At 45.9% G+C, this 1,089,325-nt stretch overlaps 12 protein-coding genes, 1 long non-coding RNA gene, 4 other non-coding genes and 9 pseudogenes across 32 annotated transcripts; 11 read left to right on the top strand and 15 right to left on the bottom strand.

Annotated features, from left to right (window-relative positions):
* Nucleotides 1-123,673: 123,673 nt before the first annotated feature.
* On the bottom strand, nucleotides 123,674-350,993 carry STK33 (serine/threonine kinase 33). The gene is made up of 14 exons (XM_075548449.1): nucleotides 350,819-350,993; nucleotides 317,411-317,454; nucleotides 224,660-225,039; nucleotides 222,615-222,725; nucleotides 217,819-217,932; nucleotides 215,044-215,148; nucleotides 212,919-213,057; nucleotides 205,845-205,933; nucleotides 201,387-201,471; nucleotides 190,559-190,634; nucleotides 182,040-182,152; nucleotides 181,550-181,635; nucleotides 145,133-145,327; nucleotides 123,674-124,451 (listed from the first exon to the last, which is right to left on the bottom strand). Exons 3-14 carry the CDS (start codon nucleotides 224,885-224,887, stop codon nucleotides 124,242-124,244), a joined length of 1,551 nt encoding a protein of 516 aa, XP_075404564.1. The 5' UTR covers nucleotides 224,888-225,039; nucleotides 317,411-317,454; nucleotides 350,819-350,993; the 3' UTR covers nucleotides 123,674-124,241.
* On the bottom strand, nucleotides 130,339-135,166 carry LOC142444278 (bifunctional phosphoribosylaminoimidazole carboxylase/phosphoribosylaminoimidazole succinocarboxamide synthetase pseudogene; annotated as a pseudogene).
* On the bottom strand, nucleotides 347,268-373,803 carry LOC142445830 (large ribosomal subunit protein uL16-like; annotated as a pseudogene).
* A 2,091-nt stretch (nucleotides 373,804-375,894) lies between these two features.
* On the bottom strand, nucleotides 375,895-447,296 carry TRIM66 (tripartite motif containing 66). Its single transcript, XM_075546122.1, has 21 exons — nucleotides 444,730-447,296; nucleotides 438,279-438,561; nucleotides 413,679-413,782; nucleotides 409,262-409,409; nucleotides 408,288-408,420; nucleotides 407,855-407,971; nucleotides 406,472-406,586; nucleotides 405,804-405,950; nucleotides 403,481-403,598; nucleotides 401,098-402,017; nucleotides 399,229-399,390; nucleotides 386,864-387,388; nucleotides 386,508-386,703; nucleotides 384,725-384,785; nucleotides 384,243-384,423; nucleotides 383,181-383,470; nucleotides 382,630-382,756; nucleotides 382,244-382,318; nucleotides 381,747-381,899; nucleotides 381,139-381,357; nucleotides 375,895-379,151 (listed from the first exon to the last, which is right to left on the bottom strand). The coding sequence occupies exons 1-21, from the start codon at nucleotides 444,733-444,735 to the stop codon at nucleotides 379,092-379,094; spliced, it is 4,140 nt and encodes a 1,379-aa protein (XP_075402237.1). The 5' UTR covers nucleotides 444,736-447,296; the 3' UTR covers nucleotides 375,895-379,091.
* On the bottom strand, nucleotides 441,242-441,654 carry LOC142446705 (large ribosomal subunit protein eL28 pseudogene; annotated as a pseudogene).
* On the bottom strand, nucleotides 441,850-442,481 carry LOC142446704 (cell division control protein 42 homolog pseudogene; annotated as a pseudogene).
* A 1,378-nt stretch (nucleotides 447,297-448,674) lies between the features above and the next one.
* RPL27A (ribosomal protein L27a) lies at nucleotides 448,675-451,265 on the top strand. Its single transcript, XM_075546121.1, has 5 exons — nucleotides 448,675-448,760; nucleotides 449,058-449,121; nucleotides 449,698-449,773; nucleotides 450,313-450,487; nucleotides 451,096-451,265. The coding sequence occupies exons 1-5, from the start codon at nucleotides 448,758-448,760 to the stop codon at nucleotides 451,222-451,224; spliced, it is 447 nt and encodes a 148-aa protein (XP_075402236.1). The 5' UTR covers nucleotides 448,675-448,757; the 3' UTR covers nucleotides 451,225-451,265.
* On the top strand, nucleotides 449,383-449,514 carry LOC142447588 (small nucleolar RNA SNORA63). Its single transcript, XR_012784262.1, has one exon. It is a non-coding gene; the product is annotated as a small nucleolar RNA SNORA63 (small nucleolar RNA).
* Nucleotides 449,940-450,069, top strand: LOC142447623 (small nucleolar RNA SNORA3/SNORA45 family). Its single transcript, XR_012784292.1, has one exon. It is a non-coding gene; the product is annotated as a small nucleolar RNA SNORA3/SNORA45 family (small nucleolar RNA).
* On the top strand, nucleotides 450,863-450,992 carry LOC142447622 (small nucleolar RNA SNORA3/SNORA45 family). The gene has a single exon (XR_012784291.1). It is a non-coding gene; the product is annotated as a small nucleolar RNA SNORA3/SNORA45 family (small nucleolar RNA).
* A 6,235-nt stretch (nucleotides 451,266-457,500) lies between the features above and the next one.
* DENND2B (DENN domain containing 2B) lies at nucleotides 457,501-626,980 on the bottom strand. 12 transcript variants are annotated; one of them, XM_075546108.1, is made up of 22 exons: nucleotides 626,739-626,980; nucleotides 606,577-606,719; nucleotides 574,506-574,572; nucleotides 514,642-514,746; nucleotides 488,676-489,917; nucleotides 485,074-485,210; nucleotides 477,419-477,567; nucleotides 475,440-475,691; nucleotides 474,079-474,175; nucleotides 473,540-473,584; nucleotides 472,170-472,354; nucleotides 471,231-471,340; nucleotides 470,968-471,037; nucleotides 468,344-468,421; nucleotides 467,619-467,759; nucleotides 464,789-464,937; nucleotides 462,272-462,449; nucleotides 462,030-462,071; nucleotides 460,865-460,976; nucleotides 459,900-460,139; nucleotides 458,814-458,900; nucleotides 457,501-458,250 (listed from the first exon to the last, which is right to left on the bottom strand). In XM_075546108.1, the coding sequence occupies exons 4-22, from the start codon at nucleotides 514,719-514,721 to the stop codon at nucleotides 458,216-458,218; spliced, it is 3,429 nt and encodes a 1,142-aa protein (XP_075402223.1). In that variant the 5' UTR covers nucleotides 514,722-514,746; nucleotides 574,506-574,572; nucleotides 606,577-606,719; nucleotides 626,739-626,980; the 3' UTR covers nucleotides 457,501-458,215. The 12 variants fall into 12 exon arrangements, with proteins under 12 accessions (XP_075402223.1, XP_075402229.1, XP_075402230.1 ...); XM_075546114.1 differs by having other exon boundaries at nucleotides 475,476-475,691; nucleotides 626,739-626,978; XM_075546115.1 differs by lacking the exon at nucleotides 475,440-475,691.
* LOC142446703 (A-kinase-interacting protein 1-like) lies at nucleotides 511,000-511,674 on the top strand (annotated as a pseudogene).
* On the top strand, nucleotides 573,964-578,300 carry LOC142444828 (uncharacterized). Its single transcript, XR_012783934.1, has 4 exons — nucleotides 573,964-574,241; nucleotides 575,901-576,011; nucleotides 576,839-576,966; nucleotides 577,908-578,300. It is a non-coding gene; the product is annotated as an uncharacterized LOC142444828 (long non-coding RNA).
* Nucleotides 626,981-665,432: 38,452 nt separating the features above from the next.
* Nucleotides 665,433-674,218, top strand: LOC142444826 (A-kinase-interacting protein 1-like). The gene is made up of 6 exons (XM_075546107.1): nucleotides 665,433-665,525; nucleotides 665,757-665,969; nucleotides 666,423-666,503; nucleotides 669,306-669,410; nucleotides 671,760-671,831; nucleotides 673,793-674,218. Exons 2-6 carry the CDS (start codon nucleotides 665,763-665,765, stop codon nucleotides 673,934-673,936), a joined length of 609 nt encoding a protein of 202 aa, XP_075402222.1. The 5' UTR covers nucleotides 665,433-665,525; nucleotides 665,757-665,762; the 3' UTR covers nucleotides 673,937-674,218.
* A 4,327-nt stretch (nucleotides 674,219-678,545) lies between these two features.
* C4H11orf16 (chromosome 4 C11orf16 homolog) lies at nucleotides 678,546-683,470 on the bottom strand. The gene is made up of 5 exons (XM_075547710.1): nucleotides 683,271-683,470; nucleotides 681,660-681,816; nucleotides 680,812-681,046; nucleotides 679,524-680,162; nucleotides 678,546-678,571 (listed from the first exon to the last, which is right to left on the bottom strand). Exons 1-5 carry the CDS (start codon nucleotides 683,468-683,470, stop codon nucleotides 678,546-678,548), a joined length of 1,257 nt encoding a protein of 418 aa, XP_075403825.1.
* A 5,143-nt stretch (nucleotides 683,471-688,613) lies between these two features.
* Nucleotides 688,614-689,566, bottom strand: ASCL3 (achaete-scute family bHLH transcription factor 3). Its single transcript, XM_075548448.1, has one exon. The coding sequence runs from the start codon at nucleotides 689,554-689,556 to the stop codon at nucleotides 689,011-689,013; it is 546 nt and encodes a 181-aa protein (XP_075404563.1). The 5' UTR covers nucleotides 689,557-689,566; the 3' UTR covers nucleotides 688,614-689,010.
* Nucleotides 689,567-695,448: 5,882 nt separating this feature from the next.
* On the bottom strand, nucleotides 695,449-713,066 carry TMEM9B (TMEM9 domain family member B). 2 transcript variants are annotated; one of them, XM_075546106.1, is made up of 5 exons: nucleotides 712,942-713,066; nucleotides 709,107-709,198; nucleotides 702,897-703,005; nucleotides 701,036-701,170; nucleotides 695,449-696,534 (listed from the first exon to the last, which is right to left on the bottom strand). In XM_075546106.1, exons 3-5 carry the CDS (start codon nucleotides 702,978-702,980, stop codon nucleotides 696,379-696,381), a joined length of 375 nt encoding a protein of 124 aa, XP_075402221.1. In that variant the 5' UTR covers nucleotides 702,981-703,005; nucleotides 709,107-709,198; nucleotides 712,942-713,066; the 3' UTR covers nucleotides 695,449-696,378. The 2 variants fall into 2 exon arrangements, with proteins under 2 accessions (XP_075402221.1, XP_075402220.1); XM_075546105.1 differs by lacking the exon at nucleotides 712,942-713,066 and adding an exon at nucleotides 712,309-712,511.
* Nucleotides 713,067-723,190: 10,124 nt separating this feature from the next.
* On the bottom strand, nucleotides 723,191-741,179 carry NRIP3 (nuclear receptor interacting protein 3). The gene is made up of 7 exons (XM_075546104.1): nucleotides 740,941-741,179; nucleotides 731,202-731,363; nucleotides 730,624-730,706; nucleotides 728,058-728,197; nucleotides 726,803-726,855; nucleotides 726,593-726,687; nucleotides 723,191-726,321 (listed from the first exon to the last, which is right to left on the bottom strand). The coding sequence occupies exons 1-7, from the start codon at nucleotides 741,112-741,114 to the stop codon at nucleotides 726,306-726,308; spliced, it is 723 nt and encodes a 240-aa protein (XP_075402219.1). The 5' UTR covers nucleotides 741,115-741,179; the 3' UTR covers nucleotides 723,191-726,305.
* LOC142447784 (small nucleolar RNA SNORA47) lies at nucleotides 732,877-733,014 on the top strand. The gene has a single exon (XR_012784434.1). It is a non-coding gene; the product is annotated as a small nucleolar RNA SNORA47 (small nucleolar RNA).
* A 14,367-nt stretch (nucleotides 741,180-755,546) lies between the features above and the next one.
* On the bottom strand, nucleotides 755,547-840,272 carry SCUBE2 (signal peptide, CUB domain and EGF like domain containing 2). Its single transcript, XM_075546102.1, has 19 exons — nucleotides 840,100-840,272; nucleotides 838,734-838,856; nucleotides 824,618-824,743; nucleotides 820,025-820,159; nucleotides 814,433-814,558; nucleotides 810,680-810,796; nucleotides 809,857-809,946; nucleotides 804,322-804,438; nucleotides 803,337-803,459; nucleotides 800,760-800,876; nucleotides 798,908-799,030; nucleotides 791,512-791,718; nucleotides 773,562-773,732; nucleotides 771,396-771,563; nucleotides 770,434-770,595; nucleotides 768,013-768,210; nucleotides 766,368-766,520; nucleotides 758,216-758,295; nucleotides 755,547-757,176 (listed from the first exon to the last, which is right to left on the bottom strand). Exons 1-19 carry the CDS (start codon nucleotides 840,215-840,217, stop codon nucleotides 757,024-757,026), a joined length of 2,607 nt encoding a protein of 868 aa, XP_075402217.1. The 5' UTR covers nucleotides 840,218-840,272; the 3' UTR covers nucleotides 755,547-757,023.
* LOC142446701 (cyclin-dependent kinase 2-associated protein 2-like) lies at nucleotides 825,545-826,268 on the bottom strand (annotated as a pseudogene).
* A 22,794-nt stretch (nucleotides 840,273-863,066) lies between the features above and the next one.
* DENND5A (DENN domain containing 5A) lies at nucleotides 863,067-957,584 on the bottom strand. 3 transcript variants are annotated; one of them, XM_075546101.1, is made up of 23 exons: nucleotides 957,385-957,584; nucleotides 926,634-926,705; nucleotides 925,753-925,862; nucleotides 923,143-923,800; nucleotides 915,356-915,543; nucleotides 900,264-900,581; nucleotides 897,790-898,005; nucleotides 897,049-897,283; nucleotides 890,766-890,916; nucleotides 889,836-889,929; nucleotides 886,799-886,930; nucleotides 881,408-881,560; nucleotides 879,573-879,657; nucleotides 877,211-877,295; nucleotides 876,024-876,152; nucleotides 871,960-872,081; nucleotides 869,999-870,144; nucleotides 869,365-869,483; nucleotides 868,843-869,024; nucleotides 868,196-868,278; nucleotides 867,604-867,727; nucleotides 866,880-867,011; nucleotides 863,067-863,933 (listed from the first exon to the last, which is right to left on the bottom strand). In XM_075546101.1, exons 1-23 carry the CDS (start codon nucleotides 957,500-957,502, stop codon nucleotides 863,824-863,826), a joined length of 3,762 nt encoding a protein of 1,253 aa, XP_075402216.1. In that variant the 5' UTR covers nucleotides 957,503-957,584; the 3' UTR covers nucleotides 863,067-863,823. The 3 variants fall into 3 exon arrangements, with proteins under 3 accessions (XP_075402216.1, XP_075402213.1, XP_075402215.1); XM_075546098.1 differs by having other exon boundaries at nucleotides 866,846-867,011; nucleotides 957,385-957,579; XM_075546100.1 differs by lacking the exon at nucleotides 957,385-957,584 and adding an exon at nucleotides 936,484-936,577 and having other exon boundaries at nucleotides 866,846-867,011.
* LOC142444822 (cell growth-regulating nucleolar protein pseudogene) lies at nucleotides 937,523-940,399 on the top strand (annotated as a pseudogene).
* Nucleotides 957,585-980,514: 22,930 nt separating the features above from the next.
* Nucleotides 980,515-981,068, top strand: LOC142446700 (eukaryotic translation initiation factor 1 pseudogene; annotated as a pseudogene).
* A 6,525-nt stretch (nucleotides 981,069-987,593) lies between these two features.
* Nucleotides 987,594-1,012,831, bottom strand: TMEM41B (transmembrane protein 41B). 2 transcript variants are annotated; one of them, XM_075546097.1, is made up of 8 exons: nucleotides 1,012,708-1,012,831; nucleotides 1,012,506-1,012,631; nucleotides 998,874-998,991; nucleotides 996,601-996,729; nucleotides 992,888-992,981; nucleotides 992,008-992,112; nucleotides 990,776-990,914; nucleotides 987,594-989,092 (listed from the first exon to the last, which is right to left on the bottom strand). In XM_075546097.1, the coding sequence occupies exons 2-8, from the start codon at nucleotides 1,012,624-1,012,626 to the stop codon at nucleotides 988,923-988,925; spliced, it is 876 nt and encodes a 291-aa protein (XP_075402212.1). In that variant the 5' UTR covers nucleotides 1,012,627-1,012,631; nucleotides 1,012,708-1,012,831; the 3' UTR covers nucleotides 987,594-988,922. The 2 variants fall into 2 exon arrangements, with proteins under 2 accessions (XP_075402212.1, XP_075402211.1); XM_075546096.1 differs by having other exon boundaries at nucleotides 1,012,506-1,012,790.
* Nucleotides 1,012,832-1,040,549: 27,718 nt separating this feature from the next.
* Nucleotides 1,040,550-1,040,705, top strand: LOC142447408 (U2 spliceosomal RNA; annotated as a pseudogene).
* Nucleotides 1,040,706-1,089,325: the final 48,620 nt, after the last annotated feature.

The raw sequence follows: 1,089,325 nt of genomic DNA, 5'->3' as shown, positions 1-1,089,325 counted from the left end.
ACTGCTGACTGTGCAGTTAACAGCCCAATGCATAGCCAGTACGCCGCCACCAGGGTTCCTAGAGACCATAGCGATATCTGTCTTGTATCTTACTTGTCTCGATAAGTAAATAAGTTGGTAGTTCTTAGAGCAGTTCTTGAGAATCCTTGTTGAGATTTAAATGAGCCCAATGTTAGAGCAACGCCTGGTATATAATGCCCATAGAACTGTCCCCATGGGCCAGTCTGAGGCTCAGTGACTGTGAGACTGGAGCACTGGCAGGTGAGGAGGATGTTGGGGGGCTTCCCTCCACCCTGAATAGTCCCTGCACCCCGCCCCATCAGCAGTGGTCATGACTTCTGCTAGGCCATGGTATATTCAGTATTCTTCACCGTGTCCTGGGCCAGGCACAACTTGGCCATTAGAGTGACACTTTTGCTTCTTAACACTTTAAAGAGAGATGTTTTGTAGCAGGTTTGTCCAATGCTTCGTCATTTACTTATTTTTTATAAATTTGACTGCTGTTTCCATAGGCATGGATTGTGGATCCAAGCAAAGAGAATCGTGACAATGCCAATCTTTTTGTCATGTATTGTAATGGTGCCTCTGGGTCCAGTTGTGAGGATTTTTGTTTTCTTTGTATTGAGGTGCAGTCTTTGATCTTCATAAGTACTACCTCTTTATTTATTTATAATAGTTATTACCTAACATATTTGTCTCTCCTCATTTCAGGTAATCTCCGTGGGAGGACTGATCAGGTATCTCCAGCATCCAAGGCAGTGCTGGGCATGCAGTAGATGCTCAGTAAACATGTGTTGGTTTACACTGGTGAATTCAACACAGACATCAAGGTTCAGGATGACACACTACCTGGGGTATCTGAGCAGGTTAAGGAAGAAGTGCCTGAGCCAGTCTGGCTTGCTTGGGCTGGATTTGACACACAGAAGCCAGGCTTTGTTCAGGTAGACTCTGGGGAGTGGCCAGTAGGCCACTGTCCAGGTATCTCCTGGCCAGATCCAAGGGGTTCCTGGCCTGGAGATGCTCCACTTAGATCCAGTTGCCATCCTGCGTGTGGGGAAGGAGGCACCAGGTCGTGACTCTTGACTCTTTCTCTGGGTTGCGGGGTTAGGGCAAGGTGCCAGTTGATTCCCAAAGGAGCTGGTGGCAAAGCGACTGGAGGATCTGGCATCCCTGAGGGACATCTGGCCCCGAGCCACCTATTCTCCTTCTGACTCTGGGCAAGAACTTGTCCCACTCTGGGCCTCAATCTGAAATAAGTAGTTGGACTCAAAAAGCTTGAATGGTGCTTTTGGTTGTGACGGTGCCTTACGGGTGAGAAGACTGAAGTCTGGAGCACATAGCAACAGTAGTAGTAGTAGAACTGGCCCCAAGCCCTTGTCTCCCACCTTTTTCTTCCTCTTGTGCCTCTGGGTTCAATTCCTGACTTAGAGAGCTGGTCCTCCTTTTTTTTGTTAGTTGTTTGCTTGAGAGATTTGTTTAGCCAATTAGGCTTTGGGGCCCTCAAGGCAGGAACCACATCTGGTTCCTACCTCTCCAGCCCTTCATGTTTGGGCAACCATCAGGTGCTGACTGAAGGCTTGGCGAGTGAGAGAGGGAGTTGGTTGCCCAAGGCCCCACAGGGAGATAGCAGCAAAGCTAAGATCCCCACCAGGCTTTAGTGGTTCCCTGGCACTCCCAGGTGTCAGGATTGGAGTTCATTCACTCATCCAAAAGAGCATTTACCAAGCACCTACTGTGTACTATTGTGGATGTTAGTTTCCCTTCAGCTGCTTCCGACTGGGGACATCCCTTGTATGCGCAATAGAACTGCATCAGGTCTTGAAAAACAGATTGCCATCCCTGAATTCCAAAATGGGGTGGTGTGGGTTCAAGCCACCCACCTCTTGGCTCTCATTGTGCGCTCAAGCCTCTGAGCCACCCAGGGAGCCTTACTACACTCCAATTCCAACCCACAGCCATCGAGTCAAGGCTGACAGGGTAGAACTGCCCCTGTGAGTTTTCCAGACTGTAACCCTTCATGGGAGTCGAAAGCCCCATCTCTCTCTCTCTTTCTCTCTCTCTCTCTCTCTCTCTCTCTCTCTCTCTCTCTCTCTCTCTCTCTCTCTCTCTCTCTCTCTCGGAGTGACCTGTGATTTCGATTTGCTGACCTTGCGGTTAGCAGCCTAACATGAAGCTACTATGCCACCAGGCAGCTGTTCTAATGTCCGGAATACAAGAGCCACCTAAACGAGTCTACATTCCAGCATCGTGGTTCTCCACCTTCTTCATGCCGCGGCCCTTTCATACAGTTCCTCATGTTGTGGTGACCCCCCCAGCCATCGGAAAGATGTGTGTTCTGATGATCTTAGGCCACCCCTGTGAAAGGATCCTTCGACCCCCAAAGGGGTCACAACCCTTGTTCTAGCAAGAAGCAGCAGATGCCATTCAATCCACACCTGAGATCATGTGAGATGGTGACTAGAAGCGAAGCAGAGACTCGGACCGTGACTAGGATGGAGTTGGTTTAGGTTGCGTGAGTCAAAGACAAGGCCGTGATACTGTTCCCATGGGATCCCGATGAGTCGGAATCAACTCGATGGCAATGCATTTGGATTTGGGTTTGGATCAGAGAAGGCCTCTCTGAGGAACAGAGATCGCCAGATCAGAGGGAAAATCAGCTAGGCAGAGGGAAGAGCACGTGCAGGGACCCGCAGGCAGTGGGTGCTCTTCTCTGCAGAGCAAGAAAGTCTGAGTGGCTGAAAGGGGTGCTCAAGGGGGAGGTGCATCATGGTGAGAGGAGCTGGAGAGGTAGGCAGGGGCTTGATCATGCCCCCATGAGACGTTGCATTTTATTCTAAGTGAGACAGAACGTCATTATGGGATGTGAGAAGATTCATCTACAGTGGGCATTTAAGAAGTATCATTCGGACTCTGGAACTTCTTATGGCTGCTTCGAGAGGGCCCGTGGGTCTTTGACTCGGAAGGGAGAATCCTTGGCCCCAGGCAGGCAAAGGTGGTGGGTGACTGGCCAAGTGAGAGCCTTGCCTGTGGGTCTGGTCCTCCCCACCCCCCCATCCCACCCGCTCCACCCCCAACATTCAGGGGTGTTACAGAAGACCGTGCCTGCAAGATGTCTGGGCCCCCACTCCTTGATTATATTAATGCCAAAATGTATTAAAGAAGCGTGGTAGAAATGCCATTCTAATTGTTTCGTACACACGCCACTGGGAGGGAACTGATTGGACACAGCTCACAGGCAGTATGTTAATACGCTATTTTCATACGATGATAGCTATGCATAATCTCCCCTTCTCCCAGCTTTGCAGGGACCTGTTGTTAAGCAAGCCCCAGGAGAGAGGGGGGAAAGGCAATTTGACTTCAAGTCCACTCCCCGCCACATTAATTAGTCATGTGGCTGGGGAAAGGTGTGCTCACTTGGTACAAAGTAGACTTTATAATTTATACACCAGCTGTTTCCGTCCATTCTCCTCCCTGCCTGCCTCTAATGAAATCGTGTTACCAGAGAACTGACTGGCGTGAATTGAGCCTTTAATCCCATTGACCCTGGCCTGGCTGCTGGGGCCCTGGGGAGGGAGAGGGGAGGGGGGGCCTTTCAGCAAAGGGCTATGATGAGAAGGCCTGGACAGGCTTCACCCTCCCGCCCCCCCCCACTCGGGCTGGCGGGGCCCACACAATGGAGCAGCTTGGCAAAGGAAGGGGGTGCTGGAAGCTGGGGGTCTGCTTGACTAAGCAGCCCTCTTGGGGATCCCTGGAGGCTAGGATGGCACACATTTACTGCCTCATCTTCGGAGATCCAGCGAAGCACAACATTCTCATCTACATGGTTCCTTTACTTAGCGAACAAGCCAGGATAGACTACATAGCCAATAAGCTAACGCTTGCTTTTCTGGCCACGGGGGTCCAGGGGAAGAGAGAGGCAGGATTCCACAGAGGGGCGGGCTGTCCCCACTGCCCAGCAGCAAGCTTGATGTCCCCTGACCCAGGAGAGGAGGGGCACGGCAGAGGTGGGGACCAGCCTCCCTCTTGACTTCAGTCTGTGTGACCCCACAAAGGCAGGGCTGAGAAGTAAGGGTCACAAGGATGCTTCGCTTCCCCCGCCGCAAGCCCTGGCTCAAGAAAGAAGAGACAAACCAGGGAAACCAGGCATCCAGAGCCACTTAAGCAAATGCCTGCAAAGCAGAGCTCAGCGAAGCGGGAATAAACACACCAATTAGCACCGTGGCAGCCTCTTAAACAAACACATGGGACCAAGGCCTAGGTGGGGGAGGCTGCAGCTGCATCTGTCCGAAAAGGGCCAGAGGTTACAGCCAAGAAGCTGGATTTGAGGGAAGCTGGAAATGAGGAGGGTGGGGCTAAGACTGGGGGTGGGGTGGAGCTGGGGTGAGGTGAGGAGAAAGTGTTTGGGATGGGGCCAAAGCACTTGAAGGAGCAGCAAATGGGGTGGGGGTAGTGGCACGGCATGGCTGCTGAAGTGGGGGAGGAAGTAGAGGCTGGCTGGCATCTTGAATTTACCAGGTAACTCCAATATCCTCAGATGGGTATAAGGGCCACCTATCTGGAAAATCATTCTGAAGGAAGATGGGGCATCCCCAGAAGGCCCCCTTCCTGTGAAAGCCTGGCCCAGGCTCAGATACACTCTAGACCACTGGTTTTCACAACCGGCAGGTTGAGACCCCCTTAGTGGTCGAACGACCCTTTCTCAGGGGTCGCCTAAAACCATCAGAAAACTCATATTTCCAATGGTCTTAGGAACCGAGACACCGCTCCTCTCCAGGCAGGTCCGCCCACATACGAGCACCCAGCGTGAAGACTGTTACCCATGCTACACCATGTTTCAAGGCAAAATTTCATTTATTTGTCATTAGAAATAAATATTTCACAATATAGAATTACATATTGTTTTTGTGATGAATCACTATGCTTTCATGATGTTCAATTTGTAGCAATGAAAATAAATCCTGCCTATCAGATATTTACATGACGATTCATAACAGTAGAAAAATTACAGTTATGAAGTAGCAACGAAAATAATTTTATGGCTGGGGGTCACCACAACATGAGGAATTATATGAAAGGGTTGTGACATTGGAAAGGTTGAGAAACCCTGGTATAGAGACTTCTGCCTATTGCCTGGTCTTTGTAGCCCCTTGCTTTTCCCTCCCCCACCCTCAGGAAGAACAGCCTCCTTTCCTTGGCCCTGGGAACTGCAAGAGTCAGATCAGTCATTACCTCCGCGGAGCAGGGTCCCTCCCTGGCTGCCCACACCCCTTCAGCCCCTTGATGGCAGCAGGAGACAGCTCCACATCCCTTACACCTAGCAAGGGGTAGATCCTAGGGGACCTTCAGTGGCCTCTTTCCTTAACTATGCCTCAGTTTACTCATCTGTAAAATGGGGTTGGTGATTTCTCAGAGCCCTTCTGGCTGCCTGAAAGCCCCAGCTGGCTTCTGCCCCCCTCCCTCCCCAAACCCTAAAACCACACATCCTGGCCCGCTACAGGGAAGGGAGCATTTCGAAGCCACTTGAACCGTGCAGTGGGCATCCGAGCTGATTTATTACCTCTGAAATAGCCAGAGTGCTTCTTTTGCTTAATGGCACTTAAAAGAAAAAAGAAGAAGTCTGCCACCAGTCCTCTTTTTAATGAAAGTGTGGGGAACATCAGGGGAACCTATCCAGGGAGGGAAAATGAAGTTGTCATTTTTCAACATAATTAAACTTGGTTTTCAAAAAATCTCCTGATCTGAAATGTGAATTACGCTAATTACTTCTGGTGGCTGCAACATTGATTTCAGTGTTAACGTTAATGGACTTAATGGACATTGCTTTTCCCTCAGATGTGGCTTGGGACTTCTTGCTGAAGGTCCTGTTTGTCTACCCCAAGGGCCGCCTCTGGACCCACTAAACTCTGAAGACCTACCAAGTCTTTGGCTTCTGCTGCCAGAGGCTCCCCCCAATGGACTCCTCCTCTGTGGGAGGCTTTGGTGGTAGGTCAGAGGTCTCGGGGGACAATGGACTTTTCTTCTTTCAGGTGGATGTGAGTTGAACACCTACCACATGCTCCCACCACCTGAGGTCCCATAAGAGGACACAGGGAAGGCAAAGGCAGGCAGTCCCTGTTCCAGCAGTGGACTGGGAGGCTGGGAGGGAGACTGGCAGGAATGGGTGGAAGCCCTCCAGGCAGGCAGGACTGAGCCTTGGAGCCTGAAGCTTTCTCTGCCCTGAGGGGTCCTCAGGGGTGGCTCTGGGAACAAAGGTAGATGAACAAGGTGAAGGAGGTGGAGAGAGGGAGGGGATCTTGACTCTGTAACAGGAGGTGCAGGCACTGACTAGGAAGCATATAGGAGCCCGCAAGCAGGCCAGCGGCTCTTTGGCCCACGGGGCAGGAGGAGCAGCTGCAGGCTGGCTCTCCACTGCACAGTTCTTGGGCAGATGTGGGGGTGGTAGTAGACCTTGGCGAGCAGGGTGAGAAGCTTGGACCTGCTCTTTTTTTTGACCAAAAATAGATGGGGCACTGGTGTGGCCAGCATACTCTGGCCGTTGGAGGACCCTCTCTCAATAGGCAAATATGAGTAGGCACTCTCCCCCCAAACGGAAAAAAGCTCCCCTGAGCAGAGCTTTCATAGTACACATGTTTTCCCACTAGGGGAGCATCCAGGAACTCACTCTGAGTTAGTGCACCCAGTGTTGTCACCTGGGAAAGTTCTCTCTGGTCAGAGTGGACATTTTTGTAAAAGCAGTTTCACTCAAATCTCATTTTTTTGTGATGACTGATTTAAGAGAACAGTTTGGGGGTCTGAAATTTTGTTTCCCGCTCGGGGAAAAATGCTGCAGAAACTGTTGTGATGTTGAACACAGCTTACAGGGACAGCGCTGTGGGAAAAACTCAAGTATAAGAGTGGTTTCTCGTTTCAAAAAATATGAAATGTCGCTTGATGACAAGCCTCATTCAACTTCCCCAAAGGATGAAAATGTCAACTTGTAGTGCATTTGAAGTTCGTTTCACCAGGTCAGACTGTTAATCGAGCTTTCTATTTAGAGTTTCTGAAAAGATTGTGTAACAGTGTGTGACACAAAAAGGCTTGATGGGGACTGGGTTTGCACCTGCTCGTGCAGCCATCTCAGTGCGCCAGTTTTTGGCAAAATACAGCATGCCTCTCTTGCCCCACGCACCTGACCCACCTGACCTTTGCTCTGTGTGACTTCTTTTTGTTTTTGCGAATGAAAGGATGTGATGATGTAGAAGAAGTGAAGAAATAAAACGAGGAGGTGCTGTCAGCCATCCAAACAGATGAGTTTGAAAAATGTTTCCAAGAATGGAGTCCCAGACTTGACAAATGTATTAAGTGTAATGGCAGAGCACTTTGAAGGTGATAAGGTTGTTTTGTTTAAAAAAAATTTTAATTCATAGATTTGAAAAAAATTTCCAGTTTTTGGGGGTACCACCTCGTATGTCTTTGGGTACCCTGGCAACTGGTTGGCCCCAGTTGGTAGGCCTCCTCACCTCCTCCAGTGCCTGGACTCCTCCACTAACATGTCATTTGAACTAGGAGTTTGGGGTCTTTTCCTGAGGGTCTGTCAAAACCCTCTATGAAATTGATGAGTCAGAATTGACTCAATGGCAGTGGGTATCTTCTTGTGGGTGGTGGAACAACATAGCCTCCAGCTTCCTGGCTAAAGGGATCACAAGGTAGGAATAGTCAGTTATACTCTTGAATCCACACCTGCCTACTTTGCAAATTGGTCTTGGCTGATACCAGTTGGGGCCACCTCAGGACAGGGATCAGGCTCCCTCCAAGATGCATCCACTGAGGACACTGTGTTCAAATGCAGCTGGTTACATGTGGGGCACGGGACTGGATGAAGCAGGAATGCAGACAAGCCTCTTGCCCTACAGGGGCGTGAGCCACCAGGAGGCAGCTCTGAGTCGCTGGCAGAAGGCTCTGCTCCTGAAGTACCAGCCTTGCAGCTGCAGGTGGGCCGTCTGGAATGGGGGTGTGGGTGTAGAAGGAGACTGACTGAAGGGGGCAGTGAGAGATGAAGTGGACTAAGGCCTAAGTTGAAAGTGTCTGGACTGTCAGGTCCAGGAGTCCTGACTCGATGCCGTTGGAACCCAGGGCCCTCTGAGCAGGGCGGGAAGGGCTGTTTCTCAGAGAAGCACTGGTGGTAGAAGGAAGAGTGAGACCTCAGGACAGAGAACAATAAGAGGCCACAGTGGATCCCTCATCATGAGGAGCAGGGTCAAGTCTCTGTCCTCCCTTCATCTGTCCATCGCCTAGTCTTATTGATTTTACCTCATCTGTTTTTATCAAATCTTCCCTATTCTCTCCGTTCCTGACCCGACTGCCACCCCTAAACGCAAGCCTGCCACTGCCTCCCACCTTACCCATTCCCGCTCTGGTCAGCTTTTTCACGCTACCCCAAATCTGACCCATCACCGTCCTGTTACAAATAATAGTGGAGAACACTCATGCAGTGCACAATACTTAGCCAGGCACTGTGCAAACATTTAGGTGAATGATTGACCTTGAACCTGCAAGACTCCCATTAGGTTGAGCCCTGGGTTACACTGGAGAAACAGGTCCAGAGGGTCTCAGTAGCTTGTCTGAAGTTACACGGTTAGGAATAGGAACTCTGCGATGTAATGGTTAACCACTAGTTTGCTAACCAAAAGGCTGGAGGTTCAAATCCACTAGATCAGTGGTTCTCAACCTTCCTAATGTCGCAACCCTTTCACACAGTTCTTCATGTGTGGTGACCCCCCAACCATCAAATTATTTTTGTTGCTACTTCATAACTGTAATTTTGTTACTGTTATGAATCAGACAACCCCATGTGAAAGGGTTGTTCAACTCCCAAAGGGGTCGTGGCCCACAGGTTGAGAACCGCTGCACTAGGGGCTCCATGGGAAAAAAGAGGTAGGGATCCGCTTCTGGAATGATTTCAGTCTCAGAAACCCTGCCGTACAATTCTACTCTGTCACACAGGGTCACTATGAGTTGGAACCAACTCTGTGACATGCCACAATACAAAGCTAGGAAGTGGCTAAACCGGGATTTGCACTCAGTCAGTCTTTACTTCCACTGTTGACTCCTCTTAGTGGGTTTTCAATGGTATAGTCAGAAAGGCCCTGACCATGTTTGAGTCCCTGCAATCATATACAAGGTTCTATATAACCTGCTCACGGTTACTGTGCCACGCTTCATTCTGCACCAGCTGTGTGGCTTCCTGGCTGTCCCTTGACCATACCAGACCTCAGGGCCTTTGTACACCCTGTTCCTTCTACCCAGAATGCTCTTTCTTGTATGTCTGCTTTATTTGCTCCTTCATCCCCTTTGCGCCTTGGCTCAAATGTCACCTTCCTAGAAAACAGTCGAGAGATCAAACCGCATTGCATTGAGTAAATCTGCCCCCCCAGACCTGTTACAATGTTGAAAAGAAAGGATGTCATTGAGGACCAAGGTGCACCTGGCTCAAGCCATGGTATTTTCAATAGCCTCGCAAGCATGTGAAAGTTGGACATTGAATAAGGAAGGCCACAGAGGAATCAAGAAATTTGAATCATGGTGGTGCTGGAGACAAATATTGAAAGGACTATGGACTGACAAACGGAAAACACCAAATCTGTCTGGGAAGAAGTACAGCCAGAATGCTCCTTAGAAATAGGGATGGCAAGATTTCCTTTCATGTACTTTGGTATGGTATCAGGAGAGACCAGTCCCTGGAGAAGGACGTCATGCTTGGTGCAGTAGAGGGGCAGGGAAAAAGAGGAGGGCCCTCGACAAGATGGACTGACCAGTGGCTGCAACAAGGGGCTCCAACCTAAGAGCAAATGTGAGGACGGCGCAGAACCGTGTGGTGTTTCATTCTGTTGTATGTGTGAGGGCTCCTATGGATGGGCCCCCTTGGTAGCAGCTAACTAACAGCAGAAAGACCCTTGGTTACCTTTTGTAAGATAGCAATTATCTTCAATATTCCCTATTTCCCTTCCCAGCTTATTTTTTCTACTTTGCATTGATTGGCTTCTGACATACTACACACACACACACACACACACACACACACACACACACACACACACACAAGAGGGTCCCCCTGGCCCCCAAACCAGAGTTGCGCTGGACAGAGCAGAGCTTTCACAGTAGACAGTTTTCCCGCTAGGTGAGCATGCAGCAACTTGCTGTGAGTTAGTGCACCCAGTGGCATCACTTGGGAAGGTTCTCTCTGGTCGCAGTGAATTTTTTCGTGAAAGCAGTTTTGCTAGAATCTCATGTTTTTGTGATGGCCAATTTAAGAGAACAACATGTGGTTGTGACATTTAGCTTCCTGGTCGGGAAAAATGCCATAGCAACTGTTGTGGTGTTGAACACAGCTTACAAGGACAGCACTAAAAGAAAAACTCAAGTATACGAGTGGTTTTCTCATTTCAAAAAAGGTGAAATATCAGTTGGTGACAAATCTCTTACTGGACGTCTATCAACTTCCTGAATGGACAAAAACATCGACTCACAGTGCATTTGGAGCTTATTCCACTAGGTCAGACTGTAAACCAAGCTTTCTATTTAGAGGTTCTGAAAAGATAGCATGACAGTATGTGACAATAAAGACCTGATTTGTGGCAGATGGGGGGACTGGTTTTGTCACCATGACAATGTACCTGCTCACGAAGCTGTCTCAGTATGCCAGTTTTTGGCAAAAAACAGCCTGCCTCTCTTGCCCCATGTACCTGACTCACCTGACCTGACTCCGTGGGACTTCTTTTTGTTTCCAGGAATGCAGAGGGACATGAAAGGACAGTGATTTGAGGATGTAGAAAGGGTGAAAAAATGAGGGTAAATACGTAGCTTTGGGGGGAAACTTCAGTTTTTGTGGGGTTTTATATATATATGTATATATATATACACACACACATATATATATGCAAATCAGGCCTTTTTTGTCACACACTGTTACACAATCTTTTCAGAACTTCTAAATAGAAACTTGATTAACAGTCCGACCTGGTGGAATGAACTACAAATGCACAAAACCCCTCATATCAAAAAACAAATAAGCATTGTCTTGATCTTTGCTTTCACTTATCAAGTGTTTTTTGGGCAAGGTGACAATGGAATATTCCACTGGCTTGATTGATGTTTGCTCTCAGGGTCATAAGACTAGCACCATATCTGCTGCAGCAATGACCTTGGGAAGAGTCTGGGTCACTTCGGAGCTGTTCTTTCACAGCACAGCATGTTCCCACTCGGTGCTCTTTTCCCTGGTCAGTCAGAACCTGAGGCATAAACTCCACAGCGACCCTTCTCATCCCCAAATCTTCCATTAAAATTCACTGAACTGAGTTCCAAGACTCCAGATAACTCCCCCATCTCTTCAATGGTCCATAGTCCGTCTTCAAGTACAAGTGCATGAATTTTGTCTACATGTTTTTCTGATGGGGAAATTAACGGATCTCCCGCATGAGGTTTGTCATCAATTGACATTTCACGTTTCTTGAAATGAGAAAAACCACTCAGACACTTGAGTTTTTCCTCGGAAGCTGTGTTTTCAAGCTTACAACAGTTCCTGTGGCATTGTTCCCATCCAGAAAACAAAATTTCACAGCCGCATGCTGTCCTCCCAATCAGCCATCATGAAAAACGAGTTTCGAGAGAAACTGTTTTTATGAAAAACATTCACTGTGACCAAAGAGTACCTTCCCAGGTGACACCACTGGATGCACTAGCTCCGAGTGAATTTCTTGATGCTCACCGAGTGGAAAAATGCACACTATGGAATTGCGCTCCACCCTGCACAAGTCTGTTTTTGGGGGGATACCCCCTCATGCATATACATTAGTGTTATTTTATTTTTTATTATTTTATTTATTATCGTTCTCTTCCCACTCAAAAGTAAACCTCATGAGGGCCAGGATTTGCACCTGCTGTGTTCATGGAAGCATCTCCAGAAGCTGGAATAGCACCAGGCATGTGGCAGTCACAATACACATTCCCTCAGTGAATGCGTCTCTCTTCACACCACTTTCCCCAGGGATGTCTGAAAAACGCTCCAATGTGCTCTCTCTACTGTGAAGCCATCTCCAGTTCTTATAGCAAAAGCCAGTCCTCCTGCATGGTCACAGCCCCGGGGGATGGTGGGGGGAAAGCCCAGTCTCACCAAACACCACAGATACTATCTGTGTGTTGTGACTCCCTCCATTCATCTCATCTCCAGGTGGAATGGAGACAGCTCCCAGCGCCGCTTGCAGGAGGACACATGAGTAATCAGCTCAACATTTCCTGTCAGAACCCATCATTCCCTGCTGCCTTAACTCGGAGCCCAGAATCCAGGTTCAGTTGTGGGCTTGGTCCATGCATGATACAAAATCGCAGCCAGACCCTCAGACCTGCCAGATCCCCATCCACAGGGCCTCCTGGGGTAGTGTTTCTACCAAGACAGCAACCTTCTGGGTTTTTTCAAGGCCAAGTCCTGCTTTGCTGTTGTCCAGACCTCACACTACGGGGCTCTGGTGGTGTAGGGGTTACGCATTGGGCATCTAGCCACAGTGTCCTTAGTTTTAAATCACAGGAGAAAGGAGGGGGTTCTGTTCCCATAAAGCATTACAGGCTCAGAGAGGCACAGAGGCAGTCCCACTCGGTCCTATAAGTTGCCATGAGTAGGAGTCGATTTGATGGTCGTGAGTTTCTTTTCTCTTTTTTGAGACTTTACCTATCCAGCTCCCCAAACTTTACTGAAGGGATGTTTGAAAAGAGAGGAAGCCTCCTGAGAGAAGGGTCTTCTAGTTCTGAGGAGTCTCCTTGCTGCTTGTGGGGAGAGAGGCTAAGCCAGCGGCAGCAGAGCATGTGCATTCCAGCTGGCAGCAGCAGCCCCGATCGATCGACCAGGGGTTGAACCAGCTTACTCAATTTCTAGGGCCCTGTGAGTTTTCTAGAGGCATTGGCACTTTAGTGCTAGACTTCTTGCTTTCCATGTGGGACACTGGTGCCAACCCACCTCATGGCCGGCGACCATTCTTCTGTCAATGGTGGATTGCGTGTTGGTATGATGCTGAAAGACCAGCCAATGAAAACCCTCCCGAACGCACAAAGTCTCAACCCAATTGTGGGCATGGGGCAGGACTGGGCAATATTTCATTGTGTTATTCACGGCCACCACAAATCAGGGCTGACGTGATGGCAGCTAGCGACAACAGCACATCTTTGATGAAGCAGCAAGAAGACCCGGGGAGCGGGGGACTTTGAGGGTCGCTCCTGGGCCAGCAAAGACATCTTGATGTGGTTTGGTCACTCTCCATCCGCCATGTGATATAGCAACACAGTGGGCTGAGTCATCCCTCCCCGCCCCCACTTCCCACATCCACCACTAATTGCTCGGGCTCAGCCTCATCTCCTGGACTGCCCACATCAATCAAGATTGCCCAGCAATCCCTCGGTCTTCCCCTCGGCACAACACAGACGCAGGCCACAATAATGATCACAGCCACTCCCGTTTATGAAGGCTACTCATGTACCAGGTACTTATTAACGCACATCTCCCACGGACACTGCCACCATCTCCATTCTATGAGGGAGCAAATTGAAGTTCAGAGAGGTTAGGCGACTTTTTCCAACTCAGGTGCGCAGCAGAGTTAGGATTCAAGCTCAGGCTTGTCTGACACCCGTCCTATGTTCTTAGCAGCTCTGTTCCACCGCCTCTGGATGCACCTGGTTGAATGCACACACAAGCTGCCCTACCTCCAGGTGCAAAGCCGTAGCTGGTGCACTGAGCCCAAAGTTACACCTGGGTAAAGCATGACTCGAAGGTGGTTGGATTGGGTGGGGGCGATTTCCGTGAGTGTGTGGGGGGCTGGGATGTAGAAAGAACCTGGAAGCCTGGGTCACTGATAGAAGCAAGTGCCTGAGTGAATTTCTCATTTAGCTGAAGTGAAGCCAACGCTGCTCCCACACAACACAGGTGTTCGTAGATCCTCTGTGAGCTGGAAATTCAACTGCGTTTGATTTAAAATCCCAATCCTGTGTCCATCACCCTAAACTTTACCATGATTACAGTCCCGACAAAGTTCCTAATCCTTGTACTTATGCAACGTCCTCAGCCTCTGATGGGCCGAACCTGTGTAAGCAGGGAAATTTGGTTATTATGTAGGAGAGTTATAATAAGAAATATGACTGCAAAAGCCAAGTCAGTTGAAATTGGACTATAATTAAATGCTTAGAAAATTCTATGCTTGGCTCATTTTAAAATCAAGTGCTTCTTTGTAGCAATTTCCTTTCTTTAATTACAATTTCCTGTCTAGTTTGACATTTACAATGCAATCTTGGGGGACATGTTTGTGATTTATTATTCCTGCTCCTATCAGGATATCACTGTGCAGAAATGAGTTTATAAAATAAGAGCTCAAATTATTATGGCCTTTGACCAATAAAGCAGGCTCATAATTTCAGGCCTGAGAGAAGATTACCATTTTTGACAACCCAAGGCAGAAATACTGGAGAGGGGGAGGGCCGACTTTGGGGAATTTTCTCTATGTTCAAAAACACAGCGTTGTCTCCACAGGGCAGGCCAGCTGTGGAGGCAGGGGAACATATTAATAACTCCCCTTATGGGTACATGATTTTGTTGCTTTGAAGAACATGCATTGTCATGCCTTCACATCAACTCTGAAGGTGGATGGGTATCTCTTCCCATTGTACAGATGGGGCCATTTATTCCCAGAGAAGCGAAGTTATTTGTTCAAGGTCACACTGTTAGTAAGCAGTCGTTTCAGAAACAACACCCAAGTCCAACTCAGGGAATCTTTTCCTCACAAATGATAGCATCCCAAAGGACTGAGAAGTGACTCGAGGCAGAGAGGATGCTCCCCAAAAGTAGCAGGGTGCCTTTGGGTGGAGAGTCCTCCTGCTTTCAGTGGCTGGAAACTCAGTCAAACCCAGGAGCAGTTGGTGGCCCGTCACCAACACTTCAGCAGCCAATAGAGGCAGTTGTCGCTGTTGGACCAGATCCTGAAAGGGGTGGCATCAGGTCCTATTTTCTTTGTCCTTTTACCTTACAGTTTGACCCCAGGAGCACGGTTTACTTACTGGCCTGCCTCAAGCTCGGAAGCCCAGGGGCACATAAAGTTAGGTGCACCCCAATCCTAAGACTCTCAGTTTCGGTCTCTTTGGTAAGGTCTTGAAGGAGAAGCCAAGGTCCTGGGACTTGTCTATGGGTCTTTCCACTCTCTACTTCCTTTGGGCTTCTTGGGTGGAGGCTGCAACAGTGGTACCCAGCTGGCAGTTGGAGTTGACTCTGTCAGGCAAGCTCATCCACAGGCTTCTCTCTGAGGCGGAGGAGTCTCTGGAGGGGGGGGGGGTGAGCGTTGCCAGCTGGCTCTGCCCCCTGCTCAGGGAGGGGTGTTGACATCTTGATGACAAGGGCCATAGAAGGTGGATAGCTAGAGGAGTGGCCATGCTTGTCCTTCCAGACCCTGAGAGCCTGAGGCACCTGTGCCCACCCAACAAGGCGGGGCAGGGGCGGGGGGCGGGGAGGGGGGCGCAAGGCTGGAGGCTGGGGAAAAGGTCCAACCTAGGTTTGAGGTTTCTGCCCTTGGCCTTGGCCTTCAACATTTCCCCCATGACTTCCAGCCTTGGTGTCACTTCCCAACTTTGACTCTCCCTGCACAGCCAGGATCAGAACAGACTCCACGGTTCATGGCAAAGGGGCCCCGAGGGAGGCTGAGGCCTGGGCCATCATTCTGAAAGTGGGTACCATAAAGCCAAGGCCAAGGTAGCCTCAGAATCTGGGTAAAGAAGGTGAGGTTGTGGGGCTGCTGGTCTGGCTCACAAACAAGGCCTTCTGGCCCTTGGAAAGGTGTTCTCTGCAGTGCTCCCTCCTACCGCTCTCTGGGTTTCCTCCAGGAATGGGCATTGGGCTCCTGCTTTCTCTCCCTTGAAAGCAGCCGTTATGGGAGGTAAATCCCCATCTCTGGCTTTTGGCCTCAGATTAAGTCTGTTCAGAGACTTGTTTGTTGCCTGTGAAAATCCTTTTATTACTTCAAAACAATTTTAAAGCACAATGTATTCATATATTTGAAGAAAAAGAAAGAATCATATCCCTACTCTGGGACGCTGGTTATGAAATTCAAATAGATGGGCCAAGGCAAATCCTTTTATCGTGCTGCCCTCCAGGAAAGCTGTGGGCTGGTGAGGAAGGAGAGTAGACCCAACCCGAAGAGTCCCGAGGAGCCACCTGATCCTTGCCTTGCTTTCTTTCTCCACACATGGGCCTGCATCACACACACACACACACACACACACACACACACACACACACACACACACACCCTACTGGTTGCTTCCTTCTAGTTATTTCCTTGAATCATGATATTATTCAGGAAGCCTGAATGGCTATCAGATCTCTTTCACTCAAAGGGGAAAAGAAAATCAAAGCTCAGACAGGGGAAGTGATCTTCCCAAGGTTACCCAGCTGCAGTCTCTGTCCTCAAAGGTCATGATTCTCTCTATGGAACATCCCAGACTTTCAAGTGCAGGTCTAAGTTCCCTCTGATTCCTGGCCCCATGAGGTAGGTCAACTTGGAACCATAGCTCCTACCCACCTGGAATTCACAGGCCTTCTGCCCTAATGAGACCAAGAAGCCCAAGTCAATGCTGCTACTGTAACCACACCCATCACCCTCCTGGCCTCAAGCCCCAGAGAGAAGGCCAATACAGGAGATCAGTGGTGTCCCCCCAAGCCCCCTGGAAATCCATTCTTCCATTCTACAAGTTTGTTGTCACACTGGGGCTACAGCAAGTTGGGGGGGGGGGTGGTGTCCAAATTCTCCCCTGGAGTTGCTCTTGGTTCTTCAAGAAAACAGACAAGCAAAGAGTTGTTTCAATCCAGAGTTACATGTGACAAGAAAAGTGCCAGGCAGAGCGGGAAGCCCAGAGCTGGTACTTATCCAGCCGGGGATGTTCTGATGGGGAAGGGATGAAAAAGACAATTGCAAAATGTTTGGCTGGGCCCCAAAGGCAAGAAGGTGACAAGTTGGGGGCCCAGAGACTTCCCCAGTTGAGCGTCTGTAGGGTCCCTCAGTGGGGAACCCCTCTTAGAGCTCAGTTTCCAACCAAACTCCCTGCTCTACTAAGTGCTTGAGGGAGACCATCACCCTTGCAGGCAATGAATCAGCCACAAATTGCTCTATGATGCTCAGGTCTGAGCACTGGTGCATTTCCTTATTTTTCTAACACAAATTAAATCTGGTGCCAGAGCAGGCTCAGTGCAGTTGGCAAGCAATCCACTACCAGTCATATTTGGGAGGCATTCCTCTCCTCCTTTTTAGTTTATAAGAACCTCGGTGGTTCCACATTCTAGAAAACCAGAGGTACTGATCTTCAGACAGGGCTGTCTTTGCTCCTGACCTTGGCCCATGCAAGGACAGTTCCTTCTGCTGGGACCCACCTCCAGGGCCTTGGAGCCTAGTGTTCAGTCTTTCTGAGCTGGTGTGGACACAGGTGGATAGTGTCTAAGGCCACCCTGGAGCCGAGGGATACATCTCGGGGCTCGATGACTTGGGAGAGCCCCAAACAACTAAGGCCTATAAGTTGGCCTGGTGCCAACTTTGATGCCGTGTGTCTTGGGCTGTTGGTAAGTCTGCACTGTAGATCCTTCTTGGAAAGGATTCCTGGGAAAGATCTCATAGCCTGCTCTCCCTTAACTCTCCTTCCAAGGGCTTCCCCAACCAGCTTCTCGATTCCCCTGCAGGCTAACCTGTGACAATTTCGAAATTGTGCATTCACTGGGAAGATTAGGCCTGATTAAGAAATTTGTGCTAACTAACTGCGCTTAATTAGATTTGGGGAAGGACACAAAATGCACTGCTTGACATTCTGGGGTCCTCACCAAAGACCTGGGGTCTCCCTGACTCTTCCATGCAAAGGCAACCCCTGCCACAACCTCTTCACTCCCCCCAGGTCCCAGCCTCCAGCCTCTCTGCCGAGTAAAGGAAAAGTTATCTGCCTAATCAGACTAATTAGCACTGGGGACACAAAGTCATAATCTACAAAGAATGCAAATGCCAGTTCTACAAAAATGAAAACGCCATATGTGCAGCAATTAGCAAACCACAGGCACATTTTATAAATCATATTTATTAGTTTGTAAACAAATCAAGCTCTAAATGAAATGAAAGATGCCATTAACTGAGATTGCAACAGTGGCAGGACTGAGCGGGCTCAAAATGAGGGCTTGCAGGTACCGGGTAGAAGCTGCACTAGCATCCCTTCCTGAGATCCCACCAATCTCCTCCCAACCTCTCCATGCCCTAGAATGGAAGGCAAGACCCAATGACCACTGGTTCTCCCATCAGAGCCTCCTGATAGGCTGTCCCAGCATGCCCATGACTCTGAGCTAGCTGGTCACTCAAGCTAGGCTTTCAGCAAGTGATGGTTCCCACGGTCAAGACAAGACACCACCAGGTCCATCCTTCCTCTGATTTTGGAACCACAGGGCTCTGAGGCTTGAGAGAACGTAAAGAAAATGTCTCCGCTGAGTGAGTTCATGCAGTGACCACAACTGCTGCCCTGCTCCTCTGACTGCTATGCTGGGCCAGCCCTGCACGCAGTCCTCCGAGAGGCACCGGCGGTGTTGAAATGGAACTATAATGGCGAGTCTTAACTTGCTAGGCACTCCAGATCATGAGAACCCTTCCTGGAGGTGGATTGTGGGAACTGCAATGGTGTTCTGCTCAGCACGTGATCCCACCCTTTCGTTGGTGAATTCTGCCTCCTTTTCTACATGATCCTTATGGGGCTGTCAATCCGGTGCCCTGGCATACTTCCACCACAAATTGCATATGTGAACCAAGGACATGTGACACAAGTAAACCAACCAAAGCTCCCCAACACTTTGGGCCCAGGAATGCAAGCTAGGTCCACCAGACTACTAATATATATAATATACTACATATATTACAGAAGAATATATATATATATATATAAAACAGAAGTTCATAGTCAGATTGAAAAAAAGAGATGATCAATACTTTCATGGACTAGGAATTAATTCAACATTTTTAAAGGTGAGTGGAACTGAACCCATATGTTTTCTGGGTTCAGGGTCTGGAATCCAGCAATGCAGTTGGGAGTCCAATTCCTATAAGACTGAAGTTGAACACTTTAGGTTAAAAAGGACTAAGAGCTCCTATAGGACTGAAGTTGAACACTGTAGGTTAAAAGGGACTAAGAGCTCCCAAAGGACGGGGGCTAACGATGCAGGTTGAAGGTGAGCTAAATGATGCAGACTCTGTGACCAGATGACATGCCCACTGCATCCCAGGGAAAGACACTGCAAGCCACTGGAGGTGAAGACAGTCAGGCATTTGCCGGCTAATTGAAAAGTTGACAATTCCAACCCATCCAGTGGGACAAAGACATGGCATCTGCTTCTACAATGATTACAGCCAAGAACACCACCACCTCCGCCCAGCACACTTGTACTCTCAGGACTATGTTTGTGCCAGCAGTGTGATTCAAATAATTTAATAACCAGTTTGCTTTTCTAATGACCATTTTAGTATGAGAAAAGATGAGCCAACAGAAAAAAAGATGTGCCGAAAGGTAGTTTATTATTTCATACAGTTAGTACTTAAATAAGAACAATAAAAGAGGCACACAAAACTGAACTGCATTATAAGAAAGGGTTCTTAAATATGAATGAAAATATTAAATCATACTTGACAAAACCAGTAAAACTGTTATTTAAGATATTTCCATATTGTTTCTTGACTGGTGGCCTCACTTGTAATATTCTTCGCTTTTGACTCATCTGACGGCCCATGATATATTTAACATTCTTTGACAACACCATAATTCAAAGATGGCAATTCTTCCTTGGTCTTCCTTATTAATTTCCAGTTTTTCTTCCCATGCATATTAGGGGATCAAGAACATAATGGCTTGGATCCGGTGAACTTTAATCCTCAATGTTACATCTTAGCTTTTTCACGCTGTCAAGAGATCTTAAGCAACACATTTGTTCAGCCTAGCATGTCATGTGATGTCTTGGCTACTGCTTGTATGGACACTGAATGTGGATCCAAGTAAAATGAAATCTTTGACCAATTCAATATTTCCTGCTGTCATCATGACCTTGTTTACTGGCCCAGTGGTGAGGATTTGGGTTTTTCCTCCTTTGTGTTGTGGCACAGTCCATACTGGAGGCTATGCTCTTTGATCTGACTCATTAGTAAGTGCTTCAAGTCCTCTTCACGCTCAGCAAATGTGTGGCAGGTTGTCTTTCTCCAAATCCTGCTGTCTTGTTCTTTTATGAGGGGGTACCTCCCCAAACCAGAATTGTGCATGATGGAGCAGGGCTTTCGTTGTATATATTGTTTCCCACTAGGCAAGCATCCAGCAACTCACTCTGAGTTAGTGCACCCAGTGGCATCACCTGGGAAGGTTCTCTCTGGTCTCAATGAATTTTTTCATAAAAGCAGTTTCACTTGAATCTCGCTTTTTGTGATGACCAATTTAAGAGAACAGCGTGTGGCTGTGAAATTTTGTTTCCTGCTCGGGGGGCAGGGGCGGGGGAATGTGGCAGAAACCATTGTGATGCTGAACTGAGCTCACAAATACAGCGCTATGGGAAAAACTCAAGTGTCTAAGTGATTTTCTCATTTCAAAAAAGGTGAAATGTTGATTGATGACAAACCTTGTTCTGGATGTCAGTCAACTTCCCTAAAGGATGAAAATGTCAACTTGTATTGCATTTGGAGTTCATTCCACAAGGTCAGATTGTTAATCAAGCTTTCTATTTAGAGGTTCTGAAAAGATAGCATAACAGTGTGTGACCAAAAAAGGCCTGATTTGTGGCAGACGGGTGATTGGTTTTATCACCACAACAATGCACCTGCTCACTCAGGCATCTTAGTGTTCCAGTTTGGGGCAGAAACAGCATGCCTCTCTTGTCCCACACCCCTTAGTCAACTGAACTTACTCTGTGAAAGTTCTTTTTGTTTCCACGAATGCAGACAAGCATGAAAGGGATTTGATGATATAGAAAAAGTGAAGAAAAATACAATTGATGTATGGATTGTTGTAAGAGCTGTAATGATCCCCAGTAAAAAGATTTAATAAAAACCAACCAGACAAACAAACAAAAACAAGAGAGCCATCCAAACAGATGAGCTTGAAAACATTTTTACAAGAATGAAATCGCAGATTTGACAAATGTATTAAGTGTAATGGAGAGTACTTTGAAGGTGATAAGGGTGTTTTGCTAAAAAAAATTAAATACATAGCTTTTGGGGAAAATATGTGCCCCTTCATATAGTCCAGCTTCTTGAATTATTTGCTCAGCATACACTTGAAAGTTATTCTAGATAAATGAATTTTTTTCAAAGACTAAAATAAGTCTGTGTACAAGCTCAAATCAAATTAAATCTTTCATTAAACAAAAACAATAAATTGTAAGATAAAAGTAAGTATAAATAAAACCAGGACCAATAGAAATCTGGGAAAAGGAAAACATAGTCATTGGAATTTAATGTTCTATAGATGGAATTAAGATTGGAGAGAGTTTGGGAAGAAGAGAATAGAGTTGGAAAGTAAAATGGGAGAAATCCAGCCACGTGCACTCCAAAGAACAAGAATCTTTGAAAAATATAAAAGAGTGATGAAAAGACACAGAAGTTAAAAGTTCTATCATACATCTAATAAAAGTTCCCCATGGAAATAATGAAGGAATTTACAGAGAAGGAAAAATCTTCCCAGTTTACCAAGTCCCATCAAACAAAAACCACGCCCATTGCTGTTAAGCCAATTTTGATTCACAGTGACTCTCTCTATAGATAGAGCAGAGCTGCCCCATAGAGTCTCCAAGGGTGTAAATACAACATCACGCACTGTCATATCTTTCCCTTATGGAGCAGCTGATAATCACCAAGCACCAACCTTTGGGGGAGCAGTGAGCACTTTAACCACTGCTACACCAGTGCTAATGACTTGCATAGTGTGGTGAAAACACTGTGCTTTTTCCTAATTGAAGTCAAACAAACATGCTCTGTTTTCTTTCAGTTTTCATACTGCCAACTAGTATACCTTTACAGAGTCTATTTAGGGTCACGTTCTTGGACTTTTGTGCCATATTTTTTCCCCATTTCAGATGGCCCTTGAGTGTAATGCTGAAGTGTGGTTGACTAGTGTTCCCAAGTGTAGTAAGACAATGACGTGCTTTGTAGAGACAGTGTGTGTGCTGGGTAAGTGCTCTTTAGGCCTGGGCTACAGTACTGCTAACCATGAGTTGAGTGTTAATGAATTATGGCATACACTATATGCTATGATCTATTTTCCTATTGCTATAGGCAATAACCTATATTAAATAAGGTGCCTTTAAACAGAAACAACATAAAGCAAGGTTATGTATTGACTGGTGGGTGAAAATGCTGTGACCTGAGGTTCACAGGAGCCTAGGCCTGTATTTCCTCTAGGAGACGTGGTTTCCATCAGTTTTGTGGTGACCTTGTAGAACATAACTACTAGGAAGATTGAGAATCAATTTTAAACAGAAAAATATTATAAAGCCAAAGAAGGTTATTACTTACTGACCAGAGAACCAATTCAATAGGAATCCAGAATGATATGGAACCTTTTTAATCTCTTAATAATTAGGAGGAAAGTCAAGGGAAATAGAGGAAAGAGCTAGGAGGCAAAGAGCTTTTATAGAGGTCTAGACAAAGACATGTACATGCAAATATATATATGAGGATGGGGAAATATATCTATGTGCCTATATTTATAGGTTTAGTATTAAGGTGGCGGAAGGACCTTGGGCCTCTACTCAAGCACTCCCTTAATGCATGAATACTTTCTTCTATTAAATTGGCATTCAATGATGCTCACCCTCCTGACACAACTACTGAAGCCAAAGCGGGTGAACAAGTAAATGTGGTGAAGAAAGCTGATGGTGCCTGGCTATCAAAAGAGATAGTGTCTGGGGTCTTAAAGGCTTGAAGATAAACAAGCGGCCATCTAGCTCAGAAGCAACAAAGCCCACATGGAAGAAGGACATCAGCCTGTGTGATCACGAGGTGCCAAAGGGATCAGGTATAAGGCATCATCAATAAAAAATATCTTACCACAGTGAATGAAGGGGGAAGTGCAGAGTGGAGACCTAAAGCCCATTTGTCAGCCACTGGAGATCACCTCAAAGGGGGGGGTCAAGGGGAGGAGATGAGTCAGCGATGGAGCACCGATGAAGAATACAGCTTTCCCCCAGATCCTGGATGCTTCCTCCCCGCCAATTACCATGATCCGAATTCTACCTTGCAAGTCTGGATAGAGCAGAGGTTGTACACTGGTGCAGATAGGAGCTGGAGGCACAGGGAATCCAGGGTGGATGATACCTTCAGGACCAGGGGTGTGAGGGGCAATACTGGGAGAGTAGAGGGTGAGTGGGCTGGAAAGGGAGAACCAATTATAAGGATCTACATGTGACCTCCTCCCTGGGGGACGGACAACAGAGAAGGGGATGAAGGGAGAGGCCAGATAGGGGAAGATATGACAAAATAATAATCTATACATTATCAAGGTCTCATGAGGGAGGGGGAGCGGGGAGGGAGGGGAAATAAAAAGAGGACCTGATGCAAAGGGCTTAAGTGGAGAGCAAATGCTTTGAAAATGATTAGGGCAAAGAATGTACAGATGTGCTTTATACAATTGATGTATGTATATGTATGGATTGTGGTAAGAGTTGTATGAGCCCATAATAAAATGTTTAAAAAATAAAGAATTATAAAGAAAACTCAAGAGTATATTAAGCAAACTATATAGAAGAATGTGGAAGAGAATGACAAACCTAAATCAGTGAAAATAATCTAATACTCCTTTGTAGAACAGATAAAAAGTTATTAAGAATATATGTGATTGAAGTACTCAGAATAATATTTATTTAATGTACTTATGTAAAACTCTGTATCCCTTAAGTAAAGAGTACTTTATTTTTAGGTACACCTGGGGCATTAGCAAGAATTGACCAAAGAAGTCTTGCATTTTGGTGCCAACAAGTCGGCTCTATGCACACAGAATCGGTCCCCTCCCCGTCCTGCGTCAGCATCACGATGGTGCCTATGTCTGAGCCCATTGTCATCATGGTGCCCGTCCATCCTCTCTTTTCTGTCCCTCCACTTTACCAAGCATGATGTCCTTCTTTGGGGACCGGTCTCTCCTGACAACAGGCCCAAAGAACCTGACACACTCTGTTTTTATGAAACCCTCTAGCTGTACTTCTTCCAAGACAGGTTGGCTGGTTCCTTGGCCTTCCTCATTCAATGTCCACCTTTCCCACGCATATGAGGTGATTGACAGCGCCACAGTTTGAATCAGGCGCACCCAGTCCTCAAAGGAACGTCTTTGCTTTTCAGTAATCTGAAGAGGTCTTCTAGAAGTGCCGTGCATCATTAGATCTCTTGACGGCCGCTTCTATGAGCACAGACTGGCTCTAAGAGGAAATCCTTGTCAACTTCCAACTTGCTTCCTTTTCCTTCATCGTGATGTTATCTATTGGCCCAGTTGTGAACATCTGGGTTTTCTTTATATTGAGTTACGATCCCTACTGAAGGTACAATCCCTTATCTTCTTCAGCAAGTGCTTCAAGTCCTCCTCACCTTCAGCAGCAAGGTTGTGTCACCTGCATAGCTCAGGTTGTTAATGAGCCTTCCTCCAATCCAGATACCGTATCCTTCATTATATAACCCAGCAAAAGAAGTCTTAGACACGAAAATTATACTATTAATTACAGTCGGTAACTCCAAGGCAATAAAATTAGAAAACCATACAAAGCTAGGCCCCCAAATTCTCCATTCATTTTTTTTGTTGTCATCAATGACACCATGTACAAAAGAGGGAAATAGGAGACATGCAATATAAATAACAATAATCAAGCTAATCATTTGTGTCACCTAAATATAAACCTAGTGTTCTCAGACTCTCAGAAACCTTCCGTCTTCCTCTTCAGTTCTGTTCTCTTCTGTCTCCCCTGAATTAAGCACCATGTTGGCTCTCCGGGAGTGTGTTACTATTGATCTTTGTAGCCCTTAATGACATTGGTTAGCTTCACAATTATTCAGCCTGTTTTTTAATATCCACATGAATAAGAGCATACTTTCTATCCTATCTGACTTCTTTCACTCAACATAATGTTTGTAAGAGTCATAAGCTGATGCTGGAAGGAACACTTGACCTTGCCCAGTTAGGACTACGTCTCCTCACATTCCTGTACGTCTGCCTGGTGTCTGGTGATGTGCTGGGCAAAGGGAACATAGAGATGAATTAGACATGACTCCTGCCTTCAAAATATTCACATCTGTCCACGGGAAAGAGTAATTATGACACAGCATGATGTATGCTGTAGGAGAACAGAGAAGGGGTATCATCTAAATCAGAATGCAAAAGAGCGGCTTCTTAGATGAGTTGACATTTGAGATGAATCTTGAAATGTGTTGAATATTTCAATAGGACAAGGGAAGTGGGAATTGCAGGTAGAATGTAAAGCAATCCAGCCATTGTCTTACTTCAGATTCAAACTAGCTTAATTTTTAAAAACTTTTTACATAGGCGCCAAGTCTGTATGTGTAGGCATGGCTGGTTCCAGGAGCTTCATCAATTGCCGGCGGCGTCTGTCTCTCTCACCTTTCTGAGACGGGCCTTCCCTTCATCATGAGTACAAAGAGTATTCCGGGGATGGAGCTCGGAATAAAGCAGAGGCCTCATTCCATGCTAGAATGGTGGGGTGGGAAGGAAAAGATACCGCGTGAGGCTCATCAGGACGCATAAACGAATGGGGCCATCAAGGACGGGAAGACAAAGTCACGGTTCTCAGCTGCGTTTTCGGTGTGAGAGGGTGATTGTCAAGCAGGGAATGGTCTTGGTGGCGGGATCAAAGGGGTAGGCTGCTGCTGCTGCCTTATGAAGGGCATTTTTCAATGGCGTCAGTAACCGGAGGCCCTGAGAGCGTGTTCTGTCACAGCTCCGCAGTTGGAGGATATGAACTGGCTGTGAGGAAACCATCAGGGGTTGGCTGTTCCCAAACTCTTGGAAGGCACAGAGGTAGATTTAATAAAAGGAGAAAATGGAACATTTTCATTAGCACCAAATTTTCCATTTAATTTAGACTTCTGCAAAATAAGTGGCCTCATTACTGCCCTGATCTGAGCTTCTCAGTCGGTTTCTCCTCCCAGAAAGTGCAACTCCACACTGGCTCTTGTTTTCAAAGCTAACCCTCAGGCCATGGCTTCCACCCACCTTTCCTGGAAGCAGGGAGGCTTCAGAGGGAGGAGTCAGGGCATCCACAGGGATGTGGACAGGCCAGCAGGGACATTGCATCTCACAGCCTCTGCCCCTAGCCCCCCACAGTCAGTGGCGAAGAGGCCCATCTGGGGCCCAAGGCAGCCTCCACTCAGACCTAGGAGGTGTCTGAATCCCCACCTGAATTGCAGCCCTCGGCCAGGGAATTTGAGGGAAATCGATTGTACCTTCTCCACAAGGCTCTGTGCTTCACCCTTGGGATAGATCCACCTTAGGACTTGGTTACTAGCCTATCAAAATGATGCCTGTCGCCCAGCAGTCTTAGCACCCAGACGGCTGACACTGACCTTCTCTGTCTCAGGGAATTCAAGAAGAAAGAAGAAAAGACCCTGGCCTGGGCCTCACAGCACTGGTCCAAGGGTGCTGGCTGTCCTGCCCCTCCTCCACCCACCTCCCAACCTCAGGCGTCTGCTTTTCCCTCTTCCCTCTGCGCTTGAAGAGAATCAGGGATTAAAGAAATGGAGCAAGAAATTGCCAAGAACTAGCCTAGCAGACGATCTGATAGAGTGATGAAGGGAAGGGGCCCTTCCCCCAAGAGAGGGCTGGAACGTTCAGCCTGGGGCCTGGGTGGGGGAGGGACGGTTAGGGGACAGGACAATCTGGAAATCCCAGTCGGCAGGGCCTATGTCCTGGGTGTGCATGGGGCCAAAGACCAGGGTGTCCCACCCTCCCTGATCTAGACCCAAGCCTGCTTTCTCCTGGAGAACCAGTACCAGAGCCAATAGAGGTCTTGGTGCATGTTCCAGGAAAGCAAGCCCCTCTCGGCCCTCTCTCCTAGTCACACCCAGCAGCCTGACACTCCCAAAGCGCCCACTGCTGAGTCGCCAATATGTAGGCCCTGTTTCCAGGAGCCCTGGCAGTGCATTGGGGAAGTACTTGGCTGAAAGCTGGAAGACAGACTTTAGACCTACAATCTGACCCAAAGAAGATAGATGTGACAGAGTGTCTCTGTACAGACTACAGCCTTGGGGACCCGATGGGGCAGTTCTTCTCTGTCTTCAAAGGTCACTAGGAGTTGAAATCGACTGGATTGCAATAAGCTGGATTTTTGGTTTGGGCCCTGCTTCAGCCTCACCAGTCTAGTTCTGGCTCTTTCCAAAGGAGAGAGAGCCTATCTTCACTTTATGGAAGAGTAGCTAGAGGGACATAGCGAGGCCAAAAGGGACAATACCACTGGACTGATGGTAAAACAACATGATATGCTTTCTTGGGGAACAGTTGGTTCCCTTCAGACCTATAGCCCTTCCCAACACCTGATGCACAATCTTATTGGCAGTTTTAGACCGGGACTGTGAGCAGGGGTCAGATAGGCACAAAGGGCAGGCATGTATCATGCCTTCTCTCATGAAACGCTCATTAGGAATAAAGAGGTGGGTGATATTCTCCCCATTTATAGATGAAGAGACTGAGCTCGAGATGGGCCCAAAGATACCCAACAAGGGATTCCAATGGAGGTACTTAAAGGCAAGGTCAATACTTTGTTTTAGCTTCATGTTTTCTATTCACACACAGCAAGGTGTATACTCTAGCTTTTTATATGTGAGCACATTCAGGTGGCCACCACCCGCTCAAGGTGTGGAATATTTCCATCATTTCAGAAGACTCCTCTTCACTCCATTCTGGCCAGTGCAGGTACTGAGGGAAGATGTCTAAGATGCATTTGCCAAAAGCAAGGCTTCAGGCTGGAACACCAACTGGTATGTCTCAACAAGCCGACGAAGTCCTGGAAGCACTCACTCATCTGTGCCAAGAAATGTGGGGAAGAGCTACTTGGCCAACTGACTAAAAGAGCCTCATATTTATACCCATTCCTAAGAAAGGTGACTCAACAGAATGCACAAATTATAGAACAGTGTCACTGATATCACCACATGCAAGTAAAATTTTGCTGAAGATTATCCAAAAACATTTACAGCAGGACATTGACAGAGAGGTGCCAGAGGTCTAGACAGGATTCAGAAGGGGAGATGGTACAAGGGAGATCATTCAGACATCAGATGGATCTTGGCTCACAGCAGATAATACCAGAAACATGTTTACTTGTGTTTCCTTGCTTATGCAAAGCCATTAAACTATGCGATCATAACAAACTACGACAGCCTTGGAATTCCAGAACAGCTCATTGTGCTCATGCAGAACCTGAACATGGATCAAGAGGCAGTTAGGAAAACAGAACACAGGGAATATTGCATGGCTTAGGACCAGTGGTGCCACGATACCGGGGAGGGGGGGAAGAATAGAAGGAGAAGGAGGGTGGGTTATAGAGGGGGAACTGATTACACGGATCCACATATGACCTCCTCCCTGGGGGAAGGACAACAGACAAGTGGGTGAAGGGAGACATTGGACAATGCAAGATATGACAAAATAATAATTTATCAATTATCAAGGGTTCATGAGGGACGGGGTAGCGGGGTGGGAGGGGAAAAATGAGAAGCTGCTGCCAGGGCCTTAAGTGGAGAGCAAATGTTTTGAGAATGATGAAGGCAATGAATGTACAAATGTGCTTTACACAATGTATGGACTATGATAAGAGTTGAATGAGCCCAATAAAATGATTTTTTAAAATCATGAAAGGTGTACATCAGGGTCATCTGCTCTCACCATATTCAACCTGTCTGCTGAGCAAATAATCAGAGAATCTGGACGATATGAAGAAGAATGTGGCATCAGGATTGGAGGAAGGCTCATTAACAACTTGCAGATATACAGATGACACAACCTTGCTTGCTGAACGTGAGGAGGGCTTGTAGCCCTTGCTGATGAAGATCAAAGATTGCAGCCTTCAATATGGATTACAATCAATGTAAAGAAAACCCAAATCCTCACAACTGGACCAGTAGGTAGCAGCATGGTAAATGGAGGAAAGATTGACCTTGTTAAGGATTCATCTTTCTTGGATCCACAATCAATGCTCATGGAAGCAACGGTCAAAAGACCCCTATGGTAGTTATATAATCTGTTGTCAATTTGAGAGGATTAAGAGTGAAGGGGTGGAGTTTAACCTGTCAATCGGGTCGCAGCTTGATGACCTCATTTGGAGGGACTAAGGAGATAAATAGCTCACTTGAGATGAGACACACGCTCACTCCCTGCAAGACATTTCTGACGAGAAGTCACATAAGCTCCCCTGGTGTAGCCAGAGCCCTGGGAGCTGGAGGAGCCCTGTGGAGACTCCTGCCAGTGCTGAGATACTTGCACTGCCACTGGATTCACAAGACTTCCCGCCCACTGGCCTGGGCTCTTCCTGCATTCGGCATCATTACATGTGTTGCGTGAGTCTGAAGAGGTATTTATAGATTGGTATCAGACATGGGCTAATATCGGACTTACGGACTTGATCTGGGCTGGGCTGGAATATTCAATTGCTCTTGGATCTAAAGCTCTTTCGTATACACATATGAGTCTCCCTGGATTCGTTTCTCTCGTCTACCAGGACCAACACAATCACCAATGCATGGCCTTTGGTAAATTTGCTGTACAAGACCTCTTCAAAGAGTTGAAAAGCAAAGAGGTCACTTACTTTGAAGACTAGGGGGTGCCTGATCCAAGCCATGGTAGGTTTCAATGTCCTCATATGCCTGTGAACATTGGACATTGACTAAGGAAGACTGGAGAAAAATCGATGCCTTTGAACTACGGTGCTGGTGAAGAAAAGGGAAAGTACCATGGACTGCCAAAAGAACAAACAGATCTGATTTGGCAGAAGTGTAGCAAGAATGCCCCTGAGAAACAAGGAGGCTGAGCTTTCATCTCAGGTGCCGTGGCCACGTTATCAGGCTTCTTCTATTGTTCTCTCTGACTCACTATGAGCTGAACCGACTCAAGGGCACCTACAACCACAACGAAGACAGTAAGTGTTGATTTGTTACTAATTGCTGTCAGGCTGATGACTCCTGCCAACCCCGTGCCCCTGGGGGTGCTCAGCGGGAAAGGACTGACTACCAGCTCCAAGGACAGCAGCCTGAGACCACCAAGAGCTGTTTCCGGGAGAAACACAGACAGAGGCCCCAAGATCCCAGGCAGCACCCCTCACAGAAGCAACCTTTGCTCTACAGCCCGTGTACTTCTGGGAGTGAATGGAGGCGCTGTTAGTCATGCGCCAACCGACTGAGTCTGTTCTCTATCTTCACCCCACCTTGCTGCCACCCAGGACACAACCGCATGAGAACCCAGACGAACCAAGCCAAGGTTTTGGTGGGAGCTGCGGGGGTGCCTAACCTGGAGTAAGGCCCAGACCTTATCCCATCCACCCTTTCTCCTGTGAGGACTCCGGGAGAAGGTGGGGGAGGGTAAGCGGAAGGGGTAAGTGAGGGCTCCCTGGAGACCTGAAAGGATTCCCGCTTCACCCTGTGGCAGTGCCCACACTCACTCTGTTGGGTTCTGGTGATGGGTCCTCTGGGGAAGGACCCTGAGACAGCTCCTGGGGCCTCTGTGTGCCAGTCACAGGCCAGGGAGAGCGGTCCTGCAAGCTCCCCTGAGCTGACAGCTCTAGGAGGTCTTTCCAAGCCTACAGGACCCTGGACCCACCCAGAATCACCCTCACCCCCCCGCCCACCTCTGGCCTGGGCAGGACCGCTGGACAGATCCTCACTGCCCTGTGGTCCTGACCCCAGCTCAGCCTCTTTGTCTCTGAGCCAGCCTCCGCCATTCAGTGAGAAAATTGTGGAGTGTCCAAGGAGACATAAAGAAAGTTTAGAGACTTTTAATTTGCCAGCACGGCCTCTCCCGCCGGCCAGCAGGTTCAGCATTTGTGGAGAAGGGCAGCCGCAATAAAGGCTTATTGTTCCTCCTTTGAGCCACCGCTTGGCGACTCCTTTCTTAAGTGAGACAAAGGGAAACCCGAGGCCTACTGGCATCTCCAGGCCCAGCAGCTGGGCCCACAATAGCAAGTGTCCCCACAGGTGATGGAGGCCAGCTCCACCTCCAGCTGTGGCTATACCCACAGAACCCACACTTGATCAGGGACCCCTCGCCCACAAGGAAGTATCCCCAAAGCCTCACCACAGGGGTCTGCACTACCAGCAGGAGGGGGTAAGCCCTGTGATCAGATTCCTCCGGAGGAGGTAAGGGTGGCCTGGAAAAGCAGGACAGGACAGGTCACCAGAGGAGGAATGTGAGCAGAGGGAAGGTCTCCAAGCAAGCCTTTGCGGCTGGGGCTGGGTCGGGGAGCAGAGGAACGTGAGCACCCCTCCAGGGACACTCTGGCACAGCTGGAAGCCTGGCCTCTCACAGCTCATGGGTGGGGGGCTGAAAAGTGGCACCATGCCCCCCCCTCCCCGGCCCCCATACCCTTGTTCCTCCAGGCTAGAAGCACTTGTTCTGTATCCCACCGGCGGCCTTGACTGGGAGCCCAGAGGGAGCCTTCATGGTCTGTCTGCTCCATCCTGGTCTCGCAGACCTTGGGGCTGGAGTCTTGAGAAATGCACCCTGGTGGGTGGTGACAGCGAGCACGCTCTTGCACTTCCTCTGGGGACTCTGCCTGCTTCACTGTTGGAGATGAGTGGGATTAGAGGCCTGGCGCAGACAGAGTGGCTGAATTAGTGGCATTTCAGGCCCTTGGGCTGCTGGCAGGGGGATAAGGCCGGTGGCAGGTACAGTTGTGCAGGTTGTTCACTGCACCGTGGTTAACTCGGCTGAAACCCCAACTTGGCTCTGCCCACTAATTCATGGGTCGGACATAGCTTGCCCTGACTCACATTTTTCCCTCATCACATTTCCCCCCCCTGATTTTAATCTATACAGAGATGCTGTAGAGTCTAGGGAGGCCCTGAGGGGACAGTCACCTGGTCCATGAGGTATGGTCTTGCTACTGTTCCTCCCTTCCCTTTCCAGGGCACTCTGACCGAGGCCCTTTGTGACGGTGGCAGATCTAGTCTGCTGTCCGCGGGATGACACCCATGACTCCCCGTCCAGGTACATGCGACCTTTCCTGGGACTGCAGCAATAACAGGGGGCTGGGACTTGGCTGTCTGCACCGGGAGCTGCATCCTCAGCCCTCCCGCCTCCCAATGCCTCACCTCCTTGGGTAATTGGGTTGGGGAAAGGGAGCGTTATTTATTAGTCGTGGGGATCTGCTCCTCTCCGGCCCACCCACCCTCCCCTTTCTCTGCCTTTCCAAAGAACAAAGATTGGGGCTGAAATAAATTTGATAATAACCAATAAGGACCCCAGAGAAAATAAAGCAGCTTTTATTAAACTTCTTCCAAGACCTTTTGTGCTGAGGCTCTCTGCAGGCGCTCTCCGTGGAGCCTTCGAAACCTTGGCTGTGAGCCCAGCCGGCAGGGGTGGGGGGTGGGAGGGGGGGCCTGAGTGTGGCCCTCCTGCAAACACCCCGCACCCACCGGGGGCCTCCTCTTTCGGTGCGCACGGTGCTGATGCCACGCATGCTTGGAAGGCCGTTGGAGCCACAGAGAACGGTGGGCTTCCCGGTCCCGTGTGAGCCAGCCAGCTCCTCCCGGCCACCGGGCTCCCAGTGCACAGCCTTGACGGACAGACGGCCCAGCCCCGGAGGCGACGGTGGCAGAGGCTGTGGGCCTGCTGCCATTCATCCCCCAGTCATCTCTCCAGGTTGAGTATGGCACGATTTAATGCTCCCATTGCTCCATTCCTGCTCTGCATGACAAATTGTTTTAATAAACATAAACCGGGTAATAATAAAGTCATAATAAGCCCGCGACTCACCTTATATCACTGCAGTTAAATCCTCCCATAAGCCAGCGCTGGTTACAGTGACAATTACGGCCGGGCCAATCCGCAGGCGGGCCTGCGTGCGGACAGATTTAATATCGTTTGTAAATATGATTAGTGGGCTGTCATGTTATTGCAGGCTGCTATTTACATTTCTCTCCGGGGTTATACACTCCGCCAAATCAACATTAAGTAGTGGGCCTCTCTTTCCTCCTTAAATCATACATTCCCTCTCCTGCGCGATTGCGCTTAATGAAGAAAGGGGACCTGGCGTCGGGCGCGCGGCGGAATGGAGCCTCGCCTCCAAAAGGCATTTTTCTGAAGACAGATGGGCGCTGAGAGCACCCCGACCAAGCTCGGCCTGGAAACTCCGGTGGGTACCCCGGCCCTGCCTGCCGCAGCCCCCTCCCCGCCACCCCCCACTGCCCCCCAACCCGCCGCCCCTGCCCCTCTCCCTGCCTGCTCGCTTATGAAAAATGTTCAAATAATGAATGGTTGTTGTTTACAGAAGTAATTTCATGCTACATTTCCATTATTGCCTGGATTTGTTTAGCTTCACACACTACCCCATTGCCGACGATGAACTTTTACGGAAATATTGCTCAGCTTCCCGCTCTGCGGTTCCGCGTCTAATGGAAGCCGCTCCATCGGAGACATATTGTGACACTTCATAACTGTGTGCAAATAAGCATTCTTAAACTTCCAGGGCCAATTAATCATTGTTGCAAAGCCCGGCCTGCGCTAGGGGCGCCGAATCGGCGCCACTGCTGAGGGAGGGGCTGAAAAACTGGTGTGGCCAGGCCAAGGGGACAGAGCCACCCCACAGTCGGTCTGGCTTTCCAGGTGATCCAAGATCATTGGCCAGCAACGTGCCCTCTTGTCTTCAAAACAGTTTCGTTTGAGCCCAGCTCCCACTTGGGGGAGCTGAATGGAAAGGACACCCCGGGCCTACCCAGGCCTCCTTATAAAAGACCAGGTAGGATTTCATCTTCCTGTGAGGGCCACGGCCAGGGCTGTGTGCCCACACGGAGCAGGCGAGCTTTGAGAGCATGGCGGGTGTAGGGACACATTCCTTCCCTGGTTCAACAAGAGCTGGCTCTGTGTGGCCCCTGGTATATGCTGAAGGAGCCCCCGGGGTGTTCAGGGAGAAGCACCGGTCGGTGGTTCAAACCCACCGGCCGCTCCTCGGGAGAAAGTCGAAGCTGTCTGCTCCTGGAGAGAGGGACAGCCTCAGAAATCAATCCCAGGGAGGGCTACTATGAGTAGGAATTGGCTCAATGACTGTGGGTTTGGTTTCAGTTTCCTGATGGTGCGGTGAGTTAAGCTTTTGAGCAGCCAGTCACAAGGTCAGAGGTTCAAACTCACCAGCCCATCTGGAAAAAACGGAATCTGTCTGTCTGCTTCCGTAACTATCTACAGTCTCAGAAACCTTAGGGGACAGTCCCACTCTGTCCCATGCGGCCACTCTGAATCAAGATGGACTGACTGGGTGGCAGTGCGTTGGGTTCTGCTAGGTTTAGGATCTGCCAGGTGGAGTCCCTGGGTGGTGTAAACAGTTCAGGTTCTCAAATGTTCACTGACAGCTTAGATGTTGGAGCTCCCCACCCCCACCCCTGCCCCCCCGGAGGCGCCTTGGAAGAAAGGCCTGAGAATCTACTTCCAAAAAAAGCAGTCATTGAACACCTGGGAACACACAGTTCTACAGACACACATGGAGTTAGGTGTGAATTGGAACCTATTCAACGGCCACTGCACCAGGCACAGTTCTGTCCTGGACCCTGTGGAGCCCAGGTCTCGGTTCTCAGGAGGCTTCGCTATTCATTTTCACGAAGGGAGACAGCACGACTGCTATGCCTGGTCACACAGGCTGTGCACTGCACACCTCCTGGGAAACCTGCGCTTCACGCACAAAGACAAGATGCCAGTAGCCACATGGCCGCCCTGGAGAAAAACAAGAAGGGAGGTGGGCAGTGTCAGAAATGGACAGCCCCTATGAAGCCAAGAGTATGGGGTACCAAGTGTAAGTCCACCGGGAGCCTCCTTTGAGGTGAGACAAACACCCCACCCCCTCGCTCAGTGCATCCATGCAAATCCTTACATGCCCCATGTGTGGGCACACCTGTGTACATTTTCTTCCTCATTAAGGACTCCTGGATGGGATAAGGTCTCCTTCTTACAGCCCACAGATGCCAAACTTTGTATCACAGATATTTATTATTTTAATAAGAAATCAAGATAGAGATTTGGAAACATTCAAGTAGATTTTTATCCAAAAGGGTTACACATAAACTGTGGATGCCTGAAAGGCCCCACCTACCAGAGGGAAACTGGGGTGACTTCAAAACCTCAATCTGTGCGGGCTGAGGGTGGTATGTTTGTGTGGAGGTGGTGTGTGTATGTGTGTGTGTGTGTGTATGAAGGGAGGCAAGGGCAGGTGTAACAAAGGCTGAGAGGTAGTATAAAGCAGACAACAGGCCCCGGAGCCATGCACTAACCAGGTGTGTCAGCCAGTGTGGAGACCAGGGCTGGGGCCACAGCCAGAGAGAACAGTCTCTGTCCCCAACAGCCCAGAGGAAGCGCGAGAGATAATGAAAGCGAGTCGCCGGCAGTGAAAGTGGAAAACAGTATTGATCTCCAGTGCTTGCTGCCCAGGCGAGCTCATCAGGTGCACACTCACGTTGGAGCCTCCAAAGGGTTGGTGGCGCCCCCTGCCTGCCTCGCTCCTCAGCTCCACGGGGCTCAGCCTTCCCAGCCCAGCCCCTTTGAGGTGCTTTGTGCCTGGGATCTAGCTCCCAAAGGGGCAGGAGAGGACATGATGGGGCGAAAGAAGTCTGGGAGGGCACAGCTCTCGGCTCTGGCTTGTGTAGGGGTAAGTCAGTCCACTTCCCACATGCTGGGCTACTGCCCATGCTCTGCGTCCCTACCTCCACCAACCACTTGATGTGACCAGATGAGCCCACAACATTTGAGCCTGGCCCTATAGCCCATTGGCGGAAGGGCAAGTGTCACTCAGAGGCAAGAAGCAAGAAATGGAGGGGACAACTGTAGTGGAGCCTCACCAAGCCCCTTCCCCTCACCAGCGGAGGAGCTGATAGAATGTGGCCATGTAGGCAAGGGTCTTTGGAGTTAACCAGGCTTGGACTGGCATCCTGCTCCCTTTATCAAGTACATAAGTTCAGGTAAATAACTTAACTTGCCTCAGTCTCAGGATCCTCAACTGTGCAATGGAGGTAACAGTAGCCGCCACCCCCAGGGATTTACCGTGAGGATTTAGTCAAACAAAACATGCAAAGCACATGGCATCTGCTTGGTTCTAGAATGCCTTTTAACGAAAGCCATCACCACCCCCACCACAATACCAACCAAGGAGGACCCTGGGCAGGGCCGCCCCTGTGCCCCTGCTCCCTGAGCTGGCAGAAGCAGACCCCTCAGGGTCAGCTCACACCTGATCACCCAATCCTGCCCATTGTGCTTTTGGCACAGCCCTCCCCTCCCAGCCCTCCTCTTCGTCCAGATACCATGGCTTCTCTCCCGGCTTGCTGGAGAGCTGGCCTCGCCAAACCCACCCCTGTCCTCTATCTGAGCTACCTAGTGGTGCCATAGCACAGGTCACACAAGTGGGTGGCTTTGAAAACCCAAAATATCTTGTCCCACAGTCTGGAGGCTAGAAGTCCAAGTCAGAGTGTTAGGGGCCCTTTCTGGGCTTCCTTGATGTATGGAGGAATCTTCATATGGTGGATTGTCTTCCGTGTGTGTGTGTGTGTGTGTGTGCGTGCACGCGCGTGTGTGACTGTCTATTATGCTTTATTTCTGTTTTTTTATCAGATGTCACTGAGAAGGGATTAGGTTTAGGACTCACCCAACTCTGGAACAGCCTCTCTAATGCAACTGAAGGACCCCCTATTTCCAAACAGGACCACCTTCACAGCTACTGGGGTTAAGACTTGAACATGTAGTTTGTGTGGGTGGTGGGTGGGAGGGGACACACTTCCATTCCAATCACTCTCTCTACTGCCTCCAGTGGTTACATCTAAAGCAAGTCTGCATCCCAACACAATCGTATTTGATGTCTTGGTGAAGTGTCCCTCTCTCTGCCTCCCCCAGTGGCCAGTGAGCTCCTTTGGGACAGGGTCCTTGGATTTTTATCACTGGATTGTCCATGCCTAGCTTGGTGCTTGGAGGAAAACAAGCTTATGAAATGAGAGCTAAGTGACTGCATGGATGTTTAAATGTTTCTATCAGGATTTAAAGGCCATGCTTTGAACCGAGCATTTGGTCCCCAAACCCCGAGGCCATGAAGTCTGTGGGGAGCAGGGTGAGCGTTAGGGAGCAGGGTGGTTGGGGCAGAACTACAGCGGTGCAGGAGGCGGAAGATGACAAGCAGACAGGGTGAGGTCACTAGGCGGAGTGATGAGGTCAAAGTTGTTTGAGAGGAGAAGTTAGGACCAATGAGAACCATGTGGGGAGGATGGGGGGCTGGAGAGTGGAGAGTATGACTATTGAGGGAGTGAAATCAGGTTAGGAGTTCAAGCCCACTAGCTGCTCTGAGGGAGAAAGAGGAGGCTTTCTACTCCCAGAAAGTTTCCTCCCCAAACTCACTGCCATCAAGTCAATGCTGACTCACAGCAACTCCCTGTGGGTTTCCAAGGCTGTAACGATTTACAGCAATAGACAGCCCAGTCTTTTCCCCTTGGAGCTGATGGTGGTTTTGAACTGCCAACCATGTGGATTCCAACCCTACATGGGAGGTTTACAGCCTCAGAAACCCACAGGGGCAGTTCTACCCTGTCCTGGAGGGTCACTGAGTCAGAATTGACTTAATAGTAGTGAGTTTGAGATGAGGGCACGTGAAATTCTAACGGGAACAGGATGACAACATGCGTTCCCAGGTGGCAAGGGGGTGGTGAGTTTACACGGGGATGGGGACAGGGACACAGATCAAGGCAGCTCCTTTTCTGACTGCCTTGCTTCATTTTCTGGCTCCTCCTTTACTGTGTAGTCACCTTGGGGTGCTCAAGAGAGAAACAAAGCATAACTGCTTATTGCTGATTTCAGGGGTCTCTGTAGAAGCCCTGGTGGCATAGTGGTTACACATTGGGTTGCTAACCTTAAGGTCAGCAGTTTGAAACCACCAGCCACTCCAAGGGAGGGAGATAGGGCTTTCTACTCCTGTAAAGAGTTACAGTCTTGGAAACTCACAGGGGCAGTTCCTTCCGGTCCTATAGGGTCGCTATGAGTTGGTATCAGTCCAGGGTGTACATTCAGTTTTGTCTTTTGGTCAGCTCTGTCATTCTTGGTATGCCCTGCCAGTGACTTAGCTAGGACCTCCAGGAAGGTGCCTCTGGAAAGTAAGAGCTGGAGGGTTGGTTCTGCTTACCCCTGTGTGACCTTGGGAAATGACTTTGACCTCTCTGAATTGCAGAGGCCTCATCCAAAAAGGAGGGTGATCATACCAAAGCATGGCCGTGAGGATTAAGTAAGATTGAACGGAACGTTTGCTTGGCTTGGGGTCTGACAATGATGGATGGCGGTGGAGGTGGATTACAGAGCCTTCGTGATGGCTAACCCATGACCGTATTTTGTGCCAAGTGCAATTTTAATACATCAGTTCACTCAGTTCTCAGCTCGATAATACGGTAGGAGTAACTGTTGGGCCCATTTAACAGTTGGGCAAACTGAGGTGCGATGCGGTTGGATTCTCTACACAGATGGTGGGGACATGGAGGAAGCGGGGCTCGGGGGGTCTGTGCCCCTCTGGCTGCTCTACTCAGTTGCACACCCTCCCATGTTCACCAGCCCCTCCATCCAGCCCCCCCCCCACCCTGTCGTTCTTGGGTTCTCAGCTGTGCACTTGCCTCCTGGGGGATGGGAGATCTGACCCCCAGACCCATCCTGGGAAGGCCACTGTGGGAAAATGTGAAGAGACAGAACTGGGCTGGGTCGCAGCAAGCCGGTGGTGCCCGCCCCCGCCTTGTCTCTTTTGGGCTGTCTGTTTCCCAGGGTGCCACTGCCTGGAGCCCCAGTTCCTGTGGCAGAGGAGGGTTGCTGGAGATGTGTGCATGTACATATGTACGTGTTGCTCTTATGGATATCTGTAAACATGTGGATACATGCTCTAAGTACATGTGTGTGTGTGCGGGGGGGGTAGGGGGAGTGTCCGTCTGTGTCTGTGCATGTCTATGGGTTTCAGCCCAGACACTGGCAAGATGGGTGTCAGGCAACCAGAACCTCCCATGTGGCAAGAGCTCCCAGCTCCCTTTCACCGGGGGAGGGGAGGGGGGCGTGAGACGTTGCCATGCTGACTACGCGCTCAGCTGGAGCTCGGTACACGTCTTGTCTTGTGGTGTTGCTGGAGGTCCCAGGGTGGGGCGCACAGTTTCAGGAGCTTCACCGCAAATCGCAAGGTCAGAAGTCGGAGCCCACATCCAGGCACCTTGGGAGAAAGGCCGGGTGACTGACTTCTAAGCACAGTTCTGTTCTGACAGATGGAGTCCGGGACTCCAGATAGACTCAACAGCAACTCCTTGGCCTTTTTGGCAAGAGAAGGAAGCCATGAAAGGCCAATACAGCCTGTGTGGCTCCCCTGGGCCCTGGTCAGAGCCCAGGCTGTGCCAACATGGATCCCAACGCCTCCTCTCATCTCCCTGGCAAGCCCCGCGGAGCAGAAACTGACGGAAGCTGCTAGCAGCAGAAGGGGTGGCCAGCAGCCCAGGCCTCAGTCACTCTCTACTCCTCACTGACCTCTCCTCTGGGCAGAGAAGTTGGTTGGTGATTTTCAGAGAAGAGAGCAGGACCATGGCTGCCTGCCCGGCTACTCCAGCCCTCCGGGGCTGCAGGGTGGGCTATGCCTCCTGGCTACCAGGCAACCCTAGGCAGAACTCCCACACAAGCTGGCCGCTCCCTCTGATAAGAATACCCTTCCCTGGGCCATCCACAAACTGGGGTTCCCCTTCCTGGGGCTGGGGCGGGGCGGGGTGCTCCTGGACTCCTGGGGGTTTCCCCAGGGGATCCGCAAATAGCAGGCCAGGGCGTGGCAAGTGGAAACCTCCAACCTGAGCCTTTGCTGGGCTCTAATTTGCATCATGAACTCCTTTGGAAGATCTTTGTTTGAAGCAAGTGTTCAGTACTTAAATAAATAAGAATGCAGATCATTGTTTAAAAGCACTACTATTCACGGAGTCTTCTTGCTAATAATCCTCAGGGGATTCCACACACACACACACACACACACACACACACACACACAACAAGGCAGAGTGAGCTGTGCGCGGGGACAAAAGATTCCCAGGCCTTTCCAAAGTGCCTGATTTGAGCAATAGCAGCCTTGCCTCGGGAGGATTCCTGATGGCCCAGTAGGCGAGGCCTTGAGCCGGGAACCAGGAATCCCAGAACTGTTCTCTGGAGAAAGGTGAGGGGATTCCCTTTAAGGCTTACAGCTTTGAGGATGCTGTGGACCGGCGTGCTTTAACCTAGAGGGACAGAGAGGGACAGGTCCTGAGGATGGGGCAGACAGTCTCTCTGCCTCCCCTCACCATCCTCCTCTGACTGGGCTGTGTTCCCAGAACCCTCCCTGCTGCCAGTGTGTATGTGGGGGTACTACCTTGGTGGTGTAGACCTCACCCCCTCATCCCTACTCCCCAACCTCCTCTCCCCCCTCCCACCCATAGGCGTGCCCCTCCGAATTTAACAGACTAAAGCGGAGGCGTCACCATGAACTGGAACCCACTCCTCTCTAAGGAGTTTGGTTTTGAAATGTTCTTCAACTTCAAAAGGACAGCGAGTATTCCCAGCATCCCTTGAGCCACAGAGACTGGGCTCACAGATCAGGGAAAGGAAGGGAGTGGGGGGAACCTCCCAAAGTGTAAGAGTCCCCTGGACTTCCCAATCCCTCCTTTCACGCTCATTGCTTTGGGGTTGGAACTTAGAGGAAGGAGATCCCTAAGAACAGGGAGGAAACGAGGGTGAGGGCTGTCCTGGGAGACACTAGGGCCAAGGTCAGTTCCAGGCTGGCCACTGGGATGCTGGCAGGTTAGAAGGGGCAGGAACCAGACCCCAGGAGGCTAGCCTTCCTTCCCAGACCAGACAGGCTTTATCTGCCCCTGGCCACCCTGGGTCCTCTCTCCTCCTGCCACCTCCCAGTCTGCCATCCCAGCCTGGGCTGACGGTCCTCTCACCCTCCCCTTCACCTTCTCCCCACCAATCTTGGTCTGCGCTGAGCACTTGCCTGGGGTGAGCCTGTGTCCACAGCCCAGGTCCTCTAGGGGGCGGCAGAGGGCACGCAGGTGGAGCAGCCTGAAGACCGCCTACCAGATTCCTGCTGGTTCCTCAGTTCCTGGGTCCTTGGGGACAATCCGCAGCCCCTCTCTGGGCCTCCATTCTTACATTTACTTATTGGAGAAATGACTCACACGCCCCTCCCTGACAGACACACAGCTGTAGGCTGAGCCCCTGCAGAGAATCCGAGGAGGACTTTGGAGCAGCCAGTGCTCAGGCTGCTGGACAGAGAATCCCTGTTAGGCAAACCACAGGGAAGCCCCACCAGGTGTGTGTGCTGGGGGAAAGGGATGCGCAGGAAGCTGAGCCTCAGCCTGTGCCCACGCCCCAGGACAACAGACCTACTGGCCAGAACCAGGCCTGGAATGCATGGCTGATGGGCACAGTCGCCTGGCAGGAGGACCTAGGACCAGAGGGAGACAGCGCAGCTTGGAGAAACCCACTAATCCCCTCCTCCCTCCTCCACGTCCCATCTGGGTTTTCTGAGCTCTGCCTGACTTTAGAACTAATAGATTTGGGATTTCTCTTTGTGCGAAAATACAAGCCCAGAGGACCAGGGCTGCAAAGGCTCCCTCCTTATCCCACCCAGATGCCCTGAATCCTAACCCCCCTGGGGAGACTGAGTGTGGGTCATGCCCAGGAAGAATCTGGGAGTCCAGGAGGTTGAAGGGAGCCCCTGCCAGGCGCTGGCCTCTCTGAGCTGCACTTGGGAGGCCCAGAGGGGTTTATTTGGATTTTTTAATTATCATTTTTACTTTTTTTCCTCCTCATGAAAAAGTTTTAATATACACAGTAAATTAAGCCCAGAAAAAGGGAGAGGGGGGGCCACATTTCATCTTTAATCTATTTACTTCTGAATATTTAACATACAATTCTGGCACCAATCACCAAATTTAACTGGAAAATTACTCACTAATCTGTTTGCTTATTTGGAATAATTGGGTCGGCTGCCAGCGCGAGGATTTCCCCCCTCACCCCCTGCTTAATATCTCAGTTAGTAGTCCAATTTCAGCTTGGCAGCATAATTGCTCTGACAGAGCTGTAGCCACGGGGCCTGTGAGTGGGGCTGCTTTTAAACCGTAAATTATGAAGGATTAGCATTTATGAATTTTAAATCAGGGCTGGGGTAGGAGACTCTAAAGCTGCTTAACGCTGGGGAGCAGCAGCCTCCATCCACAGCAGGAGTCGTAACCCTTCCACTCCCAGGACAGGGCCAGGGACCAGGTCGTGGCACCCACGAGTCAAGAGCCTCAGGCATGTTGGGACACAAAGTGGGAGGTGGGGTGGGGGAAGTGGGAAGGGGACCCACACTGATGCAATGATGAAGCCCCTGAGGGATAGCAAAGCTGGGGTGACGTGGAACAGGGGGCTTGGTCCTCTCCCCTTGACCTGGCAGGGAGGGCCCCTGATTGTCCTAGATTGCGTAAGAGTTGAGGAGGTCACCCCTGTAGCCCCTGTGCCTCACAGGCTGACACCAACACATAGGATGGGCCTCTACCTCTCCCGAGAAGCCCTGTCTGGCCAGCCTGGCTCTCAGGGTGACTTCCCGGTGTGCCTGCTCTGAGGGACCAGAGAATAGCCACTGGGGCTCCCCCATGTGCCTCTTAGGCTTCCTTCACCCCTGCCCACCCCTCTCTGGCATCATGGTGGCATCGACTGATCGTGGAAATCAGATGGACCGAGGTTTGAATCCATTATGCTCCTTATGAGTTGTGTGATCGTGGACAAGTCACATAACCCTTTTGAGCCTCTTGGACTCATAGGCCAAATGCAGACAATCATTCCCATCTGTGATGGATGAGATGCTATGGGCGAAGTGCCAAGCGCAGCATCTGGCACGTGGCAGGTCGTTGTCAGATCAGCTTCATGCTCCTTGGGATCTCCCCAAGCCCATCAATATGCTGTGTACACTGTCCTCTCTCTGACCCTTGTCCCTCGCAGCTCAGGGGACACCATGGCCTCTGGCCTCAAGGCCCCACAAGCTCTCTAGACCTAGCCCCTTCCAAGACTATCCCTCCGTCCAAGAACCTGCCTCACTGCCACGCAGTGTCACTCTATAACAGCGTGTCAAGGCCAGGCCCCTGGCATCTGATGGACTCAGGGCACCAGTGGCCACTAAGAGCACCCACTCTGGAGCCAGGCTGGCTGAGCTTGAAGCCTTGCTTTGCCATTTATGAGCCAGGTGACCTTGAGCAAGTTGCATAGCCTCTCAGTGCCTCAGTTTCCAAATGCATAATAGTACCAACACAGTATGGTCATATAAGGAGTCCTAGGGGTGTAGTGGTTATGCACTGAGCTACGATCGCAAGGCCAGCAGTTTGAAACCACCAGAAACTACAGGAGAAAGACAGGGATTTTTATTCCCATGAAGAATCACAGTCTCAGGAACCCACATGGGCAGTTCTACCCTGTCCTATCAGGTGGCTGTGAGTGGCATAGACTTGATGGCAGTGAGTTTGGGTCTTGGTGAGTATGGTTATGGGGATGCCACGTCCGTTAGCACCCAGCATTCACCATCATGCCTGGCACACAGCCAGCATAGTTCTGCTATTGTTTTTGTCAGGTGCTGTTGAGTGGATTTCGACTCCTGGTGGCCCTGTGACAGATGACACCTTCCCTATCTGGTTGTCTAGGTTGTAATCATTACAGGGGCAGACTGTCCTTGCAGTTCTCCTTCAGAGACGCTAGGTGGCTTTGAACTTCTGACCTCTCCATTAGCAGCACTGTCCTAGAACTAGCTGTGCTAAACACAAGCCTCGTGGCTGTCATGCTGATTCTGACTCAGAGCGACCCTATAGGACAGAACAGAGCTGTCCTTTTGAGTTTCTGAGGCTTTACATCTTTACAGGAGCAGAAAACCTCATCTTTCACCTGCCGAGCAGACGGGTAGGTTCAAACTGCTGGCCTTGCAGGCTGCAACCCAACGCATTGCCCACAATCTGCCAGTGCTCCTTACTAACTATGGTCACTGTGAGTATGTACTGCCCCTGTGAGGGAGATAAGGTGGCATGTGGCCTGCTCTGGATGACCTGCCAGCTCTGAGGCTACAGGTTGACACTCCCTGGGCTTGAGGCCTCTTACTTAACTATGGGAACAGGAGGATAGAAGGCAGGACCTAAAGGGAGAGACAAAGCCCCTAAGCACCATACCGAGAACCAGTCTGGATCCCATCACTGTGCTTGGGGATGGAGCAATCCCTAAAGAGGCCAGACCTTTCCTCGTCCCTATGCCAACAGCAGCGGGACTTGCCATGTTCTGCAGCACTGGCAGTGGGGGCTGGAGGAACAAAGGAGAGAGCCCAGGGGCAGCGGAGTGCAGGGAGAACTTTGCTTAGTGTGTAGGCAGTCCTTGTTCCCAAGCTGGCCCGGGTCCCCAGGCTGGACCGAGCCCAGGGCAGGAAGAGTGGGGGCCACCCCAGGTCTCCCAGCAAGCAGGACGAACAGGCTTCACCAGCATTGAGCCCAGAGCCCAGAGGCACCTCAACACTGCCCTTGCTGCCCCCACCCAGCTGCACCACCCTCTGCCCTGGACGGTCATATGCACCGTCAGCTGCCTCGGCCTTCACTGTGAGCCAGCGCCCTGGCAATTTGCAACCCCTTCCGGACCTCACTGGGCACGTCTGTAAAAGGCTCAGGAAGGCGAGGCTTGGGAGATGGGGCTTTCAAACTCTCTGCCTGTGGATCTATGGTTCAATGTCACAGCCTGGCCACTCAGCGGCATGGACTTAGCACACCCTCTGTCCTCTGCAGAGGATGACGCACGCTCCCACCCACAAGTCTCAGCTCAGTGCAGCTGGGCTTTGTGGGATGGACTGGATGGATTGGGCTGCCCAGCATGATCTATGACCTTAGACTTCACAACAGAACAAGCTCCTTGGCGGAGGGGCTGGGGTCCCAGGGAACTGGTGCACCCCACTGGGGCGCCCCCTCGCATGGTAATCATGCTCTTCTTAAAAATGGCCTGCATGGTAATTTTGCTTCCAGAAATAAATTAACCCCCCCTTTTTCCTCTGTGCACCCCACAGGCACCCCTGGATCATCCCCGGCCCTGCGGGGACCACGATGTGGGGACTGCAGCAAAGGCGGACAAGCAGCGGCGGCAGGGCTGCGGGGCGTGCACGGCCAGGCCGGGGGTGGTGGTGGGGGGGGGGGGGCGGAGACTGCGTTCCCAGGGGCCTCACAAGATTCCTGGCACTGCTGCTCTGCGACCACGCTAGGATGCTTGATGGATGGGAAGTGCCCGGTTTGTCGAGTCCTTGCTGGGCTTTGTGATAACTCATTATATTTCTTTCTGTACAAATTGCCCCATTAGCACTCCCGAAATGAACGGAATCATAAAGCCAGGAGCATCCCAGCCTGCGCAGAGCCTGGGCCATGAATTACCGGTGTCGCAAAGGCATGCGTTTGAGGGAGGCGGCCGGGGGCAGCTGGCTAGACCGGCCCTCCCTTCTGCAAGGGAAGTGGGTTTGTTTTCTTTAAACTCAAGAGAAGAAAAGAGTTCTCACCAAGTCCTGCTGGATCTAAATAGCAAGATCTGCCTCGCTGCTCACTGGCTTTCAAGCTGGGGACTCTGATCCCTGTTTAAGGGGTTAAACTCTAACCCCATTAAGCCATTTATGGAAAGCTGACCACCAGGGAGGAAGGCAGCCCCCTCCCTAAACCAGTCTCCCTAAACCCCACAGATTCTGAAATTGGTTGTCACTCTCAGCCAGAGGATTCTAAACAAGTAGGCGCTAATCCTCTCTGTTAAGGAGATACTTATTTTGTCTGAAAAACTTCAAAGAGCCCATGACAGACACTCAAAATCAAAATTAGCATTCCAATGAGGATTTAAAAAAATAATAATTCTTACAGTTCTGCCAGAGGAGAGGTGAAGTGTCTGGCTGGGAGGCTGGGAGAGCGAGGTGGGGATGAGGGTTTTTCATCTGTCCAGCCTGAGCGTGCTTGGGTCTGGCCCTGCCAGCTGAGACGCTAAGCTCCCTCTCCAGAAAGGGGCAGAGGCTGGGCCCGCCAAGGTGGATGGGAAGTGGCAGCTGCTCCCAAGGACTGTGTAGGAAAGGCTTAGGGAGGGCTATAGTCTCCCAGCTCCCTATGTCCTGGGTAGGCTACATCTCTGGGTGGGGCTCCCACTCAGCCTGAAGGTCTCTGCTTGAAGCAAAGATACCGACAGGTATCCAGCAGGTGCCTGCTGTCTTGTTAGCCTCACTGCCCATGCCATGGCTCTGTGGAGTCCCAGCAAACTCTCCTCTGGATCCCAGGGCCCTTCCACCTAGGCCTGACTTCTCCCTTTGCTAGAAATTTCCAACATTCCCTTTTGCTTCTCCCTTGGCTGAGCTGCCTAGTCCTGCTGTCGCCTCTGGCAGGGAGCACCTCACACATCCAGACCGTCAGTGCAGGGCCCATGGAAATTTCCAGGAGCCCTGGGCTTCCCCTTTTCCTCTTTCCTCTGATACACTCACATGTTTGAATCACCCCCAAGCTCCAACCATCCCGCCCATCTCCCCAGTGCTCCCTGACCCCTCTGCCTCTTTCCAGAGCAGACCTCAAACTAGACACTGTCCCATTCGCTCACACATGTCAGTGTAGAGACCTGTTCTCTGCCTGGCTGCATGCTGGGCATCAGAGCACACGGGGCGACGATGCTTACACGGAGGCCAGCCAAGTGGGAGACCCAGCTGATGGGTAGGTGGAACCTCAGGCAAAGGCTGTGGGGCCTGACAGAGGGCTTCGGTACCTCCTCAGACATTCAGCAGGAACTCACAGAGTGGGCAATGTGAACAACTTGTACAAATGCATGGAGACCAAAGAGCCTCTGGGTGAGGGAGGACCTGACTCTGAGCTTGGCAACTATGCTGTCCCTTCCTGATGCGCAGAGGAGGCACTTGGGAGACAAGTTGGTGACAGTACTACCTGGCATAGAGAAGGTAGTGCCTTTGCTCCTCTGCTCACCAAGGACAGCTCCAGGTGAGAGAGAGAGAGAGAGAGAGAGAGAGAGAGAGAGAGAGAGAGAGAGAGAGAGAGAGAGAGAGAGAGAGAGAGAGAGACCGACCCTTGGGCGCATTACCTTATCCAGCTGCGGGCCTGGTCTCTCTTGGGAACTGGCTCTGTGCTAAGCGCCTTCCCATGTCTTAGACCGTCCTGACGTCCATGCCCAGAGACCACGTAGACCCGTGTTATGCAACAGAACCACAAGGCCAATCAAATGCGCCGTTTTAAAATTCCCACCCAAAGGGTTCGCAGTTCGAACCTGTCCACCACGCTGAGGGAGAAGGGTGTGGCCGTCTGCTTCCGTAACAACGAGAGCCTTGGAAGCCCACGGGGCAGTCCCACTCTGTCCCAGAGGAGCAATGGGAGGCAGCAACAATTTGATCTCGAGGGGGGTTCAGTAGCTACATGAAAGAAAAACAAGATGAATTATAATCACATATTTGATTTAACCCAGCGTATCCAAGATGCTGTCAGGTCCACATGCTGTCCCCATAAAGATGATTGGAATGCTTGACATTCTTTTCAGAATAAGACTTAGGAATCTGGTGAACCAGTGACATGCAGAACTCCGCACATCTGTGCCCACTGGCTGCATGGATGGCACAGAGACCAACACACTGGGTCTCCAGAGGAGAGGGCAGGAGGGGGGGAGGGCAGCGGAGCTGCTCACCCAGAAATCAGGCACTGGGTTCAAGTCCCTCAATGCCAGCCTTCCCACGACCTTCCTGGACCCCAAGAAGCTGCCATCTTGCTCAGCCGTGACCCTGTCTGTGGGCAGACCGTGACTCTGTACTGGACACAGCACTCCCACCCGGGTCTGTCTTGTTGCCCTGCGACTGTGGAAGGAGATTGATGCAGGCCTTGTCAGCAGACACCTGGTACCGGCGCCGTGTGGTGTGCTGGGAGCACCGCCCTTCCCTAGGAGGAGCTTCCAGCCCAGGGTGAGGCAGGGAGAGCCACGGTGACCAGCACTACCATGGAAAAATCTAGAGCACTGTGGGGCCTTTCATAGGACGATGGGGAAAATGATACTTACACTGGGTCTTGGAGAAGAGACCCCAAACGTGCTCAACAGTCCTTTTCTGCCCCCACATTTTTAAAACCCTCAGTCCCAGTTCTCCTGTTGGGGTGACCAGCCCAGGTGAGAAGGGTACACTCAGGAAGCGCAAACGGGGCTGACACCGGGCTTCTCTGTGGCAAGCCAGCTGGCAGTCAGACCCTCCCTTTACCCCTGCACGCACATCCTGTGAGATGAACTGGGGTCCGCCCTTAGACTGAACTTGGGCAAGAGAAGTAGCCTGAGTTCTGGGCGGGCCTGGCGGCCTCCTGGGCCGTGGTTTGGAGGTCACCTGCAGCACCCTGGTACTGCAGGCAGGGCCTAGCTGCCCCTTGCTCCATCAGCCCACTAAGCCCTGGTGCCGGTAATGAGCGCCTCCTGCACCACCTTGGCTCGTAGGAGGCCTCCTGGCAGCCTGGCCTTGTTCTCATTGTCCTGCCCCCGCCCAGGTGCGCCAGGCCCGGGCCTCAATCGCGATCAATGGGCCGAGGATGTGCTGATGCGTCACTTTCATCTTCTCTCAAGGCCCGTGTTTGAACTTCTCCAAGCCAGCGGCCTTCCCACACGGGCTTGTCTGCTAAGAAGGCGGCCAATCTCCTTGTCCTTGCTTCCTGAGCAGGCTGATCCCGAGAGTTATTGAGGCACACCAAAAGGAGCCGTTCAAAGGCAAATCTAAATTAGCGTCCTCTTCAAACTGGGGGAAAGTCTTATTAAGTCGGCCTGCGTGTGAAGCCCGGCCTATTTCTGCCTCTAGACCTGTCTTCCTTTGTGACACATAAATGGACACTGCTTATTGATTTCCTTTCAACCTGGATCACCTCCATCGCAGTGAATATGGCAGAGAAATGCCGCCCCGACTCCCCTGTGGGGCCGAGGAAGAATGGGGGTGGCAGCTTAGAGGCCAAGCTCAATGGGGGGGGGTGCCGCCCTGCTGTCCTCACCCCCTCTCTGTGGCTTCCCCAGGCAGCACTTCCTTGGGGAGTCAGGGGAGACCACTGTGGGCCGACAGGTTGGTTTGGGGCCTGCAGGGCTGGGCCACAATCTCACTCACCTCTGCCCTCAGCCTGCTCTGTTTCTCTTTCTCCTCCTACCTCCTCCTCTGTGACTCCTCCCAGCCCAGACCCCCTGGCTACTTCCGACCAGACAGCCCTCTGGTCTCCTTGCTGAACATCCCACAAATGTGCGATCCCAGGGTCTTTGCATAGGCTCTTCTTGGAATGCTCTTCTTCCTTGAGACTCCCTCCCTCACCTCCCTCAAGTCGTCATTCAAACATCATCTTCTCACAGAAACTTTCCAGAAGTACCTCGTCTCACACTGCAGCCCGCAAGCTGTGGTCCCTAACTCCCCCACCACACTGACCACAACTCAACACACGTGTGTTACTGGTTATGTTGGTTGGTTGTGCTTTCCTCACCCTGCTGCCCTCCCCTTCACCTGCTCCACTAAAATCTGCGCTCTGTGTCAGCAGGGATTGCTTCGTAGATTTGTTCACTTCAGTGTCACCAGGACCTAGAACAGTGTTTAAAAAAAAACAAACCAAACAACCCCAAACTCACTGCCATCGAGTTAATGCTGACTCTTAGTGACCCGGTAGAACTGCCCCCTGTGAGTTTCTGAGACTGTAACTCTTTGCAGGAGTAGAAAGCCTCGTTTTTCTCCCACAGGGAAGCTGGAGGTTTCAAACAGATGACCTTTTGGTTGGCAGTCCAACTCATAACCACGACACCACCAGGGCTTCTAGAAGAGTGCTTGGTATAGAGAAAGCCAATTTCCACACAGTCAAGTCTAAGTCAAGTTGGCCCATGTGTGTTAGAGTAGGACTCCACAGTGTTTTCCATGGCTGGTGTTGCGGAATGAGATTACCAGGCCTTTCTTGAGAGGCACCACTGGGTGGATTTGAACCTCCAACCTTTCAATGACCAGCTGGGACCTTAGTATAGAGGTGCTCAGTATAGTCCATGCATAAGCTCCTGGGACAGACCTGACCGGGGCCTGGGTAAAGCCAGCACCCACTTTCTGACTTGGAAAGGTGCTTCTTCCACTCACCAGCCTCCAGAGGCTGATTTCCAGACTGGATTTTCCACTCTGCTTATCTCAGGCTCCCAGAACCCTGCCCCGGGCCTGCCACTTGATCTGGACCCCGTCTTCCCATCTGTGGCCTCAGGATGGCTCTGATCTCATGAAGCTGCTCCTGCTGGCGTCAGGCCCCTGTGTCAGAGTGCTGTACCCAGCGACCCATACCAACCCAAACTCACTGCCACGGAGTTGATGCCAACTCCTCTGGGCCTACAAGATGGGGCAGATCTGCCCCTGTGGGTTTCTGAGGCTGTAACTCTTTATGGGAATAGAAAGCCCATCTCTCTCCCCACCAGATCCTGCTAATGAGGACAGTGTCCCCCGAATGCTTTGGAGCCTCAAGTTGGGGGGGGGGTACCAAGGACCACTCCCAGCTCCCAGCACAGCCCAGAGCCCCAACCTCAAGTGGGCATGCTTTCCTTCATCATGCCAGTCTCGAAGCTGAGCTGAGCTGCAGGGAGTGTGGTGGCCTCCAGCCATGATCCTCACTGGAGGCGAGACCTTCATGCTTCGAATGCCCACCACACAATGCACCCTCCAAGCTCTCCCAGTGCCCAGGCAGCCAATCCGAGAGTCTCCCTGTGTGCCCTGCCTCCCACTCTACCCCCTCCTCCTCACACTCCCTGCGAGGCCCTCTCACTTCTCCTCCTAACTGGCCTCTCCGACCCTAACCTCCACCTTTGGTGTCACTGGGCTATGAGGATGGCAGCCGAGGATGTCTAAAACTTCTGGTCCTGGGTCTCCCCTTGACACCCAGCTCAGAGCCCAGAATAGGATGAAGTGACTGAGGCCGGGGCGGGAGCGTGAATCTAAGGAGGCACCCGTTCTCAGGACCATGCAAGTGCAAGATTAGTCTTGACAACTGCTTGTCTCATCTCCTTAAGTCCCATTGCCCGAGGTGCCACCTGGCTAGCATCACACCACCACACTCACTGCCATCAAGTCACTGCCAATCCACGGTGACACTCCCTATAGGGCAAAGTCGAACTGCCCCTTGAAGTTCAGGAGTAGAAAGCCCCAATGGTCTCCTGAGAAGCAGCTGGTGGTTTCGAACTGCCGACCTTACAGTTAGCAGCCCAACACATAACCAGTTTGCCCTAGTACACCAGGGCCAGGATTTTTTCTCTTTATGTAGCCCAGGACCTAGCGTGGAGTAACATTTCAGTAGGTGCTTGTGAATGACTGCATGCATGCACGCATGAATGAAAGGACAAATGAACAGACCATCCTTCACAGACTGAAGACGTGGGCCCAGTGCCCCAGCATGAGAAACCCTTGTATCTGCTTGCTGGAGAGAAGCAGGCAGACAGATGGAAGCAAGTGAGGCAGAGGAATCCTTTAGGGGGAAGAATCTTATTTTCAAAGAGGAAGACATGTAGGCCGTGGGAAGCCAAAAAAAAAAATTCTCAAAATTAAACCAAAGGAGGGGTTTGGGGAGCGATGGGGCTCCGAGGGATTTATTAATGCACGCCTTGGAGTGAGTCTTCCTCCTGCAATCCAGGCATTGGGCTAGCACCGACTTCCAAATTATATTTAATTGGACAATTATTCAAACTGAAAAACCTGCACAGGAAACGAAGGCGGTCCTTAATAAACACCTTGTCTCCTCAGCCCCAAACAGGCGAGTCGTTTACTGACCCAAGAGGCACAATTTTGTCTTTGGTAAATTTATTTTGAAGTAATTGCCGACTGCAGGAGTAACCATTTTTCAAAGGGAAACTTGGCTCTAGCCAGCAGAATAATAAATTGTTCCCTGACCCGTGTGAAGCCTAATCCCATTAGAAAGATGTGCGCTTTGAAGGTGCAGGGAGGTGTGCAGAGGGGAGGGGTAGCCCGCGCGCAGCCCAGCTACCCTGCTCTTGACTGTGGGAGCCTCCGGGCCGACTGGGGCACAGTCAAGGAGGAGGGGGCTGCAAGGGCAGGGTGAGGGGTGGGCTGGAGGTTGTAATGCGGTCAAGGGCCAGGGGAGAGATGACGGACTGTTCCCCAGGCGTCCCTGGAGGCCGCCCCTGCCCTAAGCCTCCTCTTCCTTTCGCCCCGCCCCCTGTCTGGCCCCGCCCCTCCGCAGAGCCCTCCCTCTTTGGGGTTCCCTGGACCCACCTGCCTGGCCCGCAGCTCAGAGGGACACCTGGCGTCTCCTAGTGGCGTGGCGCAGAACTGGCGGGCACGCCCTCTCCGCAGAAGGCGCTCGCGCTCTGCCCGCACCTTGTTGAGCTGCTGAGGACCCCAGGGAACCCTTCCTTAATGAATAGAAGTGCGCTGGTAAATAGCATAGCCGTATGCAAATAGGCCCCTCCAACAGCCTGGAAATCAGCTGGTCTCTGATCCCTTCGTTTTGAAGCTAATTTATAAAAATAAGGTTGTTTCCTACCCCCACCCCCCAGGAAAGAAAGAAAGAAAGGGGCTTGGAGGTCGCTTTTCCGGGTCTGCCACAACACAAGGGGCCTGAAAGCCCTCTATGAGGACAGGGAAGGTCAAAGTCAAGGACGCTGGGGCTAACTAAAAGGCTGGCGGTTTGAACTTGAACGCACCCAGCCTGCTGGGAAGAACCACCTGGCCCGCTGCTGCTATCAATATTACAGGCTAGAAAGCCGTCCGGGGCAGTTCTACGTGGTCACAGGAGGTCACGATGCGTGAAAATCGAGGCCACAGCGCACCACCAAGAGGACAGGAATCATTTTTTTTACTGCTGTGTCCCAAGAAACCACCTTCTGAGGTCTCCCCCAACTACCCTGCCCACTTCTGAGGTGTCCCCCTCCCGGGCCCCCAGTTGCCTTTCTTCAGTCAAGTAAAGCTAACAGGACATTCAATTGGAAGGACTCTTGAGAATTTCCGTACCCACCCACCCCCCTCGCTTCTTCCTCCCACTTGGGCACCTTGCTGGTCCCAACTCTGAGACCTGCCTCTCCCTGGCCTGTGCGCAGGAAACCTGTCAGAATGGACTGAGCAGGGAGCCCTGTTGGACCCAGCCAAGAAAGCAGCTGTGTGGTGGAGGCAGACCTGGGAAGGGGGAACACGCCCACTAGTAGAGTAGCTGGTGGGGCCAGGGGCTCCCTATGAGTGCTGGCCCCTGGGGGCACACTTTCCTTCACAGCTAAGGGGCCCCATTCTTCTTCAGCCCCTGTTCCTTTCCATACACATCCCTTGACCCTTCAGTTGGACTGGGCCTTGAGTTTCATGCATAGCCTCTATGTTTCTGGTCACTCTGTGTACCACCTCCCCCATCAACAGCCTCATCTTCCTCACTGCCCGAGATTGATTAGTCCAGAGCACTGTTCTGACTATGTCTGACCCTGCTAAAAGCCCTCCGGTGGCTTCGAAGCACCCAGAGGGTGGAGCCCCAGCACCCCAGCCCCACCCCACCCCCAGTCTAGCCTCCTCTCCTCTCCCTCCCTGGGCTCTTGCTCCATCACACCTCTTACCGTCCTCCCAAAGGCCAATCCAATGATGAACTCAAGCATGCTCTCAGCTTTGAATGCCCCATGCGCAATCCTCCTTCCCAGCACTGCTACCCTTGAGTCGATTCTGACTTATTCGGATCCAGGCTGGGCATCTTGTTGGGAGCAAAGAGACTCCACATTTTCATGACAAGCTCCACCAAGCCTCCTTGTCCTTCACAGAAAACAGTTTAGTCCGTCAAAGCCTCGGTCCATTGCCCCTTCTCCCCTGCAACCCATTCTAAACGGCTGTCCTCCTTCTTTGAGCTCCCAGACTATAATACAGAAGCAAGAAGCACGTCGAGAGGAGGCGCCCTGGTGGCGCAATGGTTAAGTGCTCTCCTGTGAACCGAAAAGTTGATAGTTCAAATGCACAAGCAGGTCAGTGGGAAGAAAGACCGAGAGAGCCACCCACATAGAGATTACAGCCTAGGAGACCCTTTGGGACAATTCTACTCTGTCCCGCGGGGTCCCAATGAACAGGAATAGATTTGATGACACAAAAACCGTACAGCAGGGACGAAACTCTCAACACCAAACTCTCTGCCCTGGAGACAATTCCAACTCATAGCGACCCTAGGGGACAGGGCAGAACTGGATCGGAGGGTTTCCGAGACGGTAACGCTCTGAGAGTAGAAGCCCCCAGTCTTTCTCCAAGAGGAACGGCTGGGGGTTTCTCCAGCAGACCTCCTGCCAGCAGGGACAGATTGCCCAATACAAAGGCAAGCACGTGTGGGGCATCAAGAAAGCAGGGTGTCCGTTGTCCAAGGCAGGGATGCCCAAGCAGAGGAGACGCGGGAAAGGTGGGCACTCAATGAAATGGATCCCGTGCCGTAAATTTTACATACGATACAAACTCTATTTTTCTTTCATTTTGGACCGATTGGGCATGACGTTCTCTCTCTCTCTCTTCAACCACAGGGCACACCCAGTGGCATTATGAAGGGGCTTCAAAGAGTCTGTGGGGAAATCAAACGAAAAGATAATGGAATTATTCCACAAAAGCCCCCCTCATATGATCCTGCAAATTGTGACACATTTTGCCCTGTACAAGGTACACAACTTTCTGGAAGTCCTCAACCTCCCAGCTTTCCCAGGGCTGTAGAAGGCTAGGTTCGAGACTAACTGACTACCACCGAGATTCATAATGCCCCTATAGGACAGGGTAGAACTGCCCCTGAGGGTTTTCTCCTGCAGACTGGGAACCAGGTGGTGTGGGCCAGCAGTTTGAAACCACCAGCCGCTCCATGAGAGAAAGACAGGGCTTCCCCTCCTGGAAAGAGTTGCTGTCTTGGAAACTCAGAGGTTGTTCTGCTGTGTCCTAAGGTCACTCTGAATTGAAATGAATTGGGTGGCCGTGAGTTGGGTTTTCGGCTTAAGGCAAACAAACATGTGTCTTCAGAATGGGCATCAACAATGTATTTTTAATCAAGTTCTTCATGACTATATGGGTGAAATGATTTCCCACAGCCCTGGTGGGCTGCGAGCCGTGAGGTCCATAGTTTGAAACCACCAGCCACTCCGCCAAGACAAAGACGGGGCTCTCTACTCTCCGCGAGTCCGTCTTGGAAACTCACAGGGCTGCTCTCCCTTGCACTACAGGCCACTATGAGGGGGCGACTCGTTGACAGTGAGTCTGGTGGGAGCCTCATAAGTGCTATGTCTTTGGACTACCCCAGAGCCGAAGAACACCATTAGGTGTTCCGAGTACTAATTTCCGAACATACATTTTTGTGCTAACATCCAGATTTGAAGGCATGTTTTATTATTTTTTTAATTTCGCTTGTTTTATAAGTTTTGAATGTTTACAATGTGCTTCTACACAGGCAAAAGGAAACAGCAACAAAGTGGAGCACTAGTAGTAAGCTTGCCGAAGATAAGAAGAAAAGGGCCGGCGACTCCCTAAAGAGGATGCCCACGGAGCCTCGCTTTAAAAGGGTAGCCCATCAGGAGGGAGTTCTTCCACTAAACACTTCCGTTTAATGGGTGCAAATTGTTGGATGAGTGCCACTCCTGCTGAAATTGCGACCAGAAATATGAATATAAAAGAGATTGTTCTAGGTCCTGCAGCCATTCACTGCTATGGTACACATTAAATACTAACAAGGGTTTCAATATTGGTCTCTCCTTCTCTGGAGGAAAGAAAAGTGAAGATAAGCCAAGATACATGGACATGGTTAGTGTCCATGGACTGGGGCCACGGCCCTGAGACCAGAGAACGAGATGGTGCTCGGTCACCACTACCAACTGCTCTCTTGGGGATCACATTAGAATTTCCTAGAGAGATTAGGAGAGAAATGTGAAACAAAACTCAAGATAATACTTTTTTTAAAAAAAGATCCAGCATACTGGTCAGATAGAGACTGGTGAATCCCTAAGACTGTTATGGCTGCTACTTACCCTTCAGATTAGAACTGAACTCACCACCTCTGGATCAACAATAGACAGGTGTATAAGGGGGAAGAGCTATCATACTAGGGAAGTAAGCACTCTACAGAATCATCAATAAGTTGGGATCCATAGGACTAAAGGTGAGACGTGGAGGAGGAATTTAACAGGAAACAGTTTGATGTAACATTGTGGGGATTGCAATCAATGTCATGAAACAAAATACATATGTATTGCTAATTAGAAAATTGACTTACTCTGTAGACCTTCACTCATTTTGCAATAAAATGCTTTAAAAAATTAACAGTGGAGTAGAGGGTGAAGCTATTTTAGAATCAGATTTTTTTTTCAACTTAAAAAAATCATTTTATTGGGGATTTTTACAGCTCTTTTTAAAAAAATAATTTTAACAATTTATTAGGGGCTCATACAATTCTTATCACAGTCCATACATATACATACATCAATTGTATAAAGCACATCTGTACAGTCTTTGCCCTAATCATTTTTTTCTCCTCTTTTCTTTTTTTTACATTTTATTAGGGACTCATACAACTCTTAACACCATCCATACATATACATACATCAATTGTATAAAACACATCCATACATTCCCTGCCCCAATCATTCTCAAAGCATTTGCTCTCCACTTAAGCCCCTTGCATCAGGTCCTCATTTTTTCCCCCCTCCTTCCCCTTTCCCCCCTCCCTCATGTGCCCTTGGTAATTTATACCTCGTTATTTTGTCATATCTTGCCCTATCCGGAGTCTCCCTTCCCCCCTTCTCTGCTGTCCCTCTCCCAGGGAAGAGGTCACATGTGGATCCTTGTAATCAGTTCCCCCTTTCCAACCCACTCACCCTCCACTCTCCCAGCATCGTCCTTCACACCCTTGGTCCTGAAGGTATTATCCACCCTGGATTCCCTGTACCTCCAGTCCTCATATGTACCAGTGTACAGCCTCTGTCCTATCCAGCCCTGAAAGGTAGAATTCGGATCATGGTAGTTGCGGGGAGGAAGCATCCAGGATCTGGGGGAAAGCTGTGTAGAATCAGATTTTTTGTCGCATCTGCAGACCTGATTAATAACAGAAATATCGATTCTTCTTTGTGGAATAATTTTTCTTCTAATGATGAAAATTGAATTGAATGAAAGTCAAGTGATTCTCAGCATCACAGTGGACCATTTGAAAATTCATTCTGGATATTAAACAAAGTACTATAGCCAGATATATTTCTAGGCTGCAAAGGTAATGGTGAAAATTATGAGGGAAGGCTACTGTATTCCCTACCAGTCAGCTCTGTATCTTATTTTGTTTGCAATCTATTTAGTCCTAAATCACTTAATTCTCAATTTACTGTAGGTGAATTTATTGTTTGGTACAACTTAAATATGATGAATAAGTATGAAAGCAACTCTTTTCATAGAGATTGTATTTTGTCTTATTTAAACCAAAGATGCATATTTCACTGACTCATGAACTAGAAACCCAAACTAATGAAGATAATCCGTATTGGAGAACTATTTTGAAGCACATTACAATAATCACAGAGGATGGACCATCTTCTTGAGAAAGACATGAAGTGTTTGGGTCTCCACAAATTGTAAAAGTGTAAGGGAGGTTACTTGAACTTGTTGCTCAGTTTGGTCAACTTTTAACTGATCATTTCTGAAAACGTAGTAACACAGGAAAGGACAACTCATTGCATATGTCATGTGAAGAATTAACAAAAGTGACAAAGTTCAATCAACTATTTTCAATGCAATAAGTAAGTATAGCCCAATATTTCAGTTTGTAGAGTACACTTACTTTTCACATACAGATCAGTTAAATATTGGTTTTGAGTTTTCCAACAGACGAAAACACTGTTGCTCAATTCATCACAGTTACGAGCTTAAAGCCTCCTCATACCAGCGAATAAATTGCAAATCTAGTATACAAATCGACTGGCTTTTCTAAGCAGAGAAGTCAATCTTATGACCATTCTGGCAATCTGTCCAGGCATTGTAAAGACATGCAACAGATGCAACAAACATGCCACTTTGATACCATGTATTTATGGTACATTCACTCAATCTTGTAGGGCTAGTACAGTAGATTGTTGTTTGAAAGCAGTTGGTTTTTTTATTTTCCTGTAGGCAGTAACTCTACAACTTAACTTTTTTTTGCCACCTCAACTCACAAATGGACAGCTCATATTCAGACAATGGTGAAGTATTAAAATGCTTTTCAGACCACATTGGGAAGCACATGTTGTAAACAAGTATAATCCTGGGACTGTACGCTCACACTCTAGATGCCTTTGAACAGTGGGTCTCCACCTTCCTCATGCTGTGACCCTTGAACACAGTTCCTCATGTGGTGGTGACCCCCCCAACCATAAAATTATTTCCATTGCTACTTCATCACTGTCATTTTGCTACTATTATGAATCAGGAGACCCCTGTGAAAGGGTCGTTCGACCGCCAACCGCTGCTTTACTTAGAGTATACTGCTGAACACCAGACACAAAGAGGAGATACCAAAAGAGAAGCTGAAATCATTGCCAGTAACATGAGAACAGTAAACATTTGTGTTGTTGATGTGGGATAATGCATTGCAACATTTTCACTCTATGAGTCACGTTCTCCAGGATTCAGAAGTAAATTTAAAGGCATGCACAGATATCTACCAGTCATTAAAAGGGTATGTCTAAATTTAAGAAAATATGTTGAAAAGTTTAAAAACATAACAGAGCAAATACTGCTAAATATGGACTATCAAATAGTTCACTGTTGTGGAAGCATTAAAAAGAAGCATGTACGTAACACGAGTGCTCAGAAGTATCCCTGAGTGCCATAGATCAGTTTTCGCATAAGGACGCCATCATTGACACTCTAGACTCTTGTATAAAGAGAAGGGCAGCACTATATAAAGTTTTCTGATAGAATTTTCTTCTTTATCTCCTTCTTCATTATTATTCCGATGATTTAAATACAAACCGTTATGGGGAAGTGCCACAATTTCCTTCTACATTCTCCATTGAATTAACAGATTCAGGAAAGGCAACTTTTACTCATGCAGGTATGTATGGTTCCATAAAAGAAGAGAAACTGCAGCATATATTTCCCAATGTTGAATTGCTTTACAAAATAATTTTTTAATCGCTTTACATGTATTCCTAACTTCAAAGTTCATAAACTGTACAACAAAATGCTTGTTTTTATCCCTAAGGAGACTCAAAAACCCTTTCAAAAACTAAAAACAGAGCAAATAGACAAACAGATAAACTCACTGCCATTGAGTTGGCTCCGCCTCCTAGTCGCCCTATAAGATAGAGCAGAACTGCCCATGAGGGTTCCTGAGACTTTAGGGAACAGAAAGCCTCATCTTCCTCCCACGCAGAGGCTGATGGTTTTGAATTGCTCACCTCATGGTGAGCATCCCAATGTGTAACCCACTGCGCCACTAAGCAGCAATTCAAGGAAGATGAAGTACATGACCTCTATTGGGTGTGAAAATAGCGAATGGAAGACAGATGAGGCTTTCTACTCCCGTAAAGAATTAGTCTCAGAAATCCACAGGGGCAATTCCACTCTGTCCCAAAGGGCTACCTACAGGTCAGTATCGACTCAAGGCAGTGAGTTGTTTTGTAAGAGATGAAAGATCTATATAAAAAGAAAGCATAATACTTTGCTGTAACGTTTGCTTGCTGGTCATTAAATTAACTTTATACTTTTATGACGTCTTTCCATTTGCTCATTTATAATGATAGCATTTATTGTGAAATAAGCATCCAAATTGAAGCACAAGCTGTTTAAAGCAACCTTTGGGAAAGTCCAGTTTTCATTGTTGGAGAGAAACAGAATTGCGCATTCATGGACTCGTTGTCTTTGCACTAGAATCTGTGGAATATTATTTTTGTGAAAAATGTGGGATAGACTGGAAATCTGAGTATCCCAGACCCACTAAAATTTGTATAACCTGGTTCATCTCAACTGATAAAATGCCATACGTCACTTTGGCATTCAGTTGCTAATACAGTCACATTTAAAAAGCAGTTACATCATGAAGAGTTCGCACACACTCATACCCATGTTTACATAACCTGCATGTCCTATTTGAATAAGCAGAGGAGAGGCATCAGATATTTCCTGAATTTAAGGCCCTCAAAGCGGAAGAAAGACAAGGCTTTCTGCTCCCGTAAAGAGTTCAAAGTCTCAGCAACCCACAGGGGCAGTTCTACCCTACTCCATAGGGTAGCCATGCGTAGGAATGGATTCAGGGGCCCTGAGTGAGGGCCCTCACATATCCTAACCCAGCCCTGGACCAGCGCTATCCCAAGAACTTATACCACTATCTCTTTTAATTCTTACAGCAATTGTATCAGGTATATACCAGCAGCATCAGTATAATTTTACATGTTATAAGACTGAGCACAGAAAGGCTAAGCAATGTGCCCTAGGTAATGGCTAGTGAGGAGCAGAACAGAGATCCAAACCCACAGGCCTAACCATCATTTTCTCATCATGGGTTTGAGAGTCAGTTATAGGCTTTGTTTCCTCCTCCACCTTTCTTCTTCTTCTTTTGAGGTGGGAAGATAGGAAGGAGTCTTTGATCAATGTCTGCTTTATGTAATCCTTCTTTGTCCCACAGTGGGTCCAAAGCTTATAGTCGATGAATGGCCCTGGAAGGAGGGCCTCTGCTCCTAGACCCCAGACCCCTGCATTTCTCAGGGGTCACCGGAGCTGCTGTGGCCTTGCCTTGTAAGGACCCTCAGGTTGGGCGGCTAGTCCCCTTGCAATTCCCTTTACTTCCCCATCCCCGCAGTGCCCATCTTCCTCATACCCGTGTTTAGTTCCACAGAAACCCTTTGGGGATCAAGGTCCCAGTACCCCAGTCTCTCTGCAGCTCCCTCCCCTTCAGACCTTCCTTGGAGAACCCAAATTAAGATCTATTGTCCTACTATCGGCCAAATGCCAGCTGTTGACAATGCCAGCCTCTTATGTTCCCTTGAACAATCCGTCTAAGGGTCATAAAGCCACTGGCTCTACGTTTACGAATTTCTGTTGAGTCAGCCCAGACTCATGTCGTTGCTGCAATTGTGAGGCGCAGCTGAGTGAGCTCCAACTCACAGCGACCCTATGCACAACACTATGCACACCACCCACTCCCGAGCCATCCTCAGACACTGCTGTGTTTGAGCCCATGGGTGCAGCCACTGTGTGGCTCTGTCCCTGACAGTCTTCTTTTTGGACCTCTACTTCATCAGGCATGATATTCTTTTCCAGAGACTGGTCTCTCCTGATAACACAGGCAAAGCACGTGAAGTGAAGTCATCTCATCCTCGCTTCTCAGGAACCTTCCAGCTCTGCTTCCTCCCAGATAGATGTTTGTTCTTCTAGCCGTCCACGGTACTTTCAGTAATATTTGCCGGCACCATAATTCAAAGCACATCAATGCTTCTTAGATCTTCCAATGTTTTGTCCAGCTTTCACATGCAGGTGAGGCAATGGAAGATGCCATGGCTTGGGCCAGGCACACCCTAGTCCTCAGAGTGACATCCCTGCTCTTTGACACTTTAAAGAAGTCATGTGCAGCAGATTTGCCCTGGGAAATACTCTCTTTGATTTCTTGACTGCTGCTTCCATTAGTGTTGATTGTGGATCCAAGTAAAGTGACAACCTTGACAATGTCAATCTTTGGTCCATTTATCGTGGTAGAGCTTATTGGCTCAGTTGTGAGGATTTTTCTTTCTTTATATTGAGTTACACTCCATACACTATTGAAGACTGCAGTCTTGGATTTTACCTGCACGTGCTTGAAGTCCTCCTTGCTTTCAGCAAGCAAAGTTGTGTTATTTGCATATCGAAGCTTGTTAATATGCTTTCCTCCTATCCTAATGCCACATTCTTCTTCATATAGCCCAGCTTGGGGGATTATTTTCTCAGCACACAGATTGAATAAGTACGGTGAAAGGGTTCAAGCCTGAAGCACATTTTCCCTGATTTTAAACCACACGGCATCTCCTTGTTCTGCTCCAACAACTGCCTCTCGGTCTATGTATGGGTTGCTCATGAGCACAATTAAATGTTCTGAAACTCCCTTTCTTTACAATATTAACTATAGTTTGTTATGGTCTGCACAGTTGACTATCTTTCCATAGTCAATAAAACACAAATGAAACATCTTTCTGGTAGGTTATGCAATCAGCCAAGATCCAACTCTAGTCAGCAATGATATCCCTCATTCCATGTCCTCTTTTGAATCTGGAAGTTTCTGCCAATGTACTGCTGCTGCCATTTTGAGTTATATTCAACAAGTTTCTTACGTGCATGTGATAGTAATGATATTGTCTGGTAATCGCTTCCTTCTGTTGGGTCACCTTTCTGTGGAACGGGAACAAAGGATGATCACTTCCAGTTGGTTGGCCAGGTAGTGGTAGTCCTGATTCATAGAGACATGGTGAGTCTGATAATGGCCTCAGAAAATTTCTAAGCCTGTGATTGTTATGAGTATCGACTGCCACTGCGTTTTCCTGCAGAACAATTGGCAGAGTCGCAGTGGTTCCTTTGGGGGAGGCAGTAGAGTGCCTCACCATTGTGCCACCTGGGTCCTACCATGTATCTGTCAACACTGCTGAAAGCCTAAGACACTGTACTTAGTGCCCAGTTCAGGCACGATGCGATCAAACCTGAGTCTTTCTTTCTTCCACAACTGTGTACTGAGCCCTGACTGTGCGCCTATGTCAAAAGACAGACCACGAATCTTCATGGAGTTGACAGTCTAGTGAGAGAGATGGAAGAGAATCTATCCATAGCACGAGAGTGGAGAGGGATGTTCTGAGAGCTGCAGAGCATAGCTCCTGTCCTGGAGGGGGCCCAAGGGGCCTTCCTTATCCATGTGTGTGACAAGCAGGGATGATCAGGAAAGGCCCCGTGGAGCAGGCGAGGAGCCATTGTACTGTCCATGGAAGGGGACATTGGTCAGATGTGAGCCTCCACAGGATCACTGTGGCAGCGCGTATAGGTGGGAGGAGCAGGGCTGGAGGGAGGCTGTGAGGCTAGAGGCAAGGAGACCAAAGAGGAGAGAGAGAATGAGTCCTCTCCTAGGGAAGTGGCTGGAGATGAGTGATACTCCAAGGAATACTTAGGAGGTAAGAAGTCATTGAGTCCCCGGGGGGTGCAAACAGTTCTCAAGTTCAGCTGGGCTAAAAAGTTGGTGGCTCAAGTCTACTCAGAGGTACCGTGGAAGAAAAGCCTGGTGATTTCTTTCTGGGAAAAAAGCAGTCACTGAAAGCCCTCTGGAGCACAGTTCTACTCTGACCTGCGTGGGCACCGTGAGCGGGAAGCAACTGGGCAGCAACGAGGGGTGGCCAGCAGCTTTCTTTAGTCCGGGCCAGCTGCAGGCTAGGTAGGCGTTCGGTCTCTGCGCTCTACATCCAGCATCGCCACACCCTCAAACTAAAGAATAGGAGAAGTATTTCATCAAGAGTATGGGTTCCAAAGCATGAGGACGGTTTTAAAAAGAGGTTAGAAAGAACTAGTGACCTGGGCAGTGCGGGGGGGGGGGGGGGAGTGGAGATGAAGAGGCGGGAGATGGGGGGGAGGAAGCAGCTACTGCGGCCTAGAAAGGGAGATTGAGCCACGTGGCAGTATTGAGGGGCGAGGCGAGCCCACCCACGCAAGGAGAGGAAGACTAGCAACAGCCACGATGGGAGGCACATCCATGCAGACCAGCCTCCTGGGGCACCAGCAGGGAGGAGGAGGGCAGCTCAGGAGGGCCCAGCACAGCGCTGAAGGTCAGAGGACTTGGGGGCTGAATGCACCCCTTTGGGTGCGGCGAGAGAGCGGGGTCAAGGGTGGCCTAGGTTTCTGGCATGGCTATTGGCAGCAGAGGGTGGTGCTATGTTGTGAGATGGAGTCCAGGAAAGAGGATGGCAGACTATGTGTGAGAAGGGCCCCGGATTCCACTCCATAACTCCCTCCATGCCTCTCCCTGGCCCTGTGACCCTGCCTGAGCCAGCCTCCCCACCCCTTGTCAATGCCCATCTCCATTGGTCACTGTGCTGGGCCAGGCAGATGGCTGCGTGGAGCTCCGTCTTCCGTGGGGAACTACCTGGGGAAGTCAGGTCTGAACGACTTGGGTGTGGCCGGCACAAAAGAACTGCATTTGATCCATTCAGATGTGCAAAGTTACCAACCTTTATTTTCCATAATTCATCTCACCCTGCGTTTGAGCTCACCTTCCACAGATGGTGGGAGAGGGCGGGGAATACCTTCACTCCCTAATTCAAGGTACCTCAGCCGTTTCCAGTTTAAAACAGTCTCTTTCAGGTTACCTTGACATCTTCTTGCATGAATACTCAGTCTTTTGAAATTCAAACACCCTATTAGAACGATAGTAGCCCTGGAGATGCAGCGGTAAAGTGCTCTGCCTGCTAATCAAAAGGGCCGGGGTTTGAGCCCACCAACCACCCCACAGGAGAAGATGTGGCAATGAACTTCCATAAAGATTCATGACCTTGGGAATCCTTTGGGGCAGGCAGTTTGACCCCATCCTTCAGGGTCATTATGAATTTGAAATTGAATTGACTCAGTAGGAGCGTATTATTTTTTTCCCCCTTAAGGACTAGTTTATTCTCCGGCCTCCTTCCTAAGAAGGCTGTTGGCCTTGGGATGCTTACACCTCTTCTGGCAGCAAGGAGAACTGCATCAGATCTAAGTGCTACTCCTTGCGACTCCAGGGATCAGGGCAGTGAGCTGTAGCTCCTGGGGGCCATAGGCGCTGTCCACTGATGAGCCGAGTTCTTGAAGCCAGGCCTCTGGGGAGCAGGCCCGGATCAGTCAGGAGAAGCTAGGTTATGCTGCAGTAACAGAAGTCCCCATCCTGTGTGACTTACATCAAAGTTATGTCTTGCTCCTACTGCATGTCCGGCCCAAGCCGGGTGGCTCTGCTCCCTACATCGTCTTCCCCTCTCCAGGGCCCCGATGGATGGAGCAGCTTCGTGGAGCAGGGTGGGCGCCTGCAGCAGGGGCAAAGGAGAGGTCGGGAGGCTTGGGGCCCCTTATTCAACAGCTCCACGCTGGAAGCAGTACCTGCATTTCTGCTCTGAACGCTTCCAACAGAAGTAATCATGGGACACCCACTCTGCTTCAGGGAGACTGACGTGCAGTCCTACCCCATGCCAGGAAGTGGAGAGACCATAATACTTGGGCAAAACCCACTCAAGACGGCCAAAGCAATGCTCCTTCACAGGATCTGGTTCTGAGGGGCTGCCCGGAAAACATAGCTGTACCCGCGCCCAAGCGAGACGAAGACACACAGCTGTGTGTTACGTGGCTGCTGTATGCGCTGCACCTCCCACACCTTATCCCACACAAGCCTCTGAATGGCGCCGCCAGATTAACCCCAAACCCAACTCAGCCACGCTGTTGAGTGGATTTCATCTCAGCCCTGCTGGAGGAGACACTATATGACTCCCACTTTAGAGATGAGGACACTGAGTGACATGCTCAAGGCAAAGCCACCCCGCTGGTCAGTCTAGAGGCAGCATTCGAATCCAGGGCTGTGGGACTCTGCGGCCATGCCCCTTCCCTTCTTCTCCCCCTCAGCTACACACTAGGTGGGGGCAGGACCCAGAGTCCCACTGCAGAAGGCAAGCCAGCAAGACCCTTTCTGGGGAGTCATGAGACAGGAAAAGCCAGAAAGAAATCAAAGTGGGTGGGTGCAGAGGAAGAGCATGGGACTGGGACTGGGACCGGGCTGGGCTGAACTAGCCCACAGCCTCAAAACAGGGAAGGGTTAGACTACAGATTGTTTACCTCCTCTCCCTCCAAGGACGCACGCACGCACGCACGCACACGAAGCTCCGGGAGTTACCACTCACATTTCTCACCATCTCTAAGCAGGGGCTTTGGCCTCTTCCAGGCCACTCTTCTCATCTCAGTCAAAGCAGAAAACCAAATAACAAACTCACTGCCATCGAGTCAATGCCGACTCATAGCGACCCTACAAGACAGGGTCGAATTTCCCCTGTGGGTTTCTGTGACTGCAGCTCTTTATGAGAGTAGAAAGCCTCATCTTTCTCCCCAGGGATCGGCTGGTGGTTTTCGAAATGCTGACCTTGCAGTTAGCAGCCCCAAACATATCCACTGCGCCACCAGCGCTCCTAGACAGAGTAGAAGGGCCACGAAAAGGAGGGAGACCTTGGCACGATGGACTGACCCTGGAGCTGTCACTCTGGGTTCAAGTGTCAACAACAGATATGGGTCTGACGGACGGGACAGTGTTTCATCAGAACTGACTCCGTGCCACCAAGGAAGAAGGGATAGAGCCTCAGGGGACACCAGGGCAACAAGGATCTGGTAGAGATGGTTGTGGTCAGACACGAAGGCCACCCTGCAGGACCTGTTTGGACCTGCCTGGGAAGAGAGCGGGCCCTGCTGTCGCCCCTGGAGAGGAAGCTGGAGGAATTCGCATGGGCCTTGCTGGGGAGTGGGGTTGAGAGGAGTGAGCCAAGAGCAGGGGTGCCCCAGGCCACATGTCACAGCAGAGCTTCTGCCTAGGCCCTGAGAGACCAGAGGGATCAAGTAACGCTGCCACAGGAGTCCAGGGTTCCCCTGTGACGGTCTGGCCCTGGGCCTCCAGCTGCGGGGGTGGGGGAGGGGGTGAGGGAAGGGTGCATTGTGCAGCTAACTGGCAGATGTGGGCCGGTGGCCACTGCTCTGAGTATGAAGGGAAGATTCACTAGAGAGGCCCAGATCCCCGTGCTTTAGAGATGGCAGCATGAGTCCACACTGGCAGCATGGTGAGGAAATGAGGCCCTTTAGTCAGAGGTCTTTCACAGGGTTGTTGGCCCCTGACACTCAGCTGCCCCAGCTGCCCCCAAAAGGCCCCTGGGACAAGGATGTGAAATGGAGCCCACAGCATGGGCTGGAACAAGGGGAGGAGTTCTCCACTGTGTTCCTTGCAGGGGAGCAGGAGCTCACCCCGGGGATGATATGTCTGGCCTTGTCCTCTATACAAGTACCCCTAAATGAGGCACACACACCCCCAGCACACTCACATCCCCAACCAAACCCTCATCTAAACTGAGACCAAACTCCCACTCTAGTCTCTAATCTTGACCCCTCTCCCAGCCATAGCCTGATGCTCCACTTGACCCCAGGTCTGAATCCAGCCTTCCCAGAAAACCTACCCAACTGTCACTCAAACTTGTCCCTGCCTTTGACCCACCCTTCTAGCTCCATGCCTGCTTCCCTCCTATGACCATAAGGGCCACAGGCTTCCTTGGGGGTCATGCTGGGCCCCTGACTGCTGCCAGCCTTTGCCTGCCCCATTCTGAGGGCCACTGGGGACCCCGCAGAGCAGCCGGGCCTGTGTCGGGTTCTGGCTGTCTGTGCAAGGGTGATGGATGAGCTCTGGTGTTATCAGCACCGTGGGAGGGATTCACCAATTTCCCTGCCTGTCACTTCACCATAATTTCTAAAGCACAGTAAGCTGATTTCATCTCTCGACACCATTTGACTCTGTCCCCGCCCCTGTGGGCTCCTCGGGCTGGAACTTAGAAGGGATGGGCCAAGGGCATGCTAGCTCATTCTGCAGGGCTGACAGGAGACCTCCCCCCCCCCCCCCCCCCCCCCCCCCCCGCCATCAGACTCATGCTCCCTGCTGGTCCCTCTGTGGCTGCAGCAGCATTCCTGGCTCTCAGAGGCTTTGGCCCCATGAGGAGAGGAAAGCAGAGCCTCTGACACCCGAAAAAGGAGAGAGACCCTGGCCCAGCAGAGCCTCAGCTCCTGTGAAAGAGGTCACGAATCCGAATATCTTCAGAGGCGCTCGCGGACCAGAGACTGAGAGCCTCTCATGCCGGCAGCAGGCTAGACCAGGTTGGGGGGAGCCTCACTCCCACCATTTGCAAGCGTTTCATGAGCTGCTACTGCCAACAGACCCGGGGGCTGTGAGCTGAGACTGGAGCCTGGCAGAGCCAGTGCACCCGTAGCTGATAACATTGAAGGCCCAGCCCACCCAGAGACAGGCCAGAACCATGGACAGGGCTCGAGGCGCATCTGGCGGAGAGGCCAGGGGAGGGTTTTCCAGACTCTGGAATTTCACTCTGTGGGTGTTCTCCCAGGTGGTGGCCTCAAGCCCCAGGGCAGGTGTCAGAGCAACGTCCTCATCCCCAAGGCCCACAGTCCCAGGCCAGGCTCCCCTTGACACTGCGCCCCAGGAGCCAGGTGCCCCGGCCAACGGGAGGGTCCTGTTGGTGGGGACGTTTCACCTCCCTCAAAGAAGCGCCTTTTAAACCCCCACAGCATCCAACAAGCAGGCGCTGCGTCAACTCTCTGCTTGTTTGTGGGCTGTGAAGGCTGCCCGCGAAAGCTCCTCATAATTAAGCGGAATGACTCCAGTCTGCCACATAAGTATGGTTATGGCCCCTGGGTGGCTGCAATTAATATCCAAGCAGCTTAAGGAAGCCATCATCAAGGCGAAATGAGTTTTAAAATATTAATTAATAGGTTAATAACCCTTCTAGGTTGAGGGTGACTCAAACCTTGTGCTATTCGAGGTGGTTTCTGCCAGGGACTCAGGAGTGCCCACATCCTACCTGCCTGGCACCACCCTTCCCAGGAGGGCTCCCGAGGGAGCAATTGCAGAGCAGAGAGCAGGGCCCTACGCCGTTCATTTCATTGTGAGCACCTGATGCCCCACACTGAACGCTCTGAGCAGCCTTGGCTCGAGGTCTGCCCAGCACTCCCTCCAGATCTTAAATGTGGCATCAGCACCTTGGATGGGTTCCAGGAAAGAAAGCGAGAGCTCCTGCGGGTGACTTGAGTCTACTGCTCCCCAACGTTTGGTAGTGGCACTGTGGAAGAAAGGCAGGGTAATCTACTTCTTTAAAGAGTACCGTCAAGAAAACTCTATGGGGAAGTTGTCCTCTGCGACACACGAATGGGGTCACTATGGTTCAGTCTACTTCTGCCATCTTCACTGAGGCAGATTGCTGCAGTTCACCCAGCTCGTCCAGAGGAGTCTACCACAAACACCCAGACAGCTTACCCAGAGGAGACAAAAGAGCAACGGATTTGAACTCACCAGATTTGAACTCAGTTCCTTCCCCCACCATCAAGTTCCTATAGGAAAACCAAAGCCCCAAATGAAACTGCCTTCTAGAGGTTAATCCATGCCCACGATTCGCCCTTCCTTAAAGTATGCTCATGGAGCCTTCGTGGCACAGTGAGTGAAGTATAGGGCAAGACACACACACCCCTCACCACCCCCACCCTCCACCGCCCCCCGCCACTCTGCAGGCCAAAGGTGAGGCAGTCTGGAAGATTTCCAGTCTGAGAATCCTCAGGAGTCAGCTCTAGTCTGTCCTATGGGATGGATGTGAGTCAGTCTCTGGGTAGGGTTTGGCTCATTGTGTTCTGGCCGTCTCACCTGAAGGAGCCCTGGAGACTGGGCAGTCCAGAAAGTGTTGGAATTGTTGACTTCCAGGTCAGCCGTTCAAACCCACACCAGAAGAGGAGTCTGCTTTCGTGAGCATTAGCAGCCTTGGAAACCCTTGGATGGCTCCCTGTGAGTGGGAAACTGACTCGATGGTCCTTTCCCAGTGGTCACAAGGGAGTAGGGCTGCAGAGAGTACTGGGGAGGCGGTGGGTAGGGGGGTGGGTGCGGGTCTCCAGTCTTCCTCCAGCATTCTGCCCGTAGGCATGGAGAAAATCCAGAAGGCTGTGAACACAGGGCTGCCACCTTCTGTCCAGATGGTTGCAAACTTGCTGGGACAAAGGCTGAGCCCCCTCCTGCCGAGCAGCAGCTGCCCCCCCCCCAGCAGAAGCCAGGGGCGCACTGAGGAGCAAGCCACCGCATCAATTAGGCCCTGATTAGCAAGGAGGGGGCCAGGTGGGCCGCTGGCTGAGCGCAGGCCAGGCCCCTGCTCGCTGGCGCCTCGCTCTCCTAATTGGCTGGCAAGCCTGGCAGGGCCCTGCACAGACTTCACGCCGAGAGCTGAGCGCCAGGCGCAGCCCTGAAAGCTTCCACTTCTGATCTCTTCTTGCAGGAAAAGGGTAGTGCTGCTGTGAGCTGCCCGGCGGTGGCGCGGAGGAGTGGGCAGCGGGCTGGGCCCCGAAGTGGCTGCTGGCTAATTGCTGCTTCTGATGCTTGCTTAAATGAGAGGCACAGGGTGGGTGTGAGGATGGGCTCACCGCACCTTTCCCGCTGTGCCCCTTGCCCACACTGAGTGCCAGGTGTTCAGTGCTGGCAGGCCCCGGAGGGGACTGGGGGCATGAAGCCTGAAGGCTTTGACTCAACGTTCTACACAGGTCTGGGAAGGCTGCTGGTGTTCCGACAGGGGGCAGTGCATGCTCCACATGTGCCCGTGGAACATGGAAGCATGACTGGGGCAGCCGAGGAGCCAGTCTGTAATCTGCACTCTAATTGATTTTAATAGCCACATGGGACCTGTGGTCGCAGGAATGGACAGTGAAGATCGACACAGAAGCGGAGGAAGGGAAATGCTACCTGGACTTCCGCCTGGGGCTTGAGGAAAGCTTGATTGTCCTCTGGCCGCCTGTCTCTCCCCACCAAAACAGAGCCTTCCTTCCCCTCTGGGACTCTGCCCAAGTCTGCTTGCCTGGCCTCTCAAGAGCACTCAAGGGTTGAGCATAGCCAGAAGGAACTGAGTTCAAATGCCTGCTCTGCCACCTAAGCAGCAAGCTACCAGAGTGTCTGAATCTCCGTTTTCCAATCTGCAAAATGGTGACAGTAATATCCATGCGGGTTACTATAAGGACGTGGAGGACTTAGACCAGGGCCTGGCACACGGGAAGCGCTCAGAGGTACTATTAGCCCTGGTTGGGGTCACCCTCCTTAGTTGGCTGGCAATAACCACTAGGTAGACACAGGGTTAGAAAAGCAAAAAGGAAGGATATGCTCGGCATATCTTAAACTGAAAGAATGAAAGGGGGCAGGGGTGTGTGTGAAATCAAGCCTCCAGTGGCAACAGTAAAAGATTCTATGGGCAAAATATTGGCTGATGGAGGAAGCATCCAAAGGCAGATGGAAAGAATGTACAGAGTCACTGTACCAAAATGCATTAGTCAACATTCAACCATTGCCTATGAGGTAGCATCTGAGCAAGAAGCAATGGTACTGGGTGGTGCTGGAGTCCTAGCTTTATGGAAAGGCTCCAGGAATTGATGGAACACCAATTGCAATATGTCACCAAGCTGATGGAGCCCTGGAAGCATTCAGTCATAGATGCCAAGAAATTTGAAAGACCGTTATTTGGCCAGCTACCTGCAAGAGACTCATATTTGTGTCAGTCCCAAAGAAAAATGAACCAAAGAATGTGTAAATACATTATAGAGCAATATCTTTGATATCACATGCAAGTAAAATTTTGCTCAAGATCTTTCAGCAATGTTTGCAGCAGGACATTAACCAGGAGCTTCCAGAGGTCAGGATGGATTCAGAAAAGGACACAGAACAAGGGATCTATCTTTGCTGATGTGGGTGGATCTTGGCTGAAAGAAGATAGCACCAGAAAGATGTTTACTTATGTTTTATCGTCTATGCCAAGGCATCGGCTGTGTGGATCATAGCAAACTATGGACAGCCTTGCAGAGAACGGGAATTCCAAAACACTTCATGGAGCTCACGGGGAACCTGTACACGGAGCAGGCAGCAGCTGTGTGAGAGAATGTGGGAACACTGCGTGGTTTAGAATCAGAAAAGAAGTATGTCCGGGTTGTATTCTTTCGTCACACTTACTCAACCCGCATGTTGAGCAAATAATCAGGAAAACTGGATTATAGGAAGAAGACTGTGGCAGCAGGACTGGAGGAAGGCTCCTTAACAACCTGAGACATATAGATGGCATCACCTTGATTGCTGAACAAGAGGAGGACTTGAAGCCCTTGCTGATGAAGATCATAGATGGCAGCTTTCAGTATGGATTAAATAACAACAACAAAGAAACCAACTCACTGCCATCAAGCTAATGCCAACTCATAGACACCTGATAGGACAGGCTAGAACTGCCCCTGTGAGTTTCTGAGACTGCAACTCTTTTTCTCAGCAGTTTGATTGGCACATGATTTACATATCATAGGATTGACTAGTTTACTCGTTCAAACACATCCGGGGGAACCATACAATCGCCACCACCTCTGGTCTAGAGCATTCCCGCCCCCATGCTGAGACTCTAGCTCTTTACAGGAGTGGAAAGCTTCATTTTGTGGTTTTGAACGGCTGACTTGGCAGTTAGCAGCCCAACACACAACCACTATGCCACCAGAGCTCCTCTAACTCAGTATACAGAAAACCCACATCTTCACAACCGGCCTGATATGTAACTTCATAATCGCTGGAGAAAAACTTAAAGTTGTCAACTATTGAATCTCGCTTGGATCCACAATCAATGCTCATGGGAGCAATCGTCAAGAAACCTAATGGCATCGAGCAAATCTGCTGCACAGACTCCTTCAAAGTGTTGGAAAGCAAGGGTGTTCCTTTGAGGACTGAGGGGCCCCTGCCCCAAGCCATGAGATTTTTAATTGCCTTATTTACATGTGAAAGTTGGACATTGACTACGGCCCACTGAGGCAGAATTGATGCATTTGAATTGTGGTGCGCTGGTGAAAAAGACTGAAAGTAGCATGGACTCCCAAAAGGACAAACAAATCACTGTCTTTGAAGAAGTACAGCCAGAAGGCTCCTTCGAGGCAAGGATGGGGAGACTTTGTCTCATGTGCTTTGGACATGTTACCAGGAGAGGCCAGTTTCCGGAGAAGTACATCATGTTTCATAAAATAGTGGGGCAGCGAAACAAAGGAAGTCCCTCAACCAGATAGAGCGGTGATAGGTCTGATGCGGTTGGTGGCTGCAACTATGGGCTCAAAGCTAAGAAACTTTGTGAGGATGTTGTGTACAAGACTAGGAAGTGTTTCCTTCTGCGGTATGTCAGATCTCCACGAGTCAGATCTGACTCCAGGGCACCTAACCAAAACAGCCGAGCTAGGATTCTCTCCTCAGAGGTAGACGGCCTGCCCCACAAATCCCTATGGCCATCGAGTCAGCCACCTTACCCGGGGTGTCCAAGTCTGTAAATCTATTTATGGGGACAGATAGCCCCATCTTTCTCCGAAGGAATGAAGCTTTCTACTCCCGTAAAGAGCGAGAGCGTCAGCATGAGGGGAGAGAATGCCCTAGGCCGGAGGTGGTGGTGTTTGTACGATTCCCCCTGCATGTGTTTGAACGAGTGAACTAGTCAATCCTATGATGTGAAAATCATGTGCCAAACAAACTGCTGAGAAAGAGAGTTACAGTCTCAGAAACTCACAGGGGCAGTTCTAGCCTGTCCTATCAGGTGTCTGTGAGCTGGCTAGTGGGTTTTAGAAGCCCAATGCTTACCCCACAGGGCCACTAGGGAGCGAAACTTCAGACTTTAAAAGGGAAGTTTGAATCAGGAGCCTCCCCTTCAGTAAAGAGAGAGCAAAGATCAACAGGTGTCAGGCTGGGCTGGAAAGAAATGAAACACTGCTCTCCTCAACAAGGTAGGGCCCTGGTTGGTTCAACAGTTGAGCACCTGGCTGCTACCTGAAGGGGCAAACTCACCTTGTGGCCCTGCGGTAGTGGGAATGACCCGGTGATCTGCTTCCACACCAATTACAGCCAAGAAACGCCTAGGAGCAGCTGCCCTCCGCCTCCACCTCTTGGGATCACTCTAAATTGGCATCGACTCAATGGCACACCACGCTACTCAACAGGGCGGGTGAGGTGGGGTGGAGAAGGCAATACATCCCAACAACGGAGGAGGCATGCCTTTCCGGGGATGGACGAGAGTTGAGTGCAGAGGCAGGGGTGCATGTGTTTGATGGAATCTGTCCATCAGAGACAGGAAATAATCAGTTACAGGCCTGAAGCTCACCCACCACGCTGGAAACAGAGACAAGAAAATCCAGCCAGCAGGTCCACTGTCCACTGTGGATTATGGGCCCGGAGCTCTTCTTGCCCCCAGCTGTCTTGTGAGACCTGGGGGACTTCAGGCCTTCTGGGGATCTGTGTAAGAGTAAATCGAAGGATGGAAGGGAGCGAGACCCCCAAGTGGCACAGAAATGAATGTTCTGCCCCCAGGAATCACTCTTTTCTATAAGAGACATATGGCTATAGGTAACACACCTGGGAGATTATGGCAAGAGCTACTCCACCACCCAATGCACCACCATACCTGTTCGTCCCAGGCCAGGAGTCTAGGGCACCCGAAGGCCCCCATCTCTGCTAGCTCTGGGGAAGGTGGGGCATCAGCTGTCTCATAGCTCACAGTTGGGTCTCATAGCTACGACCCAGCGTTCTGAACTATGGGAACTGCCCTTGGAGATGCGAGAGAGAGGCCCTTGGTGGAGCTGGGAGCACCCTGTGGTGACCCGTGATGCCCCCTGGAGCTAGCTGACTGTCTAGGAAAGCCAGGAACCTGACCCTACATTTGTCACGGAGGGTGGAGGAGAGGAGAAGGGGAGTCATGTAGCTCGGTTGCACAAAACAAATTAAAAGTGGGGACCCAGCCCACCCGGAGTCCTGGCTGGCCAGGGCCCTGCTGCCCACCCCCACTTTGCACTGTCACCCTGCCTCAGTTCACCCCTCCTCTGAGCAGGGCTGTCACCAGACTCATTGGCTCCCAAGTTCTGAAATGAACTCTGCTCTAAGTAATTACGGCTCTTCAAGTTCCCCGTCCTCTGTTGAAAGGATTCGTCCTCTCGCCCTCAATGCCCCATCAGCTCCCTAATTAGCAGCGCTCGGCGCGATTACACATTCTCCGCAGCTCGCTGGGTACAGCCCCCCTAATGAGTGTTTGTGGACAGCTGGGAGCGGGGTGCCCGCCTGGCCCGCCCGCCCAGCCACCCCGAGGAGCCAGGAGTCAGGACCCAGGAGTGTGAGCTGTCAGCTCCGTGATGGGGCTGGGGCTGGTCGCAGCCCTGCGGGCCTCTAGCAGGAAAGGCCTTGAAATATAAATGAAGATGAATATTCATATTTGGTTCAATAAGTGCCAACTATTAATATACATGTCTGTCGGGAAGAGGAGGCAGCGCGGATCCAATTGCGCCGGGCATAATTGGGCTCCTAATTCACAATTAGCTTTGAGCTGCAGGCCTCTGTGTAGCCAGAGCTGGGCTCAGGCCTCCCGGAAGGGCAGGGGCCGCCTCACAGGGAAGGTTCTGCACACCCAGGCTCCTCTGGCCCCAGACCCACCCACCAGGAGAAGGCTACCGGAGAAATGGGCCTGGCCATCCCTCTCTGCGGACCCTGGAGGGACAGGGAGCATGGCATCCTTCTGGTGGGTCCCCAGAATCACGGTGAACCATGCACACCACTCCTGGAAGCTGGGGAGGGATGATCTGAGGATCCCAGCTCAGAGAAGCTCACCCTAAGTCTGTCCCCAGAGCCTCACACTAGGAAATGTCCAGAGGCTGGTGGGAGCCAAAGCCAGAATAGTTCCCCTGCTTAGCGCAGCTGCAGAGCCCTCCTTGCTTTGCCTGCTCTCCAAAGCCTGGCCTCCCGGCCCGGCCTGTTTGGCTAGACATGCTCCACCCCAACATCTGAAGGCACTCCGTCTCTCCCCCAGCTCCGGTGCCAAAGAGCCCTCCTTTAGGATGGGCCTTTGTGGTCGTTGGATGATTTTTATGTCAACTAGACACTCCTGGGTGGGCGTGGAGTCCAACCTGTCCATCGAGTGAGCGTGATGGCACCTCCCTGTGGGTGCGGCCTTTGGACGAGAGGGAAGGACTCTGGGAACTGCCCCTCTCTCTGCCATTTCACTGTCCTCCTCTCGTGGACTCTGGGCCTGCCTCCAGGGGTGGCCCCATGAGGATGGCCCACCCTGAGAGCTGTTGGCACCCTGCCATATTTCCCAGGGACCTTGGATCCACTCCGCACCCACCGACCTGCTATCTTTCTGCTTCACCATTCTGTGTCACCGGCATGAAGCTATGTAAGTCTGAAGAGGGATCAGACTTAGGGACTGGACTTGGACTGGGCTGGGCTGGTTTCCTTTGATGTAGGATTACTTGTGGGTACAAAGCTCTTTCTTACACATCTATGGACACCACTGGCTCTGCTTCTCTAGGCAGCTCAGCCTAACCCAGGCTTCCCCAGCCGCACCCATCCCACACTTTCACTGGATCATGGGTTTCCTCCAAGGGGGTGAGGAGCCAAACTGAACACCATCTCCCCTGACATGTGGCCCCATCTCAGAGGCAACAGTGAAGACTCGAACTAGATTTCAGGGTTAGAAGGCTAGGAGGGGAGGGGAGTCAAAGGGTCCCTCCCTGCCCACACCCAGGGGCACTGTGCAGACTCCTTTGACCCAATAGGCCGATCCTGTCTCCCACACATTGATGGGTTGTCAGAGGTTGGGGGCAGGGCCTCCACTAACCCAAGGGCATTGGGGCCAGAAGCCTGCCTCTGCCCATCGTCGTCTAGAAAGGTGGATGTAAAAAGGATCCGCTCACCCCTTCTCTTCCCTCTCTTTCCCTTGATCTCTAGATACAGCGAAGCCTGAGAGACCCAGAACCTGTATATGGTGGAAACCTGTCAGAGAAGGAAAACACACTACAATCAGCGAGAGAGAGAGAGAGAGAGAGAGAAGAGGTAGAACTGCACATTGTCAAAGGCAGGGAACTCTTATGATCGAGAAAACAAGACAGTCCCATTGAGTTCCGGCTCACTTGGGCTTCACTGTCTAATTCACTACTAAGATGAACTCAGGCGGATTTAAGGACTAGGGCACCTTTAAAGGCTGTTTCAAGGGTAGGGGTGGGGAATGAATAAAATGAACTTGGCACATCTCATTGTGTCTAAGAGCAGGTATGGGCTCACATAATGATGAGGACACACCCGCAGGAAAGAGACAGTGGCGCGCAGGGGCTCCCGCTGGCCATAGCTGGGGCAGTCTGAGCAACACAATAAAGATGGCAGCGACAGTTGGTGACCAGTTGGATAAATGAGGACTCGACACTGACATGCATGAATAAGTGGAAAATGGAATGAACAACTGGATATTTACATCGTCTCCAAATACCTTCCCGTATATTTCTTATTAATTACAAAGGGGAGAAGAGTGATTTTACAGTGGAAGGGGAGGGCAGACACCCTCTTAAGCAAGTGATCAAAATGAGCATCAGTCATGGAACAAATCACAACCGCACGTCACCTGCGAGGATGGAACGAGCGGGCACTGCATCACCCTGTCATCTCCTGGCTGAATACACACTACTGGAATCGCGTCACCAAACACTAAAAACCACTTGCCAGCCTGTCAATTCTGACTCATGATAGCCCTGGGTGTGTCCCCAGGCCTTTCTTCCAAGGCGCCTCTACATAGATTCAAGCCACCAGCTTTTCCATTAGCAGCTGAGCACCAGAACCATTTGGCCTGCAGGAGCCTCAAGGAATTGGGTTGATGCAATAGTTTCAACAATGGACTCAACTTATCAGGGGTCGTGGTGATGGCGCTGGACCAGGCAGCCTTCCTGTAGTTCAGGGTAAGGTCACCAGGAGGAGGAGCCAATGTCATAGCTCTCAGTGAGTCCATGCTGACGCATCAGGACCCTCTAGGACAGGTGCAACTGCCCTATTAATTTCTGAGACTGTAACCGTAAGCACAGGAAGAGAAAGCCCTGTCTTTCTCCAAAGGAGTGGCTGGCGGTTTTGAACTGTCAACCTTCTGGATCACAGCCCAACTCATAACCACTACCCCACCAGGGTTCCTTAACTTGACAACAGCTCACCAAAAACCAAACTCACCATCATCGAGTCAATTCAGACTCATGGCGACCCAGTAGGACAGGACAGACCTGCCCCTACGTTTCCAAGACTGTAACTATTTGTGGAAGCACAAAACCTCATCTTTCTAGCAACTGCAAAATCCTCAAAAGCAACAAGGTCGAGAGACTATAGAATTGTTGCATCTTGAAGGAACCAAATGAGGCACACGATTCCAAACTGGGCCATTTTGCTATAAAGGACATTATTGAGATGATAAAGCTAGACTGCGAGTGAAGATTAAACAGCTGTTACGTTCATTTAATTGACTGACGTGCATGTGTGTTTTTAGTAGGAAATACGCCCTAAAGCTCGAGGGAAACAACAGGACATTAGATTTGCAATTTATTCTCAAATGGTCCAGGGCAAACAAAAACCCGAAGACTTCCTTCTACTACACTTGTTTTCTGTACAGTTCAGGTTGTCTTCAAATAAAAATAAATGGTCAATAGAGGGTGAGGGGGGCTTTTTCTGGTCTGAGTTGAGGCCCTTGACAGCATTGTGGATCCCTGTCTTCTGAAAGAGCATGATGCTTCACACAGGGGTTGCTAGGCGGAAGCCCCAGTTGGCTGTTTGCCCTTTACCCAGGTGCTTGCCTCCAGCCAGAGATGGAAGAGAGAGATTGGGGAGCGAAGACTTCTCCGGAGAGATCCTGTGGTGTGGCTCTTCACCATTCTTTTCTCCCAGGGGCAGAAAAGAGAGGGTCTTCCCACCCCAAGCTGCCAAGGTTGTCAGGCAATCTAAGGAGTTTTTAAGAGAACGTGACCCATGTCCCCTGAGTTCTGGGGAGCAGGAGCCTGACACCTTCCTGGGAAGTGTAAAGGTCAGAGACCACTGGAGCTGTCTGTGTTTCACTGAGAAGCGAACCCACCACCCGGGGCACACTGTGCTGGCAGGGTAGTGGTGGGCAAAGGTGACTAGGTCCCTAAGACAAAGAGAAGGTCGTAGGACTTCAGCTTTGGGTGAAGAACCCCATCCAAGAAGACTGCCCGGCAGCAACAGGGCCTTCATGAGGTGATGCCGACAGAAAGGCACGTGGAATCGAGATGACGAGCTCATGTCCTAAGTGCTGGAAGCCCCAAACCAAAAAGACCGAACCCATGGCCACCAGGCAGATTCCAGCGCATAGAGACTCTGAGGCTGGGCAAAGTGCCCACTCCCGGATCAGCTCTACCAACACCCTCCCCCTCTCCAGGCCTCGAGCATCCATCTTTCCTCTGCCGACCTTCCTCCCCAAGGCTCATGTCAACCTCCAGGTCTTTCATCCCTCTGTTCTCACCTACCAGGTGAGCTCCAGGGCGCCTCTTCCCTTATCCCTTATGTGAAGCCTCACAATTCTCAAGGCTTAGCAGTTGCTGCCCTCCCAGACTCTCCCTCCAGGGCCAGGTGGGCCTTCCTCTGGAAGGGACCAAGCCACGGATGAAGGCAGTCCTGGCTGAGGTAGCACATGGTGTGTGGGCGTTGTCTCATGACATCAATACCCCAAATGGCAATATTGTCCTGTGTTTGTTAATGCTGTTAGGTATTACTGGGTTAGTTCCAACTCATATTGCCCCTATCCACAAAAGAACGAGACATTACCTGGTCCTGGCGCATCCTCACAATTTCGGTTATGTTTCAGCCCACTGTTGCAGCCATTGTGTCCATCCATCTCACTGAGGGGCTCTCTCTTTTTTCCTGACCCTCCACTTGCCCAAACATGGTGCGCTCCTCCTAACAACCTGTCCAAAGTACATACAATGAAGGCCTCCCATCCTTGCTTCTAAGAAATAGTCTCACTGTACTTCTCCCAAGACAGATCTGTTTATTCGTCTGGCAGTTCAAGGTATATTGAATGTTAGTCACTACCACTTGAATTCAAAGGCTTCAATTCTTCAGTCTTCTTTATTCATTGTCTAGCTACACAGTCTCATGAAATGATACAAATACCATGGCTTGAGTCAGACCCAAATCAAAGCAACAGCTTTGCTCTTCAGCACTTTAAATTGGCCCGTGTCCTCTTCTGCATCCAGCTTGAATTCCTGACAATTTCCTGTGGCTGAACAGCTCCAGTCATTCTTAAATTATCTTCAGCAAAATTTAACTTGCATGTGAGATGGACGATGTGGTGGTTGCTGTTAGGGGCCGACAAGTCGGTTCTAGCTCCCAGCGATCCTCTGTACAAAAGTACCAAACTCCACCGAGGCCTTTGGCCGCCCTCACCACGTGGCTGGGCTGGAGCCCAGTGTTGCCATCACTGGGTCCATGCAGCTCATCAAGGGTGCTCCCCTTTTTCTCCGCCCCTCGACGTCACCAAGCAGGATGCCCTTCTCCAGGGACTAGTCTCTTCTGACAATATGACCAAAACACATGAGTTTTGCCACCTTGCCGTCCCTCCCCCAAGACAGACCTGCTTGTTCTTTCGGCAGTCCGTGTTCCTTTCAACATTCCTCTCCACAACTCAAGTGCATCGATTCTGCTGCAGTCTTCCCTCCTCCAATGGCCGAGCTTCACATGCACAGGACACAATCAAAGACATCCTGTCTTGGAGAAGACACGCCGTAGTCCTCAAAGTGATGTCCTTGCTCTTCAACACCTGACAGCGATCTTGTGCAGCAGGTTTGCCCAGTGCAATGTGTCTTTGGTTTCTTGACCGCTGCTTCCATGAGCGTTGATTATAGATCCAAGCACGAGGAAACCATCGCCAACTTCAATCTTTTCTCAGTTGTCTCATGATGTTGTCTATTGGTCAGTTGCAAGGATTTGGGTTTTCTTTATATTGGGTTATAATCCAATGATATTGTTAGACAACCTCCGCATCCTATCGGACCATTTTTCATTGGAATGGGCAAAAATAAGGATTTCTCTCAGCGAGTTGGCCCAATAGCTGCCTTCTAAATTTCTTGAGCGAGCACTTCTGGTGCTGTATCCATTTGTTGAAGCCTTGCAACTCATATGCTCTCAATTTCTTGAGTCTTGCTTCACGCCACTGCCTTCAGTGCGGTTTGGACGTTTTCCTTCAGCACCTTCAGTTCTTGAGCCTAGGTTACCTCCTGAAATGGTTGGAAACTAACTCATTCTTTTTGGCACAGTGACTGTGTATTCCTCCCATCCTCTTCTGATACTTTCTGCATGATTCAATATTTTGCACACAGAATTCTTCAGTACTGTAACTCCAGGCTTGAACTTTTGGCTTGAGAAATGCCAAGTTCTTCTCCTTTGGATTTTGAACTCCAGGTCTTTGCATACTTCATTATAATAATTTGTCTTCTCAAGCTGGTCTTTGATGTCTTCTGTTCGCCTCTCTTATATCTTTATTCCATTTGCATTAGCTACTCCATGTTCGAGATAAAGTCCAAGGGTCTCTTCTGACGTCCATTTTGGTCTTTTCTTCCTTTACTGACTTTTAATGACTCTTTGCTTCCTTCATGTTCGGTGTCCGTGATGTTAAGACACAACTCATCTAGTCTTCGGTCATTCGTGTTTAGTGTTTCATCTATTGTTGAGATGATCTCTAACTTCAGGAGGGATAGGCTCAGGGTTGTATTTTGGTTCTTGGGAACTTTGAAAAGTTTTCTTCAGCTTCAACTTGAACTTATGAGTGAGCGCTTGGTGACCTGTTCCACAGTTGGCACCTGGCCTTGTTCCAACTGATGAATGGTATTGATGTTATTGAGCTTCTCCAACGTCTCTTTCCACAGATGTAGCCGATTTGATTCCTGAGTATTCCATTCAGTCGGGTCACTGTTTATGTCACTGAAGAATGTTTATTGCAAAGAGTAAGTCTTTGGTCTTGCAAAATTCTATCATGGGGTTTTTAATGTCACATCTGTCACCAGGGCCATATTTTCCAACTACTGATCCTTCTTGTTTCTAAAGTTCACATTTCAATCACCAGTAATTATCAATGCATCTTGGTTACATTGTTTTATCAATTTCATACTAAAGAAGTTAGTAACATTTTTCAATATTTCCATCTCTGACCTTAGTGAGTGGTGCATAACTTTGAATAATAGTTGTACTAACTGGTCTTCCTTGCAGATGTATGGTTACTTCCGGTTACTGACAGCGCTGTACTTCAGGATAAATCTTGAAATGTTCTTTCTGACAAGGAATATGGTACCTTTCCTCTTAAGTTTATCATTTGGGACATCGTAGACCATGTGATTGTCTGATTCCAAATGTCCACACAAGTCCAGGATATCAACTTTTATGCATTCCATTTCATTTTTGATTACTTAAAATTGTCCTAGATCCATACTTCATAGATCCAATCTTCTAATTATGTAAATCGATGTCTGCAGCTGCTTCTTCTCGTTTCAGGTCCTGCTGCATCGGCAAGTGCAGGTCCGGACAGCTTACTCCACCCCCATCCTGAAAGTCAGTTCTTTGAGGAGGCAGCTCTTCCCTAGTCGTACTTTGAAAGTCTTTCGGCCCCCGGGGCTCCTCTTCCAGCACAGCACCAGATGGTAGTCTATTGATATGGCTCTTCCCTGCCTGACTTCATTTTTTAGAAGTATATTGCCAGGTCCTTCTTCCCACTCTGTTTGAATCTGGAAGCTTTTCGGAATCGTGTCCACCATGGGTGACCCTGCTGGTATTTGAAATACCAGTGGAAAAGCTTCCAGCATCATGGCAACGTGTAAACCATCATAATATAACAGACTGACAGATGAGTGGCTGAGAAATGAAATCACCTGTCCTATATTAAAGGAGTCACCAGGAGGGAGTTTCCCCAGGCCCATAACCTAAAATCCCACAACACCGCAACGTTCACAGCATCCCACGGCCCCAACAGTACGCCCTGATTATAAAGTGCTCCCACATCCCCACAGCACCCTACAGTCTCAGACCACCCCCATGTTCCCAAAGCACCCTCACAGTTCCACAGCACCCTCAAAATCCCACAGAATCCCCATAATCCTAGGCCCACCCTACGCCCTACATGTCTATTCACGCTACTTTGCTCTCTCTTACCCTCGCTGGGAATCCCGTGTCCCTCGTGAGGCCTCTTTGGGGAGCAGGCTTGTGTGTCTCTCCCTGGGCCCCGGGGCAGTGGGTCAGTTTTCTTCATGAACTCCAGCTCGGGCCATTCTGTCTGGCTGGCAGACACTCAAGAAGGAAGGCCCAGGCGGAGCGGCTGAGGGGCTTTGAGAACAAGGTCACATCTCAGCATCTGAGCACCAGCCGGGCTCCTTCCATCAAGTTTTTAACTAGAAAAATAGTGTGCCCATTTCTCTGTAATACACCTCTGGGCTTTTTTATTATGACTTCATTTCCCCTTGTAATATTGGAACATCTCTATAATTGTAAAAGTGTAATAGAATCTAATAGAATTTCATTTGGCGCCCGGAATGCTCCGTGCCATGGCCGCTCATTCAGAGTGAAATAATGATGTCTAATGCCCACACACGGCTCCCCGTGACCTTATTCAATCTTGGGGCTGATCGGGAAATATATTGATTCAATTATACACTGATGACAAATGAACTCAAAGAAAGAGGAAAAAAAGGTCAGCATATATTTGAAAATGTAAATCTTAGCAATGTCTTTGGGGTTCACCAAAAAAGAAAAAAAAAGGAAGAGAAAAGCCATTTCAGAATGCCGCTTGTGGTTAATAGTGTGGCTTTTCAGGCTCCATCAGCGCGGCACAGCAGGGGCCCAGAAGGCATTCACTTCTCTCAAGCTGAGATCAGGTCCAAATCCTCCCTGAGCAGCCCCTGCCTGGCACAACCGCTCCAAGAAGCTAGCTGCTTCTTCCCCACAGCCTGGCTGCACCCACACCTTTCGGTGGCCCTCGGAGCGTGGGTCTTCTGTGGGACAGGAGGTCGTCTTCGCTGGGGACCCAGCCTGACACGACCCTCTCATAGTGGAAAGTATATGTTTTCTCATGTCTACATGATAAAATAGGGAACAAAAGTATTTTATGTCTCGAAGCGGCGCCATCCGATTGACGGAGGAATTGTCTTACTGCTTTTTGTCTGGATCGACGTCCGGCATTCTGTCCTTTGGGCTCTCAAGGTCATGAGATGTCTCCAAAAGTCCCTTTCATGTGGCGTTTCCCACAGGCACCACTGCCCCTGGGCCAGCCACGTCCTTTCCGTCACAACCGCTCTGCTCACTTACATTGCCAAGTCCACCACCACTCGGCTCTTCTAGCTGCACATCAAGAGCCCCCAAACTGTGGCAGGGTCAACACCCCTAAGCTCAGTTCCTTTTGCATTTCACACCCTCCTCCGTGGCTGCATTTTCCTGTTGGCTGGCCAGTTCGCTCCTTTGGGGACTGATTTTGGTAAAACGTCCCATGAGGTGATCACTGGGAGTCATGGAGGACACACAGCTACATGCCTCACTGTCTGTGCATGAATGGTAGAGCAAGTTGCTTAGTGATCGGTTACCCACTGACTTTGAAAGAAAGGATATAATTGGGCACTGATCACCATGCACATATGGTATTTACGTAGTGATTGGTGGTCCAGCAAGGATGTTTGGGCTTTATGTTATTACAGTCAATACACCACTTCTTCTTCTGAGGTGCCACTGCGTTGGTTCCAAGCCAGAGTGACCCTAGGCACAATAGAAGGAAGGCATCACGGCCTGGTCCTGTACCCTCCCCACAGTTGTCCCTGTCTGAGCCCATGGCTGCAGCCACGATGTCCGTCCATCTCGTTGAGGGCATTCCTCTTTTGCAGTGCTCTCCCCTTTACCAAGCATGGTGGGCTTCTCCAGGGGCTCATCTGTCCGGACCACGTGTCCAAAGCATGTAAGGCAAAGTCGCACCATTCTTGTCTCTGAGGAGCACTCTGGCCGTACTCCTTTCAATACACCACCGCAAATGAAATGTGAGCCAACTTGTTGGGAGACTACCTATCCCACGGCCTTTGAGCCAGCTCCACCTCAGCAACCCTATGGGACAGGGTAGGACTTCCCTTAGGAAGTTCTAAATCTGTATGAAAGTAGGCTTCCTCCTCTTCTCCTACAGAGCTACTGGTGGATTCAACCCCCTGACCTTTCACTTAACAGCCCAGCACATCACCCCACTGTGCCAGCGTGGCTCCCTCATTGAGATGGACATTATTTAACTAAGTTGTGACAACTGAGATACGTGCATAGCAGAGTCATGTAAAATAAACGCACTCTGGACACATAACTTGTCATTGTCACTGCGGCCTATGCCTGTGGTCTGTGCATCTGTTACAGTGCCGTTCTCCCTCTATTGCTAGACCTTGGGAGGTCCCCATCCTAGCACTGTTGCAAATAAAGTTTCGGGGGGAAATTCTTGCATCTGCTTTGTCAGCCTATGCATTTAGTCCGTTGGGTAAAGATTTCACGACTTGGGGTTCACCATTTATTTCATGTGATCCCAGGGAAAGCCCTGCCCTTCTCAGAGTGATGGTATCCAAAGCCACGGCTGTAACATGAGCATTGATAGGGTCACAATGTACTGAGAGCCATGGTGGCGCTGTCCAAGGTCCCACACCCAGTCCACTGGGGTCCTTCCTGTCCGCCCTCCCACTGGTCTGACGGCCCTGCCTTTGGGTCCACCCCCTCCCAGCTGTGGGGCTGGAGTGGGCTTTCTGCTGTCTCTCTCCAAGGACGAATGGCCTGCCCCACCCAGATGGGGCTGTGTGCTAATCAGGTGTGGGGGTCCGCAGGTCAATAGGAGCCTTCCCTCTTCCTAATACCCCAGCAGATTTCAGCAAAAGCTCAGCCCAGCCAGGCTGCCCCATTTAATTCTCATAATTAGCTGACAGCTCATTAGCAGCTCATTAGAAGCCTTGGGAATGCAGTGACAGTAACAAATTCAGTGCAGCCAGCCAGTCTGGGGGTGTCCACATAGGGCGCTGACCTCAGCTGGGCTTCTGGGGGGACTGTTGGGAACACCTCGGTCTCTATGCCCACGTCTGAAACCTCAGTCTGAATCCCAGTCCTCAGATTGCATTACAATGCCTTCTTCCCCACCACTACTTGTCAGCCAACAGACCCACCCACAGCTTGGGGAGCTCAGCGACCCATTCTGGGGCTCCTCTCCCAAGCAAGCATAGGAAAAGGAAACCGTCTGGCTCCAAGACAGGACAGGAATCCTAAAGGCTCTCAGCGTCCTCAGAGAGCCCCCAGTCTGCCCACCACTGGGCACCAGCGCTAAGCCTGTGGGGTTGGGGTGCTTGCTTCTCCCTAGCACCCTGCTTTGTCCTTGGAGCTCACACCCAACACCCTTTTCCTGGGTTGTGCCTCTAGCTCTGGTGTCTGTCTTAGTTTAATCTCCATTTATACAGAATTCATGGGGGGGTGGGGGGTGGCAGGAGGCGGGAGTCCACATCTTGCAAGTTCTAGGCCAAGTCTGAAGTCGCTGCAAAGAGACTGTTGCGGGGTGGGGGGGTGGGGACAGAAGATGGAAAACCAAGCTATTAGAATCTGTGATGATGGCTAAAGTAGGGCAAAAGCATCCCAAGCTAGCCCTGGGGGGAGCTTGCCAGAGGAGGCGATATATTGGAAGAGCAGGAGATGCTGTCTGGGCCAGTGTCCTTCTCAATGCCCACTGCTCCTGGCCCTGTAAGTCTCTGTCAGTCACTGCTTCTGGCCCCACCGAAGGGTCCAGAGGTGGTAAACAGAGACTGGGAGCAGAGCCAGCCCACGGGAGACAGCAGGGCATGGAGAGGCCAAGTGTTCTCCTCCAGAAGCAGATGGGGGAGGCAGAGAGGACCAGGAGACAGAGCTGGCAGGTGGGAGAGGGAAGGTTTCATAGTAGGGGGCTGGAGTGAGCCATCTAAGGACCTCAGGCAAGTTGCTTTATCTCCCTGATCCCCACTTAACCTCACTGCCACCAAGCCAATTCCAACTCAAAAATAAGTTGATAGAATAGGGCAGAACTGCCCCTGCAGGTTTCTGAGGCTCGACTCTGGATGGACGTGGAAAGCCTCATCTTTCTCGTGCAGAGCAGCTGGCGGCCTCGTACTGCTGATCATTTGGTTAGCAGTCAAACCATGACAGCTGTGCCACCAGGGCTCTCTGTCCCCTCTGGGGAATGGAGCCCAGCTAGCCCTCACTGTGGGGACAGGACTCCCAATGTGGACACCAATGGTTAGGGCTCAGCCCAGACCCTGTGCTCTAAGCTCTACCTCAAGGTAGCCACGCGTCTGCCACAGGGATGGATGGGAAGTCATTATCTTCGCCACATGTTAATGACACCAATTAATTCCCCATCTGTGGGCTCAATGCAGCCTTCAGAGCTGAAGGTTAAAAGGAGGGACTGGCTCAGGGTGGGGTTTCCCCAGGGACAACTGTGGTGGGCTTACTTGTGTGGCTTGTGAGATCGGAGGCCTTGTGCGCACATGTGTGCCTGATTGCATGCCTGCTCGCACAAGGGTGTGTCCTCATTGTCCTGGTGTCGCCTTGCGTATGAAGAACGTGCGCATCCTTTATTGGCATGCACCACGTGGGCACGTCTGTGTATGTGTACATTGTCTACAGGCACTTGCCAAAGGTTTACGTGTGCCAAGGCTTAATATGTGTGCATACAGTTTGTGTGTCTTCCCTGTGCCCCTCATGGGTCTACAAAATGTTTGCATCTCCAGGATGCCTCTCTGTGATCTTCGTACACAATGTCGGCTGGCGCCCGGTGCCCTGCGTGTGCAGAACCCTATATCTGCGACTGTTGAGGACACAGAGTATTTGCACCTTCTGTGTGCAGACAAGGAGTCCCAGGGGCGTCTCTGGTTCTCCATCGAGGAGTTAGAACCCACCAGGCACTGCAGGGAAAAGGCGAGGCTGTCTGCTCTCATAAAGACTTACAGCCTCAGAAGCTCCACCCTGTCGGGTGACTGAGTTGAAGCTGCCTTGATGGCGGTGGGTGCCGGGTGGGTATGTGTCTGTTCTAGACCGTATGCATCAGCGTACAGATGTGTTCAAACATGTGTGTACATTTTGTCCGATGAGGACCCCAGATTAGGGGTGTGTGTGTGTGTGTGTGTGTGTGTGTGTGTGTGTGTGTGTGTGGCAGGGAGGTGGAGGCTCAAGTTTATCTCTGACTCTTCATGGCCTAGAGTTCGGCCCTTGCGTTTACAGCCCTAAGAGGAGATTGATTTCCTTGTACTTGGACATGAACCTGATGCTGCCTGTCTTGAAGGATGAGTAGGAGTTCACCGAGCAAACAGAGCAGTAGAGAAGGGAAGAAAAAGAGTAAGAGACACTTTTTTGGTATTTCTTATGTGCCAGGTAATCTTCTATATATGCTACATAGACTCAGATAATCTTCATCATGACCCCATGAAGCGAGTTCTGTCATTATCCCCATTATTGCCATTCCATGCATTATGTCGACGTTTAGTAGCTTGTCCAAAGGCACGCATCTTGGAAACGATACCACCGAGACGCCCATGCTAGCTACAGAATGCGGATGCAGACAAGGCAATGGACACAGGCACACTGGGCACACGCGTGCACATGCCCACACGCAGACAGTCTCCAGGTGAGTGACCCAGATCAGAGCTCGGGACCCAGTTTCAGTGGGCACGGCATAAAGGAGGCCTGGGGTCAGAGGTACCCAGGGTGATCTCCATCTTGTCACCCTACCCCTGCAGCACAGGAAGCAGAGAGCAGGACCCTCCCACCCACTGGGCCCAACAAAGTGGTGCCACAGTGGAGACCTCATTGTTCTCCATCAGTGAAAGGGACAGAAAGGTCTCACCCTGTGCCTGCCTGAGACTGGTCTTAGACACCCCCCCCCCCCCCAAACTAGGCTTTGTGTCCCAAGGGCCAGCAGCCACCTGGTTTCCAAAGTAAGAAACCGAGAGATACTGCCTATCCCTGGGGCAGCTCTGCCCTTTGCCCAAGGAGGCGCTCTGAGGGCCAGGCCATCCTTGGCCTACACTCCCAAGGTCACACGCTGTCCTAGCCCCACCTCCGTCGTCCCCAGAAGACCCAGGATGGGCAGCCTGCCCAGCTACCAGTGCCAAAATGCTGGGCTGGCTGCCTTTCCCCTGGGCTCCCGCACTTCTAATTAACAGGAAGCCATTGTGAATACTAAAGAAGAAATTAGCACATGCCAGTCATCTCTAGATGTTTTTAGATTTCTCAACTCATCTCTAATTAACCCTTCCGGTTCCCAAACGGTGTCCAAGTGGCCGTACTCCTCCCCGCCCTCAAACAGGACCCTGGTTCCTGCCCTCAAGGCGCCCCAGCTTGTGGGGATGGTTCCCAAGGAGCGCCCCAGGCACTCTTAAGACCAAGGCCTAAAGTGAACATGCCCTTTCACCCTCTTCCACATCCGGGGCTTCACAGAGAGGAGTTCGTCGGACCAGCAAGCAATGAGCAAAAGGGTAGAGTCGCTAATCACGGCTGAAAGTCATAAATCAGCGGCGGCAGCCGGTCTCCCTGTGGGGCTACTGCTGGTGGACAAGCAGGACCGCTGGACGCCCATGAAGTGATGCTGAAGTGAGGGGCTACAGACTGACGTGGGAAGATATTCTGTATATGTTGTTCTGACAAAACCTCAAGGGGACCGAAGCATGTTGATGGTGTGCCATTTACATACCATTCTATTCACTGGGCGAGGACGCACAAGAGATGATGTTACCACAATGGGAGTCACTGTTCAGGTGTCCTGGGGGTGTCGTGGTTACATGCTGTCATCATTGGTGGGCAGCTGTGGGCAAAGACTGGGCTTTAAACTGTTACACTCTCTGAAACCCAGAGGGGGGTCGCTGGGCATTGGCATTGAGTGGATGGGCAGGAGTGCGGGAGTCCTCATCATCTCTGGACAGTACAGTCCCAGGTGGCTGTCTTGGCTCCCTTTTTGGTGTTTTTCTGTGGTGTTTAGTTGTTCACACACATGTTTTATGCATCATTCTGTTGAGGTAAGCTACCTTGATGGAGGCAGACCAGCCAGCTTCCAGGCTGGAGCCCCAGGGACAAAGGGAAGGGCAGGCTAAGGGATGTGGCCTAAATGGGGGGGAGGGGGCTGTATGAGCCAAACTCCAAGTGAGAGAGGCATTCTGTCCTGCTGATGAAATCTATCCTGCTGGCTCTCTCCTCCCGTTCACAGGTACAGTCTTGGAAACTCACAGGGGCAGCTCCACTGTGCCCTAAAGGGTCCTATGAGTTAGCACCATTGAATGGCAGCCAGAGTTTGCTCTGCTGTCTAGTCACCTCATTTTACTCAGTTGGAAGATTCTGAATTCTTGGGGCCTTATTGCTTGGGGCGATCCTCAGAGGCCTGCCCTCTAAAGGCCCCAGGGCCTGGGCTGAGGCAAACAGCCCTCAGGACAGCCTGAGGCTCAGGTCCCTTGGGCAGTCTTCTTGGCTCTCAGGGCCTCCTCGCTTAGGGCTGAGAACCTGGGGACTACACACTGGGGGCTACCGCCAGACTGCAGAGGGTCAGGGACTTCATGGGGTCAAGTGTGCGTGTCTGTTTTCTCCAAGGAGGGCTTTGAGCCCTAGACCGGGAACCCTGAATAGAAGCCGGGGGTCCATATTCCCTGAGGTTATACTAACGGGGTGGGCAGGGTAAGGGGTATGGGGTGGGGACCAGAACAGCCTTGCTCTGCAGCAAGAAACCTGCCCACCCAGAGCCCAAGGGGCCGCCAGCCTGTCAGGTAGATCCGGTCAGAAACAGGTGGTTACGCTGGAAGACAGCGGAGTGAAGGGAGAGCAGGGAAAACATGATCCAGGCCTCCAACGCTGAGCTTTTATAGAGCACCTTGGTGCTTCCCAAACAGGGACTTCAGGGAGAAGCATCTGGGCAATCCAAATTCTCCATCCCCACGGCCAGACGTACTTGGTCCAATCACCAAGACAGCCTCTCCTGGGACAAATGCAACATTCTGAACTTAGGGTAAAAAAAAATCCCGTCAAAGATGAAGATGGACAGAGGTTAGAGCAAGGCTTCTGGAGCGCTGGGGTTGTGATCCCAGTGTGTAGTGACCCAGGAAAGAAACGCCACTGTGCCTAGAGCACAGACCACCAGGGGGCCCAACAAAGTGTGATTCTCCCATCCAGTTCAGTCCTGGTTGGAGGCCTGGGCTCGATCTCAAGACAAGAAAAACCCAACTCCCTTGTCCCTGGGCTTGTTAATATCCTCTTACTGTTCCCCACCACCCCTGCCCCCATGTCCCCCCGGAACTGTCATCCCGTTGTTTTCTCTTCTGGCTTGTTTATTCCGCCTATAACAAGTGATCCAAAATCAGTCTCAAGGAGGGTGTGGGAGGTATGGCAGGGCTGGATCAAGGGCAATGTAACCGAGAGGAATTCCTAAAACCCAAATGAAGGCAGAACATGATAGTGGGACAACAGGAACGTACAAATAAACAGAGGAAAGTACTAGGAGGCAAAGGGTGCTCATAGAGATTTAAATACAGACATATATAGATGTAAATATATTTATATATGACGAGGGGGGAATAGATCTATGTACATATATTTATAGGTTTAGTATTAAGGAAACAGATGGACAGTGGGTCCCTTCTCAAGTACTCCCTCAACACAAGAACACTTTGTTCTAACAATTCAGCAGTCTAAGATGCTCACCTGCCTGGCACAATCGCTGATGACAATGGGTGCACAGACAAATGTGGAAAAGAAAGCTGATGGTGCCCGGCTACCAAAAGATATAGCACCTGAAGTCGTTGAAGACCTGAAGATAAACAAGCAGCCATGTAGCTGAGAGACAACAAAACCCACATGAAAGAAGCACACTGGGCTGTCCCGACTAGATCACTGAGTACAAAGTGGGTGCATAAGCAAAAGTTGCAAAAAAAGCTGATGGTGCCCGGCTATCAAATGATATAGTATTAGGGATCTTAAAGGCTTGAAGGCAATCAGGCGGCCATCTAACTAAGAAACAACAAAGCCCACAAGGAAGAAGCACACCAGCCTACCCCGACACGAACACCGAAGACAAAGCAGGTGCAAGGGCAAGTGCGGTGAAGAAAGCTGATGGTGCCCAGTTGTCAAAATATATAAAATCTGGGGTCCCATAGGCTGGAAGATAAACAAGGGGCCATCTAACTGTAAAACAACAAAGCCCACATGGAAAATGCACACCAGCCTGTGAGATGACAAAGCATCCAAGGGATCAGGTATCAGGCATCAAAGACCAAAAAATATAAAAACATTAATTGCATTGTGAATGAGGGGGAGTGCAGAGTGGGGACCCAGGGCCCATTTGGGGGAAATTAGACATCCCCTTGCAGAAGGGTTGTGGGCAGGTGACGAACCAGCCAGAATGTAATGTAGCAATGATGAAACATACAATTTTCCTCTGGTTCTTGAATGTCCCCACCCCCCAACTATCATGATCCCAATTCTATCTTACATAACCGACTGGACTGGGAGATGTACACTGGCATGGATGGGAAATGGAAATACTGGGAATCCAGGAAAGATGAGCCACTAAGGAACAGTGGTGAGAGTGGCGATATCGGGAAGGTGGAGGGAGAGTGAGGGAGAAACGGGAAACAGATGACAAGGTCTACATGTAACCTCCTCCCTGGAGGATGGACAGCGGAGAACTGGGTGAGGAAGACGTTGGATGGTGTAAGATATGATCAAATAATAATTATTTATAAATTATCAAGGGTTTGGGGAGGGTTAAGGGAGGAGAAAATGAGGAGCTGATGCCAGGGGCTCAGGTGGAGGGGGTGTTTTGAGAATGATGATGGCAACATATGCACAAGTGTGCTGGCCACAAATGATGTATGTATGGATTATAAAAAGAGTTGTATGAGCCCCTAATAAAATGATTTTTTAAAAGAAAAGAAAAATGAATGGATAAACAAATTACAGTATAGCTATATGATGGAATACTATTCACCAATAAAAAGAAATGAATTCCTGATAATAAAGCAAGCTCAATGCCGTGCAGTCCATAGGGACTCGTGCTTTCTGAGGCGCATTGCCGGACGGGCGGTCCAGAGCGTGATGAGCAGGGTGGTGCTGGTGGGAAGCCATGAGCCGGGAGGAACCCTGGAAAGGGCTGTGGGAGGGCCGCGCTGGTCTGTCCTGACACCGAGCTTGGGAGCAGGGGGTGTTTGCGGGACTCTGGAAGGGCTGCCAGTGGCAAAGGAGACCCTGAGCTCACTGGGGGACCTGAAGGCAGAAGGGGGAGAGGGGGGAGTCTTGTGTCCCCAAGATGGAATATAGTGTCCCCTCAAACTCCATGTCTACTCAGAACCACTCAGATGTGAATGGACTGGGAAACAAGGTCTCTGACTATGTAGTTAGAAAGTCCCTGGAGGTGACATCATATCCTGGATTTGAGGTGGGCCCCAAAGCCAACGATTGATGTCCTTCTAAAGCAGTGGTTCTCCACCTTCCTCATGCCGTGACCCTGTCATACGGTTCCCCATGTGTTGGGGATCCATAACCATAACATGGTTTTTGTTGCTACTTCATCACTGCCATTTTGCTACTGTTATGAATCGGGTGACCTCTATGAAAGGGTCGTTCGACCCCCAAAAGGGGTCGGGACCCACAGGTTGAGAACCGCGGTGAAAGCACGGTTTGCCGCTGTGATGACACTGCGTGCTGTGAAGCCCATGTGCAGAAGGAGAAGGGCCTGGCATTGTCCAGTCACAAGCCAAGAAACAACAGAAGCCAACACAATGGAAATGGCGAGGAAGGCCCTTCCAGTGTTGACAGGGAGCGTGACCTGCCAGCACCTGGATCTGGACTTCTGAACTTCCTGAGCTACAAGAGAAGGGATCTGTGTTGTTTGGAGCTGTCTCGGTCTTGCGGCTGTTTGGTAAGGCCATGTTAGGGATTGATGCATGGAGAAGAGAGGGGAGGAAGTTTCAGCTCGCTAAGAAGACACCCTTTCTGAGATCACCCCCGAGGAGCAGGCTATTCTGTCGGGGAATGAGCTTCCTGGTGCTACAAGGGCTCAGGCCAAGTGTCATGACCACGATCAAGACATTGTTGGGGTGGGAGAGTCCTACTCTGGGGAAAAATGGGGTGGGGCCTGCAGGTGGTCTACATGGACCTTTATACGGCGATCCTGTGTTTCTGACCTGGGCTGGCCCCAGGCCTTAAGAAGGAGTGGTGGGGACCAGGGTGGGGAAAATTGCTCCATCCTTCGGAGACTCACCCACTGGTCTCCACCTGAGCACAAGGCGCTCCACGCGCAGTCAGGCAAACCCTTGAGACCTCAATTTCCCATTAGACTCTAGCGAGCACTTAGGAGAGGTACCTGGAGCCAGGATGCCTTTGCTGTTTGGGCTTTGGGGTTCAGAGCCTGCTCCTCACTGTGTACCTTGTGACGCCGATGGCCTGGTTGAAGGGTTCATTATGTGTCATGGCCGTAACACCTCCTTCCCAGAGCAGACACAGACACCTGCCCGGGTGTTCCAACTGTGGTTTTGCTAGTGTTCCATTTCACATACAGAGAGAGACAGACGGTCTTTCCTGGCCCAACTATCCCCTGGGTGACCTGATGGAGTGCCTGTCTACCTGAGCTGGGTCTGGTCCCTGCAGCCCACACCTGCCAAGTAGCCATAGGGCTAAGTGCAGAGTACACACCAGCCCATGGCTCTGGGGAGCACCCGAGGGCCAAGCCCTCTGTGGAATCCTGCTCGGGCCTCAGGAAGAGGTAGCTGTCTGCACACAGGTAGGGTTATTCAAGAGCCCAAAGGACACCTGGGTAGAGTGAGCTCAGCGTGGGGTTTGGAGGGTAGCCTCGTAAGGGTTCGAGGCAGTCTGCGGTTCACTGATCCTGTGCTTTGGAACACACCAGAGTCAGGGGAGTACCAGCCCCTGCTGTCCTTGTCTGGGCCGCAGTGGGGAAGGCTGGCTCTGTGCCACAAGGTCGCTCACCCTCCTCCACAAGGCCAATCCGGCCTCGCTCTCATGGCAAAGGCAGAAGCAGAAGACACAGAGGACGTCTCTTGGGGTTTATGCTCAGAGCATGCATGGCCTCAGAACCATCGCATTTCCTGGTTGAAGGCAAGTCCAGTTCCAGGGGTGGGAATCGGGTTTAGATGTCTGGTCCTGAGGGGAGGAGTTCACGTCTCTCAGCCGCTGAGCCCACAGGGAGAGCACAGCAACAACACACATGCTACATGATTTCAGTCCGGCACAGCATCACCAACTGTGCTGGGCCCTCCTGGACCGGGGGGACAGCAGCAAGGACTGGTCTGGTCTCTGGGGAGCCAGATAGAAGGGGTGGGGTGGTTGTGAGAGGGCAGGGATGGGAAGAACAAGAGAGAGAAGTCCTTGCGCATGGGCAGGGTTCTGCTTCTGCCAGGAGACAGCTCCAGCCATCAGCAGACCTCTTGGGGGATGGGCTCCTCAGGAGGCCGGGCTGCAGACAAAGAGCCGGGGCCCAGGAAGAGCAATCTGTCAGTGACCTGGAAAATTCAGAGCCCTGCTTCCTCCCAGGGACCCTCCCAGGGAGCAGTGGCTCCCAAAGAAGGGGTGTGACTGGGGCTCTGCAGCCGGTGCTGGTCAGTCCCCCTGCCGCTGATGAGCAATGTGCACGTGTTTCTGAGTACTCAGGTGCAATTCCCAGTCTGCCTTCCTACCAATAACGGGGAACTACGCATCAGAGGTACTTAGCACCTAATCCTTAGCTGAACCTCCTGCTTCCGAAGAATCCAGTCATCCAGCCAGTGGGTGTCCCACCCTGCTGGGTCTGAGTTCCCAGCATCAGTGTTCTGATGCTGTTCTGCCAGTGGGCTCTGACACCCCACCCCATCCCTCCCCACTTCCCTTGGGTCGCCCGCAAGCCTCTCAAAGATCAGACAGAGCACAGAGTCAAGCCCCTTCCCGCTCCCAAGCCCTTTGCACTCAGGCATAGTGTGATCTAGTGACTTCTCTAAAGAGCAGGTCGGGGTGCTCTCAGAGGCCCTGCAGGCACCTGCAGGCACCTCCCTTGCTCCCCCTCCCAGAGCAAAGGATGGAAACCGCCCGCCCCTCCCTCTACCGCTCTGCTGCCTCTGGGCCGGCGCGCCAGCTCAGCTTCTGACCCAAGGCTGCAGTAAAGGATTCGGGGCAAACTCACACAGCTCCTTCTCTCGGGAAGAATTTTAACAAATAACATTCCCTCCATCGTGCAGCACAGACTAAATTTCTGAACGGCTCCCCGAGTTTACAAAGCATTCCGATGCCGCGTGCTGCTGAGAAGCGTGGCTGTGACTGAAGCTACGGGCACACCTGCTCCAGCACTGGGCGGAGGTGCTGTGGTCTTACCTAGAAGCCGGGCTTGCCTTTGCATCTCGACCCAGCATGAAGGGTCTAGCTGATAATGGATGATTCTACGGCGGGCAGTGGCCCAGGTTGGCTACGAGATTTCAAGTGTAGTTTTCAGCAGTCAGCTCGAAGGCAGGTGTCGGTGCTGCTTCGAATGTACAAGGCCTTTCTCTCTAGCCTCTGGCGACCGCTCCTCTGGTGTTCGCGATCGCTGCCATCCTTGGCCCCCACTGCTTGCCCCCATTGGTGACGTGCACTGCCCACCCCACCCCAGTGCCGGTGAAACCGCTCACAGCAGACCCTCGACGTAAGACAATGTAACTATTGGATTATTTCCACGTTTGTGGAATACTTATTTTATAATGTGTTAAGGTTATGAGTTGGGCTACTGACCACAAGGTCAGCAGTTTAAAACTACCCACCACGCCAATGGAGAAAGATGGAGCTGTCTACTCCCGTAAAGACTTAACAGTTTTGGAAGTCCACAGGGGTAGTTCTACCCTGGCCTAAAGGGTCCCCAAGAGTCGGAGTCTTCTCCATGGCAGTGAGTTACACACACACACACACAAACACACACACACACACTTACAGTAAGCAGTTCATATGTATTTCTAGCAGTGAGTCATCTCCAACTTATGTTTTTGTCAATTTTCCCCCCTAGAAATGAGAGATGGAGGGGCAGCCTTGGAGTTCAGAGACCCTGCTCAGGAGAGTTTGGGAAAGTTGGCTTTGAAGAATCGAGTCTAGTCCGCGGGCACTTGAATGACTTAGTGTCCAGACTTCCTACAGGACCAATGATATCATGCCTCTCCCGGAATGCTTCCGTCCTTCTTTCTCGTCAAGCTGAACATCCGTGGGAGGCTGCCCAGAGGCCCCTGTTCCAACCCGGCCCTGCATTGCAGCAGCCAGCAGGCACAGTGCTCCAGGAAACAGCGGTTTTGTGGGTCCTGGGTAGGAGAGGTTAAAGTGACTATGAGTGATGTATGTGTCTAAGACTGTCTCAGGGGAAAGATCAGCTTTGCTGCCTGCGGAACCCAAGGTCAAAGTTGCATTCCCGAACCAGGCAGGCCCGTATTGAGAACCTCCTGCCCAGGCCAGGAGAGGGCGGGCAGTTTCTCACAGGCGCTCTTTATTCCGCAGCTCCGTCTGGGGAAGGAGACGCATGTGCGGAACAGTCTGGTCCTGGCTTTATTGCATGTTTCCTCTGAAATAAGTGAGATTACATCTTCTGGCCGCCACATCTGCTGGCTCCTGCTGTCCTGGAAACATGAAGTTCCCCGCAGTCTGAGAGGGCAGGATAGTTCAGCGGGGTCAGCTGCTGCCACCCCTCACCCCACCCTACCTCCCTCCCCAACCTTTGCAGCTGAAGCTGGGGCTGGTCTCTGCGCTTTCCTCCGGTCCCTGAATCCTGCGCAAGCCATCCCCCAAGCCAGTCACCTTCTACACGTGCCTCTACACGCTTGTCAGCAGACAAACCCAGAAGCTTACGAACAAGGAAGGGTCCACAGGCACCCCTAGAGACTGCGGTAGAGACTGGCGGTTGTTGCTGTCTTGGGTGCCTCGGTGAGCACTGCAGACAGCTCAACCTCACCTTGGGCCCAAACACCACCATCACCCCCCCCCCCCAAAAAAAAAAACCCCAACACCACCACCACCCAGCCCACACCATGTTTTCAATCTCTCTTTGGGTTTCGTAAATCTCCCAGAGGCAGTCATTTGAACTCTTTAAAATGATGGATAAAAGATATTCCACGAGATCTAGCTCAGCTAAGACTTGCCCTCTTGCCTCCTTCTACTATCCTGTAGGTTAGGGCTTCTGCTGGTGCCCAGGGAGAATGGAGGTGGGAACAAATGCTAGCTGAGGACATGGGGTGACTAAGGCATAGGAGCCTGAGATAGTTAAGGTTTCTTGTGCCTACCTGGCCGATAAACACACATGGGATTAATTGAAGGGCAGAGAGATAAATGGCTCCATGAGCCTCACCTTCCTAGTTCTTGGATCTCTTGCTTTCTGATGGTCGGACCAGGGTGCAGCTGCCTTAGCCAGTACCCTGCTTCAGCTGGCAAGGCTCACTTCCTACAAGACATCCCTGAGGAGAAGCCTCAAGGACTTACCCTGATGCAGCCCTGGGTGCTGGAGCAGCCACATGGAGACCCCGGCCAGCGCCGAGATGCTTATATCACCACTGGGTTCAAAGACTTTCTTTCCACTGGCCTGTGATCCTCTTGCATTCAGCGTCATTGCGTGTGTTTTGTGAGTTTGAGGAGGACTTTGTAGATCAGTGTTGAACATATGGGCTAAGTCGGACTTATGGTCTTGGACTGGACTTGGTTGGGATGCTTTCTGAATGTACACTTCCCCTATAGGTAAAACTCTCTCTTATACATATACGAGTTGGTTCTCTAGTTTACCCAGACTAACCCAGAGCCTGTGCCTGGCCCGGACCCCATGGGATCCAAATGGTTCATTGCAAAGGGGTCATCCTGAAAAAGAGACTATCCTGCTCCTTCCTGACGCCCAAGGAACCCCCCACCCCCGCCACACACACACACACTGACAGTGCTGTCCAATGACTGGAGTCTAGCCTTTCCACCAAATATCTATTTGCATCATTTCATTTATGAGCTCCATGTTTGGGAAAACAGCCAAAAACTTTTAGTTTAAAATGTGGCCTAAACTGTCTCACCAGAGGTCAGTGCGCTCTGTCTTCAAAGTCCCGTTGTCTTCTTCAGTCCTCTGACAGGCACGTCGACTGTATAAACTAGCCTCCCAGGAGCTCCCGATAGCTAGGAGTGTGTTTAGGGGAGGCCTGCTAGGTTTCTGAGGCCCTCCCTCAGGCACCCTCCAACACACACCAGCCTTGCCCCACAAGACATCTCTTCCCACGTATTCCAACCTAGCCCACACCCCACAGCCTACATCACCTCTATCACTGACATTCCCTCCACCACACGGGGCTGGCACGACACTGGGCTCTACATCAGCAAGAAGCTGGGGGACTGGGCTGCCCTGTGGGGAATTGGGCCTGACGCTCCTCACTTTGGGTCCCTGGCAGCTTTCTGAGCAGTGGCCACCATAGTCCCTGGTTTACCAGTAGTCCTGGATATAGTGAGGAGCAAGATCACTAGAGGATACGGTTTGGTTTTAGGGTTCATATCTGCTTTCTGACTGAGAACAGCAGGTGAACAAGGATGTATGTGAGCCTACCTGGGAATTCTAAGACCCACTTGAAAAAGCCGTGAGCTGGGGGAAGCCACTCACTTCAGGCAGAGAAGTTCATGGGCCCCCACTCAGGGGATGTTCGGGTTACAAGCACACCCAGCCTGTCTGGAAGGTCCAGGCGGGGTCCAGCAGCAGGCTGCCAAGCCTCGCTGCTGTTGCTCCGTGAGACACCGGCGGCGGCGAGGCAACTAATGCACCCTCTGGCAAGCAGGCCTGTAATTCAGTTTGCGCCTTCTTCCCTCCCCACATATCTCAGTGGATAATTAGCAAGACAGACACTTAAGGAAAATGAGTCTGTCATCCAGGGTAGTCTCAGGGCTCTGTGACTCAGACCCAGCCCAGGCACGTCAGCACACTCTGTCACTCCCGCCGGCATCGCGCAGGGAAAGGGCTCTTTAGTGGTCACTTAGAGTGTGCCACAAGGACATCGATAGGGAAATAAATGTGCCTCGGGGCTGCACTGTCATTAAAGCCTGTCCCATTTAACTCAAACCAGACTGCTCCCGCATAGCTGCAGGCGGAAACACAGTGGGCGGCATGGGCAGATGCCTGGTGTCCAGACCAGTAGGGTGATGGGTCAGACTTGGAGGCCCGGGTTCATTTCAGGGGAAAAAAAAACCAAACCCTGACAAATTAAAACGAAGGGTCTAGAAAGAAGTCGCCCGAGAAGGAGCCTTCGTTTCAGAAGTAGCGATGTTTTGAGTGGAGAAGGCCCAGAGGGCAGTGGGGAGTGCTTCCAAACTCTAGAGGGGACAGGCTGGGGCCGAAGGGACAGACTTCAAATAGTCCCGGGGCACCATTAAGGAGCACGATTCCAGTTAACGCGATAGACTTCTTAGCACTTGTGTTCCAGGGTGTAGCTTCTCTGCGGAGGCAGGGAGAGAGTTCTCCTTGCCAGGGAGTTGGTCATCAGAAACTGAGGCCGCATTTCAATGGAGGATGCTGGGGGTGGTGTCTCTGTATATGAGGGGAAGTTGAGTCTAAAGAACACTCGACAGGCATGGATTCGGAAAATTGGTTTCAGGCAAGTGCCTAGTCCACCGTTTTCTGATTTACTGCTAAGGAAAGCTACGGAATTAAGATGTAGCTACGAAAGGCTTATTACCAATCACTGTTCAGTTTTTTAAAAACCAAGCTCTAACAAGGCATGATCGTATATCTTAGGGCCACTTCTCCAAGTGACAGCTCATGTTACTTCATCCCATTCTTGTTATTGCCACAGCATGCCCCTGCCCAGTCCTTGAATAGACAGCACACAGCTATTGGGTGAGTCAGCGTGACACCTTGATGCCCAGAGTTCTTGCTCCCCAGATGCCCGTGGACACAATCCCATTACGAATGCTGAGTCTCTCTTTCCACCCTTTTCCCCACCCTAGGGTTTTCCCTTTCTCCAGCCACTTTGATCCATCTCTGCTTTGAAATCCAGCAACTAGAACTCTTATTGTCACCGCCCCAGACCCAAATTGGTCTTCTCCAATAAACGGAACCACCAAACGATCTGGTCAATAAAACTTAGAAATGAGCCTTGATCTACTCCCCCACTTTCCTTACTACCCACTTCTATTTCATAATCCCACAATTAGCCAAACTTTATTCCATGCATATCCAATTGCTCTCCATCTTCTCTACCATCATCTCACCAAAATGTTCAAACCAATCTTCCTGCTTGCCCCTTCTCCTGCAGTGGGATTAAATACCTGCACAGAAGACAGATCCTTCGTACACACACAAGATATCATTCTTCCAGCTTAAAACTCTGTCAGTGCACACCGAGGCATAACACTAAGGGGGTGCAACAGAACAGCAAAGGGGGCAGAGCAGCGAGGTCCTCAGGGGATGCCAAAGGTAGACTTTGGGGCCAGGGCTTGGTGCCCCAACAGACTGGACTGGAAAACCCTACTAAAGGCCAACAAACAATCCTTGAGCTAATTATAAGCTTTTCTTTCTCGTTGTCTTTTTTTTGGTCATTGATTTGTTGTTGTTTTGTGTATATTGTTGCTTGGTTTGCTCTGTCTTGTTTTTGTGCATGTTATTATCTCCGCAGGTTTGTCTAAATAAGATAGGCTGGATGAACAATCTGGAGGAGAAAACAATGGGACCGACAGTCTCAGGGGGCCATGAGAGGGGGAGGTGGGGGGAAAGGTAGTGGTGCTAACAAACCCAGGGACAAGGGAACAATAAGTAATCCAAATCGGTGGTGAGGAGGGTGAAGGAGATCTGGCAGGGCATGATCAAGGGCAATGTAACCAAGAAGAACTATTGAAACCCAAATGAATACTGAGCATGATAGTGGGATAAGAGAAAAGTCAAAGGAAATAGAGGAAAGAGCTAGGAGGCAAAGGGTATTTATAGAGGTCTAAATAAAGGCATGTACATATGTAAATATATTTATATATGAGGATGGGGAAATAGATCTTTGTGCACATATTTATAGGTTTAGTATTAAGGTAGCAGAAGGACATTGGACCTCCACTCAAGTATTCCCTCAATGCAAGAATACTTTCTTCTATTAAATTGGCATTCTGTGATGCTCACCTTCCTGACACAATCGCTGAAGACAAAGTGGGTGAATAAGCAAATGTGGTGAAGAAAGCTGATGGTGCCTGGGTATCAAGAGATATCGCGTCTGGGGTCTTAAAGGCTTGAAGGTAAACAAGGGGCCATCTAGCTCAGAAGCAACAAAGTCCACATGGAAGCACACCAGCCTGTGTGATCACGAGGTGTCAAAGGGATCAGGTATCAGGCATCATTAAAACAAAAAACCATATCATTGTATGCTCACCTCCATGATACAATTGCTGAAGACAAATGGGTACATAATCAAATGTGGCGAAGAAAGCTGATGGTGTCGGGCTATCAAAAGATATAGTGTCTGGGGTCTTAAAGGCTTGAAGGTAAACAAGCAGTCATCTAGCTCAGAAGCAACAAAGCCCATATGGAAGAAGCACACCAGCCTGCATGATCATGAGGTGTCGAAGGGATCAGGTATCAGGCATCATCAGAACAAAAAATCATATCATTGTGAATGAGGGGGAGTGTGGAGTGGAGACCTAAAGCCCATTTGTAGGCCACTGGACATCCCCTTACAGAAGGGTCTCAGGGAGAAGACGAGCCAGTCAGGGTGCGATGTAGCAACGATGAAACATACAACTTTCCTCTAGTTCTTAAATGCTTCATCGCCCCTACCCCCCACTATCATGATCCCAATTATACCTTATAAATCTGGCTAGACCAGGGGATGTACATTGGTACAGATAGGAACTGGAAACACAGGGAATCCAGGGAGGATGATCCCTTCAGGACCAGTAGTGTGAGTGGCGATACTGGGAGGGTAGCGGGTGGGTTGGCAAGGGGGAACCAATTACAAGGATCTACATGTGACCTCCTCCCTGGGGGATGGACAACAGAAAAGTGGGTGAAGGGAAACGTCGGACTGGGCAAGACATGACAAAATAATAATTTTTAAATTATCAAGGGTTCATGAGGGAGGGGGGAGCAGGGAGGGAGGGGAAAATGATTAGCTAATGCCAGGGGCTTAGGTGAAGAGCAAATATTTTGAGAATGATGAGGGCAATGAATGTACAAATGTGCTTTGCACAATTGATATATGCATGGATTGTGATGAGTTGTATGAGCTCCTAATAAAATGATTTTTAAAAAAAGCTAAAACAAAACCAAAAAATTTGTCAGTGGTTCTTACTACACTTGGAATAACACCGAGGTTCCTTCTGCTGGCCCTGGGGTCCCTACGGGTCCTGGCCCTGCCTCTTCCACTCTGGCTTTGTACTGGTCTTTGGATCAAATCCTGGAATCCACCAGGCTCTTTTCCTGGTCCCTCTGCCCAAAACATTCTTCATTTGGCTCTTGGCTCTTCCCATAGGTCAATCTCATCCCCCGCCTCCTCTCTTTCTCAACAGTTTTATGGGCACATAATTCACATATCATAGATTCGGTAGTTTAATGACATCGAGAAGACTTGTACAATCACCACCACAATCAATTCTAGAACGTTTTCTTCATTCTTGGTCTCACTGTTGGTAGCTCACCATTTCCCCCCAGCCTCTCCTGCCATGCCCCCAGCGAAACATGAATCCCAGTTACTGTCTCTATAGATTCACCTATCCTCAATGTCATGTACAGAAAAACACTAAAAGCAAACAAAAGACTAACAAGAATAACAGAGTAAAACAGATGAGAACCTCAATCAAAAAGAAATCAGAACATATTAAAACCTAGCATCAATTTAAATGGAACACACGGGAGATCAAAGGACAGGACGCTAAATGTTAACCTAGCTGCATCTGCATCCACGTACTTTACAGTGTCTTCTGCAGGATAGCCAGGCTGTTCACATCCCTGGCCCGTGCTCAGAGGGGCTTCGTCCACGTGTGTTTCCCCTGTGTTTTTAATTCAAAGCAGCTTTAAAATGAGTCAAAACAGATCAAATGATAAGCTATTACATTTTGACCTGTCTGCATCTGCCACAATAGACTTCCCAATGCTCTGCTAAGACGGCTATTCCCATCCCTCACTGTGATCAGAGGGGATTCACCGCGGGCTTAACCCACGTGTGGACCCTGCAAATGGATTTTGGATTTCCACTCCCATCTATAGCCTTCTGGAAACCAAATGTTCACAAGATGATACCATTCCCTCCTTTAGATCTGGATTATATTATGTACCATCCTTGGTTGGACCACACAGGCTGATGAGGTTCTTCCATGTGGACTTAGTTGATACCTGTTTAGATGGCTGCTTGTTTGAAAGCAAACCTGTAAGACCCTAGATGTCATTCTTCCTGATGTCCGGTCAGCATCTAGAATATTCCCCACACTTTGCTGTAACACACATCTCTTCAGTGATCTCTTCATGAAGGGGAACACCAAGCAGGGCCGTGTCATAGTAACAAATTGTTCTCAGATCGGGGCTAGAATGAAGTGTGAGTCCTTCGTGCATTTGTGGTTTACATATGTCTCTGGTACATTGTAGAGACATCATTGTCATTTTCTGTTAGGGCACACCATCAATCATTCCCTGGGGGCATCCCTGCCACTGCCATCAAGTCGATGCTGACTCACAGTGAGCCTATAGGACAGGGTAGAACTACCCTTTGGAGATTCTGAGTCTGCCAATCTTCCCAGGAGTAGAAAGTCCATCCCTTTGCCTAGCTGGCTGGTGGCTTCAAACTGCTGATTTTTTGCTTAGCAGCCCAATACATAACTACTAGGCACTGATAGTGTTGTTAGTTTAGCCAAAGGTATAGAATTTAAAACACTGTTGAGAAAAGAAAATGATCCGCGTAGAGGTCAGCTATGAACTGCAATCATGAATTGCTCACTTGTACAGATGAAACTCTTAAATGACTAGACACGATTTACACAGACAAGGGTGACAGGGCAGGCAAATCTTCCAGTAAGATTCTGTCACGGTAGCAGAGCCACGCCTACCAGATTAATACATGCCACAATGAAGCAGGTGGGCATTAAAATATTAAATATATGGTGGTTCCCGGTCACCATCCATCGGGCACCTTCGAGGCAAGAGAGTCAACCCAATGCCCAGTTCCACCAGTTCTGTGCTGCTCAGCTAGTAGTCCTCTGTTGCTTCTCATATTAGGGACTTTTAGCCTCGTGAGTTTGAGGTAAAGTCCAACGCACCTAGTGGGTTCCACATGGAGTCCTTCTGCTGTGGGCTATGACGGTAATCTGCAGCACACAGACTAGGTCACCCAAGGCTGCAGAGACACTAGGTCAAAAGTGTCCATTTAGGGAGCTAGCGGCAGGCGATTCTCCCCTTGGGATCCACAGAAGTTTTGTTAAGTGTTGTTTTTTTTCCCCCATTGGCAGGTGGATCGTCCCCATTTTCCTCAGAGACGCACTTGCCTTCTCGGAGACATACACGGCCCCTCTCCTCTCTTGACCTGAACTTCCGGGGTTCCCTCATCACCGTGGTGGGAATGTCTGTTGGATTGGGGTCATTTTAGCACAGTTTTGCATGGCAGCAGCTGACCCTCAGCCTTCAATTGTTCTCAGAAAACCTCTCCCAAGAAAGGTTCTTGAACTGGTATTTTCTATTGCAGATCATTGCTTATTTTCTTCCATGATACATCATTGTTTTGTGCATTTGTATTATTCATTTTGTTTGGCCCCACCCCTAAGCTAGGAGCAAGTTCATTCTTAGGCAAATTTAAGTTTCTGGAGAGTGCCTGGTCCACCATTTCTCCTAAGGGCAATGGCCTGGCTTGTCTTTCATACCATTTGCTCAGTGCCTCTCACTATGCCTGGAGCTAGCCAATGAAGAATAAATTGATTGTTGAATGAACAATGGAGTCTTCCGAACCCAATTCTATTCAGTGTCCAGTCTGTGTGTATCTTCTCGTCCTTTCTCCTTGACGCGCACAATACGGGCTGCTTCCCTAGGAGGAAAGAGATGTCCGTAGTGGGTGGACTTGTTCCTTCCCTCTCAGGCAAGTAGAATATATTTCAGGAAAGACATTCCTACCAAGGTTTAATACGGGGCCAAATACATGGCACTGTGAGCGTCAGAGGCTGGTAAGAGAAAGAAAGAAAACCAGTGAGCACAGAGCTGGCATGAGATAAAGTGAATGCCCTCTTGGTTACACACTGAAGAGTCATGGTGCCCAGTTGCCACCAGTTATTTTAGAGGAAAATAAAGTCTGGGAGGGAGGGAGAGAGAAAGGGGAATTTTCCTACTAGGAGACAAAGACTTTTTTTCCCCCCAAAACTCCAAGCCAGCATTGAGGGTTGTGACAAAAATTGCCCTTTCTTCTCCTAGGTGCGAGCAGGAGGCTGACTAGGGGATGGGCAGTCTGGCGGAAGAGGTGGCACCCTTGGGAGAGGTGCATTCTGGGATGCTCAAGAGCAGAGGTGCGGGGCACAGGTACAGTTCACCTGGGTCAGGGCTGGAATAGCCTGTGGGAAGCCAAAGTGTGAGGTGGGCCTAAGTTTCGGTTTCTCGGAAAGGGCCTAAGGTTCAGTTTCAGCTTCCTGGAACAGACGTAAACCACTGCCTGATGTAGCCTGACCCAAGCTGACCAATGGGACACAGTGTCCAACAGGTGACCACCCACCGTCGGCAGACCAATCAGGAGGACACACGCGACCCTACTGGCCAGTCACTGCTGGACAAGACTGGCACCAGAAATATTCTCCAATAAACTTAAAGAATAATAACCCTGGACCGCCCCTTGCCCCCTAACCCTATAAAAGCCTGGAGAACAAAGAACTCGGGGCTGATCCCCTTTGGACGCTGGGTTCCCGCTGCGCTGGGCAGTGGACGGAGGGAAGCCCTAGCTCGAGCTAGAAAAATAAACTCCTTTTGCCGTTTTTGCATCTCAACGGGTCATAATTCTTCCGTGCGCCCAAGGTGAGCTCGCATTCCATTACCCAATCTAACAGAGGTTTTCCCATCTTGTACAGAATCAATCTAACCCAACAGAACTGTCTGTGGCCCTTGAAGCAGGGTGCGGTGAATGGTAGAGGGGAAAGACCACTGCCGTACATTATACTAACTGCGTGCAGCACAGAGGCCAACGTGCAAGGCACGCCAGAGAGGAGCAGAGAGGCCAACGTGCAAGGCACGCCAGAGAGGAGCAGGGGCAAAATGCTCCAGCCACTGACATCTGGATTCTAGATGTTCAGCTACATCCGCTCTCCTGATGATGAAATACGGGAAAGGAAACATTAGGGATTATTAACCCCAGCGGCCCTAGGGTGGGAATTACAGCACTTTGCTCCTGGGAAGCATCATTCTATCACATCTACACTAAAAGGACTGTCTTTGTGGATACCTGAGGAGGCCACGAAGCTCTTTTTCTCTCTTCAGTTAAACACATCTTCAAAGGCTTCTAAAGACTGCTCCTGCAGTGACTGTTTAGAGCATGCACAAAGTATGCTGTCATGCAGAATCCTTCAGAAGGAGCCTTTCCCTGGTGTCCTTAGCTTGGGTTTTACCCAAATTTGTCAACATGCCGAATAACTTCACTGCTTTCCGAAATCTCAGGTTCTTAAGTTGCCAAAATTACCACTCTAGGATCTCTTGGAAGAGTCCTGGTGGCCTAGTGGCTAAGTGTTGGGCTGACAACCACAAGATTGGCAGTTTGAAACCAGCATCTACACTGTGGGAGGAAGAAGAGGTTTTTGACTCCTGTAAAGAGTGACCGTCTTGGAAACCCACAGGGGCAGCTCTACTCTGTCCTGTGAGGTCACTATGAGTTAGAAGGGACTCGATGGCAGTGGATATGTTTTGTTTTTGATTTGAGGAGACAGGAGTTAGAGAAGCCACTTGACTCTGGGGAGTCTGAATCGAAGTTTCTGTTAGTCTCAGGCCCAGACAATAGTGGAAGAGATTGCAAAGCCTTGTGAGGCATGAAATGAAATGGTGACTCCTTTGAGCCTAGCCGTTTGGTTCAAATCCTGGGCCTGCTACCTCTCAGTGTGATCGTGGACATGTTTTCTTAACCTCGCTCTGTGCCGCAACTTATTACTCCCTTTAGAAATAACGATAGTGCCGACACCAAAGGCTGTTGTGAAATTTAAATGACGATGTGTAAATTGCTTCGAATCGTGTCTCAGGCATGGTGTTATGGCCCTAAAGAAGGACTTTAATTAAAATACAGAGCTCACTTCCACTAATACAGCTCAAAGTCCAGCTTACAATATGATTTGATTTCTAGGATATTCCACATAAGCCAATGGTTGGACAAGGAAGTCCAGGTCACCACCTCCACCAAGAACTTTTTCAGGGAAGGATGCGCATTGTTCTTCATCTTCCACTCGACCTGCCTTGTACAGACCGCCTGCCTTTGTCAGCATAGAATTCTGACTTCTCCAACCGGGCATCATCCCTAGAGATAGAGAGTATTTTTTGTCTTGGGGAGAAAATTCTTTCTTAAACAATAGTTTCAGAATCTTTTCTGTAGCGATTATGTCTGGAGTCCCCCTAAGGCAGTCAGATTTAGGTAATCGGGGCACCAATGCCAAAGATATGACCTAGAGATGCTTTGGAGACTGCTCGTCCTTGCTATTAGACACTGTTGAGTCCATTCCAATTCAAAAGGACTCTGTACAACGCAGAAGGAAACGCTGCCAGGTCCTGGGCCGCCCTTACAATCGTCCTTCTGTTTGAGCCCACTGTTGCAGCCTCTGTGTCATACAGCTGTGGAGGACCTTCTTTTTCTCTGCCCTCCTATTGGTTAGGAGACTGGGTAGGAGAGGGATACTCAGGGGTCTCTATGGGGTTCGCTGGACTTGTGGCACAATCACAAGGGTTTCACGAACTCGGGCATGGATCCAGGAGACACTGCATGAGTGGGGATGTGTGTCAGTGTAGTAGACGAGAGAAACAGATTCACAGACACTCATGTGTATAAGCAAGAGCTTTATATTCAAACGCAGTTGCATATTGAGAAAACGTCCCAGGCCGGTCCAGATCAAGTCCATAAGTCCGATATTAGCCCACATGTCTGATACCAATGTATAAATTCCTCTTCAGACTCACGAAACACATGCAATGATGCTGAATGCAGGAGGTTGGCAGGCCAGTGGGTGCAAAGTCTATGGATCCAGTGGTGGTAAGGGCATCTCAGCGCTGGCAGGGGTTTCCACATGGCTCCTTCAGCTCAGGGCACTCGTGTTAGTTAGCTCCATGGGTCTTGTCAGCTGCAATGTCTCCCAGGGAGCGGGCCTGCATCCGCCTCCGGCGAGCTATGTGTCTCCTTAGCGCCTTTCAGTGAGGTCATCAAGCTGCGACCTGATTGGCAGGCTAAACTCCACCCCTTCACTCTTAATCCTCTCAAATTGACAACAGATTATATAGCTAGCACAGAGGAGGAGGTCCTCTGAGGTCTTGAGTCTGTTTTCATGTCTAGATGAACTTTCTGGGATAGAAAAGGCAACATGGAGGGGGAGATTCCGGAGCGAGTTGGTGGCGACATTGCGAAGGCCACGCCAATGTCCCCACTGAACCACTGTCGCGGACTGAAGTGAGGCAAGTGAAGCAGTGGAAGGAACCTCAGCACTCCTCCTGAGGGCTGCTCCCGGTCATTTAATGCAGGTCCGATGGAACGTGGGGAAATGTGGACAATTAACACAGAGAGAACAGATGGGTTGATTGTACTAGGGATCAAGAAAGGTAGCCACAAAAAACCAGACAGACACTGAATACAGCCTTTCTTTGAAGAACAAAAGGAGTCCTGGGGACCCTGTGGGGAAGTGTTGGATTGCTAATGGAAAGTGCAGTGGTTCAAACCTTCTAGTTCCTATGAAGGAGAAGGATGAGGCTGTCTGCTCCCATTAAGATGTACATACCCTGGGAATCCTATGTCGGGTAACTAGGAGTCAGAAATAGTTCAATTGCAGTGAGTTTAGTCTGAATAACAAAAGCAAAGCAAATTGGCTGAGCAGTAAGACTCAGGAGGCAAAAATGTAAGTGAACCACCAAACCAAGGCCCTAGGCATCACTGGAATGGCTCCTCAGATCTACATTGAACTCAAGTTTGAATGAAGCTGCACTGTGGCCAAAACACCCTGTCCTGCTTCTCCAGAGAGAAACTTCAGCTTCTTGTAGAAGTGTAATTGCTTATCATCCAAAAGGAGCAAAAGTCAAAACTGCAACACGCAGGAGGAATTGTTTAGAAGATATGTGTGGAGACTGTTTGCACAGCCTTCCCTGAGAAGAGGACCTTGTGCAACATAGTCCTAGAAGCTGAAAAATAGAAATCATGTTAGGCAGAACTGTAGTTTAACGAGCCCCTGTAATGCTTTGTCATATAGGCATCATGTCTGGGAGCACCCACAGCCCTTTGTTTACCCCATTCAATAGCAGCCTCCTCTTCTTACAATTGGAATGCTATGGTAGCATCTACCTGCCAAAGTGCTGGTATCTCCCAACTCACAGATCTTTTTATTTTTTTGGGGGGGGGTGTCACTTATTTTTATTATTATTTTAATTTAATAAATCCTTTATCTGGGGCCCTAACAGCTCTTATAACAAGCCATACAACAATTGTATTGAGTACATTTGAACATATGTTGCTATCATCATTTTCAAAACATTTTTTCTGCTTGAGCCCTTGGTATCAGCTCTTCTTTCCCCCCCCTCCTCTACATTCTCACCCTCGTGACGCCTTGATAAATTATAAATTATTATTTTCATATCTTACACTGTCTACCGTCTTCCTTCACCCATGTTTCTGTTGTTCATGCCCCATTGGTGGTGTGTGTGTGGGGAGTGTACATCGATCATCCTGATGGGCTCTCCATTTCTCCCCCTTCTCCCCCTCCCCTCCCTCTACCCTGATGGTATTACTACTCTCATTATTGGTCCTGAGGGATTTATCTGTCCTGGATTCTGTGTGTCGAGAGCTCTTATCTGTACCTGTGTACATGTTCTGGTCTAGCCAGATTTGTAAGGGAGAACTGGGATCATGATGGGGTGGGGGGAGCATTAAAGAACTAGAGGAATGTTGTATGTTTCGTGGGTGCTGGTCCCTGGCTGGCTCGTCCCTTCCTAGTGACCCTTCTGTGAGGGGATGTCCAATGGTCTACAGATGGGCTTTGAGATTCCATTCTGACTGCCCTCATTCATATCAATCAAGCTTTTGTTTTGGGTCTTCTGATGCCTGATACCTGATCTCATGGTCACCTCATGATCATACAGGTTGGTGTGCTTCTTCCATGTGGGCTTTGTTGCTTCCCTGTTAGATGGTTGCTTTTTAAACTTCAAGCCTTTTAGATTCCAGACATTATATCTTCTAATAGCTGGACACATTTACTTATGCACCCATTTTGTCTTCAGCAATAGTGTCAGGAAGGTGAGCATCACAGAATGTCAGGTTATTAGAAAAGTATCCTTGCATTGATGGAGGACTTGAGTAGAGGCCCAATGTGCATCTGCTATCTTAATACTTAACCTATACACATATGTACAAAGACCTATATCACTATCATTATATTTTAATATATTTACATATGTACATACCTATGTTTATCCCTCTATAGATGTCTTCTGCCTCCTAGTTCTTCCTCTATTTCCTTGGGCTTGTTTTCTTTCCCTTCCTGTTCCTCCACCACCTCCTCTCCTCTGCCCCGCCCCCACGCCGCCACGAACCGTACGTCCAGTTGTTTTCTCCTGAGGATTGTTTATCCTGTCTGTTATATGGACAGACATGAAAAAGAGATAAAAACAAAAAATAGCCTATGAATAGGTCCAGGTCTGTCTGCTGACCCCTATGAATGTTTTCTGATGAGGTTTGAGGCAGGGCCAGCCCCTGCTGAGTCTGAAGTAGATTTTCAGAATTCCTTGGGGACTTTGTTGCTTTGCTCTGCTTGCTACGTTGCGCTCCCTTCATGTTTTGCCCGTGTGTGTGTGTGTGTGTGTGTGTGTGTGTGTGTCTGTAAGGAGGTGCGGGGGGTCAGACTGGGCACAATTCCTGCACTGTCTCCGGTTCTGGCCCCCGTAGCACTATGGGGCAGTAAGGGGATGTCATGTCTTATGGCGAGGCCAACCCTTACGCTCCTCTCTGTGCATTGGCTGTGCTGAGCGGGGATGTCATCCTCAAAGCTTGGTGGGCCAAGATGCTGTTCTCTCAGTGTCTCTGTCTCTCTTTCCCTCTTAGCTTGTTTGCTTCCATGTGGTCTGGGCAGTCCTGCCACACTCCCCGGGCTGGATCTTCAGTGCTGTCCTCTGTATTGCATGCTTCTTGGGGAGGGGGGAGGCGGTGTCGACATAGCTGGGATAGGGGCCAGCCTGCAGACCTGTTAGTTCACTGCTTCATGCTGGTATGTTGCCCTCACGGCCTGGGGCACCAGGCTGAGGTCTGGTCCCTTACTCCCTTTCCTGTGGAGACATAAACAGTACCCTCCCCGTGGGGGATTAGTGCCCTGTTGCCCTCAATGTTTCTGTCTCCCACCCCCTTGTTTTTCTTCTTCCCTGCCCACCCCTCTTTTCCCTTCCTTATGTTGGTACGCTGTATGCATCATTGGACTTGGTCTGTCCCCTGTCTGTGTGCCTGTCCCTCAACCAGTAAATTATGTATGAGTTTTTCTTCAGTTTCCACTGTTGACTGGACCCACCTCGGTGGACTCATCTTGTACTTGTCCTTTTGTGCTTGGCTGACTTCGCTTAACAAAATTTCCTCCAACTCTGCCCATGAGACAATGTGCTTCATAGTACTCCATTGTGTGTATGTGCCAGAGTTTTCTTTATCCCCCCACCCCCAGGTTTTCTAACCCACTCGTCTATCAATGAAAATTGAGGTTTGCAGAACTTTGCACTTGTGAATTGTGCCACATAAACACTGGAGCACAGGTGACTGGTCACGGTCTAATTCTTACTTCCTCAATAAAACTCTTTGATTTTACTTCTAATATAATGGACAACTGGTTCATGATTTCTTGGTGACCAAGAAGGGACACACAGGTAAAATTTCCTCTGCAACTTCCAAGATGCCAGAGATTGGGGTCAACGGTATTAAGCGGGGTCATTTGGGGATCCTCCTAAATGGACTTGGGAAAGCGACAAGATGAATAACTCCCAGGCCTGACTCTGTGCTCCATGTAAAAGCTCCGTGAGTTTCAGTGTACAGCTTGCTTTTCATTTCCTGTGTTTTTATAAAACAGACTAAGTTCCTGTGGTTTTAAGATTCCATGAAGTTCACTGTGTCCATGAAGTCCTCATTGACCCGATGGCCATGAAATGGTAGTTGCCTAGGAATTTCAGAGCCTTCAAGATATTAGCTTCTTCTGAGAACCTGAAGTTTCCGACCTTCTGTTGGAAAAGTTCCCAAAGTTAACTTTGTGCTCCCTTTGGGAACACGGGAAATGTGAGTTCTCCATTAAATTGCCTGCACAGTAAATTAGAAAATAAAGACTCTAATATTAACAAATTAGTGAGAACCCTTTTTAGATGAGCACGGTGGCTTCTCAAATAAATAAAAATAGCAAAACAACCTCTTTGCAAAATACTAAATTGACTAAACAGAATAAAATGTAAAATATAGTTTCTCATTTTTCCCCTAGAAACTAATGGAATATCGGTTGCAATGTTTCAACAAACCGATGAAGCATTGGAAGCATTCGCTCTTCTCCTTGCTGCTTCTTCCTGCTTGCTGGGCCTGCCTGCCTCCAGGGGGTGACCTCAGGAGAGCCACTGGACCGGAGAGCTGTTGGTATCCTGTCATGTTACCACTGGCCGTGCTTCCACAAAACTGCACTCACTGGCCTGTGATCTTACAGCAGGCTGACACTTGTAGATGTGTGAGAGCTCTATATGAAAAGGTAATCATATATCAAGTAAGCATCCCAGCCCAGTCTGTAAGTCTGGTACTAGTCCATAAATTCCTCTTCAGACTCACAATGATGCAGAATGCAGGGAGACCACCGGCCAGTGAGTGCAGAGCTGTGTGGATCCCATGGCAGTGTTTCTGGCAGGTCTCCAAGTGACTTGACAGCAGGAAGGTGAAGCAGAAAAGGGTGGGGGTGGGGTGGGGGGATGGTTCCCAGGACCCTCCTTATGAGGAGGTCACACCCACAAGGAGGCACCATCGTGCTGTGACCTGATTGACGGGCTAGACTCCCTTCCTACACCACCATCCCACTTCATCTTTCTGCATCAGCAGCCTGCAGCCACGTGAACCTGAAAAAGGCCCTGGCAAGCATTGGACTTGAGTTGGATTGGGCTGGAATGTCTTCTTGATATAAAATTACTTCTTCATATAAAGTTCTTTCTTATGCATATTTGAGTGTCACTGGTTTTGTTTCGCTAGACAACCCAGCCTTAGGCAGGTAACCTTGAGCAAAATGGGAATTCCAGACACTTGATTGTGCTCGTAGGGAAACTGTACATGGGTGGATCGGGAGCCAGCTTTGCAAACAGAACAAGGGAATACAGCATGTTTTACAATCAAGAAAGTTACGTGTCAGGTTTGTATCCTTTTTTTACCATATTTATTCAATCTGTATGCTAAGCAAATAATCAGAGAAGCCGGACTACATGAAGAAGGAGGTAGCATCAGGTTTGGAGGAAGGCTTATTAACAAATGTCCATATGTAGATAACACAACCTGCTTATGGAAAGTGAAGAGACTCTCAAACCCTTGCTGATGAAGATCAAGGATTTCAACCGCAGTACTGATGACAACTTAATAAAAAGACAAATCCTCATATCGGGACAGGTAACATCATGATAGAGGCAAGATAGAAGCTGTCAAGCATTTCATTTTGCTTGGACGCACAATCGATGCTCATGAAAAGAGCAGTCAGGAAGTCAAACAATGCACATTCAAGTGGGCGAATCTGGTACACAAAACCAGAGTGCTCACAGCTCACAGCCCACTCTCGAAACACAACTTACGGCTAACTTTGTAGAATCTGGCGCGAGTCCAGAGAAAATCCAGAGATTACTGTTCTTTCGTTCATTTCCTGGACCCACGCAGAATTATACGGCATTGAAAAGGATTTTCCGAAATTACATGAGGATCTTTACAAACTCACTCAACAAATTTCAATTCTATCTTGAAGTTTATCTTCCCTATTTGCTCCATTTATATCAATTAGCCCACATGCTAGTTGAGCCAAGAGAGACTAATTTATAGTTAAAATGGGCTAAATGGAAAGATGACCCAAGATAGTTTAGCTGTAGATATAGGCAAAACAGCTAACATTCTTCTTGTAGAAGCTCAATTTAAGGGAGAAATTACATAAACAATTTCTAAGATCTTTCCCAAATAATTCCCAGACAGAAGTCCATTCTTACATATAAGAAGGGAAGTATACACCCAGGGGTTCAAAAAACTGGTGGAAAAAATGCAATGAAAAGATAATGGCTTTTTTTCCCCAATAAGTGTTTGAAGCCCCCTCAGAAGAGTACCACAACCAACGATTTCAAAAGTTATCAAAACATTCAGACAGATGAACTACAAGGGTCTTTATATATGTGTCCTGAAGCCTGAAGTCTCAGGCCTGGTTCCGGTTGGAAAGCTACCACCCCCCACCCCCCATTGCCAAATCGACTCTATTGACTCAAAAGCTTACTCAACATTTGGAAGCAAAGCAAGGTGGTAAAACTAACAAATCCGTGGCCCTTCAATTCTAGAAGCTACAGGGGCCTCTCAGGGAAACAAACACACAAACAAACCACCTCGAATGGACCTAAAACTATTGTACTGGAAGAAAAAAATAAGTCTGCTTTAAACGGAAGACTAAGCCAAGGCGTCTCCTCTGACTTCCAGACTGATTCGGAATGAAGAGGGAGGGGACAATACGGGAGCGTTCACATGTTGGCTTTAAACCCTCAAGGAGAAACAACTTTGGATATTAATGGAGAATACTGCAAACGCCCAATAGACAGAGTTATATACCCTGCCTGCGATTCACCCACGTTTATAAAGGCCCTACCTTGTAGTGAAATGACCTGCAAAATTATGGGACTTACTACTAAAGAAGAAATATTAGTTCATTTTCAACCCATGCAAATATTTCTTGGCTCCAATAAGGATCGGGCTCCCTTCCTATTTAGTTCTGTCACTCCTGCTCAATGGGGGGATTTATCTCAATGGGATGAAACAGAGAAGATACTCATTTTGTCTGAAAGAATTCAGAGATAACTTTTAAAAAGAGGAGCCTTCTTGCCATATGCAAGTATTTGTGTGTCCTTTCAAAGTTCACACAGCTCGCTTCCCACTGAGACTAGTACCCAGACTCCTAATATTTATGGGCTACAGCATCCAGACACTGGTCAACTTTTGTTTGCTGAACCTATTATAATTCAAGTAGACACTTCTAAACCATTGCCCCCAATTATTCAATACCTGCTAAAACAAGAATCAAAGGAAGGACTAACTCCTACAATTCAGGATTTTCTTTCTAATGGGTTAATTATATTCTCCACGTGAAAGCTGTAAATCTTTGATCTTCATCAGCAAATGCTTCAGGCTTTAACCCCTGCAAAATCCCTTTTATCCCAGTTAAGTAGCCACACAAAAGAAGTTGGAAATTTGTTCAGGGCGTACTTGCAATAACTACTGGTATTCCTAGAAATCTGGTTGTCCCTAACCCCATACTTGTTGCTTTCCCATGTCCCCCCACGACATGGTGCGCTTTACTCTGATAGACCTGTGTAGGACCTTTGGCTGTATTCCAGGAGATCTTTACTTAGGATGGCCAACAGTACACTTGGACTGTCACACTCAAGAGTGTCACAGAGTCTTCAATGTATGTTCCTCAGATTTGTACCCAGATCTGCAGCCTTTGCAGAGAGGCTAAGGAAAGGGTCTCTCCCAGGTAAGGTCATAATAGGTTCCCAGGTCATAATGAGGGCAAGGAGAACCATGAGAATCCACATGAGCAACTGCCTCAGAAAAAAAAATTCCTCCCCAGGATTTCTTTCGAGCTTTCATCATTTTTATCTCTCCCCAGATGAATGTCCTTGTGTGGAGCCAACATCCGAAGAGCATGCAAAAGTTTAGGGAGAAAAACGTTAGCATCTGGTCCTTTGCCACTTTACTTGACAAGAAATTCAAGAACAGTCTCAAATCGGCCCCATACACTAGAGATTGCACTGTTAGTCCTCTGAACTTGTAGAAGAACTATTGGAATATTAAAACCTAGCTTTCCAAATTCTTAGGCTTGTCCTAAAGTTCTTCCTTTTGCTGTTTTAAATTTGCACAGCACATCTTTTGGATCTCGTAAACTCATTCCTTATGAAATAGTTACTGGATGGCCCATGATTCTTGTTTACATTACCCCATACCAACCCCAACTTAGCACAACTTGAAGAATTGACATATTAATTTATAATGCAACTCAAAGAAACTTTTTATTTAATTAAAGAATCATGTGAGGAGCAAATATCTGATTCTTCTTCACTTAATATTAACGCAGACAATGATGCTGACTGGGAAAGACATCAGGTGAAGCCTTCTTTAGAACTCGACCAGCGGGAGGTTTCCCTGGTTATTTTAACCCCCCATGGGCAGTGAAACCAGATTAAATGAATCCTGGCATTCTCCATTACGGCTTTAAAAATCTGAGCACCACTCCGGACTCCTCTGCTGACTGCAGATGTGACTCAGGCTGAAATCCCCCAGTGACCAGGAGTAGGTAACTGGTTTCAAGATCAAAGAACATGATCACATGCAAACTACTGATATTTGGGGGTTCTGTTTCCTAACTTAGATATTTTGATCATTTTGATTGTTTTGTTTCCTCCCTTTGGAATTATTTAATAGCTTCAGTAATAATTGAATACCCCTAACTCTAACCTAATAAATCAAACCTGTATTGAATTTGATTCATAATGCTTAATAAAAATAGACTTTGAATACACACACACATTTTGGCTCATCTCTGAGTATATTATAAAATCTTACAATTTCTAACTAACATAGCCTCCATTGTGAAAATGTTATAAAGCTTTCTCTTTATTGTAACCATTACTGATGCTTGGGCTAAATATTCTTTCATCAAATCAGCTCAAGCAGTAGACAGTGCTAGTAATTTCACTAAGGGTTAGGTATATTACTCTTACCCTTAGTCTGCACAAAACTATACTGATCAACTTGCGGTGCTAGTCTTAGATGCTAAATTCACACCTAATTTTGCTATTGATTTGAAAAATCACTTAAATGGGTCATTCACATCAAATTATGGCTACTGCCAAAATTGTCCACTTACTCACTGACTTCTAATTTCAATCTTACTCATGTCTGGTTAGAACATTTTATTCTTTCTGTATCTTGTAACCTTTCTATTAATGATACTTGCTAATTATTCCATAGTACCAGAATAGTTTTAAAAATGATCAAATCTTTCCATTTGTGCCCAACTCTGGGATCCCCCAGAATTTGGAAAATCATCCATTGTGATGGCTTGAACAAGTCAATCAGCCCATTCCAGTTCCTAATATTTACATCGGAGCAGTTGTGCTCTGTGCTCCACCTGGGTATGTCTCTTGATGTGGAAGATCAGCTTATTTGGAAAAAAGTCTAACGAACCATCCTGTAGTTGGGCCTTACCAGGTTTCGATGGGTAACATACATTAGACCAATGCATCTTGGGTATCCTTGGGTATCCAGTCATACAATGATAATTTATGGAACCTTATTTTGACTTGAAATTTGTGTCCCGACAGGAGAGAGAACTTGCTTTCATATGACACCATTGCTGATTGTCCTGGGTTATGCTGGTCATTTCTGCAAGCATACTCTAATTATAAAATATTATTCCCATCTGTCTTTCACGATGACCCGGATAACCGATAATGTTGCTGAGAGAATGTCAGCTCAACAGAAGTCCTTCGAATCCTTGCTAAAACTATTTTTCTCTCCTTGACATGTTTTATATAGTCAAATAAACCTTGACTTCCTCCTAGCTCAGCAAGGTGCTTGTGCTGTTGTTAATATCTTTAACTGTTCATGGATAAAAACCATTCGAGAACTCCACTAGGACATTATGTCAGAAAGCTGACATGTAAGAAAGCTTCCTGGTTACATACCCTTCTCACGGCTAACCCTTCCTTTATATATATGTTTAGTTGGTTATCCCAAAGTACTGGCTATTAACTACAAGACATCCTACTCCTTTTGGTCACTGTAATTGTTATTATAAGATTTGTTAAATGTATTATACATTGAATTTCTTATTGCCATAACCCACTTTTGAAGCATCTATGAGGCTATGTGATGAATCATATATTTAGAAGAAAGTAATTTTTCTGAGGAGGATGAAGTTTTAGTTCTTGGATCAGAACTTTTTGGAATGCCAAATTATTCCTTTGTGCCCCTGTTTGAAAAAGTCTCCTCCATGAGAACCAACTCACCCTGAAGATGAGGCCTGAAGTTATATCAAGTTAACCTAAGTGCCTGACCACTCTAATAACAGAGCTGGATCCTGTGGTCTTAAAGGTTAAAGATAGTAGCCATCCCCCAATGAATACATCCTTGTATAGGATGAGTGACTTCTTTCCTGGTGATCTCGGAGCTCAGCAATGGCTTGCCCAGAAGCGGAAAGCACATGAAGCTCAAAACTGAGGCGCTTAAGCATGTCCCAGATCTAAATTGAACTCCATTTTGAATCAAACTGCACCTTGGCCCAAAGCCTTGCTCCCGCTGCTCAAAGAGACAATTCAGCTGCTTATAAACATTAACTGCTTAGAACTCCAAAATAACAAGAGTCAAGATTGTAGCTTGTGTGAGGAACTACAGTATTTATTGAAAAATATTTGTTGAGAGTGTTTGAGTAGCTTGCTCCAAGAATGTCTCAGTAAAGATATTCTCAGAGCTTAGGAAATGAAAATAACGATATTAAGCAGAACTGTAGCGTAACCACCACCCCGTAACTTTTTGTTTTCACACAATCCTAATGTCTAAGAGCCCGTAGCAATATGTTCACACCACCTGAGGGGGTTGGGGCAGAATCTGTCTCCTTGGAATTTGAAACACCATAGCACTTGCCTGGGTGCTGGCACCTCTTGATTCTTGAATCTCTCCATCATTCAATAAAACGTTTCATTTTTACTCTGACAGAGTGTAACACTGGTGCTTTGTATGAACAAATGTACTGAACAGAAATCAAGATCAATTTGAAGCCAGCTCACTGAGAAAAATACAGGATCCTGAGGAGCAAAATTGAACTATGTGAAGCATTTTGAATAGTAAAACAAAATTCCTTACGATTGCTTTTATGAGTGGTTTTCAGCTTATAGATGAAGTATATGCGTAGCACGGGGAACTATCCTGTCTTCAGGCTGTGTTTTCGGGGTACTACAGGCTCCCCTACAAGCTTCTGGTATCCCATGAAACCCACCCCCGGAGAGAAAGATGGGCCGCCAAGTCCATAGTTCTTTCTGCTATTTGAAGTCTGGTGCCACCCCTCTCTCTGCCGCCAAAAGACCGCCGCTGGCATGTAAGTGCCTAATACAAACACCTCAGGTCTAACCTACGGGCTGGCACACTTTTGAGATTATAGAGCCAATCCTGACCCTCACAAAAATTTAAAAACTATTCAAGAGCCATAAATATATTTTTGAAATCACCATTCTCTGAATGATAGCCTTTAAATTTTTTCAATTTTACTTCAGATCCTCATAAACATACCAACAGAGCCGCAATCAGCTCCCACACCGCAGTGTGCTGACGTGTGGTCTCACTAATTTAACAGTTCTATCTCTATTTGGCAATGATCTATTTAAGTTACTGCACCCAGGTTCTACATGGAGAACGCCTCCCGTCATGTCTTCTTGTCATGTTCCGGATGTCCGGAACCTCCATTCTCACTGCTAAGCGAGCCGACGGGTTTTTGAAACTCTAACTGTTTAGGGGCGTCAAAGGCCCCGTCTTTCTCCTTCGGAGCCGTGGTGGTTTGGAACTGCCGACCACGCGGCTTACAGCCCAACCACTACACCACCGGGGCGCCTCTCTAGATGCTCAGAAACAGCTTTTCTTTTCTCAGCTACTGGGACTGTTTAACTTTACTGTTAAATGATGGGGATTGATGATCTGATGCCAACTTCCCTGGTCAAGAATGACCCATGAAGTGGAAGAGTTGAGAGCTTAACCATAGGGTTACTTAGAAAGGAACAGGGTGAGGTGGGGTAGATGGGATGTTAGGGAAATGCACATAGGAAGATGCCATACCCCAGGGGAAGATGCCATACCGTGGTCTTGACCTCAAGGAGAGGAAAGGACTGCCGGGCAGGGGCTCCTGTGACCTGTGGGAAAGATGCAGCTCTTTCCCTGCTGCCCAGCCACTGGGCCTGCTCACCCCTTCTCTGATTTCCTGTTGGTGTCTCACGTGGACCGAATCCAAATCAGTCTAGAGGCCGAAGGAGCCTGTTCCTGTAGCCCCTGAAGGTTAACCTCTCACAGCTGAGAGGGCAAAGCCGGGGCAAGAGCGGTTCTAAAGAAGCAGGCTGGAAAGATCCAGCACAAGGTCATTTCCCAAAGGCCACAGTTTCTTGGTCGCCAGCCAGGTGTGGCCATTACAGAGCACCACTCCCTTCCCCAGCCAATTTCAAAGCACTGCTTCCTGCTGGGGGTGCATGTTTGAACAAAGCCTTTATTCTGCATTCCAACAGCAGGCCTGGAATTTGAAAAGCTTCATTTTCAAGACCGCTGCTTTTGATCTGTCTAACCTGGAACTTACATTTTTGAGTCAAACAGAATTATTTAAACCAAATATTTCTGTGATAAGCACAGAATGTTTTCTTTTTTGTCTCCCCCTCGCCCAGTACCACATAATATTCCTGCTCAAGATGTAGGGACTATTCTCTGGTCAAGTCTTAAAATAACAGCCAGTCTCAGCTTCCACCCTGCTATGCCTGCGTTTCCTCAGCCTGCGAGGTTACCTCAGTTTGCTGTGTACAAGCCATGTAAGGGGATATTTCACCTCAGACCCATCTGGACTGTTCCATGAACAGGGCTCCCTCCTCTGATTCTTGCTTCCAGATTTGGCACAACCACAGTTAGTCATACCATCAGGTTTTTTTCATTAATTAAACTTTATTTTTCATCTATCTGCCCCCTGCTCTTCCATCCCCAGCCTCTCTACTAAGATACCTGTCTCTGATTTCACATTCTTGCCTCTTCACCCAATGTTCTTCTCAGGCTCCAACTTGCATTTACTTAAAAAAAAATCATATTCCTTCTACATTGACTTATCGGTTATCGAAGTAAGAATACATCTTCCTTGGAATTAACATACCTGCTATGGACTCTCTTGGTCAGAGCAAAACCCAGCTCCATGTACAGGAGCCCAGGGAGTAGTTGTAAGGTTGTAATTAAAACCTTGGCCTTACCTACTGGTCACTGGAAACTGGAAGAGTTACTTTTTGTTTTTTTTTTTAACAACCGTGAAAGCAAGCTCATCTACACTCACTCAGAGACTCACAAGGCACCGTATAGTAGACACAAAGCTCTGGCCTAGTCTGGTCCATAGAGTCTGGCCCAGAAGTGTGGTCCAGACAATGAGATAATAAATGAAAATACGATGGAAATTCTCCTGGAAGAAGTTTCTAGTAAAATTAATGTACGTGAATACAGGACGTCTAGAATGAGCAGAGCTGGTAAAATGCATCTATGGTGGGAAGGAGAGGATGCGGACTCACTACAATGTCTCACAGCGATTTCCCTTTTTCTCTGCTCGAGCGTCTGGAGCACAATCGCGAATTCGGAGCCAATGAGAAATAGGTCTTTGGGATAGTATTGAATTTAATTGTAGCATTCTCCAGTCCTAAAAGATGATATCACTGTGAAAAGTTCATTGTATGGAACATCTTGGGGGTAGGGAAGATTTCGTTTTCAGGCCTGAGAAAGGGGCAGAATCACCGCTTCTTGACTCAGTTGACTTTTCTCTCATGTTCCAGGTCCTGCGCCCCAAGTGAGGGCTCTTCCCCGCCACGGGGGAGAAGCCTGGACTGTCACCGCTGCCTCCTGGACGTGTCAGCGAAGGGAGGACTCGCCTCTGCTCAGCTGATGAGGCAAACCGACTCAATCCCGATAGAAAGCGGACAGCACAGGAGATAAAGGAAAGGATTTCAAACAACCTGATAGGGCTGGACGTAATCACCAGGAAGCCAGAAAAACTTTGAGAAGGTGTTGCCAACTCCAGTTTCAAAATAAGCCATCTAGCCCAGATGTGCTGTGGCTGGGAGCCTTCCTTCACCATGAGAAGCCTAGAAGGCCAAACCCATCTGCTGAGGGCAGCACACGGCAGTGCCTTCCCTGACCAGCTCAGAAAGACAACATGTCTTCTACATTTATGCCAAGTACAGAAGCACGCCATCACTGTATCACGGAGTGAGCTTATATGCAGCAGGTACCCACTCAGCCTGCCAGGTGGGTCATGTGGGAGGCCTCCCTGACGACCCTATGAGGGTGTGGAATGAAACGAAGTTACTGTTTTAGGAAAGATAAAGCGACTGTAAATTGTTTCCTTAGGAGGACAATAGGAAGCATTTACTTACTGAGTTTGACCTCAAATGACAAAACTATTGACCCAGGTGTAAAGGCATCTCTAACCCTCAAGTCAGGATGCCCTTTCCACTGCAGCCAGCCGCAGGCCCATCCCTCAAGAGGCGAGCCGCCCTGTGGCAGCATGCGCACTTGATAATGTCCACGAGTGTCTGACATTCACCTCTTGTCAACATAAAGAGTAACTTGAATGAACAACATCTGTCCTTTATTGATTCAATCAACACATTGGAAATTTAGCAGCAAGTTAATAATGAGTAGTTACCAAAATCTATTTTTAAAATAAGTTGTGTAAAACAAGTTGTCTAAAGCAATCTATGGCAACCTAAAATCACAAGAACACAAGTGAATGATGGAAATACTTTTAGTACAAATGCCTATGACAAGTGTATTAGCAATTTCCCAACAAAGTCTTCTAGTGCAAAACGCACATAATTCTTTGAAACCTCCATTACCATATTTGGCCTCTCATTTCCTGCTATAAGTAATTTGACTAAATGTAAAAAATGCGAATGGATCCTGATCAGGTATGCCCCAAACCTTCCCACAAGGTCCTGCTGACTTATGGGCAATGCTCATCTATACAACCCTGTAGACATCTTGAGTTGAGTTGAGTTGAACCACAGCCCATTTCAAGCCTACGAATGGCTGTCCTTGAACCCCAGAGGTGGGTCATGCTGCTTTGAGATAACTAGCTTCCATTTTAAAGTGATACAAACCCATGACAGGGCTCCGCATAGGCAAATCCTCCCCACCCCCACCCCCCACCGTCATCCTCATTTTAGCATTAGAAAGAGCAGTCTTGTTCTTGCACTGTTCCGTGTGGGAGGTGGTCTTATCATTTCTTTTTGGCTCGAGGCAGGCCCATGGATTTAGTAGTGAACTTGGTTTTTATTGGTTGGCTTGATGTTTCAGGAGTTTTCTCTAGTTCCTCCTTGAGTCTAACTGGAATGAGTTTTCTAGACGGGCCACCTGGAGAGAATGTGCCTAAAATGTCCATATTTGCTCTCAAACTTGTCACAGGAAGATCCTTTCCTTGATCAATGAGCTAGAAAGAAAAGAGATAGCCTGGATGAATATTCAGACATAAAGCAACCCAGCAGAGTAAAGAAGCAAGAAACCACCGCATTGTCTAAGATTGGCAAGTTGGAAGCCCCTTCATATTCACAATGTACACAATCTCACCCCTCCCTCCCTTTTGGTGGTGGCTGTAGTTGGTGCTGTTGAGTTGGTCCTGACTCGTGTGAATCGAGACACAACAGACCTACGCCCGGCCTGTGCTGGCCCACACTCACAGTCAGTATTAGGCAAGGGCCCATCTTGCTGGGGGTCTTCTGCGGTTTCATCGGCCCTTTCCCAAGCATGCCATCCTTTTCCTGGAGCTTGTCTTTCCTGATAACATGGCCAGAGTATGTGAGACAACGTCTTGCCATTCTCACTTCTACGAAGCATTCTGGCTGTACTTCTTCTAAGAGACATATGTTTGTTTCTCTGGTAGTCCATGGTCTCTTGGACCAATATTTTTTTTCAACACCCGAGTTTGTTAGTTTATTGTGCCAACCAGGCTGATAAGCACATGGGGGGTTAATTGAAGGGAGGAGAGATGAATGGCTCGGTGAGCTTCGCCTCTCTTGTCTCTTGCTTTGATCATCGGACCAGTGTGCGGCTGCCTTGCTTGTTCTGTGCCTCAGTTTGCAAGCTACACTACCTGTGGGACACCTAACCTGTGGACTGTGTCGCTGTAATTTGAGGTTCCTTCAAGACCTGCTTTGCCACACGACTGGAATTTACATCCCTTGAGCTGAGGACTGTCGGACCCTGTCATCTGGCTGATTTGGTGACCTGTCTTGCTGTTTGCTGCCTCTCTGCCCAGATAGCCTGAATTGCTCCACAGAGGAATACCCAGCGGCCCTCAGACTTGAAGGTCCGCCAGTGTCTCACAACTGTCTTAGGGGAGTGAGTTGCACTGAGCCATTTGTACTGCTTTATAATTAGCTGTTTGTTTATGTTACATATATATGTATAAATATATGTAAAATTATTAGCGTTCTGGTTTTGTTTCTTTAGAGAACCCTGTCTAACACACACCTTTAATCAAATGCATCAATTCTTATTTGATCTTTCTTATTCACTGTCCAGCTTTCTACATGCACATTAGGCAACTGAAAGTCTCATGGCTTAGGTCAGATGTACATTAGTCCTCAAAGTGACAGCCTTGCTTTTTAACACTTTAAGGAGCTCATGTTCAACAGATCTGCCCGAGAAAATGTTTTTTGATTTCTTGATTGCTGCTTCCGTGAGTGTTAACTGTGGAACTGAGTAAAATGAAATCCTTGACCACTTCAATCTTGTCTCCATTAATCATGAAGTCTGTAGGTTCAGGTGCCCTGCTTTCCCCTCTATCCACCACTCATAACAATCCATATGGTCTATTTAAAGCCTGCACTTCCAGAGATACTTTATTTTTGTAGGCCCCAAACAGTCCAATTGTAGCAATTTTATATAGTTTGATTTAATCTCTCAAAGCATCTTCTGCCCCCATTTTTATACAAATAGTAGTCCACTGTAAGCATTCTTTAGGAGCTCCAGGGGCACAGTGGGCTATACGTTGAGCTGCTGACCACAAGGTCAGCCGTTCAAACCACCAACTGCACCACAAGAAAACGATGGGGCTTTCTACTCGCCTAAAGATGTACAGTCTTGGAAATCCATAAGGGCAGATCCACTCTGCCCTACTGGGCCACCATGAATCTGAATTGACTTGATGGCAGTGAATTTCTTTCTTTCTTTTTTCAGTAAGCACACTTTACATCTAGATATTTTTTCCCCAATGAACATCTATCTTGAAGATCATCGCATGTCAGTGCATCAAAAGAGCCCTTGTCTCTTTTGGGACTCTGTAGCACTTTTATGTGATATACTGTATGTAACATCTAACCAGCCAGTCTGATCACAATGGCCATTTGGGTCATTTCCAATGTTTTACTTGTACATATAATGCTACCAAGAATAATTCTGTTCTTGCATCATTTTGAACCTATATGTATATTTATGTATAGGTTCATATATGTACATTTAGAGGAAGAACTCCTGGGTCAAAAGGTACATGGAATGATAATTTTGAAAGATATTGTTATACTGCCCCCCTACAGTTATACCAATTTATACTTCTAACACACACACACACACACACACACACACACACACACACAAATTCTTGAGTCGATTCTGACTCGAAGTCACCCAGAGTAGAAGAACTGTCCCTTTGGGTTTCTGAGACTAAATCTTGATAAAAGCAGAAAATCTTATTTCCTTCCCGCAAGTGCCGGGTGGATTTGAGTTGCTGACCCTGCAGTTAGCATCCCAACGTCTCACCCCTTCTAGCAGCAATAAATGCAAGTGTATGTTTCTTATTTCTCTGTCAATTTGGTGTTTACTATGTGCTAAATTGTCAACCATTTTTTCTTGAACCCCACAGTTGACCTATAACTGCACTGAGATAAATGGCAGCATTTGCTTCCTTCATTTCCTGGGAACATCAATGCAAACCTACTTACCTTTGCAATGACTCCACTGTAAATGCTAAGATCTTCTAAGAGTGTATTTAGTAAACTGCCCTGTGTGTGTGTGTGTGTGTGTGTGTGTGCGTGTGCGCCCTGTAAAGTACCATTTCTCTATGCTAATTACAGCTGTAATCAGTCAGGCTGCCTTTGTTTAGGGACCAGAATAGTGGGAGCTTTCCTAGGAGACCGAGTCTCCTTTCCCAGACAGCTCCTCATTAAAACTCTCCTCTGATGTTCACAGAACAAGGATGCAGGCTGAGCGCCAGGGTGCCCTTCAGGCCAAGCTGTGGCTTTCCTTCCCAACAGCCAAGTCTCGTCATCTGTTTGCAAAGGCCCTGGCCAAAGCAAATCCGAGCTTTCCGGCGTTTCTTTAGGAACACGAGCAATTCTTTATCTCCCAGGGACTTCTTTCGCAGGCCACGAATCTCGAAGTTTAGGTTCCCCTTTTCTTATCTCATAGCTGGTGGGATTCCGCGGGGCTCTTCGCTGCCACCGATGCAATTTGACAGTTTGGTAAGTAATAGGACAGAGAAATGGAAAGTGAAACTGCCGAGGCAATCGGAGTCACTGAGACTTTCAGGTCAGGGAAAGCAAACAGAGAGGGATGCGGTCCCTGATTGTACAGAGAGGGAGAAAGGTGACGGAGGAGGTTCAAGATGCGATTCTGGCAGGTGGTGGGTGGGGTGGTTCTAAGTTATCCTTAGACTGGGGGTCATCCACTATTAATCCAGGTGAGGATGTAAATATCAATACAGACATTCTCTGAAATACTAGCATGATATACAACCCAGCCTAATACGTATACCATTGTCCAAGGACCAAGAAAACCTGACAATCACTGGAAAGCATTTTAGAAGTCAAAGAAAATAAAAACGTTCTATCTTTCTATTCAAGCAGGATGAAGTCATCCTTGGAGCACTGCCAAAACTCAGTGCCATTGAGTCGATGCTGACTCGGAGCAACATTATAGGACAGGGTAGAACTGCCCCTGTGAGTTTCTGAGACTGCGACTCTTTATGGGGGTAGTAAGCCTCATCTTTCTCCCTGAAACACTACAACCAGCTTGAAGTAGCTATGAAGGGACCAGAAAAGGTTTACAGACAGGCTACTAATATGATGAAGGGGTGTAGGTTTCTTTATGAGAGTTACTCAGTCTAAAATGGGAAAGTATAGAAGGATACATACTTCTAAATCTATAAAATGAAAGGGGCAGGTTTTAGCATTCCGGAGCTTGGTGGCATCTCTGAGTGGGGCAATCAGCTAGGGGCTGACCTAGGCAGCATCTCACTGTCCGTCGTCCTTGGGTAGGCTCGTACTATTTGAGACAGTTCAATCGTGGTCCGTTCTCCAGGTGATATGTATATGTAGGTCTTTATTTGCCTTTGCTACAAATAAACCCATGAATGTGGTGGAGCGTAGAGAGGACAGAGCTCTGAAACCTTTTTAGACATAGCCAAATACCTTGAGGGAATGAGTCGCTGGGACTGGGGGACACAAAAGTCAAATGGCACAGTCCACACAGGCTGTATTCTATACCCTACTTTGGTGAGGAGGGTCTGGGACCTTAAAAGATCTCGAGCAGTCATATAAGGTACAACTATTGGCCTCTCCTTGTCCAGAGGAAAGAAGAGTGATTAAAATCAAAGACACACAGAGACAATTAGTCCAAGAGACTAATGGACTCCTCACATGTCAGTATCCACAACCCTGAGACCAGAAGAAGTAGACAGTGCCCGGCTACCATTACCAATTCCTCTGAAAGGGATCCAATGAAAAGATCCTAGATAGAGTAGAAGAAAAATGTGGAACAACAATCAAAATCATAAAAAGGACAAGCTTATTGGTCAGACAGAGATTGGTGGAACCTCCAAGATTATGGCCTTTATTCACCATTCAGGTCTCCTCAAGTTTCAGCCACACAATAGACCCCTCTTTAAGGGGAACAATGACATTAGTTAAGTACACAAACCTTAGAATAATCAACCATTTAAGATCCAAAGGCCAGCACTGACCCAAGGAAAAAGTTCAGAAGGTTCAGAAAAGGAAGAGGCTGCAGAAACACAGGGACCAAGTGGGATAAATGAGGTCACATTGTGGGGGCTGAAACAGTCACGAAACAAAAGATGACCTGCTCTGTAAACTTTCACCCAATTCACAATAAGGAATTTAAAAATACATCAGTAAAAGACTAGCCTGTCCTAAGGAGGCAAAATGATAGCAAAGATGACCTCACAAGTTTCCTCCAGTCACATCTTTTTGTAACTCAGTACCCTTGATTCGATTTCGCTGGCTTCTATTATTAATCTTGAAAAAGGGCTCCATGTGTGCAAAGGGAGATATGTCGCAGGAAAACGGGGCTAAACATACATATTTCATTATTCACTAGCATAACTTAAACCTGCGAACTCATCTGGTGATAATAGATGCAAAACCTGTAAGCTCTAGGCACATCACTGAAGTTAATACCAGTGCATGATTACTAGAACTGTTACCATTTCTCTGAATTTTGAACAAAATACATGCTATTTAAGTAAAATGGTTTATCACCATAGCAACCATTTCTAGAGTCACACATTCAAATTGTAGGACTGCACAAGGTCCAAGTGACAGAACATTCCCATACACGTTTTCTGCTCCAGTTTGGCTTACAGTGAGTGGTCACCCACCTTCTTGCACATTCCTGTGGCTTTCAGAAGAACAATGGAAGGGGCAGGGAAAGAGAAATAGACTTTCTAGTGCCTACATGTCTTTGACAGGGCCACCTCAGGAAGAGGTGTGCCTGGTGTGGGATTAAAATACAATCTGATGTGCAAATTAGAGAAATATGCAGATATCTTCCTTTGCTTTGTAATTACAACATAATTACGTAACAAACCGTACCATGCAGAGAAGCCACGTGTAAAATATGATGTGTACACAGAGCTGTACAGCCAGCATCCCAGTAAGGAAGCAGAAGAGCTGCTCAGAAAATCACTCGTGCCAAACTCCAGTGAGCCTGCTCTCATCCGGGTACCACAATTGTTCTGATGGCTTTCAACATAAATTAGTTTAGACTTTAGAATTCTAAAGCTTCCTGTTAGTAAAATCAAAAGTAGGTAGCCCTGTGCCTACTTTGCATATTTCTCTAACTTGCCGATTGCATTTTCTCTAACTCCACACAAGGTCCAACTCCATCTACTTCGTAACTGAAATTTCATTGCGATGCTCTAATGTGTTGTGATGTATTTTGAAGAGTCATCCATGCACAGTAGTTCATTTCTTTTTATTCAATAATTTTTATTTTTCTCTTAGCTTTTCATCTTGCATGGCTTGTGTTTTCCTACAGCTAAAATAGGAATTTGTAGAGTTTTTCTAATAAACATAGTGAAGTTCTCATACACTGCACTCTCTGATTTTCTTGTCAGCCTGCTTCAAGGAAATTCATGTATTTAAGATGCTTCCTCCCTGTTTGGCCCATATCAAATGACTGTCCGATCCAAAGATCTGAGCTGATCCTACTAGAGAAAGGATAGTTGAACAGCCAAGACTACTGGGTAGCCCAAGAGAAGACCTTACATTGTGAGACCCCGAGTCTGGTGTGAGGGAGGACAGCTGGTCACTGGCCCCAGACCATTGCTCCTGCCCGCTACTCCCAACAAAGACAGTAAGAATACTGTCTCCTTCATGCTCAGCTTTAATCCTCAGAGTTTCGTTTGGTCTCCTATGGGCCAAAGTGGAAGTTCACATGGAATGTCAAAATCTCCACAAGCCTCCTGAGTTTTCTCTCGATGATGGAGATCGTCAATACTTCAACCCTGCACTGACTTTGTGAATCCAGGGGGCGCTCTACTCTTCCTGCAACCCACTCCCATTGCTTGGGACTGTCTGCAGCCCTTCAGTCCTTCTGTCAGCTTTGATCTCCTGATGGCCAGTCTCCAGGAATCGTTATTAATAACAGCAGTGAGGACAATTTCTTTGGTGCTTACATCAGTACCAAATTCAGTCTTCATGCCAACCCTTGCACGGTCCTGGGCAGCCACATTCCCCCCCCCCCCAATATTTCAACAATGGCCTGTGTGGCGTGACATGACTCATGATATCCACTGCAGTGTGACTTATCACAAGTCCAGCAAAGCAGAATTTGGCGGCAATTAGCCGCTGCTGCTCAGACCACTGGGAGTCATTGGTGGCATGCACTTTGAAAGCGTCTCCACGTTGCTGGATGCCAGGTTCCTTCTGAGGAATGAGCCCGCTGCTACTCTTTGACACACCTACCCAACAGGGATCATTTCCACCCTGTGGGGCAGCGGAAGCTGTCTCCGTGCCTCGTTTTTGGGTGAAAGTAATTTTGGTACCTTCTTCCTGCAGCGATGGGAAAACGCAACTGATGATTGTATTGGAAATCGCAGCTTTGCCGTCCAGGTGGTCCCTTCCAGCTGCAGGGGCTGCTGTCATCGGGTCCTTGGACGGCAGAAGCAATTTTCCTGGATTATTTACCAACTTGTAGACATCTTTGGTTTCCTCCTCAAAGAGCTTTTGACCAATGGCAGCACCTCAGAGGTGGCCAGGATCTAGAGTAGACTGAGGGCAGTGACCGTGCCCTGGGGAGAGGCTGGAACCTCGGCTCATTGATTTGTTATTGCTCAGTAGGAGTCTATTGTATGGATATACTGCATTGGCTTATTTATTTATTTATTCTTCCATGAATAGATATCTCTGTTGTTTAGATTTGGGACTGATACAAAGGGAGAAGGAGTAGGCTTTCTACTCCTGTAAAGAGTTATAATCTCAGAAACCCAGAGGGGCGGTTCTGCCCTGTCCTATATGGTCGCCGTGAGTCGGCACCGACCCGAAGGTGCTAAGTTAGGTTTGGGTATATAACACCTACTGCTAAAACCATTTACACAAGTCTTTTTTTGTTTGTTTGTTTTTTTTACTATGAATTAGGTGGGTGTTTACATTTCAGATCACTTTTGTATTCAACAACAAACTAATGATCAAACCTCCAAGAGCTTGCCCTGTCCACTTTTCTTCCTCTTCTCCCTCAGGCAGAATACGGTTGTCCTTTCATCCACCTGCCTCCCTGTCTGCCCTCGAGCTCTGCCTTTCCTGCCCTTCCTTTCCCTCGTGCCCTTTGTAACTGTCAAAGTCTGTGTGTTTCTGTATAAAACCCTTTTATAATAACGATCTCATACAATATTTGTCCGTCTATGACTGACTAACTTCATGCAGCATAATGATCTCCAACTCTATCCGTGCCATGGGGTGTTTCCCTGCCTCACTATCCTTCTGTCGCGATGCCCAGCATTCCATGGTGTGGACGTGCCCGCGTTTACTGATCCACTGTTCCAATGACCACTGCAGAAAGAAAGCCAAGGACACAAAGGGAAAAGCCAATAACTAGTTCTAGCTCTGGTTTTCGATTGCTCCAACTTCTTTGGCGTATTCCAGCAAAGACTTGCTGTGTCCGATGGTTTTCACCTTCCCGGTTCTCTGAGGGGGGCTATGCAGCGTTCCACAGTGGCCGTCCACTTTTACACCCCATCAGCAATGTGTGCGGGGCCCACGTTCTGCACCGATTCCAGCACTTGTCACTTCTGTCGCTGCTCATTCAAACGTGGCTATCAGTGTCATGTGAGGTGGTATCTCATTCTCGTTTGGATTTGCAGCTCGTGTGGTGGCTGCCTGGTTGTCTACTTTGTTGAAGTATTTGTTCGTGTCCTCTGCTCTTTTTAAAACTGCATTATCCACCTGCTTCTTGTTGAGGCAATGCAATTTTCTATAGATTTCAAAGATTAGAACCTCGTCCAACGTACCGTTTTCCCTTGTCTGATGTGCTAATTCCCGCCCTCTCCCAATTGGTAAGCGCTCTTATTGGTCTTTGAATGCACATATCTGTCTTATTTTTAAGAGGTCCTAATCATTTATTTGAGCCCTGGTGTGAGTGGTTATGGTAGTTCTGAGTTGGGCTGAAATTCACAAGGTCAGCAGTTCAAAGCCACCAGCTTTTCCTCAGGAGGAAGATGGGGCTTTTTACTCTCATGAATAGTCACAGTCTCAGAAACTCACAGGGGCAGTCCTACCCTCTCCTACAGGGTCTCCCTGTCTCAGCATGGACGCATGGCCGTGAGTTTGCTTTGGTTTGAAATCATCCATTTCGTCGTCTGCTGTGTGCTTACTGCTATGACTGTTAGTTTATACCATCTATTAGGGTCCTTAAGTTTGTCCCTATTTCCTCATCGATGATCTTTACAATTCTAGAGCTTACATTTAGGTCTCTACTCCATCATGAGTTTGTTTTTAATGTATGAATTGAGACATAGATCCTGTTTCATTCTCTTGAATGCGGAAACCCACTTTGTCACAACCATTTGTTGAAGAGACTATCTTTTCTCCATTTAATGTATTTTAGCTCTTTATCAAAAATCAGTTGTCTGCAAGTGGATGGATTTATTTCTAGGTTACTGTAGCTGAATGGTTTTGAGACCTGGAGGTAAGAAGCTTTGTTGTTTTTTTAAATATAGCTTTGCTTATCCTGGGTCTCTTTCTTCTCCACATAATGTTGGTGATTCGTTTTTCCATTTCTTTAAAGAATGATGCGGGATCGGGGCTAGAATGACATTAGTTCGATAATCAGGGAAAAATTATTTAAAAATTGACACAAAATAAAGACACTGAGCTGCGGTTGTTGTAGGTGCCATACACACAGTGACCCCGTGTGTACCAGAAGGAAGCATGCACGGTCCTGCGCATCCTCACGACTGGTCCTGCGCCTGAGCTCATTAATGCAGCCACCGTGTCAATCCACTGCAGTGGAGTGAAATTTCCTAATGTGGCTCTTCTACCCAAGTAAATGATTGGGTGGGACTATGCACACAGGGTGTGTGTAACACTAATGGGGAGGACTGGTCCATTTTTGCTACCCTCTCCTGCAAAACAGGGGAGCCATCTTTGAAGCAGTGAGAGAAGATAAAACCCCTGAGGACCTTGGAAGCGCAAGTTCAAGACCACTGTCTGAAGTGGGAGGCCACCGAGACCAGATGCATCACAGCAAGTGACATAGAGACTCAGAGGAGGAGTGCCCTGCTCCTCTGTCTGAGATGCTGGAACTGTGCAGAGCGACAGGCAGTCTGGCTTCCTGGCCCATGGAGGCTACAGGCCAGGGGACTGTGTGGGGAGAGACTAGGAAATGGAAAGAGAGACTTGGCTGCTGGCTGGGGAGACCAACAGTTGTATCCTTACCTATGACTGTATCTTTACTGGTCGCTGATCCTGATTTGTGGTAACCTATTGAATTTCCTGATAAACCTCTTTAATCCCAAGTATTGTCTGTGAGTTCTGTATGACCATTGCAACAAATTATCCAACCCATCATAGATGCAGGATGGCTGGTGTCAATGCAGGTAACAAGGATGGAGAGTGGAGGCAGGTCTGACTCCTATTTCGTGGCAGTAGGGAGGCCGGAGGAGGTCAGGCATGTCCTCCTCCATTGCTGTTCATTGCAGATGAACACACTTTCAGATGATAAACGAGAGAGAGAGAGAATTTATCATCAACTGCTCCCAGCATTTCCAAGCCTGTAAACCTTTACAGGAGCAGACAGCCTCGCCTTTCTCTCACAGAGCGGCTGTTAACAGCCCATCAACTCTCTTTTAAAGGACCACCATGTTGCTCATGGCGGCCTATGAACTCAAAATATCAACTTGTACGACAAACAACATTCTCTGGAAGAATAGGTCAAGATTCACAGTAGCATCCTTCACTATGTGTGCATGTACTGGCGATTAATACAGCTGTTGTGTTTGGGAGGTCTTTCAGATCACACTGCGGCTGATGATATGCTGGGAGGCATCGCATGACTCAGCAGATGGTCACACTCTTGGCTGTGATGGATTGTATTAGAAGGATACAAACACAACCAGCAAAGAGAGGAGGCGCTTGGGGAGAAGACCGGGAAACCAAGGGCAAGCATCTGAAGCGCCTGTGCACTGGAGGCACACAGAACGTGCTTACTGCCCTCACGATGAGTTGTGACACAATGTTGAAAAGGTTGGGGGGTGATTCAGCAGGCAGCCTCTGCTTCTCATGTACCAAATGCCCAGAAGGAAAGCAGGGACTCAGCATACGCTCCACTGTCTGCACTAACAGGTTAGGCGCTGGGAGCCTCACATCGGTTACTGGCAGGTTGCTGTAGTGTGCTGTTGAGTTGAGTCTGACTCATCGTGGCCTGACAGACAACAAAACAAAGCACAACACTGCCCAGTCCTGCACCTTCTTAGAAACAATGTTCTCATCTACCAGTCAGGTGCCAACTTTGACAGCCTGGTTTGTAACGGAGAGACGATTTAGGCCTGCCAGGGACGGTGTGTTTTGTTGTACACAAGGTCACTACGAGCTGGAGCAGACTGCCCGGCACCTAACCACGACAGGATGTTTTCTGCAGAGCTCTCGAATGAACAGCGGTCAATCTCTCAGTGCCTGACAGTCACCTGCAGGTTGACCCTCCAACCATAAAATTATTTTTGTTGCTACTTCATCACTGTAATTTTGCTACTGTTATAAATTGGTCGACCCCTGTGAAAGGGTCTGACCCCCAAAGGAGTCGTGACCCACAGGTTGAGAACCGCTGCTCTAGAACAAGCCTGGGATCTTTCTGCATTCATGTCATCCTGGATGACTTCAGGTTGTCCTACCTCCATATTTTACTGATCGAGTTTGCGGCAGTTCCTGCTCATTGTGAGCTGTGCCACATTAGCAAAGGACGGACCTGGAAACGCTCCTCCATTAAGGATGATTCTCCTTCCAGGCAGCTGCTCTTCGCCGTTTGCATTTTGAATTCTTTCTAACACGAGGGGCTCATCTTCCAGTGCTGTATCAGGCAATATTCTGACACCTTTTCAGACTGTTTTCAGTGGCCATTCATTCTTGTCAGAAGTGATCCGTCAGGTCCTCCCTTCCTAGTCTATCTTAGTTTAGAAGCTTCGCTGAAATCTGTGCGCCATGGGTGGCCCTGCTGTTGAAATACTGGTGACACAGCTTCCAGCATCACAGCCACATACAAGCCACCACAGTGGAGCCAACTGACAGACAGGTAGGTGGCAGTTCTTTCGCACCTATGAAATATGTCTAAGACCCTAGAGCATCCCCCATGTAAGGTAGCTCTGAGTCAACAAGTGCTCTTAGGAGGACGGGCTTATTCTACACAAGACGGGCTTCGGCGTGCCTCTGCGCTCAGTAGGTAGCTGCAGACAAGTAATCTCAGCAGACATTTGTCTTAAGCTTGTGGGGCACCTTCAAAGAATGGTCACATCAAAACGGTGGGCTTCTAAGTGATCTTTTGGGCCAATTAACTTCAAGGCAGAAAGGTTAGCTCAGAAGTCTATAGAGACTATATTTTTAGAGGGGATCCTGACGGGGAAATCTTGATATCACGGGATGATCACAGAAGCCTTCTTATGAAGTTTTATGAAAACCGCATTGGTGAGGAAAAGGTCCGGAAAGGCAAGCTGAGAAAGTTTCTTCCATCAATATAAAGCACCTGCTCATTCTTCAAGGGGATCAGGAACTGTCCTGCTAGAATTTCATTGGGAACCCTTACCCATCACCCTTCAGCCCCAACTTGCCCTTTGAAAGCTTCTTTTCACTCCCTAAACTCAAACAGCGTTTCATAGACCCTCGATCAGCGCAGACTCTTGGGGAAGGACTAGAGAGAGAAACTGCCTTTAGAAGTGGATGCACTTAGATGGGAGCTATGTAGAAAAACAACGCTTCACATTTTTATATTGTTGTTTAATAAAGTTCTATTTATTCTGTAGCAATTTTGTCTAATTCTCAAATCTAATATTGATAGAACAACTGTACTAAAAACTAATATGTTACTATTATGAATATTAATTTCTGCATGAATCCTGGATGACCGCAGGAGTAATCGTCAGTCCTTTATCTCGTTATCACTTCAGATTTTTATTCTCCACCGTATGCTGCCAACAGAGATTTAAGAGAACAGAAAGAAGTAATATGTCCCTTTGGACATGTTTTCAGGGAAGACCAGTCTCTGGGAAAGCACATCACTGCTTGCTAAAGACGGACAGTGACAAAGAGGAAGGCCGTCGACAAGGTGGGTTTACACAGTGGCTGCAAAAATGGGCTCCAACACACCAATTATGGGGGTGGTCCAAGCCCGGGCAGTGTATTTTGTGCAAAGGGTCACTGAGTTAGGGCTAATTTCATGGCACCTAATAATGACAACGCTTAGAAGGGACATGGCTCTGTAGCTTTCTAACCTTGTGGTGTTTCATCTTATTTTGGTATCAATATTATGTTTGTTTCATAAAATGGATTAGAGAATATTCCTTCCTTCTCTATATTTTTAAAGAGGTTGAAGAGGATCGGGGGTATGTTTTTTCTCTAAATGTTTGGTAGAATCTCTCCTTGAAGCCACCTGGCCCAAGACTTTTTTATTGACAAGAGGTTTTTGACCACGGATGTGATGGATGCACTTGTTAAGGGTCTGCTGAGACTTTCTAGTTGCTCGTGAGTCAATTTGGACACATTGTAGCTTTCCAAGAATTTGTCCATTACATCTCGGTTTTCCTTTACTACCAGGTTGATCATAATGTCTCCTCTTTAGTTTCTTATTTTGATTATATTTGTTTCTCTTTTTGTTCTTTTCAGCTGAGATAAAGGTTTATTAATTCTGTTAATTTGTCAAAGAACCGTTTCTGGTCTTGTTGATTCTCTAAACTGTCTTTCCGACTTCTGCTCTGATCTTTATAATTTCCTTTTTTTGTTGATTTCAGTCTAGTATCCACTTTCACTTCTCGTTCTTCTAGTTACAGAAGCAGGTGATTGACTTGAGCTCTCTTTTTTTCTTTTTCATGTAGGCATTTAATGTTAAAAGTTTCCTGCTGAGCGCTGTCTTTGCTGGGGCACATAAGCTCTGGTGCATTATGTTTTCATTTTCATGTGATTCTAAGAAATGTGACTCCTTTTTTATTTCTTCTTTGGTATACTGGTAGTTTACTAATAAGTTTGTGTATTTTACAAGTTTTTCCTGTTATTTATTTCTGACCTCAACCTGATGTCAGAGAAAATCCTTTGTATAAATTCAATCTTCTAACATTTATTAAGACTAGTTTTGTGACCTGCATGTGGTCTATATTGGAGAATAATCCGTGTGCACTGGAGTAGGATGCACACTGTTCTGTGGCTGGGTGGAGTGTTTCCTAGTTCTCTCTTGGGTCCAGTTGACTTAGAGTGTCATTCAGGTGTTCTGTTTCCTTGTTTATCTTCTTTCTAGATGTTCTGTTCAATATTGAAAATGGTATGTCTCTAATTATTATAGCAATGCCATCTATTTCTCCCTTCAATTTTATCATCATTAGTTTTGTTCAGTATTTTTAGGGGTTCTGATATTGAGTATATATGTTGATGATTTAATATTCTGGAATAATTAAGTCCTTATCCCTATATATGCCCATCTTTAACTCTTCCTTTTTTTCTTTTTAAAAAGTTTTTATTTTCTAAAATAATTTCCCTGTGGTATTTCTAATATTAATTATTTGTATTTCTGCACATTTTTCTTTTTGAAAATTTAATATCTATATCATATCATTCCATAGTTCAATCACATCAAGGAGAATTGTACAATTGCTTCCATGATCAGTTTCTAAGCATTGGTTTTTTTACATGGGCTCCTTGACCTCATCTTCCCTTCACAACCCACCTCCCCCACTACCCCTTCACTTCCCTCCTAAACCCTTATTCTACTTGGTGCCTTTAGAGGTTCAATCAGTCTGGGTTTCACATATCAAAAAACTAAAAAACAACTTCCAGACGGTGACCTCCAGCAGTATGACACCTCTGAGATGTACCTTAACACAAACGTCTAACTCTTCTGAGGAGCCCTGGCGGCACTGTTAGGTCAGCACTGGACTGATGACGGAACACACCAGCTGCGCTGTGTGAGAAAGATGGGCTCTTTATTCCCATAGGGATTTACAGTCTAGGACACATTATACAAGATCATCGTGAGTTTGAATTGATTTAGCGGCAGATGCTAGCTCTTCTAACAATTTTTGTCCCAAGTTCTACTTTAATCTGTGTAAAGATGGCATGGGGGTGGCATTAACTCCACAAGGAGGAGGAGAATCAAAATCAACAGCCCAAAGCTGCCTCCTAGGAGGTGACTTCAGATATGTTTTCACTTTCAAGCTTTTTAACCATTCTTATACCAATCATCCCTCCCATGGCGCTCTACTTCTCTGCTGGGTCTGATCTTTCATGGCAATGGCCACACAGACAACATTCCTGATGGTAAAGCTTACTAGGAAACCGGTTACAATTCAGGATCAAAAACGGCTCCCGATAAATTGACCACCTCTATCCAACTGCACCTGCCAACAAATACCTCTTTGGCCCTTGGCCTCTTGGCCATGTAGTCCCTTGGTTCCCTGTCCTGTACAGACAAGAATTTCAAAACCCTTTTAGTTCCACCAATCGAGTGCCCAAAGGCACCCTAGTCCACCAGGAAGCCTCGTCCTGAGGACAGTCAGCTCTAACTCTGTGGGTTGGCAAATTTAGCTCCCAGCTAAGTGCCCAGAATCATGTGACTCTGCCAACAAAGCTTCCGCTCAGCCTTCTCACTATGTGAGCCAAGAAGCCCACCACCCGGCTTCTTGCCAGTCTCCTGGCTCTGCCTCCTCTGTTGCCACCATTTTTCTGTTGTTGCCTCTTGCTGCCCCCAATGTCAAAGCTGCCCCCTGGATCCAGGCGGATTAGCATGAAGATCTCAGATCTACTTTGGACCCCTCTTTGTGATGGTAGTAAAATCCTCCTTTTACCTCTAATGGCTCATTTAAACCTACAAAGATGGCAAAATTGACCAATTCCCACATTAGGGTTCTATAGATCTCATTTGCATGGTCTCACCCCTAAAAGGGTACCATGCCCATTATTTACATTATTAGCAAGCTTCCCTTGGTGGGCCATAAGTACCTGTCATTTGGTGGTAGTTACAAAGAGCCCAGCTAAAAGTGTTATGTGTAGCAATCCACAGCACTGCAGTCTGGTATTGAGACTGTCAATCTAGCTCTCTTTTGGTTAGCATTTGCATGGAATGTTTTTACTGTCCTTTAACTTTCAATCTATTTGTGTCCTTGGATATATGGCTTACTCATAGCGTAAAGTTGGATCATGTTTCCTTATCTATTCTGCCACTCTATGCATACTGGTTGGCAGATTTAGTCCATATACATTTACTGTAATTACTGATAAAAAGTGACTTCTTTCTTCCATTTTTTGTGGGTCTTAAGCCCTCTTGTTTCGGTCCTTTATACTGCTTCCTTAGGTGTTGTTGATTTATTGTAGTGAGCTTTGTTCTCTCCGAATATATGTCAACTTGGCTAGGCTACGGTATTACATAATTCTCTTCCATTTGTGATCTGATCTAATTATCCAATGTATTATAAACCCTAGTTTATGTGATATTAATGAAGCAGGATTAATTATAACTATGTCAATGAGGCAGAATACAATTTACGGGATTAGGCTGTATCTTGTTTCAATCTCGTTTGAGCTATAAAAGACATTAAATGAGTGCTTAGAGACCCAAACAGATCTGCTACTACCAAGAACAAAGATCTAAAGCTGGAATGTGTCCTTTAGACCCAAAGTCCCTGTATTGGGAACACCTGAGAACACTCAGAAACGGAAAGAAAGCCTGCTCTTGAAGTTGGCACTCCAAGTTTAGGCTTCTAGTCTTCTGAACTGTGAGAAAATAAAGTTACGTTGTTAAAGCTATCCACTTATGGTATTTCTGTTATAGTAGTACTAGATAGCCGAAATAGAGCCATTTGAGTTGTCTTTGTTTTGTTTTTTAGATATATTCTTAGTGGTTACCATGAATATTACATCTAGCAGCTTAATTGATGTTTATAGGGTAAATTGATACCAATTATGTTCAGTAACAAAAGAAATTCTATATAACACTTCCTCCTTTTTTGCTATAAATTAATCTTTATATTTCATATACCCCATAACAAAATTTTATCCTTGTTTATAGATTTATAATTAAAATGCATAAAGAGCAAAAATATTATAACTATCAAACATGAATACCTTAATACTAGCTCTTATACATGTCCATGCAATTCTCTTTATTAGGGATCTTATTTTTTTGTGTACAGCTTTGAATTAATTTCTGAATTAATTTCCATTCTTTCTCTTCCATTGCAGAACACCCATTAGTATTTTTTGTAGGATCAAAACGATGGATATGAACTCTCTCAGCTTCTCTTTGTCTGGGAATTTATAAATTTCACTATCACTCTTGAAGTCAGTTTTGCTGGGTATAGTATTTTGGTTAATAATTTTGTTTTTTCTTTCAGAACTTTCAATAGATCATTCCATTCCCTTTTAGCCTCTGAATTTTTAGAAGTGAAATCAGCACTTAATCCTATTGATGGATCTTTGTATGTCGCTGTTTGCTTCCCTCTCACTGTTTTCAAGTTCCTCTCTTTACCCTTCCTTTCTGAGAGCTTGACTATGATATATCTTGGTGTAGATCTCTTTGGGTTCATATTGACTTAGGTGTTCTTTAATATTCTTGGATTTGCTGATTTATGCCCTTCATCTAGCTCGGAAATGTTTGTGTCATTCTTTCTTCAAGTATTTTGGGCTCCTACTTCTAGAATCCTCATGATGTATTGATATATATATTAGGTTTCTTGCTGTTGTCCCATAATTCCATCATCTGTGATCATCAAAGCTTAAGCGTTAAGCCTCCTTTCTTGTTGCTCCTCTTCAGCCTCTGTAATTTCAATGATCTTAGCCTATAATTTAACTGATTTTTTCCTTCTGCTTGAATGAATGTTGACTAAACGCTCTCACCATGTTTCTCATTTTAGTTACTGTTCCTTTCAGTTGCAACATTTCTATTTGGCTTTGTTTCTTTTCTTTCTTTCTTTCTTTCTTTTTTTTTAGCCTTCTTTCAAGATGTCTGTCTGCTCCCTGGCACAAAGAAGCCTCAGTCAGTTGTCATCAATATCAGTAATGTCAAGCAGAGAGACCCAAAATGACCTCTAGAGAGGTCTGGCCTGTTTATTAGAGGCCTGCGATATGGGAAGCAGAAAGGAAGGTGAAGTATTGACTACGTGAGCAGATTCCACTGCAGGGGCTCAGCATTATGGCTGATAGTAACTGAGTGGGGGAGGTGCTGGCAGGCTTTGATGGGTCCCTGGGGAGGTTTTCCTTATTAATTTTGGAGCACAAGCTTGGGGTCTTATCTCATTATGAAGCTAGGAGGTGTAGTGGTTAGGGAGCCCCGGGAGCACAGTAGTTATAAGGTGGGTTGCTAGCTGTAAAGTTAGCCGCTGTAAATCACCAGTTGCTCTGGTGGAGGAAAAATGGGACTCTCTACTCCTGAAAAGAGTTATACAGTCTGAGAAACTCACGGGGGCAATTCTACTTTGTCTGAAGGGTCACTATGAGTTGGTACCAACTCAATGGCAGTAAGTTTTTGTTTTGGTTTGGATTTTGGTAGCCCATATATCTGGGGAAGGGGCAGAGATGATGAGAGACTTAATTTTCCTATAGTGTGATTCATTGCTGATTCTTCTGTCTGCAGTCCCCCAGTGTGGAGTCTCTCAAGGCTGACAACCATTTCCTTATCGTATTTCTCCTGGTTTTTGTGGTGGAGGGTGAGGGACAATGGTCCGCTTATGCCACCATCTTCCTAGAATTCTTCCAGAATAAATTCAACTTTAAGAACAAATTCAACTTTAGTATAATGAAAGCTACTTATCATGAAAAAGCTTAATATACTAAGTGCATGAGAAGTAATTTTTTCTTTCTGCTGCTCATCTGAAAGAACAACAATGTTGAGGGAAATTTTTCAAATAAAGTTGTGGTAATACTTTCTTTTGTAAGAATTTATTAATTAAGACATTATAAAGGTATTCTTTCTAATATTTAACCCTGGGAGAGTTCCTTAGAGGACATCTAAAGCAAACTATTATTTCATTTTCAGAAATTCCTGCTATAGCGTTTATAACAAATAGCTTTCCAAAATTTTCCTGAACATGTTCAGTGATCAGAGGTGGGGGTTACTATCCATGACCCAGCTGGTTGGTTGTGATTGCAGAAAAAGTACTCCATATGGTGAGTAGAAGTCTAGATTCTTATATAGATTGCTTCAGCCACGAGTAACCCAAATTCCATTTTTCCGTTCTCTAGTTGGAAGTAACAGAATAGCCTGGCAAGCTGTATTGGTTTCCTAGGGTTGTCATAACAAGATACCACAGACTAGAACGCTTATACAAACAGAAATTTACTGTCTCAAATTTCTGGAGACGAGAAATTCAAGTCAGTGTGTCATTTTCTCTCTCTCTCTCTCTCTCTCTCTCAAGTCTCTGGAGGAATATCCCTTCTTGTGGCATCCAGCTTTTGTATTTTCACCTGGCCCCTCTTTCTTTGTCAGTCTCTTCTGTCAGTTTATAAAGGCAGCATTCAGATCAGATTAGAACTTACATCATTAAAGTAGGACCTCAGGTTAACTAATGAAATCTTTGGAGACCCTCTTTCCAAACAAGGTCACATTCACAGGTACCAGAGTTAGGGCTCTGATACATCTCTGTGGAGGACACAATTCAATTCATAACACAAATCATATCGCTGTGACTGAGTGAGAGGTGACGGTGACTTTCCCCACTGGAGAACGAAGATGGAGGACAGCACCGGTCTAAGACTCTGGTTCACAAGGATAGTTTACAGCAGGTTCAGCGGGAAACACAGAAATAAAGCTGAGGCTATGAAAGAAAACATAAGTGTTACGTGTGTGTATAAGTGTGAATATGTGTACGGAGACATATATGTATGTATGTTTATGCCTATACATGAATGTGTCTTTTTGACAGTTTTGGAAACTCCCACGTATATTGTGTGGACATATGTATGTATATATGCCTGTATGTATATGTATGAAATACAAAGTCAGCTAATAGAAAAAAAATTCACACTATGTTCAATAAACAAATGGGAACATGCGTTTTCAGGATGTTATTTTTAGAAAGAGTATGAAATAGTCATAGCTGCTAAATACTTAAAAATTATTAACTAGAGAGGTTATGGTAACAGTGTACTTATTTTTAAAATCTGAATCAGTAAGTGTTAAACTGGTGATCAAGATATTTGTTATCAAGTAAATGAAGAAATTCTTAGTACATGAAAATTGGCAATAGCTCACTCTACCATGTCCCTTTCAGTAGCTCTACACCTTCTTGGGTTTGCTTAGGGTTTATTCTGCCAGCCCCTCCCCCTGCAGTCACTCTTCCCAAGAATTCTGAGTGGCCCCCAGGGGAGTACAGCCCCTAGGGAAAAATGCTCAGTTAGTAAAGAAGACATATCCATGCCACTAGACTTAAGACTAGAAGATATATACAGAAAAAACTTCTACAAACATAGAAAAATAAAACACAAGTTTGCGGTAAAGATTCAATTAATCGACCATAATCTAGAATTAATAAAAAGTTTAGTAAATTCTATTGATCAAAAAGTATAATATGTATTCATATCTAATAAAATAAAATGAGAAACCCATTTAAAGAATTTTCATCATGATAAATTTGGAAAATAGATAATATATTTTTATATGTAAAACTGTTTTAAGTCATATACATGGCCTGTTAAAATACAATAACTTAAATCATAAACCAATAAAATTTAATGGGGACTCAATCATCTTAAATCTATGCAAATCAATGGACAAACATTTTACGTCAGGATTTGGCAAACTACAGGTCAAATCTGGCATGTTACCTCTTTTTAAAATAGTTTGTTTTTATAAAACACAGCCACATTCATACATTTATTTGCCTATGACTGCTTTCATGTGATAGCAACAGAATTGAGTAGTTATGACAGAGACCATATGGCTAAAATATTTACTATCTGTTCTGTTAAACCCCTGGCTCTACAAAAATCACTGATTGGACAACATTCAGGCCATAGCTAACATGGTGGTCTACAAGGCAAGCAAGAACCTTACTCACTCCATAAATCAGGTCCCTTGCTAAAAATTAACACCAAAAAAAAGTCAGTTACAGTAAGTGTCCCAAGTGTTGTGGGGTTATTTTATGTTAGAGAAGTACAGCAATTGTTCCTGTGACTTGTTTTTGCTTATTACCCATACCTGTTTTTCCTTTTCTTCTTCAAATGAAGCGTCCCTGGAATTCAATGGCGGTGGGAAGGCTTTCAACTCTTCTTGAATAGAGCAACTGCTCCCCTTTTGATTCACTGGGTTTTCCTCGTCACTTTCTGGGTTATTCTTCCATTCCTTCATCATTTCTAGGACATTGATCGGTCTCGCTGAAGGAAGTCTATTGCCCTATTATTAACAAATGGATTGTGGGTGTTAAAACAGTTTGGATAACTGGAAGTATTCTTACATTTTTCAGTAATACATTATTCCAGATTTAGTCATAGTCACATGGAAAAATTATGATGCAGAACAAAAAGCAAAACTTCTGATATCCCTTGGACATACTTCCTGTGCTGACGTAACTCCTAACTCTTGAATACAAGGGCAATAAGATGCTCACATTTGAGGGCAATGGAAATATTCAGGATTGAAAGCACACTTGTACACAGCACACGCTACAGGACAATTCCTTGGGACCCAAGAGCGTAACCTCGTTCAAGTAGCTGTTCTGAGAAAGATGATTAAAAACAAAAACCCAAACCAAACTCACAGCCATCAAGTTGATTCCAATGCAGTCACCCTATAAGAAGAAATAAAACGGGCCCTGTGGGTTTTCAAAACTAACCTTTCACAGGAGTAGAAAGCCTCATCTTTCTCCCACAGTGCTAGCAGCTGGTGGTTTCAAACTGCTGACTTGGTGGTTAGTGGCCCAACTTGCAACCCACTACACCACCAGGATTCCTATGAGAGAGCCGTTACAGAGGCCAAAAGAATGAAAGGAGATGTCCAAATTCTAGTGGGTTTAGCTAAGGGTAAGTCTATATACCATCAACATGTATAAGTGAAAATCTGAATTCAGTTAATTAGTCAAACGCTGTGTCCAAGACATGTTTGACATGACTGGAAGATTTAGATGTAATGTGATGACTTAATTATAGCTGATTCAGTGAACTAACTGTTCTTTTCTATAAATTACTACACCGTGCCAAAATCAACTGCTTTATATTAACAATACTTTTGCCCAAAGGAAGACCCACAGAGTTTCCTAGACCGTAATCTTTATGAGAGCAGATCTCTAGTCTCCTGCAGAGCTGCTGGGTAAGTTGTGACCTTTCAGTTCTAGCTGCTGAGCATTCAACCATTGCACCACCTGGGCTCTTTCCTGCCTGAAGTAGTTTTGCTCCTAACTCAGACTGCTCGAAACAGTTTAGATCATGTGTAGATTCAGCTCGCACATCTAGGTATGGGCCCAGTTATGGAGTGATTGGAGTGGTTACAAGTTAATTTGTTTTGGACTGAAGTGATGATTGTTGGTGTGTTAGGATTCTCTAGAGAAACGAAACCAGGACACATGATTTTATAGATATAGATATATCCAAAATGAAGAAATAAACAGCTAATTAGTCGACAGGGCAGTATAGAGGGCTCAGTTCAAATAATACACTGGCAGTTTGTCAACTCACGAGAGCTGCTGGGTAAAAGTCAAGGAAGCAGACAGCTGAGTCTTCTGTAGACCAATACAGGCAGTCTAGTCACAGGCAGCAAACAGCAGGGTGAGTCACCAATGGTCAACCAGATGACACAGTCCAACAGTCCCCAGCTCAAGTGGTGTATACACCAGCAGTGTGGCAAAGCAGGCCTTGAAGATACCTCAAACTACAGCAACACGGTCCACTGGTTGGGTGTCCCACAGGGAGTGTAGGTCGCAAGTTGAGGCTGAGAACTAACTAAGGCACCCACACACTGGTCCGATCATCAGAGAGCAAGAAACAGACAAGATGAGGTTCACTGAGCCTTTTATCTCTTTGGCCTTCAATTAAACTGCGGCCTTATTAATCCCACATGTTTTTATTGGCCAGGTTGGCACAATAAACCTACCTATCACTGTTGGTAAAACAGACAACTACAAATTGGGGCACTTTAACAACTGAGTACACTGGAGGAATTTTAGAGTTTGATCTATTTGTGACTAAGGACACTCCAGAGCTTCAAATTACTGAATGTGGTTCTTCTAGCTAGAGTCTCTGTATCGCCCAGCAAACACCTTTTCCTGATGGGTCTGGGTAAGAGGTATGGTAGTGGTGGTGTGTGTTGGGGATGAGGAGTGGGGACTCTGACGGGATTCAGTTGTGAGTGCTTGTTAGCAGAATTCATTGTGCATGCCTGCATAGTTTCTGTGCATATAAAATTCCTCTTAGGAGCTAGAAGGGGAGACCTTATCAGTAAAAGCCAGTTGAGGGGGTCCTCTGGACCCTGAGATCCTTGTACAGCAGACCTCTTCAATCCAGAAGACTGCTGTAACAACATCAGAGGGGCACTCGCAGTATAGCTAGGAGCCAGAGCATGGAACTGAGTGGTGGACTTCCTAGCTGATGAAAGAAATGCTTTGGGGCAGGAGGCTGGTTTGTGGACACCGAATTCAGAGAGCTGGGTTCACTGACCCACAAAGCTGAAGGTACATGTCTTTGGGTTGAGGCTTAGAGTGGCATGTCCTTTGGGAATTTATTAGTAGGCTTTAAAGAACTTTGTCTTGATCTAATGCCCATATCCTGAGCATTTCTCACCTGCATTTTAACCTCTTAACTTCCTTCATCATGAATATTGTCGGTGCATTCTGTGTGGCTATTGCAATGAGTTCTTGAACTCTGTAGCTGAAAGAGTAGACAATGTTGTGTGTGAGAGAACAAGCAAACATTAAGTCTGCTGGTGGTAACTATTGGTGAATGAGGCTCATTGTGCAATTAATTCATGTAGCTCTTATACATTTCTGTTTCAAGAAAGTCCATTTTTTTCTGCCACCTTTCACAGTTCCTTACTTTTTGCACTCATTCGTCATCAACCCACTTACACTCCTAAAATGTCCTTGCCATGCCTTTCTGCCAACTCATTTTCTACATCATTTTCATCAAGGCCCAGTCTCAGTCATCTGTCAGGTAACCGTTATTCTCCAAGATGCTGTCCATTCAAATACAAAGCACACAGGGAGGCTCACAGACTGCAACCCTCGAAAAGCCAAAGTCCTCTAAATATGTATGAAATTATTTTCCATGTGGAAGAGTTGGTTTTGTGATTTTTTTCCTGGGAAATAACTTTTTGTTTATTTTTACTACATTTTAAGTTTGTTAGCACACAGTTGTTGGTAGTCTCTTATCTTTTAAATGTCGCCTTATCTGACTAGATTCCATTTTCCATATGTAATGTTTTTTTTTCTATTTGTTCCTAAGGAGTCCTAGCGGCATAGTAGTTACCCACTGGGCGAATTAATGCAAGGTCAGCAGGTGGAAACCACCGTCTGCTCCGAGGGAAAAAGAGGGGGGTTTACTCCCATAAAGAGTTGCGGTTTGAAAACTCATAGGGGCAATTCTACCCTGCCCTATAGGGTCACTATGTGTCAGCAGTGAGTCTGAGCTTTATTTGTTCTTTGATGAACTATGCAAAATAGTCGCCTATTTTTTGGTCTTTTTAAAGAACCAAAGTCAGGCTTCTCGTGCTCCTTTATTCCGTTGCACTGATTTTCATGATGACTGATGTGCCTTCCCTAGAATTTTATGTGGGTCTATTCTGCTGTGTTTTGCTTTTCCTGAAAATTTAAATGGATATTTGCTGTTACCTACTGTTAAGTCAGCTTCAAGTAACATGAATTCCTTGACTACTTTAAACCTTATTGTGATGTTGCTTTTCTTGGTCCAGCTGTGAGGTACTTTGCCTTCTTCATATCTAGATGTGATCCACATTTACAGCTGTTGTCTTTGTTCTTCATAAACAAATTCCTCAAGACCTCTTCACTTTCTGTAAACAAGGTTGTATTATCTGCATATCATAAATTGTGAATGCGTCTCCCCAGTCCTGTACAGAGTTGCTCATGTAGCCCATCACCTTGGATTTTTTGCTCAGCAGACTGACTAAGTGTGGTGAAAGGATATAACCTTTTCCCCCCCTGATCTGCTTGAATGCCTGCCTCTTGGTCTATGTACTGGTTCCACATGACCAGAATTAAGTGTTTTGGAATTCCTGTTATTTCACAATTTGGGGCGGGGGTAATATTTTTGTATGATCTACCCAATCCAATGTCTGTGTAATAAATAAAGCACAGGTAAATATCTTTCGGGTCAATAAATATGGTTGCCAAGATCCACTTGATATCAACAATGATGTTCCTCATTCTATGGCTTCTTCTGAATTGAGCTTGACTTTCTGTTGATATATTGCTGCAACTATTTTTAAATTATCTTCAGCAAAATTTCACTCGTGTGTGATATTAATAATACTGTTCAGTAGTTTGCACATGCTGTGGTATCACCTTTCCGTGGAATGCGCAGAGCTGTGGCTCTCTTCCAGTTGGTCTTCCGCGTTTGCTGGCAGACATGGAGTGAGCACTGCCAGTGCCGCATCCACTACTTGAACCACTTCCATTGGGATTTCATCAATTCCTGAAACCATGCTTCTGATCAATAACCTAAGTGCAGTTTGGATTGTCTTTCTTTGGTACCATCAGTTCTTGCTCACATGTTACCTTCTCATGAACTGACTGAAAATCAACTAATTCTTTTTGGTAAAGGGATCATGTATCTTTTCTAATCCACTTTGATGCTTCCTGCATTGTTCGATATTTTGCCTATAGAAGCTTTTACTCAGGGGAACATGGGATAGGGAGAGGTGGGGGGGGGTGTAAGGAAATGGTGTTAACAAACCCAGGGACAAGGGAACAACAAGAGATCCAAATTGATGGTGAGGTAGGTGTGGCAGGCCTGGTAGGGAATGATCAAGGGTAAGGTAACGAAGAGGTTTAGGTGAAACCCAGGTGGGGACGGAGCATATTAGTGGGACAGGTGGAAAGTCAAGGGAAATAGAGGAAAGAGCTAGGAGGCAAAGGGCATTTACAGAGGTCCAGATAAAGACATGCACATATGCAAATATATATATGAGGATGGGGAAATAAATCTATGTGCCTATATTTATAGGTTTAGTGTTAAGGTGGCGGAAGGACCTTGGGCCTCTACTCAAGCACTCCCTCAATGCATGAATACTTTCTTCTATTAAATTGGCATTCTATGATGCTCACCCTTCTGACACAACCGCTGAAGCCAAAGCGGGTGAACAAGCAAATGTGGCGAAGAAAACTGAAGGTTTCCGGCTATCAAAAGAGATAGTGTTTGGGGTCTTAAAGGCTTGGAGATAAACAAGCGGCCATCTAGCTCAGAAGCAACAAAGCCTACATGGAAGAACACACCAGCCTGTGTGATCACAAGGTTCCGAAGGCATCAGTTATCAGGCATCAAAGAACAAAAAATCATATCAGTGGGTGCACACTTCCATGATACGATCGCTGAGGACAAACGAGTGCATAAGCAAATGTGGCGAAGAAAGCTGATGGTGCCTGGCTATCAAAAGAGATAGTGTCTGGGGTCTTAAAGGCTTGAAGGTAAACAAGTGGCCATCTAGCTCAGAAAGAACAAAGCCCACATGGAAGAAGCACACCAGCCTGTGCGATCACGAGGTGTCAAAGGGATCAGGCATAAGGCACCATCAGAAAAAAAAATCTTTCCATAGTGAATGAAGGGGGAAGTGCAGAGTGGAGACCCAAAGCCCATTTGTCGGCCACTGAGATCCCCTTGCATAGGGGTCTAGGGGAGGAGATGAGTCAGTCGGGGTGTGATGTAGCACCGATGAAGAATACAGCTTTCCTCCAGTTCCTAAATGCTTCCCCCTCCCCACCCCCCACCAACTGTTATGATCCGAATTCTACCTTGCAAGTCTGGATAGAGCGGAGGATGTACACTGGTGCAGATAGGGGTTGGAGGCACAGGGAATCCAGGGCGGATGATATCTTCAGGACCAGGGGTGTGAGGGGCGATACTGGGAGGGTAGAGGGTGAGTGGGTTGGAGAGGGAACCGATTACAAGGATCTACATGTGACCTTCTCCCTGGGGGACGGACAACAGAAAAGGGGGTGAAGGGAGACGTTGGACAGGGCAAAATATGACAAAATAATAATTTGTAAATTATCAAGGGTTCATGAGGGAGGAGGGAGCGGGGAGGGAGGGGGAAAAAGAGGACCTGATGCAAAAGGCTTAAGTGGAGAGCAAATGCTTTAAAAATGGTGAGGGCTAAGAATGTACAGATGTTCTTTACACAATTGATGTATGGATTGTGATAAGAGTTGTATGAGTCCCTAATAAAATGTTGAAAGAAAGAAAGAACCTTTTACTACTGCAACTTGAGGCTTGAATTTTTTTCCCTTCAGTTCTTTCAGCTTGAGAAATGTTGAATGTGTTCTTCCTTTTTGATTTTTCAATATTAGGTCTTTGACATTAATGAAATCTAATAATACTTTACTTTCTCTTCTCCACCATCCTTTGGAACCTTCTGTCTAGCTCCATTATTTCATCATTGATTCTTTTCCTTTCAGTTATTCTACATTTATGAGTAGATTTCAGTGTCTTCTGACATCCACTTTGGTCTAATGATTCTTCCCAGTCTTTTTGAAGACCTTTACCTTTCTCCATGCATGAAGTCCTTGATATGATCACACAACTCATCTTATCTTGAGCCACTAATGTTCATTGCTTCAAATTTATTCTTGAGATAATCCCTAACTTCAGATGGGATAGACTCTTGTGAACTTGTTTATTGAGTGGCAACGTGAGCTTGCATATGAGGAACTGATGGTCTGTTCTGCAGTAAGCGCCTGGCCTTGCTATGATTAAAGAGATGGCATCTACAGATAAAGCATCTTCATTGTCTTTTTCCACATATGTAGTTTACTTGATTCCTATGTCTTCCATTTAGTGAAGTCCATGTGCATGGTCACAGCTAATGTTGTTGAAAAAAGGCATTTCAGTGAAAATGATGTTGGTCTTACAAAATTTTATCATGTAATCACCAGCTTCATTTGCAATACTAAGGCTGTATTTTCTAATCATTGAATCTCCTTTGCTTGAAACTCTCACATTCGAATCACAAGAAATTTTTAATATATCTTTTAAAAAAATCATTTTATTGGGGGCTTGTACAACTCATTACCATCCATAGATCCATCCATTGTGTCAAGCACATTTATTGCCATCATCATTCTCAAAACATTTTCTTTCTACTTGAGCCCTTGGTCTCAGTTCCTCATTTTCCCCCCTCCCTCCCCAGTTCCCTCTCCCTCATGAACCCTTGATAATTTATAAATTATTATTATTTTGTCATATCTTACACTGTCGGACATCTCCCTTCACCCACTTTTCTGTTGTCTATCCTCCAGGGAGGAAGTTATATGTAGATCTTGACCACATGTTTGATCAATTTCAGACTGAAGAAGTTGATAATTCTTCAAGTTCTTCATCTTTGGAATTAGTGGTTGGAATGTCAATTTGAATGAGTCACATTAACTGGTTTTCCTTGCAGGCAGATGGATATATCATATCACTTGTGCTTCAGGATAGAGCTTGACAATGAATGTGATGCTACTTCTCCTTAATTTTTCACTCCTAGCATAGTAAACCATACGACTATCTAATTCAAAATGGCTAGTACCATTCAACATCAGTTCATCAATGTGTTTATGGACCCCGTTTCATTTGCATAACTTTTGAATTCCTTGGAATCATAATTTGTACAGCCTACATTTTAATTATTTGTAGATGTTTAAAGTTGTTTCTTCTCATTTTGAATCCAGTTACATCAACAGATAAAGGTCCCCAAAGCCCTTCTCCTCGCATGTCACTAAGGTCAAGTCTACTTGAAAGAAGCGCTTCATCTTCAGTTGTATTTTAAGTGCCTTCCCACCTGAGAGGCTCATTATGAGCATGATGTCACACAATGAACTGCTGCTGTTCATAAGGTTTTAAAAGATTAGATACAAACATCATTAATTTTTAAGACTGCATTTCTAACTTAAGTGTTTTAGACTATAAGTTTATATAAAAGCATCATTGCTATGTTGCACAGTTTTGATATATGATGTGTTTTCATTATCATTCAGTGCTAAGATTTGAAAAAAAAATCTCATTTGCATTTATTCTTTAAACCATGAGCTATTTAGGGCATGCAATTTAATTTCCAGAGTTATGTAGATTTTTATCTTTTTGTTATTGACATTTAACTTAATAGTATATTATTAAAGAAGATGATCTATGTGAAATTCATGGGCTAGTAGGTATTAATTTAGGTAAACATTCTACATGTACATGTGCTTAGGAAAAATGTGTATTCTCCACTTGGATTCAGAATTGCATATATGTGCACAAGGCTAAGCATGATAACTTGTTCAAATTTTCTATATCCTGTCTCTGCTTAATATACCAATAATTGAGAATAGTGCATTAAAATCTCATACTACAACAGTTAATTTGCCAGTGTCTTTCTGTAACTGTAAATTATATATATAACTAATAAAATGTATATTTTATTAGTTGCACATGTATCAAATAATTATATATTTTAGTTAAATACCATAAAGGGACTTTCCTTTATAAAAAATAAAAAAGTTTTATAGTTTACTGGGACATAATCCACATACCATATAATTCAATAGTTCAAAATATCGAAGAGTTTTATAATTATTACCACAATCGATTTTAGTATATTTTCTTCACTCTTGTACTCCCCTTGCTGCCCACTAAAGTGGCCTTCTTAAACCCTAATGATAATCTGCTTGTCTTTAGGAACACGTAAGTGATATTAATCTTAATACCTTTGATTAATGTTTCTCTGGTATGTCTCCCCATCCTTACTATTTCAGTATGTATGTGTCTGTCCCTATGCTTCAAGTGTGCTTCTCAGAATCACGGCAGCCCATTGCCATCCAGTCTCTGGAGTCCCAGAGGACCTACAGGAAAGAGTAAAACTGCTCCTTGGGCCCCCGGGATTGTAAACCTTCAGAAAAGCAGCTTTCTCTCCAGAGTGACTATTGAGTTTGAACCCTTGACCTTGTGGTGGGCGAACAGTCCAGTGATGAACCTCCAGCCCCACCAAGGCTCTTGGTAAATGATATAGGTGTAATGTATGAACTATTAAAACTGACAGTCTCTTAACAGAAAATTTTAATCCACTTAGTTGGAATTATTTCTGTATTTGGACTTGTTTCTACCATTTAAGTTTATCATTTCAATTTGTTGTGCTCTTTGTTCCTTTTTAATCCTTTCTTACTTTGAAAGGCCTGATATCTATATTTGCCATTTATTATATTTTCATCTTGGTACTGTGATACGATCTCAAATTTTAATTCTGTGCTATGATGAACATACTTTATTTTCTTTGGTCTTTTTTTCTTTTTTATGGTGTAACAAACTTCGCCAAGGTATTTAAAGACCCTCACTTTACTCATCTCTTGCAATATAAAATCTACCGGATTTTATTTTCCTCTTATTTAGGTAACCTCAATGTTTAGAAGGAGGGTTCTGTGTGGTGAATGTTCTGAGGCCTTGTAATTTTGAAAACATTATCATGCCCTTGCATTTGATTGATAATTTGGATAAATATGTCTCTAGTTTGGAAATTAATTTTCCTTTAATACATTTAAAATATCATTCCACTTATTCTTGCCCTCAATGTTACTGATGAAAAGGTAGCTGCCAATGTGACTCCTGTTTTATTTTGTATCTTTTGCTCCATTAGGGAACTTCTAGAATTTCCTTTGATTTTTGATGTTCTTAAAGTCCACTTTGTCTACTTATGAGTTTTTCTTTATCTCTACTTTTGGGTAGTCCATTGTCTTTTAATGCTAAAGAGGTCTTATTTCTTTAATTCAGAAGTACTTATCTCCATTATTTCTTGAAAGATTTCCTACTGTCTCTCTTTACTTACCTCCCCTTCTGAATGTGTATTATACAAATTTTAGCATAGTTTACTTTTAACTGGTGATGCAGTGATTTCCTAAATATGGCTCTCCCAGCCACAGTCTTTGTAACTCTCACCAAGTGACTATGTGGGGCCTGGCAGATTTCGTATGTTTCCTCTTTGCCTAAATGAGGGAAGATGCTGATCAGATGGTATGGTTCATGTGTGAGGGGCTATTAACAGTTTGGTTGTGATTGGACAAAACCTGGTACATGAATGTGGCGATGGATCAATTTTGAATGAAGGGATAGCAGTACCATCCAGAAAGAAGAGCCAAGAATGGAACATGTCCTTTGGCCCTTAAGAAGATTCCTACACAATGAATCTCCTCCAACTCAAGAGGATCAGCAAAGGCATGGTACAGCTGTGTTACCAAGAACAAGAGCAGGGGGCAGAGCTGTGGGCTTCCTGGCCTATGGAGTGAATAAAGCCAAGTGTCTTTAACCAGAAGACTCACTTGTGAAGTAGGGTGTCTCCAAGCACTTAATTGGAAAAACTAAGTTCACTGATGCACTGGGCTAGAGCTGAGTGCCATCACGCTGAGGCTTATGAGGGAATGGAGCTCCCGTTAAGCCTTGATCAGCAGCACCAAAGGATTTTTGTAACACTCTCTGAGAACAGCAGAGGTCAAGGATCCTCCTGGCTGAGACAGATGGCCTGATCGGGGAACTGTATCATGAGCATTTCTGAAACTGAATCATAACCTCTTAATTTCCCCCAATAAGTCCCACAATCATGAGTATTATTTGTGAGTTGTGGGTGGCCAATTCACTGAAAACCACAAAGCAGCAGAGTGCCTTGGTATCAAAATTGGTAAAGATAACTGGAGGGTAGAGGCACATCTGATCTCAAACTCCCAATCAGGCACAAGGTTCTTCCCCAATCCCAGCTATATTAACCGCCTCCCAAGAAGAGAGGGAGAGGGAAGGAGGGAAGGAGAAAAAGAGAGAGAGAGAGAGAGAAATGAACAAACCACATCCTGGTCCACCAAGCCCTGAGGATGACACTCCTGCTCAGGCAGCCAAGGCACAGAGAGAACCATAAGGCCAGCCCCACCTTGAGACACGATGTCCCCTCACTGACTCACAGTGCTGCAGAGGATAGCGCCAAAAACACAGTGTGTGAATTGTGCCTGGTCTTACCACCACCACCCCAACCCACCACCTCACCCTCACCCCACACCAGAGTGAAATAGGAAGGGAGCACAACAGAGCAGCAAGGGGAGCAAAGCAACAAAGTCCCTGCGGAATCCCGAAAATAGACTTCAGACTCAGAGGTCAGGGCTTGGCACCTCATCAGACTTGATCAGAAAACATTCATAAGGGTCAGCAGACAGACCTGGAACTATTTATAGGCCTAGTTTTCTTCTTATTTTTGTTTGTTTGGTTTTTTTCCATGTCTATCTATAGAAGATAGGCAAGATAAACAATCCAAAGGAGAAAACAATGGGACCTATGGTTCTGGGAGCACAGGGGAGAGGGGGAGGTGGGGGAAAGGGAGAAGGGAGCCAATAAACTCAGGGAAAGGGAACAACAAGAGATCTCAAATCCATGGCGAGGAGGTTGTAGAATGCCTGTTTGGGCTGATCAAGTGCGATATAGTCAAGAGGAATTACTGAAAGCCCAATAAAGGAAAACATGATAGTGGGACCGGAGGAAAGGAAAAGAGGACAGAACTAGGAGGCAATAGACATTTATAGAGGTATAAATATAGTTATATATGTAAAATATTAATATATAATGATAGGGATATAGGTCTATGTACATATATTTATAAGTTAAGTATCAAGGTAGCAAGTGGATATTGGGTCTCTAACTCAAGTTTTCCCTCAACTCAAGAACAACTTGTTCTAATAACCTACATTCTGTGATGCTCACCTTCCTGACGAGATTGCTGAAGTCAAAATGTGTGCATAAGCAAATGTGGTGAAGAAAGCTGATGGTGCCCAGTTATTAAAAGATAGTGTCTGGGGTCTTAAAGGCTTGAGGTTAAACAAGCAGCCATCTAGCAGGGAAGCAACAAGGTGTGATCATGAGGTGTCGGTGGAATCAGCTATCAGGCATCAGAAGACCCAAAATACACAATCACATCGAGGCAAATGAGGGGTGTTGGAGTGGACACCCCAAACCCATCTGCAGACAATTGGACATTCCCTCACAGAAGTATCACAAGGAAGGGACAATCCAGCCAGGGTACAATACAGCACTGATTAAACACACCATATTCCTCTCATTCTTTAATGCTTCCTCCCCGCACCCACCCCACTATCATGACCCCAGTTCTACCTTACAATCTGGCTAGACCAGAGCATGTACACTGCTACAGATAAGAGCTCTAGACCTACGGAATCCCCCAGCAACAATAATGGGAGTAGGGAAAGGTAGGGGCATAAGCGGGAAACCAATCACAATGATTGACATATAACACACACACACGGAGACAAACAACAGAAACATGGGTGAAGGAAGACAGCGGACATATACGATATGAAAATAATCCTGTATCATTTATCAAGGGTTCACAAGGGTGAGAGGGTGGGGAAAAAAGAGCTGATACCAACGGCTCAAGTAGAAAGAAAATGTTTTGAAAATGATGATAGCAACTTATTTACAAATATGCTTGATATAATTGATGGATTGTTATAAGAGCTGTAAGAGCCCTCAATAAAATGATTTATATTTTTGAAAGAAAAAAAAAGAATCAGCCACGAGCTAATGAGTTTGATTCTCCTTCCCCTTGTGAAGTCAAAGGACAGGTGTCACCTTTACATCATTCTTACAGACTCCATATGTCAGGGGTGCTCAAACTTTTTTAACAGGGACCGGTTCACTGTCCCTCAGACCCATTGGAGGGCCAGACTATAGCTTTTAAAAAAATGAACAAATTCCTATGTACACTGCACATATCTTATTTTGAAGTAAAAAAACAAACGGGGCAAAAACACCCGGCGGGCTGGATAAATGTCCTCGGCGGCCTGTGGTCTGCAGGCCGTACTTTGAGGACGCCTGCCACATGCCTTAGATCTTATTTTATATTTCCAATTCATATAGCCTTCCCAACTTCCTCTGTAAAGTTATGAAAATCTGATCATCTAGCATTTTTAATCATTTCAGATGCATTCACTTTACTATTCATCTTACATAATTGCACCCTATACTTCAACTACTCTATTTTCCATGCCTAAATGGTTCTACTTGGTTCAGTTTTTATTATTTCACATTCTTGTTTAATACTGTTAGTAATGTGGGTACCTGTGTGGAGCTAGGGGTGGAATCCGTTTCACAATCAAGTCACAGGTTCATGATGCCTCCTTGTGGTTGTGGTCATTTCATGAGAGAGACCCGGAAATGCCTCTCACTCTCTGGTCCTCTCTGCCCGCTCCCCCGCCCGCCCGCCTGCCCGCCCGCCTGCCTGCATGGGTTCTGACTCTGGGGTTGACACCCATACAGGGTGCTGACAACTGGAAGTGGTAGGACTCAGCACCCACAGGTCTGTTATGGCCCAACTTCCCCTTAGTCTTCCTGTTTCATCCACCAGCAGCTCTGTGAGTTTGAAGAGGCCTTCAGGTAGCACTGGATCCATTGACTTGAGTTGGCCTGGGTTGGGTCAATTTTTTTATAGAAAAATTCTTTGTTGATATAAAGTTATTTCTTATGCATAAATGAATGTCACTGGTTTTGTGTCTCTAGAAAACTCAGTCTAAGATCATATGTTCACTTGTTCTTGGACAGTTTATTCTAAATTCTCTTCTTCTCATGGTGGCCTATGTGCTCATACACCTGAAAGAGGATAGGGTCTGCTGGTTCTGAGATCAGAATTGGGCCCTCAGCCCCAAGAGATCAAGGAAGGGCACAGGAAAGAACCTCAGGCACCTAAAACTGACTTCCTAAGGGCTTAACCCTTACCAGACCCCTCCCCCAGAAAGAAGCATTAGGCTGAGGACACCTACAGGTATAGCCTACCAGACCTAGAGTTGGGAGGCCAAGAGGGAAGAGTCAGTACCTAACATCGGCCACTTCCACTCGCTTTCCTTAGCTTCCCAGTCACGCAGCACTTCCGCGTGGCACTGCTCTGCTGTCAAACTCTCAGGGAAAACATCACCGTCACCAGTAGAGGATGAGAAGAACTTTGGTTTGTTTTTGTCCTTCTGTTTTAACTCTGTCTAGGCTTCACCTTCGCCTATCATAAACACCACTTCAAAACATGCTTTAACTTGCTATCATGAACTGTCTCACCAAGTTACTCAAGATTTATCTTTTCATTTGATTTACCAGGAACTCTTTTGAAGCCCCAGCATATAATTCAAAAGGACTAAAGAATTGAGCAGCATTGCTGTGACAAAGCTCCTCTCATTCATATCTACTTATTTATGTAAGTGTACATTATTTATGTACATATAACTATTAAACCCAAAACAACAATAGAATTGATGCTGAACCCTGTTTCACTCCAACAGCAAGTAATTACTCAGTCATAAATTGATGAATTAACTTAGGAAGAAAAGAGCCCTACCCATCCATTAAGAACTATATTTCCAATTTAATTTTACTTGTTATATTTATAACTATTTTATAATAATAACTATGTTGTTTTAATAATGTATAGGTCACCACAATGAAAAATCAGTCTTGAGTAATTTTTAAACATTTACAGACATGGACATAGGAAATAAAACTAATTTTTAAATATATGTGAAACATTTTGTAGAATTAGACATGTTAGAGGATGGTTATTAATAAAGGCCTTTTACGTGCAACAGAGCAGCAAGGGGAGCAGAGCAAGGAAGTCCCTAGGGAGTACCAAAAGTAGACTTTGGGGCTACAGCATGGCACCCAATCAGACTCAACTAGAAAACACTTCTAAAGGTCAACAAACAGACCTTTAACTATTTACAGGATTTTTTTGTCGTTGCTGTTTTGTTTTCTCTTCTTTTTGTTGTTTTGTTTTGCTATGTCTTGTTTTTGTACATATTATTATCTCTGCTTACGATAGGCAAGATAACAATCTGGAGGAGAAAACGACGGGACCAATGGTTCCAGAGGGGACATGGGAGAGGGGAAAGTGGGGGAAAGTAAGTGGTGTTAACAAATCCAGGGACAACGGAACAACAAGTGATCAAAAATCAGTGGCAAGGAGGGTATAAGAGCCTGGTAGGGCTCGATCATGGGCAATGTAACCAAGAGGAATTACTGAAACCCAAACAAAGGCTGCGCATGATAGTGGGACAAGAGGAAAGTAAAAGGAAATAGAGGAAAGAGCTAGGAGGCAAAGGGCATTTATGGGGGTTTAAATACAGGCATGTACATATGTAAATACATTTATTTATGATGATGAGGAAATAGATCTAAGTGCATATATTTATAAGTCTAGTATTAAGGTAGCAGGTAGACACTGGACCTCCACTCAAGTACCCCCTCAATGCAAGAACACTTTGTTCTACTAAACTGGCATTCCATGATGCTCACCTTCCCACACGATTGCTGAAGACAAAGCAGGTGCATAAGCAAATGAAAAGAAAACTGATAGTACCCGGCTATCAAAATATATAGCATCTGGGGTGTTAAAGGCTTAAAGATAAACAAGCTGCCATCTAGCTGAGAAGCAACAAAGTCCACATGGAAGAAGCACACCAGCCTGTGTGATCATGAGCTGTCAAAAGGATCAGGTATCAGGCATTAAAGAACAAAATATCATATCATTGTGAATGAGGGGGGTTGCGGAGTGGGGACCCAAAGGCAATTTGTAGGCAACTGGACATCCCCTTACAAAAGGGTCACAAGGAGGAGACAAGCCAGTCAGGGTGCAGTACAGCAATGATGAAACATACAACTTTCCTCTAGTTCCTAAATGCTTCCTCCCCCCCCCACCCCCACTATCATGATGCCAAGTCTACCTTACAAATCCGGCTAGACCAGAGTATGTACACGGGTACAGATAGGATCTGGAAACATAGGGAATCCAGGACAGATGAACCCCTCAGAACAAGTGTTAAGAGTGGCGATACCAGGAGGGTGGAGGGAAGGTGGGGTAGAAAGGGGGAACCTATTACAAGGATCTACATATAACCTCCTCCCTGGGGGACAGACAACAGAAAAGTGGGTGAAAGGAGACATTGGACAGTGCAAGACTTGAAAAAATAATAATTTATAAATTGTCAAGGGTTTGTGTGGGAAAGGGGGGAGGGAGGGGGAAAATGAGGTACAGATACCAAAGGCCCAAGTAAAAAGCAAATGCTTTGAGAATGATGATGCCAACAAATGTACAAATGTGCTTGACACAATGGATGAATGTATGGATTGCGATAAGAGTTGTATGAGCCCCTAATAAAATGATTTTAAAATTTTAAAAATAAAGGCCTTTCAACAAAAATATATTATTTTCAGATAAAATTATGTGGAATAAGTGTTAATATAAGTTCAATGGAAGAAAAAAATCTAAAGTTTCTGATTAAGCAGAGCTAGCTTAAATTTTGAAAGTGAATGTGATGGATATTACATAGATAAAATAATTAAACATCTACTTTAACTATTACTACTTATACTATGTAGAAAATTATATATTCTATAATGAATTAAATTTGATGAAACGTTTTACCGTTAAGACAGAAATATCAGAAAGGACTGACCAGCAGCGAGCAACTGGCATCAGGGAATAGCCACCCTCTTACTGAGTGCATGCATTAAGGCTAAAGGTCAAATGCTAAACAGCAAAATCTGAAAGGTGTGTGTAAAGTTATGAATACAGGTTCTGGTCACACCTTAGGAAAGTTTGTTCTGAAGTTAAACCCAGCATCTTGGTTACAAGTGGCCTGTGCAGAGTGTGACTCGAAAGCCAAGTAAGCCTGAGACATGTAAATTCCTCAAGGGGGAGCTCTGTGCTCTGTTTATCTTTATGCACCCCTGTACAGCTCCTGGTGGAAGGCAATGAAAAGATGCAGGTGAAACCAACATAGATATAAACTATATATTTTTTATTTAAAAGAACATACCATTGCCATTCACTATCAAACAAAGATGGATCCTATGAAGAAGAATGGGCATCAGGATTGGATGAAGGCTCATTCACAAACTGCCATATGCAAATAACACAGCTTTGCCTGCTGGAAGTAAGGAGTTCCTGAAGTCCTTGCTGAAGATGATCAAGATCGCAGCCTTCATTATGAATTGTAACTCAAAGAGGATCAGAATCCTACAACTAGACCAACAGATACCAACAGGTACCATCATGATAAATGGAGAAACGATTGAAATTACCAAGGAGTTCATCTTCTCAGATTCACAATCAAAGTTCATGGAATCAGCAGTCAAAAGATAAAATGACACTTGGCATTGGGTGAATCTGCTGCGGAAAGCCTCTCTGAGAGCGTTAGAAGCAAGCACAGGTTACTTTGAGGACTCTGTGTGCCTGCCCCTTGGAAGCCGTGATATTCTTCATTGCCCATCAGCATGTGAGAGTTGGACATGGAATAAGGAGACAGAAGCAGAACTGATGTGTTTGCATTATGGTGCTGGCAAAGAACATTGGAAGTGCCATGACTGCCCAAAGAACCCACAATCTGTCTGGAAGAAGTATAGCCAGAATGCTCCTTAGAGGCAAGGTTGGTGGCCCTTCATCTCACATACTTTGTATGTGACGGCAGGAGAAGAGACCAGTCCCTGGCAAAGATCACTTTTGGCAGCGAGGCAGTGAAAAAGAGAAGGTTCTTGGGGAGGCAGACTGACACAGTGGGTGCCACAGGGAGCCCCGACATAGGAAGGGTTGTGCGGACGGTGCAGGGATAAGCAGTGTCTCACGCTGTAGCACACAGGGTCACTGTGATTTGGAACCAAGCGCCAAACGACAGCAACATGGAGCAAAGTTAAAATGTCTCAGCTTGGAATTCAAGGCCCCAAGTTCCCAAAGAAGAAAAGTTTCTTTTTTAATCTCCCAATGTTCTTTATTTTTTAAGTCTTATGTCCTGTTTCTTTATGTCAAGTATCTTACACAGTGAAATTGAACATCCTTGATTTCACATTTGCTTGCTGTGGTAGTTAAATAATCTCATGTTAATGTAATAAATAGGTATAGGGATGGAATCTAACTTGTCAATCAGGTCACAGCCTGATATGCCTCCTTGTGGGTGTGGCCTTCTCATGAGGATTCTAGGAACTTCCTCTCTTCTCCCTAGGGGCGGGCCACACACACACACACACACACACACACACACACACACTCTCTCTCTCTCTCTCTCTCTGCTTCCCCTTCCTGCTGCTGAGACACTCAGTGAGTTAGAGGATGCACACGGAGAACTGCATCAGCACTGAGATGCTTCCATAAGCCTTTACACCCACCAGTCTCTGATCTTTCTGCATTTCACATCACTGCATGTGACTGTGGGAGTCTGCAGAAGAATTTTTTAACTAGTATTGGACTTCTGGGCTAATATCAGACTTATGACCTGGACTGGGCTGGTGCATTTTCTTAATATACAATTACTCTTTGATATCAAGCTCTTCCTTATATATTTATGAGTGTCTCTGGATTTGTTTCTGTAGTCAACCCAGTCTAACACACCTGCCTGTCCTCCTCTGGTCATTTGGCAATTTCTTGTCATTTCTTCCTTACATTGTATCTTATACACCACTCCTGTCTCTTACTAAATTGTAAATTCCTTATGGCACAGACCATGTCTTCATTTTTATTACGTAGCACACGGCCTAGAACATGGCACATACACAAAAGTCTGCTGAAGAACTGGTGGATATATGAATAAGGACAGCACAGATCAAATCACCGAAGGAAAATTATTTCCTTAATGTATAGCATGGATGTAAGAAATGCCTGGGATACCGGTGGGCATAGGAAATAGCGAAAAAAGAAAACAAAAAGCTAGTTAAAGGTGTAGACTCCTAGGGTCACCAGAGGACTTGATGGGACACCATGAAGCAATTGCAATTCTCTAATATGAAGCAACAACATCCTGGCTTGTAGCCGACAGGAAGGAGAACACAAAGAAAGAAAGAAACAGAACAGTTCGAGAAGACTAGGCACACTGGCAATGGGAGTCAACATCAAACTCCTCCTGAATAGAAAAGTCATTTCTTGGCTGTTTCCTCTCATCTACCATTTGATTTCTGAAATCAGAGTGATAATATGTGTTCATTTTAGATTCCATTCATCTACAAGAACACTGAGAAGCAATTTTGTCAGATATGAACCACATTTCAAAATATACAATGACAGAAACTTTTTATCCAATCGAGCTCTTTGGGGGAAAAATACTCCTATGTATGAGTTACTGCAAAAGATAAACTCTGCTTATAAAGGAGCAAGACACAGAAAGAACTATCATGATTTCTTTAGAGTCTTTCAAACAGAGGCTGTGAATTATAAGAAGCGAGGCTTCAAGTAGTTCAGAAGAAAAGAAAGGCGCCTCTTAGAAGTTTGTAAAATGTCAGTATTCTTCTGTACTTCATACACCGGGCTCCTCGGCATCAATATCACGAACACTCTGTGTCACTTCTCTATCCATCTGACAACGACTTCCTACAGAGGCTCAAAATGAAAACTTCCAGAAAGATGACCAAAGCCAGAAATAGTTACACAACTTAGACAACAAACAATTATATGGCGACGCTTGAATGTGTGATGCTGAAAAAGGGATAGTCTTAAGGCAGACCAACCCCAGTTGCATAATGGGTTATGCTTTGGGCTGCTAACCACAAGGTCAGTGATTCGAAACCACCAGCCACTTAGCAGGAGTAAGAGGAGGCTTTCTACTCCTGTAAAGACTTACAGTCACAGAAACCTGGAGGGACAGTTCTACACCCCTATGGGGCCGACTTCAGTTGGAATTGACTTGACGGCAATGAGCGCAGTACAAATCTACTCTCAGTGGTTTTACAAGGATCTAGCTGATAGTTCACTTCTACAATTTAGGCATAAAAATTTCCTGTATAGAATCCTTTGAGAGTTCAACACATTCAAAAAAGAGATCAAATGCAAGGGAGCTGCCAAAACTTTGTGGGGAAATTAAATAAAAAGATAATGCACTTCCCCAGACTTTTTGAAGTTCCCTCATATACTCTATTCTTGAAAAAAGCCTATTTTTAAAAAAATAGAAATGCCTCTCCTCCCCCTACAGCTTGGGAAGAGGGGCACATCTGATTAGAGTACACGGGAGAAATGAAAAGGGATGGAGAGGGACAGGAGAACATCCTGGCCCACAAAGACCCAAGGCTTGTTGGAGCAGACAACTCAGAGACACGACATGACGTCCCTCACTAAACCATAGCACTGTGGGGACACCACTGGAGACACAGTGCAGGAATTGTGCACAAACTGACTCCCTTGTGAGAGGCAAAACACTAAGGGCATGCAACAGAGCAACAAGGGGAGCAAAGTAATGAAGTCCCGGGGAATACCAAAAATAGACTTTGGAGACAGAGTGTGCTACCCCATCAGACTCCACTGGAAAACACTCCCACAGGCCAACAAACAGACCTTGAACTATTTATAGGCTTTTCCATTTTTGTCAGTGGCTTTCTTTTTGTTGTTATTTTGTTGTTGTTTTATTGTTCTGTTGATCTTGAAAAAAAAAAAGGCCAAAGGATAGTTGCAGAGTTTAAGGGATGAATAATGCCATTGTAAATTCATGGTATCTAACTTCCCAGAGCCTTCAAAAGGACCATCAACCTCTCGGTTGGTCAGTCTAATGCAGTGGTTCTCAACCTGTGAGTTGCGACCCCTTTGGGGGCCACCTGATTCATAACAGTAGCAAAATTACAATTATGAAGTAGCAATCAACAAAATTTTATTATTTGTGGGGGGGGTCACCACAACATGAGGAACTGTATTAAAGGGTCATGGTATTAGGAAGGTTGAGAACCACTGGTCTAATGGAAATGTCTCATTTCCCTTCTTGGCCACCTAGCAAGCATCTGGGAGCTGATTACTCCACTTTATCAAATGTTCTTCTCAGTGAACTTCCTTGCCACCACTCTCCTAAGTACTTGCTCATCAGCTCGCTCTCTCAGCCTCCACTGCGTGGTCCTTCTCTTCTAAATATTAAACCCAAAAGAATAGTCCTCAGACCTCTTCTCCACTCCATCCACACTTTCTTCCTAATTTCTCTCTTAAGCCCATTAGCTTACACGGCATATACCTGAGGGCAAGAAAAGAGTATCTCCTCTATAGTTCTAGTTCAATATGCGTGGGTGTATTTCAAATAAAACATGTTTACACATGTCTCTGATAACAGTGAATGGCTGCAGACAAGTTCTACCAGTAGTATCCCTGTCTCAGTGTGGTTAGGATGACTTAAAAGGCTATTTTTTAGGCCATGGAAAGAAAATAAATCTGAGATCAGATCTATTATCAAGATTGTAATAAAACTCAAATAGATATCTTCCCAAATTACTGACACTTTTGAGCAAGTTTATGGGAATACTGTGCCCCCCCCCCCAAAAAATGTTCTTAGATGACTCAAGCATCTTAAGGACGGTCTGGCCGGTCTCTAAGATAAGCGAGGAGAGGGAAGAAACTGTAGCTAAAGTCCAGATACCTCATTGAGTGAAGAAACTGTAGCTAAAGTCCAGATACAAGACCACCATAGAATTACTATTGATGCTTTCGCTACTTAACTTGGGATCTCTAGTTCAGCAATTTCCATTGTAAGCACTATCTTGGCTTCAGTGTACTTTTGACTCAATGGATGCCAAAAACATTGCATAAAACCCAGCTAGCTGAGAGCAGATCTTTCCAGTCATTTAAGCAAGAGTGAAGCCAATGAAGATGATTCTACAGGATGAACTGCATGAGGTCAAGTCTTGGGTTTATCAATGTGATCCAGAGATCAATGTCCTTCCAAAACAGTGATTTCTAAGGGTATTTACTGGGCCAGTTAAACCCTAGGCAGAGAGTTCAGCTCAGGAGGTTATTACATTTGTTTTGGGGGGATCACAAAAGGGTAGTCTTGTTCGATTTTTCTTGAAGAATGAAGAACGATCATGGGCTTATTATGAAGAGCTTTTAAGAAAATTGAATATTGGATTGGTAGAAAAAGACCAGGAAATTTGCATGAAGAAAAATTTTCCCATCATGACAATGCACCTGCTCACTCTTTAAGGGTGGAAAAAGCTGTCCTATGAGCATTTCCATGGGAACCTCACCCCATCGACTCTGCAGCCCTGATCTCTCCCCTTCAGAATGATTTTTATTCCCCAAATGCAGAAAATATTTTAAAAGAACATGATTTGAGCTCAAGAATTCCCAAACTGCTAGTTTGACATTGCATAAATCAAAGGGCACCGAATTCTTCAGGGAAGGATTAGAGAGATGGAAACACTTCAGACCTGGAAAGTCCAGATGGAGTATATGTTGAGAAACATTAATTTCACATTCTGTTATTTTTGTTTAATAAAGTTTCGATAATTTTGTAGTGATACTTTTTGGCTTATCCTTGTATACTAATGATTCTCAAGTTTCTATATCAAGTTCAAACTTCTCCTTCAGTTCTGGACTCAGTTATTCAATAACTATTTGATAGGTCTACTTTGTCTATTGAGACAATAGCAGAAGGGCCACATCAGACCTCCTCTGACTTCACAGGGATCAGGGGACTCTAACTGCATACCAGCCCACGGCCCATGGCCCCTGCCTTCATCTTCCAGCCATCTTCTCCCCGATTTTAACACCAAGCATGCTGCTGATGGCACTCTGCCTCTCTGCTGGGTGAAATAACGCGTTGCAATAGTCACATAAAAGTCAAGTATGTGTAAGAGATGAAAAAATAATAATAATTTATAAATTATCATGGGTTTATGGGGGAGGGGTGCGGGGATGGAGGGGAAAAATGAGGAGAGAATACCAGGGGCTCAAGTAGAAAGCAAATGTCTTGAGAATGATGAGGAAAACAAATGTACAAAAATGCTTGACACATGGATGTATGTGTGGATTGTGATGAGAGTTGTATAAGCCCCCAATGAAATGATTTAATTTTTAAAAAGTCACAAATAATGTTGACAATTATGGGCTTATAAGGAATATAAACAGATTTCCACTGAGCCTGGATCAGAAAATGTTAAGGACACAGTCTTTGAATTCACAGTAGCACCTCTCCTCAGCCAATAGCCAAGTCTCTCTCTCCAGCCTTCAGCTTCTCAGACCTTGTCCTCTGCTGCTTTGTCCCATGGGCCAGGAAGCCCATCTGCTACTCTGCCTTACAGTCCCTCTGTCTCTGGTCTCACTAATGTGACTCCTCTGTTCTGGGGCTTCTGGTCTCAGTGTGGCATGGCCTCTGGTGCCTCCACTGCTTCAGATGGGGATCTTGAAAGAACATGCACCACTGGTGATTCTTTTCCCTGGATCATCCCAGGAATTCTCTACTGCTGCTTCTGAAATCGTTCTTTTTATTAATAATAATAATAAATCATTTCATTGAGGACTCTTATTTCAGTCCCTACATCTATTGTGTCAAGCACATTTGTACATATGTTGCCATCATCATTTTCTTTTTCTTTCTTTTTTAAAAATCATTTTATTGAGGGCTCATACAACTCTTATCACAATCCATACAGCCATTCATTGTGTCAAGCACATTTGTACATTTTTGCCATCATCATTTTAAAAATCTTTTCTTTCTCCTTGAGCTCTTGGTATCAGATCCCTCCCTCCTCAATCCTCTCATCCTATGTACCCTGATAAATTATTTTCATATCTCACATAGTCTACTGTCTCCCTTTGCCCACCTTTCTGTTCTTCGTCCCCCAGAGAGGAGATGGGGGGTGTTATACATTGATCATTGTAATCAGTTCCTCATTTCTCCCCGTTGTTCCCCCCACCTTCCCCCTACCCTCATGGTATCATTACTCCCATTACTGTTCCTGAGGGGGTCTATCTGTCCTGGATTCCATGTGTTGGGAACTCTTATCTATACTGGTGAACATGCTTCGGTCTAGTTGGATTTGTGAGGTAGAACTGGGGTTATGATTGGGGGGAGAGAGGTAGCATTAAAGAACTAGAGGAATGTATGTCCCATCAGTGCTATGCTGCACACTGGCTGATTTGTTCCTTCCTTGTGACCCTTCTGTGAGGGAATGTCCACTTGTCTGTGTGAGCTGTGTTGTATCCCTAAGACCCCAGCTGCTATATCTTTTAGTAGCTGGGCACCATTAGCTTTCTTCACCACATTTTGACTTCAATGATCATGTTGGAAAGGTAAACATCACAGAGTGCCAGGTTATTAGAAAAAAGTATTCTTTAAGGGAGTACTCGAGGAGAGAAGCAATGCCTGCCTACTACCTTAATTGTTAACATTTTAATATATGTACATAGACCTATATCCCTATCATTATATATTGTGGTAGTCACCTAATCTGGTGTCCATTTAAGGATTAAGAGTGTAGGGGTGGGCTTCTGGGAAGACGGCAACTGAGTAACACATACCTGAAGGACTGCAGAAATCAGCCCAAGAGTTACTTAAAGGGAAATTCAACACTGCTGGATTGCAGGAGGAGCATCAAAACAAAATGTAGGCATAGATTCACAAGGTTTTGAGGGGCTGAGGGCTTTTGGCATACCACAGGGGAGACAGGCTAGGGCTTGATCTTAGCCCTGCCACTGTCTCAGCCAAAGTCAGGACCATTTGGAGCCGGCGCAGGGGCTTAATCTCAACATAGCCAACAGTTTACCACCGTCGCCTCCAGGCAGGGACTAAACCCTTGCAGCTGCATGGGCAGGGATCAGAGCTCAGCTATATTGATACTTTTGTTTCCCTCGCTTCTGTCTATCCCCCCAGAGTCTGGGGGCACTATGCAGGGGCTTTTTCTCAACACAGTCACAGCTTGCCGCTGCAGGGACTAAACCCTTGAAACTCCATGGGCAGGGATCAGGGCTCAGCTACATTGTTACTTTGTATGGCGTACTTTTAAATTTTTTTCCTCCTCTTCGTCTCTTTCCTGTTCTCACACCCCACTGCCAACTTCCAGAGCACTCCCCTAAGCCTATGGTATTTACCTCTGAGCCCCACCCAGATAGGTGAGCGTCACCTTATGCAGCAGGTCCAAGGCTTGGGAAAGCCCTGAAAACCTCCACCAGGGGATACTACGCCTAAATTCTTACAGGGGAATTCCTGCTAGTGTGGCTGGGGGAGCTCCTATTTTTATTTGGTTGTCCCATGTAACTGAGGGAACTTCCTCCTTCCTACCTTAGTGCCTCATAAGGCCTAAGGCAGCTCAGCCAACACTCGTCAACGTTCCAAGCTGCTGCAGGAACCTCTGCCCAACCTCCGCAACACCAAAGCAGGAAATTCACCAACCTTATGGGGCACTATCCTGAGAGGTAAGCCATAGGAGGATAAAGTGGTAGGTTAATTCCATAGTGAAATTAGCTGTAGGCATTTCAGAGAAGCATTCCTACAAGTCTCCCAGAGAGAGTCAGTGCTCTTCAACAGCCTGGAAAATGGCACCTGGCTCCTCTAAAACAATGCAACACAAACAGCCATAAGCCCCAACAACCTCAAAGAAAAAACAGGAGAAACAAAAGGCAAGGAAAGAAGACATCCTGAACATAACAACATGCATAGAAGAAGCAAACATTGAGCTGCCACAGAAAGAAATTCTCAGAATGCTGCTTGGAGTCATACAGGATATGAGGGGAACAATACAGAAAAAAGGATGAAATGATAGAGGAGATAAGGTCCATACACCAAAGGGAAATACAAGAGCTTAGGGAGGAGATAACAAAAACCAGTAGCAGAAACAGGGACCACGAGAATCGACAGGAGGAAGCAGAGAACAGCATGAATGACTTGGAGGACAGGCAAACAGACTTTAACAAACGTGAACAAAAATCTAATAGGATCATCAGAGAAGCCTAAGAAAACCTAAGAGCTATGTCTGATGCTATGAAGTGGAACAACATTAGAATCATTGGATTAATGAAGGAAGACACAACAAAGAAGTCATCTGCAACAATAGTAAGAGAATTCTTGGAGGTAAACTTCCCCAGCTTAATGAATGAAAACCAGGTAACCATTCAGGAGGATGAAAGAACACAAGCTAGACTGAATCTCAAGAAATCACCAAGGCACATAATATTTAAACTATCCAACATCGAGGAAAAGGAGAAAATCGTGAGAACAGCTAGGGGAAAGCAAGTAATCATATATAAAGGTTCCCAAATAAGAACATGCTCAGATCTATCAGCAGAAACTATGAAGAAGAGGAGAGAGTGGAGTAACATATTCCAAAAATTAAAGGAAAACAAAGCAAACCCAAGAATACACAGCCAAATTATTGATCAAGATAGATGGAGAAATAATAGTCTTTACAGACAATGAAAAACTCAAAGAATACGTTAGAAGAAACCCAGCCCTACAAAAGACCCTTGCCAACCCAGTATGGGCAGAAGAACAACATTCACCAAGCATAAATAAGAGACCTCCACATAGAACAACCTCACCCAGAGGGCAACAACGAGAAAACAGACCCCAAGATAGCATTGGCTTAAGGATGGAAATAAGTCAAGTATGATACACACACACACAAACACATGCACAACACACTAATAAAAGAAAGGAAGGTAGGAAAACACCCAACATAAAAGGTATAAGATGATATCACAGAGTCTGCAGAGGGAGATAATAACCCTGAATATCAATGGCCTGAACTCAGGCATTGAAAGACAGAGGCTAGCAGACTGGTTTAGAAAACACAACCCAGTAATCTGCTGCTTACAGGAGACACATCTCAATGTTACAGACAAAAACAGGCTGAGAATCAAGGGCTGGAGAAAGGCATACCAGACAAACAGCAATTCAAAATAAGCAGGGGTTGCAATCCTGATCTCGGATAAAATTGACCTCAAAGTGCAAACCATAAAAAGAGATAAGGAGGGACACTATATAATGCTCAAGGGAATGGTAGACAAAGAACCACTAAGCATTGCAAACATATATTACCCGAGAGACCCACTGAATACGTCAACCAAATACCCTAAAAGATGAAAAAGGAAATCACAGCCTCAACAATTACAGTGGATGACTTCAATATACTGCTCTCTGAGAAACATAGATTACAGGGAAAGAAACTCAACAAGGAGGCTAGCGATCTAAACACTATCATGAGACAATTTAACCTGATAGTTGCAGAGCTTTTCATCCAAATACAAAAAAAATCACATTATTTTCAAGCTCGCATGGCACATATTTGAAGATAGACCACCTGCTGGGGCATAAGGCGAATCTACATATATTTAAGCACATTGATATCATACAGACCTCTCTCTCTGACCACTATGCCATAAGGCCGGAAGTCAACAAAGGCAAGACAAAGAAAATAATAGCAAACAATAGGAGGATGAATAACTCTATTTCAAAAGGAGTGTGTACTGGCACATATCAGAGATGACATTAGGAAATTTCTAGAAACCAACGAGAACGAGAACACAATGTCCCAAGACTTATGGGACACAGTTATCATAGGAAGTTTCACAGCAATACATGCACATCTGAGAAAGGAAGAGAGACTCATGATTGATATGCTGGCACAAAATTTACAACAACTAGAGAAGGGCCAGCAGGACAATCCTACTAATAGGAAAAGAAAAGAAATAATAAAAATCAGGGCTGAGATTCAAGAGAGGGATAATAAGAAAACTATCGAAAAATTAATGCTGCTACAAGTGGTTCTTTGAAACGATAAACAGAATCAACAGACCACTGGCAAGCCTAACCAAAGAAAGGAGGAAACAAATTTCAATATCAAGAATGAGGGATGAAAGGGGGAACATTATGAGAGACCCTAATGAAATCAAAAGAATAATTACACAGTACTATGAAGGATTGTACTCCAATGAATTCAACAACTTGGAGGACAAGGAAAAATTCTTGGAAAAACAATCCCTCCCTATACTCTCCCCAAAGGATGTCAAAAATCTCAACAGACCCATAGCAATAGAAGAAATAGACAAGGTTATCAAGGGATTACCAACAAAAAATTCCCTGGACCAGATGGCTTCACTGGAGAATTCTACTAAACATTTAGGGAAGACCTAACACCAATCCTACACAAACTCTTCCAGAACATAGAAAACATAGCAAACTCCCGAGCTCCTTCTATGAAGCTAATAAAACAGTGATACCAAAACCAGGCAAGGCTCCCACAAGAATCAAAAACTACAGACCAATATCCCTAATGAACAGCAATGCAAAAATCCTTAACAAAATACTAGCCAACAGAATACAAAATTGTATAAAACAAATAATTCACCATGACCAAGTGGGATTCATACCAGGGATGCAGGGATGTTTCAACACACAAAACTATATGAACCATATGATAATATCGATAGATGCAGAAAAAGCATTCGACAACATCCAACACCAATTCCTGTTTAAGACACTTAAGAAGATAGGAATGGAAGGAAAAATCCTCAAGATAATAGTTGCTATATATGAAAAACCAACAGCCAAGGTGGTAGTCAGTGGAGAATAGACTAACACAATCCTACTGAAAAAGGGAACCAGAGAAGGATGCATCTTTCCCCTCCTCTTATTTAATACCATGCTGGAGGTTTCAGCTAACAGCATAAGGCAAAGAAAAGACATCAAAGGTATTCATTCATCTGGGGAAGGAAGAGGTGAAACTATCGTTATTTGCAGATGATATGATGTTATATATGGAAAATCCCAAAAATTTCACAAGAGGAGTACTGGAGGCAATAGAGGAGTTTGGTAGAGTGACAGGATACAAGATCAGCAAACAGAAGTCCATCGGACTGTTATACACATCAGATAAGACCACAGAAGAGGAGATCAAAAAGGTGATACCCTTCACAATGCTAAACACAAATTGAAATATCTAGGGATATACCTGACTAAAAGAACAAAAGATCTATATGGGGGAAACTGCAGAACACAGTTAAAAGATACCAAGGGTGACCTCAACAAATGAAAGAATATCCCATGCTCGTGGACTAAAAGACACAATATAGTAAAGATGTCAGTTCTGCCAAAGGTATTATATAAGTCTAATGCAATCCCAATACAATTACCCTCATCTTTCTTCAAAGAAATGGAAAAACTTATTACCAACTTCATATGGAGAGGGAAGAAGCCCAGAATTAGCAGAGAACTCCTCAAGAAGAAGGACACCGTGGGAGGGCTTGCTTTACCTGACTTTAGCACATACTATGTACACACAGTTGTCAAAACCACATGGTATTGGTACAATGACAGATCCTCAGACCAATGCAAAAGAACTGAAAACCCAGAAATAAAATCATCAGCATACAGACAACTGATCTTTAATAAGGGCCCAAAAAATATCCAATGGGAAGCAGATGCCCTCTTTAACAAATGCTGGAAAAAATAGATATTTACCTGCAGAAAAATGAAGCAAGACCCTTATCTCACTCCATGCACAAGCTGGATCACAGACCTTGAAGTTAAACCCCAAACTATTAGGGCCATCTAGATCTTTGGCACAGGGACTACATAGGCTATCAGAAATAGGTAAGGACACACACACAGAGGAGGCACAAACTGACAAATGGGATATACTGAAGATAAGACATCTATGTACATCAAAAGGATTCAACTAGAGAGTAATAAGAGTCCATGGACTAGGAAAACATCTTTAGCAATTACACATCAGACAAAGGCCTTATTACTAAAATCTACAATACTCTGCTAGCTTCCAAAAAGAAAAAAACTAATTGTCCACTGAGGAAGTGGGCAAAGGCCCTGAACAGAAATTTCACAGGGTCAGAAATCTGAATGGCCAACAAACATTTGAGAAAATGTTCTTGATCTTTAGCCATAACAGAAATGCAAATTAAAGCGACAATGAGGTACCACCTAACACCCTCAAAGATAGCCCAATTCCAAAAAATCAGAAAGCAACAAGTGTTGGAGGGGCTGTGAGGAGACAGGAACTCTCATCCACTGCTGGTGGACCTGCAAGCATGTACAGCCACTATGGAAATCGATCTGGCGATATCTAAAACAGATGGAAATCGACTTACCATATGACCCAGTAATCTCCCTACTGGCCATATACTCAGAAGAGGCAAGAAACAAACCCCGACCAGACATCTGTGCTCCAGTGTTCATCGTGGCACAGTTGACACTTGCAAGGAGTTAGAAAAAAAACAAATTTCCATCAACTGATGAGTGGATTAAAAAACTCTGGTACATACATACAATGGAATACTATACACCTCTAAAAAGCAGTGATGAACATATGAAGCACATCTCTGCATGGGAAGAACTGGAGGAAATCATGCTAAGCGAAGTAAGCCAAGCACAAAAGGCCAAGTACAACATAAATCCCGAGGTAAGCTTAAAAAAAAAAAAAAAGCAAAATGGGCATAGGGAAAAAGCTACTATATACAAACATTCCTGGGGTGAGGACCAAGTAGTATGGCAGGGATCAGACCAAATACAGGGATACATATGGTAGCCAACTAAAGAGGAGGTGAGGAAAGGGAATAAATAAATAGATAAATAAATAAATGTGCAGATAGGCAGATAAATAAAAAGAAATGGGTAGCTGGGGCACAGGGCACTAATCCACCCAAGGGGAGGGTAATGTTTATATCTCCACAGAGAAAGCGGGACCAGACGTCAACCCAATGCTCCAAGATGTGAATGCAATATGCCAGCGTGCAATAGGGAACCAGTGGAGCGGTCTGAGGGGCTGGCCCAACTACGTGTACACCTGCCCCTCTCCCCAGAAGAATTTATTTCAGAGGACGGCACTGAATCTGCAGCTCTAGACATATCTGATTGGAGCACACGAGAGCAGAAGAAGGGGGAGGAGGAGAAAGTGGAGCACATCCTGGCCCCCCAGACTTGAGGATGATGTTCCCACTCAGAGCAGTCAGTCCACAGAGAAGACCACATGGTCAGCCACACTATGAGACATGACATCCCTCACTGACCCATAGCACTACAGGGGACAACACTGGAGGCACAGTGTGGGAACTGTGACCGATCTGATCCTGCCACACCAAGGCAAAACACTAAGTGGGTGCAACAGAACAGCAAGGGAATGGAGCGGCGAGGTCCCCAGGGAATGCCGAAGGTGGACTTTGGGGCCAGGGTGTGGTGCCCAAACAGACTGGACTGAAAAACACTCCTAAAGGCCAAAAAACAGTCCTTGAGCTAACTACAAGCTTTTCTTTCTTGTTGTGTGTTGTTTTGGGTTTTTTTGTCATTGGTTTGTTGTTGGTATTATTGTTTGATTTTGCTCTGTCTTGTTTTTGTGCAGGTTATTATCTCCGCAGGTCTGTCTAAATAAGATAGGCTGGATGAACAATCTGGAGGAGAAAGCAACGGGACCGACAGTTCTGGGGGGACATGGGAGAGGAGGAAGTGGGAGGAAAGGTAGTGGTGTTAACAAACCCAGGGACAAGGGAACAACAGTGATGCAAATGGGTAGTGAGGAGGGTGTATGAGGCCTGGTAGGGTGTGATCAAGGGTAACGCAACCAAGAAGAATTACTGAAACCCAAATGAAGCCTGAGCATGATAGTGGGACAAGAGAAAACTCAAAGGAAATAGAGGAAAGAGCTAGGAGGCAAAGGGCGTTTATAGAGGTCTAAATAAAGGCATGTACATATGTAAATATATTTATATATGAGACTCGGGCAATAGATCTATGTGCATATATTTATAGATTTAGTATTAAGGTAGCAGATGGACATTGGGCCTCCACTCAAGTGTTCTCTCAATCCAAGAATACTTTGTTCTATTAAATTGGCATTCTATGATGCTCACCCTCCCAACACAATCACTAAAGAAAAAGCGGTGCATAAGCAAATATGGTGAAGAAAGTTGATGGTGCCTGGCTATCAAAAGATATAGCATCTGGAGACTTAAAGGCTTAAAGGTAAGCAAGTGGCCACCTAGCTCAGAAGTAACAAAGCCCACATGGAAGAAGCACACCAGCCTGTGCGATCATAAGGTGTCAAAGGGATCAGGCATCATCAGAACAAAAAATCATATCATTGTGAATGAGGTGGAGAGTGCAGAGTGGAGACCCAAAGCCCATTTGTAGGCCACTGGACATCCCTTTACAGAAGGATATCAGGGAGGAGATGAGCCAGTCAGGATGCGGTGTAGCAACGATGAAACATATAACTTTCCTCTAGTTCCTAAATGCTTACTCTCCCCCTACTATCATGATCCCAATTCTACCTTACAAATCTGGCTTGACCAGAGGATGTACACTGGTACAGATAGGAACTGGAAACACAGGGAATCCAGGGAGGATGATACCTTCAGGACCAGTGGTGTGAGTAGCGATACTGGGAGGGTGGGGGGGGGTTGGAAAGGGGGAAACGATTACAAGGATCTATATATAACCTCTTCCCTGGGGGGTGGACAACAGAAAAGTAGGTGAAAGGAGACATTGGACAGTGTAAGATATGACAAAATAATAATTTGTAAATTATCAGGGGTTCATGAGGAAGGGAGGGACGGAGGGAGGAGGGGAATGAGGAGCTGATACCAGGGGCTTGGGTGGAGAGCAGATGTTTTGAGAATGATGAGGGCAATGAATGTACAAATGTGTTTTACATAATTGATGTGTGTATGGATTGTGATGAGTTGTATGAGCCTCTAATAAAACAATTTAAAAAGAGAGAATGTCAGGGTGTAGTCTATGCTGCCAATCTGGAGAAAGCCAATGAGACTTCTGTGGGCATGAGAATTCTGGGAAATCTGGTCCTTCCCTCCTTGGAAGTGGAAGACACTTCTCTCTCTGTGCCACTTCCTGGGAGACACTGCAGAAGACAAGCCACATGGACACAATCTGACCTCGGAAGCCAGAGAAACTACAGAGAGATCCCTGACAGCGCTGAGATGTTTCCAATGACACTGGATCCAAAGACTTTCTACCCACTGGTCTGTGAGCTTCTGCATTTGGCGTCATTGCATGTGTTTCTTGAGTCTGAAGAGGACTTGATAGATTGGTAACAGAAATATGGGCTAATATTGGACTTATGGACTTGATCTGGATTGGGCAGGGATGTTTTCTAAATGTTCGATTGCTCTTGTACACACATGTGTGTCCATGGATTTGTTTCTCTAGTCTACCTAGACTAACACATATCTTAATATATTTACATATGTGCATCCCTATATTTATACCTCTGTAAGTGTCGTTAGCCTCCTACTTCTTTCCTCTATTTCTTTTTTCCTTTCTTCCTGTCCCACCATCACGTTCAACCTTCATTCAACTCTCAGTACTTTCTCTCAGCTACATTGGACTCGACCAAACCCCATCAGGTATCCTACACCCTCCTTGCCAACAATTTTAGATCTCTTATTGTTCCCTTAGCCCTGGGTTTGTTGGCCCCCTGCTTCCTTTCTCCCACCTTTTCTTCTCCCACATCCCCCGGGAGCCATGGGCCCATTATTTTCTCCTTGGAATTGGTTATCCTGCCTGTCTTCTATGGAGAGACATAAGAAAAAGAAAAGAAGCCTACAAACAGTTCCAGGTCTGTCTGCTGATCATTCTGAATGGTTTCCAATCGGATCTAGTAAAGTACCAAACCCTGCCCACTGATTCCTGGGGTGCCAACCCTCAAGGGCACCATACAGGCATGAAGCAGTGAACTAACAATAAGGTCTGTGGGCCAGGACCAGTCCCAGCTACATAGACCCTTCCCCCTGAAGAATGCACTGCAGAGGATAGAAGTAAAGATATAGCTTGGGGAGAGTGGCGGGTCTGCCCAGAGCACACTGAAGCAAACAAAAGGGAGAGCGAGCGAGCGAGCGAGCGTGCGTGAGAGAGAGAGAGAGAACTGCATCCTGGCCCAACAAGCCTCAATGACATTCCTTATTGAAGCAGCCAATGCACAAAGCGAACCGTGGGGCTGGCCCCACCATGAAACACAATGTCCCCTCACTGACCCATAGTGCTACAGGGGACAGCACTGGAGACATTGTGGGAACTGTGCCTGGTCTGACACACTCCACCCACCCACCCCTACACACTGGGGTGAAACAGGAAGGGAGTCCAACAGAGCAGCGAGGGGAGCAAAGCAATATAAGTCCCCAAGAAATCCTGAAAATAGACTTTGGAGATGGCTCTCTTATACACAGGGGAACGGCACTCAAAATTGTTTCACACACCCTATTTGCACGGTCCCATTCAATCATTTGGTGGAGCTTCAAACACATAGCTCGAATAGTCATATTTAAGCACTTTTACCTTATCACAGATGCCTAATATGGTCTCAAATTTTGTACACTAATATAGAACTCCTGATTCACCACCCTTCTCTGGGGAGAGACTCCATTTCTCTCCGTCTCTCACATCCCAGCAAGTGGCACTAGCACCTAACCCGTAGTTACAGTAAAACCTAAAGAGTATCTTCAAGTCCTTGGATGTCTCCACCCTCATTGAATCAGCCACCGCACTTTAAGAGTAACACCTTTCAATGTATAGCTCAGAGCTATTTTCATAATTTAAATTGCTACCATACTGTGTGTGCCATCATCATCTCTCAATACTACTCCTCCAACGGTTGTCTAGGACTCTATTTCCAAGTCACTCCCCAGCCCAGCAATTAGAATGATCTTTTAAGAGTATGCTCATTTATGTTTTGGGTATAATCATATCATGTATCACCAAGCAACTAACATAAGCAATTAACAGATGCTCAATCATTTTGTTCCCTCCCCCCCAATAGATGCATCCTGCTTAGGAATACTCCCATGTGTCTATAAAGCTCTTCAACCTGAGTCCTCAGATACTTTCTGACATACTTACAGACCTTCTCACTTACCGGATCGCTCATTCACTAAGTAAGTATTTATGGCGTATTACGGGTTCAGCTGCATATTTTGCAGAGCCTTAAGCATGACTTCAAGTCTAGGGGTGAACAGTCCAGGCTTAATAAGGACACACTGTGAGCTCAGAGCCCTGGGCCCTTGCTTCTTGACATTTTGCCATCGCCATAAAATAAATTCCATTTTGTGGTCTAAAGTGGCTTCTCTAACTCCAGCTACCACATCAGTATCCCAGTCACCAAGAAAAAGGAAGCGATTGCGAACTATCCCTTGCCTTCATTTAAGAACACCTCTGAGAATCTACACACACGGCCACTTGCAAGTCACGACTGTCATACTGCCAGTAGAGTAGCAAAGACTCAGCAACAAATCCCTTTAATTGCATAGCAATTTTTCCAGGTAAAAGTCAGGAACCCTAGGAGTACAAAAGTTAGAGAAGACTGGAAGGAAGGTAACTATCTCTTCCAAAATTCCTACTGTGACCAAATAACATTCTGGTTTCAGGGGTATGCTTGTGGCCTTTAGCCTAATAACAGAAAGCAATATGCAAATAGTAAGCACTCAAGAGTCAAACAAGCTAACAACCACTGTTTGAAGACACTGATACAAGCCCCCCAAAGAGAAATCATGGGTCAAGAGAACTAAACAAATATCACTGAACTATACAAACTATTCTCAAAAATCCATAGTTTTAATAATGGACATTTCTTAGCTCTATTCTACTGTATAATTTATAACATTGAGTAAAGATCACTTAAATGCATAAGCATATTATATATGTGACACACACAAGGGGGTACCCTTCAAAAAATCCTGAATTTTTTTTTGTTTTTCAAAGTTATGTTTTGCTTTTTTTTTAAATCTAATAAAATTAGCACTATAATATTTATTAAAACCTACATTTTAAATATCATTTAGCTCCATCTTTTTTTAACAATTTATTAGGGGCTCATACAACTCTTATCACAGTCCATACATATACATACATCAATTGTATAAAGCACATCTGTACATTCTTTGCCCAAATCATTTTTTCTCCTCTTTTCTTTCTTTACATTTTATTAGGGACTCATACAACTCTTATGTTTTGCTTTTTATAAAACAACCTTATCACCTTAATATATTTGCCAAATCTGTGATTCCACTCTAGGAAACATTTTCCAAACTCATCTGTTTGGGTGGCTGACAGCACCTCCCTCCCTTTTTCTGCACCTCTTCTATGTCATCAAATTGCTGTCCTTTCATGTCCTCTTCATTCGTGGAGACAAAAGACGCACGGAGCGAGGTCAGGTGAGTGAGGTGTGTGGGGCAAGAGAGGCATGTTTGTTTGTTTTTTTGGCCAAAATCTGGTACACTGAAATGGCTGCTTGAGCAGGTGTAGTGTCATGGTGGCAAAACCAATCCTCTGTCTGCCACAAATCAGGCCTTTTTTGTCACACACTTTACCCAATCTTTTCAGAGCCTCTAAATAGAAAGCAGGATAAACAGTCTGACCTGGTGGAATGAATTCCAAGTGCACTGTACTCCTCACATCCCAACAGGTTTGGGGGCATCCCCTCGTATATCACCAAACTGTGTGGTTATAGCTGTAACAACTCGGCAACATCACTTCAACACTGTGCCACGACGCAATAATTTAAGTGGTCATCTGATGAAACTAATTGACTGCTTTAAATACATATACACACTACAGATGCCAGAACAGATACAATATGCAGAAGAGTAAACTACAAGGTCACATTAAAAGTCATAAGCAGTGTTACCATGCCGGAAAGACAAGAACTAAGTGCTACTGCGGCTTACTGTTATCCACTGGGTGTCTAGCAACTCTTTAGCTGTGATTCTGTGAGCAGGGTCCACTTTCATCAGTTGTTTCAAAGCACTTGTAGCTGCAAATAGGAAATTTTTTTGAAAATCTTACTCTTCTTCATTATAACTAATATTCATTTTTCCAACTTATTTAAGTTTGAGTTTGTATGACATGGAAAAATGCCAATTGCAAATTAACTTCATCAAAGTAGATAGCTAATAAGTTAAAGGACCAAACTGTCTTATTGCCTGGACTCTCTAAGCATAGCCTAGAGTAAAAATTAGTCTGATGATCATCAAATTTCCTCTTCTTTATTAAAAAGTCACAATGAAAATAACACTCACTCCATAAGTAAATAACATTTGCTTTATTTACACAACAAAATGTAATGACTAAGCAGGTTTCAAATATCTGAATTACTGACTGAGTTTATTATATTAGCTATACTTGCTGTAGTAAATGGTAGCAGAAGTCTGTCCTTACCATAGTCACTTACGGAATCCCAGACTGGATCTTCAAAATGTAGCTCTCCCTTTCTTATTAGTTCAAAAAGTTTATCTTCTGAGTTTGCCAAAAAGGGAGGCTCTCCACATAATCTACAACAAAGGAAATGGCGTGTGTGTTTTCTTAATTAAAAATACACAAAATAATCAAAACAAAGCTATTAAAAATTAAGGTTCTAGAGGCCTTGGAGGTAGAAGCCCATCATATTTAAATAAAAGGAAGAAATGGATACCTCTCTGGCTATAGAAAAGGATTGTACTAGATCAGCGCTAGGCTCTTACCTCAGTTGGGAGAGATGACCTACCTAGTAGGAGCAGTAATATACAGTTATACATTGAAACCTCCAGATTTGCAAAAAGTCCCCCAATTCTTTCACCTGGTGAAAGACTGAGTTTATATGGGACTAAAATAAGGAGTGGGGGGACGTGTGAGTTTACATACACGGTAGGGAGGAGATACACTGCAGCAAGGGCAAGTGTAAAGAAATATGGGAAAATACAATCCAACCAGGGCTAACGGAAAAATACAGTTACCAGATGGCCATGAAAAGTTGAATCGACTGTAAAACACTATACAAATGTAATGATAATAATAAACCAAGAATAACCCTAGGACTGTCAACAGGCTCTGGGTCACAGCCAAAAGGCCATGAAGATGGCCTTACTTCCTCAAATGCAGTAACAAAGAGCTAAATGAGGAATATTAGATGATGATGATTTGACTCTTCACTTAGGAAGACTAAAAGCTAATGTAGGCAAAACCCTGAGTAGTGTTTATAAACATAGACTTGTTTGTGTGTTCTATAATACAGGAACTCTGTAAATTTAGAATCTTTTCTAATTATGTTCTGTACTTCACAAAGAATATAGCAATTCCTGGAAACTACCACTTCAATAAGTGTTCCAATACTGCAAGGATGTACTTAAAGGCTTAGCTCCCTTCTTCAGGATGTATCCTTTGCCATTGTGACCAACCTTGACATCGGAAGCCGGGCACCTTTTCCCAAGGACCAGCAGACGGAAGTTGGCCCTGGCCTCCCCACAGAAGCACCTCTGCATGTTTATTCTCCAGCTCTCAGAATTATGTTTTCCCGTTTTATTGTTGAAGGAATAAAATGGTGTAATTCAAGTATGTTGCCCAAACGGCTAATATAGTGTGTCCCTAACATAATAATCTAAGTCTTTTAGAGATTAGTTTTTTACTAATGTTCTTTGGTTATATTTTTCCATACGTATTCTAAAAATCTGCCTGACGAACATTTTCTGAACAAAACTAAATTTGATGCTTATTTTTTCATGATGATGATGGTGATGAGTTTCCCTGGGGGAAGGGAATGTTGCTTTCATTCTAGCAGCCTCTCAAACTAGGCTGGGCAACCGAGCTTTTCAATCACCAATATCTTCTTGTAAAGAGAGTGGCATGTATCCAATTATTGTGAAAACCTATCTTCTAAAACTTTGTTTTTATTTGTCCAGCTCATGCTGACCTTCCCATCTTCCTTGCCTCACTGTTGTTTAGTTTTAAAATGCAACAAAAAGTTCATAGAAAACAAAGCCAGAACAATGACCTTATGGACAACGACTATCTATGATGACAAGGCCAGGCCAGCAGAAGCCCGGCTCACTGAGCCCGTTATCAACCAGGGATGTGCACATCAACCAGTTTCTTAGCTGAGGCTGCACTGCCTGACTTGCATTCAACTATAGCTCAAGGGCTATGTTTTTTAAATTCCACTTTTTTCTTTCCTTTGCAATTTTACTTTCGTAAAAATGTATCTAATGGTTGGTCAATCAGCAGCATATGAAATTTTATGACAGCAATTTCCTGCACATCCAGAAAAAGGCAATCTAAGACATGAAAAATGGCTCTTAAAGCCTTCCTATCCTCTCGGTTGCATCCACAGGAATTCAAAACAACGCAGGATAACAACCATACAGAGTATGTATGTTAATTACACCGTGAGGAAGTATGTTATCATTGTCCAGTGAAGTAGAAATGAATCAGGGCTAAGTGGTAAACCAAGAAAATAGCACCCCGACCCACCTGGAAAAGGCACTATGTTTGCACTCTCGGTGAGGAAAATTGTCTCTATGACCACTGGGTTCCAACGGATTAATGAAAACATGCTGACTAGCTAAGTAAGGGTCCACTGTAAAGATATGAAGGTGTCATTATGATGCCCTGAGGCAGGAAAATTAAAATTATATCCTTAAAAAAGGAATGATTTTTAAGACATGTAATATGCTATCATTTTCCTTCACACCAGATTCAAACTAATCAGAAGGCAGCAAACATCAGCAATGTGTCACACTAGACTACACATATTATGCTTCACACGTGTTGTGAGAATGCCTTGAGATTTTAACATATTAATTTTAAATAGTTACATGGAAAGACAAAGGCACAGAACTTTTGTGCTATAATTCTAATCAGTACAAAACAATGATCACAACCTTTGTGAGTCTGTGTACATTTACACTGTATGCAATCTGGGCAGCGATGTGTGTGGACCAGCTGAGTTACGGCTGCAATCACATCACCCAATTTCTACTGCCTCTGTATTCCATTTCAACAGAACTGTGAAAATGTAACTACTGCAATGTCAATATTTAGAAATGATCTGAAAGAAGTAGTGCATAGTGAAATCTTCAATATGACCATAAAACTAATGTTGCATCCACATAAAAATGTTCCTACTCACCAAAAGGCAGAACAATGGTCTCTAACTTTTCAGAACAATTCACTTTAATTTAATTTAACGAACATATATTGAGCACTGGCTACTTGCCTACCAGATACCAGAGATACAAAAACGAGTAATGTAAGATCTCTGCCCTTCACGGACTTTAGAGCAAGGAAAATAGATGTAATACACATAACACAATTATATTACAATACTATAATCTAGTTAACACAGGTGCTGTGAGAACACAGAAGAGTGGAAAATTAATTCTCTCAAATTTATATATGTGCAAATATTCCTGGCTAAATATTCCTATTTCATCTTATTTTATTTTTCTTTCAATGTTACTATTTTGCATGGATTCTTGTATGCTGCCTTAAATTATCTATGGTGTATTGTGAAGAATATACATAATAAAAGTCGTAATTCTGCTGGGGTGAGGTAGGAGTTAAAGAAATAGAAGGGTTAATAGATGAATTAAGGAGTCCTCGTGGCACTATGGTCTAGGCATTGAGTTACTAAAAACAAGGTTGCTGGTTGAAATACACTAGTCACTCTGCAGGAGAAAGGCATGACTGTAATGATGAATAGTCTCAGAAATTCTATGAAAGATTATTATGAGTCAGAATTGACTCGATAGCAGTGTGTTAGTTTATGAGCTGGGCCCATTCAGGAAACAAATTTTCAGGGAAGAAGAATATTCTAAGTAGAAGAAGCTGCATGAGTAAAGACACACGGGCATGTAAAATCTGGGGTGTGTGAATTCTGAAGGTGTTTCAGGATGACCCCAGCACAGGGCAGGCGCATGAGAACATATGCCCAGCCTGATCATGGAAAAGGCATGCTGATCCACGTCACAAAAGGCTTAACATGCCATGCCAAGTGGATTGACTTTTTTCCTGTAGCAAGGGGGAATTATAAGAGGTTTTCAATTAGGAAAGTAATATGGCCCTGTAATATGGCCCTGTGGATGCTTTAAAAAAGACAACCCTGACAATGGTGTGAAGGATAGCATCATGGATTTGTGTCTGAAGAAATCATGTGTCAAATCTCCCTCAGTGAGGAAAAACAGAGCATTCCCCTTGTGATTGGGAAACAGATAAAGATGTCCCTTATCCCCATTCTTATTCAACATATTGTTACAAGTCGTAGAGCTATTAGACAACAAAGAGAAATCAAGAGAATCCAGTTTAACAAAGAAGTGAAACTCCCACTATTTGCAGATATGATTTTATATGCAGAGAATCCCTAAGACTCAACAAAAAAAAATTGTGAAAAGTAATCAAGAAATTCAGCAGCATGGTAGAACATAAGAATACAAATATTACCATACAAAAATCTAGTATTTCTGTATACTAATGAATAGAGCTCTGGGGGGAGGGGGAGAAATCAAGAAAACAATACCATTTACAAGAGCCATACAAAAAATAAATTACTTAGAAATAAATCTAACCAAAGATACAAAAGACTTATACAAAGAAAACAACAGAATATTACTTCAAGAAATCAAAATAGACCTACATAAATGTCCATGTATAGGAAGGCTTAATATTGCAAAAATGTCAATAATAACCCAAAGTAATCAATAAGTGCAATTCAATTCTAATCCAGATTGCAACTTTGTTCCTTAACTAAATGGAAAAACCAGTTATTAACATCACATGGAGAGACCCATGTGACTTCATAAGTAAGGCTAAGTAAGGAATTTCTTAAGAGCAGAGTAGTAGGCGGTCTCTCAATTCCTGACCTCAAAATCTGTTACACAGTCACAGTATTTAAAAAGGCCTGGTGCTGATATAATAATGATAGATACATACACTAATGGAACCAAATATAGAATCCATAAATAAATTCATTCACCTACAGAAAACAGATCTTCAAAAAAGAACCCATTACATGGGATAGACATAGTCTCTTTCTCAAATGGTGCTGGCATAACTAGATTTCCAACTGTAAAAGCATAAAACAGGACCCATACCTCATTTTCTTTACAAAAACAAATTCAAAATTGATCAAAGAGTTTAATGTACATCCCATAACTGCATTGTTGTTAGATGCCAGAGTTGGTTCTGACTCATAATGACATTATTGTGTACAACAGAATGAAACACTGAACCAATCGCAAGTGTTCTTATGTATAAACACATCAGTGCCACCACTGAGTTGATCCATCTTGTCAAAGGTCTTCCACTTTCTCACTGCCCAGCTTCTTAATCAAACATGATGTCCTTCTCCAAGGACTGGCCTTTCCTGGCAACAAGTTCAAAGTACATGAGACAAAATCTCGGCATCCTTGCCATTAAGGATCATTCTGGTTGTACTTCTTCCAACGCAGATTTGTTTGTTCTTCTGGCAGGCCATTGTACCTTGATATTCTTCACCAGCACCGTAATTCCTCATTCAATGTCCAACTTTGACATGCATATGAACCAATGGAAATTAACATCGCTTGGTCCAGGTACACTTTAGTTCACAAAGCAACATCCTTGCTTTTCAATACTCTAGTTCTTTAATCTCTTGACTTGGTTTCATGAGCACCAATTGTGAATCCAAGCAAGGAATCCTTGACAGTGTCAACCTTTTCCCATTTATCATGATGTTACCTATTGATCCAGTTGTAAAGATTTGGTCTTCTTGACATTGATTCATAATACATAAATCCTTGAACTTCCGCGGCAAGTACTTCAAGTCCTCACTTTCAGCAAGCATACTGTAAGTCATTAATAAGCCTTCCTCCAAACCTTATGTCACATTCTTCATGTAATTTAGCTTCTCTGATTATGTGCTCATTATATAGATTGAATAAGTATGGTGAAATGATACAACCTTAATACACACACCCTTCCTGATTTTAAATCATGCAGTATACCATTGTTCTATTTGCATAAATGTCTCTTAATCCATGTTCTGGAATTCTCGCACAGTTGAATGCCATAGCATAATCAATAAATTACAAGTAAACATCTTTCTGGTATTCTTTGCTTTCAGTCAAGATCTATATGACACCAGCAATGATATCTCATGTTCCACCTCCTCTTCTTAATCTGGCCTGAACCTTTGGGAGTTCCCTGTCAATGTCCTGCTGCAACCCACTGCTGGACGATCTTCAGCAAAATTTTACTTGTATGTGATGATATTGTTCTACAATCTGAGCATTGTGTTGGGTCAACTTTCTTTGGAATAGATAGAAATATGAATATTTTCCAGTCAGTTGACCAAGTAGCTGTCTTCCAAACTATAAAATTCATCTATAAGAAAATAAACATAAGGGCTCTATTCCAGAGCATGGATACATTATCAAATATAAGGAAGAAAGCACACACAGTTGATGACAAAAGAGATGACGGATCTATGAAGAATAAGATGCATGTTTGCATAAAAAAACTCCATCAAAAGAATAAAAAGCAAACCCACAAAGTGGAAACTATTTTTGATAAGACAAGTGACTATTATCTAAAAACTATAAAAAACTGTAATACCTTAATTAGAAAAGTCAAACCACCCACTTAAAAAGTGAGCAAAGGACATGAGCCAACAACTTACCAAAAAGGATGTCGATAAAGCTAACAAAGAAGAAATACATTCACTATGCCACTTACACTGACAATGACAGCCAAATTAAAAAAAAACACCAAAAAATAGATCCTGGACTGGCTGGGAAGAGTCTGGACCCCTCATACACTGCTGGTGGGAATGTACTTATGTGCAACAAAATTTATACATAGCAGTGACATGACACCACCTCAAACAACTGGGGACAGAAATTCCATATGATCCAGCAGTCCCTCTGTTGGGTATATATCCTAAAGAATTAAGAGTTATAACATGGACAGACGTATGCCCATTCATGTTCATCACAGCACTTGTCACAATAACAAGAAATAGAAATGATCTAAATTCTTACCAGTATAAGAATGGATAAAGAAATGTTGGTACATATACATGATGGAACAATATGTAATGCTAAAAAGCAATGATGAAACCACCAACCACTTCATTGCAAGGATGGACCTGGATAATATTGTGCTGAGGGAAGTTAGCCCATCACAAAAGGGCAGATATTCTATGAGACCACTGTTATAAGGGGAAGAAAAGATACAAGATTTTCATACCAAAAGGAACAGCTGTTGGAGTGTGCCGAGTGCAAGGGTCGGAGGGCAAGGGAGGGACTGTAAAGCAATGGGCTAGACTGTTGTTGGGGTTAACGTGGGTGACATGGAAGATGGTGGTCCACAAGAAGGAGAAGAAAAACCACGGAGTGGGTGAAAGGTAAACTACCATGAGGTTTGGCAAGTAGTTCAAACTGCGGAATTCAAAGTCCATTATCTAAAATGTAAATCTTTACATCATGTACAATAGGTTTTTTAAGCATGTGTCAACTTGGCTAACATCATTCTCAGTGGTTTGGCAATTACGTAATGATGTAATCATCCCCTATTATGTGATCTGATGTGATCAGCCAATTAGTTATAAGGAGATTAAGGTGGGCTGCTATAATTTCATTCAGGTCCCAGCCCTGATCTGTTGTAGAGAGTGTGGCCTGCATCACCTTTGTAATCTGACAAGAGATAAGAGGAGAGAGCAGTGAACAGAAGGAGGGCCCTCGGTACCAACAAGAAAGACGTGTCAGAGCATGTTGTGTCCTTTGTACCTAGAGTCCTGTGCTGGAAACCACCTAGGGAAGACTGATGACAAGACACATGGAAATCACTCCCCAAGGGGCCAGGGCCCACAGATGCTAAAAGGAGACAAGGACCTGCCCCCAGAGCCAACAGGGAAGGAGAGAGAGAGAGAGAGCACGTGAGCCTTCCCATACACCTGTTGCACTGAACTGAACTTCTAGACTCCTAACTTCTATAAAATAAAATCTGTATGTTAAAACCATTAACTTGTGGTATTTCTGTTGTAACATTTACTAACTAAAAGAGATGGATGGGGGAGAGTGACCAGAAGCAGGGAGAACATTTAAAAAGACACGGGAATATTCTAGAAAAGGGACATATGGAGAAAAGATATGGGTGACAGAAATGACAGAACAGGAAGACATTTCAAAGGGAAAAATGAACAGGGATGCGGTTTAACTGCATCTTAAGTCTGCAAGAGAAGGAAGTGGAAGTATGACTGATTTTCTCCATAGCAGCAGAGCACTGTTCTCAACCTAATGTCAGGCCCTTTCATACAGGTCCTCATGTGGTGGTGACCCCCCAACCATAAAATTACTTTTGTTGCTACTTCATCACTGTCATTTTGCTACTGTTATGAATCGGATGAGCCCTCTGAAAGGGTCATTCAATCCCCAAAGGGGTGGCGACCCACAGGTTGAGAACTGCTGCCTTAGTGAATTAGGAACACCAACTTCTCCCTGGATCCTGGGTTGCACTTCCACCTGGTTAGTGCCCATTGCCTGTATATACCTTGTCCACATGGGTAGCCTGGTGCTAAGCCCCACTCCCTCACTCTACCTGATGGGTTATGATGAAGCTCTTGAGAAAATACAAAGAAGGTTTGGCTTGTAGAGCAAGGGGTCAGGAACGTTCTTGGGGAAGTTTCTCCCTTCGCTCATCTCATACAGTGCATGACAGATCTGTTGCATTTACAGATCAAAAGAAGAGTAAAATCTACAAGTCATAAATTGGTAGTATTAAAAAATATCTAAAGATGTACCTGAAAACTAACAAGCACTTTTAGAATACATTCCTAATTGGTTTTGAAATTGCTTTTTAAAAAATGTATTGGCTAGTTTTAATGCTTATTGTAATTCTACTGTTAAAGGCTAGACATTCGTTTTAAACTGTGCATTTAGCAGATTACTTACAACATGTACATTATGACACCTATGCTCCAAATGTCACACTGCTGGCTATAGTCGTGGGCATTGATAACTTCAGGGGCTGCCAAATAAGCAAAAAAAATATTAATAATACAATAAATGACGTTTACTGGTTAAACACAAAGCATGAAAAATGTGCAGAAGTGTTGTAATTTATTCCCCAACAGGAAAAAAACCAACAGCAGGTGTTAAATGAATAATGTACAAGCCTTAACAATTGGTGTCACTGTCTCCTCCTCCTATCATTTAGCTTCTAATGGAACAATGGCATAAATTAGATAACTAAATGCACTGCTCTTTACTCCTTTCAAATTGTTTAAAAAATTATTTGCAAGAATTGTGTACTTATGGTAGAAAACAAAGTTCTTTTCCAAAAAGCGAACTGAACATATGCCTTAAGTGGATATCATTTAAAGCAAGCCCAATGTATGGAAATATGGATTCACAGAAAAACTAAGGAAGATAGTTATAAATCACTTTCGTAAGAGAATAACAATAACAACATCATGGTACTGCTGTGACAGAATAAGAATTAGTTTTCAAATGTTCTAAATGAGAAAACCAAGACAAAGAGAGAGCGTTCCTAAGGCATGACTGGATTGAAAAGCCAATTAACCACAGGACAGGACCAGAGTGGGGACGCCAGACTCCCCTGCTCTGTGCCCCAACAATACAAAGCTGTGCATGGTGCGCTCCCTTTAAAAACAGCCTCAAGAGAGCAGAGACGACACTGCAGAAAAAGTGAACCAATTTCTCAAGGCATCTCATTTTTTAATTGGTGTTTGTTTAGTGACTGGCATTGTTTCTAATCATATTATGATATTTCAGGACTTCATCTGTTGTTACTTTGCATATAAAGATAAGGGGGAAAGAACAATAAAATATCTTTATTTTTATTTACAACAAAAATAAAATGTGTGTACATAATGTGTATCTATATCATAGGGACTTCAACATTTACAGATAATTTTTGTATGAACTAGTGAGAGTGCAGGCATTTTCACTTTTCCAATGAGGAAACTAAGATTCAGTTACCTTAAATGATTTGCCAAAAGTTTCTCAGCTGCAAATACCTCCCACGTAAAATCTGTTTCTATTTTCGATAACAATCTCATTCTACATACACATACAAACACATAACTTTTACAATAACTACTGAAAGCAAAATGAGCCCGATGTCATTTCATTTACTCTCCTTCCTTCTAGCTAATTGTTAGGAACAGCAACTAACTAAAAAGCAACACAAAGGAGTCCAAATGTAGACTGAGAAAGAATAAAAGGCTATATGATAGATCATTAATAAACTGTGCTATAAATCATGAATAAACTGAGTCGTCTCCAAGTCACTAATTAAGATTTTTCCTTTAAGCAACTACTTGTATTTTTGAGGTCTACTTAAAATCCTGAAATATTAACTCATTCATGTTCAAGTTGCTCCAGGGCTCCATCTATGATTCGGCAAATGCTGTGACCGGAGTCAATGAAGCGCCTCGGTTAGGAGCACCACAGAGCAGGGGCCTAGAATCACTGGTCCTCCCTCTTTCAGAGTTGTCTTAATTATCTGGGGTAAATCTACTTGCACTGTCATCGTCACCCTCCTAGGGAAGCAAAGGACAGAATAACACTCAGATCGGTGCCCAAGAGCCATTTAGGAAGTCAGCAAAGCTCCGCAAACCATCTGTCTTCTCTCTTGCTCTCTCACTTGTTATCAGTGTCGACAACTAATTCGGAGGCAAAAACTCAGGGTGTTTGGATATGTTTTCCCTGTGTAACTACAGACCAGATGTCTTTTGCCAACAGGGGATATGAACAGAATCTAAAGTAGCTGTTTCCTAAATAAAACAATTATGAAACTTCAACGCATTAAGTAGAGAAAGCAACAACAAGCTAGGTATTCTCCTCAGCAATCAAGTGAACAAACAACTGATAGAACAACATGGATAAGTCTCAAAATCATGTGGAATAGAGGACAAGACACGCAAAAAAGTATATGTGTGTATGATTCTATTTACATAAAGTTCTAGATAAGCAAAACTAAACTATGATGATAGAAACAGGGAGGTACCAGGGTTACGGAAGGATGTTAGGACTAGTGGTGGGGGGGTTCTTTCAGAACTGGAGGGGGTCAGGGGGCAGGAGGGCACAATGGTTGCTGAGATGAAGGGCAGTGGAAAAATGTTGACTAAATGGTTCACAAAAGAACTTTCTGTAGAGACAGAAAGCTTCTGTGTCTTCACTGGGTAATAACTATACAGCTGTATGCATTCATCAAAACTCACCAAACAAACAAAAAAGACCTCAAACTAAATGTCTGTGTGTGTCATTGTATATAAATTAGATTTTAATAAAGTATATTCTTTAACAATTACAGAAAATACAAAGGGCCAAAACCATTATTTTGGTCAATGATTTTAATAACTTTCTCTTAGAAATCAAAAGAAGACCCAAGCTCACTGTCATCAAGTCGATCCCGACTCTTAGCGCAGCGCCCTCAAGGACAGACTAGAACTGCCCTGTGGGCTTCTGAGACATGAGAAGAAGCAAACAAAAATAACTAGCAATATGGAAAATATAAATCATAAAGGTATCACATTCAATTTAATAAACACATACACATGGAAATGTTTATGGTCAATAAACAAAGAGTGGACAAACATTGTGAATATCCACAAGAACATTTAGAAGCCCTGGTGGTACAGGGGGTGAATCACTGCACTGCTAATGTCAAGGTCAACGGTTTTAACTTTGAAACCCACCAACTTGTCCAAGAGAGAAAGTTAAGGGAAGTCTTGAAAACCTTGAAGAATAATTCTACTCTTTCCTGTAGAGGGAAAAAGCCTCACCGGCATCCAGTCAGTGTGGACTCCTAGCGACCCCTGTGGGAGTAGAAAGCCCAGCCTTCTCCTGGCGAGCTGCTGGTGGTTTCAAATTGATGGCCATGTGGATCACAGCTAACATGTCTACTTGACAGCAATTGGCAGGGAAAAATTCTAAAACTTGATCATGTGTTCAATTCCTCAAAGTTGAAAACCTATCAGCCACATTCACCTATTACAGTGAAGACTAGATTAAAAAAAAACAAAAAATGGCTAAGATAAGCTAGCTAGCACACATTCACAAGAGAACATACTCAAAACAATCCAGTCATCTGCAAAAAAATCTAAAAGTATGCTGCTAAAACATAAATCCCAAAAGTGAATGGGTTTAACAGTCATAAATTTATTCTCTCCCAGTTTAGGAGGTTAGAAGTCCAAATTCTGGGCACCCGCTCCAGAGGAAGCTTTGTATCTCTGTCAGCTCTGTGGGAAGGCCCTTGTATCAATGTCTTTCGGTGTCTGCGGACCCAGCATCTCTGAGAGATCTTCGTGTGTTTTAGTATGAGTCTTCTCTGGGTCTAGGGGCTGTCAGCACAGACGCAGGTTCAAAGACTGTGCTCCACGCTCCACTCCAGGGTCTTCTTGCTTGCTGGCACTAAGGTCCCTCTCTATTTGATCACTTTACTCTCCTTCTGTCTCTTTTAATATAAGAGATGATACAAGCAACACAGGGGGAGGATATCAAGGAAAATGATCACATCATTCTATAATTGGCAAATCACTGAGAATTGTGGTCCAGACAGGTTGATGGTTATTCAAGGGAGAGATATTTTCAATTCATGATATTTCATCTTTTAGTCACCCCAAAATTCATGTCCCTGCCACATATAAAGCACATTTGCTCCATCATATTGTCCCAAAAGTCTTAAATCAACTCCAAGTTCAAATTCCTTCGAGGGCAAAATTCCTCTTCATGTGAGCACCTGTGCAATCTAGACTATAAATTCTCTACTTCCAAAATCCAAGGGTGGGATAGATATAAACAGATACTTCTATTACAGATGGGAAACATTCTAGGGAAAGGAGGAATAATGAACACAGAGCAAGTCAAAAATCCAGAAGACCAATGAACACATTAGCTCTCAAAGATTGAAAATCATTTTCTTTTCTGAGACTAGGTAATTGTTTTGCCCTTGAAACTCTGGGTCCTGGTTCAAGATAGAGGCTGCCTGGCTCTGGGACGCAGCTCTGTCTTCCAGATCCACTGGAATAGCGACTATGCTCCCTGAGCTTTAGGCAGCCCCTTCTCCTCGTCCATCCACGTGTCAGCCCCACTCCCTCATCTCCAGATGGTTCCATTCTATGTGAACGGCAGCCTCACACTCTAGAACTGAGTTGGTGAAGATATAACTCTCTGACACCTAATAAATGGGGACCCAACCCTTAGAAACTCCAGAAGGTATGCACGCACACTTTGAGATGCCACCGATTATGGCTCTACCTGATGAAACTAAGGCAGCTCTGCTTTTGTGTCCCTTGTCTCTACAGCTTTTGTTCCTGTTCTTTGGCTTCTCGACCCTTTAGGCCTCTTGGACCAGGGCCAGCCTCTGTGTGCTCGGGAAAGTGTTACAAAGCTCTTGAGTTCTATCAATATATGCCAGAGACACCGCAATCTACCAGGAAGCCTCTTGCCCAAAGGCACTCAGCTCTCTTGCTCCGTGGGTCAGCTTCTGTACCATCTCACATCTATCTCCCGGTACTGTTGCTGCCCTTCTAAAAGTTAGACACTCTGCGCATCAAAAGATTTAACCAAAAGAGTAAGAGAACTCACAGACTATGACAAATATTTTGGCAATGAAATGTCAGAAAGGAGAGTAATCTTGAAAAATTTTAGATACCTCAAATACTTTAACAACTCAAAAATAAAAAGATGAGTAACCCAATTTAAAATGGACAGAGGACATGAACAAAGAAAACATTCAAGTGGCAAAAAATAAAAACAACAGACTGCTTATGACCATGTGCAATTGTGAGATGCAAATCAAAACAATGACATGTCACACTTCGCCCCAGCATTAATACCAAAGTCAAAAATTAAAAAAAAAAACAGATGACAAATTCTGGCAATGATACAAAGAGAGTGGAATCCTCATACACTGAGAGTGGGACTCTAAATGATGGGACTATGGTGGAAAGTGGCATGGCATTTCCTCAAAGAGTTGGCGATACCACCTGACCCAGCTGGTAATATCAAGTGACCCAGTAATCCCTCTATTTGGTAGACAAACTCGAGAAATAAGAACTAAGCCATGAAAAGACATATGCACACCCACGGTCATCGAAGCTATTCACCATTCGCAGCAGCAGAAAGATAGAAACCACCTAGATGTCCATCAGTGACAGAATGAACAGACACACTCTAGTGTAGACACAATGGAATACTATGCGCATCATTAAAGAATAACAATGAGGCTGCAAAACATTCTACAGCATGAATAATCTTAGATGATATAATACTGAGTGCAATTAGTCAATCACAAAAGGGCAAACAGTGTATGAGACCAATGTTATAAAAAGTCAATAATAGGTTTTTATACTGAAAGAAATAATTTTTTGATGATTACTAGGGGTGGGAAAACGAGGGAAGGAAGGAAAGTCATGGGCTAGAGGGCAAACAAATGATCAGAAAGCAAAGGCAATACACAATAAAAGTGGAGTTAGGAAGAACATGATGGAGGCAAGGGAAAACACGGATATTTGCAAGAATTAAAGGTAACAGAGGCAAACATTGCTATGAAATCTGGCAACAATTGGGATCTATATGTAGATGCTTGGGAAGACATACAGACTGAACAGGTAGGAGAATGATAGAGCATACCTATAAATATATAAAAGTTTGACACGATATTTTATATGTATATTTACTTTTTCTATAAATCTATCCATGATGATGGTGGCACATATAGGGGCCAAAAATATGTAAACTTCTTGGAAACAGCCAAACACCTTGCTGGACCTGGGGGACAGGACTATAGCCTCAGGGCCAGGGTGCCAAGGTCAATTGGTAGAGCATAGTTCACAAAGAGGACATTCTACAACCTAATTTGGTGAGCAGCACCTGCATTTCAAAGTTTGTGGGTGGCTATCTAAAGTGCAAACATTGGCCAGTCCCTGTCCAGAGGAAAATAGAGTAATGAGGGGGGAGAGAGAGAGAGATGGAAGCAATGCGTCCAGTCTCCGCACCCGTGAGACCAGAAGACCTAGATGGGAGAGGACAGGGAGGATGTGGAACAGAACACAAAATCAGAGAAGAGACCAATATTACCGCTGGCTAGAGAATGGTGGAGCCCCAAGTCTAAGGCCTTTAACCTTCAGATCTGGAAGTGAACTTATCTCTGCGTTAGAAAACCAACCAATTAAGAACAAAAGGGTAGCATTTAACCAATGACAAAGTTCAGAGGGTTGTGAAAGAAAGAGGAATTGTAATAGGAAACACCAGGGCGAAGTGAGATCCAGGCCTGCGATGAATGAGTGGAATCAGAGTATGTATGAAGAACTGAGTGTAAAACTGCTCTGCTCTGTAAAGTTCACCTAATTGACAATAACATTTATACACACATGTAGTGATCTAGAGAAAGAGACGGAAAACCTTCCTGAGGAACAAATGACATTGGAACTACCTGGTAAGAATGATAACTAGGTACCTTGGACAGTTTGAGAGAACGATCAAGAAATCTACAGATGGATTATGGAAAACAGACAACGTTGGAGGGATTCAAGAAACAAGGTTGTAGCAGCTGTATATTGCAGATTGTTAAGGGGTCTTCCTCCAGAGTTGATGCCACATTTTTCATATCATCTAGTTTCCAGATTATTTGCTCAGCATACGGCTTGAATAAACATGGTGAAAGGATGCAGCCCTAATGCATCCCTTTTCTAATTTTAAATGATGAAGGATCTCCTTGTTCTGTACAAACAACTGCCTCTTGGTCCACTTACAAGCTCCTCGTGAGCTCAAAGATGTGTTTGGAATGTCAGTCTTCCCAATGCTATCCTTAGTCTGTTTTGATCCATAGAGTCAGTTACCTTTGCATAGTAAATAAAACACATGTAAACATCTTTCTGATATTCTCTGCTTTCGGCTGAGATTCATCTGAGATCAGCCATGATATCCTCATTCCACATCCTCTTCTGAATCAGGCTTGAATTTCTGGAGGCTCTCGGTCAATGAGCTGCTGCAGCTCTTTTTGAATAATCTTCAGCAAGATTTTACTTGCATATAGTACTAATGATATTGTTCAATAATTTCCACATTCTGTTGGGTCAGCTTTCTTTGGAATGAGCATAAATATGAATCTCTTCTAATCACTTTGCTAGTTAGTTGTCTTCCAAAATTTTGGCATAGACTAGTTGGATATTACATCAACCATTTGAATTGGTAGCATATGGTCAATAACTGGTGGAATTCCAACCTGCACTGAAGGCATTAGCAAAAAGCTATTAATGGTCCATTCAACAGCTGACCCTGGCCTCATTTTATGTCGGGTTATGAGGATCCCCAATATGTGAACAGGGCCTCAGGAGTGACTTTGCACTTTTCTAATGAGTATATATAATGAGTTTTACAGATCCTTCAAAAGGCATATACAACATACAGCAAACATATTATACAGCCAATGAGTAATATCATTACTGGGTAGCGCCCCCAAAAGGCAATGAAATGATCCAGATCTTGCCCTAGTGCTAGTTGACCTCCAACGCCCCTGGGCCCTCCCACATTTTCCGGTGGGTTGGCTATGGAACCTGATTACTCTTATTTGCAGGCACAGTGACGTAGGCAGACACAAGTATGCAACATCTTTTATGGCAGCTCCTTTAAGACTGCTCCTTAATGGAGGACTATTATGGGGGCCACATTTTCGGCCTGGAGAACATGTCTTTGAAAACATTTCTATCTCAGAACAAGGGAGATCTTTCTGGTTGTGAGTGGAGAATTAAGACACCCTACCACCTCTTCAGTTTACTACAGTTTTAGCTGATACTGAGCTTCTCTATTGGCTCTTTCCACAGATGTTGTCAATGTGATTACTGTGTAATTCCATCTGGTGAAGTCCAAGTGTATACTTGCCAATTATGTTCCTGAAATTTGCAATAAAAAATCATGTCATGTGATCTTTGTTGCTATCACTAAAGTCATATTTTCAACTACCAATCCTTCCTCTTTGTTTTTAACTTCCAATCACCAGTAATTAGCAATGTGTTTTGATTACACATTTGATCAATTTCAGACTGAAGAAGTTGGAAAAATTATTCAATTTCTTCAATGACTTTAGTGGTTGGTGTGTAAATTTGAGTAATAGTTTTATTAACTGCTCTTCCTTGTAGGCATGTGATATTATGACATCACATGCCACATTGTATACTTCAAGACAGATCCTCGAATTCTCTTTTTAACAATGAATGCATCACCCTTTGCCTTACATTGGTCATTCCTGGCACAGTAAATCACATGATGGGCTGATTCAAAATGTCCAGTACTTGTCTATTCCAGCTCACTGATCCCTAGGATATCTTTATATGTTCCATTTCATTTGACAACTTCATTTTGACAAATTCCAATGTGGAATGTATAGAGTATAAATCTAAGAAAGGAGTTCTTTTCCTTAGAATTATACTTCATATGTTCCACATTCTGGTTATTATTGCATATCTGCAACTTTTTCTTCTCATCTTGAATCATACCCTTCAGCAGATGAAGGTTCAAGTGCTTTGCTCCATTCATTTCATTAAGGTCAACTCTACTCTGAAGAGGTAGCTCTTCCCCAGTCATATTTTGACTACTGTCCAGCATGGGCAAACGTTGAGCTCATCTTCTGACACCATATCCGACAATCTTCCAGGACTACTCATAAAGTTTTCAGTGGCTAATCCCTCAAAGTGAATCGCCTATTTCATATCCCTAATCTGTTCTTAGGGTTGAAACCATAGAGAACCCTGTTGGTTTCTAGCATGCACATAGAAGCAAGTCACCACAGCATGATTAACTGAGACACGTGGTGACAATGGAATGCTACCCAACATGAAAAATATGATGAATCTGCTAGCACCTCATAATTCAGATGGACCTAGAAAATGCGAGATTGAGTGAAACAGGTCAACTACAAAAGGTCAAATATGGTATAGGACCACTGGGAAAAAGGACAAAAATTGTAGGAGCTCACAATTATAAAGCTAATCATGTATTTCACACTAAAAGAAACATTATTTGATGATTACCATGATGGAAGGGTAAATTACTAAGTAGAGGGCAGTCATATATTAACTTGAGTGAGAGGGAAGGCGATGTAGAATAAGAGGGAGACTTGCCCACAATGACGGAGGCAGGAGAAGGCACTGGGAGGAATGCGGCGTTAAAGGCAACAGAGGTAAATACTGTTGAATACACAGTCCTGCAATAATGGACAACGATGCAGGCTAACTATGTGTAGGGGGAGAGTAGAATTGTACCCACAAATATATATACATATGTCTGTGTGTGGAATGCACAGGGGACAAAGATATGGAACTTTTTCAACATAAACAAGTCCCCTGAGGGAATGAGTAGTGGGGGCCTGGAAGCTCAGGACCATGATTTTGGAGAACACCACGGTGATTTGGCATAACATAGTTCACAAAGACAATGTTTTTACATCCTACTGCAGTGAGTAGTGACTGGGCTTCTATCAGATCATGATCAGCCATGTGAAGTGCAACTACTGGTCACTCCCTGTCCAGAAATGAAAGCAATTATTCCAACATCAACCTCCATGACGCCTGAGATCAGAACCAGACGGTGCCCAGTTTCCCACTACCAACAGCCCCGCAGAATTCACATTAGATGGTCTTGGATAGCATGGAAGAAACACATAGAAAAAAACTCAAAATAATTTTTAAAAACAAAACAACACACAAATTACCAGGTTTACTAGTTGGATAGAGACTAGTAGAACCTCCAAGATGATGATCTTCCACGTTTTGGAACTAGAAATAAACTCGCCCATGCCTAATTTTTCAGTCAAACAAAAGAGAATAATAGCACTAGAGAGATATGGACATCTAAGAATAATGAACCGCTTTGGAGCAAAAGGGCAGCATTGCCCAAGGACATAGTTCAGAAGGGTGAAGAAAGCAGGGAAGACGATAATGGCAAACACAAGAGGGAGTGAAATACGTAATGTGAGTAAATTGTAGGTATTGTGATCAATGACATGAAACAAAATGTGTGTGGAGTGTTGAGTAGAAAATTGATTTTGCTCTCTAAATCTTCACCCACTTAAAATAAAATGTAAAAAAATCATTTACATTTTAAAAATAAAAAAAATAGGTCACTGATACAACTTGGATGTACTTCAAAAAACATTAAGCTAAATAAAAGAAACCAGACATCAGATACAAAACATTACATATTGTGGGATTCCATTTATATTAAATGTCCATAAAAGGTAAATCTAGCAAGACAAAAAGATTACTGCTTCCCTGGAATTGGGATGGGAACAGGATTAAGTGTCAATGGGCATAAGGAAATGTTTTGAGGTGAAAAGCTTCTACAACTGATTTGTGGGATTGTATGTACAGTCTTATAAATATATTAAAGTCACGGAATCATATATGTAGTATTTAAATTATACATCAATAAAGCTATTAAAAATCACATTTAGAAACTGTGGCTTTACAAAATATAATATCAGCTCCTCATTTTCCCCTCCCTCCTTCCCTCATGATCCCTTGATAATTTACAAATTGTTATTAATAGGCTGTAAATCTTTATGGGAAAGCAGGAAGCCTCATTTTTCTCCCACCAATAAAGATTATAGCCTGGAAAACCCCATAGGACAGTACTAATCAGTTACCTGGAGTCACTGTGAGTTGCAAATCGACTCAATCCCACCCAACAATACCGATGACTTATATACCAAAAAATAACTAAATGACTAATTGTTTTAAGTCTACTGACTTACCCATATAAATAGGAGTTCCACATGTGGTCTGCAGCATGGCTTCACTCCTGCCATGCTTCCTCACCGCCAAGCCAAAATCACTCACCTAGAAGATGCAAACAGGCCGTCACCGGTCTTCATACTCCCTTCTCCCAATGGGTTTTTCACCACATCACAAGTGCATTTAATGACAGATTCTTTAGTGGGGAAGAGGGATTTTACTTATCGAGCTAATAGGGATCTTGCTTTTCCCTCTCTACCCAGGCCTCTGTGTGGAGAAGAAACGTGGGAAAGGGAAGCCTTCCTTCCCAAATCTTGAGAAAACACCCATGACACCAATGGCCCCTGCCTCTAATTAAACTGATCAATTCAACCAAGGTGTTAACAACTTGAAATAAGACATCCAACAATTCTTCGATAGAGTTGTTCCTTTTTCACTCTTTCACTGTATTCGCTGGCCTGGTGTGTTTCTCATCTGTTATTCTGATACTCAAGCCAGGGCCCCATTTACAGCGCGTTGAAATGCAGACCATTATCTTCGTCAGCATTCACTGAAACTTCATTATTTTTTATAGTTATTTAAGATTGGGAAATACTATCTTTCCTTTACTATTATTTCCTTTGTGTTTCCAGAGTATACTAATTACAATAATTACAACACTATTATAAACGACAAGAAGCAAATTAACGGGAGAAAAAACAAAAGCACCCAGGATAACTACAAATACACTGGGGATCTACTACTGCAGCTGCGGTCTTTCTGCTTGCTTGTAAACCTTGGTCATTAAACACTTGGTCATTAAACATTCAGCATGTGCCGTTGGACTTGTCCTCCAAGTTGGAACAGCCTTGGGCTGAAAGGAGAAAAATCAGCACATTTATCGAACAAATAACCACAGACCGGCTCTTGGTGCCTAGCCACTGCATGCCATTTCCGATGCCTTAAAAATAAGAAAATGTCCCTACTAACATGTGATGTCACCACTATTCTAACTATGAGAAATAATTTCTCCAGGAGTTTGTACAAGTATCCCACTTGGAGACTATGATACACCTTTTTCTACAGAATATCTATATGGTTATCAACAGACAAAAATTTCACAAATTCAATTAAGTTCTCTGGAGTTCTTTCATTTACCCAGCATTAATTAAGCACCTATTGCTTCAAGCACAGCTTCAGATTCAACAGTGATAGGATATGCATAATTCCTGCTCCCATGTAGTTTATAATAGAGCTATTTAAAAATATTTACTCTGATAAAACAATAATGCTAATAAAACTATTTATATTACATAGAGACTTTAGCTTCAACAACAAAGTTATTCACAGGGAACATTTTATTCCTAAATTAACACATTCATAAATTTTGAAACAGCCACTATTAAAGTGCTAAGTAATAAATAATGTATTCTATCATTTATTTGACATTAAGGAACATTTAACTTGAGTAAAATCTTCAAGAGTAAACACTTGGAACAATAATTGTGTTTAGGATGTAAATATTAATAGAGAAAATTTTTCAATGAGGAATATTGGTTTTACTACAGTTAAAGGAACAGCATAAGTATACTTTCCTCTAAATCTATAACACATTACATCAAATTACCAAGCATAATTTTGAAAGTAATTAGAATTCAGAGCATCTGTTTGCTTGCTAATAACTAATGATTTAGACACATCCAAGTTAAGAAGTACTTTTAAAAAGCATTCAGTGTAACTTATGAATACTTAACTTATAAAGCTATTCTTATCTCTTATCTCATAACCTCTTTGTCAATTTTTTAAAAACTTTTGTGAATTAGATGGGGGTTTGAATATCAGATCATTATTGTTGCATTCAACAAAGTAAACAACTTGTCAACAATATTCAACCCTCCCCATGGCTTAGTCTATTTCTACAACCTTTTTACTCTCATCTCCCTCTTTGTCTTTCTTTCTACCCAAATTAAGATTTGTCTACCCTCTAGCTTATATTTCCCTTTCCCCACTTGCCCTCTCATCCTGGTAACCATCAATGTCTGTTCTTTTGGTATGAACACCTTTTCTCAATTTTTTTCATCAGTGGTCTCATACAATATTTGTCCTTTTGTGATTAACATCACCAAGCATAATTTACTTCAAATCCATCCATGTCATAAGGTATTGGGCTGACTTTTGGGTAGTATTGCCTTGTATGTTGAGCTCAGGTTGATGTCTGCTGCTGTTGCTGACTGTGTTCAAAGGGCTCCTCATAATATATAGGATTGATTTTATTTTTATAAATCCCTTTAAATTCTGTCTGGACATGCACTATTTCTATCTCATATTTTGACAGACAACTTTTCTGTATAAGAGATTTTTGGCAACTTTCTTTCAAAATTTTATATATTATATCCCATTGCCTTCTTGCATGCAAGGTTTCTGCTGAAAAATCCAATCTTAGTCCTAGGTTCTCCTTTGTAGGTAAACTTTTTTTATTTCATGAGCTCTTCTCAGAACTCTTTCCTTGTCTTTGATTTTAGAAATTTTGATTATGATGTATAACGGTGGTTCTCATTAGGGAGCTAACTGATTCAGATTCTTTTAGCTTCTTGGGTGGTTATATTTTCCTCTTTGATAATGGTAGGAGAGTGTTCTGTCAATAATGATTTAACAAATTTCTATTTGTTTTTCCTTATTTCTTCCTGTTCTGGAATTACTATACTGCATATGTTATTCCTCTTTGATTGTGCCCCACATATTTCTTAGGCTCTTTTCAGATTTGTACAAAAATAAAATAAACTAATGGGTGACTTTTCTTCTTAGTTTGGTAGTGAGAAGAATTATGTAATCTAATCTAGCCTTTCATTTTTTAAATCCTACTTCTTTGCTCTCTCAATGTAGTATCTATTTAACATCTTATTTTTAATTTCCAGATTTCTATTTGGCATATTTGTATGGTTTCCAAATTTTCATTTATTTTGTCAGATTGCTCTTGTAGTGTTTTCCTAAATTTTTCTCTTTTTTTCTCTCCATAGAAATTGATCTCTTTTTTACCTAAAAATCATTCTTCTGAATTTCTTTTCTGGTGATTACAATATCTTATCTTCCTGAGGGATGTCTTTTGGTTCTATACATCAGTCACTTGTTTGTGCAATTTTACCTTGTTTCATTATATAAACTGTAATTTTTCTCTTGACTCACAGACATCATGTGTTTCATAATTTGTGTTTATTTGTTGATCTGGAAATACTAGCGTGAGTGATGGTCCTTGCCTGTTAAGTGCAGCAGCTGGAGGTGCAAGGATGGTGAAGTCATGTGGGAACCATTGTCTAAGTGATGTTGAGCAAGACAGAAATGACTAAAAAGTAAAAAAAAGTTAAATTACGTTTTTTAAAATGACTAAAAAGTAAAGAAATATCTACAACAGCAAAAAAATGAAGCAAGCAAGCAAGCAAGCAAGGAGAGAGAGAGAGAGAGAGAGAGAGAGAGAGAGAGAGAGAGAGAGAGAGAGAGAGAGAAAGGCTTTAAGTTCAATTCAGCAGCTGAAAACAAAAAGGTAAAAAAAAAAAAAAAAAACCAAAGCAGCCCTGGTAACCTCAGAGTACTGCCAACTTCTTTAGTGCTAAGTGGGTGCTGCCCCACCAAGCTCCAGCAGTCCACCCCTCAAGCTCTGTTGTTTTGAAAAAGCTATGCTTGCTCTGGTGATCTCTGGCTGTGTCCCCTCTGTGGCAGAGAGTATCAGGGGATATTTGCCCCTGCCACTTCAGCATTACTTCATAAGGTACTCGCTTTTGCCATGAAACAGGAAAGTATGTCGCTCCCTATTCAGAAATTAAAATTTTATAAGACTCACACCTAGTCTGGTAGCCCCAAGTTATTGGAGATGGCCATGTGGAGAGCAGAAGCGTATAAAATCTCTGCTCCACTAGCTCATTCCACCAGTTTAGTGGGAGGAAAAGGAAAGGAAAATGCCCCCATGTAAACTGGAAACCACAGTCTATTAGTAAAGGAGTGTTATCACCACCCCTCTGTGCACTTGGGAGCCCCATAGGACTGGGGATGGTCCAAGTCCCTACCACAGAGCTTCCTACTGCATTTCAGCAGACCCTTCCTCCCAGTCCACCATCACTCCCCCTCCTCACTCACAGCTTTCAGAATTCCTGGGTTGTTTGTTCTCTATGAGTATGGATTGAGCTCACTCAGCTTTCCTTTCTCTCCTTAGAGATTTAGGGCTCCAGGTTTTTCCTACATACTGATTTCTTCATTTCTTTATTATTATTATTATTATATTGTAGATGACTTCTGTAGTGCATACGCCTAAACTACCATTTTTTTACTGGAGTTCTTTTGTGAAAAATTGTTATCATAATCCATTTATATTATGGCTGCTCAAAACCTACCAATCCAAACCAAATCAAATTTACTGAATACTTAACTAAAAAGAGCATACATTCACTTTCCTAATTTGCTATCAGACTGCTATTGGCAAATATTTACCACCATTTCTCATATCTTACCTTTATGTTTAAGTTCATTTCATTTTTATCATCAATAAAGCTGCTTTTGACCATTATGTTTTCCAGTTTTAGATCTCTATGTACTATATCTATCAAGAAATCAAACAACAAATCAAATGAAATCAGTTAGGGAAGAATAATTACGGTGAATATAACTAGAAGTAAGTTTGACAAACTATTGTCCTCTTTTGAAAATTGTGAGTAGGGCCAAGTGTAATTCTGCTTTCTTCCATTCTCTTATTTATAAACCTTTTATATTTATAACCTCAAAGAGCAGTTTTCTTTGTCCTCCTCGTATCTACCCATTCCCCTACTGGCCCTTCCCCCTGCAGTTCTTCATGAAGAGTGGCCTGGTGAGCAGGAGGGAGTATCTGCCCAAGGTTAAGTATTCCAAGGCTGACAGAGACAATCTTAGACCAACCCTAAAAATATTTTCCACATCCTTATATATTCAAAGGGTCATTATGACTCAGAATTAACTCAATGGCAGTGAGTTTCTCAAACAGAAAAGTACTTCTTTACTTTTCTGCTAGTATTTGCTACCAATATGAACATTAAGCATATTGTAACCTGGCTACATACACTCAATGCTTTGGAGGCAATTCTGACTGATAACAATCCTATAGGACAGAATAGAACTGGTTCCTATGAGATTCCAAAACTGTAACTCTTTGTGGGAGTAAAAAACGTCATATTTTCCCCCTGGAGTGGCGGTTGGTTTTGAACTGTTGAACTTTTGGTTAGTAGGACAATGTGTAACTACTACATCACTAGAGCGCCTCTGGTTACATAAAAATCAAACCAAACTTACTGCCATAAAATCAATTATGACTCGAGGCAACTCTATAGTGCAGGGTATAACTTCTCCTGTGGGTTTCCAAGACTGTAAGTTTCTTTTTTAAATTAATAAATCATTTTATTGGGGCTCTTACAGTTCTTATAACAATTCATACATCAACTGTATCAAACGCATTTGTACATATGTTTCCATCATCATTTTCAAAACATTTTTCTGCTTGAGCCCTTGATATCAGCTCCTCTTTTTCCCCTCATCCCCCACCTTCCAGCCCTCATGGAGCCCTGATAAATTATACATTATTATTTTTGTATCTTACACTGTCCGCTGTCTCCCTTCGCCCACATTTCTGTTGTTTGTCCCGCTGGAGGTGGAGGTGAGGTGGGTTATACATCAATCATTATAGTCAGTTCCCTGTTTCTCCCCTTTCTCCCCCCCCCCCCGCCCACCACCCCCCTGCCCTCGTGGCATTACTACTCTCATTACTGTTCCTGTAGCTGTCCTGGATTCCGTGTCTCGACTCTTTATCTGTACCAGTATGCACGGTCCATTCTATCTGGATTTGTAAGGTAGAACCAGGATCATGATAGTGGGGTAGGTGAGGAAGCATTAAAGAGCTACAATTATTTTGTGTGTTCTATCAATGCTATGCTGCATCCTGGCTGCCTCGTTCTTTCCCCCAGTAACCCTGTGACTCTTCTGGGAGGGAATGTCCAATTGTCCACAGATGTTCCTCGGGTCTCCACTCCGACCCCATAATTTGCAATCGTGTATTTGTTTGTTTGGGGTCTTCTGATGCCTGGTACCTGTTCCTATCGACACCTTGTGATCACACAGGATGGTGTGCTTCTTCTATGTGGGCTTTGTTGCTTCCCTGCTAGATGGCTGCTTGTTTAACTTCAAGCCTTTAAGACCCCAGATGCTATATATTTTTTAAAGCCAGGTACCATCAGCTTTCTTTACCATATTTGCTTATGCATGCATTTTGACTTCAGCAATCATGTTGGGAAGGTGAGCATCACAGAATGCCAGGTTATTACAACAAAGTGTTCTTGCATTGAGGGAGTACTTGAGTAGAGACCCAATGTCCGTCTACTACCTTAATACTTAACATTTAAATATATGTACATAGAACTATCTCCCTATCATTATATATGTTTATATATGTGCAAGCCTATATTTATACCTCTATAAATGTCTTTAGCCTCCTAGTTCTTTCCACTATTTCTTTTTACTTTCTTCCTGTCCCACTATCATGTTCAACCTTCATTTGACTCTCAGTACTTTCTCTCGTTGACATTGGACTTGATCAAACCCCATCAGGTATCCTACACTCTCCTCACTATCAATTTTAGATCTCTTATTGTTCCCTTAGCCCTGGGTTTGTTGGCTCCCCACTCCCTTTCTCCCACCTCTTCCTCTCCCACGTCTCCCCAGAGTCATTGGCCCCGTAGTTTTCTCCTTGGGATTGGTTATCCTGCCTATCCTATATGGATAGACATGAGGTTAAAAAAAAAAAAAAAGAAAGAAAAATGATGGGGGTTGGGGGGAAGAAAGAGAAGAAAAAATAAAAACTTATAAATAGTTCCAGGTATGTCTGCTGCCCCTTCAGAATGTTTCCAATAGGATCTGGTTAAGTGTCATGCCCTGCTCACCGATTCCAAGGTCTATTTTTAGATTCCTCGGGTACTCCTTGCTTTTCTCCCCTTACTGCTCTGCTCTGTGGCACCCCCTTCATGCTTTTCTCTGGTCTGGGGGTTTGGGGGGGTGTCAGACTGGGCACTCTTCCCACACTGTGTCTCCAGCGCTGCCCCCCTGTAGCCCTATGGGTCAGTGAGGGGTCATTGTGTCTCATGGTGGGGCCAGCCCCACGGTCCTCTCTGTGCATTTCCTGCTCCAAACAGGAATGTCGTCCTCAAGGCTTGGTTTTGGTGGGCCAAGATGCGGTCCACTCTTTCTCTCTGTGTCTCTCTTTCCCTCTTTGTTTGTTCCCGTGTGGTCTGGGCAGACCCGCCACTCTCCCCAGGCTGTATCTTCAGTGCTGTCCTCTGCAGTGCATTCTTCTGGGGAGGTAGATGGTAACTGCCCATCTTTCTCTGACGGAGTGGCTGGTGGTTTTGAACGGCTGGCCTTGCAACTAGCAGTCCAATGAATAACCCCTATATCACTGGGGCTCCAATTTGGTCACATACATAAATTATATTCATTTCTAACCACTTGTCTTTCAGCTCATTGTACTATGGTGGCATTTCAAATACCAGCGGGGTCACCCATGGGAACAATTTTTAACAGAGTTTCCAGACTGAAAAGACTACCAAAAGCCCACATGGAAGAAGCACACCGGCCAGTGCGATCACGAGGTGCCCAAGGGACCAGGTATAAGGCATCATGCAAAAAAAAAAAAGATATAAGTGTGTGTATGTATGTGTATATATGTGTATATGTATATATGTATGTGTAGATATGTATATATATACATCATATTAAATGAAGGGGGAAGTGCAGAGTGGAGACCCAAGGCCCAAGTGTCGGCCAATGGAGATCCCTTCATAGAGGGGTTTAGGAGAGGAGATGGGTTAATTAGGGTGTGAGGTAGTATCGATGAAGAACACAGCTTTCCCCCAGATCCTGGATGCTTCCTCCCCCCAACTACCATGATCCGAATTCTACCTTGCAGGGCTGGATAGGACAGAGGCTGTACACTGGTACATATGAGGGTTGGAGGTACAGGGAATCCAGGGTGGATGATACCTTCAGGACCAAGGGTGTGAGGGACGATGCTGGGAGAGTGGAGGGTGAGTGGGTTGGAAAGGGGGAACTGATTACAAGGATCCACATGTGACCTCTTCCCTGGGAGAGGGACAGCAGAGAAGGGGGGAAGGGAGACTCCGGATAGGGCAAGATATGACAAAATAACGAGGTATAAATTACCAAGGGCATATGAGGGAGGGGGAATGGGGAGGGAGGGGGGGAAAAAAGAGGACCTGATGCAAGGGGCTTAAGTGGAGAGCAAATGCCTTGAGAATGATTGGGGCAGGGAATGTATGGATGTGCTTTATACAATTGATGTATGTATATGCATGGATTGTGGTAAGAGTTGTTTGAGTCCCTAATAAAATGTAAAAGAAGAAAAGAGAAAAAAATGATTAGGGCAAAGACTGTACAGATGTGCTTTATATAATTGATGTATGTATATGTATGAACTGTGAAAAAATTGTATCAGCCCCAATAAATTGTTAAAATAAAAAAATTTTAAAAAAATAAAAAGACTACCAAAAAAGAAAAAAAAAAAGTAGGCTGTCCACTTCTGAGGAATTAGTCAATGAAAACCTCATGAAGAGCAGGAGAAGACTGCCAGATATTGAAAAATGCCACAAATAACAGCACAACATTGTCTGAGATAGCCCCAGAAGATGAGACCCTCAGATGGGAAGGAACGCAATTAAACTGGAGAAGAGCTACATTCTCAAAACAGAATCTACCACCATGATAGGATGGAGTTAGAGCTTGGTCACCTCCATGTGCTGATGGGGCAGGACCAAAATAAGACTGCTACAAACATCTATTAATAAGTTGAACTTGGACTGTATAGCATATGAATCTAGGCAAATGGGAAGTCATCAAAAATATAATCAAGCACATAAAGATTAAGTTAAAATGGACTGGGACTGACCATTATTAATCAGATAACCATAGGGCTTACTATGCCGGTAATGAAAATTCAGGAAGAATGGCATGACATTCACTGTCAAAAAGGACATTGCAAGATCTATCTTGAAGCACAATACGGTTTGTGATAGGATATTATCTATATGTATAAAATGAAGTTCACTAAATACAATTATTATTCAAATTTACAAAGCATCCACTAAAGCTAATAATAAAGAGATTAAAAAATTCTACCAACTTTTTCAGTTTAAAATTCATCAAAGATGCATTATAATTATTGGAGATTGGAATGTGAATGTTGGAAAAAAGAGAATAGTTGTTGGGAAATACGGCCTGGGTGACAGAGATATAGCAAGAGATCACATGATATAATTTTGTGAGGGCAGTGACTTCATCACAAACACATCTTTTTCAACAACATAAGCAGCAACTCCACATGTGGCCATCTCCGGATAGGATCCAAAGAAATCACATTGACTACATCTGTGGGAAGAAGCTTAATATTAGCAGCCAAAAACAGGTAGGGGCTGACTGTATAACACATCCATTAATTGTTCATATATAAGTACAAGCTGATGCTGAAGAAAATTGAAACAAGTCCTTGAGAGCCAAAATATGACCTCAAGTATACCCCACCTGAATTTAGGAGTATCCCCAAATAGTTTTGACTCTTTTGATACTAATGACAAGAGAGCTGACCAGCTGTGGGATGGTACCAAGAACATCATACATGAGGAAAGCAGGTCATTTAAGAGATCAAAATGGAGGTCCTAAGTGACTCTGAAACTTGCTCTTGAGTCTAGGGTAGCTAAAACAAGCGGAAGAAATTAGGAAAAGAGCAGAACAGAAACTCCAGGGATCAACACTCATGGACACAGCAGTCAAGACATCGAATGATGCACTGTACTGGATAAATCCGCTGCACCAGGTCTCTTGAAAGGGTTAAAGAGCAAAGATGCACTTTGAGGACTGAGGTGCACCTGACCCGAGTCATGCCATTTTCAATTGCTTCATATGCATGTGAAATGTGGACCCTGAATAAGGAAGACTGGAGAAGAATCTATGCCTGTGAATTGTGGCGCTGGTGAGGAATACTGCACCTGCCAAGGGAACAAGCACAGCTGTCTCCACAGAAGCACCGCCAGAATGCTCCTTAGAAACTGGGACTGCCAGGGCTTTCCCTCACATATTGCAGACGTGTTCTTGGGAGAGAACAGCCCCTGGAAAAGGACATCATGCTCGGCAGAGCAGGATAGTGAAAAAGGACAGGACCCTCCAAGAGGGGAACTGACACAGTGGCTGCAGCAAGGGGTGCAAACAAAACAATCATGTGAGGGCAGCCCAGGACGGGGTGCAGTTCTGCTCTGTTGTGCACAGGGCCGCTGTGAGTCAGAACGGACTCAATGCACCTCACAACAACATGTTAATTTTGGTGTTTTCTACAACATCAACAAACATTTTCCTACTTTTTATTGACTTATTAATTTTTTGAATCAATCAAACAAAACTCCCTGGGATGTGTCAGAGCACAGATAGGATATTTACGTGCATGCAAACAATCATCTACCAATATTCTACCTCAAATAGCAAGTTCAGTTCAGATCCATCATGATCATTTCCATAGGTTTAAAAAGCTATTTGTATAATTGTAAGGGAAATATAGTTGAATGAGCCCTGGACTGGAAATTTTATCTCTTTATAGTTTCCTTACTTAGTCCCCAGTTTTGGTTTTGAAATCTTTATTGTCTCTATTGCTCTGTTTTTATCTTCTTAGATAAATAAAACTTTAAAATATATGTTGATCCTCGGGAGGGCAAGCCCTCACTCTCCACTGTTCTTTGTTACTATCTTCTTGGCTAGTCTCATCTACATCAGAATCCTAAGCAACTTCCATGAAAAATCCTGTTAAGTTTTTGTTTGGAATGGTACTGCATTTATGGCTCAATGTGGGAGAAATGGCACTAACCCACTATTTGGGTTTCAGCTTCCTATCCTTGTAAAAAATGTTTTCTCTGCCAAGAAAGCTCTCCCTTTCCCCCCTGACTTTGTATTCCTCAACCCCATCATTGCTTCCTGTGTGAATTCTTCCCTGACTGTCCAAAGCAAATGAAGCACTTACACTACTCCCATAATCCTTGATCCTTATACGCCTGTTAGAGAAATTACCCTGTTGAATTAGATTTTCCCTTCTCACCCTTTCACTAGACCGGATTCCTGCAGGAGCAGAGGCCTTGCCCTTTAATCTTGGTAGCTCTAAGACCAATCACAACGCAAGGGTAAGTATCTGCTGAATGAACCACTGGGTTCAAGTGGCAGCCCTGCCGCACCTAACCATGTCATAGCACCTGTTTGGAACAAAGTTGTTTCTCATACGTAAAATGAGGAAATTCTAACGTCACATGTAGGTCAACTTAATCTTGAATCAAATGAAAGGAGTATGACATCAAAGAATAATAAAGCAATTAGAATAATGTGTAAATGCAGTTTGTAAGAATAAAATCTGCACCAGCAGGCATTGATTATGTGACTAGGAATCCTGACTACAACTTCTCTTAAACAAAACAATAGAGCATTCATGGAGTCAATGAGTTGGATGATCACCTTCTTACCCTTATTGTGAAGATATGCAATAGCTGATGCAAGGCTTTGAACGATCCACCTTGTCTCATTCTCAGAGAAATGCCCTTTCCTATCCAGGATTTCTTTGAGTTCTCCATCTTCACAGAGTTCCATCACAAGGTACATTTTCTGGTGTTGTAAACATAGAAAAAATACACTAAATAGTTGCGGATCTTTAAAACTGTTATGTGTTGCATATATGCGTGCATATAGTGGAAATCGTATCACAGTTTTAATCACTGATATAGTCACTCATCCTATTTCTTGTTTGTGTTATGCACGCTCCCATGTGAATACGAGGGGAACAAACACATGGACTTTGCCTTCAGAGCTCACAGTAGACAGGTAACTACAATATCACATGATAAGAGTAATGAAAGAGGCAAGCCCAAACTACTTGGAGCTGCAGAGAAGGGCTAGCTTCTGCTTTTCTGAGAAACGCTCTCTAAGGAGGTGGCATTGAAGCCGTGTCTGGATGTCTGAATAGGGACTTACGGACAGATAAGATGAGAAAGAGAGCATGGTGCTTGTAAAGACTCCAAAGCTGGAAAGCCTACGTTGGTGTCAGGTTGTAGATTCACGGATATCATACTATTACAATCCACCGCCCCCCCCCCATGAAAACAAAGAGCCACTGGACTTGTTAAAGCTAAGAGAAGTGTGTGATGTTACCAATTGTGCGCTTCTGAATGAATACGAACAGTGGGGCAGAGCAGTGGTCATCAAATTTTTTTCTGTTTAGTACCAGTTTACTAAATATTTTCAGCCAGGCTGTCCCTGTCATAACAAATCAATCCTTCTGTGATAGTACAAACACAACCGTAAACAAGAAATAAATTAGTGTAACTACGCTCCAACACAACTTTTAGTTACAGGCTGAAATATGAGTTGCATGTAATTTTCACATGTCAAAATAGTCTTTTAAAAAATAGTTTCAAGCACTTAAAGGGGTTAAACAGAATCTCAGCTCATGGGCCACACAAACACCAGGCGGTAGCAGCCCCGCTCTGGCTAAGCGGCTGTAGTTGGCTTGCCCCGAGTGGTGGAGGGAGAGAGCCTGGGAGGCACAGGGAGTCTGCGAGCAAGCACTAAGCTAAACTTCCCAGTGACTCCAGGAAGAGGCCACAACTAGTCAGATGACTTAAAACTGGTTATGAAGATGGAAACTACTCTCGATTTGACGTGAAGGCTGAACAGGCAGGAAAGACGTCTGGCGTCGTTGTCACTCCTCCGAGGCAGGTGCGTAGAGTCTGCAACACTGAGGAAGCATGGCGCACAACCCGCCTGGGCTAGTGCTCTTTGCAGACTGGGAACGGGAATCGCCAGCAACAGCGGCCTTAAGCAGGCTGGTGCTTTGTGTTCATCATCACATTGACTGCTAACAACAAAATGACCTAGATAGTGTCATGAAGCCTGTTTTACAGGTGAGAAAACTGAGCTATAGAAAGATCAATGACCTTGTCCAGGGGCTCATCGCTAATAAACAGGAGAGCGTAGGTTCAACTCCACAGGCAATCTAGCTCCAGAGTCTACATGCCTAAGCACCACATCGCACAGCCTCCAAGCAGAAAAAGGCACTGAACAATCAGGAGGCGCAGTGCCACACAACTTAGCCTTCTGGACAACTCTAAATGAAAATTACAGGAATTTAAAGAAGAATTAAAACCTTTAGGCAAGAAAGAAGATGAAACATATTTTTAAAACATGAATGACAAAATATCTTCTCCACAGTGCCTAATATACCTATGGTAATCTGATTATGAAGTTAATATTGCAAAATTATGACATTCTGAGAGAAATTAATGCAGAAATTAAAGACAAAGCCACCTCCAAGGAAGCTCTACGCACCACCTGAACGTGTCTGCAGTTGTTTCAACCTTGAACATTTGTTTTCAATATGACATCCAGAAATATCACTGAAAATGTCAATCTATCGTCAGAAGCCCAATGATACAATCAATAATGAAAGTCCTCCAGAATGCTCTCATCAATCTTCAGGAACACTCAGGCCAAGGACGTGAGTAAGTCTGCCCCCAAGGGATCATTTCAGAACGAAACCATGTTCATTTTGTAATAATCACAATGTTCAGAACGCAGCACCTGATAGAGCTTTACCTTCGGGGTCTCGAACACTTGTTCCAGATGTATGATGTGTTCGTGCTTCACACATTTTAGGATGTTCACCTCTCGTTCAAGTAACTTCACAGCAGAGCTTCCAGCCTTTGTTAATGAGAAAACACAGATTGCATACAGGAATGTCACCTCAATTCGCCTCAAGAGAAAAGCTGCTTTTGCCTGTGCTGTCTTAAGTTTCGTTTTGAAACGATAACATGCAACTTATTCTTTTTTTTTTCTTGCTTCTGTTTGTTATTTTAAAACATTTTATTAGGGGCTCATACAACTCTTATCACAATCCATACATCAATTGTATAAAGCACATCCGTACATTCTTTGCCCTAATCACTCTCAAAACATTTGCTCTCCACTTAAGCCCTCTGCATCAGGTCCTCTTTTTTTTTCCCTCCCTCCCCGCTCCCCCCTCCCTCATGAGCCCTTGATAATCCACAGATTGTTATTTTGTCATATCTTGTCCTATCCGGAGTCTCCCTTCCCTCCCTTCTCTGCCGTCCATCTCCCAGGGAGGAGGTCACATGTGGATCATTGTAATCAGTTCCCCAGCAACTTATTCTTATACTCAGATTAAATTGTGCCTTTTCTTCCCTTTGTCCAATTGTAAATTATATATGATTTGGCTTCAAACCATATCTATTTCTTGGGCTATTCTAGAAATTAGCTCTAACATAGTAACTGTCACCTTATAAAATTAGTCTAATATTTAATATACTTTTAAAAAGATTTCCTCCAAAATATGTTGACCCTGTGAAGCTAGCATAACAGCAACAACAACCGATTTGCCAAGGCTATCAATTAGAAAAGAGAAAACCAAGGTGTTTGTTTTTCCCTTGTTGTTTTGTTGTTGGGATTTGATATGTACACACAACATACAAAAGAAACTATGAACAACAAGATCATACATTCAAGCCTTACTTTCTGCCCCTCGACCATTGAGAGCGAGAGACTGAGACTGCAATGGAGACATCAGCATAGGAAGCACAGGGCTTCTATGCAGGAGGTAGGGAATAAATGATCTACAATGCCATCGAAGATATTTTCACAGGGTTTTCTCTACCCTCATCACCGCTGCAAGTCTCCTACTGGTGCCTGAACTGCCATCATTTGAGGGTCTAATTTTCACATTAAAATATCCCTGAAAGAAATAAAAAAGAGCCTAGTTCCCCAGTATGGAAAGTTTTGAAGAGTACATACTGGTTCTTAAAAGTACAAAGATGGTGGGAGGTGAGTGGGGGAATGAGGAGCTGATACCAAGGGCTCAAGCAGAAAGAAAATGTTTTGAGAATGATGATGGCAACAAATGTACAAATGTGCTTGACACAATGGATGCATGGATGCATTGTGATAAGAGCTGCATGAGCCCCCAATAGAATGATTTTTTAAAAGTACAAGGATAGATTGATCATAAGGTAAGGTTTACCTGGTCAAAATTTTACCTAGGGTCACATCGTTGTTTCCAGTTAGCATTCCCTTGCAGCCATTGCGATGAGTGGTACATTGTTCATCCCGCTATGCCCCAACCTCTGGTAAAAGTCCCATCTTAAGGGACAAGAGGAATGGTGGTTGTGCGACTTGAGTCCTTGTACATCTAACTACGAAGCTCCCGCATGTCTCCCAAGTTCTACCTCAACTCTGTTCTTCCCTTCTCCAAAATGTCTTGACTTGCATATAATGTAACAATATGTTATCCAATTCATATTGTTGACTACTTAAATTTATTCCATTATTGTAGTAACATGAAAATTCTCAAAATCAATGTTTGTAGAAGATTATTAGTTACTGAAGTGCAAACAGGTGCCCTGACTTTATAACTCTAAAACTTAACTCCTAACTTTTCCTGATATCAAAGAGGCAAAATAAATAATATTGCAGATGGCATGATAGTTCTATAATTCTAAAGAATCTTACAAAGGGTTCTGGGTCTCCCTTTATTGACTTATGTGTTCTTTAATCAACCTTTAGAGAGATGGCATGTCATTTGCAGAGTTTGTTTTAAAGAATACAGTAAGATCTTCTATTTCATTTTATAAATGTAATAGTTATTATCACAAATGCAAAGAAAGAACATCAAAATGTTGCCATTTTGGGTTTTTTCCCAGGCACAGAAATTTTAAAAAGAGTTTGTGAACTGATCGGTTATAGCACAGAGGTAAGTAACTTTAGATTCTACCAAAAGCCTAGTCATTTTCTACTCCAAGAGGAAATTCAGTGAGGGATATAATGTATATAAGCAAACAGTATAGAAAATCATTTGGGGGGGGGGGAAATACGGTTAAAACGGAAAAACCAGGCAGCATTAATGAAACAGTACGGACGTAGGAAATCCAATGAAAGGAAAGGATGGTGTCATCTGGTCATTTCTGGTGCATGGCTGCCTCATGTAAAGAACGGCATAGGAGAGAGTGCCAGGGCTGAGCTACTTTAGCATCCTATCCTTCATCTGTACCAACAGGCCTTATCTTCAACTTGCTTGGGGAAAATTTACCAGTATTTGGTTATACATATTGGCTAACCCTTCCATTTCGTTTTTCCAGGTAACACTTGTCCACTTCAGTTCAAGAACTGATTCTTGCTTTCTTAGAAGGCTAGAGAAATGCCCACAATTCTCCAGGCAAATGACCCAGACCTGGCCCTCAGGGTCCGAGGCTGCTGCTAGTGTTATGAAAAGCAGTACTGCCTGCCTTCAAATGCTGCACTGCTCCGTGTCCCCGCCCACAAAGTATCGCACAGCGCCCCGATGCTGCAACAAAGCCATACCTTCTCTTTATTCACTTTCTTAATTGCCCACTTAGTTCCTGTTTCCTTGTCTGTAGCTTCAATGACCATTCCAAAGCTCCCTTGTCCCAATATTCTTCCCAAGGTATAGAATTCCTAGAGAAAAATAAAAGTCCATTTGTCATTCATAAGATATTAAAAATGAACACATAATACTGTCAGATACCAACTCCAGGGGAGAAAGATTCTGCTCCAAGGTAAAGCCAAATAGATGACACTACATATTTGCTTCAATACTAATATACAATATACCAATAATAAGTTTTATTTTTATTGATATTATAAATGTATTTTGAAAGAAATCATAAAGAATCTATTGAAGAAATATGCAAAAGTTTGAAAATATTATAATAAATTTATTTCTAACTACAATGTTAATGAAAAATCTTTATAAGAAAAAGCTGGGATGAAATATTTATATCCACAATACATTCACCTCAAAATTATTTTTAAAACTCTGAGCTTTTCTTCAAAATCAACACCTACTAACCATTGAGCAAGTGCTTCCCTACTTGCCAAATAATATCATTTTCTTTTCCTTCATTGTTTATATTAAAATCCACTTATTCCTTTTTAGAAGAAGCAATATATATGACAAAATTATAATACATGGATCAGCACTGAGAAGAAAATTAAAATCACCCATAATACTACAATCCAGACAGAGAATTTTCTCCTTACCCTTTAACTTCTGCTTACAAAGAGAGAATGCATCGATTTTGCCAACACATTCATCCTAGCTCATATTGTCAGACAATAAACAGGTAACTCATTTACACTTTAATTTCTTGTGAATTTGGTTGGGGACAGTCAGTCTCCATGATACAAATCAAATCCAGAGCACAAAAAAGATATGAGTTTCTAGACCGAGTGAGCATGGAGACCAGAAAACAGAAGAAGGGTGAGGGAGTGCCCCTGGGTGAAGCTTCTACTGCGTCAGCACTGCAGATGTTACTCCATCACCATGGACCCGATTCGACCCTCCCAAGCAAAAGGTAATTTAGCTGCTACTCTCCCTACTGCCCACTGATTATATTTATTTTTCTCTCTAAGTACTTGGCGCCTCTTTCATCCAATCACCATGGTGACTGTTCATTTTGTTTAAATTACTTAAATATATATGCATTAGTCCTCAAACAAAACTAGTACTTGTTTACTTACAAATAGTTTTTCTTATTGTTTTTTTTCTCTCTCTCTCCCTCAAGCTGGTCTTATTACAGTGTTTCCCAAGGTGGGCCTTTGGAGTGATGGGGAGGGGGGGTAGAGGGGGGATACACAATTAGGCACCCCAATTTTATCCTGGATTCTTGGTTATAATACAAATGTTTTCATTCCAGGAGATGCTGAGTAATTTTTTTTCTTAAAAAGAGTCCTAAAAATTTGGGGAAACTATGATCAACAAGCTCCTTAAGGAGTTGTTTGGAGGCAAACTGTGTTTGCATGGTAAATCACGGGGATGGGGGCTGGAGAAAATCTTCACCTTGACTGTGCGAGACCAGCTATAAAAATGAATAAAATATAAATCCTGTTTTCTCAAAATGTACCATCTAATAAAGAAAAAAATTATCACATATTTTGTAAAGCCTTAAGTTCTGGAAAAAATACAATATGCTATTAGAGTTAATAGAAGATGACTTCAGAAAATAAATAAAACAGAATTTTCCCACAAAATTTTGAAGCGCCCTCTCTGAAAACTCCCCACTACTGTCATTTCTGACTCTAGCCATTCTATAAGACAGAATAGGATTTCCCCTAGGGAATTCCAAAGCTGTTCATCTTGACAGGAGCAGCGACCTCGTATATCTCCCACAGAGCACCCAGTGGGCGCCAACTGTTGGTCTGCACTAGCAGCCCAGCGCATCACTCCCTGTGCACCTGGAAGATCCCTGGTACTGGAAAGAGAAGGAAAAGTCATGGAAGAGACTGCTCATGAGATGAGATCAGGAGAAAACATGGGTAAAGTTCATTTCAATAGAATTTTTAAAACATGGAAGAAGTGAAGGAATATTCCAATTGTTCACCCAATATTTTTTGCTTAACTAATTGAGTTGATATCATAGAGTAGTAAATATAAGAATAAAATACTGTTTTTAATAATTTTAAGAGGAAGCTATAATACCCCATTATGTTATATGTAAATAATATAATTTATATAATATTAATATAAATATGATATTTCAGTTGATTATAATATCCTTCTTTTATCATCTTCTGAATTGTTAAAAATTTTATAATGAGCTGTTCATTTTATAAAGGAAGATAAGCTTCAATTTCGACTACAATATACCTAGGTTATTTCTTTAAAGAAAGTATATGAAATAGTTCTTAATTTAAAACAGGTAAAATTAAGAAAAATAGAATCAAACTACATAGAAAAAAATGAAAGAAAAGTAACAAATGGTAAAAGTGGTCATAGCTAATGATCATTATTTTCTTTTCTATCTATAATTTTCCTTATTTTTTACAATAAGTATATTTTGCTTTCCATATAAAAGTATTCATGGGTAAATTTAGAAGTTTGTAGAGATTTAACTTTTTGGAGCTTGGGGTATTGTTTGGTTTGGGTTTGTTTTTAAACAGCAAGCCATTTATTTCAAAGCTTTTCAAACCAAAATTGCTAAGAAAGCTTCCCTAATCACTCCAAATCTCTCTCACAATCAGTGGTCTTGAAGACAATCACTCTGACTATAACTGATGAGAGTAACAATCAACAAAAAACGCAGAGTAAGCTGAAGAAAGCCTTCACATTATGTGGATCACTATCAGGAGAAACAGCTCACATCTCAGCAAGATCTCAGAGCAAGAAAAAATTTTAAATCTACAAAGAAAACTACTAGAAGAAATCATAGATGGAAATTCCCCAATTATCCCCAGGAGGAAAAAAATTTCTATTCAAGAAGCTGAGAGAACTCCAAATAGGTTAGGTTCTAGAAGGAAAACATAACAACACATCATCGTCAAACTCTCCAATTTCAAGGAAACGGAGAGGCTCCAGAGGGCATATAGGGAAGGAAAACAAGTCACCTACAAAGGAAAACCCCTAGGGATAAGCTTGGACTTCTCTGCAGACACTCTGCAAGAAGAAAATAGAGTAACACATATCAAATGTTGAAAGGGGAAAAACCGTCAAATAACTTTGGGCCTCCACTCAAGTACTCCCTCAATGCAAGAACACTTTGTTCTACTAACCTGGCACTCTGTGATGCTCACGTTCCCTGACATGATCACTGAAGACAAATGGGTGCATAAGCAAATGTGGTGAAGAAAGCTGATGGTGCTCAGCTATCAAAAGATATAACATCTGGGGTCTTAAAGTCTTGAAGATAGACAAGTGGCCATCTAGCTGAGAAGCAACAAAGTCCACATGGAAGAAGCACACCAGCCTGTGTGATCATGAGGTGTTGATGGGATCAGGTGTCAAAGAACAAAAAAAACCCAAAAAAACTATATCGATGTGAATGAAGGGGAGGGCAGAGTGGAGCCCCAAAGCCCATCAGTAATCAGTTGGACATCCCCTGTAACAAGGGCCACAAGGAAGAGACAAGCCAGTCAGGATTCAGTATAGCACTGACAAAATACACAACTTTCCTCTAGTTCTTTAATGCTCCCTCCCAACCCCTCCAATTATGACCCCAATTCTACCTTACAAATCTAGGCAGACCAGAACATGTACACTGGCACAGATAAGAGGTCGCAACACAGGGAATCCAGGACAGATAAACCCCCTCAGGACCAATAATGGGAGTAGCAATACTAGAAGGGTAAGCAAAGGGCGGGGTGTTACTAAAGGGGAACCAATCACAATGATCGATGAGTGAAGGGAGACAACAGTTGGTGTAAGACATGAAAAAATATATTTATCAATTACCAAAGGTTCATGGGGGAGGGAGGGAAAAAATGAGGAGCTGCTACCAAGAGCTCAAGTAGAAAAAAAATGTTTTGAAAATGATGAGGGCAACATATATACAGAAGTGCTTTACCCAATGGATGGATGGATGGATTTTAATAAGAGCTGTAAGAGCCCCCAATTTAAAAAAATATTTTAAGAATACATTTCTGCTAAAACAAACAAACCACAAAAAGCTGCCAAATAAGAATCCTATATCCAGCAAAATTATTCCTCAAATATGATGGAGAAATACAGGTATTTCCAGACAAGGAAAAAGTAAGAGAACTCCTGAAACAAGACCAGCATTATAGAAAATGTATTAACAGGATCACTATGACCAGAGACTCAACAACAGTAAACAAATCTGAGAGCACCGTACAGGGCCTGACACTGCCCAGAAACCAACACAGGGAGAGTAGCGCACAAAACAAATCTCTTACAACAAAAATTAAAGAACTGAACATTAATTAAATTGAAAGGCAAACACATTTATTCTTGTTGCAGCTCAGTTCATGTTAAAGAAACAAATTTTGGTTTTAAAAAATATTTGAATCCGGTCTTTCTCTGCATGTTCAAGAGGTCCACACAATGACTATGCCTGCTGTCAGAAATAGCCAAGGCCTAAAGACCAAAATGGCCTCCCTGCCGCCACTGCACATGTCTTCTACTTCAGCAAGTCCATTTGGCCCTTGATGAAGAGGGGGAAATACATAGTATTCATTACTTTTAGTAAAAACTTTTAGACATATTTAAAAATGACAAATGCCCTCCTAATGTCTTTCCTTCGAGATTTAATTTTTAAATAATTTTTCCATTGACCATTTAATTAGAAGAAACCTGAAGGTTTCTAGTGGCTACTAAGAACAATAGCAGTGTGCTCTTTGCATACCTGAATAGCTGCTCCATCCTCCATCCTTATGTGAGGAACTTTTCCTTCTGTGAAATTACCCCGGCCCCATTGTTGAGATGTTTTTCTCTCTGCATTTGAGGGTTTTGACAACTTGAGGATCAAAAAGGAATAGAAAAGATTAACTTTAAAATAAAATATTCTTGTTGACAAAATAAATTCCCTAACTTAAGATAATCTGATAAATATTGAACATATAGCATATTTGTTGTGCATAAGAGTTTACTATCTTTATTCAAATTCTAAACTCTATATAATTTAATAAATCATTAGGCTAAGAAAGACAATAAGAAGTCATACAATCTAGTACTCTGAATCCAGACATGTCTACTTGATAACCTGCACATCAAATATAGAACTTAACCAGTTCTTTAAAATAGTCAGTGCAACCTACTTGTTTCAAAATGTAACAATTACTTTAAGTTAATTATACATAAGAAATTATTGTTCATAACCTTGGTGCGTAAGAACTGGGGCTTCAAGCAGCCATCTAGATTTAGCCATGGGTCTTTACCCAACCAGAGCAAAAATAAGAAATTCAAAAACCTGAAGAAACAATCAGTCCAAACAGCTAATGAATCATAAGAACTGCAGCCTCCACTATCCTAAGATCAGTCTAGATGGTGCTAGACTATCATTACTGACCCCTCTGTTCAGGATCACAGTAGAAGGTCCTAGACAGAGTGAGGGGAAAATGTGAAACAGAATTCACAATCATCACAATGGCCAGTCTTACTGGTCTAAGAGGGATGGTGGAATCACAGTTAGACGCCCTTCAAGCCTGGGACTGAGCCCGCTACCAGCAGTCACCTTACAACAATCCAGCCTATCAAGTAAGTAAACAATCATACCCATCGAGAATGTACATCTCAGAACAATGCCTCATGAGACCAAAAGGTCACAAGTTTGTACAGAAGCAAAGTTTAGAAAGCAGGAATGGGCAGGGAAGAAGGTCAATGAGAAACAGGGAGCCCAGGAGGGATGTGTAAAAAGTGCCATCACATTGAGGGAGTTGCAACTATGTCATAAAATAAAATGTATGAATTGTTGAAAGGGAAACTAATCTGCTTGGTAAACTTTCACCCAAACCACAGTAAAACACTTTTTTAAGAGACAATACTTGAAGAATAAACTTCTCAGGCTAAAAATATTGGTCAGACATTCACAAAATATGCTTCTAACAAAAACAGTATAGGAACAACCCACTCAGCAACACCTATATGGCAATAACTGTATCACAAGTAGTACAACACAGAAATAACGGCAGAAACAAATACAACTGTGAAAGCAGAGAACCTGGCTTTTCATGAACTTAGCGCTCTTTCCCTCCAATGTTGTACTCTGCTGACTCTAGAAACCCACAATGCCTCTTCTTTATAAAGCGAGCTCTATCTAAAATGGCCTAATTGGGTGTAACTAATACAAATCATTTTGTAAAGTATATTTGATATTGCAACTAGACAAGAGTTATCTTAAATATTAAAATCACAACCACTTTATATTTAAACACAAGCATAAATTTTATTCCATATCAGCTGAAGAAAATGCTCAAGAATTCAGATTTAATTCAATTTGAAAAACAATCTACCATATATCTGTATACTCAACCAAACTCATTGCCACTGAGTGAATTCTGACTGGTAATGACCCTGAAGGACAGAGTAGAACCACCCCTGTGGGTTTCTAAAACTAAATCTTTGAGGAGAAAAAAACCTCCTCTTTCTCCTGCAAAGTAGCTGGTGATTCAAGCTGTTGCCTTGGCAATTAACAGCCAGAGGTAGACTCCACTACTCAGTCGGGGCTCCTCGTATGTGTCCAAAACAAAAATACTCAGAAATAACTGGGAAGTATTCGAAGATGTTCATAAAAGAAGTTACTGTTCCATTTTTCTCGTCTCTACTACTAGTAAGAGGTTTTCCTTTCACCGTCAAGCAGCAGACAGACCTCCCAGGATAAGGACAAAACTAGAAACGGGGCTCGGAAAAGGATGGTAGTCTGTGCTGACCAGTAGATGCCTCAATATTTACCGAATCTTTCCCAGAGGGAGTGTCTTTGCCAGTCGCTTTTTCTTTTCTTCTTTCTGATGACGTTGGTGGTTCTGAACTACTAGTGCTTTCCGTTGGTGATGCTTGTGCTAACAACACTTGTGAGACCCTTTTTTTACACAAACATACACCAAGTAAATTTTTCGGAGTATTTGATGAGCATTTGGGGCAATTTGTGGATTTTTTATCCAAATCACTGCTATCAGCCATTTGCTAAATTGTATAGCAATGCAACTTGAAAAGAGAGCCACTGTTTGAGGAAGAGAGCCAGCCTAAATGGTAAGTTGATGGCAAAGCAGGAACTTTCAACTGGTGAGGTCCTTCGGTTAACGATGCACAAGACTCATCATCACACATGAGAGCTGCAAAAATAAAAGCGGTCACATTTAGAATACGCTCTGTCTATCCTGCCGTCCTCCTACAGACAGGATACGTAACAACTAGCACCGAAAGCACTCTGCCAAGGCATGAAAAGTTAGTAAGTAACAATAATCAAACAAAGTTGGATATATCTTTTCTTTTTTTTAATAAATCATTTTGTTGGGGTTCATACAACTCTTATCACAATTCATACATACATCAATTGAGTAAAGCACCCTTATACATTCGTTGCCCTCATCATTCTCAAAATTCACCTTCCACGTGGGTTCCTAGAATCAGCTTATATCTTTTCTTAAAAACCATGGATTCTCATCCTTCAAATTCAAATTCTTAAACTCCAGATATCTTATTTACCTTACAATGAAAAGAATCACCCTTCCAGTCAGGACCATAAAGGGGCTGAAAGGCATGGTGTTTTACAATTTTATAAAACTGTAGTGCTTAGGTATGAAATCAATTTAATGGATTGATTTTAAAAATAAAGTAGAATAAATGACATCATAGAATAAATAACATCAGAGTATTTTACATAGATCTTTGCTAAATTCGTGAAACTTAATTATATAAATATATATAAACATACATATAGAATGTGTATGCATGTGATTAGTCACAATGTAAGTTGTATTTCATATTGTGAGTTGTAGTCAAAAAAAGATTTTAGAATACTGGTTTAAAGTATACATTACTATGGTTTTAAATTTTAAACTTTATTTTACTTATTAATATTATTTCCTATTATGCATTTCAAAAAAGTAGATCACCTAATTTTATAAAACTACTTAATCCTGAAAGCTCAAAGATAATATTAGAAACATCATTTTGATAGTCTCATAGCTAAAATGGGAACTACTTGCTGGTATTAGGTCTTTTCCAGTTGGTTCTCACCCACAGCGCCCCTCTGTACAACAGAATGAAACGCAATTGTTATGCTCGAGCCCATTGCCGCCGCCCCTGTGTCAATCCATCTTGTGAAAGGTCTTCCGTTTTCCCCATGACCCTCTACTGCACCAAGCACGATGTCCTTTTCCAGGGACTGATGCCTCCTCGCATGTCTAAAACATAGGAAATGGAGTCTTACCGTCATCACTTCTTAGGCACATTCTGGTTATACTTGTTCTTCTGGCAGTCCATGATACGTTCAATATTCCTTACCAACACCATAATGAAATGCATTCATTCTTCTGCAGTCGTCCTTATTCATTGCCCAACTTTCCTATGCATATGCGGCAACTGAAAATATCATGGCTTGGGTCAGGCGCACCTTAGTCCTCAAAATGATGTGTTGGCTCTTTAACACTTTAAAGAAGTCTTGTCCAATAGATTTGCCCAATGTAATATACCATGTGATTTTTTGACAGATACTTCAATGAGTGTTGACTGTGGATCCTAACAAAATGTAATATTTTACAATTTCAATGTTTTCTCCATTTATCCTAATGTTATCTATCGAGCCAGTTGTGAGAATTTTGGTTTTCTCTACAACGAGTTGCAATCCATAGGAACTAATGGGTGCTATTTTCCATAGAGCCTACAAGTGTTCCCAGCAATCTGTCTAACCAGGCAGTTGTATGACAGCAAACTGGAATGACCTGAGCTAAAACACTGAAGGAATGTGATCTGCATAGCATATAAAACAGTATCTTGAGAAACTTCCAGAAGTAACTGGGAGTATGTTATTATATTTCTGTGCCATACCATTTCAGGTATTTTTTAAAAGTCTATTTTTCAGTCACAGGTGGAAAAAGCTGACTATATATGGAATATACTTTTGCCCTTTGAACCAAATAAGCTATCAGAATAGAAACCTAGATAACTTTATTTCACTAAAGAAATACCATTGTAGTCTTACTCATTTAAGACTGGTTTCCAAATCAGAAATAGATGCTGACTTTTCTCAAATTCTTCTCTATTGAAGATTATCATATTTTTTTCTTATAGTGTATTTTGACATAATATACTTAAATTTTTCCTAATATTAGTCTTGCATTTTGTAGAATGAATCATACTTGATTGCAACATACTGTAAATTTGACATATTGTATTTTATTTCACTTTCATTTTATAATCATGAATAAAACCTAGCTTATAAATTTCTTTTTCTAGTTCTCTCTGTCAGGCCTTAATATAAAAAAAATTGGCTAGTTTCATTTTAAAAATTGAGTATCTTTTCATTTTGCAATGCTTGGTAATAATCTGTAGAGAAAGAGAATTTACAGAAAAACCTTCTAGTTCAGTGTAGTTGTTTTTTGTTGTTGTTGTTTGTAACTTTTTATTGTTAATTGAGTGAAGGGTTACAGAGCAGATCAAATTTTTTTGCCTTTTTTTTTAATCGCTGTATTTGGGGCTCATACAGCTCATCACAATCCATTCATACATCAATTGTGTAAAGCGCATTTGTACGTTCCTTGCCCTCATCATTCTCAAAACATTTGCTCTCCACTTAAGCCCTTGGCATCAGCTCCTCATTTTGCTCCCCCTCTCCTCGCTCCCTCTTCCCTCATGAACCCTTGATAATTTATAAATTATTATTTTGTCATATCTTGCCCTGTCCAACATCTCCCTTCACCCACTTTTCTGTTGTCCATCCCCTAGGCAGGAGGTTATATGTAGATCCTTGTAATCGGTTCCCCCTTTCCACCCCACCCTCCCTCCACCTTCCCAGTATCGCCACTCTCACCACTGGTCCTGAAGGGATCATCGGTCCTGGATTCCCTGTGTTTCTAGTTCCTATCTGTACCAGTATACATCCTCTGGTCTAGCCAGATATGTAAGGGAAAATTGGAATCATGGTACTGGGGGTAGGGAGAGGAGGAAGCATTTAGGAACTGGAGGAAAGTTGTATGTTTCATCATTGCTATACTGCACTGACTGGCTTGTCCCCTCCCCGTGATCCTTCTGTAAGGGAATGTCCAGTTGCCTACAGAAGGGCTTTGGGTCCCCAATCTGCACTCCCTTTCATTCACAATGACATGATTTTTTTGTTCTCTGATGCCTGATACCTGATCCTATCAATACCTCGTGATCAGACAGGCTGGTGTGCTTCTTCCATGTGGGCTTGTTGTTTCTCAGCTAGATGGCCGCTTATTTACCTTCAATCCTTTAAGAACCTAGATGTTATATATTTTGGTAGCCGGGCTCCATCAGCTTTCTTCACATTTGCTTATGCACCCACTTTTTCTTCAGCGATTGTGTCAGGAAAATGAACATCATGGAATGCCAGTTTAATAGAACAAAGTATTCTTGCATTGAGGGGGTACTTGAGTGGAGGCCCAATGTCCATCCAGAGCAGATCAGTTTTCATTCAATTATTCCTACACATTTTGTTCCAGTGATTGCAATCACAGTGTGCAATATCAGCTGTCCTACTTTCTCCCTCTGCTTCCTATCCATTTCTCCTTCTTTCCTAACCCTTCTGAACTTTATCCTGGGGTAAGTGCCACCTCTTTGATCTCAAATGGTTGATTATTCTCAGGTATTCACTAGTGTTACTGTTCCGCATTTTTGACCTATTATTTGGCTGAAAATTGATCCGCAGAGCTGAGTTGTCTCTGGAGTTCTATCAGTCGCTGACAAGAAAGCCTGGTTTGTTTTACAATTTTGAGTTCTGTTCATATATACTTTCCTTCCACACTAATGAGGATCTTTTCATGTAACAGTAGCAGTTGGTAACAGTAACTAGATACCATCTAGTTCTTCTGGTCTCAGGAACATAGAGACTTAAAAACTCATAAACAAGCAACCATCTAAAGTACAATTATTGACCTCTCCTTGTCTGGAAAAAGAAGAATGAAAATTGATGATGCACTGAAACGATTAGTCCAATGGACTAATGGGCCACATCAGCCTCTACAATGTTCAAACCAGTAGGATTTTATGATAAATATTAGTAGTAGTTTTTCCAATATTCATTTTCCCATTTTTCTCTACTAACATAATGCTTATTTTTTTTCAGGGAAGTAATATGTTCATTAAAAACCTATATTCCCTGGCAGCCATTGATCACAGGGGCAGTCAAGTGATAACTACTGGTAACTATGAAGTACAGAATATAGGCAATGCTATATTTAAAAGATGTCTATGCTTACATTTTTACTAAAAAACTATAAAAGATAAAATATTCTAATAGTATAATTTAAATAAAAAGCATGATTAAGGAACACACATTTAAAAGCATGAACATAAAGGATAAATGCATGTCTTGCTGAATTTGCCTACACAATCCCAAATACACCAATAACTTACTACCTCTCTATTTTATCAATGTATCAATGCCCCTCACCACCCTTACATGAGCGTCTTTGCTGTTCGTTCCTTGATTGCCAAGCACACTCCCATCCCCAGGCATTTGTCTCTGCCTGCTTCCTCTGCCCACCGTGCTCTGCACTCACGATTTACATGTTTGCTGCCTCCCCTCACTGTGGTTTCTGCTCCTTTGAGAGCTTCCTAACTACCACATCTAAAGCAACAGACCCGCTCACTCCGCCCCTGACTCTCCATCCAAAGCAACAGGCTGCTCACACTGCCCCCTTACTCTCTTCACTCAGGAAGTTTTCTATCAGACTTCTTTCTTACTTTTAGGGAACATATGATAAGCTTTTTAAACTGCTTTGAGGCAATGAAAAGTCAGCCAGGTCATTTTATCCTTTGCTTAAGTTAGAATAACCCAATTCTGATATGGTAGTGCTCCAAAAAGCAAGGGGGAGGTTCTACAGGCCATTTTTATTTGTGAATAGATTCAAAAAAAACTAAGTGCAGTACATGTATTTATCTCAGCTAATTGGTACAGTGTATTTTACGATAGGAATACTGAACAAGTCAGCCCAATAAGAGTGACCTTTCTCCAAGTGGTATAAGGAGATGTACATTTATTCTCCTACTGTGATTGAAATGTAATTTTGAACATGAAGAAATGTCTATTAAAAAGTATCCTCCCGACAGGCACACTGAGAGGGAAAGTACATTTGAGGCCACTACACACACACACTCCTAGAAATGTTTGATCTGCTTATCAAGTCTATGTAGCAAGATGAAAAAAGTCAGAACATTCACCCATACACTCTGCAAAATGATGGGCCTGCAGACCTGAACGAAAATGTCTCCCATTCAGGTTAAATGTGACGTCTGTAACCATCAGTGACTCAAAGTAGTGGAACAGATCTGCAAATAAGCTTTCCATTTAGAAAAACCGTGCTTTCTCTCTGCAGGTTTAGAAAAGTCCCATGTTCAGATATGTAAGGTATCATGTTATGCACACATTAAGAATATTGACTTATGGTACTTTTTAAAAAGAAATGGAAAGCAGTGTTCATAACATAAGGTTTATTAGCTGTATCTAAGTTTCTTCATTATGAACAACACTCCTAGGAGAATGCTTACTCTATATCCTTCAACCTTTACCAAACACATATTCCCATAGATGTTCAGCATAATGTCTAATATTGGATTTACTGCATGGCTGTGTGTCTAAGAACAATTATTCCTCTCATAGCTTTGAGCAAAAACCTTTAATTTCTTGTCAATTTATCAATAAACAGTCTTATATGATCACAGATGTTAACAGAGAATTCTGAGTACTACATCTTGCTCCAATTCCTGGTTTATCTATTTCCCTAGAAATCTTTGGCAATAACTATACTCAGAAAGCACAGGCGCTCCGTTACTCACTAGGAGTCTCTCTGTGCCCCCATCAGCCAGCCGCTACACTTGCTGAAATAGCGCTGCCGCAGCGCTTCTGAGACAGCAGGCTGCAGAGCCGCTTGCAACATTCCCTGAGAAGAATTAGATTTCAAACTTAATTTCTTTTTGGCTGGCCGAATTCTAATTATTTTAGCTTAAACAAAACCCAAAATAGAACAAACATTTACTCACATTTACTTCTTCCCATTTATGAATTTATCTGAAAACATGTGTTAGTAAAATAAACCTACCATCTAACAGGCTAAATGGTGTCATTCACATTTCAGAGGCATGAAACTGATCATGTATTGCAAATGTAACTCATCTTTATGTAAACCAAAAGATTAATAGCTCTTCTTCTATAGAATTCTGAAATTATGTTTAAACAGAGCTTTAGATATAAAAAGATAATATTAGAAAATCAAAAAGCTTCTAATAGGATGTGTCTCCAAAGACTGGACATACATAGGTATTAGACATAATGTAAACAAACAAAATAAATTCAAATACATTAGTATTTAACTAATACATGAGATTTCCTTTGGCTATAAGTTTTCATTTTATTTTTAGAAGTAAGACAAATCAATGGAACAACTCTGATATTGAAAATCCTTGAGCTTTTATTTAAGCAAAAAAAGGTCTCATATACTGGGACTAGAAGATAAATTTTCAGCAATTTCTTCAAGAAATGGGACATAAGAACGGTTTTATGAGATATAACTTACTACAATTTTCTCTTCCAAAAGCAATTTTTTAGTTTTCTTTGCTAAGGCTGTGCCTACAAAGAACCTAAACAGTCAGTCAATTCAGTAAAAAAAAAAAATGTGTTCTATTCAAGTGAAGGGAGAAAAAAATTTGTGGATTGTCTGGCATTATGCAGACTAAGCTAAATGATGGAATTTTCACTTTCAACAACTTGTGTTCATAACATGCTTGTAAAGTTTAAAGAGGGGCCAATGAGCTTTCAAGATCATTGTATTGTATTTTAAAGAAGACCAACACTTGGCAAGATAACAGAAATGAATCAGAGTCTGTTTGTCATATAAAGAATTAATAGAGTATCTAAATTTTGTACGATGTCAGATATATTTGAAATGCTCAATTATTGATGCATGCTATTTTGTTTTTTCTATTTTAATTTACCTAATTTTCATCCCTGATTTAGCTATAATCCAAAGGGTCAATTTTCAATGTGGTGCTCAGTTTAAGGTAAGAAGGCTTGACACAAAGAGGCTAGCTAAAACCAGGAGACCTCCCTCTCTGAATCGGTCCTATTGGTATCCACTCTCTCTTCTCCCTATGTGAAAGCAACCTGAAGCCAGGGATCTATATGCCAGCACAGGCTTTTCAATGCACTCACTGCCTTTGAGTCAACACTGACTCATAGTGAGCCCCTGTGGGTTTCCAAGACAGTAGCAGTTTATAGGAATAGAAAGCCCAGTCTCTCTCCCTCAGAGCTGCTGGTAGTTTTGAGCTGCAGACCATGCAGATCACAGTCTAATGTGTAACCACTATAAGTTAAAGAATATTACTACTCAGATAGACATTGGGCCTCCACTCAAGTACTACCTAAATGCAAGAACACTTTGTTCTATTAAACTGGCATTCCATGATGCTCACCTTCCCATCATGATTGCTAAAGACAAAGTGGGTGCATACGCAAATGTGGTGATGGTGCCCGGCTATCAAAAGATATAGCATCTAGGGTCTTAAAAGGCTTGAAGGTAAACAAGTGACTATCTAGCTGAGAAGTAACAAAGCCCACACCAAAGAAGCACAGCAGCCTGTGTGATCACAAGGTGTCAATAGGATCAGGTATCAGGCATCAAAGAACAAAAAATCCTATCACTGTGAATGAGGGTATGTGTGGAGTGGAGACCCAAAGCCCATCTGTAGGCAACTGGACATCCCCTTACAGAAGGGTCACGTGGAGATGAGCCAGTCAGGGTACAGTATACCAATGATGAAACATACAACTTTTCTCTAGTTCTTAAATGCTTCCTCCCCACCCCAGACAACCATTATTATGATCCCAGTTCTACCTTACAAATCTGACTAGACCAGAGGATGTACACTGGTACAGATAGGAACTGGAAACACAGGGGATCCAGGACAGATGAACCCCTCAGGACCAGGGTTGAGAGTGGCGATACCAAGAGGGTGGAGGAAAGGTTGGGTAGAAAGGGGAAACCAATTACAAGGATCTCCCTCCCTGGGAGACAGACAACAAAAAGGTGGGTGAAAGCAAGACATTGGACAGTGTAATACAAAATAATAATAATTTATAATTTATCAAGGGTTTGTGAGAGGTGGCGGGGAGGAAGGGGGAAAATAAGGAGCTGATACCAAGGGTTCAAGCAAATGCTTTGAAAATGATGAGGGCTACATATGTACAAATGTGCTTGACACATGGATGTATATATGGATTGTGATAAGAGTTGTACAAGCCCCTAATAAAATGACTTTTATTATTTAAAAAAAAAAGGAAAAGGGGATGCCACCAAAACTCCAAAAAAATAAGAATGTTATGTTCCATGAAAAAAAAAGAGTATTCCTACTACTGTTTCAGGTCATACATGCACAGGTTTATTCATAAACAAGTGTAGATGTGTCTCTGTGATCAGTGGTTGGCTGCTGACAAGCTCTAATAATACATAAAAGTGTCTTCTAAAGTGATCTGTTAAATCCGTTCAGGGCTGAGAGATCAACTCAAGGTTATTTGGGGATCCCAAAAGGGTGATCTTGACAGACTTCTCAAAGAACATAAGGGTGTAGAAGTTTTTTTAAATGAAATTTCACTGGAGAGAAAAAGGTCAGGAATTTTTTCTCTACTACAACATGCACCTGATCATTCTTTCAGGGGAACAAGAGTTGTCCTATGAGAATTTTACAGGAAAACCTTACTCCATCCACTCTACACCCATGTTTTGCCCCTTCAGACTTCTTGTTGTTCTCCAAACTCAAGGAACATTTTTAAAGGAATACAAGTCCCTGGTGATTTGATGTGGTATAAATCAAAGAGTCCAGAATTCTTCAGAAAAGGGTTACAGTGATGAAAACATCACAAAAGTGTATAAACTTTGGTGGAGGATATTTAGAAAAACAAACTCTTCCAATTTTGGTATTTTTATTTAATAAAGGTTTCTAAGATTGTATAGCAATACGTCTTACTTACCTTCATATATAATAAGCACTCAGTGAACAGTTCTTAGTATTGATTTTTATGGGAAAGACCTAGAATCATAAATGATTTGGGCAAGGGGAAGAAACCAGCGGTGTAGGAAGAGTCATCAAAGAAGGGAAGTAAGTCATGCGGGAAAAACTCAATCTCAAAGGGAGTGTAAGGGCTCTCGTCGCAGATCTGAAGAGGATTGGTGTTAGGGATTAGATTTTGTCTGATTGGAAGAGAACATGACTGCCAATTTCAATCTAAAGTAAAGGATCTGATAACACTTAGGACTATTAAAGATAAAGGGCAGGCTACCTCAGTCAGTCACTGTAAGTGTTAGGGTAGTGGTTGTAAGGTCAGTTGGCAGGGAAATCATATCCCCCGCCCCATAAAAAACCCACTGCCATCACGTTGATTCTGACACATAGTTGCCCTTTATAGGGTTTTCATAGCTATACATCTTTATGACAGCGGACAGCCTCATCTTCCTCCCAGAGAGCAGTTGGAGGGATCTAAGCATAGACTATGCTGTTTTGAGATTCCATTTAACCCTAAAATGTCTACTAAGATGAATAAGCCCTTCCAATAATGATCTAAGACTTCAAGACAATCACTCAAGACTTAAGTTGAACTCACCTGCAATGTGCAGGTGACTATACATATAAAAATCCAAAACCTGGGGCCCTGCTTTCTTACTACAGACCAGAAATAAGCTAGCTGCAGCCCCAAAATATACCTGAACCAATCTACAACAGAAGAGTAGTGTTAGAAATCCCCACAGGTGGCTTTGATAGTGTGAAGGAGGAAGGGGATCATTTGGAGGGCTTATTGGAAAAAGAAAAAGGAAAGAAATGTCTTAAGGATGTGCTGAGGAATAATATCCCTTACTAGAAAATAAAAAGCTAAAGAGTAAAAGGAAAATAGTATACAAAAAGGGAAATGGGGCTGCCTTTCCCACCTCATGAAATAAGAACATTACAAACAACAACACTGCTGTCAATTCCAACTCATAATGAACCTATAGGACCGAGTAGAACTGCCCCTATGGGGTGTCCAAGGTTGTAAGTTTTTATGGAAGCAGAATTGTCACATTTTTCTCCCATGGAGTGGGTTTGAACTGCCATTTTTCAATTAAGAGACTAGTGCTTACCCACTGCATACCAGGGATCTTAAGAGAACACTGGGTGAAGTGTAATCAGTAGGGGACCTGGACCTGCATGAGGCTAAGGTGGGTAACAAGTATGAAGCTGTCAATAGACTCTAGAAGAGAAGTAGGAGAATCATTCTTGACATCATTACATGAACACGCACTGAGTTCCTTCCAGGAATCTTAGAAGAAGGGTCTCCTGGTGCTGAGCAAACCTAATCCAGTGAGTAATCCGCCAAGAAGATCGAGAATTTGATGCAAATGGTAAAGGACTGTTATTTTCATACACCAATCAAATCCATGAATATAAAATTTTGTGGTCAGAATGCCTATCTTAGTCTCCACATATCCCTAGGAGTACTGAAAAAGAGGCATGTGGTAAGCCAACACGCTTTGCAAGAATCTAGTTAGCTGAAGAAAAAAAAAACAGTGTAACGTGTCAATCTAGATGTCAGAAAAGGTATTCTGGCCTTCAAGATCATGTTCCAATCCTGGGGGTGTAATTTTCAAGGGTACAGGTGGCTTCAATATGCTTCTGTAAAGATTAAAACCATGGGAAGTCTTGTTGGAAACAATTCTACTCTGTCCTATAGGGTTGCTGGGAATTGGAACCAACTCCACATCAGTGATTTTTTTAAGACAACTCCCACCTTGGGTCAAGACTCTGTGAACTGAAGAACTCCCAACCAGAATGCTAACCCCAAAGAGTGTTTGATGACCTATGAAGTAAGTCCCCAACAATGACAAGCCTTGGTTACTAAGATTCCCCATATTTGAGAACTTATCATTATTTTAAGCTGATGATATAACTATCAATAACTGGTTCATTTTTTTCAGGATAAAATATGGATATAGTTGCCAATGTCAAAACCATTCATGTGAGATATTTATGAACCTTCCTAGACTCTCATGTCAGCTAAAATCAAGTAAGAATGTGTTTTATATGTCTGTTTCCTTCAATCTTAGGAATGAACCATGTATCCCTAGCATCCAAACCCTAGTCTTCTAGCCAGAACAAAACATTTAGGATGTCACATCTCAGGGACCAAAGCGTCATGGCTGTTGCTTTCACCAAGACAGGAGAATGTGAAAAAAGTCAGGGCCTGACACCAGACTTACATAGGACTTAATGGCAGGAGCTCTGCAGGTCTGACCAGAAAATGTGTCTAGAGGTCAGATATTAATCAAGTTAAAGCACTGCAGGTGTAGGCAATTCTAACAGATAATAATAATAGGTCACTGGGATCTGATAGCTCATGAATTTAACCAGCAAATATTTTCTGAATGCCTCTTATATACCTTGAATTATAATGGGTCATGGGGATAAGGAGGTAATTAAGACATGGGAGTTATTAATGAAGATGTTAAATACATACAAAGTATAAAGAAAGTTGCTACAAATGAGGGGAGTGGCTAAGGAGATTAACTTATCTAGTGAGAAATAATTTTTAAAATCAAAGAGCCTAGGATTCAAATTCTACCTTACCTCTTATTTGTTCAGTTACCTTATACATACCAGTACCTATATTTTAAGATTGCTTTGAGGACTAGCTAGGTAACAATTATAAAAGTACTTCGTACTTTCCCTAGCACATATGAAGTTAAGAAAAAAACTATTGCTATAAAATCACAGAGACATCTATTATACAAAAATATCAAATCTGAAGCTACCATTTCCTCCACATATATTCCTACAAGGTCTAAGAACTTCTAAAAGAAGTGTTTCCATCTCAAAGTTTCTCTAAAGAATTCTCTAAACTTTTGATTTACACATCAAAAGAGTTGTTTGGGCACCATTAAAGGAACTCACTTTGTGTTCCTTTGAATGGTTCTAGAGCTCTGCAAACAAAGGAAGTCTGAAGGAGTAAGATCAGGTAGATGGTTACAAGTTTCCCAGTGACGGTCTCACAAAAGAGTCCTTGCTTCCTCCAAAATGGAAGCAAGTGCACTGTTACAATAGAAACTTATTCCTTGATGCAATTTTTGGGGGCTTTTCTTGCCAAGGCAGTTTTCGATTTTCTTAAAATTTATTCCTGACTTTCAGCAAGATGGCATCTGAGTAACACACACCAGAGGAACTCTGCAGAAATCGGTGCAGGAGAGTCACTGAGCAGGAAATTCCACACTGCCAGGTCACAGGAGGGGCATTAGAAAGATAAGTGGGCATAGATCCACTAGGTTTTGAGGCACTATGGGCTTTGGCTTACCACTGTGGAGGTTGGCTAAGGCTTAATCTTAGCCTTGCCACAACCTTGGCCGGAGCTGCGCTCCTTCAGCCAGCCCAAGGGCTTTATCTTAACACACTCACAGCTTGCCGCCGCCTCAGAGGAGGGTTTAAACCCCTCCAGTACCACAGTCAGGTAATCGGGACTCAGCTATATCATGACTTTTGTTTCTGTCTCTTCTCACTTTGCCCCCCATAGTCTCAGCAGGCTCAGGTTTTATTTTCTCTCCTCTCTTTCCGCTCACACACCACTGCCAGCCTCCGGGTAACTCCCTTCAACTAGAGCAAGTACACCTACCCTCCACCTAGCTTGGGGAGCTCAGCGCTCTGTGGAATAATACAGAGCTGGGGCAATCCTGCCCACTTTCCACCGCAGTGGAACTCACTCCTGCATTCCAGCACCCTCTAAGCAGCTGAGGGAAGTCCCAACCACCCTTTGGGGTTCTCCACTTGGCTGGGGGAGCCTCTGCCCACCTTCCACAGCAATCCACGTGGCTGGGCTAGCCCCTGCCCATCCTTCACAGTCCCACACGGATAAGGTAACTTCCTCCTGCCTGTCATAGTGCCTCACATGGCCTAAGGCAGCTCTGACAACACTCTCCAGCAATCCACACTGCTGTGGGAACCTCTGCCCGACCTATGTGGTGATCTAGCCAACTAGTGTAATTTCGTCTACAAATCTAACCATTACGATTAGATGACTTGACCTGATAGATATTTTCAAAGCTCTCCACCCAAATGCAAAAAAATTCACATTCTCAAAATAGACCACAAGCTGGGACACAACTTCAATTTGTATAAATTCAAGAACATAGAGATTATACAGATTTCTCTCTCTGACCACTATGCCTAGAGGCTGGAAATCAACAAAAGGACAATTAAGAAAACAAGGGCAAACAATTGGAGGATGAAGAACTCTCTGTTTCAAAAGGAGTGAGTACTGGCCCAGATCAGAGATGAAATTAGGAGACGTTTGCAGAAATCAACAAGAATGAGAATATGACATACCCAAAGCTTTGGGACACAGCAAAGGCAGTTATCAGAGAACTATGACAGTAAGATATGCACAAATGAAAAAGGAAGAGAGACTTATGATTGATATGCCGACACAAAACTTACAGCAATTAGAGCACAGTTAACAGGACAATCCTAATAATAGCAAAAGAAAAGAAATAAAAATTATTGTTGAGATTAATGAGAGGGAAAACAACAAAACTGTGGGGGGAAATTAACGCAGCTAAGAGTTGGTAATTTGAAAAGAATAACAGAATTTACAGACTGCTGGAAAACCTAACCAAAGAAAGGAAGGAACAAATTTCAATAGCAAGGATGAGGGATGGAACAGGGAACATTACAACAGACCCTAATGAAATCACCAGGATAATTACACAGTACTACGAGGGTCTGTATTCCAATAAATTCAACTTGGAAGACATGGACAAAAACTTGGAAAAACAATCCCTCCCTAGACTATGCCAGATGGATATCAAGAGACTCAACAGATTCATAGCAATAAAAGAAATAGACAATGTTATCAAGGGATTACCAACAAAAAATCCCCCTAGCCATATGGCTTCATGGGCAAATTCTACTAAGCATTCATGGAAAAACGGACACCACTTCTACACAAACTCTTTTTTTTTTATTTACCCTAACCCTAACCCTACTACACAAACTCTTCCAGAACACAAAAAGAGATGGCAAACTCCCAAACTCTTTTTATGAAGCTAGTAGAACTATGATACCTAAACTGGGCAAGACTACAGACCAATATCCCTAATGAATATCAACGCAAAAATCCTTAACAAAATACTGGCCAATAAAATACAAAAGTATATAAAACAAATAATTCACCATGACCAAGTCGGATTCATACCAGGGATGCAGGGATGGTTCAACATATGAAAGACCATTAGTATTATTCACCACATTGACATGAAAAATTATAAGAACCACATGATAATATCGATAGATGTGGAAAAAGAATTCAACAACATCCAACACTAATTCCTGTTTAAGACACTTAAGAAGATAGGAATGGAAGGAAAATTCCTCAATATAATACAAGCTATATATGAAAAACCAACAGCTAATGTGGTAGTCAATGGAGAAAAGACTAACACAATCCCACTGAAAAAGGGGACCAGACAAGGATGCTCTTTGTCCCCACTCTTATTAAACATCATACTGGAGGTCTTAGCTAATACATACAGCAAAGAAAAGACATTAAAGGTATTCGCCAGGGGAAGGAAGAGGTGAAACTATCATTATTCTTAGATGATATGATTTATATATGGAAAATCCCAAAAGCTCCACAAGGGGAGTACTGAAAGCAATAGAGGAATTTGGCAGAGTGGCAGGATACAAGATCAACAAACAGAAGTCTATCAAACTGTTATACACATCAGACAAGACCACGGAGGGGGTCAAAAAGGCTACTGTACCCTTCACAATAACCAAGCACAAATTGAAATACCTAGGGATATACCTGACTTTAAAAAATTGTATGCAGAAAATTATAGAATGCTATTACAAGAAACCAAGAGTGACCTCCACAAATGGAAGAATATTCCATGCTTGTGGATCTGAAGATTCAATATAGTAAAAATGTCAGTTCTGCCTAAGGCACTATATAAATTTAATGCTATCACAATACAAATACCATCACCTTTCTTCAAAGAATTGGAAAAACTGATTACCAACTTCATATGGAAAGGAAAGAAGCCCAGAATTAGCACAGAACTCCTCAAGAAGGACAGAGTGGAGCGCTTGTTTTACCTGACTTTAGCATCTATTATATAGTCACAGTGGTCAAAACAGTGTGGTATGGTACAATGACAGATACTCAGACCAGTGGAAAGGAACTGAAACCCCAGAAATAAAATCATCAGCATACAGACAACTGATGTTTGAGAAGGGCATTTATAGAGGTCTAAATACAGGCAAGTACATATGTAAATATATTTATATGTAATGATAAGGAAATAGATCTATGTGCATATATTTATATGTTAAGTGTCAAGGTATCAGACAGATATTGGGCCTCTCCTCAAGTACTACCTCAATGCAAGAACACTTTGTTCTAATAACCTGGCATTCTGTGATGCTCACCTTCCTGACATGATCACTGAAGACAAAATGGGTGCATAGCAAATGTGGTGAAGAAAGCTGATGGTGCTCAGCTCTCAAAAGATAAAGCATTTGGAGTCTTAAAATCAGGAAAATAAACAAGCGGCCATCTAGCTGAGAAGCAACAAAGTCCACGTGGGAAAAGCACACCAGCCTGTAAGCTCATGAAGTGTTGATAGGATCAGATATCAGGCATCAAAGACCCAGGACAAAAAATTATATCATTGTGAATGAGGGGGAGTGTAAAGTACAGACCCAAAGCCCATCTGTAGGCAATTGGACATCCCTTACAGAAGGGTCACAAGTAAGAGACAAGCCAGTCAGGGTGAAGTATAGCACCGTTGAAACATACAACTTTCCTCTAGTTCTTTAATGCTTTCTCACCCACCCTGCCCACTCCCATCATGATCCCAATTCTACCTTACAAATCTGGCTAGACCAGAGCATGTACATGGTACAGATAAGAGCTGGAAACACAGGGAATCCAAGACAGATAAACCCCTCAGGACCAACAATAAGAGTAGCGATACTAGGAAGGTAAGGGGAAGGTGGGGAGAGAAAGGGGGAACCGATCACAATGATCTACATATCCTCTCCCTTGGGAACAGACAGCAGAAAAGTGGGTGAAGTGAGACATCAGTCAGTGTAAAGACATGAAAAAATAACGACAATTTATAAATTATCATGGGTTTGTGAGGGAAGGGAGAGTAAGGGAGGGAGGGGGATAAAATGAGGATCTGATACCAAGGGCTCAAGTATGAAGCAAATGTTTTGAAAATGATGATGGCAACAAATGTACAAATGTGCTTGACACAATGGCTGTATTTATGGATTGTGATCAAAGCTGTATGAGCCAATAAAGTGATTTTTAAAATCATTTTTAAGAAATAAAAAAAATCTTCCTAATAAGTCTCTGTGATCATCATCTGTCCTTTGAGAAATCTATCACAATACACCTTTGGAATAATAATAATAATAAAATAGTTACCTAAACCTTCTGAATATTGAAACTACCATGGACTGACAAAAGAACAAACAAATCTGTTTTGGAAGAAGTACAGCATAATGATTCTTAAAGGCAAGGATGGTGAGACTTTCTCTCATGGACATGCTACCAGGAGAAATCAGTCCCTGGAAAAAGACATCATGCTTGCTAAAGTAGAGGGGCAGCAAAAAGAGGACAGTCCTTGACTAAATGGACTGGCACAGTGGCTTCAACAATGGGCTCAAGCATGCTCTGGAGCTCATGAGATGAGGAGGCCCAAGGCAGCCCCATCTATTGCTGGTCCTCTATTAAGTCATTTTCAAATAACAAATGTTAAAGTACAAATATGTGAAGAATACAGTTTGGCCAGTGTAATAAATCTCAATGTATGGCTATATAAACAAATTAGAACTTAATTACAAATTCACTAGAATCATTTTGACATGATAAAAGAGCTGTCTTATTTCTAACTAGTGCTAAAATAACAAAAAGATGCTTCCCACTGTAACCTCTGTATTAAAATATTAAATTTATTTTACACACACCTATTCTACATTCAGCACTATCATCAGCAAAGCTACATTATTTTCAAGAAAAAGAACACTGATTCTCTACCCTCTGAGAGTCTATAAAATGCAACTTGTTAACAATAAATGAGCATTGAAATCTCAGAAGTCCTCTGAGACATAGTCCCAGTTTACATGTATAGAACCATAGAAGGAAAAAACAGTAATATGTGTACACCGTTGGGTACAGCAGAAAGAACCTAAGCTTTAAGTCAGAAAGACCACGGTTCAAACTCTTCACTAAACAAAAATGGTCTGTTTTTTTCAAATATATAAATGGTGTCTAAATCTATAGAATTGTTATAAGGATATGATATAATGTAAGTAAAGTCCTGAAATGCCCTTAATAAATGGAGATGTTGATTATTATCATACCACTCTGCCAAAACTTAATGGATAGCAGCAGCAAAGCATTTTATCAGGCATAATTTCTCAATCCAGTGCTCCAGATATTGTTCCATGTGGATCCCAAGATATACATTTCAATCTAATTAGCTCATAGAAGGCTTAGATTATGAATGCTTGCTCTCAGTGTAAGCAGCTGAGCTGTAGAGAGAACGACTTGCTGGACCAGCCTCACAAAATACATTCTCATGATATACCTAAGGCATCCAATGTCACATTTATAAGAATTTCATTTTTAATATGTAAGTTTTTAGCATAAAGGGGAGCATTTCATTCCAGCCAAAATCACACGCTCTGAAATACAAAATATTACTAGTCTCTATTATACTTGAACAACTGACAAAGAGGAATAATATGTAAATGATTAGGTTTTCAGAGAAAGGAGGCATCTGTATCCACAGATTTATTTATTTTTGTGAGTTTTTGAAACCGTGCAATGGAACTGTAAAAACAATGTGATTAAAATCGATAGAGCACATCATTTGCTGATACCATTGCCCAAGAAAAGGCAATAAGCCTTGGGCATGTTATTACTAGATTACACAATTTCATTGACAGGTTCAAGATTTTTAAAGGCACTGAGAATAGAGAGGGTTTGGGTTTTTTGTTTTTTGGAGAGGTTTTTTTGCAGCTAAGGGATTTTTTTCTTCAATTAAAAGGAAACCAATCTGTCTTTTTTCCATGATGCAGACTAAAAATGTCTTCCATAATCTTAGAAAAATAAAATTAATATTCCTTTTATATTCTAAAATAAAATTCATTAATAATCTAAAAATTATGTGAAAGCTTTTGTTTAACCAGATTGTGTCCAGCCACATACCCACTTAAAAATATGAATAGTAGTGCAGGAAGCAGTGATTGTGTTTACTATTTCTGCAAAGGAATATTAAAGTCCCCAAATAGTCTTCCAGACTCCTTTTGGGAAAAAAAAAATCAAAGATTCATTATTCATGTCTTATTAATAAAATGATGAACATTTAAACAGATACCCAAATTCAAAGAAGCGCATAGTTAATTAAAGTTTGCCTTTTAAGCAGTCAATAAAAGTTTGACCTGTAGGATGCCTGCCTTCCTGATACGATCACTGAAGACAAATGTGTGCATAAGCTAATGTGGTGAAGAAAGCTAATGGTGCCCGGCTATCAAAGGATTTAGTGTCTGAGGTCTTAAAGGCTTTAAGATAAACAAGTGGCTATCTAGCTGAGAAGGATCAAAGCCCACATGGAAGAAGCACACTAGCCTGTCTGACCACGAGGTGTAGAAAGGACCAGTTATCAGACATCTAGGAACTAAAAATCGTATCAGTGTGTGCCCACCTTCCTGATATGATCAATGAAGACAAACGTGTGCATAAGCAAATGTGGTGAAGAAAGCTGATGGTTCCCAGCTATCAAAATATATAGCATCTGGGGTCTTGGAGGCTTGAAGATAAACAAGTGGCCATCTAGTTCAGAAGCATCAAAGCCCACATGGAAGAAACACACCAGCCTGTGTGACCACGAGCTGTTGAAGGGACCAGGTATCAAGCATCAAGGAACAAAAAAATCATATCATTGTAAATGTGTGAGTGCAGAGTGGAGACTCAAAGCCCATCCACAGCCAACGGGACACCCCTTACTGAAGGGTTGTGGGGAGGAGATGAGCCACTCAGGGTGCAGAGTAGCAACGAAGAAACATATAACTTTCCTCTAGCTCTTAAATACTTCCTCCCCCCACACTATCATGATCCCAATTCTACCTTACAAATCCAGCTAGACCAGAAGATGTACATTGGTACAGATAGCAACTGGAAACACAGGGAATCCAGGACAGATGACTCCTCCAGGACCAGTGGTGAGAGTGGCGATGCCTGGAAGGTGGAGAGAATGTGGGGTGGAAAGAAGGAACGGATTACAAGAATCTACGTATAGCCTCCTCCCTGGGGGACGGACAGCAGAGAAGAGGCGGGGGTGTGTAACATATGACAAAAATAACAATTTATGAATTATGAAGGGTTCATGAGGTAGGGGAGAGTGGGGAGGGAGGGGGGAAATGAGCAGCCGATATTAAGGGCTCAAGTAGAAGGCAAATGTTTTGAGAATGATGATGGTAACAAATGTACATATGCGCTTGACACAATGGATGGATGTATGGATAGTGATAAGAATTATACGAGAACCCAATAAAATGATTTAAAAAGAAGATTCTGGGAAGATAGCGAACCAAGGGACCCGCATACTCCGAGAGCTCTTTCGAACAAAGTGGGTTTGGTGTCCAGGTAGCCGAGTGGTAGTAGTTTGGTGATTGAAATATCCCCCTGGGACAGCATCCCAGCCCACATATTTGTCCTGAGCAGGCACCTCGGCAATACAGGACGTGATTTGTGGGACATCTCAGGTCACTAGGATACCGCCATAGCGGCCGCGACTAGCTATAGTCCCACTCCATCCCCAGACCAGGACCCCAAGCCGAGTTGCTTGCCTGCCCTGCCGAGACACGCTCAGTAGTCACGTGACCCCCTACAGCAGCTGCCCACTTGCGGAACCCTACAAGGAGAGAAGCTTCCCTTTTCCGAGGTTTCCCTCTTCCCACGGGGCAGTGATCTGCCCTTGGGCCCCGGTCCTTCCCTCCATTCATCCAAGGCTCGGGTAACTGGCCTGCAGGCAACCCGGGGCTGCCTGGGTGACCCCCACGGGGTACCATCCACCCCCATTGCTGCCTAGGACCTCTCCAACGGCACCCCGTTTGCCCAGCCACCCACCCCGTCAGCTTAGCGCCTGCTCTACTCCCAGCCTGGGAACCTGAGCTGAGCACTTCCAGCCAGCTCGAGCCGCACCAGAGCCCATCCCGCTTCTACTCCGACACTGTGTTTCCGCCACCGGAGCCACTTCAAGCTGGCCTGCACGACACAGAGACCTGTAGCCGCAGCCCGGGGCACTAAGCCTGCCTGCCGAGGACACCCCTTCCAGCTTTGACAGCGCCATGAGGCGCAAAAGTGGGTGCCCCTTCCTACTGGGAGCGAGAGCAACAGGGCTTTGCACTCCTGCTGAGCAGTGTTGCCCTCCATAGTGCGCTGTGGGAATTCCTACAGCCAGCGGCTCCGAGCTCTAAGCCTGCCATGACACATTCCTTCCAGAGCAGAGGACAAGCCCCACTGCCCACTGTTTCCCCGCCACAGCCGCCGCTGTCCAAAGCGGCTCAGACCACATCGCTGCGGAGCCTGTGCCACTCACAGGACCGATGGCTTAAGCGATAAACATCCCCACCTGCTAAGGAGCCTAGGACACGACTTTGTGGTCCCCGCCAGAGCCGTCTGTACACCCCAGCCGGCGCTCACTACTGCTGTACTCTGCGGTCCCCAGCGCCAGCGTCTAAGCCTGCCCTAGCCCTTCCCAGCCATCATAGGAGGCAGACACTGCAACCTGTGCCTCTCTCAGCACCCCTTGCGACCCAGCATTTTCTAGCTGGTGCAAGAGACCCACCCTTAGGGGGGCTGCTTCCGCCTGTGTAACCTCTGATCACAGGCTCAACTCTACAGGACTGAAGGGACCTGGGAGTGCTTGCTGATCTGAAGAGCATCTTCCCCCCACATAACCTGGCTCCAGAGCCCAGATCAGTACCACGTCCCATGACAGCGAGGCTCTGCCCACCTCTGCATTCTATTAGGCATCACTCGAACTTGGAGGGAAAAGAAGGGGAAATATATATATATTTTATCTTACACTGGTTTTTCTCTTCTTTCTTTTCCTTTCTTTATCTTTTCTCTCTTCTTTCTTCCTCCTTTTGCATTATTGCTAGTACTTCTCTTCTGCACCTTTTCTATAGGTTTTCCTTCTATCTATTTTTTCTTCTGCTTCCACTTCTATTATCACTTCTTTTCTCTCCTCTTTTATAGCTTCTCTTTCTTCCTCTCTCTCAATTTTTTCTTTTCCCACCCAAAATTTTATTAAAAAATATTTTTCAATTTTTAACCTTTTAAATTCTTTTTTACTACTAAACCCACAAAAAAGGGCTGCTAAGGGTACCCTGACAAATGAGATCAAAGCAGCCTGAGGGTACATACTGAGGCTCCAGCCCCCACTCTAGTTGCTGAAACATCTCACGACTGTGGGTCACTAAGCCTTCGGGGAACTCTGCCTACACAGCAGTCTGACCCATCCTTATAGTAGGTGATAGGCAGTCGCCTGAAAGAATCCTTAACACTAACACAGATAAGGTTACCCTGGCCTCCCAGAAGCATGGGGCATATGAAAAGGATAGAGGAAAAATCAACAGATCACATCAAACAAAAAAACAAAAAAAACCCAGAGAGATGAAACATAGAGTCAGTGCTAACATCTCTCATAGAAGAAATGGATACAGATCTGCCACAGAAGGAAATATTCAGAAGTCTGCTCGCAGTGATACAGTATCTGAGGGAAGCAACCCGGAATAAGGATGCAATGAGAGAGGAGATGACGTCCACAATAGAGGGGATAAAGTCCACAATACAGGGGATTAAATCCTACCACCAAAGGGAACTGCAGGACCTAACAGAGGAGGTAGCAGAAGCCACACACAAGGTCACAGAATGTACCATTAGGCTTGAGGAAGCAGAGAACCATATCAGTGATCTCGAAAACACTCAAACAGACCTAAGCAAGCGAGAAAGACAGTCAGATAGGACAATTAAAGAAGCAGAAGATAGCCTGAGATCAACGACAGATGCTATGAAGAGGAATAATATTCGAACAATCGGTCTACTGGTTACAACACAACACTCAAGTCAACAGCCAAGACAGCAAAGGAATTTCTAGAAGAAAACATTCCCACCCTCACAAGGGAGAACCAAGCACTCATACAGGAAGCAGAAAGAACGTCAGTTAGACTAGATCCCAAGAAGAAGAACACGCCAAGACATATAATAATAAAAATATCCAACTTAGAGGAAAAAGAGAAAACTTTACGAGCAGCAAGAGAGAGGAAGACAGTCATATACAAAGGAGCGCAGGTAAGATACACTCAGACCTATTAGCAGATATCATGAAGAGGAAGAGAGAATGGAGCAACATCTTCCAAAAGCTGAAAGAAAAAAAAATGCCTCCCCCAGAATCCTTTAGCCTGCCAAGTTATCCATTAAGATAGATGGTGAGACAAGGATCTTCCAGGACAAAGAAAGACTCAAAGAATATGCTGCAAGACACCCAAACTTGCGGAAGATACTGGATGACTCACTATGGCCAGAGGATCAATCTCCACCAAGAACAAACAGGAGACTACCATATAGCCCATCTCCAACTACAAGCCAACATGCTAGCCACAATTACGAGGACAACAGGGTCTCAGATGGAAAAGAGGACAAGATAGAAACTCTCCACTCAAACACAGCACACTGATATGAAGTGAGATAGGTAAAAATCCAAAACACAAAACCGGATACGGCAACTATGAACCCACTGATAGTGATAATAACTCTAAATTCCAATGGACTCAATTCGTACATTAAAAGGAAAAGGCTGGAGGACTGGCTCAGAAAACATAATCCATCAATCTGTTGCCTGCAAGAGACACATCTTAAGCGCACAGCCAAGAATATGCTAAGAATAAAAAGTTGGCAGAAAGTTTACCAATCGAATTGTAACTCCAAAAAGGCAGGCTATCTTAATCTCTGACAAACTGGACCTCAAGATCCAAACCATAAAAAGGGAAAAAGAGGGACACGACCTAATGCTCAAAGGTTCAGTAAACCAGGAAGCACTTAGCATATTGAATATTTATGCTACTAATAATGATGCAGCGAATTTCATCAAACAAACTATTAAAAGTATGAAAAAAGAAATCACGGAATCAACAATCATATTAGGTGACTTTAACACGCCGCTATCAGAGAAAGGGAGAACCCTGGGAAAGAAGCTCAACAAAGAGACCATAGAGCTAAATAATGTAACTAGACAACAGGGCCTCATAGACATCTATAGAGCTTTCCATCCAAACACAAAGGATTTCATATTCTTTTCAAATCCACATGGATCTTTTTCAAGAATAGACCACATGCTGGGACACAAGTCCAGCCTGAATAAATTCAAACACATAGATATTATCCAGACATCATTGTCAGATCACCATCCCATAAATCTGGAGATTAATAAGAGGACGTCCAGAAAAGCAAGGGCAACCAATTGGAGAATGAACAACAATTTCCTGCGACATAAATGGGTACAGGCCCAGATCAGAGAGGATATTAGGAAGTTTCTAGAAACTAACAAGAACGAGCATACAACATATCAAAACTTATGGGACACTGCAAAGGCAGTTATCAGAGGTAGCGTGATATCATAAAATGCATACATGAAAAAAGAAGAAAGGCATATGACAGATACATTAACACAAAACCTCCAAAAACTAGAACAGAGTCAACAGAACAACCCCTTCAATAGCAAGAGAAACAAAATAATAAAAATCAGGGCGAAGTTAAACCAGTGGGAAGACAAGAGAACAATGCAAAAGATAAATGCTGCTAAAAGCTGGTTCTATGAAAGAATTAACAAAATTGGCAGTCCTCTGGCAAAGCTTACCAAGGATAGAAAGGAGCAAGCATCAATAGCCAGGATAAGGGATGAATTGGGGGCAATAACAACAGACCCCAATGAGATTAAAAGGATAATCCCAAAGTACTATGAAGGTCTGTAAGCTAATGAATTCAGAAACATGAGAGACATGGATAAATATTTGGAGAAATAGTCTCTCCCTAGATTATCTCAGACAGAGATCAAGAACCTCAACAAACCCATAGCGAAAAAAGAAATAGAGAGGGTCATCAAAAACCTATCAACAAAAAAAGCCCCAGGGCCAGATGGTTTCACAGCAGAATTCTACCAAGCATTCAGGCAAGAGTTGACAACGATCCTTCCCCAAAGTATTCCATAACATAGAAGAGGATGGCAAACTCCCAAACTCATTTTATGAAGCCAGCATTACTTTGATACCCAAACAGGGCCAAGACCTCACAGGTATAGAGAATTACAGACCAATATCTCTAATGAACTAAATGCAAAAATCCTTAACAAAATATTGGCCAATAGAATGCAAAGTATATAAAACATATCATCCACCACGACCAGGTAGGATTCATCCCAGGGATGCAGGGATGGTTTAACATCCGAAAATCCATCAATATGATACATCACATCGAGAAGAAAAAGGATTAAAACCATATGATAATATCCATAGATGAAGAAAAAGCATTTGATAACATCCAACACCCATTCCTAATCAAGACACTCATGAAGGTAGGATTGGAAGGTAAGTTCCTCAAGCTTATACAAACTATCTGTGAAAGATCAACAGCTAGCATCATAGTCAATGGAGAAAAGACAAGAACAATTTCACTGGAAAAGGGTACAAGACAAAGATGCCTCCTGTCCCCAATTCTATTCAATATCTTTTTGGAGGTTCTGGCTAACAACATAAGACAGTAGAAGGACATCAAAGGGATCCAAGTGGGAGAGGAGGAGGTGAAACTATTACTATTTGCAGACGACATGATCCTGTACATTGAAAACCCCAAAATCTCCATAGCTGGAGTATGTACTCAATAGAGGAATATGGAAGAGTAGCAGGATACAAGATCAATAAACAGAAGTCAGTAGGTTTTCTATACACATTGGATAGGACCATGGAAGAGGGGATTAAGAAGGAAGTACCCTTCACAGTAACTAAGAACAAACTGAAATACCTAGGAATATATTTAACAAAAAATACTAAAGACCTATACAAGGAAAACCACAAGACCCTACTACAGGAAACCAAAAGCGACCTCCATAAATGGAAGAACATTCCCTGCAGGTAGATTGGAAGGCTCGACATGGTAAAGATGACAGTCCTATCTAAAGCATTTTACAACTTCAATGCTATACCAATTCAAATGCCATCAACCTTCTTCAAAGAATTGGAAAAACTGACCACCAATTTCATATGGAGAGGGAAGAAACCCAGAATTAGCAGAGAACTCCTCAAGAAGAAGGGCACAGTTGGAGGACTCACCTTACCCAATTTTAATGCCTATTACACAGCTACGGTGCTCAAAACAGCATGGTACGGGCACAACGACAGACACTGAGACAAGTGGAAAAGAACAGAAAGCCCAAGAATAAAACCATCAGCATATAAACAACTGAACTGGTCCCAAAACCATCAAGTGGGAAGCGGATGCCCTTTTTAATAAGTGGTACTGGAAACAATGGGTATCCACATGTAGAAAGATGAAACAAGATGTTTACCTCACCCCACGCACAAGAATAAACTCAAGGTGGATCACAGACTTAGAAGTTAAACTCCAAACCATCAGGGTCATCAAGGAGGGAATTGGGACTAACCTCAGAGCACTGGCCCAGGGAATTCATAGGCTCACACACAGGTGAACTGGAAATCGACAAATAGGATTTAATAAGAATAAAGCACCTGTGCACCTCGAAAGACTTCACCAAGAGGGTGATAAGACAACCCACAGACTGGGAGAAGACTTTTAGTAATGACACATCGGACAAAGGGCTCATTACTAAAATCTACAACACCATCGTGACCTGCAAAGAGAGGAAACAGTTAACCCCCTAAGGAAGTGGGCAAAAGAACTCAAAAGAACGTTCACTAGGGGAGGAGACTCATATGGTTAATAAGCATATGAGAAAGTATTCCAGGTCATTGGCCATAAGAGAAATGCAAATCAAAACAACCATGAGATACCACCTAACACCCCTGGGGCTAGCCCAAATCAGCAAATCAGAAAGCAATGAATGTTGAAGGGGCTATGGTGAAGTAGGAATCCTCCTCCACTGCTGGTGGTCATGTAAATTTGTACAGCCACTGTGGAAAGAAATCTGGTGATACTTAAAGAAAATGGAAATTGATCTACCTTATGACCCAGTCATCCCTCTACTGGGCATATACCTGATAGAAGCAACAAATAAAACACGACCAGTCATCTGCGCTCCAATGTTTATTGCAGCATAATTCACAATTGCAAAGACTTGGAAACAGCCTAAGTTTTCATCGATAGATGAGTGGATTAGTAAACTCTGGCACATACACACAATGGAGTACTATGCAGCACTGAAAAGCACAGAAGATCACATGAAACACATAATTTCATGGGAAGAGTTGGAAGGAATTATGTTAAGCGAGGTAAGCTAATCTCAAAAGGACAGGCATAACATGAGTCCCCTGAAATAAGTACAATCAGCATGCCAGGAATAGAAGAATAAACATCTATCTCACAATAAACGGGTGGAAGCATCTATAGTTGGAGGGAGGGCAGGCCACACCTAAAGAAGGGGAGCCCAACATAAAGAAGAGGAAGGAAGGCAGGTGGAGGGAGAAGAGGGGTGGGGAGAAACTGAGTGGATGGCATGAGGGGAACAGGGCACTAACCCACCAGGGGGAGAGTATTGGTTGTGTCCTCACAGAAGTGGAACATGCATACGGACTCCACAATGACACACCAAAGCAGGAGGACAACATAATGCACGGAGGAATCCACAAAGAGACTGGACCATACGCCGGCCCCAACCAGAATTAGCCCACCATCAAAGGGAGTACCACAGAAAATGAAAATAGATCATCTGGTGTGGGAAAGGACCTGACCTACCACACCACACCCAGAAGGAAGCTGAAGCAAAGGAAGGAGGAAGGACAGAGTGGAGTACACCTGGGCCCACCAAGCTCAGAGGACGATAGCCTGGCTCGAAGGGCCCAATGTACAGAGTAGACCAGATAGCCTGGCCCTACACAGGACAGCACCTGAGACACAGTGGGAGATGTGCAACTGAGCTGACCCCACCACCCTGAGGCAAAACACTGGGGGCGTGCAATTGAGCAGCGAGGGAAGCAGAGCAAGGAGGTCCCAAGGGAGTATAAAGGATGGACTTTGGGGCCAGGACGTGGTACCCCATCAGACTCATCCAGAAAACACTCCTAAAGGTCAACAAACAGACCTTGAACCACTAACAGGCCTTTTTTTTTTTTTTTTTTTGCTTTTTTTTTCTCTTCTTTTAAATTTTGTATATCAGTGGCTTTTTTTGTTTGTTAGCTTGTTGGTGTTGCTGCAGTAGATGCCATGTTCTTATGTGCTACATTGGTGCTGTCAAAGCCATCCGCATTTTTATGCCCATATTACTATATCTGCAGGTCCACCTAGATAAGATAGGCTGGACAAACAATGTGAGAAGAAAATAACGGGACCAATAACCCAGAGGGACATGAAAGTGTGGGAGGTAGGGAAAGGGAGGAGATGTTGGCCAACCCAGGGACAAGGGAACAATGAGTGGTTCAAACCCAGTGGTGGGAGGGTATGGGAGGACTGGTAGGGAGTGACCAAGGGCAAAATAACTGAGAGGAATTACTGAAACCAGAATGAGGCTTAACATGGTAGTGGGACAGGAGGAAAGCGTCAGGAAATAGAGGAAAGGAGTAGGAGACAAAGGGCATACATAAAAGCCTAAATACACACATGTACATATGTAAATATATTTATGATTATGGGGGAATAGATCTATGTGCATATATTTATAGGTTCAGTAGTAGGGTAGCAGGTGGACATTGGGCCTCCTCGTGCGCATTCTCTGAATACAAGAGCACATTGCTCAGTTAAACGGTCATTTCATGATACTCACCTTCCCGACATGATCACTGAAGACAGACGTGTGTATAAGCAAACGTGGTGAAGAAAGCTGATGGTACCTGGCTATCAAAAGATATACCATCTGGGCTCTTAAAGGCTTGAAGACAAATAAGCGGCCATCTAGCTCAGAAGCAACAAAGCCGACAGAGAAGACACCTAAGTGAACATAAGGTGTTGAAGGGATCAGGTAGCAGACAACAAAGAACAAAAACCATTATTGTGTGATCACCTTCCCCACATACACGCTGAAGACGAATGTGTGCATAAGTAAGTTTGATGAAGAAGGCTGATGGTGCCCGGCTATCGAGATATATAACGTCTGGGGACTTAAAGGCTTGAAAGTAAACAAGCAGTCATCTAGCCCAGAAGCAACAAAGCCCACATGGAAGCAGCACACCAACATGGGTGATCATGAAGGGTCGAGGGAACCAGGTTTCAAGTACCAAAGGTGGGGGGGGGAAACCATATCATCATGAATGAGGGGAGCGTGTGATGGGGACCCAGTGCCCATCTGTAGACAACTGGACATCCCTTGCAGAGGGGTAGTGGGGGAGGAGACGAGTCAATCAGGGTTCAGTATAGCAATAATGAAACTCACAACCTTCCTCTAGTTCTTAAACGCTTCCTCCCCGCAACTATCATGATCCCAATTCTACCTTACAAACCTGGTTAGACCAGAGGATGCACAGCGATACAGATGGGATCTGGAAACACAGGGATTCTAGGAAAGATGTATCCCTTACGACCAAGGGTGAGAGTGGTGCTACCAGGAGAGAAGCGGGGGGCTAGAAAGAGGTAATCAATCTTGGGGATCTACATATAACCTCCTCTCTGGGGGATGGGCAACAGGAAAGTGGGTGAAGGGAGACACCGGGCAGTGTAAGATAAGATAATAATCTATAAATTATTAAGGGTTCATGCGGGAGGGGGAGGGGGAAGGGAGGGAGAGGGGGAAAAAAGGAAAATGAGGAGTTGATTCCAGGAACCCAAGCTGAAGGCGAATTTTGAGAATGATGAGGGCAATGAATGTACAAGTGTGCTTTACACAATTGATGTATATATGGATTGTGATAAGAGTTGTATGAGCCCCAATAAAATGATTTAAATTTAAAAAGAGAGAAATAATAATAATAAAAACAAAGAAGAAATGATTTTTAAAAAGATTTTTTTTTAAGTCAGACCTGTAGACAAAAAATTCACTTGATAAAATGTGCCCATATCGAACTGGACTTAAAGTTACCAAGGCATCAATCTAATTGGATCTTTTACTACATTACAAACCAAAAACTGACACAATTTGTGAACTGGTTCCTTTATAGTAAAAGGTCCAAAGTGGGAACCGCTTATGCAGCCTGGAGAAACTGTTGGAATCAGTTTTATGTTAACTATAGGAAAAAGGTTAACTCGAAAAGGTAGGGGGGGGTGGGGGGAGGGGGAAATGAGGAGCTGATACCAAGGGCTCAAGTAGAAAGCAAAAGTTTTGAGAATGATGAGGGAAACAAATGTACAAATATGCTGACACGATAGATGGATGTATTGATTGTGATAAGAGTTGTACAAGTCCCCAATAAAATTATTTTTAAAAAGGAAAGAAAAGGTAGTGATTTCACCACTGAATCCTGGTAAGAAAAATATAGAGCTAAGCTCATAGGAAGAAGAAACTGACCAGACAGCACACCTGCACTTAGTATCACATACCAAGGACAAAATAAAGCATATTTTATATCTAAATATACAGCTAAGTGATGCATAACTTTATTAACTGAATTAATACAATTGTCTAACTCCTCCCTATCACACACTCAATATTCAAAGTCCCACTCTACTTCCAAAACAAAAACAAACTCTCTGCTATTGAGTCCATTCTGACTTATAGTGACCCTGTAGGATAGGGTAAGACTGCCCCCGTGGGTTTTCAAAACTAACTTTTTTAACATTTCTCAAATCCATCTAGTTCTTTACGGTCTGAAGAGATGTCATACCAAAAGGTGGAAACCACCTCAGGAGTGGCTATCCATACATTGGAAGAGGATTTGCAAGGTAGGGATGAATGTTGTAGCATTGATGAATCTTGAAATTATTAAGCTAAGATGCAAACATCCAAAGAAATTGCACTGATTTGTCAGATCTGTGCAGAGGAGCCTCCATGGCACAGTGAGTTATGAATCGGGCTGCTAACTGACAGACAGGTCAGCAGTTTGAAACCGCCAGCTGCTTTGTGGAACAAAGATGAGGCTGTCTACTTCCATAAAGAGTGACAGTCTCTGGCCCTACTATGAGACATGATGCCCCTCAGTGACTAAGGGCGATACAGGGGACAGCACCGGAGACACAGTGTGGGAATTGCACCTGACCTGATCCCACCACACCGAGGTAAAGCACTGGGGGAGTGCAGCGGAACAGCAAAGGAATGGAGTGGCAAGGTCCCCAGGGAATGCTGAAAGTGGACTTTGGGGCCAGCGCGTGGTGCCCCAACAGACTGGACTGGAAAATACTCCTAAGGACCAGCAAACGATCCTTGAACGAACTACAAGCTTTTCTTTTGTGAAGTGTTTTGTTTTGTTCTTTGTCAGTGATTTCTTTTTGTTTTGTTGTCTGGTTGTATACTGTTGCTTTTTTTCCCTCTGTCTTGTTTTCGTGCATGTTAGTGTCTCCACAAGTCAGTCTGAATAGGACAGACTAGATGAACTATCTGGAGGAAAAACAATGGGACAGACAGTTCCGGGGGGACAGACAGCTCCAGGTGGGGGAGGGGGAGGAAGGTAAGGAAGTGGTGTTAATAAACACAGGGACAAGGGAACAACATGGGACCCAAAATGGTAGTGAGGGGGGAGTGGCAGGCCTGATGGGGAACGATCAAGGGGAAGGTTGCGTAGAGAAGAAGTATAGCTGTAGCCCAGGTGGGGACGGAGCATGGTAGTGGGGCAGGAGGAAAGTCAAGGGAGAGGGAGGAAGGAGCTGGGAGTCAAGGGGCATTTATGGAGGTCTAGACAAAGACATGTACATGCAAACATATATATGAGGATGAGGAAATAGATCTAAGTGTCTACATTTATAGGTTAAGTATTAAGGTGGCGGAAGGACCTTGGGCCTCTACTCAAGCACTCCCTCAATGCATGAATACTTTCTTTTATTAAATTGGCACTCTATGATGCTCACTTTCCCGACACAACTGCTGAAGCCAAAGTGGGTGAACAAGTAAATATGGTGAAGAAAGCTGATGGTGCCCGGCTATCAAAAGCGATAGTGACTGGGGTCTTAAAGGCTTGAAGATAAACAAGCGGCCATCTAGCTCAGAAGCAACAAAGCCCACATGGAAGAACACACCAGCCTGTGTGATCGAGTGGTCCCAAAGGGATCAGTTATCAGGCATCAAAGAACAAAAAAATCATCATATCATTGGCTGCACACCTCCATGATAGGATCGCTGAAGACAAATGGGTGCATAAGCAAATGTGGTGAAGAAAGCTGATGGTGCCCAGCTATCAAAAGAGATAGTGTCTGGGGTCTTAAAGGCTTGAAGGTGAACAAGCGGCCATCTAGCTCAGAAGCAAAAAAGCCCACATGGAAGAAGCACACCGGCCAGTGCGATCACGAGGTGCCAAGGGACCAGGTATAAGGCATCATGCAAAAAAAAAAAGATATAAGTGTGTGTATGTATGTGTATATATGTGTTTATATGTATATATATACCATATTAAATGAAGGGGGAAGTGCAGAGTGGAGACCCAAGGCCCAAGTGTCGGCCAATGGAGATCCCCTCATAGAGGCGTTTAGGAGAGGAGATGGGTTAATTAGGGTGCCAGGTAGTACCGATGAAGAACACAGCTTTCCCCCAGATCCTGGATGCTTCCTCCCCCCAACTACCATGATCTGAATTCTACTTTGCAGGGCTGGATAGGACAGAGGCTGTACACTGGTACATATGAGGGCTGGAGGTACAGGGAATCCAGGGTGGATGATACCTTCAGGACCAAGGGTGTGAGGGACGATGCTGGGAGAGTGGAGGGTGAGTGGGTTGGAAAGGGGGAACTGATTACAAGGATCCACATGTGACCTCTTCCCTGGGAGAGGGACAGCAGAGAAGGGGGGAAGGGAGACTCTGGATAGGGCAAGATATGACAAAATAACGAGGTATAAATTACCAAGGGCACATGAGGGAGGGGGGAAAGGGGAGGGAGGGGAAAAAAAAAAGAGGACCTGATGCAAGGGGCTTAAGTGGAGAGCAAATGCCTTGAGAATGATTGGGGCAGGGAATGTATGGATGTGCTTTATACAATTGATGTATGTATATGTATGGATGGTGATAAGAGTTGTATGAGTCCCTAATAAAATGTAAAAAAAGAAAAGAGGAGGAAAAAAAAAGAAAATGATTAGGGCAAAGAATGTACAGATGTGCTTTATACAATTGATGTATGTACATGTATGGATTGTGATAAGAGTTGTATGAGCCCCTAATAAAACATTAAAGAAAAAAGAGTGACAGTCTCAGAAACCCACGGCAAAAGTTCTACCCTGTCCTATTCCTATAAGTTATGAGTTGGAATCAACTGGAAGGCAGTGCATTTGGTGTGGGTTGGTCAGATTTGTGCAATATGCCTATCTTGGAACCAAGTCATGGCTAAAAGGATTCAAGCTCTAATCCATACATGTTATGATAATTAAGTACATGAATATCCAGAATAGATAAATCCAAGGTCCTTGTAAAGGTATGTAATGTATTTACAATGAGAGATTTTTCATGTATTACTGGTGCTTTAATAAAGCAAAAATAAATGAGTATCTAAGGAGGGACAATTTAATTCACTAACCATGTAGCACTCTTAAACAGGTGCTCAGAGTTAATCCCCCTCTTGAATCTATGAACCCGAAAATCAAATGGACTATGTCTTTCTTTGTATGACATTCAGTATTTGTTCAAAGTATTTTTTGGCAATGGATATCATGATGGTTATACAACATGACTGATATAATTGGTGTTAATAAATTGCACATGTGCGAAATGCTGAATTGGCAGATGTGCTATATACTTTTTATTTTATACCAATAAAATTCATATTAAGTACATCTTTGCTGTATTTCACAGCCCTTGCTTTAATATATTCTCTAGAATTTCTTCTACTGTCTCTGACCAGCCTTTAAGTCAGTTCCACTCCCAACTTACTGCTCATTCTTCCTTGGGTGAAAAAAATCCTTTCTTAATTTTGCCAAGTCTAGGTCCTTACCTGATGATTCAGTCCATTAGGCCTCTCTTTGTCCATGGAATAAAGGGACCCAATGGACTCCTCTTTTCGAGTATTTTTCCTACATTGAACTAAACTAAACTTCCTATCTTAATGGGGTAGGCCTTCTTTTATTCTTCAACGATTAAAAAATATCAAATGAAATACAATAGCTTTGAACAGAATTGCATAGAATTTCTTTTCCTGGGAGTCTTCAAATTATATTCCTTGGTTCCCAGTGACTAAAAATAGTCATTTGTTTTCTCTGCCAAGAACTCATATATATGAAACAAGAAAGTGTTCCCCACTCACATGTTTCATCTCCTATACACAAGAGGAAACAAAATAAGTGCAACACACTACTTTTATCTGATTCAGGTTTGGCAAAGCTAAAGAGCAGAGGTCCGAGGAGGAGGAGCTAGACACATTGCTCCTCCTGTCCCCTAAGCGTGACCGTTAGAACGCATGCTTCAGTATTTGCACTGAGCGTCAGAATAGGTAAGCTTTCAAAGACACATACAAATAAATCCCTTTGGTGCTTTAAAGCTCGTCCATATGAACTTATGGAAGTGCATTGTTAAAACTTGAGATCCAGTTATTAAACACAACCATTATTTAAAATTATACAGCTTATAATGAAATTATATTAAAAGCAAACTAGTAAATACTCAACACTCATCATTTACTGATTATTTTAAGGTGTTATGCTAATGATGCTTGAAGTTCTTCATGATTACAACATCTACATGGGGATACTACTACATAATGGTGTGCACTATCTCTTCTGAATTTGATGATCAGTAATGGCAGTATTCCCCAGTGAGTGAAAATGCACCTTGGGAGACTTTGGAAATCAAAAGCAGATCCCTGGATTATAGACTATAGTATGAAAGTTTTAACTGCCAGGGGGGAAACTGAGTAATTTTATTTTCAGAAAATGGGGCTATAGGACAAATAAGTTTGGGGACTTATGAATGAAGGTCATTTGAAACCAGTCATTATAGGAAAATTTATACAATAGAAACGAGCAGATGCTACAAATCCAGACTTATTTTTCTGGAAATCTTAGTGCTGGTCATTTACCAGCACACTATGGTGTAGCTGAAAACTGGAGCCTGTTTTGTCCCTACAATGATATTAAGCTGTATTAGAAAACACTTATTCTGAGCCTTGCAATCTAACTTGTACCTAAGAGGGGGTACCCCCACAAAAAAAACACACACTAGAATTTTGTTTTTTTTCAAAGCTATATATTTAATTTTTATCACATTCAAAGTACTTTCCATTATACTTAATGCATTTGTCAAATCTGTGATTCCATTCTGGGAAACATTTTTCAAACTCATCTGTTTGGATGGCTGACAGCATCTCCCTCATTTTTTTTCTTCACCTTTTCTACATACTCAAATCGCTGTCTTTCATGTCCCTCTGCATTCACAGAATCAAAAAGAAGTCATACAAAGTGAGGTAAGGTGAGTTAGGTGTGTAGAGCATGAGAAGCATGTTTTTGCCAAAAACTGGTGTACTGAAATGGCTGCATAAGCAGGTGCATTGTCGTGGTGGCAAAATCAGATGGGGGAGGGAATCAAGAACATCATTAAGAAAAGATGAAAGCAGATGTCAGAAGAGACTCTGAAATTTGCTCTTCATCTAAAGCAAATGGAAGAAGTGAACTCAAAGAGCCAAACAAAAAATTTCCCAGGGAAACTCCTGAAGACAAAGCCAAATATTATAATGAAATTGCAGAGTCCAAGACTTAGAAAACCAAAGGGAAGAACACACTCAGTTTAAAGTGAGAGAACTCAAGAAAAAAACTCAAGCCTCGAGTTACAATATTGAAAGATTCCATGGGAAAATGATGCAGGAAGCATCAAGAGAAGATGGAAAGAATATACAGAATCACTGTCTCAAAAAGAACTAGTTGACATTCCACCATTTCAGAAGGCAGAATATGGGCAGGAACCAAATGGTGCTGAAGGAAAAAAGTTAACAGCTGCACGGAAAGTATTAGCCCAAGACCAGGCTCCAGGAATTGATGGAATCCCGACCGAAATGTTTTGACAAGCTGATGAAGCACTGGAAGCACTTACTTGTCTATGCCAGAATATTTGAAAGACAGTTTCTTGGCCAACTGACTGGGAGAGATCCATATTTGTACCCATTCCAAAGAAAGAGAGTCCAACAGAATGCTCAAATTATAAAACAATATCAGTGATATCACATGACAGTAAAATTTTGCTGAAGATCATCCAACAATGGTTGCAGCAGTACATTGACAGAAAACTGCTAGAGGTTCAGGCCAGATTCAGAAAAGGATGTGGAACAAGGGATATCATTGCTGATGTCATGCTGAGGATCTTGGCTGAAAGCAGAGAAAACCGGAAAAATGTTTACTTGTCTTTTATTGTCTATGGTAAGGTATTTGACTTGGTGGATAAATTTTAGAACACTTCATTGTACTCATGTGGAACTTACACATGGATCAGGAGGCTGTTGTGTGAGCAGAACAAGGGAGTACTGACTGCATGGTTTAAAACCAGAGAAGGTATCCATCAGGGTCAGATTTTCTCATCACACTGAAATTATACAGTCTGTATGCTGAGCAAATCATCAGAGAAGCTGGCTTATATGAAGGATGTGGCATCAGGATTGGAGGAAGGCTGCTTAACAACCTGCGATACGCAGACGACACAACCCTGCTTGCTGAAAGTGAGGAAAACTTAAGGCACTTGCTGATGAAGATCAAGGATTGCAGCCTTCAGTGTGGATTACAAACTCAATATAAGGAAGACCAAAATCCTCACAACTGAACCAATAAGTAACGTCATGATAAATAGAGAAAAGGTTGAAGTTGTCAAGGATTTTGTCTTACTAGGATCCATAATCAATGCTCACGGAAGCAGCAGTCAAGAGATCAAGACAGATTCCTTTAGGTAAATCTGCTGCTTAAGACCTCTTGAGAGTCTTGAAGAGCAAGGATGTTACTTTGAAGACTAAGGTTCCCCTGACCCAAGCCATGGTGTTTGCCCTTGCCTCATATGCATGTGAAAGTTGGACACCAAAAGAGGAAGACTGAAGAACCATCTATGTATTTGAATCGTGCTGGAGAAGAATATTGAATGCATCATGGACTACTGAAAGGACAAACAGATCTGTCCTCGAAGAAGTAAGATCAGAGTGCTCCTTAGAAGAAAGGATGGCACTTCCAGATTAGGTACCCCCAATCCAGACAACATTTAGACTGGCAGGAAGTCTACTGGGCATCTGCCCCATCAACACCCTGTGAGTGTCTTGGCTAGGAGAGGGTATCATCCCATACTGTGAACCTACCCTAGCTTTTTTTTGTTTTGTTTTCCATTTTTCCTTCTTCTTGTTGTTTTTTTTTTAATCCTTACTGATTTATTTTATTTTCAGCTTTCTTTATCTCAGATTAAATTTAGGGCCTTTGGCCAGGAGGCTGGCTTGCAGAGTGGGTGCCCTTGAGGCTTTGTTAAACTTTCATGGGCAGGGCAGAGGCCAGCGCAGCTGCATGGCTGAGAGGCAGAGAACCAGACAGAGGTGTGCCTGTTGGCATGTCTGACAAGAAGAACTGCTGGCAAAAGAACTTTAACATTTCTGATGTAAACTTTTAATCTATTAATATCCTTAATAATAGTAATTTTGAGTACTGTATTGGCTGTGACTTCTGCAACAAATTACTGAACTCAGCAGAATAGTAGAGTGTTGTGAAACAGACAGTTGGTGTCAGGAAAGGGTAAAAGAGGTGGGAGTGTGGAGGCATGTCTAATCTCTTCCTCATAGAAAGCATCCTTAAGCAGATGTAGCTGGAGGGGGTCAGACGTGAGCTCCATGCCATTTCCTCCAGCAGCCACTAAATAAAAACATCAGATGGTTTGACAGCGTTTTTCAATGTAACTTTTTTAAAGAAGAGAAGTCCATTGAGATTTAAACCAGAGGGTTCTCAAACTCTTATAAACATCAGAATTACATTATACTATATATTCACTGCTGGCTCATGCGACCCTCTGTGGGTTTCCAAGACTGTGACTATTTATGGGAGTAGAAAGCTCAATGTTTCACTGGAGGAGCTGCTAGTGGTTTTGAACTGTCGACCAAGCAAATTGCAGCCCAATGTGTAACCAGTACACCACCAGGGCTCCATAGAATTACCTTGCAATATAATACATGCAGATCCATAGGCCCTCACTCTTAGAGATTCTTATTCAAAAGTCTTAGAGTAGAGATGTAGGGCCTGCATTTCTAACAGCCCAAAAAGGGATAGGGATATTCCTTGCCCACAGAATATACCTTGAGTAGAATGGTTTAGATCAAGTTAGCAAACTATGGTCTATGCGCCAAATCAGGTGAATTTCCTATTTCTGTTTTTGTGGAGAAAGCATACATAACAACACACCTTATTCTCAACAGTTTCTGCATGTACCATTCACTGATGATGATTACATCTTTCTAAGTTGTGCAACCTCTTGTTTTGATTATAAGTAAAGTTTTATTAGAGCACAGTCATTCTTGTTCATTTCCTTTTGTCTATGGTGTTTTCGCGCTACAAAGGCAAAGGTCAGCACGTGCAATCCAGGCGGTGTCACTGGCAAACTTTAACATACTTTACCATCTGGCCCTTTGATGAAACATCACGACATTGTCCTTACTCTGTATTTTCTCTTTATACTAAACTTCAGTAGGCTGGAGAGCTCTTCTGCTGATATATTTCGTGGCCACTGACTGGGGGAACATGTGTGACCAAAGTTGTGTATTTGCCGACCTTGCTTGTAAAATATATAAGATTTACAAATATTCTCAAAAGCCTATTGGATCATTGCAACAAAAATGTGAAGTATACATTTTTAACCACACCATTAACAATGTATCAGAATTTGTTGCAACTGCTGAAGTTATTGTAATAATATGTAAATTCTTCACCTTCATAAAAAAGCAGTGAAAATAAAATCATTTTGTGATTTTATCAGAGTGTAATACAGACCAATCTTGTCATGTTGGTACACCAGATTTCTGAGATTGATGTCTGCTCTGGAAAGAATACTAATAATATTTCAAAAGCTATGAGTTTATTTATCAGCTGAAAATGTCCCCGTTATTAAGACATCTTTCAAAGATCCTACATCTAAACTTGGAGTGTATTTTTGCACATTCGCACCATTTTTCCATTATGTTGTTTCCAAAATAGTGGCCCAGAGCATATCAGCAACAGAAACATTTTAAGATTTGCATACTTACATTATTACTTAAAAGAAAAAAATTCTGCTTGTTGTTGTAGGCAAGAGAAAAACTTCAGGAGAAAATATTTGTATATGTTTGTTGTGCAGATGAAAAATTCCACTGGGATCAAGAAACAGTTAAATTCCAAATCCCAGGAAAGCAGGGCGTAAGGTGTCACCACCAGTGGGAGGCCTGGCCGAGAAAAGGTTTTAGAAAAATGAGGCGAGAGTCTGCAAAACTCACCCAGAATTTTTCTCATCACTGTATCCCCCAAATGAATACATTTAAGGTGAAGACTAGCAAACATGAAAGGAAAGGGGAAGGAGGTGGTAGATAACTCATTATTCTCTTCACACCAAAAACCCAGAGTCTTCTAAATTGACCCAAAAGCCGCGGCTCCATTTCTGATTACAAGATGTTGGAAATGGGGCTCCACTAGAAATCAATGAGTAGCAGAGTATTAGGCTGCAGACGCCGAGGGACTGATTTGCCAAGGGGCTGACTTGCTCTTCTGCAGGTGCACAGTGGCTTTTAATACACCAGAAACAGGTGTCTTGTCTCTCCATTCCCCACAGACCTTAAATATACACCCAGAAAAGAATGAGGCTCTAGTGAGACTTTTAGACTTGCTATATGAGACAAAGTTTCGCTTATCTTACATTGTTACATTGTTTGCTGGATGTGTTGGGTGGCATTGATTAGAGAAACCAATCCAGTGACACTCATCTATGTATAAGAAAGAGATTTATATTAAGAAATAATTCTATAGGAGAAGGCATCCCAGCCCAGTCCAACGAACATCCATAAGTCCCTCTTCAGGTTCATGCAATGATGCAGAATGAAGAAAGATCACAGGCCGGTGTGTGCAGAACCACGTGGATTCAAGATTGGTAGAAACATGGCAAGGCACTGGCAGCTCTCGGGATCAGTGGCAGAGCCCCAGCAAGCAGGAACCCAAAGGGGCACAGAGGGAGGTTCCCAGAGTCCTCCTTATATGGAGGCCACACCCCAAAGGAGGCATCATCAGGCTGTGTAACCTGCTTGGCAGGTTGGATTCCACCCATACACTTGTATATATCTTCAAGTTGACATTAAATTATCTAACTACCACACTGATTTACATTTCTGTTTCAGTAATATTTAGTGAGTATTTTGTACAGCAATACTGAGTTGAAGACCAATGATTTATTCATGGCAAATATTTTTTCAGTAACATTAATAGTGACAATACATATTGACTGCACCATACAGAATACACAGAATTCAAAATGACTACCTTTGTGGAAAGAAACAACGGAGAAACTCAATGCCTTCCATCACAAGGCCAGGGACAAAGTGCAGAACAGATCATCAAGTGTTCCTATGCAAAGTTCAATTTAAAGGTAAATAAAATGAAAACATGTCTACCAGAATCACACTTCAACCTTGTATTCTTACTTCAGTTGGGTGGGTGTGGTATGTGCATGTGTACATGTGTGTGGTAACATCAACTTTTTCATGGTGAGATTTGGGCAAAAAGCTTGAAAGTCACAACTGTGAGGCATAAAAAAATATATATGTAATTTCTTCTTCAACTCTCTTCTAATCCTCAGAACAAGAAACATAAAAATTTCAAAAGGTATCACTAGGTTCTGTACACCAGAAGACTATCCCTCCCCAACCTTCACCCAAAGAGTAGAAGCTGACCCTCTTAGACAGGCTCTGACGTGGAGTTAGCACACGTAAGATCCCAAGTGCAGCAAAGCCATTCCCTACCTCTTTTCCATGCTTGGCTCACACAATGCTGGCAGTCAGGCTCACACGCCAGCCGCCCCCTGGGAAAAGAGTGGAGGTCTCCCCACTGGAAAACAGAAAAGATGCACAGACCCTGACACCCAAGAATTCTACTCCGCATTCCTGGGATCTCCAATAAATTAACTCTTAGCTTCTTAGAAGGTGCCCATCAACAGTTAACACACAACTCTCATGAAATGTTCACAGCTCATCCTTAAGTAGCTTGGAAAGATAGGCAAGGCTAGCTAGAAGCTTTATTTAGACTCAAAAGTGAAAGAGAACAAAACAAATAGGGGAGAGAAGCGTAAAGAAAGCTAGGAGCAAAGGTGTGCGTGTGTGTCAAGCATCCTCCCAGAAGTACAAGAGGCTGCTTGTCCGATCAAGAGAAAGAAGGAAGCTGCAGAGTCAAAGAGGAAACCCCTCTGGAGGCCTAACATCCTTGTCTAGCCCGAGACCAGACTAGCAAGTGCCCAGCACCCACTGCCAACGTGCTGACCAGGGATAGGAGCGATGGCCCCGGACAGAATGGGAGGGGAAAACTGGAGACCCAAACGTAAATTCTTTTGAAAAATGACTAGAAAAACACCCAAGTCTGTAACTATGAAATGCCCTTTAAACTTAGAACTGAAACTACTCCCAGAGGTCACCTTTTACCTAAGTAAAAATTGGATCAAAGAATAAACAATATCACCAATGGGTACTAAGGTCTTTTTACAATTCTCCATAGGAGATCAAATGGTCAACATTTACCCTGAAGCAGGACTGGAAGGGCAGTGGGGAGGAGGAGGCAGAGCAATCAGATTAATGAAAACAGAACAGCGGGAATGAACTAATGACATTGACACATGCTAATCAATGCCACTGAATAGCAAAGATAGGAATTGTTACACCTAATTTGTGGTGCAAACTTTCATCCAAGGAAAAAAAACTTTTTAAAATCATCTAGATGAGACCAAATAGTCAGGAATTACTTTAAAACAAAGCTGAGGATACACATGGGCAGGAAAACTAGATTATGGTAATGTGCAGAACAGAAATACTGAGACTGTTCACACAGTGGGAAGAGTATAAGCAATGTCACCAAACACACTTGTGTAGACGTGGTTGAATGACAAGCTAAGCTGCTATGTAAAACCTCCACCAAAACACAAGAAATGCTGCTTAAGAAAATTTTTTTAAAGATGCCATATCTATGAAATTAGAAAAAGTACAACATAGGAACATTCGGAAACCAGAAATAGCCCTTAATGACTAAAAATTAAATACTCGAAACAGCTAGAAAATAAATTTGAGGAAATGTTTTGGGAAAAGAAACTAAAATATCAAAAAGATAGAAAATGGGACCAAACAGATGAGAAAATTAAGGGCCTGTCCAGGAGACCCAACATTTGCATAGTGGGGGATTCAAACAACAATGAAAAAGAAATTATTATCAAATGAACAAAAGTAAATTTTAACACAAGAACATGACTATCCAAAATGAAAGGATTCACAGATTGTGGCATAAAGTTTCTTTTTTAAAACTCTGTACCAATAACCATTGTAACATTTTGGAAGTCCGGAAACAAAAAGCAGACATTTGGGCGGGCATCATTACTGTGGAGGATCTGGGTGAGGCCCCAGAGCCCACTGGCCATGTCGGCTCACAGAGTGGCAGAGACCCGAGGTAGCTCATGGTTTGATGCGGTAGACAGCTGCTCAACCACTCACTTGGAAGTCAATCAGGCTTAAATGTAAGCATTCGTGAGTTTATTTATTTTATTTTCAGTACAAAAGTCTCACTTTGCTCTTTAAATCTTGTTTATTTCTGAGATGATATTTTTAATTTTGTTTCAAATGTATTCATAATTGCTTCTTGAAGCATTTTTACCAATAGTTGCTTTAAAATCTTTCTCAAATAACTCCAACATCTGTGTCTTCTGTTGACATCTTTTTTTTCTCTCTCACTCAAATTATGGTTTCCCTGGCTCTTGACATAACAACTGATTTTCAAGTGCATTCTAGACATTGCTGTTTAGATTGATATGAGAGGGAAAGAACAGATATGTTACTGATGAATCAGGAGACTTTTGAGTATAAAAAATGTGTTACAGTAAGAACAACAAATGCCAATACTTAAATAGCACTTAATAAGTGCCAGGCACTGTTCTAAGGATTTTAAACATATTAACTTAGAAAACAGAAATCCCTGAAAGGCACAAATAGTTAAGTGTTCAACTATTAACTGAAAGGTTGGTACATTGAATCCACCCATAGGTGCCTCTGGAGAATGGCCTGGCAATCGGCTTTGAAAACTCAATCTTGAAAACCCTACAAAGTTTTATTCTGTAACACCCTAAGTTGGAATTGACTCAGTCACAACTGGTTCAACGCATATACTTACCATAACCCTATGTATCAAGCAACTGAGGTTAAGTAACTTGCCTGTGATCACATTTAGCAAGTAACAAAACTAGTATAAGAATCATGACTGACATCCGAGAAGCTTTAAGTGGAAGCCCACTGACATCCGAGACCCAAGGATTGTAAATTATAAAATCCAAAACCCAATGGAGAGAATCGTGTCCATGTTCTTGAAATCACTAGGCCACGCTGTCTCTAGTCATTCAGTGCTTTATTTGTACTTGTTACCCCTGTACACAAAGGAGGGAATCATTACAGGTTGATCTAGTCATTTTAGCAGTCAAGAGTGCCATTTTTAGATAACTTTTTACAATTAACTAACTAAACACATCAGCATCAGGGATTTTCTGGGGGGAAATAAGGACGAAAAAAGATAAGCCATTTCTCATAAACGTCACAGTGAACCAACCGAATATGATGTGTTCTCTCTAGCACTATGTGTGCAATAAAGTTTTATTAGAAAAATGAATTTAAAAAAACACATATGTATGTCTCTAAAGACTCTGAAAGAGAAATAAGATGTCTATTCCTTCCACAGAGAACTAAATGAGGAGGAAATCTAGGGACAAGGACATAAAACTTAGGTCAAGAGCTTTCTGTTTCAGATAATAATTAGGGGCCAATGAGCCACAGATATCTGGACAATTAATCATCTTACAAGAGAAGGATATCTAAGCGACTAATTTTTCAAAATACAAACTGGAATGTATACACGAGAAGGGAGTCTGGTAGTGCAGGGTCACAGCAATCTGACTAGTGAACGCTAACTAAAAGGTCAATGGTTCAGAGCCACCTTCCGGCACTCACCGAAGAGAGATGGGCACTCAGCTTCCATGAAGGTCTGCAGCCTTGGAAGTTCTATGGGACAATTCTGTTCTGTCCAGTGGGGTCACTGTGTATTAGAATCAACTCAATGGCAGTGGGTTGTTTTTTTGTGTTGTTTTGGGTGTTGTTGGGGGTTTTGTTTTGTGTAAATTAGCATCGTCCGGAATCTGGGTTGCTCTTTCTTTGGCATGCATCTATATCCAAGAAATACCTGCCAAAAAATGTCCTATCAGAGATTTATCAAGAGTTTTACTGCAGTATGATCTAGAGAATGTGTGGAAAACATAGTCTGGAAAAAAACTATAAATTTCTGAATAAATGTTGAGATCATTTCATTTTTTTAAAAAAGTATAAATCCCAGTGAAAAAACACAAGCTCCTCATTGAAATCTCATATCCAGTCCTCCCTGGACACCTTGCTGCCCACCTCAGAAGCTGTTCTCTCAGTGCTGGCAGTGGATCTGTGGGAGTTCATCCATCCACTCTTGCTCTGGGCTGGTGAAGCTGAAGCAGGGCTCATTAAGGATTCCTTTGGTCAATTAACTTCTATACTAACTTCCTGATTAGCTTGCTTTTCCAGAATCGCCCACCAGAGCCAAAAATGACCAACTGAGACTTGTTGGAACTGGCTCACAAAGTTTGCACAAAAGCCTCCACTTTGTCCTTTAAATGCCCTTATAGCCTATCTCCTGCGAAAACTATCCTCTGCAGTCATGCTAAGAGGAGGCCATTTTTAGATCACAGAATGCATAACAAATGTGTGTACGCTCATTTCACCCTAGAAATTATGATGCACTACATTCCTCAAGTTTATATGAATATAGATAGGCTCTTTGTTCTAAAACTTCATTAAGACTAAAATCACAAATACAGTGAGGGAGTCGGGTTTGAGCTCGCCTCCTAGCATTGTTCTTGTTGCTGCTGCTGGGTGGTGACCCATTGTACTAGAACAAAACACAAATTGTCCAAAGCCCATGGATTCATTGCAAATGCGTCTGCTCCGCAACCTAACAGCGGCAATACGTATGGACCTTGTCAAATGTGATGCACAAGAGTCAAACTGATTATATCTGTAGGAAGACGTGACGGAGAAGCTCAAAACACCAGCCAAAATAAGATCATGGGTCAACTGTGGAACAGATCATCAACTGCGCATATGAAAGTTCAAGGTGAAGGTTAAGAAAACTAAAACAATCTCATGAGGTCCAAAATACAACCTTGAGTACATTGAACTTGAACTAAGAACCCCTCTCAAGAACAGATTTCATGTACTGAACGCTAAAGACCAAAGACCAAATGAGTTGTGGAATGGTATCAAGAACATCATAGAGAAAGCAAAAGGCCATTTAAAAGACAGAAAACAAAGAAAAGACTACAGTGGATGTCGTAAGACACTCTGAAACTTGCTCTTGAATTCAGAGAGCTTAATGCAAATGGAAGAAATGATGAAGTAAAAGAGTTGAGCAGAAAAAGTGAAAGGCAAGCTCAAGAAGACAATGTATTCTACTGTAATGTGAAGACTTGACGTGAAAAGGAAGAACGTGGTCAGTGTTTTTTAAGCTAAAATAAATGAAATAATTCAAGGCTTACAGTTATAAAGTTTAATTTTGGCAAGATGGTCAGAACGCTGAGTCGGGAAGCATCAAAGAAGATGAGGGGAATACACAGAATCGCTGTGCCAAACAGAAGTGGGTGACATGCGGCCACTGTAGGAGGTGGCGTGGCACTGAGAATGAGAAGTGTTGACGGAAGAAGGGTCAGCTGCTCTGAAGTCATTATCAATAAACCAAACTCTAGGAGGTGATGGAAGAGCAACTGAAGTAGTCCAATAAACCGATGCTTGCTGGAAGTGTGCTGCTAGTCTATGTCAAGGAATTCAGAAGACAGCTACCTGGTCAACAAATTCGAAGGGATCCAGAGTTATGCCCAGTCATAAAAGTGCAGATGTTATCAAACAAGTACATGTTTGCTGAAGATAATTTTTTTTTAAGTTGCAGCAGTACACCAATAGGATGCCACCAGAAATTGAAGCTGGATTCAGAAGAGGACATGGAACCAGGGGCATCCTGGCTACTGTCAGATGCATCTTGGCTGAGAACAGCGAATTCCAGAAAAGGGTTTCTTCATGTTTATTGACTATGCAAAGATACTTACCTGTGTGAGGTATGGCAAGCTATGATGACGTCACAAAGAAGGGAAATCAAGAACATTTCCTGACACTCAGGCAGAACCTGTGCATACACCTAGAGGCAGTGATTTTGGCAGAGCAGCAGGACACTGCATTCAATTTAAACCAGAAAAGGTGGTTGTCAGTGTTGTATCCTTTCACCATACTCATTCAATGTGTAGGCTGAACAAATCATCAGAATAACCAGGACTATACAAGAAGAAGGTGTCATCAGGATGGCAGGAAAGCTCATTAACAGCCTGTGATATGCAGATGACACAACTTTGCTTGTTGAAAGGAGGATTTGAAGCACTTGCTTGTGAAGATCCAGAGCAGCTCCATTCCAATAAGCCTCAGCCAGAAGGTGCTCGGTTCCACTTCTGTGGGTCCAACTTCCCCCAATTAAGAGCCCAGAGGCGCCACACTCTGCAAGCCAGCCTCCTGCACGAAAGCACTCATCTTGACCTGCTGCACGGGTTGGGAAGCTCATCACTCAGTTCGCTCCTGGTTCTGCTGCTGCTCCACTGATAGTATAGCTGTTACCTGGATCCAGGAAGTTCGCTGTCCAGGGATCTCAGGTCCAGAAGATCCACTCCAGTCCTGGCTCTTACTGGGAATGAAAGCCCTCCCTACTGCTTCTCAGAGGGCTAATTTTATAAACAGCAGGAGGCCACTCCAGAAAATCCTATTCACAGGTGAATCCTATCAGTATCTTCCCCAATCTTCTTTACCAGACCCATACAGGGGAAGGTCATTTGGTGGAAGTTAGGACTTTGGCTAAAAGAGTCACATTAAATAACTCATTGCCCCTGAAGATTACAATCCCATGTAAAGAAAACCAAAATCTTCATAATTCAACCAAGAGGTAACATACTAAACAAAGAGAGATTTGACATTCTCAAGGATGTGAATTTACAAGGACCCACAAGCAATGCTCATGGAAATAGCATTCAAGAAGTCAAACAACATTTTGCATTGGGCAAATCTGCTGCTAAGAGCTCTTAAAAGGTGTGGAAGAGCGAGCATGTCATTTTGAGGACGAAGGTTGAATCGGAATCAAATTATTTTCAATCACCTCATCTGCAAAGGAAAACTGTACAATGAATAAAGAAGGCCAGAGAATTAATGAACTTGAATTATGATGTTGGGGAAGAATATCAAGGATGGCCAGAGGAAAAAACAAATCTACCATGGAAGAAGTAGATCCAGAACATTCCTTAGAAGTAACAATGTGTGAGACTTTGTCTCACGTACTTTGGACATGTTATCAGGGACCAGTGCCCGGAAAAGGACATCATGCTTGGTAAAGCAGAGGATCAGTAAGAGAGAGAGAGAGAGAGAGAGAGAGAGAGAGAGAGAGAGAGAGAGAGAGAGAGAGAGAGAGAGAGAGAGACCCTCAACAGATTAACTGACACAGCGGTTGCAACAATGGGCTCAAACATGGCAACAGTGGTGAGGTGGCGCAGGGCTGGGCAGGGTTTCGTTCTGTTGTATTTTAGGGTTGCTCTGAGTTGGAACGGGACTAACTGTACATAATAACAAGCACCATCACCTAAATCATTTCTGGGAAAGGAGGTCAGTCCTCTGGGAACTCAGTGCAATAATCACGTGGCAACAACAAAGTCCTGTGATTCTGTGGCACCTGTGTAAACAAACGGTAAGGTTACCAAACCAAACACAAACCTATTGCGGTCAAGTTGACTTCCAACTTGTAGCAGCTCTGGAGGACAAAGAACTACTGATTGCAAAGAGCTTTGAAACTGATGGCAACATCTTTCTTCCAATGTGGTTATTGGATTTAAGTGTCCATTTTGTGATTAGCAACTAAGTGCTTTAACCAGTGAAGCACAAGGACTTCTCAGTGATGTTAATAGTATGGTGTTAATAGCTACTGTATAACATTAAAGTAATAAATACACAAATAGGGGATGATACTAATTTTATGCGTCTATATGTTAATAAAGACTATTTGAGGTTTCATCCGTCAGTGAGCCACAAACTAAAGAAAAGATAATATGATCAATTTAGACCCCAAACAACACTTTACAATGGCAAATAGATGAAGCAATTAAGAGTCCCTATCGAATTCAGCTCAATTATTGTAACTTGAAGATATGAATTGGATTAAATTATATCAATTACTTGGGAAATATGTAGATTTTTCAATGAGCATATTATTTAAAAGCTGACCTAATTTACTAATGAAAGAACAAGAGGCTTTTCATCTCTCCTTTTCCACAGAGAGCTTTAAAGTAGTTCTCAATTTCTTGACTCAGAACTATAATACAATTTTACATTTCCTGCTTTATCTGCTGAGCCGAGATAACTCGGGAGCTATTGTCCAGGTAGATTTTCATTTCACCCAGACCATAGTTTCATACAAAGTAAATCTTCCAGCTTAACAACCACTCCTGATCAGAAACTCTTTAGGCAATGCCAAGTAAGAACCCTGTGAAAGAAATTCTGTTCAAGTGCATGGTGAACTTATCCAAATAGATTTTTTTTTCCCTCCACCAACTCCAGTGCCCTAAGTACGCTCCATGTATATCTTTATACTGTGTATATTTTGTAATTTTAAAAAATATGTAAAATTGTACAGTCCTACATCAGATGTTATTTTAACTTTTCATTTGTTTCCAACGTTTCACAACTTAAGTCTGTGATATTACAAACCCCTTCAGAAGACTTAAATAGTATTAAAATACTGCTTTCAATTTAAAGGGCAAAATATCTGGAAAATTAAGGTCACATAATGTTAGAGAGTCTAATGGAGTATGGATTTCTGCTTGAAGGACTTCAACCAGAAACTCAGCAATCTTAAATCTGTCTCTCCTGGATATAATAAGTTTTAAAGCTTTGAATGAATTTTTAGAATATATTTCACATCTCTCATAACTTCAGAAAAAGATGCAGCAGAGAAGCAAAGAGAAAAATTCTCTATAATAATGGAATTTTTATGCAGTACCAATAAGTTAGAGAGCTTTTAAAACAAAAGGTGAATAGACCCATTCTTAAAGGAGGAAAAATAACAAGAGTTAGAAGGTGCTCTTTGTAGGAATTTGTTCTTAGGTGGCAAGCACTTTTCAAAAGATCAAGAAATACTAAGTCCTTTGATCCAAGAGGGCATAAATGCTACAGAACTATGATTAAATCAATTGTTAATTTTAAAATGTAAGGCTTTCCTTTTATTATTTTTACAGTAAATATAGCTAGCTCCATATCTCATTATAAAACTCAAGTTGCTTTTTCAGATAGGGCATCTACACAGGAAATATTGAAAGACCAAATCACCTAAAACATGGACAACATTGAAATAGACAATGTAGTGAACTTGTACATTTTTAAAACTGCTTTTCAAATGGTCATTATCTAAAACAGTGATTCTCAGCAAGAGGTGACCATTTCCCAGAGGACTTGTAAAAATTCATTGTCTACTCTACACCGACTACCAAAAATCCAAAGATAACACCACCATGAAAGAGTCAATTCCAACTCACAGCACCCAACAGGTCAGAGTAGAACTTCATACGAAGTCTAAGGCTGTAATCTTTAGGGTGGACAAACAGCCTCATCCTTCTCCTGAAAACTGGCTGGTGGCTTCAAAGTGCTACTGGTCTTGCCATGAAGCAGCTCAGCTCACAGCTCACTAGGCCTCCAGGGGTCCTAACATCACAGTCAGCAAAGTATAAGTATTTGTTAGCTTAATAAATCTTCATTTATATATATATGTACATATATATTTCCTTTCCACTTTCTTGTGAACTCAGTTGTGTCCAACAAAACTGTGTTAACTTGGCAGGGCATGATTCTCAATGGTTTAGCAATTATGTAATGGCGTAATTTGGTGGTTACATGATGATGTGATCATCCGCATGATAAAATGGGATGTGACCAGGGGCTAGGGTGAGCTGCAGCTCCCTTGGCTCTTACCCCCGATCTGATGTAAGGAAGTGTGTCTGTGGTGAGGCCTGCATCCTTTTCATTTCACAAGAATGAGAAGGAAGCAGAGGAGGAAGAATCTTATACCACCATCTTATACCACCAAGAAAAAAGAGCCTGGAGCAGAGCAAGGCTGCTTGAGAGCAGGTGGCCTGCATTTAGATTTCTAGACAATGAAAACACACTTTTTATAAGAGGAGCCCGAGAGGTGCACTGGTTGAGCATGTGGCTGCTAGTCACTGGCAACTCGTCGGGGGTGGGAAGTACCTTGTGATCTGCTCCTGTGGATTACGGTCTAGGCAGCCCTGTGGGGCAGTTCTACTCGGAATCAGCTCAGGGCACTGAACAACATTTTCTCTGTCAATCTGATATCACCTAATACAGACTCTAGAGGTAAAATGGTTCCTAATGGACTGCTGATCACAGGCTGGCAGTGCAAAACCACCAGCCAGTCTATAGGAAAAAGACGTCGCTTTCTACTCCCATAAAGAGTTACAGTCACAAGGAAAGTTCTACCTTGTCCTATATGGACGCTATGAGTCAGTATCGACTCAATGGCCGTGAATCTTAATACAGACTCTATTTTGCTTTTCTCAAACTCTGCATGCACTTAACTCGTCAGACCCGTACAGGGGCCAAACATGACCAATTAGATCAAAGCCACATGTCCACCAAGTGTCCTGCCTATGACATGATTCCACGGAGTGCAAAAGACAGGTAAGAGTGAGCACTAAATTCTCGCTCTAAATAACAGGCAATTTTTTCCCCAATGCCTTTAGTGTTGTGTGAGCTCAAAAACATGTTTTCGGCTACAGGAATTCATGTACCGTTACTTTATTTGGCCACATTTGTTAATAAACCAAACTTATTCAAATTTACAAGTCAAAACCAAATGACTAAAACTGAAACACTCTTTAAAAGGCATTCATGATATAAACAGTGTCATTAGAAAAGAGTAAAAGGGAGAAGCGCCACAGCCTGAGCAGTGTGTAGTTGGCGCGCCCAGCGGTGCCTTCTCCCCAGATTCCTTGAACGTCTGCAGCTCAAAGCAAGACCCAATCTGCCTTAAGCTCTCCCGAGCTGACCCAGCAGCCAGACTACCTCGTAGAGAAAATTGAGAAAGAAGAACCCACCATAGCCACGATTCTCAATTATCCCTCAATCGTGCAAGCTTAAGCCTTCTTGACAGCACTTACAAGAATCTGTTTGCAAGCTAACATTCCACGATCCATGTAGATTTTCCATCACCGCTACCCTACACCCCCACTCTCTGTATACTGACCCTAGTCACCACTAATAAACTTTGATATCTATTAAAAAAAGAAAAGATTAGAAGGTTCCTATGTGTACACTGGTACAGATAGGAACTGGAAACACAGGGAATCCAGGACCGATGAACCCTTCAGAACCAGTGGTGAAAGTGGTGATACTGGGAGAGTGGAGGGAAAGTGGGGTGGAAAGGGGGAACCGATTACAAGGATCTACATATAACCTCCTGCCTGGGAGATGAACAACAGAAAAGTGGGTGAATGGAGACATCAGACAGTATAAGACATGACAAAATAATAATAATTTATAAATTATCAAGGGTTCATGAGGAAGGGGTCGGGGAGGGAGGAGAAAAATGAGGCGCTGATACCAAGGGCTCAAGTAGAAAGCAAATGTTTTGAGAATGATGATGATGGCAACAAATGTACAAATGTGCTTCACACAATGGATGTTTGCATGGATTTTTGATAAGAGTTTTATGAGCCCCCAATAAACTGATTTACCATAAAAAGTTTCTATGATCTTCCTAAATATTAATTCACAATGTTTGATTTAAAACAATTTTAAAGTTATAATTTATCAAGGGGTTACAAAGAAGGAGGGGTGAAGAGGAGCTGATACTATGGGCTCAAATAGAAAGTAAATGCTTAGAAAATGATGATGGTAACACATGTACAAATATGCTTGATACAATTGATGCATGGAATGTTATAAGAGCTGTAAGAACCCCTGATAAAAATATTTTTTGATAAAATAAATAAATAAAACAACCTTAAAAGCATTTAAAATTTTATGTTCCTATTTTAATCTAAGATGAAAACTACCCCCAGAGTAAGAATAAGATTTTTATGTCTTTCCACTCTGCCCCCTCCCAGATTTTTATGTGTAGTAAAGAGAAATTTCTTAATAAGGTTCTTCCACCCATGTCTCTGTCACCAAATTGACTATGCAAATAAGCCATGTGTAACACTTAAAGAGAGAATTGGTCAGTTGTAGTTGCCACTCCCCTGGTTATAAGGATGAGCCATCTCAGAAACAGGGACATAGAGCAGTCCAAAGACCATCAAGAAAGGAAAGCCATCAGGGAAGCACATTGAAGATCTCTGTCTGAAGTATGGAAGCTTCAGCCCAGGGGCAGGAGAGGCCAAGGCAAGGAGACAATGATGGAGCCAAGGCTATGAGACTGTGAGGTGGAGCAGAGGCTGGCTGCCTGGCCCACAGAAGCAGAGACAGAGGCCAAAGGGCCATGTGGTTGAGAGGCTGAGGACTAGGCAGAGACTTGGTTGCTGGCTGGAGAGAGGGGTTGCTGTGGGCTAATGACTGTACCCTTAATGTTTTCTGATCCTGGCAGTGGTAGCCTGTTAACTTTCCCAATATACCCCCTTAAGGGACAGCAGATGATGTAAGATATGAAAATAACAATAATTTATAATTTATCAAGGGTTCATGAGGGAAGGAGAGTAGGTGAGGGAGGGAAAAAGTGAGGAGCTGATATAAAGGGCTAAGTAGAAAGAAAATACTTTGAAAATAATGGTAATGTCTGTGCAAATGTGCTTGATACAATGTATGTATGGATGGATTGTGATAAGAGCTAAAAGAGTCCCCCAAAAAATGATTTAATTAAAATATATATAGTAAATATACTTGAATATAAGCCAACCCAAATATCAGCTGAGGCACCTCATTTTACCACAAAAACTGCATTAAAAACATGCTGAAAAACTCAGCTTATTTTCAAGTATATATGGGGTGTGTGTGCATGCGTGTGTGTATACCCCCTTAATAGTAAGTATTGCCTGTGAGTTGTGTATGGCCATTGTAACAAATTATTGAACCCAGCAGAAAGGTAGTGTTGTACAAAAAAATAACTATCTTTAGCTGATAGCTAATTAGATACCAATTTTATTAACCAGTATGTAGAGCGGTATTTATCATTCAAAAATATTATTAACCACTTTTTAAGATTTCCAACATTTAACTATATACACAATAATTTTATAAGTAAATGATATATTCAAAAAATAGTCCCTGATAATTAGCATATCCTCAACCTTCATAGAGCCATCTATTTTTCCAGGGTTAAATATTAAGAACAATATAGCTCATCCTAAAAATATTAAATTCCCAAACGATTATATAAGGGAAGAAAGTAAATGACACAAAGAAATGCTTCTGGCCAAACTAATAACATTAAATGAATTACAAATACCGAATCAATCACAAATGTTTACATCTACTACTCTACTTTTAGCAACTCTTGGAGACAAATGTTTCTATAAGAAATGTATCACTGAAAAAAAAATGTATCACTGTTCTTTATTTTTAAGCATTGCCCTGAGATAATATTAGTCCAATAACACTCTAAGAATCACATCTGCTAAAGCCATGACATGGTTCTATAGCCATAGATTGAAGAGCAATTTAAACGCTGTTCAAATGCTTATTCAGGCAGAATGAAAGGGACCATTTCTCAAAGGGAATTGGTTTTTTTACCAAAAACTTATTGATAGAAAGTTGTCTACCAGAGGTGTAGGTACAAATGAATCAGTGAACAAGGAAATTCCTTGTGTGATTATTCCAAACTCATCTAATGTTACGTACACTTGAAAACCCAAAACAATCAAAATAAGTACATTTTCTAGGTATAATTTCAAATCGACTTTTCCCTGCTGGTGTCAACAACCAGAGAGGGTGTTGATTTGTTATTTTCACTCTTTCTTATGGCTAAATGAGCATGCAAACCTTCAAAAGAGAGACAAAAATGGAAATGACAGCACCATTTATGAATTTAAAATTATCTCTGTTAATCAATGTCACTGGAATGGGCAAAAAAGTATATAAGCATACCAATCAAGTGGTATTTTTTTATTTTATTAGGGGCTCATACAACTCTCATCACAAATCATACATATACATACATCAATTGTATAAAGCACATCCGTACATTCTTTGCCCTAATCATTTTCAAAGCATTTGCTCTCCACTTAAGCCCTTTGCATCAGGTCCTCTTTTTTTTCCCCTCCCTCATGAGCCCTTGATAATTTATAGATTTTTATTTTATCATATCTTGCCCTATCCGGAGTCTTCCCACCCCCCTTCTCTGCCGTCCATCTCCCAGGGAGGAGGTCACATGTGGATCCTTGTAATCAGTTCCCCTTTCCAACCCACTCTCCCAGCATCACCCTTCACACCCCTGGTCCTGAAGGTATCATCCACCCTGGATTCCCTGTGCCTCCAGCTCCCATATGCACCAGTGTACAACCTCTGCCCTATCCAGTCCTGCAAGGTAGAATTCAGATCAGGGTAGTTGGCAGGAGGAAACATCCAGGATCTAGGGGAAAGCTGTGTTCTTCATCGGTACTACATCGCACCCTGACTGACCCATCTCCTCTCCTAAACCCCTCTATGAGGGGATCTCCAGAGGCTGACAAATGGGCTTTGGGTCTCCACTCTGCACTTCCCCCTTCATTCACTGTGGTGTATGTGTGTGTGTGTGTGTGTGTGTGTGTGTGTGTGTGTGTGTGTGTGTATCATGATGCCTTATACCTGGTCCCTTTGGCACCTCGTGATTGCACAGGCTGCTGTGCTTCTTCCATGTGGGCTTTGTTGCTTCTGAGCTAGATGGCCGCTTGTTCACCTTCAAGCCTTTAAGACCCCAGACACTCTCTTTTGATAGCCAGGCACCATCTGCTTTCTTCGCCACATTTACTTATGCACCCATTTGTCTTCCGCGATCGTATCATGGAGGTGTGCAGCCAATGATGTGATTGTTTTGTTCCCTGATGCCTGATAACTGATCCCTTCGGGACCACATGATCACACAGGCTGGTGTGTTCTTCCATGTGGGCTTTGTTGCTTCTGAGCTAGATGGTCGCTTGTTTATCTTCAAGACTTTAAGACCCCAGACACTATCTCTTTTGGTAGCTGGGCACCATCAGCTTTCTTCACCATGTTTACTTGTTCACCCACTTTGGCTTCAGCAGTTGTGTCGGGAGGGTGAACATCGTAGAGTGCCAATTTAATAAAAGAAAGTATTCATGCATTGAGGGAGTGCTGGAGTAGAGGCCCAAAGTCCTTCTGCCATCTTAATACTAAACCTATAAATATAGACACATAGATTTATTTCCCCATCCTCATATATATATTTCCATGTACATGTCTTTGTCTAGACCTCCATAAATGCCCCTTGACTCCTAGCTCTTTCCTCCATCTCCCTTGACTTTCCTCCTGCCCTACTACCATGCTCCGTCCCCACCTGGGTTATAGCTATACCTCTTCTCTACGCAACCTTACCCTTGATCATTCCCCACCAGGCCTGCCACTCCCCCCTCACTACCATTTTGGGTCCCATGTTGTTTCCCTGTCCCTGTGCTTGTTAACACCACTTCCTTACCCCCCCCCACCTCCCCAACCCCAAATCCCCCCGGAACTGTCGGTCCCGTTGTTTTTCTTCCAGATAGTTCATCCAGCCTGTCCTATTCAGACAGACCTGTAGAGACACTAACATGCACGAAAACAAGACAGAGGAAAACAAAGAAACAGTATATAACCAGACAACAAAACAACAAAAACAAACCACTGACAAAGAACAAAACAAAACACATCATGAAAGAAAAGCTTGTAGTTAGTTCAAGGATCGTTTGTTGGCCCTTAGGAGTATTTTCCAGTCCAGTCTGTTGGGGCACCACGCCCTGGCCCCAAAGTCCACTTTCAGCATTCCCTGGGGACCTTGCCACTCCATTCCCTTGCTGTTCCACTGCACTCCCCCAGTGCTTTGCCTCGGTGTGGTGGGATCAGGTCAGGTGCAATTCCCACACTGTATCTCCCGTGCTGTCCCCTGTATCGCCCTTGGTCACTGAGGGGCATCATGTCTCATAGTGGGGCCAGCCATGTTGTTCAAGTGGTATTTTTTATAAGACAATTTCAAATTTCCACATTTGAAATTACTCACATTGCAAAGGATTTATATACATATCAGCCCCTTGATGCACCTATCTAGAGATCAACTGTTGTTTGAAATTAATACCAAAAAAACCCAAACTCACTGCTATCGAGCCAATGCCGACTCACTGCAACCCTATGGGACAGGGTAGACCTTGCCCTGTTGGGTTTCCAAGACTGTAACTCATTAAGGTAAAAAACCTTGTCTTTCTCCCCCGTGCAGCTGGTGGTTTCGAAGTGCCAAACCTGTGGTTAACAGCCTAAGATACATCCACTTTGACAACAGGGCTCCATTCAAAAGTAATCTAGCCACCAACAATCAACTTATAAATTGTTTCAATATTTTTACTGATCATCTACCAAGTGCAAGCGACTGTGCTAAGCATAGTGAGAGTAGCAAAGTCTCATCTATCTCCAGGTCTCGAGTGTTTTACAAATCTGGTTGAAAAGATGAGAGTGCCTAGAAATAGCTTCAAAACAAAACAAGAAGGGAGAAGTGCCTATGAGCAGTAAATACAGTTCTCCAAGAGAGCAAAAGAAAAGAGCGCCACTTCCAGTTGGGGTGATCAGAAAGCACATTGAGATTGGATGGTGATATTTGTGATGACCCTGGAAACATGGATGGAATTTGGACATTCTTAGAAAGTGAAAGTGGATTATAAAGGAGGAGAAAAAAATGCAAGCAAAGGTGGGCACATTGGGGGGAGGGTGGGACAATCCATGCTCATCCAGAATTTCCGCTTGCTTAAAGAGAGTACTGTAAAAAGAAGGACAATTCAAGGCAAACTAGGAAATAGAGGCTAGCACCAATTTGGGAGGGGCTGATCATGAGGCTGTGAAGTCTGAACTTTATTGGGTAATTGGGGAGCTAGTAAAAATTTCTGAGCAGGAAAAACATCATCAAAGTTGTTCTTTAGAAAGATCAATCTAGCAGTAATTGAAGTAACTGAACATCAATCAAATGTAGATGATACAGCGCAGTGAGTATAATGTAAGCCTGCAGGAATTTAGGAATTCATTTATAAAAATGTAATTTATATGCATCTTTTCAGTAACACAGCTCTATAAACTGCCTTGCTCATAGACTAGTACCTAATTATATAAGCATCTAAAAAGGTCATAAGTACTATAAAATGATATCACAAAACCTCTTGCCTCTGCCTGGAAATCCTTCCACCCCCGTTCCCTTCTGGTAAACTCCTCGTCCTGTAGGTCTCAGTTTAAATGTCACTTCCTCAGAAAGGCCTTTCTTGAATCACTTATCCAAATTAGGGCCCTGGTTTTCTCTTTCAAAGCAACTTGTACTTTTTCTTCATAGCACTTATCCCAACTTATAATTACACATATTGATCCCTAATTGATTACAATCTGTCTCCACCACTAAATTGTGAAGGGAAAGGTTGCGTCGTCTTTGCTGCTCGCTACATTTTTCAGAACCTTAAAGGGCATGTGGTGGCTCCTTGACCAGTACTGCTCCGTGGGAAACAAACGAGCGAGGAGGAGAACAGGTGTCCACGGCGGCGGCTGCCATGCCCCTTTCTGCTAGATGCCCTATTGGCTAGGGTACTTTCTTTCCCAGAGAACAGTAAAAGAAATATTAAATTTCAACTTAAATTCCTGTCTGCTAAAAGCATATACTTCCAAGAAAACCTCGTATGTCAAATGGGAAAAGACTTCTTTCCCTTGGTTTTTCAGTTAAACTCAATGTGCAACTGCTGAGGGAACTGGAATGAGGCACTGCAAGTCGACCTTAAAGAAGGCAGCCTACCCTGCTAGTGGTTTCCCCAACCTGCACGGCTTCAAACCTAAAAAGAACTACAATATTCAACATCGGTGGTCCTCAACCTTCCTAATGCTGCAACCCTTTAAAACAGTTCCTCATGCTGGGTTGCCCCCCAACCTTAAAATGATTTTCGTTGCTACTTCATCACTGTAATGTTGCTACTGTTCTGAATTGGGCGATCCTGTGAAAGGGCCCTTCAGCCCCCAAAGAGGTCATGACCCACAGGGTGAGAACCGCTGCTCTACATCGTCACTAGAGTAGGGGGAAACCAAAACAATCAAAGAAAGGTAGGTAAGCTCCTTCATGAACAATTCCTGGCCCCAAACTTGGCTTTCAGTTACATGCTACTTCTACCTATGTATTTTCTGCCATGAAATTGGTCCAAATCTTTTCTTAATATGATAATAAACCTACAAAAGATTAGCAATGTCATGAACTTTAAGACATAGAGGTCTAGAGAAGAAAATAGTAGCTCAATACTAAGTCTGGTCCTTACACATGGACATCCCCAAAGATTTTACTTTGACAAATTCCCTAATCCAACCAAACAGGAGAATTAAGAAGTTCTAACAAAGACACAACTACAGAAGCTGGCTTAACCTTAGAATACAACAGAAGATCGGTAGCAAAGGACATTCTTTCCAGCAGCCATTTGGGAGAGTCGTGAACCCAAATTTTATCAATGACCCAGTCACAAAAGGAAAATGAAAGCAAACCAGCACAGATTTATTCAAAGAGGTTCCATCGGATTTGCTGTAAAACGACAGCTGTGTTCTTAGGGGGAAACCCAAGGGCTCGTGGCGGTGCAGTAGCAGATGTACTGCGGGCTGCTCCCCCAGACCCAGCGGCCACTCGTCGCAACCAAAGGCAGATCACAGAAAACTGAGGACTTACGGGGAGCAGTACTCAAGACATCGTCAGTGACAAACAAGAAAACAACAGCAGAGTCTTTACACGTTAAAAAGGCTAAGGAGTAGGCAACCGTTCTTAACATAAACATGACACATTATCTCGAGAAGGGGCTAAAGTTGGCTTGCGGCTGCGTGCATTCACGGGGCGGGGGGGGGAAGGGGGGGGCAGCGGGAGGGTGGAATCATGGGAGGACGTCCGGCTGCACCGCGCACTCAGTGAGCTGGGTGCCGTTCCCTTCAGGGACCAGTTTCTCCCTGAGCACACCATGGATAAGCAAACTGGAACAACCTGAAGGGAAGAGGAGACAAGGTTGATATCCTGTGGAAAACGTACCTCAAGTCCTCGAACAATTTGTGTACAAATTGCAAAATGGGAACCTAATCTTCTATGTAAACTTTGGCCAAAAACACAATATTATTGTTTTAAATCATGCATAAGCAAATTCACCTGTGCTCATTTCTTTCAAGTATATCAATCATGTTTCAGAAAACTGTATTTGCAAAATAAGTGTTACTAACAAAAATAAATGTGGGGGTGTTCACATCTAGACTGCTAATGGCAAATTTAATCATTTCCCATTGCTCAAATATGTTGAGCTCAATGGAATCCCAAGATTTTGCAGACTGAGATTCTCTAACAGGAAAATACCACAAATTCTAAATGCGCTTTTAACAACCATGATGAGCAAACGCTAGAAAGTGCTGGGGTCGGCACGATTCCATTCAAGTACGATTTTCTTCACAAAATTATCTCCTTTACAGGGATTAATTTACAGGGAGACAACGTAAGTCTCACTGGCAAATAATTCCAGTTTGGACTTAAGAATACCAGATGTCTCTTTCCTGTCATAATCAACACTGTCACTGTCACAAATGTCACATGCTCACACCTTCAGCAGCCATCATTAGGCTGGCGCACAAAGCCAACCAAATGACACAGAATTCACAAAATGGAACAGTTGCATCCACAAACATTAGCAATAGCATTTTCCCTGCCCTCGGTGCTAGTTTATAGGTTGGTATTGCAATAACAGTCATGCAGTGAAAATACTATTTGCTACCCAATCCCATTACATCTGATTTTAATTAGGAAAATGAAAACTCTAGAAGAAAAATCTGAATCTCCATTGATAGAACTTAGCAAGCATTGAGGCTTAAAAGCCTCAACAACACAAGGTCCGATGCCTTGTACAAAGTAAGAGCTTATACACACACAAGGAATACTATGCAGTCTTTAAAAATAACAATAAATCTGTGAAACACTTCACAACATGGATAAACTTGGGGGACGTTATGCTGAGTGAAATTAGTCAATCACAAAAGAACAAATATTGTTTGAAAGCACCATTGTAAAAACTCAAGAAAAGGTTTCTCTATGAAAGAAACATCCTTTGATGATTGGAGGGGTGGATTGATGGGAGGGATGGGCAGTCATGAGCTAAAGTACACAGTATTAACGTGAGTGACGGATAAGATAATACACAATGTTGATTTTAGGTGCCATCAAATCGGTTCTGACCCATAGCAACCTTATGCACAACAGAACAACACTACACAATAAGGAAGACGTCTGAAATTGTTATGGAAGCAGACTTTGGGAAGATTTCAAGACAACAGAGGAAAATACTGCTATAAACACAATCTTGCCATTGTGATCTACACATAGCTGTTTGGACAGACATACAGGCTGACAAGATGTGGAAGGGATACTTGGAGTATGTCCATGGATATATATATAGGTTTGACAGGCTATTTGTATATACTACAGAATTTGCCTTTGCTGCAAAAAGATCCATGGATGTAGTAGAGCATACAGAGGCCAAGTTATGAAAACTTCTTAGATATAACCAAACACCTCGAGGGCATGAGCGGCTGGACCTGGAACTGAGGACCACAGACCCTCTGGATACCAGGGTCAGCAGACATTATATAATTCCCAAAGAAGATGCTCTAATTCGACTACTTTGGTGAGAAGCAACTGGGGTCTTAAAAGCTCATGAGTTTTTTGCACCTAAGGTGCAAACAGTGGACTCTCCTCATCAGAAGGACAGAAGACTGATGAAAATCAAAAGACACATGGAAACAACAGTCTTCACAACCCTGAGACCTGAAGAACTGGATGGTAGTCAACTACCGCTACCCACTGTTCTGAAAAGGATCGCAATAAAAGGCCTGAGATAGAGGAGGCGCAACATGTGGACCAGAATTGATATCCATAAAGACCAGGCTTATTGATTGGCTAGAGACTGGTGGGGCCCTCAAGAGTATGGCCCTCAGACACCCTTCAGGGGCTGGAACTGAACTTGCAGCCAAGTTAGAACAATTAATCATTTAACATCAAAAGTGCAATGTTTATCTAAGGATGGAGAGCTAAGGATGGAGGAGGAATAGAAATAAGAAACACAGAGAGGGTGTGGGACAATCAATAGTACATTGAGGGGATTGAAATGGATGAGTTGAAACAAATATGTATCGATTATGGAATGTGAAATTGATGCCTTGCTCTGTAAATCTTTACCTAAATCACAGCAAAACTTTTTAAAGTAGGAACTTACTAAATTTTTGTTGAATAAACATTAGCTGAACTTACTTGATTTATTTTGCTATTTACACAAAATAATTTCATTCCAAAAATATTAAATTCTATTTTCAAAAGCAGCAGTCACCACAAGTTGAGAGTTAATTCTGTTATTATTATAAAATTAGATGATTACTCTAATAGAAAATGAAAATAAAACTTCACAGCACCTCCATGCCTCATCTGAGATAAGTGCTTTCACTATATAACATTTGATAAAATTTCCATTTAAGTATAGATTATATATTCTATTTTTTTATTATTAAAAAACATTTTATTAGGGGCTCATATAACTCTTATCACAATCCATACATATACATACATCAATTGTATAAAACACATCTGTACATTCTTTGCCCTAATCATTTTCTTTTTCTTTTTTTGTTTTTTAATCTTATATATTCTATTTTTAATAAAATAAGATCATCCTATATCTAGTCTCAAGTCACTTTTTTTCCTAAATAGTTACGGTATAGTCTCTTAATATGGCCCTTAGCCGTAAGTCCATATGTGATGTACTCCATTCTGGGCTCCACACTTGCGGCTAGGACTCCCATTCTGGAGGGAGTTCCCTGTTACAGGGTTACAGTGGGCTATATCTTTAGACTCTGCTTTACTCGAGTGTGTGCCTTCAGTCACCCTCTTTCCTTTTCCTGGGGATATGATCTACTAAAGGTCAAAAACCATACCCCCATCAGAGCCATTCCTTCTGCATATAAGAGCCATCTCAGACAGGAAAGAAAAGCCGGGGTCCCTCTAGTCCCAGGTCTCTGTCTGAAGTGTAAGAGGCTGAGACCAGGGGCGCCACAGACTGTGGCATGAAGACTATGGCACAGAACAAGGCAAGCAGCTCCAAAACTCTGGACCAGAACCACAGCTGGGCTTCCTGACCCATGGAGGCAGAGGTCAAAGGACCAGCTGAGAGGCTGAGGACCAGACACACTTAGTGGCTGGCTGAAAAGAGAAGTTGCGGTAGCCCGATGACTGCATCCTTACTGTTACAGTACTTGTAGTAGCCTATTAACTTCCTTAATAAACTCCCATCATTGTGCATACTGTCTGCGAGTTCTGTGTGGCAACAAGCTGTCGAACCCAGTGTTCCAGTGGCGCACCATAGGAAGAAGGGCAGGTGTAGAGTAAGTGAAGAAAGGGGAGCACAGTAGCACGTCTGACACCTGCTTCTTGCCACTAGAGAAGCCAGAGGAGGTTAGACGTGGCCCCTACGGCATGTGTTGCAATCGGATTGTCTGACCATTTCCCCCATCTGTATGCATATTTATAAATATTTTGTTCAAATGGCACTTTAATATACCTGTCTAGAGACCAGGTTGGTAAACTGAGGCTCTCAAGTCATATGTGGCTCCTTTGGTACATACATGTGGCTCTTAAGTAAAATTGAAAAAGAAAATGATCATAGTTGTATTTATACTACTACTTTAAGTTTCATTATTTTATGGCTCTCAAGTTGGCTCTTTTGCCTCAAAAGTTTGCCAACCCCATCCACACCACTAATCAAGTAAGTAATTTCAATGTATTTCTATTATAGACAATGCCACAACAATGTCCTTTGACATAGTAGGTGCCCTAATATGCATACATTTAAGTAGCCTTGCAAAGATTAAAAAGTGTGAACATTCACAACTTTGATAAATGTCAGCTGTCCTCTAGGAACAGAGTAAAAGGAAACAGGAAAAGGAAAATAGGAGGCAGAGCATTTATAAAGGTATAAACATGAGTGTACATATAAAACTATATTAATATATGATGACAGGGATAAAGGTTTATATAATAGCAGATCGACATCAGGCCTCTCCTCAAGTCCTCCCTCAATGCAAGAATACTTTGTTCTAATAGCCTGGCATTCTGTGACGCTCACACCTTGCTGAAGACAAAATGGGTGAAAAATGGGGTAAAGAAAGGTGATGGTGCCTGGCTATTATAAGATACAGCATCTGGGTCGATGGGATCAGGTGTCAGGCATCAAAGGACAAAAAACAATATTGCTGTGAATGAGAGGGAGTACGGAGTGAGGACCCCAAGCCCATCTATAGGCAACTGGACATGCCCTTACTAAGGGTTGTGGGGAGGAGACAAGCCAGTCACGGTGCAGTGTACCAATGATGAAATATACAGTTTTCCTCTAGTTCTTAAATGCTTCCTCTCTCCCCCAGCCCCACCATCATGATCCCAATTCTACCTTACAAATCCGGCTAGACCAGAGGATGTACACTGGTACAGATGGGAACCGGAAAAACAGGGAATCCAGGACAGATGAACCCCTCAGGACCAGGGTTGAGAGTGGTGATACCGGGAGGGTGGAAAGAAGGTGAGGTAGAAATGGGGAACCAATTCCAAGCATCTACATATAATCCCCTCCCTAAGGGATGGACAACAGAAAAGTGGGTGAAGGGAACAATATCAGACAGTATAAGACATGACAAAATAATAATAATTTATAAATTATCAAGGGTTTACGGGGGACAGGGAGGGAGGATAAAAAATGAGCTGATAACAAGGGCTCAAGTATAAAGCAAATGTTTTGAGAATGAGGATGGCAACAAATGTACAAATATGCTTGACACAATGGATGTATGTATTGATTGTGATACGAATTGTACGAGTCCCCAATAAAATGATTTTTTTAAAAAAAGATATAGCATCTGGGGTCTTCACGGCTTGAAGTTAAACAAGCAGCCATCTAGCAGGGAAGTAAAAAAAAGTCCACATGGAAGAAGCACACCAACCCATGTGATCACAAGGTGTTGACAGGATTGGGTATCAGGCATCAGAAGACCACAAAACGATCATTTTGATGCTAACAAGTTGGGTCACATCCCCTCACAGAAGGGTCACAAGGAAGGGCGAAGCCAGCCAGGGTGCAGTACAGCACCAATGAAACACACAAAATTCCTTGAGTTCTTTAATACTTCCTCCCCACAACTATCATGACCCCAGTTCTATCTTACAAATCTGGCTAGATCGGAGCATGTACACTGCTACAGATAAGAGCTCTCAACACACAGAATCCAGGGCAGATAAACCTCTCAGGAACAATATTGAGAGTAATGATACTATGAGGGTAGGAGGAAGGTTTGGGGAAAAGGGGGAAAAGGGAGGAGCCAATCATAATGATTGACGTACAAACCTCCCCACCCCCTACCCAGGGGAACAAATAACAGAAATGTGGGTGAAGGGAGACAGCAGATGGTATAAAACATGAAAATAAAAATAATTTATAAATTATCAAGGGATCACAAGGGTGGGAGGATGGGAGAGGGAAGGGAAAAAAGAGGAGCTGATACCAGGGACTCAAGCAGAATGAAAATATTTTTGAAATGATAATGGCAATGTATGTACAAATGTGCTTGATCCAATTGATGTATGGATTGTTGTAAGAGCCCCCAGTAAAATGGTTTATTAAAAGTCCAGCTCTCCTCAAGAAAGAGCATGAGAGTGCCTGCCTCACCACCCTTCTTTGATATCACTATTTCTCAACATTTCCATCTTTTTCCATTAAAAAATTAAAGGCGGCACAATATTTTAATTCCTACCTCTTTAATTATAAGTGATGCCTAAGTATTTAACAAAATCCCTGTTCATAGAGATCACCCATTTTTATAGTGGTTGCCCCTCTTTTTCTGGTTCACTTATAAGCAATCTCTAGATATTAAGACTATCAATCTGTCAAATATATTGCAATTATTCCTCTCCACTTGGGTATGTGCTAATTTTTGCCACAGTAATTAACTCAAATTATTAATGTTTATCTTTATGGCCTCTGAATTTAGTTATGCTGAGAAAAGCCAGTTCTGTCCCAAGATTTTAAGATGTTTCCGGTTTTCTTCTTAATAGTGACTAATAACTAATTCTTATTGAATGCTTATTCTAGGCCAGGCACTGTTCTATGACACTTCACATTTACGATGGCATTTAATCCTCATGACAACTCCATTGAGTGGTCCTGTTCTTATTGTCATGGACAGATGAAGGGTTAGTGACTGTAGATGGCCTTTCAACTTAGCAGTGGTTGCACAGAGTCAGGGTTTCAACTCAAAGCAGTCACTTCACCAACTTTAGACTGTATCTATGAATGACTACTCTCTCCACAAAAGAAAATCAGAAATTCAAACTCTTAAACATACATTTCTTATCTCTGACCTTATTTTTGTAATCTAATCACCTTCTTTCTCTAGCCCTCACATTTTCTTGTTTTCAAAATTTGCGTCGACACTTAAATGAATTCCATGCACTGACAGTCCTTTCATACCTCTGCTTCTCAATCCACAGACATCGTCTTTACTCATCACTTACATGGCTGACTTGATGCGTGCATTCTGAGGGTACGAGGACTGTGGTACCTAGCAATGGCTCCAGTGGAACAAACCCTGCGGTCCACGGTGCCCTGCCCACACACAGCCTCCACTGCTTCCTGACTTTGCCACGACGTCTACAGCCAGTCTGATGTGCTGGATGGCATTAGACTATTGTTTTAACCTTGAAGTACACTAACTTGACGTGTTTCCTTGGTATATGATCACCATGCTTTAAGTTCTGCCCTCAAAATCATGTGTCCTTGTGATCTGCAAATTATGAACTGTCCTTATCTCTGAGGGTTTTTCCCTCCAATGTAACTTTCTGAAAACTTTCCATTTGCTCTGCTCGTTATCAGGCACCCCAGTAATGCACACAAGAGACTTCAAGAACTCTTAGATCCAAGTGTAGGGCAGAGGCTGGACTTGAACAAAGCTTAAATAAAAGGGATTTATTGGGAGGATACTAGAGGTTCCTCACATAACTTTAAGAGATGCCGAAAGTGAAGCTGTTCCTCAGGGATAACTAAACCACAGACTTGAACACAGTTTATCCCAACCTGTTACCTCTGCTTTCTGCTTCTGTGTGTGAGCTTGGCTCTCATGGTCACAGAGAGACCAACTTCTTCCACGAAGCAGGGGTCATGGCTGCCAACAGCTCCAAAAACTCATGCCCCATGATTCTCATCTGCAGACAAGACTTGTCTCTCTTGCCTCAATTCCGATTTTTAAAAATCTTATGTTCCCTTCAGTATCACTGAGTGAATAAAGATGTACTTGTCTGGAATGTCTTTCTGTTTCCTGAAATAATTCTTTATCGGAAATGCATTTTCTCTGTGTGCTTCAAATGAAACAGCTTAGCCATCTTCAGTTTGCTAATTTAGTGCTAATCCTTTCTGTTCAACTTCTCTAAAGCGAGAGCTGATTCCTTCCCACTTCTTCCTCTCCACTTGACTGGGTGGTCAGGAGCCGAGGACCGCTCCTGAGCCTCATCCTCTCCCTCCAAGCGAAGATAAGGAGCTGGATCTGTCAGGAATTGGACAGTTTTTCCACCCTACCTGCTTTAGCTTCTTATCTAATAGGAGAGACTCGCATGTACTTCTCAGTTGCTTTCTATGAAAATCACAAATATTCAAAATTTAGAGATATATATCCACTCTTTACATCCTCCCTTGATTTCCCTCTACTTCTGAGATAGCAGTCAAAAGCTTGGAACTGAGCCACTTCCTAGTTTCATGGGACTTTTGTCTTTGATTTGTCCTCCATTTGTTCAGTTTTAACTAGTTCTGTGGCAGAGAATATGGTTAACGTGTCTTTGCTTTCCTGCATATCTTCTGAATTCCCAGAAATAATACCTACTGTTAAAACTCCACTTTGGAAAACTTAATTCATTCACTCATCAAATATTCATGGGATGGTAACTATGTGCAAGGCACTCTGGAAAATGTCGCCATGAAGAAGACAAAAATAGATGAACTATCTGGAGGAAAAACAACGGGACCGACAGTTCCGGGGGGACTTGGTATAGGGGGAGATGGGGGGATGGTAAGGAAGTGGTATCAACAAACACAGGGACAAGGGAACAACATGGGACCAAAATGGTGGTGAGGCGGGAGTGGCAGGCCTGGTGGGGAATGATCAGGGTAAGGTTACGTAAAGAAGAGGTATAGCTGTAACCCAGGTGGGGACGGAGCATGGTAGTAGGGCAGGAGGAAAGTCAAGGGAAATGGAGGAAAGAGCTAGGAGTCAAAAGGGCATTTATAGAGGTCTAGACAAAGACATGTACATGCAAATATATATATGAGGATGGGGAAATAAATCTATGTGTCTATATTTATAGGTTTAGTATTAAGATGGCAGAAGGACTTTGGGCCTCTACTCAAGCACTCCCTCAATGCATGAATACTTTCTTTTATTAAATTGGCACTACTACGATGCTCACCCTCCCGACACAACTGCTGAAGCCAAAGCGGGTGAACAAGTAAATGTGGTGAAGAAAGCTGATGGTGCCCAGTTACCAAAAGAGATAGTGTCTGGGGTCTTAAAGGCTTGAAGATAAACAAGCGACCATCTAGCTCAGAAGCAACAAAGCCCACATGGAAGAACACACCAGCCTGTGTGATCACGTGGTCCCAAAGGGATCAGTTATCAGGCATCAAAGAACAAAAAATCGTATCATTGGCTGCACACCTCCATGATATGATCGCCAAAGACTAACAGGTGCATAAGCAAATGTGGCGAAGAAAGCTGATGGTGCCCGGCTATCAAAAGAGATAGTGTCTGGGGTCTTAAAGGCTTGAAGGTGAACAAGTGGCCATCTAGCTCAGAAGCAACAAAGCCCACACGGAAGAAGCACACCAGCCTGTGCGATCACGAGGTGCCAAAGGGACCAGGTATAAGGCATCATCCCCCCCCAAAAAAATATATATATATATACCATAGTGAATGAAGTAGGAAGTGCAGAGTGGAGACCCAAAGCCCATTTGTCGGCCACTGGAGATCCCCTCATAGAGGGGTTTAGGAGAGGAGATGGGTCAGTCAAGGTGCGATGTAGTACCAATAAAGAATACAGCTTTCCCCCAGATCTTGGATGCTTCCTCCCCGCAACTACCATGATCCGAATTCCACTTTGCAAGTCTGGATAGAGCAGAGGTTGTACACTGGTACATATGGGGGCTGGAGGCACAGGGAATCCAGAGTGGATGATACCTTCAGGACCAGGGGTGTGAGGAGCGATCCTGGGAGAGTGGAGGGTGAGTGGGTTGGAAAGGGGGAACTGATTACAAGGATCCACATGTGACCTCTTCCCTGGGAGAGGGACAGCAGAGAAGGGGGGAAGGGAGACTCCGGATAGGGCAAGATATGACAAAATAACAATCTATAAATTATCAAGGTCTCATGAGGGAGGGGGAGCGGGGAGGTAGGGGAAAAAAAGAGGACCTGATGCAGAGGGCTTAAGGGGAGAGCAAATGCTTTGAAAATGATTAGGGCAAAGAATGTACAAATGTGCTTTATACAATTGATGTATGTATATGTATGGATTGTGATAAGAGTTGTATGAGCCCCTAATAAAATGTTAAAAGTGGGAAAAATATAATATATTGAGAAGTCACTAAAATGGGGGAAAAAGAAGACAAAAACAGTTCCTGCCCTCTTGAAGCTTGTACTGTGGTGAAGAAGACAGATATTTAAACAAGTAATCATCACGAGGAAAACAGGTCAACGAGCGAGTAAGGGATGGTGCTTGGGGAAAGACTGAATAGTGTGTCCAAGAAGGAGGAGTTAAATTAGTCTAGTTGGAGGATCTCGTAGGTGCTTCTCAGTAAGAGGACAGACCAATGCCTTCCTGACGAAACCCGTCTTTCTGTTGCGAAGAGTCACTTACAGCATTTCCCCTAGCGATGAAAGATGCACATGAGTTATGGGTCAGCACACTAACAAACACACCCGGCATCTGGGTGGGACAAGAAGAGCCTTTCCCGGGTTTGTAGCCAACAGAAACTACCACTTTTTATCATTTCATTGGGGCTCATACAGCTCTTACCACAATCCATCCACTGTGTCAATCATTTTCAAAACATTTGCTTTCTACCTGAGCCCTTGGTAAAGGCTTCTCATTTTCCCCCTCTCTCCCTCACCTTCCTTCCCTCACGAACCCTTGATAATTTATAAATTATTATTTTTTCATGTTTTACACTGTCCGTCTCCCTTCACCCACTTTTCTGTTGTCCGTCCCCCTTGGAGGAGGTTATATGTAGATCACTGTGATCAGTTGCCCCTTTCTCCCCACAACTTCCCCTTACCCTCCTGGTATCGCTACACGACATTGGTCCTGAGAGATTTATCTGTCCTGGATTCCCTGTGTTTCCAGCTCTTATCTGTACCCCTGTACATGTTCTGGTCTAGCCAGATTTGTAAGGTATAATTGGGATCATGATGAGGGGGGAGCATTAAAGAACTAGAGGAAAGTTGTATGTTTCAATGGTGCTATACTGCACTCTGCATGGCTTCTCTCTTCCTTGTGACCCTTCTGTAAGGGATGTTCAATTGTCTACAGGTGAGTTTTGGGTCTGCACTCCCCCTCATTCACGTTGATACGATTTTTTTGTTCTGGGTCTTTGATGCCTGATACCTGATCCCATCTACACCTCATGATCACACAGGCTGGTATGCCTCTTCCATGTGGGTTTTGTTGCTTCTCAGCTAGTTGGCCACTTGTTTATCTTCAAGCATTTAAGACCCCAGACACTCTATGTTTTGATAGCCAGGCATCATCAGCTTTCTTCACCACATTTGCTTATGCACCCACTTTGTCTTCAGCGATCGTGTCGGGAAAGTGAGCACCATGGAATGTCAGGTTACTACCACTTTTCTTGGAAAGCAAAACCCACAATTTGGGGGGGATTGTTCCTTGAGATTCAAAGTTAAAGAAGCCTGTAGAGTAGACCTGAAAGGCCTAGACAAAGTCTTAATATACAATGAAGAAGGAATGTGAATGGCACCCAGAACCTGCTCACAAAGCAGAGAGGTCTAGGCTGGTGACTCCTGCTCATGCCAGGAACCTAGGAATTCTAAGGAACAATTACCAAACAAATGAATACAAACTAACAGTCATACTGCAGCCTGGGTGGGTCATCGCAGATGAAGAAGATCATTCAAATCCCCCCTTGGGGGATGTGCACCACTAGTTTTCAACAACACCAACAGCTATATTGTTCTTACTGTAGGTCCCGATCGCTTTCCACCTAGTTCATGGAACTAACTATGCCATGCAAGACCCAGGTTCTTAGGTGGGACTGGAGATACTGAACTTCCTGACAATAGAAACATGTTGACAATGATGCAATTTTTATAACGTAAAGAGATCTGACGATGTTGCTATCTCCCTGGAAGAGTGACATTAGAGCAGAGCTCTAAAGGACCACCAGCAGTTAGCTAGGGCGAGTGAAGGACACCTTCCAAAAGGAGGACCCAGTTAAGGCCCAGTGGGAACTTGCAAGCTGTGAGGAAATTAAAATGGAGCAGTGTGGCTGGACTGCAAAGAAGGCAAGCTGTTCTGCTGCTGTCAAATACAGTAAGGAAAAATATGTACGTACCTACGTACCTACATACCTACGTACCTACATCAACCCACTCCCACTGATTCGATTCTGACTCTTCTCTACCCTACAACACAGGGGAGGACTGTGCCTGTGGGTTTCTGAGACTGCAACTCTTTATGGAAGTTACTGAGTGAAAGAATTGCTAACTTCACAGTTAGTAGTCCAACATGTAAACACTATACCACAAGGGACCCTCTGAATGGTAAGGAAGACAGGGACCACCTGCTAGAGCGCCTTATAAACACACAAAACCACCATCATCAAAAACAGTTCTGACTCAGTAGAACATAGTAGACATAGTAGAGCTAATCCTTTGGGCTTCTGGGGCTATAAATAATTACAAAAGGCCGTATCTTTCTCCCATGGAGTGTCTGGTAGATTCAAACTATGGACTTTGCGGTTAACAACCCAACTAATAACCCACTATACCACCAGGGCTCCTTACTGGGCCTTATAGAGTACACTAAAGATTTGAGTGTTTACCCTAAGAGTAGTGCAAAGTAATAAATTTTAAGCCAAGGAGTAAACTGATCAGATTTAGATGTGTAAAATATCACTTTGGCTTCAGGAGTTAAGGAAATAAAAGAAAAAGATTATGTGGTGGTTATATAATCTGGTATCAATTTGAGAATTAAGAGTATAGGGGTAGAGTGTAGCCTGTCAATCGGGATATAGACAATGAGGCCTCTGTGTGGGCATGGCCTTCTCCTGAGGAGTCTGGGAACTCCTGTATTTCCTCCTTGGAAGCAGGGGACACCCACTCGTTGTCTGCTTACTCCCTGGGAGACATTGCTGAGGAGAAGCCACATGAAGCTACCCTGAAGGAACCACATGGAGACCCCTGCCAGCGTTGAGATGCTTACAATGCCACTGAATCCAGACTTCCCACCCACTGGCCTGTGATCTTCTTGTATTCGATGTCCTTACATGTGTTTCATGAGTCTGAAGACAACTTTGTAGATTGGTTTCAGGCATATAGGCTAATATCGGACTTATGGGCTTGATCTGGACTGGGCTGGAATGTTTTCTCAATATTCAATTGCTCTTATATATAAACCTTTTTTGCACTTATATGTGTCTCTATGAATTTGTTTCTCTAGTCTACCCAGAGTAACACAGATTAGGAAGACAATTGGGTTTAGAGAGGATGGGGGCAGGTACAAGGAGATGTCTAGATTTGGTTGTAGTGAATTCCCATCAAATGGCTTCCTTATCTATAAAAGATCAAGTATAAGAGAGAGTTAACGTTGGGCATTGATAGACTGAAAACGGGGATGACTAAATCCAATCCCCAAAGTATCTTGGAACAACTTTGGCCTCACAGAATTCTGCTGAGGCTTACAAGGCCATTCTGGCACTTGTGGGTCTAATGTTACATTAGACAGCTAGGTTAAGAATCCTGTATTATTTTGTCAAAATAAATCAAAGTTTTACCCAAGAGATTAAAAGCTATATCAAGAGAAGAAGTTTCCATTTGCTTGCCCTTGTACAATATGTGGATATACTCCTCCTAAGTATTACTTTCAAGCAACTTCAGATGAAAAAAGTGAGGGAACTTAGGAAATACTTTTTGCAGTTGACCACAGACAGACCCCAGCTAGACCACAAGAAAAGAGGGCCTTATTAAAAGCATTCTTAGCTGATGGTCCTTTCACCTTCAACCAATCACTGAGGTCAGAAAACAAAAGACAAACGCTATTCCCCAGGTCTAGTGCCACCATCAACATGGAGAAAATGATGAAAGCCTGAGATTATAGGGGAAATTCAGCAACGGGTGCCTTTGGGAGAAGAAAGCTGACATTCTGTCCTCATCCCTTCAAAAACATATCCCAAGCAGAAAGAGATCTGGGATCAAAGCTGTCTTTAAAGCACTAAAAGGTCTCAGAAGCACAGCTGCCTGCAGGTATAAAAATAAAGTGACAAAAGTATACTGACAGACCAAATTAGTGGTCCCTAAACTTCCTTTTAGGCTAGCCCACTACTCTTTCTATTAAGACTCAAAAAGTCCTTGAGAGGGCACCTCCAGGAGTGTCATTTATGAAAAGCCACGCCAACACAGAGAGAACACCTTCTAAGATAATTAGTGGATTTTAGGAGAGGAAAAAAACAACAAAGTAGTACAAAGTATAAGGGATAGATTCACCACCATCTCATCACTGCCACATGGAGAATTAAGTTCTTCACTATGATTGATAGGCAAAGGTTAAGAGACCTCACATTTTCAACCAAAATGTGCCTACCCACATTTCTCTGGGAGTTGTCACCCTCTGCTTCTGCTGTAATTGGCACTTCCCTCTGGGGTTAATTTCCCATCAGATGTAAGTCTGGGGTCACCCCGGCACTACAGACAGCATAAAACTGGGGCAGAGACGACATGTTTCCTGTGACAAGAAGCAGGTTTTCATTGCTGGAGTTGCTAAGCCCTGGTTTCTGATCTGTCTTGCTATTGACAGGACCTGCATGACCTCAGGGAAATTATTGAATCATTCTTGGCCTCAGTCATCTTGTCTGTAGAAGGGACTGATAAACAGAACCCGTCTCAAAATATTATTATGAGGACAAATGAGATAATGCATATCCAACTGTTAGCACGATCCCTGGTAGACAAGTACACAATAAGGCATACCCCCAAAAAAACAAACTCATGGCCAGGCACTGTGTTCACAGACAATTCTGACTCATGCAGACCCTATTAGACAAAGTAGAACTGTCTCTTTGGGTTTCTGAGACATAAAACTTTGCAGGAGCAAGTAGTCTCCTTACTCTACCAAAGAGAGATTTGTGGTTTTGAAACACTGATCTTGGGTTAGCAGCCCAATGCTACCAGGGTTCCTTCAATAAGTGATGTGCATATTAAAATCAGAAATCGGAAACGCTTGCCTTGGTGTTCAATTGTTCTTCTCTGCTACCTTTGAAGACTTCTTTGGTCTTAGATGCAACTTGTCTACCTGGAATCCCTTCTGCTTCTGCCAAAGTCTACAGGACTCTCTTGTTCTTTACTGTACTATCACCTGAATTTAACTTCTTACCTCTCCAGATCCACTCAGTGCACCCACCCTTCCTGTGTAACTTCCCTCTCTGTCCAGGCCCGTTCTGCATGTTGCCATTCATTTTCAGTGTGACAAATCTGAAGTCAAGTCAGATTGTTTCAGTTAGCTTGAAGGCTGCCTGAAAGACTTTATTTAACCTACAGTAGCCAGAACCATTGCTTACATATAACTAATGTCACTGGTCAGCTGATAAATTACTCTGTACTTAGGAATGTGCTAGACTTTCCAAATAACTATATTTAATCCAATCCTTCCAAAATGTGATTCTCTTCTTTTATAACCACAGAAGTTATCTTAAAATGTTGCTTCTAAATGGTTCTTTTAGTTCCTGTGCTTTAATTCAAAATTGGAAAACTGATAAGTAAAGGTCTCTAGGCTACACAGACCCATATATATAGCCTTCAAATTACCAAAGTATCCTTTTTGTGAACACTAAATCATTTCACTGTTTCATTACTCTCAGGGTATACGCTAAGCCCTTGATTGAATTAAATGAGTCAGGAAAAAGAATTTAGAGTACTAGTAACCCAAAATTGGTTTAATGTTTAATGTGCGGTTAGTTTAGAGGCAATAAAGAAAGGTCAAGGTCATTAGCCATTCAATGCCAGACATCATCTCATGGGATATCTTGATTAAAGTCTGCAAATACAGTCTATTGAACCATCCTGGGTCTTGAAACAGTCGCATATGGTTTAATACTATAAAAATGACTCTTCGATTATGTTTCTAATTCAAAAATTATTCTACTACCCAAGTGTGTTCTATAGCATCTTTTAAAATTTAATAGACTTGAAATGTTGCACTTCCAATAATGGGAGACATTTATATTGCCAAGTGAGAGCCTGACCTCTAGTGGAAATTACAGGAATTGCTGGACAGATCTTCTGGAAAGGTCTTACAGTTAGACTTATTGAAATAATGTTTACAATCTTGATAATGAAGCTTAAAGGGGATTGTGTAATCCATTCGAACTAGGAGGCATTAAAGTGGATTAAGAACAAAGTCTCCACTTCATGACCCACCTCTGGCATCTTCCAGCTGTGCTATCATGGCTGCCTCCATTTCCCCATCTGTCCATTAGCAAAAATAGTATTGCCTGTCTCCTAGGACTGATGTGAGGATCAAAAGAGCTAGGAAGTGAACAATGTCAAGATCATCATTACCTGGAAAATGAAGAAATGTCATACAAATGCTCTCTGTGATTATCTGTGGCCAGATGAAAGGATGGCTGGAGAAAAAGCAAAGCGTCCGAGGCTGGGACCAGAAGTGAAGTCGGAAGGCTAGAGAACGTCTCTGTAGGGATTCAGCTGTCACAGTCTAACACCATTCGATTAGCCATCCCACTTTCAGAAATATCAGTGCACAGGCATGCTGCAGGTTTGGTTCCAGACCACCACACTAGAGGCAACATCACAATAAAGCCAGGCACACAAATTGTTGTTTCCCAGTGTGTATAAATGTATGTGTACATGATACTGTAGTCTATTATGTGCACAGTAGCAGTATGAAAATGTCTGAAGTACTGTGACAATTACCAAAATGTGACACAGGGACCCACAAGAGAGCACACATGGTTAGAAAGATGGCCTCAATACAATTGTTTAGCACAGGATTACCACCAACCTTTAATTTGTAAAAGATGTAGTCTCTACAAAGTATAATAAAGAGAAGTATCCCTATATACAACACAACAGGGGGAAAATTAAAAAGGATGTGAGTGTATTGCCCCGAGATAGGCAGGATAAAGCACATCAGACACTATCTTTCAACAAAAACTTACAGCTCCAGCCCAGGTGGATGCCCTCCCTGCTTTGAGCTCTTTGTCCATTTAATGCCGGGAGCATGTACAATTAGCACCTTGCTGCTCTCAAATCCGTCGTCTCTGATCATCTGAATCGTACACTGGAGCACTTTTCTGCAACTGGTTTGTCCTTTGCGTGGACTTACATGACAGGATTCTAAACTTTGTAAAAACAAGCTTCCAAGGCTCCCGCACAATACAACTGATTGACGAGTCAAGGTGCCTCTCTACAAAGCTGGAAATATAATTTCCACTTCTTTTTCCAAGGCCAGTCCCAATCAGCAACTATTTTCAGCTGACAGAAATGCCCATAACATTGGAAATGATCTATAATCCCAAGGCACTTCTTTGCCACAGAGTAATTGTCCTCCAGAACAAAACGGCTCGTTTCTCATAAAACAATATGGCCGCCCAAAGAGAATGAATAGCCTCCGTAGTTCCATGCATCTTTGCCCTGAAGCGCCCTGATTCATTTCAGTTAATTCACATTTTTATTCCGTGAACACGCCAATCTGAAATTAAAAGTTGCAGTTGAGTTATTCAATACAAACATGAACCCATTAAAATGACATTAAAGTTCCTCTACATTCTTATTCATAACATTTACATGTATTTACTGCAAGAAACTAAAAAGGACCCATTTATGTAACTGGAATCATAAATTGTTGGTTAATGTATTATATACGTAATGCCACAATTCAAAAATAATTATAAAAATGAATATTATAATATAGTTAGGCAAATTCTAGAAAACATCGTACACACTGTAATGCAATTCCCTTTGCCATTACAAGTCACTAAGAAATGCAGCATATTTTTCAAGACAACCACGAAAATTAGGCAGTTTGAAGCTTTGGGAAAATTCATATTTATTTGGAAATATAAAAACAATAAAGCATCATCATTATAGTATTTAATATTCCAGTTTTCCATAAAAACTATGTCCATGAATATTAAACTAATACCTGCCTATGAAATATAATGTAGCAGATACTACATTACTCTGATACTACAGAGCAAACATCTCATTCTTTTATAAGTACTTTGTAGTCTGACCTGTATCTTCTTAGCATGTACTAAATCAACAGTTAAATTCTAACAGTTAAATTGGGAGATGTCAGACAGTATAAGATATGACAAAATAATAATAATTTCTAAATTAAAGGGTTAATGAGGGAGGGGGTAAGGGGAGGGAGGGGAGGAAATGAGGAGCTGATACCAAGGGCTCAAGTAGAAAGCAAATGTTTTGAGAATGATGATGTCAACAAATGTACAAATGTGCTTGACACAATGGATGCATGGATGGATGCATGGATGGATGGATGCATGGATGGATGGATGGATGGATGGATGGATGGATGGATGGATGGATGGATGGACTGTGATAAGAGTTGTACGAACCCCCAATAAAATGATTTTTTTAAGCTCTAAGTATTGCCACAATAACTATTTAGTTCTACCAAAATTATATCCAGGCAAAGATGTTAAGAAAGACATTTATTAATATGTCCCCTTTTTAAAAGCTAAGAGATATAAAAGTTTAAAATAGTATAAAGTTCAATGCTCCTAAGAAATATTATCTGGAGCAGGCCGACAAGATGATTTCTAAGAAATGACATGGGCAAGAATTTGCCAAAATTCGTAACCTAGACATATATTTATAAAAGTGGGAAAACTGATTCTAAATGGTACGTATAGAGGCAAAGGCTCAAGAGAGCTTGAACAATTCTGAAAAACAGACAAAGTTGAAGGACGCCACTGTTGTTTAAAGACTTTGCATGTAACATCAAGACACTGGGACGGGAGTACAAAGAGACAACAGTACAGAGCTTCAGTAAGTACTCATGGAGTCAACTGATTTTTCAACAAAGGTAGCCAAGTAATTCAACAAGGCTAGAAAATAGAAACTTTTCAATAAATGGTGCCACGACAATTGAATATTCATAGGGGAAAAATAAGAAAATGAACTTCAGCTCTATCTCACACTGCAAATGGTAACTTGAAATTAATCCTATAAAGGCTAAAATTATATAGCTTCTAAAACACAGAATATCTTCATAGCTTCTTGATAAGCTAAAGAATTTTTAGAATGCAGAAAATCATTAACCATGAAAGAAAAATTGATAAGCTAGCCTTCATCAAAATTAAAATGTTCTGTTCCTCAAAAGAAATTAAGAAAATAAATAAGCAGACTACAGACTGAGAGAAAATGTTTACAATACATATTCTGACAAAGGACTTATATCCAGAATTATAAATACCATATGTACTGATGTATAAGCTGAGTTTTTCAGCACATTTTTAATGCAGTTTTTGTGGTAAAATTAGTTGCCTCGCAAAGGGCATTTATAGAGGTCTAAATACAGACATGTACATATGTAAATATATTTATATATGATGATGGGGAAATATATGTGCATATATTTATAAGTTTAGTATTAAGGTAGCAGATGGACACTGGGCCTCCACTCAAGTACTCCCTCAATGCAAGAACACTTTGTTCTAATAACCTGGCATTGTTATGCTCATCTTCCCAACAATATCGCTGAAGACAAAATGGGGGCTATATAAGCAAACGTGGTGAAGAAAGCTGATGGTGCCTGGCTATCAAAAGATATAGCATCTGGGGTCTTAAAGGCTTGAAGATAAACAAGTGACCATCTAACTGAGAAGCAACAAAGCCCACATGGAAGAAGCACACTAGCCTGTGTGATCATGAGGTGTCAATGGGATCAGGTCTCAAGCATCCGAGAACAAAAAATCATTTCATTGTGAATGAAGGGGAGTGCGGAGTGGGGACCCAAAGCCCATCTGTAGGCAACTGGACATCCTCTTACAGAAGGGTCGCAGGGTAGAGATGAGCCAGTCAGGGTGCAGTGTAGCAATGATGAAATATACAAACAACATTCCTCTAGTTCTTTAATGCTTCCTCCTCCCCCACCCCACTCCTAACTATCATGATCCCATTTCTACCTTACAAATCCGGCTAGACCAGAGGATATACACTGGTACAGATAGGAACTGGAAATAGAGATTCCAGGACAGAGTACCTGCTCAGGACCAGAGGTGAGAGTGGCGATACCGGGAGGGTGGAGTAGAAAAGGGGAACTGATTACAAGGATCTACATATAACCCCCTCCCTGGGGGACGGACAACAGAAAAGTGGGTAAAGGGAGATGTCGGACAGTGTAAGACATCACAAAATAATAATAATTTGTAAACTATCAAAGTTTCCTGAGGGAGGGGTAGTGGAAAGGGAGGGAAAAAATGAGGAGCTGATACCAGGAGCTCAAGTAGAAAGCAAATGTTTTGAGAATGATGATGGCAACATGTGTACAAATGTGCTTGACACAATGGATGGATGGATGGATGGATTGTGGTAAGGGTTGTACGAGCCCTCAATAAAATGATTTTTTTAAAGAAAAAGAAAACAGCAAAAGAAAAAAGCATTTATGGACTAGTATCAGACATATGAACTAATATCGGACTTATGGACTAGATCTGGACTGGGCTGGGATATTTTCTCAATATTAATTGCTCTTTGATATAAAGCTCTCTCTTACACAATCCCCCCCCCAAAAAAAATAGGTGCCTCAGCTTATATTTGGGTCGGCTTATACTCAAGTATATATGGTAACTCTTACAACTCTGTAATAAAAAGGGTCTGGATCTGACCAACCTTAGCTAAAAATCAAATCTGAAAATGGCTTCAAATTATTCCAAGCAACTTAACTGCATGCCAGAACACATTCCAACACCATCTTTAGAAAGTCAACTAAGCCCATGAACTCTCGAGTAGATTACAACTCAGAGTGACCCTGTAGGGCTGGGTAGAATGGCTGCTGTGGGCTTCCAAGGAGCAGAAAGCCTGGTCTTTCTCCTGTTGAGCAGCTAGTGAGTGGGTTTGAACTGCTGACCTGGAAGTTAGCAACCCACCAAGTAACCACTACACAGCCAGGGTTCCCGAGATCATAGGGTTAAATGTGATTTGGTTTTATGTTGGGCTGCTAACCATAAGGTCAGCATTTCAAAACCACCATCAGCTAGCAACATAAACTTCGCCATGTCTGCCAAAGAACTAAAAGTAAGCAGTCATGCAAAGAATGGGAAACCAGGGCCCAGAAATGGCAGTAATGATATAGCTATCAGATAAGAATCTTAAAACAATTATTATAAATACACTCCAGGTATTCATGAGGTTAGTGGATATATATGAATATAACAAACAGAAAAATGGAAGATATTTTAAGTGACTCATATGAAACCAGTATAGATGAAAAGTATAATATCTGAAATTAAAACCACAGTGGATATGTTTAGCAGCAGATTAAATAATTCCAAAGCTAATTAAAACGTAACTATCTAAAATGAAACACAGAAAAAAATAAAGGAACAGATTCAGTGGCCTTTGGGACAAACACCAAATATTGACATGTACATCTAAATGGGGTTTCAAGAAAACAAAAGAATCAGAAAAATATTTAACAAAATAATGACTGCAAATTTTCAAAATTTGATGAAAATTATAAACCCATAGGTCCAAGAAGTTCCAGAACTCTAATGCTCACTCAAAATAAAAGATACAAAGGAAAGACTGATATTGGACCTGATCAAAATTTTAAAAACATATTTGCTCTAGGATATATTTGTTAAAGTTAAAAGGCAAATTACAGTCAGGAAAAAACATTTACAAATCACAAAAGTAGCAAAAGACCTGTGCCTAGAATATATAAAGAACTCTTAAAACTCAACACTTAAAAAAAATCCAATTAGAAAAGTCAAAACACTTTACCAACGAGAATACACAAATGGCAAGTGAGCATATGAAGAGATGCGCCGTGCCATTAACCATCAGGGAAATGTGAACCTAAAAACAACGAGCTCACTGCTCACCAATCACAATGGCTCAGGTTTAAAAAGAATGACGATACCAAACGCTGGTGAGAACATGGAGAAACTAGATGATTCATACGTCACTAGTGGGATGTAAAATGGATGGGTACACGCTCTGGAAACAATTCAGCACTTTCTATGGAGGCTGATAACCAACGGCCAAAAAAACAAACGCACTGCCAGCGAGTCAAGTCAGACTCCTATCAACCCTGTATAGGGTTTCTGAGGCTGCAAATCGGTTTGGTTTTTTAATTTTAAAATTTTTAATCAAAACAAGTTTACACATTGACACTTATGGCTCAACTAGTACAAATCTGTGCAAATCCAACATATCGAATCACACACCAGGCCCTTGCTCCTCTATAAGATCATTTGAATGTACAAATCCAATTAATGAGATTGAGGATTCAAACTTTTCATCTGTAGATGTGTTCGTCTGGGTAGGCTAGAGAAACAAATCCATAGACACACACATGTGTATAAGAGAGAGTTTTATATTTAGGGTAATTTTACATTAAGAAATCATTCCAATCCAGTCCAGTTTAAGCCCATAAGTCCGATATTAGCCCATATGTCCAATACCAATTTATAAAGTCCTCTTCAGATTCACGAAATACAGGCAATGACGCTGAATGCAGGAAGATCACAGGTCGGTGCATGAGAAGTCTTGTGCATCCAGTGGCGTTATAAGCATCTTAGCACTGGGCCAGGGTCTCTATATGGCTGCTCCTGCCTCAGAGGTCTGGTTACATCAGGGTAGGTTCACGTAGCTTCTCCAGCGCAGGAGAAGTTCCATGTGTAGCTCCATGGGTCTTGTCAGCTGCAACGTATCCCAGGAAGAAACAGAGACAGAGAGGTGTCTCCCACCTCCAATGAGGAAAAATCAGAATTTCCCAGAATTCTCAGGAGTGACAGACTAGGCTCTACCCCTTTACTTTTAATCCTCTCACATTCCAAATTGACACCAGATTACACAACTACCACAGCAGACAACAACAATCAGCCATGAGGTTAACATAGACAATGCTCACCACCCACTCTGCGTTCACGTAAGTGCCGAGTCAATCTCCTGCTGCTCAAAGACAGCATGCAGAAGTGAGTAAACCCAAAGATCAAGGATAGAAAGGAGCAAACAAAAAGCTAGAGAAGGAGCAAACTGGTTCCAAGACTGTCACTGGAGGATCGGGTGCCCAGGACCGGCAGTGGTCAGCCCCGAGCCAAGGGGAGAGCAGCGAGACTGGACAGCTTAATGGGAGCACACGGCCTCATCTTTCTCTCTTGGGGCAGCTGCTCGGTTTGCGCCACCAACATTTCAGTTAGCAGTCCAGTGCTTACCAGCCATCCAACAATCGCATCCCTGGGCACTTAGTCCAATGAATGATAATTTAGGTTCACACTGTGGTGGTTAATTTTATGTGTCAATTTGGTAGGCTCTGGTAGCCAGCTGTTCAGTCCTAAACTAGTCTAGACATTGTTTCCAGGTAGTTGCATGTGATTGAATCAGCTGGCCATAGTAGAGAAATTCCCTTTCACAATGTGAATGGGCCTCAGACAGTTAGTTGGAGGCCTTAAAGGTAAAAAGGGAATTTGCCTTAGAGTGTATGGCTGTGCTTCAAAAGTTCCTGGAAAATGGAATTAAAAGGTACTTTTTCTACAGTACTTTTGAAGTCTCCTTGTATTTTGCTCCCAACTACAAAATAGACATTTTTTTCACAAACCCTTCACTTTCCATACCTCTGGGTCTGGGGATACAAAACTGTACACCTGCCCTCACCCCTCTCTTCTATTTATTTATTTCTGTTTCTCTAGAGCAGTGGTTCTCAACCTGTGGGTCGCGATCCCTTTAATGGTTGAACCACAGGGGTCACCCAATTCATAACAGTAGCAAAATGACAGTTATGAAGTAGCAAGAAAAATAATCTTATGGTTGAGGGGGGTCACCACAACCTGAGGACCTGTATGAAAGGGCCACAGCATCAGGAAGGTTGAGAATCACTGCGCTGGCAGGCATCCTCAAACCACCTGCAGCCCGCCAAGGACATTTATCCGGCCCGCCCGGTATTTTTGCCCCGTTTTTTTTACTTCAAAATCAAATAAATGCAATATGCATAGGAATTTGTTCATAGTTTTTAAAAAAAAAAAACTATCGTCCAGCCCTCCAATGGGTCTGAGGGACAGTGAACTGGCCCCATTTAAAAAGTTTGAGGACCCTGCACTAGAGAATCTTAACACACTGACTGAACTACACGTGGATGTTCATGTCAGCCTTGTAGTGCCCCAGACTGGAAACAACTCGTTTCCATTAGAGCAGCGGTTCTCAACCTGTGGTTCATGACCCCTTTGGGTGTCAAACGACCCTTTCAGAGGAGTCGTCGGATTCATAACAGTTGCAAAATTACAGTTATAAATAGCAATGAAAAATCATGTTATGGTTGGGGGGTCACCACCACATGAGGAACTGTATGTCAGGGCTGTGGCATTAGGAAGGTGGAGAGCCAGTGCCCCAGGGGGTGGATGGTCAGAGCTGTGGGACAGCCACACCAAGAAGCCACACCAGGGAATGCCGCTCAGCAACAAATGGAATAAACGATTGCCGTCTACAACTCTGGTAAAGCTCGGGCGCTTATGCCAAGCGATGAAAGGCTGCATACTGCGTGATACCTTTTATAGAGCGTTCCTGACATAGTGAACAAGAGAACATACTGATGAGATTACTGGTTGCCTGGAGGGAGGAGGAGGGAAGGGCATGGATGTAAAGGAGCATCACAGAGTTCTGTGTCTGGATGATGATGGATGGTTACACAAAGCTGCAGTAAGATCAACTTGTACAGAACCACACATACACACACGAGTAGACATATAACTGGAGAAATCAGAAGAGACTTTGTGGCCTGCACCAGCATTCTTTCCTGGCATTGGTACATTACTACAGCTGTTAGCATTAAAGCAGGGTGGGTAACGCTGTAAGCGACGTCTCTGTACTTTTCTTTAAATCTATAATTATTTCAAAATAAACAGGTGTTTTAAAGGGAAAAAGAGTTTGAAAATATTGAATATTAAAGAGATTAAATTTTATGCTAAAACTTTTCCACAAAGAAAGCTCCAGGCCCAGATAACCTTGCTTGTGAATTCTACCACGCCTTTAAAAAAGAAATCATTTCGTGTCTACATAGTATCTTCCATAAAATATAAATGGAAAGAATATTGCTATCTTATAAAAACCAGTAATACAACAAGAAAGGAAACTCACATACCAGTATATCTCAGAAACATAAATCCTAAATAATGTTTAACAAATTAAATCTTCAAATAAATAAAACAAATACTACATGATGAACAAGACAGTTCATTCTAGGAACACATGGCTTGATTAACATTGGGGGGGGAAATCAAAATCAATGTAATTCACTATATTGACAGAATAAAAAAGAAAAGTCACATGATTGTATGAATAGATACAGACTGAAAGGGTTAGCAGGAACTAAGTTTTGAAGGACGTGAAAGCTTTAAGCAATTTAGGCTATACACGCTCTCCAGGGGGTGGGGAGAGAAATAATGAGGGACTAACGCAATCCAAAGCGTTAGCCAATTATTATCAGAACAGGCGTTTGCAGAAAACGTGGTTGGTGTGCGAGAGCACAGTGAAGAAAACTGGACATCTGCGATGGGGCGTGTGAAAGAAGCTCAAAAAGAAGGATGACGGGAGCAAAATTCAAATGGAAACAGCTTCCAACCCTTCGCACGGCTGCCTCGCTCCCCATCAGAACTTAACCCATAGCTGGGAAGTTTGTATTCGGGATCATAATTTCCATGGACAACCAGAGAGCAGTGTATGCTCCGAGGTAACGTCACGCATTCCTAGTAAGACACACAATCAACGACCAAGAGGGGATGTTCCTATGCCTCTAGGATTTCATTTTCTTTCAGCACTTTCCAAACTATTTGATGTTCATAAAACCATCTAATGTAATAAGAGGAAATAAATAGGCCTGAATTCATTTTCAGATTATAGGTAAAACTCTTATAATCTATTGCTCTCTATCTGGCTATATATGGATGGAACAAATTATGTCATTTCAACTACTTGTGTATGAACATTCCAGATATTAACTTCCTCATACTGAAGAATAGCCAACATTTACTAGGTATTTTTTTAAGTGTCAGGAACTAGTCTAAGTATTTTTGGGACATTGCCTCATGTAATTCTATAAAATAAGTTATATTATTCCCATTTTACAGATTATGAAAACAAGGCACGGAGAAGTCAGCTAATTTGCATAAGGCCACATAAGTAATACATGAGATCGATTTCAAACCCAGAGAAACTCTGCTACCAGACCAGACTCTTCAAAGCAATGGTGGAAAATGAATTAAGTAATAAATGCTCCGAGTTTTATCAATTCATAAAAGATTACTGAATAACTATAAACTACATTAAATCCATCATAAAAATAATTGCTCTACCTTCCTGGGATTTAATGTTCCAAACAAGTCCTGCCTAAACTACAGTAAAATGATTCTACACATTTCAGTCATTCCAGTGCTATACACTAAAACTCAAGCCATCAAAATGAAATATTTGTCAAATGCTTTATGTTTTTTAAATCACAGGCTTAGAGAGTGTCTTCTGACCCTTTTCTATTATATGAAGTGCATATAATTCAATAAAACTCACTTTAGGTATAGATACCACTCTAGGCATCGGAAATATAGAGTAAAAGACATATTCCACTTATATTCCAAGTGGAAGAGGTAAGAGAAGCAAGCAGATAAATAAGAAAACATCTATGTGCTGGATAAACATGAAAACAACGAGATGAGGAGCAACTTGTGGGCTACTTTAGTTTGAATTTTAAAAATATTACCTGGGAAGGTGACAGTATGATGAACCTTGAATTGAATGATTTTTTTTAACAACTCAGTTATACAAATGGAGTATTCAGTGTTTTACTACATGGGAATTGTTCATTTATGCCAAAAAATTATGATTTACCCAATGACCAAAAAAGGAGATGAATTTACATTTCTAGCAAAAAGATCTTTAGAATACTTAATAATATAGATACATATTAAGAATTCTTTGCTGTTTTTCATGTAGTTCTTATTTTCTGACACTAAGCACATACAATGAATGTATCTAAAAATGACAAAACTATAGAGATGGAAAATATATACTGGGGGTTGCTGGGTGGTAGAGAGTCAAGGACATAGGGGAGTGATGTGGTACAAAGGATCCTTAGCAAATACACACACACACACATCAGTGAAAGTAAAACTGGTAAATAAGGTCGGTGGAGTAAGTCTGTCAATTCCCTGGTGGGGATGCTGCCTCTAGCAGAGAAGTGGGCAATGGGTACATGGGAACTTGCTCTATCTCCTACACCACTCACAACATTTCAGCTGGGTTTGAGAATGCATCGTACTGGCCACACAAAACTAACAGATCATACTCACCATTAGGTGCTGTTTTACAGAAGTTAACACACTTCAAGTGAGAAATGTTCAGGACAGTTTTTCAGCGGAGACAGTTTCTCCTCTGCCATGCCCTGTGCTCTCATCCTCTTGCCCTGGCCTCTGCTCTGCTCAGGCAATGTTCCAAAGCTCTTTTAGGGCTGCCAATAAATGCCCATAGGGCATGCCACTCTGCTGTAAGCCTCAACCCAGACACTCAGCTCTAGTTCCCCCAATTAAGTGCCCAGAGGCACCCTACTCCACAGACCAGCCTTCTGCCCCAAAGCACTCAGCTTTCCTTGTTTTGTCCACTGCACTGGCTCCTGGTTCTGCTGTTGCAGCTTCTCTCCAACTCTTCAAAGCTGTCTCCTGGATGGAGGAAGTTCACTGCACCAGATTCTCAAGGTCCAAATGAAATACCCTACTCCCTGCCCCTCTCTTACTGGTAATGAGATTCCCCTTTTCCTGCTTCTGAGATGGCTCATTTTATACCCAAAAGGACGGCAATCACAATTAGCCCTGTTAACAATAACTCGCAGCTGAGCCTTTTAATGCAACCAGAATCTCCTTCCACCTTCTTCCCCAGACTCATCAGGAAAACAAAGGTCATTTGGGGGGAGTAGCAAAGGCTATTGTTAGAAGAGCCATGTAGGTACGTAACTGCATTGCAGAACTCTGTGTATCATTTCTTAAACTGCACACGACTGACCCTACAATTATCTTAAAACATTTTTAAAGTAATAAAGTGCAAGAAAGAGCTTTCAACAAATTTCATGCCCTGCTTCATTTGGTTTAACATATGGACTAGTCTTTACCAAAAAGAGTAAAAGAGATTCTTAGGCTTACAGATAGAAAAACTAGAAAACAGGCATTTTTACACTTAAGAGACATCTGCAATCTCAATCTGTGACCCCATAGATATAGTTTAACCTTAATCATTTTCACACTAGGACTCAAGAAATAAACATTCCATGAAGCAGAAGAAAGTTGAATGCACAAAGTAAATATAGGCAACAAGAATTTCAAGTTTTCCAAATGTGTTTTGTAGTCCAAAAAATGCTAGTAATGTGCACTTTTGAGCAAAATACATTTTAAAACTGGAATTTAAATAGTATGCTTATTTAACTTTAAAGTGGAAATGTCTCCTAACTTTCAGAAGAATCTACATTATTTTTAAAATACAAAGAAAAATTCTTGGGAGATGAACAAATTAAATAGGCTTAGAATCTACTCTTTTTAAAAAGACTTGTAGCATGCCATTTTGACTAAGTTAGGAGAAGCAACCAAACTTGAATGCACCACAGGAAAATTTTAAAAAAATAATTAACCATTTCTCTATGACTCACCATGTTTTACTCTCTCTCCATGAATAACAATAATTGACTGAGAATAAAGAGTCGACTGTGGTAGCTATTAATTGAAACCCCTTCATCAAAGACTCAGGGATGCCTGCTGCCCTGGGTAAAGCAGTACACAGATTCAGCCCCTCCGGTCCTACTGAGCAACTAAGTGCTTCTGAGCAAGCTGGTGAAGGTTCGCACCTCACTCTTCTGAGCTGGAAAACCAAGGGACTTGCCAACTAGTACACAAGGAGGCTGAAGCTTAATGTGCGTTGCTATTCTCAGCTATGATGGCCAAAAAGACCCCAGCATTTCTTGCTGTTTGTGCTTCTAAATGTACAAGCATAAGGCCCTTATTGCTTTCCATTTTATCCCCAAATACCTAGATGAACATTATTCAAAGCTGAATGTTATTATTAGAACATTTAACAATGACTGCCTGACCCTGAGAAATGGTCAATTTCTAAGGATGTAATGGTGTTTTTAATAAATGGATTGATTGTGGAATTGAACATAAATGTAAAAGTAAACCTTCTACAAGCATTTTGGAACCCATAAAAGAGTGAAATTGTCACAAACTACAGGTACTCCTAGTTCATTTCCTCCTTCTCTAGCAGAAAGAGTGTGTGGAACATACCATGTGAGAAGTGCAGAGAGGGCTAGGAAGGAAAGAGGAGGAAAGGATACAGTCACTCCAGGCCCAGGAAACCCACTTTCATGAGCCACGTAAGACAGGTCACACATTGCTAACTAGAAAGTCTGTGTGGCAGTTAGCCACTCGTGGTTTAGCCAGGTGGTCAGCTGGCAGGGCAGAAACTCAAACGTAGCACAGAAAGGCTGCACAGCAGGAATGTTTACTGAGAAGAGCTGAGAGTACTGTAATGGCTGATGTGACACAGCCTATGAGCCCTCAAAATATGATAGCATCATCATCCTTTCATATCCCATTATCCGTATACACTCAGGTATAAGCCGAGCTTTTCAGCACAAAAAAATGTGCTGAAAATCTGGGGTTCGGCTTATACACTGGTCAGTGGTACCCGAGCAAGGTGTAACATCTCCCTGGACCCCCTGAGGTAACAGGACAAGCGCCCGTTATCTCGCCGGTGATTGCCATTTCTCTGCTGTTCATTCAAAGTCCCGCTGACACTGCAGGGCTTTGAATGTTTGTTTACTCATATCTAACCAATCAGAGCCGTCCTATGACGTGGACGACTCCAATTTGCAGAAGCACCCGTAGTGATTCACTTACGCCGGCAGCTGAACTGGTAAGGATGTGTCTGTGGCTGTGCTCCATCTCTCCTCTCTGGTCTCTGTGTTAATGAGGAGCTGATGCCAGGGGCTTGGGTGGAGAGCAAATGTTTTGAGAATGATAAGGGCAACGAATGTACAAATGTGCTTTACACAATTGATGTATGTATGGATTGTGATGGGAAGTGTATGAGTCCCTGATAAAATAACTTTAAAAAAAAAAAAAGAAAGTACATGTTTAGAAAATAATGATGGCAACATATGTACAAAGATGCTTGATACAATTGATGTGTGGATTGTTATAAGAACTGTAAGAGACCCCAATAAAGTTATTTTAATAAAAAAAATTCACATCCTGCATCTCCCACCTGCACAGACTCCCCCCCTCCTCCCAGCTAACACGCGGGGGGGAAAGGGGGACATTACCATGAAAGTTCTTTTTCAAAGTCTTGGTTTGTTTTTTTTTTATCCTATTAGAAATGGATACTCTTGAACCAAAATAAAAATGCCGGTCATATGAGGCTGGTTTCAAAATCAAGGTTAGGTCAAGAGCAGAAGAGAGTAATAACAGTATTGCAAGTAGGGAATTCTGTGTTGACGAAAAGCAAGTGAGGAGTAGCAAAAAATGAAGGCTGACTTAGAACAGATTCTAAAAGCTAAAAAAGTTCGTCATGGTTTAATGTCTTTTTAATGGAGCTCTGGAGAGTGAATTTCATAAATAGGTTATGGAGTGTCATCAAAATGGTTACTGCATAACACACAGGGAATCCTCATACGTGCTCTACAAATGGCTATGGATGACAAATATAAAGCACCAGGCATTGAAAATTTTGCTGCATCAGCAGGATAGTGTACCTGCTTCACGAATAGGTTTGGCCTACAATGTTTGAGACAAAGAACAAAGATTTCCCAGAAATTGCCACAAGACCTTGAAGAAAAAAATTATGTCATTCCAGTCATATATTATAAAACAAAGAAGGATTTATAATTATGGCCTGGCAGATATTGGGAATATGGATGAAATTGCCATGACTTTTGATCTTCCAAGCAACAGAACTGTGGCAAGTTTAGGAGAAAAAAACATTTTTCTCAAAGCCACAGGAAATTAAAAAAAACACTTTACAGTTCTTCTATCATGTTTGGCTAACGGAACTAAGCTGCATCCTGTCATTATTTTTAAAAGAAAGACCTTGCCTAAAAAGATCAATTTCCCACTGTATTGGACAGGGTTCTCTAGAGAGACAAACCAGATTGCTAGTAATTATATACATAAATATATTTATAAAGATAGATATATAATTCAAGAAATGAACCGTTAAATTATATACAAATAGATAATACAAGAAATTAACAGTTAAATTATAAAGCAGTGAGACACTAGCAGTCCTTTTAGGCTTGAGAGCTGCCTGTTGCCAGTCCCCTTCTGTAGAGAGAGCTGGGCTATATATATATCCAGGCAGCAAACAGCAAGGCAGGTCCCCAACTGTCATCAACTGTCGGTCCCCAGCTCCAGAGATGAACATTCCAATCGTGTGGGCTTAAAGGGACCTCAACTTACAGTAACACCGTCCACAGGCTAGGCATCCCACAGGTAGTGTACCCCTTTAAACTGAGGCACAGAACAACCAAGGTGATGCTCACCGAGCCATTTATCCCTCTGCCCTTCAGTTAATCTTACTTGTGTTTATCGGCCAGGCTGGCACAATAAACTATAGCACCCACCAAGAATTATTGTGTGTGCACATGTTAAAGGCTGGATGGATGAAGACGGAACAAAAAAACAGCTGGAAGAAATTTGGAACCGACGACCAGGAGCAGCCTTAAAGAAAAAGCCATCCTTACTTGTTTGGGATATGTTCAGAGCCCACCTATCGGATGACATAAAAAAAAAATTGGCAAAATCTAGTAAAGTTACTTTAGCCATTATTCCAGGTGAGCTTATATCTGTACTGCAGCCTCTGGCTGTATCTTTGAATAAGCCTTTTAAAGACCATGTGCGAAGGATGTGGCATGAATGGATGTCATCTGGTCAAGCCCGACTAACAAAAGGAGGAAATCTCATGAAGCCTGACATAGAGTTAATAGCAAAGTGGGTTCGACATGCATGGGAAGACATTCCAGAAGACATGGTGTGACGTGCCTTCCAGAAATGTAGCATTAGTAATGCTATGGATGGCAGTGAAGACTGCGCTTTGTATGAAAATGACAGCAGTGATGGTGATGACGGCGATCTCAGTGAGGACAGCATCTGTGATGACCTCACACCAGCTGAAGCGCTGCATTGGGATACGGATGATGATGAGGAATCCAGTTTTGAAGGATTTTAACTCTTTACATTTTAGCTTGGTTGCTGATTGAGCTCAGGGAATAGTACTCTTAAGGTATCATTGTTGATACCTTATTGTTTTTATTGAACCTATTTTCCACTTACTGTGCTGGTTTACTAGTGTTAAATAACTTGTTGTTCTTTTATTTATGTTTTTTATTTAAAATAAATATTTAAATGCATTATCCCACTGATGTCTCAATTTTTAGTAATTTTATTTTCATTTGTTTTGATTATTGAAACTCACCAATAGCTTCTGCATTTTCCACCCTAGGCTTATACTTGAGTCAATCAGTTTTTCTGGTTTCCCAGGTAATAATTAGGTACTTAGGCTTATGCTCGGGTCGGCTTATATTCAAGTATATACGGTATGCCTTAAATGTGATGCAACTAACAATCAATTAATTTCTAGATAAAATGCAGTCTTCATTAATCAAAGTGCCATTCTTCAACATTATAAGGTTCATTCACTAATGTTTTAGAGCTAATAACTACGAAACAAAAATAGTCAGAGGGAAAATGAACAAAATTGTTTATGAATGCACTATTTATGCCATGTACAAAAGCAGAATCATCTCAGATACATTTCTTGATTTTTGCCACGTCGTTCTCTTTGAGCTTGTTTTCCGCCAGACATTTGGTATTTGTCTATACTGTGCGTGTTCACCTCAGAGAGTCTGGAACTGTCCCCGGACATAGTACTCACCCAGTCAGCAGCACAGGAAAACGCCAAGCGCAGCACGATAGCTGTACCTTCACATGCGCTTCGTTTCTGCCCAGGCAGAGACTGAGCCGATGTTACACTCCAGACCACCTTAACACCGTTCCTCAGTTCTTTACACACAGGCTTACTTAGGTCGTCTTCATTTTACATAGAAACGCTTTTTATTCCCTTTTGCCTGGCTTCCGTATATACACAGTGGGAACAAGAGCCATGATGGCTATTTTTATAAGGCAACTTTCTAGAGTAAGAATTGTATCATAATCCTAATAAAGGTCAAATGTACCAGTGTCTCTCCAGGCAAGTTCTTCCACGCAGTGATGAGCCATTTTTTCGGTAGGAATGAAAGTTTCCCTCTGTATGTGGACATCTTTCACTCCCAGCCAAGAATGCCATTTTTGAATACTCAGTTTTGAAATCTACAAGCCCTTGCATATATATGATTACAGTGCCTGATATGGGTCCCTGCTGATAGAAAACCATTCCTATATTTGCTGCTTTATTACACGCCTATACTATAAGGGAAATGCCATATTAGTAACAAAACACAACTCACAGCAATGAATTTCACCATACTCATATCAACCCCCTTTGTGCTTATTTGGCATATACAGTGTGCTTATGCATGCACACAATAACTTAAATTCTGTCATTTTCCTTTAGAGCAAAATATTGGAAAACATTCTAATGCCCTTCAGTGGGGAATGGGTTCATTAAATTGTGGTACATCCATATAATGAACTGCTAAGCAGCAATGAAAAAGAGGCCTTTTGTCTCAACTAGAACAATGTCGAGGATGTTGTTGAGTAACCCACACACACATCCACTATAGGTACAAGACAATATCTATAGTATACTAGTATTATGCCAAATGGGAGGCTAATCTATTCACACACAAAGGAAAGGCTATTTGTCTGCAGAGAAGGCAAATGAGGCAAGAAGGCAAGGATGAAAGAAAGACCTTTTCATTATATATTCTTCAAAATTTAAGCTCTATACCAACTATTATATGTTGAAAACAGTAATTACACTTTTAACTAAAGGACTACATATAGTTTAATAGTTACATTCAGGGACTCTGTGGGTAAGATGTTGTGAGTGTTAAGTCTCAGTTTTGCCATTTACCAGTGTGCACTTCTTAGGCAGGTTCTCCACGCCGGTTTCCTCACCTGTAACATAACAGTAAAGATGATGACCGTGAGATTGAAATCACTTCAACTATTTAAATCATTAGCACAGTGCCTGGTAACTTATTATGAGTTGACGCCAGCCGTTCAATGAGATGACAGACTTGGAAATGACAAAGGTAACGGTCCCCTCCCCTCTTTCTTCCTACTTTCAATCAGTGACCACATCTTGCCAGGTGCTCTTTCAAACATGTGGGACATGCAGCCATTTCTGCCTGTTCTATAACCACTGTCCTTGGCCCAGGTCCCCAAGACACAGCTAAAGAATTTTGTATCCAAGGCAATTAGAAGTCTTTGTAATGTTTGGCATAGGTTTTCCTAAGTTTTTAAAATGATTTTTGTTGTCATTTGGACAATATGCACAAGCACAGCAGAACATATATGAATTCAACAATCTTCACATGAAAAATTAATTTACACTGATGACATTCTCGGTTGCCCCCTAAGCCTTCTAGCTCGTCTTCCAACATGTTCTTGTCAATTTGATCCTATATAGATCCTTGTAATCAAGGCAGGCATTTTTTACTAGATAAGTAAACAACTGTTTGGTTTTTTAAGAAAACCTCAGGAGGTATTTCTTTTTTATTATTTAAGGATTAAAGATGATCGCAGGGTAATAGTTCTAGGGGTTCATCATCCTCCGTGGCTCCAGAGAGTCTGGATTCCAAGAGAATTTGAAATTCTGTTCTGAAAGCCCTTCGTGATAAAGAGTCTTCATTCAGACTATTCGGTAGCGGGAGCGGGCAGCATGCACTTCTGGTGCTACGGCAAAGGCGGCATCAGCCACACACTCCATTTCCGCCTCTTCCTGGCTCGCCTTTGACTCTGTTGCTGCAGGTGGAGAGCGAGCGACGAGCAACCGCTGAACCTGGGACGACCACAGGAAAGCTTTCTAAACCCAAGCCCTACACACAGAACTCCATGAGCCAACAGAAGCAGTGACGTTACCAGACCGGTTAACTGGGACGTCCCCATGGCGCTACGGCTCCCAACCAAGGAACCAAATCCTCAGAGATGTTGGTTTGTACATAAGCAGCATTCGCCATCACTCCTTTTCGATCATTATTGAAAATGTCACAACATGTTTATCAATTTAAACTTTTACTGGTTTACAACCTACATTACTCAGCTGTGGATGAGAGGCTTTATTTCACAGGGGTGAAAGGGGACACTACTCTTAATCAATGTGATGTTTTCTATCACTATACACTACAACTCAGTATCCCATAAGCAAACGTTGCCTTCAGCCCTCGCTTCCTGTCCCTGGTAATAAACATCGATCTCGATGCATTTGCCCAATCTTGTCTTTTTATGTAATTGCAGTCCTACAATCTACGTCCTTTTGTGATTGGCTTCTTCCTCTCAATCGTCGAGCTCCAGCTGTATGGTATTGTGTTGCAAGCCTTCATTTCTCTTCCAGGCTAAGCAGTATTCCACTGCATATATGAAGGGGCTTCAAAAAGTTCCTGGGGAAATGCCGTTCTCCTTTCCTTCCATTCCCCAGGAAGTTTTTTAAGTCTCCTCATATGTAACACATTTTGCTCACCCACTCATCTTCTGATGGGCACTCGGGTCTCTACCTTTCGACTACCATGAAAAGGGTTGAATGAGCATGTGTTGGAATCTCTGCTTGCGTGTCTTTGGCATGTACCTACAAGTGGAAGTACGGGTTCTATGGTCTCTTTTAGGGTGTGAGGAATGAACACCCTTCTTTCCACAGCAGCTGTGCCATGTTGCATTCCCACCAGCAAAAGTTTCCCATTCCCCAACAGTTTCAGCAGCATTTGTTATTTTGTTTGTTTGTTCATCTTAGCCATCCTAGTGGGGGTAAACAATATCTCACTGTGGAATTATTTGTATCTCTCTGGTGACTACTGACTCTTAGGATCTTTTCATGTGTTTGGTGGCCATCTGATTATCCTCTTAGGTGGAATGACCCATTCATGTCGTTTGCCAAGTATAGATTTCAGATCAAGTATAAAACCTTTAATCTGGCTTTCATTGTCACTACACATAGATTTTTTTACCCGTTTCTACTCCATTAAATGCAAATACCACGACTTATGTTTGTATTCATACTTCATCATTACAAAGAATTTCAAATTCTTTAATTCCAGGAATAAGAATCTTTGAAACAGAAAGGCAGTCAAAGGGCATTTTAATTTTTTTCAGCGATGAGGCAATCAGAACTGATATTTTTATCCCTCTCTTGTAAATGAACATTTTAATTGAAGGGCAATCTGTTAAATATAAATTGAAAGTATTTTTAAATAATTTAATGAAATAAAGGCCAAAGAAGAGGAGTGACTTGCGAAAGGCCACATGCGTTATGAGAAAAAGCTGCCTAGAATTCAGATTTTCCAACTTCAGTGCTCATTTCACGCACAAACATGGAATGTTCATTCTTACCAGTATGTCACCAAGCAGGCTTTCCCTCACATCTAACCCAAGACCTCCATCATTAGAGATAGGTCTCACATCATCGGGGAAACATGGTCGCTCCCTTTCTAATTCACGCCACGACACCACACACAACTTAGCACTTCATCACAGATTCTCCAGTATCATCTGCTACAACTTCATCTTGACATTGTCTCCCCAACTGTAGGCAAATTGATCTTGGGGGGAAGCACTGTAAATACCAGTACCCACCTTAGCTCCTCCCCCTATTGTTTTGTTAAGTGCCACGGACTCATTTCCCATCCATAGGAACCCTGTGTTCACCAGAAATAAACCCGGCCTGGCCCTGAGCCCTTTCACAAGAGTTGACATGTGTGAGCCCACTGTTGTAGCCACGGGGTTGATCTATATTGTCCAGGGTCTTCCTCTTTTCTTTTTTTCACTGCTCCTCTACTTTACCACGTCTGATGTCCTTCTCCAGGGATGGTCTCTCCTGATACGTCCACAGTACATGAGATGAAGTCTCCCATCCTTGATTCTAAGAAGTCCTCTGGTCATATTTCTTCTTAGACATATTTGTTCTTTTGGCAGTGCTCAAATGCATACATTCTACTTCAGTCTTCCTTATGCAATATACAACTTTCACATGCATAAGAGTGTTGAAAATACCATGACTTGGGTCAGGCACACTTCGGTTCTCAAAGTAGCATGCTTGCTTTTCAACACTTTAAAGAGGTCTGATACAAATTAGGAGGCAAAGGACATTTACAGAGGGCTAAATACAGGCATGTACATATGTAAATATATTTATATATAATGATAGGGAAATATTTCTATGTTAAGTACAGTGGTAGTACATGAACATTGGGCCTCTACTCAGGTACTCCCTCAAGGCAAGAATACTTTGTTCTAATAACCTGGCATTCTGTGGTGCTCACCTTCCCAACAGGATCACTGAAGAGGTACGGCAGATGTAGTGAAGAAAGCTGATAGTGCATGACTATCAAAAGATATAGCAACTGGGGTCTTAAAGGCTTGAAGATAAACAAGCAGCCATCTAGCTGAGAAGCAACAAAGTCCATATGGAAGAAGTACAACAGCCTATGTGGTTATGAGGTGTCGATGGGATCAGGTATCAGGCATCAAAGGCCCAGAATGAAAAAATCACATCAATGTGAACAAGGGGGAGCATGGAGTGCATACCCAAAGCCCATCAGACAACTGGACACCCCCTTACATAAGGGTCACAAGGAAGAGACGAGCCAATATAGCACCGATGAAACATACAACTTTCCTCTAGTTCTAACATGCTTCTTGCCCCCTGCCCCACTGTCACTCAATTCTACTTTACAAATCTGGCTAGACTAGAGCATGTACATTGGCACAGATAAGAGCTTGCAACACAGGTAATCTAGGACAGGTAAACCCCTCAGGGCCAATAATGAGAGCAGTGATACCAGGAGGAGAAGGGGAAGGTGGGGAGAGAAAGGGGGAACCAATCACAGTGATCTACATATAACCCTTCCTGGGGGGGTAGACAACAAAAAAGTGGGTGAAGGGAAGCAGTGGTTGGTGTAAGACATGAAAAAATATATATAAATTATCAAGGGCTCATGAGGGAGGGAGGATGAGAGAGGGGGGAATAAGGAGCTGATATCAAGGACTTAAGTAGAAAGAAAATATTTTGAAAATTATGATGGCAACATATGTACAAATGCGCTTAACCCAACGGATATATGGATGTATCACAATAAGAGTTATGAAAGCTCCCAATAAAATTATTTTTAAAGTATTCTTATGCAGATTTACCCAGTGTAATGTGTCATTTAATTTCTTGACTGCTGCTTCCATGAGCATTGATTGTAGATCCAAGCAAGAATTCTTGACAATTTTTCTCTTTTCTCCATTTATCATACCTATCCACCCAATTGTAAGGATTTCTGTTTTCTTTACATTGATTCATAATCCATACTAAAGGTAGCAAGCCTTGATATTCCTTAGCAAGTACTTCAAATTCTCTTCACTTTCAGCAAGCAAAATTGGTTGTGTTATCTGCGTATCACAGGTTAACAATCCTGATGCCACATTCTTCTTCATATAATCCAGTTTCTCTGGTGATTTGCTTGGCATACAGACTGAATATGTATGTTAAGAGGTACAACCCTGATGATAAACACCTTTCCTGATTTTAAACCATGCAGTATTCTCTGACTTGCTCTGTTCACACAACTCCCTCTTGGTCCATGTACAGGTCCCGCAGAAACACAATGAAGTGTCCTAGAATTCCCATTCTTTTTTAAGCAGTTCACAGAATCAAATGGCTTTGCACAGTCTTTAATAAAACACGAGTAAACATCTTTCTGGTCTTCTCTGCTTTCAGCCAGGATCCATCTGACATCAACACTGATATCCCTTGTCCCACATTCTCTTCTAAATCCAGTCTGATTATCCACTGACATTTCCCTGCCCTTGGTAGTAGTTCAGACTCCCAGCTCTGAGCAAAGATACCTGCTGCCGCATTCATCCCTCCCTCTAAACTGCTACTTGTATGGCCCCATTCCTTCCTAGAAAGCCGCGGTCCACAAGACTTAACCCTAACTGAGCCGTACCTTAACCCAATCCTCCACTCACATTAAAACCTTTACTTAGCCCATTTCCTACACACGAAAAATTCTTTGGCAACTGGTTATAAAATGGGTTAAGTTGCCTAAAGTTACACAGCTATTAAGGAACTAGGCTGGGATTTGAGCCATGCCAGTTTGGTGCCTGAGCCAGTTCTTATAAGCACTGGCTATTCTCTGCTCCTAAATCTGGAAATTTGGGAGTGGGGAAAGGTATGAGCCCTGCTTTCCAAACTTCTCCTCTGAACAGAAGCAAATTAATTAAAAGATACTTAAGAGATAGACGCAGGATTTGTGGATTTAGGGAAAAGAAGGAGTCTAGCAGGACCCTTAGATTGAGATGGCTCAGCCATGTGGGTGAATGGTAAGAACATCCACCAAAATAAAGACCCCAGGAGGAGGCGGTAGAGCAAGTTCCGGGCCAGGACTGAGAGTGGTACAACACGAGGACATAATTATTAGCATTTGGAACATGTTGGATTTTAGGGACTTACGGGTTATCTTTATTGATATTCTTAGTAGGCAACTGTATGTATGAGCCTGAATGCTTAAGAGAGAAATCTCATCTGGATACACAGGTGTGGGAGTCTTTATAACTTAGGGAATGTAGCAAGTACGTTTATTAATATACAAAATAGCAATTCCCTTTTAAAATAACTTTAATTATCTTTAAAGATTGAAGTAGCCTCTTCATTTGTAAAACTAGAAGCACCCATATTCCATTTCCATAGTGGCTTCTTGTTGTTCGGTGCCATCGAGTTGGTTCCAACCCACGGCGACCTTGAACACAGCAGAGGGAAGCCGGTCCTGCACCAGCCTCACACCTGTTCACACGTTTGAGCCCATGGTGGCAGCTACTGTGTCCATACACTTGCTAAGGATCTTCCTCCTTTTTACTGCCTCTGTGCTTACCAAGTATAATGTCTTTTTCCAGGGGACCGGTCTCTCCTGATGACATGTCCAAATTATGGGAGATAAAGTGTTGCCATCCTTGCCTCTAAGGAATATTCTAGCTGTACTTACAAGACAGGTCTGTTTGTTTGTTGGTTGGTTGGTTGGTTGGTTGGTTGGTTGGTTGGTTGGTTGGTTGGCGGTGTATGGTACTTTCAGTATTTTTTGCCAGCACCATACTTCAAATGCACAGATTCTTCTTCAGTTTTCCTTATTCAGTATGCAACTTTCACATGCAATTGAGGTGATGGCAAATATCAAGGCTTAGGTTAGGCGCATGTTGGTCCTCAAAGTACCAAGCCTGCTTTTCAGCACTGTAAAGCGCTCTTGTGCAGCAGATTTACCCAATGCCATGTGTCATCTGATCTCTTGACTGCTGTTTCCATGAGCATCGATTATGGTTTGGAGGAAGAAATGTGCTATGTAAAAATTGTCTTAGTTTTTAAAATTATAACTGTAATATAAACATGAACAGAAAACAATCTCTTTCAGAGGAGAATGAATACACGTATTTTTTAAAGAGAAAAAGGAAAGTAGAAAAGAAGTTGGTTGTGTTTTAAAAATATATGAATCTTTTCTCAGAAAATAAGTCAGACAACAAGATACATTGTGTGCAATAGTATTCTGTCCTGGGTTGTGGGCAAATTGAGAGGAATAGAAAATATCATTTCCCTCCCTAATTCTGCAAGCTAATGGGAAGATCAGACAGACTCAAGAGAAAAGACCACAAACATACATATACAGAAGTGGATGCAAAAAATAAAATTGTTATAAAATCTATTATTTTAAAAAATCCTAAAATAAAAAAGCAAATCACAAAGCTATATGTCCAATTAATGGGAGTCTCTGCCTCACCTGAAGTTTTAGTAACTTTATGCCAATGGTCTTTTCCATAGTCTATAGCTCTAATAATGCTTGCCTAGATTACTACTCCAGCCCCTACCTATGGTCTCCAAACTGCAGATAAAGTGACTTTTCCAAACCGTCTATCTGATCATATCACGTCCCTACTTACAACCCTCAATGACTTTCTTTAACCTTGAAGTCTAGATTTCTTAGCAGACTTACACAGCCTAGGATGATATGTATTCAACGGCCACTAGCCTCATACTCCTCACCTCATACTTAAAGCTCAAAACCATAATCCTTTTAATTCCTAAAACCATCAGGTCTAGATTTCTGCACACATTACTTCCTCTTGAAACACTGCCCCAACAAGCTACCTTTCATCCAAAAACACCTATCTGACCCCCAAGTCTAAAGAGATGTCCTTACCATGAGTCAAGCAGCACCACATAGTGAGGGGGCACCGCCCCCCCCCCCACACACACACACACTCAAAACAAAACAAACAAGAAAGCTCCACTAGGCAGAGCTTTCATTGTAAGCTTTTTCCCTGCTAGGTGAGCATCAAGCAACTGGCTCTGAATTTTGTGCACCCAGTGGCATCGCCTGGGAAGGTTCTCTCTGGTCACAGTGAATTTTTTCGTAAAAGCAGTTTCGCTCGACCTTGTTTTTGTGATGGCCAATTTCAGAGAACAATGCTCGGCTGTGAAATTTTGTTTCCTGCTCAGGAAAAATGCCATAGAAGGTGCTGTGATGTTGAACACAGCTTACAAGGACATCGCTATGAGGAAAAACTCAAGTGTATGAGTGGTTTTCTCATTTCAAAAGAAGGTGAAATGTCGATTGATGACAAACCTCATTCTAGACGTCTGTCAACTTCCCAAACAGACAAAAATGCAAACAAAATTTGTGCATCTGTGCTCAAAGACAGACCACTGAAGAGAAGGGGGAGTTATCTGCACTATCCTGGAGCTTGGCTCAGCAAATTGTAACGGAAGATTTGGGGATGAGAAGGGTTATTGTGAAAATGTGTGCCTCAGGTCTGAGTGACCAGAAAAAGGAAACTCTCGACTGGAAACATGCCATGCTTTGAAAGCAGCTCTGAAGAGACCCAAACTTTTCTAAGGGTGGTTCTTATGACTTCTTATGACTGATTCTTATGACTCTGAAAGCAAACACTGATTAAGCCACTGGAAGATGCCATCATCATTTCACCCCCCAAAAGTGCTCATCAAGTGAAATCAAAGATCAAGACGATGCTCATTTGTTTGTTTTTCTGTGGTGAGGGCGATAGTACATTCAGAGTTCGTTCCACCAGGTCAGACTGTTAATCAAGCTTCTATTTAGAGCCAGTGGTTCTTAACGTTCCTAATGCTGTGGCCCTTTAATACAGTTCCTCATGTTGTAGTGACCCCCCAACCATAAAATTATTTTCATTGCTACTTCATCACTGTAATTTTGCTACTGTAATAAATGGGGTGACCCCTGTGAAAGGGTTGTTTGACCCCCTAAGATTAAGAACCGCTGATTAAAGGTTCTGAAAAGAGAGCGTAACCCTGTAGGACAAAGAAAAAGGTCCGAACCAATCATGAGAGGAATGATACCAGGAGGGTAAGGGAAAGGTGGGGGAGAAAGGGGGAACTGATCACAATGATCTACATATAACCCCCTCCCTGCGGATGGACAACAAAAAAGCAGGTAAAGGGAGACATTGGTCAGTGTAAGACATGAAAAAATAATAATAATTTACAAATTATCAAGGATTCGTGAGAGAACAAGGGTGGGGAAGGGGTTGGAGGATAAGGAGGAGTTGATACCAAGGGCTCAAGTAGAAAGAAAATAGTTTGAGAATGATGATGGCAACAAATGTACAAATGTGCTTGACATTGGATGGATAGATAGATTGTGATAAGAGTTGTATGAGCCCCAAATAAAATTATTTTTAAAAGGTCACCAGTCATGACTTTCTTGCCCCACATATCTGACCTCACTCCATGAGACTTCTTTTTGTTTCTGAGAATGAAGAGGGATGTGAAAGGACAGAGGTGAAGAAAAAAATGAGGGAGGTGCTGTCAGCCATCCAAACAGATGAGTTTGAAAAATGTTTCCAAGAATGGATTCTCAGATTTGACAAATGTATTAGGTACGTTGGAGAGTACTATATATACTCGTGTATAAGCTGAGTTTTTCAGCACGTTTTTTAAATGCAAGTTTTGTAGTCAAATTAGGTGTCTCAGCTGATATTCGGGTTGGCTTATACTCAAGTATATATGGTGCTTTGAAGGTAGTAAGGTTGTTTTATTTTTTTAAAAAGTTCTGTATGGGGGGAGTACCCCTTCGTATTTCCCCTATAACAGTTTCTTACAAAAACTACCTATTCCCTTGGCGATGGTCCCCATAAGACTAAGTTCCATGAAGTTGAAGACCATATTTCTACTTTTCCCAGTGCTCCTGACAATTCCTGACACATAGTAGAATCTTAACTATTTATCAAATAAACTACTGAAGAACATACATTCAGATTCCTTTCACAAACAATACTGAGTATTAGGACTGCTTAAAACTAAAAGTAAGCTAAGTAAATAAAACACATAAAATACAAGAGTTGAAAATTGAAGGATGACACGCAATATGACAGACTCTCTAGCGATTGTCCAGTGACCAAGACAGAATTCTTGGAAATATGATAAACTAGCTAACTCTGGACAATAGAAACAGAGGCAATAAATCATGAGCAACAATATACCACCAGCTAAGCCTCGAGACACGGTGAAAGCTATCACAGAAAACCCTTTAAAGATACAAACTACATGCTTTAACCTCCTGGCCAAGGAGAAGCTCCACCACACTGAATTGAAAAATCAACACCTGAAGTTTATGTGGATTGAACAACATAAACAACTATCAAAAATTACAGTCTTGCCTCTTACTAATTTTCAATTTTCTGATTTTTTTCCACTTCCATACACAGTTTCGCCATCCTCCATAGCTCTGGTGTTATATTTATCATATTCTAATCATAATTTCGTATGTGCAACTTCCCCACCAGATCCTCCTTGAAGAGAGACTTGGGGGGCAGTGTCATTAATTCATTATTGCATCTCTAGTGCTATCACAGTAAATTCATTTAGTAATATTTGTAGAGGGAAAAGGAGAACGAAATATCTATTTACATAAGCCAAAAAAGTAGGAGTTGAAGTTGTGGAGAAGTCCCACAGAAATAAAGAAGCCCAAATGAAAGTTAGATTGTTGAATGGTGACATTCGGATAATTTAGTAACCTTTTTAAGTTCATATGAATTATAGAAATAATGGCCATTTGTACTGGCCTCTGCCCCATCCTACCGGCACTCTACAACCCTTACAAATAAGCTCATGAAACAAGGCGCTTTAGAGGGACGCCGAGGCCATAAAGGAAAGGAGAGCAGAAAGGGGAAGAAGAAAAATGCGTTCCATGGCCCAATTAGATGACTAGCAAGTCACAATGATTCATAGGCTCCAAAGATAGTTGCTCCAGGGTCAGTATTTTTAATAATATCTTGAGAAAACGTTAAGGGTTTTTGATTATTAAGAAAAATGTTGGCTATCCTCATTAGTAAAGCACTGTCCTATTTCCAATGCCAACATGGTACTAAAGTCATCAGATTTGGTTGTTCAGTACTTGTTTCAGACATCTAAATATTACAAAACACTATTTCATCGTTCCAGAAAACCACTACTTACACAGGAGAGTATCTGGACTGGAGTTCGAAGACGGTCCTGGAGAAGACGAGGAAGACTGGCCTCTCCAAAGAGTGGGCTCGCACTCCAAGACTACCAGTGATTTCCCGGGCACCTCCATAAGCCCACGGGTGGCTCCCCGCCTTCCCTAGCACCAGGGGGCTAAACTGCACTGGACTTCGTGGAAGAGAGATGTAATCAGTCATAAATGCATATACCTTGGGCTCTTTAAATGAAGCACACTAACGCATATGCAAGGTCATATACTGCTTGAATCTTTCTCACCAGTGAAATTCTCCCAGCATGATGATTTTCTTTTTCGCAGTCACAAATCAGACCTTAATAGTACCCTGAGCTTTACCAGTCCACTGAGCTTAGGCATATTTAAGAAAAGAGATTTCTCCGATGTCTTAGGAAAAGAGATACAACACCTAGATAGAGGCTGATCACTTCAGAAGAAAGTCTATTCTGAAAAAGAGCCTTCTGTCCCTGAAGGATGGTATCATTTCAAAGAAAAGACATGTTACTTCCCCAATTTTATGAATGTATTGTGTGATCACTTACATCAGTCTACAGGCTGTGCATCCACAATGAGCAAACTGTTTGAAAGCTATATGCACTAAATCTTCTTTTATGGAACATCCAAGTATCTTTTTGAACTCTTAGTGGATTGAACTTAATGCTTTATTAATCAGATTTAATCATTTCATACAACCAGTAGTTCGTCAGTAAGATGGATTTCACTTTACCTCTACAACTATTACCTCAGGTCAAAATTAAAATGAATTCCAATACCATTTAAAACCACTAATACTGCACTCAACATTCCAATTAGTATGTGAATCTGAAAGCACAATTTTCCAAAATGACAATAGTTCTCCCACTTCCTATTCTTAAATGTCAAAGACACTAATTGAATGTCCATGCCCATTTTATTTATAGATCTTCCTCAAATAACTTCATAATAAAGTCTCCAGTTTTTAAATCCTACTCCACAAAGGCTCTTTGTTAGCTCTACTGAGAAGACATAACAGGCATTTTTTAAATCATTTTATTAGAGGCTCATACAACTCTTTCTACAATCCATACATACTTCATTTGTGTCCATCACATTTGTACATAAGTTGCCATCATCGTTCTCAAAACACCCACTCTCCACCTGAGCCCCTGGCATCAGCTTCTCATTTTCTCCTCCCTCCCCGCTCCCCCCTCCCCCCGAACTCTTGATAATTTATAAATAATTATTATTTTATTATATCTTACACCATCCGACGTCTTCCTCACCCAGTTCTCCCTGTCTGTCCTCCAGGGAAGAGGTTACATGTAGACCTTGTCATCTGTTTCCCGTTTCTCCCTCACTCTCCCTCCACCTTCCCAATATCACCACTCTCACCACTGTTCCTGAGGGGCTCATCTGTCCTGGATTCCCCATATTTCCAGTTCCTATCCATGCCAGTGTACATCTCCTGGTCCAGCTGGTTATGTAAGGTAGAATTGGGATCATGATAGTGGGGGGGGGGGGAACATTCAAGAACCAGAGGAAAATTGTATGTTTCATCGTTGCTACACTATATTCTGACTGGTTTGTCTCCTCCCCACAGCCCTTCTGCAAGGAGATGTCCAATTTCCCCCAGATGGGCCCTGGGTCCCCACTCTGCACTCCCCCTCATTCACAATGCTATGATTTTTTTTTTTGTCTTTGATGCCTGATACCTGATCCCTTTGATGCCTTGTCATCGCACAGGTTGATGTGCATTTTTCATGTGGGCTTTGTTGTTTTACAGTTAGATAGCCCCTTGTTTATCTTCCAGCCTATGGGACCCCAGATTCTATATATTTTGACAACTGGGCACCATCAGCTTTCTTCACCACACTTGCCCTTGCACCCACTTTGTCTTCAGCGTTCGCGTCGGGGTAGGCTGGTGTGCTTCTTCCTTGTGGGCTTTGTTGTTTCTTAGATGGCTGCCTGGTTATCTTCAAGCCTTTAAGACCCCTGATGCTATATCATTTGATAGCCGGGCACCATCAGCTTTTTTCACAACTTTTGCTTATGCACCCACTTTGTCCTCAGTGATCTAGTCGGGACAGGCCAGTGTGCTTCTTTCATGTAGGTTTTGTTGTCTCTCAGCTACATGGCTGCTTGTTTATCTTCAGGTCTTTAAGACTTCAGGTGCTATATCTTTTGGTAGATGGACACTATCAGTTTTCTTCATCACATTTGCTTGTGCACTCATTGTCTTCAGCAACTTCAGGTGCTATATCTTTTGGTAGCCGGGCACCATCAGCTTTCTTTGCCACATTTGCCTGCACCCATTGTCATCAGCGATCGTGCCAGGCAGGTGAGCATCTCAGACAACAGGCATTTTTTTTAACTCGATTCATTAAATAAATGTTCAAAATTCAAGATAAAAGAAAACATTTTTGTATGAGATCATTAAATCTTGACACTACACAGTTTGACATCATTTTATAATGACAGGGAAACTACAAAAGCATAAAGCCCATGCCACTGAGGCAATTCAGACTTATGGCAAGCCTATAGGTCACAGTACAACTGCCCCATAGGGGACCCAAGGGTGTAAATCTATACATCTTTACAGAAATAGACTACTTCACCTTTCTCCATCAAAGTGGCTAGTTGGTGGGTTCAAACTGCTGACCATTTGGTTAGCAGTCAAACACTTTATTATGCTAACACCTTAATTATATAAAATGTATGTGGGAGGGGAGATGTTTATAACCAATTTATGAATTACCTACATTAACATTTTAATGTCACTTTTCATCCATCACAGGATAGCCTTTGGAATTCCACTAAGTTCCTATTTCCGACCATGAAAGCCAGTGTCGGGGTGGAGAAGGAGCAACATCAGGGTGTCCTGGCTGGAGAAGCAGCCATAGAATGCAGGAGTTGAAAAGAACCTCCGAGGCCATGCGGCAGGGAATGGGAATTTCTGTCTGATGGATGCTGCCATAGGAAGGGTGCCCATTATTTTCGTTTCTTGCGAAGCTCATTTCATTGGACTCAAATGGCAGATGTTTCTCTTCAGAATGAGCCCAAATTCTCACCCACTAAAAACTCCTACAGGTAATGCCATGCTATGCTTTTCCTATCGGTAGGCCTACCCCCTTTTCAACAGCACTCTGGCCTCTAAAGAGGAAGAAAATCGGGTGTGCCCTCTTGGCCACATTGCCCACAGGCCTATTATCTTTTTCTATATCTCAAGGCCTTTGGTTGGCCTTCATGCCATTTAAATACCTTTTGCCATCCCAGTCCCTTCACCTTCTTATGAATGAAATTCGATTTGCTGCTAACTCTATTGAAATACAAAATCTAGAACTCAAAGTCCTATCCCACCCATTTTTATCAATCCATAAGCACTGGTAAGCAAGCATATGGAAGGGGTCAAACCCAAGAACGCTCTGCTTCCTCTTGACAAACAGGGAACAGGCCAGACAAACAGAAAATATCAATCAGTGTTATATAAAAATAGTATGAGAAGAATGGGGGAAGGGAGTGAAGAACAGTCAATACTTTATTCTGCTGAAAGAAGTTCAACACCCTCTATGCTAATCCACAACCACAATTCCTTGAGACCATGGTAATGCTAATGTAATTTGACCAAACTTGCTAAATTTGCAATAAGCTTAGTTACGTTAGTATTCATAACCATTAAAACAAATTACATTTAATCTCATCTGTAGAATCAAACTAAATCAAAATATTAAATGTAATTAAGACTATTGAGTCTCCCTAGAGATTGTAGCAATCAGACATGTGAAGCTTCTAGGTATGAAACATTTGATGCAGTTAAGGACATCCTATTGAAAAACTAATCTGTAAAACTGATCATATAAGACTCAGGAATGGCTTGTTAATAACTCACTCAAAGCTGAATATAATAAATACAGCTATTATCATTTCAATTCACTGGTGGTTGTACTCAAAAGCTAAAATACTGCCACTCAATCTGCCTTAAGAATCCAAATCTAATCAGTATAGTCACTGCCTGCTGTATTTATGGAATCACCTAATTATTTCAGCTAGGGAGGAGTTTAGATTTTTAAAAACAAAGCTAGTAAGTAGCAGGGCCCTTACTCAAGACTAAAATCTGGCACCATGTCTACTGGGCTTCAACAGTCCTTCAAATATCTTAAATCAGCTCTCATGCCTTCCCCTCTCCCAACCAATCTTTGCAAGGCCAGTGATTCACTATGTAGGGAGGATCGGAGGACAAAGTCCTACATAAGTGGCCTTCAGAACTTCAGGCACATCTTTTCACTTATGGAGGGCTGGCTGATACTATCTCTTGAAGTGATCAATGACTGGATAAGTAAAAGATAGCTGCTGGAGCTGTTTAGCCAAGCCTTAGCCCTTGGTTACCTTGTGTAAAGAAAGGGGGCAATAGAGACCTAAGGGGCATAGCCTGGGAGCAAAGCCTACTAGTGAGTAACAATGGGCAGTGAGAAGAAAGACTACAAGAGATTATGACTATAGCAACATCAGAAGCCTGGAGGACAAGTCTGGCTCACACACTTGGCCCTTTCTCTAAACCCTCTTTCTCCACTAAGGTGTCAGCCAGTCTGGTTGGCCTTTTCTGTTACTGACTCAGGACTGAGGCCTACAGGAGACACACCCTTATTTAGCCATGAGGTAGCTCTCCATAAGCTAAAGGGTCATAACCTCAAAGCAGAAATGGAAGCAACCAAGCTACTAAAGTGATAAGATGTTATATGAACAGAGTCAGCAATGCAAACACTCAAAATAGCAGGTGCTTGGGGTGGGCGTGGAGGGGGAGGAATGCTAAAGATGAAAGTAGATTTTCTTAAAGCTAGAACTAAAATAAGAATAGCACCAGGATAGATGTCAAATCTTAACTGTAATTGTGCTTATGTCTTCCCAAATGATCTCAAATCTCAGCTCAGGCAGCAGGTACTCTGCAAACTGGGCACTGCTAACCTGTGTAGCCATTTCTGCCCTTTAGGATTTCCACTTCCTTGCAGGCCTACATGCTTCCCACTCATCCTCCCCTGACTTCCCTCAGCAAACCCAGGAGTGCAATCCAGGCTCCCTTGGGAACAAACGCCTGCATCTATAAGAGCACCTCCCCTATAATGTTTTGGCTTGCTTGACTCCACAACAGATGGTGAGCTCTACAGACATCGTGTCATTTTCTCTTTGGATCCCAGTTAGCATAGGGTCTGGCATGATGTAGAAAGAGAGTGAATCAAATGAGGGATGTGAGAAAGGGTAAAGTGACAACCACGTGCATGTTGTGTCTGTCATTTCTCCCCACCGACCTGGGACAGAACAGTGCCTGAACACGGCAAGTGATCAATAAAAACTGGATTGAACAAACAAGTGGACACAGAAAGAGCTTTGACGGAACCAGTGAACTGCTATGGCCATGAATGTGAAGGCCCTTCAAAAACTAACATTTTATGGCATTTGGGGTTTTGCTCTTAACTTTTATGTTTGCTTTATTGTGGCAAAAATATTTATAACACGACATTTTCCAGTTCCTTACACTTTACATGCACAATTCAGGGACACTGGTTATGTTTATACTATATAACCAACACCACTAGCCCTATCGAGGTATTCATTCGATCACTATTCATAGAAACCCAGGCTGCCCCTCCTTTCCTACCCCTGATAACCACAAACTTTTGACTTCTATTTTTTTATCTCTTTTAGATATTTAAGGAGACTCAAACAACATTTATTCTCTTGTGACTTATTTCGCTCAGCATAATGTTTGCAAGGTTCATTCGTGTAGCAGACTTCATTTCTCCTCATGACCCAGTAAGAAAGGTAAGCAGTTCAAAACTACCCAAAGGCACATTGGGAGACAAGTCTGGTGATTTGTTCTGAAAGGTCACGTTGAAAACCCTATGATGCAGATCTATGCTGCACGCATGGAGTCACCACGAACTCCCCCCGCCCCCCCACCTTCAGGAGAATGCACTTCAGAGGACAACACTGGGGCTACAGTTTGGGGAGAGGTGCGTGTTGGATTAGAGCACATGGGAGAAATGCAAAGGGATAGAGAGGGAGGCGGGACATCCTGGCCCACCAAGCCCCAGGACGATGTTCCTGCTCAGAGCAGACAATGCACGGGGAGGACCGTAGGGCCAGCCCCACCACGAGACATGGCGTCCCTCACTGAACTACGGTGCCTCGGGGACAGCACTGGAGACACAGAGCAGGAATAGCACACGGTCTGGTCCCATCACACTGGGCGAGGCACTGAGGGCATGCAGCAGGGGGAGCAGAGTGACGAAACTCCCAGGGATACCAAAACTAGACTCTGGAGACAGAGTGTGGCACCCCATCAGACTCAACTGGAGAACACTCGTAAAGGCCAACAAACAGACCTTGAACTATTTATAGCCTTCTCCATTTTTGTCAGTGGCTTTTTGTTATTGTTATTTTGTAAGGGTTTGTTGTTGTTGTCAGTGTTTTTGGTTTTAACTTCCGTTGTTTTATTTGGCTTTGCCTGGTTTTGCACTTAGTAATGTACCTGCATGTCTATCTAGATAAGATAGGCGGGATAAATAATTCAGAGATGCAAAGAATGGGACCAATGGTTCCAGGGGGATTCGAGAGAAGGGAGGTGGGAGAAATTAAACTGTGGGGGGACCAACCCAAGGGGAAGGGAACAACAAGTGATCCAAAATCAGTGGCGAAGAGGGTGTAAGAGGCCTGGTAGAGCTTGATCACGGGCAATGTAACCAAGAGGAATTATTGGAATCCAAATTAAGGCTGAGCATGATAGTGGGAGAAGAAGAAAATAAAAGGAAATAGAGGAAAGAACAAAGAGGCAAAGGGAATTTATAGAGGTCTAATTACAGGAATGTACATATGTAAATATATTTATATATGATGATGGGGAAATTGATCTATGTACATATATTTACAGATTTAGTATTAGGGTCTCAGATGGACATTGGGCCTCCACTCAAGTACTCCCTCAATGCAAGAACACTTTGTTCTATTAAACTGGCATTCCATGATGCTCACCTTCCCAACATGATCGCTGAAGACAAAGACTAAACAAATGTAGTGAAGAAAGCTGATGGTACCCGGCTATCAAAAGATATAGTGTCCAGGGTCTTAAAGGCTTGAAGGTAAACAAGAGGCCATCAAGCTCAAAAACAACAAAACCCACATAGAAGAATCACATCAGCCTGTGTGATCAGGAGGTGGTGATGAGATCAGGTAACAGGCATCAGAGAACAAAAAATCATACCATTGTGAATGAGAGACAGTGCGAAGAGGAAACCTAAAGCCCATCTGTAGACAACTGGACATCCCCTTACAGAAGGGCCTCAGGGAAGAGATGAGTCAGTCAGGGTGCAGTGTGGCAACGGTGAAACATACAACTTTCCTCTAGTTCTTAAATTCTTCCTGCCCCCCACCCACTATCATAATCCCAATTCTACCTTACATATCTGACTAGACCAGAGTTTGTACACTGGTATAGATAGGAACTGGAAACACAGGGAATCCAGGACAGATGAACTCCTCAGGACCAGTGGTGAGAGTGGTGATACCGGGAGGGTGGAGGGAAGGTGGAGTAGAAGGGGGGAACCAACTACAAGGATCTACATATAACCCCCTCCCTAGGTGGCGGGCAACAGAAAAGTAGATGAAGGGAGACATGGGACAGTGTAAGATATGACAAAATAATAGTAATTTATAAATTATCAAGGGTTCATGAGGGAGAGGGGGGTGGGGAGGGAGGGGAAAAAAGAGGAGTTGATGCCAAGGGCTCAAGTAGAAAGAAAATGTTTTGAAAATGATGATGGCAACGAATGTGCAAATGTGCTTGATACAATGGATGTATGTATGGATTGTGATAAGAGTTATGTGAGTCCCCAATAAAATGATTTTTTTTGAAAGGCCACTAACTAAAGCATAATATCCCATCATTGAACATACACATTTTGCAGATCTATTTATGGACACTTAAGCTTTTTCCACCTTTTTGCTCTAATGAATAAAGGTACTGAAAACACTGGGGGGACAGGCAGTTTGGGGAGCGTGTGTTTTAGTGACTTTGGGTATGTACGATACCTACGAGTGAAATCCTGGTTCTTAAGGCATAAGTTCCCAAACTTATTTGGCCTAATGCCCTAATTTCCTGGGGGAGGGGGAGATTTACTCAGTACCTCACTGGCAATTACAAGCATTTGTACTATATCCCACAATTGAGGATAAAGTGTAGTTATGCACCTTTTCAGCCCGTGGATCACTCCAGAACCCTTCAAGGGGTAGTTTCATTAACTTTGGGAAAGACTGGTCATATGATAACTCAAAGTTTATGGAGAATCATGGGAGAATCTTTCACCAGACTTTTTCCAAAGTGACTGTGGCAGTTACATAATCTGTCAACTTGCAAAGCGGTGGAGTCTATCCTGTCAATCAGGTCGCAGCTTGATGGCCTCATTTGGAGGTGTCATGGTGATAAATAGCCCACTGGAGGTCAGATACACTCACATTCTCTGCTCTGTCTTCCTGCTGACAAGACACAAGGAGCTATGCTAGAGTCTTGGAGCTGGAGAGTCATGTGGAAACCTCTGCCAGTGCTGAGATGCTTCCACTGCCACTGGATCCACAGGACTTTCCACCCACTGGCCAGAGACCTTCCTGCACTCGGGATCATTGCATGTTTTGCATGAGTCTAAAGAGGAATTTACAGATTGGTATTAGACATATGGGCTAATATCGAACTTTTGAACTTTACCTGGACTGGGCTGGGATAGTTTCTCAATATACAATTGCTCTTTTATATAAAGCTTTTTCTTATACACGTATGAATGCCTCTGGATTTGTTTCTCTAGTCTAACACAGTGACCATACAACTTTACATTCGTACCAGCAAATATACTGGTACTTGCTATCATGTCTTTTTTATTATAGCCATCCTAGTGGGGTGTAAAGTGGTAGTTTGCTAAGAAAATACAGATTAGCATTTGCCGGAGACTATGGAGTTACAGGGGAGTAACCACTAATGAAAAAGGATAACATTTGGGAGTGATAAGAATATCCCAGTATTCAATAGTGTAGATGACTGAACAAGGTTATACAAACCTTGTGAATATACTAAAAGTCAATTAATTATAGACTTTAAAAGGAAATTGTATGTGAATCAAACCTCAATTTTTTTTTAATGTACAGAAGATTTCAAAAGGCAGTTTGAGAAGACAAAGGAAACTTTGTAATGAAATGTGATAAGACCAGGAATTAGAAAGCCAAAAGTGAAAGACGATGTTAGGTACATCTCAAGTCGAGAGAACTGAAGAAAACAGCCAAGCCTTGAGTTGCACTGTTGAAAGATTCTATACGCAAAATAAGGAGCCTCAACTGCAAAGTCTGATCAGCTTTGGACTACTAACAGCAAAGTTCAAATCAACCAGAAACTCCACTGGAGAGAGATAGAGTCACTATGTCTTGGAATTGACTCATTGGCAGTGAGTACCTGGGTATGGGCCAAACAGTGAATGAGGTGGGAAGCATCATAAGATGAAAGCAATGTGCAGAGTCACTGTATCAAAAACAATTGGTAGGCATTCCATGATTTCAAGAGGTAGATTGTGATCAAGAAACGATACTGAAAGAATAAGTACAAACTGGACTGAAGGCTTTAGCAAAAAACAAGATTCCAGGAATTGATGAAAAATCTGTTGGACTGTTTCAAAAAACAGATGGAAGCACTCACTAATCTATGTCAAGAAATTTGGAAGACAAGAAGAGATTCACATCTGTGCCTATCTTAAAAAAAAGAGGACCCCAAAGAAAGTGCAAATTATTAAACAATATCATTAATATCAAATACAAGGGAAAGTTTGAAGATAACTCAACAAGAGTTGAAGCAGTATGTGGACAGAGCTGCCAGCAATTCAAGGACTCAGGAGAAGATACAGCCTAAGAGATATTGCTGCAGTCAACAGGCTCTCAGCTGAAAGCAGAGATGGCCAGAAAGATGTTTAAAGATATTTGACTGTGTGCATCATAACCAACTATGGATATCAGTGAAAAGATTGGGAATTCTAGAACACCTTACTATGCTCATAAGAAACCTGTACACAGTCCAGGGGGCTGCTATTTGAAGGGGAAAACACATGGTTTAAACCAGGAGAGGGGTGCATCAGGGTAGAGTCCTTTTAGCATAGCTTTTCAATCTGCAGGCTGTGTAAGTAATCACAGAAATGGCCTCAATAAACACCATGGCATCAGGATCGGAGGACGACTCATGGAACCCACAATATGCAGGTGACACAATTTTGCTTGCTGAAAGCCAGGAGGACTTGAAGCACTTACTAATGAAGATTATAGACTCTAGTCTCAGTATGGATTACAACTTAATGTGAAGAAAACAAAAATCCTCACAACTGGACCAATAAACAACATCATGATAAACAGACAAAAGGTTGAAGTTGCCAAGGATTTCATTTTTACTTGGCTCCATAATCAGTGTTCACAGAAGCAGCAATCAAAAAATAAATACCATAGTGCATTGGGAAATATTGTTACACAAGTGTTCAATGCCACTTTGAGGGCTAAGACGCTCTGACCCAAGCCTTGGTACTTTAATAGCTTCATATGCATGTGAAAGCTAGGCACTGAATAAAGAAGAAGGAAAACTGATGTTGCGTTAGAATTATGGTTTTAGTAAAGAATATTTAAAGTACCCTGGACTTCCAGAAGAACAAACAATTCTGCCATGGAAGAATGCTCCTTAGAATTGAGGATGTCGAACGTGGGATATATTAAGGATAAAACACCAAAACACCTGTGTATGAGAAGGAGAGAGGGACCAGACTTCAAACCGGTGCACCAAGACGTGAATGCAACATACCGGCAGGAAGCAGGGGACCAATAGAGAGGTCTGTGGGACAGGCCCCAATCCCAACTACATGGACATCCTGCCTCCCCCCAGAAGCATTTACTTCAGAGGACAACACTGATGCTACATACAGCTCAGGGAGAGGGACATATCTTATCAGAGCACACAGGAGTAAATGAAGGGGGAGGAAGAAAGAGTGGAGTGCATCCTGGCCCATCAAGCCTTAAGGACAATATCCCTGTTCAGAGCAGCCAATGCATAGAGAGGACCATATGGCCCGCCCCACAATAAGACACAACATCCCTCACTGACCCATAGTGCTTCGAGGGACAACACTGGAGTCACAGTGCAGGAATTGTGCCCAATCTGACTCCACACCAGGGTAAAACATTAAGAGCGTGCAACAGAAAACAAAGGGAGCAGAACAAAGAAGTCCCGAGGGAATACCAGAAATAGATTTTGGAGTCAGGGTGTGGCACCCCATCAGATTCCACTGGAAAACACTCCTAAAGGTCAACAAACAGATCATGAACTACTTATAGGCTTTTCTTTTCTTTTTGTCATTGGTTTTTGTTGTTGTTTTGTTTTCTTTTGTTGCTTTGTTTTGCTCTGCCTTGTTTTTTGTGCATATTCTTATCTCTGCAGGTCTATCTAGATAGGATAGGCGGAAATAAACAATCTGGAGGAGAAAACAATGGGACCTAGGGTTCCAGGGGGATGGGAGAGGCGGAGGCTGGGGAAAGGAAGCAGATGTTAACAAACCCAGAGACAAGAGAACAAGTGATCCAAAATCAGTGGCGAGGAGTGTGTAGGAGGCCTGGTAGGGCTTAATCAAGGGCAATGTAACTAAGAGGAATTACTGAAACCCAAGTGAAGGCTGAGCATGATAGTGGGACAAGAGGAAGGTAAAAGGAAATAGAGGAAAGAACAAAGAGGCAAAGGGCATTTGTAGAAGTTTAATTACAGGCATATACATATATAAATATATTTATATATGATGATGGGGAAATTGATCTATGTGCATATATTTAGAAGTTCAGTATTAAAGTTATAGATGGACATTGGGCCTCCACTCAAGTACTCCCTCAGTGCATTGTTCTATTAAGCTGGCATTCCATGATGCTCACCTTCCCAACATGATCGCTGAAGACAAAGAGGGTGCATAAACAAATGCAGTGAAGAAAGCTGATGGTGCACAGATATCAAAAGAGATAGCATCTGGGGTCTTAAAGGCTTGAAGATAAACAAGCGGCCATCAAGCTGAGAAACAACAAAGCCCACATGGAAGAAGCACACCAGCCTGTGTGATCACGAGGTGTCAATGGGATCAGGTATCAGAGAACAAAAAAATCATATCATTGTGAATGAGGGGGAGTGCAGAGTGGAGACTCAAAGCCATCTGTCGTCAACTGGACAGCCCCTTACAGAAGGGTCTCAGGGAGGAGATGAGCCAGGATGCTGTATAACAACGGTGAAACATACAACTTTCCTCTAGTCCTTAAATGCTTCCTCCCGCCCCGCCCCCCATCCCCACTATCATGATCCCAATACTACCTTATAAATCTGGCTAGACCAGAGGATGTACACTGGTACAGATAGGAACTGGAAACACAGGGAATCCAGCACAGATAAACCCCTCAGGGCCAGTAGTGAGAGTAGTAATACCAGGAGGGTAATGGGAAGGTAGGATAGAAAGGGGGAACGGATCACAAGGAGCTACATAAAACCACCTCCCTGGGGGACGGACAACAGAAAAGTGGGTTAAGAGAGACGTGGACAGTGTACAATGACATGACAAAATAATAATAATTTATAAATTACCAAGGGTTTATGAGGGAAGGGTGTGGGGAGGGAGGGAGAAAAATAAGGAGCTGATACCAAGGGCTCAAGTAGAAAACAAATGTTTTGAGAATGATGATAGCAACAAATGTACAAATGTGCTTGACACAATGGATGGATGGATGGATGGATTGTGATAAGAGTTGTACGAGCCCCCAACAAAATGATTTATTAAAGAAAAAAATATATAAGGCTGTTTGGAGTTTTTTTTTAAGATTCCTTGAATGAATATGTATGAGTCCAATAGCCCAGCTTTCCCAAATAACCATTAGTTCATGTTAAGAAGACTGAATTACAAGCAAATATTTGCACATATAATGTAAACATGAACATAAAACACAACATTCTAGAATTAAGTTTGGCACATCATATATACTCAGTAAATATTTGTTGCCTAAATGTCTGTAATAGCTCATAATACTTAATAATAATTTATATTAAAAATATGGCCATTTGTAAATAAATTTATATTTAAAATATGGCCATTTGTAAATAAAATTATCTTTCTCAGTAGAAAGTTATTTTTCCTTGCTTTATTCCTAATGTAATACCATATTCTTATTGATATTCAACTAACAAGACAATGGTTAGTAAGAAAAGTAATTAGCCTCTTGTGTGTAGAAAAGACATTCTAATTAATTTTAAAAGCTCTTGCCCCTCACCTTATAAACCTTTCGAAAATAAAACCATTCCAGGCTGATAAAACTATAGGACTTTGTGAGGTGATTAGCTTCTTATGTACCCTGACTGATTTTCATTAATAAACCAGAGAGATATATTAATATAGTTTAATAATAAATTGATCATTCTTCACATTCTAGAACCCCAAAAGAGACCCAAACAAAATTCAATTAGCCTCACTGATCAGTAGCCTCACTGATCAGTATTCTGCAGGAAGAGAATACTTTCTCAAACACATCTTAAAGCACACCAATTTACCGATGCCAGGAAGGTCAGCAATTAATTGAATGTTAACTTTTCCATTTTGTAAGCTTCTTTTTGAAAACAGGGAAATTATTTCTTGGCACCTAGGTGCCGTGGGTGCTTGAAATACGAGGACCATCACATAGACAATAAAGGAAGTGGAAGGCATCTGCAGAGATGAGAGCTTCTCCTTCAGAGGAGCGCGTCTCCTACGTCTCTAAAGATCACCCTGGACAGTTCGCAGTGTGGGGCAGACTCTGTCAGAAAAAGCCTTCCCCCAGCTCCCGTTAGCACAGCGCCAGCTTGTTCAAAGAGAAATAAAGCTGACACCAGCATCACCTTCTGCGTCATCTTCTTTCAGATTTTTTATTAGACTCACACTACTCCTTTTTACATACTTTCAATACCTCTGCCTTGATTGGCCGGCATCAAAAATAATATCTTTAAAGAACATGCAGATAGTTACCTGGTTTCTGCATGGGAAGAACATTATAAGCGCGAGAGCACTTTATTCTAAAAGAAAAGATTAATAGACGGATAACACATTTTTTTCATTTCTATAAATCAAAACCACAAATTAGTAGAAAAGGCAGGCAGAGAAATCATAGGAGGGTTAATATCCTTACTATATCCAGGGTTCACACAAGTCGGGGTCTGGCCAGGACTGTGGCCGGCTTTGCTCGCATCATGCCCAGTAATGGTTACAGCGTCTCTCTTGGTCTGTCTGCTTGGTCCTTTGCCTCCCAGCTGGAGGCACTCCTTCTTCGCTGCCCAGTTAGACTAGCGATTCAGATACACAGATGGTCTGATAGGCCTGACCTCTGGAGTGGAATTTCTCCTTTGACTTGCAGCCTGTGGGCAAGTAACAACTCGCCCAGGCTCCAGGGATACCTTCACCACCTGAAGGCAGCCAGCCGCAGCCCAAGGTGCTGGCTCCTGCCTGGGCTGACGAAAAGAGAAAAAGAACTCACTGCCACCAAGGTGATTCCAACTCACAGCAACCCTATCGTGCAGGGCAGAACTGCCATCCACCCCTGTGTGTTTCCAAGACCGTAACTCTTTATGGGAGTAGAAGCCTCATCTTTCTTCCCTGGACCAACTGATGGTTTCAAACTACTGACCTTTCGGTTAGCAGCCCAAGGCGTAACCACTGTACCACCAATGTTCACGCAAGTGAAAAATTGGTAAGAAAAACACTAAGACATCAAAAGATAAACTAGCTAAGAGCTAGTGCAGGCAATTCACAGAAAAGACATATCTAGGGTTAACAATCAAGTTATTTTAGTGCTTAACCATGCTCCTAATGAAAGATGTCTAAGTCAAAATAATGAAGCCTCGTTTTTACCTGTGAAATTAGCAAAGACTTAAGAAAAATAATGTTGCACCAGATTAAACTTTGGTGGGGCTGCAAATGGCATAGTCTTCCTGAAAGACAAGCAAGCAATGTTTCAGGAGCATTCACAATGTTCCTGCTCTTTGACTCTCTAATTTCATTTGTAGGAATTGATCCTAAGGAAGGAATCAAACATGCAGTCAAATGGTTTAAGCATGAAGGTGTTTATCTTGACATTTTTGTGATGGAAGTAAAAAAACCACATGGAGGGAACTGCAAATAAATTATGCTACCTTCATAATATAGGCTATTATAGAGACAATTAAGAATCATGTAAGTCGGGAGGGGTGGGGAAGAGGAGCTGATACCAAGGGCTCAATAGAAAGTAAATGTTTAGAAATAATGATGGTAACATATGTACAAATATGCTTGCTACAATTGATATATGGATTGTTATAATAGCTCCCAATAAAATGATATTTTAAGTAAGTAAATGTCATTGTTAAATAAATAATAATAAAAAGGTTGGAAAAATTACGTAACAAGGGCTGGCCCTTACAAAGCATTGACTAGGAGCCATCCATTGTCTGAAACCATTAACATGCACTAGGACTTTCACTTTTCACAATGACAAAGCCTGGAACCAGTGAGCTAGGTAAGTGCTAGTGTCATGCCCATTGACAGGCAGGAACCTGAGGCCAGAGAAGTGACACAGTTACTGGAGAGGCCAACGGGACCAGGTCAGCTATCCTAATCTAGAAGTCTGACATTCAAAAGCTCAAAAATCCAAGTGTTTTCATAAGTTTGTGGCAAACACATTTGTGGGTAAAATCTAACGTGAAGGTGTGTAAACCCATCATTAAACCAGTTGCTGGCAATTCTGACTCATGGAAAGCTTGTGTGAGTCAGGGGAGAATTGTTTAACAGAGATTTCAAAAGCTGAACCCACCTACCTGCCCCGCCCCCACCAGAAGCAGAGCCCCAAAGCTCTCTTATCTTGCACATCTGGGTAGGCTAGAACCTCCGCCCTTTCAGTTAACAGCTGAGCTATGAACAGTTCCCACCCAGGGACCCCACAACTATGTGTCATCTTTCTTCATCCCGCTCGGAGCGAGTATCTAGGGTCCCGATGAGTCAGAATCAGCTCCATGGCAGTGGGAGCAGGAGTGTCTTGTCAAGCTCATTCACTGTCCGGGAGGAAAAGGTCTGTTTTCATGTAAGTACCGCGCGCTAACCGATTGCGCAACTGGAGCAGGTCTGTTTTCAAAATGCTACCCAGGCTCCACTAGAAGTAATATAGTTTCTGTACCATGTTCCCTTTCTATAATTTGAAAACTTCTGAATTTTAAAACACACATTTAAGGAATCCTGGGTCTATAGCATAGCATAGATTCCCAAACTTGTTTGGCCTAATGCCCCCTTTTCAGGAAAAAAAAAAAAAAACTTACTCGGTGGCCCCCACAATTAAAAACCTTTTACACTAGCCCGTAATCCAGGATAAAGTGTAGCTATGTGCTTTGGCAGCCTCCCTGGTTCATTCGGCCCCCACAGGGGATGGTTTCAACCACGTTGGAAAGCACTGCCTATAGCAGGTGATAGGGCTCAGATTCCAATCTAGGAAGCCTGGCTCTTGAGCCAGTGCTCTTAACCACTGAGTGATATTTTTAGAGGCTGATTAATAACATGGGAACGAGCATACAATTCAACCATCCAAATATTTATTAAATACCTACTCTGTACCACCAGGTAGGGTGCTCCGTGGTGCAGTGCTGAAAGTCCACAGTTCAAACCCCCTGGTTCTCCACAGTCCTTACGGGTGGCCTGTGCCCGTGACGTACAGCCCTGGAAACTGCGTGGACAATTTCTGCCCTGCTGCCAGGGTCAAATCATCTGAGCAGCAATGGCTTTGGTTTGGTTGTGTGCCATCCGCATGGGCAAATGAAAAATTGCAACTGTAACAAGTGCTACCAAGAGAGATAAGTAGTGTTGGGGGTGGGGTGGCACTGTCCTAGACTAACGGTCAGAGGCAAATAGTTTGTCTCTGAGGAAATGTTTGGTTCCAGATGTAAAGGATGTGCAAAGGTTAGTGGTAAAAGGGAGGAGGAAAGAGCCCAGCTGACTGAGGAGGAGAGCACGCCCACAGGCCTTGAGGAGGAAGGGAAATTGACTGTGGAGTACATGTGTCGGTGTAACTGCAGCACAGGGAATCGGGGGACCTAGTGTGAGGCGCAGCTACAGAGGAGGTAGACGTCGTAGGCCTGGCAGGCAGAAAAACCATGGGTCTCAATGTGCTGAGTGGCAGCCTCAGGTTAGCCTTCTGTCCCAGGGAATAATACCACTTCATTTAGTCTCAAAAGTACTTTGGTCTGGATGAAAAAACAGATTCATGTGGCCCATAAATTGGTTGGCCTATCTGCGAGGAGAAGAGGAGTAACAGGATCGAGTGTTCTTTACAAGGGCATCTGCTGTGGGGCAGAGAAGGAGTGGTGGTGGTGGTGGTGGTGGTGGTGGTGGTGGTGGTGGTGGTGGTGGTGTCAGGTGCCACCCAGCTGGTTCTGACGCATAGCAACCGCATGGACAACAGAACGAACATTGCCTAATCACGGCCCCTCCTGCCCCTGGTGCAGCCACTGGGTCAATTCATCTTCTCAAAGGCCTTCCTCACTCTCACTGCCCTTCTCCTTTACCAAGCCTCATGTCCTTCTCCAGGGACTGGTCTCTCCAGAAAACCTTTCCAAAGTCCATGAGACAGTCTCACCATCCTTGCCTCTAAGGAGCATTCTGGCTGTACTTCTTCCGAGACAGATTTGTTCTTATGGCAGTGCGTGGTACCTTCAAAATTCTTCACCAGGTCTATAATTCAGATGCATCGATTCTTCTTTGGTCTTCCTTATTCAATACCCAACTTTCACATGCATTCGAAGGAAGTGAAACTGCCATGGCTTGGGTCAGGCACACCTTAATCCTCAAAGTAACAACTTTGCTTTTCAACAGTTTAAAGAGGCCTTATACATGAGATGGACCCAATGTAATATATCATTTGCTCTCTTGACCGCTGATCCCATGAGCAGTGATTGTGTACCCAAGCAAATGAAAGCCTTGGCCTTTCGATCTGTTCTCCATTTATCGTGATGTTATCTACGGTCCAATGATGTGACTTTTGGTCTTCTTGACACTGAATTGTAATCCATCCTGAAGCTAGATCAGCAAGTGCTCCAAGGCCTCCTCACTTTCAGCAAGCAAGGTTGTGTCATCTGCATGTTGGTAATAAGCCTTCCTCCAACCTGGATGCCACATTTTTTTAATTTTCCTTTTATATGGCACATATTTTATTAAGTTTTATACTAATATATCATCGTGTTTAAAAAGGTAATATACTGGAAGAACCTTCCTTTTGAATTATCTCTTAACAGAGAGCTACTCATTTAAAAAATCCTCATCTGATAAGAAAAAGACAAAACAACAAAAATATTTTCTTTCCTACAGCTAGAGATTGATGTGTACCTAATTCAATTTTCTTTTTAAAAATCTCCAAAGAGAAAAGCAGATTAAACGTAAATAAAACAAACGTAGCAGTGGTTTCTTAAACTGCTGGTCTCCTGTACCACTGTCTGTTTCCTGGCATTTGGATGCAGGCTCTGCTTGTCTGCTTCTTCTGTTGCTCTTTGCACTGGTCCAGCCGCACCATCATTTTCATCCCATTCAAGGATCACGCTCAGATTTCATGTTCTTGCCGAGACTGTACTTTCTATTAGCCGATCGGCCTGTGCCACGGTATTTCCCCTTCCCTTTCCTTTAAGTCTGTGACCTTTAGAAAGTTTCCATTTATTCAGGGATTCGTGTTGATCTTTTGTGACTTTTTCAGCGCTTTGTCCACCTCTCCTTCTAGGGCTTCCCACTTCACTTCTCTGCTTTTTAATTGTAGGTTATTGTTATTTGCACCTTCAACTTTAACCAGTACCTTCTTTCGCTTCTTCTTGAAATCAAATCACTCTTTCTTTGGACAAAGTGTACCCATTTGATTTCTCCATGACTTGCAAAGAGGCTGTGCAAGCCATCTCTACACGTCTGATCATCTAAGTCTTTTCTTCTAATGATTCGTTTCAGCATCTTCTGCTAACTTTGTATTTCCTCTTACTTTTGTTTCACTGGTCATTTAGCCACCACTTTCTTGTCTTTTCTTTTTGCAAAGTAATCACCCATGAAAAGTACCAGCGGGTCTGCCCAGGGATCTCTATGAACATCTTTTTTTTTTTTTAATCAGGAAGTTCAATGTTTATTTCGTGGGTACAAGTGAGGCAGCGCAGGGCTACCGAGGCCTTCTTGAATGCAGGGCCCGCCACTTATCCAAGGGACCACGGTGAGGGATGGATTTGACTCCACAGCCATCCGGGATGAGACGCTTCTCAGCCACCATATCGTCAAACTCGTCAGCATTCAACTTGGTGAAGCCCCACTTCTTAGAGATGTGGATCTTCTGGTGCCCAGGGAACTTGAACTTAGCACTGCGTAAGGTCTCAATCACATGCTCCTTGTTTTGAAGCTTGGTGCGGATGGACATGATAAACTGGCCAATGTGGACTCTAGCCACTGTGCCTTGAGGTTTCCCCAAAGCAGCTCGCATCCCAGTTTGGAGCCTGTCAGCCCCGGCACACGACAACATGTTGTGGATGCGGATGACGTGGCAGGGGTGGAGCCGCACTCAGATGTGGAAGCCATCTTTACCACAACTTTTCACCAGGTGCTTGTTAGCACAGATGTGGGCAGCCTCCAGGGCTTCACAGGAGCTGCTCTTAGTCATCCGACACCATGTGGCCACACAGTGGCCTTCTTCCGGCCCAGGTCAAAGATGCGAATCTTGGCATCAGGGACACCTCGACAGAAGCAGGACTTTGGGTAGAGCTTGTTCTTGCAATACCAGTAACTTCGGGCAGGGCGGCACCAGGATCAAGGTAGCACGCTGAAGGAAAAGAGCTCTCTGCGAACATCTTAGCACATTAAATTCTCTCAAATACAACAAAGTGACCCCAAAGTGTTCTGTGCAATGTTCTCGTCTGAATATTTGGTATTTTACCGTGGCCTTCTAACCATTGTTTTATGTCATCAGGGTTGCATCCGTTGGGAAGCCTTTAACATAAACAGATCTGTTTCTACATCATTTTCATACTCATCAATTACTTCAGGAAGGGGTTTGCTTGGAGATCTGATTTTAGTTTTATCTTCACTTGTTCCCATGAGTTCCCCTTTGATTTTCTCAATACTTACACTCTCCCATTAAAGTCTGTTGCTAGACGGTTTAATCTATTGAATCTTATTATTATCACCAGTGGTACCTCGCCTTTTAAAAAGCTGTCCCAAGGCAAATTAAAGTCACCAAAAAAAAGACTCAATCTGATGGCAGATTTTGGCTTCCAGCTCAGCCATTTTTTCACTCTCCCCATTTTTGGATCAACAGCAACGACAACAACATCCTGACTTCCAAGTCCCGTAAAGAATACCGGGAAGATGGATGCCACATCCTTCCTCCAGTCCAGTTTCTCTGAGGATTTGCTCAGCACGCAGACTGAAGAGTGTGGTGGGAGAATAAACCCGGAAGCACATCTTTCCTGATTTTTAACTATGCAGTATTCTCTTGTTCAGTTTACACAACTGTCTCGATCCAGGCACAGGCTCTGCATCAACACAATCAAGTGTTCTGGAATTCCCATTCTTCTCAAGGTTATGTATCATTTGTTAGGATCCACACAGTTGAATACCTTAGCATAATCATTAAAACACAAGCAAACATCTTTCTGGTGTTCTCTGCTTCCAGCCAAGATCCATCTGATATTCAGCAAAGATATCCCTTGTTCCATGTCCTCTTCTAAATCTGGCTGGAACCTCTGGCAGCTCCCTGTCAATGTATTGCTGCAACTTTTGTTAGATGATCTTCAGCAACATTTTACTTGCATGTGATATTAATGATATTGTTTATAACCTGAGCAGTCTATTGGGTCACCTTTCTTTGGAACAGACACAAATACGGATCTCTTCCAGTCACTTGGCCAAGTGGCTGCCTTCCAAATGTCCTGGCCTAGACAAGTAGGTGCTTCCAGTGCTTCATCGGCTTGCTGAAACATTTCAATTAGCATTCCATCAATTCCTGGGGCCTTGTCTTTGGTTAATGTTTTCAGTGCTGCTTGAACTTCTTTCAGTACCACTGGTTCTTTCTCATAGGCTACCTCTTGAAACGGTTGAATGTGGACTCGTCCATCAGTTTGTCGTACTGTGGTGGCTTGGGTGTTGCTGTGATGTTGAAAGCTATGTCGCTGGCATTCCAATTACCAACGGGGTCACCCAAAGTGGACAAGTTTCAGCAGAGCTTCTAGACCAGCAGTTCTCGACCTGTGGGTCCAGTCCCCTTTGAGAGTCGAACGACCCTTTCACAGGGGTCATCCAATTCATCACAGTAGCAAAATCACAGTGATGAAGTAGCAATGAAAATAAATTTATGGTGGGAGGGGGGTCACCACAACATGAGGAACTGTATTAAAGGGTCCCAGCATTAGGAAGGTTGTAGACTAAGAAGGAAGAGTCCACTTCTGAAGAGTCCTCCACTGTAAGCTTTACAGGTAGCATGGAAACACTGTCAGATACTGAAAACCTCATGAAGTAGAACATATTCGGAAATCGCACCAGAGATGAACCCCTCATGTGGAAGGCACTCGAAATGTGCCTTCTTAGAGGCGACCATAATGATGCAGCTGGGAGTAAACGCCCACGGAGGTGAAGCCTTCAGGACCTTCATTTGCTGATGGGACTAACCCGAAAGAAGAAGAAACAGCTGCAAACAGGAACGATCAGAACTCAGAATGTAAGAAGAAATCCAGGAAGATGGGGAGAAAAGGTGGAAGTACTAGAATGATGGGAGTGGATGTCTTTAGAGAAGTCAGGGGGCCTGGAAGTAAGCAGCCTGCCTGGGTTTGAGATTTGTTTGAAGACACGAGGACCGGAACCTGCTTATGATTCTGCAGCTATGGAAGGAACCGGTGGGCCGGTGTCATGGAGGAGCCCGACATTTCTGGTTCGTACAAACAGATGGATGGTGGTCTCGTTCGTGGGGACGGGAAGGCTCCGATTTCACTCGGGTCAGCAATGTCAATGCATGAGAGCCATCAGCACCCAGTAGTACTCTGAAGCTTTGGGGCTAGAAGAATGTATAGACCGAAGTGGGAAAGCTGAGCCTCAAAACAGGTGAGCATGGAAATGTGCTTGACGGGTCGTTCTGGAGGGCTTCACATGTACATCTTTACATACAGGCTTACTCTGGCAACAACTGTGAGTGAAATTACAATCGGTATTTACGAGTGGGGAAACTGGTCAACAAAGTAAGACTGAAAGGTAAAAAATTGAGCTTACTGTCATGGAGACCTTATGTCATTTCCAGGGCTGTAAATCTTGGCCTCACCTTTCTCCCACAAGAGTGGCTGGTAAGTTTGAACCACCAAGCCTGGGGTTGCACGCAGGCCAACAATTAGCCCACAGCGCCATTGAGGCTCCTTAGGGTCCATAAGAGGCTGTCTGATTCCATACCGTCTGCAGGGGCTACATGAGGTGCTCGGAGACTTAGCACCCATGCAGTGCGGTCCCCTAGGCAGATGGCGCTGCTGGCTATCCGCAGGGGGAGCCCTTCAAACCTGCGTCTAACTGCCCCAGAACAGGGGTGCCGCGTCCGAAAACACGGAGGCTCTGGGGGGTCGGGATGGACGCCAGGGCAGTGGGGTGGGTCGTGGGGACTAGGTCTTACGGGGTTCAAAATGAAGGGGAGAACGTGCGACTTGAGAACCCCCAAAGGGTCTCACTTGCCCAAACCGCACTTACCCTCGAGGAGATTCGCTTTAAACTTCACAATGGCTCACGTCCCAAGGCGGGGTGGAGTTGAGAAGACGTAAATGAACCGAGGCGGCCAGGGAACCACCCCCAACCCCCGACCCCCCAAGGAAGTGGGTCCCGACGGGCAGGGCCCTGCGAGAGACGGCGGAGGGCGGACGGGCGTCGCCGGGTCGCGGCGGTGGGAGGGCTGCCAGCCTGCGGAGCGGCCGGGGCCCGCGCGGCCCGTTTGCCCGCGCGTTGCCATGGCAACAGGCCCGCTGCCCGCCCCCCGCGGCCGGCCCCGCTGGGGGGGGAGGGCGGGGGGTGCCGAGCGCGGCGACGCCAGGGCCACTCACCGCGGCCGGCGGCCCCGCGGGCGTCCGGCAGGCGCGCGCCCGGCGCTAGGGGTCGCCCGGCCCCGGCTCCCGCGCGGAGCCACTTCGCGGTGGGCGGAGCGCCCTCGGGGGTGGGGACGGGGGCCGCCCGGGGACACAGCGCGACGGCCGGCGGCGGGACGCGGCCGCTCTCGTCCACCGGCGGGCGCCGGAGAGGGCAGGCCCAGGGCAGGAGGCGCGCCGAGGTGCCCGCGCCAGCGACTGAGGGACGGACCCGAGGGTCCTGCTGGCGGGATTTTCAACTTGGAGGTTTCACGGGGCCCTCGGCCCAGCAGGGGCTGTAGAATGGGTCTAAACTGGTATCCGGGCTGGAGAGGGCGCCTGGCCCGTAAGCCGGCAATTCCCAGGAATACATATGATCGCGAAACGATGTGTGTGCCCCTGCAGTAAGCGGCCAAAGTGAGCGTCCCTGTTGCCCTGAACTGGGAATGACCTCTGTGGTCGCCCGGTCCGCTGGGGGAAGAAATCCAACCATCCTAATCCTAGCCGTAGAATGTCACGTTACCTCGCTGGCTCCTAACCGAAAGGTGAGAGGATGCCGTCAGTTCAGAGACACCTAGGAAGAAAGGACTGGTGATGTACTTTTTTCAAAAAGAGTTTTTACTGTGAATTGAGTGAACGTCCACCGAGAAGATGGTCAGTTTCACATGTAGCAAGTCACAGAGGTGGTTTCAGTTCATCGACAGCAATCCCCTCATTGTAGCAGCACTCTTCCCACGTCCCCTTTGACCTGCCTGTTTCCATTCCTCCTAGCTTTCATACCCCTTCTGAACTTTGTCTTGGAGTAAATGCTGTCTTTTCAATGCACATGGTTAAGTCAAAAGTGTGCGTACCTCCCCTAGGGTCATTGTGTACCTTATAGACTTGTCTGGTGTTTGAAGATTGAGCCATTGGGGTGAGTTCATTTCCAGACCTGAAGGGTGAGTATGGGCCATCAGCTCGGGGGTGAAACCAGTCTCTTTCTGACCAGTAAGTCTGGTCTCTTTTATGATTCTGAGTTTTGTCCCACATTGTTCTCCCACTGTATCCAGGAACTTCTAAGGTGACCCTTTCAGAGGAATCTGTAGGGGTCGCTGAGCACCATCTAGTTCTGGTCTCAGGGTCATGGAGAATGATGTTCTCACAACTCACGAGTCTATGGGACTAAGTGTTTCCTTTCGTGGTTGACCCATCACTCTCCTTTCATCTGGACCTGGGCAGACCAATGACCTCTTAGGAGCATTTAGGACTCCTGATTATCCACTTCTGAAAAAGCAGTTATTAAAGACCCTAAGAAATGTAGGTCTGAGCTTAACGAGACATGGCATCTAGGAGTCACCATAAATTGGAATTGACTCAGTGGTAATGGTAACTGGTTAGTAGTCATCTAATTATCTGAGGCAGATGTCCTCTAAAATTTACTCAATTGATAGCCAATAACTTGGGTTTACAGATAGGGTTATATTTGGCAACTAATTCAGCCTAGCATGTTCATCAGAAATCTCAAAAGGTGATGGTGGGTAACTGATAAATTTAGTTTTGATTTTTTTTTTTCAAACACAAACAATCCCGCCTATTTCCTGTATTATAGAACTTCAGCTTATCTGTCTGGACCCAACTATTGTCCAAAAAAGGTCCTGGAATATCTTGCCAACTATTTGCACTGTCCCCTCCCCTACTCCCGTGGGAAGATCCATCCAACCATGAGTGTTAGGGCTACCATGTCCACAAAAGGAGATAAACCTACCATCTGCTTCACTAAACTATAAAGTGTCTGGATCTAGAAGATTAGTACTAAAATGTCAGAAGCATAAATATTAGGAAGGGAAAAGAGTAGAATTGATCCAATGGAAGACAGAATAATTAATGAAATCTTAATCTGAGAGGAACAATCAGAAAAAAAGAAAATAATTGGAGAAAGCCTAAGAATTATGTTGGACATTACCAAGAGAAATAACTTAAATATGATAGGAATTCCATAACAGGAGAAGACATTACCTCCTAAAAATAAATAAATTTGTCAAATGTTAAAGAATTTCCCCCTGATATTATAAAGACAAGAAAAATATGTATTCAAGAAGCTCAATGAACCTCAATCTCTATGACATTACTAAGACATCATAATCTACTTTCCAAAATCAAACACAAAGAAGGAATCCTGAAAGCCATTCAGGAAAAACAAAAGGTTGTTTACAAATGAGATACAATAGGATTACACATACGCTCACTGACAATAAGTTGGTTCTGATGACTAGGGACCCAACAAGACAGAGGAAAACTTCCCCTGTGGGTTTCCAAAACTGTACATCTTTACTAGAGTAGAAAGTCTCATCTTTCTCCCCGCCCAGAGCAGTTGATGGGTTTGAACGGCTGACCTTGTGGTTAGCAACCCAACGCATAGCCCACTATACCACCAGGACTCCTAATATTATCAAAGATATTAAAATATGCATTCAAGAAGCTTAACAAACCTCAATTACTACAACCTGGGCCCCATAAGAAAATTACTAAGATGTCATAAACTTTCCAACACCAAAGACAAAGAAACAATACAATTAAGCTCTGGTTTCTCCATTTGTGATCAAAAGGAAAGTGTTCGCCCAAGGGGAAAGGTCAGAAGGGTTAGGAAAGAAGATGGAATGGAAAGAGGAAACTAAAGAAGGAAATGGAATAAATGATATTATAGGGATTGCATTCAGTGGCATGAAACAAAAGGTTTTGTTGACATTCAAAGGGTATTGTTGAATAGAAAGATGATCTGCTCGGTAAACCTTCTCTTAGTTCACAATAAAAAGTTTATTAAAAAATTAAAAAGAAATATGATGTATTAGTATCTTGTCTAAAGAGGCACACTTTAAACAAATATAAAATAAGCTAAATAATAAAGGATTGACCATCCTATATCAAGCAAATGGCAGCCAAAAATAGCAGCAGTGGCCATATTAATTTCAGAGGAAAAGATAGAATTTAAGGCCAAAAAAGGGGGGGTAGACAAGGAAGGAAATCATGTAATGAGTAAAGAGTCAACCCAACAAGCGAACATAACCATAATAAATAACTACACACCCAGTGAAAGAGCCTCAACATACATAAATCAAACTGAACAGAACAGACCACAGAAATAGATGACTACATAATAATAGTAGGACACTTTAATAAACTACACTCAATGAAAGAACCATTAGAAACTCAACAAGGATACAATCTAAAAAATACAATAAAAACAACTAGATCTCATAGATGTTTACAGAATACTCCACCCAAAAACACTGTATGCTTCCTTTTCCAGAGCATACAGAACGTTCTTCAGAATGGACCATGTTAGGTCACAAAAGCAAGCTTCAATAACTTTTAAGACATTAAAATACTACAAAGCATCATCTCAGATCATAATGCTATAAAATGAGTAACCAGTAACAGGATATCAAGGAGGGATTGAATAAATGCAAACTGAATATCATCATGACTAAAAGTTATTGGGAAATTAAATAACAAATGAAAATTTCAAACATCTTTGGGATTCAATCAGACATAGTTTTCATGGCATGTCAGTCCATTTCCCATCTTTTTCTCTTTATTGCATATACAGTGTAACATTTTGTTTTCCCTACTAAAAAAATTCCTTAAATCAAACAAGAATAACTACTTGCAAGAAGCCAAGAGGAATGGACATAAATGGAAGAATATAGTGTGTACATGAATAGGAAGACAGCACTGTGAATGAAAATGCTGGTCTCCATCCATTAAATGATCGGTTGACCTCATTTAAAATTCCGCTGTCCGGCTAGAAGATTTTTTTCCCTCTGGAAACCAGTCCTGGAGCCTCAGATAATATGACAAAGCCCCCATGCAGTGGTCAATTGCTCCAGTAGTCAGGACCTGGCTCAAGTTGAGCTGAATGTAGTCCTTTTCCCAGAATTAGGACTGAAAGGTTCCCATCTTTTTCTAGGTCGTTAAATGTGTATCAGAAAATCAGAAACTGTCCACACATGCGTTTCTCCAGTCTGCAGCAATGCAGAAAATTAGCCTTTTGGAAAAACAAAAAAGGAATTTGAAGGACAAAATGATCCCTGGAAAGAAGAGACCTAAGAGTTCTTACATCGTTCCAGCTTCTGGCCAGAGTTATTTCCTGAAATTAGTGCAGTTCTGCCTCTGAAGTCTATGTAGCATGCCAGATCTTTAGAATAAAGTGGGGGGGTTTTTTTTGTTTGCTTAACTAGCTCACGCATCTCTGATACTTTCAACCAAAATGAATCTAATTGTATGATTTATCTATAGCTACTATAACAAAGTACCACCATCTTAGTGACTTCAAGAATACAAACCTACCCAACATGATCACTGAAGACAAAGCAGGTGCATAGGCAAATGTGTTGAAGAAAGCTGATGGTGCCTGGCTATCATATCAAAACATATAGCGTCTAGGGTCTTAAAGACTTGAAGGTAAACAAGCAGCCATCTAACTCAGAAGCAACTAAGCCCACATGGAAGCAGCACACCAGCCTGTGTGACCATGAGGTGCTGAAGGGATCAGTTATAAGACATCAAAGAACAAAAAATCAAATCATTGTGAATGAGGGGACCCATCTGTAGGCAACTGGACATCCCCTTACAGAAAGGTCTCAGGGAGGAGACGGGCCAGTCAGGGTACAGTGTAGCAACGATGAAACATACAACTTTACTCTAGTTCCTCTCCCCCCCCCCCCAACACACACACACTATCATGATCCCAACTCTACCTTACAAATCTGGCTAGGCCAGAGGATGTACACTGGTACAGATAGAAACTGGAAACACAGGGAATCCAGGACAGATGATTCCTTCAGGACCAGTGGTCAGAGTGGCAATGCCAGGAGAGTGGAGGGAGGATGGGGTGCAAAGGGGGAACCAATTGCAAGGATCTACATGTAACCCTCTCCCTGGGGGGGTGGACAACAGAAAAGTGGGTGAAGGGAGATGTCAGACAGTGTAGGATATGACAAAATAATAATTTATAAATTTTCAAGGGTTCATGAGGGAGGGGGAGCGGGGAGGGCGGGGGAAAAAATGAGCTGATACCAAGGGCTCAAGTGGAAAGCAATGTTTTGAGAATGATGATTGCAACAAATGTACAAATGTGCTTGACACAATGGATGGATATATGGATTGTGATAAGAGTTGTACGAGCCCCCAATAAAATGATTTTTAAAAAAGAATACAAACCTATTTCCTTGCCCTTTTCTAGATTACACGTCTGATGCAGGCCTGTCTCACTTAGCTAAAATCAAGGAATGGGCAGGGCTGCGTTCCTTTCTAAAGTCTTCAAGGAAAAGCCTGTTTCCTTGCTTCTTCCAGCTTCTAGAAGTCAATCTCGGTCTCTGGGCCATGGCCTCCGACCTCTGTTTTCAAAGCCAGCAACATTCCATCTCTCTAGCCTTCTTGCACAGTCACTCTACTGTCTGATCCTGGCAGCAAAAGGTTTCAGCTATTAAGGCCCAACCAGAAAATCCAGAATAACCTCCCCTTCTCAAGGTCCTTGATCCTATTTGCCACAAGAGGTGACAAATTCCCAGGTTCTGGAGAGCAGGGTGTGTGTGTCTTTTTGAGTGGGGCTGGGCCTAGCACGGAGGGGTTTATCTGGTCTGCCATGCCAATATAATTTGCTCTAGGATCCTTATGGGAAGGTCCATGCAAGAAATGTCTTTCAGGTGTAAGTACCAGTAAGGAAAAAAATTCCCCTTTGAGAACTGGACATGATTTTTACTTTTGAAGTATCTCTCTCTCTCTCTCTCTCTCTCTCTCTCTCCTCTCTCTCTCTCTCTCATAGTTTTCATTTCCACAGGGGATCGCTGTGAGTCAGCACTGAAGTTTTGGCAGTGAGAGGACGGGGCAGATCTGCCCTGTGGCTTCTGAGTCAGTTTAACCGTTTACAGGAGTAGAAAGCCCCGTCTTTCTCCCGCAAAGCAGCTAGTGGTTTCAAACTGCAGACCCTGTGGATCACAGCCCAATGCTACGCCACCGGATCTCCTGGATAATGCAAGGTAGGTAGATGAATATTAAACCATCCGACTGCCATCAAGTTGAGTCTGACTCATAGTCGCCCTTCACACGGCTTCAGAGACTGACTCTTTAGGGGAGCAGACAGCTCGCTCGTCTCTCTCCCATGGGGTGGGTGGATGCATAAACAGATAGCTAGATAAAATGACACAAATATTTCCAACATGCAAATGTCCCTAGCATTTAAAGAGAGGAGCCATAAAAGGCAAATCAAAAACACTGTCATTGAATGGACCCCTCCTGGTAGTGCCCCTGTAGAACAGTCTGCCTGTTGCTCAAAGCGTCAACGCCCGCCTCAGCTTCCGCCTGCTTTGCAGTTAGCGACCAGTGCTTAATCTAGTGCACCACCAGGGCCTCTTCCAGAGAGTTCTTATAGGAGAAAGTAAAACACGTTCAACCCCTGAAAAAACAAAGTTCACAGGTATCCTGGGTTTTCTTCAGAAATGCTTCATGTAAATGTCGTGGAGAATGTTCTTTTTTTAAGCATCGTAGTCGCTCAAAGCAGCTACATTAAAGATTGTGGCTGTCACCAGAGCTGGACTCATTAATTCCCAGTGAAATAAAGGATGGCAGCACCATGGGCACTAAATGACAAACTCTCGACACTGCCAAGGCAACCCACGTAATCTATTCCCAGGGTCATTGCCACAGTCTGCTCCCATTCCATTCCTGTAACTGCTGCGTCACTACTGGTAAAAAGTGCGAGATGCTGTTTACTTAAGCACTCTCTGATAATATCATGGTTACAGTCTCAGATTGAATTGCTTGACATTCAAGGACGGGAGATCACAATTGAAGTTTGCCGATATAACAAAACCTAGAAGCAATTAGTGCAGCTTGTTCCGGAGTTTGTTGAGCCTGCTGGTAAACATGCCAGAGTTTGGGGGAGGAAGGGCATTTCTGTTTTCTGAAGTTGAGAAGCAGTTAATTTGTATCATGAACTCAAATTTATCTTGGATGGGAATGTAAAATAACTAGCAGTGGTTTTGGCAATCGGTCAAAGGATTTTAAACAGAATTACCATATGCCCCAGGAATTTTGCTCCTAGAAATATATGCTCAAGAGAATTGAAACTGTGTGCTCACGCAAAAACTGGCGCATGCTGTTCAGAGTGGCATTATTCATTAGAGCTGTAAAAGAGGAAACAATCCCAGTTACTATCAACTGATGATCAAATTGAGCGTGGTATCCCCTCCAATGAAACAGAATTCAAGCCATAAAAAGAGTGAAGCACTGATACATACAACATGGATGAATTTGAAAAACATTATGCTAAGTGAAAGAAGTTGGATACAGTAATAATAGTAACAATACATTGTGTATTCCCATTCATAGGAAATGTCCAAAACAGGTTAGTCTAGAGAAAGAACAGATTAGCATTTGTCGGGTTGAGGTGGGCTAGAGTGAGGAATAACGGCTCAGGGGCCTGGAACTTTTGCTGTTGAAAATATTCTGGAATTAGACAGTAGACAAACTGCACAAACTGGAAGCCCCTAATTGGATACTTTCAAAGAGTGAATTCTACCGTGTGTCAACTTAACAAAAAGATAAAATAATGTAAAAATAGCTAAATGATGCTTTCCATTGCCTGGACTTGAAAAGCCTCATATTTTTTCACTTTTAAACCTCTTTGAAATTAGGTTGCATTTTATAATTGATTACATATTACAATACCACAGTGGCCAGGTAATCCTGATGTGGCTGTGGAAAAACCTTCTGTGGACATTTTCTGAAAGGAGAACAAAAGGACCAATATCTTTCTATTAATTTTTGTAAGGCTAGCATTTTTATCTTGACCCTTTTTTAAAAAAAATCATTTTATTGGGGGCCCTTATAGCTCTTATCACAATCCATCCATGCATCCATTACGTCACACACATTTGTACATGTGTTGTCATCATTCTCAAAGCATTTGCTTTCTGCTTGAGCCCTTGGTATCAGCTCGTTTTTCTCCCAGCCTCCCCACCCTTTTTTTCTGATGTGTGTGTTTAAAGCTATAAATTGGCCACTGACCACTGTGCTTGTTGTGCCCCAAAGTTTTTCGCATATTGTGCTTTCATTCTCATTTGAGTCTGGACATTTTTTAATTCATCTTTGGTTTCTTTGATATTTTTTTACTTTATTTTTATATCTTTGATACTTGATTTCCTTGATATATTTCTTTGGTGTTACCCTGTAATACCAAAGGTGTTCTTCAGTTTCCAGCTATTTGATCCTTTTTCCTTGCTCTTCCTGTTAGTGATTTCTACTATTGCAGCAATTTGTTCCGAGAAAGTGCTTTGTGTTATTTGATGCTTTGATTTTACCGAGGCTTGCTTTGTGGTTCAAGATGTAGTGCATTCTGTAGAAGGACTGGGGGGAAATGCACACTTGCTGTGGGGTGGCATGTTCTGTATGTCCATGGCAGGGGTGCGGAAGGTCAGTCTAAAGGCCCACAAAGTCATCAGCAGCACAGGCTACCATCATAGGCTTCACCAAAAGAAGCCATTCCAGCTGTCACGGTAGGGGTGAGTTCATTAACTACTTAACCAGTATGGCCTGGGAATGACATGGTAGAAAAAACGGTTCGTCACCCTTGGTATGCAGCTTCTCTGATGAAGAAGCTGGTCAGAGAAGCTGGGTTAGCTGAAGAAGAATGTCGGTGCAGGATTGGAGGAAGGCTTGTTCGCAACCTGTGGTCTGCAGATGGCACAACCTTGCTTGCTGAAAGTGAGGGGGACTTGAAGCTCTTGCTGATGAAGATCAGGATCGTAGCCTTCAGTATGGATTGCAACTCAATGTAAGGAAGCCCAAAACCGTCACACCTGGGCCAATAGGTAACATCATACATGGAGAAAAGATTGAGGTTCTCAAGGATTGTATCTTCCTTGGATCCACAATCAGTGCTCAAGGAAGCCGCAGTCAAGACATCTACTGCACAAGACCGCTTTAGGGTATTGAAGAGCAAGGATGTTACTTTGAGGACTAAGGTATGCCTGACCCACGCCACGGTATTCTCCATTGCATCCTATGAACATGGAATAAGAACACCAAAGAAGAATCGATGCACTTGAATTGTGGTGCTGGAGAAGCATACTGAAAGGACAGACTGCTGAAAGGACAAACTGATCTCTCTTGGAAGAAGTCAGGCCAGAGTGCTCCTTAGAAGCAAGGATGGCAAGACTTCACCTTACATATACTTTGGACATCTTGTCAGCAGCAGAGATCAGTCCCTGGAGAAGGACATCACATTTGGTAAAGTGGAAGGGCGGCGGAAAAGAGGAAGGCCCTCAATAAGATGGATTGGCACAGCAGCTGCATCATGGGCTCGGGGGAACAATTGTGAAGACAGTGCAGGACCGTGCAGCGTTTTGTTCTGTGGCGCAGAGGGTCGCTATGGCACCTCACAGCAGCAGCAGCAGCAGCAGCAGCAGCAGCCCTGGTCTGAGGTCAAGTTGTTTGAGTTGGCATTTAGAGCTGCTGTGTCTTCGTTGAGTTTCTTTCCAGCAGCTCTCTCCTCCTCCGCTGACAGCATAATAATACTATTATTATGCAACTGTATGGCTCTTGTTGCAATGCTTTTAGAATGTGTTTCATGTATGTTGGAGCCATGTCATTGTATGCGTATATGGTTATTATGATTCTATCCTCTTGGTGAGTTGACTTTTAACCATTGTCTAATGCTCTGTCTTTCACTGTGCTGTTGCCTTCAAGTCTATGTCAGCACAGACTAGTATTGCTACCGCTCCTCTCTGTGGTTGTTGCTTGCTTGGAAGATACTTTTGGTCCTTTGAGTTTCGGTTTATTTATGTCTGTGTGTCTAAGGTGTGTGTCTTATAGATAGCATCTTGGTGGGTAGGGTTGTTGTTTATTGTTTTCATCCATTCTACCAGTCTCTCTTTACTGGTACACTTAATGTATGACATTCCCTTTACTTACCAATTGGTATGGGTTTACTGCTCTCATTTTGTTATGCTTTTTTTTTGTAGTTAACTTTGTTCCAGTTCATTTTCTGTTGGGTTCTTTCTGTTTGTGGATTTTCTTTTGTTTCTTCCATTGTTGTTAACTTTTTGCTTGCTGACTCTATGTTTTTCTTCTATGTTACCCATTTTTTAAAACCAGGCAAAGCATATGCGGTGTGCCCCTGTGCTGAAGGAGCTCCCAGCACTACTGATTAAGTGGGGCAGTAGCTACACCGGACCAGAGGCCCCAGGACCAGGGACTGGGCATCGGAAAGGGTGCACCCTACCATGGGACCAGTGCCAGTGACCAGGCAGAGTGGTACATGCTGGCAATCTGTGGGCAAGAGGCTGAGCAAAGGGGCAGGCTCTGCTGCTCTGTGGGCCCCAGCTCAGTAGGTGGGATGGTGGTGGGTACTGTCGGGCCACAATCCTGTGGGACCGAGGAGGAGGCAGCAGGCAGGTACGTGGTAGTGGACACTGGAGTACACTTAACTTCTGTGGGACAGGGAGCGCTGCCTGCCTCTGGACATCACTGCAGTCACCCTTGCTTGGCTGCACCACGTGACAAGGCTTTGGCTGGGAACACTGGTTGCTTTGTTTCGCTGTGGTGCTGCTGGGCAGGTTTAGTCAGCAGGGCCCCTCGCCATGCTCCTTGTCCATTGTTTGTGTGCACGCTTGCCTTTCGTAGAGTGAGTACTTGGTTCGATTCTCCAGCCTTGCCTCTGATGCTCAGGGCTCCAAAGTTGCCATCCACCTCCTTCGCTTGTTGCTTGGGTCTTTGTTGTAAGGCAGATATTAGGAGGTATCTGACACTGCTGAAAGGAGCCTTGGTGCCCCAGTGGTTACACATTGGGCTGCTAACTACAAGGTCAGCAGTTTGAAACCACCAGTTGCTCCTTGGAAGAAAGACAGGGTTTTCTACTCCCGTAAAGAGTTACAGCCTTAGAAACTCACAGGGGCAGTTCGATCCTGTCTTCTAGGGTCGCTGTAAGTTGGTATCGGCTCAATGGCCGTGAGTATGTATATTGACACTGCTCTCTTGTACCGCCGCCTCTGCTCTCTGCTATCTCCATTTCACAGACAGGGAAGCAGTAGCCAGGGTGGTGCAGAGTCTTGTCCAAGACCACGCAGCAAGCATGCGTGAACCACATCCTGGCCGTCTGGCCCCGAGTCGGTGCTCATAGCTGTTCATTTCCACGACCCCTATTACCTGCCACAGGCTGTGAGTGCAAGTCCATCCACCTTTCCAACAATCCTCAAGGTTGCTGATGCGAGATGGCCAGGATATACCCAAAGGCTAGCGATCCAGCTTGCATTCGATGGGTGATGAAAAGACCATGCACTTACATACTTGGCTGGTTTATTTAAACTTTATTTTTGGTGGCTGTGTCAGAAGGATCTCACAGTCCAGGAGTTCATCCACCCTGGATTCCCTGTGTTTCCAGTTTCTACCTGTACCAGTGGACATCCTCTGGTTTAGCCAGATTTGTAAGGTAGAATAGAGATCATGATAGTGGGGTGGGGAGGAAGCATTTAGGAACTAGAAGTTGTATTTTTCATTGGTGCTATACTGCATCCTGACTGGCTCATGTCTTCATGATCCTTCTATAAGGGATGTCCAATTGTCTGATGGGCTTTGGGTATGCACTCCATGCTCCCCCTCATTCACATTGCTATGATTTTTCATTCTAGGCCTTTGATGCCTGATACCTGATCCCATTGATACCTCATGACCGCACTGGCTGTTGTACTTCTTCCATATGGACTTTGTTGCTTCTCAGCTAAATGACTGCTTGTTTATCTTCAAGTCTTTAAGACCCAGATGCTAGATCTTTTGATAGTCGGGCACCATCAGCTTTCTTCACCACATTTGCTTATGTACCTGCTTTGTCTTCAACCCAGGTGCTTCTTTCAAAAGGCCGAGGCCACCCAATCTGATTGCTTTTAACCAGGGCTTCCAACTGGTCCTAACTGGTTCAGTCATACTAATGAAGTAAGATGGGAACAAATGCAGATTTTAAAATTTGGGTGAAGCAAAACCACCACCAGAACTGGGGGAGGGTAAAAAAAAACCATTAGGAGTCAAAACCTTGGAATGGAAAACTTGGAAGAGGCTCTTTCAGAAAAGTGTAATGGGAGATGGGGAGAGCCACAGCTGTTCACAGCAGCAGGGTCAGCTGCCATCTTGGCATGGGGCACGGTTGTTCCCACGCTGGTGATCCAGAGATCTGGTTGCTCTGCAACGTGCGCAAGATGCCCTTGTCTCCTGGAGGAGGCTGACGAAACTCCTAGCAGGCTATCAGCTTGAAGGTTTTGCATTTCGGTTATTATTCCGGTTCACCAGCATGTAGCCAGTTCAGTTTTACTCTGTTGGCCAGGACGGAACTGGGAGGAACTGGCTCAAAGCCCAGCTTCCAGCAAACTGATAGCACAGATCTGCTCAGTTCCACGAGGCCAGAGTGGGGATGGAGGCTGGACACCGAGCTCCTCCGCCTCGCCACATCCCTGGAAAAGGCTGCTGCAGCATTTCCCAGCCACAGCAAGTCCCCCCTGCCTGGGGCCCAGAGGCCATCAGCCAAGCAGAATGCTTTGAGAAATGACTGAAGCAAAAGGAGAACAGAAGGCACGCAGCAGCCTTGCCCAGACTCTGGACTTGGTCGCTCCTCACGAGTAAGGCAAGACCCACCTCTGAAGCAGGACTGGGAAGGGTTTCACTCTGTTGTGTGCCGCATCACTATGGGTAGGAGCCAACCCCATGACACCTAACAGTGACAGGTCTGAACTGCTGCACGACAGAAGACATGGGCAGAGGCAGTGCCCGGACCCATGCTCCTTGGCGTCTAGTTTCCTTATTTCTTAATTTACCAATCATTTCAAACTTAGAGAAAAGTTTGAACTAACGACTGCTCTAGAATACCCATCTATCTAGAATACCCATGATGTTTATTTATATATACTTCTCTTATATATTCACATATGCGTGTGTGTGTGTGTGTGTGTGTGTGTGTGTAAAAGTCCATAGTGAGAAAAAGGTGCATACAGTTGTAGAAGCAGTCAAGTCCAAGTCTGAACAGGTCCCAAATCTATGGGACAGATGTTGGGCTGGGGATTTCTCCCAGCTTAGGGGCTGATGAACCCACGATGAGTAGGAAGGAGACAGGCTGGTGATTGCAGGGGCAAATGAATCTGAGATTGGCAGTTCAGATGGCAGGTCACTGAAGACTCCCCAGGGTGGGCAGGCAACATGGCAAGTCACTGGCTCAAGTTCAAAGAATCAGAAGTCAATGAAGCAGATGCAAGATCCAGACCCAGCAAGAAATAAGCAAGCTTCCCATAGCATCTATTTATTTAGGATGTAGGCCACACCCTGAGGACATATTTCAGTTGCATCAGGACTGTGATCTGCGTAAGGCACTCTCCACCCTAAACTTCTCGCTTGACTGCTCCTAGCAGATCCCACCATGGAGTTGATTACATCATGTTAGGTCACACGAGGGGAAATGATTAGGCCTCAACTGCCAAACCACTCAGAATCCTGGCCCAGCCACAAACCCAACTGCCACACTTGGATTCCCCTCCTACTAACGTTGCCCCACTTAGGTCATTGTAGTCATATTCACCTATAGGGGTTTCTTTCCTCACCGTTTGAGGGTTACATACATTCAGGTTCTTTACCCCTAGACACCAAGGTAAAGTTCGTCTATGACATTATCAGCAGGAGCCCTGGTGATGTCCTCAGCTATGTTTTGGGCTGCTAACCACAAAGAGGTCGGCAGTTCAAAACCACCAGCCACTCCAAAGAAGAGAGGGGAGACTCTCTACTCCTGTACAAATTTACAGTCCTGGAAACCCAGGAGGACTTTTCTAGGCTGTCCTATGGGGTTGCTGTGGGTTGTAATCGAATCCATGGAAGTGAGTTGTGGAGTTGTTATATTACCACAGTAGTCATTCCAGCCCCCACATCTTCTTGTTTTAATCATTTTATTACGGGCTCTTACAGCTCTTATCATAGTTCATCCATCCATCCATTGTGTCAAGCACATTTGTACATATATTGCCATCATTTTCAAAGCATTTTTCCTCTACTTGAACCCTTGATATCAGCTCATTTTTACCCTCCCTCCCGCATGAACCCTTGAGATATATATATATATATATAGATATATAGATAGATATAGATATAGATATCTTACACCAACTCCCTTCACCCACTTTTCTGTTGTTCATCCCCCTGCAGGGGTGGGGGGTAGTTACATATTAATTATTGTGATCAGTTTCCCCTTTCTTTCCCCACCTTCCCCCTACCCTCCTGGTATCATTACTCTCATTATTGGTCCTGAGGGGTTTATCTGGCCTAGATTCCCTGTGTTTCCAGCTCTTATCTGTACCCGTGTAGATGCTCTGGTCTAGCTGGATTTGTAAGGTAGAATTGGGGTCAAGACAGTGGAGAGGGTGGGGGGGCCGAAAGCATTAAAGATCTAGAGGAGAAAAATTAATTTATAAATTATCAAGGGTTCATGAGGGAGGGAGAGAGGGGAAAAAAATAAGGAGCTAATACCAAGGACTCAAGTAGAAAGAAAATGTTTGAGAATGATGGCAACAAATTTACAAATGTGCTTGACACATGGATGGATGGGTTGTGATATGCATGGGTTGTGATAAAAGCTATACGAGCCCCCAACAAAATGATTTTTTTAAAGGTGGGGAGAACTAGAGGAAAGCTGTACGTTTCATAGGTGCTATACTGTACCCCTACTGGCTCGTCTCTTCCTTGTGATCCTTCTGTGAGGGAATGTCCAATTGTCTACAGATGGGCTTTGAGTCTCCATTCCACCCTCTTCATTCACATCTATATTTTTTTTGTTCTGGGTCTTTGATGCCTGATACCTGATCCTATCAACAGACACCTCATGATCACACACCAGCCCCCACATCTTAGACCCTTTTTATTTCTCACCTCTGCATCAGTCCTTCCAGCATTGGAGGTAAATTCTTCAGTTCTGTCTTCCAGCTCGATAATTTTTTGTTTCTGCTATGACTAATCTATTTAACATATCCCATTAAGTTTTTAATTTTGACAGGCATATTTCTCATTTCTACAAGTTATTCTTGAGCATCTGTATTGCTCCCTGACAATTATGATCATCTTATTCCTTGCTACATTTTTAAATGATCTTATTGCATACTTTAATAGTTTATGCATAATTATTTTTACAATTCTGTAGTTTTTCAGGGCATACATTTCTGATTCATTGTTTCTTCTGATTCTCATGCATTTTTGTGGTATCTGGACATTTTTTGGTTGCTGTGCATTCCAATGTTTGAAATTAATGTGTGAGAAATCTGAGGACTGTAATGATTTACATTCAACTCCGCCAAGAACGGAAAAACAGGCACAATGTGTGGGCATGGAGTAGATTCTGGTTCACAGTGACCCATCCCATCACGATCCGTCAGGACAGAGTAGAACTACCATGGAGGGTTTCCAATCTTTAGGGAGAGGACGGCCGCAGCTTTCCAGCACCGCGTGTTGGCTAGCAGCTGAACACTTCCCGACAAAGCCACCAGGGTTCCTCTACCAGGAACAGAGGCTATCGTTGTCCGGAGAAAAGTCAATGGGTCAGGGTCCCAGCCCAGCTGCCCTGCCTCGAGGTGGGCCATGAACTTTGTTTCCTGGTCTAGCACTGATACCAGGATTCCTGTAGGAACCCTCTACCTTTCGGTTTACTGACCAACACTCCTACTAGCTCCAGCTTCAACTGGCAAGGTCTTGTTTGCTTGTTTAACCTTGACGGTTTCCCTTACTTCCCAGTGGTCCTGGCTGTTCAACCTGTGGTTATCATCGTTGATGCAGCATCTGATGCTATTTTGGCAGCTGGTCCTTTAAAGGGACCAAAATGTTCTAAAGTATAAAAGGATGCTTCCAAAGTATGTTTCCTGTCATCTATCAAAAGTCTGGTTTTTCTATGGTGGAAGAATTGTAATTTTTTTTTTAATATCTGGTCCAGAAACTCATGTATCTGCCAGGATTCTGTGTCAGAAATCAGAACCCCAGTGCTTATATTTCCAGCAGAAAAGGACTCACTGCAAGGGATTTTGTATTTAAAAAGTTATTGGCAGGTCTAGAACAGAAGTAAAGAGTGCCATCCTGGGTGATGGGGGTGGATTATACTACTTCTCTGCATTTGAATATATTCTGGTTCTTACAAAATTAGCCAGCACAGAAAAGCAGAAGCTGAGAGCAGGCAGAGATTTGGGGTCAGAAAATATTTCAGTTACTTGGGCCAGACCAGGGGCGATGGGACAGAGAAGAATAATTGGTCTAGTCTTAAGCATGAAACTGACGGTGCTGCTTCCTGGCTCCTCTACCACCACATCCACGTGGCTTTCCCTGGTACCGCTGGGCTGTTGGCCCAGTTGTGAGGATTTTTGTTTTCTTTGTGTTGAGGTGTAATCAATACCGAAGGCTGAAGGCTTGTTGTTTTCCAATCTTTATTAGTAAGTGCTTAAGGTTCTGTTCACTTTCAGCAAGCAGGATTGTGTCACCTCCATATTGCAGGTTAATAAGTCTTTTGACAGTCAAAACATGGTGCCACATTCTTCTTCAAACAGCCCAGGTTCCTGGATTATTTACTTAGTTTACAGATTGAATCAGTGTGGCAAAGGGATACAACCTAGACACACCTCTCCTGATTTTAAACCACCCAGGATCTGTTTGTTCTGCTGGAACGACTCTTGTTCGGGTTCTGCAGGAGCACAATGAAGTGTTCTGGAATTCCCCTTCTTCACAATGTGACCCACAGTCTGTCCTGATTCACCCAGTAGACCATGGGTTCTCTGGGACTGGAGGCAGGTAAGTGGCTCAATGACTTCATCAGAAACTGGAAGATTCCTGCATCAGTTAGGGTTCTTAGTTGAAAGAAAGAAAGAAAGAAAGAAAAAGAAAGAAAGAAAGAAAGGAAGGAAGGAAGGAAGGAAGGAAGGAAGGAAGGAAGGAAGGAAGGAAGAAAGAGAGAAAGAGAGAGAGAAAGAGAGAGAGAAAAAGAAAAGAAACGCTAATTTAAGCAAAAAGAATATTAAAAGGCGTGTTTGGGAGGTCAAAGACTTGCTGGGAAGACTGGCGAATGAAGCTCAGAGATATGTAGCTAAGAGCAGCTCCCCAAAGAGGGAGGAAAGATGATAGAATTGTTCTGGTGAAGAACCCCCACCAGGCTGCCATCCACATTGGCACCAGTGAGAAGTCTCTGTGGACCCTGCTTCTCTCTCCCCTCTCCCCTCCCCCGCCCCCCCCCCCCCAGTGTGCACTCAGGTCGAAAGGGAGGCAGGAAGGGCAGTATTCTCTTAACTTTTGGAATGAAGAGTGCCTTCATCCAGACCCTTGAAGGAAGCCCCCCCACCCCACCCCACCCCAACCCCCCACACAGGGAAGGCCTTCAGATGCTGGGTAGCCAAAAAGAATGATACTGATTAAAATGCCTTTGATGTCAAACAGGTTCAAAAGCACTGGTGTGGAATGATCCAAGATCATCTTTGGATGGGTAACTGGGAGCACCCTGTGGGGATATTTTTGATGTGTAAAGTGTCCCCCACCACCACCAAGGTTGAGCATTCATAAGGGGCTTTGTCCTATTGGTGTTCCTTTGACAAACAAGCTGTGTGCATGTAATAAGTAGCAGAAAGCTAGGTTCTGCCCCAGATCGACACTCCCTCGACGCTGACTCAGCTTATGGCGACAAGGTAGAATTGCCCGTCAGTTTCTGAGACTGTAACTGTTCATGGAACTGGAAGGCCCTGTCTTTCTCCCGAGGAGCGGCTGGTGGTTTCGAATTGCTGACCTTGTGGACCGCAGCCTAACTTATAACCACCATGCCACCAGAGCACCCTGCCCTAGAAAGAGAGGCTTTCCCATCTGTGCTTCCCATCTTCTGCTTCAGATGCGTTGGAGTCTGACCAGGTGTCCACTTTGACCAGGTTTGCTGAAAAACACTCCAAGACACAACTGTTGGTGACTGAAGTGCCATTTACTTGTTCTTGAATGTGGAGGTCCTTTAAAAATAAATAATGTATCCCCTTATAGTGCCCCCCTCCCTTCTCCCCAAACCACCTGGGACCTCATGGTCATTTCTAAAAGGGACCTAGAAAGGACTCTTCCCACAGCCACCTGAGATGACCTGCCAAAATGATCCACTACCCACTTGATGCAGAAGACCCTACGCAATCAGGTAAACCATGAAGTCCAAATCTTTGGGTCCATTTTAAGAACACCTGTGAGCTACCCAGGCCGTCCAGGGTGTGCAAATCCAAAAAGCCACTAAGTATTTGGAAGATGTCACTTTGCAGAAACAATGCTTGCCATTCGGACATTATAGCAGTGGAGTTGCTGTGTGTTCCCGGGCCAAATAGAGGGGTTGGACCTGGAGAGGGTCAGGGCCCCCCAAAGAGTGCTGACCTGGTGCTGCACATGCTTAGAAAGGCAGACAGTCCTGCCAGAGTGAAAGGTCCGAGGTGGAGTCTCTGGTCACTGAGCACATCCAGAGAAACAAAGCCCTCGAGATGCCTCGGCAGTCTTACAGAGCGCACGGTGAGGTTAATGCAGACGTGAGCGAGCCCTGCCGCATTGAAATGATCCTTCCTGACCAAACTGTTCCTGCACTAGGAGAAAAGGATCCCCCAAAAGAAACTGAAGAAGCAAACATGTATGGCTTGGGAGAAAATTAAGCGTAAAATGAAAAGCTAACAAAAGTAAAAGCAAAAAAAAAAAAAAAACCTAGAGGGATCTCGCCCTCGGGAACAGAGAGAGATGCACTTGAGGGATGGGCATGTGACTCAAGCAGCAGTAGCAGCTGATGAGACACTCTTCAAAGCAACTCACTTTGACCTGTAAGTCCCTTTGCCCAGCCTGGTTGGTGCTTCTCCAGCTGCACTCACCCTCCCCCGCCCCTGCCCCCGCCCGTCCCGTTTCCCGTGTGTCCTACATATTAGTGTCAGAATCCCAGTTACCATCTTTAAAGCTGGAATGCCTGCAAGAAATGGTTTTTAACCTCCCCTCGTTTTAAAGATGGGTAGGCTGTACCCAAGGCCATTTGGCTCATAAGTGCCAGAGCAAAATTTATTCGAGGTGTTCAGAATCTCCAGTCAGACGTCTTTCCTATCTCCCTTTCTCCAAGAAAGCAACCAAGATCTGACTTGAGCAGGAACTGCAGCAACCAGGTTCTTATTGGATGCTTTCAATTGCTTCACCTTCCGTGTGAACTTACATATGTGCAATTGATGGTCTGTTCCAGTCAGCCCCTAGCCTGGTTTTAGCTCCTGATAATGAAATTCTCCATTGTCTCTTCCCACAGATATAGTCCATTTAATTTCTGTGTTTTCTTTCTGAAGAAATTCATTTGTATAGTTTCCCTGATGTGCTGTTGAAAAAAAGAGGTTTTCTATGAGGAAGCAACAACTTGCATATTTCTATGATGCGATCTCCGGCTTTGTTTCTATCACCAAGGCCCTATTTTCCAACGACTGTGCCTTCCTGCTTCCAACTTTGCATTCCAAGCACCAATGACTATCAACGCATTTTGATTGCATGAATGATCAATTTCAGACGGAAGACACTGGTAAAATTGGTCAATTTCTGCATCACTGGCTTGAGAGTAAATTTGAACAACAGTTATCAACTTGATTTCCATGTATTAAGATAGATAATGTCCTGTAACACAGAGCATCATATTTCAAGATAGTTCATGAAATGTTTTTGATGGAGAATAGGACATTGTTCCTTTGGAATTTGTCATTTCTGGCACAGTGAACCATGAGATTTTCTGATTGAAAAAGATCAAACTAGTCCATTTCCACTCACTAAGTCTAGGATATTCATCTTCATGCATTCCATTTCATTTTGTATGGCTTCTAATTTTCCCAGAGCCTTACTTTGCATGTTTCAAGTTCCAAGTATCAGTAGATATTTGCATCTTTTTCTCATTTTGAGTTGTACCCCATCAGCAAATAATGGTCCCAAAGGCTGCTTGCTGTGAGAAGGCAGCTCTTCCCCAGTCACATTTTGAATGCCTTCTGAAGGGGCTCATCTCCTGACGCGCGCTCCTGCAGTGTTCTGCTGCTAGCCACAGCTTTTCAGTGACTCATTCCACTGAAGTGGACAGCCTATTCCTTCTTCATAGTCTGTTCTTAGTCGGGAAGCTCTGCTGAAACCTGTTCACTTTGGGGAATCTGCTGGTATTTGAAATACCAGTGGCATAACTTCCAGCATCACAGTAAGGCACAGTCCACCACAGTATAATGAAGTGACAGACAAGGGATGGTGTAAGGGACCCACTGTTTTCAGACAGTGCTAATGACCAGGAGGCTAATCCTGGGAGGTGTTGGTGTCTACCACGAAAACATTCTGATGGGGGCCTGGTGATTGGCTAGCAATGCTTTGATTCATCACTTGCTTGCGGCTCAACTGGTGCTACTGTGAGTCCCTTCACCTGGGTGCTTCCCCCGTCTATCCCTCCTGAAGGTAAGGAACATCCTGAGAAGGGGCTTGAGGCATTGAACGCTAAGGACAGCAGACCTGGGGAGCTATGCGATGACACCGAGAACTTCATCCACGAAGAAGGCAAAAGGCCATTAAAAAGAAAAGCAACGATCAGAGTGAAGGTCAGAAGGCTGAAACTTGCCCCTCATCACAGAGTAGCTTAGGCAAACGGAAAAGGTATGACGTGGAAGAAGCAAGCAGCACATCAAAGGGCGGGTAGAGAAGACAAAGTGAAACATTATCATGAAATCTGGGAAGACCTGGAGTCAGAACGCCAAAAAGGAAGGACACGCTCAGCATTTCTTACACTGAAAGAACTGAATAAAAAGTTCGAGCCTTGAGTTATAATACTGAAATGTCCTGTGAGCAATGTATTAAACAATGCAGGAAAAAGATGAAAAGAAATAGTCACTGTACCAAAAAGAACTATTCAACATGCAACCATTTCAAGAGATAGCATATAAGCAAGAGCCATTGGTACTAAAGGAAGAAAAAAATCTAAACTATACTGAAGGTGTTAGTGAAAACAAGGCTCCAGGAATTGCTGGAATACCGATTGAAATGTTTCAACAAGCAGATGAAGCACTGGAAGCACTCACTCATCTATACCAGGAAGATAGCTACCTGGACAGCTGAATGTAAGAGATCCATATTTGCACCCATTCCAAAGAAAGGCAACCCAACTAACAGAATGCTCCAATTATACAATACCATTGATATCACATGCAAGTAAAATTTTGCTGAGGATCATCCAACACTTTCAGCAACACATTGACAGGTAGCTGTCATAGGTTCGTTCAGGCTGGATCCTCAGAAGAGGACATGGAACAAGGGATATTGTTGCTGATGCCAGATAGATCTTGCCTGAAAGCATAGAATGCCAGAAAAATGTTTAGTTGTATTTCATTGGCTATGCAAAAGCATGGGGCTATGTGGATCCTAACAAAGGATGTTTAGCCTTGAGAAGAACAGGAATTCCAGAACACTTCATCGTACTTGTGTGGACCCTATACATGGATCAAGAGGAAGTTGTGTGAACATAATAAGGGAATCCCGCATGGTTTAAAATCAGAAAATGTGTGCATCGGGGTAGTATCGTCTCACCATACTTATTTTATGTGTAGGCCCAGTAAATAATCAGAGAAGCTAAACTGTATGAAGAAAGAACATGGCATCAGGATTGAAGGAAAGCTTACTACCCTGCAATATGCAGATGACACAACTTTGCTTGCTAGAAAAGGGTGGGGAAGGAGCCTGGAAGCACTTGCTACTGAAGAGAAAGGATGGTAGTCTCTAATAAGGATTATAACTCAATGTGAGAAAACCAAAATCCGTACTACTGGACCAACAGGCAACACCATGATAAACTGAGAAAAGACTGAAGTTGTTAAGGATTTCATCTTGCTTGAATCCACAATCAATGCTCATAGAAGCAGCAGTCAAGACATCAAATGACAGGTTGCATTGGGAAAATCTAATATACAAGACCTCTTTAAAGTGTGAAAAAGCAAGTATGTTACTTTGGGGACTAAGGTACATCTTCCCCAAGCCATGATATTTTTGGACTATGGTATATCTTCCCAAGCCAGGATATTTTTAATTGCTTCATATGCATGTTAAAACGAATCAGTGTGTTTCAATTGTGCTGTCAATGAATATTGAAAGTACAGTTGACTACCAAAAGAACAAACCAATATGTTTTGGGGAAAGTAGATTTTGAATGTTCTTTAGAAGCAAAGATGGCAAGCCTTCTTCTCATAGACTTTGGGCATGTTATCAGGAAAGCCCAATCCCTGAAAAAGGACATGGTGCTTGTTAAAGAGACAGTGAAAAAGCGGGGCCTGTTGACAAGCTGGATTGGCACAATGGCAGCAAAGATGAGCTCAAGCATCGCAACTCTTGCGAGGCTGGCGCAGGACCAGGCAGCGGTTCGCTCTGTTGTGCACAGGGCCACCGATGAAGTGGAACTGGTTTGACAGCCTGGCATCCACAATGGGCTCCTTACAGGCTGTGGCAAGTCCTGAAACTCTCCTGTTCTCCATTTTCAGCACCAGCCCATTGTCTCCTACCTGTTGCTAGGTTGCTGAGCACGACAAATTGCCAGTGGACCGCCATGATGAGCACTAAATATCCACTGGAAGCTCTTTTAGGTATTGTTACTGAGCTTTCCCTTCCAGGCTCTTCATCCTTTCTTTAGCAAGTGACTGGCCTCCTGCCTACTTCACAGCAGGGTCCCTTGTCCGTTTGCTCCGCCTCCCATGTATTTGTCCCTCTCCTCTGGCTCTCATCTTCTTCCCTATGGCATGGAGCCTTTACTATATCCCTCAAGACTTTGCTCCATCGTGCATCCCTCTTCTTCTCCCTCTCCTTGGTTGCCTGTGTCACATAGCCTATAGGCAAGCACAGGTCTCCCCGCCCCGAGTAAAATTTTAAATCTTGCAGTCTGATGCCATTTATATGTCCTCAGCATCCGCCTAGTTTCTTTTTTTTTAAAGATTTTATTGGTGGGGGGGGGGGGCTCTTACAGTTTTTATAACAATCCATGCATCAATTGTATCAAGAATATTTGTGCATATGTTGCCATCATCATTTTTTAAACATTTACTTTCTATTTGAGCCCATGGTATCAGCTTGTCTTTTCCCCCTCCTTCCTACATCCTCCCACTTTCGTGAACCCTCAATAAATTATAAATTATTTTCATATCTTACACCAGCTGTCTCCCTTCACCCACTTTTCTGTTGTTCATCCTCCCTGGGGGTGCAGGAGAAAATTATGCATTAATCATTGTGATTGGTTCCCTCTTCTGCCCCCTCCTCCCATCTCCCCTTCCCTTCTGGTATCGATACTCCCGTTTCTGTTCCTGGATTCCCTTTGTCCTGAGCTCTTATCACTACCTGTACACATGCTCCGGTCTAGCCAGAACCGAAAGGCAGGACTGGGGCCAAGATAGTGGGGAGTTTCAGCAAGTTAGAGGGAATGAGGCAGGTTCTAGGTGCTGTTATGTCAATGTGAGAGGGACTGTAGATTCTGGCTGGGCAGAAGTAGTAAGATGGGGAGAAGGCTGAAAGACTGAGAGAAGAGGAATGGGGTTAAGGTCATGGACATTGAGTAAAAGTTTAGGAGAGTTTTGAAAGCAGTGAGGAGTGGGCCGAGATGCACAGGAGATACGGGCCCATCTGGAGCATGTGAAGTTCAGGATTTGGGAAGAGAAGACTAGCGGTCAGGCCACAGACCGAGGGAGGGGTAGGAGCAGAAACTACAGCCAAGCACAGCGGAATTTGGGTCTCAGGACCTTTCACTATAAACGGGCAAGGAGAGCCAGAGTCCATCTGGGATTGATCGAGGGCCTGCAATGGGATTGAGGGGAGGTCGGTGGCTTCTGTTCTGGGAGAAGAAGTCAGCAGCAGTGAACAGTACTGGCAATTCCACAGGAGAGCAGAAATTCCTTTTTTCCAATCAAAATTTGCCTGTTCATACTTTTACAATGAAAACTGAAACATGACTGAGAGATTAAAGATGACATAAATGAATGGAAAGGTGTTCCATGTTCATGGATTGGAGGACAATATTGCTCCAATGTCAATACTACTCAAAGTGATCTATAGGTTCAACAGACTCCTCCTCAAAATTCCAACAGCTTTCTTTACAGTAATAAAAACAATCTGGTACTGATATAACAACAGACACACAGATTTATGGAGTAGAATTGCGAGTCCAGAAATAAACCCACACACATCCATGGTTAGATAATTTTGACAAGGATATTAAATCCATTCGATAGGAAAACAAGAATCTTGTCAATAAACGGTGCTGGGAAAATTGTAAGAGCCCCCAATAAAATGATTTTTTAATTGGATTTCCACATGCTGAAAATAAAATAGGCCCCATGTCTCACCTCATACACTGAAACAAATTCAAAATGAATTCAGGACCTAAATTGCAAACTAAAACCAAACAATTTTAGAAGCATGAATAAACAGGGGCAACACTGTCAGGTTTGGCTTTCAACACCAGATTATTCAACATACTCACAAAAGCACAAACAGCAAAGGGCAAAATAAATGAGAACACATAAAAATTCATCCAAAGACTACCAAAGGAGTTCAAAGACAAGCTACCAACCGAATAATATCTTTGGAAAAACAAGAATCTAATAACAAAAACATATATAAATTTTAAATAACAAAAAGACAAGTAATCCGGTCCTAAATTGGGCAAAGGACTTGGGCAGACATTTAAACAAGGACATTCAAACACCAAACACATGAGGAAAAAATGCTGTGTCTTTCATTGTCCCAAATCAAAACCCACCACCAGCAAGTGGATTCTGACTCAGAGAGCTTCCCCAGAGAGTTTACAAGACTATCACTCTTTATGGACGCAGACTGACATCTTTCTCCAGCTGAGGAGCTGGTACAGTTTGTTAGCCCTGGGCCACCAGGGCTCCTCTCATGGGCTCTTAGGAGACATGCGCATCAAAACCACCAGGAAATACCACCTCTTTCACTAAAAGGACTTTTTTTTAATGTGGGCAAGAATGTAGGAAAATTGGAAGGCTTATCCATTGCTGGCAAGCATGACTGCAAATGGCACAACCACTATATGAAACAGTGTGTCATTTCCTGAAAAACAATTTTTTGAACTACCATTTGGCCCAGCAATTCCACTCCTAGACTTAAAAGCAAAGACTTGAAGTGCAACTTGCATACCAATATTCAATGCAGCGCTATCTACAATAGCCCAGTAATGGAAACAAGTTCATGCCTCTCAGTGGAGGAGTAATCGTGTACGTGTGTGGTGCATACGTACACTATTACTCAGAAAGCAGGAAAAATGAAGGCTGGCTATACCTGCTATAGTACTGAGGGAGCTGGAAGACAGTGTGCTGACCCAACGAGTCAATCACAAAAGGACAATATTATATGACCTCATTCACATACAGAGACAAGAAAAGACGCATGTCTAGAGGCCAAAGTTTATTACTGGTTACCAGGGAGGGAAAGGGAAGAAAGGGAGGTTGCTGATGATGGAAAATTGCATTGATTAAGGGTACAGTTGCACAACCAATTATTGTAATTACTGTCAATAAGTTGTACACCTATAAAAAGTTGAATTGGCAAAAGTATGATGTAACAGTGACTTAAAAAAAAGAGTAGCTGCTGAGGCTGCTTACATACAAACACCTCTTGGGACTTGGTTGCTTGGTCAGGAGAGTTAGGGCCATGGTTTCCTGGGCACCCCAGTCCACGGCTTCTCTTCTCCCTCCTAGTTTGGTGCGCAGCGCGCCTGGGGTCTTAAGCACTTTCAAGTGGCCATCCTAGGCACTAAAATTGGTCTCTAGTTACCTGGAGCAACAGATGAGAGTCAGGAATGGGAGGAGAACATGGAATGTGTGGTGAATTGCCTCTTGGATGGTGCCCATCTACCATCACTGCGCATTGTGATCCAAGATGCCGTAGTAGATGGATCCTGGTCTAAAAAGAGGTGGAGAACAGACTTAAAAGTCCCCATGGGCTCCAGACTTTCTGGAGACATTGAGGCTGGCTGTGAGCCCCTGAAACTATTGCCCTGAGATAGTCTTTAAACCTTACACCAAAAATATCCCAACATTTTCTGAAAACCAAACAATAGTTTAGCTTAACAGGTTAAAAGTGGGGGAGGGGTTCGTCCTTGAACATTATGCTCTTTTAAGCACTCCATCTGGGATCAACGTGACAGCAGCAACTCAAAACACGAGATAGGAACCTTAGGGGGCAGTGACTTTATGTTAATGACGGGAGAAAAACTGGAAAGGAGGGAGAATGGTGATATAACTCGAATATATAATCCATGTTCCATACATTGTACATGGAAAAACCATTGAATTTGTTGTATGATATGCTGTGTATATTCTCAACAACAATAAAATAAATAAATTAGAAGAAAATGATTTTTTTCCCATTAGCAAAGCACCTACAGACAAGAATTTCCATAAACTGCATCTCTTAGCAAAAATAAAGCCATGACCTGAGACTCCCTTGAAATTAGCCATGCTATGGCAGGAACAAGGGGCAATGTGTCTTGGGGCCAGGTCATAGCAATGCCAAGGTCACAGTTCCACAGGAAACATCAGCAATGGGTCCTACTCCATCAAGCCCCAGCTTGGAAAGTGGCCTGACCTTCAGCATCTGCCGGCGTCCCCTTCCTCACGAAGACACTGCATGGACCATGCAGGTCCTGTTCCCATGGCTTCCTGGCACTCTCCTCTGTGTTCCCAGAAGAACTAAAATCCTGAAGTTGCTCCAGAGTCATCAAAAGACACTGGCTCCATTGCCTCTCAATTTCACCCCTCTCCATCCTAGACAGACTCTGCCCATGAATCTTTAGATCTAGCTGCTGCTGGCCCCTCTAGTCTTCTCCAGCCACCAACAAAAAAGAGCTACCAGCAGTCGTGGCTTTCTCTAGGCTGTGGACAGCCTGGAGGCAGGTTTGTCAGAGAGCCCACTTCTGCTCTTTGGCTCTGTGAACATGGAGGGATGGAGAAGCAGGATCTCTCCTCGAGAGGCACAGCAGAGTGAGTTGCTGATGGGTCACTCTGCTTGCCTAGAGAACTCTCGGCCTAAAGCAGAGAGTAGCTGCCCCTCAGTTTACCCAAACAGAAGTCAGGATTGTTGGTTAACATAAGTGGCACGGTGGGTGGGCTCTGAAGGAGACCTTACGTGAAGATCTAAGTAGTGGTCCTCGCACTGCCCTCAACCCCGTCAAGACGCCACGCCATTCAAAGCACTCTCCCAGGGCCACTCAGGTCAGCATCAGGAAAGGGAGCGTGAGAAACAAATACCCTGAAAACCGTTAGAACCTGAATAGGCACCAATTTAGACCTGTGGTCTCCAGAAGCCTCCATTACCCTGACCACGGTGCGTGCCTCTGTGCCGGTAGGACCAAGGCAAACAGTGACAGTCTTTGGCTGCGCTGGGCCAGGGATCACGGGGCCTGCTGTATGGCAGACCCTCTCTCCCTCTTCCTCACTCACAAGCCCAGGAGTTCAGGCATGTGTCCTGCTCCTCAGCCCTGGACACCGAGACGTAAGAAAGGTCTGCTTCCCTCATCAGAAAGAATCCACCAAAGAAGTTCAGTCCTCCCGAGCCTGATCAGGCTTGGTCTTGTCTACTGGACCCTACACCGGATATTTTGGTACTGGGGAACATCTCCCTCTTTGCTGTTTATTACTGGAATCTTCTCTGTAGTGGATGCATTATGGCTCCCAAGGAAATGTGGTAGGATCAAACGGCAAAGAAGAGCACTACACAGCCCGACAAGAGTCGTCTCACACCCACAACCTGAAGAGAATGAGTTGAAAGGCGGGCAGGAGTGGTCAGTAGGATGGGGCACAAGCTGCCAGTGCTCGGTCTCCTTCCAGCACTCACACCTGGGAGATGCTGTTGGCTAGACGGAATGACATCTTTTTGGCTCTGTCAGTCTCCTGAAAAGAAAAGGGGAAAACAAAAATATAGTTGGAATTGGAATGGCCAAATGTCGAATTTATTAAGGTGAAAAGGCTAAACGCTGATGTTGGAACACTCCCAAGAGTTAAAATGTCTTCTTGCACCCCAGATACGGAGCTACAAAAACTCACAGAGCCCACTAACAAATACAGGGTCAACGCCTGGCAATGGCTGGGAAGGCCCTGCCACGAACTGCAAACTCACTGTCCTGCAGTTGACGCTGACTTATAGCAACCCTGTAGGACAGGGTGGAACCACCCCCTGGGAGGTTCCAAGAGTAACACTTTATGGGAGCAAATGCTTTGTCTTTCTCCCAGCGCAGCTGGTGGCTTTCGAACTGTGGGCCTTGTGGTCAGCAGCCAACGCATAACCACTAGCTCCCAGGGTCCTGGCCACATAGTAAGCAGGCAAGGCATGTCAGTGCGCCTACCCAGCAGCAAGTTGATGCGTCCCGTCTACACAGGTGGGATCCGCATCAGTCAAAACATCAAAGAAGCTCTCTTTGTTCCAAGCAACATAGCTCTCCTTCCCTCCACCAAACCCAAAAAGCCCCATGTTGACTCATAGCGACCCTACAGGATAATGTAGCGCTGCCCCATCAGTTTCCGAGACTGCACCTCTTTGCAGGAGTAGAAAGCCTCATCTTTCTCCCTAGGAGAGGCTGGTGGTTCCAAACTGCTAACTTTGCAGTCAGGAACCCAACACATACATGTGACCACTACACCATCAAGGCTCCATCCCCTCCACCAAGGGGCAGCAAAAGCCCCTACCTTCCCTCTCCCTCACAGCCAAGTAGAGAGCAGCTTCAGAAATCAGACACTATTCTTACGGACCTCACAGTTTAGTATAAGAAGCAATGACGGTAGAAGTGAGGAAACCTGATTTCTCGTTGTAGTTCTGCTATTAATCTGCAGAGTAACTGTTATTAATTGAATTGTGTCCCTCTGTGCCCTCTTGGAACAGGGAGATACACATTGGGCCACTCACCACAAAGTTGACAGTCTAGGACCTAACCCCACTGCTCTTTGGAAAAAGAGGAGGCTGTCTGCTCCCATGAAGATTTAGTCTCAGAAACCCAAAGGGGCATTTAGAATCTGCTCTATGGGGTCACATGTGAGGCAGAGCTGGCTCAACAGCAGTGAGCTTGGGTTTCTGGTGTTGTTGTTTTGTTTTTTTCAGTTTGCTGGTTAGAGCCCCATTTGGAAATGGATGTCCTTGTCATGTTAATGAGGTAGTAATAGTGTAGGGTGCATTGTGAGCAAATCTCTTTTGAGATAAGAGTCTACATAAGCATGCTGGGCAGCAGGGGCAGGGGCACGGAGATGCCAAGCCACAGAAGCTCTGACTAGACCAAGCCCTTCCTCTAGAGCCCAGAGAGAGAGAAAGCCTTTCACTAAGGTCAGCACCCTGCATTTGGACTTCTAGCCTCTTAAATGGTGAGAAATAAACTTCTGTTTGTTAAATCACCTGTGGTACTCCTGGAGGCGTAGTGGCAATGTGTTGGGCTGCTAGCCACAAGGTCAGCAGTTTGGAACCAGCAGCTGTTCTAAGGGAGAAAGATGAGGTTTTCTACTTCTATAGAGAGTTAGAGTCTTGGAAACTCACAGGGCAGTTCCACACTGGCTACAGGGTCACAATGAGTCAGAATCGTATTGATGGCGGTGAGTGCGGGCTAATTATGAGCTGGAGTCAATTGGATGGTGGTGAGGTTGGTGTGTTGGTTTAGGTAACTCAGACCATGGCCTTGGCAGGCACATGCATCTCACTGAACTCCGATCCTTACTGGTATTTGGAGTGGGTGAGGCTTGAACTACTCTGCCTTTATAAGACTGCAGGGTTGGGCGGGACGCTTCACTGTCAACATTCGCTCTCGTGCCACCTGAGCGACCTTAGATGGCTCTGTACATGCTGCTCTGCCACCCACTGCCTTCCCACCCACCCAGCCAGCTGGCACCAACTCTTTACCAGATGTCGCCGTTTCCTCTTGGGTTGGATGCCTTCCTGCACGTAGTGGGGCCACGGGAAGCCCTGGGTAGCGGAACAGCCACTCTCACTAGACACCTCCTCAGAGTCTGAGTCCTCCTGCCTGGGCTGGGCAAACAGTTTATCCGGGTAGATCTCCTTAAGCCAGCCTTCAAAGAAGACTTCCAGGCAGCGGCCAGCCTCTGCCACCTCTGAGTCGGGCTGAGGGGGAAGAAGAGCAGTGATGGTCTGGCCTCTTTCCACCCGCTCAGTCCCCCGGTCCCTTAAAAGCTACACAGGGAGCTCAGAGCCCGGGCTGGGGCCTAGGGGATGTCCACAACTTGGTGTTTTCACCTCAAGACTCAGAACAAACCAGTTTGCTCTTAAAGCACAGTGGCCCTTGACAGGTACTCCAGGTGGCCAGTCACCAGCCCCTCCCCACTGTTTCCCTGAGTCATGAGAGGCCCAGGTGTAGGAGGGCACTGTTAAGCTCACAGCACTCCAGGACCCAACCTCACTGCCCACAATCCAATCAGATTGGGCCTGGAGGCACTTAGAAAGCAGGCAGGTGCGGCAGGGGGGCGGGGGGCCGGGAATAGGGCAGGACATACATAATTGAACTTAGCGCAGTTCCAGAACATGAGGCGCACATCTGACACCACCTCTTCCGGGGTGGTGTAGTGGGCTGGGTCCTTCATCTGCAGCTTCCTTCGGATGATGGACAGATCCATAGGCCGCTTGATAATCTGGTAATAATGCCGGGCCTCGGAAGGGGAGAAGAAGGAAGAAAGAAGCAGCCCAGGTTCGAGGTGGGAAGGAAGAAGAGGTGGAGAATGTGTTGGAATGAAAGGGGGGCGCAGAAGAAAGCCAAAGGTGGGGCGCAGACAGAAGAAAAGAAGAGAGAGACAAGGGGAGGAAGGGGTCACTTGTCAAGCCAGGTCTGAGAGAGCAGTAGTTGGGAGCGTGGCGTGGCCACAGAGCCCAAGTTCCCTGGAACATCCACAAATGAATAATGTCGCTACTTCCGGAGGCCATGCTCTGAGTCCCGCCCAGGTGTTACAGTGGCCCAGCCGATGTGCTCGAGGAGAAACCGCGGGGCCGTCCTTACCAGGGGGCTGACTGGCTCGTGGAAGGGAAGGCTGAGGCTGTTGCAGCACAGGGACAGGACCAGCTTCTCACACTTCTGCAGAGATCGGAATTGGCAACTGTCAGGCTTAGTTCTGGACCCATCTCAATCAGAACTGAAGCTGGAGTACTAGAGGGTCTGGCTGTCCCACTGGGTCTGAACCACCACCTAAGGGCACAGTGTGGGCTCCCAGGGCAGAGGAAACCAGCAGGCAGAAGGACAATCAACCTCCTCCTACCCCCACCCCCACAGGCCACGCTGCTAGGTCTAGGTCAAAAGAAAGATATGCGAAAAGGCCTTCCATCCGCTCTGAGAAGCCACTGGATGGCTGCCCTAACAGGGACCCTGCTACCGCAAGCCTTCCCTACCTTCTGGTCATGCACGCTCAGTCCAGGAGGTGCCCGCACTCCAGGCTGGTCGTAGCGAGCGTTCTCACAGTCGTATTCCATCTCGGGTTGGGTCAGGCTACGACACAAGGTGCACACCCACTCCCCCCTGCATAGGCAAGGGAAGCCAAATTAGGCCTCGGCACACTGCCAAGAGCGTCATTGCCTGTCCCTCGGCCCGAAAGAAAGTGTGGGAATGGCATGGGCAACGGAGTCCCCAGCCCTGACCCCCAGGAAATAACTTCCTGGTCACAAGCTTGAAACCGATTTCAAAGCTTAGGCTTCGGTGACCGGAAAGACAAAAAGCCTCTGAGTTCTGAAAGGAGGTGGGCTTGGACGAACGGGACAGATCTGTGTGTAGGACGAAGCGGGGAGCTGTGGAGGCAAGGAAGACAGTCAAATGCCAAGGGGTGGCCTGCCTGTGCACAGAAGCCCACAGCTGTTGGGGTCAGCTCACCCACCTGCAGCTGCAGGCCTGGGCTGGAATGAGAAGCAGCGAGAGGCAGGCACCTGGCCCTGGGCTCCTGACTCACCCTGGGAAGCTGAGCAAGGCTGGCACGTGGCAGGAGAGGTGGTAGACTTTGGGGCAGTGGTCACAGCACAGCAGCTCTCCCCCGTTGAGGCACACAGCACAGAAGTCCTCATTCTCTATGGGTGCTGGAGGGCCCTTCTTGGTGCCCGGGTTCCGAGGAACGAGTCTGTGTTCCTCAGAAGATGCACCCTCCACCTCTGACACCCGCGGCCCAGCTAGAGACGTGACGGTGACCTTTCTTCCTCCAAGACTTGGGGCTTGGATGGCATCTGGCGTGTTGTCCTGGCTAACCTTGGGGGGAAAGTGATTCTGAGCACTTGGAGCACAGCACCTACAGCCTGTTGGGGGAGGGAGGAACTGGCAGGCCCTGAGCACCTACTGTGAGACCACTTATTCCAGGACCCAGGCCAGACACATCCCATGAATTCTGGGCCAGATGAGACTGATCATGTGCCTCTCCCAGGCCCCTTGCAGCAGGGGCTTGACTGGCTCAGGCCAAGGCGCCAAAGCCAGAATTCTAGTAGCAGTAGAGAAAATGGAGGTGTTCTTGGGTTGAGTCAAGGTCAAAGGCTAAGGCAGAGCAAAGGGGCATCCAGGGCGCTTTTAGAACAGGTTCAGTCCTGGCTGACGAAGTGAAATCAGAACGGACCCAGATTTCTAAAATCTCAGTGAAGCAGAATGATAGCCAGAACAGGGAAAATTCTGCCAAAGCCCTGGAATGAGAAACTTGGAAAAGGTGTAGTGAACCCTTTCAGGAGTCTAACGTAGGAGATTTGATTATTTCCAAGGCTGTTGAGAGAAACACGCGTTTAAAGTAGTGCTGTGGCCACCAACTTTGAGCAGGGAGCTATTGTTCCTGACTCTGCAGGCCAGGAGATTGGTTGCTATGCAACATGCATGCTGTCCTCCTCCAGTAAGAGGGAGATCCCGTGTCTATCAGGGTGTCAACTGATCCTCTGTCCCATTTCGGTGGGTTTTTTTCCCAGTTTAAATTGGAATCTTCTGCTTCTGCTTCAGCAGCCAGGACTGAAGCAGGAGAGCCAGGTTCCAGCCCTGCTGATACCTTAATGGACATGCTGGAGGACTCCGTGCCGCACTCGATGATCAGCAGGAAGCTCCCATCCTGGTCATTCTTCTGGGGTTTCAACTTGAACACAGGCATCTCTCCTGAGGAGGCGGCACAGATCTTGAGCCGCTCCAGTCGCACATAGGGGATCTTGGGCTCACTGCCGAAGGTTCTGTGGCTGCAGAAAGAACCCTGGGTTTGGGCGAAACCTTCCCCGTCTCAAAGACAAATCCAGGGGTTCTCTGAGGAGGGGGCTGTGTACACAGAGAGCCTGTTGGATGGGGTTGAACCCAGAATGTCCTCTCACAACCGTCCCAGGCAGAAAGCCACACACAGCCCACCTGAGGCCCAGGGAGGTAAAGGAGGCAGTTGCAGGCAACTGTATGCTTTCATTTACGGCATCAGGAGGATGACTTCCTATGCCATCCTCCCGGGACAGGAAGCTGGGCACGGGGGCGGCTGCGTCAAGAACCGGTTACCTGATGCTCTGGTTCTCCTTTGTATCCAACTTGAGAGCTCCTTGTTCAAAATGTTCAGACTCTAGGGACAGAGAGAATTGCATATGCCATATATGCATTTGTGACAGTATACCCGCCACCCGTACCTATAATCATACGTTTGTTTACACACTTTCTACCCATAACTGAAACCAAACAGCTATACCTTTCCCTACTCCTGTGGCTCTTACTTTCACTCATATCTATGACTCACACCTTTAGCCACATGCCGGCTACACAACTGTGACCCACACTGTAATCACACACGGTGGTAGCAATATAACCACCGGTCTCCTTCTGGAGAGTACAGTAAGGTCACCTTCTTTTTGAAGAATGAATTCAGATAACACTCAGAGGCTAAGAAAGAGTGAGTCTCGGGTCAGACACACAGAGACCAGTCTCACTCTTGAAATGAGCTCAGAAACCCCTTGTTCCTGGTGCGTGGGTGCTACCTGCTGTCAGAGGTCCTTCTGTCCAGCCTCTACCTCTCGGTCAGGTGCTGGGAGTCTAGCACTGCCTGAACCCAGCTCATACCACACAGGCAAGAGGCTCCCCGGGAGCCCCGCCTGCATAGTGCAGGCAGTGATGGTCACAGGAGGCCGCTGTGAGGGGGGGGGCTAGCTAGCACACCTGGAGCACCCACTCAGCACCAGGTACCGCCCTAGGGGCTTCACAGGTGGCACAGTCAAATCCACTATATGGGCAAACAGGGTCCAACATTTTTAATTCCATAAAATGTATTTTTTGCATGACTGGGCAGTTATTCTCAAAAACTCATGCCATTGAGTTGAGGCCAACAGGTATTAAGAACCAATCATCGTTGCGTTGGTCTTTCAGGCAGTGTGATCATTGCAAACACAGCAGGCATTGCGTACAGGCCTGGCAAAGTTCCAAATCACGAGGCATTGCTTCCACCCTTCCCGACTAAGCCTCACCTCCCACAAAAGAAAGGTCCCCTTCTCACACGGGGCCTGCATAGCTGAGCAGACTCAGCCAATCTCCAATAGGCACAACACAAATGGGTAAATTACTGCCAATACAAAGCAATTCTTAGTCCTACAGAGTCAGCAGGCAATCAAATGGCTTTCCTGTACTGATGCATCCCAACAGCCTCGATAAAGCAGACGGGACCAGTCCCCTTTACAGAGTAGGAACTAGTTCAGAGAGCCTCTGTATCTTACAAGTAAGGATCAAGCACACAGAGAAAGAACTGGCTGCTAAATTGAATCTGTCTGACTTCAAAGCTCATGCTCTTTTCCTGGTAGTTTAGCCCTTCTTCCTGACGCCCCCACCTAGAGCCCAGCCTCCCTGGGAGACGGTGTATGGTGAGGGAGATGGCGACTCGGTGTCCTAAGGAAGCCAAATCCTGACCATGCTTGGATCCTCTCAGGCGACAGTGAAAGAAGCAGAACATCTATCAATAAACCACTTCTGGAGAGGAGAACTGGATTTCTCCTTAGGGTGGTGGTTCTCAACCTGTGGGTCGTGACCCCTTTGGGAGTTGAACGACCCTTTCACAGGGGTCACTCAATTCATAACAGTAGCAAAATGACAGTTAGGAAGTAGCAATGAAAATAATTTTCTGGTTGGGGGGGTCACCCACATGAGGAATTGTATTAAAGGGTCGTAGTATTAGGAAGGTTGAGAACCACTGCTTTAAAGGAAGACACTACTCCCCCAAGGAGTCTGTCTGCTGGCCTCTGTCTCACCTGATGCGCTGAGTCCATGGTCAGCACTAAAAGCAGGCTGCTTACGTGAGCCTCACCTTTAGGGTTCCGGTAGTGCTGCAGAGCCATGGATGTGCTGACAACGGCTGGGGCGAGTGGAGGTCTCTTCACCGACAGGTTGATTGGTTCCTCTGGCTCTGAGGGGAGAGTCAAGTCCTTGGGTGCATCCAGACCAAGGGCTGCAGGGCCAGGCACCAGAGAGTCAGTGAAGCGGGTGGGCTCCTCATTCTCCATCTTTCAAAAGTGAAAGGCCAACAAGAATTTTAAAAGTGAGACATTCTTGCATGATCAGACCCTGAGCTGATAAGCCAAGGCCAGAATAAGGCCTCCGGTGGCCAGTCTTTGGTCCAAGGATAGGCGAGAGGAAGCCAAAGGCATTTCCCCCAAGACTTACCTTACATAGGGTAGTCCTCAGGGAATGGTCTGCACCATCCACAGAGCACACGGGCACAGCTCGGGCAGAGCCGGGGCCGGGGCCGGAGCCAGAGCTGGAGCCGGCGTTGGATCCTGTTTCCTGCTGTGTGTCAGAAGCCGGTGACACGGTCTGCAAGGGGCACGGGGCCTGACTGGATATGGCCTGGCCATGACCAGGCATTAGGCCATGCCCAGGCTGAGACTGATGACTGGCCGTACTTGCGAAGGCCTGGGGTTGGTCACTCATCAGGTTAGGCATGGACTGATAGGTGCCACGAACAAGGCTGGGTATAGTCGGCAGGTGGCTAGTTGTCAGACTAGGCATGATCTGGCTCTGACCACTTGCCAGGGGCCCACTCAGCCGGCTTGGCACTGCCTGGGGCGGGCCAGCTGACAAGCTGCTCACATTCTGGATCTGGGGCTCAAGGGACCTCGTCAGCCTGGGAGAGGACACCTCCATCTCCAGAGTGTTCGAATAGCCCATGATGCTCACCGAGGTGGAATGCTGCAGGAAGAAGGAAGGGTAGAGTGAGACTGTGGGAGCGGGGGACAGGCCCAGCCATGCACACTCTCATGCTCGAATTCCCTCTGCTCTCAGAGTCTCTTAGCTGTTCCCAACATCCTAACCAAGGGATTCACTAGACTATGACAACACAGAGAGACCGGCAGGAGTCTACAGAGTGAGTGAGTGAGTGAGTGAGTGAGTGAGTGAGTGAGTGAGTGAGTGAGTGAGTGAGTGCGTGCGTGCGTGCGTGCGTCAGAAAGTCTACCACCTGACCTGAGGCGTGTACTCACTCACACATCATCCTTAGCAGCATGCTAGCAGCAGCTATAGCCCCTACCCCAATCCAGTACGTGAGTGAAGGACTACACTGTGGGACTGCCCGCCCATTTCACCTTCTCCCCTGACTGCACTCGTGGTTTCTCTTCCCTTCAGGAGGGCCCACTAAGGACAAGGAGCGAAGAAAGGCCAGGCATTAATATGCCTCAGGCTTAGGTCATCCAATAGTCCTGAGATGTATGGCCAGCCCCCAGACCTTCCCACAGACTTGTTCCCATCAACTGTGCAGCATTAGCCGAGGGCTATTCCCCAGGTGATCTTAAGGGGCTGTCCAGCGCCGAGACACCTACCAAAGCACTCCAGACCAGAGGCAGAGTGCCTCAGACCCGCTGGATCATAGCATTGCCTAGCTGTACAGCCACTGGATGACACAGGACTGTTCTAACCCCAGGAGTTCTTTGCTCACATCTAACTATTGGTGATCAAAGAAGACTTAAAAACTTAATTTAATTAAAAATATAGAAGTTGAAGCCATACTGAATTTTATACTGAATCTATTTTGGTTTTGCAGATCAAAGAAACAGATTTAATAGAGGGGAGGGGAGGGGAAAGGGTTCTGAGTGTAACCTTCAAGAATTGTAAAGTGGGATTTCTTGGCCTTCCCCCCACCCACCCCCAAAGCTAATGAGTAATGAGTTGGACTGCTACACCTAGAGCCGGCCATTCAAAGCCACCAGCACGCTCCATGGGAGAAAGTTGGGGCTCTCTGTGCCCATAAAGATGTACAGCCTCGGACACCTACAGAGGCAGTACTGCTCTGCCCTGCAGGATGCCTGTAAGTCAGGGTGGACTTGAGGGCGGGGAGAGTCAGGTAAACAAGCGGGCCTCTTTCAAGTCCAAGTGGTAAACAGCTGCAAAACTTCCAACGTCGAGGGGCTACACCTGTCATTCCTTTCCCCCACGAGTCAGACGTTCATAGGTGGACACACAATTACAGAGACTACTCCTCAGTGAAGAAAAGGCTGCCCTTATCTCAGTGAAGTTAGATCCTGGGGCCACCAGTTTCGTCCTTCTTCCCTTGTCTAAACTGGCACCAAATCCCATCTATTGCATTCCTTAAATGCCTCTCAAACACTCATGAGTTCCTCTCTTCAGTGCTGCCAGCTTAGCCTAACCTACTGTCAGACCTTCCCAGAGGATAGTCCTAAGGTTTCAATGGGAAAATATTTTCAAAATGATCATCTCATCTTTGCTTAAAGCAGTGGTTCTCAATCTTCCTAATGCCGTGACCCTTTCATACAGTTCCTCATGTTGTGATGACCTCCAACCATAACATTATTTTCGTTGCTACTTCATCCCTGTAACTTTGCTACTGTTATGAATAGTGATGTAACTATCTGATATGCAGGATATATTTTCATTGTTGCAAATTGAACATAATTAAAGCAGTGATGCATCACAAAAACAATATGTCATTATGTATTGTGAAGTATTTATTCCTAATGACATATAAATGAAATTTTGTCTTGAAGCATGGTGTAGCGTGGGTAACAGTCTTCGTCTGTGGGCGCATCTGCATGTGAGCAGACCCGCCTGGAGACGTATAGAAGAGCTGTGTTTTGGTTCCGAAGACCATTGGAAATATGTGTCTTAGGTGACCCCTGGGAAAGGGAAGGGGGTCACGACCCCCAGGTTGAGAACCGCTGGCTGAAAGCCGTGGCTGTACTCCATTTCTCCGAGGAGAACTGAGAAAATGCTTAGTACAGTTCTCAGCACCCTGCTAGACTGTCCCCTGTCCTCCTCTGCAGCCATGGCGCACTTGGCAAGCCTCCCCTCAGTCCCTGAGCTCAGCCATTTTGTTGCTGTTCTGAAACACACCAGGGGTGACGCCGTCTCCGCCCCACGCTCACTCCCTGTACACTGCTCCTGGAACATTCTCCCACGCCTGCGGCTGTTCCTCTTGTCCTTCCTCAGAGCCGAGCCCAGCGGCTTTGTTTCCACAGCAAAGGCTGCACTCATTCTTGCGCGCAGACTCGTTTCTCCTCTTTGGTGCCCTCTTTGTTCCCCTACTTTATTCTGGGAGCACAGTGTGCAACATGGTCTGATCCATGTCCATTGACTCCCTCCATGTGAACTCTGCAGGGTGTGGACTATGTCTGGTCTGCTTACCCACTCTATTCCTAGGCTCAAGAGAAGTGTCCAGATGAATAAATGAATTAACAAACTACTTAAAAGACTTTTGTAAAAACAACACGTGACTGTTGACTTGAGAGAGCCGAAGGCAAACGAGCCCCAGCATGGTACTACTAACAACTAGCAAGTACTGCTTGTACTCTCTGAGTCCTCGCTAAAATTGTCATCGTTAACAGAACTAACGATCCTAAAGCGACGGGGCTTAGTGGTCAGACGGAGACTGGGGAGATTACAGCCCTCAGTCACCCTTCGGGTCTGGAACCGAACTCACCCCAGTCTCAGCATAATCAACCATTGTAGCTCACAAGGACAGCATTTGCCCCGACACAGTCAGAGGGCCAGGAAAGACCGCGGGATGAAAGCAGGGAACACAGAGAAGAAATGAGATAGGTGACGGGATGACCACGCATGAGTTGAAACAAAATGTGAGTGAATTCAGAAAACAACAAATGGTGGAGTGGATGTGAGAGCCTGGATCACTCATTGCTGATGGGACTATAAGCCAGCAGCAACCACTGGAAAGCAACACAGCACTTCCTCAAAGCATCGGGGCTAGAAATACCCCATGACCCAGAAATAGCACTACTTCGACTAGCCCCAATAGGGATATACACACTCATGTGCATCACAGCCTACCATCAGTCAATGGAAGAATGGATCGACAAACTTTGGTACAGACACGTGGTGGGCTGCATCCTTGAAGGGCAATGAACTGTGAAACACCTCGCGACATGGATGGACCTAAGAGAATAGTATGCTGAGAGACCGTGCTATCTCAAAAGAATGCGATTGTTAGCTGCGGTGGGAGGGGGAGGGCGGAAAGGAGAAGCAAGAGTGGACAGGCATGGACTTCCGTGAAGGGAATATATGACAGGAGGGAGATGGGAAAGACGGGGGTCGGGGGAACACAACGTGTCAGCCACCGGGTTTGAGAAGTTGTTTAAAATGGTGGATACGAAAACCAGACAGACCTGGCACGTAAGCCCCCACCTAATTAACAACAGAAGGTTTGAAAATTGTAATCATTGTTTTTATTATTACTAAAGTGCTTGAGAATGTATTATATGCAAGGCAGTTTGCGGGGTATTGTATACACGTTACCTCATTTAATCTTGACAGTCATACTTAGATGATGATGTGGAGTCTAAAAGAAATAATCCGTGTGGGCAGTCAGGGCCGCAGGTAGCACTGTGTAGGTGCTCAACACATCCAAGCTGTCGCTGCTGCTGTTTGTGGTTACCCTCATTTTACACTTGAGAAAAATGGGTCTCAGGCATGCTTAGGATTGTGCTTCATGTTACTGTAAATTTTACATTATTTTGTAAATTTCTGTTTCTGTTTACTTCCACTCAGGTACGGAAATACACTGATTTTTGTTTGTTGACCTTCTCAGAGACTCTGCTAAAACATATGAATGCTAATGGTAGTTTCTTTGGGATTTGGGGTGTGTGCACAACATGTCACCGTGGAGAATAAGCTTTATTTCTTCCTTTCCAGCCCTTACATTTGTTAATCCTTCCTTACTCTGCTAGCTAAGACCGGCATGCGATGCTGAAGAAAAGGCAGCCATCGTCACCTTAGTTTCATTGCTGATTTCTGGCAGCTGCTTCTGGATTTCACCATGAAGTACGATGTTCAATGGAGGCTTTTTAGATTTAAAATCCAGATCTCTGGCACCAAAACCACACTCTTAATTCTGGCCTTCAACCTTGTCCTTCCCTCCAGCTCTTTGTCTGTCTTCTCAATAGTCTTCTCTTTCTTTCTATCTTTCCCCTTCATTACTTGTTTGACTGCTTTAGTTAAACTGATAGTTTCTGGTCTCAATTTCAAAGCAGATGAAATAAGTGCCTTCTGTTTATTTCTCCAAAGAAAGGTTTGTTTTTTCATTTTCCTCAGTAGTTCAATGAATTTTAATAGAAAGGCTCCAACTGGCTGTCTGCTTGAAGTCTCCAGATGGAAAAGATGGCGAGGTGGCGAGAACCCTCAAATCAGACTGAGTAACTAGATGGGGAGCCCAGCTTACTGAGCCAATAGCCACTGATGTCTAACACACACTGGTTTGTCCCCTGGTAGGCACTGCCAGGCTTCCTAACACACTATCCTTCCTTATCCACAAACAGAAACACCCATGATTACGGCATTCCCTCTTTAACATATGGCACAGTCTGACCCTCTGAACCTCTGCCCGACTGGACAGGTACTTCACATGTACTTCTGCTGTTCACCTGGCTGGGCTTTGAGAATGGCGTACAGGGTTTTCAGTGAGCTTCTTGGTTCCAAGCATTTAGGAAGACCAAAATCTATCAGGGTCCATCCTAGTGACAATGGGACATGGTTGTGTGTTATAAGACATTTTGTTGTTCTTGTTAGGTGTCGTTGAGTTGGTTCTGACTCACAGTGACCCTATGTACAACAGAGCGAAACACATGCACAAGGTAACATTCCAAAGGTCAAAATTTTCCAAACTGGGAGTAGAGATCACCTTATAGGCTCTCAAATGTTCAGCCCATTTGCCCAGAGTACTTACTGCATAGCATGCAATGTGAGTCAAGGTAATACTAGAGGAGAGGAGACTAAGTCGTAGAAAAGTGGTAGAAATTCTCTAGAGATGAATTTGAGCTAGGCCTGCTGGACTGGCTCCCCGAACACCCAGGGACAGACTGAGGGCAGCCGCAGACCCTGAGGTATTGTGGACTAGATTAATCTCTCTCATCTCCATATCTAGAGCCAATTCCAAGCAGGTGCTGTGAAGCTCTGGTAATGAGAACTTGGGAAACCCCTACAGGGGATTCTGAGAGGGAATCAGAGGGAGCCAGTCACAAACCCCATCCTACAGGCTGTGTAAATGTAAATGCAACGACATCCCTGGACAGGTCATGAGGGTGCTCTCTGTTGGCTCTTCTGAAATAAGTCATCTGGCTCTCTGGAGTGAAGAGGTAAAAAATCACGAAACAAGGAGTCAGGGTTGATTTTGTAGAGAGAGAGAGCAGTTGGCTGCCTATCCCCTACGATGCTGCCAGTGCTACTAGGTGAGAGGGGAAAGCAGTAGGGCCCATTTTGAGGGCCAAGAGAGGACAGACTCTCTAGGGCATACAAGGAAGGAAAGAACCGAGAGCCTGTGAGGGCTGGAGGAGGCTTGGGGAGTGTGGCCAGGTTGTCTGACACTCGGTGCTTCCCACGTGGAAGGAGCACATCTGTCGCTTGAGAGGACACTGCCTGCGCCCTCTAGAGGCCAGCGTGTTAAGAGCGAACGGGAGCACATGCAAAGGGCTGGGCTGCTGTAACGTCTGTGTAGGGCTGGCTATCACTGACATGTCTAAGCTGCCCACGGCTAAATGGCACCCCCACTTTACCTGCACATGCAAAACTCTTGGGATTTCATGAGGGAAAGACTTATTTTGAGGTCTGTGAGGGAAAAATACTTCCTAGTTCAGAAAGAACGAGTAGTCAAAATGTCAAAAATATTGACGCCGACAACCAGTTAGTTTGTCTTGGGATGATGCCGGGGGCCTCTGCTGAGTCTGAAGAAGTCCCCTCTTCTCTCCCTTCGCTGTTCTCATTTGCTCCACAACTTCTTTCTCCACACTGTACGATGCTTATCTCGCTCTGCCTGCTCTATCACCTGCCTGACTGCTTGGAATTACCACACCTAGACATGGTGGCACCGGGTTTGGGTTTGAGTTTTCAGTAACTTAATGGGTCTACCTGTGTGGACCATCTCACTGCCCAGCTTTCCCCTCTGGACCCCCTGAAATTGTCTGACTTTGAGCGTCTTCTGCTTGTCACCAGAGAAACTTCACACTGGGACGTCATCTGACAAGCCTGTGCTCCCTGCCCCGCCTGCCCTCAGCCCCGGGGTCTCTGCGGAAGAGCTGAGCTCGCTGATGTTATGATGCTGTGCACCACCACACGGTGCCAGCGCTCCGGGGCAGCAGCACCGCTCTTTCACTTTGGCACTGAAGGAAACTCATGCACAGTGATGCCCCGGTGCCCCAGGGTCACACAGCTCTCAGACTAGGAACCAAGAGCCAGTCTTGAAAGATTACTGGCCGCTTGCAAGCTTGTGCCATTAGCTAGAAAGCTAGTACGCTAATCAGAAGTGATTGTGAAATCAATAAACAGACACTTCGTGCACATGCCCTGAGTTTAATATAAGTTTCAGGTTCTTACAGCAAGATAATATTGCTGGGATAAAGTAGTTCAGATAGGGTGGCGTTGCACATTGATTAATTTTCCAGATTGCTGAAACATACCTCTTTCGGTAACAAAATGTAATTGGCATAAAACATGACTTCAAATGGGGATACTTCTAAACCCCCTTCCACACTACCCTGTCTTATCAGACAGAGCCTGGTGAGAACATTTCTCAGTGAGCTCGGAACTTGGATGAGGCTCTGTGGTTAAGGTGAGTTCTACGGTTCAGTGACAGGGAGTGTGTCTTGGAAACACACAGAGGTGGTCTATATTCAGGCAAAGACACAAATAAGGGGACAGAGCAGCGGTAAAGGAATTTGTGAATGAACTCCTTGGAACAGTCCGTGAATATTTCAAAAGCGTCAGTTAGGTAGCCTGGCTTAACCCTACTAGTTCTTGACAACTCTGCATCAGAGAGCTAAGGGAGGAACGAACTTTTCCAGTCATGGACTGGTTTCACCTGTGGGTTTGTAATAGTGACATTGCTCCTTTGAAACCAAACAAAACACGCAGACACAAGTAAACGGTGATGCTGCTCTCATTGACAGTGAGCGCTCCTCCATTTGAGCGACAAGCTCTGGTCCTGGGCAAGGTGGAGCCTATCCCATGGAGATATAACTATGCTGATCTCTGCTAGCTGGCCAAAGGCAAGTGGGAAAGGGCCTATGGGTAGTGAACAAAGAAGAAGTGAGGAGTGCCCGCGCCCTGAAGATCGAGGGAGAGTTGGAAATCAGAGAATTGCGGAGTATGAGTTAGAAGGAGTGGATCTCCAGCAAGTCTGGAGTGAAGGAAAGAATGAGTGGAGCCCTCAGGTCTACGTGCTGCCGAAGTGAGCACCGAGTGGAACGTTCTAAAGCCAAGCCTTTAAAGACTCAGAATTAGGTCAGAGGTATTCGGCGTCCTAGCGGGTGATGCATTGGGCTCTGCAGTGCAAAACCACTTTACACTTTGAAAGCCCACGGGGACGGTCTGCCCTGTCCTATTGGGTCATTATAGGTTGGAATCCACTCAACGGCAGTGAGTTTGGAGGTTGTTTTGTTTTATAGCCCGAAGCTTAGCAGCAAGGTCCCAGTAACTCCCAAGTCAAGAGAGCCAGACAGACATCTTGGGTCTGGTCTTTCACTGAAAGCAGGAAACAATTAAAGAAATGGGCTTCCCAGAGGGAGCTGAGTGCAGGATACTTGGCCTGGGTGTTTGATGTGACTCCAGGGGAGGACAGAGTGGATCTCTGCATAGTTCTGCAGCTATTGACCAGAACACAGGCTGTGTCCTAAAGAAAGCCTCAGTCGGTCCTTGGAACATTCTGAGCAAAGCTACTATCAGGGCTAGGTCAGACAGAAAGATCTTTGCTGGGCTTCTAGCTCCTCCTCCACATGCTAATAAGGTAGAGTTGTAGGAATCAACGTAAGAGCTTGGCAGTGAAAATGCTTTGATAATGGAATAACTGGCACGTGCCAGTCATTATCCTTCTCCTCTTCCTCACTCTTAATGATCTGAATCATAGGGATGCCTACTGCTTCTATATCCATCATGAAAATAAAGCCCAGAATCCTCCCAAGTCATACACGACGGCCTCAAAGGCCTCTGTTGAATGTCTGGGCTACACCATGTGCAGAAAAGTGGTTCCTTCAGTAGGTGCAATGGAGCTGGGATTGTGCTTCTTCATTCCATGAACTCTTCGAAGAATGAATTCTATGAATGTTTCAGCAGTCAATTAGTCCACAAGCAGGAAATGAAGCCACCACCATGCCTTCCTGTTTCCCCAAAGTTTTAGGAGGTTCTGTCTGTTGTACAGTTGCAACCATGATCTCTTTCCGGAGAGGCTGGACCCAGAACTTGAAGCTCAGGCAACAGTGATTGTCCAACAACTCTCAGCATTCATTCGGAGACATCCTGCAGGCTCCAGACAATGCCATGAGACAAGCTGCTCCTGAGTTGCAAGGCTCAAGCCTTGGGAAAGCCCACTCTAGGAGTCTGACATCTCATTCGCGCAGCAAGCTCTGTGTTCACTGGGGCACGGCGCCTCTGCTTTGACAAGAGTCCTCCTTGTGGTGAGAATGCTGGTGAGCGGCTCAGAGCCTGAAGGAGTCCCTGGGGCCCAGGCAGAGAGGTGCCAGGGCCATCGGCTTCTTTGGTTGGTAACCTTCAGGAACTCAGAGGCCAGCAAAGGGCAAGTGCAGGCTGGAGCCCAAACCTCTTGACTAGATAAGAGATAACCAGAACCAGGCTGGGTCCTAAGACTTCCCCACAGCAGAGCCCCAGTCTACTGTCAAAGACTGGACAGGAAGGGAAATCCAGCAGGGGAGAAGCCAAATGGAGTTCTATTTCTCCGACCTCAGTGCACAAAGAGAGGTAACCTAACCTCAACATTGAACACTGGGTTGAGTCAGGAACCTGTGCTCAACTTAACATGGCCCATGGCCGGCTGGATAACCGTTAGGTGGATCATTCAACCTCTCTGTGTCTCAGTTTCCACATCTTTCAAAAGGGAATAAGAAAGTGGCTTCCTCATAGTATTGCTAGGATAAACAAACAGATAAAAATGGAATACTCCATGTAAAACATGAAAAAATGGAAAATACTCTTCCAGATATTATCATTCAATAAGATGTTTAAGATAGATATTTGGGATCTTCACACCTCCTCTGCCCAAGTCCAGCTTTTTTTTGTTTTCTTCCTCAAAAAGAAAGTCCTCTCCTTATTCAAACAGCTTTGTGTGTAATGTGTGTAACCTGAACTCTGTCTCGGTCAAGTAGATCCAGGAGTTCCTCTGGGTCAGAACAACAATTTTGGGGTCCTTTTCCTGGTCATTCAAACCATGAATAAAGCGTCTAAGAAATGACAGGTCTCCCTCCCCTTCAAACCTTGGCCTGGACCTCAGTTGATATGGACCAGGGGGAGCTCAAAATGAGAAGACAGGGTTTCTAGAAGCTTCACTAATTCCACGGCCAACCCTTCACATTCTATTGCCACTTAGACCATGGGGCCAGCCATGGCTATCCTTTGGCCATGTTATAGCTTCCACAAGAGAACACCAATGACCAAAATGTACCTTCTTTCCCATGTTCCCAGGCTCAGAGACTGACAATCCAGTGAGCTAAAACAAGGAGGGCTGCCAAGCCCAAGGGCTTCCTCTCTATCACTTCCCATTGTCAGTCAGATATCAACTCTGGAATGGCTCTGGAAGTCTTGACTTCCTCCTCAATGCCATCACAGCTGGTTTAATTCATCCTCTCCTCTTCTTCCTCTGCACTCTGATTTCCCTTACCATGGCTAAAGTGACTTATCTAAAATTTAGCCGGAACCCTGTCTCTGCTGGAAATCCTTCATTTGCTCCTCATAGCCTGCAGGACAGATCTCAGTCCCAGAGCACAATTAGCAGGTCTTCCAACCTGTGTCACAACCTCTCATTCCCCAGTGTGCCTCCCTGCTCCCAACAAGCCAAGTTGTTGGAAGACCCCTAGTTGCCCCCCGTTATTTCCTTCCTTCTGACTTCAACTCTCCTGACCCCCCAGCTAGGCTAACTTTTCCTCCCTCGAATCTCAGCTTCAAATAATTTCCTCTATAGCAGGAGATTTGTGGGAACAGCCCCTCTCCCAGGCTACGGCGCTCCTCCTAGAGCCCCTGGAGGTACCACGTGACCATATTGTGCTGCTTGCTTAACTGTCCGCCTCGTTCAAATGTAAGCTCCAGGTGAGAGCTGAGATTCTCTTGTTCACCAAAGTGAGTTCAACACCTAGCAGAATGTTTGGCACATACCCCAAACCCTACTGCTATCAAGCTGATGCTGACTCATGGCGACCCTGTAGGGCAGAGTACAGCTGCTCTTGTGGGCTTCTGAAGCTGTCACACTCTTCCTCAGAGTGGCTGGCAGTTTTGAACTGCTTGTCTTGAGGTTAGCAGCCCAGGGTGTAACCCACTATGCCACCAGTGCTCCTTGGCATATACTAAGAGATTGAGATATATTTTTGAATGTTGAATGGATAAATGGATGGATGGATAGGTCACTGGCTCAAGTATTAAAAGAGGGCCCATTTTCAGCACCTGTAAGCCAAACCATTTCAAAAGGCCAAACAGGCAAGGCACAGACCAAACATCGCTAATATCAGAGGCTTGCCAGACTTCAGGAGTCACCAGGGATTTCCAAGTTAACATTTCAATTTGCTATCCCCCATTTTCCTAACTCTTTTCTCAAATGCCACTGAATCAGATTGACCTCAGCCATACATGAAAATGGCATTACTGACTGGGTTGGGGCAGTGGGGTGGGAGGGGATATGGTTGGAGTTAGAGACAGCACAACAAGCAGAGCAAGGGCTGAAGAGCCTGAGGGTGCTGCAGGGCTGACAATGCAGAAGCACAGGGTGGGATGAGCGGAGCACACCAAGTCAGAGGAGGCAACAGGAAAAGTGGAACAGAGTCCAAGAACGCAGGGAGGGGTGGGTGCGGGGAACGGCACAGGACTGAGCTTTTAGCTGGAAGGGTGACAGGATGGGACGGTTCTGTGACTCTGTTATTGCCAGGGAAGTGAGTGGGTAGACAGGCCCCTAACCATTCACCTTCAAGAGATCTTAGTCTCCGTGTTCCTAGATGCTCTGTCACCTCCAGAGGGCAAGCCTGCTGACCACTCACCCAACAGCGCCATTGATTCCAATTCTGAGGCCAAGCAATTTGGGGGTATGGGACCCATAAGTTCTCTTCTGCATTTTCATTGCAGAGAAGAAAAAGTTCAGTTTTGGGATTCTGACAAGTTTTAGATAACCTCAGCTTTGTCATCGACTAGTTACGGGCGGGGGGGGGGGGGGGACCCTGGGCCTCAGTTTCTTTCCCTGTAAAACAGGAACACCCACATCCCAGAACTGTGAGAACAGGCTTGTGAAGTACACCGGGCACAGAGTAAGTGCTCCCCAAAGTGGCTGCCGCTCCTGTTTCCCTTCTACCCTAAATGAAGTTGATCCCAATGTTAAATGTGCATGTGAGCGTAGAGATGGAGGGTGAGGGTGGAGGAGAACCACTGTTGCTGACTCATTAGGACAGAAGGCATGAGTCAGGGCTGTGCGATGTCCAGGGATGAAACAGGGATACCCCTCCTCCCGCCCAATCATCCTCATCCGGGTCTTGGGGGTCTTGGCTGGCAGTGGGTCCCGTGTGGCCAGGGGAAGCAGGCTCCATTAGTACCTTTCTCACCACAGTCGGAGAGGAGTGCTGGATGGTGCTGTCCTGTGGGGGGACACTGAGCGGGGTCTCTTCCCCAGATGCCTGGGGCAAAGCAGCAGCAGTATTCTTATTGAGAGGGAGCGTGGGCTTTGGGCCCTCCACTGCTGGAGGTTCGTCTGTAACCTGGAACAGAAGATGAGAACTTGAGTGGGTTCCACTGCAAAGACTAGCAACAGCTGCAGGAGCAGCAGCAGGAAGGGCAGTGCCCAACCTGTCCCACTCATCGTCCCACCTAAATAGTGTGGACAGCTTGCAATTTGTTCCCAAAGGGAGCCACACGATCTAAACTCTTCCTAAGCCTAACAGAATGGTCTTAGACAAGACCCCAAATTGAGAATTCTGAACTAACTCTGTCGCACTTACCCGGTTGGTTCACAGCACAGTTTTGACCTAAAGTTTGCTTGTGATCGATGGGCTCTGGACTCTTCTCTGCCTTCATGAGGCTTACTCCAGAGTCCTCAAAGGAACTGAGGCTCGTGGGAAGACATCTGAGGCCGTGAGTGCTGAAGCATAAAGGGGAGGCCTTGCCAGTTTATACGAGAGGAAAAGTCAGCGGCACTGCTTTGAAGAAGGGTAAGGACGGATTCCAGGGGAGCGCTACTATGGAAAAGCAAAGAGGGGTGGGGAAGGGACTTAGAATACAGGCAGGGGCTGAGAGGGAACATGTGGACTACAGCAAAGATTCCAGAAGCACGGGCTGTTCCCAGAGCTCTAAGGAGTGTCTGCACCCTGAGGGACAGAGGACGACTCCTCTGCAGGATTACGGAAAAGTCAGCGGGTCTGGAGCCAAGTTGTGGCTCTAATACTCAATGTTGTGTGGCTACCAGGGGAACTGCTGCCCTCCTAGGCACCTCCACTTCTGCACCTGTAGAATACAGATGGTAATGCCTACTACCTAATGACATTGGGGCAGTGCACATAGATCGAGCGGGTTTAGGCGATGAAAAAAATGGGAAATCCCTATCTATGCAGTGTTACAAAACTGCTGGCTCCTACGTGTAACACACTCCTTCACCTCGTCCCTACCCCCGGTCTCCACCACTGGTGTGTCAGCTTGTCGTACTGTGCCGGCTCGTGTGTGGCTGTGATGCTGGAAGCTAGGTCCCTGGTATTTCAAATGCCCACAGGGTCACCCACAGTGAACAGGCTTCAGTGGCGCCTCCACACTAAGAACAGACGACCAAGAAGGAATCGGCTCCCCACTTCAGAGGAAGTGGCTGCTAAAAACCTTACGCACCGCCTCAAAATAGTGTCAGATACCAAAGGCCTAATGAATGGAAGCAGAACATTGTCAAAAACAGCACCAGAAGATGAGCCCCTTGGGTCAGAGGGCACTCAAAATGTCAAAGGGGAAAGCAGACGGGCAGCAAGAAAGAGGAAGGCCCTCAAGGAGACGGATTGGCACCGTGGCTGCTGCCATGCGCTCAGGCACAGGGAGCGATTGTGAGGAGGGCACGCATTCTGTTGTGCCTGAGGTCGCTGAGGGCCAGGACCCACAGGGTGACATCTAACACCAACCTGTCTGGAAACAGGAAGCTCGCAGCAGGGAAATCGGGCAGGTGACAGAGACAGGGCAGTCTCCCTTCTGCCCTGGCACTGGTAGGAAGGAGTCCAGCGCTGCCCATGGGCAAGGAAGCGCCCATGGGCAAGGACCAGCAGGACAGGAATGGAGTGAAAGTGTTGAACACAGAATGGTGTAGGGGCTGAGCACTGTGTTCTCTGGAGCTTCCACTACACTGGTTCTGGTGCCACCCTGTGACTGGGGAAGCTGTGCTCCTTGAGCCGTCCTACGGTGGGGCGAATAGGTGCCCCAGCCAACATGATGCTCACCTGCAGCGTCTCCTCTTGGGTCTGGGACTGGACAGGTGCGGGCTGCCTCACGATGTAGTTGATCTGCCCCACGATGGTTTGCTGCAGGTGCTGAGGCGACTTGGTCTGACTCAGCTGCAGGCTGGGCTGCTGAGCCTGCAGGAGGAGCTCGAGGTCCTTCTGCATTTCCTCCAGCTCAAACTTGTGGTGCATGATGTCCACGTTCTGCGAACAGGCAGGCCCGGGAGGGGGGTGCTCATGGTGACTGGGAGCCAGATGCTGGGATGGCGGTGGGGGTGGCTGCTGTGGTGGGGGGGGCGGTGGAGGGGGTGGAGGGGGCTGCTGCGGCGGGGGCAGCGGTGGCGGTGGCTGGAAGTGGCTAAGCTTTAGCTTCTGGTGGTGGCCAAACTGGACTTGGATAGAGGGTGGCTGTAAGGTGGGCTGGGCATGGGCTCCTGGCTGAACGTCCTGCGGGGGCACGATGCACACAGGCTGGGCGGTGGGCGGCTGGCCCAGCCTCTGGGGCGTGCCCTCGGGCTCGGCGGGCGGGGGGCCTTCCAGCCAGGGCTGCAGCAGCTTTGGTGGGTGAGGATTGCAGGGTAGCTCTTTCTCTCTGGGCAGCAGGGTGGGGCACTGCAGGGGCCCGAGCGGCTGAGGCACCGTCTCCGAGGGCTGCCTAAAGCCGTGGGTGGGGTGTGTGCTGGGGGGCGGCGGGGGCTGGCCTTTGAGGACGGGCGAGCCTGGGGAGCAATGAGAGCAGCACACAGAGGAGGAACACAGGGCTTGGGGATGGAACTTGTGTGAGGAGTGGCTAAGCGCCTCCTGCTGCGTCACCGTCACTGGGGATTGGTGGCTTTGGTAAAAGGAAGACGGTGCCTGCAAGCTGCCATATGCTGGAGTTTCGGCCCGGGACAGGTGTCCTCCTTCGGTGGTTATGCAGCCTGCAAGTTCAGAAGAGAGTGTGCTACTCCTGCTCCCCGGAACAGACACACCACGTACACACAGACGAATGACCAAGACCTCTGGTCGCTGAGGCTCAGCCTAGCATGCCGCCAGCAGGAACATTTGTAAGTGTGTGTACTGGGAGTTTGAGAGATTAGCTCAGCTTTGCACACCTGCTCAGGTCTGCCTCTTCTATCCCAGGAGAGAAGCCACAGGCTCCTTTCAACAGCATCCACTCCTTTATCTTTCCTTTCATTAAAACAGAGCCACTGTTAGTGGTGGGGACCAAGGCAGGAGTGAGAAGCTATGTGCTGAAAAGTAACAACAAGCTTTCCAATGAACAAGTCCCCAAACCAGACCTTGGCGACTATGTGCTGGGAAGTGAGATGAAAGAGGAGAGAAGCTCCTAGGCCAGGCAACAGCACTGCCCCTGGAGGCCCCGGTCCCCGGCATAAGTGGATGACTCCTACTGGTATCCCAGCACAAGGGCTCCTTCCGCTGTGTTTCTGATTAGGCTTGCTTCCATGCAGACTGTGCTCCTCCAGAGGAACCCTGATCGCGTGTGAGGCTGCCAACTACACGGTGAGCAGAACAAAGCCACCAACTGTTCCCTGGGAGAAGGACGAGGCTTCCCACTCCTCTCGAGAGCTGGCGTCTCAGAAACCCGCAGGGCTCGTTCTACCCTGTGCTGTCGGGTCACTATGAGTCAGAATGGGCTTGGCAGTGGGTTGGGCTTGGGTTTGGTTGTTGAGAGGAGGAAATGTGGCTTCATCACCTGTGGTCTTTAGTGCCCAGCCTGGGGCCCATCTCCCCAAAGGTCTCTTGAATCAGTCAGAGGGGAAATGGAAGCAAAGAATAAACCTACGTCTCATATATCATTTTACCAAGTTCAATCAACTTTCAGTGAGAGTGGCAGCTCCAAGTGAAGGCAGCCGTTGGCCGTTAGTTGAACACACCCTCCACTGGGTTCTCAACACAGGCACAACGTCAGTTGTCTGCATTTGGTTAAATGCCAGCAAATTATGGGAGCAGGAAAGGAAATGTGCACAAAGTCATGCATTTCCCTGCTTGCATGTCAAGTGCAAAGGATGAATGAAGCACACTCCCACGTCTCACTATTGCTGAGACATGAATGCCTCTGTAGGACACAAGTGTACTGTCATGCAGCAGGACTACTGTCTCCTCTCCAGAACCATAACAGAAGTAAGAATGACATTCCCGAAGGATGCAAAGCTCAGATGCCAACAAGTCCTGGGACAAAGTCCTATATTGCTATTGTGCTATTGCACACCGAGACAGAGACAGAAAGGGGGTGGGGTGTTGCTGGGTAACTCCATGACCACTGGCAGTCTCCAGGAGTGCTTCCCCTTGGGTCTATGCTGACCAACCCAGTAAGATAACAGATGTGCTATGCTCATTCTTAGCAATTACGTACATGCCCTCACAGTGGGACCCCACTCACCAAGGGAAGCCAGCTGCTTGGTCCAGAAGTTAGGCTCCCAGGTGAACCTGATACTCCAAGGGGAACCAGGATCCGTGTTACAACTTGTCTCCAGCAGTCGTTGCATCTGGAACACAATCTGACACCACCACCAAAGGTCAATTCTTTGATCAGCCCGTGGCTAAATGACAATTTTTTCTCCCTCTCCCTCTCCCTTTGGACAGTTTGAAGAGCTCAAAGAGTCTTGGCCCTTTGGCCTCTTGTTTCCCCTTAAATGCTCATTTCCTTCTATTTTAATACTTCTCCTTCACCACCCACCTTAACGGCCTCCCCGAGCTGAGATCCATCAAGTCTCCAGAACCCTGACAGCCTCATCTCTTGCAGACCTCAAATGATTTGTAATTCTCTCTCAGCTCGTTTCTCTGGAAACCCTCTCGAGGATGTTGTAGTCATTGTCCCATAACCTGATGTTTTTTCTAAGTGGGCAAATGTTCTCTGAGCTCCCACTGCAGCTCTTCTGCCCGCAGGTGAAACCCCCTTCCGTTCTATTCACCTGCCCTCTTCCTCCCTCCCTCGTTGTTGTCATCTATCTTCTATCACCCAGTTGACCATTTAGGACTATGGCATGGGTCCCGTTTACCCTGCCATCATCTCGGTAACTAGTAGACCAAGCAACACCTTTGCCTCTTAATCGCTTGGTCTCAGTAATGCCAGTCACCTTTCCCTCTGTTTTCAGTAGTAAACATACCTAGACATATCATCTAGGACAGTTCTACCCATGAGACCTTAAACTTCAACAGTCTGATCTCTGACCACATAACTAGTACATGCTTTGTCAGAGGATGGCTTCCAACCTCATGGAATTCTCTCCAAGCCCTGCTCTTCAGGCCATAGAGTCTTTCCAGCTTCCCATCGTTTTCATTTAGGATTCTTTATGCCTTCTACATCACCATTTCCTAAAGGTTGGTCAATCCATCCATCCCAAAGCCCTGTTACCTTCGACTACTTCAAGGGCACGCTCCAATCATTTTCCTTGTCTCTGGTTCGCCTCCTCTTACACTGTGCTTAGTGACTTTTGAAAATCTGTATTTTTCTCCACCCTGTCACTTACCTAATGTCTCACCTTGTCATTCGCTTGCTCCACATAGACCAGAAAGAGCAGACTCCTACCAACTTACACCCCTTGGACCTTCAAACTTCTCTGCATCACACTGCTCCCTTCCTGGCCTGCTCCCTTCCTGGACAGGAGTGTCTCTCTGGTTTAAGGCTAACCGTTCACTTCAGATCCCACCTCCTCCTGCCTGCTCAGCATGCTAACTCCACAGCTCTCTTTCTCCAACCTCTCCCCTAAGAGACATGTGGGCACGTGGTTTCCATTCTTAAAAAACTGTTTCCCCACAACTCTGCCTCCTCTTCAAGCCACCTTCCTATTTCCCTTCTCCTCACTTCCAGCTCCATTTCCTCACCTCGCTACCTCCTCTGCCTCCGTGACCTGTCTATGGACTGTTCCACTTTACAAGAAGGCCTTTAAAAAAGTCACTTGGGATTTCCTAATTCCTGATCTCAAGACTACTCATCCTGCACCTCCATAGAATTGACAACACTGGTCACTTAAAGTGTGAGACGCTGGTCATTCCTGTGCACTGCACTCTCCTATTTCTCCTGATGCTCTTCTCTCTTCTTCTGCTACCTAGGCTGGCAATGATGCTATTTTTCTGGGGTCCAGACTTCTTGTTCCCTTCCTCCACACACACTTTCAAGGTTTTACTACCAATAGCTCAGTGACTCCCAAGTCTCTATCTCCTACCCTAGCCTTTCTTCACCCTTCCAGGTCCTTATGTTCAAGTAGCTGCTACACATTTCCTCTCACATAACCTGCAGGAATCTGCAGTTCAACATGCTCCAGTGGAAACCCCATCAACATCTCTCGGAGATCTTGCTGCTTCCCCTGGGCATCCTCCTCCTCCCGAGACCAAAACTTCACTGCCATCCTCAACACTCTTCCTGTCCTCTTTATCCTCATCACCACCACCCTTTCATCCACACGAACTTCCTATGGGAAAGACACACTGTTAGGATAATAGCCAAGTCCATGACCTGAGACGAACAACTGTCACCTCCCTGGTGAGTTGCCTGGGAGGAAGGCAGAACCATTTCAGAACCCTGATCCTTTGTACATAGCATTTGGTGAAAGACGTAAATGCTACTGATTAACTGAAGGATAGATGAAGTTACTGTCTTTATCCGTTCTGAAGGAAGTCAGGGACTGCCCCACCACCCCTAGAGCAGAGATGAGGCTCTGATCAGCTGCGAGTATAGACTGACAAGTCTGACGTCCTCTTACCAGTTCTTTGCTGAAAAGGAAAGGGATGCTGGTTTTGCTGCAGACAGCCCAATTGATGAAGTTCTGGACATGCTCAAATTGACGGTTGAGAACCATGATGCTCTGCAGCTGCTGCTCCAGCTTCCGCTTCCTTTCATTAGTGATGCCCTGGGTACAAAGGAGACAAAGTCTTTGAGCCCTGCGACCTGCTGTGTCTTTGTGAGCACTGATGGGATCTGATGGCTCAGTGTCCTCGAGAGGAGGAGGACGGACAGTATTGCCATGGCAAGACCCGAGGGTGAGGGAGAAGGAGCGTCCAGATTGCATAGGGAAATCATGGAGCAGGTAACGAGGAGGAAATGAATGAATGTCAACATCTTCTGAAGAAGGAAACGGTTCCACGGCTCTCTCTTGCAAGGCTATGATCCGGCATGGCCCAGACCCAGAAAGGCATTGCTTAACAACAGTCGCACTGCTGGGAGTTTTGAAATGACTTCCCCGACCTTACTGAGCCACTCTCTCAAGATGAGAGCAGGCATTTTAAGATACAGGGAGCAGCAGAGAGCTGAGGACGTGCACGTATGAACTCCAGCTCCGGTTGCCCTGAGCCCATCATTTGATAGCTGTCTGGGTTTTGACCCGAGGGAAAGCATGGAGCCCATCCACGTGAGCCATCTATCCAGATGTACCTCCAACTCCTCTATGAGCCCGTTGGCCTGTTTGTTCAGCTCATTCATCAGAACCATCTTGGCCATTTTGATCTGGTTTTCTACCTTCCTGTGTTGATGCTTCACTTCAAAAATCCTGTAAAGAGAGTGGGAAAGAGCGTGGTGAGCCCTGTACCCCAGACCCACTGTGGGAAGAGAGCCTGTGACTGGAGGCTGCCTGTTGAGATTGAGGCCTGGCAGATACCAACTGGAGGAGAAAAGAGACGTGTCCTCCCACCGCCCATCCTTTGATAACCCAGTGCAAGTGGGGCCAGGTGTCAGTGTGAACACTGACTGAATCGGACGCCGCATCCCCGAGAGGAGAAAGGCCAGCAGAAGGAACTATTTCCATTGCAAAGGGAGAGGTCCAGTGGAAGGACTTCGTTATCTCTAGGTGAATCACAAATCCACATTCAGGTCAAACCAGCAGCTTCCCAATTCACTTGGCACCAGAAGCAGGATCAGGAAGGAGGAGGGCAGGATCTCATGTAATTTTCTGCCTTAAGGAAGAAGGTGTTCGAAAAACCACTTGTGGTAAAAAGAGCATGAGAAGGGACAGGAGAGTTCAGTTGCCAGGACCTGAGAGTGCTTGTTTGTGTGTTTCCTCTTGTAGTGCTGGAGATGGTCTAAAACTGGTGATGGCTGGACAACTCTGTGAATATACTAAACATCACTGAATTGAAAGGGGGGTGGGTTAGGGTATGTTGTTACACAACAAAAGAGCTGCTATTTTAAAAGCAGGCATATGGTCTTTGAAGTCACGCAGCTATAACTTCTAAGCCCAACCCACTGACCAGCTGTGTGATCTCAGACTGGTCACCTGAAGTCTCCGAACATGAGTCTGCCCATCAGTTCATCAGTGACACGGAGGCAATTCCTACCTCAGTGAACTGTAAGATTTGAACAAAATAATGTGCATATAATACCCAACTCAAAGCCTGGCACACAAGTTCTCAGAGTTTACTGATTCTACCTATGTAAAATACCAATGAAGGCATGTCATTTGTAGACTTACATGAAAAACAAGGGAGTGATAAGGGGGAGATTGTTACTGACTTATTACGTCCTCAAACACCTACGTCTGGTTAGTTCATGATCACTTGCAGAAGTGAAATTTGGCCCAGGCTCACTCTGTTTACCCTGACAGAGGTCAACCTCAGGTACCAAGTGCTGATCCTAAGACACCACCCCCCTCCCAGGCCCTGGGACCTTCCAAGGCCAGGATATACACCTTTTAGGGCCTTTCCCACATCTATTTAACGGTACGTCCATTTCAAAGGCTCTACATCTGATAGTCTGATATTGTGAACGAGGACGTAGGGAAACAGACCGTTCCCAGCTCTGGATGGGGCTGGCCTGTGCTACCTGTCCTCAATTTGCTTTGCAGATGTCTGCAGGCTGGATTTCTTATGGGCCACCTGGGTAGTCACACTTTCCAGAAGCATCCTTTGGTTTTGTAAAACTTCTTCAAGATGTCTGCACCTAGGGGAAGAGAAAGGGAAAGAAAGTTGAGAGGGGCAGCGCCTGGTCTGGGAATGCCAGCCAAACAAGGATCTGGACCATGCAGAGCTCAGCCCGGCCCCTGGGGACTGTAGTTATATCTACACAGTCAGAGATGCTGCAGGTGCTTGGCCCATTAGGCCTTCTCCAAAGAAACTCCTCAACGGTAGTAGAGAAAACTTCGGATTAGCCCAGGGACTGCAGGTTGGCTTAGGCAGGGGCAAGATCTGGATATGCTGGGAGAGCCCAGAGCCAGAGCTCTCCCCGTCCTGCACTCGCTTCAGGCAGCCAGCCGCACCTGTGCTCCTTGTGCTCCACCAGGAGGCAGCTATGGCATGTGAGCACGTCACAGGTCTCGCAGAACAGCTTGAGCACTTCCTGTGTGTGTAGAGGGCAGTACAAAGCGAAGTCCCCGGAACCACCATTCACTCCTGCCGGAGAAGAAGGAGAAAATGAGCTTTTCTAGATGAGGTAGACTCTCGGGTTAGAGTCACGGAGTCGCTCTCAGCCCTCAATGGGCATCCAGGAGACATAGTACTCGCAGAAAAGATGCCTGTTCCAAGGCCAATGAGGTCCAGAGAAGCAAAGGAAAGTACAAGGTTCGGCTGGAATGCATTTGTCATTTCTGCCATCTCTCTGGACGTGCCCACCATTGCCTCCCATGCAGCCTACCACCCACCAGAGGCTGAGGGCGGTACTTGGTCCTGCAGCAGGTGGGTCTCCTGCAGCACAAGGAATCCTCCAAAACTTAACCTAAACCTCCTCACGGGCCTGGATTCTGTTATGACCAGGCTTGCTAGATCCCCAGCTATCGACACAAGGTCATGAATGTTAGTTCCCAGAGGCTGGACAAAGGCGAAACCCCTTCCATCATCGAGGGCCTTTAGCAAAGACTTTTCAAGAAGATTTTCGTTCAAAACAAAGGGTGCTGGAAGGACAAATGGACAAACCATATCCAGGCTGAAAGATTAATCAAGTAACTAAAGAGAAGTGCGGCCTGGCTGTTCTAAGCAGAGGGCGGGAGCTTGACGAGCGTCTGTGGTCATTTGGAACCCCGGTGCTATCACACCCACATTCACCCACTCTCACAGAGGGAGCCTTACACCCCCCTGCTTTGACTCTGGAGGAAACCTCCTCCCTTTGGGGTGGGTTCTGAGACCACCCCTACCTCCCTGGACAAGAAAACCAGGTCAGAGAGCAGTTTCCTCGGGGTTTTAGAGTTCCATGCCGACCTGGGGCATGGGGGCTGGTGGGGAGAGGGAGGTTCGGTACCTGACGACCCCTTCTGGGCTCGGGGAAAGAGTGGCCCCCCTGGGGCAGGGCCATGCCGGTGTTCCTCGGTGCAGGAGCTGCACAGCCAGCGGTTGCAGTAGGTGCAGAGGATGTGTGCTGCCCTCTTCTCCTTGCATTCTGAGCAATTCTGGAAGCAGAGAGTTCTGGGGTTACTGTCAAGTCAAGTACAGAGGTCAGCAAGTACACTGGCGACTGGGTCCTGAGGCTCCACCATGTAAAGGTCAGCCAATTCTGCAGAGTTGCCAGGGAATGGCAGGGGGAGCTTGTAATGGAATGTGCCCTGTGACTTACGAATAATGACTGAGGAGACCTGATGTCTTTGAATTGGGCTGCTGGCAAAGAATCTGAACATTTCATGAACTGCCAGAACGAACCAATCAGTCTTGCAAGCCTAGCCAGAATGCTCCTTAGAGACAAGGATGGCAAGACTTCATATCTCATTCTTTGGCCATGTTAGTAGGGGGGCGGGGACATCTTCCTTATAGAGGATCAGTGGGGAAAGAGGAAGACTGAGCAAGATGGACTCCCACTGTGGCTGCAACCATGGGCTGAAACGGACCAATCACGAGGGAGGCACGGCACCAAACAATAACAACAGGGGCTATTCACTAACCAAGTGGGTCCTTTGTTGAGCCTGAAGGCATCTGTGTAAATAAGCCAGGGCCCTGCCTTCAAGGGCCTCCCAGCCTAGGTGGGGGCAGACCTTAATTAATGGATAATGCAGTCATAAAAGGATGCGCCTAGTGCTGAGGAAAGAGAGGTCTCCCTGAGCTCAACCAAGGAGTGGCCAGGAAAAGTTTCACAAAGAGATGACAGCGGAGTGGATAATACACGACATGCAGAAGTTTACCAGGTAGAACAGAGGGGACACATGAGCAAAGCAGAACATTCAACATGCCTGTAAAAGAGAGGGATCCCTAGAGGGAGGACTTGATCAAAGACAGCCAAGAGAGAGTAAAAGCAGACTGGTACAGATCAAATTACGCCAATCACATCATATAATATAAATTGACTGAAGGTGATTTAATGTACATTTCATAAATGGGAGCAGCGTTTTAAATTTGGAGTAAAACATGTTCCAAACAAGAAAACATCCAGAGATTCTTCTTGCTAATAATGATACAAGAAGACCTCAAAAAGTTAGTGTAAAAGAGAATTTGAAAAATTAGTGTCGGTATTACAGTATCTTTTCATCCCACTTTTCCGAGCACCCTTTGAAAAAACCTTATACATTCCCATGGAGAAGTTTCCAGAACAATAAAGATAAGAAACAACAGTCATGAAGGATCTCAAAGAGCACTGCCTTGAAGGACAATGAAAACAATACTGATTTATCCTGAAGCACAGCTAGCTCGAGGCTGATCTTGGAAGTTCCTGCTCAACATGCACATGCGTAATGCTTCAGGAGAACGGCATGCCCAAGGCTAGAGCTATGATTTGACTTAAAGATGATGTAGAAAACCAGTTTTCTCAAGACTCAAGGTTCAAAGGTCATCTCAGAGGAGAGCTTGGGTGGATCACTTCAACCTCATGCTGGGTTCCAAGAGAACTGACACTGTTTCTCAAGGCCAGCTTTTGGGGTGTTTCCCGACTGAGGAATGCCTGAGGACCTGAGAGTACCTAGTGCTCTCATTTGCTCCTCCACTTGGTCAACAATCAACAAGCATCTTGCCAGTGCAAATATAAAACATCGGAAGAGGGACTGAGGGAAGTTGGATAATACGCTTTTCAGGTATGTTATTAGATTGGGATCAAACTTTACCCCCTCAAACGACACTAGCTGGAGTTCTTGTCAACTAAATACACTACATATAGTATAATGCTTGTGAGAGGGCTTCAGAAAGTTCATGGGAAAAAAATGAAATGAAAAGATAGCAGGATTTTTCCATTAAATATTTTTAAATCACTTTATGGGGGCTCGTACAATTCTTATCACAATCCACACATCCGTCCATGTGTCAAGATCAGATGTACATTTGTTGCCAGAAACATTTAAGCTCTCTTATCTATGCCACTTTATATTATGGCCCTACCCACACAACCTCCATTAACTGATGGAGGAAGCAAAGGGGTCTGAAAAGCCTTCTTTTCCTCCTGCTACCAGATCTGACAGCAACTGTTTGGCCTTCTGCTTTGCCATGAGTCCTGCCTGCCAAAGGTGGCAAGTGGCTACTAATCCCTAAGATCTATGAGCAAGAGAGTCAGCTGGTATCTCTCAAAAACAAACTTTTGGAAGCATGAAACACAAGGCCCAGACACTCTGAACCATAGGAAACTTGAAGATGAGATTCCACTATTATCTTTTTAAAAATACATACATAACATCTTGTGTCTGGCAGAACACAAAAAAATCCCAAGGGCTTACACAACTATAGTGTCCTTGCCAAATTCATGGGAAGGTAAAATACTGGGCCAGAATGAGCCTGGCCTGTGGAAACTGAAGGGCTAGATTTCCATCTCTGGTCAGCTACTCACTAAGTAAGTTTCTCAAAACTTCTCAACTCCAATCTTACAGTTGGGATCATGCCGGTGTTTCTGAGTGGTAGGAAGCACTCTGCTCACCGAGAAGATTTAGTAAGCGTTTGATAATGGAATGAATGAAACAATGTGTGGAGAGGAGGAGGAGCCAAAAAAAGTCCCCTTGTCCAGCCTGAGCGTGTGGGGAGGAATGCTCAGAGGCGGGTGCTCACAGCGAGTAGGAGCATGCTGCGCCGTGCAGGTAGCAGGGTGACGGCCAGGAAGGATAAGCACAGTGGATGGGTGGTTGTGTCGGGGGGGTGGGGGGGAGCAGAAGACGGAGTTGAAATTGGGGGGTCAGTTTTGTCCTGAGAGGCAGTCAATAGGGTGGCCTCCTTTGTGTACAGTGGCTTTCAAGCTATGACTGGGAATAACTTGTCACCTCGGGGACAAGAGGGGGGCAAAAAGGGCAGAGTACTGTGACCACCAGAGCAGTTCATCTGTTTGATCACTTGGGATTCCCAGTAAGACTCCCCTGATGAAAAGCGATAGTAACATTGTTTGAAATCAGATTGCATCCATGATGCATTCAGAGAGCCACTGACCATATGAGACCAAGTCCAAGGGCAGTCCATAAAAGCAGAACCAGTCATCACATGCTTCTTTTCCTGTTTGAGTTTCACACACATAATAAAAACTGGCAGACTCTTTGCTACCAAGTACATAGCTCAGCCTAAACGATACAGGCCACCAAATTGATGTGGATTCTGACAACTTTTGTTCTCAGTCTGACAGGGGCTAGACAGGGACAGTTAGACAAGCTTTATTGATTAAACTCCTGAGGTTAGAGAACTCGAGTCTCTGTTTCCCTGACACCAAGCACAGGCACAAGGCAGGCATTCGATAAGAATGAGATATAGGAGCAATAAAGTAAATGAGTGATAGTGCAGAAACCATAAAGGGGAGAGTATCCATCTGTATGTTATATAAAATTCCAGGAACTCAGGAAGAGGGTGTTAGTTTTTAGATGTAGCAAGATTGATCCACACTGGGGGAAATAAATTTTAATCCAGGCTGGTGGAAATTAAAAAAGGAAAATTTGAAATAAAAGCTCAGTACTTGTATTTTCTCAATAAGAACTGTGAGGGAGTAGTGGAGAATAGACAATACAAACCCCTGCCATCCAGTCCATTCCGACTCACAGTAACCCCAGAGGACAGAGTCGAACTGCCCCTGTGGGCTTCTGAGTCTGAGATATTTACAGGAGTAGTAAGCCTCCTCTTTCTCCTCTCGAGTAGCTGGTGGTTTCAAACTTCTGACCTTGTGGTTGGTATCCCAGTGCATAACCTACAGTGTCACCAGGCCTCCTAGTGTTTAGGGCTCCCCTGTAAAGCATCTCAATTCACTGCCATGGAGTCATTTCTGACTCAAAGCTACCCGACAGCACAGAGTAGAACTCCCCCTGTGGGTCTCTAAGACTGTCAGTCTTCACGGGAGTGAAAGGCCTCCTCTTTCTCTCACAAAGCAGCTGGTGGTTTTAAACTTCTGATCTTGTCCAACCCCTAACCTCCTCCATATACCACCAGAGCTCCTTGAAGTGATACGAGACACATTACAAAGGGGCATCTTTGCCTTGTGTTCAAAGCATCTACACAAAGGAGAAATAGTAATCCTTACTTAATAGAAAACTCCAACTTGGCTTTCCCCAATTGAAAGATGTATTCCTTGGATGGATGGATGGATGGATGGATGGATGGATGGATGGATGGATGGATGGATGGATGGACGGACGAACGAAAGGAAGGAAGGATGAATGGGTGATTGATGGACGGACAAACTGACAGAGGGGTAAAAAGTCAGATGAGGAAATAGATGGACAGACATGGGCACAAGATATGTAAGCAAGGGTTTAACGGCATCTTACCTTGTCCCAACTTACCCTGGCCATCTTGGGTTGCCCAGAAGGAAAGCACTGCAGAAAAAAATGTTCAGTTACATCCCTGGTAAGGTACACACACTTACATCCAGGACAAGAGATGAGCTCTGGGGAGAGAAAAAGGAGAGAAAGCAGGGTCAGAGCAGCCTGGCAGACCACACAAAAGACCTAGACACAGGCTTTCTAACACGCAGCAGGGAGGGTAACTGTCAGTACCCACTGTGCCAAAATGAGCTGTGTTTCATACCGTAACCTACATCGTTGTTGTTGAGTTAGTTCTGACTCATAGTCACCCTGTGTGCAACAGAAAGGAACACAGGGCCTGCACCATCCCTCTTGGCCGTTGTTTTATTTGAGCTCATTGTTATAAATATTGTGTCACTCCATCTCGAGGCTCTTCTTTTTCTTTTTTAATCATTTTATTGGGGACTCATATAACTCTTATCACAATCCATACATACTTCAATTGTGTACAGCACGTTTGTACATTCATTGCCCTCATCATTCTCAAAACATTTACTCTCCACTTAAGCCCCTGGCATCAGCTCCTCATTTTTTGCCCTCCCTTCCCTCCCCCATGAAAGCTTGATAATTTATAAATCATTATTTTGTCATATCTTACACTGTCTGATGTCTCCCTTCACCCACTTTTCTGTTGTCTATCCCCCAGGGAGGAGGTTATATGTAGATCCCTGTAATGGGTTCTCCCTTTCCATCCCATCTCCCTCCACCCTCCTGGTATCACCACTCTCACCACTGGTCCTGAAGGGATTATCCGTGCTGGATTCCCTGTGTTTCCAGTTCCTATCTGTACCAGTGTACATCCTCTGGCCTAGCCAGATTTGTAAGGTAGAATTAGGATTATGATAGTGGGGTGGGGGTGGGGGAGGAAGCATTTAGGAACTAGAGGAAAGTTGTATATTTCATTGATACTACATTGCACCCTGACTGACTCGTCTCCTCCCCGCCACCCTTCTGTAAGAGAATGTCCAGTTGCCTACAGATGGGTCTTGGGTCCCCAATCTGTACTCCCCCTCATTCACAATTATGTGATTTTTATTTTTGTTCTTTGATGCTTGATACCCGAACCCTTCGACACCTCATGATCACACAGGCTGGTGTGCTTCCTTCATGTGGGCTTTGTTGCTTCTCAGCTAGATGGCCGCTTGTTTACCTTCAAGCCTTTAAGATGCCAGATACTATATCTTTTGATAGCCAGGCTCCATCACCTTTCTTCACATTTGCTTATGCACCCACTTTGTCTTCATTGTTTGTGTTAGGAAGGCGAGCATCATGGAATGCCAGTTTAATAGAACAAAGTGTTCTTGCATTGAGGGAGTAGTTGAGTACTTGAGTACAGTCTGTCCATCTGCTACCTTAACACTAAACCTATAAATATCTGCACATAGGTCTATTTCCCCATCCCCATATATAAATATATTTACAGATGAGGTTCTTCTTTTTATCACTGACATTCTATCATAGAGACTACCTGTACTTACCCCTAGCTATTCTGGACATGACCATGCTTTACAGGTCAGTTCTAAACCCTCTTCATATCCTTGTTCTTGCCTAGCCCTACCTTCTCACGTACCCACAAGCCAGGCTACTACAAGTCCAATCCTACTCTGGTTCTGACCATTAGATGCCTTCCTACTGCTTCTACACCTAATTCCACAGCTCTGAGAACCCAGCTCCCATAGCTTGCCAGGCTCCAGAGGCTCAGTTTCACTCTGAGCACAACTCCAGTCATTAAAAGTACCTTGTAGCAGAACTACATAACTCCGTGGGCTGCTAGCAGGTTTTAGCCAGAGACACGGCCACTCTGTCTATTCATGGCCTATCCAGTGTCTCTCTCTTGGTGCAGCTAATACAATGAGTCTGACCCCAGCATCTAAGAGATCATTTTCTGGGCTTCTCTCCCTAGTCTATGATGACTGGTACAGTACATATATTTCACCTGCACACATCCTGTCCTCTTCCCCTCCTTCCCTGTATGCACACACACCCTGCACTAGGAGAAAGGCAACAGACTCCAGTACATGCCTCAGCCTAGGAGACTTCTAAGTTCTACATCCGGCTAGTTAGAAACTAATACTTCATGAATGACTGTCCCACGAACATTATAGTGACTCTTTAGGTTCACTCTAAAAACAGTCAGCCCACAGGGAAGAAGGAAGTAAGCCTACAAAGTAGAGCAAGGTGCCAGTCCCCAAGGATGAAGATGGCCTGAAAAGAGACTGGGTATGGCAGTGAACACAACAGTATCACCCTCCCCCTTCTCCCCTTCACCTCATCAAAATACCAAAGAATGAGATGACAGCAGCTGCTCTAGACTTACAGTCAGGCACACACGCCCAAATATTACGTTTACCTTCCAATAACCTTGGGCAAGTCACCTAATTTTACCTAACTTCTATGTGCCTCAGTTTCTGCATTGTGTATAATAGGAAGGGGGGGAAATCATTATTTTAAGGATTAAATTAGATAATGATTGTGAAAACACATGTTCTTCCATGAATGCTGACTTTGAATTCAAAAGTTTCTTCATATGCTATTTATCATAAAGCGATGACCCCAATTATCAACTCTCTGGTGATGAAAGTCAGACAGCTAGAGTGGTAGAGTTCATCATTTTTCCCCTCCCTGCATCCATGCTTTTGTGATCCGTACCATCAAGAAGTGGAGTCTAGTCTTTACCTCTTTAATCTAAGCTGGATTTTTGGCTTGTTTTGGCCAACAGAATGCGGCAAAAGGGATATTGAACAAGTTCCAAGTTTAGACTTGAAGAGGCTTTGAGTGGATTCTGTTCTTGTTCCCAGAACTCTAGGACTGAAGATGCCCAGGTTCGATTGCTATAAGCTACGAGTCCATGTAGAAATAGATCTCAATTGTCTCAGACGTCCCACTTGAGGGACAAAAACCATTCAGTCACAACCGAACACAGATACATGAAGGAGACCAGCTGAGCTCAACCAAGCCCAGGCCCAACCAGAAGATCAGCCCAAATTGTCAACCTGTAAAATCACTAAAGAAATGATTGTTTCAACCACTAAGTCTTGATGTGGTTTCTTGTGCAGCAAAAAGTACCTCATACATCCTTTTTTAAAAAGTCAAAAATCATGTAACTGCTAAAAATGCCCCCACCCTGAAGATAAACTCCTCCAGCCTTCACAGAACCGTGGACCTGAGTGACAGAGTGGTTCTGAAATCTCCTCCCCAAAACCATGGCCAGAGAGAGAAAGAGAGAGAGAGAGAGAGAGAGAGAGAGAGAGAGAGAGAGAGAGAGAAGGAAGCTCTCCATGGGTGGTACCATCCAGGGGAACCAGGTAATAATCTCTCCTGTCTACTTGGCTGTCCCTAGGGAGACCCTCCTCTCCTCAGCCACCTCTCCAGGACAGAGATCAGCTCTGATGGATTACAATGATTTCCACAAGACTTCCAAAATCCCTGATGTCAGATGCTCAAGCATTAGGCATAGCAACAGCCTCATTAGCAACATTAAAAGGAGAGACTGAGAGAAAGAATTGAACAGGTCATACACGACTTCACCCCACAAGCCTTCAAAGTCAAAATCCCTAGCTTTGCATTTGGAACCCTTTTTAAGCTGGGCTATCCCTTCTCTATTCTCAGCTCTAGTTCATCTGCCATCTACCCCCGTCCTTGCCCTGCCAGGCATCCCTGCTATCTCCTGTGAGCACCAAACCCTTCATAATTCAGTCTTTCAAGACACCACCTTCCTCCTCCTTAAATAGTCTCTCTTCCTCTCATCCCTTCAGATGAGCTCCTAATCCTCCTATTAAACCTGCTCAAATGTTGGACCTTGGGAAACAGGGTCTCATTTCCACTCGGAGGAGTTAACTATCTCCTATGCTGATTCTCTTTAGTCTAACATATAGCACATTGATTCTAAGGATCTGTTCCTGGCTACATCAATATACAAAGAGGATTCACAATTGGATTAACAGATATTGTATGATTTTTAGCAGACTGGACAATTATGTTTCCTTTGAGTTTATATATTCCATGTGTATTCCTTGTACTCATAGCCCCTGGAAGATGTAAGAACCCATCTGGCAGTTTGCTGGGTGGTGGAAAAAAGCCAATCTGGAATGATGAATGAGTCAATTCATCTGATGCAGAAAAGAGGTTAGTTATTTGCAAAGATACTGAATTAGAAGATAGGGTTCCAGGCCCAGTGCTGGTATATCTGACCTTGGGCAAGTGATCCCCTAAATCTGAGCCTCGCTCTTTATATCCTTAAAATAAGGGAAACAGGAATATTAGAAAAGTATGGATTATCAAATATAACAAAAACAAAAAGTCTCACAACTGGGCCAATCGACAGCATCACTGATAGACAGATGTTGAGAATTTTACTTTACTTAAATCCACAGTCAAGTCCATGGAAGCAGAATCAAGAAGTCAAAGGACATATTGCATTGGGCAAATCCGTATAAGGCCTATTTAAAAGTGCTACAGAGCAAAGTCCCAGTGAGGACTGAAGTGCGCCTGACGCAAGCCATGCTGTTTTCAATCATCTCATCTTCATGTGAAAGTTGGACAATGAATAAGGAAGACCAAAGAAAAACTAGTGCATTTGAATGATGGTGCCTGTAAAGATTATTAGAAAGTACTGGGAATTGCAAAAGAACAAACAAATCTGCCTTGGAAGAAATAAAGCCACGATGCTCCTTAGACCAGAGGAGGCAGGCTTTGGTCTCACACACTCTGGATACGACGTCAGGAGACTCGCCCCTGGAAAAGGACATCTTGCTTGGTAGAGGATCAGCACAAAGAAAAAAGAAAACAGACTCTCAATGAGACAGATCCACACGGTGGCTCCAACAATGGGTTCAAACACAACAATGGTGGGGACACTGCAGGACTGGGCAGTGTTGTCTTCTATCATACATAACTCAATAGCACCTAATAACAACATAGATAACCCAGCCCTTTCCCTCTGTCTACCGTGGCCACTGCTCAGATATATTTCTCAAGCAAGATAAAAACGGACAAAAGTCAAAAGGCAATCTGATGTCATCCGTGTCATGAAGTCCGAACCTCGCTGGTGACTGAGGGGAGGCCTGCACTTCAAAGATCATCCCCTCCAAAGGGGACTGCTGTAGCAGGCAGAAGAGGTGGAGAATCACAGCAGAGCTGTGAGCCCAGTGCGAGGCAGGTCATAGGGCCCAGAAGGAACACAGAGAGCATGTGTCCTATGCCAATGGTCTCCCTGCTCCTTCTATCGGGAGCTCCCTGACCCCCAGCAAGCTGCTGCAAGCTTGAATTTATATTTTTATTTAGAGAAAGTTCTTCCATTGTCAATGAGAATATAAGAATTCTTTAAGTTTCATTTTAAACAATTTGAACATATAAACTTTTAGGGTTGTGGATATATACAAAACAACCAAACCATCAACTTACAAAATACAATGAATTTAGTTATGAATACACACTTAAGTCACATGTTGCATGAAATACGTAAGATCTATTCTTTTCTCATATTTGAGCTGCTCAGACAACAGTCTTAAGTTTTTGTTTCATATAAAGAAACATCAGTTCTAAGAAATGAAACCAAAATCCACTAGAGTGGGGGTCCATTTGGACTCCCAGCAGCCTGAAAAGGCGGAGGAGAACTGCCGGCGGGGCTTGTTGGGTAGTAATCTTTAGGAAGCTGACTGCCACAGCTTTCTCCTTCAGAGCGGCTGGGCCCATTTAGCAGCCTTGCCCCTTAACTACCACCCCACCAGCGCGCCTTAGAAAAGTGTAAGCCAGGACCGAAGGCCAAACTCCCATCCTGGAGAAGGTGTGGCTTCTGATCCAGAAGGAATAGCTCACAGGCACCAAGACTTTTCTGTGACTTAAGGACTCCAGAGAGCAGCCTGAAAGTGGAGGACAGGCAGCCTCTCTGTCACCAGAACAGCTCTGCCGCTCCCAGGAAGTCTGGGGCAAATTGATATCTGGGAACACTACCTCTTGCGCCAGACATTTATCATATTTAATCTAACTTCATCATCAAACCATCTCTGAGAAGGAGACACTATCCCCGTTTTACAGCTGGAGAACCTGAGGGACTGGGGAAGTTCAGTTACCTGTCAAAGATCTTACAAAGACAGAGACAGAACTATGATTTCAGCTATGATATGATTTGAAGTCGGTCTGCCTCTAAAACGCATGCCTTCTCTACTATTAAAAACAACCACAAGCACAACTCACTACCATCAAGCTGATTCCAATTCATAGACTAGAACCGGCCCTTTGGATTTCCTAGACCTTTAAACCCTCAGAGAAGCAGACAGCCTCATCTTTTCCTGAAGAGTGACTGGTGGGTTTTGAACGCTGATCATGTGGTTAGCAGCTCAATTCATAGCCCACTAAGCCACCAGGGCTCCTTCTACTCTTCCATGCTCCTCCCTAATTCAATTGTGAATAAGCAAGATAAATTATTTTAATAACTGGACAACTCAATTTTAAGTAAATAAATGTAAACTCACTGTCATTGAGTTGACTCTGACCCATAGCAACCCGACAGTACAGAGTATATCTGCCCCTTGGGTTTTGTGAGACTAAATCTTTACCAGAGCAGGCAATCTTTCTTTTCTCCTTCAGAGCAGCAGATGAGTTCAAAGCCCAGACTCTGTGGTTAAGAGATCAATGCATGGCACATAATCAGATAGAAAATCTATCCCATCATAATGACCTGCTCTGGACTCAGGAGAGCCAGAAGGAACTGGGAGCCACTCCAACTGTGCTTCCAAGTCTTAAGAAATGGTACTTTTGTGAAAAGCAAATCGAACGGGGTTTTGCTGTCAGTAGATCATAAATTGGGAGGCAAGCTCATTCTTGACAGCAATGGTTCTCGAGCTTTGCTGCATGTTTGAATCAAAAGGAACTTTTTAACACCCTAGCATCACATACCAATTAAATCAGAACTGTAGGGGATGGGGCCCAGGGATCGGTAATTTGTCAAACTTCCCAAGTGAGTCCTCTGTATGGTTAGTTAGCGAACACTCCCTTAGAGAGTGCACTCCTTATCTGGGGTGGCCCAAGCTGCCCAAGGCTGAGGGCTTGACCAAGCTCCTGCCGCTGAGAAAGGCAGGCTGGGGTGGGAGCACTTGCTCTGTTCTAAAGAGGCTCCAGGAAGTTCAGACAGACTCTGACTGCAGCTGTGATGTATTTCCTCCCTGGCAAAGAAAAGCAAAGGGTAGATTCCCAGCAGACAGGCAGTCTCTTGAGAGCCGGGGCCCTGGAGGTGGGCGGTAAGTTGGAGGCCGAGGAGTCGTGCCTCTCCTAACTCCCAGCTCCCCGGAAGCAGCCTTCAGGACGACTGCCGCTGGGTCTGAGGGAGTGAGATGGAGCCTGGGCTGGGGAGGCCACCTTTCAAGCAAGAATGAATGGCAAAAGCCAAAGCAGCTTGGGCACTTGGAGCTTGGGTGGAAGAGCAACCCCAAGGAGGTCAAGGTATACCTACCTACCCCCTCAGGAACATAATCTGGAGACTTAACCCTGAGGCACCCTCGGAAAGTTCAGAAGCCCTTCATTCCACAGTCCTTGTGCAGACCTCCAAAAAACATGAGAACCTGAGCTCAAACCCTGGCCCTGGCAGAGCAGTGGCATCCTCTGGAACAGCCTCGAAGCTCCCCTGCCAGTGCCCACCTGTAGAACCAATGCTGACAGACCTTCACCATTCATCCAGCCAATTTCCTCGCCTTCTATAGTGGAGCAGGAAGACCCAGGGAGACACAGCGACAGCCAAAAATCACATTGTCCTCATATCTGGGACCACTGAGCAGTGTTTAATGACCTCTGGCCACAGGTATGGCATTCAACCTCCTTATGCCTTTGTCAGTTGATCCTTCAGGAGAAGAGCCACCCTGACTATAGCCTCTGGCAGACTGGCCTTCTCACTGATTACTCCTGCCTTCCCACCCAAAGGCAGTCCCAAGGCTACTAGGCATCAGCTAAGGCCCCCGCCGTAGCAGCCCCCACAGCTGTCTATTCCTCAGAGCACCACCACCTTGGGGAAACCCATTGCACACACTCCCCAGTTACCCACCCCCTGGCTAGCAAGACAGATTTGGATTCAAGACCTCCCCTCCCGTAGGTGACTGCCGCTTCTGACCCTGGCTGCCAGCAGGCTTACCTGTGGGCCCTGCTGCCCTGGGAGAGAAGTCGGAAGAGCGACAGGTGAGGCCACCAGTCCCAGAGGATGACGCTTTACCAAGCCCCCAGGAACTCCCACCCTGCATGCTGCAGCCGGCTGGCCTGCAGGCCCTCGCCTCAAGGAGCTGGGCTCTGGGTGGGGCAGGGGAGCAGCCTGGCTCCTCGCCTCCTTTCTCCGATACATCCTTAGCCAGGGCGGCTTTTCTCCGGCTCACCTGAGGTGCTCCTGCAAGGGAGGCTTTGGGTGGCTCCTCCTGCTCCTGTTTATCTCGAAGGCTCTGCAGCAAATTTTCCCAAACTGAACAGCAAGAGGGAGACCTCAAAGAGGCGACTCTCTTCCTAGCTGCATCTCCTTCCTAATCCTTTGGGTGCCTTGGAAGAGAAGCTCAGAAGGCAGAAAACGAGATTTTCAACTTTCAGGAACTAGCTCTGCCGCCCTCAGCACAGCTCGGGAGGCCATCACTCTCAGCCCTTCAGGACTCGATCCAAAAATCCTTCAGCCCTCCATGTTCCCCAAAATGACAGTGTTCGTGTGTGGCTGGAGCCTGCCCCGCTCCGGCAGCTCATTTAAATAGAGCTCATCACAACAACAGTGTTGGTGGAGAAGTGAGTAGCTGCAGGGCCCTGGGGACCCCCTGTTTATACGTAGGAAGAATGATGCAATCTGGGTATCAAAATAGCAATCCAGAATGGAATAACAGGCTCACGCGGCAGCGGTGCCTGCACAGCCAGAGCTCAAGTTGACACACTCTGTCAGCCCCACACTGCAGCCCGCGGATGCCAGACACACTCTCTCACCACTGCGGCTCAAAAATCAGCAGGCACTCGAGACATCCCTCCATGCCCCGACACTGATGGGGGGGGGGGGGGGAAAGCGCTTAGACAGCCATTAAAATCTGTCTGCTACACACTCACCTGCTCCTGCCACTTCACCTGAAGTCCTTATCCTGTGACGTCACAGTCAGTTGCCATAGTGACCAACTGTCCATCACAAGCAGAGGATTAGGACTTCAGATGGAGAAGACGTGCATTCACCAGGCATAAAGGTCCTGGCAGGTGTCCCTTCAGAGTTCCTCACTCTGCCCCCACCCCTGGAAGGCACGGCCAGCCACAGCGGGGGTGGGGTGGAGAAGGAAGTCAGAGATGGCTGGAGGAAAGATAACAGGGCAGACTGGAAGTCCAGGTTAGTCTCCAAAGCACAGACCATTGGGGGAGTGGCAGGAAAAGAGCTGGAAAAGACTGGCAGGAGAGTAAGCCCCTGAAGGGTCCTGGGTGCAAAGCTAAGAAGCTTGAATTCACCTTGATCTAAAAGGCAAAGAAAGCCTGAAAGGCTCTGGGCTTTCTGAATCTCTTGGGAGACTGGTGATAGGGAGGACAAGGAGGAGGTTTGTCCAGTAGAACATCAGTGAATGCTAACCGAAAGTAGAAGAGGAAAGAGAAAAAGCAGAGTTGTTTCCACGAAAATAAATAGGACATGACCCAGATAAGATGCAAGGCTAGTGATGGTCTGCGGAAAAGCAAGAAGGGAGTCATGTGGATGAACTGCTCGGAACAGAGAGAGGTCCTAAGAGGAGGACCAGGGCAGCTGGGCCTACTTTATTTACCTGGACCGATGGTCTCTGGCATCCATTCTCGGCCTAGACGAGTGATTTCCAAATCTGGACGGTTGGTTCAAAGCCTGAGTCGCTCAAACCCGAGTCCCTTGTTTGTACGGAGCCAGCTATTCGTGTTTTAAAACAAATGTCTGGGGTAGTTCTTAGGCATCCCGACCAGCACTGGACCAAGGACTCAGCAATCAGGATTCAGCAGCTTCCTGACAGGTCTTCTTGCATCCAGTTCCTTCTGCTCCCATTACTCTCAGCAAGTCACAATGACTTTTAGAAATACAGATCACCCCCCCCACCCCAATCAAAACCTTCAGTGGCTCCCTAGTTGCTTGTGTTGGTTGAGATCCTTCAGAGTTTGGTCCAAAATCTCCTTTCCAAAGACAGTTTGGAAAATCCCCAAATTCCAGCCAAAATAAATGCCATTCCGTTCCTAATAATGGCTCTGTGCCTCAACTTAATGCAGTGCTTCTCAACCATCCTTATGCCGCTACCCTTGAATACAGTTCATTATGTTGGGGTGACCCCAACCATACAATTATTTTCATTGCTACTTCATAACTGTAATTTTGCTATTGTTATGAATTGGGTGACCCCTAAGAAAGGGTCATTTGTCCCCAAAGGGGTCACGACCCACAGGTTGAGAACCACTGGCTTAATACCATTCCCTAGCTGAAAGTGCCTCCCCCATATCTCACATCTTTCTGGCCGTGTCTGGCTGCTGCATTGATGTTCCTACTTGACCCTCTATTGATGCATGGATGTTCCACCCACAGGTTCTAATCTGCCCAGCTCCCCCGGAAGGAACTGAAAGCAGGCGGCAGCACACTCTAGGCCCCCAGGGTGTGTAGATAGTTTCCCCGAGGCACAGTCACGGCCATTCGTTTTGCTACCAGCGATGTTGCTTTCGTGCTTCAATGGCAGGGTGCAGTTTTGACAGGGATCATATGGTTTGCAAACCTCAAAATACTTAGCATCGGGTTCTTTATAGAAAAATGCTGACCTCGGGCCTAAACCAACAATTGCTTAAACTGCCCCTGCCTCATCCTCTGGGGCTCAATTTTGGTAATAAGGTTGTGTCCTCCAGTCCATGCCTATCCCTTTTGCCATATCCCTAGCTCTGTTAATGGGTTACACTGGAGCTGGGTCCTCAGGTTTGGACAGGATGTTACTAAGCCAGCAAGGAAATTTCAGACGCAGAGGAACAGTCTAAGCAGAAACTGCAGAAGTCCAGGTGTGAGGCTTCTTTGAAGGAAGATGGGTAAGGCTCAAACATGTAATGAAAGGCAAGAAATGGGGCTATAAAATTCACTTCGCTAGGTTACATGCTTGTCCGTTTTTCGGTATAGGGAATCCAGGACTGATGAACCTATAGAGAGAGCGCAAGTAGAATAAGGCGTTCAGGGGAGGGGGAACAGTGGTGGTGGTGGAATAAAAGGGAGACAATACCAAGGAGTCCGTGTCATAAAAGAATGTTTGGTGTTAGCATGTGTACAATCTTACTTAATCTGATTAAACTATGGAATGAGATGCTTTGTGTATTACATCCCCATTTTTTTAATGACTCCAAACTCACTTGGAGTCAGATTGGAAAGAGTCTGGAAGACCATACTAAAAATGTTCTATCCTGACCTGCAAGCAATGTGGACTCCTTAGGTGGCTGCATACGCAGGCCCCAATTTGAAGAGACGTGATCCAGGGGGAAAGCCAGAGGATCTGTAAGCAAGCCCAGCAAGGCCAGAGGTGAAGGCAGGTGAGGAAAAAAATCACCCCAGGAAAGAGCAGAAAATAAGCTGAGGCCAGATAGGGAGCTGCAGGGTCAGGTGGGAGATCTGGGCCAAAAGTTAGTATCCAAGCATGAGAGCCATGGGACTGGTTGTAGCTAGAGGAGAAGGCCTGGTCCATGGCCTTCAGATGTCTGGGACCCACACAGATGTGAACAGGCTTTCTGTGTGCAAAAAGTAGCCACAGCGGGATGCAGAAGGTACAGGAAAGATGAGCCCAAGTTCATCTCATCTGATGACCGCCAATGAGTCAGGTGGCCCCTCTATCTCCTTTCACCTTCAAACCCCATAGTCAATACAAGGAGAAATGCACTGGCATACTCCATTCAAGATCATTGACCCCATTTCCAACTAAGCTTGTACAAAGAGACAGGTGGACAGCCAAGGGCAGCATCCTACCCTAGCTCTGCATTCTCTGTGGAGCCTCAAGCTCTAGTCAAGGGAGTCAGGCTTCTGCTCTGTCTCTGCAGAGGACCTGCAATGTGTCTTCAGCAGGATCCTAACCCTTTCTGGCCTCCTGATGGCCAGGTCATGGGGTGAGAGGCTAGACATGAACTCTAAGAGATTTTCCCATTTCCTAGTCCCCTTGAAGGAGAGAGAGCTCGAGTTCTAAGACTCGGTCCCTTAATCCCAGGCACCTCAAACCCCCTCTTCTCAGCAAATCTGTTCCAGCTGTCATCTTCCAAGCAGTACTAGCAGCAGCAAGCACATCCTCCCCACTGCCCCACTCCCCCCACCCCACCCCCAAACACAGCCTGCCTCCTTTCCATCACCAGGGGAATTGTTCTCCCAGTAACAGGTACTGTTCTGAGGTGCCAGCGCTACTCTCAGGACCCTGGAGAGCCAATTAGGGTGAGGAAACTGTTCATGAGGAAAAAAGCCATCCGGCTGACAGGGCTCCGCAACTCCAGCTTCTGCACCTGCTGCACACCTATCTCAGCCCCCATTCGGTGGCCTGCCCTCCACCTACAGAGGTCACGGCCCACAGATGACCCTGCCAGGTGGAGCACACTGCTTAACACCTGAGACTAGCAGGTGGCAGTCACCCCATCTCTCATAGCCCTGTGGCTGGGCTCTTACCCCCCAATTCCCACTCTGGCCGCAGGCCATTGGAGCCCCTCCGGCTGAGCTGCTCATTAAGAGTCATTTCCCTCTCTGACTCCAAGGTTGTAGCATCTTGCATCAGGTCCCTTCTCTTTGGATCTTCCCAAAGCCCCAAGGCCTGCCCACAAAGGGACAGTGATTGCTCCCCCTTTCAGCATTTGTAGTGTCCAGGGGACATGTGTTGCCACCCTCCACTGCCATCAGGAAGCAAGGGCTCATCATTTCCAGCCCTGCAAAACCAGAGAGGGTCTGAGATCACTCAGTCATTAGGGCTAGCGTCCAGGTAAGCTCATGAGCTCCCAGGGCTGTGCCTTCCAGCACAGGGCTCTTCCCACATCCTCATTCTCTCCACAGGGTGAACATGTTAAAGATACTAAACAAGCAGATTTTGGAATTTGGATTTCAGAATCAAAGGCTTTAAGCCAGGATTTGTCTTTTAGTCGATTCAAAAAGAAAGAATAAATAATGTTCCTTTTACTTGCATGAGAAAGAAAATATCCAATCATCTTTTACTCCCCCCCCCCATAAAACAACAAATCAAACCACAGGAGCCTTGGGCATTTCCGAGACAGAGTTAGCACACAAGAAATGGAAGTTCTAAAGATGCTAGCTCCCTATAGAGCTTGCTACGTTTACTTAAAGTATCATGTTGGAAGATAAAATCGTATAAAATATCACTTTGGGACTCGGCCAACTTTCCAACCAGGATTTGTCCTAGGACCACTTCCAATTAGGCTAATAAGCAAATATCCCCAAGCAGATCTTCTCATAGGCTGAGGCGACCAGTGCTACTAGCCAACCATTCTGCACTAAGGCTGCAACTCCAATCACCCCACCACGTGGGGAAGTTCTTGTATGCTCAGCACTCCGTCACCCCTGCCACGGCTCTGGCCTGCCCAGCTGGCCTCCTCCGAGCCGGAGATGATGCCGACCCACTTCTGGTGTGCTGGGGAGAATCTCAACTGGGCTGCAGCAGTGCCTGATGGCCCAGGCAGCAGGTCTGGCTTTTTCCTAAAAGATTCTCCATAGCCTCTGTTCAGGTGAGATTCCAGGTAAGTGTGGACTCTCTCCCTAAGAAAGGTGCTAGAGTGGATAATAACCTATGAAGTCAGGTGAACTTGAGCTTAAATCCTGGCCTGACACTGGTTGTCAGACCGTAGGACCTTAAATTTCCTAAGCCCCCAGGCTCTCCATTCATAAAATGTAGGAATAATCTTGCCTACAATTTGGAGTTGTTATCAAGCTTTAAAGAGGTCATGGAAGCCCGAGTGCCTGGTCCTGTCACCCAGTAGGCATGTGATGAGCACTGCACTTGCACTTCTCCCTTGAAGAACAGGAGGGGCAGCATCACAAGTGAGAAGTTTCCTCTTTAGGAAAGAACCATGCGAGGGCTTCATGGAGTCCTCGATCAAACTATTTGTTCCATGTTCACTATGTCCCTGCCTGCGCCCGAGTCTGTGTTGGGCTGCAGGTTGAAAGGCACAGTCTAACTGGCTGAGAAGATGCCCGCCTCATACTGGGTCCTTTTGTTCTGAGCCCCCGTCAGGAGTACAGGCCTGGGGAGCTCCTTTATGAGAAGGGAACTGAAAACCAGCTGGACTTACTCCAACATCACTGACCACCAACATTATATGAAAAGTGGCCCTGAATAAGCAAAACTACTACAGAAGTAGACCTCTCACGTCCCAATCACAAAACCACCTGGTTACTGATATAAGGAGAGAATCATAGACAAATGAAATGGAACTGAAAACACAGAAGCATATCCATCCAATTATGGACCTCCGTCATCTTTGACAAAGGGCTAAAAGGCGTCAAATGAGCAAGAGATAGTCTCTTTAGAAAATGGTACTGACTGGTGCATATGGGAGCTGGAGGCACAGGTAATCCAGGGTGGATGATACCTTCAGGACCAGGGGCGTGAGGGGCGATCCTGGGAGAGTGGAGGGTGAGTGGGTTGGAAAGGGGGAAGTGATTACAAGGATCCACATGTGACTTCCTCCCTGGGAGATGGACGGCAGAGAAGGGGGGGAAGGGAGACTCCGGATAGGGCAAGATATGACAAAATAACAATCTTTGGATTATCAAGGGCTCATGAGGGAGCGGGGAGCGGGGAAGGAGGGGAAAAAAAAGAGGACCTGATGCAGAGGGCTTAAGTGGAGAGCAAATGCTTTGAGAGTGATTAGGGCAAAGAATGTACAGATGTGCTTTATACAATTGATGTATGCATATGTGTGGATTGTGATAAGAGTTGTATGAGCTCCTAATAAAAAGTAAAAAAAGAAAAGAAAATGATTAGGGCAAAGAATGTACAGGTGTGCTTTATACAATTGATGTATGTATATGCATGGAGTGTGATAAGAGTTGTATGAGCCCCTAATAAAATGTTTTAAAAAAAAGAAAATGGTGCTGCAGCTCCATTTGCAGATTAATGAAACAGGTCCCAAATCTCACACCATATGCAAAGGCCAATTCAAAGTGGATTAAGGACTTAAATGTCAGAGCTAGAACTATAAATATTATCATTGGAAAATTAGGACGCCCTTTGCTCTCCTGCTTGCTGGGACTCTGTCTGAAGCAGGGGGTGGTCCCATGTGCGCCATCCAACTCTGAGGGCTGGCTGCTCCCTGCCATGTTTCCACTCACGCCCATGGGACTCTGTTCCCACAGTCCTGGGATCTTCTTGGATCCCACTTCCCTTTTCTGTGTCACCCTGCCCTCCCAGGATTTATGTGAATCTGGAGAGGGGTGCTGTTAGCAGCAGACGTATGGCCTTGGGTTGGACTGGGCTGGGACGCCTTCTTGGGATAAGATTAATTCTCGACCTACAGCTCTATCTTATACATACATGTGTGCCATCAAGTTTGTTTCTCAGGGAGAGAGCGTCCTGCACAGTGAACCCCCTTGATCCAGAAGACAGCTGTGACAATAGAGGAGCAATAGAGGAGTGGCAAGGGAACGGCACCCGCTGGTTCCAGAGCACAAGACAGAGCAGCCAGCTTCCCAAGTAAACCTGAGTATCTTAGGTCAGGAGTGCTGGTAGTATGGTGGTTTGCATTGGGCTGCGAACCTCCAGGTCAGCAGTTTGAATCCACAGGAAACAGATGAGTGTTTCTATTCCCACAAAGAGTTACAGTCTCAGAAACCCACACGGGAAGTTCTAATCTGTCATATGGAGTTCTTATGCGTCAGAATCACCACAGCAGTGAGAATAAGAGGGCAGGAGGCTGGCTTGTGGGGTCCAGTGCCTCCAGGTACGTAACTAAGGAAGCGAAGTTTGCTGGTCCAAGATGAAAGGGCTGAGGGTTGGATCTGAGCATCCCCCAGTTGAGATTGATGGGGGCATGGCATGGCATGCTCTTCAGGTGTTGTTGGCAGATCCCAAAGAACGTTCTAACATTGCATACGCAAGGCAGAGGTCAATGGACTGGGTGGCCCTCAGTCAAGACCAGAGAGTGGGCTGCCTGGGCAGGCACAGTGGAGAAGAAGCTGTCCTGTCTGAACCATTGCATCCTGAGCATTTGTAACTTAATTATTGAACACAGCTGAAAAGTCGAGCATGCTGTGAGAGAGACACTTGGTGTCAGAACTCACAGGAATGGTGAAAGGCCTCAGCTTAACAAGGAATGGCAGATGCTGATGTGGAGCTTGATTTTCCCTTCCCCCTCTGAAGCTACAGGAGATTAGACACCACCACCACCCCCAACCCCCAAGTCACATTCTATTTTTAAATCTACTTTGCAGGTCTTAGGTAATTAAATAAACAATATACTTAATGCACCTGGCACAGAGTCAGTACTCAATACAAAAGGTAAGGTGTGTGTATACTGTTAAAGAGTTCACATAATCTAGGTTCTTAGGCATGAACATAATCGTGTCAGCTTGAGACTGCATCACATGTCATACCTAATTACCCGAACTGATACCGCTTATAGCACAGAATGTGCCAAGCAGCTGTAAATCCTTATGTGAGGCCAAAATTGCTGTATATAGCCTAGTAAACACTTAGGGACTTGAACCTGAGTGTTTCTTTCTGTACTAAGACATAAAACCATGTAACAGAATGCAAATTATTTAACAGTAATTTAGCCATGATTTGCAGAGTAATCAAATCTATTTCCACCAAGGTTACTCTAATAAAAAAAAAGACAGAAAGAAAAATTAGGACAAACAGTGTCCCTTAATACATGATATAAATTCAATATCAAACATAACTGAAAGCACATAAATAACAGATGACAAAATAGTTGACTGGGACTTACTAAAAATTAGATACTTCTGAACAAAAAGTTTTCACCAAAAGAGTCAAAAGAGATGGCCATCTAGCTCAGAAGCAAATAAGCCCACATGGAAGAAGCACACCGGCCAGTGCGATCACGAGGTGCCCAAGGGACCAGGTATAAGGCATCATGCAAAAATAAAAAGATATAAGTGTGTGTATGTATGTGTATATATGTGTATATGTATATATGTATGTATATATATGTATATATATATCATATTAAATGAAGGGGGAAGTGCAGAGTGGAGACCCAAGGCCCAAGTGTCGACCAATGGAGATCCCCTCATAGAGGGGTTTAGGAGAGGAGATGGGTTAATTAGGGTGTGAGGTAGTATCGATGAAGAACACAGCTTTCCCCTGGATCCTGGATGCTTCCTCCCCCCAACTACCATGATCCGAATTCTACCTTGCAGGGCTGGATAGGACAGAGGCTGTACACTGGTGCATATGAGGGTTGGAGGTACAGGGAATCCAGGGTGGATGATACCTTCAGGACCAAGGGTGTGAGGGACGATGCTGGGAGAGTGGAGGGTGAGTGGGTTGGAAAGGGGGAACTGATTACAAGGATCCACATGTGACCTCTTCCCTGGGAGAGGGACAGCAGAGAAGGGGGGAAGGGAGACTCCGGATAGGGCAAGATATGACAAAACAACGATGTATAAATTACCAAGGGCATATGAGGGAGGGGGGAATGGGGAGGGAGGAGGGGGAAAAAAAGAGGACCTGATGCAAGGGGCTTAAGTGGAGAGCAAATGCCTTGAGAATGATTGGGGCAGGGAATGTATGGATGTGCTTTATACAATTGATGTATGTATATGTATGGATTGTGGTAAGAGTTGTATGAGTCCCTAATAAAATGTAAAAGAAGAAAAGAGAAAAAAATGATTAGGGCAAAGACTGTACAGATGTGCTTTATACAATTGATGTATGTATATATATGAACTGTGAAAAGAATTGTATGAGCCCCAATAAATTGTTAAAATTTAAAAAAAAAAAAAGAGTCAAAAGAGAACCACAGACAGGGGAAAAAAGCGGATAAAGGCCTATCAGACAGAACTGATCTCTAAATTATATAGGAAACACATCACAACAAGAAAAAAAGAATCCAAAGTACAAATGGACAGCGCACATGAACAGCACATACTTCAACAAAGAAGACATTTAGGCAGCCAACAATCCCATGAAGAAATGCTCATGATTATACGCCATTCAATCAGAACTTACTGCCACTGAGTCCACTCTAATTCCTAGCCAGCCTTCAGACAGAGCAGACTGCCCCTGTGGGTTTCCAAGATTGCGCATCGTTACAGGAGCAGAAAATCTCATCTTTCTCCTACAGACAGGCTGATGGGTTCAAACTGCTGACCCTGTGATTAGCATCCCAATGCAAAACAACCATGCTACCAGCGTTCCTCCCAGGGCACCTGCCTCCCTGTTGGGGAATGCAACCCTGCTCACCTATATGACAGCCAGGGTCACTTACCATCATCAAAACAACAATGACATTTCATCTCACCCCGACATCAACAGCAAAGTTCAAAAACAAAAAGCAATAAATGAAGCAAGGGTGTGGAGAGACTGGAACGCTCATACAGGGCTGGTGGACTGTAAAATGGTGTTTGCCACTGTGGAAAACAGGATGGCACTTCCCCAAGACATTGGAAATAGAAAAAACCATACACCCCAGCACATGTGGGGATCTCCTAGAGAAATAAGAGCCATAGCACAAAGAGATACATGGACACCCGTGTTCATTGCAACACTGTCACAATAGCAAAAAGATGGAAACAACCTATATGCTCATTAATGAAAGAACAGATAAGCAGACTATGGTATATAAACATAAAGTCTAACAACGAGTCTACAAAACACCTCATAACTTTAAGTGAACCTGGAGGACTGCAACTGCTGAGTGAAATTAGTAGTAATTCACAAAAGGCCAAATAAGTAAGACCACTATTTTTAAAAGTCAAACTAAGTGCAAGCCAGTTTATTTGGTGGTTACCAGTGGTAGGAAGGCAGTTAAGTTACTGGCTAGATACAGACACGTGTGAACTTGGGTGAAGGGAAAAGCAATATACATGAAGAAGGAGGTTGGAAAAGCCTGGTGGAAGCAGGGCGAGACACTGGGAGGAGAGCGAGAAATAAAGGAGAGCGAGGTCACTATGTTATGTACACAGACCTGCAATAACAGTAATGTGTGACTAGGTTCATGGATAGGCACACGGGAGAATGGGAGTATACCAGGAACATACGGACGTAGGTTTGATAGAGGGCATTTGTACATGATTAGTTGCGTTCTATGAATGTGGTAGAGCACCGCAGGGGCAAAGTTATGAAAGCTCTTAGACACAGCCAAATATCTTGAGGCAGTGAGTCACTGGCCTGTGGCCTCAAGCCATACAGTCTCGGGAGTCAACTGGTATCAATGTTCTGCAGAACATAGAAAGTGATCTACATCCTGCACTTGGTGAGGAGCGACGGGCATCTTAAACGCTCTGCCAAGAGATCATATTTAGAAGGTCCTAGGTAGAGAGAAAAATGTGGAATGAAACTCAAAGCCATAAAGATGACCAGGTGTATGAGCCCCCAATAAAATGATTTAAAATAAATAAATACAGATGACCAGGCTTATTGGTCCAAAAAGAGACTGGTAGAAGCCCCAAGACAATAGTCCTTAATTACCCTTCCAGTCTGGCAACAACTCAGCCATCCTTGCTCAATTTTCAGCCAAACAATAGGCAGGTCTATAAGGACTGCAGAATAATCAACCATTTAAGATCAAAATGGTAGTATTTCCCCAAAGTTCAGAAGAGTTAAGAAAGGGAATATGTATGAATTCTTGTATGTAAAACAGATATGCTCTGAATAGGAAAAAAAAACTGATCTGGCTGTGTAAACCTTCGCGTAATTCACAACAGTTTAAAAAACAAACAAACTAAGACCAGCTGGACAGACTCAAGAACCAGGCAAAACCCCTCTTCCATTCCACACTCTGCCCAGCGATCAAAGGAAACAGGCTTGTGGGAACAGACCCATCGCATGTAAGGGGCCCCATCTGGCTCCAGGGGTTGATGTCAGATAGGCCTCTTTACTCCTTTCCTCATTACCCTATCTGCTCCCACATTTTATCATTAAAAACCCAAGGCTGGCAGCTTAAAAAACAAACAAAAAAGCCTTCTAGCAAGTCTGTCCTTCCTGCTCTGCTGGATAAAGTGACAGAGCTGAAAGCTCTTTCCAGAGAGCCAGACTCCCAAAGCATGACTACTCAAATCACAGATCAGAAACCAGGCATTGGGTGTCTCACCAGACTCTCAAGGGACAGATGGCAGCTCTGCCTCTCATTAGCTGCTAGAGTCACTTGGGTGCCATTGTTTTGTCAATGTTTAGTGAGCAGCTGATATCCATCAGTCCTTGTGCCTAGAGATGATTGAAGACTGAGTGCTCGTCCTGGTCAACCTGTATTACACCGTCAACAGACAGCTCAGGCAAGCCCTTTGCTGTGAAAACCTCGGCACCTTCCAGAGGTTGATGCTGTGCCTGAACTTTTCACAATCTTCCGTTTACATCCATACCTCACTGTACTATGAAATGTTGTTAGTACTGTTCTGTTTCCTTCGTTGGAGTATGACCCTTGAAGGTAAGGGCCCGGTCTTCTCATCTCTGTGCCCTGAGTGCCATGGGACTTGGAGCACAGAGGAGACAGACACCCAAACCAACAGTTATTACACAGTGCCAGCAAAATCCATTAAGATGACTCCAATTCACAGCGGCCTAATAGGACAGAATAGAGCGGGCCCAGGTTCCCAAGACTGGACATCTTTCCCGAAGCAGACTGTCGCCTGGTTCTCCCCAGGACCAACTGCTGGGTTTGAACTGGCATCCAGCTTCCAGTGCGCAGCCCAGCCAGTACCCAGTGTCCCACCAGGGATCCTTTCACAGTGTTGGGTCCTCAACACCCCAGGAGGGAGGAAGCTCATGCCACTCTGCCCACAAATGCAAATGCAGAAGGAGAACATGGCCTGACCAGACGGTAGGAAACCATATCAGATGCCGCATCTTCAGGAAATTGTCTCTGGGTCCCCACCAAATAGTGGCTTCCCCTCTTCCCCTGCCACGTTCCTTCATCTCTAACTATGAACATGAAAGAACAGATAAGCAGACTATGGTATGTAAACATAAAGTCTAACGAGTCTACAAAACAAGATGCTTTATGTGGATTGTTTTTATGTAATCCTCGCAGCGGGCTCTCTGTCAGTTAATTAGGATCATCTTCAGCCCCATTTCCAGGTGAGAAAACTCAGAGACGGTGAAATAACTTGAGCACGTAAGACAAGCGTGCAGCGGCAGGCAGGGCAGGACTCCCATTCAGATATGCTGACACCAAAGCTAAGGATTTTAACTGTGGCACCCAGAACCATGATTCTAATAATTATCCTTAGTACGTCTTTAAAGTTCCAGTTTGAGAGTTAAAGAAAGCCTCATGGGGCTTACTTTAAAAATCTTAAAACGAACCAAATAAACTCAAAGCAAGCCAGGTAGTGACGGAGAGAAGCTCGTCTCTGTGTGCACTGGAAGCCTGGTGGTGCACGGGTTAAGCACAGGCTGCTAACCAAAATGGTCTGTGGTGGGAGCCTGCCAGTCAGCCTATGGGAGAAAGGACGTGGCCACCTGCATCAGTCAACCTTACCGCCTCGAAAACTCCCAAGGGGGCGGTGGTACTCTGACATACAGGGCACTCTGAGTCTAAATCAACTCAATGGCGAACAAAAGTGGGCCTCAGAGAAGTGACCAGAGGGACTGAGCTGTGACATCTCACAGCTGGTTGGCTGGGTGGCCTAAAAAGTGATGGGCTTGACAACCTGCTGAAAGGTTGGGGCTTTGAATGAAATCACCAGCCGGTCTGGGGGGGAAAGCCGGGGCTTTCTACTCTTGCAAGCAGTCATACGCCCACAATCTCATAGAAGCCGTTCTGCACTATCCTATGGGGTCCCTATGCATCGGCATCAGCTCAGCACAGTGAGTGAGCTGAGAGGCACCGACGAGCGCCTGGCTATCTGCTTCGGAAAGGCTACAGCCGTGAAGCCCCAGGGAGTAGCCCCACTCTGCCCACGGGGCTCACCACGAGCCAGGGTCAACTTGATGGCAACTAACTACACAATGTCGTTCAAACCAGGGACAAGTGCTGACAGACTGGCACCTAGAGCAAAGCATACTCACTAACTGAAGTACGAGACAGCAACGAGATGAGCAAACTGTAACAGGCAGCAAGACATGGTTTCCATATAAATAAAACGGAACAAGGAAAGCCTGGCAGAAAATAGTATAAACCGCATGAGTCCATTTACATAAAATTCAAACAGAAGCCACACTACTAAGCCAGGGGGGTTCTAAAAGTTCTTGGGGAAATGGAATTAGAAGATAATGGGCTTTTCCATGAACTTTATGAACCTTTCTAGTCTAGTGGTCACCTTCCTTCGGTGAACAGTACAAGGGAGCGTGCAATGGTCAACCCTTGAGCTAAGGGTGGGGGTGGGGGTGAGGGTGAGGGTGAGGGTGGGGGTGAGGGTGAGGGTAGGGGTGAGGGTGATGGTGAGGGTGGGGGTGGGGGTGAGGGTGGGGGTGAGGGTGAGGGTGGGGGTGAGGGTGAGGGTGGGGGCTAGGGTGAGGGTGAGGGTGGGGGCTAGGGTGAGGGTGGGGGTGGGGGTGAGGGTGAGGGTGAGGGTGAGGGTGGGGGTGGGGGTGAGGGTGAGGGTGAGGGTGAGGGTGAGGGTGAGGGTGAGGGCGGGGTCGGCGGGGCTGAGAACACAGATGTGCTCCTTTGGTGATAATTCATCAAATGGTACATGGGTGATTTGTGCACTTTTCTGTATACACCTTATATTGCAGTAAATGTTTTATTAAAAATAACAGGGACATGAGTTATTTACTTCTTAAGTATAAATAGAACCCATGATACCATCTATGATAAGCAACCAGCTGGGAAGGCTCTCTGCTTTTAAGTAACTTCAGTGCCCACCCCCGACCCCCAAATTCCAACTTGCTTATTTTCTCAGTTAATATATTTTAACTCTGGGAAGATATTGCATATTGGGGATTATTAAAAGGAATCTGTGGCTAGTTGGCACTTGAAGTACCTGGATCATTTAAAAGAATCTGACATGTTCATCTGAGCATATCTAACAGATGAGCCAGGGGCTCTCATTAAAAATATGTAATTAAGTAGTTGTTTTAGATGTATAATTTTAGTACAAAGATATAACAGAATTTATAAATGAGTAAACAATGTGATAACTTTTTTAAAAAGATATATCCACAATCTTTTAAAATCTCTTATTGATATCACACGCTGAGACAATTGATGAATGGTTCTAGAACTTCTAAGACATATTTATATTTTCCCATGTTTATAAATTGGGAAGATCTAGTTGTTAGACAAGAAGCTCTAGTGACACTGTCAGGTAAGCGCTGGGCTGCTGAGTGCAAGGTTGGCAGCTCAAACCTTCCCAGTGCTCTGCGAAGGACGGGGCTGTCTGCTCCCTGAAAGACTCACGCCTTCAGAAGCCCTCCTGAGGGTCACTAGGAGCCAGAATCAACTCAGTGGCAGTGGATTTGGTTTGATTTAATTTGTAAGAACAGTATTTCAAAAGAAAATAAAAGACTCAATTTATCAAAGAAATTATTAACTAAGTTTGTAATTATCGAGATTCTTGAAAAGTGATTGTTAAAATTTGTTCCACTTATAAATAGAATATTAAGATTTATAAGGTATAATTAAAAGCTGAAAGAAGAACTAAGGTTTTTCTAAGTTATAATTTTTAGAATCAAATGAAAATTTGATAAACCACTGTAAACAATGTTTCTCTGTGCCCCAAACTCACAACTGATTCCGAGAGGTTACAGAGCTTGCTCATCGTCACTACGGTCTCAAAGCCCACACTGCGGAGCACAATGCTAGCATGCATCAAAGAGGGTAGAGACCTGTGCTACAAACCCCTTTGGAAATGCTGCCGAGCACACAACAAGCAAGAGCAAAGACGGTGTCTCTAGGCACTGCCAATCCATGTCACTGTCTCATTCTTCAGGTTCATCCAATAGATGTGCGCTGTACCTCTGTTACATGTTCTGTGTTAAAATACTTAAATGAAGGGACATGGTTCCCATCTCCAAGGACTTCGTCGCAATGTGATTGTTTCCTAGGAAACCTGACATTCAGAAGCAAGGCACAGAAGACTCCTATCTGCCTGGCAGCTTGGGCAGCATCTTATATGGCAAAGGCTTCACTAACGAGTTAGTGTGATTCTGCCTGACCAACTTGAATAGCCCAACCTTCTTCTCTCTGCCTCAGAGGTTTGATGAGCCCAGCTTTGCCTGCTCCAGCTGCAGAGTCAGCCAAACCTTAAATCCAAACCTTCTCACCTTCTGCGTTGGCTACCGCTTTAAGGAAACCCCAATTGTGGAAAGTCCCAGCTTACAAAACAGACATGTTAGGTATCAAGAGAATTTGCTTTGTCTCACAGAGTCCCTGAAGAGTTCCTTTCAGCAATCAGTGCCCCTGGGGTCGTTACATTCTGATTCTTCCTACACTGCTATTCAGTGCCTATGACACAAGGAGAGGCCTGTCGTGCACAATGAGGTGACGCTGTGGTGCTTTTGTACTCACCTTCTGAGGGAGCCCCTTGCTCCTTGGCAACCTGGCCCAGTTCTTGGATCAAGCCCTGGAAGCAGTCCTTACAGAGCAAGTGGTGGCAGGGCAGAAGGCGGGAGCCGGAACCATGCAGATCCTGTTGACACAGTGAGCACGTCAGGCCCACAGCCTCCATCTGTCCATTCCGAGGGCCACCTAGTGGCAGTCCCCTAAGTCTCCTGCCCGTGCCCGAGACTGGAACTTCCCCATTAATATCCTCAGGTGTGAAGCAGCGTGAAGAACGAGCAAGTTCCACTCCCTGCAAGTGAAGCACAAAACAGAGCAAGTTATTTCTTTGGGGAGAGGGAAGTTCCTGCACAGACCAAGGAAGCCACATGAAGGGTGGGGGAAGGCCAGCCCCCCACTAATTGTCACCGGTCTGGTAGGTGCAATTGTACAGCGATAATAAGTGAAGGTTATAGTAAAGTCATAGAGAGCATGAGAGACAGAAGAGAGAGTGAAATAATGGAGTCAGATGCATTTCGTGGTAGCATACTCACAGCTCCTCTTAGTGGTACAGGGCAGGAGAGATGGGGAGTGAAAGGAAGACAAGGGGAGAGTGGACAGGGGAGTGAGGACTGGGGGAGAGAGCCAAGGGGAGAGTGATCTGTATTACTAATCCAGGGCTACATAACTTTGGGGGGCGTGCAAGCAAGCCCACTAATTACAGGTAAAGACTTATGTCACAGGAAGGGACTGCACTATAGGTAATACAGTAATGAGAGGAGACGATCTATGGATATACACGCATTAGAAAGGGGAGGGATTGGGGCACACATGTGACAAGATGGGCGGATCCCAGATTCAGGATGGCAGCCTAACTTTGGGTGTCACCCAGCAGGTTTGACCTGTTCTCTGGCTCTCCATGGACACCATGATCAGTAAGGCATTCAGCAGTGTGACTGTCTTCAGGGAGAATATCTCTACACATCTGACCTCCCACCAAGTGCTAACAAACAGCCTCTAATGTTTGGCATATCTTTGGGGAAGACAAAGCTGGGGGAAAGTCTGTTTATATCCCACAACAAGCAAGTCCTTGGAAGTCTCTGCCTTGTCCTTCTCTAGAGCTGGAGGCTAAGGCCCCAAGGCATGGCCCAACCTCAGCCGCTCACTTGGATCCAAAGTGAGTGTAGCATCTCTCTATGGACCCCAGGGAAGTGGCTGTGGGCTTTGTGTATCTATAGGACTCAATGTAAAGAAAGCCCATATCCTCACCACTGGAACAATAGGCAGCATCATGAAAATGGAGAAAAGATGGAAGAAGAAGATTTCCTTCTGCTTGGATCCACTACAATACTCCTGGAACCAGCAGTCAAGAGATCAAATGACACATGGCCTTGAGTAAATCTTTAGAGTGCTGAAAAGCAAGGCTGTTACCAAACCATGGTATTTCCAGTCGTGTGAAAGTTGGACATTGACTAAGGAAGACTGAAGAAGGATCAATGCATTTGAATTATGGTGCTGGGGAAGAATATTAAAAGTACTGTGGACTGCCAAAAGAATAAACAAATCTGTCTCCGAGGAAGTACAGCCAGAATGCTCCTTAAAGGCAAGGATGGGGAGACTTCGTCTCACGTACTTTGGGCATGTTTTCAGGAGAGATCGGTGCCTGGAGAAGGACATCCTGCTTGGTAAAGTGGAGGGGCAGTGACAAAGAGGAGGCCCTGAACAAGACGGACTGACACAGTGGCTGCAACAGTGGGCTCACACATGAGTATTGTGAGGACGGCGCAGGCGGACGGTGTTTCGTTCTGTGACACCTAGGCTTGCTATGACGGCGCCTAACAAGACAAGAGCAACCCAGGGCTGCTTGCCTTCAAAGGACTCTCCCACCTACCTCTGCCTCTCATTGATGGACAAGCTAGAACTAAGATTTGATTTTGGAAAAAGGCAGGAAGAAGGGGGATAAGGTTGGGAGAGATTGGTAGCAGGAAGGCCCAGCAATTTGCCACTCCCCTTCACTTCTGATTCCTTCTGGGGCTCCGAGGGCAGTGATTTCCCAGAAAGCAGCCATGGCAGCAGGCCCACAGGAATAAGACCAGTCTCTGCTACAAGGTTTAAACGTGGCCGGCTTTATTTCTGTAAACCAGAGGTTCTCAACCATTCTGGTGTTTGAACCTCTTTACATTTTTTTAATTATTGAGGATCCCAAACAGATTTTATTTCTGTGGGTTATTTCCATTGCTCTTTATCAGAGTAGACATTAAAAGTGAGAAAACTTGAGAATATATATTAATTAATTAATTTAAAACCACGATTACATGTGTGTTAGTCCGGGTAGACTAGAGAAACAAATCTAGGGAGACTCGTATGTGTGTAAGAGAGAATTTTATATCAAAGAGCAAGTGTATATTAAGAAAACATCCCAGCCCAGTCCAGATGAAGTCTATAAGTCCATCATTAGCCCATATGTCTGATACTAGTCCATACATTCCTCTTTAGACTCGCGCAGCCACGCAATGATGTCGAATGCAGGAAGATCACAGCCCGGTGGGCAGAAAGTCTTGTGGATCCAGTGGCAGTGGAAGCATCTAAGCTCTCCCATGGGTCTCCCCGTGGTTCCTCCTCCGGTTCCAGGACACTGGCTCCATCATTGTGTCTCCATGTGGCTTGTCACAGGAATGTCTTGAAGGGAGAGTGGGTGTCCTGCCTCCAGAAGGAAACTAGGAGTTCCCAGAATCCTCAGAAGGCCATGCCCACACAGAGGTCTCATTGGCAATGACCTAATTGACAGGTTAGTTTCCACCCCTTCACTCGAGTTGACAGGAAATTATTTAACTGCCATAACATGTTTCATGAATAACATCCTTTTGGGGGAAAACGAACTATTTTCAAAAACTACACTTATTGAGAAAAGTGATGCTATATTTTTCATTTCTGGAAATTTCTTTTTTTTTTTTTTGAGGGCAGTTCTATTTATTGCTCTGGTCGAGGGGTGCTCAGGCACTCTTGGTGGGGCGAGTCCACAGCCTCTTCACCATCACAGGCTTATGGCTGGTAGGATGGCACTGGCCCTGCGGATGGCAGCCACGCGAAGGCCGGGGCGGTGCTTGGTCTTGCGGATCATGTGCCCGACGCTGCTGAGTGTGGCCGGGCGTTCTTGTTAATGGTGGTCCGCACGTCGGAAGTGGCCGGTTTCCGCTGGCCTGACCTCTGTTTCAGGACCACCACAGCTCCCTTGCTGATGCCCACCGTCTTGCGGTGTATCAGCCCGCTGTAGCAGAAGGAGTTGTGGGCTTTCAAGTTATTGGGCTCCGTGCTGTACGTCTGCTTGTTCCTCTTGATCAGGAAACTGGAGCAGTTCTGCACAACCATCCATTGCAGATGCGCCGACATGGTGGCGGCAGTGGCTCCTCTCTCTACCGCAGCTGGATACCTGGAAATCTCTTTAAAGTCTGCTTACTAGACGACAGCTGGTGTCCCAGAGTTGCTTCCATCAGAATTGCTTTGTTTGAAGTATATGAGGAACATCCAGGCTCACACCAATAGATCATTGGAAACAACAGGAGTATTTTCTCTTTTTTTCATTATTGCAAAAACAAATTTAAATTTTTAATCTTTAGTTTGATTTAAACATTGCTTTTAGTATGATGCCGACACCAGCTGTGCAGAAAGGCCCTTTCATAGCAGCACACACTTGCGGCTAACCTTCGGTTGGGGGTTCCAGGGCAGCCAATATTGCGTCGTCAAATACATTCTTTAGGCCTTTCTGTGTGAGTGCAGAACACTCCACGTACTTGACAGCCTTCAGGTCCCCCGGACCAGCTTTTTGGCCGTCTCTGAGGTGACAGGCTTCTGTTTGTTCTTGGCAAGTTTCTCCATAGTAGAGGGGTCCTCTCTGAGATCAATTTGGGTTCCAACAAGCAAGAAAGGAGTCTTTGGACAATGGTGTGTTATCTCGGGTACCCACTTTTCTCTCACATTTTCAAATGAGGACGGCGAGACCACTGAAAAAACAGCCTAGCAATACATCTGTGTGTGGATAACTCAGAATCCTCTTGCCCCGCAGTATCAGAGTCTGAGCGTATACGGCTCTCCACCAATCATGACTGCGACTGCATAGTTGTCAGAAACCGCTGGTACCTATTCAGATGGAAATTTGTTTGTTGTGTAGGAGATCAGGAGACATGTTTGACCAACGGCACCATCACCTACAACAACACACTTTATTGTCCACATTGCTGAAATAGCTTTGTCTCCACTTTTAATTTCAAACTCCATGTTGACCTCAGTTTCTCCGCCGGGGCGTTGGCAGCACTGCCAGGAGTATTTTCATATCGTTGTCAGATAAATATGGATACTATTCTTTTGATACTACGACAAAATCCAACAAGTATTTTAGGGGCAATTGTTAAGTGGAAGCTAAAACCACAGCGATGACCTCTTCTTCCTCATAAAATTCTAATTCTTTGGCCTGTCATTCACTTTGAATTGCTCTGCCTTGCCTTTTCTTTTATAACACCAAACAAGTGTTTTGGAAAATACTGGTTCAATGATTTATTCAGGCCACCACAAATATTAACAAATTTCATTATACAATAGCAAAAAAAAAATCACACTTCTTCCTAATACCTCCAATTACATCAGGAAAAGAGTAAGTTTGGGGAAACTGGCAAGCTCCTATCAGCAGCTCTAGGTTTTCCAATGGTCTCATTTTTGCTCGAGAAGTTGAGTTTTATCATTGGCAGCAAACACTGTTTACTCTCATTTTACAACAGAATTCTAGGACTATAACTGCTTTGTGTTACAATGAGATCTTTTTTAATTGGACACCTGAAAGACTCTTAGAAAGCTCTTACCTCTGAGTTACATTATTTTTACTTTGTGCTGAAGACAACCCCACTTATGGGCTGATAGATTTCCCCCTAAATGTCACATACCATATACGCTTGAGTATAAGACAAGTTTTTCAGCATATTTTTAATGCAGTTTTGTGGTAAAATTAGGTGCCTCGGCTGATATTCGGGTTGGCTTATATTCGAGTCTATAAGTATATAAAAAAAAAAAAACCACAACACCCCTAAACCTGATAATGTTGGCATGAAAGTGGAAAGTATACATACTGCAACTGTATAAACTTGTACAATCCATTTGAAAAAATCAATATCAAATGAATCATATAAATAGTTGTACTCTATATTCCAGTAATTTCACCCCTGGGAATTTATCCTAGGCAAGTTATTCAATAGAAGGAAAAAATATCTATACACAAATGCTCAGTGCATCATTGTCTCCAGTAGCAAAAAACACAGAACAACAAAAACGGAGATGCATGAAAGGGGGGAAATGTTGTGGTAAATTATAGCACATCCTGAAGATAAACCACCCTTCAGCCGTTAACAGCAGCAATAATGAAGACTGGGTAATGATGTAGAAAATGGTCAGAGTCCTCAATGCAGAGCCGAGGAGGAAGGCATTGAGTACTGTGATCATTGGCTTTGCAGATGTCTGTCTCCAGGTAGACAGGGCTGAGAAGCGATATTCAGAAATGAAGACAGCACTGTAGATCTGACTCCTTACGTGCTCTTTCCAAGTTCCCTTTCATGCTGTCCTGTCCTTTCTACTGCCTTCCCGCTACCCTCAAATCCAAATCGAGTTGGATTTCTGAGTTTTCTCCAGTTCTCACTGTACCTGTCTCTGCCTATTGTACATAAAATAAATCAGTCTAAAGGCGGAGAGCAGACGCCGAGTCTAGATCCATTCACACGGCTGTTGCCAATGGTGAACTCAGGGCCCCAGAGATGAGAGGGAGAGGCACCTGCAGAGAGACCTGCAGTAGCAAGAAAGGGCTTCGCCAATATTACCTGCCTGGCCAGACTGCTGCCTGCCACCATTTCCCTTAGGCCTTTGTCACGGATCTTTTCTGAGGCCTTGTCTCTCTGCAGGAGGCACACCCAGAGGCCAGAGACCAGGGATGTCACAGACCACCCCCCTGCTTCAGGAGAGATGTCACAGAGGAGGAGGCCTTTCCTGGGTCATGGCCCTGGCTGCCTGGCAGGGAGGGTCAGGTCACCTTGTAACTAATGTCTGGTTGCGCCTCCACTTTGGTGGGACTAAAACTCAACCTTCTCTGCTCTCGGAGCTGACCCACCCTGAATGAACCCCACATGTGCCTATTATTAAACCACCTCAGGACTCTGTGATGGAGAGAGAGCTGGTTAGAAAACCAAGTTAGACAAATGCTCAGGGCATTCTCTCCACCTTAAAGATCAAAGGCTCAATGAGAAGAATGCCAGGCACTGAGGTGGCCTCTCACTCAGCCAGGTGGCCTGAGAGACTGAATATCCCTCCTCTTTAAGAGGAGCCTGGCAAATTATCCGGAAGCACACTCAGAACACTATCTCCAGCCCCTGGCCAGTCTTGGTCCTCGCTTTATGACAAGACAACAGGGGGTTACCTTCCATTCCCAAGGCTCTGCCCAACTTACCTCCATTCACAGACCATCCGCCAAGGGAACTTTACAGGTAGCACAACGCATCACTTGTGGACTTTACGAGCCAGTCCTATTTCAGCCTGAGGATGATCTCTTCTTAGACCCTGCCCCAACTTCAAAGCCCCTCTTTCTGCTGGCCACAGGGACTGTGATCAAGGACTTCAGGGGTGATGGAAACCACAATGCTGTGAGGTCAGAGAGGGAGTGGTCACTGAGGTAAAAGCAGGTGGCTTAGGAGAGAAAAGGTAAGTCTAGCTTGAGCTCTTCTCATGTAGCCTTGGGCAAATCATTCAACTTCTCTGGGCTTGGTTTGTTCATAAAAGAGAGCCCGTGGTGCTGCTCTCGTGGGAGATGCACTTTATAAACTGCCAGGAGCTCTTGTGCCTGTGACTATGAGGTGGGCCTTGAGTAGAGGAAGCTTTGGGATACGTGGTTAGGAAGGGAATGGGCACTCGGGGCATGAGAACCGACAAGAGCAAACGCAATAAGGATGTACGTTCGACTGCAATAGAGCACTTCCATAGAGGAGAAGCTGAGGTAAGATTGGACAGACAGACGAGCCATGCATTGGACTTTGGGTGAGATTTACCTTGAACGGGGGAAAGATGGGAAGAGGGCTAGAATGCAGGTAGAGTGACCACTGAAAGGCGGGTGCTCAATATCCAGGTAAGACGTGAGGGCCTGAAGGAAGGCAGTGGCACTTGTGCTTTTATAGAAACAAAAGAGGATGAAGACAGTGAACTAGAAGAGAGCTTGGAACAATTTTGAGGTCTCACTGGCATCATTATCTAGTACAGAGGTCCTCAAACTTTTAAAACAGGGGGCCAGTTCACTGGCCCTCAGACCTATTGGAGGGCCAGACTTTAGTTTTTAAAAAAACCCTATGAACAAATTCCTATGTACACTGCACATATCTTATTTTGAAGTAAAAAGAGGGGGGCAAAAACACCCAGTGTGCCGCATGTGACCCGCAGGCCGTAGTTTGAGGACTACTGATTTAGTAGAATATGGTGGCACTCTACCCCAAGATAGAGAACACCAGAAAGGCACCATCAAGCAGGGAAGACTCAGTTCTTCAGGTACTTATTTGTAGCATGTCCAAGGACACTAACCTGTAATTAAATGATTATAGGGATGTAGAGTTCAGAAACAGAGATGGGAAGTCTCCCCAGATGAGTGTGGCCAGTAACACTGCACTGTGAAAAGATGAGAGGGGCAAAGATAGAAGCTTGAGGAGCAGCAACATTTGACTAAAGCGACCAGACGTCCTGCTTTGGGCGGACAGTCCCGATTTTTAACAATTTTTCCCGCATCCCACGGCATTTTTTTAAAAGTCCCTATTTTTGGAAAGAATGCACAACAAGCTAGGGTATGCGGTTTTCAGCTGCCATGTGGCTATTTCACCAGGATATGGGTTTTATCAATGGTGTCCCCCATTACCAATGTTAAACTCTGGTCACCTTACGCTAGAGGGCAAAGTCAGAAGAACCTGAACAGAAAGTAGGAGAGGCAGGAAGAAGGCAAGAGCTTTTTCAGAAAAAGAAATTAAAGTGGTAGAACACGACAGAAGTGGTATGAGAAATGAGAGGAGCAGACTCAATTGAAGAACAGCTCTCTACCACTATGAATGAAGATGGAGCCTTGGTGGCGGAGGGGTTCCGAGTTGGCCTGTTAACTGCAAGGTCAACAGTTCACAACCACCAGCCAGAGAAAGATGTGGTTTTCTACTGACAGTCTTGGAGACTCCCAGGAGCAGTCCTACCTTGTCCGTATAGTGTAACCATGAGTCCGAATCGATGCAGGGTAGTCAATTGGCTCATTTGGGGGGGCAGTAATGAAGACCTGGTGGTCGTGGTGGGATTCAGCTGGCTAGCACTCCTTCAACAGAACTGATACCGAATTGTTTGTTGAGTTTGGTGAACCAGTTGTTAAAATGGCACTTGTAATCAGGGTTTTCTCTAACGTGGGCAGCTAGCAAGCCGCTCGTTGTGGAAATCACAAATTTATACTCCTCTTTTTTAACATTCATCTGCACAACAGCAGTGTTCTGATATCATGTTGAAATAATACACCTGTTTATAATTTTTAATATTTTAAATGCTCATTAGGACAGCGAACTGGCTGTCAAATTATTTTAATTCTATCACTACATGGAGGTGAGGATAAGTACATTCATTACTCATCCGGCAATCATCTGTTGAACATATATGGCATGTCTGGAACTGGGAATACAAAACTAAAAAACATCGTCTTGGGGTCCTTAAGGAATTTGGTCTAGGAGGAAAGACTTATTATGCAGAGTTAGATTGTGGACGGCACAAGGGGAGAAGTGAACAATTGTGACTGGCTGCATTGGAAATGTCTGACAAAGGGAGATGCTTGCATTGGGCCTAGGTTGGGATCACACACTAACCTCACAGCCATCGGGTCGATTCTGACTCACAGGGACCCTGCAAGGCAGGGTGGGAACTACCCCTGTGGGTTTCCATGACTGTATGTAACTCTTCACGGGAGCAGAAAGCCTCATCCTCCTGAAAAGCGGCCAGTGATTTTGAACTGCTTACCCTGAGGCTAGCAGCCCAACAGGTAAACATTGCACCATCAAGGCTCCTTCTAGGTTGGGCATGGGTCCTCTAAGCCAGAAGAGGAAGGCATCCCAGGTGTCAAGTAAAGTTAGGTGAAAATTAAAACATTAAGGCTGGAGAAACTATTTAAAGGATATGAACAAAAGGACCATAGAGCAACCAGATGCCTCTTGAGATAAAAGAACAAAATCTGCTGCAACTCAGAAAAACAGAAGAAACATGCTATTACTGGCTAAACCAACAAGAATGTGATGCATCACAAGCTGTCGGGCTACAGTGTTCAGGCAGAAAGGAACCTTAATTATTATATAGCTAAGCCCTGGTGGGTCGTGGTTATGAGTTGGGCTGCTAACCTCGAGGTCCGGAGTTCAAAACAACCAGCCATCTGCAGCAGGATGAGGCTTTTTACTCCTGTCAAGGAGTATAGTCTCAGAAACCCTCAGGGGCAGTTCTACCCTGTCCAAAGGGTTGCTATGATTCTTGCTACCGATTCGATCGGCTGCAGTGGTTTTATTTTTTAAGTTTATGTCAGGAGGTACCTTTGTCATTTGGGAGGGGCCACCCGGGGTAATGCTCACATCCTTCCTGTACTGGTCACCTGAAGTTACAGAGACTGCAGCCAGCTCCCTGAGGGGCCTTCGTGGGTTTACACACTTTCCAAAGAGACCACCGATAATTTACAAGGTGAAAGGGGGTCTAGACGGCTTCCGAGCCGAGTGCGTTCAGCATGGAAGTGAGGAGGGCTGTGGAAAACCACAGGGAGAAGACAAGCTGAAACTGGAAAGAATATGAATTCTGAACGACCAGGAGAGGATGGTCCTTTCCATTAAACTTCTGCAGTATAGGTCGTAGTTCGAACTACGGAGACGCCTAGAACGACGGAGCAAGGAGAAAGGAAACGCGGCCGTGCTCTCAGGAGAGCGGGCGGGCAGGTGCTGAGGGTGGGGAGGCAGAGTCGAACGCGGGCGGGCACCTCGCCGCGGCCGAGGGGCAGACAAGCAAGGGCTACCGCCGGGCCGTGGAAAACCCCGAAAACTGAGTGAGGCACGCGGGGCGACCAAGGCCTGGGCACTTGGGAAAGAGCCTTCCGGGTCGGTGTAGCGGTTCCGGGCCAAACGTCCGGCAGAGGCCCGGGTCGCCTAGGCTGCGACAACAAGCACCACGGAGCCGCCAACCCGAATTCCTCGAGAGCCCAGCTCCCGGGAGGCTGCGCTCAAAGCGGCCCGGAGGAGGGTCCCGGCCGCAAAGGCTAATGGGATTGCGTAATAAAGTCGACGGAGACGGAAAGAGGAGGCGCGCACGACGCGGCCGCGCGGCTGGGAGGAAGGCGCGCCCGAGACCCCGCCTCTGGCCGGAAGTGGGCGTTCGGCCCGCCCCCGTGATCGGTACCTCGCGAGATTTCGCCAAGCTCCGTTCTCTTTCGTCGCGGCCGCCGACATGGTAGGTAGTTCTTGCGCCCCGCTGTCGCCGTAGCAGACCTCTGCTCCCAGCCTCCGATTCCCGCGTTGGCTCGGTTGTTCCAGCCCGTGCTTGGTGGGGGCCGGCGTGGGAGCGCGATGGGGTTAGCCCGCGGCCGCGTGTTCAGTGGGGTGCGGATCTCGGGCACGCGGGCAGGAGGCCCGGGCCGCAGCCCTGATTGAGCCCCCACCGCCATGGTTTTGCCGAACCTCGCAGCCTGGAAAGCTGCGCCCCTTCTCCCTGAAGCTGACCGACTGCTAAGCTTCCGTTTCCCCACAGCCCTCCAGACTGAGGAAGACCCGGAAACTTAGGGGCCACGTGAGCCACGGCCACGGCCGCATCGGTAAGTGCGGACATCTCCGGGCGGTCTTGGGCCCGTGGTGCCGGCGCCCTAGCTAGTCTAGAAGGAAGTAGGTAAGTGGTTTAGAAGTGGTTTAGTAGAGCTTTGGGCGAGATAACTCTTTAGTAGAGATTCTGATGGGATCGAGCCGTCAGCTATTGATTTCTTTTGAGAGGCTGGTTAGTACTGTGAGAATTGCCCCGTCAGTGGTAGATACAAATCGGGTTGGGAGTACCGTGTTGAGTTGGTTTAAGAGTACTGCGACAGCAGGATTTAGACTACAATATAGCTGTTAAGTGCTATTTTGTCGTTCCCCCTGCTCAAAGTGAAGTTGTTTCTTAACTATCCCTGTCTGCTAGTTAATGTAGCAGCCCAGGGACGCTTGGTCTCATACATACTGAAAAAAACCCCATGTTGTGGACAAGTATAACTACGGAGTGGAAAGCCGTGTCTTTGCCGTAGACAACTGCAGACATTTTTAATGCAGCGTCTTGAAGGCATTGCTGTGGGGAAAGGATTCGTGTTGATTGCACATACGTTTGGGAACATGAGGGACCATGTAGCTTTGTGTTCTGGCAGGGAAGCACAGGAAGCATCCAGGAGGCCGGGGTAATGCTGGTGGCTTGCATCATCACAGGATCAACTTCGACAAATAGTGAGTGGCCTCTTTTCACTGCTAATTGGTCCAGCCCCTCTGGGGTAATGGCAGAGTGGGCTGGCTTCATTCATTCAGCTCCCCAGTAAGGGGCAAGCCTCTTGCAGCGCACACATGCTGTTCTTAATGGCTGGTTTTAAACACTTGGGAACCAAGAGACCTTGTGGTCGAGGCTAGAGTCACGCTTGGGCACTGGTTATTGCCTTGGTGTGCTAGAGCCCTCGGAGAGTAAGTGCTGACCTTATTCACTGGCTGTGCGTCTCGTGGCACAGTCAGTCACCAGGTTAGCGACATGCCTCAGGTTGATACCTAGGCAAGCTTTGTTAACAGGGTGTGCAATTTCTATAAACTACTGTGAAGTTAGAGTTCCCATTTTGGGCCCATGAAATGAGATGGGGCCTTGCCTCCACATATTAGCTGCTTGTTAAAAAGCTGGTCATAACACTACACTCCTGTGTAACCACTGTGGGGCCCACTGACTTGGTGATGAGCCTAGCTTCTTGACTGGGTGAACCAAATGGTGTTTTTTTTCTCCCCAGCCATCCAGGTTACTTTGGAAAAGTCGGTATGCGACATTACCACTTGAAGAGGAACCAGAACTTCTGCCCAACTGTGAACCTCGATAAATTGTGGACCTTAGTCAGTGAGCAGACCAGGGTAAATGCTGCCAAAAATAAGACTGGAGCTGCTCCCATCATTGATGTGGTGCGATCGGTGAGTGGATTTGGTTTGCTGCCTTTACAGATTTCTTCTACTGTGTACTTAGCCAGTTAGCTACTAAGTCATTCCATCTATTGGTCAATTCTAAATTGTCCAGGATCAAACCAGGTGGTATTTCTTGTCTTGGCTCCCCACTTTTTTAATGGAGAGTATATTCATCGTTCAACAGTGTTGGATTCCTTGTAGAATAAATTCATAATGAGCATGATTGTCATTCAAGGCTACATACTCTTAAGAGACTTAAACTCAGACCCCATGAGAAACTTCAAGTTTCTTTAAATCTTGATTCCCAGCCTGTCTCGTGCCCCTTAAGCAAGTCTGGTGGTCAATGAGGCCTTTTCTAGCATGGCTGAGTGGGTTTGTGCTTTGTCCGAGACTAGAGTCACATCCTGACACAACTCTTGTCTTGGTGTGCTAGAGTCCTCGGAGAGGACCTGCTGGCCTTGATTCACTGGTGGGGCAAACAGTGCCTCCACTAGTGCCCAGGTCAGAAACATGCTCTGCCAGCACCAGGCTCCTGGGAGATGGGAATGGTGGGCATCTTGCTTTGTACCTGTCAGTATTGGAACCTGGTGTGACACAAGTCCATTTCTTTCTTCTAGGGCTACTACAAAGTTCTGGGGAAGGGTAAGCTTCCAAAGCAGCCCGTCATCGTAAAGGCCAAATTCTTCAGCAGAAGAGCTGAGGAGAAGATTAAGGGTGTTGGGGGGGCCTGTGTCCTGGTGGCTTGAAGCTACGTGGAGGTTTAATTAAAAGTTGAAAATGGCTTTTCCCTTATAGTCTAAATGTAGGTTCTTTAACGCTTCTGTGTCCTCCCATAAAGAGTTAAAGCTCACTGCCATTTAGTCAATGCCCCTCATAGTGACCCTATAGGATAGGGTAAAACAACCCGTGTTTCCAGCAGAGTGCTCAAACTATGGTAGTGATAATCCAGTACTTAGGAGGCTGGGAGCATTTTCCAAACTCCCATAAAGTGGGCATTTTACCTGTTAAAACTGCAGTCTACTTGCAACACCTGCTCATGTTTATAGTGAGTGGGAGAGTAATGTACATACGCACCATGGGGCTCCAAAGGACTAGAGGACTTAGCCTTTGGAACACAGGTCCACACATCACAGGGCGACTGCTAAGCCATTCCAGGAATTCATGAGACACCTGCCTTCAAGTTGGTTCCAACTGACCATAGACTTGCCTCTGGGATTCAGGAGGCTGTTTGCATTCAGAGGCTCATCTTCCAGCAGCTGGTGGGTTGTGAATGCTGAATTTGGGTAGCTTGTTAATGCCACTTGAGCAACTGAAAGCTTACAAAGTACAGGCTGAAGTTTTTCTGAAGCTGGCATATGAGCCTGCATTAGAAAAGTTTAAAGAATCCCTGGTGGCATGATATATTTGACTGGTTTGGTTTATGTAAGGGTGTGGAAGATTAGATGCATTGTGTAATTAATGATATGAGGGTCTGGAACAAGCAAGTTTTAAACCTCAAGCCCACTTTTATGCCAGTGCATCTTTTGAGCTCAAATCCACTAACATTTTGACATGACCGTTCAGGCATAGAGATTCACAATGATCTCTAGCTCAGATCCTTTAAAATTTTTATTTTATTGGGGGGGGGGCTTTTATAAATTACAGCAATCCAACATTCTATAAAGCACACTTGTACAAATAGGTTGCTATCAACATTTCCAAAATATCTTCTATTTGAGCCCTTGTTGTCAGCTCATTTTTTACCTCCCCCAATCTTGAACTATGTAATTTCATCTTACATGGTCTTGTCTCCCTTTACCCACATTTCTGTTATTCATTCTCCTGGGGCTGCTGAATATCCAACCTTGTGATGGGATCCCACCCTCATGATTCCCATGTATTGCTCTGCAGGGATTATCTGTCCTAAGTTGCATGCATTGAGAGCTCTTTATCCAGTCTGACCAGATTCATAGAACTGGATCATGATGGTAAGTGGTGGGGAAGCATTCAAGAACTAGAGGAATGTTTTGTCTGTTATACTGTACCCTGGTAACTTCTGTGAGGGCATGACCAATTGTTTGCAGATAGGCTTTGGGTTTCCAACCCCATAAGTCATAACAATCCATCTAATTGTATTAAGCACACTTCTACATACATCGCCATTAACAGTTCCAAAACATTTTTCATTTGAGCCCTTGGTATCATGTTTTGGATCTTCTAACAACCCCCTGGACACCTCATGATCACACAGGCTGGTGTACTTCCATGTGTGCTTATTTAAACTAAAAGCCATTGAGGTCTGGTAGGTAATGCCTTGGTTCTTGGCTTTGCGTGAGAATTCACACTGAAACCTGGTTTATAATGGGCATAAGTTTCGTGTTTTACAGTCAAAAAGTACAGGCTATTTCAGGGAAGTGTGCCAAACTACGCTGGGGCCCACAACTGAACACAGGCAACCTCATGGACTGTTCACCCACACGTGGTGACCTCAGGCCAAAGAGAAATTTTTGGCCCGAGGACAGAAGCTAGGTAAAGTGGAAAGAGACAGTTCCCTTGGCCAGGGTAACATACCTCCGGCAGGGGAGGCGTGGTGGCACACCTGGCTTGGGAGGCTTGGAGCATGCCCCATAAAGGTCTTCGTAGGTGTTTAATGCCTGGTTTTCTCCCAACCTCTTGTAGGGGGCCTTGTGGAGGTATGGGAGAGACAACCCCCCCCCTTATCTCTATTCTGCTACTTCTAAATATGGGCACCTGCTAGTGATTAAAGAATTGCAAAACATCCCCCAATTTCGAACCTATTGGGTGTGAGTTGAGACCTTTTTTGGTCCGCACTTTAGTGCAGAAGCAATCTTAATGGGAGCCTGCTACATAATATTTCCCATGCGCACATATATTGCAGCTCTAAGGAGCCTTGGTAGAGTTAACCAGTTCTACCTTGGAAACCCGCAGGGGCCGTCCACCGCGTGGGGTCGCTGTGAGTCAGTGCGCTGTGGAACCAGCCGTCCGGCGCGCGCACCCGCCGGAGGTGTGCAGCCTTCGCCTACACTGCAGGGCCGGAGAAGCTGGCGGGAGGAGCCGCGACGTGCTCGGGGCCTGCGGCGAGGCACTTCCTGAGGACGGAAGGTTCTGGTTCCGGGGCACTCAAGCCCTGGCCCCGCCTCTCCCGCAGCCGCTTCCGGCGGGCCCGCCCACGACGCCCTGCGCGAGAGGCGGGAGCGTGACCTCGCCGCCGCCCGGTGCCTTTCCCAACAGGTGTGGTCTCCGCACGGTCCAGATGGCGACGAGCCGCCCCTTTTCAGAAAAAGTGACTCCGGGCCCCTCTGGCAATTTAAGCTGCTGTCGCCTATAATCCGGTGGGGCCCGTTTTGGCAGCCTCTCCGGAGGGCACCAGCCCACTGGGACACTGCTCTGGGGACTTGAGATGGTTGTTTATCGGAGCATTTTTGTCCAGTCACGGAGGGGAAGTCCCCAGAGAACACTAGCTGTCTTGCACTGGAACGGCTGGTTCTACACAACGCAAAATCTAGATAAAAAACTAATTCCGTTTGACACATAGTTTCCCCTCCCCTATCTAGTTCGTTTCCCCCTATTTTTTGTAGCTTCTCTATTCCCTAGTTATTTAGGGTTCCAACTACTGTATAAATCAGCGCTTACATGGTTTTGCCCAGAATTTGCTCATCATCCCAGAAAACCATCTCACCATTGGTAACACAAACTAATACACACTTTGATCTGTGTATAGGGTTAGCTACTGTATTCACCGTAATTTGAGGTACCAGCTTCAGAATTCATTGTTTCCCCTATTTTATAATACAGTTACAGGAACCCCTGTTGTGTGTAGTTAAAATGCTTGGCTGCTTAACTGAAGAGCAAGCGGTTCAAACCCACCAGCTGCTCTGTGAGAGAAAGATGTGACAATCTGAGTCCTTATTCAAGAGTTACAGCCCTGGATTTTGAAAGGGAAGATGGCAACGTATGTACAAATGTGCTTGATACATGGATGTATGGAGTGTTAAAAGAGCTGTAAGAGTCCCCAGTAAAATGACTTTAAATTCTTTACAGCCCTGGAAACCCTATGGGGCACTTGTCAGTGTCAGTCCTAGACAGTCAGATTTGAGATATTTACGTGGTTTATGCCCAATCACTGACAGGACCCACCTAGGAGAAAGAATAGGTGATCAGTTTCAGGTAAGATAATTTATGTGCCATGTGTGTGTGTTTGTGTAATTTTAAAATTTTTTGTATGGTGAAAGTTTACACGGCAGTTTAGGTTCCCATTTCACAATTTGTGAGCATTCTCAGTATTCACCCTCAGGATCTCTGGTGGCGTGGTTAGCATTGAGCTGGGAACCACAAGGTCAGCAGTTGAAACCCACCAGCAGCTCCTCAAAAGACATGAGGCTGTGCCTGTACTCCTGTGAAGAGTTACAGCCTCGGAGCCAAAGAGGCAGTTCTACAGGCTCACTATGAGTCGGAGGTGGAATCGACTCAAGGGCAGTGAATGTTTCCATCCAACTAGTTTTCCGCATGCTGACAGTCTTTGTTTTAAAGACATTGTTGACTGATCCATCGTGAATGAGTTTATTTTTAAATTTTTTAACATTTTATTAGGGACTCATACAACTCATCACAATCCATACATATACATACATCAATTGTATAAAGCACAACTGTACATTCTTTGCCCTAATCATTTTCAAAGCATTTGCTCCACTTCAGCCCTTTGCATCAAGTCCTCTTTTTTCCCCTCCCTCCCGGCTCCCCCTTCCCTCATGAGTGTGAATGAGTTTTTAAAAGCACAGTACTCACAGGTGGTATTTGGGAGGGGCAATTTCTTATTTGCAAGTGACTTCAGGCTACTTTGGGATCAAAGTTTAAAGAGTGTCTCAAGACAGTCATGTGAAGTTGGTGGGTTTTTACATTTGTCTTCTGTTCTCTCAGACCATTCATTGGGGTCCTGACCACAACAGTTGGTAGTGGTAAGCCAGGCGTCATCTAGTTCTTTGGGTTTGGGGGTACATGCGGCTGCAGTTCACGTAGACCACAGCCCCCAAACTTACTTGGCTTACCATTCCCTTTTCAGTTAAAAAAAAAAAACTCAGGGCCTCCCCACCGATCCCCCTCAGAAATGAATACACTTGTATTACAGTCTATAATACAAGAACGCTTGTATTATAGAATGAAGTGTAGGTATCTCCACCCTAGTTTATTCCAAGGCCCCCTACAGAGATAGTATCACCCACTTGGGAGAAATACTACAAGCAGATTTACTCTGATAGAGTCGTTTCTTTTCATCTTTGGTGTCGTTCTTTGTTCTCAGGAGAAGTAGAGACCAATCCTGTAGTAGATGGCTGTTCTCTGTCGAGTCTGTTTGAACTCACAGCAAGGCCAGGTTACAAGATGGAACTAGTCCGTGGTTTTCTGGACTGTAGTCTTTTTGGGAGCAGAATACCAGGTCTTTTTCCCACAGAGCCATGGATGGATTTGAACTGTTAACTGCTAGGCTAGCGGCTGAGCGTTGAACTTTCCTTCAGTAAAGACTAGTCAAGAAAGCCCTACCCTGAAACACAAGGGGGGTCACAGTGAATCAGAATCAGCTCAGCAGTCACAGTTGAGTTCTGAAATGCTTAGTCAAAATGGGCCTTTGGTCAACCGCCAGCTCGCAGTAACCCCATGCACAACAAGGTATGTTTAGGCAAATCATCTGTGAATTTTATTTCAAATTAGTAAAAGGGAAAAAATTTGAAAAAGAGTAAAAGAGGTAGTTATATTTGCTCTTAAAAAAAACTGGTGGGGGGGGCAGTGAAGTATTGAGAACCACTGATTTTAAGGGCCTGAAATTACATGAGAACAGAACCTGAACAGCCCAGAGCACTTGGTCAATCCGAAACCAGAGAGTGTGGACACAGCCAGCCCCTCCCCCTCCGTTCTCATCCTCCCGCCCCTCTATTGCAAGCCTTTCTGTGCCAGAACCAGAGCTTTGATTTGGGTCAGAGCTGTGGCCAGAGATGTACCAACCCTGTGCTATAAAGATACGTAAAGATTTTAAAATTTAAAGTGTTGGCGCCTACATTCTAAGAGTGCTTGAATCACGTTAGAGAAATCGTGCCCTTTGGAAACTATGATTGTGTAGTTATTAGAAATCCACGTCTAAGACTGTCTTGAGTCCAGCCTGAGCAATGGGCTCTGGACTTTCTGGTTCTGATCACTCTTCTCCCTCCCTCTGTTGACGCACACAGATCCAAGACCCCAATCCCTGATTCCTGGCAAATGCTGAGTATAGGCACCTTTTCCTAGGCAAAGATGGCTTTTTCCTCAGAAGAGAAGCCGTCTCCACCTTGCCACCCAGCCCTCTGACAGCCGGGGCTGCGCAGGCCTGAGTGGAAGCGGGAGAGGACCATGGGGAGCTTGGGACAGAAGGATGGGGAGACTTCCAGGATGAAAATGCTGCCAGGCCCGAACGCAAAACTAATGAAGTATGTTTTAGTTCAGTGCCCCCACCTTGGGGGTTATGGTTTCTGCTCTACTCAGGTCACAGATGGGGGCAGAAAGGCCAGTGACCCAGTTTTCTCCTTGCTTTCCCATAGCATTTAGCAGCGTTTTCTCCAGGTTGGGGGGTGGAGAGGAGACAGGTCACAGCAATTTACAGAGTGCCATCAGAGAGGTATAAGCAATAGGTCATACTATGACCAAGCCTTGGGGTCCGTTCTCACAGGGCATCCTCTCCAGCCGTGTCAGGACAGCCAAAGACGTAGGAAGGGTTTCCGGTTGACTAGGAGCCGGCTGATCGGCCAGGGAGAGCCCTGTGCATTAGTGGGAACGCTTCAGTCCTCAGAGGGAAGCCCAGCTGGAGTGGGGAGAAGGGGCCTTCTAAGGCCCAGCCTCCTAGCTCTGCCAGAGAAGCCCATTTCAGTGCAGTAACTGACTAAGCCCACGATCAAGTCCTGAACTCCCAACGTGCCTGCTCGATTCCGCCCAGTCTGGCCTGGGGCAGCCCCCTCCCCAGAGAGCGAACTTTCCGAATGAAGCCAAAGACACGGGGCTGTGGGCCCACACGCTGTACACTGTTTATTGGGAACACCCATAGACAGTGGGAAGGAGGGGTGCCTGTACCGCATTGTGGCACCCCTGGCAGCAGCCTGCCAGGGGCACTGACAGCTGGAGGCTAGGATGTCCGGAACTCACTGACCATCTCACGGGTGGGAGGAGCAAGAGAGGGCCAGGCGAAGAGCCTGATAACTGTGCGGCACATGGGGACCGGCTGGCCCTTGCCTTTCAGAAACAGAGGGCTTGGGGTGGGGGACAACTAGGGGAAAAAAATAGAAACTCTAAGATTAAAAAAAAAAGTCTCCTGTACATCTCAAGGCAGCATGTGCTCTGCAGGGCCTGAGACTGGCTGCAGGGCCTCTGGGAAAGAGCTGAGGCTGGGCTGAGACCGTCACTGGCACCCAGCGAAACCTCCTCCATGCTCGGGCAGGGCAGGGCAGGAAAGCCCCGGCCTCTCGGGAATATACAAATATTTACCAGATCCTCTTTGCTCAGTACAAAATAAAACCAAATAGGAAAGCTTACAGCAGATTATTTACAAACAGTCTCCTGGGAATATTGTGATGGCAGAGGTGTCCTGGCTTGGAGGGTGGGGGCAGTGGGGGCAGTGCAGCCACAGGAGCCCACAGGGTCACAGGCTTGCACCCACCCCCACCCCCGCCCAGGCTCCAGGTTCTGCAAGGCACTGGATTCCGCGGCTCGGCAAACGGTTTAATTCTTCTTGTGGAGGAATTTCATTTTGTTGCCTGTGTGCCAGAGAGGACCAGAGTGAAACCGTGTCAGCGCCAGCAGCTCCTGCGGCCTCCACCCCATGGCTGGGGAAGATGGTTGCAGCTGTGACAAAGCAGGTCACAGCACACGAGAGCCCCCACCCCCACCCCAGGGCACTGTGTGATCACGGTAAGGCTTGGGCCAAACCACTTCACCTCGGAGTCAATTCCCCCTGAATCCGAGGCACACTGACTGTGGGCTTGCTGGCGGAGCTCTGTAGAGAGGTGGACCTAGTGAGGGGAGGTGCTAGCCAGGGAAGCTTGGACAGGACACACTCTTAGGGAAGTGTGTACCCCAACACCTTAGTGGGCCTCTCGTCTCTGTTGGTTCTGCAGTTCGGTAAATCCTGTGTGCATCGTCCTTGGGCCCCTTGGTCTAGAAACTCTGTGGTCACCAAGGGACCTCGTCTTGCTCTGCCCACCTCCCCAGCCCCACTATAGGCACCCCCTGGCATCCAGTCAGCATTCCGAGGGAAAGGTCACCCAGCTGAACCTCTCTTGGGAAGCATGGACCATCTCTCAGGAACAAGGCAACTCACCCAAGCCTCGGAGAAACTTATTCATGCCGCTCTGCTCTGTGTCTGGGAGCTCCTCTAGATACTGCTCCACTCGCTGCTCAAACAGACCTGGGCAGAAGCGGGAGAAGGCTCAGGAGCACGGAACAGAACCGCACTGGAAAAAGGCAAGGGGAGATGGCTGCAGTGAAGGGGGCCCGTGGGCACAAGAGGGAGAAACCAAGGATCTGGGATCACGATTTGAAGGAGCATCCAAACCGTCACTGATGCCCTCGCAGTGGTTTCTACTGCGGACAGCAAGACTGTCCTGGGGATCCTGCCTCCCGGCACACACCACTGAGATGCGTCACCACGCTTGATTCCAGAGCTGCCCTCACCCATCCCTGCCCCACGCTGTCTAGAAAAGGGGCTGCCGCATGAACTGAAGGCTCAAGAGAGAAATCCTCAGGACCACCTGACATCAGCCGTGGCCTCACCCAAGAGCAGCAGTTGCAGCCACCACACTGGGCTGAGTGAGTTAGATCTTGGACCAGCAGTGGGGCCTGCGAGTGATGTCTTACATATGCCAAAGACCCTTGGCAGAAGGAAGGTTCCCCACCCCTGCCCTCAGTGGACAGTCTCGGTGGAATGAAGAAGTCAACACCCAGAGGAGAGGGCTTAGGGAAATGAAAAAGACCCTAGAGCAAAGCTTATGAAATAACTACAGAGAAGATGCCCCTCTGCCCTGAGGGGAGACTGCCACCAACCTAACCCAGGCAGCTAGCCCAGTTCCCCGTCAGGGGCCTTGCTGGGTTCCCAGAACCCCCTCAGTGGCTCAGTGTGGTATCCTCTGAGGAGGAGGGGAGGTTGGTGTAGGGGTCACGCACTGGCCCGCTAACCGGTGCAGGTTGGCGGTTCGAAGCCTCCAGCCACTCTGCAGGAGAAGGGCCAGGCTCTCTGCTCCCGTGGAGAGTTACGGTCTCGGGATGGCCCTGGTGGCCCTGAGTTTGCTGCTGTTCTTTAGGAAGAGGAGGGGAGAGGCAAGCGCCCTTGGAAGTTCCTATCTGAAGACAAAGTGTTAAGGGCACCCCCCACCTTCCCCCCTGCCGGCCCCTCAGCCCCCAGCCTTACCCTTGGCCCGGCACTTTCTGAGCTCCCTGTCTTGGATGAAGCCAGCAAACATCTGGGACTCCATAAAAACCTCCAGGAAGCGGCGGATGCTCTTGGAGGCCACAGACTTGCGGAAGGCCTCTCGCTGAAAGGCCCTCTCCCCCTTCTCAGTCTGTGTCAGAAAGAGGGAGTAGTGCCCAATGGTCTCCACAAAGAAGCGGATGAACACCTCCGACACCAGCCCGCTGAGGGTGTTACATTCTGGAAGGGAAGAGGACATCTTTGAGGTTCAGGGCAAGGATCGGCAGGTCTGCCTCAGCCTGCAACTGCTGTCTCCTCTCTTCTCCACAAAACTTCCTGCCAAGTTTTGTTCTCGAAACTTCATCTCTGGTGTTTACAGGCTCGTCACTAGCTCAGAAGCTACCGGGGTGCCCAATCTCCCAACGTGGGCATGGGTCACTCCTACAGAGTGAAGGGAGTCTGGGTGGGTGAATGAGAGTGGAAATCAGAGGTCCAGAGAACCGCTGCCCACACCTTACGTGGTCTCCCTGGCCCCTCAGGAAGAGGATGTTCCCTCCATCCTGCAGTGGCGGGAGGCCAGGCCCGAGAGGCAGGATAAATTAAGTGTCTGTCCCCACGAAGACTTTCTGTGGTTGGCACCAGCACTGGGGCTTTCCCTCCTCAGACTCCTGGTTTCAGTGGGAAGGGGGCAGCGCTGAAGCCTGGGCCACCCCAGAAGCAGCACCAACCTTGTTCACATTTCTGAACAAAGTGAGTAAACACAAGTCTTCTCTCCCCTCAAACCCGGCAAGGTCTAGCTCTCTGAGCCCGTGAGAATGGGACTAGGAAATTCTAGGCTGGAATGAAACTATGAGCCGATTGTGAAACCTCATGGGCCAAGAAGGGCTTGGTGCACAGAAGCAGGGTCCACTCGAGGTCCAGGCCCAGCCATCGAGGGCAGAGGGGGCTCCATGCGCTCTGCTCACCATCATCGGAATCACTGTCAGAGTCCTGGGAGATCAGTTCGTTCTTCCTCTCCAGAGCCTGCTCCAGAGCTGCCTGTAGCTTCCGAGGCAACAGTGTGTCTTCATCATCCATCTGCAGAGGGACAAGAACAGAGGGGCCACCCTCGCCATCGGTTGCAGCCGTTTACTGTAAGAAAGAGCTTACCTGTGTCATCTAACTCTCCAAGAGCCCTATGACGTAGACATGTTAATCAAATGCGTTTTGAAGAACTGAGACTCAAAAGGGTTAAGAAACTTGGCCTCAGCCAAGTGGTGGAACTGGGGGCATTCACTAGAACCAGCCCCTTTTGGCGAGGCGTAGGCGTGGGTAGCCAGGGCTCCTGATGAAATCTGCCCAACTCTGGGTGGGAAGCACAGTTGGCTCAGGGCAGGGAGCTTGTCTTCCATCCAGGAAAGGCTGGAAAGATTCTATAGAGCATCAACTTTGCCAACAGAAGTGGTAGCCAAAGCCTCAATTAGCATCCTGTCCTGGGCTGGAAGCAAGGATGCCCAGGGTGTGTGGTCTAACCAGCACAGCTCTCCCACGAAGTCTCTGCACCCAGCTAGTCTCAGGTCTCGACATTCTGGCTCAGCGTCTACACCTTGATACCTGCTACCACGGAGTCCGTCACCCTGTCCGTGGTGTGTCGCATGGTGCCCATGCAGTGCGTAGGGCACAGAGTTCTGTGTAGAGAGTCTGGGGACTCCCTTGAGGAACTGATCCCTTTCCATTCCAAGGAGCTCTGCAGGGCACTCGACTAACCCCCTGGGTCACGTTTCAAGGGCGGTGATCTCCCAATGCCCTGGCGATGAGAGTACTGACTCAGAGAAGATGGGAGACCCATACAGGTTCCTGGGGCCCCATGGCGGCCAAGTCCAGATGCTAGGACTCCAGGTTTCCGGGCCACGCTCCTCCTACCCCGACCTAACAATACTACCCACTAGAAAGACAGCTCCTGTTGTGGGCTAGAGGGCTTGGGTCAATTTCTCCCCACCAAGCTCTGTGTTGTGACCCCTAACAGCCAGAGCAAGAGCTCAACCAAGAGGCCTGAAGGGGGAGTGGGGCGGGAAGGGCAGGGATTCTTCCGGACCCTGAGTCTGACAAGCCCCTACCCTGGGTGGACACCATCACTGGTCCTGCACTTACCTGTCGGATGAACCGGTCCGATCCCAGATTCACCATCAGCGCCTGGGAGGAGTCATCATCAGTGATTTGGGGTGCCCTTTGCCAAGCCTCCAGACCACCCCCAGGTTCCCACAGAGAACACCAGTAAGGCAGAGGGGGGCAGTGGGGGAGCCCTCCCCTGGGAGAAAGGACAAGGACCAGGAAGATGCCGATCCCCACGTCTTCCCCCTCCCCGCTTCCCCCATTTGCTCCCCAGGGCCCACCTCCTCCACGGGCAGCTCCTTCAGTTTGGGCAGGGAGCTGGAGAGCAGGCCGACCAGGAAGGGGGTGGGACAGCAGACGATGTCGATCATGGAGGCCGGAAGGACAGGGATGAAGGTGTGCTGCCAGGAGAAGGGGTAGAGCAGGGCCACCACGGCGTGGGAGCAGCTGGACAGGGTACTGGTGGGCGGACAGATGGCACTGAGGGCAGGCCCAGCCACTTCAGGCCAGTGCGGTCTACACCCTGGGGCTAGGATTCTCTTCTGAGGCTCAATGGCCAAGTGGGACAGCAATGCTCACTGAGAGCAGGGTGCCTGCGCCTGAGTCAGACCTACAGACCGGGAGGCACCCACCTTCCCCTGGCTCAGGGCCTCCAGGGCACTGGGCCAACCTCTTTAGGACTCTGCTTAGGGTCAGTCTTGGAGGTGTGGCGCAACACTTGAACACATACACGCACACACACATGTCCTATCCCTAAGGGCCACCAGTGTCCCACAGGTTGACCTCACCTCCTGCTCTGATTTGGGAGTACAAAGGTAAGGATGAGCAGGAGTTGATCCCCGATTCACGCATGCTGAGACCTGGAGGGTCCCACAGGAGTCCTCTAAGTGGTTCCTCGTTTTACAGCTGAGGCCTGGGTGCCCTGGGACAGCCAGGCTGGTCTTATGTGGCGGAGCTAGGACACAGGCGGCCTTCTGGCTCTCAGTCCAAGTGTCCCGGTCCCAGCAGGGGAGGAGGCTGCTCCCTTCTTATCAGGTCAAAGGTGCTCCTCCCTCCCTTTCACTCCTCTCACTGAGGTCATTCCTCTCTTGGCCTGGAGGGGGCTCCAGGCCTCTAGGCCACGTCACTCAACACAATGACTGAAGGGACCTGAGTGTGTGTCTGCAGTACACACGCCTACCCTGAGCCGCGCTCAGCTGTGCGGAGCGGATCTGTGACAAATGAGGGGGCAGAGGCACAGGAGCCGGCTCAGTTTCCAGCCTGCCCCTCTCACATCTCTGGGCCCCACTATTCGCCACAAAAGCCCCGGGCTCTCTAGGGAATACTCCCCCAGCCAGAGAACACAGAGCCATTCTGTGACGGGAACAAGAAAGAGCTCTGGAGGGTCATGCGTGTTTTGTCAGCCAGTGCCCTGTGCTGCTTGGCTGTGCCTGAGCGCCCCCTAAAATACCACTGGGCCTTGCTTGAGGGGTGCCCCTGCACCTCCTTCAAGAGATCTGGGGAAGGGGCTCTCTCAGCGGGAGGTCACAGTGTGCCACAATCTCCAGGGGGGTGCGGAGTGGGGCTGAGAGGTTTTGTGCACTGCCCCAGACCAGACCAGCCCAATCTCAATCCCACAACAAGATCAAAGGATTCCAAACTTGTGGAAAACCTTAAAAAAAAAAAAACCGAGAGCAACAGAACAGAAGCGGGCCCATCACAGAGCTGCCGCCCCTCCCCTCTCCAGGCAGAAGCAGGAGCCCTTGTGAGAGAAAAGACTCTGGACATCTTTTCTAAGCTTGGCAGAACTAGGATGCCCAGTCTGACCAAGACCAGAGAGCCCTTCCTCCCTACAGGGCCCTGGAATGTGCTCCCAGGCAGCTGCAGTCCAGGGGAACAATAGCTGTATTCATAACCCTGCAGGGCTGGGCTGGGGGCAGGGAAAGGGATAGGGAGCCACAGCCCAGGGTGAGCCAGTGGATTCTCCAGGAAAAGGAACCTCGGGCCCAGGCACTGCTAGAGGCCACAAAGGGCTGGCCAAGAGGGGCATCGCAGCTGGGCAGCCAGGGCCTGAAGGAGACACGCCGGGAGGGGCCTCTTGAAGCCACCAGCCCTGCTGGTTCTAGCTGGTCAGACCTGACAGACCAAAGCCCAAACCAAACTCACTGTCCAACAGGGTCGGCAGAATACCTCAAACTGTCCCTTCAGAAACTAGGAGGCTGTAACAGGGACATGCAGGGGCTGGTTCCTGTCTCCAAACTCGAACTGTCTGGAAAAGTCGGTGCCTCTGGCTTTTCCTCCTTCACCTCCTCCTATGCCTCAGGAAGGGGGCCAGGGTGGCGCTGTGGGTTAGGCCCTGGGCTGCTAGCTGCAAAGCTGGTGGTTCGAATCCACCAGCTGCTCCTTGAGTGAAAGATGAGGCTGTCTGTTCCCATCAAGTTTATAGTCTCAGAAAACCTGTGTAGAGTCGAGTTGATGATGCAACTACTCCCTCATTCACACGGGAGACGACCCTCCCTCACGGCCCGCCCCAGGAATCCTGGGCTTGTCAAGGAAAAGGCCAGAAGAGGAAGTTTCTCTAGGGGCCTTCATCTCAGCACACAGCAGGTAACCTAGACTGTCCAGGGACATCAGGACAAGAGGAGCAAAGGAATCCCCAAGAATCCCCTTGGGCCAAGGCCTCCAGGGGCCCCTCTACTAACCAGTCTCCCCTGGGGCTTGCTAGGCTGGCCTGCCCCAAGAGATGCTGACCACACCATGCAAACCCACAGGCACCGCCCGCCTACTGACTGGGTTCCTAAGGGCCTGCTGGGCCTTACCTGAGCTTATCGGCCACAAAAATGACCCGGCGCTCCAGCAGCAGCGAGGCGAAGATGCGGATGAGCTGGCGCACGCTGAGGCAGGTAAAGAGGCACTCAAAGTCCACGTGCTCCAGGCGGGAGTCCATGGGCCGCCGCAGCTCCAACACCTGCAGGAGGGGAGGCAAGTGGGTGCCACCTTGAGCTCCCTACGCCACCTTCTAACACCTGCAGGAGGGGAGGCAAGTGGATGCCACCCCAGGCTCCCCACGCCAGGCCACTGGGAGTGGCTGGCCCCTTCCCACCCACCCTTCTTTTCCAGGGCTCTACATCTTCCCCACCGGGCGGCGAGGTCCAGTCTCATCTCTTCAGGCCACAGCCCTGCCCCAGAGCACTCAAACTGTGAGTCCAATTCCAAGTGCAGTGAGAGAGAGAGAGAGATATGTGTGTGTGTGAGAGAGAGGGGGGGGGCAGAGAGAGAGAGAGAGAGAGAGAGAGAGAGACACCTGTCTCTCTCTCTCTCTCTCTCTCTCTCTCTCTCTCTCTCTCGGAAGGAACCCCCTGAACCTGAATGAAGAAGTGAAGGGAAAGGGAAAGAGACAGAGCTCATTTCTCTTTGAGCACAGCTTTTCCCTGCAGCGTCCTCCTGTCCATCTCCCAGACAGGTGTCCTGGTGCCTGCGCTGACCAGAGCCCACGATCTAGCATCCATTGGTCTCCAGGCCATGGGGATGTTTCAGCCATCTCTGAGGAGGCAGTGCCAGGGACCTGGTGGCCCTTCCCCCTCCCTTTTCCCGCTCAGAGGCTAAGTCAGCCCTGCCACCCTCGCCCCCTCATCGCCCCCATGCCAGGGAGGATTAGCGACTCCACAACTTCAAGGTAGCACGGCTCTCCTGAGGGCGGTGTCCAAGGACAGTGCTACAGCACAGGGCAGGGATGAGGGGCCGGGGGTTTCGGATGATCCTGGCAGTTAGAAGTGGAGCAGGGGACAAACTGCTGAGGCCACTGGCAGCCAGCTGCCGGGCCCCTTCCGCAGCCAGCAGCATGGACGCCGCAGGCCTCCCAAACATGAGTGTGGGAAGCTCAGTTCCTCTCAGAGCCCTGTCCTACCTGAACAATCTTTTCCAGGGGCTTTGCCCCACAGCATCTCATGGGGTCCCCAGTCCTAACTCCTTGCTTACCACGGGCCCCAACAGAGCGCAGGGATGCGCACTAGTCGCTGCAGTCATCTGTTTCCACTGTCTCCCCCCACACACACCCCACGATGTGAACTCCCAGAAGGCTCAGCGACGGGTACAGATGGCAAAGGCTGAAAGGACACCATACCACTATGACACCCCAAGGCTTTGCACCCTCTCCTCCCCCCGCAGTCATCATCACAGTGATGCCAGCTCTCGCCCTGCATGCAGAGCTCAGCTCCCCTCTCTGGGGGCAGAGCGGAAGCTCCCAGGCTGTGTCAGGTCGTCCTGTGCTTTCCACCCAAGATGCTGGCGCTGCATGGCACAGCTAGGAAGGCAGCAGGGGGTAGGTGGGATGGGATGGGAGGGTTCTTCGAGGCAAAAGCAGTGGGTTTCGGGTTCAGGGAGTGAGAGTCGCCCAGCCCTGAGCCACGCAACGCCTAGAATGATGTTGGACTACAGGGCGGGTCTGCTGTCCTGCTCCTGATCCGCCCCCCCCCAAGCTCCTTCGACTATGGGTGAGTGGGGGGGGGCAGGGAGGCGAGAGGAAGACCTTAAATGGGCCTTTGCACTGCCTGGCACACTGACTATGTTTCCCTAATCTGTCCCTTTTCTCCTCTCTGTAACAACACAAACGTGTTTCCTCTCTTCTCCTGGGCCCCGCCGTTTCGTTATCTACCATCCCCTCAGAAGCGGCCTGCTTTGACAAAACTAGCCATCAGATGGGACTCTGGAACCTACAAACTACCAACCTGCCCTTCAGTGACAGGGGAAGCCCCTTGTCCCTCAGCAAGCCCCTCCAGGGATGCCCCGGGGCACCTGCCAGTGACACAGCTCCTCTGCTGACCACCCCCCTTCTGCGTGCCTCTACAGGTCATTCTCCAGGAGCCCAGGTGGCGCAAACGGCAAGGCCAGCAGTTCAAAACCACCAGCCACTCGGTGTGGGAAAGACTGGGCTTTCTTGTTGTTTACAGAACCCCACAAAGACAGTTCTACCCTGACCTGGAGGGTCACGGTGCATTGGCAGCGACTGGATGGCAGTGGGTTGGTAGCCATTGTCACAGCACCCAGGCAACCAACTGCCTCTAACAGCCCTAGAGCTCCTCTCAGCCCTGACCTTCAGACGAGCTGCCCCTTCAGCCTTGTCCTCCATGTTCCTTGACCTGGAGTAACTCCTCTGCTCCAGACTCTTCTCTGTCTCCTTCCCCCTTGGGCCGCTTCTGACTCAGCCTTAGATGTCTGCTCCAATTTTACTTCCTCAAAGGGGGCCTTTGCGACCCGCTTCATCTAAGGCAGCTACCCGCCCTTGTTATTCTCACTTGACACATGTGGGAAGGACCTGTTTGTGTGCAGACGCCAGGGGCTCCCACTGAGATAAACTGCATGAGGACCCTGGGGGCAGTATCCTACTGACGTCCCCGCACTGTCCAGGACATAACTGATGACAGACTCCAGGGAAGGTGGGTAGGGCACGCACCGGGGCTTTGTCAGGGAAGGCTCCTCAGGGGAGCCGAGACGGGCAGCTGTTACAGTTCATTCAGTCAACTCTCAGGATCTACTGTCTGGGTGCGGTGGGTGCCGCACCTCTGGACACTGCCAGCTTGACCGGCCACTCCGGCGCCCCAGCCCCCCCCCGCCCCCAAACCCGAGGGAAGAGACAGCTGCAGCCCTCACCTCGTTGCCGGCCCCCGGCAGGAACGTCTTCACCTTGATGGTCTTCCCGGGGGCAGGGAAGGGGGACTCCATGAGGCTTCTCATGAAGGGGTAGACCAGGGCGGCAGAGATCCCACGCCGGCGCTCCACCTCGTCCAGGACCTGTGCCCACCACCGGCAGCCCGAGGAGGGGCATCAGGGCGCTGCCCTTGCCCAACTCCCAGGCCCAACGCTGCCGGGCAGAAGGACTGTCTTGCTTGGGTCTTCACACTCTGCTTCCCCACTTCCAGGACCCCCACTGCCTGCTCTGCTCCCCTCAGTGGGTACCCGCCTGTCCTCAGGAGCCAAGCCAGCAGAGGGGCAAAGGCAGGGGTTATAATAACCCTGCAAAGTGTCTCGCTCGGTCCTCCCCCAGCCCCTCCCCACCATGGTCTCTGTCCCCAAGGGCTCCAGCTTCGCTCTGGTGAGCAGACATGGGAAGTGTGAACGCTGGGGCATGCCAGCTGGCTAGGTGAGAGCCAGGCTTTGGAAGGAGGAGGGTGTCAGAGCGAGTTTGTACTCGCTCTGTCCTCTCTCCTCCCTCACACCCATGTACATACGTACATACATCTGTACACACACACACGCACACGCACACAAGCAGGTGGTTTTCTCTTCTGAGCTGGCTGCAGATACTCCAAAGAGAGCTGTCCGCTGTGGGAGGGGAGGGGAGGGGAAGAGAGGGACGCAAGCCAGGAGCCTCTTACCTTGGAAAACAGGCCGAAGCAGCCAAGGCGGCTGATGACACAGTATACCTCTGGCAGCCGAGGTCCCTTCCCACTTGGCTGGGCATGGGGCATGGAGGGGAGGGGAAGACAGACACAGAGAATGCTGGATTACCATGGGTGACTCCTTCACCTGGGGACTGAGGGAGACTTGTCCCTCTTCCAGATCCCTGTACTCCTCCACCAGGCTCAAAGGCAGCCTCTGCTAAGGCTTCTTTTCTAGTCAGGGGGCTTCCGCTCCCACCAGGCCCAGCATGGGCTGCTCCCAGTGATGTACCCCGACAGAAACTATGGGGGCGGTCTGTGGTGCTACAGCCTTTGGGCTAGGGTCCCAGGTAATCAGAGGACTCGTGGTAATGTTCATTCTTAGGAGCAAGACACAGCCGTGTGCCCACCCTACTACCCCCCCCCTTTTCACCCCTGGGGCACATTCTGCAAAACATCCCTTTTGGGAATTGCTCTTTTTGCCATTCCAAGAGGGCAAGTGGAAAACAGACAGAAAAGGGAACTCTGTTTTCTCTGAGTCTCTGGGGCTTAGGACTTTAGAAATCAAGTGAACTTGTGATAGTATGCCCATTTTATAAGTGAAGGAACTGAGTTCACAACGATGATGCCATCTGCCCAAGTCGAAATCCTGGGACTGTATGCGTGTAGCCAGGGAGAACCCTGGCGCTATAGTGGTTATGTATTGGGCTGCTAACCACAAGGTCGGCGGTTTGAACCTGGGAAGAAGATGAGGGTTCGGACACCCACAGGGGCAGTTCTGCCCTGCCCTACAGGGACACTAGGTGGCTGTGTTTTCATTTGGTCTTGTTTTCCCTTTCACGGAACAAAGAAGAACAAAGAACAAACGGGGATGAGACAGGTGGGTGACCGGGGAGGGAGACCTATATCGAGGGCTCCCTGGCCCGGAGCCCCCATGCGCTGGGCTCAGTCCGCCCCCTCCTCCCTCGAGGATGGCAGGGCTCTAGGGCTGCCCCTGGGCCAGAGACCTGAGGGACTGGCCAGGCTGTGAAGAGGGGGAGGGGGAGAGGGAGCAGGCAGAACAGCAGGTGCTGCCCCCCCACCCCCACCCCCGCCCCTTGTGCAGGCCGCTAAGCAAATGCAGATGGGGCTATTTCAGTCTCCAGACCTGCTGGCCACACGTCACCAATCTAAAGAGAAGTCAGAATCTGTTTTTGTCCATATTAGGCCTGAAACTCGCTCCTCGCTCCTCTCTCCTCCCCCCCCCCCCCGCCTCCACGAAAGGCCCAAGTGATTAAATCAAGTATGTGGGATTTGGGTTAGAATCATTGTGTCCAATCTGCAGGAATGCCGAGCTAGCGAGCTAGCGCCAGCCCCCTTGGCTGGGACCCAGCCCAGCCCTCTGCGCAGGCCAGGACAAACAGAGGCTTCCCTGGGGGCGGCAGGGAGCAGCAGAGTGGCCTCTGCTCCTGCACAGGCAACTCTGGACACCCTGGGGTCCCAGAAGGGCTAGCCTCCACCTGGCGTGGATACGGCTCCACATTTCCACAGCCCCACTCCCAGGGCACCCGATGGCCAGACACCCAAGAATGCACACCAGCCATGGGGTGCCCCAAGAGCACCTGACTGCTTCTGTTCTCCCTGGTGGTTTAATCTTGGACAAGGCCTTCCACCTGCCGGAGTGTCTCCTGAGCTAGAGACAGGCAGAGCAGACCTCCTGGGCTGCTTGTCCTGAGGAGGAAAGAAAATGCCTCCGGACGGCACCTCGCCTGGCAAGCGATGAAACACACCCAGTGGCACCAAGTCCAGTCCCCTTCACTGCAGCCCATATGCATGCATGCAGGGTTTGTGGGGCATGGGACCCCTCAGGTGATCTCCACATCGTGCTCTCCTGTCCGCCCCTCAGGAGCCAACAACTGTTTGGTGAGAAGCTGAACTCGTGAGTGTCTGCTCCTTTTGCCTTTCCTGTCTCGGCTGAGGGTGCAGGAGCCCGGGGGTGGAGAAGTAACACAGTGGGCTGCGAGCTACAAAGTCGTTCGGCAGTTCAAAACCACCAGCCACTCCTCAGGTCAAAGATGAGGCTTTCTACTCCCGTAAAGAGTGACAGTCTTGGAAACGCACAGGGGACGTTCTGGTGGGCTCAGCTTGATGGCAGTGAGTGACCACATAACTTCCTCCATCAGACATGTGTCCATCTCATCCCATGCCTGCAGCATGGCACTGAACACGCTACCTAACATGGTGGTGAGGAAGTCCCTATCCAATCTAATAATCTAATGTGCTCTGTTGGGGCAACAAGATCCTGCAGAGGTTCTGACCAGCAACCACCCAGAGTCCAAAAGTCCATGGAAAATGAAAAACAAATATAGGCAAAGTGTCAAAAAAGAAAGATAGCTCAGTAAGCCACAGCCCAATCCCTCCTCCTCTTGGTAGACAATCTCATCCTAGTGTCACCGCAGAGGGGCCACTCTGGGCTGGGCCCTGCTGTTCCAGGAGGGTACCAGCTGTGCATGGGTGTGTTGGGGGTTGGGAAGCTCAGCACAAGGGGCAGGCTGGAGTCGCGGAAAGACACACAGGCACACAAATGCCACGGGGCCTACCCCTGGCCTGCCAGCCCCCAAGGACTGGATTGCCCCACTCACCAGTAAGCGCCTGCAGTAGCCAAAGCGTCGGCTGCCGTCCTCTCCCGTCAGCATGAAAGAAAAGGTCTCACTGGAACAGGGAAGGGTCTGGATTCAGGGGTGCTGTCAGAGGGGCCGGGGCAAGTCCCCAGGAGAACAGAGACTGTCATAGGGCAGACTGGGGGAGGAGGGGGGTGCACAAAGTGAGGTGAAGGGCCAGGCTGCTGCAGAAGAGGAGGGCTGGACTAGGGTGAGCCCACTCAGCTGGCCCCTGCAGGCCTCACCTGCTATACTCTGACACGGGAAGCCAGTCCTTGGCGTCGGGAAAGCAAAACTGGGGAATGGCCTTGAGCCGCTCCTCTGCCTCCCGCATCTGCTTGGTGGGTCGGTCCAGCTGTGGGGAAGAGGAATGCGGGGAGCAGAGAGACAAGTGATGACATGGAACATCCCCCGGGGGACAGAGATGTCATGCTACCAGCCAGCATGCCTCTCAGAAACCGCTCACAGCGCTGATAGACAGGCCTGCATGTGGGTCAAATCATCCCCCATCAGCAAATGCCGAGCGAGTGAGCGAGCGCTTCCGAGGTGCCCGCTGGTGCCGAGGTTCCCACCGTGTGAGACAGAGGGGACAAGGCAGGTCAGCAGGTGAGGCCATTTCTGAGGGTGCCACGAAGGGAATCAACTAGGTGATGTGGCAGCAGGTGGGGCAAGCAGGACTTGTCCTGCCCGAGCAGAGACGCAGGACTGAGGGAAAGAGGGGCAGTCTGGACAGAGTTGGAGGGGAGGCCCGACTGTAGTCCGGTGGCGAGCGGGGCAAGGCTGGGGAGAAAGGAGGTTGGGGAGGGCACAGTGGAAAATGACCACTCCTGGTACACAGGTTTTTTTTTTGGGGGGGGGTTAGTGAACATGCTCTCAAGTTGCAGCAGGTGAAGGATGTACGACTGTGTAAGGATCCCACGAAACCATCGTGCTATACGCTGAACATGGGCGAGCTGTGTGCTGGGGAAACTGCCTCTCGATAAAGCTGCTGAGAGCAGGGGTCTGTCCTGAGCACCTCCCCACCCCTGGAATGAGCAGGGGGCCAAACCCACAGCATCTAAAAGCCCCCTCTGACCGCCCTTGGCAGAAGGGAAGTGGGCCCAGGGGTGTGGCTGCTGGGTGCATGGGATGGTTCTTCAGCCTCAGGCGGGCAGAAGGTGGGGCAGGAGAGGGCTGGGTCTGACCTTGGGGAACTGGTAGGAGACTTCCGGGAGGTAGGTGTTTCGGGATGGCTTCTTCTTGAGGGACACCACCACAAAGTACTCGAACAGCTCCCGCTCCTGCCACTCCAGCAGCTCCAGCTCCAGCGTCCTGTAGCTGGGCGCGCGCTTCAGCATCGACTGGATGTGAACTAGGCGCTGCGTGTGGGCTGGGGGCAGGCCACGCGTCAGGAGGCAAGCAGACTGGCCTCTCACTTTATTTTCCCACCTAAACCCCCCAACCCACTCTACCCCACCACCTCAGGCCCCGACTCAGGGTGTCTACTCTGTGATTCTCCTGTGATGTGATGACGTGCACCTAGCCTGCCCCCTCCCCCGGTTTTGTCTGGGGGAGCAGTACAGGTGTGAGGGGCCCACACCTGCACAGATACTGTGCTAACACAAGAAGCTACTGGCCTGGCCCTACTGGAGCTCCTGGAGGCTGAGCTAGGGCTCAGAGCAGCACTTCAAAGCCAAACAAAATTTGAAAATGTGTTGCCATCAAGTTGATTGACAGGACAGGGTAGAAGGGCCCCTGTGGGTTTCCAGGACGGTAACTGTTTACTGAAGTGGAAAGCCTGGTCTTTCCCCCATGGAACACCTGGTGGTTTCAACCTGCTGACCTGGTGGTTAGCAGCCCAGTACACAAGCCCTCTGCCGCCAGGGTTCTGGGCAAACACAGGGGCAAGTCACTGGCATTCACCCCACCCCTGCCTACATACCAACACAGGACCAGAAGGAACTGAACACCCTGAGACCCTACCAAAGGCCTGGCACGTGGGTCCTTCCTCAGTCCCTGTCCCCAGGTCCCAGGTCTACTTGCCCACTCGCCCGGGGGACCCAGGGGAAGAGGGAAGGAGAAGCAAGCTCCCCAACACTCCCCCACTAGGATGGCCTGGCAGGGCTTCCCAAGAGCCCAAACAGATCTGCGCCAGCCCGAGAGGTGGGGGGGGGGGAGGCTCAGCATCTTTCGAGGAGGTGGAAGGAAGTCTTCCTCTCTGAGGGCTGGAGAGACAGGTGGCCTCACTACCCCCAGAGGCCCAGAAGAGATACCGTATGTCTAATCTTCTGAAGCCACCTCTGACCCGCCAGAGCCCCATTTACCAGCCGAATCTAAAACCCACTACCCTTGGGCAACAGCTTGGGCGTGGTCAGCGGGTTTATCACGTCTGGGTCAAGAGACGGTGGCTGTCCCATACAGCACTGAGCACCAATGACTCCAGGAGCCGGCTTCCCTAACGCTCCCTGATCTTCGGACCAGGCCCGGTGGGGACACGGGAAGCACGTGTGCCGTGTGCGGAGGAGGGAAGGCTGGTTCCCGCAGGCGGGCTGAGAGAAGACTGCTGAGCGCTCACCTTTGAACCTGTCGTCAGAGTCACTCTCGCTTTCACTGTTGTCATCTGGAAAAGCAAGAGGACAAGCCCACTGAGCCCCGCCCCGGCAAAGGCTGTCCACGCCCCTCCCAGCTCTTCTCCAGAGAGAAGGGCCCAAACCTCCTCTGCGATCCTGGGGGCCCATGCCAGGGTCTCTGAGGGCACCAACCCATAGAAAAGCCTCTTGGGGCCTGATCCGGGGTAGGAGAGGGCTGATGGAGAGGTCCACAGGACTGGAACTAACCCAAGGGTCCTGCCCTCCCCGCAGCCAGGACTGAAATCGGAAACGGACCAGAACTCCTTAAGCCCAGCCTCTCCTTTCACCAGACGCAGGTTCCCACACCCACCTCCCTGTTCCGGCCTCCCAGCTCAAAGTCCCTCTCTGGCCGGCCCTCCTATGTGGCCACTTCCCAGCAGGGCTCGGCCCTCCTGCAGTGGACCAACAGCTAGCTGAAGCCGGTCCCTGCTCCTAATGGCCAGGGGCCCCAGACTTGTGACACCACTTAGGCATCCAGGCCTACCTCTCAGCGACGCCGTCTCAATGCTGGACATAGACAGTTTTTTCAACCTCTTCTTCCCCCGCTTGGCACTGTAGATGGAGTTAATTCTTTGGACAAGCTGGGGGAGGGAAGCAGGAAGGGGGTGAGGTGACCCAGAACAAGATACACCTACTTCCAAGGTGCTAATTAGGGGCCCACCCTTCTGTTGCTGGTGCAAACTGTCTGTGTCCACCGGTCCCCTCACTGACAACCCCCCCCCCAAAAAAAACTCTGCCCACCACCCCCTTTCCCCATTCTGGTCCCCCAGCAGGCCTGGCATTAAGTAGAGGTTCACTCGCCATGCCTGGGAGCTCTCCACTGAATAGGCCCCGGCCTCTGACAAAGACACGGGTGTTAGCTCCCCAGAGGGAGAAACCGTGATCCAACGAGACAGGGCAGGAGCTCCTGGGTCCCCAGAGTCACTGAACTGTCTGGGACAACGGGCTGCTACCAAAGTCAAAACAGGAACCAGGATTCCAGCCTTTCCCCTCTGGGTTAGGACCTGGGGCCCTGACAGGAAGAAGCTTCCTTCCCAATATACCCACCAGCATTGTTTGTGGGCTAAAAATACTGCTAGGTTAAATCCTGCTGCTTTGGGCTGCGGGGGGCTCAGGCCCCTGCTGCCCCGTGCACATCAGTGCTGAAAAGTCTAGGCTCTGCAAGTTACAGAGTGGAAGATTCCAGCTTCCATCTCGGGTTAAGAGCCTGGAACCTTTACGATGCATGGACACCCACCTCCCCGCAAGCTCACGGTCACTTGCTACTGGGCTGCACTATTGGGGAGCCCCCATGGTCTCGTTGTTACAACTCACTGCCGTCGAGAGCCATGCCGACTCCTGGCAAGCCTATAAGGAGAAGGTCTAACTGACCCCTGCAACTTTCCAAGACTGGAATTCTTTCTTATTTTTTAATCATTTTATTGAGGTCTCTTACAGCTCTTATCACATCCATCCATCCATCCATTGTGCCAAGCACCTTTGTACATATGTTGCCATCATCATTTTCAAAACATTTTCTTTCTATTTGAGCCCTTGGTATCAGCTCATTCCCACGCATACACCCCCATGAACCCTTGATATTTTATAAACTATTGTTTTTTTTCAATGTCTTACACTGACTGCTGTCTCCCGTCACCCACTTTTCTGTTGTCCGTCCCCCATTGTGATCAGTTGAGACTGGCATGGGAGTGGAAAGCACGGGCTGAGCCCCAGGGATCCATGAATGTGTCTGTGTTACTGAGAACTAGGTAGCAAAGAGTCCAGCCCAGAGACCTACAATTCATTCAAAGAGGGCTGATGGGGGAGGAGAGGGAGGAGAGCAGAGCTGGCTGCCTGCCCGCCCACCTGCAAGGCCCCAGCTCCATCTGGGGAAGCAGCTACCTTGGGGATGCGGCGGGCCCGGCGGCTGGACAGCAGCTCGCTGGTGGTGCTGAAGCTGTCCTCGTGGAGGCTGGAGGGGGAAGACGGCAGGCTCAGCTGAGCCAGCAGCAGCATGTCATCGTGGCTGTGCCTCTTAGGTAATCGTGGCAGCCGATGACTCTTCCTTTCTGACCAGTTCCCACCGCGCAGGGACTGGCTGTTGGGCTTTGAGGAGAGCTGGCATGGGGGAGAGGGCAGGGAAGAGGGGCTCACCACGGGCGCCTAGGCCAGTCTTCACCTGTGGGGGCCTGGCATTGGAAGCCAAAGGCTGGCATCCCTGAGCTCTCCCAAGCCCGGTCCTACCGTTTCTCTCTATCCACCCCACCCGCCTTCATGGCTGCCCAGACAAGCAGGGCTATCCGAGGTACCGGCCTTTCCACAGCAAGGTCGCCTCTGCCACGGCCCGAGGCCAAGAACACCGCTCTCATCCGAGTGAGAGGAGAAGGCGCGGGGAGCATCCTGGGGGCTCCTCCTGAGCTTTGGGGCAGAGCTGAGATTTGGACTCATTATAGTGAGCTCAGAAGACAAAGTCAGTCTTCCCCTGCAGCCCGCTCTGCTGAGCCATCCTGGCTGGGGGCCCTTCTCTCAGGGAGAACACAGAGGCTCTGGACACAGAAAGCCAAAGCCCAGGGAAGGGAGGCCTTGGGTTCAACTGACTTCCTCACCGCCCCCACCCCAGGTCCCGGCCTGTGCCTGTGGCCCAGCCTCTGCTGCCTGCTGCTTCCTTCCCTGTAGAAGGACCCCTTCCTGCAAGTGGATCCTGCTACTGCGGGAGACAGGCCCTCTGCACACCCTGCAGTCAGGCCTCCCTCAGGCGTCTCCATCTGGACTGGCCTCTCCCCTCATCACTTTTCCGCAAAGCCTCCTTTCTCCCCACCCCTCCATTTCCTCTCCCACCCAATTAGTCTGGCAATACACAGTCAATGGGAGCCTGTCTGAACAGAGCACATGACAAAGGTGAATGCTTTATACAAACAATCACGTCATTCTAAAGCCCGAGGAAGAAACGCTTGTTATAAAACTTCCAGGTCCATCCGTGCGCACGGAGAATTAGAGTTGCCCGGATAAGGTGAAGGGTCCCCGAGGAAAATAGCAAAGATGGTCAGAGAGCTCCCTCCATCCTCCTGCCCCCCATACCACCTGGTACAAGAACAGGGCAGAGGGAAGTCACAAATCTGGGCCCCCTTGACTTTGCGCTTTCTTGCTTTGTGGCCTCTCTGTCCATTCCTATCCTTGTCCAGAGGGCTGGCCCCGGGCCTGGTAGACAGATCTGGGCCTGGCTCTCCAGATCTGAGCGTTGGGGCCTGTACCTGGCCCCTAACTGCTAGGACTCAGGTCATGCCTGCAAGAGCCGGGAAACTCCAAGTAGAACGAGCCAGAGCCCTAGCTTCCAGTCCCTCAGAGAAAGGGAGGGGCGCGAACAAGCCAGGAGACAGCAGGGAGACCAGGCTTAGCTCTGCAGCTGAGAGCTCAGGAAGGGAGGGGAAGAAAGGATAGGACATCCCTGCGGATAGGATAGGATGGAGGCTCCGTCATCCACAAGGGTTTCAGCGGAAATCTCAGCCCAGAGCTCTCCCCTGGGGCCCCTTCTGCCAAGCACTCAGGCAAACCACAACAAACCTTCTGACTCACAGCGACCCTTTAGGGCAAAGTGGAACTGGCCCCTGTGAGCCTCTGAGACTATAATTCATTACAAGAGTAGAAAGCCTCTGCTTTCTTCCATGGAGTGGCTGGTGGTTTCAATCTGCTGATCTCATGGTGAGCAGCGTAACCCTGTGCCACCAGGCACTGGTGGTGGTGGTGGGTGGGGGGGAGCCTGAGTAGGAGCTGAGCCCAAGCCCTGGAGGACAGGCCCCATGGTGGCCACTGTGCTGACCCCGCAGGCCAGCGGGGGCTGCCGTTACCTGGGTGGCAGTGGTGTACTTCCTGTCCTGGGGACGCCACATCCTGTGCAGAGAGTCTGTGGAGTTCTCAGGCAGCTGCTGGGATTTTCGTCCTGCCCTTCTGCTCTTTAAGTCCACATCCTCGTATGGATTCTCCTTGGGCAGATCTCCTGCAGAGGAGGAAAAGTTAGATGAAGGAGAGGAAGTGCATGCGTGTGTGTATGTACACACACACACACACACACACACGAGCAGAATTCCTGTGAACCAAAGGGGATAGCTTCTGCCTGGCATGTGGTTGCCTGTCTGCAGTGGAGGCTACAGACAAGAGACCGGCCCCAGGTCCAGAAGCTGAACACCCCCCCCCCCCCGCCATCCTACCCCCAGTTCTGCTCAGCCTCGTCTGGCCTCTGTTTTATATATTCAGAGATTGCACAAGACCGGCTCGCTAGCTACTCTTGCCTGTGCCCAGCCAGAGGACACAGCCAACACCAGGAATCTTCCCTTGGCTCTACTTCCCGTGCAGGGAAAGCCGCCGGAATGGATACCCAGCTCAAGGTAGGGCAGGCTTTCCTAGGCTACACAGCACACAGCTGTCCCTTTGCCGGCCCTCGCCCGGAGAAGCAACTTTTGTGGATGGGCGTGGAGGCATTCTTCCACAAATCTAGGGAACTCCAGGGAGCAGGGCTAGATCAGCTCTCCCTCCCGCTGTTTGGATTGTTCGGCGAGCCTTGTGGGGGTTTCGTCTGGTTCTCTGAGGTCACTCCAGCACCCGGATCAATGAGTAAGTCTACGCACTGCAGCCTGTTCAGTTACGACAGTGTCTGCCTCTACTGCCTACCTTAGCAAGCAGAGGACTCCCCTGCTTCCCTCTGGGGTTAAACGCTCCTTCTGAGAGACATGGCATGGGAGAAAGTCTTGACACGTGTCTGGGAGAAGGAGCTGAACAAGGTCTTGCTTCCTAAATCCCTGGCAGCAGGGAGCACAGTGGTGCTCCCAGAAGAATCTCAGAGACGTTCTAAGTTCAAAGCACGGTCCCTGCCCCAGGAGAACACAAGGCTTGGAGAGGAAGGCAGCCCTCCTTGCTGCACCCTCCCCGACCTAGGCCTGGGCTTTGCTACAACACGCTAACGGGAGTCAGGGTGGTCCTGGCTCAATCCTGGCAGCAGACACAGTCACAGGGTCCGTGGGGTCCTGGAATAAATAGAGCCCTGTTACCCACCCCTACTCCGCCCTTGCCTCCCTTGTCTTTTCCAGACCACCCCCCACCCTGGCTCCCATCACTATTTGGAACTTGCAGCAACCAGGGCCTAGAACCGGGCATCTCAGGAGGTGAGAGAAAAGCTCACACCAGTGTCTCACTGTCCAGTAGCAGGACCGAGCCTGGTGACCACTGAGCCCCGGGCCTGCCCTTCCAAGCACCCTGGCCGTGTCTCGTGCCCACATAGCACAACTGCCCACCCCACTGCTCAGGGAGCTGGGGTACAACAGAGCTCCAGGACTAGAAGCAAAGACAGCTGGGAGACCAAGTGTTCTGGGAGCTGAGCACAGGAGAAAACCCAAGCCTTACAGGTTAATGGAGTCCTCAGTTTTCAAAGCCGAGATTCCTCACACTGTGGCCTCTCTTCTCTGTAGTTGTCGGTGGCTGGCGAAATGATTCCGACTCATATGCATACCCCATGCGTGCACAGAGAAATGCTGCCCGGGGGTGGCAAGGTTGTGACTTTTTAGAGGCAGACTGCCTGACTTATCTCCTCAGGTACGGCTGGGTAGGGTTAAACTGTCGGTCTTTTGGCTGCTAGTCAAGCATTTCAACCTTCACATTAGCCAGGAATAGGACCTAGCTGCTTACTCTGAACTTGCCAAACCGTGGCCTCCAGTCCATTCTGACTCATGGCCACCCTACATGACCCATTGAAACGGCCCCCCCAGAGCTTCCAAGATCGCAATCTTCATAGGAACCGACTTGGCCCTGCGGGTGGGCTGCGGGGTTTCCACGGACTGATGACCATCAGCGAGTTTAGGGGCTACCCTTCGGGAAAGCAGCATGGCGACTCAGGCAGAGCTCCCTAGACTGGAAGACACACATTGATGGGTCAAAAGCGGGTTGGGAAAGGATCTGGGACCAGATAAAGTTGATTCCCAAACACCAGGCTGAGTCCATGGCAACTGAGCAGATCTTTGTAACTCACTCGGGCTGTTAAAATGACTTGTCTCCATTCCAGAGCCCTGACTAAGCAGAGCTGGCCCCAGCAGCCAGCCACGCTGCAAGAATCCAAATCTCTAACCTGGTATCCCTGCACGTTGGTCTCCAGCCTCCCCGAGGCCAGGCACACCGAGAGTGATCAGGATCGACTGCCCACTTCTTGGTTCCTCCCCAGTATATGCCCTACAGGGGATGGCGGCCAAGAATGGGGGGCTGCCGGGAGACACTTTTCCTGCTCCCTTGAAACAGGCCCAGAGCAGCACTACCCAGATCCCAGTAGGAACAACATTTATTACAAGGTCGATGGAGTCCAAATTCCTTGGCCCGGGTGACCAGCCTATGTCAGTGTCATCATCCCCTGACCTACAGGAAGATCGTGCCCCAGTCTTCTGACAGGGGTGCATCAGCCCCAGCACCACTGAAATGTGGGGCTACATCACAGGCATCTGTGGGATGCTTGGCAGCCACTCTGGCCTTTCCCCACCAGATGATATGACAGCCACCAAACGTGTCCCGGGGGATGCCACACGACGCTTCCCCCTAATGCAGAGAGCCAATGCTTTAGATAGGTGTGTCCCTCCTCTCCACGCTTCATCTTTCCCCCCAAACCGAGCTTTTGGTACTGTTGTAAAACCCAAGAGTTTGGGGAAACATAGCAAGAGATTGAGGTTCCCGAAAGCATTAGATGTATCACAACCCTGCATGTCCATGGCACTGCAGGGGAGACGCTTGGGAACACGGGGGTCTCGGGGCCAGGGGTGCCTCTGGCAACCAGATTCTGGCAAAGCCTGGGGTGCACGCTCTTCCTGCCCAGGCCTAGTCCTAGCCTCTGTCCTCCAGCATCCTCTCCGATATAATCAGGCCACTTGTCATTTGTCCAGGAAAAGACTGCTGGCCCCTTCCTCTGCCTTAGCTGGGCCCCTTCACAGTCCAGCCCCAGCTTCCTGGCCCTTCTGAGTTGCCTCACAGAGATCTCCTGAGCAATCTCTCTGGGCAGTAACAGTGCCCAGCAGGTGGGGATGTGCACACACCACTGCAGGCTCAGGGTGGGGAGTCCTGTGTCTCGGAACCTTGTTAATGGAACCTGCTGAGTACAAACCCTGAGGCAAAGGCCTAGAACCCAAACGCGAAGGGGTGAGGAGGGGGAGGAGGTTGGGGAGTGATCCTGAGAACCACCTCAAGGGTGCAGTGGGCAGCGTCACCACAGTGCAGGCAGTGGAAGCTGCGGGGGTGGGTGATTGGCAGGAAGTCAGCGGACCACAGGGCTTTCACTGACATTCCTGCCTAGCTTCCTCAAGGGAGGGCCACAGTGCCCTTGAAGGAGGTCAAAGGAGGAGGTCCTCCTCCATGCAGGCCTGGCCCTGCGCAGCCCCATCCCATCAACCTCCAGCTGGGGAAGCCAGAGGCTGCGGCCTTTCCCAGCTTTGCTGATGAGATAAGGGACAAGGGCATCGCCAAGAATTTCTGTTTTGCACTCTTCTGAGGGGGTTGTCAAGACTCAAAACTTCTCACACTAATCCTCCTCTGGAAGCATCCAGCCCTGGCCAGTCCTGCCCTCCTACTCTCCCAGGCTCCTTATGGTCATTTGCCACATATGGAAGAACCATCTGGGGAGGGGAGGGGGGGGTGCGCACACACAGGCACGGAGCATGCTCACACCCACAGCTAGGGTAGTGGGGGGCCTGCAGCTGCCTCTTGACCTTCCCCTCTTCCAACCCGTTGCTCCTCTTGGTTCTCCGCTTCTTCTCGCTCTCACATTGAGTAGGAGCCCAGCTCCTCCCAAGCACGGGCGGGCACATCTGCTGGGCGCTCTAACGGGCCAGCTATTGTCTCCACCCCTCACCCTGAAAGTCCTGCACCCAGGTCCCCTGGAACCTCCCTTGTTCCTTTTCTCCATCCTGGTGGGTGCCCCCTCTTCCTCATTGGCTTTCCCAGAGAGAGGAAGGAGAGAGAGAGAGAGAGAGAGAGAGAGAGAGAGATTTGGGAAGCTTTGCTGTCCAGGCCCCCTGGCTCTGCTCCCCGCTCGCGTCCCACTCAAGTTCCTGGAAGCTCTCTCTGAGTCCCAGCTAGCTGATGGGAGTGGGAATCTCTCTCTGCAGGAATGCCGCGCAGGCTCCCTGGTCAGGCGCCGAGGCCACTCCACAGAACTCCCTCACAGGCTGCTTCCCTGGGTGCATTTTTCAGCGTCAGCCTCAGAATGGAAATAATTATGAAGCTTTGTAGAAAACCAGCATAACGGCATCTTCCAGGGCCAGAGGTCAATTCGGACAAGCGGAAATGAACAGCTCCAGGAAGCAGCAGGGCAGCAGGCTAAACGCCGGCCTGTTGCGCAGTGGCCCTCCCCAGCTCCACAGGCATCCTGCCTAGGGTGGGAGGAAGGCCAGCAAAGGCCCCTCATCGAAGCCCCCTCCTTCAGAGAGAAGACACGTTGGTCTCGTAACAGACACGGCGCTCCCATCCAGTAAGGGAATAGCCAAGACGCACGATGGAGAGTCAGCATGGACTCTCTGCCTCCCCCACAGCCCCCGTAGCACGCTCCCTAAAGGTGCTGCTTCCTCTCCCTGTGGGAATGAGGCAGCGCAGGAGCTGGACATCTGCAGGACACAGGAACCAACCGTACCATTGGCGGGCAGGCCGGGCCAAGGCCAGCAACGGGGCTCGTGGGAAGTCAGAGCCGCTGGTCAGTCTGCGGCAAGAGTGAGCGACATCCCCCTTCAACAAGGCCCTTTCCCTCAGGGGAGGAGAAAGGCGAGGTGTGATCAGAACCAACAGATGAAGATTTGCCTCCCTTGACTTTCACTCCAGCCTTCCGGGGCTGGTCAGCGCAGGGCACTGCCCAGGCCCGATGCTGAAACCCACTTCCACCTCCCTCCTCACAATCCTAGCGCAACACTCAAAACACGGATGCCATTTGCCAGCCATTCTCAACCTATGGGTCGCAACTCCTTGGGGGTCGGGGGTCGAACGACCCTTTCACAGGGGTCAACTGATTCACAACAGTAGCAAAATGGCAGCGATGAAGTAGCAACGAAAATAATGTTGTGGTTGGGGGGTCACCACCATCTGAGGAACTGTATTCAAGGGTCTCGGCATTCGGAAGGTTGAGGACCACTGCCATATGCCCGGGTCACGCACACCCAAGACCCTACTGCGAGGGGAGCAGTGCAGGAAGATGTCCCCACTCTGACACTCCAGCCCACATGCTACCTCTATGCAATGAGATGGATTGTTTTTACATGGCCTTTCTTGACACGGTCGTATCGTTCCCACCCAAGGAGTAATGCGACTGTGCCAACAAGATGTGTGTGGCACTGTCAGGGAATTGGACAGCTCGATCATAACGCCAGTGCGGTGCATGGCACCGTTGTAGGTGATAGGTCCATGCACGTAAGGGGAATGAAACCCTTGTGGGGAACTGATCCTCTCTGCCCTTCCTATGGGCTTAAAGAGAGAACCAGCCGAGAGTCAAGATGGAAAGTGGGGATCTCACTACCAGTACAAAGAGCTGCGTGTGTCGCAGCTGGAGCCCCTGCACCGAGAACCTCTAGCCCAGCAGGCAGAGAGGGCTGTACCCCGGGAGATGGAGGGAAGCGGCGGCGGAGAGACAGCAGCCGAACGAGGAGACTGACAAGAGATGGGGTACACTTTCCGGCCACAGGATGAGGAGGCTGCGCAGAGTGTGCCAACCGACAGAGGAAGAGAGCTGAGCATGTTCATCGTAAGTGGCTTGATGGCGGGGTGGGTGTCTCTGGGCACTCATTGGCAGAGCCAAAGAGCTTTGTGAACACTGACCTGAGCGAGGCAGAGGCCAGACTTGAGAGGCCAACCACCAGAGAGAAGTCTGCAGGCTGGCTGGGAAGAGGCTGTCCTGATCAAAGAACTGTATCCCTTGAGTCCATCCTGGAACTATGAACTGCGACTTCGTGAATAAATGCCCTAATTGTGGGTACTACCCATGGGGTCTTGTGTGGCCATTACAAGGAATTTCATGACCCCGGCAGAAAAGCGGAGAAGGCCGTAGGTGAGATGGCTGGCGTCAGACCTTGTGAGGAGATTGGGGGGCAGAGGGATATCTGACCCTCTACCTCTGAGGAATTATCAGTCTTGGGCTGATGTCAATTGGTTCCCTGCTCCCCACTCCCTCGTGACATTCAGACAAGGTCACACAGTGCCTGCCTCTGGGCTACTTGACACTGTGGTTCCCCTACCCAAGATGCACATCAGCTTCTCCATTAACAGCCCACCCCCCAACAATACCATGTCGCAAAGCTGCAGAAGGTCCCTTTTCTGACACACGAGGAGGCTAAAGCTTCCCTCTGCCTTTTCGCACACACCGACTTAAGCAGGCCTAGAGAACATTTTTTGTCACCCAGAAGAGTACTTCCAAAATTCTTCCCCTAGACACTGGCCCCCAGCCCCACCTCACCCTCCCTCCGCAAAACCCCAACCTTCAACTGAGCCCTGGCATCCCGGGACTCTCGACCGAGGGAAATGGTAGGAGGGGCTCCTTTTATTTCAGCGAGTTGATACAAAACCATCCTCCCATGGAAATCCCTGGGCAGTGGCGGGGGGGGGGGGGAGGGGGGAGAATGGTGAGGACCACCGTGTTGGCGGTTCCTGGTCCTGGGGGAGGAGATAACCCCAAACCCCCAGGCCCTCGCCCCCTCTGCAGCCTGCAGAAGCTACACTGGGTGCTGCCAAGGGCTCTGGGCAGAGAAGACAGTACACCGTGTTCCAAACGAGAGAGTGGGCACATGTCCACAAAGGGAAGGCAGAGGAGTGGGAGCTCAGATGGCCACGACTGCTGCCCTCAGCTGCAGTGCCTTTCCCCTGCCCGCTGGACCCTTCTGCTTTCCTCAGCCTCTCACCCCCGAGGGCATCCCTGGCACGGCACCATCGGCCTGGTGGCACACTGTCCACTGTTCCGGGAGGGCAGAGCCTCGGGGCGTCGGAGCACTGCCATCATGCTGGCCGGGCAAGTCACCAGGAGGAAACTACAAGAGTAGCGGCTCGGACGACATGGAGCAACGGATGGCCCTCGGCTGTTTGATTGAGGGAACGGACGCCCCGTCCCTGGAGAAGGGCATCCGGCTGGGTAGAGCAGAGAGGCAGCAAAAACACGGAAGGCCCTCCGTGAGAAGGGCTGACAGCGGCTGCAGCAACGGGCTCGAGCACAGGAACCCGCGTGAGCGTGCTGCAGGGCCAGCCAGGGTGTCCGCTCACCCTGCGCCCCGACGCAGGGGCCCTAACCACGACAACGTGGATCCAGAGCGGCTTTGGGTTTCAGTCCATTCAGGAGCCAGACTCTAATCATGCAGCAGCTCAGTCTTCACTTCCGCTGATGCCCATTTGCACCCAAACGGGGGCCACATCTGCCTGCGGTGAATGAGGTGGGACTCGTGTATCTTACTCCTGATCGTCCCCAACGCCCCGAGACATGACCCAGCCCCCCACCTCGGCCACTGCTTACCCACAATATCCTCGTAGGCATTCTCTTCTAAAGTGCTTTTGGATCCAAACTTGGGTTGGCTCTCAGTACCATTCTCAGTGGGAGAAGAGGGGTACAGGGACTGGAGACTGGACGCGTCCTCAAACTCTAGGGATTTTCTGTGGGTCACAAGAGCAAACGTCATTCCAGTGAGGTCCCAGCCCTGCTTGTTTAGGGCTGGTCTTGGGCAACAGCCAACACCAAGGGGTCCTTTTCATAGAATTGGCTACACGAAGTCAACCTTGGAACGGAGCTACGCCATTCCCCGCTCAAAGGAAAAGATGGTCCCAAAGGCCTAGATGATGGGCCTTGTCCCTAGGTGTGCTCATACCAAGAGCAACCGTTAACATAAGGTGTTGTGTGTCCGATGCTGTGGCATTTCATCGGTCCTCGCAGGGGCCCCCAGAAATGTCCCGTTTACCAATGAAGAACTCAAGGCACACAGAGATGAAGTGGCAGACAAGACCCGCCTGGCGGTCTGACCCCAGACTCCGAGCTTCCAAGTCAACTTGAGCCTGAGTCACAGAACATCTCCTCTTTGAGAACTCCCTGCCACTGCCGCAGCAACTGAGCACTGGGCTCTGCCTCACACCCATGTGCACTTGCGTCCGGTTCGCAGCCTGGTGGTGCTCAGGCCTGTTTGGGGGACAGAGGGGCGACTACAAGGGTGTGGTGTATTGAAGCAGGAATAAATCCGACCCCTTCTGAGGTGGGGCTCGCAGTTTGTAGTCGAAGCTACTTCTGAGCCCCCGCTTCCCCGTAGCTAGGAGCTGGCTCCTTTGCCATGTCTTTAGGAGTCCTCCGCTTTACCCTTGACCTAGAGGCCACCGAGACCACGGCTTGTTTGTCCCTCCAGTCCCACAGCGGTCTCTACTCCTTTCTTCCATCGGGACGGTGTCGGCCCCAAGCCACAGTCTCCCCCTCTCCACAGCCGCTCTAAAGCAGGCTTCTGGCAAGGAAGAGAAGGCAAGGTACTGACTGACTATCTCCTCTCACCGTGGACGCCCCTTTTGCGTCTTCCTGCGCCATCAGACTATTTGCCAAATGAAACCCTTCCTCCCTCGTTGACTCTTCCAGAGAATCCTGAGGGGCCACATCTTGTTCTCGGCTGGCCTGGCCCCTCAACAGCCAGCAACCCAACCAAACACTCCTGCTGGTACTGCTCTCCTCCCCATTTGGCCTCTGCGACATGCTCTCCTAGTTTCCACCCAGCTCTCTGGCAATTGTGAGAGATTCTCCTTTTCCGTTGTGTTTCTGACTCTGCCCCTCTGGCAGGCGGGGGCGGGGGCAGTTACCCGGAGGCAGCTCAACCTTGAAGACCCCCAAGTCTCTGTCTTTGGCCCAGACTTCTTACATAACGAAATATCCGAGGGCTGAAGGAAGTCGCTCCCAAATGTTAGTCCCTGGCTCACTGCTGGTCTGAGACTAAGTTTTCACTTGTTCACGGATCACTTCTGCAAGTGGCTCTCTTGTCCACAAACACGGCCCCAATCATATTCAGTCAAATGACCCTTGACAATCCACTGGAGGGTTCCATGGAAGGGACACACACACACACACACACGCATCTAGGGCCAATGCATGGGCAGTCCTCAGGTTACACGTCTGACTTCCATATAACCTGTAGCTATAAACCAACCCCCTTAAGACCTATTATGTGCAAATCCTGAAGTACATACAATCCATAACAAATGGGCACTATTTGTCACTTGCCTCCAAACACGACTATTATGTTTTAGTGTATCTGGAAGTGTTTATTACGGCAAAATGGTTACGTGTTGGGCTGCTACCTCTGAGGTTAGCAGTTTGAAACCACCAGCCACTACTCAGCAGCCAGATAAGGCTTTCTACTCCAGTAAAGAGTTGTAGTCTCGAAAACCCACAGGAACAGTTAGTTCTACCCTGTCCTATAGGGTCGTCATGAGTCAGAACTGAATCGATGGCAGTGAGTTTGTTTATAAATGGTATCCCACTATTCCAACTTACATACAAATTTGACTTTAAAGTGGAACTCATTTGTAATCCGGGGACTGCCTGTAGTTATTTTCTTTCCACATTTTTTAACAGGTTCCTTGTTTGAAAACCAGAAGAGTATCTGGCTTAAAAATTTTTGTATGAAGTCTAAGAATCATAGTCCTGGTGCAGCCGTTGGAACTTCCCACCTGGCTCCCTAGGGGGTAGCAGTAGAACAGTCTGCACTCTCAGAAGTCCCCCATTTAAATTTGCCAATGTAATTTGTATATGAAGTGGCTCCACCATATATGGTACACACGCATGTGTACATGGGAGGTAAGTCCAGGCTGATACGCTCTCTCTAGCCCCTTTCTTTTACTGCATCTCGTTAAGGGCTCTTTGCTCTTCCCAGTGGAGCTCTGCAACTCACCCTCCCACCAGCCCTCCCTCACGGTGCGCTGTAACGGAGCCGCTCCGTTCAGCTCTTTCCTCTGAACAACATCCCAGCGTCTGTGACTGATCTGTGCACCATCTCCTGCACCAGACTGGTAACTCCTGCCTTGAGAGGAAGGGCCACGTCTCTTTGGCCTCTGTGTCCCCTGCCCCAGCACGGGGCGTGGTGCTCAGCAGGCTTGGATGAACACCAAGAAGGGAACTCTCTGGGCAGGCTGATAAAGAGCTGAAGAGCTGTGAGCACCACGGAGTGGGACAGAGCAGGGGATCACCCTTAGCCTAGGGCCAGGGGTGACCGTCCGTGATTTCTTCCTCTCTGCACATGGCAGGGAAGTTTACCCTTGAGATATGCTGGCTTCCGCCTAACACGTGGAAATGGGATGAAGAATCCCAGAAATGAGTCATGACTCTGAATGTGCATCTGACCCGGTGAGACCAGACAGGCAGTGAGGAGCAGGGGGGCAGGGCTTCAGAAGCAAGCCGGTGCACAGCCTACCCCAATTCAGAGGAAAAGGTACCCGTCAGCTTTCGGCTGCCACGGTGCATGGGGGAGATGGCCACAACTAACTAGATGTGGGGAGGCCAGCATCAGAACTGCCGAGACTGGCCCGAGAGCCAACAGAAGCCGCCTCGCACCCAGGCTGCTCCCGGGCATAGCCAAGCAGCAGGTAAAATGTTCTCTCGCTCCATTTGAGTTTCCCAGTTCAGATCTGCCCCAGGGTCCTAGAGGCCCAGGGGGTCTGTGCGGCCCAGAAGCTCTCAGGAGAGAGGAGAGCAGATGTCAAGTGTGTTGACACAACTGTGTGATGGCAGGCGGTGTTCACACCACGGTTCACTCCTAACTCTGGCATTTCAGGTAGTGGAGCCAAGAGCCCACGTGTCCTCCAGGGGCCGCCTCCCTGGAGACCACAGAGGTGCTTCAGCCTGCCCAGGCAGCAGCGTCAGCCCACCGTGCACCTGGAAAACGGGTTCCCTTCCCTCAGGCCTCTCCTGCTCAAGCACCCTGTGACCCGCAGAGCTGTCGCACAGTCCCCTAGCGCAAGGCCCACCTCCCTCCCAGGGGCTGGATGCCTCCGAGCCGAGAAGGCACGTGCGCTGAGACCCACGGTTCTGCTCTGTGCTCACGAAAAGAAACCCACAGGCTCAGCTACAAGACCCTGCAGGGGGCCACGCATTACCTGCTCTGGGACTTGCGGTGGCCACGCAGGTCCTTCTTGGGTCTCCGGGTGACTGGTGGGGCTGGGGTGGAGGGCAAGGGGGGCGGAGCAGCAGGTGTGAGCGAAGGAGGTAGACCGTTGCTTGGCTTACTCTTGGGGTTCTTGTCAGCCTCGTATTCAAAGGTGCGCTTGGGTTTGGGGACAGGGTTCACAGCGGGATCAGGGGAGTCCTGCGATGGCAGTAGCTGGGAGCTGGGGCTGGCTCTGGGGGTCCCCGGCTTCACAGAGCCGCTGCACTCCCTCTCCAGGGGTGGGCCCGCCTCCCCTGAAGCACCAGCCACTCCTGCTGCCCGGCTGCTGGCACTCACACCCCTGCTCCCTGCGGGCTCCTCCAGGGGACCCAACGTGCCTGTCTTCCTTCTCCCGTGGTCTACACTGTAGCAGCTGCTGGGGAGCTGGGGGAGCCCCCGGCCCGGCTGATCCTTCAGGACCTGTTCGATTTTCTGGATGCGGCTCAGCACTGCCGAGCTCTCCTTCTTGCTGCCGTGGCCCCTGAGAAAGGCGCCGGGCTCGCTCCGGCTGGACCGTTTCTCCAGCCGGTGGAGAGAGTCCCGGGCCGGGAGGGCCTCTCCCTCCTCCTCGGTCTCGGGGTAGGAGCACTCAGAGAAGGTCCTACTCATCCTCTGGAGGCCTTTGAAGTCAAAGGTCTTTTCCGAGCTGCAGGGTGAGGGCAGCACGCTGGGGCAGCCCTCACTGGCGGCCCAGTCGCCCCCCGGGCCCTCCCGCTTCTCTGGGCACATGCTCATCCTGGGCGCGGCCTCTCGGCGGCCTTCCCATGCTGAGATCTTCTCCCGGATGCCCAGGCTGTGGGCCCGGGTGCCAGCGCGGGTCAGCACGAGGCTCCGTGGGCTGGCTGTGGAGCCCAGGGACGGCGTGCTCAGGGCAAGGGGGTGGCCGGCTGCTACGCCCTCTCCATCCTGGGCCGCCCCGGGAACATTCTCCTTCTGGTCCTCTCTCTTGCGCCCGGAAGGGCTCCTGTCCAGGTAACGGAGGCTGGTGGCGCTGATGGGGCAGGGGGGTGGCGAGGTGCCTGGGCAGGGATCTTGAGGCTTTGGGGGGGAAAGGTCACGGGGGTGCCAGTCCTTCAGCAGCCGGGCGCTCGAGTGGCTGGGGTACCTGCAGGCTGAGGTCTCGCTATCACTGAGGGGGTACAGGGGGCTCCTCGGTGGGGAGAGGACTGGAGGTGGAGAGACTGACTGAGACCTAGGAGGAAACAAAACAAGAGGAGAAGACACGGTCGTGAGTGGCCTGAGAAGAAGCGGCAGTGTGTCCTGGCAGGGCTTGCCCACGACCAAGCAAGGCCACTTCCAGGGTGCCTTCCTGGAGGAAAGACACTGCCCCTGAGCCGCAGCAGGTCCAGCTCAGCGGGCCTCCCTGTCTGACGCCATGTCCCCAGAGCCCCTGTGGCAGGCAGAGCACCCCACAAATCTGCATCTGCCAAGCAGGGCACAACACACCACTGCCTGAGTCACAGCTGGATCCCCCATGGCAAAGGCACAGGCAGGGCCCGTGGCCCGTGGTGGATTTCAAACCACTAATGGGACACCGAGGAGCCCGATGGCATTCAAGTTCAAAGCGCTGGATTGCAAAGTGCAAGGTCCAACTCCACTCGCTGCTCCGTGGCAGAAAGATGACTGTCGCGCCCGTGAAAGATTCACAGCCATGGAGCCCCTGCAGTCATGCTGAGTCGGAATGGGCGCAGTGGCAGTGGGTGGCATGGGGCACCATGAATGTGGGGTTGGGAAGGCGCTAGTGGCCCGCTGTGGTTTGCGGGCACCAGCCAGCTCTGGCACTGTGACCGAGAGCCTTCAGAAGGAGCTCACGTACATCCTTGAGCCTTCTGCCCTTTCTCCTTATACAGCCCTGAGGCTCCTGCTCCCAGACACAGCACGCTGCTTGCTGAGCCTGGTTCCTGCAGAAGGCAGAATGCAGGGCGTCTTCTCCACTCCCCAGGTAGGAAACGAACAGAGGCGGGAAAGCCAGCCCTCAAGCAGTGGCAATGAGGTCCCAAGGAATGAATGTCTGCTGCTGATCAGCGCCACACCCACAGCTCCGCGGTGTGTGCCACTTGGTAGTTACATCATCTGGTGTCAATCTGAGGGTGACGAGTGAAGGGGTGGAGTCTGGCCTGTCAATCAAGATTTAACCAGTCTCTGAGTGGGCATGGCCTTCTCCTGACAATTCTGAGATTTCCCGTTTTTCCTCTGCTCACTCCCTGGGAGACATAGCAGCTGACAAGACACATGGACCTACCCTGATGCAGCCCTGGGTACTGGAGAAGCCACAGGGAGACCCTTGCCAGTGCGGAGATACTCACACCGCCACTGGATCCAAAGACTTTCTACCCACTGGCCTGTGACTGGCCTGTATTCGGGGCCATTGCATGTGTTTCGTGAGTCTGAAGAGCACTTTATAGACTGGTATTGGACCTATGGGGTAATATGGGACTGATGGGCTTGGACTGGACTGGTTTGGGATGCTTTCCTACTCCACAAATACCCTTTATATAAGACTCTCTCTTTTACACATAGGCGTATTTATGAATTTGTTTCTCTAGTCTACCAGAGCTAGCACAGCCCCCATGTCCATTCTGACACAGAGGCTCTCTGAGGACAGAGAGGAGCTGCCCAGGCTGCGGTCTTTCTGAGAGTGCTTCAGCCGGGGCTTTTCTCTTGCAGAATAGCCGGTGGATTTGAACCACTGACCTCTCAGCTACCAGCCAAGTGTATTAACCGTTGCACCTCCAGGGTGCCTTAGATCTAAAAAAAAAATAAAGAAAATAGAAGTCATTGCTATCAAGTCCATTCCAATTGATAGTGACCCTACTGGACAAAGCAGAGTGGATCCTTTTGAGTGTCTGAGACTGGAAATCCTCGCAGGAGCAGGCAGCCTCCTCTTTCTTCCAAGGAGCAACTGGGGCAATTGAACTGTGGCCCCACTGTGCCCCAGGGCACCTCGGAGGCCTCTTGGAAAATACCAGGAGCAGTGCTGAATAAGTCTATTCTACCTGCATGAATGCATGTCAATTCAAAAACTCGCCCTGAGGTTAGCACCACACATTCTGTCCATTTTACGCGTGAGAAACACAGAGGCACAGAACAAATAACAATCTCGTGTAAGGTCACTCAGCTGGCCAGGGGTAAAGTCTGGACATGACCTTGCTGTATGCTCTGTTGCTTCTCCACCACCTGTCACTTTTCTCAGGGTGGGGACTTGCATGTTGCTGTGCTTGCTGCTGGAGGTCACGCCCTCAGTATTTCAAACACCAGTAGGGTCACACATGGTGGGCAGGGTTCAGCAGAGCTCTGGGACAAGGCAGACTAGGAAGGAAGGCCTATCAAGCTGCTTCTGGATATACGCCAACGAACGCTGATAGGTCACCACGGAACGCCGAATCATCTGTTCTGGACACGTCATCAAATGGGCTATCTTGCTGCTGGACACGAGTGATTTGTTGAAGTGGAGGGCCATCGAGGGAGTGGGAAACCTTGGTGAGATGGGGTTGACCGTGCTGGTGACTGTGAGCACGGCACAGCCAGAGCCTGGCCACACTTCCTTCTGCTGTGTGCATGGTGACCTTGGAGTCACAGTGGACTCAAAGTCAGCCAAAAAAACGACAAAGGAGGAAGCAGCAGCCTCTGCCCTCTTTGTGCACCACACCTGTTCCCAGAGAGATCTCAGCAGAAATCCTACTGCACTGGGCATGCCCGTGTCTTGAACACAGCATTTACAAGTTTCAGGAGATCTCTTGGTCTTTCCTGCTAAAGCAGGATTGCTTCCAGGTCACGGGAAACACGCTCAGCAGAAGCTGGAGTGAGCTAGTGAATGATGACCATGTGCAGGAAAGGTGTAGGTGAGTCTGGTGGAGAGCAGGAGCGCCCCTCCCTTCTAGCACACGTTTCTAATTGTCTACTAGAGTAATCCCTGCCACACACCGCATTCCGCTCAGTTTTAGTGCCAAGATCAAAAGATGCCAGGGGAAAAAAAACACGTTTCTGCCGACCCTGCAGCAGGCTAGAGTCCTACCTGACCCTAATGCCGTCACCCTCACAGCTGTCCATCCAGCACTGCAGGCCTAGGTCCCCGGCCACCCACAGGCTGGCAGTCAGCGGCCCCCAAACCAGGCTGCTGCCTGTCACTGCTTGCTCACACACAGAAAACAGGAGCTTTGGTGAGTCAGGGCTGGGTTGACAATTCCCTGTTGGGTCACAGCCTCTGGCTGGCCCCGATCAACAGGAAACCTCAACATGCTTAAGTTGTTTTTAAAAGGATAAGTCAAACAAGAGCTATCCCACGTTTGTATGGGCACAGATGAGAGAAATTCAGTGTCTAGCCAAGCCAAGAGCCAGAGACTCGGCTCAGCCAGGAGGTGTGACTGGTATAAGCCCCAGCCTTCTGTAGGGCAGGCAGGCAGGCAGCAGGGCCATGTACCTGGGTGCTCGCCTGGGAGAACCCAACCTGCCCACCATCAAAAGAGGCCTTCGGCCCCTCTGATTTCATGTACAGAACCACAGACACAAACCTCATCAGGAGAGCCCTCTGGCAAAGGAGTGCTTGGACCACATTCCACAATCTTTCAGGGATTCTCAGTGGGAGGTGGGAGAAAACACCTTGAACAGAGGATCATGCCATTTCTCTATTCATCCAGCAGATGCTTCATGAGCACCTCCCATGTGATAGATCCTGCTCTGGGTGCAAGAATAAACTTCAATTCTAGCAGGAAACAAAAGGAACCGGATGAGGCCAAGAAGGAAACCCTGGAGGCATAGTGGTTACAGGCTGGGCTCTGATCCGATCCGCAAGGTCAGCAGTTCAAAATCACCAACCACTCTGGGAGAAAGGCAGGGCCTTTCTACTCCCACAAAGAGTTATCGTCTTGGAAGCTCACAGGGGCAGTTCCACCCGGTCCTACAGGACAACTGTGAGTCGGCCCCAATTCAATGGCAGTGAGTGAGACTCAGAATCGCTTGAAATGCCTTTTCAAAGGCCACATGCCTCCTTCCTTCCACATATTTTCATGTCTCATTGACCTCCAAGGTGAGAACCAAGGTGAGAACCCACTGCCCCATGGAGCCACTGTGACTTGTGGGAGCATGTGCCATGACTTCCACAGGTGGCCACACATGATGCTACCTCTAGGCTGATTCCAGCATTCTCCCAGAAACAAAATTCTTCTAGAACTTTCCTTCGTAGCCTGAGCATGGCTAAACCGGCACAGATTAAGACACTTGTGATAATCAATCGCATACGCTAACTGAAGGTTCGTTTCTCTTCTCTCTGAATGATAGAGAGAACATAGTCCAGCCCTTTAAGGTCCCCGTCTCTACCATTGCTGATCTGGGCCCAGAGCTGCCCGGGCTGCCCTTTCCCAGCCCCCTACGCAGGTCAGGCCGCGCCCCATGCACTCCAGCAACGTGAGATGGAAGGAGGCTCCTGCCAGTGCCCATCTGGAGCTCAGGCATCCCTGGGTTCGTCAGAGAGAAGCAGCATTCATTCATTCAAGGTGCTGGGGCTATATTGGCAAGCAACACAAACCAGGCCCTGCCCTCATGGGGTTGACATTCTCACTTGGGGAGAGAATTCACTACTATTCCTCTGTTTCAGATTCTCCCCCTTATTGGCAATCTGACATGGGTAAAACCGCTCATCCTGAGCTTCCAGTGGGCTTTCTTCGCAGTTGTTCTAACTTCAGTATCCTCCAATGCCATCAAGCCAATTGCGGACTCAGAGCAAGGGCCCCAAGGGTTACCCGGGCTCTGTAAGGGTACAGACAGCCTCATCTTCCCATGAAGAGTAATCTGTGGGTTTGAACTGCCGACCTTGCAGTTAGCAATCCAACACTTAGGGTTGTAATCATGGGTAAATGAATCATGGATGTAAAATAATGCCATACATTGTCACTCACTACGATGGCCAGTTATCATTAGTATTAAGTTTTCTTACCAAATTTATGCTAAACCTGTGGTTTTCAAGAGACGGTAAAAATATCTTGGTTCGTAATTCAAGTTTTAGAGTAGCAACCCAAATCATGTGACTGAACAAAGAACCTTATGTCTCTAAACCCCCATTTCCTTTTTGGTAAAATGGGGATTAAAATAATATATATCTCAGAGATTGCTTAAAGGAACAGCGATAATGCCAAGTACCTGGTGTTCAATCTTACCTTGATAATATTAACCAGAGGCTATTAGAATCATCCAGGAAGTGTTTTCAAATAGCTTACCTATATGTACCCTTAGATTTTAAGCCCTCTTGGGGTGGGGGTTAAAGAGAATATATTGAATACGGTCATAATTTCTTTGTAGCTTGAGCTATCGCCAGGTGGAGTCTAGCTCTCCATTCCTTGACGATGGGTTGACTCTGTGATTTGTATTGACTAATAGTCCAAAAATCAAACCCAACTCACGGTCATCAATTCCAATTTGCAGTGATCCGTGATCCCAAGGGACAGAGAAAAACTGCTCCCTAAGACTTCTGAGGCTGTGACTCTTACAGAAGTAGAATGCCTCGCTTTCTTCTAAAAAGCAGCTAGTGGGCTTGAACTGCCAATCATATGGTTAACAGGCCAGTGCTTAGCCCACTACACTACCAAGGCTCCTAGCTCTGACCAGTAGAATGGTGGCACTTCAGCTGTCCAAGTTCTGAGTTTGAGGCCTCAAGAGGTTTTACAGGTTTCCCCTTCACCCACTTGGAACACTGCCCTGATAAATGTCACATAAGAAGCCAGTCTTTCAGAGCACGAGAGGCCGCATGGTATATGACCAAGACACCCGAACCAACCACCAGGATTCCACTGCCTGACACGTAAGTGAGGCCAGCTTGGACTCAAGAGAAGCCACCTTCATGAGTGACTCCAGGGGAAACCAGTAGAGGAACTAACTGGTCAAAAAACTCAAGGACTAATTATTTTAAGCCACTAAATTTTGGAATCGTCTGCTACAAACCATACAAATACAAAAGGCCGATACACTCTACATCGGCGGTTCTCAACCTGTGGGTCGCGACCCCCTTGGGGGGAGGGGAGGTCAAACGACCCTTTCACAAGAGTCGCCCAATTCATAACAGCAGCAAAATTACAGTGATGAAGTAGCAACGAAAATAATGTTATGGTTGGGGGTCACCACCACATGAGGAGCTGTGTGAAAGGGTTGTGGCATTAGGAAGGTGGAGAACCACTGTTGAGAGGGTCGCTATCAGTCCGAATTGACTTGATGGCAGTGGATTCTGATTTCAGCTTTATGGTGACATGGTTATGGGCCAAAGGCAGAGTAATAAAGCACAAGAATGTGACAGAAAGAAATTGATAGCGGGGAGGAGTTGCTGTGCGATGCAGAAAAGTCAAGGGAGGCACCGCGGCTGCAGGCCCATGTGACTGTCCACGGACGTGTGCTGTGTGCTTCTTAGAGAAGAACTGCTCAAGGCAAAAGAACAGACACCAACGTTTTTGGTCTGAACATCAGGAAGGATGGCGTAGAGTCTATTGTGTCAACTGGGGCTCATCAGTAGCATATACATCAGGAGACATCACTAGTTCTGCTTCTGTGTAAAACTACAGGATCAGATAAGGTCGTCTGGTCAGTAAGTATAGCTAGAGATGTTCAAGGGCTGAGTCTTGAGACAACTGCAATGTCTCAAGGTCAGGAGATTTAGAAAGAGTAGAGAAACAGGGAGCAAGAGAGTCAGACGAAGACTAAGGTGTAATCATTAGATTAGCAATATGGAAGACACTTCATCAAAGAAGTTTACATGGAGAAGAAAGAATGAAAGCCAAACAACAAAACCCACCCAAACTCACTGCCACCAAGTGAATGCTGACTCACAGCGATCCTACAGGACAACACAAAATTGCCCCTGTGAGTTTCCAGGTCCAACTCTTTTAAGGGAGTAGAAAGTCCTGTCTTTCTGCCAAGGAGTGGCTGGTGATTCTGAAAGGCAGACCTTTCGGGTCGCAGTTCACGTATAACCACCAGTGTCCCTGAAAGAAAAGAAGATTTGGAGACAGTTTAAAGAACTCTTTCAAAAAGGACAACAGGAGAAAAAAGGGAGGGGCAACAGGAAAAGGGGTGTGGTTGAGGGGAATGTAGAGGGATTTTGTTGTTAATTAGAGCTAGGAAGTATGACAAGAATGATCCGAGCCGGAGAAGCGCTGTCGGTGCAGAGTACAGGGAACAAAGAGGGAGCAATGGCCCACGAAAGCAGCGAGGATGCTTGGGATTCAATGTCCCCTCCAGAAGGGTGACCTTACACTGGAGAAGCCCCCTCGGCTCTCACCCGGGCTGATCCAGGCATCTCTCTTCTCATTTTCCACGGTCTCATTTCGGCGTTGTTTATGCTTCCTTCACCCTGGCTTTTACTGATGCCTGTATTGTATTCCCCACTCCTGCCACGGGTGAAGCAGAATTAAATGTTTGTTTTCTCCTTCCTCAAGCCTCTGGATCCAGGCCTCTACCCAACAACATGGATCTGCTTGGCGACTATGCTATCAAGTAGGCTCTAGGTTCCAATTGAGTACACAGCCACCGTGTACATAACAAAACACTGCCCAGCCCTGTACCAGTCTCACTACACTTGAAGCCATTGTCCATGGTCGCAATCCACCTCCCTGACCTTGGATTTCACCAAGCATGATGTCTTTCCTCCAAGGGGTGGGCCTCTTAATAACATGGTCCAAGGTGCCTGACCAAAGTCTCCCCACCCTCCCTCCTAAGGAACATTCTGGCTGTACTTCTTCCAAGACAGATCTGTTTGTTCCGGCAGCCCATGGCATATTCGATATTCTTCACCAACACCACCATCCAAAGACATCGATTTTCCTTTGGCCTTCCCAATGCGGTTCGGCTTCCCTGTGCATCCGAGCTTACTGAACTTACATGGCTTGGGTAAGATGCACCTTACTCCTCAAGGAACACTTTTGCTTGTAACATTTTACAAAGGTCCTTGGCAGCAGATTTCCCCAGTGCAGCTCACCGCTGACTTTTCGACTGCTGCTTTCACCTTTTGCTTATCGCGATGTTTACTGGTCCCATGAGGGTTGTTTTTTTTTTGTAACGAGGCATAATCCATAATGGTAGTCTATGAACTTGAACAGTAAGTACTTCAAATTCTCTTCACTTTCCGTAAGCAAGGGCGGGTCACCCACGTGCTTAGCATAGGCTGCTAGTGGGTCTTCCTGTAACCCCGACGCTGGGCTCTTCTCAACAGAGTCCGGCTCCTTGGAGTACTTACTCGGCAGACAGGTTGAGTACACAGGCTGAGAAGATACAGCCCGAATGCACACCTCTCCCGATTTTAAATCATGAGTATCCCCTCGCTCTGCTTGACCAATTGCCTATCCGTCTATGTTCCGATTCTGCATTCGCACAATGAAGTGTTCTGGGTTTCCTGTTCTTTATACTATTCCCCATATTTTGTTATGAATGCTATGTCTTGATGTTATGAAAAATATATCACAGCCAGCAAAACATCGGCAAATATCCTTCCATTATTCTCTGTTTTTAGCCAAGATCCGACTGACATCAGCAGTGATACCGCGTGGTCCACGTCCCCTTGTGAATCGGCTTGAATTTCTCGCAGCTCCCCGTCGACGTACTGCTGCAACCATTTTTGAATTTTCCTTGGCTTAATTTTACTTGCATGTGATATTAATGATACTTGGAGAGATAATTCCCGCATTCTGTTCGGCCACCTTTGGGAAGGATGCCAGTGTGGATCTCATCCAGCTGGCTGGCTCCCACATTTCTTGGCATAGCCCAGTGAGCGTTCCCAGCATTGCAGTCATTTTTCACAACATCTCAGCTGGCATTCGTTCAAAGTCCTTGCTGGGTTTTGTCACATTTTTAGGTCTTTACATATGTTTTATCCTTTTCCTGGAATGTTGGCTGGTTTACTTGGTGAACGGGTAGCTTCATTTAAGTGCAACCTGCGCTATGAGATCTCTCTAGATGTGTTCTCCTCACCTCGGTGAGTATGGGCCATTTTCAATGCCTCTGCTGTGTCTGAAAACATGTCTCCTATAGCACTTAGTTACACTGTGTTCTCACCTGGCTCCGTGGCCAGACGAGGAGTGAACCTTTTTGAAGGTGGTGCTATTGTCTTGTCAATGTTAGTTTCCCTTGTACCTTGTACTGCACTTCGAGTTTAGCAGGGATAACTGTATTTCTGTTGCATGATGAAGTGAATGAAGGAAAAGGGAATGATGAAAATTCCTGCATGCCAGCCAAGACACTGTCCAAATACTGTTTCCTTCTTTGTGCTACATGACCTGAAGAACAGCGCCAAAGGTAAGTACAGCCTTTAGTGCAGCCCCGGCCTGGCTGTCAGCCCCAAAGTCCTCTCCCATAAGAGTTAAGGGATCTAGAATGTTGTCTAGTCCTGGTTCCATCAAATCCTGGGTGTGCCCCTGGGAAAGTCATCTACATTCTTCTAAGCCCCAAGCTTGGGATCGGTAAAGCAGCGAGGAAAATCCTTGCTCTTTGTGATAGGTAGGTTTATTGTGTCAACCTGACCAATAGGAACACGTGGGATTAATTAGGTCACAGTTTGATAGGAGGGCAAAGAGATAAATAGCTCAGCAAGGCCCACCCCTCTCTGGTGATTGGGCCAGCTTGCAGCTGCTTTAGCTAGTTCTCTGCTACAACCCGTGAGCTATACTACCTGTGGGACAGCCAACCCATGGAAGCATTTGAACACCAAAGATACTTTTATGAAGGTAAAGCAAGTACAAGACAAGAAAAGTTGGCCAACAGACACCCAGGCCTCTGCACCCCTCATCTCGCTTGTTGCTAGACTAAAACCCAGCCTGTGTCTTGGGGTGGCTGACATGTGAGACTGGGCACTTGTGCCACTGCCTGTCAGCCGGCAGCCAGGCCTGCTGCTCAGGACAGAACGAGTGCCAACACTGCTGCACACAACTTGCCAAAACCAACATTTACAGATGAGGGAGGGAGATAAAAGGAGCAAGAGGGAAGAATGCAAAGGAAACTTAAAAGAAACAGAAGCACATAAACATTCTCATCTGACACATCCTTCCGAGGAGTGCGAGAGAAGGGGAACTAGGGGAATGGCAAGTGAATTAAAAAGAGAAGCAAATTTTAAAACAATCAATTGAGAACAGACAGAACTGTGTGTGTGTGTGTGTGTGTGTGTGTGTGTGTGTGTGTGTGCGCATGCGCTCAGAGGATGAGATAAAATGTGAAAAAGCTGTGTTCCCTCCCGCTCTGGTTTTGCTTTCAGGAAATACATCTAAGATTCTACCTGCCTGCCTCCAGGTGATTTGTAAGGAAGCCTAAGGAGAACTGCGGAGCTCTTCTCTGAGCAGGACGGAACCCACATGCTCTCAGTCGTGACAGCAATAAACAGAGTATTTACACTGCACACACCCTCTCTGGGGCAGGCGAAGACAGGAAAATCCCCAATGCCCTGTTCTGGTAAAAACTCAACTGTTTACAGTACTGTAAAGTCCAAGAAGCAGAAAAATCTAGTCCCAGAAAATACAAGGTCAAAGCCCCTGTTGGTGATTTTCAAACACGGTCCCCAAATTCTTTGGCATGCCTTCCATCACGATGACTTCTCTCCCTTGAATCCAGGCCCTGTGACTGCTTGGTCATTTGTTGGGGGCACAGATCTTAAGGAACTGGCAGCTTCCACGTCTTGTCTCCCACATTGTGAGGAGGCCCAGGCCATATGGAGAGGCGACTTGTAGGTGTTCCTGCAGGTTCAGCAATAGCCAGCACCAACCCCAGTCATGCAAGTTAAGATGCTACCAGGTGATATTGGTCCCCAAATGGGAAGTTTCCCAGCCAAGGGCCTTACACCATGGAGGGACAAGCTACCACTCAGTGCCCTGTCTGAAATCCTGGCTTTGGAAGTTGTGACCATACTAAATAGGTGGTTTTGCCATATTAAAATTTGGTGGTTATAGGGCTACAAGTAACTGGAACCGATTTTAGCACCTGGAAATGAAGTGATGCTGAAACAAAAGAGCAAACCAGGTGGTGTTGGTGTGGTAGTTACATAATTTGGGACCAACTTGAGATTATAAAGAATGAAGGAGTAGAGTCCAGCCTGTCAATCAGGTTGCAGCTGGATGACCTCAATTGGAGGCACTACGGAGATAAATAGCTCACTGGAGGCAGGACACCCATACTCTTTCTGCTTCATATTCCTGATGACAAGACACATGGAGCCACACTAGAGCCCTGGAGGTGGAGGAGCCACGTGGAGACCCACGCCAGCGCTGACATGCTTCCGCCACCTCTGGATCCAGAAGACGTTCCACCCACTGGCCTGTGATCTTCCTGCATTCTGCACCATTGCATGTGTTACATGAGTCTGCAGAGGACTTTACAGACTGGTGTCAACCATATGGGTTAATATCGGACTTAGAGACTTGATCTGGACTGGCTGGGATGTTTTCTTAATATACAATTTATCTTCGATATAAAGCTTTCTTATACCCATATGTGGTCTCTGGATTTGTTTCTCTAGTCAACCTGGACTAACACACTGGCTTTCAGATGGATGGAGTGGCAGGCAGGAGCCGCAAAGTTCTTCAGAGTACTAGTGAAAGCCAAAGGGCTTCAAGGAAGCTGACAGATAGGCTAAATGGATCTTATGATATAGATATTTTTTTCTATTTTCTGTGTTAATCACAGGTCCACACGACATGAATCAACTTCCCTCCAGCTTCTAATATCTTCAAGTTCACACAAAATTATGTAACGACCACAGACCACCTGTGTCAGCTGGATACTTTTACACAACTCTTTAGCCACACATAATTCTTAAAACAAAGACAATAATAAAATCACATTGTGCCTAATGGGATAAAATGAAAATACATACAACTCAAAATGTGCCAGCCTCATTTAAACATAATAGTCTATAAGTGAACGAAACAAAAATATTCTCTGCCTAACCAATCGCAGTTATGTGCATTAGTGAGGGATAATTAAAGTACAAGAAAGTACACAATTCACTTTACACCAAAATCCTACAACTATATAGACATATCCCCCCACCCATGAAAGTTTATAAGCCTGCCACTTCATGCTTTTATCCTCCCCGTTTTGGGTACCCAATTTTATATACCCCACTTTTATCAACCCAGTGCTCTGAGGAGACAAGCATGTTCTTTAATGTGAAGAATCTTCATTCCAGTTGAAATTTTGTGAGTCTGCATCCATAAGCAAAGTCAAATCAGGGAAGGCAATTGAGTCAGCAATAATATGCACCAGTTCACAGGTTCAAAAATCTCGTCTTCATCTGGTCCGGTTCTGGTCAACTGTGCAGGCCGCCTCACTTAGCCTCACCAGGGTGTCCACTGCCCACTTCGCCTTTCTGCTATGGGCCCTTTCACAAACTGTCCACAACCCTAGCCTCCTTGGGCTGTCTTATCATAGGCTCAGGTACTACACAACTTTCTAAACTTCAGACCAACCAACCAGCTCTCATCTTCTCCTCTGGCCATGGTGCCAGTGGCCAGACTCAGCCCATCTCTTTATTGATGTGTTTCTCCCACTTCCACTCAATAAGTGGATCCAGGTGGTCACCTAGCAGGCATTTCAGGCTGTCCGCAGGCTCTCTTTAATGTCCAGTCCTAGAGAGAATTGTTTATTCATAGCTCCAATTTTTTCCAGCTTCAGGTACAAACCACTAGTTCAAAATTCAAAAAAGCCAAATTCCATTTTCCCTTCAGTCTGCCAACAGCAAGTCTTGCCAGTCAGCAAGTCTTTTTGAATGCAAATGTCCTGAGTATTCCAGGCATTCAGTGGGACTTATCTTTCAGAGCCTTCTTTGCAGGCTTGACCTATACCCATTTAAAGATCTAATGTAACCGTTGAAAGCCATGAGCTTCCAAACACTATTTTCTTACTTCCCAATGATCATTTCTATTTTCTGTCATTCATTATATCAATAACAATAAGCAGATAAAATCAATATAAACCTAGTATACCCAGATCTTAAACTCAATTCTTTTTTTTTTTACATCATTTTATTGGGGGCTCGCACAACTCTTATCACAATCCATACATACATCCATTGTGTCAAACACATTTGTACATTTGTTGCCATCATCATTCTCAAAACATTTGCTTTCTACTTAAGCCCTTGATATCAGCTTTTATCCCTCTCCTCCCCGCTCCCCCTCCGTTCCCCCCTTCCCTCTCCCATGAACCCTTGATAATTTATAAATTATTATTATTTTGTGATGTCTTACACTGTCCAATGTCTCCCTTTACCCACTTTTCTGTTGTCCATCCCCCAGGGAGGAGGTTATATGTAGATCCTTGTAATCGGTTCCCCCTTTCCACCTCACCCTCCCAGTATCACCACTCTCAGCACTGGTCCTGAAGGGATCATCTGTCCTGGATTCCCTGTGCAAAGCCTTATCTGAACTATACCATTCCTATGCAACATGGCCTTAAGCTGCTGGCTGCAACAAGCCAGGGAGGGGCCTTCGGTTGGCCATTTTGACCTTCTGTCAGCAATTTTGACTAAACAGCATGGTCTCAGAGAGAAGTTCAAGGAGCCATTTTTCCCCCTGTGCTCAAAATTTACATTAATTACATTCATTTTCACCATTTCAGACAGGAATACCCAAAGTCAACTTCTAGGAATCAAAATCTTCACTTCCCATGTCCTTTCCAGAAAACAATCAAGCCAACAGCGTGGCCTTATCCGACCTCCGGCTAACCAAAGAAAACTACCATTTAAGGCAGAGGTCCAACACCTTCCACTCTACAGCTTCAAGATTTGTTTCTCTAGTACCCCATTCCCAAGGTGCCATAATGTGTGAGGCCGGGCGACCGGAGAAACGAATCCAAGGACATTCATATGTGTAAGAGTGAGCTTTATATCGAGAAGTAGTTACATATCAGGGAAACCCCCAGCCCAGTGCAGATCAAGTCCATAAATCCGATACAGGTCCATTAACCTCTCTGCAGACGCACCCAACCACCTGCAATGATGCAGAATGCAGGGAGAGTACAGACCGGTGGGTCTCCAAATGAGGTCATCAAGTTGGGACCAGATTGACAGACTAATCTCCACCCCTTCACTTCTATAGCTTCAATCAGCACAAAATTATGTAACTACCACGGGGGCATTGGATTTATGTTAATGGTGGTGGAATAATTTGGAAAAGGATATCAGTAATGGTTGTACCACATGAAGAGTATAATCGATGGCACTGAATTATACATGGAGAAAGCTTTATTGTGTATTTTTGCCACAATTAAAACAAATGACATGAATAACAGAGTTCGAGAAAGAAGAAATGGTCTAAGATGGACTGTGGTGGTGACTGCACAACTCTTCTCGGTGTGATTCAACTGTTGCATGCCATGTGGATGAGGCGTCAAAAACTGTCTTAACAAAGAGTCTGTGCTCCTTAGGGATCCCCCAGGCAGCCCAAAGAGGCTTATCTTGAAGTGATTTATTTATAGGGTGGCTTTTATCAATAGCAATGGATTATAAAACTGACTCATAAGAAATCAATAAAGTTATTATAAGAAGTACAACCTCTTGGGATAAAAGGAACAGAGTTAGTATAAAATGAAGGGAAGTCGCTGGGTCCCTGAAATACTACAGGCATGAAGCAGATCCAGCAAACCTGCAAGAATGAGCTACTTCCTGTAGAACAGCGTGGCAGTCACCTAATCTGGTGTCAATTTAAGGACTAAGAGTGTAGGGGTGGAGTCTAGTCTGTCAATCTGGAGATAGCCAATGAGACCTCTGTGTGGGCATGGCCTTCTCCTGAGAATTCTGGGAAATCTGGTACTTCCTTCTTGGAGGTGGAAGACACCTCTCTCTCCCTGCTACTCCCTGGGAGACATTGCGGGAGACAAGCCACATGGACGCAACTAAACCTCGGAAGCTGGAGAAGCCACAGAGAGACCCCTGTCAGCACTGAGATGCTTATAATGTCACTGGGCCCAAAGATTTTCTACCCACTGGCTTATGATCGTCCTGCATTTGGCTTCATTGCATGTGTTTCATGAGCCTGAAGAGGACTTTATAGATTGGTATATGGGCTAATATCAGACTTATGGGCTTGTACTGGACTGGGTTGGGATGTTTTCTCAATGTTCAATTATTCTTGTATATAAATCTTTCTTATACGCATATGTGTGTTCATGGATTTGTTTCTCTGGTCTACCCGGACTAACAGTCATGACAACTCAGAAAGGAGTACCCAAAGCTCAGGGGACGAAGCACAGAGACACGGACAGCAGCTCCCAGGCAGGCCTGAGAAGTGAAGAGCCGGCAGGCAGCGGGGCCCTGCTCAAGACAAGACTAGGAGTGACCGGTAACACCTCGGCAGCCCTTCATTCCCCACCAACAGACCTGAGTGTGGGAGCAGCAAAGATCAGGTTTCAGTTCTCACGTCTTGCTATGAAGACTAGAACCCAAGAACCAAGAGCTAAGACAAGGGATTACATCCAGGGATTCTCCTCGATACTTGGATCTCATTTAGATGATGAATCCCTGGGATTCACCGAGAAAGGATGTGAACTGTGACCAGAAAGTAGCCCTGCGTTTTTCAAATCAAGGTACCACACCATATCCCATCTCCATGCTGGTCTTACAGCCTGATGTCAAAATTCCTTCCCTCCGGTGTTAACAAACAATCTAGCTCCCTTCCTCTTGAAAGGCAGACCTTTGTTATTGCCATAAGCAATAAAGTATGGTGGCCAAGGACCTATGTGACCACTGGGGCCAGGGATAAAAATGCCCTGAATAAAACAAACCAAAAAACGCATGTCTGCCTTATTCTCTTGGAACTCACATGCCATGCTGTGAAAGTGCACATTCGCAGGAAGAGAGCACACGGAGGTAGGCATTTCCATCGGAGGCGCCAGTCAACCACCAGCATGAGTCATCAGACAGGTGATATTCCAGTCCCTAACCATCTCCATCGCTCCTGCCTTCAAGCCACCCCAAGGGACGCTGAACAGAGTGAGGACAACCTTTCCCTGTTGAGCTTACCCCAGGTGCAGATTTGTGAGTAAAATCAATTACTTCTTTTATGTCACTAAATTTGGGGTGGTTTGTTACCTCGTGAATTGTAGTTAATTAATAAAGCCCTTCCAGCCGTAACAGACCACTTTGTGGTGTGTTATAAATTCTAGCCTCTCTGCCTGTGGTTATAATCCCATTGTGGAGGGAGTTCTCGCCTATGCTAATTGACAGGACTAAAGGTGGGATTAAGTCTCCCCCTTAGTAGAGGGTCTGATTTAAGTCACATTTTATTTCCTCAGGGTCTGCCGAAAGACAAAAACCACACCTCCATCTACATTATTCCTCCCTGTGTACGCACCACACCACAGCCACATCTGAAAAAGGGCTACCTGTGGAGCCTGTTGGAGGTCTCTGTCTGAAGAGGGGAAGGCTGAGACCAGAGGCTGCGGTGTGGAGACCATGGGACCGAGCAAAGGAACAAGGCCAAGACCAGAGGTTGAGGTGAGGGGACCAGGAGCCAGAACAGAGAAGCTGCCCTGAAACGATGAGCCTGTGAGGCGGATCAGCCGGCTGGTCTCCTGGCCCGCACAGGGCTAGGGCAAGAAAGAGACTTGGATGTGGACCGGTGACTAGATGCATCCTTACAGTTTACTAATCCTGACTTGTGGCAACCTGTTAACTTCCCTAATAAACTCCCATCACTGTGAGTTCTGGTGAGGCCATTGCAACAAATGACAGAACCAGGCAGTAGAATAAAGTGTTATGAAGAGGAGTGGTTGGTGTCAGAATAGGGTAAAGAAAGATGGAGGGTGGAGGCATGTCTGACCTCTGCCTATAGTAATAGGGAAGTCAGCGGGGATACACGTGGGCCTCTCCGCACCACTTTATACACCGACCAACAAACAACCGGACCAGTCATATAGCTGTGCTCTACAACAGCTCATGGGCCCGAGGCTGCACTCTTCCCTTCAGGCTCCACAACTGTCATGGCCGACATAGGCTCTGCAGTTCCATTTTATGCCCACGGCCACTGTTCTCAGGCTCATCTGCTTCTCTGCAAGGCCTTACCCTTTTCCCGAAATGCAAGGCAGGACTTAATCTGTATCTGCTTTGGCAGTGGGATCATTTGGCATCTCTGGATTTCACCACTGTCACAAACCAAGGCGTCTGCACAGAAATCTGCAAATGTGAACTGAAATCATAGTTCTGTAGCCAACCAGCTCTGCGGGCTTTAGCTAGCTCATGTGCTATATATCAAGTAACTGAGCCAGATGAGCCTCAGGACACCCTATCTCTAACACCCCAACAGAGGATGTGCTGGGCCTACAAGGAGTTTCAATTACGTAGTGCAAGCAAGAGCCACACACCTCTCCACTCTCTGAGGTTCTGTGATGACAAGTGCTAGTTGCAGGCTCCACAGCAAGAGTCTTCGGTGTGAACGCAGAGGGGAGGGGAAGGGGAGCCTTCCTGGCTGGTTGGTCAAGAAAAGCCCAAAGGGGGAGGTAAGTTTGCATCTACATAGGCACAAAGGCCCTGGTTGCTTTAGACCACGCAAAACTTAAGGGTGGAAAGAAAGACCCAGGTCAGATCCTGAGAAGACAAGCAGGTGATCACAGATGGCAGTAATCTTGAGCAAGGTGAGTGAATGAGTGATTACAGGCAGTGACTGTAAAGAAGCGATAACATAACAGAAGGAGCAAGAAGAGCAGGGTGAGTTCTTTCTACCCTTAGGGAGCCTCTCCCTCTCTCTACCTCAGTTTCCCCAATATAGGAAACAAGAGGGTTAGACCGAATGAGTTCTAGGGGCTAGCACTGATGGAGAGTCCACCTGCGGGCAGCCCGTTCACAAGGTGCTGTTACTGTAGTGTGTCATTTAGGGCACAACTCACAGCAACCACATGGGACAGGGTAGCACTGCCCTAGGATCTTCCTGGTTGTAATCTTCACAGAAGCGCGTTGCTAAAAGCCTCAGGTGGGTCCACACAGGCAACTTCTCCGTTTGGCAGCGGAGCACTTCAACACTGTGCACCACCAGGGCTGTTTAGAAAGGAGGGACCCCAAACCCAATCCCACTGTCATCGAGTGGGTCCCCACTCAGAGCCGCCCCGCAGGACTGAGCAGAACTGCCTGGAAGGGCTTCCAGGGCTGCGGACCTTTATGCAAGCTGACTGCCCGCAGCTTCCTCTGTGGAGCAGCTGGGAGGTTTCAACTGCTGACCTCTTCCTTAGGAGAGGAGGCTCCTGGGAAAAGTTGACCAGCTGACTGAAGGGCGGGGAGGAAGCCTCTCCCGGCAGCGGCCACTGTGCTGCCAGGAAGGGTCAGCGTAAGCTCTAGAGCTCTGGTTCAGGCTCCAGGAGGCTGCCCCCTCCGCACCAGTGGGTCAACCAACACCGACTCAGAAGTGCCAGGTTCCATTTTCTGGGGACACGAAGAGAAGTCAGACAAAGGTCTCAACTGCAGATCTACATTCTTACCGACACGCCGGTGTCCTCACCCAACATCCAGAAGCAAAGCCCCCAAACACAGTACCAACAGCCCACATGCCCGAGAGGCAGTAACCCGCTGCTGGAGTTTCACTGTGAAGACGCTGTCCATTGGAGAACGAGCAGGCCGGGCGGGTCTCCTGAGAAGCACCACAGCCAGCTAACACACTGTCAACTGCAGTCTCCTGAGAGCACCAAGTGTCCAAGATCACCCCGTCCCGGTGGTTGAAGGAGCTCTAAGCAAGCACCCCACTTCCCACTCGCCAAGACACCAAGCCGCTTCCAGGTCCCCGGCAGGTCACCCCCAGCAGCACTGCAGGAGTCTGACCCTGGGAATTTAGAGGAGCTGTGAGACTCGATCAATTCAGAATAGCCATGCCAGGTGGGTAAGAGTGAAACAATGTGCCCACTGAGCCTCCACGAGCAGGGGAAGGGGAAACGGCCTCCAGGCGCGCAGGGAGCACCACGAACAAAGCACGAGTCAGGTGATGGGAGGAAAAGACAGATTTCCTCATCCTACCGTCCCGCCAAGCCAAGATTAGCCTGCACCGGAAGTGGACCAGAGTCAATGAGCAAAACACCTGTGAGAATCCAGGGCCTGGACCCCTGGACTTGGCTCGAGCCGGGCTTGGTGGTCCTGCAAGGCGAAGTCTTTTCTGGAAAAGGGACGGTTTTCCACAGCGGCTGTCACATTGGCTACCACACAGGGCAGTCTTGGGCCCAACAAAGCTCACATCATCCCCCTGCTCTGCCGTCTGCACGGTCACTGGCTTTCTGGGTTCTGTTTTGAAGTGCTTATTGTTAAGTAGGTGGAGGTCTACAGAGAAGATCGGTTTTCCACACACTTTTTATTTCACGTCATTGATTGAAATTCCCTCAATGCAACATCACTTATCTCACTTCCTCCCTGTTTTCCTAATTAGGTCTTTCCTCATCCTTTTGAACCTTTTCTTCGAGTTAATGCTGCCTTTTTTGTTTTACTCTTAAATGGTGGACTGTTGTAGGGCATGCACACGCTCCCTCGTGTAAGTGTGCCCTTTACACACCTGTCCAGTGCTTGGCTAAGAATTGAGACACGGAGGCGAGTTCAGCTTGGAACCTGAAAGATCACGGAGAGCCATGGTCCACAGGATTCCGTCAGTCTTTATCTGGCCAGTAAGCCTCATCTCTTCCATGATTCTGAGCGTTGCTCTACATTTTTCTCCCACTCTATCCAGTACCTTCTAGAGCTCGTGGTCTAGGTATCTGGGCCCCAACTAGCTCCTCTGGTCTCTGAGTCATGAAGACTGACCCTGGAGTGGTCCGTCAATCCACTGGCATGTTTGAGTCCATTCTTAGGGTGATTGTGTCAGTCCATCTCAGAGATTTTCTCTGACCAAAGTGATGTTTGCTTTCTAGCGAGTGGTCATCCCAGTGGGTCAACAGTCTAGCTGTCTAAGGCTCTAGCACCCCTTTCTTCCTCAACCCAAGTTCCAGCCATCACAAAGAGTCTCCTTGAACTTAAGACTCCTCAACAAGCAGTAATAAAAGGACCCCAGATCACTGCCAAACATCTACTGAAAAGACTAAAAAATTCAGGTGCCAATATCATTGATCCAAATGACAAATGCCTTGGAGAGAGGCATTTTCTAGTACAGAGCCTGGAACCCGGAGGAGAGTCCTCAGAGCCAACTGGTGATCACTTGCCAACTGAAGTGCCTTCCTCGGCCCAAAGAACACCCCAAGAGGGGATTGGAGGTGAAGGCACACAGAAACCACCAGAGCACACTTTCTAAATAACAGCTATAGTTCAGGGGCAGCCTCTGAGGGAAGAGAAGATTGATTCACAGAGGTCTGGGACTCCATGCCAAAGCCTCGTCCCCAGAGGAGAGGGGAAGAAGGAAGAGAGGCAGAAAAATAGCAGGAAGGAAGGAAGGAAGGAAGGAAGGAAGAGATCTGACAAGGAAGGCAGGCCAAGATGCTTTTCTTAGGCACATCAGAGGCGGTCCAGATATTTACAAACACCATGTGGCATGTTAGGATGCCAAGCATACTGGGAAGCTTAAGGAAGAGCAATTTAGGAACATGCTTAGAAACGTGTAGGCATGAAGTCCAAACAGAAACTGGGGCATCTGGCAGCAGCCCCGATTCTGTTTTGCAACTTGATATTAACTGTGTCTCCTACCACCCCCTCCAGGGTGGAAATTAAAAGGGAAAGAAAAGAATATTAAAGAGTTGAAGGCTCTAGAGGGCATGCAGATTAGGGACCCAAAGCCCATTGGTAGGTAATGGGACACCCCTTACAGAAGGGTCGCGGGGAGGAACGTACGACTTTCCTCTAATTTTTAAATGCTTCCTCCCCCACCACTATCATGATCCCAATTCTACCTTACAAATCTGGCTAGACCAGAGGCTGTACACTGGTACAGATAGTAACCGGAAACACGGGGAATCCAGGACAGATGAACCCTTCAGGACCAGTGGTAAGAGTCGTGATACTGGAGGTTGGAGGGAAGCTGGGGAGAAAGGGGGAACCGATTATAAGGATCTACACATAACCTCCTCCCTGGGGGACAGACAACAGAAAAGTAGGTGAAGGGAGGGAAACGTTGGACAGTGTAACATATGACAAAATAATAATTTATAAAGTGTCAAGGGTTGAGGGGAAAGGGGGTGGTGGGGAGGGGATGATGAGCTGATACCAAGGGCTTAAGTAGAAAGCAATGTTTTGAGAATGATGAGGGCAATAAATGTACAAATGTGCTTGATATACAATGGATGTATGTATGGATTGTGACAAGAGTTGTATGAGCGCCCGGCCTCCAGAAGAGATCTGAGTGCATGTGGCTGGATAAGGAGACATGGAGGACTGCCTGGCAGCGGCGGCGCTGACTGGGCTGGACCGACATAGTCTGCAGCGTTCAGCCAGGCTGGCCAAGAGGGGTTGGAGCGCGCCAAGCGGAGAGCGGTGAACTGGCACTCAGTGGAGCCCCCCAAAGGCAGTGGGATGAGGCCCGACCCGGAGAGGCCGCTGGCCTCCGACCCCCAGCGCCTTCCCCCAGCAGAGACACGAAAGATTCCCCACCCTCAGTGCATCCTTCCGAACAATGGCTGAGTTCATGGACTATGCATCAAGTCAGTGTGGGAAATATTACTCATCTGTGCCAGGGGACGGAGGGGCAACTCACGTGTCTCGTTACCACAGAGGGAAGTCGGAGCTGTCCTGGGGCTCAGACCCGGGGCTGGTCAGAGACCAGACGCTGCCTTTGGGCTTGAAGGCAAGGATCAAGCCTCGCGATGTGACCCAGGGGCCTCCCAACCAGCTGAGAGCATCTCTAAGGACCTTTACACAGACGTCTACCCAGGGAACTACTCCGTCACTGTCGGCTCCAGTGACGTCACCAAGAAGACTCACATGGTGGCAGTGGGTTCGGGGCAGAGCGTGGACTTGGTCTTTCCCGTATGACGCTGCTCATCCCGACCCCGCGCCACCTCTGGCAGTAGCCAGAAGAACGAAGCCACAGTGTCACCTCTCGAAGGGGACACAAAGGCTTTCACTGCTTTTATGCTGTCGCGTGCAGCCTTCTGGGAGCCGGCGTCTATCTCTCTCAGTGCCTATTTTAACCCCGCCCGCTTTTAACTAAAGTAATAATGTCACGATGCTGTCTGAACTGGTTTTAGTGCGTGCTTTCCAAGCAGAGGCTAATTATTGATAATAAAGGGAGAGATCTGGAAACGGAAAAAAAAAGTGGTATGAGCACCCAATAAAATGATTAAAAAAAGACTTGGAGGCTCCTGGGTATGACAATCTCCAAGTCAGCTCCTACAGATACTATTTATTGAAACTGAAGAATACAATCACAATTTCACACCTACAGTGGGCTGACTTAGAAAAATTGGGCAGCTTAATTACCAGTGTCCATCTGTCAACTCAATATGGTAAAATCGAGCAGTGAGACATGCCACCGGGCTGGTGGCGGCCTAGCATAGCGACTGCCCCAAAGTAAGCAAAGGGAGGCAGAAACTCTGAGACGAGGACCTCGTTCTGTCTTGACTCCCAACACAGCCTGAAAGTATTCAGTCTCCGAGCCTGTGTCCTTTGCCCGAGACACTGTTGGTCCCTGCTATCCTCTGAGCCACACCCAGTCCTAGAAGCAGGCAGGTCGGCAAGCCGAGGTGAGGCTACAGAAGCTGCAGGATAACAGGCAGTTCATTTGATTGTTGGAAACGCACACAGATTAACAAGTTAAAAAGTCTACCGATCGCTGGTTGGTTGGCAGTTCATGCAGACGTTCCCACTGGGACCAAGTCCTCTCTGTGGGGCAAACCCCTGCCTCATCCATGCCAGTTACTCTCCGGGGCTACACGCTGCAGCCCACACTTTGACTCAGTCAGACACCTGCCAGAGCCTCTGGCCACGCCCGGTTAGGCCCAGTCTGGCACCGCGCAGTCCAGACATCTAGCCTTCCTGTGACCTGAGCTGGGTTTCCTTCTCATAGGCTTCCATTGCTAGCGGGTGAGGGCCTTACAGGCAAACTTGGCAGTGTGTGATTCCACCGCAGGAGCGAGGAAAGGCCACGGGCACACAGCCTTGGCCAATATGTGAGAAGCCCCCGCTTGGGAAGCTTTCATCCCACACAGGCAGGGAGTTAACACTCACATAAGCCAGGAGTGCTGTAGTGTACTGGTTCTTCGTTGAGCTGACAACCTCACGGTCAGCAGTTTGAAACCACCAGCTGCTCCCCAGAAAAAAGATGAGACTCTCTCCTCCAGGGAAGAGTGGCAGTCTCGAAAATCCAAATCCACCAGGTTTCCATGTCCGATGGACTCACTATGAGTTGGGCTCAGCTCTAAGGTAGTGAGTTAGTTTTGTTTTACTTGAAGCCAGCCACTAGGCTAAGCACTGGTATATGTCTTATGTCATTTCATTCTCCGAGCAAGGCTATGAGAGACTATAATCATTATTTATAGATGGTTGTGGTGGTTACATAATCTGTTGTCAATTTGAGACTTAAGAGTGAAGGGGTGGAGCTTAGCCTGTCAATCAGGTCGCAGCTTGAACACCTCATTTCGAGCTGCTAAGGAGATAAATAGCTCACTGGAGGCAGGACACAAGCTCACTCCCTAAAAGACATTACAGACAACCAGCCACATGGAGCTACGCTGTTGGCAGTCAGAGCCCTGGGAGCTATGGCCTGTGATCTTCCTGTATTCAGCCTCTTTTCATGTGTTTCATGAGTCTGAAGAGGACTTTGTAGATTGGTATTAGACATATGGGCTAATATCTGAATATGAACTTGACCTGGACTGGGCTGGGATGTTTTTCTCAATATTCAATCGTTTTTGTATATAAAGTTCTTTCTTATTAAACACATGAGTGTCCATGAATTTGTTTCTCTAGTTTACCCGGACTAACACACTGGTATAACCAAGATCTAGTGGGCATTAAAAAAAAAAAAAGACAAGCAACAGAAACATGGGTGAAGGGAGACAGCAGACAGTGTAAGATATGAAAATTAATAATTTATCAAGGGTACATGACGGTGGGGGGGGTGTGAGGGAAGTTGGAAAAAATGAGCTGATACCAAGGGCTCAAGTAGAAAGAAAATGTTTTCAAACCGACTGTGGTAGCAATTGTACAATACTGTTTTATGTGATTGATGGAATGTTATGAATATAAGTAAGTAAGAGCACCCAATAAAATATTTTTTTTAAAAAGGATGATGGCAACAAATGTACAAATGTGTTGACATAATAGATGGATGGATCGTTAGAAGAGCTGTAAGAACCCCCAGTAAAATGATGGGGAGGAGGGAATAATTAATTAAACAGCAAAAAAAAAAAGGCCCTGAGATCTCACGAGTTGGTAAGAAGTCAGAGTCTGTCTGTGCACCCAGTTCTTTCTGTCTCTAAACCCGGCGTTTTTGCTATGGTCTCACATTCCCACTCTAAGAGGAAAGAGAGGAAAGTGGATGATAACTTACATTGGCTCCAAGTCCCCATGCTACTTTCTTTGCAGCCCAACCTACATTCTTTTACATCCGAGACTTCTGCTTGGAACTGGTGCTAATATGCACTACCCTTCTCCTCCATGTGGTCAGCCTCCCTCACCACAGTACATTCCCCCTCCGGCACAGCCCCCTAAGCCGTCCCCACCCTGGGAACAGACTGCAGCCAGAGGAACATCAGGCAGTTCTTGCTGGCTCCATTCCCAGAGCCCGAGGAGCCCCCAACGGTATAAAGCAAAGCATATTTCATAGCCATTGCTTGCTGTTTCTTATGGAAATCTCCAGAACTTGAACATGAACTATCGTGTAGCCCAGAGGAGACTTTCTGCTCAATGGGCATCATGACTTGGGGCAACACACCCGGATGACTACCAGAGCTGTGCTGACATATAAATGTGCATGTTGGCAGGGGTCCTGCCCAGGACCTAGACCATGTGGCTGTCCCTTAATGCCACCCTCCAGTGAGCCCCACTACCCCAAGTGCCCCGTACTCACCTGCTCAGAGTCCCCTGAGGGGCCTTAGTGCCTCCAGCTCCGTGTGTGATGCTGGCATTCTTGTTGGCAGTCATGGTCATTTCGGCTCTCTGCAAACCCAGAGACCTGCAAAAGAAGCCCTGGCCTGTCATCCAAGCTGCCACAGCTGCCCACAGCACCTCAGCAGCTTCCAGATGACCCTCCCAAGTCGTCCAGAGGTTTCCTGTGGTGAGGGGTAGGAACCCTTCATTACATTTAGCTCCAAGTGTACAACTTAAGAATCTCAAGAGGCCCTTGACCTGGGGAGGGAAAGAATCTGTGAGCTAACGGAGAACTTTTCATAATAATGGTAAGAACCTCCATCTCCAGCCCTCTTTTTTTTTGTTTGTTTCTTAAGCTGGAATTTCCTAAACTTCTATCCTTCTGTCCAGCCTTCATGTGTTCTGCCGTAAGTACATATACATCCCTCCTGGCTATCTTTTCTAACTCAGAGGAATGAAATTGGAATTGACTGAGTATGACTAAACAATCTTTGTTTGAAATGAAAAATTGCTCATTCGTTCAACACGTACTTACTGAGTGTCCAGGTGTCCTAGGCACCATGGCGGAGTACAGAATAAAATAGTCTCTTGCCCTGGTGTGGAGCTTCAGGCTCGTGGGAACAGCAGGTATACCTAAAGCGTATGTCTGTGTATATAATATGTAAGGTGACATAAATGGTCCAAAGAAATAAAACCAAGCAAAAGTAGAGGACAAGAGTGTGTTAATTTGAAGAGTATGCTCACAAGCCATTCTGATAAAGTAACACTGAAGAGACACTATAAAAGTTTGAGCAAGAAAGTATTGCTGAAAGAAATTAAAGATTTAAATTAATGGAAAGATACTCGAGCTCATAGCTCAAAAAATATAGTTCAGATGGCAATATTCCCCAAAGAGGTCTATATATTCAACACAATCCCTAACAAAGATCCTTCTGGCTTCTTTAAAGACATTGACAAGCTGATCCTAATTCATGGAAATGCAAAGGACCCAAAGTGGCCAAAGCAATCGAACGAAAAAGAACAAAGTTGGAGGACTCAGACTCTTAGTTTCAAAACATACTGCAAAGCTACAATAATCAAAGAGTGTGGCGCTGGCATCAGAACCAACTCAAAGGGATAGAAACTTTGAAGAAACTTAGAAAGAAACCTACATGGCTATAATCAAGTTCTTTTCAAAAAAATTCCAAGACAATTCAAAAGAAAGTAGTTTCATCAACAAATGATGCTAGAACGAGGGACCACTTCAGATCCACAACCCCCCTGCTATGGAGGTCCATGAGAGGGGAAGACTGATCAGGGGTTAGAGATGGGTACACTCCTAGGAGGTCGGGGATGTCGAGTAGACAAGTAGTTTGAACTGTTGGATGCAGAAGTAATACAGATGTAGGAAAGAGCTGCAAACGATACCAAGAATTAAAGTGTAACTCACAGCAACACCCCTCCACTCACGAATGAATAAGCAATAAATAACTCTCTGCCATCGAGTCAATGCTGACTCATAGTGACCCCCTGTAGTTTCCAAGACTGTAACTATTTACGGGAGCAGAAAGCCCAGTCTGTCTCCCTCGGAGTTGTGGCTGGTTTCGAACTACCGACCATGTAGATCACAACCCAACACGTAACTGCTTTATGCCACCAGGGCTCCAGCAGTCAATCCATCAAATTTTCTGGAAGCACATTGTGGTGGCAAATGCACAATTCTGTGACTATATTAAAAGCCACCGAATTGTCCATCTTAAATGAGTAAAATTTGACTGTGGATTTTGTCTGGAGCCCTGGTGGCACAACCGGCTAAGTGCTCAGCTGCGACCTGGGAGACTGGCAATTCAAACCCACCAGCCACTTCATGGTTGAAAGACCCCGCAGGCAGTTGGCGTCGGTGAAGATTTATAGCCTTGGAAATGCATGGCGTCCTACTCTCTCTCATGGGGTTGCCATGAATCAGAATCAACTCCATGGGGTTGGCTTTTTGGGGGAATTTTTTTCTCAACATGGATGGAAAATGAAACTTACAGGCAATAAGAAAATCTAAGTGCTTTGGACAGTGGCTGTGAGTGCCAGACAACCTAAGCACGAAGCACATTTCTAATGGGAAGAGCCCGGACAGGGCACCCCATGATGGAGCTGAGCCTTCAGGCACGCCCGTTGGTTCACATCCATCGGCGTCCTCAAACTTAATGTATCTAGCTTTGAAATGGGCACTGCAACCATACTCCTGGAGACAGTCTTACTTGTCTGTCGTCTTGGTGCGACCAAGTGGTTGGTCTCACCGACAAAACTTAAACCCTTGGTATCATTTGTGGCTCTTTCCTAACTTCAACTTGACATATGTGCTCTCTCTCATTGCTTGGTCTTCTCAGGAGTGTGGCTCTGGTGATGGCGGCCAGAAGGTAGGGTAGAGGTTAGAAAGGGAGGAGGGAACCCGGAGATTCAAGGTCATTTTCTGATGGTAGGTGGACGCACTGAAATGCTTCTCCCAGCTCGGAACCCTAAGAGCCCTGCCTTCATCCTTTCCCACATGGAGGTCATCTCCCCCTCCCTGCTGACCTTTGAGGGTCACCATGGCATGCAAACAGCCGATGAAGAAGAGAACAAAGATCTTTACAAACGTAACTTTATCACGTACTGTTCGTGATCATGATATGTGGGGGCTTCACACTGTTTGTGGGAAAATTCCATTATCTTCCTATTTTTAAGTTTTATGAATAATTATCGTTTTTTCTTGTAAGTTGTTCATCGCGAAGTGGGTGAAGGTTTGCAGGGCACATCATCAGTTCCACAATCAATAATTCATACACAGTCTGTTTCACCTCCATTCCCCCTCTTTCCCAAACCTCTGGTCTCTGGCTTGGGGAGCCGGTGGCGCAGTGGGCTACGCAGGGATCCACTGACCGAAAGGGCAGCGCTTCAACCAGCTGTCCATCAGGAGAGAGAGGAGGAGCTCTGCCTCGTCAAGACTTACAGTCTCCAGAAACCCACAGGGGCAGAGCGCCTTTGTGCTCCGGGTCCCTATGGGTCGGAGTGAACTGGCAGCAGTGTGTTTGTCTTATTTCAATGGCTGCTCATGCCGAGGGAGCCGCAAGCCTCATTAGCAGCACTGTCCCCCTAACAGACCTTTGTCTGGCTGAAACGGAGGCCTGGGGTGGTTTCCAGATCTGAAGGGTGACTAAGGACCGTAGGAGTCTTAGGGATTCTTAGTCTCTGTCTGACCAGAAAAAAACACTTCTTTATCTTTTAATACTTTATTCTTTTTCCACAAACTTCTTGAAGACCCTTCCTATTAGCCAATCTTGGGACCAGGGCAACTATGTCCACAAGCTCTGATGATATTTCTACTCACATCAGCCTCATGCCAAGTTGGACGCTTTGCACGTGGCTGTGCGTGGAATGCAGGAAAAAAGGGAGGGAAAGACGGCTCGTGGAAGCCTTCCCAGGCCTGTGTTCCCAGGGTCCCCGGGGAGCACAGGGCAACAGGCACCTACTCGCAACAGCTTTCCACTGTGTCCATGGCAGCGATGGTCACAACAGCCGACACCACTCATCAGAACAGCCCGGGACATGGACCGACCAGATAGCAAGAACACGACAGGAAACGCCATCTTTCTTCCGTGTATTTTCCTGCTCTGAGATCCCATGGACACAGAGCCAGCAACGCTGAGAAGATGCGGGAGAGATGGGGGAGGGACCGTGTCCTCTAGCTGGTCCGTTTTCAGACGTCTGGGGCGGGCTGGCCAACCCCTGGCTCTATAAGTAGGCACCGTGGAAGGGGCTAAGGATACAGACTAGATGGGCACCGTCCTCACTGGGAGAGCGAGTTGTAAAGGGAGAGAAAAATCAAGCAGATCCCAGGAAGGTCTCAGACAGAGGTGACGTGTGAATCTAGCCTTCACCTCCTCTGTACTCGCAGGAAGTGGGCCGAATGAAAACGGCTGTCTTGCACTGCGCCCCAACAATTCATGGGCTTCCAAAATCTCATTGGAGTGGGGGGGCTGGGGTATTAAAACATAGTGGAACTTTTCTGTGAACTTTTTAAAACCCGCCCTCATAAAAAGAGAGAGCCTGTCATCGCATCCAGTGAAAGCATTAGGAATGTCACTTCGAAGCAGCTTCCTCAGCCTTCAAGCGTGCTCAGGGTCCTTGGATCTCAAACAATGGTTCCTGCCACCATCCCTGGTTGGCAGCCACCTCTCTGCCCCCCTTCCCCTCCCTCCCAACTGCCTGTGAAAAAGACGGTCTGCAGCCGACGCCATTCACTGGTGGTTCCCAAGAGCAAAGACATGACTCATTTAACAACCCTTTCTGTATTTTAAAACACCTTAAATTACTTGCCAAATCTTTTAAAAATATATATTGGGTGAGTACATATAAAATTTCAGATTCCAGCGGGGGGAGAAGAGTCAGTCAGGGTGCAGGGTAGCAACGATGAAACATACAACTTTCCTCTAGTTCCTAAATGCTTCCTCCCCCCACCCCCCTATCATAATCCAAATTCTACCTTACAAATCTGGATAGACCAGAGGATGTACACTGGTACAGATAGAAGCTGGGAACACAGGGAATCCAGGACAGATGATCCCTTTAGGACCAGTGGTGAGAGTGGTGATACTGGGAGGGTGGAGGGCGGGTGGGTTGAAAAAGGGAACCGATGACAGGGATCTACATATAACCTCCTTCCTGGAGGACGGACAACAGAAAAGTAGGTGAAGGGAGACGTCTGACAGTGTAAGATATGACAAAATAATAATTTATAAATTATCACGCGTTCATGAAGGAGTGGGGTTGGGAGGGGAAAAACTGAGGAGCTGATGCCAAGTGCATAGGCGGAGAGCAAATGTTTTGAGAATGATGAGGGCAATGAATGTACAGATGTGCTTGACACAATTGATGTATGTCTGGATTGTGATAAGAGTTATATGAGCCCCTAATAAAATGATTCTTAAAAACTTCAGATTCTGGCTTGTCGAGTCTGTCATCACTGACCACGTTTCTGTAAGGTCACGGTTGGTCCGAGGTGAACAGAAATGCCTTTGTTTGAGTGCACACGCTGTGGTAGTTGCATAATCTGTGGTCAGTTTGAGACTTAATAGTGAAGGGGTGGAGCTTAGCCTGTCAATCGGGTCGCAGCTTGATGACCTCATTTGGAGCCGCTAAGGAGATACATAGCTCGCTGGAGGTGGGACACAAGCTCACTGCCCGCAAGACATTACAGACAACAAGCCACATGGAGCCACACTGGTGGCAGTCAGAGCCCGGGGAGCTGGAGGAGCCACGTGGAGACCCACGCCAACATGGAGACGAGATGCTTCCACCGCCACTGGATCCACAAGACTTTGCACCCACTGGCCTGTGATCTTCCTGCATTTGGCTTTATTGCGTGGCTGCAGGAGTTTAAAGAGGGCTCTATGGGCTAGTATTGGACATGTGGACTAATACTGGACTTATGGAGTTGATCTGGGCTGGGATGCTTTCTCAGTGTACAATTACTCTTTATATAAAGCTCTTTCCTATACCCACGAGTGTCTCTGAATCTGTTTCTCTAGTCTAGCCAGATTCACACACACGCTTTCCCCAGTTTACCGTTGGCCTACCACCCATGCTGGCCCACTTCACTTAGTGCCGGGGCCCAGCCTAACCTGTAATGGTGAGTGTGCAGCTCTGGCTGGAATCCCAGCAGGGAAGGGCTAGGAAGCAGTCTCCAGAAACCTCCTGGAGAACGGGCCTGAGTAGTGTGGAGCATTGCCTCTTGGCTGTTTGAGACCACCTCCCAGTCCCTGCCCCAATCTGTGCTCCCTCGCTGTCACAGTAGAGGGAAAGTCTCTCGCTCAGGTAGCTCCATCTTGTACCTCTCATCCCTGCCTCCGGAGTGCCCCTTCCCCTACAACACAGCCCATGCTCTGATCCAGAGCTGCCTTTCCCCATGGTCTGAGAAGGGAAGACCAGCCTCCGAAGAGAGCGTCTTGGGAGGGGTGGCCCAGCCTCGATGAATCAACATTCCGATCCTAGACCAAAACCTGGTTCCCTCCTGGTTTCGGTGCCATTTCTAAACATTTGGTACTTTTCCACAAGCATAATTGTGGACTTGACAGAATGCCTTGCCCCCAAAGAAGGCGACCTTTGAACTCCAAGAGTGGTGAGAGAGAGAGATTAAGCATCTGGAGGAAAGTCCCTGATTCTGTTGGGCTTTCCGTCGTCATGGAGAGGACACGTCAGCACGGCTAGGCACTCTGCTTCACCACCCCAGGTGAGGAACGGCATTACTTTACCCAAAGAACTTGGTCCTTGTCCCCAGTACATAGGAGGTGGCTGGGGCACCTGTGGCCCAGGAGGCCCTGAGAGGTTATGCTAATAGAGGATTCATGTTGGGTGGGGGCTGGCCATGCCAGGCAGACCCATCACTTGGCATCTGCCTAACTTCCAGGAAAGGGAGGGACCCTGAGATTTGATTCAATCGAGTGGGCAACGGGATGATCAATCAAGTCTCCATAAATGAACCCAGTAAAACTCCTGACACGGAAACTAGAGAAAGCTTCCTGGTCCGTGAATGACATTGACATATGAAGGCTGACAAGTCCTTGGAACGAGGACGTTCTGACCTGAGAGGACCCCTCCAGACCTCACCTCTGCGCCGCTGTCGGTTTTCATTTGTATCCTTTATATTAAAATCGTGAAGCTGTGACTACGGTGCTATCTAAGTTCTACGAGTTATTCTGGTGAATGACTGACTCCAAGGGGGAAGGGAGAACCCCATCAGTTTGCAGTGAGCAGATCAGAAGCTCTGGAGACCTGGGCCCTTCTGAATTTGTGGCTGGTGTCTAAAGTTTGGGGCAGCCGTGACAGTCTGAAAGACTGTACCCCTCAGTGTGTGGGATCCACCTAACTCTCAGCAGAATTATATTTGTCGTTGATGTCAGGGCTGGTGTTGGAAGGAGGCACAGATGTGTTAACATCTAACAAAGAAAACCTTTAAACTGCAAGAGCGAATTTCAGCTGACATCTACACATTCCGTTTGTCTCCCAAGCAAACTTCTCACGTGGAAGGAATAGTTTCGGAAGTCGCCAGAGGGAAGGAAGAAGTGAGGTCAGGGAGTGGGTTCTGGTGTGGGGTGGGGAACTGGAGGCCAGTCCTGCTGGCGTCTGTCTGCTCTGAGTAAGTCTACCCACCGATCCTGTCTATGGAACACCTACTCAGACCTTCTTACCAACTCCCATACCTTCCGTCACCTTCCTCACCCTGAAGAGGCCTACGACTCAGGCGTCCTCACACTACGGCCACATGCGGTCCACCGAGGACAGTCATCCGGCCCGCTGGGTGTTCATGTCCCATTTTGGTTTTTTACTCCAAAATAAGATATGTGCAGTATGCATAGGAATTTGTTCATAGTTTGTTTTTGTTTTTTAACTGTAGTCTGGCTCTCCAACGGGTCTGAGGGACAGTGAACTGGCCCCCTGTTCGAAAAGTTTGAGGACCACTAGCAGGTCGTTAACTTCTTCAGAGACTACCAACAGTCAACATTGATAGGCACGCATCCTTCAATGGGTTTAAGGACTGCAACTAGATCCGGGAGTGATCTTTCTCTCTGGGAGACTCTAGAACACCACTCCCAGCCCTGGCATAACTCCTGACCCTCAAGCATCTGCCCTGGTTTAACCCTGTTCCTTCTAACCATTTTCCTGGTGCTCCAAGAGGTCAAAGGGATTCTAGAAATGGAGCAAAAACACAATCGGAGAGGTAGCCCTTTGTTCTCTATCTTCTGGGGACTGTCTTCTTCATTCTCTCGGTATCTCAACTCCTCCTCCCCACCTTCACACTCCACCCAGCAATACAAGAAGCTTCAAGGAGACTTGGCATCAGAGCAAGTCCCTCTGAAGTACCCAGAGTTCAAAGGTTTGAGCCTTGAATTCCTCCCTTGTCTCTGAGTACACTTGTCCCTGGATTGGGTGCATATGGGAAGGATTTGCTGACTGTGTGAAGCTGTACCTGTCCTAACAGCCCTAGGCATTGCTCACCTAGGCAACTCACTGGTCTCCGGCGCACCTCTTTCCTCATGTACCAGAGAGAACCTACCGGAAAGTACCAGTACTAGCCTAGCCAGTCATTCTTTTGACCAACCAACCCTAGGCATTTTACAGAATTCTGTACCTAAAGATGTGCTAAAAATCAATGGTGAGTGCCTTGTGGGCAGATGGCAAAAGAAGTCACCAAAGAGCCAAAGGCCAGGACTATAAAGGGTCCTAGCTATCCTAGCACGGGCCCCGATGCCCATCTCTCCTATAAGATACACCCAGGAGGGGAGTTGCCCAGCAGTAGCTGCCAGTTTTAGGACTTTTATACAATGTGTACCTTGGTTCTTTCCCACGCCCAGTCCAGATTCTGTGATTCTACATCTAGAAAGCCCATCAGACGGGAATGCCTAGAACATTAGAATCCCCGGCCAGTGGAAAGGAGCCGAGATTTGTTCTGCTAGGAGGTCAGGTGTGTGGACAGGTCCCTCTGAGGCTGAAGGAGCCCTGGTGGCACAGTGGTTAAGTGCTCATCTGCTAACGGAAAGGCTGGCAGTTAGAACCCACCAGCTGCTCAGCGGGAGCAACCAGTCCCCATAAAGATCCCAGCCTTGGCAGCCCTCTGGGGAAATTGGACTCTGTCCCATTGGGTCGATGTGAGCTGAAAGAGCCTCATTGATACAGGGTTGGGTTGGGTTTGGCTCACTTTGGCTTGGCTTGGTTTGATGTGGCTGAAATTCTCCACAACCAGTACATGATAATTTTTTGTTGAATATTATCAGAGTTAAAAAAAAACGCTCTGTTAATGGAGTCAATTATGCACCGGGCTGCTGACCTGGAGATTGCCAGTTCAAACCCCCCAGCTGCTCCCAGGGAGAAAGACAAGGCTTTCTACTCCCGTGCAGAGTTAACGTCTCAGAAACCCCCAGGGGCAGGTTTTCCCTGTCCTACACAGGGTCACTGTGAGTCAGAATTAACTCAATGCCAGTGAGTTTTCCATCTCTTTCATGTCCACTTATCACACCAATAACCCTCGTTTCCCAACACTCCTTATCAAATTTTGATTTTCAACCTCAACTATGTTTTAATCCCTTTTCCTGTCAGTACAGATTCTGTGGGTGTTTGAAACTGGGTCTAAATGCTTCCTGAAAGCTTGCAGTGGAATGCGGGCTTGTTAGACAACTCAAGACAGGACTTTTCCGCCAGCGGGAAAGTCAGCCTCTCAGCAGGGAGCCTACCCTAGCTCTGCCAGGACAATGGAGTCCACTGTGCCCAATGATGTCTCACCAGTTCCAACAGAAAGAGCCCGGCTCCTGACAGCTAGCCACGCTGTCTCTCACTTTGGCCAGAAGGACACGGTAGGTCCTTCAAACGTGATAGCGCCACGCTCCGATCAAACATCAGTGCCTGCTCATGCCCCGGGCATCTGTTCCAGCAATTCCGTCAATCCTGAATGTCCGCGGACTCCATTCTTTCTTAAATACCCAGTTCAAAGGTCAACTTCTTTCTGAAGCTCTTCCGGACCCTCAACCCCGACCTCACTCTCTTCCCTCCCCCATGTTCTCCGGCTGAGTTGAACTCAACCTGACTGGTGGCAAAAGGCCTCTTCCGCTCTAGAAAGACAAACCGCTCATAAGCTGTACTTTCTCAGAGGAGGCCGAGGGAAACGCTCAGGGCTCAGGCTACTGGAGGAACCCGGTAGTACAGTGGGTTACTGATGGGCTGGCTAACCAGAAGGTTGGCAGTTTGAACCCGACAGCTGATCCTCAGAAGAAAGATGAGACTTTCTACTCCCATAAACATTGACTGTCTCGGAAACCTCCAGGGGACAGTTCTCTCGGCCCTATGGAGTCGCTATGAGTCAGGATCGACTTGATGACAGAGGCTGCTGGGAAAGTCTCTGTATTTCCGCTTCCTCACCCGCAGCTTAAGGAGAATACCCCACCTTCACACTGAAAACAGGGGGCCGCTGAGAAGCCACCTACCAAGAACAGAAGGTACCCTGAGGCTGAGCGGGAACATTCCGGAAGCCTCCGGGTCAGGGGTTGATCTTTCTGGCTCCCTCAGGCTGGACATTTCTTTCCTCTTCCGTACTCGATTCGCTAACGCTCATCTCCACTTCCTCGAGAAAACCAGGTGGGACCTCCAATAAGCTGCTACCATCTCACACTTGCCAACAGCAGTGCAGGGCACACCACTCCTCTGCTCACTCCCCACACGGGGCTCCCCACCCACACAGCTCCTTACCTTCAACAACAAGGTGCTATATCACCAGGGTCCCTATGGGCTCCGGACCTCACTTCAACGCCTCGTTCCCCTCGCTCTCCACCCAGCCCGCTGTCCCTCAGACTCAGGGCCTACACACTTGCCGAACCCTGCAGCTGGGACCCACTCCCTCCCACAAGAGCCTGTCCCCTCACCTCCTTTAGGTCTGGGGAGAATGTCCGCTCAACGGTGGCCTGGTGGCCTCTCGGCAACACTGTTCAATCCTGTCCTACCCTGCAATCCTCAAGAGCCGCCATCCCCTTTCCTGCTTTACTTTCCTCAAAAGCAGTTACCATTATTTAACCTAATCCAGGCAGCCCCGACCGACGGCCCCTTTGAGTCAGGACACAGTGCGCTCCTGGAACACTATGCCTTCCTGGGAGGAAGGGTGGGAAAATGCCCACGGGGACATGGAAGAAGCTGGTAAGTGCTGTAACACACTCCAAGCACTTAGTCCAGAGGATATAAAGGAAGAGCCAGGTGAGCGTTATCAACCAAAGACTTGATACTGCTGCTGTCCACTGGCTCGTCGAGCATGTAAAAGGGGAAACTGAGTCACCGAGACTTAATGGATTTTAAAGAGGCAAGAAATGATTATGAAAGAACTAGTGAGGAAGAGGAGTTGCTAAAACTGTTTACGGTGGAAGGATTAGCTGGAGTTTGTTTCTGTAGGTAAATCGGGGGCTTCGGTTGCTTGGCAACACGGACCCAAAGGAAGACCGCTTTGCCCCAGTTGCCAGGCACAGCTGGGAAGCAGGAAGGGAGACGGTATGGAGAAAAGCGCAGAGGAACCATCACACACCGGCACCGCTCACTAATCTCCAGACTAGAGCCGTCCTCACTCTCACCCGGCATCCTGACGATCCAGAAACTTCTACAGGGGGACTTTCCACCGCATCTGGTAAAACGCTAACTTGTCTGACTCTTCATTGTCTAAGTGAATTTGATTGTGTTTTTAATGGATGCATGTGCATATTAAAATATAGCTAAACATTTACATGTAATTCTTTCAGCCTCCCTCCACCCCCAGAATTAAGATCAAATTTTAACAAAAGGCAATGTAAACAACTAAAAAAAAAAAAAAAGAAGCCCTCAACTTACATCTAAATCAACTTACAGTGGTGTCGTTGGAAGGGAAGTAGGGGGCTATTTGTACTTTTCCTTTATACTTGTTTAGGATGCTTACGTAAGCGCTATGGGCCTAGGGATTTTCATGTTTGTTCACTGCTTGTCCCTAGAGCAGTCAGTCCCTGGCACCCAGTGGACCCTCAATAAATATTTTGTGAAAGAAAATACATTGGTCACCACTCAGGCAGGCCCTGCCGGTCACTATCAACTCCCTGAACGAGGTGGGCAGCTTGGGGAACCCATTGTTCAGGTCTGTGTTTGGTCCCCACAAGCCTACCTGCAGCAACTGCACACTCACCACGACGCTCAAGCAGCCCACCTCCTCAGGGCAGGGGTGGCTTCAGTCAAAGGACTCCACTGAAACTGGTCCCTAAAAAGATTACCGTGACTTTCCTGTTGTAAGAGGCAATGGCCCTTTTAAAGGAGCTTCCCAAATGATGGGACCTTCCTTTCCTGATGCTTCGGACGCTGCAGCTCAAGCACTGCAATGCAGGGACTGCCAGCGGGGCGCACACCCCTTGGAGGTGGCATTTCGCCATCAGCCTGGCACACCAGCCAAGCAAGATTGGGAAATACTGTAGGGGGAGCAGAGACAGGCAGGTGAGTGCAACTAAGGCTTTCAGTTGCTGACTTCCTGGACCTTTCCAGAATGCCCTCTTCCCAGCCAGGGCCATGTGCTCTTGGTCCTTGCTCGTGAGCAACTCCCCATGTGCCTGAGCTAGAGAACGAAGGAAGGAGCGATCAAGGAGACCTTGGAGTAAGCAGAGTTTCCTAAGCACCACGCCAAAGCTCTACCCAAAATGAAAGCATTGATAGAGCAGACGAAGTTAGGAGCTCCTGGTAATGGAAAGGGGGAAAGAACCTCTGTCATCAAAGCTACCCACGTGCACATCAGAGAGCAAAAAGGCAACCTACTGAGAAGGCACAGAGATGACCAACATGTCTAGACCACAAGGGACTTACATCCAGTTACAGAAAGAGCTGCTACAGTCAATACGAAAATGGCAAATAACAAAAGAAAACCAGCAAAAGTCAGATTTCACCAAAGAGGACACCCACTAGACTCACAAGAAACAGTGCCCAACTGTGTTATCGAGGGAATTAAAATTGCAGCCACGATGTAAAGGCCGTAGCAGGCCCACTGATGCTGTGAAAGAGCTGGAGCCCCCCAACACTGAATGCGGGTCTGTGAGCGCCAGCGCTTGGAAGAAGGTTGAGTGCTAAGCATGCCCAGGCCAGCGCCCAGTGCTTTCCCTCAGACAGAGACCCCAAAGAAATGCATACGCAGGGTCCCAAAAGACAAGACCAGGGCAGTCCCATTTGTAATCATGATAAACACAAAACTATCCACGTGTGTATCAACAAAAGGATGGAAAACGAAGTCTGGCTTGTTTACAGAGTGAAACCTTATGCAGGGAAGAGAATGAGCAATCTACAGCTCTACCCAGCAACATGGAGGGATCATGTAAATACGAAGCTGAATACTAAAAGACATGCACCCTTAGCATAAAGACAGCAAAATGAACCTGTGCTACTGGCAATTAGGATAACGCCTACCCATAGAAACGGCAGTAACTGGTGGAAGGTTCTGGAATATCCGTAATATTCTATTTCTTGATTGGAATGCTGGCGACCCGGCTCAATTGTCAAAATGTACTGAGTACACACGGATGCACATACCCACATGGTAAGTTACCCTTGAACAGAAAGTTTTAAAACAGCACACAGAGCCCAGCAGCTTTGGGAACACTGGATCCACAGAGCAAAGGGACCCACCAGGAAAAGTACAGAGAAACCCTCAAAGGGCAAGTTGTAGCCAGGGAATTGGGGCGGAGCTTCCCCTTAGCGCGAGCCCTTTGTCTCCCAATTTTGAAAAGTAGCAGCAGCAATTGGGCCCTCAGGAGACAGACTGACTCGATGGCTGGCTGAGACAATGGGCTCAAGCACAAGGAAAAGTGTGGGGATGGCGCAGGACGGGCAGTGTTTGGTTCTGTTGGTCGCCAGAAGCCACTGGACAGCACCTCACAACAGAGGCACCGAGTTAAAACTCCTGAGACGCAGGTAAGGACCGCTAAACTGAGGACGTTTGGGAACGGATGAAAGCAGGTGGTTTTTGTTTTTTTTGTTTTTTTAAGTCTCTCATCAAGAAGCCACAAGGGAGCTCCCAGGGCAGGCTCAGCCCTGTCCCCAAAAGCAGGAAAGCACTTGGGTCTCTGGGTGGTGACACACGACAGAGTGGCTGACCAAACAGCTGCTCCTCTGCCTGCAGGGGGAAGGGCTGCACATTAGTGCTCCCTCCGAATCCTGGGTCTGTGCACATCTGCAGCAGCCTGGCCCCTGGCCACCAGGCTCACCTCTGAACCCATCCCTGAAAAGCCCTATTCAGTACCAACCTCATGAATAAAACCCAGAGCCAGCCCAGAAGCCAGCCCACCAGCAGGGGACTTCCACACAGGCTCAGACTTGGTCACAGCCCACAAACCAAACCCATTAATCCACCGAGGGTGGGAGGGAGGATTGGGAAGTGGGGAGTAGGCCAGCAATCCAATAAAAAGCCATCTTGGGTTTTTTTCATGGAGATTTGCATAAAAATAGGTTTTTTTGTCCCCAGGAGGTTCCGGGACAGCTACCCTCCCCTTCCTTGCATTCTTCCCCAAGCATAATCCTTATGGTGACATCACAGCGGCTGACACATAGCCCCTTGTTATAATGTCACAAGACTCTACCTTTGTCATTGTAGGTGAGGGCTGCGGGTAGGACTGGGACAGACCGCGGGATCAGGATACAATTATAGAAGCAGAATTTGCTTTCTCATGCTAATTCCCCCAGTGATAAAAGACAGTGACTCAGAGAAGAGTGACTGGCCCCAAAGGCTGGGTCTAGATTTGTCTGTATCAAGCTGCGGGGCGGGGTGGGGGGTGGGGGGATGGATAGGAGACAACGGAAAGAAGTTTTCAATCCTGTTATTTGCCAAATCAGAAAGTGCTATTGGTCTGGCCAAGACCAGGGCTTTCTAAATCTTTCCATCACGCATCGCTTTAGATCCAGAGTAAGCCGAGAACAGTGGAAACATCACGAGAACCTCTGAGCTGGAACATTCCCTGGAAATTATGTTTGGAACACTGACTTGTCAAGAGGGAGGTCTCCTGCGGAATGTGTCCTGAGGACAGTGACCAGCATGGAGAGGGCACTTGTGAGCATGTCAGAGGAGAAATGACTAAAGGGACTGAGAATGTTTACCTTGGAGGAGAGAAGGCTATTGGAGCTGGGTGGTCATTGCCTAGAGAATCCTGACAGGCTCTCCATGTGAAAGGGGGACTGGATTGGTGCTCTTTGGCCCCACAGAGAGAGCTCAGGAAGTAAGAGGATCCAGGCAGGCCCAAAGGAGGAAGACCTTTGTATTCTTAAATTCTAGTTCAAACTACGCATTTTGTTTACAATTTCACGGTTGGTTTTTTTTTGAGTTTTTTGAGTTCCATTGTAAAGGACAAGGACCCAGAAAGAGGAAACAGCACAACACCCAATGCCAGTCAAGCAGGATTCTGACTCCCAGAGACCCTAGGCGACAGGGCAAAACTGCCTCATGGGATTTTCCAAGGCTGCAAGTCTTTATGGAAACAGGCTGCCCGCATTCCTCCCAGTGGGTGGTAACTGCAGCCTCTTGGTTAGCAGCCAGGCACTTAACCTCTGGTACCCCAGGGCTCCTTACCAGTACATGGCCGAATTTATTAGCATTCGTCAAATAAATAATAGAGGACACAAAGGGAATTGCCTGCTGAGGTTGTGAAGGAAGCTTGTTTACAAGGTTCACTCCCTCGTTAAGCAGGTTTTGAACCCCTATTATATGTCACTCACCGAGTTAGACGCTGGAAATACCCTGTGAAAGCAAATAAGGCGTCCTTCCGATAAATTCCTTGATGCTTGAAGTTGACTAGACATCTAAACCTGAGGAAAGATGACCCCAAGAGCCGCAGGTGACCCCTACCTCCCCACCACCTCCACTACCACCATCCCCAAACCTAGAGTTCCTAAACTTACTGGGCTTACCACTTCCCATTCAGGAAAATAAATATTCAACAAACCCCTAACAATTAAAAACTTTTGTCCGACAGCCCACACTCCAGGATAAACGATAGGGCTCTCATTGGGACGCACTTTGGCTGCCTTCTCAGCCGAGGAGAGATGGCATGCTAAAATAACACAGGACTGAGCTGGACCAAGGAGAGCTACAGGCCAGGGCATTGGTAAGTGCCCGACCCCCATTCCCTCCCTTCACCATGCATGCACAGGTATTCTGCCTAGAGGTCTACAGAGCTCGGCTGACACCCTGTGCTGAGCAAGCAGCAAGGCTCGCTGATAGCAAGGTGCTCTGCTCCCTCTGCGCTGCTTCAAAGTGTCCACGAGGAACGGATCGCTATCCCCAGGAAACCATGGGTCCACAAATATGAGAGTCCCAGGCACCAACAGTCGACTTAAACTGGGCGTTCTCCAATGTGGTTTGTAAGTTGGTTCTGAAGACAATTCCCAAAGAGAAGCTGAATCCTGAGGTGACAGAGTTGTTTAGTGGTATTATTGTACAGAGTCACTACGGGTCAGAACCAACTCCGTAACACCACCACCACCATAGATAGGAGGCGATGGTCACAGTTTGCACTATCCCCCCTTTGTGTGAACAATGGGCCCCCTCCCCTCCTCTGCACCCACTAGACTGCACACCCAGCAGCTCCCAACACACTCAAAGCCACCCAAGTCACCGCTGACTCAGGCATCCCGCTTGGTAATGAGGGATGACACGTCTCTAAGCTCTTGTATGTGGATCTGTCTTTGCAGCCTACAATTAGGCATTTTTGAGGGATGTAGCTGACTCGTGGTTCTGTGGGCTGACCTATAATTATTTGTAGAAGGCATCATGGTCAATCCCGGCAACGACCAGGCTTAAGCACCATGAGCTCAGACCTCAGGAGGCGGCTCCACGGAGCACTGGCTAGCAATGTGCCTCAGCAGGGCCACATCGCCCCTCCTCGGCTGCACACGGTTATATTCCTCCTCCTTACCCCCTTCTTCCTGGTCACAGACTCAAGACAACGCCCTCCCCATCTCTGCGGGTACACTCACAACCCGAGCCAACCAAGCCAGCAAGGTACCAGCTATGTAAAGCAACTTCTGAGAACTCCCGGGCATTTCTCACCCGAGACTCAAATCGGGTCTCATGCCACTGCTGTGTGTAGCTGGGCTGGGGGAGCCGACACAGGCCCGTCTTTCCATCGGGCTCTCTACCACCAGCTACCGTGACCTCGCTGCTCCTGAGTGCCCCGCACACTCTTTTCCCATGAAGATGACCACCATCCAGTGTGCCCACTGCCCTCCCTGGCTAGGAAGGAAGAGTTGGTTTAGCCTCATTCATCTACCCCTGGAGTTGTTGCATAGATGAGGGGGTATGACAACAACAACAACAACAAAATAAAACAGAATTTTCCCCACACTATGTATTTAAAGTGTTGTTGTTTTTGTTTTTTTTTTACAAAACACCTTATCACCTTCAAAGTACTCTCCATTACACTTAACCTATTGGTCAAATCTGCAATTCCATTCTTGGAAACCTTTTTCCGACACATCTATTTGGATGGCTGATAGCACTTCCCTCATTTTTTTCTTCATCTCTGCTACATCCTCAAATCACTGTCTTTTCACGTCCCTCTTCATTCTCAGAAATAAAAAGAAGTAGCATGGAGCGAGGTCAGGTGAGTCAGGTGCATGGGGCAAGAGGGGCATGCTGGTTTTCGAAAAAAAATGGTGCACTGAGGTGGCTGCGTAAGCAGATACATTGTCGTGGTGGCCAAACCAGTGCCCCATCTGTCACAAATCAGGCCTTATTTTTGGTCACACACTGTTACACAAATCGTTCCAGAACCTGTAACTACAAAGCTTGATTAACAGCCTGCACTATGTATGAGTCAACATTTTCATCTGTTTGGGAAGTTGACGGACGTCCCGAACGAGGTTTGCCATCAATCGACATTTCACCTTTTTTGAACTGAGAAAACCACGCATACACTCTAGTTTTTCCCACAGCGCTGTCCTTGTAAGCTGTGTTCAACATCACAACAGTTTCTGTGGCACTTTTCCTGAGCAGGAAACATTTCACAGCTGCACGCTGTTCTCTAAAATCAGCCATCACAAAAAGTGAGATTGGAGCGAAACTGCTTTCACGAAAAAATTCACTGTGACCAGAGAGAACCTTCCCAGGCGACGCCACTGGGTGCACTAACTCAGAGTGAGTTGCTAGATGCTTGTCTACTGGGGGAAAATGCGTACTACGAAAGCTCCACTCAGCTCAGCACAATTTCATTTGGTGGAGGGCGGGGGTACCCCTTTGTACACATTTGGCTCCAAAAGAAAACTAGTTTGATTCTCTGTCCTGATCTGGATACAGTCAAAGGTTTGGTCCCTTAGCCAGCCTGAAGCAGCTGTGAAGGAGATCTACAGCTCACCCTCTGCACAGCACACGCTGAAGTTCGAGCCCAGTATCTCAACCACAAATACTCTTACAAGCTTCTCTTCATTCCCGGTGCCAACTTCAAAGCACTTTAGGGTGTTTTCATACTTCTCAAAAAACACTTTTCCATGGTATTTTGTTTGCATCCCCCAACAAGCTCAGGAAGTTATACTCAGTAGACATTTTCTCCATTTTACAAAGGAGGGCGAAGGCTCAGGGAGGCCATGTGGCTTGCCCCGAGGTCACTCAACTACGAGTGGCAGACCCAGGTCTAAAGCCATGTAGTACCTCCGTGACCAGTTCCTTCATATGCCAACAACCAACCTTCAGTGAGATGGATCGTTGCAAAACAATGGACTAAAAAAAGAAAATCGACCGTTAAGTAGATGACGCAGGAGTGGATATTTCATTCTGCTAGACTACACGAGGTTGCTGAGTCAAAAGCAACCAACAATGATAGATCCAGAGCTATTGATTGTCAGGATAAATGAGCATGTGGAACGGTACCTGGTAAAGGTTGTAAGTAGTCTCACTAATACTACCCAGAATCCCCAATTCCAAATCTAGAGGTTTTTTTCCCTCTGTCTTGCTGTAGCTTTTCAGAGATTTCTCAGAAACGAGTTCTACCTCAACCTGAGGTCCTTTCTTCAGTCTAGACCCAATCCTACTACCTTGTCTATGACTTGCCCTCCCTACTGTACTCCGCTTCAGCTCACAGCCAATGCTTCAGTCACCCACCGCCTTCCTTCATCATCATTTAGGGAATACCTACTTTGTACTGAAGGAAGCCTGTGACACTGTGGATGAGGCATTGGGCTGCTAACCACAAGATTGGCAGTTCAAATCCACCAGCTGCTCCACAGACGAAAGATGAGGACATCTACCCGCAAGAAGATCTACAGTCTCTGTGGCCCTATATTGGGCTACCATGTGATGGAATTGACTCCATGCCAGTGAGTTTGGTTTGGCTGGACTTTGGACCAAGCAAAGGCCTGGGGGGAGATATCCTAGATCCTGGAGGGAGGGAAGGGATATTTTTACTCTTCAAAACATTCCAAATGAAAAGGATTGAAACAATGGGAGAAGCAGGGATCATAAGTAACTCAAAAGGACCAGCATTAAAATAATGGCTGGAGGGCAGCACCAAAGTGATAGGAGACATCAATGTCAATGCTGAACTAAGTGTCAGAAAGTGACTGGAGCTCCAGCATGTATGGGGGAATGAACACCGCTCCCTGGCACTGAGTCCTTCCGACTCACAGAGACTCTATAGGGGACACTTTCTGAGGCTGTTTAACTCCATGGAGTGGCTGGTGGGTCTGAACACTGACCTGGTGGTCACCAGTGTTTACCCCACAGCACACCGTAATCTCAGTGCTGACGGGGGGGGGGGGTACTAGAGAGAAAGGGACAAAGAAAGAGGAAGGCGGGCAAGAAGAAGGGGCAGAGAGAAGCTGAGAGATTCGATGAGAGGCAGAGAGGGAGCAGAGTGAAGGGCGAACAGCAAGGAGACACGGTTTCTGTGTTCTAGGCGCCCTCAGTCACCGAAGCCGCAGGAGCGTGGTCCAGCTGCTCCCTCTGATGCATCTGCCTTTCTGTTAGCTGGGTGGCATGCCTGCCTCGCTGGGGCTGCTTACAGAGTACCAATCTTAAACTCGAAATCCTTTAACCATTGTTTTCTGTCTTCCCCTCCCCTCGGAAAGAAGAGCTGCTTATCCCGATTTCATTCCTGCCCCGCTCTGAGCCCTGGGCTTTGGTGCCAATGCTTTACACAAATCCAGCTTCACGTCTTGAGTGAAATATAATTTCATAGGAATGCAATTCTGGAATGATCTCATTGAAAAAGCACATCTAGCAAAGGCCATGAGCAAACTGCAGGCCAGCCCATTCACACCCAGAGCCAAGGAGTTTGCAGACCCCGTTGCCTTAAATGGAGAATGTGCCTGGGACCCAAAGCAAGGCACATCAGCTGCTCACAGACATCATCCTGCCCAGAGCTAGCTAGCTGGCCGGCCTGCCTGCCAACCAAAGCCTGGGTCAGAGCAGCAAGCACCACCATCACATGGGGCAGAATCAAGAGAACACAAAAGCAAATAGACCTCCCTGCCTAGATGCTTCCTACATCCCCAGGGAGGGGTCTGGCTCCAGGCCATAAAACACCAGCTGACAAAATGCACAACCCCATCAGACAGAAGATCAAGAGAAGCCAAGTTGCTAGGAGTCCTCCCCAGAGCTACCTGTCTTCCCTAGCTCCCTGACACTCAGGTATTATCCAAGTCCAATGAGCGAGGGGGTGGGGGTGCACAGGGTATTCAACTCGGAAACTCGACTGCCCAACGCAGGCTCAGCCCAGCTCAGCTGGGCTACGGGTGGAACTACAGAAGAAATAACAGACTGAACTTTCAAAACGCAGTTGAAAAATCACCAAGTTGGAATCTTTGGAAAATACATCCTCTTTCCAAATCTGTACCCCCAACTCCCAATAAATCTTCATAAATACAACTAGGTGGGGTAAAAAAAAAATCGATGGCTGACAAGAGCTACAGAACTCTGTACTATCTTTGTAACTTGTTTGTAAACCTAAAACTATTCTAAAATTGAGGGCCGATTTGAATGAACAGCTCGCCATGAGTTCCTCTTCATGGAATCACGAGGAAAGGGTGGGCTGTGGGGAAGGCTTCCAACTCTGCTCCTTGTAGTTATGGAGCTTTGGATGAGTTACCTCACTATGCTAAGCCTCAGTTTCCTCATCTGTCAAGCAGCGATGACAGTTTCAACCACAAAGTGCTATTGTACGAATTAAGGAAGGTATTACAGCAAAAGAATGACCACCATAGCCGCAAACAGTAGGCGCTCAATAAATCGTCCCATCACCACCGTCATAATGCGTCACTCGTTCTCTGGCCGCAACCCAAACTGCTTCCTTCCTGAGCAGCAGCTGCCCATCAAGGTCCGTGAGCCTTCACCGCGGGCTCCTGGTAACCATGGTCACACGCCCTGACAGCCACACCTCAGGCCTGCTTGCCTTTATGCTCCATATCCTTCAGCCTGACACTTTCAGCCCGGAATACCTGCCCAGGTGACATGAGGCCACCTGATAGGAAGCTCTGACTAATGCAAGCTCTTTTGTTGACAGAAACCTGTTCTTTCCACTCGCCCTTCCTTCAATGAGAGGCAATGTCACCGCCATTAGCGTTCCTGAAGTTCACTGGGTCAAACCGAAAGAAAACCAGAAGTTGACAGAGCTGGGCTTTGGGGAATGATTAGCGCCCCCTGATTCCCCACCCTTGGCAGCCTCCTCTCATCCCTCTACCCCCATCCCCCAGACCTTACTCCTCCCTCCCGCCCAAGACCCATTTGAAGCTGGGCTGCTACTAAGCTGCAAACCACCAAGTCCATGGACAAATCACCCAAAGCCAAGAAACAAGTCCTAAGGATGGGCATACAACTGCCCCCATCCCTGGGCCCCAGAATCTCAATGCTTAGCCACCCTGACTCTTGGGCTCATGGTGGGGTATCCACTTCTCTCCTAGGAAGAGCGAGGTCAGTGGACAGGTCAGGGGTCCCACCCTCGCCTGACCAGACGAAGGGAGGAGTCAGGTGAAGAAACGCATGACTCTAATGTCACATCATTTTTTGGAAAATCACTCACGGAGAGGGCAGATCCTTAACAAAAGCCTCTCTCCAAAACCAGAGGAAAAGTTCTAGGTCACCCTGAAAACGGTGTCCAAATAAGGGAGCAGTCAGTGCTGGAACAGTTAGCTTGTTTCAACTCTGCTAAGTCACAGAGGAGGCTGTTCCCAGGCCCAGGACTCCACTGACAGGTTGTAACCTCTTGAAGCGCTAATGGGCACATTCTAGTGGCTAATCCCTCTGACCTTCCAGATGGCTGCAAGGGGGACACACCCAGCGGAGGCCCAAGGACATTAATTCCTGGCAGGGAGCATGCAAAAACTCAACAGCCCCTGCAGAGGAGCCAGATAACAGCCCCAGCCCAGGCCGATTCAAGGACCAATTTCAGGAGGCTGAGCTGAGGAAGACAATGTCCTTGGAGCCCTCTCTTACTTGGTTTCCTAACCCACCCAAATATAAAGAAGCTGAATATGCCTTATTTGGGGTCAGCATCTCATACTTAAGCTAATGCAACAACCTTTAATTACATATAATAAAGGGTACGCTCCTAAGTACCGAGCCATGGAAAACACTAAGTAAATGCCAACTCTTACTATTATCAACAACACCAAGGACCAGGAAGCCAGGTGATGCTTCACTCTCTTACAGTCACCGTGAGCCGGAGTCAAACAACAACATGATTTTGGTGACAAAAGTCAAACCAAGCCTGCTGCCCATGAGTTCATCATGAATCATAGTGTCACTCTGTGGCGGAGAAGACTGATCTCAAAGGGTTTCCTAGGCCATCCAGGTTGACAGGGGCATATGCTTTCTCCCAGAGTGGCTGGTGCGTTTGAAATGCCCACTTAGCAGCTGAGGACTTGGCCACTGCAGCCCTAGGACTCCTCAGTGCGAACCCTCCTTCATCTTCCATGTCCTGCTTATAAAGGACTAAGCATCCCAAAAGGAGCCCTGCCGGCAGAGCCTCGCTTGCTGAGCGTGCGGGGGACCTGAGCAAGCCCTGGCTGAAGATGATCAAGGATGGCAGCCTTCAGGCTGCATGGCAACTCAGTGGCATGGAGACCCGAATCCTCACACCTGTACCAAGAGGTAGCATCATGACACTCGAAATCCAGGATCTTGTCTGGCCTGGATCCCCGATTATGATCATGGAAGCACAGCAGTCAGGAGACCAAAAGACGTGTTGCATTCGGGACATGGGCTGTACAAGACCTCTTTAGAGTGTGGAAAAGCAAGGATGTTCCTCGGAGGACTAACGTGGGCCTGCCCCAAGCCACGGTGCTTTCCATTGCTTCCTATGCGTGTGAAAGCTGGTCAATGGAGGAGGAAACAAAAATGCATGCGCCGGAACTGGGGTGCTGGCAGAGAACACGGGAAGTAGCACAGGCCGCCGACGGACAAACAAGTCTGTCTTGGAAGACGCGTGGCCACAGCGATCCTTAGAGGCAAGGATGGCGAGATTTTGTCTCGTGGACCTTGGACATGTTGTCAGGAGAGACGGGCAAAAAGAGGAAGGCCCTCGAGATGGATGGACAGAGTGCTCGAAACATCAGCTCAGGCCTAGGACCGGCAGCGTTCACTTCTCGGCGCACAGGGTCACCAAGGGCCAGAGCCAACTCGACGGCACCTAACAACGCTTGCAACGCAGCAACCTCTCTCACAGTCAAGAAAGTCTATCAGAATCCTTGTCACAGTGCTCGGGTTCCACAGGCACAGTCCTGCAGACCGCCCGCATGATCAAAGCAGGTAGCCAGTGGAGACCTCCGTTAGCGCCTGTGATAACAAGTACTACGTGGCACACACCTCACATCTGGTGCTAAGCCCAGCAGTGAGTCCCAGTCCTAGAGAGAAGCTGTGCTCCACGCTTCCTAGACAGCCCAGGTTCCCTTCCTCGGAGAGCCGGGAGGGCTACCTAGTTAGAAATGAGACCCTAAGGGAGATTGATAACCTTAACCTCAGGGACAATCCTAATTCACTCACACACACACACACACACACACACACACACAAAATTGCTAGAGACTCATTGGAACATTTCTGAGGCCTGTTGCAGGAGGTCCAAGATGGCAGCAAAATGGCAAAGGGACTGCTGGAGCCTAAAATCCCAGCCAGAGAGCAACTTCACGTATCCACACTAGTGTCAGAGAACTCACAAGCAAGAACGCAGAGCATGTTGGGAAGTACTCTAAAACGCAAGTCCTTTTTGCTACTTCCCCCAGAACAACAGAACCTGAGGAGACTCTCCAGACACAGTCGTAATCATTTTGTTGATTCGTCTCTGTATTTCCAGCAATGGAGACGCTGTCGTCTTCTTTATTGCCCATCTTCATCACAAGCAAGCTGAACCGCAAGTCTCCAAAGGCCCCTATTTCACATAAGACTCACCTGTTCTTTCATAAGTGACTCAGCCTCTTGGCAGTATGAGCACCCTCCCCGGTGAGGCTAACTCCATCTGGGTCCCTACTGAAGGACCTCCCGCTTTAAGACGCGCGTCCCAGACACCAGTCATATGTCTCAGCCTGCGCACCTAGGGTGGCTCGCGTTCTATACTGCAGGACAGCCAGACAGGTCAGAGCTGCTGTCAATCAATGAGCACTCACTCGCGTGAGCACTGAAAGGGCCCAACGAGCAAAGCCTTCAAGATAGGGCAGAACAGAAAGGGAGAAGCCGCCGTCAGGCCCAGATCACCAGAGGCCAGCTTGGAGGAGTGTGCCTGACGCAGGATCTGGATCCAACGGGAGCGGGCAAGCAGCCATCCTTGGAGGCGACAGTGCCCAGGCAATCTCATCGTCTCCTCGCCAAGGCTCCCCAGCTCGGCGACCCTTGACTGCAGGCTTGCTCCCAAAGGCTGGAGAGCGAGCCCAGGGCACACATTTCCAGTCTCTGGATCCAACGGGAGCGAGCAAGCAGCCATCCTTGGAGGCAACAGTGCCCAGGCAATCTCGTCGTCTCCTCACCGAGGCTCCCCAGCTTGGCGACCCTTGACTGCAGGCTTGCTCTCAAAGGCTGGAGAGCGAGCCCAGGGCACACATTTCCAGTCTCCTTCCACCTCCGCCACCGACGACTCAAATGTTCAGTCTCCACGTAGGCGTCCATGTGCGTGTGCGCCTGTGTTGTAGTTACACTACCCGTGTCTGTTGTTAGCAACAGAAACAAAGTACTCTAAGGTGAAGAAGCCAAGCTGCCAACTGGCCTGCTGCTCGGCCGCCTGCTTCCAGCTCAGGGAAGAGGCTGATAAAGAGCCCTTCAAGCTCCAACCTACCACAGGCACCTACAGCTCTCATGGATACGGCCTCTGGAAGGCACAGCGCCCCCTCCCCTCTCTCCTGACCACCTTCTTCTCTCACCTGCTTGCATGCTCACCAATATCAGAGGTGGGGTTTCAAAAGACAGAACTCAGGAAACCCAGGCTCCTGCCTTGGGCACTGCCTTCCCAAACTCAGGCTCCGGAACTGCCGGAAGCTGAGCGTTACACTCAGGCCCTTTCCCATCTGCACTTCTGCAACCACAATCTTCCAAATGGCAGTTATCCGATCTCTCGATAAAATCAATAGCCACTCCTGAGGATCACCGTGCTTTCAGCACAAAGAAAAAAGGGGAGGCCTCATTCTTGCCCCCCAGGATCCTGCTGTCTACCTTGTGGAAATGAGACATAAGCTCAAGCCCTAGAAGATGGGACAGAGACTCTAAGGACTCTCAGATCTAGGGAAAGAAGCTGGAGGGGGAGGGGGCTCAAGGAGGTCTGGACAGGATCCGAGTAGGAGAGAAACAGAAATATGAGCCAGCCCTTCAAGGACAGAGGTGAGTCAGGCAGAAGGGACAGGAGATTTTTGGAGATGAACAGTCTGATTATGCGTCAAGGTCAGAGAGAATGGCAATACCAGGTTCCCGGTGTTTTCCCACATCCACCCGAGGCTCAGCGCCAAGAAGGAAGGAGGAAAGAGACGGGCCTGATTAGAAAGAAGTGCCTCACGCCTCACAGACGTTCTACTCTCTGGTCCCCGTGGCAGAGACATGCGCAGTGTTTCCACTTTCTGTTCTGTTGTGAAATCCCCGGCAGTGCCTAGAATGTAGCCAGGCTAATTCCCTAAGCACCAAACTCACCCTGATGGAAGTCCAGGGACTCAACAACCGTGGCGCCTCAGTTGCTATGTGCGTCAGTAGTGGGGTTCATTCTTCTGCTGGCTCGTTAGTCATTAGAGCAGGAAACGGGGGGATCTGACATGTTCATTACAGAAAGCAAATGATGAGAATGATGATGGCAACAGATGTACAAATATGCTTGACACGATGGATGGATGGATGGATGGATGGATGGATGGATGGATGGATTGTGATAAGAGTTGTAGGAGCCCCCAATAAAATGATTTTTTAAAGGGAAAAAGAAAAGAAATGTTCATTACAGTCCCCAGTGAACCAAGAAGCCACTCTTTTCCTCCTTCCACTAATGATTTTGATCCTGCAAGCACTCAACCAATACAAACTGAACTCACCCATTTGTCAGTCAATGTGCCACTGTTGGCTGGAGTCAGGACATCAAAATGCAGCAGAAATGGGTCCAGGCCCAAGAGCCTATACTCTAATGAGGTGGGTACGATGGACATATGACTCACCTACAATGAGTGCCAGGAAGCCCATTTTTTTAAAGAGACAGAGATGGCATGCTATGAGGTTGAAGGGAAGGGTTTTTAGAAAAACTTCCTAAAGAAGGTAGCCCTTGACTGGGTCTGGAAGATCAGATGGCAGAAGGAGAAGGGGACATCCTAGGCAGACACACTACCCCAGCAGCGGTTTGGCAGCTGGCAGCGAGGTGACATATGAGAGCAACGAGCTGTTCAGTCTGCAGGGAGTTAACTGAAAACAGACCGGGGAACAAGCGAGTTGAAAAGACTGAGGGATGGCAGAGCTGGGAGGCAGAGCTGGGAGGCCTCTGGAAGCCACGGAGCTTAGCTCTTCTCCACAAGCACTGTTCACTGAACGGAAGTTTCCTGAGAAAGGGAGGGCACTGTGTTCTGACAGATGAAACAGTGGTCAGAATGTGAGGGGTTGTAGAAGGAGACTCTGATCAACTTGTGGGTTATCTGTTGTGCTGCGAAGCGCAAGGTCAGCAGTTCGAACCCACCGGCTGCTCTGTGGGACAAAGACGAGGCTTTCTGGTGAAGAGTTACAGCTTCAAAACTGACGTGGCGATTCTCCTTTGTGCTGCAGAATCACCATGTGACGTCCATGACAGGGGTTCTTGCCTCTGAGGTTCAGCCTGGAAGGAAACTAAGCGAGTAGTCCTCATGGTGGCAGAGAGGCTATGGAAACAGAGGGACCTGAGAACCAGCTGTGAGAAGGCGACAGTCAAGGGCTGCAAAGTGCAATTAAACAGAAAACGAGGGTCGGAGAAGGGACCAAGAAAGTGGAATGACTCACAGAGACCAAAGGTCAAAGGCAGAGCCATATGAGGAATGGAGATAAAGTCTTGAGAGTCGAAGGCACTGATTGACTGCGGAGCCAGGACACGCGAGGACCGATCCTCCAGGAGAGTAGGCGTGGGCAGCGAATCGGGGTGCTCCCAGGGACCTGCCGACACTAAGCAATAAGAAGCGGAGGAGGATGTCAGGAAAGGAGGAAATGACTTCGAATGGGTGTCAGCTGGGAGGGACTGACCTCAGGGAGGAGTTGGGAGAAGCTGCTTCACTAGAGAGGGCCAAAGGGGAAATGAGTTGAAAGACAGGCTCCTATGTGAACAATGGAAGGTAGGATTGCTTCAGGAAATGGTAGAGAAAAAGGAGGCCCTTCTTGTAAAGATTATAAAGAAAATCAAGCAGGGTGTGGTGGACCGCCTACTGCCACACACTGCTGGCTGTACTAGAGACCAGGACCATTGTTCTGGAGATTAGTTCGAATATATATCAAATGCTCTGAAAAATACACGCTCACAAATGCCTTACACAAAGTTAAAAGACAAGCCACACAGAAGGAGAAAATGACGATACAGCATGTAGCTGACAAATAATTAAGCATCAGATGCCTGTACACCAGGGTTCACTGCAGCGCTACAGCCCAAGGCAATGATGACTAGCGGCGTCGACATCCATCAACAGGTAAGCGGATGAACAGAATGTGTTACAAGCAGATGATGGAGCACCATTCCGCTCTGAAGAGAAATGAAGTCCTGGCGCATGCGCCTTGAAAGTCCTATGAATGAACTGCTACAAGGAGATAAACACTGTGTGATCTCACCTCTATGCGAGCGACAGATGACTAGAAACCAGAGCTTATTAGTGGTTCCCAAAGGTGGGAAGAAGAGGCAAAAGGTGGTGTTACAAAGTTTCTGATAATGGTGAGGGAATTCGGAAAAGCACAGTGGTATCGGTTGCACAACACGATGATCACGGAATTGTACATGTAAAAATAATTCAACTGGCAAACATCTTGTTAAGTTTCTTTTAACACATACAAACTCCTAAAAGCAGTGAGAAAAATACAAATAACCTAACAGAAAAATAGGCAAGCGATATGAAGAAACAATTAAAATAAACAAAAAAGATATAGCTTTCCGAGGCTGTAAATAACTCCCCACCCACCCAAGGCTGTAAATTTTACAGAAGTAGATTGCCTCCTTTGTCTCCCACACATCAGCTGGTAGGTTTGAACTACCCACCTTTCCATTGGCAGCAGTGCTTAACCCAATGTACCACCAGGGTTCCTAAACATGTGACATCGACTGCCACCATGTCGATTCCAATTCATAGTGACCCCGGGCAGGATTTCCAAGGCTGTCAATCTTCACAGGAGCAGATCCCCTCCCCCCATAAACACACAAATCCACACAGAGAGAGGGAATGTGTGTGTGAAAGACGTCCTGGTCAGGCCGAGGAATGCGCACTGTGCTTAAGTAGGGGGAACGTCTGCTCAGTCCATAGGGTCACTATCAACTTAACAGCCATGGTTTGGGTGTAGTAGGATCCATACATGCATATGCAAAATATATGTATGCTAATTCTATTTCAGAAGGGGGAAAAACAGGGAAAGCTTTGGTAATACCCAACATATTAAAAATGTTACGAAATAAAAGCTCTGAAATGAAAATAGTAAAATGTTAATGCAGTTTATTAAATTTGGGTGGCAGGTGGAGGAAAGAGCTAGGAGTCAAAGGGCATTTATGGAGGTCTAGACAAAGACATGTACATGCAAACATATATAGGAGGATGGGGAAATAGATCTATGTGTCTATATTTATAGGTTAAGCATTAAGGTGGCGGAAGGACCTTGGGCCTCTACTCAAACACTCCCTCAATGCATGAATACTTTCTTTTATTAAATTGGAACTCTATGATGCTCACTCTCCCGACACAACTGCTAGAGCCAAAGGGGGTGAACAAGTAAATGTGGTGAAGAAAGCTGATGGTGCCCGGCTATCAAAAGAGATAGTGACTGGGGTCTTAAAGGCTTGAAGATAAACAAGCGGCCATCTAGCTCAGAAGCAACAAAGTCCACATGGAAGAACACACCAGCCTGTGTGATCAAGTGGTCCCGAAGGGATCACTTACCAGGCATCAAAGAGCAAAAAATCATATCATTGACTGCACACCTCCATGATAGGATCGCTGAAGACAAATGGGTGCATAAGCAAATGTGGTGAAGAAAGCTGATGGTGCCCGGCTATCAAAAGAGATAGTGTCTGGGGTCTTAAAGGCTTGAAGATAAACAAGCAGCCATCTAGCTCAGAAGCAAAAAAGCACACATGGAAGAAGCACACCGGCCAGTGCGATCACGAGGTGCCAAGGGACCAGGTATAAGGCATCATGCAAAAAAAAAAAAAGATATGTGTGTATGTAAGTGTATATGTATATGTATATATGTATATATATGCCATATTAAATGAAGGGGGAAGTGTAGAGTGGAGACCCAAGGCCCAAGTGTCAGCCAATGGAGATCCCCTCATAGAGGGGCTTAGGAGAGGAGATGGGTTAATTAGGGTGCGAGGTAGTACAGATGAAGAACACAGCTTTCCCCCAGATCCTGGATGCTTCCTCCCCCCAACTACCATGATCTGAATTCTACCTTGCAGGGCTGGATAGGGCAGAGGCTGTACACTGGTACATATGAGGGCTGGAGGTACAGGGAATCCAGGGTGGATGATACCTTCAGGACCAAGGGTGTGAGGGACGATGCTGGGAGAGTGGAGGGTGAGTGGGTTGGAAAGGGGGAACTGATTACAAGGATCCACATGTGACCTCTTCCCTGGGAGAGGGGCAGCAGAGAAGGGGGGGAAGGGAGACTCCGGATAGGGCAAGATATGACAAAATAACGATGTATAAATTACCAAGGGCACATGAGGGAGGGGGGAAAGGGGAGGGAGGGGGGAAAAAAAAGAGGACCTGATGCAAGGGGCTTAGGTGGAGAGCAAATGCTTTGAGAATGATTGGGGCAGGGAATGTATGGATGTGCTTTATACAATTGATGTATGTATATGTATGGATTGTGATAAGAGTTGTATGAGTCCCTAATAAAATGTAAAAAAAGAAAAGAGGAGAAAAAAGTGATTAGGGCAAAGACTGTACAGATTTACTTTATACAATTGATGTATGTATATGTATGAACTGTGATAAGAATTGTATGAGCCCCAATAAATTGTTTAAAAAAATGTTGTGAAATAAAAGCTCTGAAATGAAAATGGTAAAATGTTAATGCAGTTTATTAAATTTGGGTGGCAGGTACATAAGCTCGATTATTTTCTATATTCCTAGAGATTTAAAAATGTTATTAAATCATTTAAGTTCATTACAAACCCTATGATCTAACAATTTAATTTTCGGAAAATTTTCCTGAAGCGATTTGATTAGAAGCAGATAATGTTTCCTGTCACATAGCTTTTAATAGCAAAATAACAGAATCCAAATGTCAATCATCAAGAGATTACTTAAATAATGACTCATCCACACAATGAAATTCTATGTATCCCTGAACACAATGATGTAGTTCTATATGTACTGTACCTGGGAAGTACCCATACAGCATTATTAGACCAAAAAAGCAGATTATAAAATAGTAAGTACAAAACAATGACAAGCTTGTATCAAAAGAAGTTCATGTAGATCATATATAAAAAAGATTCAGAGATTGACTCTAAAATATTATCAGCAACGATGCTATCTGTGATATAGGATAAGAGGTGATTTTAATTTTCTTGTTAATATTTTTATAACAAAATATTCTTTAAAAAACCCAAAATACTCTTCAAGGAGCTAATAGTTCTTTTATAATTAAAAAAAAGTTAATTTTCACAAACACACAGAGAAAAACAAAACAGGAAAAACAGAAGCTACAGCGGGCTCCCTTCTAATAGCAGAAGAGGTTAGCAGGACAGGAACAAACCCAGTGATATCATGCACTGGGCCGGACCTCAGCATGTACTGAAATCCACAGGAACAAACCCAGTGATGTCATGCACTGGGCCGGACCTCAGCATGTACTAAAATCCACAGGAACAAACCCAGTGATGTCATGCACTGGGCCGGACCTCAGCATGTACTGAAATCCACAGGAAGAAGCCCAGCGATGTCATGCACTGGGCCGGACCTCAGCATGTACTGAAATCCACAGGAACAAACCCAGCGATGTCATGCACTGGGCCGGACCTCAGCATGTACTGAAATCCACAGGAACAAATCCAGTGATGTCATGCACTGGGCCGGACCTCAGCATATACGGAAATCCACAGGAACAAATCCAGTGATGTCATGCACTGGGCCGGACCTCAGCATGTACTGAAATCCACAGGAAGAAGCCCAGCGATGTCATGCACTGGGCCGGACCTCAGCAAGTACTGAAATCCACAGGAACAAACCCAGCGATGTCATGCACTGGGCCGGACCTCAGCATGTACTGAAATCCACAGGAACAAACCCAGCGATGTCATGCACTGGGCCGGACCTCAGCATGTACTGAAATCCACAGGAAGAAGCCCAGCGATGTCATGCACTGGGCCGGACCTCAGCAAGTACTGAAATCCACAGGAACAAATCCAGTGATGTCATGCACTGGGCCGGACCTCAGCATGTACTGAAATCCACAGGAAGAAGCCCAGCAATGTGCTGCAGCACAAGCCGTCTAGGAAATATTAAGGTGCAGACATATCGCTTGGAGGATTAAAGTGTGCCAGACCCAAGTCAGGGTGCTTTCAATCACCTGAGTGCACGTGAAAGCCGGACACGGATCAGAAGGCCAGAGAAGAACTGAGGCACTGGCAGACGTGTTGGTGGAGCAGCCTGAGTGTCTCCAACACTGCCAGAAGAGTGACCGCGGCGTCGGTTGTGGAGGAGTACAGTGACATGTCTGCCCCTGTACATCAGACGTGCTACCAGGAGGGCAGCCCCTGGAGGAAGATGGCCTGCGGTGCAGCGGGGGAACAGGCAGAGGGACCCTCCCTGAGACGGCCGCCGTGGTGCTAGAAGCAGGGCTCCGACGTAACAACTGTCAGGACGCACAGGGCCCCGTGGGGCTGGCCGGACTCAACGACACCTGACCACCATGGGGAGAGGTCGGCAGAAAAAGAGGGGCGCGTATAGACAGGAACCTGACGACAGTTCAACAAGTGAGAGGGGCGGAGAGCAGGGGTAGATTTCTACCCAGGGTGAGAATTGTCAGAGGGCAGCAGAGGCCCACTAGAGAGCTGCTGGTGATTCAAGGGTCCAGGGTACAGGCCGGAGAGAAGAGCCCCAAATCCCACAGGAAGTGTAAATACATCCTTCTCCATTTCACAGATTCTGACCCTGTTTCTCTCCGCGAAGCTTCCTGAGGGCAGCCCTCAGAAGCGTGATCCTTTCGTTCCACGGGTTCCTGCCTCTGTTCAGCTCTGCCTTGCCCGTCCCCTCACACACACTGGGAAGCCCAGGAAGTGCGCCCTGCACTGGGCCATGGCTGATGAAGAAGGGTCGAGGCAACAAAAGCAGCAGCCTCCTCGCGGCCCCGTTCCAGTCCACACAATGAGCACTTCTGCTTCCCAATAAAGGCTCAGAAAAGCTCAAGGGACAGAGTGAGTTAAGGGAGCGGGGAAACAAGGTGATGTTCACAAGGCAGCTTTGCTTTTGGGCAAATGTGACACAGCCCAAACCTGGAATTAATCCAGAACGGATTGACCGTGACATACCCCAGATGCTCTGTAAGCGTGTACATCTTTTCTTCCCAGGTAAGGTACTCTCTAAATCACAGGCCCCCGGGCGGGAAGGTGCACAATCTGAGGTGCCATAGATGTCCCTTGTTGCGTGTTGGACTGCGAACTATGAGGTCGGCAGTTCGAAACCACCAGCCACTAAGGGAGAAAGATGAAGCTTTCTACTATAGAGTTACAGTCTCAGAAACCCGCAGGGCCTGCCCTGCCCGTCTACAGAGTTGCCACAAGGCAGTTTTGACCCGGTGGCAGTGAATTTGGTCTTTTCTTTTTTTTCCCCTTTCAGATCTCATGGAAAGAGCCAGCTGCCTGTATTTCCATGAGTTTCACCTTCGGGCCAGAGGCTGACTTTGCCCTGCATCGGTGAAAACGACTCCAGTCTTGTTCTCTATTGAAAAGTGAAGTGCTTGTGGTTACCGGGGCGGGGGGGGGGGGGGGGGTGCGGGGGGGGGGCAGGGAGTTTCTGCTTAGACAGCATTGAATGCATGCAAATGGTGGTGGCAAAATTGAGAAAGGGAAATGGAGACTTGTTGACCAACTTGAAGAATGGAATCCACGTCACTGAATTGTCCTGGTAAGTCGCGTTATGTTCTGGTGTCATCGTCATAACAAGTGCATTAAATAGCTGGCTTTAATTACAGTCATCTTTCCAAACTCATTATGACCATGAAATTAAATAGAGAAAATGGTACGGGGGGAGGGGGTGTTCAAATTCCCCTCCTCCTACCTGCTGCCCCTCACCAACAATGGTGACACAGACCAGAAGCACCTTCTGCATTTACCTGCCAGTCACCTGCTGCCCTGTTGCTATTTTTTTATCTTCTGGAAAATCACCCTTGCCCAACTGGGACCTCTGCCTGGTCACTCGGTCCCGTGGTTCCTTTGTGATACGGGCTTCATTCAGCAAATGCCCAGGGCTGGTGTTATCTAGAAGTGAGGAGAGGCATTTCCAGGTCAGGCACGGTCACGAAAAAAGCAAAGGGCAATTGTTGCCTAGTATTTATGACCCGAGAGCTGGAGGGAAAAATGAGGGAGGGGCAAAATGTGGGTTGTTGAACTGATCTCTCCCCACTGAGCTGTGCTCTCCCGTTTGCAAATGGAGAGCAAGCCCAGACCAGGTACTTCAAAGGAATCAAACACTGGGCCGGAACTCTTCCCTCTCAGAGGGGAGCCTGGTGGTGTCCTGGTTCTGGGCTGGGCTGCGATCTGCAAGGTCAGCAGTTTGAAACCACCATGGGATTTCTGCTCTTGTAAAGAGAAACTCTCACGAACCCACAGGGGCAGTTTTCCCTGGTCCTGTAGGGTCACCGTGAGTCTGAATTGAATCAACAGCCGTAAGGTTGTTTTTGTGGGTTTTTTTTAAGTTTGGTCATCCTCAGCACTGTCATAAACATTAAGTAAAATAACACCTTGTTAAATATAGATAAGAGCACAAGTTAGATGGTTCTAACTTCCTAGTAAGGATTCAACCCTCCCACTTGTTTTCCACAGCCTATGGATCTGCCTTCATGTGGAAATAGAGGAAATGGGAGAGAGACTAGAGAACCCAGGAGAGTCTTGAATTGCTTGCTATTCCAGCTCCTATGAAATCCCAATGGAAAGAAGTGATATTTAAGAAGGCCACTAAGGGGTGTGCTCCATCGCCATGATCCCAGTATTTTATCAGCTTGATCACTGGAAAGCTACAGAAATGGAATCGTTTTCCCTGCTCTGTAATCAATCACATGTAATACATTTATTTTATCAGCAGTCAATGTTGAGGAGGCCAAAGGAAATCAAACTCACAAAAGCATTTCTTGTAAAAAAAAAAAGTGTTAAGATTATTGCGGTAGTTACATAATCTGGTGCCAATTTGAGACTATGCAGAGTGAAGGGGTGGAGGTTAGCCTGTCAATCAAGCCGCAGCCTGATGGCCTCTTTTGGTGGCATTATGGCAATAAATAGCTCACTGGAGGCCAGAACCGCACTCTCTGATTGGTCTTCCAGCTGACAAGACATGGAGTCATGCTGATGGCACCAGGCTGCTGGAGATAGTGGAGCCACATGGAGACTCCTGCCAGTGTTGAGATGCTTCCACCACCACTGGATCCACAAGACTTTCCACCCACTGACCTGTGATCTTCCCACATCAGTGATCATTCTGCATCATTGCATGTGTTGCAAGAGTCTGAAGAGAAATTTCTAGATTGGTATCAGTCATATGGGCTAATCTAATATCAGACTTATGGACTTGATTGGGACCGAGCTGGGATGATTTCTCAATATATAATTGTTCTTTGATATAAAGCTCTTTCTTATGCACATGAGTGTCTATGAATTTGTTTCTCTAGTCAACCCAGACCAACACAATTTTTGTTTATTATATCACTCATCATCTACTTTGGAAATATCCACATGATTTCATCAAAATATCAAATCAAAATTAAACAAACCATGTCAGGTGCCTGGTAGGTTTCCTCCATCCTAATGGTAAGGTTTTACCACCTGTGAGCTCCTCAGGCTGCCATGGATGCAGTCAGGATGCATGGCTGTCCACAGCAACCAGGCTACCTGACATGATGGAAACACACGCATGCTTTTCTGTGCCTCGGGGCCAGGTCTCTATGTTACTAACTTGATTCAGGCCACCACTTTCCAGTCAGCAACTATGTGCCAAGCACCGTCACCCAGAATTTATGCTGATTCACTTAATTCTCTAAACTACACGATGAGGTAAGTGTTAGCGATTCTTGTTTACCCCATGGGGAAACTAAGCCCCAAATCATACAGTCAAGTGAAAGGAGGAGGCAGAATTCAAACCAGGTCTGACTGTAAGGCTCACGTTCCTCCACCAGCTCCTGAAAGGATGGTGAGGCTCTGGTTTTATTATTTCTACCGTTGCCGCCACCTCAGCTCTTTTCTGCAAAGGGACTAGAAATCTCAATGACCCAAGGCAATTGATAGATAAAATGCAACCCCAATCCAAATTCCAACAACTTTCTTTACTGAAATGGGGGGGGGGATTAAAAAGCCAATCTCTGATTTTATATAGGAAGGAAAGAAGCCCCGGACAGCTAAGGCAGAAGGCCTTACACTCCGTGACCTTAGATTTTACTATGGGCCACGGCAGTCAAAACCAGCACTAGCACAAAGGCAGACAGACAGACAGACCAATGGAAAGAAAGCTCTACCTGTGGGCAGCTGACCTTTATCAAGAAGTCAAGGCCCATCAAGTGGGGCAGAAAGAGTCTAACTCAACTGGTGTCCACTTGCAGAAAAACAAAACAGGACCCATGCCTCCTACCACCCAATAACTGAGCTCAAAAATGGATCCAAGAGCTGAATCTTCTCATTATAAACACAGCAGGAAAAAAATAAGGACAAATCTAGAAGCCCTAATCTATGGCATGAATAGACTATCAAACATAATTAACAAGGCACAAGCAATAGAAGACAAGCTAGGTAAATGGGACCATCCAAAATTAAAATTCACAGGCCCATCATGAGACTTTGGTCAAGAATAAAAAGAGAACTTACAGGCTGGGAAAGCAACTTTGGCAACAAAAGTCTAATTTCTAAAAAAAATTTTTTTTAAATCTCTGACAAGAGTTAAAGTGCAAAATGTACAGAAAACTCCACCAACTTCAACAACAAAAAGAAAAGCATGTTTGTTTAAATGGGCAAAGGACATGAGCAGTCACCTCCCCAGAGCTGACACTGAGGCAGCTCACACACACGGGAAGATGCCACTGGAGACATAACAGCAAAATGACAGGGAGATGCCACTGCACCCCAGAAGGACATGACACCCTGCCAGTCAGTCGTGCAGCACCCTCACAGTTGTCCCGTGCTTGAGCCCACTGGTGCAGGCAGCCACGATGGCAACGGATCCTAATGATGAAGTAGAGTGAAAAAAAACGGAGGACATCATGCTGAATGAAATAAGCCAATCACCAAAGGTCGAGCATTATATGATACCACTGTCCCAGTCAAGAACAGCTTTAGACTCAGAAAGCCAGGCTCTTTGATGGTTACCAGGAATGGGAGCGGGAGGGAGAAACACCGCTTATTAGATGGTAGAAGGGGAATGCACAATATGAGGACAGCACAATGTGATCAAGACAAAGGAAGACAGTACGAGACACGCAAGAATAAAGGACAACTACAGGATTAGCAAGGAGTCCTGGTGGCTTAGTGGTTACACAATGGGCTGCCAAGTGAGGGGTCAGTAGTTCAAAGCCACCAGCCACTCCTTGGAAGAAGGATGAGGATTTCTACTTCGGTAAAGATTTATAGTCTTGGAAACTCATAGGGGCAAGCCCTACTCTGTCCTACAAGGGTCACATCAACTCCTCAGCAGTGACTTTAGTTTTTATAGTAAATACCGGAACATCCACAATCTCAACAGTAATAAACAATAATGTGTGAATAAACACAGTCATGTATGCTCAGTAGGTACAGGAAGTCTTACGGGACTACGGAGTACGAACGCACAAAGGAAGGTCTGGTTGTGAATTTGTCCACAGACTCATTTGTATGTGCTGCATGTGTACTCCCTCACGTACGAGAGCACGTGTGGGAATTCCCAAACCCCTCCTCACGGGTGTGAGCTCCTAGGCTTGAAGGCTAAAGAAAGAAGGCAGACTAGACCGACTGGCTTCCGACACAGCAATGTTCTCTAGCCCAGGGTGGTGCGTAGCATCTGGATCCCAACAGCTTCCAAGCCGCATCTGCGATACAACCACTGGTCTCATCCCGCCCAGGAAAGTACAGTGAGGGAAACCCAAGACTCGAGGAGGCAATCAATTAGTCCACGGAATTAACGGCCCACATGAATCACATCTGTCTCTACTCTGAGACCCAAAGAACTAGATGGTAGGAGAGGCTACCCCTGCCTTAGCATTCTCACTGGAATCCAGAAGGTCCTGATTAGAATGGGAGAAAAAGGTAAAAGAGAACTCGAATTGATTTCTAAAAAATCAGGCTTATTGGCTTGACAGAGACTGAAGGCAACCAAGAGGGTATTGCTTCAAGTCACCCTTCCAACGTGGAGCTGAAGCCACCTTTCAAACAAATCACAGTGAGCACCTCCACCGCGAGCCATGAGCTCCCCCAGGCCAGGCCAGACGGGCAACATCCACCCAAAGCAGACAAGAAGGCAGGAGTAAGGAGGGAAACAGATGAACGGAAATGGGAAACGTGGAGTAGAAACGGGGAGAACATGGACACACGTCTATGTAAGAAATTCTGCATGGAAACTGACCAGCTCTGGAGACTTTTGCCCAAAGCACAAAGTATTTAATAACTAAGCCAATAAAATCGCGTATGCAAAAGTCTTACATGCTGCATGGATGCCTATGCGCCTGTCAACAGCTACCACTACCATCCGGGAACGAGGCACAACACAGCCCTGCTCTTTCCACGCCCCTGACTTTGGGAGGAACAACTGTCCTCGCAAGTTCTTATTTCCGGCTTATGCGGAAGTCCGTGGCTTTTGATCAAAGCACTCTCAAATTCTGGAACCTGTAATTCTCTTCATCCCCTTAACCTGATGACTGTGGCTCAAGGGACGTAGCCGTCTCCCCTGTTTCTACCAGTCTCTAGGGCAGGGGTCCTCAAACTGCGGCCTGCCCAGGACATTTATCCGGCCCACCCGGTGTTTTTGCCGCTGCTCCCCGTCTTGTTTAGCAGCGACTCGTCCAGTGTGCATAGGAATTTGTTCATAGTTTTTTTTTTAAAAAACTATAGTCCGGCCCTCCAACGGTCGGAGGGACAGTGAACTGGCCTCCTGTTTAAAAAGTTTGAGGACCCCTGTTCTAGGGCATTTGCTTTGAGGTTCTGGGCCACCTTGTAGGAAATATAGCCACTCTGAGACTGTCATGCTGCAGAAGCCAACTAGAAGCAAGGGGGAGAGGGAGAGGGAGAAGAGGGAGAGGGGGAGCGGGAGGGGGAGGGGAAGAGAGAGAGAGAGAGAGAGAGAGAACAGGAGCGCGATGCGTATGTGAGAGACAGGAGGAGAGAAAGAGCAAGCCTCACCTTGACACCCTTCCCTGGGCAGAAACGCCCACGAGCAGTTCCCTGTACACAACGTGCGACTTCACGCTCCTGTCTTGGCACCATTTCCTCATCAGTGGCTGAATTTAGCACTTCCCTCCCAGTGCTATTTCGACGGTGGCATAAACTGCACAACAGTGCATTGCTCTTTTGTGTGTCTTGTTCACGAAACTGTAAGTTTCTTTGGAGTAGGGGCTCCAGGGCCAGCTGGTCTTTGCTCGACTCCAAGCAGGAGCAAAAAGAATGCTCTGAAGTTGTTTCTGCGGCTGTGCCCTTCCGTGGCCGATCTATTTTCACCACAAACGTCTCGAAGCTCCTGGTGGCGGAGTCTCGAGTCTCGTTGTACTCAGACTCCGGAACCCTAGCTGCCCATGTCTGGATTCCCCGTCCTCTGGCCTTTGAACGAGACCCACTGGGTCCACCGCCCGCAAGAGCAGCAGCACTAAGTTGACCCAGCACTAAAATCTGACTTTTAAACTATTATTAGGTGGAGCTTACCCTTTTAATCTGGGGAATAAGTAAGTCCTCAATAAATATTTTAGAACACACGTGTCCCTCTCTGTCCTCAAAAACCTTCCTTAAATCGGTCTTCTAAAGGACCCTGTTTCTTCACGCCTCTTGCTGCTCCCCCCGCCCCCAAGCCCCCTTCCTCCGACTCACACCTTTTCTGAGTCTTAAACACCCTGCCCACTTCAGCCCACGGGATCTCCTCGTCCCGATCTCTCATCATCAGCACGCAATTGCGCTGCCAGCCCCACCTCAGCCAGGCAGAAAGTTGATCAGACCAGCTACAACCTCATCAGGGTAAGGCTTTGGGATCACAATTTCTCGGGCTGCTGTGTCGACACAGGTGCAAGCAGGGACCGCTCTCGGCTGCTGAGGAAGTCTGAGCCTGCTCCCTTAGAAGAGAGCCCTGCAAATGTACTTCCAGCAAATCAGCCACTGGAGGAGTGCCACACACTGTGCTCTGACATGCACGGGCCACCTGGAGGAGGACTCAACCCGTGACAGCTGGTGTCGTGGGTCCGTGCACCTGTGGGCCAGGCAGTCAATTCTGACCCGACAGGACCCCTTTGGGTCTCTGACGCTGAGTCTGTACAGGAGCAGGCAGCCTCGTCTTTCTCCCGAGATGCAATGGCCATAAATGGGAGCACTGAGAAGTCTCCCAGAAGAAGGAAAATGAAAGCATCGCCAACACGAGCAAAGGAGGACTGTTCGTACCACGTATTAAACAAGGAAGACACACAACAAGAGGGCAGGCCAGGACTGGGACCTGAGCCTCGGGAGCCATTTGGTGATCTCTCTCTCACTAGAAATTTAAAAAATTTTACTTCATCCATTTAGCCACACACGCCTGTGTAAATGAAATCAGAAATGCTCTCTACAGATGCTGCAGGAAATGTTGCTGATGGCCATTGTACATTCTGCAGCGGGACAAAAATCACATGAATTTGAATGCAGGTAGCCTGGACCGCCAAGGACACCAAAGTGAACACAAGTTTACGAATTTTGTGTGAAGAAGTAATTTACTATGGACTAAAAAGAAGTGATATGTGTTTTTTTAATCAATAACATTCTAATTCCTACTTCACTCCTTACAACAAAACTAATTACAAAGTAAAGGTTTAAATGTGAAAAAACAAACACTGAAACATGAGCGAGTTATTTTTAAAACTCTGTTGAGTGATGAAAATGGTCAAAGTACACAGAACTCAACTCAAAGACCACGAAGGAAAACACCAGCCATTTGCCTACAAGCAATTTTAGAACATGTGATTGGCAGATAATTAGCAATTAAAAGAGACAAACCGGAAAATCAGTATCATACCGCAAAGAATTTCATGTAATACGCACGTAAGAATTCTCACAATTTACAGACAAGCAAAAAGAAGGACCAAACATTAAGACAAAATATTTGAGCAAAAATGGACGAACAGAGAGCTGCCCGTAAGTAGAAAAAGGTGCTGCTTTTCACTAATAATTAAAAGAAATCTTAAAAAGAGCAGCAATGAAGCACGTATCCGATTGGCAAAGATGAAAAAGATTCATGACAGCCAGATTGGCCGGGGTGTGGTAGACATGGGTACCCTTTACATGCGATGCTGCTGATAAGAATAAGATGACGCAGCTTCTCTGGAAAGCAGTTTGGAAATCTTTACTGGTCGCCTTTTACAATGAGCGCTCCCTGTGACCGGGAAATCTTCCCATCTAGGAATTCACCTCGAGAAAAAACAAGTACTGGGCACAGGATGGCTGTCTCCCAGTGTTCACTGCAGCCGTGTCTGGAAGAGGGAAAGTGGAACCAACTCCAATGCGTGTCGATGGAGCAACGGGAGAGTGCTCTAAGTGGTGCGCTGATGGGGTACAGCGTCCGATGTGAATGATCGGGTGAGAAACCACGTCAGCCGAGTGCAATCCCTCCTTTGTAAGAATCAAGCACACACACATATTCGAAACCCATTGCTACCCAGCTGCTAACAGTGGCGCCATGGCTGGGGCATGATTACCTTCTTATATTGGTAAGAAGCTTTAGAAGGCGTGTGCCGCTTTAGACAGACATGGTGTAAGAATTTTAAGATCTTGTTAAAAAAACAAAGTAAAAAACAAATAAGAATAATAGTAATAGCCTAGAAAGTTTTAGGTGTTTGCTAATTGGAAAATGTAACCTATCACAGCTCTTATGGATAAGCCAGCAATCACGAGAAGTCAAAGGACCGGGTGGCAGGAAGCCCTAGCTCTGGCACCTTGGGCCCTCAGGTTTCTCACCTCTAACCCATGAGGCCCGCCCGTGGGAAGAGATCAGGAATGGGTTACGGCTCGTCAGGCATACTGAACGCCTTCGATCCTTGTCACGCAGGCCTCTTGAAGGCCCATGCTACCAGGAGTCGACTCCTCGGACTCCTGGGTGCCTGCCCGAGGGTAGCACTTTCTCTGAGTGCCCGATGAGCCCCATCACCCTTAAGATCCCGTCCGACACCGAAATGAGCCTCTGTGGAATAACAAGGGAAGGGAAAGAACAAGAAAGTCTGGAGGGAAACTTCAGGGTCACAAAGCAAGACCCACAGGAAGCAGCAAGCACAGAAGAGAATTCCAGAATCATGAAAGACCAGTTGCACTGGCTAACTCAAGTGTCTTACCTAAAGCCCCTGGTCCTGAAGCAGACGCCACAGAGCATGGCCTGGAGCCATCTCCTCGGAAAGAAACGTACCAGTCACCCGCTTGGGCAAGACACAAGTAGAAAACCTGACCTCTGTGGGAAGCGGCACGGAGGCCTGGCTAAGTGAAATCCTCCTTCCCCAGGTGTTCTCACACTATCCACTGCCAACTGTGTGGACTTTGCCCTTGAAATTCAACTCCTGCGCTAGAGAGATAATCTGCAGGGCCTGTCCTGGGTAAACATAGCTAACCAACAGAGCGCCCTTCCCGCCAAAGCCTGCTTGCAGTCTCTGAAACCACCCTACCAGCCAGGAGGCTGTGCTGAAGTGCAGGGGAAGCTTTTCCTGAACAATGTCACCTAGTCTAAAAGAACAAAGTGCCCTAGACACACACCACCCACACCGCCCCCAACAACCTCACCCAGAATGGACATGGGCATCGTGAGGGTCACTCTGATTAAGGGCAGGGAGCCTTAGCATCAGGCCTTACTGATATCATAGAGCAAGGGATACTAAAATAGAGGCTGTAAACACAAAATTCCAGGTTTACGACCAAAAGTAAGCCAAAGATCAATCTCTCTCTCTCTCTCTCTCTCTCTCTCTCTCTCTCTCTCTCTCTCTCTCTCTCTCTCTCTCTCTCTCTCTCTCTCAGGTGCCTGCCTTCAAAGGCATCGGCAGCATTAGCACAGCTTGGGAATGTGTTGGAAATGCACAATCGCTAGCCCCACTTCATATCCTCTAAATCAGAGGAGGCAGGGCATGCTCAAGTCTGAAAACACTACTCTAATTTTACCCCTAACACTGCTTTCAAGTCAATTCTGACTCAAGGTGGCTCTGGGCCCCAGTAGGTTTCTCAGACTGTATCTCTTTTTTTTAAATCATTTCATTGGGGCTCGTACAACTCTTTATCACAATCCATACATCCATACACCGTGTCAAGCACATTTGTACATAAGTTGCCATCATCATTCTCAAAACATTTTCTTTTTACTTCAGCCCTTGGTATCAGCATTAAAGAACTAGAGAAATGTGTGTTTCATGGGTGCTATACTGCACCCTGGCTGGCTCTTCCCCTCCTCGTGACCCTTCTATGAGGGGATGCCCAAATGTCTACAGATGGATGGGCTTTGGGTCTCCATTCTGACCCCCCTCATTCACATCTAAATGGTTGTTTGATTTGGGTCTTCTGATGCCTGATACCTGATCCTGTCAATACCCCATGATCACACAGGCTGGTGTGCTTCTTCCAAGTGGGCTTTGTTGCTTTTGTGCTAGATGGCTGCTTATTTAACTTCAAGCCTTTAAGACTCAGATGCATTATCTTGTAACATCTGGGCACCATTGGCTTTCTTTTCTTTTTTTCTTTTTTTTTAACATTTTATTAAGGGCTCATGCAACTCTTATCACAATCCATACATATACATACATCAATTGTGTAAAGCACATCTGTACATTCTTTGCCCTCATCATTCTCAAAGCATTTGCTCTCCACTTAAGCCTTTTGCATCAGGTCCTCGTTTTTCCCCTCCCTCCCCGCTCCCCCCACCATCAGCTTTCTTATGACCACATTACCTTATGCATCCATTTTGTCTTCAGTGATGGTGTCTAGAAGGTAAGCATCACAGAGTGCGAGGTTGTTAAAACAAAGTGTTCTTGCTTGAGGGAGGACTTACGTAGAGGTCCAATGCCCATCTGCTACCTTAATACTTAACCTATAAATATATGTACATAGACCCATATCCCTATCATTATATATTAATATTTACATATGCACATGCCTATGTTTAGACCTCTATAAATGTCTTTTGTCTCCTAGTTCTTTCCTCTATTTCCTTTTACTTTCCTCCTGTCTCACTATCATATTCAGCCTTCATTCAAACTTCATTCAACTGTAACTCTTTACGGGAGTCGAAAGCCTCATTTTTTCCCTGTGCAGCAGGTGGTGGTTTCAAACTAATGACCTCTGACATTGTGGTGAGCGGCCCTGGTCCGAACAAACTGTGCCAGTAGGGCTCTGAAGTTTGGACATCATTTATTTTTTGCTTTAAGTGAAATTTGAGGAACTGGAATATCACCCAATAAAACAGACACGTTCCCTCCCACCCCAATTCAATTTTCCGTATTGTCCTCTCCCGATAACCCAAATTCAATTGTGTTCCTGAGGTCAGCTGAAATAGCATAGTTCACAAAGACAGCAATCTTCTAGCAATGACTGGATTCTTAGGAGCTCCTGGGCAGCCATCTCAAGGTGTTATCAACTACTGGTCACTCCTCATCCAGAAGAAAGAAGCGTGACAGAAATAATAGGACAAGTGTAAGTAATTAGTCCCATGGACTACTGGACAAGGCAGTATCAGTCTCCATGACCCTGAGCCCAGAGGAACTGGGGGTTCCCAGCTACCCCTCCCAACGGCTCTGAAAGGGATCACCTGAGAAGGCCCTGGATAGAGTGGAACAGCAATGTGCAACAGAAAGCTCAAGCCAGGCCTGCTTACGGGTCTGAGACGCGATGGGCACCACCCAGGCGATGGCCCTAGCCCTTCAAGTCTGGAACCAAACTCACCTCTGTGTCAGAACAAACAACCATTTAAGGTCAAAAGGGCAGCATGTCCCAAGGACAAAGTTCAGAAGGTTAGGACAGGAGGAGGCATGGAAACAGTTATCAGAGAGGGAGTAGCAGGAGGGATGGTACATTGAGGGGGAGTAATGGGTGATGGAATCGAACGCGCACAGATTGTTGTGATCTGTCCTGTAAACCTTCACTTAATTCATAGTAACTTAAAATAATAATACTAACAGAACCCATCAGAAAACAAATTCAACTGTGCCCTTTCCCTGCTTAGAACAGCAGCATGTCCCCAGCTCCTGGAGGGTTCAAGGCCTTCAAGATTCTCCCTGAACTCAGTCGTTAGCCTTCTCTCCTGCTCCATCGGGATATCCTGGCGCATGGAAGACCATTATAATGTCTGCTCAGTAGATTAGGGCTAAAGATTACCTGCAAAACACCTTCGAAAGGACTCTTTCCCAACGACCGTGTCCTTCAGAAGCCAGGTGGTTCCGGGAAGGGTGAGGGATGGAGGAGATAGGAAAGTGGAATTCAATTCCTTACAAAAGAATTCCTCTGTGTGTCAGAAATGGATGGACATCTGAAAGCCTCCCTCCCACCCCCCGGATCTGTCCTTGGAGAACCATTCCAGCAGACTGACATGCTCACAGAAGAATGAGAGTTTATAAACACCCCGCACGTCATTTTCATCTCCCAGTGGTGGACCTTGATTTATAAAATCGCAAAAGGAACGATCCTTTTAGAATAGGAGCTGGAAACACGGGGAATCCAGGGCAGACGATCCCTTCAGGACCAGTGGTGAGAGTGGTGATACCGGAGGGTGGAGGGAGGCGGGGGTAGAGAGGGGGAACCGATTACAGGGATCTACATGTGACCTCCTCCCTGGGGGACGGACAACAGAAAGTGGGTGAAGGGAGATGTCAGACAGGGCAAGATATGATAAAATAATAATTTATAAATTATCAAGGGTTCACGAGGGAGGGGTAAAAATGAGAAGCTGATGCCAGGGGCTTAAGTGGAGAGCAAATGTTTTGAGAATGAAGAGGGCAATGAATGTACAAATGTGCTTTACACAATTGATGTATGTATGGATTGTGATAAGAGTTGTATGAGCCCCTAATAAAACGATTAAATTTTTTTTTTAAAGAAAGAAAGAAAAAGAACTGTCAGTAGAAACTAGTCCATGTTACTGGGAAACCTTGAAAAGTTGTGACCAGATAAATTTTGTCCCCAGTGTTTCCAGCCAAGTTGGACACTCCAGGAGAGACCTGTACACTAAGAAGCCAGAGTTAGTTTACAAACACCAGTTTGCTGACAAAGGTGCCTGGGTGGGCGGGGTACTACACAGAGAGCTGTAACTGCAAGGTCAGCAGTACAGGTGAGAAAGACCGTCGTCCAAATCAAGAGGGGTGATTTTGTTGATCTGCTTCCATGTCTCAAGTCCCATCACTGCCACACCCAATTTTATATTAAATTACCTTCTCGGGATTTAATTAGGGACTCCTTTCAGAAAACGCTGAAAAAACTCATTCAACGCCACCAACATCCAAAGTGTGTACCAGCTCCCAATGCACAGGGGAAAGGGCAATCAATAGCGCACGAATTCAGAGGGAGGGTATGTTTCGTCAATATTTTAGGTAACTACGGAAAGCATTTGCCATGTCAATAAGAGTAGAGAGAGAACACATGCCTTGGGAGTGAACAGATCTGGATTTGGACTTTCAGCAAGTTAGCTGTGTTGAGCCTCGGTTCACCATCTGTAGTTCAGAGAACATCAACAGAGCCCACCACCAATTGTAAAAATGCAATGAATGAAAATACCTGGAAAACACACGGCCTAGAATAGAGTAAGCATTCTACTACTGATCCACCATCAACCTAAAGTCTGTACAAACTTGTAATAAACCCGTATTGCGATCTATTCTCATAATTGCGTTTGGAAAAGTAACTATGGGATGAAAGTTCCCCACATTTTTTTGATTCATCACAGAAAAAAGTTCACTGTTCCGCTTAGCCAACCACCCAGTTAAAGTCTCCCCATTTTCCCTAAGTCATGCCACAAATGTAGGACACATCTCCCGTACGATGGTTCTCCAAACTCCTCACAGCGCCCCAAACGGCTCCATCCACCTCCCACACGCCTCCACTTCCTTGCTTCTCAAGTCTAACACTAACCTCTAACACCGACACTGCCTTCCTTTCGGCACACCGAGCTCTCTCCTTCAGGGTCCTCGATTTCCTGCCCGCTCGGCAGCCTATGCGCTCCCCTAAATCTGCACCTGCATGGCTTTGTCTTGTCCTTCGAAGGTTCAACTAGATCAGGGAGGCTTTCCCTAGCCTCTCTGGACAATGGCTTTCAGGTCCCAGTTAACGCCTCTCTTGCACATCACCATAGAGTTCCTTCACGTAGCACATGGCCATCTGGCCCTCTTACTGATCTTCCCGACGGACGGACCTGATTACGGACTGCTCCCTGCCACTCTTCTTGTAAGGCCCAGGCCAGGGACTGCAAATCCCCAGCATGTGGCCCTTTCATAAGCAGCTACTGAATGAATGCGGGAGGGGGCAGGGAACACCAGAACAGATTGTGATTACACAAGTCATTTTAAAAGTGATTTAACCATGAAAAAAAAGTCAAGAAAATGTTTTAAAAATTGTTTGGGGTAATGGTTGTATAATTATTCTTCATATGTTTGAACTATTGAATTGTAGGTTACATGCATTACGTGCCAATAAAACTTTATTTTTTTAAAAAGGAAGCTTAAATAAATGAAAGGATGAAGGCAGCAGGTGGTTTCAGATATGAAAATAATAATGTATAATTTATCAAGATTTCATGAGGGTGGGAGGGGGGAGGGAAAGGGCGGGGAGGGAACCTGATACCAAAGGTTCAAGTAGAAAGAGAATGTTTTCTAAAGGACGACGGCAACGTATGCATCAAATGTGCTTGATACAATGGACGTATGGATTGTGATGAGTTGTACAAGCCCCCAATAAATTATTTTTTTTTAAGAATCTACTGAATGAATAAATTTCTTCAAATATTTTCCAAAGCAAGAGAGTCAGAGGCAGAGTTAGCTCTTCTCCCCACCCCACCTCTTCTTTCTCCAGCAGGAAAATGGGATCCCTGGGGAAAGAAGGCATTAAGGATCAACCCCTGGGGAACGTCTGCAAATAGTCACCCCAGCGTCCCCAGGGATAAAGCGCCCGCTGCCATCAGGGGCCGGGGGCAAGTCACAGGTGCTGTCGTCTCCATGGCTTTCTGCTTCGGTTTCTACTGCATTTCAGGGCTGGGCTTTGCCAGCAGTCACAATGACCTTGGGTGTTCGTCCAGGGGAAAGGCCTCACAGCACTGCTTTCTAAATCTAAGAGAATTTTTTAATCTACCCGAAGTAACCAAACAGCTGTACAAATGGTACTTTAAAAAGAATTTGGGGGCCTTTGGAAAATGTTCTATTTAACGAGATTTAAATGGAACAAAGACTCTGGTTGCTCTGGTTGGTTGTTGGTTGTTTTTCATTTGACCCTGCTGCTTCCCTTTGAGTGCTCCCCACCAACTCCCCGACACCCCCCACCACCACTCAACCCTGCACCACAGCCCTGGCTCAAACCCGGGGTGGCCAAGGGCGGGGTGCAGGCTGGGCGCCCGTGAGGACACTGCGGCCCACCCCACTAAAACAGCCACTTCCCTACGCAGTCATTCTGGGTCTGTGTGACCCCGGGGTGGTTGAGGCAGGGGACTCGAGGAAGACGAAGAAAACAAGGACCCGCAGCGCTCTTTCCAGAATCCAAAGTCACAATCCCCTGAGCACAGCAGGCCAATGCGCAGGTCAACTGCCCCCAGGTATTTCCCTGTCAGACTTATAAGCACTTCTTCATACCTCCCAGAGTCCCACCAGGTTCGCGATGGCAGTCCATGTTGCCAACACATGTGAGTCCGGTTCTTCAGCCCTAAGCCACACTCACTGCCTTGGGGTCAATGCTGACTCATATTAGCCTGACAGGACAGAGGGGAACTGCCCCCGTGAGCTTCCAAGACTGTAACTATTTAGGGGAGTAGAAAGCCCAGTCTTTCTCCCATGGAGCAGTGGTGGTTTCGAATTGCCAGCCTTGCGGATCGCAGCCCAAGAGGTAACCACCTCTCCACCAGGGCTTCCTCCTTGTCCTTAGATCTCTGAAAATCAGCAAAGACCCCCAGGGTGGCTTCTAGATGCAGCGGTCCTGTATTCAGCTGCTAACCAAAAGGACAGTAGTTCGAACCTACCTACCAGTCACTTCTGGAGAGAAAGGCGTGGCAGCCTGCTCTGTAAAGAGTGCGACCTTGGGAACGGGGGTGGGGGGGGTGGGGGGGGTGGTGACCTTCTCTGTCCCACAGGGTGGCTGTGAGGAGGAATCAACATGACAGCAGCGCCTTTGGTGGTTTTTAGATCCCGTAGTCTTCACCCTCCATCAGAACGACGTGGCTGATCACTAAATGTGGAAAAGGAGTCGCCAGGAAAACGTAGTCCCCTAAGGAGAATCAGGCCCGGCATGGTCGCTGTGAGCACAGCCAAGGCCACGTTTCTCCAGCCTGGAAAGCAATGCCTGGAGAGCCTTCAGAAGGACTGCAGTGGGGGGCCCAAGCTGCACAGGACAGTCCGCTCACGGAGAGGAACCCGAACTTGCAAACAGCCTCCGCCCCTCCACTCCCAGGAGCACCCGAGGTCCGCTGGGGTTCAGCAGGCCCATAAATTGGCACGGTTGTTGTGACCTTTCCAGGCGCTATTTCAACAAGAGATAACAGCAAAGCTGAGAGCTTTGGTAGCACTCAGAGGAGATTTGAAGGACTTAAGACATGCTGCTAAAATTGGCAGCAAATGTTCCCGTTTCTCACAGTTGGAAAAGGAAAGCGCTTTACAATTACACTGGGAGATAAATGCACCAACCTGCTCATTTCTCTTTAGAATAGACTAGACCCTCCTCGTCCTCATCCACCCACTCCTCTGGGAGTAGTCTGCGTCAGTACTGTGGTGGTAAGCCCCCCAGAGGGCCAGGGGGGACTCTTGGAAGGACAAAGTGCCAGGACTAAGTTCCTGTTGTGGTCAGATCACCTGCCCAGGAGTCCCCACCCCCTCCTCTGCCATCACTTTTACTTCTATGCCTCTGCCTTTCTTGTGACTCTCCTTCCCCCTCCCCTCCATCCTTCCAGCGTAACCATTCTGCTCGGACACACAAGGCTCCGCCATGTCCCTCCCCCAGCGCCTTGACCCCGACACTGTTCATCACAGGGGCCTCGCAGCTTAAACGCACTCAGTGCTCACTCCTGGTTTCCCTCAGTATGGACAGTCTTTGCCAAAGCAAGGCCCATGGTCTACCCATCATCTACTCACCGACTGGGGGACTCACGACTGCTCTGCTCACCCTTGGTATCCACCCAAGATATACTTCGCAGCAGGAGAGACCCAATGGAGTCAGAAGCCAACACCCCGGAGTTGAGAGGGGAATGATAATTACAGCAACAGTCGTTAACATTGTATTCCACGCGGCCTAGATGTGAACAGGCCGTCCTACATGTTTCACTCCACGGCCGCATCTCTGAGGCAGTCCTCCAGCAAGCCCCGTTCTACAGACCAGACCCGGGGCACGAAGTGGCTACAGAGCGAGTAAGGGGGCGGGGCAGAACCTGAGCCCAGCCTGACCCCGAGCCGAGGCTCTAAACATGGCCCTTTTGCTGAGTGGCTCTTGCACTAATACAGAGATTGCCTTTGGGCATCAAGGTGTCCCCTCTCCACTTTAAGCAAAAAGGGGTCAGTCGAAGGCACTGCCATTTTCCCCACTCAGAGAAGGTAACAGCGATGGTAGTATTCCTTCCCAGGGCTGGGCTAAGCCTTTGGAGGAGAAGACCTGTCAACCCAAATCTTCCCAGGGGTACTAGGAAAAAGCCACTTGCCTTCTGACTGACCTAGTTGCCTTTTCTTGCTAACTACGGGCCCCGGCGTCCTTGTGACACAGCCTACTGCTTCCGAGAATAAGTTTCCACTCTCTTCTGTTATGAGAACAACTTTTAATGCGGATGGGGTTTAAAAAAAGTCAAAGCAGGAATGCAAAGAAGCTTCCAAGCCGATGCTCATTGCAGCACTATTCATAAGAGCCCAGCGGTGGGAACAAACCCAAGTGTCCGTCCGCAGGTAAATGGCTACAGCAAAGTGTGCTGGACGCGTGGCCACGATGCAGTGTTGCTATTCAGCTACAGAGAGAAGCGCAGCCCGCTGCATGCTCACACATGGACGGAGCCTGAAGCAAGCCGTCAACCACAAAATGACAAGTCGTGTATAACCCCATGATAGGAGGGAGGCAAATGGAGAGAGACCAGAGCCCTGGTATTTGGTGATCACGGGCAGGCGAAGGGGTGGCGGGGGAAGACTTAGCGTAGGGGCCCCGGATTTGGGGGATGGTAGTAGACTAACTTGTTAGTAGATTAACAGGGGCAACAGGGCTACACCAGGATCAACACGTCAATGTCCCTGAATTATTCGGGTCAACACTGTTAAACTGGCCAATTATTCACTGTGCGTTTACAAGGAAACTTTTAAAAGTCACCCAAATATTTTTATGCGCACATGGTCTATGTTAAGTGCACTAGTAGCGCAGTGACGAAGCGCTCAGCTGTGCCCCTGAAGAACCGTGTGGCAGTCTTCTTCCATAAAGACTGACCAGATTTCCCCACATCCTTCTCCCAACAAGCAGCCCCACCCCCACAGCCGTGCAAGTTCTACAGGGTACAGAGCAGACCTGTTCATAGGGTCCCTGTGGTCGAATTAGAGAACATGGCACTGTGCTATTTGGGACCCCAAAAAGTATCCTCAACGTCACAGAACTTCAGGGGACCTATTTGGAAAGATAAATCGTATGCATTTAGAAAGTCAGGCCAGAACCTCAATGAGAACACACACTTTTTGCCAATTGTTTAGAACAGCTGTTCTCAACCTGTGGGTCGAGACCTCTTTGGGGGTCAAACAACCCTTTCACAGGGGTCGCCTGATCCATCACAGTAGCAAAATAACAGTGATGAATCAAAAATAATTTTATGGCTGGGGGGTGGGGGGAGGTCACCACAACATGAGGAACCGTATGAAAGGGTTGCAGCATGAGGAAGGTTGAGAACCACTGGTTTAGAAGAAGAAATTAAAGCCCGGAGAAGCTAATTTACTCACCCTCAGGTCACCCAGGGTGCTAAGGTAAGGTTTTTTGTCAATTTACACAGCACCAGCAAGTCAGAGGTAGAGCCGGGACTAGGATTCAAACCTGCCAACAACCAGCCAGGGCCCCGTCCACTGCCGTCTAGACCGCAGCGTTCACAGGCGGGAGGGATCCCTAAGAGCAGTAGCTAGCATGTATTGGGGGCATATTTGTGCCAAGAACTAAACCTGAGAGCTTTATAGCAATTAACTCACCTAATCCTGACAATAACTCTTTGAAATGAGCAATATTGTTACCCCGTTCACAGATGAGCACACGATTTAGACAGAGGCCCACAACCAGTCAGAGGCAGTCAGACCAGGGCTCCCTCAGGCTGGCGGCTCTCTGAGGTGGGTCTTGAAGGAAAAACGACAGGGACTCTTGGAAGTGGAGGTCAGAGGGACTGTCTGGGGCAGATGCCAGTGTCCAGAGTGGCGAGGCACCTTGTGAAGGACCTCCAGGCCAGGCAGGACTCCAGGGGACGCACAGGGATGCTGCAGCTCGGAAAGAGGGTCCCCTGCCTGTGGCAGGTTCTCGGCATCCACTGGAAATGGCTGTGTGTAAAGTGACATTGGCTCCAACTCAGAGGAACAAATAGCTGGCAGAATGGAAAGTACCAACTACTTCTAAAAGACAGATCCGCTTGGCTTTGCAATCCGGCTCTCTTCAAAGCGCTGCTTGCTTTAAACGGAGCATTATACATTTAGCATTTACCATGTGTCAGACACTGAGCTTTACATGTGTCCATTCATTTAATTCTCACTGCAACTCTTACAAATTAGTAGTTATCATCCCCACCTGAGAAAACTGAAAGACAGAGCTGGGATGACTTGGCCAAGGTCACAGTGCTAATTAATATGTAGGAGTAACATTGAGTTCCAAACGAGGCCTGTAAGACCCCAAGTTTCAGCTCTCAAGCAGGCACAGAAAATCCTCGTGTCAAGTGCAACGGTCGTATCAGAGGTGCTCTAACGTAGCCAGCCCATGCACTCTCTGCATGTCCAACAAGCGCTGAACAAACACACAGGTGAATTCATTTACCGCTGATCTATAAAACTCAAGCTGTCGGGACACTATGAGAGGTTTTAAGACCTAAGTAAGCACCCACAAATCAGTTCCTCAAACAAAGCCGGCTTTAGAATGGTCTTCCCCTTTACACACACACGCACACACACACACACACACACTCACACACCATCCTTGACACTCTCAGAGAAGCTTCTACACTGTCCTAGTTCCGTGCTTTGGTCGTCTCTCTCCCATCATCCACGCAGGCCCTTCAATCAGGCCGAGTTGGACCCCCCTCCTCTTCTCCAGCCTCAGCGAACCAGATGGTCATTAACGTCACCAGCAAAACCTGAACTCCAGACCATCTGTTCCTTTTCCCTTAACCACAGAAAGAGGCTCGGCAGAGGGGAGAGGAGGCTCAACAGGACCTAGACTAAGTACAGAACAGACGGGGGAAGCCCCGTGTCTGATACCATTTTGGATCCTCCCCAGCTGTTGGCCCAGACACTCTGTTTTCACTGACCCAGGGGTGAACACACCGAGAACACGCATGCACAGCAGAAATGCCTCAGCCTCGGAGCAAGTGAACAGGTGTCCACCCCGAAGGTCAGCCCTCCAAGTGCATGGTGAGACCCGCCCATGCCGTCTCCCCGAGTCTTCTAGGGGCAGGCCAGGCCAGCCAGCTTTCTGCTACATGATCCAGGCCCCCACTCCAGGCCCCCACTCCTGGCCCCCACTCCAGGCCCCCATGGTCAGCCTGGGTATTCCCTACATCGATCAACTCCTGCTGCCCCTAAGAAAGCTCTTCTCCCAAGTCCTCTTGCCAAGCTGCTCTCCCATCTCCTTCCAACCGGTTGCCTCCTGCTCCAGGCTTCGGCTCCCGCCATCCTGTTCGCCTTGTTTCCCCAGGTGCATCCAGTCCCTCAACCATCGATCCTGCTGCTTCCCTGCTGGCTGGTCCACCTCGAGCTCACCTGCAAACCCAGTTCCATGACAAGACCACGTAACAGGAGTCTAGATCGTTGAACAACTGGAGTGGTTTCATGGGGAAGCAAACAAACAAACAAACCATGACCCTTAGACACAAGTCGGCGTTGGGTCAGAAGACTTGATTGTAGAAAAGGTGTATTTGATTCATCCTTTACTGGGCGGTGCAACCTAACACCCCAGCAGCTGTTTTCAGAAGTGTCTTGTGATAATTTCAACCGCCCTAAGCTATAGTATATTGTTTATTAGAGCCAAAGAAAATAAAAGATGAAATCTTGGGAGAAAGTCTTCAGTAAGGTAGTCTAGACTCACTTACCACCCTCCTCTGCCCTCACCACACACACACACACACACACACACACACACAGAGAGAGAGAGAGAGAGAGAGAGAGAGAGAGAGAGAGAGAGAGAGAGAGAGAGAGAGAGAGAGAGAGAGGTTTCTAGAATCTGCAACTAGATCTGGAGACTCCATGTTTTCCAATCAACAAAACAGTGTTCGGCTAAGACAGATGTACCCAGCATCTACCCCCCCACCCCCCACTGAGACAGATGCACACACAGTCTCCCCTCCCAGCCAGAAAGAAGACCCACCCTCATGAACATTTTCCCACAGGCTTTGAAGAGAAATCTCCGCAGACCAGGCCAGATGGTCATTTCCCCTCCTTCAGCCCCTCTCGGCCCCTTCACTTTCTAGAGCCCCTCCAACTCAAAGAATTCAATTATCTGCCTGCAGATTGCCCCCTTCCCTCCCCCCAGCCTGCTCTAAATGTCCCCACCCCTGCAGCTGCAGAAGGGCACTGAAGGAAAGCCCACACCAGGGCCCACAGGCTGCTGCTTGTCCTGCTCCAAGTGCAGTCTGCGCTCTTTGGGCTTGGCTGCCTCCAAGCACACACACGCTCCCAGACCCCGCAGTGGAGCCAGAAGGCTTCGCGGCTAACGGCAAAGAGAAGCAGCTGGAAAACGGGAGGCCTGGAACTCAGACCTGACCTTCCTGCAGGTGTCAGGTGGGCCTCCCCCACTTAGCTCTCTTAAGAGTCAGGCAAGTTCTCCAGGGGTGGGGGGTGGGCCACAGCCTTTCTCCATCCCAGATCAGCAGTTTGGCCGTAACATTTGGAGTGGGTGCCCCTCCCCATCCGCTCGCCAAATTGCCCATACCTACAAGCCAACCCTCATGCTAGGGATGGGGGCCGGCCAGCGGCAAAGGATGTGCTGAACTGGTCTTTTTTTTTTTTTTTAAACCAACAGATAAATCAACTTATTAAAACAGTTGATTTAAGCATCTGCAATGGTGACTTCAACCTCTACTCCAGGCTCAGTACTGATGGAAGCGATCTGCTTCACGATCTCAGATGGACTGTGCAAGTCAATGAGACGCTTGTGGATCTTCATCTGGAATTGATCCCAGGTCTTAGAACCTTCCCCACAGGGAGCTTTCCTGGTCCTAAATCTCAGAGTCTTGGTAGGCATCCTAGCTGGTCCCTTCACGTTCAGGGTCTTCTCCTTAGCCCCTCTGATCAAGTCAGCACACACTTTCTCCAAGGACGTCACGTTGTGGCTGGCCAGAGTCATTCTAATTCGGTGAATGGCCACCTCTGGTTCCACAGGTGTCTTTCCGGTGTCCTTAAATGCCATGGCGGCGGGGCGCTGAACTGGTCTTTTAAAGTATTTCAGAGTTCTAACTTCCTTTGGCGTTTCCGATGACTCTAATTTTAGAGAAGGGGCGCCCCCCCCCCCGGGAAAGAGTGTGCCGGAAGGAGAGAAGAGAGGGAGTAGGAAAAGGCATGTTGCTTCGCTGTTGAGTCCTTAAGGAGCATAGAAGGATCCAATTTGTGAGTCAGCTCTGGGAAGCGGAACTGGCTGCCCGGAGTGGGGAACAGCTGCAGCTCCGATCTGAGTTATGGACAAATCCCTCTTTGGGCCTTACAGGCTGCTGTGACATGACTCACCTGGAAGGAGGGCCCTGTGGTAACAAAGAAGAAAATCTGCCACTCTGGGCCGCTCAGGGGTTTCTTCCCAGACACCACTGCAGGGCATGGCTAACAGGTTTTTCCCGGTTGCACAACAAAGGCCGAGCCTGTGGGTGGGGCGCCCCAGTCCTAGGATTCCGTGAGGGCACTGCCAGGACGCCCTTGTCTACAGTCTCCCTCCCCTTCCTTCTGCTCCTTGGCACAGACCCATGGCACCCTATCAAGTGTCTCTGCCCTTGGGGTTCCCACCTCCTCCTTCTCTCTTTCCTTTTTGCTCCCAGCGCCAGCGATGCAGGTTCCTAAGAGCTGCCCAGCCCCCAAGGAGCCTTTTTTTTTAACCGTCTGATTGGGATATAACCTGCATCTCGTACAATTCATGGTTCAACATGATCACGAAGAGTTGTACAATCACCACCACAATCGATTTTAGAACAGGTTCTCCTTCCTTGTGTTCCCCGTTTTCAGCTCCCCCTCCACCACCACCGTCACTGTCACCCTGCCTTACCAAGAAACCATTAATCTCGTCTTTATCACTAAGGATCCACCCATCCTGGAGCTCTTCCACTGAAACCCATGCAACAAGCAAACAAGCAAGCTAACAGCAGCAGCAGCAACATGAAACAGAGAAAACCCTTAATAGAAAAGAAAGCAGAAAACATTAAAAACTAGAACAACTTTAAAACGGGCCCAAAGGGAGATCTTAACCCCGTGCATCCACCACCATCCATTGTCCAATGTACGCACTCGGCAAGACAGCACGGCTGCTCACATCCCTAGTCTGCGGTCAGCGGGGATGAACTGCATGCTGAATCCGCGTGTACTTTCCCCGGGGGGCCTGTTAGTACAAGGTGTGTAATTCTCCCTATCGCTTAGAACCCAGAATGGAAGAAAAGACCCCTCTGCCATGCAGCAGAATCCAGCAGGCTGAGAACCCGCCCCAGAACCCAGAGCTAGTACCATGTAGGGCACACCATGACCGGGCAGCTGTGGGGCTCAGGAGAAGCAGAGAGGCCTGGAGTCCCGACCCTCTGTACCGCACGGCCCCTAAGGCACATGCACCCGCCAGGTAACTTAGGGAACACCTCTGTGAAAGAACACTGAGCATCTCGTGCTCTGTGGTCTACTTTCAAGCGCAAAGAAAGCACTGTGTGTTTCCGTAACATCTTGAAGAAGACGTCCTTTAGGGTTTTCTCATCTTTATTTATAAATGCAGAAGAGGGCACTTTATAAATAGGGACGCCAGAAGAGAAGGAAAAACTGACTCGCATCTTCCCTTGAGCATTAATTTGGCTCATAGCACAGAGGGCTTGGCTTGTTTAGAACGACTTCAAAGGACATGATGGCGCTGCCTCCTCCCCACGGTCCTGTGAAGCAGTTCCTACCATCATCTTCGTCTCCCAGCTAAGATATCTGAAGAGCGTGTAGGTTACGAGACATGTTCACGGCCACCCCAGAAGACACAGGGCAAGGCCTGCCCACGGCGCTTAAGTCTCTACCCCCATTAACAATCCACTGCTCTTTCTGCCTGACTCTTGGGACTGGCTTTCTGTTCAGCCCTCTCCCAATGTGTCCAAAACCCACTTCCACAGAGTAAATTCCGACTCAAAGCAACCATATAGAAGGTCCCGCTGAAAATCGTTATGGGAACAGAGAGCTTCATCCTTCTCCCACAGCGCAAGAGCTGGAGGGCTTTCTGCACTGCTGACCTTGCAGCTAGCAGCCCCCCACACAACCCACTCCACCACCACAGCCCCAGCCACGTGCACACCAGAGCAGAGAAGACGCGAACCCAGATTTGCATCGCCCACAGAGGAGTTCACCGGCTCCTCCTCCCTCCTCGCAATCCCCCCACATCTGGTCCTGACCCACAGCGCTCCGTCACCTCTCCCCTCAAGTGCCGAGACTTCCATCCAGCAGAGGATCCCTGGAATACAGTGGAAGGGAACATCTCTTTCGAAGGGGTCCATCTGAGACCCCGGAGTCACTGAGCTCACCCTTATAGGCCACAACACGGGCATCAACATGTACAGATCCAGGGCGCCAGCCCTGGGGGCATGGCCAATGCTGGTATTGGCAAGCTGACCTGGAGTGATTAAGCCCCCCACCCAACCCCTCCCCATTGTTTGCCAAAATACAGAAGGCATTCTGTTCAGAAAGTTCAAGAAGAAAAGCCAACGAGCCAGGATCGCAGCTGTTCCCTCAGCCCACAGAGAAATCGAAGGCATCCGTAGAGTCCGCTGAGGGTCGTAGAGTCCGCTGAGGGTCGTAGAGTCCGCTGAGGGCCGGGCACGCTTAAGACGTAGCATGGCCGAAGCAGAAGTACATTGCCGCATGAGCCACCGGGGTGGGAGGTGTGCTCTGATTCACCCTAATCACACCGCTGCCAAGCCAGCATTCCTGCCAAGTGCCTGTCTCCCAGGCACACACTGAGCTGCGCACACCCCCACCACTGGACCCTGTCCCCCCGACAGTGCACATCTCTGCCCACCTCTCCTCTTAGATCGGCACAAGTTTTCTTCCCAAAGCAAAGCACCAGCAGAGCAGACGGAGCACACATGAGCCTGCTTATGGGCCCTGAGATTTGGTTGCAATAGTCATGGAAGGGATTCACCAGCTCAGCTACACTAGTCCCTAGCTCCTGGGGCTCCGTAGCTCTTAGCAGCTGTCAGAGAGCGCTCAGGCAAACATCTGGAGAAGCAGCTCTTTGCAGGTCCCCCAGCCCAAGCCGCCTCCTTCCCCAAGCCATTTATCTCTCAGGAAACTCTGTGATCAACCTTATTCACGAAGGAACAGCCTCGGCCCCTTACCAAGCTCGGGATACACCCCAGCACAGATATTCCTGCAATATTCTCCCCATCCTAGTGACACTCCAAAGGGACCTGAACTGGCAGTAGGCGCCTCAATGAGCTTAATAAGTGTGTGTGTGTGTGTGTGTGTGTGTGTGTTTCTCTTCACTACAGGTCAGACATAGCAGCACCAGGAGACAAAACAGACACTGTTCTGGAGGTCAAACCGAATCACTCAAAAGACAAGGAAGTTTCAAGAACCACAAACACGATGCTGAAGGGAAGAGAACGCATTTTCTCTGTAGCAAAGGCTGGGACAACACTGAATAAAAGCAAGAGCATGCTTTCCATGGTGAAGACAAAAACACCTCAGACCCAGCCAGAGGGAGATCAGCTGGATCTGCAAAGTCAAGGAAACTGGCCGTTTCCCTCCGTCAGCTAATAGACTCCAACTGTCGAGCATGACATCATTGCAGAGCCCCAAACCCTGGGCGCCGGGCAGACACTCACTGGCCTGCCTCCCAGGAAAACAGCCCGAGACTGGCCACTCTGAGTCGGGGCTGCCCTTACCTGAAGGTCCTGGTGCCTCCCTGCCCACTCCATTCTCAGCAGAGTCTGGCTCCCTCCGCAGTCCGATGGGGAGCCCCGGGCCCCCGAACCCACTGGCTTCGGCTGCGATACCTGCTGAGCTCTTCCCACAGCTCCTTCCTCTGACCTTCCGCAGAGCTCCTCGGGGCCAACTGAGCAGAGCGAGCCCGGCTAGCCGGCCAGGCCAGTTGTCATGGAGACCCAGCTCTCCGTGGCCAGCCTCCCAAGCTCTCCTCAGGGCTCTCTTCCAGGCTCTCTCAGGCTGGGCTGGCTCTCTCACTCCCGCCCCCCCGCCCCCCTCCCCCCCAGCCATCTCCCTCTGTCTCCCCTGTTACCCCAACTTCCTCCTCCCAACAATCAATCTCTCTCTCTCTCTCTCTCTCTCTCTCTCTCTCTCTCTCTCTCTCTCTCTCTCTCTCTCTCCTCTCACTCAGTTCTGGGAGGCTTCCATGAAACACAGCACTGCCTTTCGATCAGCAGTTTTTGCCCGCATTCCACGCCTCCTACCTCCCTTCCACTCAAATAGGGGCTCCGGGCCGCTCCTGGAACTTGCTGGAACAGCTCAGAGGAAGAAGGGAGAAGACAGTGAGCAGACTTGTTTTAGTGTCTCCTTGTTTTATAACTTGGAAGAATTGGGGGTGGGGGGGGTAAGCTAGCTGGAGTGCTTGGAGGGAAGCAAGCCCTTCCTCTGGGTCCTGGAGCTAGGGGGAAGGAGGGGGAAGGAGGGTGGGAAGGGGGCAAGAGGGACTCAGAGGCAGTGCCTCGACTTGTTTGTGCATTTGGGGTTTTCCGGGGTGGGGACGCTCACTCACACCCCAGGAGCTCGCCTGGACTGGTCTCCCTGCTTACCTTCCCGCTCTAACCAGTGCAGGGGCTCATGGCACTAGGGCTGGTGCCCAGGCACTCTCTCATCTTCCTGGAACCAAAAGAGAAAAAAAAAGACTAGGTCAGGACAAATAGAGTCTTGGGCAAGTTCAGAGTCATAGTGTAGGCGACAGACACAACCCCACTCAGTGCCTGCAGCTGTGAGCTGCTGTCACCCTGCTCTCCAAGGGCCACTACACAGCCTGGGACCAACAGGTAGGCCCTCTGAGTTTAGTGCCCGCAGGTGACGCAGCAGAGAGGACCCTCCAGGAGACGGACTGACACAGTGGCGGCAACAAGGGGCTCAAACACAATAATGGTCAGAGAGGAACAAGTATTTCTGTCGTCCACTAGAGAGCTGTGTGTACCAGGAATTGCCTTCGTGGTATCTGACGACAAGTAACACTTCTAGGTTTTCCCCCAACAGCTTTGTTGGCACATAATTGACATATCATACGATAGTCCAATCATATCAACGGCAATTGTCCATTCAGCAGCACATCAATCTTAGAGCATTCCCCCTGACACACCATGGGTAAATGAGCTGTACACGTCTATTCTGTAACATTCTTTTAACATGCGTTACTCGCCGGCTCCTCGTCATCTCGGAACACACTGGATGCTTCACTACTGCCATTTTACGGATGGGAAAACTGGGAGATCAGCTGTGGGGTCCACAGTTTATATAGCTAGTTGGGCAGGCAGAGGACAAAGAGGAGAGGGGCCTGTGAGTGACCCCTGAAGCCAGTCCAGAACGTTCCCCTACAGCGCACTTGCATCTGCCCTTGGAAAGCACACAGCTGTGTGACAGCAAGTTTTAAGATACAACCTGGGACTCCCAGAGGAAGGTCACGCAGCCCAGACCGGCAGGTTCTCTCGGCCTGAACTCTGGTAGACTCCGTGAGATCTAGAACATAATGAAGCAGGGAGAAAACCCTTCCCAGTCGCTACATATTACTGCACACTTTCAATGTAGTAGGATAAATCTGGGCTTGTTTGCTCAGCACAATCGACCTGAAGTTTAGACTGACATTTTCTTTTTTTTTAAATAATAATTTTATTAGGGCCTCATACAACTCTTATCACAATCCATACATACATCCACCGTGTCAAGCACATTTGTACATTTGTTGCCCTTATCATTATCAAAATATTTGCTTTCTACTTTAGCCCTTGATATCAGCTCCTTTTCTCCCTTTCCCTCCCCACCCTCCTCCCTCACAAACCCTTAATTTATAAATTAGCATTTTGTCATGTCTTACACTGTCTGACGTCTCCCTTCCCCCACTTTTCTGTTGTCCGTCCCCCCAGGGAGGGGGTTATATGTAGATCCTTGTAATCAGTTCCCCCTTTCTACCCCACCTTCCCTCCATCCTCCAGGTATTGCCACTCTCACCACTGGTCCTGAGGGGGTCATCTGTCCCGGATTCCCTGTGTTTCCAGCTGCTATCTGTACCAGTGTCCATCCTCTGGTCTAGCCAGATGTGCAAGGTAGAATTGGGATCGTGATAGTGGGGGTGGGGAGGAAGCATTTAGGAACTAGAGGAAAGTTGTATGTTTAATCGCTGCTACACTGCATGCTGACTGGCTCTCTCTAGACTGACATTTTCACACTTAACCTGACACATTTAAACCCGCTCAGAGGGAGGTCGAGCCATTTGCTTCAGTTCACAGAACTGGAAAGTCACAGGTCTAGAAATCGCATGGAAGCCTCCCAGGCTCTCTCTTCCAGACCTTTCAGCAGAGTGCCCCAGGCAGAACAGGGTGCAGTTGACCTTGACAGCTTCTCACTCCTCCCTGGAGGCATGTGGCCTTGGGCAAGTCACTTAACCTCCCAGTTTGCACTGGGATAAATCTTATCCTTGAACAACACAGGAGGCTGAGGGGAGCATAGGAAGAGAGAATGCCGGTGAAAGAACTCTCCGAGGTCAGGCACTGAGCTAAGAACACCTTGGTTCATTTTTCTCAAGGGCGCTTCAAGCACCGCCAGAGGAAGGAAAAAACGCCTGGGCAGCTAGTCCTCAGCCACGATGGGGGCACCGACTCGCATGGAGGGCTCAGTACTTGCCCAGCGCAGCTCCTTTGCACATGTCTGGCTGCTGCTGCTTTAGTGCTGCCATCGGGGCTTCAAAGGGGACATGCCCAATCACATGCACACACGCACGCGCTCATATTGGCCCAAGTTCGGGAATCCCTCCCTGGGGATTCGAGTGTCCCAGGTTGACAGAGGAAGACAGGATGGAAGGGCAAGTGCAAAACCAAATCTCCAAGCTTCTCCCCTGACGCTTCCCGACCACCAAATTCCACGTTTCCCTCAGTGTTTCTCCGACCCTCAAGATGCACCTTCCACCTGCCCAGCCTCGGCGCAGAGAATGGTGGAGCCCGCTCACTTCTACAGGAAAGCAACCAGCTACCATTAACTCGAGCGCAAATCTGAAGGCAGGCGGTGAGTATCCTGCGAAGCGATGGGGAGGAGAGGGAGTACTGATGGAGGCTGTTAACCTCGAAAGTAGCCCAAGCCCCAGAAAGCCTCGAGAGCAGACACAGTGCAGGCCATGCTCCCCCCCTAGTGGTGCCCCGCAGTTACAGCGGCTCCTCCGGCCAGCCGCTGGCGCAAAGCCAAGGGGTCCCACTAACTGGACAACCAGTCTGCCCTTTGAGCTCCTTTAACTGGGAGGAGCTGAAAGCAGCAGAAGCCAGTCCTGGTCATGCATGCGGGTTCTGAGTCTCACCACCTCTCCGCTCTCTCCACACATCCAGTCCGTTCACCAACTTCAGATAATCCTACTTCTGAAACATATCCTTCTCTGTCCACTCTTCTACACTTCCGTTCAATCTCTCATCTTAATTACTGTACAAGTCTCCAAAGGGTTCACTGTCAGTGTCCACCCTTGCCCCCACAAATCCAGCCTTCTACACCGGACCACGTCACTTCCTGTTTAACCCACCGTACTTCGGATAAAACCCAAGTTCCTCCAGGCCCTCCAGCTTCCTCTCAGCCCATTTCCTGCCTTCTCCTGATCAGTTCCCAAAAGATGGCCTCTCATCTTGCTTCAGCTTGATGATCACCTCCTCCCAAAGGCCTTTCTGATCCTCTAATCTAAATGGGGTCCTTGTACCAAACACTCAGCACTCACCCTGATGTGTGTGTGTGTACGTGCAATGATCTGCTTAGTGTCAGTCTCCCTCCTGGAGTCCCTTACAACTAAGAACCTGGAGTGTCTCCCTAACCACTGTATTCCTGCACTTGGTATGTAAGGCCCAGCTCACAGCCGGTACACTCAATCAATATTTGCTCAATGAATACAGAGAAAAAAGGTCTTCCTGTGCTACAAGAAGAGGGGATTTAGAGCTGCCACTTCATGTCATTCGTTGTTATCTTTGCAGACTAAGAACTACAACGACGTCTCTTTTCCTCATGTGCCTTGTTTGTGGGATCAACCAAAAGTTCCTGTAAAGTCACCCTGTGGTTGATTTCCCAGAACTTTGCCACTCGCTCTCCTGCGGATGCCCATCCGGGGGCTACAGCCCCTCCCATTACCAGTGCTCCCACACAGCCATTCCACCACCACAATGGCACGGCCAACCCGACCGGGCAGCAGGAATGGCTCAACTCCCACGGGATAAGAAGGTCTTCCTGGGTCACTTCCACTCAGGGACAAAAAGTCATACTCTCACCTCTACTGTGCAGGTCACTGTGCTTCTAAAAATAAAATAAAATAAATAAAAACTACCCTGAAATATATGCATCTTTGCTTTAAAAAAACTCAAAACAATAAAATGTAGATTCCGGAATTTGGAAATTGGTTTAAACTGTTGTTTGAGAAAGGGTTCCATTGTTTAAAACGAGAAAGAATAAAAATCTGAAAGCCACTGTCTGGGAGAGAGAGCTGTTCTCCGTCAGAACAAAGGCGGTGTGACTCAGCTCAGCCCATCACAAGATCACCGAAATCTCAAGTCCTTTCTGGCCTCCTTGCCGCCACCAGCCCATTATAAACACAGCCATCGCAGGGGTTCTCTGAAAACTGCCTGCTATTGTCTATGCGAGAGGAGCCCTGGTGGAGTGGTGGCTGCTAATCGCAAGGTCAGCAGTTCGAAACCAACAGTTGCTCCTAGGAGTTAACATGGGCTCTCTGCTGCCACGAAGAGCCACCGTCTTAGAAACCCAGGGGCAGTTCTGCCCTGTCCAACAGTCATCAAGAGTCAGCACCAACTCCATGCAGTGATCTGTCTATGCTCTTACCTTCATTTGAAGAGCTCTCCTCTCGCCTTCCCTCTTTGCCTCCCCTCCCCCCTTCCCTCCCCTCTCCTCCCCTCTCCCCTCCTCTCCTGAGTAAAATCTTCCAGACTTCAAGGCTCAATTCAGTTATCACTTCCTGGCAGAATCGACTCATCTTTTCCGAATGCCCACAGCAGCTTCAAGGTGCCTTTTCTGGGGTATCTACCCCACTGTATCTGTTACTTGTGCCTCTTGCTGCCCGGTAGATGCAGGCCCTCCAAAGTCTATCCTCTTGTATATGTCATCCAGAGCAATGACCCACAAAGTGTGTGAAAAATGAATTATTGAAAAGACTCTTCCAAAAGCAAAGCAAAAAAGTAAAAAGAGTTCTCTCTTTTTATAGGTGAGGACACGTGTGTAGATATACCTTGCAAGTGGATTTCTATTGAATCAAGAGGGGGGAAATATCCCTATAAGTAAATATACACATATACATACACACACGAGTTATGTATGCATATATACCTATACATATACCTCTATATCACAGAATATAGATTACCGTATATACTTGAATATAAGCTGACCTGAGTATAAGCTGAGGTACCTAATTATTACCTGGGAAACCAGAAAAACTGATTGATTCAAGTATAAGCCTTGGGTGGGAAATGCAGAAGCCATTGGTGAGTTTCAATAATCAAAACAAATGAAAATAAAATTACTAAAAATTGAGACATCAGTGGGGTAATGTTTTTAAATATTTATTTTAAATAAAAACATAAATAAAAGGACAAGTCATTTAACATTAGTGAACCAGCACAGTAAATGGAAAGTAGGGTCAACAAAAACAATAAGGTATCAACATGATACCTTAAGAATACTATTCCCTGAGCTCAATCAGCAACCAAGCTAAAATAGAAAGAGTTAAAATCCTTCAAAACTGGGTTCCTCATCATCTTCCGTATCCCAATGCAGAACTTCAGCTGGTGTGAGGTCATCATAGACGCTGTCCTCACTGAGATCGCCATCATCACCATCACTGCTGTCATTTTCATACAGAGCGCAGTCTTCACTGCCATCCATAGCATTACTAATACTACATTTCTGGAAGGCACGTCACACCATGTCTTCTGGAATGTCTTCCCATGCATCTCGAACCCACTTTGCTATTAACTCTATGTCAGGCTTCATGAGATTTCCTCCTTTTGTTAGTCGGGCTTGACCAGATGACATCCATTCATGCCACATCCTTCGCATACAGTCTTTAAAAGGCTTATTCAAAGATACACGTCATAGGACGGCTCTGATTGGTTAAATGTGAGTAAATAAACATTCAAAGCCCTGCAGTGTCAGTGGGGCTTTGAATGAACAGCGGAGAAACGGAGAAACGGCAATCACCCTGCGAGATAACTGGGTTCTCGTCCGTTAACTCGGGTGGGGGCGGGGGAGGCAGTGAGATGTTACACCTCGCTGGGGTACCACTGACCCGTGTATAAGCCAAACCCCAGTTTTTCAGCACATTTTTTGTGCTGAAAAACTCTGCTTCTACACGCGTATATACGTAGGTCACAAGAGGAGTTATGATATTTTCTTGACACTCAAAAGTCTGCACCTGCATCGGAGTAAATCTTTCAAGGTCATTCCTTATTTTGAGACCAAAGGAATTCAAAGAAAGGGAGGCAGCATTTTAAGCTTACTAGATCCTAGAATGACTGAGATGTAGAATAGCTTTAGGTGCCTCTGGGAAGCCTAGTTCCCAGTGCCAAGATTAGGAGTCAGCAGGACCTCCACTGAAGACATCCACTTCTGCCCAAGTCCCAGGGATGAGGCAGGTGCTTTCCTCAGTTCTCCTGCATTAAGCGCCCAGGAGCCAGCAGGCTTACAAAGGAGACCTTGAAGGCTTCACAATTTTCCTTTTTAACCGGTGAGTGGCGACGCAGTGGAACTGGTAGGGGCCACGCAGTCAATTCTAACGCACAGTGGCATTATGTACCACAAAACACTGCCTGGTCCTGCGCCTCCCGCACCCTCATCGCTATGTTTCTGCCCATTGTTGCGGCTACCTCGTCAATCCGTCTTGTCGCAGGTCTTCCTGTTTTTCACTGACTTCTGCTTTACCAGGCACGATGTCCTTCCTCCGGGGGCTGGACCCTCCTGCTAACACGTCCAAATAATGAGATATTCAATATTCTTCACCAATACAGTCATCCAGGCGCATCGCTTGCTAAGAAGGGACAAATCGGAAGTCTAGAAATAGAAAAATCAACAGACTGGAGTCTCGGCCTGGCTCCCAGCTCTCTGGCTGTGCGACCTTGAGCAATTCCGAGTCCCCCCTTCAGGTCTTCTACTCTTTCCTCTGTAGGAGGAGGAGGTTCCCCGAATTGTTCGCCAGGAGCCCTTTTCCAACTGCGGTGCTCCAGGGCTTCTCTCTATTGTCCCGCTGCTCTGAAGGGGTTCCACCCACAGGAGGAATTCTGACTTTTCAGAGTCCTTTGAGACCCACCCTTTCAGCACAGCCCCGGGCCTAGGGCTCTGGAGTCATCTGCTTAGGGTCACAACAAAACACTATCTATCACCAACTCAAGGCTGCCTTGCCTCTGGGGGGAGATTCAGGCTTCCTGCCCAACCAAGAAAGGCGGCAAATCCAGGATGAGGAAATTAGGACATGATCTGGGAAGTGCCTGGAAGAAGCCCTACCGCCAGGGATGCACATCCTACCCATCAGCCTGAGACAAAGCAGCCGTCCTGAAGCAGAAGAACTGGCGCTGCACACCACCCACATTCTCTTACAAGCCCATCTGCCTACAGCACGCCAAGCACAGTGGTCAAGCACAGGCGCTCACGGGCTCGACTAGGGCTTGTGAACCAACACAGCAGCCGGCTCTCTGCACATCTGGCAGGACTTCCAGTGTGTTGGCCACTGCTAGCCACATTTTGCTTGCACCGTCTTCCTAGGGGGGGAAAAAACAGAGAAATTCCCATTCTATGTATTCAAGTTCTGGAATTTTATTCTAGGAAATTCTCCCAAGCCCTCATCCCGCCTGCCTCCCGCCCCTCCGCCCTATGGTTTCTGCCAATAGCCCGTCTCCAGGACGCCATGTAACACAGGGGCGGAGCAGCTACTGAACAACTTGATGCTGCCAGCTGTCCAGTGCTGGTTCACAGGCTATTCAGCTCTCAGCCCTCAGAATGAAGCCCAAGGCCAGACTCCCACGGCACAGGGCACTCTCAGTCCTTTGGTTAATCTGTCCCAATCTTCATCTAGGGGCTAATTTCCTAAATCCCTTAAATCCACAGTCCTGCTGACCATCTTCCTCTGTTAAGTCTGAGAGTTTTAAGACCTGGGCTACATAAACACAGGCTGGGGAACGGGAAAGACTGCACCATGCAGGCAGCACGTCCACCCTTTCAGACGGACCGTCTCAAGACTGCAAGGGCTGCCAAGCTCCTCACCGGACCTGCAGGAAGTTTCAGGAGGAGGGAGATGGGGCATGACGCAGAGGACCCGTTTCCGGTTGTACAGGCAATCCTGGGTATTTCTTGGATTCTGGACATCATCACTCCAGTCTCTGCTCGCACCTTCTTCTGGAGCCCCTCCCCGTGTCTCTGCACACCTGCATTTCCCTTTCCTAATGAGGACACCCGTCATCGGATGAGGGCTCACGTGATGCAGCGGGGCTTCATGTCAGCTCGAAAACATCTGCAAAGGCCTCCTTTCCAAATAAAGCCACGTTTATAAGTACTGGGTGGACAAGAAGATACTTGTCTAGGGGACTCAATCCAACCCACAGCACATACACACGCATACACAGCAAAGAATGCCAGACACACATTTATCTGGACTTCAGAAAAAACCTCACTTGATCTTGTGGATCAAAAAAATGAGCAACACAGGAAGGTTGGTTATTTTGGGGCTGCTGGGCCCAAACCGCGCCGCAAAAAAGGATCTACATCAAACCACATACAACAACTCTGGAGCTCCGGAAGCTTAGACACTTCCTGTCTGTCCTGGATCCCATCAAGGTCACCCTGCTTATCAATCACTTGGATAAGTTGTGCCGATCAAGCATGCAGATGACAAACTAATTTGATAATAAAGTACTAGAGAGAATCAGGAAAAGGGCAGCCCTCCATCAACGGGAACCATAGATTGAAGATAAGATGTGTGGGTGGGGGGTAAAAGAGACAATGATGATTAAAAAGGGGGGGCGATGTCAAGGAGTCCAGGAAGAAAAAGAATGTTTGGAAACTGATGGTGGTGGAAGCAACTGTCCAATTCTGCTTGACGTGATTGAACTCTGGAATAATTTATGTATCAAGTCCCAATTAATAATATATTTAAAATAAATAATAATAAAGATAACAAGATGAAACAAGGAGAAAATATATCATTTGCTACTGAAACTTACAGGGGAAAATGCATGACAACCGGATGAAGATGGTGTAATTGAAAGTGACCTGTACAGATGTGCTTTATACAATTGATGTATGTATATATATGAACTGTGAAAAGAATTGTATGAGCCCCAATAAATTGTTAAAATTAAAAAATAAATAAAGAAAAAAAAAAAAAGAAAGTGACCTAAGGATAAACTCAATATGAGTCAACTGTGGGCCATCAAGTCAATGTGGTTGTAAACTTCCTTAACTGAAATCCAGAGACAAGATCAAATAAGGAGCCCTGGTAGACTGATTACAGATTGGGCTGTTAACACAAGGTCAGCAGTTTGAACCTAGCAGCCACTCTGAGGGGAAAGCCGAGGCTTTTCTAGTACCACAAAGTCAGTGACAGTCTCAGAAACCCACAGGGCAGGGGGTCAGGGGGTCTTCCCTGTCTTACACGGTCACTATGAGTCAGGTTTCACTCAGTGCTGCGAGTGAGTTCAATAAGCTTTAGGTCTTACATTACACTTCTTTCTGGTTAGACCAAAAGTGTTACCATGTCTTCAGAACAAAGCGTAAAGGGAGTGTTAGATAACACTTCATGAGATAATAATAGTAATGTATATTTTATCAAAGGGTCACAAAGGTGGGAAAGGGAGGGAGGCAAAAAAAGAGGAGCTGATACCAAGTAGAGAGAAAATGCTTGGGAAATGATGATGGCAAAGTATATGTGCAAACGTGACCTGTAAGACCCCCCAATTAAAATGACTTTTTAAAAAATTTTTCATGACAAATACACTGATGCAACCAGATAAAACCGAAAGTCGACACACTGGGAATCAAATGTCTTGCAGTGGCTTTAAGTCCTGCAGAGGAAGAGGACTCCCTGGGGGGCCAACATGCTCAGCTGCTAGGGCCCCCTCCCCGAAAGAAAGGCTGGAGGCTCCAGTCCGTCCAGGGCACTTCAGAAGAAAGGACTGGCAATCAACTTCTGCAGCGTCCGTGACTGAAACCCTGCAGAGGCCAGTTCTACCACGACCCATACAGCCTGGCCCAGGGTCACACTCACGAGACTCACTAATACCGGGTTTGGTTTCTGGGGTTCAGAAACAGAGAAGCAAGTTAGCACCTTTGTTCCTGTGGAGTTTGTTGAGGGACAGTCATGACAAGATGAAACACATGCCACGGGGCGAAGAGACAGCTGCGTCCAACCTACTCTGCCCTGTGCCTCTCTGGCTGCTCTCCATTTGGGGTTTTGACCCTCAAAGCTTTAGTCAGGCCATAGTGCAGCTCAGGAATTCAAACCATGCCTCCCCACCACCATCTCCCCCGCAGCATGGTGAGTCACGAACAGCATGACCCAGTGGTGTTTTTAACTTGGAGAGAAAGTTCCTCTAAACCTGGAAACGTCTATACTAAGCTGAGGTCTGGATAGGCGTTTGTGAGCACGGGCTTGGGCTCACTACGGTAACAGCAGCGTGACAAGCTGTAGCTGCTTCAGGCAGATGGACATGCCGGCGGATCCCCCTCCTGGGGAAGCTATGGATGCTAAGAAGGTCCAGAAGAGACAACTTGTGGTCCCTCGTATCCTAGAACAGTGCTTCTCAACCATCCTCAGGCCACCACCCTTTCACACAGCTCCTCATGTGCTGGTGACCCCCAACCAGAACATTATTTTTGTTACTACTTCATCACTGTCATTTTGCTACTGTGATCAATCGGGCAATTCCTGTGAAAGGGTCGTTCGACCCCCAAACTGGTCACGACCCACAGGTTGAGAACCTCTGTCCTGGAAACATAGAAGGTTGCCCTGGTCCACCTTGCATGGACCTCGACTTTCTACAGAGGAAAATGCCTCAGTTATCTCCTCCAAGACTCTCTCGGGGGCATCGAGTCAACAATGCCCAGTGACCCAAGATTAGGATCCTACAAAAATGCCGAATGCAGGCGATAATTAATTCTTCCCTTAAATATATGTGCATTGGGTGTATCTATTTCTTTATGCGGGCCAGAGGTTGTTTGGGTTTTTTTTTTCTTAATGCAAAACAAAGGTACTTATAAAAGTTTATTCACTCTTCAGCCAATGTAGAGGAATCTCTTCATAGCTGGAGGGAAACAATGCTGAGGAGGTAAGAAAACACGAGTGGGATCATGTGGGCATACAGTGGGGGGGTGGAGGAGGCGGGTAGAATAGTTTAAGATCCTGAAGGAAGAAACAGGAAGAAGCTGTGTGGAAGTCCGAGAAGAGAAAATTTGGGGAAATTCCGGAGCACCCACTCCCAGAGATGTCAGGAATACACTTGAACACCACTCAGCCTGGACAAGAAAAACAAAATCCCCCCTCCCCACCCCCCCAGAAAGTACTTTGTTCCCTCAGCATCTGGAGTAACAAGGATGCATGTACTTCAAGGAACTAGCTGTCAATGATTCGGGGGGGGAGGGGTTGGGTGAGGGCCCAAGTATGAAGAACAAAGGGCCCAGAAGAGACAGGCCTTAATTCTCACAAGGCTGTGGGCCTCCAGAGGCTGCCATGGAGGCAGTGATCTCTTCAAATCCAACCAGACACTAGCAGTCAGTCAGTCGGCAAGGTAATGAACGGTGGCTGCCACCCACCATCCAGGCAGAACACACCTATCGGTGAAGTCCTGGCACAGTTCTTCCAAAGAAAGAGCTCACAGAAGCTGAGGACAGAAGTCTATTCAAGGGCAACTTGGCAAGAGGATGGCGCTTGACTCTGTGGACCCCCCCACCGCCCAGGAGCCATCCAGTCACCTGGTCCCCCAGGATTTCCCCAAGCACAAGACCATCGAACGACCACTAGTCAACCCCAAAGAGTCGAGAGGCCTAAGAGCCTGAGACTGTCAGAAACCGAGATGGGGTCTCTCCAGGGGGGCTGTTCTCATCGGCTGGTTTCACAGGTGAGACTGCCTAAGCGAGTTTGCAGGAGTTGCGGTGGTTTAGTGGGGCTCAAGTTGGGCTTGCGAAACCACCAGCTCAGGCCGCTCCTCAGGAGAAAGGGGGCTTCCTGCTTCCATAGAGAGCGACAGCCCTCGGAGGCCAAGGGAGCAGGTCCTACTCTGTCCAACACCGTCAGCATCGACTTGATGGCAGCTGTTTTGGGTTTAAGCAAGTTTCTGAAGACGGGGCCCTAGTTCTCCGCCACACCGCGATGACTTACATGGAAGACAGCTGGACTAGGTCCGATCTTACCTGCTGCTCCACGGGCAACAGAGAATGTGGTAGGTCTTCTAGATTTAAAAAAAAATTTTTTTTACTAGCCCTAAAACTTCCTCCTTCTGCTTTTGAAAGCAAGTCCATTTCCTCCCTAAATCACTATTGCCTTATGGGGGTATGGGAGTGGGGAAGGGAGAGCTGGGTAGCCTATGGCAATGTCAGCTGGAGGAGAAAAAGAAGACGATGCTGAGAAATGAACTTCAAGGACGGCTAGATATGAAAGGCGGGCTAGGATACAGTGGGGGATGTGCAGGGGGCAGGCAGAACTGCTAGGTAGTTAGAACAGCGAACCTGGCGTCCATGGGGCATGCTCAGAAATTCGAGCTCCCAGCCAGGAAGGGGTGGTATAACTCTACCCTCTACCTTCTGCCTTCTGCCCTCTACCCTCTTATCTGTCTCTGTCTCTCAGACAAGGTGATTCCTGGAGAAGTTGCTCCTCTCGACAGCAGCTGCATCAGAGAGGGCCAGCACAGGAGAGACCAGATGGACAGTGACAACTTAGAAGGGAGTCCACCGACCTCACTTCAGCCTCAATTCATTTTGTTTTAAACGCTTTATTTCCTCTCCTAGGAGGACTTGGGCAGGGCGATACCTATCTTCAACAACTAAGCCTGAAGGTTCTAGCCACATCTTGCCTAAAACATCCAGGAGACAGCCCCAAGGCCAAACACAGACGCCCGCTCTCTGAGGAGGCAGCATGTCTTTGGTGCACATTCCTGACTGGGTGCAGCTGGGTGAGAGGGGAATCCTGCTGAGGATGGTCAGAGGCCATGGGAATAGACAAGGGGCCAACCAAGACCAAGCCACTGCCATCAACTCTGCGCTGACTCACAGTGACCCGGATAGGACAGGGTGGAACTGCCCTTGTGAGCTTGTCAGCCTGCAATTGTTTCCGGGTGTGGAAGGGCTCCCTGGGAGCTGCTGAGGATTTCACATTGCTGACCAGTGGGGACCCCTGAGAGCAGATAAAGGCACACTCCTTACAATGTTTTCAAGGGCACAAGGTGCTGGTCTTTGTCCTCGGCCATGATCCCTCTCCGCTGTAGGAAGCAAGGAGAATAGAGATAAGAGCTAATTCAGTCGCAAAGGACTTGGAGGATGAACTGCCTGTGGGTTAAAGGACTCCCAAATGTTGGCTTGGATCATGTGGTCACACCAGTAACAACAGACAAAACTGCCCATCACAAGGTGCTCTGCTCTCAGCATGTCTAAGATTAACCAAGGGAGGAAGTCACTCCAACACAGGAAGTGATCTAGACCACCAGACAGACGAGAGAGTGAGGAGGGCAGAAATGAGACAAAATATAAAAGACCAAAACCCAACAAACCCCGGGAAGGACAAAACAAATGCCAGGAAGAAGGGCCAGGGGGGAGGGGAGAGGGAAGTGGAGGGGCGTGCATTTTCCCATGTGCGTGTATGTTTGGAGTGAAGGTAGGGAGAGGAAGTGATCACACAAACGTAGTCATAAATCTAACTGCAAACACTGAGTTCCTAGCTGCCGATGGCCCACTGGCCAGAGCCGACTGCAGCAGAGCCCCGTCTTCCCCAGCGGTTAGCTTCTGTGCTGAGAGGCGGGCACATAAGATGACAATTATGTGGGGTCAACTTGCTCTTGGAGATTCTCTCTAAAAGCCACCACTCTGGAGGCAAGCCATGGTCCCCCAAGAAGCCCAGTGGCTACTTAGTCCACGTCCTCTGGAGAGAACTGCCATCAAGCAATGCTGACTCACAGCAACCCCCTATGGGTTTCCAAGACTAAGTCTTGACAGAAGGAGAAAGCCCCGCCCTCCCCCCCCCCCCCCCCCGGCCCTCCCAACCCCCGTCTTTCTCCCTGGGAGCTAGAGCCCTGGTAGCATGGTAGGTGTGTGCTCTGAGTTTCCATCCCCATGGTCAGCAGTTCAAAACCACCAGCAGTTCCTCGGGAAAATGACTGGGCTTTAGCAGTGACCCACAGGGGGCCACTAAGAGTCAGTCATGACTGGAGGACAGTGAGCTTGGTGTCTCCCTGACAAGGGTAAACAACGCCACTCAACCAGGCACTGACTGAATTCCTCTCCTCCCGAGGGACACCACTGCTGGCCATGGGTCCTCCCACTCCAGCACAGCCTGCCCACATTCTCCTTTGCTTCCTCCAGGAGTCAAAGGATTGTGGAATCTGTCCACCAACTGGTGGAAGCCCTTCATCGGTCAGCAGGAGAACGATGGGCCTTTCTACTCAGGTAGAGAGTGAGTTACAGTCTCGGAAACTCACAGGGGCAGGTCTACCCTGCCCTATAACGTCCCTGAGAGTCGGCAGGGAGTTTGAGGAAGTCACCCCAGCCCTCAAGCCCCCAGGGGGTGGAAATATCCTGCCTCCAAGCATGGAGATTTCCTCTGAATCCAAGACACAATGGTGTCATTTCTGAACAATAAACATACCTTATGGTTAGTAATCTACAGCATTTAGAGCTTCTCAAATTGTTTAACAAATGTTCTCTCTCCCAAGAGATTACAAGTCACCTACTCGTCATTGAGGCCACGCCAACTCCTCGTGACCCTGTGGGCTGTGAATCCTGACGGGAGCAAAACCTTCATCTTTAGAGGAGTGAGGGACTGGTGGGCTTGAACCAACGACCTCGTGTTTGGCGGTCCACTTATCCCACCAGTGCTCCTTAATCCCCCAAGTGTGGGGAAAGCAAACTTGATACAATGTTTCAATCTTCTACAGCACACAGCACAGCTTGGTGAGTAGTTGTAGGCTGTCCAATGACTGGAAAGTCAAATTCTGGGTTTTTCTCTGGTCCCTAATCCCTCACAGTACCCTTCCTGCCTCTCCCCCTACTTCCTCCCACTGGACACGGGAAAAGAATGCCGCCCACCCTCCACCTCCAGTCTCCCAGACACAAATCAATCCCTGATTCGAAAATGAGCCTGAGCGCTTTTGTCACAGCAGCACCCAGCATTTTATCAGCTCCTGTCTTGATGTCCCGACCAGTCTGCGGATGCACCAGCTGCCCACAATGTCTGATAGTAATGGGAGATGAAGAACCAAGAGAGCCAGACTTGCAGTCTTCTTCTACCGTGCATTTGAAATCAGGGCCTTTGAGGCGGGTTGGCTTCACATTCAGCCCCGTTTGTTCTCAAGCCCCAGAGGCAGGGCACCCTTGGGAGCACTCTGCAGCCTGCCAGAAAACAGACAGCTCCCATGGGTGGAGCCAGAGAGGACTGGCAACTGTGAAGCAGCTTTCCAGCCTTGAGGTGGCCCCCACCCTGGGAGGTGGGGATGCTGGCTGGCCAACCCACTCTCAGACCCAGCACGCTGACCCAGGATGCAAAGGACAGGGCCCTCCCGACAGGTAAGAACCACAAATCTATATTATGGTCATGAGGTGGGAAGGACTATGGAAGGCCAGCGCTGTTCTCAGAGGATGGCAGTCAGACCCCAGGTACTTTGCAATGCCAGCACAATCAAGCGTGCCCCAACCCACCTGCCCTCTGGTCATTCTAGAACCCATGTCTGCAAAGATTGATTCCCAGCTTCTTCCCTCTCCATTCTCTCTTGCCCGATTCTGTTCATTAAAACTGTTCATTCCGCCCCTACTTGCAGGACTTTACACACACACACACACACACACACACACACACACACACACACACCTGGGGAAATCCAAGGCAAGGAGTCTCCTCCTCACTGTTCATCTTTTGGAGCGACGCTGGTGTGGTGGGTTATGCGTCGAGCTGCTGAACACAAGGTCAGTGGTTGAATACCACCAGCTGCTCAGAGGGAGAACAATGAGGCTGTGTATTCCTGTAAAGATGTAAAAGCGGTGTTTCCCAGTGGGCAACAGGGCCCCCAGTGCAGAAGCCAGAAGATACTTACTTCCACACTTTACCCAACACTACGCACTCCAGTACAAACGCTCTCATTGGCAGGGGGCTGCTGAGTAACTTTGTGTTTTCCCTGAAAAGGGGCTGGCAGACCACATACGCTTGGGAGCCTATGATTTCAAGTCTCAGCAACCCACAGAGGCGGTTCCACTCGGTGCTTCTGGGGCCACTATGAGTTTGGTTTGGGGGTGTTGTGTTTTTAGGTTCATCTTTTCTATTGGTCTCCGGAGCTCTTTTGACTTCACAGGAACGGCTTGAACGCTGCCTGCCCTCTGGAAGATTTTTAAACCTGGAAAGATGGGACCTGCCTTCGGAGCCCAAGGGTATCAACCCAAAGCCTTGGGAATGTCAACACAGGCAGACTGGGGCCTGTATCCAACCACTGGGAGACAGAGCCTCTTCTCTGCCTCTCGGTCTGTCCTCATGAAAGTCCACCTACTGCTTCCCCATCCAGTGCCGACCGATGCTGCTCTTCCTCCTCACCCCTGCCCTTCCACAGGACCATGGAGGCAGGGAAACAGATCTGAAAATGTCTTCAGAAAAATCACCACCACGGCACACACCTCCCAACCCCGCTTCCCTCCAGTGGCGCTGCCTGGCCACTCAGCGCTGCAGAGGCGGGCAGGGTTCCTGCAAGGCAGAGCCCCAGGGGCAGCGTTGGGCAGAAAGGAATGCAGACAGCTTCCCAGAAGTGCTGGGCTGAGAAGAAACCCCAGCAGCCTGCCCAGAACTTCCTGGGCCCACAAGGAAGGCGCTGGCTGGGCTCTCCAAAGAGGGGTTTGGGTAGCTGGGCTGCCCTGAAGGTTCTATGTGCAAGCCCAGAGGAAAAGAAAAGTGGGCAGATGCCTGGAAGGGACAAGCCTGAGCTGGCATCAGAGCCCCCCCCCCCCCCACACACACACCCAGGAGCAGGGTCTGCACTTGAATGTGAGCCAGGATCTGAGAAAATCCCCAAGCTTGCCACAGTCACCAAGAAGCCCCGGCAGGCCCAGGGGTAAGGATGTCTGGTTCTCCTCGTGAAGTGTTTGCTGGGGGCTGTGCCATCTGCTTCCCACGCAGCAGGCTTCGCTCTTCCCACCTCTCGTGGGGAGCCCACATCTGACCTGAAAACAAAGCTGGTAGGCAGATGGGCTTCGCTGGCGCCAGTACCTTCCGGCTCTATTCTCTCTGACATGCTTTGGAGGTCACGAAAGCCTTTTTGTCCGTTCCTACTGTTAGTTGCAGGCTGCCCAGGAGCCCCCGCCACCGTGCCCAGGAGCCCCCGCCACCATTCCCAGAAGCTTGTACTCCGAGGAAGAGCTGCCCTGCGGAAGGCCTGGCTCCAAGAGCAGCACGGGAGGGCAAAGGGACGGAGAAAGGAAGTTCTCCCTAAGTGCCCATGCTTCCCAGCTACGTACTCAGGCTCCCAGGGTAAGTGACCAAAAGAAAATAACCATCTTAGTGCATATGCATTTGCTCATGACCTGCTTTTCCTTCCAAGGAAAGGGCACTCCCTAACACAGGTTCCTCAAGGCCCACATGACTCTTCCCCGCTTCCCAGCTCCTGGCCAGCCCCACTCATGCGCGGTCCCCACCAGGGCAAAATACACACTCGGATGCACACAGACACAGACGGCTCTCCACTCCTGTGCTTCGATCCTTCTGCCATGGCCACAAGACCCCCTTTCCAAATCCAGGTCCCAGTAGGGGGATCGCAGAGCCTCAGGGTCAGACAAGGTTTGTATTAAGCAAAGGACTTAGGGCGGGGCGGGGCTTCAGACGCCCCCACATGCGGGAAGGAGGCTGTGCACCTGGAAACTTCCCTGCTTCCACAACACTGAAGTCATCTCTGCAGCAGTCCCATGTCTGTCTCCCCGCCCCCGGATTTCACCCATCTTTACCTCAAAATTGCACAATATGGGTCTGCAGCTGGTTAGCTCGGTTAGTCTGGTGCCAATGACGCAAAGGTGACAGGCTTGCTGCTTGGAAGGACCATGAGCTTCACCCCTGCTCTGTGGCCACAGGTCTTACTCCCAAACCTAGACCAAAGTGCACGCTGGTTTTTCAAAGTGACGGGACGGGAGATGAGCCCCAGTCATCCCTGCCACCAGAACCGCTCCCATCACATGGCCCGCTGACAGCCCGATGAGTTGCTCATCTGACGGTCTGACTGTCAATCCTCACCCGGAAGGGCTGCTCCAGCTCAACGGGGGAACTTGACTTCAAGGCCCGGGGCACCGCAGAAAGGAAGACGAAGAAAGCAGCCGCCAGCGGGGACGGGCTTCTTTGAGGCTCCGTGACAGGCACACTGACTGATGCCCACACACAAACATCTGGATGCGCTTTCCTGCCCTACCAGAAGAATCTCTGGCACACAGACGCTCGCCGAGCTAGGAACTGTACTCAAAAGGCGCCCAGCACCCTGGATTGTTCATTCCAGAAGCTTAAACGGAGACAGGAGCATCTTCAATGTCCAGAAACCAGCGGCAGATGCACCCTTCAGGAAAGGCACACGGCTTTCCGGTAGAGACCTGACGCAGTAGCACAAGAACGTGTATTTCCTACTTGACCATGGGAAGGGGTACGTGAATAAACGGAAAAACAAAGCCCCGTGTAAAGACTGTCCCGTCATAATGAGGTCATGATTTCAACAAGGCTGGAGGTACTGGGCATGGCACGTGAGGGAAGAAAGGGCATTCAGGCACCGCTGGGCATGGCACACTGCGTCCTCCAGCTGCCACCGCCACAGTCAGGTGGAGGACGGACCACACTCCCCTGGACTCTCCGGCTCAGGGCTCTCGCTAACGATGGATGTCTACAGTCAGCCCCCTACGGCGGAGCCATCGGAAGGGCCAGAGAATGAACATACTGTGTCGCCTCTAGAAGTTGAACACATTTTCATAAAGAAAACAGAATTAGGAGTGGTTGTTGTGCATAAAATAATTCCTCTGTAAACACGAGAAACAAAATGAAACATAAAGGGAATGAAACGAAATCATTTTGGTAAGTTTCATATGATGGTGCTGGAAGAAAGGTGGGCTAATTAAGATGGATATTTAAATATCAATATAACTTGTAATTAAGTTGCAATTTAATCATCTGTGTTCATCATCCTTGGAGAATGTATGCTGTATCTATAAAACTAAATCTGACAAAATATGTGGAATAAAAATACAAACTAAAAACTGAAAACAAAAAATGGGTATTTAGGGATTTCGATGCATATGCTCTCTGGGACTAGGCTGCTGGTACCGATTCTTCACACTGTCTAGTTTCATCCTCAAATGTCCGACATGGCTTTCCCGTGCATTCCTAGTGCTGTGCTTATCAGCCATCATAGGGCCAGAGACGGTGCTTCCTGAGGTGACTACGTAGAATAAGAGGGGAAGGATGTGAGTAGGATTTGAAACACATCGACCTGGAGCTGTGATTGGTGGACGCTATGGAAATTAAAGGCTCCATCAGTACTCAGAGTGGAAGGGAAGCCATGTGCGACAGATAGCACTTGAGCCATCTACTGAGGGCAACTTCGTTTAAAACCAAAACGGCGGGAGAAAAAGTATCAACCAGCCAAACACAGACTCCCAACAGTTATCAAGTCCCAAATAAAATAATTACTTCACTGGGATGCAGTTGGCATTCCCAATGAATATGTCTGCAGAGCGTACGGGGAATGCTTCCTGGCTGCTCTCTTGGAGCTGGCTGGGTCAGACTGGCCCCTCTCTATCTAAAGACCAGGAATCCCCCGTCAACCTAGCTCTCACAATAAAGTAGAAGGCACCCTTATGCACGATGTCAAGTTAGGATCAAGTCTGGGCTTGTGAAACCTTTTGAATTTTTAAAATCATTTTATTGGGAGCTCATACAACTCTTATCACAACCCACACACCCATCCACTGGAAACCACAATCTTTATGTAGCTTGAAAACACAAAGGGAATGAAAAGGCTCATGAGCAGCAGAGTTCTTCCTCAGCCACTCCCAATCCAGTACCCTACTCTCCAGACGCCGAGCTAATTCTTCGAATGGTGTCCTCTACCGTTTACCTTTATATTTCAAAATAATGTACCTCTCACTACTTCTCAAGGTTTTCAATCTTAGACGTCTGTTGATTCCTACCAAGGAAGATGCTAGTTTAACTTATAGCTGTCCCACACCAACGCATCTTCTCCATCACCAGATCACAAACTTTGGTTAACACAATGTGGACTATAGTCATGATGAAATATACAAGTACTGCTCAGAGCTGACCTGCAGGATGTATTACAATCAGATTTTCTTTCGTTACACTCGCTTCCCCTACAGCCAGTGATGGCCTCTTCTTTCTTGCTTAATATTTTTTTAAGAAAATGTATATATCTATTTCTTTAGTGAAACCTTTTTAAATCTCACGTAGGTGCTGTGGTGGGTGCCATGGAGAGTTAAAAGTAAATAAGAGAAATGCAGAGTAGCAAAAGAGATCCAGCTACGAGTCCACAGAGTCAGCAGCTCAGAGCTCTGCTTCCCGGGGCTGGGAATCTGCCCCTGAGACTATCTTCCACCAACTCATCCCTCCTGGAGGAAGCCAATGCCAATCTTCAACTGGGAGGGCAAAGTTACTGACTGGGCAAACTCTGATTGAATCCCTGAGTCATTTAGAAGGGCAAGAGGACAGTGGGAAATCTTCACATCTGTGTGCACACATGTGTGTGTGTGTGTGTGTACGAGTGTGTGTGTGTAGGAGGAGAGGCGTAAACCCATATTTTCTATTAATAGAATAGTTTAGATAAGGATTGAGATAAACTGAATAAAGATTGAACCTGACTGTTTTATGAACTGAGATTAGTATCTGATTCTACTTTGTTTATATTTAGTTCTTATTATGGTTGATGTAATGAATGATAGAAATGATTGAAAATAGAGAGTCTGTAAGCCTTGCCTTCAGCCATTAAAATTGGAATCTTTAAATGGGTTAGAATAAGCCTGCAAACAAGGCTCTGGAAAGAGTAGTCGTACCTAGTGCTTTGGAGTCCTCAGGACATTTGTCTTCCAAGAGACCTGCCTGTGGAGCTGGTGGTGACAGATTGAAGAAAAAGGAACTCTTTGGCTTTTTGAATCTTGAATTAGTGATTTTTGTCAGAAGATGAAAAAAAAATCCAGAGCCCTGAAGAAACTGTCCGCTCTAGGACTGAACTGTAAAGGAAGCCCGTGGGCAGGCTGAAATGCTTGCTGGATGACCACCTGGATTCACTTGTTGAGTGGACATGAGAGAAACACAGCAATAAAGAGACGGGTGAGTCTGGCCACTGACACCCATGGACCTGGTTCACAGGGACTGGAGGAGTAGACAATAGCGGGTGGGCTGCTCTGAAGTTTAGAGTTGTGTGGAATTTGAACCTATGGCATGACCTAGCCCCGGGGTGCTAAGGTTGTTGAGAATTTGTGATGGGGCCATGGTTTAAAGAGCGAGGCAACCAATGGACACACTGGTGAGGCTAAATGAGGCAGCCCACATTGAGTTGACCAGAACCTGACCAGATGAACAGAAGATTTTTGAGTCTGTGAACTGGTGCATGTTGCTGCTGACTTTATGGATGGCCTGTCCTGTTTGACTTTGCTTATGGATGCAGAACAAGGTTCCAACTGGAATGAATATTCTTCACATCAAAGAACAGGATTGTCTCCTCAGAGCACTGGGTTGATGTAAGTGGGCAGCATAAAAATTGGATACCCAAAATGGGGCAGATAAAGGCATGAAGTGGCTGGCTTTCAGACTTTCATAGGTGGAGGAATATCTTCACAGGAATATGTTCGTAGGACTGTGGTGTAGGCATTCACATGAATACAGGATATTTTTGTTTTGTTCTTTGTCAGAATGTTATATTTAAATGACGGTGGCACATACTGAATTGTGTGCATTTTAGTTTTATCCTGTTAGGTACAAATATGATTTTATTGTTGTTCGTTTGAAAATTATATTTGGCTAAAGAATTGTGAGAAAGTGTCAAATTGACAAGGGGTGGTCTGTGGTAGTTAATCTTTTTTTTAAACTCATTTTATTGGGGGCTCGTAACAACTCTTATCACAATCCATACATATATACATCCATTGTATCAAGCACATTTGGACATTTGTTGCCATCATGATTCTCAAAACATTTTCTACTTGAGCCCTTGGTATCAGCTCATTTTTTTTCTGCTCCCTCCCTCACAAACCCTTGATAATTTATCACTTTTTTTCCCCATGTCTTACACTGTTCCAATGTCTCCCTTTGCCCACTTTTCTGTTGTCCATCCCCCAGGGAGGGGGTTATATGTATATGACTGTGATTGGTTCCCCTTTATTCTCCCAACTTACCATTCCCCTCCTGGTATCGATACTCTCATTATTGGTCCTGAGTAGTACATAATCTGTTGTCAATTTGAGACTACTGTGAGTGAAGGGATGCAGTTCAGCCTGTCAATCAGGTCGCAGCTTGATGACCTCATTTGGGGGTGCTCAGGAGATAAATAGCTCCCTGGAGGCGGGACAGTCTTTCTCTGCAAGACATTCCTGTTGAAAAGACACATGGAGCTACACTAGAGTCCTGGAGCTGGAGGAGCCACGTGGTGACCCCTGCCAGTGCTGAGATGTTTCCACTGTGACTGGATTCACAAGACTTTCCACTCACAGGCTTGCAACCTTCCTGCATTCCACATCACTGCATGTGTTGCTTGAGTCTGAAGAGGAATTTATAGATTGGAATCGGACATATGGACTTGATCTGGACTGGGCTGGGATGTTTTCTCAATATTCAATTGTTCTTGTATATAAAGCTGTTTCTTATACACACGAATGTCTATGAATTTGTTTCTCTAGTCAACCCAGACTAACACAAGAGGTATGATTTGAATAGGCAGGCATTAACTCATTTCTTCTTCAAAGTCTGCTCCTTATGAAGGCCAACGCCATCTCCTCCCTCCTTTGCTTACTTTTCTTTTCCAGTGCTTGCCTACAAGATCTTCCACATATTTTACTTTATTCCCCTCTCCTCTTTCCTTGCTGGAACCAAACCATACCATTTCCAGGGCACACGATCAGAACACAGCCATGCACACAGGGTGTGAGAACTGCAGGAGTTGGGCATGTGAGACAAGTGCGCAGTTTCTGGTAGCTACAACTTCCAAAAACCAATCTCCGCATGATGAGGAAATCAAAGCCAGGTGAACATCTGGGCCAGCTTTCCGATATTCTTGGGTTTATAAAGTGGGTGGAAGGTAGGAGGAAAAAGCCAGGAATTTAACTTACTTAAAAGGCCAAGCTTCCCCCATCTCAAAGGTGACGGCAAACGGGTGTAGACTCAGAGCAAGTCCAGGGACGGGCAAGGCAGTTAGCCGCCTGCCCCCTTGTGATCCTTGTCCAAAAATGTCTATTTTTAAATCAGGTTTTATGCTTTTTCGAACTGACTACGTGGACTAAGTGCCTCAATTCAGGTCACTTGAGTTGCCTTAGGTCCCACTAAGCGTGCTGCGGACTGATTCTTGGTCTCTAGCTTATTTTACCCCCTCTCCATCCCTTAGGCTTACCCTCTGGGTCTGTATCTCAACCCATAGATCGCTATCTTCTTACCATAAAATAGGACCCCTTTTAACAAAAAGAAAACGAGATGTAGAAATGTCTTGCGCAAGATTCTGCCACAAATTAGTATAGCACAGCAAAGATTAGAATCCAATTCTCCGAAATCCAGTCTAGCCGACTTCTCTACTGACCACAATACCTCTGCTGTAGGAGAAACATCTGCCCAAAGCACCAAGACCAAGAATCAAAACAGTTTATGTGCATGTCTTTCTAAGCAAAACAACACAGCCAGAATGTTTGGCGGCGACTAACTAAATATTTCCTCTGTGACCTCTGCCAGAGGGAGGGCTGTGGGAAGGGGGGATGCCCAGCGCACAGGGAAACTGAAGACAGGGCCGCTGCAAAGGCCAGCGGATGGGCAACAAAGGGCCAGGAATTCTATTTAAACTGTAGACAAGCTGAGGCCAGACAAACCAGAGCTTTAAAAAAAAAGTTGTTAGCTCTGACAACTAAGGCAGAGAAAAACAAAAACAGAGTAAAAAATATATATATATATATATCAACATCCCTTAATACAGATGCAAAAATCCTCAAGAAAATTCTAGAAAACAAAAACGCATCAATGTATTGAAAGAATTATATACCCAGACCAATGACGAGCCATTTCTGGAATGCAAGGGTGGTTCAACCTATGAAATAAGCTAACGTCGCTAAAAAAAAGTTAAGGTCATACACCACCCACATTGATAATGAAGAAAACACATGCTCATTTCAATTGATGCACACACACACAAAATCACTAGCCAAAATTCAGTCCCTTTTCATAATAAAAACCAACAACAAAAAAAGATGTTGAGATTCTAGATCTAAATGTGGATTGACTGTCATCAAAAAAGGAAAGATAAAACAAAGCTTTTAAAAGAAAATTTAGGAGCATTATCAGCATGACCTAAAGGATTCTTTAATAGTACACAAAGTATTATCCAAAGTGTGTGTGTATGTAGGGGAGGGGAGGACAAAGAGAACATGGAACTAAAATCTCATCTGCATAGTCCCAAGCAATCTAATGCAGGGAATCAAGCCTACACTCAGCACCAAGGCTGAACTAAAGCCTGGCTTAGAAATGAAGCCTAAAGGTCAAAGGTGAACTTTCCAATGAAGGAGAGGGAGAAGACTGAAAGAAAGCTATTACCAAAGAATACGGCTGAATACAAGTATTGAGCATAATACTTCTGCCACACAGAAGCTGGAAAGAAGCTCATTATATTATCCTTACGAATCTGTAGGTATGAGCTGGGGAAGCCTGGAAAATCAAGGGGAGGCACTCGGCTAGACAGAGGACCACTACCATGGTGCAGCACTGCTGGAGGGAGTCCAAGGACCGCAGCAGGGTCTTCCAAGAAGATGATGGGGTCATGCTCCTAACAGGTCTCTGGGTGGGTTTGAACTGCTAACCTTCTGGTGAGTAACCAAGTGCTTAACCATTTGTACCACCCAGAGACTTGGAAAAGTATTACCACTAAGTAAAATCTCTGGCACTTTCCAGGGCCCTTCAAAAGAAGGAAAGAACAGAGAAAAAAGGGCTGTCTAGCCCCACCTGAGGGGAAGGAACAGCAGACTTGTAGGTGAACAGATACATTGGATGGTGTTAAGATATGGGGAAAAAAACCCATATATACATATATGTAATAATAAAGGTTTGGGGGTAGAGAGAGCTGTTATCCAAGAGTTAAAATGACAGTGGCAGCAATTGAACAATTGAACAATTATGCTTGATCTAATTGAAATATGGACTGTTATAATATCTGTAAGCTCTCCCAATCAAAAGATACATAAATAAATAGAACATAATGAAATGAAATAAAATCAAACATAAGATAAATAAAATATTTCTTGAAAGAAAGATAAAGGGTCGAAGGGCAAATAGCTTTGTGTGTCCTGGAACTGGCTGTGAGTCCTGGTGACCGTCTGAACAACAGAGTGAAGCACTGCCCAGGCTTGGGCCAGCTCATGATCACTGCGCTGTGCGAGACCATCACTGACGGGTTCCTCTTTCCCTGCCCCTCTATTTCACCACGCGGATGCCCCTCTCGAGACCGGCCCCTCCTGATCACAAGCCCAAAGCATGGAACACGAAGTCTCAGCATGCTGGCTCCTAAGGAGCACATTCTGGCGGCACTTCTTTGCAAACAGATGTGTTTATTCTTCCGGAGGCCCATGCTCTGTTCAGTGTTCTTCGTTCACACCACAATCCCAAGGGTAGATCTCGGGCAGAGTAGAACTGCTCCCTGGGCTCCCACGGCTCAGCATCCTTACAGACCCAGGCCGCCTCATTTGTCTTCCCCAGAGAGGCCGGTGGGTTTGAATGGCTGACAGTGTTGCCAGCGACCCAATGCTTAATCGACGGCTCTGCTAAGGGCTCCTCTGCGGCCACCTGGGCTATTCAAATAAGCAAGCAAAGGGGGCTTCCACCAAAAGGCCAAGCAGTCTGAGGTGGGACCTCCGATTCTCTGCGTTGAGGTTGTCCTCAGCGGGGATGTGGCTGCGCTGTGCTCCAGGTTGGCATACTAACATTGGGGAGGAGGAGGAGGGGGTAGCACTGTGGGCAAGTTCTGCCACGGGTCCATCTTTCCTCTGCCATGCGGTACTAGAGGCTGGGCAGAAAGAATGTTGAGCTCTTCAACTCCAGGCTTCACACTCTCCTTGAGGAGCCTCGAGCCAGCCAGCCGCATCCCAAAGAACAGTCAACACCTGAGCTCACTAAATACCAACAAGCAGTCTCCATGCTCCCTACCACCAGGGGAGAATGAATGCTGACAATGCAGGCAGTGACCACAAAAAAAAAAAAGACATGAGAAAAGACCCAATAATCACAGAACCCAGCAGAAGGGAGTTTTAAGAAACACAAGAATTACTTTCTGATTCTGAACCACTGGGCAAAGCTTCCACGAGGCAGGGAGTGAAGCCAAGCAAAGTATTTTTTTTTTTAAGGGAAAAAAAAAAAAGCTCTTCCTCAGCTGGGAAAAATAGAAAAAGCAGACAAAAGGAAGGAGTGACCCCACTGGTGCAGGGAGGGCTCCCACTCCAGCCTCGTTTGTAATCCAGGGCAGAAAGGATCAAACAAGCAGGGAAGCTACCGTGCCCTTCTCTGGAGAGGCGAAAGCACACACTTCCCCCAGCGTGGCCTCTGGAAAGGCAGAGGTAGGTGTCACCCCTAGACAAAGGAGGCAGGCCAGGAGTTGGGGAATTCCCACACTGGGTTTAGGCCTTTGGGTTCCCAGGACTCAGCTCCAAGGGACTGGCCTAGGGCACCAGTGGAAGGAGAAGCTGCTTAGAGGAAACCGCAGTCTACCCCACTTACCTTTCCCACAGCAAAGTCTTCCCCAGAGAGTCTTGGAATAACTAGTCAAGAGCAAGAGACCCACCCCCAAGTCGGGGGGCCAGGGCCTCAGTCCCACAGACTCCCCACACCTCTCCCGAGCACCAGTGCAATGCACGGCTGCCAGGCTGTACCGATTCTGGTTCTTGGACAAGCTCTTTCAATCCCCTCCCCCACCCACCCCCCAGTCCTGACACCCTCCTCTTGGAGATAATGAATGAGGTTGATGGAGGTGGCGAGCACCAAGTGGCACACAGTAGGTCTCTGCACAGACTCAGCCGCCCCTTGACAGCCTTCTTTTCTGTCCTCTCCAGAAAGTACATTTTCCAGGCTTTTTTTTTTTTTAACAGCATTGGAAACACTGATATCAAATGCCACATGCCCTCACAAGAAACCAGAAGTCCTATGTCCACTGGCATTCCTGGTGGAATTCCCATGCCTGCCTTCCCAGTCAGGGCATCTGTGTGCTGGTTTGTCTCCCATTGCGCTCTCCCACCAGCCTGGAAGAGTAAACGATTGGGTGGCTCAGGGTCCTCTAAGGGCAAGGCTTTCGGCGTCACTCCGGAAAATATTAAAATGTGGAAAAACAGCTCATCCCACCAGCACCTCGTGTTTCTGGGTGGTATCAAAATCAACCCTTGGATGGTTTCCTTTAGGCATTTATTTATTCAGCCTGCTCTGTGCAAACCTGAGACAGGTCTCTCTCACTGTGTAAATACGCGTTCCAAATGTCCCCACCTTCCCCAAGGACAAACCAGTGTACCCACTGCTTCTACGCTCGGCAGCCTTCCTGGACACACACTGGTCCGCGCCCCGCTGAGGAGGAATTCCTCCCACCAGACGGGCGAGAGACGGCTCTAGGATGCTGCCTTTCTTCATATTGTTTAATTCATATCGTTTAATTATTTGCCGTAGGGGGTGATTAGTAAAGGTGTATGTTAAGTTCATTTCATTTTTTCAAGTTCGTAAAAGCTGTTCCTGTAACCAACCAAACCAACCATGTTTGGGTTGGGTATTTTGTTTTGATATGAAACACTTCAGGATAGTCCTCCCGGTTAGTTGCCTTTCCCTTCCACTCCACCAAGTCAAACTCCACCAAGACAGGCTGTTTGAACTGCTGAACCCTTACCATCCCTTGTCTACAGCCGCTGCTTGCCAATTCTGCCTCCTGCGCCCATCTACCGTTTGGTAGCAGCCTTCAGCTGTTTTAGGCGCTTCCTTTGCTCTGGACTGTCTTCCAGTCCCACAGGGGAGGCGTTTACTGCACAGGAGCCCCGCGGGACACACTGGCTCCTCCTTCTCATCTCAGATGGAACCCCTCTTTTATAGGAGTAAAGACTGGCTCTATCCACAGGAATAGCTTTTTCGGGGGGCACAGAGGGGAAGGGAGAACGGGGGAAGATATTCCTAGCGTTGGCAAGGATGGGAACAGCCTAGAACCTTATTAGATGTGCAGAACACTCCAGCGGCTACGGAGCAGTTTGAGGGTGTGCTCCCCCAAGGGAAGCACAGAACGACATTCTCCCTCCACTGGGAGATTCCACCCGAGGAAAATGTCTGCTGCAGCCAGACCCGCCCCCCACACACACTTAAACGTAACCTTTAACCCTTCCCCCAAACAAAACATTCCAGATAGAGATGGTTCTGGGGAAGGTTTAAATAATTAGATAAAACGAACTAAACAATGGACGGCAAACACATCAACTAAACAAACCAATCCAAGCCGCCTCCTGCCAACTAGATGAATGGCGACCCAGCATTTTAAATTCCCCTTTTGGGACATTTCCAGTTTGGACTGTGTCAAAGCTGATCAAATTTTTAATGGGCGCATTCAATCTCTCCAGAGGGGTGCTACTGTTTGCAAAGCCACTCCACCCCACCCCCCGGCAAAATAAATCAATACAATAAAATCTTTTGACTCTAAGGGCCTTATTGATCACATTTCCCTCTCGACAGTCCAGATCCCAAAGGCTTGATAGCAGGGTTCAGACAGACATTTGCACCCCAGTATTTGTTGCACTCACTATTACAGAATACTCAAAATATTCGTTCGTTGCACTATTACAGAATACTCGATATTACAGAATACTCAATATTACAGAATACTCAATATTGCAGAATACTCAAAAGTCAGCAACAACTCAAGTGTCCATCCCCAGCTGAATGGAGAGATCGGATGTGGCACCAAAGGGGGTCCGTCAGAAAGTCTTGCTGCTGGGATTCTATTTTACACAAACCCAGGTGTGTGTCCAACGAAGCGCGGTCAGTGTCTCTGTGAGCAGTGGCTGCTGTGGACAAGGTCTCTCAGTAAAGCCCTTACTGCGGTCTCCTGAGAGAGCCTTCCAACAAAGGCCAAATCAAAGCAGTGGCCTTCCTAGGGGATGCTGGCCCAAGAAAATACAAGCTGGGAAGGTCCGCTCAGGAAGTTATGGTGATTGCTTCCTGGTATTCCCAGAAGGTTCTCTGGCTAGATTTTCAAGGATGGAGGGTGCTCCTGGGGCTTAATTAGGAAGCCATTCTATGAAAACTGATACCTGCACTGGTGAGAAAATGGCTGGGAAAGGTGCACCAAGGAATCGTTTTCCATCACAAGCATGCACCTACTCACTCGGTAGTTAAGGGATGTTCTACTAGAATCTTCTCAGGAAGCACTCAATCTACCCCGCACCCCTCATCTTGCCCTTTCAGACTTCTTTTTCTTCCCCAAACCCAAGGAACATTCACAAGGAACACAGTTTGAGTCCCCCGAGGGTGCCCAAACTGCCTTTTCAACAGTATAAATCAGAGTGCAGTATCCTGGGAAGGGCTGTAGAGATGGAAACAGTACCGTCTGAAGTCTACAGGCCTAGATCAAAGATCTGTCAAGACACACGGTGTGTTCGTCTGGGTACACTAGAGAAACAAATTCATAAACACATTCATGTGTATAAGAAAACTCTTTATGTACAAGAGGAATTGAACATTGGGAAAACATCCCAACCCAGTCCAGTCCAAGCCCATAAGCCTGATATTAGCCCATATGTCCAATACCAATCTATAAAATCCTCTTCAGACTCATGAAACACATGCAATGAAGCCAAATGCAGGATGATCACAAGCCAGTCGGTAGAAAGTGTTTGGGTCCCAGCGGTGCTAGAAGCATCTCAGTGCTGGCAGGGGTCTCTGTGTGGCTTCTCTGGCTCCCTAGGTCTGGTTGCGTCCATGTGGCTTGTCTTCTGCAATGTCTCCCAGGGAGTAGCAGGGAGAGAGCCGTGTCTTCTGCCTCAGAGGAGGAAGCACCAGACTCTCAGAAGGCCCTCCCCACACAGAGGTCTCATTGGCTATCTCCAGATTGACAGCCTAGACTCCACCCCTACACGCCTAGTCCTGAAATTGACACTAGATTAGGTGACTGCCACACATGGCTTCACATTTGGATAGTTGTCTCATAAATGTTTCACACTTGTTTACTAAATGTTTCTATGATTCTGTAGTAATGGCTTTTGACTCACCCTCATACTTACAAGGGTATTCAACTACACAGAGAAATGAGATTCTGATACATGCTACAACACAGAGCAACTTTGAAAATATTAAGTCAAGTCAGATGCAGAAGTATCACATGTTCCCACTTATATGAATTACCCAGAATAGACACATGCACTGAGCCCAAAGTGCATTAGTGATCACCGAAGGTGGATGTGAAGGCGACACACAGAGGCATTATTTGGAGGCAATTTCTGTTAGCAGAGGTGGGTGAATGGAAACCGAGAAGGCGGATGGAGGTAAGACATGGTAAATGCAGTGAGCACCACTGAAGCCTCCACCTTAAAATGGTTTGAAATTTTGCTCTCCTTTACCTGCTCGAAGGATCAGGTAACTCCTCTTGAGTCTTCCCCATGACAGCAACCTAGGAGGAGAGACTAGAACTGCCTCTTTCCAGGAGCAGAAAGCCTCGTCTTTCTCTCTCGGAATGGCCGCTGGACTTCAACCGCTGACCTTGGTTAGTAGGTCAACTCATCCAGGGTTGCTGTGAGTCAGAACTGACTTGACAGCAGTTTGTCCTCCATGGTATCTTGTGTAGGGCTTCACAATGACTAAGCACCCACGCTCAAGCACTGACTGCTGCTCAAGCTGGAGGCTGAAGCGCTAGGTAGCTGGCTCTCCTGGTGGTCCCAAATGGTGTGGATCTCAGGGAGAAGCCGCATCCTACAGGAGTGTTTTCTCACGTCATGATTATCTTAACAGAAGTCAAAGTGGAATTTGGAAATTTCATATCGCTTCCACATCGCCATTCCCAAATAGATGAGAGAATTCACAGGTAGGCAATCATTCATTAAACTCACCATCATAATTTTTTTCTTCAGTCTCAATTCCTTAACCCTTCATAATGAACATAAAATGACACCCCAATAGATTGGAGAAGACTTCTTGCCAGTCTTTATAAGTACAAACAGAATAGCCTGAAACTACGAGAGGAGGGTCAACAAGCACTTTCAGAAGAATGAATAAACAGGAAAAAGGCAGAGCAATAGAAGGAGAGAGGCGGGGTGGGGGTGGGGGAGGAAGAGGGGACTCACAGTAGAAACGAAGAGCAAACGCTAATCCCAGACATGACATGGAATGCCTTCCTGAGTAAACATTGTTATCAATTCCCAGAATAAGTGACTTTGAGTCTCAAGGCTGTGAAACAGACTATCATAATTACTATGTAAGTGTAAGTATCAGAAGTCGAATAAATGTAAGGGCCATGAATAAATGCAATAAAAAATAGAAATTACTCAAAGGAAGAAACTAATCAGAAAAAATATGCATAAATACACACACATATTTACTAAAACAAATTTAAAGAATGCCCAAGATGACAACCACATAGGAATACAGCTCAGAGAGCCACCCTATAAACAGATGTCTATAAATAATAGAAGTCTTTGAACGAATGGGCTCAAATTTATAACTAAGTTTAATAGATGCAAATCATTCAGAAATGATAGAAGGAATTGGCCCAAATACAAGACTTCTAGAATTCAGAACAAAATCAACAGCCAGGTACTAATATTACCAGTCTCATATTTTTTCAGTGTAAGATAAATTTTAAAAACCCTCTATGTAAAAAAAAAAACAAACACATCTGAATGCCTTCCAATTTTGCAAAAGATACAATTTTGCAAAGATCCAGACCTGCTCAAAATAGTTGCTAGAGAAAGTATCTTTACCATAAATTATGTGTGCAGTGTCTCCAGAAAAAATGAAAAAAGAAGTGTCATTTAGATCTTGGACTTAAAAAAAAAATCTACCTATCACATACCTCACTCCAAAATAAGTCTGAACAGATGCCTTTAAATAAAACTTAAAATGTTGAAGTTTTAAAAACCAAATAGCCAAATTAGCAACTTTAAATAAGAGATAAGTAAGATATTAAACAAAGAGAGTAAGTGTAGAGAGTAATAAAGTAGTAAAAATACAACAAAGATATGTACCACCAAATGCCTCATGGGACTTGGCTCCTGGGTTTGGATGTCTAGTGCTTCTGTTTGGTGTGTCTCCTACTCCCTTGTGCAGCGCCTGGGGTCGTAAAAGCATGCAAGTGGCTGTCCGAGGTACAGCAAATGGTCTCAGTCACCTGGAGCACAGAGGAAGGAGGAGCGTCAGGAAGAGGAGGAGGATGTAGAATGTGGGGTTAGTTGTCTCCATGACATCTAGAAGGACTGAACAGTGTGTCCACCTTTCTTTACTGACCATCTTGATCAAAATGGGAAAAACTCAGAACAGCATTTCATATTTTGAAGGATTTCCAGGGTCAGGTAGGCTGGATAAATCTCTGAAACTATGGCCCTATGAGAATTTTTACACCTTAAACCAAGAATATCCCTTGAGGTCTTCTAAAAGTCAAACAGTAACTTAACGAGTACAGACTACCATCTACACTTGTGTATAAGCCAAGTTTTTCAGCACACTTCTTATGCAGTTTTTGTGGTAAAATTAGGTGCCTCAGCTGACATTCGGGTCAGCTTATATTCAAGTATATACAGTATCTACCTTGAACATTGTGCTATCTTAAGGTATGTGCAATCAAATTGATTTAACAGCAACTTGAGAGATCGGGTAGGAACCTCAGGGGGCATGGAAACAACCCCGAATAGGAGGGTGGGGATGATTACACTACTCAGAAGGCTCATCAGTGTCACGTCACTGCACAGGCAGAAACTTGAACTGGTGTGTGTGTTTGCTGTGTATATTATCACCCCAAAATAATACATTTATATATATATATATATATATATATATATATATATATATATATGCAAAATGCAACAGAGAGCCTAGAGGGGAGAAAACCAGTATTGGAACATGAACATAAATTAACAAGCAATGTATACAATGCTATGAATTACATTATAAATTACTCATTAGCTTGTATGAAAAACTAGCATTTATAGAAGAGAAATACCAACAAATGCAAAGCATGGGTCTGATGTGGCTCCTGATTCAAAAATCAAACTTAGGTACAAGATATAGCTGAGACGACTGAGGACATGGACTGGACTGGATCATAAACGATACAGGAGCAGTCGCGGTTCAGGGACAGGATTCTTACCTTCCACATCAGAGCCGGGTTCAATCCCTAGGCATGCGACTCAAATACAGCCACTGGGTAATGCTGTGTGGCCAACCCGTTTCCAGCACCTTCCAGACGGAAACAGACTAGAAGGGTCTACTTCTGAAAAGCAGCCAGCGGAAACCCTACAGAAACCAATGGCTGGATTCGACGTGGGGTCTACATGAGGGACAGCATTGGCACTGAGACATTCATTATTGTTAAGTGTGCTGAATGTCGAAAGGGGAAAGTGGTTATATATTTTCAAAGTCTGGATCACTTAGGTATGCCTTCTAAAATATTTGTGCATAAATTAACACGATGCCCAAAACGGAAGGGGGATTCATGCAATGTATTTGGCAAAATGTTGATAATATTTGAAGCTAGATGTAGCGTCCATCAGAATTCTCTATACAGTCTGACTTCTGTACTTTTTTTTAGTTACAAGTTTTAAAAATTAATATTGACAAGGTACCTACTAAGTGCCGAAAGAGCCCTGGTGGCTCTGTGTGTTAGGCGTTGGGATACTAACTGCAAGGTCAGCAGGGAAAAAGAGGCGGCTTCCTCTTCCCCTAAGACGTTAGGGTCTCAGAAACCTACACTTACAGTTCCACCCTGTCGTACAGGGCTGCTCCGAGTCAGAATCAAGTCCATGACTGTGAGCCAGGTTGAGCGGAGTCTGCTCTTGTAAAGATGAATAGTCTCAGAAACCCTGACAGTGCAGTGCTCTAAGTCAGGACTTAGGGCAAGTGGGTTTGGCTTTGGCTTAGGGTATTAAGTACCAGATACTGCCCAAGTATTTGGCCCAAAGATAAAATGGCCTTAGGAAAGAAACACAGTAAAGCCAGGGTTCTGAGCGTGGCGTTCACTCAGGGAAATAACGCTGATTTCTACTGAGGACAAAGTAATCAGTACTACTACGACTGCTGCTGCCCTTTTTTGCCTAGAGTAACCAGAAAAAGAAAAAAAAAAAACACTAAATGCCAGTTAGTGGAAACGTAAATTTTATCTCATCCAAATTTGATCTCACTCACTCATTTAATTACTGCCACTGCGTTGATTCCAGCTCAGGGCGACCCTATAGGGCTGCCCACGGTGAGTTTCCACGACTGTAACGTTTTGTGAGAGTAGAAAAGCCTCATCTTTCTCCTCGGGGTGGCTGGTGGTTTCGAACTGCTGACCTTGTAGTTAGCAGCCCAACTTGTAACCCACAATGCCACCAGGACTCCGATCCAAATGGTGGAGACTCTGAATTCAATCCATGGACTTCCAAAGATTATTTCATTCTGCATGCATGTTCTTTAAATACCTACAAGGAGACAATCAAAGGTACGGAAAATAGTCCCTAAGGTAAACAAGGAGACCTTGTGGCACCGTGGCTCAGTACTGGGCTTCTAACCACAAGGTTGGTGGTTCAAACACATCATCAGTCAATCCTCAGGAGGTAGACGTAGTAATCTGCTGCTATAAAGACTACAGCCTTGAAAGTCAACCCTATGAGGCAACTGCACTCTGTCCGACAGGGTTGCTATGAGTCAAGATTAACACAACAGGTGTAAGCTGAACAAAGAAGAGAGCATGGCACCCCGCAACCACTAACGGACATTCTGACCAAGGTCGCACAAGAAGGGGGCACAAAAAATGGAGAATCCCCAACTCTTATGGAACTCACACTTACTGGACCTGATGGGATTAGAGAAGGCCCTGGAATCTACTGCCCCCAGATCATCTGCAACCCATGGGCTGGAACTAGCCCCACCCCAGAAGTCATCTTTAACTTAAACAACAGATTAGTTCCATGAGTACAGAATATTTGCCTTACGCACTGTCGCCTTTTAAAGAATTGCCTCTTTGAGTTCCAATAGGCAATCGTGACTCATGGGCGAGATGTTTAGGGGGCGACATAACTCGGGCAGCGACCAACAGAATGGGAAGGCAACGCTCAGAATGTAACCAGGGTCACACGGTGGAAGGGATGTATGTTTCGCTGCAGCTATATTTTCACCCAAAATAAAATAAGTGTTTTTTAGACGTTCAACCCTTTCACTGGCTCACTGTACTCGTAGGAACACATCCCCAGAGGACTGCAGGAAACCCAGGCGTGCGACTGGAAACTAAATGCACGCAGCAGACGGAAACAGGTAACCGTTTCGTCTTTTGTGACGACCTGTCCCCCTGGCTGTGTTCGTCTTGGTGTGTGTGTCGGGAGGCACGCAGACTGTGACTTGCCTGTGCGGTGGGATTACGGTGGACTCTTTGGTTTTCGTGGTCTCGCTCTCTGGATTTTCCAGGAAGAACATGAACTGCGTGTGTAGAAATCAAGGAAGCAATGAGGCGGACGATGCCCCACGAGCCGTGAGCTCATAAAGCAGTGAGTAGAGAAAAGATAAACTCAGAGGGCAAAGAAGGACTGATTCTTCTGGGAGCTGAGTTCAGAAGGACATTTGCTGGAACGGTGAAGAGAGATGTGTGCAGGGGATGGGGCAGGGAAGACACCTACAACATCTTTTTTTCTTTTTAAACCGAAGGAAGAGCTTTCTGGGCTGGCGGTCTGGACAGTGCAGGAAAGCAGCGTATGTGGGAAGGCGTGCAATACAAGTCGGAGGCCAAAGACTTTTGAATGCCTTGCTTAGAAGTTTGGAATTATCCCAACAAAGAAGAATCTAGAAAGGCCCTTATGATACCCTTTTATGAGGATCAGGAATAGGCAAAAGACATGGTCATGGGGGAGAGGGCAGTTGGGAGCAGGCCGGGGCAGGCTAGCTGGATGGAGCACAGGCAACCCGCTGGGGCCGAGTGTTCTAGATCTTCATCTGGACAGTGTTGACACGTATTTGTGCCCTTAACGTATCTTACTGTACATCATTATTCAATAGCAAAGGAAAGAGCTTTTAACAAGGAAGGATCTAAATTAAGCCTGTTTGAGAAGGCTCCCCAGGGAGTCGAGTCGCCCAGGAGACTGACTGAACAAGAGGCCAGAGGCCGACCTCCTGGGACGTTAAAGCGGAGTTCAGAAAAGACATGCCAGGGCCTTGGCCAGGTTGGAGGTCAGGCTTGTGAGTGAAGAGTCCGATTTAGATGCTCGGTCAGTAAAGTAGACAAGCCTTTATGGACATGGCTGCTGAGGGAAAGGAGAAATCCGAGATCACGCCGATGCTACTTTAAAGAGGCAGGAAATGCAGGAGGAGGAAAAGGCAGCTTCACAGATAAGCTTTCCATGGGACATGGGAAGTCTGAGGAACCTGTGGTCAGCCAGCTGTCTCAGTTATGCATGTATATGCACGCACGCGCACACACACACACTCCAGCTATGTGCACTTTACACCTATCAATTCATTTAACTTCAAAATACCTTAAAGGTAGATACTATTATTACGGCCGCCACCACCCATTTTGCAAACAGGAAACTGAGGCACAGAAAGGTTAAGCGGCTCGTTCAAGTTCACAGATAACATGAAGTGATAGAAAAATGATTCGAGCCCACGTCATCTGGTTCGGGAGTCCATATTATTAAAGTGGCCGATGAGTAGCCAGTCTCTGAGAGAAGAAATACTAGAACCCAGGGATAGGGATCTGAGATCCCACAGGAAGACAGTACATAACAATAAGGAACAAGGGAACAATAAGATAGGCTTCTCAGAGTCGCAAGGATGAGCTGAGCTGATGCTGTTGTTAAGCCCTTAGCACAACCCAGACCGTACAGCCAGCACCCAACGAAAAGTCGCTGCTCAGGATACCCAAACGAGCTAGTGTCACATAAAAGGAACTGGTTCGAGTTTTTAAAGTTTAAGGGAAACTTTATTTATTTTTTAAGTTTAAGGGGCATAAGCAGATATAGCACTTGGTTACAGTGTGGAAAAACTATCAGGACATTTGAGGGACGTATGGTCCAGGATTGGTTAAAATTAAAATCCCCTGAGTAGGAAAGGTACAGATAATTGGGGGGGGGAAGGGGAGGGGAGCAATTGGTAAATACACATAAATGCTTGTCTAGAGACCATCACCTATTGGTTTGCCATGCTATAGTGCAGCGGTTCTCAACCTTCCTCAAGCCGCGACCCTTTAATACAGCTCCCCATGTGGCGGTGACCCCCAACCAGAACATTTTCGTTGCTATTTCGTCACTGTAATTTTGCTACTGTTATGAATTGGGTGACCCATAAAGGGGTCGCGACCCACAGGTTGAGAACCGCTGCTATAGTGGCTTGTATGTTGCTATTATGCTGGAAGCTACCACCAGGGCCACTCCAGTGGACAGGTTTCACTAGCACTTCCAGGCTAAGGCTAATTTGAAAGAAGAAGCCTGGAGCCATACTTCTGAAAACGTAACCAATGAAAGCTTATGAGTAACGACAGAGCACTGTACAATGCAGTGCTGAAACATGAACCCTCGTGGTGGAGGGCTCTCAAAATAGACAGCGGCCACCAGCAGTGAACTTGAATAGGCCACCAGCAGTGAACTTGAATATACCAACGACCACAAAGAAGGAGCAGACCAGGCGAAATCTTTCTCCGTGATTGGAGCTAAGTCAACAACAAAAGCATCAGTGCCTAGAGAAAGATGTAGGAGACACACCAACGGATGGTCACAATGGGGACCCATGGGTGTCGGTGAAGTAAAGCTTTGGGGTTTTTTTCAGATACAGTTCTACAATGCAAATACATATTTTTAAAGCACCAAGTTGGAGAGAAAGATAAAAAAACCATTTCTTTTGTAGTCTCTGCTACTGATGCTCACAGACAAGAAGAAATCAGAATCAATCCCCAAAGTGAGAAGCTGGTTCCCAGCACAGAGCCGAGGAGGGGGGAGGTGGGGAATCCCGTTCCGGATGGTAACGGCAACGCTCAGTAAAACTCTTCTGTATCTCTCTTATTTTGATTCTCTTGTGTCTGAGCAGCTGTCTTTCCAAACTATGGGAAATTTTAGCACAAGACATCCTACCCAGCCAGCCTCTCCAGAGTCAATGAAGCAAGCAAAGCGTCTGAAAAAAGCACCCAGCACAGTGGCCCTGTTCCATCCTGCAGACAAAGGCCACTTTCACAGGAGGGGGACGACAACAGGGAGAGGGGTCTTCTGGTAATAGTCCTAACTTGAAGGTCTCATCGGGGACGTACTGCCCTACGGAGACTTCTCAAGTTTAATAAGGCAAAGAAGCCAATTTCCATTGCTCACTAAGTTAGAGACAGAGGTGGGGGACCAAGTCAAGAGGAGACAGCAGTGCCCAGAGGTGCTGCTGTGCCTCACTCTCTCTCTCTCGGCTGAGAAGCCCAGTGACCTGGAGAGCTACCCAATTACCTACCTGATACATTGCAGTCAGTTGGCAGCTGAAGATCCTCCCCACCCCAATTCAGACTTCTCTCCAGAACAAGCATTTGGGTCTAAAAAGAGCTTATTGTGAAATAGGAAGGGACTTCAAAAATCTGGTGGGCAAAAGGGGAATTAAAAGATCATGGAATTTGTTCATGAAGTTTGTGAAGCCCCCTTATAGTCTATTAATAACTTTAGATGCGATCGGATCCAGAGACTGAAGCTCCAGGACCCAGTCCAGTGCCTGGTGTGTAGTAAGTACTGCACTATCAATACTTGCTGGACATTGAATGCTGCCAGATTTTTTTGTTCTTTAGGCAACCGAAACTTTCGGATCCGTATGAGATACTATTTAAAGGTCTGTATTCTCACTTTCATGTGTATTTCCAAGTTTTTCTTCACAGATGAAAAGATTCTGGAGGACAAAAAACCATTTCCAAGTCTCAGACCCTGTGCTGCCGATTCACTGGCCTGGTACAAGGGACAGGCTGGATCAGCCCATAAGCTCTGGTTGAAATTGTATGTGGACTTCATACGCGAATAGGCCTGTGCTCAGGGGGGCTAGATTGTACTCCACCAAGGCCTGTCACTTAAAACACGGTAACAGACGGGCTGCCGGGCTCCCAGGGTCCCAGTGGGGCTCCTTGGCAGAGGGTGGTCCAGGAAGGCCCTTCTTGGAGGCAGTGGGCCTGCCCCACAGCCCTCTCTTCAAGCCAGCATAGTGGCACCTTCTCGCTCTACTTTGCCAACTTGGTCCAGGCTTTTTTAATCTCGTTTTATTTATAATTAAGAGATCATTTTATTGGGGCTCTTGTAACTATTACAATCCATACATCAATTGTATCAGGCATATTTGTACATATGTTGCCATCATTCTTTTCTAGACATTTACTTTCTATTGGGCCCTTAGTATCAACTCCATCCCCACCCTCTTGGCCCCTCGATGGAGCATAAATTATTTTCACATCTCACACTGACCACTGTGGCCCTTCTCCCATGTTTTCTGTTGCTCTTCCTCCAGGAGAGGGGTGTGTGGTTATGTGTGGAGCATTGCAATTGGTTCCCCCTACCGCTCCCCACCCTTCTGGTATCACTAGTCCTAGTCCTGTTCCTGGATTCCATGTGTCATGACCTCTTCTCTCTTATCTATACCTGTGTGCATGCTCCATTCTAGTCCAGAGGGAGAAGCAGCACTGGGGTGATGACAGGGGGGATGAGGAAGCCTCAAGGAACCAGAGGAATATTTTAGATTCCATCAGTGCTTTACTGCACCCAGTTGGCTCATCCCTTCCCTGCAACCCCTTTGGGTCTCTGCCTCGCCCCACTCGTTCTCAACTATATATATATATATATATATAAATCATTTTATTGGGGGTTCATACAACTCTTATCACAATCCATACATACATACATTGTGTCAAGCACATTTGTACATTTGTTGCCATCATCATCCTCAAAACATTTGCTTTCTACTTAAACCCTTGATATCAGCTCATTTTCCCCTCCCTCCCCGCTCCCCACTCCCTCATGAACCCTTGATAATTTATAAATTATTTTGTATTGTATTACACTATCTGATGTCTCCCTTCACCCACTTTTCTGTTGTCCATCCCCCAGAGAGGAGGTTATATGTAGATCCTTATAATCGGTTCCCCGTTTCTACCCCACCCTCCAGTATCGCCACTCTCACCACTGGTCCTGAACGGATCATCTGTCCTGCATTCCCTGTGTTTCCAGTTCCTATCTGTACCAGTGTACATCCTCTGGTCTAGCTGGACTTGTAAGGTAGAATTGGATCATGATAGTGGGGGAAGGGGGGAAGCATTTAGGAACTAGAGGAAAGTTGTTTCTTCGTTGCTACACTGCACCGATTGGCTTGTCTCCTCCCCGCCGTCATCATTTTCAAACATTTCCTTTCTACTTGAGCCCATCTTGGTATCAGCTCATTCCCCCCACTCAGTCTCCCACCATCATGAACCCTTGATAATTTATAAATTATTTTTTCATGTCTTACACTGAACGATGTGTCCCAACAATGTGTTTTGTTTGTTACAGGTCTCTTGATGCCTGTTACCCAGTCCCAATGACATCTCATGGTCACACAAGTCCATGTGGGCTTGCTTCTCTGCTGGATGGTCCCTTGTTTACCTTCAAGCCTTTAATACCCCAGATGCTGTATCTTTTGATAGCCGGGCACCATCCGTTTTCTTCACCACATTTGCTTATGTACCCATTTGTCTTCAGCAATTGTGCATGGGGGTGCAGGTGGGGGGTGGGTTAGCATCACAGAATGCCAACTTGTTAGAACAGTGTTCCTGTTTTGAGGGAGGGATAGAGGGAGGGTATGAGCTGAGGTCCAAGGTCTGTCCACAACCTCAGTGTATTGTCATATAAATATATGTACATAGGCCAATACCTCTATTTTTATGGATTAAAGAATTTACGTATACACACACCTATGCTTATACCTCTATCCATAGCTTGGCTTCCCAGAGCCTCCCTCGGTTTCCTTTTGCCTTCCTCCTGCCCCACCATCACGTTCCCCCTACTTCCACCTCTTAGTACTTCCTCTCAGCTAGGGTGCTGTTGCTCCAACACCCACAGGATCTCTACAACCTTCTAGTTGTTGGTTTAACCCCCTAGTTGTTCCCCTGTCTATGGTGTTGTTTGCTCACCACACCCAGCCCCCGTCCCCCACCCGCCACCTTCTCCCCCAAGACCCTCCGGTGTCCTTGGCCCCGTTGCTTTCTCCCAGAGCTTGTTTCCCATGCAAACCAGCAATGACAGCCCAAACAATAAGAAAACAAAAGATTGAAAAATGGGAGGGAAAAAAAAGAGAGAAAACATACATAATTCCAGGTCTGTCCTTAACCTTTATGACCATCTCCCTTCTGGTCCTGAGGAGTTCCGGGAGCTGCCCCACCTCCTAGCTTTAAGTCTATTTGGGGGGCTCTTTCAGGGGCTTTGCTCCAATTGCTGATCTGTTATGCTTCCTTTTTGGTTTGACCCACTGCGTGGGGGGGGGGCGCGGTTCAGACCACATTACCTCCCCCGCTGTGTGTCCCCATTATTTTCCTCTGTCACAGAACGCTCCAGTAAGGAGACAACACGTCACGAGCTGTTGTCGGCCCTCCAGTCCTGTCTTAGCAGCTCCGTGCAGGGGCATCCTCCTCCGGGCTGGGTGCGCCAATATGGGGTCCTCTTTATCCTTCTTGGTGTGCTTCCACGTGGGCGTGTCGTGTCGGTCCCTCCCCCCACGGAAGGTTTCGTGTTGTTCTCTGTAGGACATGCTTTTGGGGGGGGGTGTCAGTTTGGCTCTGGTGGTCCTGGTTTCCTAAAGGAATTACCATTCTGATACTAAATGTCATTCTTACTCACACTCACATTCAGAATGAAGGCAAGAGCCCAGCGTCCTAGCTCCACCCTCTCACTCTCAGAGAGCTGGTTTTGCACAAGGTCCACCTTAGTCGTCATCCCCCGAAACCGATGCTGTGCAGGCCCTGGCTCCAACGGCACCCCCAGTTTCTCCCTCGAGTCCAACACGTTTTCTACACTGCTGACAAGATCAGCTTTTGCAAAGCATTTTTATATGCCACCCTGACCCCTTCAACTTCAAATGTAAGGTCTTCCAGAGGGCTCTCAAGGCCCTTACCCAGCTAACTCTGGCTGCCCCCTGTCGTTCGCGGCCACTCGAGGGACCACCGAAGAAAGACCGGGAGAGCAATTTCTAAATGACTCGCTGCTGGGAAACACAGTGGGATCTCCTTCTACTAGTCACCGCGAGTTGGAATTCCCTGAATGACAGCTGGTCACCAGCTAACGCACTTAGAACATTGTCTATCTAGCACACAGTAAACATGCCAGGAAAGCCACTACTTTTAAAGCCACGAAATCGCTTTTTCAAAAATGCAGAAAGAAGAGAAGGCGGCTAAGATCTGAGCTCTAGGATACTCCATTTTCCAAAGGGCTCCACTTGGCTCTGGATTCGCTACAAACCTAAAGCCTTAAGCTTTATCTAGACCCACAAATTCCCATGTGGCAGTCACCAGTTAGGATCTGGTCATGTAAGACTTTCTAGAGCCTCTAGGCAACTATATCTTCTAGGTTTCTCCTCCTGTGTACCTGCTCTTGTAGAGCCAGGCGCATCTTTGGGTGTCCGGCAAACACTCATTCGTGGATTATGCCTTTTCAGTTTCAAAGACAAAAATGGAGTGAAGTTAATAACTGTATAACCCCACTCAATGGGGTTGAGCAACAAAATAGTGTGTGAATGGACAGATAGGATTGTGTAAGATATGGTTTTAAAAAAATACTATAGGAATAAAAAGAGAAAAGAATAAGGGTTCCTGGGGGGTATATTGGGGGGGGGACAAAGGGGAGCTGATATCAAGGAGCTTAAGAAGAAACAAAATGCTTTGAGACTGATTGTGGTAGCAATTGTGTAACGCTGCTTGATGTGACTGAATGGTGGGATGTTACGCTATCTGTAAGAGCTCCCGATAAAATGATTAAGGGGAAAAAATGGAATGCAGTAGGATTTTTTTTAATTAGTATGATTTCTTTTAAGGAAAAAAAAATCATTGTCCTCTTCAAGCAATGATGTGAATCATGTACATTTCATCACTATCCTACCACCTAGCAGTCCCACCTCGGCAAAGTCAGTCAGGTTGGCCAAGGCGGTCATGTTATCTACCATACACCTTGTCCATTTGACTTCCCAGTCCTTATGGTTTGTGTATAAACAAACGTGTCTGTCTCTTCTCTCCTAACAATTTGTCTAGATATAAATGCTCTTTTCCCTAGGATGTCACACCCAGTGCCCTTAGCCCTTAAAAATCTAGACACCAGAGCTAGTCTAGTCTCCGAAAAATAATTGTCATCAAAATTGAGGCGAGAGGCCATGAAAAATGGGTACAACCTATATACATCTCCACAGACTCATCTAGTACTTCCTTCCAGTGCATCCAAGTCACAGTGTGCCTGCAGTGAGCTAGCATGAGAATTTATACATAACTTCACATGGTAGACATTTCCAACAGAAAAAAAGACTCAAGGCAGTGGGTTGTTTGGGGGTGGGGAGGAGACTTCTGGTCAATTTTTAACTCAGTTTCCACAGAACTATTTATCTGCTTTTCTATTCTTCCCTACCCCCAACTTACTCATCCCCTGCCCCGGCCTGGTGACAAACCACAGCAAGGAATGCGGGCCGACTCCTGATGACCTCAGCCAAGTCACAGTCGTCTGTCCTACAACCTACGCCTGGCATGCCAGGACGAGTCATGGTGACAAATGCATGGGAACCATTGGGGCAATCTGGAGACTGGCAAAGCTGGACACTGTACCCAGATCAGCCTTTTTCATTCAAATCTCAATCTGTCAGAGGCAGAGGTAGCCAGTTCCACCGACTAATAAAGCCTGATGATGCTGTTTTACCAATACCTTCTGTCAAAGCTATTTCTTACTACTACTCATGCGTTCTGAAAACACCACCCAAGGTACCAACTGGCTTCTGCCCACCTCCCGTGGCCCTCGTGGCGCTGTTCTGGACACTTTGGCGCTCCATCCTAGTATCCTCAGTCGAGGCAGCAGCCTGTCAGAACACAGATGCGGCAGGGGAAGTGGGGCCAAACCGAATCCTCCCAAAGTGAAATCTCAAGCTTGAGCGTTAGGAATCCAGAGTAACATTTTGCCCTTAAATCTCATTTTGCTGTGCTGGCCCGCTTCCTGCAGCACAAAGATCCCACGCGATAGCAATTCTGCTGCTTTCTAGGTCTGAACACACAGATTCCTGTAGCTCCTGGGAAGCCATAAGCTTTGGTTTCCACGAGAACGCCCATTCCCCGGGGGCTTGATCCCCATGGGAGGCGCCCTTTGGTTTGTATAGCAGCCTTTTGGGTTTAAACACTTAGAACCCATGCTTGGCTTCTTAAGCAAGGCTGGACTTCCCAGGGGAAAGTTTCTCCTGGCAGCCACCACTCATCCTTTTGCTAATCGGGCCGGTCGTGACTCGAACTGGAATCGGCACCGGTGAATCTAAGTCTGCTACAAGGAGTATGAAAACAACTGTTTGGAAACGAAACACCAGACTCCCTGCCGGAGTCGATGCCAACTTAGAGACCCGAGAAGGGGAGGCCAGAGCTGCCCAGGGAGTTTTTGAGACTGGAACTGTTCGTGGGAGTGGAAAGTCCGTCTTCCCCCCAGGGAGCGCCTGGAGCTTTCAAACTGCAGGCCTAGCAGATCTGGCCCAGGGCGTAACCTCTAGGCCCACCAGGGTTCCTGGGGTTCTGCTTACTCCCTAAAAAATACACACGCAGCCCCACACAGGGGTCATCTTAGCACCCAAAGCCAAGGCCAGAGTGCTGTCCAAACGGCCGCTTCCCAACAGCCCTTGGTCAGTCAGGAGGTAGCCAACATCCCTATGCAAAAATCATTTTCTGTGCACACTTCTGAATCTCACTCACGCATGCATTCACCAAGAATCGACTAGCAGGCATGTTTGCCAAAGAAATCCAACAAGAGAGCAAACAGGTGCTTGGAAACACCAGCCCAGAATGCTTCTCCCATAACCCGGAGCCCTCGAGCCCACGTGACGGAGGCTTTCAAATCTTTCTGGGAGCGGACGGCCTCGCCTTCTCCTGCGGGTGGTGGGCTTGAAGCACTGACCTTCTGGTTAGCAGCTCCACGCTTACTCGACAGCACCTCCAGGGCTCCTTTCAGGCGGCAGCAAATACTCCCTAACTATCAGCTGTAAGAAGGGGCCTGTGTGACAGCGATGCAGGCACACAAAGCGCCTGACTGGAGGCCAGGCTCTTACAAATGCCCCAAGACCCCAACTTTCAACAGGCACTGACGAGAATCACGCTGGGCAGCCTCCCCACCGAAGAACCAGGAAAGGGGCCACAAACACCTAGATTCAGACTCGACCTTACATAAACCAACTTCTAAAAGCGCAACTTCAGGGCTAGGAGAGCCCATTAAAAAACAGAAGAAGAAGTAGTCACCACAATCACTTGTCCATTCACAGTCATTTCTAGACCACTGACAAACAAGGACACAATTCCCAGCATCTTCTAGCCACAATGGCCCTTTATCACAAGAGGGCTATAAGAAAGAGAGTGAGCGAGCGCTTTCTTTCTTGTGCGTTGACAACGGGCTAAACAGCTTATTTCTATCATATTTGCTTGGGAATCCTAACTTCCAATTTAAACAAATGATTCTCAATCTTCTGAGAAGGTCTTAACTGGGGGAGTCTGTCAAGTTTAATGCAATCTCACAAAGGCTGCATTCCTTTTAAGCAATTGAAGGACTTGGGCAAAATTCTTTTGATGATTTTTTTTAAAGACCATCTCCAGAGCTTACTTATGTCCCATAATTACTCATGCTGATGGAAGGGGAAGGGGAGGGGTAGCGTCATATTTTATTTCCAAAAGGCTCCCTTGAATCCAAAAGTTCCCGTTGCCAACATATCTGATACTGACTCCTGCACAAGACCAATACCGAGCTCAAGTCTAATCACCTAGCAGCGAGCCTCTAGAAAGAAAGCCCTATAAAGAAAACCAGGGAAGGAGGGCTCTCTGGACATTTGGTAGTTGCCACCGGAGTCCAGGACAAAAACGATGGGTCCACTTTCTGGGAATGTATGCATTGGAAAGGAATGGAAAAGGGTGGGAGTAGGAAACGCTCAGAGGAAACTGACACTGGAGCACTAAGGAATCACCTGTGCCCATCATTTGGAAAGCTGAAATCTAAGAAAACGTTGCCTCGGGAGGCTGTGCAATCTCTCACGAGAGCGCAGTTCTCTTGGAAGAGATGTAAGAGTACTTGGAAATGCCCCCAACTCCTTGCCATCAAGAGGATTCCAACTTCCAGAGGCCCTACAGGACGGGGCAGAGCTGCCCCTGTGGGTTTCTGAAACGGTACCCTTGACGGGAGTAGCAAGCCTCCTTCTTCTCCCACTGGGGAGTTCACAGCTGCCGCCCTGTGGTGAGCAGCCCAACTTGTACCCACCATACCACCAGGGCTCCTGCTGGAGAGGGAGCAGGTGAAAACAGTCAATATACCAGGCAATTACAGGCAGCTGAGCATGGAGGGGAGCTCCCAGCTGCTCTGCTCAACTTTTAGCTCTCTTCCAAAATTGTAATCACTCCACTGATAAGTAATAAAAATGAAAAGTGCTTACTATTATTGGGTACCGAGTCAAGTCTGACTCGAGAGAACAAAACCAGGTCTGGCCCTGAGCCATCTCATCCTTTTATGTCTGAGGCTTTGCTGCAGCCACTGCATTAACCCATCTCCTTGACTTTCCGCAGCATAATGTCCTCCAGGGACCGATTGGTCCCTCCTGACGTGTCTGAAGTACATGAGATGAAGTCTCACCACCCTCGCTTTTTACCATCCTCACTTCTGAGGCGCATTCTGGCTGTTCTGTTCTTCTGGCGGCCCACAGCACTTTCAGGGGCCTTAGACAACACCATAATTTTAGTGCATCGATTCTCCATGGGTCTTCCTTATTCAAATGCTTACGAAGTATAAAAATATTAACAACTGTATAAGCAAAGAGCCAAAACTGCAAGCAAGCATTTCTGACATGTGAAATGAGAGCCTTGCCAAAGTCTGTTTTTGAGATCTGAACTCAGAACCATCTCAGGAGTATGCGCCCTAGAACTCACCCCGAAAGATCACCCATTAACTAACAGTGGGCACTGCCCTTCACCAAGGAAAGCCGACAGGGTTCTCCTGTCAGATGCTAACGATCCAACACAATGTCACTCAGGAAATGGAAAACGCACATGAGAGAAGGAATCAAGGGATTCCTTGGGGCATGGCTACCAGAGGCTGGTCCCAGTGGATTGGTTGAGTCTAGAACAGTGGTTCTCAACCTTCCTAATGCCTCGACCCTTTAAGACAGTTCTTCACGTTGTGGTGACCCCCAATCATAACATTATTTTCATTGCTACTTCATCACTGTCATTTTGCTACTGTGATGAATCGGTGATCCCTGTAAAAGGGTCATTGGACCCCCAAAGGGGTCGTGACGCACAAGCTGAGCACCGAAGAGGGTCTCGGGTCTCGAAGCAGCCTGCAGAGGAATGCATGCGTCTGAATAAGAACACTGAAAGAAGAGACAGCCGGGTCTGTCTTGGAAGAAGTACGGCCAGAGGGCTCCCTAGAGGCAGGATGGCAAGACCTGGTCTTTTATACTTTGGACGTATCGTCTGGAGAAACCAGTCCCTGAAGAAGGACATCATGTTTGGAAAAGCAGAGGGGCAGCCACTCAACGAGACAGAGTGACACAGTGGCTGCAACAAAGGCTCAAGAATGGGAACGTGGGTGCTGACCCGGGACCGGGCAGTGCTTCGTTGTGTTGGGCAGAGGAGTCGCTGAGTCTGAGCCGACCCGATGGCGCCGAACAAACAAAGCACGAGCCACCACTCCTTTGTCAGCTTTTGGTACTGGGGTACCTTACATGCCATGATGCTGGACGCTACAGCACCCGTCTTTCAGCAATCAAGGAGTCATCCATGGTGCACAGGTTGCCGTGGGGCTTCCTGATAAGGCAGATTAGGCATTCTGAAAACTATAGATCGCAACAGAATGCTGTCCCGTATAGAGCTGACAGATGAGCCCCCTAGGGTGGAAGGCATTGACAATACACAGTGACCACGTGACTGATGTGCGCATCCCCAAAGTTGCAGGCGGCAGGGCAGGAGCAGACAAAGCTTCCCTCTGTTCATGTGAGGTCGCTGAGAGTCCCGGCTGCCTCCAGGGTAACTAAAAAAGAACTAGGGAAAATCAACTAAGGTCGCTTCAGCATCAAACTCTACAGATTTCAGAATTCATGGCAAAACTAGAACTGTAGGCCCCATCTTCTGCTTCCAACTCCACCACTCAGAGATGATACCCCTGAGAAGTCCAGAACCCAAGCGGAGATGGGCTGGCACAGAGAGGCTGGAAATAATTTCACCTATCAATACGAATCCAACAGCGAGCGCACATTCCCCAGAGGCAGAGGATTTGAAAAGCAAAAACTGGCACGGAGAACAGAATTTGGGTTTCAGATTTCACCAAGAAACCAAGATGGGCTCCACCATTCATGAAAGTAAAACTCCCGTGTTGATAAGCTGGATTTTCTGCCCATCCACCTGCCCTTCCTCAGTAAAACTGCCTGCGCTGCCTGCTTACCCCGAGACCCAGGCCTGCAGAGCACTGACACTCACAGGAAAAGGCCTGGAGGTTACACAGGGACCGCTAGGAATCCAGATTGTATTCAAAGGAGATAATTTTAGTAAAATGGCTCCACCCACTACTCCCCTTCCTGCGCCCATTATCTGCAGAGAATTAAAGGGCCCGGCTAGAAACTCCGTTTTCAATGGCCCTGTCTGCTCAGTAACCAAGCCAAGGCCGCTACCATGGAGGGGACTCCATTTGCTCCAACGCCACATATTGCAGAGTTGAACTCTGCCCCACGGGCTTCAGTGCTGGGATTGCGCTATCCAAGCGTCTCCGGGTAGACTTAAACCCCAGCCTTGCAGTTAGCAGCTACATGCTACATGCTACAGTGGTTCTCCACCTTCCTAACGCCGCCACCCTTTCATACAGTTCCTTGTGTTATGGTGACCCCCCCAACCAGAACATTATTTTCATTGCTACTTCATCACTGTCATTTTGCTACTGTTAGGAATCGGGTGACCTCTGTGAAAGGGTCGTTCGACCCCCAAAGGGGTCGAGACCCACAAGTTGAGAACCGCTGTGCTAGATCATTGAAATAAGCCCCCTAGTTGTATGTATGCAGTATGTGAAACACAACTGGTAAGAAATTGACCAGCTTTATGCACACTTAAATCCTGACCTTCACAGTCTTTCAAAATCCCCACACAGTATCACCTCACTCCCCCCCCCAAAAAAACTATCTCATTGTTCTCCACAACAAAAAGTAAAATCATGTATATCTTATCTTCATTCGCCTCATCATTAGGAAAAGTAATCTGAATTGAATTGATTTTTACCTGACCAGCGCTGTTTTAAAATTCAGGCTCTTTAAGACACAAGAGACTTGGGGGGGAACGTCCCCTAAGCTTAAACGAGCTCTTTAGGGAAGAGGCCCTGGTTTGGAAGCTTTACTTTGCCCCTAAGGAAAGGCTCTTAAGGCACATGACCAGACTCATTTACCTCTCCGCCCCTCCGGAATAGGTAAGAAACGCTTTACCAAAGCAATGCAATCACCTGGGGGACATAAAGGACAAATGACCAGCCCGGCAGCTCTGCATACCCATTCCAGTTCGCTCTGTTCTGCCCTCAGCAGTCTTGTCTGTGCCACCACTTCTTGCCAGAAACCAAGCTACCAGAGTGTGGTCTATTGGGCAGGAGGTGCAACTACCCAGCTATTTTGACCAGATTCTTTTTCTTTTTTAACCTCTAAAAGACTGGGTTTTCTGCTCGCATAAACAGTGACAGCCTTGGAAACCCACAGGGGGGTTTGCTATGAGTCAGCATTGACTCGATGGCAGCGTGTTTTTATGAGAGCTTAATGATACCTAATCCGTTATTGGTAATGAACCTGCCACATTCCTACAAGCAGAGGTCCCATCCCTCTTCTCAAAACAGGGCTCTGAGAAGGAGGTGGGCAAAGCTGATGGTCAGGTAAGTAAACCCCAAACTAGTTTCACAATAAAACGTTTTAAAAATAAAGACATTGCTTTGCCCATCGCCTCTTCTTTCAAAACTCTTTCATGGACAGGCGCTCGCTGTAGGATTAAGTTCCGGTCTGTGTTCTAACTGGACCTGCCTGGATTGGACCCTTTCGGAAGGCACGTGCAGAAAGAGAAGCTCCGTCAGTAGCTGCAAGTCGGAATTCCAGCTCTTACTCACTAGCTGTGTGACCCTACGCGGTTTGCTTCTGCTCCGATCTCCACTTCTCTGGTCTTCAAGGGCTCTCCCCAGCAAGTCTCTTCCCAGCTTCGCAGATACACTGTGCCTCGAGGCCCAATTGAAATACCCTTTCTAAATATTTATCCTTGCTCAGCCTGGTGGTACCATGAGTTAAGCACCGGATGGCTAATCAAGGGCTTGAAATCGACCAGCTGCTTTCACAAAGTTTCACAACCTTGGAACCCCAACCCAATTCAGAGCGGTTCTATGCTGTCCTTGAAGGCAGCCACCCTGGACCCAAACCAGTCTCTCCTCGGAGCTTCTGGAATTCTGCCGTTTTACATCAACAGATCTGAAATTCTTATTTACCCTAAGGTTGTCACTCCTCTTTCTCCAAGAAGCCCACATACTTAAGGGCAGAACTTTGAATAATTACCGAGCCAATCATAAGTATTTAATACGAATAAACTGCTTGGAGGTAGAGTTGTCATTGAATCACCTACCCCAAACAGGGGCTGTTCTAACCCACTTAAGAAGGAATGCAACGTCCCGTATTCACTCTAGAAGTCTCTCTCCATCCCTTGGGGAGCTTTCCCAAGGGAAATATTTATAGAATAAATGAAAAGAAGGCCTCAATCTCTATTCGCCACCTAAGAAAGCCTGACACGTCTGCAGAGGCCAAGCCAACAGGCCCCCTTCCTGAGTTTTCCTTAATAGACCCCTAATAAAGGCTGGGGGGCAGACTATGAGCAAGCTGGTCCCTGTCCTTTCTTGAGCAACTTTCTGAAACCTAGACGATTTCTGATACTTTAGAAAGTCTTCTGTCTTAAAAAGTCTCATCCATGAAAGGATTCACCTTTTGAAAATATATGATTAAAAGTTGGGAGGGGGGCAGATAACAACGCAATCCCTGGGGTTTTAACCTTGTGACCCTATCCTAACATGACCAGATAAAGTGCGTGCGCCCAAGAGGGTGCACAACATTGTCTTGCTATGTTGTCTCGGAGCTGGGACAAGCGCTCACCATACCCAAGGCGCTGATGGTCAAACCGCAGAAGCACCTGGCTGGACCGGATTGAAGCTAATGGGCACCACGCAGCTTCTCTCACTTAGAAGAGCAGCTTCATTCATATCCAAGTAATTACAAACCGCAATTACAATTCCCATGGAGGTGGTGCCCCTTCAGAAACTTGAAAACGCTTGTGGGGTTTTTTTAACTCTAACCATAATTGGTTACTAAATTCTCGTATAAGGCACCATAAACCCTGGTTAAAAATCAGCCTTGGGTCATTAAAAAATAAAACTTTAAAAGCAGCGGTAAGGTTAATTTTCCTTTGTTCGAGTGCCTTTCGTGTTGTTTGGTTTTCTTTCGGCATCTGGCACACAAGCTAGAACGGCCCAGGTAAGAACTGGGCAGCTGCGGGGCGCAGCTTGGGCCGCTTCGAGGAGACCAGGCGGTCCCAGGCCGTCCGCGTCTCCCACTCGCTAGACCCTCTCTTCCACCTTCCCTGCCCCCAACCGCCCGCTCCAGCAGGGCCGGAAAGCAGAGCCCGCCTTGACCGCCTGGAGGGCAATCGCCTGCAGCCCCGCGGGGCTGCTCCGCGCCCCGGCCGGCCGGCGGGCGCCCGCACGGCCCTCCCGGGTCTCTAGGCGCAGCGATGCACCGGCTCCCGGAGCGGGCGCGCGGCCAGGGCGCGCCGCCGGGGGCAGTCGGGGAGCCGGGGGAAGTGGGGACGCCGGGGCAGGGCTGGGGGACGCCGAGCTGAACTGGAGCCCCCTCCGCCCCGCCACCCACCCCAGAGCCAGGGCAGTCGGGGGGTCCAGGCGGCCGAGGGGGACGCCAGGGCGGCTAGCAGGGATGTCCTCACCTCTGTGGTCCCCAACCAGACGGGGCACGGCGGCTCCCCCGGAGCCCAGCCGCCCGGAGCGGGAGCAGGCGACAGGCATCCGCTGCAGGGACCTCGGCCGGGCTGGAGCGAGAGCGGGAGGGAGGGCAGATTTTGAGTCGAGCGGGGCGGGGGGAGGTGTGCCTCCTCCCCAGACGGAGGGTGGGCTAGCAAAGACTGGCAGAGGGGTGGGCCCGGACCTGCTGGAGCGAGCTAGGCAGCCGCTCGCGGGGAGGAGGAGGAGGAGGAGGAGGAGGAGAAAGGGTGGGGAGGGGCGGGGAGGAAGGAATTGGCCCAAACCGGACTGCCCTCACCTCCGCCCCATCCAACCAAGAACTGTCTGGGTCTGCAGCACAGCACAACGGGGTCTGAAACTTTATGTCATTTTCTCATACCCACGTGACCCCTTACAGCCCAGATGGTTTCAATCACGGGAGGAAAAAAGCGGCTCTGCTGGTATGCACGAAAAGCTGGAGCAGGGAGAGTCTGGGAAAGGCTGCCGGCCCGCCCGCCCGCCCGCCTTCAAACGGCCCGGGCCGCTCGGTCCCTTCTCCCAGCTCGCTGCCTGGCAGAGCCGTGCAAAACTGCAAGGGGCATGAAAAGAAGCGACATTTGCTACTGCCGCAGCAGCGGAGGGACTGTGAAACCCCTGGGATTCCAACATGTCTGGTCTGGACCAAAAATAAACGGGGGTGTAATGGGTTAAAGGCTGGACTACTAGTCAAAAGGTTGGCGGTTCAAAACCGTTCAGAGGCACTTTTAGGAAGCCAGGCTTGGTGACCTGTTTCCAAACCACACTCCCAAGCAGTTCTACTCTGCACCATGAATGGGAATTGAATCAACTGCGGACAACTAACAACACCATCAAGACTTAAAAACCCAATCCTAGAAAGCTGTCGATGGATACCGTGCGATGAAATAACAGTGGGAATCTGTGAACGACTAATCGGAATCTGAAGGAAACGGTTAACCTAGTATCGCAAGTCACTCGGAAAAGACTACCGTAAGTCACCGAAAACCCACATATAGGATATGAGGAAGTTATGTAACCTACTCTCTCTTCCCAGAAATCACGGGAATAAGTGAAATGCCGAGCAGCACCGAAAACCGACTTTTACAAACCTAGTTGCATTTGCAAGGAACAAATGTGTAAGACCCAACATTAGCAGGCTCTAAGGCCAAGACATGTTTCCAAGCACAAGCCAACTCAATTGTTACATAGCCTGCATGCAAACATCCAAAACGATGGGGGGTTAAGACACATGCTGGAAATAATTTAACTTGTTCGTGATCAAACATAAATAGTGGCAAAAAAATAAATAAAAACAACTGATAGTCTATTGTTCCTGGGCCAAAAATCGATATTATCTTAATTATACGAGGCGGCTTCAAAATGTTCATAGAAAAGATCCATTATCTTTCACTTCCATTTTTCTACAAACTTGCCGAAGGCCCCTTGTATTGATGCCAAAAGATATAGTTTGCCTTGTTAGCAAGTGGCTTTCTATACAGTGTGGCGCTGTGTTTCTGTGTGAAAATGCATCGGTTCCTAGTAAACTGAATTGGCCCAGAGTAGGGAAACCCCGAGTTCAGCATCTTGGAGACGTCAGAAAGCACAGGCTAAACACCAGAAACCAGGCAAAACTAGCCATGTTTACTCACTGAATGCTTGAACAATTCCTCAAACCCAGCCGGGTCTGGATTGACTTAGCCCTCTCCAATCTCACAGGGGGGTGGTTCCGCTCGCTCTCCGCATGAACCAGCATCTTGTAAGCACCAGAATCTCAGGGAACACAAGCCCAAGAACTTAAGAGACACTCCATACCCTGTCACTGGTGGCCACCTACGCTCTGTGGGGACATGGTTACGTTTCCCACTCCCAAACTTGTGGCGCTTCTAGCGGTTGGGGCTGTTTCCCTTCCTGGTGATGCAGTGGGTCAGACCCTGGGCTGCTAACAGAAAGATCTGTGATCGCTCCGTAGAAGAGAGAGGCTGCGCTGTGCTTCTGTAGGAACGGCAACCTTGAAGCCCTGCGGAGCACTTCCGTGTGACCCTAAAGGGTCGCTCCCAGTTTGGCATTCACTCCACAGCAGGGAGTCTGGCTTGTCTTATGAGTGGCATCTGCAGAGAAATCCAACTCGGCAAAAGGCATCAAGATTTTCTCAGCTCCGGGACAGTAACTGTTTTCATCTCTGGCATCTTCTTCTGTGGCTTCAAGCATCGCTCTGTTGTTGGTTGCTGATTCCGCCCCACAGCAACCTTGTAGGTGAGCCAGCACTGCTCCTTTCCAAAGCAGCAGCAGCTTGTCTTCCAAGGTGCCTCCGGTAGGTTTGAACAGCCAACCTTTGGGGTCATTGGCAGGCACTTACCAGTTTGCCCCGCAGAGGTGCTTTTTTGTAGCCATGCAACTCAAGTTATGCACAGCACTTTCATCCTTCCTAAGAAAACACCTTCGTTAGCTCTGCTCTTTCAGATAGACAAAGACCATCTCTAGTTTTCTAAATATAGCCTAAATCATCGCAATATTCATCAAACAACCGTAATATAAGCCAAGATTTATCAGACCCTGACATGTGACATGTTTTTCAAAAGGTGCAACTTTAGCAATTTGAGTTATTAATATAATGCTCATATTGGTGTTTTTTTAAAAGGCCAAGTGCGTATAAAGCATAAAGAACGATGTTAAGTTCCATGAGGATAAGGTCAATCTTGCTAATATTGTATCCCATGAGCCTAGGACAGTGCCCAACATATAATTAAGAACAACAACAAAGAATACGAGCTGTCAAATGACCCACTGAGAGCCAGAGAGGAGCTGGGCTCCCTAGGCTTTTCAGTAGTCACGTTTTCAGTAGATTACCAGGCCTTTCTTCAGAGGTACCTCCAGTCGAGTCGACTCAGCCCTCCAACCTTTTGGCTAGCAGCCAGATGCACTAACCATTTTTCATCACCCAGCAGCAATTCCAAAAGTATGAAGTAGGTGGCCAAGAAACATATACAAGCTGAATCAAGGAACGATAAATAAAAACAGGCTGCAGTAAGTCTGTCGGGACGTGTGACTTATAAAAATGGAATGGAATAATAGCTCCAGGAAGGAAACATCGGACAGCAAAAGGAGGAGGAGGCGGAATCAGCATGCTCCGGTTTGGGACTTTAATCACAGAATATAGTCAGAACTGTGCAGAGACTGCTGCAAACATGAAGTGCTTGTTGGAGAAATTTGGTGTATTTGGTGCCAATTTAGGGATCTCGGAGTTGCACTTTCTCATGTCCCTATTATTCAGTACCCTTCACTCAGAGCCAAGACAAGCTTCGAGCATAAACATCCTGGCTCTAATGTGGATAGTATGAAGACGGGTCCTTTCATCCTTGCTCCTCCATCTCCTCCACCCCCAGCCGTTTCCTCTGGGTGTACTGTCTGTCTCCTGTCAGTCCAGTGAAGAGTCCCAGTCTTCAGCAGTGCAAGCGTGGGGCATCTTTGGGTGGGAGGTGCAGGACAATAGCCCACAGAGCCGCCTGGCAGCACAGCTGATAGCGAAGGGGCTGTTGCATAGGTTACCTTGGAGAGATTTATAATTCAACTATTTTATCATATACCAAACTAGCCCTTGGCATCACAGAGACAGGCTCTGCTTCTTTTTGCTATTTTAAATTCTGCACTTAGTTAGCATGGTGAGTTAGCATGGTGAGTTGGCATGGTGAGTTGGCATGGTGAGTTGGCATGGTGAGTTGGCATGGTGAGTTAGCATGGTGAGTTAGCATGGTGAGTTAGCATGGTGAGTTGTTTGGGTTTTCTGGTTCATGGGTTTTTGCTTTCGTATGTTTTGAGGAGACAGAGGAGTTAAGATTTTCTAGGAATTCTTTCCGGTCTGGGGGGTTTATTACCCACGAAGCAGTTGTGTCCTCGGTCCCTTTCTTGTATTATTATAAGTGGTCACTAAAGTGGGCCGTCGGGGCTTGTTCATGCCTCATTAGCCAAAGAACCAACTTTCCCTGAAGCAGGTTACTGGGAAAGGTTACAAGATAATCTTCACATTTTCTATGCCATGCCTTTTCATCCATCTTTCCTTCTTTTTAATCAAAGTGGTATGCTTTGTCTAAACAACTAAACTCCGAGAGGCTGAAGATTGAAATTGGCCTAAAACAAGTCTGCTCTCATAATCAGCACTCTACCTGCCTCCTGGCTCACGTCACAGCTCAGGCTCCTGAAACCAACAGGCCAGACCTTCCAGGAAGGTCTGTTCAGATCCGTCTGCTCCCTCTTGCATTGGTTGCTCTGCTGGAGACTGCGGACTGCGGGTGCTAAGAGCTAAGAAGCAGGCATCTTGAGTAGAGGTTACAACCAGCGCCAGCTTTGGGGACAGCATCAAAAAGTCCGTGGAAAAACACAATCAGAAGACAGTCCAACTTTTACATGAACTTTCTGCAGCCAGCTCCTACTGCAAGGAGGTTTGTTTGTATCGTGAAAGCCCCTGCCCTGCCAGGTCACAGTCACCTGAGTAGCTACAGAAGGGTCTTGCAATGGAATCTGTGCCTAATCAACAGTCCACCTGCCTCCCCCACAAACCCCATAGCAACAGGACCTACTTTTCTGGAGGTCAACTAGGATCCATCTTTCCTCACTTCCAGCAGCTGAGAACTGCTGTTACCAAGAAAGAGGGGTAACATAGAGACATAGAGGCTGTACTCACAACTGACAATCTACTGGGGCAGGGGGGAGGGGCGGGGGGTGAGAGCGAGAGGGATGTCTATAGCAACAAGGCAGACCTCCATAGGGATCTGGCCAGAGCACGGCCCCACTCCCCCACCAGGTCATTGTTAGTTGCCAGACTGTTGCATACTGCTACCAAATGTACCCCCAGGGAAGTCTGCTCCCATAGTCAGCACAGGACCTGCTCTGCTTCCCTGTGCACCTCACAGCTCAGGGCCCTGGAAACAACAGGAGAGCCCTCCCTGGAAGCAGTTCCGGTCTGTCTATGCACCCCCACCCCCCACCAGTCAGTGCTGAGGCTGCTTTGTGCTAGGAAACAGGCATCGTGAGTTGAAGCTACACTCAGCCCACATACTTCCGCAACAAAGCAGACCCAGTGCGACTCTGAACAAACTAGTAAATATATATAAAAAGATTTCTAACAAAGGAAAATACATGGGCATAGGTGAAGCAGAGAGAAGGGGCGGGGCGGGCTCCTGCAAGCCATTTATCTCATAACAAAACACAAAAGCAAGCAATAGCAAAGGACAGAAAAAAGACGCCTTAAGACAAATACAAAGATAAAGACAAATACACACAAATAAAATGGCAAAAGTATATGTCACTTCTTATAATGACAGTGACTGTAAATAAATTGAATGCCTCATTCAAAAGACAGAGTGCAGAATGAATTTTTAAAAATAAAGCATGATCCAACTATACACTGTTTATAAACAACACACCTTAAAACCAAACAGGATAAACAAACGCATAGCCCATGAATATAATAACCAAATGAAAACGTGGGTGGCCATCTTAATGCCGGATAAAAATCAACGTTAGAACAAATCTGTCAAGAGAGAAAAATATAGACATTAGATATTATTTTAAAGGTTAATTAATAAAGAATAGTTAACACTCCCAAATAAATATGCATCCAGCTTCAGGACACCTAAATATATAAAGTAAACATTGATAGGATTAAACAATAATAGGTGAAGACTTCAATATAATGCATTGTTTTGGACAAAACAACTAGAGGAAGATGAGCAAGGAAATGGAGGACATAAAGACACTTTCACCAACGAAACTAGCAAGGGTAAGTAAAAAAGTTTATACATCTATACATACTTTTATATATAACAAATACCTTGCAATATATATATTGCTTCTAGAACTCTAAGGGAGCCCTGGTGGTGGAGTGGTTATGCATTGGGCTACAATCTTCAGGGTCAGCAGTTTGAAACCAGCATCAGCTCCAGGGAGAAAGACTAGGCTTTCTACTCCTGAAAGCAGTTCCAATCTCAGAAACACACAGGGGGTTGCTCTGAGTCAGCATGGGCTCCCTGGCCATGACTTTTGCCTCGGGTTCCACATCATGCATGCACAAGTTCATTCCAAACAAAACCTATTTAAAGGTCTCTGCATTGAGCACGTGGCCGTAGACAAGGTCTTAGTCTCCGTCTCCTAACCACCATTGTGTTGACTCTCACTCTTGTCAGCCTATCCGAATAGAACTGACCCTTTGGGTTTCTGAGACTGCAAATCTTTACAGAACAAAGACCCTCTCTCTCTCCCAGGAGCAGCTGGTAGATTCAAACTGCTCACTTTATTCACCGCCCAACACATACATGGTTCGCTATGCCACCCGATGCTTCGTCTCCTGAGTGTGCCCTCAAAAGAATTCCAATTAAATCAGGGCTTCTCCCGAACCTGGATGTGGCCCTCCTCAACAGCATCCCAACAAGAAATGACTGAAGACATGGGTGCTACAGAAAAATGGGGTGAAGAGAGTAGACAGGGCCCGGCTATCAGAAAGAATAGATCCGGGGTCTTGAAAGCTTGTCTTAAAACAAGCAGGCATCCAAGTGAGGTGCCAGCCAAGCCTATGCAGAAGAAGCACCCAGTAAAACATGAAATCCAAGCTCAGAGAAGGGAGATGTAGTAGAGTTTCGATTCTGAGCAGCCGGTTTGCAGAAGGCCCTGATGCCAGTGAAGGGAAGGCCCCCCGTGTGCAGAGTCCCCTCGTGGATGGAGCCTCAGCTGAAATCCCTGGGACCGTTCACGAGGGCTTAGAATAGCCGGGCTCTCGGACAGAATGTATCAGAAAGCGCAGCTATAAATTTGTTCGTATTCTCATCCTCTTCTGCGTTCGTTTGGATTGAGGTTTTTTCGTGGTTTATTTTTGTCATGTTGGGGGAGGGGAGGTCTCGTATGATTTTGTCTGTATGGAGTCCAGGATAAGTAGATCTATAGAGACAGGAACTAGAACAACAGTTTCTTGGGGACGTCAGGGGACATGGACAACTAATAACAAAATGAGTAGGAAATGAAGAGAATGTTCTAAAATGGACTGCGGTGGTGATTTCACAACTCATAAATATATGCAAGCCATTACATGAGTTACATGTCTATAAAACTTATTTTCTTACCAAAAAAACAAAACAGTGGCTTCTGAGTAGATCTACTGAGCCAGTTCAATTCAAGACAAATTCGCTCAGAAAGTTCTGGTGATTCCAAAGTGGGACCTCCATAGATTTTCTCAAAGGACGCAGGCCAATCACTGGGGCTTCTTAGGAAGAAATAGTAAGAACGTTCACAACTGCACTGGGGGGGGGGGGGAAGGACTGTACAGCCGCACCAAGGCATTTCCCCATCACAACAATGCACTTGCTGATTTTTCAACAGTGGCAAGAACTTTCCCATGAGAATTTCACTGGGAAGCCTTAGCCCATCCACCACACAGCCTGAGCTTGCCCCTTTGAAACTTTTTATTCCCCAAACTTACAGAACATTTCAAAGGAACATGATTTCAATCCTTGGAGATGTCAAAACTGCTGCTTTGACATGCTCTCAATGGAATAGTGCAGAATTGGGGGTCAGGGTTAGTTTGCTGTTGTTAGGTGCACCCCAGTTGTGTCAGGCTCATCGCGACTCTCTCTGCAACAGAAAGAAACACTGCCCAGTCCTCCACTATCCTTTCTCCAAGGCGGATTTGTTTGTTCTTCTGGTAATACATTGGTTTTTTGGCCAACGCTATAATTCAAATACATTACGTATGCTCCAGTCCTCCTTATGCATTGTCCAGCTTTCCAGGCGTACTTAGTGTCATGCTTAGACTTTTATGCCAATTTGACGGTACCTGTTTGGGGGTCAGGGTGGAGTCCAACTTGTCCGTCAGGTGGGAGCCTGGTGATGCCCCCTTGGAGGTGAGAACATCTTTCCTCCTCCCGTTCACCCTGTGGCTCGTTGCGACTCGGTGTCTGTTGCCAAGGGCAGCTCAAGGTGGGCTGCCAGCAGGGGCCCTGCCATGTGCCCTCGGACCTCACCACTTGTCCCCCCAGCCTGGGGTCTCCCTGCTCCCTGGGTTCACCTCTGCATCAGCGGCCTGCAGCTGCGGGAGTCTGAAGAGGGCTGCAGCTAGCACTTGGCGGAACTGGGCTGGCATGGCTTCCTGATTAAAATTACTTCTGGATATAAAGTTGTTTCTTACACATCTGTGGGTGTCCCTGGTTTGGCTTCTCTACAGAGCCTGGCCTAACACATTAGGCAATTGGGACTGCCCTGGTTTCAGTCAGGTACACTAAGTCCGTAAAGCGACGTGTTTGCTCTTTAACACGATAAAGAACTCTTGTGTAGATTTGCCCAATCAGTATGCTGTTTGATTTCTTACCTATAGCTTCCATGAATGTGGACTGTAGATTCAAGTGAAATGAACTCCCTGGCAATGTCAATGTTTTCTCCATTTCTCATGCACATTTTTTTTTCACATTCCATTTACTGGATCACTGGTCAGCATACGGATGAAGTAAATAGGGCGAATGGATACAATACTGACACAAACCTTTTCCTGATTTTAAGCCATTTAGAATTCCCCTTACTCACGGCCATTGAGTCAATTCTTACAGCAACCCTATCCGGCAGAGTGTAACTGTCCCTGTGGGTTTCCCAGACCATAAATCTCTATGGGAGCAGAAAGCCTCATCTTTCTCCCACAGAGCGGTTAGTGGGTTCAAACGGCTGACCTTCTGATCAGCAATCCAATGAATAATCCACTATGCTACCAGGGCTCCACGGATGACTATCAGCCAGAATGGACTTGAAGGAAGTACATTTAGTATCTCTTATTCTGTTTGAATGACTCTCTACACAACCACGATTAAAAATCCAGAGCTTCCTATCTTCAAAGCCATAATTTGATGTGATACACACAGCCAAATGACTTCGCATCATCAATAAAACACAAGTAAATACAATATCCCTGATCTTCTTACTCTCCTTTCACCCACAATCGGTGTATTAGTCTGGGTTGATTAGAGAAACACATTAACTACGTTCCCATCTTCCCCAGTTCATCCTGAGGGCCAGGTTCTCTCTTTTTCTTTCTCAACATTGTTTGTTTTGTTGTGGAAACATACACAAGACATACATCTGTTTTCACATATACAATTTAGTGGCATTTGATTATGTTGAGTCCGCAGCCATTCTCACCAGGCTCTTCTTCTTCCCGCACGCCCACACGCCTCTGCCCGCTAAGGTTCGGATGTAATCTTGAGTTGCTGTCCTCAGTTTGATCCTATCTAGACAGGTCTTAAAGAATACAATGCTCAAAGCAGACCTTTTTACTAATTACTGCTGGACTCGGGTTCAGTTAAGATGACTTCAGGGGATAGCTGTGGTTGAAGGCTGAAAGATGACCTCAGGAAATAGAGGCGTTCACCCTCCTCCAGAGCTCCAGAAACGGCGGAATCTGTGAGAATTTGAAGTTATGTTCTGCGTTTACCCCTCTTTAATTACGAGTCACCGATGGAGTCTTCATCAAAATGTTCAGTAGTGGTAGCCAGGCACTAGCCAGTTCTGGTTTTAGCACAAAGGAAGCAACTAAGCCATACATTCCATTCCACTGCCGTCCGGCAACCCCACCTCCTAGTCACCATCCATTCTAATCTCCTTTAGGGTTTTCATCAAGGTGTTGGATTTTATCAAATGCCTTTTCTGAATCTGTAGAGCTTATCCTGTGGGTCTTTCCATTTGTTCTATTAATATGTATTATGGTGTGTCAGAGTTGAACTATCCCTGCATTCCTGGATAAATTCTACTTGGTCAAGGCCTATGGCTCTTTTAATACGCTGCTGGATTCTGGTCACCAGTGTATTGTTGAGGATTTTTACACCGATATTAATAAGATATATTGGCACAGTTTCCATGTGCTTTCTGTGCCTGGCTATTTCTGTTTTCTAGGATGAGTTAAGGGGTATAACTTTCCCCTTTGCCCTTAGAAGAGTGTACACAGCACTGAGGTCAATTCTCCTCTGTATTCCCTACAACTCCCCAGGGAAGCATCTGGTTTAGGACTTTGGGGGAGGTGGGGATGGTAGTGGTCACGGATTCAATGTCTTCACTCGTGGGTCTATTGACGCTTTCTATTTCCTTTGGCGTCAGTTTAACTAGGTTGTGTGCTTCCAGGAATGTGCCCATCCCACCAAGGTCATCCAGGTCACCCAGGTTATTACCATGCAGGTGCTTTTGAGATTCTGTCACAGTCTCTGCATTTCTATCTCGTCAGTTTGGAGTGTCTCCTACTCCACTTTTTATTTTGGTTATTTTCATAATTTATTTTCTTTGTCAGTCTAGCTAAAGGTTTAATTATATTGATCTTTTCAAAGAGCCAGCTTCTGTTTTTATTGTTCTATGATTTTTCTTTTTTCTATTTGATTTATGCTCTGATATTTGTTATTTTCTTTCTTTGGTGGGTTGTTTAAGTTTATTCCCTTGAGTTGTTAAGTTAGGCTGCTAATTTGAGATGTTTCTTCTTTTTTTATCATTTTATTAGGGACTCATCCAACTCTTACCACAATCTCTTCTTTCTTATGAAGGCATTTGTTGGTATGTTTCCCTCTGAGAACGACGTTTTCTGCATCCTATAAGTTTAGGAATGCTAAGCTTTAATTTTCACTTGTCATTCAGAACTTTTGATTTATTTCTTAATTCTTTGATTCAATAATAGCTTAATGGAGTGTTATTTAATGCTTATATATTTTCAGGTGTTTTTTCTGTTATTGATTTGTAGCTTCATTATATTGTGGTCAGAGAAAGTACTTTGTTTTTAATCTTTCACATTTGTAAAAACTTGCTTTGTGAAATAAAATGTGATCTGACCTGGAGAATGATCCAGGTACTCTGGAGTAGAACGTATATTATTCTGATTGTGGCAATTATATAATCTCCTGTTAATTTAAGCAAAGGTATGGAGTCGAGCCTGTCAATCAGATCATAGCCAATCATGCCTCTTTGTGGGCATGGCCTTCTCCTAAGGATTCTGGGAACTCCTGTCTTCCTCTCTGGAGGCAGGACACATACTCTCCCTGTGAGACATTCCTGTTGACAAGCCACATGGAGCTATGCTGATGGAGCCAGAGCCCTGGAGCTGGAGGAGCCACATGGAGACCCACACCAACATGATGAGATGCTTCCACGGCCACTGGAGCCACAAGACTGAAGAGGAATTTATAGACTGGTATTGGACATATGGGCTAATATCAGACTTATGGACTTGATCTGGACTGGTCTGGGATATTTTCTTAATATGAAATTACTCTTTGATATAAAGCTCTTTCTTATACACATATGAATGTCCATGATACACACGGCCAAATGACTTCGCATAGTCAAGTTAAGGTATTCTTACCAAGACCAAACAGGTTAACACGATTTTTTAACAAGAACATAAGCGTTTCGGCAATATTTTGTCATATACACATAACAGCACTAGTAAGTCACTGCCACTACTAGATATGTTTCTTTGGAAACCATAGTACCTTTTTCTAAAAATCATTTTATTGGGGCTCATATAACTCATCACAATCCATCCATCCATGTCATGTGTCAAGCACATGTGTACATTTGTTGCCATCATCATTCTCAAAACATGTGCTTTCTACTTGAGCCCTTGGTATTAGCTCTTCATTTTTTTCCCTTCCCTCCCCACCCCCCCTCCATCATGAACCCTTGATAATTTATAAATTATTATTTTGTCATATCTTACACTGTCTGACGTCTCCCTTCACCCACTTTTCTGTTGTCCCTCCCCCAGCGAGGAGGTTATATGTAGATCCTTGTAATTGGTTCCCCCTTTCTACTCCACCCTCCCTCTACCCTCCCAGTATTATCACTCTCACCACTGGTCCTGAAGGGATCATCTTCCCTGGATTCCCTATTTCCAGTTCCTATCTGTACCAGTGTACATCCTCTGGTCTAGCCAGATTTGTAAGGTAGAATTGGGATCATGATAGTGGGGGTGGGTGGGGAGGAAGCATTAAAGAACTAGAGGAAAGTTGTATGTTTCATCATTGCTACACTGCACCCTGACTGGCTCGTCTCCTCCCAGAGACCCTTCTGTAGGGGGATGTCCAGTGGCCTACAGATGGGTCCCCAATCTGCACTCTCCCTCATTCACAATGATGTTTTTTGTTTCTTTGATGTTTCTACCTGATCCCTTTGGCACCTCATGGTCATTCAGGCTGGTGTGCTTCTTCCATGTGGGCCTTTTTGCTTCTCAGCTAGATGATCACTTGTTTACCTTCAAGCCTTTAAGACCCCAGGTGCTTTATCTTTTGACAGCTGGGAACCATCAGCTTTCTTCACCACATTTGCTTATGCACATATTTGTCTTCAGTGATCATGTTGGAAAGGTGAGCATCATGGAATTCCAGATTAATAGCACAAAGTATTCTTGCATTGAAGGAGAGGCCCAACGTTCCTCTGCTACCTTTATACTAAACCTATAAATATATGCACATAGATCTATTTCCCCATCATATATATAAATATATTTACATATGTACATACATATATTTAGATCTCTATAAATGCCCTCTGCCTCCTAGTTCTTTCCTCTATTTCCTTTTACTTTCCTCTTGTCCCACTATCATGCTCATCCTACATCTGGGTTTCAGTAATTCCTCTCGGGTCGTTGCCCTTGATCAATCCCTACCAGGCCTCTTACACCCGCCTTTCCACTGATTTTGGATCACTTACTGTTCTCTTATCCCTGAGTTTGTTAACACCACTTCCTTCCACCCAGCTACCCCCTCTCCCATGTCTCCCTGGAACCATCGGTCCTGTTGTTTTCTCCTCCAGGCTGTTTATCCAGCCTATCTTATCTAGATAGACCTGACCATAGTACCTTTTTTAAAGTAAAAATTATTCCACACTAACTGATTAACTATATCCACCTAAAAGCAAAACAAAAACTTAGGACAACAACCATGTATCGCGTAAAACAGACTTCATGACGAAGGCAAAAGAATATCGAGTGAACCCACCATTCTTGCGCTCCAATGCCCTCCTCTCAGGCAGTCTTTCATTGTGCTGGGTATTGTCCTGAGACGTTGGGTCTCAATGGACAATTATTTATGTGGGGTTTTAAAGAAATCCATTTCTCGTATGACATTCTCAAAGAAAATCCATGATCTCCAAGAAATCCAAGGGTTACCACCAATCGAGAGCGAGTTTCAGGGTACATGCTTCATCCCCATCAACTGGTAGGATTGGCAGAATTACAACCTGCAGTTTGTTCATGATGTATCACTTTACCCAAGTTCAGACTGTAAAACAGCTTCTGTAAGCAACATTGGTTAGCATGCAGATGTGGCTCTAAAACAGCACATCTGTTTGTAAATCCTGCCTGGTTTGCCTGTTTCTCTGAAACAGCCCCTCCAGCGAGCAGCGCCTTCGGTTGCTGGGCGGACTGACAGACGATGACAATCTGTGGGACATGCGGGTGAGGATGCTACATAGTCAGCAGACATTTTCTTTTCTTTCTTTCTTTTAAAAATCATTTTATTGGGGGCTCGTACAAGTGTTATCACAATCCATCCATCCATCGTGTCAAGCACATTTGTACATTTGTTGCCATCCTCATTCTCAAAACATTTGCTTTCTACTTGAGCCATTGGTGTCAGCTCATTTTTCCCCTCCCTCCCCACCGTCCCTCCCTCACGAACCTTTGATAATTTATAAGTCACTATTATTTTTCCATTTCCTTTTCTTAATATATAGAAAATTCAGTTAAGAATTTAAGGCAAGAACAATGTGCTTTAAGACATATATTCATTTTGTCGAACTGACACATTTCACTTGGATATCCGTATTGTAATTTGGATTTTAACATAATATTAAAGATAAATTATTAGTTTGTTAAAATGCAAAAGGAACGCGGAAATGAACTGCAACACTCACCCCCTTTTTCAGACTGTATTTCCAAGTTTGATTGCCGCCCACTGCCATTCACTCACTCCTGCCCAGGGCTGTGGGGCTGGCGCTTAGGCTTACTAGTTAGCAGCTGACACAACTCGCGGCTCTGTGTGTGTGTGGGGGGGGGGAGTGGGGGGGCGGGAAGGACGAGGTTTTCTACTCCGATGAAGAGTTACGAGCCGTGGAAACCCAGAGAGGCAGTTCTACTTTGTGCTGTAGGATCGCTGAGTCAAAACTGACTCGATGGCAGTTACACTTGGTGATTTTGTTTGTTGCTTTGGTTCCATTCTGCATGAAATATATGAAACCTAAGATCAGAGTTCGCTACATTTATCAGCTCACAAAAGGTTCGGGCAGCCCTAAGTCCACTTTCTTATTTTTGCTCTGTAAAATTGTACAGGGTATTGTGCCTAACACCAAATCACTGATTACTCATTTTCAAAAATCATTTTATTGGGGGCTCGTACAGCTCTTATCACAATCCATCCATTGTGTCCAGCACATTTGTACATTCGCTGCCCTCAACACTCTCAAAACATTTGCTCTTCGCTAAAGCCCTTGGCGTCAGCATCTCTTATTTTCCCGATTACCCACTTTAACAAGCGTTAGGAGATGATAGCTGAGCGGCACGATGCACAGAATTTCACTGAGGGATCCGTGTGAACATTGTTGGAATGGGGAGTGCCTTCACGTCTACATGGTTAGCACCCTGAAGAACAAGAAATTGGCGAGAAGGTGGGAAGCTTGACTGGCACTGCGGGGCTGGATGTGAGCAGAGATGAGCGGAAGTGGCAGCGGCCCTTCACCAGCGAGGAGGCAGCCCACCAGGCAGGAGGTCCCTGGCTTGGCTCTCTTGCTGAATGATCCATTTACTTTTCCTCAGGCATAGGTCCCCAAAGTTACTTGGCCTACTGTTACCTTTTCAGAAAGAACAAAAATTACTCAGCACCCCCCGCAATGAAAAACTTTTGTATTATAGCCAATAATCCAGGATAAAGTGTAGGCATCTCCTTTTTCAACCCCGCCCCAACCCCCCCCCCCATTGTTCCAGTGTGCCGCCCCTTTTGGGAGGGAGGGCGGGATCCCGCACTTTAGGAAAAACAGCCAAAGAGGCTGGAAGATCATTTTTAATTGGGAGTAATTAAAGTCTACAATTTGACTTATTTTTAAATAGAAACGGTCAATCTTTGCTCCATCTTGAATCTAATCTCCATATTACATTAAGATTTACCCGTGTCAAGCAAGTTTACAGAATTTTGCCACCAGAAATCCTTAACGTCCTTATTGTGAGACTGGAGCAGGGCAGAGAAGAGGGAAGGCTCTGGATACATGGCTGACAGAGTGGCTGCAGGGGCGGGTCCCTCAAAACTGCGAGCATGGTGCAGGGCCAGGCAGTGTGTGCTTTGTTGATCGCGGTATTTCCACGAGCCAGAGCCAACACAACAGAACCTGACAACCACAGCAAAGTCTGCCAGCCGCTCTCCAGATGTTTGGTCGGAAAAGGGACCCACAGCAAAAACACAGACACACGATTTTATCTATAGCTCGTTTTTTTCATTTATTTGTTCATTCGACAAATATTTATTAAACATGTAAAACACTGGTTTTGACAACAGATGAATACACAGTAAAAAATGAAGACATATAAGTTTACAATCTAGAGAGAAATACAGATATAAACAATCAGAATAAAACAAATGGAATAAAATACATAAAAAGGAGGAAAGGTAGGAATCTGCATATTAGAGAATGATTCTTGTTTTTTTAACATTTTATTAGGGGCTCATACAACTCTTATCACAATCCATACATATACATACATCAATTGTATCAAGCACATCCGTACATTCTTTGCCCTAATCATTTTCAAAGCATTTGCTCTCCACTTAAGCCCTTTGCATCAGGTCCTCCTTTTTTTTTCCCTCCCTGCTCCCCCCCTCCCTCATGAACCCTTGATAATTTATAGATTGTTATTTTGTCATATCTTGCCCTATCCGGAGTCTCCCTTCACCCCCTTCTCTGCCATCCATCTCCCAAAGAGGAGGTCACATGTGGATCCTTGTAATCAGTTCCCCCTTTCCAACCCACTCACCCTTCACTCTCCCAGCATCGCCCCTCACACCCTTGGTCCTGAAGGTATCGTCCACCCTGGGTTCCCTGTGCCTCCAGCTCCCATATGCACCAGTGTACAACTAGAGAATGATTCTTACTGGAGACTAAGTGAGAATGTTTGAACGGAGCCTCTCATGGTTCCTAGAAGTTCAATAAATAGAAAAGGGAGCGAATACAAAGACTAATGAATGGCCTGAGCTATTAGTAGTATGAAACTAGCTGCAAAAACAATGACTCATTCACATCTGACTAGAGTAAGAGAAGTTAAAAAAAAAAGATTTGGGTCTGTGTTTACCAATATTCTTCCCAGTCCAAAGTGTCAAGACTTCCAGCTACTTTACAATTAGGGAGGAACATGTGACTATTCCAGCCAATAGGTGCTGAGTGGAAGTGATTTCCCACTTCCAGATCAAAGCCCTAGGGAACAGGCTGACAGATGCCCACGTCCACCCTCTCCGCCCATGCACCAAAGCCACGTGAGCCAGGGCAGTGGACTGGGTCTCAGACCAGTGAAGTGGCGCGCAAAGCTGGCCATGTTGCATCAGCCATGGGCTTTGTTAGGCTGCTGTCGTCCTAGGTGCCATCAAATGTGTTCGACCCAACGACTCTATGTAAGCGACACTGCCCAGCCCCCTGAAAGTCTAGGAGGCCCTGAAACAGTATGTGAAGGGCTTGTATTTTATTCTGAAGACTAGAGAGAGCCAATCACTTTTTTTCTTTTAGTAGAAGAGCGGCATGCTGTGGATTAGAGAGAAATTCCTGTGGCTACCATGTGCACAGTTAATTTGAACCAAAGGTGGGTCTTGCCCTTTGGGGCCTATCAGACGTCACCTGAGGGGCTTTACAAAAGGCAAATGCTCTAGTCCAGGATCGCTTCCATCCCCTGAATTCAAATCTGTAGAGGCAGGGCCTGGGAGTCACAGAGCACACTCCGTGGGGCATTTTGATCTCGAGGTTAGAGGCAACAGGATGTCTAGTTTAGAGAGGACCAAATTCACATGCTAGTGGATTTAAATAAACAGTGTAATAACACAAATCTTTTCTTGACAAATGGAATGAGAGTTGCTTAGGGAGTTTCTGTTAAAATTGTAAGTTATGAAGAGGTTATTCACATTAACATTTTTTCACATTAACATTTGCTTAATTATAATTATGACTTTGAAAATCGAAACTTCACTCAGAAGCGGATAGCGATCTGGGTGCATCTGCTCTAATTGCCAACTAAATAGTAGCCTGCCCGACATTTCTGAGAAAGATTCCTGAAGGGCAAGTTCTTCCTGGCACTCAGAGCTCTGCTATTTCCTCTTTTCTCTCCTTAGGTTAGCAAGCATTCCTGGCTGCCTTTGGTTCTTTCCTCCTAGATACTCATCCATCAACTGTCCCTTAATCAAGGCCAGGATATTTCAGAGTTCAAACTGTGTAGGTTATAGATGTATCGGAAGCTGTCACTTTGAAGCATGTGTGTGTGGTTTTACCACCAAATGTGATGCATCACCATCTAACTGTCAAGAGCTCCAGCTTTCCAGCACAGAAATTCATTTTTTTAAAAATCCTTTTATTGGGAGCTCTTACAGATATCATAACATCCCATAGTTCCATCACCTCAAGCAGATCTGTACAATTGCCACCACAATCAGTTTCAAAACATTTTATTTCTTCTCGAAGTGCTGGATATCAGCTCCTCCTTCTCCCCTCCCACCCACACCCACCCTACTCCCCAGGAACCCTTGTTGTTATTATTGGCCATATCTTACGCACTCAATATATCCGTTCACCTACAATTCTGTTCTTTGATCCCATCAAGTGGGGTTATACAGTCGTCAATGCCATCAGCTACCTAGGCCCCCCTTCCCCACCCCCTCTCTTCCCGTACCCTCAGGGAACGGTTACTCCGGCTACGGTTTCTGAAGGGTTATCTATCTTAATTTTCATGTATCAAATGATCTTAAATATACAAATGAACCTATGCGGACCTAACATGATTAATGAGGTAAAACAAATAAAAACCATGCTACTAAGGGGAGGAAATATTAAAGAAGTAGAAGATAGCTGTGTGGTTCATCGGTACTATACTGCAGCCCGGATTTGTCATCCATTCAGTGTGGCCCTTCTGAGAGGGACTGTCCAATTATCTTACAGAGGGTTTTGGATATCCACTACATCTATGCCCCTTCACACTGATTTGGTTGCTTGTTTTGGAACTTCTTGATACCTTTTCCCATCAACACCTCATGATCACACGGGCTGGTGTGGTTTTGTTGCTTCCCTGATAGATGGCCACTTATTTAACTACAAGCCTTTAAGACCCAGATGCTATATCTTTTAGAAGCCGGGCACCATCAGCTTTCTGCACCACATTTGCTTATGCACCCTTTTTGTCTTTACCAATCATGCCAGGAAAGCAGCAGAGATTGATGATAATTGAGTTGATGTTGCAAAAACAAACCTTCAGAGAATCTCAGGTAAAAACGATATGTGATCAACAATACCGACGCTGATGGAAAAGTACCTTTATCATTTCGGCAAAAGAAATTGGTGGGCAAAAAAAAAAGAAATTGGTGGGCTTCACTGCAAATTCCTCCCAACACTCAACACTGCCCAACAATTCTCCTGCCTCCTGTACCTCTTCTTTCCCTTTTATTTTTTAGTTTTGTTCTAACACTTCATTGTTGTGAGTACCTCTCCCAGGAGTCTTCTGAGAAAGGGGCAAGGGAAGTAAAAATAATGATAACTTAAACTTTTGATTGTGAATTAGATCAAGTTTCACAGGGCAGGTCCTAGTTTTGCATTCAACAACCCAAACACATTCTGATTGAACTCATCCATGGCAGGGCCCTCAGTGTACCATTGCTTATCCTGCTTCGGGTAGTGAATTTGTGTGTGTGTGATAGTTTGCTGAGCTAAAAATGACTCCATACTATTCTCCCACTGATGGACAATTTGGCGTGGTAAGGAATTCCAGGTTTAAATATTTTGACTAGGATTTTGGAAGGCATTGCTCCCCTGGCTATATAATTTCTTATATTGCAGCTACTAACCCTTCTTTACCTCTCAAAACGTGTACGATCGTCTTCATCGAAAATTTTCTGATAATATGCCTTGGTGGGGGTGCTTTTTTAAACACTTCTGAGTGCTTCTGAGGCCCTTCAGTTCCAAGAAATATATTCCTATATTATTTCTCTGTTCTGTTTCTCTTTCCTTTCCTGCGCTCTAATGTCTCTTTCTAGCACTCCTGTTACTTGTATGTTGGACCTCCTAGATGGATCCCTTAATTGACAAATCACTATGTTTTTGTTCCAATTTCTGGGAAATTTCCTAAACTTTTACTTCCAACTTTTTATATCATTCCAACTATTACACTAGTCCCAGCCCAAAGCTGTCTTGTTCTAATTGTTCCTTTTTTATGGCATTTGAGCCACCTTCTTGAAATGCGCTGCCATTCCAGCATCACTAGCCGCTCCCTCTCCTATCACTCTTTCTCAGTGTCCTTTACCACCTCCTCTCTACAGTTCGCCTGTTCCTGGGTAACTCACCTGTGACTGTTTCCAAGTTCTCCTGTCTAGCTCTACTCTTTCCCTGGTGAGTTCTAGACGTGCACCTTCTTCTGTCCCCTGGATATTCGCACCTGTGTCCTCCAGACAGCTCAGCCGTTAAGTTCCCTTGCTGGCTTCAGGTATCCTGTGCTCTGACCTCATGCTCAGATAGCTCATGAAGGTGAACACTTCTGGTATGCTATTGAAGGCACATTCCAAATGTTCCTTTTTTATGAAAACCTTCTCTAACTTTCCCTAAGCTTAGAATACATTGTTCCCTCTCTCTGCCCCCAGGGCACAATTCACAGACCATAGCTTTTGTTCCTAAGTCTCACTCACCACGATCTGATCTGCATCAATTCAGATATACTGTGTGTCTCTTGAAGGCATACACTGTTGATCCTGTATGGGAATGAGCTCCATCCTTCATGTTTAGCGAAGGGTACTTTTTCAATGAATAGCTGTTGAACTAATTGTAGTAGTTTCAAATTAATGTATATAATAAATATTTGACTACATAATCACCAAATAAACAGACTATAACCAGAATCCTGGTCCAACCATAAAAACCATATTTTTAATCTTAAAAGATTATTTTTAGCAAAGTTCCGAATCTTATCCAAAGGTGCATTCTTCATAGTCGCCGGCATGTGCGCAAAGTCAGGATTTGAAAGCTCATTGTTTTAAACCATCTACTCTCCCAAGCAGGCACCTCAGTAGGTCCTTAAGACTACAGAACAGATTCCTTATTGTTATTGTATGCGAAGGCCAAAATCAAAACAAATGAGGCAGATTAAGCTTGCTTTAGAATGCATCATCCATCTGAAAACATCTCATGGGCAGCCACCAAGCAGATCCATACCACCAACGTTCTGGTAATTTTTCCCAGAAATGTAACGTGCATCTCTGAACCCTGGCTGGATGACTGCTCCTAAGGGCCTTGCAACGCTGGATGAAGAATGTGCATCTGCATGCGAGGATTTAAATGTTACTTGTTTACTTTCGCGCGTGTGTGTGTGCGTGTGTGTTTCGTTTTTTATTTTATTTTTTTTTCAAATTATGCACTAATGCCAAATCTTACTTTCCCCCCCTCTCCTTTTCCTGTTGAACTGATGCTCTGCTAAGATATAAGCACAAACATCTCTAAAGGGTTTTAAATACATCCAATTGTTTGAGAAAGCATACGTGCAAGGCCGATGAAGCCAAAACATTAGAGCGAGGAATTTTGATGACGATAATAATTGCCTACAGACCAGCCTGTTTTAACTTGCTGAACAAAGACCACACTTTTATACTACATTTTCATCACGGGCTTCTTCTCCGCATAATCACCACTATAATAAGCACTTTTTAAAAGGGAGATTATCTACAAGTTAAAGGAAGTTATCAATTAGATTCCATCATCTTTAAAATCTCACGCTAACTTTTAATATTAACAAACAAAATTTTGCATGCTTAAGCAATGTTTTGAATCTTCACAAACCTTTTGTGTCTAGTATATGAATCATGAGTCTAGTAATGAGGGCTCCTGGTTTAATTTCCAGTGCTGCTTGAATTTTCCTCTAGCCTCAGATAGGTGAGTCACTTCTTGGTGCTTCCGTTTTACTTCCAGGAAATCACGGTATAGAAATACAGTTCCCTCTCCATCACATGTGGTAAATACCACCGGCTCTGTCCCTGGGCCAGGAATTGCTCTCTTGTTCCCCCATCCAGTGACTTCCTTCACTGGCAAACCCTGTTATTAAATATTTGAAAAATATTTATTAAGGACCGACTCAATGACAGGCCAAGTCGTCTGCTTGGGGATGAGCGGATGAGCTCAGTCCCGATGAGAGCAGTGACTGACATTTCCTGAGTAACAGAAGGGATTGTCTTAGTCATCCTGCTTGTCTCGCTCCTTTGTATCGGCTACTCTCTACTTCCTCTTGTAGAATATACAGCTCCAAGTCCTAGACATGAAGGTGGAGTGAGCTCACGGAAGCAAGCTAAGGCAGTCATTCAGTGAGCATAAGGTTCCAGGACAAAGCAGTCCAGTAGTCAACAGGGCATCAAAACAGATCAGAAATCATGGAAGAAATACAAATCACCAATTCTTAAGACCAAGGCAACTCTTTGTGAGGGAGGTACCAGCAGGGACCTTATATTTGCTGATTTTTTTTTTAATCCTTGCAACTCTAGCCTCTAAGCCAGGTTGCGCTTGTCCTCAGCAAGTTGTGTTGACTTCTTAGTCCCTCGCAGCAGAAATCATCTCAGCGTATAAACCTTCATTATGCATTTGTAAAAGCTGGATCATGCCACCCAACGAAACTAAAACTCTGAAAAGAAGAGGGGAGGGTGGGACTCGACCATCTATATTGTCCAGAAGTGCTAAGGGGCCGGATTCCAATGGCAGCCCTGGGCGTTGACACTCCAAACGCTGGCACGTGCTCGCCTACCAGCTCTGTTGGTTTCTGAGTGCCAATCTCCTCTCCTCTTGGTCTCTGACACACCGGGAAACCTGATCCTTACTCGTCAGAGGTGATCGGGTTGTGATTCTATTCTGATTTGAGGCTCCAGATAGGTTCCCAATCTGAACGACCGACTGGCTCCAGGCCCACAGCCCAGGTCTGATCTGCACACTAACTTGATTTTCTTGCCACCTGTTCTCACGGTTCATTTCAGTTTCATCCCCCTGGTTCTGCCCCCCAGTGGCTGTGACCTATACTGCTGGTGCTGACCAGGGCAACAGCTCATTCTGGCAAATCAAGTGCCTACAAAGCAGAGAAGACATGAATTTGCTCATAATTACTGTAGTACCTAGTTACACTAAGAGACATTGCTACAAAATCATAGAAACCAGTATTAAATGACAATATCAGGATGTGAAATTACTCCTCAACACGGCATCTCTCTAAAGCCACACACGAGGTTTCCATCTCTCCGACACTTCCCTGAGGAGCTCGGCACCCTCTGCTTTACATCCCAAGGGACTCCAGTTGTGTTCCTTTGAGATGGTCTTTGAGTTTGGGGAACAACAAGAAGCTTGGAAGGGCAAGATCAGGGCCACTGGGTGGCTGGAGTAAGTTTTCCCAATGGAATTCTCATAGAATAGCTATTGCTACCCCAAGTTATTAGGAGATGAGCTTTTGTAATGGGAAAAAAACAATTTCCTTGGTGTAACTTCCTTGGCCTTTTCCCCACCGATGGAGTGTTCCATTTCCTACCAGCTCCTCCCTAATGAGCCCTGTGACCATCCTGTGTCCTCAGAGAAAGTCTATGGAAATGTCTCCCTTGGGATCCCCAACAGTGAGCATAATCTCTCTAACTTGAATTTAACAAGCCTGGCTGAGCCCCTCAGAAGCCACCGTTTTGATTGGTCCTTGTTTAAAAGCAGCTCCCTAATTAACATATCCTAACCTGGAGACCAGCAGCTGGAAACGAAGCTGCTCGGCTTTCTACTCCCCTAAAGAGTTAGTTATCCTTTCGGAAATCCGCAGGGTCAGTTCTACCTGTAGGGTCGCCATGAGTCAGAAATGACTCAATGGCAGTGAGTCTGGTTTGGTTTGGTAGACAAGTGCATAGCCAGGATGCTCCTGAGAAGGTAAGATGATGAGACTCCATCTCATGGGCTTTGGACTTCCTCAGGAAGCAGCAGTCTCTAGAGAAGGGTGGCGTGCTTGGTAAAATAGAGGGGCAGTGGCAAGGGGTCAAGGTGAATCCCTCGACGAGATAGATTGACACCACCACTGCAACAGTGGGTTCAGGCACAGAAAAAATTGTGAGGATGGGGTAGGCCTGAGCTGTGTTCTGTCAGACAGAGGGTCGCTATGGGTCGGAATCAACTTGATGGCGCCCAACAACAAGACAAGTGAATTACTGAGAGGACTTGCCTGCAGCCATTTACTGACCACAGGGACATGCTGAAACACGTGTGTTTGGAATCAGTCTGGGCATGTATGAACCGAGACCCTAGGAGCTGCACATTGTTTACTTACCCTCCTATGACTCTGACTCTCTTTTCATACTGTAAGTTTCTTATCTCTAAATGAACACATTATGTCATATTGTCTCAGAAGAAGTACGAGGGCCCTCGATGAGATGGACTGACACAGGGGCTGCAACAAGGGGCTCAGGCAGAGGAACAACTGCAGATGGTTGTGCACAGGGTCACTGAGGGATCGGAACCGACTCAATGGCATCTAACAAGATCGCATTCTCTCAAAGATGTTCATACGTAGTGAAAATGATATGTATTTTAGGACTATCATGGTTATAATCTAGTCCTGCACAAAATTCTGTATAATTACTTGGAAAAAAACTCTAGAAACTAATCGGCTCCTTAAAAGGGACATACATTTGTACATTGTAAATATATACATTTCAAATATGTTATCTGCCTTATTTTATAAACTACTGATGAAATTTTATGCAAAAATTACACATGAATTAAATATAATACACTCTGGTAGGTTCTTTTTCGTGGTGCGGTGGAGTTTGTAAACCCTGACTTCAGGATGAAACTGCATTGAGCTTTCCAACAGAAAGGCTCCCTCCCTCCAGCTAGCTTAGAGGAAAGGAAGACACAAGCCCATCTTATTGGGCTAACTCACTGGAGGCTTGGACTCTTCTATTAAAATACATGCAATTTCCTTTTAAGTTAGCGAGACAAGAATTTTCATTGCTCTCCCATCAAAGAGCTGATCCTAACGTGTTATAAAAGAAGGCTTCTAAAATGTAGAACAGCATTGAAAGAGATTCCTCCTCTCATGTCCTTGGAGCTGCAGGATCTGGGAAGGGTAAACAGAAGCAGATTGTTCCTGACACCGTGCCAAGGCTGCGTGTCAACTGCCTGGCAGGAAATGCTTTTGGAGGGCCTAGATAAACAGACTCGTTTGTCTCTTCTTTGGAAAAACCTTCTCCTTTGGTTTCTTACAAAGCGAACACACTTGAGCTCCACGAGCATCGTAAAGACGCTACACACAGAAGGACGCTGACAATTTTTCAGACACCTACAGAGTCTGGGACAAGTGGTCTATCTTTCATTTTTAGCACCCGTGGATTTCACTGCTCAGCAAACATGTACTCAAGATACGCTTGTCAACTTTGGTGGTAAATCGAGTTACCTTTCCGTTCATTCTCATGCTGGTTGTAGTGAAGCTTATGTTTCCTTGAGAGAAACATCCTTTAGCAGCAGCTTTGAATCATGTCAGGAACCCCACAGCACTGGGGGTCCTGTGCTGGGCGCGAACCCATCGCTGTGCTGTAGCAGAACCCGGACACAGCCCATTTCAGTAGAGGTACAGACTCGGAAACCTCCTGGGGACGCTCTGCTCTGTGCTACAGGGTTTCCGGGAGTTGGAATCGACTGGAAGCAGTAGGGTGTTTGTTGCTGTTGCTTTGAGTGAACTTGGTATATCAGCATGATACACTGGTCACCTTTTCTGGCATGTACACAGCAATACATTTGCAAACTATTCCATATCCAGTACCTTCATTGCGGTGCTACCACCTCATTCGAGAAGTACTCAAATGAGACAGCTTAAATAATTCAGTTAGCGTCAGAGATGAAGACAGTCCAAGGACCCAGCCTAGGACCAGTTAGTCTGAAAATATATCTTAAAACATATTTCCTTTTGTTCCTCAAACAAACAGACTCACTGCCATTGAGTTGGTGCTGACTCATCTGACCCTGGTAGGGCAGGGTGGAACTGCCCCTGTGGGTCTGAGCCTCTAGACGTGGACAGCCCTGTCGTTCCCCTGCTTTGTCCCTACAGCGTATAAAAGGATAGTTCTGGAAAGCCCACTACGACAGTCCCTAAGTGACCTTTCTACTGCCCTTCACTTTTATTTTCTTTAACTGGAAACAGCATGCTGAGGGTCTGGGCCTTAGCTCGGAACCCTTACTGGCAACTAAAGAAAGCTTCTCCTGCACAGGGCCTGTTCTCCAACTTCTTTCTCTCCCCAGCTCCATCCCAACAGCCTACCTTTTCCTCCCCTCTGGCTCCACTCGCTCACCTCCGCCTACCTGTGGCCAGTTCATCATGAGAAACAACATGCCCCCAGCCCAAAGAGCAAAAGCAATGGGACAGGTGACCTCCTTCTTTAGTAAACACATTTAACTCCCCAAATCAAGGAAAGTACTTCAGATTTCACTTTAAACTACGTCTTCAGGGCCCTTCCTCAGTTCCATCACCAGTAGCTATTACTTCCAAGAGCCACCCATTCAACGCCCCCCTCCCGTAAAACAAGGCATCATGGCATCAGTCACTCTTGGGCCTCAGGGAAAAGTTTAGTTTGCCTGTTTGATGTGCTCTCTCTCTCTCTCTCTTTCTCTCTCACTCACACACACACACACACACACACACACACACACGATGAGAGAAAACAGTCATAAGCCTGAGGGATTTAAATATTTGAATGTAAATAGTTTACTGAATTTCTCAAAGTGGGATGCAACCATGATTCTAAAGAGGCCAATTTCAGGCAGATCAGAGTGGGTAACTGAAGTTGAGTTTTTTTTAAGAACTGGTCTACTACTAACGGGTAAGTCTGGCTTCTTATCCTACTTGTTAGAGCCTTCTGGAATGGAAAGGTGTTTCGACACCTAGCATAATATATGGAATGTGGCTCATGTTTACAAATGACTCCTGAGCAAATACATATTGATGGAATAAATAAAAGTTTCATCCTAAAGAAAGATATGGAAGTAAACCTTAAGAGAATTAAGAGTCATATTCCAAAGGATGGGAGGGATATAACATTGGAAGGGAACAGAAAGATCAATGCATTCATAAAAAGCTACAGGTTCCACCAGGAAATATGATGTCCCTTTTTAGGACATCATATAGGAGACACGTCCAGATGGCAGAGGAAAGAGATCATCAAATTATCTACTAAAAGAAAAAGCTACAATACAGCTATACAAAATTGTCAGAGCAACGGTTTCGGAACTTGCAATTGGCCAGTGTCCTACAGCAAACCGAGAAGCATCTGTTCAAGAAAAATTATTGAACCTGAGTAAGAATGGTTCTAAGGCATCTGACACTCCCATCCCTGCATCCCCTTCTGAACTCTAACACAGTCATTTTATCAGGGCCGGGAATGGCATGCAAGGGAGTGGCTCTATTGTCAGAAGGGGCTGGCTTCCCCTGGTGTCAGACCACTGGGGAAGGTCAACACGGCAATGCCTAAGGCTGCAAGACTAACTGCAACAGACCAACCAGAAAGTTAGCAAGGAAGGGTGGGGAGGAGGGCTTGATACAGCCATCTCTTTGGTGTTCTGGAAGGCCGACGTATGGATGTGGAATGTAGAAGCTGAAGTGAGGCCAGACCTGTAAGGCTCTGACCAGACAGAGAATGAACGCCAGGGCAGACCTGAGGAAACATGGGCCGTGTTCTCCAACCCGTACACAGAGGCAGCAACAAAGGGCGGTGTCTGACCAGCTCATGACGTTCAAGGCCCGCCTCTCACCAGTCACGGGTTGACTACTGACCTACACTGACCCACAAGCAAGCCCCAGTTCACCGAGTTTAAGAAGAAAAAGAAAATTGGGGGGAAAAAACCCAAACTCAAAAACTGAGGAGAGCTATCAGTGACCTCACATAGCAGGGTAGACCAAACAGTAGAGAATTAGTCTGATGTCTTTTCACCACTTCAGACTCGAAGAACAAATTACAAGTCCTAAAGCAATTGGTTTTTGCTAATTCTCAAATGTAATTTTTTGTGCTAATGTGCAAAATTGGATGTGTAGCTTCTTTTACAAATTTTACATATTTATTTTCAGATATTCACATTTATTTGCTATGGTAGAACCAACCAAATTTTCGAAGGGATCTAATTGATGAGCAGGTAACATGCAAAGGCAGTGACTGAGCGGGACACAGAGGCGAGCTCCAGGAGGGGACGTGGAAAGGGCTCGTGCCGGTGATGGCTCGCCCATCGCCGCCTCAGTGGTCTGCTTGAGTCTGGCACCAACAGAAGGGCAAACAAAGGTGGATAAAGCTCTTCCAAAGAGATCCTCCTTCTTAAACAACATGGTCATATCTGATGGAAAAAGTGACCAAGGGAGGAAGGGGAAAAATGAGGAGCTGACACCAACAGCTCACGCAGAAAGCAAATGTTTTGAGAATGATTATGGCCACAAATGTACAAATGTGCTTGACAAATGGATGGATGGATGGATGGACTGTGATAAGAGCTGTAGGAACCCCAATAAAATGATTTAAAAGAAAAAAATGACCGAAGGCATCTAAGAAGTTCGTGCAGGCTTAATTCACTAACTTAGATACACACCTTTACAGAGAAGGGTGACATATCCCCTGCCGTCTCCAGAACCTAGTTCAGATTCAGGAAAGCAAAATTCTTCTGTAAGCAGGTAACACTCCATAAAAAACAATGATATACAGTGCATATCTTCCAGTGTTGACAGGGGTTTACATGTATCCCGCACTTCAATGACCATTAACTCCACAGCAAACGTTTTCATCCCTCGGAGATGCAAAGCCCTCAGTGTACAACATGGACTCAAGCGATACTCGAGCCTTCATCCGTATTATAGAGGGAAGGAGATACAGCAGCTTAATTGTGATAAAGATCATCAAAGAATTTGTAAGACGAGATAGAGATTTTTTATTACGTTAGAGGTGAAAGGTATATAAAAAAGAATTATGATTTAAAAATTTTCTGATCATTAAACTTTATAACATCTCATTTGTTTATAACTTAATACAAGACAAGAATTGAAATTAAAGTATGACTTGATGTGTGAAGGGATCACTGACGATAGGGGTGCCCCAGGCAAAGTGTGGTGAAGAAGTCAGCTGGTGCCTGACTCTCAGGAAGAATCGTGTCTGAGGCCTTACAGGGTTGTGATGGTTGTGGAAGACAAGCAGCCATCTGCAAGGGCAGTGAATTATTTAACGTGGCTCTTCTAGCCAAAGTCTCTAACTCCCACCAAACAACCGTTCCCCTGCATGGGTCTGCTAAGAAGGTAGGGGAAGGAAGATGAGGTTAGGATTCGCCTGTGAGCAAATGCAAACAGGATTCCCTGGAGTGCCATCCTGCTGTGTATAAAATGAGTAGTGTAGTGGTTAGGCATTGGGCTGTGATCTGCATGGTCAGCAGTTTGAAACCACCAGCAGTTCTGAGAAAGATTGGTTTTCTTCCCCTCTGAACAGCCATAGACTTGTGAACCCAGAGAGGGTCGCTATGGGGTAGCATTGACTCGATGGCAGTGAGTTTGGTTTGGTTGGAGAAGCAGGAGGAGAGATCTCACGACCAGCAAGAGTTGAGAGAAGGGCCCCTCCTCTGGACCTGAGCTCCCTGAGCAGTGAACCTCCTCCATCTCTGGGCACTTAATTCTGGGGCGTTGAGTTTGCTTACCCAAGAGCTGACTGCCTTTGGGCTGAGGCTTACAGCAGTGTGGTATGCCCCCTTTGGACTTTCATTAGCAGAACTGAAACATTGTAACATGTCCTGCAAACAACTACCCTGAGCATCTATCTCTCAGTGGCATTACAACTTGTTAACTTCCCGAATAAAGCCTTCAATCATGGAAATGGTCTGTGCGTTTCTGGACAGCCATTGCAATGGATATTAGAACCCCAAGACGTAAAGTAGCATTCACTGAGACATTTCACCATCTAAGTGGAGTGTCAGCTAAGTCCACAGGACAAAAGAGCACCAGCCAGTGGGATCGAAGGTTGATTAACAATAAAGTCTAAGATCCAGGGGAGACTTTAGCCGAGCCTCACTTCTGAGCACCCAGTTTGTAGAAGGCTGTAAGTGACAGTGAAAGCCCCACATATATTTACATAGTCCCCACATAGGCTAAGCTCCCACTGAATTTCCTCAGTCCACTGGCCAAGGATTAACTCACCTTGTCCCCAGGCAGAGTGCAATGGAAAGTGGATTAGTGCCAATATAGTTAGGTGAAAATTAAACACCTATGAGAATGATGATGGCAACAAATGTACAAATGTGCTCCACACGATGGATATATATATATGTATGTATTATGATAAGAGATGTGAGTCCCAGTAAAATGATTTTTAAAAAATTAAACACCTTAGCATTTGTTTTCCCTTTTGACCCATTGTTAACTTGTTCTAGTTTTTATTACTTTCTGCTACCTTTTGGGTTGAGATTTTATTCTATTGTAGTTGTTTGTAATGATTTTCTTTATATGGAACTCATGGTAGGTAAATATATAGAGAGAGCACTTAGATTAAACGTTTCTTGGGGGTTATAACAAGGGAAATTGAAGGGAGCTAATAATAATGGATCCAAGAATGAAGAAAATGGTCTAAAACTGTGGTGGTGAATGTACAATTCTCGCTTTAATATATTTAAACCACAAAATTACAGGATACATAAATTACATGTAAATAAAAACATAAAATGGAAATATAAAATAAAGCAAAAGTACTGAAAGTCTGTCACTCATTGTAGAACATTAACAGAATTTTACATCAATTGTGGAAAAACTTGAGTACACAGACTCATTTTCTTCCTTTATGGAATACATAGAGTTTTATTTTGGTAGAAATGTGGTATATAGTAAAAATCTTAGTAGCCCACATTCACTCAAATTTTATAATCCAGTTCATCTCAATCTGTCACATTTGTGTTGAATTGCTAATTATTAAAGCCACATTTAAGAAGTGACATCCTAACAACTGCTCTGAAAAGGATCACATTAGAAGGTCTTGAATAAAGTGGGAGAAAATGAGGAACAAAACCCAAAATCATAAATGAGAACAAGCTTAGAGGTCAGCTAAAAACTGGTGGAACCCCCTAAGGCTATGGCCCTTACTCTTAAGATCTGGAGCTGAATTCACCTCCACACTAAAACAATCAACCGTTAAAGACCAAAAAGGGCAGCATTCATCCCAGGACTACGTTCTGAGGCTTGGGACAGAAGCAGGAATGGAAACAAACACAGGGAAGGAATAGGATAAGCAGGTATACCGAGGGGATTGCAATGGATGTGAATTGTGAAATGGAAAACTCTGATTGGCTCTGTAAACGTTCCCCTAATTCACAATAAACAGGATCCTTTAAATACATTAAAAGAAGTGACATCATGGATAGGAAACACACACCCAACTTTCATACCCTGCTGGAGTGTACCAGTAAACAGAGGAGGGGGCGCCCCTGGTTATATCAGTGTTCAGGGCCTTCAAATGCCAAAATCTGGCCCTGATTCAAAGTGCAAAATACACGGTCCGCCAAGAATTCTAAAGTCACCAAAACGCTTTTTAAATATAAAGGTGAAATAAAGACATTCCCAGATAAACAAAGACTAAAAGAATTTGTTGTTAGCAGACATACCTTAACAGAAATACTAAATAAAATCATCAGGCTGATGGGAGATGCCACTGGGAGAAATAATGTGCATCAGAAACTATAGATGCCTGGACCAATATAAAAGACCTATAGGCATTCTCCTTATTTCTTGAAGAAACATAAGAGCATAAAAAGTATTTACTACAATCTACCATATAAAGCCAGCAAGATGGTGTTACAAGAGGACCTGATGCAAGGGGCTTAAGTGGAGAGCAAATGCCTTGAGAATGATTGGGGCAGGGAATGTATGGATGTGCTTTATACAATTGATGTATGTATATGTATGGATTGTGGTAAGAGTTGCATGAGTCCCTAATAAAATGTAAAAGAAGAAAAGAGAAAAAAATGATTAGGGCAAAGACTGTACAGATGTGCTTTATACAATTGATGTATGTATATGTATGAACTGTGAAAAGAATTGTATGAGCCCCAATAAATTGTTAAAATAAAAAGAAAAAAAAAGAGAAATTGGGATGACAAAATAAATAAAAGGCAAAATGTGAAGAAAAAAAAAAGATGGTGTTACAGTGCACATGGAAAAGGGCAGAATACAAAGCTCTATTGAAGTGTTGTTATTTTATTGAAATTAAGCAAATATTAATATGAAGTGGATGATAATAAGCTAAAAAGCATATTATAATCCCTAAAGCAATTACTAAAAAAATAGCTCAATAAAGAGTTTTTAAAAAATCAATGGAAAAATTAAATATATACTAGAAAACATTCAACACAAAAGAGGTCAAGTAATAACAGAAGAAAAAAGGCAAGAGCAAATATAAATAAAACCATCTCAAAAATGACATTAAATACTGAGTGATCTCAACATTCCACTCTATGGGCACAGATTGACAGCCTGGGTTAGAAAGCAAAAGCCAGTGCTATAGTGTCTCTAAGAGACACAACTTAAGAGTCAGAGACATAAATAAAAGACTGAAGAAAAAACGTATACCTAAAAATCAGTAGCCATAAGATTGCGGACATTAGTGTCGGACAAAATAGACTTGTAAACAGCAGTAGAGAAATAAGAAAATAAAACTGCAAGATATCTAAATACACAGAAGGTGGCTAACATGGTGATTACGGGGCAATCTATAGCTTTAGTTATCTCTCTATATATTTTTAAATCCACCGCCATCAAGTTGATGACGACTTACAGTGATTCTAAAAGTACTCACTCGCCTGTGCCAGGAAATTTGGAACAGCTACTCGACCAAATGACTGCAAGAGATGCGTGTTTGTGAGCCAACAGAATCACAAGTTATAGAATAACATGGATACGACATGCACGTAAGTTTTTGCTGAAGATCATCCAACAAGGGTTACAGCAGGGCACTGAGAGGGAGCAGCCGGTTGGTCAGGCCAGATTCTGAGGAGGACGTGAAACAAGGGCTATCACTGCTGAGGTCAGGTGGCTCTTCACTGAAAGTGGAGTACACCAGAAGGATGTTTACTTGGGTTTTATTGACCATGCCAAACCATTCGACTGTGTGGATCATAAGAAATTATGAATAGCCTTCAGAAGAACGGGAATTTCAGAACACTTCATCGTGTTCATGCAGAACTTGCGCATGGATCAAGAGGTAATTGTGCAAACAGAACAAGGGGACACTGCTTGGCTTAAAATCAGGAAAGGTGGGCCTCAGGACAAATCACCATTACATACTGTTTGTGGGAGCATAAAATGGTACATCTGCTAAAATGTTACCCATATATTTATCACACTGCTATTGTGATGTGCCCTTGAGCCCACTGTGATGGGTAGTGACGAGAGGCTACACTGTTGCTCTAGTGCCGTCCTCACAATCATTGCTATGTTTGGGTCCATTGCTGGAGCAACTACGTCAACCCACCTCACAGTGTAGGAGGCCAAGAGCGGAATTCAAGGCTTTCTGTGACTGCCAGCTCCAGACGAGGGGCCTTCTTTTCTTTCACTATCTGTGGGCCTCTTCATGCACCTTGGCATCAATTGTCCCCTGCATCTACAACGTTCTCAGTCCAGGGACCCTAGATCCAAGGACACACACTGCTAGCAGCTTTTTCCTGGTGGTACTGTGGTCCCTCCTTCTCTACTCAATTCTCTCTCCTTTGATCGAAGATAAAAGGTGATACACCCCAGTGACTTCCTTATACCAATTCAGGGTCATGACCTCAGTGAGGGCACTGCAGCTCACCCTAACCCCCATCCAATGGGCTGGCTGATCACAGCGTGAGGGATGATTGCATCATTGCATAAGGACCACACCATTGAGAAACACACCGAGTGGGCATATATTCTGGGGGGGACATAGTTCAATCTGTCAGTTTGTCGCAGTGCCGTGGTCTGTATGTTGCTATGATGCTGGAGCTATGTGAAAAGCATTCAAATACCAGTAGGATCATTCATGGTGAAGAGATTTCAATGGAGCTTCCTGAGTAAAGCAGACTACAAAAGTCTGGCAATCTACATCATAAAATAGCCATTGAAATTCGTATGGATCAAAACAGAACTTGCTTTGGACATGCCCTCAGGAGGGATCCATCACTCGAGGAAGATATCATGTTAGAAGAAGGAGACCCTTGATCAGATGGACCAGCACAGTAACTACAACGTGGATTCAAGAGCCAGGCAAAGATGCATGAGCTGTTGTCCTGGGTTGAAATCAACATAGCAACATCTAACAAAAACAACAAGAAATCTCTTTTCATCTAAGACCCAGAACAAAACCATACCCAATGTGAATGGTTGGGGGAGGGGAGTCATGGAGTGGAGAACCAATGCCGATCTGTAGACAATTGGACATCCCCTCACAGAGGGGTCACAGGGAAGAGATGAGCCAGTCAGAATGCAGTATAGCACCGATGAAACACACAACTTTCCTCTAGCTCTTTGGTGCTTCCTTCACCCCACTATCATGACCTCAATTCTACCTTACAAATCAGATTAGACCAGAGCATGCACACTGCTACAGATAAGAGCCTTAAACACAGGGAATCCAGGATAGATAAACCCCTCAGGGCCAACATGGAGAGTGGAGATACCAGGAGGATTAGGGGAGGGTGGGGGGAGAAAGGGGGAATTGATCAAGGATCGACCTATAACCCCCTCCCATAGGGATGAACAACAGAAAAGTGGGTGAGGGGTGACAGAGGACAATTTAAGATATGAAAGTAATAATCAATAACTTATCAAGGGTTTGTGAGGGAGGGGGGGTCGGAGGAGGGGATGAAATGGGGAGCTGATATCAGGGGGTCAAGTGGGAGTGAATGCTTTGAAAATGATGATGACAGCTTATGTGCAAATGTGTTTCACACACTGGATGAATGTATGGATTGTGACAAGAAATGTAAGACCTCCCAATCAAAGTATTGAATAATAAAGAAAGAAAAAAATCTCTCTTAGGCGATGAAAATGCTCTACAAGTAGACTTTGGTGAGTTTCCCCAACTCTAATCTTGTGAAAAATTATTGCATTGCATACTTAAGCCAAGTTCATCGTATCACATTTAAGTTATATTTCAACAAAGCGGTTAAAAATAAAAACTCTACATGAGTTTTTAAGTTTACTTTCTGAAACTGCTATTTCTTTCATTCCTGATGGTTCTATTAAAGAAATTTCTAAACTTTTCTCACATCATATCTACTCTGCCATCAATTTTTAACTTCCAATTTTTTTCTCAGCTTGTGAAAAATGAGTGCTCCAAACTCTGATTCATTTTATCTATATAATCAAGTGGCAATTCTGATAATACGTTTCTTTCATTCCTTAATAACCCAATGAGTTGATGTAATCAGACAAAATTAATGATCCAATAACTCAGACTGGAAGACTACAAAGCTGTAATGATTCTAAAGCCCCTAAGTCTGATGAATAAATAAAAATATCACCTGTCATCTGAAGTGATTTAGGCCTTCTCTGCTATGCGCAGTGTAAGCCATTGTCTAGCTCTGGCAAGATACCTACTTCCACACCCTATAGGCTTGTAACTCCTTTTTTGCCCTTTTCATGTTCCTTTGCTTTTGTTTGGTTTCTTCCTCAGGTAGTCTCAAGGAACTACAGCACCAATCTCTCCTCAGAGCTCACAATTAAGACTCCTTCAACACACCACCGATTCCTCAAAAACATCTAACCGAGACAATAAAATAACTTTGCTCCATTCTCTGTGATGAATTTGCCCTTTTGAGGAGAGAACTCATGAAAGACACATACCAACTATTTCGCTCTGCACTGATGTCCAGGCACGTTCCTTCGCTGCTCCATTTCCAAGCTTCACTGGTGGTGCTCGGAAGTCACTGGCTCAGACAGTGCGGGTCCACAGTGGCCGGATGGTAGGCTGTGTGCCATCATTATTCCTAGTCAGTGTTTTTAAAAGGAGGAGAAAAGGCAGTGGGTGTATCTCCATGTGTGTTTCAAGCAAACCTTGAAATGATAAGGATGTGCAAAATTTTAGTGCTAGATTTTTTTCAGCTTCATTCCAACCGTCTTCTTTCCCACATGCCCCCTAAATGTGAAATTCTGAGAAAATGGAGTTAGAGTTAAATATTCATTGTATTCATTAAAGTGCATGTCAGTCGATTTCTAAAAAACTAACTCTCATTGTCTGGCCTATCATATTTATGAAAAAGCTTCAAAGCATTCATGGAGAAAAGATATGGAATGAAAAGATAATGGAATTTTCCCACAAACTTTGGAAGTCCCATGCATTTAAGTGGGGGAAAAACCAAGTCAGAGTCAATTCAACCAGTATCTATGGAACACCCACTATTTTACAGGCCTTGTGTGTATATAGAGATCAAATAAGGCTCCAATTTCTGCCTTCAAAGAGTTCATGAGCTAGTGGGAGAGGATAAACCATAACTAAATCTGTCAGACTTAATACTTTAAAAAATGTTAAGGAAAGAGAGGAGGTGACTGAGAATAGCTGGAGAAGGTTTCAAATAGTTAAGTAAAAAGGAAGGAACACTTCAGCTGAGGAGTTTGGGGTGAGGGGCGGAGGGAGAACCCGGGGAAGAAAGCAGAGTGACATGTTTCCTGAAGTGTGAGCTAAATCGGGCACAGTGATCAACCAGCTACCGTCTTGTTTATGATCATACTAGCTAACTATTATTAAGCACTTCCTATGTGCTGAGTGGGAGCCCCGGTGGTGCAGTGGTTACGCATTGGTATGCGATGTGCGTGGTCGACAGTTCAAAACCACCAGCAGCTCCGAGGAAGAAAGACTGGGCTTTCTACTCCCACAAACAGTCACACTCTCAGAAACCTCTGAGTCAGCATGGATTGCAGGGCAAAGAGTTGAGTTTGGTTTGGGAAGTACAATTCAGAGCCCTTACCTCTAATCCTTACAACAAGAGGAACGTACGATGATATTCCCATGAGTACAGAAAAGTCACCAGCTCGTGGTTCCAGAGACAGCTAAAAGCTATGGAGTCAGAATTTTGAAATCCATAAATAAAAAAGACTAAATTCTGCCTCAGCCTCAAACAGAGTCACTGCATGAACTGTTTCACAAGCATGTGAACTTCTCTCGTTCATTCCTAAGACATCCTTCCAGGCTGGGCGCAAAGGCTACCTTGTCGGCAAAGCCTTTCTGGATCCTCCCAGCTGAAGAGACTCTTTCTCCTCTAAACTGCACACCATCAGCCTATGTCTTATCTATTTTTTGTCCCTGGCATTAGAGATTTTATTGAGTCCATTATTGCTTTTTTAGGCCCCTTTAGTCTGATCTACTTTGTTCTCCGCAGCTCCGAGGACAGTGACAGGCATAGAAACTAACTAAACCTACATAGCATTTATTCTTTTTTTAACAGTTTTATTGGCACCTCATCCACAGATCACACAAGTCACTAGTTCAATTATGTCCAGAAGAGCTGTACAGTCATCACAGAATCAGTTCAGAGCATTTTCTTCTTCCTGGACTCGTTGTTAGCGTATTTTCCACAGTATTTATTCTTTTGTAGGGTGCTATTAAGCATTTTCTCACAAAACCTTTACAGCAACCTAATCCATTTCTTCAGTAGTTCATTTTAGCTCCTGCTGTGACAGACAGAGGAGCCCTGCTGGCACAGTGGTCACAAGAGTTAGTTGGGCTATTAACCCAAAGTTAGCAGTTTGAAACTACCAACCAGTCAACAGGTTAAGGATAGGGCAATTCTCCCTGTCCTATAAGGTCGCTATGAGTCAGCATCGATTCAATAGCAAGTTGAGTTTGGTTTTGGTAACAGATAAAATGACAGAGGCTAAAATTTTTAACTCCATAAGCAAGACAAACATGGCCCGTGTGTTCAAGGAACTCAGCCTGGGAAGGCTGGTACTCTTGGTACCTCAGAAGTACAGTGATGGAAACTCTCAGAAAGGAGGCCATGTTTGCCTAAAATCCCACAGCAAAAAGATGGCAGTGTCAGGATTCAAACGCGGGTCTCCAGATTTGAGATTCCAGACACTACACACTTAACCACTATGCTCTAGAGCAGTGGTTCTCAGCCTTCCTCATGCCGCCGCCCTTTCATACAGTTCCTCATGGTGTGGTGACCCCCAACCATAAAATTATTTTCGTTGCCACTTCATCACTGTCATTTTGCTACTGTTATGAATTGGGCGACCCCTGTGAAAGGGTCATTCGACCCCCAAAGGGGCCGAGACCCACAGGGTGAGAACCGTTGCTGTAAAGGAAGTGCTTGATGCAGTTATTGAAGAAGATAAGAGTCTCCCTCATAAAATGAAAAGATACCCCCAGGACAATGAAAGGCTTCACTCGATGGTGGTTACTCGGTATTCTTGAGGAGTGGCAGGTGGAGGCTGTAGCATCCTAATACTCACCTGGTGGTTCAGAACCGCTAACCCAGCAACCTTGAGGAGACTTGCCCAGGACTTGTTGAGGAGATTAGCTGAAGATTGAGGATTCTTTCAGCATGTTGTGTGCTCCCTAAAGTGGCTTCACTGAGCAGTGTCCCCTCACCTGGTCCCTCCTGAGCATCTATGCCTTGATGTATGCAAGGTGTTGAGCCAGCCATTAAACAGTGAGAGTCTCGAATGAGTAGGAATGAAAGGTAATTGTGCATAACCCCTTAATTAAAATATGGTACAATTACCCTTGAAAGGGGAAGAAACTTTAGAAGCTCAATTCCAACTCAGAGAAACCCTTTAGGGCAGGGTAGAACTGCGCTCTTGGTGTTCCGAGAATGTATCTGTCGTTGAGTAAAAAGCCTCATATTTCGGCAGGTGGTCTGAAATTGGTGAAGGTGCTATCCCTACATCAATCCCCAAATGCGTGAATACACACTTCTCCCTGGTGAGGAACACCTTATTCTGCTTGAAGGCATTAACTACACACGCCCTGTGGGCCACAAACACCGGCTTCTAGTCGAAAGCCGCCTGCCACACCGCTGGCCCGGGTCGCCCTCTCCAAAGGTCACTTTGCTAGATCCTAACCGTGTCCTCAAAAGTGGCGTCCAGTCGGGATTCCCAACAAGGCAAGCCAGGCAGAAAGAAAGCGGCGCCTGGAGCCACTTGCCTTTTGTCCCCACTCTTTTTTGGCTCACCAGGAGACCCAAGGGTGACCCCTCGGATGGGTCAGGTCGAGGGGCTCCCACAGCGCGTACCCTAGAAGGAAAGGACTGAGCGGCCACCAAGACTAGGGCGCGGCCGCCCGCGCGCCCGCCCCGCCCCTGCGCTCCACTGTTGGCGGGACAACGGGCGCGCAGTGGGCGGCGGGCATCCGGGGGGCGTGGCGGGCGCGGGGCGTGGGGGCGTGGCGGGCGCGGGGGGCGTGGCGGGCGCGGGCCGCCCCACCCCGCCTCCCGCCAATTGTCTACTGCGCCAGCGCCAGCCATTCTCGGCCCGGCCTCCCGAAGAGAGCTGCGCGCATGCGCCCGGATAAGTGAGTGAGGGGCGCCCTCCAGAGGGGCAGGGGAGACGGGGATGGCAGGGGCAGGCGCTCTCCGCTGCACCCCCGGCCCTGCGCCGGCTGGAGCGCGCGCTGGCCGCGGGGCCGGGAGCAAGGGTCGCCCAGGATGGGAGTCGGGCGCGGGGTGGGGTCCGGAGCTAGAGCAGGGTCGCGGCGGCCCGGCTGACCCCCAGTACGTGCGTCTGTGTGTCTGCGCCCGCCCAGGGAGCCATGGAGGACTGCCTGGCAGCGGCGGCGCTGACCGGGCTGGACCGACGTAGCCTGCAGCGTTCGGCCAGGCTGGGCCAAGAGGTGTTGGAGCGCGCCAAGCGGAGAGCGGTGAACTGGCACTCAGTGGAGCCCCCCAAAGGCAGTGGGATGAGGCCCGACCCCGAGAGGCCGCTGGCCTCCGACCCCCAGCGCCTACCCCCAGCAGAGGTGAGGGCCCCTTGTTGCGGGCACCTGCCCATCCATCGGGTCAGCATACTGGCGACCAGGGGCGTGGCCGGCGCGCGGCAGCGTCGGAACGAAACAATCCTTGCCTGGAAGGACAGGGAACGCCCCAATAGTGAATGGAAACACCCTTGAAAACGACACATTTACGCATCCTCACTGGCTAGCTGCAGGGTACCAAGAGTTCTAGGACCAGGTTGCTTACTCTTAAAAAACAACCCAAAAAACCCTTACATTTTAATTACCATTTGATATTGGAGGAAAGCTATGAAATATACCTAGAGAAATTACCTATCTATGGATTTCGTGTATAGTTGGAATTCCATCTCAGTAAAGCCTACTGACTGACTTCAACCTAATTGAGGCCATTCCCAAAATGGCTTCCTTCTTCAAGGGGAATCCTTGACCTCACTCATGACTTCCGGTTCTTCCAAACAGAGACAAGAGAGATTCCCCACCCTCAGTGCATCCTTCCGAACAATGGCTGAGTTCATGGACTATGCATCAAGTCAGTGTGGGGTAAGTGGGGGTGAGCCTGCTGACCCTGCAGCCGAAGAACCACTTTAACATGTGTATCTTTCTGTAAATTTGGGGACAGCCTGAAGATTATGTGTTTATCCTTCATTGAGTGACAATTGTAATCAGATAAGGGTCTAAACGTCAAAACCAAACTCACTGCCAGTGAGTCGATTCCAACTCATAAAATGACCCAACAGGGCAGCGTAGAACTGCCCAGGTGGGTTTCCGAGACTACAACTCATTACATGATTAGAAGGCCTGGTGGGTTCTCTTGAGGGGCAGCTGGGGGTTTCAAACTGCTGACCTAATGGTTAGCAGCCCAACCATGAAACCACGACAGTATGACCGGCTGTTTATGCCTTACTTTAGGTGTTGTTAAAGCGCCCTGGTGGCATAGTGGACCATGTCTTGGGCTGCTAACCACAAGGTCAGCCGTTTGACCCCACTCTGGGAGAAAGATGAGGCTTTCTGCTCCCATAAAGACTGACAGCCTCGGAAACCCAAAGGGGCAGTCCTGCCCTGCCCTATGTGGTCACTCTGAGTCAGAGTGGACTCAGCGACAGCGAGTTGGGTTGATAGCTGGGGCCATTGTTACAGCACCGAACAAGCCACAAAAGTCTCTGCCCTCACGGATGCTTATTTGCTAAATTCCAAAGGAGTCAAGACCCAATAGTCATGGTCTACATTTTGCCATTTTGAACTCTAGTAAGTTTAAAAAACAAACCCAAGGGTCACTCTAAACTGGAACTGAGTTTCTGAAACAAAATCCCTACATTAGATCTTAAACTCTAAGGCCCACTCTTCCCGGTAATGTCATTTTTAAGTATGCCCTTGTCAGTCTATGTCGGTTGTTGAAGACTGTGATGGCCATGATAGGAAGCAGGTGCAGTATACAGGTTGGAGGTGGGAGCATGTGACATCATGAAAGGACCGGGTTCCCCAGCAATCATCTATGTTGAGTCCCTTTACTTGCTAAACTGCCTTCAGCCTCTTGATCTCACCTTGACCGTCTGTGAAAGGAAGATTGCCCAAGTTCTTTTCAGCCCTACAGCGCACGTCTTTGGTTTCCACTGAGACAAACCCCAGAATACTGCCTTAGACGGGATGTAAGGGACAGGTGGGGGCTCAGTGGTACACTCATGGAAATGGATGGACACAGGTTTTAGGGTCCCTCTTTTCTTAGAGAGTTTGTCCAAACCATACATGTGGCTCCTCTTTAAGAGCTTTGGAGCAGAGTTGAGGCAGACCAGCCAGCACACAAGGACGAGGAAATCACCTACCTCAAAGCTCCTCTCCTCTCTCCTGGGAATTGCAGCTGACTGGTTTCCCTCTGGAGCCCTGGTGGCATAGTGGTTATGAGTTGGGGTTGCTAACCAGAAGGTCAGCAATTCCAAACCACCAGCCTCTCTGAGGGAGAAAGAGGGGCTTTCTACTCCCTTAAGGAGTTACAGTCTTGGGAACCCCGGGCCCAGTTCTCCACTGCCCTCCAGGAGCGACTGCCCTGAGTTGGCATCCTCTCGATGGCAGAGAGTTTGGTTTGGTCGGTGGTGGGCTCTTCTAGCGTTAACGTTTCCCAGCCTCGTGGGGCTGGTCGTAAGGGTGCCGACACATAGAGGAGAAAGAGAAAGCCTTGTTTCTGCCCCACTTCTCGCTTTCCTAAGCTCAGATCTCAACTCTAACCTTTCTACATCTTTGATCAAATTCCTGTGATCCGAAGAACAGGAGTCCAGCTAACGAGATAGGTTTCGGAGACGATTTTTATGATCTTATTTGTTCCGTGGAGTGGTTTTTAGAAAAATGCCTAACTCCCACTTGACTGTGAGTGATTAACTCTGAAAAAAGAGCAACCACCAACTTTGGTTCATGGCTCAGTAAAAGAAATAATATTTGTCTTTGGTTTGAGGCTTAGCAAATCGGTGTTCTTGACTCTGGTTTTCAGTGGATACCGCAAGTCTCTGTTGCGGGATGGAGCCTCAGAATCCCAGCTTTCTAGAGTTAGAATTAGAAACAGTCTTCTGCCCCGGCCTTCCCAACTTGGAAGCAGCCCCTCAACCTGTGCCCGGAAGTGCTTCCCTCAGCTTCCCAGTCTGCTGGTCACCTGCCTTAGCCACTGTTCCAATGCTACGTTCAAAACAAGTAACACTTGTGATGTCCTCATCCTTAGTCAGAATCAAGGGCAGTCAAAGGTTAACTTCGAGGGGGAGAAAGGAAGCAGACAAGAAAAATGGAACCGCGTGCTGATCCTTCGAATGCTTCCTTAAACTCGAGACATCTCTCCACCACCCACACAGGGGGGTGGGCGGGGGGGGGCACGAGAAGGGCAGTGTAGTTGTGGCTGGGGTTACATTTACTGCTGTCTTTCTAAATCCCAGGGAGGTGCACCGTTTCTTCCTTTGCCCTTGTTGGAGACTTCGATAACAGACGTGGAACTATTCATCCGAGTGTGTCATGACTGGCTGTGTATTTGACACAGGGGCAAAGATGGGAAAAAGTTATAACTCTATCCCTGCACGGCTTTAAATGGCCGGGTTCTTGCCCTGGAGAGGCAGCAGATGGCAGTAAAGTCGTGCCAAAATTACATTGCCAAGTCTGCAGCCACTTCCCTGGGTGAGGCTTTGTTCCCTGCCTTCAGGTGCCTGTCAGAAAGGGTGGGGGGATGGAGGGGGGCACTTGCCTTTGCTCTCTTGCCTCCACTCTTTACCATACTTTGCCCAAGAGCCAGAGGAGTTTGGGCTTGGTTTTTTAAAAAAAAAATTAACTAGACTGCTTGGTTACTCATTATCATTCACATTACTTCTCTAGAAATATTACTCATCTGTGCCAGAGGACGGAGGGGCAACTCACGTGTCTCGTTACCACAGAGGGAAGTCGGAGCTGTCCTGGGGCTCAGACTCGGGGAGTAGTCAGGTATGTCTTCTCTGCCCCCACTCCCCTGACCTGGGCAGCTTGAGATGTGAGCCCAGGAGCTGTTGCCCTGAGGTCATTTTAAAATGGAGACCTAAAATATCCTCAGGCCCAATGGTGAGTTGGTGTGTTCAGTAGAGTGTCTGCTGGGAGCCTGAGCCCTTGTGAACTGTCAACCATGTGGGCTCGAGTTAACCAGGCAGCTGGAAAGGGCAGAGAGGAAGCTTGGCGGGGAGGGGCTCATGTTGATGGCAGAGGACCAGTCTGGACGAGGGGCCTGAGAATGGGGGCCAGCATGAATGCCGCCAGCGTCACGCAGTTGTGCCCGGAGACGTGGCTAGTTGGGGGTGCGTTTTGCTCCGTGTGCTCCCCACAGCAAGTAAAAGAAAGTGAGAGACTGCACCAGGTTGCCCAGTATCACAGTGCTCGGTGTCAAGGTGTTCACTGCAAGTCAGGAATTGCAGCAGTGAGCATGGCGTTGGTCCAAACTTCAAGACTGAAGCTGCTGCGGGTCTTCAGGTGAGCTTTGTCCCTCCTGCGCCAGGGGATTTGTGGCCGACGTCAAGAGCTTTAATTATATTCTTCTATAGCTGGGAATAGGAAGATGATTTTTAATAATGTCGTACTTATAAGGTAGGTGATAATGCACATGTCACTTGGGTTGTAGGCCTTCCAGGGGCCCTGGAGGGCACAGTAGAACCGGCCCGTTGGGTAGCCCAGGCTGTCGGTTTTTCAGTTTGCAGCAGAACACCTCACTGCTGCGCTACAGGGCTCCTGAAGGTCTGATGACTTTTAAAAATAAGGTGCAAGGAGGGGGGCCTCTTTCAACAACATGCTATCCTGAAGATCATAAAGTTTGCCTCCCGTACTCTTGGCCCTTATCAGGGGAGACCAGTACCAGGAAAAGGAAGCCACACTTGGTTGAGTGTAAATGAAACAAAAAAAATCAAGCTCATTGCCATTGAGTTGATTCCAAGTCATGGCAACCATAGAGGATAGAGTAGAACTGCCCCCTTGGGTGTTTCTGAGATGGTGACGTCGTGACGGGAGCAGACAGCCTCAGTTTTCTTCCTGGGGACAATTAGTGGGTTTGAACCACCAGCCTTATGGTGAGTTAGCATCTTAGTGTGCAGTCCATTATGCCACCAGGGATCCTTTGGTAAAGCATAACTCAGCTCTCTTAATGCCACAGAGTCGATTCCAACTCAGTGACCCTGTAGGACAGCGGTTCTCAACCTTCCTAATGCCTCAACCCTTTCATTTAGTTCCTCATGTCGTGGTGACCCCCAACTATGAAATTATTTTCGTTGCTACTTTATCACTCTCATTTGTCTACTGTTATGAATGGGGAGACCTTTGTGAAAGGGTCGTTTGACCCCTCTTCCCCCCCCAGGGGTCGTGACCTACCGGTTGAGAACCGCTGTTCTAGGATAAGGTAGACCTGCTCCTTTTGGGTTTCCAAGACCTGGAGTCTCCGCAGGAGCGGACGGCCTGGTCTTGCTCCTGTGGTAAAGGAAGGTCGTCGGCGAAGAGGCAGGCCCTCCACGGGATGCACTGGCTGCCATGGTGGGCTCACAGTCACCACGGAGAGGCTGACACAGGGTCGCTAAGACTTCATTCCGTTGCACGAGGGTCCCGTGAGTTGGAGGTGACCTGGCAGCACTGAGCAACAACAAGGACAGTCGGCACGACGGGCCCTCGTTACAAATTCACCTTCGGCACCGTGGCCGTGTGCTTCCTGACAGAGCCAGAGCCTTCCTCATTGAAGTGACTTAACAGACAGAGTTGTGTGTGTTTCTGAGAAGGGGGTTTGGGGTTTTTGTATTGTTTAAAACTCCTGCAGATGTCTTCAAAGATAGCACACCTGCAATCCAGAGTCTAATCCATGGGTCGTATCCTTGGCTTCTCTGGCATGCGAGCCTCGGGAGAGTTAGCGTGGAGGGATGGAGGGAAAGGATGCCGCCTGAATTCAGGCTGTAGTCTCTCTTCCTTCAAGTAAAGAGCGAGGGGCTTCCAACCCAGCTCTACCTGAACCCAGCGCCCAACACTCAGCAGAGGCAACAGAAAAAACTGACACTACGGTCTAGTTCCTAGTCATGCAGGGGGAGCCCTGGTGGCACCGTGATTAAGTGCTCGGCTGGTTACCACAAAGGTCAGCAGTTCAAACCCAGCGGGGTTGGGGTGGTGGTGGAAGTGTGGCAGTTTGCTCCCATAAAGGTTACAACCTTGGAAACCCCGTGGGACGATGGGACGGCTGGTCTCTGTCCTCTAGGGGCAGGATGGGTCTGAAGGACGTCAGAGAAAATTGATCTTTGTAATCCCAGGAGTCGGTGTTTCCACTTGCCTCCTCAGAGACCAGACGCTGCCTTTGGCCTTGAAGGCCAGGATCAAGCCTCGCCGCGTGACCCAGGGGCCTACCAACCTGTGAGTACAGATAGGGCTTCCACTGGCCTTCCCCGCCACCGCACAGGCCGGGGTCAGGGGGAAGCTCTCGGTGCCCAGTGTGTGGTTTTCAGTTGCGGTGTTTGTACTCTGGGAGAGGGGGCACAGCCTCAGTCAGGGCTGGCGTTGGATTGTTTCCTCCGTGCACTTCCTTCCTTTGAAGCTTCCTGGAAGAACTCAAAGTGGTGGCCGCGGGAAGCTGAGGCATTCTCGTCTGGGCGCCTCCAGCTCAGCTGGGAGAGCAGGTTCCTGCTGGAACCCCCATCTGTTCAGGAGGGCCTGACCTTCCTGCGGACGAACGGACAAAGTGCTGGAATTCGACGCACGTCTGGGCCGAGGGGTTCCAAAACACCGGGAGGGGTTGCCTCATTTTCCACCAGTGTCTCTGCGTGCAGACCTGTCGGTGCGGAGCTGTCCCTTGAGGGACCGATCACATCTCTGTGTCGGGCGGAGAAAAATCAGCCAGGGGCGAGTCCTGCCGATTGCACCAGATGGCCACTGTAATGTCACCGAAAATGTGCAGAGAAAGACGGTCGGAGCTGCAAACGTTGATATTGGGCTGCCGATGGCCTCAATGATGTTTTAAAAAGAGAAGCGGGAGAGGGAAGGGGAGAGGCAGCAGCGAGTTTTGTTTCGAATTGTTAGGCTGCCGTGCTCGTTCGTTCAGGAACTTGGAAGCACAAGAACTTGTAGGAGGGGGCCTTTAACACGCCCCTGTGGAAACGTGCTTAACTTCCCTATAAAGATGCCAGTCGCTGCTAGCCAGGATTCAGACTAAGCCAAAACGGCAGCACCTCACAGTAGTCCACCTGGGTCCCAAATACAAGCTGTGCCCAACATGTGACCTGGGGGAATGGGGATATCTGCCCCCCCCCAGTGGCCCCCAGTGCCGGGAGTCACAGGTGTGCCCCGCCCTGTGTGTCATTTTGTGCAAAACAAGGCCTTCTGCAATCCCCCCCCCCCCCCCCGCAGTCCTTCTGACACCTCCCTTTGTTTCCACCAGCCAACCACTCCGCACGTGCCTTGTCGCACACATTCCCACCAGTTCAATGAGACTAGACCCCGTTTTGTAGGATAAACAGCAGAGATCAACTTGGGGAATAATTGGCTTCCAGTCTGTCTTCGAGGTTTTGAGGTGGGCTGGCGGGGGTGGGGTGGGGGCTCACAAAATATGACCCTTTCTCCTAGGGGAAAGCTCAAGTCAGTGTTTGGGCTCCGTTCCCCTGGACCTTGTGGTAGAAACGACCGCTTCTGCCTGTGGGCCTTGCCCAGCCTTCAGCCTCCAGTGTCTCTCCAGCTGGTTTTGTTGCACAGTCAGACTCGCTTCTGGTTTGTGACTTCTGCCGGCACCCCTCCCAGCCGACTGAAGTCTGCCCTAGGAGGGGGGTGGTATGCTCACCACAGAAAGCTCCCCATGGCCCCCACAGCCTCGAGTGTGGAGCAAGTTAGGAGAAGCAGGGCCCTGGAGGAGGGAGGGCTTTCGCCAGCTAGCTTCTGGGGCTGAATTCCACACATAGTATTCTCAGCATCGGAAGTGTTTATTTTCCCGAGAAGGAACGCAGCTCAGCACAGTGAGAGGGTCTCGCCATTCCCAGGCCCGTGGCCTTACTGCTAACACGTGCACCCCGCCCCGGCGGCATCAGCCTCTCCCTCTGCCAGATCTTTTTAACTCGGGCACGTTCTTCGTCGTGTTTCTATAGCCCCTGACCGTTCACAAAGTGCTTCCAGCTGCAGGCTTTCTTATGAGCTTGATACATTTGTCAGTCGAGAAATCAGGAAGCCGGCATGAGGGACTGAGACCCAGGGAGGTGACGGTGCTGTTGTGTGGCCAAGCTGAGCCCCGAAAGCAGGACCTCGGTCAGCCCTTCCTGTCACCGCTACCCCACCTCTGGCCTGAGGTGACCGCATGGGGACATAAACCCTCCACTGTCTTTTCGTTTCAGGCTGAGAGCATCTCTAAGGACCTGTACATAGAAGTCTACCCAGGGACCTACTCCGTCACTGTCGGCTCCAGTGACGTCACCAAGAAGACTCACGTGGTGGCAGTGGGTTCGGGGCAGAGCGTGGACTTGGTCTTTCCCGTATGACGCTGCTCATCCCGACCCCGCGCCACCTCTGGCAGTAGCCAGAAGAACGAAGCCACAGTGTCACCTCTCGATGGGGACACAAAGGCTTTCACTCTGCTTTTATGCTGTCGGGTGCAGCCTTCTGGGAGCCGGCGTCTGTCTCTCTCAGTGCCTATTTTAACCCCCGCCCACTTTTAACTAAAGTAATAATGTCACTATGCTGTCTGAACTGGTTTTAGTGCGTGCTTTCCAAGCAGAGGCTAATTATTGATAATAAAGGGAGAGATTTGGAAACGAAGAGAATTCCATTTTATTGGCATTTAGAGGGAAAGGAAACGTAGCTCATGCACAGGGGTAGGCTGTGGGAAATGATGTCAGAGTGTCTGTGGACACTTTCACAAAGCACATACAGGCCTCGTCCTGCAGCTTCTGCAGAGGAGACCTCCCCCCTCCATTGCAGACACCCTTGCTTGCCCCACTTTGTAACTCTTCCACACAGCGTTAGCATGGAAGCCTGGGAGTCTTAAGCCAACCATGCCTCTAAGGGTCGGAAGTCACTGATTTTAGAAAGTCACTAGGCTGTGCCTTTAAGCCACCCTACCTGCAGTCCGTGTGCATCTCTGAGCTTAGTGGCCTGCGAGTTTCTCTCGCCTTGAATTAGAACGAAGCTTCCATCAGGAAACACTGCTGGTATGGTGTGTGATGGAATAAAGGGCCCATCAGAGCTAGATCCGGAGGATGCCTAGTAAAGAACTGACTGACACTCAGGGCCAGGCCCATCACCATCGGGACGGTCCTTCAACCTGGGATCCTCCCATTACCCCTCCCCTCCCAGTGAACTTCCTGAGTTTTGTAAGCCTTTGGAAATGGCACAAGGACCCAAGGGTGTGTGTTGTGGGAAGACGGGCCAGGGGCTTATACTCAAATGTGGTGGTACCAGCTTGGAAGGTCCAAGAACAGAGTAAGGGCATCCTGGAGAGGTTCCCGCCCAGCCCTCCTTCCCCTGGGATGTGTCTCAGGACCTTGACTCAGTCTTCATGTTCCGCTGCCCTTGGGCAGGCCCGGTGGTGGCTTCCCTTGGTCACTTCCAGGCCCAGCCCCTTGGTGGTTCCCTCCAGTGTCCTCAGTGGTCTGTTAGCGGCTTCTTTCCGGATAGGTTGAAAGTTCTTGCTCCTAAACCCAGAAGTCAGTCAGTTATGTTCTTTGCCACCGTTTTTTTAATTTAAAAATCATTTTATTGGGGTTTTTTTTATAGCTCTTATAATACACACATCAATTGTATCAAACACATTTGTACAAATGTTGCCATCATCATTTTCAAAACATTTACTTTCTGCTTGAGCCCTTGGTATCAGCTCACTTTTCCCATCCTCCCACCTCCCTGGACATCTGATAAATTTTCAATGGTTATTTTCATATCTTACTCCATCCACTGTCTCACTTTGCCCACATTTCTGTTGTTTGTCCCCTGGCGGTGGGCAGGGAGGGTTATATGTTGATCATTGTAGTTGGTTCCCCATTTCTCCCCCTTCTCTCCCTACCTTCCCCCTACCCTCCTGGTATTGCTACTCCCATTACTGCTCCTGAGGGGCTTATCCGTCCTGGATTCCATGTGTCAAGATTCCATGTATCTGTACCAGTGTACATGCTCCAGTCTAGCTGGATTTGTAAGGTAGGACAGGGGTCATGATAGGGGGGCGCATTAAGAACTAGAGGACTGTGTGTTCCGTCAGTGCTATGCCGCACCCTGGCTGACTTGTTTCGTTCCTGTGACCTTTCTGCGAGAGGATTTCCTGTCCAATTGGGTCTCTACTCCAACCCGCATCATTTACATCCATATATTTTGTTTGGTTTGGGTCTTCTGATGCCGGATAGGCTGAGTCTTGATGTCTGAAGGGGAACGCTATTGAGGATCACCTGCTTTGCTAATTGGGAAGGCTGTTTATTCCTTCTCTGCTTCCCTGATGTGGAGTCAGGTGGGAGTCAGTTTGCAGACAATCCGGTAAGGATAGCTAACTGAACACTAGGAGTTTCTAAGTCACAGCTGATCACAGAGGTGAAGAGAGGGGAAGCTGGTGGGCAAACAGCCTAAGACATTGAATGAAGTAAAACAAGTAACGAGAGCTGTGATTTCTTAAGGACAGCCCGTCTGAAAGGGAAAGATGACTCAGGTAGCCCATGCCCTCCCTAACTTTCAACAGGACAGCTTGCCTCCTTCATACTTCATACAGCAAGCGAGGGAGGGGAAGCGACGTGACTGCTGGCATCCACACGCCGATCTTTCCAGGAGCGCTGGGACCAAGTGGGCTGGTCTGTGCCTACCAACCGGGGCTCTGCAGGAGGCCAGAGAGCGGCCAGGGAGCAGGCCGTGGCCGGGGATCCCGACCCAGGTTTGGGAGACCCCTGGAAAGACACCCCGTGCCCTCTGGTTAGCTTCCACTACTGTCATTACCATCATGCTGTCCCAGTGGCTCCCCCAAACCCCTGTCTGTTGGGCAAGTAAACACGACTTTGTTTTCTGTGGTCTGTGCCTGAGCAGGAGGTAGACAGGGTGATGGTGGAGTTAGCAGGCAACCTAGGCTTGGCTCCACTTGTAACATCACTTTCTGTGAGCGCTGTCTGTGAGGGCTGTGAGAGCGGATACCCCACTTCATAGACCTCGCTCCCGCAGCCCCCGTAGAAAGCGTCGAGGGAGGAGTTCGCACTGCCTTAACTGGATACTTGCTCCTTCCTGGTTTCCCTGTCAGGTGGGGGGGGGGGGAGCCCTGAAACCCTTCTATAGAATTAGGTGCCGGCTCTGGAGCGTCAGGCTGGAGGACCCCCACTACTATTGCTTGTTAAGCCTTACACCAAAAATATCCCCTGCAGTCTTCAAACCAAGTAGTAAACCAGAAAACGCCCATTCACTGCTCTGGTGTTGCAAGCAACCCTGTAGGACCAAGTAGAACTGCCCCTGTGGGTTTCCAAGACAGGCAACCAAATACGAGTTCAGCTCAGTCAGTCAACATCTGCCCTGAGAATGGTGCTCTTTTAAAGACCTGGCTGCATGGCCTGGAGCCAGGGTGGCTGGATGATTGCCCCGCCCCCACCCCCAAAAATGATCGCCTGGAGACAATCCTTAAACCACAACTATCCCCTGAAGTCTTCTTAAAGTCAAACAGTAGTTTAGCTTAACTAGTGAAAAAGTTATCTGCCTGGAGCATTGTGCTTTTGAAGAACCATCTCTGGTATCAAACCAACGGCAGCAACTCCTCAGATTAGCTAGGAGCCCGAGGGGCCAGTGAGTTAATATTAATGCCGAATGAGACCTGTGCAAGATGAAGAATGTAAGGTCACAGAGTCAAGCCGAAAGGATGGTATATGTGCATTCTCAACAAAAATAAATGATGACTTCCTTCTCCCCCCCCCCACCATGATCCGAATTCTACCTTGCAAGTCTAGATAGAGCAGAGGTTGTACACTGGTGCAGATGGGAGCTGGAGGGACAGGGAATCCAGGGCGGATGATCCCTTCAGGACCAGGGATGTGAGGGGCGATAACTGGGAGGGTAGAGGGAGAGTGGGTAGGAAAGGGGGAACTGATTACAAGGATCTACATGTGACCTCCTCCCTGGGGGACAGACAACAGAAAAGGGTGAAGGGAGACGCCAGATAGGGCAAGATATGACAAAATAATAATTTATAAATTATCAAGGGCTCATGAGGGAGGGGAAAAAAGGACTTGATGCAAAGGGCTTAAGTGGAGAGCAAATGCTTTGAAAATGATGAGAGCAAAGAATGTACAGATGTGCTTTATACAATTGATGTATGGATTGTGATTAGAGTTGTATGAGTCCCTAATAAAATGTTAAAAAAAAAGAATTCACTGAACAAAACCTCCAGAAAAGGCTGAATTATTCCATAATTCTAAACTGTGAACTGTTTTCTTTTGCTTTGTTTTCAGCCAAAATAAAATCTACCTGGAATCAAAAAATAAATGATGAAAAAAGCAAGATATGACAAAATTTATAAATTATCAAGGGTTCATGAGGGAGGGGGGAGCGGGAAGGGAGGGGAAAAAAAGTGGACCTGATGCAAAGGGCTTAAGTGGAGAGCAAATGCTTTGAAAATGATGAGGGCAAAGAATGTACAGATGTGCTTTACACAATTGATGTATGTGTGGATTGTGATAAGAGTTGTATGAGCCCCTAATAAAATGGTTTTTTTTTTAAGTCCTTATTCTCTTCAGAGGAAATAGTTAAATAAAATGGGGTTGGTTCACTTTTTTTGGGGGGGGGGGTGTTTTACAGTGGCAGACATGGATACAGCCTCACACATCCCAAAGCCCCAGAGTCCAAAGAAATCACTCAAAGCTTTCCGCTGGAGAAACAATGTATCACTTTTCCGGAACTACAAATGGATCAAGTCTTTACTCCTGGGGCAGGATTGAAATCTCGGCAGCTGAGAGGTGCCTCCTTAGCTGTCCTGGGATGTGGGCAGCTCCACACAGACAGAGAAGGGGTCTGGAACCCTCACAGAAGCCCCACCTCAGGTCCCAGGGCTCTCGAGAGCTCTGGGGCAGCTGACAAGATGCTGCTGTCTCTGGGTCCCTTTGGGAAATTAGATAGCGAAGGTGATCAGTATACTGTTCCTCAAGTCTCCAGGATGTCCCAGAGTTCTTGGGGCAAAGTCTGGAGGTCTGGAGATGGCTCCGGAGTGCCATCAGTGGTTCACACACTGCTTCCCTGCTAGCTGAAGAGTCCTGGTGGGATTGTGGGTTACATGGGCTGGTAACCAAGTTCGAAACCACCAGCCGTTCTGAGGGGGAAAGATGAGGCTTTCTACTCTGGTAAAGAGTATCCTGCCCTGCTCAATAGTGTCACGATCACTAGGAGTCAGAATCGACTTGATGGCTGTGATTGGGGGTGGGTGGGGGCATGTGTTTCCCTGCTAGCTGAGAAGAACCTGTGGCGGAAGACAGAGCCATGGCCCTCCCCATCTAACAGATGGGCTTCTCTAAGACTCCTCGAGAGGCCTGCTTACCGTTGTTTACCTACAGGTTTCTCTGCTCCCGGAGGCACTGACCACCCCTCGTGAGCACCTGAAGGCATTTTGGCAATCCACCTGGACTGGAGAAAAGCTAAGGTTTCCAAGCATAAAAAGCGGAAGAGGGCCTAAAACAGATCCTGGCAGTGGCCTATCGCTACAGACCAGTTAAGGAGACCACACCCACTGCCATCAAGTCGATCCTGACTCTCAGCACCCGCTATGGGTTTCCAAGACACTCAACCCTTCTGGGAGCAGCTGGGGATTCAAACCACCAGCCTTGTAGTTAGCAGCCCAACACCCAGCCTACAGCACCACCAGAGCTATGTTCTTGAATAAACAAAAGATAGGCATTACATGGGAATGCAAACCTTGGCCCACAGATCAGCCTGTTCTTTCTCTTTGGGCTTGGTTGCTTAAAAGCCAGCGTTTCCCTCGAAGCACAGCCACCCCTTCAACATGACCCCACTTCCAGTGTGTTCCTTGCAATTCCAACCAAGTGGACGCTTGCATCAAATTCCCAAGAGATGTGGAAGGGAAAGGGGTAGGGGCCTTAGCCCGAGCGCCCTGGGCCCCTGGTATACCTGGCTGCCTAGGACGCGGCTCGGGGCCATTTCTCCTCCAGTACCTCCATGCTGGCTGGCAGAGCCCGCTCTGCCTTGGAGACTTCTCCAGCACAGGGTCTGCGTTGAGCGTGCTGCTCCCCAGCAGTCTTTGGGGAAGGCACATCTGCGGGTCATTCTCTAAATCATCTTCAGAGAAGGTGGAGGGAGAAACGCTCCTGGGCCTGTGCACTGTCATCCCCTCTTGGGGGCCCTCTAGAGGCAAAAGCTGTGGGGTGGGCTTCAGCTCTGGCCCTGGCAGCTCCCTGGCTGTGTCCTCAGTCCCGGTCCCTGGTAGAGGCCACCAGGTGGGTCTAGCCGAGGGACAGCAGCAGAGGGAGCCCAGGCACAGCGGCTGGTAGCAGGTGTGGGGCGGGCAGAGAGGGCAGAGGAACGGAGTGCCCAGAGAAAGCCCGGTGTGGACACAGCCAGGGCCTGGCCCCAGCAGAGAGCAGCAAGGAGCCCAGAGAAGGGGCCTGAGGGGCTCCCTGGTGACGGGCTTGAGCAGCCTCTCCACAGCCGCCTGCCAGACCGCAGGAGGCACCCAGACGGCCCCACCTGGAGGCACTGTGGTCATCTTGCCATTCCAGAAGTGAACCGTGATTTCCTCATCCTGGGGCCCTACAGGAGGAGAAGGCACAGCCTTGGTTCCTGATGCTCCTTCGCAGTGGAGCTAAGGGTGCTCCGGTCCCCAAAGCCAGAGGTGCAGTGCACACAGCCCCTCTGCCTGCCTGGCTCTTCATGCTTGCTACTCCCCGGAGAGCCAGCGGGAAGCTCCCCCTCCCAGTGCCACCGAGTGAGCCTGGCTCCGGGGCTGCAAGATGACCTCCAGGGACCCATTTTTTTTCCATGTTGAAAGCAAAGTGCAAGGGGTGGGTGGGGCAGGGCGGCAGGGGGTAAGAACCTCTACGGAATACACGGTGCTGATTGGCTCCGGAGAAGAGGACAGGTGGAGTCTCTGGAGGGCTTGGTGGGGGAGGAGGAGTCGTGAATCCCACTGTGACCCAAGAGAACCCTACCACACCACAGTATAGCCAGCCAACACGCACAATAGTGTTAGACCGTTGTGCCTGAAGTATTTTCTGATCGGCTAGGGATTGTACCCCAAGATTAAGCTACGAATAAGAAGGTTGAAGTGCTTGCTTGTTTTCATGTTTCTAAGATCCCTGTGCTTCGGACCTCCCCCACCCCTGCCCCCACCACTCTCTTCTCTGGCCTGATAGCCTGGCTCCTTCTGAGGCTCAGTGGGTGAGAGAGAGCAGCTTCTTACCTCTCTCAGGCTTTCTGGTCTCCAAGCCCAAGAGAACAGTGCCAGGGCCGTACCGCTGTCCGTTAGGCTCCCAGGGTGCCAGCACCTTGTCCCCAGGGCACAGTGGGGATACTGTGGGTGGTGAGAGCTGAATGGCTTCTTCCTTCAAGACCACATGGTGCCGCTGGACTGACAGCCTTGGGCCTGTGACCTGGGGGGCCTCAAATTCCACAAGCAGGGCCCCCTGCCTCTCCAGCTGGTGGGAAGAAAGAGCCAGGCTAAGGACGTACAGCAGGGAGCCCCAGGCCCCGGGATTTCTTTACAAACAGCAAGTGTCAGCGAAAGCAGGATGAAGCACCGGTGCCAAGAGCCGGGGCTGCCGACAGTCACCGGGGACCTCCCATGGGTTGCTGCTTGCTTCCTCTCCTCTCCTCCTCTGTTCCCCAGTCATCTTTCTCCCTCGCCTCCATTTCTGACCCTCGGCCCTCTGCCTGTTCCCCAGTGCGCTTCCACTGGCTACCTCCCTCTCTCCCCCTCCTGAAACCGTGCCTGCCCTGGAGCCTGCTTTCTCTAGCTCAACAAGGGCTGATCTGCTTCCAAGATTCCAGTCTCTGAAGAACCTTGTGGAGCAGATTCTACTCTGATGCGCATGAGGTCTGGTCCCCGAAAGTCAGATGGGCTCAATGGCAGTGGTTGGTTTGATCCCTTCGGCTGGAAATGCTACATCTTGAACTTTTCCTGAATAAAGTACACACATTCCCTTCCACAGACCACTTGTGGCAGATCTGTGTCTGTCCGGGACCCTGACCTGCAGGGGGCCATCCCCGAGGAGTGTGCTGGGAAATGCCGCATGCAAGGTGGGGACTTGCCTCAGGAGCAGCCTTTATCTGAGCCCGGTAATAAAAGCCATCTGGTTCCCTTCTTGCCAGGACCCATGTATCGGCACCGTCTCCAGTTCTTCCCGGCCAGCCAGGCCCCTGCCGGGCTGGGTCAGCAGTTTGGAGCCATGGGTGATTAGACACACATCTGGGGGAAAGCCAGTGGAATCAGAGGGCGGCGAAACCCAAACCCTAAGACCATCCAGAAACACGCTTCGCTGTTTGCTCTGCAGAGCCCCAGCGTGCATGGGACATGAGGTCTGAGAACAGAAGGTCAGGTGGAAGTAGCGACGGGAGACTTCCAGGGAGAGGAAGTGGATGGTTGGGAGGGGGAGATGGAGGAGGAGCACGTGGGGAACCATTGTATGAAGGTTGGCAATTTGACGGGGTCACAATCCTCAAAAAGTCATTAGGCTTGATGTGATCATGTTCATTTCTGCTGGTTCTGAAATGACTCAACGGGACAGGAAAGAGCCCCAGGAAGGCACTGTGGAAAGGACATCTGTGGGATTCCAGGATGGGCAGGGGAAATGCCCAAGGAGCAACATGGGGAAGGCTCCTGGCGCTGTGGGACCCAGGGGGCGAGGTGCTGTAGCCCCAAAGGCGCTGGCCAAGGGCTCTGAGCCAGGGAAGCGGGTGTGCAGGATGGTGCCCAGGGAGGGCTGGGTCAGTGGTTGGGGTCTGTGACAGCTCTTCACTGTGTGGGCAAGGAGCCCTGGTCTGAGTACAAGGATGCCCAGCACTGCCCTTGAACTGGCTGGCCCACAAAGGTGAACCAGGAAAGGGACCTTAAAAGACCCTTCGGAGTGGCGTGTCCCTCATTTGGGTGGCCTGAGTTCAATACCGTGGGTGCGTGTGTATCCCTGGAATTTACCCAATTTGTACATGGGATTTCAAAACACTTGATGAAAAAAATGCAATGAAGAGAGAATGGGATTTTCCTAAGAGCTCTTCGAGGAAGGAGCTCTGGTAACACAATGGTTCAGTGCCCGGCTACAAACCAAAAAGTCTGTGGTTCAAACCTACCAGCTGTTCCCAAGAAAAGGGGTTCAAGAGCTTGTGCCCATAAAGATTTATAGTTGTGGGGACCCTATATCTTTGGAAAGCCCGGGCCCTGCCCTACAAGGGCACTGTGAGTAGGAAATGACTCGGCGATTCCTTTACCTACGTGCCCAGTAGTAGTCGACTTGGATCCAGTTGCCTGGGGACTCCCTTTGGGAAAGGTCAGGTCATTGAAGGAACCTGAGTAGGCCTGGGTACCAGCTGAGTTGCCAGTTATAGAAATGAATTCCTCCTGTCGGGCCAGAGGAAGCCCCATAGTTGGTAGTAAAAATGCGTGAGGACATTTTACAATCGGGTGATTCTACACACACCCCATGACCACGGCCGCAAGGTCAGCCCTGGAGCTCCGTGGGTGATGTGGGCTGAAGTAGGACACTGACTTGCTGTGTTCACACCAATGAGCCACAACACTAAGAGGCCCTTCAGCTTCCCATTCAGGCACGTAGCCCTCCTCCCGGCACACACCGTCCAGAGCCCATGCACGACGAGGAAAGGCCAAGGTGCATACACCGCCCCCCAGCCAGCGAGGCAGGTAGGTACCTTGTGAGGAGGTTGTGCCCGGTGAGCCAGGGAGGTCGTAGGGCAAAGGGGCAGGCGAAGGACAGGTCCCAGAGAGGAGCCGCCCCACCCCAGCAAGGGGCCTTCAGGGTGGCAGTCACGCTGCAGTATTTGGGTGCAGGCATCCCAGGGCCCGGTGGAGAAGTCCGTGGCTCACAGAAGCCACCTGAGAACAACACCATCGTTAGCTGAGCCCCTGCAGCAGTGCAGGTGACCTGACTCTCCCACAGTCACTAATTCTTCTGAGTCACCTGAGATAGTTTGTTGTGCCAGCCTGGCCAATAAACACAAGTGGGATTAATTGAAGGGTGGGGAGATAAGTGGCTTGGTGAGCCTCGCCTTTCTTGTCTCTCGCTCTTTAATCATCGGACCAGTGTGCAGCTGCCTTGCTTGTTCTGTGCTTCAATTTAAAGGCCACACTACCTGTGGGACACCTAGCCTGTGGACTGTGTTGCTGTAAGATGAGGTCCCTTTAAGACCACACAATTGGAATTTACATCTCTGGAGCTGGGGACTGACAGTTAGTGACCTGGCTGATGGTTGGTGACCTGCCTTGCTGTTTGCTGCCTGTGCTGGGATAGCCTAGCTCTCTCTCTCTACAGAGAACTACCTGACAGCCCTATAGATTTGAAGGACTGCTAATGTCTCACAACTCTCTCATGGGAGTGAGTCGCACTGAGTCATTTGTACTGCTTTATAATTTAACTGTTCGTTCTTGTATTCTATATCTATCTGTTTTATTATAATTTAACTGTTCATTTCTTGTGTTATGTATCTATCTTTATAAATATATATATATATATATAAAATTATCAGCAATCTGGTTTTATCTCTCTAGAGAACCCTGTCTAACACATCACCTGAGTGCCACCCAATTAGAAAAGAGGAGCAGGGTTCAAAGAGCAAGGGCTGGGACTTGAGGGAAACTCGGCCTAAATCCCTTTTGCTCGCTGGCCGGCCATGTGCTGGCTTCTCGGCTCAGTCAGCGTTCCTCCGGGCTTCACAAAGTTGGTGGGAAATGCCATTCTGATTTAACTCCATTGTCCCACAGATGTTGGAAGCCCCCCTCCCTTCTCTGCAGTGTGCATCAGGCTCCTAACTGAAGGTGGGATGCCGAGGGGAAGGGATGAGGCAGTCAGCTGGCTTCGGCTATATTTCATTCAGTCCTGTGGGGTTGCTCCAACCCCTAGGGAACCTGTGGGCTTTCAAGGCTATAAACCTTTATGAGAATAGAAAGCCTCATCTTTCTCCCTTGGGGGCGGCTAGCAGATTTGAACTGTCGGCCTTCAGGCTACTTGCCCAATTCATTACCCATGACACCACCAGATCACTGTGAGTTGGAATTAACTTGATGGCAGTGAGTTTGGAGGTTCTGATAGGGTAGCTATGAGTCACAATCACCTTCATGGCCATTGGTTTGGGGGCTTCCCCAGCAGCAGAAACCCCCCAGGAGAGGAAGACTATTCTTTTCTTCACAAACCCTCGCCCTGATGCCAAGCTGACCCTTTTAAACCAAGCCACAGACTTCTCTCCGGACCCAAACACCTCCTGGATTAACCCAGGGCCCAGCTGCCTCCAAACTTTTCACAGACAACCGCTTCTACCCTGAAGATCCAGCTGCACTGCCCCAGCCCACCGGGCCATTCTCAAGAGTCCCAAGTGCACAGGTCTCACCCCAAAGGGACTTACCCACAGCCTCACACTCCAAGCCTCCACCTCAGTCTCTGTGGCTCCCTCTGACAGTTGGGGATCAGTCTGACTGATTCCTGGTTGCCAGGCAGGTTGCCAGGGATATAAGCCAGCGGCAACACACAGCCAAGTGAGAGGAGTGAGCATGTGCAGAGAAGTTTCAGAAGGAAGGTCCGCAGAGGCCTCCACACTCCCAGGAAGATCCTGAGAGGGAGCAGAGGCGCAGAGAAAGGACAAGGGAGCTTCAGCTCTCCAAGGGCCGGCGTCTCCATGACCAGAAGAGCCAGTCCCATCCTGAACCCCCGTGGATCTCAGGGGAGTCCTGAGAGGGAGACAACTGACCCCCACAGAGCGTCGGGGCTCTTGCTATATCTCTACTCTGGGCAGCAGGAGGCTAGCAAAAGAACCAAATACGTGGGCGTGTTCTGGGCAGACGGGGCTCTGCTGGAGAGATGAGGGGTGGTGAGCACGTGTGTGGCCGGCCAGTGGTGTTGGAGGGAACAAGTCCAGATTCGACTCGCTTGTAGGACTTGGATCAGTCCTTTGACCTCCCCCAATCTTGTGAAATAGGGGCTCTCTGGACCCGCTTACTGCCCAGACTGTCTTGTGCTCCATGTGCCTATCCAACGGCTCTCATGAGAATAGTTCTCAGGGTCCCAAGGTTGAGGGAGTTGGGAGGGCATTAGGAGTAGGTGGGTGTGGGCACCCACTCCCACACAGCAAGTAGGTGGCAGGGCCTGCCAGCATGCCGAGCCCCTCGGGTCCTGACAGGCACAGGAGACCTTGTCCAGACACCCGTGGGAGGACACTCTGGTCCTGTGGCATCTGACTGCTATGTGCCCGGCATTGTGCTTGGTGGAAAACATAAAACACGGTCGCAGAGGCATGGATGATGTCTCCTTTACCCTTCGTTTCCTGTTTCTGTGAGAGCCCTGTGGTTTGGAGAAACTGACTGAACCCCCAAGGGCTGGACCCCGTGCCAACCAGCATATCCCAGCCCTCGGGCATAGGAATGGGCATATTCTGAGCCTCTGCAATCAGCACGGACCCTGGGACTTTTGCTGGCCGTCCTGAGATACACTCTCTCTCTCTCTCTCCTCCTCTGCATAAATAAACAAACAAACAGGTAATTCTGAAAGTTTCATACAGTCATTTTAGGACCCTGCGGAAGGCAGGACAGAACTAAAGAAAACAAAGTCTTGAAGACAAGCCTACTGCTGGATGTTTCAGTTATATCAATCAATACATCATCTGGATTGAAGCCAGTTTGGGTAAATTTGTTCTCTTTAGGGAGCAAGAGGGGACAACCAAAGGTACCTTCACCAATGCTCTTCCTCACTGAAGGCAACCCTGTGCTCAGGAGAGCGACTGCCGCGGCCCCAAAGACCAAGCTAGTTGGTGCGCAAAGTTAGTCTGGGTCCAAAGACGGGCGACTGCAGCTGTGGCAGGATCCCGGCACCCAGGAGTTGGGGATTTGATCGTGTTGAGAGGAGGAGGAGGATGGTATCCCAGGCGCTTGGAAGACTATGGTCTTCTTTTCTGAGGATGAGGGAGTTAGTTTATTGTGCCAACCTGGCCGATAAACACACGTGGGGTTAATTGAAGGGCGGAGAGATAAATGGCTCAGTGAGCCTCGCCTTTCTAGTTCTCTGGTCTCTTGCTTTGTGATGATTCAGACCAGGGTGCAGCTGCCTTAGCCAATTCCCTGCTTCAGCTGGCAAGGCTCACTTCCTGCAAGACATCCCTGAGGAGAAGCTACATGGACCTACTCCGATGCAGCCCTGGGTGCTGGAGCAGCCGTGTGGAGACCCCTGCCAGCGCTGAGATGCTTACACATCCACTGACTTGGCTTTCCTCCTGCAGTCAGTGTCATTGCGTCTGTTTGCGAGATGGAGGAGGACTTTGTGGATTGGTGTTGGACATATGGGCTAATGTTGGACTTGTGGGCTTGGGCAGCACTGGGTTGTGATGTTTTCTTGATGCACACTTAACCTTTACACAAAACTCTCTCTTATACATGAGTTTCTGTGGATTTGTTTCTCTAAAGTACCCAGACTAACACAGAAGACACAACGTGTCTGGGTGATCAGGGTGGGGTCTGTGATGGGGTCCAAGTGCAGGGCACTTTAAGAGCCAAGCATATAAGTTGTGGCAACGTGGTGGTCAAGTGAAAGTCATCGTGGGGTTGCAGTGGTAGAGGGGCATGAACTACCTGAAGGGAAGTCCGAGTGCAGCTGGAGCCAGTGGGGGATATGGCAGAGGAAGTCAAGGAAGGGACGGCTAACGGTGGCGCAGACACGAGGTGACAGCATTCGAATGACTGAACCACAAAAACACACAGATTGATTGATAGCTACTTACTCTGAGACCTTTTGCTGGCACTAGGAACTTAGGTTAAGTAAGACTGGGCCCTGATTCAAGTGATGGCCAAGGCAGGGAACTGGGAAAGACTTCGTAAGGAAGATGCCAGGGGAGATGGTGTGGCAGCATGCAGTGAGTCCTGACAGGGCTCGGGGGCAGATGGGAGCTGGGAGCTCAGGGAAGGGAGGAGCTGCAGCTGGCCATGGAACCAGATTCCCAGCCACTGCCAACGCCCTCCCCGATGGCTCGATTCCCTGCTCATTTGTGGCCCCATCCTCTACGGGGTGAGGTTGTCTCGGTCACAGGCCACAGCGAGGACGCTGAGCACACTCCCCTCGAGGGGCTGCACTCTAACTTGGCTTAGAGTGGCCAGCGGGGCCCAGCCAGTGTCCTGAGGCCACATCTGGGTAGGAAGAAAGTAGCTGGAGACCTTCACTAGTGACAAGCCAGCGAGGACAGCTACCCCTGTCCCCTGGGCACTCTGACCATGCCTCGGGATGGGGAGAGAAGGTGCCAGACAACTTTCCCATTGCCCAGTGAGACAGTGACCCAGACTGCCCAGGCACAGGCTTTTTCATGACTCCCAGGTGTCCTTGCAGGGCACAGACACAGAGGCTGGTCAAGAGGCAGGGGCCAGGATCAGTAGGACTGACCCTCGGTTCCATCCCTAGGAGGGCCTGAAGAGTCCCTGCGAGCTGCAGGCTATGGCAGGTGGTGGGCTGGTGTCTGGGCAAGGAGGGATGGGCCTAAGTTCAGTGTCTGTCTGGGCAGACCACTTCTGCCTAGGGACCTGGCACACCAGGCTGGAGCACTCTGCTGCTGGGGCTCTGGAAGACTGTGGCGGCTGCCCAGCCGATGGGGCGGCAATAGACAGGCCTTGTGAAGGCCAACCCCCAGATACAAGCAGCTACCCATCCCAAGGGTTACAGAATGTCCTAGTCTGAGAGGACCTGCGGAATGGTGGTGCTAGGGCCAGAAAGACGAGGAGGGGAATAGACAGCAGCCCCCCTCCAGCCTCATCAGTGACATGTGGGATAGTTGCTGTGACCATCAATTCCATTTTGTGGATGTGGTGCCAAGACACAGATTGGAGGAAGCAGAGGCAGAATTTAAACCAAAGCAGCTTTGACTCCTTAACTCCTACACCACACTGTCTGGGGAAGTCTCAGGCATGGAGCAAAAATACCACACTGACACATTTTCTAGTGAAAAAAAGGTTTTGTAAAGAATATTTACATTAGCTCCAAGATACTTTCCCATGGTGACATGGGTAAGGCATAGACTTCTTGTTGATCCTAGAGAATTGAAAACCAACCAACAAACATCAAACTTGGACAAACCTAGAGAAATCCATGGTGACTGCTTAGCTTGCAGGGTTGGTGAATTGCACGTCAAATATTGAGTTGTCCTTCGTCACGCTTCATCACCAAGGGCCCTTGTGAGAACTTCTCCCTCTACTTCCTAAAGGTCTTGAAAGAGATGCCTAAAAATTAAGACGTCTTGCCCATCTATGTAAGGTGATGTTATAAGTACATCTCAAAACCAGGCGAGCAATGAACAATGAAATTCACGATCAACAGGAAAGCCACCCTAAATTAGCATTTGAACTCTGCTCACATTGAAGAATTCCATTTAGGACAAACAGCTGAAGGATGCTGTCTGGACACTTGAGTCAGACGATTCTAAATATGGGGTCAGTGTGGTGGCTGGTGGTCGCCAGGAGGGGAAGCCCGGTCCCTGGATTCTTGGTGGCCTCCGCCCTCTCAGGGCACAGAAGGGACTGTAGGTGCGTGATGTACTTGATGGCAGCCCTGAGCGTTTCCACTTTGCTGAGCCGCTTGTCCAGATACTCCTCGGGCAGGTGATGGCGGAGCTGGGCATAGCCCTCGTTGACACATTTCACCCGCTGCCTCTCGCGTTCATTCCTCTTGCGGATGAAGGCCGGCCCGTAGGCGTACTCACACCGTCTGTAGTTTGGGTAAGGCACTGGGAAAGAGAAGGGGCAGGCTTCAGCATAGTTCTCGAATGTCACCGTGTCGCTCGAACAGGGCAGCAGCGGCTGCTCTTCGGGGTAAGGGGATGGCCCTGGGGCCTCAGGGTACAGGTGGAAAGTGACCATTGGGTCCAGATAGAAGGACGGGGCCAGTGGCAGGTGGGCCGAATCGGAGAAGACGGGCAGTTGGTCCGGCAGATTGGCGTAGCTTCTGTTGTCCATCATTCCTCTCTGTTCCCTGGAAATATAACGAAGTTGATTAATTTGGCCAGAGCAGAAGAGTAGACAGCATTTACGTTGAAAGGCTTTTCTGCTTTGATGAATGAATAGAGCTCTGGGCTCATGACAAGAACCCTGCAGGGGTAGCCGTCTGCGGGTGTAAGAGAGGATTTTCACTGGTGCCCAGAAACAGCCTCAAGTCACCCTCGTGAGTCAGCCTATGAGAAAGTTCATCCTCTTGCTTTCTTTCAATCCTTACGATTAGACAGAGATGTCTGGGACTAGAGGGCTATCTCATCTCCCCCCCCCCCCCCCCAGTCTTCAACAAGCGGTAGTATGGAGCGGAGGGACCCAGCTGGCGCTGCGGCCAGGCACAGGGCCACTAAGTGGAAAGGGAGTGATTGGAACCCACCAGCCACTCCTTGGAAACCACTGGGGCAGTCGACTCTTGTCCCCTAGGGTTTGCCAGGAGCCGGAGCTCTCTTGCTAGCCATGTGCTGCTGTTGTTCAAGCTTTTATCAGTCATTTTCCCTTCTCTTATGACTGTTCATACCCGAGGGTTGGTTGTTTGCGTTACAATGTAACCATTTCCCAGCATTTACTAATATTGTTACTGTTCTCTTTCTTGTTAATTTTACTGATTTCACACGGACAGTGATGATGCACCGCTCCTTTTTTAAAAGAGTGAAAAAGGGAAATATTAAGTAACTAATAGAAGCAGAACCCAGCTGCGATGAAAACTGTAAAGTTCGAGAAACGCTGAAATGCCACCATCTTCACCCATGTGTGGAAGGAATGACAGACTCGTTCCTGAGCACACAGACTCGCAGCCCTAACTACCACGCCGGACACAGCAGGGCCGAACCCCAACTGAAAACAAGAAAGGGGAAATTCGCTTTTAAAAAGTGATTGTAACTTTCTGGAGCCATTGAGGGCAGGTATGATACAGAAATGACTGCCTTGATATAATCTTTAACTTTAAACCAAAAATATCCCCTAAAGTCCTCTTTATTTTTTTAACCATTTTATTGGGGGCTCACACAGCTCTTACCACAATCCATCCACCCATCCATTGCATCAAGCACATTTGTACGTATGTTGCCATCATCATTTTCTTTTTTGTTGTTGCCATCATCATTTTCGAAACATTTTCTTTCTGCTGGAGCCCTTGGTGAAGTCCTCTAAAGCAAACCCTGGTTGGATCAGGAAAGAATGTCTGCCGGAGAAAGTCTCCAGTTTAAAGAGCTGCATGTGTCGCGTGGCTTCTAGGTGACAACGGTGTCTCCAAAGGTTCCATAGGAAGTTTAGGGCGTGTAGAGTTTGCAAGTCACAAATCCCATTCCCTTTGAATCACATTTCCCCACAAACTTGTTGGAGCCCCCTAGGATGCTGAGGAGGAAGGCAGGGCTCCGAAACGGTGGTGAGAACGTAGCAGGCGGTTCCTGGCGAAGTCGCTGAATTGGTGAGCATTGTACTATAGGTATTTGAAACAGCAAAATGCAACTTTAAGTGAGAAACACTTCTGACTCCATGTGAAGCTCCTCACAGAGAACTTTGGATGTACTGAAGAAAGTCGTCTGTCCCGCCCCAGGGAGCGCGGGGTAAAGCACACGCTGGGAGGTGATGCCCACACCAGCGCCCTTCTTGTTCTTGAACAGGCTTGCAGCCACCTAGTATTTTAAACGATTCCCTACTGCCTTGTAATAACATAGTCACGACAGACTTGACTGGGACATGGAGTTTAACCAGACAACAGCTATAGGAAAAGAGCATTTTTCACTCAGTCCCAACACTCTCGAAGGAGCACTGGAGGCGGTGGAGGTTAGATAGTGGGCTACTAATGGAAAGGTCGGTGATTCAAACCCACCAGCCACTCCGTGGGGAAAAGATCAGATTGCCTACTCTGGTATTTACAGTCTTAGGAATCTGGGACACCAGGAGTCAGCGTGGTTTTTAAAAAACAAAACCAACGCACTGCCATCAAGTCGATTCCAACTTACAGTCATCACAGCAGAACCGCCCTTGTGGGTTTCGGAGGCCATGCACCTGTCCGAGAGAAGAAAGCCTTCTCTCGTTCCTGGAGAGTGCTGCTGGGTTTCATCTACTGACCTTGCTCACGACAGATGTTGGCCGCGGATTAAAACTCAAACTCATTGCCACCGAGTTCATTCTGATTCATAGCACCCTACAGGACAGGGGGAGTACAACGCCTCACTGTCCTCCTGCGGAGCAGCTGGTGGCTTTAAGTGTCCACCCTTTGGGTCAGCAGCCCCAGGCACCACCAGTCGGCCACCAGGGCTTCTCATGCAGTCGATTCCTGCCATGGATTGTCAAACTTGGCTCTGCCCCTTCCTAGCTGTGCAGCCTTAGCCAAGCTTCTGAACCTCTCTGAGCTTTAGCTTCCTCCTATGTCTGATGGAGACATTAACTACTCTGTAGGCGATGATGAGAATTAAATTGGGGGTGGAGAGCGAGACAAACAATGTACCAAGCTTCAAAAAGTTCGTGGAAAACTTAGAACAAAAAGATCATGGATTCTTTTTCTATGACGTTTTTGGTGGGTTCTGTTTTTTTTCCCTGTTTCATTGGCATATCATTCAAATGTTACAAAGTTCAATCATACTGAGTTGTACAATCACCACAATTAAAGAACATCTTCTTCATTCTTGTGTTCCTCGTTACTAGCTCCATTTCCCCCAAACTACCCTCAAGTCACCACTAATCCAGTTGCTGTCTCTGTAGACTGACCTCTCTTGGATTTCATATACCAAAAGACCAAACAAAGAGAAAATCTCCATCGAAAAGAAGACAGAAAATAGTGAAAGCTAGAACCACTTTAAAAGGAGCCAAAGGGAGCTCAGATGATAGATGTTACCGGTTAACCTGACCACATCTGCCATCACCCACTTTACACTGCGCTGTCTGACACTCAGGCTATTGCCATCCCTCCACGATGGTCCATGACTTTTCCAGACCCCTTCCTATGCGGCCTTGGAAATTCTCTGGGGCAGTTCTACTCTGTTCTCCAGGGTCAGTTTGATGTCAGTGAGTTTGGGGTGTTGGTTTTAAGATGTCTGGGCAGGTAAAGCACTCGGGGTCGCTACCCAAAGATGAGCAGTTCAAGTCCACCCAGAGGATCCTAGAAGACAGGTTTAGAGAGTTACTTCCCAAGAAATCGGTGCTACTGTGACATTCGAGAGGCCATTATTGTTATCAACTCCACAGCCCCTGGGGCGTCTGTGGCCAGCTCAGGTCACAGTGGCCCTTGCTCTCTGAACACAGGCTAAAGCTCTGCAGCTGTGCCGGGGAGTGGGCAAGACGGGACCCACATGCCAAAGTGTGAAAATGCCTGCCGAGGGTGACCTGTGAAAGGTCAGGTGACTGTGGAAACAGAAAGGTGGGGCTGGGGGTAGAAGGAGTCTTGAGGCTGTAGAAGTAGATGCCAAGGGCAGCACATTCTAACATGGGGTGGAGGGGGGTGGCTCAGAGAAGTGCCATTGCCCCAAATAAATATTAAAACCGAAGGACAGGAAATGAGAGTTTCCAAATGACTGGCTGAATAGCCTAAAATAATGGACACAGACATTGCTGAAGATCCAACACGAGCCAAGATGACGCCAAGGAGAAGCTGCAGAGAGGGAAGAGGTGGGAACTTCCCAGCCAGGACCCCAGGGAGTAAAGAACAGCAACATGGTGCACAGCGGGTACCGGTCAAGCCTGCATTTCTCACGGCAGCAGAGCAAGCCCCTTTCTGCCTTCAACTCAGAGGGTCCCCAAAAGTTAAGGCACTTGTCATTATAGAACTCCTTGGGACGTGCTGTGATGCTGAAAGGTCGTTTTACCATCTTAAGCCGTGACTGAGATGAATCTGAGTAGCACGTTTGCCCTGGTGGGGGAGTGGGGCTGCTAGCTAACTATCCGGTCAGTAGTTTGAAACTACCAACCACGCCTCAGGAGAAAGATATGAGGTTTCCTACCCATCTCTAGATAGAGTTAAGTCCTGGATTTCCACAGGGGTGGCTCTACTCTGTTCTCCAGGGTCTTTCTGAGTCAGAACCGACATGTTGGCAGTGAATTTGTTTTGTTTTTAATGAAGTTTCAGGTCTCAAGAGTTTGCATGATTCTTGGGTAAAGAATGTGGTGTCTCTGGAGACCCAGGGGACAGAGAAGCCTGCTATGTTGAGCACTTCCAGCAAGTTCATGAATTAACCTAATAGCCTTTAGATGTGTCTCCTTGTACTCAAAGAAGACAACCGTAAGACAGAGTAAGCAAATGAAAAAGCAAAAGCAAGTGATGAAGAAACTTGAGATAGGAAGTGAAGGCTGGACATGCTTGTACACGCAGCGTACACATTTTTAAAGAAAACAAAAGAAACATGCTTAGCGCACAGGGCTCTTCATACATGTACTGCTAACAAACATCCCAATCTGGGAAGAGCTCAGGTCTCTATCTTAGAGCTCTTCTGGGAAACACATGAGGATTTCATGATAAAATCTTGAGATTCTGGATGCTCTGCTGAGCATTAAAAATGTTCACTCTGAGATTAAAAGGACTCGGTATCTAGCAAAAACTAATTGAATCATGGAATGTTCGAGCTGGAAGGGGCCTTAGAATTGTTCTTGCCCGATCCCTTGGTTTCCAAATGGGGAAGCTTGTGCACAGAGAGGCTGTAACACGGCCAAGGTCGCAAAGTTAGGAGCATAGAATGGACCAGAACTGGTCTTCAGATGCCAAACCAGAATGTTTCTACTTCTGCAGATAATTTAATCCACAACAAAACCTTTTATCTTTCAATACAGGGGCAATATTTGTTAGCCTAAGATAAAGAGTAATCAGATAGCTGCCAAGTTACTTATCAAACTTGCCCAGGGATTCTCTCAAAATCATCTTCCTATTGTCCCCCATAAGTCCCGAGGGAGAAGTCTCTTACCTGTGCTTTGTTGTCAAGATGCTGGTTGTGGGCTGAGTCCGACTTGCCTGATTTATAGGTCTCATTGGTGACAACATGCAAAGTAGCTTATAGTTAAACAGAACTGCCTAGTTCTGGCTCAGCTTCCCCACCTAATAGGTAGATATGACAATACATAACAGAACTAAATAGAAACGTTTGCTTATAAAACGGAACTCTTACAACATTGTTTAGTGAAACGAATCTTCTCCCATGCATCTAGGTTATGATTTTTTAATATCAAACTTATGGAAAATATCTTTAAGCAATGGTCTCAAAAATCATGTCAAAATTCTTATCAAGTCTTTAGATAAAGAGCAGAACCAGAAAGATTAGCCTAACCTTTAGATTAATGTGACCGCTTAATACTAACTATGAAATCAGTTTTAGGTTAGACTTGTGAGTTTAACTTTTTTTATTTTACTTACTAACTCAAACAATCCATTAAGAACCTCATTCTGGCTGAGCTGATTGTGCTCATGGGCTGCCCTATAGGACGGAGCAGGACTATCGCACAGCATGCCCAAGGTTGTAACCCTTTACGGAAGCAGACGGCACTTCTTACGTGGAACGGCAGGAGAATTTGAACTTCTGACTTATTGTTCAGCAGCCAAGTGCTCTGTATCAACAAAATGTCTTAAAGAAAACCACCCACGGGCAGTCCCTAAAATCATGTTATAAATTTAATATCATTTGGTGTTATTACCTGCCAAACAGTTGTTTTAGTAGAACTTCTTTGTGCATTTAAAATCTCTCAAATATACCCACGTGACATTGGCATGATTGGGAGAACCCAGTCGAAGCAGCCACACACACACAGAGACAGAAACTCAGAACCCACGCTGGGGGTTTGGGACGGTCACAGACAGTAGTCTCACAAAGGGTACAGCTTCACATTCGTCAGGCAGCCAAAGAGGGAAGAAAGTGAGGAGACACGCACTCAATGGTAGGCGGTTCAAAAAGGATTTTTATTGTCACATTGTTTCAGAGAGGACTCGGGAAGAAAAAGCCAGCTATGCCTTAACTGGCAGACCTCTCCCAGGGAGGCACCCGGCCCTCAGTCCTGGTTCAAAGCTGTAGCCACTGGAGCTCACACCGCGGCCTCCGGGGAGGGCGGAAATGCTGAGAAACGTGTATATGTCCTCAATCCAGAGAGGCTTGCTTTATTGCACGTGCCCATGTCTTTACAGAAGCCTGGAGATGAGAAAGACCACGCACCCCAAGACTACGTGTTTAGGCATCACAGTAGGCCAGCCAATGGCCAGGCCGCTCGCGGATGCACTGCATCAGACATCACAGGGCGTGACGAGCCCCTGCGTGTTGTGACTCCACCAGGCATTTCAGATCCCGTGTACCACAACGTGCAGCACGGGGCAACCCACTGCCTCGCTAGGAGAGTCCGTGCAAAATTCAAACGGGGGTCACCGAGGCTGCCTCCTGCAAACCAGCCGCTTGAGAACGGGGTGGGGAGGCTGCAAGGTCTACATACAAAGTTTGTTTTAACAAAGTGTCGAGAAAGGTTAAGCATTTACCACGCAGCTTCCACTCACCCCCTGCAAAAGAAACAACAAAACCCGAAAAATCATCCTGACAACCAGGGCAATGGGTGAGAAGAGAGTGCTTGTTCCAGGGAGAGGACTTCAAAATAATTTACAGGGTAGATTGATTTATATTAGTAAAAGTCACAACAGGAAAAGTTTACTGGCTGACATTTGAGATGTGTGCTTTCAACAATGTCTCTATTAATACGTTAAAAAAACAAAAACAAAGAAAGAGTACCAAGCACATGTTTACTTCCAGTTTTGAATCTTCCAGCAAGAGTTTGGTGAAATCCAAACTTAACCAGGTCTTCGTTGGTCTTGTTTCTTTCTAATCCCCATTAGCTGAGGACAACATGTCGGTCAAAGACAGATTTCCGCTGCTCTTGAACCTGAAGCTTCCAGCGCTGTTGGGCATATTCTACCTTGTTCAGCACGTTGGCTCGACTGCGGGAACGGGCCAGCACATCATGGGCGTTTGCAAAAGGCTGGTGATCCTGAAAAGTCGAGGAAAGGAGATCATCAGGGACGACGGCATGATCAGTGCAAGCAAACACACATACACGCACGCGCACGCAAAGCACACATCAGCACTCAACTCTCAGCAGAGGCTCGAGTGTGGACACAGGTGGTCCAGGAAGCCTAGTGGTCGCTCACGAGGTGTTTGTGAAAGGCGGCTGTCGCCACCCTTCCCCAAGATGTGACTCACAAGGCCGAGGGGCCACTCCTGTCAGAGAGGGCTTCTTGATGCGTTGGGGAAAGAAACATGGATTTTCATGGTGACATCCCCGTTCTCTAGGTCAGGAAAGCGGGGCTATTCCCTAGCTCACTCAGACGACAGAAACCTGTGAGAGCCGGAACTCGGAGGGATGGTTATTTTTACCAGGTTTCATACGTTGTTCGCTTTGGACGGAGTGCTGTTGTACACTTTCCTGTTGCCTGTTTTGGTGGAAAATATTTTCGTTTTCCTTCTCTGACAGGTTTCCTGCCTACACAGGTTTTGTCTTTTGCAGGCTTGGCTGTACTGAGCTCATGTGTGGCAGAGGCAAAACCTGCCTTACCATTTCCTCATAGAAGTGTTTACCTGTCAGGTGGGGTCACACCCACTCCGATGATGAACTGACAGGTCTTATTACGGTTGGCCTTAATTTCCCCATGTACCCCCACCACGGAAAGGTCTGGTTCCCCCCACTCCCCAGTCTAAAAGCCACACAGCTCCCTGCTGGTTTGTTTGACCAGTTCCCCGCTAGCACCAAGCCCAGTGAGGAACTCATGCTCCGGATCTCTATTCAGCAGACATGGATCTGATCACGGCTGCCTTGTGGAAGCTGCTGGTCATGGGCCACTGTGGTACCTGCGTGGGAAACCAGCCTGCTCTCCTCAAAGGAGACCAGTGCAGCTAGATGTTTGCAGTCATGACACAGGAAATCTACCTCTGAGTGGAATGTAAACACAGCTGCCTAAATGACAAAAAGCAGTCAAATCATTTATTGCTTTTGTCTTTTTCAAAACTTGGACTCTTTTCCCTAATCCTGCCTTAGCTAATGGTCTGAATGGTCCAACATAATATCCAAACTACAAGCCCCACTCCTGTTCAACTTGGCCTCAGAGAGAGAGAGAGAGAGCGAGAGCATGCTGTTTCATTCGACACATGAGGAAAAGCTCTCCTGTATACTAAATACCCAGGACAGGCGCCAGCAAGTCCTCGGAAAGCCATACATGCTGCCATATATATACATATATGAAACTGTATAGTGTTAAAACACCTGGCCTGTTTTTTAAAATAATTTTTCCTTCATATTTCCACTTTTTTAAAGATCAATTTACTAGGAGTTCTTACAACTCTTGATACATCAATTGTATCTGACATATTAGTACATATATTCCATCATTCTTTTCTAGACATTTACTTTCCATTGAGCCCTTAGGATCAGCTCCTCTTTTTTCTGCCTCCCTCCCCCACCCCCAGCCCTTGTGGGCCCTTGATAGATTGTAGAATGTTAATTATTTTCAAATCTCACGCCGATGGCTGTCTCCCTTCCCCTCTGGTTTCTGTTGTTCTTCCCCTGGATGGGGGGTGTGGTTATGCGCCATTCATTGATAGGTGGCCCCCTCCCTCCTCCTCTCTCCCTCCCTTCCCCCTACCCTTTTGGTATCTTTGTTCCCATTCCTGTTCTGTGTGTTGTGAGTTTTAGCTCTTGCTGATACCAATGTCTAGCCCAGAGTGGGAAGTGCTGGCCTTGTTTATATACGGAGACATTTACACAATGTCCACATTTCAGTCATTGGAGATTTTTCCATGAAAGAATCTTCCCCTACATCCTTTACCAAAATTCTCTGAATGTGTTTATGTAGCTTAATTTTTTTGGAAAAAACTTTTTTTGTATTATCAGTTTTTGCACTTAAAAAATCATTTCATTAGGGGCTCATACAACTCATATCACAATCCATACATACATCAATTGTGTAAAGCACATTTGTACATTCATTGCCCTCATCATTCTCAAAACATTTGCTCTCCACCGAAGCCCCTGGCATCAGCTCATTTTTCCCTCCCTCCCCGCTCCCCCTTCCTCATGAACCCTCAATAATTTATAAATTATTTTGTCATATCTTGCCCTGTCTGATGTCTCCCTTCACCCACTTTTCTGTTGTCTGTCCCCCAGGGAGGTGGTTACATGTAGATCCCTGTAATCGGTTTCCCCTTTCCAACCCACCCTCCTTCTACCCTCCCGGTATCGCCACTCGCACCCCTGGTCCTGAAGGGATCATCCTTCCTGGATTCCCTGCATTTCCAGTTCCTATCTGTACCAGTGTACATCCTCTGGTCTAGCCAGATTTGTAAGGTAGAATTGGGAGCATGATAGTGGGGAGGAGGAAGCATTTAGGAACTAGAGAAAAGCTGTATGTTTCATTGTTGCTTATGTAGCTTAATTTAGGTTAACAGCTGGTGCAAACTTCATTTCGTCTCTTATTTTTAACTTGAAAATTAAAATAATAGAAACAATGCAAAGGCCTTTGGGGAGGAGAAATGAAAACCAGTCTGGAAGGTCTAGGCCAGAAGGGACAGGAGAAGGGGAGGCTCCGCTCTTGGAGGACTTGGTTTCCTCCAGGGAGACAGAGCGTCGGTGGTCATTTAATAAAGGAGAGCAAGCATGAAAACTCTGCTCTCCTAACCTTGACTTGTTAACCCACCAGTGCTGCTTGGATTAAACGGCACTCTGGAGATGCGGTGCCTCCTGAGTTTGTATATAAAATATCACCACCCCTGGTTTGTTTCCACATCAACAGGGCTGGGAGGAGGGTGGGCTTCATCGGCAGAGCACCTCTCTGTTTCACAGTCAGTAGGGGAGAGAAAGCTGCTTACATTTAAAGGACCAAACAAATCAGTTAATCCTTTTGGACTGTCCTTCGCCTATCAGAACAAGCTTGGACCAGTTGCTCGCGGGCACGGAAGCTGGCGAATGCAAATAGACTTAGCGTTTTAATATGTTTGTTCTTTTTGCACCTGATGAGATTACAACAAATACAAAGCCTGCCTGAATGTACTGCTTTGGCAACAGTGATGACGTGTCATGGATACATGATACGGGAAATACTGTGACTCTGCAGTGAGCGTCACATCCGGACCACTTCTCCTTTGGCTTAAAGTTCTCTACAGTGGACAGAAATGGGAGGGAAAAAGGAAGACTGGACTTTGAGAATTTAACAAAAGCACTTAAAATAGTAAAGCCTTAGTAAAAAACTCAACTCTTCAATGAACAGCCACTGGAGAAATGGAACTCCTTCTTGTGAGAGTTATTTCCATAAATTCACAAGTCTTGTGCAAAACCTTTCTCTGCCCAGAAGCGGCTTAACAGCGAGGCAAGAGCCAGCCAGGCCTCCCAGAGACCCAGGGCTCACGTGATCACTGCGTATGCAGGATCAACCAAGGCATGCCCTCTGCTTGTCTACACATCTGTACATGTTTCGCTCTCTTCTCGGTGTGCTGCATGGGTGTTGCTTAGCCCTCATGCAGGCCCGGGTGTTTATGCTGCAAAGCATGCAGTTTAAGGTAGACTTTCCCCTTATGTGCTTATAGTGAAACTTAGCTAAGTGGACTTTGCTACAACAACTGATCTCATGGCGCAGCGGGTTCCCCGCTGGCTGCTAAACACAACGTGAGCAGTTCTTGACCACCAGCTGCTCCATGGGAGAAGGATGAGGCTTGCTGTGCCTGTAAAAACGTACAGCGTTGAAAGCGCACAGGGGCAGTGGTGCTCTGCCCTATGTCGTGACAGGGCAGCATCCACGCAATGGCGATTAGTCTGGTTTTTGGTACAGAGCACTTTCCTATGAGCGCAGTCTGCACCCGGGGGTGATCTTGTCCCTCCGGAAACCTGTGACTCCATCACTAGTCATTGGTAATGCCCGTGAACAATGTTGAGTGTTGTGACTGGGATAAGGGTGGTACTATTGGCATCTGGTAAGCAGAGACAAGAAATGCCAGTAAGCATCCTACAGTGGGTTGGGCCAGCCCCAACAACAAAGAATTCTCCACCCCCAAATGTCAATAATGGAGAGGTTGGGAAACAACTCTGTTAAACCCTGTTTTATGTGAAAGAAACTCACATGGGAACAGAATTTGAGACTCAACACTTCTTTCTGGTGCACAACCTCTGGGTCCTCTAGCTCACACACCTGCAACACCCACACTGCTTGCTTCTGGCCCATCTGCTCTCCAGTGTTGCCCTTGCCTCAAGCCCACCAGCCCCCTCCTGGCGGGTTCCTCGCAGTCTCTCCACTGTGAACCGCGAATGCCATGGCAAGGGTGCCCTTGGCACTGAAGGGCAAGGTCTTGTACCACCAAGGGTCATCAGTTTAAAGCACCAGATCTGTGGTTTTAGGGACTGAGGCTTCCTCAGAGCGAGATTACTATCACTAGGCGCACTGCGTAAAGCACCACCGTATGAACGTCTCTCGGTGCCCTGCACCTCACACCTGAGGATGAGAACTCACCCCGCCGTCGTCATCGCTCTGTATCAACTGTGAGTGGCCAAAGAGGCGTCTCTTCAGTATGGGCTCAACCAGCGTGAGGTACACCATGTACAGTAGCAGCAGCCCCAAAATGGAGAGGTAGATGATAATGGTAACCTGAAGGAAATCGAACATGAGTTACGTCTTTGGCCTCAGCAAGAAACGATAATTTTGCAGGATGATGATAACAAAGCCAACAGGATATCCCAACAAACCGGAAACAAACTCAACTTTCCACCACAGTGTTACTCCAGGAGCAGGGGGCACGAAAGCAGTTTGTCTTTGGCATCTTTCAAAGCCCCCGTTTCCCCGGCTGATCCCGTGGCACCGTGTTAGCACAGCAGTTTCCTTTCACGGCTCCACACAGCGTCCTAGATCCAGCAGCACTGCTGGCAGACAGCTTACAGGAGCCCTAGCAGGGAATGTACGCGGGTGAACCTCAACAGAAAATGCTTGCACATCAATTTAGAGACATAAAACACTTTTTTAGGCTAGTGATTTTCTTGATATCTTAATTTGTGTGATGCCACAAGGTCACACATCACACACCCACTAGCATGGCTGTCATAAACTGGACAATGTAGTGTGTGTCTAGGAGGTGGGGCACGACATGCCTACGGTGCTGGTGAGCGTATGGAATAGTACAGTCACCTGAGACGACTTGACAGCCTCTAAAGAAGATAAACATGCATCTACCACGCTAAGGACACCACCCCAGAGAGGGAAAGGAAAGCGCAAGTACACGGAAGAGCATTATTCCTGACAGCGCGACTGGGAACGATGAGAACGTCCATGAGCTGAGGATGAACAAATAAAACGCGGTGCTTCCATGTGATGGGAGCGTATTCAGCAACGAAAAACAATGAAGTCTTCATGCATGCTACAACATGGTCCTCAAACCCTTAATGCTAAGTGAAAGGAGGCAACGACAAAAGACCACATACTGTGTGACTCCATTTATATGAAATGTCCAGATCTGTAGAGACAGAAAACAGAGCAGTGACTGACTGTCCGCGCTGGGAGCGGGAAGGGGACTCATTGGACAGGAGCATGACCCATCTTTGTGGGGTGATGGGAATGTGCTGAGACGGGGTTGTGGTAATGGTTGCACAACTCTACAAAACTCAGAAAGTTGTGTAACTGCAATGAGTGGATTTAAAAGCATGTAAATTATATCTATTCTTTTTTTAAAGTGTTTTGTTTTAAACAGGACAGCGAGGCTTTCTCTGCAGAGCAAGAGCTCTCCCACTGGACCGGACCGCTCACACAGCAACCTGTGACTGTTGTCTCCGGCTGCCCAGGTTCCCCCGAGGCCTTTGTGCAGGGGAAGGAATGAGCAACAGCCTATAAAAACAATTTGTGAGAACCATCAGCCATTCTAGACCCAGAGAGTGGTGAGAATTCTCCACACTTCATTTCCTTGGGGAAAATCTTAAAATCCCAGAGTGATGTTTCAAAAATAGAAGAATGCTTATATACATCCATATATATGTACACACAGTTGTGGAAGGGCTAGAGGGTTCCGCCACTCTGCTCTCTTACTAGCCCGTGATGCACATGGCCCACAGAGAATCAGGCTTTCTGGGACAGGCTCACTACACGCAGGGAGGGCATGGCTGTCCCACTTCACCCCCCCCTTATCTAAGGTCTCCTGATCGACCCCTGAGGCCTCTCAGGGAGGCTAGCGGGGAGCAGGCTCCAAGCACCTTTAGAGCAGGGGAGGGAGCGAGCAGGGCTGGGGAGTAATTGAGGTCATTAAAGTCGGATTCAGGTGCCCCAATGTCTGGCCTTGCTCTGAACCCGAAGCCTGCCCGGGAGGCCCAAGACGGGCTGTAGCATCTACCTTGATGGTCAGCGAGCTCCTTTCCTCGTATCTGCACTCACAGCGCAGACAGTAGGCCTCCACGTCGGCCCCGCGCACCGGCATGGGCTCCACCACATGAAGGCAATCGCTGAAAAAGCAAAGGCAAACGCTGCTTCAGCCTGGCAGGGGGTTCTGCTTGAACTGATCCAAACTTTCTAGAAATCCAGAATCATCGTAAGATTTACCCAATGCAAGAATATTAAGAAACCAGCAATAAGGCGAAGTAAAATAATTTTTCCTTTTAATGTTAACACTTTGCTAAGAAAGGTTTAATGGTCTGGAAACCCTGGGATACAGCTGCAGTTGTCATGCATGCTGTTAGTAGTTCCATGCACCTGAGCAGCACCAAGGGCAGAGAAACGATTTACACACTTCAGTCAAGTAAGGGCTCGACCTGCCAGTTACCGAGCAAGGCAGCTTTAAATGCTTTTTTAAAAAAGTGTGGTAAATTGTTATTATTTTTCATCTTCAATAAAATAAATAAAACATAAAATAGTCTTGCCTAAAATGTTTAGATCCTTGCTCAGGATCCATGAGGACTTATTTTCTATTGAATTTATAAATCACTTAACTTTGTAAGAAACACATTTCCCCCCCTTCATTATGTATTAAAATGGCTTGGGGCCATGCTCAAATGTGAATTACTCACTGGTGAATTCGATGACATCATTCTCAATGGCCACCGTCTGACACTATGGACAGCTTATCATGTGTCCAGCATGGTAGCTCCAAAACTCCAAAAAGTGACCGCTCAAAAGCCACAGGAAGAAGCAGTTACCTTTTCTTTTTGGAGGGTAAACTTTTAATTAATTTATTTATCATCTTATTGGGGGCTCTTATGACAATCCATCATGCAATTGTATGAAGCACACTTGTACATATGTTGCCATCAACATTTCCAAAACATTTTATTTCTACTTGAGCCCTTGGCATCAGCTCCCCCACCCCCACCGCTCTTGTGAATCTTCGGTCAATTATATGTGAGTTACTTTTTCTTAATGAGCAAGAAGCCTATTGAAAGTAAGAAGTAGTATTAAGACAAGAAAAATATTTACAAATGAGAATGGATTATTATGAAGAACTATATAAAAAATAACAAAAGACTTTTTTGAGTTTTTTTGTTCTTGTTTATTCTGTCCACATATTTATTTTTATTGAAACCTTTATCCAGGATACTTCTGTCAACTATATCAGGCTACTATCAAAAATATATTTTCAATTTACTCTGTAATACTTCACTCAAATCACAAAAACAAAGCAAAATAAATAGATAAATAAATATCCCCTAAGGATCACAACCAGCCAATCTGCAGCCAATGGTGGGGATGGCGCAGGGCTGGGTGCGCCTCGTTTGGTCGTGCTGGGGGCTCCGTGAGCTGGAGACCCACCGTCATGGCAGCTAAAAGTAACAAGAGCCCGGAGAAGCACCTTTTGGACAGTCACTTCATCTCTTTGGGATCGAAAGTGAGCTCACTGGCAATGCACATCTCTCAGACCCTGAGAAGTGAGTAAGGGGATGAGAATTTTTGCAAAATCCCAAAATATATATTAAAAATAGCTGAACTATAAATTTGGCAGTAGTAGTATATTTCAACCCTTTGCAGAGCCTAGAGGCATGCAAATATATCTCTAATCCTCAAAACAACATTTTATCAAAATCTATGTTTCAGGAAATGAATTACTTCTCCTCTCAGCAAGCAGACACCCTGAGTGGTACAAGCTACCAGCATGCCCAGCTGCTCCTCAAAGGCTGGAGGTTCAAAGGGCTTGGTGATCTACTCCCCAAATTAGCCACTGAAATCCCCATGTGGCACAGTTCTGCGCCAAGGCACAGGAAGGCATTCCCATAAGCCAAAGTCAGTGGCAACTGATTATTCGGTAATCACCTTCGGTAATATTAAAGGGGCAAAGTATGCCAAAATAATTTGTTGTTCAGGCCATGCACGGCAAAACACATCAATCTGACATGATCACCCAAGACAAAATAAGTGAAAATGTGGTGAAGAAAGCTGATGGTGCCCGGCTATCAAAAGATATAGCAACTGGGGTCTTAAAGGCTCGAAGAAAAACAAGCAGTCATCTAGCTGAGAAACAACAAAGCCCACCTGGAAGAAGCACACTAGCCTGTGTGATCATGAGGTGTCGAAGGGATCAGGTTATCAGGTAAACTACCCTGAACAAACAATTATATCTATGTGAATAAGTGGGGAGGGCAGAGTGGAGACCCAAAGGCCACCTGCAGACAATTGGACATCTCCTCACAGAGGGATCACAGGGAAGAGACGAGCCAGTCAGGGTGCATTGTAGCACCACCGATGAAACACACAACTTTCCTCTATGCTTTAATGCTACCCCCCCCCCCACTATCATGGTCCCAATTCTACCTTACAAATCCGGCTAGACCAGAGCACGTACACTGGTACACATAAGAGCTCACAACACAGGGAATCCAGGATAGATAACCCCCTCAGGACCAATAACAAGAGTAGCCATACCAGGAGAATAAGGGGAAGGTGAGGGGAGAAAGGGGGCACCTACCAGGGGGACGAACAACAGAAACCTGGGTGAAGGGAGATAATGGTCAGTGTAAGACATGAAAAATAATAATGTATAATTATTAAGGGTTCATGGGTGAGGGAGGGTGGGGTAAGGGGGAAATGAGCTGATACCAAGGGTTCAAGTAGAAAGAAAATGTTTTGAAAATGATAATGACACTATGGATGTATGTATGGATTGTGATAAGAGCTGTAAAAGCCCCCAATGAAGTGACTTAAAAAACAAACACCAATTTAGTCGTTCCTACGCGTGCAATGCACGTGTGCAATGCAGCAACACTGACCATGTCCTTTGAGTTCTACTCCCTTTTCTGAATTATTCCTCACTCAAGGCCCCGTGCTTACCTAGACTTTTGAGTACCATGATGAATTTGACCCCATGTAATTCTTCTTGTCATCCACAATATAAAACAGCAGAACATACACCAACAATTTCTTCATGGACAATTCAGTGACAGTGATTTCATTCTTTGAGTGTGTGACCACTCTTACCCTCCTCCCACATTAATACTAACTCACTGCCTAAGGTTCCTACCCACCTTTCAAATCACTGTTGTCACTTTGATCCCATACAGAGTTCTTAAAAGAGCATAATGCTCAAGGCAAATATTTTTTAGTAGTTAAGCTAAACTCTTGAGTGGCTTTAAGAAGATTCCAGGGGAAAGTTTGGGTTAAATAATTGAAGATTATTTCAGGGCAATAGTTTTAGGGGTTCATTCAGCCTCAGTGGTTTCACAAAGTCTGGATTATATGAGAATTTGAAATTCTTTCCGTTTTGCATCTTCCCTCTTTGATCAAGATTTTTTTTTTTCTATAGGAGCTTTGATCACAATGTTCAGTAACGGTAGCCGGGCACCATCTAGTTTTTTCTGGTCTCATGGCAAGGGTGGAAGTTGTTCGTGCAGGCAATGCCAAACATTCCATTTTGAAGGAGGCAAAGTTTTAATGTCCTTCACTAGTTGCCAGGCAATTCTCTTCCCTACTGGCATCTCGTGCTCAGACATTTCTGGTTGCCACAAAAAGTCTACTACCACTCTACTCTGCATTCTGCCTCACCCCACCCACCCTGCCTTGGGTATGATCCATTACCTTTGTCCCCTATCAAGATGAACTTTTTCATGTTTAATTTCCCCAGAGTTGTGGTATTAGAAAGAAAAATCAAAGATGGTCTGAATGATAAAAGTTTGATTAGTTATCTTTACCACATAAATGAATTTTAACCAAGGAAAACATGAAAAATATAGATCTCCCCTGGCAGAATTTCAGATAAGTATGAGGTCTCACAACTCAATCACATAAACAAATGCATGCTATCTGTTCCAAACATAGAAAAAAGTCAGGCAGGTATTTATGTATCAGGCATAAAACAGAAAGTAAATTCCCTGTTTGAATCAGAGGCCACCCAGCCCAGCACTCTCAGAGGGCTCCCTTCACCAAGTTCACAGACTAAACTAGTGGCTGAAAGGGACCAAAAGCCAAGCTTCTTGTCCCATAGGTCAGTCCCCACCTGATTTCTATGAACCTCAAGAAAATGAGGTTTATCTCCCAATTAGTTTCCTATTTCAGCTTCAGAAGCCTTCCTCAACTATGTAGTATTTAAAAAAATTTCTTTTCTTGTTGTTTTAATCGTTTTATTAAGGGTTCTTATAACTCTTATCACAATCCATACATATATCAATTGTGTAAAGCACATTTGTACATTCATCATTCTCAAAATCAGCTCCTCATTTTTTCTCCTCCATCCCTGCTCCCCCTCCCTCATGAACCCTTGCTAATTTATAAATTATTGTTTTGTCATATTTTGCCGTCTGCCATCTCCCTTCGCCCACTTTTCTGCTATTTTAACAGACCCAAGTTATAGGGCTCAACCACTTTATTAGGAAGTGGACAACATCTCCCCCTCGTGCCCAAAGAGGAAACTAGCAGCTTTAACCGTTTCATAACCACATTAGTTTCTGCTTTAAAGTTTTCATTGATACCATGTGTTTTCAATCATGTTGAAATCTGGGTGGATTTTTTAAGGTGTATGTATTTTAACCCACTATGTGGATGCGGCATGGATGTCCCAAGAAGATTCTGGGGAAGTGAGGCCCCTTCTTCAGACTAGTGTTACAGGTCCCCATAAGGCTCAATACATACAGCATGTGCTGTAACTGGAAGAGCCGATTCCCAAGACAATGTGCTATGACTTGGAGAGAAGATTCCTTGGCGGGCTCCTAAGGTCCCACAGTCCACAAAAGGTTTAAGCCATACCCTAAACAAAAGCCGAAAACTTAGCTTTTATAGTTTGGCCAGCCGAAGTCAATGAGAGATTAAAGTTAGCCACTGGGCAAAATGGGAAAATATATCTAGAGTCTCACAGCTACTGGGAGCCTCGGAGAACCATAATATCCTGGTTAATCGTAACTTGCCAACGCTTCTAAAACCAGCTAAAAGACCTTCTGTGCCGACTGGAAACTATGCCCACGAAAAGGAGCTGTGGGAACGCATGAGCAAAGGTGGTCAAACCCAAAGCAGGCTTTCTTCAACGGTTTCTGTCCCCGCCTCTTCACTTTGACCAATTACGGGGGGGGGGGGGAGGGGGGAGTGGCACACGGTTGGGTCTGAGCACTGAATAATGAGAAGATCAGTGATTTATGGTTTTTTGGCATTTAAATAGGCATAAATTCTATCACTGATCATAAAATAAGCTGATTGTAAATGCTTAGTACATTTGAAAAAAAGTATAGAAATACCTTTGAGCTGTAAGCTTTCTTCTATCAAATAAAGTGCCTGGTTGATATAAAACCTATTAATGAAGAATATGCTCCCCAAATTATAAACTATTTAAAGTGGAACAAAGATGTTCTCAAGAATCCACTTAACAAATATCAGGCTGACTCTGATGTATTTCGGATAAATTAAATCATCTGAACTAACCATGGGGGAAACGAAGTATGCCCAAAGGCTTCCGTTTCTCTTTCAAAGTCAGCTTAATTTGATCATACTTTCAACGCTTTGCTGTGTTTCCACAGCTGCAAAATCAATCACACGTGAACGTACCTAGTACTGGGGGCTATTTTCCTCATCGATCTAGCCCAGTGGGGTCAACAGAGAAGCCTGCTTGCAGCTAGCCAGTCAGGACCTGGACGGCCGCCATCAGCATCCCGGCTCATGGCTAACCCTTCACGGCACAGCAGGTGGGCAGCACTGACACACACGGTCATTCCCACTCCTCCCCACACCTTCTGGCACTTTTAAACATGGCTTCCAATTCTTGAAAATACATGATCAAAACCCTACAAAGTTGCAAAAGGTATAATCCAGATAAATGAGGCTGGTGCACCTTCCACTGAAAAGCATGAGAGAGAACGCTCCTGACCACATCTTGAGCAGGTGGGCCAGGAGAGGGCGGTTTAGGGGCCACTAACTCAGTCCTATCCCCAGGTGATAGGACTGCTACCTGGGGCCTGGTATTTTAGCTAGTCACGCAATCAGAGGCTGACTCTCACCTTTTCAAATATAAATAGAATTTGACACACTTTTTTTAAACACAAGAAAACTCTACACATTGAATGAAAATTCTAGGCCAACATTAACATTAACAAGCATGGAAAGAAATTTGACAGGTAATTCAATAAACTAGAATACTTACCAATCTTTCTGGGATATGTTCTTATTATAAATATGTCCAGAATTATCTTTATAAGGAGGACAAATACATTTACACCGGACATCTTCAAAATTCTGTAACCAAAAATGGAAATTTAGCATAGCATGTTGATAGTTTTTAACAATTTTTCTTTTATAACTGTACCACATACACTTTGCTAAGCATTCCCTGCCAAATATCCTAAAGTCATTCCATTAAAAATTCAAAGAACTTTGAGATACAGGTCTTAAAAGGCCCCTACGTCTTCTTACAGTAATGCTAATTATGATTCACATCTTACATAAAAATATCTAAACCGTGGTCTCTGACTTATTAAGCTTTCTGATGACAATCGTTTTAGCTGTACCACCATCTGTCAGTAGGAATGCACACAGTAAACGTGAAATTGTACTTGTAAATAAAAATGCTGAGTGCAAAGGATGGCGAAAAACAAGCTAAAATGTATTCAGAATTCACAAGTCATAATTTTTCTACCCACGCTCGCTCCTCCCATCCTTTTGTAGAAAGACACTGAAATAGACAAAAGCGGTTGAAATCTGTCAGGGATGATGTTTTAGAGGCACCAAGCCACAACTAGAAAGGAAATAGCTAAGAGAAGTAGCTTGCTACTAGCGAAGATCACTGTGGTTTACCCTTGGCAGCAAACTTTGCTGCTAATCCCTGAGTTTCTGAGCTTCTTGGTACAACTGTACCAGCAATGCAGGCAGTTACTGTGGGTCCAGTTTCAGACCACCGTAACAAGGCTCGTCCCACCAACTGTGTGCTGTCCCAGTGCCTAACAGTGCGGTTTACCCGGGACGGTGTCTACTAAGTGTGCATGAGTATTAGGAAAAAGTTTGAGGGGGAGAAAGGGGGAACCGATCCCAATGATTGGCATACAACCCCCGCCCCCAGGGGGACGAATAACAGAAACGTGGGTGAAGGGAGGCGTAGGACGGTGTAAAATATGAAAGTAAAAATAATTTATTAATTATCAAGGGCTCAGCGGGGTAGGAGGGAGGGTAAAGAAGAGCTGATACCAAGGGCTCAAGCAGAAAATGTTTTAGAAATGATGATGGCAACATATGCACAAATGTGCTTGATATAATTGATGTATGGATTGTTATAAGAGCCCCCAATAAAATTATTTATTAAAATTTAAAAAAGAAAAAGTTTGAAATACTGTGAGATTCATCAAAATGTGACACCGAGACAGGAAGTGAGCTCGCTGCTGGGAAAGCAGCGCCAGTAGACTTGCTGGCTGCACAAAGCTTCACTCTGTAAGCAGCACAGTAAGCAGGAAGCGCTGGGAAATGAAGTGTCCCACAGGTGGGGGCTTCAACACGCGGATACGTATTTTCTCTCGGTTTAGGCGGCTTTCTGGGGAAGGTCTAAATTCCAGGTAGCCGCCCCTGGGGGAAGGTCCTTTCTCTGCAGATTATGTTCCTCAGAAGCCCCACCCCCACTCCCTGCCCTCCCCCTGTACTTCCTGGTGTCTGTGCCTAATCTGCTTTTTTATATGTCACACGTGATTGGTCTAAGAACACCCTCACTGTTGTGTTCTCACCAATATAACAGAAAACCCAATTCCCACATGGGGTGAGAGGTATGAGGACACAATTCAACCCCAGCCCAGTGAAGAGGGCAGCAACTGACAGAGCAAGTTCCACGGGGTGGCGGAGGAGGTGACTATTTGGGAGCTGCTGCCTCCATCAAGAGGGCTGGATCAGAGATGGCAGTGGCTCCTCGGTTTCGGAGGAGCAGGCCCATGGCTCAGGTACCCAGTGGTGTCTGCAGTTACTGACAAGTCACTGGCAGCCACTTAGTGCGCCTTTGCTCTGTGCCACACCGGCTGCTCTTCGAGGTGGCTTCAGATAAGGGTAAACCATCCATCGTTCCGCCCCTAAGGACACGCCCTGGTAGGGAGTCTGATGAGTACATGTTTACTATTGACTGCATACAGCAAGGCAGGAGAGCAAGGGTTGGGCAGACAGGAGGCTTGCCTCTGGTGGGTGGTAGAGAAGGTTTCAGAAAGAATGCCTGACCAAAAGTAGCTGCGGCCGCAGTTTGTCCCATTATTGCAGAATAGACAACGACGTTATTGATGAAAGCTCTTGCTTTTAAAACTGCAAATGCCTTCTGTTTGTCATCGTACTTGTGTGGCTTTCATGTGCTTTTTCTTAGTAGCAAGCTAGCTCCTCGAGAGTATTCTGTCTCTATGAGCCCAGATCCCCTAAGGATAAGTCACTATGAAGCTTTTTAAGTGCAACTGTGTAAGCACTCACATACATTTAGACATAGAAATATGTGTGCCTTTGTGGCACTCTTGAACACTAATTATAAACCAAGAAGACGCTTCTGGCTGCTAGCGACCTCTGACACTAGTAACAAGGGACCTGCACGGTCAGCCCTGGTTAAACTGTCCAGACCCATTAAAGGTAAAAGTCGGAACCCTAGAGATTTGGACTCTCAGCTCCTGACAAGCAGGATAAGTGTCATTGTCCGTTCTGATTCTCCAATTGTAAATAAATCCTGCGAGGCTTATTTACGCGCCTTGCTAGGACGACCTTCGTCTGCCTGACACACCTGACTACCTCTCCTGTCAGTCTCCAAGGAGGAAGCCCAGACGTGGAGGGGGCTGGCGCAGACCTGGCAGGGGCACCAGAGAACCAGGGAGCGGCATGAAGGGACTACAAGGGACACGCTGTGGAGACAAGAAGGGTCATAATCTCTCCTCTCCTGTCGTTTCGTACTCCTTGCCCAATAAATGACTAGGAAGAAAACAGACAAGCAAGGGCCCAGGAAGGTCTGGAGAGCCTGGGAGGAAGCTTCCGGCGGGGCAGGCGCGGGCAACAGCAGGGCACCGAGGCCGAGAAGAGAAGGCGGCTTCTGGGAGGGGGCTTCCTTTCGCTGTCACGTTGGCTCATGGATCCGGGGCGCGCGGCCAGGCCGCACGCGTTGCTGTCGGGGCTGGGAAGTTTAGGGGGGAGCTGTCAAGGTGGCGGGGCTGCCGTCCAGGCTGTGGGGCGCCGGCAGGGGCAGGACGGGGCCGGAGAGGGGACTGGCGGGCCGGCGGGCGGGCTGGGGCCGCCAGGCCGTCGGAGGGTCGGGGCTGTGAAGGGGGGACGGGCGGTCGGGGCTGGGGGGCTGGGGGGCGGCCGTCGGAAAGGCCGAGCGCAGGGAGGGGCGCGGCGGCGGGACTCACCTTGGCGGCGTCGGCCAGCGGCACCAGCGGCAGAACGGCGAGCGCCAGCCAGGGCAGGCCGAGCACGCAGCCGCGCCGGAGGCGGCCTCCCCGCGCGACCGCCATCGCCGACAGCCCCGCCGTGCCCGCGCCCGGAGCCCCGAGAGCTGCCCGGACCCGGCTCGGCTCCGGCTCCGGCTCCGGCTCGGGCCCTCCCGCACTTCCGCCCGGGCCTGCGCGTCACCGCCGCGCCGCGTCCGCGCAGCAGCATCCGCCCCGGAAACGGTTCCCGGCCCGCAGGGACCGGCGGCTCCGCGGCCCGGGCGCCCGGACGACCTGCGCTCGGCCCCGGGAAGGAGGGGGCCTCCTGGGGGGGGGCAGCCTGGGCCCCGCAGGAGTGGGACGCGCTGGGCCCTTTCCCGGCGCCGAGTGACGGGGTTTGCGCGGCCTTCGGTCGTCCGTGGCCGTGGCCGTGGCCGTGGCCAGCCTCCGGCGACCGGGGGCGGCTCAAGTCCCAGGAGGCTTGGACTTGCTTGGGAGGCTGGCTTCGGGCCGGCGCGTGCTGAGAGCGGAGACAGGCCTTGGGCATCCCGCTAGCGAAGCCCACCGCCGGCGAGGGGGCGAGGGGGCGTAGCGGGGGCTGCCCGCACTCACCGGGCGTCGGCACCTCTCGGACTCGGCTCCCCGCTGGGCTGCGGGGGTCTCCCGCCCGCGCCGGGCGAACTGCGAAGGCACGGGCCGCCGCACTGGGCTGGCCCGGCCCGGCTCCGGAAGATGGGGAGCTGGCGGGAGAACTGCCCAGCTGTGCAGCTGCCTCCTCCGAGAGGACTCCAGGAGGCGGGGGCTGCGGCTCTGCCGGCCGCCAGAGGAGGTCTGCCCAACTCCGAGTTGGGGGAGTCGCTGACCAAGGTTCCCCGGGCAAGTCAGGAACGCTCGAGAGATGGCATACTCTCTCCCGTATTTGTTTTGTTAATCATTTTATTGGGGGGGGGCCTTACAAATCTTATAACAATCCATCATTCAGGGATATTAAGCACACGTACATATGTTGCCAAAACATTTTCTATTAAGCCTTTGGTATCAGCTCCTCTTTTTTTCCCCCTCCCTCCCGACCCCACCTAACCTAGCAGACTGAAACCTTGATCAATTGTATGTTATTATTGTTGTTTGGTGTCTTACACTGTCCGTGGTCTCCCTTCACCCACATTTCTGTTATTCGCCCCCCTGGGGGATGGGCTATATATCTAACTTTGTGATGGGCTCTCTCTACCCCTGCAACCTCCCCCCCCCCCCCCCAGCCTCTTACTCCAACTACTGTTCATGAGGGTTTTATCTGTCCTGAATTCCATGTGTCAAGAGCTCTTATCTGTACCAATGTGCGTACTCCGGTCTAGCTGGATTTGTCAGGTAGAACTGGGGTCATGATAGTGTGGGGGAGGAAGCGTTCAGGAACTAGAGAAATGATTCACCAGTGCTATACTGCACCCTGGTCGAATTGTCCTTATCTTGTGACCATTCTGTGGGGGGATGGCCAATGTCTACAGATGGGCTTTGGCCCAGGCCTCCACTCCAACTCCTATCTTTTCACATTGATATTGTTGTTTGATACCTGAAATACTTTTCTTCAGATAGTGGAGACAGTGGAAGTAATGGGAAGATGCCGGATTCATCAGTACCACTAGGGGTTCGCTGAATGACTTTGACAAGTAACTGCCGTCTTTGATTCTTGACTGGGATATAAGGTGATTGAATTCCATGAATGGGTTTGAAATTCTCCCACGGAATCCTCCTTTATTCTAACTTTAAACAAAATTTAAGGGTGGTCATTTCCTAGTTTGTGAGAAAAGTCTCTCTATTCCCATATGTGTTTATTGATGCTAGACTCTTTAACATAAGAGGGTGTTTCATACTGCACCAAATAGATCTAACCTCTTCAGCCCCAAATGGCATGTAGTCCCAGAGTGGCAGGACAAAATGACTCTCACCAGGGCCCTTCTAGATTCTTGGTGGTGATGTCCAGACAGTGAATTGTTGGGCTTTTGTAGTGGGTGTTCTGCTGGCCAGAGAGCAATCTGGAGATAGTTGGGTCAAATATGGATTTGACTGGATCTGTCCTTGCCCAAAGCCTGAGTCAGTAGCAAACCTGGGATCAGTTTCGGGTTCATTTCTAGGTTTGGCATCTGAACGGGGTGCAAACTCTGGCTGACACCTCATAAGCATACTCGTACTTCTTTAACATTGTTCTCAGGCTTTGGGAATGTATAGTTATGCCCCAGTCCGGTGAGCCTCATCCGTTTACTAAAGACACAAAGTACACGCAACCTCTACTGTCCAGGATGGTGAGCACCAGCCAGCCACAAGTGGCGGATAAGCACTTAGAATGTGGCTAGCTTGAATTGAGAAATGCTGGATTGTGCCCTGGGCTGCTAACCACAAGGGCAGCAGTCTGAACCTCCCGGCCACTCCGCAAGGGAAAGATGAGGCTTTCTGTTCCCATTAGGAACTATAGCCTGGGGAAGCCCACCGGGCCGGTCTACTCTGTCCTGTAGGGTTGCTGGGAGTCAGAATTGACGTGATGGCAGTGAGTTTGGCTTTGGCCGATGATGTCTTTTGGATTCCCTCAACCTGTTTTTGTAAAGTTTGTAACCAAGAAAGCCCTGTGGAGCACAATTCCACGTGGTGACGTGTGGGGTTGCCTCAGCTGGGGATCGACTGACTTGATAGCAACAGGCGTTTGGTTTTAAGACGTCACCCCCCCTTCACTACGAGTCAGAATTTATTTGGTTTGTAAGTATCCATTGGATTTCAAAGATTGAGTACCCAAAAAACATGTAAAATATCTCAGTAGTCTACAATTAAGGTTGAAAGGATATTTAGGGTATGTTGGGCTAAATAAGATATTAAACTAATTTTACTTGCTTCTTTTTATTTTTTCAGCCTAGTCCAGTAGTTGTCTTAGGTAGGAGCATTCTCGAATCGAGGCTGAACCTGGCAGTGAAGAGTTGGGCATGTATTAACTGACTGCCTGGACGGAGATGGAATGAAGACTGGAGTTGGGGATAGGGCAGGAGTGGCAGGGAGGAACTGGCAGAATGAGAGCCAAGGGTCTGGGTGAGGTTTGGATCTGCCAGCAAATACCTGTACTTTTAGGCACTCAATAGAAGTGGTAGGGTCAGTTCTTGTTCTGCACTACTCAGACCTAGGTAGCTCTTGCTTTTTCTTTTGGTCAAGGATCTTTTAAACCAGAAAGCCTTCCCTGTACACATCCTTTTGTGTTTGTGCAGATCTCATTCCAAACTCACCCCATTATGGTAAACTTGTGCCCCAAGCACCACATCTCTTTGAGAGCAGGGATCTTGTCTCATCTCTCTTTGTACCGAGACTCAAGCAAGTTGTAAAGACCCAGGAAACACAAACGGCATGGGAGAAGCTCCTGTGGTCAGTCTGAGGGAAAAGTATCAGCTCCCATCCTGACCCAGAGAGATGCAGTCAGTTACTTAATGTAGCCCCTCAGCCAGATTCCCTTGTGAGGTGTATTCGTCTATGCCTGGGGTTATAACCCATCTTGGAAGGAGTTCCATGCTATGGTAATGGACACCTCTTTGTTTCCTGGGGGGTGGGAGGGTATGGTCTGCTGAAAGACAAGGACCTCACCTCAAAGTCATTCCTCTGTGTCTAAGAGCCATCTCCGAAACAAGGGCCATTGGAGGGAGAGTGCAGGTGAGAGCTGTCTTGAGTGTTGGAGAATGAGCCAGAGCCCAGGCAAGGAGACCCTGAGGCAACAGAGGAGCAGCACCAAGTCTGACTGAGGCAGAGCAGCAGGCTGGCTTCCTGGCCCCAAAGACAGGCCAAGGGACCAAGTGGCTGAGAGGCTGAGGAGAGATGTTGCTCTGGGCCAGTGACTGTATCCTTACCATGTGCTGATTCTGACTTGTAACCTAGTAACTCCCCTAATAAATTCCCTGAAGTCCTGAAGTGTGAGTCTTGTCTGTGAGCTCTAGTGGACATCGATTACAATGAATCCTTGAACTCAGCACAGAAGGAAAGTACCGTGGGAGGCGCAGTAGTCATCAGGATAGGTAAAGAAAAATGAAGACTAATGTCTGACTGATGCCTTGTGGCACTAGAAAAGCCAGAGGAAGTCCGAGATAGCTCTCCATGTTGTCTTCTCCCGCGGACAGGGTCGCACTGAGCTGCTCAAAGGAGAAGTGCAGAACCTGGGCAGAGGTTTGGCAGAAGGGAGATTTCTGACCTCAGGTCTTCCTAGGCCTTTAGGTCACATGGGAGTTACTCTGTTTACAGAAAAGACTGACCCCTTAGTATCTGCTGCTTCCCCTCCCCCTTTCTTTGCTTCCCAGTGCAGAGGTTCCCATATTGCATTCCTCTTTAAGAAGTGACACACACACACCCCTCCCCCCACCTGGCCTTGGCTCTTTCACTTCTTGTGAGGCTTGAGAAATGGGGGATGGTCGGGAGAAGAGATGTCTCTAAATTTTAGAGTGTGGAAGTCAGATGGTTAGGAAGCAGAGGTGTCAATTTATGTATCTAGGATAAACGGATGACAAGGACTAAGATTTTGCCAGCTTTAAATAGCTTGTGGCTCCCCTTCTTTTCCAGCGATCAAACACCTCTTTCTTACTCCACCACCCCATCTTTTCTGGTCTCCCTAGCACTCCCCCAGACCACACCACTGGGGTACACATGGAGTCATGCACAGCCTGCACTGGTTCTGAAGAGTTCACACACACACGAAGCATTTCTGAGCAAGCCCTGGAAATGTCTTCTATAAGCCTGCCTGTTTATCATGTGTATATGGGCTGCCTCTTCCCTGCCCTCCGAGATCTCCCTCCTACTGTATATGAAGCCACATAAGTGTATCGTGCCACTGCTGCCACTTGCTGGTGTCCACCAGAACAGTGCGGGGGCCCGAATATTTGCCCTCTGCCTCCGGTGGGTGCCGCGACTGCTGACAAGTTACTGCAGCCTCTAAAGAATAGAGCAACACATGGGCCAGCTAAAGTTGGAGGGATTTTCAGTTTCTTTCAGAGGGGAGTTAAACTAGTAGCCTTTGTTTCCATGTTTTATAATATTTGTGAAGATAGCCCCTCCTCTTTGGAAAATTACAAATTTTAAATAAGATACTACATGTTTTTATCTTTATTAAAATTCTCACTGCCATCAGTCGATTCTGACTTGGCACTCCTATAGGACAGGGTAGAACTGCCCCCTGTGGGTTCCTGAGACTCCCTTTATGGGAACAGAAAGGGATAGATAGCCTCCTCTTTCCCCTGTGGAGCAACCAGTGGTTTAAAACTGCCCACCTTAAGGTTAGCAGCCCAACACAGACACATTACACCCTCAGCTTCTAATGAAAAACATCAGGATAGTAGTTACATAATCTATGGTCAATTTGAGGCTTAGGCGTGAAGGGGTGGAGTTTAGCTTGACAATAGGTCACAGCTTGATGACCTCATTTGGAGGTGCTAAGGAGATTTAAGAGCTCGTTGGAGAGGGGACACATGTCACTATCAGAGAGACATTCTTGTTGACAAGCCACATGAAGACAGGCTGATGGCAGTCAGAGCCTTGGAGTTGAAGGAACCACGTGGAGACCCCTGCCAGTGCTGATGCCTCTACTGCCACTGGATCCACAAGCCTTTCCACCCATTGGCCTGAGATCTTCCTGCATTTAGTGTTATTGCATGTGCTGAGTGAGTCTGAAGAGGAATTTATAGCCTGGTACTGGACATATGGGCTAATATCAGACTTATGGGCTTAAACTGGACTGGGCTGGGATTCTTAATGTACAATTGCTCTTATATAAAAAATTCTTTCTTATATACATACGTGTGTATGGATTTGTTTCTCTAGTATATTCAGATTAACACAATCAGACTTTGCCCCAATCCTCTGCACTCAATTTCTGCTGCTAAGGAGTAGCCTTTTCTTTATATTTAAACTATCTCTTTGGATGTTTATTTCCACATTTTAAATAATCTTATCCTGCTAGCTCTTCATTTTTTAAATTTTGCTATTCTACTTCTTGCTATAGGAAATAAGATCTGTAATTTTACTTACTCCCTCTTACTTACATAAGTGTTATTTTCCCATCCCCCAATATATATCACCCTATTTAGGTAAATCAAGATCCATTATTTACGTGATTTTTACTGTGTACATATTACTCATTGGTGAGCCAATTTGCTTATTATATTTCCTTTCTTTTGATTAAAGTTAGCATTGGCTCTTCTTTTATGTGAACGTTCTTAAGTACCTCTGATGTATCCCAAACTCACTTCTCGGGAAAGTCAACCACCTTGGGTACCCTCTCAGTCTATTTTTCAATTTAAAAAGAGCTCTCCAGCATCTCCCTTCACTTGGGATGCTGCTCTCTGAGCCATCTGCGGCACAGGAATAATGCTGTATTCCTCCCCATCTTTTCAAGCTGGCTTTACTTTGCTGAGAGATGTCCATCTTCCAGCTCCTCTTTGGAATTTCTACACTTCGGTTACCATGTTTTAAACTTAGTAGAATGCTTTATTATTCCCACCACTCCCCTCTTAAAATAGCATTCTGGGGACTGAACAACATACTACTTTAAAACAACTGGGTAATAGATCAAATGAGGGATGAAATTAAAATAGCATTCCCTTTCATGTGGTGGATAGGAATTTTTTTCTTATTCCTTTGCGGATATACTTTCAAATGTTTTCTTCTGCTTCTTGACTTGTCTGCGTTTTTTCTAAGTTGTTGTTTCTATCCTGGCTTTTCTTTAAGCTTTGGTGGCCTTGGCTGTTCACTCTCGGGCAGCAGCGAGACAGAAGGGCTTGTGTAGAGGCAGGGCTTGGATTAGAGGAACACATTAGGGCGTATCTCATACTTCTGGCCTCAAGCCCACCAGTGGCTTGCAACATTCATTTAACCAGTTGCAGCCAACACCGACCATCCCTCCACCCAAATAACAATAGAATTAAAAAATCCTATATTGGTATTTTCAGAATTATTTCATGAAGCTTTGGATTCATATGTATATAAACATATACACCCACATATTATACAATCATATACTGAGTCAACCCAATAAAAGGGGAATTTCTTATTATAGTCTTTTTTCAAATAACTTTTAAAAATACCACTTCAGGTGTTCAATGATTCCATTAACTGCCTGAACTGGTAGGTCTTTTCTCTTGGGAGAGAAGGTAAGATTCTCTGGAAGGGAAACCTCTCTACACTCCTGCCTGCCAGCCGTTCACCAGTGTTCACACATAGATTCCAGTAGTTGCTGAGGACCTACTACCCGTCCAAGCTGTTTTAGGTAGTGAATCCACCAGCGAACAAACAGACAAAACTCCTGCCCTCCTGAAACGAATGCTCTCCAGGGAAGGCAGACAACAATCTCAAGAAGGAAGGTAATCCGTATTTAGGCACTGTGTTATGGTGACGCAGTCACAGAAGTGGAAAACTAATTTCCAAGAATGTCAGTGTCTGTGCAAAGGGTCATCCACGTATCTAATTAAATGGCAAGAAACAAGTCAGCTGTGTTGCTAGGGAGAGCGAAGTAAGCCAGGGGATGAAATCATTGAGAAATGGAAGAGAATGACGAGTCTGTAGACAACAGCAACAAGGACGTGAAGTAGGGAATATCATTTGATGGCATGAGACTCAAAGCTGGAAGCTTGAAAGAAAGATGGAGAGAGAAAGGTCTAGAAACAGTAAGGAGAAACAAGCAGAACATTAACCCAACCTGTTCCTAGTGGCTCCAACTCATTCAACTTTCCCTTGGATGGGTGAGTGAATGGTGAGGTTGTCTGTTCTAATTTAGTATTTCAGTCTTTCATATCATTTTGTTTCAACCCTTTATCCTGGTGGTATGGGTTAGGCTTTGAGCTGCTTACTGCAAGGCCAATGGTTCAAACCCACTCGCTGCTCTTTAGGCAGAAAGATGAGGCCGTCTACTCCTGTAAAAATTCGACCATGAGATGGAATCAACTCCATTGCAGTGGGTTTCGGTTACTTTCTCAGACGAATGATGTCAGTCTCCAAATCCTGGTCCTTTTTTTGGGTTGGGGGACTTCATTGCTGGCTTCTCATCAGTCACTCACCTTCCCTTCTCATGTAGATTTCTTTCTCTGCTAATCAGTTGTTGGTTATCTTTTCCTCTAAAGAGTAAGTTTTTCATCATTTTGCTTTATGTTTTGTTGTTTTCTTTTGCTTGAGCGCTGCTATCTCTTGTCCCATTTTCTTTATTCTCATGGGTTAATGTCACTAGCATTCCTTTTACTATTTTAGTGGGGGTTCAAAGGGGAGCTTTATTTTCAGCCCATTATTAATATTTTAGTTCACAATACACACAGCAGAATATACATCAACTCAACAATGCCAACGAGTCAGTAACAATGATTACATTTTTTTACAAGTGTGTAACCTTTCTCCCCTCCTTTACCGAATTCGTTCCTCCCCACTTCCTGCTCGGTTCCGCATCCAGTCTCTCCCATCACTGTTGTTCATTGGATCCCAGAGGTCGCTGTGCATCAGAACCCACTCGCCGGCAGTGCATTTTTTGGTTTATGCTTTTGGCTGTTTAACCAATGTATTCCAACAGGCATGCATACATATCAACATCGGATGAAAATCCCGAGTGTGATTGCTGGAAAAGCCACAGGTCTAGGGGGGCACACGACACTGGAAAGGAGCACAGCTTGTAGCCGTCAACCCAAGCCAACTGCCCTCGAGTGGATTCGGAGTCACAGCAACCCTGGGGGACAGAGTGGAACTGTCCCTGTGGGTTTCCAAGCCTGTAAGTCTTCACAAGAGGGGAAACCGATCTTACTCCCTGGGAGCAGCTAGTAGGTTTGAACTGCTGACCTTGCGATTAGCAGCCCGGAGTGGAGCCCACTATGTCACCGGGGCTCCTTGTAGCCCTCAGGCTGATAGAATCTTTGGACAAGTCACTACCTAAAAGTGAAGACTCAGTTTTTTCTGCATTCTAGTCAGGTACCTTATAGCCTCAACCTTCCAGAACACACTACAATTTTAAAATTAAAATGTCCCAGGGGGCAGGGAGGCGGGTGACAATGGTCACAGTGCCGACACATTTGACACTATGTGAGGCAGTCACTAGCGAGTCGGCCAGATCAAGAAGTGCAAAATGAGACACGGCATCTTATAATTTAGGGTGCGCTGATCTGCAAGGAGGCAGCAGCAGTTGGCTGAGCAGTCAGAGAGATAAATACACACGAGTTTGTCTCCACTTTCTGATTTCTTTCGAACAGCAGTTTATAACCCTTCAAAGCTGGGTAAGAGAGCTCCTAATTTCAGTCAAAATTAATGAGCCTATGTTTGTACTGATGGCCATGAGCTAACAAGCTACACTTTATCTACAATGGCATTTCATGTCCCAGAATCAAAGAATCTTGGCATTGGAAATGACCTGGGGGGGGGGGGGGTCTCCCGTCCAACCTTCCACCAAGGCAGAAATCCCTTTTCAGAATATTGCTAAGAAATAATCACTTCACTTATAGTGCAGAGAACCTCAAGTTTTTACTGTGCTAAATAGTCCTATAAAGGTGCCCTGGTGACATTGTGGGTTACACTTGCAAACTACAAGGTCAGTCATTCGAAAGCACTAGCCACTCTGTGGGAGAAAGACAAGGATTTCTACTCCTGTGAAGTTAGCAAGTCAGAAACCCACCGGGGCAGCTCTACCCTGTCCTACAAGGGTGCCATGGGCAGAAGGGCCTGGATGGACGGCAGGGAGTCAAACCATCTTTTGCAATACCACTTTGAGCCTTAGGTTGTCCTCTTGCAAAATTATGACGACCACCTTTTTTGGCCACAGTAATAGTCCCTGGCACGTTCCTCCATAGTGGTAATGCGCGCGTTTCCAGAAAAGACATTTTGCACTCGACAGTTCTGAAGCAGTACGCATGCCACCCCCGTGCTTTTCTGGGTGTTCCCAGAAATGTCCCTTACAAATGACATCTTCAACACGCATCTTCATGCTTCTACATGAAGGATGGACATAATCCACAAAGCCACCACCATCTTCTTCTCGGGAATGCCTCTTGTTAACCTGTCATCCACCACCAGATTTTTCTAAAAGTGAGAATATTTTAGATTTAATGTTAGAGTTCAATCTTGCTGGCTTTGTTCTGTGGAAATGATTCTCAATCTTGCTTCCTTTGCTCATCCTTAAGTCAGCTCCAGTAAACCTCCTGGCACTGTCCATATTCTGAATAGATGGGCACAAAGGGCAGCGAACCCGCTCAGGTAAGAGGCAGTGTCCTGAGTAGTAGCCGAGTGAGTGATTTTGGATTCGGATAACCAGTGTCGTAAGAAAGGCACATTCACTATTTTAACTATATGGTTTCAGTATTTAAAAGGTGTTTCTATCATCTATAAAATACATTTGGAATGTTACATAGATGCTTTTAACAGTATAATAATGTTCACCTATTCCCACACCTCCCGTTTGTATGAACCACACAAGCGTATTTCTTTTCTAGAAATATGTACCCTGCTAACTAACCCACCACCAGCGATTGTTTTTCCCATTTACATGTAACTGGTTTTCATGAGTGTCTACCACATGCTAACCATTTCATGTGGATCAGCCCATCTCACACACTGCATAAGCTCTGTGGTGACAAGTGCCCTCACCACTTCTGGCTGATAAGATGACACCACCCAGCTCAGAAGGGTTGCCTTGCGTTTGGACATGGCACAAGGACGAGGAGATGCAGAGCTTGCAGCAGTGGAGGAACAGAGGACCGCACAGCCTTGGGCTCCGAAGACCCTGTCAGAGGAGCACTGCTGTCGTTAGGCTGGGCCGGGGCTCCCCCACTGTCCAGGCTGAGGTCATAACCCAGAGACTTTGTGAGACAAACACACAGAGAGGCAAGATTTCACTTTATTGTTACGTCAGTCTTACAGATAAATCCAACACAGCTGGAAACACAGAGAGGGTAAAGTGCCAATGCAAAGGCCAGCAACAGAAGGAGGGAGGAATCCAGTTCATCTCCCCCATACCCCCAGCCTGGACAGGTATTGCTATTCATCAAGTAAGGGCAGCTGACATACCAGGCAATCCACTCTACAGACACTTCAAGCTAAAGAACAGAAAATCTAGTGCTGGGTAAGAAAAAATATATAATAATTAGAGACTCAATCCTCGAATGAGTCAAGCACAGAAAAAAACAAATGATAAAAATATTATTTTTCAACTCCCTGTACTAGAAATGGACATCTACTAAGGACTGAGACAGATACCCATTCTATAAGGCTACTTCTTGCTATTGCCTGTCCTTCAGAACTGACCTTGCACACACACCCCTGGGGCCCCAGCCGGAGGCACCAAGGAACATTGAGGAGTCTGGGAAAATTGACCCAGAACTGACCTCACCAGCTCCCCAAAAGCAGACCCAGTGTTCTGTGACTATTGAAGATATGAGCTATCAGAGTGGCCACCTTGGCATCATTCAAGAAGCCTAGGTAAGACTTTCATAATTGTTAGACATTTTGAGGTGCCTCCAACCAAGCCTGAGACTCAAAGCACAATTATTTGGTTAGAGAATAATGATTTGACTATACTATGTGAAATTGTGATATCCTAAGTTTGGATCTCCCCAATTATTTCTATTCCAAAACAGGAAAATCATTGGCTCTGAGGCCCGAAGGATCATTAATGGCCATATGATTATATGAACTCAAAGAGCCACAAGACATAACTTTCCAGACTTGAGAGTTCCTGCCCTTCCTTTGGCCAGAAAACCCAAACCAAGCTTTCTGCCAACGAATCAATTCTGACTCATAGTGACTCTACCCTGTAAGACAGTGGAACTACTTCTTTGGGTTTTTGAGACTAAATCTTTTTTTTTAATCATTTTATTGGGGGCTTGTACAACTCCTATCACAATCCATCCATCCATCCACTGTGTCAAGCACATTTGTACATTTGCTGCCATCCTCATTCTCAAAACATTTGCCTTCCGCTTGAGCCCTGCTGAGACTAACTTAACAGAGTGGTCAGCCCATCTTTCTCCCGAGGAGCAGCTGATAGGGGCACACCTTGTGGTTAACAACTCAGTGTGTGACCCACCACACCACGAGGGCTCCATACTTTGGTCCACAGGGAAGCTAAATATGAAGAAACCAGGCCAGGGAAGCGCCAACATGCCTTAAACGTGGTCAAGAGTCAAGGCTCGGCGTGGGACGTTCAATTCGGAAGTAAGGTCTGAAGGGTGTCCAGAAATGGAGCCATGAAGGTAAGGGAGAGAGTGAGGGGCCTCAGGGTACATGTGCAGGTCCCTCACAGGTAAGAGAATGGAGGGGTGTGGGGTGGGGTTGTGTGTGAACTGAGGAGGCCCTGGGATCATCTCTGCTGCCCTTCAGGCGAGTCCTCCTCTGCTGGGGCTCTGCTGGCTTTTCCCTTGAGCTTCCTCTAGAGAGGCAGTGGATGAGGGCCCAGGAAATAACTCAGGGATACCTGGCAGCAAGGGTACAGATTTAGATGAGTCACCAAGGCCCTAGGCCCTGAAAACCATCTGTGGAGTCAAAACCACTTAGGGTTCCAAAGAACAGTTTGGTCAGGGCAGTGGATGAAAACCAGGCTAGAGTTTCTTGGGGGACCCATGAGACATTCTGGGAATTCGTGTCATGAACCAAGGGCAATCGTGGGAATATCTGAAAGGAATATTCACAGATAGCCTTTTAAAAAACAATTTCTAACTTCTCTGAGCCCTTCCATTTCTGGAACATAAATGTCATTACAGATACTTGGGTGTTTACATGGACACCCCAACAAGAAACTTCCAAGATGCTGCTGTGGGGTCCCCAACCTTTTGAGGGGCTCAGGAAATACTGTGCATTTAGGAAAGGTTGCAAGGAACCCTGCCAGCTCCTGTCCTGCCTCTTTCCTCACACCAGTGCAGGGCTGAAGACTGTCCCACCCCTCAACTTCTTGCTTGGAAGTTTTATTCCTACCTTCATCCCAGAAAGGTTGCTCCTGGGAAGCCTCCCACCAAGTGATTCTCAGTGGGTCCAGTCCCTTCGTCTGTGCCTGCTCAGGGATTTTAAAACTCCCTCCCTTCCCCCTGTACCCAGGCATTTGAGTTGGATCTTATAGCACCTACATTATTTTACTGATGCCTTCAATGCCATCTCAGTGAGCTTTTACTGTGACTTTTAACTGTTCCTCCCTCTATCCCCTTCCAAAAAGCTCAAGGTGAGAAACCATCTCATTCACCTTTGTAATCTCCCCCTTCAGGCACCCAGATGAAGATCTTAATGTGACATTTTGGGGCAGGGGACTTTTACCAGAGTGGCACCTCAGAGACCTCCGATGACCCAACCCTACAGCACCCTTTTTACACATTTGGCCGCTTCACTCTCCACTAGCGACTCGAAGACAAAGATGTGGTGTGGTGAATGGTTATCACATTGGTGTGGAAGCTGGGTCTGAGTCCCATGTCCCTTTCTGCCACTGACTTGGTTCATTAGGTTAGTCATCCACTGCCTCACTGAACGCTGACGGGAACTGGGGGGACTAGACGAACACTTTGGGACTTTTTCAGATTCATGCTGGAATATCAGTGAATGAACCAGAAGAAATTCTAATTGGTCTCCTGCATCTCATAGAAACAGCTGGGAGGAGGTAAAGGTCCAGTTCTGAGCTACAGGAAAAGAAGCAAGTGTATCCAGGGAGAAGTGGAACTTGGCAGCCCCTGGACTTGACTAATAAAAGCAAATGCCTGGAGGCAGCGGAGAAATAGGTCCAACGTAAGACCTGGCAGTGTCAAAAGGTCTATAAATTAAATGGTCAGAGGAGTAGAAAACAATGGCTATAACCAGACAAGATCTCTAAGCACAGACTACAGTCTAGAGAAGTCTGGGTGGGAAGGAGCCCCTGAAGCTTCTATTACAGGGAAGGACTTGGTCCACAGCGAGTTGCTACTTCATTTGGTACAGCGTTCTGTCAGCCTCGTGTGTATGCACACACACAGACATGCTGCAGCCTGTAGTTAGGCTTCTGAAGTGCTGAAATGAGAAAATAGAGGGAATTTTAAAAGGCTGGGCTGAAGACAATGTTGATTTAAAAACTCTTGATCTTCCTCGCGACTCTGGGTGCTACATCACCATGCATTCTGAAGTGTCCGCTAGAGAGTTTTGTGGGATGGTAAGCTCTAGGGGTGTTGAGGGGTGGGCTTGTTTAGGCTTAGAGACCAAAGGCAGGATATCCCCAGAGTCTTCCATGCCCCCAGGTACTGACAGATGGATTTGCTGTGACTGAACCAATCTAGGCACTCACTTGTCTTCAGTCAAGGAAACAGTCTCCACAAAAGGGATTTCCTCTTTGTCTGACTTGCCCATGACCAGCCGGTGTTTATCCAGGTTTATGATGCACTGAAAACAAAGGAGAATCACTGGTCATTGTCCATGAGCTCATTATGAGGTCCCCATGGAAGAAGCCCTTGCCTCAGAGAGTAAATATAAAAAGGGACAGTGGAATTGATCCTACCTTCAGGGACCGGAGTGTCTGAAGACCAAAGGATAAGCTTTTCTCATTGTCCTCTAAAAAAACAAGTACAAGTTTCAGATTCGGCTAATTCCATGCTGGTTAAGAAGTCTGTTTCTTACAGAAGTCGGTTTCTTACAGAAGGGTCATGGGGAGGAGATGAGCCAGTCAGGGTGCAGTATAGCACTGAGGAAACATATAGCTTCCCTCTAGTTCTTTAATGCTCCACCACCCCCCTCCCAACTAGCCATCACGACCTCCGTTCTACCTTACAAATCTGGCTAGACCAGAGCATGTACATGGGTACAGATAAGAGCTGGAAACACAGGGAATCTAAGACAGATAACCCCCCCTTAGGCCCAATATTGAGAGTAGCCATACCAGGAGGGGAAGGTATGGGGAGATAGTGGTGACCGATCACAATGATCTACCTATAACCCCCCTCCCAGGGGTACAGACAACAGAAAAGTGGGTGAAAGGAGATATCAGTCAGTGTAAGGCATGAACAAAATAATAATTTATAAATTATCAAGGCTTCATGAGGGAGGGAGGCTGGGGGGGGGGCGGGAAATGAGAAGCTGATACCAAGGGCTCAAATAGAAAATGTTCTGAGAATGATGATGGCAACAAATGTACAAATGTGCTTGACACGATGGACAGATGGATTGTGATGAGTTGTATGAGCCCCCAATCAAATGATAAAAAAAAAAAAGAATTTTGCTTTATCACCATAGGTTCCATCTATCAACCAACCATTTGTCTGTCTGTTCCTTTATCCAATAAACATCTACTGAGCGACTACTGTACGAACTAATCTGCTCAAATCAAAGCATTAAAAGGAAATAGCCCCAGGATTCAAACCTGGCTCTCTTTAACTCTAGAAGAAAAAGTCCTTTAGACAAAACCCGGGAATAGAGTAATTTGGAGTGGAATGTGCAAGGGGGAAGCATTGAAAGAGCCTTGGAAGACTATCAAAGTATTCATGGAAATTGCTTTTACCTCCAACCACCTCATGGAAAGCTCCAAGGAGCCATTTTCATCGGAGCATAATGACCCTTGCTTCTTGCCCCTCGGTGTCTCCGGAATTACACACTCCTTTTACAGAGGAATTCTCAACCTCTCGTGAACTTTTGGAAAGTGGACACCTGGGATTTTGAAAAAGCCACTACTTACAGCCCTGAGATCTCATGAGAGTTTGGTGGAGGTAGGAGGGGCTTGCGCCTTGGGGCCTTTCGCTCTAGTCCCCAATTCCACTTACCAACCACAGCTGCTGGGCAGTCCAGGCGGAGGGAGCCCAGTGTAATCACGAGGTGCTCAATCTGGCCCACGACTTTGAGATGCCGGGGTAGAGAAAGCTTCTCCCCTTCGTGCTTGTGAGATCTGACATGCTCCTTAAGCCTGCATCAGAGGGAGAACACCAGCGCCCCTTTGAGAGATGCTTCTGCGGGACTCTGATAATGCCTACTTTCCGGCCTATGACTGGGCTGCTCCAGGGATTTCCTTGGATTAATTTACGCAAACAATCCTAGCCTGCTTACATCTGCTATTTCAATTCTTTGTCCTACACATGTCAGGGCCTCTCCAAACACAAGTCCTGCCCCTGATCTCAGAAAACTTACACTCACAACCTGCATTGGTGAAGAGTTGGCACACTCAAGAGAACCCTATTTTGCATCATAACATCCCTAACGAGGTGTGAGGCAGTTTAGTGAGCACAGTAGCTCTCAGCGAAAGGTTCCCCCTCATTTCAGAAGACGCTTTGTTCGGTGTCCACTTTTCTCTGTGCCTTCTATCTTTCTCCTGGTCAGCCCACCCTCGTCAGTTGCTCTTAGGTTATAAGGACAATGGGCAGGTCCTTATCTGCTAGTTGCGCTGACACCGGTGTCGGTGTCGTGGAGGGAGTGCGCCCTGGTTGCACGTGTCTGCGCGGGGGGGTGGGGGGGGAGGGAGGGAAGCGCACCGTGGGCTCACACAGTTATGGAAGTTGACTGGGACAACCAGCACCCGAGCTATTCTGGGGTGGTGGATAAACACTTAATTATGGACTTTGTGTGCCAATGCTGCTGCTTTCCTCCACTGCCTCTCCTTTGCTGTTCTAGTCCATCCAAAGGAAAAATAATTGCAGTTTTACAGAGGGTTATTAATTCCTCTGGAATCGTGGCAGCCTGCTGCCTAATTATGCCCCAGTACATTATTAGCCTTTCTGGTCCCATCATCTTGCACTCGGTCTCCTCTATGCACACAGACAGGCTCAGGAGTCTTCCCACGAGAGCACAGGTGCCCTGGACGTCCCCCTTGACCCTAAATAGCAATATTCAAAATCCACAGATAGTTTAAAAGTGTTAGGGGGGAGATGAGAAAGAAAAGAGATCACGGAGTATACAAATTACACCTTAAGCAACCCCTCCCTCAGAATACAGACATTCTCAGATAGACTCCTGTAGCTACCTTCAGGCTGGGAAATGACTGATCATATTAGGGCTAGCGGCGTGGATAAAGATATTGTGTGATCTTCCGGATACTGGGCCAGACCCAAGAGCCCATCTGGGCTTTGGAGGAAAGCACAGAGGAAAGGAAAATAGAGACTGATGAGTAAGGACCAAACCCAGGGTTGTCCAGTTGAGTAGGACTCGCAGAAACCCTCAAGGGCAGAGCAGAATGGCTCCTTATGTTTCCTGACACTGGAAATCTTTATAAAAACAGATAGGCTCGTCCTTCCCCCACAGACTGGCTGGTGGGTTTAAATTGCTGGCTTCGTAGTTGGTAACTCAATGCTTAATCCGTGGCACTACCAGGGATCCTTGAGGAATAGGGAGGAAAGGCAGAAAATGGCCTTTTCCGTCTAAACGAGGGAGGACCATCGATCTGCTACAGAACTGAAGTTACTTACTATCTGTGGTGTTTCCCCCTCACTCAATTCCCAGGAGAATCAGATCTTACACAGAGGAAACTACTGGTTAGTTATAGGCCCAGCAGCAATCAAATCCCACTGTCATCTCTATGTCACAATTCTGGGGGTAGGCAGATGGGTTCCCGGAAGGCCTGGTCAGCTAAGATCAGCCATGTATCTGCTTCTACTTATCAGGGGTGCATCCACAGGACCAAAACAAAAACCTACTGCCGGCAGGTGAGTCCAACTCAGAACAACCCTGTAGAGCGTTTCTGAGGCTTTTAAATCTTTATGGAAGAAGACTACCTCCGGAGAAGGAGGAGGAGTCTCTGTGGGTTTGAACCACGAACCTTGCAGTTAGCAACCCAAGGTTACACAAATGGACCACCAAGGCTCCTGACCAACAAGTTAGTGAGTGTGGAGTCGGTTATAATTCACTGCAAGGCTAAGTCCAACAGAACAAACACTGCCCGGTCCTGTGTCATCCTCACCATCGATCCTCTGTTTGGGCCCACTGCTGAGTCACTGTGTCCATCCATCCTGTCAAACCTTCCTCTTTTTATTTTTTTTCTGCCCCTCTACCTTTACCAACAGAACAGAGTCTTCTAATTTGTTTGGCAGATAAGGGCAGGACACACACTGAACCAGGGATTTCATACTTCCTTGCCCCAGAGTCCAGAAGCTTCTACACAAAACTTACTATGTGGGCTACTGGAGAGCCTGGAGCTTTCCTGGCCCAGTGATTCCTAGCAGCTGCCTGACAAGCCACCACTCTTCTGCTCTAAGAAGAACTCTGGTTCCAGCTGAAATTCGAGTCCTGCACATTTTCCTTAGCGCCTTTGTTGAGAAGCTCATGAAGCGAAACCGCAAAAACAGATCCTCAAGGAGTGCATTCGCATCTGACTCCCCCTCCGCACACATGGTGGCTACTTACCCCAATCTGTCCACACAGGCTGAGGAGATGAGATTGTACCGACAGCCTGTGTCAACCAAGGCTTTCACGTCCTTCCCAGCACACTGTGGGGAGGAAACACACTGTCCAAAAAGGAGCCAGAAGCGCCAAGGCGCAGGGAGAGCCAGGCAGCAGATGTCATCTGAGTGACAGGGGTGGAGGCACCCCTACAGTTACCAGATGGCACTCCATCCCATCTTCACCTTGGCATAGCCCTCTTCCTGCGGAATCCAGTGTGAACAGAGGTTCCCGAAGACCGGGGGTATACTCCACGTGGCAGGGAGCTTTCATCTATCTTTTCCATTTTTCATCACCACATACCCCATTTACAAGCCTAACGAAAGCTTTGGTTCTTCCTTCCATAAAGATGCATGCACATGCAAAACCTTCCCACACCCTCCAGTGTTGCCTGGCGTGCTGCCTTCACAGTCTATGTATGAATTCTGTGGTAAGCCCCACCGCTCTACAGTGCTGGGAGAAGAGGGCCAACTCTTGGGAACCACAGAACGCTCCCACACCCCATTCTCCAGAAACTCCCCCAAAGGCCTTCAGAACATTACCTGGCAAGAAACCAAGATCATGTCATCATCCTCGGCCTTCTTTAGACTCTCGGACTTGGCCTGGGTGAGTCTGTTGGTCTTGGAGGCCCAAGGGACACGGCTGCTCCGGAGTTTCGACAAGTTGGTTTCCATGAGGCGTCTCTGCAGAATGTTATGAGGTTGCTTGAGGGAGACAAGACAGAGGCTTCTTAGTGACAGGCCATTTACCCTCACCTTCCCCCTGTCCCCAAGGTGTCACAGAAATAATGACAGTCTCCCGTTATTGTTGCATTTATCCTTCCTCCAAGCAGGGGCTTCACTAGTGTTGTCAGAGCAGGTATATAGACTGAGTGAGTGGGAGAACACGGGAGGGTTCTGGGAAATATGGATAGGGCCAATGCAGAGTGTCTGGTTGGAGCGATCTAGGGAACTTTGTGATTCAGACTACTTGGGCCTGCTGCCCCTCCTCCCCGTACAGAAGCATCACAGAGGACATATGACATCATTGCACATGGAATCCATGATTTCCATACCTTACCAAATGACTGCAATCAGTTCCTTTCAGAAAGGGGAGCTTCAGCGTCTTTTCACAGGCTGAAGAAGCTACCTACCCCTGAGTCAGAAACTCATCTAATTCCTACTCCACGCTTCACTGCCTCAGTCTTGCTTCCTAGACCCTGCCTGCATGGGCCTTGGGAGCTGAGTCATCAGTGGTGAGGGAGTGAGGAGTTAGACAGGAATTCAAACCTTTGAGCAGCACTGGCAGGAAGCACACTGGAACCTGGCAGAATGCACAAGACTCATCACACCCCTCTAGGCTGGCCTCAAACCACTGACTCTGTCCTGCCATATACTTATCCTCCTCGGTTCAATAGGCCCCGTGTGTGTGTGTGTGTGTGTGTGTAAAAGGGAGCACAAGAGGGAGCCAATACACAGGAGCTCTTATATCTGTGCTAGGAAACTGGATGTTAGGAAGCAGAATAAGGAGTTCAGGGCAGTTATGTCCATCTTCTACTTTTCCTACCCAAAGTGCTCTCCTCGAAGCATAAAAAAAGTAATCTGAGTTAATAAATGTCTATTAGCAAAAATCTTAAGTCCATTTTCCAAGAACACAACACCCCCGCCACTCACTGCCTGCCCCCACCCCCACCCCCCTGGCCCAGGGACAGCATCTAACCCCAAGCTTCTATGTAGCACTTGCCGGATGGCACTTTAATTCTAGGGGGGAAAGAGAATCACTCTTGGAGCCTACAACATGCCCTAGGGAGTGGGTAGGACTGGAGAAGCTCTTCATTATCTGCCACTGCACAGATTCTGCGGAAGAATGGAGTCAGAGCCATGACTCACTGAACCCTGGTGAGGCAAAGAAATGGGTTCCCGAAATACAGTGATTATTGGCAAAGCAGGTTCTAAATGAGTATCCCAGGGGAAAGCGAGCGGGGAGGTATTTCTAGAGGAAACGAGAGTGTCTAAGCTTCATAAGAAGCTAGAGGAAGTGCAGACTGTATCAGATTTCCTGATGCTGCACTAGTACATTGCTCCTCAAAAGAAACTAGAAATAGGGGATGGGGATAAAAGAAAGAGAAGCACATTTATGAGGGGTTTGATGGAATATTGCTGATTTCATGTGTTAAGGTGGGCTGTGTGCTTCTTTAACTTCCCCCTACCCCCCACAAAAAAAAACAACCCAAAAAACAGGAGGACTGAGAAGGTGAGGCAGCTCTGTACCATGCTGCCGTCCACTGGTTAAGACCTCTGAAAGTGAAGGGTCGCCAGGGCAGAGGATGCCCCTCTGCCACCTTCAAAGGGGCAACGCCCTGCTGGCTGACACTTAAAAAAAAAAGAAAGAAAAAACAAAACAAAAATGAGAGTGTGAAAGCGAAAAAGGAAGGAGGGAAACAGAAATGGATTGGAAGTCTTTAGTGATATACAAGTTCATTTCAAACGTATGGCAGGGTGGGGGGAGTAACCAGAAACTATTTGTTGTAAACTGTCACTACTAAGTGTAGGGTCTTAGCTCAAGCCAGACTAACGCAGGTGTTTGGTCCTCTCAGTCTACACTGAGCACGAGCGTCCCTTTCATGTGTTCAGCTTTCACACACACACGGGGAGATTGAAAACACAAGGTCAGGGACACCTCAGTTAAAAAAAACAAAAAGGAAGACCGAATAAGGCAATGAATTTGAATTATGGGTTTGGCAAGGAATATTGAGTATACTGAACATGCATAAATCAGTCTTAAAGAGGACAGTCGGAATGCACTTTAGGAGCAAGGCTGGTGAGCCTTTCTCTGATTTACTTGGGATGTGCTACTGGGCGGTCAGTTCACGAGGACATCATACGTGGTAAGAGTCAACAGAAAAATGACCCCCATAAGATGGACTTGCACTGTGGCTGAAGAATGTGAGAAGGGCACAGGACCGGGCTGTTTCCTTCCGTTGAGCTGACCCATCAGCACCCAGCAATGCCAGACTACCCGATAAACAGATTAGCATGTATTCTTTTTCACCCACCCTATTTTTTGCACTTTAAAACATCTAAATCTGCAGTATAAATGAACCTCAATTTGACGAATTCCCTAATGGCCATTTAGGATTGATTCCACAATTCTCCCATTAGAAAACTAATGTTGTAATAAACTCAACACACGATCTTTATTTATTTTTTAAATGCTATCTTTCTTGAAATTCTCCTCCACTGGTTTCTAAAACCCTATTTATATCTATGCCACACCTTTCTCTTACTGGTTTCTTGTTCTCTGATCATTTCTCCACCTTCAGAATTCCCCATTGCTCTCCTCCATCCTTTTCTCGTTCTGCACGTGCTCCAACCTCTTCTCTCCGCTTTCACTGAACCGATGGATGTCTCCTTCATCTCTGTCTCGAACCCAGTCCGTGCTGGAGTTTTAGCCCCGAGACCCAGCTGCCTATCTGAACCTGTTCTCTCCATTGAGACTCTCCGCAGGCACCTCACACTGGTCTTTCACTGTCTCCCTTACTCTCCACCTTGGTGTGTAACATCCTTAAAATACCACTGGTCTTTTGCTTTCCATTTCTACTGCTGCTGCTAAGCTCATGCCAGCCCCTAAAATGTCATTTTCATGACTCCTACAGAGGGCTTCTAGCCCACTGTATCAACATAAAATCCTCAATTTAATGTTTAAGATCTTCCACAAACTATTACTTACCCTCCTCCCATAACTCACTTTATTTCTCCATAAAAGCTTTCTACTTTAGGCTTCTAAGCATCACTTTCCTTTTCAGTGATAAAAATGGCTTGCGTCCCAACATCCTGTTCTAGTTAACATTCTGGGTTATTTCCTTCCCACTAGTCTCAACACCCACTCTTTTTTTTAATCGTTTTAGTAGGGGCTCATACAGCTCTTATCACAATCCATACATACATCAATTGCCAACACCCACGCTTGATTCTTCTCTTTCCTTCCCTCTTGGCCCACGCATCACTGGTACTTCCTTTAAAACATATCTTGAATCAATATACTTCTCCCTGTCTTCCCTAACTCCAGTTATCATCTAAAAACACATCATTTCTTATCTGCACCACAACAGCACTCATTTGTCTTTTGCCCCTTCTTCCTTCCCAATCGATCCTCTACAGAGCAATCAGAACCAGGTCACACCCTCCCCCTTACTCAAAACTTCTCAATGGCTTCTCATGGTCCTTCAAATACAATGTAAACTCCTTCGCATGGTCTAAATTGACCGTCTATGTCTGATGTCCCATTGTTGAGTCGCTGAGAGAGATTTGCCCGTAAAGCTGAAAACAAAAGCTGTCAATCCTAGCTTAGAGTTAATGGTTCAAAGAATATGCTTTGTAGTCAGGGTTGAGTTCAAGTTACTAAGTACCTCATAGTGCTCTTGTGAGATTAAATGAGATGTCATTGTCAGCTGCAGAGTGATATCTTAAACAGCAGTAGCTGCATGCAGAGGAAAGGAGCTCAGGTGGCACTGTGGTTAATCATTGGGCCACTAACTGAAAGGTCAGTAGTTCAAATCCAGTAGCTACTCCATGGGGAAAAATGAGGTGGTTTGCCCCTGTAAAGATTGGTAGTCTTGGAAACTCTAGGAGCACTTCTGTTCTGTCCAGCAGGGCTGCTGGGAGGCAGAATCAACTCAGAGGCAGTGGATTACACTGTGTACTATATTCATATGTGTTTCAGATTCTCCTGCACAGTCTCAAATAAAATAGAAGCTTGGTATTATTCATTTTTATTACCTTAGGAGATCCTAAAATCATTTAACTCCATTTTAGTCCTTAAATACTGTCTCTATAAAACATGGATTCCCGAGACGCTTACCTCAAGCACAGTATACATATCTCCATCTCTGGTCTGGGGGATCTAAAAGGGCACTCATAGATGTGCCATCTCTTCTTTGCTTCCTGGCTACACCCCCACAGGAATGCATACAAATTGTCCTGGAGTTTGCAGTTGCTTAAAAGCATATGGGAAATCTACTAAGGCAGACGGTCACACTGCCCGAGCCTTCTGTGTTCTGTCCCTTTGCCTGTGCCTCATGATCCATCGACACGTCACGACAACGGGAACAGCCTTATTTGTGATGGTTGCCTACTTTGTCTGAGAGGGTGGTTTCTCACTGCCAATGGCAGGATGCATTTTTGGAAAAAATTACTTCACACCTGGATGGAGAACTGAACCACCTAACTGTTAAGGACTTCTTACTCGGAAGTTCAACAGAGCACAACGGGAGGGCACTTCCTTTCTATATTCTGGTCGGCTGGCTCCTCAGGGAACGATGAAACTATCATCAGGTGTTGGTCTCCATCCCTATTGTCACACCAGGCTAATCACTTCTTGCACTCAACTCCTCTAGTGCACACTGACTGTAACATCCTAACAACCTACATGTTGTTGGACAAGAGAACTTTGTGACCATAGACGAGAGCGTACAACAGAGGTACAAAAGCAGCAGGATCCGACTGAAATTGAAGATCTCCAGAGCCATGACTGCAATGGTAAGCCTGATTTGTACACTAGTTGAGTTCGTATGCGGTGGCATTACGGATGTCTAATCCATCAGGCACCATCACCGATGCTCTAATTGACAAAGGTTCTGATCACATATCAGACAATCGGAATATAGGGTTTCGTGATCACTGGGTTTTGCTGTTTCCTACTGTTCTTTCTAACCTCACTCCTAATTCTAGTCAGTTTTGCTAAGCCCTTGGCTACAAGCAAAATCAACTACAGATAGGAAAGCAAACCTCCCTCTCTCTGCTGCTGGACAATTAAGTGTCTGACCTGATATGGGTGGGTCATTCCATCATATAGCAAAGACAGTAGGCTATCATGTTACATGACTGCTCAAATAAATTTTTTAAGTCCTTAGCACAAGAAGAATATTTACGAACACAGGCAGATTCTTCCAGCTGTTTTACAGTCAATAAGACATTATTCACTCCTACCTTTGGGTGTAGCTCTTTTCCCCAATACTCCCTTACGGTTTGGGTGAAAGTTTACAGAGTAAATTAGTTTCTCATTCAACAATTTATACATTTTCCTTTCATGACAACAGTTGCAATCCCTTCAACACAACACTCTTCCCACGTCCTCCCTGGGTTCCTGGTTCCCAAGATCCATCTTTCCTGCCCTCCTACCTTTGAACTTTGTTTTTGTGCACATGTCCACTTTGGTCTCGTATAGTTTATCATTCTGAGAAGCACATTCCTCGTGGGTGCTACTGCTCACTTTCTAAATCTGTTCTCCAGCTGAAGGTCATCTCTGGGAGGAGAGTTAGTTCTAGGTTTGACGGGCATCTAAGGGCCATGGTCTTGGAGGTTCTACCAGTCGTCTAGTCTTTTTATGAACTTGACTTTTCTTTCTGCATGTCCCCCTACTCTGTGCAGACCCTTCTACCATGATCCTGATCAAAGTACCGGCATTTAGTAGTAAGAGCCAGTCCCATCTAGTTCTTCTGGCCTCAGGTAGTGGAGGCGGTGGTTTGTCTGCTCTGTTAGTCCTTTGGACTATTTATTTTCTTGAGTCTTTAGTTTTCTTCATTCTTTTGTGCCACATGGGAAGAGACGAACCATTTCACTTAGATGGCCTCTTGCGAGCCTTTAAGACCCAGTCACCACTCACCAATGTAGGATGTAGAACACCATCTTTATTGACAACTAATTAGCATTATCTTATGCTACTGAGATTTTCTGGGAAATTATGGTCCCAAACCCTCAAGCTCAGTGACTCAGCTCCTCAAAGTGTTTTGTTATGGCTAAAAAGTATGCATAACTTTGCCCCTTTATGCTCTACTTTAAGCTTGAACATATGTGCAGCAATACCAGGTACATGCTGACATATTCCCTGCCAAACCTACATATGCTCGTGTGCATACCCCCCTTGCCTTCCCACACCTGGTCAGCTTACATAGCTACCTGTTCATGTATAAATTATTGTTGTTATTACTGCTATCAAGAGTATATAATAGTATTTATCTTTGTTGCCTTTTCCTCTTGGGTCCTTCCCAGTATCTTCTTCTGCCTTGGTCATACTATGCTGGTCTGACCCTTACTGCACATTGCTTTCCACGTCACCCAAATTAATTATGACACATCTCTTCCTCTCCCTCCCATCCCTGGTAACCACCAAAGAATGGGTCTTTCTGTGAGTAAACCTCCTCTTGATCTTTTAAAATAATAGTTGTCTCATACAATATTTTTCCTTTTGTGATTGACTTATTTCATTCAGCATAAATTTCCTGCAGATATGACCATGTGAGAGATTTTGGGGGTTTAATTTTTAATCTAATACAGAATAAGCAACATGAGATGAAAAGATAAAGTAAAAGGGCCCAACCCAAGAAATAAGATTTATATTCCACAACAGACTTGATGGCAGCCAAATACACACAAAATTAGAAAAGGGAAAAAGCACTTCTATGGAGCCATGATTGCCCATGGGAGCTGTTTGCCAATCCACCGAGTCTAGGAATACTGTCAGAAACAGCATGGGAAGGGATAATTCATCAGTTAAATTTGAACTGAGGTCACCAGTGTGAGGAAAAGCAGCACATGATGCCCACACTAGCACAAACCTGAGTCAGTGAAAATTCATGTGTTCTTTGTCCCATTCCCACTCCCCACCCACCCCATCTCCTCTGATCTATCTTCCTTATATTGAATTACTTTATAACCCTCTTCACACAAGAACTGTTCTGTCAATTTTGGCATCCTCCATATTTCACTTATAGTGAAAAACAACGACATCAGCTTTGGTCTATCGAGTATATGCGGGGCCTTCAAATAGTTCCGTTATTATTCATTCCATTTACACACACACACACACACACACACACACACACAATGGAAGTTCCTTCCTGTGCCTACAGAAAGTGATAAGTGTGTGCTTCCATAGGTTATTTCTAAGATTGTACCAAATCAGCCCCATCAGTTCCGAGAGAGCTAAGCACGCTGCCCCACCCAGCAGTCACAGCTCTGTCTGTCTTGGCTTCTGTGACCTGGTTGTGGCTCTTCTGCACAATCACTTGCACATTAAAGGTGTGGGAACAGTGGTAATGAGGGAGAGAAAGTGAGAACTATGGCTCAGGGCCTCATAGTCAACTGCTATGTGTCACAGCTGTGGTAATGCCTGCTTCCTAAGGGTGCTTGCTCCTTGCAGCCTGCTCTCTGTGCTCTTGGTTGGCTCAAGTGAAGTAGACAAGGGTCCAAAGAGCAGGTAGAACTCCTAGGATGGAGAAGCATAAGGATCCCTCTCTTAAGGGCAGGGGAGGCTCCCTGACAGCCCAGGGCAACCAGTGTCCCTCAGATGTTATATCTAGTGTGGAGGGAAGAAAACAATCTCACGTATCCATTCTCCTAATACGTCCTTGTTTATTAGTTTGTGGGGTTTCCAGGGACTAGAGTTATTTTGGCCTAAAAGGTAAAAGACGTGGACGCGACTTGTAAAATGAATTTTGAGTACTTTAAAGTGTAAGCGGGAAGAGGTAGGCAGAAGAGGGAGGAGGAGGGAGGGTCAGATGAAAGGAAGGAGGGAGAGGGTTTTAAGAGAGAATGAATGAGATATTTTTTCTAGCAATATATTTCAGTCTCTGACTACTCGGGCTAGTATAAGTCATTTTGACTACCTTATGGCTTGCGCATAAAAAAATAAATTTAAAACAGAGCAAGATAACTGGAATAGACATCCCTTGCACATAAATAAATAAAAATGATTATCACACTGGAGGCAGGGCACATTTGATGCTGGCATAGGGGTGAGCTCTTCTTTCCTTTCAGTCCATCCTTTTAAAGAAAGTAGATGCTGAAATTCTGCCCCTTATAATCATTCTAGGGCTAAAAATGACAATTTCAGTGATTCGAGCTGGCCAAACGCTCCTAATTATACATCTGTATGTATGTTAGATGCAGGAACCTGGTGGTGTAGTGGTTACCCATTGGGCTGTATTCCACATGGTCAGCAGTTTAGAACCACCAGCAGCTCTGTGGGAGAAAGACTAGACTTTCTACCCTCTTAAACAGTTACAGCCTCAGAAACCTACAGGGCGTCCCTATGAGTCTGCTTTGACCCAATGGCTGCTAAGTGTGTTCAGGTTTTTCCTTTATAGATTAGACACTGGGCTGTTAACAACAAAGTCGAAGCTCACACTCACCAGCTATTCCGTGGGAGAAAGATGCTGCTGTCTGCGCCCATAGTTACACTCTCAAAACGCTATATAGGGTTTGCTATGAGACCCAATGGACAAAATAGCAGGTTGGGTAATAGGAATTTTCTATGTATCTAAAAATTACATAGGGCATGGACTTCGACTGTAAAATAAATTCCACTAATGTTTCATCAATTACTGTCCAGATGAATCAAGTTCGAAGTAAATCATAAAAGTGGCCAAAAAAAGAGGGCCAAGAATCAGATCGAGTTATTTTCACTGGTTAGTCTAAGCACCCACCCTCATCCACACAGGGCAGCGTGGTCTTTTGGGCGCAGACTTTTGGTCCCCGAATTCTGCTGCAAACCACGAAGAATGTCCCCCCTATACTTTTGCTAGAACAAAGCCTGCGTCAGCCTCGGGGCCACCCAGGAGCTGGGCAGTGAGACGGGGCAGCCCAGCTTCCACCCGCGACCACTCCTGGGCCAGGAAGGAAAGAGAATGAATGGTGAAAAAGCCTTTGGGGTCCGGGAAACCTTCACAGTTGGACCCCCTTTTTCCCTCCTCACCCAGGATGGAAGGACAAAGGGAGATGGGACCAAAATCAACCTGGGAGAGATCTTTCCATAGAGAGAAGATAGATTCAACAGAAGAAACCGCACACAAGCGCACCCCACCTCCCCACCCCTTTTCCACTGTCTCCTTCGCACACCCAAAAGTCACCTCTGTCTGGGTCATCGGACCTGCAAGCAGTCCGGGTGGTGTGTGGGTTGTCAGCGGGCGCTGGGAGGCTCAAGCCCCAGGCCACCAAATTCCAAATTCGCCTTTAATGAAGGGGGAGCAAAGGCGAGCTGGGAGCCAGAGGTCAGGGCAGGGACGCCTCAGTCTCCCGGAGGAAAGGGAGCCGGAGAGAAGAGGCGGAAAGGAAGGGGCACGTAGGGACGCGCTGACGGCGTCCAGGGGGCGAGCGCAGCAGGCTGCGCGGGACCCTGGGTCCGTGGCCGCGCAAGAGCAAGCGGGTGGGCCAGCCGCGCGGTGACTCAGTGAAAGTGGCCATGGGCGGGCCCGGGGAGAACCCCACCGCACGCGCGCAGGCGACGCCGCAGCCGCGGGCTCACCGTGTCCTTGGACGAGCCCAGCTTCTTGAGGCCGTCCAGCGGCAGCAGGTCGGCCGAGTCCTTGTGGATGAACTGCACCGCCTGCTTCATTCGGCGCTGCTGCCGCAACGCCGCCGCCTCCCGCATGTCGCTCTCCTTGCGGCCGCCCTCGGTGAGGAGCCCTGAGTAAAACATGGCTGAGGCGCCGGCGGCCCCGCGGCCCGAGGGGTCCCCGCTCCTCTGCTGCCCCGCAGCCTCGAGCTCCTTCAGCGGCGCCCGAGCCGCGCGCGCCGCGCCTTTTATAGCCGAGCGTGACGTCAGGGCGGCAGCCAGTGCGCGCGCGGGGGCGGGGCCTGGCAGCGTGCCCGCCGGCGCGCGGCTCCCTAGCGCCCCCCGTCGGAGGCTCAGCTCCGGGCCGGGCCGGGCCGCCCCGCCCCGAGGGAGAGCCAGCGAGCCACGGGCGGTGCTGGCGGTGGACCGGGGGCGTGAAGGGCGCATCGCGGCCTCTGCATCCGGCAGCCCCGCTCCCGGGCAGGTGCCCGCATCCTCTGCATGGGGAGCGGCCTCGCCATCCACCGCTGCCAAGTCGGCCCCACCCCCACCCCGCCCTCCGGGGGTACCCGCTCACCTGTCCACGCCGTGGCAGACCCCGGGATCACCGACAGCTGGGCCATGCCCCGAGTCCGGTCGCCCGTCCCGGGGCTCCGTTTGGTAGATCCCCACGGCAGGGCGCCCCCACCTCCGCGCCCCCTTCCGGAGCCCCCGCGCCCGCCGCCGGGACGCGGGAGGCCAGGCAGCACGGACCGAAGTTGGGAGAGCTCAGGATTTCACCAACTTCAGGTTGGTCCCCACCCACTGGGACACGTGACTGGGGGGCAGCGCCTGCGGGAGGGCAGGCTGGAGCTGGGCCTGGGCCTTGGGGTGGGGGGTGGGGGAGACTCCCTCCTCTGGCACTCAGTGCCGGCGGCCAGTCGGGCACCCGCGGGCACCTGCGCTTACCAGACGAGAATGCAGGCGAGGGTCCCTGCCGCCACCCAGGGACTGCACAAGAACGCGAGCCCAGCACCCGCTCTTCAGAGCACCTGTCTCACTGCGCAGGGGGCTGGCGCGGCCTTCCCATATTCAAGCCCATTTTCGTGAACCTTCCATGCTTTAAGCCCTACTTACGGTGCCTCGAGCATCCTGAGTTCTGGCCTACAGGCTGACTGGATATCAACCTCTTTCCAGGAACCAAGCCATAACGTCCACGAAAATATGGGAGATCCCGAATCCTGGCGACCTTAAGTGTGCAGAACTGTCTCGCAGGGTTCCCAAGGCTGTGCTCTGTCAGAAGCAGACCACAGGAACTTTCGGGTGGGGGTCCACTAGTAGTTATGAGCTGTTTAGACCACTTTGATGCCTTTTGGACCAACTAGTCACCAGTTGCCCATCCTTACTCTTAGGGCTCTTAAAGGTAAAGACCCACATTGCTATGTGACCTCCTCCCACCAGCTTGGCCACTCTTGTCTCTTTTGCCTTCTTGAGAGAAGCTAAGCGCCTTCTTGCTCCTTGAGAATGCACTGCCTTTGACCATCCCTCTCCCCCGCATGGAATGGCCTCTTTCACTTTCTCCAACACTGTCCTTGTAGGACCTCAGCCCGATTATCATTTCCTTGGGAAATCCATCCGTGACGTCCTGGAGGAAGTGAATTTTCCCTAGTTACATATTATATATGAGGGTAAGAAAATATTGTTCCAAAGTGATAGACACCTTTATTTTTTAACATAAATCATTTTATTGCGGGCTCTTACAGCTCTTAAAATAATCTGTACATCAATTATATCAAGCACATTTGTACATATGTTACCACCACCATTTCTGAACCTTTTCTTTCTACTTGAGCCCATTGTATCAGATCTTAAAAAAAAATCATTTTATTGGGGGCTTGTACAGCTCTTATCACAATCCATACATTTGTACATTTGTTGCCCTCATCATTCTCAAAACATTTGTTTTTTACTTGAGCCCTTTGGTTTCAGCTCCTCATTTTGCCTCTCCCTCCTTGCCCCCATGAACCCTTGATAATTCATAAGTTAGTATTATTTTGTCAAGATAGACACCTTTATTAAAGAAAATATTAAAACATGAAATCGTTTCCCTACGTGCCCACTATCAAGGCCAATAGACTTTCTGAAGGCAGTCTCCATCTCGCCAAGATTTCCTTGAAGACATCTATACTTCTTGATTGACACCATGGAGAATCACGGTTTCTGCATCCCTGAGGGACTCACACACAGTTTTTTGAGTTTGGAAACAAAAAGAAATCAGAAGGGGCCAGAATAAGGCTGTAGGGTGGAGGGGGTAAGGTTTCCCAGTGAAGTTCTTTCTCATAATGTTGCCCATTACCCTCCAAGAATGAATCAGTGCATTGTCATATGAAAAAAAAAAATTCCTGGGCAGCTTTTCTGGCTTTTTCCCCCCATCAATGCCATTTTCAATTTTCTGAAAATTTCTTCATTATAAGCCTCCATGATTGTCCTGTGTCTGTCTTTTGAGAGAATCTCTCAGGATTACTTCTTTCCCCAAAGCAGCCCCTCGCCCCCTGAGCTCCTTAGTCTCTAGTGTAACTGGCCCAGCAGAGCCCCTCGGGAGCTGCTGTTTTGACTGGACCTTTGCCTGGCAGCATCAAGCAAGAGTGAGGCGAGTGTATTCCTGCGAGGACTTGTCTGCGGCCATCGCTGACTGCTGTCATGTTTTGTGTGCATTTTGTTTGGAACAGGCCCCTACAGAGACTGGAATCCAAGCAGCAATAGTTTTTTGTTCACCTTCTTCTCTCTTCTAGTTCAAGGGTTTTTGTTGCTGTTGTTGGGTTGATCTTTAATATTTGCTTCTTTGATTGGCACTTGTTCCCCTCACCAGATTGTAAACTCTTTTTTTACTTGCCATTAAAACCCCAGCAGAAAGAAAGCCCAATAGCTATTTGTGTTAAGTATGGTGAGACCCAAGCTGTGGTATTTTTAATAGCCTTATAGCTATATATGGAAGTCGGGCGTCGAATAAAGACCAAAGAAGAGCCAATTTTGAATTGTGGTGCTGGCACTGAACATTGAAATCAGCATGGACTGCCAGCAGGACAAACAAGCAGTACAGCCAGGGTGGCAAGACTTTGTCTCACCTGCTTTGGACGTGTTGTCAAGAGACCACTCTGTGCAGAAGGACTTCATGGTGGGTCAAGTAGAGGGGCAGCAAAAAAAGAGGCAGGTCCTCAATGAGATGGGTTGACACAGTGGCTGCATCAGTGGGCTCATCCAGGAGGAGGGCAAAGGACCGAGCAGCGTTTCCTTCTGTTGTGAGTGAGGTCGCGATGTCGGGACGGACTGGGTGGCACCTAACAATAAGTACGATGAGAAGTTATAGTCTCGCCCACGCCTGAACTGCCTGGACCTAGACCGTGAGCTGGGTTTCTCAGGCCTGGGAGACCTCCCGAACCAGCTTCTTTCCTTCTGTTCCTGTCTTCAGCACTTGCCCCAGATTTAAAGGACACACACTGCTTGTGGGAAAGCAAACAGAGGGCTGTTCACCTGGCTTCGAGGAAGCCCCAGTACTAGATTCCTCTTCCGCTCTCCACACCTCCCTAACCCACCCCTCACACATTCAGGACAGACTCTGCTGGGAGATCACCAAGTGGGTCAAATTGCAGCTTACCTCCCAGACCCCTGGCGCACTTCCAGCCGTGAACAACGGTAGCTGCCCTGGCCCCTTCTGTCCTGTCGCTTGGATCTCTGCCTGGTCATTCCTGCAGGCAGGGGTAGCCCAGGGAACTGTGAAAGACAGCATTCTTGTCTCTCCAGGATAGGTGCCTCTAAGCTGGGCCAGGTGTCAGGACTGAGCATCAGTGAGGGCGTCTGGGGCTGGACACAGGCAGCTGTTTTTCTAAGGAGGAACCCACGATGGTGGAGACTTTGGGAAGCTTGGCTCAGTACTGCAGCCTGTTTTATATATTTGTTGGGTTTTTTTTCCTGTATGACCCCTAGCTGTATGAAAGGGGCTCCTTTCAGAGCTCCCTGTCCCCAGGGAAGAGCAGAAGGCGGAATCCCTCTGGTCGAACTGGAAATCAGCCAGATCAAGTGCTGCTGAAAACCAAGCCAGGCCTTGGCTGGAGCTGGGCATCCTTGTATGAATACAGAGCTCTTTGCTGCAGTGGGGTTTGTGTTCTGGGACTGCCTCTGTGGCCACAGCACTGGTTGGGCCCCTCACCCACCAGAGACCTTCCTTGGGGCCAGGCTGGCACCATCATTGTCCTTAAGTATGGGTCAGCGTGGCGAGGCCAGCGCCATTCCTGCACACGTGTTGTGAATTCCTGCGGGCTACTGACTGGCTAGCTCAATTTGAGGAGGGTCGCCTTGGGGACAGTTTATCTAGTGTGCCCAAATGACTCCAAGTAAGTCCTTCCTAGCTCAGTGCCTCAGCTTTCATCTCTGTAAAATGGTTACTGTGAGCATCGAGTGAGATTGTATTTGTACAGTGGGCTTTGTAAACGGTTGAGGGCTGTGCCGACAGATTATTATTCATCTTCCATGTACTCTACCTTCCCTGGCCCATGGACCCATTTTGGAGGGAGTATATAATATAGTTGTTGGAAGCACAGGATTTTCCCAATGTCCCCCAACAATTTATGTAGTAGTTTTTACATGAGGACCTGTTTGAGGAAAAAATTGTCCTGGAAACACAAGATTTTCTGCACACATGATGCTGTCTAGTCAAGTCTGACTCATAACACAGGTGTCTCAGAGTAGACTTGTGCCTCATGGGGTTTCCCGTGGCTGACACTTCAGGAGTAGATTGCCAGGCCTTTCTTGTGAGAAACCTCCAGGTGGATTTGAACCGCCAGCCTTTTGTCAACAATCTATGGCAGTAAGCTTAGATTCCTGTTTGTCACTTGGTAGCTATGTGACTAGGGAGTGACTTCCCCATGAGCTTCAGTTCTTTTTATAGGTGATGGTGCAGACAGCACACCTGTTCTCAGGGCTGCCATGAGGATTCAATAAAAGAAGACACAGGACACATGGGCTGGCACTGCAGAAGGAAACACCCACCATTCACCTGGGATGGTGTCAGGAAAACCCTTTGGCTTTGCTCTGACCAGGGCTTCCTCCAAGCTTTCCTGCTGAGTGCAGGCTCCAAATGGCACCCTGTGAGTCAGCCCTCAGCACCCGGCCTTCTGGCTGGAACTGGGCCACAGGGGAAAGGGTGAGACCCCCTGTAGTGGTGGAGCTGGCCAGGTCTCCAACTCTCCCTGGTGCCTCAGAATGAGGATGTTCACCATGTCAACTGACTTCCTTGTAAAGTTCTTTGCCTCCCCACTCCTGGCTGTTGACATTGTACTAGACAAGCAGGTGCTGTTTCAGTTAGGATTTAATTCACATCGTTTTTACTTTAAGCGACGAAAACAACTGAAAATTCTAAGCGAAAATGCAAACAATGGGGCCCCTTTAATTGAAGAGCGCAAGCCTTCAGGCGCAGCTAAATCCAGGGGCTCAGATCGGCATCATCGCCAGTGTCTCAGCTCTGTTTTCCTCTGAGCTGAAGTCTTCCTGGGGGCAGACTCTTCCTAGAGACCCATGATTGTCAGCAGCGCCAAGCTCCACCTGTTCTCCTAGCCACCTGCCATTGGGTCTCCAGCCAGCAGCCAGCAGCCAGCAGGCAACAGCCCGTGAGAATCAAACTAAGGCTGAGTGCCCGGGCTGGGCTTGGGAGGCCAAGAGAGGGAAAGGCGAGAAGCAGGGGAACAGGCTTGCTGTCAAGAGAATGTCTACTCTTCTCTTCCCACCATGCACATTTGCCTCAGGTTTTGTCCTTGGGCACATCCTGGAAGGAAGAAAAGCCACTGCCTGTCCCCTTTCCCCCCCTCACGCTCACTACCACCACGTAACTGCCAAGCCTCCTTCCTCCTGCAGTGCCCTTACCACCCCCTGGCTCCGGCCTGATGAGTCTTCAAACAGCTGCGCACTGCAGATGCCAGGCATGGACCAGGATGGGCACCCAGCCCAAGAGACTGCATCTTCCTTGGCAGGTCAAAGCAAAGACACGAGGTAACCCTGCCCTCGGCCTCCCAATATCATCGTGGCTCAGAAAACAGGGTCGACGGCAGCCCCGCTGGTGTTTTCCAAAGTTGCCTGGGCCTTTTGGATCCATTTCTGTCAACAGTGATTTTTGTTTCATTTCCTGGGGCGAGGACAGGCTGGGACCTCAAATCAGATGGTGGGGATTTGGAATGTCTCAGGGTCTGGAGGGAAGGGTGGGGGAGGGGATTGAGATTTTGTGGACCTACCCTAGCCCCTCCCCCTGCTTGCTGTGGGGTCTTGGCCAACTTCCTGAATCTCTGAGAGACTCATTTGACCGGACAGGAAGGACTCTGTGTGGTTTAAAGAAGATAAATGCAAAACACAGAGCCAGGGACACAGTGAGCCCTCTGTAAACATGGGGGAGGCTTCAAAAGGTTCATGGAAAAATTCCATTCTTTTTTAATTCCAGTTTTCCACAAACTTTGTGAAGCCCCCTGGGAGGAGCCGTGCTCCTCCTTTCTCCCTCTGCCCACACCCCGAGGAGAACGGCCCTGCCGAGGCCAGGAGAGGAGAGCTCTGGAGATGGCCAGGCCAGTTTGCGGGCATGTGCTGGCTCACGAGGACACCCGTGTCCCCTGTCTTCTGAGGCACCTCTGGTGGACATGCACCTCCGTCCCATTGGGTCGGTCCCTTAGCCAGGTGTAGCCCCAGGCTCCCCTGCTCTGCAGCAGTCAGCAAGTCTGATCTGCTGGCTTCGCATTTTCCACTTAGGTCTTAGGACCCAGCCAGCAGGGGAGGAAACCTGCGGGGAGTTCATACCTTTCTACCTCAGGATACTGAGGGCTCTCTCCTCCTTCCCCCAGACACACCAAGAATGTGGTCCTGAAGGGATTATCCCTCCTGGATTCCCTGTGTTTCCAGTTCCTATCTGTACCAGTGTACATCCTCTGGTCTAGCCAGATTTGTAAAGTAGAACTGGGATCATGATAGTCAGGGTGGGAGGGGGGGAATCGTGAAACATTTAGGAACTAGAGGAAAGTTGCATGTTTCATTGTTGTGTATAACACATATTTAAAGAGTACAATCCAGTCGTTTGTAGTTTATTCACGGACTTGTGCAACCACATAACTTTTAGAACATTCTTAGAACATCTACTCTCCCTTCTCCCTAACCCCCCAAAACTTATACCCAATAGCAGTCACTGCTCATTTTCTCCCAACCCCTCTAGACCTAGAAATACCTAGTTGCTTATTCTGGACACTCATGCATCAATGATTTGCTTCTTACATTTAGTACAATATTGTCAGGGTTCACTGTGTCGCAGCTTCATTTATTTTTATGGCCGAATAATATTCCATCGTATTGCTTTACCACATGGGTTTATCCATCAGCTGATGGACATTGGGGCGGTTTTGTCCTTCAGCTTTCTTGACCGATGCTGTTATGAACATCTAGATAGGAATTTTTATGTGGGCCAAGTTTCATTTGGGGAGTGTTTGTATGTAGGGATGGAGACACAGGCATATGGCAAGCTAACCTTTTAGGAACCGCTGTGGTAAGAATTCCTTGTGCAAGAATTAATACCAAACTAGTCCCTAGGAGTCGGAGATTGAAGAAGTTCCAAAAGTCCAACTCTTGCAAGATGCGAGTGTGACCCAGCTCCCTGGCTCCTGGGTTCTGCGAATCACGGCAGCGTCCCACAGAACTCACCAAAGTTCAAGGAAATATCTCACGCGGTGGTGGGTGCAGTTCAGTCCAAAGGTAAGACAGGAGAAAGATGCTGAGGTCCGAGGACATGCGCCACTCCTGGCTCTTGCCATTGAAGAAGTCACATCACCCCACCCCTGCTTCTCAGTGGACTCATTTTATAAACAGCAGGATGACATTGCTGGGAATCCTGTTCACAACGACTCACAGGTGAATCCAATCGGTGTCTGCCCCCACCTTGTTACCAGACCCATGCAGGGAAAGGTCATTTAGTGGGCATTGCATGTTGCAACCAGATTTCACCCAAATGTAATAATCCATTCTCTACCCCACACCTGGACTGTACCTTATTTATGCACATGTGCCCGGGGCCTCGGGCAGGATGTTTCCAGTAGGCACTGGCCTCCTATAAATCTTAATCAGTCAGGCCATTGTAGAAACTCACAGCTGTAGCATATAATTCCTTACATCCACTAAGTAACAGTAACTAAGATAGCCGGTAAACAGAGTGGGCCAAGCCACACCCTTTAGGAAGGTCCGGACTCAGTCTCATCCACTTCTGTTTGCGATCAGACATCAAAACCCAGACTCACTGCCATCAATTTGATGCCGACGGTTATGAACCCTACAGGACAGGGTAGAACTGCCCCTGTGAGTGTCTGAGACTGCAATTCTTTATCGGAGCAGATCTCCCTCAGAGCCACTGGTGGCTGTGGACTGCTGACCTTGTGGCTGGCAGCCAATGCCCATGCTACCATGGCCCCTCGTTAGCAGATCATGCTCTCTGAAGTAGGACCACAGCCCCGGGCGTATTAGGTCCAGAATTATTATATATCGCATAAGGGGATATGGCTGGAAGGGCCATATTAATTGAGTATAACTCAACTGCCTATCCCCAAGTGGCCATTTTACATTCCACTAATAGCAAACAAAGGTTCTACATGTCCAATTTCTGCACACCCTCGTCAACACTGGTTCTGTTGCTGATTGTAGCCATCCCACCACCTAATGTCAACATCAGAGTGGGGTTCAGTTTACACTTTCCTCATGGATAACAGTGTGCTTAGCATCTTTTTCATGTGCCTATTGGCCACTTTTTAAAATCTTTGGAGAAATATCTATTCAATTCCTTTGTTCACCCTGAGTTATTGTCTTTTTAACCTTGAATTGTAAGCATAAGGTGACCAGATTTTAACATTGGTAAATCGGGACACCGTTGATAAAACTCATATCCTGGCAAAATAGCCACACGGCAGTCGAAAACCGTATACCCTAGCTTGTCGTGCATTCTTTCCAAAAATCGGGACTTGTTTAAAATGCCGTGGGATGCGGGAAAAATTGTCTAAAAAGCAGGGCGTCTGGTTCTTCATATATTCTGGATTCAAGTCTCTGATCAATAAGTGAGTTGCAGATATAGTCTGAGGGTTGTCGTAGGGGCCCAGGTGGAACAGTGGGCTGCATTTGGAGCTACTAACCACGGGAAAGACGGGCCTGTCGGCTCCCATAAAGAATAAAATCTCAGAGACCCACGGGGCAATTGTTCTCTGCCCTGAAAGGTTGCTCCGAGCTGGGAGCGACTGAGGGAAGCGAGTTCGGTTGGTGTGGAGTGGGCTGTCTTCACTTTCTTGACAGCATCCTTTGTACAAAGATGTTAGAAATTTCATCGATGAACACTTTCCTTTTCAGCCTTTCCCTTCCCCTTTTTAAAAACTAGGCACTCCCTAGTTTGTGCTTACCCGTTTCCTTGTGTTTAGATCCAACTGCATTCCTAGCCTGGGTTCTGTGGAGGCGATGTCATGTAATGTCTTTGTCTGCATGTCATATCCGGAGACTCATGATGTGCACTTGCCCTTTGATCACCCAGTGGAGGCATCCCATCATTTCTCCACTGTGAAGCTACTCTCATCCATGATTTTCTTAAAAATAGAAACTCGTTTTTCTTCCTTTGACTTTGAGTTCTGTGCTCTCCCAGGCACATCTTGCTTGTGCTTCCACCTCTCAAACTGGGGCTGTGTCCCTCTGACCAGTGTGTATGTGTGTGCGCGTGTGTAAGAGAGAGAGAGAGAGAGAGAGAGAGAGAGAGAGAGAGAGAGAGAGAGAGAGAGAGAGAGAACAAACATGCGTGCAGACTCGCTGCTCCTGACCTGAAAGAAGCAGTCTGAGGAACTCAGCAAGGCAAGAGTTGTCAAAAGATCATGTCCGAACCCAAATCCAGCAACAGCCTGTTGCTGAGGGACTTTTTTTGTCTCAGTGAAATTGGAAACACCAACAACGTGTTACTCTCTTTCTTTCTTTTTTAGATAATTTTATTGGGAGCTTTTACAACTCTTGTTACAATTTTGTATGGGACTCTCTGCTCACATCCTGGGAGACATAGCAGCTGACAAGACACATGGACACACCCTGATGCAGCCATGGGTGCTGGAGAAGCCATGCAGAGACCCCTGCCAGCGCTGAGATGTTTCCACTGCCACTGGATCCAAAGACTTTCTACCCACTTGCCTGTGAACTTCTACTCGGCATCACTGCATGTGTTTCCTGAGTCTGAAGAGATTGGTATCAGATATATGGGCTAATGTCGGACTTATGGACTTGCTCTGGACTGGGCTGGGATGTCTTCTCAATATTCAATTGCTCTCATATATAAATCTCTTTCTTATATACACACAAAAAATTTTTTGGTATGGTTTGTAAGCCATACATCAATTGTATCCGACATATTCGTATATATATTCCATCGTTATTTTTTAGACATTTACTTTCCATTGAGCCCTTGGGATCCGCTCCTCTTTTTTCCCCCTCCCTCTTCCCCCACCCCCAGCCCTCCTGGCCCCTTGATATTGTAGATTGTTAATTATTTTCAAATCTCACACTGAACACTGTCTTCCTTCCCCTCTGGTGTCTGTTGCTCTTCCGCCTGGATGAGGGTTGTGGTTATGTGCCATTCATTGTGATCGGTGCCTCCCTCCCTGTCTCCCCACTCCGTACCCTTTTGGCATCTGTATTCCCATTCCTGTTTCTGGGCTCCATGTGTTGTGAGTTTTATCTCTTGCCTATACCCATGTACATGCTCCCATCTAGTCCAGAGTGGGAAGCAGCACTGGGGTCATGATAGCGGGGGTGGGGGGGTGAGGAAAAATGTATAGTAAAGAAATTAAGTACGTAACCAAGGTCATTCCCTTTGTGCGTACTCTGAAAAAGCAATCAATACTGAGTGAAAATAACTGGTTGCAGCAGATGGGCAAATGTGTAGCCTTTCTAACTCAACTAGAGCCCCCTGACTGTGAATGAGAATGCTTTCATTTTCTAAATCTATTTGGAACGCGCATGGTCTGAGTAGTTACGTCTTCGTGGCTGTCCCACTGAGGTTGGCCACTAGGGCAGTCTTGCTGGGGCTGGAGGAAGAAGGAAACCGAGTACCATCCTGCATTCAGGACCTCCCTGAGCTGAGCGCCTGAGTCCCCGGAGAGCAGATGGTCAAAGAAAGGAAGACTCACCACTGCCTCTAATTTTCTGTAGAAAGGCCCCGGCTGGCCTCTCTCAGACCCTGGATTGAGAGGTAGCTGGTGGACTGCCTAGCACAAGGCCCCCTTGACAATTCGGGACAATGCTTGACTTCAGCCTCCCCAAGTCCAGTTGCCTCCCAAATCCTGGATAGCGGATTAGACTTGGGTAAGCCTCTCAGGGACTGGTTGTGCTACGTGGAAGGAAGCAGTGCTAACAGTCCTGGGAAGAGCCCTCTCTTCTGGCTGAGAAGATGGGTCTGATAGGGCTAATACGGAGCTCCGAAGGTGGCCAAGCAGTCCCTGCTCTGTGCCATGCTGCTGCCATCCTTCCCAAGTTGCCACATGACAATTTAAAATCACCTGCAAACCCAAATCCAGTGAGTGCTTCGTACAAACACCACACTCAGCAGCCCAGAGAATGAATCAGCGGAAGCAATTTCCCCAGTGAAGGCAGTCATCTGTTCGTGCGAGCCGGCAAACGCTCTTTGATTAGCTTTGGAAACTTGGAGATGCCGCTAAACCCATGGATGCAGCGCTTCAGTAAACAGTGAAAGGACAATACCCACCGCTGGAGGGAAGGGCTGAGCTCACCCCCAGAACAGTCCCTGACGGGGGCCAGGGAGGATGCTCCTCAAGGACCTTTCCTGTTTACTCAGTAAGCAGCCCCTCAGCACACTCGAGCCTGTGCCCACAAGGGACCCCAGAATACACAACACGACAGTCTTCTTTTTAAAAGGTATCTAACCCCTCCCTTTAAGACCCTTTATTGTGGCTTGGCCTAAGTGTAGAGCAAATTCAAATTCATCTTCTGATCAATAACCTGCCCCCCACGGGAACGGCACTCTTCCCACGGCCTCCCTCGCTCCTCCTGTTGCCATTCCTCCTGCTTCCCATCTGGCCACGTGCTGCCCATTTGGTCTCACGTGGCTGTGTTGCGGGGTGTGTCCCTCCCCAGTGTTATTCTCACCTCCTAGTCCTGTAAGTTCAAGTCCAAGCTTGAAGGGTGACAGAGGGCCTTTAGTCTCAGGGTCCCACCAGTCTCTATAAAACCAACAAGTCTGGTCCTTATGATTTTGAGGTTTGGTCTGTATTTTTCTCCTACTCAGCCCAGACCAGAATCTTCTACCGTGACCCCCAATCCAAGTAGTAGGTAGTGGTAGGTGGGCACAGTGAGGGTCCTTGGGCTTGAGGGGAGTGGAGGCTGAGATTCATGTGGTCATGTAGTTCTCTGGAGCGCCTTTAGGGGCCCGGGTGATTCCATGGTTAATTGCTCAACTACTGACCAATAGGGTAGAGGTTCACACCTATCTGCTAAGGCACGCAAAGCAAGCCTGCTTCCACACAGGTTCACAGCCTTGCAAACCCAGTGAGAGAGTTCCACGCAGCCCGCCGGCCGAGGCTGCAAGTTGGAATTGACTGGAGAACAAACTGTGTTTGGTTGGGTTTTCGTTTTCTTCATTTACATACTTTCCTCAGGTGGCTTCCACTGGTCTTATGCCTTTATTCAGTGACACTAAAATATCTAGTCTAGCCCTGGTCTCACCTGGGGCTACATATAACCAGTTGGATGCTTGAAGTCTCAGCTCAGACTTCTAATCGACATCTCAAACTTGGAATGACCAGTAGAGAACTCTTGATTCTCCCCCTCTTACTGCCCAAGAAACCATCCCCGGGCTGTGTGGCTTAAAATGAAAATAACACGGAACATGCTCACAGCTCGTCGTTTTGAGCGGGCTCCTCGGGGGGATTGCTGCAAGAAGCATCTAGAACAGCCCCAAGATGGCGCACTCGCTGGCCAGCTTTGCTGGCTGTCACTGGGAGCTCAGCTAGACCTGGGACTGGCCGAACCTCACTCACTGCTCCTCCACATGACCTCTCAAGTGGCTGTGATTTCCTGATGGCCTGGTGACCGAATTCCAAGACTGGGAGTCCCACGAGAGGGGTAGGAGAAGCGGCCAGTGTCTGCAGAACTGAGCCTGGGAACTGGCACAGTGGCACTTCCGCTGAGTGATATTGGTCAAGCAGCCACAGGGCCCAGACCCCTGGGGAGGAGACAGACCCAAGGCTGCCATGGAAAGTGTAAGGGAGTCGTGGGCATGTGTTAAAGCTGCCTCATGTCCCAAACCTGCGCCAGTCTTCACCTACAGTGGCTCAAGCAACCGGATCTTTTTTCTTTTATCTGTTTGCTGTCTTCCCTTCATCCCTTGGCATCCCTCCTCTTCACAAGGCTGCTGACTTTCCTCCAGGGCATGGCAGGCTCCTCCTACTGCTCTCATCTCTTTTACCTCGGGCATCCCAGGCAGACCCTCCTCTCCCCCCTGGAGGGATGCTTGGTGAGTTGCAATCGCCTGTACTGTTCTGTGTCCATGTCAGCTTCCTGAAATCCATTCTCCACACAGTTGCTAAAATCGTCTTTTAAAACCGCAACTCCTGCATCGATTCCTCCCCAACTCCTGCTGACACCCCTCCAACGGCTTTGCCGCAGACTTGGACTCGAACCAGAACCTCCTGCTGAATTCCAAAACCTAAGGGGGTCTAGTTCTCCAGCCTCCGAGTGCCTCAGTCACTTTCTCAGTAAGACTGTGGGACACCCACACGCTTGTTTCAGCCCGGCAGCCTTTTCACTCGGTTGACTTCTCTCCGCAATGTTCTTCTCCCTGGTTTTCCCAAGGCAGGTTCCTTCTTGTCATTTAGTTTCCAGTGTGAATGCCATTTCCTCAGGTCTCCCAGCATCCCTGACTAATGAGGACTTGCAGTCCTGCTACACGAACCCGTCTTCATTTCCATCGTGGCACTGCCCCACTGACGGACACTTGTCAGGTTGATTTGACGGTCGGTCCCTCCATGAGGGTAGAGACCTTGCCTACCTTGTCTGTCCAGGACCCTGGGGGCCAAGAACGTCCCTGGCACAGAATGATGCTCGAGAAATAATACTGATTTAGCAGGTAGCAACAATGGCCTCACCAGCCAGCTCTTCCAGCAGGACCCTGGCAGCCTCCCATAGGGCGACTGGCAAGTATAGAAAGAAGCACAGATCTCTGTGCCAGACCCTGCTCCTGGAGGATGCTTCCAAGGCCTCCTTACAACTCCCAGAGTTTTTTTTCCTTCCCAGTTGTCTTGTGAAGTGAGCAATACAGCCTCTCAGGCATGTAGCACACACAAGTATTAAAGTACTTGGACCGGGTGGCACAGGTTCCACCCATCTAACGTCCAGACCATTCAGGTCACTAACCCAGGTTAGGTTTCCTCTGAATGTGCATCTTATGGTCAGGCTCAGAAATACAGGCCAGTCCCCAGATAACAAATTCCAAGGGCTTGTTTAATGATTTAAGACAAAAAACAAGGATGTTCAAACATCTGCAAGAAATCTGCAAATGGACATTATAGGACTTTACCCAAATAAAGAAAAGTTTTATTAGCTCTTTTAAGAAGTCAGTATAACAAGGTAAAAGGGAAAACCCCACTGAGGTGAAACACGAGTCCAAAATAACCTCCGTTTTCTTTAAAATATTGTCAAGCTATTTTTAGTACTTTGGTGTAGACAACTGTGTACAGAATTGTTTGGTACTGAAATAACCAGGCACTCCGGCTCTAGTCACAAAGGAAATGAAACTTTGTTTTATAGGATACTTTTCTACTCACTGCAATGATTGTTGTTTTTTTTTTTTGCCTTTGGATTCCTTTTTATAGTATTATTTAAATTTTACCTGTGGGCTTAAAAAGTTTCTAAACTCGATGATACTGAAAACGCACATTCCGGTGAGAGGAGATGACAGAGGCCCAGCCTGCCAGCAGAGTGAGCTGACTCGGTGGCACTCAGCAGCCTGGCCCTTGGAGCCCCATCAAAGGGACAAGGTCACCCTAGGGGCCCTGCTCAGTTCCTAAGCGCAGAGCCGATCTCTGGCTTTGGAGAGTGGGGAGGGAGGTAACCATGACGGGCTGGTCCCCACGGGGCAGTGCGGGCAGCACTGGTCCAGCACAGTGTCTTCTCGTGGTGGTGGCTGAGCATCTGGAAGGCCAGCTGGCAGTGGTGACATCGGACGTGGGCTGCAGGCACCTGACTCGGAAGCCTACTAATAGGTCTACATCTTGATGTCTGCAGGAGCGCTGTGCTTTCCTTGCTCTGTTCTAATGCACTCTTCTTTACGGATAAGCAGTGGACTGCTAACCATATGGTCAGCAGTTCAAAGCCACCAGCTGCTCCGCCAAAGAGAGATGAGGCTGTCCATGCCCACACAGACTCTCTGAAACTCTATATGTGGTCGCTGTGCGTGGGAAATAACTTGGAGGCAGTGGGTTTGGCTTAGAGCCCAAGCCCTGGGATCAAACAAGCTGGAGGAATAACACTCTCTAGGGTCTCTGGGGTGGGTTCACCCTCCCTCACCCTCCCTCCTTTCCTGGCTAGGGGTTGCACATCAGTGCGCAGGGGCTCCTGAGGGGAAGCCGGGCTGGAGAAAGCAGAGGTTCAGAGAAGGCAGCCCCTTCTGGGGCCTCCTTCGTACCCCAGACCCCTGGAGGAGGAGAGAGAACAGTGAAAGACTGCGAGGGGAGTCTCAGCTGAGCCGCCTCTAGGCCAGCTCAGCCGGTCAGTGCTGGGTCCCTGGGGTCTGCCCACTGCAATGAGAAGCAGGCGAATCTCAAAGCCATTTTCCACCCATATCCACAAACCTGGGAGAGAAAACCCAACTTCAATTTATCAAAATAGCTGTATTATCTATAAAAATGGACCTCTACCGAGTCTCTGATGCTGGAGGCAGTGTGATCCAGCAGTGTGCTGGCTGCAGAGGCAGAGGGCCTGGGCCCACCAGCCCACGGGGGACACTGTGCCCAATGGCATGTGGCAGAGTCACTTGTAAGGCCTCAGAAACCTGGACACTTTGGAACGCAGCAGTCGGATGAAGGATCTGGGAAACATCTCGCGGGACTCCTGCGCTGTGTACTTGAAGTAGTTCTGGGGGTGGGCCAGGACATCAAACAGCGCCTTGATCAGCTTCTTATCCTAAAAGGGGCCAAAACAGGTAAACAAGTTGGCATTTTGCCCATGAAACTACAATGGTCTCATGTTAGGCAGTAGGTTGACGATCCAAAATTGGAGCTTCAAGCCAGCTCATTCCCCAGAATCAAAATCTATACTTTAACAAAGGGATTCTTATCAATCCCTGTGCGTACAGAAGAATCACCTGGGGAGCCTGTTAAAATGTGGGTTCTGGTTCAGTATCTCTGAGGTGGAAAAGCAGATTCTCAGCAGGGGCTGAAAGAGGCATGAACCGGCTTAAAACTCTGGCTAAAAAACACTCTGTGAAAATTGTGCTCCCTGACTTTTATCTCCTTTCTAGATTTCGATTTTCCCCCTAATTATCTGCAGTAAGTATGTTTTACTTTTATAAAGGAAAATTTCATATATGTTGTGTAAAGCCTGTTTCCTTTTTCTCAACCAGAGCTTTAACTTTAGGGCCTTTGCGGTATCTGTAGGGTTAGTGATAGGGTACAGTCACCCTTGGGTGTGCGGAGGGTTACCTGCTTGACAGCCAACTGAACGGTTGGTGGTTCAAGCCCACCCAGAGTCACTTGGAAGAAAGGCCTGGGAGATTCTGCCGAAAGGTCTGGTTTGCTGTGCAACACCAGAGTCGGAACTGGCAACAGCAACTGCAGTCTGTTTCGTTTCAGTGGCGGTGCAAATGTTTACTGCTAATTTCTTGTATTTAAAATGTGGTGGCCTTTGCGCTTGGGGGATAAATAAGAAGCCAGAGATCCTCAGTTAGTTGAACTTCATATGGGAAGACTATTTGTCTTTGTCTTTTATTTGTAAGCAATTTTTTCCCTGACAAATTTCCAAATTAAACAACAAAACCCCACTTCATTTGACAACAGTTAGGACACGCACTGGGCTTTGTTTTGTCTTTTAAATGAGACGTCTGGTGACAGTATGAAAGTGACTGGGTCACAGGCAGGTGGCAGAATAGAACAAGCGGAAGCCTTCCTGCAGGAGAGCTGGGGGAGGTCGGGATCACTACTGGGCGCCTTCGGAGCTCACTGACCTTAAGTATCTCCTGGTGATTCTCAGATGCATAGAGCCTGCCGTCTCGAACAATGTCTTCAATAAGTTCCTGGTAGTCCTCTGGTGGAATACAGGAGAGCTCGTTTTGCAATTTCATGGCCTGGTTACTTCCAAACTCACGTTCCCCTTCATTTTGGATAAAGTTCTAAGCAGTGCCCTCCGGAGCAGCTATCAAAACAATTGCACTCCGATTCTGAGAGACCAGCCGTGAGAGCTCCCACCGGCCCCTCGCCGCTACCTGTCCTCCCTGCCAACATCTGCTCCTCCCTCCCGATGTCCTTCTAGCAGCCAGAAAACCATTAACACCGGCCCACTTCACACGCCCAGCCATGAGAAGCGATTCCAGGAGTCACATTAGAGGTAAGTGAATTCAACGTTTGACCAGCATGGGTTGAGAATGATGTCACACATATCTAAATGGCCCTTGGCAGAAAAAAGGTTCCCCACCTCTGCCTTACATGAACCCTCTGTGTCTCCAGGCAAGACTAATCCCTCCCGTTGCTCACCAGAACCACTGTCTTGCCAAATCCAGGGCACTGTGACAGTAATTCTTTTTCTTTCCCACATCATACAATTTCCTCTCTCCTAGTCTTGCCGATCAACATTCAAACAAGCTGTTATCTGGTGTGCTCTTAAAAAAAACCCTCTTGACCAGACTTCCACCCAGTGCTCCAAGATGTGACTGCAACATGCCGGCATGAAGCTGGGAACCAGTGGAGAGGTCTGAGGGGCCAGCCCTAATCCCAACTACATGGACTCCTGCCCCTCCCCCAGGAGAATTTATTTCGGAGGACAGCACTGAAGCTTCAGCTCCGGGAGAGGGACATGTCTGATCAGAGCACACAGGAGCAAATGAAGGGGGAGGAGGAGAGAGTGGAGCACATCCTGGCCCAACAAGCCTTGACGATGATATTCCCATCTAGAGCAGCCAATGCACAGAGAGGACCATATGCCCGGCCCCACTATGAGACATGACATCCCTCACTGACCCATAGCCCTACAGAGGACAACACTGGAGACACAGTGTGAGAATTGCACCCCATCTGATCCCGCCACACCGAGGCAAAACACTAAGGGCATGGAACAGAACAGCAAGGGGGAACAGAGCAACGAAATCCCCAGGGAATACCAAAAATAGACTTTGGGGCCAGGGCTTGGTGCCTCAACAGACTCAACTGGAAAATACGCCTAAAGGCCAACAAACAGTCTTTCTTGTTGTTATGCTTTGTCTTGTTTTGTTTTTTTTTGTCATTGGCCTGTTGTTTGGTTTTATTTTGTTGCTTGGTTTTTCTCTGTCTTGTTTTTGTGCATGTTATTATCTCCACAGGTCTGTCTAAATAAGACAGGCTGGATGAACAATCTGGAAGAGAAAACAACGGAACCAACAGGTCTGTGGTGGGGGGGGCAGAGAGAGGGGGAGGATGGGGGAAAGGTAGTGGTGTTAACAAACCCAGAGACAAGGGATCCAAATTGGTGGTGAAGAGGGTGTAGGAGACCTGGTAGGCCGTGATCAAGGGTAATGTAACTGAAAGGAATTACTGTAACCCAAATGAAGGCTGAGCATGAGAGTGGGACAAGAGGATAGAGGGACAAAAGGAAATAGAGGAAAGAGCTAGGAGGTTAAGGACATTTATAGAGTTCTAAATATAGGCATGTACATATGTAAATATATTTACATATGAGGATGTGGAAATAGATCTATGTGCATATATTTATAGGTTTAGTGTTAAGGTAGCAGATGGACAGACTCCACTCAAGCACTCCCTCAATGCAAGAATACTTTGTTCTATTAAACTGGCATTCCATGATGCTCACCTTCCCGACACAATCACTGAAGACAAATGGGTGCATAAGCAAATGTGGTGAAGAAAGCTGATGGTGCCCAGCTATCAGAAGATATAGCATCTAGGGTCTTCGAGGTTTGAAGGTAAGCAAGTGGCCATCTAGCTCAGAAGCAACAAAGCCCACATGGAAGAAGCACACCAGCCTGTGTGATCACGAGGTGCCAAAGGACTCAGTTATCAGGAATCAAAGAACAAAAAATCATATTATTGTGAATGAGGGGGAGTGCGGGGTGGAGACCTAAAGTCCATCTGTAGGCAACTGTACATCCCTTTATGGAAGGGTCGTCGGGAGGAGATGAGCCAGTCAGGGTGTAGTGTAAAATGATGAAACATACAACTTTCCTCTAGTTTCTAAATGCTTCCTCCCCACTCACTATCATGATCCCAATTCTACCTTACAACTCTGGCTGGACCAGAGGATGTACATTAGTACAGATCGGAACCGGAAACACAGATGATCCCTTCAGGACCAGTGGTGAGAGTGGGAGGGTGTAGATAAGTGGGGTAGAAAGGGGGAACCAATTACAGGGATCTACATATAACCTGGGAGATGGACAACAGAAAAGTGGGTGAAGGGAGACGTCGGACAGTGCAAATATGACAAAATAATAATTTATAAAGTATCAAGGGTTCATGAGGGAGCAGGGAACACCAAGGGATGGGGGAAAATATGAGGAGCTGATGCCAGAGACTTGGGTAGAGAGCAAATCTTTTGAGAATGATGAGGGTAACGAATGGACAGATGTGCTTTATACTATTGATGTATGTATGGATTGTGATGAGTTGTATGAGTCCCCAATAAAATGATTTTTAAAATATGCTTGATATGATTGATATATGGATTATAATAAGAGTTGTAAGAGCTCCTAATAAAATGATCTTTTAATTTTAAAAAATTCCTCTCAGCCAGCCCCAATCCCAGCTATGCGAATCCCCTCTCCAGAAGAATGTACTACAGAGGACAGCACTAAAGATACAGCTTGGGGAGAGGGGTGGGTCTGCTCAGAGCACATGGGAGCAAATGAAGAGGGAAGAAGCCAGAGAGAGAGAGAGAGAGAAAACCACATCTTGACCCACTAAGCCCCAAGGAGGATGGTTTTGCTCGGAGCAGCCAATACACAGAGAGAACTGAAGGGAAGGCCTCACCACGAGACACGGCATCTCCTCCCTGACCCACAGTGCTACAGGGGACAAGCTGGAGACACAGTGTGGGAACTGTGCCCCGTCTGGCCACACCAGGGCGAAAAATGAAGGGAGTGCTACAGAGCAGTAAGGGGAGCAAAGCAATGAAGTCCCTGAGCGATCCTGAAAATAGACTTTGGGGGCATGGCTTGGAACCTCATAAGACTCCATCAGAAAACATTCATAAAGGTCAACAGACAGACCTGGAACTATTTATAAGCTTTTTGTTAGTTTTTTTTTTAATGTCTATGATAGGCAGGATAAACAATCCCGAGGAGAAAATAATAGGACTGACAGTTCTGAGGGGGATGTAGGAGAAGAGGAGGTGGGGAAAAGGAAGGGGGCCCCCACACACCCAGGGACAGGGGAAGAACAAGTGATCTAAAATCCATGGTGAGGAGGGCATAAGATGCCTGGTGGGGTTTGACCAAGTGCAAAGTAGTTGAGAGGAATCATTAAAAGCCGACTGAAGGTAGAACATTATAGTGGGACAAGAGGAAAGTAAGAGGAAATCGAGGAATTGGAAGCAAAGGATATTTATAGAGGTCTAAGTACAGGCATGTACATATGTAAATATATTTACATATAACAATAGAGACATAGATCTATGTACATATATTTATACATTAAGTATTAATCCAACAGATGGACATTGGACCTCTACTCCCTCAAAGCAAGAACACTTTGTTCTAATCACCCGGCATTCTGTGATGCTCACTAAAGACAAAATGGGTGCCTAAGCAAATGTGGTAAAGAAAGCTGATGGTGCATGGCTATCAAAAGATATAGCATCTGGGGGTCTTAAAGGCTTGAAGGTAAACAAGTGACCATGTAGCTAAGAAGCAACAAAGCCCACATGGAAGAAGCACACCAGCCTGTGCGATCATGAGGTATCAATAGAATGAGTGTCCAGACATCAAAGACCCAGAACAAAAAATCATGTCGATGTGAATGAGGGGAGAGGGCGGAGTGAAGACCCAATGCCCATCTGTAGACAACTGGACATCCCCTTACAGAAGGGTCACAAGGAAGAGATGAGCCAGTCAGGGTGCAGTATAGCACCTATGAAAGACACAACATTCCTCTAGTTCTTTAATGCTTCCTCCCCCCACTATCATGACCCCAGTTCTCTCTCACAAATCTGGCTAGACCAGAGTATGTACATGGGTACAGATAAGAGCTCTCGACACACAGAATCCAGGACAGATAAACCCCTCAGGAGCAGTAATGGAAGTGGCGATACCATGAGGATCGAGGGAGTGCAGGGAGAAAGGGGGACTGATAACAATGATAAGATGTATAACACCCCCTCCTCCGGAGTGACGAACAACAGAAATAGGTGACAGGAGACAGTGGACAGAGTAAGATATGGAAATAATAATTTATAATTCATCAAAGGTCCATGAGGTTGGGAGGGCGGGAAATAAGCTGATAGCAAGGGCTCAAGTAGAAAGGAAATGTTTTGAGAACGATGATGGCAACAAATGTACAAATGTGCTGACACAATGGATAGATGGGCTGTTTCAAGAGCTGTAAGAGCCCCCGATAAAATTATTTTTAAAATCCCTCTCCCAACAGAACTTCTTCCTTCAGCTTCTGCTTTGCTTCTTGGCTTTTTAAAAGAAAAACTCCTGGAAAGAATTTCCAGTACCCACTCTCTCCAGTTCTTCCTCTCTCTCCTAAACCCAGTCCAGTCAGCTGTGGTCTCCCCAAACTGCTTGTCAAGGTCACCGATCGATCACCTTCATGTTGCTAAATCTCCCTGGTCAGCCATCACCACCCCCAGCCCCATCATCAGGTCGCCCCTGGCCTTGAGGCATCTCTTCACTCAGCTCCGGGGATGGGACGCCAGCCTCTGACCTTCCTCCCTCCCTGGTTGCTCCCTCTGAGGCTCCTTCCCTCTTCTTCCTTCCTGATTGCCTGGAGCTTCAGTCCTTGGCCACTCCCGGGAGCTCATCCAGGCCCGTGGCATTTCTTTCCTCCATATTTCTCCAATCCTCCCTCTCCCTTATTTTTCTGTCTGTCCTAACACCATGCTAAGGAATCAGCTTCTTACTCACCAAACATGACTCTTCCCTCTTTTAATGAATGGGACCAAGTAGAAGTCGGGGAGTGGGGCTAGAACTGGGCTTGTCCCTCTAGGAGTCTCTGGCTGATTGGGGGAAGAAAGCTCTGTTCACTATCTCATTCATCGCATGAGAAATGTATGCATTATAGCCAGTGCATACTGAATCCCTCTCTGTCAGTACTTCCCCTTTAAAAGCTAGATTTTTTTCATCGTAAGTCAACTCGAGTATATGGCAAGCAGCCTTTCCTAAATTTCAGACAGAGGGGGAAAATGCCCCTTTGTATGCAGATCATATGCAAGAAAGCCAAACAGGTGCCAAGAATGTCACTGAAACTGGGTAGAGGAAGAGGAGAGAGAAGAATCTCGGAAAGTTTCTCTTAAGCAAGAAAGGGTAGGTGGGCCTTGCGAGTTCAATTCTGACGAGTAGTGAGGTGTTCAGTAAGGCTGGTTCTCTATTATTGGGGTAGCTTTCTTCTTATCCTTTCAGGCTAGTGAAGAGAGAGCATGTGTAGGGTACACACCTTCTGATCTTGAATCCCTCTCCAGCAGGGTCTCCGCCCTGATGTGGAGACGGCGCCTCGGGGCTGTGTTGGGAGAGAGCTGGAAGGCTATTCGCCCGACACCAACTGCTCTGTTTTTTCTGCTTTTAAGAATGACTGACTCCTTGTTGTCAACGGAAAATCAGTAACATGTCGAACTTAAGAACTCAGGACCCGAAGTCTTAAAGACCCGCGCTAATCCCAGGTCTACAACCTCACCGTGGTGTGACTTAAACCTCTCAACCCGTGTGGCCTCATCTGAAAGGTGAATCTGTAAGAAGATTCCTGTAAAAACTTTCCTCATCTGTAAAATGAGGAAATAATCAAGCCTGCGTCGTGGGTGACTGTGAGGATTGTGCCGTGCATGTAGAAGGCACTTAGCAAGTACCTGGTACAAGCAACACGGACCCAGTGAGCCTCGCCACTCTGCGGCCCCAGGAGGCAGCAGCTCCCCAGCCCCTTCGGTGAGCGCTGCTCCTCTGGCCTTGGAAACCAGATGGGAAACTTACTTGAAATGCATGAGGGGCTTCAAAAGCTTTGTGGGGAAAATTCTGTTATCTTTTCATCCCATTTCCCCCTCATGTTAAAAAAAGAAAGTAGGTTAAAGATCAAATGGACCCTGGATGAAGACCTACGGGGCTCCTGTGTGGCTGAAGCAGCAGTTGCCATGACTGGCTTTCTACCAGGAGCCATGCTCTGCTGGGCCCAAACAGCCATACCGAGCTAGGCTAACGCGCATGAGCTTTGGTGACTGGTGTTTTTCTGTTTTTTGTTTTGAGTCTTGGGGTCTTTTTGCTGTGTTCCTGATTCCTGACCCTGTTAGCTGCTTTTCGGTGAGTGGGGTGCTCTGTGTCTCTCAGCAGAGCCCCGGGGGAGGCATCTGTCTGGAGTGTTTGGCACATCCTCTCAGGCAACTGGTAGACAAGGGTGATGATGTCACATGTTGGAAATAAACTATGTGAAATGTTTTTAGGAAGAGCCACAGAATGTTTTCTTCCCAAAACACATCTAATTCTGGTACTTGTCTGCCTGAAAGCTTTCAGTGCTCCCTCTCAGACTGAGCCTGCCCTTCTGAGCCTGGCATTCAAGGCTCTTTATGGTTTGACCCCATCCTTCTAGTCTCATGTCTCGCTCACTGCTAAGCTCTGCTGCCCCTACCCACTCACTGGCCAACCTGGAACACTCATCAGTCCCACACATGCTCTTCCCGTTTCTGCCCAGAAAACACGACTCTTTCTTCTTCAACACCCAAATGCTTCTCCTGCTCCTTGCACAGTGCACGCACACAGAGTTGACCGCTGCCCCCTGGGTACTCACACGGCATCTTTACACAGCCCGCCATCGCTTCTCTGGCCACAGAGATGAGAGAGGCTTCAGAAGTTTGTGGGGGGAAATGGAATGAAACAGTAACGGGATTCCCCCACAAACATTGTGAGGCCCCCTCATCTATTTTACAATTTTATTGGGGTATAATCCAAATCTCATCCACTCCTCATATTTGTGTGTGTCTCCACCACTTACCCTTTTGTCTCCAGCACTTAGCCCAATGCCTGATACTAAAGATCTCATGAAATGTGGACTAACTCAATTCATGAATGAACAGATTGACCGTTCCCCTCACTAGACTGTGATAGCCTTTGGGGAAGTCCAGCTAACTTCGGGTCACTAGTAAATCGTGGTCACACTGACTAAGAGGGGCCACCCCCTCATAGAAGATAGAGAAAATGAAAGCACAGACGTCACCCGACTTGCCCAAGGTCACACGAATAAGCCAGTGACAAGGTCAGGGCCAGAGCTTAGCTCTCCCTCCAACCCCTTGCTTAGGACTCCATGGAATGAAAGTCAATCACAGCACGGCATCGTTACTGAGCAATGACTATGTGGCCGACACTGTACTTTTGGTGGCTTGGCCCACTGAGAATCCGTCTAACGATATCCCCATTGGCTGATGAGGACAGAGGGGCTGAGAGACCACCGTGGGTCCCACACAGTGTCACAGAAGAGATTATTCCCTGGCCTGCCTGACTCCAGGCTCTGGGTTCTTTCCCACTAGGCTCTGGTCACTTTTATTGGATAGAATCTCTTTTCATCCCTGTGATCAGTGTCCCCAAATGCCTGTTTGAAACGTGTCACTTGTGAGCCAGTGAGCCAGTTGGTTCCAATCAGAGAAGTGTTTTTTGCTCTTTGATTGTTTGAGATGAACTTGTCACTAAAGACTCCATGTCCATTTCAATTTACTTTTCCTCCTCTTTTTATTTTTTGGTTACTTTTTTTTAAGCCACTCAGACCACTGTTTAGGTTTGAGGGAAAGGGAATCTGATTTTTATCTTTCTTTTAAAAGAAACATACTGGTACTATATATATAGATAATCTCCAGCCTGTCTCCAGAAATGAAAGCAACAACAATATCCTGGTTAAACCCTCCCTACGTGAGACTCCCTCCTCCCCTGCCCCCTGCACTCCCCCCCCTCCTTGCAGGCAGAGGGCCGCAGGGCTTACCATCGTAGGTCACGTAGGGCACCTGGAATCCTCGAGCACTGTTCCCTTCGTTGGACTTGAACTGAATCCACAGCCTCTTTGACCTGGATGTGAAGGCAATGGGCCGCTCGTAGGTCTGGCAGGTTTCGTACGTTGTCACAGAATTGGAGGACGCTGCCAAGGGGAGGCAGGAGAGGAGAGAGGCTCAAGGCTCGTCCCTGAGCAGGCGGGCGATACACACACTCCAATAAGAAAGCACACGACGCTCATGGGCTCACGGGCTCGTCAGGCCCAGCTGAACCATCAATACATTCCAACGTGCTGGAGATAAAGTGGATGCAGCTGGGGCCGTGGGGCCACCAGGGAAGGCGACGCATAAAGGGGAGCAATCAGGCTAACAGCTGCAGCCCAGACTGCTGAGCTCAGTGGGGAGAGGACCCTCATATGTCAGTGGTGGCCAACTGTAATCGCACAATAATCACCAGCAATTACTGCATGCTTGCTCCCTTCCCACCTGGCAGGGTGCTATGCATCCTACCGGCTTTGTCTCCTATCATCTTCTAATGCCCCAGGGAGCTGGTGCAATTGGCCCCTCTTTTCTCAGGAGATTCCAGTGCTTGCCCAGGATCGCACCGCCAGTAGGCAGTCAGGCCAGGATTTAGACCTCCACTTTTAGCTTCAGTAAGAGTTAAGCACAAAGAAGCAGTTGCCACCAAGTCAGCTCCAGCTCCTGGTGACCGTATGGGTGTCAGAGTAGAGCTATGCTCCACAGGGTTCCCGGTGCCGGAGTTTGGGAAGTAGATTGCCATGCTTCTCTTCTGAGGCACCTGTGGCTGGGCTTACACCTCCCCAGCATTCAAAAGTGGTCATGCACACGTATTGCTTGCTCCACCCAGGGACCCCACGAATGAGAATTAAAAACCCTACTGCCATGAAGGTAATTCTGACTCACAGCAAACCCATACATATCCACCTGCCATTGTTACTCTGGTTTGAAAATCCAATCCCCAGCATAAGCTCACGGAGTAGCTAGTATTATTCCTACCCCCACCCCTACCCCTTTTAAGAGACGAGGAAGCTGCGGCAGAAAAAGATTAAGAATGAATGCATGCTCAGGGTCACAGACGTATGACAGGTGACCCTGGAGGTCAGGTCTGGGAAGTCTGACTTCTCAGAAGAGCTCAGCACATGGCCTCTGAGCTGTGTAGGCAGCAGTGACCCTGTGAGCACAGTTGGCCATGGGTCAGGATGAAAGCAGCAACCAACCTCCTCCTGGATGTCCCATACCCTTGACCTGAGTCCCCAACCACAAGTGGCTGCCCAGGGTGAGGCACGTGTCTTGGGTCAGCATTACATGAGCTGCTTTGGCCTCTGTGTCCTTATGGGAGGGGTCAACATATACTGCTAAGCTCAGGGGGAGGCTGATCTTCAGGACCTCTGCCACAGGGTTCAGCAGAGAGCTGACCTCGTGGTTCTAGACTAAATGCTATCTCTTGGTGAATTCCATACATGTGTGGCCCATCTCTGTTCTAATGCAGAGGGAACATTTTACTCCTCACTTGTAAAGCTTGTGTGTGTGTGTGGGGAGGGCAGGTCATCAGAAAAGGGGGTCTCTCAGCTGGCTGTAGAGGAGAGGGGAGGGAGCACAGGGTTGATTGAGACGCACAGGTTTTCCGCATCACCAGGTAGTCTCCACAGTCATCCTCTATGGGCAGGAAGATCTCGGGGACCACGATCAAGATGCGGCGCTTGGGGGGTGGGTTGATGGTCCACGTACACTCGGTGTTGGCTGGGTAATTGCCCGGGTAGTTTGGGGATTCAATGTATCCGGTGAAATCTCCCAGTTCCCCGCCACATCTTCTGTCTGAAAGAGGAAACGCCATGTGTTATACAGGGCAACAGTGTTGTCCCTCTGGTATAGCCACCACCAGTTGGCTGAGGAGAACCACAGCATTACTGTCGCCATGGGGAGGGGGCCTTCAAGTGAAATTGTCCCAGAGACGGAGCCAACCTGTAGAACCCAGGGTCCCCTCTGAGAACCAAACTACATTAGCCACCTGTATAGCCACCTGCATAGCCTTCAACTCGGTTCCTGTATAGTTTGTAGGCACAGGAGGGTAGGTGCTTGCGAAACAGCAGGACACCACCTGACTTTTGAGAGTTGGATTATAAAGGCCAAGTGCCAGGGAAACTTCTAGGTCTGTCACAATAGGGACAACCGAGCTCACTGTTCCCTTGAGACTGGTTGATCCTTTCCTAGAGATGTTTCTTTTTTAAAGCTCATTTTACTGGGGACTCTTTCAGCTCATATAACAATCGCTGAGAGACTTTCGATCAAGAAAATGGCAGCCATCTTCTTCCACTTTCAGTCCCTAGTCAAGAGCACGGTTTGGGTGGGGAGAAAAACATCCAATCAGCTCTCCGTTGGTCCAGAGCTGGGTGCTGACTTCTGGAGACAGAGTCTGAGCGTGTGCATGCCCAGGCCTCACTGTCTCTGGCACATTGTCACCCACCAACCCTCACTCAGCGAGGCCACCAGCCTGAGTTGCCCCTCAGAGAGCGGATGGTCTGAGACGGTCAGGTTGGCGTGTGCAAGAGGACGGAACATTTCTTCGGCTGTATTATTCCATGGGCTCCCTGGTGTCGCACACAGTTAAACACCTGGCTGTGGAACGAAAGGCTGGCAGTTCAAAGTTGGAAGCAGAGTCCGGCAATCTGTTTCTGAAAGAGGTCAGAGTCTGTGGACGGGAAGCAGGAGTCCTGCTCTGCTCCGTGTGGGACCGCCCGGGTCAGCCAGGACTGGGGCTGTCAGTACTGGGTGGGCTGCTAACTGGGAGATGGGGGTGAGACTCCCCAGCTGCTCTGCAGGGCAGGGTGTGGCCACTTGCTTCCATAAAGCCTCTGAAACCCTCCTCTGCCCTCCGGGTCGCCGCAAGTGGGAATTCACTTGACGGCACAGGCCAGCAGCAAGCAGAGAAGCAAAGAACAGGCGGACTCTGTGGAAGGGGAGGAGCGGGGAGCCTGGGGTGTCTCACACTGTGAGCATCCCTGAAGTCTCGTCCACCAACAGAAAAGGGTGCCAGGAGAGGCAGTGAGCCTCTCATCAGAGCAGGTATTCAACAGGAGACTACAACGCTCCTGTAAGGGCGATGTACGAACACAACCCCCACCACGCGCCTTCAGCCCAGAGAGAGTTACACGAGCTTTGAATCACGACGCTCAAAGGACCGCTTGCCTTTCAGCCGCAATCGCCCCTAGTGTCAGCCGTCTCTCCTTGACCGCAGGCGACACGGGCCGCCAGCGCGAGATGTGCCATCGGCCTTCAGTGGAGGATCCGACACTGTGGTCAACCAAACAGCACAGAAAGTCCTTGCCCACACAGACCCGGACGCTGCCAGCCAACCTCCTGAGCAGGGCATTCAAGGCGCCCCTCTTGGTGGGCCTCCGACTCTCCTTGTCACACCGTCCTTACCCGTCCAGAGCTCATTGTTTAGAATTGTCAGGTCAACACGCAGAAGCAGTGATGGCAGCGACTGTGTTTTTCCGCACTATTCTGTTGGATTTGTTATTCCACAGGAATCCCTGGGCATCGCCAGCAGTTAAGCGCTTGGCTGCTGAACTGAAGGTCCAGGGGCCTCCTCCTTCACTTTCCGGGGTCTGTGCTGTTCCCCCGGGGGCTCTGGAAGGCGCAAAGCCCTCTCTCCCACCCCCGCCCCAACTGGGCCCTTTGGAGACCTGCCCTCGCCTCCCACACGGCCTCTGTTCCACTGCAATGCCCACCACCTGTGCCTGCCTGGCTGCAGGTGCGTGCTCAGCAGATGGCTCAGAGCAGAACAGGTTCCCAGATGATGCTTACTGAATGGGGCTGACCGGAAGTGACACCACCGGGAAGAAATCAAGACCCTCGTGGCCGGGAGGAAGCCAGGCTCGGTAAAGGTGAAGGCCGTGGGCCACGCCACTCCTGTCAGCCTTGATGTGCACACCTGAGAGCCAGCAGGCCCCCGGTAAGGTCGAGTGGTGCTGCGCAGAGGCGCCCGCAGACACCGGCCCTCCTCATCTGGCTGTGGGAAGCCCACGAGAGACCTACTTTTACACTGGGTTAGGTTGGTGGAGCCATCAAAGTCGGTTGTGGTGTTTCCTGGGCAGGAAACACAATGGTTCTTCCCAAATTCAGGCTGGTAGGTGGCGGCTGGGCAGCGGATACAGCGGTGAGTTGTGGTGTCGTAGAAATGTCCAGGGGAACACTGCACTGTGGGGGAGGCAGGAGGGAGAGAGGTTGAGGGGGGGAAGATTTTATTTTTATCAAAACAAATGTAACACAGAGAACGTTTTTACAGCTCGTTAGAGACACGTTATTTCCCAGTGAAGTATGCTTTCCTCGCAATCTGGGGCTAATCAACACTTGATTCCCCAAATAGCCAGGTTGGGGGTGGTGGGGGGACAGAACTCGTGACTCATGACACTGAGGAGAACACAAAGGGAATAGGTCTGTGTGGATCCCTGGAGTGTGCACCGCCGCCCAGAGACAGGCGCCAACAGCGCAGTCTTAAGTTGTGCTGAAGAGCGCACACGGGAGTCTTGAGAGGCGGCGGCGTGGATGCGGGACTGGAGATGGGCGCCTCGGAGGCAGAACCGCTGGGTGCAGCAAGTCAGCAAGGTACTGGGCTGACAACTGGAAGGGGGAAGGCCTACTTCTGGAAAGCCAGCCATCGGAAGCCCCCCAGAGCACGTTTTGCTCAGAGAGTGACGGGTGGGCCTAAGACTTGATGGCACTTTGGGGGAAGGATGTAGTGGAGGGGTCACTCCAGGTCAGGGCGCTGGGGTGCAGGAGGCCTGGAGAATGGCACCGCAGAATCCTGTGTACAAAACCTGGTCGTCTCTCCCTTCTTGTCCCCCCTTCGGTCAGCCCTGCCGGAGGGGCCCAGGGGGCTGGAGGGAGACCATGACAGGCCCCAGTGCTGGGACACAGGCACCCTGGCCCGGGCCCGATGGAGCTCTCCCCAACTCCCGACGGCTCCCAAGGGAAGTTCTGTGCTGACAAGGCCTCACCTCTGGTCTCACAGTCCTGGAAAGATGTGGCTCCCAGGTACTTGGTGGGGAGGCCGCCTCCGCAGGAGAAGCAGGAAGTGCGGCCGGCTTCAGGCTGGAATGTGCCCAGGGGACAGGGCTGGCAGGGAGCAAAGCCATCCGTGGAGTGTTCACCAGGCTGGCACAGACCTGAGAAGACCCATGGCCCCAGCTGAGCAAGGCCTCCCAAGCAGACCCTTTCCCACCTGTGCGCACGTGACAGCAGTCTGTGGTCAGGCCGGTCTCCCTGGGCTGCTCACAGCTCCCATCTCAGTGAGAGAAGGACACCAGCAGTCAGCCCTGCCCTGCCCTGCCACTGACCCTGAGCAGGTGACATGGGAGCTCCAGGGAGGCCCAGTACAGTGCAAAGTCAGAAGCTGCAAAGTGGAGTGTCAGCGCAGGACGGGACTTGCCTTGGGCTTGAGGCTGTACACTGCCCAGCGTCCTCCAGGATGCAGGAGCCCCTGGAGAAGTGCTGCCCTGCCCTGGAACCCATTGGGCTTCAATCTTGCACACCTTCACCCAACTGAGAACATTCTAGAAGAGTGCCTGGGTGAGTCTCCCATTTCCAGGTCTAGGTACTAAGTGACCTGGATGTAACTTGGATGTTACATCCCCTTGATGGGGATGGAACTTGGCCTATAAGCCCCCCAATCCAAGCCACACTGGCAGAGGGACCCAGTGGCATTTTACTTGAAGCATTTTTATTTTTTAAGTTTAGGATAAGCAGCTTTTCCACAAATAACAAAAGCATTTTTAACAAGCATATGTTTCTCAGAAGCTAACTTGTCATTGCAAGATGCTGGGGAACCTGCTGTCCTTCCCACTCCTGCTCCTCTTTCCTCTAGTGGTTCAGTGGTCTCGGAACGATGGGCCTTTCTACTCCCCTGAAGAGGGACAGGCTCGGAAACCCACAGGGCCAGTTCGACCCTGTCCTACAGGGTCACGATGGGTTGTAATTGACCCCACGGCAGTGGGTGTGGAGGGGGACCTGTAAGTTAAAGATATAATGGCATTTAAAGAGTCTGGAGCCTGGCAGCCCTGGGGTCTGATTCCAAACCTTTACCTTTACACTGTGTGACCTTGAGTGAATGAATCACTTAACCTCATAATGCTGTAGTGATTAAATGAATAATTCATGTAATATACTTAGCATGATGCCCGGCATAGGTAAGCATGCAATAATATTAGCAATTATTATTATTACTTATCTAATTGACTATCAAAAAGCTCATGGAAAAATGGAACTGAAAGATAGTGGGATTTTTCCGTGGACTCTTTGAAGCCCCTCCCTTCATACATCTTAATAAAGTCACACACCAGGGTGAACAGACGCTAAGTAAGTTTGGCCTGCAATTCTGGGGTTTCACAGCAGGATAAGATATTGTTGGTGTCACACACTCAATCTAAGGGTCTGATTATATGAACCAGAAGCAGTACTACGGTTGAGTTTGGAGTTTAGGTGGGGATGAAAGCTGGGCATGAGAGTCCTTGGAGAAGAAGGGCGGAGACAGTTTTTCTGAGTGTTTCTGGGCACACTGTAATGGACTTCATGTATACATTTCCAGGGCAAGTCACACCTTCCACATAAGCCAACAGAGCATCGATACACCTGCCGCTTCTTCCATTTAATATAAAGGAAGACAATTAATTACAAAAACAGAACCTAAGCCCATGGGGCCTAGCTGAGCTAGGTTTCAGAATTAATGTTTTATAAGAGATGGTTCAAAACTTCATGGAAGAGATCTCAGTTTTAACAAAATAATCAGATGGACATTAAAAAACTATGAATTTGAGGTTATAGCTTGAAAAGAAAAAAGAAACTCAGATCAACTTTCCCCATTGTAGCATATCCCAAGGTCACTCGGGTCTCAGAGTGTGAAATCTTTACAGTGAATACGCATGCAATTGTCACACTTCCACGTTTCCCTCTGCCAGCGGAGTCCACCGCATCTTCATGTATTTGCCCCAGTGCGTGCCCGGCACTGTGCTCGGCAACAGAGGCTGAAAGTGACCCCAACATGATTCTGCACCCAGGAAGCCCGTTGTGTGGTGTCCATCAGAGTCCTTGAGATGCTGCTTATGACTCCTTTCTAAACAACGACATTGGAGACTAGAGGCGTAAGAAGGGGCCTATAGCATCCTTACCTCCACATTCGGACACATTCCAAGCTTCTGGGGTCTTCAGGGCCCCAGGGTTGTCTGGCCTTGGGCACGGTTCACACGTCATTTGTCCATCCTCGTTCTGAAAGGTTCCGTTTGGACATAACATGCAGCGCTCTTGTGCTCCATCATAATATGTCCCAGCCCTGCAAGAGACTGGCCAGAGGGGGAACAGTCTAGTCAGTGCAGGGACAGAGGGCAAGGGAGGAGGATGTGCATACTAGAAATGCGATGCCCCAGGCAAGCAACTGAATGGCAGAATGTGAGAGTTCCCTGGGCACACCCTCCACCATGGTCTCTACTGCCCACCCTTCGTTTGCCAGTTTCTCTAACACTCATCAGCTAATTTGTTGTGCTGTGATGGTTTGCATGTTAACTGTGATCCTAGAAGCTAGAAGCCACTAGCATTCCAATACCAGCAGGACCATCCCTGGCAGACAAGTTTCAGGCAGAGCTTTCAGACTAAGACAGACTAGGAAGACAGACCTGGAGAGCTACTTCTAAAAAAATAAAAGCCCAGTGAGACTCTTATGAACATCAGCAAGACCATTGTCTGATACAGTACTGGAAGATGAACACATCAGTTTGGAAACCACTGAAAATACAACTGGAGGAAGAGCTGCCTCCTCAAAGTCAACAAAGCTAAATGGCAAGGATAAAGTTTCATTTGGTGATGTGACACAACTCAAAATGAGAAGAAACAGCTGAAAACATCTATTTATCATCAGAACGTGGAATATCAGAAATATGAATCCAAGATATTGGAAGTTGGCAAAGATGAAATGGAATTCTTGAAGACAGCTATCTTCAATTTTGACTAGAATGGACTGGTATTGGCCATTTTGAATTGGAAAATCATATGATATACTACTTGAGGAATGATAAATTGAAGAGGAAGCACATTGTTTTCATCATCAAAAAGAACATTGCAAGATCTATCCTGAAGTACAAAACTTCCAGGGGAAGAATAGCATCGATACACCTACAACTATTATACAAATTTGCACACTAACCACTAATACAAAGATGAAAGATTTTTACCAACTTCTGAATTCTGAAGTTGCCCAAACATGCAATCATGATACATTGATAATTACTGTTTATTGGGATGCAAAAAGTAGAAATAAAGAAGGATCTAGTAGGGTGACAGAAATAACTCTGGAGATTGCATGATAAAAGTTTGCAAGCCCAATAGCTACTCCTTGCAAGGAACTTTTTTCAACAACATAAATGGTGACTATATACATACACCTTTTCAGATACAATACACAGAAATCGAATTGACCAGATTTGGGGAAGGACACAATGGGGAAACTCAATATCATCAGTTAGTACTAAGCCAGGGGCTGATTATGAACCAGACCACCTATTGCTTATATGCAAGTTCAAGTTGAAGCTGAGAAAAATTAAAGCAAGTCCATGAGTGCCAAAGCACAACCTTAAAAAACATCACACCTGAATTTTGAGAACATCTCAAGAACAGATTTGATGCATTAAACACTAATGACAGAAGATCAGGCGATTTGTCAAGAACATCATACATGAAAGAAAGCAAAAGGTCATTAAAAAGACACGAAAGAAAGAAAAGACCCAAACATGTCTGCGGAGACTCTGACACTTGCTCTTGAACACAGAGTGTCTAGGCAAATGGAAGAAATGATGAAGTAAAAGGGCTGAACGGTTTTCAAAGGCTGGTCCAGGAAGACAAAGCCAAGCATCATCATGAAATGCACAAAGACCTGGAGTTAGAAAAACAAAGGGAAGACTATGCTGGGCATCTCTCGAGTAGAAAGAACTCACTTTCTTCTGAGCCCCCACCACAATTGCCTTTGGCATCCATAATTCCAACAGCAAGTTCTTCAAGGTGACCCCAGCTTTGATTACTGGGTATCTTAAAAATCTTTTAGCCACTACTCATTACTTAATTCTAAAGCCCATTCCACGAATAAAGCAGTATCCCATCTCAGGACCAAATCCTGTCTTAGTTATCTGGTCCCGCTGTAACAGAAATATCATAACTTCACGGCTTTGTTTGACACACAGAAATTTATTTCTTCACAGTGTAAGAAGCTAGCAGTCTAAATTCTAGGGTCAAAGCTTCCTCTCTGCTAACTCTGGAAGAAGCTGCTTGTCTCCTTTCAATATCTGTAGGCGCATCAGTCTTTGGAAATCTGTTTGCCCTGCCATCAATCTTCCCCCGGCCCCGTGGGAATTCCACAACACTTAATGCCTACTCATGTGGAACCGGAACATAGACCAAGAAGCAGTTATTCAAACAGAACAGGAGGATGCTGCGTGGTTTTAAACCAGGAAAGATGGCTTCATAGTTAAACCCTTTCACCGCTCTTCTTCAGGCTACTTGATGAGCAGGACTATGGTGTTCGTGAAGAAGAACAGCTCGTTAACAGCTCGTGGAGTGCAGGTGACACATCCTGATTGCCGAGAGTGAAAGGACTGGATTCAATTACTGATGAGGATCAAAGACTACCACCTTCAGTGTGGACTACACCTCCACCTGGAAAAGACCCGCACACTGGGCCAAGAAGCAACATCATGTGAACAGAGAAAAGATGGAAGTTGTCAAGGACTTCATTTTATTTGTACCAACAGTCCACGCCCTTAGACCAGCAGCCAGGAAACCAAACAGCACACTGCAATGGGAAAATATGCTGCAGAAGACCTCGTGACGATGTAAAAGAAACACACAAACGTCATCTGGGGACTAAGGTGGCCCGGCTCCAGCAATGGTGCTTTCCATCAGTTCATGTGAATTCGAAAGCTCGACAATGAGAGAGGAAGCAGAATCGATGCATTTGAATGCTGGTGTCGGCAAAGAATGCTGACTGCACTGGGGACGGCTAGGAGAGCAGATAAACCTGTTTTGGAAGACTACAGCCAGAATGCTTCTTAGGAGGGAGTGTGGAGACACTGTCTTACTGTGGATGTTCTCATGAGGGTCCAGTGCCTGGAGGAGGGCACGCTACTTGGCAGAGGGGCAGGGAAAAAGAGGGAGTCTTGAGAGATGGACTGGCACCGGGCTACGACAATGGATGCAAACATGGCAATGAGTATGAGGCCGGCCCAGGGCCAGGCAGTTTCGTTCTGTCGTACAGAGGGTCGCTGAGTCAGAACTGACTTGAGGGCCCCCAACAAGGGCAGCAGTTACAGACCTGACATTTCCCTAGACCAGGGTGGGCAGGCTGCAGCCCGCAAGCCATAGGCAGCTCTTTCAGTGTGCGCATGTGGCAATAAAAGTATCAGGGCTTCATTGAAAGGATATTATTCAGATAATGGTGATTTCATTGGTTTGTAAAAATATATTTATGGTTCTCAAATCATTTTTAAGGCTGTGAGGGGCAGGAGTGACTCCCCCATCTCAAAAGTTGGCCGGTTCCGGCCCTAGAACGTGGGCTCCTTGGAGGCAGGAGTCCCACAGGTCCAAAGTCTTTTCATTGCACTTGATGGTTGGAAAGAGAGGGAACATCCTGGCATTCCCTACATCAAAGGGCCAGTAGAAGAAGGTGAACAGGTCTCCTGCTCTGAAAACAGAGGAGGGTGCTGTTGAATCCTGGAAGGCTTCCTAGAGGAGGTCATCTTTCTGTTGGGCCTCGAAGGATCGTAGGTTCTCCACAGGTGGGAAAGAGGCAAGTGGTAAATATTCAGGAATGGCAGATAGGAGAAAGAAAGGAACCTTTGTATGACTGGGTTCAAACCCTTTTTGAATGGCAGGCGCTTGGATTGAATTTTGCAATGTTTTCAGGTCTGCTATTGAAAGGAGAGGGCTATGGGCAGATGCCATGTTTCGAAAAGCTCTGTCTGGTAGCTCCATAGAGGGTGACCCCAAACGCTTGATAGATAAACTCTCCAAAACACCACACTTCTTGTGATAAAACTCATATGTTATAAAATGTAGACCCTGTAAATATTTCCAGAAAAAAATAGTAGATTAATCAATTGTGCTTCTGATTACTGACGTGGTGAGTGAGACCTTATTTCAGGGTGTGAACAGGAAGTACAGTGTGCTAAATCGGGCTTGCTGGTGTCAGTCAAGCATCACCATTAAAATAGCCTCCCTAGTGGCTAACAGTGAGGATGTAGATGAGACATCATGCCAAAAGATTTGCATATGTTATCTCATGGATTCCTAAGGAATTAGGTACTATTATTAGCTCCAATTTATAGAAACAGACTTAGAGTAAAGAACTTAGCCAAAGTCCTAGGTAGGTTGTCGTCGTTAGGGGCCACTGAGTTGGTCCGACCCACAGTCACCCTCCACACAACAGAAGGAAACACCACGCGGCCCTGCGCATCCTCACAGTCATTCCTCCGTCGGAGCCACTGCTATAGCCATATGTCTGTTGGTCCATCTCACGGAGGGCCTTCCTCTTTACGCTGCTGCCCTCCACTTGACCAAACATGACGTCCTTCTCCAGGGGCCGATCTCTCCTGACGACATGCCCAAAGTATGCGAGAGGAAGTCTGGCCATCGCTACTCTGCAAAGCACACCTACATCAAGATTAAGGACTCTGAGACGGGCAGGGCATGCAGGTGGGGGGGTGTCATGAATAGAAGAGCAGACAAGCACAATTAAAAATGTTGCCAAGGATTCTCCATGGGGTATTAGGGATGCTGAAATGGAACATATACAATCTCTTTCACACCTAAGCTGCCGAGAGAGAGAGAGAGAGAGAGAGAGAGAGAGAGAGAGAGAGAGAGAGAGAGAGAGAGAAGAGATCCACACATCACATAATAATGTTAGCTATCCTCTTAGATGGCTGCAAGGGGAGGACATCTATTTTCAACTCATCCTACAAATGAAACCTGCCTATCTGCTTTAGGGACCAAACATGGCACAAGTTAACTGTCGCCAGGAATAACGCTGTCTTCCGTTATTCACTCCCTAGTTGTTTTTCTTTTTCTGCTTCAAAATTGCTGTTTGGGTTATAGTAAGCCAAAATATACTACATTTCAAATATTGTTTCTCTAACTAAAAGCAATCAATACTAGGAGGGGAAGGGTAGGGGGTGGTGGTGATAAGGAGGAACTGATCACAATGATTGATGTACGGTCCCCATCCCAGCAGGGCAGACAGCAGAAAAGTGGGTGAAATGAGACAACAGTCGGTGTAAAACATGCAAAAAAGAGAGAATAATTTATAAATTATCAAGGGGGCATGGAGGAAGGAGGAAGAAAAGGAGGAGATGATGCCAGGGGCTCAAGTAGAAAGAAAATGTTTTGAAAAAGATGATGACAACATATGTACAGATGTCTTTGACACAATGGATATATGTATGGATTGTGATAAGAGCTATAATAGCCCCCAATAATACAATTTAAATTAAAAATAAAATAAAGCATGGAAGAAAAGACAAAAAAGAGTACACCAAACGCAAATCATCAAAAACTTTTAAATTCTGAAATTATTTGGATTCTTTCTCAGCATATCTGTGTATTGTTTTATATGGTTCAGTGACATTTTATAGAAATACAGTGAAATAAAAAGGAATCAAACACTTGCTCTATGATGTGGTTAACACATAACTCAGCAGCAGGCAGAGCCTAGGATCCCCAAGAGCAGCTCTATTGGCTAATGGTTTCCATAACTACCCTGGTTCCTGACCATCTGGTGTGGAAAGCTGGACTGATCAAGCAATGGGAATCCAGGACCTTCCCCTCTGTGCTCCCCCTGGCAGGCCCAGTGTCCACAGCCCATTAGAAACCCAACACTAACCCCTCGGGCCTCAGCAAGCCAACGGGTCATGAAGACTCGTGCAAAGTAAGCAACACTCAGCTTGTCCATGCCCCTTGTAGCCCAAGCCAACTCCATTTGGGGCACAGCTGCTCTCAGAATCCTCGTTCGCCTAAAGGGGTGTCCAGGGATGGTGGTGCGCCCGAGAATCCCAGGAATTGTGACGTGGCATCTGAGCAGCCCCACGCTGCTCTGTTCCACCCTTGGGCTCCTCCGTGGGGCACAGGGCAGCCCTGGTGGGCCCTGCAGGGCATGGCGGGCAGGCGGGTGGGCTCTGCCACGCTGGGGCCCCTGGATGGTGCAGATGTTTCCCTTGCTCTGCGACTCACAGAGAGCCTGGAGGCTCACAGAGATCCTGGAGGCCTGAGGCTGCTCACAGCAGTTTGGAAGCAAGGGCTGGCGATCCACTTTGGAAAACTGGACCACTGTTCTACCCAGACACATAGGTTCAAGCTCGGACTTTCTAGTTGAAATTTTCATTTTTCCTTCCAGTGAGCCAGATCCACCAGAATAATGCATGCCAAGCCCCTTCTGAATCATGTTGTTTCCTTCGTGGAGTGACAATGAGATACTCCCTCAGCAGACACGAGGAAGCCTGCTCTAAAAAGCAGGGAGGGGAGCTAGAGCCACTCTGTGTCAGCTGGAGAGGTGGCCCAAAGAGACCCCATCATCCGTTCCAGTGGGCTCTCTCACTGGGCTGCCCCAAAGGAGTCAACTGCCCCCCAGAGGCTGCCCCAAAGGAGTCAACTGCCCCCCAGAGGCTGCCCCAAAGGAGTCAACTGCCCCCCAGAGGCTGCCCCAAAGGAGTCAACTGCCCCCCAGAGGCTGCCCCAAAGGAGTCAACTGCCCCCCAGAGGCTGCCCCAAAGGAGTCAACTGCCCCCCAGAGGCTGCCCCAAAGGAGTCAACTGCCCCCCAGAGGCTGCCCCAAAGGAGTCAACTGCCCCCCAGAGGCTGCCCCAAAGCGGCAACGCCTTTGTGCTCCTTCAGTGCCCATTAAAACCTCATTCTCCAATCCCACACAGCTGTTTTCTCCCCTCTTTAACAAAGATGAAATACTCGAAAGCTTTTCCGATGTAAAAGGGGCCCAGGATTAAAGGTGACAAAGAGGGCTGAAGGCCACCCTCTTGTCAGCAGGTGGCCCGTGAGTCCCTCAGGCTGTGGACAACGCCATGGCTTCTCTGCAGCAGAACCGGTGAACCCAGAAAGAGGGCCACTCTCTGGCCTCTGGCTTCTGAGGAGCCACCAGCAGCCATGCGGCTGCCCAGGGAGTCTTGGCCTCCTGCTTGAAGCCCTGCTGCTCCTGGCAGTTGTGAGGCTGTGGGTCCTGGATGGAACCCCATTTTAAATGAGTGCTCCCAGATCCCAGCAGACAGCATGCCCATGGGCTGCAAGACTGGCTTTTCATATCTGTCCAGGTGTTTGGTTTGTGCACAGGCCTGCGGTTTGAAAACCTTCCTAGAACGGGGACAGAGCGAGGGGCCAGGCTGGAAGCCGTCCTTGCTGAGTTCCAAATGCACGCTCCGCTTTCTCCTGGCCTGGCTAATGGGCGGGGTGCCTGTTCCTGCAGGGGTCTCGTTTGCCTTCAATGCCAACAGGCCCCCCAAACTTCGCCCCTTCCCCTCTTTTTTTTCTTAATGTCCACAGCCGCTGGGATTTCATCTCTTGGAGATTAACTTACTCAACGTATTTCTGGAGCGTGGATTATGTGCTGGGAAGTGTTCTAGGGACAGGAGCTCTGGCAGGGCAGCAGGCAGGCCTGGCCCAGCCCTAAGGGGCTCTCATTCTTGGGGTGAAGGTGGGCAGAAGTGAGTCAGCAGTGGTGAGTGTGAGGGGCATGAGGGGCGGGGACAGAGTACGTGTCTGCAATGGCACAGGGCAGCCAGGAAGGGCTCCCCCGAGTGGAGAGGGGATGAACTGAAGGGCACAGCTTCAGCATGGTGCTGACCAACAGCCCGAAGGCTGGTACGGCAGGGGCAGAGACGGGGAAGGCTGCTGCAACGTTGGCAAAGCCCAATCACTTCGATCCCAGAAGCCACGCTGGGAAATTAGACTCTACTCTCTGCGAGGGGGCTGCTCTGGCCTGCGTTTTTAAAAAGAGCTTGTGGCTGCTGTGTGGAGAATAGACTGAGGGCAGGCAAGGACAAGGGGACCACAGTCTATCGCAGTCCACTGGGCAAAGGATGGCAGTGCATAGAGTAGTGGCGATGGAGGAGACAATTAGTTGGATTCAGGAAACACACGGTTTAAAGGCAGGGTCAAGGGCACTTATTAGTGGGCTAGATGAAAAATCTGACAGAAAGGGAGGTCAAAGCGGACTCTGTGATCTATATCTATATAGATATAATTTTTAAAACTTGATCCACTGAGTAAACAGAGGTATAATTTTCAGAGTTGTGTGTTATTTTTAGGGGGAGCGGGGAGAAGAACAAGACTGGTTTAGAAACGCCAAGTCTGAGACACTTGGGCATCTAAGCGATGATACTGAGTAGGCATTAGTTATACTGGGAGTGAGGGAAGGGGCGGTCGCTCCAAGATAGAATATCTATATCTTAGGATCTACAAGCTGTCCACTGAAGCGTGAGTCAAACATGTCCCCATCAATGTATACCTATTTTTATTTTTCAAAATCATTAAGAACACCTTGCTGGATAATGTGTGGTCTGAGTGACCCCTAAACAGTCCACATCTCTACCAGTCACAGGACACATGGGAGGACATCAGTCTCCTAAGGGAAAAGATGAGAGCGACAGTCTACAGAGAGACGGGCCCTGGTTCACCACTCTCTAATGCACTGAGAATTCCCGTTTAACTGCCACTGGCTAGACAGATTTCCTGATTAGATGGGCTAGTGTCAACAAAACAATCACAAAAATAGAAAGCCACTTAGAAAGACTTCTCCAAAGAATCCCTGGCCCGGACGCAAGGACGCAAGAGGACACACACAAGAGGAAACTGCCAGGGCTGGCCCTCCTGTACTCCTTGTTCTGATTCTTTGTCCAGCCGCATCACGAGCTAGAACCAGGGGGCATTTCCAGCAGATCCAGTAAGAGTTGGCCCCAAACACTAGCAATTAAGGAGAAGACTTCTTAGGGAAAAAAGTGAATTCACCACCAGTACTGTACTGTTAACAAAGAACCTTCCTGAATGATAAGTCTTATACCTATAACACTTATTTAAAATTTTTGTTGATTCAATCAATCATTGCCTTAGACATGTCTTTCATAATGTGCATCAACTACTAGACAACGGTATAAAGTATATAATTTGAAGTCAGCATTCATACATTTTAAAAAATATAGATGAGTTAAATTTTAAGTAAAGAACACTTAAGTAAAAACGTTCAACCCCTCAGGTGAGAGCGTAGTTTGGAAGCCGTCAGTGCCGAGTAGCGGTTAAAAGTTCGAGGACCCAATGAGGCTGTCTAGGAGAAGGGGGCTGAGAGGGCCGAGTCCGGGGACAGTGTTTAAGGAGCAGACAGTCACGGAAGAACCCAGCACTGACATGGGAAGAGAGAGCAGCCACAGAGGAAGGAAAGCGGGGTGTCCCCAGCTCACGGGAAGAAAGTGCTTCCAGGGGCAGAGATGATGCCCTGTGCCTGCAGGGAGCCCGCAGGGAGGAATGCCAGCTGGCAACGAGTTTGGACAACACACCAGTTGTCAGAAACCTTGGAAAAACAAAACCAGAAGCGCCATGCGGGTGGAGAGGCGGGGGATGGAAACAAATCGGCAAGCGGTGAGGAGAAAATCGGTGCCAAAGACGCGAAAGCAATGAGTTGCCACCATTCTTTGCAAAGAACGGCGGCAACGCCCGGGGAGAAGTGGGGAGTCCGTGGCAGGTCCTTGGTTTTACACAGGCGACAGGTCTCTGAGCTGCTGGACATGATCTCACAGCGGGTGTAGGACAGTGGTTCTCAACCTGTGGGTCTCGACCCCTTTGGGAGTTGAACGGCGCTTTCACAGGACTTGCCTAAGACCATCGGAAAACATATTTTTTCCGATGGTCTTAGGAACCAAGACACCATACCTGGATTTCAACCTTTGTACTGATGTTGGCTTTTTATGCATACCATCGCAAAATGTAGCAATGTACTGTACTGTTGCTATATTAAGACTGTTACCCATGCTACACCACGCTTCAACGCAAATTTTCATTTATTTGTCATTAGAAATAAATAGTCCACAATATATAATTACATACTGTTTTTGTGATGAATCACTATGCTTTAATTATGTTCAATTTGTAACAATGAAAATACATCCTGCCTATCAGATATTCACATGATGATTCATAGCAGTAGCAAAATGACAGTTATGAAGTAGCAGTGAAAATAATTTTATGGCTGGGGTTCCCCACCACCTGAGGAACCGTATGAAAGGGTCGCAGCAGCATGAGGAAGGTGGAGACCCACTGCTGTACTACTAGAAGAGCCTCCAAGATGGGGAGATGGTGGAAACAGTGGGTGTGACATTCTTGAGAAGACAAGAGGGTTGGGGGCCAGTCGGGGTGGCTCTAAACAGGAGCGGGAGCTCGTCCTCCGTGTGAACAGGTGTCAAATCTGACCGTCCGTGGACACGGGGACATTAGGAGTTTGATGCAGAACGGCAGTGATGAAGTCATTTTTCTAGCCTGCCTGATGCTCATGGACATCTCTGCCTGGAAGTTTTGTTCAAACTCAAGTTCAACAAACCCAAGGAGACCATTCCTTTGCCCTCTCCTGCCTAGACGCTCCTGCCCTTCTGCCTTTACTCTTTTTATGAATGACGTTCTACTCTCCCAATCACCACAGCTCCAAAACCTAGTCACCTCTGACCTCTCGGTCCCCTCCAGTCGGCTGTAGCATCCTACAATTGTGTCCCTCTTGTCTACCCCCTAGTCTTCATCCCCATCATCCTATCAGAATGACCACAAAAGCCGTTTCCTTGCCTCTTGTTTCTCCCTGCCTTAGCTTGGTGACATCTTATCATTTGAGTCACCTTTCTAAATGCTTCTCTGATGGTGTCACTGTCTGGTCAACAAACCCCATGAGCTTGACTTCGGATTTCGCTGATGCACCCCGAAGTTATTCACCTCTTTCTCATGCTCTCTCGAGCACCTGTTTCTTCCAGCTTTTCCTCTAAATCTCTTCTGATTATTTCTCCCCCAGCGACTACATTCATCTAATCAGTCAACCAACCCACAGCCTTTTTCTAGGTGTGTCCTGCATATGAGAACAGGGCTGGTGAGAGGGGGGACATATGGGAAGCAGATGCCAGGATCAGAGACCAAGTCAGAAATTTCTGAGCTCACCCCGATTCTTTCCTCTTGTCTGTCCCCAGTCCAACTTGTCACCAAATGCTACTTATTTTTTCTGCCTAAATCTTTCTTTAATTCATTGCTTCTTCTCAACTTTCCACATCTATCTAAAGCATTCAAAAGTCTCCCAAATGGCCTTTTTGTTCCATTCATTGTCTATACTTCAGTCAGAAAGATCATTCTAGAACACCAATATGACATCACATCCCCTGATTCAATTTTTGATGGCACCACGCCACCTAAAAGATAAAGCTGAGGCTCCCTGGCAACAAAGTCAAGGTCTTCCATGACTTGGCCATGCCCTCCCTGTGAGCCATAGATACACATCCCATCTATCTTGCACTCTGGGCTTCTTGTTATTAGATGCCACTGAGTCAACCCATGACTCATGGTAACCCCATGCAAAACTGGATCCGACAGTTGTGAGCCATCAGATTTCCATACGTTGACTGGGGAGAGAGCCTGCCAGGCCTTTCTTCCAAGTCTACCTTAGTCTGGAAGCTCCGCTGAAACCTGTTCAGCACAACAGCACACAAATGCCCCTGGTGGACAGGTGGTGGCTGTGTTGAAGTGCTTCGGTTAAGAATTGCATCCAAGCCTCCTGCTGGAAGGCCAGAATTGCATCATGGAATCACCACTGCCCCGATCTTGAAATGCCAATTAGTCCAGTGTACAGCTTGCTCTTTCCCACCTCCCCTACACCATTCCTCTATTTGGAATATGCCTCCCATTTAGGCATCATCTATACAGCCTGTAAAACTCAGCTTAGGCTTTTTCTGTTTTAGGAAAGCGTCTCTGCTTGGTATTCTTATCAATCTCGATATGTAATTATTGTGTTCTATTTTGATTTGTGGGATCTACCAATAACAGAACTGGCTCCAGTTGAGTAAATTCCCTACGAGTGCTGAGTGCAAGAATCCAGGCACTAGTGGACTTGCCAGTTGTCTGGGCGGTCTGTTTTTAAAATTAAAATACATATACAAACGGCTTCGAAAATGTGTGTGCGAAATTTTTGTTACCGTTCCATTTCATTTTTCCATGGCCTTTTGGAAGCACTCTCATATTTATATATATATCAGCAAATACATTTCTTAAATAATTTATGCTTTAGCTGGGAATGAGTCCATACCATAGTTAATTTTTCTTCAGACAAGAAGGACTTTAGGAATTACTGTGGAGCTTAAGGAATTTGTTCCTTAGAGAATTTTTTTTTTGCCATCTTGCTAACTAGATCACAGATGGCACAAAGGCCACCTGCAGAGCAGGCGGTCCCGGAAGTCCCCAGATGTCAAAGTAATGAGGCTTACATACAAAACCATTGATCAGAACGAAAGCCTTCAGCTGGCCCAAAGTGACTGTGTTCTTTGATGTAACTTGGAACTTTAAAAATAAATTTTCAAAAATATTAGAATGACAATTTATTGGAGAAATAGGCAAAGAACATATTCTCCGAAGAAGAACTTCAAGTGCTCACAAACTCACATACACCAGCACTCTCAGTCTTTCTGAGCATCAAGGAAAAGCAAATGACAATGACATCGCTTTTGGCCTATCAGATTGGTAACAATGAAAAAGACCGAGTACAGAGCCCGCGTGGCAAGGGTGTGGGCAGGATGTTGGAAGGAGTTGGTGTGGTCTTGGGGGACACACATGAGCAGGCTCTCTCCGTTCCAAATGCACAAGGAAGACTGTAGGTGAGTCCGTGCATTTGAATGTCGGTGCTGAAGAATGTTGACGATACTCTGGCCTGACAGGTGAACAAACAAATCTGTCCTGGAAGACGTATAGCCTGACTTCGTCTTAAGTCAGACTTCAAGGTTAGTCAGACTTCATCACGTGCACTTTGGACATGCTTTCAGGAAAAAGCAGTCCCTGGAGAAGGACATCATGCTTGGTAAAGTGGAGCATCCGCACAAAAGAGGAAGATTTGCAGAAAGATGGACTGACCTGGTGGCTGCAGCCTGAGCTCAAACAGCCCCATCGTGGTGAGGAGGACCAAGGACCGGGACCAGACACAAGGTTCTTCTGAGTGGGCACAGGCTTGGCAGCCCCTGACAACATCCCTGTCACATGTCACAGTGTCACACGCGCATGCTCTTTAGCCCAGTGATAGTAGGTCTGCAAGTCTCTCCTACCACACACACCGAGGAGACTTACGAAGCACTGTCTGCAACAGGAGTATGGCTGCGAAACACTGGGATCTTCACAAAAGACTAGAAAGCTTTACAAGGAAGGAGGCAACTCCTGTTTCAGCAAGCTGTCCAAGAGCTACTCAACAAGACAAGAAACCACTGCCACCAGGTCCATTCCAACTGACAGAGACCCTCGAGGACAGGTAGCACTGTTCCTGTGAGTTTCTGAGACGAATTCTTTATGGGGTCGAAAGCCTTCTCATTGCAGGGGTCCTCAAACTTTTTAAGCAGGGGGCCAGTTCACTGTCCCTCAGGCCCATTGGAGGGCCGGACTATAGTTTAAAAAAAACTATGAACAAACTCCTTTGCACACTGCACGTATCTTATTTTTAAGTAAAAAACAAAACACAGTAAAAACACCCGGCGGGTCGGATAAATATCCTCGGCGGGCCGTATGTGGCCCGTGGGCCGTAGTTTGAGGACCCCTGCCTGAGAGACTGGCTGGTGGTTTCGAGACACTGACCTGGCAGTGAGCAGCCCCACAAGTATACCACTATTGGCTACAGTACAGTTAAAAACAAGTTAACCAACTATTCGTATTATATCCATACATTTTCCCCAAAATTCTTTCCTCACGACAGTCTATTCTCAACAGAGCATTGCTTTTTGAAAAACAAACAAAAAAAACAAGTCAGATCCCTGTAATTCCTCAGCCCAACCTACCTATCGACTTCTGTTCTCAGATTTTTAAAAATTCAGAGTCCTTACCATGATGTATCTATCAGTCCCCAGCTTGTGTTCTCTGGCCCCCCAGTAACTCCCTGCATAATACAAATGGTTTGCCCTCTACGAACCTGAAGCTGATTCGTTTCCTCAAAGAATATCACAGCCCTGAAGGCCCTGCGGAGCCCCGTCATACTCAGTCGGACCCCGAAATACTGGAGGCTGGGCGGCAGGTGTTGGGATGACACTGTTTATCCTGCTCTCCCCTCCTGCTCTCTGCAGTGCTAATCATGTGGCCTCCTCTCCAGGCTGTCTGGTAAGTCTCTTCCCCACACAGCACCATAGCTGCTTCCTCCCGTCCCTATGCCTCTGCGCAGACCACACCACGCAGTCACCCCGTTGGGAGAGTACGTGCCTCTTCACCCTTCACCTCGTCCCAGCACACTCTAGTCCCTCCCCGTCCCTGTCCCTGCTGACTCGTTCTCCAAGTCCCTACCACCATCTGCTCCAGGATACATTTGCTTGTTTATTGGTTTGTCCTCTGTTTCTTTCCTCTAGAGCAGTAATTTCCCAAAGTGGGTGATACCTCCCCCCGGCGGGGATGGGGGAAGCATCCAGGGGGTGGCACAGGTGTTACCTACACTTTAATCTGGATCGTGAGCTGAAGTACAAAAGTTTGTCATTACCAGGGGGTGCTGAGTCATTTCCCCCCTGAGGAGGAGGTCGTAGGCCACAGAAGTTTGAGAACATATGATCTAGATTTATAAGCTTGGAGGGCTGAGGCTTTCCCTGGATTTTCTTCACTGCTGGATTGCCACAGCCCCTAGAAAAGTCTCTGGCCCAGAGTGGTGCTCGGCTAAGTATGCACTGACTAAATAAATAAAGTTCCATTAATTTTCATGTGCATCCAAACAGATGTGGGAAACACACAGGAAACTGCTCACAGAGGGGCTGGAGAGAGCTGTGGGGAGAACATCCACCTCTTAGTGCAAACATTTCTATAGGGTTTGAAACATGTACTGTTTTTTCCATTTAAAGTGAAATTTGAAGTCTTTTAGAAGGAAAACAGTGATTCCACCCCCTCCCTCCATCTTCCAGGTAATTCAGAAATACTCTTTGGGGTTTCTTTGGGGAGCCACTGACTAATAATTGTCTAAAGGAACTATCCTGGGCCCTGGCGGCATAGTGGGTTACTCATTGGGCTGCTAACTGCAAGGTCTGAGGTTCAAACCCACCAGCTGCTCTGTGGGAGCAAGATGCCTCTGTCTGCAGAGCCTTACCATCTTAGAAGTCCTCAGGAGCACCATGCTACCCTGTGGGGTCACTAGCAGCCAGAATGGCCTCAGGGGCAGTGTGTTGGCCTTGTCTCCATTGAAGACAGAGTTCAAAATCTGCCAGTGGCCAGGAATGTGAGACGCACACAGGTACTCACACACAGGCACATGGATGCTCTATGGCTTGATGGAGCCCTGTGCTGGCTGGATCAAAGGTCTTCCTTCTTAACACACCTGACCTTTCTTTACACCTTCCTGTACAGGGATGTCACTGGTAACTCTGTGCGATTTTCTCTTCGTGGTAAAATCTTCAACACTGCTGTCAGAGTGGAACCAGTCTAGCCCCATGGATGCTACACAATTCGTCCTCTGCTAGAGAGTGCTCCTGAGACAGGAGCTTCTAGAAAGCACATGCAAACTAGGCCTGTAATGACAAGCATCTCAGGGGCACATCCGGGCACGTTGGGACAGCTGCACTGGTTGCCAAGGAGACTGTTCCAACTCTGGGCAGCCCTGGCGTTTCAGAGCTGAACTGAGACGCATGGGGTTTTCATGGCTGTGACTTTTCGGGGGCAGAGCGCCAGGCATTTCTTTCAAGGCCCCTCTGGGGTGGGGCTTGAACTGCCAACCTCTCAGTCGTAGTCCAGTCTAACCTTCTGTGCTACCCAGGGACACCGAGTGATAATCCTATTAGGAGTTGGACCACAGCCCTCGGAACACCACGGCCACAGCCCTAAGGAAATGGCTTTTCCTGTGTCCTTCACCAGCCATGCGGTGACCTTTCAGGGCATCTCCCTGAGAGAATAAGTAATGGGGGGGGGGGGGACAGGGGCACTAGTTGCCTCTGAGAGTCCACACAGAAGTCGAGCAACTCACCCAGCAACAGCCACTCCCACCATGAAAACTAGAATGCTTAGAATTTAAAACAGCAATAAACCAACCAGCTCAGTGTCCCCTGCCTGCTGTTTTTAGTTTTTAAGAGTCAGTTGGAATGAAAGCTTGAGACTCTCTTCAAACCGGCCTGAGTGGCAGTTGCACTTGACTTCTACTGAGTTTTGGCAAAACTGCGGATTTGGGCTCTGGGGCTCCTGCTGACAGTCTTCTAGAACAAGAGCCTCCAGGCTCAGCATTGCTTCCTCAAGAGCGCTGATTCCTTACTCCTTAGATCAAGCTTCGTTCCAGATACACGTCGGCAAAGGCACGGTTCACACTGGGGGGGGGGGGGGCGGGGGGGATGCCCATCGTCTCTAGCTCCTTGTGTGGGACCAGACAAATGGGATCTGGGCAAGAGACCTTACCCCTCTGAGCCTGTTTGCTCATCTCTTCATGGGCAAAATGTGCGCCTATCTCCGAAGGCCACCCTTAGAATTCAGTGAGATAATGCACAGACATGGGAAACAGCATTAAAAAGATCATGGAGTTTTTTCACAAACTTGTTGAGCCCCCTCGGAGCTTAGCTTTTGGGCTAGCAGCCCCGCTGCCATGAAGCCCATTCTGACTCTGAGAACTCAATCTCATTACCAGAATGACCACAAGGTAAGAGCTCGCTGTGCTCCAGCTAAGACTTTGCAGGTCGTGGTGGCTGTCGGTACCATCAAGGTGGTCGCAACCCATAGCGACCTTGTGCACAACAGAGCAACCCACTGCCTTCTCCTGCACCCCTCACCAGTGTTCCTCGCCTGAGCCCATGGTGACAGCCCCTGTGTCATCCATCTCGTTGAGGGCCTTCCTCCTTTCTGCTCCCCTCCACTTTACCAGCATGGCGTCCTTCTCCAGGGACTGGGCTCTCCTGACCACATGTCCAAAGCATGGAAGAGGAAGGTTTGCCGTCCTTATCTCTCCCATAACTGTCTAAAAGAGCCCCTCTGGGCAGACAAGCCTTCAAGCTGACCACCTTGGACCTCCTGCCAGCTTTATCAGAGGAGCCAGTGCACTGAAGTGCCAGTTCACTCACACACACACACACACACACACATACACACACTCACACGCGCACACACACACTCACGTGCAAGCGCACACACACATGCTCACACGCACACGCACACACACACGCACACACACGCGCACACACACGCACACTCACACACGCGCACATACACACTCACACGCGCACACGCACACACACGCGCACGCGCGCACACACTCACACGCGCACACGCACACACACAGAGTACCACCACCCTGGCACTCGTGGGTGTCGTGGGTGGAATGCAGCTCAGAATCCCATCAGGAAGCTGAGGGTCCCTTGACCTCACCTTTGTACAAAGGTCCCCATAGGCAAGCCAGAGGTGATGAGAGAGAGAGAGATGGGGGGGGGCGGGGGAGAAAAGGCTTATGAGCGTCCTCTACATACCGGGGAAGTCTCTTCTCGCCCCAGCTGGGGAATCAAGCTGCTCCAAGGCCCTCCCTCCCTCAGACCTTTAGAAGGCAGCACACCCTCTCAGGGATCCTACCTCTTCCTTTCGTCCCTCCACTCAACCAACATTTACTGCATTGCCCCACAAGGAGGCACTCTTCCAGGTGCAGAGGACAAAAGTAAGGAGATTGCACCTGGGCCCATGGGAGCTTCCTTCCAGTCTAGTAGATGGGCAGATGGGCAGACACCATGCAGCAGTTCCAAATGAGGTGGTGTCCAGAAGGTTCTCTGAAGGGAACCTGAGAAGCTCTGAGAAGGGAGAATGGGCCAGATTTGTTTTGGGTGGCCCTATGTGTTTCTTGCGGTTCGGTTAGCAAGAAGGTTCTATCAATAGGCCACTCACCACACTGGTTCTCCACGTGGCCCTGGCCCACTCCACAGGCCTCAGCCTGGCGTTCAGAGGTCCGGGGGCCCTTTTTAGACACCTCCAGATCACGGCCGGACAGCTGCAGGTGGAGCTGCTCCCTGTGTGCCGCTTTCCGGAGCGTGCGGACTGCTTTCCGGAGCCGCCTCTCTGTTCGCTTCACCACGCAGCTCAGATCACAGGATGCTATGGGAACAAGAGGGGCGGCAGTGGGCGGGGATCAGACTGCAGCCCGTGAGCATGTCCAGACAGACGGCAGGACCCACCAACACCCAAAGTTCCGTGTGGGACAGGATGGGGGACACCTGGAAGCGGGCACTTAGCCGACTGGGCAGCAGTCCATTCCAATCAAAATGTGTAGACCAAAATGGTAGCTTTGGGTTTTTTAGAAAGCAGATAAAACTCTTCAGGATCCAAATCAATTCAATTTACTATTTTGGGGGGGCGGGGCGGGGGGACCACAACAACAAAACAGGAGATACTTCAGTCATCGCATTCGCTTTCCCCCCAAGAAAGACGAACCGTGAAAGACAAAGAAGTAAGGAGCAAGCTGCGAGCAGCCTGGCACCAGAGACTGCGTTCCAACCAACCTGTCACCTCCTTTTGGTTAGCCTCAAGCTCAAACTCAACAGTGACAAGCGTTTCCTTAGTGGCGCTCCGTCGGCCGGGGGCTCCCGGGACTTGCTCGCCCGAGCTGCATGCAAGGTTTGCGTAGCGGAAGCTCTCTCTTACTGAACTGCGCGTGTCTGCATGAGGAAACAAAAGGATCGGGAGCCAACGCCGGCAAAGCGCGCAGCTGCACAGCCGCTCGATGCCCTAAACACTCCTCTACACAACGCTGCGGGGACGAGATGATTCGCTCCAGCTGCGGAGCCGTTGCAAGCCCTCGGCTGGGAGCAAGCGTGACACTGCGGTTTAGAAGACGCACTGTGGCCTCTGGGTAACGCTGCAGTTTAGCTCTTGAAAATTCTTTTCACGGATAAACAATGCTTTGTGTTTCCGATGGATCAGCCACATACATGGAAGAGGAGAACCGGGGTCACCTCGCCTCCCCCCAACCCCACCCCCACCCCACCCCTTTCTGCTGACAGCTGAGTCCTAAGGCGCCCACATGCCCTCCAAGTGGGCTTCTCTAAAGCTGGTCTGTGAGTTCTCAGGCCCGGGCCGAGGCTTCAAATAAGGAACGAGGACAGGACTAGAGAGGAAGCCAGCTCCTGCATTCAGCTCAACCTGACCTTGGGCCAACTCCGACTCCAAGGGCCAGCTGCAAAGCACATCCACAGCGATGTCTCATGTGGAATGACCAGGAGCAATGCATGACACGAAGAGTCAACAGAACCAATCGATGTCAGGAAGGCGTCTGGCATGGGAATGAGAGCGTGCGTGTGTGCCTGCTATAGGCTTCTGCATATCCCATTTCCTGCCCTTGGCCATCGCCTCGCCACCCTAGGGCTTCCAGAGAATGTTTTAGCCAAAGCTTGTCCATCGGGCCCCAAGAGCAGGTCCACACACCATCCACACTCGTTAGCCCCTCATCTGAAATTGTGCTGCATTGAATCTGACCACAGTGAACTGTATTATAGACTTCGCTGACCTGAGGTTAACTTTTCAGAAAGCCAACTTTCAATAGCAAGTTACCCGGACGCTCACTTTGAACCTTTTTCTCCGGCAATGTTCCCATATCTGTTTCTTTTCTGTTCTAAAAATCATTTTTAGGTTTACATGAACATTGCTGAGAAAGTTCACATAGACCCCCCTTCGCCCAGCTTAACCTGGATGGCCACATCTTACGTCAATTTGGTACATTTATGAAACAACAAGAACAACACTGGTGCAAGATCAATAATTAAGCTAGAGGCCAAATCTATTTTGAAATAATGCCTCTGAGTTAAAAGTGAGCATACGTGGTCACTGTAGAGAATTTGAAAAATGAAGAATAAAAAGAGTCACTGACCACCCTCCCCCCAGATGTAGGCAACAATGAACGAGAGGACCAGACTGAGTTTCCTTGTTGCCTCCAAGGCATACTTTTTCTTACACAGCTTGCCTTGTAGTACCTATGCCAAATGTGACCCTTTGATATTTTCCTCTTTGCTGTCTAGAAAGAATATTTTCCTATGTCATTGGGCATGACTGCCAACATGGAATTAATAGCTGCGTACTATTTTATCAAACAGTGATCCCAAGCCTGAACTTGGCTAGCCACTTATGCAGAAGGTCAAAGAAATGGCTCGAGTGATCTTTCTGCTGGGTTGTCTGCTTCAGCGGAGGAAGGACTGGGGAGAGAAGCGTCCTGCACACAGGGACCCCAGCCCTTAGTGGCGCTCAAAACCATGCAACAAAGGGCGCGCCCCTTGCACAGGTTTGCACGTACATTCAGTGGCACCGACGGTAGTCATCCTGTCGTGCCACCCTCCCGCACCCTTTTCCGAATCATTCCGCTGCCCATAGTGGCAACACAACGGCTGTTACTGCTGCGCTGTCCTCTCTAAAATATCCTGTGAAACAGGATGGGGCGCACAAGCCAGGAGAGAAGGGCGTGCTGGCTCTGCTCTTGCCAGTAAGGCCAGGCCTCCCTGGATGGTGTTTGTGATGATACAGCCAAGGGGGTCACTGCCTCCAAAATCTAGACCTGCAGGAGAGTCATCGTCCAAAAAGAACCTTTTCTGAGCCAGGCCTTTCTTCATTTGCTGTGACCTGTTTGAAACAAACTCTAAGATCGAGAGAATTGGACCCAATACAAGCTGCCACATATCTTATGCCTCATTGATCACTGTGAAATCACCGGTTTCCTTGAGTCTCACCAGCAGGACCTCACAAAGGAAGCTGAGGAGGCCAGGGCTCCCCCATGCCTAGTCTGTGAAAGGAGGCCCTGGTGAATCTGAGCCAGTGGATGGCTCTGGGCCCTCCCTGGGACGTTGAGCTCAGCTGTCACCTACCCCTTTCCCAGAATGTAGGGGTGCTCCCTACGCCAGCTGTCTGGTTGCATACCTGGTAGTACCGGGTGCGGACCCTCGGGAAACCGCTCAGCCTTTTTCAAACTACACTTGCCTTCATTTAGCTTAAAGGTTACACTTGTCCTGAGGGTGGCAGCATCTTCAGAAAGAAACAAGTGAGAAACGTCACCGTCAGAGGCAAAGGAATGGAAATGTCAGAGGAACAATGTAAGCTCTCTGTCGCTGGCTCCCCCCACATGCTATGTACCCCCAAACTTCTGCTTGCTGCAGCCCCTCTCTTAACCCCAAGACCAAGAAGAGTTGGGGTCACAAAGTGTGTAGTATCCTGGACCAGGAACACCAGGAAACGCCGAAGAGTTCATGTCTGACCCTCCAATAAGAGATAAACCGAGTGTACAATTATAACAGTGAAAGAGCTGACGATGGCCTCAATAGGGAGATGAAGGAGGAAGGGCTCTTGGGGTGGCTTTCTGTGAACGGAGACCGGAATCTCCCAGTCCAAAGTGGAACGAGACAGTTGAGGGGCAGGGCTAAGGACCCACTCCTAAAACCCCGCATCTAGGAGGACAGGGCAGAGGGAGCCGCCTATGCCAGACAAGGATGGCGCTCAGGAAACGTGGCCAGGCACCCCAAGATCTGGGAGGGACTCAGGGCCCGACCCAGAGGGCCCAATATACAAAATTCTGCTCTCCTTCCAGGCAGTCCTTAGCACAGGTTCAAGGCTCTGGAGTCAACAGCCTGATATAAAATTCCAGTTTTTTTTACTTGTGAGGAGAAGCTGAGCATGCTACTCAATCTCTCTGCCCTCAGGAACCTCATCTGTATAATGGACATAAATAACTGCACTCCCAACATGATCTGGCTATATGGGAATTAAACGAGATAATTTAAAAAAAAGTTTAGCCTACTGCCTAGTAAATAGCAAAAAACCGAAGGCCTGATGGCTATTGGTTTGTTGGAGTGGCTTAAATCTCCAACTACCCACCCCTGAGGAGTCAGGGAAACAGACCCTGAAGTCTGCTCTGGCTGGGTGGAAACAAGTGGCCAAAGAGGCAGCTGAAGGGCAGTGGCTAAAACTCTGGATCCAGACTGCCTGGGCCCGACGTGCTAGCCCACCGTTCTCTACCCGAGTCACCGTGAGTCTGGCATTTCACCTCTCTGCGCTGCGGTCTCCTTCCCTGTCTCAGGAGAGTGACAATAAACTGAATGAAGGTTGTCGTGCGGATTACATGAAGCAGTACACGTGATACACTGGGTAGCCTATTTTAATGGCGAGTCCACACATGTGAGCCATCAGCCCCACATGCCGGGCCTAATTCTGCTCACACACATAGATCTGTATCCACAGCCACTGCCCCTCAGAAGCTCTCCGGGCATAGAAGCGCAAGGTGTCTGCACCGTGAGGAACAGCCCTCCTGACAAACTGGGAACAGAGGGTGGGCGGGGAGCCCTTTCTCCATGGAGAGTCCCTGCTCCCCTTGCTCTGCCCACACTAGTCTCCTCCCAACTCCATGTGCCCACCCCGCATACATTCCCTGGGGGCCTCTGAGGTGCTCTGGGGAACAAAGGCTGTCAGGAGTTGAAACGGACCCAGCGGCAATGAGATGGGGAAGATGCCCCTGGTGTCAGAGCCCAGAGCCCAGGCCAGCACGAGGACTCGCTCGCGGCTGAGCGGGACCTTCCTGGCCCACTGAGGGCCTCGTAAGGGTCTGTTACCCGAGGAGGCCGGTTCACAGGGTCAAGGGCGCCGGCAAGAGCACCTGGCACCCGGTGCTGAGGTCACAAAGGCAACAAAGGAAACAAAGGCAACCCTCAGGGGACCGCCCCGTGAGGAAGACCCTAGAATGGGCGTTCTGGAAGGAAGGAAGGAAACAACATTCCTCAGCACCATGAAGCTGGGAAACCTGGGAATCAGGGAGTCGCAGAGAACACGCAGATGTGGTAATTACCCCCCAAAGCAGAGTCATTTGCTTTGTGCTGTTTGTTCCCGAGAGGAGCGGCATCCCCACAGGTGACAGAGTAGGCCTCTTGCGGTCCTAACAGACAGAACGTGGATTGTCAAACAGGTAGGCAAAGCACCCGTGTATCCTGGGCGTGGCGCAGGTCCCCCTCCACCCCCACTTTACATGGGCCATGGTCCTGGGTCCCTCGTATTGCTGGAACAGGTCTGTCACACGTGGACAGCATTCACAGAAATTTATTCTCCCAGTTTAGGAGGCTAGAAGTCCAAATTCAGAAGCCTGGTCTAGGCAAAGGCTGCCTGTCTCTATCTGTCTATCTGTCTCTCTCTCCTCTCCCCATGCATACCCCTCCCCATGAAGGTCTTTGTCTCTGCAGCTCTGCTTCCTGTCCCCTGGGAGAGCGCCACCTGTCTTACCTGACTCCTACTCTGCTCACTTGTTTAATTAATCTCTTGTATCTCCAAAGAGGTCAAATCAAGGCACACCATAAACTATATTCATTAACAAATCTCACAGGCCTAGAGGGTACTGTTTACAACACATATCTTTGGGGGACATAATTCAATACATAATATTTGATTCTTTGGCCCCCAAATGTATGCCCTTGCTACACGCAAAACACATTCACCCCATCCTCCCCCACCCCCAACACACACACCAAAAGAAAACAAAAAACACTGCTCACTGCCATCAACCTTCTAAGACAGAGTCGGACTCCCCCTGTGAGTTTCCAAGACTGTAATTCTTTAGGAGACTAGAAAGTCCCATCTTTCTCTGCACCCCATCACATCACGCCCCAAACTCTTTTAAAGTTTGTGTGGCCACATCCTTGACGGAAATGTTACGACTCTTGTCTGTAGTTCGTTGAGTACAATTTTGCAAATCTTTAAGTTCTGTTTTCATCCTGCATAGTTCATTTTTGAGCCCACCCTTTTCCTCGTGTGTTTTACAGTCAGCAGTAGAGACAGACCGGGCCGGCCCTGGGCTCTAGATTGCTTAGACATCGCGGCGGGCAGATATCCAATTCTTCACCTACACGTTCTACCTTCCACCAGATGGGTGAGCACAGTTGCTTGCCTCTGCATCAGAAGCGACAGCCTTCCTCCCCTGTGTGATGGCATGTTCACCGTTGTCTTCTAAGCCTCACCAGAGGCCCATGTAACACGCACTATCTAACAACACCCCATCGCTGGCGCCATATGCATTCTCTAGGAGACTCTCTGGCATTCTTCTCACTTCCTTTGAGCCCGCCCCACAATTGTCTTTGATGTCCATAATCCCACCAATAGTCTCTTCGAGGCAATAGAAGCTTTGACCATTGAACGCCTATGGCACCAGCCTCTGCCCGTTGTCCAGTTCTGCCTCTTCCCGTTGTCCAGGCCCACGACTTTGGTCTTGTTAGAGCAGTACCTCACTCTCCCAGGACCAAATTCGGTCTTCCTTACGCGGTGCTGCTACCACAGATAGCACCCAGGTGAAGGCTTATACAGACAGAAATGATTTTCTCACATTGGGGAAGCTAGAAGTCCAAAGTCAGGGTGCCGGCTCGCAGGGAAGGTATTCTCTCGTGGGAGACTCTGGAGGGAGGTCTTTTCTCTTCAGCTTCTACGTCCTGACTCTCTAGGGGTCTCTATCTTATTCCGTCTCTGCTCACTGTTTCATCTCCTTGATATCTACAGTGCTAACTCAAGACACACCTAGGCGAATCCTGCCTCCTTAATGAAACAAAGAGACCGCCCTTGAATGGGACTATAACTGCGGGCAGAAAGGTTAGGATTTACACACACATTTTCTGGGAGGACATGATTCAATCCGTCACAGGCTCAAGCAAACACTTGTTATGTGAGATGTCAGCATGTCGATCTCTGGAGGTGAGGGGACATCTGTTTTAGACTCTAGAAGCCAGGAAGGCCTGTCCGTGTTGCCCGACACGAACACCTGCCCTGAGGACTGGGACCCACTCACCTGAAGAGAGGTGAATGCCAGAGTGACATCTTAGGAAGCACCTGTCTCCTCCACCACTCTTACCGCACTGCAGGGACACATGGGCTGTCCTATTGGGCAGGAGCCCCTGCACTTCTAAACAGGATAAAACACAGACACTTAGGGAGAGAAGGAGACTTCCAGGTGTGACAGTGACAATTCCGTCCCATGCACCAAAAGCCCCACAATGTCAGAAAGAGAAGAGAGAGCTGCCACCGAGCACCGAGCACGGAACTAGTTCCCACCAAGTGAAAAAGAGGCTCTGGCGTGCTAAATGTCATGCAGAAAAGCAACCAGGGAAGCAGAAGCTTCCACGTCCACGAAGGAAGCAAAGAAGGAAACACCAACGAGCCTGCAAATATCTCCTGTTTTTGAACTGTGTCAAGAAGGGCAGCTGTGGAGGGGCGGCCAGCTGCGCTCTGGGTCCCAGTCGGGCAGCGGGGGACGCATGGAGTGCGCCTCAGTGCCCCTTACCCACACAGTCCTTTTTATTCCAGTGGAGCTTGTGCCCAGGGTGGCACTGGCATTCGTAGCTGCCCACTGTGTTCACACAGACCTGCTGACAGCCTCCGTTGTTGACGCCGCACTCGTCTGTGTCTGTGGAACAAAGCACACCCGGTCACAGGGGCCCATCGCCAGTCGCCCTTGAGACACTCGATGGAAACTGACTAAACCACAGGGACGAACTTGGCCTTCAGAATGTACGCCTGGCCCCCACCAACCCACACCCACTCCCCGCTCGGTGCCAGGCGGGACTCAGGACCCACACTTGGCAAACCCTTGCCCCCTTTGGCACACACAGGAAGGGGCAACCTCGGACATCACGCAGAATTCCAGTGTAAAGCCGCCTCATCCTCCCAGGGGCGGCCCAAGGAAGACAGAGCGAACCAGGACTCCCCCACTGACTCCATCAGCCCTGCCATTCCCAGGTCATTTGACTGTTTCTGTTTTTTAATTTTTACTTACTAATTTTTCATTCAATTTTTTTTAAGAACTCTTAAAGCCTAGACACATGCATACATATGCAAACATGAGAGGGGCGTCAAAAAGCTCCTGAGAAAATGGAATGAAAAGGTCATGGAGTTTTTCCATGAGGTTTTGAAGCCGCGCGTGCGAGTGTGTGTGTGTGGTTATGCAGAAATCGACAACATTGTGTGTACATAGGATGCAGGTGAGGAACAGAGAAGGTAAGGGACTTGCGGTGACCCCCCCCCCCATCAACCTGAGACTGGTCCAGGTCGGAGGATGCCCCCAATTAACCAGATGTACATTTGCACGGGCTTTCCTGGGGGATGATGAGAGGATGTGTCTGGCCTGGCTAAGAACGCGCTGGCATGAGAAGGGGACAGCGCTAGCTATCGCCATCATGCCTGTCCCTCTTCAAGCCTCGGGCACAAGGAAGTGGGGCAGACACACAGTCCTTAGACCAGTGGTTCTCCACCTTCCTCATGCTGCGACCCTTCCATACAGTTCCTTATGTGGTGGTGACCCCCCAACCAGAACATGATTTTCATTGCTACTTCATCACTGCAATTTTGCTACTGCTATGAATCGGGCAGCCCATGTGAAAGGGTTATTCGACCCCCAAAGGAGTTGTGACCCACAGGTTGAGAACCGCTGCCTTAGACCAATGAGTCCCAGAACTTTGAGGTCCCTCATAATCACCTTGGAAGGCTCAGCTATTCTGAATCAGAACCCCTAAATCTGTTTTCTGGGTGAGCCTGATCATTGGGAAAGGGAAGTGGGGAGCCCGTGATGCTAAGTCTGATTTGTGCCACAGATGTCTTGACCTGAGCTTGTGTAATATGACGTCAAACCGAGCAGCTAATTGGGTCCGGGGCAGAGAGAGAAACTCAATGACCCACTTTAGCTTAAAGAGCCAACAGTGAGGACAGAACCAAGGCTTTGCTGTCCAAACCTAGGTGCTGCAGGACCATGGCGTTGGCCTCTCTGGGGACTGTGACTTTACTCTCTGCTGGGATGTTCCAAAGGATAGGGTGCTCGCTCCCCAGAGACCCTCCCATTCTCTGCAGCCAATCAAGAGTTCACAGCTGAAAGAGCTCTGCTCTTCCCTCGGCTGCTTTTCACACTCGACATGTTCCAGGGATAAATGTGGGAGACTGCCCCCAGCAGATGCTGCCCTGGGGCGGATAAACTCATTACCACAGACCAGGGACTAGAAATGTGCCTTTCATCCGCCCCCTCCTTCCCCATGGAGGAAAATAAAGACCCCTGATCTGAGGAAATGTGGGCACCTCAGCCCGCCCACTCCCCTGCCAGGCCCAGCCTCTGCCTTCCTCTGGCCTCTGAAGGGCGGTGCTCTCACCTCCACAGTGGGCAAAGCCATAGAGGGTGTACCCCTTGTTGCAAGCACATGCAAATGTGCCCGGGTGATTGATGCAGTTGTGGTCACAGGTCCGATCCAGAGAGCACTCGTCCACATCTGGAATTTGCAAAGGGAGAGAGGAGCTGAGACACACACCCCCCCCCCCCAGGAAGGAGGAGGGGAGGAAGCAATGTGTTTATAATGAACACCAGCTGCATCCGACCAACAGCACAAACAACAACAAACCGTCTCAGAAGACCGTCTGTTCTCCTCTCCTGCCCACTCAGTGGTGAGCAAGAAAGGACAGCGTGTGCATTATTCATTTATTCACGGCCAGGGACCTTATGTCGAAATTCTGTTGCAAACAGCACTTGCCGAAAATCTCCAGTCATCTGTCTTGCCCACGCCTGTCCCCAGGGCTGAGTAATTTAAACAATTTAAATGAAGCCAAAGGAGATAGCTTACCTAAAAGGAATCGTGTTCGTCCTAAGGCACTAGCTAAGCATCATTATCGCTGCATCACTGTTGCTCAAACAGCAGCACTTACTGTACTGGGCGTGGTTCACGGAAGGGCAGAGAGAGATCTGGTTGCCATCTCTCGCTTTCTCCCTGACCTTCCTAGAAGCAGTCTTCGGACCCCAGGCGCCCTCCACAGTAGAACGTGTTGACCCTCGGATCCCCTGAAATGTTCTCTTGCAGACACTGAAAGGTGGTGTTGACGCTCCCAACTGGATCCTCCGGGCTGACGCCCTGATCTTGTTCCTCACCTTGACTCAGTCCTCCCTGTGCCCCACTGTCCACCGTCTCCTCGCCTCCCGTGGGAGTCATGGAAACTGACCTCAGGAGACTGCGTTTGTCATTCGAATCACACCTTTCCCTCTAGTCTGGTCCTCACCTCTGTCCGGCAGACTAATTGTCAGTATCCCCCTTTCTGAACTCTTTGGAAGGCTTCAACAGAATGACGACCGGGGCTTCAAATGGATAAACCAGAACCAGTATAGAAGCCAACCGGACCATGACTAGACCATATTTTCAACACTGAGTGTGCCGTGAGAAACCACATGAATAAAAACCAAACATCTGGAGGGAGCTGGAGGAATGAAAACGTGAAATAAGAAGTCACGTTCTTACAAAACCTCTTCATCCCAGAAATCCCGGCGATTTCCGCAGCATGTTTGTTCTGTGCAAATATTTGTTCTACCAAGACTGGCCAGGGAAAAATGAGGAAAAGTCCGCTTCTCGCCTGCTCATGGATACCACGCTATAAAATCTGCCATTAATCTCCGCCGGTTGTCGGGGAAGAGGGCCTGTTCAGTAGCTGACGCTGGCTCCTCACTGTGAGATTTCGCTTTGCCAGGAAATCATGAGATCACGTTTCTAATTCCTTTTAATGTGTTTACACAGCTCACACAGTATTTCTGGCTCTGTACATGATGAAGCAGTGTGTGCAACAATAAATTTGCTTTCCAAGCAAACTCAAGTCAGCCCACGCAGGGACCGTCCAGCATGAACCCCCTTGCTGGCTTTAAAGGCGAGGAGACACTTGAACTTTTCGACAAGTTATCTATTGGGAAGAGCAAACCGAGCGAGGGGTAAAACAAACAATGGACATGGTACAAACTAGACAGTCCTGTCTTCACAATCTGAAGTCAAGCCAGACATTCTAGAGAGAGGCTCAGGACCATTTTCTGAACAAAAATAAGCCAGGCAGTTCTGTCGATAAACGGAAGAGGACTAAACGATAGCCCACACTTCCTGAGTTTCTTTCTACCTGTCAGTAGGCCTTCAAAGGAGCTCATTTACAGGTATAAGTGATTCCCGCCACCCTGCCCACTCAAAATCGTTACTAATCTCAACGACATCAGCTACCCAGGGCAGCCCCATAGCTGCACCGCTTCTGTAGGGAGGAGGGGGTGCTGCTGAGGAGTCTGGACCCCTCCCTGAGGCCCAACCAACATCCCCTCGACACAGTCCCGCCCTCTCTCTCTGCCCTTCTCTCCCTTAGCCCCAAAGGCTTCCACACAAACACGATGAGGACAAAAACAAGTGACGTGTGAGCTTGATTGTGGATTGAACCTAAGTTTGGGCTAGAAAGTGTATTCATTTTTAATAGTCTATTGGCATTGAATTCCCGTATCCTACAATTCGATAGTTCAGTCCTATTAAGAAACATTGCATACTCATCACCGCAATCGATCCTAGAACACTCTCTTCTTCCTCAGACTCATTGTTAGTAGCGGAAACGTTTGTGATAAAGTCAGTAACATTAAAATAAATGTCGGACCAGGAAAGGCATTCCTAACCTCAGCACCCCGATCCAGCCCTGTTTACCCTCCAGGCCATAGTCCCTATCGAGCAGCAAATTCAGCTGTGAGCTGTTCTCCTGATTATCAGCAGCCGAATCCACGTGCAAGCTCTTCCTCTGGTTCACAGAGAAAAGGGGCGCTCAAGCTGCAGGTGGGATGAATGAGCGAGTCCTTCAAGCCCCTAGCGCCCTGGTCTCTGCGGGGTCCGGTTCTGCCCTCTCTGCTCCGCCCAACAGGGCACCGCACAGCGGAGCGACAGGTCGGCACCTACCTTGGCAAGACTTCTCATCTGTTAGTAACTTAAATCCTTTTCTGCAGCTGCAGTCGAAGCTGCCCACAGTGTTCTTGCAGACGTGGTCACAGCCCCCGCTGTGGGTCTGGCACTCGTCGACATCTGTAACGGGCGGGCACGGGCAATCAGGCAGCCGCCCGGCCTCACCATCCGCACACCCCTGACGCGCTCGTGCGTGCGCTTCATCAGAGAGCCACGCACAGAGCCGATCCATAAAACCCCCTCGGGGTGTGTGTGGACGTTTAGGTACACACATGGCCTGGTCTGGCCGAAGCCGTATTGAAAGACAAGGGCCTCACTCCGTCTTTTAAGACTGGCCTCGCGGAAACCGGGCCGAGACGAGGTCCCCTTGCAGTCCCTGCAGGGACACTGCTTTCCCAGGGGAACGCTAGTGGGACTAGCACGGGACAATAGCCTCAAAGCTTCTAGCTGAGTCCTGATACGCAAATCAACCTGCTCTTCTCTCAGGTTCACCTTGTAACTGGCTGTCTCCTCTCTTTTGATCATCCCGACAAACTGACCTCGCCTGGGAAATACCAGCAGGTCACTGGGGCCTCTCTTCATGAGTAACAGTCCATCGTTCGGTTATTCATTAACTGTTCCCGATAATCACCCTGGCAGCTGTTCACACAGCAATCTCTCGGCTGCTATTTATGATCGGGTGATATGATCGTCGGCAAACCGATGTTCCCTTGAACTTGTGCCCTTTCCGAATCAGGCCACTGCCTGAAATGGATGACTTAGTACGTGCAGAGGCTGATCTTCTCAACAGTTAATGCAATTACACTGCTTCTAATTAAGCTTCCTCAATTATAACCATCCACTCGCCCCAGGAAGAAAAGCTCTGTCGATGTGAATCATGACCCCATCTGGAGGGTGGGGGTGCAAGGGAACAGCTGCCTTCAGCAGCGGGGGCCTCCCTCCAAACCAGCACCTCCACTCTCCCTGGCGAGGCTCGGGCTACCTTTACAGGTCTTCCCATCCAACTGCAGCGTGAATCCAACGGGGCAACTGCAGTGAACACCTGTCGAAGTGTCCTTGCAGGTGCGGTCGCAGCCTCCATTGTTGACGGCACATGTTTCTGACAAGGAGGTAAGAGGGGAAGGCATTAGCTTCCTGGAGAGGTACCGATACAGATGTCAAAAAGAGACAGTGCCAACACTTTGGTAAAGTTGGTGGATGCCAGGAAGCATGATGGGATATGTAGAGACATAGTCCAAATATCTGTGGATAAGCTAGAGAAATTGCTGCAAATGAGCCGGTGGCGCTCCCCCGACTCCTCGACAGGGTAAAGCTGCCCCTTTCTCCCTGCAGCGGAGCGCCTCCCCCTGGCAGAGCCAGTCACTAGTAAGTTCCCGCTGACCACAGCTGGCAGGCTAGCTGGGGGCGCAAAGTGGAGCAAATGCTCCTTCCTTCCTCCTGAACCCCCGCGTTCTACATGGAGAATGAGCAAAGGGCAGCATCAGCCGCCAGGACTCCTTTGTCACAGCCTAATGACTGCCAATGGACACCTGTCAGGTTTCACTTTTCCCGAAAGGGGAAAGACCTGTCAGAGCCACTTGGGAAAGCAACCAGAGTTGTTTAGTCACAAAGAGTTTAACCAAGAGGAGAAAACAAGCAGCACATGGCAGCCTCGTCCTCGGAGTCCTGCATTTCCCCGGGGCCTGCAAGTCAAAGGCAAGCGCTAGCCAACCTTCCCGCAATTGTTAGTCCCTCAGGACCCAGAAACCTGACTCTGCTTGCACTGCTACTTCGGTTTAAAACCCGGTGACGGGACACTTAGCGCTAATGAAATATGACAGATGGATTACACACGTGTCCTCCATGTCCTCTCCAAAGCTCACTGAAGTGAGAACAGATGGATAGAATAAAAGAACATGTGCTTAAAATCCAAGGAAAATGAGAGGAGACGTCAGTAAAAACTGCAAACACTTCTAGACTGGGCATGTCAATGAAGGAACAGTAAATGGAACAGCAGAAACTTAGGAAGCCACGTTGGTCTGCAGAGGGCGTCAACGATGGTAAGCTCATTTGGACCATCAAAAACTCACTCCCTGCCATCCCGACCCTATAGGACCAGGTAGAACTGCCCCCTTGGGTCTCCAGGGCTTTATATCTCTAGGGGAATAAGCATCCTTGTCTTTGTCCCGATTTGAGCCATGGGATCACAGAAATGCCCAGGGATCAGAGATACCAAATTACGCCCCAGACAGAGAGAAGGCCAGAGGTAAAAGAGAGGATGATTGGTTGGGAGTCTTCTATAGGAGAGTATGAAGGTTTTTATTTTATTTTCTTTAAGTCCATGGACAGTAGAATTAAAAGATGATGGAACTTTTCTTTTTTTTTTTTTAAAGATAATTTTATTGGGGCTATTACAGCTCTTATCACAACACATACATCCATTGTGTCAAGCACATTTGTAATAAGTTGCCATCATCATTTTCAAAACATTTTCTTTCTACTTGAGCCCTTGATATCACCTCCTCATTTTTCCCTCCCTCCCCCACCCTCCTGCCCTCATGAACACTTGATAAATTATAAATCATTATTGTTTGCATGTCTTACACCGTCCACTGTCTCCTTTCACCCATGTTTCTGTTGTTGGTCACCTGGGTGGGTAGTAGTGGTGGTTATACGTTGACCATTGCAAGTTCCCCTTTTCTCTCCCCCCCTTCCCCCCTACCCTCAATGCATCGTAACTCTCATTATTGGTCCGGAGGGTTTGTCTGTCCTGGACTCTGTGTGTTAAGAGCTCCTATCTGTACCAGCGTACATGCTCTGGTCCAGCCAGATTTGTAAGATAGAATAGGGTCATGATAGTGGGGGGCGGGGAGGAAGCGTTAAAGGGCTAGAGGATTGTTGTGTGTTTCGAGTGAGGCTCTGACAGAGGAAAGTCTAGACACAGAAAAGAGATCTCAAAGCCTCACCATCTCCTCAGCTCCTCTAATGTGAAATAAACACACTAAATCAAACAAATAAGGAACTTGGAGGAAATGAAGGCGATATAGGGGAAAATGATCATTGTGTTTTGTTTTTAAAGATCTTTACAATTAATCTCCCCAGAAAGACAAGTGAAACATCCATGAGACAGGAACAAAAGTATAATCAGAGAACAGACTAGAATTCTTAAAAATATAAAATACAGAAACACAAATTTTTAAAAGAACCCTATTGGGGGATTAGAAGATAAAATTGCATGGGGAGTAAATTATAAATTATCAAGGGTTCATGAGAGGTAGGGGATGAGGAGGCGATACCAAGGGCTCAAGTAGAAAGAAAATGTTTTGAAAATGATGATGGCAACAAATGTGCAAATGTGCTTGACACACTGGATGGATGTATGGATTGTGATAAGAGCTCTGAGAGCCCCCAAAAAAGATAAAATTGAAGAAACTTCCTAGATAATAAAACAAAAATACAAAGAAGAGTGTCAACCCAAGAGTTACAACAGCCAACGAAGAAGAGTTGCAGAAAGAAGGAACAGAGAAATAAAGGGGAAATTATCAAAGGAAAAAAATAAGAAAATTTCCTAGCTCCAAGGGTATGTAATATAGGCTTGGCAGTAGCCAGTTCATATTTGCATATCGATGAATAAATCTAAATATATAAGAGAGCACACAGCAGTCACTATCAGAAAAATGTATTAGCCATAACCAAACATCCGTGGGACTGCGACACTGGGCTTGAGGGACTGAAGTCTTGAGGGGCATCTACGTCAATTAACAACATGGCGCATAAATGTGACAGCCTACATTCTACCTTGGTGAGTGGAAACTGGGGTCCTAGATGCTAGTGAGCAACCATCTAAAATTAGTCTCTTCCTGGCCAGAGCAAAGAAGACAAAGAAAACCAGACTGAAGGAAACAATCACTCCAAAGAACAAGATGAAACCCAGCTACCACTACCAATACCTGACAAGGGTTCCAATAGCGAGAGAGAAAAAATGTAGAGCGGGATTCAAATTCCTTTAAAAAAAAACAACCAGACTTACTGGTCTAATAGAACCTGGTGGAACATTGAGTCTACAGCCCGTAGACACCCTTTAAACTTGCCTGGAGGGCATCTGAGGGCCATAGTCTGGAGCATCATCCTTCTATCAGACCCGTCAACTTGAGCTCTTGTAGGATTTTGACCTTTGCTCCACACTCTTCCCCCACTCCAATAAGGACCTCCTAGCATAATCCCCTTCAGAGTGGTGAGCAGCAGCAGCCAGGCACCATCTAGTTCTTCTGGTCTCAGAGTCAAGGAAGTTGGGGTTCACAAGGTCCATTAGCCCTTTGGACTGATTGAGACCATGTGCTTGGTTTGTTTATTTCAGTGGTTCTTCTTCCCTCCAGGTGGGGCAAGACCGACCCTGAGATGGGTGTTTCCAAGCTACTGAGATTCCAGTCACTACTTACCAAAGTAGGATATAGAGCATTGTCTTTGAACTACGGCCTGCCAGCTGACCCTGACGTCCCCAAAGACTACGGGTCTGAGTCCCCAGGCCCAGGGACTCATTCTCTCGAGGTGCTTGGTGATGGCACAGATGTTTTCATAACATTGCCCTCTGTCCCCGCTGCTACAGTCAAGCCTATTATCCTCAGCACAGGTAGAAATCTTCTGTCATAAGTAGAAACGTGTAAAAATATTCTCTGGCAAATTCATATAGATTAGATAGATATGGATATTGATATGGATATGGATATGGATATGGATATGGATATGGATAGATACAGCTATAGCTACAGATAGATATAGATATAGATATAGATATAGATATAGATATAGATATAGATATAGATATAGATATAGATATTCATGGACACAGTCACATTCACCTTCCCATGCTTGCTCAGCGTGAGTCTACCTGGGCATCCACTCATAGACAATGGTCATTACTGAAATTGGAGGATGGAGTCTGTGATAACATTCACCTTTGTGCTCCTCCCAGTGAAAAATACTGATTTTTAAGAAGGAGGAAAGATCTTAGAAAAGTCACTTGATTGGTTACCAACAACAGCTCAATATTTGCATGGTTTCATTTAGGTCAAGCTACTGTACTCTCTCTGATTGTAAGGAAGATGCAGGGCCGGGCACTGCCCCATCCTGTGGTATGTAGGCTCACTGAGTTCAAACCAATTGGACTGTACTTCGCAACACCACACTCTATTCTGATCGCCCTCCAAAGCACCTGTTTGACTCCCACCCACCACGGCTATTGGCTCCACTTTGCTTATTGTCTTCAGTTCATCTGCTGGACAGGCTGCCCCATGTCCCACAGGCCAATGTTACTTGTCTGCATTCATTTCTTCTATTCTTAACCTTGGCTGAGATTTCTTCCTTGAATTCCCTCAGAAACATAGGCCGAGGGTCTTTAGAGTCTTGCCCTCAAATAGAGTGCATTGGAAAGTGAATTATTTTCACCTCCCTAACCAGCCCAGGGGGATCCAATCTCCCTCTGAGGCTTACCCGGGTGTGTCCTTGATAGAGGTCACTGTACGGTGTGTGTGTGTGTGTGTGTGTGTGTGTGTGTGTGTGTGTGTGATGCTCATGAGTCTTAACTGCCTTGGAGAACTCCCTGGACAGTGTGTGTGTGTGTGTGTGTGTGTGTGTGTGTGTGTGTGTGTGTGTGTGTGTGTGATGCTCATGAGTCTTAACTGCCTTGGAGAACTCCCTGGACCAATATTCTAAGTTTCTCTGTCTTACATAAGGCACAGTTCCCAGTCATGGTCCCCATCCCACTCTGGGTGTCCCATGAGGAATGATGTTATATTGATCTGTCACCAACCGTGTTTATGGGACAGTCTTGTGTTTGACCTCCCATGTCCTTCTGAAAGCTGCATCCCAGCAAGCCGTTGGACGCCAAGATGGCCTTACGTTAATGGTCTCCCTCATCTGGAGTTGTCTCTCTCTGTCCTGTGAAAGACTTAATAAATGTTCTCTTTATTAAACAACAACTTTGGTTGAGTGAGTTGTGTGTGTGTGTGTGTGTGTGTGTGTGTGTGCGTTTAATACACAAATCGCCAGGCTAAGCTAGAGGCTGTCCCAAGCACCTCTCTCATTCAGGTGACTCAGGCAGAAGGAAAGCCGTGTTTCCCGACTACACTCTTTAATTGCCAGACACCGGGCAGCGGGTGCTATCATATCTGATTATCCGAGTTACACTTCCTGGCCACATGACTAGGTCAATTTTATTATATCCATGTTAGAGACCAAGAGATGGAGGTTCAGGGCAACCTGCCCAAGGTCTCTCTCTCAGCCGGGCAGATCCTGCTGGTGGCTGGCCTGGTGATGCTGACAGCTCAGCAGGTGCCTTCCATAAAGCCAGCAGTCTTGGACGGTGTCTGACTGAGACCAGGGCCCACGTGAAGAACACAGGCTCTGGCGTGGCAAGAGCTGTTCGCCCCAGTCCAGCCGGTCTCAGAGTTGATGGCCCACCCGCTCAAGGCTGCTGTGGTCAGTTGGGGAGGGACAAGGCCAACCTCAGTGGCCAGGGGTGGGGAGTAGAAGCACGTACCCATGAGCAGCCTTCGTTTCACCCGTTTGTCCCCATCCGCCACAGAGGTGGCATTGCTGTCCGTCAGCTCCAGGGCAATGTCCTCTGGCTCTACAAGAAGAAGCCAAGCACCCAGTTCTCAGCTAGAACGAGCCCGGTTCTTTGTCCCCTGCAAGCCATGCCTTCGAGCACCCCCACGTGAGAACCACTAAAGCTGGGTGCCTCTGTGCACTCCACAGAGGCGTGTCGTAAGCGAGGCTCTGAAGGAAACACCCTGCTCCGTTCCCAGATCCTTAGTAAACATGACCTATGGGGGAAGGTCGCTTCAGTCTAGTGGAAGGGCCAGGAAGCCACCAAGGAATGTAAGCTTAAGCTGCACCCAGTCCCCTTCGCACATGGAGCTCACAGAAACCATGCCATTCTAGTCCCTGGTGACCATAAAGGTGGCTGTGTCTGAATGAATGAATGAATGAACAAACAAATAAACAAATAAATAAAGGTGGCTGTGTCAACCCCAACAGCTTGCTTGGGCTTCGTCTGGCCCTCGCCGCCCTGTGGGATGTGCTGTCTGTCTCCAGCACAGCTGTGCCCAGGTCAGCCTGGTCTTAGAGAGGTGGGAGGGCCTTCCTGGGTCACGCAGGGAAAGAGGAAGGGAGCAGGGCCTAGACGTCCACCACCACCACCCCTCCCCCGGCGTTCATCACTGGTACTCTAACAGGCAAAATAGTACGGGGCCTGTTTGAGGACAGACGCTGCACCCAAGGCCCTGCGTCTGAGGCTGAGCACAGCTGAGGTTGCCTGCCTTCAGGGCCTGGGCAGCCCAGGGCCCACCTTCACCACTCACCCAGGCAGCTGCGCCCGTCTGTGTGCATCTGGTACTGTGGGTGGCAGCTACACTCCGGGCCAGTGGCAGTGTCCTCACAGGAGTGCTGGCACCCACCATTCCCGTGGTGACAGGTCACTGAGAGGAAACGGAAGTGGAACACAAAGCATGAGTTGGGCGGTGCTTGCTCAACAACTCTGCTTTCCATTCAGCAAATCCTGGAGCTCCTGGCACGTGCCAGGCACTGAGCCTAAGGAGACCTGCCCAACGCAGACCCTGTGCCACGGGGAGGCAGGTGTGGAAACACGGTCACAAGACATGCCGTACAAAGGTGGACTTGCCGTCTGAACAAGGTCATCCAGGAAGGTGGAGGGAGTGTCTAGGGAGGGTGTTATGCCTTAAGAGCAATTCTATCAGAAGGATCTGGGCCAGGCCTTTGCTCTTGCTAGAGAGCGCTGCATAGGCCTGCTCTCTCGGGCCTTCGGGGAACACCGCAAAGCAGACACTAGTCCTTTGTACACAGCCCGCTGCATCGTCAGAGCCTCGGCTCCCAAGGCTGCTGTCTCTCCAGCGGACTGCCACAGCTTTCTCTCGTGCACAGGTTCCCTGGCGAACAATCGGGTGCTTAACCGCTGTGCACTGTAGCTCCTGACTTGTACGTACGTGTTAGGATTTCTCTCTTTGAATTTCCGGGTGGAACTAGCTCCAAGGAAAGGGTGCTTTTTGCAGATCATTCATGCAATATTGACCACTAATTTTAAAGATCGTATGTGAATAGTGTGGACAGCAATAAATAGGTAGGTAGGTTGGTAGGTAGGCAGGCAGGCAGGTAGGTAGCTGGATAGGTAGGTAGGTAGGTAGGTAGGTAGGTAGCTGGATAGGTAGGTAGGTAGGTAGGTAGTAGGTAGGTAGGTAGTAGGTAGGCAGGTAGGTAGGTAGATAGGTAGGTAGGTAGTAGGTAGGTAGGTAGTAGGTAGGTAGGTAGGTAGGTAGATAGGTAGGTAGGTAGTAGGTAGGTAGGTAGATAGGTAGGTAGGTAGTAGGTAGGTAGGTAGGTAGGTAGGTAGGTAGGTAGTAGGTAGGTAGGTAGGTAGGTAGATAGGTAGGTAGGTAGTAGGTAGGTAGGTAGGTAGGTAGATAGGTAGGTAGGTAGTAGGTAGGTAGGTAGATAGGTAGGTAGGTAGTAGGTAGGTAGGTAGGTAGGTAGGTAGGTAGGTAGGTAGGTAGTAGGTAGGTAGGTAGGTAGATAGGTAGGTAGGTAGTAGGTAGGTAGGCAGGTAGGTAGGTAGTAGGTAGGTAGGTAGGTAGGTAGGTAGGTAGTAGGTAGGTAGGTAGGTAGGTAGGTAGGTAGGTAGGTAGGTAGGTAGGTAGGTAGTAGGTAGGTAGTAGGTAGGTAGGTAGTAGGTAGGTAGGTAGGTAGGTAGGTAGGTAGGTAGGTAGGTAGGTAGGTAGGTAGTAGGTAGGTAGGTAGGTAGGTAGGTAGGTAGGCAGGCAGGTAGGTAGATAAACTGTCTCCTCACCAAAGTGCTAATGGTGGTTACCTTTGGCAAGGGAAGGAGATGTTTTCTTTATCGGCTTCCTGACTGTTTGGACTCTGACATAAACATGTGGAATTTTCTAATTAAAAAAGAAAAATAAGAACACTTTGGGATAAGAACAATGTCCTGTGATGTATGACATGTGTATGCATATGGACCGCTCCCACAGTTGGTTATGGAGAAGGACTCTAAGGTCTTTTGCTTTGTTCTGTTTCCTTACATGTTGCTACCATCATATTTGAACAGTGATATCGTGAAAATATTTAATTTTTTTAAAATATGAATTTTCGGGTTTCGGGTGTCCTGCCTCCCGCAACTGAGCCCAGAATAACTGGAAACGGCTAAGAGCCTCACTTCACAGCTGAGTCTCTGCTGGGTGATGTCTGGAGGCAGTTCCGTCCATCCCTCAAGCTGAAGTGGTCTCCACTATGCTCAGCCCACTGGGAGCCTTCCCTGAGAGCCAGACTTTCAGGGGCCCTAAGATGTTGTCCTGGGGGTCCCAAATCCTGCCCTTCCCTGAGGGAGACCCAGGTTCCCTTCTGGCCAATATGTCTCCGATGCAGTAACCACCTATGTCAGCAGTGGCCTGCGTGTTGCTTTGAGGCTGGACAGGTGTCAGCGGAGCTTCCAGACTAAGATGGACTAGGAAGAAAGGCCTTTTAAAAGCAAGCCAGCAAAACTCTGTGGCCCGAGCGCAATGATCCAGGGTCACTGAACACGGTTTGTCATGAGTGTGGGGAGGTGGGGAGTCGGCCAGTCAACATCAGCTACAACAGGAGCCTGCCTGATGCCCCGGCGTGACTGTGCCCGGTCCTGCCTGGGCAGGCCTCCAGGCTACACTCTGCTCTGTGGTGGAGGCGGTGGAGAGAGGTCTCTCTGGGGAAACTGTCTTCTCATCTCTCAATCTCACAGCAAACAGCCATCCCTGGCAAATTGCAGCAGTCTTCTGCCAGGGAGGCATTCCTAAGGGGATGCCAGTGTTTTCTCTGGCATCACGGGTGGTTCAGAAACGCCCTTCACTGCCCGTGGCTTCCTTCTCCCAGCAGGGTTTCATTACCTTGATCACTCTGAGGCAGCTGGGTCTGGACTGAGGACATGATTGGCAGGGGCTGTGGCAGGGGCCACGCGAAAGCTGAGGGGTGAAAAAGTAAGGGCCGCCTGTCCAGACTGGCGTTGCTCATCGTTGGAGAGTGAGACATATGAATAGAAGGGGGCTTCAGTGGATGTAAAAAAAAAAATCCCATTGTCTTTTCATTATAATTTTCCGTGACTTTCTGAAGCCCCCCAGACATCATCCATCCCAGGGTGCCACGCGCCGGGACTGAGGAAGGACCAGCGGGAGGTGAGGGGGGGTGTCTATGAAGAGCTGCCCTGTCTGTGCCCCTGGGACAGCTTCTGAGGCAGCACCGCCACGGAGGGGCCCATCAGCCTAAGAGCTAGGTGACCCTGCATTTGAATCCTCCTTTGCCAGGTCCTCCTTGTGTGCCCTGTTGCTTTAACTTCCCCACAAAGAGAGGAGGGAATCGTGACTTAGCTGACAGGGTAGTGGTTATTGGGATGAAATGGGATAAGGCATATGCTTGGGACAAATCTTGACACATAATAAATAGTTCACAACATGGGAGCTGATGTCCTGTTGTTGGTGGAAATTAGGCCAGAGATGGGAGGCTCAGAAACAAGTTGTCAGACCAAGGAAGCACAGCAGAAGATGGGTTGTTCTTCCACAGGGAGGGAACTTTTTTTTTTGGGGGGGTGACAGGTGAGGCTTGTAAGGAACCAGATAGCAAAGAGCTACTAGACACGAAATCTGACCTGTTGTTATGTGAATAGGGGATGCTCCCAACATCCACAATTTTACTCCTGAAGTTAATTTCCTTCTGATCAGCTCCTTCAGAGAACATCATGTCCCGTCCTGCGTTCTCCTAAAGGGACTCCGGTGGGTTACTCCATGAGCTGGTAACCACAAGGTCAGTGGGTCAAACCCACTCATCCCTACTCGGAAGCTCCGGTACCGATTGTTTCTCCCAGACCTGAAAGGGCAGTGCTACCACGCCCTGCGGGACTAGAATCCACTTGATGGCAGTGAACTCAGTGTCCAGGGGAGGCCAGCCTCCCTGCCAGCTGCCTTCCGTGGACTGGCTGTGCCACATGGTGGCACTTGTGATGCCGGGGCTGTGGAAAAACAACCTGTAGGCATGACGGTCCCCAGCGTGAGTATGTGCCGGTCTGTACTTACAGATGCAGTCTCTCTGGTTCTTGGCCAGCTCAAACCCAGGCCTGCACTCACAGGCCACGCTGCCGCGTGGGGCTTCCTTGCAAATGTGGCTGCAACCGTGGTCCTTGTTCATGCAGCTCAGCCCCTCTGCAAAACAGCAACGGTGGCAGGTGACCGGCTGTGCTCTGAGTCCTCAGCCAAGGTCGGGCCACAGGTCTGCTTGTCTGGGTGAGTATGTCAGTAACTTCGGTGCAACTGGCAGATGCATAAACACAGAAGGTTGTTAGTGGTTCTAAGGGGGCTGGGGGGGCGGGGGGAAGAGGAGTCACTGCTTCGGGGGTATGAAGATGCTGTTTAGGGCGATGAAGAATGAGTTTTAGAATTTTCTTACTCTGTATATTTTACCACATAAAATTACCAATAGAGGCTGATATCAGGGGCTCAAGTGGGAAGAGAATGCTTTGAAAGTGATGATGACAATGGCTGGGATTGATTTACAAACATGTGCTTAGCACATAGCTTAATCATTGTATAAAATCTTAAATAAAAACACATTTTAATTTAAAAAAAGAAGATGATAATGGCAGCATATGTGCAAAGAGATGTAAGAGCCCCCAATAAAAGTATTGTTTTTAATTAACAATCGATGCAGTGGGGACTTTTTTTAAGTAGTAAAAAATTAAAAAGCATCTGTCATAAATTAAGCTGATCAATGAACAGAGGCATGAAAATCTCTTAGGTCCCCCACCCAAGATAGGATGTCTCAACTGCCTTAAAAAGGTGGGAGCCTTCCCAGTAAATCAAAGAGAGCCTGGCCTCCGAAGCCCTCTGTTGGGTGAGGGATCAGAATCTACTGAGCCGGAGACCAGTGCTCAGACTCAGCCTGCCGTGTTACTACCCACCAGAAGACCAAGAGCTCAAGGGACAAAGGAGAATCCCCTAAGAAAACCCCCGGGCACACGTACAATGATGCCCGGCTCTGCACTTTCCCTGGAAGACAACTTTCAGACGTTTCAATCCCCTTCCTCTGGCCAAGGGGTGAGACGAGGGTGATGACTGCACAGTGACTTCACCACAGACAGCTGCCAGGAGATCCCTCGGATGTGACCCACCCTGCCTTAGTTCCTTGTCTTCTCCCTCAAAGCATAAGCCCCTGACAGGCAGTGTCATAGAATCAACACGAGCACAAAGAGAACAGGGAAACAAGACTTCAGGCATTGTGGTTTCTTTTAAATTATATGTACATAAGTCGTCATAAGTCTCCATTCACCCCGGATTGTGCTAGTGGGGGCAGGAAGGGGACTCTTTGCCTGGATGGTTTAACGCAGCTACATGACAGGGCCACCACCCCTACCTGTCAGCGTGTCACACTGTGCTGGCCTAAACATTGCTACTATGCTGGCAACCGCCCCACCCCCGCCCCCGAACTTCAAACACCGGCATGATCACCCATCGTGGGCACGTCTCAGCGGAGCTCCCAGGCAGAAATGGACTTGCAGGGAAGGCGGGAAGGCCGGGAAGTCTACATCTGAGAACGCTCTGTCTCACCACAGCCTGGTCAGATGGCACATGACAGAGGAACTGGCCTTTCTATGCCAGTATGTTTGGGTCTTTTTGTATGGGAGGGGTGGCAGCCAAGTTGGTGACAACTACTCCCAACAGATACAAATGATAGGGAGATTGCATGGAGACACCCCAGGGATTCCCCAGCACCATGGCTCATCCCCAAAGCAATTCTTTGAGACCTTGCTGCCAGCTAGCGCATCCCAGGGCCCTCCCCAAACATCTGCTCGCTTTGTCCTGCATGAGCAAGGACCTGTTCATGGGTCACTTCTTCACCATTGTGCAGTGCAGCTCTAAATGATCCTTGTAAGTAGGGCCTTTGTTCTCCCTGGCTCTTGACCACCCGATTCCTTTAACAGTGGATGGCCTGGCCCTGTTTAAGGGTGAGAACAACTCTGCGCCCCAAAACCCTCGGCCACGGGGGCTAGGGAGACCGCAGGTCTTGTGTCTCCTTCTCTCAGCCGAGCCTCGGGTCTGTGGTGGAACAATTCTTTCAACACCAACAGATGCCACCTTCATTCCAGAAGACAACACAGTGAAAACAGCCCGCGCCTCTTGAGGCTGCTTTTAAAGCACGCTTTTTTTCACTGGACCGGTTCAAGCTGCCTGCGCGCTCAATCGCTGGAGGGCCTGACCCGGGCACACAGGCCAAGGGCTGCCGTCAAGGGACCCAGAAAGAAGCGTGCGTGGGATGGGCAGGAGGAAAGGGCTCGCTTTGCGCTGAGACGGGAAATCATGGAGATGCCCTTTGCCCTCCGCACTGAGATGGCACCGGTGGGGGAAGCAGCCTCCAGAAGCAGGTTCTGTCGCAGCCAGCACTGGGTTTGTCCTATTTGGAATGACAGGTCCTAGGAGGAGCCTGGGGTCAACTGAACAGGAGCCAGGAAAAGACCGAACAACTCCTGGACTACACTCTCCTACTGCTCCGCTTTTCTCCTCCTTCTCCTTCTCCTCCTCGTCCTCCTCTTCCTCCTCTTCCTCTTCCTCTTCCTCCTGCTGCTTCTTTTTTCCTTCCCCTCTCCACTCTGCTCACAAGCCTGTCAAGCCATTTGGAAAGGGCGCTTTGGACTGCCTCCTAATAACCATTTATTCACACAGAACTCCGTAATCATAGACCGTGGAGCACATGCTATGGGGCTGCCCAAAGACGTGGCCCCTTGAAGTGCTATCAGATCAAGCTGGACCTCAAGCTACCCGAAGGTAATAGGGACTTCTGTGGCTCTGGAAATGAAGGTTATGGCCCTTTCCTGAGTTCTCTGGCCCCGGCAATCCCCACAGCCTGGCCTGGCCTAACGGATCACGAGGAAGACAGCTGGGGCATTTCAAATGCCAGACCCTAGGGCTCTCCAAGCTCAGAGTGCCACTGATGACACAGCTGGAAGCTAGGTGCCCCAAGGACTGGTCAAGAAACAGCACCTAGAGTAGAAAAAGAGGTCTGGGGAGAGAGCAGTCCTCTTCAGCCCCCGACCCCTCCCCAGCTGCTCTGAAAAGGCACCACCATGTGAAAATATTCTCCGAGCAGACAGAAGAGGAATGCTCATTCTGAGAGACTGAGCACCCATGAATAGGAACAAAGGCGGGCTGGGGGGGATGTGTCTCTCCCCAGCCTGCCCCCATTACATGGGTGAGAACACACCATGGTCCCTTTATCAGAGCTCTGAGATCTCCAAGGACCAAGGTGGGGGGGGGGGTGAGCAATAGCCTTTGCTTTCCCACAGAATCCACAATCATAATAGTCTTTGAGACTGAACGACATGTAGGCAAGGATCATGAAAACCGGCGGCGGCAGCCTAGATGGTACGAAGGGGCCTTCTTTCAGACAGCTTTCAGGGAAATAGTGATATTTTTAAAATCAATTCTAATGTCATTTTTAAAGGGCTCATTAAATATGCAACTCTCAGGAGACATCCCAGAGGACTACAATTTACAGGTGGTTCTATCAGAGGAGCTGAAACTTTCGACCCAGAGGGGTCCCAGTGACCCACCGCTCTCATCCCTGGGCTTGCAGTGGGCTGTGGGTTCGCCGAGGGAACCTGTTAAAATGCCACTGAAAACCACACAGCGTGCTTCCAGACCACAACTCGAATTCTTGGGTTTTCGTTCCAGACCAAAAAAAGAAAAAAGGCTCATTTCAAATACGCTTCAGGAGATCCAAGAATGTTTGAGTGGTAGGAAATTTAGAAAACATCGTTTGCGGAAAGGAACTGCATTTGCATTGACTTCTGGGATGGAAGCGCTCCAGCCGTAGCAGGAGGGGAGAAATACAAGGGTAATAGGTGGCCGCGATCCCTACGAGCTGCTTTGTGCGCTGATGGAATCAATTTGGGGCGGTTTTCTAGCAACCTGTGAGCCCCATCTTCCTCCTCAGCCACCTAAAGAAGAGGAGCATAAAGCTCCCCCAACAGGGAGATAGCCAGTGGGTCAGCTCCCTCTGAGCTGCTGACCCTTCATGTCATTCCCGTCAGAGTCCCGGCTGCCTGAGGCAAGACTGCGATGCACAGCCAAGAGTCCAGAGAACCTGGCAGAAAAGTGAAACCCAAATCACTAAATTTATGGTTAAAACAAAATATGCAAATTCATGTTTTAAAACTAGACATTCTTAAACTCATTCTCAAGAGAAGAGTGAGGCCAACAGACATGTGGAAACAATTAGTTCATCAGACAAATGGATTGCAGAAACTTCAGCCTGCACAAGCCTGCAACTAGAAGAACTAGGTGGTGCCTGGCTACCACTGAAAAACAACTCTGAAAAATATCACACCAGAAAGAACATAACCTAAAGCAAAACTCTAAAGCACAAGAGAGAGCAGGCTGACTGCTTGGATAGAGACAGGCGAGGCCCACAAGACCGCGACCTCTGCTCTGAAGGGAACTCACCCCTTGTCGGGATAAGCAACCCCTTACGATCAAAAGGGCAGCAGGTACCCAAGGGCAAAGTTCAGAGGGCTAGGGGGAAAAGCTGGCATGGGAACAGGAAAAAAGGGAGAAAGTGGGATTTCAATGGACAAGTTGAAACAAATGGGTCTGAATTGTCGAATGTCAAACCCATGTCTGCTTTGTTCAGCTTCACCTAATTCACAGCAAAATGTTTCCCAAAACCACCTCATGGTTCAATTAGGACCATGAGCAAGCAGCCTAAGTCAAAAAAAGAGTTCATGGTCTCCTGTGGAAGGCCCTTCCCGACACAGGCAGACGGATGCAAAGGCAGAAATGCAGACACAGGGCAACGAATGTACAGATGTGCTTTAGACATTGATGTATGAATGGATTGTGATAAGAGTTGTATGAGCCCCTAATAAAATGATTACAATAAAAAAGAAATGCAGACACAAACGCGAGGCTCTTTGGCTTGGCAAAGAGCTGAGAGGAAAAGGGAGGCATTCTCTTCTCAATGGACCCTTGGTTATGTGCATTTGAGGTCCCTCCTTCCCAAGAACCCACTCCCGTGTCAGCGGAATTAAAGATGGAATAAGCTCAAAGCAGGCGGACAACATCCGGGAAGCAGGACGGGAAGAGGGGTCGGCACGGGTTGGGAGGAATCTAAGTGAGGTGGGGGCTGAAGGAGCCACGGCAGAAGCAGGGCGACCGTCAACCCCACAGACCCCCAAGGCCTAGAGCTCAAAAATGCAAAGCATGGGAAGGGCCAGGTCTAGCTTGGGGCTGGAAACAGAGCAACCCATTGAAAGTCCCCTCAGGAAGGATCCAGGCCCCTCCCTGCCCACACGGAGCCAGAGGCAGGCTGGGGCTGGTGCTGTGGTTTGCAGCACCTTTTCTGGCAAGACTTGGCACAACATCCATTCTATTTCTCCCGAGACATCAACTCGTGTGTGAACCGTGCTCTATGGAAAGATTAGAATCAGGGAATGTGGCGTTCCCGAGGCTCTCACAGCTCGCCTAGCCCATCCCATCCATCTCTCCAGGTGGGGAAGCTGAAGCAGTTGCCCAGGCTCACCACCCAGCAGCAGAATTTCGACTAGTTCTCCAGCCTCCAGAACTTTCTATTTCCCCGGGCCTCCCTCTGCAATGCGGCGCCTGTGGCAGGACGAGTACCTTCTGAGCGGTGAATGCACGTGTGTTGATTGTCACTCAGGAAAAACCCCTCCTTGCAGTGGCACTCGTAGCTCCCCAGGACGTTGACACAGGTGTGCTGGCAGCCGCCGTTGTTCTCCAGGCACTCGTCTACATCTGCAAGGGGAAGGATTGGAGACTCTCCACACACCACCCTCAGCCCAGCAGCTCGGGGGGTGGGGGAGAGGGGTCTGTTCAGCAGGGATGCGCCCCCTCTTCCGTTCCAAGCATCACCGAGGCCAGCCCATCAGACAGCCCCACAGACCATTACCCCTGCTTCCTGCTCTGGGGCTCATCCGGCCAGGCCCTCCTCAGGAGCTCAAGAGAGCCAGCTCTGCCAATACTTACTGAGCACCCTCCTCCAAAGCCCAGCTGCACCAGACACAGCCAGCCATGAGTAAGATAAGAGTGAGACAAGATGCCTACCTCCATGGAGGGCAGGAGGAAGGGGCGGGGAATCAGAAGGGCAAGGGGAAAGGGGCACGGAGGAAGCCGGCGGCACGAGCTCAGGTATCAGAGGGTTTTCTAACGACCGAGACCGCTCCTCGGGGTTCATTGGATTCTAAATCAGGAGCGGGGTCTCCAGGCAGGAGACCCAGTGTGAGCGATCGCACAGGGGCCAGGAAGCTCAGCAGACATGTTTTTGGAGGACGGTGAGTCATTCCGTTTGGCTGGAGGACAAGGTGCCTGCAGCGAAGTTACAGGAGACAAAACTGGGACGATAGATTAGGGTCACACGGCCGAGGAGCTTGAGTGGCAAGCAGAGAAGTTCCTACTTCATTCCGAAGGCAGATGCAAATCCTTAGGGCAGAGGAGGACATGCTCAGACCTGCCCTTTGGGAAAAATGAGGCGGCAACAGGGGACAGGTCACAGGGAGAGGGCAATCACAAGCTTGGGCGCCCTGCTTCCCATGCTGCCCGAAGTGGCCATGAGCAGAGCTGGGGGCGGGAGCGGGGCACCTGGCTTGTGGCTGACCTTCTGGGTTAAATCCACCAGCCATTCTGTGGGAGAAAGCCGTACCAGTCTTCTGGAAAGGTGTATGGGCTTGAAAGATGTTGTTCTACTCTGTCTGACAGGGTCGACAGAGTAGGCAGAGCGTTTGGTTTGGAGGTTGCTGAGAGCTGGGGAGGGCTGGGCCCGCCGTCTGAGAGTGGGAGTGTCTGGGAGGAGCTAGCTAGGGGAGGCAGGTGGTATGAAGCCTGTGGTCTAGCGGGAGGTGACCAGATTTTAACATTGGTAACGCGGGACACCATTAATAAAATTCATATCCTGGTGAAATAGCCACATGGCAGCCCAAAACCGTGTACCCTAGCTTGTCGTGCATTCTTTCCAAAAATCGGAAATTTTTTAAAATACCGCGGGATGCAGGAAAAATTGTTTAAAATCTGGACTGTCCCGCCAAAAGCAGGACGTCTGGTCACCTTACTCTAGGGGGAGGGTATTGTGACAGGATCTGAAGCTGACACCAAAGCTTCAGGCTTGGAACCCCGAAGGGAGGGTGGTGCTAGGTACAAAAATGGGGGTGAAGATAGGGTGGGCCCCAACCAAGGCCGGGAACTGGGAATCCAGGGGCAGCAGGAAACCAGGGACAGTTGGTTGGGAGAGAATCTGATCTTATAAATAGAGCTTTGAAAATAATTGACTTGTAGTTGCCGACTGCAGTGGTGGAGAGGGAGCAGGCGGCCAAAGGCACAGCATGAGGTAGAGGTGGGTGGGGAGACTGGGAGCCGAGGGCCTGGGGTCGAGTTGTGGAGCTCGCCAAAATCCCAGAAGAGCAGCCATCGGAGAGGAGAGGAGGGAGGCAACCCCCCTAACTTGCCTTCGACCAAGCCTACCCTGGGGAGGCTTCCTCCATGCCCTCTGATGCTCTGTGCACATGTAACCTCACTGCAGCCTGGAAGTCATATCCAGCTCCACTAGATGGCAAATGCCTTGAGGCCCAGCGTCAGCCACATGGAGGCCAGCCCTGGCCCCCGGCAGCTACTCGTGCACTGTGTAATGAGTGGACAGGCATCCAGGCGAGCTACAGCAGCGGCCGTGCTAGAGCCAAAGAAGAGACTTCCGGGCAAGTCGCAGACTGGACAGAGGCTCAAAGAGGAGCAGGAGAAGGCTGCTCTACAAGCCATTTCTTTTCTCCAACCTGATTCTCACCTGCCTGTCACTCACTCCTGGGCACATCTGTAACCAGAAAATTCCCATTTCAGTATCTGTTATCTTGTTTCAAGCTTCAGATCTTAGTCATCTGTCTTCTCACACGACCGAACAGATGCCTGACTAAACTGATGGGACCCGAGCCAGTCCTCAACGACTCACAAACGTGCCCTCCTCACGGCCAAGAGTTAAAGGAGGCACATTCCTGTGGCTGAGCCGCTGCCGCAGGGAGGAGGCCAGGGCTGCAGGAGACTTCTGTTTCCTACACACCAAACTCAGGGTTGGTTTCCAGTGAAAAGTCTGCTCCACTCTGAGCTGCGCCCCCCCACCTCCCCGCCGCACCTCCGCTCCACATTTAAACCCATCCTCTCCAAGGAGCCCTGGTGGAATAGGGGTTCCATGCTGGATTGTGATCCGCAAGGTCAGCAGTTCAAAGCCACCAGCCGCTTCATGGGAGGAAGATGGCGTTTCCTACCCCTGGAAACACTGGCGATGTGGCCAGCGTGGAGAACTCTCCCATAAAGCCAAATCGCTATTCCAAATACCTAGCCCCTCGAGACAGAGAAACTGCCCTGGGGTGGAGGCAGGCACCTCGAAGAGCTGCCGGCTCTTCAAGTTCTCGGGACCTCTGGGTTTACCGCCAGAGCTAACTGGGGGTTGTATGCGGTCTATTCTGGCTAATAGATCAGTGGCTAATGTGTGGTCAGGGAGCCAGGGCGAAGCAAAGGGTCAGGAAACAACACTCTGAAATGTGCTCCTGAGCTTCTAAACGCACCCCGGCATGTCCTAGGATGTTCTTTTTAAAGGCTCCTTAGTTCCTTCAGACATACTCGGTAGATGCCCAGGATCTCTCGGTGAGGCAGGGAAGACTCGGGGATTTATGGGTACAAAGTCCCCAGAGGAAGCCCTAGGAGAAGACGGAGACACTGCTGAAAGCTCTGCGCTACTCTGGCCTCAGGACCTGGGAACGGGCTTTGACCCAAAGGCGCCCGCCCAGCCCTGCCCTGCAGCCTTCCCCTGGGGTGGCTCAGCTCCTTGCACTCAGGAAGCGCCCACTTTCTGGCCCTAGACGGTGGCTCTCTCACCAGGCTTGGTGAGTGCCCAGCGGCCAGGACTAGTTTGCCATCAGACATGAATCTTCAAAACGCCGCTGTTGGCAAGGCAAGGGGGAAGGTGAGATTTTCCCTGAAGATGGTTAAAAAAAAGAAAGAAAGAAAAAAGTGTACTAAGTGCTTCCCAACAAACCAGACACTCATTTTTCTGAGTTTCCAATTAATTTTGATTCCTGTTCTCACCACGTCTCTCAACAGGGTCCCTTTGTGACAGCTGAGGAAGTCTGCAGAGGGGTGACTGAGCCCCCAGCCCTCCACCCGATCTCACTGGCTCAGCTACTGGCTAGAAAGATCAAAAGGCCATAAGGTTTGTGCACCCAAGGACCTGACTTCTCACCCAGAGCAAGAAGGGATAGTTCAGACCTGGATGCGCTCCAGGTGACACTAAGGTGAAATAAAGGACATTTCAGGGGTTAAGTCCAAAAGGAAAGTTGCCCCTCCCCGGGGTGTGGCAGGTCCGCCCTGTCACCACATCCAGCACCTGTTAAGCTGGTCTCAAAGCACCTGATCAAGCAGTCATCACTGAGCCTCTTAAGGAGCCACAGTTCACGGAGCCAAAGCATGGCCCCCACTGCTCCTTAGTCCACTGCCCAGACATCAGCAGGTCAACCACAGGACGACTCATCATTACCCTTGGTCCTGAGTGCCATGTGTCCTCTTGTGCTACAGATGAGATATGCATCATGGTGATGCCAACAAATGTGCCTGCCAGGTGTGCGGCACGCTCTCAGACCACCCAGCATCCAACCCCGTGCAATTGCTTGCTAGTCTACGTCCTGTGTGATTTCTGGTCTAAGGATCCGGTGTAGACGGCACCTCTCACGGCGCTGACCTCAGCAACAGGAATGCCAGCAGATGTTCCTGTTTGGGGAAATACTGGGAAGATGTTAATGGAAAGTTTCTGTGTGTCTTGCTCGCTCTTAAAACTACCTGGCTGAAATCCAAGCACACATTTGGAGTCATCCAAGCCAAGGAGCTCAACCTGATTCCAGAATCCAGATGCTTATAGAACTCAAGAACTGGTTAAAAGTAAGGATCTTTGGACTAGAAGACTCCCCATCTTCCAGGGACACATCAACACTAGAAGACCAATAAAGGATAATGACCCCGTCCACCCATTGCCTCAGGCCAGTGGAGGGTTTGTATTATGAATCATCACATAAGAAATGAGAAAGCACTTTGTCCGGCTTTCTCTCAGGGAGTCTGACTGCCCCTCTCCGTTTGGTCTCAAGGAGGATGCTTTCATCAGAGGAAAGGAAAGGGGGGCATGGGGGGGACAGGGGGAGGGGTGCTGGCAGATGCTCTCTTTACCAAGGCAGTTGTGACCATCATGAGCCAACGTGAAGCCATCGAAACAAGTGCAGCGGTAGTTGCCCGGGATATTCCAGCAGTCATGGACACAGCCTCCGTTGAGTTCGTTTTCACATTCATCGATGTCTGAGGAAGAACACAGGGGTCACCCAGACAAGGGTCAAATCTTTGTGGAGACAAGCTTATCAAGTCTACCCTGGGCTGGCGTCATTCACGGCCCCTCCCTCTCATTTGGTCCACTCCAGGCTTGTTTCTTCCAGACTAGGTTTCAGATGACGCACACCCCACACTGCCATCAGTATCCCAAATAAAACAGGCCATTCCCCACAGATAATTTTCCGTCCTCATAAAAGAGAGTCAAGACAGACAGCTGTTTATAGAAAACAGTGGAAAAGAGACAGGAAAAGATAGCTCAGGGTGGGGGTGGGCAAAATAAAAATGGTCCTCAAATATTTTTTTAAATATGCAAGCATCTTTTTTTTTTTGAGAGAACAACTCCAAATCAGCTTTATTTTATACAAAAAGGGCATATTTAGCAAAAGACACACTGAGAAAAGAGTCGCTGTGGCTCAGGGGGACAAGGCAGGGAGGTGACCAGCCTTCCAGGCGCCTGCTGGGGACAAGGGGTTGGAAAGGAAGTAGTCCTCAGTGCTGGCTAGGTGCTGAGGGGGGGAGGGGGCACTGGAAGGTGAAGGCTCCCGGTGGATCAGCACTGATGGCAGGTCATGGGGAGGGGGATTCACAGTGACCTGGCGGCTGACACTGGGAGGGCCCTTGACCAGTACTGCAGGCTGGAGTGAGCTGGTTCCTGAAGGGTGCCCACCCAGAGACACAGGGCTGGAAGTGCGACTCTGGGTGGAGGACGGGGAGAGGTCAGTGCTCTGCGGTGGCCCGCAAGGTCCAGGAGAGGAAGTAAGGGCACTTTCGTTATGTACTGGCGTTGCGCTCTGTCTCGGCCAGGCACTCTCTGACCAGGGCCCGGGCGTGGATGATGCCTCTCTTCAGGCAGGCGCTCCATAGCACTCTTGCTTCCGGCATAGGTGGGCCGGATCTCCTTGCCCATTTCCTCTATTGCAGACAGCAGGTCCGTGTAGGTGCTCTGGGAGCCCTGAGTGCCGGGCGGCGGCTTCATGGCCTGCACATAGCCCATGGAGGGCGGTCCAAAGTCGTTAAACAGTGGCCTGAAAGGGGCAGCGGCTCCCGGCCCAGAGCCCGACGGCGAGGGGACGCTTCCGGCTGCAACAGGCACGAGGAAGGGGTCAGCATGGGGCAGGGACGCCTCCTCCCAGCGTTCCAAGCCCCGGTCGAGGTCGGTCCGACGCCCTCCTGAGGGATGCTTCATTCCAGGCCGGTCAGCTTCAGGGACAAACCCCTCCCCCTGAGCCCCACCTACAAGCCCTTACGTCACCACACCCACTTCGCAGGCCAGGAAACTGAGGCTCCAGGAGGCAAGGCGGCAGGCCCAGTATTGCAGAACTCAGGCCGTCTTCTCTTGGATGCCTCGAGCGCCAGGGGAGGCGAGCAGGGGTGGAGCTGGGTCCTCACCTGTAGGGACCGGGGTGCCAGGCCCAGGGGTACTGGAGCCGGGGGTGCTGCTCGGGGCGGGGGCGATGGGCTTGTAGGACATCCCCGACTCCTGGGTGCGGGCCGACGCCGGCCGCGCAAGCATCTTTACAATGATGCACTTCAGATGAACACGGTGTTGCCACTTCTCACCTACCAGACGGACACAGATTCAAAAGGACCTCCAAACATTCTGGGCTTAGGCTAGGGGGAAACAGGCAACCTGGTGGGCATCCTACACAGCACGGTTCTAGGGAGAAATCTGGTGGTGCCTAACAAAACTACACTCATGTGCACCGAGGTACCTTTTAACCAGCCGTCCCACATCTAGGGGTAACACCTGTAAGCTACAGCCTCAAAAGAGAAACCACATTTACTCACACAGCATTGCTAGTAATGGAAACATGCTGAGAACAACTTAAATGCTCAGACACGGGAGAGTGACAGAATAACCTGGGGCAGGTCTACGCGATGGAGTACGACAAGGCTGTACTAATGAGCATGGAAATCCAGGAAATAGGATTAGATGAAACGAAGCAAAATCCCAAGGCACATGCTACCTTTCATGTAATAAAGAAGAAATCACAACGCACATGTGAAATCCCAACAAGCTTTTCTGCAGAAATCACCAAGCTGATCTTAAAATGTCTATGGAATTGCAAACAATCCAGAAGCAATTTTATAAAAGGACAGATATGAAGGACTTTTACTTCACAATTCCAAACTTTCCATAAAGTTACAGTTACTACGACACTTGATATGGGCAGCGGGATCGATCAATGCAATAGAATTAAGAGTCCACAAGTAGAAAGCAAATGTTTTGAGAATGAGGATGGCAACAAATGTACAAATGTGCTTGACACGATGTATGTATGTATGTATGGGTTGTGATAAGTATTGTACAAGCCCCCAATAAAATGATTTTTTTAAAAGAGAATTAAGAGCCCAGAAATAAACCCTTATACCTATGACCACTTGATTTTCAACAAATGTGCTATAGCAATTCACTGGGGGAATTATACTGAACACATGATCCTGGGAAGTATGAATTTAGACTCTTACTTCATACGGCGTACAAAAATTAACTCAACCAAGCGCTCAAGTAGAAAGAAAATGTTTTGAAAATGATGAAGGCAACATATGTATGAATGTGCTTGACACAACGGATGGATGGATGAATTGTGATAAGAGCTGTATGAGCCCCTAATAAAATGATTTTTAAAAATTAACTCAAAACAGATCAGAGGCTGAAACATAAAAGCTAAGTGTAATAACACTTTAAAAAGTAAATATGCGTTAAGGTATTTGATATCTTAAGTTAGATAAAAATATCTTAGATATAACATCCAAAATATAATCCATAAAAGAAAGATAGGTAGGAGGGTGGGGAGAGGAACTGGGAGCAATCAGTGAGTGTGGGAGGGAGCACAGAATTGATTGTGATAATGTATCTACAACTCTTTAAAGGCAATTTAACCTTGGAAGTGTATGGTATGAGAATATTATATCGAGAAAACGACTAATGAAAAGAAAGGAATCACACCTGACCTGTGGTTTCCATGCCTGAAGGAGGAAGCGTTTCCGCTTTGCTTAGGGGCCCTTGAGTTCATTTTAATGGCGGGGAAACAATTCGGAAAGGGATTTCAATAATGATTGTACAACACAGAGCATAATCAATGGCACTGAATTATACACGGAGAAGTTGTTGAATTGGAGAATGCTTTTTTGTGTGTCTATTTTTGCCAGAACTGAAAAAACATTACACGAATAACAATGAGTATGGGGAAAACCAAAATTTTCTAAAATTGGTTGTGGTAAAGATGGTACAACTCTGTATGATATGGTTGAACTATTGAATTGTAGGATATGTGGATGAAGTGCCAATAAAGCTGTTTATTAAAAAGGGAGTAAATTGGATTTTATCGATTTTTAAAATTTGCACTGCAAATAATATCATCACAACTAGAGATGAACCATTAATTGGGAGAAATATTTGCAAAGCACATATCTTATCCATAAGATGCAAAGAAGTCTCAGAACTCAATTAGAAGATAAGGAATCCAATTTTAAAGTGGGCAAAAAGTATGGTATAGACATTACCAAAAACGATCCTGAACATCATTAGTTATTAAGGATAGGCAAATTAAATCCACAATGTGATACCATTTCTCACACACTCGAAAGGCTATAAATAATAGATAAACCTTAACAAGTGTTGGTGAGAATGTGGGGGAAAGAGACTGTTGGTGGGGATGTAAAATGGCAAGACCACCTTGAAAATAGTTCAGCAGTTTCTTTCAAAACTAAACATTAATTTATCATGTGACCCAGCAATTCCACGTCTATCCAAGACAAGTGAAAACATCCACACAAAGACTTACATGTGACTGTCCCGGCAGCATTAGTCATAATGGCCAGAGAGCAGAACCAGCACAAACGTACCTCAACTGGTGAAAGGATACTTGAAATGTACCCAATAATGAAACACTGATACAGGACAACGCTGAACTTGGAAACCTTGTTGTGTTAGTCTGGGTACATTAGAGAAACAAACCCACAGAAACTCATATGTACAAGAGAGAGTTTTATATAAAGGGTAAGTGCACGTCAAGAAAACATCCCAACCCAGTGCTGCCCAAGTCCACAAGGCCAACATTAACCCATATGTCCGACACCTATACATAAAGTCCTCTTCCATCTCACAAAACACGTAATGACACCAACTGCAGGAGGAAAGACGAATCAGTAAGCGTGTAAGCATCTCAGCCCTTGCAGGGGTCTCCATATGGGTGCTACAGCACCCATGGCTACACTACGGTAGGTCCATATGCCTTCTCCTCAGGGATGTCTTGCAGGAAGCGAGCCTTGCAAGCTGATGCAGGGAACTGGGTAAGGCAGCTGCACCCTGGTCTGACCATCAGACAGCAAGAGAACCGAGAACTAGAAAGGTGAAACTCACTGAGTCATTTGCCTCTTCGCCCTTCAATTAACCCCACATGTGTTTATTGGCCAGGTTGGCATAATAAACTTTAAATATCTCACTTATGATAAGTGAAAGAATCCAAACATATCTTAGATGATTCCACATATTAAGGACTACTAAGGATTAACTGTCAATGGCCATGAGGTATTGAATGACAAAAAGGTTCTAAAAGTATATTGTAGCAATGAATGTACAATTCATCTAATTTATAAAAGCACTGATTTATACTCTTAAAATAGGTGACTTTTATGTCATTTGGGAGTCCTGGTGGTGTTGTGCTCACACGTTGGGCTATGATCCTCATGGTGGGCAGTTCAAAACCACCAGCAACTCCTCGGGGAAAAGATTGGGCTTTCTACTCCCATTAACAATTACAGTCTTTCCCTGAATAAAACCATACCCAACGTGAATGGAAGGGAGGACATGGAGTGGAGACCCAATGCCCATCTGTAGACAATTGGACATCCCCTCACAGAGGGGTCACAGAGAAGAGATGAGCCAGGCAGGGTGCAGTCTAGCACAGATGAAACACACAGCTTTCCTCTAGCTCTTTGGTGCTTCCTTCCCCCCACTATCATCTCAATTCTACCTTACAAATCATATTAGACCAGAACATGCACACTGCTACAGATAAGAGCCCAAAACACAGGTAATCCAGGGTAGAAGCCCCCCCACCCCCGGCCAGGACTAACAATGAGAGTAAAGATACCAGGAGGATTAGGGGAGAGTGGGGGAAAATGGGGGAACCTATTACAAGGATCAATCTAAAACCCCCTCCCAGGGGGATGAATAATGGAAAAGTGGGTGAGGGGTGACAGAGGACGATGTAAGATATGGAAATAATAATCTATAGCTTATCAAGGGTTCATGAGGGAGGGACGGAGGGAGGGAAAAGGAGGGATGGGAAAGAAATAGGGAGCTGATATCAGGGGCCCAAGTGGAAAGAGAATGCTTTGAAAATGATGATGGCGGCATATGTGCAAATGTGCTTGACACACTGGAGGAATGTATGGATTGTGATGAGATGTAAGAACCCCTAATAAAAGTATTAAAAACAATTAAAGTCTTGGAAACCCACAGGGGGAGTCACTATGAGTCAGCATAGGCTCAATGGCAGTGAATTTGGTTTGGTTTGGTTTAGGTTATTTAAATTACGTATCAATAGAGTTGTTAACAAGAAGACATGAAATAAATGTACTGCTTATTTATGCAAAAGGACTATATGAATGATAAATCATTTTTAAACTTTTTCATTAAAAAATAAGAGAATGATAAACCAGAAATTAATGCGAGTGGTTACCTGCAGCAGCCCAGGAAGGGACTGGGAGCAAGGTAATAAGACTGATGAAGGCGCAAACCTGAGGATATCTCTCTTCATGCAGTTTTCACTCTTATGTCATAGTGTGCTTGACATGTCCCCATCAAATCAACCAAGAAGTAGGAGTAGGGGACGCAAGAGGATGAAACAGAGACCACAAAGAGAAATCAATGCATTACAAACAAATCTCTTAACTATCCTGAAAAGAATGGGGCAAGAACAGTCCTAACCTAGATAAACTTGAGAAGTCCCTGCTTGTGCTTGGCTATAACCGAAAGGCCAGAGACATGAGACAACCCAGAAGCGCCCCCTTCCGAAAACTTAGTCGTCAAAAAACCAGGTAGAACACAGTTCGCCCCTTGAATTGGAGATGACGTCACAGCACAGAATTTTTAAAAGTAATTTTTAAAAGAGCATCTTAACTAGAAACTGTAAGCTAAATGCAAAAATTAATTATATAGCAATACTGTACTCCAGTTAGAAAATCTATTTCTCACAAAATTATGTTTTATGAAATGTATAGATGTAATGTGTATATAGCAGGAATAAACAAGTAAGTAAATATATTGTAAATAATGAAAGCCAAGTGTATCACTATCAAAGAAGATATAAGTAGGGAAAGGAGACATCATAATACCCTTGTGGTATTGACTTGGAATCAAGAGTATTAGTGTAACTGTGATACAGACACACCATGGAATACTATACAGCACTGAAAAACAATAAGGAAGCACTTCACGACATGGATGGACGTGGACAACATTATGCTGAGTGGAGTTAATCACAAAATGACAAACTGTCTGAGACAACTACTGTGAAGATACAAAACAAGACAAAGTACTTGCATACCAAAGGGTACAGACTTCAGCAGTTCCCAAGCGAGGGAGGGAAAGGTGAAAGATGATCCGACAGAGAGGGGGTTGGCAGGCAGAGACTTGGGTGCTGTGTTAGACAGGGTTCTCTAGAGAGACAAACCAGATTGCTAGTAATTATATATAAATATATTTATAAAGATAGATATATAATACAAGAAATGAACTGTTAAATTATATACAGATAGATAATACAAGAAATTAACAGTTAAATTATAAAGCAGTGAGACACTAGCAGTCCTTTAAGGCTTGAGAGCCACCAGTTGCCAGTCCCCTTCTGTAGAGAGAGCTGGGCTATATATATCCAGGCAGCAAACAGCAAGGCAGGTCCCCAACTGTCATCAACTGTCAGTCCCCAGCTCCAGAGATGAATATTCCAATCGTGTGGGCTTAAAGGGACCTCACCTTACAGCGACACAGTCCACAGGCTAGGCATCCCACAGGTAGTGTACCCCTTTAAACTGAGGCACAGAACAACCAAGGTGAGGCTCGCCGAGCCATTTATCCCTCTGTCCTTCAATTAATCCTACCTGTGTTTATCGGCCAGGCTGGTACAACAAACTATCGCAGGTGAGAAGGAGCATGGAGGCCCATCAAAAGATGAAGAGAACTCGGCGGTGGAGGGTGGGGGAAGACAGGACAGGACAGGGGATAGTTTCAACTGTTGAAAGCAGAACTGATAGTCTGACATGTCAATTTTCCCACTTAATTTCAAAAACTCATTTAACTACATGAATACAGCTATGTATGTATGTGTGGATTAAGGGATATACATAGCTTTCTTGAGAAACCCTAGTTCCAATGACACCCCAGAAGCCACACCTAACAGCCAGATCTTTATCTGGAAAATGTTTGATTCCAGGAATGGGAAGGGGGAAGTATGAGTCTGGAATACCTTGTGGTGCAAGTAAATTAGGAATTTCTAAAAAAAAAAATGATGCATGTATATCAAAAAGCACAAGAGTTTCCAATGGTCAAAGTTGGAACAATTTAAGACAAAAAATTAAAAATAAGTATAAATGGAATACAATAAAATCGGATGGATGGATGGATGGATGCAGGAGCACTGGTTGCACTGTGGTTAAGTACTTACCTGCTAACTGAAAGGCCAGCCATTTGAACCTACCAGCTACTCCACGGGCAAAAGATGTGGCCACGTCTGCTTTGGTAAAGACTACAGCTTGACACAATGTAATCCACCAGGACAGTGTTCTACATCCTGCTTGGATGAGTGGCACCTGGGATCTTAAATGCTTACAAACAGTCCTCTAAGATGCAACCATAGGTCTCTCCCCATCTGGAGCAAAGGAGAAACACGCACGGAATCCAGTGGGCTAATGGACCATACACACCCCAGCCCCCACAGCTCTGAGAAGAGCAGAGCTAGATGGAGCCTCGCTGCCCCTGCCAAATGCCTTGAAAGGGATCACATTAAGAAATCTTAGGTCGAGTGGGAGAAAATCAGAATAAAACACAAAATCTTGAAAAAAAGATCAGACTTACTGGTTGGATAGAGACTCTGGTGAAGCCTCTAAGACCATTACCCTTAGTCACCCCTCAAAGCTGGAAGTGAACTCCTTCCAGGGCTGAACTTTCAATCAAACCAAAGACAGGTCTGTGGGGAAATAACACTCGGGAAGCACACTAGCCTTAGAATAATCAACCCACTGAGACCCAGTGGGCAGCAGTTACCTCAGGGAACAGCTCAGAGGGGTTAGGAAAGAAGGAAGAGTGGAATGAGGAAACACAGGATAGAAGTAGAGCAAGTGATGTTACACTGTGGGGATTGCAATCAGTGGCATGAGACAAATGTGTCTGAGCTGCTGAGTGGAATCGGATTTTCTCTGTTAATCTTCACAATAAAGAAGGTTTTAAAAAATGTACAGCCTTGAAATCCTACGGGGGCCGTTCTGCTCTGTCCTGCAGGGTCAATAGGAGTCAGAATTGACTCACGAGCAGCAAATTTAAGTATGAGGGAGCTTCAAGAACTCATGGAAAAATGGAGCTGAAAGTTAATGGAATCCTTCCTCAAACTTTCTGAAGCCCCCTCAGCTGTCCGTGTATACATGTATGCACGCAGCATGCATGTATGTATGAAAAGGGAGTGCTGTTCCTAACTGTCATACTTTTGTGCAAATATCACACACCTACTTTCCACCCTTCTACGTTTCTTTACCCATCGTACCCTCCTCCCGCGAGGCAATTTTCTAAGTGTCGTGCTGGTTTTTATGTTCCTGGGGAAAAGGTGGTCTAGCACACTTACCGAAATACTGGGGAAGGGGAGACGGAGTGGTTTCACGCAAAAGCTCGAAGGCCCTCACCGTGAGCCACTGACGTGGAATGAAAGAGAGAAATGCACGGCTAGGCACACACCTCACTGATGGCCGCTGCAGGAAGCGCCACAGACGATGCCACCTTCATCAGGGGATGCAGATTTTAAGAGAAAAGGGATGTTGGCATAATTTCACAATATCTCCCCCAAGACATGAATCTGCTGCAAAGGGGGTAAACATAATCATTCTGTAATGGAGGGGCACCGTCTTCACCAGGTGAACACCAAAGGGCTCTTAGAAGATGGACACTTTTTCATCCTTGTAGCCTTCAGTGTCTCTCCTTTTCCTTGTGGAACAAAATGTCCAATTCGGGATTCCTGAACCAAGAAATCCAAGCAAAGCAGGGACGCCTTTATTTCCAGGATCATAAATACTACAAGTATTCCTAAAATCCACTCCTACCAGGATTATTAAACTGTGAACAGTGATTACCTGTGGATAAAGAGATAGGAAGCTTGTTGTCTAGTCTATATGGTTTTGTAATATTTGACTTTTATTACAATTGTATATTGCCTTTTAGGAGGCCCTGGTGGTACAGTAGCTATGATGCATTGGCTACTAACCACAAGGTCAGCAGTTTGAAACCACCAGCCAGCTCCGCAGGACAAAGAGAGGGCTTTCTACTCCCATAAAGAGTCACATGTAGAGGCAGTTCTACCCTGTCCTATAGAGTCGCCGTGAATCCAAATCAACTCTGTGGCCGTGAGTTTGTTTTGTTTTGGGGTTTTTTATATTGCTTTTAAGCAAATTTAAATATGTGGAGCAACAAACCCCATCAATTAGTTATGTGAAACTAAATAATAGACTTTTCAACTACACACTTGCTATGTACCAAATCCCAAAGCCAAGAGGAATGAAAGGCTTGCCCTTTGTCATTGAACATTCTTTACTAAACATAACTGAACCAAAGCAAAATGATGGCCCCACTTCTGCCTCCAGAGAGCACCCAGCGACTGGAGCAGATAGAAAAGTGAATATTTAAAAATCCTATCATAGTGAATGAGGGGAGTGCAGGCAACTGGACATCCCCTTACAGAAGGGCCATGGGAGGAGACGAGCCAGTCAGGCAGAGTGCAGGGCAGCACTGATGAAACATACAACTTTCGGGGGGAGCGGGGAGGGAGAGGAAAAAAAAAAGAGGATCTGATGCAAAGGGCTTAAGTGGAGAGCAAATGCTTTGAAAATGATGAGGGCAAAGAATGTACAGGTGTGCTTTATACAATTGATGTATGTATATGTATGGATTGTGATAAGAGTTGTATGAGCCCCTAATAAAATGTTTTTAAAAAATTGTTGATAGTTGTGACGGAGTCAGCTCTGACTCATTGTGATGCTGTGTACAACAAAAGGAAGTATTACCCTGGTGATGTAGTGGTTGCACATTGGGCTGCTAACCACTAGCAGTTCAAACCCACCAGCTGCTCTGGAGGAGAGAGATGAGGCTTTCTGCTCCAGTAAAGATGTACAGCCAGAAATCTGTAATTCTCCGCCCTATGGGTTCCCTATGAGTCAGAGTCGGCTCGATGGCAGTGAGTCAAGCAAGTCTCCCTTGGGCATTGTACTGTTTTGAGAACTATATATGTAGGCGATCGAATTGACAACAGCAACTCAGAAGAGAGGGACCACTCTCATAATTACAAAAACGATTCTTAGCTTTTCAATCTTACAAAACACCGAACAGGTTACGAGTGATTGTTCAGCAGCCCCTGCTACGGACTACCCTGATGGGGAAACAAAGTTAATGTGTACTTGAAATGTAATACAAAACTTTATCACTAGTGAAAGTATATCATAAACTTTAAAAACAATAAAACAGATATGTTTTAGATAAAAAAAGAAACATATAACTTTCCTCTCGTTCCTTAATGCTTCCTCCCACCCTCTATCACAATGCCAATTCTACCTTACGAATCTGGCAAGACCAGAGGATGTACACTGGGACAGACCAGAGCTGGAAACACAGGGAATCCAGGACAGATGAATCCTCCAGGACCAATAATGAGAGTAGAGATACCAGGAGGGGAGGGGTGGGGGAGAAAGGGGAACTGATCACAATGATCTACATATAACCCCCTCCCTGGGGGACAGACAACAGAAAAGTAGGCGAAAGGAGACATGGAAAAATAATAATAATTTATAAATTATCAAGAGTTTGTGAGGAAGGGAGGGTGAGTGAGGGAGGAGAAAAAATGAGGCGCTGATACGAAGGGCTCAAGTAGAAAGAAAATGTTTTGAGAATGATGAGGGCAACAAACATACAAACGTGCTTGACATTGGATGGATGGATGGATGGATGGATGGATGGATGGATTGTGATAAGAGTTGTACGAGCCCCCAATAAAATTATTTTTTAAGATAAATAAATAGAAAGAAACCCCCAAAGCATGAATGTTCTTATCTCAAGCATGGCACTAACATGTGAGTGCCAGCATTTCAGATAGGATGTTTCATATGGAGCGGGTGTTCTTTAGAAGGCTGGGCAGAGATGTTTCTGGAGGACATGGCCCTTGGGCTTCCCATGACATTGGGCAGAGAGATGACTGCCTGTCTCTAGTGAATGTGGACGTGGAGCAACACAAGGACTTCACAGATGAGCCATTCACCTCCTTGGCTGTGACCCTGACAGACAGCACCTCTCTCCTGCTTGGAAAGGGAAGAACTTTGCTCTCTGCACAGAAAGGCGAGCTTCCTGTACGATTTCCTCCCCACCCGCTGCCCGCCCCCGTGGTGTCTTTAAGTACCAGGCGACCCAAACATATCCATTGCAATCCCATCTGTCATGCATTTTTGCTATCTGTATTGTCTTTTAGCCTTCCCTTCCTTTTGAATAAAATTCATTTTGAAATGCTCGTGTGTCTCAGTTGACCTAAGAGACAAGGAGAGGATGCTACAAGAACACCTGACAGGCACCGGCTAACTGGCCAGCCATACATTCTATATGTAGATGATATCTATACGTAGATATTTTATGTGCGGGTTGGTCCATTTGCCAGAGAAAACCTTTGTCACGGTTCTAGTGATTAAGGCCATCTTGCACATTTGTTTATTCAAAACCAAGAATGTTTATTCAAATTTATTCAAAACCAAGAATGAGGCTGCCGTGTACCAGGCCCCATGTTCCCAAACCGAGGAATCTTTATGGCAGAGAGGTCATCCTATCCAACATATTGCTGTGACGTCTCAGGAGGCGACCACTAGGCCATCAAATGGCGCCAAATCGATGTTTACTACATGCTTCTTCTTGATCTAAAGAAGTTACAGAATCATTTGAAGTGTTTGGAGGGGACTTTCTTACTCGCTAGATGTCACAGATTAAATTGTGTCCCCGAAAATGTATTTCAATTTAGCTGGGCCATGTGGTTTGCTAACTAGGTAATGATGTCATTTGGCAATTACGGAATGCTGTTTCATCCCCCCCGGAAGGGATCAGCCAACCAATGACGGGGATTAGGGCGGTATGCTCACCCCCTCAGGTTCTCATCCGATCTGATGTCAGGGGGCTTTCTCTGTGGTATGGCCTGCATCACCTTAATCAAAAACCAAACTGTGTCCATTCGTGTTATTGTGTCGATTCTGGCTTATTGCAACTGCCCCCTGTGGGTATCGGAGATGGGAGGAAATGGTCTCATCTTTCGCCCATGGAGTAGCTGGTGGGTTTGAACTGCTAGCCTTTTGGTTAACAACCCAATGCATAGCCCAGTACACCACCAGGACAAGAGGGAAAAGGAGAGAGAAGTGAGCAGTGAAGGAGCCTACTCCCACCAAGACAGAGAACCTGGAATGGAGCACAGCCTTGGGACTAGGCTTGCCTGTGCTGAGCACCGCCTAGATCCAGGGCAGAGTGATGTCGAGACACGGGAAGACCTCCAAGCACTAGACTCACAGGTGTTGAAAGGAGACAAGGACCTTCCCCAAGAACCCACACAAAGCAAACCCCTTCTCCTACTTCCTGAACCGTGAGAGAACAAACCTCCGTTAGCTAAGTCACCCCGCATAGTGTTGCTCTTAGAACAGGCCTGGTTCATCGCTCAGAACATCAAAGTTTGAGTATTCCAAACTCGCTTCACATCAGAGTTGTAAAGAACAGAAAACGCATGCTGTCCAGGTAGGGTCCAGAGGCAAGGAGGAATTTGTACAGAGAGGAGTTTGATTCACTTTAGACCTCTTCCTGCTCAAGACAATGCTGCACATTAAGCGCTCTCCTCCAAGCAGAGGGACACCAGGAAGCTGAGGGAATAGGAGGGGTGTGGGGTCAGAGCTGGGGTAGAAACCCGACTTTCCATCATTAGCCAACTAAGCATATGATCCTGGTCCTAATTCCCCCGAGTCTCCATGTCCCCAAGAGATCCCTGAGAAGTCCTGCTGCTTCCAACATGCCCTGATTGTCATCCCCGGAACATGGGCCCCTAGGCCTTGGGACTCTGCGGCACCAGTGGTCCAGAATGTAAATGGCCGAGTGCAGACATCTGGCTTCAAAATCGACAACACTTAGGACTGAAAATCACTCTCTGTACACATTTTCCCAGGGCCAATTTTTCAGATCCCTGCAAAACATACCTTTTGTATAGCTTTACAGCCTGGCGGGTCATGTGCCGAGGGGCTCCAAGTCACGGACAAGAGGGAGCTGCCAGAGGCGGCAGGAGAGGGCAGGATTCAACACACAAGGCTCTGGGGAAGGGTGCACCGGGCTCCCAGAGGTGCAGGATCGGCCCTGCTCTGGCAGCTGTGCTCTCCTGGGCAGTTGCACTGTTTATATTCTCATCCCAAACGGAACAGGACCAAGAGATACATCCCTGTTCCTTTTCAGAAGCTGGATATACAAGGGAGTCAAGGGCAGACAAAAGGGTGCGGTGGCCAGCTCCTCAGAAGAGCTAACGTTCCCAGGCCCCTAAGACTCTGAAATGCACCCTGGGCGGTGGCCGTAAGGTTGATGTGATTGTGGGGGAGGGGTAGAACTTTGAACAGCATGAGCAGCCCCTGGAGAAGGAAAGGGGTGAGCCACTTGCCCGTCTGGCCCACCCACCCACCCCTGGCCCTGGCCACTTACCCTGGCACTGCCTGCCCTCCCCCTGGAAGCCAGGCTTGCAGGAGCACTTGTAGGAGGTGGGTGTGTTCTGGCACAGCGCATTGGCGTGGCAGTCATCCAGCCCCTGGGCACACTCGTCCACATCTGCAGAAGAACACCACAGGCTCCTGACAGAGTGATCGGCAGGAGTGGGCCTTGACCCCAAGCAGTTTGGCTTGGGACACCACCCCCCCAGTCCAAGTTGATATGAACCCCCAACTCCAGGGCCCGGTTTCCTGCCCCAAGCTGCTCCCTCTGGCTGAAACCCACCCCCTTTGCCCCACTGGCCCTCAAGAGTCCAGACTCAGCTCAGCGCCTCCTCCTCCAGGAAGTCCACTGTGAGCCCCAATGCAGATCAAGTGTCCCCTAGCACAGGGTCCCGTATTTCTCTTTACTCAAGCACCTGACATGTGGGCCTGTCACAGTGTTTCTTTTCCCGCCTGGTTCCCCAACAGGAACGTGTGTCCAACAAACTAAGTCTGTCCCTGCCAGGCCCAAACGGCCTGGCTCCAAAGGCAATCCACAATGCCTGTCCCAGGAGGGAGAGCAGGGCTGCAGATGAGCTCTCGGAAGCCAGCAGCTCTCTGGCCGCAGATCCGGGCTAGCCCCTGAGCTCTGAGCAGATGGGACGGGGCCTCAGTTTGTGCAAACAGGGCTCTGTGTCTCCCTCCCTCACACTCCCACCCCCAACTGCCCTCCCCAAACCCCCCCCCCCAAAGCTGGAAGGCAGCCTGGGCCGGAGTATTTCCTGCGTTGACAACCACCCTGAGAGTCAATGAACAACAAACGGGTTTTGAAAGGATGGCGAGTCCAGTCGGTGCAGGACCTCCTGGGTCCTTCTCCCCAGCCGCCGAAATCCAGGCTTGTTGCGACGAGAGCGACCTCACGGTCGTGTTCGCAGATAGAACAGTCCCGGGGTCCGCGGGAGAAGCTCCCGACACCCCCCCCCCCAGCCCCCACAAAAAGAAGAGGCAATACTTGCGTTGGCCTCACGGGTGTCCCCTGGCCCGCGCCCTCAGTTTCCCCGGGTACCCAGCGAGCAGCAGTGGAGACCCCACACCCGCTTCTTGCGCGGCCGGCCGGCTGGCGACACTGCCCCGGGGCAGCGGGGACTGTCACCAGCCCGGGTCTCGGGCCGGCCGCGCGGCGGGACGCAGGCCCCGGGCCTCTGGCCCAGGCGGTGCTGGCGCCTTGGCCTGACCGGCGAGTGAGGGCCCGGGGACGGGGGCGCTGGGGCCACGCGGGGCTCCGGCTGCCAAGCCCCGCCTGGCTCGGGGTGACCCCGCGAGGGGACCCGGCGGCCCCGCCCGCCCGCGCGCCCTGCCAGGTGCGCCCGGCGCACACTCACCCTCGGGCGGCCCCGCGGCGCGGCCGCGGCCCGGCGGGACGGCGGCGGTCAGCAGCGGCAGCAGCAGCAGCAGCAGCGCCCCGGCCGCTCCGGGACGGCCGCGGCCCGCGACCCCCATGGATGGCGCGGGGCAGAGGCGGCGAGCGCGGCGGCGGCTCCGGGAGGTGTGTGCGGGCGCGCTGCCCGCTGCGCTCTGACACCCCCGGCCCGCCCTCCAAGCCCCGGCCTCATTTTCACACGGTCCTCCCCGGGCCGCCCCTCGGCCCGCCCGGTCCCCTCCCTCTCCCCCTCCTCGGCCCGGGCGGAGGGGGCGCGGCTGCGTAGCCCGAGGGTGACTGTCAGCCTGGCCCGGCGGGGACGCCCCGCGGGCAGCACCCTCCCCCGCCCACCCCACTCCCCGCACCCCCTTTCTGCTGTGGCCCTGTGCGCGCGCCCCACCGCTCCATCTGAGTCTCCCTTTGAAGGACAACACCCTGACAATTCGGGGCCAGAGCACCCAGAGTGTGCCCTGTGTACCTCAACGTCTCATTCCCCGAAATTCCAAGCCACCTTTGGGAGGGCTGAGTGGGGAAGGGGTGGGCATGATTTTCCAAGTACTCCTACTGTGGATGCTCCAAGAGAAGCAACTCAGGAGGCATTTGAGTATGTCTTTTAGGGTGACCGGCTTATCCGTGCACACTGCACCCAGGCTCTGTCTGATCCCTTAACTGAGGACAGTATCCCCTGGGCCCACCCAGCAGCAGCTGAAGCTGTCCCCCTCTCTCTAGCACGGCCAGACCCCAAGTCACAGCGGAGCATAACTGCAGGCTTAAAGGAAGAGTGAAGTGCAGGAGGGCAAGTCACCCCTTCCAGTTTGCCTGGGGCCCCAGGAGGATCCCCCAATAGGCAAGGTGAGCAGGGCCTTAACCGGTACTTACAGAGAGCATCAGTAAGCTCCAGCTGGCCTGTCTTACTGGGTACTGCGGCCCTGCGGGGATTGTACATTTGGCCAAAGCTTTGATTCCGTAGCTTTCGATTCTGAGAAAAAGAGACAGATCCAGCCATACCTAGAGGAAGACTCTTGGATGTGATGGAAAAGTATAAAATTGTTCCCTACAGACTAGTAAACAAGCACAAGGAAGGCCAGGCTTTCCTTGCTTATTGAATAACCCGGCCCTGCCTGCGGCACGGGTGGCATGTACATCTACGCCACCTGAACCCATACACATCAGGTCTGGCCTGTGGCAAATACAGGTGGTGCCTGCCACCTGGCCCTCCAGGCCGGACACAGGCAGCAGGACCACATGACCCTGCTCAGCTAGCTGGCGCCCACTCCACGCAGCATCACTCCTGGAGAGCCATCGGCACGAAACACCGCTCACAAGGGAGCTCATGATCTTCCTCGAGCAAGTCTGTAGTCGCTAAAATTTCCGTTGTGAATATGTCTGTGTGTGTGTGTGTGTGTGTGTGTGTGTCTGCGCAAGTGCACGCACATTTACAGATATCCAAAATTATGAACACCGCCGTCTAGTCGGTTCTGACTCGGAGTCCCCACAGGACTGAGTAGAACCACTGCCTCATAGAACTTCCAAGCCGAAATCTTTGGGGAAGCAGGCTGCCACACCTTTTCCCTAAAGCGCCACTAGTGGTTCAGATGTCCAGCCTGTCAGTGAGCGGGGGAGCGCTTAACCATTGCGCCACCAGCGCACCTTTCTCCACGTATGCAGACATATAAATGCCTTCGGTAAACAGCAAAACTAAATGCCACCAGGCATTAAAAAAAAGCATATTATTGAGAATAAGGGGCAGAGCAGAGTGGGGACCTAAAAGTCATTTGTGGGCAACTGGACATCCCCTTACAGAAGGGTCTCAGGGAGACGAGCCAGTCAGGGTGCAGTGTAGCAATGATGAAACATACAACTTTCCTCTAGTTCCTAAATGCTTCCTTCTCCACTCTACGCTCCCCCCACTATCATGATCCCAGTTCTTCCTTACAAATCCGGCTAGACCAGAGGATGTACACTGGTATAGATAGGAACTGGAAACACGGGGAATCCAGGACAGATGATCCCTTCAGGACCAGTGGTGAGAGTGTCGATACCGGGAGGGTGGAGGAAAGGTGGGGTAGAAAGGGGGAACCTATTACAAGGATCTACATATAACTCCTTCCCTGAGGGATGGACAACAGAAAAGTGGGTGAAGGGAGACATGGGACAGTGTACGACATGACAACATAATAATAATTTTTAAATTATCAAGGGTTTATGAGGAAGAAGGGGCAGGGAGGGAGGGGAAAATGAGGAGCTGAGACTAAGGGCTCAAGTAGAAAGCAAATGTTTTGAGAATGATGACGGCAAGAAATGTGTAAATGTGCTTGACACAAAGGATGTAAGGATGGATTGTGATAAGAGTTGTACGAGCCCCCAATACAATGATTTTTTAAAAACCAACAAACTAAATGCCACCAAAATGGCCCCCTAGCTCATGCACAAAAATATATTTCTCTTTGGGCCCACTCCCCACCTACAACCCCCACCCGCCCTGCCGAACACCAGCCTCCTTGGCTCCCCTGCCCGCCTGGCCACACCAAGGGGCCCAGGCTGAGGCTGCCTGGAGGGGAATCTGAGAAAATCACCTTCCTGGGGTTGTTTTCCTGTGACCTTTTCATCCCCAGTGAAGGCAGGCAGGCTGCATCCCTTTCTGTGCCTGGGGCTCCTCCCTCCCACCCCCCTTTTGTTTGGTGCCCAGAGAGAGAGAGAACGGGCTGTTTCTAGTCACCGGACTGTTTTTACACATTAGTAAATCTTCGCTTTGAGAAACGTTCCCTCTGCCTTTGTCTTTGTGTCTTTAATGGTCGTCATAAATTACCGCCTTCTTTCTCTGGGCTGCACCAGCCCCCATGGCTTTGAAATGATCAAAGTTATTTTCTTTAAAATCCAAGGAGGAACGGCCCATTGTGCTCAGCAGACCTCTCCCACTCCAGTCTAGGCATCTACATACATCAAGCTGCCCATGAAACTCCAGGGGCGCCTCCTCCATGCCCCTTGGGCCGAGTGCAGAAATAAGACGCGACTGCTCTAGCCCATCTATCTTGGTAAGGATACAAATTTATAATGAGAAGACCTCTTAGTGCCTTTTTCTTTTCTTTATTTTTGTTTTTTTGCCTAAGAGCATCAGTTTTATCAAGTTTTCCAGAAAAAGTTTCACCTCTGGTACAGATGTCAAAACGTGTCTGAATCCTCTTTCATTTGCCCTGACTTCCATACAAGCCTGCTTTCATCAGAGCAGCTCCCAGACGCCAGGGCACCCTCTCTGACACTTCAGATTCAAGTCAGCATGGTTTACAATGGGAATTCCCATCAGGGAAAGGTTCCGGGAGCGGGGGGTGGGGGTGGGGGTGGGATTGTGCCCAAACATAATGTTTCCAGTGTCAGGATGGACCTGGTTTGCTCTATGTTCATTACTGCCTGCTCTCTATTGTCCAGCCAATGTCCCCATAAACATCTCAGAAAGGCCACAGGCACGACTCTGAACTGAGGCTGAATGGTACCCTCTCCGCCACCTGCTCCCCCCAGATTCCCTCTTGAGAGGTTCTGGCAAGGCTGGAGAAAGCCCATGGAGGCTGAAAGCGCTGGGAGTCCCTGAACGACATATGACCTAGGAAAACGTGTCCCATTCACTGCCTGCTTCCCAGCGCCAATCTTTCTCACCCCACGGCCTCTCAAGGGTCTTGGAAGTGTTGATCACTTCCTCCGATTGCAAATTCGCTGCTTGGTTCCATCTCAGTCTGGTGCCCAATGGGTTCTCCAGCCTCTCGGGGAAAGGCATCTTCTTGAGGCCCTCCTTCGCCACCCTCTCCTTGGATGACTCCCTCAAGCCTCTGATTAATCCAAACTAGGAAGCTCCCATCCAAATGAGGAAGCTCTAATCTGGATCGCACCCCTTGGCTACTGGATATGCTCACCTCGATCTCCCACAGACACCTTAGCTTCAACGTGTCCAAAAGGGAATTCATCTCCCCCTTCTCCAACCCACCCATTCAAAATCCTAAGGGCATCCTCGTTCCACCAACACCAAGTCAGAGACCTGCTACCTCTTAACACCTCTCAGAACCCTTCCCTCTCTCCACGCCTGCTGCGTAAGCACGAGGTCTCACCCCCTTCCCTGAGTCTGTGACCCCGCTCGTCTCCCTGGCTGGCCTCTCATCCCCCTTCGTGCCTCTTCCATACTCTTGCACAGAAGCTGCGAATCTCTTCACATCACTGTTTGGCCTTCCACAGGCTTAAATCAAAACTCCCTGCAACCAACCAACCCCTCCTGGGAACTGTATCCACCAAAGCACAAGATACACCTGTCCATTTCTGATGGAGGCCCAGTGGCAATGGGCACATTTGTTCACCTGAAGACATGTACAAGAAGGTTCTCCACAGTTCTATTTGCATTAGCACAAAACTGTAAATAACCCAATGAGTCCATCAACAAGAGAGCTGGTGTGATAGATCCATTTCTTGCTATGGAGCAAGAAAACGGACAAACGGATATAGGCGATATACCATGGAAGCATTTCATGAATATTATGTTGAATGAAAGAAGTCAAATGGGCACATATGGTGTTTTTCCACTTCTTTGAAGCTTGAGAACAAGCACAACTAATTAATGGCAGTAACAAAACAAAAAACAAAACGGTTGCTGTCAAGTTTTCCAAGTCATGATGACCCCACAGGGGTGGGGGGTGGGGGGAGATCCGTGCTCTGCACATAGGGCTTCAAGGGGCTTTTAAAATAGATGGGCAGCTCCATGTGGAAGAAGCACACCAGCCTGTGTGATCACGAGGTGTCAACAAGATCAGGTATCAGCCATCAGAAGACCCCAAACAAATAGACTGATGCAAACGATGGGGGTTGGAGAGGAGACCCAAAGCCCAACTGGAGACAATTGGGCATGCCCTCACAGAAGGGTCACACGGAAATAACAAGACAGCCAGGGTGCAGCACAGCACCGACATACACACAGCATTCCTCGAGTTCAGTGGTTCTCAACCTTCCTATGCCATGACCCTTTACTACAGTTCCTCATGTGGTGGTGACCCCCAACCATAAAATGATTTTTGCTGCTACTTCATGACTGTAATTTTGCTAGTTATGAATTGGGTGACCCCTGTGAAAGGGTGGGTCAACCCCAAAGGGGTTGAGAGCCACTGCTCTAGTTCTTTAATGCTCCCCCACCCCATCATGAGCCTAGTTCTACCTTACAAATACGGCTAGACTGGAGCATGTACACTGGTGCAGATAAGAGTTCTCAACACATGGAATCCAGGACAGAAAAACCCTTCAGAAACAGGGCAGTAGCGATACCATGAGGGTAGGGGGAAGAGAGGGGGAGAAAGAGAAGAAACGGGGAACTGACTATAAAGATAGACCTATAAGTACTCCCCACCCCCAGGAAAACGAACAACAGAAACATGGGTTAAAGGAGACAACAGACAGTGTGATATGAAAATAATAGTGATTTCTAATTTATCAAGAGTTCATGGGGGTGGGAGGATGGGGGAGGGAAGGAAGAAGAAGAGCTGGTACCAGGGGCTCAAGTCGAAAGAAAATGTTTTGAAAATGATGATGGCAGCATATGTACAAACGTGCTTCACACAATGGATGTATGGGTTGTTGTAAGAGTCCCCAATAAAATGATTTATTAATTTAAAAAAATAGATTGCCAGGGCATTCTTCCAAGGCACTTCTAGGTGGATTCAACCTCCCACTTTTCAGCAGCTGAGTTCTATGTGCACCCCACCCCCGCTTGGACTTACTGAACTGAATTCCACTGCCAACCCCCAGCGGCCCCAAAGGGCCCAGCAGAGCTGCTCCAAAGGGCTTCTGAGAGGTTAAAATCTTTACAGGGGCAGACAGTCTCCTCTTTCTCCCTCAGAGCGGCTGGTGGGTTTGAACTGCCAATCGCGTGGTTAACATCCCCTACAATGCTTACCTCCCTGCACCCCCCCCCCCCCGGGCTTCTTTGAACTGGATCTGGGGCAGTAGATTTTGCTTGTTGCTTACCCATCTGCACCTGCCCCTTCCTAAAAGATACTCACCCCTTTCCCAGACAGTCAGTTCACCTACCTGCTTGGGATGCAGCTATCCACCCCCAATTCCAATGGCTGATTCGGGAGTGGATTTAGAACAATGTCTTTCATTCCATTCTTCCTGCCACAGTCACGGGTTCAAGGGTGAGCATGTGACATCAATGTCCCTCTCCGAGTGTCCCAATAGCACTCTTTGCTTGAAAGTCGGGGTGAAAGGATTATCAGTTTTTCCATACTGTGATATAGTTGTTAAGGAGTCCTTGTGGTGTAGGGGGTTGCACACTGGACTGTAAACCACAAATTCAGCGGTTCAAAACTACCGACCACTCTGTGAGAGAAAGATGAGGCTTTCTACTCCGTAAAGACTTAGTCTCTGAAACCCACGAGGTGTCAGTTCGCCCTTGTCCTATAGAGTCGCTGTCAGTTGGAACTGACTTGATGGTGGTGAGTTTTTGGTTGTGAGCTGGAACTGCCTTGATGGTGGTGAGTTTTGGGTTGTGAGTTGGAACTGTCTTGATGGTGGAGAGTGTTTTGGTTTACTATGTGAAGGAGGAACTGCACCAGCCTTCCTAACACCTACCCGAAGAGACTGAGAGGGCAGCCCTGAGGTACTGCCTACCTCCTCGGCACCTCCCAACCCATCACAGGGACCGTAAACTCACATATCCTTTGAACTGGATTTTTATTACTATTATTACAGCCCAAAATTATTCCAATTCAAGTGCAGATAAGCCTCCTTTGGGGAACCTTGGCAATTGATCCTCTGAGTGAAGTGGAAGAAGGTAAGGGAATTGATTAGATCCTCTATGGAGTTGTTGCTTTTGCTGGCGTAAGGACCGTGGTCCCATTTGTTTCTTCGATGATTTGAAAAACTACACTTACATTCTTTTTTGCTTAGAAAGGGTCCTTCCAATAAGCATTTCCTTAGGGGTTCAAATGAGCCCCGTTTGAGTAAATACCAAACTGTGGGCAGCACTCTAGCTGCTAGCTATTGCTAGGTGCCGTCAAGTCGCTCTGACCCATAGCGACCCTATGGGCCGCAGAAGGAAGCAGCGCCGCGTTCTGCGCCATCCGCACACTTGCTATGTTTGAGCTCACTGCTGCAGCCACTGGTCAGTCCACCTTGTCGAGGGTCCTCCTCTTTTTCCCTGCCCCTCTACTGCACCAAGCCTGACGTCCTTCTCCAGGGGCTGGTCTCTCCTGACATGTCCCAAGTGCACGAAACAAATCCCATCGTCCTCACCTCTTAGAAGCACTCTGTCCGTACTTTTTCCAAGACAGATTTGTTTGTATTCTAAGTATCTCACCACTATTAGCTCACTTAATTCTCACAAGCATTCCATGAAGATGATTTTGGTTTTATTTTGTTTGTTACTGACCCATTTTACAGATGTAGACACTGAAGATAAAGAGAGGTTAAGTAACTTGCTTGGGGCTCACACATATAGGACTAACTGCCAAACAGCCGGGCTTCAGAGACCTCTCCTGACCCTCCACTCCAGGCCTAGTGTGTCTCCAGGTTGCAACAAGCCCTAAATGAATCAGGTAAGCCCTACCCCTCAAAAAGCATGTAAATTCAGCTGAAAAGATCAGACAGAGTGACTATGTTTCATTAACGCTTCTCCCAGAACACAGGCAGTTCAAGTTTAGGACCTGTGCCCCACCCCATCACCCGCTGCCTATATTACCTGTACCACAGGCCAACCCCATTTGCAGGGGCCTAGACAAAATTAAAATTCATAGTGTCCTATCAGAAAAGCAGGGGGAAAACGCCACCTAAAGTACTAAAAACCTTTTTTTCTTCCTTTAAAAATATTTTATCGCTTATAAAGCATAATGGCAGTAATTGTGATAGGTAACAGCATGAACTTACAACTTGCAAAATAAAATTTTGCTGTTAAAATTGTATTTCGCGTAATGAATGAAAATATTTTAACAATGTGATAGCTTGATCAATCATAAGCTGTTTCTGGCTCTTTTCTGCAAATCCATTCATTGTTGTGAGCTGCTGACAACTCCATGTGTTGCCAAGCGACACTGCTCCACAGGGTTTTCTGGGCCTGACGGTGCAGGGGATATGCATTGGGCTGCTAACTGCAAGGTCCGCAGTTTGAAACCGCCAGCCTCTCCACAAGAGAAAGATGAGGCTTTACACTCCCCAGGAAGAGTTTCTGTTTTAGAAACGCCCAGGGGCAGTTCTACCTTGCCTTATAGGGTCATTATGAGTCAGAGTGGACTTGATGGCAGTGAGTTTTTAAAAAAGCGTTTTCTTCGCTGCAATCAAATGGACCACCAAGCCTTTTGTTCTGAGGTCCTGGCATGGGGGTTCCAACCACTAACCTTTAAATTAGATGTTGAACACAAAACTCATTGCCATCAATCGAGTCTGTGCAGGGCCGCTGACTGAACAGACGCTCCAACCTGTGGCCGAAACACAAAACTGCCTCCAGGAAAGAGCCGCAGAGCCTCAGGAGCGCGGCTGCCCATTGGAACTGACTTGATGACCGCAGGTTTGGTTTGGGGAATATACTGGGATTCATTTTGGACAAATCATTTTCAATATCCATTTTAGCAAATCTAGAGTGGATGACTATTGTGGAGCAATTTTTCTAAAAAGATTTAACTCTTCAGACAAATCAGGTTTGTGTAGGACTGAATTTCATTTTCAATGTAAATATGTACAGTAGCATTTCATGCTGCCCCTAACATTTCCTATAATTTGTGGAGGTTACATTCAAAACTGAGAGTGACTTATATTTATGAAGTCATCAAAGTATCTTCATTTAGAATGGAAAATAATTTTAAAGATATCTTCCTTAGGGGGATGACAACCAACCCAGGGGGAAGGGAAAATAAGTGATCTAAAATCGAAGACGAGGAGGGTGTAGGAGGCCTGGTGGGGCTTGATCATGGGCAATGTAGCTGAGAGGAATTACCGAAACCCAAATGAAGACCGAACATGATAGTGGAACAAGAGGAAAGTAAAAGGAAATAGAGGAAATAACTCAGGGGCAAAGGACATTCACATAGGTCTAAATACAGGCATGTACATATGTAGATATATTTATATATAACAATAGGGGAATAGATCTATGTACATATATTTATATGTTAAGTATTAAGGTAGAAGACTGACATTAGGCCTTTACTCAAGTTCCCCTTCAATGTAAGACCACTTTTTTCTAATAATCCGACATTCTGTGACTGTCGACAAGATCACTGAAGACAAAATGGGTGCATAAGCAAATGTGGTGAAGAAAGTTGATGGTGCCTGGCTATTAAAAGATACAGCATCTGGGATCTCCAAGGCTTGAAGGTAAATAAGCAACCATCTAGCTGAGAAGCAACAAAGGCCACATGGAAGAAGCACACCAGCCTGTGTGATCATGAGGTGTCTGTCAATGGGATCAGGTATCAGGCATCTAAGACCCAGAACAAAATCAAACCCAATGTGAATGGGGGGCAGGAATGGAATGGATACCCAAAGCCCATCTGTAGTCAGTTGGACAACCCCTTACAGAAGGGTCACAAAGAAGAGACAAGCCAGTCTCTTTGAGAATTGCAGTAACTCCTGCCTATGCTTCACTGCAAGGCCGTGTGTGTGTGTGTGTGTGTGTGTGTGTTCATCATGCATAGACAAATGTGCCACCCACATATCAGCAATTCTTGTCCCAGTTCTGAGACCAACTTTCAACAAGCAAACCCACTTCCATTGAGTGTCTCCTGACCCACAGCCACCTTACAGAGAGTTTCTGAGACTCGGTATTTTCAGAAATAGGCAGAGGAGCTGAACGGTTTGAACTGCCAACCGGAGGTTAGCAAGCCCAGTGCCTGGACTGGAGCACCCCCAGTGCTGAGATCAGAGTTCATCTTTGCATAGACACCACAGAAATTGGGCAATGGGGAGGCCCCAGCACTGTCTCCAGGAAGAGCCCCTCCTGTCTCCATTGCCAATCTGGACTAAAGTTCCCCGGGGCTTCCTTGTAGCCACTTCCATTGCTGGGCACCCGCACTGCCTGCCATTTGCTCGGCCCTGAGACCAGGCATGCCTAGGCTGCCACTCAGTGGATCTTCATTCATCTCATGCCTGTGCCAGTGTCCCAGGAGATTCCACTTAGAAAACACAAATTCAGAAACAAAATTATTAGAAGATTCAAATTGTGGCAGGAGAGCATTATACCAAGTAGGGGACTCATCTGAGGGCAGGGCTCTCCCTACTGCACTGTCTGTGCACCCATGAAGCTGGCCGCCATGTGCATCGCATTCAAGAGCCTTTATCATCTGGATCTTGCCTTTCATTCAAGTCTCACTAAGTCCTATCTTTCCTTCGCTTGGGACCCATGCGCCAACACGCCTGAACTGCCCACAGTCTTAGGAGCACCGCAACTCCAAATGTTTGTCCAGTCCCTCGATCTAGACTAATCTCTCCGGCCACAGCTCATCCTTTGAAATCTCACCCAACAGCATCTTGCCAGAAGGCTTTCCGGCTGTGTCTGATTCATTTCTATGTTCTCAGGCTTAGCAAGGTCTAGAAACCAGTGGGCATTAAGTACATGCTTATCAAAAGTTAAGACAGATGGTCAAGAATGAAGTATCAACGGAGCAAGCTAGTGGGGCAGGAGGAAAGTCAAGGGAAATAGAGGAAAGAACTAGGAGGCAAAGGGCATTTATAGAGGTCTAGACAAAGACATGTACATGCAATATTTATGAGGATGGGGAAATAGATGTATGTGCCTATATTTATAGGTTTAGTATTAAGGTGGCGAAAGGACCTTGGGCCTCTACTCAAGCACTCCCTTAATGCTTGAATACTTTCTTCTATTAAAATGGCATTCTATGATGCTCACCCTCCCGACACAACCACTGAATCCAAAGCGGGTGAACAAGCAAATGTGGTGAAGAAAGCTGATGGTGCCCGGCTATCAAAAAAGACAGTGTCTGGGGTCTTAAAGGCTTGAAGGTGAACAAGAGGTCATCTAGCTCAGAAGCAACAAAGCCCACATGGAAGAAGCATACCAGCCTGTGTGATCACGAGGTGTTGAAGGGATCAGGTATAAGGCATCATCAAAAAAAAAAAAAACTTACCATAGTGAATGAAGGGGGAAGTGCAGAATGGAGACCCAAAGCCCATTTGTCAGCCAATGGAGATCCCCTCCCAGAGGGGTCTAGAGGAGGAGATGAGTCAGTCAGGGTGGGACGTAGCACCGATGAAGAATAGAGCTTTCCTCCAGTTCCTAAATGCTTCTCCCCCTCCCCCCCCCTACTACCATGATCCGAATTCTACCTTGCAGGACTGGATAAAGCAGAGGATGTACACTGGTGCATATGGGAGCTGGAGACACAGGGAATCTAGGGTAGATGATACCTTCAGGACCAGGGCTGTGAGGGGCGATGCTGGGAGGGTAGAGGATGAGTGGTTTGGAAAGGGGGAACTGATGACAAGGATCTACATGTGACCTCCTCCCTGGGGGACGGACAACAGAAAAGGGGGTGAAGGGAGACGCTGGATAGGGCAAGATATGACAAAATAATAATCCATAAATTATCAAGGGCTCATGAGGGAGGGGGGAGCAGGGAGGGAGGGGAAAAAGAGGACTTGATGCAAAGGGCTTAAGTGGAGAGCAAATGCTTTGAAAATGATTAGGGAAAAGAATGTACAGATGTGCTTGATACAATTGATGTATGTATATGTATGGATTGTGGTAAGAGTTGTATGAGTCCCTAATAAATGTTAAAAGAAAAAAAGAATGAAGTATCAGGAGACAAGCAAATTTTACTATCTTCATAGTAAGGAAGCCACAGCCACTTCTAATGAAATTGAGGCTGAAAGACCTCCTTAAACCAGAAGCCTCTTGCCAGCAAGTCAACCCCCGGTCGCGGGAACCCCGCGTGTTCCTAAGCACAATGGTACGTCATAGGGTTTCCTTGGATGTCATCTTTACGGGAACAGATGCCAGGCACCCCAAAAGTCTTCAGAAACCCAAACCAAACTCCCCTCCATCGAGTCGATGCTGACTCATAGCGCCCCCATCAGACAGGGGTTCCAAGACTGAAACTCTACGGAAGTAGAAAGCCTCATCTTTCCCCCATAGAGCAGACGGTGGTTACAAAGTGCTGTCCTTCAGAGGAGCTGTTCACCATGTGATCCACGAGGCCACCAGCCACTGTAAAAGACACCAGAGAAACCTGTCACTAGGAAGGCAGTTCTAAGAGGGGGAAAGACAAGATTTCTAAGTGTCAGAAAAGCCGTGACCTCTGAAAAGAGGAAGATTGTGTGCATAAAAGATCAGCTCTGCCCCCTGAGCAAACAACTCAAAAGGCGCTGCCATCAAGTAGATTCGGACTCACCGTGGCTCTACAGGGCAGGACAGAATTGCCCCTTCCCTTCGGGTTCTGAGACTCTAACTCGCTGGGGAGGTAGGAAGCCTCGGCTTTCTCCAGAGGAGCGGCTGGTGGTTTGGAACTGCTGACCTTGTGATTAGCAAGCCAACAAACAAAGATCACTAATATATACTTTCAAATTTAGAAGCAGCACAGAGTAACGTATAGGCTACAGTCCCGTTGAGGAAAGAGGGAAGGAAATAAGACGCCAGGCTTCTGAACTGTTCCCCCTGGCAAGGAGGGAACCAGAAAGCTAGGGGCCAGGGGGTGGCGTGGGGGGAAGGCTTCCACTGACATCTCTTTATGCGCTTTTGTTGTTCAGCCCGGGACTGCCTTGCTAGAGAAGATAAAGCCGCTCAGATGGCATGTCTTTCATCACACTCCATCTGCGTCAATACGGGGATTGTGGATGGCTTGTCTGCAGCCACACACTGACTTTCTCTTCGGCATTAGATGTGTCGCCACCTAATGATGGTGAGCTATCCTCGTGGACCAATTTAGGTTAAACAGGCAACCGATGATATCTTCAACAGTTCTTGCGGCGTCATGAGTAACTATCCCCTGAAGTCTGTGGGATGAGAACGGGCAACCAAAGCACGCACGCCCTTGGGTTGGTCATTAAAATCATCAGGGGAGATTACCAATATTAGAGATGCCAAAGTCCTTTTGAATTCACCCAGAGAGCTTATGAATAAGATAACAAGATGAGACCTGCAATCCCATACAATTACCTCTTGATCCATTTGGCAATTTCCTTGCAGGTAACTGGCATTTATTTTTTAAAGTAGGTCAACACAAAGCCAGTTGTCAATTATTCCTTATTTCTGCAGTGTTATTCAAGGAGTAGGGAAAAGAAAGAGCGAGGAAAAGAGGTTCATCATTTTCTATCAAAACCCAGGCAGAAACTGAGATAGGAAGCAAAAGCAGGGAATGTTTAATTACGGAAGGTCAGCGTGGGAAAGTAGCCGCTTCCATCTCGCTACCACCAGTGACGCAAGATGCCAGTTTTCCACAATGAACACGGGTTCTTTTTGTAAAGCAGGAAAAGCGGGGAGAGCTTTTAAAAGTGTAAATGGGTCTACAAAGAGCACAGAAATATATCTGAATGTCATTTATTATCTATGACATTTAGGACCAATTTCCCCATTGTCAGTTGAGGACAGGCAATACCTACTCTGCAGGATGAGAGGCTGTTTGGGCAGTATCAAGCACAGTTCCTGGAGCCCAGTCGGCACTCAGCAAGTGAGACCCTTATCCCCTACCCATCACCACCCCTGCAGAGGGAGGACCCCTGGGGGCCAAGCAGGGGCCTGAGTTCCTCCACTTAGCACCAGTGCCCGAAAACCCAGAGACACTTGCCCCTGCTTGTTGGGAGAAACCTGGTGATTAATCCATACCCGTGGCATGATTCTAATTAGGAAACCTGGAATCAGTGGCGATGGTAATTGGCTACGTCCTGGAAGGTTCGTTCTCTTATTATGTTGGGGAGAGGGACCCGTGCAGAAAAAGACAATGGCGCTAGACAGTTGAAGCAGAAAGGGATAGAAAAGAACGGAGAGCTGATACCAATGATTGGAAGGGCTAGAGGGGAGAGAAATAACAGCCCAGGGCACCCCAGAACTAGCCATCAGGGGAACGAGCTCCCCGGCAGCCATCAGAGGGCCAGCCCCGGGGTCTCACGAGGAGCAGTGAATTCAGGCAGCCCCAATTGCCCTGGTCCATGCCTCATCTGTGTAACCTTGGGCAAGTTACTCGGCTACTTCTCAGCTCTCCCCAAGCCAGTCAGTCAGCCAGCTCATCTCCACAACCTTGATTAGGAGCAGTTAACAACCACACAGAGGCAAAAGCAAATCTCCCATGCGTGAGCACACCTCTCTAGTAGAACCTACGCCCATCCAGGCAGGACTGCAGCTACACACGAGAACTTGGACATGCTGTGTTTAGCCGGCCAGACTCTGGAATGGCAAAAAGACCCTGGAATTACAAAAAGATCTGTAGAAGAACTTGCAAGTCAATGCCGAGTGCCAATCAAACACACCCATCACAGAAAGAAGTTTTCTGGCCTTGGGAAACTGGTGCCATACCTGTTGGGGCTACGAGTAAACAAGGCTCATTAAGATCTTTGGAAGATACAGCAGGCATTTACTGGTTCTCTCTTCACCCACCTACCCCACCCAGCCCTCTAGGTAGTCCTGTTCTCTCCCTAACAACACACAGGTTTAGGCAACCCAGGTTCTTCGGAAAACTGACCTAAACTAAAGCTCTTAGACCCTAATTGGCTTAGCTATTGTAATGCATTCCATCTTCCTGGCCAGTCACTGATCCAAGGGCAAGGATGTAGGGTCATGGGGACCATAATAAGAATTCTGCTTGAGTCACGAACACAAAATCATTCTTACTGCTATTGATGTGAGCAAGGGAACACAAATAGGAGGGGGCTTTAAAAAATCCATGGAAAAATGGAATTAAAAGAAAATGGCATTTTCCCACAAACTTTTTGAAACCTTTTAGCTCCTGCTTCCATCTTGTGACCACAAGTAAAGTCCAGCTAACAGCAAAGTCCATTCACAAAAAAACGGAACGTTCTAGAGAAACGGAGCCAGAACCTGACCACTTACACTGGGCTTGTCTGTTACTCCAGGAAAGGATTCCCTTTCTTAGGTGAGAGGACAGTGGGAGGGAGTTCAGAGGCGGAACGCTTGCCTTCCGCAGAGTAGCTAAAGGCGCCGAGGTGGACGGCTAACCACAGGTCGGCAGTGGGAAACCACCAGCTGGACCATGAAATGAAAACGAGGCTTTCCGCTTCTTGAAGATTGACACTCCCTGCAACACCTCGAGTGACAGAGTGCAACTGTGCCACTGCGTTTCCGGCAAGTACTGCTGGTGGAAGGAGGCTGCGAGATCTTTTCCTCTGCGTCCTGCGGGATGGTCTGAGCTACAGCACGCGATACTCTTTGTAATCTTGACAGTAACTGATTTGTCATGCCCTGGAATGTGTCGGTTAACTTCTTGACTGGGTCACTGACTCGTGAGAAGGTTTAATGAAGGGTAACAACCAACAGGAGTTGCACCAACAAACCTGGAGGGAAAAAAAAACTAATAAAAGGTGTACAGCCTTGGAAACGCACCGGGGCAGTTCTACTGTGTCCTATAGGGTCGCTATGAGCCGGAATCGTCTCAATGGTGGGGAGTGCTTTGGTTTCGTTATGAGAGAGCTATACTGATTTCCAGAAAGGCAGGTGAGACGAAATATGAGCAGAGGTTTCAGCAGACTCAAGAGGATAGAGGAATAAAACTGGATCTCAAGGCTTACCCCTAAACAAGCGCGCTTGTAAGTTGTCCTAATTTAGAGTGGGTATGGTCAAGGGCCATTCCTGGGGAATCGGGGTAAACTGAGGGTAGACTAGCGGTTGCAGGGACTGAAGACTAGCAGCAACTTATTTCAATGTCACTGTGGACTAAGATAATCGTGGACTGCTCATGTTACAGACAGCCCTGCAGAACTATTACAGTCAAAGACAAGAAAAAGACAGACAACCCAACAGAAGAATGGGCAAGGGCTTGAATGGACACTTCACTAAAAAAGGATATCCAAGTAGTTCCATTTCATCAGTTATCAGCGTCAACACCCCCATCAGAATGGCTCAAACGAACAAGATGGACACATGTCGTCTAGGATGTGTTTACACCTTGCTGGTGGCATCATGGGCTATGCATTCAGCTGCTAACCAAAGGTCAGTGGTTCAAACCCACCAGCTGCTCCACCCAGAGAACGATGACGCTGTTTGCTTCCATTAAGATGTAAAGTCTCAGAAACCCAAAGGGGCAGTTTTATTTTTTGAGAAGGAAAGCAAACCTTATTTGCAAATCACTTTAAAATGTATTTTAAGAGCTGTTTTATGCCTTTGGTCTTTTTTAATTAATCATTTTATTGGAGGGCTCTTACAAATCTTATGACAACCCATCATTCAGTTGTATTCAGCACACTTGTACATATTTGCCGTCAACACTTCCAAAACATTTTTTTTAGTTTGATAGGAGTGAAAACGGATTGAACCATTTTGAGAAAGAGTTTTAACAAGTACTCCCTACCCACAGTTCATTTTCTACATATTCACGCAACAGAAATGTATCGATGTTTGTACCAAAGACTCAACGAATGAGCTTAGCCTCAGAAACGCTGAAAATAACTGAAAAGTCCATAACTGCATACCCTTCGGCAAAGTCCCACTCCTCAGCAATGTGCGTGAGTGCGCGTCGGCTACATACAAACACATGGATGAATCTCACCAAGGAAGCAAGCTCTGGCACATAAGCAAACACCCAGTGTGGTGTCATTTATCACACACAAGAAAACAGGTTCGCAGTGATTTCTCTGAAGTGGCAGCATCAGCATCACTTGGTGTCTGATAGAGACAACCATTCGTCCTGCTCCACTCCACATCTCCTGAGCCAGAAACTTGGAGAGGGAGTCCAAGAAAGCTGGGTGTTAGCACATCTTCTCATTGGCACATGCGGTGTAAAAATCACTGGCAACGGGAAAGCTAATGTGAGAGTGGAAGGGAGGTGCTGGCCATTCTCAGGAAGGACGGTGGCCAGAGAAGTGGAGGTGGGGTGTCAGAGGGTCCTCTTCCTTTACCTGAGGAGGTCACGCAAGTTTGAGATAATTTGCTGAACTGCACGTACACTGGAAGTTTATGTGCCTTGTTTTTTGCTTATTATATTCAAAAGCTGGACAATAAAACTAAAAAAATCTTCCAAACACATAGAAAGAGATCTAAAAAGGAGATTGTAAGTTGAGGTTCAGAATGCACAGTATGGCAACAAGAGACATTCCAGAAAGAGGAAGGACAGGGAATCATCCAAGGAGAGGTCGTGAACTTGAAAGGGCCCATCAGCCCACAAATGGGGCCCTGTTGGTGCTACTGGGCAAGGGTTGGGCTGTTAACCACATGGTTGGTGGTTCAAACCCCCCAAAAAGAGGTTGTCTGCTCCCATAAAGTTATACAGCCTTGGGGACCCTATCGAGAGTCCCTGTGAGGGAGAATCGACTAGATGCCAAGATTTGAGCTTGGGGGCCAGGTGCCCACACTAGAGGAATAGAGATACACACTTCTCGGCAGATTTCATCATCACAGTCATCAGAGACAAAAGATCTTGCAGACTCCCAGAAAAGAATCACACCACCACTGGTCTCACACCAAGGGTCGGACACCAGACACAGGAGTGATACGAGCTAGAAGCTGGAAAGCAGGATGGGATGCAGTTATAATTTGGGGGAAAGCATTTCCAGCATAGAAATCTCTACCAAATTAGGAATATGTAAAGGCAGAATATTTTCTTACATGTAAGATGTTGTAGAACTTAAATCCCATGACTGTTTTTTAGGAATGTTATTGGAAGATGATTCAAAACAAAAACCAAAAACCAACCTGGCTGCAGGTCAGTCAATGCTGGCTCACAGCAGCCCTGTAAGACAGGCAGCACCGGCCCTGTGCGTCCCTGACGGGAGCAGAAAGCCTCAGCCTTCTCCAGAGGAGCAGTTTGTGGTTTCAAAGGACTGACTGTGAGTAGTAACCGGAAGTGCAGCCTACTACAACCACGGAGGCTCCTTACTGGGAGCTATGCGCCCCGGAAACAAAGGACTAAACTAAGAAACTGGGGGACAGGGTATTCAGGAAAAAAGAATGTCCTATATGGGAGTGTACGTGAAGGAAGGGAAGAAGCCAAGCAGCCCAGGGAAAGGAGGGCTAGGGATAGCTATAGGCACCAGGCCTAGGGGCGAATTGAGCAGGTAAATTCCAATGTATCCCCTATCCCCACCCCAGCCTGCAGTTTCCGGGTACTCAATTCTTAAATTCGCTTCCATTTTCCATTCCTGCTGCTCTACACCTTCCTGGCATCCTGCTTCTTGCGACTGTTACCTGCTCTCTCCCTCATTAGCTCAAACGGGAACCCCACCCCTTTCCCTTGTCTCCAAATGACCCCTTCTGTGAGAACTTCCTGTGGGAACCTCAGCTCCACACAAAGCTTCACTTCACTCAAAATGAGGAGGGCCCAGTCCCTCTGTCCTGGCTGACCTGGCTTCTGGGGGAATTCTCAGTGACCCATTCTTCTTCTCAGACCCTTGCCTCTCACCAGGTGGCTGCGTCTCTGGTTGTCCTCCCACTGCCCCCCTATTCTCACCTGCCAGCAAACTACCAAAACCTTGACTTGCTTCTTTGTCTTATGCAGAGTATGAGGCCTCCTTGGTGGAAGTTACATTTCTGAGCAGAAAAACATTGACCTTTCAAATCCAAATAATCATCCAGAACCCTTCGGAGTCACTTCCCCCAACTTCCCCAAGTGGCGGGAGTCAGCTCTGTGGGTCTCCTCATGACGTGTATAGTGACTATGCATTTTTATAGCGATTATGCACTGCTTTTGTCACTCAGTTCTTGTCAGTAAACCACGCAGCATCAAAACCGGGGGTTAGTCTGAGAACAAGTGTAAATGTCAAGTTCTGTGCTTCTAGCAACTTCCCACAGGCTCCTGCCTCAGCCAGATGGAGGGTGCATTTGTTAGAGCCGAGTGGAATGAGAGAGGCCAAGGCAGGACCAGCACGGGAAGGTCAGCCACAAGACTCCAAGAAGCCATGGGGCCAGCACAAGATGAGCCTCAGCAGACCACCATTGTCCACTTCATCTAATACAGGCCTGGTATAAGGGCGACTCTCCCCTCCTCCCAGGAAGCTTTCTCTGAGAGCCCCCTCCCTCACCAGCTCTGCTACTTACCAGTGATATAATCCGTTATTTACCTCCCTATGCCTCAGCTTCATCTGAAAAATGGGGTAAGTCTTAAAAATCAAATGAGAAATTATTTATAAGGACTTGGAGGAATCCTTGCCTCAAACTTAGTACTCGATAATGGGAACATCATCACCATCTTATCATCATCATGACCATGACCAAGAGATGGTCGTGTGTGGGAGGCTGCATGGTGGGGCATCTCTCTGTTCTCATCCCAGTCCGCACAGGTGTGTTCTGTGTTTTGGGTCCTCTGAGACCACCACTACTTCGGGTTGTCTGGTGCATGGTCTCTTATAGGGACTGCTGTCATTTCCAGGTGCCATCAAGTTGGTTCCAGCTCATAGCAACCCTACGTTCAACAGAAAGAAACGCTGGCCGGTTCGGTGCCATGCTCACAAGTGATAGGTTAGAGCGCAGTGTTGCAGCCAGGGTCAATCCATCTTGAGGAAGGTCCTCCTCTTTCACTGACCCTCTACTTTACTCGGCATCAAGTTCTTTTTCAGGGCTGGTCTCTCCTGATAATATGCTCCTACGAGCAGGTGGTCCTGAGCTGTGCACCTTGAAGTTAGCAGTCCAACATGTAACCCCTCAGCTGCCAGGGCTCCTAGTAGGTATCTAAAACTTGAAGAAAGTAAAAGGATGGGAGGAGCTCCCAGTGGGCCCCACCCACTAGGGTGGGTCTCTGGAACGTATGTTGTCAGAGACTGGTTTAGGCAGGGCTCTGGGCTGCACTCTCGCCACGCGGCATGTGAGGACAGGGCAGTGTGGTGTGCTCGCCTTGCTGCAGAGCTCAGCACTGGGGTCTGGTCATGGGTTTTTATTCAGGTAAGGAGGGTCCAGAGCTGCAGTGCCATTTTTCCTGGCTCCGGTCTTCATTCAATCTGCATGCTGATCACCAGCAATGCCCCAGGTCCCAGGCTACCTGTCTCCCCACTCACGGATGTAAAGCCCACAAGACAGCTCTCCTCCCTCCCCTCATATTGCAGTCGCAGGAAACGGCCCATAACTATCCGATCTAGCAGGCACGTCACCGTTCTGACTCTTCTGCTCTGATGGTGTGCAATGTCCACTCTTCTGACAATCTTCCCTTCGAAGCCAGTCATCGCAGCCACTACGTCCCCTAGTGGCAGAGTGCCTGTAACACTTGCCTCTGAGGATCTCGAGGGCAAGAGGTCTGGAGCTCAGTCATTTTCGACACAAAGAGCCAGCATACTTACCAGACCTCACGCTGTTCTAAAGAGATGGAACAGCTATTAGCCAGTTGTCTGATAGCGGTAGACTCACTCAATCCTCATACCCACCCCTGATGCAGGGACCATTGTCATCCCACTTTATAGATGCGTAGATCTAGGCTCAGGGAGGTTACGTAGTTTGTCCAAGGTCGCAGTAGCAGAGCAAGGATCCAACCAAAGGTTTCTTACTCCAAAGTATGTGACCATAATCATTGCCAACAGATTTACTCTAGACATCTATTGTGTCATATACTTTGTACTGTGGACTTGTTACCAGGAAACACCAGCCTTCTGCTTGGTTGAGGGGCAGTGAAAAAGAGCAAGACCCTGGACAAGCTGGACGGACACAGTGGCTGCAACAGTGGGCTCAAACCTAACACTTGGGAGGCTGGCACCGGGCCGGGCAGTGCTTCATTCTGTTGTACGCAGGCTGCTCTGAGTCAGCGCAGACTCCATGGCACCTACTGACACCATGTGTCATATGAACCATGGCTTTGGAAAAGAACGTTGACGATACCATGGAATACCAAAAGAATGAAATCCATCTTAGCAGTCCAGCAGAATTCTCTCTGGAAGCAAGCTTCACATATTTTGGACATATAAGCAGAAGGCAGTGGTCCCTGGAGGGCATCCCGGGGATTTTTAATGAGATTCACTGAGACCTCTGGGCTACAATGGGCTCAAACCTAGCAACAACTCGGCGGACTGTGCAGGACCAGCGGTGTTTCATTCTGTTGCATGTAGGGTCACTCACGATGAGAGACACCGGAACAACTGTGTCAAATACTCCGGAGTGAGGAACGTGGACCATGCCCTTTCCTCATAAAACTTCCAGTTAAGAAATATAAGTATTCGGAAGAAAAGTAAGAGTAAAGGGATAAAAATGGACCAGTGAAATTTGTTTCTATTTTAGGCAGTCCAGGGAAGTCTCTGACGGTATCTGAGTTGACCTGCATCAACTGAGGGTGTAGCTGTCAATAGAAAAACCACAGGCTTTGAATGTTGACAGTCTTGGGAACGGCAAAACCAACTGTGTGACAAGTGACGAAACTTCTCTTGAGCTGCAACTTCCTCGACCTAGTCCTTATAAACCAAAAGTAATCTACACTTGCTTTCAGGATTCTAAGGGAGAGGCATGTGTAACACACCCATCTGCGGGTAAACTCAGGCCTAGGCCCATAGTGCACCTGTGTCTAGCCAAGCTTGATGCACAAAGCTAGGAATCTCCTGTCCTGCTCCAGGGTGCTGCCCTGTCTCACCTCAAAAACATGGACTCTGGACACACAGCCTTTGGACAAGCAGCTGCAGCGTGGCCCACGTTCGCCCCCTGCCGGCAGGATGCAAACCTGCGGTTGTGTTGTCCTAGACTAGAGCCTCCGACCCCTTTCCTTCCCATCTCTTCCAAGTCTTCACCAGCACTCACTACCTGCCAGGTATCAGGGACTCAGATGAGCAAGAGATCCTTTCTCCCTTCTGGGAGCGCAGCCTAGGGAGTGGGCCCAATGTGAGACAGAGAACCACGCAGAGGGGTGCCGGTATGTGAACTACTCCAGGACACCATGAGGGAGTGAGGACCTGGTTCCGGGGCAGTCCGGGAAGCCTTCACGGCTGGTGACACACAAGGGGAACCTTGAACACTGAACAGAAAGCAGACGAGGAGGGGAGGGTACTCTAGCAGTGGGAACCATCCACATATCACCAGGGAAGCACAAGCCATCGGCCAGGTCGGGTGCTCTACTTGATCGTGTGAGGCTTTGGAACTCTTGCCAAAGCAGCCTGGTTGAAGAATTAAATGGAAGGAAAGTGGTTCCCAGAGCCCTCTTAGAGGTCTACCACCGACCACCACCTGAGAAGCAAACTCTTCCCTCAGAACTGCCTGCCCCTCCCCAAGCAGAAGCAGGGCTTCGTGTGCCCTGTTGGCTCAGCTGGTGTCCCACCCCCCTCTTCCAAAAAGGACCCATCCTGTCCCACCAACCGCTCCATAGGAAGACGAGGAGACTGTCTACCACCCCCATGGAGATTCACAGTACCAACTAGACGGCAGTGGGCTTGGCCTTGGTTAAGTGGAAATCTGTACAACCTTGACCAGGTCTTTCTCCCTCTGAACGTCAACCCAGCTCCACGTGGAGAAATAAGCTCGTCCGGATCCCTCTCACAAGCATTGGCGTTAACAGGGATGTGAGCTCCTGGCACTACAGCGAGAAGCACCCAGAAGATGCTACGCCCTCCAGCAAGTCCACTCTGAGGGGTGACACTACAGACCCGAAAAGATAGAGGCACCAAACTGCACCCTTCGCCACCCACGGCTCACAATCCCCCATAAAAGGCAGGGACACATGCAGTTTAGTTTCAGGTGTTTTATTAAGTGGGCCATACTGTAGCTGGTCTCTAAGTTTCAAAACAACATAAACTTAACAGCAATAACATAGCCAGTTAGACTGTGACAAGCTTTTCCTTCCCTTAAAAAGGGAAGAAAAAACAAGAGACTTAAAAACATACAATGACGGGTTAAATAAATAGGATGCTAAAAAAAAAAGCAATCTGTTAAAACATGCTCACGTTAACTTCTGTGCAACTGGGTGCCAAGAGGAAACCCGTTTCCTGCCTAATGGCAGGTCCTGGACGTCTCCTTCTCGAATAATACTGACACAACGGAAACCAACGAAAGCAGAGGTGGGGCTGACTCAGAGAACTACTGCAACCCCGGGGCTGGGCGCGGAGCTTCCTGCTCAGCATAGCACTGTGGCCCCGGAAAGCCAGACCTACCTAACCATGGTAATATAGAAAACAGTAGTTAAAAACCGTGTGGGATGGCCTCATTAACACAGCAGGGCGAGGCAGCAGAGCCCCCTGCCACAGGATCAGTCCAGGGAGGTGGCGGGCACCCCGCACGCACCGTGGCCATGGTGAGGGAGGGCGCCAGCTTCAAAATCAGCGGCACCACCCGCGTCTCCCTCTCCCTGTCATTTTTTCCCATGAAAGTGTGTACAAAGCAAATCTGCAAATAAACTCTAAAATAGATTATTTATTCCAAAAATCCTCTCATTTCCTTTTTACAGTGACTGTACAGCTCCCGTGCATCTCTGCAGAGCTCCAGGGAAGCCCCTCTGGGGAGAAGGGTTGGGTTGCAGAGGGGAGTCTCTCTTGGTCCCGAGGCTGGCTGGGGGGTGGGGGATGGAGGGGGCGGGAGGTCAGATGTCAATGCCTTTAACAAGGGATGTCTCCAGCGTGATGTTGAATTCCTGCAGGGTCTGCAGCACACGGATCAAGGAGTTGACCAGGGTGTGGTCTTTGATGAGGGCCACATCTTCATACATGTGGGAGGTGATGGGGCAGTCCGCCAGCAGGGCAATCCAGTGGTGCAGAAGGTGGTCTCTGGTAGGGTGGGATCAGTCAGGGGGTTCAGGACAAGGGAGAGGAGAAAGGGTGGTTAGTTAGCTCAAGGCCAAGGGGAAACCTGCTCTGACACTGCGTGAGCCAAGTCTGAAGCTGGAGAACCTGGAGGCCAACAGCACCCTTCTTTCCTCAGCAGGTTTTGGCAGAGGCCCTACATGGCTTTCCACGGCCTTCACTGGGAGCTGCCCCGCCCAGGAACACCGAGTGAGCCTGATGCAGACAGGCCCTGTCCTCCACCCCAGGTCTGCTCATCCTTCTGCCGACAACCCCACCACCAACCCAGACACCAGGCTCCAGTCAACATCACTCCCTCCCATCTCACCAGCCAAGCTCCCTATAGCTGTCACCATCAGGAACTACGAGAACATAGCACATGCCAGGCACTGACTGACAGCCCTAATTTCTCATGAGGACTCTGTGATAGGAGGAGCATAGCAACCGTGGAGGGCAGGGCAGAACTGCGTCCGTGGGTTTCTGAAACCATAGCTCTTCATTATTGTCAGGTGCCATCGAGCTCCGAGTGACCCTGTGCACAACAGAACCAAACACCGCCCGGGCCGCGCCAGCCTCACCACTGGGATGGAGACAGGTCACTTCTGACAACATGTCCAAAGTAGGTGAGGTGAAATCTCATCATCCTTGCCTCTGAGGAGCATGCTGGCTGCACTTATTCCAAGACAGGGGTTTGTTTGCTTGTTTGTTTGGGCAGTCCATATATTTTCAATATTCTTTGCCAATGCCATAATCAAAAGCATCGGGTCTTCTTTGGTCTTCCTTACTCAGTGTCCAACACACACTTGAGGTAATCGAAAATACCATAGCTTGGGTCAGGAGCATCTTAGTTGTCAAAGTAACCTCTGTGCTTTACAACACTTTAAAGAGGCCTTGTGCAGCAGTGGCCAGTCTGTCATACTGTGGTGCCTTGTGTGTTGCTGTGATGGTAAAAGCGATTGCCACTGGCATTTCTTTTTTGTTGTTGTTTCACTTTATTTATTATTTTTCAATCATTTTATTGGGGGCTCACACAACTCTTATCGCAATCCACACACACATCAATTGTATAAAGCACATTATTGTATATTCGTTATCCTCATTAAAACATTTGCTCTCCACGTAAGCCCCTGGTATCAGCTCATTTTCCCCCTTCCTCCCCGCTCCCTCATGAACTCTTGATAATCTATAAATTATTATCTTGTCATGTCTTAAACTGTCCAAAGTCTCCCTTCACCCACTTCTCTGTAATCCGTCCCCCAAGGAGGGGGTTATATGTAGATGCTTGTAATAGGTTCCCCCTTTCTACCCCACCCTCCCTCCACCACCCTCCGGTATCACCACTCTCACCACTGGTCCTGAAGGGATCATCTGTCCTGGATTCCGTGTTTCCAGTTCCTATCTATACCGGTGTACATCCTCTGGTCTAGCCAGATTTGTAAGGTAGAACTGGGATCATGAAAGTGGGGGGAGCGGGAGAGGAAACATTTAGGAACTAGAGGAAAGTTGTATGTTTCATCGTTGCTACACTGCACCCTGACTGGCTCGTCTCCTCCGAGACCCTTCCGTAAAGGGCTGTCCAGTTGCCTACAGATGGGTTTTGGGTCCCTACTCCGCACTCCCCCTCATTCACAATGATATGATTTTTTGTTCTTTGATGCCTGAAACCTCTTCCCTTCAACACCTTGTCATCACACAGGTTTGTGTGCTTCGTCCATGTGGGCTTCGTTGCTTCTGAGCTAGATGGCCGCTTGTAACACCTTCAAGCTTTTAAGACCCCACATGCTATATCTTTTGAAAGCCGGACACCATCAGCTTTCTTCACATTTGCTTATGCACATATTTCTCTTCAGTGATCGTATTGGGGAGGTGAGCACACAATGATATGATTGTTTTGTTCTTTGATGCCTGATAACTGATCCCTTTGGCATCTCAAAATCACACAGACTGGTGTGCTTCTTCCATGTGGGCTTTGTTGCTGCCAAGCTAGATGGCCGCTTGTTTACCTTCAAGCCGCTAAGACCCCAGATGCTGTATCTTTAGCCACTGGTATTTCAAGGACCATCAGGGTCACCCACAGTAAAAAAAATGTTTCAGCAGAGCTTCCAGACTAAGAACAGACTATGAAGAAAGGATAGGCTGTCCACTCATTGTAACTCTTTATGGGAGAAGAAAGCCTTGTCTTTCTCACACGAAACAGTGGTTTCAGTCCGGCTGACCTTCTGTCAGCAGCCTAACCTGAAAGCCACCGCACCACCAGGGCTTGCTCTGCGTCAGAAATCAGCTAGAAGGCAGCGATCGTTGAGAGCATGTTTTATTCAGCTCTATTTTCATCATCATCATTGAGCCCTGCTGCCCTATGGGCTATAAACTGAGCTGCAAAGAATGTGCGGATGTGCTTTATACAACTGATGTATGTATATGTATGGATTGTGGTAAGAGTTGTATGAGCCCCTAATAAAATGTTTAAAAAAAAAACTGAGCTGCTATAAACTGAGCTGCTAACCACAAAGCCAGTTCAAGCATCCCAGTGGCTCTGAGGGAGAAAGTTGAGGCTATTTCCTCCTAGAGATTTAAAGTCTCAGAAACTCAGTGTCCTGTATGGTTGTTATGAGTCAGAACTAACTTGAAGACAATTACTCTGGTTTTAGTTTTATTTTCATTACCTTGCTTAACGCCTGGCAGACTCAAAGGAACGCCTACACAGACTCTGCTTTGAATTTTCCCAACAGGATTTTAATCCTCCTCTCCTTGACACGCTCCCAACCTTATTCCAAAAGGTCCCATATATACACATGGTACACAAAGGACATTAAAGGCTTCTAGGAAATTCTCCAAGGCTTCCTCATCCCCTGGGTGCCAGGTCATTAACCATTATCCACTAAGGCTCGCTGCAGTACCTGGCTCCCAAGCACACCAGCATCTGAAACTTGCCGTCCTTGCCAATGTTCCGGGGAGTGTTGTTGATTGCAGTGACAAATCGGCAGAAGTTCCGGGCCCTCATATGCCAGTTTTCCTCAGGGACATCATTCTGGTCTAATGTCTCATAGTAAGTTTGTGCTTTTTCTGTGAAAAAGAAAAAAGCTTGCCAGGAACAAAGGCTCTTGACCCAACCTGCCCGACTGCCCTGTAGCCTACGTGCCACAGACTTCTCCAAATCCACACACGTGACAGAAAGTAAATGAGTGTTCTGATAACCAGTGGTCACATCTCAAAATAATCTTCCAGTTCCCTGGCCTTATGATTATTATCGTAACATGTGGTCATCGACACAAAGATAGTCTTCGCCTAGTCTAACGGTTGAAAAACAAAAACAAAACAAAAAACCCACAAGAATTCCCCATGTGGGCACAAACCTGAGCCTGGGGTTGCCATGCTATCTACAAAGAGGAAGTTTAAGGGCTCAGGGCCAAACCCTGTCAGCACACAACAGAGACCTCAGAAGATGCTTCCCTGTACAATGCTCAGGGGGTAAAAGGTGGAGTGAGGGAGCACTTCATCTCTTCAAGCACACGAACAGCTAGGTGATGTTAAGTCACCTTCCCCTAACTAGGATTCTGTCCCTCAGATGCCTAGGCCAACAGTCGGCACCCAGGCTACAAACCCCCCAGGGCCTCTTACTAGGCTTTTCCCACCTTCACACCCTTGCCCAACTCACCCAGGAAGTCCCAAATGAAGACATTTTTGAAGAGCCGGGGAGATTTGAATCCATGCTGGAAAGCCTGCTCCAGGGCCGAGACGAGTCCACACTCTCCACAGAGCAGCAGCGTCAGGCTGCCTCGCTATAGGAGGGAGAGCGAGCCATGCTCACCACTGTGCCCCAGCCCTGCAACCCTGACCCCACCGCCTAGGGCTGGGAGGGCTCTAAGACGTATGTCCCCAGCTGTTTGGGGAGTGGCTGGTGAATGAATGGGTGATGGATATAGGTCACATCCAGGAAGATTCCCTATCAGGAGGACAAACCCAGTGTGGTCACTGTGCCGGCAGCCCAGGCAAATTCACACAGGGACAGGACTAGACTCTGCTCACTGGGGATCCAGAGACTCCACTGGGTCAGCAATGTGGAGGAAACCAAGCAACCCAGGCAGAGGAAGAACTCTGCTTAATTTCACACTAACAAAGGCACACCTTTTACAAGGTGTGCTGTCCTCAGCACAAAGGCCTTGAAGGAGCACCACAAAACTGTTGGGAGAACAAAGCATCACCACCTGTTCAATGGATGGCCTGGGCTGGAGAGCAGAAAAACTCACCTCTTTCTCGGGCTTATGGAAGTGCTTCACTATGCCATTGACCGCCTCTCCGATGGACTCTTGGATCTGCCCAGTGTTCAGCTCTACATGAAAACCAAACCAACATCCTGAACCAATCTCAAGAGACTAGCAGTGCTGAGCTGGCTGGGCAGAAAGCTGAGGACCCAGGACGTGGCAGCCTACATCCTGGGGAATACGGGTCCTTACCCACCCAACCTTGCTGAGGTAGGTCTTCCCAAAATTGTGGGGCGATAGCAAAAATCAATACCTTAAAGTTTTGCCTCTAAGACTTGCCGTTACATTTAATTTTCCAACTTTACCTAAGAATTTCTAGCAACTGAAAGGACAAGACTTTCATAAAGCCCAGGGACCAAGAAAACGACCAGAAAGAAGACTCCACTCCTCTGTAGGCCCATCACCCACACAAGTACAGAGACCCCAGCCAGGCTTCCCATGCTCGCTCCTCTCCTTCCATGGCCTTCAGGAGGGTGGTCAACAACCCTACTGGCTCAGGCGAGGAGGGTGAGTGTTACTGAGGCTGCCTGGTCGGCAGCAGTGGGTCCTGTGGCAGCTGCACAGGCTCAAGAGAGCTGCCATGCTCCAGGCTGTGTGGCAGGGCCCCCGGCCCCATCCCTCTTCCCACTTACTAGGCTTGTTGTTGGGCGAGATGGTAACCAGCCTCCGGATGACACTGGGAGACTGCTGCAGCGGTGGCGTCCGGCATGGCCTCTCATCCACCTCAGGCTGGGATGTGAGCAGCTCCCCAACCAGGACCCGTTCCAGGCTCCCGTCATCCATGCCCTTCCCCAACCACCGGCCACATGGGAACCTGAAGGTCAGTCAATAGCCTATCAGAGCTGCTAGCATCCTCCAGTGTCCTTCCCCCATTACTCTGAAAGCTGGTTGGGGATCCCCTCAAGGTCCTGTTCAACTTCTCCACTGAGGGAAGTCACCTGACTGGCTGGAGAGGCACCCCACCCAATACAGCTTTGCTCAAGAAACGCTCCTATTTCTTTTCAGAGGCATAAGGCAAAGCCAGATAGGTAACAACTTCAGCCTATCACAACTAAAGTGTCCAAGTGAGAACTTCACGTGCTCTTGCCCTGGGCCCAGCCCCGAGTGGCGCACCCAGCCCCTTTCTCCAGGCCTGGCTAGGAGGGAGCACTTACTTGTAAGTATGACCTGTGATCTCATTCCTGACCATCACATATTCCACCAGCCATTTGGCATAGAGCCCAGAGTTATCATGGCCAATCTGGGCGGTGGTGAGCTTCCCCAGGTTCTGGCACTGTAAGACAAGAGCCACAGAGAAGCGGCGAGGTAGGTCAGGAAGATGGGAGCAAGGGGTGACAACCTCAACGCACAGATCTGATTGGCTCCCAACAACATGGCCCCTCAGCAGCACAGGGCAGACTCATGGCTCCATCACGGCTAGTAAAGAAGAGACTGCTCCCTGAAGGAAGAATGGGACCTGGGAGCAGAAGTCTCGGAGTATTTCGGCTCAGCAGCTGAAGAACTCTTGGGGATTTCTCGTACCTCATGGACAGGACAAGGACAGATCACTAAGTCCCTTCAGTCAGCTACTGCTTAGACAGGACAGGCTTCCCCCTCCTCAGGGTCAACTTCTGGGTTTTTACCTCAGATCCCTCAGGAGAGACAAGCCTTGCTAACATTCAACGTCACCCAGAGCAAGGTCTCTATGAAGTGCGGGGGGTGGGTGTGGGTAAGGGGGTTTGTTCTACAAAGCAGGCACTGCGAAGTCAGGTCTCAGAGGCTGGAGTGTAGTTCCCAGGTATCACATACCTCAAAGGTCATCTCCAACACGTTCCTGGGAATCTGCAGGATCTGTGTCTCACCCAGTTCTCCCGAGATGCAGATCCAGGGGTTGGCAGTAAACATTGAGCCCCCCAGCTTCTTGCTAGGTACAATCAGGATGTGGTACGGGATCACTGTTCAAAAGAGTCACAAAGGCACTGAGGTGGACTGGGAACCAATCCCTGGGTAGTAACATAATCTTCTATCAATGAGGTGGAGTATTGGGATGGAGTCTAGCCTGTCAATCAGGTCGAAGCCTGATGATGCTTCCCTATAGGTGTGCCTTCTCATGGAGATTCTGGGAACATCTCTCCCCTCTCTCCTTTCACCCTCCTGTTGGCAAGCCACACAGAGAGCTGCAAGAGCCACGTAGAGATTTGCACGAGTGCTGAGACGCCTCCACTGGGATTGCAACCGTAAGACTTTCCACCCACCGGCCTGCAATCTGCCTGCATTCAGCATCATTGCATGTGCTGTGAGTCTGAAGAGGACTTGATGGTCCAGTATCGGACATATGGGCTAAAATTACTTATGGACTTGATCTGGACTCAGTTGGAATGTTTCCTCAATATTCTATTGCTCTTTGATATACAGCTCTCTCTTACACACATATGAATGCCTCTGAATTTGTTTCTCTGGGCAACCCGGTCTAACACACTCCCTAATCTGCTGAGCCCTGATGTGCTCCCAGTGTGTGTGCATGACTGCAGCCTCTGCTGCATCAACTCCAACAAAGCACTGGAACAGCAGGTGCCTCAAACCAGGCTCCAGCTACCTTAGAAATCAGTGAATCTCCCCTCCACCTCACCCCCACAAAGAAAAGGCCCAAGGCCATCTGCAAGCTCACAACTAAAGTAACCAATTCCTTTTAAAGTATCACCAACTCTGGACTTTGGATTGAGTTGCGTATAAGAGGACTTTTCACTCAATCATCTCTTCTTAGGAAAGGTCACAACAGGTATGACAATCCCTTTCACTGGCACTGAGAGGAAAATAGTTTGCGCCTCAGATCTCCTGAATTCCAGTCCAATATTACTGCTACCAAAGGCCGTAACCTTAGTCTCTGAGAGGGAAGATGGCACTACTGAAGCTGTAAGGATCTGGCCAAACAACCAACCATGGGGCAAAATTTAGAAATCACCCCACCCTCACTAGAGAATTCTGGCATCTCAGAAAGATGAGGTTTGAAGGGCCTTAAACTATATTGAATCCTATTCCTCACTTTGCAAATAAGAAGACTCAGGCCCACGGCAGGAGTGGCTGTGACCACGGGCACATAATAAATTAAGGTAGAACCACGTCTGGGTATAAATCTCCCAGAGCCATCTAGAGTATGTTGTGCTAATTCAAGAGAACTGTTTTCCTTTGTGAGTCCTGGTGGCATAGTGGTTACACTCTGGGCTGCTAAATCGCAAGGTCATTTAGTCCCAAACCACCAGTGAGTCACTCCAAGGGAGAAAGATGGGGCTTTCTCTTCTAGTAAAGAGTTTAAGTCTTGGAAACCCACAGCAGCAGCTCTGCCCTGTCCTGCAGAGTCATGATGAGTTAGAATCAACACGTTTGGTTTATTGGTTTCCCTGGGGCCTGGTCTGTAGCCTGTAATGCTGAGTGTTTCACTCAGCCCAGGACAAAAAGGAGTTTCTTTCCAGGTGTGCAAGGAGGGCTGTGAACCTCGCCACACCATTCCACCTTCCTCACCTTAAGGCTCTCAGAGAAATACCCAGGACAACAATGGCAAAGTACCGAGCTGCCCAGTTCAGAATAAAAATCAGAGCTTCAGAGATAAAGCAGCCTCCATGAAGGGCAAATGCACCTGTCTCCTCACAGAGGCAAAGGGCCAATAGGAAACACAATGATCAACTTCCACTAAAAAATGGGACACGGTAGGCCTCAGCCAGCTTCACTAAGCCTGGCCCTGCAAAGGCTGTGCGAGGTCCAGGGCTACTTACAGATGGTCGTGAAGACGTTGGTAAAGCAAAAGTAATCCACGGCATTGAAAGAGAGCAGGTGATATAGGAACTGTTCCTTCTCGTCATCGCAGCGCAGGAAGGCATAGCGCTTGTACAACTTTCTGTAGAGAGAAGGCGTATCATTCTCCCAGTCAGAGGGAGGGGAAGATGCTACAATTATTCAGCTCTGGATAGAGACAGTTGTGGGGATAATTAAGATGCCAACCTCAATCTCTTAAGAGTCATTCTAAAGAAACAAAGGCAGCTTCTGTCTCCCTGGAGGCTGGGGGAAGTGGCTTCTACTAAAGTGGGAACAACAAAAGTCACACACAGCCAATGTGCAAAGCTTGGTGTTATACTGTGTAAGTACTAGAGTCCTGCAGCCTCCTCCCCGACCTTGAGGGCGGACTAGAATTCCATCAGAGAAGGCATAGGCCTCTCAGACTCCTAGTAAGGTTGTTATCCTGATGTCTGTGACAGTCATTTACAACCAGGCCATGCCTCAAGCCCTCAGCAGACCTGAAACCCCTAAGTCAGAACACTGCTCTGAATGGGAATGTGAGCCCAAGACTGCCTCAGAAGTAACGAAGGCAGGTTTCTGCCACTAACCTCTGACCCAGGCTCCCAGTGAGAAAGAGCTGTGCAGACCACCCATGCCCTCCACCTCTTTTCAAATGGTCTCCCTTCCCACACCCCTGCTTACCAAAGACTGCACCATCTATAACTGCACAAGACTAATATCCTCCCCAAGTAGAAGAGACAGAGTCTAGCCAAATGTGCATGTCTTAGCGCAGGGGAGCAGAAGAATGCCCATGTCCTGGCTGCCAAGCCTGAAGTCGCCACAGCCCCGTGACAGAATGGGATCCCATAGATCTGTGAGAGGGCACCACGCAGACGGATTTATAAGGTGTGTCACCACATTTAAGAGCGCTCCCTAGTGGAGCAGTGGCTAAGCGCTTGGCTGCTAACATAAACTCAGCAGTTCAAAAGAGGTGTTCTGTGGAGGGGTGTTGTGGCAGTTTGCTTTTATAGAGATTACAGCCTTGGAGACCATATGGGGCAGTTCTACTCTGTTCTTAAGAGAGAGGGTCACTAAGAGTCCACAGAATATTCGTCAATCAAGACCTCCTGGAACCAGGTGCTAGAGAAAGCAGCACATGTCCTCCAGTCCAGGTGAATCTATCAGGCAAGGGTCACCGCAGAAGAATGCCCACAATGAGAGGGGCTCTCTCTGGGAATTTTGGTCCCATGAGCTGAAACAATCCTGGGCAGATTTCTAGAACAAGGGGACCTGAAGGCTGGCACAAATTCAGACAGGTGCCATAGAGCAAGGAGAGTTCTAAGAAGTCAGGCTGAATGTCAGGCTAGGGTCAACAGGAGAACAGTCCTACATGTTCAAGCTAGAGTGTGAGACACTGCCCCGGAAGGTTATGAGTTTCTACTGTTTACCCTGAAAATAAGAGTCACAACCACCATAAGAAAACTGGATAATCTGGCATGCAGACAATTTAGTGCACGTGAGGCGTGAAGAGGTGTCAATTAAACTGAGGCAGAAGTGAAAGAGTAAGAGCTGGGGTGGGGGTGGGGCGAGAGGCAAAGGCTAACAGATGAGAATGATTCTAAAGTGACTCCCTACCTTAAGCCTATGTAGGGAAGGAGTGAGACGGATGCTCAAGAGTAGTGGCTGGCCAATGCTAAAAAATTTTAAAGGTGAAAAACAAAGCAAAACTCACTATGACCAAGTCGGTTTTGACTTATAGAGACCCTACCCTACAGGTTAGAGTAGAACTGCCCTCTGGGTTTTCAAAGCTGGACCGCTTCATGGGAAAAGAAAGCTTCATCTTTCTCCCAAAGAACACTTGGTGAGTTTGAACTGCTAACCTTGAGGTCAGCAGTGCAATGCATACAATCCACTGCATCACCAGGGCTCCCTGGAAGAAAGGCAGTGATGGTGAAATTCCTCTGAAGCCTAGTTTGGGTTCTGAGTCGACGGTTACGATGTCAGAGGGAAATAAATACAGGACTGGGGCTCCAAAGAAGTGTCAGAGCTGGAAATTCAGATGTGGCAGTCACCTGCTTAGAGGTGACAGAAATCATGAGAATGGATGACATCACCATGTGAGAGAGCGAGCCAGGGTTTGCAAGGGAGAATGTAAGCCGGCTGGTATATGCAGAAACTGAGGCCCAAGGCTAGTATCCTGGAAAGAGCTAGTATCCTGGAGGCCCAAGGCTAGTATCCTGGAGAAAGGAGCAGGATGGAATAGGGTCATGGCCACCAAACCAAGTTGAGCCCCACAGTGCGGGGGAACTACACAGTATTCTTCATTGCAGGGTGGTCAAGAGAAAAATCTGGGGTTCACAATATAGAATTATCCAGCTTGGTTAGAATTAGTCGTTCAATGGGTCCTCTGGGATGAGGAACCTGGGTTAAGGAAACTAGGTTGGAAACCTGAGAGTCAGGAGCATTCTCTCCAGCTTTATTCCCAGGTTGCTCACCATCTCCTGTCTGTACAGTAATACACACACATTACTGTGCACTGGCTGAACACCTACTATGTGCTAGGCAACAGGCTCAGTATTGGGAAAGGCATATGGTTTAAGCACGCAACTAAATAAAGTTTTAAAAGACAGTGATAACACTGACAACATATAAAAAGCTGTTACATAACAGAATGAACAAATGCTATGGGGCCTGGAGGAAGAACAGGCAAATTGAGCAGAGATCTCATCTGAGGAGGCCCTGAAGGGATTAACCCTGTGGAGGAATGAGAGAACAAGTCATGCAGAAACAGGGACGAGCGGGCTGGCGAGGAGTGTGAATGGCTAGAGTGCTCAGCATGTGGGGGAGAAAGAAGAGCGAGCACGTTTTGATTAGTACCCCTTTCTTTCTCCCTTAGTCTCACCACAATGTGATCTACGGCAGCAAAACCCTCACCCTCCAGTAGCACAAAGCACCCTGGAGACCAATGAGAAGGTTGACAGTTTGAAGCCTGGGGAGAAGGATGTGGCTGTCTGCTTCCATAAAGATCAACAGCCTTGACAACCCTGTGGGTCATTCTGAGTTGGAAATGACTTGCCAGTGTTGACTAGAGTAGCACTGGGGTCCAAATGCCAAGTGAGAAGTACTATAAACTGAGTGCACTCGGAACGTACCTCCTCTAACCGGACTCAGCTAAAAGAAACCAACACGAGCTTCCTCACCAGGGTCAGTACTGTTATGGCTACCCAGGCCCTTAAGCTCATACACCCTAGACTTCTTCACTGCCCTCCTGCCGCCACTCTGCTGCCTTACTGCTCACTGCTGGGCAGCTCTCCATCAGACTGGCCCACAGGGAGGACTTCTCTTTCCCCTGCATGACTCCCACACAACTACAGCCACTGATGCTCCGGGACACACATTGCAGGTGTTTGTTTTCCGTCCAGACTCCAAGTTTACAATGCACTATGCTCTTTAACTGTCCTACCAGTCCCAAATCGTTTTATTGTACATGTTTACTCTTCTGGAGATTCAAATGGAAGCGCTCTAAGAATTGAGAGCCTTGGAAGCTGCCCCATGCCTCTGTCTGGGTGAGAGGTGTGGAGCGAAAAGATCTAAGACGGTTGTCTGTACACGCCTTTATACCTCGAGGGGCATCAGTGCAGGGTCCAGACACAAAGGGCAAGGAGTTGGTTCCTTGGGAGTGGCTCTTGACTCAGGAAAAAACAGAGAGATACAGGGATAAGTTAAAATGTTTTAATTCTCTGCTGTTTCCTCCTCAAGGTAGGGTAAGAGACAAGAAAATACACTCTGTCCAAGAAGGATACAAGTCACCTAGGTGCAGGAGGAGGGGCCCCAACTCGGAGCCACTCAGTGAGGTCTCCATTCACGTTACCTCTGTATGAAAGCTAGCTATGGCTGTGCGGATGGAGACTATGAGACAGCAGAACTATTTCTTCTATGGATAAAGAGAGAAGCTTTCAAGTGCAATTTGTGTTTAACTGCATCCAGCCACAGTGACATACCCAACACTTCCCCCCTCCCACCATTCTGGGAGGCTGGCTTCACCGAGGGGTAGTAGCCTTACTTGGTGAGGTCATGTTCTGAGAGAAGCTGCTTCAGGTGTCTGGAAAGTAACTTTTTTTCCATGGACAACCGCACCCATGCTCTGGCCTTTCCCACATCAGTCTTGATTTCCCCAATGTTCTGGATGTGCCTGAAAGGGGAAAGGAAAAGGAAAGTGAAGGTGGGGTGGAAGGCACTGTCTCGGAGAAGGCCTTGGGAGGAGCTCTATGCCATCGTGGGAGAGCCCACTGGTCTTATTCCCTAAGTCTAGGCATCCACGTAGCTTTGCCAGATAAGCTTTTACCCCAAAAAGGGCGTAAAAAAAAAGACAGCCTGGCCCTCAAAACATCAGGCTAGACCCAGAGCCTCAAGGCCTTGACAGCCTCTCCTTACGCTCCTTCACCCTGCTGTAATTCTCCCCCAAGTGACAGGAAGCGCAGCTGCTCACCAAGCTCTACAAACACATCACAAAGCAAAACAAAACCAGTGGGGAGGACTTCCTGGTTAGCTGTTGCTCTGGAAACCTAGGCGTGATAAGTTTATTGTGCCAACTAGGCACCAGTAGGACCTATGGGCCAAGTTTAATGAAACTCAGTTGCAGCTTGATTGACTGAGTTAAATGGCTGGCTACTGCCTCTCTCCCTGGTGATCAGACCAGCATGCTGCCTGAGTTAGCTGCTCTACCCAACTGCTTGCTGTTACCTGTGGGCCGGGCCGTGCTCTGCTCCACCCAGCCAAGGCAACCCGTGAACTGCGGTGGACTGCATCGCTGTGCTGTGCTGCTCCACAAGGCCCTACTCTGTTGAGTCGGCTGCCTGTGGGCTGACCCTGCACTTCTAGCCCGCCATTTTGAGGCTACATCATGAAACCCCGAGGAGACCTGCTTCCTCACACTGCACTACCGGCCTCTGCTACACCTCACCCCTTCTGCTTCCCTATCTGCTTCCTTGGCCTTGAGCCAATGGTCGTGTGAGTTAGAAAGACTTTCAGTATATTAACTGTCCCACAAAAGTAGGCTCGACTAAGCTCTCTGTACTGCTGGGTGGCCTAATTTGCTGTCGTATTCCTTTTCACTACATGAAAGCACATATATAGACAGATACAAAAGTTTCCTGGTTTTGTTTCTCTGGAGAATCCTGCCTAACACACCTAGGAAACAATCCTGAAAGCAGGATTCAGTGGATTTTTTACATGTGAGCCCAGACTAACCTCATATCTTGAATGAGTGAGATCCTCAGGGGAGGCATGACTGAGCTGGCATCAGATTTCCTCCGTTCTGAATCAAGAAGAATTCCTAGAACAAAAAAAGTTAATCATGTCCACAGAGATCTGAGTATCTAACAAGCTGACTACCTTTCATCTCAAATCACAAATTGACAGAAAACAGTTGATGACTCGGGTAACACTTCGATCAATAACCCCATACAGATTTATTAAGTAATTATGGTGACAGATTTTACACTTATACACATCTCATCTCTCTAACAATCTGGAAGATCCCTCAAGTTTCCATCTTAATAGAGGAGGAAACTGAAGTTCAGAGAGGTTGGGTACTTTGCCAGGTCACCAAGTAGCAAAATCAAGACTGGGACACAGATTTCTAGCTCCTGATCCAGGCAATTACTTGGGTAATACTTTGATGAATGATCTCATAAACTTGTATGAATAAACTATGACACAATCAACAGAAGGCATGTTTAACCTTTGACTTATTGCTTGTGTCCTGCACTGAACAAACTCCATAAAGTCAAGGAAATGGGGTAAGAACATTTCCAGTATGCTTAGGACCTCTAGAAAAAAAGATAAAATCTTTATATCCTCTTGTCTGGCCCAGTATTTACAATATAGGTATTTCCACTACCTAACTGGATTTGAGGCTACTGTTTATCCTTAGCAGTAACTTCACCAGTCTTCCTGAAAAGACTTCTCTCCAGCATCAAGAATGTACACCAACCTATAGCTGGAAGATAAACAAGTAGTCATCTAACTGAGAAACAACAAAGCCCACATGGAAGAAGCACACTAGCCTGTGAGGTCACAAGGTGTCGAAGGGATCAGGTATCAGGCATCAAAGACCAAAAAAACCATAACATTGTGAATGAGGGAGAGTGCGGAGTGGGGACCCAAGGTCCATCTGTGGGAAATTGGACATCCCCTTTTAGAAGGGTCGTGGGGAGGAGATGAACCAGTCAGGGTGCAGTATAGCAATGATGAAACATACAACTTTCCTCTAGTTCCTAAATGCTTCCTCCCCACCCATTATCATGATCCCAATTCTACCTTACAAATCTGGCTGGACCAGAGGATGTACTCTGATACAGATAGGAACTGGAAATACAGGGAATCCAGGACAGATGATCCCTTCAGGACCAGTGGTGAGAGTGGCGATACCGGGAGGGTGGAGTGAAGGTGAGGGAGAAAGGGGGAACAGATTACAAGTATCTGCATATAACCTCCTCCCTGGGGGATGGACAGTGAAGAAGTGGGTGAAGGGCAACGTTGAATGGTGTAAGATATAACAAAATAATAATAATTTATAAATTATCAAGGGTTCATGAGGGAGGGAGGGGAAAATGAGGAGCTGATACCAAGGGCTCAAGTAGAAAGCAAATGTTTTGAGAATGATGATGGCAACAAATGTACAAATATGCTTGACACAATGTATGTATGTATGTATGTATTGTGTTAAGAGTTGTATGAGCACCCAATGAAATGATTTAAAATAAAAAAAGAATGTAACCCCAAAAAAAGCAACTCCCCTTAAGTCTGAGTTGTGCCTGAGAAACTCATCTTGTTTTTCAGCCAAGTATTCTCCCACTTTCAGTGCCAGTTGAGGTCGCCTAGTGTATGCTGAATCTGTGCCCATCTTTTCAGCACATTTAAACTCGTGTTTATCTTTCAAGTAAGAACATTCTAGCAAAGAAGGGAGAATGAAGGTCCACATGTGAAGTGCAAAAGGTACGACAAAGTAAAGGGAGAGAACTGCTTTAAGGGGAACGCGTTAGGGTAGTATAGAGAACACCTGACCAAGAGACAAGAGGCCTGTCTCCGTTCTAGCTCATCCATTAATCCACTGTGTGATCCTGAATCCATTCAAATCCTCTGGACAAGAGATCTCTGCAGTCCCTGCCAACACGGACAAGTTTATTAAACTATACACAGAAAGGATGTGTATCACAACAGGCCTTGACCCTGAGAAGTTCTGGGACAAGGCACTGACAAAAAGGCTCTCTTGAATGATAAATAATGTCAGAAATAAAACAAAAGACAGTGAAAATTACTTGTTCAAACATCAGACAACCAGTACCACAGTTAAACACACAATCATTCTAATTAAGACAAGCCTCTTGCTGATAATAAATCTTTTATCTTATTATCAAAATAAACACATAATGAAAGCAAGCTCCCTGACATGCTCTATGGTTCAGAGAGCCCAATGGCTTAAAACTTGAAACAAAAACCATCCCAGAGCAAAGGCTTCATTGACTTGAACCATCTGCTGCAAGAGACCCCTGTGGGGACAGGAAGCTGGTTGAGGGAGCTCTCTCCAAAGGTGCAGGGACTATCTTACCTGATGTACTGAGGCTTCCTGATGTGAGTTTTCTCTGGCGGTTTTCCTGATAATGTAACAGGTGGGACCACAAGGCTGATTTTCCCTAGAACCAATGCAAAAGAGAGAGATCTAAAGGTCAGATTTATACAAATATATTCTCTTACTAAAATCCATGAAGAAAACAAAGAAGATAGAGAATGGACAAAGCAAATGGTCCCCCATTGGGAACAGAAAAAAGATGATCAAAGAGAGCCTGGAAAGTGAGCGGTAAATAAAGAAAAAAGCAAGTCTGTTCATCCCTACAAGATTTGTTGCTTGAAAGATAGCTTGGGCTTTTATACAAAGGGGCTAAAAGAGAGCCTATGATACCATCCAGTCTAAGAGACTATATGATACCACCTGAATTTCCTAAGCAGTTAAAAAGCCTATATGCCCGCAGTGAGCGTTATGGAGACGAGGTTATCACTACAATAAGGATTAAGGTATAGTTGAACAAGCCTTCAGGAAGGCAAGCTGGTATTTAACTGCAAGCCTAAGCAATACCGTAGTCAATATAATAAAATATGGCATTCGGCATTAAAACAGTGGTGGTTTAAACTATTTGGGACGTGTAATAAACTGTACGTTACATATTTGAATACTCTACACCAAATCCATTGCCATCAAGTTATCACCAGCACATGCTGTTGTTGGGTGCTGACAAGTCGATTCTGACTCCTGTTGTGCAGCGAACCCAACCCTGCCCGGTCCTCCCCTGCCCCTTGTCATCATTGTTCTGTCTGAGCCCACTGTGCGGCCACTGAGACAGTCCCTCTCCAGACAGGCGCCCTCTTTTTCTGAGGACTTCAGCAAGCCTGATGGGAGTTTTCTAGTGACTGGCCCTCATGAGACGGGTCCAAATTGTGCGAGACGATGTATCACCGTCCTCCTCTGTAACAAGCACACTGGCTATACTTCTTCCCAATTTTCCATCCAGCTTTTACTTCATCATGTCTTCCATTTGCTCTAGCTGCTTTGTGTTCAAGAGTGTATTTCAGAGTCTCTTCTGACAGCCACTTTGACCTTTCCTACTTGCCTTTTTAATCAGCTTTGTCTTTCTTCATGTATGATTGTTCTGGTTTTTACTATTTTCTGCTTTCTTTTACATTGAGGAATTTTTGAGGAATATATTTTGTTGTATGACATATTTTAAGCATGATTTTCTTTATATAAAATACAGGGTAGGTGAATATATAGAGATAATAACTAGACTAATAGTTCCTTAGAAAGCTCTGATGGCATAGTGGGTTACACTAGAATGGCTGCTGACTGCAGGTCAGCAGTTTAAAACCCCTAACTGTTCCACAGGAGAGATAAAGATGAGGCTTTCGCCTCCTGTAACTATGTAAAGTCAGAAACCCACAGGGGCAGTTCCACTCTGTCCTACAGGGTTGCTATGAGTCAGAATTGACTGGATGGCAGTGAGTTTTGTGAGCAGAGTCATGGCAGTGGGAGGTTGCAGGAGAATGGGGAGCTAAGAATCACGAGTACATGGATGAAGAAAATGTTCTACAAACGATTTTGCTGATGATTGCACAACTCTTTTAATATATTTAAACTGTTGAATTGTATGATACATGAATATATATCAATAAGTACATTTATATATCAATAAAACTGTTTCTAAAAAATTAGCCAATGGAAACCCTCTGGAAGACAATGGTTAGATCTGCAACTAATCATGGGAATGGTGGAGGACCAGCATTTTGTGGCACATGGAGCTGCCATAAGTCGGGGCAGACTTGACAGTAACGGACAACAAGCTATGAAAACAAGAAGAGTTTGCTTGGCAGGAAAGGCTAGACATTCGTTACCTGTTTCACCTGTAACCCATGACTCCAGATCCTTTCCAGAAGGTCACATAGGCTGGCAATCAAGGTGTTTTCTTCCACCCCTGTGATGTTCACCTCTCCGTGTCCTAGCTCCACAGCTTCTCGGCCCATTTTCTCTACAAGCATCCTCTTGGTCTACAAAGAATCAGCCAGTAGGATCAGAGAAGCACATAAAGCAAGAGCCCATGCAGCTGGAAGCCTTACCCATTCATCAGTCGGCAAGGAACACGATGAAGACGTCCCAGGGAGTGGCAGCCATTTCTGCTCTACCACATAGAGGTCAGGTTCATTGTAGAGTGCAAGCCTTAAAAGTTTAGTTAAGAAGGAGATAATAACAAAGCAACCACTACACACCCCTGTGTAAGTTTATGACTCTGGATTTCATTTTCACATTTATGAGATGAAAGAATTGAATAAAACCCTTTGACCATGTTCACTTCGGACATAATCTGACCTTTAATGCTTAAACAAACATAGTAAACAAAACTTCCAACATTTAATTCTAGAACTATGTCTAACCTCCATCAAATGGATAAAAAAGTTAAAGTGGAATAATTTACCTTTTGGTAAAAAAGTTTCAAATGCTTACAGTAAAACCAAAATTAAAACAAAAACAAAGAAACCCACCTATTGTAGAATAACAACCACAGCTTCAAGAAAAATACTTTGTGAAGAAAAATAAAAAGATTATGAGGATGGGGAAATAGATCTATGTGCACATATTTATAGGTTTAGTATTAAGGCAGCAGAAGAACATTGGGCTGCCACTCAAGTACTCCCTCAATGCAAGAATACTTTCTTCTATTAAGTTGGCATTCTATGATGCTCACCTTCCCGACACAACCGCTGAAGCCAAAGTGGGTGAATAAGCAAATGTGATGAAGAATGCTGATGGTGCCCGGCTATCAAAAGATACAGTGTCTGGGGGTCTTAGAGGCTTGAAGGTAAACAAGCGGCCATCTGGCTCAGAAGCAACAAAGCCCACATGGAAGAAGGATATCAGCCTGTGTGATCACAAGGCGCTGAAGGGATCACTTATCAGGCATCAAAGAACAAAAAATCCTATCATTGCGTGCTCACCTCCCCGATACGATTGCTGAAGACAAATGGGTTCATAAGCAAATGTGATGAAGAATGCTGATGGTGCCCGGTTATCAAAAGAGATAGCGTCTGGGGTCTTAAAGGCTTGAAGGTAAACAAGCGTCCATCTAGCTCAAAAGCAACAGAGCCCACATGGAAGAAGCACACCAGCCTGTGCGATCACGAGGTGTCAAAGGGGATCAGGTATCAGGCATCATCAGAACAAAAAATTATATCATAGTGAATGAGGGGAGGAGTGCGGAGTGGAGACCCAAAGGCCATTTGTAGGCCACTGGACATGCTCTTACAGAAGGGTCTCAGGGAGGAGACAAGCCAGTCAGGGTGCAGTGTAGCAATGATGAAACATACAACTTTCCTCTAAATCCTAAATGCTTCCTCCTCCCCCACTATCATGATCCCAACTCTACCTTACAAATCTGGCTAGAGCAGGATGTACAGAGAGGAACTGTAAAACACAGGGAATTCATGGTGGATGATTCCTTCAGGACCAGTGGTGTGAGTGGCGATACTGGGAGGGCCTAGGGAGGGTGGGTTGGAAAGGTGGAACCCATTACAAGGATATACATGTGCTCTCTTCCCTGGAGGACGGACAATAGAAAAGTGGGTGAAGGGAGACATCAGACAGGGAAAGATATGACAAAATAATAATTTATAAATTATCAGGGATTCATGAGGGAGGGGAAAAATGAGGAGCTGATGCCAGGGACTTAGGTGGAGAGCAAATGTTTTGAGAATGATGAGGGCAATGAATGTACAAATGTGCTTTACACAATTGATGTATGTATGGATTGTGATAAGAATTGTATGAGCCCCTAATAAAACGATTTTTTTTAAAAAAGAAAGAAAACCAGAAAGACTCAAGGGATCAAGTTGTCCCAGAACGAATGGATCACATGAAGCAAGCCTTCACATCCCTGAAACCAGAACTAGATGGTGCCTGGTTGCCCCTGTGAAGCACTTTGACTAGAATCATAACAGAGTCCCAGGCAAAGCAAGAAAATTGTGGAACAAAAAACCAAATTCACAAAAAATACCAGACTTAGTTGGTCTGATGAAGAACCGAGGAATGCCCAAGACTATGGCCCTAAGACCCCCTTCTGACTTGGAACTGAAGCCATTCCCAGAGAGTGTCTCTCAGCCAAACAGGCTTATAAACTAAACAATCACAAACAAGAGAAACACGTTTCTTAGAACTATCAATTATGTGAAACCAAAAGTATATTTGCTCTCAAACAAAGATAAGAAGGCAGGAAGGGGTAGGAAAATCCAGACTAAAGGAAACGTGGAATCCAGGACAGAAATGAGAATAGTGCTGACATACTGGTAGGAATTCAGCCAGTAATGGAACATTATGTACTATGTACAAATTATCAAGCAGGAAACCAATTTGCTCTGCAAACTTTCACCTAATGCACATATATGTTATAAATAAAATTAAATACTAGGTGCCAGGCACAAACATTATCCTGCCTAAGCTTCCTTATACCCATTTGAGATAAGTATTACCACCATCTCTGGGTTACTGATAAATTGATGCCAGATGGTTTGCACAAAAGTAATAGTAAATCTGATTTTTAAGCCCAAATTTGCTAAATTTTAATGAATTCTTAAGCAAGATTTAATCATGTTATAAATTTATAACAGACAAAAACAAATAGTTGGTGGGAGATCACTCTAAATCCTACTTCTCAGAAACAACATACACTTTAGGTGTCATTATTTTTAAATTTTTATTTTGAAATATATTTTGTACAAATGCATATGTACGTGTGTGTACATGTATGTATGTATATAGGCATATACACTCATGGAAATAGCATAAAAAAACAAACAAAGCCATTCGGGTAATCTACAGCACAAGGCCTCTCTACAGATGTGAAGAGCATAGATGTTGTTTTGATGGTTCAAGCAGGCCTGACCACATCATGGCATTTTCTTTTTTTCTTTCCTTTCCCCCCCATCATGGTATTTTCAGTCACCTCATGTGCGTGTAAAAGTTGAACAATGAATAAAGACCACAGAAGAAATGATACATTTGGTTATGGTATTGATGAAACATTTTGAATATGTCACAGACTGACAGAAGAACAAACAAATGCTCCTTAGAAGTGAGGATGGCAAAAAGCTGTTTCACATACTTTGAACATGTTATCAGGAAGGACCCACCCCATAAAAAGGACATCACCCTTGTTAAAGCAGGAGATTAGCAAAAAAGAGGAAGACCATCAAGGGGATGATTAGTCCAGTGGTTACAACAATGGGCTCAGACAAAAACAAATGAGCCCATGGGACCAGGCAGTGTTTTGTTCTGTTGTAGAAGGGGTCATTTGCAAGGCATTTAGCAATAACAACCATCTTGAGAGAGTACACTTCCTCATCCTCCTCCCATGGCAAGTTCAAATCTCTGGGTTAGCAGTCAAGAGCTTAACCACTGTACCACCATGACCCCAGGTACTATTTTGTAATTACAACTATCATCCATCTAAACCAGTGCTTCTCAACCTTCCTAATGCTGTGACCCTTTCATACAGTTCCTCATGTTGTAGTGAGCGCCCCAACCATAAAGTTTTTTTCGTTGTTACTTCTTAAGGGTAATTTTTGCTACTTTTATGAATCGGGCGACCCCTGTGAAAGGGTTGTTCGACCCCCAAAAGGGTTGCAACCCGCAAGTTGAGAACCACTGATCTAAACCTTTGAAGAGCCCATTTGTCCTTCCCCAATCACCTTCCCACTCTAAGTGATCATGACCCTGACTTAACATAAAACTAACAGAAAAGCAAGGAAACCGTCATCAGTAACATTTGAATCCCTAAACAATACAGCTTTGCCTGTTAGTTTTCTTTTGTGGTTTGTTTCTTACTCAACTTTGTGAAATTCATCCATGATATTGGAAATAGCTACTGTCCATTTCTATTGCATTAATAAACCATTTACTTGTTTATTCACCTACTGAGAAGCCTTTGGGTTGTTTCAGTTTGGGACAGTTATAAAAGTATTACTATGAACTTCTGGTTCAGATGCCCTGGGACAGGCTAAAGATGTTTCCACAGGAAAATACCTACAAGAATTACTAGATAATACTATGCTGTTTTTCAAAGGCTGCATACCAATTTGTAATTCCAACAGTATGAGACTTCCTTGTTACTTTAAATGCTAGCCAACACTTAAAAGTGTTAGACTTAATGCTGTATTTTTTCCACTCTGAAATACCTATTTTCCTACATGTTAACATCAGTGAAATTGAGACACATCTTACAGTCATCATTGGCCAGCCAGCATGAAGACATCCTGCGTGGGTATGCACATCAAAACTTGAGAATGTGTATCAGCTGCTTAGGAAAAACTTCCCAGAGACAAGAAAGGAACACTCTTTTGAGATAATGTTCTTGGTGTATGTAGAAAGGACAATGGTATGTGGAAAGTCATAGGTATCAATGACTCAGGGAAAAGACTGAAGTGTTTTTATTTTTCAAACACCCAAATTCAAGATTCTAGTATTGATATGTTACTCTAGTTCCTCACAGCAATATTTTCTTCCACATAAGGAAGTATATTTTATTTCATCCCATAAATGAGCACCACTTAGAAACCAAAAAAGCAGGGGTGGGTGGGAATTGGCACAGTGGCTGCCACAATAAACTCAAGCACAAGAGCAATTGCACGATGGTACAGCACTGGTCGGTGCTTCGTTCTGCTGTGCAGGGGTCACTAGGAACTGGAACCCACTCTAACAACAACACACAGCATATCTACTGATTTATTTGAACTGTATCAGAAATAAGTGTTATTTCATTAAAAATGAAGAATGGTTCATTGTAGGCTGTAGGAAAATATTCAGATAGCATAAGCATAAGCCAAAAGGCATAAATTTGGTCTGACACATAATCTACTAGGTAAATTCTTGGTTTCAGACCCAACTAATCACTGTTGTCATCTCAGTGTAGGAACACATTTCCATCTCTGTATTGATGATAGTTCAACTACAATTACTTCAAGTTTGTAATGTAACGATACTTAAAACTGAAAACTACATCTATTAGTTTTAAAGGATATATATTAAGTTTATCAAGTAAATTGTGTTTATCCTCAATTAATGGTATATTTATTTAAAACACATGCAATAAATCCAAAATTAACAGGATTTTAAATGTAGTATTATCCTAGCATAGTAACAGTATTTTAACAACCAAGAAAGAGTCATCAAAACCAGGCCCTGGTGTTGCTTTGCTTGCCATGGGAACTCGCACACACACAGACTTGTCTGTCACTCACCTTGTTGCGACATTCCTTCAAGAGGCCCTCCACAAACTTCCAGTTGGTCTGGGCGATCACTGATGGAGAAAGGTTGGACAGTTTGGGCTGGCGGATGGTGCTGCCCAGATTCCTGGCTTCCTGGATGTACTTCTACAGCAAACAGGGAAAAATCAAAAACCCTTTGCATCCATGCACACAAACGAAAGGCAACCAGAAAGGACAGGTACCAGTAGAGGGCACTGTCACTCCACACTTTTTTAGTTTCTTTCCTGGAGGTGGATGGGACACAAAAAGTCTAAAATGCACTAACTCCTGAATCAAAGAAAAAGCTGAGGTGATGTGATTAAATTGTTTTTGTTAAGCATCCTGTTGAGGACTGAAATTACTGACTGACTGATATGCGAGGGGAAAGACCCAGGACTGCAGCACGTACACATGTACAGCTCAGTGTACACACTATTCAAATCTCAGAGTGCTATGATGAAAAGGTTTGTTTTCCACCCAGCTTGGAGGAATTTAAACCCATCTGTCCATATCAAAGATACCTACCACTTCCATCATAAAGGATAATCTTATTAAAACTAAGGTCTGGAAAATAAGAAGCCACACTTAAAATAACAGCTGCATTTTTTCTACAATATGCTGGCTCTTAAGCATCTTAAGTTCATAACTGACATTTTCACTCTGACTTTTCCCTTCTCCTGTATTTATTCCAGTAGCACAACTCTGTTCATTGAAAATTGGAATTTAAAACAATGGCGTTTTCCCGTGAACTTCTAGTCTTTCAGTCAGCCCTGATTACTGACGCCCATGGCGAGACTTCGGTCACTATCGTCTTTTCTCAATGAGGTAAGCCACCTAACTAGCAGGTTATCTCCTCTCAAAACATTGACCACAACATCCTTTACATAAAACCCACCAAACACTTCCTCTATTTAGAACACTGTTCTCTTTAGCAAATCTACAAACTGAGCTGCTAACCACAGGTCAGCGGTTTGAATCCACCAACTGCTCTGCAGGCAAAAGAGAAAGTTTTCTACTCTCATAAAGGCTTTAAGTCTTGGAAACCCAAAAGGGCATTCTTCTCTACTCTACAGTGTCACTATGAGTCGAAATGAACGTGATGGCAACGAGCATTATCCCTCAAGGTTTACAGCAGTGCTTCGCCCTTCCTAATGCCGTGACAACTTTCATACAGTTCCTCATGTTGTGGTGACACCCCCCAACCACAAAATTATTTTTGTTGCTACTTCATACCTGCAATTTTGCTACTGTTAGGGATCAGGCGACCCCTGTAAAAGTTGTTTGACCCCCTGAAGGGTCTCAACCCACAGCACCCTTTAAACTGCTGGTTTAAAGGGTGCTGGCTCCTCCACAATTGGATGATGACACCAGATAGGAAAACCTCATTTTTCTCTCATCAGTAATCAAGCATTCATTTACCTCTCGGTCCTTTTAAAACACTCTTCTACTAAAGTTATCTGCACACCTTAGTTCACTGCCTTAATAAACTGCAATTCTGGGAGGATACATCTATCTTCTTTTGTTTGTAGACATTTGTCATCTTCATATTTCAAAGGTCTTAGGTACAATGACTACGACCAAGAAAAATGGGCTACAAACACCACTGAAAGAAGCATTAGAGATGAAATGGAAGATCCAAAGGAAACGTTTACAATAACATCAATCCCCAACATGCCCTAGGCTATAGTTACAAAAAATATATATATATGCACAACTGTATGCTGCAGTTAAAAATCCATAAACATACCCTGTCATTTTAATGCATTCTCTTAAAAAATAACAAAGGCAAAATATTTTCCCATTCACTGAGGTGCCTCGCACATATGAAACAATGTTTTATTGTATTTCACCCAAGCAAAATTCAAGTTGTTGAGTCTTTCCTCAGTACGTTATGTCTGGAATAAGTTTGGGAAGGTGAGTTCTATTTCCATAACTTTTCTGTAATTAAATAAGGTCAATTCTTCAATTGAAGGCCATAACTAGAAACTTTACTGGAAGTATAAGTTATGGCAAAGCTGAAACATTCTGGTTACAAACAATGAGGATTTGGGGAGTAAATGCAAGAATCCTCCATCTCCAGGCCTCTAATAATATTCCTCTCCTTTAGTTGGGGGGTGGGGTGGGCGCAGAAATAATATGAACTATTTAAGATACAGAAAAAATAGGAGAAAGGTCACATTCCCACACCCACATGCCAAGTTCAACGAAGACTCATAGTGTTCATTCAAGCTCAGCTTTGCCTCCTCTCTCCCAATAAAATAAAGCCTCACCAAATTTTAAAGATTTCCCCCATGGTTAAGACTCTTATGTCTGAGGTTCCCAACACACACACAGACACACACACATGCAATGAATAAATAGCATGCATGAACAAGTAAGGAAAGAACAGTAAAGGGTTCTCAAAAAAAGCCAACCTCATTGCCATCGAGTCAAGTCTGACTCACATAGATCCTAAAAGACAGAGTAAGTAGAACTGCCACCATGGGTTTACGATATTATAACTCTTTGTAAGAGCAGAAAGCCTCATCGTCTTTCTCCTGTAGAGCTGTTGCTGGAGTCAAATCGCTGTCCTCAGGCTTAGTAGTCCATGGCCTACCTGACAGTGCCACTAGGGCTCCTTGAAAGGTTCGACGGAATTTCAAATAGAGCTTGAATCAGACTAGGGTCTCAATCAGCCGTTCTCAACCTGTGGATCGGGTCAAAAGACCCTTTCACAGGGGTGCTCGATTCCTAACAGTAGCAAAATTACAGTAGCAACGAAAATAATTTTATGGTCAGAGGGTCACCACAACACGAGGAACTGTATTAAAGAGTTGCGACATTAGGAAGGTTAAGAACCACTGGCCTAAATGGAGTGCACTGTCTCTTGAAAAATATCCTACATCCTGAACTGTCTCAAATCAAGCTCTGATATCAAGCTTCGGAATGGGCCTTAGAAAACACTGGGACAGGATCAGAGGCCAATGAAATGGGAATGAGAAGGGGAGGACATTACAATAACAGAGTCAGTCCTTATCCTAAGCTGTCTCACCTCTCTCTGGTCATTATCTAAACGCAGGTGTTCTGTGTGTTGCTTCTGCCGATCTTTCCGCCTCCACTGGGCAGGGGCATTCCTTTTTGTCCACCTAAGAGAATCAAAGCAGGCACAACAGTAAGGTCACCAGACTAAACTCAGAGACCACGAGGGAGAGTAGCTGGAAGAGCAGTGACTGAACACGAAAAGAAAGAACTACCCAGAAAGTGTAGGCATAACTGTCTTGAAACATCCATAAAAATCTTCATACATATCCAGAAATATAAGGGGAACTTCAGAGTTCGTGGGAAAATTCCATCATCTTTTTATGGCATTTTTCCATGAACTTTTGAAGTCTCCTGGTTGATTCTTTCCATTTTGTCTGAATTTAGATACATTCCTCTCCAAAATCCAAGGGGTACAACTCTGCTAAGTTATCCACTTTTAGTTCTGGTCCCAATTATTTCAAACACCACTGAGTGATGGCATAACACTAGCTATCTTCTGTAGGGGATTCACATTGAGTTGTGAATGATTTCAACCTATCTAGAGCCTGCCCTTTTGCTGGTCCTGAGCACATGGAAAGAATCCCCAATGGCACAGTGGTTAAAATGCTTGGCTGCTAACCAAAATGTCGGCCCACCAGCCGCTCTGTGGAAGCTTGCTTCCATACAGATTTATCGTCTTGGAGACCCTATGAGTTCTACTCTGTCCTACGGGTCACCATAAGCCTTAAGCAACTCAAAAGCAGTGCGTTGGTTTGAGTTTGGGCATGTGGAGCTATCCCACTTTGTAGAGACAGAGCCAACAGATATTCTGTCACCAATTTTATTGTTTGAATGAGTGAACAACCGGATTACTTTAAAAAATGCCAAGGATACCAGTTTTGGCCCAGGCACTAGATAGCCTGGCTCACAGAATCATGGGCGGGGGGGGGGGGGAACTCACTTGTTGCTGACTGGCCCAGTGGAAAGCACATCAGACTGCAGCTTAGGGAAGAAGCCTGGCTCATATTTTCCTTGTCCAATCTTCATGTCAAGTAAATGGGGATGAACTGCAGTGTGATCAATTTTTGCCAGGCGCAGTTCAATTGCTTTCTCTGGAGGAGAACAAAAAAAATAAGTCATATATATTTTTTGTCATGTATTTCTTTAAAAGCTGGCTATTCTTCTGCTTCCAGCCAAGAGGGAATTAAAAAAACACCGATTTGCCCTCCTACCTAAAACAATGTGAGGGAAAAAAAGGAAGAGAGAAGGAAAGAATGAAGGAAGGAAGGAAGGAAGGAAGGAAGAAGGAAGGAAGGAAGGAAGGAAGGAAGGAAGGAAGGAAGGAAGAGGGAAGGAGAGAAAATACACAAACTATAAAAACAGTGGTACTCAAAATATTGGACATCAAGCAAAAAAGGGCAATAATCACAGAGACAAAGGAAACAAGTGAGGTGGCCCCTACACTGCTCGAACTAACTGCTTGGAGAGAGTCTCAGACTGCAGTGCAGGGAAGGGAGGAAACCCACTTGGAGTTCAGCAGACTTCCTAAGTTATAGAGACAAAGATAAAAAAATCAAAGCTGTCAAGGAAGCTGGCATTAACAAATCAGAGTCCTGGAGAAGGAAGAGCTACACAAAGAATTCAAGTGATCTGCAGAGGATCCCTGAACTATTCAGTAGAGTAACTGATGAGTACTGGTCTGAGTCAAAGCCATCTGGACAGCACCTAACAACAGACACAGGTTAAGAGAACTAACTGAGCTGGGAAAAGCTCATACGAAAGGATCAGAAGAACATACAAGGCAGCGACCAGCACCTGCTCCCACTTCATGAGGAAATGTAGAGTACTCAGAAGGGTCTTATCTCAGTTGCGAAAAATAATTAGTCATACACTAAAGGTCCGTCTGATCCTGCTAAAGAGACACCTCAAAAGGAAACCCCAAAAGAACCCATCTATTTCCAAGTAACTTCAATCTAGAGCAAAGATAAAATATTTTTAGACATCCAAAAATATCCAGGATTCAAAGAGGTAAAATTCACATTGTCTGGTATTCAGTCAAAGATTATTAGGCATATCAAAAGACAAGATAACATTACTTATAATACTAAAAAAAAAAACAACCAAAATTACCCCAGAACTGACACAAATGTTAGAAGTAGCAACCAAGTACATTAACAGTTACCATAATCACATAAGGGAAGACCAAAGAAGAGTTGACATATTAGAATTATGGTGCTAGAGAAAAAGCTACCACGGACTGCCAAAAGAACCAAAAAATCTGTCTTGAAAGAAGTACAGCCAGAATGTTCCTTAGAGGCCAGATGAAAAGACTTCATTTCAGAGTTTAAACATGCTGTCAGGAGCGAGCAATCCCCACAGAAGGCCATCATGCTTGGTAGAGTAGATGGGCAGCAAAAAAAGGAAAAGGCTCTCAACAGAATGGACTGACACAGTGGCTCCAACGATGGGCTCCAAGGTAAGAAAACCGTGAGGCAGTGCTTCGTTCCTGCTGTACACTGGGCGCTACAAGTCAGCAGCAACAACATAATCACATTCCATACGTTTAAAAATTAAATAGAGACATGGAATTTTGTTTCTAAGACTGAACTTTCCAGAGGTGAAAGCTATCATATCTGAGTAGGGTAGGGTGAGTTGTTAAAAGTGGTGATGGATGTGTTCGCTAATTCTTGATGTGGGCGTATGCATTCATCAGAACTTTAAATATTAGAGTTTTATGTCAAAATTTTAAATGTGCTCAGTTTATACCATATCAATTATACATAAAATTTTTTCTAGCTTTCATGACCAAATTATTTTCTGCTTTGACTTTTTTGCTGATACCATGAGATTTCCGTAATATAAAAAATTTGGGTCTTGCAATGTGTCCTAGGGTCAGGCCACCTACTCTCTTTGGGCCTCTCTCACTTCCCATCCCTGCCTTACTTGCACTCAACAGAATTTATTAAGTATGTAAAGCGCACCAGGTACTATTCTACAATAAAGTGGTGAGCCAATAAAGGGGGAGTATGTGAACGTGATCAATATCGAGCTTACTTCTGTTTGTAACATTTCCAAAAAAATCCTTTTAGTTGCATTTTGGACTTTGTCCAAACTTTTACCAATTGTGGTGTTACCTTCTGTCACATTGGGTCTCTTTAAAACCCAGAAAAAAGTGCCGGCCCCAAACGGGCATGGACAGCGGCACCTCCCCCAAGAAGAATTTACTTCACAGGACAGCACTGAAGCTACCGCTCCGGGAGAGGGATATATATGATCAGAGCGCACGGGAGCAAATGAAGGGGGAGAAAGAGAGAGTAGAGCACATCCCAGCCCACCAAGCCTTGAGGAGGATATTCCCGCTCAGAGCAGCCAATGCACAGAGAAGAACATATAGCCGGCCCAACCATGAGACACAACATCCCTCACTGACCCATAGCCCTACGAAAAGGGACAACACTGGAGACAGTGTGGGAACTGCACGTGATCTGACCCCACCACACTGAGACAAAACACTAAGGGCATGCAACAGAACAGCAAGGGGAGCAGAACAAGGAAGTCCCGAAGGAGTAATAAAAATAGACTTTGGGGCCAGGTTTTGGCACCCCATCAGACTGGACCGGAAAACACTCCTAAAGGTCAACAAACAGACCTTGAACTATTTACAGGCTTTTCTTTTTTTTGTCATTGGTTTGCTGTTGTTGTTTTATTTTGTTGCTTTGGTTTGCTCTGTCTTGTTTTTGTGCATATTATTTCTGCTGGTTTAGCTAGATAAGATAGGCTGGATAAATAATCTGGAGGAGAAAACAATGGGACTGATGGGACATGAGAGAGGGGGCAGTGGGGGAAAGGAAGTGGTGCTAACATTAACAAACCCAAGGACAAGGGAACAGGTGATCCAAAATTGGTGGCGAGAAGGGAGTAAGAGGCCTGGAAGGGCTTGATCAAGGGCAATGTAATCGAGAGGAATTACTGAAACCCAAATGAAGGCTGAACATGATAGTGAGACAAGAGGAAAGTAAAAGGTAATACAGGAAAGAACTAGGAGGCAAAGGGCATTTATAGAGGCCTAAATACAGGCATGTATATATGTAAATATATTTATATATGATGATGGGGAAACATCACTCTGCATATATTTATAGATTTCATATTAAGGTAGCAGATGGACATTGAGCCTCCACTCAAGTACTACCTCAATACAAGAACACTTTGTTCTATTAAACTGGCATTCCATGATGCTCACCTTTCTGACACAATCACTAAAGACAAAGCAAGTGCATAAGCAAATATGGAGAAGAAAGTTGATAATGCCCAGATATCAAAAGATGTAGTGTCTAGGGTCTTAAAAGTTTGAAAATAAACAAGCAACCATTTAGCTCAAAAGCAACAAGACCCACATGGAAGAAGCACACCAGCCTGTGTGATCACGAGGTGTCGAAGGGATCAGGTATCAGGCATCAAAAAACAAAAAAATCATATCATTGTGAATGAGGGGGAGTGTAGAGTAGGGACTCAAAGCCCAAGTGTAGGCAACTGGACATCCCCTTTCGGAAGAGTTGCAGGGAGGAGACGAGCCAGTCCGGGTGCAGTGTAGCAGCGATGAAACACAACTTTCCTCTAGTTCTTTAATGCTTCCTCCCCCCACTGTCATGATCCCAATTCTACCTTACAAATTCAGCTAGACCAGAGGATGTACATTGGTACAGATAGGAACTGGAAACAAAGGGAATCCAGGACAAATGAACCCTCAGGACCAGTGGTGAGAGTGGCAATACGGGGAGGATGGAGGGAAGGTAGGGTAGAAAGGGGGAATCGATTACAAGGATCTACATATAACCCCCTCCCTGGGGGATGGACAACAGAAAAGTGAGTGAAGGGGGATGTGGGATAGTATAAAACATGACAAAATAATAATAATTTATTAATTATCAAGAGTTTGGGAGAGAGGGGAGGTGGGGAGGGAGAGGAAGGAAATGAGGAGCTGATACCAAGGGCTCAAGTAAAAAGAAAATGTTTTAAGAATGATGAAGGCTGAGGGCAATACTGGGAGGGTAGAGGGTTGGAAAGAGGGAACCGATTACAAGGATCTACATGTGACTTCCTCCCTGGGGGACGGACAACAGGAAAGGGAGTGAAGGGAGACATCGGACAGGGCAAGATATGACAAAATAATAATTTATAAATTATCAAGGGTTCATGAGGGAGGGGGTAGCGGGGAGGGGGGGGGAAAGAGGACCTGATGCAAAGGGCTTAAGTGGAGAGCAAATGCTTTGAAAATGATGAGGGCAAAGAATGTACAGATGTGCTTTACACAATTGATATATGTATGGACTGTGATGAGTTATATGAGTCCCTAATAAAATGTTAAAAAAAATGATGAAGGCAACAAATGTACAAATGTGCTTGACACATGGATAGATACATCGATTGCGATGAGTTGTACAAGCCCCCAATAAAATTATTTTTTTTAAACCCAGAAACAAACAAAAAATATTAATTAATTAAAATAATAATAATAAAACCCAGAAGAGTGTTTGACAAATATTTCTTAAGCATTTACCAACACTGACGAGCCCTGGCGCCATGGTGGTTCCACTGGCTGTTAACCACATAATCAGCAGAACGAAACCACCAACTTCCCCACTGGAGAAAGGCGAGGCTCTCTATTGTTGTAAAGAACCAGTCTTGGAAACCCGCAGGGGCAGTTCTACCCTATCCTACCGGGTGACTAGGAGCTGAAACTGACTAGATGGCACTGAAGTTTGGTACCGTATGCTGGGCATTTATAGCATTTGGTAAATGAACAAAATATATTTTAAAAAGGTACGAGAACACTGAACATCCCACAAGGACGTGAACTGCTGCTCAGTCTGATATCTCAAGGTGAGACTATTCTCTAGCTAAACTAATTTACATGGGGCTTCCTGATCAGAATGGCATGTTTAATCATTCATGTAGCAAACAATTCCTAACATCTATGTGTTCTAGTCACAATGCTAAAGAACAGGGGAAAGAAAATAAGCAAATAAAGTCCTTGTCCTTAAGTTATTCTCTGATAATGACAGTTCAACTAATAGACAGGTCATTGCATGAAGGTACAAATAAAGCATCACAGAACCAAAGAGGAAAAATCAAGTGACTCAATATAGGGGCTTCATAAAGAAGGAGATATATCAGCTAAGTTTTTATGACCAAAGCCCCAAAAAACCCCAAATTCACTGCCATTGAGTCGTTATCAACTCAGAGTGACTCTCTTGTGGGTTTCTAAGACTAAAACTTTTTTTGGAGACTAGAAAGCTCCATCTTTTCAGACCCAAGGAGCTGCTGGTGGTTTTGAACTATCAACCACGTGGATCACAGCCCAACTAGCAACCACCAAACCACCAGGGCTCCTAAGTTTTTATGGCAAACACTGTTAATTGCTTATTCATAATTCACTCACCCTTTTTTTCATACTAATACCATTTGTCATTAAGTTAATTCTGACTCAGGTTACCCCTCCCTGTGTGTCACAGTAGAACTATGCTCTATATAGCCTTCAATGGCTGATTTTTCTAAAGTGGATCGGATCTTTCTTCTAAGGCACCTTGGGGTGGACCTGAACTTCCAACCACTCAGATAGCTACTGAGCACAGTTGCAGTGCCCAGGCACATCCCCAATCTGGCTCTAAGCATCATTACGCCCACTTTAACACTCTTTTTCACAACCACCTTTGTACTTAGAAAAACCACATGCCACGGATGTGGCTTATGAGACAACAGAAGCTGCTGGGATTTCTGGGAAAAGTCTTTGCTTTCCTAATAAAAAGGGGAAAAATACAGCTGGCATCAACCTTCAACTCTTTTTATCTTGAATATGAATATAATGACTCCTGAAGCAATGAAGCAACAAGAATGAAGACAAATGGCCACATGCAAAGCCTGGCCGAGTAAAATGAATCAGAATCTCAATTTCTGATTACATTGGTGAGCAATTGGGCCAACACCAGTAACAACCAACTCTGTACTTGTTAATAACTTGAGAAAAATAAATGCATATGTGCTTCACTCACTGATTACTTGCTTACTTACAGGAGGGCCCATTCCTAACAAATAGCCTTGAAAGAAGTTTGTCAGTCTAAAAGGTAGAAATGGCATTTCAAGCAATAGGAATAACTTACAGAAAGAAGCTGGCATGTTTAGAAACAGATATTTTAATGATAAAAGTCAACAGAGTGGAATGTACAGCTCCAAAGAGGCCTTACCGGCATCATCGACAGTGGTACACTTCTGGTACATAGATGTACGAAGAGTAGGTGTCCGGACATTCAACAGCCTGATCTTGTCCACTCTGGAATCAAACACTCGGAGCACAGGGTCTTTATCCTCATCATCATGACACATGATTTTATTGTCAATGAACGAAGCAAACATCTGGGTCTCCAAGAATCTTGACAGGAAGGGCAGGTAGGGCTCAGGCTGATCTGACAGAAAAGATGCCTAGTGCAATTAAGAGGAGACAGACAGTCATTGGCAGGGAAGAAGAAAGAGCACCTGCTAGGCTTGGTGCACAAAGCACAACATGCTTAAGGGTCTTTCTAGAGGGCTAATTCTCCTCGGAAGCTTCCGGGGCCTGTATGAAATACATCAACAAAACCCCCGCATCTTTTGCTTTTGAACTCTCAGATATCCTAAAACTTTGACACACTGGTCACAAATTACCCAGGTAAGTAAACCCAATTAATCCAACTAGTACAGAATTCTAATGGTCAATCTGTATGTGCACCTTCATCTTAAAGGAGAACTCTTTGGTTAGGGGTAAATCACCTGATAGTAATAAACAGAACATCTGTCTAAAGTAACAAGACCTTATATTTTATCAACATAGAAACACAAAGTTATTTCTGGCATATAGTATTTATTATGAAAGAAAAACTTATCTTCAGCTACATCTTCAATAGAGTTCTAGCATGTTCTCAACATCTCTTGAGCAAGATTACACTCACTTTATCAAAATTTTGCATCTGCTCCCTATTGGTAAACCAGGATTCCTTATCCTGGCTGGGCTGAATGACAAACACTTCATAATCTGCAAACATCTGAGTGAAACGATTCGCAAAGACTTCCCGGATTTGAATATTTAATTGGTAAATTCTAAATTCTTCCTCTTCACACTGTACTTTCATATCCTTATTGCTGCTGGGATCTTCTCGCACTTCCAACTGCAAAAAAGAAACAACAGATGAGAACACACAAGCTTTACCTTTTATACTGAAGAAATACAACTTGTGATTTTCCCCCCCAGTGGTATCTACTAAGCAGCCCAGTGGTACATAGTTAAGCACTTGACTGGTCATCGGTTTGAACCCACCACACCTCATTCCATGGAGGAAAAGATGTGTCAGTCTGCTTCCATGAAGACTTAGAACCTTACCAATCCTTTAAGGAAATTCTCCTCTGTCTTATAAGCTCACTATGAGTTGGTATCAATTCAACAGGACTGGGTTTAGTTTGAGTTTTGTTTGTCATTTACTAAGCAGCAAATGGAAGGGAAAATAAATTCAGATGTGTAGAAGGGCTATATATATTTTTTAAAAGTAAAGAATATTTAAAAAATGGTAATTCCTTCTTGGAGGCAGGAGAGACATTCTCTCTGCTACTCCCTGGGAGACATTGCAGAAGACAAGCCACATGGATGCAACCAGACTTTGGAAGCTGGAAAAGCCACAGAGAGACCCCTGCCAGCACTGAGATGTTTCTAATGACATTGGATCTAAAAACTTTCTACCCACTGGCCTGTGATCTTCTGCATTCAGCGCCACTGCATATGTTTCATGAGTCTGAAGAGGACTTTATAGATTGATAACAGAAATATGGGCTAATATTGGACTTATGGACTTGATCTGGACTAGGCTGGGATTTTTTTTTCAATGTTCAATTGCTCTTGTATATAAATCTCTATCTTATACACACAAAAAATATCTTAAAATATTAAAAAACATGAAGACGCTCTACTTGAAGATATCCAAGTCAGTGAAAGTGAAGAAACAAAAACGAAAGTGAAGAGAAGATCATTAAGGGCATGAGTGGTACAGATCTAGAGGGAAACAAGTCTTCCAAGAGTTTGGAGTAAGGTCGGGATGCTGGAAAGTCAATGAAAAAATATGACAGTACACAGCGACAAAGTCAGACCCTTGCTCTCCCTTCATCTCTTCAATTTACTTCCCCTTATCACTTTCCTTGCCTTTTCCCCTAAGAACTTTCTTTACAATGTTTTTTAAAATCATCGTAATCTCCCACTCATCTGCCACTTTGTCATACCATGGAAGCTTGTGTGTTAGAGTGATACCGGACGCTCTGCCACCAGTCTTTAACCTATCAGCAGGGTCACCAATGGTGGATGGGTTTCAGCAGAGGCTTCCAGACAAAAACAGACTAGGAAGAAATAATAGGCAATCCAGTTCTGAGGGATCAGCCACTGACACCTTATGAACAGCAGCAAAACATTGTCAGATATAGAACCAGAAGATGAGCTGCTCAGGTTGGAAGGATCTCACAATACAACTGGGGAAGAACTGCCTCCTACAAAGAGATCAATGTAAAGGCATGGAAGGATCAAAGCTTTGATTCCTTCATTTGCAGATGGAGCACAACTCAAAATGAAAAAAACAGCTGACAAGATAGGTTGACACTGTCTGCAACAATGGAGTCACACATAACAATTGTAAGGATGACAGAGAACTTAGCTTTATTCTGTTGTACATAGAGTCACTATGTCACAATCACTCTACAGCACCTAACAAATATTTCTATACTATTTTTAACTGGCAATTATGTTTTTAAATATAGATATATATACATCTATACACTCCGCTGATTAAAACAAAAAAATTAAATGTTTCACACTTCACTGGAAAAAAAGTTCAACAAAATTATTAAGTTGGCCTACTTAGTTTATAAGAAATTGACCAAAGTAATTTAACAGCGGGAAAGCAACAGAGGAAGATATGTGTAAGCAAGTATTAAAATGTGACAGTATCAATAAAATCAGTAAATGAAAAACTATGTATCTAGAAAGAGTACAAGATTAGAACTCAAAAGGACCATATCCTAGCTTCAGCTTAGTCACGTATTAAGCATTTAACTTAGGAAAAACACGTGGACTCTTAAGTCTCCATTTTCTGAGCTATAAGAGATGATAATATCTGCTGTCTGCACTGGGTTGTTGTGAAGCCAAGGATCTAAAGAGATTTGAACACAGACATCAGTGTCTAGTTGATGGCCATGTGAAAAGCTAACCTGATTTAGATTCAGGAACATTTCCCAAGACTATGCCTACGAGTTGAATCCAGAATGTCCCATAGAGGGTCACAGATATGCCTGGTCCTGAACAGGTGCTTTCTCATCTCACACCTAATTTCATGCTGGCAGCACCCAAACACACACCAAATTTGTCCCAGCTTCACATACTCCACCTTACCTTCTCTAGGCTCACACCAGTCCTTCTCACCAAAGCTTGCAGCCGGGCGATCGTTTCATTCTCCTTGAGGAGTTCACAGGAATGCAAAGGAGAGCCAGCAATGTTTCCATTCCTCTTGTCAGAGACAAGCTCTGAGGCCCGGAGCCTTTTAAGCTTGGAGGTACTCTCACTGCAATGAAGATTCCCTTCAGGAGGAATGCCAAATGCCATGAGAATCTCAGAGACTTCCTGCACAAACTCCAACTTGTTGGGAAACTGAGGCAAGTCCTCTGGCAGTTCAATGAAATGGTTGTCAATATCCACAAAGCAGAGGTTAGCCTGGAAATCAAAATGGGTGAGGAAGATGAACTCCAAAACATTTAGGAAGGAGCTTTAGAAAATTAATGAACGTAGAGGGAACTAAAAACATGTGAAATATGCAGGCATGAGGTTTATATGCCGACACAGATCTTAAACATCTCAAACACAAAAGGCTCACATACATAAATACTGATTAAAGCAGGGGTCCTCAAACTTTTTAAACAGGGGGCTAGTTCATTGTTCCTCAGAGCCGTTGGGAGGGCCAGACTATAGTTTGTTTTTTTAAAAACTATAAACAAGTTCCTATGCACACTGAACATATCTTATTTTGAAGTAAAACAAAACAAACAGGGCAAAAACACCGGGCAGGCCAGATAAACATCCTGGGCGGGTTGCGTGTGGCCGGCAGCCCGTGGTTTGAGGACCCCTGCAGTAAAGGTTTGAAAAGTTCCTTCTTCAGTGGTGAAGTGCACTGGCTAGGCGAGTCAGACCTGATTCGGACACTATCTACCTATAAGACCCTGAGCATACCACTATCCTTTTCTGAGCCTCAGTCCTGATTTCTACAACTTCGTGGCTGTTCTTGATGATTTCTGTTCTCCCATCTGGCTTTAAGATGCCTTTATTGTGAATGAGGGGGGAGTGTAGAATGGGGACCCAAGCCAAGACCCATCCATAGGCAATTGAGCATTCCCTACAGAAAGGTCGCAGGGAAGAAACAAGCCAGGCAGGCAGCAGTGTAGCAACGATGAAACATACAACTCTCCTCTAGTTCTTAAATGCTCCCCGCCCCTGCCCCCGCTATCATGATCCCCATTCTACCTTAAAAATCCAGCTAGACCCAAGGATGTACAGTGATACAACAGGAGCTGGAAAAAGGGAATCCACGGCAGATAAAACCCTCAGGACCAGTGGTTAGAGTGGCGATACTGGGAGGGTAGAGGGAGAAAGGGGAAACCGATTACAGGGATTTATAACCCCCTCCCAGGGGGACAGATAACAGAAAAGTGGGTGAAGGTAGACATAGGATAGTGTAAGACATGACAAAATAATAATAATTTATAAATTATCAAGGGTTGATGAGGGAGGGGGTTGAGGAGGGGAAAATGAGGAGTTGATACCAAAGGCTCAAGCAGAAAGTAAATGTTTTGAGAATGATGAGGGCAACAAATGTACAAATGTGCTTGACACAATGGATGGATGCATGGATTGTGATTAGAGTTATACCAGTCCCCAATAAAATGATTTTTAAAAACGAAAGAAATGTGCTGAAAAACTCAGTTTATAGTTGAGTATATGTGGTATCTAACGCAGGAAAATTACTAGGAAACAAACATACTTATCTGAGAAGTAAACAGATTAACTTTCTGGAAACACTGTATTTTTCCCCTTCTAGGAATAATCTTGAGCCTAGGTGATGGCGTGGTTACAGGTTGGGCTGCTAATCCCCAGGTCTGGAGCTTGAAACCACCAGCTGCTCCTCAGGAAAAAGTGAGGCTTTTCTACTCTCATAAAAATTCGTCTCAGAAACTCACAGGGGCAACTCTACTCTCCCCCACAGGGTTGCTAGAAATCTGAATCAACTCAATTGCAGTGAGTTTGGTTTTGTGTTTGAGGAACAATCTTAAAATATTTTTGTCCATTCCAAACAAATAACTAGATCACTACCAATCTTTTACCTATATGTTCCTCCCTAATCTCATTTCACAATCTCCACACTCCTGTCCTCAAGTAAGCACTACCCTGATTCTATTTATAGCGAAGTGAGCTATTATGACATGGCAAAAGGAAATGAGCCCACCTAGGGAAATAAACAGTTTGGTAATAGGCATGCGGGGATGCAAATATGGTAGGAAACACCCTTGTAGGGTAATTGGTCAGTTTTGCCAACCTACTCGGCTTAAAGGAAGTCAATCTCAGAGGCTGGGGGGTGGGGGAGGTCACTACCATCAAGAAGGTGGAGTGGACCATATCCTTTGGACTTGGTGTCCCCATGCTGAAAATCTCCTAGACCCAGGAGACAAAGAAAGCAGTAAAACTGATGCTGCTGACACAAGATGGTAGCGGACAAGCCCTGCAAGGCCAGGTTCACTGACCCAGGAAATGAAACACCTTCAAGCAAGTGGTTTTGTGGCAGATAGGAGTGCCTCTGGGCATTTTATCCGTAAGGCTAAAGGGCTTTGTAACACTTTTCCAGGGCAGAGGCTGAAGGCCAAGAGATAGGATATACATGGGCACAGCCAAGAAGTAGCTGCCTTATCGAATCACTGTATCCTGAGTCGTTCTTATTAATTCCAAGTTGATCCTGATTTTGGATTGTCCTTTCCTAATAAACCACAGAATCCTAAAGATGGTCTATGAGTTCTGTGCCGACACTGCAATAAATTAACAAACCTAACAGAGAATTAAGAGTAGAGAGTGTCATGGAGGAAGAGCTAGTTGCCGAAGGGAGGGAGTGTGACCTCCACCTCACAGGAGCCAGCTGTGGGCTGATGCCCATGATTCTTCTCCCAAACAATAGAACAAAGAGGTCTGACATGTATCACCACCATTTTTTTTACACTAGTGGTTAAGAGTTGGGCTGCTAACCACAAAGTCAGCAGTTCAAAACCACCAGTGGCTCCACAGGAGAAAGATGGTGTTTTGGTTTTTTTAATCATTTTATTAGGGCTCATACAACTCCTACCACAATCCATACATACATCAGTTGTGTAAAGCACATTTGTACATTCATTGCCCTCATCATTCTCAAAACATTTGCTCTCCACCCAAGCCCCTGGCATCAGAGCTCATTTTCCCCCTCCCTCCTCACTCCCTCATGAACCCCCTTAATAATTCATAATTATTGTCATATCTTGCTCTGTCCCACGTCTCCCTTCCCCCACTTTTCTGTTGTAAGTCCCCCAGGGAGGAGGTCACATGAAGATCCTTATAATCGGTTCCCCCTTTCCAACCCACCCTCCCTATACCTTCCCAGTATCACCACTCACACCACTGGTCCTGAGGGGATCATCCACCCTGGCTTCCGTGTTTCCAGTTCCCATTTGTGCCAGTGTACAACCTCTGGTCTAGTCAGACTTGCAAGGTAGGATTCGGATCATGACAGTGGGAGGGAGGGGGGGAAGCATTTAGGAACTAGAAGAAAGTTGTATTTTTCATCGTTGCTACATCGCACCCTGACTGTCTCGTCTCCTCCCCAAGACCCTTCTGTAAAGGGATGTCCAGTGGCCTACAAATGGGCTTTGGGTCTCCACGCCGCACTCCCCTGCTCATTCACTATGGTAAAATCTTTTGTTCTGATGATACCTGATCCCTTGACACCTTGTGATCACACAGGCTGGTGTGCTTCTTCCATGTGGGCTCTGTTGCTTCTGAGCTAGATGGCCGCTTGTTTATCTGCAAACCTTTAAGACCCCAGATGCTACATCTTTTGATCGCTGGGCACCAGAAAGATGGTGTTTTCTGCTGTCATAAAGAGTTACAACGGTCTTGGAAACCCACAGGAGCAGTTCTAGTCTGTCCTGTAAGGTCACTATGAGTCAGCACTGACTTGAAGGCAGTGAGAAATAGTGTTTTCTTCTTGCTTTTAAAAAGAAATTCATCACAAATAAACAAACAAAAAGAAATTCATCACAAGCATAATTATGCCTCTATCTTTTTATGGCTTTGAATTTTGCACAAAGCTTATTATTCCTTAAACGGTCCTTTTGTACTTTCTTTAAAGGTTACAAAGATTCTGACATTTTTATGTGTAGCTCTGCTCCTTTCATTCTTGCTCTCGTGTAATCGCCACTGTATGCCTGTATCAAAAATTACCTATCCATTTTTCTATTAAAGAGCACTTGTTGTTGCTAGTTTATTGCTTTTACATAATTATACATGTCACCTTTGACACATGTATAAGATTTTTCCTTTTGGGATATTGTTGAATAGAACTATTGTGTTCTAGTATATGCAAACGTCCAATTTTAGAGGATAGTGCTGAGCTACATTTCAAAGCAGTTATAATAATTTACACCAGACATGAAAAAATAATAATTTATAAATTATCAAGGGTTCATTAGGGAGTGAGGCTAGGGAAATGGGGGGGGGGGGGTGGAGGGTTGTGGGAGAATAAGTCGATACCAAGGGCTCAAATAGAACGAAAATGTTTTGAAAATGATGACAATACATGTACAAATGTGCTTGACACAATGGATAGATGTATGGATTGTGATAAGAGCTGTAAGAGCCCCCAATAAAATGATTTTTAAAAATTTATATCTTTATCAGAAATACAAAATGATCCCACAAATCCTTCCCTAAACTTGTTAGGTTTCTTATATTTTGCCAAAGAATTGGATATAAATGGTACTGTGTTGTACACTTGATTTACAGATCCCTGACTGCTAGTAAAGTTAACAAATGGAGGTAAAAGGTTAGATGCTGTCTTCTCATATCTTTAGCTCATTTTTCCACTAAGTTTCCTTTATCTCCTTTTTTACTGATTTGTAGGAAAGCTTTATATTCTCTTGATGCTAATGTTTTATACCTTGTGTTAGAAATATATTAATACTTTTTAAAGATTTCTTTTATTTAAATCAAATACATGAACCTTTTATTTCATAGAGCCTTCTGTATCTTCTTTATAAAATCTTTCCTTACCTAGAGGTCAGAAAGGTATTCATTAACGTTCTCTTCTAAAAGACAAAGTTTCTTAATCTAAATTGATTTTGATACGACATGAGGAATGGATCCTGTTTGATCTTTTCCTCGTAAGAAAATTTCTCAGATAAGCAATTTTCCCAACTCCATTATTAAACAGTCCAAATGCCTTTCCATTGATCCATGTGTTTATCCCTGAGCTCGTAAGTCTTGGATTCTACAAGAAGAGTCAGGAGGGTAACATGATAAGTCCTCCTTAATATAAAACTATTCCACAAACCCTCATTCTATTGTAACTTCAAGTCTTAACAGGTTTTATGTTCATCCAATAAATATTGCTGAGTTCATAAATATCTGTCTACCAATCTATTACTAAAAATGAGAGTTTTTCCACCTCAAAGATCTAACACTAAATTGATCACTTTTGATCTCACTCTTCAGATTGTTCCACAAGATAAGTGTGAGCTGTGCCTACTTCTAGGGACAATACTAAATATTTAGCATGTATTAAGAGGCTACTTTTTGGGGAGGGAGGGAATAAAAAAAGAGGGCCTGATGCAAAGGGCTCAAGTGGAGAGCAAATGCTTTGAGAATGATTGGGGCAGAGAATTTGCGGATGTGCTTTATACAATTGATGTATGTATAGGTATGGATTGTGGTAAGAGTTGTATGAGCCCCTAATAAAATGTAAAAAAAGAAGAGAAAAAAAAATGATTAGGGCAAAGAATGTACAGATGTGCTTTATACAATTGATGTATGTATATGTCTGGATTGTGATAAGAGTTGTATGAGCCCCTAATAAAATGTTAAAAAAAAAAGAATTGATGTATTAAAAAAAGAGGCTACTTTTTGTTTAGTACTTTAAGATTTTAAAATAAGAAATTATCAAGCCAAGCCATTAAAAATGGCAAGTAAAGATAGAATTAAATTTTCTCGTTATGAAGGTCACCTGCCTTCATTAGCTGTCTATACACTAACCGAACACGGCACTGTGAACCACTAGAGGCACACAATATGATCAATTTACCTAAGCTCTCTCAGTGGAGAAAAAAGTTGTTTCTACAGCAGGAAAAATAGAGGCAGCTAAAAAAAAACTGTATCCTCTCATCAGTGCTTGGTTGGCTTTTCTCCCACCACTGTGAGCCAAATACAGAATGTCTGTAAAGAATGTTATATACTCCAAAAGCCATGTCTACATATTGTAGAGATCACTGATCAGAGGTGGCTAGAGGACAGAAGGTAGCTCAGGCTCTTCAGAGATGGGATAGAATAAGCTATGAGCCTCTGAATAGACAGCACTAGCCATTCTCTGCAAAATTAGACTGAAAGGGAGGAATGAGAATGCAAAGGGGAAAAGAGAGCCATTCAACTACCAGGCTCATACAATGGCCTCACACAGCTTCTTCCAAGCACAGAGGACTCTGGCCAGCAGAAGTAACTTGCAAACCTACATAGCACAAGCCCCTCACCCCATTCCTCAGCACAGAAGAAACCAACAATCATTTAACAGCTTGAGGGGGAGAAGGAGCCTGGAAGATGTCCTGAACTCATTAAGATCAGTTTTCCTCATTAATATCCTGCTTTGTTGGAAAGAAAGATTTAGTTACTTGGGATACAAAAATTCCCAAAGACTTAGCTATATATGGATCAAAAAACCCCAGTATCCCAAATTTCATCCTGCATGGGCAGGGGAGTCACAAAGACACTTATCAGATCTGTTTGATTATTTCCAGATTATTCAACGAAGGTGAATCCCACAAATCTATTATTTAAGGCAGAAAAAGGCTATTGAAGAATTATTCTGACTCTAAGAAAGGAGAAAAACAGTGAAAAATAAAAGACCCAAAGACAGACAGACAGACAGACAGACACACACACACACACACACACACACACACACACCTTTACTACCATCTGCTTGCCTTCCCTAAGGTATCTGTGAACAAACTGCCTGCTCACTAGACTCAAGACAACAAAACCCAACCGAGAAGCTCAGGACATGCCCCACAAAGGCAGTCCAGCCTCTCTCTTGCACCAGGCCAACTGAGCTCATGTGTTGGTTTCAAAAGGAACAAAGCTCCTTTCAGAGACTTCTGATGCCCAACGCTGGGCAGTGACTGATGAATTATTTAAGGACTAGAAAACGTACACTCTCTTTTCCTCCTAGGGCTAATCCTACTTTAAAACCAAGCTTGCCCCATCCTCAGCTCTCTGAGGCCAGGTGACTTTCCAACCCTACTTCAAAGTATTCTTTTAACATTATAAACATACCACAGGATAACTACCAAAATGCTCAAAGGCATTCTTTCTGGCATAAAAATTTGAGTTTATTTTTGTTTTTTTAATGATTTTGTGTAGTTAGAATCTTTTATTAGAAACGTGTTGCTTATGACAAGTTCCAGAGTTGTGATACCATCACTCTCCACCTATAACATGTACCTATCTCAGTGCTTCACGCCTTGGGAAAAAGTTTTTTCCCTGACGGTCTGAAATTTCCCATGGAATTTACTCAGATTCAGGTATCTGATACCTGTTTAAAAAAAATAAAATAAAATGTAAAAACACCATCTATGTAACTGCCCCCATAAATATTGGGGTTTTTTAATTTAATAAATCTTTTTATTGGGGCTCATACAACTCTTTATCACAATCCATACATACATCGAGTAAAGCACCCTTATACATTCGTTGCCCTCATTCTCAAAACTCTTTCCACTTGGGTTCCTGTTATCAGCTTATTTTCCTTTTCCCCTCCCCCTCCCTCCCCATTCCCCTCCCCCCCCCCCATGAACCCTTAATAGTTTATAGTTTATGCTACACTGCCCGGCATCTCCCCTCACCCACCTTCCCATTGCCCATCCCCCAGAGGAGGTTACACATAGATCCCCGAGATCGGGTCTCCCTTTCTATATCCCCTTCCCTCCCGGTGTCACCACTCTCACCGCTGGCCATGAGGGGTTCATCCGTCCTAGATTCCCTGTGTTCCCAGATCCCTACTGCACCACTGTGCATCCTCTGGTCTAACCAGGTCTGCGAGGTAGAATTGGGATCATGATAATTGGGAGGGGAGGAAGTGTTCAAGAACTAGAGGAAGGTTTTGAGTTTCATTGTTGCTACACTGAACCCTGAGTGACTCTCATCACCTACCCACTACCCCTCTGCAAGGGATGTCCAGCTGTCTACAGATGGGCATTGGGTCCACATCACGCACTCCCCCTCATTCACGGTGATGTGATTTTTTCCACCCTGCCTTTCTTGTTTGAAACCTGGTCCCCTCTGCCCTTCATGATCACACATGTTGGTGTGCTGCTTCCATGTGGGCTTTGTTGCTTCTGGGCTAGATGGCCGCTTGTTTACTTTCAAGCCTTTAAATCGCCTTTAAGTCCCCGGACGCTATATCTCTCAATAGCCGGGGACCATCAGCCTTCTTCACCACACTTACTTATGCACACATTCGTCTTCAGCGTTTATGTGAGGAAGGTGATCACACAATGAAGGTTTTTGTTCCTTGGTGTCTGCTACCTGGTCCGTTCAACACCTTGTATTAAAATGTAAAAACACCAGCTATGTAACTGCCCCCATAAATATTTTTAAATCATTTTATTGGAGGCTCATACAACTCTTATCATAATTCATACCAAGCACTTTTGTACATTTGTATGCGTCATCATTCTCAAAACATTTGCTGTCTACTTAAGCCCTTGGTATCAGCTCATTTTATCCCCTCCCTCCCCGCTTCCCCTCTCATGACCCCTTGATAATTTATAAATTATTATTTTGTCATATCTTACACTGTCCCATGTCTCCTTTCACCCACTTTTCTGTTGTCCATCCCCCTGGGAGGAGGTTATATGTAGATCCCTATAATCGGTTCCCCCTTTCCACCCCATCCTTCCTCCACCCTCCCAGTATCACCACTGGTCCTGAGGGGTTCATCTGTCCTGGATTCCCTGTATTTCCAGTTCCTATCTGTACCAGTGTACATCCTCTGGTCTAGCAAGATTTGTAAGGTAGAATTGGGATCAAAGTTGTATGTTTCATCATTGCTATACTACACCGACTGGCTCATCTCCGCCCCGTGATCGTTCTGTAAGGGGATGTCCAGTTGCCTACAGATGGGCATTGGGTCCCCAATCTGCACTCCCCCTCATTAACAATATGATTTTTTTTGTTCTTTGATGCCTGATACCTGATCCCATCAACATCTCATGATCACACAGGCTGGTGTGCTTCTTCCATGTGGGCTTTATTGGTTCTGAGCTAGATGGCTGCTTGTTTACCTTCAAGCCTTTAAGACCCCAGATGTTATCTCTTTTGTAAGCCGGGCACCAACAGCTTTCTTCAACGTATTTGCTTTTGCACCCACTTTGTCTTCAGTGATCGTGTTGGGAAGGTGAGCAACATGGAATGCCAGTTTAATAGAACAAAGTGTTCTTGCATTGAGGAAGTACTTGAGTGGTGGCCCAGTGTCCATCTGCTACCTTAATACTAAACCTATAAATATATGCACAGAGATCTATTTCCCCCATCATCATATATAAATATATTTACATATGTACATGTCTGTATTTAGACCTCTATAAATGCCCTTTGCCTCCAAGTTCTTTTTTCTATTTCCTTTTACTTTCCTCTTGTCCCACTATCATGCTCAGCCTTCATTTGAGATTCAGTAATTCCTCTTGGTTACATTGCCCTTGATCAAGCCCTACCAGGCCTCCAACACCCTCCTCGACACTGACTTTGGATCATTGTTGTTCCCTTGTCCCTGGGTTTGTTAACACCACTTCCTTTCCCCCACCTCCCCCTTTCCCATGGACCCCTGGAACCATCAGTCCCATTGTTTTCTCCTCCAGATTGCTTATACAGCCTATCTTATCTAGATAGACCTGCAGAGATAATAATATGCATGCAAAAAACAAGACAGAGCAAAACAAAGGGACAAAAGAAAACAAAACAACAATGACAAAAAAAGCCTGTAAATAGTTCAAGGTCTGTTTGTTGACCTTTAGGAGTATTTTCTGGTCCAGTCTGATGGGGTACCACGCCCTGGCCCCAAAGTCTATTTTTGGTATTCCCTCGGGACTTCCTTGTTCTGCTCCCCTTGCTGTTCTGTTGCATGCCCTTACTGTTTTGTCTCAGTGTGGTGGGGTCAGATCACGTGCAGTTCCCACACTGTGTCTCCATTGTTGTCCCTTGTAGGGCTATGGGTGATGTCTCATAGTGGGGCCGGCCATATGTTCCTTTCTGTGCATTGGCTGCTGAGTGGGAATATTGTCTTCAAGGACTGGTGGGCCAGCATGTGCTCCACTCTCTCTTCCTCCCCCTTCATTTGCTCCCATGTACTCTGATCAGGCATGTCCCTCTCCCCAAGCTGTTAGCTTCAGTGCTATCCCCTGAAGTAAATTCTTCTGGAGGTTGGGGCAGCTGTCCAGGTAGTTGGGATTGGGACTGGCCCCTCAGACCTTAAGTATTTGCTCTTACAGGGGACCCAAATGCTAAATTTGCTTCTGGAGCTTACATTCGTTTTTCAGGGTCCAACTCCTCCCCAAGTGGACAAGGAAAGGCCAGAACCTGCAGCACACGATTAGTCACAATGTTGGGGACCACAACCAAAGGGGAGGATCTAGTATTACAGAACAAAGTAAACTTCTGAGTATTCGAATTACACATGGTTTCTCAAATAGTCGCATTAAGCAAACTTGTGGTTAAAAAGAAAAAGAACACTTGTGGTCTTCATATACTCACATACACACGGCAAAAAGAACATGATGCTGAGAGATCCCCAAGTCACGTAAAAGCTCACTAAACGAGAAATCTGGATTCTTCTTTCAGTGACCTATTAAATTATGTATGTAGCTTGCTTCTACTTGCAACCACCTCTTATCATTCTGAGTTTGATATTATAATATTATAATTTGAATAACTAAGAGAAGGTGTCAATGTACAAAATGCATTTGTTTCAAGCAAATAAAAAGCCCCCCTTTTCTCTAATCTTTGATACCTAGTTTTCATATGTTTATGAGTAGAATAGACATAAACACAAATAGCTACATTCCCACCTCAATGGTTTTCTTCATCACTTCGATCATTCCTTTTTAATTACTGCCTCACCTCAAGTAGCACAAAGTTCTACAAAATCAAAGAAGCAAAAGGTAGAAAATAAAAGAAGCTACAAAAAAGACATTTTCGATCTAAAACCAAAGGAGAATCAGCAATGTGAAGTGACATTCTAAAGAGTGAGAGAAAAGATTAGGTGTCTGTATATGATAAGGGTTCAATACCCAAAATAGTAAAATATATATACATATATATCAAAGAAATCTTATAACTCAATACCAAAACGACAAATAACACAACTTTAAAACAGGCAAAGGAAACGCTGGATACCATTGTGACCACGTGCTACTGGTCTCCCTCATCTGATGATGTGTCTTTGTCTTGATTTTGTCCTATTTAAAACTTAATGTTCTCCTTAAACTAAAATTTTTTAAAAGGAAAGGGTCTAAAATAGACATTTTCTACAGAAGGAATATAAAAGGCCAATAAGCACATAAAAAGATGTTCAAGATTATTAATCATAAACCAAAAACCAAATCTACTACAAATGAGCCCAGTTCAACTCTTAGAGCAGAGTACAATTGTTCCCTAAGGTTTCTAAGGCTGTAGATAGGACAGCCTTCTCTTTCTCTTTTGAAGTGGCTGGCAGATCAAATTGCTCACTTTGTGGTTAGCAGTCCATCACTTAACCCATTGTGCCACCCAGACTCCTACATTAGTCATTAAGAGAACTGCAGATAAATGCACATCAAAATCACAATGGTAACACTTTACACCCACTAGAATGGCTAATAACTTAGAAACAGAAAATAACAAGTATTGGTGAGAATTGGAAAACCTTAAGCCCTCCTACTTTGTAAATGGAAATGGAAAGAAGTGTGGAAGTCTGTGGTCTTAAAGGCTTGTATTCAAACAAGCAGTCATCTAAGTGAGGAGTTAACTAGATCTCCACATGAAAGAAGCGCACCAGCTTGTGTGATCCAGATGCCAGTAACAAAGCCCATATATGACGAAGGGAAAAGTATCAGAGCTTAAATTGTGAACAACCAATTTGTAGAAGGGTACAGAGGGAGGGCAATGGGTGCCCACCTCCCTGATACGATCAATGAAGACAAACCTGTCCATAAGCAAATGTGGTGAAGAAGGCTGATGGTGCCCGGCTATCAAAAGATATAGAGTCGGGGGACTTAAAGGCTCAAAGATAAACAAGTGGCCATATAGCTCAGAAGCAACAGCCCACATGGAAGAAACACACCAGCCTGTGTGACCACGAGCTGTCAAAGGGATCAGGTATCAACCATCAAGGAACAAAAAATATCATTGTAAATGTAGGTGAGTGCAGAGTGGAGACTCAAAGCCCATTGGTAGCCAACCGGATACTCCCTTACTGAAGGGTTGTGGGGAGGAGATGAGTCAGCCAGGGTGCAGGGTAGCAACGATGAAACATATAACTTTCCTCGAGTTCTTAAGTGCTTCCTTCCCCCCACTATCATGACCCCAATTCTACCTTACAAATCTGGCTAGACCAGAGGATATACATAGGTATAGATAGCAACTGGAAACACAGGGAATCCAGGACAGATGACTCTTTCAGGTCCAGTGGTGAGAGTAACAATGCCTGGAAGTTGGGAGAAAATGTGGGGTAGAAAGGGGGAACTAGTTACAAGGATCTATATATAGCCTCCTCCCTGGGGGATGGACAGCAGAGAAGGCAGGGGGAGACATTGGACAGTATAACATATGACAAAATAATAGTAATAATTTATGAATGATGAAGGGTTCATGAGGTAGGGGGAATGGGGAGGGAGGGGGGAAATATGCAACAGATATTAAGGGCTCAAGTAGAAGGCAAATGTTTTTAGAATGATGATGGCAACAAATGTACACATGTTCTTGACATAATGGATCGATGTATGGATTGGGATAAAAATTATACAAGCACCCAATAAAATGATTTAAAAAAATACTGCTACTAGGGTTCCAGGTCATACATGCACAGGTCTATTTCAAACAAAGTGTGTTTAATTATGTCTCTGCAATTAGCAGATGGCTACAGACAAGCTTCCTCAGTAATATACTTATCTTAGTCTTATTAGGATGCTTTCAAAAGAAAGTTCCATTAAAACAGCGGCTTCCATGGAAATCTTCAGGGGCAGTTAATTCAAGGCAGAGATCTCAGAAGGTTAAGGCGACTGTTTTGGGGGACTCCAAGGGGTCATCTTGATAGGTTTTCTCAAAGGACACAGGCTAATCACAGAGGCTTTATTAGGAAGATGTGCCAAGAAAATGAGGCACTACATTAATGAGGGAAGGACCAGAGAAGTTGCTCCAAATAACTTCTTTGCATCACAACTATGCAACTGCTTATTTTTTGAGGGTAGCCAAGGCTGTCCTATGAGGATTTTCTTGGGAAAATGTATGCTATCCACCCTACAACCCTGATATTACCCCTCAGACTTTTTTGCTCTCAAAACTCATAGAACATTTAAGAGAGTCACAATTGTACAAGATGTAGTGTAAATCCATAGAGCACAGGATTCTTTGGAGAAGAGTAAGAGAAACAGAAACACTACCTTCAAAGGTGTGTAAACCTAAGTGGAGGATGTATTGAGAAACAATAGCTTCATGTGTTGAAATTTTTGTTTAATAAAGGTTGCAATAAATTTGTAACAATACTTTTTGACTTACTCTCATCTAACGTAAAAGACAGAAAGATTATATCAGTAACTCTAGGAAAATGAAAAATAAAACAATCATTTCTAATGATGTTTTAAATATATTTGGAATGAAAGAAATGCATATTTTAGGCAATTCTTTTTTTACATAAATGGTTAGTGTTTTATTTTTTTTGAAGAATGATCCTAAAACATCACACTCTATCAGTTTGAAAGGTAAAGTTTAAAATAGACCGTTTTATAAGGATTTTATAACATATGTAATGATGGTTCACCCTACAAAATCTTGATCTTAGAGCATATGATACACCTCGTTGGCAGGAGCACCCAGGGATTCCAAACCAGCCAGTCATCATTTTTCTCTTGTCTGCATAGACTTCCTCTGTTAGCTGCCTTCTGCTTTTGTTGCATGATCTCAGAATCCCTCTGCTTCCTCGGAGAGGCTGTCAAGTTATCCTCTTCTTTTCCCTTGCTAATCTCCTGGGTGTTCTTCATGTTTTTCTGGCAGGCAAGTTCTCTTTGATTTCCACGGGCCATGCCGACCATAGTGACAGAGCCTGGGAGAGAGCCTAGCCAATTCTTTTGGTATTTGAAACAATAGGGCTAAGAAGAATGCCATCCTCCTACCATGAGAGAAAACATACTCCTTTCAAGCGCCTCTTTATCTCAAACCATAAAAATGTTCAAAACAGATTCAGTACTGTAAGAATCACTATGAAGGACTCAACTTTCACAGATCAACTTTTATGCTCTAGGAGAAAATCACTGCTTTATTAATACATGATTGACTTTCAAAGCAGTAAGAAAATAAGAGCGTAACAAAACAGAGGGCAGGAAGAATATATGTGAATTGCAACTGAGCATACATGATAACTACTGAAGAAGGGTATTTACAAAGCAGATATTTACTTTAATAGGTTTCCAGGTTTACTTAATAAAATTTTTTTCATGTCTAAAATATAGTGTATGAAAATTAAAAATAGCACAAAATAGAATATAAATATGTTGATATGTATGTAGAGTTTTGAGTCCTGGTGACACAGCAGTTAAGCACTTGGGTACTAACCCGAAGGTAAATGGCTTGAACCTACCACGAACTCTGAGGGAGAAAAAAACTTTTACAGGGTATTATCACCTAGGCAATCCTATGAAGCAGTTCTATTCAGTGCTATAGGAACACTATGAATCAGAATTGACTTTACAGCACACAACATGTTAAGTTATAAAGATAACAAATTTCACAAGTATACTCATAACAATATAACCTGAGCTAAATAAATGTTCATTATGTGTACTTTCTACCCCACCCCACCCCTGGAAAGTTATATTCCTTAAAATACACTTGGTGACACCTGGGTTCATCCCAAAGGAGCAAGTCCAGAGGTACCAGCATTTAAGTACCATAATTTCTCTCACCTCTTGTGGCAGCTCCAGCTTTGAACGGTCATCCAGGCCATTGGAATGCAAGCCCATCAGGTATGGCACAGGAGCATCTAAGAAATGCATGAGAGAAGCTGGGAGAATAGGGACATAGACATGCTGCCACTGGAAAGGGAACATGAGAGCTGTAATCGTCTCGGCCACAGTCATCAGTCTCTGGTAATCTAGGTGAAAAAACACACACAAACCAGGCAGTCAAAACCAAGACAATGACTCCCCCAACAGTAAGCTAAAACCTTCAATACAATTTTGCATTAATAGAGAATTAAGGATAAACTTCAACAGGGTATGTTCAGAGGGTGGTTCTCGTGTTATATCAGACAGGCAACCCAGAGAGCACACAGGCTGATATATACATCCACTGTGGGGAGAGAGGTCAGATGCTTACAGACATCCTTCCTGAAGACAGTCAGTCACCAGACTAAGGTAGGCCCCACTCCCTGCTGTTAAGGACAATGGACAGGCCTGCAGTCATTGATTTGGTTCCTGTAATTGGGGTTTACACCCTATTGATAATGGGGATCCAGAGAACAGATCTAACGGGCTCTGGGACATCCAAAGTTAAGCTGCTATCCTGACTCTAGGACCCGCCCATCTTATCACATGTATACTCCCAATCCCTCCTCTTCCTATTGCTTGTATGTCCCTAGACCACCCTCTCATTGCTGTATATAGTACAACCCCTTCCTGTGATGTATGTGTTTACCTGTAATTAGTGGGCTTGCATGCCCCCAAAGATATATAGGCCTGGGTTAGCAATAGAGAGATCTCTCTCTCTCTCTCTCTCTCTCTCTCAGCTCCTCTCTTGACCTCTCATGGACTCCCTCTTCTCCCCTGTTCCCTTTCCCCCCTCTCTCCATGTGGACCACCAAGCCAGGCTGAGGTGAGCATGCTACCATGAAATGTGTCTGACTCCATTATTTCAATATCTCTTTTATCTCTCATGCTCTCTATGACATATATATATATATATATATATATATATATATATATATATATATATATATATATACTGTACAATTGTACCTATTGAACCCATGATTAGTGGTAGGGGGCTGGCCAGCTCCCCAACTCCAACCACAATCCACCACAGCACAAGATCCTGCTAGTAGTGAAAATTCACACAAAAATATAATAAAAGTCATCAAGAACACTTTGTTGCAAACATTAAACTCCAGTATGAAGTAAAGGGAGGGTGGAGAAAGTGAGGTAAAATTCTAAACAGCTCACTATACACTCAGAAATAGCTGCAGTGTACTCTGAAGAGAGCCAATGTGAGCTCTGCCTTCAGGAGCAAGCACCAAGAGCCACTGAATAGGCAGAAGCAGATTACCATAGTCTCCAATTCCGCTCCACATGGCAACCATTCCTGAATGGGAAAACACCTTGGTAAAAACCTTCCCTAGACCTTGGAAAGCCCAGAGGACTGACTTCAGTGACTCAAAATTCTTGTTCTGAAAGGAAGAGTTTATGCCCAATTTTAATTTTTCTTTGAAATACAATTTTCTTTATTTTAAATGGCTAATAAATATATTGGCAAGGCCAGTAAAATGGAATGGTTAAATGGAAATTTTAAAATTAATATTCATAAATGGTAAAATCATTTCTGGTTTTTATGGAAAAAGCAGAGCATAAATTTAAAACCTGCAGGGGCAGTGAATTATTTAATCTGGTTCTTCTAGCCTAAATCTCTGTAACTTTCACCAAAGGAACCTTTTCCTATGTGGGTCAGGGTAAGATAAGTGGTTCTAGTAGACACTGATAGGATTTACCTGTAATTGTTAACAGGAAGCACTGGGAATGCCATCCTGCTAGGAATTAAAGAAGCCCTCTGAGAAGCAGGAGCGGGGATTTGACCACCAGCAAGAGTCAGGAGAATGTGTCCTGTGCACCCTAAGACCCCTGTGCAGTGAACCTCCTGGATCCAGTAGAGAGCGATGGAATCGGAGTAGCAGCAGCAGCAGAACCAGTAGTCAGTGTGTGCGACAGAGTGGTAGACTTCCCAACCCAAGCAGCATGTAAAACTGAGTGCTTTGGGGGTAGGAGACTGCCTTGTGGATTGGGGTGCCTCTGGCTACTTTAAATAGGGGAGTTTACCTTCAGGCTACAGTTTACAATGAAGTGGCGTGCCCTTTCGGCATTTATTAGCAGCCCTGAAGGGATTTTGTAACATGTCCTAGCTGAACATCTATCTCCTGAGCATCTCTCACCTGCATTGTGACCTATTAATTTCCTTAAAAACCCTATAATCATGAACACTGTTTGTGACTTCTGTGTGGCCACTGTAATGAATTATAGAATCTAGATTAAAAGTAGCATATAATGTGTGGGACAGAATATAAAATCATGAATAATTCTGGAATGGCTGATTTGAAATAACCTTTCATAGGAGTTAAGAATGGTTTTATTCAATAAAAACCAAGCCCACTATTTAAGCAAAGTGCAACTTGGTTCATAAAGTGATTAGAAGAACAAAACAATGCCCGGAAAAGGAAGGCATTTTAGCTGCTCACTCGTAAAGCTTGAAAGCTGGTTGTTATCTGTTCCTGGCTAATACTAAGAGTATAGCTTCAAAATAATTATTTTTACCAGTAATGCAAAAAAAATCATTATTTCAAACCTTTTTGCCTATACTCAAGAAGATGCTGCATTGATCTTTCTGGGCAAACATATGTAATGTACAAATCAGTGTGCATAAAACTCAAGCGATTTCATAACCAATTTTTTTAAAAAAACTTATGTGTAAGGACAACGGAGCAAGAATTTTTCATATTCCCTAAAGGTCTGGGGCAAACTCTGCTAAGATTTCCAGAAGATCTCATTTTTTATTGTGCCCAAATAAAATATCAATATTCCCCCCATTAAAAAGTATAGTGAAGAGTCTCTCCCCTAGACCCATTGAAGGGATAAAAAAATACTCTTCAAATCACAGAAAACATATCTTCAATAAACAAATTTTAAATTCATAAATATTTAGTCCTATATAAAAGCAACAACTAACATACTTCAAACCACTGCAATTCAGTCTCTTCCATGAGGTCTCAATTCCACTAGGCACCTGGACAACTCTACTTGTGTTACCTGTTTTCTGCTGAAATCCACCTGTTCTATCATTCCAACAACTATCATGTGACAGTTAAATAATCTGTCAACTGAGGAAGGGGTGGAGTCCAGCCTGTCAATCAGGTCTCATTTTGGTGACCTCATTTGGAGGCACAACAGAGATAGCTCACCGGACGCCAGACACACTCTCTCTGCTTCGTCTTCCTGCTGACACGACACACAGACCTATGCTGATTGAGCCCTGAGCTGGAGGAGCCACGTGGAGACACTTGGCTGTGCTAGCTGAACTTATTACTGGGTTACATATTTTAACAAAACATAATGTAAATAAATGGCAAAAATCTGATGGCAAAAAGAAAAAGAGCAGAAAGCCTTGTCTCTCTGGTGGAGCAGCTGGTAGTTTCAAACTGCTGACTTTGAGGTTAGCAGCCCGGAATGTAACCCCCCACATCACCAGAGGTCCCCAATGCCTCCGTAACCCCTACCAAATGATTTAGGTGGAGCTATGCAAATAGGGCATATATAACCCTAATAGAGGGGACTGGTTTGTTTTAATTGCCATTCCCCTGGCTGTAAAGATGTCCTGGTTTCAGTTGGAAGAGAGAAAAATTCCAGGTCTTTCAAAATTGGAATACATTCAAGATTTGGCTGGTGACTGAGAGAGATTACTGTGGACCAATAACTATATCCTTACTGTTTTCTGATCCTGGTTTGTGGTCAGCAACCTGTTAATACCCCTATTGTCTAAGAATTCTGTTACAACAAATCATTGAACACAGCACAGAAGTAGGCTGCCAAGGAAGGAGCAGCTGACATCAAAATAGGGTGAAGAAAGATGGAGGATGGAGGCATGTATGACCCTTGCCTTGTGGTAATAGGGAAGTAAGATGTGGCCAGTCCCTGTGCCACTTTTGCAGAAACAGAACAAGATATACATAAAGAAACTACTGCTCAAAACTGCTTGTTCAATCATCCAAATAATACTTTTAGACTCTTAGAACTTAACCTGAATTCCTTTTCCCTAACTAACACCTCTTTGCTGTTCTGTTCAGAAGACAATGTGAAGTAGGCAACATCAACTGTGAATAGTGAAATCATTCATGTCTTTGAAGTGCCAGATTTTCATGCAGGATAATTCCTTTGAATCATAAATACAGGTAACTTTAAGAAAAGCAACCGGAAAAGATCTAAAGCACAGTATTAATATTAAAGGCTATAATCTGCATGCAACACAAGGCAATCCACTCCATTTTAGCCTCAGCTATGCTCAGCACTGTCCGGAGAGAAAGTTTTTAAACAAGTTCTTTCTTGTCCATGCTAAGCATGACTTTAGGTCCTGTGTTCAATTTGATTATACACACAAGCCTTTTCAATTGCCTTCACTGCTCTGGAAATTTTAAGAACCCATATTCTGATTACAAATGTCACGTCCTATTTCTGGTTGTAATTCTCCTTTTCTAGCCTCCACACCAATTCCTACTCTCTATGACAGGTAACTAAATGCCAGTTTCTCATCTAAACCAGACTACCTTTTCCCTATTCAACTCAGTCTCAAAGTATTTTTATCAAACTCCAGCCATAAGGCAATTATTATTAGGAATGTAACATCTACACCTCACCCAGAGATAGGAGTCTGTAACTTCACATTTTAAACAAAAACCTGGAAAGTAAAACACTGAGAACTATATTCAGCCTGTGGTAGTTACGTAATCTGGTGTTAACTTGAGACTATTAAGAGAGACAGGGTGGGAGTTTAGCCTGTTAATCAGGTTGCAGCTTGATGACCTCATTTGGAGGCACTACAGAGATAAATAAATAGCTTGCTGGAGGTGGGGCGCACACTTGCTGCACGACATTACTAATGACAAGACACATGGAGTCACGCTGATGGCAGCCAGGGCCTTGGGGCTGGAGGAGCCACATGGAGACCCATGCCAGCACTACTGGATCCACAAGACCCTCCACCCACTGGCCTGTGGTCTTCCAGCATTCAACGCCATTGCATGTGATGTGTGAGTCTGAAGAATTTATGGGCTAGTATCGGACATATGGGTTAATATCAGACTTAATGAACTTGATTTGGACTGAGCTAGGATGTTTTCGCAATATACAATTTGTTCTTTGATATAAAGTTCTCTCTTACACATGAGTGTCTTCCTGGATTTGTCTAGTCAATCCTGACTAACACACAGCTTTGTTTGGCCTGCACAACAAGAATACTGTGGCCAATGTTTAAGAATCAGAGATTTCACATTTAAAAAAAATTGTGTCCCCCTCAAAAATTAGAATAGTAACAGTATCCCCACAAGGAATTAACTGGAGCAAATAAAAGTGGCTATCTACTTTAGAGGGGTTTGGGTTCTTCAATTCAATATATCCTCTATTACTTTACTTTCAAACTATACTCAGGATCCAACCATTTTATATCACCTTACTGTTTTACTTCCTTAGTCCTAGTCAATATCATCTCTCGCTAATTTGATGAAATAGCTTCCTAACTGGACTCCACTTTTCCCCATTCCCCATTTGGGATTTATTCAGAACACAGTCGCTTAAGTGATCCTACTTAAAAGCATAAGCTATCCACTCATTAGCAAACAATCACTGAGCATCCATTATATTCCAGTACTTCTCTGATGCTCAGAACACATCAGTGGACAATAGGCAAAAATCACTGCCCTCATGAAAATTAACCACGATTCCTCAGCTCAATGCCCACAGGCCAAATTTAAGACAATTGGGGCATCGAAACAAAAATAGTAGTGAACTATAATAACTCACTGAATAAAATAAAAATGTATGAGTCTAGTAAGTAACACATAAACAAGGGAGAATGGAGAGTTCTTTTATAGAATGTCAACTAATAAAGATGGAATATTAGTGTTAGAAAATCTTCATTTTGCAATCATAATAATAATAATTGATTCAGATGAAAACCATCCAGGGATGTTAAAACTACTAGGCAAAAATTTCAAAGAGAAGGAAATTTACAGAATTTTAAAGTATTTCCCCACAAATTACTTACTTTACAAAGGGAAAATCATAATGTTATAGTGAAGAAATCCATCGGATACCATCTTAACTAAGTGACGAAATTAACATTACCAGAAATGGAACAAACTGACAAGGGCCTCCTGTAGTGGTAAAATTTAACATTATATGCTTCTTAATATAATGTGCTGAGGAAAGCATTTAAGTTACTAATATTACAGTCAAACTTTTTTTTTACAGTAAAACTTTTATAACCTGAATCCAATCACAAAGAAACAAATGGCAAACCCAAAGTGCAGGTCAATCTACAAAATAACTTGCCTGTATTCTTCAAAAATGTTAATGTCATAAAAATAAGAAACTGAACAACTGAAAACTAAAAGCAATGTATGCTACTGAACTGGATTTTGGATTGGGATTTTTTTTAATTATCATAACAGACATTATGGGATAACAGCAAAATCTTAATATTTTATATTAAATTTCCTCAATTTAATAATACTGTAGTTGTATAAGAGAATGTCCTTGTCACATCTGCAATAACTCTCAATGGTAAAGAATATTCATATGCATAAAGACAGAAAGTCATGAACTAAATATGGTAAAATGTTAATTGGGATTATCTGTGGCAGAGTATGTTTTTGAACACTTTTGACAAGTCATCTATAAATTAGAAATTATTTCAATATAAAGTTTTTAAAAATTAAAAAATCTTCTCCTACACTTCTCTATAGAGTATATTCTAGTCCATCTGTTCATCTGTCTCACTACTCTTTAACATACCAACTACATTCGTGTCTCAGAACTTTTCTATGCCCTTTATCCAGAAAACTTTTCCCACTTGGACCCCGCTATTAAGATGGCTGGGTCACTGAGAAAGGTCGTGGTCTTTTCTAATCACTCCATCAAAAACTGAAAATTCCCTTCCTCAAATACTCTCTCCTTTCCCCATTTTCTTTTTCTCCACAGGTCTTTTACCACTTATGTACTATTTGTTATCTGCTCTCTTTCCCCAATCAATATCTAAGTTGTAGCACATGGATTTTTATTTCCTTTGTCCACCACTGTATCTCCAGCACTTGGAATAATCCTGGCACACAGTAGACGCTCAATAAATACGTGGGGAATGAAAAATTTTATGTTACTTGTTTAGTGTAGTCATTTTGAATTAACTATTTTTGAATAGTCATTTATTTTCTTCTGATCTCCCTGTCTTATCTAAATCATCTTCTCACTCAGTTATACCCTCATAACAGCAGCAATTCAGTGGAAACAACAACCGCCACACCCCACACCCCCAAAAAAAACTCATCTTAATGTTTTCCCATATATACAAAAGGAACACTGTTTTTGAATCCTCAATTTTGCTTTTAGGCTGAGGAAGGGCCAAAGTAACTGCAAGATAACAGAACAACACTGATAGAAAGTCAGTTTTCTGTTACATCACCACTTGCCTCTGTTCAGCATGAACCAAAAGGAGCAATAGAAATCTCCCCTCCCAGACTGGAGTGCCCAGCAAAAAGTTAAGAAACGCTAGTCTCTCATAGCTCATCAGCTTGTCATCCACCACCTACTAGCAAAATATCTCAGGTTTTCTCAAAATGTCACACTCCTTGAATTTCATAGTCAGCCCCCACTAAATCTGAGTATGAAAAGAAAGGGGGGAGGGGGCTCTGCTGGCAGAGAGCGCTACAGTAAACAATACTTACGCTGTGAGTAGAGCAGGATTTGAAACTCTAGAAGGGCACAAGTGAAAAGTTGAAAAACATTCTCCACCCCAAGCAGTTCAAAGACCTCTTTGACAGGAAAGTCGAACAAGGGAAGCTCGTTGGTACTTGGTCTCTGGCAGATTATTGGTCCATAGACTCCAGAAAACTTCAAGGACCGGCCAGGAGGTGGGAGTGGCACCTCATAGAGTACGTTGTATATGTAGCTCTCAAGGGGCAGTGGAGGGGGCTGAGGTGAAGTAACCGCCTGGTGGAGCTGTTCCAACACATTCCGACATGCCTTCATGAAAGACATAGGCGTGATAAGGCAGATGCACTTAGAGACGTAGAGTGTGTCCCGGCTAATGTCATAGGAGTTGAAGCGCTGCAGCTTGGTCCCAGGAGTGCCTTCACCATCTTCCATGCCACTCTGGTCTTGGCCATCCACAGGAAGAGTATGTAGAACGTCATACTCAGCATTGTGCATGTGATAAAGGGTCTGCATGGCACTACAGATCTGCTTGCTAGTCACTTCTTCATAAAAGGTGAGAGCAAACCCAAATGTCCGAGAGCCATCCTCCCTTGTGATAATAAAAGCATGGAACTGGGGCTCCCTGGGATCAGCCTGGGTCTTGAATGCCAGCCCTTTGGGCATGCACAGCTGTGGAGACAACAAGAAAATAAGCAGTGAAATCATTCTCTGCAAAGCCTCTTTTCAAAATATCACCATCACTATTCATTTATAGAGTACTTACTGTGCTGGGTATTTGGGATACCAAATTATACAGTTAGAGCTTCTGCTAAGGCAATGGATAATTTTGGAAATGGATAGTGGTGATGGTTTTATAACATGGTGACTATAACTAATGTCACTTAAATAAATACATAAAAATGGTTGAAATGACTATTTTTGTTGCAATACAGCCATCCTAGCTACACAGAAGTATATACAAAGTGTCAGGGACAAAAACAGCTAATTCAGCATGAGCACATCAGAAAGAGCTTCACAAAGGAGGGTATGACAGAATTTATCAGGTAGACAAAACGAAGAAGGCATTTCAGGGACAGAAAAGAATATAAAAAGACATGGAAGTAAAAGTCTGGAGAATTCAGGAAATGGAAGATGGTTGTGTATGACAACATGCTAAAGAGTACCGTATATACTCGTGTATAAGCCAAGTTTTTCAGCACGTTTTTTATGCAGTTTTGTGGTAAAAATTATGTGCCTCAACTGTTATTCGGGTTGGCTTATCCTTGAGTATATATGGTATATTATATATTTGAGATGCTGCTAGAAAGAAATCTAAAAAGCCAGATAGATATAGCTCTGTATCTAAAAATAAACTATGTGAATAATTTAGACCTCACTGGCTCATAAAATTCAGTCATCAATAAAACTTTCTCAATTCATAACAGAAAGAGTGAGAAAATTACACTATTTTCACTTTAATTCGATGAGTTATATAAAAAAAACTTGGAATGTTAATCAAATTAACCTGAATCCATCAGTCCTCAATTTTCCAGCTTTGCACAAACCTGACTATATATATGAAGGACTTGCAGCCTGAGCTAACAAATACAAGGACAAATAAGGTTGCACCCATTAGCCTTAAACTTGGCTCCTCCCAAAGATGGAAAGAAGAGCAAGTACTAAAATACACCACGTTAAAATGAAATAAGTACTGGATTAAGGGTCATAAACTTGGTCCTTTCCAAGCTTTAGTTTCCTTATCTGTGAAAAGGGGATAATATGGTTTACTCTGCCAGCTTCACAGGGTTATTACAGATATCAAACAAGAACATAAATACTCTAAAAGGTACAGAATGACATTTAAAATGGTTTAAGATAATACAAAGATGTGGCTCTAGAGACTGACTGAGGTTCAAACTACAGCTCAATTACTTATTAGCCATCTGTCCTTGAACATATTATTTAACTTCTTTGGGTCTTACTGTCCCCATCGAATAAAGTTGCTACATGTTCGTAAATGTATTTATTTAATAATACCTACCTCAATGGAAGCTATGACAATTAAATACACTAATTAATGTAAAACGTCTAGCACAAGGTGAAAAAGTAGCCCTGTGGCATAGTGGGTTACACACTGAGCTACAGTTCTACCCTGTCCGGAAGAGTCCCTGAGTTGGAATTGACTCAAGGAGAGTGACTTTGGTTTCTTTGAGCACAATGTGACTACTCTAAAAAGGTTAGCTTATTCATTTTTGTATTCTTCTACATGAAATCTAAACTACTGTCCTATTTAAAATAAGTAAACAAAAATACTAAATTCTACCATTTACTCATTTATATGAAGAAATTGCTTTAAACCTCATTGTGTAACATCATGCTACAAGCAACCAACATCATTAAAAAAGTTTACTGACTCGATACTATGTATCTGACCAACAGAAAATCACTGACTTTTAGTCTATTTAATATAGTCTAATTATGTGACATATTGATCCAAACGCAAAATCATGTATAATAGACATTACAACCCCTCCTCCTTCAAAGGCTTTTGATATTGTCAGGCTACAAGTGCCACATTCTGGACTGTCCTACCATAAATGACTTTCTATATTATATCACACTTGAAGCAAACAAATACTGACCATTCCTACTGCATCTTGGTCAAAAGGATTCCATTCTACATTTTCAGGATACCGGGCAAGGACCTTAGACTTAAATGTTCGTCTTAATGGTGTCTGCTCAAAATTTTCTCCTGCAAGAAAAAGAATAAAGAAAATCTCTCAAAAGTCCCTTTAAATCTCAGGATTGTGAGTGTTTGAGTTTGAGTAATCCAGTAAGGTACAGAAATGAAGGCAAAGGGGTTAGTATGCCAACCATCTAAGAATAGGAAAGGCATTAAAAGTTATTGAGTCAGTAAAAAAGCTGAAAAAGTTTAGCATGGTTAATGTTGAACATCATTAGCTGTCTTTGCTTTTCTTAAAAATAAATACTATACACCCAATGGTTAATTTTCTTTGGAAAGAAAGAGAAAGCATAAGAAATAATAAAGGACTATATTAATTTCCCCCATATTTAATATACCTAAAGTCAACTAATGATCTCATAGAAACAAATTATTTAAAATTCTGAATAAAATATGCATTCTATTATCTCTAAAAATTTACAGGCTGAAAAATATAGAAACATTAAGAAAGCAGATTTCATATTTCCAGATTTTGCATATTCTGGGTACTTTTAGATTAATGTAATAATAAGTTTTTCAGTTCAGAATTATTTAAAATATCTAAAATTTGCTTTTATATTCATTTTCTCCCTCCTAAATGTACAAGAGTATACTGGAGTAAGAAAGTTAAAATTAAAAGAGCCAAAGACCCCACCACCTACAAAGATACAAATCTGAAAAATCTACTGGACAAAAAGAATACAAGAAAGTTAGAAGGTCAAAAGATACAAAATGCCACTGGAGAGACATATGTAAGAACCACCAGAAAGTTTTGGGTATTCTCAACTGTTTTGTTTTTACCTTCAGTCGTACTCGAAATGAAAGGGCTGGCACCATCCCTGGTTTTAGAAGCCTGTATGTACTGGCATAAAGCTATATAAATGAAATAACAGATTATTACAATAAAGCAGTTATTCAAATATTTTTACCATGACGCCAGTAAAAATATATTAATATATCATGAAGCAATAAATAAGTACATGTATGTATACAAATAAATCTACTTTTAGGATTTTTTTTTCACAGAACAATACTTACCCTTACTACTACAATGCTCTTTCATATGTTTCTACTGTTTCATTAGAACATAAAAAGTGCTGACTGCAGGTGGAAGAGTTCCAATTCAAGGTCTGAAAATTACTGTTCTTGCTGGTTTCCAACAATTAAGCACCCAACTGAAAGCAACCCCATGCAAAATGGGATCAGGCCAGGGTGATCCACAAGAGTTTTCACTGGCTGATTTGCAGTAGATTACCAGGGCTTTCTTAGCTGGGAAGCCCCATTGGAACCTGTTCAGCATGACAACACACTAGTCTCCATTGTCAGATGAGTTAACAGCTGCACTTTCAGCTCACTGGACAGAAAACAGATATGGGTCTCTCTCCAACATGGAAGGTGAGAACTGCCCCTGAACCACCACAGGCATTACAACAGGATAAAATAAGAGAAAGAACTCAACAGATAGCGAATTACTATATATCATTGGTGTATTTTCTGAAAGCATACTGTTCCATATATTGCTTTTCCTACGGGGGAAAGGATATGGTGGACAAATTAAATGTACCTAAATATTTCAAACAAATGAAATTAGTAGATCACATGGGAAAATATAAGGGAACGATGACCAAGTACTCTATACACGCGTGTATAAGCCGAGTTTTCCAGCACATTTTTAATGTAGTTTTTGTGGTAAACTTAGGTGCCTTGGCTACGTTCAGATCGGCTTATATTCTAGTATATATGGTATCTTTCAAATGAATCCTATACCTATTCACGGAATTATGTTGTTGTGGGTCTTAGGTTTTGTGGGAGATACAAATGAACCAGACATAAGTAAGGCCTACATGAAAAAGAACGTATACGAATATATCCTTTTCACTGGGAGGCGCCACATTTGCAGACTATGTTATCTAACCATTAAGAACACACTTAGCACAGGATATTATTCATGTGTTGAAACTGATGAAACAAATTCTAGCTCAACCACAGTTTTTCTTAGGTGGTACAAAATTCGAAAAAGTCTAACTGATTATTATTCAGGTAAAGATTCTTTAACATCACAAGATTGGAATTTTATACAAAGGAGCTTCAAAGGGCTTAAGTGGAGAGCAAATGCTTTGAGAATGATTGGGGCGGGGAATGTATGGATGTGCTAAGAGTTGTATGAGTCCCTAATAAAATGTAAAAAAAGAAAAGGGAAAAAAAAAAAAAGTTCCCGAAAAAAATTCCATTTCAGGGAATGTGGGGTAGAAAGGGGAAAGCGATTACAAGAATCTACGTATAACCTCCTCCCTGGGGGATGGACAGCAGAGAAGAGGGCGGGGGGAGATGTCGGATGGCATTACATATGACAAAATAATAATAATTTATGAATGATGAAGGGTTCATGAGGTAGGGGGGAGTGAGGAGGGAGGGGGGAAACGAGCAGCTGATATTAAGGGCCCAAGTGGAAGGCAAATGTTTTGAGAATGACGATGGCAACAAATGTACATATGCGCTTGACACAATGAATGTATGTATGGATTGTGATAAGAATTGTATGAGCCCCCAATAAAGTGATTTTTTAAAATTCCATTACCTTTTAACCATCATCATTTTCAAAACATTTTCTTTCTACTGGAGCCCTTGGTATCAGCTCCTTTGTTCCCCTCCCTCCCCCATCCTCCCACCCTCAAGAACTCCTGATAAATTATAAATTATTGTTTTCATATCTTAAACCATCTGCTGTCTCCCTTCACCACGTTTCTGTTGTTTGTGACCCTGCGGGGAGAGAGGTGTTATATGTCAATCATTGCAATCGATTGGTTCCCTCTTTCTCCCCACAACCCTCATGGTATTGCTACTCCCATTATTGTTCCTGAGGGGTTTATCTGTCCTGGATTCTGTGTGTCCAGAGCTCTTATCTGTACCAATGAATATGTTCCAGTCTAGTCAGATTGGTAAGGTAGAACTGGGGTCATGCTGGGAGGAAGGTGGGGGAGCATTAAAGAACTAGAAGAATGTTGTATGTTTCTTCCGGTGCTATACAGCACCCTGGCTGGCCCATCCCTTCCTTGTGACCCTTCTGTGAGGGGATGTCCAATTGTCTACAGATGGGCTTTGGGTTTCCACTCCGACCACCTTGTTCACATTGATATGATTGTTCGTTTTTGGTCATCTCATGCCTGGTACCTACTCCTGACACCTCATTATCACACAGGATGGTGTGCTTCTTCCTTGTGGGCTCTGTTGCTTCCCTGCTAGATGACTGCTTGTTTAACTCCAAGCCTTTAAGACCCTGGACACTATGCTATATCGCCTAATAGCTGGGCACCATCAGCTTTCTTCACTACATTTGCTTATGCACCCATTTTAACTTCAGTGATTGTGTTGGGAGGATGAACACCACAGAATGCCAGGTTATTGGAAAGAAGTGTTCTTGCGTTGAGGGAGGACTTGAGTAGAGGTCCAATGTCCGTCTACTACCTTGACACTTAACATATAAATATATGTATATATATATCGCTATCATTATATATTAATATATTTATATATGCATGCCTATATTTATACCTCTATAAATGTCTCCTACTTCTTCTATTTCCTTTTACTTTCCTCTGAGACAGGTAATTTTTGACAAGGTGCCAAAACACACTAATATGTGGGGAAAGAAACAGCCTCTTCAACAAACCAAATAGTGCTGGAAAGATTGGATTTCCATTTGCAGAGGAGTGAAACATGGACCAAATCTCATTCCATATATAAGAATGTACTCAAGATGGGTTAGAGAACTAAATATATATAAGATGTGGAACTATGAAGATCCTCAATGAAAAAAACCAGATAAACTTAGGAGTACTATTACATGGCATAAACACACTATCAAATGTAATGAAAAAACACAACAGAAGACATTATTTCGTGTGGATCAAAAAAATTCACCAAAAGCCTAACCCTGGTGAGGCTAAGTGAGGCAGCCCACATTGAGTTGACCAGAACCCAACCAGATGACCATAAGATTTTTGAGCCTGTGAACTTGTGCATACTGCGGCTGACTTTATGGATGGCCTGTCCTGATTTGACTTTACTTATGGATGCGGACTCACAAGGTTCCAACTGGAATAAAGATTCTTCACAGAGCACTGGGTTGATATAAGCAGGCAGTATGAAATTGGATACCGAAATTGGGTGGATAAAGGCATGAAGTGGCTGGCTTAAAAACTTTCATAGGTGGGGAATATAGTCATTGAATATGTTCATGTTTGTGGTGTAGGTGCTCACTTAACTGCAAGTGTTAGGCATAGAATGTGTGATTCACTTATAGAATATTATGCTTAAATGAGGCTTTGGCACATATTGAATTGTATGCATTTTTAGTTTTATCCTGTTAGGTACAAATATAATTTTACTATTTTGTTTACAAATTATATATGGCTAAAGAGTTGTGTAAAAGTGTCGAGTTGACAAGGGCTGGTCTGTGGCAGTTATATAATTTCCTGTCAACATGCGAAGGGATGGAGTCTAGTCTGTCAATTAGGCCATAGTCAATGAAGCCTCCATGTGGGCATGGCCTTCTGAGGAACTCCTATGTTGCTCTCTAGAGGCAGGACACTCTGCTTCGCTTTCCTGGTGACAAGACACATGGAGCTAGAGTCCTGGAACGAGAGGAGTCACGTGAAGACCCCTGCCAGCACTGAAAAGCTTCCACTGCCATGGACCCACAAGACTTCCCACCCACTCATCTGTGATCTTCCTGCATTCATCATCATTGCATGTGTTGTGTGAGTCTCAAGAGGAATTCATAGGCAAATGTTAGACTTATGGGCTATACTGAACTCATGAACTTTATTTGGACTGGGCTGGGATATTTTACTAATGCATAATTGTTTCTTGATATAAAGCTCTCTCTTATACACTTATGAGTATCTCTGGATTTGTTTCTCTAGTCAACCCAATTAACACAGTACTTCACACACAAAAAATTGTTTAATCTTTCCTTCCATTTTCTCACAAGTTTTATCCATCGTGATCAGAAGATGCTTTTCAACTTCTGAAAAAACCCAACCTTCTTTTTGTTACTAAACCAAGTAATACAATTTTAAATCCTTTAGTTTCCTGCTTCTTTCTCCCATACTGATTCATCTGAAACTCTTTCCAGCAAATTTCATCTCTCAAAATATAGTCTGTAATAATCTTTACTGAAGAAGACTGTCAAAATCAGCAGGTAGCTGTTAATAACTGCAGCAACAAAGGCTTATAGCTCACGTTGAGCTAGCCTCAAACTTTCAGTAACACCTGCAAAGAGACTATCCATGGCAAGCTTGCATATACTCCAAAGTATTTAAGCACCAAGCAGCTGACATCATGATCCTGCTCCAGTCTGAGATTCATATATTGTATTTTTCAATTGTATTCAGTTCTGGGAGAAAACAACTATTCCTCCTCCTGAGTCTCTTCATTTTTAATTATCAGTTTGCTCATTTCTTTCTTGTTATACATTTTTAAAAGCTCAGTAAAAACCATGCAAGAAGTCAGGGTGTGATGTAGCACCGATGAATACAGCTTTCCTCCAATTCCTAAATGCTTCCCCACCCGCCCCCCAACTATCATGATCCATATTCTACCTTGCAAGTCTGGATAGAGCAGAGGATGTACACTGGTGCAGATAGGAGCTGGAGGCACAGGGAATCCAAGGTGGATGATATCTTCAGGACCAGGAGTGTGAGGAGTGATACTGGGAGGGTAGAGGGTGAGTGGGTTGGAAAGAAGGAACCGATGACAAGGATCTACATGTGACCTCCTCCCTGGGGGACGGACAACAGAAAAGGGGGTGAAGGGAGACATCGGACAGGGCAAGATATGACAAAATAATAATTTATAAATTATGAAAGGGTTCATGAGGGAGGGGGCAGAAGGGAGGGAGGGGGAAAAAGAGGACCTGATGTAAAGGGCTTAAGTGGAGAGCAAATGCTTTGAAAATGATGAGGACAAAGAATGTACAGATGTGCTTTACACAATTGATGTATGTATGGATTGTGATAAGAGTTGTATGAGTCCCTAATAAAACGTTTTAAAAAAAACAGAAAAAAAACATGAAAGATTTGTACAAAATTAGGAGTCGTGTTGGCTACCACTGTCCTACCTGAAAATTTTTGGAGAAAGATGTTTTCCTAAGATGAATGTGAGGTGTCTGTCACCTAAGGCATGATGAACTTCAAGGGATGAAGCAAGGGGCCATTTCAGAAAGGGAAGAATTTTTTTAAATCATTTTATTGGGGGCTCATACAACTCTTATCACAATCCATACATAACATCAATTGTATAAAGCACATCTGTACATTCATTGCCCTCATCATTCTAAAAACATTTGCTCTCCACGTAAGTCCCTGGCATCAACTCATTTTTCCCTCCCTCCCAGCTCACTCCTCCCTCATGAACCCTTGATAATTTATAAATTATTATTTTGTCATATCGAAAGGGAAGAATTTTACACAATCCAAAAGATGGCAAATGGAGCCAATGGGGTACCTGTGAGCTGACCTACAGTATAGTCTTAAAGTAGAGGGAGTAAAGAGTGTAAAAAAAATTGGGAAGTGGTGATGGATAAGGAGCATGATAAACATATTTAATGCCACTGAACTGGCCACATGAAGAATGCTGATGTGGCAAATATTTTGTTACCTATCTATTTACCACAATATTTTTAAATTTTTCTTTTTTTTTTCTAAGAGGAGGAGGAGGAACTCTGAAACACAGAGGTCTTTCAAGAATATGGGTGGGGGAGGTTCTGAGAAGTACTGCAGGAAATGCCAATCTTAGTCAAAAACTTCTTCTGTGAATTAGACTGGGCTAGTAGGAGAACAGTATTTTCACTGCAAGAGGAAAAAGAGGTACCCAAGAAGAGCTTAAAAATTGCGGTTCTCACCCTGTGGATCATGACCCCTTTGGGGGGTGTCTAATGACCCTTTCACAGGGGTCGCCCTATTCGTGACAACAGCAAAATTACAGTTATAAAGTAGCAACGAAAATAATTTTATGGTTGGGGAGGTCACAACATGAACTGTATTAAAGTGTTGAGACATTAGGAAGGTTGACAACCAGTGGCTAAGAGGGTCATGTGAAAAAAATTATGTTTGGGGATTTTTTTTTTAATTATGTCCATTTAACCTACTCTGTAAAGAATGTCAGGTAATTAATAGAAGAAAGGAATTCACAAACCTAGAATCTTTTAATTAAAGTACCTTATACACTCATGTATCAGCTGAGTTTTTCAGTGCATTTTTTAATGCATTTTTTTGTGGTAAAATTAGGTACCTCGGCTGATTTTGGGGGTCGGCTTATAGTCGAGTACATACGGTAACTCAATCTTTCATCACTTATCAGAAACTAAGCTTTGAGGATAAGCATTAAGGAGATGTAACGCCTCAGAAACATCTAGATAGCCCTACATACTAAACCTGTACGTCAGTTTCCTTAAGCACTTGGTTAAAGATTTGAAAATTCAAACACTTGAGAAGTATGGTATCTCAACCACAACTCTGTCGTATTTCCTAGAAATGACTACTTCTTTGCACAACACAAACGTGGTACATAAAAGGTCGCAGACCCATTTCTAGCAGAAACCTAAAAATTAGTCTTCTAGGTACAGGTCTAACCTTTGTGAATCTGCCTCTTAGGAAGTACAATTTAGGTAAACTGTAACAGATTTTTTAAAATACATATAGCCTACAAACTGTACAAGGAATTCTAATGGGTTCTTTGTTTACTTATTCTGCTTTGAGCACCCAGAAAAAAACCCTGATACTTACAGTTCTATTAGCCTGTTGGTACTAGCTTGAATTGAATAATCCTAAATGGGAAATGCTTAAATTGGGAAGATTCAAAGGGATCCCTGAACTCTGAAGTGTTTTATAAACTTTGATGAAAATGTGTAAGGATTTTGTTGCAAATTTTTCTCCTAATTTGGGAAAACTATCCTTTACAGGCTACCCTAAATGTTATTAGTTGCTGTCGAATCAGTTCTGACTCCTGGTGACTTCACGCGTGTCTGTGGTGCCCCATCTACTCAAGGCTGTGATCCTTTGGAAGCAGATCACCAGACCTGTCTTCAAAGGCACTTCCTGAGTGAAGTTTAAACCTCTCATTTCCTGGATAGCAATCAAGGTTTAACCATTTGCACCACCCAGGGATTCCTAAATAAGCAAGTTTTTATATAGTCTAAAATATATACACCTCTACTAAATAAAGGTTGTCTAGGTTGATGCCGACCCAACAAAAAAAAAAAGAGGCCAACTTTTTTTTCTCTTTTCAAAACATGACAAGATGAATGGATGCAAAATTCTGTCCTCTGAAACATACACAGGTGTGAGCAAATCAAGAAAAAGGGGAACAAAATATGAATGGTCTCCTCTCCTTAAATAAAGTGATGTGGAAGGTCTACAGAAAATGTTCACTGAAATCAGCACAGCACATTCACAGTAAATATTATTTTTATCTGTAGAAAACAATATTTTAAAAGGGTTAGAGTAGATGTGAAAAGGCATGCCCCAAACATGGAACAGAAGATCACCCAATGTGGTCAAACCTCAACCTGGTTTATGTCGAACTACAAAAATTACTCCAAAAAGAGTCCAACAGATGAAAGTGACCAGACTTTCCTAAGAAACTGCTTATGGAACACCCTGTTGTAACCAAATCGTCAATTCAATGTATCAAATAAAAGGTATTCACTTCAATTTCTAAACCTATCAATAATCTGAGATGAGATGTACTTAAGAAACATTACATTAAAATGAAAAGGAAAAAAAAGCTAAGGGCATTTTCCTATCTGGTCTCTTAGAGAAAATGAGGATAATATAAAGATTTATGAAACAACTGAATAAAGACTTTATCGACAGAATAATTTATACCTACTATAAGCCAAGTTATCGTATGTAGTTAGAAAAATCTCCCTTACAAAATGCAGATAGTCTAATGCACTGTGCTGAATGGCACCTCTATGGAATTTTTATAACTTGCTACATTGCTCAAAGGCAGACAGGATGGATGTAGATGTCACCTAAAATGGGCAGATAGCGTTCTCGTACTATCGTTAGTGATTAAAGCTAGGCTGTCCTATGTAGTTAGCCAACAAAGATCCTAAGATTGGCCTAAGACTTTAAAAACCTTGTTCTCTTTTGCTTGTTTGTGGTCAACAGTTGTTTCCCAGTTGGTTACTCGGAACTCTGAGTTAATGTAAAACATATATCTTTACATGACTCCCCAAAGTGTGATTTCCAAGAGCAAAGGTATATAATCTTTATGTATTCTGATTTCAAGAAAATACAAAGACAATAAGTTTTACACTGTTACGGTCTTCTCACTGGTATACCTTCCAAATAAAAACTTCTCTTTCTTCTTCTAACTTGGAGTGGGTAAATTGGCTGCATCACTCCTTCATGGTAAAATACCTGCATTTCAGGTGGCACTAGAGTGCTATAGAGTCAGAATCAGAAATGAATGAAAAGCAATGGGTTCATAACAGGAGGAATCCTTAGGTAGTGCGAACAGTTAACAAGCCTGGCTGCTAACTAAAAGGCTGAAGGTTCAAGTCCACCAGAGGCATCTCAGAAGAAAGGTCTGATGATCTATTTCTGAAAAATCCGTCACTGAAAACTATGAGCACAGTTCTATTCTGACACAATACTGGTTGTTATGAAGTCTACTCTGGTCATATGCTGAAGGTTCATAGCTGAGTAGCTCTTACCACACCAACTCTACTGCAAATGACGATATATAAACGCTGGACAAAATATAAAACAACTTCCTGCTTCTTCCAGAGCACTACCAAGGAAATCTGACCAGGCTTTCAATGAAAACCATCTATTACCTATCCCCTTGAGACAGCTTTGTCCACTTTCATTCTCCAATTAGTTGTGCATACAGTTACTACTTTATTTGATGCTTTGCCTCCTGTTTGACATCTTCTAGAAGCCACGCCTAGTCTAGCTCATATATAGACTTTCTGAAATTAATGAACTTCTCATACACTAAGTTTTAACAAAGATTGGGGTTTGAGATCCTCTTCGGTAGAACTACCCCATACTAGGAGCATAATCCTGATGACAAGGACTACCATTTCTGTGGATACTGGCTCCCTTTTAACCCAACCCAATACTTTTCAGGGCACATTTCTGTCAAGCATCTGGATGAGCATACAGGAAATCCCTACTCCAAGAGTATGGACTAAGACAGTTTTTCTTTTTGTTCGAAGGGCACAGAAACTATCAAATTCATGGTTTTGAAAGGTATTATGTAAAATATGGTCACATTTCTGAACACAGACACTATATATCCATAAAGCTGTTTTTTTCTTTCATAGATAACCCCTCCAGGGAAAAAAAAGTTTAGCCAAACCCGATGGACTAGGATTCCCCAAGTATGAAATGGCATATCCCAAATCTAAGCAATGATTCCTATGTTCACCTCAATGTCAAAATTTTAAATAATCAATCTAAATTAAGTCAGAGCAACTACTCTACAGTACAGGAAAGAGGGACCAGCTTGGGCCACTGTTGGTGCAGTGAATTCTTTAATGTGATTCTTTTAGCCAAGTTTCTGTAACTCCCACCAAATAGCCTTTTCCTGTATGGGTCTGGATAAGAAGGAAAGGGAAGATACTGGTAGTATTCACCTGTAAGTAATTGTGAACAGGGTTCATTGGCATGCCATCCTGAGAAATGTGTCCTCTGAGAAGCAGGAGTGGAAAGCATCCTCTGGAATGTGAGATCCCTGTTCAGTGAAAGCCCTAGATCCAAAAGACAGTTGTGGCAACAGCAGCAGATCAGGAGCCAGAGAATGAAACACAGTAGTTCTCAGCCCACACAGCAAGTAAAGCTTAGTGCCTTGGGGCAAGAGGCTGGCTGTGCCTCTGAGCACTTTAATTGGGGAAGATGGGTTTGCTGACCGGCAGAGCTAGAGCTGAATGCCTTCAGAATGAACCTTACAGTGGAGTGGCATGCCCTTTGAGCATTTATTAGCAGCCCTGAAGGAACTTCGTAACACGTCCTGATTAAATTATCTATAACCTGAGCATTTCTCACTTGCATTATAACCTTAATTACTCCCCTGACAAACCCTATAGTCTATTTAAAAACCATATGACATCAACCGATGAATGAATTTTTTAAATGTTTTATATCCATACAATTAACATTATTTATAATAAAGAGATAGATTATTATTGTTACATATTACAACATAGATGAACCTTTAAAACATCTCTTTTTTTCGTTCTTGTTTTTTAAATCATTTTATTAGGGACTCGTACAGCTCTTATCACAATCCATACATCTAAAACATCATAAGTAAAAAATTTCAGACACAAAAGGCCACTTATTGAACAATCCATTCATATGAATAGGCAAATCCATAGACACAAAAACCAGACTATTTTCATAGGAAGAAAGAATGATGTGAGGCGGGTAGTTAGGGTTAGCTGGGGTTGTAACTAACTGATAATTGGTAAAAGATTTCTTTTTAGGGTAACGGGAAAATGTTCACTACCCTAACGCTTAGACAGTTACACAACATAGTATACTAAAAGCCACTAAGGTATACACTTTTAAAAGGGTGAATTTGTACTACACTTGATCTTAGCCAAAAGGTTGAGAAGCGATGGGAATTTGTGTGCTAAATCTAGATTAAAAATAAGGAGTCAGGGGGCGCTCGGCGGCGGCGGGAAGGTGCGTTCTTCGCTGGGGAGCCAGGCAGGAGGTGGCGGCTGCGCGGCTGGCGGCGGCGATCCCACGTGCTCCCGGCGGCCGGTTGAAACCGTTGGCGGGCGGCGGCCGAGAGGACCTTTAGGTGCAGCGCTTACCTTCAGCGCTCGGGCGCGTTCAAAACCAATCTACAGTCACCCTGTTGCCTGGCCCCAATACCAGCTTGACAACCAGTCACATTGGCCTCCGGCTGGCACTTTCGATTTCAACGTTCTACAGGACCTGGACAATTTCTGCAGGAGGACTAGTAAGGATTCTGAAGTCACATATGCGCAGGCTTTTTGGGACTTGCGTTCCCACCCCGACCTCTGTAGCCATTGTCCCACCCGCCAAATACTGTTAGCGCAATCCTCTCATTAGAAAAAACCCGTCATTCAAACTCCTGAAGAGCCAACTGAGTTCCTCTGTGTGCCACTCCCTCCTCCGCCCACTGCGCCATCAGATAGCTCTCATACCCGCTCCCACAATCCTCCCACTGCTCTTTGTCCGTTAAGAGAGGTTGCAGGCGTAGAGGGACTCGTTCGAGTCCATGTCCCTTTTTCCTTACAAGACCTGTCAGAGATAGAGACCCGCCTAGGCTCCTTCTCAGCAGATCCCTCTAAGTTTATTAAAGAATTCACTTACCCAAACGTATGACTTAACCTGGCATGACATCCAAGTGATCCTTGCTTCCACCCTCACCGCCGAGGAACGTGTGCGGGTATCTGATGCAAGCTGCCAGTTAGCAGACAAAGACTGCGCTGTTGACCCAAATGTCCCCGTGGGGCGCATGCCATTCCACTAGAGGAACCTGGCCGAGGGTCTGACCTCCCCCACAGAAACCTCTTGCTCAGGCACCTCATTAGAGGTCTGGAAACAGTCTCCAACAAGGTTGTCAACTATGACAAACTGAGAGAAGTTACTCAAAAGGCAGATGAGAACCCTGCTCTCTTTCTTAACCGCCTCCAGGAGGCGCTCACAAAGTACACTCGTTTAGACCCAGGGTCTAAAAGCGGGGCCTCTATTTTGGCCTCTCACTTCATCTCTCAGTCAGCCCCTGACATCAGAAAAAAGCTAACAAAGGCTGAGGAGGGCCCTGAAACCCTCTATATAGGATCTGGTAAAAATGGCATTAAGTTTTCAATGCCCGGGGAGAAACGGCTGAAGCCACTCGCCAGGCGAGGGTCCAACAGATGGTTAGCCTCCATTCCCAAGCCCTGGTAGCAGCCTTAAGACTGGCAGGTAATCCCATCCATCGCCATGCTCCCCAGGGGAGCCAGCGCCTACCGCCAGAAGCCTGCTTCAGATGTGGCCGAGATGGCCACTGGGCAAAAGTCTGCTCCAACCCCAAGCCTCCTACCAAGTCCTGCCCGCAATGCAGACAACCGGGCCACTGGAAGTCGGACTGCCTGACCCTGGCTCTGCCCGTAGCCCCGCAAAGCCGAGGCGCCAAGATCCAGGAAACTCCAGACACCAGAGCTGTAAGGACAAGGCCGGAAGCCAGGGTTGGAGCGAGGCTGCAGAGCCCCCACCCAGCTCATCATGGTGTTTTTCACCTGCGACGCCTGCGGCGAGTCGGTGAAGAAGGGGCAGGTGGAGAAGCACGTGGGCATCTGCAGGAGCTGCCAGTGCCTGTCGTGCATGGACTGCGGCAAAGATTTCTGGGGCGACGACTATAAAGGCCACGTGAAGTGCATCAGCGAAGACCAGAAGTATGGGGGCCGAGGCTATGAAGGTAAAGCCCACAAAGGCGATATTAAGCAGCAGGCGTGGATTCAGAAAGTTAATGAGTCGATGAAAAGACCCAGCGTCAGTCCCAAAGTGAGGGAGCTTCTCGGACAGATTAGTGGCTTTGATAACATCCCGAGGAAAAAGGCAAAATTTCAGAACTGGATGAAGAACAGCTTAAAGATTCACAACACCATGCTCCTGGAGCAGGTGTGGGATATCTTCGCCGAAGCATCCATGAACGACCCCCCTGGCGCGCAGCCACCGAAGCAGCCCCTGAACCAGGTGGCCCAGCCGTGCGCCGAGGTCTCGGGCAGGTCGCCCCCCGAGAGCCCGGCAGAGCCGGCCGAGGCGGCGAAGAAGAACAAGCGGGAGAGGAAGGAGGAGCGGCAGAAGGGCCGGAAGAAGGAGAAGAAGGAGCTGAAAGTGGAGGCGCAGGAAAACGCCGGGCGCCGGAAGCCGAAGCGCGCGCAGGGGCAGGAGGACGGCGCCGGGGCCGAGGCGCCCGCCACCAACGGCGTGGCCCCCCGGAAAGAAGGCCAAGAAGAAGCGGGAGCGAGCCCAGGGCCCCGGGGAGGGGGCCGCCAGCGGGGCCGGGGGGCCGCGCGAGCACTCGGCCGGGAAGCGGAAGCGGAAGCACTCGGAAGGGGAAGCCGATTGTAAGAAGAAAAAGATGAAGCTGCCCGAGCCCCCGGAGCAAGAGGTCACCCTCGTGAAAGGTAAATTCAACTGGACGGGGACTATTAAAGCAGTTCTCAAACAAGCCCCAGACAACGAGATCGCCGTCAAGAAGCTCAAGAAGAAGGTGCTGGCCCAGTACTACAGCGTGGCGAGCGAGCAGCACAGGTCAGAAGAGGAGCTGCTGGTCATTTTCAACAAGAAAATCAGCAAGAACCCTGCCTTCAGGGTGCTGAAGGACAAGGTCAAGCTTCTGAAGTGAACACGTTCACATTCCAGAGAGGAGCCCTGCTGGTCGCCCTGCCTCCCTCACCAGTTAGGAGGCGTGATGGATTCTCATGGCCCACCATTTGCTTCCCCAAACTGTATTTTTTAAGTTAAAGAAGATATATATGTGTGTATATTTTTGGTAGAACTTTTATGAGAGAATAAAATATATTCTTGTCCACAAAAAAAAAAAAAATAAGGAGTCAACTGGACATGAAAACAGTGGCTCCCCCTCTCCCCACAAATCCCCATCTCTCACTCCACAAACTCCCCCCATTTCAGAAGAAAAATGTAAGTTTATTCTTTAGAAAGAATAAATACAAGAATGGTTACCTCTACTAGTTATGACAGTTGAGATACTAAGCATCCATGGTTGTGAAACAATAGCCAGCTGAGGACAGGGTAGCCATCCAAAAATAGGGAGATGAGAACATTTTCACATGCTGAATGCTAAGACTCTTAGTGCTTTTCCACTCTTGGCTCTCAGAAAATTGGTAGCTAGGATTCTACCTTCGAGGCATAGATTTGGAGAAGCCTATGGTTGTTATATAATCTGTTGTCAATTTGAGAGGCTTGAGTGAAGAGGTAGAGATTAGACTGTCAATCAGGTCACAGCTTGATGACCTCATTTGGAGGCGCTAAGGGCATAATAGCTCCCTGGAGGTGGAACACAGGCACGCTCCCTGGGAGACATTGCAGCTGATAATACACATGGAGCTACGCTCTTGCCCTGAGCTGGAGGATCCACGTGAAGACCCCTGCCAGCTCTGAGATGCCTCTACTGCCACTGGATCCACAAGACTTCTCACCCACTGGCCTGTGATCTTCCTACATTTGGTGTTATTGCATGTGTTTCAAGAGTCTGAAGAGGACTTTATAGATTGGTATCGGACATATGGGCTAATATCAGACTTACGGACTTGGCTAGGATGTTTCCTCAATATTCAATTGCTCATGTATATAAGGCTGTTTCTTATATACATGAGTGTCTATGAATTTGTTTCTCTAGTCTACCCAGACTAACACCAAGCCTTTACTGTGAGATTCAATCGACCCCAGCAAAAGATCCAAAAATTCTGACAGTATGAGGAAGAAACTATCCACTGTACCACAAACTACTCAGTCACCAAATCCTATTATGTACAATAAAACGGTTGCAGAGTCTGTTTCAACTCATAGAGACTGAGTAGAACTGCCCAAAGGGTTTTCAAGGTTTGTAAATATTTATAGGAGCAAAGAAAAAAAATGTCAAACTGCTGACCTTTCTTAGGAGCTGTGTACTTAACTATTGTGTCACCAGAGCTCTTACTGTATTATATATAGCCCAAACTAGTTTTCAATCCATAAGGGACTTAATGCTAATATAAGTAAATTCATAAATAAATAAAAGGAGCAAAATGAGCAATTCTCCTGTAAAAGCACTGGACTGTGTGGACCATAATAAACTATGGATAGTCAAGAAATCCATTGCATTGCTTTGGGTAAATCTGCTGCACAAAACCTCTTGAAAGTGTTGACAAGCAAGGATATATATAACTTTGAGGATGTAAGGTGCACCTAACCCAAGCCAAAGGTATTTTCAATCGCCTTATATGCATGTGAAAGTTGGACACTGATAAGGAAGAACAAATAAGAATCAATGCATTTAAATCGTGGTGCTGACAAAGAATATTGAAATTACCATGGACTGCTAAAAGAACAAGCAAACTGGTAGCAAGAGCTCGAGTAGAAAGCAGGTGTGCTGAGAATGATGATGGCAACATATATGTACGAGTGTGCTGGGCACAAGTGATGTATGTACGGATTGTAAAAAGAATTGTATGAGCCCCTAATAAAACGATTTTTTTTAAAAAGAACAAACAAGTATGTCCTAGAAGAAGCCAGAGTGGTGGTTAGAGGCAAAGATGACAAGACTTCTCTCACAAACACTGAACACATGTTGTCAGGAGAGACGGGTCCCTAGAAAAGGACATAATGCTTGGTAAAGCAGCAGAGCAGGGAGAAAGAGGAAGGCCTTCGATAAGATGGATTGACACAGTGACTGCAACAAGGGGCTCAAACAGAACAATTGTGAGGATGGTACAGAATTTTTAAACTACTTTTTAAAACTACTTTTAAAATATTAACTTAATCCCAGATTTCTATATTGCAACAATTTAGCTGATTTAATATTATTAAAATGCAAGGCGATAAGCTATTTCTAAAAAAATAACTTTACTAGCATTTATGTAGAAAGCCAATCAAAAAAAAAAAAACCACCAACATCACTGCCATGATGTCCATTCCAACTAACAGTGACCCTACAGGATAAGGTGGAAGTGCCCCTGTGGTTTTCCAAGATTAAAATTCTTAAGAGGCAAAAGCCCCCTGGTCGTTCTCCTGTAGAGAGACTGGTGGTTTTAAACTGCTGGCCTTAAGGTTAGCATCCCTGTGCATAACTCACCATACGGCCAGGGCTACTTCTAACTAGAAAATGTATGCAAAAGGACTAGTAAATCGTCTTTCTGTTAAACCACAGCACCATGTAGAAAATTTAAATGAACAAATTTTAAATTCAACTCAGAGTTAGAACAACTCATCACCTCCAAAGAGCTTTTAGAAAGTTGAATTCATTCAATGCAATTACATGCTCTTGTATAGTGCACAATGATGTCAGGTTTGAGTCTCCTCTTACTAATTTCAGTTCTACCCTTTCCAAGCTAATTTAAATTGACAACGAGAGGAAAACTTTGAAGGCCATTTCACTCTTGGAGATTTTTTTTCAAAGGTGGTTATTTGTGATCTCCTATTTAGAATGTGTGACATCGGTCTTGAAGCTATGTTTAGCACAATGTAAGTTTTGGGGGTGGACAACAGAAAAGTGGGTAAAAGGAGACATCGGTCAGTGTAAGACATGAAAAAATAATAATTTATAAATTATCAAGGGTTCATGAGGGAGGGAGGGTGACAGAGGGCGGGGGGAAAAATGAGGAGCCGATACCAAAGACTAAGTAGCAAGAAAATGTTTTGATAATGATGATGGCAACAAATGTACATGACTCGATGTATTGATGTATGGATTGTGATGAGTTGTATGAGCCCCAATAAAATCATTTTTTTAAAAAGTTTGCTGGGCTTGTTCTGTTTTGTGCTTTTTGTTTTAAAGGTTCTTCAGAACAAATCCATAAAGCTGTTAGAAAAAACAAAGGTGATAACAGAATTCTTACCACAGCAGCAAAAAGTGAACTAGCAAATCTATTGTAAAACAAGTCTAAAGATGAATTCTGAAAATGAACACATCTCAACTACCAGATGAGAATTAAATCTACCAAACCAAAACTTAAATTTTCCCTTAAGGTGAAACTATCCCCACAATTCTGTTTATCAACCTATATATATTAACTGAATGTGCAAGACACTTAATCCCAACAATTTACCCAAATTCTCACATCCTTTCAACAATTTCAAGTTATTTTCTGAAAGCAGTCAGAGTGATGTTTTCTTTGCTGTGACTACACCAGGATGATTTATGGAGATCGTGTCTACCTGACTTTTAGTCATTTTGCTACATTATTATAATATTCTAATACTAAAGCAAGTAATCCATCCATCTTGATTGAGTTCCTACTATATACACAACTCTATGCTGAGCGCTATGGAGACATAAAATGTATCATTCAAAGTCATTCTCTCCTGAAACTCATGAACACAGGTGAGTAACTTGTGCCACTCAAATCTAAAGTAGTTCCTCGTCCATATGAAGTGACATATATACTACAGCAACACATATACCATGGTGGAAAGAAGCAAGACCTAAAAGACAAATCTAGATTCAAATATCAGTTTTTGTTGGGTTTTTTTTTGTTAAGTAACTTGCCTAAGCTCTTCGATAAATGTTTCCTTGTCCCTAACATGAAGATAGCAATATTTCCCCTCAATGCCTACTCTGAATCATAACTAATATATGTGTAAAACATATGGTACCTTTTATCTGGTGCATTAGAAGCATACAACAGGACTTTTCTCTTTTTCTATTCTGCCCACAAGCATGGAAGAATCATCTCTAAATCTTTTAACACTGAAAACGAGATACATGCCCAGCTATCAATCCTAATAGTGTCTGGGGTCTTAAAGGCTTGTATTCAAATAAGCAGCCAACTAAACAAGGAGTCAACTAAGTCCATATGGAAGAAGCACACCAGCTTGCGTGATCCAACGATGACAATAACAAAATTCACATATGACGAAGGGAAAAGTATTAGAGTTAAAATTATGAACACCCAGTTGGTAGAAGGCTATGGAGAACAGTCGGAGCCAAAGCCCATCTGCAGAGCAGTAACTAGTTAGATGAAGCCGCTGGCAGAACCCTCCTAGCCACAGGCAAGGGTCTAGGACAGCCTTACTATCAAATAGAGATCATGGTCATCTTGATGTGCTTGATCAAACTTGATACTTGGTCCAGATGACCTCCCTATTGACCCAATCTGAATTTGTTCAGGTGCAAGTATTTCTTCCCTGGCTTTTTAAATATTGAGAGTGATCTTTTCTTTCTTACTCATTATTTGTATTTTTATCCTTATATTATTATTATTTTATCCTTACCACTTTGTTTCTATTTTTTAATTGATTCTATTAGATTTCTCAGTTTGTAAAGCAAGAAGGAGTGGATGCAGAGTGATAATAACTGATGCAGGACGTTATAGAGAATGTAGGGGTGCGGGCTGGGAGCATGAGGGGGTTTCTGGAGTAAACAATGATTACACAACTCATTTTAAAGGCGATTTAACCATGGGGGTGGAGGTGGGTAATGTTCTAAAATTGATTGTGGTAATGACTGAACAATTCTTGAATGAATTGAATTGAATGACATATGGATTATGTGCCAATAAAATTGGGGGATGTGTAACCAACTAAGGTTTGGGTCAAGGACACCTTAGTCATCAAAATAACATCTTTGCCTTTTGAGATATTAAGCAGCTCTTTTACAGAGGAACAAAAAAAAGTGTACCTAGCTTCCCAAATGAAAATACATTTTTGCTTTTATTCAACTGCAGAAAATGAAATAGAAGCTAAACTCCAGATTTTCCTTTTTGTAATTGTCTGTCAGGATGAGTTCAAAGTGACCTAACTTTCTATGATGCATATAGTATCCTGGGGGTTGACAGCTCTTTTTTATCCAGATCTACCTACACAGGGTAACAATATTGAAATAAATCTAACGCAGCCAGCGACAGCCGGTTTAAAAAAACAGGGGGGTGAGGTGTCTGAAATGTGCTTTTATATCACAAAGACATTGTAGTTGTATCTTTCAAAGTAAAATAGGAATACAGCTACTAACTAGTCCCTAAGTTGAAACCGTGAATCTTGATGTATTCCATGCAGTTTATAGCAGATTCCCCTGAATACCAATAAACTGTGCCAAATTCTAAAAGAAAACAAGATATTAAAATGCTGTGCAAGTTCCACCCAAGAAAGACACCTCTATACTTGAAAGCAGCAAGTAAACATCTGCTTTACAGCAAAAACTCCAAAGCAAAGTCCAGGGCAGCAAACATACAGCTACCAAGAACGCTTTGACCCTCCAAACACCGAATTTCAAACACAGCTTGTAGCAGAGGTCCACACAACAGCCTCTATTTCCCCAGAACACGTAGGGACATGGAGAATCTGAGAGGCTCCTGTCACTTTACCAAACACTAAAATTTTACCAACTGGTGCTAAAAATAAGAACAAAGACTGGCATTTGTTTTAATGACTAAATGTCCATTTAAAGCACCTATTTGTCACATAAAAGCTTTATTGTATTTCAAACCCAGCTGTGAAAGCAATGAAATGTTTCTTCACTTTGTAGAATACTAGGAAACTGCACCAAGGGAGGGGAGCGGCTCTTTTCAGTCAGTGAGTGAGTAAACTACTGTCAGTGCTACAGCATCAGGTTTAAGGGAGTTAGGGCTGAGAATTTGAAGTTAAATGGGAAAAGTGAAAATAAATCTTTTAGAAGAAAACACAGAACATCTATCTTCCTGACCTTGCAAAGCAAAGATGTCTTAAAGAGGACACACAAAAAATATTAATAAAAGGAAACACTGATCGACTGGACTAAATTAAAAATTTTTTTATATCTAAAAGTCACCTCTATGAAAGAGAGCCTAAAACAATAAAGTGCATAGGAATAAATTTAACAAGGAAGGTGAAAGACTTGTATACAATGAAGACTATAAAACATTGCTGAAAGAGATTAAAGAAAATATATCCTGTGTTCAAGAATTGTAAGATTTGTATTGTTGTTATATTACCAAAAACTACCTACAGTGTCAATGCAACCCCTATCAAAATCCCAACAGTCTTTTTTGCAGAAATGAAAAAGCCAATCCCCCAATTTAAATTGTAAGGGACCTTAAATAATCAAGGTAATCTTCCAATTCATGAACACAAGAGGAGGAACCTGATTTCAAACTTACTACAAAGTTAAAATACTCAAACTATGGTACAGGTGGGTAAGGGTGGACAGATAGACCAATGGAATAGATCTGAGCCCAGAAATGCACCCACACCTCTAAGTTAACTGATCTATAACCACATCATACAGCAGTGAATGAATGGGCTCTTTAAAAATGGTACTAAGACAACCGATAGTCACATGCAAAATAATGAAATTGAACCCACACCTCAAATCATATACAAAAATAATTTAAAGTGGACCAACAGCCTAAATATAAGAACTAAAAGCATAAAACTCCTAGGAGAAAAGAAAGGTGTTCAGGACCTTGTTTTGGGTCATGAATTCTAGATATGATAGAAAAAGAATGAGTAATGAATGAAAGCTTAATAAAGTATACTTCATCAAAATCTTAAAATCTGTGCATCAAAGGGCTTTACCGAGAAAGTGAAATGACAACATACAAAATGGGAAACAATTATTTGGGAACTGTATAACTGATAAAAGAATTTAGTAAAATATATAAGACTCCTACAATTCAACAACAAAAAGACAAACAACCTAATCTTGAAAATAGGTAAAGGACTTGAACAAACCTCTCTAAAAATGAAATACAAATAACCAATAAACATTGAAAACATATTTAATGTTATTAAGAATGTAAATCATAAAGAGTTACCACTTCATCCACCAAAAAAGCATGAAAAACAGAAAATAACAAATGTTGGCAAAAATGTAGACACTACAGAACTCCCTTCCTTGTTCATTGCTGGTAGGAATGTAAACCAGTACAGCCATTGTGGAAAACATTTGACAATTCCTCAAAAATTCAACATAGATATTCCTACCTATAATACCCAAACAATTGAAAGCAGAAATTCAAATGGACACCAAAATTCACTGCAGAGTTAAACCTGTGTCAATCCATCTCACTAAGAGGTTTCCTCTTTTTCGCTGCTCCTCTACTGTGCCAAGCATGATGTCCTTCTCCAGGGACTAGTCTCTCCTCACAACATGCCAGAAAGTACATCCCTGAGACAAAATCTCACCATCCTTGCACCTTCTAAGGACCTTTCAGGCTGTACTTCAGAGATAGATTTTGTTTGTTATTTGGCAGTTCATGGTGCTTTCAATTAGTCTCCCTTATCCAAAGTCCAACCTTCATATGCTTAAGAGTCCATAGAAAATACCACAGCTTGGATCTGGCACACTTTAAGCCCTCAAAGTAACATCCTGGCTTTTCAACACTTTAAAAAGGTCTTGTGCAGCGGATTTATCCAATGCAATGCCTTATATGATCTCTTGATTGCCGCTTCCATGAGCATTGATTGTGGGATCCAAGCAAGATAAAATCTTTGATAACTTCAATATTTTCTCCATTTATCAAGATTTTTTCACAATAAACCCCAAAATTAATACCTATCTTCATAATTAGGCTACAAAGAAAAAAAGGAATCAGAGATGATGTAACTGAGAAAAGAAGTAAGACTTCTGACATTCCTGGAAAGTACTTGTATTGTAACAAAAATGGATATAATTTCTTATAAATTGGATTTATCTATTTTTTGCCTTATTAAGTATGGCCTGTGATAATCATTTTGAAACAATTTCCTCCTCTGATTTCCTGTCTTTAAAAATCCCCAAATGATGGAGGGAGGGTGGAGTAGAAAGGGGGAACCCATTACAGGGACCTACATATAACCTCCTCCCTGGGGGACAGACAACAGAAAAGTGGGTGAAGGGAGATGTCGAACAGTGCAAAATATGACAAAATAATAAATTATAAATTATCAAGGGTTTATGAGGGAGAGGCGGGGGGGGGGATGAGCTGATTCCAGGGGCTTACATAGAGAGCAAATGTTTTGAGAATAAGGGTAATTAATGCACAAATGTGCTTTATACAATTGATGTATGTATGGTTTGTGATAAGAGTTGTATGAGCCCCAATAAAATGATTTTTTAAATCCCCAAATGAAAAAAATTTTAAATCCCCAAATGTTCTTTGTTGCTTCCCTCTACATACTATCATTAAAAAGAAATGATCAATCAGAAGTTACAGCCAGCTACAACCACAAAATATAAAAACTGCAGGCTATACTGAAGGATTTCTGAAGCAGATACAAATCTTATTCCCCCTTAAAGAAAACAGACCTCATGCAAAAAATAGTAATAATACTGTGAAACAGTCATATAAAGGAGCTATTCCAAAGCTCTTTTTAGTCTGAGAAAAATGTCCAGAACTAATATGAGAAGTGTGGTAGTTATATAATTGTCAATTTGAGGATTGAAAGTGAAGGGGTAGAATCTAGTCTGTCAATCAGATCACAGTCAATGAGATCTCTGCATGAACATGGACTTCTCCTGAGAATCCATGGAAAATCCTTCCTCCTTGGAGGCGGAAGACACTTCTCTCTGGGCTCACTCGCTGCAAGACATCCCTGAGGAGAAGCCACATAGACCTACCCTGATGCAGCCAGAACCCTGGACCTGGAGAAGCCACATGGAGACCCCTACCAAGATGCTTACAACGCCACTAGTTCCAAAAGACTTTCTACCCACTGGCCTGTGATCATCCTGCATTCAACATCATGGCATGTGTTTCATGGGTCTGAAGAGGACTTTATAGACTGGTGCCGGAAATATGAGCTAATATGGGACTTAAGGGTTTGGACTGGACTGGGTTGGGATGCTTTCTTAATGTACAATTATCCTTTATATAAAACTCTCACATAATACATGAGTCTATGAATTTGTTTCTCTAGTCTACCCAGACTAACACAAGGAGTGAGAAGGGAAAATTGACAAACCCATTTAACTAAATTCAGAAACAAAGTGACCTGACTCCTGCCAGGACACAGCTACATGGATTGGAACTGAATTGATCAGGCCACACCACCACCCTGCTACTCAATGATGATGCCATGCTTCAGTTTCCCTTTTCTATTAAAACAAAAACAAAAAAAACTCATCAATGATGAGACAGCAAAAAAACAAACAAACAACTAGACCCTAGCAGTTCTAATTTGCTAGATGGCATTGAACAAAAAAAGAAATTATTTCAACTGGGATTGAAAAACAATGTTTAAAAGTACACTGCAACACTATAAAGTCATGTAAATATTAAGCATTTATCATCTGTTAAAAGTACTACCACTGATTATCTCTAATTTCTAACAGTGACATCTGTTACTGTTTTGATGTCACTGTTTTGTTGTTATTCTGTGACCAATATAAACAAATGCACACTCACAATTAAGTTTTGAAAACTGGAAATCGTTTAGAGGAATGAAGCTAAATGAGCAGAACTTCCACAGACCTCACTGCTCCTACTCTTAGCACGCCATGAAAGGAGTGAAGACCAGCTCAGCTCATTCAGCTCAAATGTACAAACAGTGAGCCACAATTGGCCTAGCATGCATTTTGCTTCATTTAACCATCATATTAATGAACAAAATAAATTATTAACTTGGTTCTCTGAAAAGGAGTCATGAGAAATCTCAAGAATAGCAACTGAACATGAATTGTAAGTATATTTGAGAAACTTAATAAACTGTTCCCATTTTATTTCCTGGAGTTAAACTGAAGCAGCTTGAGAACTAACACATGTCGGTGCACCTTGTCCAGACTCTGCCACTAATACCCAGTGCAGGGTTCTGTGTACCCCAAACTAAAATCAGCCATCACAGAACATCTAGAATATGGACATGTGACCAAAATCTGTCTCACTTAATAACTTTGAGCACTAAATCTAAAAATCTGACAATGACAGTTACTGACTGAATTCACCAGCTTCAGAAAGGAAGACTTCCTCTTACTAGATCCCATGCCATATCCAGCAGGCACTGAAATACATACTATAAAGCATAGGTTCCATCAAGTGGACCCGAATTCCTGAGAGCTCTCTCAACCACTTCCCACTGCTTTAATCCAGGGATAACAAAAATTCAGGGGTCAAGCAAGCCCAATTACACTCTTCCTCCAGAGTTAGCCAATAAACAAGCTGATATAAGGATATGTAATGAGAAATAGAATTTCACATAGGCCTTGCAGGAGGGAGGAGATGAGTATTTTTAATCTAGGAAGGAAGGGCTGAGCAGAGCCTAAGAGAGTTTGATTTAAGCACCAAACACATGACTCCAGGTTTCCTCTTACAGAAAAGGCAGGGTCCCAAAGTCATCAAAGCAAAATCTATTTACTTTCAAACAGAATCTTCCTGGAGGGAATGGAGTTCTCTTTTGTTCTGAGACTCTTGTTTGTCCAACTAAATTTAGAGTGTAATTTTAAACTGTCTTGCACTGCTCTGTAAAATGAATGTTTGTGCATTAGTCTTTTTGCCAAACTTAACTTGCACCACTTTAAAAAAATAAGAAAGAAAACACAAGAGCCAACTTTGAACAGTTCCTCAGCTACAACAGCCTTGACCTCTGGCAATATCCAGAGATGCCTGAGCAAAGCCATCAGAAATTGGGTCTGGTTGTAGTTAAGGGGTAAGTTTCAGAGCAGAGATGCTTTTTATAAAATGATGATAAACAAACTGCTCAGAATCAACCAAACTGATAAAAATTAAGTGTAGCTCATACTGACTTCCTGTTTTAAAATGACTCAAACTTTTTCTAACCACTTCATCCCTGGTAAGAGGTAACTTTTTTCTTTTAGAGAAAAGAGATCTTAGTCATCAGTGATATGCAAATCAAAACCATGCAGAAAAACCACTTCACACACACACTGTAGCATGGCTAGAATCAAAAGGTGCTGGTAGGGATGTGGTGCAGTCAGAGCCCTCAGATACTGCTGCTTTGTAACCTAGCACAACTGCTGCGGAAGACGGTCAAGTCCACAAAAGGCTACACAAAAGATGTGTCTTAGGACCCTGCAATTATACTTCTAGGTATCTATACCCAAGAGAAAAGAAAAACATGTTCCTACAAATATGTGTCCATGAATGTTAACAGCAACACTAGTCATGATGACTAGAAGCAGAAACAACCCAAATGTCCAATAACTGATGGGTAAATAAAATGGGGTATGTTAATTCACAAGAAAAAAGAATGGCAGGCTTAAAGAAAAAAATGACCGACATTTGATAAAACATGAACTGTGTAAATACTATACTAAAAAACCAGTAAAAAAAGACCTCATATTGTATGATCCCATTTACATGAAATGTCCAGAATAAGCAAATCTCTAGAGACATCAAGTAGATTAGTGGTTTCCTACGAATGAATTTGAAGAGGCTGGGAGGAAATGAGCAGTGACTGCTAAAGAGAAAAGTGTTTTGGGGGGAGAGTGATGGATACATTCGAAAAGCGGCTGTGGTGGTGATTGCACAACTCTGTGCATACATTAAAAACCAATGAGCTGTACAAGTTATGTATGTGGATTATATGACAGGAGGATTCTATCTCAATGAAGCTGCTCTTTATATGCACACACGTGTGCACACACATACACACACAACCCCAATGAAACTATGGGACAAGAACTGGGCTGTTAACTGAAAGGCCAGTGGTTCAAACCCGTGAGCTGCTCCATAGGAGAAAAATGAGGCTGTTTTTTACCATAAAGATGTACAGTCTTAGAAACCCTATGCAGGGTCACTAAGGTCAACTACAGGGCAGTGTTTGGTTTAGGTTTATACACATAATTAGGGTAAGTCAAAAAGTATTATTACTAAAAGAACCTTGGGTTTATTCCAAACAAAATGTGTTTAAACATGTATCTGCAATCAGTGAATAGACAAAGTTATCTCAGTATATACTTATCTCAGTCTTATTAAAGTGCCTTCAAAACAAAGGATAATTTTAAAAAGCATGGTGGAAAAATCAGCTAGCTCTAAAAGCTCCATCTTTCCATTTGTTTTTAAGTAAAATCAAAACAACTGACGATTTTATGGAGTGAACTGCAACAGGAACAAGTACTGTTAACAATATGCTACAGACACCACACGGTCCAATCAGAACAGCGGCTTCCAAGATGATCTTCCAGGCCAGTTACATTCAGCCAGAAAGGTCAGCTCGGAAGATTGTTGTCAGGTGCCAGCTGAGTCAAGTCAGACTCACAGGGATCCAATATACCACAGAATGAAACACTGCCCAGTCCTAAATCATCTTCGCTCTTACAAGTTTAAGCCACTGAGTAATGTAGCTGTGTAGTCTGACCCATCTCGTTTAGGGTTTTCTTGTTTTTAACTGATCCTCTACCTTTATTGAGCTTGATGTCCTTTACAGAGACTAGTCTTTACTGGTAACATGTCCAAAGGACACGAGACAAAGTCTCACCATCCATGCTTCTAAGAAGGATCCTGGCTGTACTTCTTCCGAGACAGACTTGTTTGTTCATCCGGCAGACCATGGGGCTTGCACTATTCTTCACTGACACCATCATTCAAATGCATCTATTTTTCTGTGGTCTTCCTTATTCACTGTCCAACTTCCACATGCATATGAAGTAGCTGAAAATACCAGAGTCCTAGCCAGGTTACACCTTATTCTCCAAATGACATCCTTGCTCTTCAGCATTTTAAAGTTGTCTTATGCAGTAAATTTGCCCAATGCAGTGTAATATGTTTGATTTCTTGATTGCAGTTTCCACACGCACTTATTGTGGATCCAAACGAAATTAAATACTTGACAGCTTGAATCTTTCCTCTGGCCCAGTTATGTGGACTTCGACTTTGTTTCCGTTGCGTTGCTATCCATACTGAAGGCTGTAGTATGTGATTTTCATCAGCATGTGCTTCGAGTACTGCTCGCCTTCAGTCAGCTGGTCATGTCACCTGCACATCATAGGCTGTTAAATAAGCTTTCCTCTGATCCTGATGCTGTGTTCTTCAAATAGCCTAGCTTCTCAGATTATTTGATTTGTACGTATAGAAACCATTGAACGGTATATGTACTTCTATACATATTTATATAGCAACAATAATACAAAATCTCTAATTTAAAAAAGAGAACTATTCCAGTATATTCCTAACATTCTAAAGAGATCCCTATGAGATTGGTCAGTCTCTCATCTATCCATATGTCTTACCCCAGTCTCCAGTTCCTTCGAATTCAAATTCTGGTAAGGTTCTCTGCCCAGAGTCTAGAAAAACTGAGTAAGGAATTCAAAAATCTAGAATTCTTACATCTCCAATGCTGGATACATGTCAGTTGATTCCAAAGAAAGAAATAGGCTATAAGCATTCTGGCTCCTTAATTCTCAGAGGTAAGGAAAACACTCAAGAATCTCAACTCAGGGTTAAGCCTTCCCCTTCAGACACATGGTAAGGCATCACCTCTGCTATAATAAAAACAAAAATGAACATGCCCAGATGCCTCATTAGGAAGCATGAAGAGAGCTGGACCCTGCTACCTTCGATCCTCTACTCAGGAAGGGTCACAGACCAGAAGTATTTCTTCAAGATGTGCTATCTAAGTGGCAAGCTCAAGAAGCCAACAGCTCAATTCACTTTGCAGATACAATTTCCTAAAGTTAGATAGACTTGTGCTTCACCCATTAAGGACCGCCCTCTCCTTCCAATCCAAACAGTACTTACTCTTCTAAGCAGAAAACAAACTGAACAGTTTTCACACCTTCCTCAGTCCCTTGCACAACAGCTACATGACTTGCCAAAATGCTTCAGTTTGCAAGAAAGGAGAAGAGACTCCTATAAAATCTAATCATCATTGATTAGAATCAAATTAAGAATCAATGTGCAACACAGCAAGTTCTATGCTGTCACAGAGAAGATTGTATCTGAATCCTTCATAAACAAATCCAAAAGAACACTGAGCATCTCTGGATTCAATTTTTTTTTTACTTTGTATTATGCATTAGGTGGAAGTTCACATATATCATTATTTATACTTTCAACAATTTAATCAATGCTTCAATGTATCAAATCTCCAATGGTTTACTTACCCTGTCCCTAGCATCTCCCCAACCCCACCCCACCCCCCCTTTTTTTTGCTCAACTTCCTCTTGTAGAATATTATTATTTCCTTTCATCTGGGTTCACTTTTTTATTAAGATAATTTTATTGGAGGCTTTTACAACAACCCACACATCAATTGTATCGAGCACGTGTGTACATATGCTGCCATCATTATTTTCTAAACATTTACTTTCTGTTTGAGCCCTTGGTATCAGTTCCTTTTATCCCCCTCCCTCCCCCCCTGCATGTTAAATAAAGTATTATTATTTTCATATCTTACACTAACTGCTGTCTCCCTTTCCCCAAGTTTCTGTTGTTCATTGGGGGTAGGGGGCTCACTTTTTCAAAATAAAGAATCCACCTGAGATGTATAATTTACATGGAAAGAATATAAACTCCTCAGTATCTCCCTTGAGAACCTACGTGCAATTCACAATTTCCTACAGTTTCATTTACTATGACATCATCAATTCCAGAGCTATAAAGCAAGCTAAGGAGAGGAAATTCACCCTAGAGAGTTCAGCATGAAGCTTGGAGCTATTTGCATTCTTTTGTTTCATTCTTAGATTCCCCCTGGGTAAGCCAGATAACCAACCATCCCACCACAAATTAAATAACAGAGGGGAAAAAATCCTTCAGTCAGTACCTATTCTAACAAAGACTGCAACCTATTTTAAAAGATTAAAAATATCTTTAACATGCTTTCTACAACTCATCTACCTTTCTTTACAATCATAATAAGCTTTCACAGGATCATGATTTAAGCTTGCTGAGAAGTCAAACAATTTTATTTCATTGAAAGGTAATTTAACATTTTAGGGCCTACTTGGTGATATACTTATTTTCATCCTCTTTTCTTTAAAAAAAATATTTATTGGGGGCTCTCACAACTCTTATCACAATCCATACATCCATACATTGTATGTCAAGCACATTTGTACATTTGTTGCCATCATCATTTTCAAAATATTTTTTCTGCTTGAGCCCTTGGTATCAGCTCATTTTTTATCCTTTTTTAAAAGATAAGGGCAGTAGGGGTGTTCCCTAACTTGGCCCTAATCAGAGATCAATAGTAGCACAGAAATGTTTGACTCTAAAAAGACATGCTCTCACAACAGTCACTTTTCAGCTTCATTCCAATGCTTTCTCATTTGCAAAACATGCTCCTTTATTTTCTAAAACCAAATGTATATATAATTAACACTCAATACAAAAGTAATACTGCTTTATCTTATCACCTTAAGGTTTGTTTTAAAGGAAAGAACAGTGTTGTTTTTCATCTTTCTCAACATGTTAGAGTTCTGTAAAAATCCATTCAAGCCAATGAAAAGGAATTTGGCATCATTCAGTGGAGCACTGGGCTGAGTTTGGCAAGTAAAATAGTAAGACCATGGTCCTACTGCCCTCTCAGGGCCTCACTGTTTTCCGAGATTCTTTCTAGCACCAATATTTTTTTTTCCCCTCCCCTATAGCACCAATATCTTGAAGTGAATCCCACAACTATATCACAAAGTCACACATTTACACACAGCAAATACAAATAAAATATTAACAACTGTATTATTCAAATGTGAAGACCTACAAAAAAGGAACTGGAAACAATCAAGCTATCCTAAAAAGGTCAGTATTAATTATATTATTGCTTCATGATTTTTCTTCCATTGGTTTTAATTTGAGAAAAGGCTTTTGTGAGTCTTGTGAAAGCATCAGTTTATCACATTATTTTTAAGTTGTTAGTTTTTGTCCAGTTAAATGTACAGCTGATTTTTTTTCATATGAAACAGTGGATAAAAAGCAAAAGTAACAGTGGAATTTTTCTGGTGATGAATAAAAAAAAAAAAGAAAAGAGCCGCCCTGTCATCTCTAAAGCAAAATAAAAAGAGTCAACAGCATAGTCAACTGAAAGAAAGAAACTACAGTGAACACATCCTCGTGATAGACAGGAGCTTTCCTCCTCGGATCTGGATGATTCTATCCTTACAGGATTCATACATGAGTTTTAGAATCGACTCGGAGGCACACAACAAACTTCAAGAATAACCCAAGAAACTTCCATGGAAACATTTTCCGAAGCGCGGTAACTCCAAGGCTGCTAGGGCGGAGGGATGGAATTCACAGGGATTTTTTCCTTCCTCACCCTTCTGCAGTTAGTGCCAAATCGGGCCGCTGGCCCCATTCTCACTTCCCCAGCGCCCGCCTCGGGCAGGTCCCGGAGAAGCACCGTTAACCAAAACTAAGCTCTGCAAGTCGTGTTGCTTCTTTACCCCCCGATGGCTCGGGCTTCACAGAGGTCTCCACGTTACTTTGCACACAAAACGGGTGGCGTGCAGACAGCTCTTTCTAGGACCAAGGAAACCCCCACGCTCAGGCGGGCGTAACTTCCCCGCTCCCTTCGGGCGCCTCGGGAGGGGAGGGGAGGGGCGCGGCGCGGCGAGCCGCGGGGCACCGGGGGCCCGGCCCGGCCCGGCCCGGCCCGCAAGGCGCTCTAACGGTTTCGAGAATGTCTGGCAGACTTCCTGGGGAAGCAGCCAGGAAAAGTCACCGAGTTGTTGCTGTGGGTTTATGGATGAAGTCTCCGTAGAAGTTACTTTGGCTAGGCCGAGAGCGTGCCTCCTGCCCTGCGGGACGGGCGTTCGAGGCCGGGCCTCCCTTCCGCTCCCCCGAAGTCAGGGCCCGACACCGGCCCGAGCGCGCGCACTCCCCGGGCGCCCCCGGCCCCGACGGCCGTCCCCCGCGCCGCGGGCAGCCGCCCCTCCCTCAGGCCGGGACAAAGCGGGGTCCGGTCGCGGCGGGCACCCTGGGGCGACCCCGGGCTCGACGCGCACTCACCCGACAGCTCGTCCGGCTCCAGCCCGGTCTCGGTGTCCAGCCCGCAGATGACAAAGTAGTCGGCGAAGCGACTGGGCGCCGAGCCGCCGCCGCCGCCGCCGCCGCCGCCGCCGCTCATGGCTCCGGGGCCGAGCGAGACGGGCCGGGCCGTGCGGAGCGGCGCGGAGCCCCCGCACCGGGCGCCCGGCCGCCCGCCCTCAGGCCGCCCCTCCCGCCGCCGCCGCTACCGCGGCTCTGGCCGCCGCCCCCGGGCCTGGCCCGGTCCCCGCGGCCGCCGCGGCTGCCGTGACGGGGCGGGGGGGCACCGGGCCGCCCCGCACCGCATCCTGGACGCCGTCCCTCCGCGCCGCCGCCGCCAGTCAGGAGCGCCGCGGCGCGAGCGAGCCCGGAGGAGGGCGGAAAAGCGCTGAGGAGAGCCCCCGCCGCGCCCCCACTTGGCCGCGCCTGCGCAGGCGCCGCCGGAGAAGGGGCGGGGGCCTCGCGGAAAGGATGACGTGATGCTCTCCTTCCAGCCCCGCGGGCCGCAGTTTCTCGGCGGCAGCTGCAGAGCGGCCGGTGCGTGCGGGGTGCCGCGCGGCCGGCACCTCCCGCGCCGCAGCTCACTCTGCGAAGACTGGCGAGGCGCGGGGAGCGGAGCGCCTGGCCCTGCTCCGTGCCCCCCGCCCCCACCCCTGCAGGCGCACGGCTAGAGGACCCCAAACCTCCTGCTCACCTAGCCTGATCGCCAGGGTCGGGGTGCAGGCAGTGCTAAGGATGCCCCGTGTTTGACGGGAGAGAGTCAGCCCACCCAATTCTCACCCAGGTTTGACAGATAGGGAAATTAAGTCTCGGACACAAGCAGGGATGTCCCCAAGGTCACATTGAGTCTTTTAGACAAAGCCTGGACTAACATCCCGGGCTCCTCCAAGTCTGCTGACTCCCCCTCCTCTCGCCCCACAAGCCAGGCCTGTTTGCATCACCAGGTTCTCTGCTCTCTGAAGGCACCCCTTGAGGCGCCGGCCACTTGGGAGCGCCCCTTCTACTTCCACGGAGAATTCTCGGATCCGCGGGCCTGGGAGAACGGGAGGACTTGCGGGGACAGAGATTTTGTTTCCCACAGAAATCAGTCTGACGGTCTTTGCTGGAAACCAGAGATACAGACCAAGAATGTATTGCAGTCTAGTGGATAGAATCCAACGCTCTAGAATCCGAAGACTCGGATGTGAATCCTGACTTTTTATTACTTAACTGCCTGCCCTTGGGTGTACTTCGCCTCTCTGTGCCAGCAGTCCTGATCCTTGTCAAAATTACATAAGATAAATGTGCATACTGGTAGTGGATGTACATATAGGTACATCCATACATATATCCTAGAACGTGGAAGGCAGTCAATAACAAGAAGTGCTTATTAGTATTATTATTCCAGACAGAGGTGTGCTTAAGTTTTGCTCTGGCAGGCGGCCCTTCAGGGCCCTGGAAGGCAGCTGACTCTCCCACAGGCTGCCTAGGCAATCTCCTGGGTTTTCTCCAGAGTATTATTGGTTCCCATAGGGAGAGTGGCCTAGAGGTCACCGCCGACGTCATTTGGAACCATAGCACCTGCTCCTCTCTGTACCTAACCTGCCTGAACTGGTGGGGAAAGTGAAGAAGAGAAAGGAACGTCACAAAACCTATCCAAGGTGATGCTCTATCCTGACCTGTATGTGGAGGACACCAAGACTGTAATCGGGATTCAGAGATCTTAAGGTGACAGAGCTCAGAATAGGGGCTCTCCCAGGTGGGGCCTGATCGGGGAAGGCTTCCAGAGGGAGGTCTGCTCTGCTGAGTGCTGGTAAAAGGGGGAATGGAAGATATTTCAGGAAGCATGCACAACACTAGACTAAGGAGGTGACAGGTAAAATGTTCCATTTAAGGAACAGCAAGTAATTCATTATGATGAGAGATGAAGACTTACCGGAAGTGAAACCAAGGAGAGAGGAGGACAGACTAGAAGGTGGGCTAAGGAATTTACCATGTAAGGTGGGGGTGGTGTGTCGAAGTAGGGAGAATTAAAAGGAATTCTCATTTTAGTTTAATGGGTTTGTCCTTGGTCCTTGGGCTGCTAACCTCGGGGTGAGCAATTTGAGACCACCGGGCACTCTCTAAGAGAAAGACGAGGCTCTGTAATCCCATAAGAATTACAGTATCAAACCCTCAAAGGGCAGTTCTACCTGTTCCTATAGAGTCCTTAGGCGTCAGAGTCAGCTCGATGGCAGACTTTGTTTGAGAGTTTTGGTTTAGAGGAGTGACTAAATCTGATCCACATCAATGGTGTGATGTGGGGGAAAGTGACTTGCAAAAAGCAATATGTCCTGAGCTTGAAACTTTGTATCCTATTTGTCCAGGGTGATAAGGGGCCGAGAGACTACTACACTAACCCAAATCAAAAAAGTACACAGTCAAAACAAAAGCATGGGGTTGCATTCATTTGCCCTGGGAAATGTAACTGCTCTTAGGCCCAGAATATTCAACTGTAAAATGATCTCCTTCTCAATAGGGAATCCGCTTGGCAGTGTGATTATGTCTTAGACTGTCAGGGTAAAAACAGTGCTGGGTGCTCTTAAGTGATAGTGTTTAAATCCCACTCCCACTTGCACCAGCTGTGGGAGCTGAGACACAGGCTCTAACTTCTCTGGAAGGAGAATAATCATGTGCACGCCTCAAAGGATTGCTTTGAAGACTTACAAACTAATCAAAGATTAATGACCAAATGAATTTTAAATAGATGGAACATAATACTTTTCGGATGTTGCTTATTCCATTGTGGCTGTGAACAAGCACATGAAAACAATATACATCAATTCAACAATTTCTACAGGTATAATTCAGGGCTATCTATGACCCTTCTTTGAACTGCCTCATCATTTTCATCCCCCCCGCCCCCTTCCTGTGTTGTTTTTATTTCCATGAACATAAACTCACTGTCCTCTCAGTTTCCCGGGGAACCTTTCAGTCTGCTATTGTTAATTTCATACTATATTGATAGTTCTGGAGCATGCTCCTGCTGTCAGGTACTGTGGAGTAGGCCCCTATCCTGTGCACAACAGAATGAGACACCACCTTGTCCTGCGTCCTCCTCAAAACCACGGCTGTTTGAACTGAGCGTCACAGCCACAGTATAGTCCATCTCACGGAAGCTCTCTCTTTTTCACTGGCCCACGACTCTACTATTTGATCACACGTTTTATGTACCTGAGACAAAATCTTGCCATGCTCTATTCTAAGGAGTAATCTGGCTGTTCTTCTTCCAACATAGATTTGTTCATTCTTCTAGCCAAAAAAAGACAGAAACAAAACGGAGCCAAACCAACAACATGGCGCCACCGTGGTCCTGCACCCGTCCTTCGGGATGCGGGAGACCAGCTCCAGAGCGATCTTGCAGGCAAGCCAAAGTTCTATGTTCGCTGGCCAACAGCAAACCTGACTGGTTGGACTGAAAGCGGGCCTATCTCATCAAGCAACATAATGAAGATGTTTTAGAGTATGAAAGAAGAAATGGAGTGGAATAAACTATTGAAATACTGATAACTGGGGGAGGGTGGGGGGGGTAAATAAATAAATAATAATAAAAAGAAATACTGACAACAGTATGCTCCTGGTAGGACTGCATGAATTCTTCTGAATTCACCAATGTTTTGAATGTAAATGAGAGAGAACTGTTATATGTGAATATATGTAATCAGCATTTGTGTGTTGCATCATTAAGTGAAAAAAATAAAAATACTTATGCATTCTTCAGATATTGCATATTGTGATAACTTGCAGAAATGTCAACTTTGAGGTAGAATATTAAAAGTGTTTCAATTTAGAAGGTACATTGTGTTCAATGTGCAAGTGGAAAAGGCTAATCAATAAACAACATTCAGATGCAAATTCCATCATAACAAACCAGCCCCGTTGCTATCAAGTCCATTCTGAGGTTCTGACTCATGGTGACTCTACAGGGCGTTTCCAGGCTTTGACAAGTTTCATAGGCTCATCTTTCTCCCACAGAGTAGCAGGAGCTCTTGAACTGATGTTTGCTGTTAGTAAGCCAACAGTGTCACCAGAGCTCTGAAACAATGCCTCGTTAGTGTTCGGGAGTATGTCAGATAATCAATATACCCCATATATCAATATCTTCCCCAACACCATAATTCAAAGGCACCAATTCTGCTCTGGGCTTCCTTGTTCTTGTTTAGCTTTCTGTGGTAGTCTGGGTAGACTAGAGAAAAAATTCATAGACCCTCATATGTGTGTAGGAAAGAGCTTTATATAAAGAGTAATTGGACATTAAGAAAACATCCCAGCCCAGTCCAGATCAAGTCCATAAGTCCAATATTAGCCCATATCTCCAATACTAGTCCATCCATTCCTCTGTAGAGTCATGCAGCTATGCAATAATGCGGAATGCAAGAAGATCACAGGCTAGTGGGTGGAATGTCTTGTGGACCAAGTGGCAGTAGAAGCATCTCAGTGCTGGCAGGGGTCTCCACGAGGCTCCTCCAGTTCCCAGGGCTCTGGCTGCAACAGTGTAGCTCCATCAGGCTAGTCCTCAGTAATGTCTCACAGGTAGTAAGCATGTTTTGCCTCCATCAAGTTATTTATTTCACTAGTGCCTCCACATGAGGTCATCAAGCTGAGACCTGATTGACAAACGAAACTCTACCTCTTTTTTTTTTACTCTTAAGTCTCAAATTGACAACAGATTATGTAACTACCACACCTGCATATGTGACCATTGAAAATACCTTGGCTGGACTAGGCACACCTTGATCCTCAAAGTTATATCTTTGCTGTTTAACAATTTAGAGAGCTCTGTTGCAGCAGATTTTCCCAGTGTAATGCATTATCATTTTACTTTATGACTGTTCATTCTATCAGCACTGACTGCTACTTCCAAGTAAAACAAAACCCTTGACAAGTTCAATCTTCATTTATCATGAGGTTTGCTTATTGGTCCAATTGTACTTTTGTTTTCTTTATATAGAGATGTAATCTATACTGATGGCTGTAGTCTTTAATTTTCATCAGTAAGCGCTTCAAGTCTTCTTGGCTCTCAGCAAGCAAGGTTGAGTTGTCTACATATTTCAGGTTGTTATGATTCTTCTTTTTTTAATTATTTTCTTGGGGGCTCATACAAGTCTTATCATAATCCATACATACAACAATTATGTAAAACACATTTGTGCATTCATTGCCCTCATCATTCTCAAAACATGTGCTCTTCACTTAAATCCCTGCCATCTCCTCCCATTTTTCTCCGCCCTCCCTGCTCCCCACTCCATCATGAACCCTTTAAATTTAGAAATTATTATTTTGTCATATCTGACACTGTCTGACATCTCCCTTCACCCACTGCTGTTGTCTGTTCCCCAGTGAGGAGGTTATATGTGGATCCCTGTAATCTGTTTCCCCTTTCCACCCCACCCTCCCTCTACCCTCCAAGTATCACCACTCTCACCACTGGTCCTGAAAGGATGATCTGTCCTGGATTCCCCGTGTTTCCAGTTCCTATCTGTACCAGTGTACATGCTCTGGTCTAGCCAGATTTGTAAGGTAGTATTGGGATCATAAGGAAGCATTTAGAAACTAGAGGAAAGTTGTATGTTTCATCATTGCTATACTGCTCCCTGCCTGACTTGTCTCCTCCCCGCGACCCTTCGGTAAGGGGATGTCCAGTTGCCTACAGATGGGCTTTAGGTCCCCACTCTGCACTCCCCCTCATTCACAATGATATGATTTTTTTGGTCTTTGATGCCTGACACCTCATCCCTTCGACATCTCGTGATCACACAGGCTGGTGTGCTTCTTCCGTGTGGGCTTTGTTGCTTCTCAGCTAGATGGCCACGTGTTTACTTTCAAGTCTTTAAGACCCTAGATGCTCTATCTTTTGATAGCTAGGCTCCATCAGCTTTCTTCACCACATTTGCTTGTTCACCCACTTAGTCTTCAGTGATCATGTTGGGAAGGTGAGCATCATGGAATGCCAGTTTAATTGAACAAAGAGTACTTGAGTGGAAGCCCAATGTCCATCTGGTACCTTAATACTAAACCTCTAAATATATGCACATAGATCTATTTCCCCATCCTCACAGATAAATATATTTACATATGTACATGCCTTTATTTAGACCTCTATAAATGCCCTTTGCCTCCTAGCTCTTTCCTCTATTTCCTTTGAATTTCCTTCTGTCCCAGTATCATGCTCAGTCCCCACCAGGGTTTCAGCAATTCCTCTTGTTTACATTACCCTTGATTATTCCCTACCAGGCCTCCTACACCCTCCACACCATCAATTTGGATCACTTGTTCCCTTGTCCCTGGTTTCTTAACACCACTTCCTTTCCCTCCACCTCCCCCTCTCCCATGTCTCCCGGAACTATTGGTTCCATTGTATTCTCCAGATTGTTCATCCAGCCTATCTTATTTAGACAGACCTGCGGAGATAATAACATACACAAAAACAAGACAGAGCAAAACCAAGCAACAACAACAACAAAAAAATCCCACACAAAGCAATAGCAACAAAAAGCCAATGATAAAACAAAAAACAACCCACAACAACAAAAAAAAGACAAGCTTGTAGTTAATTCAAGGACTGTTTGCTGGCCTTTAGGCATGTTTTCCAGTCGAGTCTGATGGGATGCCAAGCCCTGGCCCCAAAGTATATTTTTGGTATTCCCTGGGGACTTCATTGCTCTGTTCCCCTGCTGTTCTGTTGCACACCCTTAGTGTTTTGCCTCGGTGTGGTGCCATCAGATCGGGCAGAATTCCCACACTGTGTCTCCAGTGTTGTCCCCTGTAGGGCTATGGGTCAGTGGGGGGTGTCATGTTTCATAGTGGGGCCAGCCATATGGTCTGCTCTATGGATTGGCTGCTTTAAGTGGGAATATCCTCCTCAAGGCTTGGTGGACCAGGATGTGCTCCACTCTCTCTTCCTCCCCCTTCATTTACTCCCGTGTGCTCTGATCAGACCTGTCCCTCTCCCTGAGCTGCAGCTTCAGTGCTGTCCTCTGAAGTAAATTCTTCTGGAGGGATGAGTCTTCTTCTAACCAGAATGCCTGATTCTCCTCCAGACAGTCCAGCTTCCCAGGTTATTTGCTCAGCAGACTGAAAAGGATAGTGGAAGATCATAACCCCGACACACACCTTTCCTGATTGCAAACCACATTGTGCCCCCTTGTTCTATTCAAGCAATTGTCTCCTGGTCTATGTAGAGGTTCTGCATGAGTACAATTAAGTAAGTGTTCTAGAATTCCCATTTTTACATGGTTATGCACAGTTTGTTATGATCTACACAGATTAATGCTTTGTGTAGTCAATAAAACGCAAGTAACATTTTTCTGGTAATCTCTGCTTTCAAGATTCATCTGACATCAGTAGTAATATTGCTCATTTCATATCCCTTTCTGAATCTGGCTTGAATTTCTAGCAGTTCCCTATTGATGTACTGCTGAGACCATTTTAAAATTCTCCCCAGCAAAATTGTACTATACTTTTAACAAATCACAATCTACACCCCTGTTTCAGCATGAAGGTCATGAGAGAGCAGGGGTATCTAGAGGAAAATCCTTCCACAACGATGCGTCAGACAGAAATTTGGCTAATACATTCCAGTGGTAATACGATAGTTGGAGGGGGTTGAGAGTAAGAGAAGTGGTCGAAAATGGTAGATTATAAGGTAAAATTGGTATGTTGTTCACACACACACTTACGAAACACTAACACACTCACACACTCATATGCACATGCTCTCCTCATGGAATTGTCCCTAAGAGATAAGTTCCTACATCTCACCCTTCACTCCTTGCATCCAAAGGTCTCCATAAAAATAGTCCTCCAGGGAAGAACTAGAGGAAATAATGCTAAGCAAAGTAAGTCAGACACAAAAGGACAAGTACAACATGAGCCAGCTGAGGTAAGTAATTTAAAAAATGCTAAAGGGGCATAGGGAAAAAGCTACTGTATTCAAACATTCTTGGGGTAAGGACCGTGTAGTATGGCAGAGACCAGATCAAATTTAGGGATGCACATGGTAGACAACTGGGGAGGAGGTGGGGAAAGAAAAATAAAAGGATGAATATAAGGAAGAAAAGGGTAATGGGGGCCATGGGGCACTAACCCACCCAAGGGGAAGGTATTGTTTATATCTCCACAGGGAAAGAGGGACCAGACTTCAACCCAGTGCCTCAAGGTGTGAATGCAACATTCCAGCATGGAGTAGGGAACCAGTGGAGAGGTCTGGGAGGCTGACCCCAGTACCAGATATTAAGTGGATGCCTGCCCCTCCCCTCAAAAGAATTTATTTCAAAGGATGACACTGAATCTGCAACTGCAGGAGAGGGACATATCTGATCAGAGCACATAGGAGCAGATGAAGGGGGAATAGGAGAGTGGAGCACATCCTGGCCCACCAGACCCTGAGGATGATGACCCCAATTAGAGCAGCCAGTCCACAGAGAGGACCCCACTATGAGATATGACATCCCTCACTGACCCATGGCCCTGCAGGGACAGCACCAGAGACACAGTGTGGGCATTGCACCCGACCTGATCCCACCACACCAAGGCAAAGCGCTGAGGGAGTGCAGCGGAACAGCAAGGGAATGGAGTGGCAAGGTCCCCAGGGAATGCTGAAAGTGGACTTTGGGGCCAGGGCGTGGTTCCCCAACAGACTGGACTGGAAAACTTCCTAAAGTCCAACAAACGATCCTTGAACTAACTACAAGTTTTTCTTTCTTGTTGTGTTTTGTTTTGTTCTTTGTCGGTGGTTTGTTGTTGTTGTTTTGCTGTATACTGTTGCTTGGTTTTGCTCTGTCTTGTTTTTGTGCATGCTATTATCTCCGCAGGTCTGTCTAAATAAGATAGGCTGGATGAATTATCTGCAGGAAAAACAACGGAACCGACAGTTCCAGGGGGGACATGGGATAGGGGGAGGTGGGTGGTAAGGAAGTGGTGTTAACAAACTCAGGGACAAGGGAACAACAAGTCATCCAAATTGGTGGTGAGGTGAGTGTGGTAGGCCTGGTAGGGAATGATCAAGGGTAATGTAATGAAGAGGTATTGCTGAAACCCAGGTGGGGATGGAGCATGATAGTGGGAGAGGAGGAAAGTCAAGGGAAATAGAGGAAAGAGCTGGGAGACAAAGGGCATTTATAGAGGTCTAGACAAAGACATGTACATATGCAAATATATATATGAGGATAAGAAAATAGATCTATGTGCCTATATTTATAGGTTTAGTATTAAGGTGGCAGAAGGACATAGGGCCTCTATTCAAGTACTCCCTCAATGAATATTTCTTCTATTAAATTGGCATTCTATGATGCTCACCCTCCCAACACAACCACTGAAAACAAAGCGGGTGAACAAGCAAATGTGGTGAAGAAAGCTGATGGTGCCCGGCTATCAAAAGATATAGCGTCTGGAGTCTTAAAGGCTTGAAGGTAAACAAGCAGTCATCTAGCCGAGAAGCAACAAAGTCCACATGGAAGAACACATCAGCCTGTATGATCACGTAGTTCCAAAGGGATCAGTTATCAGGCATCAAAAAAACAAGAAATCATATCATTGGGTGCACACCTCCATGATATAATCACTGAGGACAAATGGGTGTATAAGCAAATGTGGCGAAGAAAGCTAATGGTGCCCAGCTATCAAAAGAGATAGCGTCTGGGGTCTTAAAGGCTTGAAGGTAAACAAGCGGCCATCTAGCTGAGAAGCAACAAAGCCCACATGGAAGCAGCACACCAGCCTGAGCGATCATGAGGTGTCGAAGGGATCAGGTATAAGGCATCATCAGAAAAAAAAATCTTACCATAGTGAATGAAGGGGGAAGTGCAGAGTGGAGAACCAGAGCCCATTTGTCGACCACTGGAGATCTCCCTTGCAGAGGGGTCTAGGGGAGGAGATGAGTCAGTTAGGGTGCGATGTAGCACCGATGAAGAATACAGCTTTCCTCCAGTTCCTAAATGCTTCCTCCCCCACCCTCCCCAACTATCATGATCCAAATTCTACCTTGCAAGTCTGGATAGAGCAGAGGATGCACACTGGTGTATGTAGGAGCTGGAGGCACAGGGAATCCAGGGAGGATGATACCTCCAGGACCATGGGTATGAGTGGCGATACTGGGAGGGTAGAGGGTGAGGGGGTTGGAAAGAGGGAACCGATTACAAGGATCTACATGTGACCTCCTCCCTGGGGATGGACAACAGAAAAGGGGGTGAAGGGAGACATGGGACAGAGCAAGATATGACAAAATAATAATTTATAAATTATCAAGGGCTCATGGAGGGGGCAGCGGGGAGGGAGGGGAAAAAAAGAGGACCTGATGCAAAGGGCTTACGTGGAGAACAAATGCTTTGAAATTGATGAGGGCAAAGAATGTACAGATGTGCTTTACGCAATTGATATATGTATGGATTGTGATAAGAGTTGTAGGCGCCTCTAATAAAATGATTAAAAATAAAAAGACTAGTCCTCTGATTGAACTATTGAACTGTATGGTATGTGGATTAGGTGTCAATTAAAAAAAGTTAGTTTAGTGGATTTTAAAAAGTTAGTTTATGTGGATTAAAAAAAGTTATATGTGGATTAGGTGTCAAAAAAAAAAAAGACAAGTTCTCACTAAGGGAATATGAGCTGGACTTGCTCAGGTCAGGGCTTTTCAGAAAGCAGCTGCGCTTCTCCTCTCTCATTTGCATCCCAGTGAGACTCTAAGGAATGGCCCAACAGAATCTACAAGCGCTGGCTCTCTGAGTGAAGCTCAGGGAGGAAGGTCTCCAGATGACCACAAATACCAACTGGACTCTTTGTGAGTGAGAAATCAACTTCACTTGCATTCAGCCACTTGTGCTGTGAGGTTTACTTAGTAACTAGCCTTACCATCATCACAGTAAATGACAGTGGGACAGATGGATCCTGGTGACAGCGGGATCCCGAGGGGGTACATGAGAGGCTGTGTTAGCAACATTGTCAGAGAGAGTGACATCACAATGGCTGTTCGGGAAATTTGGGGCAGTATTTCAGCCTAAATTTATGGAGATTGTTTTCAAATAAAAATATCCCTGTCGTTATAACAATGAAGATATTTTTCATCAGCCCAGCTAACATATACGAATACACTCACACAACCAAAGCTCTATGCTAATTTACTTTTTGAATTTTACAATGTGCTCCCGTCAGAGCTGTTCATTGTACTTTCTACAGAGGCATGCTGCTTGGAATTGCACTGTGTGTTCTGCATGCACACGCACTCTTGCTGTGTTGGTGCTGGTGTTCCTTTTTTTTTTTTTCTCCCAGTGTTCCTGTTCTTAGGGGCCATCAAGTCGACTCTGACTTGCGACCTTATGTACAACAGTCCTGCACCATCCTCATCATTGTTTGAGCCCATTGCAGTCACTGTGTCCGTCCATCTTGTTGAAGGCCTCCCTCTTTTTTGTTGACCTTCTGCTTTACAAAGCATGATGTCCTTCTCCAGAGACTGGTCTCTGGTCACGTCCAAAGGACGTCAGGCGAAGTCTCACCATTCTTGCTTCTAAGGAGCTTTCTGGCTGTCCTTCTTCGGAAACAGATGTCTTGGTTTTTTTGACAGTCCATGGTACATACTTTCAATACCTGTTACCAGCTGGTGTTCTTACAGTCACCAACTTTCTCAAGATTTCTGGTGTTTTAGTGATTAGTGTAGTGATTAGTATTTGTAGACCCATATCAATAACTTTTTGAGAATTAAAAATTAAAGAAAAAATGAGAAAAATTAAAAGAAGGTTTCTAGTCAGTAGTAATGTAGCTAAAAATATTATAATTCTATGTAGAAAGAATTCACAAAAAATCTGTTAATATTTGTGTAACCTAAAAATATTACATTTAAGCAACTTACAACTATACTTATCATATATTCTGTATGATTAAGGATCCCTGGTGGCATGATAGATTACTTGCTAGGCTGTTAACGAACCGCAGGGTCACCCACCATCTTCTCTGTGGTGAAAGACGAGGTTGTCTACTCTTGAGAAGATTAACAGCCTGGGGACATCAAGCTGTGCAGAGGCTGAGGCTCGGTGCATTCAATATTTGGTCCCACCCACAACCCACCACCATGGCTGAAGAAGGCATGCTGCTGGAGGACTAATAGATGCTGTGGGATACAGAAAGATTTTTTCCCAGTTTGTTCCCCTCATATTATATGCCAAACCTGACACTGCTTGCAACACATGGTGAAGGATAGCACACTTGAAGGTCAATGTCAACTGCTTAGAGGTCATCTCCCTGAAGGTATTAGCCATCTAGAGCAATCAGACTCTATAGTCTGTCCCACCCAAGTAAGGCCCACTCCCTGTTGGAAAGGATAGTGAATTGTTTCCCTGAAGGATTGCCCAGAGTCAAGGTCAAGTCAACTCAAAGAGGACCAAGTTTAGGCTGCCATCTTGAATCTAGGGTTCACCCATCTTTTCACATGTATGTCTCCAATGCCTCCTCTTCCTATTGCTGTGCACATTCCCCCTAGCTCATCCCCTTCCTATCACACATATGCCTATTATACAGACCCTTCCTGTTACGGATGTGGTAACCTGTAATCAATGGGGCTTGCACGTCCCTGAAGATGGATATAAGCCGTAATTGGAAATACATTCTCTCTCTCTGCGCAGACCTGGTTGCTGAGATCATGGCCATACGGGAAGTGAGCAATTGCATGCCTTATCTTGTCTTATGTCTCTTTAATTTTACCCATCAATTACACATTGGACCCATTCGATTGTGGCGGCTGGTACCCCACAGGATGTCAACACTGCTTTACAAGAGGTGCTGAAGACCGCCCTTGTCCATGATGGCCTAGCGCATGGAATTCTCGAAGCTGCCAAAGCCTTACACAAGTGCTAAACCTATCTTTGTGGGTTTGCATCCAACTGTGATGGGTCCATGCATGTCAAGTTAATGGAGGCCCTGCGTGCTGATCGCGAAATCAAACTCACCTAGGTGGTGTATGGTAAAAGCATGGACACCCTTCCCCCAGACTGAGTTTCCCAGAAACGGGCTAGTTCTGCGAACAGCTCCACCCTCTAAAAGCACAGACCGCCCATATCATTGTTTCTAGAACTAAAACAGACTGACCTTGTACAACAAGCAAACAGTCACATTCGCCCCACTGAGCAAAACCGCACCTATGTCAACTCTCCAGAAGCTTCAAGGGGGGGGGTATAAAAAACCCCTCAAGTGCTCCCCTGGGGTGGCTTCCACAGCTTCACTTTACTGTGGGCTGTTGAACCCCTCCGCTTGTCCCCAATAAAGCCTGCTTTTTAATCAGTCCTCGGTGAGTATGGTCCGTCTCTTCTCGTTTCGTGCCTCAGTTTACCTAATAATTATGGTGCTGAAAACCCGGGAGAGGAGTGTGGCTCCCCCTTCCTCTCCCCAACTGGGGACCACTCGACCGCCAACTGCTATTTCTTTCCTTATAGCAGCCTGACTCCTGTGGTGAGTTTTCTTTAATTCCAATGGCTCTAGCTCGTTAAGTCCCATCCGAGGCATTCTTCCAAAGTCACGGCCGTGCTGGAATCGCTTTCCATTATCCCAACTCCTAGAGTCATAAGGAAAGAGCTCGGGTAAAAATACTTTTTTCCTAGTCTCTCTTTCTTCATTTACCCTTCAGATTTGCCTGAAGGTGCTACTTGAGAACACTCACCTAGCCCCCTACCAACTCCATTTTGCTTCTTGACCTAGAGCCAAAACGCTGCGTTTCCGCTCACCATGGGAACAAACCAATCCAAAATTGACCCCGATTCTCCCCTAGGCTGCCTGTTAACAACTTTTTTCCCAAATTGGGATATTCTCAGACCTTGGGAAAGAAAAAATTCCTTTTTCTTTCCCAGACCGTTTGGCCTCAGTACAAATTAAACAACCAGTCACATTAGTCCCCGACTGGCACTTTCGATTTCACCGTTCTTCAGGACCTGGACAATTTTTGCCTGCGTACTGGTAAGAATTCTGAGATCCCCTATGTGCAGGCTTTTTGGGACTTGCGTTCCCACCCTGAGCTCTGTAGCCACTGTTCCACCTGCCAAATCCTCTTAGCACAGATCCCTAAACCAGTACCAACACCCGCCCCCCCCCCCACGTCCCCTCTGGAAGAGCCACTCGAACTCCTCAGTGCACCTCCTCCACACCCATATCATTCTCTTCCAGCTATGTCTCCTGCTGTAAAACCACCCCCGCATTCCCCAGCGCCCATGCAGCCTCCCCCCACTCATCTGCCAGAGCCCTCGCCTATATCCTCCCACTTTATAAAAGAATTTCAACACTTAACCCTTATTTAACCTAGCATGATGTACAGGTCATTTTAGCTTCCACACTAACCCCAGATGAACGTGTCAGAGTAATGGGCACAGGCAGGCAACAGGCCGACTAGGACCATGTTATAGACAATACTGTCCCCTTGGGAGAGCATGTCATCCCCAGGGAGGACCCCAACTGGAACTATCAAATAGGGCAGGGTACCAACATTCCCCACAGGAACCGCATGCTCAGGTATCTGCTCCAAGGATTGGAAGCAGTTTCTAATAAGGTGGTTAACTTTGATAAACTCAGGGAAGTTACCCCACAGACAGATTAAAACTCTGCTCTCTTCCTGAACAGGTTGCAGGAAGTCCTGGTTCGTTTTACCAGGCTAGACCCAGGATCCCGAAATGGGGCCACAGTCCTAGCTTCCCATCTCATTTCCCAAATCAGCACCCGACATCAGAAAAAACTGAAAAAAGGCTGAGGGCGGCCCTGAAACTCCCATCCAAGACCTGGTAAAAATAGCTTTTAAAGTTTTTAATGCTCGAGAGGAGACGGCTGAGGCTGCCCGCCAGGCTAGACTCCAGCAAAAGGTTAGCCTCGAGACCCATGCCTTGGTGGCCGCCCTGAGGCCAGCAGGTGGCTTGGCTCCACCACTGCGACCCCCTAAGGGGGGTCAGCAAACACCACCAGGTGCCTGCTTCAAGTGCAGGAAATGTGGCCTCTGGGCCAATTCCTGCCCTAACCCCAGACTTCCAACCCAACCTTTCCCCCAATGTAAGCAGTCGGGTCACTGAAAATCGGATTGCCCAGGTTTGGCCCTGCCCTTGGCATCTCCATGCGGAGGAGCTGGGACCCGGGATCTTCCAGACCTTCCGGTACTTGAGCTCCTGGGATTGGCAGACGACTGAAGTGGCCCTGACTCCTCGACTCTGGTCACCCTCACCGAGCCCAGGGTTGTGCTCCAGGTAGTGGGTAAATCCATCTCTTTCTTGGTGGATACAGGGGCTACCTTCTCCATTTTGCCCTCTCACTCAGGCCCTAATTCCCCTTCCCAGGTCTCGGTTATGGGAATAGACCGGTCCCCCTCCACTCCGCAGAAGACAGAACCTCTCTTTTGTCAATTTAATCAACTCCCATTTTCTCACTCCTTTTTAGTTATTCCCTCATGCCCTGCTCTGTTGCTGGAAAGGGATATTTTAACCAAGTTACATGCTACTATCTCCTCCAGCAACATTCTCCCCTTTATCGCCCTTTTAAGTCAGGCCACCTCCACAACCTCATCCCCGCCCCCAATCAGCCAGTTGCTAACCGAAATGTCTCCTGAAGTTTGGGATATTAGTACACCCACATTGGCAAGTCACCACGAGCCTGTCCTAACCAACCTATAAAAAAACCTAATGTGTACCCTAACCGCCCCCAGTTTCCAATTTCAAAAACCCACTGGCTAGGCCTAAGGTTACTTTTATTGCAAACAAAACTGGAATTGTTAGGCAGACCCAAGCAGAAGTAAGGAAGGAGTTAAAGTTTGTGCAAGATCAAGTCAAACTGAGTCAGAAAACTGAGTATGCCCCCAAACCAGTAAAGAAAGATAAGGAATGTGATGGGGATGTGATGAAAGAGATAAGGAATGTGATAAAAATGCAAAAATGTAATGATGTGATGGAGAAGGTGATAAAGAAGTTGAAATTGTTCTGAATGATAATGAAATTGAGATTGTTCTAGGTGGTAAGGAAGTTGCGATTGTTCTGGGTAAAACTGTTCTAGGTTTGCAATAAGAACAGAAGGCAGGATGATCCCAACCTTGCATAAAGTTCAGCTTAACCAAATGTTCTGCTTCTGTACCCTGCAGCTTTTTGGAGAAACCACAGCTTCAGCACATAAGCTACCTTTTAACTCTTCAGTGTTAGCTATAAAATAAAAAAGGAGGGATTATAGAGAATCACTGAGTTTTAACTAAAGTGTATTGGTGACTTTCTTAAGACACTGTCTTTATGTTTTCCCAAGTTCCGAGCTGCAATGAGTAAACTGAAAACACAGCTGCCCTAGTTAAGATAAGATTAGTCCCAAGGAATTGTTTGTGCTTAGAGCCATTTTTCTTCCGTTGGTCACAGGACTATTGCTCACCTCCTCAGCGGTAGCCTTGGGACTTAGCGGAGGGGCCCTGGTACATTCAGTCCTAACCACGGAAAAGCTAGCCATGCAATTCCAACTGGCCATAGATGCCTCTGCTGAATCCCTAGCTTCATTGCAAAAACAAATAACCTCTGTCGCCCAAGTTGCCTTACAGAATCGACAAGCCTTAAACCTCATCACCACTGAAAGAGGCACTTGCCGTTACCTCCAAGAAGAATGCTGTTATTACATCAACGAGTCAGCAATACCAACCCCTGTCATCCGTGCCAAGCCCAGAGTCCCTGCATTCTGTCTGATAAACTTCCCCACTATGACCCCGTACAGCAGGAAGTAATCACGGACAACCTCATCATCGCCCCCTTTCCCTATCAGACAGAGTCAGGGATGTCTGGTAAAAGCATGGACACCCTTCCCCCAGACTGAGTTTCCCAGGAACGGGCTAGTTCTGCGAACAGCTCCACCCTCTAAAAGCACAGACAGCCTATATCACTGTTTCCAGAACCAGAACAGACTGACCTTGACCAAACAGTCACATACGCCCCACTGAGCAAAACCGCACCCTACGTCAACTCTCCAGAAGCTTCAACGGGGGGGAGGGGGGGGTATAAAAAAACCCTCAAGTGCTCTCCTGGGGCGGCTTCCACAGCTTCACTTTACTGTGGGCTGTTGAACCCGTCCGCTTGTCCCCAATAAAGCCTGCTTTTTAATCAGTCCTCGGTGAGTATGGTCCATCTCTTCTCGTTTCATGCCTCAGTTTACCTAACAGGTGGATGGGAAGAAGAAACTAGGGGAGTGGACAGGCTTCTTCAAAACTGACAGAGAAGGAAAACCCCCAAAAGTGGTTGGTTGCAGTTTTTTAAGGAGTATGGCAAAGTCTCTCAAGTCAAGAATGTCATTGAAGAATACGTCAAATGCAAAAAATTCACAAACAAACTTGGTTTTGATTATTTCAAAAAACAGTTTACAGCCTGAGAAATTCTATATAGGATCGCTGTGAGCTAGAATCAACTGAATGGCAGTAGCTGTTCTATGATTAAAATTGATAATAAACATTACTAAAGATGTTATGGTCTGGTATGGAAGGAGGTCCTATGACAGTGGGGCTTTCGACACCATGAATTCCCTCAGTGGTCGCACCAACTCTACTAATGCCACCACATGGCTGGCTTTATAAACACACTGTAAAAGGGTTGTCTTTGCCTTGGAATGAAATAATGTCATTGGAGAGTTTTGAACAATGGAGTGAAATAATCTGACTTAAAATTTCTTGAAGTGGATAGTGGTGGTGGTTAAATAACATGATAAACATGATCAGTGTCACAGCATTATATGTGCAAAATGTTGAAATGGCAATAATGGTTCATATTTTTAAAATTATATTTTACCAAAATAGCAAATTTTAAGATATCCAAATCTGTGTGATAAGTATACTCTGCCTAGGAGCTCTGGTGGCATAGTGACAAAGTGTCTGGCTGCTAACTGAAAGATCAGCAATTTAAACCCACGAACTGCTCTATGTGAGAAAGATGTCACATTCGACTCCCATAGAGATTACAGTCTTGGGGCACACTGAGCGCAAAGTTAGGAGAACTACTTAGCCAAAATCAAACACCTCGAGGGAATATGTTTCTGGGCCTGGAAGTTCAGGACCATCTTTGCAGAGGGCAAAAAGGTCAATTGGCATAACCAAGTCCACAAAGACATATTTTAACCGGGGTTAAAGCTCAAGGGAACATACCAGGAGGAGAGCAAGAGTTCAAGGCAATAGAAGTAAATACTGTGGTAGACACAACAGTAAGAGCAGTGATCTCCGAGTAGATGCATGCATAGATACTTAGGCTGAACAGGTCAGAGAGGGAGAGTGGGAGTGTACCCACAAATGCATATAGGTGTGACAGAGAATAATTGTACATGTTTATTTGTTTACCTTTGCTGCAAGTGGGGCCATGAATGTGGTGGCGCATACGCGATACAAAGTTATGAATCTTACTTAGGCATAATCAGACACCTTGAGGGAATGAATTGCTGGGGTTGGGAGTTCAGGGCCATCATCAGGGGGGCACAAAGGTCAATTGGCAAACAGAATTCATAAAGGCAATGTTCTACCTCTTTCTTTAGTGAGTATTGAGTGGGCTCTCAAGAGCTCCTGAGCAACCATCTGAGGTACAACTAACTATTGGTCTCTTCCTGTCCACAGAAAAGAACGGGATGAAAATTGAGGACACCTGGAAGCAGTTAGATCAAGAACCGAATGGACCACGTAAGGATCAATCTCCACAACACCGAGAGCAGAAAAACCAGATGTACCATCACTCAAATCTCTGTATAGAATCACATTAGAAGGTTCTAGACCCAGAGGAGCCTTGGTCCTGTACTGGTTCCTTGTTGAGGTGCAATCCACAAGGTCAGCAGTTCAAAACTGCCAGCCACTTGATGGGAGAAAGGCAGGGCTTTCTACTTCCATAGAGTCACAGTCTCAGAAACTCTCTGAGGCATGTCTAACCTGTCCTATAGGGTTACTATGAGTCGGCATTGACTCAATGGCAGTGAGACAGAGTGAGAGGAAAATGTGGACCATATGGTCATAAAGAAAGACCAGACTAACTGGTCAGATAGAGCTCCTGAGATGATGCCCTGTGGTCACCCTTCAAGTTCAGAAATTAATTTACCCTCATGGGTCAATTTTCAACCAAAGAAGAGACAAGTCTATAAGGGGTACAATAGCACTCTTGCTGTTGTTAGGTACCATTTACCTTTGCTGCAAATGGAGATATAAATGTGGTGGCACATACAGGGTACAAAGTTATGAAAATCGCTTAGCCATAATCAGACACCTTGAGGGAATGAGCGGTTCCTACCCAAAGCAACTCTGTGCACAAAAGAATGAAACCCTGTTGGCGCAGCGCCATCCTTGCCATTGTTCCTCTGCCAGTGCCCATTGGTATAGCCATGGTGTCCCTCCATCTCGTTGAGGGCTTTCCTCGCTTTCGCTGCACCTTCACCTAGGTGGTGCACAAACATCTTAGGGTAATCAGCCATTTGAGATCCAAAGGGTGATGTTCACCCAAGGACAAAATTCAGAAGGGTTAGGAAAGTATGAATGGAAACAGGAAACACAGAAAGGGAGAGAAATAAGTGATATTGTGGGGATTGTAATCAACTCAATGAAACAAAATGTATATGATCTGTTGAATGGAAAACTTATGGTCTGCTCTGTCAACCTTCATCCAATTCGCTATATGTATTTTTTTAAAATAAAAAATTACAGCCTTGGAAACCCTATGGAACAGTTCTACTCTTTCCTATCGGGGTTCTGTGAGTCAGAATCTACTCAACAACTCATGCAGTACCTGCACATGGATTATGGAGCAAGAGGCAACAGTTAATTATGGAGCTGGTGAAGAAAGTTGAGTATGCATACCATGAACTATCAAATCTCTCTTGGAAGCAGGAAAGCCAGATTGAGAGAAGTGATCATCACGAGCCTTCATCTCACCTCAGGTACTTGGAGCGTTTTCCATGGAAAGAACCACCCCTGGAGGATGCCATGCTTGGCAAATAGGAGGTCAGTGCAAACGAGGGAGACCCTCAGTGAGATGGATTGACACCGGGGCCACACAATAGGCCAAAGTACACTCACAACTGTGAGGATAGCACAGGACCAGGAAGTATTCTTTCTGTTCTATGACAGGACTTCAAAAAGCTCATGGGAAAATGGAATGAAAAAATAATGGAATATTTCCACAAACTTTTTGAAGTTCTCTTGTACATAGGGTCAGACTGGGCTCAATACCTAATGATGGCACCTAACAACAACAACAACCAGTGTGTGTGTGTGTGTATGTGTGTTATATAAATGAGTATGTTGAGTATGTGTGTGGACCTGAGGAGGCTCAAGCCAAGCAGATGGCCCCTGGCTCTCAGACAAACCCAGGAGAGACTCTGATGGCGCTCTATCAACTTGTCTCTCTTCTTTCCCTGAATCCCATAAAATGACTCTTTTGAGAGCCAGGGTGAATGGCCTCATATATCTGGCACCAGCCCAATTCTCGACTATGAACACTGTGACCTTACTATTCCCATCAGCCTGAAGCCCAAGAGCTTCCTGGGAAAAGCCGAGTGGCCTAGTGAGAGGAAGTGAAGACCTTTGGATCAGATCCCAAAAAGAAGATCTATTTAGCTGTGACTGAGCTCTGAAAGGTTTTGGGAGAGTGATGAATTTATGATTGTAGGGGTGATTACAGTTTGCATTTGTCAAATTTATAGGACTTTGCTGTTGCTGCTGTAGTTAGGTGTCGTGTCGGTTCTGACCCATAGTGACTTTATATACAACAGAAAGGAACAGGACTAGACTATACACTAAAAAGGGTACATTTACAGTATGTCAGTATATCTTAAAATGGGGGCAATCTAGAAAATATTTCATTAGTTTAGAATTTTTCCTGCTGACACTAAACAAAAACATATAGATTCATACTATACATTTCCTATGTTTTATTGAAATTATGGAGAAAAACATGAACGAATTATTATAGAGAGAAGTAAACAATATATGAGTAAAATATTGACATGATTGCATTAATAGTAAATTTGACAGAATTAAACAGCATGATAAGATTTTTAGGATATCAAGAATTAACTATAATGAAAACCAGGTGATTTTCAGAGCATTATACTTTAGATTGCATTTGGAGAACATTTTGTGTCTCTGTTCATATATAAAGGAATGCTCTGCTTTTAAGAGTACAGTTTAATGTACTTTATTTAAAAAAAGAGATGTGTTCTTGGGTCACTAATAAGGTCAGAATCTATAACAGATGTATCAGTGATAAATACAATGTAAATACAAATGCAATTAACAATATTTGATCATCTTTTGGAAAGTCTTGCTGAGTTTTTTATTTCTAGCAGTCTGAATAAAAGTTTAAGAAGAGGAGAGAAAAGAGGGACAAAATAGAAGCAGCAGAAACCTCTTGAGGATTAAGAAAGCCTGACAGGGGGGGGGGGGGGCAGGAGCCAAGAGAGCTGACAGAATTGTAGTGCTGCAGTTTCCTCAGATCATGTGACCTTGGGCAGGTCCCTCCCCTTGTGGAGTCTTTAATGAAGACCATCGTGAGTGAGAACAAAGGTTTCCAATATCTGGGTCTTGAGAGTCTTTTTATTGCTTTCCTGCCCTCGGGATCCCATAGCCAGATTGACTCTGAAACAAACTACATTTATAGCCAGTTTTCCTTTTTTTGTTTCAACTAACAAAAAACACTTTAATCTGATGCTCAGGTATTTCAGTGAGCACAAAACAATAGTTGATTTCGGTAGGGAGCAAAAGAAAAATGAATTTTTTGTTGCCTTATCCAAGCTACTCCTGGATGACAATGACTTCCCACTCACTGAGCTTGGTGGAAGTCTGGAAGTGGCCGAAGCTCTCACCATCATTCCAATCTTCATGGGCTGCCAAGAACAAGGTGATGGAAAGTGGGTAACACCTTTTGGTTCCCAACTTTTGCCTCTGAGGCAAGATTTCAGGGATCATGCCTTGGCCAGCCACTCCAACGCCTGCTAACCTGACTGTGAGTTTAAAGCATTTGTGCCTCTGCCCCTTGGGCATCCTGTGGGTGACAGGTGGGCTGAGCTCCATTTGCACAGCTAGAGAGAGCATTGCCCATAAGACACCATTCACTGTGGCCGTTACTAATGTACATAGTCATTATAACAGTTTTCCAACAGATGGCAGCAGAGTATCTCAGGAATGGGGGTGGGTGGGATCTTCACTCAGTTCGTCCAAAGTCACAGTGTAACTCAAGAGTGGAGTTGGCACTTAGTTGTCCAACAGGATTCCAGTGAATCGCAGGACACAGGAAGCATATATGGGCCTTACAGAACTATAGTCAACATCAGGTGTGAGTTCTGTCCCAACAAAGGCCCTCTTTCTGTGCCTTGCTTTCCCTCTTTTCCCTCAGCAGGCCGTTTTCCATAGGCACTCATTGTTTGCACTTCCTCTAAACTGGCGGGCATTCACATCTATTCCCATTTCCTATTATGCCCAGCCAATTGCCTGGGCATCCTGTCTTTACATAGGGCCCCATAGTTAGTCAGCACTCCGTACTTGGTTAAAATGTTTTGTTGTTACAGGCGTGAAATCCTTAATCATATGATCTTTGAGCTTATTTTGTAAGTGGAGTCCTGCAGGACAAAGGAGCATGTGTATAAACAAAGGTAGATGCATAGCGGCTCCGTTGCTGCCCTATTCCCATGTGCCATTCGCCATGCTGTGTGAACAGAGAATTTTGGTGGACCCATGCGGTGTAGTTTAGCAAGACTTCAGGCAGTAGAGGTAAGCATTTTATGTCTGCCACTGCATAAGCAAGATTGACCCTCAATTTCTGTTCCATGGAGAATTTGCTTCTAATACAGAAAAGTAGGTAATGGCATTTTAGGAAACACAAATGACCAGACTTCTCTCGCATCCTTGTTTATGGGTGTTAATTCCCTGTATTGAAAATGACAGAGAAGGAGAAGGAGAGAGGGCACCCCATGGTTTCTCCTTTGTTTCTTCTGCATTAAGCATATGGTGGAGTATTGGTAGAAGGTGCACATACCAAGAAGTGACCCAAGAACGGTGTGTATATGTAGAAAGGGAGGAAATGTTAAATCTGTTGTGTATACAGCACAATAACTTTTTTAATTGTTACTTTTTGTAGAATTTCCATTGTTCTTATACGAATGAAAGACCAGCGTTACCGAGTTGCCGCTCGCTGCTCCGGACCCTCGTACTTGGCTATCGGCTGCCCGCCTCCTCCTGCCGCCGCCTTCCTCAGTCCGTGAGGAAAAGGAATCGAATCGTATGCCCGCTATCCAGAGGCTCCAGTCTTTTGACCCCTTAGCTGATGCCAGTCAGGGTGATGACCTGCTTCCCGCGGGGACCGAGGATTATATCCTATAAGAATTCAACAGCGCACTGGCAGGAAGACCCTGACCACTGTCCAAGGATCGCTGATGACTACGACAAACAGAAGCTAGTGAAGGCCTTTAAGAAGAAGTTTGCCTGCAATGGAACTGTGATTGAGCATCCAGAACATGGAGAAGGGATTCAGCTCCAGGGTGACCAGCACAAGCACAGAGGCCAGTTCCTTCTAGAGATGGAACTGGCTAAGGACGACCAGCTGAAGGTTCATGGGTTTTAGGTGCTGTGGTCCACTGACGCTTAAGGAAGGGGTTCCTTAGAATGAGTAGAACATTTTCCTCCATTCCTCCTCACAAGTTTAAAGCCTCACAGCTTGTACAAGGGTAAGTCACAAGATTTCCCTACAAAGGCCCCCTTCCCGGCACAGACATGAACCCATGCAGTCACTGATAGTCCCCGCAGGGATCCACTTGTTTTAGACTGGTGGTGCTTTTTTTAAAAAAGATACTTTTTGTGCCATGGAAAAAAATAACTTTGAGGCGGGCCAGTATCAAATTCTTAACAAAACTCAAGTGGACATCTCCCCAAAACACCCAAGCTTACGGGACTGCTGCCCCATCTAAGCCAACAGTTTCTAAATTGATCAAGCATTTCAGGGAGAGTCAGGAAGACCCCAAAAGATGAGCCCCAAAAGGCAAGACTATCCACCCCCACAAAGGAAGAAACTGACTGACAACTGGAGAGTGGCGGAAGACCCCTGTAGAGTTTCCATCAACCACTCGGAGTTTCCAACCTCAGGCCTCTGCAGTTTTGACTGTAAGCCAGATAGATGTCTGAGCCTTGGGCAACTTTTGTCATGATGGTTGCCAAAAGCACTGTTGGAAGATGAGCTAGCTCAAAGGCCTGATCTCTCCATCAAGACTTCTAAGCAAGACCAAAGCTATTGAAGATGATTTCTTGGAATTAATTAGAATATTTAACATGAACATTATTTTGAGTGCTTCAAACAGGCAAAACTTGCCATTTTTGACATGGTATAAATCAGAGAAAGTTCTGCGGGGCAGGGTTGGAGATGGAAGCACCTCCGTCAGAAGTGTATAGACAAAAAAAGCACAGGCCTAGATGCAGGATACATCCAGAAACAGTCACTTCATCTTTTGAGACTTTTGTTTCATAAGATTTCTGTGGCTGTACAGCAACACTGTCTTACTCTGGTATGATGTAACCATTTGGGGCCCACTTTTGACTGGGACAGTGTAACTCCATGCAATAAACTGAAAAGAGCCAAAAAAAAAAAAAAAAGAATGAAAGACCGATGCACGTAAGACCTATGAAATAGAATTGTGTAATTTTGGTGATTCAGCATACAAGTTAAATGCTTTTACATTTGTGTTTAAAGCAGGCATTGCACAATATAAAGTTCAACGATAAAATTTATACTACTAATTAAAAGAATATCTATTTTAGTCCCTTGAGCATCACTTTTTCTTTCTACTTGAAGGGATTTGCGTTTTCGTTTTGCATAGCAAGTGTAGCTGGCCCCAATTACTACTTTCTGTACTGAGGAGTGGAAAGCTAACAACTCCAGAAATTAGAGTTCTGGGTACAAATTAGGTTCCACAAATTCGATGTACTTGCAAAAGATTTGAACAAAAGACAAAGAGATTTTCCTGCTACTTTTGTCTTTTTTCCATAGGCAGATAGTGCCGTAGGGAATCCAGGGTCTCTCTGCAGCTTTGTAGACGTGTGGAGTTGTGATGTAATCACAGTGGCAAATTTCTTGCACATTCTTGTCCTGCACAGGAAACAGCAGAGGCTCCAGAAGTAGTTTAGTCAATGCCCCTGAAGCCTGGGTCACCGCGAGTGGTAACTTCTTGAACAAAATTGTGTCTGTTTGGGAGCTTTGTAGTTATGCATGGAGGTCCAGCCTAAAGCCTGTTCCTCCAAACTTCCCAATAATTTTGTAAACACACCTAAAATTGTCTATATCAAGTCTTTTTGCTTAAAAACACCTGGAACAGGATGGCTCCAAACACCACACATTATGATGGGAATGGTCCTACATTAGTCATGATGAAACTACCCTGAAACTACACAATTTTTAAAGTATATACTCATTCATGAAGACTTTCTCTACTTCAAACACAATCTGTAGTTTGTGTGCACTGAAACTTAACTAATATGTACCCTGTGCCTGTTCCAAATTCCACGTCCGGGATTCAAGTTGTTTAACAGCACTTCGCGATTTTTCTAAGTAGGAAGCTGAAAAGCTTGAGCCTCATTCTGCTCAGAATCTTATTAAGCTCTGAGTCAGGCCCTCAACATCAAATTAAAAATCTTCAGGCCCAAATAGGTTCTACTATTACTGTTCACACATCTGACTACCCACCCTTCCTGTCCCCTCAGCCTATTCACTTAAGACGCCCATTGCCTGCTTTCACCTCTCGAGACTTCCATTTCCTTGGTCCTTCCTTTTTCCAAACCTCATTACCTGCTATGGATTGGACTGTGTCTCCCCAAATTGTGTTGGAATCCTAACCCCTCTGTGGATATAATCTAACCATCTTCCATAATTCAATAGGTGTTATGTTAACGAGGCCATACCAATGTGGATCTCCTAAACCTAACCCTAATCACTTGTAAATTAAACAGAGAGGAGCACACAGCAGGGAAAACAGGTACCATGTGAGGATTGTCAAATCAGCTAGGAATGCCAGGGGCTCCCTACAAGGAAGGCTTTGACAGGACCTTCAAAAAAATCTAAACTACAAATATTGAAAGATATATATATGTACTTTTCACAACAGGAAAGGTTGCCCCACTTTTAGTCCATCTTCTTTGAAAGTCACAGAGAACTTATTACAAACTTGTCAATGATCCCTGTATATTGAAATCTCAGCAGTACTTACCATTAAAAACTTTAGTATCTACCTAAATTGAGCCCAGGTGGCGTGGTTGTTACCCACTGGGCTGTGAACCACGAGGTGAGCTCCAAACCAACTCCTTGGGAGAAAGTTGAGGCTTTCTACTCCCGTAAAGTTACTGTCTCGGAAATCCATAGGGCCGGTTCTTCCCTGCCATAGGGTCACCATAAATCAGAATGGATTTGATAGCAGGGAGTTTGGTTTGGGCTTATACACATGAAAATTTAAAATACTTCTTTGTTTTTAACAAAGAATTTCAAGAGAAAAGTGAATAGCCAAAATTCCCTTGTGAATTGATTCCTTGGCTTGGAGGTTTAATCATGGTTTCATGGAACATCCCAGTTGGTTGGTCTAATAATTACTGCTTCTACCTCCTACTTTTTTGCATATTGCCTGGGGTCTTAAAAATTTGCAAGTGGTCATACAAAGCATAACCGATCTCTATTCCCTACAGCAGCAGTTCTCAACCTGTGGGTCATGACCCCTAAGGAGTTTAGGGGTCAAATGACCATTTCACAGGGGTCGCCCAATTTTTTTAAATTTAAATCATTTTATTGGGGCTTACACAACTCTTATCACAATCCATACATACATCAATTGTGTACAGCACACATACATTCGTTGCCCTCATCATTCTCAAAATTCGCCTTCTGCCTGGGTTCCTGGAATCAGCTCATTTTCTTTTTCCCTCCCCCTCCCTTCCCGCTCCCCCCTTCCTCATGAACCCTTAATAATTTATAAACTATTATTTTATCTTATCGTATACTGCCCAATGTCTCCCTTCACCCACTTTCCTGTTTCCCACCCCCAGAGAGGAGGTTATATGTAGATTCCCGAGATCGGTTCCCCTCTTTTACACCCCCTTCCCTCCCGGTATCATCACTCTCACTGTTGGTCCTGAGTGGTTCATCTGTCCTAGAGTCCCTGTGTTTCCAGATCCCAACTGTACTGCTGTGCATCCTCTGGTCTAACCAGGTCTGCGAGGCAGAATTGAGATCATGATAGTTGGGGGGAGGAAGCGTTTAAGAACTAGAGGAAGGTCTCCAAACACCAAGTGTTAGCTGCCTTGCAGTTCATCCGGGGCATTGGTGGCCACATTTCTGCACAGAAATTCTTAGACGCTGCAAAGCAGATTGAAGACAACATGCTGTTCTACACTATATTCCAGTTTTTCGAGCAGCGGAACCAACGTTTGCGGGGGAGCCCCAGTTTCATGCCAGGCAACACTGTGAAGAGCATGTCGCCTTTTTCAAGCAGATTTTCGGAGACCAAGCTCTAATGCGGCCCACCACGCTCTGAAATAAATCACTTCCTAGTTGAATGTGTACAAAGTTAATTTATTGCATTAATAAAGCTCTTTAAAGTACAAAAAAAAAGAACTAGAGGAAGGTTATGAGTTTCATCATTGTTACATTGAACCGTGTGACTCCTCCCCACTAACCCTCTGCAAGGGATGTCCAGTTGTCTACAGATAGGCATTGGGTCCCTATCAGGCGCTCCCCTCATTCATATTTTCCCCCCAGCCTTTGGTGCTTGAAACCTGGTCCCCTCGGCCCTTCATGATCACACATGTTGGTGTGCTGCTTCCATGTGGGCTTTGTTGCTTCTGGGCTAGATGGCTGCTTGTTTACTTTCAAAATTTTAAGTCCCCAGATGCTATATCTCTCGATAGCTGGGGTCGCCCAATTCTTAACAGTAACAAAGAAAATCATTTTAGGTTGGGTAGTCTAAACAAAGGTCATGGCATTAGGAAGGTTAAGAACCACTGCCCTAGAACAACAAAGAGGAATCAGAATAAAATATGGAAGGTGTATGGCACTGAACTAAGAGGTTTCAAACTTACCAACTGTTCTGCTCCCTAAAGCTTTTGTCTCTATCAAACTATATAGGATTACTATGAATTGGAGTCTACCAGAGAGCAGCGAGTTTTGGTAAGGAGTGTTTGGCTAATTTCCTCCATGAATAACTACCTCTTTTGCCATGAAGACCCAAATTAAATGGTGCCCAGCTACTGTTCCTGAACATTTCAACCAAAGGTTATTGAAGAATTCTAATCAAAAGGAGTAATGTGCAGAACAGAATTTCATATTCTCATGGACTCCAGATGTCCTGGAGCTTTGAAGGCTGGATGAAACTATTGCCCGAAGATCTCTAAACCTTAAACCTTAATTTCAGGGGGAAAAATTGTTTTTATTCTTTACTTTCAGTTATCAATATATATAGCCACTAAAATATATAGAGGTACGCATTTGTACTAGTAAAGTGAGATGATTTCGTCGACATCATAGTTAACTCCAAAAGCCTTATAATTTCAGTACCAGACATGTTTTAATTAAATGTTATGAAAACGTCGCACGCAGTGTTTAGGGTTAAAAAGTTGGGCTGTTAACTGCCAGGTCATTATTTTGAAACCACATTAGTTGTTCACATGGGATAAAGGGAAGTTTTCTTTTTCAGTAAGATTTCCTGGTTTAGAAACACACAGGGGCAATTCCACTCTGTTCTATAGAGCTGCTGACTTGGAGACTATGCAATTGAAGTCTGGGTGGTTTGATTTTTTAATGTGATCAAATTGACGGCAGCAACTTAAAAGAAATCTTAGGGGTAGTGGATTTACGATAGTGGGAGAGATACAACTCAGAAAGTTTGGTGAGAATAGTTGTATAACTAGAATATAATCGTCCTTAAATGGGACATGTAGAAACAATGTTTTGCCACATATATTTGCACCAGAAAATTAAAAAATTCAATCAAAAGAAATTTCCATAGTATTTTAAAAATACATGTATGAGCGATTATTATGATTTTTGTCCATGTTTTTCTCCTACCCTATCCAGAACTGCTGACTGTGATACCTTTCAGAGAGGTCAGCAGCGGAAGCAGGGCACCATCCAATTCTTCTGATCTCAAAGCTAGGGTTCACGTTGTCTGTTAGTCTTTTGGACTAATTGTTTCCTGTGTCTTTCCTTTTCTGCTCCCCTCTTTGTTTCGTATAAGGAAAGACAAATAGTTATCTACTCACAAGATTTTAAGACCCCAGGTGCTACTCAACAAAGTAGAATATAGAATATTGTCTAAGGAATATGTTATGCCAATTTACCTTGGTGGAAAGAAATGTGTTTAATTATAACATGTTAGAGATGAAAGATCTATCTAAAAATATAATACGATGATTTGTTAAAAAATACATGTATGAAATAAATCCCCAATACTACACCTTTTACTTTTTGCAGCACAACTGTTACATTTCATATTTCACTGAGTAGCGGTGCTCCAGAGACAGGCCAGTGACTAAGGTGGCTACAGCCGCTTTCCTTTGCTTCAAGCTTTCCAGCTAGCTTGCTCACTGCACTCCCACACGTGGGGCTTCAGAAAGTCCATGGAAAAGTGGAATTCAAAGATGATGTCATTCTTCTACCAACTTTGAAGCACCTCTGTACAAACAAGCTTGATTGTGGAGGTTATTTTAATGTAATTTCCAAACTAAAGTTTAAATTTGCATTTGGCTCCAGGCCAAGACTGTAAAACACTGCATGAAGGCTCCTAGCTACATTAAGAGTCTAGCCTGTTGGTTTTTCTTTTACAGTCATTGATGATGAGTCTAAAGAGACAGGGTAATCGCTGGGGGATAGGGAACTATCGCTCAAAGCAGCAGCTACAGCTTCCTAACATGGGAGTTGGGGGAACGGGGAAAGGCGAGCCTACAGAGAGGGCTGGGGAGCGCTGAGGAGAGAGTGGGCACAGGTTGCACAGCAGCTGAACAGTTAGTACGGTCTCTCCGTGCTCAAGCTTTTATTTTTGACAGTCTGATACAATTCTTACGCGGCAATATTTAGTGAATTTTGTCCAAAAAGAGTTATGTCTTAGGTCCATTTGCAAAAATAAAAAAAAACTTTGCCACTCAGTCTCTGGTCAAGAAGAAAGGAAGGAAACCTTGCTAGAAATAATTTCGCACAAAAGACCAAGTGACATAAGAATAGTATATTAATCAATATATTTTCTTTGTATTTACAATAGAACCATTTTGTTAATACTGTGATAGAAAAAATAATGAATCAATCCACATTATGTCATAGAAACAGGTTTGAGGATGATCATATGTCTCACAATAAAAACATACAAGGCTTTTTCCCACAGGTGAAGTACTTTTCAACATATTAACAGGCTTCAGTGAGGGTAAAATGGGCAGAGTTTAGACTGGTGATGCCCTAGAATCAAGGGCAAAACCATAAAGCAACCAAAGCCATAAAGTTTTTTCTGAGACTATTTAAATATATTAGTTATCATATAACAAGTTAATTCTACCTGTGAATTACAGAGTAAACACACTAAATTGGGAAGCCCTAAACAACAACAAAAAAAAACAAACAAGAGAAATTAAGTCATGTTTTCTTTTAGGAATATCATGCATAAAAACAATTATATAATACATACCTTAATAACCAGACTAATAAATAAATGAGGTAAATTTTACTGTCATTGGACCAGCAATTATATTTAACCACTTAAGAGAACTGTGTTACCTATAAGTTCCTGTTTCAAAATAAAAAGTAGTGGAATTAACCTAACACATAAAACTAATGCTTTTTAGATCCCCTTCTGCGATATTAAAGGAGAGCTGTATAACAAAATATCTGAATATAAATTATCAACACCAAATATAATAGTTATATCATCTCCATTCTGTATATGCACAGTGGAATAGTGTGAATTCCAAATAATAGGAGGAAAATGGTCTGAATTATAAATAAACTAATCCATGTTAAAGGCCTTAAAAGAGAAATAACCCCAACTCACAAAATAGACATAACTTGACATCCTTTGCATATCCAGTGGTTTAACAAAACACAAGTTCTCAATAGATCTAGTATTTCAAAGGTAAAAAGGAAGAAAAATGTAAAATCTTTAAAGTTTTAGAGCTTTAAAGTTTATATTCTGAAAGATGGATCTTAGCTACAACTACATATATTTTAATAATCCTGAATCTTTTGTTTCTTTACATTAATTTCTGGGATATAGATAAGAGAAAAAAGGACTATTAAATAATCGAATAATGAGTATGTACATAAGGCTAGTTCAGGAAATATAATTTAGAAGATAGTCAACATAACTATTAATAGCATTTTCCATTTTTTACACTTTTCTCCCTCGTGTCACATAAACTATTAACTGATAGAAAATTTTATTTTTACAAATTCTTCGGTTCAATTGCCTAAGAGGTGACTTTAAAACATAAATGGTAGAAACACTTGCTAATCCTGAGATGATGATGATGATAGTGAGAGAACTAAAATCCAGATGATTTTTCACTCAAATTTCTCTTTCAGTTTTTTGCGGAAAATGGCTGGCAGGATGGACAGAACCGCCAAAACCATCAGAATGAATACTGAGTTCCAAGACACAGCTTCCCCTGCTGTGGTCAGCTGGTACAGTGTTGTGCCTGCTTTGATAGCTACAAAAGAGGGAGGGGCAACACCTGAAATAAAAATGAAAACATAGGAAAGTTCACTTGTTTATAAACATTAATTTTATGTACATAAGTTTACTATGAAAACATAGCTCTGTCCATTTTGGGAAAAAAATCTTTAAAATGTAAAGCCTTATAAAGAATGTAAAAAATTAATAATAATAATAAATTTTAAAACACAAGAAAATATCAGTATTTTAGAAAATACCTAAAATATCAAGTCTTTAAAAAGGGGTATGTGCTTAATCTAGCAATTTCAACTTTAGTTAATAGTGGTATATATATATATATATATTGATATATATATATCAATCAATAATGATCTAGTTCAATGGATGTGCATCAAAATATTTGTAAAAATGCTGGAAACAAACTACATATTCAAAAGTAGTTTAGTATATTGTTGCTTATCATTGAAAAACTATGCTTAAATTAAGATGTGGCATTAGATATACCACAATGGAGTACTTAAGAAAGAGCATGCCATGCAAGTGTACACACAGAATGACCACATTTCTTTTTTTGTGTGAGTGAGTCAGTGAGTAAGAGTGAGTCAGTGAATGAGAGAGTGAGTGAGAGAGAGAATGCGAGTGAGAGTGTGGAATGACCACATTAAAAACCAAATCAATGTAACTGGAAGTTATTTTTGTCTAATTGAAAATAATTTAATCTCCAGCTATTTTACTTGAAGAATGAGGAGTCAGGGACACATATTATTTTCGGACTCCATATAAACATTATTTCTAAAAAGCTCAAATTGCTGCTGAAATAATTTTTAAGCTTGTCCATGAATAGCAATAAATGATTTTGACTATTCTTTTAAAAAATATCTATTTTTCAAGTATCAACTTAAGCTTTTATTTACGAGATACTCAATACAGGAAAGATCTGCTCATATTGTTGGTCTCTAAACAACTCATTTCAGAAAGGCAAAACAGTCTTATTAGGAACCACCAGAATTCCCAAAATAATTCAATTTCAATTACGTGTAATAAGTTCCTTGAAAGCAAAACTTTTGGTTGATTTTAGATAACCCATTCTTTTCTTTTTGTAATCCTCAGTGTTGATAAAAAATAGGATAACCCCCCAATGAAAGTGACAGTATTTCAGTACTTGAATATAGGAAAATCAGCCCCAAGTGAAAGTCGCTCTGCAACCAGAGCCCCATAGCTTAGGTGGGGGGAACGTAGCTTAGGTGGGGGGAACGTAAGACACAACACGGTGAGAGCCCCGTAGCTTAGGTGAGGGGAACGTAAGACATGACAAGGGGCAGATAGAAAAAGAGGGGCGTGGGAGTACAGGGCAAGTCATTGGGAGGTTTAAGAAGTCATTCAATAAAAAAAGGATGATTCACAATTAGAAATTAAAAGAGAGAAGGGCTGTTGAATTATTCATTCCCTATTGGGATGGGGGTAAGGGATAGTGTCCTGGATTTCCCTCCACTAAAGGAGAGTGCCGAGTTTAAAAGTTCTGTAGAATTACAATAACAACCACGAGAACGTGCTAATCCCACAGGTGAAACAAATATCCTAAATCAACATTATCTAATTCTTCTGAGCCCTATGCATATACAGGCCAAGCCCGGTGACCCAGACTGCGTTGCCATGGTACATGCATGTCTGCAGAGCGCACACTCGCTCCTTCAGCCTGCGGTACACAGTGAGTTCTGACAGAGTGCATGGAAGGCCTTACCTAGAAAAGTGCCAATAAAAAAAACTTTCAGTGGCACATTTATCACAGGAGAAGTAATATTAATAAACCAATTAGGCAAAAATGGTGTTATTCTCAAAAAAATAATGTAGTTGATGAGATGCTCTCTATGACGTTCAACCTGTCATAAAACATGAGAAAATAATTAGCAAGATAAAGTCAATCTTGAAAATTATATACTTTATTTCAAATCTTTACCTGATAATTCATACAACAGAAATGATCAAACTTATTCAAAAGAATTATAAAAGGTACTTAAAAACAATGAATTATTTATTAAATGCTCATTAGAGGTACCATATATAAAATGAGACTTCAGTAAATTTTAAACCTGAAATGCCAAGATTAAATGTATGTGATAACCAGAAGGGAGATACACATCCCAGCAGCCAACTTTTGAATGCCTCCAAGTTTCCTGCAACATAAAGGGCTGGCTCATGTAGCACATCAACAGATCCAGTTCCAAAGGCAGTGGGGTGGTGAGTAGTCTTTATTTCATGGTATTATAATATACACTATCACAAAGACAGTAATTCGCAATTGATATAAGAAGTTTAAAAGGTAATTTGTAATCATCTGGATGATTATAAATATAAGCACAAATTATCACTTATATTTCCTTTAAATAACTAATGTACTCACATAAAAGAAAATGCCATGCCAAAGAAACCATACCTCTGCCACTATTTTAATAGTCAGTGGCTGTGTGGTATAGTGAGAAGAACTAGACTGGAGAACTAGAAATCTGATTCTAGACCTTGGTGGGGAACAACCAGCTCATAGGCCATATAAAGCCAACATCACACACCTCACCACAGAGAAGCAGTTCTTGCCATCACATTAGGGGTTAATTAAATGTTTGACCAAACACAGCCAGCTAATTTCTAAGTTGATAATTTTGTATGGCCCATGCATGATGTGGTTTCCATGGACAACATGCATCAAAGGAGCTGATGCACTATGACAGTATGCTGTACTAACATGAGGTAGGTATGCAAACATGTGATTCCTTTACATGGACACTTTTCTGTTCTGATTGAACTTACCAAGACTAAACAATGAAAACATCATTACAAGTATAGAAATTGTTATGAATATTTTATTTACCTGGTATATTTATTAAAAGCCAGAATCTGAGTTTAAGGGAGGTGTCACACATTGACCTCTGAGACAGCCAAACAGTAAAGTGAAATAACTTTAAAACATACGTTTACCTGTTGTGACCATTTCACTGCTTTCTCTGTGAGGTATTTGTATACAACTGGTCTCCCAACTAAATAGGAGAGCATGTAACAGAATGAGGCACCCAGTCCAGAACACTGAAAAACAATGAGCAATCGTTTTTATTTTTCCATGTCATGCATGGACATGTTCACCTAAACAAGCACCCAACGAGTTTACTTCTTGTAGGGAATGGAGAGAGTACTCTGCAATGACATCGCATGCAGAGAGGAATCCAGTCCTTTCTCAGACTAAATTCTGAAGAGACTGATGAGCCGAAACCAACAGACACTCATGATTAAACTTAGAGACTGAGTGATAGTTAATGCTTAAATAGTTTATGTTGGCCTCTAGTCTAAAAATAAAATTTCAGGAGCCAATTTATTTTTAATTATTATGTATGAACTACCACCCTCCCCTCCACCTCTGCCATCCCAGTCCTGAGTGAGACATAATTGTGTCTACCAACAGGCTTAATTGGATTACAAAACAACGGTAGAAAAGGCAAAAACAGAGCTTATAAAAGCAACAGGTCTATAATGGCTAAAGAAAGTATTGCAGGGCTCTACATAACACACACACGCACACACAATTCTTTAAACACTGGTCTAACGTTAAATGAGTGTGCTAGCATAAAACTGAGACTAAGATAATTATCATTCCATTTAAGGCTATTTTTTCCCAATCTTCCAACTATATTTTTTTCAAAACCATTTTATTGGGAGTTAATATGGATATATCAATCCGTAGTTCAATCTCCTCAAACACTATTGTACAATTGCTACGACAATGAATTTCAAAACATTTCTTTCCTTCCTTTTACCCCAGCTCCCTTTTTCCCCAGGCCCCACCAAATGTATTTTATATACTTACCAAACAAACAAGAAATAAGGCTAGTGGGAAGGGGTAAAGAAACCCTGACAGGATACTGAGAAATATAGAGCCTGGAATGGCAAATGTTTGCAAGCTGTTAAGTCTCTAAGTTAAGGATTTAAACAAATTAAATGGAATTTTCTAAAAAGAAAATACAAATCCTATTATTTCAGGGAAAAAATATCAATATAGAAATATGTTATTATTGACTATATTAAAATTTCAATATTAAAAAATAAAAATCACATACAAGTTTAAAAATTATATGAACTCATTAATTTCTTAGTTGTAATACTTCTTATTCTAAGTTAACCATTTGGTCACCAAACCAAATTCACTGCCATGGAATCAATGCTGACACTGAGCAACCCTACAGGACAAGGCAGAACTACCTCGCTTCATGCTTGACAGAGCAGGTCTGCAGCAGAGCTGTATAAACCACATGTGGTTAGCAAGTGACCATTAGTCCAATTTAGTTGGATGTGGATGGTGTGAGGGATACAGATAAAACAGGAGTAAAGTCCCATCTTTCTCCCCAGGAGCAGCTGGTGTTTTCAAACTGCCAACCTTACAGATGACAGCTCAATGCGTAACCACTGCACCACCAGGGTTAACCACTTACTAGCACCATCATAAATGCAATACAAGGAAAAGTGTGCTACGAAAAAAAAACAAGACAAAATTGCAACATATGCCACAAAGGGATGGGGAACATGCACAGAACAAAGTTCTTCATTTATCTTTTAAATAACAGGCTTTCCCAATACAGGAGCCCTGGAAAAATCTAGAGACATGTAAGATATCATTGTTTCTAATTTAAAGTAAAATTTACCTCATTTCATAAGAAGTTAAAACATTTCAGTAAAAATTACAAACTTTATTTTTAAGCAAAATTAAGCTTTCTTCTTTTTCCTAGTTCCCAGTTCTTGATCTCTGACTTACTTACAGGTTAGATGAAGTACATTTCTCAACTCTCCTTACCCCTAGCTTTACCCACTAATCCCCCCACCCCACCCCTGTCCCAATTTACTCCTGTTCTTTCAATCTCCTCCTCCTTCCTCTTGGGGGTCTCTCACCCCTAACTTCTTGCTCTTTCACGGGACTCTTCCTCTACAAAACCACTCGGGATGTCAAAACTAGAGTAATTATCTTGGCTTTCCTCAACCAGGTATCCTATTCAACTACTATCTCTCATTGACCTTTCAATTGGCTTACACACCCCACCACTCTACTGAAACCCTGCATTGGATTAAACATCCCTTGCATAAAACTTAGTCTGTAGTGAACTCTACTTTTCCTCTCCTTCTCTCTTCCCCCACTCCCTCAAAATTAGGCTTTCTCGAACATTGTTACATATTCTTCCACTCCCTGCTTAAAATGTGATATGAAAAACATTACATAATTATTAAACCCTAACAATGTGCAATAAAGCCTGAAATGATATTTATTAACCAATAATTTAATATACTCATTCCATGGTTGTATAATTATGTATTGGGCTGCTAACTGGAAGGTCCACAGTCTGAACCCATCAGCCATTCTGAGGGGGAAATATGCGGCTTGCTGTTCTCATAAAGATTTATAGCCTCAGAAACCAAAAGGAGCACTTCTACTCTGCCTTGAGGGGTTTCTGTGACTCAGAATCAACCCGACGGCAGAGGCCTGTGGTTACACTTTTCTTAACGGTGGTATATTTAGACAACTAAAATCTATAGAAAAAAAATCAACCTCACTGCCATGTGGTCAATTCCAACTCACAGCAACCCTTTAAAGGCTTTCCAAACCAACCAGACTACCACACTTATGACCCCAGGAATGGCCAGAATTCACTTAGGCTAACTGGCTAGTTGGCCATGAGGGGCATCTCATTTATCCCTCAGTCGTTCTCCTGACAAAGCAGGAGGGAGAAACAACAGCAATAATCAAATAGACTGCCATCTTGTCAATTCTGACAACCCTACAGGAAGGACAAAGTAGAACTGCCCTCTTTGGATTTCCAAGACTAAATATCTTCATGGAAATAGAAAGCTTCACTGTGGAGGGAATAAAGTCGGCCCCTGTAAAACAGGACTTTCTTAAATACATACAAATTGTATTTCTCATAAAATGTTTACAAAAATCTTATAAAAGTCAAAGAGAGTTATTTCAATTTATAGTCAGAGCACATAAAGGTAAAATAATTTGCAAACCTAGCTTTTCACTGATAGACAATTTGAGCTAATGGAAAAATAGGAGTTATCGGCCACTTAGACTAGCTAAGGGCCCTTTGGATTGCTTTTCCAAAGTCTCCTCCTTCAACAAACTCACTATTCAAACCGTTAAAAAAATTAGGAGTTATGGATTTCCTAGAATATTTTATATACAATGAAATCAGTTTTAAACAGCTGCCCCAAATGAGTTATCAAAAAATAATTATTCTTTAAATTTTCCCACAAATGTTTTTTAAATTTATTAAAAATTTTCCCCAAAAAATGTTTTTAACTAAAAAATTGAGAAGATAATAAAAAATTCCCTACATAAGGCACATTTCCTATATTAAAAAACATACTTTAATTTACTGGATATAGGAATTGTTTACATTAACAGCAAAAACTTTTGTAAATATAACTACCACAAAATTTTTATTTTATAACTACGCATACTCAAAATATTATGTAAGAACTGTACACACATATGCACGTGTATACACATACACACACACACACAAAATTTGTGGAAATAGGAAAATGCTGTGTCAAACTGTATGCCACTTCAACGGCAGTGGGCTCTGTTTATATGTGTGTGTATGTAAAAAGATATTCTATTACTTTTTAATTGTCTTTTCAAAATCTTTTTTGAAATCCCCTTGTATTCCAACTCAAATCCAAAAAGATATACTATTAAATTTTATAGAAGAATTTTAGTCCAAAAGCTCAACAAAGCAAAATAAATTCAATAATTAAAAGGAAGCATGAATACTGAGGATTAACAAAGTACTAATTTCTTTTCTAAGTAAAAGCTGGTTTTGAAAGTATGTTTATCTGCATTATATGAAGAGGTAATGTCCTATTGACCAAGATTTGTAAAATAAGGTAGAATTAGAATAAAAGCTTAAAAATCAAAATGACAATTAAAACTATCTCACAGATTGGAAGACTAATAATTAAGAGCTTATGTCATTTGAAATTATGCAGAAAGAATAAAACTACTTTCCTGTATTAAGTACATATTATATTATACTTAATGTAAACCAAAGAAATATATACTAAGAATTATTAAAAATATTCATGGTCTTTGAACCATTAATTCTTGTCATAGGAATACTTCCAATTGAAGAAAAAAATTATATGAATCCAGAGATTTGTAACACAGTATTTATAAAAGCAAATAAATTTAAAAACACATCAACTCTAAAAATAAAAAAAAAATATTGTAAAATTACGGCATGGATATAATATCTGTTTTAAAGAGGCTAGAGAAAAGAAATATTTATAAGTAAAATAAGCAGAATACATCTAAAAATGGGTAATAAAGATATGGATATTAAGATAATTGAGTTAAGTAGATATGTTTCTAGGGAGAACTTTCCCCATTTCTTTGATGTTATTTTTAATCTTGCTCTATATATTATCAAATTTTAAAAGGAAAGGTTACATTATATAACACCAAACAGCAGACTTTTAAAACATTTTTCTTGAACAAAACTAGAAAATCTTTTTAAATTAAAAGGATACAAAATATACGTAGCAAAGTAAGCGATCAGTACTTGTACATAAAAGGTGTCCTTATATTTGGACAGAACCTTCCCTAGGGCCTTGGCATCGTCCATATCTCTCGGGACCTTCATAGTCACTCTTTCTTCTCTAAAGAAAATTAAAATGGAAAAGCTGTAAACGGGATTTTTCCAGTATAATTAATATCAAAGTCCAAGTCTGAAACATAGTTCTATCCAAAATGATTTTATATTTTTTCACAGTAATATATTCACTTTAAATTCCCAATATGTTTAAAATATTTTAATAAGGCATTTCATGAGGCATCTGCCCGACAAGTGAAAGTAATAAACAGTCACACTAAAAGAATTTATTCTAATAATGGTTTAAATTTTAAATCAAATCTAAGCAATGCAATGAATCACTTAAGCCAGTATATTTAAACATCATTTTGGATAATCCTCATGGTAAGATAAAGTCAATACCAATTTCAACTAAAATGAAGTAAATGTTTTTAATGAATTCACAATTGATACTATTTTGGTAATATTGCACTTCTAAGTTCACACACACCGAAAAAATAAAAACCTTGAACACTCTGCTCGATCATTCTCTTTATATTTGGTGCCATTTTTGGAGATGAACACTTGCTTACAAAGCTTTAAATAAACATACACGCACATACACCAGTACTTCCCAAAGTACCAACACCCCCCTGGGGGGGAAGGAGAGAGCCTGCGAAAAGCAGGTCCCTGCACTTTATCTCTGATGATGAGCTGTAGTACAAAAGTTTTGTCAGGGGCGCTGAGTAATTTTTTCCTGAAATAGAGGCGAGAGGCAAATAAGTTTCAGACCCTACAATGTTTATTATGCCTGTATGTTTACATGAAAACATTTAACTAATCCTGTTGAGAAATAATAGAAGTTCTATAAAATAGGTGGTAAATTAAAACTGGCTTTCCTAATTTGTACAACTGAAAAACTAAAGGAGCAAATGTATACCTGAATTTGTACTCACACATACATACATAAACATAATCCAGAGAGAAAAATAAACAGTATTAAAACTTTATAATAATGTTACATAGAATTGGTGTTAATAAACTACTAGCAATATAAAATGCAGGTCACTGAATTATTTTAATATAGATCTTCTAGCCACAGTTTCTGCAACTCCCGCCAAACAACTTATTCCTGATGGGTCTGGGTAAGAGAAGGGAGGAAGACACTGATGGGATCTCTCTGTAACTGTTAACAGGATTAACTGTGATTGCCATCCTGCTGGGTATGAAATGAGCTACCTAAGAAGCTGGCCTGGAGGTGGTGGAGGTATTCTCACTACCACCAGTAAGAGTCAAGAGTGGAGTGTATCCTCTGGACCCCAAGGTCCCTGCACACTGAACCTCCTTGATATAGGAGGCAATTATGACACAAGGAGTGACAGAGGAGCAGTAGCAGAACCAGGAGCCAGGACACTAGACAAAGTGGTAGACTTGCCAGCCCACAGAGCAAGTAAAGCTGAGCACTTTTTGCAAGAGGCTGGCTGGTTACATGGGGGGGGCCCTTAGGCACTTAATTTGGAGAGCTGGGTACACTGAGTCACAGAGCTAGAGCAGAGTACCTTTGGAACGAGGCTTACAGCAGAGTGGCATGCATTTTGGGCATTTATTAGCAGCCTGAAAAAAAACTCTGAAATGTGGCCTGACTGAACAACAGTATTCTGAGCATTCCTCACCTAAATTATAACCTGTTAACTTCCATAATAAACCTCATGATCGTGAGCATTTCTTATAAGTTCTGTGTGGCCACTGCAATCAATTATAGAGCCGAGATGAATAGTGAAGAGTGCTGTGTGAGACAGAACATAGTTAAGAAAGTATCAAGTTATCACCTAAAATAGGCAAGGAATGCTTCATGAAACACAAACTTAGTGTTGTACACATATGTATGTACAGTAAGCAAAGAGTAAAAGAAAAAGAAAGTGGGGAGGAACATGTGTAGGATCACAATATAAAAATGTACTATGGTTAGACCAAAAAAACCCAAACTGAAAGACATCTGAAAGATGAGGCTTTAAAAAAAAATGCTAGATAAACCTTAAAAGCAAAAAGCATATTTAGAAAGTATTAAAAGAAGTATTTAATAACAGTGTTGATATGGAGTTACTATGAGCTAGAAGAGACTGATACAATCACCCTGACAGTTCTGCTGCTTAAAATAAGGCTAACTTTTAATTCACTTTCATCTCTATAAATCTCTAGGAATGTTCAGTTTCTCTGTCAACATATACTTACTCATTAAGCTGGGGGAAATTGTTATATACCAGAAACATAACAAAAGCTGCAGATAAGAAAATGGACACCAATATAAGGAGTGACATTCTTGCTGACCCAGCTTCTGCCCGGGCTTTCTCTGAAAGAAAAAAAAAAACTCTTATTATAGAACTATAAAGGAGGACTGGATTCCAAACCAGCAAATAATTTCCTTAAATATATTTTCCTAGAAAACAATCCACACTTTTGCTCAAAACACTTTGTAACATTAAATTTTTACTCCTTAAAGTATATGAAGTCTATTAACTAGCTATATTACTTTTAGGAGACAGTAATTTTATAAGAATGGGAGCGGGAACAGAATTTATAGCATTGATTTCTTTACAAAGCCAAGGAAAATTAGTGTTCATGTATCCACATTGGGAAATCAGAAAACAGAGCAAACAGTCTCTAAGAAAAGATTACTTAGAAAAGCAATTTTTCAATTACTTCAACTACAGTGGTAAATGTTACATATTCTCTGTACCCCCAAGGATTTGGGCACACAAAGTTGAATCTCAATTTTTTCAGTGGTTCGGTTGGCGACTCCAAGAATAGGGTACTTTGTTTACGTTTTTTTACAAAGTAATCTCAGTACTACCTTAAAAACTACTTGTCAGATAGATACACGTGGAATCCGCTCCTGCTCTGAAAGCAGCAATCGTAGAGAGTATGGGCTGCTTTCCCAAGAAGCAGGTAACAATTGGGAAAGCCAGGACCACTAGTTCATACACTGCTCACTGGGGAAGAGGTAGGCATTGGTGGCTCAGCTTTATTGACATTTCCCATTATACCATGTATCTATCGATAATAGGGAATTATAAAAATTATAATCCAGGGTTTATTCTTTTTAACTGAGAACTTTTTAAAAAATCGTTTTATTAGGGGCTCATACAACTCATCACAAACCATACACATATCAATTGTGTAAAGCGTATCTGTACATTCATTGCCCTCGGCATTCTCAAAACATCTGCTCTCCACTTAAGCCCCTGGAATCAACTAATTCTTTCCCCTCCAGCCCCACTCCCCCCTCCCTCATGAATCCCTGATAGTTTATAAATTATTATTTTGTCATATCTAGCCCTGTCAGATGTCTCCCTTCACCCACTTTTCTGTTGTCCATCTCCCAGGGAGGAGGTTACATGTAGATCCTTGTAATCGGTTTCCCCTTTCCAAACCACCCTTCTACCCTCCCGATATCATCACTCCCACCAGTGGTCCTAAAGGGATCATCCGCCCTGGATTCCCTGTGCTTCCAGTTCCTATCTGTACCAGTGTACATCCTCTGGTCTAGCCAGACTTGCAAGATAGAATTGGTATCATGATAGTGGGTGGGGAGGAAGCATTTAGGAACTAGAGGAAAGCTGTATGTTTCATCGTTGTTACATTGCACCCTGACTGGCTCATCACTCTCTGAGAACTTTGAGGACAAATGTTTCTGTTATTTTCCAGCACCTCATATGCACAGTACAGTTGGGCAATGAACAAGAATTGATGCATTTGAATTATTGTGCTGGCAGAGAATAAAGAATATAGCACAGACTACTAGAAAAATGGACAGATCTCTCTCAGAAGTCCAGCCAGCATGTTCCTCCAAATCAAGGCTGGCAAAACTTCATCTCAAAAAATACAAAACAAAAACACCCTTCATCTCATGGTCCTTACTCATCAAATGGAGTGACACAGTAGCTGGAACAATGGGCCCAAACAACCATTATGAGGACAGTGCAGAGCGAGGCAGTGTCTCACTGGTGCTGTACGCTGAGTCACTATGTGTCATAACTGACTGGATGGAACTTGTGCTAGTCTGGGTGGACTAGAGAAACACATTCATAGACACTCATATGTGTATAAGAAAGAGCTTTATATAAAAGAGCAATTGTGTATTAAGAAAACATCCTTGCCCAGTCCAGATCAAATCCCTAAGTCTGATAGTAGTCCATATGTCTGATAACAATCTATATAAATTCCTCTTCAGACTCACGCAACACACACAATGACGCTAAATACAGGAAGATCACAGCCAAGTGGGTGGAAAGTCTTGTGGATCCAGTGGCGGTGGAAGCATCTCAGTGCTGGCAAGGGGTCTCCATGTGGCTCCTCCAGCTCCAGGGCTCTGGTTCCATCAGTGTAGCTCTTTGTGTCTTGTAAGCAGGAGGACCAAGCAGAAAGTGTGTCTCTGGCCTCCAAATGAGGTCATCAAGCTGCGACCTCACTGACAGGGTAAACTCCAACTTTTCCCTCATAATAGTCTCAAGCTGACACCAGATTATGTAACTACCACACATCAACCCAATGCAATGAAGAGATAATCATATTGTTTGATGTGAAGATCTTCTTTCCAGTTGGAACCTTTAAGTCCACATCCATAAGCAAAGTCAAATCAGGACTGGCCAACCATAAAGTCAGCAGCAACATGTACCCATTCACAGGCTCAAAAATCTTCTGTTCATCTGGTCAGATTCTGGTCAACTCAATGTGGACTGCCTCACTTAACCTTACCAGGGGGTCCATTGGTTGTCTTGCCTTTAGACTACGGGCCCCCAACACAAATTCTCAATAATCCTAGCCCCCTTGTGCTAGATCATGAACTTCACACCAATCAACCCCATATCTTCTCAAGACCCTGTGAACCAGGTCTTAGATGTTTGGTCTTGTATGGTCTTATATGGGTGTCAGTGGCAAGACTCAACCCATCTTATTGCTGCATTTCTCTCACTTCCACTCAACAAGTAGATGCCCACAGGTTCCCTTTAACAGTTCAATCCTAAAGCAGAGAGTTCCTTCCATATTCCAACTTTTTTCCAGCCTCAAGCAGAAACTACTAGTTCAAAATTCAAAGTGCCAAAGAGTTCCTTTTCTTCCTTCAACCTGTCAACAGCCCCTAGGCAAGTCTCTTCACCTTCAAATATTAAGACACTGGGTGGGGCTTAACCTTTCAGAGCAGCGGTTCTTAACCTGTGGGTCATGACCCTTTTTGGGAGTCCAAAGACCTTTTCATAGGGCTTGCCTGATTCATAACAGTAGCAAAATTATAGCTATGAAGTAGCAATGAAATTAACATTATGGTTGGGGTCACCACAACATGAGTAACTGTATTAAAGGGTTGAGGCATTAGGAAGGTTGAGAACCTTCTGTTTTAGAGCCTTCTTTGCGGGCTTGTCCTAACCCATTTAAACTCTAATTTAATGGCTCAAGGTAAGTAGGCTTACAAAGTCTCTATTTTTACTTCCCAATAATCATTTTCTATCAATAACAATAGGCAGAAAAAAAGGTATAAACCTAGTACAGCTGGATCCTAAACTCAATGCCTAAACCAGTCAAGTTCAATCCTTATCTAAATTTACCTTAATCCTTATCTAAACTATTCCATTAATATGAAGTATTGCCTTAGCCCTCCAACTGAAATAAGCCAGAGCCAGGTTTTCTGCCAGCCATATTGATCTCCATCAGCCATTTTCACTAAGCAGTATGGTCTCTGAGAAATTCAAGGGGCAATTGCACGCCAAGCTCAAAATATACACTAATCACATTGATTTTAGTCATTTAAAAAAGGAGTAAGCAAAGACAACAACCAAAGGAAATAATCAAAAGTTTAACTTCCCATATTCTTGGCAGAAAACAACCCAGTATACTGCAATAGCCCCATCTGACCTCCAGCTAGCCAAAGAAAAACTACCATGAGGCAGGGGTCAAGCAAGCATTGACTCTCCATCTTCATGATTTGTTTCTCTAGTACCCCACTCCCAAGGTAGCATAATGTGTTAGTCTGGGTTTACTAGAGAAACACATCCAGAGACACTGATATGTGAATAAAAGCTTTTGTGTGTGTGTGTGTATGCAAATGTATATTAAGAATACATCCCAGCCCAGTCCAGATCAAATCCCTAAGTCTGATAGACCAAATGTCCAATACCAATCTATAAATTCCTCTTCAGACTCACGCAACACACACAATGACGCTGAATGCAGGAAGATCATAGCCAAGTGGGTGGAAAGTCTTGTGGATCCAGTGGCGGTGGGAGCATCTCAGTGCTGGCAGAGGTCTCCATGTGGCTCCTCCAGCTCCAGGGTTCTGGTTCCATCAGTGTAGCTCCTTGTGTCTTGTCAGCAGGAGGACCAAGCAGAGAGTGCAGGTCTGGCCTTCAAATGAGGTCATCAAGCAGTGACCCCATTGACAGGGTAAACCACCTTTTGACTCTTAATAGTCTCAAGTTGACACCAGGTTCTGTAACTACCACTGCACCTAAGAGCAACACCAGTTCTGAGAATGGACACACTATACCCCTCTAATTATTGCACATGTAACTTTCAAGTGTGCTTTTATAAGGTATCCTGAACAAACATATAAGACTATCTACTATTCATTAATTTAACAAATCTTTCACCATTGAAGTTCAGAAAAATTTTCAGTTTCATTCCCTGTTTCCTCTGAGAGTTATCACTCTCCCCTCTCTGTTAAGGGACAAATCTCAATGGTGACCCTATTTTTAACATAAGATCACAACTCTATCCTCCCAAATATAGAATGGTCCAAGATCAGACACTTGACCAAAATTCATTACTAGTTGGCTATGAGAAAAATACTGTATGTACTCATGGATAAGCCGAGTTTTTCAACATATTTTTAATGCAGTTTTTGTGGCAAAATTAGGTTCCTTGGTTTATATTCAGTTCGACTTATACTCAAATATATATACAGTACTACTGTCAAGGGGTCATAGGCCTTATAGCTAAAAAGTCAACAGTAGGAGCTAAAGTTAATATGATGGCAACCTGTCACAAAAATATAAGAAGGGAGGTGGATCCGGCACCCAGAGAAACAAAACTGAAAGATAATCACACACCTGCTTGTTGACTTACAACGTTCTCTTTCCCTTGAAACCTGGTAAAATTTCACTTATTGCTCATGGGTGTCAATGAGTTTAACTCTTATAACAATCTCTCCTTTCATTTGTGCTTGGTTAAATGATCTATTCCTTTCAATCCCAAAGCCTTGAATAAATAAAAGACAAAAGGTTCATTTTATACATTTCATTTCAGCATTCTTATATATAAGTTGCTAACCAAGATCCTATGGTCCTATGGGTCAGTTCTACTGTCATGTAGGTCGCAATGAGTTAGAACTGACCTGATGGCACAGCAGGTTTGCTTCTAAGTTTGCTTTACAGTTGAATTACCAAGAATTTGCTAAATTCTATGCTGAATGTGAAAAGTGACAGAAACCATCTGGCTCCTTACCACTCAAAGTTGTGTCCTATAAACTAGATGACTCACCAGTATCAGGAAGCATGTCAGAATTGCAGATTCCCAGGCCAGTATCCTTGACCTACTGAATCAGAATCTACATTAACAAGATATCTAAGTGATTTGAATGTGTATTATAGTTGAGAAGCATCAATCTAGACCACTCTACCTATTTTATTGAAAAGTAAAAATAGGCAATACCTATTTTGTAAAAATTCATGTAAATAAATAGTGTAAAGTACATCTCCAAAGTATTACAGTAATAGCCATTTGCAATCAACCTACACTTTCTGCTGGAACAAGAATTTAGGTTACTACTTGGATATACTAAATATAGATCATACCTACCCAATCAGTAATGCAGGCTATTTGTCAACATTAAGTTTACCACCAACAATATAAATATTTATATATTTATCTTTTCCAGTTTTTTGTAACAGAGAGCACTAACTCATCAGTCTAACCCCTCCAACTAGAGTTCCTTCAAGTTTAATTCTACATAAAGAATCCTAGTGATGTAGAGTTCCACATGGATGCTGCTCACCACAAGGTCTGCAGTTCTAAACCACCAGTCACTCCACAGGAAAAGGATGAGCTTTCTAGCCTTGGAAACCCAGGGGGCATTTCTACCCCTTCCTGTAGGGTCACTATGAGTCAGAATTGACTGAACAGCCATGAGTTTTTGTTGTTTTGAGAGCTTCTCCTACACTCAACCAATGCTAGTGGCTTCCATTCCAATCTCCACTAAAAGATCTGTTTGGGAAATTGTTTTCTCTTGCCCTTTCCTCTGTCACTGTATTAAATGGCAACACATTTCCTTCTAGATCTTGTTCTCAGAATGATCTCTTGTCCATACAGCCAACATCTTCAATTCTTCCTGCTGCAAGCACTTTTGCTCTGAACTGTACCTTAACCTGATTGTCCCTGGATTAAGTCCCTATTTCTTACTACTTTCACAATCAAAACAACTGTTGTCCTATACGACTATTAATGGTCATGAGGTCTATTAATCCTCAATATTCGGTGTTTTCTAAACCTAGTTGGTTCTACCACACACAAAAGTGTTTTTTCCACACACACACAAAGTGGGTTTTTATTAAGTTTCCTGAGGTCATAAACTTAGAGACTCGTAATTTTTAAGGTGATAAGAAGCTACTATAATACTGAAGTTCTCTTTATTTAAAGAGCTTTAAAACTTTTAAATATTATTTAAAAAACAAACTCACTGCCATCAAATTGAGTCCACCTCATAGTGAGTGACCTTATTGGACAGACTAGAAGTATTATGGGTTCCTAAGACTCTAAATAGTTATGGAGTAGAGAACGTCACCTTTCTCCTATAGAGCGGCTGGTGTTTTCAAACTGCTGACCTACCAATTAGCAGCCTAATACATAAACTCATTATGCCACCAGGATTCGTTAAAAATATAATTGAAAATGATAGCAATATAATCAAGTTTGTATGCATGTGTGTGCATATGTGCTCGTGCACACACACACACACACACACACACACAGAATATGAATGAACATGATGACATGTTGTCAGGAGGGACCAGTCTGGAGAAGGGCATGGGCATGGTATCATGCTTGGTAAAGTGGAGGGGCAATGAAAAGAGGAAAGCCCTGAATGAGATGAATTGACACAGTGGTTACAACATGGCTTCAACACAGCAACGGAGGACAATGCAGGAGCAAGCACTGTTTTGCTCTGTTGTATATAGGATCACTATGAGTTGGAACCAACTCGATGGCACCTAACAAAAACAACATACATAGAAAGCAAAAATAAGTATAAAATGTAAAGTCAATAATTTTTCTAAATATTGGAAAACAGTAGTATTATTACTAAAAGCATATTTATAGAGAAGGAACAATACTCCCAATCTTGCTTAAAAGCAAGACCTATGCCCTGCAACTTTGCTATCATTAATCCATCTATCTTCATTCAGTATACCTACAGGCATATTTTGCTTTATTTTACTGCACTTTTGCTTTATTACACTTCAATTGGCCAATTGAAAGTTTGTAGTAACCCTGAGTCTAGCAAGCCGAACTGCATATTTTTCCAACATCAGGTGCTCACTGCTCCATCTGGGTCACATTTGGGCAATTCTCACAGTATTTCAAACTTTTTCATATTGCGATTGTACCACTTAATACACCACAGTATAGAATGAACATAACTTTTCAAGGTTGCTTTATTGCTGTAGTCTGGAACCACACCTGCAGTAGATGGAGTTCCTGAGAGAGGATACAGGCATACTCCTAGGTACTCCTAGGCATCCTAGGTACTCCATCTTCCACCCTCCACTGAAGATGCTGAGACCAAGCTCATAGTTGTGTGCAATCAAATCAACGACGACCACGTAAGACTGGGTAGAACTGCTCTATGGGATTTTTCTAGGCTATTACCTTTATGGAGGATCACCATGATAGCTTTTATTTATGGTTCGTAGCTGGGTGGTTAACCACTGCACCACAAAGGTTCCTTCAAGCTTAGAGTAAAACTTCTCCACAATCCTAAAAAATTTTATGTTCATTTAGGGGACCAATACAAGCTCAAATTCTTAAGATTTTCATTTCCATTCAATTTCAACTACTCACTTCCAGGGTTACATACCATAGTCTCACATATATCACTTGGGATTGCTCCATGTTGGGCACTTTAAATCCCAATATTCCATTCTTTGATCATATATATACTTTCATGACCTCACTCCTTGCATTTTCTCCCTTCAATTGGGCTTCTCATGGGAGCTCTGGTGGCATAGTGGATTATGTTTTGGGCTGCTAAATGCAAGGTCAGTAGTTTGAATCAGCTAGCCACTTCAGCAGGAGAAAGACGAGACTTTGCACATTTGTAGAGTTATATAGCTCCAGAAGCCCCAGGAGGCAGTCCTACTCTGCGCTCCAGGGTCACGACCGTCGGGGAATGTCTCAGTGGAGAAGGGCATGGGCATGGGCATGGGCATTTGGCTTTTTGGTTGAACTTCTCACACTCTTTCTTCTGTGCTCAGCGTGGACTCCATGACCCATTACGATATACTAATGTCTTTGCTTAAAATTCTCACCTTTTACTTCTATCTATCTAACCTAAAATCAGTCCTACAAGCTCACCTCTCTTTCTATATCAAGATGGTTGGGCCCAAATAACATCATGGAAAGCTATGCCATTTTAGCAAAGTATTTAGTCTCATTTGGAATACAAAGCACACAGAGCCAGGTTATTTTTACCGTCCAGTAACAGTAACTGGTTTAGGGGTAAACATTTAATCTGAGTCAGTCTATTAGGGTAAATATCAACACTTTTATTGGGAATGCTACAAAAAAGATTCTCAAAATTAACAAAGAAGCATCTAAGTTACCTTGGGCATTTCAAAGAAACCTTGCCTGTAAGGAAAAGGCTGACATGGAATAAGCAATTCAGGATACGGTGACAATCTGACTCTCGATGCCGTCACTGTGATATTTGGTTTCAAGCTGAGGGATATTTTCTACTTACTCTCCTTAGTTACCTAACCTCCCTTTTGGCAAGCTTTTCAATTGAGTTCTCTGGAAATTATAAGCACAAATCATGACACAGAATATGAAACCTCTGAGAGCCAGAATTCAACAGGATTGCCTTGCTTTCCTGAGACAAGTTTGACAAGGAGCAGTCTTACAATTTTTTTTTATTACTTTCCTACTCCGACAAATTTTCTCTTTACATGGGATTTGGTTTACACAGGCTTTACTGTATGTGAGCTGAAACTGGTATCAGGAAACCACACTAGTATCTTGGTTAATGTCCATTTACCAATTCTAGTTTTAAATTCCAGTTTATCAGTAACCTCTAGAGCTTCCTTTCTCTAAGCCAGCGGTTCTCAACCTGTGGATCGCAACCTGTTTTGGGGTCGAATGACCCTTCTAAGGGATTGCCCGATTCTTAAGAGTAGCAAAATTAGTTATGAAGTAGCAACGAAAATAATTTTATGTTTGGAGGGTCACCACAACATGAGGAACTGTATTAAAGGGTCGTGGTAGTAGGAAGTTTGAGGTTTGAGAACCACTGCTCTAAGCCACCTTGTTCGTAAAAGATGCTCAATTTGTTGAATCTAAGCAAGATCAAAAACAGATCTGAGAGAGATTTATCTTCAAAACTTGAATCATATTGTGCCCTAAACGCAATAAAACCCCACACCTAGATAATAGTTTCAGTATTTTAAAAATTGCATTCCACAATAAGAAATTATATTTTCAACATCATGTTGGAACACACAAAAATCTGTTATTTAAAAATTTTCAAGAAATAATATCTACCTCACTACAAGCAAAGCACTCATATTTTCTACTTTTTGAAAAATGTCCATTACCCACCAAATTGACTTCACAAGACCTACACATTGAAAAACAGAGAAGTTTCTTTAAATTAAAATGGGGAACTGCTGTGACTTGCAAGTAACTAACTCACCCAGGGCAGATAACACAAAGGAAGTTTGAAAAAATCCCCCCAAAAACCCCAAAACTTCGTGTTTTCCAGATGATTGTTACTCAAAGGGACACTAAAGGACTGGGTAGTACTGTCCCATGGCTGTAATCACTTCAGCAAGCTTCCACCTTTCCCTTGTGAAGTGGTCGGTGGGTCCAAACCACCAACTTTTTTGGTCAGCAGCCAAGAACCAGACCACTTATCAGAGCTCCTTCCACTAGGCACCCTTAAAATAGATTAGAACAAGAGCCCCTCTTGCCTACCTTCCACCCCCTTCCTTAGAATCAGTAGAGGTGCACTGTGATAAGGTCTTGTTCGCAAATCTTCAAACTGGTCCTCAGTCTATGAGGCTCCAACCTTAACGACTATCGGTAAGAAGGGTACTAAATATACCAAACACTGCATGTAGAATATAAAATATTTCAGATATACACACCATCACAAACACTCGTATAAATTTCCAATAAAATGATTGATAAAAATAAATTTAAAACTTGTATAAATAAAAGGGATGTAGATGTGACAGTTAATAAAATGTAAATCTGAAGTGTCAGGAAATTTGCAGCAACTTACTACGCATTTCTTATCCAATTATTACTAGTTTTATTTTCCCTTTAAGTTTTATTGACATATGATTTGCCACATGTTCAGCTGCAATCTGTAAGGTTAGCAGTTCGATACCACCAGCCTCTCCTCAGGAGACAGAGGGAGCTTTCTACTCTTGTAAACAGTTAGTCTCAGAAACTCACAGGGCAATTCTACCCTGTTGTGTCAGCTTGCTATGAATCAGCATCAACTTGATGGCAGTGAGTTTAGTTTTTTGGTTTTAATTCACACAAATAATTCAACAGTTCAATCACATGGAACTAAGAGAGTGCTATCTCTTCTCCAAAACCTTTCAACGCCATGGTAAAGGGTTTGGGTTGTCTGGTTTTAAATAGTTAATATCAAGGGACCCTTGGCCCCAAGCCATGGTGTTTTCAGTTGCCTCATGTGCATGTGAAAGTTGGACGGTGAATAAGGAAGACCATGGAAGAATCAATGTCTCTGCACTGTGGTCCTGGAGAATAATGAAAGTATCACAGATTGCAATAACATAAGGGCAAATGGGTACGTGTTGGAATCTTGAAAGTATAGCCAGTGTGCCCGAGAGGGGCTTGTCTTACATGTGGCCCAAATCATCTCATGTAAGGAGTAAATAAAATCATCTGCACATAAGAGTATTCCTAGCATTAATTAGAGAGATACCTACAGAAACAAGAGAAAAAGAAAACCTGAGATTCTTTTTTTTTTAATCATTTTTATTGGGGGAGGATTATTAATAAAAAGGATGGATCAAATCTTCTCTGAGCTAGCACTTTTAACACCCATCAGCTGACACCCTTCCAAACCTGGCCAACCTAGCTCCAGCAGCTACCCAACAGACATTCTCCACTTAAGGCAAGTTAATCTCACCACTGGCACATCAAAGTGCTTACACTAACCTTCAATCCTACTGTTTCCCCTGTCCATAAATCTCCTTCCCTCCTCTTTGCTTCTCCACACTTTGTTTCACCATAAAGTTCACATCAATCTCTTCTTTCAGTCTTTCTACAGAAGCACAGTGTGCAAGAAGACATGCTAACATCAAAAACAGAATTACTATGTTGAATGAGTTTTTCTGATGAGAAAACCAATTATAAAAGCATTTTGGAATGTTTCAAGATTTTGTTTTTTAAATAGCTACAGGAAAAAGCGACAATAACAACTTATCTCAAGTCAAATGACAAACTTCAAGGATGATATAGAATCTAGATGGACAACACTTTCAAGGAACCCAGATCTTTAGACTGTTGTCAGAAGGAGTAGCATCTTTAAAAGAATATTCCTTTAACTCGGAGTAGATTTATACTTTGACATTAATTCACTTACAGTCTTTTGAAGTTACATGGCTCTATAGTCTACACATAAGATGGGAAAATACCCAAATACATCAAACTTAAGATCACTTCAAAGAACTTAAACAATTTAATCATCTTAACTATTGAGAAGAATCGAACATGAGAAGGAATAGATATTTTGTTTCTAGTATGCTTTTCATGTAAGAAAAAAATAATTTTTTAAGTGGGTGCTCACCTTCCTGATACAACCACTGAAGACAAACGTGTGCATAAGCAAATGTGGTGAAGAAAGCTAATGGTGCCCGGCTATCAAAAGATATAGCGTCTGGGATCTTAAAAGCTTGAAGAGAAACAAGTGGCCATCTAGCTGAGAAGCATTAAAGCCCACATAGAAGAAGCAAATGAGCCTGTCTGACCACAAGGTACAGAAGGCACCAGTTATCAGACATCAAAGAGCTAAATACCATAATATCAGTGGGTGCCCACCTCCCTGATACAATCAAAGATGACAAACGTGTGCATAAGCAAATGTGGTGAAGAAAGCTGATGGTGCCCGGCTATCAAAAGATATAGCGTCTGGGGTCTTAAAGGCTCGAATATAAACAAGTGGCCATATAGCTCAGAAGCAACAGCCCACATGGAAGAAACACACCAGCCTGGGTGACCACGAGCTGTCAAAGGGATCAGGTATCAAGCATCAAGGAACAAAAAATCATATTGAAAATATGGGTGAGTGCAGAGTGGAGACTCAAACCCCAATGGTAGTCAACCGGACACCCCTTGCTGAAGGGTTGTCGGGAGGAGATGAACCAGGCAGGGTGCAGGGTAGCAACGATGAAACATAACTTTCCCTCTACTTCTTAAATACTTCCTTCCCCCCACTATCATGATCCCAATTATACCTAGAAAATCTGGCTAGACCAGAGGATATACATTGGTACAGATAGCAACTGGAAACATAAGGAATCCAGGACAGATGACTCCTCCAGAACCAGTGATGAGAGTGGCGATGTCTGTAGCGTGGAGAGAATGTGGGGTAGAAAGGGGGAACTGATTACAGGAATCTGCATATAGCCTCCTCCCTGGGGGAGGGACAGCAGAGAAGAGGGCAGGGGGAGACGTCAGACAGTGTAATATATGACAAAATAATAATAATATATGAATGATGAAGGTAGGGGGGGTGGGGAGGGAGGGGGAAAATGAGCAACAGATATTAAGGGCTCAAGTAGAAGGCAATTATTTTGAGAATGATGATGGCAACAAATGTATATATGTACTTGACACAATGGATGTATGTATGGATTGTGATAAGAATTGTATGAGCCCCCAATAAAATGATTAAAAATAATAATTTTTAAATGCCTGAGAAACGCCAAGATGATGTGTCAGACAACAGTTTTACAATAAGAGAACTTACATAATAATAGTAATTGCTAACACTTATTAAGCCCCAGCATACAGTAACCCAAGAATTAGGTTAAATATTTCGTATTATTTTGTTGAACCCAGGCACCAATCTATATGTGGATACTATTATCGCCATTTTATAGTTCTGACACAGCGCCTTTCAAAGTTAATAAGTCGAAGGTCACAACTTTAGTAGGGCAGGGACTCACACCCAGGTGTGCCCGCCACCAAAGTCCTTGTTCTTTACTACTACTTTATAAGCTGGCTTTGCGACTGTGTGCAGTCACATACCAACCTCGGCCCTCAGTTTCCTCACCTCACCTGTAAAAATAAAGCAATGAATAATTAAGTTCCTCCCAGCTCGGCATTGCTTTAATCATATAGCTTGATAATCTCCTGGGGTGTCAACAAACCACTGACATTCTTTTAATTGAATTCAATGTCTCCAGCATTTACTACGCACCTTGTGCTGGGCCGGTCCATTCGCTCCCTGCAAAGCCCAGGACGGTCCGTGCAGGTACGGTCCTTGTCCCCCCACAGCCCCTCCTGGAATTCTCGTCCCTCTCCTCCAGGACTAGCCCAGCGCGGGTCCCCGAGGCCGCTCACCTTTCAAGTGGTCTTCACGACTCGTCGCCGCGGGAGCCCGCGTCCCGGCTGCCCGGTCCCTGGCGGGGGTCCTGTGCGACGGCCCCGCCTGCGGTCGCTCGGTAACGCTGCCTTTCGCCATGGCTGCTGCGGAGAAGGCAGGGGGAGCGGTGAGGGGCACAGCACCCCGACAACGGCGCCGCTGCTGGCGCGACCTCCTCACCTGAGGCGACCTCAGCCCCTCAAACGCTCCGCGGTTGCGCCGAAACGCCAGGCGTCCACTCGGAATAGGCTCCGCCCCGTGCCGCCCCCGAACCTCGCGCGCTCCCGCCGGCCCAGTAACCGCGAGACAAGTCAGGGTCCCGGCCCGCCCTCTTCAATGCCCCGCCCCTCCGCCTGCCCGCGGGGCGCGTGCGCAGTCGTGGTTTCGAAGTCACGGGACTACGGCTGGCGGACCCAAACTCTTAAAGCGAAAGGGTGATTTTCCGGAAGTGCGATCGCAGACACGGCAACTCTTTGTCTACGCTACCGGAAGTGCTTCCCAGTGATTCCTTCTCGGTTCGTGGACTGAGACTCAGTCTCTTCACAAATTCCAAAATCCTTTGTGTGTCCGGAACGGTGAAATGTGCTCGGTCTGAATTTAATTGATGGACGTGATAAAGCTTGATCCAAGACGATCTAAATTTCAGGAAACTAAGTATCGAGGAGGGGCTGTAGCCTGGGAAGATAAGAGTGGGGGCAAAAATTGGAATTAGAATCCTGTTTTCTTTTCCAGTGCAAATGATTCCCCTTGTCATCCTGCAGCTCCAACTAGTAAACCCAGGTTAGCTCAATACATCTTTTGCTGAGGTCATATATGCGTTTTGTCAGTTACGGTTCCTATTCCTAAGGAACCCTGGTGACATAGTGGTTGCTTGTTGGGCTGCTACCATGGTAACCAAGAGGAATTTATGAAGCCCTAATGAAGGGCGAATATGATAGTGGGACAAGAGGAAAGTAAAAGGAAATAGAGGAAAGAACTAGGAGGCAGAGGACATTTATAGAGGTCTGAATACAGGTATAAACATGCAAATATATTTATAGATAACAATAGGGAAATATATCTTTGCATATATTTATATGTTTAGTATTAAGGTAGCACTAGACATTAGGCCTTTATGCAAGTCTTTCTCAACACAAGAACACTTTGTACTAATAACCTGGCATTCTGTGATGCTAATGATCACTGTGTGCATAAGCAAATGTGGCAAAGAAAGCTGATGGTGCCCGGCTATCAAAAGATAGCGTCTGGGGTCTTAAAGCCTTGAAGGTAAACAAGCAGCCATGTAGCTCATAAGCAACAAAGTACACATGGAAGAAGCACACCAGCTTGTGTGATCATAAGGTGTCAGCAGGATCAGGTATCAGGCATCATAGACCCAGAACAAAAAATCTTATCAGTGTGAATGAGGGTGAGGGCAGGGTAGAGACTCAATGGCCATCTCTAGACAATTGGACATCCTCTTACAGAATGGTCACAAGGAAGAGACAAGAGACAAGCCAGTCAGGGTGCAGTATAGCACTGATGAAACATACAACTTTCTTCTAGTTCTTTAATGCTTCCTCCCTCCCCTCCTCCCCCCCCACACACACACTGTCATGACCCCAGTTCTACCTTACAAATCTGGCTGGACCAGAGCATGTACGCTGGTACAGATAGGAACTTGAAACACAGAGAATCCAGCACAGATAAACCCTTCAGGGCCAATAATGAGAGTAGTGATACCAAGAGAGGAAGGGGAAGGTGCAGGGGGGTGGGGGTAGGGGGAACTGATCACAATGATCTACATATAACTCCCTCCCAGGGGGACAGACAACAGAAAAGTGGGTGATGGGAGACATTGGTCAGTGTAAGACATGAAAAAAATTTATATAAATCATCAAGACTTCATTAGGGGAAGAGGCAGGGGGTTGGGTGGAAATGAGCTAATACCAAGGGGTCTAGTACAAAGAAAATGTTTTGAAAATGATGGCAATATATGTACAAATGTGCTTGATACAATGGATATATGTATGAATTGTGATAAGAGCTGTAAGAACCCTCAATAAAATGATTTTTTAAATAATGTAAAAATAAAACCAAAGCCAATGATGAAGAAATTGAAAAATTCTACCCAGTTCTTCAGTTTAAAATTGATCAAGCATGCAATCAAGAAGTATTTATAATTATGGATGATTAAAAAGCAAAAGTTGGAAACAGAAAGGATCAGTAGTTGTAATATGTGGTCTTGGTAATAGAAATGGTGCGGGATATATCATGATAGAATTTTCAAAGACCAACAACTTATTCATTGAAAATACCTTTTTTTTTTCAACATTAATGGTAACTATACTGATCTGGTGACACTCACCTGGCCAGACAGAATAAACAGGAATTAAATTGACTATATCTGTGGGAAACAACATTATCAGCCAGAGTGAGGTCAGAGTTGACTGCAGAACAGACCATCAATTACTCTTCTGCAACCTCAGCTTGAAGCTGAAGAAAATGCAAACAACTGCATGATCTATACAACTATTATGGAAAGAGATAAGAACTATTTCAAACAATTGGGAATAGAAATTCCACACAAGCCAACCATATCACTGCTGGGTACATACCCTAAGGAACTAAAAGCCGTAACATGAACAAATATATATACCCTGTGTTCATCACAGCACTGTTCACATTGACAAGAAACTGGAAACAGCCCCAGGGTCAATCAGAAGAAGAATAGCTAAGGAAACAGTAGTACCTATACACAGTGGAATAATATGCTAAAAAATATATAAAACTACAATAACATAGATGGACCTAGAGAATATAATTCTGAATGAAATTCTTTTAAAAACTCATAGCCATCAAGTCAATTCTGACTCATAGTGAACCTATAGGACAGAGTAGAACTGCCCCTGTGAACTTCCAAGATCTTTCTGCCTCAGAGCAGCTGGTGGTTCTAAACTGCTAACCTTGGGGTTGGCAGCCCAAAGCATAATCCATCACACCATCCTGAAGTGAATCAATCAGAAAAGAACAAATATTGTATAAGACCATTACTATATGTATTAAAAACAAACAAGGGGGTGGAGAGCAAATGCTTTGAAAATGATTAGGGCAAAGAATGTACGGATGTGCTTTATACAATTGATGTATGTATATGTATGGATTGTGATAGAGTTGTATGAGCCCCTAATAAAATGTTAAAAAACAACAACAAGGGAACAACAGATTTTGGATGTTCTCAAGGAGGAAGGGCAAGAATGGGAAGTGGGAAGATGAAACAATGGACTACAAGGTTGCTTGGCATTGATTTGGATGAAAGAAAGAGTAGAAATCCATAGAGGGTAAAGAGAAATCAAAGAGGGGATGAGATAGAATACGGGGTGGGAGAAGTTGATGAGTGGTTTGAACCGTTGAATGCAGAGTTGATGGTCTGAAATGTAAGCCCCTCATCCTAATTTACAATAAAATTATTTTAAAATATTATCTTAAGTGTATATATATATATATTTTGAGTATATATACAATCTTGAGTACATCCCACCTGAATTTTTAGAGACTATCTCAAGAACAAATTTGGTGCATTGAACAATCATGACTGAAAACCAGATTAGTTGTGAGATGGCATCAATACCATCATATATGAAGAAAGCAAAAGACAAGAAATCAACCCCATTATGTATAGAGTGTCTAGTCACTTAAGAGTTTAATCTTTACAAGTCAACAATTCATGTATTGTGGTTTGTAGCCAGCCTATACTTGTATAATTTCCTTTTCTAAACAGTGTTTTAAATTCTATGCCATTGGCTAAATTAATGACACAATCAATAGAATTACCTTCCGTCCCAGGCAGATGATTGATAATATTCTCTAGCATAAAATAATAATATGTCTTTCTTTTATAATGATGTCTCTAAAGTAGTATCTATCTATCTATCTATTTATCTATCTATATATCACTTAATTCTAGTCTCAATCTAAGAACAGCTAATTCTTTTTATATATATTTATATATATTTTTTTAAATTATTTTATTGGGTCTCATACAACTCTTATCACAATCCATAGATACATCCATTGTGTCAAGCACTTTTGTACATTTGTTGCCCTTATCATTCTCAAAACATTTCCTTTCTATTTGAGACCTTGATATCAGCTCCTCATTTTTGCCCCTCCCTCCCTGCTCTCCCCTCCCCCATGAGCCCTTGATAATTTATCAATTATTATTATTTTATCATATTTTACATCATCCAAAGTCTCCCTTTCACCCACTTCTCTGCTGTCCATCCCCCAGGGAGGAGGTTATATATAGATCCTTGTAATCTGTTCCCCTTTCTCCCTTACCTTCCCTCCACCTTCCCGGTATCGCCGCTCTCACCACTGATCCTGAGGGGTTCATCTGTCCTCTGGATTCCCTGTGTTTCCAGTTCCTATCTATACCAGTGTACATCCTCTGGTCCAGTCAGGATTGTAAGGTAGTATTGGGATCATGACAGTGGGGGGGAGGAAGCATTTAATAACTAGAGGAAAGTTATATGTTTCATCATTGCTATACCGCACCCTGACTGGCTCGTCTCCTCCCTACGGCCCTTCTGCAAGGGGATGTCCAATTTCTCATAGATGGGCCCTGAGTCCCCACTCCACATTCCCCCTCATTCACAATGCTATGATTTATTATTTTTATTTTTTATCTTTGATGCCTGATACCTGATTCCTTCTACACCTTGTGATCTCACAGGCTGATATGCTTCTTCCATATGGGCTTTGTTGTTTCTCAGTTAGATGGCCACTTGTTTCTCTTTCAGCCTATAGGACCCCAGATTCTATCTTTTGACAGTTGGGCACCATCTGCTTTCTTCACTGCATTTGCTTATGCACCCACTTTGTCTTCAGCGATCATGGATCATGTCGGAGTAGGCTGGTGTGCTTCTTCCATGTGGGTTTTGTTGTTTCTCAAATGGCCACTTGTTTACCTTCAGGCCTTTAAGACCTCAGATGCTATCTCTCTCTTTTTTTCTTTCTTTTTTGTCCTTGAAGATGGGTTCTTGGGCTTAGGGGCTGTTGGCTGAGCAGTGCAGCTCCCTTGGTGGGGGTGGGGGTCCTAACTGAGTCAAGTTGACAGAGACCCTTCAGCAGGAATAATAGGCACCTCTAGCCTGATCTTCCAGCCGCATAGGAGAGGGAGCAGATGGGTTCGAGGTAGGGAGGTCTGGCTGGTGGTCCATCTCCAGGGGGTATTTGAGGTGAGACTCCCTGAGCTCTGATGGAGAGGTGCCCCGGGGGTAAAGTAGACCCTCCAGGCCTCAGGAGGGCCATGTCGGAGCAGTCCAGTTCTCGTCTGTGGAGGCTGGTTACCAGCTATATGTGTGTAGAGTCCAGCTTTGGCATCCTGTGACCTGTGGATCCCTCTCTCCGGACAGATGCCGCCTCCTGTCCACACCACCATGGTGTCCGCAGTGCCTGTCATGCCCTGGCCTCCAGTGTCCTCTGTGGTCCGATTGCCTCCGGGCTCAGTGATTGCCCCCATGCCGCCCATCATCCACGCACCTAGGATCAATGTGGTGCCCATGCTCCACCCATCATGGCACCATCCCACCCCCCATGATTGTATCAACAGGTCAGTGTCTCTTGGCGTTGCCGTCTGACATTGGGTGAGGGCTTACAGACCAAGAACTGTCCGCAGGGGAGTGGCTGATGGTAGTGGCCGCTGCTCCAGCTGCGGGCCCAGACCAGCGGCTGCTTGCAATAGCAGTGTCTGCAGCCAGAGAAAGCCTGAGGGGGTCAGGCCCTGGACAGGCACAGAGGCTGTGACAGGCTTGTTGCCATCTGGCACTCGATTCGATCATCTCTAGAGCCCTTTCTCCCACTCCCTTCTGTCCAATTTGGGCAGTCTTCCAGGCCCCCTGCCAGTCAACCTGACAGGCCTGGCATGGAATGTCAGTTCATACTTCCCACTGGGAGAAGTGTAATCCCTTTCTCCTCACTGGCGGCCTTCTCCGCTCTTCCCCCAGCTCATGGCACCACTTCTTCCTGTTTTTGCAGCCTTTGTGCCAGCTCCACCTGTGGCGCCTGTCCCAGCTCCAGCCCTCTGTCCACCCTGCGCCCCCCATGGAAGATGAGCCGACCTCCAAGAAACTGAAGGTGGAAGACAGCCTGATGCCCGAGGAGGAGTTCCTGCTCAGAAACAAGGTGCGTACGTCGCCCTGGGGCTGCTGGGCTGAGCCTCCTCCCGCCCTGCTCCTCCCTCCCCTATTCCACTTCCCTAGTGGTGGTGGTGTCCCAGTCTGTGGGGTCAGCAGTAGGGGGCCTGAGGCCTCGGAGGACTTTCTGAGCAAAGACTCAATGTGAAGCCAGCCGACATTTGTGGCTGATCGTGGGTCAGGGGTACCTCTGGGGTGAAGTATTGGGGAGGCCAGCATGGCGACTCAGCTCTGCAGGTGGCAGGACTGCCATGTGGAAGGGGCCCTGGACAGCTGAAGAGAATCTGGGCACAACTCTCCTTTTTTTTTTCTTGACAGTAGAGGTGATGGGGGGCCCTGGGAGCCCTGTTAGGAAATGCTACCTGGAAAGTCAGCAGTTCAACTCCATGAGCAGGAGGAGGAGGAGGCGGTGTGCTCCCATACACACGTATAAAGCCACAGAAACCTAGACAGGGTTGCTGTCAGCCACGATCAATTTGATGGCAGGGGGCTTGGGGTGTTAACACAGAATTCCATGAGTAGAACTAATTCTCCAAGGCCCAGCAGCTGAGCAAGGTGACCTTCCTCCCCAGTCTAACTCTTGGAGGTCTGTCCATGGTGCCGAGGTCTTGCTGGGGTCTGGAACCTTGACACTACTGGGCTCTAGGGCAGTTACTCAAGGGGGAGGCAGAAAGAGTCCCATTTCTACCATGTGTGAATTTGGCCAAATCATCTCTCTATTTCCCCCCTCTTAGTAGCTTCCATTTCCTAAATGTTTAGTGAGTGTCCCGACAGCTAACCTTCATGCACTTTCCTGTTTGAAGCTCCCGGCGGTGGTTGAGGGTTGAGGGCAGCCCTGTTTGCGGCTGATGCTGTTGAGTCTCAGAGAAACCCAGGTCACCTCCTGACCCCACAGTGTATACTCGCTTTTTCCTTGGCATGTGTAGAACGTTTTCACATAATTTTCTCTCTTCAGGAGGCAAGATGCAGACAGGGAGTTTCTTGTGCACAAATGACTTCAGTATTCAGGCACGGGACAGCATCTAGTTCAGCTGGATAAACAGCATGGTCTAAACGAACCAGACCGACTGTCCTTAACTTGCTTCTGGCTCACAGCGACCTTATAGGACAGAGTGGAACTGCTGCAGAGGGTTTCCAAGGCTTTGGATCTTTCTAGTAGCACAAAGCCACATTTTTCTCCCCCACCTGCAGCTGATGAGTTGAACTAGTCTCCTTGCAGCTGTCAGGTGCTTTCACTGGGGCTTCTGGCCTAGGGAAACCACCTAAACCTGACCTGTGGCTCCTGAGTTCGTTCCAGCCTCGGGAGCAGTTCTGTGTAGGAATTCTGAGGTGATAACTCTTTCTGGGAGCAGAAAGCCTCATCTGTATCCCTCAGAGTGAATGGGGGATTCACATCGCTGACCTCACCATTAGCAGCCCATTGCTTAGCCCACTATGCCACCAGGGCATCTTGGCCCAGAAATAGTAAGTAGAGCATAATTCCATCGTTCCTGTTTGGCTCAGACTCCTCAAGTATAATAGCCACCTCCTGTGTTGCAGGGTCCAGTGTCCATCCAAGCCCAGGTGCCCAATATGCAGGATAAGACAGAATGGAAACTGAATGGGCAGGTGCTGATCTTCACCCTCCCACTCACAGACCAGGTATGGTTTGGGGACACCAACAGGCTTCAGGTACACGGGCACTCTGGGGGTTGCTCCCTCCAGCTGGTTCTTGCAAGGGGGTCAACATTATCCTCTTGATTCCATAGGTCTCAGTCATCAAGGTGAAGATCCATGAAGCCACAGGCATGTCCGCTGGAAAACAGAAGCCAGCACATGTAATGGTGTCGAATGCAGGAAGATCACAGGACAGTGGTTGATCCAGTGGTGGTGGAAGCATCTCAGCCCTGGTGCAGCTGGGTCTCTGTGTGGCTTCTCCAGATTCAGGGCTCCAGCTTTCATCAGGGTGGCTCCATGTGGGTGGTTTCAACAGGAATGTTTCGCAGAGAGAGTGTGTCCCACCTCCAGGCAGGAAGACCCATATGCTATATCTTTTGATAGCTGGGCACCATCAGCTTTCTTCACCACATTTGCTTGTGCACCCTCTGTCTTCAGCAGTCATGCCAGGAAGGTGAGTATCTCAGACTGTAAATTGTTAGAACAAAGTAGAACAGCTAATTCTTATGAAACGGCCGTGCTTGATGCTCAAACTCATGAAGAGGTGACCATAGAAAAGTATAGTAAAGAAATCAGAGGATGCCTACCTATCAGAAAGAATATTATCTGGGGCCTTAAAATCTTGTCTTCAAATAAGCAGCCATCTAAGAGTGACATCAACAAAGTCCACATGGAAGAAGCACACCAACCTATGTGATCCACAGATCTTAAATAACAAAATCCAAATCAGAGCGAGTAAATGCTATCAGAGCTGAAATGATGAACACCTGATTTTCAGAAGGCTATGGATGACAGTGGAAGCCCAAAAGCCACGTGCAGAGTCCTCACATGGATTAAGCTTCAGCGAATCCCCTCTGCCCATAGTTGAGGGATATGAACAGCCTTGTTATCATACAAAGAGCATTATAAAGCCGATTATGACGGATGTAGTTAGATTAAAATGTAATATCATTTGATCTCCCATTTGATCCATTTTAAAGTTGTTAATATTTTAAAAATCATTTTATTGGGGACTCATACAACTCTTACCACAATCCATACATACATCTATTGTGCAGCTGTTCTACTTTTTAACATCTTCCAAAATAAAAAACAAAGTATCTTCTGCTTTCTTTTCTATTGAGGTTTTTCTGTTTTACTTTGTTATTGTTGTTAGTTGTCTTCTTGATGATTACACAACTCTTCTTAATAAAACTGAAATAAAGAATTGTATGATATGTGAATTATAAGTTGATAAACTGTTATAATTTTTACAATAAAATTTAAAATAGAAATAGAAAGATGAGAGAAAAAGAAGAGACCCAAGTAAATGTCAGAAGAGACTCTGAAACTTGGTCTAGAAAGTAGAGCATTTAAAGCAAATGGAAGATACGATGAATTAAAATAACTGAGCAGAAACGTTCAAAAGGCAGCTCAAGAAGACAAAGTAAAGCAATACAATGAAATATGCAAAGACCTGGAGTCAGAAAACAAAAAGGAAGAACACACTCAGCATTTCTCAAGCTGAAAAATGAAGGGGAAAAAAATTAAGCTTTGAGTTGCAATACTGAAATATTTTATGGGCAAAATAATGTATCTTTGTGGCCGGTGCTTTCGGGTAAATATTGAACTGCTAACCCCAAGGTCTGCAGTTCAGCCAAACAGCTGTTCTCCCTGAGGATTACTCGGCTGTAACTGCCCAACAACTGAGAATCCAGGCTCAGCCAAGTTGACACAAAACTTTGTCTCATAAGGCTAAGTCAAATGTAAAGCTATTTCTTCTCAGCAGCTAGGTCTGCCTACTTAAAACATGATGTGTCCTTGTCTAAACTCACCCACTCCATCCCCTCCCCCACAAAAAAATCTGAGCTCTTTACACAATATTAAAAGAGTAGGTTGGACATCCTTGAGGGACTCAAATCATATTCATTTTAAATGTACTTTAAGTTAAGGGGCCCTAATGGTGTAGTGATTGTGTGTTGAGCTGTGATATACAGAGTCGGCAGTTCAAAACCACCAGCAGCTCCAAGAGAAAAAGAATGAGCTTTCTACTCCCATAAATAGTTACAGTCTCAGAAGCCCATAGAGGATCACCATGAGTCAGCATGGACTTGATAACAGTGAGTTTTGTTTGTTTGTTTTTAAGTTTTGAACGAAGATCAAGACGAGGGTGGATGGGGTCAGGTTTTCCAACAATGCCTTCGAGAATGGCAGGTGCATTGTGATTTTTAAAATTCTCTGTGTGGGTGCAATGGAAAGTGGGTTATGGTAGATGTAGCTAGGTCAAAATTTAACACGTTATCATTTTAGGTCCCTTTTGACCCATTTTAAAGTTGTTCTACTTTTTAGTATCTTCTGCTTTCTTTTCAAATGAAATTTTTCTCTGTTTTACTTTGTTGTTACAGTTAGTTTTTTTCTATTAGTTTGTTTCTTGTTCTTGTGTTTTGGTATGTTTTTCTGTATGTGAAATGCAGGATAGGTAAGTCTGTAGAGACAGTAACTGGGTTGGTGTTTTCTTGGGGCCATGGCAGAGGAGGTTGGGCAAAATGGGGAGCTAATAACAAGGAGTACAAGAAAGAAGATCATGTTCTGAAACTGATTGTGGTGATGATCGTACAACTCTTCTTGATATTACTGAACGATTGAATTGTTTTATATGCAGATAGCACAGTAAAACTTTTAAAAATATATTCTCAAAATTAAATATATATATATATATATATTCTCTGTGCAATTTTTGGGGCATTTAAAAAATCATTTTATTGGGGGCTCATACAACTCTTGCCACAATCCATCCATCCATCCATGTGTCAAGCACATTTATACATTTGTTCATTTTGGCCCTTTTTTCACTGATATAGTCTTCTATTTTCTCAAAGCCTCTCCATAATGAGTCCCTGTGACTGTCCTGTGTAAAATTTAAAACTGTAACTATTTCCCCCTTTGAAGCCCTCCAAAACATCCATCATAACTCTCTGAGCTGACTTCTCTGTTGTGAATGTAAGCGGTCCAGCAGATCTCCATGGACGCCATTGTTTTGATTGGACCTTTTCTTCGAAAGCACCCTAAGAAAACTAAGATCATTGTATTACTGAGAGAACTGATCCCATGTTTAAACACTTCCAAAAGAAAAAAGTCTCTGCATGTATGAACTGGGCCCCTGTGAGCAAGAGTTTCTGATTATCCTTGTATGCCTGCGAAGTTTAGTTGGTTTAGTGTCATTCAGGCCTGTGTGCCTACTGAATTTCTTTCTAGATGTTCTGTGCATTCTTGATATAATGAGATCTGCAACTGTTATTTTAGTCTGGCCTATTTCTCACTTCAGTTCTCTTAGTGTTTGCTTTAAATATATCCTCAGGTATCCTGATAGAAAACTCATTGGTAGTTTAATAGTGTGTTCTTTATGTGTTTCCTATTTTGTTTGTTTGTTCTGTTATTGATTTCTATCACTCCATTCTGAATTTAAATATTTTCAAATATATCAAGACTTGCTTTGTGACCTAACCCGTGGTCTATGTTTGATCCATGTGCGCTAGAGTAGAAGGTGTAGCGTGCTGTGTTGTGTATATGCCTGGCACGTCTAGATAATGCCCTTCAGGCCCTCTGATTCCTTGCTGATCTGCTGAATGTTCTTTCCATTGCTGAAAGTAATGAAGTCTGCAATGATATCATAGTATCCTGGTTTTCTTTTCCATTATGTTAGGGTTTTCTTTATACAGCTAGGTGCCCTGATGTTGATGCATATTTAGTTATTGTGGTTAAACCTCCTTTTGATTAACTCATTGTTCCTCTCTTTATTATATCCATCTGTATCTCCTTGGATAGATTTTTAACTTAAAGTCTTCTTTGTTTGATATGAAGATTACCACACTAGCTGTCTTTTGTCATATTTACACCGACTTTTCCCCGCTCATCCTATCACTTTCAACCTATTTGTGCCCCCAAGTATAAAGTATGTCTTTTGTAAACAGCATACAGTTAAATCATGGTTGTTTATGTTCATTGTATTAGTTACCTTTATGCACTCCTTCTTAAAATGTCCAGATTATTTGTTTGTTTTTTTAGCAGCAATAATAAATGTCATATTTAGGCCCTCAAAGGACTTAAATCCCTTTTTATTCACTGCTATCAAGTTGATTCTGGCTCAGCATGACCCACCAGGGCAGAGTAGAAGGGCCCTGTGGGTTTCTAAACTGTAACTCTTTTTTTTCTTTACTATTTTTTATTTATTTAATAAATCATTTTATTGGGGCTCATACAACTCTTATCACAATCCATACATACATCAATTGAGTAAAGCACCCTTATACATTCATTGCCCTCATCATTCTCAAAATTCTCTTTCCACTTAGGTTCCTGGAATCAGCTCATTTTCTTTTTCCCTCCCCCTCCCTCCCCGCTCCCCCTCCCCCATGAACCCTTAATAGTTTATAAATTATTATTTTATCTTATCTTACACTGCCCGGTGTCTCCCCTTACCCACCTTCCCGTTGCTCATCCCCCAGAGAGGAGGTTTCACGTAGATCCCCGAGATCGGGTCTCCCTTTCTACACCCCCTTCCCTCCCGGTTCATCCGTCCTAGATTCCCTGTGTTTCCAGATCCCTACTGCACCACTGTGCATCCTCTGGTCTAACCAGGTCTGCGAGGTAGAATTGGGATTATGATAATTGGGAGGGGAGGAAGCGTTCAATAACTACAGGAAGGTTTTGAGTTTCATTGTTGCTACACTGAACCCTGAGTGACTCATCTCCTCCCCACTACCCCTCTGCAAGGATGTCCAGTTGTCTACAGATGGGCATTGGGTCCCCATCACGCACTCCCCCTCATTCACAGTGATGTGATTTTGTCCCGTCCCCCCACCCCCCGCCTTTGTTGTTTGAAACCTGGTCCCCCCAGCCCTTCATGATCACCCATGGTGGTGTATTGCTTCCATGTGGGCTTTGTTGCTTCTGGGCTAGATGGCCGCTAGTTTGCTCTCAAGCCTTTAAGTCCCCGGACGCTATATCTCTCAGGAGCCGGGCACCATCTAAACTGTAACTCTTTACAAGAGTAGAAAGCCTCATCTTTCACCAGCGGGTGGCAACAAGCTTGAGGTCAGCAGCCCAACAGGAAACCCACTACACCACCAGCACTCCTTCCCTTTTTATTTGGAGACTGTAATTGATATCATATTAAAGCCACGGTGTTTACTAGTTCGTCTCAGCAGTTTGTTTATTTTCTAAGTTTGAGTAACTTCATAAGCGTCAGCTCGGCCCTCAGAGCAGTCTTCCAACGCAGCTGATGCCTTTTTACAAAGCTGAAAGCTCAGGGCCAAGGCCAGACAGAATGGCTGCATGCTGGGGCCACAACTGGGTGGCTGCGGCAAACAGAAACTTCTTTCCTCACAGTCTGGGAGGCTAGAAGTCTGAATCTAGAGTGCTGGTTCAGAGAGCAGGGCCTCCTTTCCTCTTAGCTCAGGAGGAAAGTTCTATCTCTCGGAGCTTCTGCTCCCGGGCTATCTGCCTTTCTACCCCCATATCTGCTCTTGCATGCTTGCTGAATCCCCTTCATATCTCAAAATATGTGGGCTCAAGAGACACCCTACACTAATCCTGTCACACTAATGTCACAGTCCCATTTCCAAATGGGAGTATAGCCACAGGCATTGAGGTTAAGATTTATAACACATATTTTGAGAGAATGTAATTAAATCCATAACATTCCACCCTCTGGCCTCGAAAAATGTTATGTCCTTGTCACATGCAAAACATAGTCACCCCATCACATCATCCCAAAAGTCTTAATTCAACTCCAAGCCCGGAATAACATCTTCTGACACATCTAAATCAAATATGAGTTCTACGTTAGGCATCTTCCATCCTGGGACAAAATTCTTCTTCTGTGAACCTGTAAAATATAGATTTCTTTTATAAAAAAAAACATTTTATTAGGGGCTCATACAACTCTTATCACAATCCAGAAATATAGATTTCAAATGATCTGTTTTCAAAGTGCACTGGTACACACTTCCATTACAAATGGGAGAAAATGGAGGAAAAGAAGGGTTAAAAGGCAGGCAAACAAAATCCAGCAAAACCTTGTACACTGGTTTTCAAATTTTGAATACAGTCGTCTGCACTCTGAGACTATCTGTGTAGTACCCTCCGCGTTCTGGGTGTTGGCTGTGCTCTCAATTCGACACGGAGGCCCATTGAGAGGACAACTCTGCTCTTTCCGCTTTGGGCAGGCTTCTATTTGTCCATGTGAACGGCGGCCTTTTCCCTTTTGTCTTTAGTAGGCCTGTTCTTCTGCCCCTGGCAAATGGCAGCCCACCTCCGCAGCCCCACCTCCGCTGGCACTCGTGAAGCGCAAACCCCACATTCTGAACCTAGTTGGTGGACTGTCTTTTGGAAACCTAGGAGGCCCTGGTCCCACTCTTTGAGACCCAGTAGGCTAAGTTTCTGTTCTTTGAAACAAAGGCAGCGCTGCTTCTCTTATTCTTTCCAAACATTTTGCCAATCTGCAGTTGTGCCTTTTCTTGTCCTGGAAGATAACAGATCTAGTTCCTTTGGCCTGTTTCCTTCTGTAGAATTCCAAGAGGTGGACACCATTTTTCCCCTTTGTCTTTTCTATTTCCCTCTCACCTGAGCTGATGGGCTGGTGAGACAGCTATCAGTCACAGATTTTACTCTCAGAGAAAATGACATGGCGGTCATATCTGACCTCCTCAGGCACACAGGGGGAAGGACGTGAGGCAGAGGTCAGGCATGCCTCCTTTATCCTACTCTGGCATCATCCATCCTTCCCACAGCACTCGGCCTCTCTGCTGGATTCGATAATCGGTTGCAATGGTGACATAGAACTCATCGACTATACAATCCTCACAATTATGGGGAAGCCAATGGGTAACAAGTCAGAATCAGAAATGCTAAGGGCACGGTTATTTCGTCCATGGCACCTCTTCCCAGCCACATCAGCAAGGGCATCTTCGTCTGGTTCTCAACCTCAAAGCCATGCAGCCTTTGCCCTCTGCCCTTCCTGAGCAAGTGTTACAAAGCTCCTCTTAGTACTGATAAATGCTCAATGAGTATCCCACACAGCAGGCTGGTCTTCTACCCAAAGGCACTCAGCGCCTGTTCTGAGGGCCAGGAAGCTGGCCGCTCTGTGTCATGGTCTTGGTGCTGCTGCTGTCACTGGCGCTTTTCCATGCAGCACCTCGACATGCTCTGCTCGTGACTCTTCTTTCTCGATGGTAGTGAGAGTCTCCGTCCTTGCTTCCGAGAGAGCTGGCTTTATATCCAGTGGGGTGGTAAAACAGACCACTTCCCACACTAGCATTTTACACACCTTATCGGCCTACTCCCCTCAGTCATTTGGCGCAAGTTACAAAGTCTAGAAGAGCCAGACCAAATAATTCAACCGCCCACACTCTCTTTAACAAAAGGTTGCACAGCAGGGTCCTTGATGAGAAGTATAGCCATGTGTCCTTAGTTTATGCAACAGAATGCTCCAAATCCTCTATTTTTTTTCATTTTGCACACTTCATATTTTAGGCCATCTCTTCCCTTTTGCTTTTTACTCTCAGCAATAGTAACCACATGAGCACCTTAGGACCTTGCTTAGAAATCTCAGCCAGCTATTCAAGTTCACCATTTTTAACTTCTACCTTTTACCAAACAGTTCTTCCCAGTGCACACAAAACGTGGCCTGTCTTCAGCATTTGGTCACATGGTCACATTTTCTTTGAAGCCTCCCCAGAAATACCTTTAGCATGCACATTTCCCGCAATGCTCTGTTGCTTGGATCACATGTGTTCTCTAAAATAGTGGTTCTCAACTTTCCTAAGGCCGCAACCCTTTAATACAGTTCCTCATGTTGTAGTGACCCTCTCAACCATAAATTTATTTTTGTTACTATTTCATCATTGTAATTTTGCTACTGTTATGAATCGGGTGACCCCTGTGAAAGGGTCGGTTAACCCCCAAAGGGGTCGAGACCCACAGGTTGAGAACCACTGCTCTAAAACTATAGAGACTTTCTTTATAACTCTCCTCACTTCTGAGATATGATTGGAATTGTCTTGACAATTATAATTCTACCAATAATCTTTTTCTATAAATACTTCATGTGTTATGAAATTTCATTGTTCAATCATATTAAGGTGATTTGTGCAATCATTACCACAAATTTAGAACATTTCCTTCTCAGACACATTGCTGTTAGCTCCTCTTTTGTCCTTGTCCTCCTCTGCCACGCCCCTAGACAATTATCAATCCAAATTACTGTCTCTATGGATCGACCTAACCTGGATCTCATATACAGAAAAATCATACAAAACACAAACAGGAAGCAACCAAAAAACAATAACGACTCAACAAAACACAGGAAAACCTTAATGAAAAAGAAAGCAGAAAATATTAAAAATGTGAAACAACCTTAAAATGGGTCAAGAGGGAGATCAAATAATAAGGTATTACATTTTAGGGTGAGTATATGTGCCATAATCCATTTACAATGCCCTCTGTCTGATAGCCAGGCTAGTCACCGCCTTCCACTCCAGAAGGGATTCCACCAGAGCCTTGCTCCATCTGGGAACCCTGCAAATAGGTTAGGGCCTTATAAGGCAACCCAGGCTTTTACAGTTGAGCACGTTACAATGCTGTCCCAGCTGCTACCCAATTCCAATACTGCTTCCACATTTTAAGCATCTATTAGGGCAGGACTCTACTCTTCTAATACTAAGCTCTGTAAGTTTCCTATAATAAAAATGACCCAAATATGTGGCTTCACATATTATTGGGGAACACAATTCAACCTCTAGCAAGTGAATACTTTGAAAAAGAGGTAATAAGTGACTGAGAAACCGGGATATTTAAATGTGCTTTTAATTTTTTTTATTTAAACGTTTTTAATTTCTTATTAGTTCATGGATAATATATCCAAACAATGAAAACAAACCTGGAGCAGTAGAACTGTAGAAATGAAAATAAATTTCAAACCCACTGCCATCAGGTTGATTCCAGCTCACGTCGACCTTGTACAGAGTCTGTAAATCCTTAGAGCAGACTGCTCCATCTTCTTCCCTGGGGAGGCTCTCTGGGTTGAAAGGCCAACCTGGAAGTTAGCAGTCCCAATGCTTACCCAACAGCGCCACCTGGGCTCCTTAGGAATAAAAATAATGAAATGTAAATTCCTTTTAGAATATGAAGTTTTTTGTTTTTTTTTGGTAGAAATTGGAAGAGTCTTTATTGATGTGTCTCTTCATGGGCTCCCAGAATTTTGTGTTTTTTTTTAACAATTTATTGGGGCTCATACAATTCTTATCACAGTTCATACATATACATACATCAATTGTATAAAGTACATCTGTACAGTCTTTGCCCTAATCATTTTTTCTCCTCTTTTCTTTTTTTACATTTTATTAGGGACCCATACAACTCTTATCACCACCCATACGTATACATACATCAATTGTATAAAGCACATCCATACATTCCCTGCCCCAATCATTCTCAAGGCATTTGCTCTCCACTTAAGCCCCTTGCATCAGGTCCTCTTTTTTTTTCCCCTCCCTCCCCTTTGCCCCCTCCCTCATGTGCCCTTCGTAATTTATACATCGTTATTTTGTCATATCTTGCCCTACCGGAGTCTCCCTTCCCCCCTTCTCTGATGTCCCTCTCCCAGGGAAGAGGTCACATGTGGATCCTTGTAATCAGTTCCCCCTTTCCAACCCACTCACCCTCCACTCTCCCAGCATCGTCCCTCACACCCTTGGTCCTGAAGGTATCATCCACCCTGGATTCCCTGTACCTCCAGCCCTCATATGTACCAGTGTACAGCCTCTGTCCTATCCAGGCCTGCAAGGTAGAATTCGGATCATGGTAGTTGCGGGGAGGAAGCATCCAGGATCTGGCGGAAAGCTGTGTTCTTCATCGGTACTACCTCGCACCCTAATTAACCCATCTCCTCTCCTAAACCCCTCTATGAGGGGATCTCCAGTGGCCGACACTTGGGCCTTGGGTCTCCACTCTGCACTTCCCCCTTCATTTAATATGGTATATATATACACATATATACATATACAGAATATGAAGTTTTTATGGTTAGTTTATATTGCTTTCACACCAAGAACCCTGGTGGTGTAATGGTTGCAACCTGCATGGCCGGCAGTTCAAAACCACTAACAGCTCAGAGTTGAAAAGACTGGACTTCATTCACCTCCCCTCTCCTCCCCCCCCCAAAAAAAAAAAGACTGGACTTTTCGATTTTCATAAACAGTTACTGTCTTGGAAACCACAGGGGCCCATGATGAGTCAGCATTGACTCGATGGCAGTTAAGTTTGGTATATTACTTTCATAATAAGAATAACAGCTTAAAGACCAAAATGTTTATGATGTTAGTCTATATGCAATTTTTGTTTGTTTCTCGTTTAATACCATATTAAGCCCGACCTCTTGTTTGACTGTGGGATCCAGTGAGAATGGTATCTTTTCCTTGACTCTATGATCTTAGTGACCATGATCACTAAGCGCAGCATTGTTAGATTGCTCCTTTAGAAACCTCGGTCTTAACCGAGAATGGAAACAGTTTAGAAACAGACAAAGAAAAGCAGTTTCTCAGGGAGCCAAGGAAGAAAGATGTCCTAAAAATAGATAGGAATGTGGTGGCTGGATCCAGGCATTCTGAACAAAATTTTTTAAAGTCCCAGTATTCAGGCAGCTGTCAGACAAGGCTGGCCACAAGCCAGTGGGCTCAGATCCATGGATACCAGCTGGTGAAACGGGAAAGTAGGAGGAGACTATGGAGGTGGAGAGGAGATGCTGGCCTCTTGAAATCCCTCCCGGCTGTGCGGCTGTGCGTGTGGCCCCAGCGCTGTGTGAGGAAAGGCCTGAGCTCTGGGTAAGGATACCCAGCTGGGTCAAACTCTGAATTGACGCAGCTGCTGCCCCCACGGAAGCCAGTGGCTCTGAATGCGCTTTCCTTTGGGCTGGAGAGCGAGTGTGCTGGATAAGAGTGCACGTGGTTCAAGTTCAGAAGGCTCAGCCCTCCGACCCAGGCCTCTCAAGGCTGTTGGTTCCCCCACCCCCACCCCCCCCCCCCCGAGGCCAGTAAAGAACTGGGCTCTGAAGAGTGAAGATGATCTGTATCAATTAAAATACAGTAACTCACCCCGCCCCCCGACCTAGAAGCTTTAAAAATATTTTTGTCTGCCACACATATCATCTATTATCATTGTATGTTATGTATGTATGGATTCATCTAGTTTGTGTTGCAGTCAGTAAGCTCTCCACCTCACACCAAGACTAATTGCGCGCGCGCGCGCGCGCGCACACACACACACACACACACACACACACACACCCCAGAAAATAACACATGCTGGTGAGGGGCTGTAGAGGTTGGAACACTCAGACGTGGCTGGTGGGAAGGCAGAATGATGCAGCCAGATGGAAAGCAGGAGGACACGTCCTTAAACCAATGTAAATCAAGGTACGATATGACCCAGCCATTTATCTCTACTCGGTGTTTACCCCAAAGAAATCAAGAACGAAATCCAAACAGATAGATGCATACCCCGTTTATCTCAGCATGATTTTTAATAGCAAAAAGATGGAAACGCGTGAAAACTCGTCTGTGGAGGAATGGATAAGCAAACTCTGGTACCTGCATACAGTGTCACTGTTGTTGTTGTTAGGTACCATCCAATCGGTTCTCACCCACAGCGACCCTCTGCACAGCAGAAGGAAACGCTGCTTGGTCCTGCGCCGCCCCCCAACTGTTCTATGCTTGAGTCCACTGCTGCAGTCCCTGTGTCACTCTACCGCCTGGAGGACCTCCCTCTTTGTCACTGCCCCGCCACTTTACCAACATGAGGCCCTTCTCCAGGGGCTGGTCCAAAGCATGTCAGTTGAAGCCCCCCCCTTCCTCCCCTCTAAACATCCTTGACCAAAGCAAGGCTCCAGGATGGAATAGCGTGCATCTCTAAAAAATAGTAATGAAACTGTCGAACACCTCACACCATGGAGGAATTTGGAAGAGATGCTCAGAAAGTTAGTTGATCTCATAAAAACAAATACTACATAACACCATCATTTTAAAAGAAAAAGGGAAAAAAACTAAGAAAAATGGTCTTTGTACAAAAAGAAGACTCGGAGGACGACCGTGAGCTGGAGTGAGCAGGGCAGGGAGGAAAGAAGAGAGGGCATGAGAGGAACATACTTCTTCAATTCTCTGATGGGCAAATAACCCAGAGAAGCCGGACTCTGAAATAGAATGTGACATCAGGATTGGAGGAAGACTGATTAACAACCTGATAGATACAGATGATACCACTTTGCAAGTGAAGCGGACTTGAAACATTTACTGATGAAGATCAAAGACTACAGTCACCACCCCCGCTGCCATCAAGTCCATCCAGACTCAAAGCAACCCAGAGGACAGAGTAGAACTGCCTCCTTGGGTTTCTGTGGCTGTCAATCTTTACAGGATCAGAACACGTCATCTTTCTCCCACAAAGGGGCTGGTGGATTAGAACTGTTGACCTTGTGATTATCAGTCCAACATGTAATTCACTACACCCCCAGGGCTCCCCAAAGCTCCTATCTTCCCATACTGGGGGTTGAATCCAAGCCACCTGGATGAAAACCACTAGACCAAACTCTACCATTGTTGTTGGGCCCATCAAGTAGGTTCCAGTCCACATCAACCCTATGTACAACAGAAATAAACTTTGCTTGCTACTGTACCAATTAGTCTCATGGTCAAGCCCATGGTTGCAACTGTGTTCATCCATCTTAACCAGGGTATCGTGCTTTTCTGCCTATCTCTCCACTTTACCAAGCTTAATGTCCCTCTTCAGGGACTGGTCTCTCCTTGTAACACGTCCAAAGGACATAAGACAAAGTCTCGCATTCTTGCCTCTAAGCATTCTGGCTGTACTTCTTCCAGGACGGATTTCTTAGTTCTCTGGCAGTCCATAGTGCTTTCGATCGTCTTCACTGGCACTATAATTAAAACTTTATTCGGTGGATACTGTTGTCCCTATGTTACAGATATATTACGTATTGGGGTCTTCATGAAGTACACTCCAAGATGGAAAAATCAGCACACAGTGATTTTGAGGAGTGATCTTGGAGTAAACATTTATGAAATGAACCAACTCAAAACCATACTCAATGCTATGCAGTTGCTAGTGACCCTAAAGGACAGAGTAGAGCCTGTAGGTTTCTAATGCTGTAACTTTATAGAAGCAGAAAGCCTTCTTGTTCTTCCTCAGAGCAGCTGTAGATGTGATCTACAGGCACCACTACCAGCTGCTGGGAAAGAAATCCTTCAATTCCCAAGTGGATCTGGGTGACACTTCAGTGTTCACTACCTGTGGGAACTGAGATTCAAGTTGCCCCAAAGTCACGTAGCTAGAAAATGACAAAGATTTTAATTAGAACTTTCTGACTTCAGAGTCCACAGTCTGAATCACTAATCTACACAGACTCCTGGAGACACAGCCAATCTTACCGATCGCTCCTCTTTGCTCTCATAACCACCAACGTTGCTCTTGGGCCTCAGGTTTGTGTCCTTGTCTTGTCCCCTGGATTTGACCCAGCTTCTACCTCTTGTTTCCTCCATGAATTTCATTCTCTAGCCCTGGTGGGTTACATACTGGGCTGCTAACCTCAAGGTCAGTGGTTTGAAATCACCAGCGGCCCCATGGAAGAAAGAGGTGTCTCACCCCCCACCCCTCCAATAAAATGATTTTTTTTAAAAAAAGGAAGGCGTTTTCTACTCCTATAAAGATGTACAATCTCCGAAATCCATGGGGGTAGTTCTACTCTGTCCTACAGCATCGCTGTGAGTCGTCATTTGCTCAATGACAGGGAAAGCTGGAGCCCCGCTACACTATTGTGGTTTCTTGAAGGACTTCAGTCCCTGGTTTGTACAAAAGCACTCAACTGTTAACAAAAGATTGGAAGCGTGGGCCCACCCAGAGGCCTTTCAAAAGGCCTAAAATTATAGGCCCTGCAATTCCTCCAGGAACAGTGCTGTTAGTGAGAACCGCTGAGTGACAGTGACCCGTCAACATCTCCCTGAGAGGGTGGCTTAGGGGATTTGTCTGCACGCCAGCTTCTCGGTGGAGACGGCACTCAAAGCGGGAGAAGTGACTGTCACGCTGGCAATTCAACATTGAAACATTCACTGGGACGTGGCAATTTACAGCTGTCGCACCACATTCACTAAGTGAAATCACGTTTTATGCCAGACTTCCAAAGACATAATCACATGAAAACTATTTTTATTGTCTTGAAGCAAAATAAAAAGCAGTTTATCACAAATGTAAGGAAGTCTACTATGGCTCTGTTGAGAAAGTTAAATACAGAGAGCAAAGCGGTTGTTTGATATTTTACAGCAGAAAGCATTTGGTGATAATGCTATTATGCTTTTCAAATGAAAGAGAGAGTTAGGGATTCCTTGCTTGTTCATTATTTCATTGAATCCACAAACCAAATCAAATTCCCTAGAGCTCACCTTCACAGTAGCAAACCTCAGTCGGCCTGGTGTACTTTCGGGCTTTAGTTTCTTGACTTTTGCTGGGATTTCTGGAAAATGTACAGACCTCGTGTTGTTCTTCGTGCTGCGTTCTCATCAGTGTGGGGGAAGAGAGTGGGGAAAGGAGGGCGCATGCAGTATCATGTGGTAGTAGCTCATGGCCACACCCAATAGTGAAAGCATTATTGTTGTCCGTGAATACCTTCCACTTGACCCCATGTGCTGGAGTAGCATTGTCCTTCAGGATTCCCTAGGATGTAAGTGGTTACGGGTTGGGCTGCTAACTTCAAGGTCCATGGGATCAAGACCAGGCTTTCTATTCCCATAAAGAGCTACACTCTCGGAAACCCACAGTGGCAGTTCCACCCGGTCCTCTAGGGTCGCTGTGTGTTGACGCTGATTTGATGGCAGTGAGAAGCAAACAACCAGGTTCTTCCACAACGGAATCACTGGAAGCATTTGAAGCTTTCCGTCCACAGCTAATGGCTCAGCCAGGGCTCCTTCCAGAGCACCCAAACTCTCAGTAGCTCTTCAGACCCTTGCACCTGCTATTCCCCTTGGTGTGAAAGGTTCCTTCTCAGATCTCCGAGGGGCTGACTCTTCATCATTCAGGTTTTCATCAAATATCGGGCCTTCCTGATTAATATTGCGTCCCTCACATCACTCTTGATCATTAAAACTGGATCATTAAAACCTGTTCCCTTCACACCACACCATCGGAAAGAATGTCACTTATTTGTTTACTGTCTGTCTTCCCCAGGGGATGGATGGGGAGGAAATGGAAAGTTTTTTGTTTTGTTTTCTAACTGAGATGCGTGTGCAGTGTCAGGTACGGGGTCTGACAGATCGTTGAACTTAAAATGTAGTCGTTGTCCAGGAAGCCTGGTGCTATAGTGGTGACATGTGGGGCTGCTAACGGTAAAATGTAGTCGTTGTCCTTGTTCTTTTCAGTACAAGCTCTCTAACATGACAGGAAAAAGAGAGGGGCAAAGCAGAAAGAACATCTCCTTGGATTTCTGAAAGGGGCGGTTGCTTTTGTCATGGCTGCAAAATTTTAAATTAGCACAATGACGAAAGATTCTTCTTCATGTTACAGCTCATCTTTTGAAGGGGAAGGTGGGAGAACTGCAAATAAAGCTACTAGTACTATTACCTATTACTGCGTACTAATGGGTTTCAGTCTGCCTTCAGTCGCCCTTCACAATCTACCCACCACTCGCTCGTCCGTTTCCCCCTGTTCCACCCTCAGGTGGAATCCACACTTGTGGGGGTAGCCAGCCCCCCACAACTAGTCACGGGTTCAGTAAGCGCAATTGTATGGTTAAGATATATAAAGATTATAATAAAGTCATAGAGAGTAAGAAGAATCGGAGAGAGAGTAAAATAAAGAAATCAAACACATTTCATGGTAGCATGCTCACCTCAGCTCCTCTTGGTGATACAGAGCAGAAGAGAGAGCGATTTGTTGTTAACCAAACCTTGTATATCTTTTGGGGATATAAAAGCCCCCTAATTACAGGTAAAGACATACGTCACAGGAAAGGGTTGTACTACAGGCAATACATCAATGAGAGGGGGACAATCTAGGGGTACACATGCTATAGGAAGAGGAGGGATTAAGGGTACACATGTGACAAGATGGCTGGATCCTAGATTCATGATGGGTGGATCCTAGGTTCATGATGGCGGCCTAACCTTGATTGCCCTAGAGCCGGAGACCTTATTTACTCTAAGATTCAGGGGAAGCAATCCACTATCCGTAACATCAGGGAGTGAGCCTCACTTATTGTGGGAGAAACAATGGTGTTTGCTTGCTCTGGATGGCTGGTGTCTTCAGGGAGATAACTTGACAATCATTTACCATTAGTTGCGAGCAGGTGTCCTAGGTCTAGCATAAATATATTTGGGGGAGTCGAGCTGGGGAACAGTCTTTTTGTATCCCACACACACTTACCCACACAAAGCTCACACTCACTGAATGGAGTCCATGCCGACTCACAGAAGCCCTATGAAACAGGGCAGCAGCACTGCCCTGTGTGTTTCTGAGACTGTAACCCTATGGGAATAGAAAGCCCCTGTCTTTCTCCCACCAGCAGTAGAAAGCTGCTGGTGGTTTCAAACTGCTGACCTTGCAGTTAGCAGTTGGACTGGTAACCATTAAGCCACCAGGGCTCCTTGACCACAGCAACCTGCCACACATGTCTTGCACAGTCATGATGCCTGGTATTCATGCATCTTATGTGTTCCTACCTGGACTGCCTTTTCCTGCCCCCTTAACCTTCCCAGGAAAGTCCCTTTACCCATTAGTTAACACCTAGTCAACTGTCATCACTCTGGAGAATCATTACCTGAGCCCCCTGAAGAGGTTGTTCCATTCTCCCCTATATTTTCAGAACCGCTTCCAGAACATGTCTCAGCGCACTGAATTATCCATTTAACTCCTTCCTCTCACTAAACTGGGGGCGTCGTCAGTTGGGCTGTGACCCACGTCCTCACCCCAGCACTTGGCACATTTTGTGCCAAGCGCTCAGTGAATCTCTGCCAGGGGAGCGCGGGAGGGAAAGCAGCACCGGGCATGTGCCATGAGCAAGGACACTGTTTCCAACATGTGCGGGCAGGTCTAGCAGGGAAGTAATATTTCTTGGGTTTTCGGAAGTAAATCACACCTGAGGGATATGAAGTTGTATGTAACTGATAGAGGGGTTTCCGGGGGGAAATGGTAATTCTGCGAGGTCTGGACAAAAGATATGCTGGCCGGCTGCTGGCTGCCAAGTTTGCGGGCCTTGGAAGACAGCTCCTGGGCAGGGTTAATGTTTTTGTCTCCCCCTCCTACAGTGCCATCTGAAGCCGTATTACTTATCTGATTATTATTTGTCTCCCTCAGGAGGAACTAAGTGTCATGAAAGCGAATATATTTTTCTTCCTTGGTTACCAGAATTATTCAGCACCTTGACTACTGCCTGCTACACAATAGACTTTTCACACGTAGTTATTTATAATTGCATAGGTGGATAGAGAGATGGCAGAAGTCATCATAAAAGCAAAATGTTTGACAGTGATTTATCTAAGTATTCTGAAACAGGATTTTAATTTTCAGTGAATTATCTCTTTGGAAAAAAAAGAAGAAGAAATGAGTTGGGAATGAATTCACATCCCCTTTATGTTCCTTTGTCTTGTGTGAGTTTACCTGACAGAATTACAAAACACCTAACAATGGATTAGCTTACCTATTGACAACTGCTGGTTATGCCCTTTGCCCTGGATTCCTCCACTGGGACAACTGTATGCATCATGTAAACTGCACTAGCTTCACCACTGGTATCTGAGAGATCGGGAATGTTAGACTTTGTGTCAACTTGGTTGGGCCAGGATTCTCTCATAATGTAATCAACTCCATGATGGGATAGTCTGTGGGAAGCCAAGGAATTGTGGGAAGATGGGGTAGAATGCTACTCTCTTGTGTTAGTCTGGGAACATTAGAGAAACAAATCCACGGAAACTCATATGAAGAGAGAGTTTTATATAAAAGTTAAATGCACATCAAGAAAACATCCCAACTCAGTGCTGCCCAAGCCCACAAGTCCAAAATTAACCCATATATCCGACACCAATCTATGAAGTCCTCCTCTAGCGTACAAAACACACGCAATGATGCCAACTGCAGGAGAAAAGCCAAGTCAGTGAATGTGTAAGCATCTCAGTGCTGGCAGGGGTCTCCACAAGGCTGCTCCAGCACCCAGGGCTGCATCGGGGCAGGTCCATGTGGCTGCTCAGGGGTGTCTTGCAGGAAGTGAGCCCCGCCAAGTAAAGCAGGGAACCGGCAAACGCAGCTACACCCTCATCCGACCATCAGAAATCAAGAGACTGGTGAACTCGAGAGGCGAGGCTCACGGAGTCATTTATCTCTCCGCTCTTCAATTAACCCCACATGTGTTTATCGGCCAGGTTGGCACAATAAACTAACTCACCCCCCTTAATCAAGTCACAGCCTTGACATAATTGAAAGTAAATTTCCTTAGGGGTATAGCCTATTGCTCTTTAAGCAGACTCTGTGTTAGTCTGGGTGGACTAGAGAAACAAATCCAGAGACATTCATATGTGTATAAGAAAGAGCTTTATATACAAGAACAACTGAATATTGAGAAAACATCCCAGCCCAGTCCAGATCAGATCCACAAGTCCGATATTAGCTAGCCTATATGTCCGATACCAATCTATAAATTCTTCTTCAGACTCATGAAACACATGCAATGACGCCGAATGCAGGAAGATCACAGGCCAGTGGGTGGAAAGTTTTGTGGATCTGGTGGGTGGAGGTGTAAGAAACTCAGTGCTGGCATGTGTCTCCACGTGGCTCCTCTAGCTCTGGCTCTCCATGTGGCTTGTCAACAGGAATGTCTCATAAGGAGTGAGCATGTATCTGGCTGCCAGTGAGCTGTTTATCCCCAGGGTGCCTCCAAATGAGATCATCAAGCTGTGACTTGATTGACAGGCCAGACTCCACCCTTCCCAAATTGACAGATTATGTAGCTGCCATAGCTCCCCACTTCTTGCTGGTCTGGATCCTGCATCTGACTCATCCACCTCCTTACCCACTGACCCTGAGAGCTATCAGCAGCTTGCCGTCTTTCGTTGGATTTGTTTGACTCTGCAGCCATGAACCCAACTTGCGGACCTTGGGTTCACCCACTTCTGCCTCCACCAGCCTTTGGTGTTCCTGCTTCCTGGTTCATCTGCCTGCAGCTAGTGTGAGTCAGCCTGCAGCTAGTGTGAATCTTGCTTAATATCTGACCCACAGACTGGAATCAGACTGGACTTCTATGCTATGTGAGTCATTTTAAAAAATAAAATCATTGCACTTTAATGAATCCTAGAAAGGCTAATCTACTATACCCCTCCCCTGCTGACCAATGGCCGTAAGAGTCAAAGAACACATATGAAGGTGAAAGTTGGCGTCTACACCACTGTTTCAAATGTTGTCACTACTTTGTGAGGCAGCTAACTCTGCAGTCTACAGTAGTGAGTCATCCTTGTTCTGAACAACAAGAAATGGTTCCACTGGAGAGAGTATGTGAGAGTCATGTGTGAGCTGTTCTTGATAGGAAATCCTATCTATCTATCTATCTCACCGATTCTACTTCTTAGAGAATCAGGCAGACACAGAGATCAAAAGGAATGAAAATATTTAGCAAATCTTACAGAACCATAGCACATATGTTTTCCTCAATAGCTTTTTAAAAGAGTCGTCTTAAAATGCATTGTTATTCAATGGAAAATGGAAAGAGCCTATAAATCTAGAGAAGCAAAAAATGTAAAGCATAGAAAAAGTACCCAGTGAGTTTAGTAATGACGAGCTTGTCCTTCTTCGTGTCCTTAATGAAAGTACTGCCAGGCTATCCTGGTAAAGATTCATGGCATTTACCACGCTCCAGGGCTAATGACCACATATGCATCTGTCTTCTCTATGTCAATGGTCAATGGACTCCTTTTGCTGACAACTATATTGAATGTCAAAAAAAGAAGAAAATAGTGGACTATCACTATAGTATGATGGCTATTGAAAATGGCATCCCACTTGTACAAATAAAAATTATTTAAGAAAAAAGTATTTAAGACATTTAATGGTCAAGTAAAGACAAATATTTTCAATGGATCTCCAAAATGTTTAAGCAATAATTGTGTGCATATCACTTCTCGGCCTTTTGGCTAAGATCAAGTGTAATTGTGTGAGTACGGCCTGTCTGAAATCTGACTAGATTTTCAGTGTTTGCAGTCAACAGGACCTTCAGAAAGGCTGCTTATATTCTCTTTTTTTTCTTCTTAAATTTTTATTATAACTTTAAAATGCCCATTTGCAACATTTTTAAGATAATATGCATAATTCCTCAAAGAATTATTCTAAAAAGAATATGCATAATTCCTCAACTCTTGAAAATAATTAATACTTATTTAAGGACCCAGATTGATGAGCTGCAGCAAAGTTAGGGTAGTTTTGGTCAAAATTAGAAATTATTTGTTAATCACATTTACACAAAGTTCACGTGTGGTATAAGTAGTTGAGATAATTAAGGTTTATTGTGCCAACTTGGCCGATAAACACATGTGGGATTAATTGAAGGGTGGAGAGATAAATGGCTCGGTGATTCTCACCTTTCGAGTTCTCAGATCTCTTGCTTTCTGATGATCAGACCAGGGTGCAGCTGCCTTAGCCAGTTCCCTGCTTTAGCTGGCAAGGTTCACTTCCTGCAAGATATCCCTAAGGAAAAAAAAAAAAAAGATATCCCTAAGGAAAAGGCACATGAACCTACCCCTATGCAGCCCTGGGTGTTGGAGAAGCCACGAGGAGACTCCTGCCAGCGCTGAGCTGCTTACACGTTCACTGATTCAGCTTTCCTCCTGCAGTCAGCGTCAATGGTATGTTTTGTGAAATGGAGGAGGACTTCGTAGATTGGTGTCGGACATATGGGCTAATGTTGGACTTATGGGCTTGGACAGCACTGGGTTGGGATGCTTTCTTAATGTACACTTACCTTTTATATAAAACTCTCTCTTATACATATAAGTTTCTGTGGATTTGTTTCCCAAGTTTACCCAGGCTAACACAGTAGTTGAGGCAGTAAGGAAACTAAAAAAGCAGGGCTTGACAATAAGAAAAATAATGAGACGCAGTTAAGAAATGGGAAAAGACATGAACAGACAGTTCACCAAAAATGAAGTACAAGTGGCTAACAAACACGTGAGAAAATGCTCACAATCACTAGCCTTCAGGGACTTTGGACCAGATTTTATGTTCCTGGGTTGACACTAGGAACACGTTTCTACCCAACCCTCAGTGAACCCTGCCGTGGACTAAGCACCATGGTGACCTTGGGTGCTGACCTTGCAGGCAGCATGGCATAATACAGGGGCTACCTCGGAAGGACTTAACACAGAGACCCAGCTGAATGAACTGAGGCCTGCCTCAAAGTTGCCTGCATCATGTATTGAGCACAGAGGTACTCTGGTGGGAAAGGAAGCCGAGTAGCTGCCCTGGAATAGTGGAAGTGGCGATCATTGGACCTTACCCATCCTTAGGGTAAACAGAGCTCAGTGGAATGGGAGATCCAACTGGGTAGGACAACAACACATAGAAGTGTACTTGCATAGACTCCTCATACAGATAGTGCCCGGAATGTTGTGTCTTTGGGAAAATTGATCATTTTATCAGTGCAATAACATTTATAGCCCAAGGGGAAGATTGACAATGTTGTACTTATTTGTTTCTATGCATTTCTGTTTTCCTGCCTTTAGCATGTTTGTTTTTTTATTTTTGTTTGTTCACTTGGTTGTTTGCTGGTTGGTTTGTTGCTGTTGTTGATAGTGTTGGTCTTATGGGGTTTTTATTTTGCCACAATACAACCACCAAAGTAAACCTGAGTCGTGCATATTCCACGGACAAGCAGATGGATTCTGGGCTCCCACTTAACTCTTCTAGCCCCAATTCAAGAATAGTTATTTCTGATAACATGGCCCTGCTCCATATTCATCTTCATGAAATGATCACTGAAGATAAGGGTGTTACAGCAAAGGGTGGCGAAGAGAGCAGATGGTGCCCGACTACCACTCAGAGTAGTGTCTGGGATCTGAAAGGCTGTCTTCAAAGAACCAGGCATCTAAGTGAGGAGTCAATTAAGTGCACATAGAAGAAGTACACCACACCAACTTGTGTGATCCAAGGATGACAGTAATAAATTCAAATATGACAAAGGGAAAAAAGTATCAGAGCTTAAATTGTAGATGACTAGGGAGGACAGTGGGAGCCCAAAACCCATCTGCAGAGTATCGAGTCAGATTAAGCCTCTGGCAGATCCCTTCTAGCCACAATCAAAAGTCTCAGACAGCCTTACTATCACATAGGGATCATTGTACTCCTGATTATGCTGGATCAAACTTGATCAATGGTCAGTTGACCTCCCTGTGAACCCAACCTGACTTTGTTCTAGGTGCAAGTATTTCTTACTTGTTCCAAAATTTTTTTCTCTGGCTTTTAAAATATTAACAGTAGTCTTTTCTTTCTTACTCAATATTTGTAGTTTCATCTTTATATTGTTTATTATTCTATCCTTATACTTTATTTCATTTTTATTTTATATTGTTTTCTGCTGGGTTCTTGTGACGCACAGGAGTGGATGCGTAGCGATAATAACCGATGCAAGGGTTTACAGGGGATGTGGGGCACGGAGAAGCTAGGGCGGGGTGGGTATTCAAAAATTGATTGTGGTAATGATGGTACAATTGTCCTTGACACGATTAAACTATTGGATTGTATGATATGTGGATTATGTGCCAAGAAAACTGTAAAAAAGAAAGACGGGAAAAGAAGGGCTAGGGCAGGACAGGGTGAGTCCGGTGTCTAGGCAGGCTCTGGAAGAAGTGCCTCCTCCAGTCCTAGATGCCTGACTTGCCTCAGCCGAGTCCTGCTCTGGCTTGCATGGAAACAAGCACCCAAAGCACCGCCATCACATGGGTCCCAGCTCCCGGGGACCTGATAGAGCAGAGCAGAAGTGCTCTACGGGGTGTTCAAGGTTGGAAATCAATTTAGGAGCCTGAGCTGGCAGTCATAACCTTTCGGTTAGGGGCGGCGGTTCTCAACGTTCCTCATGCCACGACCCTTTCATACAGGTCCTCATTTTGTGGTGACCCCAACCATCAAATTATTTTCGTTGCTACTTCATCACTGTCATTTTGCTACTGTCATGCATTGGGCAACCCCTGTGAGAGGGTCCTTCGAACCCCAAAGGGGTCACAACCCACAGGCTAAGAACCACTGGTAGGGGCTCAGCATGGAACCCACGAGGCCCCCAGGCTCCTGGTATGTGTGAAAGAGCTGTCCAGATCTAGGGCCTTGGCATTGAAGAAGCTTTGCCTCAATATGCCAGGCAAAATTCATTTGTAGCATTGTGCTGTTGATGTTGGGTGCCGCCAGGTCCGTTCTGACTCCATGAACTTACAGACCACAGAAACCCTGCCCAGCCCTGTGCCCTCCTCAGAATCAGGAGGTTTGAGCTCACTGGTGCAGCCATGGTGTTGAGGCATCTTGTGCCCTTCTGCCAGCGGGCCTGATAAACACAGGGATTGGAGCTGAGCTCAGGTAATGGTTCACTCTGCACTGACTCCGGCAGACGGGCAGGAGGGAGTCCGAAATGCAGCTGCTGTCAGGAAGTTTCTGCACCAACTGTCCCTCTCCCTCAGAAGGTAAGCAAACTAACGCCGCAGGCTGGCCACCGTAGTTTAACTGATGATGACTCAGAGAGACTGAGTATGATCGACTAATGTTTCCGGTTTCCTTATTCTTCTCCTCAGTGAAAGTCCTTCTCACTTTCTATAGGGGGAGCAATTTGTACATCTGCAAACTGCTGTCCAATGGCAGTTTTGGTCTTCACCAACAAATCGCTTTATTTTAACAGAGCATGCATCCTTAGTCTTGGACATTAGAGGGCCTACTCCTCTGGATGGCTGTTCTCGGAGCAACCTATTCAGTTTAAACAACCTAGTTTAAAGAATTATCATGTATGTGATTGTATCATTCTATATTTAAAACAAACAAACAAACTCATTGCCATCCAGTCACCTGTAGCTCACGGCCACCCTGTACGACAGGGTAGAACTGCCCCTCTGTTTCTGAGGCTGGAAATCTTACCAGAGGGAGAAACTTTCATCTTTTTTTCTGCCGAGCGGCTGGGGGTTTTGAACTGCTGACCTTGAGAGCAGCAGCCCAACTCATAACCCACTATACCACGAGGGCTCCTAGCACCCTATACATTACTTATTAATTTTATAGGGGATAAAGTATCCTTATAAAGGAGGACAGATTTTCTTTAACAAAACAAAACCAAGAAAAAGCTGCCACGTAGGAACAGTTAACCAAGAGCCAATGTAAACGTTAAATGTGGCTTCCGTGGCATGAAGAGCTCTAGACGTTTACCTTTGTTCCTGGTTAGCTGTTCATTTGTGGCACTCTTGCCCTCAATCTCAGACTTTACTCTTTAAGTTTTGACAATATCACATTGAGTTTTAAGGTTCAGCATTTCAAAAACCTTGTCTGAAGCATCTCCATCTATACAGAGATGAGGATGTACAAAACTTCACCAAAAAGCTTAATTTTGGTGGCGTTAGACTCAGGCATATCCCTGTCACAGAAATGAAGGTGCAAGACACGAGGATCCGCATCTCAAGTATCATCCCCTTGCTGATGCACAGCAAAAGTCTCCTCCCCAGGGCATCTCCGCACCCCCTGATACTGGTGTTCCCTCTGATTCTAGGGCCTTGATAAGACTCCCCAGTGGCTGCCTTGCTGTCTGCGAAATGGATCACCTGGTATTTCTAAGCTGGACACAGCCTCAGAGTGAGTGTCACCGCGTGAGTCAGAGGTTCCTCCGGCTGAACGCTACTGAGTTCCTGTTACTAAAGCAATCAGGAAGTGAGAGGAAGGGGCGGGAACTTAAGAAAGAACAGAGGCTACTTCACAGTAGCTCTCTGCCCCCAAACACCCTTCTCCCATTACCAAAAATGGTGTGGAGACCCTACCTGACCTTCTCTGGTTGCACAAAGGAGGGGCAGGACTCAACTCACCAGCCCAAGGTTCTGACGAGCTCCAGACAGGTGTCTGCCCTCCATCTTGCTCGATCCTATTCTCACCCCAACTGTGCTTCCCACGGCACTTTACTTCTCTGCTGACTTCAGTAACTCCCGGCAATAGCCACTCTTACAGACAACATTCGTAATTACGGGGCTGTTGAGGGGGTGCCTCTGTGGGTCAGACTCAAACTCCCGTGCTGCTCCTCTGCTCTGCCTCAGGGTCTCCTCGCCTCAGCCTCTAGTCACCCTGGCAAGGTTTCTACTGCCCTTGTCACTTCAGGCAGGGATGTCAACTGTGCTCAGAGGTGGCTCTTCCTCGATGGTCCTGGGAATGCTCCTCTTCTGCTTCGGAGATGGCTTTCTCTCTTTTTAATTTTAGGAGAGCATTTGTCAAGTCTGACAAGGGACAAAGACACGGACACATCCTCCGGGTGAGGGAAGCTATGAACACAAGTTCATAATGGTGTCCCTGAGTTGGTTCTCTTATGCACAGAAGACTGGCAACCCCAAATCAACCAATCCCCTGTATTAGTGCTTCACACACTCTGTTTGCAAATGATCCAGTGGGAGCTACTGAGACATATTAAGGAATTTCACTTCTAAACAAGCAGCCATCTAGCTGAGAAGCAGCAAAGCCCTCATGGAAGAAGCACACTAGGCTGTGTGATCACAAGGTGTAGAAGGGATGAGGTATCAGGCATCAAAGAACAAAAAAATCATATCATTGTGTGTTCACCTCCCCAATAAGATCGCTGACTACAAATGGGTACATAAGCAAATGTGGTCAAGAAAGCTGATGGTACCCGGCTATCAAAAGATATAGTGTCTGGGGTCTTAAAGGCTTGAAGGTAAACAAGTGGCCATCTAGCTGAGAAGCAACAAAGCCCACATGGAAGAAGCATACCAGTCTGTGTGATCACGAGGTGTAGAAGGGATGAGATATGAGGCATCAAAGAACAAAAAAATCATATCATAGTGAAAGGGAGGAGTGCAGAGTGGGGACCCAAAGCCCATCTGTAGGCAACTGGACATGCCCTTACAGAAGGGTCATGGGAGATGACGAGGCAGTCAGAGTGCAGTGTAGCAAGGATGAAACATACAACTTTCCTCTAGTTCCTAAATGCTTCCTCCCCCCCACTATCATGATCCCAATTCTACCTTACAAATCTGGCTAGACCAGAAGATGTACACTGGTACAGATAGGAACTGGAAACACAGGGAATCCAGGAAAGATGATCCCTTCAGGACCAGTGGCATGAGTGGTGATATGGGGAGGGTGAAGGGTAGGTGGGGTAGAGAGGGGGAACTGATTATAGGGATCTACATATAACTTCCTCCCTGGGGTACGGACAACAGAAAAGTGGGTGAAGGGAGATGTTGGACAGGGTAAGATATGACAAAATAATTTATACATTATCAAGGGTTCATGAGGGAAGGAGGAGGAAAAATGAGGAGCTGATGCCAGGGGTCTAAGTGGAGAGCAAATGTTTTGAGAATGATGAAGGTAATGAATATACAAATGTGCTTCACACAATGCATGGATGTATGGATTGTGATAAGAGTTGTATGAACCCCCAATAAAATAATTTTTAAAAAGGAATTTCACTTCACTACAACCATATATCAGTTGTGGGTTTATAGCAGGCAGGGAAAAAAAACATTTGTGCATTTGTTGCCCTCATCATTCTCAAAACATTTTCTCTCCACTTAAGCCCTTGGTATCAGCCCCTCATTTCCCCCCTTGCCTCCCTGCTCCCCTCCTGGCCTGTTTTTATTGTGCGATAATTGGAAACACCCCACGCTTTCATTCCTCTTGACTACATGCAGTTGAATAAACTGCATGTACTGTGATTGCAGCTAGGGGAAGACATGACGAGGTGTCTGAAGCCTGGAAAGGAATACACCAAAATAAGATTAGAACTGCTTGGGTAACGAGAGTACGAGTGACTTTTCCTTAGAAAAAACTTTAATTTGTGTTACATGTATTAAGAGAAGACGAGAAAGGAAGAATGCCGTAGTCGTGAGACCTGAATTTCTAAGACTAGTGTAATAGAATGTATATGTCCCATCATATTCTACCTTGGTCCATGAGTCAGAGAATTGGTAAGTCATGCAGGGTCTCTTCAATATACCTTACAGATAATCTCATTCAATTCTTCTTTCACGGAAGAGAAACCTGAGGACTAGAGAGATCAAGTGGTGTTCTACTCAAGTGCAGTTAATTTGTAATTCAGCTGTGTGGTAGTTCCATCATTTCATGTCAACTTGAAGATAGATATATATATATGGTGGTATCCAACCTATCAATCAGGTCACAGCTTGGTGGTGCCTCCTTGGGGGCTTGCTCTTCTCATTAGCAGGGCCTGGGATACTTCCCTCTCTCTGCTTTCACCTCTCTGCTACTGTCCCTGAGAGCTGCCCAGGCCCTGCAGTGTTTCCACCTACCTTGACCTTTGCATACCCTGGCCTGCGGTCTTCCTGCATTCTGCATCATTGCAGTGGGGTTGCGTGAGTCTGAAGAGGGACTTAGGGACTCGTACCACACTTATGGACTTGAGTTGCACTGGGCTGGGATGCTTTCTTGATATATAATTACTCCTTGATATAAAAGCTCATTTATTTCTTTCTTAATCATTTTATTGGGGGCTCATACAATGCTTATCACAATCCATACATCCATCCATTATGTCAAGCACATTTGTACATTCGTTGCCATCATCATTTTTAAAACATTTGCTTTCTACTTGAGCCCTTGATATCAGCACCTGATTTCCCCCCCTCCCTCCCCATCCCCCTTTCCTCCTGAACCCTTGATAATTTATAAATTCTTATTATTTTGTCATATCTTACACTGCCCAACGTCTCCTTTCACTCATTTTTCTGTTGTTCGTCCCTCAGGAAGGAGCTTATATGTAGATCCTTGTGATCGGTTCCCCTTTCTACCCCACCCTCCCGGTATTGCCACTCTCACCACTGGTCCCGAGGAGTTCATCTGTCCTGGATTCCCATGTTTCCAGTCCCCATCTGTACCAGTGTACATCCTCCGGTCTAGCCGGATTTGTAAGGTAGAATTAAGATCATGATGGTGTGGGGGGAAGCATTAAAGAACTAGAGGAAGTTGCATGTTTCGTTGTTGCTGTACTGCACCCTGACTGGCTTGTCTCCTCCTCTCACCCGAAGCTCTTTCTTACACATATATGAGTGTCACTGGATTTGTTTATCTGGTCAGCTCCGCCAAACACTGAAAGGGGAACTCAAGTTTCTAAGCTTGTTTATTTTTTTTCAAATGAAGGGACAATTTTATTCTTTTTTACCTACTCCGCTGACTCTCTTCGGAGCCTCTTAGCCCACTGGCTTTGCTGTCTTCCAGGAAGCTCTGACCTGTCTTCTAGATAAGACATCTACAACTGCAGGAGGCTCGGGTCAGCTTTCCGGAAGGACCGTCTCACCGTGCTCCGCGCTTCCTCCCTTTGCTAGCCCAGCCATCGCTCCGGCAGCTTCACGACCTTTCCTTCACTCGGCGAGCAGCTACCTAGAGATGTTTGTCCTCCTCTTGGCCAGTCCTCTCCCTACTTTCCCTTGACCACAGACTGAGAAAAGCTCAACACTCTCACAGTTGTCCTCGCAGAAATTCTCCATCTTCAAATATTGTCTCCTAGATGTTTTTCTCAGATCAAAGTGAGTGACCAGCAAGAGGTTTCAGGGAGCCAAACTTTCAACAAATCCTGGAGATATGTTCTGTCATTTCTTATAATATGGGAAGATATTGCTAGCTATTGCTCTAAGTTTGGGGACTTACCAAAACACCGAGAAACAAAAACCTCTCATTTAAACCTTCCAAATGTCTTACCCCTTGGATCTAAATCCTGGTCTGAGTGGCGCTAAGGAGGAAAAGTAGAAGTGAAGTGGATTTGTAGTCTTTGGTGATACAAGTTCATTTCAAACATAGGACAAAAGAAAAAACAAACAGTTCTCATTTAACATCTTTTTAATAGTTTCCCCACCCCACCCCGTTCTCATTGTTACTTAATACATTCCAGCTGAAGTTTTAAAATTCATTTTTGTTTGGCTATCCATTTCAATGAAAGAACACATGAGTCTTACAGTTTTATTTTGTTAGACTCTGTGCAGAAGCAGCCTCTGCCTCCTTCCTTCCCCTTTGCTGGCTCAATCCTTATTTGGTCCCTGGACATAATCCTGCCCAGAGTCAGGGAGGATTTATAGCACTTCACTTCCCTGTGGGGGTGGGGAGACAGACAAGGCTTTCTACTCTGCCAGTTACAGTCTCAGAAACCCACAGGGGCAGTTCTACCCTGCTCTACCGGGTCACTATGAGTCAGCATCAACTCGATTGATGGCAGAGGGTTTTGTTTTGTTTTTTCTTTGGTTGGTTGGTTTTGGTTTCAGTTTTATCAAGACTTTTGCTACTGTGATCTTATGTCCCATCTACCAGATACCTGACCTTCAGTCTCATTCTTGAAACGTAGGCATGGATTTTAGCTTAGAACTTTTCATTCAATACTCCAACTCTGTCCTGTGTCCTGATCCTCCTGAAACAAGGGCCTTCCTGGTACTTTGTAGCTCTCCACTCCTTGAGACTGGAATGCCCCTGATTTTTTTTACTCCGCTAGCTGGGGTCCCACTGCTTGCTGACCAGACTTATCTGTCAGCCTGAAATCCTGAGTATCTCCTGTCTCAGAAATTTGTGACATCCATTAAGGCTACATGCTTTTTTCATATTTGACCCGTGATGCCAACTGCTTGCCTAAGCTACCACTTGCTCCTTGTCTACGTGCCCTCCCACGGACTGATTTGGTTTGTTCAGTGATCTTGCATGTTGTGTTCCTTTGTACCTGGTCTGAGTATCTTCTCAGTCTGCCCCAGGCCACCACAAGACAAGCAAGAAATGCTTTGTCCCACCACCGACCTTTCAGTTTGTCTGTGATGACTTGCATGTTGCTGTGATGCTGGAAGCTATACCACAAATACAGCGGAGACTAGCTGCTCATTCCTGCTGGACATATTCCAGGTGAGCTTCTAGATTAAGAACAAAATGAGACTAAAGAACAGACAGACCATTTCTTGACATCGCATGAGTAGCAGGAGAACATTGTCTGACATCAGGGCAGAAGATGAGTCCCTCAGGTGAGAAGACACTCAAAACATGACTGGGAAAGGGCTGCTTCTTCAAAGTGGCTAATCGACTTCGATGACATAGACACAGAGCAAAGTTTTCAGGTCTTCATTCGCTAACGGGCATGGCTCAGAATGGGAAGAAACAGCTGCAAACACTCATTAGTATACAAAGTATGAATCCAGGAAAATTGAAAGTTGCCCAAAATGAAATGGAAAACATAAAGATGGATATCCTGGACATCAGTGAGACAAAATGAACTGGTATTGGCAATTTTGAATGAGGCAATTATGTGGTTTACTGTGCCAGAAACAACTAATTTAAAAGGAGTGGTATCATGTGTATTGTGGCAGAAAAGAAAAAACACAAACAAAATTTCAAGATCTAGTCTGAAGTTCAATGCTCCCAGAGATAGGATCATGCCTAAACACGGAAGAACAGTAAACATGACTGTGTTAGGCTGGAAGAAACAAATCCAGTGACCCTCATCTATGTATAACAAGGAGCTTTCTATCAAGAAGTAACAATATTGGGGAGCTAAGAATGAGTATACAAATGAAAACCATGTTCTAAAGTTGATTGTGGTGATGAATGCACAAGTCTTCTTAAAATGTTTAAACCATTGAATTGTGTGGTACATGGATTATATGTTAATAAAAATGTTTTAAAAAAAAGAAGTAACAATATACGAAGGCATCCACGCCCAGGTCAATTCAAGCCCATAAGTCTGAGACCAGTCTTATATGTCTGTTCCTCTTCAGAATCACATAGCCACATGCAAAGACGAAACGTGCAGGAAGACCACTGGCTGATGGGTGCAGAGTCATGTGACAAGGTCAGGGGAAACATGGCAGGCATCCGCAGCTCTCAGGGTCAGTGGCAGAGTCCCAGCAAGTAGAAAGGCAAAAGGGGTAGGGAGAGGGGGAGGTTCCCAATTTCCACTCCACCCCCCACTGCCGGTCTTAAGAAGGCCACATCCCACATCTGACCTGATTGGTTGGATTCCACCCCTCCACTCTCACACATCTTCAAATTGACATATGATCATCTAAGACAGTGGCCATTATCCAAATTTATGGACAAACCACTAAAGCCAAAGATGAAGAAATCAAAGAAGTCTACTTGAACTTGATCAAACATGCCATCAGAATGCATTGATAATTACTGGTGACTAGAATGTGAAAGTTAAAAGCAAAGAGGTATAGACTTGATGATGCAAATTACGCTGGAGATCCCACAACGGCATTTTGCAAGATCAAATGATTTCTTCATTGCAAATACCTTTTATCAACAACTGTGGATCTCGCCAGATGAAATGTACAGGAGTCAAACTGACTACATCTGTGAAAAGACATGATGGAAAAGCTCAATATCATCACCAAAAACAACAAGGGTCAACTGTGGAAACGATCATCATTTACTCATGAAAGTTCAGGTTGAAACTGATGAAAATTAAAATGAGTCAATGATAGACAAAGGGCAATCTTGAGTAATTCCACCTGAATTTAGAGACGTTTTAGGACAAATTTTACATATTAAACACTAATGATCAAAGACCTGGTGAGCTGGGGGGTTAAATTAAGGACATTGTATATGAAGAAAGCAAAAGGTCAAAAAGACAAGAAACAAAGAAAAGACCAAAGCGGATGTCAGAAGAGACGCTGAAACCTGCTCTGGAAAATACAGAAACTAAAGAAATAATGAAGTAAAAGATCTAAACATAAAAATTCAAGGGGCCAAAAGAGATAGTGACTGGGGTCTTAAAGGCTTGAAGATAAACAAGCGGCCATCTAGCTCAGAAGCAACAAAGTCCACATGGAAGAACACACCAGCCTGTGTGATCGAGTGGTCCCAAAGGGATCAGTTACCAGGCATCAAAGAACAAAAAAATCATATCACTGACTGCACACCTCCATGATAGGATCGCTGAAGACAAATGGGTGCATAAGCAAATGTGGTAAAGAAAGCTGATGGTGCCCGGCTATCAAAAGAGATAGTGTATGGGGTCTTAAAGGCTTGAAGGTGAACAAGCGGCCATCTAGCTCAGAAGCAAATAAGCCCACATGGAAGAAGCATACCGGCCAGTGTGATCACGAGGTGCCAAGGGACCAGGTATAAGGCATCATGCAAAAAAAAAAAAGATATAAGTGTGTGTATGTATGTGTATATATGTGTATATGTATATATGTATATATATACATATATATACCATATTAAATGAAGGGGGAAGTGCAGAGTGGAGACCCAAGGCCCAAGTGTCGGCCAATGGAGATCCCCTCATAGAGGGGTTTAGGAGAGGAGATGGGTTAATTAGGGTGTGAGGTAGTACCGATGAAGAACACAGCTTTCCCCCAGATCCTGGATGCTTCCTCCCCGCAACTACCATGATCTGAATTCTACCTTGCAGGGCTGGATAGGACAGAGGCTGTACACTGGTACATATGAGGGCTGGAGGTACAGGGAATCCAGGGTGTGAGGGACGATGCTGGGAGAGTGGAGGGTGAGTGGGTTGGAAAGGGGGAACTGATTACAAGGATCCACATGTGACCTCTTCCCTGGGAGAGGGACAGCAGAGAAGGGGGGAAGGGAGACTCCGGATAGGGCAAGATATGACCAAATAACGATGTATAAATTACCAAGGGCACATGAGGGAGGGGGGAAAGGGGAGGGGGGAAAAAAAAGAGGACCTGATGCAAGGGGCTTAAGTGGAGAGCAAATGCCTTGAGAATGATTGGGGCAGGGAATGTGTGGATGTGATTTATACAATTGATGTATGTATATGTATGGATGGTGATAAGAGTTGTATGAGTCCCTAATAAAATGTAAAAAAAAGAAAGAAAAAATAAATAAATAAATAAAAAGCATCAGCCACTGAAACAAACAAACAAACAAAAATTCAAGGGGCAGCCAAGAAGACAAAGTAAAGTATTACGTTAAAATGCGTAAAACCTGGGTTAGAAAACCAAAGGGGAAAAGCTCAGCATATCTCAAACTGAAAGAACTGGAAAAAAAAATTTAAGCCTCCAAAATGCAAGCCTCATGAAAGGATTTTACAGGCAAAATATTGCATGATGCAGGAAGCATCAAAGAAGATGGAAAGAACACACAGAAAACAAAGAATTGATTAACTTTCCACTATTTCAAGATGTATCACACGATCAAAATCAGATGGTGTTAAAGAAAGAAGTCCAAGCTGCATTGAAGGTATTGGAAAATAAGGCTCCAGGAATTGATGTAACGTTAATGGAAACATGTCAACAAACCAATGCAGTGGGAAGCGCCCATGAGGCTACGGGAAAAAAAAAAAAAAAAAAAAAGGAAGACAGCTATCTGGCTAATCAACTGGCAGCATCAAAAGAAGCCAGAAGGACTATAACTGGAAGAGATGCATATTTGTGTCCCTCTAAAGAAAAGTGACCCCCCAAATGCAGAAATTATCAAACATTATCACTTTCAAGTAAAATTATCCATCACATTGTGAAGAATGGGAGTTTCAGAATCCATACTTGCACTCATGTAGAACCTGTGTACACAGACTAGCAGGCAGTCATTTGGACAGAACAAGGGGTACTGTGTGGTTGAAAAGCAAGAAAGGTGTGTGCCAGGGTTTCAGCCTTTCACTAACCTGTGTGCTGAGCAAGTCATCCAAGAAGGCATACTGTATGAAGAAGAAGATAGCATCAGGACTGAAGGGAGGCTCATTAAGAGCTTGCAACACACAGATGACACTGATGTCCTTGCTGAAAGCAAAGATAACTTGAAGCACTCGCTGATGTAAATTAAGGACTACAGTGGTTAATATGGAATTAGTCCTTAGTGTAAAGAAACCAAAAGTCTTCACAACTGACCAATAAACGTGCTGATGAATGGAGACAAGATTGAAGTTGTCAAGGATTTCCTTTTACTTAGGTTCACCACCAGTGCTCAGGAAACAGCAGTCAAACTCAAAAGGCTTGCCCTGGGTAAACCTGCTGCACTAGACCTCTTTGAGATGCTAAAGAGCAAAGCTGTCACTTTGAGGATTAAGGTGCATCTGATCTGAGCCATGCTATTTTCAATCACCTTAAAAAGAGTGGCCCTCCTACCCCCCACCCCCACGCCCCCCAAAAGCAATGCCCTTTGCAGGGCTTCTTAAACTTTTCCCTACTAACAGACCAATTATGCCAGAGAAATGTGCCATTTGGGCAAGCGCAACCAGAAACACCTTCCATTCATTTCACATTTGATTTTGAATTAATTTTTAGCCTTTTATCCAGTTTAAGAAACTTTGCACTAAACCATTGGTTACTTTAGGAAAACTCTTCTTAACTTCTGTCTGGAATCTGCAAAGTATTTTAAAGTTTCTATCATACAAATAAAACATATTTGTTGCCCCAAACCATGAAATTACAAAGGTATTTAAAATAAAGTTTACAAGTTGCCCTGAAGCAAAAAAGTAAAAGAGGTAAGTACAAAAAGGACTTAAACTGGGGAGGGAGGGAAAAAAAAAAAAAAGAGGACCTGATGCAGAGGGCTTAAGTGGAGAGCAAATGCTTTGAGAGTGATTAGGGCAAAGAATGTACGGATGTGCTTTATACAATTGATGAATGTATATGTGTGGATTGAGATAAGAGTTGTATGAGCCCCTAATAAAATGTAAAAAGAAAAAAAATGATTAGGGCAAAGAATGTACAGATGTGCTTTATACAATTGATGTATGTATATGTATGGATTGTGATACGAGTTGTATGAGCCCCTAATAAAATGTTTTTAGAAAATAATGCATGCATAAATCATCATCTATATGTTTATATGTGCACAGGTACTGCCTGAAGAGGTAGATACCAGGATATTAACCTTGAGAACAGGTGATGTGTTCAATTTCATGCTGCACTGAATTTTGGGTAGTTTACAATTATCATCTGATGAGGGAGGAAGAACACAATTGCGTACAGAATACGCACATCTGTATAAAGCTTATAGAATAATCTAATAAAATGCTAATGGAAGGCAAAAACAAAAAAGGACTTAAACTATCTCAGAGTGACTTGCACAACTCTATCTAAAGTTTGTTATGTTGTTCTTGTTTTTGATGTCCTACTAAAGATCAAATCATCGGACAACAGAAAAGTGGGTGAAGGGAGACGTTGGATAGTGTAAGATATGACAAAACAATAATAATATATAAATTATCAAAGGTTCATGAGGAGCTGATCTCAAGGGCTCAAGCAGAAAGCAAATGTTTTAAGAATGATAATGGCAACAAATGTACAAATGTGATTGACACAATGGATGTATGGATTATGATGAGTTGTATGAGCCCCCAAAAAATGATGGGGAAAAAAAGAAAGAAAATAATTTTATGGTTGGGGGGTCACCACAACATGAGGAACTGTATGAAAGGGTTGCGGCCTTAGGAAGGTTGAGAGCCACTGTTCTAGCTTCAGGGGCTGATGAACCCAGGCTGCAGAGGAAGTGAAGTCCAAGGTCAGCAGGTCAGACTTGTGCCTAGAGCAGCAAAGGATCTTAGGCCAGCAGGTCAGGCTTGTGCTTAGAGCAGCAGAGGATCTCAGGCCAGCAGGTCAGATGGCAGGCCACTGATGGCTCCTAAAACCAGCAGACATAATAGGACAGGCTGTTTGCTCAAGCCCAAAGAGCTGGTGGTTGATAAGCAAGATTCACACTCAGCAAAAAAGGGAGCAGGATTCCCCACAGCATCCATTTATATCAGAAGTAGGCTCCCGAAAAGTCCCTTCCAATGGTATCAAAGACTGTGATCTAATCCTCCCACAACTGCTTGGCTACTCACAGCAGATCCCATCACAAAGTTGATTACTTTATGCTAGGTCACGTCATGGGAGATTACTGGGACTCGACTCCCAAACTGAGAATCCTGGCCCAGCCAAGTTGACACAAAACCTAACAACCACACTCTCTCTATTTGGCTGTGTTAGTCCAGGTTGACTAGAGAAACAAATTCATAGACATTCATATATATTTATTGTTTTATATAAAAGAGCAATAGTATATTAAGAAAATATCCCAGCCCAGTCCAGATCAAGTCCATAAGTCTGACATTAGCCCATATGTCTGATGCCAGTCTATAAATTCCTCTTCAGACTCATGAACAAATGTAATGACACTGAATACAGGAAGATCACAGGCAGTGGGTGGAAAGTCTTGTGGATTCAGTGGCAGTGGAAGCATCTCAGCACTGACGTGGGTCTCCATATGGCTCCTCCAGCTCCAGGGATATGGCTCCATCAGGGTAGCTCCATGTGGTTTGTCATCAGGAATGTGAAGCAGAAGAGTCTGTTTCACCTCCAGGGAGGAAGACTGGAGTTCCCAGAATCCTCAGGAGAAGATCATGCCCACACAGAGGCCTCATTGGCTATGGCCTGATTGACAGACTAGAGTCTACTTCTCTGTTCAAGTTGACAGGAGATTATGTACCTGTCACACTGACCAATAAACAAATACCACTAACACCCCCAAAATCAAAGTCAGTGCAATTGCATAAACGATTTATAATGACCCTTTATAGGGCTTCCAAAGCTGCAAATCTTTACAGGAACAAAAAGCCTCATCTTTTCCTGAGAAGTGACTAATGGGTTCAAACTGTTGACCTAATGGTTAGCACCCCAAACTGTATCCCATTATGCCACCAGGGCTAAGGATTACAATAATTCAATTGCTTAGCATGCCATCCAGACAATAATCCCCCAGAACAGTGCCTGGGCCTTCACAGATCCAATTGTTTCCATCTTATAAGCCATTTGGGCCTACATTTTAAAGCGCCGGATTTGTAGAAAAATTGTGTTTAAAATAGGAGCCTTAACTCCACTTTGCATCTTAATTTAAGTTCACATGTCATTTGAGTTCTTTATGTTATTTCACCAATGTTTGCTAACCATTAAACCAGAGACATGGCTGGGTTTAGACAGGTCCAGAGTAAGTCCAGGAGCCATGGTGGCTCCCTCAGGTAAGCACTAGGCTGCTAACTGCAATGGTGGAGGTTCAAATCCACCAGCAGCTCAGCCTGACACTGATAAGACTGCTCCTTAAAGAGTTACAGCTTTGGAACCCTACACAGGGTTGCTCTGAGGCAGACTTGCCTTGATGGCAGTACATTTGGATGAATCAGAACGGACTTGATGGCAGTGGGATTAGTGTGGGTCAAGGTCAAGGTAGGTCATTTTTACCACAGGAACATTGTAATTGAAAATAGATTATGCAAAAAGATGGAACTATGAACTCCAAGAACTGTGGGATGTGTTTAGACATTTACCAAAAATAATCAATCAGATGCATGTTTTCTAATTGAAGTTAAAGGTTGGGGTCCTGGTATTGTCTTGTGGCCACCTTGTGACCATGACTCCGGGTCAAATGATCAGGACCCATACCCTGACCTCAGGAGTCATGGGCTTGACCACTGTGTAACCAAGCGACCAAAACTCAGAACCAATTCTGGAACCCTTTTCAACCTGCTATTGTTGAAATAACCCATCCACGGTCCTTTCCCCAATTCTTTAGTCCTGCCTGCAAAGGTGTGGAACTGACTGGCCACCACTTATTTATTTGTGACATTTTCTTTGTGCTCCACTGGCCTCCTCTGTACTGTGTACAGACCGAAGTGTTCCCTTGTCCAGGGTGATTGTCTTTGTCCTCTTTAAGACTTAAGAAAAGAGTTTTAACCAACTGCCAGAGGAGCTCTGGTGGCACTGTTGTACTGTTGGACTGTTAATGGAAAGGTCAGTGGTTCAAACCCACCAGCTACTCCTCAGGAGAAAGATGAGGCTATCTGCCTCCCTAAAGATTTGCAACCATGGAAATCCTATGTAGGGTTGCTATGAGTTGGCATCCAATCAATGGCAGCAGTTTGGGTTTGGCTTTTCTTCCTCACGGCGCAGTGGGTGACATGTCTGCTAGTGAAAAGGTGGATGACTTAAACCAGCCACCCCAAGGGAGGACAATAAGGCAGTCTGTTCCTGTAAAGATCTGGGAAACCAGATCCAGGAGAAGCTCTACTCTGTCCTCTAGCAGAGGTCTTTTTTCTTTTTAAGAGAGCATGTTTGAACTTGGAGTCCTTTCCCCCTAGCACAGCACACAGTCCTCCCTTTCTCAGGACCAATATTCCAGGAGGTCATGATGGGCCGATTCAAGGAAGGCTTTGTAGACGCCCACACATACTGACTTCTCTAGTGTTCAGTCTTGTTGTTGCATCACACCCCTTTTCTTGTTTGAGACGTTCTAGAGTCTCCTTCTGCAGGCACTTACGGAGGGAAAACAGCCAGGTTTCTCATCTGGGCTGTTTCAAAGTTCAGTCCTGACCTGCAAGTTAATATTCAAGAAATAGTATTGCTGCTTCTTTTTACAATCATTACAGGGAGAGAATAGCAGGCTTTTACAATGTCACAGGATACAATTGATACTCTAAGAATGTAGGTTTTGCTATGATTATTAGGAAATTCTCTGTAAGATTTAATAGCGTCTGCTAAGAAACAAGGTTCTTCTATGTTTGCCCCTGAGCCCACCCTAAAAAGTTCTGCCCCGGCTGACCCTGTAAAAAGTTCTGCACAAACAGGAAAGAATGTGCCTTTGTCAGAAACGAATGAACCAAGGACAGTGATGACCACAAAGGAATCAGTGAACCACAAACGATGACTACCAAAAATAACCCACCTGGAGCGCTCATGATGCCCATCAACAAGAACTCAGCCCATACTTTCCAGGCCAGAGGGGCCAAGCCCATTGCTCATTGCTGAGCACTGTATCATGGAACTAGTTGTCCTTGAACTCAGGCCGATAAATGATATTGTCTCAACCCGGGCTGATGCACTGTTCTGCCTCACCCCGTCTACACCCAGGAAGGAAATAAACTGCTGTTTGCAACCCACCTGGCTTCATGACTGGATTGAGTTTTTTCTCTCGGCCTTACATTATCAATAACTACATTTCTCCAGAGCAGTGGTTCTCAACCTTCCTAATGCCCAGACCCTTTCATACAGTTCCTCATGTTGTAGTGACCCCCCAACCATAAAATTATTTTCGTTGCTACTTAATAACTGTAATTTTGCTACTTTTATGAATCATAATGTAAATATCTGACATGCAGGATTCTGTTAGTCCGGGTAGACTAGAGAAACAAATCCATAGACACACATTTGTGTATAAGAAAGAGATTTATATACAAGAACAATTGAACATTAAGAAAAAAGAATAAAGAAAACATCCCAGTCCAGATCAAGTCCATAAATCCCTTATTAGCCCATATTTCCAATATCATTCTATAAAGCCCTCTTCAGACTCACAAAACACATGCAATGATGCTGAATGCAGAAGCTCACAGGCAAGTGGGTAGAAAGTCTTTGGATCCAGTATCATTGGAAACATCTCAGTGCTGGCAGGGGTCTCTCTGTGGCTTCTCCAGCTTCCCAGGTCCGGTTGCATCCAAGTGGCTTGTCTTCTGCAATGTCTCCCAGGGAATAGCAGAGAGAGAGAGGTGTCTTCCGCCTCCAAGGAGGAAGTGCCAGATTTCCCAGAATTCTCAGGAGAAGGTCATGCCCACACAGAAGTCTCATTGGTTATCTCCAGATTGACAGCCTAGACTCCACCCCTACACTCTTAATCCTTAAATTGACACCATATTAGGTGACTACCACAAGGATGTATTTCCATTCTTACAAATTGAACATAATTAAACATAAAGTATAGTGCTTAATCACAAAATATGTGAAATATTTGTGTTTTCCAATGGTCTTCGGTGACCCCTGTGGACCGCTGCTCCAGAGACTATGAGACCATTATCCCCTGTAGCTTCATGCATCCTTGCTTATCTAAAAATTGAGTGATGCTTCATATCTACTTATCTTTTTTTTCAGTCAGTTTTATTAGCATACAACTCACATATGGACCAATTCAATAGTTCAATCACATCAGGAAGAGTTGTGCCACCATCAACACAATTTTAGAATTTTCCTTGTCCTCATTGCTATTAGCTCCCCATCCCCCCAGCACCATATGCCTTTCAAAGTACAGAATCTTTCCTTTAAGGAACTCACTGTTTCTTCCTACAATCTGTTTTTCTCCAGGTATTGCTTATCTTTAAGCTCAAATTGTAATTCATTCCCATAGCACTTCCAGACGCAGGAAAATCAAATGATGTGGCTAGATACATATTCAGTTACAGGTAATCTGGGTGTCATAGTTGTATCCTTTCATCATATTATTCTATATGCATATTGAATAGATAATCTGTTAAGGTGGACTTTATGAAGAACACAGTAGGATATGGATTGGAGGAAGGCTCGTTAACATGCAACATGCAGATGACACAATCTTGCTTACTGAAAGCAAAGAGGACTTAAAACTCTAGATGATGATCAAAGACTTCAGCAGGGATTGCAACTCAATGTAATGAAAACCCAAATCCTCATAACTACATCAGCAGACAGCATTATGAGGAATGGAAGAAAGATTGACATTGTGAAAGAATTAATTTTTCTTGGACAAGTATCTAAGGCATAGGGAAAGAATAGTCAAGAAATTAAACAGGTAAATCAGAGGATGGGAGGGAGGGAAAAAAAAGAGGACCTGATGCAAAGGGCTTAAGTGGAGAGCAAATGCTTTGAAAATGATTGGGGCAGGGAATGTGCGGATGTGCTTTATACAATTGATGTATGTATATGTATGGATTGTGATAAGAGTTGTATGAGCCCCAATAAAATGTAAAAAAAGAAAAGGGGAAAAAAATAAAATGATCAGAGGATGGTGTAATGCTTAAAGAATGAGATATTTCTGGGGGGCCAGCCCCAATCCCAACTGCTAAGTGGACAGCTGCCCCTCCCGCCAGAAGAATTTATTTCAAAGAACGACATTGAATCTGCAGCTCTGGGAGAGGGACATATCTGACCAGAGCACACAGGAGATGAAGTGGGAGGAAGAGAGAGTGGAGCACATCCTGGCCCACCAGGCTGTGAGGACGATGTTCCCAATTAGAGCAGCCAGTCCACAGAGGACCACATGGCCGGCCCCACTAGGAGACATGATGTCCCTCACTGACCCATGGCCCTGCGGGGGACAGCACCGGAGACACAGTGTTGGGATTGCACCCAATCTGATCCTGCCACACCGAGGCAAAACACTAAGTGGGTGCAACAGAACAGCAAGGAAACGGAGTGGCGAGGTCCCCAGGGAATGCTGAAGGTGGACTTTGGGGCCAGGGCGTGGTGCCCCAACAGACTGGACTGGAAAACACTCCTAAAGGCCAACAAACAATCCTTGAACTAACTACAAGCTTTTCTTTCTTGTTGTGTGTTTTTTTGCCATTGTTTTGTTGTATATTGTTGCTTGGATTTGCTTTGTCTTATTTTTGTGCGTTATTATCTCCGCAAGTCTGTCTAAATAAAATAGGCTGGATTAACAATCTGCAGGAGAAAACAACGGGACTGACAGTTCCAGGGGGACATGGGAGAGGGCAAGGTGGGGGGAAAGGTAGTGGAACAACAATGATCCAAGTAGGTGGTGAGGAGGGTGTGGGAGGCATGGTAGGGCATGATCAAGGGTACTGTAAACAAGAGGAATTGCTGAAATCCTGGTGGGGACTGAGCATGATAGTGGGACAAGAGGAAAGTCAAAGGAAATAGAGGAAAGAGCTGGGAAGAAAGGGGTATTTATAGAGGTCTAGATAAAGGCATGTACTACACAAATATATTTATATATGAGGATGGGGGAAAAGATCTATGTGTATATATATTTATAGGTTTAGTATTAAGGTAGCAGAAGGACATTAGGCCTCCACTCAAGTACTCCTTCAATGCAAGAATACTTTCTTCTATTAAATTGGCATTCAATGATGCTCACCTTCCTGATACAACCACTGAAGATAAAGTGGGTGAATAAGCAAATGTGGTGAAGAAAGCAGATGGTGCCTGGCTATCAAAAGAGATAGCATCTGGGGTCTTAAAGGCTTGAAGATAAACTAGGGGCCATTTGCTCAGAAGCAGCAAAGCCCATATGGATGAAGCATACCAGCCTGTGCAATCACAAGGTGTCGAAGGAATTAGGTATCAGGCATTATCAGAATAAAAAATCTTATCATAGTGAATGAGCGGGGGAGTGGGAGGATGGAGACCCAAAGCCCATTTGTAGGCCACTGGACATCCCCTTACAGAACGGTCTCGGGAGGAGATGAGCCAGTCAGGGTGCGATGTAGCAAAGATGAAAAATACAACTTTCCTCTAGTTCCTAAATGCTTCCTCCCCCCCCCAACCCCCCCCCCCACACACACACTATCATGATCCCAATTCTACCTTGCAAGTCTGGCTAGACCAGAGGATGTTCACTGGTACAGATAGGAACTGGAAACACAGGGAAGCCAGGCGGATAATCCCTTCCGGACCAGTGGTGTGAGTGGCGATACAGGAAGGGTAGAGGGAGGGTGAGTTGGAAAGGGGAAACCAATTACACGGATCTACATGTGACCTCCTCTCTGGGGGATGGACAACAGAAAAGTGGGTGAAGGGAGACATGGACAGGGCAAGATGTGACAAAATAATAATTTATAAATTATCAAGGGTTCATGAGAGAGGTGAGAGCAGGGAGGGAGGGACAAAAATGAGGAGTTGATGCCAGGGGCTTAAGTGGAGAGCAAATGTTTTGAGAATGATGAGGGCAATGAATGTACAAATATGCTTTACACCATTGATGTATGTATGGATTGTGATAAGAGTTGTATGAGCCCCTAATAAAACAATTAAAAAAATAAAGAAAGGTAAATGTATACTCCAAGAAGAAATTTTAATTAGATTTTATAAAAAAAAAGAATGAGGTACTTTACAGTGTGAGATTAAACCATCAAACATTAATTTTCCTAAATAAATAGTTAAAGAGCAAAGATGTCACTTTGAGGATTAAGGTGCTTCTGATCCAAGTTGTAGTATTTTCAATCGCTTCTGATGGATATGAAAGTTGGACAATGAATAAGAAAGATCAGCAGACGTGAGGACGACCGCGCTTTGTCTAATAGATTTGGGACATGTTATCAGGAGAGAGCAGTCCCTGGAAAAGGACATCATGGTTGGTGAAGTGGAGGGACAACAAAATAGAGAAAGACCCTAATGAGATGAGCCGACACAGAGGCTTCAACAAGGGGCTCAAACATGAGGACCTCCTGTGAGGACGGCGAAGGACCAGCCGAGACTTCATCCTGTTGTACTTAGTCACAGGGAGTCAGATCCAACTCACAGACACCTAACGAGAATGTTATGATGGTGACAAGGTAGAACACAAAGATGACTTCCAGGTTCCACTCCAACCAAGGCAGCCTGACAAGTACAATAAATGTCAGAGGGCTGGTAGCCTCCTCCTCATCCATATGAAAACCCAGCCTCAGTAACCCCACGCCCCTCAAAAATAAAGAGCTCATCAGCTGTCTCCTTGGGAAGCCTCTCCTCTCTACCCACATAATTTCCCCCTCTCCTAGACATACTTGGATGAGATAATTTGGAGGAATATCTGATTTTTTGTTTATCTCGTCCACCAGAACTCCTGAAAGACAAGAAATTTGTGTACCATGATGTAAGATACTTCCAAACCAAATCTACCTCCGGCAGCTATGCTGCAGCTCATAGTGGCCCTACAAGACGGAGAAACGTTTGTTCCTTGGGATTTCCCAGGATGTAAATCTTTATCGGAGCAGATAGCCTCCTCTTTCTTCCAGAGTGGCTGGTGAGTTTAGAATTGCTGACCTTGCAGTTCACTGTCCAATGTTAACCCACGGTGCCACGGTACACTTTGATGTAGGGTAGAAAACCCAAACCACACTCAACTGCCAAACTCCAACTCATAGCAACCCTTAGGACAGGGTAGAACTGCCCCTGTGGGTTTCAGAGACGAATCCAGTGAGGGAGTAGTAAACCTCACCTTTCAACCATGAAGCTGCTGGTGGTTTCAAACTGTTGATCTTGGAGTTAGCAGCCCAATATGTCACCACTCTGCCACCATGGCTCGTGTACAGTAGACAGAAAATAAGCACCCAAGAATAGGGTGGTTGTTGGGACGGCGCAGACTATGTTGCAATTTTTTACATTAAAGGTGAAAGACTTCCAACTAAAAGCAAAGGACAACAGGAAGTACTAAATAGTCTGCGGGGGCGGGGGGACTAAGAACAGGTGTGCCCTATAAAAAGGAAGCTGGGTGCTTGGGTAAGGGTTGGAGGGGAATGCGGCAAAACCAGTTCGGAAGTCAGAGCTGTGATCCTCCAGCTGAGGCTGGCTCCTGGAGGCCCACACCTGGCAAGTGACAGGCGGTTTCTAACCCAAGTCCGTCCGGCTCTAAAGACTACCCGGCAGGCCTCACTGGACTAATTCTAGACGAACCCCGTCTCTGCACTATGGGGCTAGGAATATTTCCCAGATCTGGGTTTAGCGCGAGGCTGCGCTCAGATTCCAGACAGTCCGGTCTCCACCACGCCTGGAGAGGTGGGATCAGGCTCAGGTTTTCCATGATCCCGCTTGGGGATTACAGTTGGAGAGGCTGCAAGAATTTTGCAGGGTTTAAATATTGTCATCAGGAACCTTTGATCGTATTACTAATCCCTTCCAGGGCCACAGGAAGGTCATCTAAGGACACCGAGCGCATCGCCGCGGCCCGGGGGCCTGGGTACGCGGCGGGGACCCGGGGGCGGCCACCGGCGCGCAAGCAGCTGAGTCACCGCGGGGGCAGGAACGCAGCAGCCTGTTGGACGAGGCTCCCTTAGCGCCAGCCCGAGTGCCAGGGCCACGGCGGCCGCCGGGACTCCCAGGGAAGAAGGTGCCCGGAAGAGCTGAGTCAGCCCAGCCACGCGAGCAAGCGAGAGAGCGACGCCCGCGGACACAGGCCGGGAGGGGCGGGCGCGCCCGCGGCTGCGGTGCGTCGGTGCGTCCGTGTGTCTGTCCGTTGGCGTGCGGGGATTCCTGACAACCCTTACTCGACCGGCCCACAGAAGGTTTTTGATGGTACTGCCTGGGGCCTGGAAGCTGAGGTTGCAATTTGAAATGCCCCCAAGCGAGGCATGCTAAGTGCACAGGTTTCCTGGAAGCTGCTGACCTTGTGGAAGGAGACACTGAACGTCTCCACTACGGGTGGAATTTAAGGTCAAAGGAACTTGTCCAGGACCAGAGCATATGCCGGACCCTGCCCCACAAGGCAGCAAGTACCAATGAAAACACGCTCACACGCAATTATTAAGGTACATTTGAAATTCAAGAAAAAGCTGTGAAGATTCAAGAGAAAATAAATCTCCGAACGTTTCTAAGATAACACGTCAATAGAATGAGAACTGTTCAGAAAGAATTTACCCGAAATCCGTGATGAACTTGGTCTGACTTGGTAGTGGCTTCTCTTCCAGAATTTGCAGATCTGAAATCTTAGTTCCCAGCCCTGTCCCTTCTCTCTTCTTTATCTCTCAATTCCTCTCCTCCCTTTTCCCCTTTTGAGGTCAGAACCCAGATTCGTGCAATAGTGCTTTGCTAGACATTTTCGAAAGAAGAATCACATCTAATTGCAGTCTCCGTGTGTCAGAGTCAACGGACGGCGACGAGAGAATTGCAGCCCCTAAACCAGAAACCACAATTACTCGTCCTTGTTTCCTTAACATTTTCACTCGCAAGGAGAGATCTTTATGTAGCCGCATCAGCACTGCCATTTTCTGGTTGACTATTTGCAAGGTAGTGTTAAATAAATAGGAACCCTGACACACATCATTCCTCTAGTTCTTTCATTATTCCCGCCTGCCCCCCCCCCCCCCCACTATCATGACCCCAGTTCTACCTTACAATTCCGGCTAGACCGGAACATGTACACTGGTACAGATAAGAGCTCTGGACACATGGAATCCAGGGCAGGTGAACCCCCCAGGAACAGTAATGGGACTATCCATACCACAAGGGTAGGGGGAAGGTGGGTGGAGGAAGGGGAGACATGGGGAACCAATTGCAATGATCGATGATTAACCCCATACACACACACAAACAACAGAAACATGGGTGAAGGGAGGCAACGAATAGTGTAAGATATGAAAATAATAATTTATAATTTATCAAGGATTCATGAGGATGGGGGAGGGAGGGAAAAAAGAAGAGCTGATACCAAGGGCTCAAACAGAAAGAAAATGTTTTGAAAATGATGGCAACAGATACAAATGATGTATGGATTGTTATAAACGCTGCAAGCATCCCCAATGAAATGATAGATAGATAGATAGATAGATAGATAGATAGATAGATAGATAGATAGATAGATGGATGGATGGATGGATGGATGGATGGATGGATGGATGGATGGATGGATGGATGGATGGATGGATGGATGGATGGATAGGAGCCCTGCTGACATAGTGGGTGACGTGTTGGGCAGCCAACAGAGAGGTCAGCAGTTGGAAACCAGCAGCACCTCTGCAGAAGAGAGACGGAACTTTCTATTCGCGCAAATATTTCCAGCCTCAGAAACCCACAGGGGCAGTTCTGCTGTCCTATGAGTCTGTATGGACTTGATAGTAGTGGGTTTGAATTTGATTTGGTGACATAAACATTTCCCCATGTCTCACAGACTTTCAGGACCTGTTTTTTCAAGAACTGAATTATGCATACCACATAAAGTGTTAAAGTACCCTCTTGTTGGCGTGCACTTAGGCTGATGGCTTTGTTGTTGTTGTTGTTAGGTGCCGTGAGTCAGTTCCAACTCCTAGCACCCTATGTACCTGCAGCAGATCGAAAGCCCGCTGTGTCCTGCACCATCCTCCCGATTGTTCCTAGGTTTGAGCCTACTGTTACGACCGCTGTGCAAATCTACCTTATTGAGGGCCTAGCTCTTTTGTGCTGCCCCTCTACTGACTGTGATGTCCTTCTCCAGGCACTGATCTCCTCTGAAAACATGTGTTATTGCCTAGAGGTGCTCTTGTCGGTGAACTAAATTTCTTGGCTACTATAATAATAAAGCAAAGAGGTTGATTTATGAAAAGTGCAATTTGCAAATTGGGCCGCACCTTGTAAGAATCTGCAATGCTCAGAAGTATGGAGGGAGAGGGGTGTGATTAGACAGTAAAAGAGGAAATTCTTGTCTTTTGATCCTGAGCCAAAAGGTAGGTAAAGCCGGGCAGAATCAGGCCTCCCAGCAGTGCCAGCCCCCAAGCCAACAAAACTCCAGACAAACTTCTGAAGATTCTCTCAAGCAAGTGAGGCCCTTCTCAAGACTAAAGAAGGTAAGACACCGTCTTACTATCCAAGCCCCAACTGAACTCGTTACCAATTCTCATAGCAACTCTATAAAGCAGAGTACAACTTCCCCTTTGGGTTTCTGAGGTTATGTAAATCTTGAAGAGAGCTGTGAGCCTCATGGTTCTCACTTTGAGCAGCTGCTGGTTTTGAAGTGCTGCTCTTGGGGTTAGCTGCCCAGCCTGCAACCCCCTGTTGTCTTACTGCAGTTATCCGAACTGGGTCTTTCCCCATCACAAAAGCACATTCAAAAAGTTCTCTCTATTGTCAAGAGCTCACACTGAGACACACCTGAAACAAAATGTGTAATGAAATGGAGCTAACCCACATCACTGAACGTTTGTTGAAATTGTTAGATAAGAACCTAATTTGCTGTGTAAACTTCCATCTAAGGCATGAGAAGAGATTATTTAAAAAACAACACAAAAGCAAATGTTTTGAGAATGATGAAGGTAATGGAGGTACAAATGTACTTTATGCAAGTGATGTATGTATGGATTGTGATAAGAGTTGTATGAGCCCCCAATAAAATGAGTAAAAAAAAAAAGGAATGGGGAAGGGGAGTCTGTGAGAGTGACATGATCAGTCAGTCAGAGGGCGCATGGCCCTCGGTGGTTTCACAATCCCTCTGACCATCAGCGATCCTGTCTTGACGCCCTCTCTGAGGAGTTTTTCCTCCACCCCCTAAGCCCACTCTGACTTGCTAAAGGGAGTTTTACAACAGTCTGTGTCTACAGGTGGAAGCAGACACTCAGACTGAGGTGAAAATGAAGTCTACCCTAAGATGGAGTCTAACCCAACCCTGGATTGGCCAGTTTAGGTGTGCAAACACCCCAGTGCTTTGGGGTTTGCTTACAAATTTGGGGAGTGTTGGTGGCATAGTAACTGATGAGCGGTCGAACCCACTGGCTGCTCCACAGGAGGACGATGAGGCCATCTGCTTCAATAAAGATTTATAGCCTCCAAACCCTAGAGAGCATTTCTACCCTGTTCTATAGAGTCACTATAAGTCGGAATCAACTTGATGACACTCGATTTTTAATGGGGAAAGAGGCTTCCACGTTCTTTTCTTGTTGCCAGTGGTCAGTGTTGCTCTGCCAGCAGCAGCGAATTCTCCCTGGGCACAATGGTGAAACCCTAAGATGTGAGGTCGCTTCCACTCATTGTCTGCAAGGAGCTTGCTTCCAAGTTGAGAATTGTCATCATTTCCCCAAAGAGCCCTTTGATATGTTTTGGAATAACAACAGCTTTCATGTTATAACTGATAATGGTAAAAATGTGCCTTTCTAGGAGCCTGAGAGATGGGATTTAGATTTGTGTCAGGCATTTTTTAGATCTTGATCAAGGATCAAGCAATTGGTATTCAATTCAAACACCACTGTTTATTTTTTATTTTTAATTATTTTATTGGGGCTCATATAACTCTTATCACAATCCATACATTCATCCAGTGTGTCAAGCACATTTGTCCATTTATTGCCATCATCATTCTCAAAACATTTGCTTTCTGCTTGAGCCCTTGGTATTGGCTCCTCAGTTTTCCCCTCCCTACCCACTTCCCCCTTCCTCATGAACCCTTGATAATTTATAAATTATTGTTATTTTGTCATATCTTACCCACTCCCTTAACCCATTTTTCTGTTGTCTGTCCCCCAGGGAGGAAGTTATATGTGGATCCTTGCAATTGGTTCCCCCTTTCCACCCCACCCTCCCTCCATCCTCCGTGTATTATCACTCTCACCACTGGTCCTGAAGGGATCGCCTGCCCTGACTTCCCTGTGTTTCCAGTTGCTATCTGTCCTAGTGTACATCCTCTGGTCTAGCCAGATTTGTAAGGTAGAATTGGGATCATGACAGTGAAGGGGGAGGAGGAAGCATTAAAGAACTAGAGGAAAGTTGTATGTTTCGTCCTTGCTACACTGCACCCTGACTAGCCCATCTCCTCCCTGTGACCCTTCTGTAAGGGAATGTCCAATTGCCTACAGATGGGTCTTGGGTCCCCAATCTGCACTCCTCCTCATTCACAATGATTTGCATTTTTGTTCTTTGATGCCTGATCCCTGATCCCATTGACACTTCCTGATCACACAGGCTGGTGTGCTTCTTCCATGTTTATTATGTATGTAAGTAGGAACACATCTTAACCTCTTAGAGGAGCCTTCGTGGTGCAGTGGTTAAGTGCTTGCCAATTCACAGAAAGGTCAGCACTTTGAACCCATCAGTAGCTCTGCTCTTTAGTACAGAGCAATGGTTCTCAACCGGTGGGTCAAAACCCTTTTGTGGGTCAAATGACCCTTTCACTGGGGTCGCCTAAGACCATCGGAAAACACAAATATTTTACAATATATAATTACATATTGCTTTGTGATTAACCACTGTGCTTTATTTATGTTTCATTATGTTAAATTTGTAACAATGAGAATATATCCTGCATATCAGATATGTACATTATGATCCATAACAGTAGCAAAATTACAATTATGAAGTAGCAATGAAAATAATGTTATGGTTGGGGGTCAACATGAGGAACTGTATGGCAGGGTCGCGGCATGAGGAAGGTTGAGGACCACTGGTACAGAGAGTCACTGGGTTTTAACTGACGTGTATTGGTGACTCTCTGGGGCACTTAGAGACCTTGTGTCCTTATGATGTTTTCCCAAATTCTGAGACACAACAAGAAAACAGAGAGCACAGCTGCATTTGTTAGTTAGTCCCAAGGACTTGTTTATGCTTAGAGCAATTTTATCATGATGTTGTCACACTATGCACGCTATGCATCTTTGCCTCATTACGATAAACCTGTGCTTTGGAAATAAAATCTGCCTTTGGAACATCAGTCCACTGGCCACTCTTTCTCTTCAGGTCGTCACTCACTGCAGGTCCACACCGCTGGACGCTAGCACTTGGGAGAAAGCTATGGCTGGCGGCCTCCCTAAAGATGACGGCTTTGGAGCCCCTGGGCAGTTCTCTCTATCACAGCACCCTCAGGAGTTAGAATCGATGTGATGTCAATGAGTGTATTTAACCTCTTGAAGTCTGTTTTCTCATCTGAAAAATGGAAATAACAATAGGACTCCACAAACTGTGAAAATTAAACAAGACTGAATCTATCAAATGAGTGCTTAGCATGATGCTCTTAGATTACAGTGCCTAACAGATGTTTGCTTATGAATAGACCTTGTTGTCTTTTTCTGTTAAAGAGAACAATGCGCTGCACTGGGTCATGACAGTCCAACCTCTATCGCTCGCTGTCAACCCTGGAGAAGTGAGGGGAAGCGCCTTGATTCCATAGACTCTGAAGCTGAAATGTGAAACTCTGAAATGGTCCTAAGCCACAGCTGCCAAGGCTGCGCTGGTGCACCGCTTCTCCATTTGAAATCAAATGACCATGGAAGGTCTTCTTAGATCAGTCAGTGCACAATTAGAGAAAATGGATAAAGTTTGAAATGGTTATAAGCGCACAAATCTTTTGAACAAAATTTTTAATTAATTAGAAACTTGAGCCTGTTGAGGAAGTGAGGCTGAGATGGAGAAAGAATAAGGGCAAAAGCTGTTTCTCTCCATTTTAAGCTCTTCTGTATTACTTTGTTTAGGAGCCTGGTGGTGTAGTGGCTACAAATCGGGCTGCTTACTGCGAGGTTGGCAGCTCAAAGCCACCAGCCACTCCTAAGGGAAAAGGCAGAGCTTTCTACTCCCATAAACAGTTACAGCCTCGGAAACCCACAGGGGCAGTTCTACTCTGTCCTATAGGGCCTCTATGAGTCAGCATCGACTCGATGGCAGTGAGGTAAGTTGTTGTGTTGCTGCTACTTTGTTATAATTTGCATATAATACTTTTAAAATGCATGATGGGAATGCTTGCTTTTGAAGTCAGTGGTTTGATGGTTACACAATCCTCAAACTAAGGATCCCAGCTCTTGTACTGGTAAAACTCACCCTGGAATTTTGCTTCTTAATTGTTCTGTGTTACACAATTGTTTGGACCACAAGGTTCATAGTACAAATCCACCAGCCTCTTCTCAAGAGAAAGACAGTCTATATGCTCTGAGAATGATTTACAGTCTTGGACACCCTAGATAGGGTGGATATGAAGTGGACTTGATGGCAGTGGGTTTGGCTGTATTTCTTCCTTCAACACATATTTGCTAAGTGGCTATTGTGTGCCAGATATTGTGCTTGGTAATGAAGATGTTCTTCAAATAAAACCAGAAAACTCATTACTATAAATCCCAGCTCAGAGAGTCTATAGAACACAGTAGTACTGCCCCATAGAATTTCCAAGACTGTAATCTTTTATCAGTCAAGTATTAATCACTGCACTACCCGAGCGCCATGTTCTTCAAATAGCCAACCAAAGTTTGGGATATGCTTTATATCAAGTTAGCTTTAATTAATTTAATAACAACAATAATAAATAATTGATCAGAGATTCACGAGGGTGGGAACATGAGTGAGGGAGGGGAAGAAAGAGGAGCTGATACCAAGGGCTCATGTAGAAAAAAAAAGGTTTTGAAAATGTTGATGGCAACATATGTACAAGTGTGCTTAATACAATTGAATGATGGATTGTCCTAGGATTTGTAAGAGCCTCCCAATAAAATGATTATTAAAAATAATAAAATGAATTTTTAAAAAATTTCTTCTCACTCCAATCTGTTGTATAAAAACATCATCTCTATTAGGCTGGGAATTCCTTAAAGTAAAGACAGTGACTATTTTATCTCTGATCCATCATGGAAGGTAAAGTATAGAATTATGTGCAGAAGAGTTATTTAATTATATACTGCTTTATCTACTGATATTTTGCCTGTCTTTCCATTTTTCACGTTGGCTGTGGGGGGGGGGGGAAGAAGAGAGACCCCTCCCCTTCCAAATATAAATTGTAAAGACACATTTATTAAGTCTTAAACAGGACAAAGACAGACTTCTAGGACGAGGGAGGCCATTAGCAAGAGGCTGTAATGGTGTTCAAAGATTTACAGAAATGCAGGCACTCAAAAAGGATATGGGATGCAAGGGAAACTGCTAGATCAATGCATCATAACTGCATCACAAATACACTGTTGAATGCCGAGGTGACTGCAGAAGTGGAAATGGGACTGTGATGGATATGTGTGCACTATGCAAGACAGGAAAGCTTACAGGAATGGTTCAGGGCCCTCCAACCAAGGGTCATGACATGCCTCAGGGTCGTCCAATCCTAGTCTCCTAAATTCCATCAAGAGCACACCCAGGCACATTTCTAAGGGCTTGGCTACCCCTCCCTAGATTGACAAGGGGAGTGATAGCAACCTACTTATTTCACACTGAGTCGTAATCCATATTGAAGGCTACAATCCTTGATCTTCATCAGTAAGTGCTTCAAGTCCTCCTCACTTTCATCAAGCAAGGTTGTGTCATCTGCGTTCACAGGTTGTTAATAAGCCTTCCTCCAATCCTGCTGCTGTACTTTTCTTCATATAATCCAGATTTTCTGGTTCTTTTCTCCCTATATAGATTGAATAAGAATGGTAAAAGTTTACAACCCTCCCTCCCAACTCTCCTGATTTTAGACTCTGCAGTATGCCCTTGTTCTATTTGCACAACTGCCTCTTGGTCCAAGTACAAGTTCCACATGAGCGCAATGAAGCGTTCCGGGACTCCCATTCTTCTCAAGGTTATCCATAGGCTGTTATGGTCCACACTATTGAGTGCCTTACCATAGTCAGTAAAACAAGTAGACATCTTTCTGACACTCTCTGCTTTCAACCGACATCCATACTCTCCTCTGAACCCAACCTGAACCTTTGGCAGCTCCCTCCCTGTCAATGTATCGCTGCAACCATTGTTGAATGATCTTCAACAAAGTTTTATTTACATGTGATGTTAATTGCAACTCGATGCAAAGAAAACCAAAATTCTCACAACTGAAACAGTAGGTAAAATCATGATAAACATAGGAAAAATAGAAGTTGCCAAGGGTTTTGCCTTGCTTGAACCCACAATCAATGTTCACAGAAGCAGCAGTCAGGAGACCAACTGGCCTGTTGCTTTGGGTAAATGTGCTGCACAAGTCCTCTCTAAAGTGTTGAAAAGCAAGGATGTTTTTCAGGACTAAGGTGCACCAGACCCAAGCCGTGGTATTTTCAGTCACCTCACATGCATGTGCAAGTTGGACATTGAATAAGAAAGACTGAAGAAGATTCGATGCGTTTGAATTATGATTTTGGCCAATAATATTGAAAGTACTATTGACTGCCAAAAGAACAAACACATTTGAATACTCCTTAGTGGCAAGGATGGCGAGACTTCATCTCAATACTTTGAGTGACTAGAAGTATTACATCTCAAATACTTTGAGTGACTTTGAGAAGGACATCATGTTAATAAAGTCGCGGGGTACTGAAAAAGATGACTTGCTACAACATGGTTCAACACAGTAGCTGCATCAATGGGCTCATGCATGAGAACAACTGTGAGGATGACCCAGGGCCAGGACATGGGGTCGCAATGAGTCAGTAACAACGAAAACTAGAGTAATGTACTTCCTAATGCACTCTGTTTGACATCAACGCTATTCGCATTGCGGGGTATGGCAGTTACATAATCTGTCAACTTGTGAAGAGGTGGAGTCTAGCCCGTCAATCAGGGGATAGTCCGTGGTTCCTCTGCGTGGACTTGGCTTTCTCCTGAGGATTCTGGGAACTCCTATGTTCCTTCCTGGTGGCGGGTCACACAGTCACTCTCTGCTTCATCTTCCTGCTGACAAGACACATAGAGCCAAGCTGATGGAGCTAGTGCCCTGGAGGTGAAGGAGCCACCTGGAGACCCCTGCCAGTGCTGAGATGCTTCCACTGCCACTGGATTCACAAGGCTTTCCATCATTAGCCTGTGATATTCCAACATTCGGCAGTATTGTATGTGTTGCATGAGTATGAAGAGGAATTTATAGATTGGTATCAGACATATGGGCTAACATTGGACTTACGGACTTGATCTGGACTGGGCTAGGATCTCTTCTTAATATACAACTATTCTTTTATATAAAGCTCTTTCTTTTATTTTTTTAACTGGCAAAGATGACGTTTATTTTTAACAACTCCAGATTTTGCTCATTTGCCAGGTAAAGCTCTTTCTTATACACATGAGTGTCTATGATTTTGTTTCTCTAGTCAACCCAGACTAACATACTGGGTAATGGTTAGAAAGAATTCAGTGGCAGCTGAATCTATGTGGAGATTAAAAATGGATTTAGGGCTTTCACTGTAAACCTCAGTCTTCTGCAAACTAAAAGCTGAGAATTTTAAGCTCTAATGCAGATCTTAATGGTCTCCTGGTATTAATTATATGTTAGAGCCTGGCTCTGAACCCAAACTGGTTTGCATATAGTAAAAACCACACATTTCTGAATGGCATTTCAGCTTTTACCTGCTATCTAAATCAATATTACTCCGTGCACACTAAACATCACAGTGATGTATCCAAATATTTCAAATTAAACATTCTCTGTAGCAAACACGCTCTTCCTAAAATATTGCTAAGCTTCCATTACTATAGTCTGCGTTTTCCCAGAAGCAGAAACTGTAATATAATGCAAATAGTTTATTTGGGAGTATAATGCCAGAGCAGAAGTGAAAGTAGGAAGGACAAAGAGCAAATACAAGGAAAAGTTTTAGTGTGTACAAGGAAGAGAGATTGGGTACTTGATCCTGTGGAAATGTGAGAAGATATATAAAATGTATGCCGGAAAAATTTAAAACAGCATGTCAAAATCATCTGACCAACAGAAGAAAGAGGAAAGAATCAGTTCTCCTTCATCACTGGTCAAGGGTTGCCTCACAGTGTATTTTTAACTTCCCCACATTTCCACGTTGCACATACATAAAAGCCAAGCATGTTTCTATGGCCATATGAGGATATAACATCAGTGAACCCCTTATGGGTTAGACTCAGGACTGAGATGAGGCAGAACCATGTAGAGAGATTGGACTTTTAGAATGTCAAAAACTGCATTTACAAGCCAACTGTATTTGTAAGGACAGTCACATGGACGTTGACAGAAAACATGAGATTCCAAGGTCAGAGGCAAAGGACTTCATTACTGACATGCAAATATAACTCATTCTGTTCACCTGTTTTCTAAATGCATCCTATGGAATCTTTGAGTTCTGGTGGACAACATCATGAAGCACCAAGTTCTTTATGTCAGAACAGTTCCTGTTCTTGACATTTTTGAAGAGTCCAGACCACTTGTATTGGAGTATATCCTTTCATTTGTTTTTGTTTTGTTAATCATTTTATTGAAGGCTCTTACAGCGCTTATAACATTCCATACATCAATTATAGTAAGCATATTTGTACATATGTTGCCATCATCATTTCCAAAGCATTTTTTACTTGAGCCCTTGGTATAAGTTCCTCTTTTTCCTGCTCCCTCCCCCAACTTCCCACCCTTGCGAATCCTTGATGAATTATATATTGTTATTTCTATTTCGTATCTTACACTGTTCATTGTCTCCCTTCTTCACATTTCTGTTATTCATCCCCTTTGGGGGTGGGGGATGTTATATAACCAATCTTTCAATTTGGTTTGTATGAGGGCTATTTTAAAAGTTTGGGGGAAAATTCCAATATTTTTCCATTCTATCTTTCCAGGAACATTTGAAAGCCCCTAATGTGCTTCATCATGATTAGACCCAGGATATGTAATTTGGGGCAGAAAGACCATAAATATGCTGTTTTATCCTTAGTGTATCTCTCAAGAGATGCATGATGCCGGTGTGTCCCATTATTGGTGATGTTGACGCTGATCACTATTCTCTGTTAGATTTCCCCCCTGTAAATTTATTACTTCCTTTTGTAAATATTAAGTAGTTTGCTATGTAAATACGTATTTATTAATTGGAATTATTCTGAAAGAAAGAGCATTCCTTTCCTCCTTATTAATAAATTTATCTATATCATGAACTATTCTAATTCTTCATTAAACAAGTAAATAATGTCTACAACCAGGATAACTTTGTTTCTCTGATTTCTTCAGTTTGGGCCAGTGAGAGTCTCTTTAATCTGATTCTTATATCTTTTTAGTATGTTCATGTCATTCTTCCAATGTTTCTTTGCCTTCTTGTGCAAAAAGATACTCCAAGAAAATACAAATACTTTTCTTGCCCAGCTATGAAATCAGTCATTTCTCTCAGGATTCTTGAATTTTTTAATATTGAATGATAGGATTAGAATCAAGGTCTGGAATCATTGCATAAATTTAACATACCTTTCTCAGTAAATGATAAAACAAATGAATGATAGCAATGAGAAAATAAGACATAAGGGATTTAAATAACTGAATACCAAACTAAGCCATAAATCAAAACCCAACATATAGAGTACTTAAAATCCCACCTCACCAGTTGTAATCAAGTCATTTGTGACTCATAGCAGCCCCATAGGACAGAATAGAACTGACCCTTTGGGTTTCTGAGGCTGAAATATTTACAGGAGCAGAAAGTATCATCTTTCTTCCCAGGACTTGCTAGTGTTTTGAACAGCTAACCTTTTGATTAGCAATATAATGCTTAACCCATTATGCTACCTGGTTCCTTAACCCCACATGATGATGTTATTATTTTTGTCTCAAATAGATAGTTATATTTTAGTAAATTAAGAGAATAATGGGCTCATTTTTTAGTCAAAAAAATAAGCAAGTCTCTAAAGTGAGCAGTAGTAATAGTAGGGAGGTAGCATTCCTTAGACAAAGCAGCCATTCAAGGAAAAAGGACAGCATTTCCCCAAGGACCAAGTTCAGCAGCAGGAAGGGCAAAGAAAGTAGGAATGGAAATGGGAAACAGAGTGAAAGTGGTCTAAGTGATGTTACATTGTGGGGAATGCAATCTATGACATGAAACAAAACATGTATGGATTGTTGAATGGAAAGTTGACTTAATCAATTCACAATAAATAGTAAAATAAATAAATATAAAAGTAATCATCATATAATAAAACCAACTGCATCTAAGAAGGCTGACGTTAATTTTTATGTTTACAAAACCTTTATGAACACTAAGAATCAGTAACATAGACTGACAAAACCTTAGGCTCATGCTTTATTGTAGGATTTCCAAGGCCAGCAAAATATTTCAGCTAATCCTGTCTACATATTAAAGTCAACAGGGGGAATCTTCAAAAGTATCCTTACTGACTTTGTTGCTATACTCTTTTCAAATGTTGAGATATAATTAATGTAACATAAAACCTTGCAATATTTTTGCAACTTGTAGAGTGTTAATTTTTAAACAAAAATTTAATTTTAAAGAATATATAAGCAACGTTTTATATTACTAATGTTGTATATTATACTGTGCCTGGTACTCATCCATGCCTATAAATTCAGGTTTCCATCTTTTATTTTAGCCCTTTGACCCACCTGATTTGCTTTAGCATTTTTTGTAGTGCAGGTAGGGTGGTAATGAAGTCCTTCAGCTTCCATTTACCTGAAAATAAATTGATCTTACCATGATTTTTGAAGGATATTTGCACTGGATATAAGATAAGTTGACAATTATTTATTCTCCTGTGTGTGTGTGTTTTTCCTTTAAGATATCATTTGGTTTTGTCTAGCCTCCCTTTTTCTAGTAAGTTGTTGTCAATCTTGTCCTTGTTCTTCTGTACTTAATGAGTTCACTTTTTCCCCCCTGTCTAGTTGCTATCAGGGTCTCCTCCCCCCTTATCTTTTATTTTCAACAGTGAACTATTCTGTGGTTAGGTATTATTTCCATTATATTTACCTTTTGTGATGTTTACGGAAATTCTTACATCTGTAAGTTGACATTTGCATCAAATATGGGGAAATTTAGGCCATTTTTTTAATCTTTTTTTTTCTGTCCAAGCTCATCCTCTTTTCTTTCTGACACTCCAATTATCAAGGTCACAGAGGATCCACACATTTTGGGGGTAAGTTTTTTTGTCTCTGTTCTTCAGATTGGATTCTTTCCATTGATTAATTCATTCACCCATCTCCAATCTGCTCGAAATCCAGGGCTTCACACTGGTCCAAACCCCTAAGTGAATCCTCTCCAGATGAGGAGCTGATATCAAGGGCTCAAGCAGGAAGAAAATATTTTGAAAATGGTTATGGAAACATATGTACAAATATGTTTGATACAATGGATGGATGGATGGATGGATGGATGGATTGTGATAAGAGCTAAAAGAGCCCCCAATAAAATGATAAAAGCAAAAACAAAAAAAAAAATCCTGTCCAGCAAAAATAAATAAGTTTGGTTCTTTTTCTTGGTTTCTATTTCTGTTCGTCCATTAAGATACTTAAAATTTTATTCATTTTTTTTACTTCTCTGAATATATTTTCTATTCTTTAAAAAGTATATTTATGATAACTGCTTTAGACCTTTTGTCTGAGAAGCTCACTATCTAGGCCATCTCAAGTTCAATTCCTATTTATTTATTTATTTATTTTCTTAATCATGGAGCTTATTGTCCTCTTTTATGATATCTAGTAATTTTGCATTGGCTACTGGACATTATAAGTTGTAGGTATTCTAAGTTTTATTACCTTTCTTTGAAGAATGTTGATCCCTGCTTTTTATAGGCCATTAAGTTAATGGATACTCATCATGAATTACCTTATATGCATGTGAAAATGAACATTGAATAAGGGAGAGCAAAAAAGAATTGATACCTTAGAATTATGGTGCTGGCAAAGAATATTGAAAGTACCATGCCAACTAAGTGGACAGCACCACCCTCACCCTCCCCCCCACCCCACCCCACCCCACCCCCAACCCCAAAGAACTCACTTCAGAGGACAGCATAGAAGCTACAGTTTAAGAAGAGGGACTTGTCTGATCAGCGCACACAAGCGCCAACTAGGGGGAAAGGGGGGAAAAAAAGAAGAGTGAAGTACATCCTGACTCACCACCAAGTCCTGACGACAACCACAGGACCAGCCCCACCACAGGACACAGTGTTCCTCACTGACCCATAGCACCATGGGGGACAACACTAGAGACACATGGCAGGAATTGTGCCCGCCCTGAGCCCACTACGCTGAAGCCAGCCACTGGGGGCATGCAGCATAGCAGCGGGGGGAGCAAAGCAATGAAGTCCCTAGGGATAGATGTGGGGCCAGGGCATGGCACCCCATCAGACTCGACTGGAAAGCACTCATAAAGGACAAATAGACCCTGAACTATGTATAGGGTTTATTTTGTTATTGTTGTTGTAGCTATTGTTTTACTCTCTATTGTTGCTTCGTTGTGCTCAGTCTTGTGATGGCACATGTTGTTGTTGCTGCATGTGTACCTAGAAGGGATAGCCGGGATAAACAAGCTGGAAGAGAGAACACGGTATGACAGTTCAGGGGGGACATGGGAGAGGGGGAGGTGGGGGGAAAGAAGTGGGTGTTAACAAACCCAGGCACAAGGGAACAACAAGTGATACAAAATCAGTGGCATGGAGGGTGTAAGAGGTCTGGCAGGGCTGGATCAAGGGCAATGTAACTGATAGGAATTCCTGAAACCCAAATGAAGGCTGAACATAATAGTGGAACAAGAGGAAAGTACAAAGAAATAGAGGAAAGAACTAGGAGGCAAAGGGAAGTTATAGAGATCTAAATACAGGCATATACAGATGTAAATATATTTATATACGACAAAGGGGAAATAGATCTATGTACATATATTTATAGGTTTAATATTAAGGAAACAGATGGACAGTGGGCCCCTTCTCAAGTACTCCCTCAACACAAGAACACTTTGTTCTAACAATTTGGCAGTCTGAGATGCTCACCTTCCTGGAACAATCGCTGAAGACAACAGATGCACAAGCAAATGTGGTGAAGAAAGCTGATTGGTGTCTGGCAATCAAAAGATATAGAGTCTGGGGTCCTATAGGCTTGAAGATAAGTAAGTGGCTATCTAACTGAGAAATAACAAAGCCCACATGGAAGAAGCACATCTGCCTGTGAGATCACAAGGCATTGAAGGGATCAAATATCAGGCATCAAAGACCCCCCCCCCACCAAAAAAAAATCACAGCATTGTGAATGAGGGGGAGTGCAGAGTGGGGACCCAGGGCCCATCTGTGGGAAATTGAACATCCCCTTGCAGAGGGCCGTGGGGAGGAGATGAGCCAATCAGGGTGCAGTGTAGCATGATGAAACATACAATTTTTCCTCTAGTTTTTGAATGCTTCCTCCCCACCACTATCATGATCCCAGTTCTACCTTACAAATCTAACTAGACCAGAGGATGTACACTGGTACAGATAGGAACTGGAAACACAGGGAATCCAGGACAGACGGACCCCTCAGGACCAGTGGTGAGAGTAGCAATACCGGGAGGGTGGAGGGTAGGTGAGGGAGAAAGGGGGAACAGATTACAAGGATCTACATATAATCTCCTCCCGGGGGACAGAGAGCAGAGAAGTGGGTGAAGGGAGAGATCGGATGGTGTAAGATATGACAAAATAATAATAATTTATAAATCATCAAGAGTTCATGGGGGCCGGGGAGCAGGTATGTAAGGGAAAAATGAGGAGCTGACAGCAAGGGCTCACGTAGAAAGCAAATGTTTTGAGAATGATGAGAGAAACAAATGTACAAAAGTGCTTGACACAATGGATGTATGCATGGATTATGATAAGAGTTATACAAGCCCCCAATAAAATGATTAAAAAATAAAATAAATACAAAAAAAGAAAGTACCACGGACAGACAAAAAAACAAACAAATCTGTCTTAGATGAAATCCAGCCAGAATGCTCGTGCGAGTCAAGGATAGTGAGACTTAGTCTCACATACTTTAGCCATGTTGTCAGAAGAGATCAGTCCTGCAGAAGGATACTATGCTCGGTAAAGTAGAGAGGAAGCTAACAAGAGGAAAGCCCTCACCAATGGTCTCAAACTTAAGTGTGAGGCTGGCGGAGGACCAAGCAGCTGCATTTCATTCTGTTGTGCAGAGTCTCCATTGGTTGGAACAGACTCAATGACACCTAACAACAAGATCCTGAACTTACTTATGTTAAGTTTTATTCTTGTTAGCGCACATCTGTCAGAAGTTGTTAGCTCACATCTGTCAGAAGCTTAGGGAGTTTTCAATGTTCGTAGCTGCTGTGGACTTGATTCGAACTCACGTGTGCCGTGATTCGTGAGCCTGTGCACGCAGAGTCGAACTGCTCCCTAGGATTAGTATTTTCAAGGTTGTGATCTTTCAGAAGCAGATTGTCAGGCCTGTTTTCTAAGGAGCCTCTGGGTGGATTTGAACCATGCACCTTTTGTCTAGCAGTTGAGCATCATCCAGGCACTCCGAAACTAATTTGCCAATATTCAATATTCAAACACTTTCCTGCTTTGAACATTTGGGGGCTTATTTTAGACTTCATTAAGGTGAGTCTTGGGTCTTTGTTTAGCACTGTCCTTGCCGCAAGGACACGGCTTTTCGGTTTTCTCGGCTGATGTCTAGGAGTAATCACAGGATCTCTTAATATCATTCTCAAATGTGGACCCCCAGTGATTCTCAGACTGCTTGATCTCTAGTATCTCTATGTGTTCTCAAACCTTCAAACCCAAACCAAACAAACGAATTGAATGCCATCCAGCTCATTCATACTCACAGCAACACTATAAGACAGGGCAGAACTGTCAGTGAGGGTTTCAGAGTCTGTCACTGTTTATGGGAGTAGAAAGCCACATCTTTCTCCCTCCGAGTGGCTGGTGGATTCAAATGGCTGACCTTGTTGTTCGCAGCCCAGTTGAATCAGCAGGGCTGATTCAGCAGGATTCCTGCCTCTGGAACCCTCGGAGCTGCTATTTGGCAAGACTTCAGTATTCTCATTCTGTTAGGTGTACAGCACAATCCTCAGCCACGTCAATTTAGGACTATTCAACACACCTCCCTTGTCTCTGACATCTCACTCCACGGAGGTTAGCTAGTATATGGTCTTGACCCATTGTTCTTTGCATCTGCAGATAAGCAAAATATTTCTGCTTTCCCAGAATGCAGAGCTCTGTATTGTAATTGAAAATTAACCTCATACAGAGAGATGGACAATAATGAGCTTCACCTTGTGAGTTCCCCTTCTCTAGAGCATTACATTCTTGCCTTGTCATTTTCATGTTCTTGACCTAAAAATGGTGGATATCTTCTATGTTTTGTTCAATTTTATAATTGTTTACAGTAATAGCATCTTTCTGGTTATTCCACTATGATCAGAGTGGCAGTTCTATGCATTCATCAATTATATCAATGCCATTATGCTATAATTTCAATAATTGCTTACTTTTGATGACTGTTTTTCAAAATCTATTCATCTTTCTATAGTCACATGTATGTTATAGCATCTAACTGCAGCATAATGTCACATGTTATGAATTTACTCTTTTTATCTTCTCCATCAACCTAGGAATAAATATCTTAGTTGTCTCCTACTTTCCACTATAACAAACACACAGACACTCACATGCACCAGTGAAAATTATACTTTGAACTATCGGCCTAAAACTGAACCCACTGCTTTATTAGTTATGTAGTGCTAGTCTAACAGGAATACGAGTAGCTGGTTCTAACCAATAGGAACTTACTCTCTCACAGTTTAGGGGCTAGAAGTCTAAATGCAGAACGTCAGCTCTACAGGAAGCCTTTCTCTCGGGCAGTTCTGGTGGAAGGTCTTTATTTTCTTGCATTATCTGTGGGATTGGCATAACTTGAAAACCTCCATCTGTCTTGGGATCAATATTCCATTTGGCCTAGGAGGTTCCCACTTCAGTGTATGTTGATTTGTAGGAGGCCCCATTCCACATTGGACTCTTATGTCTTGGTCCTAGTAGATCCTTTTATTTGTTTGCTTGTTTAATCTCTTTTCTATCTCAAAAAGAGATCGGTTCAAGATAAAATCAAATCCTGTAGATTGCATCCTCTCTCAATAACAAAACCGCATCTAGTTTTGCCTCCTTAGCGCCACAGAGGTTAGGATTTACAACCTGTGGGATAATCACATCAGATCACAAAATGAGGATGACGCCATAATATTGAGAATCATGGCCTAGTAAAGTCGACACTTATTTTGGGGGAAACGATTCCATCTACAATAACTGCTGTGTAAAGTAAAAAAAAAAAAAAAAGTGACGTTTTTCAAGATCTCTCTTCTAGCCTTGTCCCTGTAACTCTCACCAAGTGAGTGGGTGGGACTAGGCAAGTAGAGCGTGTGACACACTAACAGAGCGATTAGTCAGTTTTTATTGCCATTTCCAAGGCCTTAAGAACACTTTCTCAGCAGCAGGAACAGAGAAGAATTCCTGGAAACGCCCAGGTGGAAAAATCACCATTCCTTGGCGCATGTTTGAGATCCATGCCTGGCGTGGTGGAGAGTCAGAGGCTGCTGCGACAGAGCCAAACCGAGACAGAGCAGAGGGTTAGTTGGATAGAAGACGATGACACAGTGAGGCGGAGTGGCAGATGGGCTTCCTGCGCATGGAAGCAAAGGCCAAGAGACCACATGGCTGAGAGGCTGAGGACCAGAGGGAAAACTTGACTGCTGATTGAGGAGAGTTGCTGCTTTCGACCCAAGACTGTATCTTTGATGGTTTATGATCCTGACTTGTGGCAACGTGTTAACTTCCCTAATAAACCCCATCACTGTGAGTGTTGTCTGTGAGTTCTGTGTGGCTCCTGAAATGAATTATGGAAGCCAGCAGAAGAGTCGAGCGTCACGGGAGGAACGGTTGGTGGCAGAATAGGTCAAGATCAAGATGGAGGGTAAAGGCCTGTCTGATCTCTGCCTCGTGGCTATCGGCCTTCGATTGGTGTGGACTTGGTGCCCCTCCCTTGCATAGCCAGAGGAGGTGAGAGGGGGCTTTCATGCCTTTTTCGCAACTGTCTTATCAGCATTATTAGATTTTAATAAGCATGGAGATTTCTTTCCGAAATAGTCGGATCAATTTATTCTACTGTAAGCAATACACAAAACTGTCACTTCATCAATATTTGACATTGTGTACTTTCATATGTTATCATTCCTGTGTAACAAAACAGTTCATTATAATATTGTGTTCCACAAATTATTCATGAGCTGGAGCATTTCTTCCTATTCTATTTAGTAATTCAGGCTGCTGCTTCTATACCTTCTATTTTTAACACATTCCCAATTTTCTCTTAGGCTTTATTTATGTTGATTTGTAGGAGTTTTATATATATATAAAAATATATATATATTTGATAGGAGTTTTATATATATATATGATCATAATTCTATCTGGGTTTTAGATGTGACCAATATCTTTTTTTTTTTTAACAATTTATTAGGGGCTCATACAACTCTTATCACAGTTCATACATATACATACATCAATTGTATAAAGCACATCTGTACATTCTTTGCCCTAATCATTTTTTTCTCCTCTTTTCTTTTTTATTTTTTTTATTTTTTTCTCTTTTCTTCTTTTACATTTTATTAGGGACTCAAACAACTCTTACCACAATCCATACATATACATACATCAATTGTATAAAGCACATCCATACATTCCCTGCCCCAATCATTCTCAAGGCATTTGCTCTCCACTTAAGCCCCTTGCATCAGGTCCTCTTTTTTCCCCCCCTCCCTCCCCATCCCCCCCTCCCTCATGTGCCCTTGGTAATTTATACATCGTTATTTTGTCATATCTTGCCCTATCCGGGGTCTCCCTTCCCCCCTTCTCTGCTGTCCCTCTCCCAGGGAAGAGGTCACATGTGGATCCTTGTAATCAGTTCCCCCTTTCCAACCCACTCACCCTCCACTCTCCCAGCATCGTCCCTCACACCCTTGGTCCTGAAGGTATTGACCAATATCTTATGGCAGAATCTGCCATTTGCCTATTAGCTCTGTCCACTTTATCATTCGTTTGACAGAAATTCTAGTTTTGATATAGGCATATTTTTACTTTTGAGCTTAGGAAACCTCTCTCTTCCTCTAAATCAAAAAGATATTTTCGATTGTACAATTCCCCTTGATGTGCTTGAATTATTGAGGTGTTCAATTGTATGATACGTGAATTATGTGCCAATAAAACTGTTGGGGGGGAAATTATGCATATTCTGATGGATCAAAGACCTAAAGGTTAAGGCTAAAACTTGTATTTCTTTTTTTAAAAACCTTGTATTTCATAAGGGTAATATTCTACATCCTAACTGAGCCAATGCTGTCTGGGCCTTAGAAACTTGCCAGTTTCCATCTAAGATAGAACTATTGGTCTAAGATAGAACTATTGGTCTCGTCCCATTTGGAGCAAAGCAGAACGAAAAGAACTGAGACTCAAGGAAACAGACTGTCCAAAGGCTATTATTGTTCACAAAAGCAATAGCCTCCTCTGACCTGAGACCAGAAAGTTGAGTGGTGCCTGGCTAGCAACCACTACAAGCACTCTGATGAGGAATCCCTGTTAGAATGGGTGAAAAGTGGAGAACAAAATTCAGACATTCAAATTCATAAAAAAGATCAGCCTTACTAGTCTGATAGAGACTGGAGGAAACTCCCACCCCCATCCCCCAAGCCTGTGACCCTAAGACGACCTTCTAACTGGGAGCAGAAGCCACTCTTGGACACCACCTTTCAGACCAAAGTAGACTGGACTCCAAAATAACACCTGGCAGGAATGTGTTCCTGAGAACAATGAACTATAAAGGGGCAACAACTGGCCCTGAGCAAAGAGGAGAAGGTAGGGATGAGGTGAGGACAGCAGATCAGGTTGGAAGTGGGAAGAGTGCTGATCCACTACAGAGATCTCAAATAATGTGACAGCACAATCTGCCTGTGAACTGTTGACTAGAAAACGAATTTACTATGCAGACTTTCACCTAACGCACAATAAGAAGTTTCTAAATATTCTCTTTTCCTGTTAGCTTTATTGCTATGTTTTCCACAATTATGCTTTCGGTCAAGTAAGATCCATATTTTTATGGAGTGAGAGGTCGTTGTTGTTGTTAGGTGCCATAGAGTCAGTTCCAACTCACAGTGACCTGACGCACAACGGAGTGAAACACTGCCCAGTTCCGTGCCATCCTCACAGTTGTTCTTATGTTCGAGCCTATTGTTGCAGCCACCGTGCCAATCCATCTTGAGGGCCTTCCTCTTTGTCACGGGCCCTCTACCCTACGAAGCATGGCATCCTGCTTCAGGGACTGATCTCTCCTAGCAACATGTCTAAAGTACATGAGACAAAGTCTCACCATCCTTGCCTTTCAAGGATCATTCTGGCTGTATTTCTTCCAAGACAGATTTGTTTGTTCTTTTGTCAGTCCCTGGTACTTTCAATATCCTCTGCCAGCACCGCAATTCCATTCTTCTTCATTCTTCCTTATCCAATGTCTAACTTCCATAGGGATAATGCTATAGCTTATTGTGTCAGCCTGGCCGATAAACACAAGTAGGATTAACTGAAGGGCAGAGGGATAAATGGCTCGGTGAGCCTCACCTTGGTTGTTCTGTGCCTCAGTTTAAAGGGGTACACTACCTGTGGGACGCCTAGCCTGTGGACTGTGTCGCTGTAAGTTGAGGTCCCTTTAAGCCCACATGATTGGAATGTTCATCTCTGGAGCTGGGGACTGACAGTTGATGACAGTTGGGGACCTGCCTTGCTGTTTGCTGCCTGGGTATATATAGCCCAGCTCTCTCTTCAAAAGGGGACTGGCAACAGGCAGCTCTCAAGCCTTGAAGGACTGCTAGTGTCTCACTGCTTTATAATTTAACTGTTAATTTCTTGTATTATCTATCTGTATATAATTTAACAGTTTATTTCTTGAATTATAGATCTATCTTTATAAATATGTTTATATATAATTACTAGCAATCTGATATGTCTCTCTACAGAACCCTGTCCAATACACATAAGAAGCGATTGAAAACACCATGACTTGGGTCAGGCACACCTTAGTCTTCAAAGTTACCTCCTTGCTTTTCAACATTAAAAAGAGGTCTTGTACAGCAGATTTACTCAATGCAGTGGGTTGTTTTATCTTTTGAATGCTGCTTCCATGAGCATTGATTGAACAAAACCAAATCCTTGATACTGTCACTGTTTTCTGTTTATCTACCCGCCAGTTGTGAGGACCTTGGTCTTCATTATGCTGTGCTGTAATCCATGATGAAGGCTACAATCCCTGATCTTCACCAGCAAGCAAGATTTTTTGTCATTTGCATATCAAAGGGTATTAATCAACCTCCCTCCAGTCCTGAAGCTTCGTTTCTTCATATAATCAACTTCTCTGATTGTTTGCTCAGCGTACAGACTGAACAAGTATGGTGAGCAGATTCAATACTGACGCATGCATAGGGATCTCATTTTATTTCTCTCTCCACATAAGAACTAGGAACCAGTTTTCCCAGTGAGTCACTAAAAAGCCCACCTTTATCATGTATGAAGTTCCCATTTATTTTAATTTTATTTTTAAATCATTTTATTGGGGGCTCAAGCAACTCTTATCACAATCCATATATCCATCCATTGTGTGTCAAGCACACTTGTACATTTGTTGGAAGTTCCCATTTATATAATGTTTTCAATTTGCAAAAAAAACAAAAAAACAAAAAGGCCCACATAAATGGCAGAACACGGTTGCATTTTAAAGTTTTTGCATTCCATTCCCCTACTTGACTGTTTCTGAGCACATATCTTTTATTCTGAGGTGGTTTTGGTATCTCAATATCTGGTCAGACCAGTTTGCCGCCCTTTGCTCTTCATTTTCAAAGTAGACTCAGGAAACTTTATCTACAAAAGTTTTAGAATAAGTTCACTGAACTGAAAAAAATCCAGCTAAATTTTGGTAGGGATGACATTAAATTTAAGAATATTTTGTAGTGAATTAATTTTGCCTATGACTTGTCACCTATTAATAAGGATGTGATTCCTTATTTATTCAGAAAATTAAAAATATATATTTAATACAGTTCAAAATGTGTTTCAAAAATTGGGTCAATTCCTACAACTGTAAAGTTTTTTTTAATTATTGTGAATCATCTTATTTTAAAATATATTTTTGTTGTTTATTATAAATTAAGTGAATGCTATTGATGGCTTCTTTAAAATGTATTTTTTGAATGATCACATTTATAATAGTGTACAAATCTAAAGTGAAAAGTTAGATTTTGCTAAGCGTATAGAAAGTGTAGCCACCATTATGTGAACTATAGACCGTTTCTATCATCCCAGAAGGCCCTTTTGTGCCCTCTCCTCATTACCTTCCCCAGGGGTACCAAATAGTCTAAATCTGGTTTTGTACTTTTATATAAAGGGAGTGTATAATAATGTTTTTTTTACTGTCACATAATTTACACTTCATAGCTCGATCTTTCAGTCATATCAAGGTACAGTCACCATCACATCAATCGTAGCACACCCTCCTCTCCATAAACCACCTTTACCGTGGGTTTGGCATCACAGTCAGTTCCAGTGCTCTCCCCCCAGTCATGCTCTTTTGGTCTCTGACTTCATTCCTTTAACACAGTCAGGAAGATCCAC

The sequence above is a fragment of the Tenrec ecaudatus genome, chromosome 4 (genome assembly GCF_050624435.1).
Source record: "Tenrec ecaudatus isolate mTenEca1 chromosome 4, mTenEca1.hap1, whole genome shotgun sequence".
In the NCBI taxonomy this organism is placed as follows: Eukaryota; Metazoa; Chordata; class Mammalia; order Afrosoricida; family Tenrecidae; genus Tenrec; species Tenrec ecaudatus.
This window is presented reverse-complemented; position numbering and strand designations above follow the sequence as displayed.

What these genes read in the sequence shown, in the direction of transcription:
- STK33 (XM_075548449.1), bottom strand. Translation starts at nt 224,887, where the DNA reads ATGGCTGATAGCAGTGATTTGGATAAAAAATCCACAAATTGCCCCAAA. An exon ending in CTCCCTCTGGGAAAGATTCG is followed by an intron (nt 222,726 to 224,659) that starts GTAAATATTGAG and finishes TTGATCCTCAAG; the next exon opens with TTGTCAAAACCCTCAAATGC. An exon ending in GGTGTCATAATGTACATGTT is followed by an intron (nt 182,153 to 190,558) that starts GTAAGTAATCTG and finishes CCTTTGTTGTAG; the next exon opens with ATTATGTGGAGAGCCTCCCT.
- TRIM66 (XM_075546122.1), bottom strand. An exon ending in CAAGCAGCTGGCTTCCCTTG is followed by an intron (nt 402,018 to 403,480) that starts GTGAGTGGGGTC and finishes CTGAACTTGCAG; the next exon opens with GCTGCATAACCACCGAAGGA. An exon ending in CCCAAGAGGAGACGCTGCAG is followed by an intron (nt 399,391 to 401,097) that starts GTGAGCATCATG and finishes CTTCTGTTCCAG; the next exon opens with GTTACAGACGAACCTCCAGC.
- RPL27A (XM_075546121.1), top strand. An exon ending in AGGATCAACTTCGACAAATA is followed by an intron (nt 449,774 to 450,312) that starts GTGAGTGGCCTC and finishes TTTTCTCCCCAG; the next exon opens with CCATCCAGGTTACTTTGGAA. An exon ending in TCATTGATGTGGTGCGATCG is followed by an intron (nt 450,488 to 451,095) that starts GTGAGTGGATTT and finishes TCTTTCTTCTAG; the next exon opens with GGCTACTACAAAGTTCTGGG.
- DENND2B (XM_075546108.1), bottom strand. Translation starts at nt 514,721, where the DNA reads ATGACCATGACTGCCAACAAGAATGCCAGCATCACACACGGAGCTGGA. An exon ending in ATGGAGCTGGGGCCTTGCAG is followed by an intron (nt 474,176 to 475,439) that starts GTGGGCGGGCAG and finishes TCCCTCCCCCAG; the next exon opens with CTTGTCCAAAGAATTAACTC. An exon ending in TGACAGTGATTCCGATGATG is followed by an intron (nt 460,140 to 460,864) that starts GTGAGCAGAGCG and finishes CTTCCCTTCCAG; the next exon opens with AATGTAACACCCTCAGCGGG.
- LOC142444826 (XM_075546107.1), top strand. Translation starts at nt 665,763, where the DNA reads ATGGAGGACTGCCTGGCAGCGGCGGCGCTGACCGGGCTGGACCGACGT. An exon ending in CAGACTCGGGGAGTAGTCAG is followed by an intron (nt 669,411 to 671,759) that starts GTATGTCTTCTC and finishes TTGCCTCCTCAG; the next exon opens with AGACCAGACGCTGCCTTTGG. An exon ending in ACCCAGGGGCCTACCAACCT is followed by an intron (nt 671,832 to 673,792) that starts GTGAGTACAGAT and finishes TTTTCGTTTCAG; the next exon opens with GCTGAGAGCATCTCTAAGGA.
- C4H11orf16 (XM_075547710.1), bottom strand. Translation starts at nt 683,470, where the DNA reads ATGGTGTTGTTCTCAGGTGGCTTCTGTGAGCCACGGACTTCTCCACCG. An exon ending in GGGCACAACCTCCTCACAAG is followed by an intron (nt 681,817 to 683,270) that starts GTACCTACCTGC and finishes GCTTTCCCCCAG; the next exon opens with ATGTGTGTCTAATCACCCAT. An exon ending in GACCAGAAAGCCTGAGAGAG is followed by an intron (nt 680,163 to 680,811) that starts GTAAGAAGCTGC and finishes CTCCTCCTGTAG; the next exon opens with GGCCCCAGGATGAGGAAATC.
- ASCL3 (XM_075548448.1), bottom strand. Translation starts at nt 689,556, where the DNA reads ATGATGGACAACAGAAGCTACGCCAATCTGCCGGACCAACTGCCCGTC.
- TMEM9B (XM_075546105.1), bottom strand. Translation starts at nt 712,413, where the DNA reads ATGGCGGTCGCGCGGGGAGGCCGCCTCCGGCGCGGCTGCGTGCTCGGC. An exon ending in GGAGCTCGCTGACCATCAAG is followed by an intron (nt 701,171 to 702,896) that starts GTAGATGCTACA and finishes GATTTCCTTCAG; the next exon opens with GTTACCATTATCATCTACCT. An exon ending in AGAGCGATGACGACGGCGGG is followed by an intron (nt 696,535 to 701,035) that starts GTGAGTTCTCAT and finishes TCGACTTTTCAG; the next exon opens with GATCACCAGCCTTTTGCAAA.
- NRIP3 (XM_075546104.1), bottom strand. Translation starts at nt 741,114, where the DNA reads ATGTTTTACTCAGGGCTCCTCACCGAGGGCGGCCGCAAGGAGAGCGAC. An exon ending in TGATCTTGGTTTCTTGCCAG is followed by an intron (nt 730,707 to 731,201) that starts GTAATGTTCTGA and finishes TCCTCCCCACAG; the next exon opens with TGTGCTGGGAAGGACGTGAA. An exon ending in AGACACTCCGGTCCCTGAAG is followed by an intron (nt 726,688 to 726,802) that starts GTAGGATCAATT and finishes CTTTGTTTTCAG; the next exon opens with TGCATCATAAACCTGGATAA.
- SCUBE2 (XM_075546102.1), bottom strand. Translation starts at nt 840,217, where the DNA reads ATGGGGGTCGCGGGCCGCGGCCGTCCCGGAGCGGCCGGGGCGCTGCTG. An exon ending in GGAGGGCAGGCAGTGCCAGG is followed by an intron (nt 824,744 to 838,733) that starts GTAAGTGGCCAG and finishes GTTCTTCCTCAG; the next exon opens with ACATCGATGAATGTGAAAAC. An exon ending in GAAACGAAGGCTGCTCATGG is followed by an intron (nt 804,439 to 809,856) that starts GTACGTGCTTCT and finishes CCTCCTTGTCAG; the next exon opens with AAACATGTGCCGTCAACAAT.
- DENND5A (XM_075546098.1), bottom strand. Translation starts at nt 957,502, where the DNA reads ATGAGCGGCGGCGGCGGCGGCGGCGGCGGCGGCGGCTCGGCGCCCAGT. An exon ending in CTGGTGTGAGCCTAGAGAAG is followed by an intron (nt 898,006 to 900,263) that starts GTAAGGTGGAGT and finishes TCTTTTTTGCAG; the next exon opens with TTGGAAGTGCGAGAAGATCC. An exon ending in AGGAAGCCTCAGTACATCAG is followed by an intron (nt 877,296 to 879,572) that starts GTAAGATAGTCC and finishes TTTTTGTTCTAG; the next exon opens with GAATTCTTCTTGATTCAGAA.
- TMEM41B (XM_075546097.1), bottom strand. Translation starts at nt 1,012,626, where the DNA reads ATGGCGAAAGGCAGCGTTACCGAGCGACCGCAGGCGGGGCCGTCGCAC. An exon ending in TCGTGAAGACCACTTGAAAG is followed by an intron (nt 998,992 to 1,012,505) that starts GTGAGCGGCCTC and finishes TTTTTCTTTCAG; the next exon opens with AGAAAGCCCGGGCAGAAGCT. An exon ending in AATTTCCCCCAGCTTAATGA is followed by an intron (nt 996,730 to 998,873) that starts GTAAGTATATGT and finishes AATTTTCTTTAG; the next exon opens with AGAAGAAAGAGTGACTATGA.